Raw genomic sequence first — 1,153,433 nt, forward strand, 5'->3', positions numbered from 1 at the left:
CATTGGTGCCTATATGCACTACGACAACTGGCTGTTCACCCTCCCCCTTCAGAATGTTCTGCAGCCGATCTGAGACATCCCTGACCTGTGCACCTGGGAGGCAACATACCATTCGGGAGTCTCGTTTTCAACAACATAACCACCTATCTACTCCCCTTACAATTGAACCCCCTATGACTATAGCCCTTCCACTATTTTTCCCGCCCTTCTGTACAGCAGAGCCAGCCACGGTGCCATGAGCCTGGCTACTGCTGCCTTCCCCTGATGAGCCATCTCCCCCAACAGTATCCAAAACGGTATACCTGTTTTGGAGGGAGATGACCGCAGGGGACACCTGCACTGCCTTCCTGCTTCTTCTCTGCCTTTTGGTCACTCATTCCCTTTCTCCCTCAGCAATCCTAATCTGTGGTGTGATCCATTCACTAAACGTGCTATCCACAACCTCCTCAGCATCGCGGATGCTCCAAAGTGAGTCCATCCGCAGCTCCAGAGCCGGCATGCGGTCTAACAAGAGCTGCAGCTGGACACACTTCCTGCACGTGAAGGAGCCAGGGACATCAGCCACATCCCTGAGCTCCCACATTAAGCAAGAGGAGCATAACACGGGTCTGAGATCTCCTGCCATTTTTAATCTTAAGCTTATTTTAGTCCAACTATAATATTAAATAATAGATAAATGAAAAAGAAAAAAAAAGAAAAATTGTTACCAATCACACAAAAGAAAATAGAGGTTGAAAAACCTTACATTATCAACACACCTCAGGGAAAAGAAAAACTACCTACCAGTCACCAGCCAATCACTTACCTGCTGGCTGTGACGTCACGGTTCAACTTCTTCGACTTCTACCTGCCCTCGAGTCTCCCTCTTGATCTTTACTCAACTGGGATCCTTACAGTGATTCTTTTCTTTTGGTTAGAGGAGGAGGTCGGGAGGGAAACACTGAAGAAGTGTTTGGTGTTTAAATGTCACTTGACAACAGCTCCTCCACAGACCACCTTCTGGATATAGTGACCGCATTGCACTGATGCAAATTTCCCCAGCAACAGCCAATCAGCGGCTCCGCTCTGCTGCCCTCTGCTGGATGCTTGCCTTCGCTTGAACACTGAGAGTGTCTTGCTCAGGTACAACTTCTGGATACAGTAACCGCAATGCACTGACGCAAATGTTCCCCACAATGGCCAATCAGCGGCTCCGCTCTGCTGTATGTAAATACAGTACAACTAAGTAAACACGAGAGGGATCACCCGAGACATCATGACATGCAGACATACAGCTAATGAACACGTAGAATAGGACACGACCAATGGCCAGTCAAGACACCCAGAGGTGACCCTACCACAAGGGGGCATTACACAACCCATAGACACATGCTCTGTCTCTTTCCACAGGCGACACTTAGAGAGTAGGACAGGGGCAGATCAGAAGCATCACACCCACCACGTGGCTCAGAACAGACTGGTTAGTTAGACTGAGTTACTATAGCAAGATTAGCAGGAGAGTCGAACCCATAGAGAACTGTGCTCATGGTTCAATAAATCACATTGCACTTACTTCAAAGTCTGGTGTATCTTTTGGTCAAAGCTGCATCGAGTTGCAGCCTGTTTTATCCCAGAGTACATAACACAACATGGTACCAGTAGTACCTGTTGAATCTATATTGTTCAACTCAGCAAGATCCGTGACTACCAGCAATAGCACCCAGGCAAGATGATCGAGATTCCGGTTCCTCAGCACCTCAGGTACCACGGCAATCTCAGTGCCAACTGGCGTGCATTCAAGCCTAGATTTGAGATTTACATGGTCACATCCGACCTAGATGAGGTGGCTGATGCTGAGAAGATAGATCTTCTACTCCCCATTGCGGGTGAAAGTGCAACAGAAATGTTCAACTCCTTCAAGTACTCCAAAGGGCAGGACAAGAGAGACTTCCAGACAGTCCTGGACAAGTTTGAAAACTACTGCGAGGTGAACACAACAGAAATCGGTAAAACTGGCGCCTATGCTCGCCATGAGGCAAAGGTAGGCTTGCAACAGAAGCAAACGGCAATTTTGATTGGCAGCCATCTTGCGCAAGGAGCCGCACATGTGCAGTTGCGAAAAGAGCGCACAATAAAGGAAAAGCGATTTGCGCATGCGCAATCCATTCCTACACTCTACATCACAAGCGTCATGACATCAGAGGCCCCGGACCACGCCCACTTAAAGGGGAAATGTCCGAAAATAGTGAAAGAAATTTTAAAGCCAAAAAACACAATTCTTTCATCTGGAACGACAGCACAATGCCTGAACTTCGACCAGTAGCTGAAAGTAACTTTCGAAGAACCCTGCAACAAGCAGTTAGCAGCACACTAAGAGATGATTTAGTCCTTGGAGACTACGACTCAGACGATGATTTCATCCTTGGACGTGGTGACCTCAGTACCAAATCCGAACCGCAATGAGATGTGTTGTACATTGAAGCATTCGACACAGTCATGGACGAGTTCTTCGGATTTGAGGATCCTCAGCCCAGCATAGACGACATCCCGACTCATGAGTGTCATAATATGCACCCATGTTCAGCATGAGGTAAAAACAGCAGTGACAGACACCCAGGTGAGCCAATCAACATACAGAACAGAACACAGCAAATCACCAGACAGAACACTGGGGGGGGGGGGGGGGGGGGGGGGCTTCCAACTATAAAACACTGAAGGCATCAGCACTCTGCCTCTTTCCACTGGTAACAACTGTAGTGACAGTCAGGGTGTACAAATCATTCAACACCTTCTACATGTGGATCAGAGCTAGCCTGGTCTAGATAGTTAATGTTAGTTTACTTAGCGTAGTAGAGAGTCAACCCACAGGCAGCTGTGTGCTTCGTTACTGAAGTTCAATAAATCTTATTGAACCACCGCCTACGTTTGGTGTATGCTTGATCATTTCACTGCATCGTGTTGCAGTCCGTGTTACTCCAGGGTGAATAACACAACAATGAGTACAGGATTCTCCTGTGGCCTGACGCCAAGTGACAGAAAGCGATGATAGACTCCACAGCGAGACCACTCCATGACTCCACACAGGGAACGATGGCAGACTCCAGAGAGAGAGCGGTACAAGCCTCCACAGTGAGCTCGTTGACAACGCCACAATGGAAGCAACGCAAGACTCCAGAGTGCAGTCCTTGCATGAACAAGACTATGAAGACCTAGCAACCTTATCTGAGCAACCAGCAGCAGACGATGCAAGTCTACCATGCTCAAGTGCACAACAAAAAGACTATGACAGTCTACCCAGATTATTTGAGCCACCAGAAGAAGACTCTGACAGTCTACCCAGCTCATCTAACCGACATAAAGACACTCAAGGTCTACCCACTGTATGTGTGACAAGTGAAAAAGGCTTCACAATTCCCATACAAGATGTGCGACATCTCAGAGAGACTGACAGATCTCAGCTAGTATGTACTGAGGCACTCGACAATCAAAGTGAGGCTACTAGTGACTCCAGTAACACCGCGTTAATTCAAACATCATCTACACGAGCCTCTCCACAAGAACCTGAAATGACTCCTGACGGGGAGCATCAAGAAACCAAAGGTGATTCTGGTGAACCAGAAAGGGCTTCAGACGGGAAGTATCGACAAGCCAAAGATGATTCCAGTGAACTGGACATGACTCCAGACGGGGAACGCCGAGGAATCAGAGACGGCACGCTCAATGAAACAGCAGATGCCACAAAGGACACTGACACAAGTAACTTTGTGAAGGACTCAAATTCTCCACTCAGTGTGGTAATTGAGGCGACAAACACAACAACAAGCACGTCAATAACAACAATGACAACAACAATAGAACAACAACTGGTACGACATGGTACAACTCTGCCCATGAAGGGCAATGTTACTGCTCAGCTCAGAACAATGGCGAGAGGGCAAACATACCATGGCACGTCAACACATCTTACCAATTCACGTTTGCTACACTATGGACAAGCAAACCAGCTTTCAGGAAAGATATCAAGAATTGCTACCACAAGCATAAAAAGAAAAGAATCCACCTCAGACAATGAAGTGATTTGACCATTTGAACACCTCCTGATGACGTCTTGGTTACGTACACACCAGGACACTGATGGCGTTCACAAGGGGATGACAACATCAACATCGACAGTTCCATAACAGCACAACAAAGCCACTTGACCATGTAAATTCATGAACTTTGGACTCATAACTATTATTTGGTATTGTATAATTCTCAATGTCATCATAACTATTATTTGATCTTGTATTGTCATCACAGTCATCATAACTTGTACATGTCATCACTTATTTACCTGTTTTTGGTCAAGTTTTCTTTAACACTGTACAGAAAATATGTAACACAAAAAAGGGGGATGTGGTGATATGCATCACTGTAAATACACAAGGGGTTAGTATAAATACACTACGACTAAGTAAACACTAGAGGGAGCACCAGAGACGTCATGACATGCAGACATACAGCTAATGAACACATAGAATAGGACACGACCAATGGGCAGTCAAGATACCCAGAGGTGACACTACCACAAGGGGGCATTACACAACCCTTATATAAGGACAGGGCACACATGCTCTGTCTCTTTCCACAGGCGACACTTAGAGAGTAGGACAGGGGCAGATCAGAAGCATCACACCTACCATGTGGCTTAGAGCAGACTGGTTAGTTAGACTGAGTTACTATAGCAAGATTAGCAGGAGAGTCGAACTCATAGAGAACTGTGCTAATGGTTCAATAAATCACATTGAACTTACTTCAGAGTCTGGAGCATCTTTTGGTCAAAGTTGCATCGAGTTGCAGCCTGTGTTATCCCAGAGTACATAACACATGCCACAGATTATATAGTTTATGCATGTAATGCAAGATTATCTCCACATGGTCAACTCTGCTGGTGTCCATCCTTGATCCATTTTAATTCATAATTCTTAAGACCATAAGACATTGGAGCAGAATTAGGCCACTCGGCCCATCGAGTCTGCTCCACCATTCAATCACAGAGATATTTTTCTCATCCCCATTTTCCTGCCTTCTCTCCAGAACCCCTGGTCTCCTTATTAAACAAGAACCTATTTAGAACATAGAACAGTACAGCACAGAACAGGCCCTTCGGCCCTCGATGTTGTGCCGAGCCATGATCACCCTACTTAAACCCACGTAACCTGTATACCCGTAACCCAACAATCCCCCCATTAACCTTACACTACGGGCAATTTAGCATGGCCAATCCACCTAACCCGCACATCTTTGGACTGTGGGAGGAAACCGGAGCACCCGGAGGAAACCCACGCACACACAGGGAGGACGTGCAGACTCCACACAGACAGTGACCCAGCCGGGAATCGAACCTGGGACCCTGGAGCTGTGAAGCATTGATGCTAACCACCATGCTACCGTGAGGCCCCTCACGGGCCTCTCTGTCTCTGTCTTAAACTCACTCAGTGATTTGGCCTCCACAGCCTTCTGCGGCAAAGAATTCCACAGACTCACCACCCTCTGGCTGAAGAAATTCCTCCTCATCTCTGTTTTAAAGGATAGTCCGTTTAGTCTGAGATGGTGTCCTCTGGCTCTGGTTTTTCCTACAAGTGGAAACATCTTCTCCACGTCCACTCTATCCAGGCCTCGCTGTATCCTGCATGTTTCAATAAAATCCCCTCAAATCCTTCTAAACGCCAAAGAGTACAAACCTCAACTGCTCCTCGTACCCCTGAGCTCACAATTTGCAATCATGCGTTCAGCCTCCCCTTCCCCAACAAAATTTCTTCACCCACTCTTAGTATCTGCCTTGTGAAATCACATCAGGCTCACACAGTTTTTCTACAGCTGGTTCGAGGAATTTATATCCTGTGTGGGGATGTTCTTAAAATAACTCCGTTCAAAAGCACAATGCAAACAATCTTTAAGGGCGGCACGGTAGCACCGTGGTTAGCACTGTTGCTTCATAGCTCCAGGGTCCCAGGTTCGATTCCTGGTGTGGATTACTGTCTGTGCGGAGTCTGCACGTTCCGTGTGTGCGTGGGTTTCTCCCGAGTTCTCGGGTTTCCTCTCACAGTCCAAAGATGTGCAGGTTAGGTGGATTGGCCATGCCAAATTGCCCTTAGTGTCCAAAAGCGTTATTTGGGGTTACTGGGATAGGGTGGAGGTGTGGGCTTGGGTGGGGTGCTCTTTCCAAGGGTCGGTACAGACTCAATGTCCATGTCTAATCCTTTTACAATAGCGTTTCCATAAGAGATACAACACAAATGTAAAATGTGTGCAGCTGACAGGGAATTAGATTCTTCCCCTCCCCACCTCTCCTAAAGGCATTGATTCATGTTTGGTATGGTTTCACAGGTGTAAATCATCCTGCAACACCTCACACAACTAGTCATTCTTATAGCGTGGCCCTGGCCAGTGACCTTCAGCAAACTATTGTACTATGGTGGTCAAGACAAACCTCATCCTCTCCTCACTTGGTGTACTTAGACATCAATAGTTAGCAATTAATAGCAGTGCCTGAGATCAATGAATTCAGCGGACTGCAAATACAACCTGGTCTGCCTGGTCCAGCAGCAGATCACCCTCACTAACTGAACCTCTGAGGAGTTCAGGGTCAGTTGACATCCAAATTCATAAGAGCAAAGCTAAAGCAGACTGTAATTGGTGAAACCCTCAGAAGCAGTAATTAATATGTGCCATCAACGTGTTATTCTCATATAATGTGTCATTTTCTTTTCAATGTTTTCTTATTGTTAACCAGTAAAAATTACAAAAGACAAAAATATGTATGTAGGTATAAGAGTAAATTGATGACAATCATCACTGAACCAGCATTACAATATTCTGTGTACTTTAGAGAGCAATACTAAATTACAAGATAATAATTCATAACAGTCACTTTCCCCCCCCTGTAATTATCTTAAGAATTTATTCTTTCAACTCCGCAATCTGATTGAAAATATATACACCAAGAACAAATTAGTGCATTGTACTGGGAACCCATTTGATTTTTATTTTACTGTCATCAAAATTATTTGGGTGGGGGAATAACATTTTTTCTGTGGTAAATACATCAAACAGGAATATGGCTGGTAAACTGGTGGCTCTGAGGTTCGAAGCAGCATCTTTTGTGGTTGAGGTTATTCGGATCAGTAAATTGGGCACAAAGGACATTTTACCCTAATCTGCCGAAATTACACGCTTTTATTAGAAATTGGAGGCTCCAGAACTCTGGATCCACAGGATACAAAACGTTAAGCTGAAAGGCCTTTCTTCTGCCAACATAATAGAGAAAACATGCAGCGAAATGAAATAGTCGGGATTTCAGCAAACCATAACTGTGCTGTGAAATTTTCACACAGTGACCACCTGAAGTGAGCAAAAATCTCCAGCGGTACAATGTATAGCTTCCACCTTTCTGTACCGGAGTTCCAGTAAGATAATGTATTTAAGCTTTATATATCAAGGGTCAAATAATCGCTCGGCTCAAGTGTACATTGTACTAACATTTCCCTAAACCCTTCATCTTGCGTTATTTTTTAAAAATGTGAATAAACAGCAATTTGCAGCAAATTAATAGAACTCCCATGATTGTAATTTCTCTCACCTATATATGGAACTCAGCCATTGGGGGGGGGGGGGATTATTTTTCATGACACCTTCATTCTAATGCGAGCCATGGATCCAAAGAAGTTTTGCATTAATTCATATGATCCAAAATGAAGATCCCACAGTAAGATTAAAGACTGGAAGTTTGCTGGGCCTAACGCCCATTAGACCGTGACTTCAAGGGTTCTCCTGATGAAGACTTCCCTTTCATTGAGTGAAGTGCATCTCTTTATCTCGAGTTCTCGGAGGTCTAAAAGGTCCTGAATTGCATTATATGGCCAAAGGTTGAGGTTCAGATTTCAACACTTCAATTTTTGGTTGCATAGTCTGATTATTATCACAGAAATGATGTTTGCTGTTTTTCCCATTTATGGGGTTTGACCTGTCCATCAGTGGGTTCTGTACACAGTTCAAGTCCCCTCCCATGATTAGTCTGTGGGTGTCTATGTCGGGGATTTCTGCCATGGTCATCTTTATAAACTCCGTGTTGTCTCTGTTGGGTGAGTATGCGTTCACCAGGACCACTGGTGTCCTGTCCACAACATCGCTGATCGTGATGAACCGTCCCCCTGGATCTGTAACTGTCCTCGTTGCAGTAAATGTTGTTCTCTTGCTAAGCACTATGGCTACCAGGCTCTCGTCCCGTAACATAAATGGTAGATCTGTCCCACCCAGCCCTTCCTTACCCGCAGTTGGTCCTTCTCCCTCAGGTGCGTCTCTTGTAAGAAGACCAAGTCAGCTTTCACACTTTTCAGATGGGCAAAGACTCTGGATCTTCTCACTGGGCTGTTAAGTCCCCTAATGTTCCAGGTGACTATTCTAATGGGGGTGTTTTGACGCTCCACCTCCTGCGGATCAACCATACTTACCTTATTGGATGCGCCCAAGTATTTCGGGATTTCGCTTTGGTAGAGGGCCATCCAAAATGGCTGCGGTCACCATATTCACCATGTGGATGAGCCCCTGCACTCCATGGCTTTCCTTTGTATGGGGACCCTCCAAAGTGGCTGCTTGCAGTGCCATTGTGTCCCTTGTGGCCTGTTGTAGCCAGCCTAGAGGTCGCCCCTCCCCTGTCCCTTTGTTTCCCTTATGATCCTGCTTCTCTCCCCTTCCTTCCTGTTGTCCCCCCACTCTGTTCTCCCCTCCCCTCCTCATCTGTCCCCCTAGTTTGCCCCCCCCCCTTAGTGATGTACCACCCACCCTCGCCAGGCTCTCTCACCCCAGTGGGAGAGGCACTGCGGCTCCCCCTCACTTGTACCTCTTGTTGCTAGCTTTGATTTGATTCATTTTCATATGCACCGAAGCACAACGAAAATAATTTTTCTGCGGCCAAGGGAACGTACACAGTACTTACATAGTAGTATACAAAATAATAATCAACAGAGTACATGGACAAATGGTACATCAACAAACAGTGATTAGTTACAGTGCGGACAAAGGACCAAACAAAACAAATACATGAGCAAGTGCAGCATAGGGTATTGTGAATAGTGTTCTTACAGGGAACAGGTCAGTCTAAGGGGGAGTCGTTGAGGAGTCTTGTAGTTGTGGGGAAGAAGCTGTTCCTATTTCTAGATGTGCAGTTCTTCAGACTTCGTATCTTCTCCTGATGGAAAGGTCTGGAAGAGGGCAAAGCCTGGGTGGGAGGGGTCTCTGATAATGCTGTCTGCCTTCCTGAGGCAGCGGGAGGTGTATACAGAATCAATGTGGGGGTGGCAAGCTTGTGTGATGCGTTGGGCTGAGTTCACCACGCTCTGCAGTTTCCTGTGATCTTGGATTGAGCAGTTGCCACACCAAGCTGTGATGCAGCCAGATAGGATGTCCTCTATGGCGGATCTGTAGAAGTTTGTGAGAGTCGATGCAGGTATGCTAAATTTCTTTAGCTTCTGTAGGAAGTAGAGACGCTGTTGGGCTTTCGTGACTGTTGCAACAACGTGAGTGGACCAGGACAGACTGTTGGTTATGGTGATCCCCAGGAACTTAAAGCTATCGACCATCTCCACTTCGGAGCCATTGATATAGACCAGGGGGATCATTTAGAGAGAGGTTGTTTTCGGTACACGATGCAGCCAAGTGATCAATCTCCCTTCTGCAGTCTGATTCATCATTGTTTGAGATACGACCCACCACAGTCGTATCATCAGCAAACTTACAGATCAAATTGGATTTAGATCTTGCCACACAGTCATGTGTGTATAGGGAGTACAGTAGAGGACTGAGCATACATCCTTAGGGGGACCCGGTGTTGAGGGCTATTTTGGAGGAGGTACTGCACAGGGAGGAGTCAGTGTCATTGTTGTTGAGGTGTTCAAGTATTGATTGTAGAGCCAGGGAGATAGCATCTGCTGTGGACCAATTGTGGTGATAGGCAAACTGCAATGGATCGGGACTGTCTGGGAGGCTGGCAGTGATCCGTCTCATGACTAGCTGATTGAAACATTTCATGATAACAGACATCAGGGCCACTGGTCGGTAGTCGTTGAGGCACACTACCTTGTTATTCTTTGGTACTAGTGGTCTTCTTCAAGGAGGTGGGGACCTCAGAGCGGAGGAGTGAGTGTTGAAGATGTTTGCATATATACTCGCCAGCTAGTCTGCGTAGGCTCTGAGTGCTCACCCAGAGACTCGGTCGGGACCCGCCGCTTTTCACGGGTTTACTTTCAAGAAGGCAGCTCTTACCTCTGAGGCTGTAATAGTAAGAAGTCTTACAATGCCAGGTTACAATCCAACAGGTTTGTTTCAAACACTAGCTTTCAGAGCACTGCTCCTTCCTCAGGTGAATGAAGAGGTATGTTCCAGAAACATATTCATAGATAAAGTCAAAGATGCAAGACAATGCTTAGAATGCGAGCATTTGCAGGTAATTAGGTCTTTACAGATCCAGAGATAGGGGTAACCCCAGATTAAAGAGGACAGCAGAGTCTCTCAGCGTAGTCTGTGTTGTAGGTCGACTTGAGTAGGTTTGTGATCTGTAGCCCTTTTGGGATCTTGTCTGCTTTCTTGTCTGCCCTTTCCCGAAAGGGCTACAGATCACAAACCCACTCAAGTCGACCTACAACACAGACTACGCTGAGAGACTCTGCTGTCCTCTTTAACCTGGGGTTACCCCATCTCTGGATCTGTAAAGACTTAATTACCTGCAAATGCTCGCATTCAAAGCATTGTCTTGCATCTTTGACTTTGTCTATATATATGTTTCTGGAACATGCTTCTTCATTCACCTGAGGAAGGAGCAGTACTCCGAAAGCTAGTGTTTGAAACAAACATGTTGGACTTTAACCTGGTGTTGTAAGACTTTTTACTGTGCTCACCCCAGTCCAATGCCGGCATCTCCACATCATGGCTGTAATAGTGGGTATGGGTGTGTCGAGGGCTGTTGGGGCAGGTGGCACTGATGTATTGGCTGACTGTTCAAAGCGGGCATAGAACTTGTTCAATTCATCGGAGAGGGATGCTCCAGCCCAGGAGATTCTGCATAGCCTTGCTTTGTAGCCTGAAGTGCAAGACCTGCCATATACGTCTTGGGTTTGGCTCGTTGGCCTGAGACTCTAGTTTGATGCGATATTGTCTTTTGGCATCCCTGATGGCGTTCCGTATGTCATACCTGGATTTCATATTTAGGTCAGGTTCGTCAGACTTGAACGCCTCCGTCCGGAACTTCAGCAGGGAGTGAACCCTTTGGTTGAGCCAGGGTTTCCGATTGTGGAACACCCATATTGTCTTCTTTGGTACACAGTCCTCGACACACTTACTGATGAAGTCTGTGACTTCCTGCTAGTGTGGTAGCCACCCCTGGGGACGGCTTGACTGCCCTCTTACGGTCGCTGTTTTGATTTTCTCTCTGTCTCCTCCTCACCCTCTCCTGCTGCTCTCGCCCCCTCCTTTCTGTGAACTGGTTCCCCGGTTCAGAATGAGGCAGTTCAGTCCCGCGCAAATTGCCCCCTGGTATTCTCCATCTCTCCGGTGTCTGCTTCATCGCTGCATTCTCGGTTATTTGTCCAGTCTGTTCTTTTGGACGAACTCACCCACATCTGCAGGGGCAGTAAAATAATATTCCCTGCCCTGGTACATTGCCCCAAATCTAGCTGTGTTCAGCAATTGGAAGTTGATTTTGTTCCTGTACAGGGCCCACTTCGCTCTATTAAATTCTGCCGGGCTACATTCCACAGTCCAACCATTCATTTTCCTCATGTTGTCATTGGTTATTTTGCCGACCACCTTAAATTGGTGACCTTTGGTTCTGGACCCCTCTACCAATGGAACAATTTCTTCCTATCTATTCTGTTTGGATCCGTCAGAATTTTGAACACCTCAATCAAATCTCTTCTCACCCATCTTTTCTCTAATAAGACCTTCCACAGATGCTCCAGTCTAGCCTCGTCACTGAAGTCTCTCACCCACGCAACAATTCCATAAACCTTTGTGTATCCCGTCCAAAGCCTTCGCATTCTTCCTGAGGTGTGGTGTGCGGAACTGGACATAATGGGTGCGATTCAACCGGAATCCTCGAGTTCTTGATGGCTGCAAGGTCGCGAATCACTCCACAATTCAACGGCACTTTGTCATTTTTTTGGCCTCCGGGTATTTCTCTCCACCGAGGCCAACTTGAATCATCTCCTGCTGGCGTGCCCAGCAAGAAAGGCTGCTCACAGATCAGAGCGCCATTTTGTCCGACTATCCCACCCCCCCCCCCCCCCCCCAAACCTCAGGAAGGCCCCCTGGAAACACCCCCTCACCTGTCTCTACCTGATAAAACCCCCCTCCTCCCCCCAGGCCCGATCTAAACCTTGGCACTGCCAGCTTGGCATGTTGGGTGGCACTGTCAGGGTGCCTAGGTGGTACTGCCAGGCGTGCCAGTGTCACCCTGCCCTATCCCCGACCACCAGGGTGTCTTTAATGGGCTGGGACCACCCCCTCCCCTCCCCCGCAGGTGCCATTACGATTGCTCCATATTTGTGGAAACCAGTCCTAAATGACACCGTGGCTAGATATCCCAGGTCCTGGGCCCCGGGAGAATTTGCGAACTTAATGACTCAAATATGCAGATCTGGATCACGCCCAGTGAGGGTGAGATCCAGATCGTGACATCTCGCAAGATTTTGTTAGTCATACAAGGCGTTTTGAGCATCGCAAATCTCACAAGGGGCCTCTTGTGAGATTCAACGGCTTTGTCCCGACACCAGGTTTGGCGTATTGAGGCTGTTGAATCGTGCCCAATATTTCAGTTGATACCAAACCAGTGTGTAATAAAGATTCATCATAACATCCTTGCTTTTGAATTCTGAGCCTCTATCCATAAATCCCAAAATCCCACTCTTCCTTTTAACCACTTTTTCAACCTTCTCGACCACCTTCAACAATTTGTGCATTTAAGCTCCTGCACTCTATTTAAAAGCATACCCTTTAGATTATATTGTATCTCCTCATTTGTCCCACCAAAATATATCACTTCACACTTTTCTATCATAAATTTCATGTCCCCTCTATATCTACACTCCTCCTCATTTCACTATACTTCCAAGGTTTGTGTCATCTGCAAATCTGGAAATTGTGCCCTGTGCACCGATGGCTAGATCATTAATATATATCAAGAAAAACAATGATCCTAGTACCCTGGGGAACCCCATTGTACACCTTCCCAGGTCTGAATAACATCCATTCATCATTATTCTTTGTCACTCAGCCAACTTGTTTCCACTCTGCCTCTGTCCCTTTTATTCCATGAGTTTTCAACTTTGTTGACACGTCTGTTGCATGGGACTTTTGTAATGAATTAAGAAATTGTTATGTATTATATTTTATATCTGTTGCAGTTAATGTTATTAAAAGCCTGGGTTAAGGTATATATTTGTATAGTATTATTAAAGAACCCAGTTAAGGTGTCCAGAACATGTGCCTGCTGAAGGTGTAATTAGGGAGTCATAAAAGGAGAGGCCATGATTGATTCCAAACACTTACCTGGTTACAAATAAAGGGCTAAATGGATATAGTTATGATTGCAAGAGATTCCTTGGAGATTAGATAATTTATATGGGGATGTATACAGTCTGAGCTAAGCAGGTCGCGTTACGTCTTTGTGGGCTACAGATGATGTAACTAATGAGAGGAGCAAGACCGGTCTATAGCTTTGTAGTTTGCCATACAATTTGAGCCTGACAAAACAAAAGGATTTTATGTTGAACAGCAATGCTGTTAGGTTGAGCAGAAGTGTGCTGAATCTGCTCTTGAACGGAATACTCTCCAAAGGTCTGCACGGTTGAGCAAGGTTTTGGTAACTTTATTTATAAATGCAATTTGAATTGCATTGGATTGCTTAATTAAAGTTTGTAGCAGGTAAGTAAGTAAGTAAGTAGGTAAGTAAGTTTAAGCTTTTCCTTGTTTTTCAGAACTATTTACCTGATAATTGTAAAACTATTTTATGTGATGTTAATGTAAAAGACACCTATTGGTGTGATGATTGGAGGATTTTAGGAATATTAGCTTCTAAATATTGGGACAAGTTAAGAGTTAAGTGCCTGGGGGTATAGTGTGTTTGCCTGCAGTGGTCATGGGTTTAAAAATAATTTTGTTTTGCTTCTAGGAAACAGTAGGTGAAATGGACAAGGAAGATATTTTTCAGTCTAGACTAATAGACTGAAGTTTGACTCAGGAGGTCCCTGGAGAGTTAATGTGCTTTTGCAGCCTGTAGAGATGTTGGGCGGGATTTACCGACCACCTTGCAGCGTGTTTTTCAGCGGTGCATGCGGACTGCCAGCGGGATCTACCGGTCCTGCCATTGTCAACGGGATTTCCCATTGACTGTACACCTCATCACCGGGAAACCCGGATGCCGGCATGGGACCAGAATTTCTCGCCGGCGTGAACAGCCAGTAAAGCCCGCCCACTGTATTTTTCAGCTTGGGGAGATGCGATCATTGCTGGGTGGAGGTCAGAAAGGTAGAGAGGCAGTGAGTTTTGGAGAAAGCTGAGAGAGAGAGAGACAGGGGGCGGAATTCTCCGACCCCCTGCAGGGTCGGGGAATTGCCTGGGGCCAGCATAAATCCCGCTCACGCCATGGCCCGAATTCTCCGCCACCCGGGAATCGGCAGGAGCGGGAATCATGCCCTGCCGATCAGTGTGCACCCCCGTGCCGATCGGCGGGCACCCCCGGCAATTCTCCGGCCCGCGATGGGCCAAAGTCCCGCCATAGGCCATTGCCGCCAGTCGGCGGAGCGGGAGCCACTCCGGCACGGGCCTAGCCCCTAAAGGTGCGGAGAGGTGCCAGGACCCCCCGCCCCACGGGGTCGGGGAGAATTTTGCCCAGGGTTTTAGGGGGAAGGTTTTTTGACATGAAGTCTGATCTGGCAACCGCTGTTTCTTCGAGACCACCAGTAGAGGCAGTTTTCTTTCCTAGTAGGGGAGTTTGAAAAAAAGAGCAATAGTATTTTTGAAGTAGAGCAGTTTTTCTGAAGACAAGGAAGAGGCTGAAACAACCCAGTTGAAGCAGCTACTTGAACATATTCAGCCAGAGTCTGAAGGGGTTCTAACCAGAGCCAGAATCTGTTCTGTACCACATGTATTACACTATTCTATGCTGATTTTTAAATGGACTGAGAGTTGTATTGTTTATTTTCTTGTTGTTTAATGGGAAATTGTACTGGGTAATTGTAAGCTGTTCTTTTTCGGGAGTGAAGTTAAAAAGTTTTGCTTTAGAAATACCATAGCTCTATTTTCTTTTCGTGCAATCAGGCCTAGAGTGAATCATTCTTTCCTCACAGTCTCAAAATAAACTAAAATATTGGAATTTCGGTCCAGTATCCTAGCCACTGTTGGGGTCTGAGTCAGAGTTGGGGTGAAGTATCCTTTCCTCACAATTTTACAAATTCAAGAGAATTGTTTAGGGTCTGGTTCGGTATCCTAACACTTTAAGGCAGTTCATGTACAAAGTATTACTAACCTCACTGTAACCTCATCAAAATCTCAACCAAGTTAGTAAAACACAATGTTGCCTTTGCTAGCTTTCCTTAAATATTCTGTAAATGTCCAGTGACTTTTATCCTGTGACTGTTAATGTTGTCCCATATTATTATCTTTAAAAGTTTTACCACTACATTCAACAGCCTCTTGCAAAGGTTTGAGTCAATTCAGGAGAACCAGCATGAATTTGTAAAAGCAGATTGTGCTTGACTAACTAATCTAATTGAATTTTTTGATGAAGTAACAAAGAACAAGGTTAGGTGGATTGGTCATGATAAATTGCTCCTTAGTGTCCAAGGATGTGCAGGATAGGTGGGGCTATGGGAATAGAGCGGGGGAGTGGGCCAAGCTAGGGTGTTCTTTCAGAGAGTCGGTGCAGACTTGATGGGCTGAATGACCTCCTTCTGCACTGTATAGATGAATGCACCGGGTATCTGGTCAAATGCTTCCTTAAAATCCATGCAGACAAAGTACCACATAAAAGACAGGCTTATAAAATTGCAGCTCATGGAATACGAGGGTCAGGGTGCCCGCTTAGATGAAAAATTGGCTTAAAGCCAAGGTAAATAATTATTTTTCAGAGTAGAAGATGATAGACAGTGGTATACCCCGAGGGGAAGTTCTAGGACCTCTGCTGATTTTTTGATATGGATTTTATATAGATTTGGATATTGGAATAGAGTAAAATTTCAAAATTTGCAGATGATACCAAATTTGGGAGATGTGGCCGACAGGATGATACTATTCGTTACAAGAGGACTTTGATACGGTAGCAGAATGGGCAGACAAGTGGCAGATACAATTTAATAGAGACAAGTGTGACAGGATGCACTTTAAAGGGTTAAGGAGAAGCAATATAAACCTATTGGCACAGTTTTAAAGGATATGCAAGAACAGAGACATTTAGGGATTCATGTGCATTATCTTTGAAGGTGGCAAGATTTGAGAGAGAAATTAGGAAAGCATGTAGGACCTTAAGCTTTGTAAATAGATGTAGAGAGGACAAAAACAGTGGTAATTATGCTGAATTTTTATCAAGTTCTGGTTATGGTGCAACCAGAGTATTGCATCCAGTTCCTGCTTCCACACTTTAGGGAGGATTCAAGGAGATTTACTAGAACGGGTCGAGGGATGAGGGATTTAAGCTTTGTGGTTAGGTTAGAAAACCAGAAAAGAATCAAAGGAAGTTGCAAACATTTGTATGGGTGTATAAGTTTAGATAAGGTGGACAAAGAAAAGCTGTTTTCATTAGCTGATGGTACAAGTCGTGGAGGACACAGATTTAAGGTTTTTTGGCAAGTGACGCAGGGACATGCGAAAAAAACCTTTTCGACAACACATTTGAACTCAATGAGGGTAGGGGAAGCGGAAATAATTAATGATTTCAAAAGGAATTTTTTTTAAAAAACCTTTATTATTGTCACAAGTAGGCTTACATTAGTACTGCAATGAACTTACTGTGAAAAGCCCCTAGTCGCCACATTCCGGCGCATGTTCGGGTACACAGAGGGAGAATTCATTGAACATAAAACAGTACAGTACAGGCCCTTCAGCCCATGATGTTGAGCCAACCAGAATGTCCAATTCACCTACAACAAGCACGTCATTCGGGACTTGCGGGAGGAAACCTACGCAGACATGGGGAGAACGTGCAGACTCCGAACAGATGGTGGCCCAAGCGGGAATCGTACTAGAGACCCCGGTGCCGTGAAGCAACAGAGCTAACCACTGTGCTATTGTGTCGGCCTTGGATGCGCACTTGAGGGAAATAAATTTGCAGGGCTACAGGGATAGAGCGGAGGAATAAGACTGACTGGATTGCTTTACAGAGAGACAAAGTTGGACTCTGTGGGCAAAATGGTCTCCTATGCTGCAAATGAACCCATGGCATAGGAATCGATTGCTACATGTAACACTTATCTACAATGTCATTACGATGTTTTCATATGCAGTCGTTATTTCTCAATTTTAATTAAGCCAGGTTACATTTAATCAAACTAGGTCTGTCGAGGATGTGAAAAAGGAAGGATAATTGGGTTTATTAGATTTATTTTTCACTTGCTACATGCAGCTGGCATTATTTACTGGTAAAACAAACCTAGCAATCAAGGTATGACAATATAAAACATATTTTGAATTCAGGCCTGTTACATTGCAAACTTAATTTTCTGCCATAGGTAATATAATGTACTCTGGGACTTCAATGCCGATCATCATGAATGGCTCCATAGCACCACTATTGACCAAGCTAGCCGAGTCCTGAAGACATAGCTGTCGGACTGGAGCTGAGGCGGATGGTGAGGGAACCAACAAGATGAAAAACATACTTGACCTCATCTTCGCCAATCTATCTGTTGCAGATGCATCTGTCTATCACAGTCGTTTAGGAGTAACCACTGCACAGTTCTTGTGGGGACAAAGTCACGTCTTCACATTGAGGATACACTTCATTGTGCTGTATGGCATTAGGTAAAAATAAAGTCGCCATAGTCCCAGATGGCCATAGGCTGCTTTCCCTTTGAGAGGGTGAACTGACTTGTGGTGATTTAACTGGAGGATCACCACACCTCAGAGTAGTAAGGTTGGGAAGGCCTCAGCCGGTACAGGAATTGAAATGAAATGAAAATGAAAATCACTTATTGTCACGAGTAGGCTTCAATTAAGTTACTGTGAAAAGTCCCTAGTCGCCACATTCCGGCGCCTGTCCGGGGAGGCTGATACGGGAATCGAACCGTGCTGCTGGCCTGCTTTAAAAGCCAGCGATTTAGCCCAGTGAGCTAAATCAGCCCCTAATTGAACCCGTTCTGTTGGCCGTGCTCTGCATCATGAACCAGCTATCCAGCCAACTGAGCTAAACCGGCCCCAATGTTGTATGGCATTGCCACCATGTTAAATGGGGTAGATTTTGAACAGGTCGAGCAACTCAAAACTGGGCATCCATGAAGTGCCGTGGGCCGTCAGCAGCAACAGAATTGTAAACATCCACAATCTATAGTTAGCTCATGGCTTGGCAAATCCTCCAATCAACCATTACCATCAAACCGGAGGGATCAACACTGGTTCAACAAAGTGTGGGAGGGCATGCCAGGAGCAGCACCAGGCAGGCCCAACAATGAGGTGTCACATAATCTTTACAGTGAAGGAGGAGGCCATCGGGCCCATCGAGCCTGCATTGGCTCGCTGAAAGTGCATTCTACCTAATCCCACTTCTCTGCCTTCAGAGTGAGAAACAATGCCGAGAGAGGCAGACCTGGAGAGTTAAAACAGTGAGAAAAATGAGAACAGCTTCAGAGTGAAAAACACCACAGAGAGAGGTGGACCTGGACAGTTAAAACAGCAGGAAAAGTGAGGGCAGCTTTAGTGTGAAAAACACCGCAGAGAGAGGTGGATCAGGAGAGCTAAAACAGCAGGAAAAGTGAGGGCAGCTTTAGTGTGAAAAACACCACAGAGAGTGGTGGACCCGGAGAGCTAAAACAGCGGGGGGGGGGGGGGGGGGGGAGAGCAGCTCTCTGTGCACGAGGCGGGGTGCTGGGGAGGGGCGTGCTGAGGATCAACTTATAGGTGATTTGGAGATTCAGGAGCCACATGTGGGGGTCGAGAGATCGGGACGCCATTTAGATCACTCCCCGTACTGAGGAGTTTTGACATATTCTTGCACCCCTTTTTGAATAAGGGTGTAACATTCACAATTCTCCAGTCCTCTGGCACCACCCCGTGTCTAAGTAAGGCTGTAAGATTATCACTAGTGTCTCTGTAATTTCCACTCACTTCCCTAAATACTCTTGGATGCATCTCATCCATTTAGTGCTTTATCAACTAAGTAAAGATAGCATTTTAACACCTCCTTCACAATTGTAAATTCTTCTAATGTACCAGTTTCCTCCTCACTCTCCTCAGCCCAAGTAGCATCTTCTTTCGCTGAAAGACAGGTGCAAAATACTCATTTAATACCCCCAGTTTCTCCTGCCTCCACTTGTGACGCCCCTTTTTCCTTTCCTAATCGGCCCTACTCTTTCTTTTACCACCCCTTTATTATTTATATGCTTATAGTGTCAACCTGGTGAAGCTACAACACAGGACTACTTTCATGCCAAACAGCGTAGATCATAGAATTTACAGTGCAGGCTATTCAGCCCTTCGAGTCTGCAATGGCCCTTGGAAAGAGCATCCTACCCAAGCCTACCTCTACCCTATCCCCGTAATCCCACCTAATCTTTTTGGACACTAAGATCAATTTAACATGGCCAATCCACCTCACCTGCAATCTTTGGACTGTGGAAGGAAACTGGAGTACCCAGAGGAAACCCACACAGACACAAGGAGAACGTGCAGACTCCGCACAGACAGTGACCCAAGCTGGGAATCGAACCCGGGACCTTGGAGCTGTGAAGCAACTGTGCTAACCACCATGCCATCCATAAGCAGCAAGTGATAGATTAATTGATCCCACAACCAAGAAATTGGATCTAAGCTCTACAGTCCTGCTACATCCAGTTGCGAATGGCACCATTAAACAACTGGGGAAGGCTCCACAAATATTCCCATCCTCAATGATGGGGGAAACCCAGCACTTCAGTGAAAAGACAAGGCTGAAGCATTTGCAACCAGATGTCCCAAGAGGATAATCCATCACTGCCTCCTGAGGTCCCCAGCATCACAGATTGCCTGTCTTCAGCCAATTTAATGCACCCCATTGAATATTTGATTGGATTGGATTTGGTTATTGTCACGAGTACTGAGGTCCAGTGAAAAGTATTTTACTGCATGCAGCTCAAACAGATCATTGAGTACATGAAAAGACAAGAAAAAAACACAAGCAAAGGCTTTTAGCCCTGATAACATTCTGTAATAGGGCTGATGCCTTGTGCACACACCCCTAGTCAAGCCGTTCCTGTGCAGCTATAACACTGGCATCTACCTGGCAATGTGGAAAATTGCCCAGGTATGTCCTAAACACAAAACAGCAGGAAAAATCCAAACCGGCCCTTTACTGCCCATCTACTCTCAATCATCAGTGAAGAGATGCAAGATATCTTCTACAGTGTTATCAAGTGACAGTTACTCAGTAATAACCTGCAACTGATGCTCGGGTTGGGTTCCGCCAGGGCCACTCAGTTCCTGGCCTCATTGCAGCCTTGGTCCAAACGTGGACAAAAGAGTTGAACTCGAGGTGAGAGTGACTGGCCTTGACATCAAAATTGCAGTTGATGTAGAGTACGGCACCAAGAAGTCCGAGCAAAACTAGTGTCATTGGGGCGGGGAAATCCCCACTGGTTAGAGACATACCTAATACAAAGGAAGATAGTTCTGGTTGTTGGAGGTCAATCATTTTAGTCCCAGGACATCACTGGAGAAGTTTCTCAGTTTGGTCTCCTGGACTCAACCATCTTCAGCTACTTCATCAACAATGTTCCCTCCACCATAAAGTTAGAAATGGGGGTATTCACTGCACAATGTTTAGCAATAGACGTGGCTCCTCAGTGTGACGAAGAGCCTCATCACTGGCCTTCTGGCGCACGATTAATCACCTCAATACAACTGAGTTACTTGACATTATTTATTTTACTTTGCTTTTTCTTGTTCCTTATATTGCCTGTCCAAAGTATTTTTCTTGGTATATTGTAAATCTTTTGTTGACTGGGATTTGGAGTATAAATAAATACCTTTGCACAAAAGGTGTCATTGCATGCTTTGCCATCCTTAATATATATATATATTTTTAGTCCACATTCGATCCGACATTATCCTCACCCAAGCCAAAGGTACCCTCAGATACTGAAGCAGTCTGTGTCCATGTGCAGCAAGGCCTGGACAACATTCAGAGTTGGGCTGATAAGCGGTAACATTTGAGCCACACGTGCTAGACAATTACCATATTCAACTAGAGAGAATCCAATCATCTCCCCTTGACATTCAATGGCATTATCATTGCTGAAACCCCACTATCAACATCCTGGGCATTACAACTGACCAGAAAATGAACTGCACCATATAAATACTGCAGCTGCAAAAGCAGATCAGAGGGTGGGAATTCTGCAGCGAGTAACTCACTTCTTGACTCTCCAGTCTATCTACTACAAGGCACAACTTAGGATTGTGCTGGAACACTCTCCCCTTGTCTGGATGAGTGCCGCTCCAACAATACTCATGAAGCCCGACACTGTCCAGGAAAAAGTAGTCTGCTTGATTGATGCCCCATCCACCACCTATTCTCAGTGGCAGTGGTGTGTACCATCTGCAAAATGCACAGCAACAACTCACGAGGGCTCCTTTAACAGCACCTTCCAAACCCGAACCCTACCACCTAGAAGGACAAGGGCAACATAGGCATGGAACAACACCACCTACAAGTTCCTGTCTAAGCCACACATCATCCTGGCTTAGAACAACTTCACCTTTCCTTCGTTGATGCTGGATCAAAATCCTGGAACTCCCTTCCTAACAATGTGTACCTTCACCAGGTGTATTGCAGCCGTTCAAGGCAGTGGCTCACCACCATTTGCTCACGGGCAATTTTGGATAGGCAATAAATGAAAGCTGAGCCAGCAACACCCATATCCCGTGAAAACATATTTTAAAAATCGGGATGTACCTAATAAAGGTTCGTATCTGTCGACAATACTTTAGAGAGAGTATTCCTTCTCTATAGAGAATATATTTTTAAAAAGTCACACATTTTACTGGGTCTAGTTTTCGAACGATATTGGCAGAAAGTTGTCTGGCCGTCTGGGTAACTGAGATTTGAGGAGTTTAAGGCAGAACAAAAGCAGCTTAGGAGATATTTTTTAAAAAACTCATTCCAAACCAATTGCCCTTGGTTTCTGGCTAAAGCTGGTCTGTGCATAAAATGAAAAGAAATGCTGATGCATTACTTCACAAATGGGCAAACTAGTCCACATTTTCTTTTAAGACCACTGAACCATGTAAGATGATGTTAATATTTAATTTGCTGGAACAATATTCTCAACCGTCTACTGTTACAGTGAGTTAAAATATTCCAGCTGGAAGAAAAACACAAAACCTAACAGATAGTCACCAAATTCATGTTTATTTTCATTGAATTAATATTTCAGGTTAACTTGAATCTCCAATTTCAGACAAGTGAAAACACACTTTAGAGAAAAATCGGCTTCAGGTTTTCTTTTCGGTATGATATTTTGTTGAATTTGAAGACCACATTGACCTACAGCACATTCAATTGAGTTCTTAGCTGTTGTGACCTTGAAGAGCTTCGGCCATGAATAATTTGCCCATGCTCTGTGACGTAAACTCCTTGATCTGTTGGCAGTAGGTGTTGATTTGTCCTGTTAAGAGTTGAAAGAAGGAGAAAATAAAATTAAAGACTCGGGAACTTGTGATCAAAATGTAGCCTGAAAACGTAAAAGCAGAATTCAAAGGGCAACAGTTCACACAATTATATACTGCACAGAAAAAATGCAATTTCCTTCTGTCAATATTTAATGCACACATTTCTTTTATACTTGGTCTTTTAATGCGTGTATACAAGCTTACCAATCATCATAGGTTACAATACAACCGTATTACATAATCACAGTACCAACCACATCTTTCTGAAGTGACCAGTGTCAAAGCAATTATGAACAACACTTGCGAGGTCTTTCTGAAAAACTCTAATTTTGTCCACAATTCCATGCTAATGTAATCATGAGAACCCATGGTTGTAAAAGTCGAAGAATCTGTACCAAGGTAGCAATGATTTGCTGCTTTCCAGTCATGTGTTATGTGCATGGCACAATGCATCTAAAAGGTTGATACTCATTGAAACAGAAACTAGAGTACAATTTAAGGAAAATGGATATTGGACTTTAATCTCAATGCCAAGCTCAATAACCTTTTCTGCTCTAACTTTACTAATTGCTGAATGATAGCAAAAACATTGCCAAACTATTGGTAGCTAAAGCTCCCATCTGTTCCCAAGAGATTCAGCAGTATTTCAGCTTTTCCTGAATCAGCAGCTCAACACCCAATTTGAATCAATACTGATTGGGTATTCACCCAATTTAGACTAAATTAACAGAACTACCGCAAGGTCTGACTGAATATGCTCCAAAAATCTGGTATGGCAAATCCATTCCTTTCCTTTCTAGAATCTTCCTGGAGAACAGAGGCATTTGAAATAATTTATATCTGGAAGTCTGCAAACACCATTGGTAGAGAAACTTCCCACAGATCCAATTTAGGCCTAACTTGCACCAAGCAGTGGAAAATAGCCAAGTCATTCTGCTTTTTGAAGCACTTTTGGCAGTCGTTGTACGGGCCTGCGCGGAAATGCCAATAGATTTATGTGGTTGTTTTGGCCATTTTTTAATGTTTGTCTTACTTTCTGGGAAGCAACTAAGAGTTGTTTGTGCCATGTGAAAAGCTCTTTTATGCACAAGCGGATTACAAAAATAAGGAAAAGAAAAGAATCAAAAGGAACAGCTAACCAGCATCTGGCTTTTCACAGAATGTTTCTTCCTACAGGCTTGATTATGGTGGGCAGAAAGATTATTTAAATTGAAAGTATTCCTTTATATTTAGCTACTTTCCCTATTACCTAACTGAATCATCTCTTCCACATGAATGCATGGGAGGGTACCTGCGCCACAAATGTGAAAGGTGAGGTGGCAGATAAGAGCAAAAAATAAGTAAAGAGGCTAGCTTTTGTTTTTTACTAATACGAGAAACGCTTACATATGCAGCACTGGAAATACATGAAGTTAACGAAAAATTGCAAAATCATAGGAATGAGAGATTTGGTTTGAACCAGGACCTTGACTGGAAAATCGTGGCAGTCGACAAAATTCTTGTCCAATACTTAGTTATTATGGATTGAGATCAAAGAAAGGAGAGATTTGAACAGGACGAGGTCAACATCGGTGGCTGTGGTTAGCATTGCTGCCTCACAGCGCCAGGGGTCCAGGTTCAATTCCGGCCTTGGCTCACTGTCTGTGTGGCGTTTGTGCATTCTCCCTGTGCCCTGGTGACACAAGAGCTCCACAAACTGAATTACAATAAATTAAGTATATCGATATAGACAAACCCTGTTTTAGCGTCTCAGAAAAATACTCTTCAAAAATAAAATGCTTGTGATTCTCACCATTTGCATTTCTCTTAAATGCCTATTATAATAAAGACATCACTCCTTCACTCCTGTGGTGTTCTTTGTGTTCCTTATTTCAGGATGGCTGGTGTGGTGTTCACAAAAGACCACAGAATAGCTTTAACTTAAACAAAGCTCTAAATTTATGAACACTACTAACTTTGATTTGATACGTGCTCCTAAAGAATACACAGTTGATAAATAACATTTAAACTACACTAATCTACAGCTAATCTCACTACTGATATAAACTATGATCTGTTCTCACTTACACTATCTGTACTTCTGACTCTCTGAAGCTAACCCCTGCACACACTCTCCCACAAGGCTGAGCATCACTGTTTTATATAGTTGTAACTGTAGTTCTCTCTAGTGTCTACTCTAGCAGCATAATTGGCCCTTGCAGTTCTGACAATACTGCAACTCTTATATGGGTTAGATTCAGGCATTTTATTATTGGAAGTTGGATCTCAGGCCAACAGTGTTCTTTTGCCTATAGGCAATAAGGATTCTAAGTAAAATTCCTTTCAGTTCAGCTCTTATCACTACAGGTCCACAGCAGAAAAGTTTCTGACATTTGACATAAATTTCATTCCTATGGCCAGTGGAGGAAATGGAAAAACGTCTTCCTGGTACAGCAGAGGCTGCTCTTCAAAAAAAATAAATTGCTGGAAACACCCCAATCACTCAGTACCCACAGAGTACACAGATGATTAACATTTCATTCCTTGACATCTGTCTTTTGAAGTTGGGCCAGAATATAAAAATCTAGACCTTCTGGTCAGCACCTGTAAAGGTTTGACTAATCCACCGTCACTGCTGAATTCTTCTGGGATCTTCAGATCTTGAATGACAGAGAAGTGTGTACAGCAACCTCTCCCACCTAAGTGCAGTGAGGGGCTAGAATTGAGGAAAAGAGAGGACACTTTTTATGGCACAAGTTGCCATGTCCAGGTAAATGTTTTAAAAGGCCCAGTCTTTTAATGCATGTGTGGGTTAGTGAATGGGTCAGTGCGAGAGTGAGAACAAAATAACAAAGAACAAAGAAAAGTACAGCACAGGAACAGACCCTCCGGCCCGCCAAGCCCGTGCCGACCATGCTGCCTGTCAAAACTAAAATCTTCTACACTTCCTGGGTCCGTATCCCACTATTCCCATCCTATTCATGTATTTGTCACGATGCCCCTTAAATGTCACTGTCGTCCCTGCTTCCACCACCTCCTCCGACAGCGAGTTCTAGGCACCAACTACCCTCTGTGTAAAACAAACTTGCCTCGTACATCTCTAAACCTTGCCCCTCGCACCTTAAACCTATGCCCTCTAGTAATTGACCCCTCTACCCTGGAGAAAAGCCTCTGACTATCCACTCTGTCTATGCCCCTCATAATTTTGTAGACCTCTTTCAGGTCGCCCCTCAACCTCCGTTGCTCCAGTGAGAACAAACCGAGTTTATTCAACCACTCCCCATAGCTAATGCCCTCCATACCAGGCAACATCCTGGTAAATCTCTTCTGCACCCTCTCTAAAGCCTCCACATCCTTCTGGTAGTGTGGTGACCAGAATTAAACACTCTACTCCAAGTGTGACCTAACTAAGGTTCTATACAGCTGCAACATGACTTGCCAATTCTTATACTCAATGCCCCAGCCAATGAAGGCAAGCATGTCGTGTGCCTTCTTGACTACCTTCTCCACCTGTGTTGCCCCTTTCAGTGACCTGTGGACCTGTACACCTAGATCTCTCGGATTGTCAATACTCTTGAGTGTTCTACCATTCACTGTGAGGTGGGTAGCTGACGGGGAGCAGAGAAGAGGGGGGAGTTAGATAGAGGGTGGAGGGGAGAGAGAGAGAGAGAGAGAGAGAGAGTAGTGGGAAGTGGTGGAGTTAACCAGTTATTAGACCAGATTTTAAACAGTCTAACATTTCTTGGGTACGTGTCCAACTAAGTCGAGTGCATCTAGCCCACGTCTCTGCTGAGTTCAGGGTTGGAGACATTCACGGAGGGTCCAGGGCAACAGGGAATCAGCCCGTCGGAATTTAAACTTCCCAGGCAATTCCCATACATGTCTGTGCATCAGGACCGTTGCAGGGTACAGATGTACATCTCCTGAAATACGCCCCATCTCCAACGAGCCAGAGACGAAAAGGTATGGGCACCTAACTGCACAGTACTTGACCAAGAAGTGTTCAATAATCAGTTCTTTCCTTTATCCTCCTCTAAATCTCTAACCTGCAACAAGCAGTGTTTCAAGTCTTGGTGGTGGCTGAGGTGGTTTGAATAACTTGGTAGGATCCTCCTCTGGCAATGGTGCCTCCCCACGGCTCTGTCGTTGGGTATTTTCCAGCTGGCGCCTGTGTAGGTACTGCAGAGAAACTTTCAGTTAAATTTATGCTGCCAAGTCAAGATTTTCAGATAACTTAATTGCTTTAGATAACAACTAATTTTTCATGTGGGGGGGGGGGGGGGGGGGGGGTGGGGGGGGGGGGGGGGGGGGGGGGTGGGGGGGGGTGTCTTAATCTTGAGAAAATGTCTCAATTACTTACCATCGCCTTTTCCAAAAGCAAATCTAAATGTCTACTTAGGGCTTTTGCCTGCCTCTGAAATATTTGTAGATTAGTTGTGCATATTCTTGATACAAATTAATATGCCTTCTCAGGTGGCATGGTGCGGGTCACCTCCATAAATATCCAACCAGTTTACATCCAGGCATGCCCAGATCTAACTATATGATACTATGAGCCAGAAGCTTAAACAATAGGTTCTCCCTTTTGTGAACTAAACTATATATTTGTGTATTTTCACGTGACACATTCAATTTTTTTGGATGATGAATCAAGAAAATATTTGACAAGACAAGGACAATTATAAATGGTGAAGTCAGTTCATTTCTCAGACAGCGAATGAATCTAAAAAGCGATAGTTACGATTGGACTCGGTTAATCCGATTGCTGCAACTTGTCTTTGCAGAATGATACGAACTTGGTGCACTTTTTTATGCCAGTGGATCACCTTTATTGGATTTAAAATAATTTCCAACCATCTGTTTAGCACAGGGCTAAATCGCTGGCTTTGAAAGCAGACCAAGCAGGCCAGCAGCACAGTTCGATCCCCGTAACAGCCTCCCCGGACAGGTGCCAGAATTTGGCGACTAGGGGCTTTTCACAGTAACTTCATTTGAAGCCTACTCGTGCCAATAAGCGATTTTCATTTTCATTTTTTTTTTCTCCTGCATCCTAACTTGCAGAGCCTACCAAAAGACTGCCCGAGCAGCATTTTGTTTAAAAGCCCAACATCAGTGTGTGGTTCTGTCGGTATCTTTTCTCCCTGTGTTCATAACCAGAGCTGAGGAGCAATTCCAGACAACCTCTTATGAGTGTATTTCACAGCGGTCTTCCCAGGGCAATGGGTGTAAGGTGTTTACTGTGACAGGCCAATAAGTCAACCCTTGCCGTTGATCTTTGGGGAAACATTTTCAATACATACCTCATTCATATGGTAACCACTTTCTGACTCAGTCATTTTTAGAAAAGCTGTGAGAGAAAAGCCCTCACCCCCCACCAACCCCCCCCCCCCCCCCCCCCCCCCCAAAATCAGGAATGTCAAAACGTGACAGCACTGCCTCTGGAACCAAATGAACCACAGTTGATGTAAAAATGTTATAATTCAAAAAACGTTTTGCACTCTACACAATATGTAATAAGCATTTTACAAGAATAAATAATAATATAACATATACCATTTGCAGTAAAAAACAGAAATGCTGGAAATACTCAACAGATCAGGCAGCATCTGCGGCCAGAGGATGAGAGTTTCATCAGAACTGGGAAAAGTTAAAGACATAATAGATTTTGAGCAAGTGGTGGTGGGTCAAGGAAGGCCTTAGATAGATTGATTGACAGGAGAAACTGAATGACAAAAGAGTTGGATTTACAGGACTAAAGGGAACCATGATATGGAAAGAAATGAAAGAAAGAAAATAAAAGATGTGCCTTAAGCAGGAATACTCCTGCATGAAAGAAAAAAATTAGATAAACTGAAACATGCAAGGAAGAGGAAACAAAAATTGGGGGGGGGGGGGGAAGAGGAAAGAACAAATATACCTATCGAGGAACAATAACTGCCTGCCCTTTATAGGTATGTCTCTGTCAGGCAGGGAGGAAATGGCCGTGTGAGGGAACCATGGTTCACAAAAGAGGTTGAATGCCTTGTCGAGGAAAAAGGAAACGTATGTAAGGATGAGTAAAGAAGGTGCAGATCGGTCGCTTGAGGGTTACAAGGTAGCAAGGAATGAGCTTTAAAAAAAAAGGGCTGAGGAGAGCTAGGAGGGAGCATGAGAAGTCCTTGGCGGGTCGGATCAAGGAAAACCCCAAGGCTTTTTACTCTTATGTGAGAAATAAAAGAAAGACCAGGGTGAAGTTAGGGCCGGTCAAGGACAGTAGTGGGAACTTGTGCATGGAGTCAGAAGAAATAAGAGAGGCATTGAATTAATACTTTTCTTCAGTGTTGACCAAGGAAAGGGGCCATGTTTTTGAGGATGAGAGTGTGATACAGGCAGGTAGGCTGGAGGCGGTAGATATTCTAAGGAAGGATGTATTAGCAAATTTGAAAAAACTTAGGGTCGACAAGTACCCTGGGCCAGATGGATGAGATTGCAGAGCCTTTTGCTTTGATCTTTGGGTCCTCACTGTCCATGGGGAGAGTGGCGAATGTTGTTCCTCTGTTCAAGAATTACCTTGGTAATTAGAGGCCGGTTAGTCTTACTTTGGTGGTAGGTAAGTTAATGAAAAAGGTCCTGAAGGATAGGATTTATGACCATTTGGAAAGATGCAGCTTAATCCGGGATAGTCAACACGGATTCGTGAAGGGTAAGTCTTGCCTCACAAATTTGATTGAATTCTTTGAGGAGGTAAATAAGTGTGTCGATGAAGGTAGAGCAGTTGATGTCGTATACATGGATTTTAGTAAGGCATTTGATAAGGTTCCCCATGGTCAGTTTATGAAGAAAGTAAGGTGTGGGATAGAGGGAAATTTGGCCAATTCGATAAGTAGCTGGAGAGAAGACAGAGGCTGGTGATGGATGGAACATTTTCAGACTGGAGACCAGTTACCAGCGGTGTACCACAGGGATCAGTGCTGGGTCCTCTGCTATTTTTATCAATGACTTGGAGGAGAGGGCTGAAGGGTGGGTCAGTAAATTTGCTGATGACACCAAGATTGGTGGAGAAGTGGATGAGGTGGAGGGCTGCTGTAGGCTGCAAAGAGACATTGATAGGATGCAGAGCTGGGCCGAAAAATGGCAGATGGAGTTTAACCCTGATAAGTGCGAGGTGATTCATTTTGGTAGGTAAAATTTGAATGCGAATTATAGGGTCAACAGCAGGGTTCTGAGGAATGTGGAGGAACAGAGAGATCTTGGGGTTCATGTCCAAAGATCTCTGAAGGTTGCCACTCAAGTGGATAGAGCCGTGAAGAAGGCCTATAGTGTGTTAGCTTTTATTAATAGGGGGCTTCAGTTTAAGAGCCGCGGGTTTATGCTGCAACTGTACATGATCCTGGTGAGACTACATTTGGAGTATTGTGTGCAGTTCTGGTCACCTCACTATCGGAAGGATGTGGAAGCATTGGAAAGGGAGCAAAGGAGATTTAACAGGATGCTGCCTGGTTTGCAGGATAGGTCTTATGAGGAAAGGTTGAGGGAGCTAGGGTTTTTCTCTTTGGAGCGGATGAGGATGAGAGGCGACTTAATAGAGGTTTATAAGATGATGAGGGGGATAGATAGAGTGGATGTTCAGATACTATTTCCTCAGGTGGATGTAGCTGTTACAAGGGGGCATAACTATAAGGTTCAGGGTGGGAGATATAGGAGGGATGTCCGAGGTAGGTTCTTAACTCAGAAAATGGTTAGGGTGTGGAATGGACTGCCTGCTGTGATAGTGGAGTCGGACACTTTAGGAACCTTCAACTGGTTATTGGATAGGCCCATGGAGCACACCAGAATGACAGGGAGTGGGATAGCTTGATCTTGGTTTCGGACAATGCTCGGCACAACATAGACGGCCGAAGGGCCTGTTCTGTGTTGTACTGTTCTATGTTTAAGAGACAGAGTTTACGACCTGAAATTGATTAATTTGAGATTGAGACGGAAGGCTGCAAAGTGACTAATTGGAAGATGGGGTGCTGTTCCTCTAGCTTACAGTTGAGCAGGCCAACAGCAGAGATGTCAGCATGAGAGCAGGTTGGAGAATTAAAGTGACAGCCCACCAACAGCTCTGGGTCATGCCAATGAAAAGAGTTGTGCTGCAAAGCTGACACCCTTTGGTCTCCCCAATGGAGAGGAGACCACATTGTGAGCAGTGAATACAGCAGGCTGGATTGAAAGTAGATGACCTAAATTGCTGCTTCACTGTCCAGGGTTTGTCTCACTTCCGTTTTCAGACAGCAATATAATAATAATAATCGTTATTGTCTGTTCCAGGCACATCATTTGTTTATTTGTTTCTTTTTTGACCCATCGGGATTCCTTTTTGCCCTGTAAGACTTCCATTCAATCTCTCCCGTCTTCCACCCATCACAGACACTCCTTTTGTCCTTGTCCCAAGCCTATTACAGCTCCAGCATTTTCCAGTTCTGCTGGAAGGCCACCGATTGGAAATATTAACATTGTTTCTCTCTCCAGATGCTGCCTGACCTCCTGAGCATTTCCAGCATTCTGTTTTTATTTCAGTTTCCCAGAGCCTGCAGTATTCGGCTTTTCAATTAGCATATTTTTTGCAAATTAAATTTTAGAGGGTAACAATTACTAAGGATGTAAATAAATGCTTTCATTTCCCACAATACACAATTTGTTTTGCAACAATGGTGCACATGAAATATGCTCATCTCAAGTTACTACCCAAGAACAAAATTCATAGATTTGTATCATTTTGGTAGGTAAAATTTGAATGCGAATTATAGGGTCAACGGCAGGGTTCTGTTTGCCAAATACCTAAGTTTTGACTCACCACAAGGAAAACTGACCTTTCCCGGAGGGAGGAGAGGAGGCCAACAGAGCACTCAGTGTCAAAATGAATCAGAAAAAATGAGGAAAGAAAAATACTAGCCGAACAAAAAGGATGTTTTTCTTTTAAAGGATTTTAAAGCATGAAATTCAAAGGGTATGATTCATTTTTCCCCAGTTAAGAATAACCTCCATGACGTAATCATTGGGCAACTGTAAAGTCTATGCCTACCACAGTTTGCAGTGATACCATGCTGATGGTATTTTTTCACTCCAAACTTTGCCAATACAGGAAGTTTTAACTTTGATTCTCCTTACTTGCTGTTTTTGTTGTTGCTGTTTAGTTACATTCCGCATGTAAGTATTATATTTAATGATATCTTGACTCATTTCATCTACTCTGTCCATTAAGAGCTGAAGGTTCTTCTCCAGGTGATTTCTGTAAGACATAAGTAATTATGAAATATGAAGAATAATAGGTTGTATATATTATGCAAAAGTAATTTCATATCCATTTTCCATTCTCTCAGATAAAATAAATTTGCAATCCTGACCTCATTGTGTCCCTTGCAATACCAAGTGAGCCAGAAAGCAACCTGTGGTATTTTATCTATACTGGAGTGTCTACTAAGTCAAAACTGACTTGCTCTGGGTCAGAAATCCTAAAGCTTTAATGGCTATATTTAAAAGTATGCAACATGGTTGATGGTATAAAGTTGTTTTTCAAACTGGAGGTCTGTGACCAGCAGTGTGCCTCAGGGACCAGTGCTGGATCCACTGTTATTTGTTATTTATATTAATGATTTGGATGAGAATTTAGGAGGCATGTTTGCATTAAGTTTGCAGATGACACCACGATTGGTGGCATGGTGGACAATGAAGAAGGTTATCTTGGATTGCAACACGATCTTGATCAATTGGGCCAGTGGGCCAATGAATGGTAGATGGAGTTTAATTTAGATAAATATCAGGTGATGCATTTTGCGAGTTCGAATCGGGACAGGAACTACTCAGTTAATGGTAGGGAGTTGGGGAAAGTTATAGAAGAAAGAGATTTAGGAGTACAGGTTCATAGCTCCGTGAAAGTGGAGTCACAGGTGGACAGGGTAGTGAAGACGGCATTTGGCAACTTGATTACATTGGTCAGAACATTGAAAACAGGAGTTGGGACACCTTGCTGAAGTTGTACAAGACATTAATTAGTAAGGCCACACTTGGAATACTGTGTACAGATCTGGTCACCCTATTCCAGAAAGGATATTATTAAACTAGAAAGAGTACAGAAAGAGCATCCTAGTACAAAAGAGCATCCTCACACCCTTCCACTCCTCGATTAGTATATCATAGATACATAGAACATACAGTGCAGAAGGAGGCCATTCAGCCCATCGAGTCTGCACTGACCGACTTAAGCCCTCACTTCCACCCTATGTCCATAACCCAATAACCTCATCCTAACCTTTTTTGGACACTAAGGGCAATTTAGCATGGCCAATCAACCTAACCTTGCAGGTTTTTGGACTGTGGGAGGAAACCGGAGCACCCGGGGGAAATCCACGCAGACACAGGGAGAACGTGCAGACTCTGCACAGACAGTGACCCAGCAGGGAATCGAACCTGGGACCCTGGCGCTGTGAAGCCACAGTGCTAGCCACGTGTGCTACCATGCTGCCCTAGCAGGCCTTGGTACTTGAGATGTGACTGAGCTCTACTAGGATGCTACCGGGACTTGATGGTTTGAGTTACAATGAGAGGCTGGGTACACTGGGACTTTTTCCCTGAAGCGTAGGAGGCTTAGGGCGATCTTATAGAGGTCTATAAAATAGTGAGGGGCATAGATAAGGTAAACAGTCAACATCTTTACCCAAAGGCTGAGGAGTCTAAAACTAGAGGGTGTAGGTTTAAGGTGAGGGGGAGAGATACAAAAGGCTCCAGAGGGACAATTGTTTCACACAAAGGGTGGTGATTGTCTGGAACGAGCTGCCAGAGGCAATTGTAGATTTAAAAAAATATTTAGACAGTTGTATGGGAAAGATGGGTATGGAGGTATATCGGCCAAATGCGGGCAATTGGGACCAGCTCAGTGGTAAAAACTGGGCAGCATGGACAAGTTGGGCCAAAGGGCCTGTTTTCATCCTGTAAACCTCTATGCTATAAGTTATAAAACCAGAAAAATAATTTTATTCAAATACCAACACAGCAGGTCAGTCAGTATTTGTAAAGAGAAAAGATATTATTTTAGGTTTGCACCTTTTGCAGTTGGATAATGCAATTTAACTAAATGAGTAGTGTGCCACAGGAATGCAATTGACAGATCACAACATGCATCGCCAAATCACGTTCAACAAGATTTATGCAGGAATTGACAATAGTTATGGATGAGCAAAGCCATTCCCTATATCTAAGTTCACTCATCCCAAAATGATTCTCTAGTCCCCCTTTTTTTCTTCAATACTACCTGAATTTTTGCCTTTGTAAGATTATATCTGGAGGTCTATTTCATTTATTGTTTATGCACTGTATAAAGAATATAATTTCCTGATAGCACTCCTGAAATTACTAGTTTAAATCTGTGCACCCTTGTCCTGTTCTAGAAAAGTAAAGTAATGCTCCAGGTTCATTCCCTTAACTACCTTATATAGCTCAGTCACCTCTCAAGTGCCAAGGCTCCTGATATACTAACAGAGGCGTGGAATGGTGTGAGGACGATTGCTAGAAGGCACTGACAATCTTAATCACAGGGCCTCATTTAATAATTCTGTGCAGATAGCTGGCTAGATTGCCCGCTTGGATGACGGGCGGGAGCTAAGGTTTAGCAGCAGGAGGCCGGATTTTGGGAGTCATGGGAACAGAGTGGCAGTCAGTAGTAGTGGAGGGTGTCGCAGGTCACATACTGGGGGCGGAGCAAACCAACTGATGGTCATGATTAAGGGTGGAGATGGGGAGAGTGGTCTGCAGATGGCCACGACCAGGATAGAAGGCCCCCAAGATCTGGAGAGGCCAATGGCTTCCCTGGGAATCTTAGGTGGTGTTCACCTGCTCTTTCTGGCCCAAAGGGTGCCTCTCCTTGCCAGTTGGCTCCTCCCATCCATGTTGCTGCATCTGTGCAGGACTTTGTTTTTCGTTCAAAGTAAAAGCTGTCCCCTGCTGCTTTTAGTAGTAGCCCAGCCAGGACCTGAATCACTGCCATGAATATTCCAGGGTGCAGGTCACTCTATTCTGATATTATACAACTTCTGTCTCCCAATGAGCTGAAAGCTTCTCCAGTCCCTCCTAACAACCCTCATTTACTTTAGTGCTTTCCTGGTTGTGATACTGGGGGCTGAAAGGGCCCACGGGGAGATAATCTTCCCTACCGATGAAGGGAAGCCTGTGAAACCAAGGCTGAAGGTAGTGCTGGAAGTGAAGAGCAAGTCTGGTTCCATGCTTCTGGATTCAGTGTGGAAAGTGGTTAAATGGCCCAAACAGGGTAGGAAATGAGAGTACGGTAGTACATACGAAATTGGTCTGTGCATGATGTCAACCCCCTCACTCTACCTGCTCAAGTCCATGACAACACATCAATTCATCTTGCAGATACACCCCAGCCCTCTAAGCACTTCTTCAATTCCCATCTGTTCCTCCACTGACAATCGTCATCATCTTTATGTATGTCACGACTCTTCTTCCTAGCCACTCTCAATAATGTTACCCACCCACCCATTCAACACATCATCATTACTTTTACTCATAGATTTCTTCATCCCCTCCTTGGAGCAGAGTTCTGAAAATGAAGGAGAGGCACAAATTTGGACGTGTCCCTCCAGCTATTTCACAACAGACAGGTGCCGAGGAAGTGGTACTGGAAATTAGTGGAGTCTTGATGTGCTTAGCCGTCAGAGATGGGCAGCCTCCCAGATACCCGATAGACAGAGCTGAATATCACACAGTCACATGATGTAAGAGTAGCACAGTGGTTAGCCTGCTGCCTCACAACGCCAGTGTTCAATTTTGGTCTTGGGTGACTGTGTGGAGTTTGCATGTCCTCCCCATGCTTGCGTGGGTTTCCTCTGAGTGCTCTTGTTTCTCCCAAAGCCAAAAGATGTCCAGTTTAGGTGAATTGGCCAGGCTAAATCGCCCCTTAAGTGTTCAAGGATGTGCCGGTTAAATGGAGTTACGGGGATAGGATGGGGGAGTAGGATTAAGTAGGCTGCTCTTTCAGAGGGTCAGTGCAGGCTCGATGGGCCGAACGGCCACTTCTGCATGTAGGAATTCTATGGTTTTGACACTCAGTCAGGCCGACCTGATGTCAGGAACAAGTGAAATAATTTTAAACTCTTTTTTAAAAAAATTTGGAGTACCCAATTCATTTTTTTTCCAATTAAAGGGCAATTTAGCGTGGCCAATCCACCTAGCGTGCACATTTTTGGGTTGTGAGGGTGAAACCCACGCAAACACTGGGAGAAAGTGTAAACTCCACACGGACAGTAACCCAGAGCCGGGATCGAACCTGGGACCTCGGCGAAGTGAGGCCACAGTGCTAACCCACTGCCCCACCGTGCTGTCCTTTCATTTAAAACTCTTAACTTTGAACAGTTTTAATTCATGCCTTTAATCTCTCACAGACCTTTCAAGGGTCCCACAAGAGATGATCCAAGCTCAGGTACTCACATTAGTGGGATCAATTAGGATCAGCGAGTTTTTTTTTGCCTGCTGACTCACACACCATCTGAACAACAGATGGAGACAGACGAAGCAATGAACTGCCCATATTGCAGATGCTGAACCTCAATAGGCACTGACAAAGAGCAGTAGCAAAGAATGTACAATGAAAGTACTGGCAGGCATTTCAGATATTTTGCACATCTCAAGCAAAAGTGTCATAATATTGCAAGCCTTTACAATGCTGTTTTCAAAATTGAAAATGTGGCTGCTTGCATGGGAGCATCAAATGCAGCAATCAAGTGAGTGCATGCAAGCCATCACCAACGCTTGCACACTATGAATGTCACCTTAAATAGGCACATGAAACCTGAGCCCTGGCTGTTCACCACCTGACTGTTCTGCTGGCTGCTAAGTGTTCTCCAGCTCATTGCTAGCAGGGAAATGCAGGTGGGCCAAGTGAGATGATTGTAAAAGAGGACCTGGAAATGGAAAATCAACTCAAAGTGCTTCCACTTCTCACCCAGTGTCTCCCACATGCTGCTGTCAGTAACCCACATGTTGTCTCGAGGCTTGATGACCAAGTCTGCCCCTGCACAAAGGAGGGTGGTGGAGTCCTTGCCAAGGTCCTCACCAGACCCAAGATCCATAGGACATCAGCCAAGGGCACCTCAGCATTCAGAGCAAGGATCTTAGCAGCCTGACTCTACCTCCACTGAAGTCACAAAGGTTGTACCACAGAAATGCTAGGAAGGGAAATAATTGAGATTTATGGCTGCACAGAGGTATGTGCACTTGGCACTGTTACATATGTTGAAACGTAAAATTTCTATTCCTGGCTGATCTGTATTGAAGAATACCTCCAGATCTTGCCAGGCATTTCAAGGCACATCTTCAACATGCTGATGGCATGCTCAATTACACATCTAGTGGTAATATGGCTTTCACTGTACTGCTCCTGGGCCTATTTGTTTGGGTTCCTCAGGTTGTTACAGCCATTTTCGGTAAGTATTCTTTGTCTCTAACCTAGCCAACTGCTAGGTTTGATGAATAACATGGGTGACCTGGAGCTGCCTTCATTGCCACATATGTGCATCCGATGAAAGCTGTCAGAGCTAGTCAGAGGTGCAAACCCAAAGGTTTTTGTACTCCAAATGGCACCATCTTGGGCCCAATTGACATAACTGTCAACTCTGGTAAACAAGCCATCAATCACAAGCATGCTTTTGTGGGTCGACAACCGCAGGATCCTTCACCAGAGCCCTGGAAGGACAGTTGAAGGCTGAGGTGACTGACAGCCACTGACCAAGAATGGCTGTAAGGTCCCTTGGCTGCCAATCTTGTTCCAGCAGGTTGCAAATTTCCATCACCAACCAGCATCATAGAATTTACAGTGCAGAAGGGGGCCATTCGGCCCATCGTGTCTGCACCGGCTCTTGGAAAGAGTACCCCACCCAAGGTCAACACCTCCACCTTATCCCCATAACCCAGTAACCCCACCCAACACTAAGGGCAATTTATCATGGCCAATCCACCTAACCTGCACATCTTTGGACTGGAGGAAGAAACCGGAGCACCCACGCACACACGGGGAGGATGTGCAGACTCCACACAGACAGTGACCCAAGCTGGAATCGAACCTGGGAACCTGGAGCTGTGAAGCAATTGTGCTATCCACAAGGCTACCCTGCTGCCCAGCATGAAATTCTGAGTCTCCCAACATGCTGAGGAAGATTAGCCTCTGCCAGTACACCCTGTATTATGGAGAGGCAGGTCTGTGAAGAGCAGGCTGTTGCTGCTCCTGGTCATCTTGGTCCTCATCAGAAATCTGGCATAAAACAGAATAAATGGCACTCATTGAGATCTAATGGACCATAGCTTCAAAGTGAAGACCCTCCAAAACACTTGGAAAAGTTTTTTAAAAAATTTGCTCAAGGGTCATGGCCATCGCAGGCTGCGCCAGCATTTAGTGCCCATCCCTAATTGTTCTTCAGGGACAGTTTAGAGCCAACCACATTGCTGTGGATCAGGAATCACATGTAGGCCAGACCAAGTAAGGACGGCAGGTTTCCTTTCCGAAAGGACATTATTGAACCAGATGGGTTTTTATGACAATCGACAATGGTTTGCTAATGGTTTAATTCCAGATTTTTATTGAATTCAAATTTCACCATATGCAGAGATGGGATTTGAACCTGGTCCCTGGAGCATTACCCTGGGTCTCTGGTTTACTAGCCCAGTGACCATACTACTATCCCACTGCTTCGTCCAACAAAAACAAGCAAGAAAACAGCAATGAGGTTTCATAATTCCGTCACGTCTTCAGCCCCCTCAATTATAGGTATAATTGCCTTGCTTTCATTGGCATTTCAGAAAGCCCGGGGAACTCGGGGACCCACATTAAAATTATAAAAGCCATGTCAATATCATTGCAATTCAGCAATTAATATAATCAAAATTGATAATCTGCCTCTCCAGGGCATAATTCTGAGTTAAGTGCAGAAGCTGGTTGGAACAGGCCTCCTGTCACACTCTATTCCTGCAGTTTTTTTAAGGTTGGCTATCTTCACACCTCACCTCAAAATTGATTCTGCATAACTTGCTGGTTTTAGCTGCTGATAATGGTGCAGTGAGGGCCACAGGGATTTTGGAACCTCTGTGAAAGGAGTTATTAGTTTATTACCTATGAGGTTTAAGAATTGAGAAGGAAACAGAGGAATGACTAAGAAAGTGTTTCAGTAAGACAAAAATTAGATATGAAGAGAGAACTAAAAAGCGGTAAAGGTGGAGTGGATTAAGATGGAGAAGTGAGAAAGGAAAAGAAAGAAATATATAATTAGTCAATGAAACAATGGTCTACCACCTACAGGAATGAGATGCCACAGTTGCTCAATTTCTGGGGCAGGGATGTTGATTGGCATTGCACAATTATTACATTGTTAAAAAGGTACTTTGGAGACAAAGCTACTTGTGGCAAGTTTAATGGACAAACAATAAGCAAATCAGCAAGTTCTTAAAAATAACAGGATGGTTAAGAATGAGATGCTGCCTGTATTATTCCAGCAAAAGATTTAGCCCTTCCTAGTTTTGTAGATCAACATTGTTTTGGCTTTGTTAATTGCTTCTCTACATTGCTTGAACGTATTGCACATTGAATCCACTGAGTCTCAGATCTTGTTCAGCTTCAGCCTTAACTTAATTCAAAACGATCCATAAAGTAAGCGTCACTTAATTTTTCCTCTACACTGGCCCATAATAAATTTTATCAACAATTGTGGCCACTTACATAATTTGTCAAACCTCATTTTCTAGATCATGTGCAGACTCATCAGAATTAAATGCCACTCCTAGTTTGAACATTATGCATCGAGTTTCTGATTCACAGGTGGTCTAAACATGGAATGCTGGGACTCTGTACTCATTATTTTCCGCCATCGCATTATAACTCCTCTTGCCAAATAATCATAATTTTCTACCTTTCACGTTAATTTGCAGATTCAGGGTAAACCCTGCAGAGTTTTTTTTCACTAAGAGTCTTTTGCGTGGCAGCCTGTTAAGTGCCTTTTATTAGTCTCAGTACACCAGGGCTTTCCACAATCCACTTAGAATGTTACTTCCTCCAAACAGTCAAGAAGGTTGTCCTCTGGCTCTAATTTGAGAACTATTTATTTACCGTATATACTCGCGTATCCTGCGATCTCGCGTATCATGCGACCCCTAAATTTTCGTCCCCAAAACATGATTTTATCATATATCTCATGTATCATGCGAGTCACTTTTTTGAGATACCAGATGACACTAGGCTAGGCTTTCCGCCGTAAACAACCGAATGAGAAACAGCTGTTTTGCTGTTTCTAATCACGATAATAAACAGTTACCTAACATGTAACAAGTACCGTAACACATAACAACGATCGAATACATTCTACCCTTAGCCACTATGGAGAAAAGATCTGCGAAGAAATATACTGCCAAATTAAAGCTGCAAGTTGTTGCCGAAGCGGAACAAAGCAACAACGTTAAAGCTGCAAAGCTGTTTGGTGTCGGAGAAAGCTGTGTCCGAAACTGGAGAAAACAAAAAGAAAAATTGAAGGAAACTCCTTCCTATAAATGCGCAAATCGCGGGTCGAAATGTCATTGGCCGCAGTTAGAAGATAAAGTATCAAAGTGGGTGTCCGAAAATCGAGAAAATGGTTATATTATAACACGATCTAAGACTTTATGCTTTACGAGAAGCAAGAAAAATGGGCATTCGTGTGTTTACTGCAAGTCCCGGATGGTGTACGCGGTTCATGAAGAGACATGACTTTGTGTTAAGAAGAAAAACAAAAATTGCACAGAAACTCCCAAAAGAATTAGAAGAAAAAGTGACTAGTTTTCAAACATTTGTAATCAAACATCGCAAAGCTAACAGCTATAAGTTATCGTGCATTGGAAACATGGATGAGACACCCGTGAATTTTGATATGCCATCAAACTCAACCGTTAATAAAGTCGGCGAGAAAAGTATTTTTATCAAAACTACAGGGCATGAAAAGACACATTTTACGGTTGTACTAACGTGTATGGCAGATGGGACGAAACTTCCTCCAATGGTTATCTTTAAACGGAAATTAATGCCCAAACTAAAACTTCCAAATGGTATCATTGTCCATGTCCATGAAAAAGGATGGATGAACGATAATGGCTGCAAGATTTGGCTGAAGAGAGTTTGGAAATCAAGAGCAGGTGGTTTACGACGCCAAAAAAGTTTACTTGTGTGGGATATGTTTAGGTCACATCGAGTGGATTCTGTTGTGAAAGCTGTTCGCGAATCGAACACCGATATAGCAATCGTTCCAGCTGGCTTGACTAGCGCCGTTCAGCCACTTGATGTATCCATTAATAAGCCATTTAAAGACAATATAAGAAAGAAATGGAATGACTGGATGATGGAAGGAGAGAAATCATTTACGAAGGGAGGGAATATGAAGGCTCCGGATTTGCCTCTACTGTGTTTGTGGGTAAAAGAAGCATGGGCTGAGATAGATGGAGATTTGATTGTTAAAGCATTTAAAAAATGTGGAATAGCAAATGCTTTGGATGGAAGTGAAGATGATGCTTTATTCGAAGATGCAGGAGAAGAGGATGAAAATATTGAAGACCTGGAAGATGATCAGTATGATGACTGCCTCGATGAAGAAGAATTCCAAGCTTTATTTGATGATGACACTGATAACAATGAAAGCGAATTGGAAGGATTTTAGTTTACCTGTAATAGTTTGTTTTAATAGTGTTTTTATTTTATTAAATGTTAATTAATCTACATATGTATTCCTGTTTTATATTTCATTATGTCCAAAAATAAATATAATAGTTTCATTAACTACTGGGTACTATTTGACTTACCGCAAATGGATACGGTTTGCTTAACAGCCTAATCTTGGCCAGCACTTCACACCCGCAAATTTTGTATCTCGCGTATCATGCGACCCCCCAAATTTAGGTTACAATTTAGGTTTTCAAAAGTCGCATGATACGCGAGTATATACGTTATACGTATATAGTTATTATTGTACAATCTTCAATTTTACTGATGATTTTCAATCTGGAAAAACAATTAAAGGGTCTATAAATGCCTGTGCTGTTTGTCACCCTTTTGAAATACAGGAATCACACTGGCCCATTTCCAAACTACTGGTATCTCTCCAATGTCCACATATACCCTCAATAGTTTTTGAATCTCTCTCAAGTCTGATACTCTTCCCAGTGTCTTTCAGCTTTCTGGGGTAAACACTTTCTCCTTGGCAATTTAGGTGGGGTTAGCACTGTTGCTTCACAGTGCCAGGGTTTCAGGTTTGATTCCCGGCTTGGGTCACTGTCTGTGCGGAGTCTGCACGTTCTCCCAGTGTCTGCGTGGGCTTCCTCCGAGTGCTCCGGTTTCCTCCCACAAGTCCAGAAAGACGTGCTGTTAGGTAATGTGAACATTCTGAATTAACCCTCTGTGTACACGAACATGTGCCGGAATGTGGCGACTAGGGGCTTTTCACAGTAACTTCATTGCAGTGTTAATGTAAGCCTACTTGTGACACTAATAAAGATTATTATTTTCTTCATAGAGTAATGAATGTTTCTCCTCCAGCTGACCTGATGGGTTTGTAGTATACATCGTATATCATAGCTTTTAAAAACATTAGAACAGAGAACATACAGTGCAGAAGGAGGCCATTCGGCCCATCGAGTCTGCACCAACCCACTTAAGGTGACAGGGTCACTTCCACCCTATCCCCGTAACCCAATAACCCCTCCAAACCTTTTTGGTCACTAAGGGCAATTTATCATGGCCAATCCACCTAACCTGCACGTCTTTGGACTGTGGGAGGAAACCGGAGCACCCGGAGGAAACCCACGCAGACACTGGGAGAACGTGCAGAATCCACACAGGCATGACCCAGTGGGGAATCGAATCTGGGACCCTGGCGCTGTGAAACCATAGTGCTATCGACTTGTGCTACCGTGTTGCCAATTAGACATGAATAACCAGAGCAGTTCCTGGTGACGCTTATCCCCTTCCACAAGATCAATGTTGTTCGCCTTAAAGGTATCCTTGAAATATAGGGGTACACCGCCTTCTTTATTTTAATCAACTCTTGTTTGTTCTTAACTGTTTCGACACCTGAACTTTATACTGAATCAATATGAAAAACATGTGTTTTAATGTTCTTTTCCAGCTGTTATTGCAAATAGAACATAGAACAGTACAGCACAGAACAGGCCCTTCGGCCCTCGATGTTGTGCCGAGCAATGATCACCCTACTCAAACCCACGTATCCACCCTATACCCGTAACCCAACAACCCCCCCCTTAACCTTACATTTTAGGACACTACGGGCAATTTAGCATGGCCAATCCACCTAACCGGCACATCTTTGGACTGTGGGAGGAAACCGGAGCACCCGGAGGAAACCCACGCACACATGGGGAGGACATGCAGACTCCGCACAGACAGTGACCCAGCCGGGAATCGAACCTGGGACCCTGGAGCTGTGAAGCATTTATGCTAACCACCATGCTACCGTGCTGCCCCTAAATGAAGTGAATATTTTGTTCAAAATTGGTAGTAACACATTCTATAAGCTTATAATTTGACTGTTTTACAGTGATGCTTTTAAAAGTCAGTCTGAAGTGCTGCACTAAAGTTACTCTTGCAGTGCAATTGAGATTTGGATGATTAAAGCTGTGTCATTTAACTTTACCATACCAACTGAGGCATTGGTGAGAACGCATCTCAAATATTGTGTGCAGTCTTGATCTCCTTATTTAAGGAAGGATGTAAATGCATTGGAGGTGGTTTACAGGGCGTTTACGTGATTGGTACGTAGAATGAGTGGGTTGTCTTATGAGGATAGGATAGAAAGGATGGGTTTGTTTCCACTGGAGTTTAGAAGAGTGTGGGGTGACTTAATTGCATATAAGATACTTAACATTATTGGCAAGGGAGACAGGTAGATAATGTTTTCTTTTGTGGGTCAGTCCAGAACGAGGGGCACTGTTTTAAAATTGGGGGTTGTTTTTATAGGACAGAGGTGAGGAGATTTGTTTCTTCCTCTCACGAGTTGCGCAACCTAGGAACTCCCTGCCTCAAAAGAGGGTGGAAGTAGAGGCACTGAATATATTTAAGGCCATGATGTGGAGATGCCGGCGTTGGACTGGGGTGAGCACAGTAAGAAGTCTTACAACACCAGGTTAAAGTCCAACATGTTTGTTTCAAACACTAGCTTTCGGAGCACTGCTCATTCACCTGAGGAAGGAGCAGTGCTCCGAAAGCTAGTGTTTGAAACAAACATGTTGGACTTTAACCTGGTGTTGTAAGACTTCTTACTACATTTAAGGCAGAAGTAGATAGATTCTCCAAGGTCATCGGGGGTAAATGGGAATGTGGAACTCAACACAAACAGATCAACCATGACCTCATTGAATAGCAGAGCAGGCTCGAGGATCTAAACGGCCTACTTCTATTCCTATTTCGTATGCTTGTATCCATGCTCCTAATATTGTGGATATTAGTTTGGTACTGGTATCTACTCCACACCACACTCATGGGGCGCAAGTGACACTGCACACGCTTAAAAGATATTCACAGTGCTCTACTAACTGGCATCCAAGTGCCAGTGACATTTCTAACCAGACAGCCAAATTCCTTGTATGTTCATGGTGTGAAATGTATGAGAAAAATGGAGGTTGGCTTTTTACAACCCAAAAAGATCATGTGCCTTTTGGTGAAGCCAAGTTATCAAGGTAGTATTTTGCATAATATTACTGACACAGGTACCAAAAACGTCAATATGTATACAGATGGAGGTGATGTTTTAGGCTGCTAGAAATAATTGACGGACGATGAAAAATATCTCCAAAAAATTCTTGTACACCTAATTAAAATTCAGGGCAGCACGGTAGCACAAGTGGACAGCACTGTGGCTTCACGGCGCCAGGATCCCAGGTTCGATTCCTCACTGGGTCACTGTCCCCGTGTTTGCATGGGTTTCTTCCGGGTGCTCCAGTTTCCTCCCACAGTCCAAAGACGTGCAGCTTAGGTGGATTGGCCATGATAAATTGCCCTTAGTGACCAAAAAGGTTAGGAGGGGTTATTGGGATACGGAGATAAGGTGGAAGTGAGGGGTAAAGTGGGTCAGTGCAGACTCGATGGGCCGAATGGCCTCCTTCTGCACTGTATATTCTATGTTCTATGCAGATTCTTTTTGGGAATTCAAACAGAAGAAATAAGTTAATCTCCATAGATAAGGCATAAAATGTATGCAACTGATTTAAATAAGGTAGGCATTTTTCCGTTAAACTTTAGCACCGTCAGCAAGAATCTTCAGATTTTAATTGCACACAATAATAATTTTGTAAAAAAAAGTATAACTACTACTATTATATCCATTTCAAACTCCATTATGGAAGACAAGCATTTTTTTCGTTAGTACTTCCAAATGTTTTGACAATTAAAATGTTTGCTGAATATATAATGCCTTGAATGGTAAATGAGCAAAACAGAAATGACCGCAAGAGAACCTTTGAAATGCTCTAGTCCCCCTATAACTATACTAAGTAATGCACTCCAATAGTTTCCAATGGACTGTATCAATGCTAATAGATTTTGACACATATTGTTATAAATCATGGGAGATTAGGACTAAGGATCTAATCCAGTCCAGGATGAAAGGCTTTGTGGTCTCTAACTGTGCTTTTTGAAATTAGTTTGGGCAGTCTCAACCCAACTCTTAGTAAAAAAGAATTACATTTATATAGCACCCCTCAGAATTGCAATTTATCACAAAGAGTCTTAATAGCTACTGAAGTGGTTTTTAAAATATTATATTGTTGCAATCCAAGGAAGCACAACAATTAATTTGCAGAGAGCAAGTTCCCGAACAACGTGATGCTGACAAAATAATCCCCTTTTTAAAATAGTAATGTCAGTAAAGGGATGAATATTGTCAGGGACATGTGGGAAAAACACCCTTGCACCAAGAGATCTTTTAAACCCAGATAAGCGGGCAGGCGGTCTCATCTGAAAGCTGCTACCTCTGATAGGATTCATCCTGCACTAAAATGTCAACTTGCATCCTAAATGAAAAGCAAATACTGCAGATTCTAGAAATCGGAAATGGAGACAGAGGGTGTTTCTGTAGGGCAGCACGGTAGCACAAGTGACTAGCACTGTGGCTTCACAGCGGCAGGGTCCCGGGTTCGATTCCCCGTTGGTCACTGTCTGTGCGGAGTCGGCACATTCTCCCTGTGTGTGCGTGGGTTTCCTCCGGGTGCTCGGTTTCCTCACACAGACCAAAGACGTGCAGGTTAGGTGGATTGGCCGTGCAAAATAGTTTATCGTGGCCAAAAAGGTTAGATGGGGTTATTGGGTTACAGAGATAGGGTGGAAGTGAGGGCTTAAGTGGGTTGGTGCAGACTTGATGGGCCAAATGGCCTCCTTCTGCACTGTATGTTCTATGATGCTGGAAAAACCCAACACGTCTGACAGTACCTGTGGAGAGATAAATGCCTCAAGTCCAATATGACTCTTCTTGGGAACTGGAGAGAGGATTGTGATTTTTTTTTTCTGTTGAGAAAGAGAGGGGGGGTTGCAGGTGGAGCAAAATAGGTCAGTGATAGGTTAGAGGTCAGGAGAGAATAAAATGTTATGGAGTAAAAGACAAAGAAAGTGATAATGATGGCACAAAGATGAAAGCTTCAGTCTAGAGTAGGAGTTAATAGTAGAAAAAGATCTCAGCATTGTCTGAAAGCTGTCTTTCCACCTGCCCTCCAACGTATCCCTGACCTATGCACCGAGCAAACCTGAAAATGGGTCATCAACTTGGTGAAGCTATAATGCAGGACTACCTGCATGCCAAACTACAGAAGCAGCATTCAATAGATGGACTTAAGAGATCACACAACCAACAAATCAGGTTAAAGTTCTGCAGTCCAACACATCCAATTGTGAATGGTGATGGACAATTAATCAGTTAACAGGAGGAAGAAGAGGCTTTGAAAATATCCCCCATTTTCAATGACGCAGCAGCCCAGCAGATCAGTGCAAAAAGACAATCATCTTCAGCATGAAGTGCTAAGTAGATGATCCACCTTGGCCTCCTCTTCAGGGTCCCAGTATCACAGATGCTAGTCTTCAGCCAATTTAATTCACTCCATATGATAATCAGGAAATGGCGAGAGGCCTTCAAAAGCTATGGGCTCTGAGAAAACTCTGGAAATAGTACTAAAGACTCCAGAACTAGCCACACCCCTAACCAAATTGTTCCAGTTCAGCTGAAACACTGGCATCTACCCAGCAACGTGAAAAATTTCCCGAGTATGACCTTGAAAAAAAGAGAAACCCAATCTGGCCAATTCATGCCCCATCAGTCTAATCTTGATCATCAGCAGATGGAAGGAGTCACTGACAGTGCTTTCAAGCTGCACACATAAAGCAATAACCTGCTCACCAATGGCCAGTTTGGTTTATGCCAGTCGCTGAGCTCCGGACTTTCATAGAATTCAGTGCAGAAGGAGGCCATTCGGCCCATCGAGTCTGCACCGGCCCTTACAAACAGCACCCAACTGAATCCCACGTATTCACCGTATCCGCATAACACAGTAACCCCCATTAACAATTTTTGGACACTAAGGGCAATTTAGCATGGCCAATCCACCTAACCTGCACATATCGGGACTGTCGGAGGAAACCGAAGCACCCGGCGGAAACACACGCAGACACGGGGAGAACGTGCAGGCTCCGCACATTAGCAGGGGAGACTAGGACGCGGGGGCACAGCCTTAGAATAAAAGGGAGTCACTTTAGAACAGAGATGAGGAGAAATTTCTTCAGCCAGAGAGTGGTAGGTCTGTGGAATTCATTGCCACAGAGGGCGGTGGAGGCCAGGACATTGAGTGTCTTTAAGACAGAAATTGATAAATTCTTGATTTCTCGAGGAATTAAGGGCTATGGGGAGAGAGCGGGTAAATGGAGTTGAAATCAACCATGATTGAATGGTGGAGTGGACTCGATGGGCCGAATGGCCTTACTTCCGCTCCTATGTCTTATGGTCTTATGGACCCAGCCGGGAATCGATGGGAACCAAATGAGGTGGTTAGTGGACAGTAAGGAGGTAGTAACTAAAGCCTGTAAGGAACTAGATCATGAAGTCAGTGTGACTAATGGGAAGAGTAGGCAGGGAACAGATGATGAACGCAAAGGGACTGGTGATCTGAGGTGCATTTGTTTTAATGCAAGAAGTGTAGTAGGTAAGGCAGATGAACTTAGGGTTTGGATTAGTACCTGGGAGTATGATGTTATTGCTATCACTGAGACTTGGTTGAGGGAAGGGCATGATTGGCAACTAAATATCCAAGGATTTCGATGCTTCAGGCGGGATAGAGGGGGAGGTAAAAGGGGTGGAGGAGTTGCATTACTGGTCAGAGAGGATATCACAGCTGTGCTGAAGGAGGGAACTATGGAGGACTCGAGCAGTGAGGCGATATGGGCAGAGCTCAGAAATAGGAAGGGTGCGGTAACAATGTTGGGACTGTACTACAGACCTCCCAACAGCGAGCGTGAGATAGAGGTACAAATACGTAAACAGATTATAGAAAGATGTAGGAGCAACAGGGTGGTGGTGATAGATTTTAATTTTCCCAACATTGACTGGGATACACTTAGTGTCAGAGGTCGAGATGGAGCAGAATTTGTAAGAAGCATCCAGGAGGGCTTTCTAGAGCAGTATGTAAATAGTCCAACTCGGGAAGGCGCCATACTGGACCTGGTGTTGAGGAATGAGCCTGGCCAGGTGGTTGAAGTTTCAGTCGGGGATTACTTTGGGAATAGTGATCACAATTCTGTAAGTTTTAAAATACTCATGGACAAAGACGAGAGTGGTCCTAAAGGAAGAGTGCTAAATTGGGAGAAGGCCATCTATACCAAAATTCGGCAGGAGCTGGGGAATGTGGATTGGGAGCAGCTGTTTGAAGGTAAATCCACATTTGATATGTGGGAGGCTTTTAAAGAGAGGTTGATTAGAGTGCAGGACAGACATGTCCCTGTGAAAATGAGGGATAGAAATGGCAAGATTAGGGAACCATGGGTGACAGGTGAAATTGTGAGACTAGCTAAGAGGAAAAAGGAAGCATACATAAGTTCTAGGCGACTGATTACAGACGAAGCTTTGGAAGAATATCGTAGGACCAATCTGAAACGAGTAATCAAGAAGGCTAAAATGAAATATCTTTAGCAAACAGGGTTAAGGAAAACCCCAAAGCCTTTTATTCATATACAAGGAGCAAGAGGGTAACCAGAGAAAGGGTTGGCCCACTCAAGAACAAAGGAGGAAAGTTATGTGTGGAGTCCGAGAAAATGGGTGAGATTCTTAACGAGTACTTTGCATCGGTATTCACCGAGGAGAGGGACATGATAGATGTTTGATTACTCTAGGTCAAGTCTGCATAAGGAGGGAGGATGTGTTGGGTCTTCTAAAAGGCATTAAGGTGGACAAGTCCCCAGGTCCGGATGGGATCTATCCCAGGTTACTGAGGGAAGTGAGAGAGGTAATAGCTGGGGCCTGAACAGATATCTTTGCAGCATCCTTGAGCACGGGTGAGGTACCGGAGGACTGGAGAATTGCTAATGTTGTCCCTTTGTTTAAGAAGGGTAACACGGATAATCCAGGTAATTATAGACCGGTGAGCCTGACGTCAGTGGTAGGGACGCTGCTGGAGAAGATATTGAGGGATAGGATCTATTCCCATTTGGAAGAAAATGGGCTTATCAGTGATAGGCAACATGGTTTTGTGCAAGGAATGTCATGTCTTACCAACTTAATAGAATTCTTTGAGGAAGTGACAAAGTTGATTGATGAGGGAAGGGCTGTAGATGTCATATACATGGACTTCAGTAAGGCGTTTGATAAGGTTCCCCATTGTAGGCTGATGGAGAAAGTGAAGTCTCATGGGGTCCAGGGTGTACTAGCTAGATGGATAAAGAACTGGCTGGGCAACAGGAGACAGAGAGTAGTAGTGGAAGGGAGTTTCTCAAAATGGAGAACTGTGACCAGTGGTGTTCCACAGGGATCTGTGCTGGGACCACTGTTGTTTGTTATATACATAAATGATCTGGAGGAAGGTACAGGTAGTCTGATTAGCAAGTTTGAAGATGACACTAAGATTGGTGGAGAAGCAGATAGTGGAAGAGGACTGTCAGAGAATACAGCAGAATATAAATAGATTGGAGAGTTGGGCGGAGAAATGGCAGATGGAGTTCAATCCGGGCAAATGCAGGGTGATGCATTTTGGAAGATCCAATTCAAGAGCGAATTATACGTTAAATGAAAAAGCCCTGGGGAAAATCGATGTACAGAGAGATCTGGATGTTCAGGCCCATTGTACCCTGAAGGTTGCTGCGCAGGTCGATAGAGTGGTCAAGAAGGCATACGGCATGCTTTCCTTCATCGGAAGGGGTATTGAGTACAAGAGTTGGCAGGTCACATTACAGTTGTTTTAAGACTTTGGTTCGGCCACATTTGGAATACTGCGTACAGTTCTGGTCGGCACATTACCAAAAGGATGTGGATGCTTTGGAGATGGTGCAGAGGAGGTTCACCAGGATGTTGCCTGGTATGGAGGGCGCCAGCTATGAAGAGAGGTTGAGTAGATGAGGATTATTTTCAATAGAAAGACGGAGGTTGAGGGGGGACCTCAGAGGTGTACAAAATCATGAGAGGTATAGACAGGGTGGATAGCAAGAAGCTTTTTCCCCCAGAGTGGGGGACTCAATTACTGGGGGTCACGAGTTCAAGGTGAGAGGGAAAAAGTTTCAGGGAGATATATGTGGAACGTTCTTTATGCAGAAGGTGGTGGGTGCCTGGAACGCATTGCCGGCGAAGGTGGTAGAGGCGGATACGATAGTGTCATTTAAGATGTATCTAGACAGATACATGAATAGGCAGGGAACAGAGGGATACAGATCCTTAGAAAATAGATGACAGTTTTAGATAGAGGATCTGGATCGGCTCAGGCTTAGAGGGCCAAAGGGCCTGTTGCTGTGCTGTAATTTTTCTTTGTTCTTTCTTTGTTCTTTGAACCTGGGACCCTGGAGCTGTGAAGCAACTGGGCTAACCACTATGCTACCGTGCTGCCAACAGACTTCATTCATGTCTTGCTCCAAACCTCGGTAACAGAGTAGAACCCATGCAGTGAGCTGAGACTACCCTTGACATCAATACAGCATTTGACTGAGCATGTTTTGGCATCAAGGAGTCCCAGCAAAATTGAAGTACTTGGGAACTGGGGGGGGGGGGAAACTCGCCACTGGATGGAGTTGTACCTAGCTCAAAGGAAGATGTGGTGGTTGTTGGTGGTCAATCATCTCTGTCCCAGGACATCACTGCAGGAGTTCCTCAAGGTAGTGTCTGAGGCCCAACCATCTTAAGCTGCTTTATCAATGACCTTTCCTCTATCATAAAGTCAGAAGTGAGGATGTTCACTGATGATTGCTACACAATCAATGTTCAGTACAATTTGTAAATCATCAGATACTGAAAAAGGACAGCAGACACATGGGAACACCACCACCTGTAACATCCGCCTCCAAACCCTTTACCATCTGACGTAGAACTACATTGAAGTTTCTTCATTGTCACTGGGTTCAAATCCTGGAATTTACTTCCCAACAGTACTTTGGGTGTACCTACACCACATGAACTGCAATGGTTCAAGAAGGTGCCACACCATCTCCAGGATAATTTATAATGGGTAACAAATACTAGCCTAGCCAACGATGCCTACATTATGTGAAAGAGTAAAAAAAATGTTGCATTGGCCTTCCTGATCATAGAATTTCATAGAATTTACAGTGCAGAAGGAGGCCTTTTGGCCCATCGAGTCTGCACCGGCAGAAGGGCACCCTACTCCAGCCCACAACTCCACCCTAGCTGCGTAACCCCACCTAACCTTTTTTGGACGCTAAGGGCAATTTAGCATGGCCAATCTTTGGACTGTGGGACGAAACTGGAGTACCCGGAGGAAATCCACGCAGACACTGAGAGAAAAGTACAAAGTCCGCGCATGCAGTCCCTGAGGCCGGAATTGAACCCGGGTCCCTGACGCTGTGAGGCAGCTGTGCTAACCACTGTGCCACCGTGCCGTCCGTTGTTTCTCCATGACTTGTCTCATAACAGAAATTGCACTGGTGGTGCATCTTCTGGGCGTGAATTCAAACTTCTCTGGTCAATGGCTCCTCCCATATCTTGATGGTAAGAGTATAATTACTTCGGCCCTCGATATTGCGCCGACCCGTGAAACCATCTGAAGCCTATCTGACCTACACTATTCCATTTTCATCCATATGTCTATCCAGTGACCACTTAAATGCCCTTAAATTTGGCGAGTCTACTACTGTTGCAGGCAGGGCGTTCCACACCCCTACTGCTCTCTGAGTAAAGAAACTGCCTCTGACATCTGTCCTATATCTACCACCCCTCAATTTAAAGCTATGTCCCCTCATGTTGGTCATCACCATCCGAGGAAAAAGACTCTCACTGTCCACCCTATCGAACCCTCTGACTATCTTATATGTCTCTATTAAGTCACCTCTCAGCCTTCTCCTCTCTAACGAAAACAACCTCAAGTCCCTGAGCCTTTCCTCGTAAGACCTTCCCTCCATACCAGGCAACATCCTAGTAAATCTCCTCTGAACCCTTTCCAAAGCTTCCACACCCTTCCTATAATGTGGTGATCAGAACTACACGCAGTACTCCAGGTGCGGCCGCACCAGAGTTTTGTACAGCTGCAGCATGACCTCGTGGCTCCGAAACTCAATCCCCCTACTGATAAAGGCTAGCACACCATATGCCTTCTTTACAGCCCTATTAACCTGAGTGGCATCTTTCAGGGATTCATGTACCTGGATGCTGAGATCTCTCTGTTCATCTACACTACCAAGAATCTTGCCATTAGCCCAGTACTCTGCATTCCTGTTACTCCTTCCAAAGTGAACCACCTCACACTTTTCCGCATTAAACTCCATCTGCCACCTCTCAGCCCAGCTCTGCAGCTTATCCATGTCCCTCTGTAACTTATAACATCCTTCAGCACTATCCACAACTCCACCAACCTTCGTGTCATCTGCAAATTTACTAACCCATCCTTCTACACCCTCTTCCAGGTCATTTATAAAAATGACAAACAGCAGTGGCCCCAAAACAGATCCTTGCGGTACACCACTAGTAACTGAACTCCAGGATGAACATTTGCTATCAACCACCACCCTCTGTCTTCTATCAGCTAGCCAATTACTGATCCAAACCGCTAAATCACCTTCAATCCCAGACTTCCGTATTTTCTGCAATAGCCTACCGTGGGGAACCTTATCAAACGCCTTACTGAAATCCATAGAAACCATATCAACCGCTTTCCCCTCATCCACCTGTTTGGTCACCTTCTCAAAAAACTCAATAAGGTTTGTGAGGCATGACCTACCCTTCATAAAACCGTGTTGACTATCGCTAATCAACTTGTTCTTTTCAAGATGATTATAAACCCTATCTCTTATAACCTTTTCCAACATTTTACCCACAACCGAAGTAAGGCGCACAGGTCTATAATTACCAGGGCTGTCTCTACTCCCCTTCATGAACAAGGGGACAACATTTGCTATCCTCCAGTCTTCCGGCACTATTCCTGTCGACAAAGATGACATAAAGATCAAGGACAAAGGCTCTGCAATCTCCTCCCTGGCTTCTCAGAGAATCCTAGGATAAATCCCATCTGGCCCAGGGGACTTATCTATTTTTACACTTTCCAAAATTGCTAACACCTCCTCCTTGTGAACCTCAATCCCATCTAGCCTGGTCGACTGTACCTGAGTATTCTCCTCGACAACATTGTCTTTCCCCAGTGTAAACACTGACGAAAAATATCCATTTAACGCTTCCCCTATCTCCTCGGATTCCCCACACAACTTTCCACTACTATCCTTGATTGGCCCTAATCTTACTCTCGTCATTCTTTTGTTCCTGATATACCTATAGAAAGCCTTAGGGTTTTCCTTGATCCTATCCGCCAACGACTTTTCGTGTCCTCTCCTCGCTCTTCTTAACTCTCTCTTTAGGTCCTTCCTGGCTAACTTGTAACTCTCAAGTGCCCTAACTGAGCCTTCATGTCTCATCCTAACATAAGCCGCCTTCTTCCTCTTGACAAGTGCTTCAACTTCCTTAGTAAATCATGGTTCCCTTGCTCGACAACTTCCTCCCTGCCTGACAGGTACATACTTATCAAGGACACGCAGTAGCTGTTTCTTGAAAAAGCTCCACATTTCGATTGTACCCATCCCCTGCAGTTTCCTTCCCCATCCTCTACATTCTAAATCTTGCCAAATACCATCATAATTGCTTTTCCCCCAGCTATAATTCTTGCCTTGCGGTATATACCTATCCCTGCCCATCACTAAAGTAAACATAACAGAATTGTGATCACTATCATCAAAGTGCTCACCTACATCTAAATCTAACACCTGGCCGGGTTCATTACCCAGTACCAAATCCAACGTGGCATCGCCCCTTGTTGGCCTGTCTACATACTGTGTCAGAAAACCCTCCTGCACACACTGCACAAAAACTGACCCATCTATAGTACTCAAACTATAGTATTTCCAGTCAATATTTGGAAAGTTAAAGTCCCCCATAACAACTACCCTGTTACTCTCGCTTTTGAATATTCACTATTCCTTTGAAATTGGTACCAAAATGCTTAGTCTCCATGCCCTTGGCATTTTCTCTTTCGTCATAACATAATTGAGTAGCATTAACAGGGGCTGGACTCTATATTCACCTCGGCAGGTCCATATTTCCATTGGTAGCTCATTCAGTCCCCCTGTTGTCTTTTTTCTACCATTTCAGTGCTGTTCTGATTTAGATTGTTGCTCATTGTTATTCCTCGACCTGCAACTACCTCCTTTGACCTTGTTCTCGGGTTTTTATTCATTCAAAAATTAAAGCATTGGCCCCACCTCACTTTGATTGCATTCGTTTTTATTGAGGTTACTCCATTTGCATTCTTTATCATATGTACAATTCCCACATCTTTTGTGAATCTATCTCTAGCAGCTGTTTTTCTGAAGGTATCTTTTTGTCTCTCTGATATCAAGACTTCTGTATTTTTCTTTAATTACCTGGTATCTTTCTCTAGCAATTAATTTCTTCACATTCCTTTTAGTATGATTCTTTCCTGCTAAGAGTCCTCCTCCAAGGTGTTGACACCTTTCCTAATATGTGGTGCTCGGAAGTGAACACAATGCCCCTGTTGTGGTCTAACCAGCGATTTAATGAAGTTTAGATGATTTTCCTGCCTTTGTGCTTTGCCATCATTTACAATCTTTTTGACTTGTTGACACCTCCAAAGATGTGCATACGAAACCCTATATACCTTTCCCTGTTCCTGCACCCTCTTTAAAACTGGACCATTTAGTTTATATTGCCTCTTCCAATTCTATTTACCAAAATTGGCACACATTTCTGCATTAAATTTCATACGCCACTTGTTTACCCAAGTCCTTGCGAAGCTGGTTATTCCAGTATCCTGTTCACTATTTACTACAATTCCGAATTACTCCGTCATCCACATCCCTTTGAAATGATGCATTGTATGGCCAAGTCCAGGTCATATATCAAATAAAGCAGTGGTCCTAACATATCCCCTTAGGATACCACAGTATACTTTCCTCCATTCTAATGTTATAGATAGGAGGGGGTTCATTTAATTATCACTAATTTCTCCTCTCACCACTCCTTCACAAACAGAAAAACGTTCTGATTATTTCTCTTTCTATAAGCAGTAGCTATTTACCAAACCCTCAGTTTTTGTGATCCAATTTTCTATTAATAATCCTAAAGCAAACTAGAGATAGAATGAACTAAAAAGGATGTTCATTGCACACCGTCAAAACGCTAAAGGAGGATTACAACGTTGCCTTTGCACTGGACAGTGAAGAGAGGAATAGAGAAAATAAGGTGTTACAGGATAGAGACCACACAGAGAATCATAGAATTTACAGTACAGAAGGAGGCCTTTCGGCCCATCACGTTTGCACCAGCCCTTGGAAAGAGCATCCTACTTAGACCCACACCTCCACCCTATCCCTGTAACCCCACCTAACCTAAGGCCAATTTAGCATGGCCAATCCACCTAACCTGCACATCTTTGGACTGTGGGAGGAAACCGGAGCACCCGGAGGAAACCCACGCAGACACAGGAAGAATGTGCAGACTCCACATAGACAGTGACCCAAGCCGGTGATCGAACCTGGGAGCCTAGAGCTGTGAAGCAACAGTGCTAACCACCGTGCTACCGAATAATAAATATTGGTTGACATGAGCTCTGGAGTCTGAAATCAAAGTCCAATGAGGTACTCCTTCATGGAGGTTGACAGAGAAAACTGTAGTTGTAAAATTTGCTTTTCCGATGGTGTTGACTTCACAAGGTGAGATAGGGACGCAGAAATGATCAGTCTTGTATGTAATGGCACAGAACTTCCAACAGAAACAGGGTAGATGGGGTCAGATGTTTAATCTAGGTCAGAACTCCTTCGGTGTGGCCTCCATGCCAGATTGAGCTATCCAACTCAGCATAGCAATATTACTTATTCCACAAGCCTGATGTCCATGTTAAATGACTCCCACCTCTCCACCATGCAAAGCCTTTGTCTTATCAGTTGATTCATCATCTACTGGCCATCCTGGGTTATGAAATGCTTTGTATCTCTCTCTTTGAAATTAGACTTCACAGACCGCAGAGGATCCTCAGAGACAATAAGGTGCTGGTTTTCCTTAAAATGCCAAATAGCTTATTTTGTTCTGGGGTCACAGACAGTCACAGTTTCAACCATTTTTCAGGTTTTTCTTCAGTTTTAAAAAATTTGAGAATTAGCAATGTTTTATGAAAATGTGCAATGTGAAATTTTAGGTCCTCACACTAATGAACTGCTCACTGCTGCTTTCTTTCCCTTGGCCAATTTTATATCCATGCAGCCATTATCCCTTTAATCTCATGGGCATTAATCTTGCTTACAGGTTTATTAGGTGTTACTTTATCAAACATTTTATAAAAGCCCATATACACAACCACACTACCTCCAATAATCCCTTCCCATCCCCACCATTACATGATTCAAGTTATTTGATGAAGTTAGTCAAACACAATTTGTCTTCAACAAATCTCACTGGCTTTCTATTATTAACGCATGCTTTACCGGATCTGGAAGTGGTTGGTATCAACACATGCTTGAAATGACTAGGTCTAGGTGGGTGAACTTGCAGCATGGGTTGGTGCCTGGGACTTCGATGTTGTGGCCATTTAGGAGACATGGATAGAGCAGGGAGAGGAATGGTTGTTGCAGGTTCCTGGGTTTAGATATTTCAGTAAGCTCAGGGAAGGCGGTAAAAGAGGGGGAGGTGTGGCATTGTTAGTCAAGGACAATATTACGGTGGCAGAAAGGATGTTTGATGAGAATTCATCTACTGAGGTAGAATGGGCTGAGGTTAGAAACAGGAAAGGAGAGGTCACCCTGTTGGGAGTTTTCTATAGGCCTCCGAAAAGTTCCAGGGATGTAGAGGAAAGGATTGCAAAAATGATTCTGGATAGGAGCGAAAGTAACAGGGTAGTTGTTATGGGGGACTTTAACTTTCCAAATATTGACTGGAAACGCTATAGTTCGAGTACTTTAGATGGGTCAGTTTTTGTCCAATGTGTGCAGGAGGGTTTCCTGACACAGTATGTAGATAGGCCAACAAGAGGCGAGGCCACATTGGATTTGGTACTGGGTAATGAACCAGGCCAGGTGTTAATTTGGAGGTAGGTGAGCACTTTGGTGATAGTGATCACAATTCGGCTACGTTTACTTTAGCGATGGAAAGGGATAGGTATATACCGCAGGGCAAGTGTTATAGCTGGGGGAAAGGCAATTTTATGCGATTAGGCAAAACTTAGCATGCATAGGATGGGGAAGGAAACTGCGGAGGATGGGCGCAATTGAAATGTGGAGCTTGTTCAAGGAACAGCTACTGCGTGTCCTTGATAAGTATGTACCCGTCAGGTAGGGAGGAAGTGGTCGAGCAAGGGAACCGTGGTTTACTAAAGTAGTTGAATCACTTGTCAAGAGGAAGAAGGAGGCTTATGTAAAGATGAGACGTGAACGTTCAGTTAGGGCTCTTGAGAGTTACAAGTTAGCCAGGAAGGACCTAAAGAGAGAGCTAAGAAGAGCCAGGAGGGGACACAAGAAGTCCTTGGCAGGTAGGATCAAGGAACACCCTAAAGGGTAAGATTAGGGCCAGTAAAGGACAGTCATAGAAAGTTGTGCGTGGAGTCCAAGGAGATAGGAGAGGCGCTAAATTAATATTTTTCGTCAGTACTCACACAGGAAAAATACAATGTTGTCAAGGAGAATACTGAGATACAGGCTACTAGACTAGATGGGATTGAGATTCATAAGGAGGAGGTGTTAGCAATTCTGGAAAGTGTGAAAATAGATAAATCCCCTGGGCCAGATGGGATTTATCCTCGGATTCTCTGGGAAGCTAGGGAGGAGATTGCAGAGCCTTTGGCTTTGATGTTTATGTCGTCATTGTCTACAGGAATAGTGCCAAAAGACTGGAGGACTGGAGGATAGCAAATGTCCCCTTGTTCAAGAAGGGGAGTAGAGCCAACCTCGGTAACTATGGACCAGTGAGCCTTACTTCTGTTGTGGGCAAAGTCTTGGAAAGGATTATAAGAGATAGGATTTATAATCATCTAGAAAGGAATAATTTGATTAGGGATAGTCAACATGGTAGGTCGTGCCTCACAAACCTTATTGAGTTCTTTGAGAAGGTGACCAAACAGGTGGACGAGGGTAAAGCAGTTGATGTGGTGTATATAGATTTCAGTAAAGCGTTTAATAAGGTTCGCCACGGTAGGCTATTGCAGAAAATACGGAGGCATGGGATTCAGGGTGATTTAGTGGTTTGCATCAGAAATTGGCTAGCTGTAAGAAGGCAGAGGGTGGTGGTTGATGGGAAATGTTCAGCCTGAGTGTTATTTTTATAAATGACCTGGAGGAGGGCGTAGAAGGATGGGTGAGTAAATTTGCGGATGACACTAAAGTCGGGGGAGTTGTGGACATTGCGGAAGGATGTTGCAGGTTACAGAGGGACATAGATAAGCTGCAGAGCTGGGCTGAGAAGTGGCAAATGGAGTTCAATGCAGAAAAGTGTGAGGTGATTCATTTTGGAAGGAGTAACAGGAATACAGAGTACTGGGCTAATGGTAAGATTCTTGGTAGTGTGGATGAGCACAGAGATCTCAGTGCCCATGTACATAGATCCCTGAAAGTTGCCACCCAGGTTGATCGGGTTGTTAAGAAGGCGGACGGTGTGTTAGCTTTTATTGGTCGAGGGATTGAGTTTCGGAGCCATGAGGAAATGTTGCAGCTGTACAAAACTCTGGTGCGGCCGCATTTGGAGTGTTGCGCGCAGTTCTGGTCGCCGCATTATAGGAAGGATGTGGAAGCATTGGAAAGGGTGCAGAGGAGATTTACTGGGATGTTGCCTGGTATGATGGGGAGATCTTATGAGGAAAGGCTGAGGGGCTTAAGGTTGTTTTCGTTAGAGAGAAGAAGGTTAAGAGGTGACTTAATAGAGGCATACAAGATGATCAGAGGATTAGATAGGGTGGACAGTGAGAGCCTTTTTCCTCGGATGGCGATGGCTCGAACGAGGGGACATAGCTCTAAATTGAAGGGAGATAGATATCGGACAGATGTCAGAGGTAGGTTCTTTACTCCGAGAGTAATAGAGGCGTGGAATGCCCTGCCTGCAACAGTAGTGGACTCGCCAACATTAAAGGCATTTAAATGGTCATTGGATAAACATCTGGATGATAAGGGAATACTGTAGATGGGGTTTCGATTGGTTTCACAGGTCGGCGCAACATCGAGGGCCGAAGGGCCTGTACTGCGCTGTAATGTTCTATTGTTCTATTTAACATCCCTTATCTATCTAAGCCAAATTAAGTTAGAAGTATTAAATAAGCAAAGCCAGGAGAACAAATGTATAAAATTGACTATAGCAGAGAATCAAAAATTTGCAGAATATTTGTCAAATTTTGGTATTCTTATCAATAGAAATTCCATAATTTACTATTGACATTTTTAAAGAAAGCATTAAAATTTTGCCAACTGAATCCTATTACACAAAACACAATTATCTATTCTGTCCTGCTTTACCCCATGAGCTGGCTGGTGGACAATTCAAGTATTCATCTGTAACTGACCATTGAACACTAGCTACTCTGTAAATCTTCTCACTGGACAGAAAGTCTCTTAAAAGTTTTACAGCGTACTACAGCAACTAAAGCACATCTGAGCAAAAATAAATGCCGTACAAATGTATTATAAACACACACAGCACATAATTGAGACAGCAGCAACAAACGGGTATCTACTAGTAGATTAGTAAATTTATTTAAAATCCCCACCCTGAAAGCCCCAGGAAACAGAGTGGGTTGGACAATTAACGCTAGGTCTATACTTTCTGATATCTTCTTGCGAACAAATATTCATAATATAGACGGCTGGTTTCTCCTCTTTTTTTTCTTGACCAAACGCCTTTCTTCATTTAAATGCCTATGTGGCACTAGTGAATACTTTAGTATCCAGATGAAATATTTGCTTAACGTGCAAAGCAAAATTACTGAATGAGAATGAAACAACGCTTCATTTCACTTCCTCTTCTTTGAGGGTTCAAGTTCTTTCATAAAAAATATGTTTTCACTTCCACTTAAACTAGCTGTAGGCCCCTGAAGAAAAAAAGCTCTTATTCCGATGTAATCTTTTGAGTTAGCGAGTAAAAATGTGTGCACAGAAACTTTAAACTGGGGCACGATATTGCAGGTGGTAAGCCTGCTATACCTTGTCCAGGTGGCTATTGCTCATGTCTAGACTGTGGGCATCAATGGATCATTCCACGACAGTGGCAGTTAAATTGTGCTCAACCTAATCTTCAACCAGCACTCGTGTGAATACATTTCGAGCAAGAACTGTCCAATTTTTCCACTCTGTTTGGTTGACTCTTCATCTCAGCAAAGACCAGGAATGTAATCTTAAGAGCCTCCTGGCCTTATGGTGAAAAATTACACCATTTGGTTGCCCTTCATTGTGGCCCACAATGGAGCTTCCAATTTATTTCTCCTGCCATTATTTTAAATATGATAGTGGAATATGATGTGTTTGATTAAAACCACAACCCACCTGAGTCTGAACACATAACAAGTTATTCTATAAGTAAAGAAAGAACTTGGATCTACATTACACCTTTTACACCGTCAAAATTTCCCAAAGCACAACACAGTCAATTTAAGTAAATTTTATTTGAACCTGCCCCTTACCCTGAAAATCTCCACGGAAACAGCGTGGGCTGAACAATTAATACTAGGTCTACGGTTTCTAATATCCTCTTCTGAACTTAATCTCTTTTCTTCTGGGTAAAGAGGCTTTTCTCTTCATTCAAATGCCTACGTGTTAACATTAAATACTTCAGTGCCCAAATGAAATGTTCACTTAACATGCATCACAAAATTACTGAACAAGGACGAAGCAACAATTGAAGTGCAGTCACTGTTTTAATATCAGAAATGCAGCAACAAATCGGCACACAGCAAGGGTACCAATCATCTCTTTCAGTGCTGTTGTAGAAGGAGAAATGTTAGCTGTGACCTGAGGAAAACTTCACAGCCCTTCTTCAACATATGAGAGATCCTATAGCATCAGAGACAGTTAAATATCTCCACTAAACAGTGCACCACTGTACTGAAGTGTCAAGTGTCAATCGAGATTATGTGAAATCTCTGAAGTGAGGCTTGAACTCACAACCTTTGATTCAGAGGTGTCAGCATTAATTTCATTATCATTATCTAGGTTGCAGTACCACAAAAATAACAGTGTACTGAAAATCAGCAGTTCCACATCCACTCAATAAGTCGTAGAAGAGAAAATCAACATGCCAACAATTAGCTTTCAAAATAAGAACATTGATAGCCAATTCTTCCACCGCCCCCTTACATCAGGCAGAGCAACTTTCCAGTGATAACAATTCAATACACACTCTGATCAATTACTCAGACCTCAAGCAGTTACGCCTGTCAAATAAAGCAAGATAGAGCCATGAAGGAATTTGAAAAAGATAAATTTCACACTGCTTTAAAGTCCTAGTTTCAAAATCAAACTACAGCTTTTTCTTGAAAGGTTAATGGGACTCCTCTATAGAAAAGTATACAGTACAATATTTGGCGTTTACTGTGATCTGGTCTACAATCCTTTTGATATGATGTACAAACCAATGCCCAGATTATGTTTCAATGGGAAAAGGAATCTTTTCAAAACATTTTCATTATACTCCACAACAACTTGGATCTGAAACACAAGACCACAGAGACTGAATTGAAGAAAATAGGCTGCACAACTGCTTCCTGGAACATTAACATTTTTGTTCAAATTCTGACTAATACATTTTCCATAATTTCTACCCAGAACACTCTTTGGAGTTTGTTTTTTAGAGACAGCATTCAAAAATACAATAATGTCTCAGGCTGCAAAGTGTTCAAGTAGTGCACAAGCTAGGAATTGTGTAATTATTCACCAGCAATTGCAGAGGTTTTCATGCATCTAATGGGGACACACAACAATGGATTTTACAATGAAACTCAGAAAGGCTGGTAGCATCTATGGAAACAAACAGAATTAACACAAGAACATAAGAACTAGGAGCAGGAGTAGGCCATCTGGCCCCTCGAGCCTGCTCCGCCATTCAATGAGATTATGGCTGATCTTTTGTGGACTCAGCTCCACTTTCCGGCCCGAACACCATAACCCTTAATCCCTTTATTCTTCAAAAAACTATCTATCTTTACCTTAAAAACATGTAATGAAGGAGCCTCAACTGATTCACTGGGCAAGGAATTCCATAGATTCACAACCCTTTGGGTGAAGAAGTTCCTCCTAAACTCAGTCCTAAATCTACTTCCCCCTATTTTGAGGCTATGTCCCCTAGTTCTGCTTTCACCCGCCAGTGGAAACAACCTGCCCGCATCTATCCAATCTATTCCCTTCATAATTTTAAATGTTTCTATAAGATCCCCCCTCATCCTTCTAAATTCCAACGAGTACAGTCCCAGTCTACTCAACCTCTCCTCAGAATCCAACCCCTTCAGCTCTGGCATTAACCGAGTGAATCTCCTCTGCACACCCTCCAGTGCCAGTATGTCCTTTCGCAAGTAAGGAGACCAAAACTGAACACAAAACTCCAGGTGTGGCCTCACTAACACCGTATACAATTGCAACATAACCTCCCTCATCTTAAACTCCATCCCTCTAGCAGTGAAGGACAAAATTCCATTTGCCTTCTTAATCACCTGTTGCATCTGTAAACCAACTTTCTGTGACTCATGCACTAGCACACCCAGGTCTCTCTGCACAGTGGCATACTTTAATATTTTATTGTTTAAATAATAACCCTGTTTGCTGTTATTCCTACCAAAATGGATAACCCCACATTTGTCAACATTGTATTCCATCTGCCTGACCCTAGCCCATTCACTTAACCTATCCAAATCCCTCTGCAGACTTCCAGTATCCTCTGCACTTTTCGCTTTACCACTCATCTTAGTGTCATCTGCAAACTTGGACACATTGCCCTTGGTCCCCAACTCCAAATCATCTATGTAAATTGTGAACAATTGTGGGCTCAACACGGGTCCCGGAGGGACACCACTAGCGACTGATTGCCAACCAGAGAAACACCCATTAATCCCCACTCTTTGCTTTCTATTAATTAACCAATCCTCTATCCATGCTACTACTTTACCCTTAATGCCATGCATCTTTATCTTATGCAGCAACCTTTTGTGTGGCACCTTGTCACTGGCTTTCTGGAAATCCAGATATACAACATCCATTGGCTCCCCGTTATCTACTGCACTGGTAATGTCCTCAAAAAATTCCACTAAATTAGTTAGGCACTAAATTAGTTAGGCACGACCTGCCCTTTATGAACCCATGCTGCGTCTGCCCAATGGGACAATTTCTATCCAGATGCCTCACTATTTCTTCCTTGATGATAGATTCCAGCATCTTCCATACTACCGAAGTTAAGCACACTGGCCTATAATTTCCTGCTCTCTGCCTACCTCCTTTTTTAAACAGTGGTGTCACGTTTGCTAATTTCCAATCCACCGGAGTCCTAAAGGAGTTAACAGAGTTAACACTGAATCCAATATGACTCCTCGAAGAGTCAAATGGACCCAAAACGTTAACTCTGTATCTCTCTCCAAAGTGCTGCCAGACCTGCAGAGCTTTTCCAGCACTTGTTCTTATTTCAGCCCTTCAGCTTCTGCAGTATTTTTCTTTTATTTTAATAGACTTTGCAATACTGAGTGTAGGCATGAGGTATGATTATATTAAAAAAGTTGGTTTAAAATTTAGAAATGTAATTACATAGCTGGTACACCCTGGAGCCCTTAAGACTTCACTTTCTCCATCAGCCTACCATGGGGAACCTTATCAAACGCCTTACTGAAGTCCATGTATATGACATCTACAGCCCTTCCCTCATCAATCAACTTTGTCACTTCCTCAAAGAATTCTATTAAGTTGGTGAGACATGACCTTCCCTGCACAAAACCATGTTTCCTATCACTGATAAGCCCATTTCTTCCAAATGGGAATAGATCCTATCCCTCAGTATCTTCTCCAGCAGCTTCCCTACCACTGACGTCAGGCTCACCGGTCTATAATTACCTGGATTATCACTGCTACCCTTCTTAAACAAGAAGGGTAGCAATTCTCCAGTCCTCCAGTACCTCACCCATGTTCAAGGATGCTGCAAACATATCTGTTCAGGCCCCAGCTATTTCCTCTCTCACTTCCCTCAGTAACCTGGGATAGATCCGGACCTGGGGACTTGTCCACCTTAATGCCTTTTAGAATACCCAACACATTCTCCCTCCTTATGCCGACTTGACCTAGAGTAATCAAACATCTATCCCCAACCTCAACATCCGTCATGTTCCTCTCCTCGGTGAATACCGATGCAAAGTACTCGTTAAGAATCTCACCCATTTTCTCGGACTCCACGGATAACTTTCCTCCTTTATCCTTGAGTGAGCCAACCCTTTCTCTGATTACCCTCTTGCTCCTTATATATGAATAAAAGGCTTTGGGATTTTTCTTAACCCTGTTTGCTAAAGATATTTCATGACCCCTTTTCGCCCTCGATTCCTCATTTCAGATTGGTCCTACATTCCCGATATTCTTCCAAAGCTTCATCTGTCTTCAGTCGCCTAGACCTTATGTATGCTTCCTTTTTCCTCTTAGCTAGTCTCACAATTTCACCTCTCATCCATGGTTCCCTAATCTTGCCATTGCTATCCCTCATTTTCACAGTGATATGTCTGTCCTGCACTCTAATCAACCTCTCTTTAAAAGCCTCCCACATATCAAATGTGGATATACCTTCAAACAGCTGCTCCCAATCCACATTGCCCAGCTCCTGCCGAATTTTGGTATGGTTGGCGTTCCCCCAATTTAGCACTCATCCTTTAGGACCACTCTCGTCTTTGTCCATGAGTATTCTAAAACTTACAGAATTGTGATCACTATTCCCAAAGTAATCCCCGACTGAAACTTCAACCACCTGGCCGGGCCCATTCCCCAACACCAGGCACCTTCCCGAGTTGGACTATTTACATACTGCTCCAGAAAACCCTCCTGGATGCTCCTTACAAATTCTGCTCCATCTAGACCTCTGACACTAGGTGCATTCCAGTCAATGTTGGGAAAAGTAAAATCTCCTATCACCACCACCCTGTTGCTCCTACATCTTTCCATAATCTGTTTACATATTTGTACATCTATCTCACGCTCACTTTTGGGAGGTCTTAAGTACAACCCCAACATTGTTACCGCACCCTTCCTATTTCTGAGCTCTGCCCATATCGCTGCACTGCTCGAGTCCTCCACAGTGCCCTCCTTCAGCACAACTGTGATATCCTCTCTGACCAGTAATGCAACTCCTCCACCCCCTTTTACCTCCCTCTCTATCCCGCCTGAAGACACAAAATCCTGGGATATTTAGTTGCCAATCATGTCCTTCCTTCAACCAAGTCTCAGTAATAGCAATAACATCATACTCCCAGGTACTGATCGAAGTCCTTAAGTTCATCTGCCGTACCTACTACACTTGTTGCATTAAAACAAATGCACCTCAGACCACCAGTCCCTTTGCGTTCATCATCTTCTCCCTGCCTACTCTTCCCCTTAGTCACGTTGGCTTCATGATCTTGTTCCTTCCAGGCTTATCCTACTAACTCCTTACTGTCCACTAACCTCCTTATTTGGTTCCCATCCCCCTGCCACATTAGTTTAAACCCTCCCCAACAGCGTTAACAAAAGCACCCCCAGGGACATTGGTTTCAGTCCGGCCCAGGTGTAGACCGTCCAATTTGTAGTAGTCCCACTCCCCCAGAACCGGTCCCAATGTCCCAAAAATCCGAACCCCTCCCTCCTGCACCAGCTCTCAAGCCACGCATTCATTCTGCCGATGCTTTCATTTCTACTCTGACTACCACATGGCACTGGTAGCAATCCTGAGATTACTACCTCTGAGGTCCGACTTTTTAAACTTGGCTCCTAACTCCCTAAATTCTGTTTGTAGGGCCTAATCCCGTTTTTTTACTTATATCATTGGTTCCTATATGCACCACGACAACTGGCTGTTCACCCTCCCCCTTCAGAATGTTCTGCAGCCGATCGGAGACATCCCTGACCCGTGCACCAGGGAGGCAACATACCATTCGGGAGTCTCGCTTTCAATCACAGAACCACCCATCTACTCCGCTCACAATTGAATCCCCTATGACTATAGCCCTTCCACTCTTTTTCCCGCCCTTCTGTACAGCAGAGCCAGCCACGGTGCCATGAACCTGGCTACTGCTGCCTTCCCCTGGTGAGCCATCTCCCCCAACAGTATCCAAAACAATATACCTGTTTTGGAGGGAGATGACCGCAGGGGACACCTGCACTGCCTTCCTGCTTTTTGGTCACCCATTCCCTTTCTCCCTCAGCAGTCCTAATCTGTGGTGTGATCAATTCGCTAAACGTGCCATCCACGACCTCCTCAGCATCGCGGATGCTCCAAAGTGAGTCCATCCGCAGCTCCAGAGCCGGCATGCGGTCTAACAAGAGCTGCAGCTGGACACACTTCCCGCACGTGACGGAGCCAGGGACATCAGCCACGTCCCTGAGCTCCCACATTGAGCAAGAGGAGCATTACACGGATCAGAGATCTCCTGCCATTTTTAATCTTAAACTTAACTTAGTCCAACTATAATATCAAATAATAGGTGAATGAAAAAAGAAAAAAGAAAAAATTGTTACCAATCACACAATTAAAAAAAATAGAAATAGAAAAACCTTACCTTATCAACACACCTCAGGGAAAAGAACAACTACTTACTAGCCACCAGCCAATCACTTACCTGCTAGCTGTGACGTCACGGTTCACCTTCTTTCTACTTCTACCTGCCCTCGAGTCTCTCTCGATCTTTAGTCGGCTGGGATCCTTACAGTGATTGTTTTTTTTTTGGTTCGAGGAGGAGGAGGTAGGGAGGGAAACACTGAAGAAGTGTTTGGGGTTTAACTGTCACTTGACAACAGCTCTTCCACAAACCAACTTCTGGATACAGTGACTGCAATGCACTGATGCAAATTTTCCCCGCAACAGCCAATCGGGGGCTCCGCTCTGCTGCCCTCTGCTGGATGCTTGCCTTCACTTGAACACGGTGGGTATCTTGCTCAGGTACACCTTCTGAATACAGTGACTGCAATGCACTGATGCAAATTTTCCCCGCAACAGCCAATCGGGGGCTCCACTCTGCTGGATCATTGCTTGAACCTCCTCTGGACCCTCTCCAAGGCCAGCATATCCGTCCTTACATTTGGGGCCCAAGACTGCTCACAATATTCCAAATGGGGTCTGACCAGAGCCTTATGCAGCTTCAGCAGTACATCCCTGCTCTTGTATTCTAGCCCTCTCAAAATGAATGGCAACATTGTATTTGCCTTTCTAACTGCCAACTGAACCTGCATGTTAACCTGAAGATAATTCAAAACTAGGACTCCTAAGACCCTTTGTGCTCCAGATTTCCAAAGACATTACCCATTGAGAAAATAGTCTATGCCTGTATTCTTCTGACCAAAGTGCAAAACCTCACACTTTTACACATTGTATTCTATCTGCCACTTCTTTGCCCACTCTCCTCGCCTGTCCAAATCCTTCTACTGCCCCCCGCTCGCTCAATATGACCTGTCCCTCTATATATCTTTATATCTTCTGCGAACGTAGTAACAATACCCTCAGTTCCTTCTTCCAGTTCGTTAATGTATATTGTGAATAGCTGTGATCCCAACACTGACTCCTGCGGACCACTAATAGTCACCGGCTGTCATCCTGAAAAAGACCCCTTTATCCCCATTCTCTGCCTTCAACAGTCAGCCAATCCTCTATCCATGCCAGTACACTGCACCTAACACCTTGTCAATGGCCTTCTGGAAATCAAAACAGATCACATCCACTGGTTCTCCTTTGTCTAACTTCCTCGTTACCTCCTCCAATAATTCTAACAGATTTGTCAGGCATGACCTCTTCTTGACCAAGCCGTGCTGACTCACTTCTATTTTACCATGCTCTTACAAGTATTCCGCAATCTGATCTTTAAAAATAGTCTAAAATTTTACCACCAACTGAAGTCAGGCTGACGGGCCTATGACTTCTCGTCCTCTGCCTACCTCCCTTCTAAACCAGGGGTGTTACGTTTGCCATTTTCCAGTCCTCTGGGAACTCCCTGCCTCCAGTGATTCTTGAAAGATCACTGCCAGAACCTCCACAACCTCCCCAGCTATCTCCTTCAGAAGCCCGGGGTGTAATCCATCCGGTCCGGGTGATTTATCAGTGTCCAGACCTTTCAGTTTCACCAGCACCTTCTCCTTAGTAATGCACCACGAAATTCACCTTGCCCCCTGACTTTCTTGAAGTTCTGGTATCCCACAGTTGTCTTCCACCCTGAAGGCTGAGGCAAAGTATCATATCCTTTGATCCGCTTCACCCCAAGTGCTATATCAAACTGCTTCTTGAAAACACACAATTCCTGTTGTAATGAACTCCACAGCTCACTATTCTCTAGGAGAAGAAATTTCTCCTCACCTTTGTCCTAAATGGTCTCCCCTGTATCCTCAGACAGTGACCCCTGGTTCTGGGCAACCCCACCTTTGGGAACATTTTTCTTGCATCTACCCTGTCTTGTCCTGCTATAATTTTATAGGTTTTGATGAGATCCCCCTTCATTCTTCTGAACTCCAGCGAATACAATCCTAACCGATTCAATATCTCCTCGTACTTCAGTCCTGCCATCCCAGGAATCAGTCTGGTAAACCTTCTCCCTCTATCAAGAACATCCTTCCTCAGATAAGGAGACCAAAACTGCACACAATATTCTAGGTGTTGCTATACCCGGCCCTGGTATAATTACTGCAAGACATCTGTACTCCTGTACTCGAATGCTTTCGTAATGAAGGACAGCATTCCATTTGCCTTCTTAACCGCCTGCTGTATCTTCAGTGACTGGTGCACAAGGACACCCAGGTCTTGTTGCACATTCCCCTTTCCTAATTTATGGCCATTCAGACAGTAGTCCGCTGTCTTGTTTTTGCTACCAAAGTGGATAACCTCGCATTTATCCAAATTATACTGCACCTGCCATTCATTTGCTCAATCACTCAACTTGTCCAAATCACACTGAAGGATCTCTGCATCCTCCTCACAGCTCATCCTCCCACCCAACTTTGTGCCATCTACAAATTTGGAGATATTACATTATGTTCCCTCATCTAAATCAATCATATATTCATATTGTGAATAACTGGGGTCCCAGCACCGATCCCTGCAGCACCCCACTAGTTAATGTCTGCAATTTGAAAAGACCTGCTTATTCCTACTCTTTTCTTCTGGTCTGCCAAACAATTTTCTATCCATCTCAATACACTACTCCTATTCCCATGCGCTTTAAATTCATATGCTAATCTCTTTTAATTCCCGTACCAGCCTCCCCGAACAGGCGCCGGAATGTGGTGATTAGGGGCTTTTCACAGTAACTTCATTTGAAGCCTACTTGTGACAATAAGCGATTTTCATTTTTCATTTCATTTCATTCTTACGCAGGACTTTGTCAAAAGCCTTCTGAAAGTCCAAATAAACCAAAAACAATTGGTCTTCCACCATTTAAAAACAGAAGGAAAGATATGTAGTAGGATATCATACATCAATTTAAAGTAACAAGTAATCTGACAACTGTGCAAACAGAGAATGGTCAATAACTCGGGTTCTTCCTCCTTGTGGGAAAATATGTAGCTTTTTTTGGTGCATCTCCACAATAATTTAAGAATTCGCCTTGTGAAGTCTTCCAGGTGCAAATCATCACTTGGAGGCAAGTTTGTTACAGCTCCAATACTTCACCTACCTAAAATTAAAATGTGATCTCAAATGTTCCCCATTGACCTCTACTGCCAATGTGCTAACCTTGGCTCAGTGAAAGCATTTTCACCTGCGAGTCAGGTTACGGGTTCAAGTGCTACGCCACAGACGGAAGCACAAAATCTAGGCTACATTTTAGTGACATAATGAGGGGGTTCTGCACTGTTGGATATGCTGCCTTTTGATGAGACGTTAAACATGCTTTTACATCTATCTGATATGGAACGTAAAATATCCCATACCATTCAAAGGAACTTAGAACAATCAACATCGATAGAATCATAGAACCCCACAGTGCAGAAGGAGGCCATTCGGCCCATCGTGTCTGCACCGGCCCTTGCTAAGAGCATCCTACTTAAACCCATGCCTCCATCCTATCCCTGAAAGCCAGTAACCATATCTAACTTTTTGGATACTTTAGTATGGCCAACCCACCTAATCTGCACACAGGGGAAGCGGTGACTCAAAAAAACAATTGGGTTGAGGGCAGACAAGTTCCCCGGGCCTGATGGCCTACATCTTAGGGTGCTAAAGGAAGTGATAGTGGAGATAGTGGATCCATTGGTTATAATATTCCAAAATTCCCTGGACACAGGAAAGGTTCCAGTGGATTGAAAAAATGCTCACGTAACGTCCTTATTCAAAAAGGTAGGTAGACCGAATGTGGGAAATTACAGATCAGTTCATTTAACATCCGTTTTTTGGGAAATTGTTGGAATCAATTATCAAGGAAGAAATATCAGGACATTTGGAAAGTCAAAACGTTATCCGTCAGAGTCAGCATGGTTTTATGAAGGGCAAATCATGTTCGACTAATTTTCTGGAGCTCTTCGAAGATGTAACACGCAAAGTGGATAATAGCGATCCTGTAGATGCAATATATCTGGATTTCTGGAAGGTGTTTAAAAATGTGCCGCGAAGAAGGTTAATTTACGAGGTTAGATCGCATAGGGGTAATTTATTAGCTTGGATAGAAAACTGGCTGACGGACAGAAGACAGAGTCGGGATAAATGAGCCTTTTTCTGGATGGCAAAATGTTACTAGTGGAGTGCCACAGGGTTCAGTCCTTGGGCCCCAGCTATTTACAATCTATATTGTAGACTTGGATACAGGTATAGAAGGTTCTATACCTAAATTTGCAGACAACGCAACAATAGGCTGGACAGTAAGTTGCAATGAGAAAATAAGAACCCTACAAATGGATATAGATATGTTAGGAGAGTGGGTAAAATGTGGCAGATGGAGTTTAACATGCATAAGTGTGAGATCATGCATTTTGGTTGGAAAAATGGGAAAATAAATTACCTAAATGGGGAGAGACTTTGGGGTGCTCCGTTGTAGAGGGATCTGGGGGTCCTCATTCACGAGTCACAGAAAACTAGCATGCAGGTACAGCAGATAATTAAAAAAGCAAATGGAATATTGGCATTTATAGTTAAAGGAATATATTATAAAGGTAAGGAAGTGTTGCTGCAATTATACAATGCATTGGTGAGACCACACCTGGAGTATTGTGCACAGTTCTGGTCCCCTTATTTGAGTAAAGATATACGCTATTGGGGGCAGTTCAGAGGAGGTATACTAGGTTGATTCCAGAGAGGAGGAGTTTGTCATATGAAGAGAGGTTGAATAGTTTAGGCTGATACTCTCTAGAATTAAGAAGAATGAGGGAATATGAAATTGAGGTATACAAGATGATAAAGAAGTGTGGACAAAGATGGAGCTTCCTTTCGTGGGGCATTCTAGACTGAGATGTCATAGTCTTAAGATAAGAGGTAGCAAATTTAAAACAGAGTTGAGGAGAAACTACTTCTCCCAAAGGGTTGTGAATCTGTGGAATTTGCTCCCACAGAGTGCAGTGGATGCCGGGACAGTGAGTAAATTTAAGGAGCAGTTAAGGCAGATTTTTAATTGGTAATGAGTTGAAGGGTTTTGGAGAACAGGCAGGACTGTGGAGTTAAGGCCAGGATGAGATCAGCCATGATCAAATGGTGGAATAGATCTGATGGGCCAAATGGCTTAATTCTGCTCGAATAAGAGGAGCATGGAAGTTCTTACAGCAGCTTGACCAGTACTTATGCCTAAACCAAAATTATCAAGAAAATATCTGGTCCTCACCTCATTGTTTGAAGGACTTTGCTGTATTTCCAGCCATCATATTACAACATTACAGTGGTGACTGCACTTCAAAAAGTACTCCATTGGCTGGAAAGCACTTGGGGTGCCTTGAGCTTGTGGAAGACAACAAAGATGTAGATTCTTTCTTTTTTAAGTTTTCTCAATATGTGCAAAAAAATTCAAAATCTTTCCTTCACATTCAGTTTATTTTCTCTCCTTTGGACAAAATGTATCTTGAAGCACTTTCAATACATTTCCATAAAATGGGTGTTGAATACAGCAAGTTCCTGGTTTTTTTTGCCCCGTTTTAAGTTGTTCCGCTTTGACAATCAATGGGGACAACATTCCCCTTTAGTAATTGGAACTTCATTTTGACATTGTTTTGTACCAGCTCTGTTGCAGGGCCACATGACTTAATGGTGCCATTTGGTGCAGCCTTTCTCACTGTTGACCCTTCTCCTCACCAACAACGGTGCCTGCTCGCCAATCCTCGAGCTCACTGACCCTTTTCCGTCCCTCTTGGTGCATCTGCAGTTCATGTTTTGCCCCCATAAACTTGCAACTCGTAGTTGCACTCGCTCTGACTCTACTCTTCCAGCATTGTGCCACTCATCACCTGAGCCCTCTCTTACGGTGATGGTTTAAGAGAGGGAAGCAGCGTGTATAAAAGGTAGGGAACAGAAAGTTCAGTGAGAGAGGGGGCGTCAGCGACTGAGCAGGTTAACAGAAGAGAGGGGTGCATGAAAGGAATGGTTGACAATGACCTGGAGGGTCAAGGAATAGGATACGTGGCGAACGGGAGGTTCAGTAAGTTGGACAGGTAGCAAGCTAGAGAGCCAGGGGGCATGAGAGGCAGTAAGCAGAAGGCAAGTAGAAAGGGCTAGCATAAAATATAGGAATATAGAAATTTAGCACCAGAAAATATTTCAACTTACAAGATATAATGCTGTAATGCTTTTGTCTGACAAGAAAGATCCTACAGAACCTAATTGCAGCTTTTATTAGCTTGAGAAAATGTTGATTTATTTAATATTGCACTTTTCATGAACACAACTACAACGTTAGACGAAGACTTACCATATCCACCAAATTCAAATGGTGGTGGGAGGGTGGGGGTGAGATGGATGAAGGAGAGAGAGGGAGAGGGGGAGGGGGGAGGAGGGAGAGGGAAGGAGAGGGAAGGAGAGGGAAAGAGAGAGGGGCTGGAAACAGTTGAAAACGTATGAACATTTTTACTTTTGATGGAGCACTTATAGTATTTTGGTGAGGGAACCTGCTATTTATTTTTCCCCCTCTGCACATCAATTCAGTCTGTCAGGGTGCAAAGTCTGCTCTCAGGCCTCCTCCAACATAATTTTTAAATCAGTTGCTAGGTGTTCAAAATTGGCTAGAGCTTAGCTTTCCCTCCTTCTTTGCGGGGAATGGCTTGGCCTTCACTTCATAACAACACAATTGCAACTCAGCATGTGGGGGAGATCTCAGTGAACCCAGATACACCACTTCAGTGGACAGCAATGCTTCCTTTAAATTAAGTCTCACTAGACTTTTTCAGATGCAAGAGAAAAGTTTAAATAATCTAAAGACATTTCTCTTCAAAGAAAAGTGATTTGCTATCCCTCTTTTCGGCTCACTCTCATTTTTTGATCAATGGTACAGCTAGGCAACTTTCTCCAAAGAGCTCCAATAATCCTCTATAAGTGAATGCAATCATGCTTCCCTTTCTCCACCCTCTCCGTTTTAGGGAAAGTCAACCTTATTGTTTGCTCAATGATTAGTTTGTTCATGTGGAAATGCATCTCTTGGGAAATTGCACCTGTTAACTATGTCCTTCAACTCGATGTCAAGTCAAACTTGATAGAAATTTCCTTTAAAATACGTCATACAAAATATTATTTATCAAAATTTCAGATGGCTCAATATTAAGGTGTGCAACTGGTCATGCTAACCCTGCAGATGTGAATGGAATCATGTTAATATTATGATGAAAAGTTGGATTGATAGCAGCATAGAAAGCTGCGACCCAACTAGTAAAGTATCATGTTACCAGCCCCTCCTGGATTATCTGTTCTCTGCTAACAATTTTCAAGGGAAAGCTGGTTTAATAACAGCAAGGCAAATCAAGGGACAGAATTATCAGTTGCTATGGGCTCACAGGCATTCAAACAAGGGCAGCAGGGTGGCGCAGTGGTTAGCACTGCTGCCTCACGGTGCCGAGGTCCCAGGTTCGATCCCGGCACTGGGTCACTGTCCGTGTGGAGTTTGCACATTCTCCCCGTGTTTGCGTGGGTTTCACTCCCACAACCCAAAGATGTGCAGGGTTAAATTGCCCCTTAATTGGAAAAAAATGAATTGGTTACTCTAAATTCATATTAAAAAAAACAGATGGTCAAATAAAATCTAAAGACAATTTAAATTGGCAAGTAGGGTATGATTTTACCTGGAAAATGCTGTGCTAATTTAAAAAGAATGCTGGCTCTATTTGCATTACAAATTAAATGCATATCAATTGAATTTTCCAGAACAAGCAGCTAATATTTTCAGGTACAACACTAATCATACGTGTATTTTATGTAGAAACGGACACATAATTGATCCTGACAGGATGCATTTGTGCCCATGCAGTGCCTATCGTTTGTGTACTTGCCATCAGCAAAGCAAGTAAACATATGTGAAGATAAAGTATACAAAGTAAATTAAGCATGATCTGTAGAATCTTAAGAACAATTAAAATGGCATACTTCTTTGAATATCAGTCCTGAAGTACAATATATTCACAAATTGGGCAATGCCCATTTTAATTTGTTCAAATGTATGCAGGTTCCTTGAAAGCTAAAGCTCCCATTAATCAGATTTTTAAAATTTACTTTTGAAACAAGCATGTTTTATATTTTGCATGAGTGACCTATTAATGATAATGTAAAATGTTGCACCATAAAACAAATATGGTAGTCGAATAAGAAATTCCACTTGTTACAATTCCCAAAGAAACTAGTAACTTATAAAAGGAGTCATGAATTTCCCAGCAACTGATGGAAAGAATCACACATGGTTTCATGCTTTAAGACCCTTACTGTAAAAAGCAAACTAAAATCAACATTGACTAAACATGACTTAGTAGTTAACTAATAGATCAGACGATAGAAAAGATACTCTGAGCCCATTAACTGACTAACACAGCCAGAAATCTCACACCACTGTTATACGTTACACAATACTCTCATCAAATATTCATAGTTAAAATCTCATATTCCTCCTACCTATTTAACTGGTTGTCTTCTCCATGCTACACCAGGGTAAATTTTCCTGTGTCCTTTTAGAAGCTCTTTCATACAATCTCTTGAATATAATTAAGCCGATTTCAAGCATCAAGGCTTCCTCTGGCAAATCTTCAGTCCTTAAACTTCTAGAAGTTCAATCTCTTCAAACAGGGAATCTGTTCTCACCTGCACTCCACTTGGTGATTAACACAAAGATGGTCAATGAAAAGTGACCACTGTTCTCAGTTTTCCTTTCTCTCTGTCTGTCAACACAACCTGCTGTCCCTCTTTTGCATGATGGTGTGAAAACTAGCACTGGAGTTTCAATCTGGGTCTCTGTACCCATGAAAACCGAATCACATGGGCCTGTCTCTGGACAGAGTTTAGCATGGTTTCACACCATCCCCTATTCCAAGACATTCTCTTTTGCCTTCAATTATAACAGACAGTTTGAAACATAACCGCCTTATAAACTCTCACATTTGTAACAAGCCACTTAGGAACACAACACCATTAAATTATCAGTACAATGATCTTAGCCTTTCATTAAAACCTCTGGACTTCATTAACTTTTCATTTTCTTTTCAGGAACATATCTCTGTACATTCATTCACCCATCACAGTTCACCTCGGGTTACAATATTGTCTACCAGATTTTAGCAAGACTCCGTCTCTAAGAACATAAGAACTAGGAGCAGGAGTAGGCCATCTGGCCCCTCGAGCCTGCTCCGCCATTCAATTAGATCATGGCTGATCTTTTGTGGACTCAGCTCCACTTTCCGGCCCGAACACCATAACCCTTAATCCCTTTATTCTTCAAAAAACTATCTATCTTTACCTTAAAAACATGTAATGAAGGAGCCTCAACTGCTTCACTGGGCAAGGAATTCCATAAATTCACAACCCTTTGGGTGAACAGGTTTGTGCTGTTCCGAACTCAGAGATTTCTGTACACTAAGTCAACCTGAAGAGAATGGAACCTCCAAATAAAAATTAAAGGTCACAGACACACAAATAATAACTGATGTATGCTTTAGCATTATCTGACTTTGCAAGAACTCTTGTAACAAACTTTCAAATCCCACCCTCTGATGGGCACCTGATGGGCGGCACGGTAGCACATTGGTTAGCACTGTTGCTTCACAGAGTTAGGATATGTTCCGAGGTTCGATTCCCGACTTGGGTCACTGTCTGTGCGGAGTCTGCACATTCTCCCCGTGTCTGCATGGGTTTCCTCCGGGTGCTCTGGTTTCCTCCCACAGTCCAAAGATGTGCAGGTTAGGTGGATTGGCCATGCTAAATTGGCCTTAGTGTCCAAAAAAGGTTAGGTGGGGTTACGGGGACAGGGTGGGGGTGTGGGCCTAAATAGGGTGCTCTTTCCAAGGACCTGTGCAGGCTGGATGGGCCGAATGGCTTCCTTCTGCACTGGGCAAGTTCCATGAAGCAGATAAGCAGTACTGAATGGAGGCAAGATACCTTTTCCCAAGAAGGCTTCTCTCGTGCATAACCTGCTGACCTGCAAAGTAAAACTGAAGAAACCCTGGCACAGATCACCTCCCAGACCATTGAGGGAAGGAGTATTTTTCATCCTCATCGGCTGTTCCTCGATTCAAGGATGACATCTAATCAGACTCGCAAGGCTCTGCCATGGGTCTTCACGAGACTGAACATGCTCAATCCATGGATCCTTGGGGACATGGGGCAGAACATTCCACAAAGTAGCAGGATCTGGGAATTTGCTTCCCTTTCTTTCTTTCTCTATCGATACTCTGCCACAGCATTAAGAAATTGTGAATCAAAGCTTGATGGTTATGCTGTCCCCATTTTCAACGATTGGTAGAAAGTGTCCCAGTCATTAATGTCAATGTGATGCACTTCAAGGAGAGCTTCAGAGTGTCTTTGAAGCATTTTCTTTGCCTTCCCCATGAATGTTGGCCATGTAAGAGTTGGGAAACCAGGACTGGGGAGGCTGGGGCGGGGTAGCTGCTTTTTGGCCATCCAGACACAGCTCATCAATGTTGATTTTGCAAGAGTTTTGTTTCAATATTTGTGGTGCTGGCTTCGAGATTGCCACCAGAGTTTGTTTGACAGTCCTCTCACTGAATTTGAGGGATACGATTGAAGCATTGCTGGGTGGAATTTCTCTAGCTCTTATGTGTCACTGATATACAGTCCTGGACTCAATGCAACTGCAGTGCAGGAGTGTGATGATGACAACTGCTCTGTACATTAAGCTTATGTTGACTTGTGGCGTCTCAGCCATACACTCTCAGCCACAGTGTTCAGAAGGCTGACCTGGTGCAGTTGGGGATCTCCTCGCTATTTATGGCCTTCTGAGATTGATGGCTGCCAAGGTATAGGAAGTGCTCAACATATTCCTGAGTCTCTCCTTCAACATATATGGGAGGCAAAATGTTTGGCTGTGCAGGTATGGTCTGATCTGGGAGTTTTGGTTTGGCAACATTCAAGGACAGGTTGATTTTCGTGAACTGGGATCGAGAGGGAAAACGGCTTGCAGATTGTGTGCAGAGTGGGGAATGACACTGCCATCATCTGCAAACAGCAGATCATGAATGCCTATGGTGGTCACTTTGTCACTGAGGGGATTGAGGTCAAAGGGTTTTCCACCTAGGTATGATCTAATACTGACATGAAAGGACAGTTGCTCTATGATGAGGTGAAAAGGCACGGTCAAGTACATAATAATTAGTATGGGGCTATTCCAGAGCCTTCCTTGATTCCCGTCCTGATTTTTAAGGTGTCTTTTTCAGATGTTCATCACACATCCTGCAAATGCTTCGGATGTGGCTGCAGCTGTCTCGAGTTGAAATTTCTTGGTTGTCCAAACCTTTGTCGCATAATCCAGAGGGCCTTGCATTTTGTCAGAGTCAAATGCATTGGTCAGGTTGATAAATGCAATGAAGAGCTTCTGGTGTTACACTTGACATTTTTCTTGGATTCGTCCACCAACAAAGATCATGTTGGAACATCTGAAGCCAAACTGTGTCTCTGGGAGGATTACCTCAGCCACAGGAAGCAGATGACTCAGGAGAATGCGTGCTATAATTTCTCCTCCCATGGACATGGTTTATTTCCAGTCTTGAAGATAGTTACAAGTGTTGCATTCCAGAAGTTATTTTCTATCACAAATCCATAGGTTGAATGCATGGAGTCTTGATATGAGCAGAAAGTTCTCAATTGGAGAAGAGGCGAAGGAAGACTGGCTGCAAAAAGCAGAAGGTGGGTGCAGCAGAAGGGCGGTCGTGGTCTTTGTGGTTCAACTCAACACAATTTGGCTACCAACCCATCAAGATCACGTGTACAATGACAGCATTCCAAGGTCACCATGTAAAACAAAATCATATGAAGAGTCCATTTGCCAAATCCTGTGATGATGGAGAATTGGTGACAGGGTAGGATTGTGAATCTTGGGAGTCTCTCCCCAATAAGCTGCGCACAGGCAACAGATTCATGAAGGTCACTGAACACCAGCGTTGGGACAGAGGGGTCTATGGGCAGCAGCATTTGTGACTGAGCAATCCTCTTCAGTACAGTAGTGTCTTTATGGACAGTGGAAAATAACCAAAGCATAAAAAAATTTTTTTTTTTCCATTCAGTCTGCTGGCAATTTAAAACATCCATGAACTCTGCTTGCAAATCCCAAAGACTGAATGTTCTAATAAGAATAGTGGCCCCAATTTAATAATCTATGCACATTTACAAAGTCTCAATACTGGCATGGTCAAAAGTGGACCAGAGGCAAAAGTGCATTTCACATAAATTCACACTTCATATTTTATGGCGAGCTGCCAGCAGCATTATCAATGTCTCCCCACAATTTGTTTTATGGCTAGGGAAAAAGACTAATGAAAAAGTCTCCATTTCTCTCTCACATTGTCACCCTTCCCCAAATCTAAATTGTGACTACCACCAGGAGCGTGTCCACAAAAGTTTTGGTGAAGACACTGTGTCCCTATGACAGCATTTCGAAAAGTATCAAAACTCACAACAAAATATGGATAGATTGGTGAGTTGGGCAGAGAAATGGCAGATGGCGTTCAATCTAGGCAAATGCGAGGTGATGCATTTTGGAAGATCTAACTCAAGAGCAGACTATATGGTCAATGGAAGAGTCCTGGGGAAAATTGATGTACAGAGAGATCTGGGAGTTCAGGTCCATTGTACCCTGAAGGTGGTAACGCAGGTCGATAGAGTGGTCAAGAAGGCATACAGCATGCTTGCCTTTATCGGACGGGGTATTGAGTACAAGAGTCGGCAGGTCATGTTACAGTTGTATCGGACTTTGGTTAGGCCACATTTGGAATACTGCGTGCAGTTCTGGTCGCCACATTACCAGAAGGATGTGGATGCTTTAGAGAGGGTGCAGAGGAGGTTCACCAAGACGTTGCCTGGTATGGAGGGTGCTAGCTTTGAAGAAAGGTTGAGTAGATTAGGATTGTTTTCATTGGAAAGACGGAGGTTGAGGGGAGACCTGATTGAGGTCTACAAAATTATCAGAGGTATAGACAGGGTGGATAGCAACAAGCTTTTTCCAAGAGTGGGGGTGTAAATTACAAGGGGTCACGATTTCAAGGTGAGAGGGGGAAAGTTTAAGGGAGATGTGCGTGGAAAGTCTTTTTACGCAGAGGGTGGGTGGGTGCCTGGAATGCTTTGCCAGCGGAGGTGGTAGAGGCGGGCAGATAGCATCATTGAAGAAGCATCTGGACAGATACATGAACGGGTGGGAAACAGAGAGAAGTAGACCTTGGAAAATAGGCAACAGGTTTAGATAAATGATCTGGATCGGCGCAGGCTGGGAGGGCCGAAGGGCCTGTTCCTGTGCTGTAATTTTCTTTGTTCTTTGTTCACATTTAACTGTGATGTGCAGATGCCGGCGTTGGACTGGGGTGAGCACAGTAAAAAGTCGTACAACACCAGGTTAAAGTCCAACAGGTTTGTTTCAAACACGAGCTTTCGGAGCGCAGCTCATTCCTCAGGTGAATGGTGAGGTATGTTCCAGAAACATTTATATAGACAATGTCAGAGATGCTGGACAATGCTTGGAATGCGAGCATTTGCAGGTAATCAAATTATTACAGATCCAGGGAGAGGGAGTTAGAGAGGTTAAAGAGGCGTGAATTGTCTCAAGCCAGAACAGTTGGTGGGATTTTGCAAGTGTTGCACATTTAACTGGACACACTTCCAACGTGCCAAAAAAAAGTTTGGGATTACAAACTGCTTGCATTGGTTTAAACAACAGAAGGTAAACATCAAGATATTTTATTGGGCACAAAACAAGAATGCCATCAGAAACAAATATTAAATCTACCCAGAGCGTAATAAATAGGTCAATGGTTTAGAAAGCCCCACTGGAGATGATGAGATGAGCTAGCTTTATTAAATAATTCCAAAATAGCTTAGCTGGTAAAAATTACTATTAAGGTTTAAAGGAACACATGTTGCCAGGAGGCTAGGTTATTCTCCCCAGGCACAGTAACTGCGGCAGCTGGCATGGCAAAGTGAAAACCCAAATTAACATGAAGGATAAAGGCCAGGGAATCAGCAGAAGACTGCACCAAGTACTCCAGCAACAGTGCGGGGACAATGGTGACTCAGTTAGGTGCTAACAGAAAATCTAATCACCAAAATCAGATTTAATTTGGATACTATCCAATCTAAACGACTCCATTTAGCAGTGCTATTCATCTTAATTCACCTAGAATACAATGCATAACTGAACTGGAACTAGGTTATGTGCTGAACTGGTATGAATCCTTTTCAGTTCAGTCTGTCTCCATAGGCAGACGTTTCAAAATAAAATTAGCATGCTACTTAGCTATGTTCTGTTGGGGCAAAGAGAGATAGTTTTACATTGAATGATATGCATGTACAACACTTTATAAAAATTGAATTGTGTCACTGAGTTCACTGAGAAACTCATTCCATTTAATTTAAATATTCATGGCATATTAATATCAGTGCTCAGATAGTACTGTGTCCTTTGCTTCACATCTGGTTCGACAGTAATGTGAAAATGAGTATTGAGAGAAGATTGATAACAATTGCCAATCATGATAAGATTAGAGGGATTGTAAACAATTAAGAACACATTGATCAGGTGCCAAGGCAATGTAGGATTAGGAAAATAAGACTATGGAAATGGCAACCGAACTTCAAAGTCAGTAAATAAAAAATGATGACAATAGAGAAGCAGAATAAATATTGAGCCTAAAAACTAAACAGTGTTAATCTACAAGATAGAGCCCAGGAATGGGATTATTGACAGACAAATCACTGAAACTGCTTGCAACAGTTCAAATAAAAGGCAAATAGGATCTGGGGTCGTACCGGATTATGGAACAAAATGTAGACAGGATATGATTCTATGTTGATGCCCTAATTTGAACCACTGTATCGAGTTCTGGTTTGCAATATTATATAAAGATAATTGTAGCTTTCGATAGGTTTGGAGAAAAAGGGCTTCATGACTGAACTGGAAGTTGGACACAGATGTTAGAATCGCAGAACAGAAACTTAGAGCCAAGTTCCGCACACGAGTACGGCCTCAACCGGGACCTTGGATTCAAGTCGCATTATATTCACCCCCCACTATCTAGCCTGGGCTTGTGAAATCCTACCAACTGTCCTGGCTTGAGACAATTCACACATCTTTAACCTGGGGTTACCCCTCTCTCTGGATCTGTAAAAACTTAATTACCTGCACACGCTGACATTGAAAGTATCGTCTTGCATCTTTGACTTTGTCTATATATGTTTCTGGAACCTACCTCTTCATTCACTTGAGGAAGGAGCAGTGCTCCGAAAGCTAGCGATTTGAAACAAACCTGTTGGACTTTAACCTGGTGTTGTAAGATTTCTTCCTGTGCACACCCCAGTCAAACGCCAGCATCTCCACATCACAGATGGTAGAGAAATTGTATAAGCTGAGTTTGTTGACATCAGATGAGACTAAGAGAAACCTTGTTGAGGTATTTAAGATTCTTAAGGATACTGTAAAGTGGAACACAGAGAAGCTGTTTACCAAAGCCGCAGGAATGGCAATGAGGGAAAATGAATGAACGGATTAGTTTAAAAGAGGGGTAATATCCAAGTGACTGAAATTGCTAACATTAGCAATTTAAGGAGCAGTTAGAAAGGCAAGCCAGCAAATCAAATTGAGATATAATAGCATTCACATAGTATAGAGAATTGTGTATAAAGGTTTGAACTCAGAGAGCATGATGGACCAAGTTGGTGAATCCCAGGGACATGCTTTTCTATTCTCTTCAGGTTGCCCATGGCTCAGCTGGTTAAAGTAGGGAGGAGTTAAGCATATCAGTTTGGAAGAATTCCAGCTTCGAACCATTCTCGGTTTCCCCCTTAACCCCTAATGCTAAGAAAACTAGGCTTCTTGCCTGATTTTTGTTCATGGATCCCTGTGCAAAATGTTATGTGGATATCAGGTAAGGACAAGAACATATACTCATTTAGGAAAGGCACCAAAGTTTTAACACTGAATCAGACAGAGTGAAGGATTAAGAACATAAGAACTAGGAGCAGGAGTAGGCCATCTGGCCCCTCGAGCCTGCTCCGCCATTCAATAAGATCATGGCTGATCTTTTGTGGACTCAGCTCCACTTTCCGGCCCGAACACCATAACCCTTAATCCCTTTATTCTTCAAAAAACTATCTATCTTTACCTTAAAAACATGTAATGAAGGAGCCTCAACTGCTTCACTGGGCAAGGAATTCCATAGATTCACAACCCTTTGGGTGAAGAAGTTCCTCCTAAACTCAGTCCTAAATCTACTTCCCCCTATTTTGAGGCTATGTCCCCTAGTTCTGCTTTCACCCGCCAGTGGAAACAACCTGCCCGCATCTATCCAATCTATTCCCTTCATAATTTTAAATGTTTCTATAAGATCCCCCTCATCCTTCTAAATTCCAACGAGTACAGTCCCAGTCTACTCAACCTCTCCTCAGAATCCAACCCCTTCATCTCTGGCATTAACCTAGTGAATCTCCTCTGCACACCCTCCAGTGCCAGTACGTCCTTTCTCAAGTAAGGAGACCAAAACTGAACACCAGGTGTGGCCTCATTAACACCTTATACAATTGCAGCATAACCTCCCTAGTCTTAAACTCCATCCCTCTAGCAATGAAGGACAAAATTCCATTTGCCTTCTTAATCACCTGTTGCACCTGTAAACCAACTTTCTGTGCCTCATGCACTAGCACACCCAGGTCTCTCTGCACAGCAGTATGCTTTAATATTTTATCGTTTAAATAATAATCCCGTTTGCTGTTATTCCTACCAAAATGGATAACCTCACATTTGCAAACATGAATAGCATGCAAAATGCCGTTTATACAGCAACTGCGAATTTGTATTTCTGTCCAGATTATGACAGTATTGTTATTCTAACTCAGGCATTCATTAAAACAAATAAATCCATTGTGTATAAAAGTGTCTCTGCATAATAAAATTTGCATAATGGATTTCAAATATTTAGTTACCATCAGCGTGGGAATATTTCAGAGGGGTCTTAATTTGGCTGTTAAATTCAAAATTCTAGATTTAGAGTATCTTAACGATCACTGCATTTATACATTCCTGAGAGTTACATGTTAATCCTTTAATTAATGAAGTTTATATGTGTCTGTAGGTAGTTCAACCTTGGCACAACTCATAAGTTGCTTTTAAATATTAAAATTGCACTGACTTTTTAAAATATTAAGTGTAGACAACATAGCCGAAAGGCCTCGATAACTGATGAATTTCGATAAAGTTGCAGTCAAAAATTCACACACCTCAGCTGTTTTAAAGCCCAACCTGCCTGTGCAAAATTATTTTTATTATCTAGAAAGGATGGTTTCTATACCAATGGGACCAGTAATGATTCAACAGGAAATTAATCATTACTTGGTACAGACCGCTTACACTTCAACTGAATTCTGGGACTGTGTTTCTTCCATTTGAATTTAAAATTATCCACCCAACAAACCTGTAATCTAAATTGTGATTTCTAATCCAACAATCTTCATTTTGTAATACCTTTGCAACTGAGCCACATTACGCTTTTCAACCATACTTCCTTCACAAATAATTTATTGAGCGCTTAAGTGCATGTTTGGTTAAAGGAAAACATCGCATTTCCCTGACCCTGGACCGCCAACACTCCCACTCCTGTCATAGCAGAGCTGGGAGGTTTTTGTTTCTTATCTATGTGGACCACTGCTTAAGAAAAAAGACACACAGCATAGTTCAGCGAGTTGAAAACTTATACTAATACATTTTCTTAGTCTCTAAATCTGATTTCGACAATTCAAAGCCTGGAGTTCGAAATGATGTGTTCACATTAGCTCTACTTAGGAGCTGTGTACTCAAGCCTTACTTTCTTGCTCTTTTCACAAATTATTCATGAAATTTGATTGTGCATCCAATGACTCTTGAGCATCCTGACTGATAAAGTTTCAGTAGTTACTTACAGTCATGTGGAATGGAGGTAGCACCTTCATGTGATCACAGTGGCCATGTGATTTCTGTTTTGGAAAAGAGGGAAATGCACAAATGCAGGCACTCTAGTTAATGAGGCATGCAAAATATTAGATACAATAAGCATAATGAGAGAGGAAGTACTGAAGGGACTGGCATCCTTGAAAGTGAATAAATGGCCAGTGCTAGATAAATCACCAGAGCATTCTAGGCTGTTAAAAGACGTTACGGAGGAAATGGGCGTGCCAGGAGGATCATTTTTCAATCCTCACTAGATTTAGAGGATTGAAGGTCTGCAAACTTTGAACCGTTGATTAAAATGGGTGCAAGAGGTAGGCCAATGTCAGGAAGCAGCAGTAATTTTAAATAACCTATGCTCGTATTGTTGGATATTAGAAAAAAGGTATAGATTTAAGTAGTTTAATTTAGCATTTCTGTGTACGGGTAAAACTTCATGTTAAACAAAGGTGTGTGCATGCACGGGGATTTTTGGTTTCATTTTAAACCATCTCTCTATTGTGCTTAGAAAAGTTATGGCGTGAAAGGTAAACATGAGTTTGGAGAAAGAATGAGCTGTTGCTCAGTAACCAGGGGCCGGGTGTTTTTAGCTTAACTGGTCCCAGGCAGCTGGAGAGAACAGCTCTCTCAACTGCCAAAAGCAGAAGTAGAACAACGGAGTAATGGGGAAGAACCAGAAACTAAAGGACAGTTAGTTCTGGAAACCAGGGAATTAAAATATAAATTTCAGGACACTGGAGTTAAAGGAACTGGAATTGGAACAGTGTACTGTGCATTGAAGTTAAACGAATCACTTGCTTTCAGAGCACAGTTCCTTCCTCAGATTCACCAGAGAAAGGAGCTGTGCTCCGAAAGCTAGTGATTTGAAAGAAACCCATTGGGGCTTTAACCTGGTGTTGTAAAACTTCTTACTGTGCCTACCCCAGTCCAACGCCGGCATCTCCACATCATTGAAAATGCTAAAACAGAGCTAAAAAGGGCAGATCTGGTGAACTTGAGTAGTGAGGAGCCAGCTATATCTGAAGCACTCCCAAGCTTGGTGGTGCCTGCCTGTGAAGTAAAAGGTGAAGCCTTTGTGAAGCAATTGGTGGCTAGGACCCGGTGAAATTGTGCAGAAGTCTGGCAGCAAGACAAAGGAATTGCTGAAAGGAGTTAGAAATCTTGGAAGTGGATCCCTGCTGGGAACAGTCGAGGGAAAGCATTGTTTGAAAGAAGATTCGAAGGTGTGCCTTTTTGAGAATGGAGTTTGGAAACACTTATGTGGAGCCGGAGTCCAGTGAAATCAGTTGGCTTCCTGCGTAATAATCATTTGGGAGGGTGAGAGTAAAAATCCACCAAAGTTCGATTGGGTGGCATCTGCCACTTGGTCTCGGGGTGTTTTCTGATCAGTTAGCCTGTTGGGTTACAGGGAATGTATCTTAACCAAGAACATGATTACACAAGATATATTTAGTAACCTCTGTTACCCATGAAACCTGTGCACATTTGTGAAGATAATTGAGAGTGAAGGAGTATTGTGAAGGAGGTGGTGGTGGAAGCAGGGACGATAGTGACGTTTAAGGGGCATCTTGACAAATACATGAATAGGATGGGAATAGAGGGATACGTACCCCAGAAGGGAAGTGTAGAAGATTTTAATTTAGGCGGGCAGCATGGTCGGTACAGGCTTGGAGGGCTGAAGGGCTTATTCCTGTGCTGTACTTTTCTTTGTTCTTTGTATTATAGTCAAACGTTTTGTGTTTTTTTTGTTGTTAACAGCTAATTGACATTCATGGGACTCTGATCATCCATGTTTTATAAAAGAAAGGTAAAAGTTATGGTCTTTTGAGCCAGGGTTCAATTCTGGGACCTTCCCATCAAGCAGTAACATCAACTAGGATTGTAACGCTGAAGAATTATAGGCCAGTCAGTCTGACTTTACTGGTGGGAAAATTATTAGAATCAATCCTGAGAGCCAGGATAAACTGTCACTGAGAAAGGCATGGATTAATGAGGGATATTCAGGATAGTTTGGTTGAGGGAAAAGTTGTGCTAATTAACTACATGATTTTTTTGAGGAAGTAACGAGGAGGATTGACGAGGGTGGTGCAGTAAATGTGGTCTACATGGGTTTTGGTCAGGTATTTGACAAGGTCCCAGATGGCAGACTGATCAGAAAAGTAAAAGCCCATTGGATACAAGGGAATGTGGCGAATTGGAGACAAAATTGGCTCAGTGATAGGAAGCAAAGGGTAATGATTGATGGATGGTTTAGCAAATGGAAAGTGGCTTCCAGTGACATTCCACAGGACTCAGCCTTGGCTCCCTTGCTGCTTGTTGTATATATTAATGATTTGGACTTAAATGTGGGAGTCATGATTGGGAAATTTGCTGATGCCACAAAAATCAACTACGTGGTTGATAGTGAAGAGGACAGCTGTAGACTCCAGAATGATATCAATGGTTTGGTTTCATGGGTGGAAAAGTGGAAAATGGAATTCAATCTAGAAAAGTGTTGAGGTTCTGCATTTTGTGAGGGCTAAAACAAAGCAAGGAAACACTCAATAAAAGGGAGGATATCGAGTACTGGCGGAAGCGTTGGTTGAGATCTTTCAAAAATCACTGGAGTCAGGGAAAGTCCCGGACGATTGGAAGATCGCTGTTGTAACCCCCTTGTTCAAGAAAGGATCAAGACAAAAGATGGAAAATTATAGGCCAATTAGCCTAACCTCGGTTGTTGGTAAAATTCTAGAATCGATCGTTAAGGATGAGATTTCTAATTTCTTGGAAGAGCAGGGTCGGATTAGAACAAGTCAACATGGATTTAGTAAGGGGAGGTCGTGCCTGACGAACCTGTTAGAATTCTTTGAGGAGGTGACAAGTAGGTTAGACCAGGGAAACCCAGTGGATGTGGTCTATCTGGATTTCCAAAAGGCCTTTGATAAGGTGCCACACAGGAGGCTGCTGAGTAAGGTGAGGGCCCATGGTGTTCGAGGTGAGCTACTGGCATGGGTTGAGGATTGGCTGTCTGACAGAAGGCAGAGAGTTGGGATAAAAGGTTCTTTTTCGGAATGGCAGCCGGTGACCAGCGGTGTCCCACAGGGTTCAGTGTTGGGGCCGCAGCTGTTCACCATATATATTAATGATCTGGATGAAGGGACTGGGGGCATTCTAGCGAAGTTTGCTGATGATACGAAGTTAGGTGGTCAGGCAGGTAGTGCTGAAGAAGTGGGGAGGCTGCAGAAGGATCTAGACAGTTTGGGAGAGTGGTGCAGGAAATGGCTGATGCATTTCAACGTGAGAAAATGTGAGGTCTTGCACTTTGGAAAAAAGAATCCAAGCATAGACTACTTTCTAAACGGTGAGAAAATTCATAATGCCAAAGTACAAAGGGATCTGGGAGTGCTAGTCGAGGATTCCCTAAAGGTAAACATGCAGGTTGAATCCGTGATTAAGAAAGCGAATGCTACGTTGTCATTTATCTCAAGAGGGTTGGAATATAAAAGCAGCGATGTGCTACTGAGCCTTTATAAGGCTCTGGTTAGGCCCCATTTGGAGTACTGTGTCCAGTTTTGGGCCCCACATCTCAGGAAGGACATACTGGCACTGGAGCGTGTCCAGCGGAGATTCACACGGATGATCCCTGGAATGGCGGGTCTAGCATATGAGGAACGGCTGGCGTTCCTGGGATTGTATTCATTGGAGTTCAGAAGGTTAAGGGGAGATCTAATAGAAACTTACAAGATAATACATGGCTTAGAAAGGATGGACGCAAAGAAACTGTTTCCGTTAGGCGAGGAGTCGAGGACCCGTGGGCACAGCCTTAGAATTTAGAATTTAGAACAGTACAGCACAGAACAGGCCCTTCGGCCCTCGATGTTGTGCCGAGCAATGATCACCCTACTCAAACTCACGTATCCACCCTATACCCGTAACCCAACAACTCCCCCTTAACCTTACTTTTTAGGACACTACGGGCAATTTAGCATGGCCAATCCACCTAATTAGAGGGGGTAAATTCAAAACAGAAATGCGGAGACATTTCTTCAGCCAGAGAGTGGTGGGCCTGTGGAATTCATTGCCGCAGAGTGCAGTGGAGGCCGGGACGCTAAATGGCTTCAAGGCAGAGATAGATAAATTCTTGATGTCGCGAGGAATTAAGGGCTATGGGGAGAATGCTGGGAGGTGGAGTTGAAATGCCCATCAGCCATGATTGAATGGCGGAGTGGACTCGATGGGCCGAATGGCCTTACTTCCACTCCTATGTCTTATGGTCTTATGGAGAGGGATAGAAGAAGTGAGACATTGCAGTGCATGTCCAAAGGCTGCTGAAGGTGCCCTGACAGGCAGAGAACATAAGAACTTAGAACATAAGAACTGGGAGCAGGAGTAGGCCATCTGGCCCTTCGAGCTTGCTCCGCCATTCAATGAAATCATGGCTGATCTTTTGTGAACTCAGCTCCACTTTCCTGCCCAAACACCCGCCCGAAGGTGGTAAAAAAGGCATATGGAAAGCTTTTCTTTATTGGATGAGGTATAGAATATAAAAGCAGTGATGTAATGTTGGAATTACATTAAATGCTTAGGCCACAGCTGGAGTTTTGCACACAGTTTTGATTACCACATAATGGGACGGACATAATTCCAGAAGAGATTTACAAGAAAGTTGCCAGGGGTGGAAATTTGCAACACGAGGAAAGATTAGGTAGGCTAGGGTTGTTTTCCTTTGGCCAGAGGAGGCTGAGGGAGGACTTGATTGAGGTGCACAAAATTATGAAGGGCCTAGATAGAGTAGAAAGGGAGGACTTATTTCCCCTAGCGGAGGTCAGTTATTAAGGAACACAGGTTTAAGATGATCGGTAGAAGCATTAGAGGGGATTTCACAGCGCGCATTGGTGGTTGAGGCAAACACCTCAATTCATTCAAAAGGTATCTAGATCTGCACCTGCAAGGCTTCGGACCCAGTGTCCAGACTGATTTTGTTTCAGCCAGGCAGACACGTGGGCTGAATGGCCACTTTCTGTGCTGTAACGTTTTTATGGTTCTATTATTTAGTGCTGTGTAAACAGCATTGGCTTTGCACTGATAAACAACTAATGAAATACACAAAAAGGATCTAAAAGAATGCTAGTTCCAGGTGAAATATACCCGTACAATGGGTACATTATATATTAACACAGGTAGTAGTGATGTTCACAAATTTATGGTTGACCAAGAATGCATGGGTCTGGAGAAAAATACAGAAACAATTGAGGGAAAAGATGTTTGAAAAATCCTGAACAGAGTTAAACACACGCTCAAGGTTTAATTCTTACTTTTTGCTGTGCCGTATGTCAGTATAGGCACTACACAGGGCCTCTGCTACTCTGTGCTGGGGAAAGCAAAAATCACCCAGGCTCCCCAATTCTGAACCTTCTGCAAACACCCCTTCTACACCTTATATATGGACATTGAGCGAGGTCACAACTGCACTTGGCTGTGATGTTCCCAATCAACTCAGTGTCAAGACTCGGACACTGGGAATAGTCCCTCGGGTTAGGTAATGTAGAACAACCACTGCCTGAGGCTCATACTGTTGCAAAAAGGCAAGGAAAAGAGGAAAATGTTTATTGCAAAACCCCTTGTCTAAGCAAACAGCTGGTGCTGCAAAAACTACCATGGTGGTGACTGTTCAAAGGCATAACAACACTGATGAAGGTGTATTCACTTAAGTAATATCAGCCAAACAAGCTTAAATAATGAGTGACTTATCAACACTGTCAAAAATACCAATAAGATGTCAACTCTTACAAAGCAGGTTTATTTTACAAAAAGACAAGCTCATAAAAAGCAACTAGATTAAAGAAAGCAAACTTACCCACTAGCCAGATTAAGGAGTTCCTGTTTTTCAGCCACATTCGACTTTTCTTCTAGTTCCCACAACAGCACATTGACGAGGTGAGAATTCTTGATAATAATGGGCACTTCTTCAAACATATTCTCAGAAGTAATGAGTGCCTTCTTTATTCTAGTTGATAAAGACAAGATGAAAATTCTTGAAAACTGGTTGCATTTATTTAGCTTGGTTTATAAAGGTGATTAGTCCTCAAACATCGGCAATCACTCATTTGGAGTGAGATGGACTCATTTTGGTTTTGAAGTTACAGATTTGGATTCTTTTCACTCTTAAAATAACCACAGCTGTATTCGTTTATATGGATTTGTAAGCGGCATCACTCATTTTGATGACAGCTCTGGCTGGCTGCTCATTTCGTTCTTTATTCAAGGCATTTCAAGATTACATATTTACAACATTTCAACAATTTAAAGATTTTATGTTACTGGTATGTCAATTTAAAATGTTTCCCAACTGTTCAGATGCTCAGCAACTTTATTGAGTGAGTAGTTGAGCTTTACAAACCAAGGAAGTTCCAGGTTGGACCTGAATATCAGTAGGAGTAGGAATGCTAAAATTGAAGTGGATTAGAGAGTGAATAGGAATATCTAAGTTTTACACTGTTGGCCATTATTCAGTGACTCCTGTTAGAGGAATACTACTGCAAGAAAAAATGCTACTTTGGCAAAGAGCTGAGGTGTGACAACAGACATTTATAGGATCCTATCCCAACAAGTATTCAATGCTTTTGAGAGAGGAAATGTTTGACAAAAAAAAAATTGCCAGTATGAAATCACTACCCAACACTTGATTTAAAATGATTAAAGCATGTGGTAAGGTGTTCCAATAAGGTTGCAATATTGGTATCGTCCGCAGAAAGCAGGATAAATCCAATCTGGCCAATTTCTGCCCCATCAGCCTATTCACAATCATCAGTAAAGTAATGGGAAATATTGTTGGCAGTGCTATGAAGTGACAATTACTCATCAATAAACTGTTTGGGTTCCGCCAGCACCATTCATATTCAGACCTCATTACAGCCTAAGTGCAAAACATTGGCATTAGAAGTTGAATTCCATGGGTGAGGAGAGAGTGACTAACCTTGGCAACAGGGAGCCCTAGAAAAACTGAAGCTAATGGCGATCAGGGGGTTCCGCTGGCTTGAGTAATCTCATGCACAAAGGAAGGTGCAAATGGCGGAAAGCAATCATCTTAGCTCCAGGAGTTCCTGAGGATAGGCCCAATTATCTTCCCCTGCCTAATCAATGACCATCCCTCCATCATAAAGTCAGAAACGGGGACACTCACTGATGATTACAGTTGATTTTCATTTGCAACTCCTCAGATAATAAAGTAGTCTGCGGCTGTATTAAGCAAAACCTGAACAACATTCAGGCTTGCTCAAACAAGTGACAAGTACCTTTCATGCCACACAATGAACATCTCTGACAAAAGATAATCTAACCGCCCGTGTGACATTCAATAGCATTACCATCTTTGAATCTCTCTCCATTGATCCCATCGACCAGAAACTTAACTTGATCAGCTTGGGGCAAACAACTCATCTCCTCACTCCCCACAGCCTGTCCACAAGTCCGCAGAGTGATGGAATACACCCAGGTGAATGCAGCTCCAACAGCACAAAGAAACGTGAAAATATTCAAAGTCCACTAGTTCGCACCCCATCTACCGTCTTAAATGGTCATTCCCTCGGCCACCAGTGCACAGTGGGAGCAGTGTGCACCAATAAGAAGTAACTCACCAAAGCATCTTCAACAGCAACTTCTGACCTCTACCCCCAAGAAGAATAAGGGCAGCAGGCACATGGGAACACCATTACCTGTAAGTTCTACACCATTCTGACATAAAACTACATCATCGTTGCTTTACTGTCCCTGGGCAAAATCCTGGAAATCCCTTCCTAACAGCACTGTGGGTCACCTACACCATATGGACTGCAGTAATTCATGAAGGCAGCTCACCACGTGCTTCAATTGGGGATGGCCTTTGCAGCGATGCCCACATCTCAAGAATATCTGTCCGAGAGCTACAAATTAAACTAAAAATTATATACGGGGCAATGTTACCTCTAAGATGTGCACACAGCCACCCAGCAATCATGAATGTACTGAACAATACAATATGCTGCACACAAAAGAAAAATTAGAAGTAACATTGATGTAGAGATTAGTGAGTTAAGCATGCCGACTTTGACCCAAAATTGATGGGATACAAGTCACCACATTCTTCCTGGGAGTTGCAAGGGTATTACAAGTAGCATTTCTGACCATCCTCAACCCATTTAAAACTAGGTGCATAAAACTGGCCACAAATTAGCAAATTGTGCAATGTGATTATTAACATAGTTCAGGAGAAGGTTAGGTCTTGTATCAGACAGCTCAAAGACAGAATATGAGCTTACATGGAAAGCGTCGATTTGGAAAAATTCTCTTTCTCTTCAGGGACTGTCCCCCTCTCCTGCTGTTATTACAACTCCTCAAAAAACTAATCTTTGATCCCTCCATTCTTGCAAACTACTATCCCATCTCCAACCGCCCTCCCTCTCCAAAGTCCCTGAACCTGTTCACACCTGCCAAATTGGTGTCCATCTTTCCCAGAACTCCATGTCTCAATCCCTCGTCAGATTTCTGCCCGACAAAGTTCAAAAATGGCTCTCACCCAAGTTACTAATGATATCACATGTGACTATGACGAAGGCAAACTATTCCTCCTCATCCTTCTTGACCTGTCTGCCACTTTTGGCATGGTTGACTACACCCATCCTCCCCCCAACCCCTTTACGATACACATTATAGTCTATTTATTTCCACAAACCTTTGGTCAAATACCTTCCTCTGCAGGTCTGAGTTATGTTTTGTTTGATAACAGGCCTAGGAAGCACCTTGGAATGTAAAATGGTTACATAAATAGGAGATACTGTTAAAAGTGAGAAACGCATTTCATTCAAGCTAGTGCTGTTCAGCTTGAATTGCCACAGTAAAGGAAGAAAGGATGGGCTGAGAGAAAACTTGAAAAAAGCTATAGACTATGAAACAAACAATACCCTATGGTTAAGGTAAAATTACATCTACCTTGCAGCCAGCTTCCACTGTACTGGAAAATGACAAAAAGTTCCACTTTCCACTACACCTCACACCTCGAGACATCTATTTGTCAAAAAGTGCTTTATAGACCCCTTTTAAATTACAAAAGCAAGATGGATTTTCAACCATATAGAAAGAAACTATATTTTATTTCACAGTCTCAATTTAACAAGCTATTTAGAATATCCAAAAACCATGATAGATGATTCTATAAGTCTGGATCCCTCATCAAATTACACATGGTGTTATATTTCATTCAGTTGCAAATTTGAACTGTGTTTATTTTGGTTCTGTAGTGCATACAGATTTACTTAATATTAAACTGTAACACTACCAAGGTTCAGACACGAGGGGGCCCGGTGAGCTACGAAAACATCTGAGCTCCCTCCACTGACAAAACCACATATTGCGCCATATAATCGAAAGAGGTTTCTGAGACAAAATGATTTTTGTTTAAAAATATGGATGTAAGACTTCAAACCTTTCAACATATTCTATCAATAGCTCCTTTTAATTTCCTTTGTTGTTCCAGTACAACCCAAGTCTATGTTCTCATTATTGATTCTCTAACCAGTAGAAATTATCTTATTGCATATCCCAACAAAACCCCTCATAATTTTGAAAACTTTTATTAGCTCCCTCTTTGCTCTTCTCTGCTCCTATGAAGAGTCCCAAATTAATACGCCTTTGACCATAATTACTGCCTCTCATGAATGGTATCATTCCAGCAAATCTCTGATCCGTCTTTTCCTGTAATATCCATCCTAGAACAGCTGTCCGGAAGTTCGTAAAATACTCAAAACTGTGCCAATATCTTCGATAAATTTAGCAACTTTTCTTGTTTCGCATTCAATATCTTTCTTAGTGAAGCCGCTACAATGTCCCTTAATCTTTTTACGTTACCATCTTAAATGCTTTTTGGACTAAAAAACATCTACATACATTGGATTTCTCATATTAATACACTTGCGATTTCTTTGAAATATTCAAATAAATGTGTCAAGGGAGCCCGTTGCTTACGTATCTACAAGGGCAGCACGGTAGCACAAGTGGACAGCACTGTGGCTTCACGGTGCCAGGGTCCCAGGTTCGATTCCCCGCTGGGTCACTGTCTGCGGAGTCTGCACGTTCTCCCCGTGTCTGCATGGGTTTCCTCTGAGTGCTCCGATTTCCTCCCAGTCTAAAGACGTGCAGCTTAGGTGGATTGGCCATGATAAATTGCCCTTGGTGACCTAAAAGGTTAGGAGGGGTTATTGGGTTACAGGGATAGGGTGGAAGTGAGGGCTTAAGTGGGTCAGTGCAGACTCGATGGACCGAATGGCCTCCTTCTGCACTGTATGTTCTATGTACATAGAACATCCCACAGTTAGTCAGTTATTTTTACTATCTTAGTTTCATCCCAGTTCTCTTGTTCCTCGGCATTTTAGGAAAACTTGCCCTCATCTTCAATGTCCTTCAGTATTCTGAGATCCGTGGCAACATAGCACCAATAGTATTTTGCACTATTAATCCCATAATCCTTTGTTGAAATTAGTTTCCTTTTGAAAATCTGTCTCCTGTAGTCATTCTTACATATTCTCTTCAAATATTCCAATGGTTACACTCTTTCTGGAAAAACTGAAGCAAAAACATTTATTAAGCATCTGTCAGTTACCAGAAAACCTACTTAATCTCCACGTGATTCTAACAATTCTTTGATAATCATTTTATTTATGTGCTTATAAAAAGCTCTCATTATTTTCCTTCAGTGACTCAATATTTTTACACTCTTAGTTTTCTCACCCACACTTTTTATATTGCTCAATTATCCTGTATTATTTCATGTTTTTTCATATTTCATATTTTTTTTTGAAATCTCACTCTTTTCTAACCTCCTGATTTATCCATTGAATTCCAGTCTCTGATCTTCTACATTCTTAATTTAGTGTTTAACTTGATGTTAATTAATTTTATATCTAAATATTTCACTACTGGTCTGTTGTTTGACCTGCGACTCTTTCTGACCAACCCAGGCAATATTTCTTTCCATTCCACTGAAATTTGTCAATTCATCTTTGAATCCTCTTTTTCTTTATCCCTTGAATGAATAAAAAACTAATTAGATTATGGTCACTACTTCCCAAGTACAGCCCTAACTTCAGATACGTGTTTTGCCTACTGCATTGTTCAGAACTAGATATGGCACTGCATTCATCCTATTGGATGTGGAACATATTAATTAAGGACATGGTGCTGGGCCCATTCTCAATAAATCCAGCAGATCCAGCAGAGGGCAGCAGAGCAGAGCTACTGATCAGCTGTTCTGGGGAAATTTGCATACGTGCAGTGCGGTCAGCCTAAGTTGAAGGTGGAGCTGCGAAGGAGACCCGAGGAGTTTGAGTGAAGGCAATCATCCAGCAGAGGGCAGCAGAGCAGAGCTACTGATCAGCTGTTCTGGGGAAATTTGCATACGTGCAGTGCGGTCAGCCTAAGTTGAAGGTGGTTTGTGGAGAGGCTGTTGGCAAGTGACAGTTAAACCTGAAACACTTCGTGAGTGTTTCCCACCCTACCTCCTCCTCTAACCAACCCCCCCACCCCACGGTGGTTGGGAAGCGGGAGCAGGGGCCTGTCGTGAAGGTGAGTGAGTGCCTTTAAATTTGCTTACCTTTCAGCGGGAGCAGGGTTTGAGGTAATATCAGGTAAGCTCTTCCTTTCTTTTTCTTTTTCTTGTTTTTTTTTTAAATCTAGAGGTGATGTCAGGGAAGGCAGTACAATGCTCCTCCTGCAGAATGTTTGAGGTGAGGGACGCCGTCAGTGTCCCTGCTGATTTCATCTGTGGGAAGTGCACCCAACTCCAGCTCCTCAAAAACCGTGTTAGGGACCTGGAGCTTGAGCTGGATGAACTTCGGATCATTCGGGAGGCAGAGGGGGTCATAGATAGGAGCTTCAGGGAAGTAGTTACACCAAAGACTAGAGATAGATGGGTAACTGTAAGAGGGACTGGGAAGAAGCAGTCAGTGCAGGGACCCCCTGCGGTCGTTCCCCTGAGTAACAAGTATACCGTTTTGGATACTTGTGGGGGGGACGACTTACCAGGGGTAAGCCATGGGGTACGGGCCTCTGGCACGGAGTCTGTCCCTGTTGCTCAGAAGGGAAGGGGGGAAAGGAGTAGAACATTAGTAATTGGGGACTCAATAGTCAGGGGCACAGATAGGAGATTTTGTGGGAGCGAGAGTGACTCACGTTTGGTATGTTGCCTCCCAGGTGCAAGGGTACGTGATGTCTCGGATCGTGTTTTCCGGGTCCTTAAGGGGGAGGGGGAGCAGCCCCAAGTCGTAGTCCACATTGGCACTAACGACATAGGTAGGAAAGGGGACAAGGATGTCAGGCAGGCCTTTAGGGAGCTAGGATGGAAGCTCAGAGCGAGAACAAACAGAGTTGTTATCTCTGGGTTGTTGCCCGTGCCACGTGATAGTGAGATGAGGAATAGGGAGAGAGAGCAATTAAACACGTGGCTACAGGGATGGTGCAGGCGGGAGGGATTCAGATTTCTGGATAACTGGGGCTCTTTCTGGGGAAGGTGGGACCTCTATAGACAGGATGGTCTACATCTGAACCTGAGGGGCACCAATATCCTGGGGGGGAGATTTGTTAGTGCTCTTTGGGGGGGTTTAAACTAATTCAGCAGGGGCATGGGAACCTGGATTGTAGTTTTGGGGTACGGGAGATTGAGAGTATAGCGGTCAGGAGCACAGATTTGACTTCGCAGGAGGGTGCCAGTGTTCAGGTAGGTGGTTTGAAGTGTGTCTACTTCAATGCCAGGAGTATACGAAATAAGGTAGGGGAACTGGCAGCATGGGTTGGTACCTGGGACTTCGATGTTGTGGCCATTTCAGAGACATGGATAGAGCAGGGACAGGAATGGTTGTTGCAGGTTCCGGGGTTTAGGTGTTTTAGTAAGCTCAGAGAAGGGGGCAAAAGAGGGGGAGGTGTGGCGCTGCTAGTCAGGGACAGTATTACGGTGGCGGAAAGGATGCTAGATGGGGACTCTTCTTCTGAGGTAGTATGGGCTGAGGTTAGAAACAGGAAAGGAGAGCTCACCCTGTTGGGAGTTTTCTATAGGCCACCTAATAGTTCTAGGGATGTAGAGGAAAGGATGGCGAAGATGATTCTGGAAAAGAGCGAAAGTAACAGGGTAGTTGTTATGGGAGACTTTAACTTTCCAAATATTGACTGGAAAAGATATAGTTCGAGTACATTAGATGGGTCATTCTTTGTACAATGTGTGCAGGAGGGTTTCCTGACACAATATGTTGACAGGCCAACAAGAGGCGAGGCCACATTGGATTTGGTTTTGGGTAATGAACCAGGCCAGGTGTTAGATCTGGAGGTAGGTGAGCACTTTGGAAACAGTGACCACAATTCGGTGACCTTTACGTTAGTGATGGAAAGGGATAAGTATACCCCGCAGGGCAAGAGTTATAGCTGGGGGAAGGGCAATTATGATGCCATTAGACATGACTTAGGATGTGTTGGTTGGAGAAGTAGGCTGCAAGGGTTGGGCACACTGGATATGTGGAGCTTGTTCAAGGAACAGCTATTGCATGTTCTTGATAAGTACGTACCAGTCAGGCAGGGAGGAAGGGGTCGAGCGAGGGAACCGTGGTTTACCAAAGAAGTGGAATCTCTGGTTAAGAGGAAGAAGGAGGCCTATGTGAAGATGAGACGTGAAGTTTCAGTTGGGGCGCTTGATAGTTACAAGCAAGCAAGGAAGGATCTAAAGAGAGAGCTGAGACGAGCAAGGAGGGGACATGAGAAGTCTTTGGCAGGTAGGATCAAGGAAAACCCAAAAGCTTTCTATAGGTATGTCAGGAATAAAAGAATGACTAGGGTAAGAGTAGGGCCAGTCAAGGACAGTGGTGGGAAGTTGTGTGTGGAGGCTGAGGAGATAAGCGAGATACTAAATGAATACTTTTCGTCAGTATTCACTCAAGAAAAAGATAATATTGTGGAGGAGAATGCTGAGACCCAGGCTATTAGAATAGATGGCATTGAGGTGCGTAGGGAAGAAGTGTTGGCAATTCTGGACAAGGTGAAAATAGATAAGTCCCCGGGGCCGGATGGGATTTATCCTAGGATTCTCTGGGAAGCCAGGGAAGAGATTGCTGAGCCTTTGGCTTTGATTTTTAGGTCATCATTGGCTACAGGAATAGTGCCAGAGGACTGGAGGATAGCAAATGTGGTCCCTTTGTTCAAGAAGGGGAGTAGAGATAACCCCGGTAACTATAGGCCGGTGAGCCTAACGTCTGTGGTGGGTAAAGTCTTGGAGAGGATTATAAAAGATACGATTTATAATCATCTAGATAGGAATAACATGATTAGGGATAGTCAGCATGGTTTTGTGAAGGGTAGGTCATGCCTCACAAACCTTATCGAGTTCTTTGAGAAGGTGACTGAACAGGTAGACGAGGGTAGAGCAGTTGATGTGGTGTATATGGATTTCAGTAAAGCGTTTGATAAGGTTCCCCACGGTCGGCTATTGCAGAAAATACGGAGGCTGGGGATTGAGGGTGATTTAGAGATGTGGATCAGAAATTGGCTAGTTGAAAGAAGACAGAGAGTGGTAGTTGATGGGAAATGTTCAGAATGGAGTTCAGTTACGAGTGGCGTACCACAAGGATCTGTTCTGGGGCCGTTGCTGTTTGTCATTTTTATAAATGACCTAGAGGAGGGCGCAGAAGGATGGGTGAGTAAATTTGCAGACGACACTAAAGTCGGTGGAGTTGTAGACAGTGCGGAAGGATGTTGCAGGTTACAGAGGGACATAGATAAGCTGCAGAGCTGGGCTGAGAGGTGGCAAATGGAGTTCAATGTGGAGAAGTGTGAGGTGATTCACTTTGGAAAGAATAACAGAAATGCGGAATATTTGGCTAATGGTAAAATTCTTGGTAGTGTGGATGAGCAGAGGGATCTCGGTGTCCATGTACATAGATCCCTGAAAGTTGCCACCCAGGTTGATAGGGTTGTGAAGAAGGCCTATGGTGTGTTGGCCTTTATTGGTAGAGGGATTGAGTTCCGGAGCCATGAGGTCATGTTGCAGTTGTACAAAACTCTAGTACGGCCGCATTTGGAGTATTGCGTACAGTTCTGGTCGCCTCATTATAGGAAGGACGTGGAAGCTTTGGAACGGGTGCAGAGGAGATTTACCAGGATGTTGCCTGGTATGGAGGGAAAATCTTATGAGGAAAGGCTGATGGACTTGAGGTTGTTTTCGTTAGAGAGAAGAAGGTTAAGAGGTGACTTAATAGAGGCATACAAAATGATCAGAGGGTTAGATAGGGTGGACAGCGAGAGCCTTCTCCCGCGGATGGAGGTGGCTAGCACGAGGGGACATAGCCTTAAATTGAGGGGTAATAGATATAGGACAGAGGTCAGAGGTGGGTTTTTTACGCAAAGAGTGGTGAGGCCGTGGAATGCCCTACCTGCAACAGTAGTGAACTCGCCAACATTGAGGGCATTTAAAAATTTATTGGATAAGCATATGGATGATAAGGGCATAGTGTAGGTTAGATGGCCTTTAGATTTTTTCCATGTCGGTGCAACATCGAGGGCCGAAGGGCCTGTACTGCGCTGTATCGTTCTATGTTCTATGTTCTATGTTCTAAATGCCCCCAATTTGACCGAAAAGTTTTGCCTTATCCTAATCTAATTTCGGACAGGTCGTGCCCATCCTTATTCCAACTCAGTTACTATAGCAAATCTCTCTAAACTGCCCATAATCAGCATTCTAATTATCTTTCCACTAACTGGTGATCCATATATATATATATATAATATATATATATATATATATATTCAAGATAGTAACATATCCTCTTTAATTATTTCTCAACTCAATTCCGAAAGAATATGTTTGAGCACCAACAATAAAAATTCTCCTTTCTACAAATGTTGAAGAGGTCCTCATTTAGGTTAACCCTTGCCTTTTACGTACCTCTCCTGAAAATGTGGAACAGAGCAGGGGCTTACACTGACTTAAGACAAGTTTTCTCCAAGGCTACAATGTCATTATCCTTCATTTTATTTAATGTTTATTAAAATGCTCCGAGTTTTCCGATTACCTCAAATACATTTAATTTACTTTCTTTCACGGGTTGTAGGCATCATTGGCTAGACCAGAAATTAATGTCCATCTGCCGCTGCAATCCAGGTGTTGTAGATACACCCACAGTGCAGTTACGAGGGAGTTCCATAATTTTGACCCAGCAACAGTGAGGGAACAGGAATGCAGTTTTGCATCAGGATGTTGTGTTGCTTGGAGGAAACTTGCAGGTGGCGTTCCCTTGTATTTGTGCTCTTGCCCAGTTTGGAGGTTGCTCCAGGAGTCTTGCTGAGTTGCTGCAGTACATCTTGTAGGTGGTACAAGAATGAATTTGTAAGATGGGGGATGGCATGCCAGTCAAGTGGGACACTTTGTCCTAGATGGTGTCAAGCTTCCTGAGTGTTATGATCCCAATTCCAGCTGTTGTTATGCTCGACAGTCAGGTCTCAGAGCGGACCCCTGGCTGGATAGATCCTAACTTTTTTTCTGTTTAGAGATGTGGATTAACATAAATGTAGGACTGGCATGCCAAGTAGAAAATTTTTAACGAAAGAATAAAACTTTTAATGAATCTGAAAAAATTAACTCTAATGCAACACTCCCTCACTCCACCTATATCTTTCCAGATGTTTCCAGATTGTAAGGATAACATAAGTTACAAAATATATCTTTTACTATAATGTTCTCAGTAATTATAGTGCCTGTAAACCAATAGGCAACCCATGCAACTTGTAGATTTCTCATCAAATCTCTCGCCAGCTGCTTTTCGCACCGTGAGCCACTGCTCTCACTGGAACGCTGACTTCCACACAGGTGTTTCCAAACCTCCACCCTTGAAGACTATGCTCAAAATCGTCCCCCAAATAATGCCTTCTCCCCGATGGATACCTTCACCAAGAATCTACCCCCAGGATTTTTAACTCTCCTTTCTGTATTCCACTGCCTTGGTTTGTCATGGGTGTTCAAGTCTCCACACAATCTCTCAAGTACCCAGCCAAGCCAACAGAACACGACTGCCTCACAGGCTGTATTAAGATGTCAACATACTATTGATTTACCTCGGATGCCTGGCTTCTCACCTAGCTGATTCTTGCAGCTGTCTTTTTTAACTCAAGAGCACTTTCTCTGCTTTTTCTTCAACTTCTTGTTCTTTATTCCTGTAATTTAACTGTCTTCCTGAGAGATTATTTTTGTCCCCATTCCCTGCTTTTTAGGACTTTCTTTTGGGAATTCTGCTCTCTGAGATACAACCAACTGTTTCTGTGCTTGGGTGGCCCTGGTTGCTGAGCAACAGCCTATTTTTCCTTTAAACCTGGTTTGCTTTCATGTCATAAACCTTCATTATCATGTATGCATCTAAACAAAATTGAAGTCCTTAACCCTTTCAAATACAGAAGCACAAAACTAATTCAAGCTATACTTTATTTCTAATACCTACAAATACAGCTTATTTAAAATTACCGTTGTCTTCTGACAAGAGTTCTTGGAGCTGCATTCATCCAGACAATGGAGAGTATGCCGTGACATTCCTGACTTGTGCCTTGTAGTTGGCCTTGGGGGAGCCAGAAGGCGAGTTACTCATTACAGAATTACCAGCCTGACCTGCTCTTGTAATGACAGTATTTATATGGCTGGCTCAGTTCAGTTTCTAACTCCTAGATGTTGACAGTGGGGGATTTGATGATGGTAATGCCATTGAACGTCAAGAGGACTTTCAACAACCATAACCATCTTTCTTCGTACTAGGTATGACTCCAGAGTGTCTCCCAGCTGATTCCCATTAATTTCAGTTTTGTTATGAGTCCTTAAGGTTCCACGCGGTGAGGTCAGAAGATCAGTTCCGCTATCAACAGCCATTCATACAAAAAATATGTAACTCTGAAGTAATTAAGTAGGTAATTAACAGAATCCAAAACTTTTGGGGATGTGTAGATTTCTCCTGTATTGTGTTACTATTTTTACCCCTTCGTTCCTTCAGCATCTCGTGAATTTTATAGAACATTACAGCGCCTTTCGGCCCTCGATGTTGCGCCGACCTGTGAAACCAATCTAAAGCCCAGCTACACTATTCCATTATCATCCATATGTTTATCCAATGACCATTTAAATGCCCTTAATGTTGGCAACTCCACTACTGTTGCAGGCAGGGCATTCCACGCCCCTACTACTCTCCGAGTAAAGAACCTACCTCTGTCATCTGTCCTATATCTATCTCCCCTCAATTTAGAGCTATGTCCCCTCGTTCTAGCCATCACCATCCGAGGAAAAAGGCTCTCACTGTCCACCCTATCTAATCCTCTGATCATCTTGTATGCCTCTATTAAGTCATTCCTTAACCTTCTTCTCTCTAACGAAAACAGCCTCAAGTTCCTCATAAGATCTTCCCTCCATACCAGGCAACATCCTGGTAAATCTCCTCTGCACCCTTTCCAATGCTTCCACATCCTTCCTATAATGTGGCAACCAGAACTGGACGCAATACTACAAATGCGGCTGCATCAGAGTTTTGTACAGCTGCAACATGAAATTTTATAAAATTAATGATTCTATTGGCTATATCCAGATATTGCTACCATTGTCCAACTGGTCTCGAGCCTTCATTTAACACCCCTGATGAACATAAATTAAACTCAAAAGATTTTACATAATTTACAAGAATCCAAAACAGAAAGGTAATGGTTAAAATTATATTTAAGTCTGGTTAGATTACAAAGAGTATGGTGCACAGAGGAAGTGAAAACAAAATTGAGAAGGAACATACCAAGACTGTGAGAGTATAACTATCAGAAAAGACTACGGTTCTTTACTCTCGAAAAGATAAGCCTGAGAGGTGATCTGATAATGCTCTTTAAAATTTACAAAGAGATTCACTAGAATAGATGTGAAGAAGATGTTTCCTTTTGTGGTCTAAAGCTCGGGGCCATAAATACAATATCGTCACTAATTAATCCAACAAGGAATTCAGCAGAAACCTCTTAACTGATAAGAATATGAAACCCACTACCACACAGAGCAGTTGAGACAATTAGCGTAGATGCATTTAAGAAGATGTGAGACAAATACATGAGGGAGAAAATAATTGAGAATATGTTGAGGGAGGCTCACGTTGGCAGAAACACTTGCAGCAGATCTAAATGGTCTGCTTCAGTGCTGTGTAATGCAACGTACAAATGGACACCGTGCTGGAATTTTTTTTCGCAATACAGGAGGAAATCTACACATCCCTAAAAGTTTTGGATTCTGTTAATTACCTACTTAAGAAAAAACCCCACCCAGTTTACAAGTCACACTAAATCTAATTCAAAGCTTTGAGATAGCCCAAAATTGTGATCTGATCACAGTGCAAAGTTGATGACTTTAAAACATATGTTGAAATACAAGAATATATACTAATTATTTGGACCTGGCAAGCCTAAAGAAACTATTTCCAATTTTGTTTTGTAAATTAAGTACCAGTAGTTAACTATTTGTGTCTCGCACATAACCAGTGCACTGGCGAAACAAACTATTTCAGTTACATTTATTCTCGAGGCTTCACAGCTTGCGATTTAGTTAAAAATTGAGAAATTCTTGCCCCAGTTCCGCTCATGCTTGATGAAATCAGATAAATACTTACTCAAGTAGCGAAATTAGGAGGTTTCAAGAATGAACTATTCAGTCAAAAAAGCTTGGATGGATTAAGCAGTATTCTTGTATCTGTGAGGCATTCTGTTGTGAAGCAATTGTGTACACAACTTCCAATTTGATCAGGATTAACCATAAAAGATTTGTGAAAGGATACATTTAATTTGCGAATTCTTCAGTTGTGCTAAGATTAAGAATGCACCAATACCATACTGATTGATTAAAGCTATGTATTAAAATAAACTGAAATATCGAATGTTACAGCATGAATAACTTTGAAAAAAATCAAAAACTTACTATTAGAAAGCGTTTACAAATGATTTAATTTACAAATGGATGAGCAAAATGTAATTTAAATGCATATTTTAATATATCTCAATATGGTATATTCTAAATCCAGTGGATACAGATTTCTCTTCAAATCAGCTCCACTGACAGTCACTGAACTATGAACTGTGCGAGAAGCTGCTTATATTTAAAAGGATGGCACTGCACAAATGCAATGTTTTTAGCCTGAGAAGTTAGATGCATTAGACCTGGTGAGGTAGCAGGAAGTTTCTACACTTGATTTTCTTTTTATCAATTATTGACAATATTTTTATTTTTATTGTAATGCTTACGGCCTATTGCAGCTTTATATATTCTGCTGAAGTACATACAAAGTAAGTCACACTATTTAAATTGCGAGCAACTTAAGACAAAAAGAAGGTTTTGCGGTACAAATGCCTTTCTTCATGCCCCAAAGGTTAGATAGAGTACATGTCTTTCAACAATTTGCAGATTAGATAAGAATGCTTTAACTGTTAATGATTTAATCTACTGCACTGTAGTATTTGAGGAGGGGTGACAGTAGTGGTTGACATGAATTGTTTAATTATTTTCATAACACGGATAGCTACAAATAGAAGTTATCACAACATTTTTAAGTTTGGCAGATCTGTGGAAAATAGAGAACCAGCATTTAAGTTGGTGTTTAAATCTGATGAAAAATGGTAAAAAGCAGCATAAATTGTAAATGAAGAAAGCAGATAATAAAACTACAGCACTTGAATCCAGAGATCACAGGCTTTTCAATATATCAGGATATGTTTTCCATGGAAAAAAAAACTTTTTAAAAAGTAGGTGGCACGGTGGCGCAATGGTTGAGCACAACTGCCTCACAGTGCCGAGGACCTAGGTTCGATCCCGGGTCACCATCCGTGACTCCAGGTGTCTACGTGGGTCTCACCCCCACAACCTAAAGACGTGCAGGGTTGGTGGATTGGCAAAGCTAAATTGCCCCTTAATTTAAAAAATTTAAATAAGGATATTTTTTCATGGTTCATAAAACCATAGAAACAAAGAAAATAGGAGGAGGCCACAGAATAGAACAATAGAATTCCTACAGTGAGGCGGAGGCCATTCAGCCTATCGAGCCAGCACCAACCCTCTGAAACAGCACCCTACCTAGGCCTACTTCCCCGCCCTATCCTCATAATCCCTCCTAACCTGCACATCTTTGGACACCAAGGGCCATTTTTGCATGGCCAATCCACTTAACCTGCACTTTGCTGGGCTGTGGGGGAAAACCGGAGCACTCGAAAGAAATCCACACAGATATGATGAGGAAGTTCAAACTCCAAACAGACAGTCACCCAAGGCCAGAACTGAACTGGGTCCCTGGCACTGTGAAGCAGCAATGCAAACCACTGTGCTGCCTTTTTGAGCCTGTTCTGCCATTCATTACAATCATGGTTTCATCATCCAACTCAGTAAGCGGTTCCTGCTGTTCCCCCCTACATCCTTTGATCCCTTTAGCCCCAAGTGCTATATTTAACTCCTTCTTGAAAACATACAATGTTTTGGCCTTAGCTACTTTCTGTGGTAGAGAATTACATAGGCTCACCACTCTCTGGGTGAAGAAATCTAAGTCTTAAATGGTTTACCATGTATCCTTAGAATGTGACCCCTGGTTCTGGACTCCCACGCCATCGGAAACATCCTTCCTACATCTACCCATATCGTCAAATTAAAATTTTATGGGTTTCTATGAGAAACCGCCTCATTCTACTCGAGCAAATATAATCCTAACAGTCTCAATCTGTCCTCATACATCAGTCCTGCCCTCCCAGGAATCAGTTTGGTACACGTTTGCTGCACTCCCAATATAGCTAGAACATCTCTCCTCAGATAAGGAGACCAAAACTGCACACAATATTCCAGGTGTGTTCTTATGAAGGTTCGGCATAACTGCAGCAAGACTGCCCTGCTCCTGTACTCGAATCCTCTTGCTATGAAGATCAACATACAATTTGCCTTCTTTACCGCATGCTGCAACTGCATGCCTTCTTTCAGCGACTGGTGTACAAGTACACCCAGGTCTCATTGCACATTCCCCTCTCTCAATCTAAGGCCATTCATCTAATATTCTGCCTTCCTATTTTTGCTACCAAAGTGGTTACCTCACATTTATCCACATTGTACTGCATCTGCCATGCATTTGCCCACTTAACTCAACTTGTCCAAATCACACTGAAGGATCTCTGCATCCTCCTCACAGCTCTCCCTCCCACTCAGCGTTGTGTCATCTTCAAATTTGAAGATATTACTGTTAATTTCCTTATCTAAATCATTAATATATATATGTTGTGAATAGCTGGGGTCCCAGCACTGATCTCTCCACTACCCCTTTCATCACTTCCTGCCAGATGGAAAAAGGCCCACTTCTTTCTACTCTTTGTTTCCTGTCTGCCAACCAGTTTTCGATCCATCTCATGACACTACCCCCAATCCTATGCTCTTCAATTTTGCACGCTATATCGGACTTTGTCGAAAGACTTCTGAAAGTCCAAATAAACCACATCCACTGACTCACCCTCGTCAACTCTGCTAGTCACATCCTTGAAGAGGTAGATTTGTCAAGCATAATTTCCCTTTCGTAAATCCATGCTGACTGTCTGATCCTTCCACTGTTTCCCAAGTGCTCTGCTATTAAATAATTTAAAGTAGACAACTGACGTCAGGCTGACTGGTCTATAATTCCATGTTTACTCCCTACATCCCTTTTTAAATAGTAGGGGACATTAGCTATCCTCCAATCTGTAAGGAACTGCTCCAGAGTCTATAGAATTTTGGAAGATGACTGCACTACATCCACTATTTCTAAGGCCACTTCCAAAATACTCTGGGATATCAGACCCTGGAGATTTATTGGTCCTCAAACCCATCAATTTCCCCAATGCCATTTCCCTACTAATACTGTTTTCCTTCAGCTTCTCCTTCTCACTAAACCCGGTGTTCCCCAACATTTCTAGCATGTTCTTTGTGCCCCCATTTGTGAAAACAGAACCAAAGTATATACTTAGTTGTTCAACCATTTCTCTGTTCCCCATTATTATTTCCCTTGTTTCTGACAGTAAGGGACTTGTTTTCAGCAATCCTTTTCATCGTAGAATCATAGTATCCCGACAGTGCAAAAGGAGGCAATTCAGCCCAGTGAGTCTGAAAGAGCACCCTGCCTAGGCCCCACTATATCTCCATAACCCAATAACCCCACCTAACCTTTTGGACACAAAGGGGCAATTCAGCATGGCCAATCCATCTAACCGGTACAATCTTTGGACTGTGGGAAGAAACTGGAGCACCCAGAAGAAACCCATGCAGACACGGGGAGAACGTGCAAACTCCACACAGCCAGTGACCCACAGCTGGAATCGAACCAAGATCCCTGGTGCAGTGAGCCAGCAGTACATAGAACATACAGTGCAGGAGGCCATTCGGCCCATTGAGTCTGTTCCGCCTTTCAATCATGGTTGATATTTTTCTCATCCCCATTCTCCTGCCTTCACCCCCTAACCCCTGATCCACATTTAATCAAGAACCTATCTATCTCTGTCTTAAAGACACTCAGTGATTTGGCCTCCACAGCCGTCAGCAGCAAAGAGTTCCACAGATTCACCACCCTCCGGTTGAAGAAATTCCTCCTCATCTGTGTTTTTACATGATCATCCCTTTAGTCTGAGATTGTGACCTCTGGTTCTAGTTTTTCCTACAACTTGAAACATCCTCTCCACATCCACTCTATCCAGGCCTCGCAGTATCATGTAAGCTTCCATAAAATCCCCCTTCATCCTTCTAAACACCGAGTACAGATCCAGAGTCCTCAATCGTTCCTCATACGACAAGCTGTTCATTCCAGGGATCATTCTTGTGAACCTCCTCTGGACCCTTTCCAAGGCCAGCACATCTTTCATAGAATCATAGAATTTATAGTGCAGAAGGAGGCCATTCGGCCCATTGAGTCTGCACCAGCTCTTGGAAAGAGCACACTACCGAAGGTCAACACCTCCACCCTATCCCCATAACCCAGTAACCCCACCCAACACTAAGAGCAATTTTGGACACTAAGGGCAATTTATCATGGCCAATCCACCTAACCTGCACATCTTTGGACTGTGGGAGGAAACCGGAGCACCCGGAGGAAACCCACACACACACGGGGAGGAAGTGCAGACTCCGCACAGACAGTGACCCAAGCCGGAATCGAACCTGGGACCCTGGAGCTGTGAAGCGATTGTGCTATCCACAATGCTACCGTGCTTTCCTTAGATGCAGGGCCCAAAACTGCTCACAATACTCAAATGGGGTCTGACCAGAGCCTTATACGGCCTCAGAAGTGCATCCCAGGTCTTATATTCTAGCCCGCTTGATATGAATGCTAACATTGCATTTGCCTTCTTAACTGCCTACTGAACCTGCACGTTAACCTTAAGAAAATTGTGAACAAGGACTCCCAAGTCCCTTTGTGCTTCTCATTTCCTAAGCATTTCCCCATTTAGTTAAGGGTTCTTAACTTATTTAACAATCTCCTATGCGGCACCTTGTCAAAGGCCTTCTGGAAATCTAAATAAATCACGGCCACTGGTTCTCCTTTGTCTAACTTCCTTGTTACCTCCTCAAAGAACTCTAACAGATTTGTCAGACATGGCCTCCCTTTGATAAAGCCGTGCTGACTCAGTCCTATATTATCATGCACTTCCATGGTCTCTGCGATCTCATCTTTAATAACGGACTCTAAAATCTTACCAATGACCGAAGTCAGGCCAATCGGCCTGTAATTTCCTGTCTTCTGCCTCCCTCCCTTTATAAACAGCGGTGTTACATTAGCCACTTTCCAGTCCTCTGGGACCCTTCCTGCCTCCAGTGATTCCTGAAAGATCACCACCAATGCCTCCACAATCTCCTCAGCTATCTCTTTTAAGACCCTGGGGTGTAGTCCATCCGGTCCAGGTGACTTATCCACCTTCAGACCTTTCTGTCTCCCCAGAACCTTCTCCTTGGTGATGGCCACTGTACTCACCTCTGCCCCGATTCTCCTGGAGCTCTGGCATCCCACTGGTGTCTTCCACCGTGAAGACTGATGCAAAGTAACTATTCAGTTCATCTGTAATTTCTTTGTTTCCTATTATTACTTCTCCAGCCACATTTTCCAGTGGTCCAATGTCTAATTTTTGCCCCTCACTTAGCTTTTATATATATTGTAAAAAAAACTTCTCTTATCTTCTTTAATATTACTAGCTACCTTGCACTCATATTTCATCTTCTCTCCCGTTATTGCTTTTTTAGTTGTCCTCTGCTTGCTTTTAATGGCTTCCCAATCTTCTGGCTTCTCACTAATCCTCACCACTTTGTATGCTTTTTCTTTTATGCTGTCCTCGGCTTCCCTCATCAACCAACGATGTCTTGTTCTCCCCTTAGCATGTTTCCACCTCCTTGGGATGAATTCTTGCTGTGCCCCCCGAATAACCCCCAAAAACTCCTGCCATTGCTGTTCCAGCCTTACCTGCTAGGCTCCTTTTCCAATCAACTCTGGCCAGCTCCTCCCTCATGTCTTTGTAGTTACCCTTATTTAATTGTAATACCGTTACATCTGATTCCAGCTTCTCCCTCTCAAACTGCAGGGTAAATTCTATCATATTGTGGTTCCTTCACCTTAAGATCCCTAATTAAGTCTGCCTCATTACACATCACCAAATCCAGAATTGCCTGTTCCCAAGTGGGCTCTCCCACAAGCTGCTCCAGAAAAGCATCTCCTAAACATTCCACAAATTCCTTTTCTTGGGATCCACCACCAACTCGATTTTCCCAGTCCACCTACATATTGAAGTCGCCCATGGTTATTGTGATATTGCCTTTTTTACATGCTTTCTCTATCTCCTGATTTATTTTCTGCCCCACATCCTGACTACTGCTCGGGGGCCTGTACATAACTCCCATCAGAGAGTTTTTAACCTTCCTGCAAGCTTCTATTGCACTCCATTTTCCCGTTCTTAATCAGTCCCTTTGCCCTCCTTTGCTGAATTCTAAACTAACTCCAATCCTCAGGTCTGCTGTTTTTTCTGGCCAATTTGTATGCCTCTTCCTTGGATCTAATACTACCTCTAATTTCTCTTGGAAGCCACGGTATGGCCACCTTTCCAATTTTAATTTTGTGCCAGACAAGAATGAACGAATTTTGCAGTTCACCTGTGCACTTTTTGATTGTTTGCCATTGCCTATCCACTATCATCCTTTTAAATAACGTTCCCATATCCATCATAGCAATCTCAAACCATCGTATTTTTTTTAGATTCAAGACACAGTCTCAGAATCAATTACATCGCTCTCAATCTTGATGAAGAATTCTATTATATTAAGGTCACTCATCCCAAAGTTCCTCACACAATTAGATTGCCAATTACCCCTTTCCTATTGCATCTGTTCTCTAGTTGGTTCCTTAACATATTGGTCCAGAAAACCATCTTGTATACACTTCAGGAATTCCCCCTATATGGTATTGAGACTAATTTGATTTGCCCAATCTATGTGCAGATTAAAGTCTCCCATAATTACAGATGTTCCTTTATCGCATGCATATCTAATATTCTGTTTAATGCAATTTCCAACATCACCACTATAGTTTGGGGATCTATGTACAACTCCCACTAAAGGTTTTGGCCCCTTGGTGTTTCTCAGCTCCAGCCATACAGATTCAACATTGTTGGAACTAAGGTTCTTCCTCGCTATTGCTTTAATTTCCTCTTTAACCAGCAATGCAACCCCACTACCTTTTCCTTTGTGCCTGTCCTTCCTAAATACTGAATACCCCAGGATGTTCAATTGCCATCCCTGGTCACCCTGCAGCCATGCCTCTGTAATCCTAACTATATCATACCAGTTTATGTCCATTTCTGCGATTAATTCATTCACTTATTATAAATGCTCCATGCATTAAGGCACAAAGCCTTAAGGCTTGTCTTTTTAACATTCCTTATCCCGTTCCTGTTATTGTTCACTGTGGCCCTATTTGATTCTGGCCCTTGAATTCTCTGCCCATCACTTTTATTATTCCCCTTTTATTTATTTTGTTCTTCTCCATGTTTCCCCCTCCCCTGACTCCTTGCATAGGTTCCCATCCTCCTGCCATTTTTGTTTGAACCCACCCCAACTACTCTAGCAAATTCTCCCCATAGGACATTAGTCGCGGTCCTGCCCAGGTTTAACCCATCCAGTTTATACTGGTCCCACCCCCGTCAGAATCGGTCTCAATGTCACAGGAATCTGAAACTCTCCCCCTCACACAATCTCTTCAGCTAGCACGTGGCATTGGTAGTAACCCTGAAATCATGACCTTTGATGTCCTACTTTTCAACTTACTTCCTAATTTCCTATATTCTGCTTTTAGACCTCATCCCTTTTTTTAACCTATGTTGTTTGTACCAACATGTACCATGACCACGGGCTGTTCATCCTCCCCCCTTCAGAAGGTCCCGATTTGCAGCGCAGTAGCCACAGGTGATCTCTGCTCCACCTGCCAAATCCTCTTGCTCTGCCTGGTGGTCACCCATTCTTTTCTTGCCTGTGGAGTCTTAGCGGTGTGAGCACTTCTCTATATGTGCTATCCATGATACTGTTCACCTCACAGATGCTCCAGTGAGCCCCCAGCCGCCGTTCCAGGTCCAAAACGCAGGCTTCCAGTGCTAAATTTTGGCAATACACTTTTTAAATTTTCCTTGCGGACAAACTTACCCTTCAGGAGTGAAGTCTTTCTCCTTACAAACGTCCATTAATTTTGGAGTCAGTCTGTATGCCTTTAGTGACAGAGAGCCCTGTGAAGTTTTAATGGGATCTAGAAACATAAAGAATAGAAAAAGAGTATGTCGACATTCAGCAGAGAAATAACCAAATTATATCATGTCATTCTACTGTAGAAAGGTTAGGATTGTTGTGGTCATATTCGATCCTTACCATGATTACACTTCTCTAGCTACAGGGTACTTGACAAACAAAGACGCAGCGCCTGTGGAGTTTGCGTTTCAGCCTGTGACCTCTCACCAGAAGTGGGCTAAAGTTAGAAATCAAATCTTTTTAATCTCTAACTTATATTTATTGACATTTGGATCTGCATCTAATTTCTAGTATGCGTTATTTAGAGCAATTAATATATTTGAATATCACAAGCAAAGGAGGATACACGGTTGTCCAACACTTCTCTGTGGCCCAGTTCCCAGGAACAGTTGCATATTAGTTATGTTACTGTACTAGACCAATGATCTGGAGACACGATTTAAAATCCTACCACAGTGGTTGGCAATTCTGCAATATTATCAATAATAGTGGATCATGTAATGAACAGATTGTGGATATCAAGAATCAATTGAAGGCACTGAATACAGAAAAAGCTATGGGCCATGAGAACAACTCGGTGGTAAGGCTGAAGACCTCTGCTTCAGAACTAGCTGCACCCCTAGCTGCCCCTGCACGGCTAACACACTGGCATCTACTCAATAGTGTGGAAAACTGCCCTGGCATGTTCTGTCTACAAAAGCAGGACAAATCCAATCTGGCCAATTACCACCCCGTTAGTCGACTAAGCAAAGTGATGGAAAGTATCACTAACAGAAGTATCAAGCAGCACAAACACAGCAATACCTGCTCACTGATGCTCAAATTAGGTTGCCCCTGGGCCTCTTTATATTCAGTGGCACTACCATCACTGAACAGTCTACTATCAACATCCTGGATTTTACCACTGACCAAAACGTAGCTACGGCAGTTTTAGGACTACAAGAGCAGGTCAGAGCCTGCAAATTTTTTAACTGGTAACTCATCTCCTGACGGCCCAAAGCTTGTACACATTGACACGGCACAAGTGAAGAGTGTGATGGAGCTTGATGGACTTGGCTGGCGGCCAATGAGGTGTTTCAGAATGCTGGAGCTCAGCTGATAATCTATGCTGATTGGAATGTTGCTGCCTCTGTGATCTTGTGTTTCCAGTTTTAGTTTTGTTTTCAACAGAAGCTCGAGGGTCACAGCTCTGATTTCTTTCTCACACCTGATGGATTTTTTCTGAAGGTCCAGAGTAAAGACCTATCTCTCTGCACAGCAGGTTTGAGACAGGCCAGGGGAGGGGTGAGAACGCTGGTTGTAACAGGTCGCATATGTCGATGGCTGGAACAAAGAAACCAAGGTCATCTTGTATGGCTCCCAAACACAGGAAAACCCTGGAGTGCAGGGACACATCCACATGGTGAGTATGGCTGACCCCACAGGAGGGGGGGCGGGCGGCAGAAACCCCCAATGAGAATAGTCGCCTGGCAATGGCTCAATGAAAGGATCCAGAGTATTTGCCCATCTGAAAAGTCTGAGGGCCGATTTAGTCTTCCTCCAAGAGATGCACCTGAGGGAGAAGGACTGACTGAAGGCAAGAAAAAGCTGTGCAGGACAAACATATCAAGTGTACTATGGGACGAGGGCTAGGGGAATGGCTATGCTGTTCAATAAGAGGATCACATTCACAGCAACAAAGATGGTGATGGACCCAGCGGGGTGTGATATGTAATGGTTAGTGTTATCCAGGAACGGGCACCGGTGGTACTGATAAATGTGTACTCCCCCAACTGGAACAAAGCAGACATTGTAACAAAGACCATGGCAGAAATCCCCAACATAGACTCCCACTGACTCCTCATATGGGGTGACTGTGTACAAGACCCAAGGGCAGACAGATCCAGGCCCAAATCGGGGAAACAATCGGCCATGGCGCGAGAAATGAGCGCCTTTCTGGAGCAGGTGGTGGTGGATCGATGCACTTTCACACACCAAAGGGAAGAAGAGTTCTCCTTTTTCTCCCAGGTCGACAGAGTTTGCACCAGAATTGACTTCTTTGTAGTGGGGAAATTGGTGCTTCCAGGGTTGGGAGGGGTGGAATACTCTGCAATAGTAATCTCGGACCATGCAACACACTATGTGGATGAGAGGTTGGAGACGGACTAGACCCAACGCCCCCATGGAGCTGGACACAGCCCTCCTCACCGTCAAGGGTTTTGATGAGAGAATGTCACCTGCAACCCGAATGGGGAGGTCTCACCCTCCACATTCTGGGAGGCACTGAAGGCGGTGTTAAGGGAAAATAGTAGCATGCAGATGAGAAAGCAGGCAGCCACGAGGGAAATAGCGCAGGTGAAGGAAAGGAATGGCAAATCAATGCGGCCTTTGCGACTTTCTATCCGAGAGCTGTACACCGCCGAGCCCCCGGAGGTGAAGGTGAAGTGGTTCCTCAATAGACTGCATTTACCAGCAGTGGGGAGGAAAAGAGGAAGGTCTGGAGGCACCAATAAGAACTGGGCGAAGCCACAAAGAGTATCAACTTCATGCAGTCGGGGAAAGCACCGGGCCCAGATGGGTTCCCGGCAGACTTTTCTCCAAGCATTGTGCCAGCACTTGCCCCAAACCTGCGGGAAATGGTTCAATTATTAGCAATCGAGAGGAACCTGTCGCCTATGCTGGTCCAGGCTTCGTTATCATTGATCCCAAAAATGGAGAAAGACCCGATGGAGTGCAGATCATACAGACCCTTCTCACTCCTAAACACTGACGGCAAAGTACTGGCAAATGCCTTTGCAAGGCTACTGGAGAGTTGTGTGCCAGAGGTAGTCGCAGAGGATCAGGCAGGCTTTGTCAAGGACAGACAGCAAACATCAGGTGCCTGCTGAACGTGAGCACGGGCCAACCCGGAACAGAGACACCAGAGGTGATCATCTCCCTAGACATAGAAACCATTACAAGGGGACATAAATTTAAGGTGAATGGTGGAAGATATAGGGGGGATGTCAGAGGTAGGTTCTTTACCCAGAGAGTAGTGGGGGCATGGAATGCACTGCCTGTGGAAGTAGTTGAGTCGGAAACATTAGGGACCTTCAAGCAGCTATTGGATAGGTACATGGATCATGGTAGAATGATGGGGTGTAGATTAATTTGTTCTTAATCTAGGACAAAAGATTGGCACAACATTGTGGGCCGGGTTCTGTGCTGTATTTTTCTCTGTTCTATGTTCTATATAGAAGACCTTCGACAGGATCGAATGGAGGTACCTCACAGAGGTACAGCAACGGTTTGCGTTCAGACCAGGGTTCACCTCGTGAAAACATTGTACAGCACTCACATGGGCGAGTGTATGGACAAGCATCACCAGCTCTGGATATGTCCGGCTGCACAGAAGTATGAGACAGGGATGCCCCTTATTAGTACTGCTATTTGTCCTGGCAATCGAGCCACTGGCTTTCACTCTTACATCAACGGAGGAGTGGAAAGGCATTCAAAGGGGAGACAGAGAGCATGGAGTCTCACTCTACATGGATGGCTTGCTCCTCTATGTCTCAAATCCACTGGCCAGCATGGGAGCAATAATTGAACCCGTAAGGGAGCTCTCTCAGGTCACAAACGTAATCTGAGCAAGAGGAAAATCTTTCCTGTGAACCCGCGGTGGGGGAGTGGGAGTAAGCAGAGCTGGGAAGTTGTCGTTCAAACCGGCCCAGACCAAATTCCAATACCCGGAGGTCCAAATAGCCCACGACTGGACACGGATTCATAAATGGAACCTAACAAGTTTGCCAGAGGTGGTAAATCGGGATCTATGGGGGAGCGCAGATGATCAAGATGAATGTGCTGCCCAGGTTCCATTTCTGTTCAGATTCCTTCCGATCTTCACCCCAGGTACTTTTTCTTTATCGAAGTTGACAACGGGGTTGGTTTAGCACATTGGGCTAAATAGCTGGCTTGTAATGCATAACAATGCCATGCAGCGCCGGTTCAATTCCCGTACCAGCCTCCCCGAACAGGTGCTGGAATGTGGCGACTAAGGGCTTTTTACAGTAACTTCATTGAAGCCTTCTTGTGACAATAAGCTATTATTATTATTAAGTAATCATGACACTTGTTTCTTTTTGGGGGGGTGGGAGAGGGGGATCTCAGGAAAAAGGTGCTACAGAGAAGAAGAAACATGGGGACTTGGCCCTCCCGAACCTCCAGTTCTACCTCTGGGCTCCCAACGCAGAAAGGGTACGGGGATGGATCAAGGCACCAGGGATAGAATGGGGTAAGATGCAAAAACCATAGATTCATCCTCATGACGATGGATGCCTCCTTCAAAAGACAGAGACACGATAAAGGGACACTGACGTTAGGGGACCTATATTTGGATGGCAGAGTAGCGACCCTGGGGGAACTTCCAAAAGGGAATGAGCTAAGATACAGACAAATCAGAAACTTCCTCGAGATACCAGGACACTCACTATGTGACAGGCATCTGACCGCGGGTGAACGGGGGAACAACAACTGCATTGTCATGTACGGATGGATACTAGAACAGGTACGTACATCCACGACACAGGAGAAATAGAAGGATAATAATCTTTATTCTTGTCACAAGTAGGCTTACATTAACATTGCAATGAAGTTTCTGTGGAAATCCAGAAACTAGGCATGGAAACTAGGGGGAGGACTCTGGATCGAGGCACTGCACAGGGCGAATTCCAACTCCACAAGCGCAGGGTTGAGCGTGAAGCAGCTAAAGGTAGGACACAGAGTGCACTCAACCACAACAAGAATGAGCAGGTTCTTTGCAGAGGTGGAGGCCAAATGTAACAGTGCCAGGGAGGCCCGACCAACTATACCCACAGGTTCTGGTCTTGCCCAGGCTTGTTGAGTACCGGATGATCTGCTTCAAAACCATTTCCAAGGTTGTGGGGTGCGAGGGTGGAGCAGTGCCCACTAATTTTGTGTGCTCTTTGGGGTACCAGAGCAGCCAGAGCTCTTTATGGGGAGGGAGCATACGCCCTAGCCTTTGCCTCCTTGATCGCCTGCTCAGCTTGTAATTGGCAGCATCACCCAAGGCCGCATATTGGCTGCCAAATCTAGCAGAGTTCTTCAAATTGGAGAAAGTACAATATACCATCCAGGGATCAGAGCAAGGCTTCCACAATGCGTGGAGGCGATTCACCAGCCTGTTTCAAGATCTGTTCATGACCAGCAACCAGTAAGCAAAAGGGGGAGGGAGAAACCAAACAGACAATGGAAGAAACTAGGGGTGTGGGGGACATCAAGGGGAGAAACACAGGAAAGGGGAACTGGAAAGGACAAACGGCACGAGCGTTAGCGGAAACGACTGCAACTGCGAGAGCAAACTGCATCAGGTTAGCGCTGAACAAGCCCCCCCTCCTCCCAATACTGTTCAGTGCCGAGAATGAGGATGGGGGGGGGGGGGGGGGGGGCAAAGCTACGCGGCGGTGGCGGATGTTAACCGGGGTCTCGCAAAGAGGGGCCACCACACCTGTACAAATGCACTGTCATTGCACTCTGGAAAGATCCTTTCATTTTTGTTTGTTTGTTGTCATGTTGATATCATATGCTCTTTTATAAATGAAATTCTCAATAAAACACTCCGTAAAAAAATGATAGCCTGGGAGTTCTGGCTGAATGTCACTGCCGGAACATCCTCCTTAGCAATCCAACCAGTAGTTTCACATAATCCAAGTCCTGGAAAGACAGCCTACTGCTACAACGACTTCAACAGCCAAACCAAGGGCACCCATTTTCCATTTCATATTTTAATTCCTATTCTTTTTAACCTCTCGCCCTGTGTGTGTCTGTCTTGTGTGTGTTTGGGTAGAGGTTGGGATGGTAAACGGGGGAGTAGTAGATTAGCTGGCCGTTAGTCTATTGTAAGTATTGCATATTTTATCTCTATTTTCATTATAAATAAACAGTTGTCGTGTTTCACTTACAAATCTGGCGGCCGCAAGTCATTGGAGCAGTCAAGGGACAAAGATCTCAGAAACTCTATCCGAATTATTGATTAATTCATTCGTCTTGGGACTTCGGGGTCTGTGGGGCTGTAATCGACCACACACTAACCCAGGGCATTAGAACAAACAAGAAGCTCGGCACAATCTAGGACAAAGTAATCCACTTGGTTGGCATTAGATCACCACCGCAAAAATTTACCAACTCCACTACTGGCACAAGTGTGCATCAACTCGCCAAATCATCTTTGTCAGCACTTCCACTACCTGGGATTTCTATGACTAGGCACATTGGAGTTCCGTGCATTGGAATTCCACAGTCTGCAAGTTCTCCTCCAAGCTACACACCATGCTGGCTTGGAATTATATCACAGTTCTTTCACTGTTGCTCGGTCAAAATCCTGGAAATTCTTTCCAGAAGAACTGGGGGCATATCTACAACAGATAGGTTGCAGTGATTCAAGAAGGTAATTTACCAATAACCTCTCACGATAATTAGGGATGAGGAACAGATACCGACCTTGCCAGAGATGCACAAAGCCCATGAAAGATAAACAGAAATCTAATTTTCAAGAAAGAATTTTCTGCACTTACTTCTTATATGTGATTCCAAACCCAGTGCAATAAAGTTGACTGCCCCCTGAAATGGACTTGTGAGTCACTTAGTTGCTCTAAACCACTACAAGTATAAGAATAAAACCGGACAGACTACCCTGCATTGATCGAGGCTTAGGTTTGATTCATAACAAAGGCCCTAAAAGCTCTCCCTATCACCTGAGGCATAGGCCAAGAAATGGAGAGCTGGCCACAGACTAGTCTAGCAATAGTCATAGTGACAAGAATCAGACCATTCAGCCAATATGCCAGACTCCTCCATCACAACCCTTGGATCCTATCGACAAGGGAGACACATCAGTAAAGGCAGCATAGTCGGAAGGTAGTGAGCCCAAGGAACCCCGATATTGATTCCACACACTGAAATCTCATGGTATCAGGTCATATATAGGTCTAGTTGTCTACCGCTATGCCTCAGCCATGCCTCAACTGATGAATCAGTGCTCTTCCAAGCTGAACACTACTTGGTAAATGCACTGATAGTAAGGACACAAATTATACTTTGGATGGGATGAAATATTCATCTCTAGGAGTAGCTTGGTAGCACCACTACTAGGCTTGTGGCAGGTGGTGAGAAAACCAACAAGAGGGAAAATCTTTTTCACTTCTACTCACCGATCCACCTCATGTAGATGCACCTATCCATGACTGCCCTCAGGATCCTACTTTCACGCATCAGGAAATTGATGGAATGGGCTGTTAGCAGTGGTCGCTACCGTATAAAAGCCCCGTTCTTCGCACTGAGGACATCTTCCATCATGTTATATGGCAGTGTTTTTCCAATTTTTTTCCCTGGGAACCCATTTTTACCAACCAGCCAATCTTCGAGACCCATGCCAGCCGGCTTTCGCGACATACGCTGCCTAAACTTTGTTACCCACCATTTTTGCTTACTTTTAATGCAACAGGTGAGCCTGCTCGGTCCTAATGATCTTGCTTGCTTTGTCATTCAATGTAACATTTCTGTATGTGTTGTTCATCAGAGGTCCTGGAGGTCACACCAGTACTGCTTTGTCCTGTTGTGGACTCTCCTGAAAAGCTCACATCACCACTGCTTTGGCCTGTGTGGATCCTCCTGAGCCACTATCGCCAGCAGGTTTACTGTGAGATGCTGGCCTCTTTGTATATCTTGCCCTCTCTTTCTTATTAGAAAATTATCCATTTCAAATTTTACTCTCGTATTGCTTGTTTGTTGCTGATAAAATGGAGGAATCCCAATTGCTCCCAGAGCACGTGATGTCAGGGTTCAGGGCACGTGATTTGCTCTCTGCCGCTTCAGACAAGACTGAATTCAATTTTTTTTTAAAAATCTTCTCCTGGGTCAGCGCGCTGACATCAAGGGGATGCGGTGTTTCTCGCTGGACTCCAGGCCTGTGCACTGATGAGCGGACATGCATGCACAGCGGGCCCGCATTCTGAAAGCCGTCATGGCAGTCATTTTTAAAAGCCGATTGCTTCGGCTACTGCGCACTAATTCCCACGATTGAGAACGTCGCGTGGGATGGCTCCGCGACCCTCCCAACACCCGTCCGCAACCCACCCAAGGGTCGTGACCCCGAATTTGAAAATGACTGTTATATGGGATAGATTCAGAACAGCACATAATTGGGCATCCAAGCGGCAGAGTGCACATCAGCAGCAGCAGAATTGCATTCCACCAGAATCAATAACTTCATGGCCTTGCGTAATTCGCATTACACAATTATCATAAAGCTCAACACACGTTCAATGAAGAGCGCAAAAGAATATGCCAGCAACAGCACCAGGCATACTTAAAAATTAGGTGCCAATCTGGTGAAGCTACACCACATGACTACACGCATGCAAACAATGGAAGTAGCATCTCTCGACAGAGGTAACCAAAATAGACAACAGGTCAGATCTTTAGCCCTGCCACAATCAATTGGAAATAGCAAAGGAAAATTAAACAATCAACAGGTGGAGGAAGCCCGGCAAGCATCCCAAACTTCAATGGCGGAGGTCTCAAAGACAAGGCTGAAGTGCTTGCAAACATCTTTAGCTTGAAGTACTGAGTGGATGATCCATCATAGAATTTACAGTGCAGAAGGAGGCCATTCAGCCCATCGAGTCTGCACCAGCTCTTGGAAAGAGCACCCTACCCAAGGTCAACAACTCCACCCTATCCCCATAACCCAGTAACCCCACCCAACACTAAGGGCAATTTTGGACTCTAAGGGCAATTTATCATGGCCAATCCACCTAACCTGCACATCTTTGGACTGTGGGAGGAAACCGGAGCACCCGGAGGAAACCCACGCACACACGGGGAGGATGTGCAGACTCCGCACAGACAGTGACCCAAGCCGGAATCGAACCTGGGACCCTGGAGCTGTGAAGCGATTGTGCTATCCACAATGCTACCGTGCTGCCCAACTTGGCCTTCTCCTGAAATCCCCACTAAGACAAAAGCCAATCTTCAGCCAATTCAGTTCATCCCATGTGATTTTAAGAACCAATGCATTGCATACAACAAAGGTTGCGAGCCCTAGCAACATCCCAGTTGCAGTGTTAAAGACTTCAGAACTAGCTGCACCTCTAACCCAGTTATTCTGGTACAGTTGCAATAGATGCATTGGCATGACAGGAAGTGGAACATTTCCAAGATATATCCTATCCACAAAATGCAGGGCAAACTGAATCCTGGCAATTATCATTAATCAGCCAATTGCCAATTAATCATAGGCAAACTGATGGAATGAGTCGCTGACAGTATTATCAAGCGACACTTTTCACCAATGAACTGCTCATTGATACTCAGTTTGAGTTCCACCAGGACCACTGAGCTACAGGTCTCATTACAGCCTTAGTCCAAACATGGACTTAAGAGCTGAACAAATAAGGTGAGGTGAGAATGACTGTCCTCACCATCGAGGCAGGATTTGACCCAGTGTGGCATCAAGGAGCCCTCATTTGTCGATAGAAATCAGAGAGAAAACATCCCATAAATGAATGAAAAGCTGCACATGGAATCTATACTTTGATACAGTGACACTCCTATACTTGGTGGGAAAAAAGAAACTAATTCAGAATGAGAGTTTTGGCACTGATGAGATGAGTTGCTTTGATAGAACACTAAATATCCACTGTTATATTTGATATTCCTGGTCAGATCAGTCAAAGTCCAGAAATTCTCTCAAATCTTGTCAGACCTCACTTGGAATATTATTTCCAGTTCTGGTCACCTTATATAGGAAGGATGTGGATGCTTTGGAGAGGGTGCAGAGGAGATGTACCAGGATGCTGCCTGGACTGGAGGGCATGCCTTATGAAGAAAGGTTCAGGGAGCTGGGGCTTTTCTCACTGGAGCGAAGAAGGAAGAGAGGTGACTTGATTGAGGTGTACAATGTGATGAGAGGCATGGATAGAGTGGATAGCCAGAGACTTTTCCCCAGGGTGGAAATGGCTGTCACGAGGGGACATAATTTTAAGGTGATTGGAGGCAGGTTTAGGGAAGATGACAGAGATAGGTTCTTTACACAGAGAGTGGTGGGTATGTGGAATGCACTGCCAGCGGAGATGGTGGAGTCAGAGTCATTAGGGATATTAAGCGACTCTCAGACAGGCATATGGACAGCAGTAAATTGAAGGGGTGTAGGTTAGGTTGATCTTAGATTAGGATAAATGGTCAGCACAACATCGTGGGCTGAAGTGCCTGTACTGTTCAATGTTCTGTGAATCATGAACTGAAATGCACCTGGAAAAAAGTCTGCCTTGGAGTGGAGGGGGGGGGGGGGGGGAGAGGAGGAATAAATGGAAAAAAACATATTCTTCAGAGGATAGTCTGAGGCACATTGTTGGGGCAGAGTAAAGAGAACTTGATATTATATTTAAATAGTATGAGCCACAGACAGACCTGGGAATGCTTAAAGATGATAACAGTGTCCATAAAATGAAAACAAATGTATCCAGCAATACCAAATATTCACAAGGGTATATTATCCACAATTGTCTTGCAAGTGACAAATTTGGCTTTTGTCCCATAAAGCACTATTCAACATAAAGCACTATTCTCTAGGAAGGGTGGGCAGAAAATCCACAGGGAGGTATAGAGAAACAATTTGTAGTAACTCCGATTTCTTTACCTTGCTATTTACTCATAAAATGTGTGGTGTGGAAAATTACTGCACCCATTGTTCTGTGTTAAAGTACACTGGCATATTAATGTCTTCCATTGCACAATCATATGTAAATTTAACCCACACACCTAATCTGAAGATTGCAAATTTATATGTTTACAGTGAAATCAATTTAACTTTTCTGCTTAAACAGATGTCATTGGTCAAGGTTTTATCTGATAAAATAAAAGCTAGATTTTGTCACATTTCTATAATACCATTTTCAAGATGCACAGGTTTTATTTTCCCATTATTAGTTGCTAAACTTGGGAATAACCAAGCAGAAGTACTTTCAAATAAATGGAAAGCTGAACAGAAAGAGAAACACAAAACAAATTCCTTTTTATAAGTAATGATGTAGAACAGAAAATCTGATACAAATGGAAAATTCAGGAGGAAATGTTAAAAAATTCCAATGAATAGAGTATATTTTAACAGCTTTTCTACTGTAATCCGATTGTTAACATACTGAAACAATTTTTGTGTTACCCAAAGATTAATCGTGTTCATTAGTATTTTTTCCTGACAGATATTCAGGATGTAAAATTTACTTCTCGGTTGGAAACTTTGTAACAGTCTGCCAGCTATGGCAAATAGGGAGCTTGGGGAAGGCAATAAAGGATGTTTTACCTACAGCTATGATACTGCACAGAACATCTGGTTTAGTGAGTAAAGGAAACGGCACTAAATGGGCAGAAAGAAGAAAATCTTTGTGCTAAGAACAGTCTACGTTTTGTGAGCGCCTGTCAAAGGAGAAATCTGGCAAAATGTGTCATAACTGTAAGGTCACGTACTGAGCCAGACTCAAGCAATCAGTTTTTGTTAGACATCTGGTCCTGTTCCACCCGCCATCAACAAGGGGGAAGAGGAATGAAAAAAAAGTGAAGCAGCAACTTCAGCATTCCAGAATGTACACATCAGGGCTCTGATAGCAAGAAAAATAAACAGAAAGAAGGAAACCCTGTCTAGACTGAGCTGCTGCTGGGGCTGAGGCAGACACTTGGTTGGTATTTACTGAGAGGGACTGCCAGGCAGCACTGCCAGGTAAACAGTAAAGTAGAAGAAATGAATAGGAAAACGTCACTGACCGTAGATGAGGACCACAGACTCTTCAATTGCGTGTTGGTAACTAAACTGGGAGTCCAACAGAGCTCGGCTGACAAAAGAACCATAGCAAGTTGACTGGTACCAACCGACGTGGAGGTGGTCAATGTTAACATGACGCAAGCTTCTCATCATTTCCATTTGGTATTGAACTGAAAAACAAAACAGAAAGAAACCATCATTTTCCAAACTGCATTTTTTCCCAAGAATTTAAGCAATTTAAACTGCTGATATATTTTGTGATTTAGAGGACTCATTGCTCAATAAACTTCACCACTCAAATAAAAAAAATTAACAGTTTTCAACCATCAATCTTTAACTGAAGCCCCATTTATCTGACGTTAAAAAGTGCTGGTTTTAATGCTACCGTTTAATAATTATCCCCCAATTTAGCCCATAGTTATTGATTCTTTTCTAGACACATGAAATGCTGAACTACTCTGATGTCAGGGTCAGAAAACAATCCAACAAACTGAATACGCTAGCTACCATTCAGATCTTTTTCCTGTCCCCATTCAAACACTTTTAGGGATTTATTTAAGCTTGTTCTACACTATAACAGTGGTTTCCGCTGTATGATGTTACCCTTCACTGTAAAAGGTAGTCAAAGCCTTAAAGTTTTAACAGTCAAATCCCGAAGACTAGATAGAAAATGCTAATATTGCATGGGGCATAGTTAAATTGATCCTGAAGATGACTGAAGTTGTTGATCAAAGTTAAACATTTTCAACCCACGTTAAAATGTATACGAGATACTCAGAGAATCATAGAATTTACGGTACAGAAGGAGGCCATTCAGCCCATCGAGTCTACACCAGCCCCTGAAAGAGCACCCTCTCCAAGCCCACACCTCCACCCTCTCCAAGCCCACACCTCCACCCTCTCCAAGCCCACACCTCCACCCTCTCCAAGCCCACACCTCCACCCTCTCCCATGCCCACACCTCCACCCTCTCCCATGCCCACACCTCCACCCTCTCCAAGCCCACACCTCCACCCTCTCCAAGCCCACACCTCCACGCTCCCCAAACCCACACCTCCGCCCTATCCAAGTTCACACCTCCGCCCTATCCAAGCCCACACCTCCGCCCTCTCCAAGCCCACACTTCCGCCCTCTCCAAGCCCACACCTCCGCCCTCTCCAAGCCCACACCTCCGCCCTCTCCAAACCCACACCTCCGCCCTCTCCAAGCCCACACCTCCGCCCTCTCCAAGCCCACACCTCCGCCCTCTCCAAGCCCACACCTCCGCCCTCTCCAAGCCCACACCTCCGCCCTCTCCAAGCCCACACCTCCGCCCTCTCCAAGCCCACACCTCCGCCCTCTCCAAGCCCACACCTCCGCCCTCTCCAAGCCCACACCTCCGCCCTCTCCAAGCCCACACCTCCGCCCTCTCCAAGCCCACACCTCCGCCCTCTCCAAGCCCACACCTCCGCCCTCTCCAAGCCCACACCTCCGCCCTCTCCAAGCCCACACCTCCGCCCTCTCCAAGCCCACACCTCCGCCCTCTCCAAGCCCACACCTCCGCCCTCTCCAAGCCCACACCTCCGCCCTCTCCAAGCCCACACCTCCGCCCTCTCCAAGCCCACACCTCCGCCCTCTCCAAGCCCACACCTCCGCCCTCTCCAAGCCCACACCTCCGCCCTCTCCAAGCCCACACCTCCGCCCTCTCCAAGCCCACACCTCCGCCCTCTCCAAGCCCACACCTCCGCCCTCTCCAAGCCCACACCTCCGCCCTCTCCAAGCCCACACCTCCGCCCTCTCCAAGCCCACACCTCCGCCCTCTCCAAGCCCACACCTCCGCCCTCTCCAAGCCCACACCTCCGCCCTCTCCAAGCCCACACCTCCGCCCTCTCCAAGCCCACACCTCCGCCCTCTCCAAGCCCACACCTCCGCCCTCTCCAAGCCCACACCTCCGCCCTCTCCAAGCCCACACCTCCGCCCTCTCCAAGCCCACACCTCCGCCCTCTCCAAGCCCACACCTCCGCCCTCTCCAAGCCCACACCTCCGCCCTCTCCAAGCCCACACCTCCGCCCTCTCCAAGCCCACACCTCCGCCCTCTCCAAGCCCACACCTCCGCCCTCTCCAAGCCCACACCTCCGCCCTCTCCAAGCCCACACCTCCGCCCTCTCCAAGCCCACACCTCCGCCCTCTCCAAGCCCACACCTCCGCCCTCTCCAAGCCCACACCTCCGCCCTCTCCAAGCCCACACCTCCGCCCTCTCCAAGCCCACACCTCCGCCCTCTCCAAGCCCACACCTCCGCCCTCTCCAAGCCCACACCTCCGCCCTCTCCAAGCCCACACCTCCGCCCTCTCCAAGCCCACACCTCCGCCCTCTCCAAGCCCACACCTCCGCCCTCTCCAAGCCCACACCTCCGCCCTCTCCAAGCCCACACCTCCGCCCTCTCCAAGCCCACACCTCCGCCCTCTCCAAGCCCACACCTCCGCCCTCTCCAAGCCCACACCTCCGCCCTCTCCAAGCCCACACCTCCGCCCTCTCCAAGCCCACACCTCCGCCCTCTCCAAGCCCACACCTCCGCCCTCTCCAAGCCCACACCTCCGCCCTCTCCAAGCCCACACCTCCGCCCTCTCCAAGCCCACACCTCCGCCCTCTCCAAGCCCACACCTCCGCCCTCTCCAAGCCCACACCTCCGCCCTCTCCAAGCCCACACCTCCGCCCTCTCCAAGCCCACACCTCCGCCCTCTCCAAGCCCACACCTCCGCCCTCTCCAAGCCCACACCTCCGCCCTCTCCAAGCCCACACCTCCGCCCTCTCCAAGCCCACACCTCCGCCCTCTCCAAGCCCACACCTCCGCCCTCTCCAAGCCCACACCTCCGCCCTCTCCAAGCCCACACCTCCGCCCTCTCCAAGCCCACACCTCCGCCCTCTCCAAGCCCACACCTCCGCCCTCTCCAAGCCCACACCTCCGCCCTCTCCAAGCCCACACCTCCGCCCTCTCCAAGCCCACACCTCCGCCCTCTCCAAGCCCACACCTCCGCCCTCTCCAAGCCCACACCTCCGCCCTCTCCAAGCCCACACCTCCGCCCTCTCCAAGCCCACACCTCCGCCCTCTCCAAGCCCACACCTCCGCCCTCTCCAAGCCCACACCTCCGCCCTCTCCAAGCCCACACCTCCGCCCTCTCCAAGCCCACACCTCCGCCCTCTCCAAGCCCACACCTCCGCCCTCTCCAAGCCCACACCTCCGCCCTCTCCAAGCCCACACCTCCGCCCTCTCCAAGCCCACACCTCCGCCCTCTCCAAGCCCACACCTCCGCCCTCTCCAAGCCCACACCTCCGCCCTCTCCAAGCCCACACCTCCGCCCTCTCCAAGCCCACACCTCCGCCCTCTCCAAGCCCACACCTCCGCCCTCTCCAAGCCCACACCTCCGCCCTCTCCAAGCCCACACCTCCGCCCTCTCCAAGCCCACACCTCCGCCCTCTCCAAGCCCACACCTCCGCCCTCTCCAAGCCCACACCTCCGCCCTCTCCAAGCCCACACCTCCGCCCTCTCCAAGCCCACACCTCCGCCCTCTCCAAGCCCACACCTCCGCCCTCTCCAAGCCCACACCTCCGCCCTCTCCAAGCCCACACCTCCGCCCTCTCCAAGCCCACACCTCCGCCCTCTCCAAGCCCACACCTCCGTCCTCTCCAAGCCCACACCTCCGCCCTCTCCAAGTCCACACCTCCATCATATCCAAGTCCAAACCTCCATCCTATCCTCGTAACCCAGCAACCCCACCTAACATTTGGACACTACAGGGCAATGTAGCGTGACCAATTCACCTAACCTGCACATCTTTGGACTGTGGGAGGAAACCCACGCAGACACATGGAGAACGTGCAGACTCTGCACAGACAGTGACCCAAGCCGGGAATCAAACCCGGATCACAAGTAATTTAATCATCCGCGCAGAAAAACGACTTCTGATTGGGGATTTCGAGTTTCAGGCACATTATTATGCTGCATGTAGAAACTGTTGCAAGGCAAAAATATGTGGAAAATATTCTAGCTATAGCCCTAGAATTACTAACCTAAATAATCAGCAATTATTACAGACAGTGGGAAAGCAGCATGTAATAATATAATTTAGCTCCATGCACTTTGGCCTGTGTGGATTTTAATACTAAATTTGAAAAGCCCCCGCATGCCCACAAATGTTTAACTTGATTAGCATAACAATAGCCTTTATTTGGGCTTCCGACCACCAAAAAACAAATCAATTTCATCCCATTTTCTCAATATAGCGACAGCAAGTCTAAAATGCTCAATACTACAAAACAAAATGGCCAGCCACACACCGGACATTAAAATTAAACAAGGCTAATGACCCAAACTTGACTTAAATCTCAAAATAATCTTCTGTTACTTTTCCTAACTGGAAAAGTGTCAGCATCCCAAATAACTAGAGGAATCAAGGTCTGATAGAAATGGGCAACAAATGCTGGCCTTGCTCGCATCATTGACATCCTACAAAATAATAAGTAGCAAATTACTATTGCATAAATCTGAAAACAGCTACCATCGAGCAAATTAGAGAGTGCAAGATTTCAGTCAGCATAGCTATTTGTCAGAGTTGACATGAATAAAAGGTTAAACACGATAGTTTAATTATAATTTTTCATTGTAGAAGCACTGTTTAAGTAAACTAAAAAACGTGATGGCCACCAATATAGTAACTTCAAAATGGCTGCAAATTTTATCTCAATTATATTTTCAACAGCATTTAGTAGTATGCAGCATCTTGCCTACACAAATGAAGATTATCTGCATTTGACACATATTTTGATAGTGTGCCCTTTGAATCTGGATGGGTAAAATTTTAATGCTTTTCAAAATTGGTCTGTTACCAAATGCTTTCTTGTTACACGATTTGATTTTTATTGATTTTGTTTTTTTAAACAAAACTATATCCTGCAAGTAAAAGTTCTATGAATCATATAGTTACATTTTTCCTGAAAGAGGCTGTATGTAAAATACAGGTACAGTACTCAAAACCCAGCAATCCTGGGACTGAGGCTGTGCCGGATTTTGGATAATGCTGGATTTTGGTTTGGGAGCTTACTGTTGTGAGCAGTTTGGGTCAAGCTTGGTTGGGCAGAGTCAAGGGTTGCTTGGAACACATGCAAAGCTGATAACTAGTCAGGAGCTACATTGTACCACTGCAGAACCTACACAAATTACCCAGGGAAGTTACTTCTTACATTACTCAACTAAAACTGATGTATGGAATATTATGAAAGTGTCTGGTTTTTGGGCAATTCTGGTTTGTGAACAGCTGGATTCGAGACACAGTAACTGGCATCTACCAGGGGATATGGAAAGTTGCCCAGTTATGCCCTGTCCTCAGAAAGTAGGAAAAGTCCAACTCAGCCAATTATCGCACCACAGTCTACCATTGATCTTCAGCAAAGTGATGGAAGGTGCCACTGAGAGTGCTACCAAGTTGATACTTGATACTTACTCAGTAATAACCTGCTCCATGACACCCACTTTGGGCTACTCCACTCCGGACCTCATTACAGCCAAACATGGACTGAAGTGCTGAATACCAGAGGTGAGGTGAAAGTGACTGCCCTTGACACCAAGACAACATGTGACCAAGTGTGACATCAAGGAGCTCTACCAAAGTCAATGGAAATTGGAGGGAAGCACTTCACTGGTTGCAGTCACACCTAGCACAAAGGAAAGTTCCTCAGGGTAGTGTCCTAGTCCCGACCAGTTTCAGCTGCTTCATGAATGACGTTCCTTCCATCATAAGGTCAGAAGTGGGTATGTTCGCTGATAAAAAACACAGAACATACAGTGCAGAACGAGGCCATTCGGCCCATTGAGTCTGCACCGACCCATTTAAGCACTCACTTCCACCCTATCCCCGTAACCCAATAATCCTTCCTAACCTTTTTGGTTACTAAGGGCAATTTAACATGGCCAATCCACCTAACCTGCACATCTTTGGACTGTGCGAGGAAACCGGAGCACCCGGAGGAAACCCACGCAGACACAGGGAGAACATGCAGACTCCGCACAGACAGTGACCCAATCAAATCAAAGTGGGAGAAGTGGGAATCAAATCTGGGAACCTGGCGCTGTGAAGTTGTGCTACTGTGCTGCCCTGATGATTTTACATTGTTCAGAACCATCTCCTCAAATGTTGAAGCAGTCTGCAATCATTTGCAGCATGACCAGGACAACATTCAGACTTGGGTTCATAAGTGGCAAGTTACATTTGCGCCACACAAGTGCCAGGTAATGACTATCTCAAGATGGTCATTACCTGGCACTTGTATGGCGCAAATGCCCTTGATATTCGATGGTATTGCCATTGCTGAAGCCTTCACTGCTAAAATCCTGGGTGTTACCATTGACCAGGGACTGAACTTGGACCAGCCATATACTGTGGATACCAGAGCGTGTCAGATGCTAGAAATTCTGTGACGAGCAACTCACCTCCTGATTCCCCAAAGCCCGTCCATCATCTACAAGGCACAAATACACACTACTTGTCTGGATGAGTGCAGCCACAAGAACACTCAAAACGCTCAACACCTTTTATGACAAAGCAGCCTGCTTGACTGGCATACTATTCACCACCTTAAATATTCACCTTTCCCGCCACCAAGTGGCAGGAGCGTGCACCATCTACAAGGTGCACTGCTGCAATTCACCCACGACTTCCACATTCAGTGAACAAATGAAAAATAAATACAGGTTGTAGGCCATTTCTTCCTACCTTAAAGACCATTGTTAATGATTGTTGTCATTGACTTAAAAGTTCAAAATCCAGATTGGGGGTGAAACACAACATAATGATGAATGCTACTAAGAAACTGAAAAGCCAGAAGGTTTTGAAAGTCAGGGATGGTGGTCAGAGGGGAAATTTATGCCACTTAACATTTGGACTTTCATGGGGAATATCGAGATATGGAGAAAGTAGAAGAAAATTGTGGTTCACATAGTTTTCACACCAAAGATTTAGTGCCTGAATTCACCAACAATGGTTTGGAATATAAGGGGAGAAAATCTTTTCAATTTGACCACATTTTGAAGTTGAATATCAATTTTTTTTTTTAAAGTATGTCACTTACACTTAACAATTCATGATCCATCAATACAAAAATTTAGTTACATGATCTTTTACAGTAATTACACATGGAAAAATCTGGGCTACCTAATATCAAAGAAAAACACTCAATTTAAAAATTGGGCATTCAATGTAAAAGTGCTGCCATTGTATAACCTCTTCTGTACACAAGGTACTTCCTGAAAACACGCTTTGACATTTAAGATAAATTTGCAGTGCTTCACCTCTTCAGAATTAGAGTACTCTGTGGCAACATCAGATCCGCACCACTAAAAGTACTTGTCGTCTCTGTCCGTTCAAATCACCTCCCAGGTTGGATCCTGCTTTTGCTGTTTGTGATCACTCAAGCAAAATCAAATCCTTGCAGCAGTGTAATCAATGATTCACAGCTTTACAAGTTGAATGGTCTTTGAACCTTTGAGAAATGCATCAACATTTCTACATCAAAATGGGGTCGGGGACATGCAGGTGAAGTCCTAGTAAAAGCATTCTGTCCACTCTGCTTTCTAACAACATTTGAAACTATTTTTACTAGAATGCAAAATTTACAAATGAGAAAGGGGAGTGTACAATACTATGTCACCAGTCAAGGTTCTAGCTACTCCCCACAGGGAGGAAAGTCAATCACAAGGTTGTCATTATTCTTTTTTAAGAGGACAATACCAATATATAATGAAACATTGAATTATATCTTAATAATATAATTCAATGTTGCCAATGATATAATACTGATCCCTGCGCTCAGATGCTGCATTATTTGATGCTCTCAAGTTTTTGAGCAACTATTTCGAACTGTTTCCATAATGTACAATTGTTGTAGCGCTAAGCAAACTACAGTGTTACACTTGTTCAGTTTCCACTTGATTAAAAAAAAACTTCATTACCGCTTCAAGTTGTGGCTGGCTCTCTATTTTTAATCTACCAGTGCATGGCTGAATCATCTCACTCAACCCTTACGCCACAATTCCCACCACCACCCCATCCCCCAACTCTTTATTCTGTAACTTGACAGCATACAGGAACAGCAAAGAACTGGAATCTTCAAGCTTAAGGTTGGACAGACTGCTTGGTACATAGCAACAGTAGTGAAGAGTGGGAACAGCAGTCAGGAACAGGGTAAAAGAAATTGATGAGAAAAGCCAGAAGACGGCTGCAGCAGCTTTTACTTCTATGGGTCAAGTTCCATTTTCCAGTTCTTCCCCCTGAATAGGCGGCTCATGTTGCAAGGAACAGCTCTGTTTCCTAAACTCTCGCCAAGACTGCTGACAAAGCACCATTATAGCTACAATTTAGAAAAGGTAAAAGCTCTTTAGCAATATGATGGAATCATAAACCAAAATGATAAGACGTGGCATCATATCTGCAAATCCCCAAATGGTAAGTTACTAATTATGGCATGCCAGGAGGGAGGTGCGAGCTACTTCCCACAGGGAGAAAAATCAATCATAGGGTTTTCATTAATCTCGTTTAGACTATTTATGCCAATATGCTTCAGGATAAACTAATAAAAAAAACACTCTTGAGCCAATACCGCAATTCAGCAATACACTTGTGCAATACTCTGAATTCATCATCTCAAATTACCATGATAACAACCAGGCTTGTGATCACCGAGCACTACATCCTTATATTAAAAGAGCTCAAAATGTACACTATAGATTCACACCACGTTTGGAAGGGAAAAGGGTGTTTCGCCTTAGATAACGTGGACAAAAACAAACATTTCACATGCTCATTAAGTTTTACTGAAATCTTAGTGCCAGCATTGAAGTCAGTGAGTCATTCTGGCTGCATCCAGCAAACTTCCAGCAGCTGGATAAAACATAGATAAACGTAGTAAAGCAACTGCAAAAAATGCTTTTCAATTTTATCTAAAATTTTGGATACTTTCTGGCAGCGGAGAGCTGGCATATTATAATTTACATGCCTGGAAGTTAGATTCAATGGAACTCGGCGAACTTATAATGGTCTCCAAGAAAAAAAAAACTAGCATTCACTTTGTTCCTTGTTATGCCAAGAGACAGTCATGCTTATTAAAATACTTTAAACAGTCTACAGCAGTTGGCAAATACTATTGTAATGCATTAACATTTCAATTGTTTCAGGGGACTGCAGCTTTACTAAATTCTCAATGTTGTAATCAAAAACATAAAAATCAAATATCTTCATCAGGTCAGGAAAAGGATCTGTCTCTAGTGCTCAACTAATTCAATTGTGAGAGAACATTTTCACACAATTAGAAAACAATTCTTAATTTTCATAAGTTTGGAAATAATAGTACATAGAGTCATAGCATTTACAGTGCAGGAGGCCATTCGGCCCATCGAGTCTGCACCGGCTCTTTGAAAGAGCACCCGACCCAAGCCCACACCTCCACCCTATCTCCATAACAAAGTAACATGACCTAAAACTCTTAAATTTAGGATGCACTTTAAAGTTATTGGAAGTGGTTTCAGCTGCAAATTGAATTAAGTTAACTTTTCAACTAGTCATACTTGCAACCTGGCAATCTGATGCAGTTCAGCAAAATGCAAGACCATCTCCAGTAGACAGTCTGCCCAAGTACCGTGAAACAGCACTGGAGCTCCTAGAAACATTTACATTTACTTTTAAAATTTGAGCTATTAAGTGGAGGAACACTCTCCTGATTCTAAAAACCAGCCACTCAAGAAGTGGGAGCTGTGAACATGTGAGCTGTGAGCTCCCTTATCGCTAAAATATAAACTAATAAAAACTAAAGCTGCCTGGAACGTTCAGACGGTCAGACAGCATCCATGAACAGAGAAAAAAAAATCTGGCAATTCAGATCGCTGTCCCTTTGTCAGCACGAGCAAAGGTTAGTGATGTAACAGGACATAAGCAAGTACAGAGGATGGGGAAGGGGGTAGAAAGGGGAAAAGAACAAAGTGTAGTCCTATGATAGGGTGACGGAAGGGGTGATTGAATGACAAAAAGTATGTTGGTTTAAGGCAAAAAAGGGGTCATAAAATAAAGAAAACAAAGTCTAGAGGAGCAGGAGGTTGTAACGACAGAGCCATGAGCACCAACAGCATCTCTGTCCAAACAAATGTGAGCAGTGGTTCAGATTTCGAGTTGGAAGAGAGATAACATTGGAGACATGTAGCCTATTGCAATATTCAAAAGAGGGAAACACCTCATGGGACCAAGTTGGTCTTCTACCCACCTTGAACTGTTAAAATCTGAAGCAGGAAGATGAGGGGAATTATGTTTGAATTTTTTTTAATTTGAACTCCCCACCCTACTTTATGCCTGCCCATTTTTGAGGGTTTAAATTATCCAAGAGTTAACATTGTGTAACAATTGGGAAGATACGGCTGGAGACTGCAACAATCTGCATTCATATGGTGTTTTGAATTTACAATATGTTCCAAGGCACTTTAATGAATAGCAATAGTAACAAGGGGAATAAAAGCCAAACTAAAGGGTGTGTGTTTAGGAGGCATAATTGAAAACTAAGATGATTTACAATGAGTTTTGAAGTAAGGAGTTGAAAGGATATAGGTAAGGAATTCCAGAAATCAGGGCTTAAGCAGCTAAAATCTATTCTACCAATGTTAAGTAAAGAAAAGGAAGAATGCAAAGGAGACCAAAATCAAAGGCCAAAGGATTGCAGGAAGTGAATTGGAAGAGTGCAGAAATAGGACAAAATGTCACCATGTGGCATAGGAATGTGCATAGATCCTGGAATGGGAATTGAAAGACCAGGAGTTGAAGCTAGAGGGGATCATGGAAGCAAGAGAAGGGCATCGTGGATGTAAAAGTTAGAAAGGACAGTTGGGACATGGTGCAGAAATTGCACAGTTAAAACCAATCAAGGCTACGAGAGGTTAGGAACCAGAATACTGGAGATGCTGAAAACCACTCTCAAATAAAACAGAAAACGATGGAAACACTTAGCAAGTCCAGCAGTATCGACAGAGAGAGAAACTGAAGAAAAGTTTCAGGTCCAGGGCCTTTCATCAAAACTGGGAAAAGATGAAGATGGAATAGGTTTTGAGCAAGGAGTGGGTGAGGCCAAAGGACAAAGAAAAGCTCTGTATAGGATGGATGGCAGGGGAGATTGAACGGCAGAAAGTTAGTCCGATGGGGATAAAAGGAATGAGGATGGAGCAAGAAAAGAAAAACATAAACAAAAGATGAGCCTTGAGCAGGTGTACTATTACCTGAAAGGTAAAATAAGAAAAAAAACACACACAAAGAAACAATAGGGGGATGGAGTTTATGGTCTGAAATGATTGAACTTGATGTTCCGCTCAAAAGACTTAAAAATGCTTAATCGAAAGATGAGGTGCTATCCTTGCAGCTTACGATGGGCTTCATTAGAACAGTACAGCCAGGACGAGGACAGAGATATAATTCTGAGAGCAAGATGGAGAATGAAAATAACAGCCAACGGAAGCTTGGGGTCATGTTTATGGACTGAACAGATGTGTTCCGCAAAGTGGTCACCCAATCTACATTTGGTCTCCCAATGGAGAGACCACGTTGTGAGCAGTGAATACAGCAGACTAAATTGAGAGAAGTACACATAAACCACTGCTTCACTTAGCAGTGTTTGGGGCCTTGGATGGTAAGGTGAAAGGAGATGAAATTGCAGGTGCTACAACCTTTGCGTTTGTATGAAAGGGTGCCATGGAAAGAGAGGGTGGGGGGGACGACGACGACTGAGGTATGGGCCAAGGTACCACAAAGAGATTGCTGAAAAGATAAGGGGTGGAAATGGGGGAAAATAACCCACTTAATAAGGAGGCTGGTGGGGTGGAACGTGGGAACAAAGGGAGTCCTGTTGTGATTCTGGGAGGGAAGGGAAGAAGTAAGAGCAAAAGTGAGGTGGACAATGTCAAAGGCCGCGTCAATGGTAACGAAGGGGAATTCTTCGTAGAGGAAAGTCAACATCTCAGAAACACTGTCAAAGATCCATATCAGGTAATGTTCGTATTCATCAAAACAAATACAATATAATAAATGTAACAGAGGAAAACAGAACAGTAAAATATTCTCTAATGCACCAGGAATTACAACATTGTTCACCTCAACAATAGGCATAAGAATAAATACTTCTAACTTGTTTAAAAGTGTGGCATTTGACACCAGAGGTAGAATTACTATTTTTTTGGTAAAATTAAAGAGGACTAAATAATCAGTTCCATTTGGCATTCTGTTCAGCACCACCATCTTGATCATTGATTGAATAGATCCCAGTTCAGCCTTATTGCCTAATATTAGTTGGAAATCCTTTGAGAGACAGTGGCAGCCTCAGTATTATGTTTGTTACTTCCCCTGTTCTAAGTGAAAACACATTACCTGCTCTTGGGCTAAGCGATAATAAGTTTTGGGTTCCTACTCATACATTTACAACGAATTTATTCAATAGAAAATTCAAACATCTAAGTAAATCAGAGCACTAAAAGGTGGGTAAGATATTAATTCAACAACTAGCCTCAAAATTCTGGATCTAAAACGTAGGAACTATGATTCAGGTCACCTGTGCTTTTACAAGAGAATGCGAAATGGATGACTTCTGCACCCCTCCCCCATAAATCAAAGCACAAAGGAAACAAGAAAGGCAACAATCCTATATTTCTACTAATTTCGGAGTGCTTCTGACTTATTTTACATATCATACACAATCAGAACCATAGGTAACCAGTGCATTATCTAAGCTCTGAAAGTACCAAAATTGCATCATTACTGGAAGCAAATTGTTATTAAAAGATACATCAAGCTTTATTACCATGGAAACCAAGTCAATTTGCAAAATCTCTCAGAAGTGTTTATCATCTTCACAAAGGACTGAAATACATATTTGAATAACGCATCTGCAGTGGTCCAATACCAGATTTCACTTGGGAAAATAGTTTGATTGACTTGCAGCTGTAGCACTTATAAATTGTTTCTTTCGTGCTCAAAATAAATCCCATAAAATAATTTGTAGAAAACAGTTTTGCAATTGATTAAACATCTGTTTCATATCTTACAGCAACATTTTTGAATATAATAAATGGATGCAAGATTCAATGAAAGCATAAACATTGCTTTTATAGTGAACCGATCAGCAATGGCCTGTTACCTCAACCTGTACTTTCCTTCCTATTTTCTGTTTTGTTTGTGAAATATTGTACACTGCCCCACACATTTAGGGCATAGAATTATTACAGTGTAGAAGGGGGCAATTGAGCCCATCAAGTCTGCACTGGCTCTTCGAAAGATCATTCCACCTAGGCCGAATCCCCCTCCCTCTAACCCCAACCTAAGGGGCACTTTAGTATGGCCAATCCACCTAACCTGCATATCTTTGGACTGTGGGCGGAAACTGGGCCTGCCAGAGGAAACTCCTCAGACAAGAGGAGAATGTGCAAACTCCACATAGGTAGTCACAGAGGTCGGAATCGAACTCTGGTAGTGGCGCTGTGAGGCAGCAGTGCTAACCACGGGTGTCGCGGTGCCATCTGTTTTGTTAATTTTTTAAATAAGTAATATATTCATAATAATAAATCCTGATTTTCAGAAGTCGATCTTTCAGTTCCTTCAGTTATTTTGGTGAATTCCATGTTCTGGTTTCATGTTGTTTTTACAAACCTTGTCAGTAATGCTTATTTTGATCAATACTTATGCTCTCTTGTAAAACTGAAAGTTGTGTAATATGGAATAGCCTTTGTGAAATGTTCTTAGAAGCAAAACTTCACAGCTCTTGCTGTCATTTTAAAATATTCAACATTGAGAAATATTCTGAATCAAGACATCACTGTGAACTCTGCAGAATCCTCAACAAGTGAAGAATATCCGTTAATTACAATTATCTGAAATTAATGAAAAATTGTCAAATGTTCAAAAATTAAGCTACATCGCCACAAGCATCACCCCAATTTTCCCAGGTATGAAGGCAGCTCTATCATTCACGCTGAACAAGAAAGCTAAAGAAAGGTTTGAAGTAACAAGAAAATAGGTGTCAATCTATGGCCATGAACAAAATGAGAATGCGTTGATCTGAAAATCTGTTAAGCAATAAAAATTGTCAGCCATTCCAGAATGTCAATGTTGCCATGACAATACTTTAGCAGAGCTTCAGACCCAAGAATTATCAGTTCATTGTGAAACAAAATTTAAACCAAAATTAAATGTACATATCGAAATAATTCATCCCACCAACAGTACAAATTTTCTTTAAATTATTTATGTAGGTTTGTTTTCTTCCATTCTTTAGAACACAGAACATACAGTGCAGGAGGCGGCCATTCAGCCCATCGAGTCTGCACCGACCCACTTAAGCCCTCACTTTCACCCTATCCCCTTAACCCAATAACCCCTCCTAACCTTTTTGGTCACTAAGGGCAATTTATCATGGCCAATCCACCCAACTTGCACGTCTTTGGACTGTGGGAGGAAACCGGAGCACCCGGAGGAAACCCACACAGACACGGGGAGAACGTGCAGATTCTGCACAGAGTGACCCAGCGGGGAATCAAACCTGGGACCCTGGCGCTGTGAAGCCACAGTGCTATCCACTTGTGCTATCGTAACATATTTATTCATGACAGATGTCAGATTTTCTTGCTGGTCTATGTCCCACAGATGTTGTAGTGTTCTTGACGGATGGCCTGATTTATATGACAAGAATACTTAATAATAATAATAGCTTATTGTCACAAGTAGGCTTCAATTAAGTTACTGTGAAAAGCACCGAGCTACAAATACTTGTACCTAAAGCTAGAAATGATTTATTAGCATTAACTGTGGGTCAACATACAAAACAACTGATGAATAACAGTATTAACATGCACAAGCAACCTCTCTATTCCAGCTCTTCAGTCAGTCTGAGGTCACCTGACTCTAACATTCACTTATGTACTGATGAGACTCCTAGTGGTCACACAGTGAATCACAACACAACCATGATATCACTACAGATAAAAGCAAATTACTGCGGATGCTGGAATCTGACACCAAAAGAGAAAATGCTGCAAAATCTCAACAGGTCTGGCAACATGTATAGGGAGAGAAAAGAGCTAATGTTTCGAGTCCAGATGGCCCTTTGTCGAAGCTCTTGTTGGTTATCCTCAGGTATTTTGCCCAAGTTGGAGTGTGAATGTTAGCCATGATAGTGGTGGGGTGAGGCAGGAGTAGAAACAGGGTCGCAGAGAAACCAAGCATTAATAACCCCTCTTTGTGAGGGGTTAGTGCGTAGAAGTGGGAATCCTACATTTTTTTTCCCTAACTAGTGAGATGTTCAGCAAAATTAACTGCTTTCCTTGTGTTCACAATGCAGAGAATCAAATTATGAATCTTCTGTAAAGATAACAGAAAATGCTGGAAATACTCTGCAGGTATGGCAACAGCAATGGAGAGGGAAATAAAATGCATGTTTCGGGTCTATGAACTGCCATCAGAATGGGTTTCATGCTGCACCAGGCAGTGCCTTTATATACCAGCACTTCATAAAAACAATTTTGAGATTGGAACTCTAATGATACTACTTAACTGACCTGCACATCTTTCCTATGCATCTCACTTTCAAAAAAGCACAGCTGTACGATTCAATATGGAATGCTGCTAATATTGTTCAGCTTTCCCAGAACACTTTTCTACCAAAACCAGGATCATCCTTTGAACTTAATTCATGTTTCTTGAAGGAAACAGAACCAGAAAAAACACAAATTCTGGTTAGAATATTTGAAGATCTTGAACATTTCGCCACTAGGACAATTTGTCAGTGAACGTGACTGCAGAGCAGGGGTCACATTGTTGAAAGACATGTTGTTGTCACAGTTTCAACCCGCCAGTGAGGATTCATAACACAATATCTTGAAATCTGACTGTTGATACAGACTGGCTCTTATTCTGCCCATAGATTTAAGTGACTATGACAAAAAATTGCAAAATAAAATAGAAGTTGAATTAGCCATTTCAAAACTAAATCTGTCCCCAGTGACCTATGAGAGAGCAACTTGGAAGACTTTTTAATTCTCAGGATGGGGGCATTACATTTATTTTCAGGCAGTGAGTGATTGACCAAGTGGTGACACATCTTTTTGAACGACTGATAGGAATTTCAAACGACCTACTCACTATGTACTTTCAGAAGGCAGCCAAGAGTCAACAACATTGGCTAAAATCACAGAGACCAGAGCAGATAAGGGTGACAAGTAATCTTCACTAAAGGACATTTGCGAAACAGTAGGATTTTTACAATAAACTGTTTCAGTTTTTTGAACTGAGTTCAGTTTACGGTGGCACATTGGTTAGCACTGCTGTCTCACAGCGCCAGGGACCCGGGTTCAATTCCGATCTTGGGTGACTGTGTGGTGTTTGCACATTCTCCCCGCGTCTGCGGGGTTTCCTGCAGGTGCTCTGGTCTCCTCCCACAATACAAAAACATGGGCAAGTGGATTGGCCATGCTAAATTGCCCCTCCTTAGAGTGGGATTGCAGGAATAGGGCAGGGGATTGTGCCAAGGTAGGGTGCTCTTTCGAAGAGTTGGTGCAGATGCGATGGGCCGAATGGCTTCCTTCTGCACTGTAGGGATTCTATGATTCAAATTCCAAACTGCCAATTGGAATCTAAAGAGTCATTTGCTGGATTATTTGTCCAACAACAAAACCATGACACTACTAGGCTCATTACCGAGATTCTTCATTGCCCATTAGGGTAAATCAAAAAATGTTCACCTTTAGAGTGATGTTCACATCCCACACAAGAATTAGCTCTGCTTGGATCAAGTGGGGCATTGAGGTCCAAAATGCCTTGTCTATCCGTAAGACAAGGATGGAGGGGAGTAGTGTCAGTGGAATATGTAGTGTTTGTGACGGAGGTCGAAGCAGATGCTTAAAGTCTTCCCACTGTTTAACTGGAGCAAACTGTGATTCATCGAAGATAGAATATTGGAAAAGCAGTCTGATAAGAGGCAGTGTACCTTGAGGGAGATTCATGGGATGTGAACGTCACTGACATCGCAAGCACTTTGTGCCCACCGTAACCTCCCATAGGTTAGTAGCGATTTACTTTCATGAATCACAGCAATTCATTTGACCCCATATCTCAGGCAGCATAAAATCTATTTTCACCTCAGTAACGACTGTGGCTTAGCTCCCGCTCCCAACTATCTGCCCATGATACGCTAATTTCTTCTTTTGGCACCTTGACTATCCCAATGCCCTCCTGGTCAGCACCCCACTCTTCAGCCTTCAAAAACTTCTGCTCATCAAAAACACATCCCTATATCCTATCCTGTACCAAGTCCGATTCATAGAACATAGAGAAAAACAGCACAGAACAGGTCCTTCAGCCCACGGTGTTGTGCCGAACTTTTGTTCTAGGTTAATCATAGAATTTTGGACACTAAGGGCAATTTATCATGGCCAATCCACCCAACCTACACATCTTTGGACTGTGGGAGGAAACCGGAGCACACACGGGGAGGATGTGCAGACTCCACACAGACAGTGACCCAAGCCGAAATCGAACCTGGGACCCTGGAGCTGTGAAGCAATTGTGCTATCCACAATGCTACCGTGCTGCCCTTAAGAACAAATTAATCCACACTCCATTATTCTACCGTAATCCATGTACCTATCCAATAGCCGCTTGAAGGTCCCTAATGTTTCCGACTCAACTATTTCCACAGGCAGTGCATTCCATGGCCCCACTACTCTCTGGGTAAAGAACCTACCTCTGACATCCACCCTATATCTTCCACCATTTACCGTAAATTTATGTCCCCTTGTAATGGTTTGTTCCACCCGGGGGAAAAGTCTCTGACTGTCTACTCTATCTATTCCCCTGATCATTTTATAAACCTCTATCGAGTCGCCCCTCATCCTTCTCCATTCTAATGAAAAAAGGCCTAGCACCCTCAACCTTTCCTCGTATGACCCACTCTCCATTCCAGGCAACGTCCTGGTAAATCTCCTTTGTACCTTTTCCAAAGCTTCCACATCCTTCCTAAAATGAGGCGACCAGAACTGCACACAGTACTCCAAATGTGGCCTGACCAAGGTTTTGTACAGCTGCATCATCACCTCACGGCTTTTAAATTCAATCCTTCTGCTAATGAACGCTAGCACACCATAGGCCTTCTTCACAGCTCTATCCACTTGAGTGGCAACTTTCAAAGATCTATGAACATAGACCCCAAGATCTCTCTGCTCCTCTACATTGCCAAGAACCCTACCGTTAATCCTGTATTCCGCATTCATATTTGTCCTTCCAAAATAGACAACCTCACACTAGTCAGGGTTAAACTCCATTTGCCACTTCTCAGCCCAGCTCTGCATCCTATCTATGCCTCTTTGCAGCCCTCCTCACTATCCACAACTCCACCAATCTTCGTATCATCTGCAAATTTACTGACCCACCCTTCAACTCCCTCATCCAAGTCATTAATGAAAATCACAAACAGCAGAGGACCCAGAACTGATCCCTGCGGTACGCCACTGGTAACTCGGCTCCAGGCTGAATATTTGCCATCCACCACCACTCTCTCACTTCTACCGGTTAGCCAGTTCGTTATCCAACTGGCCAAATTTCCCACTATCCCATGCCTCCTTACTTTCTGCATAAGCCGACCATGGGGAACCTTATCAAATGCCTTACTAAAATCCATGTACACTACATCCACTGCTTTACCTTCATCCACATGCTTGGTCACCTCCTCAAAGAAGTCAATAAGACTTGTAAGGCAAGACCTACCCCTCACAAATCCGTGCTGACTATCCCTATCAAGCAGTGTGTCTTTCCAGATGCTCAGAAATCCTATCCCTCAGTACCCTTTCCATTACTTTGCCTACCACCGAAGTAAGACTAACTGGCCTGTAATTCCCAGGGTTATCCCTATTCCCTTTTTTGAACAGGGGCACGTCATTCGCCACTCTCCAATCCCCTGGTACCACCCCTGTTGACAGTGAGGACGAAAAGATCATTGCCAATGGCTCTGCAATTTCATTTCTTGCTTCCCATAGAATCCTTGGATATATCCCGTCAGGCCCGGGGGACTTGTCTATCTTCAGGTTTTTCAAAACGCCCAACACATCTTCCTTCCTAACAAGTATCTCCTCGTGCTTACCGGTCTGTTTCACACTGTCCTCTCCAACAATATGGCCCCTCTCGTTTGTAAATACTGAAGAAAAGTACTCGTTGAAGACCTCTCCTATCTCTTCAGACTCAATACACAATCTCCCGCTACTGTCCTTGATCGGACCTACCCTCGCTCTAGTCATTCTCATATTTCTCACATATGTGTAAAAGGCCTTGGGGTTTTCCTTGATCCTACCCGCCAAAGATTTTTCATGCCCTCTCTTAGCTCTCCTAATCCCTTTCTTCAGTTCCCTCCTGGCTATCTTGTATCCCTCCAGCGCCCTGTCTGAACCTTGTTTCCTCAGCCTTACACAAGTCTCTTTCTTCCTCTTAACAAGACATTCAACCTCCCTTGTCACCCATGGTTCCCTCACTCGACCATCTCTTCCCTGCCTGACAGAGACATACATATCAAGGACACATAGTACCTGTTCCTTGAATAAGTTCCACATTTCACTTGTGTCCTTCCCTGACAGCCTATGTTCTCAATTTATGCACTTCAATTCCTGTCTGATAGCATTGTATTTACCCTTCCCCCAATTGTAAACCTTGCCCTGTTGCACGCACCTATCCCTCTCCATTACTAAAGTAAAAGTCACAGAATTAAGGGCAGCACGGTAGCATGGTGGTTAGCATAAATGCTTCACAGCTCCAGGGTCCCAGGTTCGATTCCCGGCTGGGTCACTGTCTGTGCGGAGTCTGCACGTCCTCCCCGTGTGTGCGTGGGTTTCCTCCGGATGCTCCGGTTTCCTCCCACAGTCCAAAGATGTGCGGGTTAGGTGGATTGGCCATGCTAAATTGCCCGTAGTGTCCTAAAAAAGTAAGGTTAAGGGGGGGTTGTTGGATTACGGGTATAGGGTGGATACGTGGGTTTGAGTAGGGTGATCATTGCTCGGCACAACATCGAGGGCCGATGGGCCTGTTCTGTGCTGTACTGTTCTATCTATGTAATTGTAGTCACTACCTCCAAAATGCTCCCCCACTAACAAATCTATCACCTGCCCTGGTTCATTACCAAGTACCAAATCCAATATGGCCTCCCCTCTGGTCGGACAATCTACATACTGTGTTAGAAAAGCTTCCTGGACACACTGCACAAACACCACCCTATCCAAACTATTTGATCTAAAGAGTTTCCAATCAATGTTTGGGAAGTTGAAGTCACCCATGACTACTACCCTGTGACTTCTGCACCTTTCCAAAATCTGTTTCCCAATCTGTTCCTCCACATCTCTGCTGCTATTGGGGGGCCTGTAGAAAACTCCCAACAAGGTGACTGCTCCTTTCCTATTTCTGACTTCTACCCATACTACCTCAGTCGGCAGATCCTCCTCGAACTGCCGTTCTGCAGTTGTTATACTATCTCTAATTAACAATGCCACCCCCCCCCCCCCCCCACCTCTTTTACCATCCTCCCTAATCTTGTTGAAACATCTATAACCAGGGACCTTCAACAACCATTTCTGCCCCTCTTCTATCCAAGTTTCCGTGATGGCCACCACATCGTAGTCCCAAGTACCGATCCATGCCTCAAGTTCAACCACCTTATTCCTGATGCTTCTTGCATTGAAGTCTACACACTTCAACCCATCTCCTTGCCTGCAAGTACTCTCCTTTGTCAGTGTTACCTTCCCCACTGCGTCACTACACGCTTTGGCGTCCTGAATATCGGCTTCCTTAGTTGCTGAACTACAGATCCGGTTCCCATTCCCCAGCCAAATTAGTTTAAACCCTCCCGAAGACTACTAGAAAACCTCCCTCCCAGGATATTGGTGCCCCTCTGGTTCAGATGCAACCCGTCCTACTTGTACAGGTCCCACCTTCCCCAGAATGCGCTCCAATTATCCAAATACCTGAAGCCCTCCCTCCTACACCATTCCTGCAGCCACGTGTTCAACTGCACTCTCTCCCTATTCCTATCCTCGCTATCACGTGGCACCGGCAACAAACCAGAGATGACAACTCTGTCTATCCTGGCTTTTAACTTCCAGCCTAACTCCCTAAACTTGTTTATTACCTCCACACCCCTTTTCCTACCTACGTCGTTGGTACCAATGTGCACCACGACTTCTGGCTGCTCACCCTCCCCCTTCAGGATCCTGAAGACTCAGTTATCTTCCCTGTCCTTGTTGAGCTATTTGGTCACCTGTCCATCAAAGCCTCAAATTTTAAATTTTCATCCTCTTAGCCTTGCCCCTTCTTAACCCTTGTCCTTCAACTGACTTTCTCTACTTCAACAACTTGCAACAGTTCTTTGTATTGTCATTTAATGAAACAAAGTTGATGCTGATTACTGTGCTCTTCAGTCAAAGTTACCTAAAATGATAGTTGGACTGATGTCCGTAGGGAAAAAAACAAAGTCAATCCTCCTTGGCAAAAAACTCAGGTGGAAGAACATGGAAAAGTGTACATGACGACTCAAGATTTTGTCCATTGAGCAGGTGAGCCACACTAACCAGGTGCCCGGTTTGATTTTCTATCTGTAGCGAACAACCTGCCCTGGCAGGGAAACTACAATTTGCCTCAGCATTCTTGGGTTATGGAAAGGAAAGGGGGGGAAAAAAGGAATGGGATCAAGTTGCCCATTTCTAATTAGCATTTAGTAATCCCCTTACAAATATATATGTTGGACGAAAACAGAATTAGGTTTAGCTGTAGTGCCTGCTCACTTGTGCTATCGAGACTCACATGAAACCTTGGCACTTGAGGCATCAGATAATGCCTTGTGCCCATTCAGCTGTATTGCTAACATCAAATCAATTCATTAAGTTTTAAAAAATTGAAAACAAAACAAAATATCAAAATATTAAAACAAAGTCCTGCTTGGCTTCTCATAAGCTTCTCCACGTATATAACCCCAAAATGTAAGGTTATGGTGTTGAATTCATGTCAGAAAGCAGAAGAGGTAAAATCACAAGCAAACATTTCAACTGGTGATGTCTGATTTAAAAAGGAACAAAAACCTAAAACAAACCACTGCCGAGACCATCATCTGACTTGGTCCAATTATTCATCTTAACATACTAACATTGTGAGTCAACTGTTCACGTCATCGCCGACTGGAGCCAAGATCAAGTGCAGTGCTCAGCTGAGATAGAAGGTTGGTGACAATTGAACCCGGGGTGCAAATGTGATGGATTCAGTTTCCATTTCAAAGTCTTACATTATGTCCTGATGTCTAAATTTCTATCATTTCTGTTTGCATTTATAAATCTGTACAAACTGTCAATGCAAACCGGTCATGCTACAATTATAACTTGCTGACAAAATCGTGCGAAAGTACCTCAACAGACAGGACGATGTAATTACAGTATAAACGTACAGTCAGTTTCGATGATAAATGCGTACTTAAGAATTTGTAATGCATAAATGTTGACAAAGTGTGTGTAAAATACGGGCGCAGCTGATGAAGACAACCTTCACACCCTCTGTTGGGGGCGTTCAATAGTTCAAACAAACTGACTCACTTATCCATCCAGTTGTCAGGTACAACTGCTTGTTTGAAATCAATGTGGGTGCTGGTCCCATGTACTTTTCTCAAATGGACCTCTAGTTAACAAAGATGTTCAGCATTTTTATGGAAATCGCGCTTCCACTGTAAAAGCAGGCCGCAAATTTGTTATTTGTTAGTCAATGGCTACTCATTACACCTTTCTGATATTTGAACTAACTATGTTTGGTGTAGCTTTGATCATCTCTGCTGGTTTGCTTTCAATAAATTTCCCACATGACCAACTGATTTAGCATTTTCATGGGAAAATATTCAAACACAACATTCCCCCAGTATGATTTTCATGCAAAAAATACAACCATTCCACACATTTTCTTAGTTTCGAGCATACATAACAAAATCACATGCCCATAGAACAAATATAGGAATGTAGGAACATCGGAGCAGGGGTAGGCCATTTGGCACCTCAAGCGCACTCTGCCATTCAACTCGATCTTTGCTGATCGTCTACCTCAATGTCTTCTTCCTGCACTATCTCCATATCCCATGATGCCATTGGTATTTAGAAATCTATCAACCTCTGCTTTGAATATACCAACGAATGAGCCTCCTCAGCCATCTCGGGTAGAGAATTCCAAACATTCAACAGCCAGAGTGTAAAAATTCCATTTCACCTCAGTTCCACTTGGCCCACTTCTAATGCCTAGACTGTGTCTTCTACTTAGACACACACACACACCCCCCCCGCCCCCAACCTAACTACCACCACCAAAATAAATGTCCCTCCTGCATTTGCCCTGTCAAGCCCAGTAAGAATTTTGTATATTTCAAGAGGTCATTCCTCATTCTTATAACTCCAGGAAATACTGACGTGTATTCCAGAAGGTCCTCAATCTTTCTTCATAGGACAATCTTGGTAATCAAGGGATTAGCCTGATGAACCTTTGTTGCGTTCCCTCTATTACCGGTATATCCTTCCTTCAGAAAGGAGACAAAAACTGCGCACAATGCTCCAGGTGTGGACTCTACACAAAGCTGCAGCAAGACTGCCTTACTCTAATCCCCTTGCAGTAAAGGTTAACATTCCTAATTTCTTGTTGCATGTTAGTTTTCATAATAATCTTTTTTAATAATAATCTTTATAGTCACAAGTAGACTTACATTAACACAGCAATGAAGTTCCCGTGAAAAGCCTCTAGTGGCCACATTCCGGCGCCTGGTCGGAAGAGAATTCAGAATGTCCAAATGACAAAACAAGTACATCTTTCGGGACTTGTGGGAGGAAACCAGAGCACGCTGAGGAAACCCACCCAGATACAGGGAGAATGTGCAGACTCCGCACAGACAGTGACCCAAGCCGGGAATCGAACCTGGGACCCTGGAGCTGTGACATAATAGTGCTAACCACTGTGCTACCGTGCCACCCAATGACTTATGAACAAAAACTCCAAGGTCCTTTAAGACATCAACACTCCCCATCTACTCCCTAGTTAAGAATTATTCTGCATTTCTATTTTTCCTACCAAAGTGCATAACTTCACATTTTTCCACATTATATTCCATTTGCCATGTTCTTGCCCGCTCACTTAACCTGCCTAATTCCTGCTGACGCCTCTTTGCACCCTCCTCACAATTCTCATTCCCACCGAGTTTTGTGTCATCAGCAAACTTGAAAATATTACATTTGGACCCCACATCAAAATCACTGATAGTCTGTGTACAGCTGGGGCCCCAAGCACTAAATCTTGTAATAACCTACTAATCACAGCCTGCAATCCTGAGATTGACCCATTTATAACTACACTTTGTTTCCTGTGCATTAACCTCACAACGATCCGTTTATCCTTACTCTGTTTTCTGTTAACCAAACCTTAATACATGCCTGTACATGACCCGAATCCCATTTCCTCCAATTTCTTTTACTAATCTCTTGTGTGGGGATTTCTCAAAAGCCTTCTGAAAATCCAAACATGCATCATCCACTGGTTCTCCCTTCTCTATCCTGTTAAGCAATACTTCACCTGGTTTGTCAAACATAATTTTCCTTTCATAAATCCTTGTTGATTCTGTCCAATCCTACCATTATTTTCTAAGTGCTCAGTAATCATATCCTTTCTAATAGATTCTAGAACATTCCCTGTTACTGATGTCAGGCTCACAGATCTGTAAGTTCCCTGTTTTTGCTCTCCTTCCTTTCTTAAATAGTGGGGTTACATTTACTACTTTCCAATCCATGCGCACGGATGGAATCTATATAATTCTGAAAGATGATCATCAATGCATTCGATATCTCTACAACCACCTTTTTCAACACTCTGGATGTAGATCATCTGGTCCAGGGGATTTGTCAACTTCCAGTCACATTCATTTATATAGCACTACTCTTTACTAATATTAATTTCTTTCAGATCTCAATCTCACTATTCCTTGGTTCCCCAATATTTCAGGGAGTTTTTTTATATCTTCCTCCATGAAGACACACAAGTATTTGCTTAGTTTCTCTGGCATTTCCATATTACCCATTATAAATTCTACATTCTCTGCCTATAATGGACCCACATTTGTTTTCACTAATCTTTCTCTTTTTACATACCTATAGAGGCTTTGATGTTCCTCACTAGTTTACTTTCATATTTTATTTTCATTTTCTTTATCAACTTCTAGGTTCTCCTTCGCTGATTTTTAAAAAAAATACTCCCAATCCCTCAGGTCCAGAACCTTTCTTTGGGCAATTTTATATGCCTCTTCCTTCGGTCTACTAGAATTTCCAACTTCTCTTGTTGGCCATGGTTGGATCACTTTTCCTGCTGCCATATTATGCCTGAAAGGGAAGTAATTTGTTGCAAACTATGCATTAATTCTTTAAAAGTTAGCCATTGCCTGTCTACCATCATATCTTTTAATGTAGTTCCCCAATTTACCTCAGCCAACTTGCCCCACATATTTTGGTGCTTCAATGAAAGAAAAACTTAAGAACAATGATCAATGGCTTCGTGGGGGGGGGGGGGGGGGGGGGGGGGGGGTGTTTACATTGGGATAAAAATGGTATGTTTAAATAAAAAGGTCAAGGTGAAAGAAAAAGGTCACAGTCTGAAGTTGGTGAACTCAATGTTGAGTCCCGAGGACTGTTTCACTGGAACATTGCAACAGGCCAATGACGGACATGTGGGCATGAGGGCAAGATGCTGAGTTGAAATGGCAAGCGACAGGAAGGTTGGGTTCATGCTTGCAGACTGAGTGAAAGTGTTCCGCAAAGCAGTCACCCAGTCTGTGTTCAGTTTCCCCAATCTAGAGAAGACCACATTTAGAGTAGCGAATAAGAGAATACAGTAGACCAGCTTGAAGGAGGTGCAAGTGAAATGTTGTTTCACCTGAAATGAGTGCTTGGGATCTTAAACGGTGAGAAGATGAAGAGGCAGGTGTCACACCTTCTGCAACTGCATAGGGAGGTGCTGTGGAAAGGGGGGTGAGGAGTTGAGGTTGATGGAGGGGGGGACCAGGGTGTCATGGAGGGAGTGGTCCCTGCAATATGCTGACATAGTGGGGTACTGAGGGGAAGATGTGTTTTGTGATGGGACCATGCTGGAATTGGTGGAAATGACAAAGGATGATCCTGCACATGTTCAGACTGATGATGTGAAAAGTGAGCAGAAGAGGGACTCCATCAGGGCTCTCGGAGGGAAGGGAAGGGGTAAATGCAAATATGTGGGAAATGGGTCGAACCCCAGTTGAGTTTCATGTCAACCACATAGGCATGAGAGGAAACCTCACTTAAGCAAAAAGGCAAACATGTCAGAGGCACCATTTTTGAAGGTGGCACCATTGGAACAGATGTGACAGAAGTGGGGAAAATGGAATGAATATCTTACAGGAAGCGGAGTGTGAAGAGCTGTAGTCGGGGTAGCTGTGGGAGTCAGTGGGCTTGTAATAACTACTGGTGGTCAGCCTATCACCAGAAATGGTGACACAGAGGTCAAGGAAGTGAAGGTCAACAACAGAGATGGACCATGTGAAAGGTGAGAGGGGTAGAAATTGGAAGCAAAAATAAAATCGATATGTTTTCCAGATCAAGACCAGAGTGAATTGGCACCAATACAGTCAGCATTGTAATGGAAAAAGATTTGAGGGAGCAGACCCGAGTAGTACTAGAACAGTGAATGTTCCAAACACCTTTACTTCACTCTCTTCATAACTAATTCTCCCTGAGTATCCCTCAACATCGGCAATTTTTAAAAAGTATAGCAAAAATCCAGTAATAGGTACCACATCTCTTTGGGGTTGCTTCTGAGATAAAAGCAACAACTGGCTTCTCAAGACAAACTTTCTTCACAGACCCAGCTTTTTGGAAGTTAACTGCTATTCTTGCCGTGGCTGAGGTCGAAAACAACAGTGCCACCTTTTACTTTTTGCCTATCCACCCTGAAAGACGAATACATTTGGGACTTTCAGTCTCCAACCTTAGTCACACTGCAACCATGTTTCAGTATTGGCAATCTGTTTACTTCTATTTGTGCCATTAATTAATCTACCTTGTATCAAAAGCGTGTGCATTCAGATGGAATGCCTTTAATTAAGTCTTACTATATCTCTGGCCTTAACTGCTGGTGCACTATTATATTTGTATGCTCTGTCCCTTTCTGCCACACTCTGATAACCATCTTCCGTATTGCTATCCTACCCTCTTACCTTCTTCTATCTCTGTCTCCAATTTAACACATCTTACCGTAACCCCACTATTTTGTTTAAAGCCCTCTCCGTTGCCAGAACACTGGTTCCAGCATGATTTGAGGTGAACCCGTCCCAAAGGTACTGCTCCCATATTCCCCGATACTGATGCCAGTGCCTGGATCTCAACGCCCATTTCACCCACACCAATCTTTGCGCAAATGTGCTCGTGGCTTACCTCTGAGGTTTTGTCGAAGTATTACATGGCTGACACAGGAGCTCTCTGATCAAGTTTTATTGACATGTGCACATGGAGGGCAAAGCCAGTGGAATTCACTGGTATTACTCCAAATTAATCTAGTAAGCAGAAACATTTATAGCTTGATTAACCAATAGAATTTGTAGTTGCATTCTAATCCTTCATTTGCTTGTCACATACACCAATACCACAATTAAACTTGCATTTTAGACCAATGAAAGGATAGAACATAGAACATACAGTGCAGAAGGAGGCCATCCGGCCCATCGAGTCTGCACTCGACCCACTTAAGTCCTCACTTCCACCCTATCCCCGTAACCCAATAACCCCTCCTAACCTTTTTTGGACACTAAGGGCAATTTAGCATGGCCAATCCACCTAACCTGCACTTATTTGGACTGTGGGAGGAAACCGAGCACACAGAGGAAACTCACGCAGACATGAGGAGAACGTGCAGACTCCACACAGACAGTGACCCAACGGGGAATCGAACCTGGGACCCTGGCGCTGTGAACCTGAAGTATTGTGATTTAGAATTGTATGGAGAGATTAGAGAAACTGGGATTCTTTTCAAAGGATGAATTTATATCCAAAATTATGAAGGCTTTTGATAGACTAGTTAAGGAGAAACCGTTTCAACTGGAAGGATGCTAATAGCCAAAAGGTACAGATTTAAGATAGTTGGCAAAAGAACGATATTGATGATGTGAGGAATTCTTTTTTTAAAAGATTGTTAGCTCAAATGCACTATTTGAAAGGTTAGTGGAAGCAAATTCAATCATAAATTTCTTAAGGGAATTCAATTAGTACTTGAAAGGGCCATGGGCAAAGAGCAGGGGGGAAACTAACTGATTGGTTCTTTCAAAGAGTTGACATGGACTCAGAGCTCAACTGAGTAGCTGCCGTCTCCCAGAGAACAGATAAACATTCGTCCATCTTCCTTAAACAGGTTCGACACCAAAACCATAAAGATCACCGAGCTCAGCCTGGATCGACCCCAAGATATCAACCCTAGAAGAACCATGTCACTTTAATCTTTATTGAACTTGATGTGTGTACATGGAAGTTGGGAGTGCTTTTATTATTTTACTTTGATTGGGTTAATTGCAATAAAAAACTACCTATGCTCTTTTTTCAAAAATCCATGAAAACCTGTCTGTTTGCGTCTTCCTCAGTCACAGCGTGCAAACAGAGAAACACCCACTAGATTGGCAAGCATATTTACTTTGTTAAATAGCTTTGGTCAAACAAGAAGTGGGAGGAGGGAAGCATTCTACCTCTCCTTGCCTGATCGTAACAATATTAAGAACCAAACCGACTAGCCAAGTAGATTTGTACATGGGGTCTCTCATTGCTTTGCTCTGGTATCATGGGTCAGATTTCAAGATACAGACTGCATTTACGTAGTAACTGTCGAGTCAGTGAGAGACAATACCACTCTGCAGCATAAATGCACAAAAGATAAAATTACTATACAGTTCTGCGAAACAATATATTAAAATCATAACATACACAGACACAGACTGATTGCTTCCATTTTCTTTTAGTTTTAAAAGAAATATTTGCAAAAAAAAGTTGAATTGGAATGAATCTCATCTTGGTGTACTACCACCATTTAATTCTGGATATGCTCTTCACAAATCGATGCATTAGATGCTGGAAGAGAAATGATAAATACGGGAACACACAGTATTTCAGGTAATTGTGGAATAATTTGGCATAAGGGCGCAGTGCGGTGCAAGTACAAAATAAAAACCATTTCAACAGGAACAAGTTACAAAAGAATTCAACATTACACAATTTAAATCTTCATGGGTGTCCAGAGTGGAGGATCTTGAATTTTTGAAAGAACCAAAAAACCTAGCAGAAAAAGTAGCAAGAAATTATTAACTGTGGACAGTGTTCGTTTTATTGGATATGCAGAGGGGAGAAACTGTCTTTGAAAAGGTCTTCTGCTAAAGGCCTTAAAAGTATTCCAAACTAACAGTTTAATAGAAAGAGGCCACGTACAGTTTTAAAGGACACACAATGAGAAGCATTATGCAGATAGAGCAGCTGTAAAGTACTTCTTGAAATAAAAAAAATGCAAATCTCACAAATATATACAAGTAAGAGGTGGTCAGTTTATTGGTAAGAGGTGGTCAATAAAACATTCCAACTTGGATATGGGGTGGGTGTGGGTGGATGGGTGAGGGAAGAAGAGATAAAGAAATTAAGAAAAGGCATTGGCTTCTGCTTTTTTAAAAAATGAGATGATTGACAAGTATACCTTGCAAAACTGGCAGATAGCAGACTAGATAACTACTTTATCTTTTTATTAAGCTAAGATAAACCAGGTTTGTCTGCTCAATTATAAAAAATACAAGTAGACAAAACAAATAACCAGACAAATACAAGTAGACAAAACAAATAAATGAGGAGGGTGAGGTTGACATCATTAGATGCTTTGCAGTTACTTCTGCACTTAGTAGATCCAGTTAGAAGCTCAAGGAAATGCAATTTTTTCTTAGTGGGGTCTAGCTGAATTAAACCATAGACTGGGACACAAGTGTAAGTTTGAGAACTGAGCTAAACAATGCTAGACTATAATCATCGCAGTCAGCAATTTATGAAATAGACTGCCACCTGCAGGAAATGCTTAATCCATTCAGGTCACATTTCTACAAAATCTTGAAGAGCAAATCGACAGTAGTTTAAGTGGAAACATTTCTGAACAATCAGGTCAGGGACTAGATGAAAAGAGGTCTGGTGGATTAAATTACATTTTTTCCCAAAGGTTTTGTTTAAAAATATATATTTAAAATATTATAGAGCAACAAGCCTGGAGTTTGGTAGACTAAAGTTTACAAATAATGGTAACTTTTCCTGATGAATGGGAACAATTGAAGGGTTTTCCAAAAAACACTCTCACAAACAATCATAGTGAACCTGTTGTCTTTCCTAATACAATCACCTCAGAAATTCCCCATGGCTCAGTGGTGAATATACCATAAACAAGCAATTTTAATGAGGAAGGACCCAGATCCAATCCTTGACCGCAACCACGGTGGCAATGGGAACTTAAAGCAATTAGTGCCCTGTCCAAAATGATCATTCACTATGCAATAATCTCTGCAAACATGTGGATGCCAGGTTAATGCGACACTGTGGCACAGTGGTTAGTTCTGCTGCCTCACAGCGCCAGGGACCCGGGTTCGATTCCGGCCTTGGGTGACTGTCAGTGCGGAGTTTCCATGCTTTCCCATGTCTGCATGGGTTTCCTCCCGGTGCTCAGATTTCCTCGTACAATTCAAAGATGTGCAGGTTAGGTGGATTGGGCATGATCAATACACAGGGTGGGTGACAGATATAGGGCAAGGGAGTGCATCTAGGCTGACTCGATGGACTGAATGGCCTCCACCTGCACTGTAAAGATTCTATGAATGGTGATGCACATTGGTTGCTCTCATGTTTTTTCTCAAAATGGGAGTACTATATAAATGCAAAATGCTATTGATGTCTGTACTCATGGTTCAATATTATTGATGTTGTCCAAGTTAGTATAAGAATAGCAAATTAAGAACTGGAAGGCTGTTGGTACAAATTGAGCCGAACCATAGCATGTTCACCACATTTAAAAGAGAAGTAAAGGAGAAATGAAACGGAAGAAATGAGAAAGTCTGAAAGAAAACTACACCATCAGGCTTTTATATGAAAACCAAGTCTATAATGTAGACTTGCAAAAGTCACTTCATCAGTTGAGGTAAAGAGGTGACAGATTCATGTTCTATAAATATTGTTCCTAAACACGTACCTTCCCCAATACTAAGGTTTACAAAAATTAGTCCATAACAGAAGGCACAACATGATTAACTTTATATACTGGTGCAGCATAATGCTGAAATGTCAGTACAACATAGAAACAAGTGGCGCACTCGGGATCGTAAACTGAAACCATGGGCCATTAGTAAATTAATGCTCGAAGCGAATATCTCTTGTAGCACAAATTGAGTTTCCAAAGATATCGTGCTCAGCAGGATGTTGCTATACTGTTTACTTTTCTGTCAGCAATGCAAGCTTAAGAATAACTTATACTCATTTCCTTCCAGATTGTATGACTGCACCCTTATGGTGTACAGGCATGTCTCAGGGATTTTAAACAGAAGGCTTTGAAAATCTATAAAGAAGAATTTTCTTCTACTAAGACTAAGCTCCAAACAAATACCTCCACATCCCCGCTCAGTCACATCCAGTAATCATTTTCATTTCTACTAAGGCCAAGGCACAACAATTTTCAGCTGCTTTATCAATGATCTCTCCAACATAAGGTCAGAGGTGGGGATGTTCACTGATGATTGCATAATGTTCAGTACCATTTGCGACTCCTCAGATACTGAACCATTCCATGTCCATATACAGCAACGAGATCGAGACAATATTCAGGCTTGGGCTGAAAAGTGACAAGTAACACGGCAGGACTTCAGCTGAATCCCCATTATCAACAGGCTAGAAGTTACCATTGACCAGAAACTCAACTTGTTAAGTCATGAAAGTACTGTGGCGAGGGCAGCACGGTGGCACAGTGGGTGAGCCCTGCTGCCTCACAGAGCCGAGGTCAAAGGTTTGATCCCGGCTCTGGGTCACTGTCCATGTTTAGTTTGTATATTCTCCCCGCGTTTGCATGGGTTTCGCCCCCACAATCCAAAATATGCAGGTTAGGTGTATTGGCCACGCTAAATTGCCCCTTAATTGGAAAAAAAATGAATTGGGTACTCTAAATTTATTTTTTAAAAAGTACTGTGGCTACAAAAAAACAGTCAGAGGCTGGAAATAATAATAATAATCTTTAGTAGTGTAACAAGCAGGCTTATGTTAACACTGCATTGAAGTTAATGTGAAAATCCCCCAGTCGTCACACTACAAAGCCTGTTCGGGTATACCGAGGGAGAATTCAGAATGTCCAATTCACCCAACAAGCCCGTCTTTCGAGACTTGTGGGAGGAAACCAGAGTACCCAGAGGACACCTATTCTGACATGGGGAGAACGTGCAGACTCCGCACAGACAGTGATCCAAGCCAAGAATCGAACCAGGGTCCCTGGCACTATGAAGCATCAGTGCTACCATGCCACCCATGTTTGTGTAGCAAGGAGAGTGGGCAAAGTGGCAGATGGAATATAATGTGGAAAAGTGTGAGGTTATGCACTTTGGTAGAGCACAGTAAAAAGTCTTACAACACCAGGCTAAAGTCCAACAGGTTTGTTTCAAACACTAGCTTTCGGAGCACTGCTCCTTCCTCAGGTGAACTTTGGTAGAGAACAGAAGTGTAGACTATTCTCTAAATGGGTCAAGGCTCCGGAAATCAGAAGCACAAAGGGACTTCGGGGTCCTAGTTCAAGATTCTTTCAAGGCTAACCTGCAGGTTCAGTTGGCAGTTTGGAAGGCAAATGCAATGTTAGCATTCATTGAGGGGGCTAGAATACAGAGCAGGGATGTACAGCTGCAGCTGTACAAGGCTCTGGTCAGATCCCATTTGGAATATTGTGAGCAGTTTTGGACCCTGTATCGAAGGAAGGATGTGCTGACCTCGAAGGGGGCCCAGAGGAGGTTCAGAAGAATCATCCCGGGAACGAAGGGATTGTCATACGAGGAGCGGCTGAGGACTCTGGGACTGCACTCCATGGAATTTAGAAGGATGAGGTAGGATCGCATTAAAACTTCAAGAATACTGAGAGGCCGAGATGGAGTGGACTTGGAGATGTTTCCACTAATAGGAGAGACTAGAACCAGAGGGCACAGCCTCAGACTGAAGGGACGATCCTTTAAAACAGAGATGATGAAGAATTTCTTCAGCTAGAGGGTGACAAATCGGTGGAACTCTGCCGCAGAAGGCTGTGGAGGCCAAATCACCTAGTGTCTCAAGACAGAGATAGGTAAGTTCTTGATTAATAAGGGAATCAGGGGTCATGGGGAGAAGACAGGAGAATGGGGATGAGAAACATATCAGCCATGATTGAAAGGTGGAGCAGACATGAAGGGCTGAATGGCCTAATTCTGGTCCTATTTCTTATGGAGTAACTCACTCCCTAACTTCCATGGCCTGTGTACCATCTACAAAGCACAAATCAGGAGATGAATGATTCCCCACTTGCCTGGATGAGTGTGGCTCCAATAACACTCAAGGAGGTCAAAGCAGCTTTATTGACACCCCATCCACCACCTTAAATATTAATTCTCTCTACCACAATGCACAGTGGAGCAGTGTATACCATGCAGTGCAACATGCCACGGGTCCTTTGACTGCACCGAGCAACCCCATGACCTCTACCTCCTAGAACAGGGGTGGGCAAACTTTTCCGTGCAAGGGCCACATTCAGAAAATCACAATTTTAAAGGGCCGCATAGTATATTAAGTAAAATAATTAATATTTAAAATAGCCAAAATAAAAGGTTTTTAAAGAAAAAAAAGCAATTAATTTTTATTAATTAATATTTTAAAGTAGAAACTTCACATGAAACACATGTTGTGCCGAGCAATGATCACCTTACTCAAGTCAACGTATCCACCCTATACCAGTAACCCAACAGCCCCCCCATTAACCTTAAAATTAAAAAAAAAGACTTGATCTTGGTGGGCCGCATAAAGACCTTTGGCGGGCTGCATGCGGCCCGCGGGCCGTAGTTTGCCCAGGCACATTCGTAGGCAGCAGGCGCATGGGAACACCACAGCCTGCAAGTTCTCCTCCAAGCCACATACCATCCTGATTTGGAACTACATCGTCATTCCTTCACTGACTATGTTCTATCGATAAGGGAATAGTGTAGAGGGACTTTAGAGGGGTTTCACAGGACGGCGCAACATTGAGGGCCGAAGGGCCTGTACTGTAATGTTCTATGTTCTAACACCGAGTCAAAATCCTGTGATTTTCTCCCATGCAGCACTGTGTGCACCTACACCACATGAACTGCAATATTTTAAGGCAAGCAGCTTGTCGCCACCTTTTCAAGGGCAATTCGGGATGAACAACAAATTTACGCCTGGCCAGCAACACCCACATCCTGTAAAAACATAACAAAAACACAAAATGGTTCAGCCAAACTCCTTCAGAAATTTGTTGTTCATTTGGCATGTAAATCCTGATGCCAATTGGCCAGGTACTAGGAACAATTGTGCATGTGCACTACTTGGCTCTCGTGTTCTCCAGGGCTGAAATCATTGGTGTGTGTCTGTCAGCCAGTGCCAGTACTGGTTTGTGGCTGCATTTAGAGACATTCTCTCAGTCACTTTCTCCGGTGCCACTGTCTGCCACTGGCATGTTTCCTCCCACCTCCCTGATTTTGCATCAGCCCTCTCCAGCCTGACTCTGACCATTGCACACTGCAGTGCAACTGGCAATGGTGATGATACGTTATTTCAGGGTGCCAACATAACATTGCATCTCACGGTAATCTAGGGGAAACCGGTGTCATGCTAATGTTGCTTGACTTAAAATCCAGAGGCCCGGGCTAATGGCCTGCGGACAAGAGTTCAAATCCCATCAGGTGGAATTTAAATTCCATTAATCAGTCTGGAATATAAAGCTAGTCCCAGTAATGGTGACCAAGACAACTATCATCGATTGTTGTAAGAAAACCTGTGTGGGTTCACTAACTTCCTTCAGGGAAGGAAATCTGCCACCCGTAACTGGTCAGACTCCAAAACTCCAATCCAGAGAGAATTGCAGGAATCTGCTTCAGTTTTTTCTACAGATTAGTTGTAGTCTAATCATCAGAGGTCTTCAGTCGCTAGATCCGAAATCACAGGCAGTGGAACTCCATGTGCTGAAAGTGCGCCCTCTGCAGCCGAGGTATCGCCAAGCTCAGCCCTTCATTTAAGCTTCAACAATTAGTGTTTTTTGAAAGTTTTCCTGCCACCCATTTCTAAAACTCAGATGATATTACCGGGAAAGATGTAATTTAATGAAAAGTACAAAATAATACAGCTAAGAAACAACATAAATTAAATCGTAAATTTCGGCATAGATTTTTTAATTCAGTCAAGGGGTGTGTGCTAACTGCTCATCAACTCTGGTGATTTCTTGAATTATTGGTAGAATTACCTGAATGCAAGCTAGACTGTTGCGAGTTTAAAGCTTTCCTTCCGACCTGTGCACATAATTTAGAACAATGATCTTGAAAGTCGGGGGTGTGACCCGTGGGTGGGCCGGGGGTGTGACCCGTGGGTGGGCCGTGGGCGTGTGTTGGGAGGGTCGCGGAGCCGTCCGTCACGGTGCTCCCGATTGTGCAAATTTGTGCATAACAGCAGCAGCAGCCGGCTATTAACTATGCCGGCTGCGAGCGGCCTTTTTACTATATAGAAAAGATGAGGCCACACTGCGCATGCATGCCCACTCATCGGTACGCATGCGCAAATCTTTTTTTGGTAAAAAGGCTGCTCGCAGCCGGAATAGTTAAAAGGCAGCTGCTACACTACACTTGTAGGGTCCCCCACCTTTCCACTTCTTCCAACCTAAGGGGTTGAGTGAATATCAGGTAAGCTCTTCCTTTCTTTTTCTTGTTTTATCTAGAGGGGATTGCAGGGAAGGCAGTGCAATGTTCCTCCTGCAGAATGTTTGAGGTGAGGAACACCGTCAGTGTCCCTGCTGATTTCACCTGTGGGAAGTGCACCCATCTCCAGCTCCTCAGAAACCGCATTAGGGAACTGGAGCCGGAGTTGGATGAACTTCGGATCATTCAGGAGGCAGAGGTGGTCATAGATAGAAGCTTCAGGGATGTAGTTACTCCAAAGAATGAAGATAGATGGGTGACGGTGAGAGTGGCTGGGAGGAAGCAGTCAGTACAGGATCCCCTGTGGTCGTGCTCCTTAGTAACAAGTATACCGCTTTGGATCCTGGTGGGGACGACGACTTACCAGGGATAAGCCACGGGGTACAGGTCTCTGGCATAGAGCCTGTCCCTGTTGCTCAAAAGGGAAGGGGGGAGAAGAGGTAAAGCATTAGTCATTGGAGACTCCATAGCTAGGGAGATAGATAGGAGATTCTGTGGGAACGAGAGACTCGTGGTTGGTGTGTTGCCTCCCAGGTACCAGGGTCCGTGATGTCTCGGATCGTGTTTTCGGGATCATTAAGGGGGAGGGGGAGGGGGAGCAGCCCCAAGTCGTGGTCCACATAGGCACCAACGACATAGGTAGGAAAAGGGATAGGGATGTAAGGCAGGAATTCAGGGAGCTAGGGTGGAAACTTAGATCCAGGACAAACAGAGTTAGTATCTCTGGGTTGTTACCTGTGCCACGTGCTAGTGAGATGAGGAATAGGGAGAGAGAGCAGTTGAACACGTGGCTACAGGGATGGTGCAGGAAAGAGGATTTCAGATACCTGGATAATTGGGGCTCATTCTGGGGTAGGTGGGAACTCTACAAACGGGGTGGTCTACACCTGGACCAGAGAGGTACCAATATCCTGGGGGGGGGAAATTTGCTAATGCTCTTCGGGAGGGTTTAAACTAATTCAGCAGGGGGTTGGGAACCTGAATTGTAGCTCCAGTATACAGGAGGTTGAGAGTAGTGAGGTCATGAGTAAGGTTTCATGGTTGCAGGAGTGTACCGGCAGGCAGGAAGGTGGTTTAAAGTGTGTCTGCTTCAACGCCAGGAGCATCCGCAGTAAGGTGGGTGAACTTGTAGCATGGGTTGGTACCTGGGAGTTTGATGTTGTGCCCATTTCGGAGACGTGCATGGAGCAGGGACAGGAATGGTTGTTGCAGGTTCCGGGGTTTAGATATTTCAGTAAGCTCAGGGAAGCTGGTAAAAGAGGAGGGGTGACATTGTTAGTCAAGGACAGTATTACAGTGGCAGAAAGGACGTTTGATGAGGACTCGTCTACTGAGGTAGTATGGGCTGAGGTTAGAAACAGGAAAGGAGAGGTCCCCTTGTTGGGAGTTTTCTATAGGCCTCCGAAAAGTTACAGAGATGTAGAGGAAAGGATTGTGAAGATGATTCTGGATAGGAGCGAAAGTAACAACGTAGTTGTTATGGGGGCCTTTAACTTTCCAAATATTGACTGGAAACGCTATATTTCGAGTACTTTAGATGGGTCCGTTTTTGTTCAATGTGTGCAGGAGGGTTTCCTGACACAGTATGTAGATAGGCCAACAAGAGGCGAGGCCACATTGGATTTGGTACTGGGTAATGAACCAGGACAGGTGTTAGATTTGGAAGTAGGTGAGCACTTTGGTGATAGTGACCACAATTCGGTTACGTTTACTTTAGCGATGGAAAGGGATAGGTATATACCGCTGGGCAAGAGTTATAGCTGGGGGAAAAGGCAATTTTATGCGATTAGGCAAGACTTAGCATGCATAGGATGGGGAAGGAATAAACATATGGATGATATGGGAATTGTGTAGATGGGCTTTAGAGTGGTTTCAGAGGTCGGCGCAACATCGAGGGCCGAAGGGCCTGTACTGCGCTGTAATGTTCTATGTTCAATGGTGCTCCCTCTGCCCGGTTCGGAAGTGCTCGGTTCTTCTGAACGAAGCTGAGGCCGAGTTTCCCCCCGGCGACTGGGACCATCTGACCCACCCACAGAGATCCTTGCCAGTGCCTCCAACTCGGAACGCGCCTGTATCTACAGCACGTATATCCTGCATGACGACCAGGTCACTCTCACCGAAGACAAACTCAATGCCCTGATTAAAACTATTGGTGTGACCATTGAACCTTTCTGGCCAAGTCTGTTTGCTGAGGCATTGGCTAATATTGATTTCGATAGTCTGATCTGCAACGTTGGTGCTGGTAGCAGTGCCCCAGCTGCTGCAACAGTTGTTTCCACCCCTGCCCCTGTTGCTGCTGAAGAGAAAAAGGAACTGAAGAAACAGGAAGAATCTGAAGTGTCTGACGATGACATGGGCTTTGGTCTCTTTGATTAAACGTGCCGTGCAACAACATTGTTACAATTTACAAGAAATAAATAAAAATTGTATATAAAAGTCAGCTGCTGCGGCTGAAGACCACAAATTTGAACCATCGGAGATGCAGAAGATTTTTTTTTTAATTCTATGCAATCTTCCTGCCTGAGGGAGGCAGAGCAGGTCACAGCCCCCGAACTTTGCCATCACATGCTTTGGGCGCGATTGAGATTCCTCCATTTTGTCAGCAGCAAACAAGGTAAGAGTGAGTCGCCAAGGTCGGCCAGCGTGGGTCAGGAAGGTCGGCCGGCTTAGGTCCCAAAGGTGGACCGGCGTGGGTCCCGAAGGTTGGCCAGTTGGTAAAAATGGGTCCCATTTTTTTCTTTCCCAGGAAAGAAAGTTTGAAAAACACTGATTTAGAATCACTTTACTGCCGTACTAAGGGACGGCTGCATCAGGGTAATTTTTCAACAACATCTTAAACTAAGGTCCTACTTCCCCCATTCAGGTGGATATTAAATATAAAATGTTACTATTTTAAGAGACCACCTGAAGAAGGAGCCGTGCTCCGAAAGCTCGTGTTTGAAACAAACCTGTTGGACTTTAACCTGGTGTTGTAAGACTTCTTACTGTGCTCACCCCAGTCCAACGCCGGTATCTCCACATCATATTTTAAGAGAAGCAGTGTTTTCCTAGTGTCATGCTGAAAGTTCATCCATCAATCAACACTATCAAAACCTTGCAACTGATTGTTATCTCATTACTGCCCATGGGAAAATGTACACAAACTGATTGTTAGCAAATCAAAGAACAAAGAAAAGTACAGCACAGGAACAAGCACTTAGACCCTCCAAGCCTGTGCCGATTATGATGCCCTAACTAAAAAAAAAACCCTCTGCCCCCGTATCTCTCTGTTTTTTCTCCATTCATGTATCCATCAAGATGCCTCTTAAATGTTGCTAATACTTCCACCATATTCTCTGGCAGCGCGTTCCAGACTCTCGCCACTCTCTGCGTGAAAAACGTACCCCGCACATCTCCCTTAAACGTTCCCTCTCTCACCTTGAACCGGTCGGTGCCCCCTTGCACTTGACACTTCCACCCTTGGTAAAAGCCTCTGACTATCCACCCTGTCTATGCCTCTCAGAATTTTGTAGACCTCTATCAGATCTTCCCTCAGCCTCCGTTTTTCCAGTGAAAATAATCCTAGTTCATTCAACCTCTCCTCATAGCCAACACCCTCAAAGCCAGGCAACATCCTGGTGAACCTTCTTTGCACACTCTCCAAAGCTTCCACATCCTTCTGATAATGTGGTGACCAGAACTGCATGCAATACTCTAAATGCGGCCTAACCAAGGTTTTATATAGTTGCAATATGATTTCCCAACTCCTGTACTCAAGGCTGATGCTTTCTTAATCACCCTGGTCACCTGTGTTGTCACTTTAAGGGAACTGTGGAACTGCACATCCAGATCCCTCTGTATGTTAATGTTCCCAAGAGTTCTGTCAGTTACAGTATAATTCATACCTAGATTTGATCCTCCAAAATGCATCACCTCGCATTTGTCCTGATTAAACTCCATCTACCATTTCTGTGCCCAAGTCTCCAATCTATCTACATCCTGCTGTATTTATCTGAAAGAAGATGCTAATTTCCCATAAGATTATATGGAGAGAAAGGGATAATGCAGGAAACTGCAGGCCAACCAGTCTAACCTCTGTGCTGGGGAAACTATTGAAAGAAATTCTGAGAGACAGAATCTGCATTTGGAGGCAGGGATTAATTAAGGACAGTCAGCATGGTTTTGTTAAGGGGAGCTCATGTCTGACCAACTTGATTTTATTTTTCGAAAAGGTGACCGTGTGTAGATGAGAGCAATGCATTTCATCTAGTCTAGTTGGGCTTTAGATAATGTCCCACGTGACAGTGAAGGCAAGAGCCCATGGTATCCAAGGACATTTGGCAAACTGGAAGCAGAGTGTCATGGTCGAAGAGTTAGAAGCCTGTGTCCAGTGGGGTCCCCCAGAGGAACTATGTTTACATAGAATTTACAGTGCAGAAGGAGGCCATTCGGCCCATCGAGTCTGCACCGGCTCCTGGAAAGAGCACCCTACCCAAGGTTAACACCTCCACCCTATCCCCACAACCCAGTAACCCCACCCAACACCAAGGGCAATTTTGGACACTAAGGTTGGAGCCCTTACTGTTTGTGGTGTTCATCAATGACTTAGACATGTGCAGAAGGGTTGATCCGCATGTTCACGGATGAAATGAAAATTGGTGGGGTGGTAAATAATGAGGATAGTCTTAGATTACAGGAGGATATAGACAGGTTGGTCAGATGGGCTGAATAGTGGCAAATGGAATTCAATCTGGATAAGTGTGAGGTGATGCACTTGGTCTGGACAAACAAAGCAAGTGAATACATGATGAACAGCAGGACAATGGGATGCACTGAGGATCAGAGGGACGTTGGTGTGCATGTACACCAATCCCTTAGGGTAGCAGGGCAGGGGAATGAAGTGGTGAAGAAGGCACATGGTATACTTGCTTTTATTAGCCGAGGCATAGCATTTAAGAATGTAGGTTAGGCCACAGCGAGAGTAGTGTGTGCAATTCTGGAATCCACATTATAGGAGGGATGTGATAACACTGGAAAAGGTGCAGAGGAAATTTACCAGGATGTTGCCTGGGCTTGAGAGTTTTAGCTATGAAGAGAGATTGTTTTCCTTGGAACAGAGGAGACTGAGGGGTGACACGGTATAAAATTACGAGGGAAATAGGTAAGAGTAGACAAGAAGAAACTTTTCCTCTTGATGGAAGGATCAATGACCAGATGGCACAGATTTAAGGTAAGGGGCAGAAGGTTTAGAGGGGATGTGAGGAAAAACATTTTCACCCAGAGAGTGCTGGGAGTATGGAACTCACTGCTTGAAAGGGTGGTGGAGACAGGGACCCTCATAACATTTAAGGAGTATTTAGACATGTACCTGTGATGCCAAGGCATACAAAGCAAGAACTGGGGAGCATAAGATGGAAACAGGAACTGCCAGGGTTAGGCACAATTGAGATGTGGAGCTTGTTCAAGGAGCAAATACTGCGTGTCCTTGATATGTATGTCCCTGTCAGGCAGGGAGGAAATGGTCGAGTGAAGGAGCCATGATTTACAAAAGAGGTTGAATGTCTTGTCAAGAGGAAAAAGGGGGCCTATGTAAGGATGAGAAAACAAGGTTCAGTGAGGGCAGTTGAGGGATACAAGATAGCTGGGAAGTAGCTCAAGAAAGGCCTTAGGAGAGCTAAGAGGGGTCATGAGAAATTCTTGGCGGGTAGGATCAAGGAAAACCCCAAGGCTTTTTACATTTATGTGGGGAATAAAAGAATGACCAAGGTGAAGTTAGGGCCTGTCAAGGACAGTAGTGAGAACGTGTGCATGGAGTCTGAAGATATAAGAGAGGCCGTAAATGAATACTTTTCTTCAGTGTTCATAAAGGACAGTAGCCATGTTGTTGAGGAGGATAGTGCGAGGAGGACAGGCTGGTAGGCTGGAGGAGGTAGATATTTGGAAGGAAGAAGTATATTAGAAATTTGGAGAAGCCTGAGGATAGACTGGGCCTGATGGGATATATCCTAGGATTCTTTGGAAGGCGAGGGATGAGATTGCAGAGCCCTTGGCTTTGGTCTTTATGTCCTCACTGTCTACAGGAATAGTGCCAGAAGACTGGAGAGTAATGAATGTTGTCCCCTTGTTCAAGAAAGGGAATAAGTATAACCCTTGGAATTATAGGCTGGTTAGTCTCACTTCAGTCATAGGTAAATTATTGGAAAGGGTCCTGAGGGATAGGATTTATGATCATTTGGAAAGATACAACTTAATCCATGATAGCCAGCACGGATTTGTGAGGGGCAAGTCTTGCCTCACAAGTTTGAATGTATTCTTTGAGGTAACTAAGTACATAGATGAAGGTAGAGCAGTTGATGTCGTACACATGGATTTTAGTAAGGCGTTTGATGAGGTGCCCCATGGTCGGCTCATGCAGAAAGTAAGGAGGCATGGAATAGAGGGAAATTTTGCTGATTGGATCAGTAACTGGCTGTCACATAGAAGACAGAGGGTGGTGGCAGATGGTAAATTTTCATCCTGGAGCCCAGTCACCAGCAGTGTACCACAGGGATCAGTGCTGGGTCCTCGGCTATTTGTGATTTTTATCAATGATGTGGATGATGGAGTTGAAGGTTGGATTAGTAAATTTGCTGATGACACCAAGATTGGTGGAGTACTGGATAATGTGGAGGGCTATTGTAGGCTGCAAAGAGACATCGATAGGATGCAGAGCTGGGCTGAAAAGTGGCAGATGGAGTTTAACCCTGATAAGTGTGAGGTGATTCATTTTGGAAGGACAAATTTGAATGCGGATTACAGGGTTAATGGCAGGGTTCTGAAGAATGTGGAGGACAAGAGAGATCTCGGAGTTCAAGTCCATAGATTTCTGAACGTTGCCACCCAAGTGGATACAGTCGTGAAGAAAGTCTATAGTGTGTTGGCGTTTATTAACAGGAGGATTGAGTTTAAGAGCCATGAGGTTATGGTTAATTAAGGTGCACAAGATGATGAGAGGGATAGATAGAGTGGACGTTCAGCGACTTTTTCCTCGGGTGGATGTAGCTGTTACAAGGGGAACTATAAGGTTCATGGGGGAAGATATAGGAGGGATGTCAGAGGTAGGTTCTTTACTCAGAGTGGTTGAGACGTGGAATGTACTCCCAGCTATGCTAGTGCAGTCGGACACTTTAGGAACTTTCAAGCAGTTATTGGATAGGCATATGGAGTGCACTAGAATGATTGGCAGCAGGTTGATTTGATCTTAGTTTCAGACTAGTTCGGCACAACATCATGGGCCGAAGGGCCTGTACTGTGCTGTACAGTTCTATGTTCTAAGGCTATGGGCCAAGTACTGGAAAATGGGATTAGAAGAGTTAGGTGGTTGTTTTTGACCAGTGCAAACATGATGGGCCAAAGGGCCTTTCCAGTGCTGTAGACCTCTCTGACTCCATGTTGCACCAAATAACCACATTGCTTGAAACCTATAAAATCGCTCATATCAATCAGGAAGCACAAGTATGAATATGACTAATGGTAACAGCCCAAGCCATAAATACACCAACTATGCGATGACCTGCATGTATACTGAAATTCTAAGAATTAAAAATATCAGTTAAATTATACCTTCTATATTTTTAAGAAGCACAAAGTACAAAACATGTTCAAATACTGACTTTAAAAGGTAATTATATACATTCCTGCATTGTCTGTATTGCCTTATTTCCAATTTTTATTTGTCTAACATTGCTTCCTAATCTTTCTCAACTTGGATATATTTGCAAGTAGATAAATGTTGGCAGGTATCCTTGAAAATATGCCAGAATGAAGTGCGAGACAATTCCTTTGGTTAAAAAAGGGGAATAGAAGGACTCTGTTCTGTCCCACTTGTTTTCCCACTTATTGTTCTTCTATCGCATTACAGTGTTATTTTCTAAACCTTCACCTGATCATGGCCTTACACTTCCATATCTCTGCAATCCTTTCTTGGCTGACAATGCTCCAAAAGGTATCTGCATTCCAGCCTCCTGTGAATTCCTGATTTTATTTACGTCACCAATGGGGACATTTCATTCAACTGCCAAGCCTCAAACTCTGGAATTAATTCCCAAAACCTCTCTCCTTCTCTTTCTTCTTTTGCATCACTCCCCAAAACGTAATTATTTGACCAAATCTTTCATCATGTGCCCCAATACATCCTTCAGTGGTTTTGCATCAAATTCTGTTTGATAAAACACCTGTTAAGTATCTGGAACATTTTACTACATTGAAGGCAGAGCGACCTGTGCTAGAAATAGAATATTTAGAGTGTTTCACTGTATTACTGAAAACAGCAGCCTCTATTACTACTTCCAACATGGATAAGTTTAATTTCCACACTTGCCACCAGAATAATGCCGAAAATAAGCAAGACTAATAGACATCATGAAGAAGTAACGAACGCCAAATGTCACGCCAGCAAGTTGGGAAAGAGTGGCTCAAGAGAAGGAGTCTGCTTTTTCTTAAGAGCTAAACCATCAATCATAAACTTACTCGATCACTTTAACCATTAATAATAAAGCAGTCAGAAACTGCTGCATAGATGTGGAGAAATGTATGTATTAAAAGCTTAATTAAAAACACTTTTTAGACTGTAATAATCCACAGGAGGCAGGAGTCCCGTCACCACACCAATATTTATTGCCAATAACTAGATACAAGAGCAGCTCCAAACAGTGCTGTGAGCATTCCAGTCAACTTAAGACTGCTCACAAAGCCTGTACAGGTGCTTATATGGGCCTCCTCAATGAGCTATCATTGAGGGAGCTCATACTCCAATTGGCCAACCAATAAAGCCAATTGGAGGTCATTACCCCCCCCCCCCCCATCCGAGGAATTCCTGCCAGCTGGCATTCCTCTGAGCTTCTTCCTGCTCCTCATGTCCGGGTCTGTCACCTCTGTGTCGTCCGCCGGGTCGTTCTCCAACGTGGGCTGGGTGTACCTTATAGGTGCCCGTCTTTTTCTTGACGACCTCCTTGGAAGTTGTTCTTCCTCCTCCTCGGGGAGAGGTGTCACGGCGGCCTCGTCGAACGTGTCCATCTCCGACTCTGACGACTGGATGACGGGGTCTGGAGAAATTGCTCGGGGCTGGGGTGTGGGTATCTTTTCCGTCTGGGCTATCCCAGCTTGAGGCGGTCCTGCTTCGCCTGCCTCCAGGTGTGGTTCCGCTGCCCTTATTTGGTCTAGGTGTTTATTTGGTCTAGGTGTTTCTTCAGCACCTTACCTCCTATCGAAACTTCATAGGATATGGGCCCTCATACTCAAAGTGGCCAACCAATAATGCTAATTGGAGGTCATTACAGACTGTTTCACTTCGAGTCTTGTATAAAGCATAACAAATATATTCCTGCATACAATTTTGTTCACCATTTCCCCAAGGTTCTAGCTTCTTGAAAAACCAATTGCTTTTCTGCAATATCTAGATTTCTCTTGTTCTTCCACAAACCAGATGTGGTCATTCTGCTTGGAACTGTTGACTATCAGTAACTTGTCAAATGGCCATTCTTTGTGTAGGCCAGACAAAAAGTCTTTCAAGGCTATTTCACAGTAAGAAGCATTGTAGCTTCGCTTGATCCTGTGCTCACCTAACATTCATCTACTAGTACACTTCAGCAGGGGGACTCCTATAATTCCCCATTGCCTAACTTGTCAACTAATCAACACTATTTTCTCCTGGAATATAAATTGTTTGAAATTTGGCATTCTTGTGTTGCTCTGGAGTGCAAGATGAAAAGCAACATGTCTCCATTTGCAGCAATAATCAATTTATGTTGAATGTACAAATCTTTAGCAATAATTCAGTGAAAGAGTGCATCATTGGAACAATAGTAAGGATCATAAGGTTTATGGAAAAATGCTGATTCAAATTTTATCTAGGTTACCCAATGCTAAGTATGGCCAAGCACTTAAGCCAATGTTCCTAGGTCAATGTTAACAAAATAAAAAATGCAGATCCACATTTTTCCTGTGGCCTCATATGTTGTCACAGTTGCTCCATTCCCAATATAAAGCTTCACAGCTTCGCGTAGACATGATACAGTGATTTTAAAGATTTACCTTTCTAATACCCCAGTATCAAAAATGACAATTAACAAGTAACTCGTATAGTAAAATCAAAGAGCTTGTTCTGTGCTAAATGATTATCCCATACTAGTTAACCTTCTAATTGGAACAAATACATAACCTTCTAAAACGGCAACATTTATTTTCCAATAATTGCAAAATACTGCAATATAAGAGGGGAAATTATCTGGGTTTACATTGAAAGGGTAGACTGACAGGGTAAATGTATTCCAAAAACATTGACCAAATATCAAAATAAAAACTGGAGGGGGGCAGGGAAACGTTAACGAACTTGGCATCCACAGGTACAGAGAAAAAGGAAAATACAGGCAGAAGACGGGAGGGCCGGCTGAAGTGGTAGTGAGCACGAGTCGACGAGCACAGTGAAATCAGTCTGGGAGAAGCAAGGGACAACACCAGCACCAGACCCATTCGAGGATTGCCCTCCGGAATTGTCTCTCCGGCACCCAATTGTATATCTACACCCCCCCCCCCCCCCCTCCCCACACACACACACACACATATATATATATATATATATATACACAAACAGATGCCTTCTTATGTGTGTAAATAATTTTGCCAAGTGTACAGAGTTGCTGCGGCTGGGCGGGTGCATTATCCCCCACCAGTTACATTATTTGATTTCATACTTCTCTTGTGTTGTTACTGTTTTTTGTTTTCTTTTCTCCTCTCCCTTCATGATTTGTGTGTGTGTGCCCTTCTCCTATATATATCCTGTGTACGGAATGGCAAATATATTTTGTTCAAAAATCCACTAAAAACATTGATAAAAAATAAAATAAAAACTGGAGCCCTGGAGTCTGTTAAGCAACATCCAAGATGTTTGGTCCATAAATTAGTTAATATATGGAGGACTTCTTCTGAGGTTGAATTAAACTGCATTAGGCAGAAGTGTGAACATTTCGGGATGCACAAACAATGACACCAGTTCGTCAGTTATTCAGTACAATGGTATTCTCCACTGCACTCTTGATTATGGTTGATTGGCAGTGCTGTTTCTAAGGGTTCTTTGATCTGAAAACAAGATACTATTCCCAATATCCCTAATCAATGCCTGGATTCCACAAGTCAACATGGGAATTGCCGCACTCATGTACAGCACTACATGGTTTGAAATGTGGACGCTCACCCAAAAACATTGTGCAACACTGGAATAAATACATTCTAGGAAAGGATCTTAAAATTTTCTGGATTGATTCCATTCTTACTGCTTCAGTTTCTTCCTGGGTCTTATTGTTTCTATCTATTATTTATAATTAAATCCATTAATTTGTTATCAATACGCCATATTGGATTAACAATACAATACCTATCGTTTGGGGAACACAGAGGTGGTGCATGTCCCAAGTAATCCTCGGTGCATTATACTACACCAGTCATTTTTTAAATTCATCAGTGGGATGTGGGTGTCGCCGGCTAAGCCAGCATTTGCTGCCAAACCCTAATTGCCCTCGAGAAGGTGATGGCGAGTTGCCTTTTTGAACCATTACAGTCTGTGTTGTGTAGGTACACACACGGTGTTGTTAGGGAGGGAGTTCCAGGATTCTGACCCTATGACAGTGAAGGAATGGCGATATATTTCCAATTCAGGATGACTGGTGGTTTTGAGGAGAACTTGCAGGTGGCGGTGTTGCCATGAGTTTGCTGCCCTTGTCTGGTTTAGCTCAGTTGGCGAGACGGGTAGTTTGTGATGCATACGGAGGCCAGCAGTGCAGGTTCAATTCCCGTACTGGCTGAGGTTATTCATGAAGGCCCACCTTCTCAACCTTGCCCCTTGCCTGATCCTCAGGTTAAATCACCACCAGTTGGCTCGCCCCCTCAAAGGGAAAAGCAGTCTGTGATTGTCTGGGACTGGTGATTTTACCGTTACCTTACTTTCTATAGGGAGGATTGGAAGGTGCAGTCTCAGGAGCCTTACTGAGTTCTTGCAGTGCATTTTATAGCTAGTACACACTGCTGCCACTGTGTGTTGTTGGTGGAGGGAGTGAATGTTTGTGGATGAGGTGCCAATTAAGTGGGCTGCTTTGTTATGGATGGTGTTGAGCTTCGTGAGTGTTGTTGAAGCTACTCATCTAGACCAGGGAGTATTTCAACACATTCCTGACTTGTGCCTTGGAGATGGTACAATGACTTTGGGGAGTCAGGAGATCAGTACTCGCTGCAGATTCTGAGTCCCTGACCTGATCTTGTAGCTACAATTTATTCTCTGACTTGTCCAGTTTAGTTTCTGGTCAATGGTAACAAGTAGGATGTTGATAATGGGGGATTCAGCAATGGTAATGCCATTGAATGCCAAGGAGCGATGATTAGATTCTCTCGTCGGACTTCTGGTGGTGGCTATGTGGTGAGCAGTCGCACACGATGGTTCTGGCCAGGGTAGTTTGTTTTGGCCCTTTTCTCCAGGTTTGTGGGCGATTTCTTTGGAGGAAATTGGTGTAGTTTGAGGGAATAAGATCCCGTTGTACGAGTAACGCCCAGTAAACATAACAGGAGGCAGAAGTCAGGCAAGGGATCATCGTCAGACTCAGAAGTTCCACGAGCTTCAGCAAGGGGGAGACAATAGTGATCGGATTATCGCCCTGGAGGCAGAGATGGTGTTGATTTTTTCTTAATATAAATTTAGAGTATCTGATTCTTTTTTCTCCCCAATTAAGGGGCAATTTAGTGTGGTCAATTCACCTACCCTACACATCTTTTTAGGTTGTGGGTGTGAGACCCATGCAGACATGGGGAGAACGTGCAAACTCCACACGGACAATGGCCCGGGGCCGGTATCAAATCAGAGTTCTCAGCGCCATGAGGCAGCAGTGCGTGCCACTGTGCCACTCAGAGACGACATTGTTGGTTGAGGAGCATTGATTGTTGAAGGCCCAGGTTGACGATTTGGAGAGCCGCTCGAGATGCCAAAACTTAAGAATCATTGGGCTGCCAGAGGGCCTGGAAGGCACAGACTCTACGAACTGTATGTCCAAGATGTTCGGAAAGTTAGTGGTCTTTTCGACCCTTGCCAAGTTGGACCTGGCCCATCGGTCGCTGAGGCAGAAGTCTAGATCTGGGAAGCTGCCGCTGGTGATCATAGTTGAGTTTCATTATCAAAGATTTAATATCAGAGGACTTCGAAAATAGTGGCATAACATGGAGTTATGAAGGGAATATCATACCTGACAAATCTACTGGAAGTAGTAGAGTTGACGAGGGGGAGCCAGTGGATGTGGTATACTTGGACGTTCAGAAAGCTTTTGACAAAGAGATTAGTGTGCAAAATTAAAGCACATGGGAATAGGGGTAGGGAATTGAGATGGATAGAAAACTGGTTGGCTGACAGGAACCAAAGAATAGGAATTAATGGGTCTTTTTCAAATTGGCAGACAGTGACTCGTGGGGTACCCCAGGGATCGGTGCAAAGACCCCAGAAATGTTGGTTATCTACTTTGGTAGCAAAAATGGGAAGGAAGACTATTATCTGAATGGCCATAAATTAGGAGAGGGGAATGTGCAGCGATACCTGGGTGCCCTCGTACACCAGTCGCTGAAGATCAGCATGCAGGTACAGCAGGCGGTAAAGAAGGCAAATGGCATGCTGGCCTTCATTGCGAGAGGATTAGGGTACAGGAGCAAGGATGTTTTGCTGCAATTATTCATCATTAAGTTAGTCTGCATTTGCATTTTTTGTGGGATTTTTGTAATGTGGGGGAGGGCTTAGGATTGTGTCTGGGCTTGCCGGTGGGTGTTTTTTCTGGAGTTGGGGGATGGACATTGTACTGTTGGGAGTTTTGGGGAGACAGGAGGGAGTTTGAGGGTTGATTTTCCCTTATTGTTCTGTATTAAAGTTTGGTATGGGCGGGGGATGATCATTGAAATATTCTTTTGTTGACATTGATTTCCACCCTGTGTGGGGGGGGTCACCCTGCTAGCAGTTTGGCTAGTTAACGGAAGTGGAGAGGGGGATTTGTCTGCAGTTGTTATCATTGGGGTGTTTTTTTTTGTAAATAATGAGCTTAGGCTTTTTGTTTCTGCCCTGATGGGTTTCAGGACAGGAAGGGGGGATTTTTGCTGGCTGTTTCTTTGGTTCTCAGGGTGGGGTGGTGCTGGGAGGGGGGCAAAAGTGGGGGCTGGCGATGGCAGTTCCTTTGTTTTTGACTGGCTTGATGGGGAAGTGGTGTCCATCTTGTGTGGGCCCAGAGCTGGCGCAGGTTGGGGCGCTGATGGATTGCGTCACACGGTGGAAATGGCTGGCTGATCCTGTATCGGGGGGCGAGGAGGGTGGTCAGAGGCCCCCTGTCTGGTTGATAACTTGGAATGTGAGGGAGTTAAATGGTTCAGTAAATCGGTCCCAATGTTTGCGCACCTGAGAAGTTTGAAGGCGGATGTGGTTTAAATGTGGACCCATTTGAGAATCAAGGATCAAACAAGGTTGCGGAAGGGATGGATGGGGCAGGTATAGCACAGGTTTTGACTGTAGGCGCAAGGGGGGCTGGGGCTGAGGTCGAAGGTAGAGTCCCAAGTCTCTGACTCCATCAGGGCTGAAAAGGAGTTACTGGTGTTCAAAGAAGAGATGGGAGCAGACCCAGACCCATGTAGATTTAGGTTTCTGTGAGATCAGGAGTTTTCTTTCTTCCCCAAATCCATCAAATTTACTCCCAGATGAACTTCTTTGTGGTGGGTAGGTCTCTTCTCCCTGGGGTGGGTGGTGCTCGACGAACATTACATTATGGAATGCTCTACATTTTGTGGACCTGATGTTGGAGCCGGGTCACTCTCAGTGGAGTGTTGCTCATGGATGAGAGTTTTTGTGAGCGTTTATTCTCTGCCATTGGGGAGTATGTTGAATTCAATAGGAATGAGGCGGTCCATTCCTGAAAGCAGTTCTGGTTTGGGGGGGGGGGGGGGGGGGGGGATGGCTACCTCCTGGGACATAGTGCAGGTTACGGACTCGGTTTGCCGGTTGGTTTCTGCCATTTTAAGGTGTTTGAGGCCTTCTAGTGTGGGTTGTAGGAGTCAGAGCCACCGAAAGAGGGTTCATCAATTAAGCAATTTTTGGATGGGTTGACCTTTCTGGTGGTCGGGCAGGAGAGAAGGTTAATAGGAGATGCTAATAGGGCCGGATGAATAATGAGCTGTACCGTGGGCAGCACGGTGGCATGGTGGTTAGCATAAATGCTTCACAGCTCCAGGGTCCCAGGTTCGGTTCCCGGCTGGGTCACTGTCTGTGCGGAGTCTGCACGTCCTCCCCGTGTGTGCGTGGGTTTCCTCCGGGTGCTCCGGTTTCTTCCCACAGTCCAAAGATGTGCGGGTTAGGTGGATTGGCCATGCTAAATTGCCCGTAGTATCCTAAAAAGTAAGGGGGGGGGGGGTTTGTTGGGTTACGGGTATAGGGTAGATATGTGGGTTTGAGTAGGATGATCATTGCTCGGCACAACATCGAGGGACGAAGGACCTGTTCTGTGCTGTACTGTTCTATGTTCTATGAGGTTAATGCAGATGGGCAAAGCACCGGGTCCGGGCGTGGGGGGTTGTTGCTGGCTATGCTGGCACAGGCGTCAATTTCCTTGGTCCTGGACGACAGGGCTCCCATGGAATGTGGTTATTGGCCTAGTTTGTTGGCTAAGGAGGTGGCAATGCGTTTGGAGCCCTGCTTACCTGGGGTGATTTCAGAGGTGCAGACTGAATTTGTTACGGGTCGTCAGTTGTCGGCCAATATTAGGAGAGCGTTAAATGTTGTGTTGTCACCCTCCTTAGGGACCGAGCCAGAGGTGATTATTTTGATGGATGTGGAGAAGGCACTCAATAGGGTTGGGTTTGAGCCAAAATTTATTTCATGGGGCAGCACGGTGGCAGAGTGAGTAGCACAGTTGCCTCACAGTGCCAAGACCGGGTTTGATCCCGGCCCCGGGTCACTGGCCGTGTGGACATTGCACATTCTCCCTGTGTCTGTGTGGGTCTCACCCCCACAATCCAAAGATGCGCAGGGTAGGTGGATTGTCCGTGCTAATTTGACCCTAACTGGAAACATTTTTTGAAAATAAATTATTTTATGGGTGAGGCTTCTGTATTCTGTACGGGGCCCCCACCGCGAGTGAATGTACTAATGCCCTGGGATTGGTTATTTCCAACTGAATAGTGGTATACGATCGTGTTGAGGTCATCTAACAGATGGAGAGGGATAGAGTTGGGAGAGGGGAAGGGGGGGGGGGGGGGGGGGGGGGGGGGCGTGTCCATCGGGGTCCTTATATGCAGATAATTTGTTGCTATATATCACGGACCCACGCTCCAATGTGGGGAGATAACGGAGTTGCTCAGGAGGTTTGGCTCCTACAAGCTGAATCTGGGCAAGAGTGAATATTTTCCAGTGAAACCACCTGGGAGGGGAGCTGATCTGAGATGGCTGCTGTTTCATCTGGCCAGGACTAGCTTCCGGTATCTGGGAATCGGGGTGACCCATGACTGGGCGTCCATAAACATAACTTTTCTCGTCTGGTGGATGGACTGAAGGCCAATTTGAAAAGGTGGGACACCCTCCCTCTGACCTTAGCGGGAATATGAATATTCTCCCGAGATTTTTATTTTTGTTCCAGTGTCTCCCAGTCTTTCTCCCCAAGTTTTTCTTTTAAAGGGTTAATAAACTGATATCAGCTTTTGTTTGGGTTAGTAAGATTCCTCGGGTTCATAGGACATTTTCGCAAATGAATAGGCAGTCGGGGAGGTTGACACTACCTAATCTGTTATGCTACTACTGGATGTCAAATATTGATAAGGAGCGGGGGGTGGTTCAAGGATCTGGAATCTATATTGCGGGGGGGGGGGCTTTAGGGGGGTTCAGCTGGCACCATTGGTGACTATGTTTGGAGTATAGGACTCGACAGTGCTGCAGATGGCGATGAGGGTATGTCCTAGTCTTCGCCTCGCTAATAGCCCGGAAGCGAGTGCTGCTTGGGTGGAGGTCCCCAGTGCCACCTCAGGCCTCAGTTTGTTTGGGGAACTAATGGGATTTTTGCACCTTGAGAAGGTCACGTACACCATGAAAGATGGAAGGATTCAACTCAAAGTGGCAGGCCTTCATCCTTTTTGGTAACTGGTTACCGTCAGCAGTTTGGGATGGGGGGGGGGTGCATTTTATTTTTATTATTAAAGTTCTGTTTCTTCTATACGGGATTAGGATCATTCATGAAGCAGCTGAAGATGGTTTGGCCTTGGCCTAGAATCCTGAGGAACTCCTGCAGTGATGTCCTGGAATTGAGATGATTGACCTCCAACAATCACAACCATCTTCCTTCGTGCTAGGTATGACTCCAAGCAGAGAGTTTCCCCACTAATTCCAATTGACTCCACTTTTGCCAGGACTTCTTGATGCTACACTCAGTCAAATGCTGCACTGACGTCAAGGGCAGGGACTCTAACCTCACCCTTTGTCCAAGTTTGAATCAAGGCTGCAATGAGGTCTAGTAACTAAGTAAAGTTAACAACCAGGGTTTTACTTGTTTTTCTCTGTGCAGTATCTTTGGAGAGAAAACCTTTCACGACCAAACTCAAACATCACTATTTAGATTAGAATTCTAGGACCTATTGATTCTTCAGACAGGCCTGGTTCCTCCCATTAACTATATTATCTATGCCCAAAGCAAAGGAATTCTTTTGTCTCTTCATACACAATGTTCCTTGACTTTTTTTGCCAGGACCAAACACAACATCCCTCATAAATTATCTACACCCCGTGGTCCTTCAATCCTAAACAATAATTCCATTAGCTAGCTATCTGTAAACAAGTAGATGGTTTTCAAGATCTATTAACGGAGCACTCCACCTGCAAATCAATGATTATCGCACTTTTCTAAACACTTTAATCACTGCCCTAGCAGTCATGTTGTCTGTATGCATATTAACCTAGGTTTTAATGACATTACTGCAAAATATATAAAATATAAAATGACAATTTCTTACATTCATCACACACCTCCAAGGCAAACGTATTTCCTTAGATACGGTGTCCAAAACTGTGCATACTACTTCAGCTATGGTATTAATCTAGTGCAATTGGATTTTCAAACATATTCAAAAAAATGGCACGATGAGTTGAAGAAGCAAAAGCATATCCGAGAGTAATATTGGACTGTGATGGGTACTGCTCATCCTCTGTAAAGTGCTGACACCAAAATATATTAGCTTTTAAAAATAATTGGGGATACTTTGTTAAAAATTCTGAACTTTCATTTCTCACACTGAAAGGCCCCAGTGACTGGAGTATCACAAATTGCCAGCAAAAGTCAGCACGACATTAAAATACTTACTTTTTCACATGTTTACAGTGGCAGAGGCAATGCTTTGCTCTGTTTGTTAGTCTGCAAAGAATATATCTCAAAAACTAATGGACGAATTTCAACTGAACTTGATTCATAGATAGGGGATGCCCCAAGTAAGATGGATTTGTTTTAGTGAGGGTGTGAATCCAGACCCCAGAATTTATTAAGGAATCTGTACAAATTGGGAGATAGGGAAAATGTACTTTTAAAAAATAATCTTGGGGGTTGTTGTATTTAGAATGTGGTCAATTGTTTTAGAATGCTGTGGTGGAATATGTCCACAGCTGTCAAAATGTGAGCAGAGTTTTCAGAGCAAGTTGTTGGATGTGGATTCCACTGAAGCCTCCTCAGGGAGAAGGGAGCTCTTACTAAAAATATTTATTTTTTTCAGCTTTGTAGTTGTAGAGCATTAGCGGGACAGGGAAAAGCCTCAGGGAAGAGCACAATAATTGTATTAATGTTGAGTTAGTTCAGCATGGCAGAGGATTGCCCTTCTTGTTGATTTCTGTTTCTAATTTTAAAATATTTCTCACTACATTTCTGAAGTATTATATGGTGCTCATATTTAAAAATTTTAAATTCAATAAACTTGGGAAAGGAAGTATGGTAACAAATGTACTAGTACAAACATGCAGGCAGGACTTAGCTTAAATTTTAAGTTCAGATCGATTGACCAACAGAAATAACGTCAAAATGTTCCAGCCAGAGGTTGTGAATATCAACTTTTTCCATCAATGTCTTTTTTCTTCAGTTTGGTGTCTTTTAAAACTTGCTTACCAAAATAAATAGTCTCTAAATTCCAGCCTTGTTTTATGAGACATGATTAATTATACCCAAAAATCACAAACCTCAGATACACAATGCTCCCATTTGTACAAATGGGCGCATATTCCATGGTCAATAGGCTTCAGTATTACACCACACAGATTCACAAGCCGCACTATTTCCATAAACCCCTATGCAGATACAATTGTGTACATTAGGAGGAAATGATAATAGGCCTGTTCATGCAATGGAGCAATCACCAGTAGCCAAGCTCCACGAGAAAATTAAAAAGGAGGTAAAAACAAAGATTACAGAGTAATATGCGGGGGGAATTGGGGAAAAAAAAAGATTACAGCAAACCTAAATAGAATCGTGCAATAAATATTCTAAGGTATAAATATGGTACATGTCATTATTTAGATAGTAAGATTTTAGGTTGGAGTGTCATGTCTGGAAGAAAGACAAAACATTGGACTTTCTTAGATGGTCTCTTTTCTGGTTATGACGAGTGCACCTCTCCAAATTATGCATTCAAGCTGAATTCAGTGTTCTTTTGAAGCACATTTTGGCGGGCACTCTGAATTCAAGTCAATTACTTTTAGCAAGTTTTGCTTTCCTTTTCTCTTGACGCTTTCCTTCCTGGCACCACGTCATGCCACTGTTCATTTCTCCCATTTTGAATAGTAGTCAGCACCACCGAACCCCACCCCTTTTAAAAGTTGCATCTCCCAATTGGATTGTCCTCTCCTTTAGTCCACCTCCTTTCTACCCCGCATAGCCACAGATGGATAACTTTGTCAAACGCCATCCCATCCCACTGACCCCCCGCCCTCACCGCTCCCCCCTTAGACTCTTAGCAGACTCAGCATCCCTCTCTGGATCTCTTCCTGGATGTCCCATCACTTGAAAATAAGTACCTTGTCATCCACATGGTTATTAAGGATGATTACATTGACATTGTGGTCTTGACTGAAACTTTGCTCACAAGTGACCATATCATTCCCTTTCTCAAACTCCTAAACCTGCTCTGCCAAAGCTGCTGCAATGACCGTGTGGGCTTTGTCAATAAATCACACTCTGGTCTCTCCACCAATTCCACTGGTATCTCCACCACCTTCGCCTCCATGAAACTCACTTGCACGAACTCTCTACGACAAAATATTCAGCATCAAATGTTGTCTGCTCTGGATTTACTCAGAATTTCTCATCTATAAAACTTTCCTACTTCAGCCTCTCCACTGAGCGACAAGCCATCCTCAATGATTACAATTCCCATTTCAGTTCCTCTTGGACTCTCTCTTTTGAATTAATAAATCTTCCTGTCCTCTGCAAACTCCTCCCAATATACACCTACAGTTCATCCTCTGATATTAGTTTCCCTGCTGTTTGACCTGTCACATCTTTTGTCCTCTTTGGGGACTGCCATTAACACTCTTTCTCCTTGGTATCTGTGGCCATTAGTACCCAGTTTCCCTGGGTTTCTGTGGCTATGACTCATCTTTCATTCTCACTCCACAGTATAAATATTTCCAACTATCTCTGTCTGTTAGCTTTGACAAAGAGTCATCGGACTCGAAACGTTAGCTCTTTTCTCTCCCTACAGATGCTTCCAGACTTGCTGAGATTTTCCAGCATTTTCCCTTTCGCTATAAACTCTCATCTGTTCAACTTTGCCTCTCCATCCCCATAGCCTTGGTCACTGACCAGAGCACGTTTGACTCTTCCTTGTATCCCTCACCGCCCACTACCCCTCTATATCCTCTGCACCCATTTTCTTCTGTCTTTTGGACAAAAATAATGTTGCCAGGTCACTTTTAATTGTGCTTTCAATCTCCTAACTGCTTATCAATTGTTCTTCGCCATTATACACAAAAATGCTTATAGCGAGGGCAGCACGGTGGCCTAGTGGTTAGCACAACCGCCTCACGGCGCTGAGGTCCCAGGTTCGATCCCGGCTCTGGGTCACTGTCCGTGTGGAGTTTGCACGTTCTCCCCGTGTCTGCGTGGGTTTCGCCCCCACAACCCAAAAATGTGCAGAGTAGGTGGATTGGCCACGCTAAATTGCCCCTTAATTGGAAAAAATAATTGGCTAATCTAAATTTAAAAAAAAAAACAAAAAAAAAAAAAAAAATGCTTATAGCTGTCAACTTGTTTGGTGTGGTGGTGGTGGTGGTTGGTGGAGGGGGTTCTTCCCAGTTGGACAACCATGAATCTCTATTTTCAACCCATCATGTCCTCCTATAGTCGACTGCTTCCCTGTTCCTTTGAGTCCTGTTACCACTAAATGCCTTACCATTCTAGCCCCTGTGCTAATTAATATTACAGATTCATGCGAAATTTAATAAAAAGGCATGATGGCAGTGATATTTTAGAATTCTAGATGGGTGAATGAGGATGGGCTTAATAGATTTCCTTATGTATAGAAATGTGTCTGCTACTTGCATGGCAGGTCAATAAAACATGAAACCTGTATACGTAAATTATTTTTGTATCTTTTTTTTAATGGACTTTGGCTGAACTAAAAAGATGGCTGCCACAGGTCACAGGGCTCACAGGATTGGGCATCTGTCTTGCAAACTTCCGAAAGGAATTAGGAGAATGAAAACAGTTCCCCTTTCACCCTTGTGGAATCTCACACTCTACTATAAGGACATTGCAATCATGAAACTCATTTTTCAGAAGAGTTGTAAACAGCCCCATCTCACATCTGGGACTACCTAGGTCAATTTCAAAAGGGAACCATTAAAGGAACAATGGACATTATTTGCATCTTGATAAGCTCACCTCCCACATGAAATCACAGGGTCTTCCCAGAAAATGGCTTGTCACAACAAAATCCTCAACATGGGTGGTGACCCTTTCAGAGGCTAATGACTGCGACATTATAACCGATGCAATGGCCAGGCCCAAACACCAGATAAACATCCTTTTGAAATCATTGTGGAGAACGGTCACATAACTAGAGTGCCCATTTTGAAATCTCTGTATTCATTTGAAAATTGACAAAAATGCGACCAGGAATATTGGTACCACTAGCCCACCGAGCATTTTTTCAGACTTTCAGCAGCTGCAGTATGTTGTATTTATTCAATAGGTATTTGGATTACCATAAACAATGGAAAACACTATTCTAATAAGATTTCAACAGTTCCTTTTGAACAGTACCAGCAATTTTAGCAGCACTGCCTTTACCCTCATTGTTATTAAAAATTATGTTTCAAATTTAACAGTATGCTGATCCATGAAATCCTGTTCTAGCTACCTTTCAAGATTCATAAATACAGGAACAAAAAACCTCTATGGGGAATTATCACAAGAAATCAGAAGGGCAGCACGGTGGTGCAGTGGGTTAGCCCTGCTGCCTCACGGCGCCACGGTCCCAGATTCGATCCCGGCTCTGGTTCACTGTCCGTGTGGAGTTTGCACATTCTCCCCGTGTCTGTGTGGGTTTCGGCCCCACAACCCAAAGATGTGCAGGGTAGGTCAATTGGCCACATTAAATTGCCCCTTAATTGGAGAAAATGAATTGGGTATTCTAAATTTATTTAAAAAAAGGAAAAAACCCAAAAAGAAATCACTATTTTTTTTGTATTTTTAAAAAAATTTAGATTATCCTATTATTTTTTCCAATTAAGGGGCAATTTAGCATGGCCAATCCACCTACTCTGCACATTTTTGGATTGTGGGGGCGAAACCCACGCAGACACGGGGAGAATGTGCAAACTCCACACAGACAGTGACCCAGAGCCGGGATCGAACCTGGGACCTCAGCGCCGTGAGGCAGCTGTGCTAACCACTAGGCCACCGTGCTGCCCTAGAAATCACTATATTAACAAATTATAATTTGGGGTGGTCTAGATAGGACATGTGATCGGTGCAGGCTTGGCGGGCCAAAGGGCTTGTTCCCGTGCTGTACTATTCTTTGCTCGTCATATTTATTTTGGGAAGTTGAAAACATATTGGTTTATCAAGTTTAATTTTATAAGTAATTGAAATTAACAGTCAATGCTATGGCAATGAGGCAGCACATCACATTGAGAAGATCCATTTTCCCGAAACTATGCGAGAAAAGAAAATAGTTTTGCTAACTTTTCAGATTCTAGCGAAATATCAAACAGGTTAACACAGAGATCGTGGATATTTATGAACAGGGTTATGTGAATTAAATTTATATGGTGGCTGGATCAGAAACACTGTTTCTTGAATATCTAATTGAAAGAATAGAGTGATGTCCTCACAATGAAACTTGTTAAATTCACGAAGTTCAAAAGAGTCAACTAGTCTCAGCATGTAGCACTTAGTGGATCCATAAAGCCATATTTACATTTAATCCTAGATTGTGCTCTGTTGCCACATGATGACATTTTCACTCCTCCTCAAGCACTTAATTCCACTGGTCCGCCTTCAGCAGTGCAATGTCTGATAACATTCCCCTAGGTCCAATTTCTCTCCATAACCACTTCCAATCTGGATACAGTTCATTGGATGCTCTCGGTTGAATTCACCTCCTCAACATGGCAACTTCATCCAACCACAGCATTTGAACTTGGAATCGCTCACATCATCTCTTCTCTGACATTTTTGCTACTGGAGGCATCCCTCATAATGCCAGTCATGGCTGTACAACATGAACTCCATGTTAATTTGCATCCTCTTTTTCTGTTGCCTACGTTTCTTGTCTATCCCTCTTGTATCTAGTCCGAGCTCATTTGGTGTTCAAGATCGAGCTCCTGCCTCTGTGACTCCCTGCTTTCCACTGAACGACAAGACACACAACTTATGTTCCAACAAGTCTAATGTACTAGCATAGTAACCTTATGCTAGTTGGCATCTAAATGTTTACTCTGCTCAGGGACTGTCCCCTTCCATTCAAAACCCCTTCAATTCGTTCCCAAATTCTCTTTTCCCTTGCTCCCAAATCGACGCTCACTTTCCTGCAACTTCTCGTTTGAACCTTTCCAGCCCCAACAAAACCAAAAATGGTCTAACCAAAGTGACAAATTACATCCTTCAAGCATGTGACTGTGGTGCATTATTGGTCTTCAACCTTTCTACAGCCGTTGACATGTCATCCTACCAGTCTCTCTCTCCTTCACTGTCCAGTACAGTTGAACTGCTCCCACTTCGATCCACCCTTACTTATCCAATTATATCCAAAGTAGGGTTACCCATCCCCCCCATCCCCCACCCCATCACCTTCTGGAATATTCCAGGAATTATTCCAGGAGCCATCTTCTTCATTTGCATTTAATATTTATATATGCTCACAAAATTGTGTTCCTTATGATGCCACAATTGTTTGGGTATACTCACTCTAGAATACTTCCCATCCTATTATGACAAAATATAATATCACATATATTTGGTGATTCATCAAAAGAAACAATGTAAACATTCCCATTGGGAATCAGTTAGACAGAAACAAGAAACTTAATTTTGTTTTTAAAACTGCACATTTCTTTTGAAAACACCACAATTAAACCATTAAAGTACAATGTTTGTTTGGAAAGCATGTAAAACAAATAGAGAAACCATGTCAAGACAAGAACATTTTTTGAAGAAATTGTTAGATTTAGTCCATCAAATTGATTCCTTTAGAATACTGGAGAGAATTAGCTACTGTGATTGAGCAGCTATGAGGAGAAAATGAATAGTTATGTGTATGTGTTTAGAATATTAGAGGACAACCCAGCCCAATAGCTAATTATCAGGCTTTTAAAAAAAACTTTACTACCCTTTCAATTGAATTGCGCAATAACATTTCTCAGAATACTTTCTCATCAAACCCATAGTATGAGGCATGACTTATTATTCAAGTTTATGGCTAAATTATCAAATGAAGTAGTTTCCCTTCTTGCATGCTCATGTGTACCTAAATGGCACCTCTTCCAATAAGTGATCTTCAAAATCTTACACAAGAATCAGAAAACAAAACACTAAAGTAAAATCCAATTTTTAAAAGATCTGCGCCACTGTTTATGGGTTGCCTGTCATCTGTAATCACAACTGTACAAAAAAACTGAAGATTTATTAACATTCCTGATAATTTCAAGACATCAGCTCCCTACCGGAGAGCTCAACTGCAGTTTTAAAACTTGTTTCAGGACTGTGGCACCAGGGTGGGTTAACCACCACTTTTTATTTTGAATCCACCTGAAACGGAAAAATATTTTCTTCCTGTTCCATGATCTCTACATAAAACAAAAGCTGAAAAGTCTCAAACCAGTTATTTGTGTACTTAGTACTATAGCAGAAACAGCTTAGTCCTCAGAAAAGTGCTGGAAATATTGATAGGGTGTGGAGAAATAGCAGGATCAGATGAATTACACATTGGGAGTTTATTGCATATTGTTGCTTTACTCTCCAACTGGCAATACTTGGCCTGAGAATACCTGTTTTCAGACAGCCAGCATTAGCATGGAAAAAATATTCCATTATGAAGAGATAAGTGACAAATGCAAAAAATTGTGCTTTCATTTTGTTTAAAATAGAACATCTTATTTTGATTAACCTCCATCCCAACTTTGCAGAAACAAAACTGGAGATCAGGAAAAGTTACCATATTATGACTGATTCGGTATGTCAAACAAGGTTTTCCAGTTAGAAGCCTAACAGTATAGCTACAAATTGTTTAGAAGAAATGACCTGATCTATAAAGATCATCTCGAACATATTTCAAAGTTCAGGCTAAATGAGACATATTTCTCAAAATATGCTACCACTGTGAAGCAGTCATAGAATAGAATCATAGAATCTCTACAGTGCAGAAGGAGGTCATTTGGCCCATCAAGTCTACTCTCCAAAAGGGCACCCTACCTAGGCTCACCCCCTGCCCCATCCCTGTAGCTTCATAACCCCACCTAACATTTGGACACTGAGGGACAATTTAGAAAGGCCAATCCACCTAACCTGCACATCTTTGGACTGGAGGAGGAAACTGGAGCACCCGGAGGATATCACGTAGACACAGGGAGAATGTGTAAACTCCACACAGTCACCCAAGATCAGGATTGAACCTGGGTCCCTGGTGCTGTGTGGCAGCAGTGCTAACCACTGTGCCGCTTAGTCATTCAATAGATCCTCCTTTTCAACTCTCTTGGTCCAACAGTACATTCAATATCTGATGTTTTAAAAGAGCTAACCCGCATTCGTCTCACTTATTGTTTCTAATTCTAATGCTGTCCACCTTCCTAAGCAACATCATTCATTCAGCTCCATACTTGTAGACAAGCATCAAGCATTATCCTAACCAGGTCCATAGAATCCTCAGCCTTTCTTGCCTCATACAATCCTCAAACTTTAATCTAAAATTGCCCTCTTATAATTAACCTCATCTTCTTCTACTCTTTCCAAGCATATTGACCAATAACCATGGAGCGCCATCTCAAGTTGTCTGCAACAAATAATTCAACACTCCCACGCATCTTTCATTGTCCTCTCTTGACATGATCACAACTTATTTCTTTCAATTTATTGTTATATATGCTTGCAAAAAATATTAAACCAATTGAATGCAAACTTTGTGATTTGATTCAAACATTAGCATGATGCAGCTGAGGGGCAAAAAGATGAAATCAGAAATCAAAATTAAAGAGAGCAGAGAACTTAATATAAGTACCACACTGAAAAGCTGAGTGATCAATATTTCTTGTGCTTTATTGAATGCATGAGCAACTCATCCAAAGTTGTCAGCTTAGAGAGCACGGTAAACTGCCAACTTATAGCCCTATGCAGATAAGAGCTCAACATACGAGTTTCCAAACAGGAAGAAGATCCAAGAACCACCTTTAGTCACCAACATTAAAATGTGATAGCCATCAGCTTTCTTAATCATTTTCTCCTACTCATTTGAATTTTTTGGTCATTAGGATTAGAAATGGCTACTGGCAAACAATATTATTTAGACTTTGTGCAGCAGCGGTAAGCATGCTCAGTTCACATGAAGCTTTTTATCTGCAAATCACAAAATGCCATGGCATAACTGGGTGTTTGATCACTCCGATCACTCATACCCTTAGCCGAAGTCTCATCAGACAAATGCCACCACCAATGATCATGGGTGCACCCAACATAAAGTTGCTTAGGTTTTCCGAGCTTCCTTCCTAAAGTCACAATGAGTATCATCTTGAAGTCGCAAGTTCCTAGACTTTATTGCAACTTTGCTGGAGTTGGGCCCCAAGATTCCAAATTCAAGAATCTGTGCTAACAAAGCAAAGTTGGAAGGGTGAATAATGGAACACATATCATCAGTTGCATACTTCATATTAATTTAAAATGTTTCTAAAAGCTAACTATTTCAACTCTTGTTCACAGCAATTTTGATTCAAAAATTAATTTAAACAATCAGCATAGACTACAATGGATATTTTTTCTTCACTTCCCAAAATACATACGCAGAAAGGCACATTTCAAAAAATTCAGGTTGTGAAAATGAACGGCAATGAAAACTACAAGAAGTATGGAAAATATATTTTTTTAAAACCAGGGTGTTGACATGTTTCACATTACATTGAAGGTATAATGGCCAATTTCATTATCAAGCTATAAAATCATCAAACTTCCCTTTGAATTTTTTACAGCTTATAAACTAGACAGCCAAACTAAGATGAGGAAATGTTGGGGATTACCATTGCTAATTTTTAAGTTGATTTCACCAAAGTGATCATCACGTTATACCTCCAAACTCCTATACACTTCAGGTCAGGATGACCTGAAAAAAGATCTGCAAATAGTTATACAGGGCGTTTCATAAATATGTTCATGCGCTGCGATGCATTTCAATTACCTACCCAATGTAGACCTTTTCAACTTTACCCAATTCTATTTAGGCATGAGGGGGGAGGGAAGAAAAATCTAAGAAACAGGGCAGATGCAATTTTGCTTAATCGGAAATAATTTTGATCAGGATAAGAGTCTTAGTTGCAAAGTGCTACAACAGAGATGAATACTATCCATGAGTAAAAACAAAGCAGCTAATTTGATTACAGATCATTCTTAAATTTGGCTAGCTTATCAAGACATTATAAACAAAAGCTAACATAATGAATTCGTAGGCATGGAAAACAGGAAATAAGAAATCAGAATTCAAACTGGTGTCAAAACTGGATGAAACTGTAAAGGCACAAAACATTGGGACTCTAAAAGGCTTACAAAGATAAAAATTGAAGCAACTAGGAAGAACAACAAGCACAAAGACAAGGAAATAGAAAATAAAAAGCAAAAACTTAAAAACATTAAACTGGATAGAAAACGGTTACCATGATAGACAATTAATTCTGCTCCTTCCATTATAATCATCGTGCATTGTTCAATCGAAAACTACTCAATAAAAGCTCTGATATTGCAGCCTTTATCCTGATTTTTAAACACAAAATATGGATATTTGACCTTCAGGATACTTTCCACTGATTTTGTTGAGAAATTCTGATTATAATATTGGATTAATACACTATATTAAAGCAATGTATTACAAAATTGTGTGTAGTTGGAGGATCAAAGAAAATTTAACTTCAAGTAAAATTTGGCTGTTAAATCACCCATCATTTTGCAAATTCTGGTATATATGAAAACTACAAGAACAAACACAATGAAAATTTACTCCTGTCAAATGCCCCTTTGAAACACTAGCATGGAGCACTGAGGACCTGGGTTTGATCCTGGCCCCAGGTCATTTTCTGAGTGGAGTTTGCACGTTCTCCCCATGTCTGCGTGGGTTTCAACCCCACAACCCACAGATGTGCTGGTTAGGTGGACTGGCCACACTAAATTGCCCCTTAATTGGGAAAAAAAAATAATTGGGTACTTTAAATTTATTTAAAAAAAGAAACACTACTATGAATGCCACCACTAGCCTATGATTACCATTAATAGCACAGTAATAAACATGAAAGCCTTTAAACATAAATTCTGATATTTAATAGCTTCAACTTCAAACCTGGAAGTATTATTAGAACCAGGCTACATTGGAATTTCACTTCACAAGCGTGGATACAGTGTTTTTCAATTACACCAAAAATAAATTTAGATATCTTCACATTTCTCGGAACCCATTTCAGTTAAACAGACTATAACAATATTTTCACGCAAGTAACATTGTTCTCTCCAAACATAATTCTTGTGTGGAACTAATCTTCTATTCTCTAGATTCTTCCCAATTCAACTCCTAATGACTTACATTGTTCATGGCCTCCATGCTAACTGACACCAATACTGGCTCAGAAACAGAAAATACTGGACAATCTCAGCTGGTCTGACATCTCTGGAGAGAGAAGGGAGCTAACGTTTCGAGTCCAGATGACTTTTGGTCAAAGCTAGAGGGAACTGGAAATGAGGTCAGATTTATACTATAGTGGGGGTGTGTGGAGCGGTGTGGCTGGATCACGGAGCCAGAGATAGGTAGAGACAGACAAAGATGCCGAGGACAGAAGACAAAATGAATGTAAATGGAGTGATTAAGGCTAAGAAGGGTGCCGGTAGCACCTTTACATGTTTTTTTTTTTCAGATTCCAGCATCCGCAGTAATTTGCTCTTACCATTACTGGCTCCCTTTCCTCGAACATCAGCAATGTCTCTTCAAAATACCTTTTCCTCTTTGACCAATCTCTCATCTCTATTTTCACTTGACCAATCTCTCATTTCTATTTTTCCTATAGTTCTTAAAGTCATGGAATCATACAGAAGAAAAATGGTACTATCATGCCATGCAGGTTTTCACAGTCCCATACCTCCGTTCTTTAAATTATTCAAGAATATCCCAATATCCCCTTTGAAAGCTTATGGGCCAAAGTTTGCAGCAGTGTAACGGTGAGTGCGCACCATTATTATTTGGTAAAATTAACGTCTGGTGTCCGCATGTGCAGTTAACCACAGAAATCATAAAGTTACAGTCCGTGATACTTTGCACAGGGTACGCAGTGTTCGCACGTGGAATAATTTAAAATCACTGGTTTGTTTTGAACATTAACTAATTGCAAGCTATTCTCAATGTGCAAACAAGGTAAACATTAGACCTTGTTCAATCGGGAATAACTGAGTTTTTAATAATGTACTTCATCATAGTTACAGCTGAAAAATCTTTCTGGCCCACTAAAACTACATTTATAAGTGAAGAACACGTAAAATTGCATAATTTTAATTAAAATTTAAAATTATTTTTTAAAGTGTTTGTTTTGTAGTTCATTTCTCTCCTCAGCCTCAAGTCTCCATTTTTATTTCCCTTTAGGAACATGGGAGCAGGAATAGGCCATTTGTCTATCAAGCCTGCTCACAACTGAGACAGATCACAGCTCTACCATTTTTTCCCCACTGCCCCCATATCTCTTGATGGCATTAGTGTCTATCAGTCGTATCCTAAAAAATTATGGATGTTATCATCCATCATTAATTGAATACGTACAATTTTCCAGAATAGGTCTTACAAGGAAAGGTTGAGGGTGCTAGGCCTTTTCTCATTAGAACGGAGAAGGATGAGGGGAGACTTGATAGAGGTTTATAAGATGACATGGGGAATAAATAGAGTAGAGTCAGAGACTTTTTCCCCCTGGTAGAACAAACCATTACAAGGGGACACAAATTTAAGGTGAATGGTGGAAGATATAGGGGGGATGTCAGAGGTAGGTTCTTTACCCAGAGAGTAGTGGGGGCATGGAATGCACTGCCTGTGGAAGTAGTTGATTCGGAAACATTAGGGACCTTCAAGCGGCTATTGGATAGGTACATGGATTACGGTAGAATGATGGGGTGTAGATTAATTTGTTCTTAATCTAGGACAAAAGTTCGGCACAACATCGGCAGTCTATAAGGTATAGGCACGGATCGAAGGGCCTGTTCTGTGCTGTATTTTTTATGTTCTATTCAAGAAATCTATCTAATTCTGTCGTGAACATGCTCAGTGATTTAAGCTCCACAGCCCTCTGGGATAAAGAATACCAAAGATTCACTAGCTTCTGATAGAAGAAATTTATACTTTCTGTATGATTTAACTTTCCTGCTTTTTATCTTTGCCTTGCTGTTTCTGAGAATTCTTCAATCTGATTGGATGATCAGATCAGCTGCCCTGTTGTTGGACTGAAGGCACCAAATTAGAATTGACATAGCAAAGAGGAAATCTGCATTGTAAAGCCCACTAAATCATGCAGGTAGTATCCTTTCAGGTCAATGGTGAGTGGCATCTCTTTTCTATTGACTGCAAAATCCATTCCATTATTGAAACAGCTTCCATGGCCTTTCAAGCAGTGCATTCCAACCACAGCAACTCACTGTATAGAAATATTTTTCCTCATGCTACCTCTGGTTCCTCTGTCAATTACCTTATCTCTGTGTCCTGTGGTTACCAACACTTCTGCCATTGGAAAAAAATTATTGCTGTTTACTCCAAATTTACTCCTTCAAGATTCTGAACAGCTCCATCAAATCTGCTCTTAACTTTCCCTGCACAAAATAAATCAGTCTGCGTGTCTCTGGTTTCTCTGTGTGACTGCCACTGGTGATCCCTGATAATATCATTCTAGTAAATTTCTACACAGCCAAGGCCTTGACATTGTTTCTGAAGTGAGATGCCCAGCTGAGGTCAAACAAATTCTTAGGCTTTATGGCAGTAGAAAAGCAAATATCCTACATGTCTTATGGCCTTCTCAGCTTGCCCTGACGCCTCCAGACTTCTGCATGCGCAGCCAAACACAGGTAGCTCTGGTCCTGCACCTCATTTAAAATTGTACAATTTAGTTTATATGGCCTCACCTCATTCTTCTACCAAGATGAATTGCTTCAAACATATCTGCATTAAATGTCATCTCCCATGCATCTATCTAGTTCACCATTCAATTTTGACCTCCTGAAGTGGGTTATTGTCCTACCCACCGTTCTATAACATTTGAACCATCTGTTTGGTGTTTGGAGCCATCCCCGACTTGGACACACACAAACCGGGGGGGGGAAGAGACTGGAACTTGCTGCTGGCGCCAAGGTTGGACAGGTCACAGCCACGCTTGCTGGTCCCGTCGGGGGAGGGGTATTCCCGGCAGTCTATAAGGTATACGCTCGGATCGACTTTTTCGTGGTGGGGAAGGCTTTGCTGGCTGGGGTTAAGGGGTCGGAATACTCGGCAATTGCATGTCAGATCATGCTCCACATTGGGTGGATATGGTGCTGGAGAAGGCGGCAGCGCAGAGACCAGGGTGGAAATTAGATGATGTGGGACTTTTGGGGGAATCAAGGGTTTTGTGAAAAAATTGAAAAGGTAATTGAGGAATACGTAGATTTCAACTGTACGGGTGAGGTGCCGAAGGCAGTTATCTGGGAGGCTCCAAAGGCGGTGGTGAGAGGTGAGGTGGTCTCGTTTAAGGCCAGGGTGGACAAAGAGGAGAGGTTGGGGCGGCAGAGGGTAATAGATGAGATGCTGGAGGTAGATAGGAGTTATGCAGAAGATGGGGACCCAGCGAATTTGGAAAAGAGGAAGGAACTACAGGCGAGCTTTGTCCGACTATCTGCCAGGAAGATGGTACGCCAACTGAGGCGAGCAAGGGGTGCAGTTTACGAACATGGAGATAAGGCATGGTGATTACGAACAAGAGATAACATGATATGTTAGGTCAGCTCCTGAGGGAGGCAGCAGTAATGGAAATTGTTCAGGTTGAGGGACAGGTCAGGGAAGTTGGTGGTGGCTCTGGAACAAGGTCTTTGAGGAATTTTATGAGGGGTGTTGCAGGTCAGAACCATCTGGGGAGACAGGGAGATGCAGGAATTTCAAGATGGGGTGGAGTACCCGAGGTTGGGGAGGGGGGCAGGGCTACATTAGAAGAAACAATAGTGGAGCAGGAGATAAAGGATGCGATTGGGAGGATGCAGTCAGGGAAGGTGGCAGGGCCGGATGGGTTTCCGGTGGAATATCATAAAAAATTCAAGGATAAGCTGGCAACCCTGATGGTGGGGATATTTGAAGAGGCGATAGGGAAGGAGGTGTTGCCACAAACCTTGGGGCAGGCATCGATTTCCCTGTTGCTAAAAAAAGACATGGGCGCTGTAATATTCTATGACCTGACAGAGTGTGGGTCGTTCAGGCCCATATCGGTTTTGAATGTGGATGCAAAAGTATTGGCGAAGCTACTGGCGGGTAGGCTGGAGGAGTGCCTCCGGAAGGTGATAGGTGAAGATCAGACGGGGTTCGAGAGGGAGGCAGCTCTTTTCAGACGTTAGAAGGGTATTGAACGTGGTTATGGCACCGGCGGAGGGGAAGGAAACTGAGGTGGTTGTGGCATTGGATGCTGAGAAGGCATTTGACCGGGTAGAATGGGGGTACTTGATGGCAGTTCTGCAGCGGTTTGGGATTTGACCAAGATTTTTGAACTGGCTAAAGCTACGATATAAGGAGCCGTGGGCAAGTGTCCACACAAAGAACATCAGTTCAAGTAGGCTTAACACTGCAATGAAGTTACTGTGAAAAGCCTCTAGTCGCCACACTCTGGTGACTGTTCGGACACATGAAGGGAGAATTCGGAATATCCAAATTACCTAACAGCACATCTTTCAGGACAGTCTACCTTTTGTGTCACAGGTGGTATGTGCTGTAGCCATGGAAGGGTTTTACCTGGGATGCAGGCTGGCTTTGTGTCTCATGCCAATCGGGCTGCACCTAACCTGGATCAGAGGCCAAATATTCACAGCTTGCCACTTACACAAGACAAAATGAACACGCCTCATTTAATTTATCCAATAATCCATAATATAATCTTGTTTTAAAAAGTGAGCATTTACAATTGAACAAGATCGTTTGATGTCTGTAACATTAGTTTTGCAGTATATAGTGACCTCCTGTGGTCTTCTCCATTAATACAACAATACAAACGCTGCAATGCAGTTAACACTGAAAGATGGGTAGGGCTCAATTTATTAATATGATTTTATCTGTGAGTGCAATATTTTATTTACTGACTATGCTCTACTCTTGAAAGAACCACGCAATTTACAATTAACAAAATAGGAATCATATCAAAGTATATACTTCTTCACCATCAGATAAAGAATGCACCAGAATATTACTTTATTACAATACTCACAGCCCAAATGAAATTGGATTTCACTTCACTGGTAATACTTTTCCAACTGCACAGAATCACTTTCACAAATTTAAGCCTTCATGTAATTTTGTTCTACTTCACACCACACTAACATTTTAACATCAATTCCTTATTGAAAATGAAAATGAAATGAAAATCGCTGTCACAAGTAGGCTTCAATGAAGTTACATTCCGGCGCCTGTTCGGGGAGGCTGGTACAGGAATTTATTGTCCAATAAAATTGACTTAACACGTTGACAATATTTTAATAGAACATGCTAATACATTTGTATCACTTTTGGAGTAATATCTGTGGGATTATCAATGCACTTGAGTCCACATTGTCACTTGTAGGTTATTGCTAGGGAAAAATCCCAATGAATCAAAGTCCCGGGGATCCAACCACAAATTTGTGTCAAGCCAAAGTACGTCATTGCCGAGGAGGCCCATTCCCACACGGCTGCATCTCTATGTTACCCGATTATGCTTACGAAAGTGACCCATGTCAAAAAGAACAGATTTAAATGCTAAATGAAAGCACAGTAAAGTAATAAAAGTGCAAAAGTCTTTATTCAATTTGTTCCCATCTTACAATGTCCTGAATTTGTCGAACGCCAGAAGCTTTTCCCTGAAATGTTAGCTCTGGACAAACTCTAATGTTTTCTTGCTTAGCATGCTGTCTTCACACATGCATGATACAGTGCACCATGTTGTCAATGCAGTCAAACATGTTTTCACCTGTTTGAAGTCCATTTTGCACCACAGTTCAACACTCATTGAATCAGCTTTACCTTTTCTCCAATCAACAACATTTCACTTTCTCACAGGTTTAGCCACACTGGCCTGCTTTTTCACAGAGAGATTTTGATGTCATATGATGGCTTCCCTGGCACTGGTACAAATGTGTGCTCTTGTGTGGTCTAACTCTGCACTAATTGGTTGGCAAGGTCACATGACAAACCTCGATAAATGTAGCTAACGTTGAATTACCAGTGCAGAATATCAGCTCATCATGGGCATCCATCTATAGGATGTTCTATTTTGCTGTGGGAATGAATGAAGACTTAAGGCATAGCCACAACTTTGTGCAATCAGAGTTTGACTCATCACACAATTTTACTGTAATTAAGCAATATCATCTCAGGAGATACATTATCAAATGTGGCGCCTGTCAACGCGGCAGTTCCACAAAGAAACAAAAAGAGAATACACTAAGCATCAGATTTTACTTCTATATCAAATACATATATAGCATTACAAAAGAAAACAGTAATGAACAATAGAGTGAAGACTTAAGAAAATGGCAGACCTCCAAATAGAAAGAGCTTCAATGCATCGATTTCACACATTTCCTTCCAGGTATATTTTTTGTGTCCTACTGCATTAAAATACCGAGCTTCTAGCCATGGTTAAATGTATCTTTGAACTAATATAACATATCCCAACCACAAGTGGAATAATTGCTTACAAACATTGCATCATTTTGCACGTATGGCTCCATCTCTCCAGATGCTCCTCCCACAAGTCCCAAAAGACATGCTTGTTAGATGGATTGGACATTCTGAATTCTCCCTCAGTGTACCTAATGTAAGCCCACTTGTGATACTAATAAAGATCATTATTGAAAAACTTAAGGCCATATTCTTAGTCGTGTCATTTCAATTTTATCAGCTCTTCAAGCTGCCAGACTTGTTTTTTTGCTTTGAGCCTTTGACCAAATTCACAAAATGTAAAATCACTGTTGGGATGAACTCATTATAAGAATCCAGAACACCCTTCCTACTATTCACATAGATTTTAAATCCAGCACTTGGTATTACTCACTCTTTTAACTAAAGCTGTTGAATCCAAACTCAGAACTCACCAGAATGCTTCAATTCAATGGACCAGAAACAAACTGTGTTGATCACAGAGAATGTCCTTACCCACTGACAGGAGCAATACAAATGTAAATGATAAAATTGAGAGGAGAACTGATGACAAAGAATGGAAAGGGATATTCACATTGTTGAACATTGCAAATTTCAAAAGAAAGAATCATTCATTATGTTTCCCTTGTGGAATTGCCCAACTTCCCTGAACTGTTTGGAGAAAAATCATTGTTAAAAAAGATTAAAAACCGAAGCCGTTTCTTAGGAACATAAAATAACCAGGATTGAGGAAAAGATTTTACTTTAACTTTCTCTAAAAAGTAGCATGAGTTTAGACCATTTATTTTGAATAAGTTTGTGAATTTCATCAATGCAATACAGGATATTAGACCAAGTGACATTAGTAGCATAAAGAAGGGTATTTTAGGATAAATAATTCCTGGTTTTAAAAAGCCTGAGGAAATTGAAATCAAATATTTTCACAACACTCTAAATCAACAAGTGGGTTAATAAAGCTAATCAAAAATTACTGGAAAGCATTTGCGTTGTTACAAAATGGTTATGGCAGTTCATTTTAGTTATAAATGCTGCTTATTGTTAAGTAGAATGGGCAGTCTAGAAATGGGAATGATCCGCGTGCATTGTAATTTTTCATACACCGCAGTTATAAAGAGGATAAGTACAGATGTAGTGAGGTGTTATGTTTCTTCAGTTGTCATTGGAACAAGAGTAGGCAATTCAGTCCAGAAATTACATTACAATTATACTTTATGTAAGCCCAACAGGTTATCCAGTCTCTGAAAACAACTGCAGTTACTGTTACTGAATTTACGTTAGTTTGACAAAATCTTATAGATGATCTTCATGAAAAATTGAAATATCAGATTAATAAATGTGCCAACTATAAAAAAGTCAAATTTAATAGAATACTTCCTGAAATAATTTCTACTGTAACAAAAAAAGTTAAACATTTGATAGTTAACAAAATCTGCACTTGTCATACAAGTTTAATTTTACATTAAAAGTGTAACTAACATATGCAAAGGGCTCTGAAAATGCACTTATGTAGCCCTTAATAAAATTCAAGTGTCTAGAATACACACAATTCCAGCTGCAGGCAGTCTAGTTGACCTCTAATACCCAATGCCTTAACATTAGTAAACAATCACTAAGCAGTTCAAAAACTAAGAAATTGGAGAAACTGATCAGTAGCAACTTATCTTTCTGCAACCCAGTCCTGTCAATCACCGTGCAAATTCCTTCTCAATTGCATCCAGAGACGTACGCTCAAGTCAAGGCAGCTTTCCTACAGACTAGTAAAGTATGAACCTGACGGGCTTGTTCACAGAAACATATCAGCCAACATTACATACTCTTTGTTCTGGGTTCACTTTGCCCAACTACCAGAGATGGGAGGAATAACACGGATATGCAGTTGGATGCGCATGAATCTGAGAATTCTCAAAACTGGCGAGCTTAAAAAAAAATTCTGTTGATGACAGCTGTGATGAATGTAAGAAATTGGTATATATTGTATTTTATATCTGTTGTAATAATATTAAAGGTAAAGATATCCAGACTGTGTTCCTATTATAAGTTGCAAAAGGTGAGGTCATGACTGATTCGAATCATTTACTTGTTTAGATATAAAGAGCCAATGGGATACAAAAAAATACATAGAAGATAGGAGCAGGAGGAGACCTTTTGGCCCTTCGAGCCCGCTTCGCCATTCATCACGATCATGGCTGATTATCCAACTCAATAGCCTAATTCTGCTTTCTCCCCATAGCCTTTGATCCCATTCTCCCCAAGTGCTATATCCAGCCGCCTCTTGAATATATTCAACATTTTAGCATCAACTACTTACTGTGGTTATGAATTCCACAAGCTTACCACTCTGTGTGTGAAGAAGTGTCTCCTTATCTGTCCGAAATGGTTTACCCTGAATCCTCAAGCTGTGACCCCTGGTTGTGGACACACCCTTCATTGGTAACATCTTCCCTGCATCTACCCTGTCTAGTCTTGTTATATTTTATAAGTCTCTATGAGATCCCCCCTCATTCTGCTGAGCTCCAGCGAGAACAATCCCAACCTAGTCAATCTCTCCTTATATGACAGTCCTGCCATCCCTGGAATCAGGTTAGGATGGCTGGATATTCCCTGCAGGATAGATAGTATATGAGGGATTGGATATAGTCCCAGATAAGTAGGTCATGTGACAGTTTAGTGGGCTACAGATAATCTAATTAATGGAAAGAGCCAGGTGCATCTGTCGTTTTGCAGTTTGCCATGGGATTAGAGTCGAACAGGACTTTAAGGAGTTTAAGTTGAACAGCAGTTTTTTTCAAATATTGCTCAGTTGAGCAGAAGTGTACTGAATCTGCTCTTGAAAGGAACTGTCTCCAAAGGTCTGCACAGCTGAGCAAGTAAACCTGTTTTGTTAACTGTATTTATAAGTGGCATTTGGGGTTGCTGAATTTGAGATAGTGGCAGGTATGGAGTGTAAGTTTAAGTTTTTCCTTCTGTTTAAGAACTGTTTATCTGATAATTGTAAAGTTATTTTCTTTGACATTAATGTGGTTAATTCTGTGGCTGTCTGTGCAGAGTCTGTAAGTTCTCCCCGTGTCTGCGCGGGTTTCCTCCGGATGCTCCAGTTTCCTCCCACGAGTCCAGAAAGACGTGCTGTTAGATAATTTGGACATTCCGAATTCTCTTTCAGTGTACCCAAACAGATGCCGGAGTGTGACAATTAGGGGCTTTTCACAGTAACTTCATTGCAGTATCAATGTAAGCCTACTTGTGACAATAATAAAACATTAGATTAGACTAAAGGAAAAGTTTGTCTTAACATCAAAGATACCAGTTGGTCAGAGTCATCATTCCGAGGGTGAAGTATCCTTTCCTCACAGTTTTATAAATCTTTAAAAATTGATTGGGGTTCTTGTCCGATATCCTAACAAATGTTGGGGTCTGGGTCTGGTAGCTTAACACAGCTGCAACACCCTCAGCTTGACCTTGTGCTCACCAGCCACGACAAGCATGACTGCTACAGTATTGCAGTGGCAGAAGTGGCCACTGCAGTCTTAGTAAACTCTCATCTTCAGTGAAGACATCTACCATCATGCAGTTAAAAACAAGAGTGCTCATAACTTATCTAAAAAATCCATCAGTTGCTTGTCAACTATCAACAGCAGGATTAACACCGCAACCTGTATACCTTTAACTTCAAAGTTTGACACACTCCTAACTCCACCATTACAGAAAGATTGTTTCTAATTCAATGGACTTATGAAAAAAAGGTTACAGCCAGAGTAGCATCAGTCATAACCTTGAATGAGGTACTGTTAAAACTAAAGGCTGCCTGCATGCAAAAACACCAAAATGCAGCAGACTACAGCTGGGAACACATTGTCCTACAGCCAATAGAGAGCACAACTTTGCAGTTCCATACATCTAGTCGAAATTGATCTGGTCAATCAGGAACTAATGAAAAAAGGATCCATGAACATAATGATCTTCAACCAAAACATAGCCCAGTATAAGAGTGTCAGAGACTGGGCTAAAGTGTTGGCAGTTCTTCATGCACAAGTGTGGAGGGAACTATTTTGATTGGGCAATTTTGAACAATCAAGGTTCAAGGTTCTTGTCATCTTCAATGCCAATGTCCACCTGCTACAGTTAACTCCATGCAATGCTAAGTGGCTGAGTGCTCCGAACATAGCAACGGCTATGGGCCTCAGCATCATAGAATCTTAAAATCTCTACAGTGCAAAAGGAGGCTATTCAGCCCATCGAGTCAGCACCGGCTCTCTGGAAGAGCACCCTACCTAGGCCCACATCCCCACCCTTTCCCCGTAACCCCACCTAATTTGAACATCCCTGGGAACAAAGAGGCAACTTTATCATGGCCAATCCACCTAACTTGCACGTCTTTGGGCCATGGGAACAAACCAGAGCACTTGGAGGAAATCCACACAAAGATGGAGAGAAAGTATAAATTCCACACAGTCACCAAAGGCCAGAACTGAACCAGGATCCCTGATGCTGTGAGGTAGCAGTGCTAACCACTGTGCCACCCCCAGTTATAGTTCTGCCTATGCATCAGAACTGCTCTCCAGTCAGGGCAGCGCAATGGTTAGCACTGCTGCCTCACGGCACCCAGGTCCCAGGTACGATTCGGCTCTGAGACACTGTCCGTGTGGAGTTTGTGCATTCTCCCAGTGTTTGCGTGGGTTTCACCCCTACAACTCAAAGATGTGCAGGGTAGGTGGATTGGCCATGCTAAATTGCCCCTTAATTGGAAAAAATGAATTGGGTACTCTAAATTTATAATTTAAAAAAAGAACTGCTCTCCAGCCAAGCTGCTTCCAATATAGGTACAAAAGAAGCAGTTGCCCAGTGTTGTGAAACATAAACCTCAGGCTCAAGATATATACCCAGCCCTCAATCTCCTCTCAATGCATGGGGGGAGGGGGTGGCTGACAAATGCTCAGTTCAGGGTCTACCAAAACCACTTGGCTACAAACAGATGATCAAAAAATATTTTATTTTCAAATGAATATACAGCGAGCAATGATCTGATCATGGTAGCCATTATCCTGCAAGATAGCTCTGATGGATTCTATTTAGGCAAACTTGCATGCCTTGGGCCCTATTTATGAGGTGCCAAAAATGTCCATATTATAGCATATAGAGCTGTAGGAATCCCAACGTACATACTGACCAGTGAAGCTTACAGGAGAGGGTGGGAGAGGATATCAACTAGCAAAATCAAGGCCAATATACCACCATTCCAACAAGAAATAAAGCATTGCCTGACCTGGCTCTGAGCAACGACAAGGATACCTAAAAATATATGAACATTTGGAATGCAGTGGAGACACTGTAATGAAATTTGGTGTAAGAAAAAAAAGGAAAAATAGTTAAGGACAACAGTTGTCAGAAAAAAAGGCAAGTTATACATAAAATGGACCTCTTCCATATTATCCCATGCAAAAAAATAGGTCAACTGTGGAAAATGTGAAAGAAATATTTTCTAATGAGTTCCTCAGTAAAAAGCGTGAGCAAATGTAACACTTTTCATTTCAGGCATTCACCATCAGGAAACACACCTGGGTCAGGTACAGCAATTCTAAAACTCTGTTCTGCCCCATCCCCAACTTAAAGACAGCATTATCTCGTCCAATGTGTCTACTTTTCCCTTCAATTTGCCACTTTGTGACCTCTCAGTGAGATTGTCTATTAGTGCCAAATTGGGGCAGTTTTAGATTAGTAGACCCATATCCACTAGGAAATAGCTTGAGACTGCATGTTTAACCCTCGATACCAGGAAACAGTGGAGATTGTCACACATGCTGTTTGAGCAGAACTTCAATCCAGATTGCAGTGGTCGACGGTTAGCATCTAACCCAGTGTTCTTCAAACTTTTTTTCCCAGGACCAACTTTTACCAACCGGCTAATGTGACAGGTGAGCCAGCTTGATGCTCACGATCTCACTTCAATCAGATTCATAGGAGAGGGTAATACCCATATCAGGTGCAGAGTTCAGCCGATTCCTTTCTGCTGACTTCACCTTTGTGAGGACGGAAAATTTATCCTTGCACATGTAAGTCATTGTGAAGGGCTATAGCAACACAATGTTTGCTTTACTCAGCACTGGAGACTGCTCGGAGACACTACGCCAGAATGCTACCAGTCTCACGGACTTGTGATGTGCTTTTAATGTGCTGTCACAGGTGAGGCGCAGAAATAGCGTCTCTATTTATCAACGGGAGCTTTCCCAGCTTGAAAGCTTTGGAGGATAAATTTAAATTGCCAGCAGGGAATGGTTTTAGGTATTTGCAGGTGCGCGACTTCCTGAGAAAACAGGGGAAGTGTTTATTTTACCTTGTTGATATCATCGTTTTTGTTACTGTTATAAAAATTTTCAAATACCATAATAAAATATTATTTTTTAAAAAGTAGAGTCTCTTCATTTGGTGTCCCAATTTGAAAAGGATTTATCACCCACCTCTTTTCATTCAAAATCTGAAACTTCTCTGGAAAGTAAGGACAAACTGTTGATCAGCGTAGCCAGATGCGACTGAATAAGTCTTGCCAGTCTATTGACAATTCCGTTACTAACACTGTTTTCTTCGATGTGTCGTAGCAGTATGAGAACATGTACTAGTTTTGGCTTTGTACTCGCACTTGCCAAACTTTCACTGACTTTTGGAAAGCATCTATTTCTTCACAGTTCCGAAAATAATCATCATCCTTCCCATGCAATTTGAAGTTTAGTTCATTTAGAATTGAAAAGATATTTGTAGTTTTTTAATTTAATTTACTAATTAATTAACACAATGTCAATTATAGGGGTGCAGTGCTCGGACTGTGAGATGTGGCAGGTCCGGGAAAGTGGACCCAACTGGGGCTCCTCACAGACCGCATGGTTCGGTTGGAGCAGCAGTTGGATGCACTTAGGAGAATGCAGGTGGCAGAAAGCATCATAGATAGCAGTTATATAAATGTGGTCACACCCAAGGTGCAGGCAGAGAGATGGGTGACCACCAGAAGGGGCAGACAGACAGTGCAGAAATCCCCTCTCGAACAGGTATACCCCTTTGTATACTGTCAAGGCAAATAGCCTATCAGGGGAAAACAGCAGCAGCCAGAGCAGTGGCACCAGGGCTGGCTCTGATGCTCAGCAGGGAGGGTCAAAGCGCAGAAGACCAATAGTCATAGGGGATTCTATAGCCAGGGCACAGATATGCACTTCTGCGGACGTGAAAGAGACTGCAGATGGTATGTTGCCTCCCTGGTGCCAGGATCCAGGATGTCTCAAACAGGTAGCGGGCACCCTGAAGGGGAGGGCAAACAGGCAGAGGTCATGGTATATTTTGCTACTAACGATATAGGCAGGATAGGGGATGAGGTCCTGCAGCAGGAGTTCAGGGAGCTAGGCAGAAAGTTAAAAGACAAGACCTCTAGGGTTGTAATCGCGGCATTACTCCCTGTGCCACGTGCCAATGAGGCTAGAAAAAGGAAGTAGAGCAGCTAAACACGTGGCTAAACAGCTGGTGTAGGAGGAAGGGTTTCAGTTATCTGGACCACTGGGAGCTCTTCTGGGGCAGGTGTGACCTGTACAAGAAGGGCAGGTTGCATCTAAACTGCCGAGGCATAAATATCCTGGCCGCGGGGTTTGCTAGTGTCCCACGGGAGGGTTTAAACTAGTATGGCGGGGGGAGGGCACCGGAGCAATAGGTCAGTAGGTGAAAAAAATTGAGGGAGAACTAGGGAATAGGGCCACTATGGCTCTGAGGAAGAGCAGACAGGGAGATGTTGCTGAAAACAGCGGGACTGGTGGGATGAAGTGCATAGGTTTTAATGTAAGAAGTATAACAGGTAAAGAAGATGAACTTAGAGCTTGGATTAGTACTTGGAACTATGATGTTGTTGCCATTACAGAGACCTGGTTGAGGGAAGGACAGGATTGGCAGCTAAACATTCCAGGATTTAGATGTTTCAGGTGGGATAGAGGGGGATACATGGATACATAGAACATACAGTGCAGAAGGAGGCCATTCGGCCCATCAAGTCTGCACTGACCCACTTAAGCCCTCACTTCCACCCTATCCCCATAACCCAATAACCCTCCCTAACCTTTTTGGATATAAAGGGCAATTTAGCATGGCCAATCTGTGAGGCCACAGTGCTATCCACTTGTGCTACTGTGCTGCCCACTATGGTGGGCCGACCATTTATCCTAATCTAAGATCAACCTAACCTACCCCCTTCAATTTACTGCTGTCCATGTGCTTGTCTAAGAGTCGCTTAAATGTGCCTAATGACTCTGACTCCACCATCTCCGCTGGCAGTGCATTCCACACACCCACCACTCTCTTTGTAAAGAACCTATCTCTGTCATCTCCCCTATACCTTCCTCCAATCACCTTAAAATTATATCCCCTCGTGAAAGCCATTTCCACCCTGGGGAAAAGTCTCTGGCTATTCACTCCAGCCATGCCTCCCAACATCTTGCACACCTCTATCAAGTCACCTCTCTGCCTTCGTCGCTCTAGTAAGAAGTCTTACAACACCAGTTTAAAGTCCAACAGGTTTGTTTCAAACACAAGCTTTCGGAGCACTGCTCCTTCCTCAGGTGAATGAAGAGATATGTTCCAGAAACATATATATTTATAGACAAAGTCAAAGATGCCAGACAATGCTTGGAATGCGAGCATTTGCGGGTAATCAAATCTTTACAGATCCAGAGATAGGGGTATTTGAGGTGTGAATTGTCTCAAGCCAGGAGAGTTGGTAGGATTTTGCAAGTCCAGGCCAGATGGTGGGGGGTGAATGTAATGCGACATGAATCCAAGATCCCGGTTGAGGCCGCACTCATGCGTGCGGAACTTGGCTATAAATTTCTGCTCGGTGATTCTGCGTTGTCGCGTGTCCTGAAGGCCGCCTTGGAGAACGCTTACCCGGAGATCAGAGGATGAATGCCCTTGACTGCTGAAGTGTTAGTGTTAGTGAAGTCTTCGCTCTAGTGAGAAAAGTCCTAACTCCCTCAACCTTTCTTCATGAGACATGCCCTCCAGTCCAGGCAGCAACTGGTGAATCCCCTCTGTACCCTCTCCAAAGCATCCACATCCTTCCTATAATGAGGTGATCCTAATCTTTTTTTTTTTATAAATTTAGATTACCCAATTATTTTTTCTATTAAGGGGCAATTTAGCGTGGCCAATCCACCTACTCTGCACATTTTTGGGTTGTGGGGGCGAAACCCACGCAGACACGGGGAGAATGTGCAAACTCCACACGGACAGTGACCCAGAGCCGGGATCGAACCTGGGACCTCAGCGCCGTGAGGCGGTTGTGCTAACCACTAGGCCACCGTGCTGCCCTCGGTGATCCTAATCTAAGATCAACCTAACCTATCCCCTTTCAATTTACTGTTGTCCATGTGCTTGTCTGAGAGTCGCTTAAATGTGGGTGGGTGGCAACTTTGAAGGATCTATGTACATGGACCCCAAGATTCCTCTGTTCCTCCACACTTCCAAGAATCCTGCCTTTAACCCTGTATTCAGCATTCAAATTCTACATTTAAAGTGATGTAAAAGGGATGGAGGAGTTGCGCTACTGGTGAGGGGGACTGTCACAGCTGCACTGCGGGAAGACACCTCAGAGGGCGAGGCTATATGGGTAGAGATCAGGAATAAGAAGGGTGCAGTCACAATGTTGGGGGTTCACGACAGGCCTCTCAACAGCCAGCAGGAGACAAAGGAGCAGAAAGATAGACAGATTTTGGAAAGGAGTAAAAGCAACAGGGTTGTTGTGATGGGAGACTTTAACTTCCCCAATATTGACTGGGACTCACTTAGTCCTTGGGGCTTGGACAGGGCAGAGTTTGTAAGGAGCATTGAGGAGGGATTCTTAAAACAATATGTAGATAGTCCAACTAGGGAAGGGGCTGTACTGGACCTGGTATTGGGGAATGAGCCTGGCCAGGTGGTAGAAGTTTCAGTAGGGGAGCATTTTGGGAACAGTGACCACAATTCAGTAAGTTTTAAAGTGCTGGTGGACGAGGATAAGAGTGGGCCAAGGGTGAATGTGCTAAATTGGGGGAAGGCTAATTATAACAATATTAGACGGGAACTGAAGAACCAAGATTGGGGGAGGATGTTTGAGGGTCAATCAACATCTGACATATGGGAGGTTTTCACGTGTCAGTTGAAAGGAATTCAGGACCGCCATGTTCCTGTGAGGAAGAAGGATAAATATGGCAAATTTCGGGATCCTTGGATAACGAGAGATATTGTAGGCCTTGTCAAAAAGAAAAAAGAGGCATTTGTCAGGGCTAGAAGGCTGGGAACAGACAAAGCCTGTGTGGAATATAACGAAAGTAGGAAGAAACTTAAACAAGGAGTCGGGGGGCTAAAAGGGGTCAAGAAAAGTCATTGGCAAATAGGGTTAAGGAAAATCTCACGGCTTTTTACACGTACATAAAAAGCAAGAGGGTAGCCAGGGAAAGGGTTGGCCCTCTGAAGGACAGGGGAGGGAATCTATGTGTGGAGCCAGAGGAAATGGGCGAGGTACTAAATAAATAATTTGCATCAGTATTCACCAAAGAGAATGAATTGGTGGGTGTTGAGTCTGGAGAAGGGTGTGTAGATAGCCTGGGTCACATTGAGATCCAAAAAAACTAGGTGTTGGGCGTCTTGAAAAATAATAAGGTGGATAAGGCCCCAGGGCCTGATGGGATCTCCCCCAGAATACTAAAGGAGGCTAGAGAGGAAATTGCTGAGGCCTTCACATAAATCTTTGGATCCTCATTGTCTTCAGGTGATATCCCGGAGGACTGGAGAATAGCCAATGTTGTTCCTCTGTTTAAGAAGGGTAGAAAGGATAATCCAGGGAACTACAGGCCGGTGAGCCTTACGTCAGTGGTAGGGAAATTACTGGAGAGAATTCTTCGAGACAGGATCTACTCCCATTTGGAAGCAAATGGACATATTAGTGTGAGGCAGCATGGTTTTGTGAAGGGGAAGTCATGTCTCACTAACTTGATAGAGTTTTTCGAGGAGGTCACAAAGATGATTGATGGAGGTAGGGCAGTGGATGCTGACTAGATAATAAAGGCCTTTGACAAGGTCCCTCATGGCAGTCTGGCACAAAAGGTGAAGTCACACGGGATCAGAGGTGAGCTGACGAGATGGATACAGAACTGGCTAGGTCATAGAAGGCAGAGAGTAGCAATGGGGGGGGGGGGTGCTTTTATGATTGGAGGGCTGTGACTAGTGGTGTTCCGCAGGGATCAGTGCTGGGACCTTTGCCGTTCGTAGTATATATAAATGATTTGGAGGAAAATGTAACAGGTCTGATTCGTAAGTTTGCGGACGACACAAAGGTTCGTGAAATTGCAGATGAGGACTGCCAGAGCATACAGCAGGATTTAGATCGTTTGGAGACTTGGGCGGCGAGATGGCAGACCGACTTTAATCCGGACAAATGTGTGATTATGCATTTTGGAAGGTCGAATACAAGTAGGGTTAATAAGTGAATGGGGCATTAAGTATAAAAATTGACAAGTCATGTTGCAGCTGTATAGAACCTTAGTTATGCCACACTACCTGAAGGATGTGGAGGCTTTAGAGAGGGTGCAGAAGAGATTTACCAGGATGTTGCCTGGTATGGAGGGCATTAGCTTTGAGGAGAGGTTGAATAAACTTGGTTTGTTCTCCCTGACTCCCAAACCTCTACTGAGTACCCCTGCTGGAAGGGAGAAGAAACACAAGTGTGGCCTCAAAAGGATTTGCTGTTTATTTTTTATTCTGTATGCAAATGTGCCTGACTGCAGGTGTGTACTGGGCCACAGATAAAAATTGTGTCCTATGACTGCTGCATGTAGCTAGCTGCTCCACTCCCTTGTGTTACTGTGCCACAAGAAAAACTATTGACAAACACAAGCCACTTAACCTTTGCTACTTATCCTCACAAACATTAATCTTTTAACCAAAGCAAGCTCGACAAGATAGTGCAACCGATACATTGAAATTCATTGTGTTGGGTGATTTTAATTTCAGATAAATAAATGAGTCACAAATGAGCCCATGAATTAACAGCTTATAGTGCCATTTCAAACTAACTAAACACAATGACAAAATGGCTGCAGAACTCATTCTTAATTACTGAAAAACTGAAAAGTGGCCTATGTTAAGCAGAGAGGCAATGAATTCACAATGTGAGAGACAAGATTTAAACGACTATTAATTGTTCAAAGCCCAATTTTCAATTCTGAAAATTGCTAATGAGTTTTTAGTTCCCAATCAGCAATCTGACAGTGGCAACCCTTATACAAGTGAACTGATGACTGCCACCAAGTGGTACAAGCAAAAGGTTCAGTGGCAATACAAGTATGGGATGCAAGAATTCAGCAAACTTTCTCATGCACTGACTGGAAGCCTATTCTATGCAATACACTTCGTTAGTGTTCAAATTAATTGAACGCCAATCAAGATATTCGCATATACAGAACTATGAAATAATTCACAGCTTGAAATAGAATCTGAATTTTCAAAAGAAGTACCATCCGCACATACCTTCATCAAAGTCAGCATCCTCCTCTGTATGTTGAGGAAAGGGGAAACAGTTGGTAATTTCAAGGCGATCGTCTACCACAAGTCCCAGCAGAACTCCTTGGACAACTTCATTGCCTTGACCTTCCTCCTGGAAATGTTTGATGATCTTCAGCACAACCTGCAGTTCAAACATGGTAACAAGCCAGTGGAAACTTAATATCAAGCATTTTGAATCCAATATACATTTGTGCATAGTGTCAAGAGAAAAGGGTACGGGATACTGCCCGGTTTCGAACCAGGGACCTTTCGCGTGTGAAGCGAACGTGATAACCACTACACTACAGAAACCGCTGGATAACAGCAAAGGAAGGGTAAATATGGCATCAATAGACGTTGTTGGGGAGACAGAGGCAGAGAAATTCTCTTGGACTGTGTGGTGGGGAGAGCATGGAGGAAGGGTGGAAATCAGCACACACACACAGGAGGCTCACTGAACTCAACTCCTATTCCCTCCTAATTGGCTTCTTTACTTTCTTGATGTGAGCAGGGGCTGTTACCTTCTGGATCCCACTGCAGGTCTGGATCCCACTGCAGGTTAGGATAGCCTTCTTGAGTTGCCTGGTTTGAGGGATAGATAGTTTGAGGGGGAGGCGGAGTGACAGGGCAGAGGGAGGAAGGCCTGGTGGGAAAATGAAGGGTGGGATGAGGGCGGTGACTGCAGGATGAAAGAGATGGTCAGAGTCCTGGCGCCGGCCCGGGTGTGTGCGTGTGTGGTAGGTTCACTTCCCATTTACAGTCAGGGCTTCCTTTGCACAAGTGGATGCTCTATTTCCATTTGAATGCCTAGATTACATTGAGTTAGATCTGGGTGGGAATTACCTCATCTATAAGCCCATTTCTCCTTCCACTTCCTGCTCCTAAATCTTATTCGTGTGAATAGATCAACTTCAGGGCAACTGGCAGGTTATTATTTTTACTGCAGGTCGAGGGTTCAGAAGTTCTATCAACATTAGAGGTTCAGTATGTGGGAGCAGGGATGAAAAAATTAGAAGGATAAGACTAGCCACAGCAAAAGGGCCATATGTCCTACAATCAAATTAGACAGTAGGCTGGAAGAAATGTGATGATTCAGGACATCAACAATTTCTTGAGTTTCCCTAACACGGCAAGGAGGAATTCTCTAGATTAGTAAACATTAAAATCAACATGGCTAGGGAAGCGTTCCAAAGTGATTTACTTTCAAAAGTTGGGAAAGGAAATAAACTGGCTCGAGGAACGTGCAGGGTGAACATATTGCTCATCTGTTTTGATTCTAACATTTCATATCAAAATGGAACTTATGAGCATTATCACTATGACTAAAATACCAGTGCACAGCCAGCTGAAAGCCAGGATGCTGAACTCAACTAAACTGCGAGATTACTGTGTCAACCCCTGCTTTTCAAGATTTTCTTTATTCTTTCATGGGATGTGGGTGTCGTTGGCTAGACCAGCATTTATTACCCATCCCTAAACATGAGCTGCCTGCTTGAACCGCTCCAGTCCAGTAGGTTATGATGCCCATAGCACAAATAGATATATATATATATATTTTTCTTTTTGGCTGCAGAATATATATGGGCTGCACAAATTGTGCACGTCATCTCCACTCACTCAATAATTGAACCACTTATTTTATAGACAAATAGAAAAGCACCACCCTGAGAACTGATTTAACACCCCACTAAAATTACCATCCAGGCCTACTTTGCCTCTGTACAGCAATAGTTAATTGCACTAATAGCAAGCAAATACAGTACTACAACTACAAAGAACAATGTTTTAAGTAGCTAATTATGGCCAGAGAAATAGCATCAGGTTAAGTCGATAAAAATTATAATAGGTCAAGCACTGCAGGTTGAAGATATTGGAAAGGAAACAAGCTTTTCAAACCAAGCTACGCATTTGTGTGCAATTACATGGTTTCATGCTCAGGACTATTGATTTACTCGTCTACAGCTCTCATAACATTTATAATACATTTAAGTGCATAAGGCAACTTAAATCTAAGTGGACATTTTCCTACATTAAAAGTGATATATATATATATATATATATATATATATATATGCTTTATATATATATATATATATGCAATTCATTAGTGTTATAGATGGCATCTTTTAAGAACTAGTTACTCCAAACAATCAGGCTAACTGAGTAACCATTCCACATAGGCAAACTGATGACGTTATTCCAAATGTTTTGCAAAAGTTGAAGATTTTTTTAAAAAGGGGAGACTGGGGGTGAGCATGTGCGTGCCTTTCAACGCTGCAATCTGGATTTGAATCCAACCCAAATCAAAGGACAAAGCTACTCTCTCTGTCAGAATCCTATATTACACAAATTATGCCTGTCGAAACTTGTGTAATGTCAGCCCAGTTCCTAGTGAGCATATGAAATGCTGCTAAATCACTCATACCAATGCAAGGCCAAAGATGATGGGTATGAAATTAAAAACTTCACATTGGTCCAAGATGGAGAGGAATGAATTAAGTTTTACTTTCCATCCTTTAGTGCAACTAATAATTTGATAAGCAGTAAAAATTATAAGGATACTAATAATATTTTCCCTTTGATAAATGCAACACACATTGTTTTCAAAAGTTACACTAATATAATTCATGCCTGATTGAATTGTCTGCACTTTGAAAATATTCCATATCTCTTCTAAATTAGCGCGTTACATCAATGCCTCTCAAGACATAATGCCAAAACTAAATAAATTGCTTATCCACCACCAGGCAGCCCACACTTTGACCTGTGCTGTCTTCACCACTGCTTCAGTTAACTGAATGCTAGATTAGCAATTTGTATACCAGCTCACAGCATTCAAACTGCTAAATCCAGTTCCCTTATCTCAGTAGTCTTTTGATGGCACTATCTATTTGTCACCAGAATATGGAACTTGATTTATAAATGTGGGGAACTGATACATTCATAATCCAAACAAAAAGAAATCCAACATAAAAGTAGCAATGGAACAATGGGCGGCATGGTGGCACTGTGGTTAGCACCGCTGCCTCACTGCGCCAGGGAACCGGATTCAATTCCAGCCTTGGGTTGCTGTCTGTTCGTTCTCCCCATGTCTACGTGGGTTTCCTCCGGGTGCTCATGTTTCCTCCCACAGTTCAAACATGTGCAAGTTAGGTGGATTGGCAATGCTAAATTGCCCCTTAATGTCTAAAAAGGTTAAGTGGGGTTTACTGGTTTACGGGGATAGGGTGGGGGCGTGGGCCTAGGTAGGGTGTTGTTTCAGAGGGTCGGTGCAGATTCGGTGGACTGAATGGCCTCCTTCTGCACTGTAGTGATTCTATGATTCTAATGCTATTCATTTTGATGCTAATCATAGCTAGGCTATTTTTAAATGGCTATTTGGTCTCATTGTGCCCAAACATTGTATCCTCACAGCACCCAAAGTCAGGTGACTTCTAAGAGAAGTATACAAATGCAAAATTGAATGTAAGTACTTGAAACAAAGGTTTTGTTGTTTTGAGGGTCCTGTCATTAATGACAACTAAACAGAGGCAAGACATTTGCACTACTAAGTGTCTATATGAGAAGGAGGACAGGTTAAAGCCAGAGTCTCAAACTACTGTTTATTCCCGTTACATTATTTGAAAATAAACAGTTCTATATATTTTCTGTTGAAAACATATTCATAGCATTGACTTGGAGAAAATAAAGAGTAAAAAGGGTCAAACTACCAGTTGATAACCAGTACCAAATACACTTCAAAAATTCATCAATCATCCCAATTTGTTTATAAAATAAATTCTAATGCTCTTTGTTCACACTACAATATCAAGATTCAAGATCATCCCAGATTGCACGCACCCGAAGTGCTTATAAATTCAACTTGCTCACAAAATTGAGTCTTACTTCTCAAAGCCATTTCCTGCCTCTCTCGTAATGTCATCGTCATTCAAGTTTTATGTTTAGGTGTTCTTGTAAATGTCGCTCTTACTTCCCATGTCTTGCTAACACGTTAACATGTGTGTATTTTAACCATGCATCCAAACACAGACGGGCATAGCGAGTTACCAACATGCTTACATTAATTCCACCTCTCAACTCTAGAAAGTACTATTGCGGATCTAATTTCAATAAATTGGGTCAAAACTGAAGGGATCCATCAACTGCTTAAATAATAAAGTGCAATGTTTTAAAATTACAACCTCTGAAATTCTAAATGATTTGAACATTGAAGCTACTTTACAGGATTAAGACTTCACTCAGTTAAATAACTAGTGACATGGAGAATTCTGAGATATGCAGCAAAAAAAATTGAATAAGGGATTGTTATAATAATAATCTTTATTGTCACAAGTAGGCTTACATTAACACTGCAATGAAGTTACTGTGAAAATCTCCTAGTCGCCACATTCCGGTTTCTGTTTGGGTACAATGAGGGAGAATTCAGAATGTCCAAACTACCTAACAGCACGTCTTTCAGGACTTAATTCTTAAGGGAGAACCTTTTCATTTGTACTCTTAATTTTGAAAAATAATTCTTCGACAATCATACTTCTTTACAGAATTCAGCATTGAGCCTAATATGTCAATGGGAAAGTCACAAACTATCCTGATGACACAAGAGACATCACCTATGTACTTTCCTTTAAGGGCAACCTCCCCGAGTTAAAGCATCAGTTCCTTTCTCACTATGAAGACTGGCCAATGTCTTCTTCCCATAGAAAAGGCATGTCAATATTCATTCATTGTAGTTCCTTACTTAACAAAGCAGATTTAACAGGTATGTTTTTTAAATAAATTTCAAGACAGAATAAAATCACTACAGTCCAAAGGTTTTAAATGCTACATTCAGTTTCTATCTATTCATTGTCACAACTTCCTCTCAACGAAAACCATCCACCACATTGTCTCAAAATCCAACTTAAGTTAAATCTATTTAGAATTCTTAGCTTCTTGGCTCACAAATAGCAGGGATGCTCACGCACATCATCTGCTGAAAAAGTGAACACACAGAGTCTCTAGGAGTACTATTACACTAACAGATTCAGGCAGATATTTGAAGTGTCTTGATCCCAACACTTGTAGCTTAACCTAATACAGAGCGCTGGGTAAGTAAGGCATTTTAAAACATGTCATCCTTGAGATAAGATACATTAAGTACCTGCATGCCGATTCTTCCTTCATGTTGCTGAATCATGTGTGCATCCATAATAATTTCAAAGTAAATCAACAAAATAATTGGAGACATTGGCGCAAGTCATTAAGGTGAAATAAGGTGTCATGCTAGCAAGGGCATGCCACTTTCATAACTTTACCCATGGAACTGAATTCATATGGAAGCATCTGGACCTACATTTTATTTCTAAAATGCTCACTAATTAAGTATTATGGTGGCTTCCAAGGGGACTGATGACCTTTGCTTATTCGACACAGACTATCAAGCTTTCGGAAAGGTCAGAACAAAATAACAATGGGTGGGGAACACCCCCCCCCCCCCCCGGCCCGGAATGAACTTACCAAGAAGCATTCTAGCTGTGTGTTATAGTGTGTTATTACTTTTTTTTTAGAAATAATTTTTATTGAACAATTTTGAATTTATACAACAACAACGAACCATAATAAAATACCAAAAATAACAATAATAGAACATAGAACAGTACAGCACAGAACAGGCCCTTCGATGTTGTGCCGAGCCATGATCACCCTACTCAAACCCATGTATCCACCCTATACCCGTTACCCAACAACCCCCCCCCCCCCCCCCCCCCCCCCCCCAACCTTACTTTTTTTTAGGACACTACGGGCAATTTAGCATGGCCAATCCACCTAACCCGCACATCTTTGGACTGTGCTCGCTTCGGCAGCACATATACTAAAAAATTGGAACGATACAGAGAAGATTAGCATGGCCCCTGCGCAGTGGGCAGCACGGTAGCATTGTGGATAGCACAATTGCTTCACAGCTCCAGGGTCCCAGGTTCGATTCCGGCTTGGGTCACTGTCTGTGCGGAGTCTGCACATCCTCCCCGTGTGTGCGTGGGTTTCCTCCGGGTGCTCCGGTTTCCTCCCACAGTCCAAAGATGTGCAGGTTAGGTGGGTTGGCCATGATAAATTGCCCTTAGTGTCCAAAATTGCCCTTAGTGTTGGGTGGGGTTACTGGGTTGTGGGGATAAGGTGGAGGTGTTGACCTTGGGTGGGGTGCTCTTTCCAAGAGCCGGTGCAGACTCGATGGGCCAAATGGCCTCCTTCTGCACTGTAAATTCTATGATATCTGTGGGAGGAAACCGGAGCACCCGGAGGAAACCCACGCAGACACGGGGAGGACGTGCAGACTCCGCACAGACAGTGACCCAGCCGGGAATCGAACCTGGGACCCTGGAGCTGTGAAGCATTTATGCTAACCACTATGCTACCTTGCTGCCCCTGATAGCAATCATAAACATTTGCCCCACCTCCATGAACAACACAGCATATTAACAACAACGCAAATTAACACAATATTAAGTTACATAATAGAAACTACAATATGGAACCCCCCCCCCCCCCCCCGGGGTTGCTGCTGCTATTGACCAAGATACCTATCTTTGAGCCAAGAAGTCCAGAAAAGGCTGCTATCGTTTATAGAACCCTTGTATTGATCCTCTCAGGGCAAATTTGACCCTTTCCAATTTTATAAATCCCGCCATGTCACTGATCCAGGTCTCCACACTTGGGGGTCTCGCATCCTTCCACTGCAGCAAGATCCTTCGTCGGGCTACTAGGGACGCAAAGGCCAGGACACCGGCCTCTTTCGCCTCCTGAACTCCCGGTTCTACCGCAACTCCAAAAATTGCAAGTCCCCACCCTGGTTTGACCCTGGATCCAACCACCCTCGACACCGTCCCCGCCACCCCCTTCCAGAATTCTTCCAGTGCTGGGCATGCCCAGAACATATGGGCGTGGTTCGCTGGACTCCCCGAACATCTGGTGCACCTGTCCCCTCACCCCCAAAGAACCTACTCATCCTAGTCCCGGACATGTGGGCCCGGTGCAGCACCTTAAATTGGATGAGACTAAGCCTCGCACATGAGGAGGAAGAGTTGACTCTCTCCAAGGCATCCGCCCAAGTCCCGTCCACTATCTGCTCCCCGAGTTCCTCCTCCCATTTAGCCTTCAGCTCCTCCACTGACGACTCCTCCACTGACGACTCCTCCACCTCCTGCATTACCTTATAGATGTCAGACACCTTCCCCTCTCCGACCCACAACCCCGAAAGCACTCTGTCCATCGTCCCCCACGAGGGCAGCAAAGGGAATCCCTCTACCTGTCGCCTAGCAAACGCCTTTACCTGTAAGTATCTGAACATGTTCTCTTGGGGAAGCCCAAATTTATCTTCCAGTTCCCCCAGGCCCGCAAACCTCCCGTTAATAAACAGGTCCCTCAATTTACTGATGCCCACCCTTTGCCACCCCCTAAATCCCCCATCCCTGTTATAGAGTAAGAAGTCTTACAACACCAGGTTAAAGTCCAACAGGTTTGTTTCAAACACAAGCTTTCGGAGCGCAGCTCCTTCTTCAGGTCACCTGAAGAAGGAGCTGTGCTCCGAAAGCTCGTGTTTGAAACAAACCTGTTGGACTTTAACCTGCCGTTGTATGACTTCTTACTGTGCTCACCCCAGTCCAACGCCGGCAGCTCCACATCATGGCTGTTATAGAGTGTTATTATTAAGCATCTTCTAATTCAATTTGTTACGGACGCCTGATCAGGCTTTAACTGTGGCTAATATACTGGACCAGAGCTGCAACTTTAAGTTTTAAAACAGTGCAGAAAGAATCGTGTAGACCCAGAGTCTGTATGAATTTCAGACGAGTTTAAATACACAAATTCAAGTGGGAATAAGACCCTTCATCGATGGCACAACAGTAAAAACCTTCAAATATACAACTGCTATAAAATCGAGGTTTATGGTTACCAAGTGTGACATATTTTGCTTGGCTCTCTTCAATCTCTTCCTTATTCAAGCAATTAAATTGAGAAAGTGCATGTTGATCATTAAAGTGAGCTCCTTACTTTAACTGATTCGGATATGGATCACTGTGAAAGAAAATTACCAAGTACCTCTGCCTTTCCGATTTAGGAGAAAAAGGCGAAAAAAATAATCAGCCCAATTTTCTGCTGGAAAGATACACGTGTTTGGACACCAGGCTCGAGTTATTAAAGGCTACATACAGCATGCCATCCGGCAATTAGATAATCACTTCGTTGGTGTAGCCAGATTGTCTTACCTGTACCCGAGCTATCAAAACATTCAAAAGGTGAGGAAGGAATGGGGGGGGGGGGGGAATTAAAATGTTCTTTCTTTATTACCGGCTTAGACACGCGGACCTTTGGCCGCCTGCATCAAACCGAGCTTTCAGCTGAAATTCAGCCCGGGCCTAGTTGGCTTTACTTACCAGCCCGTCGATCTGAACCTGTTTGACGGGAGAGCCGAGCGCTGCTGCTGCTGCTGCCGCCGCCGCTGCTGCTGATGTTGCCGATGTCGCCCCGGCCGCCCCAGTACCGCCATCTCTCCGAGATGCCATCTTCCCGCAGAAAAAACCAGAACCGGAACCGGGAGCTCCACGCCACGGAAATGTATCCGCCGGAAACACGGGCGGGAGGGAAACAAACTATCGCCCAGACACTGAAAACAACAAAAATAAAATACACTCACATCCAGGGAGTTGGAATACTACGAACAATTGGAGCAGAGGCGCTTATTTTAATATCAGCCTTTAAAAAAAAAATTGAAGTGTCGACAGGGGACACGAGCCGATGTTACCAATTCTGACCCGAATTTTCTTTTTTGTTAAGAAAGATAAACAGACCGGGGTGATTTGCAGTGATTTATACTGGCTCTGTTTCCTCCAGATATCTAAATCAACACCGGGGATGATATGTTTCAGGGCTAAGCATTGAATGTGTCGTTAATTGAAGCGGTGGAACAGTTGCTACGGTGCCCGTTGTCGGGGGAAGGGAAGCGACAGCGGCCGGTCAGCTGCGCGCGCAGCCAGAATTGTCCTTCCTCCACAGGGCTCCTCATTCCCCACCTTTCCTTCCTTAATCCAGAAATGAAAATCAAACGGCAAAAAACCGCGAAGAAACTTCTTTCCTTTTACAAATATAACTACGGTTTCCGCGAACCTTTCCAAATTCTCCTGGACGGGACGTTTTGCCAGGCCGCGCTCAAGAATAAAATCCAGATCAAGGAGCAGATGCCCAAATATCTGATGGGAGAAATCCAGCTGTGTACAACATCGTGAGTGTCTGCCTCAAATTGCCCCGTCCTCAATACTGCAAATATTATTAGTCTCGTTTTTCAATCCCATTTCTTCCTTCTGGAAGCAACATCTTTGATTTTTTTAGGCAGAGCTGGATATATTCATCATTAACAAGGGTTCGGGGTAGGTGGGAATGTGGGATTGAGGTTACAGGCATTACTGTTAGGCGGAACAGGCTGGAGGTGCAAAGTGACCTACTCCTCCTAAGACCATGGGTATAAGAGCAGAAGTAGGCCATTCAGTGAGATCATGACTGATCTGATGAGATAATCCTTAGCTTCCACTTTCCTGCCTTACCCCCATAATGTTTGATTCCCTTACTGATTTAAAAATCTTGTCTATTATAGCCTTGAAGGATGCAGCCTCTACAGCTCTCTGTGGTAAACAATTCCACAAATTCACTGCCCTATGAGAGAAGAAATTCCTCTTTTTTTCTGTTTTAAATGAGCAACCCCTGACTCTGGGATTATACTTTTTGTCCTGGACTCTCCCACAAGGGGAAACAATCTCTCAGCATCTACCCTGCCAAGCTCCCTGAGAATCCTATCTATCCCAATAAGGTAATCTCTCTTCTAAGCTCCAATGAGTACAGACCTCACCTACTCAACCTCTCCTCATAATACAATCCCTTCATACCTAGGATCAACCGAGTGAATCTTCTTTGGACTGCCTCCAATGCCAGTATATCTTTCCTTAGATAAGGGAACAAAACTGTTCACGGTATTCCAGGTGTGATATAACTAGTGCCTTGTATAGTTTCAGAAAGACTTCCCTCTTTTTATTCTCCATTCCTTGTGACATAAAAGCCAACATTCCATTTGCCTTCCCTATTACCTGCTGAATTTACATGCTCACTTTTTGCGGTTTATGCATGAGGACCCCCCCAAATCCCTCTCTGCTGCAACTTTTGGCAGTCTTTCTCCATTTAAAATTCAGCTCTTTTATCCTTCCAACCAAAGTGCATAACTTCACATTTTCCTCCATTATATCCCATCTGCCAAGTTTTTGCCCAGCCACCTAACCTGTCTCTATCCCTCTTTAGACTCTGTATGTCATCCTCACCACTTCCCACATATTTTTGTGTCATCCACAAACTTGGCAGTAGTAGTCACTTCCTCCGTCAAAGTCATCAATATATATATCATAAGTAATTGTGGCCACAGCACTAATCCCTGTGTCCCCTACCAGTTACAGGCTGTCATCCTGAAAATGCCCCTTTTCTCCCAGTTCTCTGTCTTCTATTAGTTACCAATCCATCATCCCTACTGTGCACAATACTATGGGCTCTTATATTCTTTTTTTTTATAAATTTAAAGTTCCCAATTCTTTTTTTCCAATTAAGGGGCAATTTAGCTTGGCCAATCCACCTATCAGGACATCTTTGGGTCACAGACTCGGGGAGAATGTGCAAACTCCACATGGATAGTGACCCAGGACCATGATTGGAACCCATATCCTCAGTGCCGCAGTTCCAGTGCTAACCACTGCGCCCTCGTGCTGCTCTAGACTCTTATATTCTTTTTATACAACATTGACGCACCTTAGTAAAATACCGAAAATAACAATAATATTAACAATCATATACATTCGCCCCATCCCCATGAACAACCCAGCATTTTAACAACAACGCAAATTAACACACTATAAAGTTACAGAATAAACACTACAATAATGCACCCCCCCCCCCGGTTGCTGCTGCTATTGAGCCAGTTACCTATCTCTGAGCCAGGACGACTCTTATATTCTCAAGTAGCGTCTTGTGCGGTACCTTTTTGATTGCTTTTTGGAAATCAAAGTGTATTACATTGACTGGTTCCCCTTTATCTATACTGCTCACTACCATCTCAAATAATTCAAATAAATTTAACAAGTATGATTTCCCCTTCATGAAGCCTTGCTGACTTTAATTCGTATGTTCTTTGGAGTCAGCCTTTCTTCCAAATTTGCACATTGCTGGAGCTGCGGTGCAACAAAAGGTGAAAGGTCAAACCTTGTTCTTTTTGTTTTAATTTTCCAGCTGCGTCCTGAAAGAGCTGCAGTCACTTGGAAAAGAATTGTACGGTGCAAAATTGATTGCTCAACGATTTCAAGTTAGAAATTGTTCACACATGAAAAATCCTGTAGGTGCCTCAACGTGCTTGCTGTCGATGGTTGAAAACAATAATCCGCATCATTACTTTGTGGCCACACAGGTATTTGTTTTAAAATATGTTGAGTAAGGGGTGGGAATGCATTTTGTGCCATAACTAACCATTGACTGAGGAATTGCTAGAAAAATAATGGGGACTTCATGACACTGGGCAACATTAGTTGGAACAAACAAAACAGGTCTGTGATGGGAAAGAAATATGCCACGAGTTGCGATTCCATGCTGTTAGCCTCGCCAAAATTTGAAAAATTGCTATCTCACCATGAGACTCTGCATGTCATGAAATTACTCGATTTGAACTGTTAATTGGGGATGAATCTTGCCACTGAAATTTAGGCCAGTGTTCTTCAAACTTTTTTTCCGAGGACCCATTTTTACCAACCGGCCAACCTTCGGGACCCAACCCAGCCGACCTACGCGACCCACTCCGGCCGACCTGCGCGACCCACCATTTTCTCTTACCTTGTTTGCTGCCAAAAATGGAGGAAATGGTTTTGGGTCCCTTTGGCCCTCATACACACTCCTCCAATGGAACCTGTTGGATGAAGGTGAAGCCTTCCTGTGTCGGAAGTAGGGAGTCCATCTGTCCAAAGTTCTGAATTATTTTCCTGCAAAGTTTTATCAAATAAACCCCCGCCCCGAACTTGTAAAAAAAAATAAAATGAAAAAAATGAATAAACGCCCCCCCACGAACTTGTAAAAAAAATGAATGAGAAAATGAATAAACCACCCCCCCCCCCCCCCACAACTTGTAAAACAAATAAAATAAATGAAAAAAAAATTAACCTACAAAAGAATAAATTAAACTCTTGACCAGGCTTGTCCAACCAACAGGCTGGATGTGTCTCCCCAAGCCATTTTCAAAATGCAAGTCAAACAAGGAAGTTGGTGTGGAAGATTCTGTAAAGAGCTGTTCCTCCAACTGTAGGCCGTAGGGAGGGGAGACAGGCTGCGCGGGGCCATCAGTGGGGAAGCCAGGGTGAAGGAGCCTGTCAACAAGGAGTCAGAGCGCAGGAGTGAGATGCTGCAGAGTCCCAAGTTGTGTGTGTGTGCATGAGAGATTGTGGGACTGTCTCAGATGTCTCACTTGCACCACCACACACCAACACATACACACACTCACAGTAAGGAAGCCTGGCACACACTCACCCTCTCGCACTCTGATCATTTTTATTAACTTTGTTTAGCTCAGGAGTTTATTGTTATGATATTTTTATTCAGCAATTGTTCATTTTCTTAATTTGTTTTCACAAAGTTCAGTTCAAATCTATGCTAAACCTTTTCTTACTGACCATTAATATTAACATTGTAAGTGTAAAAGAATAGAAATGTGCTTTGATAATCCTGCTCTCGAATCTCTTTCCGAGTGTAAGAGATGCAGGCTCCCGTTTACTCTTTTTTTTTTAATTTAGAGTACCCAATTCATTTTTTCCAATTAAGGGGCAATTTAGCGTGTCCAATCCACCTACCCTGCACATCTTTAGGTAGCTGGGGCGAAACCCACGCAAACACAGGGAGAATGTGCAAACTCGACACGGACAGTAACCCAGAGCCGGAATCGAACCTGGTACCTCGGCGCAGTGCTAACCACTGTGACACCGTGCACCCTGCTCCCGTTTACGCTTACTGTCAGTTCTTGACTTTCGGATTTTACAAACTTACACAGGCTTTTAGGCATCAACATACATTTTTATTAACAAATAAAAACATGCTCAATGCTATAAATTAGTGTAATGATGCCGCACAACACTCAAAACAACTTATTAATAAAAGCCACCACGACCAAACACAGGCAAAACCACATGTTATGCCAAAACCTCAACTCAAATACCTTCAGGATTTAGTTGGTGCCCTTAAACTATGCATAAGCCTCAGTCCCAATATCCCTCAGAACTGGCTGATACAACCCCCCATGTATGCCTTGAATCAGGGTGACCATTCCTGATTCTCCATCGTGGTTGCAGTGCGACTCAATTGTCTTGCCCATTTTATTTCAAAGCTTTATCAAAAATATCAAAGCACATTCTTGGAGACATCCTGTTTGGATGGTCAGTGCTTAGCACCTTTTAATCTCTTTTAGCCTGGTTCCTGCCTTAGTCCAAAAAAACAGGCTGCATAATGGTTCGCACTGTTGTTTCACAGCGCCAGGGTTCCGGGTTCGATTCCTGCTTGTGTCACTGTCTGTGTGTAGTCTGCATGTTCTCCCGGTGTCTGCGTGGGTTTCCTCCCACGAGTCCTGAAAGACGTGCTTGTTAGGTGAATTGGACATTCTGAATTCTCCCTCTGTGTATCCGTACAGGTGCCGGAGTGGCAACTGGGGAGTTTCACAATAACTTCATTGCAATGTTAATGTAAGCCAATTTGTGCCAATAATAAAGATTATTATTAAAAAACATTCATCGTGATGTTGTTTCCAAGACCGAAACAATGGACCCCATTCAGATGTGATGTCTCTGGCTCTCAAGTTGATATGAACATGATGAAGTCCATTTCTTCTTCTGTGTTGTTGATGTTTGTTTATGTAGTGGCTGTTGTTCGTGGCAATCAACTCTGATGCTCTCCCAGTTTCTTTAATTGGATTGTCTGATGGCCACATTTTTGTCTTTGAGATGGCAATGTTCCATTGTCTTGGTTTGTTGTCAACATATTTTGAAGATTAACCCCTTATAACACAGTTGAGGTAGGGTCTGTTTGCAGTATGTGTGTCCATGAAGCTGTTGGGTTTTTATATTTAATAAATTGTCAGTTGGAAGGGTTTCTGATCCTGCACTAGGCAGTAGAGGGTTGTTCTTAAGAGTTTTTTAACTTTTAAAATTGGCCTTGGCAATATTTCTTTTCCAGCCTTGCCATCCAAAAGACAGTAGTTTGACAGATTAAATAGTTATTTTAGAAATTGGAATTACATATCATTTACAACACAGGAACAGGTGATTGTTTATACTTCAGACAAGTCTCTTCTCACCTTCATCTAATTCTATCAGAATAGCCTTCTATTCCTTTCTCCCCCATGTGCTTATCTAGTTTCTCCCTAAAGGTACTCACCTGAACTTCTTGTGATGGTGAGTTCCACATTCGAACAATTCCAAAATTCTTTATTGGATTTATTAGTGACTGTCTTATATTTAGGACACCTAGATTTGGACTCTGTTCTTCCACCATCCCCACTGAAAAAGGAATACCTTTTCTCCACCTACCCTACCAAACCCCTTTGTAATTCAAAAGTCCTTTACTTTGTTGTTGTGGCTGTCATCTGTGTGAGGTCCTGACAGAAAGAGAGGATCTTCACCTTCAAAGTGGCCGTGGAAATGAAGAGTTGCAACCCAGGATAGGGAAGGGAAAAGTTGATGATTGAAATTTCATTGTTGCTCAATATAGTTTTTATCCAGGTTTCACTTATATGCATCAAATAAAATGGTTTCAGCACTGCTGCCTCATTCTCACCAGGCTGCAGCTAGTCAGCTTCAGAGAGGTCCTACCCTTCAACCGCCCCCAGGAAAATCACAGGAAGCCAGATGGCGAGCTCTAAATGAGCACCCTGATGACCTCATCAATTCCAATTAACAAGGAAGGTGACTTCATGTCCTGGACCTCCACACCCACTCTTTTCTCCACTTGTCCCTGTGCTCGGAAATGCCATCAGGGTCAGGAATGGAAGCAGCAGACCAGCCCACAGGCTGCCTGCAACATTTTCTTTGCTGCTCTGCCTCCATTTGGGATGGGAATTGTGGTGATATGTATCACTGTAAATACACAAGGGGTTAATGTAAACACACTACGACTAAGTAAACACTGGAAGGAGCACCAGAGACACCATGACAAGCAGACATACAGCTAATGAACACATAGAATAGGACATGACCAATGGGCAGTCAAGACACCCAGAGGTGACACTACCACAAGGGAGCATTACACATCCCATATAAGGACAGGGCACACATGCCCTGGAAAGGAGCAGTCACCTTGTTGGGAGTTTTCTATAGGCCCCCCAATAGCAGCAGAGATGTGGAGGAACAGATTGGGAAACAGATTTTGGAAAGGTGCAGAAGTCACAGGATAGTAGTCATGGGTGACTTCAACTTCCCAAACATTGAGTGGAAACTCTTTAGATCAAATAGTTTGGATCTGGTAGTGTTTGTGCAGTGTGTCCAGGAAGCTTTTCTAACACAGTATGTAGATTGTCCGACCAGAGGGGAGGCCATATTGGATTTGGTACTTGGTAATGAACCAGGGCAAGTGATAGATTTGTTAGTGGGGGAGCATTTTGGAGGTAGTGACCACAATTCTGTGACTTTCACTTTAGTTATGGAGAGGGATAGGTGTGTGCAACAGGTCAAGGTTTATAATTGGGGGAAGGGTAAATACAATGCTGTCAGACAAGAATTGAAGTGCAGAAGTTGGGAACATAGGCTGTCAGGGAAGGACACAAGTGAAATGTGGAACTTGTTCAAGGAACAGGTACTGCGTGTCTTTGATATGTATGTCCCTGTCAGGCTGGGAAGAGATGGTCGAGTGAGGGAACCATGGTTGACAAGAGAGGTTGAATGTCTTGTTAAGAGGAAGAAGGAGACTTATGTAAGGCTGAAGAAACAAGGTTCAGACAGGGCGCTGGAGGGATACAAGATAGCCAGGAGGAAACTGAAGAAAGGGATTAGGAGAGCTAAGAGAGGGCATGAAAAATCTTTGGCAGGTAGGATCAAGGAAAACCCCAAGGCCTTTTACACATATGTGAGAAATATGAGAATGACTAGAGCGAGGGTAGGTCCGATCAAGGACAGTAGCGGGAGATTGTGTACTGAGTCTGAAGAGATAGGAGAGGTCTTGAACAAGTATTTTTCTTCAGTATTTACAAACGAGAGGGGCCATATTGTTGGAGAGGACAGTGTGAAACAGACTGATAAGCTCGAGGAGATACTTGTCAGGAAGGAAGATGTGTTGCACGTTTTGAAAAACTTGAGGATAGACAAGTCCCCCGGGCCTGACGGGATATATCCAAGAATTCTATGGGAAGCAAGAAATGAAATTGCAGAGCCGTTGGCAATGATCTTTTCGTCCTCGCTGTCAACAGGGGTGGTACCAGAGGATTGGAGAGTGGCGAATGTCGTGCCCCTGTTCAAAAAAGGGAATAGGGATAACCCTGGGAATTACAGGCCAGTTAGTCTTACTTTGGTGGTAGGCAAAGTAATGGAAAGGGTACTGAGGGATAGGATTTCTGAGCATCTGGAAAGGCACTGCTTGATTAGGGATAGTCAGCACGGATTTGTGAGGGGTAGAAAAAAAAAAGAAAAAAAAAGAAAAAAAAAAAAAAAAGTCCTTTACTTTGGACAATGTTCTCTTGAATTTTTCAATGGAATACGACAGTGGTTTATTTAAATGTGTGGCCCCTTTCAATTGTTTTGCATATTTGAAGAAGTCATCCTGTGCATGGCCTCTGAGGGGATTTTTCAGGTGCTGTGTGGCCACATAGCTTCGAGGGGTAGGGTGTAAGGGGAGCAATGAACAGGGGTAGACCATTTAGCCTCTCAAACTTGTTCTGCTTTTCAATGAGATTGTAGCTGATCTGTGACCCAACTCCATATACTGGCCTTTGCCCCATTTCCCTTGATACCGTTGGTCAACAAAAGTCTTTCAAGCTAAGGCCAAAATTAGATTTTCTGCCGCCCCGCCCCCCGGCGGGTTTTCTCGCAGCTGATGTGGTGGGGGCCACCGATGGGATCTACTGATCTCAGCAAAGTCTACAAACGTTTGCATGGTATGTCCGTCCTGCTGTCAGGAAACCCACTACGTGGGGTTGACTTTGGCGAGACTGGAAGATCCCACTGGCAGGAGGGCGTAGAGTCCTGCCGCAAGTTCAAAATGAGCAATCGACCGAACATCATTGTCATTTGCGGAAGAACGCTTCAAACTTCTTCCATGCAAACATGAGACAACCGCTGTCAGTTTCAAGTTGGCTTGATACAGATTTCATTTAATTCAATCCACATGAGGCCCTGGATATTCTAATATTATCAGTGTTAAAAGTTTGAATGGTTACTTCCTGTTTCTTCCTGTGAAAATGCCCTAGTAGCAAATGTACGGAAACTTCTTAAATAAAATCTATTTATTTTTCGACTGAGAATCATCCAGCAGTAATGAAATCAAACTATATATTTTAGATATAGCACACCTATATAATATCTAAAGAGGAATATAGGTTTACAGAGATGTGACATGGGGGATTTAATATCTACTGTCCTTGTCAATGATTTAAAAAGATGAACTGGCTATCAATTAATTTTTACCCATGTATTACTTCTTTGTTGTTGTGTTACTATGTCTATTAAATGTCTCTCAATTGTTTCAACAGGATCAAGAATTAACTGTGAAAATTAAAATATTGTCAGGAATACCGCTCATGTACATTATACAGAATACTATGGTCCTGGAGAAACCTTCTCCCAAATCAATTGCACAACTGCAGTCTTTGCATGGTAATCAATTTGTTCCTGTGCATCAGCAACAAACTATCCAGCACTTGAAAGAAGAACAGGGCCTGGTGAAGGAATCCGAACCCAGGTGTAAAAAACGCAAAAGAAAAGGGGGCCCTAATCCTCTCAGTTGTCTGAAAAAGAAGGTACAGCCACAACAACAACCAAGTAAAGAGAAAAAACGAAGGAGAGCAAGAAAGAAAAAGAGAACAACTGCATCCTGTGTCAAAGCAGAAGCAACAATGTAGATATATAACCAGAGACTTTGTTAGAACATGAACCAAAGTGTCTGGCTGTTTGCATTGGAAGAATCTTACTCCTTTCATAATCTCATAAAGCATTTTGTTCCTAAATGCTGATTGTGTATTTATAGCAATAAGAACCTAAGAAATTGAAATGGGGATTGACTCTTCAGCCCGTTGAGCCTGCTCCATCGTTGAGTATGACCATGACTGATCTTCTGCTTCAGTGCCACTGTCTTGCCTGCTCCTCATATCGCTTGATTTCCTGGGACTGAAAATCTGTTTATCTCAGCCTTAAATATATTCAACAATAGAGCATTGACAACTCCTCCCCCGGGGCTGAGAATTTCAGAGATTCAAAATTTATTGAGTGAAGAAATTTCTCCTAATCTCAGCCCTCAAGGATTAACCCCTTATCCTGAGGGTGTGCCCCAATGTCCCCAATTCCCAGCCAGAGGAAACAACCTCTGTATTGTCATGCATTTTCAGAATCTTGTATGAATGAGAGTTCACCTTATTCATCCAAACTCCAGCGAGTATAAACCAACTTACTCAAAACAATGGGACAATAGTAATGCAAAGTGATCGTTGTTTAGATTCAAATATTTTCCATCAGTATTAATTGTCACTGAAAAGTCTTAGGAAGAGACTTCACATTTAAAAGGAGCCTTTCCAGTTTGTATGAAATAGCAGCAAGACATTGGTTTGAAAAGTCAACCTACTGTAAAAGGAATGTCTGAATACTAATATTCAATGGACCAGGCACCCTTAACCCTTGAAATGTGTCCCATGTCCTATATCTCATTTTGGAGATAAAGCAGCATCTGTGAGTGCACTATTACCTGGAAAGCACCTTTGTGTGTGAGGTTTTGGGTGCTGATCAAAATGAGTGGAATTTTTTCTTTATTTACTGATTAACCACATTACGGTCCTAGCAGGGTTGGTTTAGCTCAGTGGGCTAGACAGCTGGTTTGTGATGCAGAACAAGGCCAGCAGCGCGGGTTCAATTCCTGTACCAGCTGAGAATTCTGAATTCTCCCTCTGTACCCGAACAGGTGCAGGAATGTGGCCACTAGCGTCTTTTCACAGTAACTTCATTGCAGTGTTAATGTAAGCCTACTTGTGACAATAAAAAGATTATTATTATTATTATTACATTAAGTAAATTCTGATTGAAAATCATTCATCCCATGTCACTTTCGAGTTTCTAAGCTTCCTGGTCCATTATCAGACAAAGTAGACACTGAGAGGTTGTTTCCTCTGGCTGGGAGTAAGAACATAAGAACTAGGAGAAGGAGTAGGCCATCTGGCCCCTCGAGCCTGCTCCACCATTCAATGAGATCATGGCTGATCTTTTGTGGACTCAGCTCCACTTTCCGGCCCGAACACCATAACCATTAATCCCTTTATTCTTCAAAAAACTATCCATCTTTATCTTTAAAATATTCAATGAAGGAGCCTCTACTGCTTCACTGGGCAAGGAATTCCATAGATTCACAACCCTTTGGGTGAAGAAGTTCCCCCTAAACTCAGTCCTAAATCTACTTCCCCTTATTTTGAGGCTATGCCCCCTAGTTCTGCTTTCACCCGCCAGTGGAAACAACCTGCCCGCATCTATCCTATCTATTCATGTTTCTATAAGATCCCCCCTCATCCTTCTAAATTCCAAAGAGTACAATCCCAGTCTACTCAACCTCCTTGTAATCCAACCCTTTCAGATCTGGGATTAACCTAGTAAATCTCCTCTGCACACCCTCTAGCACCAGTACATCCTTTCTCAAGTAAGGAGACCAAAACTGAACACAATACTCCAGGTGTGGCCTCACTAACACCTTATACAATTGCAGCATAACCTCCCTCGTCTTAAACTCCATCCCTCTAGCAATGAAGGACAAAATTCCATTCGCCGCCTTAATCACCTGTTGCACCTGTAAACCAACTTTTTGCAACTCATGCACTAGCACACCCAGGTGTGCAGCATGCTTTAATATTTTATCATTTAAATAATAATCCCGTTTGCTGTTATTCCTACCAAAATGGATAACCTCACATTTGTCAACATTGTATTCCATCTGCCAGATCCTAGCCCATTCATTTAACCTATCCAAATCCCTCTGCAGACTTCCAGTATCCTCTGCACTTTTCGCTTTACCACTCATCTTAGTGTCATCTGCAAACTTGGACACATTGCCCTTGGTCCCCAACTCCAAATCATCTATGTAAATTGTGAACAATTGTGGGCCCAACACTGATACCTGAGGGACACCACTAGCGACTGATTGCCAACCAGAGAAACACCCATTAATCCCCACTCTTTGCTTTCTATTAATTAACCAATCCCCTATCCATGCTACTACTTTACCCTTAATGCCATGCATCTTTATCTTATGCAGCAACCTTTTGTGTGGCACCTTGTCAAATGCTTTCTGGAAATCCAGATATACCACATCCATTGGCTCCCCGTTATCTACCGCACTGGTAATGTCCTCAAAAAATTCCACCAAATTAGTTAGGCACGACCTGCCATTTATGAACCCATGCTGCGTCTGGCCAATGGGACAATTTCTATCCAGGTGCCTCGCTATTTCTTCCCTAATAGATTTCAGCATCTTCCCTACTACCGAAGTTAAGCTCACTGGCCTATAATTACCCGCTCTCTGCCTACCTCCTTTCTTAAACAGTGGTGTCACATTTGCTAATTTCCAATCCGCCGGGACCACCCCAGAGTCTAGTGAATCTAAAACATTGGTGCACACCTTCAGGATAAAGGGCTCATTTCTTTCAGACTGTGATTAGGAGAGATTTCTTCACTCAAAGGGTTTTGAATCTTTGAAATTCTCTGCCCCAGGGGGTTGTGGATACTCTATTGTTGAATAATCTAAAGGCCAAGACAGGCCGATTAAAAGTCTCAGGTAAAGAAGAGATATGGGGAGCAGAAAGACCTTAAGGTGGTGATAGGGCAAAAGGTGTAATTGGGCTTCCATGTGGTTTGTAGATCATTCTCGAAATCTCCACTATGCCCTTTCCCCTAGGTGACCCAAACTAGTTCAGATCGTTCTGGTCATGATATTTTATTTAATTCCTTCATGGGAGGTGGGCCAGCATTTATTGCCCCATAATTGCCTTTGAATTGAATAGCTTACTAGGCCAGTTAAGAGTTATGTGTAGGTCAGACCAGGTAAGGATGGCAAATTTCTTTCCCTAAAGGACATTAGTGAAGCAAATCAGTTTTTATGACAATTCTTTTTAATTCCAGATTTTTATCGAATTCAAATTTCACCATCTGCCATTATGGGATTTAAATGCAGATGCCCAAAGCATTACCCTGGGTCTCACCTCCCCTGATATGCAGTATCCATGGATTTGAATTCTCCACTTGCGTCAATGCTTTTTCATGCAGATGGGAGCTACATCTGTCTCAGATAATACCACTGTTCTAAAAGTTTCTCCTATATTTGATTATTCTTCTGTCATGAATATGTGAGGTCTACTACAAAAACTGGCTTGATCCTTTTGGATTAAGAACAAGGTTTTGCAAGGTGGAGCTGAGGGGGGGGGGGGGGGGGGGGCAGGGCAGAGGGTGGTGTTGTAATAAATATAAATGTCGCCACAGCCCCAGAGGAACATTGGCTGCACGCCCCTTTGAGAGCTGACTGGCGGCGATTTAACCTGAAGGTCACCGCACCTCAGGCAAGGTTGAGAAGGTGAGGCCGTCATAAATAACCTCGGCCAGTACGGGAATTGAACCCGGGCTGTTGGTGTCGCTCCACGTCTTGAAACAGCCTTCCAGCTAACTGAGCGAACTGAACCCATAAATCCAGGGTGTGGGGTTTGTGGAACGGACGAAAGACAGTGGCTCAGGTCTTCCCAACATTTACAGTATTTGAAGAACATTTCTACTCATCTAGATGTTGGACAAGCAGTGTAGCAAATTAGAGACAGTGGAGGAATCAAGGAAGGCAGAAAAATGTGCAGAAAAGATAACCGTTTGCTGAAACTTTTCATCTTGTCCCATCAGGAAAAATGAAAAAAATGCCAACTTTTAACCAATCTCAACAACTTATCACAACTGCAAGAGAAGGGGGTGCTGATTGATTTGCAAATTGACTCTGATTGCCCAAAGCACTGCACGGAGAAAGCAACAGGGAAGTGTAAAGACCACAGGCGATGTTATTGCTGGCAAACCAGACCTCACAGAGAAGTCTAGTTCACTGATCATCCTTTTTTAAATCATGTAAATGAGGAGATAAAGCTGACCTCAAAAGCATAGGATTTCAATAATACATTTAGAATTTTAAAAATTACACTATTGTTGAAAAGAAAGAAAACTAAGCTCACACAAGATAATAGCTACACAGAGAAAACAGGCTTACAGAATAACCCCCCCCCCCCGCCCAATTAAAAAGAATACACAACTAAACTATCCAGAGATGAGGAGGAATGTCTTCAGCCAGAGGGTGGTGAATCTGTGGAACTCTTTGCCGCAGAAGGCTGTGGAGGCCAAATCAGAGTGTCTTTCAGGCAGAGATAGGTTCTTGATTAATAAGGGGATCAGGAGTAATGGGGAGAGGGCAGGAGAATGAGGATGAGAAAATATCAGCCATGTTTGAATGGCGGAGTAGACTCGATGGGCCGAGTGGCCTAATTCTGCTTTTATGCCTTATGGTCTAAACTATCTTTTGGCAAGAACCCCTTGTAAATTTTAACCATTAAAATCCAGTAAATATTACCAAAGTCAAGGAATTGTCACTTTAAACGCCCTCAGGATTTTGTTGGTGCCCTTAAACTATGCTTAAGCCTCAGACACAATATCCCTCAAATCTGGCTGACACTTACACTCTTCACACGGTTGGTCCTTTTGGTTGGAGCTGGAAGCCATGAATCAGGGTGACCATTCCTGATTCTGTTTTGTGGTTGCAGTGCAAGACTCAACTGTCTAGCCCATTTTATGATAAAACCTTATCAAAAATATCAAAGCACATTTTTGGAGATATCCTGTTTGGGATGGTCAGTGCTTAGCACCTTTTAATCTCTTTTAGCCTGGTTCCTGCCTTAATCCAGGCAAACCGGGCTGCACAGTGGTTAGCGCTGTTGCTTCACAGCGCCAGGGTTCTGGGTTCGATTCCTGCTTGGATCAGTTTGCATCTTCTCCATTTATCTGCGTAGGTTTCCTCCGGGTGCTCCGGTTTCCTCCCATAAGTCCCAAAAGACGTGCTTGTTAGGTGAATTGGACATTCTGAATTCTCCCTCGGTGTACCCGAATAGGCGCTAGAGTGTGACTTCATTGCAGTGTTAATGTAAGCCTAATTGTGACAATAATAAAGATTATTATTATTACGGTACACCACGACTTCTCAGACCTCCCAATCCGATTTGGAATTCCAAAAGGAGATTCAGAAACAGACTGTTTCCTAAAACAAAGACTCCTGGCTTAATATTGGATGGCTACCTCCAATCCAATTGCTTTTCAGCAATTCCCACACAAAGGAATTAGTCTTCAAGACTTCTCGCCAAGCCAGTAAACTCCTTTTTTTAAAATACCATTTTTCCCTCTCATCTCAAATTCCATTTTATTTAACTACACGGAAAAAATAAACACAAAATTATGAAAAATATACATCGCTCTTCCCACAATGCTTCTGGGTAATTCAAAAAGGTGCAAGGCTTGAACTTATTCTTTTTGTTTGCAGAGAACAGGTCCCTGTGTATGAATGTATTTTGCTTCTAGCAAGAATAAATTGACCTGTTGTATCTATCCAATTCAGATACTTCGACCAGTGTTTTAATCGAAGGTTTTACCCAGGTACCCTTATTTGAACAAAGGACAAAAAAGGTTCACAGTTTAAAATAATTTTATTCACAATTCTCTTATTCAACCAAATATGACCCAGACTCACAACTGAGCTTTGGGTTTTACCCGCACTTAGTGAAGGAGGCTGACAGGCTACAATCACTCGATGTGGATGTCTTCTCTGGGTAGGGTCCTTTCTTCCTGCGATAGTTGTGCCTCGGGGACTCCCAGGTTATTGCTGAATATCTGTTTGATGTTCATTTCTTTATACTATATGATATACTATATGATATACTATATGATATGCTAGGATTGAGTCATAGGTATATGCCAACAACTGGCCATTGTCCCATCCAGACCCCAACTTGTTAATGGGAAAGACAGGATACTCCTGATTATCCATGGTGATTCAATCAAGGCCCATTGTTCTCTGAAACATCCTTGTCTGACCAGCCATCAGCTCATTGAGGAGTCTGATGGCTTCTTTTGACTGTTCTTCGTTCTGCTGCAAAGTTGATCACCTGTATCTGGAAGTTTGTTACATATGCATAGCATGGTCTTGTTCTTTGGAGTGGGTAATCACAAAGTCCATATAGCGATAACATGTTTATGCATTGGCTGGAGTGTTCTTCCAGATGGCCGAATCGATTCCAGCCAGGGCCTCATGAGACAGTCTCTGCATCTACCCTATGTGTATCTTCTCAGCCTGTTTCAGTACAATAGGCCACATTACAAGTTTGACTGATGACCTTAGAATGTTTGTTTGTGTAGCTCTTAGCACACTGGGGATTGTTCAGCAACTGCTGCCCAATTCATAGATGATAGACATTACAGTGCAGAAGGATGCCACTTGGCCCATCAAATCTGCACCGGCACCTTGGAAAGAGCACCACACGGGCAGCACTGTGGCACAGTGGTTAGCCCTGCAGCCTCACGGCACTGAGGTCCCAGGTTTAATCCTGGCTCTGGGTCACTGTCCATGTGCAGTTTTCACATTCCCCCCATATTTGCATGGGTTTCGCCCCCACAACCCAAAGATGTGCAGGCTTGGTTGATTGACCATGCTAAATTGCCCCTGAGTTGGAAAAAATGAATTGGGTACTCTAAATTAATTTTTTTTTAAAGTGCATCACACCTCCATCCTATCACCGTAACCCCACCTAACGTTTTTTGGACAGTAACAGGCAATTTAGCACAGCCAATCTACCTAACCTGCACATCTTTAGACTGTGGGAGGAAACCGGAAAACTCGGAGGAAACCCACTCAGACACGGGGAGAACGTGCAGTTTCTGTACATAGTGACCCTGGCCGGGAATCAAACCTGGGACCCTGGAACTGTGAGAACATAGAACATACAGTGCAGAAGGAGGCCATTCGGCCCATCGAGTCTGCAGCGACCCACTTGAGCCATCGCTTCCACCCTATCCCCGTAACCCAATAACACCTCCGAACCTTTTTGGACACAAGGGCAATTTAGCCTGGCCAATCTACCTAACCTGCACGTCTTTGGACCGTGGGAGGAAACCGGACCACCGGAGGAAACCCACGCACACACGGGGAGAACGTGCAGATTCCGCACAGACAGTGACCCAGCGTGGAAACAAACTTGGGATCCTAGCGCTGTGAAGCCACAGTTCTATCCACTTGTGCTACCGTGCTGCCCTATATTTATGAATCACTCTCTCTGTCTTTCTCTCTCAACAGGGATACCCACTGTGCTACCGTGCCGCCAATTGCAGAATCACATCAAACTGGATGTTTTATTTTGGGCTTTGCATATAGGGGTTGGTCAATTGTGGTCTGTACTTTACCTATTACAAACTGCCGGAGGAGCATGTTCAATTTGATCAGTAAATTGTTGGGTTAGCCTATATAACTGGCATTGTGTCTGCACTGAAATTCATATATTACATTGTTCAATTATGTAATAGGCCGAAAGTCTTACTGGACTGATGACAGTATTCTATTAGTGGAAATTATCACTTCTGTCATTGCTGCATAGTGTCATGCGAGGGTCCCTTTAAGAAAAATGTGTTTTATCAAATGGCTGCAGTGTTGTCATTGTGTGGGTGGAGCTGGGTTGTGATTCTGTCTTTTACTTTTGTTTTGTGCTGGAAGCTGCTTTGTGGCTCTGAGTTTTTTGGTTTCGATTTCAGTTGGGAGCTACATTCAAACAAAGGTGTATTTTTGGTCTCTCTGCGTGCTAAAGAATGTCTCCAGACCACTTGATAACTTCAAAGTAATACCTGTTTTTCTGCAAGGAAGTCAAACCTACTGTTTTTGTAGAAAAAGGGTGTTTTGCTTATGGGTGTTGTTAGGAAGGTTATTAAGGGTTACCTATAGAGTACTGTATCTCTGGGGGGGCTATTTGTGTTGGTAGTTGATCAGATGTACTGGTGTATGGTGTGTTGGCTTTGATTAACAGGGGGATTGAGTTTAAGAGCCGCAAGGTTTTGTTGCAGCTTTATAAAACTAGTTAGACAACACTTGGAATATTGTGTCCAGTTCTGATCGCCTCATTATACTACACCCTGTATGCTTCATCCGTTGCCAGTGCTTATGTAGTTACATTGTATATCTTGTGCTGCCCTATTATGTATTTTCTTTTATTCCCTTTTCTTCCCATGTATTTAATGATCTGTTGAACTGCTCGCAGAAAAATACATTTCACTGTACCTCGGTACACGTGACAACAAACAAATCCAATCCAATCATATAGGAAGGATGTGGATGCTTTGGAGAGGGTACAGAAGAGATTTACCAGGATGCTGTCTGGACTGGAGCGCATGTCTTATGAAAAAAGGTTGAGGGAGTTAGGGCTTTCCTCACTGGAGCAAAGAAGGCAGAGAGGTGACTTGATAGAGGTGTACAAGGTGATGAGAGGCATGGCTAGAGTGGATAGCCAGAGACTTTTCCCCAGGGTGGAAATGACTGTCACGAGGGGACATAATTTTAAGGTGATTGGAGGAAGGTATAGGGGAGATGTCAGAGGTAGTTTCTTTACACAGAGAGTGGTGGCTGTGTGGAATGCACTGCCAGCAGAGGTGGTGGAGTCAGAATCATTAGGGACATTTCAGCGACTCTTAGACAGGCACATGGACTGCAGTAAATTGAAAGGGTGTAGTTTAGGCTGATCTTAGATTAGGATAAATGGTCGGCACATCGTGGGCTGAAGGGCCTGTACTGTGCTGTCCTGTTCTATGTTCTATAAGTGGTATTGCCCGTAGGGTATAGAAGGAGGGGTTGCAAGTAGCACATGAGGTACCAGTGGGAGGTCATTTGTGAGTACGGAAAACTCAAGCGAAAATTTAAAAAACATTTTTATTGGCCTGGACTACATAAAGATGTAATTAAATTTTGTCGGTCATGTCAGTCATGTCAAATGATAGGGATACCTCAAGCAGTGATAAAACCAGCGCCCTTAATACCCATTCCAGCATTTGAGGAACCTTTTACAAGGGTCCTAATTGATTGCGTAGGACTGCTTCCTAAAACGAAAAGTGGGAATCAATATCTTTTGACTATCATGGATGTGTCTACTAGGTTTCCAGTGGCCATTGCAGTATGCAATATTACAACTAAAAAGATTGTGGAGGAGTTACTTAAATTCTTTACTAGATATGGACTACCCAAAGAAATACAATCGGATCAAAGATCAAATTTTACCTCAAGGTTATTCAAAGTTATGGATAACTTAGGAATAAAACAATTTGAATCAACTGCGTACCATCCAGAATCACACGGAGCATCAGACAGGTGGCATCAGACATTAAAGACAACGTTGAGGGCTTATTGTTAAGATTATCCAAACGATTGGGATAAAGGAATTCCATTTGTATTGTTTGCAATTCAGGATGCACCTAATGAGTCAACCAAATTCAGTCCTTTTGAACTAATTTTTGGTCATGAGGTAAGAGGACCACTTAAATTAATTAAGCAAAAATTGATGAGTGAGCAGTCGTAACTTACATTATTGGATTACCTGTCAAATTTTAGGGAACGATTAAATAGCGGCTAAATGACCCACTTATTGACTGACCTCATTAACACTACACCCTGTATGCTTCATCCGACGCCAATGCTTATGTAGTTACATTGTATATCTTGTGTTGCCCTATTATGTATTTTCTTGAATTTTGTTTAATTCCCTTTTCTTCCATGTACTGAATGATCTGTTGAGCTGCTTGCAGAAAAATACTTTTCACTGTACCTCGGTACACGTGACAATAAACAAATCCAATCCAATCCAATAGAGCAGGGGAATTGGCTGGACAACATTTAAAAGTTGCACAAAACCAGTACCAGCCTCCCCGGACAGGCGCCGGAATGTGGCGACTAGGGGCTTTTCACAGTAACTTCATTGAAGCCTACTCGTGACAATAAGCAATTAAAAAAAAATTTTTCAAAAAAAAACAAAAAACAAACGTGATGAAATGGGTAACGGACAAGAAAGCAAAAGTTTGTAGTTTTGCCAGTGGAGATACAGCTTTAGTATTGTTACCAGTGGTAGGTGAACCTTTAAAAGCAAGGTTTTGTGGACCTAATCAGATTGAAAGGAAATTAAGTGAGGTGAATTTTGTGGTAAGAAGGGCAGCACGGTTGCGCAGTGGGTTAGCCCTGCTTCCTCACGGCGCCGAGGTCCCAGGTTCAATCCTGGTTCTGGGTCACTGTCCATGTGGAGTTTGTACATTCTCCCCGTGTTTACGTGGTTTTCACCCCCACAACCCAAAGATGTGCAGGGTGGCTGGATTGGCCACGCTAAATTGTAAAGTCATTTCAGGATTACCCAATTGCGCCGTACACATCGATGATCTGGTAATATTTAGTCAGACATGAAAAGGACATTTGAAGCATCTGATGGAATTATTCAATCGACCTCAGGAGGCGGGTTTGGTGGCAAACCTAGCCAAAAGTGAATTTGGAAGTCACTTTCCTCGACCATACAATTGGACAGTGTTGAATGGTCTAGAATGGAAAAGAGCTAGAATACAAGACCAGGGATGTACTTCTGAGGCTGTATAAGGCTCTGCTCAGACCCCTTTTGGAGTACTGTGAGCAGATTTGTGCCCCATATCTAAGGAAGAATTTGCTGGCCTTGGAAAGGGTCCAGAGGAGGTTCACAAGAATGATCCCTGGAATGAAGAACTTGTCGTATGAGGAACTTTTGAGGACTCTGGGTCTGTACTCTTTGGATGAGAGGGGATCTTATTGAAACGTACAAGATACTGCAAGGCCTGGATAGAGTGGACGTGAAGAGGATGTTTCCACTTGTACGAAAAACCAGAACCAGAGGACACCATCTCAGATTAAAGGGACGATCCTTTAAAACAGAGATGAGGAGGAACTTATTCAGGTGGTGAATCTGTGGAACTGTTTATCGCAGGAGGCGGTGGAGCCAATTCAGTGTCTTTAAGACAGAGATAGATAGGTTCTTGATTAATAAGGGATCAGGAGTTATGGGGAGAAGGCAGGAGAATGGGGATGAGAAAATATCAACCATGATTGAATGGCAGAGCAGACCCCATGGGCCAAGTGGCCTAATTCGGCTCCTATGTCTCATGATCCCACGGGATGTGAAAACAAACGCTATTCGGGAGTTTCCAATACCCTCGAGACAAAGGGAAATGATGCGATTTCTTGGCATGAGTGGATTTTACCGGAAATTTATGCTGAATTTTAGTAGTGTGGTCACTCCACTGACGGACTTGCTAAAGAAGCATAGCAAATTTCAGTGGACAGCGGAGTGTCAACAGGCATTTGAGGCCCTGAAGGCTGTGTTAACCACTGCTCCTATGTTGGGCATCCCAAATTACAGAAAACCATTCAAAGTGGCTGTTGATGCGAGTGATGTGGACATAGTTGCGGTGCCCTGAGAAGATGACGAAGGACTGGAACGGCCTGTTGGTTATTTTTCAAAGAAATTAAATAAGTACCATAAGAAGTATTCAACGATTGAGAAGGAGACTTTGAGCTTGGTGCTGGTTTTGCAACATTTTCAAATTTATATTACCAGCAATTCGTCTGAAACAATTATATAAACTGATCATAATCCATTGACGTTTTTGGAGTGATTCCAGAATAACAGTGCTAGATTGTTTCGATGGAGTTTATTGTGACAGCCATTCCATTAAAAAAAATACACGTGGCAGGATGAGAAAACGTGATAGCCAATGCTTTGTCACAAATGTGAAGAAGAGAAAAGTGATTCCAGTTGCAGGGAGAACTAAAATGCACTATGTTATTATAAATGTTTGCATGTTTTGTTTTGTTGAACAAAAAAGTATATTTCCTGTCAATATTTCTTTAAGGAAAGTGAAAAGGTGAAAAATGAAACCATCTTGAAGTTGATGGTTTATTTTTTTCATGGAAGGGTCCCTTTAAGAAAAGTGTGTTTCAACAAATGGCTGCAGTGATGTCATTGTGCGGGTGGAGCTCGGTTATGATTCTGCCTTTTACTTTTGTTTTGAGCTGGAAGCTGAGTTTTTGTAGCTCTGAGTTTTTTTGTTTTGTTTTCAGTTGGGAGCTGCATTCAAACAAAGGTGTACTTTTGCACTCTGCATGCTAAAGAATGTCTCCAGACCACTTGATAACTTCAAAGTAATACCTGTTTTTCTCTCAGGAAGTCAAACCTACTGTTTTTGTCAAAAAAGGGTGTTTGGCTTAAGGGTGTTGTTAGGAAAGTTATTAAAGATTACCTATAGAGTACTGTATCTTTGGGGGGGCTATTTGTGTTGGTAGTTGATAAACTGTTTACTGTGTGTTTATTAAATGTTAACTGGATTCATAGAAGAAACATTCTTTTGTTTAAAAATACTTACGGTCTCTGTTGCATAACACCTGGAAAGTGGGCTCTTGTGCTCCTCATAACCAAAATCTATTGAAAGGTGTAGGTCAGGTAAACTCCATGATATACTTTGGCGTTCTCTAAACTGTGGTCCATAACAATAGTAACAGCATAAAACTTAACATGTTGTTCAAATTTTGGGGATATTTTGCCTTTCCAGGGTAATTTAACTTCAACCGGACACTTTTCAGATCCAAATGTGGAGGCCTTTGGCTGATTTGTGAGTTTGCGCGATACACAGCCAACAATGATCTGACCAGAAGCCATTATCCTGTAGAATAGAATTTACAGTGGAGAAGGAGGCCATTCGGCCCATCGAGTCTGCACCGGCTCTTGGAAAGAGCACCCTACCAAAGCTCACACCTCCACCCTATCCCCATAACCCAGTTACCCCACCCAACACCAAGGGCAATTTTGGACACCAAGGGCAATTTAGCATGGCCAATCCACCTAACCTGCACATCTTTGGACTGTGGGAGGAAACCGGAACACCCGGAGGAAACCCATGCACACACGGGGAGAATGTGCAGACTCCACACAGACAGTGACCCAAGCCGGGTATCGAACCTGGGACCCTGGAGCTGCTAAGCAATTGTGCTAACCACTATGCAAAGTGCTGCCCAAAATAGCTTTGATGCGCTCTATTTCTCTGCTGAGCTTGCACGGTGAGCAAATGGTAGGGCCAGATTTCTGTAAAGATATTATGCATGGAAATGTACAAATCCCGATATGTCTATTGTTGGTTAAGGTTGGCTTGCTGTCGTGGAGCATGTTTAGAAAAGGGAGTTCATTAAAGAGTTCCATCTCAAAAATGAATTTAAATGCAGGTTGAAGCACATTAATGTGTGTGAGGAAATCCTAAATTAATGCACTCCTTATGGGGCAGCAGGGTAGCATGGTGGTTAGCATAAATGCTTCACAGCTCCAAGGTCCCAGGTTCGATTCCCGGCTGGGTCACTGTCTGTGTGGAGTCTGCACGTCCTCCCCCTGTGTGCGTGGGTTTCCTCCGGGTGCTCCGGTTTCCTCCCACAGTCCAAAGATGTGCGGGTTAGGTGGATTGGCCATGCTAAATTGCCCGTAGTGTCCTAATAAAAGTAAGGTTAAGGGGGGGGTTGTTGGGTTACGGGTATAGGGTGGATACGTGGGTTTGAGTAGGGTGATCATGGCTCGGCACAACATTGAGGGCCGAAGGGCCTGTTCTGTGCTGTACTGTTCTATGTTCCTTGACATGTTAGTTAAAAAAATTCATGAATGTTTTCTCCACTACGGTCTGTCACAAGCCTACCTTCATTGGTCAATATATGCATTGGGATTCATATAGCTCCAATCACCAAAGGCTACCGTTATACAATTAGGAAGCTAAACAATCTGGAATGTGCTAATAGCTACACAAACAACCAATTTAAGATAATTTGAACTTGTAATGTTGCTTATTTACACTTGCCAGAAGAGATGTACATTCGTACACAGGGAACCACTCTCCAAACAAAAGGAATATATCCAAGCTTTGACCTTTTTTGAAATTACTCAGAAGCATGGGGAGTATTTGTTCCCTGATGCTTTCTCCATGGCAATGCCTCAGCCAGAGTATACTCACCGACCAAACCTTTCTCTTGCAGCACAAATTGTAATGGTAGTTCGGTATTCTTGCGTTTGTCCTGATGAATGCAAGGCATTAAAACTTTGGCAACATGTTTCGCTTCTCAGCAACATTCAAGTTCAACCAAGCGACTGCAATGTTGTGTCATGGGCGAACATGTGGAACCTGATTATGTCTTTCCAGATGATGGCACAAAGGGACAGCATGTATATAAGAGGCCAAGGGTGGGTTTTGGGGGTACGTCATGTCATGGTGTGGAGTTGCAAGATATACTATTGCAGGTGATTCTCTGGCAATGACTAGGTAGACAATATGAACCAGGTAAAGACGGTGCCACTCAACTGGAAAACGAAGTGTGGGAAGAGGATGATGTGGTCAGCCAATTGCAAAGCTGCAGAGAGCTTCAGAAAGATGAGACACACGACAAGGTCACAATCAAAGAATTTCAGTATTGACTGATTAGGGTCGTTTTGGCAGTGGCACGGGTAGAAACTTTAATATAGTGGTTAAAACATTGAGTTGGAAGGAAGATTGTTACAGATGTGAGGTGACAACATGTTCAATGTCCTTGGAGATGATGTGGAAATTTGCATGGGCATAGAGGTCAATATCAACGCGGAGAAGAGCAATGGTCAGTTTTGAAGGAAATTTCAGCTCCTGGTGAGATAACCAGCAACAATGTCAGCTAGCATGGGAACCAGAAAGGAAAGTTGGGTAGTTAAGTTTGGTGCAAATAAGGTTGAGGCAGCAGCAGGTGGGTCTCATGGATAAGCTGCACTCAGAAAAGGCCTGAAGGGATATAAGAAACCTATTTGGGACAACTTATTTTTCAATCTTGGTGATAAAAGCAAATCAGCTAACAAAATAATGTAGTGCAAATAAAATTATATACTACAGGAAATTAAATATTACGCATCCAACATTAAAGCACATTCAAAACAATACAGAAGGGCCATGTCTAAATTCATTAAACTATTAAAAATTTTACTTTTTTTTTTCTTTATTCGTTCATGGGATGAGGGCATTGCTGGAGGCCAGCATTTATTGCCCATCCCGAAGCGCATTTAGGAGTCAACCACATTGCTGTAGATCTGGAGTCACATGTAGGCCATACAAGGTAAGGATTTCAGATTTCCTTCCCTAAAGGACATTAGTGAACCAGATGGGTTTTTACGTCAATCAGTAATCATAGACTTTGCAGTGCTGAAAGAGGCCATTTGGCCCATCATGTCTGCACCAGCCCTTGGAAAGAGCACCCTACTTAATCCCATGCTTCCACACTAGCCCCATAACCCAACCTAATCTTTTGGACACCAAGGGGCAATTTAGCATGACCTAGCCACCTAACCTGCACATCTTTGGACTGTGGGAGGGAACCAGAGCACCCGGAAAAACCCCACGCAGAGACGGGAGAAAGTGCCAACTTCGCAGTCACCCGAGGCTGGAATTGAACTCGTTCTCTGGAGCTGTGAAGCAGCAGTGCTAAACACTGTGCCGCCCAAAATAATGGTTTCAGTGTCATCATTAGACTTTTACTTCCCGATTTTTATTAAATTCAAATTCCATTTACCATGGTGGGATTCAAACCCAGGTCTCCAGAGCATTACCCTAACTCTCTGGATCATTAGTCGAGAGACCAAACCATGACATCACTGCCTACCCATTTGTCTCAATTGATAAAATATGAATCACTTGAACTATGTTACCTGGGATAAGTGATCAGCAGCACTGAAATACATTTCTTTATTAATCACTGGTTTATCCTATTTGAATTTCATGGACTTCTGAGTTTGAAAGAATCTCTTATTAGCTCAATTACACGTGCAAATTGCTTGGGAAGTTTAAACTACTGATTCCTTGCTGCCTGGAACCCTCCGTGAATGTCTCCAACCCACAGCTCAGGACGGAGATTTGCCTGGATACACAGGACATACCCATGTACTTACTCTGTAAATGTTAATGTGCATGGGTTTCCTCCGGGTGCTCCGGTTTCCTCCCACAGTCCAAAGATGTGCGGGTTAGGTGGATTGGCCATGCTAAATTGCCCGTAGTGTCCTAAAAAGTAAGGTTAGGGGGGGGGGGGGGGGGGGGGGGGGGGGGGAGGGTTGTTGGGTTACGGGTATAGGGTGGATACATGGGTTTGAGTAGGGTGATCATGGCTCGGCACAACATCGAGGGCCGAAGGGCCTGTTCTGTGCTGTACTGTTCTGTGTTATAGTTTAGTACCTGGTCTAATAGCTGGGTAACTCCACAACCTTGGCACCCACCCCCCTCCAAGCATCCCAGCCCTGACCATCCAACTACCCCGAACCACAACCTGATCACCTACCTCAGCACTCGCTCATCTATTCAAAGTCTGGACCTTTTAAAACTTACCTGTAGGGCGGCACGGTGCTGCAGTTGTTAGCACTGCTGCCTCACGACGCCGAGGACCCAGGTTCGATCTCAGCCCCCGGGTCACTGTCCGTAAGAAGTTTGCATATTCTCTCCAAGATTGCGTGGATCTCACCCCCACAACCCAAAGATGTGCAGGGTAGGTAGATTGGCCACGCTAAATTGCCCCTTAATTGGATAAAAAAAATTGGGCACTCTAAATTTAAAAACTTACCTGAAGACAGTGGCTAGTGTTGTATAAAGGTTCTTCTTCTCCGATAACCCCCCAACTACAATCTGAACTTGGATGTAAGATGGCATACTACCCTTTTCTCTGTTAGCTGGGACTGGAAGAAATGGGCAGGAGGATTGGGTCAGTAAACTCTTCATTGGCAGTGGCAATGCAACTGGAAAATCTAGGCCATTGTACTTAAATAGATGTTGGATCAAAATAACTACATTTCCATACGAGGCAAAATTTGTGTGTTGTTTTCGAGTGAATATTGCAACCTGTACAAAATTACTGGAAAGGTTGGCAGGAATCGAAAATACCTCGTTTACAGCCAGCTGTCATGTTAATTTCAGCGACACGTACTTGAAATAAATTCCGCATCCCTTTTTAAGCTTCCAAGTTTGGACAACTTTAGGACTTTTCTCAAATCATTAACGGAAAAAACTCCACTTGCCCAATAGGTTTGGCCAAAAGTGATCCGACCAAAAATGGGTCAGGTGCAGTATTTTCAAGGTGAAATTGTTTAAAAGGGAATAATGAGCCAAGAGACCATGATGTCAAAACAAGTCAGAATATGGGCTCAAAATTATTTAAAGATACAAAAAAACTTCAATACAGTAACAAGTATTTTATTAGAAAAGTTATGTATAACAGCATGAACATCACTGTTCAACATTTAATGATGACCTAATTAAGCAACAAACTAGAGACTCAGTAGCATAAGCAAAATGCTGCTTAAAATGAAAGCTTTCAGCTTTTCCATAATTAAACATTCATTAAAAATTATCTACACATTTTATACAAAAAGGGGAATATATGCTTACAGGCACATTATGTTTAAAATAGAACAGCATTGTAACACTCCAGACTGATAAAGCATCCTAAAATTATGAGTATGTTTTCAAAATTAATATTTCATATATCCTTGGTTGTATTTCAATAGTTTGTAATTCCAGTGGACAGTGGTGCTGCTAGATTGTTCCAAAAATATGTCAATGTAGAGGAACCAGCACACAATCTAAAAGTTAAATTAAGTGCAAGTGTTGAATATCAACTTCTCTACTACTATGCTGTAGACATATGAATTTCACCAATCAACATCTTATTGAGACAGTCTATCAGCAGCAGTGGTGTTTCACAAGTGACATTTCTGAATAATGCAATCAACAAAGCCATAATTATGTCTGCACAGAAATGTATTCATAATATATCTGAAACATTATGCATTTCTCCAATCATGATTCAGTATAAAATCTGTCAAGGAGTGTGAGTTACTTGTATTCACCATAAACACTGGAATAACACACCTAATCCCGAAAAAATTGAAAAGTTTCTCTGTCCAAAATAATCTTTTAACTCAATATACATTAAAACCAATTTATTAAAGTATTGTAATGGTCTCAATTCCCCATATGGGGCAATACATATCTAGTGTATATACACTAGCTATTCAAGATCAACTAGGTCAGACAATGTTGAACCTTGGTCCTGGGGTTGCAATAATGTCGCTGTAAGGCTCAGTCTGCGTAAGCTCAATTGCCTGTTGCTTTTTAAGTACCAAGAAACTGTAGAACTTTGCAGCTGCTTGTTTCCGGTTGTTTTTTCGACATAAATCTGCCAGGCTAATAGATTCAGCTCCCGTTTTAGCCAAAGCTCTCTGAAAAAAAATATTTTAAAGTGATAAAGTCGTGGTCTAAAAACAAAACAGAAAACTGCATAAAGGACCATCTGTGATACGTGTAAATCAATGCATTTTCAACACAAACACATAAAAAACTTGGTCAAATAACTACTGTTTTGAGATGATTTTAAAAGGAGAGGGATGTGTTAGGGTTATGAAAGAATTCCATTTTTGTTCAAAATACTTTGTTTTAGAGAGAAAAAAAGCATAAGAATCATGCTACACCTATTATCCACACGGAGATCAGGGAATCTGTGTTCTGCCCTGCTAGGCAACTCCAAGAGTTGTCACCAATTGTAAGCAACCTTTAGTGAATTCACAAAAAACAATGGGAGCTGCAGTTTCAGGCGAACCAGTCAGCTGCCCCATAAACTCAGGATTTATTAATACCAATCTGTTCAGATGGGGAGCCAGAAGGGTGGTCAATAGGGTTGTGCTCTTTTTGGTCAGTTTAAACGCTCATCTAAAATCATAGCTCTGTAACTATGTATGAAAGTGATCTGGAATGTTCTCAGTGACATCACTGCAACTGCTTATACAAAATATTCAGGTGGCTGGTGTTAGCCTTTCAGTAGATAATTAATATTTTTTTAAATCAGGTGATCGTGGAGATTGGATGGGTAGTTTGCCACGTTAGTTGTTTTAGTGTTCATGCTGTTCCACACCAAGAGCATCAGGCGATTGCAGCAGCTGCTCAAAACAAATTTCTGAACATCATGCATGTTGAAGTGCAGTCATAAGCCTAAATTAACTGTGGCCTGGTTTACCTCACTTGGCTAGACAGCTGGTTTGTGATGCAGAGCAAGGTCAGCAGCAGAGGTTCAATTCCCATACCGCCCGAGGTTATTCATAAAGGTTCCACCTTCCCAAGCTTGCCCCTCACCTGAGGTGTGGTGATCCTCAGGTTAAATCACTACCAGTCAGCTCTCCCCTCTTAAAAGGGAAAAGCAGCCTATGGTCACCTGAGACTATACCGTACCTTATTTCAGGAAAAGCAGGGAGGTAAATACGATGGAGTACAGCTCAAACAAATTTCTATTTAACCCAGGAATCTGGTGAGAGGGAATCTTGCTGTTTTGAGATTTGGCTGTTTTCTAAAACCCAGTCAAATTTAGCAGTTGGCAGGCAGCCCGGTGGCAAACTGCTGTCTCATGGCACCTAGGACCTGGGTTCAATCCCAGGTCACTGTCCGTTTGGAGTTTGCACAATCTCCCCGTGTCTGCATGGGTCTCACCCCCACAACTCAAAAAGATGCGCAGGGTAGGTCAATTGGCCATGGTAAATTGCATCTTAATTGAAAAAAAAAGAACTGGGCACTCTAAATTTATTTTCAGAAAAATTTAGCAGTTAGCATTTAACTTTAAGTGTAGTTTCTTTGAGTGTTAAATAGTGGCAAAGAAACTGCCTGCGAGTGGAAGCTGCATAGTTAGTTAATTAAGTGACCAGTTAAAACTAGTTACCAAAAGCAGCAGGCTTTTGCAAATGCATGGTTGACAGGTCGGTGAGGTGCACCTGTGGCAGAATAATTACTCAGGAATTTAGTTGAGTATGGGAATTCTATGCAGCAAGTTAAGAGGTGATGTTTTGGTCTTTCACAAACAAAGAGAGGGCTGAGACACACAGATCTGAGGGCTCAGGAAAATAATTAGGTGAGCAGGCAGGTGATAGGTTTGGTGAGTTTACATTTTTCTTTCTTTAAACTGAACAGTATAAATTGTCAAGACATGAACAATGAAAAACAGAACCACAAAGACAATCTCTGGATTGAGCAGCACGGTAGCATAGTGGTTAGCACAATTGCTTCACAGCTCCATGGTTCCAGGTTCGATTCCCGGCTTGGGTCACTGTCTGTGCGGAGTCTGCACGTTCTCCCCGTGTGTGCGTGGGTTTCCTCCGTGTGCGCCGGTTTCCTCCCACAGTCCAAAGATGTGCAGGTTAGGTGGATTGGCCATGCTAAATTGCCCTTAGTGTCCAAAATTGCCCTTAGTGTTGGGTGGGGTTACTGGATTATGGGGATAGGGTGGAGGTGTGGGCTTGGGTAGGGTGCTCTTTCCAAGAGCCGGTGCAGACTCGATGGGCCGATTGGCCTCCTTCTGCACTGTAAATTCTATGAAATTACAACCTGAGCCATGAGCAAATGGGCATAAGATCAGTCTTGAATGTGTGGCTCAAACACTGCTGTGGGGGAAATGTGTTTCAATACATGGGGCTCTGGGACCAGTACTGGGAAAGAGATAGCTGCTCCACCGGAACAGATTTCACTTGACTCACCCTGGTCAATTGAATAAGGAGGGCTGCAGAGAGGACTAAATAGTTGGGTGAGGTGATGCTGTGGAGGGGAAGTGAGACGTTGAAAGTTAACATGAAAGGATAAGGCAATAGTGTGAAGAGTAGCAATGTAGGCAATGATAAGCAGAATGTGACTAGAAAACACAGGGCAAATAAACACGAATCACAGCAAATAAATCAGGATGGGCAAAAAACAGTAAAAAGATAGAATTTAACGCTCTTTATCTGAATGTTTGCAGTAATCATAACAAATGGATGAACTGATAGCACAAATATAAATAAATAGGTATTACGTGGTAGCCATCAGATGCAATTGCAAAGTAATTGACTTGGAACTGGATATTCAATGGTATTTTTATATTTTGAAAAGGTAAGAATAAAGGAAAAAGATGTGGGTAGTTCTGTTAATAAAGGACGAGCTCAGTCCAGTAGCGTGAAATTAGCTTAGTTTGGAAGATCAAGATGTAGAATCGTTTTGCTTGGAGATCAGAAATAGCAAGGAAGTCGTTTAGGAGCCCTCCAACAGTAGTTACACCACAGGACTGAGTATAAAGACATGATGAGTGCTTGTAAGGTATTACAATAATCATGCGAGATTTTAATCATTTTGATTGGACAAATCAAACTGACGCAAAGGTCGGATATGTCTTCAGGACATATATTTGAACAATATGGAACTATTATGTCGAATTAACCAGGAAATAGGCTATTTTAGGCCTGGTAATGCATAGTGAGGCGAGATTAATTAATGACCTCATATTGAAGGATTATAGACTTCCGGTGGAGGCCATGGTGTGAGTGGTTGCACATTTGGTGGCTCCTGCTCGTGGCAGTGTTTTTGGACCTATTCCCTGGGTGGATTTGTTGGGGAAACAAGGTGCAGGAGTGGAGGAAGGAGAGGGTGTCCCACCGGTGGATGGATTTGTGGACCAGGAGTGGTTTTAAAAGGAAGGAGCAGTTGTGAGATGCTGTACCTGCGACACAGAGGAAGATGGTGGAGGGCCCTAACATCTCAGTAGTCAATGGAACAGCTGGTGGACTTCTTGTACGAGAAGTTCACCCAGCAGAGAAAAAGACTTTGGAGTACCTGGCAAGGACAGTAAACCCAATTAAGACAGGGATCGACTGTCTGGAAAGGAGGCTCGAACCTCAGAGCCAGGCGATCCAGAAGGTGGAGGAGACGGTGGGGGAGCATGATGAGCAGCTCACCTCGATGGCGGCCAAGGTGGGGGTAATGCATGATACTCAGAGGCGGCTGCAGGAGAAGGTGAAGGATTTGGAGAACCGATCCCGGAGGCAGAATCTAAGGATCATGGAGCTGCCAGAGGGCAGCGAGGGAGCATACTCTGGCTCGTACGTAGCTCAGATGTTGAGAAGTTGCTGGGAGAGGGGGCCGTTAAGCCGCCATTGGAGGTGGACCGGGCGCACAGGGAGCTTATAGGAAGCCACATGGTAACAAACCACCGAGGTCGATGGTGCAGACCCGATGGGCCGAATGGCCTCCTTCTGCACTGCAAGTTCTATGAAAGTGGTCCACAGGGCATGTATGACTGGCCAGGATGGGCAGTTCTTTTGAGGGGTGGAGGACAGGTGTGGGCGGGCCTATGAATCACGTCCATATGTTTTGGGCATGCCCAAAGCTTGGGAGATTCTGGCTGGGGTTTGCCGACGTTATGTCGGAGGTCCTGAAGGTGAAGGTGGTCCCGAGTCCAGAGGTAGCAATCTTCGGAGTGTCCGAAGACCCAAGGGGATGAGGGAGGCCGATGTCTTAGTCTTGGCCTTTGCCTCCCTGGTAACCCGGAGACGGATATTATCAGAATGGAGGGATTCGGGGCCCCTGAAACCGGGGATGTGGGTGAGTGACCTGACAGAGTTTCTCAGGTTCGAAAAAATAAAGTTTGCCTTGACGGGGTCTGTGGAGGGGCTTGCCCAGAGGTGGCAGTCTTTTACCGACTTCTTCGAGAAAAGTTAAGATGGAGCAGTGAGGGGGGGGGGGGGGGGGGGGGGGTATTAAAATGGGGAGGCAGGGGAGTTGGGAAGTGGGAGGCGGGATGTTAGGTATTTTATTGAGTTTGTCATTTACAGTCCTGTTGGCTTGTTTTGATTTGTGATTATGTTATGGGAATATATAAATGCTTCAATACTGTCTTAAACTTAAATAAATGCATGAATTGAGCTAGCTGTAGTAAACAAGCGGTTAAAAGGCAAGGTGGTAGATAAGCTGTGGCATAAAATTTGAGGGCGACAATTTGAGGACAACAAAGATGATAAAGAAAAAAATGATAAGGATGAACCATCCATGGAAGTTAAGAGTAGTATCAAATTGGAAAAAAAGATGTACAATGCTGTGAAGATTGTTATGCCAGAAAACTGGGAAAACTTTCAAAATTGAAAGATAATGGAGAAATTAGAATGACAGTAACCTAGTAAGAAACATGCAGACAAATCTTCAACAAATATATAAAAAGGATGAGAGCAGATTGAGTGAATATTGGTTCATTAGAAAATGGGACTGGGAAACAAAGGGAAATAAGGAAATGCGGAGATTTTGAACAAATCTTTTTTTAATGGTTTCATGGGACCGTGGATGTCGCTAACTAAGCCAGCATTTGTTGCTCATCCTTAATTGCCCTCGAGAAGCTGGTACTGAACTACTGCCTTGAAATCTGAGGTCGGTATATCGACAGTGCTGTTATGAAAAGAGTTCCAGAATTCTGACCCAGTCTGAACTTTCACTTTCATAGAACTTGCAGTGCAGAAGGAGGCCATTCGGCCCATCGGGTCTGCACCATCGACCTCGGTGGTTCGTTACCATGTGGCTTGTTCTGACCCAGTCATAACAATAGGGTGGATACGTGGGTTTGAGTAGGGTGATCATGGCTCGGCACAACATTGAGGGCCGAAGGGCCTGTTCTGTGCTGTACTGTTCTATGTTATAGTGAAGGATATAGCTCAAAGTCAGGATGGCGAGTGGCTTGGAGTGGAAAGTGCAGATGCTGCCTTTTTCCTTCCAGGTGGTAGGAGTTAGATTTGTACAGTGCTGTCGAAAGAGCTTGCTGAGTTACTGTAATGCATCTTGCAGATGGTACACACTGCCGCCACTGTACGCTGGCAGTGGAAGTGAATGTTTACTGGGGTACCAATCAAGCAGGCTAGGTTGACCTAGTCATTGTCAAGCCGAAGTGTGGAGCTGCACTTGTTCAAGCACATGCAGAGTATTCCATCATGCTTCTGACTTGTGCTTTGTAGTTGATGGACAGACTTTGGGGAGTCAGGTGGTGAGTTACTTGTCGAAGAATTCCCAGCTCTTGCAGCCTAAGTATTTATATGGCTGGTCGAAAGTGAGTAAAGAGGACCCAGAGATAATAACCACCACCTAGAGGAGGAGGGGAGGCGGGGAAGAGAGAGAGAGAGCAGGGCCCTTCGCAGCGAGGGAGGGGCAGCGGGAATAGAAAGGGATCATTCTCCTCTTTACTTATATACAGCCCATCATGATTACCAGGAATACTGGGACAGAGTTCCCCAGGGACATCTCAATCATCTGGTATCCACCAGAAGAACTGTAAACCAAGAAGTCTTGGCAGTATGTCCAAACACCATTAATGCACATTTTTCTGAGGGGTGGCGGACTGTGGACTGGGGAGGTGTTTTATGGCACTGAGTATTGGTTGGGGCATTGAGTATAAAAATTGGTAAGTCATGCTGCAGCTGTATAGAATCTCAGTTGGCCACAATTGGAATATTGCGTACAATTCTGGTAGTCACACAACCAGAAGGATGCAGATGCTTTGGGGAGGGTACAGAAGTGTTGCCTAGTCTGGAGGGTATTAGCTATGAGGTTGGATAAACTCGGATTGTTTTCATTGGAACGACAGAGGTTGAGGGGCGACCGGATTGAGGTTAACAAAATTATGAGTGGCGTGGGCAGAGTGGACAGTCATACGCTTTTTTCCAGGGTGGAAAAGTCAAGGGTGGGGAGTGCCTGGAACGCGCTGTCGGGGAATATGGTGAAAGCAGATACAAAAGCGACTTTTAAGAGGCATCTTGACAAATACATGAATACCATGGGAATAGAGGCAAACAGACCCTGAAGTGCAGAAGGTTTTAGTTTAGACAGGCATTATGATTGTCACAGACTTGGAGGGACAAAGGGCCTGTTCCGGTTCTGTTCTTTGTTTTTCTGCTAAAGCTACATGTGTGAAATCCACATCCCATTGTGTCTAATTTGCTTCCAAAATATCTAACTTTCAAATTTCCACACAAGTTTGTAATTGTGCACTTCCAGTGCTTAAAATAATTACTCTGAATCTCAAACAATTTATGTACCTGCACTACTAATTGAACAAAGAACATGGTAAGTAGTGTTTTTGAGATATTTAACCTTTTATGAAAAAGGTTAAATAAATTTCACTTGATGTTATTCAATAATAAAAATGCAGCCAACTGCAATGTTACCCCAGGTGACCTGAAGTATTATTAAATTGGGTTGACATGTGTAATTGTCTTTCTATAATCATTATTCTTTAGTTTTTCTGATAACCTAAAGATTTAGAGCAAAACTCCAATCCATGGCCGGAATTAGAACCACATTAATGAATATGTACACATTTCAGAAGAAAATGTTGCTCACTCAGAATCCAATTAAAGACCCTTCAAATCACAGCATGGTATTCTGCAAAATGTGATGTACTTTAGCTGCACAAATCTTCAGATTATTTAAATTCTCTTACCTGTAGACCATGAAGCATCTGCTGCGTTCTCTTGTTCCACCGCCTCTCCTCCTGATCTTGGTCACCTCCTACCGTTTCCTCCTCCTCAAAACAATGCAAATATAGTTAAAACGATACTAAGCATGGAAAAGGAAACATTACAGTGTAATAAGAACCTGGGGACTTCTATCAGTTGTCTCAATTATTCATAAATACCCATTATGAAAATATATTGGATTTACATAATTGATTCTTCATTACTGCTCCTATTCCTTGTCCCTCACAACTGCTTTTCCCATTCGGCACCAGGTAAGTCTACAAATCAGCTCTGGTGCTCCTGACTGGACAACCAGTGGGAAGCATTCCAGAACCCATTTTTCATGGTGAAGTAATGTTGATCCAAATAATGAATCTTACTTTGTCGATCAAATACGGTTATTACTTTCCACTATACAATGAGAAATGTGATCTTCATGCACAAAGACGTTTGTGAAATTAAACTATTTTGATAGCTTATCTAGAAATTTTAATATTTCAGATCAGAAGCCTTTCAAAGTGTAGCCATCTGGGATGGCCACTTCCAGAATACAAAATGGATATTTGCAAAGACTATAGGGAACTATGGACAATGCAAAGAAAGCAGGCAGGCACAGAGCCTGTATGCGTATTGGAACCACAGCTCCCAGACGAGACAGGGCAGCACGGCAGCATTGTGGATAGCACAATTGCTTCACAGCTCCAGGGTCCCAGGTTCGATTCCGGCTTGGGTCACTGTCTGTGCAGAGTCTGCACATCCTCCCAGTGTGTGCGTGGGTTTCCTCCGGGTGCTCCGGTTTCCACCCACAGTCCAAAGATGTGCAGGTTAGGTGGATTGGCCATGACAAATTGCCCTTAGTGTCCAAAATTGCCCTTAGTGTTGGGTGGGGTTACTGGGTTATGGGGATAGGGTAGAGGTGTTGACCTTGGGTGCTCTTTCCAAGAGCCGGTGCAGACCCGATGGGCCGAATGGCCTCCTTCTGCACTGTACATTCTATGAAATCTATGAGACTGAAACTGTAAGGCAATTAGCATAGTGATGGCCCATCTCTGGGAACAAAGGAAAGACACTCAAGAAACCGATCTAGCTCCAGACCTCACGGCGCCAGTTCCCCAAACCGAAAGCGTAAATAAAGCAAGGCCAACGGCCACCTAGGACACGCCCAGCCATCAGGGCACCCACCCCTTTATTGGTCAAGATCAATACGAGTGATCAAGATATGGCCCAATTGATTGGAGCCAAGTTCAAGGCCCGCCCAAAAGTGCGCGAAGCCCCTTCGGGTATAAGAAGAAGCCCCCGAGAGAGAATCGCTCTCTTGGAATCGGCTCTCAAAGCGGAGACACCCTTCCACCAGAAGCAAGTAAGTCCAAGGTCAACGCTCGCTACCAGACGGACGATCTTAGCTGTTCTCTTGTACCACTTTGACCCCAGCAGCCTCAGATCCGAACAACGGCCATTGTTCCTCTGACTGAGTGGGCACCCGAAGTTAAGTATAGGCGTTAGCGTTAGAGATAGCTTAGTTTGTAGTATTTTGTGCATGAATAGATATTACAGTGTGTGTAAATAAATAGTATTGACTTTGAACTAATTGGTGTATTGGCTCTTTGATCAGTATCCGGGTTTGAACTTTTTTGGTGGTATCGAAAGATACCTGGCGACTCTAAAGCAAACGTAATTAGGATTAAGGAAGGCGACCATATCGACCGCCATATTTATAACCAAATAGCAACAAAGAGCAACAAAATAAAACTCTTGCTGGAATCCAGTGACTTCCCGAGTAATAATCTGATGTAGTACTGACCTATACAATCCTTACTGGAGCACAGTTCTTGGGCACCCTCCAATGTCTTACCTAAGCAGCCATTAATAATTTGACAAACAGGGCTCTACAGTTGAATTGAATCCTTTGGCGTTGGATGGCTGTGTGCTGGATAAAAGACAAGCAATACGAACCTCATCGCTGATACAGAATACCAGGATTAATTATAGTGGCCTTGTATCTAATTTCAAGGTCAACAAGTTCAAAAGAATGGCAGTCAAACCTGGGATTTTTCTAATCTGTAAGGTTGATCCAGTTACCTTAAACTGGTTAAGCTATCAAGATGAAGTACCTGATCGGTACTTGATTTCCATATGAAGCAAGTGGATATAGCTTGTGCAGAAAGGACAGGCATCATCTCGAATGACTTAGAATCCATAGGATCCCTACTGTGCAGAAAGAGGCTATTTAGCCCATCAAGTCTGCACCGGCTCTTGGAAAGAACACCCTACCTCGGCATACTCCCTCACCCCATCCCCACAACCCCACCCAAACTGCACATCCCTGGACACTAAGGGGCAAATATGACATGGCCAATCCACTTAACCTGCATATATTTGGACTGTTGGAGGAAACTCCACACAAACAGTTACCCAAAGCCGGAATTGAACCCAGGTCCCTGGCGCTGTGAGGCAGCAATGCAATCCACTTTTTGAATAGGTCACGGGTCTCACTATCATGGCTCACACATGAACAGCCAATTCTGAATAGCATCAGAAGGCTGGGCCACTCAGTGATTAGTAATCCAATGCGAATCAATGAACTCAGGAAAATTAAATTATTATTTTTTTTTTTAAAAACAGTACCCAATTCTTTTTTTCCAATGTAGGGGCAATTTAGCCTGGCCAATTCACCTACCTTGCACATCTTTGTGGGTTGTGGGGGTGAGACCCACACAGACATGGGGAGATTGTGCAAATTCTACACGGACAGTGACCTGGGGCCAGACAGTGACCTGGGGCCAGGATCGAACCTGGGTCCACGGTGAGGTAGCAGTGGTAACCACTGCACCACCATGCTGCCCTACCTCAGGAAGAACAAGGGAAAACAAATGAAAGGATAAAGCATCATACAAACTCTTAATAATGCTTTTTGCAGACGTCCCAATATATTTGAAGCCATTTTATTCAGATAAAAAAAGCATTTTAAGAAGTGGCTGAGCCCCTACCTCTTCTTCCTCTTCATCTTTATCCTTCTTTTCTGGCAGAATAGCAAGTTCTGGAACAAGGTCAGTAATGTGCAGTTGCTCCTCTGGAGGAAGCTCTACTGGCGGAATCTGCAGTTCCTGTTCTTGCTGCTGTGGCTGCTGTTGCTCGTCTTGCTGAAGAAGGGGTAGAAACAATCAAAAATGAGGCTCCAGGAAGAGGAATGAAGGTCTCTATCAAGCACAGACCAAACTAAGTCACAATACTGAGCAGAAATAGATGAATTTTACGGAATTGAAGCGCCAGGATCAGGTTTAAAAACGGGAAAAGATGCTTCCCAATAGCAAAACCAAATAGGCCAACTGATTATTCTTTTGCAGAATAAAGATATTTCAGGGCAGCACAGTGGTTAGCATTGCTGCCTGTGGCGCCGAGGAGCTGGGTTCGAATCCCAGCCCTGGGTCACTGTCCATGTGGAGTTTGCACATTGTCCATGTGTCTGCGTGGGTTTCACCCCAACAACCCAAAGATGTGCAAGTTAGGTGGATTGGCCACGCTAAATTGCCCCTTAATTGAGAACAATTATTGGGTACTCTAAATTTATAAAAAAAAGATATTTCTGTCAACTGTCATTACTGCTTTATGAGGGGAGAAAAAAGGTAAACATTTCTCGACCTATTGAATGCCAGCAGTTTTTAAAAATAAATTTAGAGTACCCAATTCATTTTTTTCCAATTAAGGAGCAATTTAGGTGGCTAATCCACCTAAGCTTGCACATTTTTTGGGTTGTGGGGGCGAAACCCATGCAAACTCGGGGAGAATGTGCAAACTCCACACGGACAGTGAACCAGAGCCGGGATCGTCCCTGGGACCTCGGCACCGTGAGGCCGCAGTGCTAACCCACTGCGCTACCGTGCTGCCCCTCGCCTGCAGTTTTTGAATTAGGATGCAAGTGGCTATCAACATAAAATACAATAAAATACATTATCTAGTGGGCATAAACAGTAGCAGTGTAGAAGTACATGCTGTTTGGCTTTATGTCAATCAATATTTCGTAACTTAATACGTTACTTCATGATTTTATTTAAAACTTTGCAATAACGTACCAATGATATACAAAATGAGTTTTAAAGAGAATGAAAACATTTATTATCCTCACAGGTACTGTAGGTTCTGATTCCATTTCCTTTGATTTACGCTTAACCAGTCTCGATGGTGGGGGCATAATTGACTCATCCAGTGCGGTACTGCTGTTCTGCAACATAGATTCCTGTAGGCGACTAGGCTCTTCTAAGATGGGCTCATCTAAATTTCAAAAACATTGACAATTTTAATTTACACAGTTGTATACTTATTTTACACAAGCTGAAGCTGACCAGTAGATATAAGCTCAACACAAGGGAGAGGGAGAAATACCTGGACACATTGTTGCAGAAGATGGTCACACCGTTTAGAATACGGCTGTCTATTTTCATCAGACCTTAGGGACAGGAGGATGTGACAGTGAATGAGGCAGGTAAAGGGACCCAGCAGATAGGAATAGAGGAACCTCAGAATTTGCAATTGTCAAACAGGTTTGAGGTGCTCACAACCTGTGGGGATGAAAGTGTGGCCTGCAAGGTGGATGAGCAGGCTGGCCATGGAACCATGGTACAGGAAGCTGTTCAAGGGGGGGGCGCAAACATCTATATAGCGATCGCAGGGAACAGTAGTGAGGGGGATACACTGTTCTCAGCAGCAAAGAGCGAGAGTCCAGAAGGCTGCATTGCTTCCCCAGTGGCAGCGTTCAGGATATCTGCTCAGGGCTGGAGAGGAACCTGGAGTGGGAGGATCCAGTTGCTGTGGTCCACACAAGTACTAATGACATAGGAAGGATAAGGAAAGAGGTTCTGTACACTCAACATGAAAGAATAGGTACCAAATTTAAGAAGTAGAACCACAAACGGTGATAATCTGAACCATGTGAAAATTGGCAAAGGGAAAGTAAGATTAGAGAGGTGAGGCTCAAAAGACTGGACTGGAGAAGGATACCCATTTGTGGGGCACTGGCACCAGTACTGGAAGAAGTGGGGGTTGTAACATTGGGAGAGTCTACAGCTGAACCATGCTAGGATGAGGGTTATAATGAATCGCATAACTCGGCAAGTACAGAGGGGCGTACATTAACCTGGGGTGGGGATGTGTGAGGGATCAAGCTCGAGTATTAGTGGCAAATTAGAGGGTAAATTCAAGGCAGGAAGACCAGTGACCTTGGACAAACTGATGGGTCGACCGACGGGACAGTGGCTCAGGTTCCAGATTAAACACTTTCTACGTCAGGAGACGGCAAAGTACAACAGGGCCCCGAGAGATACTCTCCTAGAGGAGCTGATCAACACGGAAAATAAGGAGGGGGGGTTGAGAGAGAGAGAGAGAACCATGGGTACATATACGGATGGTTGCTAGACAGGGCAAGACTACCACTGGACGAAACTAGATGGAAATGGGAGGACGAACAGTGGGTTGGGGACTCTGGAGCGAAGCACTAAGCAGGGCAAACTCCCCCTCCTCCTGTGCTAGGCTTAGCCTCATGCAGTTTAAAGTGGTGCACAGAGCCCACTTGACTAGAAAACAAATGAGCATGTTCTTCCCAGAGGTGGAGGAAAAATGTGAACGGTGCCAGGAGGCCCTGCCAACCACACCTCCATGTTCAGGGCCTGTCCCAGGCTTTTGGATTCTTGACAGCATTCTTCGAGGCGATATCCAAGGTTGTGGGGGAGAGGGTGGAGCCGTGGCTAAGAGCGGCAGTCTTCGAAGTATCGGGACAGCCAGATTTCATATGGGGGAGAGGGCCGACGCCCTGGTTTTTGCATCCCTTATCGCACGCCGGAGAATCCTGCTCAGCTGCCGATCAGCAGCACCACCCACAGCTGCAGACTGGCTGGCAGACCTGGCGGAATTTCTCCAACTGGAGAAGATCAAGTACACCATCAGAGGGTCAGATGAGGGCTTCCACAAAGCGTGAGGGCCATTCATCAGCCTGTTCCAAGATCTGTTTGAGGCAAAGAGCGACTAGGAATGGAGAGGGAGGGGGGCGGGGGGGGGGGGGGGGGGGGGGGGGGGGGGGGGGGAGAGAAAGACAAGGGAGGACACACACAAGAGACAGGGGCAGGGGGAGCATCCCAATGAAGGCACAAAATAAAGCACGGGGTTGGGGGGTGCAGGCCTCCGCCCTCTCCCAAAACCAAACAAGAAAAAAATAAACCCCCAGGGGGAAAAAGGAACAAAGCGGAACCTGCCTCTAATGGGGGAAGGGCAGCTTGTAAAAGCCGTTGTACTTAAGACACAAACTGCTTAGAAATGTCAGACACACTTATCTGCTACTTTGTAAATATCATGTGCTTTATATGTTAAACTGTTATACTGCTAAAGTTGCAAAATGCCAATAAAAATATTTTTAAAAAGATTCAAAGCAGGAGGCCAAAATAATATGGAAATAGCAGGAAGGAACAGACAGAAAATCTAAGAATAAACCAATAGTCAAGACGAGATGTTACAAAACAACAAAAAGACAAAACTAAAAGCTCTGTATCTCAATGCGCATAGCATTCATGACAAAGTAAATGAATTGATAGTGCACATTGAAGCAAATAAATATGATCTGATGGTCATTACAGAGGTGTCGGCAGGGCGATAAGGATTGAGTCCTGGACAGTCAGCAAACAATAGGAAGCTAGGTAAAAGTGGAGGAGTAGCACTGTTGATCAATGATGGCATTGGTGCAATAGTTAGAGATGACTTTGGTTCAGAAGATCACAATGTAGAATCGGTTTGGATGGAGATGAGGAATAGTAGCTCCTAGAATCCCTACAGTGCAGGAGGAGTCCATTCAGCCCATTGAGTCTGCACCGACCCTTTGAAAGAGCACTCCACCCATGTCCACTTACCAGTCCACCTCACGCTATCCCCGTAATTCAACCTAATCTGCACATCCCTGGACATTAAGGGGCAATTTAGCATGGCTCATGGCTAATCCACCTAACCTGCACGTCTTTGGACTGTGGGAGGAAAACCACGCAAACACAGGGAGAACGTACAAACTCCTCACAGACAGTGGTCCAAGGCTGGAATTGAACCCGGGTCCATGGCGCTGTGAAGCAACAGTGCTAACCACTGCCCCCCCCCCCCCCCCCCCCCCCCCCAGGTACAGGTCCCCAAAAGTTACCACAATATAGGGCAAAGTATACAAGAAAGAATGGGTGGTTTTGATGTAGGGACAGCAATGATTATCTGCAATTTTAATCTTCATAAAAATCAGGTTTGCAGTAGTAGTCTGAACAAGGAGTTCAGAGAAAGCTTTTGAGAGTTTCTGACAGCAGCAATTTCTGGAACCGATTAGAGAGCAGGAGATATTCAATTTAGTATTGTGTAATGTGACAGGATTAATTAATGACCTCAGGAGTAATTAACAACATTATTTACTAATAGCAACAATAATATGCTTGAATTTTGCATCAGGTGGCACAGTGGTTTGCACTGCTGCCTATGGCGCTGAGGACCCAAGTTCAATACCGGCCCTGGGTCACTGTCCCTGTGGAGTTTGTACATTCTCCCAGTGTCTGCATAATGTACCCTAAATTTACTTTTAAAAAAGAATTTTACATCCAGCCTGAAAGAGATAAGAGTGGCTTGAAGACTAGTATTTCAAACTTAAAATAGGGCAACTATGTGGGCATGAACACTAAGCTAGCTGCAGTGAGCTGGGTCACGAGGCTAGGGGTTGGATCAATAGAGAAGCAGTGACAAACATTGAAGCAGATATTTCAGAATAAATACTGGTTAATTAAAGAAATTGAGTAAGTTGTGCAAAGATGATTGGCAGGTCAGACGATAGGTCAGAATATAAAGAATACAGATAATGACCAAAAGGTTAATCAGGAGAAATAAATTAGAATACGAGAGGAAACTAGCGAGAAATGTAAAAACAGATGGCAAGAGTTTTGACAGGTATTGAAAGAGGAAAATAAGTAATGTGAGTATTGGTCCTTTAGAGAGTGGCTATGGTAAAAAAATAAGGAAATGGTGGATGAAATGAACAAATATTTAAATTTTGTCTTCACTATAGAGGATAGAAACATTTCAATAATAGCTGTAAATCAAGAGGTGGGGAGGGGTACTCGGAGAAATTACAATCACTAGGAAGGTTGTACTGAGAAAACAGACGGAGCTGAGGGCTGACAATTCTCCGGGCGCTGATGAACTTCACCCTCAGGTCTTAAAAGATGCGGCTAATGAGGTAGTATTTGCATTAGTGTTAATTTTCCAAAATACACAAGATTCTGGAAAGGTTTAGTCAGAATGGAAAGTTGAAAATAATATACATCTATTCAAGGGAGGAAAGCAGAAAACCATAGGGCAGTTAGCTTGACATGCCATAGGGAAGTTGTTAGAATCAATCATTGAGGAGGTCACAGCTTGTCACTTAGAAAACCTCAAGGTGATAAGGAAGAGTCAGCTTGGTTTTGTAAAAGGGAAATCATTGGAGTTCTTTGAAGGAGTAACATGTGTTATGGAGAAAGGGGAGCCTGTAGACGTCCTGTACTTGGATTTCCAGAGGAATTTAATGAGGTGCCATATCCAAGGTCATAGTGGAAAATAAAAGCTCATGGTAATGTATTAGCTTGGACAGAAGACTGGAGGTAAACAGAGAGCATGCATAAATCGGTCTTTTTCAGATTGGCAGGATGTGACAAGCAGAGTCCCACAGGGCTCTGTGCTTGGGCCTCAATCTTTTTAAGAATTTAGATCAATTACTTAGATGAAGGGAGCAAAGAAATGAAAGCTAAAGTATTGTGAAGGGGACATAATTTGCAGATAGGTTGACTGAATTGAAAAATTCTGGCACATGGAGTATATAATGTGAAAATGTGAAGTCGCTCACTTTGGCAAGGATTAAAAGTAGAATACTGCTTAAACAGAGAAAACAGCGTCAGAATTCTCAGGTGCAGAGGGATCTGGGTGTTCTTATGTGTGAATCACAAGAAGTTAGCAAGCAGATACAGCAAGTAATTGAGAAGGCTACTGGAATGCTAACCTTTATTATGACGAACCGAACATAAAAGTGTGATGTTATGCTTCAGTTATACAAGGCATCGTTGGGGCCACAATTTGAATAGTGTGCGCAATTTTGGTCTCCTTATTTCAGGGTGTAAATGTATTGGAGATGGTTTAGAGGCGGTTTACTAGATTGATACCTGAAATGAGTGGGTTGTCTTATGAGGAAAGTTTAGACCGACTGGGCGTGTTTCCATTTGAGTTTAGAAGAGTGAGGCGTGACTTGATTGAAGTACACAGGATCCTGAATGGTTAGTTTCAAAACCATATTTTTACACGTGGGTTTCATAGCAAAAACACACGTGGAAAAAACAAACTAACAACCCATAGACAAAATGAATTCTAATATTCTCGAGACAAAGGACCACGTGGACATCAATATATTTACAGAGAAGGTCATGTAGTCTGTGGAACACCTTCCATGGTTGAAGACTAGACATCTGCGATGCTGGACACCTCCAGAAGAGGCAGATATGGATTATTCACTTGGTATTTCTGGCTGAAGACGATTGCAAATCCTTCAAGATTTCTGTCTCGCACTGATGTGGTGGCCTCCCCTTCGTTGAAGGTGGGCATATTTGCGGAATCTTCTTATCCAGTAGGTTAATTATCCAACACCATTCATGACTGGATATGGTTGGACTTAGATATGATCTGTTGCTCGAGGGGTCACTTAGCTCTGCCATTGCACATTGCCTCCGTTATTCATCATGCAAATTACAGGTGTTGCATCTTCACTGGGTCGACATCTCATTTTTAGCTTATGCCTGGCGCTGCTTCTGGCATGCCCTCCTGGACTCTTCAGAGTAGGGGGTATGCCATGCCATGGAGGTTACAAATTGTGGTTGAATAGAATTCTGCTGCTGCCTCAGGCCCACAGCACCTCATGGATGCCCAGTCTCGAGTTGTTGCATGTTTGAAATCTATCCCATTTAGCACAGCAGCAGTGTTCCACAACACGCGACATCCAGACTCCGAAACGACCCTCTTATAGACTGATCTGATCTCTTCACACATCTTCTCTACTGAGTAGTACCACACTCCTATATGCTTCATTCGATGCCTGTGCCTATGTATTTACATTGTGTATTTTATGTTTGCCCTATTATATATTTTCTTTTCATGTACGAAATGATCGGTTTGAACTGCACGCAGAAGAATATTTTTCACTGTATCGTGCTTGGTATACGTGACAATAAACCAATCCAATCCTCAATGTGAAGACGGGCTTTGTCTCCACAAGGACTGCAGTGGTCATTGCTCCCAATACTGTCATGGACAGGCATCTGCAACAGGTAGATTGGCGAGGACGATGCCAAATATGTTTTTCCCTCTTGTTGGTTCCTTCACCATCTGATGCAAACTCAGCCAAGCAGCTGTACGAACGAGCAGCAGGTTATTCAGCTCTTTGATCTTGCTCTGCCAATCAAATAGTAATCTCAAACCTGTGCTCTGCTGACTCCCGCTAATCTACCACCCCTTTGCTTACCCAAAATCCATCCACTTCTGTCTTAAAAATACTCGAAGGCTCTGCTTCTACAACATTTTCTGGGAGTTCCAAAGGCACACAACCCTGAGTGAATATATTTTTGCCTCACCTCCATTATAAATGGGCAACCTCTTATTTATAAGCAGTGACCCTTGGTTCTAGATTCTCCCATAAGAGGAAATATCCTCTCCACAACCACCCTGCCAAGACCCCCCCCCCCCCCCCCCCCCCCCCCAAAAGGATCTTCTATATTTCAATCAAGGGCGCAATCGAACGACCTCATTGCTCCGACTTAGTGACCTTGCAAGAGGCCTCTCGCGCAATTTGCGACGCTCAGAACGTTTTGCATGATCTCTTTGGATCTCATGATCTGGATCTTGCCCTCACTGTGAGGTCTCTTGGTCGCTCAAATGTGAAAATCCCATGGCACTTTTTTTTTTGACTTGGAGGGAAACTTGTTACCAGGAGCCGGCAGCCCTTGTTCTCCAAGGTAGCAGAGGTTACAAATTTGAAAGGTGCTTCTTGTACATGGCACAGACTGTTGCCAACCTATGGCTGTGGTGGAGGGAGTGAATGTTTTAGGTGGTGAATTGGGTGCCATTAATACTACAGGTAGCTGCTTTTGTTCTGCATGATACTGCGTTTCTTGTGGTATTCGAGCAGTATTCATCCAAGCAACTAGAAAGTATTCCATTACACTCCTTCCGAATGGCAGAAAGGTTTGGGAAAGTCAAGAGGTGAATTACTTACTGCAGAATATCCAGGCTCTAATCTACTCTTGAAGCTGCTGCATTGATGTTCCCGGTTGATGATTGTCAAGAGAAGTGAATAGGCACTTTTTCATTGGAGATGACCGAGTTGTAACTGTATTGGAACAGCTTGGCTAGAGGCATGGCTAGTTCTGGAGCACAACCCTTCAGCACTATTGCCAAAATCTTGTCAGGGCCACTAGACTTTGTTGTAACCACTGTGCACAGCCATTTCTTGATATTGTGTGGAGTTAATTGACTGGCATTTGTGGTGGTGTGGACCTAAATAGGAGGCTGAATGGATCATTGGCTCAGCACTTCTGGCTGAAGATAGCTGCAAAACCTTGAGCATTATGATGCAGTGAGTTGTCCTGGCCTCAACTACAAAAGAATGATCATAAACATTACCACTGTTTATGGGTTCTTTCTATGTGCACATTAATAAACTTTCAAATTTAATTAATTGAATATGTAATGCTTTTATATGTGCTGAGGGTGTGAAGGCTTTATAAACTTTTTTTCTTCTTCAAAGAAATCTGAACCAGTGAAAATAATTGCATGTAATGAATCATTAATCAGGTTTATAGGATGAAGAATCTATAGAAAGGTGGAAGAATAAAATTTGGCGTCTTCACCGATCTTTTCCAATTAATGCGAGTATGGTATCAACGAGTCACTCAAGTATTTCAAAGCACTTCAAAAGGTATTTGGTTGCGAATGAAAATAAATTATTCTGAATACAAGGCTAAATTTTAATACTGTGCACAATTCTGGGAAGATTGCCTTCAGAAAGACACTGCCATGTTGAAGATAATTCAAAGAGGGAGACTGCTGATTTGGGGATGTTATATGAAGCAAAATCAGATTTTCATGGGCAGTGGCAATTATCACATATCAAACTGCTAAATGAGGGAAAAAGAAAAAGGAAGAATTAAAGTGGAAACCGTAATGAGGAGAAATAAGTATCAGAGAATTCCTACCAATTACATCACGCTGCTGCTGTTGTGGTTGCTGCTCCTCCCCCCTTGGTACTTCTGGATTTTCAATTTCTTTCAGGAATTGTTCCAAATTGTCTGCTTCACCTCCCTTTCTCTTTTTCCTTAGTTCATCTGGGACAATTGGTGTGAGGCAGCGTGTAAAAAGCTAGACAGAAATAAAGTCAAGCTTACAATTTACATTACATATCTGTAACTAGGCTCTAATAAATAGTTACATAAATCTTATAGCGACAACAGCTTCTATTGTTAAACACAGCAAACACTAAAAATCAGACTATTTAATAGGCTGAACAAAACACAAAAAGTAGGCACGGTATTTTTTATTAAAGCTCATGTGAAATGCGACTAAATAAACTGTTCAAATTAAATTTACATTTTTGTTTACCATGACAAAATTGTTTCATTTAGTAAACCAGTAAAAATGTACTGGTTATGCTATACACTCAGAACTATCACTGCATGTTATATACGACCTCTTCCAAGAACATAACATAGTCATTTGAAATGTTCAGTTACCTTCAACAACCTGCTATTCCAGAGAGGCTGAGCTGGAAGTGAAAACAGTTTCTCCACACCACCCGTCTCTTTCCACATCATAAGTTTCTTGGTGGGTGGTGCAAGATCCAACGTGGTTACAATGTCAGAGTAGTCGCTTAACTGTGCCCGAATTGTTTTACTGTCCAGTTCTTTTACACTATCCACAATCAGTTTCCTCTTTCTTTTTGCTTTTGTTTCTTTAACTGCAAGAAATCATCCCCAATTTAACAATGTATGTTTCTGTAAAATAAAACCCTAAAACATTAAGTCAACAAAACACCGTTTCTCTGGAATGTGTTTGTTTTTAAATCTAAAGCAGCCTCCACCACTCTCTCCACCCCACATATATAAACACAAGACAAAAAGCTATGATACAGTTTCCTGACTTGAATTTATATTAGATACTTCCTTCAACTGTACATGTGGTTAAATCATAGAATGTACAGTGCAGAAGACCATTTGGCCCATCGAGTCTGCACCGGCCCTTGGAAGGAGCACCCTACTTAAGCCAACACCTCCACCCTATCCCCGTAACCCTACCTAATCTTTTTGGGTACTAAGGGCAATTTAGCGTGGCCAATCCACCTAACCTGCACATCTTTGGATTGTGGGAGGAACCCATGCAGACACAGGGAGAACATGCAGACTCCGCTGACAGTGACCCAAGCCAGCAATCGAACCTGGGACCCTGGAGCTGTGAAGTAACAGTGCGTACCACTGTGCTACCGTGCCACCCTTGTGGAGTTAAAATGTAGTTAAAATTTAGACATGGAGGACTTCCGGTGGCGGCAATGCGGAGCTAAGCCGCATGTTCGGCAGCTCCCGCTAAAAACGGACTTTGGGGCTCTCTTCAGGGCCCCCAACGGAACTTTGTCAGCAAATCCCGACATGGGAAGAGGACAGGAGTCGATCCCTCCAGTCCTATGGTCCGGACCAGGAGTGGGGTAAGAAGAAAAACGGTGGAAGCACACCTGGAAAAGCTGGGGAATAAAAACAAAATGGCGGCCGGTGGAGTGGAGGCAGTGGGCGCAGGAGCAGCAGGCGACTCCGCTGTGTTGCTTCCAGGAGCTCAAGGTGGAGCTGCTGGAGTCGTTGACGGTTACCACCAGAGAGCTGATGGAGGCTCAGACTGTCCAGGGGGCCGTGATCCGGGAGCTGCAGAAGCAGGCCTCCGAAAGGGAGGATGAGGGCGTGGCCGTAGCGGGGAAGGTGGAGATGCACGAGGCGCTCCATAAAAGGTGACAGGAGCAGTTCGAGGAGCTGGACAACCGGTTGAGGGGGAAGAATTTGCGGATCCTGGGCCTCACGGAGGGGCTGGAGGGGTCGGACCTGGAGGTCTATGTGGTGGTTATGTTGAACTCGCTGATGGGGGCTGGGTCCTTCCAAGGGCCCCTGGAGTTAGAGGGGGCCCACAGAATTCTGGCTAGGAGGCCCAAGCCGAACGAGCCGCCGCGGGCGGTGTTGGTGAGGTTTCATTGGTTCGTGGATCGTGAGTGTGTGCTCCGGTGGGCCAAGAAGGAGCGGAGCAGCAAGTGGGAGAACATGGAGGTGCGGATCTTCCAGGACTGGAGTGCGGAGGTGGCGAAGCGGAGGGCCGGGTTCAACCGGACGAAGGCGGTGCTCCACAGACGGAGCGTGAAGTTTGGCATGTTGCAGCCGGCGTGTCTGTGGGTCACCTATAAGGATCGGCACCATTATTTTGAGTACTCGGAGGAGGCGTGGGCCTTTGTGCAGGCCGAGAAACTGGACTCAAACTGAGGGGCTAAGATGGGGGATGTTGTATAATAATGTACTTGTATTTGCTCTGTTTAATGTAAGATGTGGGTTGGCCTTAGGGTGGGTGGGGTGATGTCGTTATGTCTTTTTTGGTATGAGTTTTCCTGTCTGGGTCTGGTGGACGGGTTCGGGCAGGGTGGTAAACGGGGAGTTCGGGGAGCTAGTGGGTGGACTGACAATGGGAGTTGCCCTAGAGGAGGCGGGGCTGGGCAGGGCGAAAGCGCGGGCTTTTCACGGGTTCCCCGCGCTGTGGGATGGTAGGGGCGGAGTCGGGGCTGAGAAGCGCGGGCCATTGCTGGCTGTTTCTTTTCCCGTGCAAGAGCGGGTGGGGGAGGGGGAGGAGGCGTAGTCCCATGTGGGGAGGAGTCGGAGGTAGGGCGGGAGTCGCCGGGGTCAGCAGAAGTTAGCTGGCTCACGGGAGTGCTATGGAGGGAGGGGCGCGGCTAGGAGCGGTCCTAATCTTGGGGGGGGGGGGGGTTTGGAGGGGAGGTGCTGGGTTGCAGCTGAAACGGTCAGGAAGGAACTGGAGTATGCAGCGGATTTCTGGGCTGGCACAGGGTAGGGGTTAGGAGGTTGAGGGACCTGTTTGTGGAGGGGAGGTTCGCGAGCTTGGGGGAGTTAGAGGAGAAGTTTGGGCTCCCCCCGGGAACATGTTTAGGTACATGCAGGTGAGGGCGTTTGCCAGGCGGCAGGTGGAGGGGTTCCCCTCGCTGCCCCCACGTGGGGTGTGGGACAGGGTGCTCTCGGGGGCGTGGGTTGGAGGAGGGAGGATTTCGGACATATACCGGGTACTGCAGGAGGTAGACGGGGCCTCGGTGGAGGAACTGAAGGGTAAATGGGAAGAGGAGCTGGGTGAGGAGATTGAGGGGGGGGCGTGGGCGGATGCCCTGGAGAGAGTGAATTCCTCCTCTTCCTGTGCGAGTTCAAGGTGCTGCATAGGGCCCACATGACTGGTACCAGGATGAGTAGGTTTTTCGGGGGCGAAGACAGGTGTGCTAGGTGCTTGGGGAGCCTAGCGAACCACGCCCTTATGTTTTGGGCGTGCCCAGCGCTGGGGGAGTTTGGAGGGGGGTGGCAAGGACGGTGTCGAGGGTGGTGGGATCCAGGGTCAAGCCAGGCTGGGGACTCACAATTTCTGGGGTTGCAGTGGAGCCGGGAGTGCAGGAGGCGAAAGAGGCCGGTGTTCTGGCCTTTGCGTCCCTAGTAGCCCGACGGAGGATCTTGCTCAAATGGAAGGATACGAGGCCCCCAAGCGTGGAGGCCTGGATCAATGATATGGCGCGGTTCATTAAATTGGAGACAGTTAAATTTGCCCTGAGGGGATCAGTACAAGGGCTCTTTAGGCGGTGGGGTTCATTAAATTGGAGAAGGTGAAATTTGCCCTGAGGGGATCAGTACAAGGGTTCTTTAGGCGGTGGCAGCCTTTCCTGGACTTCCTGGCAGAACGGTAGGGGAATAGGCCGGCAGCAGCAGCAACCCTGGGGGGGGGGGGGGTTTGGTTCGGTGGGAGGGAGAACTGTGTACATGGGTTTGTGGGATGTGGCGGGTGTTATCTCTTTCCCTTTTGTTGTTTGGGTGTCTTTTGTTTTTTCTGTTGTTTGCAGTTGCTTTTGAAGTTGGGTGGGTGTTGTTCTTGGGTTTTTACCGCGGTTGTTTTGTTAATATTGTTGTGATGTTTATATTTTGTAAAAATCTTAATAAAAATTATTTTAAAAAATAAATAAAAAATTTAGACATGGAGACATATCGCATGCACACATTGCTGAGTAAAGAATGGTGTTGATGTTGATACAGCATATCATTTTCCTTTCATATTCTACATTACTGAAGTAGTTGTTATTAAAACTTATACAACAATCATACTATATACTACAATTTATAGTTGGAAACAGACATCTTGGGATTCGCTCCTTTCGCTTTGATATTTTACCCACTTGATCTGGTCACACCCCCTAATGTAAGAACTTACCAGTTATATCAATTGGTTCCAAAGCAAATGCTTCCTCTTCATTTGGTACTAAAGTTGTCTGGTCAGTCATTGTTGGCAGAGGTTCAACTGGATCATCAGAGTCTGGACTGTCAGGGGCACCCACTGTTTAAAAATAATGCTATGTTAACTGAACGGTAGAAACTTCAGGTTCAGTTTATGCACTTGGTAAAGATTAAACGATGAAAGAAAAATTTGAAATACTCACTGGACATAACATCTTCATCATCATGATGAATCGGTTCTTCTGGCATCAAAACTCCTCCATCTGGTAATACCGGTGGATCGTCAAATATACCACCATCATCATGACTTAAAAGTTTATCATCTGGCAAGAAAAATGTTTTTCAGTCAATTTGAGAATGAAAGAAAAATAGGTCTATATTTTAAAAATGGGATTTTACCAAACAAAACTAAATGATGCAACTTTGAAGAGGGTACAGGAATGTGTTTACATGCACATATCTTTGAAGGTGGGAGGACAAATTGATAAGTTGGCTTAAAAAAAAAATACGTGATTGGGTTTATAAACAGAGGCAGGGCACAAAAGTAAGAAAGTTATAGTAAAGCTTTATAAGTTACTTGATGGGCTCCCCAGTTAGGAGCACAGCACTTTAGGAAGGATGCCAAGGTTGAGCAGACAAAATTTACTTAAATAATAAAAGAAATAAGAGACTTGGATTGTGTAGAACGCTTACAGAATCCGAGATTGTTCTTTTTAGAACAGAAAAGCTAAAGGGCTGATTAAATGGAATTATCCAAAATTATGAAGAGGTTTGAGTAAATAAGGGGAAGCAAAGTTGACTTGCAAGAGGGTCTGGAACAAAAGCGCATAGATTTAAGATGATTGGCAAAAGAACCAAAGATAACAAGAGAACAATGTTATGAGTTCTTGCAATCTGAAAGGATGATAGAAACAGGACCAATGGTAGATTTCAAAAGGGAATCAGATATATAAAAATAATAGTTTTCAGTTGAGCTGTTTTAATTGGATAGCTCCAAAGATCTGGCCCAGGGGACGAATGGCCACTATCTGTGCTGTATCATCCTGTGAAATCAATACACTAAAAACGCAAAATTATACTTGACAGGCTAAAACATTAAACAATACACTGGTGTTATGCTTTGAGCAAAAGCAGGGTGGCTTTCCTGGACTTAGACACGTGACTGTTACAGTTATTCAGAAGATCTAATGTAGTCCAATTACATACAAGTGGGAGCAAATGAATTGCAAGTGAAATTAAGAATATACAAGAGCCACTCAAACTAAATTTAAAACCAAGTTTTCTGGGCAACACTCATTTGATTAATTTGCTCCACAGGAATGTATACAACTTCTAAATGTACTCATCTAAATCCTGCAATAAGCGATGGAGTAGACATACCAAGAATTCCACCATCAATTCCATCACCAAATCCATCATTTTTGAGGGGGTCATCATAGGCCAGATGATTAGTTTTCTCAGCCAGCTGAGCTGTGGTGTTTTGCACTGGGTCCAATAACAGATTAGAGTCGCTGGTGCTTCCCATGATGTCTTCTTCAAATGTGCTGCCTTCACGCATAATCTCACGATCATCAACACCAAAATCACCTTTATAGAGGGTGAAAATTCCACATAATCCATAAATTTTAATAGCTTGCAGGTGCCAGGCAAATTAGAAAACCATCATCTCAACCATTAGCCAATGAAAAGGTCCTAAAGCTAAAACAGATACTGTATTGAGATTCCCATGTTTAATTTTAAATTGTCTAATACTGGACCAAATAATCAACAATTTAAAATTCATACTGTGGCCACATGCAACTCCAGATATTTACATGCACTTGTGCATGCATTAACCATTATTCATTTAATAGGATAGTCAATATTGGCATTTATTATGTTGTATAATTGCAAAATCAAACCATGATAGCAACTTTGTTAGAGTATAGTGGCCATGCTTTTTAGCAGCCTAAAAGAAAAAATATTCAATGTTGCTATGACCAATAATGTTCCTAGAATGTTTTAAAGAGCGAAGATTCACATACACAGATTATGTTTTTTAACCATGATCAAAGTCTTCATTACGAGTATTAATTAACAACCACTTAGTGTAAAAAAAAAAGCATTTCTGAAACAACGGTAATCAATGGCTGATTATTCGGAACAGAATTATACTTTTTCTTAGCTCACTGCAACTGGATCATTGCCAGATACCTTCATTATTTACATTTTAGTCAGGGGAAAATAAAATGACAACTCACTGATTTCAACTGAAAAGAAAATAATAATAATAATCTTTGTCACAAGTAGGCTTACATTAACTCTGCAATGATTGTGACTGTGAAAAGCCCCTAGTTGCCACATTCCGGCGCCTGTTTGGTACACAGAGGAAGAATTAAGAATGTCCAAATTACTTAACAGCACATCTTTCGGGACTTGTGGGAGGAGGCCGGAGCACCTGGAGGAAGCCCACGCAGACATGGAGAACATGCAGACTCCGCACAGTCACCCATGATGGGAATCGAACCTGGGACCCTGGCGCTGTGAAGCTACAATGCTAACCACTGTGCTACCACACTGCACTCACACAGAGCATCACAGAGACATGGCTGCAAGTGGATCATCCACTTGCCATTTCTGGCTGAAATGTGTTGTGAATGCTTAAGCCTCACCTTTTGCACTGATGTGCTGGGCTCCTCCATCTTTCAGGATGGGGATATTTGTGGAGTCTGCTCCTCCTCCAGTGAGTTGTTTAATTGTCTACCACCATTGATGGCTGGATGTGGCAGGACTGCAGAGCTTAGATTTGATGCATTGGTTGTGGAATTGCTGAGCTGCATCTGTTACTTGCTGCTTACGCTGTTTGGCATGCAACTAGTCCTGTGTTTTAGTTGCACCTGGTTGACACCTCATTTTTAGGTATGCTTGGTGTCGCTCCTGGCATGCCGTCCTGCACTCTTCATTCAACCAGGGTTGATCCCCTGGCTTGGTGGTAATGGTAGAATGGGGTATATGCAGCCCATGAGTTTACAGATTGTGGGCGTACAATTCGGCTGCTGCTGGTGACTCACAGCACCTCATGGATGTCTAGTCTTGAGTTGCTAAATCTGTTCAAAGTCTGCCTCAGTTAGCATGATGGTGGTGCCATATTGCACTAAGGGGCAAAAGTTTCAAAATAAAGGGTTTTATATTTAAGATGGTGTAAGGCAAGAATTTCTTCTCTCGAGGATTGTCAATCTTTGGAATTCTCTGCCCCAGAGAGCAGTTGAGGTTGGGTCATTGATTTTATTCAAGGCTGGGTGAGCCAGATCTTTGATCTACAAGAGAGTCAAAGGAGTAAAGCAGCAAAGTGGAGTCAAATCTACAATCACCTCAACCATGATTTTGTTGAATGGTTAGAGGGGCCGAATGTTCTACTCTTACTACAATTTTGTTATCTAGTTACATTCTCAAGAAACTTTAATAAATTTGTCAAACATGTTTTTTTTTGTCCGTAAAATCATGGTGACTCTGCTTGAGCATAGTATAAATTTCCAAGTGCAGTATTGGGAGTTCCTTAATAATGACTGCAATCACTTCCGGTGGCGGCAATGAGCAGTTAAGCCGCACATTCGGCGGCTCCCGCGGAGAACGGACTTTGGGGCTCTTTTCAGGGCCCCCAACGGAGCTGTAGCGGCGAATCTCAACGGGGGAAGAGGACAAGAGTCGACCCCAACGGTCCCATGGTCCGGACCAGGAGCGGGGCAGAGAAAAAACCGAGGAAAGCGCCTCTGAAAAAACGGGGGCAGGAAGATAAAATGGCGGCCGGCGAAGGCCTCGAGGAGCTGAGGAAGTGGGCCCAGGAGCAGCAGGCGATTCTGCTGCGCTGCTTCCAGGAGCTGAAGTTGGAGCTGCTGGAGTCCATCAAGGTAACCAACAAGGAACTGATGGAGACCCAGACAGCCCAGGGGGCTGCGATCCGGGAGCTGCAGCAGCAGGCCTCCGAAAGGGAGGACGAGGTCGTGGCCGGGAAGGTGGAGATGCACGAGACGCTCCATAAAAGATGGCAGGAGCGGTTCGAGGAGCTGGACAACCGGTCGAGGAGGAAGAATTTGCGGATCCTGGGCCTCACGGAGGGGCTGGAGGGGTCGGACCCAGCGGCCTATGTGGTGATTATGTTAAACTCGCTGATGGGGGCTGGGTCCTTCCAGGGGCCCCTGGAGTTAGAGGGGGCCCACAGAATTCTGGCTAGGAGGCCCAAGCCGAACGAGCCGCCGCGGGCGGTGTTGGTGAGGTTTCATCGGTTCGTGGATCGTGAGTGTGTGCTCCGGTGGGCCAAGAAGGAGCGGAGCAGCAAGTGGGAGAACACGGAGGTGCGGATCTTCCAGGACTGGAGTGCGGAGGTGGCGAGGCGGAGGGCCGGGTTCAACCGGACGAAGGTGGTGCTCCACAGACGGAGTGTGAAGTTCGGCATGTTGCAGCCGGCGCGTCTGTGGGTCACCTATAAGGATCGGCACCATTATTTTGAGTCCCCGGAGGAGGCGTGGGCCTTTGTGCAAGCCGAGAAATTGGACTCAAACTGAGGGTCTAGGATGGGGGATGTTGTATAATATTGTATTTGCATTTGCTTGGTTTAGTGTAAGAATGTCGTACTGTTTTTTCTATATGGGTTTTTAAGCAGGGGTCGGATGGACGGGTTCGGGCAGAGGCGTAAACGGGGAGTTCGGGGAGCTGGTGGGGGGGACTGACAATGGGAGTGGCCCTGGAGGAGGAGGGGCCCGGCAGGGCGAAAGCGCGGGCTTTCTGCGGGTTTCCTGCGCTGTGAGATGGTGGGGGCGGGGCCGGGGCCAGGGCTGAGAAGCACGGGTCGTTGCTGGCTGTTTCTTTTCCCGCGCGAGAGCGGGGGGAGGGTGGACCCGTTGACGGGCACAATGGAGGAGGGGCAGTCCCACGTGGGGAGGAGCCGAAGGTAGGGCGGGAGTCGCCGGGGTCAGCAGAAGTTAGCTGACTGGGCAGCAGGGTAGCATGGTGGTTAGCATAAATGCTTCACAGCTCCAGGGTCCCAGGTTCGATTCCTGGCTGGGTCACTGTCTGTGTGGAGTCTGCACGTCCTCCCCCTGTGTGCGTGGGTTTCCTCCGGGTGCTCCGGTTTCCTCCCACAGTCCAAAGATGTGCGGGTTAGGTGGATTGGCCATGCTAAATTGCCCGTAGTGTCCTAGAAAAAGTAAGGTTAAGGGGGAGTTGTTGGGTTACGGGTATAGGGTGGATACGTGGGTTTGAGTAGGGTGATCATGGCTCGGCACAACATTGAGGGCCGAAGGGCCTGTTCTGTGCTGTACTGTTCTATGTTCTATGACTCACGGGAGTGCTGTGGAGGGAGGGGCGCGGCTAGGAGGGGCCCTAGCCGGGGGGGGGGGGGGGGGGGGGGGGGGGGGGAGGGGGTATGGCTAATCGGCAGGGGAGGGGGGCAGGGAGCCCTCGGATCCGGCTGATAACCTGGAATGTGAGGGGGCTGAATGGGCCGGTCAAAAGGGCCCGGGTATTTGCGCACCTGAAGGACTGAAGGCGGATGTGGCCATGCTCCAGGAGACACACCAGAGAGTGGTGGACCAGGTTCGGCTGAGGAAGGGATGGGAGGGCCAAGTATTTCACTCAGGGCTGGATGAGAAGAGTAAGGGGGTGGCGATCCTGGTGGGGAAGAAGGTGTTGTTTGAGGCGTTAAATGTGGTGGCTGACAGTGGCGGGAGATATGTGATGGTGAATGGCAAGCTGCAGGGGGAGCGGGTGGTGTTGGTGAATATTTATGCCCCAAATTGGGACGATGCGGGGTTTATGCGGCGTATGTTGGGCCGCATTCCGGACCTGGAGGTGGGGGGCCTGATCATGGGGGGGGGGGGGGGGGGGGGGGGGGGGGGGGAAGACGACGACTTCAACACAGTACTGGATCCCCCATTGGATCGATCCAAGTCCCGGACGGATAGGAGGCTGGCGGCGGCTAAGGTGCTGAGGGGATTCATGGGCCAGATTGGGGGGGGGGGGGGGGGGGGGGGGACCCTGGAGGTTTGCGAGGCCAAGGGCCAGGGAATACTCGTTTTTCTCCCACGTACATAAGGCCTACTCGAGGATTGATTTTTTTTGTCCTGAGCAGGGGGTTGGTTGTCGAGGGTGGAGGATGTGGAATACTCCGCCATTGCCATTTCAGATCATGCCCCGCACTGGATGGACCTCGGGCTGGGGGAAGAGAGGGACCAACGTCCGCTCTGGCGCATGGAGGTGGAGCTGTTGGCAGATGAGGAGGTGGCCGAGGGGGTTCGGGGGTGTATCGAGAGGTACCTTGAGGCCAATGATAACGGGGAGGTTCGAGTGGGGACGGTCTGGGAGGCATTGAAGGCGGTGATGAGGGGGGAATTGATCTCCATCCGAACCCATAGGGAGAGGGAGAGATTGATAGGGGAGATGGTGCAGGTGGATAGGAGATATGCGGAAGCCCCAGAGGAGGGATTGCTGGGGGAGAGGCGTAGCCTTCAGGCCAGATTTGACCTATTAACTACCAGAAAGGCGGAAGCTCAGTGGAGGAAAGCACAGGGGGCGGTGTATGAATACGGGGAGAAGGCGAGCAGGATGCTGGCGCACCAGCTCCGGAAGCGAGATGCGGCCAGGGAGATTGGGGGAGTGGTGGATAGAGCTGGGAAGGTGGTGCGGAGAGGGGTAGATGTTAATGGGGTCTTCAGGGACTTCTATGGGGAACTGTACCGGTCTGAACCCCCGGTGGAGGGGGGTGGAATGGGGCGCTTCTTGGACAAGCTGCGATTCCCGAGGGTGGAGGAGGAGCAGGTGAAGGGACTAGGGGCGCCGATCGAGCTGGAGGAGGTGGTCAAGGGGATAGTGAGCAGGCAGTCGGGGAAGGCGCCGGGGCCGGACGGGTTTCCGGCGGAATTTTATAAAAGGTATTTGGACCTGTTGGGCCGGACCTTTAACGAGACAAGGGAGGGGGGGGCTTTGCCCCCAACTATGTCACGGGCGCTGATTTCCTTGATCCTGAAGCGGGACAAGGACCCTCTGCAGTGCGGATCACATAGGCCGATTTCGCTGCTGAACGCCGACGCTAAGCTGCTGGCAAAGATCCTGGCCACCAGAATAGAGGATTGCGTGCCCGGGGTTATTCATGAGGACCAGACGGGGTTTGTGAAGGGAAGGCAGCTAAATACAAACGTACGAAGGCTCCTCAACGTTATTATGATGCCGGCTGTGGAAGGGGAGGCGGAGATAGTGGTGGCATTAGATGCGGAGAAGGCCTTCGATAGGGTTGAGTGGGAGTATTTGTGGGAGATGTTGGAGAGGTTTGGGGAGGGGTTTATCCGGTGGGTGAGGCTGCTCTACGAGGCCCCATTGGCGAGTGTAGCCACAAATAGGAGGAGGTCGGAGTACTTTCGGCTGTACCGGGGGACGAGACAGGGGTGCCCCCTGTCCCCCTTGCTCTTCGCATTGGCAATTGAGCCCCTGGCCATGGCACTGAGGGAGTCAGGGAACTGGAGGGGCTTGGTGCGGGGTGGGGAGGAGCATCGAGTGTCGCTGTACGCGGACGACCTGTTGCTGTATGTGGCGGACCCTGTGGGGGGGATGCCGGAGGTGATGAGGATTCTTAGTGAATTCGGGGGTTTCTCAGAGTATAAGTTGAACCTGGGCAAGAGTGAGGTGTTTGTGGTACATCCGGGGGACCAAGAGGAGGGGATTGGTAGGCTCCCATTGAAGCAGGCAGGGAAGAGCTTCAGGTACCTAGGGGTCCAGGTGGCGGGGAGCTGGGGGGCCCTGCACAAGTTCAACCTCACAAGGTTGGTGGAGCAGATGGAGGAGGAGTTTAAGAGGTGGGATATGTTACCGCTGTCACTGGCGGGGAGGGTGCAGTCCATTAAGATGACAGTGCTCCCGAGGTTTTTGTTCCTGTTCCAGTGCCTTCCCATCCTTATCCCGAAGGCCTTTTTTAGGAGGGTCAACAGGAGTATCACGGGATTTGTGTTGGCGCATGGGACTCCGAGGGTGAGAAGAGTGTTCCTGGAACGAGGCAGGGATAGGGGGGGGCTGGCGTTGCCCAACCTCTGTGGGTACTATTGGGCTGCCAACGCAGCGATGGTGCGTAAGTGGGTAATGGACGAGAAAGGGGCAGCATGGAAGAGGATAGAGGCAGCGTCTTGTGTGGGCACGAGCTTGGAGGCGCTAGTAACGACGCCGTTGCCGCACCCTCCAACGAGGTATACCACGAGCCCGGTGGTGGCGGCTTCCCTCAAAATCTAGGGGCAATGGAGACGGCACAGGGGAGAAATGGGGGGCTCGATGGAGGCCCCGATACGGGGGAACCATCAGTTTGTCCCAGGGAGCATCGATGGCGGATTTCTGGGCTGGCACAGGGCAGGGTTTAGGAGGTCGAGGGACCTGTTTGTGGAGGGGAGGTTCGCGAGCTTGGGGGAGTTAGAGGGGAAGTTTGGGCTCCCCCCGGGGAACATGTTTCGGTACATGCAGGTTAGGGCGTTTGCCAGGCGGCAGATGGAGGGATTCCCCTTGTTGCCCCCACGTGGGGTACGGGACAGGGTGCTCTCGGGGGTGTGGGTTGGAGGAGGGAGGATTTCGGACATATACCGGGTGATGCAGGAGGTAGACGAGGCCTCGGTGGAGGAACTGACGGGTAAATGGGAAGAGGAGCTGGGTGATGAGATTGAGGAGGGGACGTGGGCGGATGCCCTGGAGAAAGTGAATTCCTCCTCTTCCTGTGCGAGGCTTAGCCTCATACAGTTCAAGGTGCTGCATAGGGCCCACATGACTGGGTCGAGGATGAGTAGGTTTTTCGAGGGCGAGGACAGGTGTGCTAGGTGTTCGGGGAGCCCAGCGAACCACGCCCATATGTTTTGGGCGTGCCCAGCGCTGGGGGAGTTTTTGAAGGGGGTAGCAAGGACGGTTTCGAGGGTGGTGGGATCCAGGGTCAAGCCAGGCTGGGGACTCGCAATTTTTGGGGTTGCGGTGGAGCCGGGAGTGCAGGAGGCGAAAGAGGCCGGTGTTCTGGCCTTTGCGTCCCTAGTAGCCCGGCGGAGGATCTTGCTCCAATGGAAGGATGCGAGGCCCCCAAGTGTGGAGGCCTGGATCAATGATATGGCGCGTTCATTAAATTGGAGAGGGTGAAATTTGCCCTGAGGGGATCAGTACAAGGGTTTTTCAGGCAGTGGCAGCCTTTCCTGGTCTTCCTGGCGGAACGGTAGGGAAATAGGCCGACAGCAGGAGCAACCCGGGAGGGGGGGCTGGGGGGGGGGGGAAGAACTGTGTACATAGGTCTGTGGGATGTGGCGGGTGATATCTCTTTCCCTTTTGTTGTTTGGGTGCTCTTTTGTTTTTCTTTCTTTTTCCTTTTGTTTGAAGTTGGGGGGGGTATTGTTCTTGGGGTGTTACCGCGGTTGTTTGTTAATAGAGTTAAGATGTTTATATTTTGTAAAAATTTCAATAAAAATTATTTAAAAAAATAAAATAATGACTGCCATTTTCCTGATGACCGATGTCTGGCTAACTGGCCCATAGTTCCCGGTATTCTCTCTCCCTCCTTTCTGGAATAGAGGTGTTACATCTGTTAGCTTACAATAATGCTGGGACAGTTCTGGAATCCAGGAAATTTTAAGAAATCACATCTAGCACATCCACTGTATCTGCAGCCTGTAGGCCGTCAGATCTCGGGAATTTTCAGATTTTAGACTCTTTTAAGTTTCGACTAACATAATTAATGTCAGCAGAAAAATAAACGCTCCTTCACTCTTATTAGTTCAGTAAGAAGTCTTACAATAGCAGGTTAAAGTTCAACAGATTTGTTTTGAATCGCTAGCTTTCAGAGCACTGCTCCTTCCTCAGGTGAAGGAACAGTGCTCCGAAAGCTAGAGATTCGAAACAAACCTTTGACTTTAACCTGGTGTTGTAAGACTTCTTACTGTGCTCACCCCGGCATCTCCACATCTTATTAGTTCTTCAGCTACCCTCTATTTCTGGTCTGTAATTTGTGTCTTCGAATGTGAATATCTCTGTCACTTCCCGTGATAATTTCTCCTTTTTACGTATTATAAGAGCTTCAATGAATGTTTTCACATTTTTGGTTAGTTTATTCTATTTTTCCCCTTTTCTTTAAAATAAACATTTTGATGACCCTTTGCTGGTTTCTAAAACATTCTCAATCCTCAGATTTACTACTGTTCCAAGGAACATTAAAAGTCTCTTTTAGTCTAATACTACCCTTGCCTTCACTAGTAAGCCAGTGGTTAATCTTTCTTGATAAGTTTCCTACATACTTATTTTCCAGGCTACCGTTTCCAATTAATTTGTCCAGTTTATTTGGAGATTAAAGAATCACAATTATTAATTTGTCTTTAGTACAAGCTCCAATTATTTCTTGCTTAATACTCTAACGGTACATGCACTGTTAGGGAGTGTATAAGCGACTTTCCCCAGTGTTTTCTGATCCTTGTTATTTCTTATTTCCATCTTTATGGATTCTATCTGGTTAGCACTGCTGCCTCACAGCATCAGGGACCCGGGTACAATTGCAGCCTTGGGCGACTGTCTGTGGCGTTCCACATTCTCCTCGTGTCTGCGTGGGTTTCCTCCGGGCGCTCTGGTTTTGTCCCACAGTCCAAAGATGTGAAAGTTAGGTGGATTGGCTATGCTAAATTGCCCTTAGTGTCCAGAGATATGCAAGTTAGGTGGGGTTACAGCAATAGGACGGGGAGTAGACCTAGGTGGATGCTCTTTCAGAGGGTTGGTGCAGACTCAATGGCTTCCTTCTACACTGCAGGGATTGAATGTAGGAACTCTATTTCCTAATCTTCTGACCCAAGACCCTTACTCATTACTGTCCTTGGGTCTTCCTTCAATATCATGGCTACTACTCCTCCTCCTCCTTTTCCATCTGCCTATCTTTCCGAAATGTTGTACCCTCTGGAATATTTATTTCCCAGCTCTGGTTACCTTGTACCATGTGCATTGGTGATTAAGTCTAAACCAGTTATCTCTATTTGTCTCATAACGCTATTTATCTTCTTGCCAATGCTTCACCCATTCAGATTAGGAATATTTTTTTTTCCTGTTATTTGTTGCTTGGACCTTATTTAATCATTAAAAAAAATTTAGAATTAATTTTTTCCAATTAAGGGGCGTGTTCAATCCACCTACCTTGCACATCTGTGTGTTGTGGGGGCGAAAACCCACGCAAACACAGGGCGAATGTGCAAACTCCACATGGACTGTGACCCAGAGCTGGGATCGAACCTGGGACCTCGGCTAACCACTGTGCCACTGTGCTGCCCTTGAACCTTATTTAATCATGCAATATTACTGTTAAACTCTGCTTCCTGACTGTCCCATTCTGCTGCTGTTTACCCAAATACTTTTGTCTTTAAATTTTAAATCTCCCTTCACCTGAATCCTCCTCCACCCCACCCCTTTTAGTTTAAAGCCCTAATGATATGTGATTTGCCAGAATGTGCATGAGTTCAGAGGCATGGAATCCCTGATGCTCCTTATGGCAGGTTCCAATTTCATGGAGTTCTTGAAGTCCTGACTGACACTCAACTAGATTCACTATCAGAGGTACGGCCTGGGAATTTAGTGGCAGAAAACTACCTGTAACCTATTCCTATGGGAATAATTCCTGGCACTAAGAGAGAAAGGTTTCAACATGACTGGGAATAAGGCCAGGGTTGCAGTTGCCCATGGATTCCTTGTTAGCCCTTTGTGGAACATTTCTGCTCCTCATCAACAAGAAGCTCTGACAGAACTTTTAAAAAAATAAATACTTATTTTGGCCTCGATGAGCAATTGTAGCCTCCTATCATGGTTCTGAAGTCAAATTACATAAAGTGCAGAGCATTCTGATTTCAGGTTAACACAAGTTGCAATGCTGATCAAAGAACTGTGACATCTGAAAATCCAGTAGAGCTAGTCTGCCTTCAGCAGAAGCATTGCTGCTGGCATAATTCTCCCAAATACTAGGTCTGGAAACAAGAGTTGGAGCCACAAATAGAATTTATAAATTTTAACCCTCTCACGGTATTCTTGCTGGACAATGGGTGTTAAAATTGGAGCCAAATATCCACCCTTCCCAGTCTATCATTTGAATGACACAAATACACATCCTCAGCACTGTTGCCATTAGGGAATGAAAATATTAGTCACAAACATACACACATGAAGGACAGGATAAAGAGTAGCTGGTCCATTAAGTCTGTTATATATGTTTATGCTGTGACTTCAGAAATCTCCTGAAAGAGACAAATGCTGCACCAACTCCTTAAGCTTGCTACACGACTGGAACGACTAGAATTCATCCAAAATAGAATTTATGTTTACAAATTGGATACGGATTAAAATTTTTAAATGCTTAGGGGCGAAATTGCTTGATGCTAGTTCTCATGACTTGAAGATTAAAGTTCTTACTTGTGGCAAAGTAATGAAGCAGGTAAAATATATTGGATATTAAATATTAACAGCTGAAATAGCACACAAAGCAATTTTTTGCAAGCAGTTATAATGTCACGAACCTCTACTCCTGATAGAAGTAATGTGAAGGACTAAATTAATAAATCACTGGAGAAATGAAAATGAGATAAAACAATTCAGATGATTTGTGTCTGAGAAAATTTTTAATTCTCACCAAAGTCATTATCCTGAAGTAAAGTTATGTTGCCCACTTCCTCTCTCATAGTGATTTCTTCCACTCTACTCTGGTTCAAGGTAAACTGTTGAGCCACATCAATATCGCTAGAAAATACATCATTATTGATTTGGTTAAACAAAGATTTTAAATTATGCAAATTAAATTGATTAGACGAGAGCTAGAAAATACTCAACGGTAGAACTTTAACAAAATATCATGTCAAAAAGATCAGTCAAAACACATGCATTATAATTGTGGGCAAATCAAGAATTGTGGATAACCATCACACATGGTTATCACCCCCCATTACTGCCAAATGGTGAAGACTCAATAGATTCAGGTTTTTCAGCTATCCCCCGAATAGTAAGCAGTAAAACAAGGTTAACCCCACCCGAACGTCAAAAAGCGGTTTACAGACATCCGGTGTGCACCATGGAGTGGTCACACACACGGCAGTTCCTGCCAAGATCACAGAAAAGAGCCCTTTTTTAAGCAATATGGAGTGGAATTTTTATGAAAAAGTATAGGTGAATGTTGGAGGAGTACTTTCCCCCAGGGAATATGTTTCTTGGTTTCTATTCCCGCAGAAACAGTGTAGGATTTGGCTGGGGCTGCAGCAGAGAGACAAAAGCCTATTCAGCATGCAGGCGGGGGAAGGGCTGTGTTAGAGGCTTCAAGCTGACCTGAGGGCCCTTATGAAAGCTGGATTCTAGCAGCAGAGGGAACAACTGGAAAAGATCTCACCAAGGGCTCTTTTAAGGGCCCGCAACGGCGCTGATTTGATTTTTCCCCAGGTGGGAACGCAGCCTCGGCGCTTGGCGGCCGGGCTGGACTAGAAGTGGAGCGACCAGAAAATCAGCTTTGCAGCTGAAGAAGATGCGAGGCAAAAAGGACAAGATGGCGGCGGGCGGGGAACCGGCAGCGTGGCAGCAGTGGGTGAGGGAGCAGCAGGAGCTGCTGCTGCGCTCCTTCCAGGAACTAAAAGCTGAGATCCTGGAGCCGTTGAGGGCATCGCTGGACAGGCTCGGGGCGACTCAGACGGCTCAGGCTTCGGAGATTCAGGAGCTGCAGCAAAAGGCTTCAGAGAACGAGGACAAACTCCTCGGCCTGGCGGTGAAGGTGGAGTCGCACGAGGTGCTTCACAAGAAATGGTTGGCAAGGATGGAGGAGATGGAGAACCGCTCCCGCCGGAAGAATCTGCGGATTTTGGGCCTCCCGGAGGGACTGGAAGGTTCGGATTTGGGGGCCTACGTGGTCCTGATGCTGGACTCGCTGATGGGCGCGGGGTTGTTCCGGGGATCCCTGGAGCTGGAGAGTGCCCATTGGGTGCGGCTGCGGAAGCCCGGGCCGAACGAGCCACCCAGGGCGGTGCTCGTCCGATTTCAACGCTTGGTCGACCGTGAGTGTGTGCTTCGTTGGGCAAAGAGGGATAGGAGTAGTAAGTGGGAGAATACGGAGATCAGGATCTACCAGGACTGGAGTGCGGAGGTGGCGAAGAGAAGGGCTGGGTTTAACCGGACGAAGGCAGTGCTCCACAAGAAGGGGGTCAAGTTTGGCCTGTTACAGCCGGCACGCCTGTGGGTCACTTATAAAGACTGCCAACTTTATTTTGACTCCCCGGAGGAGGCCTGGACTTTTGTCCAGGCAGAGAAGCTGGACTTGAACGGTGGACTGGGGAACGTTGTACGCAGCCTGGAGGCTTTGTCCTCCTTGATATCCTTTCGCTCTTTTTGGTTCTATTGGACGATGTTTTTTTTTTGTTGCTGTCCTGCCTTTTCTTTTCTGCTTTTCAGGACTGTTATCTGTTTACTTGGGTGTTTTATCATATCATGTTGGGATTTTTATTATTTCACTGGTTACGGGTTTGGGTGTGGTTCGCAGCCCTGTTGGGTCATGTGCCTATCTTCCTGCGTTTTGGGTTGGGGGGCGGGGCTTGGGATGGGGGCGCGGGCCTCTCTCTCGCGCTGGAGAAGCGGGGGCAGGGTCGGCATTGGGGGAATGGTTGGGGGACACTGGGGAGGGTAATTGGGGTGGCGGGAGCAGCCGGGGTCAGCAGGAGTCGGCTGACTTACGGAAGTACAGTGACCGGAGTTACGCAGCTAGGGGGACCCCGAGCTTTTTTGGGGGGGGGATTGGGGGAGGGGGATGGGGGGGGATACCGGGTTGCTGCTGGAATGGCCAAGAAGGAGCTGGAGCGTGCAGAGGGGATCAGGATGGCGGTCTGTCACTGTGGGGAACGGGCTGAGCGGGGGAGGGCGGGCACGTGGCAGACTACGCAAGTGTGATGGCTAGTCGACGGGGCAGGTGGCCCTCCGATCCGGTTGATCACCTGGAATGTGAGGGGACTGATTGGGCCGGTCAAACGGTCACGCGTGTTCGCGCACCTGAGGGGGCTGAAGGGGGACGTGACTATGCTTCATGAGACGCACCGGAAGGTGGTGGATCAGGTCAGGTTGAGGAAGGGGGGGTGGGCCAAGTGTTTCATTCGGGGCTGGATGCAAAAAACCGGGGGGTGGCGATCCTGGTGGGGAAGAGGGTGTCGTTTGAGGCGTCGAGTGTGGTGGCAGACAGCGGCAGGAGGTACGTGATGGTGAGCGGCAATCTGCAAGGGGAGTGGGTGGTGCTGGTCAATGTATATGCCCCGAATTGGGATGATGCGGGTTTCATGCGGCGCATGTTGCGCTGGATTCCAGATTTGGAGGTGGGGGGACTGATAATGGGGGGCTATTTTAACACAGTGCTGGATCCGCCACTGGATCGATCCAGTTCCAGGACGGGTAGGAGGCCTGCGGCGGCTAAGGTGCTGAGGGGGTTTATGGACCAGATGGGAGGGGTGGATCCTTGGAGGTTCACGAGGCCGAGGGCCAGGGAATTTTCATACTTATGCCATGTGCATAAGGCCTACTCCCGGATCGACTTCTTTGTTTTGAGTAGGGCGCTGATTGCGGGGGTAGTAGACGCTGAGTACTCGGCGATAGCAATTTCTGACCATGCCCCGCATTGGGTGGACCTCGAGCTGGGGGAGGAGATGGACCAGCGCCCATTGTGGCACTTGGAGGTGGGGCTGCTGGTGGACGAGGATGTGAGGGGGCAGGTTCGAGGATGCATCGAGAGGTACCTAGAGGCCAACGATAGTGGGGAGGTCCGAGTGGGGAAGGTCTGGGAGGCGCTGAACGCGGTGGTTCGGGGGAGTTGATCTCCATTCGGGCCCACAGGGAGAGAGGGGAGCAGAGAGAAAGGGAGAGATTGGTGGGGGAGATGGTGATGGTGGACAGGAGGTACGCGGAGGCCCCGGAGGAGGGATTGCTGAGGGAGCGGCGCAGCCTTCGTGCTGAGTTCGACTTGTTGACCACCAGAAAGGCGGAGGCTCAAACGGAGAAAGGCTCAGGGTGCGGTGTACGAGTATGGGGGAGAGGGCGAGTAGGATGCTGGCACACCAGCTCCGTAAGCGGGATGCGGCTAGGGAGATTGGTGGAGTTAAGAACCGGGGAGGAAATGTTGTGCGGAGGTGGGTAGACATTAATGGGGTCTTCGGTGACTTTTATGAGAGACTATATCGGTCCGAACCTCCGGCGGAGAAGGGGGGGATGGGGCGCTTTTTGGACCGGCTGAGATTCCAGAGGGTGGAGGAGGGACAGGTGGAGGGTCTGGGGGCGCCAGTTGAGCTTGAGGAGCTGGTTAAAGAGATAGGGAACATGCAGTCGAGGAAGACGCCGGGGCCGGATGGGTTCCCGGTTGAATTTTACAAGGCGTATGCAGACCTGCTGGACCCCCTGTTGGTTAGGACCTTCAACAAGGCGAGGGAGGAAGCGGATTTGCCCGACGATGTCTCGTGCGCTGATCACCTTGATCCTTAAGCGAGACAAGGATCCCCTGCAGTGTGGGTCATACAGGCCGATCTCACTCCTGAATGTGGACGCCAATTTGTTGGCAAAGATCTTAGCCACGAGAATAGAAGATTGTGTGCCGCAGGTTATCCACGAGGATCAAACGGGGTTTGCAAAGGGGAGGCAGCTGAACACTAATATACGGAGGCTCCTGAACGTTATTTTGATGCCGGCGGTGGAAGGGGAGGCGGAGATAGTGGTGGCGCTAGATGCGGAGAAGGCCTTTGATAGGGTCAAGTGGGGGTACTTGTGGGAGGTGCTGGAAAGGTTTGGGTTTGGGGAGGGGTTTGTCAGTTGGGTGAGGCTGTTGTATGAGGCCCCGATGGAGAGTGTGGCCACGAAGAAGAGGAGGTCGGAGTATTTTCGACTAAACCAAGGGATGAGGCAGGGGTGTCCTCTGTCCCCCCTACTTTTTGCGCTGGCAATTGAACTCCTGGTTATGGCGCTGAATGAGTGGGGGGATTGGAGGGGGCTGGTCCGGGGTGGGGAGGAGCGCCGAGTGTCGCTCTATGTGGATGACCTATTGTTGTATGTGGCGGACCCGGTGGGGGGAATGCCGGTGGTGATGGGGATTCTCCGGTAATTTGGGGATTTCTCAGGGTATAAGCTTAACTTTGGGAAAAGCGAGCTGTTTGTGGTACACCCGGGGGACCAGGAGGGGGGGATTGGGAGGCACCCACTGAAAAGGGTGGAGAGGAGCTTCAGGCACTTGGGGGTTCAGGTGGCCAGGAGCTGGGGGGCCTTGCATAAGCTAAACCTCACAAGGCTGGTGGAGCAAATGGAGGAGGAGTTTAAGAGGTGGGACATGCTGCCGCTGTCTTTGGCGGGTAGGGTGCAGTCAGTCAAGATGACGGTGCTCCCGAGGTTTCTGTTCCTGTTCCAGTGCCTCCCCATCCTTATCCCGAAGGCCTTTTTCAGGCATTACGGGGTTTGTGTGGGCACACGGGACTCCAAGGGTGAGACGGGTGTTCCTGGAGCGGGGCAGGGATGGGGGGGGGGGGGGGGGGGGGGGGGGGCTGGCGTTGCCCAACCTCTGTGGGTATTATTGGGCTGCCAACGCAGCGATGGTGTGTAAGTGGGTAATGGACGGGGAGGGGGCGGCATGGAAGAGGCTGGAGATGGCATCCTGTGTGGGTACGAGCCTGGAAGCGCTTGCAACGGCGCCGCTGCCGCTCCCTCCGATGAGGTATACCATGAGCCCTGTGGTGGCAGATACCCTCAAGATTTGGGGGCAATGGTGGCGGCACAGGGGGGAGGTGGGGGCCTCGATGGGGTCCCCAATACGGGGGAACCACCGGTTTGTTCCAGGGAGAATTGATGGCGGGTTCCTGAGTTGGCACAGGGCAGGTGTCAGGAGGCTGGGGGATCTGTTCATAGACGGGAAGTTTGCGAGCATGGGTGAGCTGGAAGGGAAGTTCAGGCTCTCCCCGGGAACACCTTCAGGTACATGCAAGGGCGTTTGTCAGGTGGCAGGTGGCGGGGTTCCCCCTGCTGCCGCCGCGTGGGGTCCAGGACAGGGTGCTCTCGGGGGTATGGGTTGGAGAGGGGAGGATCTCGGAAGTGTACCAGGTGATGCAGGAGGTAAACGAGGCCTCGGTGGAGGAGCTGAAAGATAAATGGGAGGAGGAGCTGGGTGAGGAGATTGAGGGGGGGACGTGGGCGGATGCCCTAGAAAGGGTGAACTCCTCTTCGTGTGCGAGGCTTAGCCTCATACAGATTAAGGTACTGCATAGGGCTCATATGACCGGGACAAGGATGAGCCGGTTTTTTAGGACCAAGGACAGGTGTATTCGGTGCTCAGGGAGCCCAGCAAACCATGTCCACATGTTCTGGGCATGCCCAGCGCTGGGGGAATTTTGGAAGGGTGTAGCAAGGACGGTATCGAGGGTGGTAGGATCCAGGGTCAATCCAGGCTGGAGACTCGCAATATTTGGGGTTGCAGTGGAGCCGGGAGTGCAGGAGGCGAAAAAGGCCGGTGTTCTGACCTTTGCGTCCCTAGTAGCCCGGCGGAGGATTCTTCTTCAGTGGAACGATGAGAGGCCCCCAAGCGTGGAGGCCTGGGTCAACGATATGGCGGGGTTTATTAAATTGGAGGGGGTGAAATTTGCCCCAAGGGGGTTAGTGCAGGGGTTTTTCAGGAGATGGCAACCATTCCTAGATCTCCTGGCAGAACGGTAAAAACAAAAGGTCAGCAGCAGCAACCCGGGGGGGTTGTCTCTTTGTTTTGGGTTGAATATCTGTTTTTTGCCAACGACGGGCGTTAATTTATTGTTTCTCTTTTGTATTTACGGCGGGGGGCTTCTGTTTTTTTTTTGTTCTTAGAATTTTCTGTTATTGTTTTCTTTTTTGTGAAAATTTGAATAAATTTTTTTTACTTTTTTTTAAAAAGCGGTTTATAGACGAATTGTTCAGGAAATTCACTGCTGCTACATGAAAGTATCATTCAGTCACATTTTCTCTGGAATGCTAAAAATAGAAACATCAAACACTGGCAATGTTCATATCACACGGCCATGTAGCAGTGAGGCTTACAAAAAGTGCTCGGATGAAGTCTGTGCTAAATATTTCAGATTTTAGCCTTTTACTTGTCATATATAGTGCTGCAGCTGATCATTACTCGATCTTAATGATATTCAAGTAAGAATTTTTTTTGATAATAAAATTATGATTTTTCTAATTAGATACTCCAATTTAGGGCTTTCTACATTTGTCTATTTCCATATTGATATTTGAATTTAGTTAATAAAAATGTAGAGGTGCAAAGGTGAGCTGTACTTGCATTATTTGTCATAACATGAAACTGAAGAAGTGTTGTTCAGTTAACGATTCTTTTATGCAATTTGATCTGCCCATACTTGGAGAAAAACTCTTCCAGGATTCCACTTCTACTAAACACCAAGGTACTCCTTAAAAGTCCGTTCATTGTTTGCTCTACAACTTATTGAGCAGGAAAGTGTGTGTTCAAGTGATTGACACTTCACTTTCATTGTGTAAAACCAGCATTTCCAGTAAAATGCCACTACTTAAAAAATAGGATTTACCTGAACATGTTTTTTTTCTGAACTCCAAGTGAAAAGGAACTGTTTGTTCTATTTCGATGTTGCTTCTGTGAATAGCCTGGTTAATTTTAACATATTCTCTCCATCCAAAAAAGTTTCAGATAGATCATGTTTGGCATTGGCATCTCTCCAACGCATCTTCCCTTACATCCCACCCCCCCTTACTAGTGACAAGTGCAACAGTATGGTTCTGCAGCTAGTAATGTTCACACACGCACATACACACTCCCTGATTAAAATAAATCAGGGTAGATTTGTTTTATTTCTCGTTAGTGTTGTTCGATCGTACACAAGAGATTTGAATATATTCAAGAGACAGCTGGATATAGCACTTGGGGAGAATGGGATCAAAGGCTATGGGGAGAAAGCAGGATTAGACTGTTGAGTTGGATGATCAGTCATGATCGTGATCAGGCTCGAAGGGCCAAAAGGCCTCTTCCTATCTTCCATGTATCTATGTATTACTCAATACCCCAAACTATCACACTGTATATATTCATACGTTACCATTTTGAATTATGCACTCTTTCATTTTAATTCTGAAATTATTTTATGGTGCAAGAATAATCACTTCCTCAAACAAGATTTTAAAACACTTACTCTAAGTCAGGTAACGGCTGGTCAAAATCATGAAATTCCTCTGGCAAAGTGATAGCATTGTATGCAGCTTCTCGGTTCTCCTCTGGAAGATCCACAACACCTATAATGGAGATATCAATTTTGTCAATTTAATAACAAGAATAAGAGTAATCATTATTATTGTCACAAGTAGGTTTACATTAATGATGCATTAAGTTGCTGTTAAAATCCCCTAGTCGCCACACTCCGGCACCTGTTTGGGTACACCGAGGGAGAATTCAGAATGTCCAATTCACCTAACAAGCACGTCTTTCGGGATTTGTGGGAGGAAACCAGAGCACCCGGAGGAAACACATGCAGACACACGGAGAACGTGCAGACTCCGGACACAGACAGTGACCCAAGCAGGAATTGAACCTGCGAGCCTGGCATTGTGAAGCAACAGTGCTAAACACTAAAGCTAATATCCTGGTAACCACTTACTCAGCCAGAAATCAGAACACTCAAATTTGGATAGATGCTACAGTGTCACAGGGGCAATGAATTAATAGTTCCTGGTTAGCGCACGAGATCGGAGTTCCACTCGTGTCCCAATGGTTGAACATACTACTTGGTGCAATTGTGCTAGGATTCTGTCCATCGAGATCTTTAAAATCGCACAGCAAGATGAATTCACAGTACTCATCTTGAACAAGCATAATGTGATTCAAATTTGAAATTGGTCAGGAATTTACACTTCTGTGATTACTCTCACCCACAGCATTTATGAGGTATTGTCCCTGTGATTCCACGCTTTTAATTTATTCTTAGGTTAGTACAAGTGTGCCTTTTGGACTACAGCGTGAGACAAACTAATACATTTTTATCTAATTTTAGATTTTACAAATTTAAATCAGAAAATTGATGTTAGTTTGCTTGCTGTTTGAAGGGGAGAAAAGGATAAAGGAAATGTTGCAATTCTGAAGTTACATCATGTGTAATTTGAAAAATATTATAAACACAAGAATACAAAAATAGGAGTTAAACTAAATGGCTCTTCGAACCAGCCCATTCAACGCAATCATGTCTGATCTTGGGCTTTAACTTCACTTCCCTGCCAGTTCCCCAAATCTCTCAATTCTCCAAGACAACAAACATTTATCTATCCCAGCCTTAGGTGTATTCAATGATTGAGCGTCCACAACCCTATAGGGTAGAGAATTCATCAGCAACCCTTTGAGTGAAATGAATGAAGTAATTTCCTATTACCTCAGTCCTAAGTGATCAGTGCCTTATCCTGAGACTGGGCCTCAGCGTTTTAGAGTCCCCAACCAGAAACAATCTCTCAGAATATACTCTATCAAGCTCCTTCAGAATCTTGTATCTTTCAATTAGATCGTCTCACATTCTGCTGAACTACAGAGAAAACTGACCCAATTTGCTCAACCTCTCATCATAGGTCAACTGCCTCATCCCAGGGACCATTTAGTGAGCCTTTGCTGTACTACCTCAAAGGCAAAAAGACTTTTCAATGTGGAGACCAAAACCACACAGTGTTCCAGAGGTAGTCTCACCAAAACCCTGTATAACTCTAGCATAACTTTATTCCTCCCCAGCAAACCTCTTGAAATGAAGGCCAACATGCCCTTTGACTTCCTAACTGCTTGCTGTACCTGGATGTTAACTTTGTGTTGCTTGCACACCAAAGTCTCTTTGAACATCAACACTGACAAGTTTATCATCTTTTTAAAAAATATTCAGTGCTTCTAATCTTTTGACCAGAGTGAATAATTTACACCTCCCTACATTATAATCTTTAATAATGTCCCAAGTAGGCTTACATTAACACTGCAATGAAGTTACTGTGAAAAGCCCCTAGTCACCACACTACGGCACCTGTTCGGGTACACTGAGGGAGAACTCAATGTCCAAATCACCTAACAGCATATCTGTGATATGCTGCCCACTTACTTAACCTGTTGATATCTCTTTGCAGCCTCTGTGCGTTCCCCACAGCTTTACTTTCCACCTAGCTTTGCATCATCAAACTTCGATGCATCAGCAAACTTAGATACATTACGATGTAAATAGCTGAGTCCCAGCACTGACCCTTGTGGTAATCCGTTATTTATTACCTGTCAACTTGAAAACTTCCCAGTCAGGACCACCTTTCTGCTTCCTACCTGTTAACTAATATTTTTTTATCCATGCAAATATATTTCCTTCAACTCCATGCACACTTATCTTGCCTGTTCACATTTATCTTACCTGTTAACCTTTTGTGCGGCACCTTATCGAAAGCCTTTTGGAAATCCAGGCATACTATATCCATACTAGGTTCCCCATTATCTACCTTAATTACATCTTGAAAAAGCTTTAATAAATTTGTTAAAACAGAATTTCCCTTTGGTGACATCGGGCGAAATTCTCCCAAAGGGAGACAAAGTGCCGACGCCGGAGTGAAACCCGGAGTGTTTCACTCTGGCGTCGGAGCCCGCCGCCCCCCCCCCCCCCCCCCCCCCCCCCCCCCCCCCCGGGGCTAGGAGCGGCGGTGCATCAATCTCGCGTGCCGGGCCTTGACGCTTGCGTCAAAGCGGCGCGGCCTGAATGACGCAGCCGGCAGCGCCTAAATGACGTCACCTGTGCATGCGCCGTTGCCGTCTTCCTCTCCGCTGTCCCGCAAGGCATGGCGGATTGATCTTGCGGGGCGGCGGAGGGAAAAGAGTGCGTCTTTCAGAGACGTCGGCCCAACGATCGGTGGGCACTGATCGCGGGCCAGACCTCTCCTGAGCACGCCCCGGTGATCGATCCTCCCTCCGCCCCCCACAGGCAGCGGTTGCGTGATGTTCACGCCGGCAGCGACCAGGTGTGGTTGGCGCCAGCGTGAACCGGTCGGATTCGGCAGGCCGCTCGCCCCATCGGCGTGGCGTGAATCACCCCCCCCCCCCGCCCCGCGATTCTCCCACCCGGCGTGGGGTCGGAGAATCGTGCCCATCATGTTGACTTGTGCTTTTCTAAGTATATTTTTAGTACTTCCTTAATAATAGATTCCAACATTTTCCCAACAACTGATATTAGTTTAACTGACTTGTATGTGTGTTTTCTCACCCCCCTCCTTTCTTGAGAAGCAGAGTAACATTTGCAAACTTCCAATCTGATAGGACCCTTCCAGAATCCAATGAATTCTGAAAAATAATTATTGGGACTTCCTCCATCTCTGCAGCTATTTCCTTTATAACACTAGGATGTTGGCCATCAAGCCCCAGGGATTTGTCTTATTTTCCTCACTCAAATTTCTCCCAATACTTTTACTCTGTTGATATAAATTTCCTCACTCTTTATAGCCCCTCGTTTACAATCTTTTTAAAAATAAATTTAGAATACCCAATTCATTTTTTCAAATAAAGGGGCAATTTAGAGTGGCCAATCCGCCTAGCCTGAATATCTTTGAGTTGTGGGGGCGAAACATGGGGAGAATGTGCAAACTCCACACGGACAGTGACCCAGAGATGGGATTGAACCTGGGACCTCGGCGCTGTGAGGCAGCAATGCTAACCACTGCGCCACCGTGCTGCCCCCATAATCTATTTTTGAAATGAAATTTGTGTTTTCCACAATCAAGGCCAACAAAATATAGTTCAATAACTCTGCAATTTCCCACGGTGGCCAAGTGGTTAGCACAACCGCCTCACGGCGCTGAGGTCCCAGGTTCGATCCCGGCTCTGGGTCACTGTCTGTGTGGAGTTTGCACATTCTCCCCGTGTCTGCGTGGGTTTCGCCCCCACAACCCAAAAATGTGCAGAGTAGGTGGATTGGCCACGCTAAATTGCCCCTTAATTGGAAAAAATAATTGGGTAATCTAAATTTATAAAAAAAAACTCATAATAACTCATTCCTCATGATAATTTTCTCCTGCCTGATTCTAATGGGCCAATGTTAACTTTTGCTACGCCTGTTCTTTTTTTTTTTACATGCTTACAATCTGTTTTTATTTTATTATTGACTAGTTTATTCTCATTCTTTTGTTTTCCTTCCTAGGGCTGGTTTAGCTCAGTGGGCTTGTCAGCTGGTTTGTGATGCAGAACTAGGCCAGCAGCGCATGTTCAATTCCCGTACCAGCTTACCCAGGCTCCGGAATGTGGCGACTAGGGGCTTCATACTTGTGACAATAAAAGGTTATTATTGTTATTATTTTTATCAACCTTTTGGTTGCCCGTTGCTATTTTCTAAGGCACTGCCAATCATCAGACTTGCTACTGTTCTTGGTGAAGTCAGACCTGATTTGGAACCCTCAAGTGTGAAAGTATGCCAAGTTTTGCATAATGATCAAACATGCAATATGATTTTGGACTGAAAGAATTGTTATGTATCCTCCATCACCCCACCTCTTCACCCATAACAAAGTACATTCTCAAATCTCTCAACTTTCAGAAAAATCTGGATGATGAACTAATGTGGCAGATGGTAGAAAAATTTGTATTGTGCTATCATAGTGAAGAGTTCATTATAGAATTGTAGAAACAATTATCAAAATTCCAAAGGCTGTTCTGCCAATTGAGCCTGTTGTTTCTCTGAACTATAATTTGTCTCAATACTCAACGCTTTTCCCCAATGCCCAGCAGATTCTTCCCCTTCTGGTGCTTATCCAATCCCCTTTTGAAGGGCATTAGTGAATCTACTCCTCCACCACACAAGTACTGCATTCCAAATCCTAACCACTCATTCTGTCACCTTTGGCCATTCACTTTAAATCTGTCTCATCTGGTTCTTGACCCTTCGCGAAGTTTCTTAGTACAGACCCTTCATGATTTTGATCAGCTCCAACAAATCTCTGAACCGTCTCCAAGAATAAACCCAGCCTTTCCAATCTATTCCAGTAATTACAATCTCTGGAAACAAGTCTCATTAATCTTTTCTGCACTATCCCCAAAGTCTTCACGTCCTTTCTAAAATGCAGTGACTATAATCAAACAGAACACATTACTTGAGGTCAAAATGGAATTTTAAAAAAATGTTTTTCATGATTTCCTTGCTTTTGTATTCGGTGCCTCTTTATAATACATTTTTTGCTATCTACCGTGGGGCAGCACAAGTGAATAGCACTGTGGCTTCACAGCGCCAGGGTCCCCGCTGGGTCACTGTCTGTGCAGAATCTGCACGTTCTCCCTGTGTCTGTGTGGGTTTCCTCCGGGTGCTCCGGTTTCCTCCCATAGTCCAAAGACATGCAGGTTAGGTGGATTGGCCACGCTAAATTGCCCTTAGTGTCCAAAAAGGGTAGGAGGGGTTATTGGGTTCCAGGGATAGGGTGGAAGTGAGGGCTTAATGTGGGTCAGTGCAGACTCGATGGGCCGAATGGCCTCCTTCTGCACTGTATGTTTTATGTTCTATAAAGCCCAGGATCCCATTATGTCTTTTTCATCAACTTTTCAAGTTACCTTGGGAGGGAACTATGGGTTTGTTTTGGGGGCTTGCTCTTATGGTTCTATGTTTATTATTCTTTCTTGTTGTTAATTTATTGTTTTTGTATTGGGGGGGTGGGGTTATTGATTTTCTCTTTTCGTTGTTGGGATAAAATTTGTTGTTGGAAAATTTGAATAAAAATTATTTTAAAAAAACTTTTCAAGTTACCCTAACACCAAAAGATATCACTTCGCACTTGTGTTATGGGCCAGAGCTTAGAAACTCCAAAGTGAATTATGAAATTCACAAAAGCCTTCACTGCAGGTGTGATTCATCAGACTTCCGAGATACTAGTTAGCACTGCAGTCTCACGGCGCTGAGGTCCCAGGTTCGATCCCGACTCTGGGTCACTGTCCGTGTCGAGTTTGCACATTCTCCCTGTGTTTGCGTGGGTTTCACCCCCACAACCCAAAGATGTGCAGGGTAGGTGGATTGGCCATGCTAAATTGCCCCTTAATTGGAAAAAATGAATTGGGTACTCTAAATTTATATTTTTTTTTAAAAAGACTTCCGAGACACTTTAATCAAAACAAGGTTTATTCTAAGAATGTAATTAACACATATATATTTTTTATCAATTACAAACATAAAGACCCCACACAGCTACAGTAATCTATGTATATAATAGTTAATGAATTTCCCCTTAGCTGTTCCAATTCAATAACAAAATCCAATTAAACCAAACCCCTTTTCAAGGGCAGGGCCCAGCACACTGTATTCTCGCTTGAATGGGACAGTCCATTTCCTGAAATTCTGATTCAGTTCCAAACAGCAGATTCAAACACCTTCCGGAAAGCAAATATATCTTTAAAGTTATCAAGGCAGTTAGCCACAACCAATGTGCTTTTTACTGGAAGAGCTTTTAAAATGAAAACAGAAAACACTTCTCTCTCCTTCCGCAGTCCAAAGCACTCAAACTGAAACTGAAACCTAAAAAAAACCTCTCACCTGACAGCCACAACCCAATGTGCTACTATGTGTCACATAAGAAGCTAAACCTTTCTTAAAAGGGACACTCACATGACACTTCCCTGCATTAAATTTCATGCGCCCATCTCTTCCACAAGATTGTCCAAGTACAAGTTTCATGTCATCTGCAGATTTTAAAATTATACCCAGAACACCAAAGTATGAGTCATTAAATGTATCAAGAAAAGCTACCCACTCTTTCGTCAGAAAAACAACCAAACACTCACCACCACTTTACTGTCACTCAGCCAACTTCACATCCAAGCTGTCACTGCCCATTTTTCTCCATGAGCCACAACCTTGCTGGCAAGCCTGTTACATGCCACTTTATCAAACACCTTTTGGAAGTCCACATACACCACATTAGCTGCATTATCTTCATCAAGACTCACTCAATAATCATACCGGATGTCTTTAACAAATTAACCCACACTTGTTCAAATGACTTAATTTTGTCATGGCTAGGGCGGCACGGTGGTGCAGTGGTTAGCACTGCTGTCTCACGGCACCGAGGACCCTTGTTCGATCCCGGCCCCAGGTCACTGTACGTGTGGGGTTTGCCCATTCTCCCCATGTCTGCGGAGTTTGCCCATTCTCCCAGTGTCTGCATGGGTCTCACACCCACAACACAAAGATGTGCAGGGTAGGTAGATTGGCCACGCTACAAATTGCCCCTTAATTGGAAATTTAGACAAAAAAAAATTGTTGTGGATTATCTGTTAAGTTTTCCCACCGCTTAGTTTAAAACTGACAAAGCTTGCAGTTGCTGGATTTATCCTTATATCCTTGTTTTAAAAAAAAGGGTACAGTGCTTACAATTCTCCAGTTGTCTGACACTACCCTCATTTCCAAGGAGGATTTGAAGATCACGGCCAATGGCTCTGCAATTTGCACTATTATTTTCCTCAGCTTCCTGAGATACCCCCATGGTGATATGTCCTGGTGACATATCAACTTACAACCTGCCCTCTGATATTTCCTCACTATCAATTTTTAGCCCATCTGGTATGTCAATTTCCTCCTTTTAAATTCGGGTTTTCACTTTCTTACTACCTTTAATGGCTTGTATGCCGGGACAAGACCTTTGGCGTCCCTATATCCGGGCCACCAGTCTCTTCTCATACTCTCATTTTGCCTTTTATTTCCTTTTTCCTATGAATTTTCTATATTCAGTCAGGTTCTCACCTGTATTATCAATCTGACAACTCAGATGAGCCCGTTTCCTGTTTCGTTTTACTTGCTATCTCTTTCGCCATCCAGGGAGCTCTGGCCTTTATTGTGCATCCCTTCTCTTTCATAGGAATATACCTTGCCTGTACCTGAACAATCCCTCTTAGGGAGTCCATTTTTCCAATAATAATAATAATCTTTATTGTCACAAGTAGGCTTACATTAACACTGCAATGAAGTTACTGTGAAAAGCCCCTAGTCGCCACATTCCATGCCTGTTCGGGTACACAGAGGGAGAATTCAGAATGTCCAAATTACCTAACAGCACGTCTTGCGGGACTTTTGGGAGGAAACTGCAGCACCCAGAGGTAACCCACGCAGACACAGGAGAGAAAGTGCAGACTCCGCACAGATAGTGACCCAAGCCGGGAATCGAACCTGGAATCCTGGCGCTGTGAAGCAACAATGCTAACCACTGTGCTACCCTACACGATTCCAATTTACTCAGTTCAGTTCTTAACCATTGAACACAATTCGGTGTTTACTCTAATTTGCTCATTGACCTCTTCCATGGCTAATCTAAGCCGTCTCATTCCTTAAAACCAGAATCCACAATGTCACTTTCCTTGACTAGTATATATTGAAATTAACAAAACAATTAACCTGAACACACTTACAGAGCACACTTAGTCATGTAATGATATTTCAATCATTTCTTAAGTCAAACCTAACAGATTCTGCCCAAGAACCCCCAAGGCAACTTCCTCTCCAGCACTGTAACAGTCTCCTTAATACTGCCACTTCTCCTTTCTTTCTCATCTTTTCTGAAGGCCTCGTATCCAGAAATATTTACGACCCAGTCCTGTCCTAGGCTCGGTCTCCACTATCACAACATAGTTATTCCCATGTGGATTTGTGCCTGCAGCTCACCATCCTAATTTGCTACGCTTGTGCATTTACACTCATGCACTGTAAATAATGGAAAAACTTATTGCAGCTAGCTCTGTTGAGACCAGTAAACAATAATACAAGTGATTCCATGCCAACAAACTGCAGCAGGAGAAGCAAAACTATGGCTTGGAGTCTTAGAAGTCAAGCCAATTAAGTCCAGACAACTCAGTCAGTGTTACATTTCTACTGATTTGTTCTTTGTCCCGTTTCAATTTTGAAACGGGTTGTCATCTGCATTAAAAACTAATTTCTGCCGGTATATGCATCAATGCCTACGTAGGTTAACGGGAACACTGACCAATTTTCGAAGCATTCCTGAGGTTCCATTACAGAGCACTAAGAAAACACATACCAAAATATTTCTACCAGAACTTTCCTCCTCCAATTTTTAAAAATATTTAAAACGCAAATAGTATACGAAGCAAAATACCGATAGCCTACCTGGACGGAAAGCCATTTTAATCTTTATGAAGGCTTCATTACAGTCTGCCAACAGGTATTTGGCTTTTCTGTGATAAATCCTCACCACACCCAGCAAAAGGTGCCCAGAGGTTCGCAAAGCCATCTTGACCTGGAAAAGATAATAATTATAAACTAACAATGACATTTTTTTCCAAATCGTCAATCAAGCAGTCTTCTTAAGTGTGGCCAGCAACCACTAGTAGCTTTTTGCCCTGTTCCATACCATCCAAAAAAGGATAAAGACAAAGCAAAGGAAGTTTAGTGGGCAGCACAGTAGCACAAGTGGATAGCACTGTGGCTTCACAGCGCTAGGGTCCCAGGTTCGATTGCCCGCTGGGTCATTGTCTGTGCGGAGTCTGCATGTTCTCCCCGTGTCTGCGTGGGTTTCCTCCGGGTGCTCCGGTTTCCTCCCACAGTCCAAAGACGTGCAGGTTAGGTGGACTGGCTATGATAAATTGCCGTTAGTGACCAAAAGGTTAGGAGGAGTTATTGGGTTACGGGGCTGGGATGGAAGTGGAGGCTGAACTGGGTCTGGGCAGACTTGCTGGGCCGAATGGCTCCTTCTGCACTGTATGTTCTATGTTCCAATGATAGAAGTAGCAAAGAAAGCAAGAAAAGGGTGAATAAGTTCCCTGCATTCGGCCATAGGGAAGTGTATCGCAAGAGTCCTCCTTAATCATTTTCTCGCTGTGGCTGAAGAGCTCCTCCAAGAGGTAAAATGCAGATTCCGCCCACTAAGGGGCACAACGGACATGATTTCCACCGTGCATCAACAAAAACAGAAATCTGAGGAACAGCAGCAACCCTTGGGCATGGCCTTCTGTAACCTCACAAAGATCTATCAAATGTGAGGGATTATGGAGCATCCTCCTGTTTCGGCTGCCTTCAAGAGTTTGTACCATCCTCCGCCTGCTCCACAAGACATGCAAGCCATGTACCTGACCAAAGGATCCATTACAGACATAATTAACGTTTGAAGTGGGGTTAAGCTAGTCTGTTATTGCACCAACACTTATCGATCTTACTTGCTGCAATGCTCCATCGCGCCCTCAGTAAGCTCCCCACTAAAGTGAAGCAAACGATAGAATGGGAATCTGTTCAACCTCGGCTTCAAGCAGGCCGGATCCAAGGTCGTGCCACCCTCTGTAATTGAACTACAGCATGCAGATGATGCTTGCGTCTGCGCATACTCAGAGATAAGAGTCCCAAGCCATTGTCAACACCTTCACTGATGCATATGAAAGCATTGGGCCTTCCACTAAAATCCAAAAGACAAAGGCCCGATACCAACCAGCCCCCACCAAAAAGCACTGCCCCTCGGTTATCCAAATCTACAATGAAACCTTGAACAGCGTGAACCACTTTCAATACCAATAGCGTACGGTCAACAAGGGCAGAAGGTTCAGCACAGCCTTTAGTGTACTAGCACAGCCTTGGATCGCCTGAAAACCAGGACCGCAGACTTGGCACCAGGCACATGGTCTACAGAGCTGTTGTGATACCCACCCTCCTATATGGCTGAGATCTGAACTGTGTCCAGCAGGCACCTCAAAACCCTGGAGAAGTACAACCAGTGTTGACTCTAAGATCCTGCATGCCCATTGGCAGGACAGGCACACCAACGTCAGTGTTCTCACTCAGGCCAACATCCCCAGCATTGAAGCATTAACCATGCTCGATCAGCACAGTTGGGCAGACCACAGTGCCCACATTCCTCAAAAGAGTCCGGAAATAAGTGCTCTACATATGACAAGCACGCCCCTGGAGAGCAGAGGAAATGCTTCAAGGACACCCTCAAAGCCTCCTTGGAAAAGTGCAATACCCCCATCAACATCTGGTAATCCCTGGCCCAAGTCAGTCCTGAGTGGAGAAAAATAATCCAAGAAGGAGCTGAACACCTAAAGTTTCATCACTGAGATGAAGCCAAGCATCGAGAGCAAAAGGATTGTTGCAACCCAGGCACCCCACCCACCCGCTCCTCCAACCACTCTCTGCCCTAACTGTGACAGTGATTGTAGGTCATGCATTGTACTCCTCAGTCTCCTGAAAATTATTTAGCGTGGAAGCAAATCATCCTTGATCCCGAGGAACTGCCTGTGAAGCAGAGAAAATTCCCCAAACAATATGCAAGGACATGAAGAAATACACACACTTGATTTAAATTGTTTGTAGAACTCATTTTGTTTGCAAATATTTGACCCAAATAAAGGGGTCTATTTAGAAAATTTACCTTTGGAGAAATTATGCTTTCCACGCTGCTCTCCAGATTACATTCAAACACATGGGCTTTGGTGAGTTTCTTGTCCCAATGGGCCGCAAGCCAAATTTTGGCTAGCGGCCCACGTTTGCTCAACACAAAGTGAGCGTAAAACATCTTCTCTGGTTATCTTTTAGCCCAAGATCATAAACCTAGAAAAAAGAAGATAGCCAATAATCAAGAAAGATCCATGTTACATAACATACACAGTATACTCAAATAAGACAGAGGATGCTGAAAAAAACTCTGCAGATCTGGAAGCAACTGAAAGGAGAGAAAGCAGAGTTAACAATTCAAGTTGTATTGGCTCTTCTCCAGAACTGAAGGAAGAATATGTTATGTAGCTGTGAAAGATTGCAACAAAATGTAGCAACTTTAAGAACAAAAGGCCTGGTGTGGGAATGGGGCGTTTGTGCATTGAGGCAATACATGTACGGGACATTTTAAAAAAGGGCGTTTAAGATGGAAGATAACAGTCACAATCTAAAGCGGTCAACTCAACGTTGAGTCCCTAGGGCTGCAACTTGACCAACTAGAAGATGAGATGCTGCTCCTTCAACATGCAACTGGTTTCACTGGAGCATTGCAGTAAGCCAAGGCCGAACATGTGGGCACGAGAGCAACTGCTGAACGTAGAACCTTTATCATAGATACATAGAAGATAGGAGCAGGAGGGGGCCTTTTGGTCCTTCGAGCCTGCTCCGCCATTCATCACGATCATGGCTGATCATACAGTGCAGAAGGAGGCCATTTGGCCCATCGAGTGCACCGACCCACTTAAGCCCTTGCTTCCACCCTATCCCCCTAACCCCATCTAATCTTTTTGGGACTAAGGGCAATTTAGCATGGCCAATCCACCTAACCTGCATGTGTTTGGACTGTGGGAGGAAACCGGAGCACCAGGAGGAAACCCACGCAGACACGGGGAGAACGTGCAGACTCCGCACAGACAGTGACCCAGCAGGGAATCAAACCTGGGACACTGGATCTGTGAAGCCACAGTGCTAACCACTATGCTGCTGTGCTGCCATTAAATGGGAAGCAACAGGAAGGTTGGGGTCATGCTTGTGGACTAACCAAAGGCATTCTTCAAAGCAGTCACCCTGTTTATGTTTAGTCTTTCCTGCATTGGGAGCAGTGAATACAATAGACCAAATTGAAGGAAGTGCAAGTGAAATGCTGCTTAACCTGAAAGGAGTATTTGGGGCCTTGAATGGTGAGGAGGGAGGTGTTAAAGGGGCAAGTGTTGCACCTTCTATGATTGCAAGGAAACGTGCTACGGGAAGGGGGTGGTGAGATTGGCATGTTGGAGGAGTGGAACAGCGTGTCTTTGAGGGAGTGGTCCCTGCGGAATGTCAGCCTGGGGGAGGGGGGGGGGGGGGGGGGGAACGTGTTCTGTTGTAGCAATCTGCTGGAGTTGGCAGCTATAGCAGGGAATGGTCCTTTGAATGCGAAGACTGGTGGGGTGGAAAGTGGAGGATAAGGGGAACCATAGCATTGTTGGGGGAAGGAGGGGAAGGGAGAGGGCAGAGGTGTGCGAAATGGGTCATACCCGGTTGAGTGCCTCATCAACCACAGGTGATGGGTGGTGGGGGGGGGGGGGGGGGGGGAAAGAGACTTGGTTAAGGAAACAGCAGACACGTCAGAAGCACCATTTTTGAAGATGACATCATCAGAACAGATGCGACGGAGGCGGAAAAACTGGGAGACTGGGATGGAGGCCTTACAGGTGTGTGAGGAGCTGTAGTCGAGGTAGCTGTGGGAGTCGATGGGTTTGTAGCGAATATTGGTGGTCAGGTCTATCACCGGAAATTAAAGGGAAGAGTGATGGACCGTGTGAAGCTGTGAGGGGTGAAAATTATAAGCAAAATTGAAACATTTTTCCAGGCCCAAACAAGAGCATGAAATGGCATCGATACAATCACGGATGTAACAGAAAAAGAATTGTGGGAGCAGGGCTGAAACAATGAGTGTTTCACATAACCCACAAAAAGACAGGCATTACTGGGACCCATGACCACAGCAATAAACCATAGAACTGTCAAGTCAGTTCCCCAATCAATATGATCACAGCTGATCTTGGGTTTCAACTCCACTTTCCTGCCTACCTGCCCCCATATCCCTTAATTCACAGAGACACCAAAACTCTGTCCATTCCAGCTTTAATATATTCAACAAGAGGGCATCTAAAACACTCGATAAAGAATTCCAAAGGCTGTCAATCCTTTGAGTGAAAAATAAATTCCCCATCTCTATTCCAAATGATCAGCTCCTTGTTATTCGGCTGTTTTAGATTCCTCAGCCAGAGAAACAATCTCTCTGTCTATCCCATCAAGCCTCTTCAAAATCATGTACGTTTCAATGAGATCACACCTTATTCTTCAAAACTTTGGAGAATATAGGACCAATTTACTCAATTCTCGTCATAGGACAACCGTCTCATCCCAGGGACCAATCTACTCAACTTTTAGTATATTGTCTCCAATGAATGCAAGTATTATTCTTCCTTATATATAGAAACCAAAGCTGCACATAGTATTATTCCAGGTACCATCTCACCAAAGGCCTGTACAGTACAACTGTAACAAGATTTCATTACTGTTGAACTCCCAACAATTCCCTTGGAGCAAAGAGGATCAATCTTGGCCTCCTCCGAATGTCCCCAGCATCACAGATGCCAGCCGTCAGCCAATTCGATTCACTCGATGTGATATGAAGAAACGGCTAAAGACACTGGATTCTGCAAACACTCTGGGCCCCGACAACATTCCAGCAATAGTACTAAAAACGTTTGCTCCAGAACTTACTATGTCCCTTGCCTAGCTGTTCCAGTATAGCTACAACACTGGCATCTACCCAGTAACATGGAAAATTGCTACGGTACGTCCTCTACATAAAAAGCAGGACAAATCCAACCCTAGCCAATTACCACCCCTTCAGTCTACTCTCCATCAGTACAGTGATGGAAGGGGTCACCAACAGTGCTGTCAAATGGCACTTGCTCAGCAAATAACCTGTTCACTGACATTCCGCCAGGGCAACACAGCTCCTGATCTCATTACAGTCTTGGTTCAAACATGGACAAACTCTAGAGGCGAGGAGAGACTGCCCTTGACATCAATGTAGCATCTGACCACATGTGGCACAAGAAGCCCTAACAAAACTGGAGACAATGGGAATCAGGGGAAAACCTTCCACTGGTTGGAGTCATACCTAACGCAAAGGAAGATGTTGTGGATGTCAATCATCTCAGTTCCAAGTCATCACGGTAAGAGTTAGTCAGGTTAGTGTCCGAGGCCCAACCATCTTCAGCTGCTTAATCAATGATATTTCTTCCATCATAAGGTCTGAAGTGGGGATATTCGCACAATGTTCAGCACCATTCACTACTCCTCAACTACTGAAGCAATCAATGTCCAAATGCAGCATGGCCCAGACAATATCCAGGCTTGGGTTGACAAATAGCAAGTAATATTAGCGCCAAGTGCCAAGCAATGACCATCTTCAACAATGGGGAACCTAACCATTGCCCTTGACATTCAGGGCAGTACTATTGCTAAATCCCCCATTATCTACATCCTAGGCGTTACCATTGACCAAAACTGAACTCGCCACATATCTACCGTGGCTACAAGAGCAGGTCAGAGGCTAGGAATCATGCAGAGAGTATCTCACCTCCTGACTTCCCAAAGCCTGATCAGCCCCTACAGGAATCTGATGGAATACTCTCCACTTGTCTGGATGACAGCAGCTCCAACAACACTCAAGCTTGACACTATCCAGGCCAAAACAGCCTGCTTGATTGGCACCCCATCCACAAATATTCACTCCTTCCACCGGTAGCAGCAGTACCTACCATCTATAGGATTCCTGCCAGAACTCACAAAGACTCCCGAGACAGCAACTTACAAACCCACCTCCACTATGATCCAGATGAAGTACTGTACAAGGGCAGCAGACACATGGGAACACCCCTGTAATTTGACTGCAAGCACAGTGGCAGAGTGGTTAGCACTGCTGCCTCACAGCACCAGAGGCTCAGATTCAATTCTGGCTTTGAGTGACTGTGTGGAGTTTGCACCTTCTCCCCATGTCTGCGTGGGTTTCCTCCGGATGCTCGGGTTTTCTCCCACAGTCCAAAGATGTGCAAATTAGGCAGATTGGCCCTGCTAAATTGCCCCTTAGTATACAAAGATGTGCAGGTTAGGTGGGGCTGCAGGAATATGGCAGGAGTGGGCTGGTTTAGCATACTGGGCTAAATCGCTGGCTTTTAAAGCAGACCCGGGCAGGCCAGCAGCACGGTTCAATTCCCGTACCAGCCTCCCCAAACAGGCGCCGGAATGTGGCGACTAGGGGCTTTTTACAGTAACTTCATTGAAGCCTACTCGTGACAATAAGCGATTTTCATTTCATTTTTTCATTTCAGGTGGAGTGCTCACTCGAAGGGCTGAATTCTATGTCCCTAAGCCACTCATCATCCTGACTTGGAAAGATATTACTATTCCTTCACTGTCACTGGGTCAAAATCCTTGAACTCCCTCCCTAAAAGCACCCTGGGTGCACCCATACCACATGGATTGCAACAGTTCAAGAAAGCAGCTCACCATCATCTTCTCAAAGGCAATTAGGAATGGCCAATAAATGCTGGCTTAAACAATAAATCCAGCATCACATATATTAATTTCTTGCTGTGCCTGCATGTTATCTTTTGCACAAGTACACCCACATTTATAAGTTTCACGGCACTTAAAAAAAAATTCTTTTTTTATTCTTCCAACCAATGAATAACCGCACCTTTTCCACGTTACACTTGATCTGTCACCGTTTTGCCTACACATAAAACTGCTGTCCTGCCCTGGACTCTCCTGTGCAGCTCTCTCCAGCAGACTCAGTTGTGAGATCATAGGCAGACAATACACTGCCTGTGTGTCTCTCTGGCCTTCTCTTAATTGTAAGCAAACAATTCATCTTCACAGTCCTTTTTGTCTTGCTTGCCAGCAGCTAGAAAATGAAAGAAGCTCTCCGTGATTTGGCACTGAAAGCACTTACATACAGGGCTCTTGAAGTCAAGAGTACATGCAGGGTGTGTGACCTGATCACCACTGCCGCTTCTGGCCAGAAGACTGCATACAGCCACATTTCCTTCTCATTTAAAAAGGTGGCAGTGGCTGCCATTCTCAATATACATGCCGGTAGCAGTCATTGGGCGTTTCTCCCACGATCCGGACCATCACGGGATTGCCGCCACTGATTGCTCTGCTACCTTCGTAACTCCCACACGCGCATTGCAACCTGCACTTCGAAAAATTTTGATTTTGGAATACTTCCTGGTGTTTCCATAGGTACCACCGTCCGTAACATTTATAGTAGGGACATGGCCACGGTACATTAGACGGATCTACTGGAGGAATTCAGCATTATTTATGCCATCAGCTTAATTGCATCAATTTGGTGAAACTGAAGAAGTACAGTTGAGTGAATAAAGTTATAGTAATTGGCATTACTGTTTTAAGTGTTTTGTACTATGCTACATTGAAAATACATAAATGGAAAGTGAAGCTACTGTTTATACACAAATTCACACTTCCACTTGGAGAGGGAATCTGTAAAATGATGTTTGAATGGGATTCAACAGGCTGATTAAATGCAGTTTCAGTAAAAGCAGCAGTACAACAAAGCTATACATTAAAGTACAAGCAGCATGTTAAAATGAAACTGGGGTTCTTAGAATGATTTACTTGAAAATGTATTTAGTTGTTGAAAACTGCTATGCTTCCATCAAATTTCGAAAAGGCCAGGTTATGTGTTGTGAATACATGCAGCCTGCTTTGTTACCAGTTAAGGTAAATATTTTTCAGGTGATCTAAACTAAAACAAACTTAAACAGGACAGACATACTGATTGAAGAAAATGTCTCCGAGGTTCCTAAATTTCTGCAGGTGGGGAACTCATTTGTTTGACCAGCTGCAGAGGGACAAATAGAAATAACCTAAAAAGGAAAAAACAAAACTGGAAATACACATTCATATATAAAATAATTGGTTATTACACGCTAGAAATGACCACTGCTTCCATGATTGTATGATTTGCAGTCTAACTGCTTGCAGGCAGAGTGGCTGGAATTTTTTTCTGCCTTTCACGGGATGTGGGTGTCGTTGGTTAAGCTACCATTTATTGCTGATCCCTAACTGCCCGAGAGAAAGTGGTGGTGAACTGCCGCAGCCCATACTGTTGAGTGTTGTCAGGAAGTTTTTTTTTTAACCCAGTGCAGGGAAGGAACGATGATATAATTCAAATCAGAATGAGTAGTTTAAAAGGGAACTTGCAGGTGGTGGTCTTACCATGCATCCGCTCCCCTTGTTCTTCTGGGTGGTAGAGATCACAACGTTTGGAAGTTGCTGTTGAAGCAGCCTTGGTGAGTTGCTGCAGTGTGTCTTGTAAACAGTACACAATGCTGTCTCTGTGCATTGGAGAAGGGAGTGAATGGGAGGCATGTGGCGCAGTAGTGTGGCGTTGAGAAGCCGGGTTCGAATCCTGGCCCTGGGTCACTGTCTGTGTGGAGTTAGCACATTCTCCCCATATCTGCGTGGGTTTCACCCCCACAACCCAAAGATGTGCAGGTTAGGTGGACTGACCACGCTAAATTGCCCCTTAATTGGAAAAACATAATTGGGTACTCTAAATTTATAGAAGAAAAAGGAGAAGGGAGTGAATGTTTAAGGTGGTGAATATGCTGGGCCCAGAGTTTACAGATTGTGGTTAAAATACAAAATTCTTCTGCTGTTACTAGCCCACAGGGTCTCATGGATGCTCGAGTGCTGAATCTATCCCATTGTTATAATAATAATCTTTATTGTCACAAGTACGGTAGCATTGTGGATAGCACAATCGCTTCACAGCTCCAGGGTCCCAGGTTCGATTCCGGCTTGGGTCACTGTCTGTGCGGAGTCTACACATCCTTCCCGTGTGTGCGTGGGTTTCCTCCGAGTGCTCCGGTTTCCTCCCACAGTTCAAAGATGTGCAGGTTAGGTGGATTGGCCATGACAAATTGCCCTTAGTGTCCAAAATTGCCCTTAGTGTTGGGTGGGGTTACTGGGTTATGGGGATAGGGTGGAGTTGTTGACCTTGGGTAGGGTGCTCTTTCCAAGAGCCGGTGCAGACTCGATGGGCTGAATGGCCTCCTTCTGCACTGTAAATTCTATGATAAGTAGGCTTACATTAACAATGCAATGAAGTTACTGTGAAAAGCCGCTAGTCGCCACATTCCGAAGCTTGTTTGGGTTCACGGAGGGAGAATTCAGAATGTCCAAATTACCTAACAAGCACGTCTTCCAGGAATTGTGGGAGGAAACTGGAGCACCCGGAGAAAACACACGGAAACACAAGGCGAACGTGCAGATTCCACACAGACAGTGACCCAAGCCAGGAATTCAACCTGGGACCCAGGAACTGTGAGGCAACAGTGCTACCCACATTTAATGTTGTGGTGCATAACACAATGGGTGATTTGCGCTGTGAGAAGATGGGGATTTGTTAATTAGCAAATCGATCTAGCACGAACTGATGTTTGAGAAAGAGCATTCCAAACATCTACCATCCTTTGTGTGAAGAATTGGTTTTAAATTTAATCTCCCAGAGGTCTAACTTTATTATTTAAGCCGATACCCACTAGTCCTGTCCCCTCGTCCTGTTTTCCCCAACTAACTAGTTGTAATAGTTTCTCCCAACCTCCAAATCTGCGCCCCTTAATCTTAAACTTCAATCAAATCATTCCTTAATGGTCCAAATTCCAGAGATTACAACTTTATTTTGCGTAACCTCTCGAGTCTAGTTGTTGTTCCAGTCAATCTATGTTGCCCACCCTCTGAATAGTGCATCCCTCCCAAGGTGTGGTGTTCACAAATTCTTAACAGGTGCAGTCTAATCAGCGCTTTGTATAGCTGAAACATTACTTTGCCTGCCATGTATTCAATTCTTCTAGATTTAGAAGTTTTCATTCATTTAGTCTTTGATTATTTTGCACATTGTTGATCAGCGTACCTGAACTCCAAGTCCTTTTGGACCACTACTGTTGCCAACCTTCCACCATTTAGAAATTGCCATACTATATCATTTTAAGATCCAACAGCATGGTCCTGAAAAGGATGAATTTTAGACAGGCAAAGGCCCTGCCTGTTGATTCCCTTATTTCCTATTTCTTTTATATTGCCGTCATCGTTTTTGGTCCATGGATCTTTAATGCAGACATATCCTTCAGTCGAGCAAAGGAAGAGTGGAAATCAGAAGTTGCAAAATAGTACTCTTCTGCTATGAAGTTTTAGATTTTGAAAAGCAGAACCCAGATTTTATGGCACCCGAGAGATTGGAGGGATTCGGTTTTATTTGATAGCTGATGGCCAATGGATTGGACAGGGACAGTATCTGGCCCAGTGTAAAGATCCCCCTGTTTCTTTCCCTGTTTTCCTCCTCCTTTTATTTCTGCAATGAACATTTTGATCCATGGAGGATTGATGGAATTGCGCCTTTAATTCGAGTAGATGCTTGGGCTGGCTTAAATTGAAGATTGATCTGTGGCTTTAAGGCAAAATAATCTGCATGAAGCAGTTTTTAATTCAAACAAGCAGATTCTAGCAGGCTATGCTGCCTTTCATTTCAACATGCTGATTCCAGAATGTTTTAACTGACATCAGTGATGACTCAGATTGATGGACTTGGCTGGCGGCCAATGAACTGGCTCGAGATGCTGGGCTTTGTCGATAGCCCATGGTCATTGGTTCCGATTTCTCTGGAATGTCTCTCTCTCCAGTCAGGCTGGATGACTTCAGTTTTGCTTTTCGTGCAGAAGCTGGAAAAAAATTCTCTCATTTTCTCTCTTTGATACGATGAGATCACTCTGAAATCCAGTGCAAGACCTCTTTTCTTTCCCAAGTAAGGCTGGAGGTCATTTGGTGAAACTGCAAAAGGAGTGAGGTTACAAACTCGGGTTGGGAGGTGGGTTTGAGGTGAGACAAAGAGTCTCAAGGACAAACAGGCCTGAAGGTGATCCTTTGAGTTGAAGACCAAGTTCAGTAAAGGTTAATAGGCAGCATGGTAGCACGAGTAGATAGTACTTGGGCTTCACAGCACCAGGGTCCCAGGATAGGATTGGCCATGATAAGTTGCCCTTGGTGACCAAAAAGGTTAAGAGGGGTTATTGGGTGACAAGGATAGGGTGGAAGTGAGGGCTTAAGTGGATGGGTGCAGACTCGAAGGGCCGAATGGCCTCCTTCTGCACTGTCTGTTCTCTGTCTCTCCAGAAGAGATACTACTGTCTTTGAGTACTGAATAAATATTCCTGATGGAAGACCATCACCAACTATATAACGGTGACTTAGATCACTGAGCGCACTGGGAGGCCAGGCTGCTGCAAATAATTCAACATCGAAAGCAAGTTCTCTTATCTTGCTTTTTAATTTAATCCTTATTATTTTCTCCCTATTCACCGCAAATCCCCCCCACCTTACAGACTACATGCCGCCCCAGCCACACACCCCACAGCGAACAAACTACTCATTGTGCCTCACCCAACAAGTCACAATCCCTCCCGCCACTCCACTCCTGTTCACTAGCTTACTCCTTATTACCAGTGAAGTAGCCCCCACCCAAAAAGTCAACAGAAAGAAAAAAAATAATCCCCCTTCCCATCCTCCCCACACAAATGCCCAAGCCCCAGCGACCTTACTGTGCTCCTCCTCATCCCCAGGTGACATATCAATCACCCCTTTTACAACCCCCCAACAGCCCTGGGCTCCCTCCCATTACCCTAGGAAAATTCCCCGGGACATCACAATTCAAAAGGGTTCATAAACTTTACAGTGCAGAAGGAGGCCATTCGGCCCATCGAGTCTGCACTAGCCCTTGGAAAGAGCACCATACCCAAGCTTATACCTTCACCTCATACCTGGAGATCCCCACATCTCCACCCTATCCCTGTAAACCCACCTAACCTTTTTTGGACACGAAGGGCAATTTAGCATAGCCACAGCAGCACGGTGGCGCAGTGGGTTAGCCCTGATGCCTCACGGCACCGAGGTCCCAGGTTCGATCCCGGCTCTGGGTCACTGTCCGTGTCGAGTTTGCACATTCTCCCTGTGTTTGCGTGGGTTTCGCCCCACAATCCAAAAGATGTGCAGGTTAGGTGGATTGGCCGCGCTAAATTGCCCCTTAATTGGAAAAAATGAATTGGGTACTCTAAATTTATTTATTTTTGATTTTTTAAAAAATTTAACATAGCCAATCCACCTAACCGGCACATATTTGGACTCTGGGAGGAAACCGGAGCACCCGGAGGAAATCTATGCAACCACTGGGAGAATGTGCAGACTCCGTCCATCTACTTCTGTAGCTCCTGCGCCATAACACAGCCAGCATGTGTACCATGATGGCCGCAGCCGCCTCTACCACCATCTCTCCCTCAGATTCCCTCTTCAAAAAAAGAACCACGGCGGCAGTCATCTTTCCTGTGACTTGCTCTCATGACGTCACCGGAAGTACATACGCCTGACCTGCCTGAATTTTCCAGATACGAGAGTACCCTTCAAGCCAGGAGGTTGCCTGTGAAGCCTCCCATGGCAAGCTGGATATCTGTCAGAACCAAAGGCTCCATTCAACTAGGAGAGGTAAAATTAAACTATCTTCATTCTCTGTCCATCAGACACCATTTGTCTGTAAGCAGAGGCATTTTGTGTTTTAAAATAGGCTGTTGAGCTTATTCCAAAATCCCTTGCTTCGGGTCATCAATAAAGTGATCAACAGCATGCTCGCATGATTAAATCAGAGGTTTAGTTCATTCACACAACTTCACACACTGGACAAGGTGACACACAAAAGGTTGCTGCATAAGACAAAGATGCATGGCATTAAGGGTCAAGTAGTACAAAGGATAGAGGATTGGTTAATTAATAGAAAGCAAAGAGTGGGGATTAATGGGTGTTTCTCTGGTTGGCAATCAGTCGCTCGTGGTGTCCCTCAGGTATCAGTGTTGGGCCCACAATTGTTCACAATTTACATAGATGATTTGGAGTTGGGGACCAAGGGTAATGTGTCCAAGTTTGCAGATGACACTAAGATGAGTGGTAAAGCGAAAAGTGCAGAGGATACTGGAAGTCTGCAGAGGGATTTGGATAGGTTAAGTGAATGGGCTCGGGTCTGGCAGATGGAATACAATGTTGACAAATGTGAGGTTATCCATTTTGGTAGGAATAACAGCAAACGGGATTATTATTTAAATGATAAAATATTAAAGCATGCCGCTGTGCAAAGAGACCTGGGTGTGCTAGTGCATGAGTCACAGAAAGTTGGTTTACAGGTGCAACAGGTGATTAAGAAGGCAAATGGAATTTTGTCCTTCATTGCTAGAGGGATGGAGTTTAAGACTAGGGAGGTTATGTTGCAATTGTACAAGGTGTTAGTGAGGCCACACCTGGAGTATTATGTTCAGTTTTGGTCTCCTTACTTGAGAAAGGACATATTGGCACTGGAGGGTGTGCAGAGGAGATTCACTAGGTTAATGCCAGAGCTGAAGGGGTTGGATTAGGAGGAGAGGTTGAGTAGACTGGGACTGTACTCGTTGGAATTTAGAAGGATGAGGGGGGATCTTATAGAAACATTTAAAATTATGAAGGGAATAGATAGGATAGATGCGGGCAGGTTGTTTCCACTGGCGGGTGAAAGCAGAACTAGGGACATAGCCTCAAAATAAGGGGAAGTAGATTTAGGACTGAGTTTAGGAGGAACTTCCTCACCCAAAGGTTGTGAATCTGTGGAATTCCTTGCCCAGTGAAGCAGTCAAGGCTCCTTCATTAAATGTTTTTAAGGTAAAGATAGATAGTTTTTTGAAGAATAAAGGGATTAAGGGTTATGGTGTTCGGGCCGGAAAGTGGAGCTGAGTCCACAAAATATCAGCCATGATCTCATTGAATGGCGGAGCAGGCTCGAGGGGCCAGATGGCCTACTCCTGCTCCTAGTTCTTATGTTTTTATGGACACGCGGGAGAGGAAAGAAGAGTTTTACAACTATAAATAACTTAACAGCAAAAGAAACACTGAAATCGGAATCAGTTCACATCACTCATAGGATTCACAGTGCCGAAGTAGGCCATTCAGCCCGTCAAGTCTGCACCGGCCCTTGGAAAGAGCACCCGACTTCAACCCACGCCTCCACCCTATCCCTGTAAACCCACTTAACCTTTTGGACACTAAGGGTAATTTAGCATGGCCAATCCACCTAACCTGCACATCTTTGGACTATGGGAGGAAATCAAAACACCTGGAGGAAACACACGCGGAGACAGAAGAAAGTGCAAACTTCACAGTCACCCGAGGCCGGAATTGAACCTGGGACCCTGGAGTTGTGAAGCAGCAGTGCTAACCACTGTACCACCCTAGAAACAACTTCAAAGAGCTTGTCTGGGATTTCCAGAGTCCAGAAAGTTTGAATCCAGACAGGGTACCCTCATTGTGAAAATCCAGTGAGGGGATTCCTCACAGAAGTGCAGAATTCCTTTATGGTTGTGCCACAACGAGATTAATTTGACATTCAGAGACTTGGTCTGGCTGGCCGACAACGGCCTGTGGTTTCCAGATAAACAGGTTTCAAGTCGGGCTTGCTGCAGGTTGCTTGCTCAGTCTGGAGCCCTACTCTCAGAGGTTTGCAGGTTGGAGAGAAGTCAGCAGACTGCATAATGAGGCTAGAGATGTAATACTGAAAACCTGCACCAAGGCTAGATGCTTGGATCATGTGATGTCACCCACAGAATTAATTGCAGTTCAACAAGCAGTTGGTGTTATTAAAATAGTTGGTCAAAATCCATGCTCCCCTCAAGAATGAGATGGTGGCTGTTAGAACCTCTGCAGGCATAACGAGTTTAGATTTCTCTCCATTTGTTGACATCCAGACTAGGGGAGCCATATTGTCTGTTGGTCCTCTGGTTTTGTAGACTATAATGTGAGCTTAAAATGAGGCTTGAGGGAGACTTCCGGTGACGGCGGGCGGGAGGCAGCCGCGTGTTGGAGGGCTCCCGTTCGGGAACGGCATTGTCGGGGATTGACGCCCGGTCCTAGGGGCAGCTATGGCGGTGAAGGCCAGGAGAAAGCACAGGGAAGGGAGATGTCGATGACCAGTAAAAAAACGGCTGTGAAAACAGCTGAAAGTCGGTCGGGGAGTAGAAAGGTCACCAAGGAAAATGGAGGGTGGAGCACCAGGGGAGGCCGCATTGCTTACGGCTGATGAAATAACTACGGTGATGGCTGCGGAATTCGAAAGGCAGTTTACAAAACACATGGAGACAATGAGGAAGGAGATGAGGGAGGTTTTGAGTGTGCTGGTGGAGGAGGCAATTTCCCCGGTGACGATGGCAGTGGTGAGCGCAGTGGCGGGGGTGCGGAAGCAAGGCGCTGAAGGAAATGGAGGAGACATTATTGCAGCACGGTGATCAACTTACCTCGATGGGGAAGGGGATGCGGAAGGTGATAGAGATTAACAAAGATCTGCGAGGAAAAATGGAAGACCTGTAAAACAGATCCAGGCGCCAGAATTTGAGGCTTGTGGGGCTGCCCGAAGGAGTTGAAGGGCCGAGGCCGACTGAGTATTTTGCTGCGATGCTGGCGAAACTATTGGGGGAGGGGGAGGATCCCTCCCGATATGAACTGGATCGGGCTCATCGGTGGTGGAGGCCTGTACCAAAGGCGAGTGAGCTGCCATGGGTAGTGACTCTGGGCTTCCATAGGTACAGGTGAAGGAGAAGGTCCTGTGCTGGGCCAAGCAGAAGCGGGTGGTACAGTGGGCTGGAGCTGGTATACATGTATACCAGGACTTAACGGTGGAGCTGGCGAGGAGACGGGCAGCTTTCAACCGGGTGAAGAGGGAACTGTACATTAGCACGGTGCAGTGCGGCATTGTATATCCAGCGAAGCTGAGGGTGATGACTTACAAGCTCAAGGACTTTTATTTTGGAACGGCGGAAGCAGCGGAGGTGAGTTTGCGAAGGCAGAAGGACTGAGAAATTGAGAAATGGCCATGTGCCGATGTAACCTCATGACTGCATTTTCTTCCTTTTTTTTGTTAGTTTCACTGCGTGCGGGTGTGTGGGCTAAAGGAGCCAATGTTGTATATCCTTGGACAAGGGAAGTGGGGGGACTTGCACTCAAAGTGAGGGCTCTTTGGGGTGTAGGTGGATATGTGGGGTTTGTGCGCTAAAAGGGGATTTCTGGGCTTTCCTAGGGCCGGGCAAGGGGGAAAGGGACCCGGGTGAAGGCCCCCACCCGGGTCCCTTTCCCCCTTGCCCGGTTTAAGCCGGCCAGTGTCCCTTTCACCCGGGTCCCTTTCCCCCTTGCCCGGTTTAAGCCGGCCAGTGAAGGGGAGTGGGGGTGGACTCTCTGGTGACCATGGGCGGTCCTGGACTCTTTTTTTCTTTTTCTCCTTTGATTTTTTCTTTCCACCGTGGGTTTGTTTTATTGGATGCATATATTGACAGGTGGGCCGTTGTTTGGGGTGGTGGGAGGATGGGATTGTTGTTATTGTTAAGGGGATTGATTTTGTATTTGTTACCGTTTACTGTTTGTGGGTGGGGTGTAAATTTTGAAGGAAAATGTGAAAATGGAGAATAAAAACATTTATTTAAAAAAAAATGAGGCTTGAGATCCCACAAGGGTGAGGCTGGGACTTCTGTTCTCGTAACTGACGTTAGAAATCTCCAGAAACTGTGGCCAATCTTGAGTCATGTGACTTGTAGCAGTCGTCATTTGGTTCACCAAAATTCATTTTTAAATAAGCCAAACGAATAAAGTTTCAAGGACTTTATGAGCTCCTCATGTCTTATTGACATGTGACAATGGGGAAGGCAGGGGTGTGGGGGGAGCTTCTATTTCCCTCCTGGTCAACAGCCCTAACTCTTGTGGTCTTTATTTCCCACATTTGTTGTCAGCAAATGAGAACAGAACCTCCCCTCCTAATTTCTTCAGCAGAACCCGTCTCCGACAGTGGGGCTACAATTCTTTTTTTAAAAATAATTTTTATTGAGAAATTTTGATTTTATACAACATTGACCTCAGTAAAATACCGAAAATAACAATAATATTAACAATCATATACATTCGCCCCATCCCCATGAACAACCCAGCATTTTAACAACAGTGCAAATTAACACACTATAAAGTTACAGAATAAACACTACAATAATGCACCCCCCCCCCCCCCCCCCCCCCCCCCCCGGGTTGCTGCTGCTATTGACCCAGTTACCTATCTCTGAGCCAGGAAGTCCAGAAAAGGCTGCCATCGTTTATAGAACCCTTGTATTGATCCTCTCAGGGCAAATTTGACCTTTTCCAATTTTATAAATCCCGCCATGTCACTGATCCAGGTCTCCACGCTTGGGGGCCTTGCATCCTTCCATTCTAACAGAATCCTTCGACGGGCTACTAGGGACGCAAAGGCCAGGACGCCGGCCTCTTTCGCCTCCTGCACTCACGGCTCTACCGCAACTCCAAAAATCGCAAGTCCCCACCCTGGTTTGACCCTGGATCCAACCACCCTAGACACCGTCCCCGCCACCCCCTTCCAGAATTCTTCCAGTGCTGGGCATGCCCAGAACATATGGGCGTGGTTCGCAGGACTCCCCGAACATCTGGTGCACCTGTCCTCACCCCCGAAGGACCTACTCATCCTAGTCCCAGACATGTGGGCCCGGTGCAGCACCTTAAATTGGATGAGACTAAGCCTCGCACATGAGGAGGAAGAGTTGACTCTCTCCAAGGCCTCCGCCCAAGTCCCGTCCTCTATCTGCTCCCCGAGTTCCTCCTCCCATTTAGCCTTCAGCTCCTCCACTGACGACTCCTCCACCTCCTGCATTACCTTATAGATGTCAGACACCTTCCCCTCTCCTACCCACACCCCCGAAAGCACTCTGTCCATCGTCCCCTGCGAGGGCAGCAAAGGGAATCCCTCTACCTGTCACCTAGCAAACGTCTTTGCCTGCAGGTATCTGAACATGTTCCCCTGGGGAAGGCCAAATTTATCTTCCAGTTCCCCTAGGCCCGCAAACCTCCCGCCAATAAACAGGTCCCTCAATTTGCTGATGCCCGCCCTTTGCCACCCCCTGAATCCCCCATCCGTGTTCCCCGGGATGAACCGATGGTTGCCACCCAGTGGAGCCTCCATCGAGCCCCCTGTTTCCCCCCCGATGCCGTCTCCACTGTCCCCAGATTCTTAGGGTCGCCGCCACCACCGGGCTCGTGGTAAGTCTCTTAGGGGAGAGCGGCAACGGTGCCGTTACCATGGCACCCAGGCTCGTACCTCTACATGACGCCATCTCCATTCTTTTCCACGCCGCCCCTCCCCCCTCCATCACCCATTTACGCACCATTGACACATTGGCTGCCCAATAGTACCCCAGAAGGTTGGGCAGCGCCAGCCCGCCTCTATCCCTTCCTCGCTCCAGGAACACCCTCCTCACTCTCGGAGTCCCATGTGCCCACACAAAGCTCAGAATACTGCCGGTCACTCTTCTAAAGAAGGCCCTGGGGATAAATATGGGCAGGCACTGAAAAAGGAACAAGAACCTCGGAAGCACTGTCATTTTGACGGACTGCACCCTCCCCGCCAACGACAATGGCAGCATGTCCCACCTCCTGAACTCCTCCTCCATCTGATCTACCAGTCTGGTAAAGTTATGCTTGTGGAGAGTCCCCCAGTCCCTGGCCACTTGCACCCCCAGGTACCTAAAGCTCTCCCCTGCCCGCCTAAGCGGGAGCCTACCAATTCCTTCCTCCTGGTCTCCAGGGTGCACCACAAACACCTCGCTCTTGCCCAAGTTTAATTTATAACCTGAGAAGGTCCCAAGCTCGGCTAGTAACTCCATCACTCCCGGCATCCCTCCCACCGGGTCCGCCACATACAGTAACAGGTCGTCGGCATACAACGACACCCTATGTTCCTCTCCACCTCGCACCAAGCCTCTCCACCTCTCTGAATCTCTCAATGCCATCGCCAGCGGCTCGATTGCCAGTGCAAACAACAAGGGGGACAAGGGGCAACCCTGCCTGGTCCCTCGGTAAAGCCGGAAGTACTCCGACCTCCTCCTATCCGTGGCCACGCACGCCATCGGGGCCTCATATAGCAGCCGTACCCATCTAATGAACCCTTCACCAAATCCAAACCTCCCCAACACCTCCCATAAGTACCCTCACTCCACTCTATCGAAGGCCTTCTCCGCATCCAGCGCCACCACTATCTCTGCCTCCCCCTCAATCGCCGGCATCATAATGACATTCACCAATCTCCGCACATTCGTGTTCAGCTGCCTTCCCTTCACAAAACCTGTCTGGTCCTCATGCACAACCCCTGGCACACAGTCCTCTATCCTGGTGGCCAGGATTTTTGCCAGCACCTTAGCATCCACGTTGAGGAGAGATATGGGCCTGTATGAACCACACTGCTGGGGGTCCTTGTCCTTCTTTAAAATTAACGAGATCAGCGCCCGTGACATCGTCGGGGGCAAAGTCCCCCCTTCCCACGCTTCGTTGAGTGTCCGCACCAGCAAGGGGCCCACTAGGTCCACAAACTTTTTATAAAATTCCACCGGGAACCCATCCGGCCCCGGTGCCTTCCCTGACGGCATCTGCCCGATCCCCTTAACTAGCTCCTCCAGCTCAATCGGCGCACCCAGCCCCTCCACCTTCTCCTCCTGCACCTTCGGGAAAGAAAGCCTGTCAAGGAACCTCTCCATTCCCCTCCTCTCCCCCGTTGGCTCCGACGGGGGCTACAATTTCTTTGAAAGTATCTTCCTTGGACCACTGCTGGCATTCCAGAGCTCCTGACCCAGCTCAGCGCAGGGTTGGGAATCTGGGATGAAATTTCAGCCCATTCAGACAATAAAACTATCCTGGACACACACAAAACATAGTACATAGACGATACAGCGCAGTACAGGCCCTTCGGCCCACGATGTTGCACCGACATGGGAAGTCAAAAACTAAAGGCCATCTAACCTACACTATGCCATTATCATCCATATGCTTATCCAATAAACTTTTAAATGCCCTCAATGTTGGCAAAAGTCATTACCATTTTGACATGAGCAAGTTAGCTTCTCCCAATTTATATCCTCTAATCCTCTACGAAAACAACTGTTTTTCCATATGCTTGCCTAATCTCAGGTATCACTTCAAAGCCAGGAGGCCTATACACAACTTCAGGTACAGTTTCTATTTCATAATTCAATCTTAAATTTAAAGCCTGCCTGCTCATCACTCATTATATCCTCTATCTTCACGATAATGATTTAATTCTTCCTTTCAAGGTTACTTTCCCCATCATTTTCCCATCTTTTCTGTCGACCTTTAGTTTCCAATCCTGACTTTCAGCCATGTCTCCACATTGGCTACCATGTTATGCAGTATCCAAGTTCGATTTGTATTTGTAATCCTTGTGTTTGCATAAAGAATGATAATTTGGGCCACATAACCTAACACAGCAGCTCCTAAACTGTGGGCCGCAATCCTAATTGAGGCGAAAACAATACAATCACATTCATCACCCGCCCCATTACATTGTTACGCCTCATTGCAGAGACAATCACAAGACAACCCTCTGTGTTGAACACATTGATTGCTTTTGACAACTCTGATCAGGGGTGCTGTATGCAACGAAGTGTCTGCATAAACACATTAGTGAGGTTTTGGAAACAAATATGGATTCAGCAACCAGAGGCAGCCCAGTCATCAAGGACCCAGGATTTCCATATTTATATTATATATTGTATTGATGTAGAAACTGCAACCTTTAATAAATATGTACTGAATGTTACTGCGCTGCTTTATTGCTCTTTTGTTTTATTGGCATCTTGAATTGTATTAATTTTCCAGTTTTAAAATGGGGTTGCATTGGATATAGTTTCACACTCAGTTGGCTGGACAGCTGCTTTGTGATGCAGAGCGAGTCCAGCAGCGCAGGTTCAATTCCTGTACTAGCTGAACTTTTCATGAAGGCCTGCCTTCTCAACCTTGTCCCTCATCTGAGGTGTGGTGATCCTCAGGTTAAAACACCACCTGTCAGCTGTCCCCCTTAAAGGGGAAAGTAGCCTATGGTCACCTGGGATTATGGAAACTTTACCGTACCTTGTTCCCCACTCAAATTCAAATTACCCTGAACCAGAGAGATTTGAGAAAGAGACTTTTACGGCAGAGGTGTTCACTCAAGACAGTCTCCCTTTCCACAAACTCCTGCGCACTGCATTCCAGATAGGCAATCTGTTCTACCATCTGAACTTTCTATAAGTAGCTTTAAGTCAGTTTTGTGTTTGCACTGCTGCCTCACAGCACCAAGGACTCAGATTCAATTGCCTTGGGCAATTGTCTGAGTGGCGTTTTCACTTTCTCCCATTGAGTGCGTGGGTTTACTCTGACCGTCCAAAGATGTGCAAGTTAGGTGGATTGGCCATCATTAAATTGTCCAGGGATGTACAGGTTAGGTGGGGTAATGGGAATAGAGTGGAGAGTGGGCCAAGGTTGGGTGCTCTTTCAGAGAGTTGATGCAAACACGATGGGCTGAATGGCCTCTTTCTGCACTGGAGAGATTCTATGATTAAGACTATTTAAATTTACCAAAAATAGATTTACGGTTTGTCAATGATTTCCAAAAACCCTAAAACCTCACCAATCAGTGCTTCGAGAGGCTGATCATGAAGCGCATCACATCCATACTCCCGGAACGCCTTGACCCACTTCAATTCGCATACCGTTGCAACCGGTCCACATCAGACGTCATTTCCATGGCCCTACACTCATCCCTAGAGCATCTCGAAAACAAGGACTCCTACATCAGACTCCTATTGATTGACTACAGCTCCGCTTTCAACACCATTATCCCAGCCAAGCTCATATCAAGGATTCAAAACCTAGGACTTGGCTCTCCACTCTGCAACTGGATCCTTGACTTTCTGACCAACAGGCCACAATCAGTAAGAATGAACACCAACACCTCCTCCACAATAGTCCTCAATACCAGTGCCCCGCAAGGCTGCGTACTTAGCCCCCCTACTCTACTCCCTGTACACACACGACTGCGTGGCAAAACTTGGTTCCAACTCCATCTACAAGTTTGCTGACGATACGACCATAGTGGGCCGGATCTCGAATAACGACGAGTCCGAATACAGGAGGGAGATAGAGAACCTAGTGGAGTGGTGTAACGACAACAATATCTCCCTCAATGCCAGCAAAACTAAAGAGCTGGTCATCGACTTCAGGAAGCAAAGTATTGTACACACCCCTGTCAGCATCAACGGGGCCGAGGTGCAGATGGTTAGCAGTTTCAAATTCCTAGGGGTGCACATCACCAAAAATCTGTCCTGGTCCACTCACGTCGACGCTATCACCAAGAAAGCACAACAGCGCCTATACTTCCGCAGGAAACTAAGGAAATTCGGTATGTCCACATTAACCCTTACCAACTTTTACAGATGCACTATAGAAAGCATCCTATCGGGCTGCATCACAGCCTGGTATGGCAACTGCTCGGCCCAGGACCGCAAGGAACTTCAGAGAGTCGTGAATACCACCCAGTCCATCACACGAACCTGCCTCCCATCCATGGACTCCATCTACACCTCCCGCTGCCGGGGGAAAGCGGGCAGCATAATCAAGGATCCCTCCCACCCGGCTTACTCACTTTTCCAACTTCTTCCATTGGGCAGGAGATACAGAAGTCTGAGAACACGCAAGAACACTCTCAAAAACAGCTTCTTCCCGACTGTCACCAGACTCCTAAATGACCCTCTTATTGACTGACCTCATTAACACTACACCCTGTATGCTTCAACCGATGCCAATGCTTATGTAGTTACATTGTATATCTTGTGTTGCCCTATTATGTATTCTCATGTATTTTCTTGAATTTTGTTGAATTCCCTTTTCTTCCATGTACTGAATGATCTGTTGGGCTGCTTGCAGAAAAATACTGTTCACTGTACCTCGGTACCCGTGAGAATAAACAAATCCAATCCAATCCAATCAGCTCCTTCATTTTTTATGCAATGATCTCTTTTCCCTCACTCTCATTCTCCAAATTCTTGAACTATATTTAAAAACTAAACGTGTTATACAGATATTTGTCACATGATATTGCTTTAAATGCCTTGGATTCTGCAGCCCCTCTCTCGTAGTTGATTAGTGATGTCAGTTTGACATCACTTTTTTGATTTGCTCTGCTCCCACAACTTTATGCTCTGCATCTAATCCTTTTCTCCAGGTATTTTCCTTTTTCTCCCTTGTTGTTAGAAGGTGGAAATTTAGTGACCTACCATTCCATGGATACCAGTATCCTGAACAGCTATTTTTCATCTGTCGTCTTGACAGCGAATACGCCAGTGGTTTAATTGATCAGCAAATCACCATTGCAAAACTGACTCTGGTCACTACTCCATAATCATACGTACTCTCAGAGCCTAAAATAATCCATAGCTAGGAATATTGCCTAAATTTTTAAAAATTCAAGTCTGGATATGCAGATTACAAAAATTAAGATCTTCCCAAGGCCAAAGAATGGTGGGGAAATATTTGAAACAGAGAACTTTTCAGTGGACAAATATCACTCAAAGCAGTGTGGATAAAGGGTTAGAAAGTGGTGGCTAATACATAACATTTTATCAACCTAATGTTTAATAACTATTGCCATATTTGATCAAGCAGGATTAGTTCAGTAAAGCAGTTCAGTTAACTGTAAATCTGTTGTATTCAAAGCTTGAAGATTGTGTCTGATATTTTAACCTACGTTTCAAATTTCTTCAAAATAATTGTATGGTTTTCACCTTGTGTCATGAAGCAGTGAATCAAAATAATGTTTAAAAAATGGTCCCTGCACAGATTTAGTGAATAAATTGAATATGCTGCGCTAACAAATGATCGACATAACATTCTTTTCAAGTGATGTTTTAAGGATGCTGTGATATTGCTTTGAGAGTATATGCAAGTAAACATGTCATCGCTGAAGCAGTGATGTAAAACATGCTTTTGACAACCTGGCAGTCTGTGTTCAATTTCAAGATTAGACACATTTGTTGAGCTCGTCTGTATTAGTACGGGTCTTCAAATAATATTTACCAATCCTGTGTGTGTTATTCATAGAATTTACAGTGCAGAAGGAGGCCATTAAACCCATTGAGTTTGCGGATCTTGGAAAGAACACCCTTCTTAAGCCCACGCCTATCCCCGTAACCCCACCTAACCTTTTGGACACCAAATCGACAATTTAGCATCCACCTAATCTGCACAGCCTTGGACTGTGGGAGGAAACTGGAGCACCCGGAGGAAACCCATGCAGGCACGGGGATAAAGTGAAAATTCCACACAGTCACCCGAAGCCGGAATTCAACTCGGGTCCCTGGTGCTGTGAGACAGCAGTGCTAACCATTGTGCCATCGTGCTGCCTAGAAAATAAGAAAGCCAAAGTATTGGTGAGTTTGTGTGAAGAAATCAAATAAAGCAACAAGTATTCTGAAAGAAAAAGGAATCCTATACTCTAAACTGAAGTGGATTATGCACTCTTTCTTGGGACATCTTGTGGCCTATCCTGGACATCATTACATAGGCAGGAAAGAAAAACAGCTGATTCTATCAAAATCATCACCCCAAATATCCAACTTTGTAAATTAATTACAGTTAAGCTCTTCCTGTCCTCCATTGGGAAAACTTTTTATAAGTCTCACAATGGATATATACATATGGTACTTGCATAATACTATCTAGGTATCTTACTGTGAAGGACTAGCCAAAATCAAACATTTAAGCATTTAGTGATCCGATATGCAGCAAAGAATATCAGTAGAATTGGATCAAATGGAGCTGGGGCACATCTGAGGCTGGGGAAACCCAATCATGGTTGCAGTAAAACTTGACAACGGTGTAAGAATTGGTGTTATCCATTAAATCGGTATGAACTCTAGCTTTGGATGTTCATGAGTATTCCCAGCCCTGAGCTGTAGAGTACTTCCTGAACTCCGTCGTGGTCAAGAATTTTTTAAATTAAATCTGCAAGCTTGCTTACTAAGAAAGTCACAAAGTGGCAAGACGAATAAATTCAGGTAGTCTCCATCAATGTCCCCTGCAAAATGTTATTATTATGTATGGCATTTGAAAATTCTTTTGCAGTCATGGCCATGGTACTTAACCCAGAATTGAATCTGCAGGATGCATTTTAGGCTGCTTTGCGGCCATGCACAAGTGCAGTTCAGCAGGGTCGTTGGTCTCCAAAAAATACAAAAATTAATTTATGCAATGTTTTCAGGCCACCTTCAAAGAGCAGCACACCTTCTAAAGCCAATAAGAGAGCAGGTTATGCTGGACTTGATAATGTGCAACGAGACCGGATTAATTAATGGCCTTGTAATCAAGGAGACTTAGGTGTTCATAACATTACTGAATTTTGCATTCAGTTTACGGGCAAGAAGTGTGGATCTAAAACAAGTGCTTTAAACCTAAATAAAGAAAATTTGATGGGCATGAAGACAAAGCTGGCTAAAGTGAGCTGACAAATTAGGTAAAAGGGAAGGACAGTAGAGATGCAGTAATAGACATTTAGAAAAAAATATTTATAATACTCAGGGAAGATACATGCCTGTGAGAAAGAGTCTAGGGGGAAGGACCTAAAGGTGAAAAGATAGTAAAGCATATAAGTGTCAAAACTGGACATAATATAAAAACCAGTGAAGAATGGCGAAAAAAAAAGTGTACAAAGCAGTTAAGTGTACAAATGGTGCTCGACAAGAGTGTCTGGGGAATCAATAATGGAAAATAAGGAAACGGCAGGTGAACGGAATAGATATTTTGCTTCTGTCTTCACTTTAGAGGATACAAATAACATCTCAGAAATAAGTAATCATCAAGGCAGTGAAAGGGAGGAAGGAACATAAAACAATTATAATCACCGGGGAAAGGGTAATGAGAAAATCATTTTAACTAAAAGCTGACAAGTCCCCAGGTCCTGATGGACTCTATCCCCGAGTCTTAAAATAAGTAGCTGCTAAGATAGTAGTGTCTTGGTTTTAATTTTCCAAAATTTCCTAAATTCTGGAAAGGTTCCACCAGATTGTAAAATAGCCAAAGTAATTCCTCCATTCAAGATGAGTGGGAGACCGAAAACAGGAAACTACATGCCAGTTAGCTTAATATCATTCATAGGGAAAATGTTGGAATCTATTAAGGAAGGTATAGCAGGACACTTAGAAAATGTCAACGCAACAGGCAGGGTCAATATAGTTTTGTGAAAGGGAACCCTTGTCTGACTAATTTATTGGAGTTCTTTTGAGGAAGTAACATAGATAAAGGGGATCCTGCAGGTGTGCTATTCTTTCATTTCCAGAAGACATTTGACAAGGTGCCACATCAAAAAGTTAGCACACAAAATAAAAGCTCATACTGTCGGAGGTTAACATATCAGCATGGATAGAGAATTGGTTAGCTAACAGGAAATAGAATAGGCATAATTTGTTCTGGTTCAAAGGAGTGGAGTGTTACAGGGATCAGTGCTGAGGCCTCAACTATTTACAATTTATATAAATGATTTGGATGATGGAACCAAATGTACGGTTACTAAATTTGCTGATGACACAAAGATAGGTAGGACAGCAAGTTGGGAAGAGAACACAAGGAGTCTGCAAAGGGATATAGATAGATTAAATGACTGGGCAACAATATGAAAGATTAAATATGATTTGGGAATATATGAACTTGTCCATTTTGGCAAGAAGAATCTAAAAAATTAAAAAGCAGCATGTTATTTAAATGGGGGGAACTGCAGATAGAAAGATCGGAGTGCCCTGGTAAATGAATCACAAATAGTATGCAGGTACCACAAGTAATTAGGAAGGCAAATGGAATATATTGAGTGAGAATGTTTTGCTAATGTTGTACAGGACATTGGTGAGGCCACATCTAGACTATGATGTAGTTTTGGAGTCTTTATTTAAGAGAAGACATTACTGCATTAGAAGCAGTTCAGAGAACACTCACTCGACGAATCCTGGGGTGAAGGGGTTTATCCTGTGAGGAAAGGTTGGACAAATCTGACCTCTGACAAAAACTCCAAATACTCAATTAAAGGCCCCAAAGTAGTTTTTTCCATTGTTAACAAGTTTAGTATTCAATCAAAAAGGGCATTTACAACAACAAATGTAGAAAATTAACAGTTATTTCTATGATAAATCATTTATTCCATGAACTTATTCCAAATGCCTCGACGCTCATTGAATAAACTACGGAAGATTGGCTGAGTAGTTTTAAATTATTGAAGGTTTTAATACCAAGTACCCCATAAAGGGGAGGCGACTAATTTACCACTGGTTTTACCAGTTGAGTAATCTCAATATGCATAGCAGTGCATTTCCTAACAAAAACTCACACTTTGTTAGCACTTTTAAACACAGAAAATTTGACATGGTACATTAATCTGTGGGCCGTTTCTCAAACAACGACGAATCAGACTACAAGAGTGAGATAAATCACCGGGATTGTATTGTGTACCGAAAACAACCTCTCTCTAAATGTCGGAAAGACCAAGGAAGTGATCATCGACTTCAGGAAGCTTACACGACAGAGTCCCGGCTGCATCAATGGCTCCGAAGTGGAGATGGCTCCTGGGGTCACTATCACCAAAAGTCTGTCACAGTCACATTGATGCAACAGTCAAGAAAGCCCAACAACATCTCTACTTCTAACGGAAGCTAAAGAAATGCGGCATGTCTGCATCGACTCTCACAAATTTCTACAGATGTGCGACAGAGAGCATCCTAACTGGCTGCATCACAGCCTGATATGGCTCGGTCCAAGATCGCAAGAAACTGCAGTGTGGTGAACTCAGCCCAACGCATCACACAAGCTTGCCACCCCCACATTGATTCTGTATACACTCCCGCTGCCTCAGGAAGGCAGACAACATTTTCAAAGACCCCCACCCCCCCAGGCATTGCCTTCTTCCAGACCCTTCCATCAGGCAGAAGGTACAGAAGTCTGAAGACCCACACATCCAGACATAGGAACAGCTTCTTCCCCACAGCTACAAGACTCCTCAACGACTCCCCTTCGGACTGATCTGTTCCCTGTCAGGAACACTATTCACGACACCCTATGCTGCTGTTGCTCATGTATTTGCTTTGTTTGGCCCCTTGTTCCACACTGTAACCAATCACTGTTTGTCAATGTACCATTTGTCAATGTTCTCTCTTGATTATTCTTTTTGTCTACTGTGTACGCTCCCTCGGCCGCGGAAAAATACTTTTCACTGTACTTCGGTACATGTGACAACAAATAAAATCTGTGGCAACGCAAGAATTTTTTGAAAAACTGCTCATGGTTGGGATCTGAATGTACTACCCGAGTGTGTGGTGGTGGCATTAAAGAGTTGGATAATTTACTGAAAAGCAAACATTTACAGTGCTATAGGGAAAAGTCAGGAGAGTAGCACTATGTGAATTATTCTAGCAGAGAGCCAGCACAGACATAAGAGGCCAAATGGCTTCCTTCTGTGCTGGAATCATTCTGTTTACCATCTATGAGATGCACTATAGCAATTTGCAAAGGCACCATCATCAGCATTGCCCAAACCCAGGCACTACCAGCTAGAAAAACAAGGGAAGTAGCCACATGAAAATACCACCCACCACCTGCAAGCTCACTTCCAAGTCACATACCATCGAACTTGGAATTATATTGCTGTTCCTTTTTGATCGCCAGGTCAAGATCCTGCAACTCCCAAGCTTATAGCACTGTGGGTGCACCGACATCACAGACTTCAGTGGTTTACAAAAGGCAGTTCCCCCACCAGCTTCTCAGTGACAATTAAGAGCAGCAACATTGCCAGCAACCTCACATCCCATGAAAGTATTAAAAAAAAGTAAAAACACATCTCATTTCCATTTTTAAACATTTATAGATGTAACACCTGTGATGGATTTTGTCACTCGCTTATCGCTACTTTGCATAATAAAGGACACGCAAATCCATTGTATCATCACATACTAAATATAATGGGCCCCTTTTGCACTGTACAATGGTGAGGTTAACAGCACTCATCATTACTTTTTAAAATAAATTTAAAGTACACAATTCTTTTTTTTCACAATTAAGGGGTAATTTAGCGTGGCCAATCTACCTAGCCTGCACATCTTTGGGCTCTGGGGGAGAGACCCAAACAAACACGGGGAGAATGTGCAAACTATTAATTGGTTACTCTAATTTTATTTTTAAAAAAGAAAGACAAATGCATATAAAAGAAGGAAATTAGATTGCTATCCAAGATGTCCAGCACCTCCAAAAACTGCATGGTATCAAAGACCAGCCATTTGTTGCTAAATTTATCTTAGGCATGAAGTCAACTCACCAGAAAAATTCAGCATTTGTCTATTCCAGTATATGTGGGGTTTTAACAGTATGGTACATTTTAATTACTGTTAAACAACTTCTCTGACACTCAAGTCAACTTTACCACTGGGATGATTCATTCCTTTAATCACTATTGGAGATTTTTTTAAAATAAGAATTGAAATCCATTAAAAATAAACTCTCAAATTTAAGCTGATTGGTTTCTAGCACTGGAAAATGAACATGGTACTTCAACAGTACAGATGGATTTGACGCCAAAAATTTTCAAAGTTGACAAATTAATTTAGTTACAAATGACATAGGACTTACAAATGTGCAAAATGGCATTGAGGAGACAGTAATAAACTACTCGCAGGTCTTAAACTGATTGACATATAGCATCATTACAAACTTAATTTTAATAACACAATTTGGCATCAATTTGCATTAGTTCAAATCCAAATGCTTACCTATAGCAATTGCTCAAAACAGGTCACTTAAAATTTTCATAGTTAGCCAATAAAATAGCTGTGGAGGACCTGGACATTTCTGGTATGTTGGGCCGTGTTTGCTGCCAACATGGTGCACGCACAGCACAGTTATACTATTTACTCCGGGACATCACTGGTAGCAAAGGAATAGGCCACAATAGAAGTGAAGAAAAATAAATTACAATAATCTTTGGCGAGGATCTGGGATTCTATCTGGGTGACACAGAGGTTAGCACTGTTGTTTCACAGCGCCAGGGTCTCAGATTCGGTTCCCGCTTGGGTCACTGTCTGTGCGGAGTCTGCACGTTCTCCCAGTGTCTGCGTGGGTTTCCTCCAAGTGCTCCGGTTTCCTCCCACAAGTCCCGAAAGATGTGCTGTAATTTGGACATTCTGAATTCTCCCTCGGTGTACCCGAACAGGCGCCAGAATGTGGTGACAAGGGGCTTGTCACAGTAACTCATTGCAGTGTTTTTAAAAATAAATTTAGAGCACCCAATTCATTTTGTCCAATTATTGTGCAATTTAGCGTGGCCAATCCACCTACCCTGCACATCTTTGGGTTGTGGGGCGAAACCCACGCAAACACGGGGAGATTGTGTAAACTCCACACAGACAGTGACCCTGAGCCAGGATCGAACTTGGGACCTCGGCGCTGTGCGGCAGCAATGCTAACCACTGCACCAACATGCTGCCCACTTCACTGTAGTGTTAATGTAAGCCTACTTGTGACAATAAAGATTATTATCAACCTTTTTAGTTCTCGACAAGGCACTGTCCTCCGACTGAGCTTTAATCTATATACACTGCTCATTCTGTTCAGCATTTTCTTTTTAGAGGTTATTCTTTCTGCAAGCTAGTCACCATGGACCTATTTACATTCTGATTTCTTCTTTATGTGACTGCAGTTCTCCACTCATTTCGTTGATCATGCCCCATTAATTTACAATGGTATTTTATAATTTAAAAATAACCCCTGAACCAACCCCAAATGGAAGGACAAAATCCGTCAGTGGTATTCTGCACACATTCAGTCAAGTGCGTATGCGCAGACAGGTATTGGTGGTAGTCTTTGCCACCATTTTGTGTTGACAGAAGACAAACGGAATAACCGAGATGTTCTGAGCTGTTATATCCAGTCAAAATTAAGTCCATAAACATTAAAGATCCCTCAAAATAATTTTATGTAAAATTAATATGACGCGTCGTCCTTCCCATGAAATTAGCAGACACTTTAAACACTGCTGACTTTATTCAACTTTGTCTCCAAAAAGACAGCCATTGTTTTAAATATGTAAAATGCTACAGAGTAGGTAGTCTTAAAATTACACTGCAGCAATCAGGTATACCAAATTACAAAATAGTCACACATTGCCGGATAATGTATATAAAGATAACATTTTTAGAATTGTTAGAAGTTGTTTTTAAACAAAACTCTTGACATGAAGCAATTGCACTTAAAGACAGATAATTGCAAAATTAAACGGTGGGATTTTTTCCATTCAAAATTAATTCATGGTTTTGGAACCAAAAAAACCCCAAGAAATCCAATTAATTTTTATGGGAAAACCCACTGGCAGCCTGAATCTTTTTGTTACAGTCAATCTGGAAACTACAAAGTGTGTCTGGACATTTCATAAAATGCACAGAACTCTAGATATGGTAGCGTGAAGTACGAGAATAAAATCAGATGCCACATTAACCCAACTCCTTCTAAATCGCAAGGTAATGTTGAAATCTCAATGTAATAACCATATACAATATCTATTTTCATTAATATAATCACCATGTACAATTTATATTTTTACCTTTGCCACTGAAGGTGAGCAGAGCTAATGTTTTTCATCCATTTGTTCATCCCTTTCTAAATGACATATTTCAAACTCTAATGGATGGATTTCAATAATATTTGGTCCAAAACAGGGTATGACCCAAGGAAGAACTGATTAGTTTTTGACAAAGATGCAGTTCCAGATCCTGGATTTTAAAAAAAAACACGATTTGTTAATTGACGTTTTCATAATGTTGTGAGTTTTATTTAGAATGCTCTGGATTGCATCAGCTGTTGTGATCAAATTTGTCAGAGCTGTCAAAAATGTGAAGAGAATTTTCAGAGCAGGTTGTGGATTGGTATTAACCCTCTTCAGTGAGATGGGAGCTCCTAATAGAAAGATTGTTTTTAGCATCGTAGCTACAAAGCATCAACCAGACATGGAAAAACCTCAAAGAAGAATTGTGTCGCTGTGAGTTAAGACAGCTTGGCAGAGATATGTGCTCTGAGTGCCCCCTTCATTTGTCATTAATGTTTCTATCCCCATTCATACAACATAATCAGCTGATAAGCAAAATAAAAGCCCAGTTTTCCACAGAATGGTTAATCTTTGTTAATACAACCCCTCTGAACACATTTACAAGTTAGATGAACTATTGTGGAACACTAAGAAATAGATTCTATAAATTGGTCAGATTATCATGTTGGATACATTGCATTATTCCATCCATATTTCAGATGTCCAATTTGTATTTAAAGTCTCGTATTTCTAGCTCACACAGTAAGATACATAAGAGATGAACACTAGAAACAGAAATTAGTACTCTGGTTGGGAGGTGATTGCAGGACTTGTGAACACATTAAGTCATCTCTCCAGAAGGACTGCAGTCATCATTAAGGATAAAACATTGCACAACAGTCATTTGTCAACAATGCAGTAATTCAAGAGTTTAAGCATATCAGTGTAACAGATTGAATTACAGCCTTGCAGCTTTGTGCCATGTAAATAATGCTATGTATGTTTAACAGGTGGTGGATTTCACCAAATATTGTGCGCTTTTATTGGCACAGAAAAGTGTTCAAATTCAAAAACTCTCACTTATCCTATCCTAATTTGTCTATATTTTCTAAGTTGTAAACCGCTGCACTTTGAGACAAATTTGACTGAAAAGGGCGATATAAATTATTTCTCGTTACTATCATGCAACACTTCGATTCCTCCTCCACACAAATAAGTTACCAGATAATCAAGATAATTTTCTCTTGAATTTATTTGACAAAATAATATTGCTCAACTGAAATGTTCTCTTTTCTGCATTTCCTTTTGTACAATAAACTCAGCAACTCACATGACAATTCTGACCGGTTAAGAAAATATTAATATTGATTTAAAATTCCACAAATGTGTCCGTTCTCTTCTCTTCCATATTAAACCTGGTCAGATCTCACCAAATTCATTTTCCAACTTAAATGGTGAAATTTGTATTCAAACTACTTTAAAAATTGTTTATTTAGACAGTACAGATTCAATCTCCTTTTCCAACAAATTTTTCCCATCTTCTCTCAGCACACAAAAACTAACTTTAATAAAAATACTTGTTATTTTGTGAACATTAAACTCACATAAAAGGGTTGGAGAAATTCAGTCAGGGAGACCAGTGAACTCAAGGGATCAGGGCCAAGGCATGAAAAATAAACACGTTTCTCATGCAGGAGGGCACCAAAAATCAATTTATAAGGAGAATGGGAATCATACCCGCAGTTGATTTAAACATGCCACCAACCAGATACTTTACAAATTAAGCACAATGTTACGAATAGGATAACATACAATAGGCGAGATTTTCAGTGCAGAAAATGGACAAAAGACTATATATAGTAATTGACTGGAGCTCGTGTTGTCAGGGCACAGAAACAAATCGATTAAAGTGCGCGATAAAGCGTCGGGACCTCGCAGGATTTCTGCAAGGCGGCGGATGAGGTGTGAAAATCGCAATAACTGGATAAATAAATAAAAGGTTCCAGGTGAAATTTGGAAAGGGGAGGAGAGACGGAGCATCAGGCACTGGATTAAAACACTTGGGAGTTACAAGGCTCCAACCACAATAACACCAGGATATAGGCCCAAAACAACCTGGAAACAGCTGTTGTGTAGCTAAAGTCCGCACAGAAAAGGCGAGAACAGCGGGGGACCGTGATATCTGGGGCCCGGAGCGATTCCTCAATCGATCGAGGAACCGAAAGGAAAGTAACCTGCCGAGGGCCCACTGACTCTCCGCAATTTCCTCCGTGTCCCACCCGCCTCTCTGGCAGGCAACCGCGGCTCAATTCGTCACCCGAGATCGGGGACGGGCCGCTTCTCCTGTACTCCTTCTCCTGTCGCCATTTTACCCTAGTTTCCTCGCCGAACTCTGCAAAGACTTCTCTCACCCATTCTGTGCCCAGGTCGGGGTGGCGATCCCCCCACTCTCTTAGAAACAGTGCACCCAGTAGACAGGCAAGACCACAGCGGGGCCCGGAGGCCTCGCTCCTTCCCCGAGAGCTGACGTGCGCATCCACCGCACCAACTATAAATAAAGCTTGTGCCATGCACCAGGCAAAGAGAGCCACCTAACCTCCGTTAACATATTCGAACAAGCGTTTGCGCCTTGGACTTACAGTCGGCTACAGCTCTGCTTCCGTCCTGCTGCCGGTGTTTCTCTCCGGCTCCACACACAAACACTACCCGGGAGAGCGAAGCGGTAAACAAGATGGCGGCGTCCGCTGCCGCTTCCCGCCCAAAACTGTTCAAACGAACCGGATGTTTACCGTCCAACCGATAGAGGGAGGCCGAACCGGACCGGTCCGGGGGCCGTGTAAACACAGCCGGACCGGGGGCTCTGTAAACACAGCCGAGCTGGGCGAAGGCGCTTTCCAGGAGGCTTTAGCTCTATTATATTGAACAAGTGAGTGATGATGGCTCTCTTTGAAAGTTTTTCTTTGTCATGAAGTTTCTATCACAGTAGCACCTCTTCATCGTTTCCAAATTTCGGTGCAAAAATATTCGTGGGTTTGATGTCTCACGTTTCCCTTGTCAGCTAAAACACTATTTCTGCGCAGAAATCATGCTGTGCCGGCTCTGTGAAAGAGCTACCCAATTACCCTCATTCTTTCCCCACAGCCCTTCAAACACAAAATACTTATATGTTATAATTTAATTTGACTTCCCACCACCAGTTCAGTCTGCGTCTTCCTGTAACTGTTCTCCTTGTTGTTTAGTACGTTTGAAAAAAATGAATTGCTCACATAGCCAAGCCCAGACAATTTAAAGTAAACAAAAAGAGCAATGGTCCTAAAACTTAACACCGAGGGAACATGCTGTACACTAGTCGGTTACCCGAAACGAACTGTTCACTCCTGCTCTTGGCCAATTTCATATCATGGATTTTCCTTGCAGGCATATTGCGTTGTATTTTATTAAATGTCTTTTGCAAATTCATGTACACGTCAATTCCATTGCCCTCATTAAACCTCTTCATTATTTCATCAATAAACACAAATCAGGTTGGTCAAACAGAATTTACCTTTAACAAATCCATGCTGATGTTCATTTATTAATCCATATTTTTCCAAGTGCTAATTCATTTTGTCCTCTACTCAAATCCGCTTGCAACAAGGCCAACCAGCATATTTGCCTTGCTGCACCTGCGTGCTTACTTTCAGTGACTGGTATACAAGAATTTGAGTAAAGGAACAAGGATGTCGTACGACAATTATACAGGGATTTGGTGAGACCGCACCTGGAGTCTAATGTGCAGTTTTGGTTTCTTTACCGAGGAAAAAATATACTTGCCGTAGAGGGAGTGCAGCGAAGATTCACCAGACAGACTCGCGGGCTGGCAGGATTTAGAGTCCTTTTGAAGAGGTAACAGAAAGTGTCAGTGAGGGTAATACTGCTGATTAGGTGCACGTAGACTTTCAAAACGCATTCAATACAGTGCACACAACCGACTTGTGAGAAAGGTTGTAGCTCAGGGAATAAAAGGGATAGTAGCAACATGGATACAGAATCGGTTGAACAATAGGAAGCAGGGAGTCAATAGATTTTTTTCAGGCCGGAGGAAAGTTTGTATTGTAGTCCCACCCCCGACCCCTCAATCCTCCTTGAAGAAATCGTGTAAGTGACTTCCGGTGAACCCCTCTGCTGACCCTTGCAGACCAAACTTAACCTTCTCCAGCCTCACGGATTCTGCTACAGTTGCTCACCCACACTCCCGCTTTCGGCAGCTCTGAGTCCTGCCACCCTAACAAAATCCGCCTCTGAGCTATCAGGGAGACAAAGGCCAAAACATTGGCCTCTCTCGTGCCCTGGGCTCCCAGATCTTCCGACACCCCAAATAGCGCCACCTCTGGACTTAGAACCAAACCCAACACCTCAGACATCCTGTCCGAGAAACCCCTCTGTCTTGAATCCGCCCGCGGCCCAGAACATGGAAACATGATTTGCGGGTGTACCGCCCACACCTATCTTCTACCCCCACAAACAACCAACTCCACCGTCATATGAACCATATGCACCACCTTAAACTGAAGCTTAACCTCGCTCATGATAATGACACGTTCACCCTCCGCAAGGCCTCCTCCCATGTCTCGGCCCCCACCTCCTTCCATTTACGCTTAATTTTCCCCACCAGGCTCCCACACACTCCTTGTAGATCAATTCCTTATAGATATTCAACACCTCTCCCTCCCCTATTTCCTCCTTCAACAGCACCTTGTCCTGCAACCCCAGGGACGGTAGCCCAGGGAAGGACGACATCTCTTTCCTCATGATGTCCCAAACCTGCAGGTACCTAAAGCCATTTCCCCAGGGCAACCCCACATTTCCTTCATGTTTTCCAGCGCCGCAAACGTGCCCCCTATAAACAAGTTCTCAAAGCGCTCCAACCCCCCTCAGCCACCCCCAAAACCTCACACCAAGCGCCCCCACACAAACCTATGGTTATCGCAGATTGGTGCCCGCACTGGGGCATCCTCCAGCCCCAAATGCTGCCCCCACATCCTTGGGGTCAACACCATCACTGGCCTCGCGGAGTACCTGGCTGGTGAGAATGATAAAGGTGACAACAACAAAGCCTTCAAACCCTTCCCCTACACGACGCCGCCTCCACCCGCCATCACACTGACCCCTCCCCCATGGTTCATTTCCTCACCGTTGCAATGTTCGCTGCCCAGTAATAATTTATCATATTCGGCAACGCCGGCCACCCTCCAAAAAAGCCAGCCCACACAAACCCGGAGACCAGCCAGCCCATTAACCTTCCTAAAGAACGACTTGGGAACAAATATCGGGAGGTTCTGAAACAGAAACCGAGGCAGCACTGTCGTTTTCACTGTCTGCACATGCCCTGCCAGTGGCAGCACATCCCACGAATTGACAAAGATAGTCCTCAATCTGCAATGCCAGCACCTTCGCCAATAACTTGGCATCTACAATCAATAATGATGTCGGGCAGTATGACCCCACTTCTCCGGATCATTACCCTTCTTTAAAATCAGGGCGATGGAAGCCTGCAACAATTTTGGGGGGAGTTCCCGCTTCTCCCTCGCTTCATTATATGCCCTCACCAGCAGTGACCCCAGGTCCGACCCAAACATTTTACAAAACACGACCGGGAACCCATCAGGCCCCAAGGCCTTACCTGCTTGCTTTGCCCCTAAACCATCCATTACCTCCCTCATCCCAGTTGGGGCTCCTCGATCCTGAACCAGCCCACCTCCACTTTGGGGAAACTCCAACCCATCCAGGGACCTCTGCATCCTCTCCTCCCCGGTCAGGTGGTCTGACTTGGTTTGGATTGGTTTATTGTCACGTGTACCGAGGTACAGTGAAAAGTATTTTTCAGTGAGCAGCTCAACAGATCATGAAGTACATGAAAAGAAAAGAAAAAGAAAATACATATTAGGGCAACACAAGGTACACAATGTAAATACATAAACACCGGCATCGGGTGAAGCTTACAGGGGTGTAGTGTTAATCAGGTCAGTCCATAAGAGGGACGTTTAGGAGTCTGGTAACAGCGGAGAAGAAGCTGTTTTTGAGTCTGTTTGTGCATATTCTCAGACTTTTGTATCTCCTGCCTGATGGAAGAAGTTGGAAGAGTGAGCAAGCTGGGTGGGAAGTCTTTGATTATGCTGCCCGCTTTCCCCAGGCAGCAGGAGGTGTAGATGGAGTCACTGGATGGAAAGGTTTGTGTGATGGACTGGGCTGGGTTCTCGACTCTGAAGTTTCTTGCAGTCTTGGGCCATGCATTTGCCAGGCTGTGATGCAGCCAGTTGTAGAGCCTTTGATTAAAAAGGCTCAAATACCCCATTCACGCCCTCCAGGTCTATCACCATCTTACCCTTATCATCCCTAACTCTACCAATCACCCTCTCCTCCTGCTTCCTCAACTGATGGGCCAACATCCTACTCTTCTTTTCCCTGTACTCGTACACAGTCTATCTGGACCTCTGCAACTGTCCCACATAGAACATAGAACAGTACAGCACAGAACAGGCCCTTCGGCCCTCAATGTTGTGCCGAGCCATGATCACCCTACTCAAACCCACGTATCCACCCTATACCCGTAACCCAACAACCTCCGCCTTAACCCTACTTTTGTTAGGACACTACGGGCAATTTAGCATGGCCAATCCACCTAACCCGCACATCTTTGGACTGTGGGAGGAAACCAGAGCACCCGGAGGAAACCCACGCAGACAGGGGGAGGACGTGCAGACTCCACACAGACAGTGACCCAGCCGGGAATCGAACCTGGGACCCTGGAGCTGTGAAGCATTTATGCTAACCACCATGCTACCCTGCTGCCCCTAAGCACATGATGTGGAAATGCCGGCGTTGGACTGGGGTGAGCACAGTAAGAAGTCTTACAACACCAGGTTAAAGTCCAACAGGTTTGTTGTTGGACTTTAACCTGGTGTTGTAAGACTTCTTACTGTACTGTCCCACAGGCTTCCATGTAGAAATTCGCCCAACCTCCATCTGGAGCCTTAGACTCTCCTTCAACAACCCTGCCTCCGAATATCTCTTGCACAACCTCAAAATCTAACCAACCAGCCTTGCCCTCTCCTGCTCCACCTTCTCCTTGTGCACCCAAATCGATATAGACTCCGCTCTGATGACAGCCTTCAGTGCCTCCCACAACATGGCGGTTGTGACCTCCCCCGTGTCGTTCAACTCCACAGAGCCCCAAATAGCAGCCCTCACCCGCTCACACACCACCTCATCTGCTTGTAACCCCACGTCCACTGCGGCCGTTGCTTCCCCCCGAGCCACCCCCATAATCAACTGATGCGAGTCCAAGTCCAGAATTGACCTCAGCACCCGCCTCATAAAATCCACATTGTCCCAATTTGGGACATAAACGTTCACCAAAACCACCAGCATCCCCTCCAACTTTTCACAGGGCTTTTTACAGTAAGTTCATTTGAAGCCTTATGACAATAAGCAAAAAAAAAACAACTTCCCACTAACCATCACATACATACTCCTCCCCTCTCATCCCTCTCTCCTCCCCCCACCCCAACCCTCTTATTGATCAACGCAACCCTCTTATTGATCAACACCGTCAACCCCCTCGTCTTCATATCCAGCCCAGAATGAAGCACCTGCCCCACCCATTCCTTTCTCAGCGCCCAGGGAATAGTTGTCATGCGTCATGAGGTCCATGACTTTGGACAATGTTAGCTCCATTCAAATGGCCTTCTTTATTTAGGCAGAAGTGATGGGTGTGTTCTCTGCGTGTAACAGCTAACCCACCCCAGTTGGACCCATCAATCCTTGTAGCTGTAAATTTTAACTTGACCAATGAATTTTACTTTAGGCAGCATGATGACTGTGAGATCAGCTCGTGATTTAGCCCCATCTTGTTCCCTGGCCTTCTGTTGTTTTTCAAGACCTTCGCACCCGTAATCTCTTGCTCTCCCCTACTCCCATTTCTCTTATCTCAGTGTGGTTCCTGCCCTCCCATTGTCTGTTTGAGCGCAGGATGCTGGAGCTGCTGATTAGAACTGCTTATTGAGCTGGCTGTGTTATTACTGACATATTATTTCTGTCTGTCTTGGGAATGTGGTCAAGTTAGCTAGCTTAAATCTCATCATACGGTGCAGCCACTATTAGCATGAGTTTCAATGCCTTTTACTGCTATGTTCTAAGAATACATGTTTAGTGGTTAATAATGATTACTGGATATATTTTCTTTGATTAGTTTCAATCCTCAATAAACTAACTTATATAGAGATATTCTAGTGTTATCCCAGCTATCCGGTTTTCATAGAATTCATAGACTTTACAGTGCAGAAGGAGGCCATTTGGCCCATCGAGTCTGGACCAGCTCTTGGAAAGAGCACCCTATTTTTTTTTGTTTAAATTTAGAATACCCAATTCATTTTCTCCAATTAAGGGGCAATTTAGTGTGGCCAATTGACCTACCCTGCACATTTTTGGGTTGTGGGGGCGAAACTCACGCAAACACGGGGAGAATGTGCAAACTCCACACGGACAGTGACCCAGAGCCGGGATCGAACCTGGGACCTCGGTGCCGTGAGGCAGCAGGGCTAACCCACTGCGCCACCGTGCTGCCCCAAGAGCACCCTACTTAAGCCCACACCTCCAACCTATCCCCGTAACCCAGCAACCCCATCTAACCTTTTTTATAAATGTTTTTTTTATTGGGTTTTTGAACAAGGTATAATTACCGTTATGTACACAGGATAAGAAACATATATATATACACACATATATAGAAGAGAAGGGCACACCCAAACATACCAAAGAGAAGAAAATAGTACATAGTAAAAAAAAAAATACAATAAAAAATGAAATAGAGTAACTGGTAGGGTATTGTGCACCAGCTCGACAGCGGCAGCTCTGTACACCTGGCAAAATTATTTACAACACATAAGTAGGTGACTGTTTGCGGGGGGATGGGGGAAAGGGGGTGGGGGAAGGGGGGGGAAAGGGGGGGAAAGGGGGAAGGAAGGAAGGGGGGAAGGAAGGGGGGATTGGGGAGGCAAATATACATTTGGGTGCCGGGGAGATAATTACAGTGTGTGATACTTGGCTGTGTTTCATGTTGTTGTCGCCTGCTTCTCCTGAACGGATCTCGCTGCCGTCTCGCGCTCGCCTCCACTTCTGCTGCTCCTCCCGTCCTCCGTCTTTATTTCCTCGTTCCCCGCTCCTGAAGATGTCATGCATGTTTTCGTATCCCGTGCCTTCCTTCCGGCTCCCATTTCCCTGCCCCCCTCCCCCCGACCTCACTGGTTTTCCTTTCTTGTTCCCCCCCCACCACCACGGTTTGCCTTTTTTTCCTCAGGTTTAGCTGTCCCCCTCCTCCCTCCCGGTCTATCTCTCCTTCATGCCTTGGCTACTTTCCCCTGATTCTTGACTACTTTCACCTGATTCTTGGCTACCTGGCTATTCTTCCTCTTGTTCGTTGGCCACAAACAGGTCCCGAAACAGTCGCGTGAATGGCTCCCACGTTCTGTGGGATGGCGAATTTGATTTTCTCCATTTGGAGAGATTCCGAGAGGTCGGACAGCCAGTCTGCAGCTCTGGGTGGTGCTGCTGACCGCCAGTCAAACAGGATTCTACGGCGGGCGATCAGGGAGGCAAGGGCGTCCGCCCTCCACCCCAGGAATAGATCTGGCTGGTCTGAAACCCCGAAGATCGCCACTATCGGGCATGGCTCCACCCTCACCCCCACCACTTTGGACATTGCCTCAAAGAAGGCTGTCCAGTACTCCACAAGTCTGGGGCAAGACCAGAACATGTGGGCGTGGTTGGCCGGGCCTCCTTGGCACCGTTCAAATCTATCCTTCACCTCCGGGAAGAACCTACTCATGTGGGTTCTTGTTAAGTGGGCTCTATATACCACTTTTAGCTGCGTCAGGCTGAGCCTTGTGCACGTGGCGGTGGAGTTGACCCTATGCAGTGCTTCGCTCCAGAGTCCCCACCCTATCTCAATCCCCAGGTCATCCTCCCATTTCTTTCTTGTTGCGTCCAGTACGGTGTCGGCCCTTTCTATCAGTCGGCCATACATGTCGCTACAGTTTCCTTTGTCTAGTATGCTTGCGTCCAGTAGTTCTTCCAGTAGTGTGTGTCGTGGCGGTTGTGGGTACGTCCTTGTCTCCTTTCGTAGGAAGTTTTTAAGCTGCAGATACCTTAGCTCATTCCCCCTGGCTAGCTGAAATTTCTCTGTCAGTTCGTCCAGTGTTGCGATCCTGCCGTCCGTGTATAGGTCCCTGACTGTCAGTGTCCCTCCGTCCTGCCCCCATCTTTTGAAGGTGGCGTCAGTCAGTGCTGGTGTGAACCTATGGTTGTTGCAGATGGGAGCTTTGTCCAACATTTTGGTCAGGCCAAATTGCTGCCGCAGTTGGTTCCAGGATTGGAGGGTGGCTATCATCAGCGGGCTGCTGGAGTGTTTTTTGGGTGGGGATGGGAGTGCTGCTGTACCGAGGGCCCGGAGGGAGGTCCCCACGCAGGAGGCCTCCTCCGCGAGCACTCACTCGGCCTCTGGCTCCTTGCTCCATCCCCTTATTCGCTCGACCGTCGCCCCCCAGTGGTAGAATTGTAGATTTGGGAGGGCTAGCCCCCCACTGGATTTTGTTTTTTGTACGACCTTCTTTGGGATCCTAGCATCTCCCCCCCCCCCCCATACGAACGCCATGATTAGTTTGTCCAGCGCTTTGAAAAAGGCCTTGGGGATGTAGATTGGAATGGATCTAAACAGGATGAGGAACATGGGCAGTACGTTAACCCCATCTAACCTAAGGGCAATTTATCATGGCCAATCCACCTAATCTGCACATCTTTGCGCTGTGGGAGGAAACCGGAGCACCCAGAGGAAACCCACCCAGACACGGGGAGAACATGCAGACTCTGCACAGACAGTGACCCAAGCGGGAATAGAACCTGGGACCCTGATGCTGTGAAGCCATAGTGCTAACTACTATGCTACCATGCTGCCCGTTTTAAGGGGTCTCATCGCAGGAACCCACCACCCCGCCTTCACAGGCCCAGCCTTCTTTTCTATAACAAGTCATAATCATATTGAACGGTGGAGCAGACTTGAGGGGCCTAATGGCCAGCTCTTCCTATTTTCTATGTTTAATGTCCTGCATTATTGTCTCTCACTCCTACCCACATCAGACTAACTAGCTTGTAGATGGGATTTATTCTTATCTCCTTTTTCGACCAGCGGTGTAACATTTGCAATCCTCCATTTGTCTGGCACAGTGGCTCACAAACATTGTTGGTTGAAGGATACCATTTAAAATAAAGTAATTATTGTCCCTCCCCCTTCTAAATTACATTTACTCTCAATCTCAAAGTGCTGCATTAAAAACATGCTTTAATGTTCCTTTCAAGAAAATAAGTATTTACACACAGGCATCAGTGGTGTGCCTGATGTTTGATACGCAGTATCTAATACCTAAATATTTAAAAACAACTGCCCTTCTGTAAAGACTGAACTCATGGCATCCAGCACCAGCCTTGCTAATTACAGGTCTACTTGGCAATTTTCTGCTCTCCATGCTCCAGATCCTTTTTCAAGTCACTGAAATAAGCCCTCCTGCAGATAAGTATTTTAAATTTGATTCTGGCTTGCAGTTCTATAATTGTTCTAAACCTGATGATATGATTTACTGCTCCCCCACTAAAACGTGTTCCAGTCTTTACTTCGTTCCCCAGAATTAAGATCGGCCTGGCTTCCCTCTTTAGACTGGAAACATGCTCATCAAGACAGTTCTGTTGTACACATTTAAGGAATTATTGCCCTGACTTTGTCCTTTACACTGTTACTAACACAGTTAAGATAATTGAATTCCACCTATTAACAGTACTCTAAAATTCTTGCATCTTTCTGTATTTGTCTGCAAACTTGCTCTTTCACTGTTTGGTTGTATACAATATTTGAAAATATAAATAATTAACTTTGTTATTTTTCAATGAATCAGTACTTTGAACAATATTTTCTGTACAGATATAAATATGGGACACTTTATTAAGTTTTTTTAAAAGTCTATAGGTCTCTCTTCTTCTCCATATGGAATACAACTCTGCGTAAGCAACAGGACTCCGATAAAGATAAAGTCCCAGAAGACCATAAGCTGCTTTCCACTTTTGAGGGGGAGTGCTGACTGGTGGTGATTTAACCTGAGGACCACCACACCTCGGGCAGGTTGGCAATGCGGGCTTTCATGAATAACCTCAGCCGGTACGGGAATTGAACCCGTGCTTGCTGGCCTTGCTCTGCATCACAAAGCAGTTTGTTGCTCGTTCTGGGTGAGTGTGCTTGACACTCAATTTGGCTCTGTTTTGTTCCTTAGCTGTGGAGTCGCCAGGTATCGTTAAGATACCGCCACAAGTTTCAAGTTCAAACCAATAAATCCATACACCAGTTAGTAAGTTCGAACAAGACACGTTTATTATAATACAGTAATCTACTAATCATGCATATGAAACTATAAGACTAGGCTAATCCTACCACTAACAGGCCAATACTTATCTGGATAAGGGGACTGCCGGATCAGGGAACAACGGCCTCTAGCTTTGTCCTGGGTCCGCAGGCTTCCAGTAGTTATGGACTAAAGGGGGTCAGGAGTGTCTACTCTTGTAGCGTGCGTTGTATGACACTTGCGTGATGGCGGCTGCTGTCCAGGCCTCTCCTTCTCAAGGTTCTTCTGCTGCAACGTGTTCTGCTGGGAGGGATGGCTGGTCAAGGAGAGGCTGGCAGAGAGAGAGAGCTGGGGTCGGGGTCTCTGTTTTATACCTCTCTCAGGGTCTCGCGCCCACCTGGGCGGACCCTCTATACACTCGCAATCGATTGGGTCTCTTCCCAATCGATTGATTTGAATTCCCCAATAACGGGGCAGTCCCTCGATCACTGGGCGGTTCCTGGGACTTATTGTTTTGGACTTCTCTTGGCGCCGAGAAGTCTGGCCTTCTATTCAATGTATTGATTGGCGTTAACTTGTTTCCATTGTACCTGGGAATCGCCCGGTATCGCCTCATTAGTATGCTAACTTGTTTTCTTTCACAGTGCTGTCTGGTTTCTGCAGCAGTCAGAATACACAAGCGCTTTTGCAAGCTGCTTGCTTTTGCAACATGTCCATTTCCCCTGCATTCCTTGTAATCTTCCATTTTGTGTTGGGCAGTGGCCATCCCAGGTGGCTACAAGTTGTCTAGCCAAGTGATTTAAACCGGCACCAAAGTCACCGTTGCCCATGTAGAAAGTTAGACAATGAACATAAGAACTAGGAGTAGGCCATCTGGCCCCTCGAGCCTGCTCCGCCATTCAATGAGATCATGGCTGATCTTTTGTGGACTCGGCTCCACTTTCCGGCCCGAACACCATAACCCTTAATCCCTTTATTCTTCAAAAAACTATCTATCTTTATCTTAAAAACATTTAATGAAGGAGCCTCAACTGCTTCACTGGGCAAGGAATTCCATAGATTCACAACCCTTTGGGTGAAGAAGTGCCTCCTAATGGGACCCAGATATTCCAGTTGTAATGCTGACTACCCAATAGAATAACTAGATTACCAATGATGATTTGAAAACCTAGGCTCGTGTGTGGAAATGGTGTTTGTACCCAAGTCTAAACCTCTCCTTATCCAACCTTGTACACTCTTCCCAAATTAATTATTGGATCTGGACAAAAAGCTTGAACTTTAGACTTTTTTCCCCCTCTTCACACAGTGACACAGTTACAATTTCAAGTTTACTTTAGATATTCTCTTGGGCTCAATTGCAACTGTCATTGCTGTAAATAAACCAGGATTCTGTACAGTTAAGAATTTGTATTCAGGGCACAATTTGACCCAGGACATACATATCTTCATCTTTGCAAATGTCCCACTTGGCCGTGAGGGGTAGATGGTGAAACATTGCGGCTGTTAAGTTGGACGATTCTGGCAGCGTTGACTTTGGCAGTTGAGCAGTTTGTTTGGAGATTCTTTGTTCTGCAGATTAGTGAAAGGACTTCTCCTGCTTGCTTTTTGCTTCTGGTTTTGCTGACTTGACTTGCTTACAGAAAGAGAGCGAGAGAGAGAGACTTTACTTGCCAATGCACGGGTACCTAGTCAAATGTTCTGCACACACCAGCACAGTAGAGCTAGAACACCCGACTAGCACACAGAAACCAGAAGTTGCTTCCCGGAAGGGGAAAACCACAAATGTGTCTGGAATATAGCTCACAAGTGATTACAGTTCAGTTTTTGCATTGCATCTCTTCCTTTGAAATGTCTCTTGTCTGAAAAAAGGGTACAACATTCCAGGACTGAGTATAATCCACATAGGAATTCCAGCAAGTGGTTACTTTGCAGCCTCGGCCAGTTTTTTGCTCTTATGTCCTTTTTTTTAAAAAACACATCTTATTTAAAAATTCAGAATGTTCCATTGTAATTCGGAGCTGATATCCATTGTCATGACATCATAAAGAGGCATTTCAGGGCCTTTGAAGAACAAGGTTCTTGGGATATAAAGCAGTGTCACTATCCCCAAACATTCTGCTGCGTTTGCCAACTGAATGTTAATTCTTTGGCTGTAACGGCCTGAGGATGTGAAATGCGGTATAGTGTTTGTATTCCCCGCTCGAGCTTTAAATGGAACTTGGAGCATAGAAAAAGGCATTTGGCCCTCCCCATCTAATTTGGTGTTTGTTTCTCACAGCCCTCCTCCCACCCTTCTTGATCACACTATCCGGGTAACCTTCAGTTTCATTCTTCATGCAATAATCAACTTCCTTGAACATATCTGGACCAGAACCATAGAATGGTTACAGCACACGAGACCATTCGGCACAGTCCCAACTTTTTCCCTGTCGCCCTCCAAAATGTTTTCTCTTCAGTTAATTATCCAGTCCCCTTTTGAAAACCACAATTGAATCTGTCTCCACCATATGACTCGGCAGTGTATTCCAGATCCAAACACTTATTGCATAAAAGAGATATTTGCTCTCCTGTCACCTCTGGTTCTTTTGTTAATCACCTTAGGGTTTTCTACCTTCCCTGAATGGGAACAGTTTCTCCCCATTTACTCTCTCCAGTCCCTTCCAAGAACACATCTATGATAATCAAGTCCAATAAGTTTTATTTCTTACTCGCATTAAATCCACACTGTGGTGAAGAGCACACCTAGTCCCAGCCGGAACCATCTGAAGATTCCAGCTCCCTTCTGGGCCAGCTTTTATCTCTGGGAATTAATGAGCCTCCTCCCCTCAGCATGGGAGCTCGTATTCTACAAGCCCCATGGGCAGATCGATCGGGTGGTTCTCCTGGGGGTTACAAAAATATCTAACAAACCCCTTTTAACCTTCTCTTCTCCAAGGAGAACAGCCCCACCTTTGCTAATCTGTCCACCTAACTGAGGTTTCCCATTCTCGTAAATCTTTGCAAAAACCTTTACATCCTCCCCGTGAAGGCTGAACCTGTGTTTTATGAAGGTTATTAACTAACATTTTTTAAAAACTCTGTGCCCTATTTACAAAACCCAGGATTCAGTATAATTTATTAACTGCTTTCTCAATCTGCCCTGTCACTTTCAATAACTTACATCCAGGTCCCCCTGCTCCTGCACTTCTTTTAGAATTTATTTTATGTCAGCCCTACTTGTTCTCCTGACTAAAATGTATCACTTCACACTTCTCGACATTAAAGCTCATCTGTCACGTGTCTGCCCAATCTACCAGCCTGTCTATATCCTGAAATCCATAACTATCCTGTTGCTAATTTGCAAAGTGTGCTTTCCACTTAATTGCTCTTAATGTTTCCAATTGTTCCCGGGGATCGCACATCAATATGTAGATGAGTGTTAGTTTCAGTGCTGTCTTGGTTTCTGCAAGTTCTAATATACAGGAGATTTTGCACTTGCTTGATTTCCTGCGTTTGGCCATTTCTCCCTGCATTCTTAGCGGATCTCCATTTTAAAGTCGGGAAGTGGCCAACCCAGGTGGCTACAATCCTCCTCACAGTTCACAATACTTCCATGTCATGCATCATCTTCAAATTTTGAAATTGTGCTCTGTACACTCATTTGTATAAATATAAATCAGGAAAAGCAGTGTCCCCTCTATGTACCATACCCCAACCAGAAGTGTGTAAAGTTTTCAGTAATTCATGTTTTTAATAGGCTTGAAGTAATTCATTAAACTGATGTATAATGAAATTCTAGCTCCACTTAAAAACTACTGATTCAAAATACCTAATAGTTGGAAATAAATTGCCTACTGACAATTTTTTAAAAACTTACAAAGCATTTTTCTCCTTTTGTATTAATCATTTGAGTCCCCAAAGGTCAGTAAAACCATGTAACAGCAGCCAACATATTTTCTTAGAGCTCCTGCACCTCAAAATTCGGCACAATACCACTGGTCACATTGAGGTGCCTTTAGAAGGGAATGAAGAAATATGGCTGCCCAGAGAAATTAATCACAATAGTTTTGATAATTCCATGATGACATGTTTGGATTGGATTGGATTGGATTTGTTTATTGTCACGTGTACCGAGGTACAGTGAAAAGTATTTTTCTGCAAGCATCTCAACAGATCATTCAGTACATGGAAGAAAAGGGAATTAAACAAAATTCAAGAAAATACATGAGAATACATAATAGGGCAACACAAGATATACAATGTAGAGGTTAGTAATAATGTTAGCTGTAGAATTAATTTTTAAAAGGTTAGAACGAGTACAAGTTAAGTTAAAAATGGATCTGTTGGGGAGAGCTTGCAGAGAGTCGCCTCGCTCCGGCGCCATCTTTGCTTAAATCAGAGGTGAACGCCGACCTCCTTGAAGTGCCAGAGTACCACAGCCAGGTTGTGTAAATGCTCTTGGTCAGATGAGCCTGCAATTAAGATTTTGTCCAAATACACTTCCATGTGAGGCAGACATTTTCCATTACCCTCTGAAAAATGGCACACGCCGAGGAAACCCCAAAGGGCAGTCAGGTATGTTCATATAGCCTTCGGTGTGTGTTTATGGTCACAAAACTATGGGATTCGGGCGCCAAGATTAGCTGGAGGTATACATGGCTCATGTCTCTCTTGGTGAATGTGCGGCCACCACTGAACCTTATGTATAAGTCTTCTATTTGAGGGAATGGATAACGGTCCAGGCGGGAGATGTAAAATGGTTTCCTTTACTCCACAACAGACTGGTATTGGGTGTCACAGATAACTCCGGGTGTCTGTCTCTTGCAGGTGTTGAAACCACAACCCGGAGGTGTCGCACTGGGACAGCTTCGCAAGTGAGAGAACAAGTCTCACTGTTTATGTCTAACCAGTGGGTTTGTCCTTATGCCACGCAAGTTACTTTGACTGCCACCTACGCCTGTGGGAGTCTCTCCCTTGTTGATAGTGAAATGTCACCTGGACGTGTCCCACTAGTGCAACTTCACAAGAGAGAGAGAAAGAGGGGCCATTTTTTATTCCTAACCAGTAGCCTCTCTTGAATGAGTGTGTTCGAAGCGCTCGGATTCCTTTTGGGTCCTCGATTACGGAATTATGTTCTGGCATTTATTGTGACTAAATCAGAGTGACAGTGAAAGAAAGGTGAGACCACAACAATGGTAAATTTACAAATAAATAATTTATTCAAGAAAATTAGGCCCTCCACAATTCAGAGTATACCACAGAAACATCGGTAATAAAAATATTATGGGAAACAAGAAACTAAACGGCCCATCAAGAATTCTTACTTTTGCACAGGTTTACTTAAACACATACAAACATATATATACATCCACTCACCCACCCCAACCTCAACAATCTAACCTAATTGAGAGTTTCTGTGGGCCGTTCCCAGGAAGAATAGTTAAACCGGCACGAACATCTCTGGCTCTTCCTCAAAACTTACTGGTCCTTTTGGCTGCTGGGCCTTGATCCTGTGTACTCTGGTGTTCGTGACCTTCTGTCTTGTAGACACCCTGTAGCAAGTGAAGAGAGTGCGAAGCAACAGAGCAAGAACCTCTGAGTCCTGTATTTTTAAGGGCAAAAACCTGAATGGAACTGACTGGCCCCTCCCACGGGTGAGTTCTAGGACAAAGCTGCTGACAGGATGAAATTGATTTGATCAGTTTCTCCACATAAAATCTCTGGAGACTGCTGATCTCTTGCAAATGGCTCAAGTGGATGTTGGGAACAACTTTAATCATTTCCCCATTACTATAGTGTGATTTTGTCTGGCCATGGCACAACTGATTTACATCCCATTGTTTATCTTGGAGTGAATTAGATCTTCCCGCATAATTTTTCCGTTGGCCCTGTCATTACTCGTGGCCTACTTTATTCCTTTCTGATACGAGTCTTACGGATGTATATTCTGCAGCCTGCCTGCAGACATGGATTTTGTTTTCTGTACTGCATTTGTCCTTTTAAAATGGAATATATCCTTTCCAATTCTTGCCCAGTTTTGTTCAGTTTTTTTGTTCAGCTGATGAGTTGCTATAACTTACAGAGAACCAGTTCATCGTCATCTTGTAATCACCACATAGGCGTACGGAGCTATCCAGTTTCATCACGGGTATGATTGGTGATACCCAGTCGGAGAATTGGAGAGGGTGAATAATGTTTAGATTTGCCAGTCGGTCGAACTCGGATCCTGCTTTGGGCTACAAGGAAAATGGCACCGGCTGAGCGCAGATATAACATGGCTGAGCCAAAGGTCAACACTAATGCGGGCCACCAGCCCCTTTATTGTGTCCAAGCCCTCCTGGAAGACAGTTGAAAACTTCGCCAAAACACCTTCAGGGCTATGCGGGTGCATACTGCAAACCCTCTACCAATCTAACTGTAGGTGGCACAACCAATCCCGATCCAGCAAACCCGATCCGCCTTTCAGGACCACGACCAGGCATGGATAAGCGGACTGCTGCCCATATTGAACCAGGACCATTGAGGTCCCCACTATCACTAGTGATTCCTCCATATGTGGCAAGCCAGGCATTGGTGTCCCGAAGGGTCAGTGTCTGGAGGCTTGATCGAATCCTGTCGTAAATGCAGTGGCTGATCACGGACACTGCTGCTCCAGTGTCAAATTCCTTTCAGATGGAGTGTCCTTCACCTGCAGAGAAACTTGGATCGGGGCCATCCTCATGAAGCCTCGCAGTATAACTGTTGGTAGGAGCTGTCTTCCTCATCCACGTACTGTAGTAAGCCCAGAACAGAGGAGCACTCACGTCTGGCACGTAGGTGAATCCTCACAGGGCCGTCGGCCATGATGGTCCATGTGGCCAGCTGTCACCAATGCTGCTGATTGGTAGCAGTACTCCGGGTCCTCTTGGCCTGGGTAAAATGTTCAGCAGCGCTCCAGACCCACTCAGGGAAGGTGATGGGACGATGGTCAATGTGAAAAACATTTTAAGGGAAGGTTGCCCCTTAATAGTTTCCCTAGGTCTTGATCTGCTGCAAGGTCAAATTCTGAACTGTCTGAATTAAGAGATTGGATGGCATATAGAGTTCAATCTAAAGTAAATTTTACATGATAATCTATGGAAGGAATATATTTGTTTTGCTGAACCAACTTTTCAAAATGCACACCCTTGTTTGTATATCTGTACATAGCTTAATTCCATCCTATTTTCTATAACTGTTCAGCTCTACATAAATGTGCCCCCCTCCAACATGCTGACTCTATATATTGTCCTCTCTCCATTTTATTAATTCTGGCAAAGCCTTCAGATATCTGGGCCCTATGCTCTCTAAACTCTTCCAACTTCTATATCCAACAGTATATCTCATGCTCGAGTGACAAAGTGGTTAGTACTGCTGCCTCACTGCGCCAGGAACCCAGGTTCAATTGATGACTGTCTTTGTGGATTTTGCACAGTCTCCCTGTATCTGCATGTGTTTCCTCCGGTTTCCTCCATCAAGTCCGGAAAGATGTGCTGTTAGGTGATTTGGACATTCTGAATTCTTGCACTGTGTACCCGAACAGGTGCCGGAGTGTGGCGACTCAGGGATTTTCACAGTAACTTCATTGCAGTGTTAATGTAAGTCTATTTGTGACAATAATAAAGATTATTATTATCTAATGAGACAGCAGCTGTTAAGGGCTGTAGCTTGCCATGAAAGCTGAAATTGTGGTAGCACAATTTGAGAAGTGTAACATTGCCATTTTAATATTAAAATTAAGCCGTACATGCTGGCAATACCTTAACTCTGAAATTGCTCATAGATTTTGGGTCAGGAATCCATTTTTTTGTTACCTGTTCCAATGGGGCCTTTCAATATTGTGACCCAAGTATATTAAAAGATGGACAACTTGAAATTTTAGCTGAAAAAAACATGAGTACTAAGTACATTTAAGTACACAAGTGATCTATAATAAGCCTCTTCTACTTCTAACTAAAATCCATTGTATTAAAAGCAATGTTAAAATATGATTTTCAGAAATTTGTTCTCTTTCCTCCATGTTCAGGATGCATGATTCTATGGATGGCAGCTACGCTCAGATACCTAACTCCGCTGACCATTCTTCATGCGTGAATCTACACAGTGAGTGTTTAATGTTCTATTTACACCAATGAAGCAATCACAATCAAGTTTTATCCTGTTCTTGTCATATATTGAGAAAGGATAACAGATTAGTGATCAGAAGAAAGAATTTTCCCTCTTTATGCCAGAGCACAGGCTGAATTGCATTATCTCCATCATGAACTGACTGGTCAGCTAATGCAACCTTGAACCTAACTGGTAGAGTGCAACAGGGTTCATTCCTTGGGCTGCAACCATTTACATTCTATATTAATGACTTGGATGCAGGGAAAGAAGATACTATAGCCAAATTTCCAAATGATACAAAAATAGATGGGATAGTAAGTTGGAATAAAGAAATAAGTCTACTGACAGAGAAATTTCAGCTAGCCAGCGGGAACGAGCTAAGGTATATACAACTCAAAAACGTCCTGCGAAAGGAGACAAGGACGTACCCACAACTGTCACGACAAACATTACTAGAAGTATTACTGGAGGCAAGCATAATAGATAAAGGAAACTAGCGACATATATGACTGACTGGGAGAGAGGGCCAAAACCGTACTGGACGCAACAATAAAGAAATGGGAGGAGGACCTGGGGATTGAAATAGGGTGAGGACTCTGGAGCGAAGCACTGCATAGGGTCAACACCACCTCCATGTGCGCAAGGCTCAGCTTGACGCAGCTAAAAGTGGTATATAGAGCCCACTTAACAAGAACCTGTATGAGTAGGTTCTTCCCGGAGGTGGAGGATAGATGTGAACGGTGCCAAGGAGGCCCGGCCAACCAAACCCACATGTTCTGTTCTTGCCCCAGACTTGCAGGGTACTGGACAGCCTTCTTCGAGGCAATGTACAAAGTGGTGGGGATGAGAGTGGAGCCATGCCTGAAAGTGGCAGTCTTCGGGGTTTCAGACAAGCCAGATCTATTCCTGGGGGAGAGGGCGGAAGCCCTTGCCCCTGCCTCCCTGATTGCCTGCTGTAGAATCCTGTTCGGCTGGCGGTCAGCAGCACCACCCAAAGCTGCAGACTGGCTGTCCGACCTCTCAGAATCTCTCCAAATGGAGAAAATCAAATTCGCCATCCTAGGGTCAAATGACGATTTCCACAGAACGTGGGAGCCATTCACCCAATTGTTCCAGGACCTGTTTGTGGCCAACGAACAGGCAGAAGAATAGCCAGGTAGCCAAGAATCAGGGGAAAGTAGCCAAAGCATGAGAGGGAGAGATGGACTGCGAGGTGGGGGGGGGGGGGGGGGGGGGGGGGGGGGGGAAACAGCTAAACCTAAGAGGAAAGAAAGGCGAAACACAGGAGGGGGAGAGGGAAGGGACAGGGAAGAAGAGAGGAGAATGTGTGGGTGGGGGGGGCGGTGGGGGGAGGAGGTGGGGAAATGACAACCGGAAGGAGGGCACAGGATACGATAACAAACCTGGCATCTCCAGGAACAGAGAACAAGGACAATACAGGCGAAAGACGGGAGGAACGGCTGAAGCGGAGGTGAGCAGGAAACGACAACGGCAGCGAGATCCGTCCAGGAGAAGATCATGACAACACCAACACCGAACCCATTCGAGTATTGCCCACTGTATTTGTTTCTCCTGTTCTCTGGCACCCAAATATATATTTACCTCCCTAGTCTCTCCTCCCCCCCCCCCCCCGCCCCCACAAACAGTCGCCTACTTGTGTGTTGTAAATAATTTTGCCAGTTGTACAGAGTTGCTGCTGTTGAGCTGGTGCACAATACCCTACCAGTTATTCTATTTAATTTTTTATTTTGTTTCTTATTATTACTTTTTTTTTGGTACTTTTGAGTGTGCCATTCTCTTCTATATATGTGTATATATTTCTTATGTTGTGTACATAACGGTAAATATACTTTGTTCAAAAACGCAATAAAAACATTTCTTAAAAAAAGAAATAAGTCTACAAATGAATGTGGATAGGTTAGCTGTTTTGGTTGGAAAAACAGAAGGGCAACTTATTATCTAAATTGAGACAAACTTCAGAGTGCTTTGGTGCAGATAAATCGCCTCGTGCACGAATTGCAAAAAACTAGTATGCGCAGGTACAGCAGGTAATCAGGAAGGTAAATGGAATTTTGGCATTTCTTATGAAAGGAATAGAGTATAAAAGTAGGGAAGTGTTACTGCAGCTGTACAAGGCAATAGTGAGATTGCACCTGGAGTATTGTGCACAGTTTTGACCCCCTTGAAGAGGGATGTTGCATTGGAGGCAGTTCAGAGGAGGTTCACTAGATTGATTCCAGAGGTGAGGGTTTTGTATTATGAAGAGAGATTGAGCAGTTTGGGCCGATACTCTCCAGAGTTTAGAAGAATGAGAGGAGATTGTTGGGCAGCAAGGTGATGCCGTGATTAGCACTACTGCCTCACAGCACCAGAGACCCTGCATCAATTCCGACCTTGGGTGACTGTGTGGAGTTTGCATGTTTTCTGTGTGTCTGCGTGGGTTTGCTCCGGTTTCCTCCCACAGTCCAAAGATGTGCAGGGTAGGTGGATTGGGCATGCTAAATTGCCCCTTAGTGTCCAAAGATTTTTTAAAATATAAATTTAGAGTGCCCAATTATTTTTTCCAATTAAGGGGCAATTTAGAATGGCCAATCTACCTACCCTGCACATCTTTGGGTTGTGGGGGTGAAACCCACGCAGACACGGGGAGAATGTGCAAACTCCACACGGACAGTGACCCAGGGCCGGGATTCGAACCCGGGTCCTCAGCGCCGTAGGCAGCAATGCTATTAGTGTCCAAAGATTAAGTGGGGTTACAGGGATAGTGTGGGAAGTGGGCCTAGGTAGGGTGCTCTTTAGCAGGGTCGGTGCAGACTCGATGGGCTGAATGGCCTCCTGCACTGTAGGGATTCTGTGATCTAATAAAGTATATCAGATGATGAAGGGGATTGACAAGGTAGACGTAGAGAGAATGCTTCCACTTATTGGGCAATCTAGAATGAGAGGTCATAGAATTAGGATAAGGAGGAGCATATTTAAAATGGAGATCAGGAGAAATTACTTCTCTCAAAGGATCGTCTATCTGGAATTCACTACCCCAGAATGCGATGGAAGCTGGGACATGAGGGAGGAGATAGGGAGATTTTTAATTAGTAATGGGTTGAAAGGTTATGGAGAACGGGTAGGAAAGCAGTTGAGGCCGAGATGAGATTAATCATGATCGCACTGAATGACGGGGCAGGCTAGGGTGGCTGAATTACCTACTTTAGTCCTGCTCCTAGTTCTTGTGTTCTTAGAATTTCAATCCCATCTGCACATTTAACTCCCCCCTCCACATAAAATAAATTTACCCAGAAAGTCCTCGAGGCCCTGATGAAAAAGGAGATGATTATTGTCAAAGTAATTTGGAAGAACGTCTCATCGCCAGAACTTTTAAACAAGCACCAAGACCTTGGCTGGTGGTGAGAAGGGCACTTTCTGTCAGATCCTTCATGCACGCACAAAGTCTCTACGCTACTGCAAGCTGTCCTTCGAAGCAGCTGTGGGTATTGATCTTCCAGTGCAAAGAATTGTCCTCGACTGGCATAGTCCAAGGTCCAGGATTACGTGCTGAGAGACACACTCAAGCCTGGGCATCCGCCACCAAGGCACAATGGGGAAAGGCCACTGTCTAAGGCCTTTCACCCATTGTACACTGAGGGGCCGGTAACCAGGGAATTTTCACAGTAACTTCATTGCAGTGTTTATGTAAGCCTACTTTGTGACACTAATAAAAATTATTATTATAACTATGTGAAGCCCCTCAGACTGGGCTTAATCCTAACTGTATTGTAAGAGTCCTTTTTGTTTATTTTCTTTGCTATAGAATCATAGAATTTACAGTGCAGAAGGAGGCCATTTGGCCCATCGAATTTTCACTGGCCCCTGGAAAAGCACCCTACTTACGCCCACGCCCATAACCCTAACCAGTAACCCCACCTAACCTTTTTTCTGACACTAAGGGGCAATTTAGCATGGCCAAGCCACCTAACCCATACATCTTTGGACTGTGGGAGGAAACCAGAGCACCCGGAGGAAACCCAAGCAGACACGGGAAAGTGCAAACTCCACACAGGCCGGAATTGAACCCGGGTCCCTGGAGCTGTGAGGCAGCAGTGCGTGCCACCATGCCGCCCTATTTCTTTTCTTCTATTTTTATTATTTTGATGGACACATCATCGGGATGTGCCTTTAAGCAGAAGACTCGACGTGAAACAGCATGCTTGCCAGGACACGGTTCCCAGGTTTTGTATTTTGGAAAGGAGAAACCAGACTCCTTAGCACTCAGTGGATCTTAGGAACTTGGTTGTGGAGGGAGTCGGTTTGATTGGTTAATTGGCACTTGATGGGTTGGCCAGGGACAGTGTTCTGCCTGACAGTGGTAATGATTCATTTTTGTGTGATGCTTTCTGAGAGAAAGGGGCAGAAGTTTCGGAACTTGATAATGAAATGATTTGTGCTCTCTCTCCTGCTTCCTGAAATGAAAGAACTGCTCTGTTCTGAAAGCGGTGAGAGCCTTGCACATGTTTTGCTATAAACCTGAAATACTGCTAAATCTGCAGAGAAAGTAGACAACCTTGTCAGAGAAAACTAACTCGAGTCTAGAAGGAACAATTACCAAGCGAAAGTCTGAACTCCAGAAAAGCGTTGACTGGAAGTCACCCCAGTTCATCAAAGATCCTTATCCTTTTATTTTTATTACTATTTTCTTTCCCTTTCCCCTCTGCATTGTTTATCTATGTGTGTGGAGAATGGACGAATTAGGAAGGGGGGTTTGGGAATGGGGTAGTAGATAGTTATATTTTCTATCAGTTTAATTAGAATGCTGTACATAATAAAAGGTTACTTGTATTGCAAAGCTACAAACCTGGTAACTGCAGTTTATTGGGCTCAGCCAAGGACCTCGGGTATTTTTAAAATAACATTTAATTTAGCTTGAGTTGCAACTCCGGGTCAAGTGGGGCTGGAATTGACTGCACACTAGCTCAGAATGTCATGACACACCACAGAATGCATCATGACCAATGTATATACTTTGAACAGAATTGTGCTACAGCGAAAATATTAAAATGTTTGTCATGTTCTCTTAACTGCATTGAATTACCTCAGAGTTCATCTTGATCTCTTGAGAAAATGTAACTATCATTGCACTTTCTTGTTATGACATTTTGAAATGTTTTACGATGTCTCTTTCAGATATTTTATGAATAAAATATATTTTTGTAAAAAAATTTTTTTGTCAGCGGTGGTGTTCCTTATAATCTGCTGCCTTTGTCCTTTTGAAGGTGATGTCAAAGGAGCCTTGGTGAATTGCTGCAGTGCATCTTGTAGATGGTACACATTTCAGCCACTGTGCTTCAGTGGTGGAGGAAGTGAATGTGTGGACAGGGTGTCAATCAAGCAGGTTGTCTTGTCCTTGATGGTATTGAGCTTCTGGAGTGTTGTTGGAGCTGCACTTACCCAGGCAAGTGGAGAATATTCCATCACACGCCTAACTTGTGCTTTGTGTCAACAACGCCCGGGCTAGTGCACGGTCAATTCCAACCCCACTTGACCCTGAGTCGTAATACAAAAAAAGTAACTGATTGCCTAATACCCCTTTCCTATCATACACCTTTTCTAATTACCCCCCCCTCCCCACCCACTCTCTCCAGACACACAAACAATATGAGGAAAAGGGTGGTTGAAAAGGTAAAGAAAATATCAATAAAATAAAAGTATAAAGGATTTTTGATGCAATAGGATGGCTTCCAGTTAATGCCTTTCCGGCGCTCCAGCTTTTGTTTAGGTTCCCTCTTCCTTTTAGGCTTGAGATGATTTTCTCTGGCAAGGTTGTCTACGTTCACTGTGGATTCAAGATCTTTTCAAATTTATAGCAAAAATGTGCCAGGCACACTCTGGTTTTACAACAATAAAGCAGTGTTTTACTTCAACAGAGAGAGAGAGATACTGTTCCTTCTCCTTTCAAGGTCTAATCACTTGTGCTCCAGCTCTCTCAAAAAGCATCAAACAGGAACCAATCACTGACTGTTGTCAGACAGAACACTATCCCTACCTTACCAACGGGTTGCCAGTGAGCCAATCAAACCAATTTCCTCCAAAGCTGGTTCTTAAGATTCACTTGGCGGCAATGTGTCTGTATTCTCTTCTCCAAAATACAAAACCTGGAACACATTGTCCTGGCTAGCAGGCTGCTTCAGATTGAATCTTCTGCTTAAAGACATTTCTATTCTCGGTCCACAGATCAAAATAATAAAATTAAACAAAATGGGAACAAAGGGAAATCAAAAGGAAGGACTAACATTTGTAGATGGTGGACAAGCTTTGGGGAGTTGGGAGGTGAGTTATTCACTTCAGAATTCCCAGCCTCTGGGCAGCAAGGTGGCACAGTGGTTAGCACTGCCACTTTGTTACAACAAGGTCCCCGGTTCGATCCTGGCTCTTGGTCACTGTCCGTGTGGAGTTTGCACATTCTCCCCGTGTTTGCATGGGTTTCGTCCCCACAAGCCAAAGGTGTGCAGGGTAGGTGGATTGGCCACGCTAAATTGCCCCTTAATTGGAAAAAATGAATTGGGTATTCTAAATTTATATTTAAAAAAAAGAATTCCCAGCCTCTGACTTACTCTTAGAACATAGAACAGAAGGGCAGCACGGTGGCCTAGTGGTTAGCACAACCGCCTCACGGCGCTGAGGTCCCAGGTTCAATCCCGGCTCTGGGTCACTGTCCGTGTGGAGTTTGCATATTCTCCCCGTGTCTGCGTGGGTTTCGCCCCCACAACCCAAAAATGTGCAGAGTAGGTGGATTGGCCATGCTAAATTGCCCCTTAATTGGAAAAAATAATTGGGTAATCTAAATTTATTTAAAAAAAAAGAACATAGAACAGTACAGCACAGAACAGGCCCTTCGGCCCTCGATGTTGTGCCGAGCAATGATCACCCTACTCAAACCCACGTATCCACCCTATACCTGTAACCCAACAACCCCCCCGCCCCTTAATCTTACTTTTTTTAGGACACTACGGGCAATTTAGCATGGCCAATCCACCTAACCCGCACATCTTTGGACTGTGGGAGGAAACCGGAGCACCCGGAGGAAACCCACGCACACACGGGGGGACGTGCAGACTCCGCACAGACAGTGACCCAGCCGGGAACCGAACCTGGGACCCTGGAGCTGTGAAGCATTTATGCTAACCACCATGCTACCGTGCTGCCCGCAGTAGCCACAGTATTTATATAACTGGTCCAGTTCATTTCTGGTCAATGATAACTCCCAGGATGTTAATGTCATGGGGAGATGGTTAAATTCTCGTTTGTTGGAGATGGCCATCGGCAATTGTGTGGTGCATATGCTACTTGCCACTTATCAGCGAAGCACAAATGTTATCCAGCTCTTTAGGCATAGGGACTGCATGACTACTTGAGTCACAAATGGTGCTGGGCACTTTGCGATCATCAGCAAACATCCTCAGTTCTGACCTTGTGATGAAGGGAAGGTCATTGATGAAGGAGCTGAAGATGATTGAGCCTAGGACACTACCCTTAGAAACCCCTGCAACAGTGTCCTTGGAACGAAATGATTAACCTCCAACAACCACGATCATCTTCCTTTTGCTAGGTCTGCGTCAACCAGTAGTGCGTTTCCCCCGTTCTTATAGACTTCAGTTTAGATAGGGCTCCTTGATACCACACTCTGTTAAATTCTGCCTTAATGTCAAGGGTAGTCACTCTCATCTCACCTTTTGCAATGTTTTGGACCAATCTGATCTAGCTGTTGGGAAAATGAGAGCACAATTGACTCCCTCCTGGAGTATGCAGCATTAACAATGGCTTGAAAAGCAGCTCAGTCCTTGACCCAGCATGTTGGTAAATTTGAGTATTTATGAAAAAGGAGATACACAGTTGAAGCTCGTCATCTTTAACTCATCAGTACAGTCCACAGAATAATGCCACAGAAGTTGGAGAAGGAAGTCATAGAGTTTTACAGCACAAAAAGAGGCTCTTCAGTGCATCGTGTCTGTGCCAGACATCAAACACCGATCTATTCTAATCCCATGGTCCGGCATGTGGTCCGTAGCCATGTATGCTATAGCATTTCAAATGCATAGAGGCTCAAGTTGAAGAAAAGGGACCGAGGTACATTGTCAGCTGTTGGGTGAGGAAAGTGTACATCTGTTGGCTCAGCATCTTTCCTGGGTTTTTGATCGAGGTATTACTCTATTTCATTACTTTAATTATGTTGGATCTTTATGGAAATCACTTGCTCTCCCAGAAGAGAATCCAGATTTTATGGCATTGTCTCAATTCGAAACAAATTATACACCGACTGTCTTCATTGGGATATAGATGCATATTTTGAGTGAAGGTGGCTACATATTGCAATGGTAGATGATGTATTTACTTGCGGCTTGGAGTGGTATTTAAGTAGGGGCTTTGGTATAAAGGCATAGGGATGGATTTGGGGGCCAGTGAAGCCAAACTTATTATTGTGTCTGTAAAATCTCAGACACTGACCAGTTAGTATTCAAACGATTTACCCAGGTGCCTTTTTTTGCGAAATAAACAAAGGTCAAAACAGGTTAACTGTTTAACGCAATTTTATTCACAATACTCTCACTCACACAAAATATGACTCAGACTCGCAGCTGAGCTGTAAGTATTACTCGCACTGAGTGAAGGTGGCTGGCCAGGCTATGATCACTTGATGTGAATATCTTCTCTGAGCTTCAAAATCCAGCATCACTTCTTCTTGCGATGGTTGTGCCTGGGGCTCCTGGGTTATCATTGAAGATCTGCTCTGATGTTCCTTCCTTTATACCAATCTGCTAATCATAGGTGACATTGAGTCATAGGTGTATGCCCACAACGAGCCTGAGTTCTATTGTCCCATCCAGACCCCACTTATCAATGGAATAAACAGGATACTCCTGTTTATCCAGGGTGATTCATCCAGCGTGATTCAGTCAGGATTCATTCTCCTCTGAAACACCCTTGTCTGACCAGCTCCCACTATGGAGTCTAATAGTTTCTTTGGTCTGTCCTTCATCCTGCTGCAAAGTTGATCACCTGTGTCTGTAAATTTGTAACATATTCATAGCATGGTATTTTTGTGTGTGTTAACACGAGTGGGTAATTACAAAGTCAAAATAGCAATAATGAGTTAATGTATTGACTTGAGTGCTCTTGCAAACAGCCAGTATCAATTCAGCCAGGGCTTCATGTGGCAGTTTCTGTTGCTGGCCTCTGTGTCTTGTTAGCCTGTTTCCAGTACCACAATAAGTTCTCTGAGATCGTTGCCCAGAACAATTTAATGAGGGAATTGAAGAGAACTTTTACAAATGAATAAACTTCTTCCGGCTGAATTTCTTCCGCAGCAATGGAATTTAGATCACTTGTAGGACTGCGTCAGATTTGGAGATAATTTGTTATCAACTTGATAAGGGTAATGAGTATCCACCCCGTGCTTTTACTTGTTTCTTCTCCATTATCTAGTTTCTTCTATCTTGCTTTTGGACTACTTAGTTTTTATATGCTGTCTGCTAGCATTGCAGTTTACTAAGATACACTAGCTGTATTTGTAGAGCGTTTTCGAGTTTACGATGCAAATGGGATTTGCAACTTGGTGCAGGCACATAGTTACCACGAATTTCAGTGAAAGCAAACTAAAGAATAACATTTTAAACGATCTGCTGATAGATAATTGACTCAAACAACTGGCCTGGCTTTTTATGGGGAAGGAGAGATTGGAAGAGATAGGTGAGGTGAGGCCCTGGGAGGACTTGGCCATCAGGATTAGACTTTTAAACCTGAGGTACTGGTGGACTGGGAGGGTGCCAGTGTAGATTAGTGAGCAGAGTAATGATGGTGTTGCCAATCGGCACCGGAGTAATGTTGCCAATTAATAATGATGCCCTTTTGAGTCGCCAGGTATCAAATGATACCACCACAAGGCTTTACCGGATATCGATCAAAGGACCACACAACCAGTTAGTCAGTTCAAGTTCACAAATGGTTTATTTACACACAAGGATTACTTTGACATGCAACACAAAACACAACAAGTTAAACTACACCTAACAACTACAATAACCTATACTTAACTTCAGGGCAACCGGCTCTATGCAGATGGACAAGGCCTTTGTCTGGATCTAGCGTGGCTGGGTGGAAGAAGTAGCTCTGTTTCTGCTGGTCTCATCCGTCTGGTAGCGATTGTTGGTCTTGGGTTGGCATGGGCCAGATCCAAGAGAGACAGAAATCATAGCTACATTGTCTTTTAACTGGCTTGAGTTTTCCCCGCCGCTTTTGTGGGCAGTTTCTGGGTCACTGTCAATCAATTTCTCAGGGCTCCACCCTCTGATTGGTCACATTCAATCAGGGGCTGCCACATCACTTTTGGGGTAGGCATCAGTGGCCAATCCTGGGAGGGCTCGGAGCAGGACCTCGGTGCCGCCTAGTCTGAAAGATGATGCGATGGACCTGATGGTCCCATTGTTATTTTAATCACCTTGAATGGTCCATTTGCAGGTGTGAATTCCTGCATACTTCTGGGCTACCGTTTGCAAAGATACAAGCTGCAGCTTGTCTGTGACCCAAACCTGGCCATAATTCCCATCATTCTTTGCAGGTGGCCATCTCAGATGGCTACAATGGTTAAGCAAGATTTGGTGCAGGTTATGTACATAGTGGCAGTTTTGGATAAGCAGAATTTTACTGGGGAGAGTGGAGTGTGGGATGGAAGAGGGGATGGGGTGGATTTGGGGGGGTGGGGCAGAGAACCCTGTCTACATTCCATGTCACAGACTTGCACCTCCAGGCATGCTTGCTATGTACTGATGAGAAGCCAGAAAGTTTTTTAAAAATGAATTTAGAGGACCCAATTATTTTTTTCCAATTGTGGGGCAATTTATCGCGGCCAATCAACCTACCCTGCACATCTTTGGGCTGTGGGAGGAAACTCACACAGACACACGGAAAACATGCAAACTGCACACAGTCACCCAAGGTCGAAATTGATGCCGGGTCTCTGGTGCTGTGAGGCAGTAGTACTAATCACGGCATCACCTTGCTGCCCAACAATCTCCTCTCATTCTTCTAAACTCTGGAGAGTATCGGCCCAAACTGCTCAATCTCTCTTCATAATACAAAACCCTCACCTCTGGAATCAATCTAGTGAACCTCCTCTGAACTGCCTCCAATGCAACATCCCTCTTCAAGGGGGTCAAAACTGTGCACAATACTCCAGGTGCAATCTCACTATTGCCTTGTACAGCTGCAGTAACACTTCCCTACTTTTATACTCTATTCCTTTCATAAGAAATGCCAACATTCCATTTATCTTCCTGATTACCTGCTGTACCTGTGCATACTAGTTTTCTGCAATTCGTGCACGAGGAAATTTATCTGCACTGAAGCAGTCTGAAGTTTGTCTCAATTTAGATAATAAGTCGCCTTTCTGTTTTTCCAACCAAAATGGATAACCTCGCACTATTCCATGTTAAACTCCATCTGCCAAATCATGGCCCACTCAGCTAACCTATCCACATCCATTTGTAGACTTATTTCTTTTTTTTTTTATAAATGTTTTTTTTGGGTTTTTGAACAATGGGGAGAATGTGCAAACTCCACACGGACAGGGACCCGGGGTCAGGATCGAACCCGGGTCCACTGTGAGGCAACAGTGCTAAATACTGTGCCACCGTGCTGCCATGAGAAGCAAGAAAGTTGACTACGTTGAGAACTGCTAACCTTTTCTGTACCTTCTCTTTTTATCTTTTACCCTATCCAATACCAATACTGCCTCTTCCTTTACTGCAACCATGGCAGTCATCCAGCTGCAAAGTACTCACTCAGTATCTCACCTATGCCACCTGACTCCACCAGCTCACCTTTGTGGTCCCTAATTGGTCCCACCCTTCCTTTGAGGACATTTTTACTCTTTGTGTTTAAAACAGACTTTTGCTTCCCTTTTATGATAGATGTGGATCTATTCTCACACACTCTTTGCCCCTCGAATTCTCTTTATGCTTAGTTTTAATTCTCTTTATGCCCTAATTTGATTCCAGTTTATCTGTGCCAGATCCCTTTCCAAATCAATGAAGTTTGTTCTTCTCAAGTTAATTTTCACCCTTCTCTCACCGACACATGGTCTATCTCCAACTCATCCCTTCCCTTCCTTGACCTCTCTGTCTCAATTTCTGGTGGTAGACTGACCACCAATATTCATTACAAGCCCAGTAATTCCAATAGCTACCTTGAATACAATCCTCACACCCGATTTCCTGTAAGGGCTCCATCTCATTCTCCCTGTTTCTGTTCCGTTGCATCTGCTCCCATGAAGCCGACTTTAAAAACAGCACTAAAGATATGTTTGCCTTTTTCCTCAACCAAGATTTTCCCCTCTCGCCGTGTCCACCCATCTCCCACACCTCAGCCCTCACCCTCCCTCCCAGAACCATGAAGGGCCTTGTACTCACTTTTCACCCCACCAGCCTCCACATTCAAAGGATCTTCCTCTGCCATTTCTGCTAACTCCAGCATGATGCCACTATGAAACACATCTTCCCTCCCCACTTCCACATCAGCATCAGCATTCCACAGGAGCCACTTCCTCTGTGATACTGGGCTGGGCTGCCGACTGAGTCCGCACTGTTCACAGCAGAGAGGGTGACTGAGGTGATGTCTTTGGAGCTGGAGAAGCAGTTTGCAAAGCATGTGGAGGCGTTGAGGAAGGAGATGGCGGTGGCTTTGAAGACGTTGGTGGAGGAGGCAGTTGCCCCGGTGAGAGTAGCTTTGGCAAAGACATCGGCCGAGGTGAGGGAGAAGAACAAGAAGGTGAAGGGAGTGGAGGAGGCCATGTCGCAGCACAGTGATCAGTTTACCTTGATGGGGGATGAGCTGCGGAGGGTAGTCGAGGCCAATAAGGTGCTTCGAGCAAAGCTGGAGGACTTGGAGAACCGCTCGAGGCAGCAACATATGTGGATTGTGGGCTTGCCCGAAGGGGTAGCGGGCTCGAGGCCGATAGAGTACTTAGGCAAGATATTGGCGGAATTGATGCGGGAGGGTGAGGAGCCCTCCCGATATGAATTGGACTGAGCCCATCAGTCGCTGAGACCGAAACCAAAGTTAAATGAGCCGGCAAGTGCAATGATCATCTGCTTCCACATGAAGGAGAAGGTGTTGAACTGGGTGAAGCAGAAATGGGAGGTGCAGTGGGCTGGTGCTGGAGTTCACATATACCAGGACTTCAAAAAAAAAAAATTTTTATTGAAATTTTTTGAAAAATATATATCAACAAAACAATACAATAATAACAATAATAATAATAAACACCCCCCGGCACCCGTAACAACGCATATAACAAACCCCCCCCCCCCACCCCAATAAACAACAGAATAAATTAACAATAAGCAAATTAACTTAAACACTATCCCCCTAAACCCCTCCCCTCCCCCTCTAAACCCCCCTCCCCCCCGGGTTGCTGCTGCTGCTGACCTAGTACCTTATCGTTGAGCCAGAAAGTCAAGGAAAGGCTGCCACCTCCTAAAGAACCCTTGTATCGACCCCCTCGGGGCGAACTTGACCCTTTCCAACTTAATGAATCCCGCCATGTCATTAATCCAGGTCTCCACACTCGGAGGTCTCGCATCTTTCCACTGCAGAAAGATCTTCCGCCGGGCTACTAGGGACGCAAAGGCCAAGACATCGGCCTCTTTCGCCTCCTGCACTCCCGGCTCCACCCCAACCCCAAATATCGCGAGTCCCCAACCTGGCTTGACCCTGGATCCCACCACCCTCGACATCGTCCCTGCCACCCCCTTCCAGAACTCCTCCAGTGCCGGGCATGCCCAGAACATATGGGCATGGTTCGCTGGACTCCCCGAACACCTGACGCACCTGTCTTCGCCCCCAAAGAACCTACTCATCCTAGATCTGGACATGTGGGCCCGGTGCAGCACCTTGAACTGGATGAGACTAAGCCTCGCACATGAAGAGGAGGAGTTCACCCTCTCCAGGGCGTCCGCCCATGTCCCCTCCTCAATCTGCTCCCCTAGCTCCACCTCCCACTTAGCCTTCAGCTCCTCTACCGAAGCCTCCCCCACCTCCTGCATTACCCGATAGATGTCAGACACCTTCCCATCCCCGACCCACACCCCTGAAAGCACTCTATCCCTTACCCCCCGCGGGGGCAACAAAGGGAACCCCTCCACCTGTCGCCTAGCAAACGCCTTGACCTGAAGGTACCTGAACATATTCCCCGGGGGGAGCTCAAACTTCTCCTCTAGTTCACCAAGGCTCGCGAACCTCCCGTCGATAAACTGGTCTCCCAACTTCCTAATGCCCGCCCTGTGCCACCCCACGAACCCGCCATCCATGTTCCCTGGGACAAACCGGTGGTTCCCCCGCAGCGGGGCCTCCACCGAGCCCCCCCCCGCTTCCCCCCCATGTCGCCTCCACTGCCCCCAGATTCCGAGGGTAGCCGCCTCCACCGGGCTCGTAGTGTACCTCGTTGGAGGGAGCGGCAGCGGCGCCGTTACCAGTGCCTTCAGGCTCGTGCCTCCACAGGACGCCATCTCAATCCGTTTCCATGCTGCCCCCTCCCCATCCATTACCCACTTGCGTACCATCGAGACGTTAGCCGCCCAATAGTACCCAGAGAGGTTGGGCAGCGCCATCCCCCCTCTATCCCTGCCCCGCTCCAAAAAGACCCTCTTTACCCTCGGAGTCCCATGCGCCCAAACAAATCCCAGAATGCTGCTGTTCACCCTCCTAAAAAAGGCCCTCGGAACAAAAATGGGGAGGCACTGAAACAAAAACAAAAGCCTCGGGAGCACCGTCATTTTAACGGACTGTAGTCTACCCGCCAACGACAACGGCAGCATATCCCACCTTTTAAATTCCTCCTCCATCTGCTCCACCAACCTAGTAAAATTGAGCTTGTGCAGAGTCCCCCAGCTCCTAGCCACCTGAACCCCCAGGTACCTAAAACTCCTCACTGCCCTCTTTAACGGGAGCCTACCAATCCCCTCCTCCTGATCTCCCGGGTGTACGACAAACAGCTCACTCTTGCCCAGGTTCAATTTATATCCCGTGAATCTCCCGAACTCAGCAAGAATCTCCATCACCTCCGGCATTCCCCCCACCGGGTCTGCTACATACAACAGCAAGTCGTCTGCATACAGCGACACTTGGTGCTCCTCCCCACCTCGCACCAAACCCCTCCACCTCCTCGACTCCCTAAGAGCCATGGCAAGAGGCTCAATTGCCAGCGCAAAAAGCAAGGGGGACAGGGGGCACCCCTGCCTCGTCCCACGGTGGAGCCTGAAGTACTCGGACCTCCTCCCATTTGTCGCTACACTCGCCATCGGGGCCTCTTACAGCAACCTCACCCATTTAATAAACCCCACCCCAAACCCGAACCTCTCCAACACCTCCCACAAGTACCCCCACTCAACCCTGTCAAAGGCCTTCTCCGCATCCAATGCCACCACAATCTCCGCCTCTCCTTCTGCTGCCGGCATCATTATCATATTTAGCAGCCTTCACACGTTAGTGTTCAGCTGCCTCCCCTTCACAAAACCCGTCTGATCTTCATGTATCACCCCCGGCACACAGTCCTCTATTCTAGTGGCCAAGATCTTCGCCAGCAACTTGGCGTCTACATTCAGCAGTGAAATCAGCCTGTATGAACCGCACTGCAAGGGGTCCTTATCACGCTTCAGGATCAGGGAGATTAGTGCCCGAGACATCGTCGTGGGCAGAACACCCCCCTCCCATGCCTCGTTAAAGGTCCTAACCAACAGGGGGCCCAGCAGGTCCGCATATTTCTTATAAAATTCAACCGGGAACCCATCCAATCCCGGCGCCTTCCCCAACTGCATGTGGCCAATCCCACTGACCAGCTCCTCCAACTCGATCGGCGCCCCCAGTCCCTCCACCTGCTCCTCCTGCACTCTTGGAAATCGGAGCCTGTCCAGAAAATTCTCCATTCCCCTCCCACCGCCGGCAGCTCTGACCGGTACAGTTCCCTATAGAAGTCCCTAAAGACCTCATTGACCTCTGCCCCCTGCCGTACCACAGTCCCATCTCTATCCTTCGCTCCACCAATCTCTCTAGCTGCGTCCCGCTTACGCAGCTGGTGCGCCAGCATCCTGCTCGCCTTCTCTCCATACTTATAGACCGCTCCCTGCGCCTTCCTCCACTGTGTCTCCGCCTTTCTGGTGGTCAATAAATCAAACTTGGCCTGCAAGCTACGCCGTTCCCCCAGCAATCCCTCCTCCGGGGCCTCCACGTACCTCCTATCCACACTCAACAGCTCCTCCACCACTCTCTCCCTCTTCCTCCTCTCCCCCCTCTCCCTATGGGCTCGGATGGAGATCAGCTCCCCCCTAATCACTGCCTTCAGAGCCTCACACACCATCCCCACCTGGACCTCCCCAGTATCATTGACCTCGAGGTACCTCTCGATACATCCCCGAACCCTCCTACACACCTCATCAGCCAACAACCCCACGTCCAGACGCCAAAGCGGGCGCTGGTCCCGCGCCTCCCCATCTCCAGATCCACCCAATGCTGAGCATGGTCCGAAATCGCGATAGCCGAATATTCGGCCTCCTCCACCCTCGGGACCAGTCCCCTGCTCAGAACAAAGAAATCAATGCGGGAATAAACCCTGTGCACATGGGAGAAAAAGGAGTACTCCCGAGCCCTCGGCCTCCCGAACCTCCAGGGATCCACTCCTCCCATCTGGTCCATAAACCCCCTCAATACCTTGGCCGCCGCTGCCCTCCTGCCTGTCCTTGAACTAGAACGATCCAGTAGGGGATCCAGCACCGTATTGAAGTCCCCCCCCCCCCCCCATGATCAAGCCCCCCACCTCCAGGCCAGGAATGCGGCCCAACATACGCCTCATGAAACCAGCATCATCCCAATTTGGGGCGTACACATTAACGAACACCACCCTCTCCCCCTGCAGCTTACCGCTCACCATCACATATCTGCCGCCACTATCAGCCACAACCTCAGACGCCTCAAACGCCACCCTCTTCCCCACCAGGATCGCCACCCCCCGGTTCTTCGAGTCGAGCCCTGAGTGGAAAACCTGCCCCACCCACCCCTTCCTCAGACGGACCTGGTCCGCCACCTTCAGGTGGGTCTCCTGGAGCATGGCCACGTCCGCCTTCAACCCCTTCAGATGCGAAAACACCCGGGCCCGCTTAACCGGCCCATTCAACCCCCTCACGTTCCACGTAATCAGCCGGATCAGGGGGCACCCCGTCGACTAGCCATAACCCATCGACTGCTCGCTCCTGGCCATCACCCATTCGGCCCGTTTCCCACGGTGATAGAACCTCACCCCGACCCCCCCGAACTCCTCCCTGGCCAATCCAGCAGCAACCCCGGTAACCCCCCCCTCCTAGCCGCGACTCTCCCTCCACTGTACTCCCGTGAGCCAGCTGACTTCTGCTGACCCCGGCAGCTCCCGCTCTAACTCCGACCCCTCCCGATATGAGGTCCCCCCTCCTCCCCTGCATCAGCTCCTGGCCACCGCTTCAGCGCGGGAAACCCGGTCTAATAGCCATGCCCCTCGCCACCAGCTCCACCCCCTCGTCCCGCAGCGCGGGAAACCAGAGAAAAGCCTGCACTTTCACACTGCTCCACCCCACCAACGCAGCTCCCAAACCGCAGTCCCAACCCAACCACCAACTCCATACAAACAAAGACACAGATCAACCACAAACCCCAGTACCCCCCTTAGAACACGAAACCATAACCCACATCGTCCGAAAGCGAGAGAAAAACAAAAACAAACAGAATAACCCGCTACAGCATAAACAATGATACATGAATAGAATAGAAAAACTCCCACAGCCCCTAATCTCTAGTTCAAGTCCAGCTTTTCAGCCTGCACAAAGGCCCACGCCTCCTCCGGGGACTCAAAGTAGTGATGCCGGTCCTTGTAGGTGACCCACAGGCGCGCAGGCGGCAACATGCCGAACTTCACCTGCTTTCCATGGAGCACCGCCTTCGTCCGGTTAAACCCGGCTCTCCGCTTGGCCACCTCCGCACTCCAGTCCTGGTAGATACGCACTACCGAATTCTCCCACTTACTGCTCCTCACCTTATTGGCCCATTGGAGAATACACTCCCGGTCGCTGAACCGCACCAGCACCGCCCGCGGGGGTTCATTCGCCTTAGGCCGCCTGGCCAGCACTCTATGGGCCCCCTCCAGCTCCAGGGGCAGATGGAAGGATCCTGCCCCCACCAGCGAGTTCAACATCACGGCCACATAGGCCGGCAGGTCCGACCCCTCCAGCCCCTCCTCGAGGCCCAGGATCCGCAGGTTCTTCCTCCGTTACCGAAGCTCCATCTCCTCAAGCCTATCTTGCCACTTTTTATGAAGTGCCTCATGTATCTCCACCTTCCCCACGAGGGCCGAAACCTCCTCCTCGCGCTCAGAGGCCTGCTGCTGCAACTCGAGTATCGCTGCACCCTGGGTTGTCTGGGTCTCAAGCAGCTTACTTGTCGTCACCTTCAGGGATTCCAACAACTCCCCTTTCAGCTCCGTGAAATAGCGCAGAAGGGCCACCTGCTGCTCCTCAGCCCACTGCCTCCACTCCTCAGGCGCTCCACCGGCCGCCATTTTGTCCACCTTCCCCCGCTTTTCCAGGGGAGCTGCTGCTGTTTTCCCCTTGCCCCACTTCCGAGTCCGAACCATAAATCCCGGGGGGGTTTTGCTCCAGACCCCTTTATCCACCGGGAATCGTCGAATCAGTGCCGTTTGGGGCCCTTAAAAGAGCCCACAAGTCCTTTTAAAGCGGGAGCTGCCGAACGTGCGGCTTAGCTCCGCATAGCCGCAACCAGAAGTCCACATATACCAGGACTTGATGGTGGAGCTGGCAAATAGGCGAGCGGCTTTCGGCCAGGTTAAGGTGACATTATATAGCAGTGAGGTGCGGTTTGGTGTGGTGTATCCAGCGAAGCTGAGGGTGACCGACAACGCCAGAGATTTCTACTTCGAGGCGGTGGAGGCATTTGTGAAGGCAGAAGTACTGGGACAGAAGTGAAGACGGGAACTGAAGAGGGGTTGTGGACTGCAAATGGGGAGTTGGGAGAGTGTATAAATGTTTTAAGGGTTTTTTTTGATCTACGTTCTTTATTTACTTCACGCTGTTATAGAGTTAAGTTTCTTGATTGTCATTCTTTGTTGTGACGGTTTTTGTTATTTTATTAAGATGTTTCGGTTTGGTGTTTTTTTCCTGGAACGGGGCGGGAAGGGAGGGGAGGAAAAGCCTCGGGTGGGGGCTCCTGCGCTCTAGTGAATGGAGGTGAGGTGGGGGGGGAGGGGTTGCAACATTGGAGCCTGGTGAGCAGGTTTCGATGGACCTAAGAGGTGTGGGGGGATTGATACTGGATGAGGATTTTTCGAGAGGAAGTGCAGGGGTGGATTCTGGGAGGGGGTTCGATGTTAACAATGGATAGGGGCGGGTCAAGCTCATGGGGCAGGACCCGGTGTTACGATGGTGGTGGATAAGAAGGGGGGGAGGGCGGTGAGAGGCCCCCCGTTAGGATAGTTACGTGGGATGTGAGGGGATTGGGTGGCCCAGTCGAGAGATCAAGGGTGCTTGCGCATCTGATAGGTTTGAAGGCCGATGTGGCGATGCTGCAGAAGACTCACTGGAGGGTGGCAGACCAGGTGAGGCTCAGGAAGGGCTGGGTCAGCCAGGTGTTTCATTTGGGATTCGATGGTAGGGCTTGAGGGGTAGCGATCCTGGTTAGCAAAAGAGTACAGCTCCAGATGGAGAAAGTGTTTGCAGACCAGGGAGGCAGGTATGTGATCATGACAGAGGCATTGGAGGGGAGGCTGGTGGTGCTGGCAAGCCTGTATGGTCCCAACTGGATGATGTAAAATTTCTGAAGAAGGTGTGTAGGGCTATCCCCGACTTGGATTTACACAAATTGATAGTGGGTTGGGACTGGAACTTGGTGCAGGAGCCAAGATTGGACAGGTCACTACCGTGCTCGCTTGTTCTGTTGAGGGGGGGGGGGCGAAGGCGTAGGCGTTGGCTGGACTAATGGCGGAAATGGGATGGGTTGACCCTTGGAGGTTTCTGCACCCAGGGGAGCGAGAGTACTCTTTTTTTTTCTCTTTGGTCAACAAGGTTTATTCGTGAATTAACTTTTTTGTGGTGGGGAAGGCGCTGTTGGCAGGGGTGAAGGAGTCGGAATACTTGGCAATTGGGATATCGGATCACGAGCTGCATTGGGTGGATATGATGTTGGAGAGGGGGGCAGTGCAGAGGCCGGGGTGAAGATTAGATGTGGGGCTGTTATGGAACCGAGGGTTCTGTGATAAGATTGGGAAAGTAATCAAGAAATATGTGGGGTTCGATTGTACAGGGGGAGGTTTCACATGCAATGGTTTGGGCAGGTCGAAAGGCAGAGGTGAGGAGGGAGGCGATCTTGTTTAAGGCAAAGGTGGATAAAGAGAAAACGGTGCAGTGCCAAAGGATAATAGATGAGATGCTGGAGGTGGACAAGAGATGGGGGTCCAGCGAAGTTGGAAAAGAGGAAGGAGTTACAGGTGAGTTTTGACCACTTGTCCACAAGGAAGGCGGTGCACCAATTGAGGCAGGCAAGGGGAGTGGTTTACGAATATGGAGAGAAGGCAAGGCGCATGTTGGCAGGCCAGCTTCGGAGGGAGGCAGCGGCGAAGGAAATTGTTCAGGTGCGGGATAGGGCAGGGAAGTTGGTTGTGGCTCTGGATCAGATTAATAGGGTGTTTGAGGAGTTTTACGAGAGATTGTGTAGGTCAAAGTCACCTGGGGGGGATCGGGAGGTGCAGCAATTCCTGGATGGTTTGGAATACTTGAGGTTGGAGGAGGGGGACAGGGACATATTGGATGGGGCGATAGTGGAGCAGGAGATAAAAGATGCGATTGGGAGGATGCAGTCGGGGAAGGTAGCAGGGCCAGATGTGTTTCCAGTGGAGTATTACAAGAAATTTAAGGATATGTTGGCGCCGCTGATGGTGGGAATGTTTGAGGAGGCAATAGGGAAGTCTGCCACAGACTTCGGGGCAGGCATCGATCTCCCTATACCTCAAGAAGGATAAGGATCCGACAAACGTGGGTCATATTGGCCCATATCACTTTAGAATGTTGATGCAAAGGTGTTGGCAAAGGCATTGACGCTTAGGTTGGGGGAGTGCCTCCCAAAGGTGATAGGTGAAGATCAGATGGCGTTTGTGAAGGGGAGGCAGCTCTTTTTGAACATAACAGGGTATTGAATGTGGTTATGGTACCGGCGGAGGGGAGGGAGACAGAGTGGTTGTGGCATTGGACGCCGAGAAGGCGTGTGACTGAGTAGAGTGGGGGGTATTTTTTTTTTTAATTTAGAGTACCCAATTATTATTTGATGGCAATTCTGGAACGGTTTGGGATTGGGTAAGGCGGCTGTATAGGGAGCTGAGGGTGAGTGTCTGCACGAATAACATGAATTTGGGATATTTCGCTCTGCACCGTGGGACCAGGAACTGAGTGGGTCGATGGGGAGCATATTGGAGTTGCTTCGAGTATTTGGGTCTTTTTTCGGGATACAAATTTAATTTCGAGAAAAGTGAATATTTTGTGGTGTGGCGGGCAGGAGTGGGTGGTGCTACCATTCTGTAGGACGGGGACACACTTTAGATATCTGGGGGTGCAGATGACACGAGATTGCTGGGGGGAGGGATCCGTAGTTATAACATTACTAGTTTGGTGGGGAGGGTGAAAACAGACCTGACAAGGTGGGGTGGTCTCCCTTTGTCACTGGCAGGTCGTGTACAGGCAATTAAAATGAACATGTTGCCACAATTTTATTTTTCAGAGCCTGCCAATCTTCCTGCGTAAGACATTTTTCAAGGAGGTTGAAAAGATGATTACCTTGTTTATATGGAGGGGGGACGTGGCCAGGATTAGGAAGGTGTTGTTGCAGAGAGGACGGCAGTCAGGGGGGGTTGGGTCTTCTGAATTGACTATATTATTATTGGGCAGCGAATGCGGAGAAGGTGAGGAGCTGGGTTGGGGGGGGGGGGGGGGGGGGGGGTCTCCCAGTGGGTCAGAATGAAGGAGAGTCTGTGCAGGATGTTGGGGCTGAGTGCGTTGGCAACAGCACAGCTCCCAATGGCCACGGGGAAATACTCAGGGAGTGCGGTAGTAGTAGCGACATTAAAAATCTGGAGGCAGGCGGGCAGCACGGTGGTGCAGTGGTTAGCACTGCAGTCTCACGGCGCCATGGTCCCAGGTTTGATCCCGTCTCTGGGTCACTGTCCGTGTGGAGTTTGCACATTCTCCTTGTATTTGCCTGGGTTTCGCTCCCACAACACAACGATGTGCAAGGTAGCTGGATTGATAATGCTAATTGGCAATCTGTGATTGCCCCTTAATTGGGAAAAAATTAATTGGGTACTCTAACTTTAAAAAAAAATCTGGATGCAGTTGCGCCAGCACTTTAGCCTGGGGGTGGGATCAAGGGAAATGCTGTTTCGGGGGAATCACAGATTTGAGCCAGGGAAGTGGGATGGGAGTTTTCGGAGATGGGAGGAGAAAGGAGTTAGGGCACTAAAGGGTTTGTTTCTGGGGGGACGGTTTGCGGGACTGAAGGAGCTGGAGGTGAAATATGGGTTGGGGCAGGGAGAAATGTCGAGATATATGCAAGTCTGGGTTTTCGCTAAGAAGGAGATACAGAGATTTCCAGTGGCGCAGCCGCCACACTGTTGGAGGAGGTGCTGACGACAGGGGGAATGGAGGAGGGGGTGGTGTCGGTGATTTATGGGGCAATTCTGGGAGAAGAGAAGGCACCGCTGGAGGAGATTAAGACAAAGTGGGAGGAGGTTGATACAGCTGAAGGTGGTGTCTATGATGCACCTCGCAAAGGCGAGGATGAGCATGAGCCGACTCTTTGAGGGGGTAGAAGGATATATTTGTGAATGTTGCGGGGGATGGGAGGTCGCAAACTACGTTCATATGTTTTGGTCCTGTCCAAAGCTGGAAGGGTATTGGAGGGAGGTTTTCAGGGTAATTTCGAAGGTGGTACATGTTAGACTTGAGCCGTGTCCTCTGGAGCCAATATTCAAGGTCTCGGATCGGCCGTGGTTGGAAGCGGGTGCGGAGGTAAATGTTTTAGCCTTGCTGATCACCAGAAGGCAAATCCTGTTGGGGTGGAGGTCAGTCTCTCCACCCTGCGCCCTAGTGTGGAGGGGGGATCTGTTGGAGTTTTTAACATTCGAGAAGGTGAAGTTTGAGTTGATGGGTTGAATGGATGGGTTCTCCAATTCATGGGCTTTGTTCATTATGCACTTTCAAGATTGGATGACACCGAACATTAGAACAAAGAAAAGTACAGCACAGGAACAGGCCCTTCGGCTTTCCAAGCCTGCGCCGGCCATGCTGCCCGTATAAACTAAAATCTTCTACACTTCCGGGGTCCATATCGCTCTATTCCCATCCTATTCATGTATTTGTCAACATGCCCCTTAAACGTCATTATCGTCTCTGCTTCCACCATCTCCTCCAGCAGCGGGTTCCAGGCACCCACTACCCTCTGTGTAAAAAAAACTTGCCTAGTACATCTCCTCTAAACCTAGCCCCTCGCAGCTTAAGCCTATGCCCTGTAGTAATTGACCCCTCTACCCTGGGAAAAGGTCTCAAACTATCAACCCTGTCTATGCCCCTCATAATTTTGTAGACCTCTATCAGGTCGCCCCTCAACCTTAGTCGTTCCAGTGAGAACAAACCGGGTTTATTCAACCTCTCCTCATAGCTAATGCCTTTCATACCAGGCAACATCCTGGTAAATCTCTTCTGCACCCTCTCTAAAGCCTCCACATCCTTCTGGTAATGTGGCGATCAGAATTGAACACTATGTTCCAAGTGTGGCCTAACTAAAGTTCAATACAGCTGCAACATGACTTGCCAATTTTTATACTCAATGCCCCGGCCAATGAAGGCAAGCATGCCGTATGCCTTCTTGACTACCTTCTCCACCTGTGTTGCCCCTTTCAGTGACCTGTGGACCTGTACACCTAGATCTCTCTGACTGTCAACACTCTTGAGGGTTCTACCATTCACTGTATATTTCCTACCTGCATTAGACCTTCCAAAATGCATTACCTGACATTTGTCCGGATTAAACTCCATCTGCCACCTAAATGCCCAAGTCTCCAAACGATCTAAATCCTGCTGAATCCTCTGACAGTCCTCATTGCTATCCGCAATTCCACCAACCTTTGTATCATCCGCAAACTTACTATTCAGACCAGTTACATTTCCTCCAAATCATTTCTATATATTATAAATAGCAAAGGTCCCAACACTGATCCCTGTGGAACACCACTAGTCACAGCCCTTCAATCAGAAAAGCACCCTTCCATTGCGACTCTCTGCCTTCTATGATCTAGCCAGTTCTGTATCCATCTTGCCAGCTCACCTCTGATCCCGTGTGACTTCACCTTTTGTACCAGTCTGCCATGAGGGACTTTGTCAAAGGCCTTACTAAAGTCCATATAGACAACATCCACTGCCCTAACTGCATCAATCACCTTTGTGACCTCCTCGAAAAACTCTTATCAAGTTAGTGAGACACTACCTCCCCTTCATAAAACCGTGCTGCCTCTCATTTATACGTCCACTTGCTTCCAAATCGGAGTAGATCCTGTCTCAAAGAATTCAGTAATTTCCCTACCACTGACGTAAGGCTCACCGGTCTGTAGTTCCCTGGATTATCCTTGCTACCCTTCTTAAACAAAGGAACAACATTCGCTATTCTCCATTCCTCCGGGACGTCACCTGAAGACAGTGAGGATCCAAAGATTTCTGTCAAGGTCTCAGCAATTTCCCCTCTCGCCTCCTTCAGTTTTCTGGAGTATATCCCATCAGGCCCTGGGGACTTATCTACCTTAATATTTTTTAAGACACCCAACACTTCGTCTTTTTGGATCTCAATGTGACCCAGGTTATTTACATACCCTTCTCCAGACTCAACATCCATCAATTCCTTCTCTTTGGTGAATACTAATGCAAAGTATTCATTTAGTACCTCGCCAATTTCCTCTGGCTCCACACATAAGATTCCCTCCCCTGTCCTTCAGTGGGCCAACCCTTTTCCTGGCTACCCTCTTGCTCTTCATGTATGTGTAAAAAGCCTTGGGATTTTCCTTAACCCTATTTGCCAATGACTTTGTGACCCCTTTTAGCCCTCCTGACTCCTTGCTTAAGTAAATTAGGGGGGGGGGGGGCATTGGCGCAGGGAGGGGTTTGGACTATGTTGTTGATGACTATGTATGAGTGGATGGTGGATTCCTGATTCCTTTTCTTTGATGTTTGTATTTAAAATGTTGGGAGGTTGGTGGGAGGAGGGGATTGTTCACCAGGGGTTTGACATTGTATGTGTTATTGTTGACTGATGGTGGGCTTAAATTTGGATGAAAATGTGAAAAAGGAGAATTAAAATATTTTTTTAAAAACCTCTTTTTTTGATCTCCACATATGTTGCCAGATTTGCTGAGATTATCCAGAATTTTGTTTTTATTTGAGTATTTTTACACTTGATTGTACATTGTCCTTTTCCATAACCTTCTAAACCTGTGATATTCTAACCACTGTTCCCATGCTCTACTTCATGTCCCTGAACTAGATCCAGCATTGCTTCCTTCCGTCTTCCTTCCTTGTTGGGCTAGAAACACACTGACCAGGAATTTATTTTCATTGACCTTTTGACAGATGGAATTGTTCATGGATAAATGAGAGGTTATCCATTTTGGTCAGAGGAATAAAAAGGCAACTTCAGAGAATAGAATCATAAAAATCAGTACAATGCAGAAGGAGGCCATTCAGCCAATTGGGTCTACACCACAACTCTGAAAGATGGGCCCCCACTGTATCCCCATAACCCAGTAACCCCACCTAACTTTTGGACACTAGGAGAAATTTAGCATGGCCTATCCACCTAACCCACACATCTTTGGATTGTGGGAGGAAACCCAAGCATACACAGGGAGAAGGCTGGAATTGAACCCGGGTCCCTGGCACTGAGGAGCAGTGATAATCATTGTGCTGCTGTGCCGCCCTTAATTTTATCTAAATGGGAAGAAACGTTAAAATACTTCGGTGCAGATGTCAATGTGCATGAGTCGCAGAAGGTTAGTTAGTTTGCAGGTGTACCGGGTAATAAGGAAGCCAAGTGGCATTTGGCATTCATTGCTAATGGAAGAGTATAAAAGGGCTATTGTAACTGTAGGGCATTGTTGAGACCATATCTGGTGCACCATGCACAATTTTGGTCCCCTTACTTGAGGAGGATGTAAATGCACTCTAGGTGGTTCAAAGAAGATTCAATAGATTGATTCCAGGGATGAAGGACTTGTCTTCGAAAGAGAGATTAAGCAGTTTATACTTATACAGTTTTCTAAATGTGATGAGTTTTGGAATTTCTATCGCACAGGATTTGCAGGCAGAAAGGGAGGTGATTCTTTTTAAACCAGAAAGTGCAAAGAGCGTACGTATACATTAATAGAGGTCTGCCTTGTGCATTAACGTTCTTTTAGCATTCTGCTCATCGTCTTGGTTATTCGCTGCATCACGAGCATTGTGCCAGGTAAAGTTTGCATGATTTCCTGAATCTTGCAAATCGTGCTGAACAGTCATTTACCTGGTCTGGTCTGCGTGTTGTTTGGTTCAGCCTGTTGCGAGAGCTTTGTACCAGATGCGGAATTATCCCATTCCCCAACAATGTATTAATAATTAAGGCAAGTGATTGGGTCCCCTGCGACAAATTAATTGCGTGGAGTGTGATTCGCAGCCTTTAATCCTGTTGCTTTTGTGTCACATACAGTCGGGCGACAGTGATAATGCCAGCTTGCTAGTTGCGTTGCCCTATCTGCCCTGGGGTCGTCTGACTCTGCCTCTTGCCGGCGCCAGTGCGCTTCTGCTGGTGACGTCAGGCGCAGCCAGCTGCTGCTGGGGGCTCACGGTGGAGCCTGAGATCTGGCTGCTGGCTGCACCCCGGCCTCTCTCTCCACTCGGAGCCGGACTGGGAAGCTGCTGTCGCCCTTCACCAACAGAAATGTTCGCCTGCGTGCGCTTCCTGCAGGACCAAGTGCATCACATCGTGCCCGTGTCCCACATTAAAAATTTCCACCCCACCTCCAAGTGCGACTTCAACAAGAAACAAGTTTACCGATTGATGCTGCCGGCAATGGGACTGGGACCGGCAGTGGGACCGGCTCCGGGATCAGGGCCCGGCCCGGGAGAGCCGGAAATAGGCGCCGTTACCAAGGGGGGCCACTGCCGGAAGGCCCAGATTCTTGCTCTGGGAGGTAGGTACGAACCCAGGCCGGAAACCAGGAGGAGAGGAGTGAATGTGTTTAGTGTTAGCCCACCGCTGGGCTCTGACTATCCTCTCAGCTGCAGCAAAGGCGGGTGTTTGTTTGGAGAGTTTCCCCTCCGAAAGAGGCACAATTGGTCAAAACACGGGGCACTTTTCTGCCCCCCTCCTCAGCCCTATACTGTTGGGGTGCGGCGGGGCCAGGGGAATCTCTCTCCCACCAACTGGTGGTGGCTCGGAACTATTCATTGTTTTTGTTCCGGCCACCACTACTCTATGGTGTCTTCGAACTCTTATCTCCCGCCCCTTTTATTTTTTTCACCTCTGCAAAGAAAGAGTTAAATTTGAATTTATATTATTTTCCCTTTTCAACACGTAATGACTACTTTCTGACACCTGGAGACACTACTACATGTGTACATATAGTTAAACGATTGCTTTGCATTTTAATAATAATTATCGCTTATTGACACAAGTAGGCTCAATGAAGTTACTGTGAAAAGCTCACAGTGGTCACATTCCCGCGCCTGTTCGGGGAGGCCAGTACGGTAATTGAACGCGCGCCTTGTTCAGCATTACAAGCCAGCTTGAAGATTTTGTTTTATATATACATATTTGAAGATTACATCACGTATAACAACGTGAAGAAAATGACTGAAAATATTGTAGCCTAATAAAACTGGCTAAGGAACTAGTGTGGAAAAACGTTTCAAAAATCTTTCAGAATTTCTGAAGTGTGAGGGTTCCTCATTTGCAACCTTCCAGCAATTTGAACAAGTGGCACATCTAAATGTGATTCTGAACAGTAAGGTTTTCACTCTTGTCCAACATCACTTATTTTAATAAAGGGCAATAAAAACACTGGGTGCCAGAAATCTGGCTTCAGTAGGTCAGGTAGCTTCTGTGGAGATTGTTGTATGGAAGCCAAAGACTTGGGTACGTTCTTAATATTTCACATCTTTCTTCACAAAAGAGGGGGATAATGTAGACATTGGAGGAGGAGTGTGAAATAGTGGATAGCTCGAACAAAATGAGGTTTAGCATCTTTGAAAGTCAATAAATCATGAGGCATAATTCAATGTATTCCAGACTATTAGGGAAGCAAGGAAAGAAATTGAGGTTTTGACCATTATTTTCCAATCCTCTGATTACAGAATTGGTGCTTAAAGAATGTTGATGTACTGTTGTCTAAAAAGGGAGAAGGTAATAAGACTGAGTAATTATAGGCCAACCAGCCTAACCTCAGTGCCAAACTATTATTGCCAAAGGTTCTGAGGAACAGTATGAATTGACATGTAGAAAAGTATGGATTAACCAAGGGCAATCACCATGGATTTGTTATGTCTGACTAAAATAAAAACATGAAATGTAAAAACTCCGCAGGTCTGGCAGCATCAATGGAGAGAGTAACAAGAGTTAATATTTTGAGTCCACGTGACTTCAGTATGATTCTTATCTGAATAACTTGATTTATTTTATTTTATTTATTATTGTCACATGTATTGGTATACAGTGAAAAGTATTGTTTCTCTCATCCTGTACGTAGGGAAGGAGAGGCTGCAGAATATAATGTAAAAGAGATAGAACGAAGTTTTAGAAGCATAGAACAAGAGTAAAAGATAGAATTAGAGGGTATGCTGGGCACAGCTTGCAAGAAGTCGCCTCGCTCTGGGAAATCTTAATTTTTGGGTGAGGTAGCAATGGAGGTCAAAAAAGATGTCATTTTTTCTATATGCCTAAAATACCTCAATAAAATTGTTTGTAAAAGAAAAGAAGATGGCATTTTTAATGCAGTAATGGATTTTAGCAAGGCTTCTGACAAGATCCCATGTGTAGAATTGTAGAATCTACAGTCGGAAGGAAGCCATTCGGCCCATTGAGTCTGCACCGACCCTCCGAAGGAGCATCCCACCTAAGTCCCCATCCTATACCCATAACCTCACTAAACTTTTGGTCAAGAAGGGGCAATTTAGCATGGCCAATCCACCTAATCACATCTTTGGATTGTGAGAGTCCTCCGAGGGAACCCACGCAGACACAGAGAACATACAAACTCCACACAGTCACCAAGGTTGGAATTGAATCCTGATGCTGTGAGGCAGCAGTGCTAACCACCGTGCCGCCCCTCTGAAGTAAAAGTGATTAGTAAAGTACAAGCTCATTGGATCAAAGAGTAAAAGGAAAATTGGGTCCAAACGGCTGGTTGACGGGTACCTTTGTGATGGATGGCTGTTTCCTGTGGGGTTCTTATAGAACAGTACAGCACAGAACAGGCCCTTCAGCCCTCGATGTTGTGCCGAGCAATGATCACCCTACTTAAACCCACGTAACCCGTATCCCAACAATCCCCCCATTAACCTTACACTACGGGCAATTTAGCATGGCCAATCCACCTAACCTGCACATCTTTGGACTGTGGGAGGAAACCGGAGCACCCGGAGGAAACCCACGCACACACGGGGAGGACGTGCAGACTCCACACAGACAGTGACCCAGCCGGGAATCGAACCTGGGACCCTGGAGCTGTGAAGCATTGATGCTAACCACCATGCTACCGTGAGGCCCGGAGTTCTATAGGACTCCGAACTGGTTCCCTTGCTTTTTGTGGTACAAATCAATGATTTCTTTTTGCTTCTTTATCCATTTTCCTGTGGAAGCAATTATACTTTGTTGAGGTTAACAATCCATTCAGTGGCTCCAGCTGGGGGTTGGTTTAGCTCAGTGGGCTAGACAACTGGTTTGTGATGCAGAACAAGGCCAGCAGCACGTGTTCAATTCCTGTACCGGCTGAGGTTTTTTTATGAAGGCCCTGCCTTCTCAACTTTGCCCCTCGCCTGACGTATGGTTTCCTCCCACAGTCCAAAGACGTGAAGGTGAGGTGGATTGGCACTGCTAAATTGCCCCTTAGGGTTGGGTTGCAGGAATAGGACAGGGGATTTGCCTTGGTAGTGTGGTTGTCGAAAGGGTCGGTGCAGACTCGATGTGCCAAATAGTCTCCTTCTGCACAATGGATTCTATGATAAGTCATTAAAGGCGGAGTTCCTGTCTTCAAGTCTTTCTGGGCACTGGCCCAACAATATGCGTGGTCATTGTCAGGATCAGCTCAGAGCAATTGCAGCCCGTGTGAAAACCTACCTGTTCGGGTGTGGTGGGCAGTCATAAGGAGTTGTTGCTTCTGGGGTAACCGTCTGTTTGGCAGGTGATGTTGCAGGCCCTTGTATGCTATTAGGAGAAAAGCGATAGGGCAGTAGCTGTGTGTGACGCCGAGTGTCTTCCTTGGCTTGGCAATGGCCATTATATTGAATTTGAGCCAGATGTTTGGATTGGTGCCTGTGCTGTTTCCTGCTATTTTGAGGTATTTGTCATCAAGGGACTCAAACTGCTGTGGCTACATAGGGGTCTTCATTTTCCTAAATTCTTCCAGGAACTGTTCACTTTCTGGGGTCCAGCAGGGGATGAAAGGTTTTCTCTGGCCCCCGTAAACAAATTTGTCCGAAACCAAGATCAAGCTATCCCACTCCCTGTCATTCTGGTGTGCTCCACGTGCCTATCCAATAACCGCTTGAAAGTTCCTATACTATCAGAGCAGGCAGTCCATTCCACGCTCTAACCACTCTGAGTAAAGAACCTACCTCGAACATCCCTCCTATATCTCCCACCCCAAACCTTATAGTTATGCCCCTGTGTAACAGCTACATCCACCCGAGGAAAAAGACGCTGAACGTCCACTCTATTTATCCCCCTCATCATCTTATAAACCTCTATTAAGTCGCCTCTCATCCTCCTTCGTTCCAATGAGAAAAGCCCTAGCTCCCTCAACCTTTCCTCATAAGACCTACCCTCCAACCCAGGCAGCATCCTGGTAAATCTCCTTTGCACCCTTTCCAATGCTTCCACATCCTTCCTATAATGAGGTGACCAGAACTGCACACAATACTCCAAATGAGGTCTCACCAGGGTCCTCTACAGTTGCAGCATAACCCCACGGCTCTTAAACTCAAGCCCCCTGTTAATAAACGCTTACACACTATAGGCCTTCTTCACGGCTCTATCCACTTGGGTGGCAACAGTTCAGAGATCTGTGGACATGAACCCCAAGATCTCTCTGTTCCTCCACATTCCTCAGAACCCTGCCGTTGACGCTGTAATCCGCATTCAAATTTGTCCTACCAAAATGAATCACCTCGCACTTATCAGGGTGAAACTACATTTGCCATTTTTCGGCCCTGCTCTGCATCCTATCAATATCTCTTTGCAGCCTACAACAGCCCTCCACACCATCCACTACTCCACCAATCTTGGTGTCATCAGCAAATTTACTGACCCACCCTTCAACCCCCTCCTCCAAGTTGGAGAGCACCTCAGCATCAGGCTCCTGTTGTGAGTTGTGAAACAAAGATCAGCTGATCCACTTGGCGGTATAGTCTGCCAGGCTGCTTTGCATCGTACACAAGTCTTTGGTCATACACAGAGGCCCAGTCTAACCGTTCTGCCATCCCAGTGTTGTTTAGATACCCCTACTTGCGATGTTGGCTTTTGAAATGGGTGTGCTGCAGATTGTATTATGATTTTGGGCCAGAGATCATTTGGTGACTTGTAGACATTTGTACTGGGCAGCTTACCTACATTGATGGAGATGGAGTAGTGGTCATCTGATTTTGGGTCTCCTGTGTCTTGGATGAAGATTTCCTTGACGTATCTGGCTCGGCTGTATATCTTGTTATCTCTGCTTGCAGTGAGTTGGTACCTGGGAATGTGAACTCGATGGCTGGAGTGGCCCACGAGGTGGATTTCCTGCGGGGTAACAATGTCCACACTCTTGTCAGAGACTTCTTTAATGAATAGCTCATATTTTGTCCAGGATAGGCCTTCAACTTGAACCAGCACGTTGTCATTCCAGATTTATTTCTCGGCTTTTGTTATCCCAGAGGGAATCCATTTTCTATGTGTTTTTCTGTTTGGACTGAGAGCCTGGTGGCCAGGGTTCAGGCGTCGTCTTGACAGAATTATTTTGCTGGTTTTCAGCTTGGAACGTTTACTTCAACATGAGGACAACATGAAGGTTTCTGCTTCCCTCTGTCCAGGGAACATGATTAAGACGTTTGTAGATAATACAGAAAATGATAGTGAGAAAGAAAGCTGCGGACTGTGGGAAGGAATCAATAGGCTGGTCATTTGGGCAGAAAAATGGCAAACGGAATTTAATCTGGCAATGTATGAAGTATGTAATTGGGGAGGGTAATGAAGGAAAGTACACCAATGGTACAATATTGAGAAGTGTAAAGGAACAGAGAGAGGGCTTGGAGTGAATGTTCACAGCTCCATGAAGGTAGCAGGACAGGTAGAAGACAAAAGGATACTTTTGTTAGATGAGGCCTAGAATTTAAAAGCAGAGAGCTTATGTCAGAACTCTAAAATACTAATCAAAACACAGAGTGATGCATACAGTTCTGGACACATTACAAGAAGGATGTCATCAGACTTGAATGGATAGAGAGGAAATGTCTGGGAATGGTGAATTTGTGCTATGAGGTAAGCCTGGGGTTGTTTACTTTGGAATGGAGAAGAAATGTTATTGGAGGTGCAAAAGCATGAGTTTAGACTGAGTGGATGAGAAGAACCTATTTCCCTTAGTACTTACTGTACAGGTCAATAATCAGCTGGCCTGAGTATAAAGTAATTGACAGAAGGATTAGAGGGGAGCTGAGGGGAAATGTTTCATCCGGTGGGGGGGTGGACCTGCAACATGCTGCCTGTAACTCTCGTAGGGGCAGAGACCATCATTTCAATTAACAATACTTGGTTGTGCATTTTAGGTGCTTGAACCTACAGAGCTATGGTCCAAGAATTCAGAAATGAGATTAGGCTGGATCGCTCTTTTATGGCCTGCACATACACAATAGGCCGAATGGCCTCGTTTTGTGCTGTACTTTTTTGATGTCTGTCTTTTGATGTTTATGTTTCAGGTCAATGAGATTTCATCAGGGATAAAAAATTATAGATGCCTCAGATTTTAAGCAAGCATAAAGGCAGGGGAAGTGGGATGGGGAGGAAAGAACAAAATGGAAAGTCTGTGATTGAATGGTTAAAAAAACCAGGAGAGATTAAATGGCAACAGAGATAATGTTGCAAGACAAAAAGAGGCAGTGGATAGGGCAATTCCAGAGGAAGTGTAAAAATGAAGAGCAGGTATAAACAGGAATAGCTGAATCATTATCAACAGCAACTGTTTGAAAAAAAAATGGCCTGTTATGATTTGAAATTGTTAAACTTAATCGTGAGTCCAATAGACTATAAAGCTGGTCTTCAAGCTTATGTTGAACTTCACAGGAACCTTGCAGGAGACCGAGGTCTGGTTGGAGTGAGGCAGAGAATTAAAATGACAGGTGACCAGAAAGCTGCAGGCTATTCTTGTAGCCTGAACAAAGTTGTTCTGCAAAGCCACTGTCAGAAAACTTGCAACACTCCATTCTCAAAACTAACCCTAACGTTCTCTTTAAACTTACAGACAAGGGTGACTCTGGTGTTGTTTGACTAGTTGACCTCTACGTTCCAGAGACTGAATGACTAGAGCTCTATTACACATCCTCCTGCAACCTCCTAGAATGTGACCCTCCACCTAACGGCAGTCATTGTTGGATGATATTCTTCACTAGGCTATTAAACCAGAACACTTTGATGCTAATACAATTGCAATTTAAAGAATCCAGTCTTTGGCTATGAAGGAAATCATTGTCAAGACTAAGCTTCTTTCCACCTGACATCTGTATTGTGCACCTCCCCGAAAAGATCACTGGGTACTATTCAGGAGAAGGAACATTGGCTAATTTTATCCTAATCCTAGCCTTGGGGAGCCAAAGTTAAAAGTGCAGCCATAATTGAAATGAATAAATTTAGGACAGATTTAGAATGTTGTTTTGAACCTTCTGGACTTGATGGCTGTTTTATTGAATGCTGCCTTACTGTTGTGTCATGGAGGACCTCATAATGAAACCACTTTGTGCAACTTTGGATTGAAATATTTAGAAAGACTTTATTTTCTCCAGAACCTTGTTTTCATATCAATATTTACATTCAGCTATGGTTAGGTTAAAATTTAAATGATTGAACATGCATAGAAACTTGTACAGTTAAGTGTGGAGGATGCGAATGTGTCTCCCCTATTTAATTCCTCTTGTGATATATCAATTTCATGGCATTTCTCTAATCTTGGTTGGTGCTCTTTGTGTCTCAATTCCATCAACAAGCAGCACCTCTTATAGTGCCTCATCATTTACACTATGGGATTGCCTTCAACAATGAGAGCAGTTGTTCCCTGCATCCCTCTTATTCCAGTTATTTAATGTGATCAGTGGCAGAGTTGACCCACTTGAAGTTTGCATTTGGAGAATAAGTTAAAGCATAGGAGAAACTATCCATGAGTTTTTGTAGCTGAATTGCTGTGTGGGTGATTCGTGCAACATTACTGGTGCTCCCTGATCAGTGCAATGTGTGCCATTGCATTTTATCTTGATAGATTGTGGAGCTTGTTGCCTGACAGTGTGCAAGTAGACTCCTTCCATATTTTCAGGGAAGGTGATGATCAGCAACAAGGCGATACCAAACAGAAATCCTTGTTTGACACTCCTGCAGCTTCCTGCCTTGGATGAGTCAGATGAGGAGACTTCATTACTTGAGCTTAAGAAGTCCATAGACCACCTAGGGGCATCCAGAAAAGATGGATCCCAATGGAACTACTCAGGCACGGAAAATTCCATTTATTTCCACACCTCTATGACCTTACTCTGCTGGAAGATAGGCTCTGTTCCACAGAAAACCTGTGATGCATCCCCTAAAGGGTTAAAAATACAGCACATGTGAGATTTAATGTGATTTTGCACCGTGCTGGGCTGTTCAGAATCTTCCTGATTGGAGAAAGTCCACTGCCAAATTAACAAAGCTACCAAAGAATTTGACACTTTGAAGAAACTAAGAACATAGGTTGAGCAAATGCTTTCAATCTCAATGATGATCTTCAACATGAGGCTTGTATTTTCCCCTGAATTTCTCAAATTTAAATGTCTCTGATTCCCAATACAGCAATTTATTTTTACACCTATTTTCTCTCCTTGCCTCTCTAAAACATATTATAGCCTTCATGTACCCTCCTACGTAGCAATTCTTCATGTGTAAATCTTGACGACTGCTGGATGGATCTGATGCCATTTTCTGTCAGAACAGGTTATTGGAGTGAAGACACTTTATTTCCCTTTAACTAGTTGAAGTCAATTTCAGCACCCCTGCTGATGATTGGCACTGCATTATTAAAATTAATTAAAATAAGCTAATAGTCCTGTGACTACTTTAAAATTCAAATTAGGTGTTTTTATTTTTATGGTGTTCCAGATTAATTCCTTCTCATTTAGAAGATGTTGGCTCCTTACTAGAGTCTGGTTCCATTTATGATGTTTAGTCTCTGGGCAAGGTCCAGAGATGTATTTTATGTTCATGACACTTTAAGAGCAAAAGTGCTGCAATAATTGGAGATTTTAAGTTGCCTATTGATACCAAGAGAACTACTATTGCAAATAGGGAAAGGAAACAGAATTGTCGATTCAAAATAGCAAAACTGTGATACAATGCCAGACATGCATTATAATGAGGATTTTACGCTCAGTGCCAAAGCTTAACCTGACTTCAAAGAAAGCTGTCTTGAAAATCTGTCATCTCTGTGGTGTGGTTTTCCCTTCTTCTGGTGACGATTTAAATCAAATTCCTAATCAAGGGAATGCCTTGACATGCAGCAGCAGGCATGTCGGTACTCGGTAAGGCTTCCTCTGTAGTCCTCCACCAGGGATTATTCACAAGAGGTGCACAACTATGCAGTTGATCACATTAATTTAAAATGTTCAAAAGATTTTCCTTAAATGAGTCCTTGGAAGGCATGGAATTAAGGTTTGTGAGAGCTTCTTCCAGTCCCAAATAGTTCATGTCAGTTGATGGTGGAAGTGGGGGTAGAGAAGGAATTAGCAAAGAGAGCATGTTTGGATGTGAACAATTAGCGCTGTTGGTTGTCATGCCTTTATTTTATAGAGGCATGGCAATCTGTGTGCCTAGCTTCAGTTCTGGCGACTGTGCCAGCCTAGAGACATGACCAACTGGTATCTTGCAAGTCATTGTAACAAAGCAAGCTGCTTGGCATCAAACTTTCTCAAGGAGGGTATTGTTTTTTTAGCAGTATATGAATGTCAAGGAGCTACGCTATACTCAAAAGATGTTGCCCAACTAGCTTTTGGTACCTTATTTTTCATTGTAGTTAGTGACGGAAGTTCCGTTTTACAAACTCGCACTTTGGGTGCCTTGGAAGCCACTTGTTGACTTTGTACATTCCCCTTCAAATTATTTTGGCATTTAAAAATTATACTTTTATTAAAGTTTTACATTCTTACACTGTACGTTGGTTAAAGATAGATGAAACAGTTAAAATTTACAAGATGTTATTTTTCAGGATCGTCCCCACCCCAACCCTACCTTGTTTTGCTGTCTCAGGGTCTTTCCCTTGGGCTTTACTTCACTGTGGGTGGTTGTTTGGTGTTTATCTGTGGGCAGTGCCCTCCTTCTCCCTTCCCCCTCCCTATTGCTTGGCCACCCCTCCCTCCTTCCCTCCTCTTCCCATCCTGTTGTCAGCCTGCTTTTTGCAGGTTGTCTTTCGTGTGGCCTTGTATTGGGCCTTCTGGTTCCTGTGTCGGGCACTTTCTGGCCTCCCTCTTGTTGTTTCCTCTGGTCTCTCCCTCCACTGTTTTCCTCCTTCCCATTTTTGTCTGCTCCCTGCGGTCCCGGTGGCTCCCATGCATCCCCCCCTTCCCCCGCTCTATCAGCTTCTACTAGGTCTTGGAACAAGTTGGTGAATGGCGTCCATGCTTTGTGGAAGCCATCCTCTGACCCTCAGATGGTGAACTTAATCTTCTCCAGGTGAGAAATTCAGATAGGTCTGGCAGCCAATGTGCAGCTGTGGGTGGTGCCGGTGATCGCCAGCCGAGGAGGATTCTCCGACGGGCGATTAGGGAAGCAAAGGCAAGGGCTTTGGCCCTCTTCCCCATATATACCCCAAAAACTGCCACTCTTGGGCACGGCTCTACCCTCACCCCCACAACCTTGGACATCGACTTGAAGAAGGCTGTCCAAAACCCGACAAGTCTGGGGCAGGCCCAGAACTCATTCAGATTCTTGTCAGGTGCGCTCTGTGCACCACTTTTAACTGCATGAGGCTTGCCTTGCACAGGAGTAGGTTCAGTGCTTCGTCCCAGAGTCCCCACCCTATTTCCATCCCTGGCTCTTCCTTCCAATTTTCCCTTGTTTGTCCAGTGGCGAGCATGTCCTTTCTAGAAGTTGCGCCACAGTTCCCCTTTCCCAAACTGCGTCATCGTCCAGTAACCCCTCCAACACCGTCCCTCTTCTCCTTTGTAGTACTGTTTTGGAGATTCTAGGATTTTTCCCTCCCCACACAGATGCCATAATCATTTTGTCTATTGCTTTGAAAAAGGCCTTGGGGATGTAAATAGGCGGCACGGTAGCACAGTGGTTAGTACTGTTGCCTCACAGTACCAGGGACCCGGGTTCGATTCCCACCTTCGGTCACTGTCTGTGCGGAGTCTGCACGTTCTCCGCATGTCTGCATGGGTTTCCTCCGGGTGCTCAGATTTCCTCCCACAAGTCCCGAAAGACGTGCTTGTGAGGTGAATTGGACACTCTGAATTTGCTCAGTGTACCCAAACAGGCGGCATAGTGTGGCGACTAGGGGCTTTTCACAGTAACTTCATTGCAGTGTTAATGCAAGCCTACTTGTGACACTAATAAAGTTATAAAAGGATCGGTATAGATCCGAAGAACAAGAGAAACCTAGGCAGTACTTTCATCTTGATCGCCTGCACCCTCCCCACCAGGGAAAGTGGGAGTGCATCCTATCTCAGGTCCTTTTTTACTTCCTCCGCCTGACAGGTCAGGTTCTGCTTGTGGATCTGTGTCCAGTCATGGGATATCTGGAACCCCAGGAGCGGAATTTGCTTTGGGCTATTTTAAATGGTGGATCATCCAGCTCTGCCCCTCCCTCTCTCGGATTCAGGTTGAGTTTGTCGCCCGAGAAGGCTCCAAATTCTCCCAGGAACTTCGTGATTTCTTTCATACCATTTTGCGGGTCCAAGATGATCAAGTCATCTGCATAGAGTGAGACCTGTGCTCTCTGCCTCCTCGTTGAATTCCCTTCCAGCCTTCTGCCTCTTGCAGGGCAATTGCCAGGGCGAACAAGAGCTGTCACAGCGAGTATCCCTGCCTTGTGCCTCTGTGCAGCTGGAAGTATTCGGAGCTGGTGGTGTTGGTGCGAATGCTGCCTTGGGGGCGTTGTACAGGACTTTCATCCATGTGGTGAACTTTGTTCCTAGCCCAGACCGCTCTAGTACCTCATTGAGGTACTTCCACTCGACTCTTTCGAAGGCCGTCTCTGCGTCCAGAGAGACAATCACCTCTACTATTCTCTCCCCAGATGGGGTCACTATCACATTCAGCAGCCGTCTGATTTTTGTAGTTAGCTGTCTACCCATAACAAAACCTGTCTGATCCTCTGCGACCACCTCTGGTATGCAGTTCTCCAGTCTCTTGGCCAGGACTGAAACTCTGAGCTTAGAGCTTCAGCTTTTTCTTTGTCATCCAGTAGTAACTTATTCCCTTCTTGTGAGATTGGAATTCCAGTGTTACCCCTTCCTTTTTCACATCCACATTGAACAGCGAAATAGGTCTGAACGATCCGCATTCCGTTGGGCCGGTGTTTTTTTTGGCTATCAGCGATATGAAGGCCTGTTATTTTGACATTCCTTAACTTCAAGGGGAAATCATGCATCGTAAAGTTGGTTGCTGATGGTCATCGAGTATTTCTGCTTTGCATGATGTTGCATTTTTCTACATTGAATGTTATTCCTCTTCTATTGACCCATTTGACGAGATTATTTAGATCTTCCTGGAGACTAACCACAGCAGCCTCAGTAAATCCTCTGTAGATTGGGAAGTAATTTGAAGAATCTGATCTGGCTTGACCTTTCATCCTGGATATAATTTCAAAGAGGAAGAAGCAAGTTTGGACCCAGGACGTGCCATGCTAAAATAAATTCCCCTTAATGTCCGAAGATGTGTAGGTTAGGCAGATTGACCATCCTAAAAACAAATGCCCCTTAATTCCTGAAGATGTGCAGGTTAGGAGGTATGTGTGCTATTTCAGAAGGTCTGTGCAGACTTGATGGGCCAAATGGCTTTCTTCTGCACTGTAGGGATTCTATAAGACAGACTCAGGATCACTGTTTTCATCATATGGGATTTCCCAGTTAAGACCAAGATGAAGATATTTTATTCTCTGAAGGTTGAGTGTCTTTGGAACTCTCCTCAAAGTACAGTTGAAACAGAGTCTTTAATATTTTTAAGGCAGAGGTAGATTGATTCTTGATAAACAAGGGGTGAAAGGTTCTCTGGGTTGGTGGGAATGGAGGTTACAATCAGATTAGCCATGGTTTCATTGGGTGGCAGAGTATGTTTGAGTGGCCAAGTGGCTTCTGATTCGTGTGTTCCAGTTTGAGGCTTCCACAGCAACTGACTTGTTATTGCCATGTAGTAAGAAATGTTCTTATCCATTGCTTCTTATTTCTTTGGACTCCGTAATGATCTAGTTTATCCACTAGCTTTGTAAGTGGTACATGGTCAAAAGTCTTGGAAACACCTAAAATAGTTAGATATGTGGTGATGTGATTTTCAAGGCCAAATTGTGGATGCTAACGAAGTGTTGTGTTTTATGTTGACCTGGCTTTGTGAAAGGCCTGGTAATCATCCATAAGATCACCCTTCAGGATTTCTCATTAGCTGGCTATCCATGATCTGTTCAAGTAATTTATATCAAATATTAGTAAGCAAAATAGGTTAGTACTTTGGATCATTGGCGGGTTGTTGTAAATTGGAGAGATGTTAGCCCTGAACCAGCCAACTGATAGTGCTCCTTTGTTTGTGGATTGTTAAACAATGTACTGTAACATTGGTGCCAACTAACTTGCTGCAGTTTGAAGTGTGTGCTTTGGAATGTCAAACTTTGGATGGACCAATGTTATGCAGGAGTTTCGCAACACCTTTTTTTGTTTGTAATTAATTATAACATCAGGTATGTTCTTGTAAGGCTGCTTTTGTACTGCAGATTTGAGTTCGGGGACGAATTCCTTCCTCAAAGTCACTGAAACTCGGAGCTCGAAAGCTTCAGCTTTTTCTTTGTCATCCAGTTGTAACTTATTCCCTACTTGTAAGATTGGAATTCCAGTGTTATCCTTTCTTTTTGATTTAATGTACCTCCAAGGTTTGCTGGCGTTTTCTGTCCTGCCCAATTCCATTTTGTATTTCTGCTGGCTGTGTCAGATTTTCCACAAACGAAAGGGAAAATGCTGGACAATCTCAGCAGATCTGGCAGCATCTGTCAGGAGAGAAAAGAGCTAATGTTTCGAGTCATCCACTCATCATTTCTCTCTTTTTTTATACTTTAAAAAAAATTTAGAGTACCAATTTTTTTTCCAATTCAGGGGCAATTTAGATCTCCAATCCATCTACCCCACACATCTTTGGGTTGTGGGGGGTGAGACCCTTGCAGACACCGGAGAGTGTGCAAACTCCACATGGACAGTGACCCAGGAGGGGCTGGGATAGAACCTGGTGCTGTGAGGCAGCAGTGCTAACCACTGCCACCATGCTGCCCCCTTATCTTTTAATTTTAACTTTACTGATGTAACTTTCCTTGCATGCATCTTGGTTGGTGGGGTGTGTGGCTTGTAGGTGGGTGAAAAGCAATCAAATTTGTTGAATCCAACAGTCCATGTATTCAAACTGTCACAAAACTAGCATAGCCATGTAGGATCTGTGTAGGTAATATGATGTGACTGTGTTTCATCTGATGCCCCAGAACAGCTGTTGTGACACCACCTTGAACAATTGTAATACATAATATAGGCATAGTTACAGATACCACAGAGACACCTAATTTTGCAAACTCATTGTTTAATGCCTCTGCATGTAGTTTATGTTGGTCCAGGATTAGCAGTAATGCCTTCAGCTAGCTAGGATAAAGAGGAGAAATTTACCAGGAAGGTAGCCCAAAAATGGGGCAGAGCTGTCGTTAAGGTCTCATGCAATAGCCCTGTAATCGGAACCATCCGAAACTGCGATTTGAATGCCAAACTTCGCATAATTCCTTCCAGTGATAGTTACCCAGGAAGTTAAAAGAATTTAAACCACTTCTAACTCTTTGGTAACTATAGTACTGACACCTTTCTTTCTCTCTCTCTGTCTCTTTCTCTCTCTTCCCCCCCCCCCCCCCCCCACCAAATTTTTGGATTTAAATGATTATGATTGGATTAAGAAAGAAACAAAACTAAATAAACTTCTTTAAAATGCGAATCATTAAATATTTTATAATTCTGTGAAATTTACATTATGCCGAAATTGGGCAATCCAAAAAAAACTGAGCTTTTTGAGGGCATTAAGGCATTCAGCGTATCTAGCTTTAGTGGTGTACACAGTTTTAAAAATCCAGTTAAACTTCATTCAGCAAGGTGTTACTTTTGCAAGGATTTTTACTGCGAAACTAAGAGCACTGAAGTGGATGTTTCCACTAAGTTATGATTATGTTGGAGCTAGCAGTATGTGGGAGCCTTTACAGCTCAACCTATGGAGGGATGTAGACTCAGTGACAGCAATTTGTAATCCTGCTTTACATAAATACAACAATTTGCATTTATATACCTCTCAATCTAGATGAATATGTCGGGCAGAAACCCCACCTACCACTCAGAAGGAGTTTTTTTAAGCTGCCTTTGGTTCTTCTACCACTGATTTTAAATCAGTGTCTTTTCTTTTGCCATTGGGAACAGTTTCTCTCTTTCTATTCTGTCCAGATTCCTCGTGATTTTGAACACTTTCTCAATCTCTCGACCTCCCGAAGGAGACAAACCCAGCAGAAAATGTGCCTTTTAAAAAAAATTTAATCATTCTAGAAATAGGAATTTTGTTGTAACCTATTTCTCATTTTTGAGTGAGCGTTTTGACAAAATAAAAAACAGCGATTAGAATTTTTCATATATTTCAGCAAAGCTTCTCTTGGTCAAAATTATTTGAAAGGAAATCAAATCACTATATAAGAATGTTTTGAGCATTAGGAACATAAAAATAATACAATTATAAAGAATTGAAACCCACAGATCATTCCGAGAGTCTGCATTTTTATGAAGCCATAGAACCATAGAATTCCTACAGTGCAGGAGGAGGCCATTCGGCCCATTGAGTATGCACCGACCATCTGGCAGAGCACCCTACCTCGGCCCACCCCGTAACCCCACCTAACCTACAGACCTTTAGACACTAAGGGCAATTTAGCATGGCCAATCCACCTAACCTGCACGTCTTTGGACTGTGGAAGAAAACCGGAGCACCCGGAGGGAACTCGCGCAGACACGGGGAGAAAGTGCAAACTCCACACGGACCAAGTGACCCAAGGCCGGAATTGTACCCAGGTCTCTTGCGCTGTGAAGCAGCAGTGCTAGCCACCGTACCATCCCCTTCACAACGGTTTTTCCACCATGTTCAGAGTAATGTGTAAGTTTGCACTTAAGTACATTAATGTTGTTCCATTTTTATGGTGATTATAGAATTTTACATTTTGACATCTGAAAGTTGGTAAACGTGATTTTTAATTTTAAAAATATACAAGTGATATTTCTTTTTTTTCCCCTTTTTAAAAAAATTTAGAATACCCAAATCATTTTCTCCAATTAACGGGCAATTTAACGTGGCCAATTGACCTACCCTGCACATCTTTGGGTTGTGGGGGCGAAACCCACGCAGACACGGGGAGAATGTGCAAACTCCACACGGACAGTGACCTAGAGCCAGGATTGAACCTGGGATCTTGGCGCCGTGAGGCAGCAGGGCAAACCCACTGCGCCACCTTGCTGCCACAAGTGATATTTTCAATGAAACAGCAGTGCTTTTCTAATTAATTTTAAAGTATAGTGAAGAGGTATACATTTTCAGATAACATCTGGCAGGATAAATACGGCATCAGTAAAAGTTGTTGATTTTTATTAAACTTCGAGCACTGAGGCACTATGGATAGAGCTAAGAAATAGGAAGGGTGCAGTAACATTGTTGGGACTTTACTATAGGCCTCCCAAAAGCGAGCGTGAAGTAGAGGTACAAATATGTAGACAGATTATAGAACAATGTAGGAGCAATAGGGTGGTTGTCATGGGAGATTTTAACTTCCCCAACATTGAATGGGACTCATGTAGTGTTGGAGGCGTAGATGGAGCAGAATTTGCAAGGAGCATCCAGGAGAGTTTTTTAGAGCAGTATGTAAATAGTCCAACTCGGGAAGGGGCCATACTGGACCTGGTATTGGGGAATGATCCCGGCCAGGTGGTTGACGTTTCAGTCGGCGATTACTTTGGGAATAGCGATCACAATTCCATAAGTTTTAGAGTACTCATGGACAAAGACAAGAGTGGTCCTAAAGGAAGAGTGCTAAATTGGGGAAAGGCCAACTATAACAAAATTCGGCAGGAGCTCGGGAATGTGGATTGGGAGCAGCTGTTTAAGGGTAAATCCACATTTGAAATGTGGGAGTCTTTTAAGGAAAGGTTGATTAGAGTGCAGGACAAACATGTCCCTGTGAAAATGAGAGATAGAAATGGCAAGATTAGGGAACCATGGATGACGGGTGGAATTGTGAGACTAGCTAAAATGAAAAAGGAAGCATACATAAGATCGAGGCGACTCAAAACTGATGAAGCTTTGGAGGAATATCGGGAAAGTAGGACAAATCTCAAACATGCAATAAAGAGGGCTAAAAGGGGTCATGAGATATCTTTGGCTAACAGGGTTAAGGAAAATCCCAAAGCCTTTTATTCATATATAAGGAGAAAGAGGGTAACTAGAGAAAGGATTGGCCCACTCAAAGACAAAAGAGGGAATTTAGGCGTGGAGTCAGAGGAAATGAGTGAGCTTCTTAATGAGTACTTTGCATCGGTATTCACCAAGGAGAGGGACATGATGGATGTTGAGGTTAGGGATGGATGTTTAAATACTCTAGGTCATGTCGGCATAAGGAAGGGGGAGGTTTTGGGTATTCTAAAAGGCATTAAGGTGGACAAGTCCCCAGGACCGGATGGGATCTATCCCAGGTTACTGAGGGAAGCAAGGGACAAAATAGCTGGGGCCTTAACAGATACCTTTGCAGCATCCTTGAGCACGAATGAGGTCCCAGAGGACTGGAGAATGTTGTCCCTTTGTTTAAGAAGGGTAGCAGGGATAATCTAGGGAATTATAGACCTGTGAGCTTGATGTCAGTGGTAGGCAAACTGTTGGAGAAGATACTGAGGGATCGGATCTATTCACATTTGGAAGAAAATAGACTTATCAGTGATAGGCAGCATGGTTTTGTGCAGGGAAGGTCATGTATTACAAACCTAATAGAATTCTTTGAGGAAGTGACAAAGTTAGTTGATGAGGGGAGGGCTGTAGACGTCATATACATGGACTTCAGTAAAGCATTTGATAAAGTTCCCCATGGCAGGTTGATGGAAAAAGTGAAGTCGTATGGGGTTCAGGGTGTACTAGCTAGATGGATAAAGAACTGGCTGGGCAACAGGGGACAGAGAGTAGTGGTGGAAGGGAGTGTCTCAAAATGGAGAAAGGTGACTATTGGTGTTCCACAGGGATCCATGCTCGGACCACTGTTGTTTGTGATATACATACATGATCTGGATGAAGGTATAAGTGGTCTGATGAGCAAGTTTGCAGATGATACTAAGATTGGTGGAGTTGCAGATAGCGAGGTGGACTGTCAGCGAATACAGCAAAATATAGATAGATTAGAGAGTTGAGCAGAGAAATGGCAGATGGAGTTCAATCCAGGCAAATGCGAGGTGATGCATTTTGGAAGATCTAACTCAAGAGCAGACTGTATGGTCAATGGAAGAGTCCTGGGGAAAATTGATGTACAGAGAGATCTGGGAGTTCAGGTCCATTGTACCCTGAAGGTGGCAACGCAGGTCGATAGAGTGGTCAAGAAGGCATACAGCATGCTTGCCTTCATCGGATGGGGTATTGAGTACAAGAGTCGGCAGGTCATGTTACAGTTGTATAGGACTTTGGTTAGGCCACATTTGGAATACTGCATGCAGTTCTGGTGGCCACATTACCAGAAGGATGTGGATGCTTTAGAGAGGGTGCAGAGGAGGTTCACCAGGATGTTGCCTGGTATGGAGGGTGCTAGCTATGAAGAAAGGTTGAGTAGATTAGGATTGTTTTCATTGGAAAGACGGAGGTTGAGGGGAGACCTGATTGAGGTCTACAAAATTATGAGAGGTATGGACAGGGTGGACAGCAACAAGCTTTTTCAAAGAGTGGGGGTGTCAATTGCAAGGGGTCACGATTTCAAGATGAGAGGGGGAAAGTTTAATGGAGATGTGCGTGGAAAGTTTTTTACGCAGAGGGTGGTGGGTGCCTGGAATGCTTTGCCAGCGGAAGTGGTAGAGGTGGGTACGATAGCATCATTTAAAATGCATCTGGACAGATACATGAACGGGTGGGGAACAGAGAGACGTAGACTTTGGAAAATAGGCAACAGGTTTAGATAAAGGATCTGGATCGGCGCAGGCTGGGAGACCCGAAGGGCCTGTTCCTGTGCTGTAATTTTCTTTGTTCTTTGTTTTCTTCACTAAATTTTTAATTTCTATAGATAGCAGAGAAGAACTGGAGAAGTTTTTGAAACTGAAAAAATGCAAAGTGCCAAAAACAATTGAAAGTTTCATTGAAGTGTCTGAATCAGAAGATGGTGACAGCACTGAAGAGGAGCCACACCAGTTCAACAATATCCAGGTATTGAATAATGTTTGAGAACCTGATATCATTATAAAATTATTTTTCTCTTTTCTGTTCCTATTTTCTTCCCTTTTCCCTCTCCTTCAGAAGAGGTTGACCAACACTTGGGGTGTAATCCGACAGAGCTTCATCCAATTGACCAATGCGCCAACAAGTTGTTTGATCATAAGAGTACCATGGCTGAACATGTTCTGAACTGAGCACCATAAACGTACACATTCTGATCATGGTCACTAAAAACATTCAGAAATAGCGTCCAGTCTGAGACCAGTTGCATCACTACTATTGTCACTCTGATTGACATCAGCTAGCTCAGCAAATACTGGGGGGGGTTGTTGGGTTACGGGTATAGGGTGGATATGTGGGTTTGAGTAGGGTGATCATTGCTCGGCACAACATCGAGGGCCGAAGGGCCTGTTCTGTGCTGTACTGTTCTATGTTCTAAGCTAAGCTAACCCCCAACCCCCCCCCCCCCCCCCCCACCCCCTTCAGCTGACGGTTAATTTTCCCCAAAGGGGTCGACAAACGGCTGCCACCTCCTGGCGAACCCCAACATTGACCCTCTCAAGGCGAACTTAATTTTCTCCAAACAGAGAAAAACAGCCATGTCAGTTAGCCAGATCTCCGTCTTCGGCGGCTTTGGGTCCCTCCAAGCTAATAGTATCCGTCTCCGTGCTACCAGGGAAGCAAAGGTTAGAACGTCTACCTCTTTCTCCTCCTGGATTCCAGGGTCTTCCGAAAATTGCCACCTCTGGACTCGGTGCCACCCTTGCTTTTAGCACCTTGGACATGACATCCGCAAACCCCTGCCAGAATCCCCTAAGCTTCTGGCATGCCCAGAACATATGGACATGGTTCGCTGATCCTCCCGCACACCTTGCGCACCTATCTTCTACTCCAAAGAACCTGCTCATCCGGGCCACTGTCATGTGAGCCCGGTGAACGACTTTAAATTGTATCAGGCTGAGCCTGGCACATGTTGTGGACACGTTGACTCTACTCAATGTGTCCGCCCAGAGACCATCCTCTATCTCTCCTCCTAACTCCTCTTCCCATTTGTGTTTTAACTCCTCGGTCTGCGTCTCCTCTGACTCCATAAGCTCCTTAACCCTCTCTTGTCCCACCCACATTCTAGAAACTACCCTGTCCTGAATCCCCCTTAGTGGCAGGAGCGGGAAGGTTGAGACCGGTGTCAAAGGTTGAGTCCTGCACGTGCAGGTACCTAAACTCATTTCCCCTCGTCAATCCAAATTTCTCCTCCAGCTCTCTCAGGCTAGAAAAGCTCCCCTCTATAAACATATCTCCCATTCTCTCAACCCCTGCTCTCTGCCATCTCCGGAACCCTCCATCCAGACTTGCTGGGGCAAACCGGTGATTATTACAGATTGGAGACCACACCGATGCTTCCTCCGCTCCCACATGCCTCCTCCATTGCCCCCAGACTCTCAGGGCCGCTACCAGCACGAGGCTGGTGGAGTACCGTGCTGGCGGGAACGGCAGAGGCGCCGTTACCAACCCCACCAAACTGGTGCCCTTGCATGATGCCACCTCCAAACACTGTCATGCCGACCCCCCCACTTCCTGATCATGGCTATATTCGCCGCACAGTAATAATTACTAAAGTTCGGCAGCACCTGTCCCCCCCCCTGCTTAAGCATCCCCTTTGTTACTCGCGGGGTCTTACCGCCCATACAAAGCCGGTGATCACCTTATTGACCCGTTTAAAGAAGGACTGTGGAATAAAGATGGGGAGACATTGAAACACAAACAGGAATCTCGGGAGGCCCGTCATTTTCACTGTCTGCACCCTCCCAGCTAGTGACAACAGAATCGCGTCCCACCTTCGTAAATCGTCCTTAATTTGGTGTACTAATCGGGCCTAATTTAAATTGTAAAGCTGTTCCCATTCCCGCGCCACCTGAATGCCTCGGTATCGAAAGCTTCCCCCACCACCCTAAATGGCAGCTCCCCCAGTCGCCTCTCCTGCCCCCTTGCCTGGATCGCAAACATCTCACTTTTCTCATATTCAGTTTATAACCCGAAAACCGGCCAAATGTCCCCCAGAATCCTCATAATTTCTTCCATCCCCTCTAGTTGGTCCGAAACATATAGGAGCAGGTCGTCTGCGTATAGCGGAACCCTGTGTTCCAACCCCCCCCACCCTTTCCCGGACCAGCCCCTTGAGGCTCTCAATGCAATTGCCAGCGGCTCTATGACTAACGCGAAGTGGGGAGAGCAGGCATCCCTGTCTCGTACCCCGATGCAGCCTGAAATAGTCCGATATTGACCTGTTCGCCCGTACGCTTGAAACAGGAGCCTGATACAACAGCCTTAAAATGAAATGAAAATCGCTTTTTGTCACAAGTAGGCTTCAAATGAAGTTACTGTGAAAACCTCTAGTCGCCACATTCCAGCGTCTGTTCGGGGAGGCTGGTGCGGGAATTGAAACCGTGCTGCTGGCCTGCCTTGGTTTGCTTTCAAAGCCAGTGATTTAGCCCTGTGCTAAACCAGCCCCTGGCCCAGTCGATGAAGCCCCGCCCAAATCCAAACTACCCCAGTAGCTCCCACAGATATTCCCATTCCGCCCGATCAGGTGCCTTCTCTGTCCTTTGCGGCCACTACCTCCACGTCCCTACCTTCTGGGGGCATCATAATCACATTTAACAACCTTCTTATGTTAGTCGCCAACTGCCTACCCTTAACAAATCCCGTCTGGTCCTTCCCAATCACATCCGGAACACAGTCTTCAATCCTAGAGGACAAGATTTTGGCCAGCAGTTTGGCGTCCGCGTTTAGTAGGGATATCGGCCTATAGGACCCGTATAACTCCGGGTCCTTGTCCCGCTTCAGGATCAATGAGATAGTGGCTTGTGACATCGTCGGGGTAAGCACCTCATGTTCCCTTGCCTCATTGAATGTCCTCATCAACAGCGACCCCAATATCCTCGAGAACATTTCATAGAACTCCACTGGGTACCCGTCCGGCCCCGGGGCTTTACCCGACTGCATGGCCTTCAGTCCCTCTGCTATTTCCTCCAACCCGATCGGGGCCCCCAGCCCTTCTACCCTTCTACCAACCCCCATCCATCTTCGGGAACTTCAACCCCTGCTAAAAAGTGCCTCATCCCCTCCGGCCTAGCAGGGGGTTTCGACTCATACACCTGCTGTAAAACTCCTTGAACGCCTTATTCACCCCTGCTGAGTCTCCGACCAGGTTCCCGTCCCTGTCCTTTACTTTCCCAATCTCCCTGGCTGCCTCCCTCTTTCTAAGCTGTTGCACAAGCACTCTGCTGGTCTTCTTCCCACGTTCATAAATCGCCTCCTTGCCTTCCTCAGCTGCTCCACCGCCTTCCCCGTAGCTAACAAGCCGAACTCTGCCTGTAGCCTCCATCGCTCCTTTTTCGAAGCCCTGCCTCTGGGGTCTCTGCATATTTCCTGTCGACCTGCAATATCTCCCTTTATCAGTCGGTCTGTCTCTGCTGTGTCTGCCTCCTCCCTGTGGGCCCGTATCGAGATCAACTCCCCGCTAACCACCGGCTTCAATGCCTCCCAGACCACCGCCGCCGAAACTTCACCCATGCCGATCACTTCCAGGTAGTTCTGAATACATTTCCTCAGCCGCCCGCACATTTCTTCATCAGCTAAAAGTTCCACATCCAGCCTCCAGTGCGGGCGCTGGCTACTCTCCTTGCTAACCTGCAGGTCAACCCAGTGCGGGACATGATCCGAGATTGTGATTGCCGAGTATCCCGTGTCCACTACCCCCGTCAGTAGAGCCCTGTTCAAAATATAAAAGTCAATCCGGGAGTACAATTTATGTACATGTGAGTAGAAGGAGAACTCCTTCACTCACGGCTGCCCAAATCTCCATGGGTCCATGACCCCTTTAGCTCCTTCGCCATTGCTGGCACCCTTCCCGTCCTTGAGCTCGACCGGTCTAGCCCAAGGTTGATAACTGTGTTAAAGTCTCCTCCCATGACCAAATTATGCGAATCTGGGTCAAGGATCTTCCCCAACATCCCCTTTATAAACTCCACATCATCCCAATTTGGCGCGTACGCATTCACTAGTACCACCGGCAGTCCCTCCAGCTTCCCACTGACCATAATGTACCGGCCTCCCACATCCGTAACTATTCTTCCTGCCTCATATAACACTCACTTATTAATCAGGATCCCGACCCCTCCTGTCTTGGAGTCCAACTCCGAGTGGAAAAACCTGTCCGACCCATCCGTTCCTTACTCTTATCTGATCCGTTACTCTAAGGTGCGTCTCCTGTAACATTACCACGCCCGCCTTCAATCCTCTCAGATGCGCGAGCACATGTGCCCTCTTAACTGGCCCATTTAGCCCCCCCCCCCCCCCCCTCGCCGATCAGCCATCACCTTTCTTGGGCCAGTCTCCAGCCCACATCTGCCGGCCCGCCCTCAGACATCCTCCGCCCCCCAACTGCCTTTCTGTCCCACAGCAAAGGTCCCCCCCGTCAGCAGAATATCCCCCCCCCCCCGGTAACAGCACTATGTAAACCAACCCCTTTAACAAGCATAACATCTGCTCACCCCCCCACTGTGCTTCCGTGAGCTAGCCCGTCCAGCTAGCTTGGTGACCCCCGCCCATGGTACTAGACATTCTCCTACCTATTGTTCCCTACGACTCTTGAAATGAAAATCGCTTATTGTCACAAGTAGACTTCAAATGAAGTTACTATGAAAAGCCCCGAGTCGCCACATTCCGTCGCCTGTTCGGGGAGGCTGGTACAGGAATTGAACCGTGCTGCTGGCCTGCCTTGGTCTGCTTTCAAGGCCAGTGATTTAGCCCTGTGCTAAACCAGCCGCTCTTCTCCTGGCTACATCCGCATTCAGATCTTGATAGATCCGCAGGATACTATTCTCCCATTTACAACTCTGTATCTGCCTGGCCCACAGTAAAATACTGTGGAATCTCACCACCAGTGCCCTTGGGGGGTCCCCCACTCTGGGCTTCCTCGCGAGTGCTCTGTGAACCCTGGCCACCTCCAAGGGTCGGGAGAACGTCCCATCTCGAACATGCCTGCTATGTATGCCCCAGCGTCCGCTCCTTCGGACCCCTCCAGGAGACCAACGATTCTCAAATTCTGCTTGCGCGACTTGTTCTCTAGTTCTTCCACCTTCTCCAGGAGCCTTTTCTGCTGGTCTCTCAGCATCCCCACCTCCGACTCCACCACTGTTTGATGTTCCTCCTGCTCAGCCAGTGTCTTTTCTACTTTCTGGATCACCTGGTCTTGGGCATCCAGTCTTAAGTTCCAGCTGTGCAATCGATTCCTTAATCGGGTCCAAGCATTCCTGTTCCTGCTTGGCGAAGCCCTCCTGAAAAAACTTCATCAGCTGCTCCATCGACTGCTGGGTCGACAAGCCTGGACTCTGATCGTCCGCCATTCTGTCTCCCGCTGCAGCTTCAGCCCAAGCCTTTTCTGTTTGCCTATTTATTCCTTTGCGAGCACTTCTAGTCCGCCTCTCCATGCACTGATGTAGGAAACCACACCACAATTGCCTCCACCATCAATTTACCGAATCAAGTCCAACAAAAAATCGGGGGAAAAGGTCCAAAGTTCCAACCCGAGCGGGAGCCAGCATATGGTGTGACCTACTCATAGCCGCCACCGGAAGTCCTATTATCTTTTCTTAACATGTGTATTTGCTATTTCCAATTTTTCGGAGATGAATGTCAACCAGAATATTTTTGGCACACATTTTATAAGATATGTACAAAAACAAATACTGCCAATGCTGGAAATTTGAATTGAGAACAGAATACTGGAAATACTCAGCAGGTCAGGCAATATCTGGAGAGAGAGAAAAAAAAGTTAATGTTTCTGGTTGATGATGATGTTTTACCTGAACCGATAGTTGGGATGAAAGATCGTCAACCTAAAATATGAACTTTATGTCTCTTCATAAATCATTTTTTAATTTAGTGTACCCAATTCATTTTTTCCAATTAAGGGGCAATTTAGCGTGGTCAATTCACGTAGCCTGCACATCTTTGGGTTGTGGGGGTGAAACCCACGCAAACACGGGGAGAATGTGAAAACTCAACACGGGCAGTGACCCTGAGCCAGGATTGAACCTGGGACCTCGGTGCCGTGAGGCTGTAGGGCTAACCCACTGCGCCACCGTGCTGTCCTATCTCTTCATAATTCATGATTGATCTGCTGAGTATTTTCAACATTTTATATTTGTCCTATACTTTTAGTACAGATATGAGGGGAATTTTTTTGAGGGTTGTGAGTCTTTGGAACTCTTCCTCAAAAGGTGATAGAAAAAGAGCCTTTGAATATTTTTAAGACAGAGCTAGATAGATTCTTGATAAGCAAGGGAGTGAAAGATTATCAGGGGAGGTGGGAATGAGAAGTTGAGGTTAAAATCAGATCAGCCATGATATTATTTAAAGGTGGAGCAGGCTTGAGGCGCCGATTGGCCTACTCCTCCTAATTCTTATGTCGATTTCAAATGCACTAAATGTAAAAGTAAATGTAGGCTGGTATTTTCGGCTTTTCCCACTTGCGGGAAGACGTCCTGCTGAAGGCGAGCCCCACTCCGCAATGGGTTCCCCGGCAACGGGAAAAGCGAACAACGTAAATGGACATTAACTTTGGTGGGCCCAGAAGATCCCACTGGCGGTCAATGGTAAGCCACCTTCACTGCTGGAAAAACCCACTCTGGGGGAGCAGGAAAATCCAAGTTGTAGTATTGTATATTTGGAGCTTTGGGAAAAACCATTAAGAAAGCACAAAGGAGTGTTGGGAAAATGGGCCACTCACTTCCTTGTCGATCGTCATTGTGTTAAAAATCTTTTCAATAAAAAAAAAGAAAGCACAAAGGAGCACTAAGAGAAGAATGAAAATGTTCCAGTGAAGTAGTTCACTAACCAGTCATCTGGTTACCCTAATGGACACACACGTGGTAGGAAACAACTGATAGAGTAAGCTTTAATTCTGACACGAAGCAGACCTAGGAAGACTTCTTGTAAAACTGTTTTGAAATGTGGCCTAAAAATAACAAGAAAATTACACCATTGAAAAAAGGGGCGAGTTGCTTATTTGCCATTGAATTGATTCTAAATTAGTATAATTTCTGTTGTTGTCATCAACACTTGAACATACAGTTACAAATATTTTTTTTCAAATCTTTTTATTCTCCACATTTTCATCAAACAACAAAAGAAAAGCAAACAAAAAACAATCCCAAAAAACAACAGCCCCCTCAATATAAAGTCGGACACATAACTTTTACCTGGAATGTACAAACGTAACAAAACAGTAAAAAGCTAAACCTCCTTCCCCCTCCCCAGCCCCACTATTCAATGGCAACAGTTCCCGAAAGTGCATGATAAACAGTCCCCATGAATTGTAGAGCCTCTCCTTCATCCCCCAAAGCTCAAATTTCACCTTCTCAAGGGTCAAGAATTCGAGCAGGTCCCCCCGCCATGCCAAGGCACAGGGTGGAGAAGCTGACCTCCACCCCAATAGGTCCTGCCTCCAGGCAATCAGCGAGGTAAAGGCAAAAACATCTGCCCGTAGACCTGCCTGCAACTCGGGCCAGCCCAGCACCCCAAAAATGGCCTCTAAAGGACCCGGTTCCAAGTCCACATGTAGTACCCCCTGAGATAATGTGAAAAACCTCCCTCCAATACCTCTCCAGCTTCGGACAGGACCGAACCATATGTACATGGTTTGCGGGGCCCTCCCACACCGCTCACAGACACCCTCCACTCCTTTGAAGAGCGGCTCATCCTCGCCCTTGTGAGATGAGCACCAAACACAACCTTCAACTGTATCAGCCCCAGCCATGCGCACGAGGTTGAGGCGTTCACCCTTCGTAGCACCTCGCACCACAAACCTTCTAGACCTATTTTCCAGATCCTCCGACTTCGCTCTCAGTGCTTTGTTGGCCTTCACCGCCCTCATTGAGGGTGAACTGATCGCTATGTTGTGACAAAGCCTCCTCCACCCCTTACAGCTACTCTCCCTGCTCCCGCACCTCGGCCAATGCCTTCGACACCGCCGCCTTCACTGGGGCAATTGCCTCCTCCACCGATATCTTCATTGCCATTATAATTTCCTCCCTCATTCCTTCCTCATGTTTGCTAAACTGTTATTCAAATTTCGTGGCCATCACCTCGGCCATCTTCTCTGCTGTGAAGGGTACGGCCCCACCCAGCGATCCAGCCTTTGCCATCTGTCCTGCTGCCAGGCTGACCCTTTTGCCCAGCGGCGAACCATCACTTGCCCCCTTCTTCCCGATGGTTTCCTTCTGATTTTTTGACATGCTTATGTCATCCTGCACCTGTTTGTTTAACAATTGCTCTTGGACTAAATTGAGTCTCGAGCAGGAGGTACCCAATGTGCGACTTCCACATACATGCCGCCACCAGAAGTCTACCAACATGTTATTGGTTGAAAATAAACTTTAGAAAGCTATAGTATATTTTCTAATTCAGCAAGCCAACATCTCTTGGAATAACACTCATGGATAAAATCAACAAGGGTTTCCATTTGCTAATATTGGTACAAAGTGAGAGCCCTTTAAGTACAAAATGAACCCTGTCTGTCCAGCTTGGTGTTCCAGAAGCAACTGGTCGTTACAAAGAATTTACAGATTTGGTGCAATCCGTTTGCCAATCTGAGCAAAGAAGTTTCTCCTGAATTTCTTTATTGAATTTGTTATTGACTCTCTTCTATTTATGTCCCATAGTTTTAGACTTTCTCTATATAGAAGTTTCATCCTCTTCATCATCCTTCCAAATGCAGAAATAAAAATACTTTTTATGTACGCTTTTAAGTGCCACCCAAGTTGCTAATTGTTGGTGCTCCTCTGAGTCGTAAAGTTGTAGCTTCTCAGGTGGGTGCAAAAGATCCTGTGGCTCTCTTCAAAGAAGAGCAGTGAAGTCACTCTGCACCGATAATTTTTTAGTTGTTTATCTTACTATTGCTTGTGTGATTTTCTTTCAGTGTGGCAGCTAATTGGCACAAAACAATGCTAAGTGCACGTCAAAAGTATTCCATTGAATTTGGTGTGTCTGAAGATCATGAAAGGTGTAATGAATAAAAGTTCCTTTTTAATTGATATTGGTTGTGAAATAGGAAAATTTGGGAGGTAACAAAATAACATTTTTTGGAGCAGCAGCTGTCTTTATAGTACCGGCTTTAAAGCTCAAATTATGATGATGCACTTGGAGAAAGCTGTAATTACAGCATGTCAAGTTTACAATATAAATGCAATTGTCATTAGAACTGAATATAGGAACTTTATAATGGGAAAGGTTGAAAAGTGTGATAGAAGGAAGTAAGGCTCTGTAGTTGGGTATGGGTAGTATAATCAAGTATAAGATTTTTGATAGATTTTGTTTAACAAAATTGCAGTTAACTATAAGAATTGGAAAAATAATCACACTTGTAAATGAATGGTTAACATGCCAGGTGACTGATCAGTCGTGCTAATTTTTCCGCTTCATATTCTGCATTAAGTTCAAACTTGCATGGAATAGATGTTTGAAAAAATTGTACTTGGCGTTCAACATTAGATGTGATTCTGCAATTGCACAGTATTTGCCAAATAACGCTCAGTGTGCTAAGAATTATGCTGACAACCAATTTAAGATTGTCAGCCGGACCCGTAATGTGGCATATTTGTTTTCACAGGAAGCTGCAGATATTAAAACACAAGGCCCTGTTCTTTGCAGACAGAAAGAACATGTACACACATTGCACCTGTTTCACCTAAACAAAATAAGTAACAGCCATTTGCTGATTCATTCCCTTAACCAATCAGGGTCAAACTGCCTGGTTTAAATTTCAAACTATGCTCGGCAGTTTATCGGTCAGTCATCATTAATTGGTGCACCCTCCATGCCCATGTCTCTACCACCTAGAGTCCACTTGCAAAACTTTCAGCATTCTCGTCTCATACAGTATTATTGTTGTTTTACCCTTTAGTGGTATCCTTGCGTAGTGGCCTGATGAGTGCAAGATGAAAAGCTTTGACATTTTCAGCAAAACTCAAGTTCTGTACTAAACGACATTAAACATTGTCAGATTTTTTTCTCAAATCTTGGATTTGTTTAGTAAGTTTGAATTTAATGTTCAGATGAATATTTACAAAATGCCTTTATAATTTGCCTCTGAACCATTTTACACAACCTACTCAAATATATTAGCCCAGCTTTTGTGGTCTGTGGCAAATTAACAGCACCCACTTTTTGTTGAGTTTGCAGCTACCCACATACTTCGGTCTTTTACGTGACAACTTGCAATAAAGATTTATTTCAGTGAAGTTCTCTTTGAGTGACATGCAACAATATAAAAAGGGCAAGCATATTCTCTTCAGCCCAAGAAGAGTGGAGTATCTGACTGAGGCAAACTAGATAAATCAATTATAGGTCATAAATCATCCTTAACTTTTGTCTGGAGAAGACCCTTTTTAATCAATGTCTGTACAAGACTTTATCAATTGGCAAGCAGATTCTTGGATAGTAATTCTGCATTTTATTAGAAAGTGAAATAAGCCCTCTTAGAACCCTTGGGACTCGATGTTGAAAATATTTGTGGAGAGCTTCCTATTCGGTTGAATCTCTACTCTTGAAGTCACATCATCATCATGATTTGCTGCTTCTGGGTCTGTAATTGTGTTTGTGCACAACAAGGCTCTGAAGAAGAGTCCAGTAGAGTCAAAACATTAACTGTTTCTCTCTCCACAGATGTTGCCAAACCTGAGTTTTTCAGCGTTTCCTGTTTTTATTTCATATTTCAGCATCTGCAGTATTTTACCTTTGTTTTAAGGTTTTACGAAGGTTTAACCTCCTCCCGATTGGCACACCACCATGCAATCAGAATCAAACTGGCCTGGTAATTGGCTCTGACGAACCTAATTTAATTGTTTTTAGTTCTGACTTCCAATGGATGAGAGCCTATGTAACAGATGAACTGAGTCCTATACATGCAACACAAGACCTTATTCACCTCTTTGATGTGATATTCATTCCCACTGATACATTTTGATAAGGTGGCTGTATCCAGACTTTCCAAGGGGTCGATGGAATTCTTGCTGCCTTTAACTCACAGACAGCCCTGTGATTTCATTGCAGTAGATAATAAGCAGAATGTTTCAAACTTCTACATTATTAAAACAGATTAATGAATACTGTAATTTAATATGTGCATTACTCAATCAATGTTTTGGGGTTAATTGATTTATTTTGATAAAGACTGACTCCTTCAGTTAAAATAATTCTGACCACCCAAAAACTGTTTTCTACACAGAGCCTAAAGCAGGAAGTCTAATTTAGAATTTTTCTTAAATGTCAAAACATATGCAAAGTGAAATTAAAAGTGGGAAAGGAAGATATGATTGCGAGGAAAACAATTAAGGAAGATTAAAAACAAAAGATTCTTGGATGCCACGGTGGTGTAGTGTAGTGGTGCTGAGGACCCGGGTTCGATCCTAGCTCCGGGTCACTGTCCGTGTGGAGTTTGCACATTCTCCCGTGTCTGCGTGGGTCTCACCCCGCAACCCAAAAAGATGTGCACGGTAGGTGAATTGGCCACGCTAAATTGCCCCTTAATTGGGAAGAAAAGAATTGCATACCCAATTTATTGAAAATAAAATCCTAAATGCCAGCAGTAATTGAAATCTGAAGCAATGTGACTCCACATTTATAAAAGTAAATTTTCAGTGCCAGATTGTGTTTTATTCCAGTTAAGAGTTGTCACAATATTTTTCATTCACTTGTACCTGAAAGGACAAGCCCTAACATTTAGTGGTGTGATCAATGGTAAGTACCACAATTTCATGACCATCATGGGGTTTTAATCCAAAATTTCTTGGCGAATTGGGGGAGCAGGGCAAATTGTACGGTAGCCTTTTTGATTTCCATCTTCAACTATGCAGAGGCTGGAAGTTGCTGTTCGATTTTAAAATTTAATAATCTTTTTCCAAAATTGTGCCAATAATGACTCCAAACTAATGAATGTGCAACGTGAACAAAAAAATAGTCGCCATTCTAAAAAGTGCAAATGGAAAGAAATGTTGATAGTTCAAGTGAATTTTTCAGCTTTGTGGGCATCTCTCACAAGGCAGCATTTGCTGCCCATCTCTAATTGCCTTTGAGAAAATGAGGATGAGCTGCCTTGTTGAACAACGTCAGTCCATCTGGTACCTGAGAGGTATGGTACAACTGAGTGCCTTGCTAGGCCAATTATAATCTTTATTATTGTCACAAGTAAGCTTACATTAACACTGCAATAAAGTTATTCAGAGGGCAGTTAATAGTCAACCGCATTACTGTCGCTCCAGAGTCACATGTTGTGATCAGGTCAGGATGGCAGCTTTCTTTCCCTAAAGGGCATTAGTGAATTTTTATGACCGTAGATTTGTGACACCATTACCGAGACTAGCTTTTAATTCTAGATATATTAATTAGCATTTTTAATTCCATTACCGGTATTGTGGGATTTGAACAATTAGCACCAAAGTATTAGGCTGGGCCATTGGATTACTCGTCCAGTGATAATCCTGTTATGCTGCTGGCTCTCCATCAATGAGAATGTGCAAAACTTTAGTAAATAGATATCAGTGTAGGTAAATGTGAGGTCATCCACTTTGTTCTGTTATAAAAGGTAGAACACAGTATTTTGTAAATGGTGAAAAGGTAGAAACCAGAGACTTTCTAGAGGTGAGGTCTATAGATAGACTATAGAACAGTACAGCACAGAACAGGCCCTTCGGCCCTCGATGTTGTGCCGAGCAATGATCACCCTACTCAAACCCACCCTATACCCGTAACCCAACAACCCCCCCCCCCCCCCCCCTAACCTTACTTTTAGGACACTACGGGCAATTTAGCATGGCCAATCCACCTAACCCGCACATCTTTGGACTGTGGGAGGAAACCGGAGCACCCGGAGGAAACCCACGCACACACGGGGAGGTCCATAGATCCTTGAAATGTCATGTAGACACAAAATATTCAAAAGAACACAAATTTGGGCAGCACGGTAGCATAGTGGTTAGAACTATGGCTTCACAGCGCCAGGGTCCCAGGTTAAATTCCCGCTTGAGTCACTGTCTGTGCGGAGTCTGCATGTTCTCCACGTGTGCGCGTGGGTTTCCTCCGGGTGCTCTGGTTTCCTCCCACAGTCCAAAGATGTGCAGGTTAGGTGGATTGGCCATGCAAAATTGCCCTTAAGTTAGATGGGGTTGCTGGGTTACGGGGAGAGGGTGGAGGTGTGGGGTTAAGTAGGGTGCTCTTTCCAAGAGCTGGTGCAGACTCGATTGGCTGAATGGCCTCCTTCTGCACTGTAAATTCGATGATATCTATGAAATGAAATGCTGGCCTTTATATCTAGAGGACAAAAATACAAGAGGGTAGAAATCATTGCTCCAGCTGTACAAAGCCCTGGTTAGACCACACCTAGACTATTGCCAGCAATTCTGGGCACCGCACCTTTGGAAGTGTGTATTGGCCTTGGAGAAAGTGCAGTATATATTTACCAGAAATACACCTGGGACATCCATGGTTTTAGTTATGCGGAAATATTAAACTAACTCTGGGGTGTATTCCCTAGAATTGTTAAAGGGTGATTTAATTGAAGTATTTGGGAAGGTCGAATTTGAATGCTGAATACAGGGTTAAAGGCAGGATTCTTGGAAGTGTGGAGGAACAGAGGGATCTTGGTCCACGTACATAGATCCCTCAAGGTTGCCACCCAGGTTAATAGCGTTATTAAAAAGGCATATGGTGTGTTGGCTTTCATTAACAGGGGGATTGAGTTGAAGAGCCGTGATGTTTTGCTGCAGCTTTATAAAGCCTTAGTTAGACCACACTTGGAATATTGTGTCCAGTTCTGGTCGCCTCATTATAGGAAGGATGTGGATGCTTTAGAGACGGTACAGAGGAGATTTACCAGGATGCTGCCTGGACTGGAGGGCATGTCTTATGAAGGAAGGTTGAGGGAGTTTGGGCTTTTCTCTAAAGCGAAGAAGGCAGAGAGAGGTGACTTGATAGAGGTGTGCAAGGTGATGAGAGGCAAGGATAGGGTGGATAGCCAGAGACTTTTTTCCCAGGGTGGAAATGGCTGTCACGAGGGGACATAATTTTAAGGTGATTGGAAGAAGGTATAGGGGAGATGTCAGAGGTAGGTTCTTTACACAGAGAGTGGTGGGTGTGTGGAATGCACTGCCGGCAGAGGTGGTGGAGTCAGAGTCATTAGGGACATTTAAGCGACTCTTAGATAAGTACATGGATAGCAGTAAATTGAAGGGGTGTAGGCTAGGTTGATCTTGGATTAGGATAAATGGTTGGCACAACATCGTGGGCTGAAGAGCTTGTACTTTTCTATGTTCTATTCAAGATTTTAAAGGGAGCAGATAGGATAGATCCTATTTCTGCTTGTTGGGGAATCCAGAACTATGAGTATAATTAGAACCAGACCTTTCAGGAGTGAAATAAGAAGCATGTTGTCACTCAAAGGATGGTAGACGTTTGGTACACACTTCGAAATAAATGCTACTTGATCTTGGGTCAATCATTCATTTTAAATCTGTGATTGATAGGTTTTTGTTTGTCCCATATCTTTAATACCTTTGGCTAAGATGAATATATGGAGTTTGGTTACAGAGCAGCCACAAATCATTGAACGATGATGGAACAGACTTGAAGGACTAAATGGCCTACTTGTATTACTAAGTGGCTAACCTTTAAATGCCAGAGCTTTCAACGATTTAAGCTGAGCATAGAAATGTAGTATCTAACTGTACTTTCATGAACACAGGTAAAAAAGATCTTTTACCATGTGAATGGAAGCTTAAAAGTATAGCAGCGAAGAAGTTTTGAATAACTTTTACATATCATGAATTGGGCTTCAGCTGTAGTATTGTGTACAGTTTTGAGCACTGCAGTTTAAGGAGGGCAGGACTTGTAAGAGGATGCAAAGGAGATGAACTGCAATGGCACCAGTAATAAGAGACTACACTTTTGAGGAGAAACTGGGATTTTTTGTTTCGTTCATGGGCTGTGATTGTCACCAGCAGGCCAACATTTAACATCCATCCCCAATTGCCTTCAAAGGTGGTGGTGAACTTAATCTGTGGTGTAGATGCACCAACTGAGGTGTTCAGGAGGGAGTTTCAGGATGTTGACCAAGTAAAAGGCTATTTATATTTCCAAGTCAGGATCGCATGTGACTTGGGAACTTACAGGTTCTCAGGAGCCTGCTGCCATGGCTCTTCTAGCTGGTGAGTTCACAGGTTTTGGAGTTACTGTCAAATGCTGAATGCAGTTTTGCCTCCTTATTTAACAAAGGATATAGATACATAGAAGACGGGAGCAGGGGGAGGCCTTTTCACCCTTCGAGTTTGCTCCGCCATTCATCACGATCATAGCTGATCGTCCAACTCAATAGCCTAATCCTGCTTTCTCCCATTTTCCCCAAGTGCTATATCTAGCCGCCTCTTGAATATATTCAATGATTTAGCATCAACTACTTCCTGTAGTGATGAATCCACAGGCTCACCACTCTGGCTGAAGAAATGTCTCCTCATCTCTGTCTGAAATGGTTTACCCTGAATCCTCAGACTGTGACCCCTGGTTCTGGACACACCCATCATTGGTAACATTTTCCTGCATCTACCCTGTCTAGTCCTGTTGGAATTTTATAAGTCTCTGAGATCCTGCCTCATTCTTCTGAACTCCAGTGAGAACAATCCTAACCTAGTCAATCTCTCCTCATATGACAGTCCCGCCATCCCTGGAATCAGTCTGGTAAACCTTCGCTGCACTCTCTCGAGAGCAAGAACATCCTTCCTCGGAGAAGGAGACCAAAACTGCACGCAATACTCCAGGTGTGGCCTCACCAAGGCCCTGTATAATTGCAGCAACATATCACTGCTTCTATACTCGAAACCTCTCGCAAAGAAGGCCAACATACCATTCGCCGCCTTTATCGCCTGTTGCACCTGCAAGCTTACTTTCAGCGACTGGTGCACAAGGACACCCAGTTCCCGCTGCACACTCCCTCTCCCAATTTACTACTATTCAGGTAGTAATCTGCCTTCCTGTTTTCTTTTTCCAATGTGAATAACCTCACACTTATCCAAATGATACTGCATCTGCCATTGATTTGCTCACTCGCCCAACCTGCCCAGATCATGCTGTAGAATCCCTGCATCCTCATCACAGTTCACCCTCCCACCTAACTTGGTATCATCTGCAAACTTTGAGATGTTAAATTTTGTTCCCTCATCCAAATAATTAATATATATTGTGAATAGCTGGGGTCCCAGCAGCGATCCCTGTGGCACCCCACTAGTTACTGCCTGTCAATTTGAAAAGGACCCATTAATCCAGGCATTGTCAAACTCGGGGACATGGCCTGCAGGTGGGTCGTGAGCAGGTGTCGGTAGGGTCGCGGAGCCGTCCATCGCAGCACTCCCGATCGCGCAAATCCGCGCTCAACAGCCGCAGCAGCCAGCCTTTAACTGTGCCGGCTGTAAGCGGTCTTCAAAATGGCCACGAACATATAAAAGAAATTCGGCCGCACTGCGCATGCGTGCCCGATCATCGAAGCGCATGCACAAAACTATGCGCAGGGGCACCGATGATCGGCACTCATGCGCAGTGCGGCCGCATTTTTTTTATGCTGTCGCAGCCTTTTTTTTTACAAGTTCGGGGGGGCCACAGGGACCATTGGGGCCAAAGGGACCCAAAACCATTTCCTCCATATTTGTCAGCAACTAAGGTAAGAGAAAATGGTGGGTTGCGCAGGTCAGCCGTCGTGGGTTGCGAAGGTTGGCCGGTTGTAAAAATGGGTCCCTAGAAAAAAAGTTTTGAAAAACACTGCATTAATTCCTACTCTTTGTTTCCTCTCTGCCAACCAGTTTTCTATCCACCTAGGGCAGCACGGTGGCCTAGTGGTTAGCACAACCGCCTCACGGCGCTGAGGTCCCAGGTTCGATCCCGGCTCTGGGTCACTGTCCGTGTGGAGTTTGCACATTCTCCCCGTGTCTGCGTGGGTTTCGCCCCCACAACCCAAAAATGTGCAGAGTAGGTGGATTGGCCATGCTAAATTGCCCCTTAATAGAAAAAATAATTGGGTAATCTAAATTTATAAAAAAAAAAAAAAAAAAGTTTTCTATCCACCTCAATACATTTCCCCCAATCCGATGCGCTTTAATTTTGCACAATAATCTCTTATGCGGGACTTCGTCAAACACCTTCTGAAATTCCAAATATACTACATCGACTGGCTCCCCCTTGTCAACTGTACTGGTTACATCTTCAAAGAACTCCAACAGATTAGTCAAGCTTGATTTTCCCTTCATAAATCCATGCTGACTCTGACTGATCCTGCCACTGCTTTCCAAATGTTCCTCTAAAGTCCTTGATAATGGATTCAAGAATTTCCCCCACTACCAATGTTAGGCTTACTGGTCTATAATTCCCTGCTTTCTCTCTACCTCACGTTTTGAATATTGGAGTGACGTGAGCTACCCTCCAATCTGCAGGGACTGTTCCAGAGTCTATAGAATCCCGGAAGATGACCACCAATGCATCCACTATTTCCAGAGCCACCTCCTTAAGCACTCTGGGATGCAGATTCTCAGGCCCTGGGGATTTATCCGTCTTCAATCTTCAATTTTCCCAGCACCATTTCTCTGCTAATGTTCATCTCCCTCAGTTCTTTCCTCTCACTAAACCTTTCATTCTCCAACATTTCTGATATCTGATTTGTGTCCTCTTTTTTGAAGACAGAACCAACGTATGTATTCGGTTGCTTAGCCATTTCTTTGTCGCTTATTATGCATTCCTCTGTTTCTGTCTGTAGGGAGCCTGCATTTGTCTTTACAAATCTCTTTCTCATCACATATCTATAGAAACTCTTAGTGTCAGTTCTTATGTTCCCTGCAAGCTTACTTTCGTACTGTACTTTCCCCTTTTTAATCAATCCCTTTGTCCTTCTTTGCTGAATTCTAAACTGCTCCCAATCCTCAGACCTATTATTTTTCTTGGCCAATCTGTTCTTCCTTAAATCGGATACTATTTCTAATTTCCTTTGTAAGCCATGGATTGACCCTCATACCCATTTTGCTTTTGTGCCAGACAGCAATGAACATGCGTTCCTTGAATGTTTGCCATTGCCTATCTACTGTCATCCCTTTAAGTCTCCCCAATCTATCAAGGCCAACTCGTGTTTCATAGCTTCATAGTTCCCTTTATTAAGATTCAGCACACTAGTCTCCGAATCAACTACTTCACTCTCCACCTTGATAAAAAAAAATTCTATCATGTTATGGTCGCCCATTCCCAAGGGGTCTTGCACAGCCAGATTGGCAATGATCCCCATCTCATTACACAGTACCCAGTCTAAGATGGCCTTCTCTCTAGTTGGTTCCTCCACATATTGGTCAAGAAAACCATCCCATATACACTCCAGGAATTCCTTCTCTACGGCATTGTAACTAACTTGATTTGCCCAATCTATGTGAAGATTAAAATCACTCGTGATCACCGATATTCCCTTATTACATGCATCTCTAATGTCATGTTTAATGCCATTCTCAACATCACCACTGCAGTTTGGGGTTTATATATGATGTCCATTGATGTTTTTTGCCCCTTGGTATTTCTCAACTCTACCCATACAGACTCCACATTGTCAGAGCTAATATCATTTCTCACTACTGTGTTATAGATATAGATATAGATAATTAATTTCCTCTTGAACCAGCAGTGCATACAAATGCAATGGAGGCAGCTCAGAGGAGGTTTACTAGATTTTCCCTGGAATGAGCATGCCTTTTGAGGACAGGTTGGGTTTGTTTCCACTGGAATGGAGAAGAGCGAGGGTTGGCTTGATCAAAGTATAAAAGATCCTAAAAGGTCTTGACAAGGTGAACATGGAAATTATGCTTCCTCATTAAGGCAACGATGAGGCGAAATTCATCCAGGCAAGTGGGGAGCATTCCATCACACTACTGACATGTACCTAGCAGATGGTAGACAGGCTTTGGAGAGGAAGGAGTTGAGTTACTCACTGCTTGGCGTCCTTTACAACTGAGAAGTTAAAGATTTCATAAGCCTGTTCAAAATGATGAGTAAGTTTGGAGAAACTGTTTCCAGAAACGGTAGCATTAGTAACCAGAGGATATAGATTTAAGATGATTGGCAAAAGAACCAGGGGAGATTATGAGTGTAATGAACTCCAATTGGCTTTATTGGTTGGCCAATTGGAGTATGAGCTCCCTCAATGATAGCTCATTGAGGGGGCCCATATAATCACCTGTGTAGGCTTTGTGAACCAGTCTTTAGTTGACTAGACTGCTAGCAGCACTGTTTGTAGCTGCTCCTGTAATATCGTTATTGTAAATAAATATTGGTGTGGTGACGGAACTCCTGCCTCCCGTGGATTACTACAATGAGCAATTACTTCTTTCAGAAGATCAAGTCTTATTGAGTGGTGAAACAGACTTCTGTTTTTTCTTAAGTTCATGCGTTTCTAGTACTTCACAGTAATCCTCTTGTACAATTTGTAAACAGCTTGAGAAGAGAGAAAATATGTTTTCAGTGAGAAAAAGATAGTAATTTCGAGAAGTAAATGTGAATTCTACTTAACTATCCTGCAATCACATGACAGAAGCATCTTACTACTTTTTTTGTTTAATGTCCTGATCATGTTGATATCTCTCGCATGTCGCTTGCTCTTTGAAAACCTTATACTTAAAGTTACTCCAATGTTCATATTTATTTTATAATTTTTACATTCAGCCTATTGTTGTTTCCTTTAAAGTGTTTGTAGCTAGGGCCCTCAGCTATTTGCCCAAGTGATCATTCATTGTAATTGTGCTGAATTATGAGGATCCACAAGCTATTCAACCATACCGAGTTTTCTGAGCACTGCTCGGTGTAGTCTTCAATGACAGAAAACGTCACTGAAAAGTAATCGGTAGCAGGGATTCTCGCTGCTGATTCCTGTCTCTAGTTTATCAGAGTTTAACTGAATGTAATGTCTCTCCTGTTACCCTGACAGAAAGCTAATAGCACAGCTCCGCAAGCAGATTAGGGATTTCTAACCTATCCCTCAGTTACAGTTACCTTGATCAGCTGAGCCATTCGATCCCGGCATTAATGATAAAAACTGAAAGTGCTATTGCTGGACAAACTCAGCAGGTCTGGCAGCATCTGTGGAGAGAAAAACAGAGTTAACAGTTAATTGAACTAGAAATATTGGGCGGGATTTACCGACCAACCTGCTGCATGTTTTTCAGCTGCGGAGGCGGCATGCCAGTGGGATTTACCGACCCCACCGTTGTCAACGGGATTTCCCGTGACTGCACCACTCGTCGCCAAGAAACCTGTGTGCTGGCGTGGGGTGGAATATCCCGCCAACGTGAACAGCCGGTAGATCGTGCCCATTAACTCTGTTTCTCTCATCACAGATGTTGCCAGATCTCCTGAGTCTGGCCAGCACTTTTCTGGCTTTATTTCAGATCTCCAGTATCCACAGATCTTCAGTATCCACAGTACTTTGTTCTATTTTAAGGTGGTATGTTTAAGGTTTCTTGCTGGTTTTTCTCCTCCAACTTTGACCTGTTGTTGGACTATACCTGCACCATATTTTTTTTAAATCTGGGAAGGCACTATAATGATCACACTTGCTTAATTGCAAAGTATGGATGAATCATACTCCATAACATAATGGATTCTGCTTGCCTTGAAAAGATAGCAGCATGGTCGTTTATTCCCCGATTTTGAAACCAGGCTGCCACAATTCTGTTAACATTGATGAAAAAAATATCTTCTACTCCTAAATTGTCTGTTACATTTTAATACCAGACAGCTGTGCTTTCACGTCACATGGATGAACAGCACGGTAGCACAGTGGTTAGCATTGTTGCTTCACAGCGCCAGCGTCCCAGGTTTGATTCCTGCTTGGGTCACTGTGTAGAGTTTGTGTGGGTTTCCTCTGGTGCTCCGGTTTCCTCCCACATGTCCCGAAAGACGTGCTTGTTAGGTAAATTGGACATTCTGAACTCTTTCTCTGTGTACCCGAACAGGCGCCAGAGTGTGGTGACTAGGGGCTTTTCACAGTAACTTCATTGCAGTGTTAATGTCGGCCTACTTGTGACCATAATAAATATTATTATTATTAAGTGAATGGAATCTCACAACAAAGGGGAAATGAAAAATTGATAATGTTGCATTGTGCTAGTAGGAACCATATTGTTTTCAATTCTTGTATTCCATAAACAATTATTGTATTACTCTCGGAATGTAAATGCAATACGGTTTGTGTTAAAAGATTTACAAATTTATCGGTAGTAGGATTCTTCTGAAATTCCTTAAATTTATACTTGGCGTACAAATTGTTTTCCCTCCCTTGAAATACAGAATCTGGTTAGTATTTATTTCTCTGTTTCTCAAATTGGATGAACCTAAAAATTATTTTATTTCTCATAGGAACAAGATGTCTCCTGCTTTGAAGACAGCAGCGATGATGACGACCAAACGTTAAAGATGTTTGATGAACTAAAACATAAATATTCTCAGGCCAAAGCCAACAATAAAAGGTTGATTCAGGAACTTAAAAGAGTTTCAACAAAACTCCGATTTGCTGAAGAAAAGCAAAAAGAATATGAACATTTGGCATCTGAACTTCAGAGATTGAGGGATCTAAATATGGATCTTCAGAATGCGCTGCTTTTGAAGTTATTTAGACGTAAGTTTTATCTTTCCATACTTGGGTTTCAGCTCATGCTGGAATAAAGTGCAGCAACACTAGGAATGGTAAACTGCTAAATGGATTTTAGTGTTGAATATCTCCCTTCTCACACCTACTTTAAACCCTTGTAATAGCCTCATTACAATTAATTATCTAACTGAATTGTTTAAATTGGCTGTATAATTATCTTTGCCAATTTAAGCAATTTTTAAATTGGAACCTGGTAAATTATATAGTTAACACAGAAGTGATGTGCTTAATTATTTGAAGGTTTATAGTCCATTCTTCAATCCTTTTTACTAGGCTTGGTACAAGTGTGGCAATGGATGTGCTTCCTGTACAAAATATACCATACCTATTTTTGAATTAACACTTTTGGCATCTGATTTTTCAGTTCACTTCCCAACCTGCTGTAGCCATTTAGTTTACAGGGGTAATTTCCCTTTACCTGGTTTGGCTGCATTAATTTAATTTAGTGCCCGAGACATTCCAAGCAGATGAAATCAAGGTGTGATCTGATGGAACTGTTTAAAATAATATCGGAAGGGCGGCACATGACACAGTGGTTAACACTGCAGCCTAAGGCGCCGAGGACCTGGGTTTGAATCCCGGCTCTGGGTCATTGTCTGTGTGGAGTTTGCACATTCTCCCTGTGTCTGCGTGGGTTTCACCCCACAACCCAAAATGTGTAGGCTAGGTGGATTGGCCACGTTAAATTGCACCTTGATTGGGAAAAAAAATAATTGGGTACTCCAAAATTTAAAAAATAATATCGGAAACTGACTGGATCAATGGGGCTAGTTTCCTCATGGAGAATCCAAAACAATGTGAATAATCTTAGAATTTGAGCCAAGTTAAAAGAAACTCCATGAAGTTTCTCCTACTGTCTTAAAACTATGCCCTCATTCTAATTCCTTCAGTCATGGGAAGCAGCACGTGTCTATTTACCCTGTCCTACCTGTTTATAATTTGAAACATGTTGATCAAATTAACCCCTAATCTCTTAATTTTAAAAGTCTTTTGTTATATTTGTACTTCCCTCATAGCAGATAGCATCCAGTGAATCTGTCTCGTTCCATTTATTTATTTTTTTTAAATTTAGAGTACCCAATTCTTTTTTTCCAATTAAGTGGCAATTTAACGTGGCCAATTCACCTACCCTGCACATCTTTGGGTTGTGGGGGTTGATGGAACCATCAATTCACCAGACACGAGTTTCCGATATGAATCTAGGCTTTAATCAACTTACCTGTTCCATCCTGTTACCTGTTGATGAACTCTCTGTGAACTGCAGGCTGACTCTGGACAAGGGTATTTATACAGCAGCACTAGGGGGAGGAGTCGTGGGCGGAGCCAAGGGTGAAGCCCTGTACAAGCTCCTGAGCATTCCCAGAGCTACTCCCCCTAGTGGTCGGGTAACGCTACTGAGCTTACAATATACAGTGTGAATTTACCATGTTGTTATATTCACCACAGGGGTGAAACCCATGCAAACACGGGGAGAATGTGCAAACTCCACACGGAGAGTGACCCAGAGCCGGGGTCGTACCTGGGACCTCGGCGTCGTGAGGTAGCAGGGCTAACCCCTGCGCCACTGTGCTGCCCTGTTGTTCCATTTCTGTTGTTTCATATCCTTTATATCCAATTAGTTGCGGAAGCCAAAGAAATTTGGCATGTCTGCATTGATTCTCACAAACATCTACAGATGTGCAGAGAGCATCCTATACGACTGCATCGCAGCCTGGTATGGCAACTGCTCGTTCCAAGATCGCAAGAAACTGCAGAGTGTGGTGAATTCAGCCCAACACATCACACAAGCTTGCCATCCCCACATTGATTCTGTATACACCTCCCACTACCTCAGGAGGGCAGACAGCGTTATCAGAGACCCCTCCCACCCAGGCATTGCCTTCTTCCAGACCTTTCCATCAGGCAGAAGGTTCAGAAGTCTGAAGACCCACACATCCAGACATAGGAATAGCTTCTTCCCCACAGCTACAAGACTCCTCAACGACTCCCCCTTGGACTGATCTTGCTCATGTATTTGCTTTCTTTAGCCCCTTGTTCCGCACTGTAACTGATCACTGGTTGCAAATGTACCACTGTCAATGTTCTCTGTTGGCTATTCTTTTGTCTACTATGTACGTATTGTGTACTTTCCCTCGGCCGCAGAAAAATACATTTCACTGTACTTCGGTACATGTGACAATAAATCAAATCACAAAATCAAAATCTTTTTATTAGAGTCGAGCCTAGAACCACACAGTATGCTGAGCTGTGATTATGCCAAGACTTAAATTGTCATGGCATCCCAGCCTTTTGTAACACACACTTTGTGCAACAACCTATCTTTTCTCCATGTCAATAAACTGGTGGAATGGACAAAAGTGTGACAGGTGGATTTTTTTGTAATGGCCTTGTCACATTTACTGATTTATCCATTCCACCATTTTATTGATATGGAACAAAGATGGGAATTTGGGCTGAAAATAGTATGATGCTATGGCTAATCAAGCATGCTGAGTTAAATGGTACATTCCTGTTTTTATGCTGCTGGACAGTGGACACGCAATCCTAAGGAAACTGATATTGGGTAAAACTATCGCTGGCTCTGCATTGATGTGCAAACATCATTTAGTGTAAATTTGACTGGCTCAACTCATGATTGACACGAGCTTGGAGGGCTGATGTTGCTGTACTATACTTTTCTTTGTTCATTTACCATGCCAGTTATGTAGAATGGGCTATTACCATCTGCTATGGTGATGGCAATTGATTAAGTGTGAAAAGAAAATCTTTTGAGGATGATTATCCTTTACTTTATTTCTCTTCCTGTGCACTACTTTTAGTCTAGAGAAAGGGAAACCTGCACCTGTAACTTTGCTACTATGTGACAATTCCAGGAGAATTAGACGAAGGATGATCATCCGCTCAATGTTTTCCTTCTGCTAGAAACCTCTTGACCTCCAGTTGGCATCTTTGCATAATAATTTGGCAGAGGCTATCAAAGAAAGTCTTCATATAGTTTCCAGTGCTGAAGGAGACCATTCAGCCCTGCACCGGTCCTTGAAAAGAGCACCCTACCCAAGCCCACACCTCCACAGTACCCCAGTAAACCCACCCAACCATTTTGGACACGAAGGGCAATTTAGCAAGGCCAATCCACCTAACCTGCACATCTTTGGATAGTGGGAGGAAACCGGAGCAGCCGGAGGAAACCAACGCAGATGCAGGCAGAACGTGCATAGACAGTGACCCAAGCCGGGAATCGAACCTGGGAACCTGGAGCTGTGAAGCAACTGCTAACCAGTAGAGTAGGGTAAAGCAAACCAGTATCCCAATACTCCATAATGAGAACAGAGAAAATACAGCACAGAACAGGCCCTTCGGCCCACAATGTTGTGCCGAACTTTTGCCCTAGATTAAGAACAAATTAATCTACACCCCATCATTCTACCGTAATCCATGTACCTATCCAATAGCCGCTTGAAGGTCCCTAATGCTTCCGACTCAACTACTTCCACAGGCAGTGCATTCCATGCCCCCACTACTCTCTGGGTAAAGAACCTACCTCTGACATCCCCCCTATATCTTCCACCATTCACCTTAAATTTATGTCCCCTTATAATGGTTTGTTCTACCCGGCGAAAAAGTCTCTGACTGTCTACTCTATCTATTCCCCTGATCATCCTATAAACCTCTATCAAGTCTGCCCTCATCCTTCTCCGTTCTAATGAGAAAAGGCCTTGCACCCTCAACCTTTCCTCGTAAGACCTACTCTCCATTCCAGGCAACATCCTGGTAAATCTCCTTTGCACCTTTTCCAAAGTTTCCACATCCTTTCTAAAATGAGGTGACCAGAACTGCACACACCACTCCAAATGTGGCCGTACCAAGGTTTTGTACAGCTGCATCATCACCTCACGGCTCTCAAATTCAATCCTTCTGCTAATGAATGCTAGCACACCATAGGCCTTCTTCACAGCTCTATCCACTTGAGTGGCAACTTTCAGAGATCTATGAACATAGACCCCAAGATCTCTCTGCTCCTCCACATTGCCAAGAACAGGCTAAACGGCTGGCTTGCAATGCAGAACAAGACAGTAGCGCGGGTTCAATTCCCGTACCGGCCTGTCCGAACAGGCGCCGGAATGTGGTGACTAGGGGCTTTTCACAGTAACTTCATTGAAACCTACTTGTGACAATAAGCTATTATTATTATTAACCCTACCATTAACCCTGTATTTCGCATTCATATTTGTCCTTCCAAAAAAGTCACACTTGTCAGGGTTTAACTACATCTGCCACTTCTCAGCCCAGCTCTGCATCCTATCGTGTGATGTCCTTCTCGTTATCAGTGCAAGTTCCTGGTACATGCTAGAAAGGTAGCCGTGACTCCAATCTACTTGTGAAGCTCCTCCAAGGGGAAATATTTGCAGAATATCTTTGTGTTGAGGTGACTGCAAAATGACATGCCTGTCTATAGAAGTTTGGAACCATCAATCATTAGCAGACTCAATAACTTAAGTCTGCAGTTAACTCGTACACTGGCATTTAACTTTCAGTCTCATTAACAAGGCTTGGAGCTGTAGAGTTGATGATGCACTCGGAGGTAGAATTCTTCTTCTACTTCAGATCTTGGAAACCACTGCCCAAATGGCTCAAGTGGTATTTTCTGGACAAATTACATTTTATTGTTTTAACCAGTTTTTGCTATTTAAATACCACAAGTATCTGTGCACATGCAGGAAATTCCCCAAGTTATGGCTCTTGCCAAATTGTATCCCTAGGTTTTCTGGTCTTGAGTGCACAGGATATATCCCGACCAGTAGCTGGACTGCACTCCGTAAGATTTCTCACTAACTTGAAGATTCTTGAACATTGCAATGAGTTGCCAATTATGCCAGACCTCCGAGGAAGAATGAAGTGGTTTGGTTTCCAGGCTTACCCTCAAGCAAAGACTTAATGGCCACAGCATTCCTTTAATTTGGTACCTATTTTCTTTTAGGTACAGTTTTCAGTTACCTTCCATTGAGGCATGTATGAACTTGTTAATAAGAAGCACATGGACATATGAAGTAATCCACAGACCAGGGTTTTTGCTTTATAACTATCGCAACTGATGACTGCTGCCATGGAAAAGTTCAGGAAAACCATGGTTGCTTCAAGATCAAACAGTCATCATGGAGCTACCTCAGCAAAAAACAAAAGGGGACCTTGTTTAACCAGTCACTAATTGATGTCCAGTTGCAAAATAAACTATGGGAAATGTCCCATACATTTTGAGGACTTTGACAAGGTGCTGCATAGGGGACTGTTAAATAAGTTAAAAACCAATGGTGTTTAGGGTAAGATAGAGGATTGGATACAGGATTGGCTGACTGGCAGAAGGCAGAGAGTGGGGATAAAGGGGTCTTTTTCAGGATGGCAGCCAGTGACTAGTGGTGGACCTCAGGGGTCTGTGCTGGGACCACAACATTTCACAATATACATTAATGACTTGGAAGAAGGAACTGAAGCACTGTTGCTAAGTTTGCAGATGATACAAACATCTGTGGAGGGACAGGTAGTATTGAGAAAGGAAGGGGGCTGCAGAAGGATTTGGACAAGCTAGGAGAGTGGACAATGAAGTGGCAAATGAAATACAATGTGGAAAAGTGTGAGGTTATGCACTTTGGAAGGAGGAATTTAGGCATAGACTATTTTCTAAATGGGGAAATGCTTAGGAAATCAGAAGCACAAAGGTACTTGGGAGTTCTTGTTCACAATTCTCTTAAGGTTAACGTGCAGGTTCAGTCGGCAGTTAAGAAGGCAAATGCAGTGTTAGCATTTATGTCAAGAGGGCTACAATACAAGACCAGGGATATACTTCTGAGGCTGTATAAGGCTCAGGTCAGACCCCATGTGGAGTATTGTGAGCAATGTTGGGCCCCGTATCCAAGGAAGGATGTGCTGGCCTTGGAAAGAGTCCAGAGGAGGTTCACAAGAATGATCCCTGGGATGAAAACTTTTTTTTTTAATATAATTTTTATTGGAATTTGTTACAGAAAATATAAAACATAACAACAAACAATGAAATGCAACAAAATAACCCATAATAACTGTAACACCCCCAGACCGTATCGACGCATGTATCACATCCCCCCCCACCCCCCCCCCCCCCCCCCCCCCCCAACCCCAATGAACAACAAAAGAACTTAAAAATAAATAAAATAAACAAACAAACATAGTCATTGTCCGCCCCCCCGCTCCCCCCCGGGTTGCTGTTGCTACTGTCCCTGTACCCTATCGTTGAGCCAGAAAGTCGAGAAAAGGTTGCCACCGCCTAAAGAACCCTTGTACCGACCCTCTCAGGGCGAATTTGACCTTCTCTAGCTTAATGAAACCCGCCATGTCATTGATCCAGTTCTCCACGCTTGGGGGCCTCGCATCCTTCCATTGTAGCAAGATCCTTCGCCGGGCTACTAGGGACGCAAAGGCCAGCACACCGGCCTCTTTCGCCTCCTGCACTCCCGGCTCCACCCCAACCCCAAAAATCGCGAGTCCCCATCCTGGCTTGACCCTGGATCCCACCACCCTCGACACCGTCCTCGCCACCCCCTTCCAGAACTCCTCCAGTGCCGGGCATGCCCAGAACATATGGGCATGGTTCGCTGGACTCCCCGAGCACCTGACACACCTGTCTTCACCCCCAAAGAACCTACTCATCCTCGTCCCAGTCATGTGGGCCCGGTGCAGCACCTTGAATTGGATGAGGCTAAGCCGCGCACACGAGGAGGAAGAATTAACCCTCTCCAGAGCATCAGCCCATGTCCCGTCTTCGATCTGTTCCCCCAGTTCCCCCTCCCACTTAGCTTTCAGCTCCTCTACTGACGCCTCCTCTGCCTCCTGCATAACCTAGTAGATATCAGATATCTTCCCCTCTCCGACCCAGACCCCCGAAAGCACCCTGTCGCTCACCCCCCTCACGGGAAGTGAAGGGAATCCCTCCACCTGCCGCCTAGCAAATACCTGAACATGTTCCCCGGGGGAGCCCAAATTTCTCCTCCAACTCCCCCAGGCTCGCAAACCTCCCATCAATAAACTGGTCCCTCAGCTGTCTGATGACCGCTCTGTGCCAACCCTGAAATCCCCCATCAATGTTCCCCGGGACGAACCTATGGTTCCCCCTTAACGGAGCCTCCATCGAGCCCAACACTTCTCCCCTATGTCGCCTCCACTGCCCCCAAATCTTGAGGGTAGCTGCCACCACCGGACTCGTGGTATACCTCGTAGGAGGGAGCGGCCACGGCGCCGTTACCAGGGCCCCCAGGCTTGTATCTCCACAGGACGCCCTCCATCCGTTTCCATGCTGCCCCCTCCCCCTCCATTACCCACTTGCGCACCATCGACACATTGGCCTCCCAATAATACCCCGAGATTGGGTAACGCCAGCCCCCCCCCCATCTCTACCCCGCTCCAAGAAGACCCTCTTCACCCTCGGGGTCCCATGCGCCCAAACAAAGCTCATGATGCTGCTAGTCACCCTTCTAAAAAAGGCCCTAGGGATAAAGATGGGCAAACATCCTGGGATGAAAACTTGGCATATGAGGAACGGTTGAGGACTCTGGGTCTGTACACGTCAGAGTTTAGAAGGATGAGGGGGGATCTTATTGAAACGCACAAGATATTGCGAGGCCTGGATAGAGTGGACGTGGAGAGGATGTTTCCACTTGTAGGAGAAACTGGAACCAGAGGACACCATCTCAGACTAAAAGGACGATCCTTTAAAACAGAGATGAGGAGGAATGTCTTCAGCAGGAGGGTGGTGAATCTGTGGAACTCTTTGTCGCAGAAGGCTGTGGAGGCCAATTCACTGAGTGTCTTTAAGACAGAGATAGATAGAACATAGAACACTACAGCTCAGTACGGGCCCTTTGGCCCTCGATGTTGCGCCGACGTATGAAACCATCTGAAGCCTATCTGACCTACACTATTCCATTTTCATCCATATGTCTATCCAGTGACCACTTAAATACCCTTAAAGTTGGCGAGTCTACTACTGTTGCAGGCAGGGCGTTCCACACCCCTACTACTCTCTGAGTAAAGAAACTGCCTCTGACATCTGTCCTATATCTATCACCCCTCAATTTAAAGCTATGTGCCCTCGTGTTGGTCATCACCATCCGAGGAAAAAGACTCTCACTGTCCACCCTATCTAACCCTCTGACTATCTTATATGTCTCTATTAAGTCACCTCTCAGCCTTCTCCTCTCTAACGAAAACAACCTCAAGTTCCTGAGCCTTTTCGCGTAAGACCTTCCCTCCATACCAGGCAACATCCTAGTAAATCTCCTCTGAACCCTTTCCAAAGCTTCCACATCCTTCCTATAATGTGGTGACCAGAACTGCACGCAGTACTCCAGGTGCGACCGCACCAGAGTTATGTACAGCTGCAGCATGACCTTGTGGTTCCGAAACTCAATCCCCCTGCTTATAAAGGCTAGCACACCATATGCCTTCTTAACAGCCCTATTAACCTGGGTGGCAACTTTCATGGATTTATGTACCTGGATGCCGAGATCTCTCTGTTCATCTACACTACCAAGAATCTTGCCATTAGCCCAGTACTCTGCATTCCTGTTACTCCTTCCAAAGTGAACCACCTCACACTTTTCCGCATTAAACTCCATCTGCCACCTCTCAGCCCAGCTCTGCAGCTTATCTATTTCCCTCTGTATCCTATATCATCCTTCAGCACTATCCACAACTCCACCGACCTTCGTGTCATCTGCAAATTTACTAACCCATCCTTCTACACCCTCTTCCAGGTCATTTATAAAAATGACAAACAGCAGTGGCCCCAAAACAGATCCTTGCGGTACACCACTAGTAACTGAACTCCAGGATGAACATTTGCCATCAACCACCACCCTCTGTCTTCTTTCAGCTAGCCAATTACTGATCCAAACCGCTAAATCACCTTCAATTCCATACTTCCTTATTTTCTGCAATAGCCTACCGTGGGGAACCTTATCAAACGCCTTGCTGAAATCCATATACACCACATCAACAGCTTTACCCTGATCCACCTGTTTGGTCACCTTCTCAAAAAACTCAATAAGGTTTGTGAGACATGACCTACCCTTCACAAAACCGTGTTGAGTATCGCTAATCAACTTGTTCTTTTCAAGATAATTATAAACCCTATCTCTTATAACCTTTTCCAACATTTTACCCACAACCGAAGTATGGCTCACAGGTCTATAATTACCAGGGTTGTCTCTACTCCCCTTCTTGAACAAGGGGACAACATTTGCTATCCTCCAGTCTTCCGGCACTATTCCTGTTGACAAAGACGACATAAAGATCAAGGACAAAGGCTCTGCAATCCCCTCCCTGGCTTCCCAGAGAATCCTAGGATAAATCCCATCTGGCCCAGGGGACTTATCTATTTTGACATTTTCTAAAATTGCTAACACCTCCTCCTTTTGAACCTCAATTCCATCTAGCCTGGTCGACTGAACCTGAGTGTTCTCCTCGACAACATTGTCTTTCTCCAGTGTAAACACTGACGAAAAATATCCATTTAACGCTTCCCCTATCTCCTCTAATTCCACACACAACTTTCCACTACTATCCTTGATTGGCCCTAATCTTACTCTAGTCATTCTTTTGTTCCTGATATACCTATAGAAAGCCTTAGGGTTTTCCTTGATCCTATCCGCCAACGACTTTTCTTAACTCGCTCTTCTTAACTCTCGCTTTAGGTCCTTCCTGGCTAACTTGTAACTCTCAAGTGCCCTAACTGAGCCTTCATGTCTCATCCTAACATAAGCCTTCTTCTTCCTCTTGACAAGTGCTTCAATTTCCTTAGTAAACCACGGTTCCCTTGCTCGACAACTTCCTCCCTGCCTGACAGGTACATACTCATCAAGGACACGCAGTAGCTGTTCCTTGAAAAAGCTCCACATTTCGATTGTACCCATCCCCTGCAGTTTCCTTCCCCATCCTATACATCCTAAATCTTGCCGAATAGCATCATAATTGCCTTTCCCCCAGCTATAATTCTTGCCTTGCGGTATATACCTATCCCTGCCCATTGCTAAAGTAAACATAACCGAGTTGTGATCACTATCACCAAAGTGCTCACCTACACCTAAATCTAACACCTGGCCGGGTTCATTACCCAGTACCAAATCCAATGTGGCCTCGCCCCTTGTTGGCCTGTCTACATACTGTGTCAGAAAACCCTTCTGCACACACTGCACAAAAACTGACCCATCTATACCCATCTATAGATAGATAGGTTCTTGATTAATAAGGGGATCAGAGATTATGGGGAGAAGGCAGGAGAATGGGGATGAGAAAATATCAGCCATGCTCGAATGGCGGAGCAGACTCGATGGGCCGAGTGACCTAATTCTGCTGGTCTTGTGGAGGCCTTGTTGCATTGAGAGGAATCCAAGCAGTTAAACGCAAGGGGGAAGAGGCTTTACAGCATGTTACTGAGCAAGAATACTTAAGCTAGCCAGAGTGATTTCTCCACCTCAAATGCTGCCATAATTTGAGTCACTTTTTGTCATTTGATAGCATACGAAATTAGCTAATGACTGTATATTTAGCTGAGGATATCTGACTTTCTGGTCAGGACTTGTTACTTATTATTTTCCAGGTTTTCCTTTTTTGCTCTGTTTCATTGTCTTCTGCTCAACTACTATTAGGGAACTGACTGTTACTTTTATAGATGTTTATTGGCGATGGTACCAGTAGTTGATAGATTGTATAGAATGGATAATTCACATTTTTGAAATCATTTTGTGATCTGTAAGAACAGTAGTTCTTGAATTTGCGTTTTGAAAGCAATTTGAGTGGTAAATCAATATTTTCGCATTTTCAGTACCAGAACAGTACCATGGCTCAAATCCTGAGGAAGAGCTAATAGACAACACACCAACACATCAACTAATTTCAAGTACGCCAGTAACTTCTATTCTGCAAGACCATCTGAACATGCAACAAAGAGTTTATCCTGGCAAAAAAAGTCCACTTGCTCTTCTTCCAACTCCAAGTACCTCTGATCATCTTGAGAGTCAGATTGAAAATGGGAACAACATGATCCCATGTCCATGGGCTATGGCTCAGCCTAATGTTTACTCTGTTCAGGATGGAAAGGTAAGGTTAGCTATATGTATGAGAGATGCTTCCCATATTTTGCATATATGAGTTGAATTCACAAGCTACAGATTCCAACAATTTGTTCATAGGTTCACATTGGTGCTAATATATGGATTGATGAGGACAAGTGGGAAACTGTGAAACGTCAACCGAGTGATTCAAGATTTACAAAGTGCTTGGCTGTGGCTGTCTGGGGAGTGGATACCCTGAAGGACAGAAGTGTCACTGGAATTGCATGCAACTCCACAAAGTCATCACCGAAACCACCTCTTTCCCCTTATAAAGTACAGATTATTAAAGGTGAGTTTAAGAACGGTTTCCACAGCAGAAATATTTAATTTTTATGTTTTTTCCTTCAGTTTCTTTGTTTTTTTTTCCTCATCCTCTCCCTCCTTGCCTTCCCTCCCTCCTTAAAGGTTGTTATTTTATTTATAAACAAATTTCTGAAAAACGGCAATCATCAACATTTTGTATTCATTTTAAAGGTATTTTTCTTTATTTTAATTTAAAACCTATTTTAAAAGCAAATCCACTACTTTAATAAAGCAAAACAGCATCATAGACAGTGCCCAACAACTGGTGACAAATGTCACTTGCCGAGTAATCACCGTTAGAAATATGAGTTTAGTAATGTCACCAACTAGTACTCATCAACATTGGGACAGTGGCATAGTGTTGATAATATTTATACAGCACCTTTTGTGACCTCAGCGTGTCCCAAGCGCTTCAGCTTTGGAAGCAAAGTCCCTATTATGTCAACAAAGCAACCCAGATTGCACTTAGTTTCCCACAAACCAGTGAATTTGTTTAGAACATCGACGGATAAATGTTGGGCAACATATTAAGAGCATTTTCTTGCTTCTCAAACTGAAACATGCTATCTTTACAGCCACCGGAACAGCCAGATGGGACCGAGATTTGACATCTGATCTGAAAAGTAGCACCTTCAACAATGCAGGATTCTTTCACAATTGCATTGAACCATTGACCTAGATAGATATGTGCTGTAGTCCTGGAGCAGGCCTTGAACTCTTAGCATGTTTGTCACTGACTATTAAGGCAATCAATGAGGCATCTGATGTATATATCAGTTTTCAAAAACAAATCGATTCTTAAAATTTACAGCTCTCGATTAATATTTTGGTGAAACTAAATAAAATTCTGTTTCCCCTACAGAACAATTACTGAACAGAATACGACAAGATGCCAAAGATGACAATGAGATCCACAAGCGACTAAATAAAGTCAATCGATACATTGGGGAAAAAATAATGGACATTAATAAGCAGTGGCGAAAGGCCAAAGCAGAAATATCAAAATTTAGGAACTGTGAGTGTGAGATAGGATTAAAATGTGAAACTCATGCACATTGTGAGAGATCTGAAATACCCATCAAGGAAGAGATTGAAACCTTTATCTATGAGTAATCTGATGGGAACTAATGTCTTGCATGATCAGAAAACTCTGTTCATGGATATTCTGGTTATTAATAGTATGTAAACGTCATTTGATTTGATTACAGTGAAATCTACTTGTTCTCTTCATATCATTTGTTTACATAGTGGTACCATAGAAAGCCTTTTCTATTAATTTCTCAATAGCTGTCAAGTTTTATATCTCAATGTTAAATCAGTGGAATGTACAGATAATTCTGCAATTTCTGTGGAATTCTGCAGAAGGAAGTCATTGAGCCCATTACAACAATGCCGCCTCTCAGAGCTGTCGGCTTATTTCCCATTTCATGTCCTTTTCCCGTATTCTTTCTTTTTAATTCAAACATTTATCCACTTCCCTGCTGAAGCCTATTATAGATTCTGTTTCCAGGTCCTAACAATGCTGATTTAAAAAATAAATAATGCCCTTTTGTCGTTTTGGTAACAAACACTTTAAGCTCTTTATTTACTGAGTCAGCAGCTAATTGGACATAGTCTTTCCCTATTTACCTTATCGAACCTCTTTTGAATACTGTATAAGATCTCCTCATGATATATTGTACTGTTGGTATCTGTGATCTGTTCTCATAACTAAATTATCTCATCTCTGGTATGATCTTAGTGAATCTGTTCTGTGCTCTGACTTTGTCTGGTACTATGTTTAGCTTTAGCATTACCCCTTTGCTTTTGTATTTATGTCCCGATTTATAAAACATAGAATCTTCTGTACGCTTTCTTTTATACAGCTTTATCAACTATTCATTCTTTGGATGTGGCCATCACTGTCAGAGCCAGCATTTATCGCCAATCCTTAGTTGCCCTTGAAGAAGATGGTGGTGAGCATTTTTGTACTGCAGCAGCTCGTCCGGTGAAGGTACTGCCACATTGCCGTTAGGTAGGGAGTTCCAGGATTTTGACCCAGTGAGAATATAGGAATGGCAATATATTTCCAAGTCAGGGGTATGTGTGATTTGGAAGGAAACTTTGTGGTGATTGTTTCCCATGCACTTTCTTCCCTTGTCCATCTGGGTGGGAGAAATTGTGGAATTGGTGGGAGGTGCCTTGAGAAGGTGCTGCTGTGAATCTGTAGTAAACACTGCAGCCACTGAGAGGTTAAGTTGGTGGCTGGCATGCTGATCAAATTGCTGCTTTATCCTAGATTATGTTAAGCATCTTCAGTGTTTTTTGACCTGAACCTATTCAGGCATGTCGAGACTATTTCCTGACTTAACATCGAGGGTCGAAGGGCCTGTACTGCGCTGTAATGTTCTATGTATTACTTTGTGGAGGCTTTGGAGAATTGAGAAGTAAACTACTTGCTCAAGTGGCAAGTAACATTAGCAACACACATCAGTTCAAGACAGATTGGTGTCCAGTACATGTATGAGTATGATTCTAACTTGTTTTACTCTGGCTTCTTGGTATGCACACAATCAAATGCTGCCTTGATGTCAAAATCACTTGGGAATGAGCTTGTCCCCTCACTTTTACAAATATGGTTATTGGAATCTAAGTTGTCTGCTTGTCTCTTTTTAAAGTTTTACTATTGCATATTTCCTAACCTCCTCTCTTGATAAATTTTAGCTTGCTTCATACCATCGGAAATAGCTGAGTATCTCACTCTTTAAAAAAAAAATACCAGATACTCTAAGGGTCACTGTATAAATTTTAGATTTGGAAGTAAAACTTTAAAAAGAGACAAGCAGACAACTTCGATTCCAATCACTGCTCTTGACCAAAATACAGTCAAGTACACAGTCAAGAACTCCTTAAGTAATAGTTTATTAAGAATGTGACAGCCTATATATGATGCATAAGCTAAATAGAGGAAAAGCATACATGTAAGAGCAGTATACTGATCCGAGAAGACAAATGGACGGGTGGCGTAGAGTATTTTGATCCCTAATCCTGTGGTGGCAACCTTCTGCTCTCTAGCTTAAGTGTTAGGAACCTGGTTTGCCTCCAGGCAGCTGCTTAACAAGGACTTCCCCCAGTCTTCGAGGACCCATTAGTATACTTTGTTTCTCGGGGCTGGTTGTCTACCCTACATCAATCACTTGTTTGAATAGTTCTAGCCAATGACCACAGAACAGCCAAGGTGTCAGGGAGGGCGTGGATAATTTACCCTTGCCTATTTCTTAATTTACCTTGGGCTGAGAGCCATTTGTTAGCCTTTACTAAACACTTGTTTGGATAGATCAGCATCTTGGGCAGTGTGTTACACCCTCTTAACTGTCAAATGGGTTCTAAGCCAAATGGTGAAATATGAAACGAGACACAAATCAGTTGCGTGATAGTTGGCTTATCTGTGGAATGGAGCATTACTAATGCCTGCTTCCTACATACGAACACCCAGTATCTCAGAAGTCTTTCTTTAGTCGTTTTTGAGCAAACTAAAAGCAATTAATCTAATGAACCAACCCACGAAAGGGAGGTTTTTCTTTATATGTGCTCAAGGTACTTAATTAATACTCTTCACCTGTGTATCCTAATCTTGGTAATATAATTAACAGATTCCCCTCTTCTTTAAATTGAAACTTTATCCACCATATCGCAAAACAAATTTCAAAAAATGATTTTCGTGTTCTGTGTAACAGATAAGACTTCCAATAGACTTTCTGTGAAAGCATTCCTTTTATCTAGCAATCTGACAATTGGTGATTAGCGTGACCCATTTTCATTGCTTCTAGCATCTATTTTATATTAGCAACATCAATCCTTTGACTTTTCTCAGTCACACCTTTTGTTCAGTGTACATTATCTCATCTTGAATGGTGTCTACAAAGCTTTCAAAGGACAGACATTTTTCAGAATGGCCCTTATATCGGATTTCCTTCAAAATATTTAATAATGTCCTATACCAGTGCCAGCTTTTTTGCAGCTTGGGCACTTTTAACCATCCTTTTAATTTTCTTGGCTTCTCAGGCCAAAGGAGAACACTTCCTGTTGCTACTGTATAGGACATTGGTGACACCGCATCTGGAATACTGCACACAGTTTTGGACTCTTCACTTGAGAAAGGACGTAAATGCATTCAAGGTGGTTCAGAGAAGGTTCACTAGATTGATTCCAGGAATGAAGGGCTGGTCTGTACTGAGTGCTGTCTTGCTACATCAGAGTGCAGTTGGAGTTTGATGAAAGAAGGGGTTAGGTGAAAGAGTGAGGAGATGATCAGCCCCTTCTTTTCTCTGACTGCTAAGTACTTCCCTTTAAAATAAAAATAAGCTCTTCGGAAATTTGGAGCATATGGGAAAAGGGGGGCTTTAACTAACTCTTCCAGTACAGACCATCAGAGAGAGGGCAAATCTGGTGTGCAGCAACTGAGCAGAGCAATGGGAAAACTAAAGGAAACAGCACAGCATACCTTCACTCATCCAGAGGCGACATTCTTGAATTGACGCCAGGATTCGAAAGTGGAGGCTGCTGATTGGGTGAGGACAGACGGTGAGTATTTATACTACTATTATCGCTGATAGTTTGTAAAGTATTTTGTGGTTTATAGTTGGTACGGGCAATATTCTGTATTAACGAGGTCAAGGGAAGAAGGGCCCTGAAGTACTTGATATTATCTGATTTCAAGGGTCCTTTGAAGGTCGAATCCAAGTCATGGCAGGAGAGCTGAAAGCTGTGGTTTCCTCCTGCTCCAAATGGGAAGTCTGGGACATTTCCAGTGCCTGGGGCCAGCATGTGTGCAAAGCATGTTGCCAGCTACATCTCCTGGAAGCCCACGTTTCGGTGCTGGAGCGGTGGCTGGGGACACTGGAGCATCCACAAGTTGGAGAGTATCGTGGATAGCATGTATAGAGATGTGGTCACACCGCAGACTAAGAGACCACAGGCAGGAAAAGAATGTGTGACCACGTAGCAGAGCATGAGGATTAGGCAGGCAGTGCAGGAACCTTATGGCTATTCACTTGCAAATCAAATATATTGCTTTGGACACCGTTGAGGAGAAGGACTCTCAGAGGAAATCAGTGACAGCCAATTTTGTTGCATTATGATTGGCTCTGCAGCTCAGGGGAGGAATAAAAAGTGTGGGAAGGCAGAGAGTTGGGATAAAGGGATCTTTTTCAGGATGGCAGCCGGTGGGCAGCACGGTGGCACAGTGGTTAGCATTGCTGCCTACAGCGCTGAGGACCCGGGTTCGAGTCCCGGCCCTGGGTCACTGTCCGTGTGGAGTTTGCACATTCTCCCCGTGTCTGCGTGGGTTTCGCCCCCACAACCCAAAAGATGTGCAGGATAGGTGGATTGGCCACGCTAAATTGCCCCTTAATTGGAAAAAATAATTGGGTACTCTAAATTTATTTATTTTTTTTAATTTAAAAAAAAAGGATGGCAGCCGGTGACTAGTGGTGTGCCTCAGGGGTTTGTGCTGGGACCACAACTATTCACTATATACCTTAATGATCTGGAAGAAGAAACTGAAGGCACTGTTGCTAAGTTTGCAGATGATACAAAGATCTGTAGAGGGACAGGTTGTATTGAGGAAGCAAGGGGGCTGCAGAAGGATTTGGACAGGCTAGGAGAGTGGGCACTGAAGTGGCAAATTAAATAAATGTGGAAAAGTGTGAAGTTATGCACTTTGGTAGGAGTAATTTAGGCTAGGAGAGTGGGCAAAGAAGTGGCAGATTTGCACTTTGGAAGGAGGAATGGAGGCATTGATTAATTGAGTTGATTTATTGACTTATCACATGTACCGAAATACAGTGAAAAGTAGTTTTCTGCGGCCAAGGGAACATACACAGTACATACATAGTAGACAAAAAGAATAATCAACAGAGTACATTGACAAATGGTACATCGAAATGGTACAAGGGGCCAAACAAAGCAAATACATGAGCAAGAGCAGCATAGGGTGCCGTGAATAGTGTTATTACAGGGAACATATCAGTCCGAGGGGGAGTTATTGAGGAGTCTTGTAGCTGTGGGGCAGAAGCTGCTCCTATGTCTGGATGTGCGGTCCGGCAGCGGGTGTGGGATGCCGGGTGGAGTCGTGTCAAGTCATCGGGTCCGGTCCTTGAGGTTCGGACGATCCTCAAATCTGTAAGAAAACATTGAAGAACATTATTAGTAATTATATAAGAAGTGGAAAAATAGTTTTAATAGTTTAGAATGGTGATAGGAGGTAAAGAAAAGGGTCTGGGGGAGAGAGCTCGCAGAGAGTTGCCATGCTCCGTCCGGTGCCATCTTGGATCAAATCACGATTCTCTTAAGGTTAAGGTACAGGTTCAGTCAGCGGATAGGAAGACAAGTGCAATGTTAGCATTTATGTCAAGAGGGCTAGAATAAGGGCAGCACGGTGGCCTAGTGGTTAGCACAGCTGCCTCACGGCGTTGAGGTCCCAGGTTCGATCCCGGCTCTGGGTCACTGTCCGTGTGGAGTTTGCACATTCTCACCGTGTCTGCGTGGGTTTCACCCCCACAACCAAAAAAATGTGCAGAGCAGGTGGATTGGCCACGCTAAATTGCCCCTTAATTGGAAAAAATAATTGGGTAATCTAAATTAAAAAATAAAAAAGAGGGCTAGAATACAAGACCAGGGATGCATTTCTGAGGCCGTATAAGGCTCTGGTCAGAAGCCATTTGGAGTATTGTGAGTAGTTTTGGGCTCCGTAACTGGTCTGATTAGTAAGTTTGGGGACGACACAAATCCGGACAAGTGAGATAATGCATTTTGGAAGGTCTAATACAGGTAGGGAATATACAGTGAGTGGTAGAACACTCAAGAGTATTGACAGTCAGAGAGATCTAGGTGTACAGGTCACTGAAAGGGGCAACACAGGTGGAGAAGGTGGTCAAGAAGGCACACGGCATGCTTGCCTTCATTGGCTGGGGCATTGAGTAAGTCATGTTGCAGCTGTATAGAACCTTTGTTAGGGCACACTTGGAGTATAGTGTTCAATTCTGGTCGCCACACTACCAGAAGGATGTGGAGACTTTCGAGAGGGTGCAGAAGAGATTTACCAGGATGTTGCCTGGTATGGAGGGCATTAGCTATGAGGAGAGGTTGAATAAGCTTGGTTTGTTCTCACTGGAACGAAGGAGGTTGAGGGATGACCTGATGGAGGTCTACAAAATTATGAGGTACATAGGCAGAATGGATAGTCAAAGACTTTTTCCCATGGTCGAGGGGTCAATTACCAGGGGGCATAGGTTTAAGGTGGGAGGAGCAAGGTTTAGAGGTGATGCACGAGGCAAGTTTTTTTACACAGAGGGTAGTGGGTGTCTGGAACTCGCTGCCAGAGGAGGTGGTGGAAGCAGTGACGATAGTGACATTTAAGGGGCATCTTTACAAATACATGAATAGGATGGGAATAGAGGGATACGGACCCCGAAAGTGTAGAGGTTCACAAGAATGATCCCTGGAATCAAGAACTTGTCATTATGAGGAACGGTTGAGGACCCTGAGTCTGTACTCGTTGGAGTTAAGAAGAATGAGGGGCGATCTTATTGGAACTTGCAGGATACTGCAAGGCCTGGATAGAGTGGACGTGGAGAGGATGTTTCCACTTGTAGGAAAAACTAGAACCAGAGGACACAATCTCAGACTAAAGGGACGATCCTTTAAAACAGAGATGAGGAGGAATTTCTTCAACCAGAGGGTGGTGAATCTGTGGAATCTGGACCGCAGAAGGCTGTGGAGGCCAAATCACTGAGTGCCTTTAAAACACAGATAGATAGGTTTTTGATCAATAAGGGGATCAGGGGTTATGGGGAGAAGGCAGGAGAAAGGGGTTGAGAAAAATATCAGCCATGATTGAATGGCGGAGCAGACTCGATGGGCTGAGTGGCTTAATTCTGCTCCTATGTCTTATGGGAATGCAATTGTTGTCGGGTGTTCAATTGTAAGAGGGATAGATGGGCATTTCTGTGGCCGTAAATGAGACTCCAGGATAGAAACATAGGAATTCGGATCAGAAGTGGGCAATTCAGCCCTTCGAGCCTGCTCTGCCATTCAATGAGATCATGGCTGATCTCTTCATGGTCTCAAATCTATCTCTCCACCTGTTGCCCATATCCCTTTAGCCCATTTTTTAAACAAAAATATATCTATCTCCTCCTTGAAACCATTTAATTACATGCTGTACCTGCATGTGGACTTTCTGCGATTCGTGAACAATGGTACGTTGCCTCCTTGGACATGTCGTACCGATGACAAAGCCGAATATAGGAAGTTCTTAATTAAATTGTGAAGTAGGATCTCAAAGGTAGTGATCTCAGGATTACTGCAAGTGCCACGTACTGTCCGGGGGTGTTTATTATTGTTTTTATTATTATTGTTCTGTTATACATTTTTCAAAAATTTCAATAAAAATTATTATTTATTTTTTTAAAGTGCCACGTACTGGTCAGAGTAGAAACAGGAGGATAGATCGGACAAATATGTGGCTGGAAAAATGGTGCAATGGGGAGTGTTTCAGATTCCTAGCGTTGGGACTGGTTCTGTGCGAGATGGGACCAGTACAAACTGGACTGGTTGCACCTGGGCCGGACTGGGACTGATGTCCTACGAGCTAGTGTGGTTGGGCAGGGTTAAAACTAGAATGGCAGGGGGATGGGAACCCAAGCAGGGTGACAAGTGAAAGAGAAACAAGGACAGTGATAAAAGAAAAAACAGTAAAATGCAAATCAGATAGACTGGATAATCAAGGATGAGAGCCAAATAAGGCCACAGTACAAAGGAAAGTTAGGATGATTAAAAATGGCAAAAAGGCAAGCTTAATGGCTTTTTATCTTAATGCATGAAAAATTTGGAATACGGTAGACGAACTGATGCTGCAAATCGAGGTAGATGCTTATGATCTCATAGCCATATTATGGAAATATGATTACAAGCAAATCAAAACGGGGAATTTAATATTCAGCGATATTTGACCTTCTGAAAAGACAGGAGGGATGGAAATGGTGGTGGGGTAGCACTCTCTTTTTAATATAAATTTAGAGTACCCAATTCATTTTTCCAATTAAGGGGCAATTTAGCATGGCCAATCCACCTACCCTGCAAATGTTTGGGTTGTGGGGGCGAAACCCACGTAGACATGGGCAGAATGTGCAAACTCCACACGGACAGTGACTCAGAGCCGGGATCCAACCTGGGACCTCGGCGCAGGTCTTAATAAGCGATGAAATGAAGACCGTTGTGAGGGACGATCTAAACTTGAATGATGTCGAAGCATGGAATCATAGAATTTACAGTGCAGACAGAGGCCATTCGGCCCATTGAGTCTGTAATGGTCTTGGAAAGAGAACTCCACTTAAGCCCACACCTCCACCCTGTCCCCATGAACCAATTTAGCATGGCCAATCCACCTAACCTGCACATCTGGTTTAGTACACGGCTAAATAGCTGGCTTTTAAAGCAGACCAAGGCAGGCTAGCAGCACGGTTCAATTCCCAGACCAGCCTCTCCGAACAGGCGACTAGGGGCTTTTCACAGTAACTTCATTTGAAGCCTACTTGTGACAATAAGCAATTTTCATTCATTTCATTCATCTTTGGACTGTGGGAGGAAACTGAAGCAGCCAGAGGAAACCCACGCAGACTCCACACAGTGACCCAAGCTGGGAATTGAAACTGGGACCCTGGAGCTGTGAAGCAACTGTGCTACCATGCCACCCTATTTACCTCCATTTGTGTGGAGGTAAAAAACAGCAAGTGAAAGAATACATTGGCAGGAGTAGTTTATAGACCCCCAAACAGTAGCCACACGGTTGGAAAGGGCATTAATCAACAAATAATTGGGAGCATGTAAAAAGAATAGAGCAATAATTATGAGTGACTTTAATCTTCATGTTGATTGGATTAATTAAGTTGGTATGGGTAGCTATGGCAATGAATTTAAAGAGGGCTTTAGAGATAGTTTTCTTGAACAATATGTCATGGAGCCAACCAGGGAACAAGCTGTCTTGGATCTGGTAATGAAGCAACCCCCAGGGACTAGAATTTAGGGCGGCACGCTAGCACAGTTTAGCACTGCTGCCTCACGGTGCCGAGCACCCGGGCTCAATCCTGGACCCAGTTTGCAGATTTTGCAGATGTGGAAGATAGGTGGATTGGCCACGCTAAATTGCCCCATAATTGGAAAAAATATAAAATAACTAGTACATTAATCAATTAGCTAACCAATTGGAAAAGTAAACATTTACAACAAAATAACGTGATAGAATTTAATATTCAGTTTACCTTAAAGGGAATTTAAATAACGATCGAGATAGTTAAAGTGGACAGGACAGAACATATTAGCTGGAAAGACAGTAAACAAGCAGTGGCAAACATTTAAGGAGTTAACTCATGACTCTCAAAAAAATACCTCCCAGTAAGGAGGAAAGATTCTAAAAGAACGATAAACCAACCAGGATTTATCAAGGAAGCCAAGGAGAGTTAAAGTTGAAAGAAAAAGCATATAAGGAGGCAGAAGTCAGTGATAGCCCCGATTAAATTCAGAATCCAGCAAAAGAAGGCAAAAAAAATAGGAAACATACTACGAGACAGTTTGGGAGAGTGGTGCAGGAAATGGCTGATGCAATTCAACGTGAGAAAATGTGAGGTCTTGCACTTTGGAAAAAAGAATCCAAGCATAGACTACTTTCTAAACGGTGAGAAAATTCATAAAGCCAAAGTACAAAGGGATCTGGGAGTGCTAGTCGAGGATTTCCTAAAGGTAAACATGCAGGTTGAATCTGTGATTAAGAAAGCGAATGCAATGTTGTCATTTATCTCAAGAGGGTTTGAATATAAAAGCAGCGATGTGCTACTGAGCCTTTATAAGGCTCTGGTTAGGCCCCATTTGGAGTACTGTGTCCAGTTTTGGGCCCCACATCTCAGGAAGGACATACTGGCACTGGAGCGTGTCCAGCGGAGATTCACACGGATTATCCCTGGAATGGCGGGTCTAACATATGATGAACGGCTGAGGATCCTGGGATTGTATTCATTGGAGTTTAGAAGGTTAAGGGGAGATCTAATAGAAACTTACAAGATAATACATGGCTTAGAAAGGGTGGACGCAAAGAAACTGTTTCCGTTAGGCGAGGAGACGAGGACCCGTGGGCACAGCCTTAGAATTAGAGGGGGTAAATTCAGAACAGAAATGCGGAGACATTTCTTCAGCCAGAGAGTGGTGGGCCTGTGGAATTCATTGCCGCGGAGTGCAGTGGAGGCAGGGCCGGCTCAAGGCACCGGCAACTCGGGCAGTCGCCCGGGGCGCCATGTGCGAGGGGGCGCCAGAGACTCGGGTCCCGCGCATGCGCAGTTGGGCAGGTGCCAACCAGCGCATGCGCGGTGGCCGACCTCCCTCAGGGCGCCGCCCCCCCCTCGGGCCGCCCCCCCGCCCCCCCCCCCTCGGGTCCGCCCCCCCTCGGGTCTGCCCCCCCGCCCCCAAGGGCGCCGAAGTTCAGCTTGCCCGGGGCGCCAGCAACCCTAGAGCCGGCGCTGAGTGGAGGCCGGGACGCTAAATGGCTTCAAGGCAGAGATAGATAAATTCTTGATGTCGCGAGGAATTAAGGGCTACGGGGAGAATGCTGGTAGGTGGAGTTGAAATGCCCATCAGCCATGATTGAATGGCGGAGTGGACTCGATGGGCCGAATGGCCTTACTTCCACTCCTATGTCTTATGGTCTTATGGAGAGCAATAAGAGCTTCTTTAATATATAAAAAAGAAGAGAGAGGTCAAAGTGAACATAGGCTGCTTAGAAAATGAATCTGGGGAGCTAGTAATGAGGAACATGGAAATGGCAAAAGAGTCAAACAGAGATTTTGCATCAGTCTTCACAATCGAAGATACTTCGAACATCCCAGTAATACTAAAAAAACCCATGAGAGTAATTAAATACCATCACTTGGACTGGATGAACTACACCTCCGGATTCTAAAAGATATAGCTGAGGCGATTGTGGAGGCATTGGTGGTGATCTTTCAGGAATCACTGGAGGCAGGGAGGGTCCCAGGGGACTGGAAAATGGCTAATGTAACACCCTGTTTAAGGAGGGAGAGAGTTAGAAGATGGTAAATTATAGGCCTGTTAGCCTAACTTTGGTCATTGGTAAGATTTTAGAGTCATTTATCAAAGATGAGGTTGCAGAGTACTTGGAAGGGCATGATAAAATGGAACTGAATCAGCACGGCTTCAGCAAAAGGAGGTCATGTCTGACAAATCTGTTAAAATTCTTTGAGAAGGTAACAAGGAAGTTACGCAAAGGAGAACCAGTGGACATGATCTATTTGGATTTCCAGCAGGCCTGTGACAAGGTGCCGTATAGGATACTATTAAATAGGTTAAGAGCCTATGGTGTTAAGGGTAAGATACTGGCATGGATAGAGGATTGGCTGACTGGCAGAAGGCAGAGAGTGGGGATAAAGATGTCTTTTTCAGGATTGCAGCGGTGACTAGTGGTGTGCCTCAGGGTTCTGTGTTGGGACCACAACTTTTCACAATATACATTAACGATCTGGAAGAAGGAACTGAAGGCGCTGTTGCAAAGTTTGCAGATGGTACAAAGATCTGTAGAGGGACAAGTTGTATTGAGGAAGCAAGGGGGCTGCAGAAGGATTTGGACAGGCTAGGAGAGTGGGCAATGAAATAAATGTGGAAAAGTGTGAGGTTATGCACTTTCATAGGAAGAATGGAGGCATAGACTATTTTCTGAATGGGAAAATGCTTGGGAAATCACAAAAATGAAATGAAATGAAAATCGCTTATTGTCACGAGTAGGCTTCAATGAAGTTACTGTGAAAAGCCCCTAGTCGCCACATTCCGGCGCCTGTCCGGGGAGGCTGGTACGGGAATCGAACCGTGCTGCTGGCCTGCTTGGTCTGCTTTACAAGCCAGCGATTTAGCCTGGTGAGCCTGGGGAGTCCCAGTTCAAGAATCTCTTGAGGTTAAAATGCAGGTTCAGTCGGCTGTTCGGAAAGCATAGAAATTCCTCCTGTCTTCCTCTGTCTTAAAGGATCGTCCCTTCAGTCTTGAGGGCATATGCAATGTTAGTATTCATGTCGAGACAGCTGGAATACAAGAGCAGAGATATAAGGTTCTGGTCAGAACCCACTTGAAGTATTGTGAGCAGTTGTGGGCCCTGTATCTAAGGAAGGATTTGCTGGCCTTGGAAAGATACAGAGGAGGTTCACAAGAATGTTCCCGGGAATGAAGAGCTTGTCATATGAGGAGTGATTGCGGACTCTGGGTCTGTACTCGTTGGAGTTTAGAAGGATGAGGGGGGGATCTTATTGAAACGTACAGGATACTGAGAGGCCTGGAAATGAAATGGAAATTAAAATTAAAATCGCTTATTGTCACGAGTAGACTTCAATGAAGTTACTGTGAAAAGCCCTTAGTCACCACATTCCGGCGCCTGTTCGGGGAGGCTGTTACGGGAATCGAACCGTGCTGTTGGTCTGCTTTCAAAGCCAGCGATTTATCTCAGTGTGCTAAACAGCCCCTGCTGTTTAGATAGAGTAGACATGGAGAGGATGTTTCCACTTGTAGGAAAAACTAGAACCAGAGGACACAATCTCAGACTAAAGCGATGATCCTTTAAGACCGAGATGAGGAGGAATTTCGTCAGCCAGAGGGTGGTGCATCTGTGGGACACCTAGCCACAGAAGGCTGTGGAGGCCAAATCAGAGGTCTTTAAAACAGAGATAGATAGGTTCTTGAGTAATAAGGGGATCAGGGGTTATGGGGTGAAGGCAGTCAGCCATGATTGAATGGTGGAGCAGACTCGATGGGCAAGTGGCCTAATTCTGCTCCTTTCTCTATGGTCTTACTAGCGAAGTAGCATTAGACAAATTAGAGGCTAAAGGTAGGTAATCCCCTCGTGGCTTGGATCTTAGTGTCCTGAAGGAAGCAGCTACAGAAGTAGGTTGTATTGGTTGTAATTTTCAAAAAATCTGTGGATTCTGAAGAAGTACCGGAGGATTTGAAAACTGCCAATGTGATACCCCTATTTAAAAAGGGAAGCAAGCAAAAAGCGGGTACTGCAGGCCGATTAGTCTAACATCCATTGTTGGAAAAATGTTGGAATCTGTCATTAAGGGAATAATAGCACATTTGGAAAATCAGAATTAATCAAGCAGAGTCCACATGGCTTCATGATAGGGACATTATGTCTGACTAATTTATTGGAGTTTTTCAAGGAAGTCTCAACCAGAGTGGAAAGAGGGGAATCAGTAGATGTATTGTATTTGGACTAACAGGGTAAATGCCGAGAGGATGTTTCCCCTCATGGGAGAGTCTAAGACCAGAAAGCATGATCTCAAAGTAAAGGGGTGCCATATTTCTCATTTTATTTTTGTGCCAGACAGGAATGAACAATTGCTGCAGTTCACCATGCGCTGTGTGAATGTTTGCCATTGCCCATCCATCGTCATCCCTACAAGTAACATTCCTCCATTCATCAGAGCTAATACACGCCTCATACTATACTGGGACTCTGGATTACTAGTCCAGTGACAATATCACTATGTTTAGCCCACTGTGCTAAACCAGCCCCCTAAACCAGTCTCATTTGCTATTTCTCTGTCCAACCCTCCAACATATCTATGTCCTGCTGTATCCTCTGACAACCCTCAACTCTATCTGACACTGCACTAATTTTGGTATCATCCGCAAATTTACTAATCAGACCAGCTACTTTTTCCTCCAAATTGTTTATGTCTGCGACAACAACTGAGGCCCCAGAAACGATTCCTGTGGAACACCACTAGTCACAACCTCCCATTCAGAAAAACACCCTTCTACTGCTACCCTCTGCCTTCTGTGAATGAGCCAGTTCTGTATCCATCTTGCCACCTCACCTTTGATCCTGTGTGACTTCACCTTTTGTACCAGTCTGCCATGAGGCTTTACTGAAGTCCATGTAAACAACATCAATCGCCTTCCCCTCATCAATCATCGTCAACTTCTCAAAAAACTCAATCAAGTTAGTGACGTTCAACCTTCCCTTCATGCTGTCTGTCGCTGATGAATTCATTTGTTTCCAAATGGGTATAAATCCTGCCCCTGAGAATTTTCTCCAATAATTTACATACTACTGATTTGAGGCTCCTTTAGTTTCCTGGATTATCCCTGCTACCTTTCTTAAACAGCGGTACTACTTTAACTATTCTCCAGTCCTCTGGGATCTCACCTGTAGCCAATGAGGGTACAAAGATGTCAGTCAAGGCCGCAGCAATTTCCTTCCTTGCTTCCCTCCGTACTCTGGGGTTAATCCCATCAGCCCAGAAGACTTATCTACCTTAATGTCTCTTAAAACATCCAATACCACCTCCTTTTTGGTGTCAACATGACCCAGACTATCCACTCACCCTACCCAGAATCATCTTCCACAAAGTCCTTTTCTTTGGTGAACACTGATGCAAAGTACTCATTTGATACCTCGTTCATTGCTTCTGGCTCAAAACATTGATTCCCCCCACTGTCCTTAAGTGGCCAAATCCTTTCCCTGGCCACTCTCTTGCTCTTTACATATAAATAAAAAGCTTTGGGATTCACCTTAATCCTACTTGCCAAGGACTTTTCATGCACCCCCCTAGGCCACCTAATTTCCCGCTCAAGTACTTTCCTACTTTCTTTATACTCCTCAAGGGTTTCAACTGTTCCCATCCTTCTAGACCGTACAAAAGTTTTATTTTTTATTTTTGACAAGGTTCATAATGTTCCTCATTATCCAAACATTCTTCAACCCCCCCCATACTTATCCTTCGTTCTCTGAATCCTAATCATTTGTCGCTTAACAGACACTCACATGTCCGATGTTGATTTACCCTCCAACAGCCGCACCCAATCAAAATTCTTCAATTCCTGTCTAATGTTATCGTAATTTGCCTTACCCCAGTTTAGCACCTTACCCTACCCTCCTCGCTATCCAAAAGTACCCTAAAAGTTATGGAAATGAGGTCACCGCTCCCAAAATGTTCCCCTACTGAAACTTCAACCACCTGTCCAGGCTCATTCCCCAATACCAGATTCAGTACTGCCCCTTGCCTAGTTGGACTATCTGCGGATTGCATCAAGAAGTCTTCCTGGATACACTTGCTCGTTCTGGGTGAGTGTGCTTAACACTCGATTTAGCTCTGTTTCATTACTTAGCTTTGGAGTCGCCAGGTATCGTTAAGATACCGCCACAAGTTTCAAGGTCAGGTTCAAAGCAATAAAACCTTACACCAATTAGTAAGTTCAAACAAATGAGTTTATTATAATACAATTATAAACTACTCATGCACACGCTAAGATGACGAAACTATTCCTACCACTAAATTGACCAATACTTATCTGAATAAGGAACTGCCGGATCAGGGGACAATAGCCTCTTGCTCTGCACTGGGTCTGCAGACTTCAGGTTGGTACGGGTTAAAAGGGGTCAGGAGTGTCTATCTCTGGTAGCGATCGTTGTGAGACACTTACTTACTGGCGGCTGCTGTCCGAACCCCTCCTCTCTCTCGGTCAAGGTCTTCTGGGTGGGCAGCACGGTAGCATGGTGGTTAGCATAAATGCTTCACAGCTCCAGGGTCCCAGGTTCGATTCCTGGCTGGGTCACTGTCTGTGCAGAGTCTGCACGTCCTCCCCGTGTGTGCGTGGGTTTCCTCCGGGTGCTCCGGTTTCCTCTCACAGTCCAAAGATGTGCGGGTTAGGTGGATTGGCCATGCTAAATTGCCCGTAGTGTCCTAATAGTAAGGTTAAGGGGGGGTGTTGTTCTGTTACGGGTATAGGGTGGATATGTGGGTTTGAGTAGGGTGATCATTGCTCGGCACAACATCGAGGGCCGAAGGGCCTGTTCTGTGCTGTACTGTTCTATGTTCTTCGGTAAAGGCTGGTCAAGAGAGGAGGGCTGGTCAAGAAGAACGAACTGAGTTTGGGACCTGCCTTTTATAGGTCCCAGGGATTCGCGCCCTTTTGGGCGGACCCTCTATCTGCTGGCGACCGATTGGGTCTCTTCCCAATCGATTTGTTTGAATCCCCCCAATACTGAGGCTGTCCCTCGGCTACTAGGCGGGCCTTCAGGTGCTTTGTCTTCGAACCCCGCTGGTGCCGGGGTGTCTGGCTTCCCATACAATGTTGCAATCACTTCCCTATTTGTGTCCTTTGTCCCTGGGATCGTTCCATTACTATGCTAACTGTTCCGGAGATTGCCTCATTAGTATGCGGAATGTTCGTTTCGGTGCTGTCTGCTCTCTCAGCAGACAGAATACACAGTGGCTTGTTGCAGCCTGCTTGTGCTGCAAACTTTGTCCATTTTACCCTGCAAGCTTTGCGTTCCTCCATTTTGTATTGAGGGAATGGCCAACTTCGGTGGCTACAACACCTTACAAACTCTGCCCCATCCAAGCCCCTAGCACTAAGTGAGTCCCAGTTAATATAGGGGAAGTTAAAATCCCCTCCAACAACATCCCTCTTACTTTTGCACCTATCCAAAATCTCTCTACCTCTCTGCTCCTCTATCTCTCGCTGGTAGTTGGGGGCCTGCAATAAACCCCCAACATTATGATTGCCCTCTTCGTGTTCCTGAGCTCTACCCAGACTGCCTCATTGTATGAGCCCTTCAAGGTGTTCTGCGCAGTACATAGAACATAGATCGATACAGCGCAGTACAGGCCCTTCGGCCCACGATGTTGCACCGACATGGGAAGTCAAAAACTAAAGGCCATCGAACCTACACTATGCCATTATCATCCATATGCTTATCCAATAAACTTTTAAATGCCCTCAATGGTGGCGAGTTCACTACTGTTGCAGGTAGGGCATTCCACGGCCTCACCACTCTTTGCATAAAAAACCTACCTCTGACGTCTGTCCTATATCTATTACCCCTCAATTTAAGGCTATGTCCCCTCGTGCTAGCCACCTCCATCCGCGGGAGAAGGCTCTCACTGTCCACCCTATCTAACCCTCTGATCATTTTGTATGCCTCTATTAAGTCACCTCAACCTTCTTCTCTCTAACGAAAACAACCTCAAGTCCATCAGCCTTTCCTCATAAGATTTTCCCTCCATACCAGGCAACATCCTGGTAAATCTCTTCTGCACCCGTTCCAAAGCTTCCACGTCCTTCCTATAATGAGGCGACCAGAACTGTACGCAATACTCCAAATGCGGCCGTACCAGAGTTTTGTACAGCTGCAACATGACCTCATGGCTCCGGAACTCAATCCCTCTACCAATAAAGGCCAACACACCATAGGCCTTCTTCACAACCCTATCAACCTGGGTGGCAACTTTCAGGGATCTATGTACATGGACACCGAGATCCCTCTGTTCATCCACACTGCCAAGAATTTTACCATTAGTCAAATATTCCGCATTCCTGTTATTCTTTCCAAAGTGAATCACCTCACACTTCTCTACATTAAACTCCATTTGCCACCTCTCAGCCCAGCTCTGCAGCTTATCTATGTCCCTCTGTAACCTGCAACATCCTTCCACACTGTCTACAACTCCACCGACTTTAGTGTCGTCTGCAAATTTACTCACCCAACCTTCTGTGCCCTCCTCTAGGACATTTATAAAAATGACAAACAGCAATGGCCCCAGAACAGATCCTTGTGGTACGCCACTCGTAACTGAACTCCATTCTGAACATTTGCCATCAACCACCACCCTCTGTCTTCTTTCAACTAGCCAATTTCTGATCCACATCTCTAAATCACCCTCAATCCCCAGCCTCTGTATTTTCTGCAATAGCCGACCGTGGGGAACCTTATCAAATGCTTTACTGAAATCCATATACACCAGATCAACTGCTCTACCCTCGTCTACCTGTTCAGTCACCTTCTCAAAGAACTCGATAAGGTTTGTGAGGCATGACCTACCCTTCACAAAACCATGCTGACTATCCCTAATCATATTATTCCTATCTAGATGATTATAAATCGTATCTCTTATAATCCTCTCCAAGACTTTACCCACAACAGACGTGAGGCTCACCGGCCTATAGTTACCGGGGTTATCTCTACTCCCCTTCTTGAACAAAGGGACCACATTTGCTACCCTCCAGTCCTCTGGCACTATTCCTGTAGCCAATGATGACCTAAAAATCAAGCCAAAGGCTCAGCAATCTCTTCCCTGGCTTCCCAGAGAATCCTAGGATAAATCCCATCAGGCCCCGGGGACTTATCTATTTTCACCTTGTCCAGAATTGCCAACACTTCTTCCCTACGCACCTCAATGCCATCTATTCTAATAGCCTGGGTCTCAGCATTCTCCTCCACAACATTATCTTTTTCCTGAGTGAATACTGACGAAAAGTATTCATTTAGTATCTCGCTTATCTCCTCAGCCTCCACACACAACTTCCCACCACTGTCCTTGACTGGCCCTACTCTTACCCTAGTCATTCTTTTATTCCTGACATACCTATAGAAAGCTTTTGGGTTTTCCTTGATCCTACCTGCCAAAGACTTCTCATGTGCCCTCCTTGCTCGTCTTAGTTCTCTCTTTAGATCCTTCTTCGCTTCCTTGTAACTATCAAGCGCCCCAACTGAAACTTCATGCCTCATCTTCACATAGGCCGCCTCCTTCCTCTTAACAAGAGATTCCACTTCTTTGGTAAACCACGGTTCCCTTGCTCTACCCCTTCCTCCCTGCCTGACTGGTACGTACTTATCAAGAACACGCAATAGCTGTTCCTTGAACAAGCTCCACATATCCAGTGTGCCCAACCCTTGCAGCTTACTTCTCCAACCTACACATCCTAAGTCATGTCTAATGGCATCATAATTGCCCTTCCCCCAGCTATAACTCTTGCCCTGCGGGGTATACTTATCCCTTTCCATCACTAATGTAAAGGTTACCGAATTGTGGTCACTGTTTCCAAAGTGCTCACCTACCTCCAGATCTAACACCTGGCCTGGTTCATTACCCAAAACCAAATCCAATGTGGCCTCGCCTCTTGTTGGCCTGTCAACATATTGTGTCAGGAAACCTTCCTGCACACATTGTACAAAGAACGACCCATCTAATGTACTCGAACTATATCTTTTCCAGTCAATATTTGGAAAGTTAAAGTCTCCCATAACAACTACCCTGTTACTTTCGCTCTTTTCCAGAATCATCTTCGCCATCCTTTCCTCTACATCCCTAGAACTATTAGGTGGCCTATAGAAAACTCCCAACAGGGTGACCTCTCCTTTCCTGTTTCTAACCTCAGCCCATACTACCTCGGAAGAAGAGTCCCCATCTAGCATCCTTTCCGCCACCGTAATACTGTCCTTGACTAGCAGCGCCACATCTCCCCCTCTTTTGCCCCCTTCTCTGAGCTTACTAAAACACCTAAACCCCGGAACCTGCAACAACCATTCCTGTCCCTGCTCTATCCATGTCTCTGAAATGGCCACAACATCGAAGTCCCAGGTACCAACCCATGCTGCCAGTTCCCCTACCTTATTTCGTATACTCGTGGCATTGAAGTAGACACACTTCAAACCACCTACCTGAACACTGGCAACACCTCCTGCGAAGTCAAATCTGTGCTCCTGACCTCTATACTCTCAATCTCCCGTACCCCAAAACTACAATCCAGGTTCCCATGCCCCTGCTGAATTAGTTTAAACCCCCCCAAAGAGCACTAACAAATCTCCCCCCCCAGGATATTGCTGCCCCTTAGGTTCAGATGTAGACCATCCTGTCTATAGAGGTCCCACCTTCCCCAGAAAGAGCCCCAGTTATCCAGAAATCTGAATCCCTCCCGCCTGCACCATCCCTGTAGCCACGTGTTTAATTGCTCTCTCTCCCTATTCCTCGTCTCACTATCACGTGGCACGGGCAACAACCCAGAGATAACAACTCTGTTTGTTCCCGCTCTGAGCTTCCATCCTAGCTCCCTAAAGGCCTGCCTGACATCCTTGTCCCCTTTCCTACCTATGTCGTTAGTGCCAATGTATAGTACGGCTATAATATTTTCCTTAACCAGTAATGCTATTCCCCCTCCCTTTTACATCCCCCTCTATCTCTCCTGAAGCATCTGTATCCTCCAACGTTCAGTTGCCAATCCTGACCTTCCTTTAACCACGTTTCTGTGATAGCCATAACATCATAGTTCCAAGTACTAATCAGTGCTCTAAGGTCATCTGCCTTACCTGCTATACTAATGGTGTTGAAACGAATACACTTCAGACCATTGCGTTTGAGCAGACAGAGTAATGCTGTTCTCTTATTTTTGTTCTCTATTTCCCCTTCAGTTATTACACCTTCTAAGCTAAAGCTCTGGTTCCCACCCCCCTGCCATACTATTTTAAATCCTCCCGAGTGACTCTGGCAAAATTCCCAGCCAGTCAAAACTATTGGTTCAACTACTGCTGGTGAGATGGTGATGTAGTGATATTGTCACTGAACTAGTAATCTAGAGACCCAGGGTAGTATGAGGCGTGTATTAGCTCTGATGAATGGAGGAATGTTACTTGTAGGGATGACGATGGATGGGCAATGGCAAACATTCACACAGCGCATGGTGAATTGCAGCAATTATTCATTCCTGTCTGGCACAAAAATAAAATGAGAAATATGGCCAAACTATGGCTTGCAAGAGAAGTTAGAGATAGTGTTACATCCAAGGAAAAGGCATACAATTGGCCAGAAAAAACAGCAGACCAGAGGATTGGGAGCAGTTAAGAATTCAGCCAAGGTGGTCAAAGGGATTGAATAAAGAAGGGGAAAATAGAGTGTGAGAGTAAGCTTGCAGGGAACATGACCTTCTGTAGTATGTGCAGAAAACAAGATTGGTGAAGACAAATGTAGGTCCCTTACAATCAGAAACAATTGACTTTATAAAGGAGAACAAAGAAATAGCTTTAAAACTAAATACAGCATGGTTTTACAAAAGAGAAATCATGCTTGACAAGTCTACCGGAATTCTGTGAGGATGTAACTAGTAGAGTTGATGAGGGAGATGTGGTTTATTTGGACTTTCAACAAAGTCCCACATCGGAGATTAACGTGTAAAATTAAAACATATGGGTTATGGGGTCGTGTATTGAGATGGGTAGAAAGCTGGCAGACAGGCAACAAAGAGTAGGATTAAAGGGTCTTTTTCCCAAGTGGCAGGCAGTGATGAGTGGGGTACTGCAGCGATCAGTGCTCGAGCCCCAGCAATTCACAATATTCATTATTGATTTAGATGACAGAACTAAATGTAATCTCTCCAAAACTGCAGATGATATGAAGCTCGGTGGGAAGGTGAGCTGTGATGAGGATGCAGAGATGCTTCAGCGTGAATTGGTCAAGTTGAGTGAGTGGGCAAATGCATGGCATTTGCAGGATAAATGTGAGGTTATCCACTTTGGCAGCAAAAACGGGAATAATCTGGCTATAAATTGAGGGGGGGGGGGGGGGGGGGGGGGGGGGAAATCCCACCACGGCAGATCGTGGAATTGAATTCAATAAACATCTGGAATTAAAAGTGTAATGATGGAAGTGTAATGATGGCTATGAAACCATTGTTGATCTTCACTTAGGGAAGGAAATCTGGTTTGGCCTATATGCAACTTCAGACCCACAGCAATGTAGTTGACTCTTAAATGCTTTCTGAAATGGCCTAGCATGCCATTCCGGTATATCAAACCCTTACAAAGTCAATAAAAAGGAATGAAACCTGGTTCAATCACCTGGCATTGACCTAAGCACCAGAAGCAACAATAGCAAATCCAGCACTTCGATTCCAAGGTCCCCTTGATAAAATCTGTGTGTTTATGCCAAAATTGGTAGAATTGTTTCACAGAGTAGTCAAGTAACCGCCTTACAGTCATCACCATTTCTGGGTACGTCTGGTCCCACTGACGGCACAGTGGTATACCGTAGGGGATGAGTTGGCTTGAGAGTCCAACTGATTAGCACATGCTCTTGTCCCTCAGCTCACATGTTGAACACCACTTGGAGGAAGCACTCAGGGTGGCACGGTTGCTGTGTGTATTCTGGATGAGGGAACTTCAATGTCCAAGACAAAGCGCGGCTCAATAGCGCAACCACAGGCCAAGCTGGCCGAGTCCTAAAGAGCATAGCTGACAGAATGGGCTCTATTGCCGTTGGTGGGCAGCACGGTGGTGCAGTGGTTAGCACTGCTGCCTCACGGCACCGAGGTCCCAGGTTTGATCCCGGCTCTGAGTTACTGCCCGTGTGGAGTTTACACATTCTCCCCATGTTTGCGTGGGTTTTGCCTCCACAACCCAAAGATGTGCTGGCTCTGTGAATTGGACATGCTAAATTGCCCCTTCATTTAAAAAAAACAAATTGGGTACTCTTGTTGGTGGTCACGGAACCAACAAGGGGGAAAATCATACTTGACCTCATCCTCATCAACCTGCCTGCCACAGATGCATTTGCCCATGACAGTATTGGTAGGAGTGATTATCGCACAGTCCTGTGGGGACTAAGTCCTAGCATCGTATTGAGGAAACTCTCCATCATGTTGTGCGGCACAGCCACCATGCTAAATGATTTTGAGCAGATCTACCAGCTCAAGATCAGACATCCATGAGACACATTTGTAGCCTCCTGGCCCGGCATATCACCCACTTGATCGTTGCCACCAAGTTAGGGACATGCCAGGAGCATCCAGGAATTCCTAAAAATGAGGGGTCAACCCAATTAAGCTACTTGTGTGCCAAACAGCATAAGGAGCAAGTGATGGATAGAGCTAAGCGATTCCATAACCAAACAGATCTGATCTAAGCTCTGCAATTCTTCCCCACCCAGTCGTGAATGGGGGTGGACAATTAAATAACATACTGGAAGAAGAGGCTTCACAAGTATTCCCATCCAATGATGGAGGTGCCCAGAACATCAGTGTATAAGATAAAGCTGAAGCATTCGCAACAATCTTCAGCCACAAGAGCCGCGTGGCTAATCCATCTCGGCCTCCTCTGGAGATCCCTAGCATCACTGATGCCAGTCTTCAGTTAATTCCATTCACTTAGCTCCTGACATCATTACAGCCTTGGTTCAAACATGAACAAAATAACTGAATTCCAGACATGAGGTGAGAATGACTACACTTGGCATCTAGAAAGCATTTGATCAAATGTGGCATCAAGGAGCCCTAACGAAATTAGAGTCAATGGCAATCAGGCGGAAAACTTCCCACTGGTTGGAGTCATACCTGCCACAAAGGAAGATGGTTATGGTGGTTGGAGGTCAATCATCTCAGTTCCAGGATATTACTTCAGGAGTTCCTCGGCAGTGTCCTGGGCCCAACTATGTTCAGTTGCTTCATCAGTAACTTTCCTTCCATCAGGTTAGAAGTGGGGATGTTTGCTGATTTATTGCAACATGTTTAGCACCATTCATTACGACTCAGATACTGAAGCAATCCAGGTCCAAATGCAGCAAGATCTGGACAATATCCAGGCTTGGGCTGGCGAGTGGCAAATAACATTCATATCACACAAGTGCCAGGCAATGACCATCTCCAACAAGGGAGAATCTAACAATTTCCACTTAACATTCAATGGCATTGGCATTGCTGAATCCCCCACTATCAACTATTCTGGGGGTTACCATTTACCAGAGACTGATCTGGACTAACCATATAAATACTGTGGCTACAAGAGTAGGATAGAGACTGAATCCTGCGGTGAGTAACTCACCTCCTGACTCCTGTCCACTATCTACAAGGCACAGATCAGTTTGTGAGGGAGCACACTCCACTTGCCTGAATGAATGCAGCTCTGAAAACATTCGAGAAGCTTGACACCATCTGGGATAAAGCAGCCCACTTGATTGGAACCCCTTCCACAAACATTCACTCCCTCCACCACTGGCAAACAGTGGCAGGCGTGTGTACCATCTACAAGATGCACTGCAGGAGCTCACCATGGGTCAAAAGGCAGCTGTTCCAAACCTACAACCACTACCATCACAAAGGAGAAGGGCATGGGACATGGGGAAAGTTCCCCACCAAGTCACTCGCCACCCTGACTTGGAACGTAGCACCATTCATTCACTTGGTGAAAATCCTGGAACTCCCTCCCCAACAGCACATTAGGTATACGTACACCATAAGCACTGCAGCAGTTCAAGAAGGGAGCTCATCCGCAGCCTTCTCAAGGGAAATTAGGGATGGGCAATATGTGCCAGCCTAGCCGGAGATGCCCATATCCCATAAATTAATTAAAGAAACTAGTTTCCTCAGCAGTCTGTGGCGAATAATGGGCCATAACCTTTAAGCTCCACAACATCGGATTGTGGGGGGGAGGTGGATACGAATACCCCAAAGGTACACTGGGGAATCCCCCAGGTAAGGATTTGCATGATAAACACTCAGAAGTTTAAACTTCCTCTGGACAATTGCCCTGAGCTGAGAGCTATCTCAAAAATTGTGATTTAAATCACCAAACGTTGGATGGTACTGACCTGAGGAATTAAAATCTCTTCTAACCTCTGGGAAAATATTGTACAGATGCAGACAACCCCCCCCCCCCCCCCCCCCCCCCCCCAGGGATTAATCCCAGACCCCTGACACTCTCTGGGAGTCGTTCTCTTTCTATCCTCTTTTTTTTCTTTCTCTCTCACTCTCTCTCTTCCCCCCCCCCCCCCCCCCCCCCCCCCATGGGATTCCCTCCACCTGCACAGTACTCCACCATAAGCCGAACCTGATTCAACCTGCAATCGCTTTTCCCAGTCTCCGTTCTCTCCCGACTTTGGATTCCCCTCCCCCAATCTCGTATCTCCCAACCTCCCAAATCTTATCCACTTATCTGCTCCCTAACCTGTCAATTTTACTGGGCTTTTAAACTAAACCTGGTTAATAGCAGCTAGTGCCATTACAAAAAGTATGTGGCCTCTTCACTCCAACTCTCCTGTAATTTGCTGGGCCTTGAGGACAAGCTGCATTGCCTGGACCTTGTCCTGCATGAGTCGAAGGCAGGTGCGACCAGCTAGGAAAAAAAAATTTGTAAGTAATTGGGAACAGAGTAGCAATCTGACGCTGATAGACCACCCAAGGAAATTAAGTTTGTTTTTGAATATTCCTTCATTGGGTGCCTGTCCTTGAGAAGCTGGTGATGAGCTGCCTTCTTGAACCACTGCAACACCTACAATGCTGTCAGGAGTTCCAGGACTTTGACCCAGTGACTGTGATGGAACGGCAATATATGTCCAAGTCCCAGACTAATGAGTGACTAGGAGGGGAATTTGCAAATGGTGGCGTTGCCATGCGTCTGCTGCCCTTATTCTTTTATATATCAAAAGGCCTTGGTGAGTTGCTGCAGTGCAACTTGTAGATGGTATACACTTGTACGTTGGTGGAGGGAGTGAATATTTTAGGGTGTGAATGGGGAGCAAATCAAATAGTTGTTTTGTTCTGGATATTGGCAAGCTTCTTGAGTGTTGGAGCTGCACTCATCCAGGAAAAGAGAGTTTTCCATCACACTTGTGCTTTGTAGATGAAAGACAGAGTTTGGGGAGTCAAGAGATGAGTTACTCTCTGCAGAATTCTCAGCCTCTGACCTGCTCTTGTTGCCACAGTATTTATATGGCTAGTCCAGTTCAATTTCTGGACAATGGTAACTCTCCCCCATGGTAATGCCATTGGTTACATTCTCTTGTTGCAGATGGTCATAACATGGCACTTGTGTGGTGCGAATGTTACTTGCCAGTTAGCAGCCCACGCCTGAACATTGTCCAAGTCTTGCTGCTTCAGTATCTGAGGAGTCGCAAATGGCGCTGAACATTGTGCAGTCATCAATGAGCATCCCGCTTCTGATCTTATGATTTCCAATTAAGGCCAATTCACTTATCATGCACATCTTTTTGGATTGTGACGGATGAGATCCATGAGCACACGTGGAGAATGTGCAAACTCTACGTGGCAGTCGGCCGGGATAGAACCCAGATCCTTGGCGCCATCAGGCAGCAGTGCTAACCACTGAGCCACCGTGCTGCTCCTATCTAGGGCACTACCCTGAAGAACTCTTGCAGTGATATCCTGGGTCTGGAATGATTGACCTCAAAAAACCCCAACCATCTTCCTTTGTGCTAGGTGTGACTCCAATCATTGGAAAGCTTACCCCCTATTCCCCTTGACTTCAATTTTGGTAAGGCTCCTTGATGCCACACTTCATGCGTTCAGTGCTTTTGTTGGGTCAGGAGCTGAGTGGTCCTGGTGGAACCCACTGGCACAATTGGTTGTCACAGCCCAGTTCCTAGTGGCCTACAGCTATAACTCCCTGAATTTTGCCCCAATTAGCAATCTTTATTAAGAAGCGTAAATATTTGGCTGGTATTGTAAATGGGAAAAATATTTTACTGATGCATCCATGAATACATTTCAAAGATTGCAACTGTGGCACTATGTTGAAGCAGAATAAAGTAAACTTAACTTTGCAGCTAATATAACTGCAAGATCTGACCGTGCTTAACCCGCCTACAGTGCTCAAGACTGGTCTATTCACCAATTTTTAAAAATGAATTTAGAATACGCAATTTGTTTTTTCCAATTAAGGGGCAATTTAGCGTGGTCAATCCACCTAACCTGCACATCTTTGGGTTTTGGGGGTGAAACCCACGCAGACATGGGTAGAATATGCAAACTCCACACTGACAGTGGCCCAGGGCCGGGATTTGAACCCGGGTCCTCAGTGCCATAGGCAGCAGTGCTAACCATTGTGCCACGTGCCACCCCTATTGACCAATGTTAATGATCAGCACAAAATTGACAAAAGAAAAACAGTAAGATGTTCTCAAGCACTCCAAACAGTAAATGTAAAGACTCTTTTCTGTTAAAATTTGTAAAGTTGAGATTTAAAAAGTCATTAAGATAATCTAGTTAATCCACTTGTATTCAAAATATGGGCACTTGCAGGCACCTTCCTCATTCCCTGCACACCACCTGTTCCATGTATATTGGGCCTTTGTCTCCGCAATCTCGTACAGGGCCATACAGTGCTTTTCAATCAAATATTAGGTTGTAAACCACATTCTTATACTGGTGGAAATGAGGAAAATTCCAAAGATGTGGCTTTTTTTTGGTGCTATTTGCAAATGTCCTTCGGTTGTAAGGTAGAGTTCAAGTAAAGCAAATTGTTAAAGCATCAGGCAGAACATGGCCTATCCCCTCAAAAAATATAATTTGGTGTGCCGGAGCAAGTTCAGGGGCTGGATTCTCTGATTCCCAAGCCATGGCACACTGTTTGCTGATGGCGGATTTCTCTTGTCACCTTGTTAGCGGGACTTTCCATTGAAGGGGAACCCGCGAACAGGGATGTGCCTCCGGCGGGAACACAGAATCCCGATGGCTGGAAAATTTCAACCTAGATCTATTTGCTTTCCTCTTACTCTAGTTTTAATCCACCAGTCTCAATTCGTGTCTGCATGGATTCCCTCTGGGTGCTCCGGTTTCCTCCCAAAGGTGTGCAGGTAAGGTTGATTGGTGCTGCTTTAGGGTGGCGTTGCAGCAACAAGGCAGAGGATTGGGCTTAGGTAGGGTGGACTTTCGACGAGTCGGTGCTGAATCGATGGGTCAAGTGGCCGTCTCCTGCACGGTAGGGATTCTATTCTATGAAAGGAAAGCCCACAAAATTCTCATACACAACGCTTGAGGGATCCTTGAGTGTGACAATTATTTGACATTTTATTTAGTAGAAGCCATTCCTGTGGTACACCTTCCTTGAAGAATACTTTCACATTTTATTCTACTTTTGTAAATACTAGAGACCACTTGATGTAACCCTTCTCCCCCACCAGGTTATTTCTTCTTGCCCCTTGAGTAATCCTTGGAACAGATTTCCTATCTTCACAGCCAAACTTTGCCTAAGTAGTTGTCCAAAATGTGTTTACTTTGATCAGAGACCATGTTAATGGAGTTGGAGAGTGGAGAATCTCTCAGCAAAGCTCAAGCCATTCATCATTGTGTGCACTGTGTGCAACAGAGGCCAATGTGGAAAGACTGAGGAGGGGATTGTGTTTTTGTCAGCTGTTCCCAACTCGTGCTAAGGCCAGTTATAATGTTTGTCACTATCTGGCTAAGATTAGCGAATTCCATAGAAGTTAAGAACCAACTTGTGGGGGTAGAATTTCGGTAGGGAAATCTTTGATCTTCCACGAAGAAACCATGAAGAAATAGCCATGTACACATTTGTTCTGAAATTTCCACAACAGTCAAAATGTGAGCCTGGGCAAACTCCTATGGAAATTACTAGTTATTATCTTTCTCAACTTGTGACCCCATGCCACATCACTTGTGCATATCTTAACCAGATCGACCTATCTGTTTGTTTTGAAAATAGTTGCATAATTTTGATGGCACATTGGCACTGTGCAGAAATGTTTTGGTATACAAACAAGAAGAGTCCATATTCAGTTCCTTGCCTTTGTTGAGTTAAATGAGTAGTAATGGGGCTTCTAAAAGAGGGAAGAAAATCAAATTGGATTGGATTGGATTTGTTTATTGTCACGGGTACCGAGGTACAGTGAAAAGTATTTTTCTGCAAGCAGCTCAACAGATCATTCAGTACATGGAAGAAAAGGGAATTAAACAAAATTCAAGAAAATACATGAGAATACATAATAGGGCAACACAAGATATACAATGTAACTACATAAGCATTGGCATCGGTTGAAGCATACAGGGTGTAGTGTTAATGAGGTCAGTCAATAAGAGGGTCATTTAGGAGTCTGGTGACAGTGGGGAAGAAGCTGTTCTGTAGTCTGTTCGTTCGTGTTCTCAGACTTCTGAATCTCCTGCCCGATGGAAGAAGTTGGAAAAGTGAGTAAGCCGGGTGGGAGGGATCCTTGATTATGCTGCCCGCTTTCCCCCGGCAGCGGGAGGTGTAGATGGAGTCCGTGGATGGGAGGCAGGTTCGTGTGATGGACTGGGTGGTATTCACGACTCTCTGAAGTTTCTTGCGGTCCTGGGCCGAGCAGTTGCCATACCAGGCTGTGATGCAGCCCGATAGGATGCTTTCTATAGTGCATCTGTAAAAGTTGGTAAGGGTTAATGTGGACATGCCGAATTTCCTTAGTTTCCTGAGGAAGTATAGGCGCTGTTGTGCTTTCTTGGTGATAGCGTCGACGTGAGTGGACCAGGATAGATTTTTGGTGATGTGCACCCCTAGGAATTTTAAACTGCTAACCATCTCCACCTCGGCTCCGTTGATTCTGACAGGGGTGTGTACAGTACTTTGCTTCCTGAAGTCGATGACCAGCTCTTTAGTTTTGCTGGCATTGAGGGAGAGATTGTTGTCGTTACACCACTCCACTACGTTCTCTATCTCCCTCCTGTATTCGGACTCGTCGTTATTCGAGATCTGGCCCACTATGGTCATATCGTCAGCAAACTTGTAGATGGAGTTGGAACCAAGTTTTGCCACGCAGTCGTGTGTGTACAGGGAGTAGAGTAGGGGGGCTAAGTACGCAGCCTTGCGGGGCACCGGTATTGAGGACTATTGTGGAGGAGGTGTTGGTGTTCATTCTTACTGACTGTGGTCTGTTGGTCAGAAAGTCAAGGATCCAGTTGCAGAGTGGAGAGCCAAGTCCTAGGTTTTGGAGCTTTGATATGAGCTTGGCTGGGATTATGGTGTTGAAGGCAGAGCTGTAGTCAATAAATAGGAGTCTGATGTAGGAGTCCTTGTTTTCGAGATGCTCTAGGGATGAGTGTAGGGCCAGGGAAATGGTGTCTCGAGATGCTCTAGGGATGAGTGTAGGGCCAGGGAAATGGCGTCTGATGTGGATCGGTTGCGACGGTATGCGAATTGAAGTGGGTCAAGGCGTTCCGGGAGTATGGAGGTGATGCGCTTCATGATCAGCCTCTCGAAGCACTTCATTACAACTGACGTCAGGGCCACCGGGCGGTAGTCATTGAGGCATGTTGCCTGGTTCTTCTTTGGTACCGGTATGATGGTGGTCTTCTTGAAGCAGGTGGGGACCTCGGAGTGGAGTAGGGATAGGTTAAAGATGTCTGTGAATACATCTGCCAGCTGGTATGCGCAGCTGGAGTATCCGTTCTCAAATACTATGAAGTAATCTTTTTTTAAAATTTAGAGTACCCTATTCATTTTTTCCAATTAAGTGGCAATTTAGCGTGGCCAATCCACTTAGCCTGCACATCTTTGGGTTGTGGGGGTGAAACCCACGCAAACACAGGAAGAATGTGCAAACTCCACATGGACAGTGACCCAGAGCCGGGATCGAACCTGGGACTCCGGCGCCTTGAGGCAGCAATGCTAACCACTGCGCCACTATGCTGTCCACTATGAAGTAATCTTTGCTGGAACATGCAAATATGAATGTTGAATGATATTGTAATGGGTGTGATTGTAATGCCCTCAAAATTGATTAGCATGCAGACAGTAGCTGCATTAAAACCATCAGTGTTTCCTTCTTACATTCTCCCCACTTACATTTTCCAAGAAGCATGTTATTTTTTAAAATTTCTGGTGTTCTACTCTCCTCGCTGAAATTAAGGACTCCTTGCTTGCAAGAGTATAATGTTCTCAACAAAGGTTTTCTCCAATCACTCATATATATTTCAGCATGAGCCTTAATGTTGAATGTTTGCAGATTATTTGACCATAACCTAATTGATCCTGTCACTCCATGATATCCATAACCATAGAACCGAGGATATTGGATAACAAAGGATAGAAATCCTAATCAATTTTCCCTTGATAACCAATGGGTGCTGAAGTAAAGTGTAAAATCACTGTTAAGATTAGCCAGCTCAATCCGGGAAGAGATTTGAATCTGCAAACTTCTTGTTATGTATGACCAAGCTACTTGTTGGCTAAATTTGCACAACAGCCTACAAAACCTAATGTCACAGAATGGAGCAATATTTTAATTGTCCACTTAAATGCTTTCCGCTGCCTCTAATCTTTTGCAATTATGATTACCAACCTGGACATTAACCATCACCTCTGTGTTTTGCACAGATGTATGTTCATGTTGTGCTTGCCTAGGTGACTATTATGCAGTTAAACAATAACTTAATTTGAAGCCTCCTTGTGACAATAAGCGATTTTCATTTCATTTCATTTCATTGAACCCTTTAATTTGAACAAAGCACACAGCTCCTTTGTGCTAAATAATTCCCAAATGTTTGCAGGAGCTGCTTTGTGGCAAGTAACAGAAGAAGTGATTGTTACTGTGCTTCAGGGGCTTAGTGTCTTTCTATGTGATGAGTAATTATTTCATTTATTGAAATATGTATTTTGAAGTAGTGAATATCGTATTTAAGTATTTTAAACGTTTGCAATTTAAATTTAGCTAATGACAAGTCTTCTATTAAGAATGGAAGTGGGAATTTTATCACAAGGTGATAATTTTGTTTATTTCTGTAAGAATGAACATAGGTAAGCTGAAAACTCCACCTCTAATGCTGAAAGTTTATTAAATATTATTTTGATTCACTTTTTTAAATGCATTATGTGAAACTGCAGTCTTTGTCAGATTACTGTGCTTATCACACAGGATATGCAAATGATTATATCATGACAGATTTTCCTCTCATTAAATTATTTTTATAAACTTAAAGACCGGTCTCTACACAGGAAGGATTTTGTGGGACGACCACATGAAAATTTGATTTCATATTTTATGCTTATTCTACATTCCTTCAAAAACCTAACAGTTCAATTTGATTATGCTTTCCCCTCAATTTTTTTGTTCATTTTTAGTTTTATTAGACTACAAACTGCATTGAAAATGTAGTCCATTTACTATTGTATCTAAATAGATGGACCATATCTTCCTTTCAAAATAATAATGAAGCTGACAGTGCTTGCTGCTGTTTGTGTTGTTACCACCAGTCCTGGGCGAGGTCCCCTAATTGGTTAATTTCCTGGATGGGACCCCAATTTTGGGATGCACCCAGATGAGGACTTAGTTAGCTCCCCTTCTTTATTTAACCCTCCCACCTCCAGATACCTTTTTCCAGTCTCAATGTATTTACTTTTAGATGGCGCCAATTTAGCTAGGCTTACTTGAGTTAAATGAAGTATGTTGCCTCCCTAATGCCAGGGTCAAAGATGTCACAGAGTAGCTACAGGGCATTCTGCACCTGAATTGGAGGGGCAATTATCATGGCAAGGAGGTTTGTTCATGCTACTGGGCAGGGTTTAAACTAATTTGGAAGGGGGGATAGATCCAAAGTAATAGTAGAGTGGGTGAAATAATAGAGTCAAATATAGAGGATAAATCAGGTAAGTCCAGTGGGCAGAGCAGACAGGGGTAAGATAAGGCATATGGTAGGATTAGTAGGCTAAACTGCATTTATGTCATTGCAAGGAGCCATTATGGGTAAGACTGAAGAACTCGAGGCTGCACGGTGGCGCAGTGGGTTAGCCCTGTTGCCTCACGGCGCCGAGGTCCCAGGTTCGATCCTGGCTCTGGGTCGCTGTTCGTGTGGATTTTGTACATTCTCCCTGTGGCTTGCGTGGATTTCGCCCCCACAACCCAAAAATGTGCAGGCTAGGTGGATTGGACTGGCTAAATTGCCCCTTAACTGTTGGGGGGGGGGGGGGGAAATATGAAGTGGGTACTCTAAATTCATAATAATAAAAAAAGACTGATGAACTCAGGTGATCAGTGCATGGAATTATGACATTATTGCAATCAACGAAACTGAATTGAAAGAAATGCGGGGCTGGCAACTGAATGTCTCGGTACAGACGTTTCAGGCTGTCTTGAGTTAAACAAAGTATGTTGCCTCCCTGGTGTCAGGGTCAAGGATGTCACAGAGTGGCTGCAGGGAATTCTGAAAGGGGAGGGTGATGAGTCATAGGTCATAGTAAATGTTGGTGCAAATGACAACAATAGAGAGAGGGATGAAGTAAAAGAGAAGAATGAGTTGCATTATTGATTAAGGAGAACATCACTGCAGTACTCGGGGATGATAACTTAGTTCTACCCATATGTTTTCATTTGAGGAACCTGCTTAGTAACAAAAAGGGGGCGATAACATTGCTGGGAGTGTACTCTAGGTTCCTAAACAGTCAAGGAAAGATAGAAGGGCAGATATGTATGCAAATCTGAGAATTGTAAGAAAAACCTGGCAATAAAAGAGGATTTCACCTTCCCCAGTGTTAACTAGGGCAATCAAACTATGAAAGGTCTGGAAGGGGCGGAATTCTTAAAATGCATCCAGGAGAATGTTTTGGGTCAATACGTAGAAAATCCTACAAGGGAGGTGCTGGATCCAGTTTTAGGAAATTAAGCCAGGCAAGTGGATAAAGTTTCAGTGGGGGAGCATTTTGGAAACCGTGACCATAACTGCGTAGAATTTAAGATAGTTATGGAAAGGGACAAAGAGAGGAAATTGAGGTTATTAATTGGGGGAGGGCCAATTTTAATAAAATAAGACATGATCTGTCCAAAGTTAACTGGGAGCAGCTACTTGTAGGAAAATCTATATCAGAGCGGCAGGAATTAATTCAAAAAGGAAATAGTGTGTGTACAGGGCCAACTTTTCGGCAGGAATTCAGCTGTTGGTGGAGCTACAGAGTCGAGCGGTGAGTATTTAAACTAGCTCCTTCACTGATTCGAGTCTTTTCGGCGGGAATTCAGCTGTTGGAGTGGGCGGAGCTACAGAGTCGAGCGGTGATTATTTAAACTAGCTGCTTCACTGATTTGAGTCTTTTCGGCGGTAATTCAGCTGTTGGAGTGGGCGGAGCTACAGAGTCGAGCGGTGAGTATTTAAACTCGCTGCTTCGCTGCTTAAACAGCGGCCACAGGGTCTTTGGGGATAAATTTGAAGAGTGACATCACAGCAAAGCAGTGACCTGATTGGCTGGTAAGGAAAGTGCTCCAATTAGCAGTAGCTGGGAGAAATGTAACTCTTCGTGTGGTAGTAAGTATTGTGATTGGTAAGTAAAATCTTTATTCCTTTCACTTATTCATTATTTGATACTATATTTTTAATCAGTTAAGGTAAAGTGTAAAAATGGCAGGAGACCCCAGACCCGTGTTATGCTCCTCGTGCTCAATGTGGGAGTTCAGGGACGTGGCTGATGCCCCTGACTCCTTCATGTGTGGGAAGTGTGTCCAGCTGCAGCTCCTGTTAGACCACATGGAGCTGCGGATAGACTTACTTTGGAGAATCCGCGATGCTGAGGAGGTCATGGATAGCACGTTCAGTGAGTTGGTCACACCGCAGATTAGGATTGGTGAGGTAGACAGGGAACGGGTGACCAAAAGACAGAGAAAGAGCAGGAAGGCAGTGCAGGTGTCCCCTGCGGTCATCTCCCTCCAAAACAGGTATACCGTTTTGGATACTGTTGGGGGGAGATGACTCAGCAGGGGAAGGCAGTAGTAGCCATGTTCATTGCATCGTTCATTACAGAAGGGCGGGAAAAAGACCGGCAGGGCTATAGTCATAGGGGATTCAATTGTTAGGGGAGTAGACAGGCGTTTCTGTGGTTGAAAACGAGACTCCCGAATGGTATGTTGCCTCCCGGGTGCATGGGTCAGGGATGTCTCAGATCGGCTGCAGGACATACTGAAAGGGGAGGGTGAACAGCCAGTTGTCGTGGTGCGTATAGGCACCAACGATATAGGTAAAAAAATGGGATGAGGTCCTACAATCAGAATTTAGGGAGTTAGGAGATAAGTTAAAAAGTAGGACCTCGAAGGTAGTAATCTCAGGATTGCTACCAGTGCCACGAGACAGTCAGAGTAGAAATTCAAGAATAGTCAGAATGAATACGTGGCTTGGCAGATGGTGCAGGAGGGAGGGGTTCTGATTTTTGGGACATTGGAACTGGTTCTGGGGGCGGTAGGACCATTACAAAACGGATGGTCCACACCTGGGCAGGACTGGAACCAATGTTCTGGGGGGTGCTTTTGCTAACACTGTTGGGGAGGTTTTAAACTAATGTGGCAGGGGGATGGGAACCAGATTAAACAGTAATTAATCAGTAAACAGGCAGCAACTAAAGCCAGTAAGGTACCAGATAATAAACTCATTGTGACTAAGGGGAAGAATAGACAGGGAAGAGATGATGAATGCAAAGGGACAGGTGGTCTGAGGTGTATTTGTTTTAATGCGAGAAGTGTAGCAGGTAAGGCAGATGAATTTAGGGCTTGGATTAGTACCTGGGAATATGATGTTATTGGTATTACTGAGACTTGGTTGAGGGAAGGGCAAGATTGGTAAATAAATATCCCAGGGTATAGATGCTTCAGGAGGGATAGAGAGGGAGGTAAAAGGGGTGGAGGTGTTGCATTACTGGTCAGAGATGATATCACAGCTGTGATTAAGGAGGGCACTATGGAGGATTCTAACACTGAGGCAATATGGGTAGAGCTAAGAAATAGGAAGGTGCAGTAACACTGTTGGGACTTTACTACAGACCTCCCAAAAGCGAGCGTGAAGTAGAGATACAAATATGTAGACAGATTATAGAAAAATGTAGGAGCAATAGGGTGGTCGTTATGGGAGATTTTAACTTCCCCAACATTAAATGGGACTCATGGAGTGTTGGAGGCACAGATGGAGCAGAATTTGTAAGGAGCATCCAGGAGAGTTTTTTAGAGCAGTATGTAAATAGTCCAAATTGGGAAGGGGCCATACTGGACCTGGCATTGGGGAATGATCCCGGCCAGGTGGGTGAAGGTTCAGTCGGTGATTACTTTGGGAATAGCGATCACAATTCCGTAAGTTTTAGAATACTCATGGACAAAGACGAGAGTGGTCCTAAAGGAAGAGTGCTAAATTGGGGAAAGGCAGAGTATAACAAAATTCGGCAGGAGCTAGGGAATGTGGATTGGGAGCAGCTGTTTAAGGGTAAATCCACATTTGAAATGTCTTTTAAGGAAAGGCTGATTAGAGTGCAGGACAAACATGTCCCTGTGAAAATGAGGGATAGAAATGGCAAGATTAGGGAACCATAGATGACGGATGGAATTGTGAGACTAGCTAAAATGAAAAAGGAAGCATAAATAAGAAATATCTTTGGCTAATAGGGTTAAGGAAAATCCCAAAGCCTTTTATTCGTATATAAGGAGCAAGAGGGTAACTAGAGAAAGGATTGGCCCACTCCAAGACAAAAGAGGGAATTTATGCATGGAGTCAGAGGAAATGGGTGAGATTCTTAATGAGTTCTTTGCATCGGTATTCACCAAGGAGAGGGCCATGTCGGGTGTTGAGGTTAGGGATGGATGTTTAAATACTCTAGGTCAAGTCGGCATCCTTGAGCACGGGTGAGGTCCCGGAGGACTGGAGAATTCCTAATGTTGTCCCTTTGTTTAAGAAGGGTAGCAGGGATAATCCAGGGAATTATAGATCTGTGAGCTTGACGTCAGTGGTAGGCAAACCCTTGGAGAAGATACTGAGGGATAAGATCTAATCACATTTGGAAGAAAATACACTTATCAGTGATAGGCAGCATGGTTTTATGCAGGGAATGTCATGTCTTACAAACCTAATACAATTCTTTGAGGAAGTGACAAAGTTAATTGATGAGGGAAGGGCTGTAGATGTCATATACATGGACTTCAGTAAGGCGTTTGATAAAGTTTCCCATGGCAGGTTGATGGAAAAAGTTAAGTCGCATGGGGTTAAGGGTGTACTAGCTAGATGGATAAAGAACTGGCTGAGCAACAGGAGACAGAGTAGTAGTGGAAGGGAGTATCTCAAAATGGAGAAAGGTGACTAGTGGTGTTCCACAGGGATCCGTGCTCGGACCACTGTTGTTTGTGATATACATAAATGATCTGGACGAAGGTATAGGTGGTCTGATTAGCAAGTTTGCAGATGATACTAAGATTGGTGGAGTTGCAGATAGCGAGGGGGACTGTCAGAGTATACAGCAAAATATAGATAGATTGGAGAGTTGGGCAGAGAGCAGATGGAGTTCAATCCAGGCAAATGCGAGGTGATGCATTTTGGAAGATCCAATTCAAGAGTGGACTATACGGTCAATGGAAGAGTCCTAGGGAAAATTGATGTACAGAGAGATCTGGAAGTTCAGGTCCATTGTACCCTGTAGGTGGCAACGCAGGTCGATAGAGTGGTCAAGAAGGCATACAGCATGCTGGCCTTCATCGGACGGGGTATTGAGTACAAGAGTCGCCAGGTCATGTTACAGTTGTGTAGGACTTTGGTTAGGCCACATTTGGAATACTGTGTGCAGTTCTGGTCGCCACATTACCAGAAGGATGTGGATGCTTTAAAGAGGGTGCAGAGGAGGTTCACCAGGATGTTGCCTGGTATGGAGGGTGCTCGCGTTGAAGAAAGGTTGAGTAGATTAGGATTGTTTTCGTTGGAAAGACGGAGGTTGAGGGGGGACCTGATTGAGGTCTACAAAATTATGAGAGATATGGACAGGGCGGATTGCAACAAGCTTTTTCCAAGAGTGGGGGTGTCAATTACAAGGGGTCACGATTTCAAGGTGAGAGGGGGAAAGCTTAAGGGAGATGTGTGTGGAAAGTTTTTTACGCAGAGGGTGGTGGGTGCCTGGAATGCTTTGCCAGCGGAGGTGGTAGAGGCAGGCACGATAGCATCATTTAAGATACATCTAGACAGATATATGAACGGGCGGGGAACAGAGGGAAGTAGTTTCTTGGAAAATAAGCAACAGGTTTAGATAAAGGATCTGGATCGGCGCAGGCTGGGAGGGCCGAAGGGCCTGTTCCTGTGCTGTAATCTTTTTTGTTCTTTGTTCTTGTTAACACGTTCCCATGATAGTGAAGAGTGGGGGCAATAAGTCCAGAGAACCCTGATGTCATGGGATATCCAGGATTGAATAAGGGAAAAGGGAGGCTTTTGGCAGATACCGAGGGCTTGTAGCAGTGGAAGCCCTCAAAAAATGTAGAAAGTGCAGGGGGTTACTTCAGAAAGAAATTAGGAGAGCGAAGAGGAGACGTCAAAAAGCATTGGCAGGTAAAATAAAGGAAAACCCAAAGATGTTTTATAAGTATATTATGGACAGGAAGTTGACCAGAGTAAGAGTAGGACTTATTAGGGACCAAAGTGGCAATTTGTGTGTCGAACCGGAGGAAACAAGTGAGGTTTTAAATGAGTACTTTACATCTGTGTTCACTACAGAGAAGGATGATGTAAGTGTAGAAATCCTTGATTGTGATTTACTTGAATGACTTTATTAACAGTTTTATCGGGCTTAAAAGTGGATTAATTTCACGGGCCAGATGAGATGTATCCCAGGTTGCTGTGGGAGCTTGCAGCCGCTTGACAAAAATTTTCAAATTTCCTCTGGCCACAGAAGAGGTGCCAGAGGACTGGTGGACAGCTAATGCGGTGCCATTATTCAACAAGGCAAGGTGGGATGAACCAGGAAATTACAGACTGAAGTCTAACTTCAGTGGTAGGGAGACTACTGGGAAAAGTTCTGAGGGACAGAATTAATCTCCACTTGGAGAGGCAAGGATTAATCAAGGATAATCTGCATGGTTTTGTCAAAGAGAAATCACGTCACACAAATTTGATTTAATTTTTGAAGAGGTGTCTCGGCTTATAGATAAAGGTAGTCCAGTTGATGTAGTCTGCATGGATTTTAGGTTTTTGACAAGGTCCCACATGGGAGGCTGATGAAGGTAAGAGCCAATGGGGACCTGGGCAATTTTGCAAACTGAATCCAAAACTGGCTTAGTGGTAGGAGGCAAAGGGTGATGATTGAAGGTTGTTTTTCTGACTGGAAGCCTGGGTCCAGTGGTGTTCCTCCGGGATCAGTGCTGGAACCCCTGTTTGTAGTGTGCAATGGGATCAAAGGTTATGGGGAGAAAGCAGAATTAGGCTATTGAGTTGGATGATCAGCCATGGTCATGATAAATGGCAGAGCAGGCTCGAAGGGCCAAAAGGCCGCCTCACGCTCCTATCTTCTATGTATTTAAACATGAATGATCTGGATGTGAATGTAGGAGATATGATAAGTAAGTTTGCAGATGACACAAAAGTTGGTGGTGGTAAATAGTGTGGAGCATAGCCTTAGATTACAAGAACAATATAGACAGGCGGGTTAGATGGTAGAACAGTGGCAAATGGAATTTAACCATAAAAATGCATTTTGGGAGGATATTTCTGGTCACCGCACTATAGAAAAGGAAATTATTGCACTGGAGAGGGTGCAGAGGAGATTCACCAGGATGTTGCCTGGGCTGAATCATTTCAGTTATCAAGAGAGAGTGGATAAGCTGGGGTTGTTTTCTCCTGAGTAAGAAGGCTGAGGGGGGACCTAATTGAGGTGTATAAAACCATGAGGGGCATAGGGTGGATAGAAATGTACTTTTCCCATTAGTGGAGGGGTCAGTAATAATCAAAATCTTTCTCAGTGTCACAAGTAGGCTTACATTAATACTGCAATGAAGTTACTTTGAAAATCCCCTAGTTACCACACTCCGGCACCTGTTCAGGTAGACCGAGGGAGAATTCAGAATGTCCAAATTACCTAACAGCACGCCTTTTTGGACTTGTGGGAAGAAACCCGAGCACTCGGAGGGAAACCCACGCAGACACTGAGAACATGCAGGCCGGTCCGCACAGACAGTGATCCAAGCCGAAAATCGAACCTTCGACCCATACGCTGTCCGGCAACAGTGCTAACCACTGTGCCACCATGCTGCCCAGGTGGCATAAATTTAGGTAATGGGCAGGAGGCTTAGAGGAAAGGTTCGGATAAGCTTTTGCACCCAGAGGGTGGTTGGAATCTGGAACTCGCTGCCTGAAAGGGAGGTAGAGGTGGGTACCCTCACAACTTTTAAGGAGTATTTAGGTGAGCACTTAAAATGTCATTGCATGCAAGGCTACAGACCAAGTGCTGGAAAATGGAATTATAATAGGTGCTTAATGGTCGGCGCGGATGCGATAGGCCAAAGGGACTCTTTCCGTGCTGTAAAACCCTTATGACTCTAAAGTGTAAAAAAATGATTAGTAATTGAAAGCCAGAGACGCATTTTTAAAATGCAACAAACTGGTCCGAAATTAGAGCTTAAATGTCCAGATAATAATATGTATCAGGGGACTTCCGGTGGCGGCGATGTTCGAGTGAGCCGCACATTCGGCGGGCTCTCACTCCGGCGGGGCTTAGCAGCTGATTCCCCGCGATAGCGGGACCACGGGGGCGGCAAAAAGGCTGCCGTGAAAGAAGAGGAGAGCGGGCTGCAGCGGATGGAATCGTGGGAGGCCAGCAGGTAGAGGAAGAAAGAGAGAGAGAGAGAGACGGAGGCAAGGAGGAAACTGACCTGAAGGGTAAGATGGCGGACCCACGGACCTTCCTTCCTCCAGGACAAGGAAAAACAGTTTGGAGTTGCTGAGGAGGGACAGCTCAGATGCCCAGGAGGTAAAATTTAAGGAGCTGGGCAAAGGAAGGCGGCAGCGAAGGTGCTGAGGAGCGGGCTGCGGCACATGGAACAGCGGGATTCCAGAAGGCAGAAGAAGGAGAAAAAGGGACAGAGACAAGGACCTGAAGAAAATTACCTGGGACCTAAGATGGCGGACACACGGACCCCGGACTCAGCAATCCAGCAGGCGCTGGATAACATGCTCCAGGTAATGAAGTCCAGTTTTGAAGCGCTGAAGCGGGACAGCTTGGACCCAATCCAGAAAGTGGTGGATCAGCTGAACCAGAGGCTGGACGCCCAGGATGTTAAAGTTAAGGAGCTGGGAGAGGTGGTGGAGGAGCAGGCGGATGCGCAAACGGTTGCAGCGCTAGAAGTTGACGGCCTGAAAGAGCGACAGAGAAGACTGCTGGACAGAGTGGAGGAGCTGGAGAATAGAGTCCGCAGGAACAATCTGAGGATGGTCGGCCTCCCGGAGGGGGCTGAGGGAGCTGATGCTGCAGCGTTTGTAGCAGACCTGCTGAAGCAGCTGATGGGGGCCGAAGCCTTTCCGCGACCGCTGGAGCTGGAGGGGGCACACAGAGTGCAGGCAAGGCAGGGGCGGCCGGGCGGACCCCCCCGCCCGATGGTGATTAGGTTCCACAGGTTCGTGGACAAGGAGCGGGTGCTGCAGTGGGCAAAGAGCGGCAGGAACAGCACGTGGAACAACAGTGTTCTCCGCATTCATCAGGACCTAAGCCAGGAGGTGGCTCGGCGGCGAGCAGCCTTTAAGAATGTCAAGGAGGTGCTGTTCAAGAAGCACGTGAAGTTGGGTCTGCTGTTCCCAGCTAGGCTATGGGTCACGCACCAGGGTCAACACCACTACTTCTCCGAGCCCGAAGAAGCGATGGATTTTGTGAGGGACCTGGGGCTGGTCCCGAAAGGAGGCCCCAAGGACGCGAGTTAGGGCCCGAGGATTTCTGTGGGAAGGAACGCCGAGTGTGCCTGGACTGCTGCTCAACGGTTTGCTGGGCCAAAGGGGCCAAGCGGAACATTTGAGACTCTTTCCTTTGTTCATGGACATTTATGTGCTTTTTCTCTTTTTTCTGTGTTTTTTTTTCCCTGTTTGGGCTGGTTTGTGCTTTTTGTGCAGCTCGCGGAAGACACTGGAGCCGGCTTGCCCCAGTGGGTGGGGAGGAGGACGGGGAAACAATGGGAATGAGACAGGAAGGCGCTGGAGTGTTGAGTCACCGGGCTAGCAGATTGGCTAGTCAAGGGAGTCAGATGGGGGGGAAGTTACAGCCAGTAGATGGCAGGGGTGGGGGTATTGGGGGATGGGGTTAGGGGAGGGGGGGTTGTTCTGCTGACGGGAGAGGGACTTGAAATAGGCACTGGAAAGGAGGTCGAGGGTGGAGGCAGCCAAAGGGCGGGCCAGGAATGGCGCGACGCACGGGCCAGGGGCCGGCCCGAGAAAGGCTATGGCTGACCGGCGGGGTGGGGGGGGTGGGATGTGCCCCCCGACCAGGCTGATCACCTGGAACGTCAAGGGACTGAATGGGCCGGTTAAGAGGGCGCGGGTGTTCGCGCACTTGCGGGCCCTGAGGGCGGACGTAATTATGTTGCAGGAGACACATCTGAAAGTGTCGGACCAGACCAGGCTAAGGAAGGGCTGGATTAGCCAGGTCTTCCACTCGGACTTGGACTCGAAGTCCAGAGGGGTGGCAATCATGATCAACAAGCGCGTGCAATTTGAGGCAGAGGGCATATCCGCAGACAGGAAAGGCAGATACCTGATGGTACGGGGCAGACTGGAGGGGAGAAGAGTGGTGCTGGTGAATATATATGCCCCGAACTGGGATGACGTGGACTTCATTAAAAGAGTGCTGGGGAAGATCCCGGACTTGGATTCTCGCAGGCTAATAATGGGAGGGGACTTTAACATGGTCCTTGACCCGACTTTGGATCGGTCGTGTCCCAGAACGGGTAGACTTTCAGCAATGGCAAGGGAGCTGAAAGGGTTTATGGAGCAAATGGGGGCAGTGGACCCGTGGAGAGATAGACAGCCAACAGGAAGGGGCTACTTGTTTTACTCGCACGTCCATAAAGTATATTCCAGGATAGATTTCTTTGTACTAAGCAGGGACTGTATGGGGGAGGTAAAGAACACGGAATACTCAGCAATTACCATTTCAGACTATGCCCCGCATGGGGTGGACCTGCAGTTCGGGGGAGCGAGCTATCAACGCCCGCAATGGAGGCTAGATGTGGGACTGCTGTCGGAGGAGGGGATCTGCGAGAGGCTTCAGAAATGTATAAAAAATTACCTGCAGGTGAATGACACGGGGGAGGTCTCAGCGGCGACCTTGTGGGAGGCGCTAAAGGCAGTAGTGCGGGGGGAGCTGATTTCAATTGGGGCCCACAGAGGCAAGGCAGACCGGGCAGAGATGGATAGATTGGTCAGGGAAATGGGTCGGATAGATGACGAGCACGCGGAGTCCCCGGGGGAGATTTTACTCAGGGAGAGGCAGAGACTACAGGCGGAACTGGGGGCCCCTATCCACGAGCAGGGCCGTGGAACAGCTTAGGAAGGCGAGGGGAGTGGTGTACGAGCATGGGGAAAAGGCGAGCAGACTGTTAGCGCAGCAACTCAGGAGGAGGGAGGCGGCCAGGGAAATAGGTAGAGTGAGGGACGAGGGGGGACGCAAAGTGGAGGACCCGGCAGAATTGAATAGGGTATTCCGGGACTTCTATCGTAAGCTGTATACTTCGGAGCCGCCGGAAGAACCGGAGGGGATGAAAAGGTTTCTGGACGGGTTAACATTCCCAACAGTTGGTGGGGGGCGAGTGGAAGAGCTGGGGGCCCCGATTAGAGCAGAGGAGGTATTGGGGGGCCTTAAGGCTATGCAGTCGGGGAAGTCCCCGGGGCCGGATGGATACCCAGTAGAGTTTTATAGGAAGTTCTCTGAGCTGGTGGGCCCGGTCTTGGCGAGGGTTTTCAATGAGGCAAGGGACAGAGGGACCCTGCCGCCGACAATGTCACAAGCCACCATATCACTGATATTGAAGCGGGGTAAAGACCCGGAGGCGTGCGGGTCCTACAGGCCAATCTCCCTGATTAATGTAGACGCCAAGCTCCTGGCAAAGGTACTGGCGGGTAGAATGGAGGACTGTGTACCGGAGGTGATTGGGGAGGATCAAACGGGGTTCGTGAAAGGTAGGCAGCTGGCGGCCAATCTGAGGAGATTGCTCAATGTGATGATGATGCCCCCGGCGGGTAGAGAGGTGGAGGTAGTAGGCCAAGAAGGTCTTTGACCGGGTGGAGTGGGACTATCTATGGGAGGTGCTCGGACGGTTTGGGTTCGGGGAGGGATTGGTGGATTGGATCAAATTATTATATCAGGCCCCGAGGGCCAGCGTCAGGACCAACAGAGAAGTGTCGGAGTACTTTAGGTTGTACCGAGGGACCAGACAGGGCTGCCCGCTCTCCCCGCTGCTGTTTGCGCTGGCCATAGAGCCGCTGGCGATTGCGCTGAGAGCCGCAGAGGATTGGAAGGGGATGGTGAGGGGCGGGGTTGAACACAGGGTTTCTCTTTATGCAGACGACCTGCTCCTGTACGTGTCGGACCCAGTGGCCGGGATGGGAACTATACTGGGAATGCTGAGGAAGTTCGGCCAGTTCTCGGAATACAAATTAAATACGGTCAAGAGTGAAATGTTTGTGGTCCAGGCAAGGGGCCAGGAGAACAGATTGAGAGGGCTACCGTTTAGGCTGGTTGAGGAAAATTTCCGGTATTTGAGAATCCAGGTGGCACGAGACTGGGGCAGGCTGCATAAGTTAAATTTGGCCAGGGTGGTGGAGCAAATGAAGGGAGAGTTTTGGAGATGGGATGCACTCCCGCTGTCGCTGGCAGGGAGGGTGGAGACTGTAAAGATGACAATCCTCCCTCGATTTTTGTTTATTTTTCAGTGCCTCCCGATCTTTATCCCACAGTCCTTCTTCAAAAGAGTTAACGGGCTGATCATGAGCTTTGTCTGGGCGTGAAAATCCCCGCGGGTGAAGAACATAAGAACATAAGAACTAGGAGCAGGAGTAGGCCATCTGGCCCCTCGAGCCTGCTCCGCCATTCAATTAGATCATGGCTGATCTTTTGTGGACTCAGCTCCACTTTCCGGCCCGAAAACCATAACCCTTAATCCCTTTATTCTTCAAAAAACTATCTATCTTTACCATAAAAACATGTAATGAAGGAGCCTCAACTGCTTCACTGGGCAAGGAATTCCATAGATTCACAACCCTTTGGGTGAAGAAGTTCCTCCTAAACTCAGTCCTAAATCTACTTCCCCTTATTTTGAGGCTATGCCCCCTAGTTCTGCTGTCACCCGCCAGTGGAAACAACCTGCCCGCATCTATCCTATCTATTCCCTTCATAATTTTAAATGTTTCTATAAGATCCCCCCTCATCCTTCTAAATTCCAACGAGTACAGTCCCAGTCTACTCAACCTCTCCTCATAATCCAACCCCTTCAGCTCTGGGATTAACCTAGTGAATCTCCTCTGCACACCCTCCAGTGCCAGTACGTCCTTTCTCAAGTAAGGAGACCAAAACTGAACACAATACTCCAGGTGTGGCCGCACTAACACCTTATACAATTGCAACATAACCTGCCTAGTCTTAAACTCCATCCCTCTAGCAATGAAGGACAAAATTCCATTTGCCTTCTTAATCACCTGTTGCACCTGTAAACCAACCTTCTGTGACTCATGCACTAGCACACCCAAGTCTCTCTGAACAGCGGCATGCTTTAATATTTTATCGTTTAAATAATAATCCCGTTTGCTGTTATTCCTACCAAAATGGATAACCTCACATTTGTCAACATTGTATTCCATCTGCCAGACCCGAGCCCATTCACTTAACCTATCCAAATCCCTCTGCAGACTTCCAGTATCCTCTGCACTTTTCGCTTTACCACTCATCTTAGTGTCATCTGCAAACTTGGACACATTGCCCTTGGTCCCCAACTCCAAATCATCAATGTAAATTGTGAACAATTGTGGGCCCAACACCGATCCCTGAGGGACACCACTAGCTACTGATTGCCAACCAGAGAAACACCCATTTATCCCAACTCTTTGCTTTCTATTAATTAACCAATCCTCTATCCATGCTACTACTTTACCCTTAATGCCATGCATCTTTATCTTATGCAGCAACCTTTTGTGTGGCACCTTGTCAAAGGCTTTCTGGAAATCCAGATATACCACATCCATCGGCTCCCCGTTATCTACTGCACTGGTAATGTCCTCAAAAAATTCCACTAAATTAGTTAGGCATGACCTGCCTTTAACGAACCCATGCTGCGTCTGCCCAATGGGACAATTTCTATCCAGATGCCTCGCAATTTCTTCCTTGATGATAGATTCCAGCATCTTCCCTATTACCGAAGTTAAACTCACTGGCCTATAATTTCCTGCTTTCTGCCTACCTCCTTTTTTAAACAGTGGCGTCACGTTTGCTAATTTCCAATCCACCGGGACCACCCCAGAGTCTAGTGAATTTCGGTAAATTATCACTAGTGCATCTGCAATTTCCCTAGCCATCTCTTTTAGCACTCTGGGATGCATTCCATCAGGGCCAGGAGACTTGTCTACCTTTAGCCCCATTAGCTTGCCCATCACTCCCTCCTTAGTGATAACAATCCTCTCAAGGTCCTCACCTGTCATAGCCTCATTTCTATCAGTCGCTGGCATGTTATTTGTGTCTTCCACTGTGAAGACTGACCCAAAAAACCTGTTCAGTTCCTCAGCCATTTCCTCATTTCCCATTATTAAAACTCCCTTCTCATCCTCTGAAGGACCAATATTTACCTTAGCCACTCTTTTTTGTCTTATATATTTGTAAAAACTTTTACTGTCTGTTTTTATATTCTGAGCAAGTCTACTCTCATACTCTATCTTACTCTTCTTTATAGCTTTTTAGTAGCTTTCTGTTGCCCCCTAAAGATTTCCCAGTCCTCTAATCTCCCAGCACTCTTTGCCACTTTATATGCTTTTTCCTTCAATTTGATACTCTCCCTTATTTCCTTAGATATCCACGGTCGATTTTCCCTCTTTCTTCCGTCCTTCCTTTTTGTTGGTATAAACCTTTGCTGAGCACTGTGAAAAATCGCTTGGAAGGTTCTCCACTGTTCCTCAACTGTTCCACCATAAAGTCTTTGCTCCCAGTCTACCTTAGCTAGTTCTTCTCTCATCCCCTTGTAATCTCCTTTGTTTAAACACAAAACACTAGTATTTGATTTTACTTTCTCACCCTCCATCTGTATTTTAAATTCCACCATATTGTGATCGCTCCTTCCGAGAGGATCCCTAACTATGAGATCATGAATCAATCCTGTCTCATTACACAGGACAAGATCTAGGACCGCTTGTTCCCTCGTAGGTTCCATTACATACTGTTCTAGGAAACTATCGCGGATACATTCTATAAACTCCTCCTCACGGTTGCCTTGACCGACCTGGTTAAACCAATCGACATGTAGATTAAAATCCCCCATGATAACTGATGTACCATTTCTACATGCATCAGTTATTTCTTTGTTTATTGCCTGCCCCACCATATCGTTACTATTTGGTGGCCGATAGACTACTCCTATCAGTGACTTTTTCGCCTTACTATTCCTAATTTCCACCTAAATGGATTCAACCTTATCCTCCATAGCACCGATGTCATCCCTTACTATTGCCCGGATGTCATCCTTAAATAACAGAGCAACACCACCTCCCTTACCATCCACTCTGTCCTTCCGAATAGTTTGATACCCTCGGATATTTAACTCCCAGTCGTGACCATCCTTTAACCATGTTTCAGTAATGGCCACTAAATCATAGTCATTTACGATGATTTGTGCCACCAACTCATTTACTTTATTCCGAATACTACGAGCATTCAGGTAAAGTACACTTATGTTGGTTTTTTTACCTCTGTTTTGAATCTTAACATCTCCAGTTTTATTCCTTTTGTTATTACTGGGCCTATTCACTGTGCTCCCCTCAGTCACTGTACCTTGTACTGTCGCCCTTATGGATTTCTGACTATGTCTTCTCTGCCTTGCACTTTTCCCCTTACTTCCTTTTGTTTCTGTCCCTGTTTTACTACCTTCCAACTTCCAGCATTGGTTCCCATCCCCCTGCCACATTAGTTTAAACCCTCCCCAACAGCTCTAGCAAACACCCCCCCTAGGACATCGGTTCCAGTCCTGCCCAAGTGAAGACCGTCCGGTTTGTACTGGTCCCACCTCCCCCAGAACCGGTCCCAATGCCCCAGGAATTTGAATCCCTCCCTCTTGCACCATCTCTCGAGCCATGCATTCATCCTATCTATCCTGACATTCCTACTCTGACTGGCTCGTGGCACTGGTAGCAATCCTGAGATTACTACCTTTGAGGTCCTACTTTTTAGTTTAACTCCTAACTCCCTGAATTCCGCTTGTAGGACCTCATCCCGTTTTTTACCTATATCGTTGGTGCCTATGTGCACCACGACAGCTGGCTGTTCACCCTCCCCCCCCAGAATGTCCTGCAGCCGCTCCGAGACATCCTTGACCCTTGCACCAGGGAGGCAACATACCATCCTGAAGTCTCGATTGCGTCCACAGAACCGCCTGTCTATTCCCCTTACGATCGAGTCCCCTATCACTATAGTCCTGCCATTTTTCTTCCTGCCCTGCTGTGCAGCAGAGCCAGCCACGGTGCCATGAACCTGGCTGCTGCTGCCTTCCCCTGGTAAGCCATCTCCCTCAACAGTATCCAAAGCGGTATATCTGTTTTGCAGGGAGATGACCGCAGGGGTTACCTGCACTGCCTTCCTACTCTTGCTCTTTCTTTTGGTCACCCATTTTCTATCTCCCTCAGTAACCTTCACCTGCGGTGTGACCAACTCGCTAAACGTGCTATCCACGACCTCCTCAGCATCGCGGATGCTCCAAAGTGAGTCCATCCGCAGCTCCAGAGCCGTCAAGCGGTCTAACAAGAGCTGCAACTGAACACACTTCTTGCACGTGAAGGCGATATTGGAGAGGAACCGCAGCGAGGGAGGGCTGGCTTTGCCGAGTCTGGTCAATTATTACTGGGCGGCCAACATCGCTATGATAAGTAAGTGGATGGTGGGTACGGGGTCTATTTGGGAGCGGGTGGAGGCGGCTTCGTGCAGGGGCTCCAGCTTGGAAGCCCTGGTCACGGCTCCTCTACCACTGCCGCCGGCCAAGTACACCACCAGCCCGGTAGTGGTGGCGACCCTGCGGATATGGGGCCAGTGGAGGAGGCATGTGGGGGAGATGGGGGCGTCTGTCTGGGCGCCAATCTGCGACAACCATCGGTTTGCCCCCGGCAGTATGGATGGGGGGTTCCGAGTATGGCGGCGAGCAGGGGCGGGAAGGGTGGGTGATATGTTCCTGGAAGGGAGCTTCGCGAGTTTGAAGAGCTTGGAGGAGAAATTTGGGTTGGTAAGGGGAAATGATTTTAGATACCTACAGTTGCGGGACTTTGTTCGTAGACAGGTCCCATCTTTCCCGCGCCTCCCGCCAATGGGGATCCTCGACAGAATAGTCTCTAGGAGGGAAGAAGGGGAGGGCAGAGTCTCGGGTATATATAAGGTGCTCATGAGGGAGGAAGGGTCCCAGACAGAGGAACTGAAACTTAAATGGGAGGAGGAGCTAGGTGGGGAAATGGAGGATGGGCTGTGGGCAGAGGCCCTGAGTAGGGTAAATTCGACCGCGACATGTGCTCGGCTCGGGCTGATCCAATTTAAGGTCGTTCACCGGGCCCATATGACGGTGGCTCGGATGAGCAAATTTTTCGGGATAGAGGACAAATGCGCTAGGTGCGCGGGAGGACCAGCGAACCATGTTCACATGTTTTGGGCATGCCCTAAGCTGAGGGGGTACTGGGAGGGATTTGTGGGGGTCATGTCCCAGGTGCTAAAAACAAGGGTGGTGATGAGTCTAGGGGTGGCCATTTTTGGGGTTTCGGAAGACCCGGGCGTCCAGGGGGAGAAAGAGGCCGATGTGTTGGCCTTTGCTTCCCTGATAGCCCGGCGACGAATATTATTGGCGTGGAGGGACTCAAAGCCCCCGAAGACTGAGTGGTGGCTTGCGGACATGTCGAGTTTCCTGGGGATGGAAAAAATTAAGTTCGCCTTGAGGGGATCTGTGCAGGGGTTCACCCGGAGGTGGCAACCATTTATTGACTTCTTTGCGGGAGAGTGAGCGTCAGCAGGGGGGTGGGGGGGAGGGGGGGTAGAGTAGAGTAGGAGGGAAAATATGGCGGGTAGTACCGGTGGGAGGGGAGCGGACTTGTGCAATATGTTACGATGGAAGTATTGAAAGTACGTGGATGTTTGCACATTTTTGCCTTTTTTGCTTTCTTTCTGATGATGTCTGTAACTGTTTATAAAGCCAAAAACTACCTCAATAAAATTGTTTATTTTTTTAAAAAAAATATGTATCAGTCTTTGGTTTATCCATGAGCATAGATGGTGGTAGGTTGCAGTTAAGTTTGGTGATACCCCACAGTGTGGTGGACAGTGATTAAATTTGAGGAGTTAGACAGACTTTTAACTTGTAATGGGTTGAAGGGTTATGGAGAACAGGCAGGACAGTAGAGTTGAGGCCATAATGGGATCAGCCATGATCACATTGAAGCTGTTTCGACTTGGGAGGCTAAATTGCCTACTCCTGCTCCATGTGTTCTAGGGAGGAGATGCTCCGGCTGATTTCACCACCCAGCTCTTGGTCTGTAGCATTGAAGATAAGGAGCATATCAACCATGATCGTATAGAGGAGTGGACTCGATGGGCCGAATGGCCTAATTCTGCACCTGTATCGTATGATTACAGTGGAGTTGACAATGTATGTTAGCAGTTAGTTTGGAGGCACTAAATGCTGCAAGGTGGCTGAAAAAGCGCTCAGATTTCCCAATTTCCTTTAGCTTGTTGCTTTTGCTGAGCTTCCAGCAAGAGAAAGGGAGAGATTTTTTCCTGCAAGCTTTTTGCAGGGGTGACTAACTACTGTATCTCTTGTTCCTGTATCATACACACTGCCATCCGAGCACCAGTACACAAAGATCACACCTGCAGTTAGCTTTTTATTCCAGTTCTGTGTATTCCTGAAAGGGAACAAACAACAAGTCTTTCGCCGCAGAGTCAGTTTTCTTTGAACTCCGGTTATTTCCACATTCTGTGATGTAAATTGCCAGGAGAGGGGTTTGGATGTCTGATGAGAAGTGAAAATCAGCCTCTATTGTTTCCACAATTACAGGAGATTAAGGTTCAGTCTTTTGCATTTTTCTTACCTCCCTTTCTCTGTCTGAAGTTCCTTGGCACCCTCCATCTGTGACATTCCATGGTCTCTCTCTGGGCTAAGTATAACCCACACAGGAACTGCCCAGAAAAGGGTAACTTTACATTATCAGCCATCATTGGCTCAGTGTCTTTGCTTGTATTTCGTTTAAAAACACTTGACTCCCTTAAAAAGATCAAGATGTCTGTAATTATTTTGGGGCTGTAATGCACTGCTCTGACACTAAATAAGAAGACAACTTCAGGCAGGGGACAGATATGCAGTTAAACACTAGGATCCAAAGGTTGCTACTGGAGTTGTGCGCTATGTTTTTAGGTTCGCAAAAGCAGTAACTTTGTGTGCTTCACTATTGGTATTCATTGAATGGTGTGAAGTTGCTGTATTTCCACAGCTGACGTGGCTGACCTAAATTCACCAAGAAAAAAGTTGTCCATGTTAGTCTAAGTACTCATTTAACACTGCAATGAGTGTTAATTGCTGCCAAGCACCCTCTCTGGCACTGAAAAAAAGCTGTTACTGATGCAATGTCTCGTTCTTCAGATATTTGGAGATGTCAAAACTTTTTTTCTTTTCCTTGTTTTTATTTCTGTAACCGACCTGACATAGAATTCACCCACTCGGTCCTTGTATGGTTAATTGCACAATCTTTCAATCTCATTAGGAGGATATAGATGGATTGCCCTGTTCACTCGGATCCCGGGTACCTTTTTCCTCCTTGCTTTGCTATCAGCCTGCAGTTTCAGCCACTTGCCATACAAAACATTTTTAAATTTTAAATGTGCAAAGGCAAATCTTACTATTAGCTTGTGGTTGCCATTAGGTGATCTATCACTGAAAATCACTGATCAATATCATTAGAAAGTCATACTGCATGCAACATCACTATGTTTTTAAAAGCATGAAAATAGAGAGCCATACGAATTGAACAAATGTAAAATCAGCCACAATTGATTATTTAAATATTTTAGGATGATTGCAATACTGAGAGAAACTATTTCATAGATTCATAATCATAAATTTGATAAAGAATTTATACAATCAGCCTTAATTTTAACACAGTAATGATATTAGGACATAGAGCATGTCGGATTGCATATTTGGATTTTTTTTGTCACGTGTATCGAGGTACAGTGAAAATATTTTTCTGCAAGCAGCTCAACAGATCACTAAGCACATGAAAATAAAAGAAAATACATAATAGGGCAACACAAGGTACACAATGTAACTATGAAAAGGAACAGTTTAGAGGAGTTTAAGTGACGGGCAATTACATTGGAGGAAAAACCTAATCATTACAGTGCATCAGCTACATTGTAGGTTATAAAAGTGTATTCGTTTTCAGATTATCAACTAACTGCCTTCTTTGAGGGAAGTAAACAGGATCCTTTGAGTCACAGTGCCTTTGAGGTTATAAACGTAATTATGGGAGAGTTGAAACCACAGGCCCCTGTGGCAGAATCAATAATTTAGTGATGAATGATCAACTAGAGTCATCCAGACTGTTAGCTCTGTTCTCCCTGAACAGATGCTGTCAGACCTTCTGAGATTGTTCAGCATTTTCTGTTTTTGTTTCCGATTCCAGCATCTTCAGTAACTTGCTTTTAGCTAGGCTCACTAATGGACTAGGCTGCAAAGAGCTCTGAAAAACCAATGGTTCAAGCTGAACAAGTGGCTCAATAAGTGTGTTGTTTTAGTCATTAAAAAGTATCCCTGTTCATAGTTCAGGGCCCCTAAATCTGAGCTCTGCCAATTTGCACCTAAACTCTCTGGTGTTGACAAAGATGAATGTGCTACTCCTGAGAGTGTTTGCTCCACACTGGACATACACCATTACCTTCAGGTTCTACTATTTTGCAGTAGATCAATTAGAAACTTAAACCAGATTAAAGAGATCTCACTTCAGAATACTTGGTTGACAAATCAAAAAAAGCTATTAGTTAAAGGGTGGAAAATGAATGTCCCTGACTCTCCATTATAGATATTGTGGAAATTATGAAATTGCCAATAAACCGTACATTGTTGATTTCAAATTCTTCCATGGTCTCACTTACCCAAACTTTCAACCTTTAGACATCTGTTGCTCTCCAGTTCTGGCCTCTTGAGTGTCTCTGATGTTAATTTCTCCGCCATTAGTGGCTGTAACTTCAGCTACCAAAGCCCTGGACCTCTTCACATCTATACCTATCTTTCCTCTTTCAAGAAGTTCCTTAAATTCTACTTTTTGACCAATCTTTTGCTCATTTGATTTCATTCACTGGCATCGCTTGTTGGGCCTGCATTTATTGGTCCATCCCTTGAGATGGTGGTGATGAAGGTTCTTGGACCTCTGTGGGCCATGTGGAGTAGATACATCACTGTGCAGTTAGGAAGGGAGTTTCAGAATTTTGACCCCAAGAATAACTATGGCTTGGTGTTAAATTTTGTTTTCTAATACTCCTGTGAAGCACCTTGGGAGATTTAACTACATTAAAAGAGACATATAAAAAAATGTTACCGGCATATAAATAACACCCCCCCCCCCCCCCCCCCCCCCCCAGCTACAAAATGCTACACTCAAATTAGTAGTAGTTGTCCCAATTTTTCACCCAGAAATGCATGTTTTACTTGCCTTTTATGGTAAGTTTTTAAAAAATAAATTTAGAGTACCCAATTAAAGGACAATTTAATATATGGCCAATCCACCTAGCCTGCACATCTTTAGGTTGTGGGAGCGAGACCCACGCAAACGCAGGGAGGATGTGCAAAGTCCACACTGAGTGACCCAGGGCCAGGATCAAACCTGGGACCTCGGTGCCGTGAAGCTATAGTGCTAACCACTGCACCACCGTGCTGCCCCTTATATGGTAAGTTAGTGCATGGGACCAAGCTGGCAATATAGGAGCCATGTTGTGAAGAAGATGCTCCGGAGCCCACACATAGCAGACCACTCTTGACAGGGCGAGTGAACAACGGAAATGGGTATGCGGCTGCTTGCAAACTGAAAACTTGGTAACATTATGTAACATCGTCACATAACTGCCACAGCTAGGGAATTCATTGTTCATGAAAAACTGCCGCAAGAATGAAAGATAAATAAAATGGTGTCCAAATGCACCATCAGAACAGTGACCAGCATGGATCAGAATAGGATTTCAAAAATAATCGGAATGGTTACAGCATCACCAGAAATGCAATGCATAGATGCACACTTAGTGGGTCAAATCAAACCCCGAGTCCAGCAAAAGAATTCAGACCAGCAGTTAGTTGGTGTAACCACTTTATGGAACAAAGCAATCTAGTTTCACAGCAGAAGACCATGATTGTTCAGAGACCATCCAAAAGACCACAATGCCAAAGCTTCCAGCAATTGTTCATCAGACAGCAGCAAAAAACAGAAGTTCCCATTATGTCACATTGACAACATGGATGAAATGCCCATGAATTTCAATAGACCCACAGTTGAAGTAGAAAAGTTTGAAAACAATTTTACTGAAAATGACAGAACATAAGATGGGTGGCACATTGGTTAGCATTGCTGCCTCACAGCGCCAGGGACCTGGGTTCAATTCTGGCTTTGGGTGACTGTCTGTGGAGCTATTACTTTCTCCCCGTGTCTGCATGGGTTTCCTCAGGTGGTCCAGTTTCCACCCACAGTCCAAAGATGTGCAAGTTTGGTGGATTGGCCATGCTAAATTGCCCCTCAGCGCCGGGGGGGCGGTGGGGGGTGCACCATTAAGTGGGGTTGCACTGAAAGGTAGTGGATGCCTGGAACTTGCTACCGGAGGAGGCAGTGGAAGCAGGGACTATAGTGACGTTTAAGGGGCATCTTGACAAATACATGATGAATAGGAAGGGAATAGAGGGATACGGACCCCGGAAGTGGAGAAGATTTTAGTTTAGACGGGCAGTATAGTCGACGCAGGCTTGGAGGGCCGAAGGGCCTGTTCCTGTGCTGTACTTTTCTTTGTTCTTTGAAAGGCCAGAGAATGGGCCTAGGTAGGGTACTCTTTCAGAGGGTCGGTGCAGACTCAGTGGGTCGAATGGCCTCCTTCTGTACTAGCAATTCTACAAGAAGACCGAATTTACAATGGAGCCAACCTGCATGGCTGATGGAGCAAAGTAAAGTCTGTGCTGCTTCTCAAATATAAAACGATGCCAAACATCAAGTCCCTGGACGGAGATGCTGTGCATATCCATGGCAACAGTTGGATGGATAAGGAAGGAGTGGAGTTATGGGTTGATAATATGTGAAATAGGCATCCCAGTGGCGTGCATTAGCAATGAAGCCTATTAGTGCCGGATATTTTCAGATCCTATATAACCAAAGAGATCAAGAGGTACTTGCGAATAAATAACACGTGTTGCAGTTATACCAGGGGGTTTCGTGTTGATATTTAACCATGGGATGCGTGCGCAACCAACCAATCAGAGATCATCTTTGTGCCGAAGGGAACAGGTGAATGGTTAAGGGGGGGGATAACTTTCACAGAGAGGAGAAATGTGTATGCTGCCCTGCTTGATGTTTTGTGTGGTTCGATTCTCAAATTGTGGGATGCTCTTCGTGGAGCAAGTCATCAGATCATTAAAAATCCAGAATGTCTAATTCAATGAATGCGGAGGAAGGTGTTTTGTTGTGGAAGGATGTTTCTGGATATCACATCTGATTCAGAGTTGGATCCTTACGATGATGCCATAGCCAAAGTAATTCAGGATGAATTTGGTTAACTGTGCATCAATGGTGAAGACAATGATTTTGATGGTTTTAAAATGCTTTGTGGGTAGAGGTATTTGTTATGTATCTGCGAATACACTATTGCTGGTTCTACGTCACATGATGTATAATGACATCAGCAATGTGGTTGTGTTGGCTTTGGCAGATCACCATCTTGATTGTCTGAGTTACACTTAATAAACCTTTCACCGTCTTTTACAAGAATCCAGAGTCTGGACACCTCTATACATTTTCTCTTTGCAGCAACAAGGAAATATTTTTTTTTTTTAAATAATTTTTATTGGAATTTTTTGCAGAAAATATAAAAATATAACAACAAACAATAAAATGCAACAAAATACCCCATAACAACCGTAACACCCCACAAACCGTATCAACACATGTATGAGATCCCCCCAACCCCAACAAGAGTACTTAACAATAAGTTAAAATTAAATAAATAAAATAAAATAAACAAACACAGTCATCGTCCGTCCGTCCCCCCCCCCCCGGTTGCTGCTGCTACTGTCCCAGTACCCTATCGTTGAGCCAGAAAGTCGAGGAAAGGTTGCCACCGCCTGAAGAACCCTTGTACCGATCCTCTCAGGGCAAATTTGACCTTCTCTAGCTTAATAGAACCCGCCATGTCATTGATCCAGGTCTCCACGCTTGGGGGCCTCGCATCCTTCCATTGTAGCAAGATCCTTCGCCGGGCTACTAGGGACGCAAAGGCCAGCACACCGGCCTCTTTTGCCTCCTGCACTCCCGGCTCCACCCCAACCCCAAAAATCGCGAGTCCCCATCCTGGCTTGACCCTGGATCCCACCACCCTTGACACCGTCCTCGCCACCCCCTTCCAGAACTCCTCCAGTGCCAGGCATGCCCAGAACATATGGGCATGGTTCGCTGGACTCCCCGAGCACCTGACGCACCTGTCTTCACCCCCAAAGAACCTACTCATCCTCGTCCCAGTCATGTGGGCCCGGTGCAGCACCTTGAATTGGATGAGGCTAAGCCGCGCACACGAGGAGGAAGAATTAACCCTTTCCAGGGCATCAACCCATGTCCCGTCTTCGAACTGTTCCCCCTCCCAATTAGTTTTCAGCTCCTCTACTGACGCCTCCTCCACCTCCTGCATAACCTTGTAGATATCGGATATCTTCCCCTCTCCGACCCAGACCCCTGAAAGCACCCTGTCCCTCACCCCCCTCGCGAGAAGCGCAGGGAATCCCTCCACCTGCCGTCTAGCAAATGCCTTTACCTGCAGATACCTGAACATGTTTCCCGGGGGGAGCCCAAATTTCTCCTCCAACTCCCCCAGGCTCGCAAATCTCCCGTCGATAAACAGGTCCCTCAGCTGTCTGATGCCCGCTCTGTGCCAACTCTGAAATCCCACATCCATGTTCCCCGGGACGAACCTATGGTTCCCCATTAACGGAGCCTCCATCGAGCCCCCCACTTCTCCCCTATGTCGCCTCCACTGCCCCCAAATCTTGAGGGTAGCCGCCACCACCGGATTCGTGGTATACCTCGTGGGAGGGAGCGGCCACGGCGCCGTTACCAGGGCCCCCAGGCTTGTATCCCCACAGGACGCTCTCTCCATCCGTTTCCATGCTGCCCCCTCCCCCTCCATCACCCACTTGCGCACCATCGACACATTGGCCGCCCAGTAGTACCCCGAGAGATTGGGCCACGCCAGCCCCCCCCCCCCCCATCTCTACCCCGCTCCAAGAAGACCCTCTTCACCCTCGGGGTGCCATGCGCCCAAACAAAGCTCATGATGCTGCTGGTCACCCTTCTAAAAAAGGCCCTAGGGATGAAGATGGACAAACACTGGAAGAGGAACAAGAACCTCGGGAGAACCGTCATTTTGACGGACTGCACTCTACCCGCCAACGATAGCGGCACCATGTCCCACCTTTTAAATTCCTCCTCCATCTGCTCCACCAGTCTGGTGAAGTTAAGCTTATGGAGAGTCCCCCAACTCCTGGCCACCTGCACCCCAAGGTATCTGAAACTCTTTACTGCCCTCTTAAACGGGAGCCTCCCAATTCCCTCCTCTTGATCTCCCGGGTGCACTACAAATACCTCGCTCTTGCCTAAATTTAGCTTATAGCCCGAGAAGCCCCCAAATTCCGCTAACAGCTCCATCACCCCCGGCATTCCCCCCTCTGGGTCCGCCACATACAACAGCAGGTCGTCCGCATACAGCGATACCCGGTGTTCCTCCCCACCCCGCACCAGACCCCTCCATCTCCCTGACTCCCTCAACGCCATTGCCAGCGGTTCAATCGTCAGTGCAAAGAGCAAGGGGGACAGGGGGCACCCCTGCCTGGTCCCACGATAGAGCCTAAAGTACTCCGATCTCCTTCCATTTGTAACTACACTCGCCATCGGAGCCGCGTAGAGCAGCCTCACCCATTTGATGAATCCCTCCCCAAATCCAAACCGCTCCAGCACCTCCCACAGGTACCCCCACTCAACTCTATCAAACGCTTTCTCTGCGTCCAGCGTTACCACTATCTCCGCCTCCCCCTCCAATGCCGGCATCATGATAACATTTAGCAGTCTCCGCACATTCGTGTTGAGCTGCCGCCCCTTGACAAATCCTGTCTGATCTTCGTGTATCACCCCTGGCACACAATCCTCTATCCTGGTGGCCAGGATCTTCGCCAGCAACTTAGCGTCTACATTGAGGAGCGAGATAGGCCTGTATGATCCACACTGCAAGGGGTCCTTATCCTGCTTTAGGCTCAAAGAGATCAGTGCCCGCGACATCGTCGGGGGCAAAGCCCCCCCTCCCATGCCTCATTGAAGGCTTGCACCAGCAGGGGGCCCACCAGGTCCGCATACTTTTTGTAAAATTCCACCGGGAACCCGTCCGGCCCCGGGGCCATACCTGACTGCATTTGTCCAATCCCCCTGACTAGCTCCTCCAGCTCTATCGGCGCCCACAGCCCCTCTTGAACCCTTGGGAAACATAGCCTGTTCATAAAGCTCTCCATCCCCTCTCTCCTCATCGGAGGTTCTGACCGGTACAGTTCCTCGTAGAAGTCCCTAAAGACCCCATTTACTTCTGTCCCCTTCTGCACTACATTTCCACCCCCATCCTTCACTCCACCAATTTCCCTAGCCGCATCTCGCCTACGGAGCTGATGCGCCAACATCCTGCTCGCATTCTTCCCATACTCATATACCGCGCCCTGCGCCCTCCTCCACTGTGTCTCCGCCTTTCTGGTGGTCAACAAGTCAAATTTGGCCTGCAAACTGCGCCGTTCCCCCAGCAACCCTTCCTCCGGTGCCTCCGCATATCTACTGTCCACATCCAGGAGTTCCCCCACCAGTCTCTCCCTCTCCCTCCTTTCCCTGTGGGCCCGGATGGAGATCAGCTCCCCCCGGATCACTGCTTTCAGAGCCTCCCAGACCATCCCCACCCGGACCTCCCCCGTATCATTGGTATCCAGATACCCCCCAATACGTCTCCGAACCCTCCTACACACCTCCTCATCAGCCAGCATCCCCACATCCAGGCGCCAGAGCGGGCGCTGGGGAGCGGGCTCCCCCATCTCCAGATCAACCCAGTGCGAAGCATGGTCTGAAATCGCTATGGCCGAATACTCTGCATCCTGCACCTTCGGGATCAACCCCCTGCTCAGGACGAAAAAGTCTATTCAGGAATAAACCCTATGGACATGAGAGAAAAAGGAATACTCATGCGCTCTCGGTCTCCCAAACCTCCAGGGATCCACCCCCCCCATCTGGTCCATGTATCCCCTCAGCACTTTGGCCGCCGCCGGTCTCCTACCCGTCCTTGAACTGGACCGGTCCAGTGTGGGATCCAGCACTGTGTTGAAATCTCCCCCCATGATCAGGCCCCCTGCCTCCAAGTCCAGGATGCGACCCAACAAGCGCCTCATGAAGCCAGCATCATCCCAATTCGGGGCATATACATTAACCAGCACCACCTTCACTCCCTGCAGCCTACCCTTCACCATGATATATCTGCCCTCCTTGTCCGACACCACCTCAGCCGCCTCGAACGCCACCCTCTTCCCCTCCAGAATCGCCACCCCCCCCCGGTTCTTCGCGTCCAATCCTGAGTGAAAAACCTGCCCCACCTACCCCTTCCTCGGACGAACCTGGTCCGCCACCTTCAAGTGGGTCTCCTGGAGCATAGCCACGTCCGCCTTCAACCCCCTCAGATGAGAAAATACCCTAGTTCTCTTAACCGGCCCATTCAGCCCCCTCACGTTCCAGGTAATCAGCCGGATCAGAGGGCTACCCGCCCCCCTCCCCCGCCGGCTAGCCATAGCTTATCGAATGTTCGCCCCAGGCCAGCACACCCCGCCCGACCCGTTCCCCATGGCGATAATACCTCTACTCTACCCCCCCGGCCCACACCAGCTCCTTCCTGGTCATTCCAGCAGCAACCCGGTATTCCCCCCCCCTCCAGGCTAGGACCCCTCCTAGCCGCGACGCACCCTCCATAGTACTTCCGTGAGTCAGCTGACTTCTGCTGACCCCGGCAGCTCCCGCCAAAGCCCTAAAGGGTCATCCCCCTCTTGCCACACCTCCTTAGCATCGCTTCAGCGCGGGAAAGAAGACCAGTAGAGGCCCCGCCCCCACCGCCAGCTCCACCCCCCCGCCCCGCAGCGCGGGAAACCAGAGGAAAACCCGCGCTTTCACGCTGCCACACCCCACCCTTCTGACGCAGTTCCCCAAAATCCAGTTTCACCCCAGCCCCATACAGAAGAGAACATATAAAACACAAACCCCCAACATTCCCCACCTAACCCACAACCATACCCAACAGACAAACCCACCCGTAAACAGAGCAAAAAGAAAACCAGCATACAAAACAAACATGAAAAAGTTGAAAAAACAGCAACAGCGAAAACTGCAACGGCCATAGTGTGTCCCCAGACCCTAGTTCGAGTCCAGCTTCTCCGCCTGTACAAAGGCCCACGCCTCCTCCGGGGACTCGAAGTAATGGTGCCGGTTCTTGTATGTCACCCACAGGCGCGCAGGCTGCAGCATTCCAAACCTGACCTGCTTGGCATGAAGCACTGCCTTCGTCCGGTTGAACCCGGCCCGCCGCTTAGCCACCTCCGCACTCCAGTCCTGGTAGATTCTCACTACCGAATTCTCCCACTTGCTGTCCTCTCTTTCTTGGTCCAACGCAGCACACACTCCCGGTCACTGAATCGATGGAACCGCACCAGCACCGCCCTCGGGGGCTCATTTGCCTTGGGCCTCCTGGCCATCACTCTGTGAGCTCCCTCAAGCTCCAGGGGCAAATGGAAGGACCCCGCTCCCATCAACGAGCTCAGCATTGTGGTCACATACGCCGGGAGATCCGACCCCTCCGCAAGGCCCAGGATCCTCAAATTCTTTCGCTCGTGCGAACGTCCAGCTCCTCCAAGCGGTCTTGCCACTTTTTGTGAAGTGCCTCGTGCAACTCCACTTTCCCCACAAGGACCACGGCCTCCTCCTCCCTTTCAACGGCCTGCTGCTGCAACTCCCGAATAGACACCTCCTGGGCCGCCTGGGTCCCAAGTAGCTTGTTGGTAGTTGCATTCATGGAGTCCAGCAACTCAGCCTTCAGCTCCGCAAAACAGCGCAGAAGAGAGGCCTGCTGCTCCTGCGCCCACTTCCACCAGTCCTCGGGTGTCCCGCTGGCCGCCATTTTGTTCTTCTTCCCCCGCTTTTCTTGGGGAGTTGCTGCAGCTTTTTCCTTCGTCCCACTCCGGGTGAGCATCATAAATTATGGGGAAAGCTCCTCTAGCCACCTTCCCCCACCGGGATTCGTTGAAACAGCGCCGTTTGAGGCCCTCAAATCGGCCCAAAAGTCCCTAAATAGCGGGAGCTGCCGAACGTGCGGCTTAGCTCCGCATAGCCGCAACCGGAAGTCCTCGCAACAAGGAAATATTAACAGGAGAAAAAAACTGGCTGGCGATGAGAATTGAGGCAGAACAATCGCTGGTGTTAGCATCCAGACCAGACCCCACCTTTTGTTAGGATACCAGAGGAGAAACCACAAACAATTTTAAGTTTTCAAAACTGTGAGGGAAAGATACCTCACCCTAGAGTGGTGACTCGGACCAAAAGGTATCTTTTATGTTAAAACAGACTTCAAACACAAAATTAACTGCATTAACATCAAAGAAATAGCTTTACAATTAAGAGTTAAACCGTTCTGAAATAAAAGGAAGCACCTCAACTTAGGCCCTACACCATCACCATATTCCATGAGAGCAGCCCCAATACAGTTCAAATGCCAACTTTAAAGAAAACAACCAGGGTTATTTCTTCATCAGTGCAGACCTTTGGAGAGAGACAGACTCTTTCAGGAACAACCTGCAAATCTTTGTCTTTTCAGACTCAAATCCTCTGGTAAACTGCTGTTCAACTTAAAGATCTTCTAGCAGACTGCAAAACTGCAGATGGACCTGGCTCCTCCTATTAATTACATCATCTGTATCCCACTAAGTTGTCCATAACCTGCTTAGCTATGACTAAACACCGCTCCTTCATAAATTATCTACACCCCACAGAATCTCCAGCAATCAAAATAACATCCCATTAGCCATCTATATGTAAATAAGTAAATGGTTAGAAACAGAAAATACTGGACAATCTCAGCAAGCCTGACAGGAGAGAGAAGGGAGCTAACATTCCGAGTCTGGGTAACTTCATCAAAGCAGTTAGAAACCATGATATGGTTTATGTGGCATTTTAATTACAGCTTTTATAGACACTGCCGGTGTGTATTTTAAAGCAGGGTTTTTAAATAACATTACTGCCACACATAGTAAATAAAATCTATATCAATTTCTACATTCATCAAACCTCCCCCTTAAAAGAAATGAACCAGAAATATGTAAAGAAGGCATCTCTTCCAAAACTTTTTCAATTTTAAACACTACTCATTACTAACCACTACTATGGCACTATATACCTATCATCATATTTACGCAAATTTAAAAATCAGTATATCCATTTCAGCCTTTCCTTCACAACTTTAAATGTTCTATTCTTCATATACCTCAAAGTCGTGATAAAGCATCAGCAATTAGATTCTCTCTTCCTGTTACATATGTAATTTTCAAGTTAAATGGTTGTAGCAATAAACTCCATCTGAACAGCCTTGCATTTCGATTTTTAAACTTCTCCAGAAGATTCAATGGATTATGGTCTGTTTTACACAATTGTCTCTGAAGAATTGTTAGCAACATAATGTTAAAATAGTGCAACACCAACTCCCCTTCTCGATGGTTGAAAACTTTTGGTGAATATTTTGTTTTCTGGAAAAATAACCCAACAGGTCTTTCTATACCGTCATCATCTTGTAATAGTAATAATCTTTAATAGTGTCACAAGTAGGCTTACATTATCACTGTGATGAAGTTACTTTGAAAATCCCCTAATCGCCACACCACGGCGCCTTTTCGGGTACACTAAGTGAGAATTCAGAATGTCTAATTCACCTAACAAGCATGTCTTTCGGGGCTTGTGGGAGGAAGCCGGAGAACCCGGAGGAAACCTCCACGGACACGGTAAAAATGTACAGACTACACAGACAGTGACCCAAGCCAGAAATTAAACCCAAATCCCTGGCGCTGTGAAGCAACAATACTGACCACTGTGCTACCCCTGTACAACAGCAACACCCACATTACTCGCATCAGGGGCCACCTTAAATTGCTTATCATGATTCGGTGTCACCAAAACTGATGCAGTGGTTAACATAGTTTTCAGATTGTCAAATGCCTTCTGACGTCCTATACAATTTCTGTGTTTTTTTTTTAAAGTTCAGTCTGTGGATCTACCACATTGCTGAAATTTGTCATGAATTTTCTGTAGAAACCACTCATGCCCAGAAATCACAGAACTTCTCTTCTTGATAGTAATGGGGTACTTCCCAATAGCTTTCATTTTCACATTCCGTGGAACCATCAGACTATGTCTAACAGTATGGTCTAAGAATGTGACTTGGGCTTTTGCAAACTCACTTCTAGTCAGGTTTACAACCAAGCCAGCCTCCTGTCTTTGATCAAATCATTTTTTTAAATGTTCCAAATGCTCCTTCCACATTTGACTGATCGCCACCAGATAATCTATGCACACTGCACAATTCTTTAGTCCAGAAATGACCTTGTGACTAGCCCATTCTTCATTCCAAATGGCAGAACTTTAAACTGAAAGAACTTCCTTCACCTTTTCTTTTATTTTTATAAATTTAGAGTACCCAATTATTTTTTTCCAATTAAGGGACAATTTAGCATGGCCAATCTACCAACCGTGCACATCTTGGGGTTGTGGGGATAAACCCACGCAGACACGGGGAGAATTATTTCACCCTTTATGATAAAAGTACCAGCCAGTATCCTGTAGGTCAGTGAATTTTGGTAATAAAATGTGATTGTCCCACCTTTTCAATACAGTCTTCCAAACTCGTAATAGATCATAGAATTTTGCAGTGCAGAAGGAGGCCATTCGGCCCATCGTGTCTGCACCGGCTCTTGGAAAGAGCACCCTACCCAAGGTCAACACCTCCACCCTATCCCCTTAACCCAGTAACCCCACCCAACACTATGGGAAATTTTGGTCCCTAAGGGCAATTTATCATGGCCAATAGGATATGAATCTGACTTTGTAACTGCATTGACTTTCCTATATTCCACACCCATTCATCGTGTTCCATCTGGTTTTGTTACCATCACCATAGGTGAGCTCCAATCACTGAAACTTACTTCAATGGTACAATTCTTAAGCATGCCTTCAATCTCCTGTTGAGCCTGTGCCAACTTGAGTGGATTCAGTCTATATGGATGTTGCTTAATTGGAATAGAATTCCCTACTTCTGCATCATGTATAATAGGGCAGCACGGTGGCGCAGCGGTTAGCGTGGTGACGGGAACCCGGGTTTGATCCTGGTCCCGGGCCACAGTCCATGTGGAGTTTGCACATTCTCTCCGTGTCTGCGTGGATCTCATACCCTCAACCCAAAAAGATGCGTACAGTAGGTGAATTGGCCATGCTAAAATTGCTCCTTAATTGGAAAAAAATTATTGATACTCTTAAATTTATATTAAAAAATACATCATGTAGAATCATCTTTTGTACTTCCTAGTTTGTTCCCACATATAGCTCTATGTGACTGTAATAGCTCTTTCAGGTCACTCTGATTTTCCTCATTGTCCAATCTGTCAAATTCAGAATAATCTGGATTTATCTTTTTTCCTTGAGTTACAATGACTAACGCCTCCTCCTCTTCTCTATCAAACTACTGTTTGAGCATATTAACATGACTGAGTTTCCCTCCTATCTGGCGTACTTATCAAATAATTCACCCTACTCAATTTCTTTTCAATTTGATAAGGCCCACTAAATCTTGCTTTTAATGGTTCACTTGCCATTGGTAATAAAACAAATACTTTCTCCCCACTAATAAAACTACGAGTTTTTGATATCTGCATCTTTTTTCATCACATGCTGTGACCATTTTAAATGCTTTCCAGCCAACTCCCCAGCCCTATTTAATCTCTCCCTAAAGTTTGACACACAGTCCAACAAGGTAGTCTCAGATTGCTGACTCACCAATTTCTCAATTTAAGGTGTCCTCTCACCTTATGGCCAAAAATCAATTTGAATGGACTGAATATAGTTGATTCGTTAGCTGCATCCCTAATTGCAAATAGTACAAATGGAATTCCTTTATCACAATCCTGTGGATAATCCTGACCATAGATCCTCAACATGGTCTTTAATGTTTGATGCCACCTTTTTCACACTCCGTGATTCTGGGTAGTATGCAGTTGATTTAAATTGCTTTAGTCCTAAACCATCCATAACTTCTCTGAATACCTTTGTCATAAAATTAGATCCCTGATCTCACTGTATTTCTTTTGGTAGTCTGTATCTGGTAAAAAGAATTTAGTTAACGCCTCTACAATCCTCATTTCTTTTTAAATTTAGAGTGCTGAATAATTTTTTTCCAATTAAGGGGCAATTTAGCATGGCCAATTCACCCACCCCTACACATCTTTTTGGGTTGTAGGGGTGAGACCCACTCAGACACTGGGAGAATGTGCAAACTCCACAATGACTGACTGGGGCCGCGATCAAACCCGGGTCCTTGATGCCGTGAAGCAGTACTGCTAACCACTGCACCACCATGCTGCCCCATCTACAACCCTCTTAGCTGTAATATTTTGTAATGGAATGGCCTCCAAGCCTAGTAGGCACATCCATTATGGTCAACAATACCGACTCGCACTTTTTATCTTCGGGAGTCCCAAGCAATCAATTAGGACACTTGTAAAAGATTCCTCAAATACCAGCATGGGTATTAAGGGTGCTGGTTTGATTAACGCTTAAAGTTTTCCTATGGCAAATTTCAAGTGCATCCTTATGTAGTGCAGGTCAATAAAATGTTTTTGTATTTTTGCTCGCGTTTTCCTTGTCCCCAAATGACCCTCAACCTGGGTCACAAAACTGAATTTGATGCTGAAAACCAAACCTTGATTCATAAACTAATTCAAAATCATCTGCCTTTCTGCTGCCTGTCTAGCGGTTTTAACCCTTTGCTCTTCCACATGAGTTCTCACTACTACAGGAAGTGAATCTTTAAATTCCTCCAACATACCGTATATACTTGCGTATCCTGCGATCTCGCGTATCATGCGACCCCTAAAGTTTCGTCCCCAAAACATGATTTTATCATATATCTTATGTATCATGCGAGTCACTTTTTTGAGATACCAGATGACACTAGGCTAGGCTTTCCGCCGTAAACAACCGAATGAGAAACAGCTGTTTTGCTGTTTCTAATCACGATAATAAACAGTTACCTAACACATAACAAGTACCGTAACACATAACAACGATCGAATACATTCTACCCTTAGCCACTATGGAGAAAAGATCTGCGAAGAAATATACTGCCAAATTGAAGCTGCAAGTTGTTGCCGAAGCGGAACAAAGCAACAACGTTAAAGCTGCAAAGCTGTTTGGTGTCGGAGAAGGCATGAAAAGACACATTTTACGGTTGTACTAACGTGTATGGCAGATGGGACGAAACTTCCTCCAATGGTTATCTTTAAACGGAAATTAATGCCCAAACTAAAACTTCCAAATGGTATCATTGTCCATGTCCATGAAAAAGGATGGATGAACGATAACGGCTGCAAGATTTGGCTGAAGAGAGTTTGGGAATCAAGAGCAGGTGGTTTACGACGCCAAAAAAGTTTACTTGTGTGGGATATGTTTAGGTCACATCGAGTGGATTCTGTTGTGAAAGCTGTTCGTGAATCGAACACCGATATAGCAATCGTTCCAGCTGGCTTGACTAGCATCGTTCAGCCACTTGACATATCCATTAATAAGCCATTTAAAGACAATAAAAGAAAGAAATGGAATGACTGGATGATGGAAGGAGAGAAATCATTTACGAAGGGAGGGAATATGAAGGCTCCGGATTTGCCTCTACTGTGTTTGTGGGTAAAAGAAGCATGGGCTGAGATAGATGGAGATTTGATTGTTAAAGCATTTAAAAAATGTTAAATAGCAAATGCTTTGGATGGAAGTGAAGATGATGCTTTATTCGAAGATGCAGGAGAAGATGATGAAAATATTGAAGACCTGGAAGATGATCAGTATGACGACTGCCTCGATGAAGAAGAATTCCAAGCTTTATTTGATGATGACACTGATAACAATGAAAGCGAATTTGAAGGATTTTAGTTTACCTGTAATAGTTAATTAACCTACATATGTATTCCTGTTTTATATTTCATTATGTCCAAAAATAATTATAATAGTTTCATTAACTACTGGGTACTATTTGACTTACCGTAAATGGATACGGTCTGCTTAACAGCCTAATCTTGGCCAGCACTTCACACCCGCAAATTTTGTATCTCGCGTATCATGCGACCCCCCAAATTTAGGTTACAATTTAGGTTTTCAAAAGTCGCATGATACGCGAGTATATACGGTAATTGTTTTCTTAAGAGTGTCATCCGTTTGGTTTATTTTTAATGCTCTTATCCACCTATCAAAATTTACTTGTTTAATTCTTTAAAATTCAATATATATCCGACCTGTTTCTTTCCTTAGATTTCTAAACTTTTGCCTGCAGGCTTCTGACACTAGTTCATATACACTTAATATGGCTTTTCTCACCTCATCATACTCCCTAGATACGTCCTCTGATAGTGTTTCAAATACTTCACTCGCTCTACCTTCTAATTTGTTTGAACCAGGAATACCCACATGGTCTTTGGCCAATTCAGTTGCTTAGTCACTTTCTCAAATGACACTGGAAAGAAGATTTCATTGACTAATTGTTGAATGGCATCGGGAGCAACAGAGGATTCTTGCGACCGGACCTGCGCACTCTCGCACATGTTGGGTGAAGTACTGCCGCTGATGTGAACTTTTTTTTTTCCAGTTAAGGGGCAATTTAGCATTGCCAATCCAACTTTTGGGTTGTGGGAGTGTGACCCACACAGACACGGGGAGAATGTGCAAACTTCACATGTCAGACAGTAACCTGGGGCCGGGATCGAACCCGGGTCCTCGGCGCCATGAGGTAGCAGTACTAACCACCATTTTTGACTGCAACTAGGATTAGGAAGACTGACAATCGGGGAAGACCAGTTTGCGTTGAAGTGATAGAGGGTCTGGACTGCAGGGATTGCGTTCGTAGCAAAGTTACATGGGCTGTGGGACACAGGAATTTCCGAAGTCTGCTGACTCTGCCCGGGTCACTAGTGGAAAGATTGAAGCACACAGGCATAAAAGAGGAAAGATTTCATAGTTGCTTGTTCAAGGGATTGTTTGTGCCGTACTTTTCAATACAGTCGGAAGGGGGGAATGTGTAGAACCTAACAGCGAGGATCCAAAAAGCGCAGGAAAAATGAGCGCCATGAATGTGTTGATGAGGATTATGAAACATTGAATTCATATGAAGCAAGATTCCAATTGTTTTTAATAGATAATCGGACACCAGAGGACCTAAAGGTCACAACATTTCTCAGCTTAGCTTGCCGTAAAATGTTTACGCTGCTACAGAAGCTTTTTTACCCAGCAAAACCAGGAGAGAAGTTCTTCAGTGCATTAATAACAATTTTAGAGGGACATTTTGCCCCTTAACCATTCTTGATTACAGAAAGATTCCAATACCACCACTTTGGTCAGGAATAAAGTGAAACCATTTTACAGTTTGTAGCATCTTTGAGAAGATTAGCTCGATATTAGGGCTGGTTTAGCTCACTGGGCTAAATCGCTGGCTTTTAAAGCTGACCAAGCAGGCCAGCAGCATGGTTCGATTCCCGTACCAGCATCCCCGAATAGGTGCCGGAATGTGGCGACTAGGGGCTTTTCACAGTAACTTCATTGAAGCCTACTCGTGACAAGCAATTTTCATTTTTTCATATTACTCTTCGAGACAAACTTTGTGGGTTATGCAGTGAAGCAATTCAGAGGAAGCTACTTACTGTAAGCAATTTAACTCTTTAGATGCTGTGGACGTTGCCACATCTATGAAGCTTGCAACGAGAGAAGCTTCACAGATAGGGTCTAGAGCAAAGATCCACAAAATGGATATTGCAAGGAACAAGGATGCAAATGTGCAACCATATCACCATTGTGCACAGGTTAGACACTTCGTGGGGAATTCTGGAGTAAATCAAATACATGCAGGAACTATGGTAAGAAAGACCATATTGCCAAGTTGTGTTGGGCTCAAAAACATCTACAGCAAGTAAGTGCATGAAGAACAACACAAATATGGAATGTAGTTGTGTACATATTAGTGGATGAAGCTCATGATCACTCAAAAGACAGCGAAACCGAACTACTGCAAGAGCTGAAGCTAGGTGTCTTGTCAATGCAGGCTGATCAACAAGGTTTTTGAGCATATCCAAAACTTGAAGCTCATGAAATTAAAATGGAAGTGGATACGGGTGAAGCAGTATCACTGATAAGTGAGACAATTTATCATCAAAAGCTGAAGCATCTTCCTTTAAAATTGTCAAATGTGATCCTAAGTACGCGAAAGAGGTTGTACCATTAATAGAATGCATTATGGTGAAAGTGGAAGCAAATGGGCAGATGCAAAATTCTGTGTTCATGTTGTACTATGGAACTTTTCCTGCCCTATTTGGCAGAGTATGGTTGGAGATTTAAAAACTACTATAAACCCAGTTTTGTCCGTAGATGATTATCCACTGCCGCTGATTGAAGACTTGTTTGCTGGACTTTCTAGTGGACAGAAATTCAGTAAAATTGAGTATACTCAGGCATATCTGCAGCTTAATGTGACTGCCGAATCACAGCCACTACGTAACACACAATGGTCTGTTCCATTACAGAAGACTTCCTTTTGGAATGACATCTGCCCCTGCTCTTTTTCAAAGATCCAGGGATAGAATACCAAGTGGGTTGAATGAAGTATAATATTATTTAGATGACAGGAACACTTCGACAATTTGACAGTTACCCTGAAGTAGCTACAGAGCCAGAACCTGAGAGATCAAAGGAAAACTGTCTTTTTCATTCATCCATAAATTACCTTGGTCATATCAACAAAGACGGTTTACACAAAGACCCAAAGAAAATGTCAAGAGTCTTAGAAGCACATCGTCCTCAAAATGTGACACAATTAAAGTTGCTTTTAAAATTGATGAATTTAAATGGTACATTTGTGTTGAATTTAGCAACACTATTTAAGCCTTTACATATGTTGCTGTACATGAAACAGGCATGGCACTGGTCAGAAGAATGTGAAAATGCATACAATACAGTGAAAAGCTTTAATGAAGTCAGAACTGTTGACTATAATCCAAACATGCAGTTGCAATTAGCTTGTGATATTCATCGATCTTTCCTTTCTTACTTGAATGCATCTCCATTATCCTGCATTGAAGCTAACCACTGTATTTTAAATGCTCTTGCTGTGATTTGACAGTCCCTGACCACACCAAAGGCAGCTAAATGCTTGCTGTGAAAAAGAGGAAGGCAAAGCACTTGATGAAAGCAAATTACTGCGGATGCTGGAATCTGAAACCAAAAGAGACAATGCTGGAAAATCTGAGCAGGTCTGGCAGCATCTAATGTTTCGAGTCCAGATGACCCTTTGACCCAGCTTTGATGTGGACGATGGGGGATCTCTGTTGGGAGTCTGATGGGGAATGGGCATGATTTGCAGTGTGGGGAAGGGGGCCCCTCCAATGGAATTTAAGGAGGCACCTACGTTCCATAATTACCATCTTGGCACACCATGAGGTCCACCACGTCAGTGCCATGCTTGGAAATACGTGCATGAATCCACACCCGTATGAATTCTGACTGAGAGGGCAGGAACATCATGGGGGCAGGGAGAATCGGGTTTCCAGCCGTTAATTGGATGCAAATGGGTTCCCGTTTTTAGCAGAATCCGCAATTCTCTGTTGGATTGGGAACGCCACTATCAGCGGCAAGTGACTGAGAATCGGCCCAACACATCAGGGGATCTGTTGTATAAATGTTAATTGTTGTTGGACTAATTAAGTAAAGAGGGAGGAGTGTTGGGTATCTAGGAAGGTATTCTTGCTGGTTCTGTGTCACATGATGTGTAGTGACGTCAGCAGAGTGTTTCTGCAGGTTTTAAGCACCTTGATTGTATGAGCAACACACTTGTAAAATGCAATGAGAGGTTTTTTTAAGAACCCAGAGTGTGGGAACCTCCATACCTTTTGTCTTTGCACAACAAAGAAATATAATATTATCTTTGTACAATTAATTCTTGAAATAAACTCTGCCACACTAATTTCATATGAATTACCAATGTTATTTTTTTCTCATTTCAAAATGGAGACCACCCACACAAACGATTCATATTTTACACTTGCTGAATAAGTTGACCCCTGTTTTTGGACAGATTTTTGGAAGCTTCAATGGTCGCCAGTTGTATATTCAGCTCTGACAATTAGAACACAAGAACTAGGAGCAGGAGTAGGCCATCTGGCCCCTCGAGCCTGCTCCGCCATTCAATGAGATCATGGCTGATCTTTTGTGGACTCAGCTCCACTTTCCAACCCGAACATCATAACCCTTAATCCCTTTATTCTTCCAAAAACTATCTCTCTTTATCTTAAAAACATTTAATGAAGGAGCCTCAACTGCATCACTGGGCAAGGAATTCCATAGATTCACAACCCTTTGGGTGAAGAAGTTCCTCCTAAACTCAGTCCAAAATCTACTTCCCCTTATTTTGAGGCAATGCCCCCTAGTTCTGCTTTCACCCGCCAGTGGAAACAACCTGCCCGCATCTATCCTATCTATTCCCTTCATAATTTTATATGTTTCTATAAGATCCCCCCGCATCCTTCTAAATTCCAACGAGTACAGTCCCAGTATACTCAACCTCTCCTCATAATCCAACCCCCTCAACTCTGGGATTAACCTAGTGAATCTCCTCTGCACACCCTCCAGTGCCCCAGTATGTCCTTTCTCAGGTAAGGAGACCAAAACTGAACATAATACTCCAGGTGTGACCTCACTAACACCTTATACAATTGCAGCATAACCTCCCTAGTCTTAAACTCCATCCCTCTAGCAATGAAGGACAAAATTCCATTCACTTTCTTAATCACCTGTAAACCAACTTTTTGTAACTCAAGCACTGGCATGAGTCTCTCTGCACAGCAGCATGTTTTAATATTTTATCATTTAAATAATAATCCCTTTTGCTGTTATTCCTACCAAAATGGATAACCTCACATTTGGCAACATTGTATTCCATCTGCCAGACCCTAGCCCATTCACTTAATCTATTCAAATCCCTCTGCAAACTGCCGGTATCCTCTGCACTTTTTGCTTTACCACTCATCTTAGTGTCGTCTGCAAACTTGGACACATTGCACTTGGTCCCCAACTCCAAATCATCTGTGTAAATTGTGAACAATTGTGGGCCCAACACTGATCCCTGAGGGACACCACTAGCTACTGATTGCCAACCAGAGTAACACCCATTAATCCCCACTCTTTGCTTTCTATTAATTAACCAATCCTCTATCCATGCTTGACCCTTAATGCCATGCATCTTTATCTTATGCAGCTATCTTTTGTGTGGCACCTTGTCAAAAGCTTTCTGGAAATCCAGATATACCATATCCATTGGCTCCCCGTTATCTACCAAACGGGTAATGTCCTCAAAAAATTCCACTAAATTAGTTAGACACGACCTGCCCTTTATGAACCCATGCTGCGTCTGCCCAATGGGACAATTTCCATCCAGATGCCTCGCTATTTCATAGAATTAGATCACAGAATTTACAGTGCAGAAGGAGGCCATTCGGCCCATCAAGTCTGCACCGGCTCCTAGAAAGAGCACCACGGTTAACACCTCCACCCCATCCCCGTAACCCCACCCAACACTAAGGGCAATTTTGGACACTAAGGGCAATTTATCATGGCCAATCCACCTAACCTGCACATCTTTGGACTGTGGAAGGAAACTGGAGCACCCGGAGGAAACCCACGCACACACGGGAAGGATGTGTAGACTCCGCACAGACAGTGACCCAAGCCGGAATCGAATCTTGGACCCTGGAGCTGTGAAGCGACTGTGCTATCCACAATGCTACCGTGCTGCCCACGGTATCCTTGATGATAGATTCCAGCATCTTCCCTACTACCGAAGTTAAGCTGACTGGCCTATAATTACCTGCTTTCTGCCTCCCTCCTTTTTAAACAGTGGATTCACGTTTGCTCATTTCCAATCCCCCGGGGCCACCCCATAGTCTAGTGAATTTTGATAAATTATCACTAGTGCATTTGCAATTTCTCTAGCCATCTCTTTTAGCACCCTGGGATGCATTCCATCAGGGCCAGGAGACTTGTCTACCTTTAGCCCCATTAGCTTGCCCATTACTACCTCCTTAGTGATAACAATCATCTCAAGGTCCTCACCTGTCATAGCCTCATTTCCATCAGTCACTGGCATGTTATTTGTGTCTTCCACTGTGAAGACCGCCCCAAAAAACCTGTTCTGTTCTTCATCCATTTCCTCATCTCTCATTATTAAATCTCCCTTCTCATCCTCTAAAGGACCAATATTTACCTTAGCCACTCTTTTTGTTTTATATATTTGTAGAAACTTTTACTATCTGTTTTTATATTCTGAACAAGCTTACTCTCATAATCTATCTATACTTTTCTTTATAGCATTTTTAGTAGCTTTCTGTTGCCCCCTAAAGATTTCCCAGTCCTCTAGTCTCCCACTTTGCCACTTTGTATGCTTTTTCCTTCAATTTGATACTCTCCTTATTTCCTTAGATATCCACGGTCAATTCTCCCTCTTTCTACCGTCCTTCCTTTTTGTTGGTATAAACCTTTGCTGAGCACTGTGAAAAATTGCTTGGAAGGTTCTCCACTGTTCCTCAATCCTGTCTCATTACACAGGACCAGACCTAGGGCCGCTTGTTCCATCGTAGGTTCCATTACATACTGTTCTAGGAAATTATCATGGATACATTCTATAAACTCCTCCTCAAGGCTGCCTTGATCGACCTGGTTAAACCAATCAACATGTAGATTAAAATCCCCCATGATAACTGCTGTACCATTTCTACATGCATATGTTATTTCTTTGTTTATTGCCTGCCCCACCATAATGTTACTATTTGGTGGCTTACAGACTACTCCTATCAGTGACTTTTTCGCCTTAATATTCCTGATTTCCACCCAAATCAATTCAACCTTATCCTCCACAGCACCGATGTCATCCCTTACTGTTGCCCGGATGTAATCCTTAAATAACAGAGCTACACCACCTCCTTTACCATCCATTCTGTCCTTCCGAATAGTTTGATACCCTTGGATATTTAACTCCCAGTCATGACCATCCTTGAACCATGTTTCAGTAATGGCCACAAAATCATAGTCATTCACGATGATTTGCGCCATCAACTCATTTACCTTATTCCGAATACTACGAGCATTCAGGTAAAGTACACTTATCTTGGCTTTCATACCTCTGTTTTGAATCTTAACACCTCGACCAGTAACCTCTCGTAAGTTATTTTTCCTCTTAACTTTTCTCCTAATTTTCCTAGTCGTTGAATCCATATTTTTTTTTTAGAGTGCCGAATTCATTTTTTTTTCCAATTAAGGGGCAGTTTAGCGTGGCCAATCCACCTAACCTGCACATCTTTTTGGGTTGTGGGGGCGAAACCCATGCAAACACGGGAAGAATGTGCAAACTCCACACAGACAGTGACCCAGAGCCGGGATCGAACTGGGACCTCGGCGCTGTGAGGCAACAGGGGAACCAATGTCTTCATGTAACAACCTGCCGCGTCGCTTTCCATTTATGTTTTTACTTCCCGTTTATTCCTTTTAGTATTACTGGGCCTATTCACTAAGCTCCCCTCAGTCACTGTACCTTGTACTGTCGCCCTTTTTGACTATGGCCTCTGTGCCTTACACTTTCCCCCTTACTGCCTTTTGTTTCAGTCCCTGTTTTACTACCTTCCGACTTCCTGCATCGGTTCCCATCCCCCTGCCACATTAGTTTAAACACTCCCCAACTGCTCTAGCAAATAGCCCCCCTAGGACATCAGTTCCAGTCCTGCCCAGGTGTAACCCACCCAGTTTGTACAGGTCCCACCGCCCCCAAAACCGGTCCCAATGCCCCAGGAATCTGAAACCCTCCCCCTGACACCATCCCTTCAACCATGTATTCATCCTAAATAGCCTGTCATTTCTACTCTAACTAGCATGTGGCACCCGTAGTAATCCTGAGATCACTACCTTCGAGGTCCGATTTCTTAACTTCCTTCCTCGCTCCCTGTATTCTGCTTTCAGGACCTCATACCTTTTTTTTACCTATGTAATTTGTACCGATGTGTACCACGACCACTGGCTGTTCACCCTCCCCGCTCCAGAATGTCCTGTACCCACTCTGAGACATCCTTGACCCGAGCACGAGGGAGGCAACATACCATCCTGGAGTCTCGTTTGCGGCCACAGAAACGTCTACTATTCCCCTTACAATTGAATCCCCTATAACTATTGCACTGTCACACTTATCACCCATCCCCTCTGTAGCAGAACCAACCGTGGTGCCACGAGTTTGGCTGTTGCTGTTTTCCCCTGAGAGGCCATTCCCCTCAACAGTATCCAAAGCGGTATATCTGTTCTGCAGGGGCATGGCCACAGGAGATTCCTGCCCTACCTGCCTTGCTCCCTTGCTCTGTCCGGTGGTCACCCATTCCCTTCCTGCCTGCGGAGCCTGAGCCTGCGGTGTGACCACCTCTCCATACGTGCTATCCACGATACTCTCCGACTCGCGGATGCTCCAAAGTGTCTTCAGCCGCCACTCCAGCTCTGAAACTCGAGCTTCCAGGAGCTGCAACTGGAGACACTTCCTGCACACATGCTGACCTTGGGGACTGGAACTATCCCCAACCTGCCACATGGAGCAAGAGGAGCAGACCATGCCTTGCAGCTGTCCTGCCATGAATTATTCCTTTAAATTAAACCTTTGAAATTAAACTTTAGAAAGATGTTTTTGTGTCAGATTAAATCCAATCCCCATGTACTTTTTAATTAGAATTTTTAAAAAACTGATTATTTATCCCTCTTGATCTGACAACAAATTAAAAATAGGTATTTAATTGAAATTTTAAAAGTTAATAAAATCAAATTAAAAATATTAATTTAATTCAACCCAAAATAGTTATTTAAGTCAAATTTAAAAATGTTTTAAAAGTAATTCAAATCAACTTAAAAATGGTAATATAAGTCAAATCAAAACTAGTATTTAAATCAGTAACTCCAGATATTTAAATTTAGCCCAGTATGCCTTTTAGCCAATCAGGTTACAGTCTCCTGTGACAAATTAAAGTTAGATTGCAGTCCATTCAAAGTACAGCGTTCCTATTGTGACAGACTTGGGTTAACTAAATAATTTGGTTGGTTATTCAGTAAAGCAAGCTAATTGTACATGAAACTCCAGACATAAACAGCAAATCAGTCATCATTTTTTGAGTGAGTAATAAAATCATGCAAATAAATTAACCCTCTGGTTGCATTCACTGCAATTGGATGCCTATCAGGAACATAGTAGGAAGGAAAAAGAAAATAAATTATGGTTCAGTTGGTCAGATAGCAGTAGGGAAATGCTAGAATAATGAGGGACATGGTAACAGGACAATTAGGAAATAGTATGGTTGAGCAGAGTCAACAGACGTTTAGGAAAATGATACACATGCAACAAAGCTTGCATGGTCTTTGAAGATGTTGCTAGTAGGATGGATAAAGGGAAACTAGTGGAAGTACTAAGTAAATTATAATCCTAACCCCTTTTGGAACTATTTTGAATAAGGTGTACTCTTCAGATGGTCACTTTCATGTACCGTTGAGAAAGACAGGTCTCAGAGATACTTCAGTGGGTTTGAAGAACTGATCTAACTCTTCCTGAAGAAAACAAAAACACTAGAGAATATTATCATCCTTCAGATAGCCTTTCTTACAAGTTTTAGCCAGTTTATAACAACCCAAATATTATAAGGGTCCGGGTAGCTCTCCTCAGTCTGTACTCTCCATTGAAGGGTGTACAGAGATGGGTTCTCAAGTTTGGATACAGAAGTCTATAAGACAATATATTTTGTCAATTATATTAAAGTTTATTCCAGAACCCCCAGTGGGAGAGCACGGTAGCACAGTGGTTAGTACAGTTGCTTCAGAGCTCCAGGGTCCCCGGTTCGATTCTCGGCTTGGATCACTGTCTATTGGAGTTTGCACTTCTCCCCATGTCTGCGTGGGTTTTCTCCAGGTGCTCTGGTTTCCTCCCACAGTCCAAAGATGTGCAGGTTAGGTGGATTGGCCATGCTAAATTGCCCTTAGTGTCGAAAAAGGTTGGGTGGGGTTACTGGGTTACAAGGATAGGGTGGATGTGTGGGCTTAGATAGGGTGCTCTTCCCAAGTGCCAGTCCAGACTCGATGGGCCGAATAACCTCCTCCTCCACTGATGATTCTATGAGAACCGAACATGCAATTCACAATTGAACGTAAATCAATCATAACATTGATAGTGCTAGAAAAAGGAAGTATAATCTTGTTTTTAGTGGAGAATCAAGGTTTTAAACAATGTCACAGAGAGATATTCATCAAGACTTAAAACGGTATTTACTTTAAACACTTGAGTAAAAAGCTACAGAATCTAGCAAGGTACCTATAATCCCAATTAAGGGAAATACTATCTTCATTACAGTACAATAGCTGATACCTTTACCTTGAGAGACGCTGCAGTGAATTCAAGAAATCTAAAAATTATACTGTATCTACTTTGTATATCATAAATTAGCTGAACCGGGACTTCCGGTGGCAGCGATGACGTAGGAAGCCGCACATTTTGGAGCTCCCGTTTCAAACGGACTTTTCGGCTCTTTTTAGAGCCCAAAACGGAAATTTTTCAACATCCCCCGGTGGGAGAAGGTGTGCTGATCGACTTTCCCCGCAGTTCATGACTCGAACTCGGAGTGGAAAGGGGGAAAAAACGGCAGCAGCTCCCCAGAAAAAACGGGGGAAGGAATCCAAGATGGCGGCCAGCGGAGCTCCAGAGGAGTGGAAGCAGTGGGCCCAGGAGCAACAAGCTGCTCTCCTGCGCTGTTTTGCAGACTTCAAGGCTGAGGTACTGAGCTCTCTGCAGGAAACGAACAAAAGGTTCTCGGAGATTCAGACGACCCAGGGTGCTGCCATCAAGGAGCTGCAGACACAGGCCACTGAACGAGAGGAAGAGGCCGGGATCCTCGTGAGAAAGGTGGAGGGACACGAGGCGCTCCACAAGAAGTGGCAGGACCGCTTCGAGGAGCTTGATCACCGCATGAGGCGGAAAAATCTGCGGATCCTGGGCCTTGCGGAGGGGTCGGACCTGACAACCTACGTGGCTGCGATGCTGAACTCGCTAGTGGGGGCCGGGTCTTTCCATCTGCCCTTGGAGCTGGAGGGAGCACACAGGGTACTGGCTAGACGGCCTAAGGAGAATGAACCCCCGCGTGCGGTGCTGGTGAGGTTCCACCGGTTCAGTGATCGGGAGTGTGTGCTGCGCTGGGCCAAGAGGGTGAAGAGCAGCAACTGGGAGAATGGGGTAGTACGGATCTACCAGGATTGGAGTGCGGAGGTGGCTAAGCGGCGGTCCGGGTTTAATTGGACGAAAGAGGTGCTTTACAAGAAGATTAAGTTTGGAATGTTGCAGCCTGCGCGCCTGTGGGTAACTTATTTGGACCAGCATTATTATTTCGATTCCCCGGAGGAGGCGTGGGCCTTCGTGCGGACGGAGAAACTGGACTTGAACTAGGGGTTGGGGGTTGCGGGGTCGGTTGTAATACTTTATTGCTGGATTCTGCTGTTGCTGTGTTCTCTTTTTCTGTACTTTTACAATTTTGAAATAGTTATTTATGGGGGTGTTCTGTTATGTTTTTTGCTGTGGGGCATTGTTTGAGTTTTGTATCTTGCGGGGAGGGTTGGGGGGGTTTGTTGTATTCTATGTCGGGTTGGGGGTATGGAGTGGGGCTGGTATTTGGGCGCTGCGTCAGAAGGGTGTGGTGGGGCAGTGCGAAAGCGCGGGCTTTCCTCTGGTTTCCCGCGTTGCGGGGCTGGGGGGTGGAGACGATGATGGGGGGGAGGGGCCTTAACTGGTTCTTCCCCGCGCTGGAGCGGTGCCTGGAGGAGGGATAGGATGGAGGATGATCCCACTTTGGGAGGGGTCGTGTTATTGGCGGGAGTTTCCGGGGTCAGCAAAAGTTAGCTGACCCACGGAAGTACAATGGAGGACGGTTCGCGGCTAGGAAGGTTCCTAGCCGGGGGGAGGGGGGGGGGGATACCGGGTTGCTGCTGGCAGGGTCAGGAAGGAGCTGGTGGGGGCCGGGGGGGACAGAGGTGAGGTGTTGTCGCAGTGGGGACTGGGTCGGGCAGGGGGTGTTGGCCTGGGGCGGGCAGTCGACGGGCTATGGCTAGTCGACGGGGGAGGGGGGAGCGGGACGCCCTCTGATCCGGTTGGTCACCTGGAATGCGAGAGGATTGAATGGGCCGGTGAAGCGGTCGAGGGTACTTGCTCATCTGAGGGGGCTAAAGGCAGATGTGGCAATGCTTCAGGAGACCCACCTGAAGGTGGCGGACCAGGTCCGTCTGAGGAAGGGATGGGTGGGGCAGGTTTTCCACTCTGGGTTGGATGTGAAGAACCGGGGAGTGGCGATTCTGGTGGGGAAAAATGTGTCGTTTTTGGCATCGGAGGTAGTGGCGGATAAGGGGGGTAGGTATGTTATGGTTAGGGGCAGGCTACAAGGAGAGAAGGTGGTACTTGCTAGTGTGTATGCCCCAAATTGGGACGACGCGGGCTTTATGAGGCGTATGTTGGGACGGGTCCCGGATCTGGAGGCGGGAGGTTTGATCATGGGGAAGGGACTTCAATACGGTGTTGGATCCTTCACTGGATCGGTCCAGCTCTAGGACGGGTAGGAGGCCGGCGGCGGCCAAGGTACTGAGAGGGTTTATGGACCAGATGGGTGGGGTGGATCCATGGAGGTTTGTGAGGCCGAGGGCACGGGAGTACTCTTTTTTCTCCCACGTACATAGGGTCTACTCTCGGTTAGACTTCTTCGTGGTGAGTAGGGGACTGATTCCGAGAGTGGAGGAGGCCGAGTATTCGGCCATTGCAATCTCCGACCACGCTCCGCATTGGATAGAATTGGAGATGGGGGAGGTGCGGGACCAGCGCCCGTTGTGGCGGTTGGATATGGGGTTGTTGGCGGAGGAGGAGGTATGTAGGAGGGTCCGGGCAAGTATTGAGGGGTACCTTGAGGTGAATGATACGGGGGAGGTTCAGGTGGGGGTGGTCTGGGAAGCCCTGAAGGCAGTGATTCGCGGGGAGCTGATATCCATCCGGGCACACAGGGAGAGGAGCGAGAGGAGTGAGAGGGATAGACTGGTGGGAAAGATGCTGGAGGTAGACAGGAGGTACGCAGAGGCACCAGAGGAGGGACTGTTGGGGGAGAGGCGCAGCCTGCAGGCTAAATTTGATTTGCTGACCACTAGAAAGGCGGAGGCACAGTGGAGGAAGGCACAAGGGGCAGTGTACGAACATGGTGAAAAGGCGAGTAGGATGCTGGCTCATCAGCTCCGCAAGCGGGATGCGGCTAAGGAAATTGCTGGAGTGAGAGACAAGAGTGGGAATGTGGTGTGGAAGGGGGTAGAGGTGAATGAAGTCTTCAAGGACTTATACGGGGAACTGTATCGGTCGGAGCCAACGGGGGAGAGGAGGGGAATGGAGAGGTTCCTCGACGGGCTTTCTTTCCCGAAGGTGCAGGAGGAGCAGGTGGAGGGGTTGGGTGCGCCAATTGAGCTGGAGGAGCTAGTTAAGGGGATCGGGCAGATGCAGTCAGGGAAGGCACCGGGGCCGGATGGGTTCCCGGTGGAATTCTATAAAAAGTTTGTGGACCTAGTGGGCCCCTTGCTGGTGCGGACACTTAATGAAGCGTGGAAAGGGGGGACTTTGCCCCCGACGATGTCGCGGGCGCTGATCTCGTTAATTTTAAAGAGGGACAAGGACCCCCAGCAGTGCGGTTCATATAGGCCCATATCTCTCCTCAACGTAGATACCAAGGTGCTGGCAAAAATCCTGGCCACCAGGATGGAGGACTGTGTGCCAGGGGTTGTACACGAGGACCAGACAGGTTTTGTGAAGGGAAGGCAGCTGAACACGAATGTGCGGAAATTGTTGAATGTCATCATGATGCCGGCGATTGAGGGGGAGACAGAGATAGTGGTGGCACTGGATGCGGAGAAGGCCTTCGATAGAGTGGAGTGGGGGTACTTATGGGAGGTGTTGGGGAGGTTTGGATTTGGTGAAGGGTTTATTAGATAGGTGAGGCTGCTATATGAGGCCCCGATGACGTGCGTGGCCACGAATGGGAGGAGGTCGGAGTACTTCCGGCTTTACCGAGGGACCAGGCAGGGTTGCCCCCTGTCCCCCTTGTTGTTTGCATTAGCAATCGAGCCGCTGGCGATGGCGTTGAGGGATTCAGAGAGGTGGTGAGGTTTAGTGCGAAGTGGGGAGGAACATAGGGTGTCGTTGTATGCCGATGACCTGTTACTGTATGTGGCGGACCCGGTGGGAGGGATGCCGGCGGTGATGGAGCTGCTAGCTGAGTTTGGGACCTTTTCAGGTTATAAACTAAATTTACGCAAGAGTGAGGTGTTTGTGGTGCACCCTGGAGACCAGGAGGAAGGAATTGGTAGGCTCCCGCTTAGACGGGCAGGGGAGAGTTTTAGGTGCCTGGGGGTGCAGGTGGCCAGGGACTGGGGGACTCTTCACAAACATAATTTCACCAGACTTGTAGATCAAATGGAGGAGGAGTTCAAGAGGTGGGACATGTTGTCGTTGGCGGGGAGGGTGCAGTCCGTCAAAATGACGGTGCTTCCGAGGTTCTTGTTCCTCTTTCAGTGCCTGCCCATCTTCATCCCCAGGGCCTTCTTTCGGAGAGTGACTAGCAGTATCTTGAGCTTTGTGTGGGCACATGGGACTCCGAGAGTGAAGAGGGTTTTCCTGGAGCGAGGGAGGGATAGAGGCTGGCTGGCGCTGCCCAACCTTTTGGGGTACTATTGGGCAGCCAATGTGTCAATGGTGCGTAAATGGGTGATGGAGGGGGGAGGGGCGGCGTGGAAAAGAATGGAGATGGCGTCATGTAGAGGTACGAGCCTGGGTGCCATGGTAACGGCGCCGTTGCCGCTTTCCCCTAAGAGTTTACCACGAGCCCGGTGGTGGCGGCGACCCTAAGAATCTGGGGACAGTGGAGCGGCATAGGGGGGAAATAGGGAGCTCGATGGAGGCTCCACTGGGTGGCAATCATCGGTTCATCCCGGGGAACAAAGATGGGGGATTTAGGGGGTGGCAAAGGGTGGGCATCAGTAAATTGAGGGACCTGTTTATTGGCGGGTGGTTTGCGGGCCTGGGGGAACTGGAAGATAAATTTGGGCTTCCCCGAGGGAACATGTTCAGATACTTGCAGGTAAAGGCGTTTGCTAGGCGACAGGTAGAGGGATTCCCTTTGCTGCCCTCGTGGGGGATGATGGACAGAGTGCTTTCGGGGGTGTGGGTCGGAGAGGGGAAGGTGTCTTGACATCTATAAGGTAATGCAGGAGGTGGAAGAGTCGTCAGTGGAAGAGCTGAAGGCTAAATGGGAGGGGGAACTTGGGGAGCAGATAGAGGACGGGACTTAGGCGGATGCCTTGGAGAGAGTCAACTCTTCCTCTTCATGTGCGAGGCTTAGCCTCATCCAATTTAAGGTGCTGCACCGGGCCCACATGTCCGGGACTAGGATGAGTAGGTTCTTTGGGGGTGAGGACAGGTGCACCAGATGTTCGGGGAGTCCAGCGAATCATGCCCATATGTTCTGGGCATGTCCGGCACTGGAAGAATTCTGGAAGGGGGTGGCGGGGACGGTGTCGAGGGTAGTTGGATCCAGGGTCAAACCAGGGTGGGGACGCGCGATTTTTGGAGTTGCGGTGGAGCCGGGAGTGCAGGAGGCGAAAGAGGCCGGTGTCCTGGCCTTTGCGTCCCTAGTAGCCCGGCGGAGGATCTTGCTGCAGTGGAAGGATGCGAGGCCCCCAAGTGTGGAGACCTGGGTCAATGACATGGCGGGATTTATAAAATTGGAAAGGGTTAAATTTGCCCTGAGAGGATCAGTACAAGGGTTCTATAAACGGTGGCAGCCTTTTCTGGACTTCCTGGCTCAAAGATAGGTATCTTGGTCAATAGCAGCAGCAACCCGGGGAGGGGGGAGAGAGGGGGGAGGGAGGGAGAGGGAGAGGGAGGGGGGGGAGGGGGAGGGAGGGAGGGGAAGGGGGAGGGAGGGGGGGGGGGGCAAGGGGGGTTGTTCCTAACTAGTTTCTATATTGTTTTTTGCTACGGTTGTGTAACTTAATAACGGGTTAAATTAAGTTGTTAATATGTTGGGTTCATTGAGGAGGGGCGAAGGTTTATGATTGTTGTTATTACTGTTATCGTTGGTATTTTAGTATGGTTTGATGTTGTTGTGTAAATTAAAAATTTTTTAATAAAAATTATTTAAAAAAAAAAAAATTAGCTGAACCAGCAGGAAGCATCTTAAGCACATATGCTGGACAACATCCCTCAAACAAACAGGATGCCAAGAGATGCTAGCTACACAATTGTCTCTTAAGATTAGAAATACGTTTTCCTGAATTTGGTTGACAGTTAAAATTTAAGGCATCCTCACACTCTTAAGTTTTCCTTTGTTAGATTGTGGTACTTTACAATTTATCAATACCTGACTGAGCTAATATATCCATGATGAGCAGAGGCCAGTTCCTGTTTTCCTTATGTGAGAAGATGTTCCTTATCCTATGCCACAGGATGTTTGTGTTCTTGAATACACAATTATGCCAAGGCGTGCTATTAAACTTTGAAATCCTTGTCCAGAAGACCATAGAATGCCTACAGTGGAGAAGGAGGCCATTCAAACCATTGTGTGTGCATCGACCCTCTGAAACAGCACCCTACCTTGTACTAATCCCCGCCCTATCCCCGTAACCCCACTTAACATTTGGTGCAATTTAGCATAGCCAATCCACCTAACATGCACATCTTTGGACTGTGGGAGGAAACTGGAGCATCCGGAGGAAATCCACGCAGACATGGGAAGAACATGCAAACTCCACAGACAATGAACTCTACTTTTAATTTTTTGTCCCTACGTCATAGAATCGCTTTTTAAGCTTATAACTCCTTATTACAGCTAGATTCCTTCACAGTATTGCATTTGGGGTTTCAAGATGAATTTGATAAGATGCCACAGAAGAGGTTATTGCATAAAATGTAGCTCATGAGATTGGGAATTCTCTGTCCGTTCACTAGCGGTGGGATCCTATGGTCCCGCTGGCAGCAGACCAGAGAATCCACGGGTTCCCCGGCAGCTTGAGGTGGCTTCAATGATAAATCCCTTTGACAGCAGCAGGAGCAGAGAATTCCACCACCAGCGAATGGCGTGCAGCCTCCCGCTACCGAGAAACACGAGGCTGGGAGGCCAGAGAATCCTTCGCAATATATTAGCATAGACTGAAGATTGATTAACAGACTTAATCAAGTCTGTGCAGGAATAAATGGGTCATTTCCAAGTTGGCAGGCACTAACTCTACAAGGATCAGTGATTAAACCTCTGCTGCTTATAATCTATATCTCTGATTTGGATTAGAGCACCGTTATCCAAGTTTATGTCCAAGTTTACTGATGTTACAGAGTTAGTTGGGAAGATAAGCTGTGAGGAGGATGCAAGGCTGTTGTAAATGGATTTAGACAGGCTAGGAGATTGGATAAGAAGCTGGTAGGTAAAATATAATGTGGAGACACGTGAAGTTATGCACTTGAATAGGAAAAATAGAAAAGCAGGATATTTTAAATGGTGAGAGAATTGAAAATATTTGTATTCAGATCTGGGTTAATTACACATGAATCACAAGGTTTCCAAGCAGATGCAAATAATTAGGATATTAAATAGTAAGTTAGCCTTTATTATAAATGAATTAAGAGCACAAGGGTAAAGAAGTCTTACTACAATTAAATCCAGCCGTGGTGAGACCTGGAGTGTTGTATTACAATTTTGGTATCCTTACATAAGGAAAGATATATTTGTCTCAGAAAAATTGCAACATAGATTTTACTGGACTGATTCATAGGGTGAATGGATAGTCGAATGAGGAAAAATTAAGCAGACTAGACCTATATTCTCTGGAGTTTAGAAGAATGAGAGGTGATTTCACAGAAACATTTGAAATTCTTAAAGAGCTTGATAGGGTAGATGTGAGGAGAATGTTTCTCCTGACTGGGGAGTTCTGAATTGGGGGTCACCGTCTCAGAATAGGGGATCAGCCAAAAAGTGGATACGCCAGAGTTGTGGATGCTCAATTGTTCGGTATATGTAAGATGAAGATAATTTTCTGGGTGGTAAGACGAGCTATGGAAATCATGTGGGGAGGTGGAGTTGAGGTGGATGATCAGCCACAATTATATATATATATTTTTTTAAATTTAGATTAGCCAATTATTTTTTCCAATTAAGGGGCAATTTAGCGTGGCCAATCCACCTACTCTGCACATTTTTGGGTTGTGGGGGCGAAACCCACGCAGACACGGGGAGAACGTGCAAACTCCACACGGACAGTGACCCAGAGCCGGGATCGAACCTGGGACCTCAGCGCCGTGAGGCGGTTGTGCTAACCACTAGGCCACCGTGCTGCCCTTGCCACAATTATATTGAATAGTAGTGCAAGATTGAAAGCTGTAAAGCCTACAGCTCCTAATTCTTATGTTCTTTCTAATGATAACAGACGAATAAGATTGCAATCATGAAATAAAGTTGAAAAACTAGAAGTAAGAGAGATATTTCATTAGATGATAAGTTTTTATTGGCCCAGACCTCCCAGTCTTTGGATACTGGGAGACCAGAAATTCCCTCCAAATGCTCCACGTGACCCCTTGGAAGTCCCAAACAATGAGCCCATGGGAATTGCCTGGGTCGTTTTAACTTGTGCTGGGCAATATTTCTGCTCTCCAGGATTCTCCAAATAAGTCTATAACTCTGACTTAGAGTCAGGAACTTTAGGTGGTTTTGATTTACTTACCTGGATAGTTACCCAGGAAATACTGGTCTAACACCAGGGTAATTAGTCACAGTTGACCCCCCCCCCCCCCCCCCCCCCCTCCAATTCATTCATACTGACCTTCTTGACTCTTGTCCCTGACTTGACTACACCCATCACCCTGACCTGACTTACCCCCAACACCCATCTGCCCTCCTGACCCCTTGACTACCCTGACTCCACTTGAAAAGCCCCCAACTCCTCCCTGATGCAACCTAACTCCTCCATCACCACCTTCTACTTCTCTTATCTGTTCTGATTTGTTCTCCATGACCAAATACAGTGGTGAATCCTCCTTTATTTGGCTTCTCACTTACAGGGTTATCTATCCTCTTTGCCTCTCTCTCTTGGCCAGTTAAGTTCATGGTAGTTGAACCCCCCCCCCCCCCCCATTATTATTATTTTATGTTTGCTACTCATTTCCCCAATTTGTTTGCAAATTGGGGCGGCACAGAGCCACAGTGGTTAGCACTGCTACATCACAGCACCAGGAATCCACGTTCAATTCTGGCCTTGGGTGACTGTATGGAGTCTGAACATTCTCCCCATGTCTGCCTGAGTTTCCTCCAGGTGCTCTGGTTTCCTCCCACAGTCCAAAGATGTGCAACTTAGGTGGATTGGCCATGATAAATTGCCCCCTAGTGTCCAAGGATGTGCAGGATAGGTGGGGTTACAGGGATATGGGGGGGGAGTGGACCTAGATAGGGTGCTCTCTCAGAGGGTCAACACATACACGATGGGCTGAATGGCCTCCTGTACTGTAGGTGTTCTATGATTCTGTGATTTCTTGCTTCATTTACTTTCCGCTATTAGGTGGTCTATAGAGTATAGCCATCTGGGATGGCCAGTTCCAACTAGGTACAGAGAAACTCGTAAAGCCTAGCGGATAAAATGGACAAGCCAAGACTCAGGCAGGCTCAGAGCCTGAAATGCAAATTTGTCAGCAAGAAGTCCAGACGGTATCGAAACTCCGTCCAATTAACATTTTATTGGGGCCTATTAGCATTAGATGGCCCATCCTCACCAAAACAAAGGACTGGTACTCGAGCAGACAGGACAGTCCCAGACATTTCGGCGCCACTCCCTGTTCAAGGGAAACACAAACAACGGGGTCAATGACTGTGTGGGACATGCCCAGCCATCCAAATCCCCGCCCACTTATTGGCTAAGGAATCGAACGGAGTGATCAGGGATCACCCAATTAGTAAGGCCCAAATCGAAGGACCGCCCAAAAGAGCGCGAAAACCCCCCGAGTATAAGAAGAAGAGTTCACCATATGTTCGCTCTCTCATGGCCATGGTACCCCGGCCACAGCTATCGCCAAGGGCAGCAACACCAGAAGCAAGTTCAAGTTCAACGCTCGCTACCAGACGGATAAGCCTAGCTGAGCAGCAGTTACTCCTTCGAACCCGATCGATCCTGAAGCGAACCGCGGCCACTGTTTTCTGACCTAAGCCGGGTGCCCGAAGTTAAGTTCAGGTTGTCTTACTCGATAGGTGTCTTAACTAGTAGTGTTTATGTTGCATGACTAATTGTGTGTAAATAAAGTACTCTTGACCTTGAACTAACTAACTGGTGTTTGGCTCTTTGATCGATAGCCGGTTGAAACTTGTGGTGGTATCATTTGATACCTGGCAACTCTAAGCATTAAGACATAGATAACACAGAAAGAAGGGCAAACTCACTGATTACCATAATTGGAACAGAGCCACAGAAAAGACAAAGTAAAAGAAAAAGGCAACAGTTATTGGCGACTCTGCCGTGACTCGACCCAGTAGTGACCGTGTCACTCCGAGAGAACCCACAAAAGCATTTGAATTAGAATCCAAATTGGCAAAATATAAGAAACCACAAGCGAAACCAGTATTGATCAAACCTCCTGAATTCGGAAGTGTGTAATTTGCATGCGTACTAACAAAGGGATATAAGGTAAACGTGATAGATTTTGTTGCGTGAAACTTTCGGGAGTTGCGAAAACCGGAAAATAGCTTGAGCTGTACCCATGTTTGCACCACCGTTTTATTCCCCTTGTTCCAAATTTCCGGGAGTCAGAAGTATTTGTAGGGTTGGCCATGAAGGCAATGGAACGCCTTATGCATCCACAAGAGTCCGAGGTCGCAGCAACCAATCGATCAGAACAGTGTCCCATATGGGAAGAAGAGCTTAGGAGATACCTGAAGGGGAAAGGATGAGTTTTGCACTAATGAAGAGACAGGCCCTGGCCGCATAGGAAAGACTTGGCGGGACAGCCTGACCGAGATCCATAAGAAGAGTTTGACTAAGGTTTGTAAGCTGATGGCACTCGTGTCCTGTCTGACACAATTGTGAGGCACAGAGGAGGTCATGAGGACGCTCCGCAAGCAGCTTGAGGAGAAGGAGAAAAGTAGCGAAGGAGATTTAAGTGAAAGCAAAAGGTTAAATGTACAGCTCCGGGAGCAGTTAGCGGCTAAGGACAAGGAAATGGATGATGTCAAGAGGGCACATCAATCTTGTCTCGCCCACCTGAGCAGCTTCCAAATCCAATACGATAAGGCCTACCAGGACACACAACGTGCTGTAATGGTAAGAGAAGAGACAGAGTATCAGGTGCAGCAGTTAAAGGCAGCCCTCTGAGCACTCCACAGTTCCACCACGGAACAGGGGCAGAGTTCGGTGGATCATGCAAAATGCAGGCAGCAATTCATCTCTTACTAAAGATCATAGTACTGATATTTTGCAAACCAGCACATCCCACAAAAGTCTGACATTTGGAGCCCTTGATTCTACATAACCCACAAAATAGTGATGTTTGTTTTCTTTCTTTTTTTTTTCTTTTTTTTAATAAATTTAGAATACCCAATTATTTTTCCAATTAAGGGGCAATTTAGCATGGCCAATCTGCCTACCCTGCACATCTTTGAGTTGTGGGGGTGAAACCCACGCAAACACGGGAAGAATGTGCAAACTCCACACGGAGTAGGTGGTGGAGTATTTTCCCCAACCCTTCAGTTTCAGAGTGACCCAATCCTCTATTAATAATTTTGGCCACGGGAGGACCATGGGAATTATGGCCAACCCAGGACTCAGACATACTCAGAGCTTGTGGAAGGCCTGTTCCTGTGCTGTATTGTTCTTTGTTCTTAATCCTATAGCAAACCCGAAATAGGGTAAAATCAAAGGATTTGTTTATATTATACAGATTCAGAACACAAAATGGGTTCTCAATATCTCTTCCCCCCCCACCCCTCTCTTTTTGCAATCATACATTAAAAGATAAATAAGGGAAAGAAAGAGGTATGGAGCAAAAATCACAGAAAAAGTAATAATTATTGTTTTGTGTGTGTCCAGATTCAAAGGTCCAATGGTGTATTCCTTCAGAAAGGTTAGCAGGCGAATGTGGGTTATTTCCAGTAGTGCTGATCTCCATGATTGGAGAAGCACGTAAACTGAATTAATCTTGTGGTAGACATTGGTACAGAAGTTCAAATGTACAAAATAAGCAGTGTAGGTTGTTGCCAATTTGCACCGGAGATGCCAATAACAATAATGTTGCTCTTTTTAATAAGTGGAATACTATACCGCCAGCGTCACCAATGATGTTGCCAAATTATCTAGATATGGTAGTTATTAATGATAATATTGCTTTACAGAATCGGCAGGTACCAAATGATACCACCACAAGACTTTACCGGATATCGATCATAGACCAAACAACCAGTTAGTTAGTTCAAGTTCAAAGATAGTTTATTTACACACAAGGATTACGTCGACATGTAACATAAGACACTGCGTGTTAAACTACACCTAACAACTACAATAACCTATACTTAACTTCAGGGCAACCGGCTCTTTGCAGATGAACAAGGCCTTTGTTCGGATCTTGCATGGCTGGGTAGAAGAAGTGGCTTTGTTTCTGCTGGGCTCATTCGTCTGGTAGTGATCGTTGGTCTTGAACTTGTCTTCTGGTCGTAATGCTACACTTGGTTTTAGGCGTAGGCCGGGGCCAAGAGAGACCGGACACATGGCTGTGTCTCTTTTTATCCCTCTGGGATTTCGTGCTCTTTGGGGTGGTCCTTAGCTTTGGACCTAATAATTCAACAGGCTTCAATCACTGCCTTTGATTTTGGCCAATAAAGGGGCGGATGCCTTGATGGCTGGGTCCTGAGCGGTCATTGACCTTGGCTGTTTGGGCTTTCTTAGCAAAGGGAGTGACGTCGGTAAGTCTGTATCTGTATCGGTTACTTGAGTACAGTCCTTTTGTTCTGGGGAAATGGGCCATTAGAATGCAAATGAGCGGGGGTTTCGATCGCGTCTAGCTATCTGGGTTGCAAATACACACACAAGCTCTGAGTGTGTCTGAGTCCTGGGTTGGCCATAATTCCCATGGTCCTTTGCAGGTGGCCATCTGAGATGGGCCAGGCAATTAAAATCCGGACAGAGCTCAAGTTCTGTTGCTGTTTTGTTGATAAATGGCAGGCCACCTCATTTAAGCCCAGCACGGTAGCACAGTGGTTAGTACAATTGCTTCACAGCTCCAGGGTCCCAGGTTCGATTCCTGGTTTGGGTCACTGTCTTTGTGGAGTCTGCACGTTCTCCCCATGTCTGCGTTGGTTTCCTCCGGGTACTCCGTTCTCCTCCCACAAGTCCCGAAAGACTTGCTGTTAGGTGAATTGGACATTCTGAATTCTCCCTCTGTGTACCCGAACAGGCGCCGGAATGTGGTGACTAGGGGCTTTTCACAGCAACTTCATTGCAGTGTTAATGCAAGCCTACTTGTGACAATAAACATTATTATTATTACCTTCAGTATGCAATGTTACAGGTTCTAGCAGCTTGAGAGTGGGGAGGGGAGGGTTATGTAACAACTCCCACTTCTTCTCCATGGTTGGACAGAGAATGTATATTCCTGGTCTGGATTCTTGAGATGGGTGATGGATCATCCATTGATAAGTTTACCAGAGGTTTCAAGGGGTAATGTGACAAGGAAGTATTCAATGAATGGCATGACACTGGAAAGTTCCAAGGAACAAAGGGTACTTGGCGTGTTTCTCCATAGATCTCTAAAGGGAGAAAAGTAGGTTGATAGGGTTGTGAAAAAGCCATATGGGACACTTGCCTTTATCAATTGAGGCATAGATTACAGAAGTGCAGTTCTGGTCACCACATTATAGGAGGAATGTGACTGCACTGAAGGGGGTGCAGCGGCGATTCACCAGGATGTTGCCTGGGTTGGAACATTTAAGTTAAAAAGAGAGGTTGGATAGGCTTGTGTCCTTTTCGCTGGAGCAGAGAAGATGGAGGGGTGACCTGATTGAGGTGAACAAGATTATGAGAGGCATGGACAAGGTGATAGGGAGCAGCTGTTCCCCTTAGTTGAAGGGTCAGTTACGAGAGGACACAAGTTCAATGTCAGGGGCAGGGGTTTTAGGGGGGATTTGAGGGAAACCTTCTTTACCCAGAGGGTGGGGAAAGTCTGGAATGCACTGCCTTGGAGGGTGATAGAGGTGGGTTGGCTCACATCTTTTAAAAAGTACCTAGCATGTCATAACGTTCAAGGTTGTGGACCAAGTGCTGACAAATGGGATTAGGTAGGCAGGTCAGGTGTTTTTCATGCTTCGGTGCAGACTCAATGGGCCGAAGGGCCTCTTCTGTGCTGTACTTTTCTGTGATTCAATGTCCCTTGTTTTCACAAATGGATCATCTTAATTTGCAGGACTTTGCCTCCAAAATATAAAGGGGCCTTTTTGCATTCCCTTGGAATTTGATTTCTGCAGTCACTGGGTATTATCACAACTTTAGAGATAAGTTGCTGTGGCTTTCTGAATGCTAGAAATTTATTTTATGTGTCATATCCAGTCATGGTTTCAGTCAGAGTAAACCGTATATTGTTTTTAAATAACTTTATAAAGTAGCCAGGATTAAATAAGTATATATATCATTTTATTTCTTTCATGTCTTCTTGGCACGAGAAAGGTCTCATAAACTGAAATGAGCTCTTGAAATGATGTTAGTTGAAGGATAAATATCAGCCAATGCAATTCTGCTGCTGTTCTTCAAACAGTACCATGGAGACCTCTTATACCCATCTGAGTTAGTATTTAGGGCCTCAGTGCAATGAAGCAGCACTGCATTCCCTCTGTGCTGGACTGAAGTGTCAGTCAAGATTATGGGCTCAATGCTCATGAAATGAGACCTGAACCCACATTCCTTTGATTAGAGACAAGAGTGCCACCACTGAGCTACTTCAACAGAAGTATGGCCATTCCTGGACCAAAGTCCAAAAAGTTAGTGTAGTATTAGTCTGTGAGTCAGAAATGTTGTGCAATCAAAGGGTGATGATAACCATCAGGAAAATAGATGATTTCTCTTTGATTGCCTCAGCACAGAGTATTGGAAACCAATGAGAATTAGCAGTATGTTTGTCAGCAAATGCTTCCATAAAACTTGTAGAAATTGACAACCTTTAATGACAGTTAAATTGAGTATAGAACAAAGAAAAGGTATTAACCGAAAGGTAAGGTACTCTAGATGTTGGCATCTGAAAACAAAAACAGAAAAAGCTGGAAATACTCAGCAAGTGAAGTTGCAGCCATGAACAGAAGTCAATCAGTCAACATTTCACCCCAAAGATCGTTCTTGTGGCATTACCGACATGGCCAGATTTCCGTATTTTTAAGCAGAAAATACAAAATAAATCTGGAACATAAAGATCTTTGTTGAAGATCAAGTTTTTAAATTTAACTCTTGAACATAAACTTTGACTGGTCGAGCATAACAAAACCATTGCAATGTATCATTTTTACCAGCAGATAGCAGTAAAATGCCACATATTCATGATCCTGGTCCTAATTATATAACTATTTTGTACTTTGAATGCAAGAAAATAAAATATATATATATTTTTTTAATTTTGGAGTACCCAATTATTTTTTCCAATTAAGGGGCAATTTAGCGTGGCCAATCCACCTACCCTGCACATCTTTGGGCTGTGGGGGCGAAACCCACGCAGACACGGGGAGAATGTGCAAACTCCACACGGACAGTGACCCAGGGCCGGGATTCGAACCCGGGTCCTCAGCGCCGTAGGCAGCAATGCTAACCACTGTGCCACCGTGCTGCCCCCGAAAATAAAATATATTGAGCTGGATTCTCCCCCCCCCCAATGCCAATCGTATTCGGCAACGGAGCAGATAATCCATTTTGGCGCACAAAAAGGTCCGTGGGCTGAGTCCACCGTGCGCATGCACGGCCTCTGACCCGGAAGTGTGGAGGGCCATATCAGTAGCTAGAGCTGCGAGTTCTATATGATGGTTGCCAGCTAGCCCCCAGCAAAACGGGGAATCTGTGGCCTTTTGACGCCAGTTTTCCTTGCTTAAAAACTAAATTGCCCCATAAATGGAAAAAATGAATTGGGTACTCTAAATTTATACAAAACAAATCTATATGGTATCGGCTGAGATCCGAACACTGACACAGGTTCAAAATTGTCGTTGATGTACTAAAACTGGACGTACAGCAACTGATTGCTGGAGTAAAGATGCAAATTGCAAAGATTGTGGTAAAAAGGGGCACATCAAACACATGTTGGAGAAAGAAACAACAGGCGGGTTTCTCCGTCCCGCTGCACCAGATTTCAGGTTCAGCACGCTGTCGGGATTCTTTGTTTCGCCAGCTGGTCAATGGGGTTTCCCATTGTGGGGCAGCCCCACGCCTTTGGGAAACCCCACTGACCAGCCGGCAAAATGGAGAATCCCGATGGCGGAGAATTCAGCCCAACAAGTTTCAAACAAAAATTCTAAAAAGCAAGAACTAGATCCATCAAATTAAAAATTAAATGGAGAGAAGAGCATCCACATGATACAAAAAGGACATGGAAAAGGACCAGCATCACAGTCAGATGACGAACTGTCATTGAACATACTGGCCATACTGTTTAGCACACTGGGCTAAATCGCTGGCTTTGAAAGCAGGCCAGCAGCACGGTTCGATTCCTGTAACAGCCTCCCCGAACAGGCGCCGGAATGTAGCGACTAGGGGCTTTTCACAGTAACTTAATTGAAGCCTACTCGTGACAATAAGCGATTTTAACTTCATTACAGGCCCATCAAACCATTACTGGGTCATTCCTTTGCGGAGGGGGAGCGGGAGGTTAAAAAATCACTGAAAAACCATTGACGGGCTTGCTGGGGGTGGCATTCTTGGCCAGGGACAGTAGCGGGGAGCAACTTGGTGCCAGGTTAGTGGACTCAGTGTGTCCCCCTCTGGACCGGGGTGGTGTGGCTTAGACCAGGCATTGTCAAACTCGGGGGCGCGACCTGTGTCGGGAGAGTCGCGGAGTCGTCCATTGCGGCACTCCCGATCGCGCAAATCTGCGCGCAACAGCCGCAGCAGCTGGCAGTTAAAAACGCAGTGCGGCCGCTTTTTTAAAAAACGTTTTTTGTTTTACAAGTTCGGCGGGGGGGTTTATTCATTTTATTCGTTTATTTTATTCATTTAATTTTTATTTTTTTATTTATTTTATTAATTTTATTTTTTTTACAAGTTCAGGGGGGTTTTATTTGATAACATTTTACAGGGAAAAAATGTAGAACTTTTGGACAGATGGACACGCCGGGTGGGATTCTCCCAACCCCGCGCCGGGCAGGAGAATCCCCATGAATGGGCCACGCCACCCTGACGCTGGCCCGCGATTCTCTGCAGTGCGGAGAATTGGTGCCATCGATGTGGTTGGCATGGCACCAGTCGTGGGCCAATCTCTGCGGCCAGCCCGCCGATTCTCTGGCCCGGAAGGGCCAAGCGGCCATAGGAAAAGAGCCGAGTCCCTCAGGCGCCGTACTAACCTGCTCTGGGCAGGCGGGACCTCGGCGTGTAAGGGTCGGGTGGCGGCCTGTGGGGGAGTGGGGGCCCGACCCCATGGGTGGCCTCCAATATGGCCAGGCCCGCAATCAGGACCCACCGATCAGTGGGCCGGCCTCTGTGGCTGGAGGCCTTCTTTGCGACGTGCCGGCCCCTGTATCCCTGCGCCATGTTGCGTCGGGGCCGGCGTGTTGAAGGAGGCCACCGCGCATGCATGCGCACCACTGCGCATGTCCTCATTGGCGCCGGCGCAACTGCGAATGCACAGATCCCACAGCGCACAGTTCGCACTGGTATCTGCAGCTGGAGCGGCGCGAACTGCTCCAGCGCCGTGCTGACCCCCTGTAGGGGCCAGAATTAGACGTGTGTGCGGCCCGTTCACGCCGTCATAAAACGCAACGGTATTTACAACGGCGTGGACACTCTGCCGCAGGATTGGAAAATCCCGACCTCCATACTTTCCGACACCGGAAGGCTTCAGCTTCATCCAACACGTTCCATTGGAGGAGGGTGTACGAGGGCTAAGGGCACCTAAAACCATTTCCTCCATTTTTGTCAGCAGCAAACAAGGTAAGGGAAAATGGTGGGTCGCACAAATCGGCTGGCAAGGGTCGCGAAGGTCGGTCAGCATGGGTTGCGAAGGTCGGCCGGGTTGGGTCCCGAAGGTCAGCCGGCGTGGATCGCGAAGGTCGGCCGGCGTGGGTCGTGAAGGTCAGCCGGGTTGGGTCCCAAAGGTTGGTCGGTTGGTAAAAATGGGTCCCCGGAAAAATAGTTTGAAGAACACTGGCTTAGACCACCATACCTGCAATCTTGTCTTTTAAATGCACCCGTTTGGTGCTACCTACTGTCTGTTAACTTTGCTGAATGCTCCATCCTGTGTCCTATGAATGCTCAGAAGGCCTCTTGTCATCTGGGAACCCTCACAGGCCGCACCGCTAGACACCCTCATATCCCAATTTTTTTCATCAAGGTGATGAGTGTGGCCAAGCTTGATCAGAGGCCAACCAGGTGTTGGCACACCTCAGATGTGCTGTTCCACTGTAGAGGAAGCAGGGGATCAGCAGAGCTCACCTCAACCAGAGGACAGATGCACCGTGGCCTTTGGAACCCTGCCTGATTCTCAGGACCGAAGCCTCACCATGGACCCACACCCTCCAGATCACCAGTTGTATCCTCCTGGTGAGGCTGGCAACACTGACTGCCTCTGCCACCACCTCCCAAAAGGGCAGGCTTGAGTCTGCGGCCCACTCTGAGGAAGAGGGTATCTCTCTTCTCTTCACAGGCATGGAGCCATGGATTCATCTCAGACTCCCGCAAGAGGGCATGAAGTGATACCATAATTGTGTTGTAATTCACCGACTGACCACTAGGAGTCTCATTAGGATGTAAGTGAATATTCGAGTCAGGTGACCTCTGACTTACGAGGGAACTGGGAGAGAGGTTGCTTGTGCATGTTCGTACTGTTATTCATCTGTTTTGTATATAATTGACCCTCAGTTAATGTCAATAAATCATTTATAGCGTTAGCTACAAGTGTTCTTGTAATATAAATTAGGCCATCCAGGAAGAACATTACAGGGCAGGTCTTCTGTGATCCATCTTTGTGGCTGCAGTGAGTGTATGGTAAGTGGAACGCTTAAAGATAGCTCCTGCTGTCAGGCTCTACAGTGCTAACTCCTGAGAATCTAAAGGACAGTTATTTCAAGAAACTAAAAGTTTCCATGAAGTTTGAAGTTAGAGGAACTGCTATTGGAACCGTGTACTGGTCAAATAAACAAAAGACAGATTCGAAGCACTAAGTGCATTCCAATCACTCAAGCGTGTGATTGCACTGCACTTACCTCTCTTTGATCTGATCAATGTTTGTAAACATTGGGGTTTCACCACTTAGGCCACTGAACTGTGAAAGGAGATGACTAAATAAAAGCTGCAAATGGCTTGTAGAAGCTGTCAATCACAGACCACTACTAGAAAGCTACAAAGGGTTTGCAGCTAATGGATCATGAAAACTAGAGGCAGGTCATAGCTGCTCTCCTTGGAGGAATGGACAGGTGAAGCTTCAAGGTAAGTGTTACAGCTGTAATTCTTCTCACTGACCCTGTCTGGACTGCTCTCTAGTTTCCAGACAGGGGGTTCTTTTCTGGGGGAGGAGGTATGTGTGGGGTGGGTGTCTGTGCGGGGGTGTCCCTTTAGACAGGAGGTCCCTGTGGGGGAATCGCCCTATTACACAGGTCCCTGGGGGTCCCTCTACTACAGGGGTCACTGGGAGGGTGTTTGCCTATTACAGGGGTCCCTGTGGACAGGGAGCATTGAGGTGGGGTCTGATAGAGGGGGGATGGATAGGCAGTGCATTGTGGGGGGGTGGCGGTGGCCCTCGGTTGGGCTCGGATGGTCTCTACCAGCGTGGCCCTGGCGTGGGGGACCTCATGGTGCGCCAAGGGTTAACTCCTTGGGGGGTGGGTGGGGTTACCCCTTTGGCCTACTGTAATGTCCACCACAGCCATGCTGGTAGAGTGATCTGTGTCCACATGATTCCTGCCCGAGGGGACTGGAGATTCACGGAGAACCCGAGCATAAGATGTCAGGTCTGCTAAATGGATGCAAATTGGGCGTGGACCTCAATTCCGGGGATCGGAGCATCGCGTATGTGTCGGTGCCCAGCTGAGATCCAATTTTGCCCCGACGCCCGATTCTCCATCCCATAGGGAATGCTTCCTGGAGTGACCTAATCGCTATTGGGTTGTTTGAAAATTCTTCTCGTATTAAGGGCAGCAGGGTAACATGGTGGTTAGCATAAATGCTTCACAGCTCCAGGGTCCCAGGCTCGATTCCCGGCTGGGTCACTGTCAGTGTGGAGTCTGCACGTCCTCCCCCTGTGTGTGTGGGTTTCCTCCGGGTGCTCCGGTTTCCTCCCACAGTCCAAAGATGTGCGGGTTAGGTGGATTGGCCATGCTAAATTGCCCGTAGTGTCCTAATAAAAGTAAGGTTAAGGGGGGGGTTGTTGGGTTACGGGTATAGGGTGGATACGTGGGTTTGAGTAGGGTGATCATGGCTCGGCACAACATTGAGGGCCGAAGGGCCTGTTCTGTGCTGTACTGTTCTATGTTCTATTATCAGCTTCCTCACATTCTCAAAAGTTAGTTCTAACTTCAGTGATTAAAACCACTTCTGAAATAACATTTCTTTCTCCCTAGTAAATTCTACAAAAGTCAAATTTGGTCCTTAAAGTCCAAAATAATAATAACCTGGGAACGTGCTGCCAAATGTAGCTGATATGCTTCAGAGACAAGGTAGTAAGCATTCAGGGCTGCAGATTGAATTACATCATAATCTGAGGATTGCTCTGACAAAAGGCCATAATATATAGCCATTCCTCACCAAAATACTTTGTAAAATGTGAGTCTGCATCCTTTGACTTTAACTTTGAGGCCACGGTAGCACAGTGGTTAGCACTGTTGCTTCACAATGCCAGGGTCCCAGGTTTGATTCCCGGCTTGGGATACTGTCTGTGCGGAGTCTGTACGTTTTCCCTGTGCCTGTGTGGGTTTCCTCCTGGTGCTCTGGTTTCCTCCCACAAGTCCCAAAAGATGTGGGGCGCGATTCTCCGCCCCCCACGACGGGTCGGAGAATAGCAGGAGGGCCTTCCCGACATTTTTCCCGCCCTCCCGCTATTCTCCACCCCACCACCCCCCCCCCCCCCCCCCCCCCCCCCCCCACCACCCCCCCCACGGCCGCCCCACGACACAAATCGCTGCTCGCCGTTTTTTTACGGCGGGCAGCGATTCTTCCCTATCCGATGGGCCGATTTCCCAGGCCTTTACGGCCGTTTTCACGAATTTAAACACACCTGCTATCACAGTTCGTGAAAATGGCCGCAAAGTGCCGTTCTGCACAACCATGCCACCGATTGGCACGGCCGCACCATGGCCGTGCCAAGGGTGGCATGGGCCCGCGATCGGTGCCCACCGATCGGAGCCGTCCAACCCGCGCATGCGCGGCTGACGTCATCGTGCGCGTCAGCCACCGTGAGTCTTGACGGCCGGGCATAGCGAACGTTCGCTAAACCCGCGCTGCCGTTCTTCCCGGGGCCGCGATGCTAGCCCCGACCGGGGGGGGTGAATCGGGTCCCGGGAGGGGGCGCGGAGGCTGCCGTGAAACACAGCCGGTTTCACGGCAGCCTTTACGAATCTCCGCATTTGCGGAGAATCGCGCCCATGATGTTAGGTAAATTGGATATTCTGAACTCTCTGTGTACCCGAACATGCACCGGAGTGTGGTGACTAGGGGCTTTTCACAGTAACTTCATTGCAGTGTTAATGTAAGCCTACTTCTGACAATAATAAAGATTATTATTATCTCTAAACTCTGCCTTCAGTGAATATTGGTACTCTATAAAGACATTTTTTAAAAAATGCATTTATTCAAAGTTTTTCCATAAGTTTACAAAACACTCCAAAAAGGAAAATAATACAAAGAAAGAAGGGCAACATGCCAACAAAACAAAACAAATTAACCCTCTAAACGATAAACAGTTTAACAAATTAACACCCAACTCAAAACAGAATGGGGCATGCGCCCCTTACAAAAAGGAAAATAAATCAGCCCACTGCCCCCTGGGTTGCTGCTGTTGACCTCCACCTAACGTCCCGTGAGAGTCAAGGAACGGTTGCCACCGCCCGGAGAACCTCCGCAAGGACCCTCGCAAGGCAAACTTTATCTTCTCTAGCCTGAGAAACCCCGCCATGTCGTTGACCCAAGCCTCTACGCTTGGAGGCTTCGCGTCCCTCCACATTAAATAGAGCCTTCTCTGGGCTACCAAGGAGGCAAAGGCCAGGACTCCGGCCTCTTTCGACTCCTGCACTCCTGGATCATCCGATACCCCAAATAACGCTATCCCCCAACTCGGTTTTACCCGAGTATCCAAGACCTTGGACATAGCCTTTGCAAAGCCCTTCCAAAACTCCATAAGCGCCGGGCACACCCAGAACATATGGGCGTGTTTTGCTGGGCTCCCCGAACACCTCACACACCTGTCCTCCACCCCAAAAAACTTACTCATCCTCGCCCCTGTCATATGCGCCCTGTGTACCACTTTAAACTGGATCAAGCTGAGCCTGGCCAGGACGTCAGCCCACAGGCCCTCATCCAGCTCCTCACCCAGCTCTTCCTCCCACTTGCCCTTCAGCTCCTCCACCGAGGCTTCCTCCGCCTCATGCAGCTCCTGCTATATCTCCGAGATCTTACCCTCGCCGACCTACACGCCCGAGATCACACTGTCCTGTATCCTTCGGCCAGGCAGCAGCGGGAATTCCCCTACCTGCCTCCTCATGAACGCCCGAACCTGCATATACCTGAAGGCATTTCCCAGGGGTAACCCAAATTTCTCCTCCAGCGCCCTCAGACTGGCAAAAGTCCCATCGATGAATAAATCCCCCATCCTTCTAATTCCCACCCGGTGCCAGCTTAGGAATCCACCATCTATCCTGCCCGGAGCAAACCTATGGTTGTTCCGTATCGGGGACCAGACTGAGGCCCCCGTCTCCCCCCTGTGCCATCTCCATTGCCCCCCGACTGCGCTCCAAAAACAGTCTCTTAACCCTCGGGGTCTTATTTGTCCACACAAATCCCATAATACTCTTGCTCACCCGTTTGAAAAAGGCCTTAGGAATGAGAATAGGCAGGCACTGAAATACGAACAAGAACCTAAGGAGGACCATCATCTTAACGGACTGCACCCTGCCCGCCAGGGAGATTAGCAGCATGTCCCACCTCCTGAAGTCCTCCTCCATCTGGTCCACCAACTGCGCCAGATTGAGCTTATGCAAGACCCCCCCAACTCTTCGCCTCCTGGATACCCAAATACCGAAAACTCCTCTCCACCATCTTGAGCTGCAGCTCCTCCAACCTCTTTTCCTGGCCCCTCGCATGCACCACAAAGAGCTCGCTCTTCCCAATGTTGAGCTTGTATCCAGAGAAGTCTCCAAACTCCCTGAGGGTCTGCATGACCTCCTGCATCCCCTCCACTGGATCCGCGATGTACAGAAGCAGGTCATCCGCGTATAGTGAGACACGGTGCTCCCCCCCCCCCCCAAACCCCTCCAGTTTCTGGACTCCCTCAGCACCATGGCCAGCGGCTCAATCACCAGGGCAAACAGCAAGGGGGATAGGGGGCACCCCTGCCTCGTTCCACGGTACAGTCTAAAGTACTCTGACCTCAGCCGGTTCGTCGATACAGTCGCCACCTGAGCCTGGTACAACAACTTAACCCACCCTATGAACCCCTCTCCGAACCCAAACCTGCCCAGCACCTCCCACAGGTACTCCCACTCCACCCGGTCAAAGGCCTTCTCCGCGTCCATTGCCGCAACCACTACTGCCTCCCCCCTCCTCCGAGGGCATCATAATCACATTCAGGAGCCTTCGCACATTTACATTCAGCTGCCTGCCCTTCACAAACTCTGTCTGATCCTCATGTATCACTCCCGGGACATAATCCTCAATCCTAGTGGCCAGGACCTTCGCCAACAACTTGGCATCCACACTGAGGAGTGAAATCGGCCTATGCAAGCCACACTGCAGCGAGTCCTTGTCCCGCTTGTGGATAAGCGAGATCCGAGCCTGCGACATCGTCGGGGGAAGAGTTCCTTTTTCTTTCGCCTCGTTAAAGGTTCTCAATGGCAACGGGCCCAACAGTTCCGAGAACTTCCTATAGAACTCAACCGAGAACCCATCCGGTCCCGGGGCCTTGCCCGCCTGCATGCTCCCCAACCCCTTAACCAGCTCCTCCATCCCGATCGGGGCCCCAAACCTACCTGCTCCTCCTCCACCCTCGTAAACCTCAATTGGTCCAGGAACTGCCGCAGTCCCCCCCCCCCCCCCCCCCCCACTTGTACAAGTTCCCATAGATGTCCCTAAAGACTTCATTTATTTTAGCTGGACTCCGCACCGTGTTACCCCCCCCCCCATCCCTGATTCCACCAATTTCCCTAGCCGCCTCCTTCCTTCGCAGCTGATATGCCAGCATCCGACTCGCCTTCTCCCCATATTCATACACTGCACCCTGCAACCTTCCTCCACTGGACCTCAGCTTTCCCCGTCGTCAGCAAGTCAAACTCCGTTTGGAGCCTCCAGCGCTCCTTCAGCAGCCCCTCCTCAGGGGATTCCGCATATCTCCTATTCACCCTCAGTATCTCCCCCACCGTCCTCTCCCTCTCCGTCCTCTTCCTCTTTTCTCTGTGAGCCCTGATTGAAATTAGCTCCCCTCTGACCACCGCTTTCAGCGCCTCCCAGACCACACTCACCAGCACCTCCCCATTGTCATTGGCCTCCATGTGGTGAATGTAACTCCGTAACTCACACTGTATTGTATATACATGAGACCATGCATTTGTAAGCGCAGTTGCGTTGCCCGACCACTAGGGGGAGTAGCGCTGGGATTGCTTAGGAGTTTGTACAGGGCTCCACCCTTGGTTCCGCCCACGACTCCTCCCCCTGGACTGCTGTATATATACCAATGCTCAGAGCCAGTCGTTCAGTTCGAGATTTCAATGTGGAACAGGCTGGCTCTGTTGTAAGTAGATTAAAACCACTGTTCATATCTTAAAGCACGTGTCTAGTGAATTGATGGTTCCATCAATTTAATCTACTTAAGAAACAGTCAGGATCAATCATGGAATCAGCCCTCAAGCCTGAGCGACTGGAACTCGACCCGCAGGATGCAGAGGCAAAATAAATTTTTTCTCATTGGCTGCGGTGTTTTAAAGCCTACCTGGCGGAAGCAAGCACAGCCGAAACAACAGAGGAGCAGAAACTGAGCCTACTGCACGCAAGGGTGAGCCACAGAATCTCTACTCAACTAAACTGCGCCGGTTCGTATACTGAAGCCCTAGCGCTACTCGACAAAATGTATATAAGGCCTGTAAATGAGGTCTACGCGTGACATGTGTTTACTATTCACCGCCAGCGGCCTACGGAATCGCTTGCAGAATTCCTGAGAGAGCTTAAAACTTTATCTAGTGACTGTAATTACCAGGCGGTTACCACGGCAGAACATAGAGAACTTGCTGTACGCGATGCCTTTGTTGCGGGCCTTAGATCAAATTACGTGCGCCAACGACTGCTGGAAAAGGGGGCCCTAAATCTTGAAGCGATTGTTGAACTTGCTACCATTATGGAGGTCTCCTTCCGCAGCCTCACCTCGTTCCCCGCGGACCCCGTCATGGGCCCCCGACCAGCGACTCCCCCTGGCCTGCGCCAAGCGGCCGCCCAGCCACAATGCTGCCCCAGCCTGCCACTTTTGCGGCCAGAATCAGCACTCGCGGCAGCACTGCCCGGCCCGCAACGCGACCTGCAGCAGCTGCGGGCGAAAAGGAAACTATGCCAGAGTGTGTCTGGCGAAGAAGGCCCCAGCCGCTAACCCTCCCACGGTTCAAAGAGCTCGTTCCCTGAATTCACAGGCCCGCAGGCCTCGAAATGCTGCAGCCTGTATGCCGACTCCGGCCCCACCCGACATGTGCGACTCATGGGGGCGGCCATCTTGCCAATCCTCCTCCATGCGGCCGGCCATGTGCGACTCATGGGGGCAGCCATCTTGGCAATCCTCCTCCATGTGGCTGGCCATGTGCGACACATGGGGGCGGCCATCTTGGGATCCATCCCCTTCAAACCCTGAAACTCACCTCGACGACTACGAACTCAGAGGGCAGTCATCAAGGGGCCACTCCAGCACAGCTGATCAAGCCGCCGACGACCCGCAACTCAGCGCAGTCACTCTGGACCAATCGCGCCCGAAGCATCTGCGAAACTCGATGGCGACGGTCCAAATTAACGGGTACAGCACGTCGTGCCTTTTCGACGCCAGGAGCACTGAGAGCTTCATACACCCAGATCTGATAAGACGCTGTTCGCTCCCCGTTTTCCCCGCGCGGCAAACTATCTCCCTCGCTTCGGGCTCCCACTCTGTCCAGATCCAAGGGCGCACCGCCGCGACACTCACAATCCAAGGTGCTAGCTATGCCAAATTCCAGCTCTACGTCCTGCCTGAACTCTGCGCCCCACTCTTATTAGGCCTTGATTTCCAGTGTAATCTCAAGAGTCTCACCCTCAGTTTCGGCGGACCCCTAACTCCACTTACTATCTGCAGCCTAGCCACGTTGCGAATCTCCCCCCCTCCTCTCTTTGCCAACCTCACCCGGACTGTAAACCCGTAGCCACTCGCAGCAGGTGGTACAGCCTGCAGGATAGGGTGTTCATCTGGTCGGAGGTCCGAAAGCTCCTCAGTGAGGGGATCATAGAGGCCAGCAACAGCCCCTGGAGAGCTCAGGTGGTGCTCGTCAAGACCGGGGAAACATTCCGCATGGTCGTAGACTATAGTCAGACCATTAATAGGTTTACGCTCCTCGACGCGTACCCCCTCCCCAGGATTGCAGACATGGTTAACCAGATCGGACAGTATCGGATTTTTTCTACGGTGGATCTGAAGTCTGCATACCACCAGCTCCCAATCCGCCCGGAGGACCGCCACTACACGGCATCCGAGGCCGAAGGCCGCCTCTTCCATTTCCTTCGGCGTCACTAATGGGGTTTCTGTGTTCCAACGAGCAATGGACCGAATGGTGGACCAGTACAGGCTACGGGCCACGTTCCCGTACTTGGATAACGTTACCATCTGCGGCTATGACCAGCAGGACCACGACGCCAACCTCTACCGTTTTCTCCAGACGGCTCAGAAACTAAATCTCACCTATAACAAGGAGAAATGCGTTTTCCGCACAACCAGACTAGCCATCCTCGGCTATGTCGTGGAAAACGGAGTCCTGGGTCCCGACCCGGACCGTATGTGTCCCCTCTTAGAACTCCCTCCCCCTCATTGTCCCAAGGCCCTCAAAGGTGCTTGGGATTCTTTTCGTATTACGCCCAGTGGGTCCCTCAATATGCGGACAAAGCCTGCCCCCTCTTTAAGGCCACACTATTTCCCCTGTCAGCTGAGGCACGCCAGGCCTTCAACTGCATCAAGGAGGACATCGCCAAAGCGGCCATGCGGGCGGTGGATGAATCCACCCCATTTCAGGTAGAGAGTGACGCCTCAGAGCTAGCTCTTGCAGCCACTTTAAATCAGGAAGGGAGACCAGTCGCTTTCTACTCCCATACCCTCTCCGCTTCGGAACTCCGACACTCGGCAGTCGAAAAAGAAGCACAAGCCATTGTGGAAGCTATTCATCACTGGAGGCACTACCTCGCAGGTAGGAGGTTTACCCTCATCACCGACCAAAGATCGGCTGCCTTCATGTTTGACAACTCGCAAAGGGGCAAGATTAAAAACGATAAAATCCTGTGGCGGAGGATCGAACGCTCCACCTATAGCTACGATATTAAGTATCGACCGGGGAAGCTCAATGAGCCCCCAGATGCCCTATCCCGCGGGACGTGCACCAGCGTGCAGATCGACCGCCTGAAAATCATCCACAATGACTTCTGCCACCCGGGGGTCACCCCGCTCGTCCACTACATCAAAGCCCAAAATCTGCCATTCTCCACTGAGGAGGTAAAAGCCGTCACCAGAGACTGCCCGATCTGTGCGGAGTGCAAACCGCACTTTTTTATACCAGACAGGGCCCACCTGGTCAAGGCTTCTAGGCTCTTTGAACGCCTCGCGATCTATTTCAAAGGGCCACTCCCCTCATCTAACAGGAACGTTTACTTCTTAAACGTCATAGATGAGTTCTCCCGCTTCCCATTTGCTATTCCGTGCCCCGACATGACCTCCCACACAGTCATTAGGGCCCTGCATAGTATCTTCACCTTGTTTGGTTTCCCCAGCTACGTGCACAGCGACTGGGGTGCGTCCTTCATGAGCGAAGAGCTGCGTCAGTACCTGCTCGACAAGGGCATCGCCTCGAGCAGGACTACCAGCTACAACCCCAGGGGGAACGGGCAGCTGGAGAGGGAGAATGCGACGGTCTGGAAGACCATCCTACTGACCCTCCGGTCCAGGAATCTCCAAGTCTCCCATTGGCAGGAAGTCCTCCTAGACGCGCTCCATGCTATTAGGTCCCTCTTATGCACAGCGACCAATCAGACCCCTCACGAGAGGCTCTTCATTTTTTCCAGGGGCACTACCACGGGGGTCTCACTTCCGGCATGGCTGAAGACACCGGGCCCTGTACTCCTGAGGAAGCACGTCAGGGCGCACAAAACCGACCCCCTTGTTGAGAAGGTGCGCCTGCTTCACTCCAACCCCCATTACGCCTTCGTTGAGTTCCCCGACGGCCGTCAGGACACCGTATCCCTCCAGGACCTTGCACCCGCCGGGTCCAGCATCCCCTCTATCACTACAGATGCACCCCTCACCCTACACCCCATCCTGCCGCCCCCTCGGGCTCCCGAGCCCACTAGCTCGCTGCATCGGTTCCGCACAACCGAGCCGCTCCAGAGCCCACTGAGCCCACTAGCTCGCTCCACCTGTTCCGCGCGCCCGCACCGGCTAACCCCCAGCGCCCTCAGTCCCGAGTCGAACCAGACAGGTATGGAGCTCGGACGAGATCTTCCCTGGAGTCCGCCATCGTACCCCAACCCACAACACCTGTCCAGCCACCGCAAGAGGCTGCAACCCCGGTGCTCCGCAGATCGCAGCGGACAGTCCGACCACCGGACAGACTCAATTTATGAACCACCACCCCCGCCGGACTTGATTTTTTTGTAGGGGGTGAATGCGGTGAATGTAACTCCGTAATTCACACTATTGTATATACATGAGACCATGCATTTATAAGCGCAGTTGTGTTGCCCGACTACTGGGGGGAGTAGCGCTGGGAATGCTTAGGAGTTTGTACAGGGCTCCACCCTTGGCTCCGCCCATGACTCCTCCCCCTGGACTGCTGTATAAATACCAATGCTCAGAGCCAGTCGTTCAGTTCATCGAGAGTTCAACGCGGAACAGGCTGGCTCTGTTGTAAGTAGATTAAAACCACTGTTCATATCTTAAAGCACGTGTCTAGTGAATTAATGGTTCCATCACTCCATATTCCTTTGTATGCACCCCCGGACCCGCCCACAGACCTCTTCATCCGCCAACAATCTCATGTCCATGTGCCACAGCGGGCGCTGGCCCCTCTCTTCCCCAACTCCAGCTCCACCCAGTGCGGGGCGTGATCCGAAATTGCAATGGCCGAATACTCCGTCCCCCCCCACTCTAGGGCTCAGCGCCCTGCTCACCACATAAAAAGTCTATCCGTAAATAGGCCTTGTGCATGTGGGAAAAGAAGAACTCCCTCGCCCTTGGCCTAGCAAACCTCCACGGATCCACTCCCCCCATCTGATCCATAAACCCCCTCAGGACCTTGGCCTCAGCCGACCTCTTATCCAACCTCAACCTAGACCGATCCAGTGCCGGGTCCAGTACCGTGTTAAAGTCCCCCCCCCCATTATCAGATTCCCTGCCTCCAGATCCGGGATCCGACTTAGCATCCGCTTCATGAACCCTGCATCATCCCAATTTGGGGCATATACATTCACCAGCACAACCCGGGCCCCCTACAGCCTACCACTCACCATCACATATCAGCCCCCTTTATCCGCCACAATGCCCACCGCCTCAAAAGTCACCCGCTTGCTCACCAAGATTGCGACCCCCCCTGTTCTTCACGTCCAGCCCAGAGTGAAAGACCTGCCCCACCCATCCCTTCCTCAGCCTGGCCTGATACGCAACCTTCAGGTGCATCTCCTGTAACATGGCTACGTCTGCCTTTCGTCCCTTTAAGTGCGCAAACACCCTGGCCCTCTTGACCTGCCCATTCAGGTCTCTCACGTTCCACGTGATCAGCCGGATCAGGAGACTACCCGCTCCCCCCCCACTTGCCGACTAGCCATCTCTGTTTTTGGGCTAGCCACGTTCACATGCCTCCCGCACTCTCCAGCCCCCAGGCGGAGGCTCCCTGCCCCGACTCTCCCTCTTGCCTCTAGCTCTCCCTCAGTCAGGACAGCAGCAATCCAGTTCCCCCCCCCCCCCCCCCTCCCCTGGCCAAGCAATTGCTTAACCCCCCTGTTCCCCCCATTGCACTCCTGTAAGTCAGCTGACTCCTGCTGACCCTGGCCGCTCCCGCCTCTGCCACCGATCCCCCTGTTGGATTTCCCCTCAAAGTCCCCCGCCCTCCCCTCACCAAAGTGGGGTGGTCCAAGCACCCCCCCCCCCCCTCCACTCTCCCTACAAACCGATGTGGACTCCAAACCGGCACCGCCCCCCCCCCCCCCCCCCCCCCCCCCCCGCGTCAGGCCACCCCCCCCTTTCTGCGGGAAAAGTAAACCTGCCTGGGCCGACCCCGCCCCCTATGGTGCAGCTCCTTTCTCCTGCAGCCTCGCCCCAATCCTCAGAGGCCCAGGGTCTTTGGCCCACTCTCCCCCCATCGAATGCGGGGAACAACCCCTCCCAAGCCAGCACACATACAGAGAAAACACAAATATTGCCCCCTCCCACTCCCCAACATCCCCCAAAGCATGCTACAAACCACTAATTTGAGTCCAGCTTCTCATTTTTGATAAAGGTCCACGCCTTGTCCGGCGTATCAAAGTAGTGGTGTCGGTCCTGATACGTGACCCACAGCCGTGCTGGCTGCAACAGCCCGAACTTCACCCCCTTTCCGTGGAGAACCGCCTTGCCCCGGTTGAATCCTGCCCTCTTCCTGGCCAGCTCTGCACTCCAGTCCTGGTAAATGCGGATTTCAGCATTCTCCCACCTGCTGCTTCTTCGCCCATCTCAAGACGCACTCTCTGTCGGTGAAACGGTGAAACCTCACCACCACAGCCCTCGGTGGCTCATTCACCCTCAGCCTCCTCGCCAAGACTCTGTGCACCCCATCCAGCTCCAGGGGCCTCGGGAAGGCTCCCGCGCCCATCAGCGTACCCAGCATCGTAGCCACATACGCCCCAGCACCCGACCCTTCCACACCTTCAGGGAGACCCAGAATCCGCAGATTCTTCCTCCTCGACTTTGTTCTCCAGCTCCTCAAATTTCTCCTGCCATTTTTTATGCAGCGCCTCGTGCGCCTCCACTTTCACTGCCAGGACCAGGATCTCGTCCTCGTTGTCAGAGGCCTTCTGCTGCACCTCTTTAATCGCTGTCCCCTGCATCCTCTGGGTCTACACCAGCCTTTCAGTAGATGTCTTCATAGGGGCCAACATCTCTGCCTTCAATTCCGCAAAGCTGCTTCTCAAAAACTTCTGCTGCTCCCGCGACCACTGAGGCTGCCTGGTCTCCGCCCGCTGCCATCTTGCTTTTTCGCGCCCGTTCTCTCTTCTCTAATGCCACTTTTTTGACCGCTCCGCTGCTGGTCCACTCCATACAGTGCTGGGGGAACCTCACTGCTGCCTTCCCACACCGGGAATCGTCGTCCAAGTGCCGCTGGGGCTCCTTACAAGGGCCCAAAAGTCCGTTCACGGCGGGAGCTGCCGAACGTGCGACCTACCCAAGCATAGCCGCAACCGGAAGTCATATAAAGACTTTATACCAAATTTCTGACCAGAACTTCCCTCCTGATCTGAACTACCAGGCTGTCTTTCATCCATAAGATAAGCTTTTCTTTCTCCAGTTCATTCCTTTTGAGTTGTGTCACTCTTTGAAACTCTCTTTTACTTTCCTTATCTCTTTCCTCCTTTGCTGAGATGTCTCTCTGGAGTTCAAGTTCAAACTTACACATTTCCATTTCTTTCAGTCTTTTTCTCTTCAGGTTTTTTCATTCCTTTTTCTTTTCCGTCTTTTCCAAGTTCAAGTATCTTCACTTGTTTTTCTACTTCAAGCTGCTTCATCTGCAGCTGAATTCTAGCTAATGCAAATTAATTACCATCTGAATTAACTTCACCCAATTCCAAATGTTGTGCTATTATCTCAATTATTTCTGCTTTCTGACCCCTTGTTTTTAACTTTAACATCAACTCTTCTGCTAATGAAATTTACCTAGCCTTGATTACTTGTTGCAATTCACTCGAGGATATATTTTCTCTCTCCAGAAAAATTATGGGGATTGAAAAAACATTTGGCTTTTCAATCAGTATAGTAAAATTTACTGTGGAAACCCTACCAGCCTTAACGCCAACAAGTACCAGAACTTATATTTGCCTGTGGATTCTAAACCAGAGCCCCAATGTTTTGGTAAGATCTGGTTAGGTATCAATTACATTTTGTTTTAAGTCGGCAACATTTAAGAGTCAAGGCACCGTCCAAGAGATAAAGTGACACATAATTCCATGGGTTTTGAACAAACAAAAATTAAACTTTTGTTTACCATACAAAGTCAGAAAAGTAAAGCAATTTACAGTGTCTAACTTATACTCTAAGAATTAACATGAGGTAAATATGAATTAACAGCCAAACTGTGGTTGAACACCAACCCTGCACATTCATTTGCAAATCCAACCAGGACAAGTCCCACAGATTTCTCAGCCACTCACCCACTGTGGGTCAACCAATCTCCTTGAAACTCTGGGAGATTTCAAAACGGGAGAAATCGTAAAGCTGGCGTAAAACCCGGGCCGATTCTGGTCCCCGGTCGGGGCTAGCAGCCCGACGCCGTAGGCTCCGGCAAGACGGGCTTAACGAAAATCGTTAACCCGCTTGCCGGAGTTAGCGCCGGCTGACGCGTCATATGACGTCAGCCGCGCATGCGCAGTTTGGAAGACTCCAACCCACGCATGCGCGGGTGACGTCATCGCGTTTTTGCGCGAAACCCGCACATGCGCGGGCCGGGTTGCCCCTCAGCCGCCCCGCGAATGGATACTGCGGGGCGGCGGAAGGACAAGTAGTGCGCGGGCATCGGGCCCGCTGCCCGCGATCGGTGCCCACCGATCGCGGGCCCATGGCACCCTTGGCACGGCCGTGGTACGGCCGTGCCAATCGGTGCCATGGTTATTAATAGCGAGTTAGTCACGCCGTTTTTACGAACGGCAAGACCAGGTGTGTTTGCCGTTCGTAAAAACGGCGTAAAGGGCTGGGACTTCGGCCCATCTAACAGCTGAGAATCGCTGCCGGCCGTAAAAAAACGGCGGCAGCGATTCGGGTCGGGACTTCGGCGGGGGGGGGAGAATAGCGGGAGGGCGGCAAAAATGTCGGGAAGGCCCTCCCGCTATTCTCCCACCCGTCGTGGGGGGCGGAGAATTTCGCCCTCTATCTCTATCACAAGGGATTTCAATCTTCCTCTTTGAAGATTTCATCTTTGAATTCTCACTGAAGGTTGCTCCAACACGGATGGCTCAGTGACTGCACATCTTGCAGAGCTTCAATCTCATATCCTGAGACCTGTTTCCCTTGATTCCTGAGTCTACATCCCAGCCTCTACGTACTGGTACAATATCAGCTTTTTATTGGCCAGCTAGTTTCACTGTGCTGGCCTGACCCTAGGATTTCCCCAAGCTCCAATCTCCCCAACTACACCAATAAGTGGCTCCCAGGGCCTCTTCTGGACCTTAACCCTTTCCGGCATGGAGCTGACCACCTTCTGTCCCCTTTCCATCTCCCAAGCCTACTTCTGTGCCCCAGCTATACAGAGCCAACTAACAGGAATACATTTACTGCCTGGAGCCTGCTGGTAGCAGCACCTTTTCCTTTGCTGCAGAACACTCTCTCCCACAAAAAATCACATAGATAAATTGAAGCCCTAAAAACTTCTTAAGCTCTGCCCACCTCCATGATGGTGTAGCCTTCCAGGACATGCTGAATACTTTTAAACTGATTGTAGCCTGACTCCCAGGGCAAAGCAACTCTCTGGGTTTCATTTCTTTGCAAGCAGTCTGGACACCTTGGGCAGGATTCTCCATCTGTTCACAGCGTCTGGATTCTCTGATCTCGCTGCAGTGAATGGGTGATTTCGCTGAGCGCCAAATTCTGCATCCTCACTCGCAGCGGCAGCGGATGGATTTGCGGATGGTGTGGAAAAAATAGGGCCGGCGGTCAAAATGGTTCACCGATCTGCAAGGAGCCGGTCCTGCTCAGGAAATCGACTAAAATGTAGCCTTGTGATGCGCGATCAATAACCACAGAAACAAAGGAGTAATCCGAATTGAAGGCTTTAATCTACAAGATGTTTCCACAGGAGCTTGAGTACAGAAAGAACGATGGCTGCTGGGAAACATGGGTTCTTATACTCCGCCTCATTGGGCGGAGCTACCTTCGTCTTGACCAATGAGAAAGCAACACTTGGGACAATGACAGCGAGCCTTCTCCACCAATAGCAGTTCACACTCCCAGGCACCGTAGTACCTCTAGTCATACTACTACATTCACCCCTTGTTGAGAAAGGAACCGGGGGGGGGGGGGGGGTGTGCTCATTGAGAAGCCGGGGTGGGGTGGGGCGTCCAGCCAGGACTGGTGGTCCGGTGCGGGTGGGAAAAGATACTGGTTGTATGACTAGTGATATGGGGTTATACCTCACCAACGGCGGCTGCCCACTGGCCCCTAACTATATACAGAGATGTGTTATCACATGGCAAATTATTTACAGAGTCAGAAAAAAGGGTCCATTAAAAGTTCATATTGACTCGATCAGACGATCGGGGGCCTTGGACGTCCTCTGCGAACAGGGAGAAAATGCTGTGGAGGGCTTTTATGATGGTTGGTGTGGTCATGTCGGGGCTGGCGAACGGGAAGCGGGAGTACTCGTCAATCACGTTGAGGAAGTACGTGTTGCGGCTGGTAGAGGGGAGTGGACCTTTGAGGTCCATGCTGAGGTGTTCAAAGGGACGGGAAGCCTTTATCAGATGCGCTTTTTCGGGGCGGTAGAAGTGCGGCTTGCACTCCGCGCAGATGTGGCAGTTCCTCGTGACTGTCCTGACCTCCTCGATGGAGTAGGGCAGGTTGCGGGTCTTTACAAAATGAAAGAAGCGGATGACCCCCGGGTGGCAGAGGTCCACGTGGAGGGCTCGGAGGCGGTCCACTTGTGCGTTGGCACAGGTGCCGCGGGACTGGGCATCGGAAGGCTCGTTTAGCTTCCCAGGACGATACAAGATGTCGTGGTTGTAGGTGGATAACTCGATCCTCCACCGCAAGATCTTGTCGTTTTTTATCTTGCATTGTCAAACATGAAAGCCACCGACCGTTGGTCTGTGAGGAGGGTGAACCTCCTGCCGGCCAAATAATGCCTCCAGAGTCGCACAGCTTCTACTATAGCCTGTGCTTCCTTCTCGACTGAGGAGTGGCGAACTTCGGAAGCATGGAGGGTACGGGAGAAGAAGGCCACGGGTCTGCCCGCTTGGTTGAGGGTGGCTGCCAGAGCTACGTCGGACGCATCGCTCTCGACCTGGAATGGGAGGGACTCGTCGATAGTGCGCATCGTGGCCTTCGTGATGTTCGCTTTGATGCGGCTGAAAGCCTGGCGGGCCTCCGTCGACAGGGGGAACGTGGCTGTTTTGATGAGGGGACGGGCTTTGTCGGCGTAGTTGGGGACCCACTGGGCGTAATACGAGAAGAAACCGAGGCAGCGCTACAGGGCCTTGGAGCAGTAGGGGAGGGGAGCTCCATCAGGGGGCACATGCATTCCGGGTCGGGACCTATCACTCCATTTCGCATTACGTAGCCGAGGATGGCTAGACGGTCGGTGCTAAACACGCATTTATCCTTGTTATAAGTTAAATTCAGGAGTTTTGCGGTTTGGAGGAATTTGCGGAGATTGGTGTCGTGGTCCTGCTGATCGTGGCCGCAGGTGGTGACATTATCGAGATACGGGAAAGTTGCCTGTAAACCGTTTCGGTCGACCATTCCGTCCATCTCTCTTTGGAAGACCGAGACCCCGTTTGTGACACCGTAGGGAACCCTTAAAAAATGGTAGAGCCGCACATCCGCTTCGAACGCAGTGTACTTGTGATCACTCGCGCGGATGGGGAGCTGGTGGTAGGCGGACTTGAGGTCCACTGTGGAGAAGACCTTGTACTGTGCGATCCTGTTGACCAGGTCGGATATACGGGGGAGAGGGTACGCACCGAGCTGCGTAAACCTGTTGATGGTCTGACTGTAGTCTATGACCATCCTATTCTTCTCCCCGGTCTTTACCACCAGAACTTGTGCTCGCCAGGGGCTGTTACTAGCCTCGATGACCCCTTCCTTCATAAGCCGTTGGACCTCGGACCTGATGAAGACCCGGTCCTGGGCACTGTATCGTCTGCTCCTGGTGGCGACAGGCAGCGCCGGCCCTAGGGTTGCTGGCGCCCCGGGCAAGCTGAACTTCGGCGCCCTGGGGGAGGGGGGGGGGGGCAGGGGGCCCGGGGGGGGGGAGAGGCGGGCGGGGGGGGGGGGGGGTGGAGGGGGGGAGGCCGGGGGGGGGGGCCGGAGTGACCACCGGCGAGCCTGGATCCATCCGCCATGTTTGTGCGGGGCGGCCTGAGGGAGGGCGGCCACCGCGCATGCGCTGGTTGGCACCTGCCCAACTGCGCATGCGCGGGACCCGAGTCTTTTACGCGTCGCCGGGTCTCTGACGCCGGTCACGCACTCCTTCATGGCGCCCCCTAGTACATGGCGCCCCGGGCGACTGCCCGAGTTGCCGGTACCTTGAGCCGGCCCTGGCGACAGGTTTGCAATCCGGGGTGAGGTTTGCAAACAAGGACGGGGGATCCACCTTGAGGGTCACAAGGCTGCAGACAGTGAGGGGAGGCATAGGGCCGCCGAATGTGAATGTTAAGCTCTGGAGGTTACACTGGAAGTCTAACCCCGGGAGTGCGGCCGCGCAGAGGTGGGGGAGGACGTAGAGTCTGTAATTTTTAAACTCCGTCCCCTGGACCGTGAGGTCCGCTATACAAAACCCCATGATCTCCACTGAATGGGAGCCAGAGGCCAGGGCGATTTTTTGCTTGACAGGATAGACAGGGAGAGCGCAGCGTCTTACCATGATAGGGTGTACGAAACTCTTTGTGCTCCCGGAGTCCAGTAGGCAGGTCGTTTCGTGCCCGTTGAGCAGGACCTTCGTTGTTGCCATAGAGAGGGTGCGGGGGTCGAGACTAGTCCAGAGTGATTGAAGCGAGTCGTGGCAGATAGTCGGAGTCATCATTGGGTGGTGCATGGTCACCCGCGGGGTCCTCGGAGCCGATCCAAAATGGCGGCGCCCACTGGTCGCACTTGGTGGGGGTTGGACAAAATGGCGGCGGCCGTCCCCCACACGTGGCGACGGAAGCACAAAATGGCGGCGCCCAGAGGCCGCACGTGGTGTTGGGGGATGGGGGCAGAGAGGTTCACGGGGCGCACGGGGCCCTTGGAGAGAGAGGACGGGGAGTCCCGCGGTTGCTGCCTGGGACCGCAAAGACCGCCTTGGCCTGTCAGACGGACAAAAAGTGGCCTTTCTTCCCGCAGCCCTTGCAATTTGCCGATCGGGCTGGGCAACATTATCGGGGGTGTTTCGCCTGGCGGCAAAAATAACAACGGGGCCCCGCGGGTTTTTCAGGGCGTCCTGCAGCGCAGACCTGGGGGGAGTCCGTGTCGGTGGGGGAGAGAGAGGCGGAATTCCACGCTGCCCAGGGGACCGCCGCGCGGTCGGGGGCGTATGAGCGGGCGTTTCTGTTCGCAACATCTAGGGAGGTAGCGAGGGACCGTGCCTCCATGAGGCTCAAGGTTTCCCTTTGTAATAGTCTCTGGCGGATCTGTGGGGACTGCATGCCTGCAACAAAAGCGTCTTGGATGAGGAGTTCAGTGTGCTCACTAGCCGACACTTGTGGGCAGCCGCAGTTCCTCCCCAGTACGAGGAGGGCACGGTAAAAATCGTCCAACAACTCACCAGGGATCGGCAGTAAGTGCCGAGCGTAAACTTGAAGTGTCCTTTGAGCAGTTCCATGGCCGCGTCGTAGTCGGTCGTGTCCTCGATGAGCGTGTAGCTGGCGGTGCCGACGCACGAGTGGAGGATGTGTAGCTTCTGCTCCCTCGTCGGTACGTTTTCCGCCGTACTGAGGTAGCTGTTGAAACAAGCTAGCTAGTGCTTGAATGTGGCTGCTGCATTAGCTGCATGGAGCCTCAGTCGTAGACACTCTGGCTGGATGCGGAGCTCCATCCTTTAAAACTTGTGGATTAAATTGATGCGCGATCAATAACCACAGAAACGAAGGAGTAGTCCGAATTGAAGGCTTTAATCTAGAAGATGTTTCCCCAGCAGCTTGAGTACAGAAAGAAGGTTGGCTGCTGTGAAACACGGGTTCTTATACTCCGCCTCATTGGGCGGAGCTACCTTCATCTTGACCAATGAGAAAGCAACACTTGGGCCAATGAGCAGCGAGCCTTCTCCACCATAGCAGCTCACTCCCAGGTACTGTAGTACCTCTAGTCATACTACCACACCTTGGAAGAGAGAAACTCCAAGAGGCGCCAAAAACCAGCAAAGTACTAGTGAATAGTGGATGAATCTCAATGCTGCAGCCGCCAAGAAATACCCTGTCAAACTCACCCGAAACCGGACTTAGTTTCAAGTCCGCTGAATTACGACTCTGTTTCTGTTTACGACAGATGCTATCTGACCTGAATATTTCATGCATTTATTTTGGATTTCCAGCAGCCACAGGATTTTGCTTGTACAAAATATTTTGAATATTTTCCTAGATAGTTTAACAGAGAAATAGCAGAGTCCTTACATTGACTTCCAGGAGCTTTCTCCCCATTCCCATTTCCGAATTCAGAAGTCTCGAACTTTGCAACTTTATTACAGCTCAGTTTCCCAGGAAGTCACAGCTTACGTATGAGTTGATACAACCCTGCACAATTGACATGAAACATCAGCAGGCACCTTTGCTAACCTTATAATATGTCCCTCACATTCAAAGGTGTGTATTATAGGCATCATATCCTTTCCGATGTGAATATAAAAAACTGAACTCTTTTGAGTCACGTCGTATAAATGGCTTCAGACATAAATGTGAACCATCATGCTTCATTCAAAGAACATAAATATAAGGAGGTGGAGTACGGCTGAAATTGAAAAAGAAATGTGAATCTGCAATTGTAAAGGTTTGCACAAATACTCTGCTGCGGGGCCATTTGATCAAGTCAATGTTCTTTGGATGGAATTTTCCATTCCAGGACTAAGCCCCGTGGCAGGGTGGGAATAGAAAGGTTTTTCCACTGTGGAGGCTGCTGGGATGCTTGTCTAATTAATTGTGGAGTTTCCTGACATTTAGCCTGGCAGGGGGGTGTTGGATGGCTTGCACGCAGCCATCATATCTGGGTGCCATATTTAAAAGGAATCAACTGTTCCACTGTTGATGTCAGAAGATCCATGTGGTAGATGGTCCACTCACCTACTAGTGAATGGGATGTTCCAGGATCGGCTCGCTAGAGCCCTCCATCTTCCTTTCTGATCACCAAGAGCTCCCCAGGCCTTCTTGGTGATAATTCCGACATTTGCATGCCATGTCGGTACATGTAAGCCCGCTGGTAGCATGGACGATTGCACAAGCGGAGACAATTCCAATCGGGCCTTTATCTGCATCCCATTAACGAGATGCAAAGGTTTCACGTCGACCTCTGGTGCGAATGGTGATCCGCCATAACAGGTGAGAGCATACCTTACCGCCGTCAGTTCACCCCAGACTTTTCGCCTGCTGCTGAATTGTCACCCCCCCCCCCCTCACTTCCTTGCTGCCCGCCATTAAACCCACCATGCACAGTCTGGAAAATTCCACCCATTGAATTTTTGCAAGTATGAAACAGTGTTCACAAATGCACTTGTACTATAAAAAAGTGACTCTTCACCTGAGAGTTAAAGGCACGAGCAATACAACCCTTTGTTTTAACGGTAATAGTGGGAGTAGCAATGAAAGAAAAGAATCCTCTTTGATTAATAGAAAGGTAGGTTACTCAAAGACAATGCATTGAAAAGGTTCTTTTCATCGTACCCAGTGTTGTCATGGGAACTGCGGTAGACTCAGCTATTTGATGCCTGTTATTAAGTAATTTAGACAAAGCTATCCAAACAAAATTCAAAAAAGATGCTAACTACAAAGTTAATGCTACTTGTATATTAACCTTTTATGAGCTTAACTACTTTGTTAAAATATATTTTTATTTTACCCAAATTAATTAATGTGATATGGATTGTAGCATACCTACAGGCAATCTTTGTAATCAAAAATGTAATTGTTTATCATGCTATTAATTTTACATTTTGAGTACTTCGACTGCAATTTTCATCCAAGTCAGAAGTTTAAATGCAAGCTTGGTATCACTTAAACATTTTTTTGATACACCAAAAACCTTTTCAACCTTGGTGTTGCCATGCGAGATTAGAATTAGATGTTCACCTCAGTTTCTCAATGCAAAAATGTCTTTGGTATTAGCTTACCTATGACAATAACAGCTGTTGCATTTATATAGACATAGATATAGAATTTACAGCGCAGAAGAAAGCCATTCGGCCCATTGAGTCTGCACCAACCCTTGGAACGAACAGCCACGCCTCCACCCTATCCCAGTAACCCCACCTAACCTTTTTGGACACTAAGGGTAGTTTTGCATGGCCAATCCACCTAATCTGCACATCTTTTTAAAAATAAATTTAGAGTACCCAATTATTTTTTTTTCCAATTAAGGGGCAATTTTGCGTGGCCAATCCACCTAACCTGCACATCTTTGGGTTGTGGGGGTGAAACCCATGCAAACACGGGGAGAATGTGCAAACTCCACACGGACAGTGACCCAGGGCCGGGATTTGAACTCGGGTCCTCAGCGCCGTAGGCATCAATGCTAACCATTGTGCCATGTGCCGCCCCATCTGCACATCTTTTAACATGTTAAAGAATTCTAAAGCACTTTGCAGGAGAGATTATTAATCAGAATTTAACATAGTACCACATAAAGAGATACTAGGAGAGATGGCCAAAATATTGGTCAAAGAGATAGGTTTAAAAGAGCGCCTAATCGGAGGAAAGTGAAGTAGCAACGTGGAGAGCTTCTGGGAGAAAATTTCATAACTTAAGGTCTTGGCAGATGTAGGTATTGCCCCAATGATGGAGTGAAGAAAATTGTGGATGCTGAAGAGTCTAGAATTGCAATGGGCAGAGATCACTGATGCTCATAGGGCTCTCCAGCTGTAACTTGGATATGGTAGTTTGATAATATGAAGTGATTTGAAATCAAGATTGAGAATTTCAAAATGTATCTATCGCTGGACTGGAAGACAGGAAGAAAAGGGGTAATGTGTGAATGGGAGTTGGCAAAAGTTAAGATATGGGCATTAGAATTTTGGATGTTTTATTGTTTATCCAGTATCCTCTCCAGTCTGGAAATCTATTGTTCGGAAACACCCGTTGTCCAGAAATTGGGACACCATTAAGTAAACATGGCTAATCTTCGAAACTGTCATTTTCTTTTAGGTTCATAAGTTTATAGGATGGGTGGCACGGTGGCACAGTGGTTAGCACTGCTACCTCATGGCGCCGAGGTCCCAGGTTCGATCCCATCCCTGGGTCACTGTCCATATGGAATTTGCACATTCTCCCCGTGTCTGCATGGGTCTCACCCCAACAACCCAAAGATCTGCAAGGTGGATTGGCCACGCTCAATTGGCCCTTAATTGTAAAAAAAATAAATTGGATACTCTAAATTTAAAAAAAAATAAGTTCATAAGATATAGGAGCAGAATTAGGCCATTCGTCCCATCGAGTCTGCTCTGCCCTTCTATCATGGTTGATATATATGTTCCTCATCTGTTATCTTCAATGTTACAGCCCAAGAGCTGGATTGCGAAATCAGCCATAGCATCTCCTCCCAAGAGCACAGTGGACCATCGCCATCGGGCTGTGCCACATCACCCATTCACTGTGCCACCACCTTCTGGATCTGTGTCACATCAGCCAGTGATAGGGCCATCTCCCTCTGTGATTGTGCCACGTCGGCCAGCGCCTGGGCAATGCTACCGGTGTTCTCAGCCATGGCTTGCTGTGTCTGGGCCACGCTGAGAAGCGCCGCTGCAATTTCCAGTTCCCTCTGGCACATGACTACCTATGAGACAGCTTCAGCCAACGCCTATACAGAATTCCTCAGGCCTTGGACTTGCTGATCCATAGCCAAAACCGTCGCCCCAATGCCTCCACCGCGGAAACCAACCGTGGGTGGCATGCATGGTCGGCACCAGATCCTGCGGCATGAGGTTGGACTCCTCCACCTCCACCTGCGCCTGCAGGTGCTGGATGCTCGCCATCAATCTTTAATGTAGTCCCTGGCTCTGAGACTGCAACTCCACTATAAATAGGACTGTCCGTTCCAGAAGCCCGAAACCTATCTGGACGGCAGCTAGTTCCTGGGGTCGGCATCCCCACAGGTGTTCCTACCTCGACCTGATAGACCCGACCAGCTATGTGATGCGCACCAGCCGGTGTTGGCACTTCACTAAAGTGCCAACTGAGGTGAGTGCCTCTGGGATGGTGGAGGGTGTTGGACACAGCTGTGATGGGAAATCTGTGTCATCCTTGGACTCGAACTCCGGGGTGCCTTGGGCCTCAGGTCCATGACTCCAGATGGACCTGCCCCATCACCAGCAGGTCCTGCAAGGCACAAGACAAGACGCATGATTAGACCGAGGGGGAGGGGATGTGGGGGTGGGGTTGACACACGTGCCATGGGGAATCAAACTCAGCGCGGTCTCATTTCCTCAACCGCGGCCGATCTCCACCCTGGCGTCCTCCTTTTCCTCTGAGCTGCCGACCACGTCCAGTGCCCTCTGCTCATCCATGATGATTGGGCCGCAGGTCCGGCGGTTCCCCTCCAGTTTTCTTCAGCTCCCAGCAGTTATTTGCGGCCTTCTCCTGCAGGGAAGGGGAAAATAAATCAATAGTGTTGGACAGTCCGTTGCATGGAGCCCATGGGGTAGGTATCTGGTGGCCTCAGTGGCCAGGGCACCCAACCATGGCGGCTGGTATGGGTAGCGACATGTGGTGCACGGTGGGGTTCGGCTTCCCTCCAGGTTGGGGGGGTTACGGGTGTGTGAAACAGAGGTTAATGCCAGGGGCACCGTGTTGCCTACTCACCCTGGCCGCCCTGAGGAGGTCGTTCAGTTTTTTACGGCACTGTTGGCTGTTCCGGGTGTTGTTGTTTGGTGGTGCTCACCGCCTCTGCCACCTGCACCCAGGCACGGTGAATGGCGGTGGGTGGCAGTCTCCTGCCGGGGTACAGGGTGGCCCGCCTCTCCTTCACCGTGTCCACCAGGGTCTCCAGCTCGTCTATAAATTATGGGGCCTTGCGTCTTGCTGCAATCATGTTGGCTGGGATGGTGTGTGTGTGTGTGTGTGTGTGTGGGGGGAGTAAAGTGTGTATGCGGCTGCAGCTTCTCAGCCTCCTGAGTGTCAATCACGAATCCGGCACTTTTTCTCACTGGAACAAATTGTGTTCCAGGCAGTGCCGGTGCTAGCCCGTCCACAGTCACTGAATCTGTCCATGTGCGGCGCTAGTTTTGCTGTCGTGGAACTCCAGCCCACATTCTGGGATCTTCTCGTCCAGTTATAACATCAACTAGGATCGTAACCAAAGGCTAACTTAAAATGGCTGCAATGTTCAACAACCTGCTCCTCAAGGACAAACTAAGGACTAAACCGTACATTATTTTAACCTTTTTATTTGTACTCTAACTTTTCTTATTTTTGACATCGTGTGTACATAACTTTGTACCTTCTACTATTTTCCCTCGGGTTTATTGGCTAATAAGCTTGTTCTTTCTTTGACTCAAGAAAACTTTGAGCGGGATTCTCCTGTATCTGGCAGGCGGGCCTTAACGGGCCAAAGAGGGGTGTGAACCACTCCGGCGTCGGGCCGCCCGGAAGGTGCGGGCGCTGGAGTGATTGGCGGCGAACCAACCGACGCCGAAGGGCCTCCGCTGGCTGGCAAGAGTTGGCACATGCGCAGGAGTGCCAGCGTGTTCCCAGAACCACTAGCGTAATTCCTGCACATGCGCAGGGGCTTCTTCTCCGTGCCGGCCATGGCAGAGCTTTACACAGGCCAGCGCGGAGGGAAAGAGTGCCCCCACAGCACAGGACCACCCGCTGATCGGTGGGCCCCAATCGCGGGCCAGGCCACCATGGGCCCTCCCCCCCCCCCCCCCCCCCCCCCCCCCCCCCGAGCCGGTTCCCCCCATGCCCCCCCGAGGACTCTGCGGGCCGCCCTCCAAGCCAGGACCCGCCATTACAGATCTTGTGTAATTCACGCCGGCGGGACTGGCCGAAAACTGGCGGCCGCTCGGCCCATCGGGGACTGGAGAATCGTCGGGGGTGCCACTGCCAACAGCCCCCGACCGGCGCAGCACGATCCCTGCCAAAAAACCGGTGCCGGAGATTTCGGCAGGCGGGGGTGGGGGATTCACGCTGCCCCCCCCGGTGATTCTCCAACCCGGCTGGGGGTCGGGGAATCCTGCTCCTTGTGTTTGGCTCCTTATTGTTCACTGCATTGACAGTAAAAATACATTTAGATTTGGAAAAGATATTCATGGGGAAAATACATTTAAAACCCTTTGTTGCAATCAACTGAGGAGGTCGAATAGAGGGGAGGCAGTTCTCTACTGCTCACCTGGAAGGAGTGAGTTAGGATGCCATGTAATTTGGAGGTCAGATGGAGGGATTAGCATTTGCCTGCTGGTTTTGAAATGGACGACATTCTCCCTTAATGTGTCACGTTAATTTGTTCGCACATCGACAGAGGTTGCAGACAACCCTGCGTTGATAATGGCTCTTATGCAGGCAAGGAGAACAAGGGTCTATCACCAGTTGGCACAGGGCTATGAGGAGCAAGGGCCTGAGCAACAAGGGGCCTCTAACAGGTCAAGAAGCTGGTGAGCATGTACCACTCCAATGGCAAACATTGGCCCATCTTGAGCAATGGCTGCAAGAACTCTGGAGGAGTAGTGTGGATCTCCTGGCCTGCAATGATAATGCAATATCTCTCTGGGTGCCTGATGGCTCTCTGTGGCTATTCGGAACCCTGGATATCCGTTATCCCTTCTCAGCTCCCAAATAACAGAGGTCAAGTCTGTGCTTTATGGCAAAGTCCACCAGAACTTTATTTTGTCAGCTGTAGCGCCCACTAGTAAATTTATTTTCAGTACAACATTTAGAGAGTTCCGACTAGCCCTTTAGCAAACTAGTCAGATCGATTGTCTTTAACGAATACAGTAACTGAGTTCAAAATTCAATGACAGATCATGGTAATTTCTTCAAAACATAATGCACAGTATAAAATGACAAGTGATTTAAACAAACAAAAGATTTTTTATATAAACTTAAGAGTACCCAATTATTTTTTTCCAATGAAGGGGCAATTTAGCATGGCCAATCCACCTAGCCTGCACATCTTTGGGTTGTGGGGGCGAAACCCACACAAACAGGGGAAGAATGTGCAAACTCCACAAGACAGTGACCCAGAGCCGGGGTCGAACCTGGGACCTCGGAGCCGTGAGGCTGCAGGGCTAACCCACTGCACCACCGTGCTGCCCTAAACAAAACAAAGATGGCGATTTAGCAAAAACAAGCAGCAAGGATATAGGTTTCAGAAAAAGGTGGATCGATTCCAGAATGAATTTTTCCATCCCGGCAAATTATTCTTTTTTAAAAATAAATTTAGAGTACCCAATTATTTTTTCCAATTAAGGGGCAATTTAGCATGGCCAATCCACCTAGCTTGCACATTTTGTTTTTAGATTGTGGGGGCGAAACCCACGCAAACACGGGGACAAATGATTCTTAAGGAGATAATTATCTTAAGGTCTCACCTTTTCACCTCTGATTGGCTTTAACTCATTTATAATTCACTCAATTCGGCCAAACTGTCGGTCCATCAATTTAAGAGATATATGTATTTAAATATATTGGTACACATTTTCCCATACCATCGCTTGCCAATTTTTGTTCAGAAAGTATCTCTAGACTGGCTGTTTCCAGAGAGACGAACTACCAGTTCTTACTGTATAACAAAGGGGCCTTTTAGTTAGTTGATGTCACTATTCTTACAGTCTAAAGCAAGTCTCAAGCAATTTGCAAAATGTTCTCAGCTATTCGGCTTCCCTTACTCTCATGGTTAATATGATCATAGTTAATTATTCTTAATGAGTTCTCCTTTAAACCTCTCAGATCTGACTAGAAAAGTCAATTTCTATCAGTGCCCTTTACATTTGATTTCCTGCTGGCCCAGCCATGAGATTTGCCTAGCTCCGCACTGAAGTATAATTAATGAGCTGAAAAGTGAAAGATTGTCCATGTTTTCTTGCTCTGCCACCCAATGAGAATCATACCAACTTTCCCACCTTCTCCCAGAATTAGTCTCCAGAATGGAAAATTCTGCCCATCATTGTCCACTATATCAATGTAAAAACCAGGGGCTGGATTATCCCAAAATGGGACTATGTTCCCATGCCGGCGTAAAAGTGCTGGAGTTTTACTCCAAGATTCCTGTAAAAAAGTGGAGCAGGGGGCCAGCAGGGACCCGGCGTAAATCTTGCAACTTTAGCTGTGGAATTGGGCCCCCGCACTTCCGGCTTGGAGTCCGCGCATGCGCACGGCGGCAGCCTCCAGTGGCCGTGCCGAGCTCCATGGTGGTCTCGGACTGCGGAGCCAGACGCAAAATTTAGACCAACCCCCCCAATCGGCCATGCGCCCGAGCATCTAACCGCGCGGATCTAACCCCCAGCCGCCTATAAGACCCCCACTGGTGTCCGATCCCCCCTCCCCCACCCCCCACCAGGGCGGCCGCGGACTGAGTCCGCAGCCGCCACACGAGCATCCCGATCGACAATATCAGGTTAGTTCCACGCCGTTGGGAACTCAATCTGTCGGGACCGGAGGATCGCCGGGCGAGCCTCTGGCAATGGCCCCCAGCCGCGCACCGGTCTCTGCAACCGCGCCGATTTTCGGGTCCCGGAGAATCGCCGGGCCCGATTGTGACGTGAAAATGGATTATCCGCCGTTCGGCGCGCTGCTGCAGAGAATCCAGCCCCAAGGATTCTCAGGCGGCTTGACAAGGTAGATGCTGAGAGGATATTTCCTCTTGTGGGCGAGTCTAGGATCAAAAGCATAATCAAAGAGTAAGCGGTCACCCATTTAAGTCATGAGGAGGAATTTCTTCTCTGAGGGTAGTGACTCTGTGGAATTCTTTACCGCAGAGAGCTGGAGAGGCTGAATCATTAAATATGTTCACGGTTGATATAGACAGATTTTTAGGCAGGAAAATAGAGTTGAGGATTACATAAGATCAGTCATGATCTCATTGAACCGCAGCGAAAACTGGATGGGCTGAGTGGCCTACTTTTGCTCTTATGTCTTATGGTCTTATATGCTGGTTTCTTGAGTGTCCTCCGCGTTGTGGGCATTGATGGCGCTGATCATAATCCGAACATGTTGCTGTAAAATTATATGGAATGATTTTTACCTTTCATAGTTGATTATTAGCTGAATGTTGGCCCTCCAATGCAGGGAACGTGTAACGGCATGCCCTCTATTTATCACACCACAAGGTCCTGATCTCCACTTTTCCATTAGATGTCAAGGCCTCAGTGTTAACACTGCCACCCCAATTATGATGAGCGGGAGAAACTGACCCAGTGGTCCGCACTTCTGCCTCACAGCTCCGGGGAACCAGGTTCAATTCTGACCTTTGGTGACCGTGTAGACCAAAGGACAGTACAGGCCCTTCGGCCCTCCAAACCTGCGCCGATCACGTGTCCTATCTAGACAAACCGCCTGTATCCTCTATACCCCGTCTGTTCATGTGTCTATCTCGATAAGTCTGATCGGGTAAGATTGCTAACGTATCTGCCGCAACTACCTCACTTGGCAGTGCATTCCAGGCCACCACCACCCTCTGTGTAAAAAGACTTCCCCTGCACATCTCCACTGAACCTTCCCCCCTCACCTTGAACTTATGCCCCCTTGTAATTGTCATTTCCGCCCTGGGAAAAAGCCTCGAACTGTTCACCCTATCTGTACCTCTCATAATTTTATAAACTTCTATCAGGTCGCCCCTCAGCCTTCGTCTCTCTTGGAAGAACAATCCCAGTTTATTCAGTCTATCCTCATAGCTAATACCCTCCATATCAGGCAACATCCTGGTAAACCTTTTCTGTACTCCAAAGCCTCCACGTCCTTCTGGTTGTGTGGTGACCAGAATTTGGGGTTTGCATATTTTCCCCGTGTCTGCGTGGGTTTTCTCCGGGTGCTCTGATTTCCTCCCACAGTCAAAAGATCTGCATGTTAGGTAGATAAGCTTTTCTAAATTGCCCCATAGTATCCGAAGGTTAGGTAGGGTTACAGGGATATGGTGGGGGATTCGGCCCAGGTAGGATGCTCTTTTGGAGGGTCAGAAGACTCGATGGGTGCCTGGGGATTGCGCGGAGCACAGGCTGGAGGTGGGCCTAAAAAAGAGGATGGCTAATCGGCGGGGGGGGGGGGACACAATGAGCCCCCAACTAGGCTGATCACCAGGAATGTTCGATGGTTAAATGGGCCAGTCAAAAGGGCACGTATGTTCGCGCATCTTAGTGGATTGAAGGCGGACGTGGTAATGTTGCAGGAGACGCACATCAGAGTAACGGACCAGGTTAGACTGAGGAAAGGCTGGGTCAGTCAGGTCTTTCACTCGGGACTAGATTCAAAGACTAGAGGGGTCGCGATCTTGATCAATAAGCGGTTCGTGTTTGAGGTGGGTAGAATAGACTTGGACGTGGGAGGTCGGTACATTATGGTCAGTGGGAAGCTACAGGGGGTGCAGGTGGTATTAGTAGATGTGTATGCGCCAAATTGGGATGATGTGGAGTTTATAAAGAGGATGCTGGGGAAGATACCGGACCTGGACGCGCACAGGTTGGTCATGGGAGGCGACTTCAACACAGTTATGGACCCCGGCTTGGAGCAGTCAAGCTTGAAAACGGGCAGTGCCAGCAATGGCAAAGGCACTAGGAGCTCAATGTGTGTGTGTGGGGGGGGGGGGGGGGGGGGGGGGTGGATCCATGGAGATTTGGGCAGCCGAGGGTGAAGGAGTTCTCCTTCCACTCACACGTGCATAAAGTGTATTCCTGGATTGATTTCTTTATTTTGAGCAGGGCCTTGCTGGCCGGGGTGGTGGACATGGGGTACTCGGCGATTACAATCTCAGACCATGCTCCGTACTGGGTTGACCTGCAGGTTAGTAAAGACAGTAACCAGCGCCCGCACTGGAGGTTAGATGTGGGACTTTTGGCAGATGAAGGGGTGTGTGAGCGGCTGAGGAAATGTATTCAGAGCTACCTGCAGGTCAGCGACATGGGGGAAATTTCAGCAGCGATGGTCTGGGAAGCACTGAAGACGGTGGTCAGGGGGAGCTGATTTTTATTCAGCCCCATAAGGAGAAGGTGGACAGGGCAGAGATGGACCGACTGGTAAAGTAGATACTACAGATTGCTAGGAGGTATGCGGAGACCCCAAAGGCAGGGCTTTTAAGGGAACGGCGGAGGTTACCGGCGGAGTTTAGCTTGCTGACCACAGGGAGGGTGGTGGTGTAGCTGAGAAAGGCGAGGGGGGCGATCTATGAACATGGAGAGAAGGCCAGCAGAATGCTTGCACAGCAGCTTAGAAAGAGGGAGGCAGCTAGGGAGATAGAGAAAGTAAAGGATGGAGACGGGAACCTGGTTGGTGATTCATATTGGTGAATAAGGCGTTTAGGGATTTCTACAGCAGGCTGTACAGGTCGGAAACCCCTAAGGGGCCGGAGGAGATGAGGCACTTCTTGGATGGGCTGAATTTCCCAAAGGTGGGCGGGGAGCGGGTAGAAGGCTGGGGGCCCCAATTGGGCTGGAAGAGATAGCGGAGGGTCTGAACGCCATGCTGGCGGTTCAGGCCCCGGGTCCGGACGGGTACCAAGTGGAGTTTTATAAAACGTTCTCGGGGATATTGGTGCCGATGTTGTTGAGGATGTTCAATGAGGCAAGGGAAAGAGGGGTGTTTCTTCCGACGATGTCACAGGCAATAATTTCACTGATTCTTAAGCGGGACAAGAACACGGAGCTGTGTGGGTCCTACAGGCCGATCTCCCTGTTGAATGTAGATGCCAAGTTGCTGGCCAAAATCTTGTCCCCCAGGATCGAGGACTGTGTTCCGGACGTTATTGGGAGGACCAGATGGGGTTTGTTAAGGGCAGGCAGTTGGTGGCCAATCTCAGCAGGCTGTTAAATATGATCATGATGCCCCTGGAAGGCAGGGAGGTGGAGGTAGTGATCGCAATGGATGCAGAAAAGGCTTTTGATGAGGTAGAATGGGACTATCTGTGGGAGTTACTGGAACGGTTCGCATTCGGGCGGGGCTTTATTGACTGGATCAGGTTACTGAATCAGGGTCCTGTAGCAAGTGTACGGTCGAATAGGACAACATCGGACTATATTAGACTGCACCGGGGCATGTGACAGGGATGCCCCCTCTCCCCACTCTTGTTTGCGCTAGCTATAGAGCCGTTGGCAATTGCTCTGAGAGCCTCGAGAGGCTTGAGAGGACTAGTCCGGGGTGGGGTGGAGCACAGGGTTTAGCTCTATGCGGATGACTTACTTCTGTATGTTTCAGACCCAATGGGCGGAATTCTCCGCTCCCCACGTGGCGTGGGAGAATTGTGGGAGGGCCTGCCGACATTTTTTACGCTCCCCTGGCGCCCCCAGCGATTCTCTACCCCCCCCCCCCCCCGGGCTCGGAAAAATCGCCGCTCCCCATTTTTCACCGCAAACGGTGATTCTCCGAGGCCGATGGGCCGAGCGGCCGGCCCTTCACGCCTGTTTCACCACAGCAGCAACCACACCTGGTCGCTGCATTTGTGAAACGGTCGCCAAATGCCCGTTTGGGGCATCTAGGGGCCCGATTTGGACGGGCGTCCCGCGACTGTGCTCGGGAGGGGACAGGCCCACGATCGGTGCCCACCAATCATCGGGCCAGCTTCCAAAACGGACGCACTCTTTCCCCTCCGCCGCCCGGCAAGATTAAGCCGCCACGTCTTGCCAGGCGGCGGTGGAGAAAGACGGCACCGCGCATGCGCGGGTTTGTGCCATCTGCATGCTGATGTCATGCGCGGGTTGGAACCGGCAACCCGCGCATGCGCGGATGATATCAGAAAAGCGCCGTTACCGCGTAATTTCCGGCGTGACGAGGTCGCGGCCAGGAACGACGGGGGCCCGCTCTTAGCCCCCCGGGTGGGGGTGAATTAGGTGCGGGGAGCGGGCCCCGAGGCCATCGTGAAGCTCGGCCGATTTCACGACGGCTATCCCGATTCTTATCGGGAGCGGAGAATACCGCCCAATAGTGGTATGAGGACTATGAGGACTCGAGGGGAATTTGGCCGGTTTTGGGGTATAAGCTTAATATGGGAAAGAGTGAGATGTTTGTGGTCCAGGCGAGGGGACAGGAGCGGCGACTGGGAGAGCTGCCGTTTAGGTTAGTAGAGGGAAGCTTTAGGTACCTAGCCATCCAAGTGGCGTGGGAATGGGACCGGCTGCATAAATTGAATCTGGCCCGGCTGGTGGACCAAATGAAGGCTGATTTTCAGAGATGGGACGCGCTTCCATTGTCTCTGGCTGGGAGGGTGCAGACGGTGAAGGTGACGGTCCTCCCGAGATTCCTACTTGTATTTCAGTGTCTCCCCACCGTTATTCCTTTAGTCCTTTTTAAGCGGGTCAACAGAGTGATCACTGGCTTCGTCTGAGCGGGCAGGACCCCGCGTGTAAGGAAGGTAATGCTTGGGCAGAGTCGGGGAGAGGGCGGGCTGGCGCTGCCAAATTTTAGCAACTATTACTGGGCGGCTAATATAGCCATGATCAGGAAGTGGGTGGTGGGGGAGGAGTCGGTGTGGGTGCGTATGGAGGCGGCTTCATGTAAGGGCACCAGTTTGGGGCACTGGTAACTGTGCCTCTGCCATTCCCGCTGGCACGGTACTCCACCAGCCCGTGGTGGTGGCGGCCCTGAGAGTTTGGGGCCAGTGGCGGCAGCATGTGGGAGCATCGGTCTGGGCCCCAATCTGTGATAATCACCGGCTTGCCCCGGGGAGTATGGATGGAGGGGGTTCCAGTTTTGGTGGAGAGCGGGGATTGAGAGGATGGGGGATATGTTCATAGAGGGGAGCTTTCCAAGTATGAGGGCATTGGAGGAAAAGTTTGGGTTGGCAAGGGGAAACAAATTCAGGTATCTGCAGGTGCGTGACTTCCTTCGTAAACAGGTGTCAACCTTCCCGCTCCTACCGCTGAGGGGGATTCAGGACAGGGTAATTTCCAGAGGGTGGGTAGGGGAGGGCCGAGGAGCTGAAGCGCAAGTGGGAGGAAGAGCTGGGAGGTGAGATAGAGGATGGTCTATGGGCAGACGCGTTGAGTAACATGTGCTAGGCTCAGCCTGATACAATTTAAGGTTGTTCACCGGGCTCACATGACAGTGGCCATGATGAGCAGGTTCTTTGGGGTGGAGGACAGGTGCGCAAAATGTGCGGGAGGACCGGCGAACCATGTCCACAGGTTTTGAACATGTCCAAAGCTTAGGGAATTCTGGTAGGGGTTTGCGGACGTCATGCCCACGGTGTTAAAAACAGGGGTGGCGCTGAGACCAGAGGTGGCGATTTTCGGGGTGTCAGATGACCCGGGAATCCAGGAGGATAGAGGCAGACGTTCTGGCCTTTGCTTCCCTGGTAGCCCGGAGACGGATACTATTAGGGTCGAGGGACTCAAAGCCCCCAAAGTCGGAGACCTGGCTATTGGATATGGCTAGCTTTCTCTGTTTGGAGAAAATCAAGTTCGCCTTGAGAGGGTCACTGTTAGGGTTCACCCTGAGGTGGCAACCGTTCGTCGACTTCTTTGCGGAAAATTAATCGTCAGCAGATAAGGGTGGGACCTGAACGAGAGGTAAATGGCTTTTGCACTATGTTTTGGTTTCATGTATATTGTTTATTTTGTTGTTACTATACCAAAAATACCTCAATAAAATGTTTATTAAAAAAAAGAAGACTCAATGGGCCAAATGGCCTCTTCCTGATTCCATGATCCTAAGTTGAGGGGATTTGTTCAAACTTAAGTATGGAGAAACTGTCCCCAGCATCCTGTGTCGTTTTTAAGGTGGCAGATAGCAGGATGTTCAAGTGCCCCATTATGGAGAGGCAGGACACTTCATCAAAAGCTTTCAATCAGGTTCTCGAAGTGCAATTGGGAGCTTGTCTCCTCTCAGTTTAAAATCTGCTGCTGCTGCTGGGAAACTGGACAGGGAAAGGACTGCGAGCTGCTAGCTCCAAATGGTGAGCAGAATGTTGCGGGGGCAGCTGGGGTCTCAGTGCTGATGATCGATTCAGAAAGGCCCACCGCTTCATGTGGTATTCAGACACATGTCAGCCAGTTGTGGGCCTTCCGGAGCAAGGACCCCGGGGATGGAAACCCGCCTGCAGAGAGGTGCTGGCCATTCAGAGGCCAGTAGCTCTATTCAACAGCAGCACCACCTGTAGTGATGGTGCCTGCTACTGGTATGAGGATCTGAGGCCACAAGACTATAAGACATAGGAGCAGAATTAGGCCAGTCGGCCCATCGGGTCTGCTCCACCATTCAATCATGGCTGATATGTTCCTCATCCCCATTCTCCTGCCCTCTCCCAATAACCCCTGATACCCTTATTAATCAAGAATCGAACTATCTCTTTGTTAAAGACATTCAGTGATTTGGCCTCCACAGCCTTCTACGGCAATGAGTTCCTCAGATTCACCACCCTCTGGCTGAAGAAATGCCTCCTTATCTCAGTTTTAAGGGATTGTCCCTTCAGTCTGAGGCTGTGCCCTCGGGTTCTAGTTTTTCCTACCAGTGGAAGCATCCTCTCCACGTCCATTCTATCCAGGCCTCTCAGTAATTTAATTTAATTTTAATAATCTTTATTGTCACAAGTAGGCTTACATTGCAATGAAGTTACTGTGAAAAGCCCCTAGTCGCCACATTCCGGCACCTGTTCGGGTACACAGAGGGAGAATTCAGAATGTCCAATTCACTTAACAAGCACATCTTTCGGGACTTGTGGGAGGAAACTGGAGCACCGGGTGGAAACCCACGCAGACACTGGAAGAAGTGCAGACTCCACACAAACAGTGACTCAAGCGGGAATCGAACCTGGGTCCCAGGCACTGTGAAGCAACTGCTAACCACTGTGCTGCCGCGCCACCCAACCTCCTTTGTGTACCTCCTTTGGATGCTTTCCAAGATACATCCTTCCTTAGATGCGGTGTCCAAAACTGCTCCCAATACTCCAAATGGGGTCTGGCCAGACCCTTACACAGCTTCAGAAGCACATTCCTGCTCTTGTATTCTAGCCCTCTCCCACTCAAAGTCAAGGATCGTCACTGGATCCCAGGACAGATGTGAGTGATGGTGAGAGGGAGGTCACAGGGCATGGTGGTCAGCAGTAAGGTCAGGGGAGGCACTCAATAAGGGCAGGGGTGGTTATCAGCTGGACTGCCCAGCTTCCCGATACCAGGGCTCTTGATTGAGGTACCCCTCCCAGGAGTCCAGAAGCAATCCCGCACTGGTTTGCTTGCTGCATTACAGGATCCCCTCTGCTTCTGGATTAATACCAGCGATGTTGGGGCGAAACCATTTAGTAGCCATTAATGGTCTCAGTACTTTCAAACACTGATTTGACATTCAAGCATCAACATGCACTAGAATAGATTTGTGAGCACTGGGTGGGGAGTAGGAGGTGGCGAGGTATGGTAAGGAGGCTGTAGATTCTGGAAATACTGAAGGGGAAATTGGGCGAGAGAAATCTGAGAACACAACTTTGGGGTGGAGTCTGGTAGTATTGAAGAAAAAGTACACGCAGAATGATTATCTGCCTCACCAACATTTTACCTTGTCTATCAAGCCTCTATCAACCCATTCCTAGCCATTGGATACTTCCCCTCCAGCATCTAAGTATTTCAGACCTGTCAGCCTAGGTCATCAACAGAAATTGCTTCTTAAAATGCAGTAGTGCTAAATTCAGACATCAACCATGTTATTTGGGGAGCGTTTGAACATTTTAGGATGAGACAGGTGGTCTGATGGGTGTGGATTGCAATGGGATATAGCAGGCAATTGTGGCCTAGGAACAAAAAATGGGGGAGGGTTATTGACAACTGCCAATGGATTTTAGCAGGAATGGACAACTGCAGGAAGAGTGGGTCATGAATTTGAGTCCCAGGCCCCTGACGGAGTGTAAAATTTACAGGGCAGAATTTCCCCTGCCCCTTTGAGGCTGGCTTTGAGGTGTTGGTTGGGAAAACCGCAGAAAACTTCAATTGGCTAGTTCCCCAATGTGCTCCTGCCTCTCGCTGACTTTCCTTCTCGCAACTTCACTGTGGCGATGGGACTCACCTGCTAGCAGGGTTAAGATAGTTGAGGGGGTTATTAAGAGGAATTGTCTCCAGACTTCCAGCATTCCCACATTCTGATACCCCACAGTGTGTAGAACTAGTCAACTCACGTCAAGGGAGTGCATTGCGGGAGGTCACTTGGCATTTATTTGGCAATAAAAACAGGAAGCTAGAGGTTGACGGCAGGCACTGGACTAGACTTCCGGCAGTGTCTCATGGAGACTGCAGTTGTTACCACTGAGAGTGCCCGGGTGAAACAAAAACCTTCTGTCACCATCAGCCTCATCCCCTTTTTATTCCTTTGTTCAATCTTGTCTCCCAGTCACTGTAGCCGCACTGCTACCAAAACACAGCTCCTAAATGGACCTCATACCTTCTGCTTCCACCTGTCTTTCCTAATCAGAGAACGGTATGCTCTCCTGTGAGATTTTGCTAGTGGGAAGACCATTGATACGAGCAGGGTCAGAACCCAGAAATGCTCACGATGCCTGAGAATGTTTAAAGTGCAAAAGGCGAGGACTTGCGGTGGCGACACGTAAGTGGAGGTCTCACATTAGGGGACTCCTGCTAGAGTCTCTGGCTTTTGAACTTCTATGCCCGGTTTCAGGGGTGGTTTTTGAATGAGTTGGTGTGGGAAGTTATAAGGAAGACGTGTCAAAGGCCCAGAAGAAGGGTGCTGGAAAGAAGGGGAGGGGTGAGAGAAAATCTGTCATCAAGCGAGGGTGTGAGTCCTGCAGGAAGAAACATGGTGGAGGTTGGGTCAACTGGTGGGGCTGTTCCCCGTACGTTGGAAACTCTGACCAAGGTGATGATGGGGGTGCTCGAGAAGCTGTTTGGCAAGCATATGGAGGTGCTTTGGAGGGAAAAGATGACTGCGATGAAAGAGTGGGTGGACGAGGTGATTGCCCCGGTAAACGCAGCAGTGATGAAGACGTCGGTCGCGGTGTGGGAGCAGGGAAAGAAGTTGAAGGGGGTGAAGGAGGCATTATCGCAACATAGCAACCAGTTCACCTCAATAAGTAATGAAAATGAAAGGAAATGAAAATCGCTTATTGTCACAAGTAGGCTTCAAATGAAGTTACTGTGAAAAGCCCCTAGTCGCCACATTCCACGCCTATTCGGGGAGGCTGTTACGGGAATGAGCTGTGGAGGGTGGAGGAGGTCAACAAAGGTCACAGAGCTAAGGTGGAGGACCTGGAGAATAGGTCAAGGAGGCAAAATCTGAGAATCGGGGCCTGCCTGAGGGGGTGGAGGGCCCGATGCCGACCGAGAACTTTGCAAAGATGTTTGCGGAATTGATTGGGGAGGGGGAAAGATTCCTCCTTCTACGAGTTGTGCCACCAAGGGCGGTTATATACTTTCACAGGTTCCACGTGAAGGAGAAGGTCTTGAGCTGGCGAAGAAGAAACGAGAGATGAAGTGGGAAGGCATTTGTATACGAATATATCAAGACTGATGGTGGAGCTGGTGGAAAGGCGGGCAGCCTTTGGACGGGTGAAGACGGCATTGTATGACAGCGGAGTGAGATTTAGAGTGGTCTACCCTGCGAAGTTGAGTCGGTGGAGGCAGCGGAGGCGTTCGTTAAGGTTGAAGGACTAGGACTGAGATGAGGATTGGGATTTGGACTTGATTGGAGGGGATGGGGATGGTGTTTTTCTTATGGATGGTTTTCTATTTGATTGGGGTTTTGTTTCTCTGTTCTTGAATGAGGGGTTCATTTACATTTATTGACCTGTGTGGTAGTATGACTAGAGGTATTGCGGTAACTAGCAATGCTGAGACCCCATTGGTGGAGAAGGCTCGCTGCTCATTTGCCCAATGGTATAACACTAGTCACCCATTGGTTAGAGCTGTAAGGTAGCCCCGCCCTGTAAGGCGGGGTATAAGAGCCTGTGTGCTCCCCACAACTTCCTTTCTGTACCTGAGCTGCTGGGGAAACATCTTGTCTATTAAAGCCTTCAGTTTCGGACTACAACTTCGCTTCTGTGGTCAATTGATAGTGCATCAATGTGTTTGGGGTTTATGCTTTTTCTCTTTTTCTGTGGGGGAGGTTTTGTACTGTTCTTTGATATAAGGGAGGTATGCAGAGCCGGGTTACCTCGGAGGGCTTGGGGAGGTGGCTCTGGCAGGGGTCACCGCATTAGCAAAGAAAGGTTGGCTAGTGAACGGGAGTGTGGTGGGGAGGGGCTGCAATCGTTGAAGCCTGGTGGATCAGGTTTCGATGGATCTGGGAGGTCTGAATGGTGGGGGGAGGGGATCGATACTGGGTGAGGTGTTTGCAAGAGGAAGTGGATAGAGGGGGTGGTTTGATGGTAACAAAAGGATGGAGCGGGGCTAGCCGATGGGCAGGGCGTGGGGTTATGATGATGTCAGATAGGACAGATGGTGCGGGTAGGTGGTGACAGACCCCCGGACAGAATAATGATGTGGAAAATTTAAAGTACCCAATTAATTTTTTCTAATTAAGGGGCAGTTTAGCGTGTTCAATCCACCTAGCCTGCACATCTTTGGGTTGTGGGGGTGAAACCCACACAAACACGGGGAGAATGTGCACACTCCACACGGACAGTGATCCAGAGCCAGGATCGAACCTGGTCCTCGGCGCCGTGAGACTGCAGTACTATCACTGCACCACCGTGCTGCCCTTGCAGGCGATACATTTAAGGGTAAAGGATCAGGTGAAGCTTAGGAAGGGTCGGGTGAGTCAGGTTTTTCATTTGGGTTTGATAGAGCTTGGGGAGGTGGCGATATTGGTGGTCAAGAGGGTGAGGTTTCAGATGGAGAGGATAGTGGCGGATCAGGGGACAGGTACGTGACAGTGACGAGTTCGTTAGCGGGGAGGTTGAGGGGCAGCACGGTAGCACAGAGGTTAGCACTTTTGCTTCACAGCGCCAGTTTCCCAGGTTCGATTCCCGGCTTGAGTCACTGTTTGTGCTGAGTCTGTACGTTCTCCCCATGTCTGCGTGGGTTTCCCCCGGGTGCTCTGGTTTCCTCCCACAAGTCGCAAAAGACGTGCTGTTAAGTAATTTGGGCATTCTGAATTCTCCCTCTGTGTAGCCAAACAGGCGCCGGAATGTGGCGACTAGGGGATTTTCACAGTGACTTCATTGCAGTGTTAATAAAAGCCTCTTGTGACAAGAAAGATTATTATTATTATTATATGGCCTCAATTGGGACGATGAGGGGTTCATGAAGAGAATGTGGAAGTTTTTACACCCAATGAATCGGGAGTATTTGTTTTTCTACCCGGTTCATAAGGTGTATTCAAGGATAGACATTTTTGTGGTGGGAAAGGCTTTGTTGGCTGGAGTTAAGAGGTTGGAGTATTCTGTGGTAACTAAATCACGGATGGTATGTTGCCTCCCGGGTGCCAGGGTCCGTGACGTCTCGGACCGTGTTTTCAGAATCCTTAAGGAGGAGGGGGAGCAGTCACAAGTCGTGGTACACATCGGTACCAACGACATAGGTAAGAGAAGGGACGGGGATTTAAAACAGGAATTTAGGGAGCTAGGGTGGAAGCTGAGAGCCAGGACAAACCATGTTGTCATCTCTAGTTTGTTGCCGGTGCCACGTGCTAGCGAGGTGAGGAACAGGGAGAGAGTGCAGATAAACACGTGGCTGCAGGGGTGGTGTAGGAGGGAGGGTTTCAGTTACGTGGATTATTGGAGCACATTCTGGGAAATGTGGGACTTGTACAGACAGGACGGTTTGCACCTGAACCAGAGGGGCAGGTGAAGCCGGGGGCTTTACATGGCGCGGCTGCTAGCTCCCCACCGGGCGGAACATCGGTGTGGGGACTGCGCCAATGCTTTGGTCATAAGACTAGACACATACTCATGACACATAGCCTCAAAATCGGAGAATCTAGCTCTATATTCTCCCACCAGAGGAGAATTACTACCGATTTATGTTCCCCCGGGAACACAAATCAGAAAGCAATTCACTATTCACACGCTTGAGTGATTGGAATGTACTTAGTGATTGGAAGGCACTTATCTCTCTTTGATGTGTTGGATGTTTGTAAACATTGGGATTTAAGTCACTCATCCATGCAGGGAGATGAATGAATCAAGGCTGCAGCTGTTTTGTGGAAGCTGTCAATCACAGCCCACTACTAGAAATGAATGAATGGGTTGAAGCTCATGGATCTGCGGGGTTTAGACACAGGTCACAGCTGTTCTCTTTCCAGGAATGGATTTGTGGTGCTTCCACATAAATTACAACTGTAATTTTGTTCATTGTCCCTGTATGGACTGCTCTCTAGGTTCCGGACAGGGGTCCTTTTTTCTGGAGGGTCTGTGGGGGAGCCCTCTAATTAGGGGTCCCTCAATTAGAGGATCCCTGTTAGGAGGTCCCTCTAGTTAAGGCATCTGTTGGGGGTCCCTCTATTTAAGGGGTCGATGGGGGGGGGGTTTGTAAGTCAGGGAACCTCTGTGGGGAGGTTCCTTTAGTTAGGGGATCTCTGTGGGGTGGTTCCTTTAGTTAGAGGGTCTGTGTGGGGGGTTCCTTTAGTTAGGGCTTCCCAGGAGGTGTCCTTGGAGGGTCTCCCTGTTAAGACGGTCTTTGGGTGGGTCTCCTGTTTTACGGGGACTCTCGGGGGGTGAGTGGTCTGGTAGAGGAGGGGCGGGCAGGTGCATTGTGAGAGGGGAGGGTGGCACTCAGATGGACTTTGAGGGCAACTCCTTTAAGGAGTTACTCCTTAGCCCATTGCTAGGACCATGACGTCAGGCTCACGTTTGGTGAAACCTGTTGTGTTTCCTGCCCACGAGATTCCCGGTCCAGGGGACCAGAGACTCACAGAGGGCCAGAGAATAGGGTGCCTGGCCGGCGAAGTAGATACAAATGGTTCATAAGACCCGTTTGCATTCTTTTACCTTTTTTATTTTATTATTTTTTTTATTTTTAAAAATAAATTTAAAGTACCCAATTATGTTTTTACCAATAAAGGGGTAATTTAGTGTGGCCACATCTTTGGGTTGTGTTGGTGAGACCCACGAAAACACAGGGAGAATGTGTAAATGCCACACGGACAGTGACCCGGGGCTGAGATCAAACCTGGGACCTCAGCGCCATGAGGCAGCAATGCTAACCACCGTGCCGCCCATTTGCATTAATTTACAACCTTCCACTAGTGGGCGGGCATGAATCCCAATTCCACTGCCAGCAGGGGACCGAAGCATTGTAATTGATCAGCACCGGCCACTGATCCCAATTTTTCGATTCTTCTCAGCATCAGGGACCCCACCACTGGCGGAGAATCCAGTTCAAGGTACCATGCATTATTACATCTGATTTGTAAGCAAAATTGGAGCATGTGGGATTGAGGGTAATGTAGTGGCATAGATTGAGGATTGATTAACAGATAGAAAACCATTGGGGTACCTCAAGAATCAGTTGTTGTCCCACAGCTATTCACAATCTATATAAGTGATTTGGACCAAATGTTGCATTCCCAAGTTTGCTCATGACACAAAACTTTGTGGGAATGTGAACTGTAAAGATGATGCAGTGGGGATTTAGACAAGCTAAGTGAATGGGCTAGAACGTGGCAGGTTGAATAGAATGTGAAGTATCTACTCTGGTAGGAAAAACAGAAATGCAGAGTATTTCTTAAATGGGGAGCGATTGGGGAGTGTTGATGTCTAAAGGGACCTGGGAGTTCTTGTTTATAAGTCACTGAAAGCTAGCATGCAGGCGCAACAAGCAATTAGGAATGCAAATTAGCCTTTATTGCAAGGGGATTGGAGTACAGTTCCCGTAACAGCCTTCCCGAACAGGCGCCGGAATGTGGTGAAAGGGGCTTTTCACAGTAACTTCATTGAAGCCTACTCGTGACAAGCGATTTTCATTTTCATTTTTCATACAGGAGTAAGGATATCTTGCTACAGTTGTATAGATAAAAATAATTTATGTGTGGACATCACTGGGAAGTGAGTTACTTAATGGTGTGCCATAGGGGTCAATGCTGGGATCTCAACTGTTTACAATGTATCTAAATGAATTTGACAAAGGGGTGGCTGCCAAATTTGCTGATAACACAAAGAGAGGTAAGGAAGTTAGTTGTGTATATTTTGTGGTGTCTCGGCCGGGGGGGGGGGGCGGGGGCTGCCATTCCAGGGACTCACTTTAGATACTTGTGGGTACAGGTTGCCCGGGATTAGGGGGGGGGGGCTCTGTAGGTACAACATTTCTAGTTTGGTGGGGAGGGTGAAAGCTGATCTGGCAAGATGGGATGGTCTCCCTTTATCACTGGGGGTCGGGTACAGGAGGTTAAAATGAATGTGCTGCTGCGATTCCTGTTTATTTTTCAATGCCTGCCGATTTTCCTGCCAAATGCATTTTTTAGAGAGATTGAAGGGTTGATTACCTCGTTCATAGGGGGAGCTGCTACAACAGAGAGCAAGGTAGGCAGGGGGTTTGGGTCTTCTGAACCTGATGTATTATTACTGGGCGGCGAACGTGGAGAAGGTACGGAGCTGGGTCAGAGGGGTTGACTCCCAATGGGTCAGAATGGAGAAGAGTTTGAGTAGGGAGTCGGGATTGAAGGCACTAGCGACAGCGCCGCTCCCGATGGCCCCGGGGAGATACTCAGGGAGTCCGGTAGTAGTAGCTTCGTTGGGAATTTGGAGGCAGTTTCGACAGCACTTCAGATTGGGGGCAGAGTCAAGGAAAATGCCGATTCGGTGGAACCATAGATTTGAGCCAAGGAAGTGGGATGGAAATTTTTCAAGATGGGAGAAAGGAATTAGGACACTAAAAGATTTATTTCTTGGGGGTCGTTTTGCGGGATTGAAGGAGCTGGGGGCAAAGTATGGGCTGGAGCAAGGGGAATTATTTAGGTACATGCAGGTTCAAGTCTTTGCCAGAAAGGAGATACAGAGCTTCCCAGTAGAGCCAGCTTCCACATTGCTGGAGGGGGTTCTGACAACAGGGGGACTGGAGAAGGGGGTAGTATCGGTGGTTTACGGGGCTATTTTGGAGGAGGAGAAGGCACCGCTAAAAGGGATCAAGGCAAAGTGGGAGGAAGAGTTGGGAGAGGGTATGGAGGAGGGGTTCTGGTTCGAGCTGCTCCGGAGGGTGAACGCCTCCACCTCGTATGCGAGGTTGGGGCTGATACAGGTGAAGGTGGTGTATAGAGCGCACCTTACAAGGGCAAAGATGAGCCGGCTCGTTGAGGGGGTAGAAAATGTGTGTAAACATTGTGGGGGAGACCCCGCAAACCACGTTCATATGTTTTGGTCCTGTCTAAAGCTGGAGGATTACAGGAAGGAGGTGTTTAGGATAATCTCTAAAGTGGTGCACGTGAAACTGGACCCGGGCCCTCGGGGTGCCATATCCGGGGTGTAGGACCAGCCGGGGTTGGAAACGGGCGTGGAGGCAGATGTTGTAGTCTTGCCTCGTTACTCGCACGAAGGCAGATCCTGTTAGGTTTAAGATCAACTTCTCCGCCCTGTGCCCTGGTGTGGCGGGTGGACCTGCTGGAATTCTTAACGCTTGAAAAGGTCAAATTTGAACTGAGGGGAAGGATGGAGGGGTTTTACAATTCATGGACATTATTCATTATGCACTTTTGAGAATTGTATTACATCGAACATTGGGGGGAGGGGGACTGTATGTGTTAATGGTGACTGTGGGTGATTCCTGATTCCTTGTCATTTGTTTATGTTAACATGCGGGCTAATGTCTGGGGTTTGGTGGGAGGATGGGATCGTTGTTATTGATATGGGGATTGGCATTGCACTCGTTACAGATTATTGTTTATTGTTGGGTGTACATTTGGGAGAAAATGTGAAGAAGGTGAACAAAAAATATTTTTCAAAAAAAGAAAGTTAGTTGTGAAGAGGACATAAGGAGGCTACAAAAATATATAGATAGGTTAAGTAAGTGGGTAAAGATCTGGCAAATGGAGCATAATGTGGGAAAATGTGGAATTGTCCATTTTGGCTGACAGAATAAAAGGGACACATATTATCAAAATGGTGAGAGATCGCAGAGCTCTGAGATACAGAGGGATCTGAGTATCTTAGTGTATGGATCACAAAAGGTATGCGGGTACAACAAGTAATTAGGAAAGCTAATAGAACATTATTGTTTAATTTGAGGGGAATTGAATACAAAAGTAGGGAGGTTGTGCTTCAGTTGTACAAAGCCTAGTGGAATGATTCCCAGGGTAATGTAAACACAAAAGAAAGGGTGGGCAAAATGCAAATGTGATGTGGGAAAAAACGGTTTCACATAACAAGTGGCTGGAGTCTGGAATGCACTGCCTGGAAGTGTGGTGGAGGCAGGTTCAATTGAGTGTCACAGTGGTTAGCACAGCTGCCTCACAGCGTTAGAGACTTGGGTTCGGTTCGGACCTTGGGTCACTGTGGAGTTTACATGTTCTTCCTCTCTGCATGGGTTTCCTCTGGGTGCTCCAATTTCCTCCCCCAGTGCAAAGATGTGCAGGTTAGGGGGTTTGGCCATGCTAAATTACCCCTTAGTGTCCAAAGATTAGGTGAGGTTACTGGGATAGAGCATGGGAGTGGGCCTAGGTAGGGTGCTCTTTCGAACCGTCAGTGTAGACTCGATGGGCTGAATGGCCTCCTTCTGCACTGTTGGGATTCTATGACGCATTCGAGAGGGCATTAGATGAATACTTGAATAGAAACAATGCAAAGGGGTACTGCAAAAGGCAGGGGAATGAATGGTGCTAATCACAATGCTCGATTGGAGAGCCAGGGCAGACACGACGGGCTGAATGGCCTCCTGCACCGTAACAATTCTGTGATTCTGAAGATTTGAAATAATTAAACTGGCATTCAGTCAACCGATGACAGCAGGATGAAAGCAGACATGGGTGGGGAGAGCAGTGACCTCTCGTTAAAATCCAGCAGAGTGAAATCAGTGAGGGGACTGGCGGGACGGCGAGGAATGCAGTGGCTGGGTTCCTTTGTTGTGTAAATGAGATAAGGATATTGTCCCTGGGCACGATTCTGGCACACCCCAGGGGCTGCCAATCTCTCCTCTCTCTCAGTTACACTCTGCACGCCTGCCTGTCCGCATCACTGACTGACTAAAGATTAACACAGCGAGCTGGGCTGGGCCAGACTTTCTCACCGTTACGGAGAGGGGAAATGCAAAAAAAAACGAGAGCTTTAGAAACAAATCACTCAGACCCGCTCAAATAGCAACACCTGAGTAATAAAACACTTTAAACCAAACCCTGCTTTGTGTCAGAACCATGAGCTCGCCTCCCCCAGCAACAGGAGACCAGTCTGAAAACTCGGTGCTTGGTTGCATTAGATGCAGGCGGTATTAGTGATGATACTGGAACCGCTCCGTGCAACTTTCCCCAGGAATTCCCAATGTTTCCATCCAACTGCAGGTACTCGTGTGTGTGTGTGTGTGTGTGCCTGCTGATGGGGAGCAGCAGTAACCAGGAGAGGCGATGGGAGCTTCTTCATTGTGGTTAGAGGCCAGGACAAGCCCACTCTCTCCCTCCTCCCCCCCGCTTTCTGGGTGAGTGCAGCCGACCATCTGGGCAGCCAGTATAATAGTCTTTGTCTCCTCTCCCTCCCGGAGCTTTTCCATAGTAACCATTACAAAGAGGATTGGTCCAGTGGAACGGGGAAAAAAACAAACCTTTCGCTTCCCCTCTGGGTGCTGTAATCGCAGCTACCAAGAGTTAAGAGGCCGAGACTCCACAATCTTGGCACGGGAGGGAACTCCGGGGAGGTTTGCAAAGCGCCTCCAATGTAATGCAGCATCTGCAAGCGGTCGCTTCATTGCCGCTTCACTGGGGAGCTGTGTGCATGGCCAGAGCCAGGAGCAATCCCCACCCGCCACACCAGCAAACATGAGTAAGGACAGCCAGTACGAGGACAGTGTGTCCAGCATGGTGTTGGAGGATATCAAGCACAGGCTGCTGAGCGCCTTTCGGACACCCTCGGCTCCCTGCCACCATCCCGGCTCCTGCACCCTGAGCAGGAACCCAGCAGCGGACGAGGAGCTCCGCAGAGCCAAAATCGACGGAGCCATCACTTGGCTGCGAACGGAACTGGTGAGGGGAAAGCTTCAATCCTTTAACCCGAAACTCCTACCCCGAGCCAGGACTCCACTTATCTCCCCCGTATTGTCACTGTGTCTGGCAGGTGCCCTGGGCTGTTCCGGGACTCCATTACCACATCCCACTGGAGACTTACCCAGTGCTGCCGGACCAGGGCAAGCAAACTGGGGGAAATTCGCCCCTCCAGTACAGTGATCCCCCCCCCCCCCCCCCCACCCTTCCGTAGAAGATATGACTGGAAATGTTAACTCTATTACTCTTCTGCAGATGGGCGGCGGTAGCACAGAGGTTAGCACAATTGCTTCACAGCGCCAGGGTCCCAGGTTTGATTTCGGGCTTGGGTCACTGTCTGTGCGGAGTCTGCACGTTCTCCCCGTATCTACGTGGGTTTCCTCTGGGTTCTCCGGTTTCCTTCCACAAGTCCCGAAATGTGTTATTTGGTAAATTGGACATTCTGAATTCTCCCTCAGTGTAGCAGAACAGGCGCTGGAATGTGGCGACTAGGGGCTTTTCACAGTAACTTCACTGCAGTGTTAATATAAGCCTACTTGTGACAATAATGAAGATTATTATTTACGTTTATGCTGCCAGACCTACTGAGTTGATCCAGAGTATTATGCTTTATATCACCGAGCTTCAAAGAATCTCAACAATATTCCTTTTGAACTGCTCCCTCCCATGCAGACTTTCCTTTCGAACTGCTCCCTCCCATGCAGACTTTCCTTTCGAACTGCTCCCTCCCATGCAGACTTTCCTTTTGAACTGCTCCCTCCCATGCAGACTTTCCTTTCGAACTGCTCCCTCCCATGCAGACTTTCCTTTCGAACTGCTCCCTCCCATGCAGACTTTCCTTTCGAACTGCTCCCTCCCATGCAGACTTTCCTTTCGAACTGCTCCCTCCCATGCAGACTTTCCTTTTGAACTGCTCCCTCCCATGCAGACTTTCCTTTCGAACTGCTCCCTCCCACCATGCAGACTTTCCTTTCGAACTGCTCCCTCCCATGCAGACTTTCCTTTCGAACTGCTCCCTCCCATGCAGACTTTCCTTTCGATCTGCTCCCTCCCATGCAGACTTTCCTTTTGAACTGCTCCCTCCCATGCAAACTTTCCTTTCGAACTGCTCCCTCCCATGCAGACTTTCCTTTCGAACTGCTCCCTCCCATGCAGACTTTCCTTTAGAACTGCTCCCTCCCATGCAGACTTTCCTTTTGAACTGCTCCCTCCCATGCAGACTTTCCTTTCGAACTGCTCCCTCCCATGCAGACTTTCCTTTTGAACTGCTCCCTCCCATGCAGACTTTCCTTTCGAACTGCTCCCTCCCATGCAAACTTTCCTTTTGAACTGCTCCCTCCCATGCAGACTTTCCTTTCGAACTGCTCCCTCCCATGCAGACTTTCCTTTTGAACTGCTCCCTCCCATGCACAGACTTTCCCTGACATTGCTGGTTTTAAATTTGTCGTTTTTGCCTGTAACTGGAATGAAAGTGTTTACATCTAATTATCTAAAAAATATATACCTGATGACAGCCAGCTTTCAGTGAAAAGCCCCTAGTTGCCACATTCCGGCACCTGTTCGGGTACACTGAGGGAGAATTCAGAATGTCCAATTTACCACCCTTCCTCTACATTGTCAAACTGCTGTCTGACCCCCAGTACTGAATGAGCAGACCTTTCTCCCAAGTTAATATTGGGAAGACTGAAGCCATTGTCCTCAAACTCCACCACAAACTGCATTCCCTCGCTGTGGACTCCACCTCTCTCCCTGGCGACTGCCTGTGAGGCTGCACCAGACAGTTCACCATCACGACCCCAGGATAAGCCTCTGAGTATATGTCTGCACCATCACTGTGATCGCCTGTTTCCACCTCCATTAGTACTGTCTGACTCTCTAACCCTGCCTCGGGCTCATCTGCGGCTGAAACCCTCATCCATCCCTTTGGTAACTTCTGGACTCAACTATTCAAATGCAAACCTGCCTCCCACACTCCATCCTCCATGGATTGAGATCATCCAAAACTCTGCTGTCCTTGTCCCATTCGCACATCTCCCCTGTGCGCTCTTTCTCCGAGTTCATCTGAACATCGATTTTGAAACTTCTTGTCCTTGTTTTCGAATCAGTCCCTCCCGATGCCTGTAATGTTCTCCAGCCCAGCAATCCTCTGATATAATCCTGCTTCCTTGAGCAGTCCCGGTTTTAATCAGTCCACCATTGACGATCGTGTCTTCAGCTGCCAGGGCCCAAGCCGCTCAAACCCGCTCCAATTTAAGAGTATCCTCAAACCCTACCTGTTGGATCAAGCCTTCAGGCAGCTGCCCGAATAACTCATGATTGCTTTCAAACTTTGCTTTGCTCTTGTAAAGGATCTTCTTTTTTTTATTCTGTTGAAGCTATATAAATGCAAGTTATTGTTATTGTGACTTGTCATTAGTGCTGATTTGGGAGGAATGTAGATGAGGGCTGGTATGAATGGGGGTTGGCCATCGAGGCCTGATGATGAGCGTGATGCTGCTGTGATTTTTCAAACCAGTTCTACAATGAAGGGAAGCCCCAAATGGATTTAATGCGGGTTTATCCTAAACGAGGAGCCAGCGCTTTTAAGTATGGATAGCTCGGATATGCACATTGTCAGAAGAGGCTGTCTCATCTGTTTGATTTGCAGTTGGAGATGCGTTCCCAGGATCGGGAGCTGGCAAAAACCTTGCTGGAGTTAAACAGCGAGATTCAAAAGCTGAGGAGTGAACAGGAATTGTCCAAGAATTCGGGCAGCAGATCCCCATCAGAAATCCAGGGTCTTGAACTTCAAGCTTCCGGGCAACAGGGCAAGGAAGCAGAGCAGGAAATGCTCTGCCCTAAGAGCAGAAAGAAAACTGATTCAATGTGTTAAGGGAGTTTCACACGAAATTAACACCCTGGGTCAAAGAACAACGTTGTGGAAATCAGATATTGGATTGGATTGGATTGGATTTGTTTATCTGCTTTTTAATAGATGCTGGAGTTTTAGCCATGTTGTAATTGATATAAATTCTCGCCGAATTAAAGAACTTTAATACATTACTTCTGTGGTATTCAAAATGTATCAACGATATTTAACTCGGTGTCAGTCTGGCACATTGGCTATAGTTGCATTTGTTCATATTGTTCTGCTATATTAGACCGCAGGAGGCGGTCTAATTTGTAACCATGACGTGGAGATGCCGGCGTTGGACTGGGGTGAGTTCAGTAAGACGTCTTACAACACTAGTGATTCGAAACAAACCCGTTGGACATTAAACTGGTGTCGTAAGACTTCTTACTGTAATTTTTAACGAGAGGGGCCAACTCCTTTAACGAAGTGTGAACTGCAAAACTGTCGTTGTTGGAGGCAGTGTACCGCCACAAAGCACTACTGCCTGTGTCACCAGTATCAACTCGATGCAGCAACGACAGAGGTGGACGTCCAGGATCGGGCATCGCCCTTCACGTTTACTGTTTTGCGGGGAAGGAACCGATATTAGAACGAGAGAAGTGTGAAATCAGAAAGATCAGCGAACGCTCAGTAGAAACGACAGCTTTATTTTGGATTAGCCGCTCCATCTCAATAAAGCCACTTTTGGTACTGGTTCATGCTCATGAACACTGCAACAACGGCAAATATATCTATCTATAAAATCCTTACATCTGTACACTTTCTTTACCCCTTTCCATTGTCAATTCCAATGTCTGTACTTATAACGGAAACCGCCTATGTAAACTTTTCATACTGTGACTATACCCTCTAAACTAGGTGCTGCAACACTACACTTGCACACTGGGCCAAGATTCAAATAAGATGTCATAGAATTTACAGTGCAGAAGGAGGCCATTCGGCCCATCGAGTCTGCACCGGACCTTACAAAGAGCACCCTACCCAAGCCCACGTCTCTACCCTAACCCAGTAACCCCCCACTTAACCTTTTTGGACACTAAGGGCAATTTAGCATGGCCAGTCCACCTAACCGCACATCTTTGGACTGTGAGAGGAAACCGGAGCACCCGGAGGAAACCCATGCAGGCACAGGGTGAATGTGCAGACTCCACACAGTTAGACTCCCACATGCCAGGGAGATCAACCTATATATCACAATAATCTTAAACCTCTTGGTTCACAGTCTATTTTCACCTATTGTTATCCCTGGGCTAGTGTGCGGTCAATTCCAGCCCCACATGCCCCTGAGTCATAGCACCAGTGAATTAACCAATAATTCTTATAAAATGCACTTGTCTTTGGTCCTTGGCTGCTCAGTAATCACAGTCACCAGGTTTGTAAATGTAAACACTAATGAAATATTCAGCAAATACTCAGCGAATGTGTAGTAGTAGCCTTTCACAACCTGACATTCCCCAATGACAAAGGGAAAAAACTATAACTCACAAAACAAAGTTTTAGCCTGGTCACTCTTTCCTGCATTAACTTTGCTTTAATGTTGCAATCTACTGAGTGAAACAGGGAATTAAATTCTTCAGAGCTACACCATGTTAGAAATGAAACTAGGATCCTTCATACTTTTAATGATATGTTGCAGAATTTTCTCCTGTGTCTTGCTGCCACTTGCCATTTCACACAACATCATTGGTCCTTGACCATTACATGTCTTCCAACAGACTGCCAAATTTATGTCAGAAATGTTGCATTTGAACAGTTCATCTGGGCATTGTATTCTTGGAGTCTCACAGAATGCAGAAAACTATTGTTTAGAGAAAAAAACAACCTCCAAAAATGGAATATGAGATGTTGAGAATGAATTAAGGTATGGAACAAAGGCAGAGCTTGGTAGACCATGAAAAGTGCCGGAAAAAAATGGCAGAATTGCAATCTCTGCTTTCAGTCCAGAATGGCTTTCAGAGCACATTCGGATCCCAAATTGGATGAGGGAAACAGCCCCGATTGGCAAGAATTAAATGAAACATCCCATAGGTACGTGCATGGAGCATGTGCGCAGGAGAAGCCCCAGAAAAGAAGAGCACCCCAACCCCCCCACTGAACAGGTAGAACACACCCCCATGAATCCGGTAACCGCAGAGCCGCAGCAGACGGAGACACGGATTTCATGTACACAACCCCTTAACCATGACCCAATTACGGGACGAGTGCGAGAAAATCACACCGTCCCTCCCCACTTCAGACCCCCACCAATTCTTTGCAAAGGTTGAGCAGCAGGCAACTATGTACGGCCTGGACGAGCGAGAGCAAGTGAAGCTCACAGTTTTGAGCATAGACCCTTCCGTAGTAGCAGCCCTTCCCGACCCACAGAATGTAGGAGGAGGCACCCTAGCAGAGATGCACACAGCGATCCTTGATGTGATCGGCTATAACCGAGGAGACCCGGTAGAAGACCTGAATAAATGCAGGCAAAAGAAGACCGAGCACCCCACAGCGTTTGCTGGACGCTTGTGGATTCATTTCACGGCAGTTTTCGGAGACTTAGCCCACGCCCATTTGTCCTTAGATAACATGGCCAAATTGACTCGAATCCTGATCTCTCATGCCACAGAGGCAGGACAGAGATCTTGCGCAAATTATGACCCCTCAGATGAGGACCACAACGAGAAATGGGTTTTAAAAAGGTTGTCCCGCGCATGGGAGCAATCCGTGCACAAGACCAATTTTAGGAAACCCGATGAAGAGCAGGCAGATGCAGATATGCATGCAATTAAAACGCAACGGAACCCCGATTGGATAAATGAGAATAGGAACAGCCCACCCCAGCCCAAATCGCAGGAGTGCTACAACTGTGGACATCCAGGACACTTTGCACGAGAGTGCAATGCCCCACAGAAAGCACAGAGAGCCCAACAGACAAGCACCCTAAATAGGAATAGGACAAAGCCTATTCACAGACCAGGGAGACATGAACAGCACAGACTGACGGTGTTCGGGCTCCCCAACATGGGTCTGCGACACCCTTTGGGATAAGTCCGGCCGACCGGTTGTTGCAGCAAAAGTACGGGGTCAGCCCGTTGAATTTCTTTGCGACACAGGAGGGTCCCGCACCACACTGAATTCCTCCACGATGTTTCAGAAGGACACATGGCCCACTACAGACACCATCACCCTCAGCGACTTTACAGGCCACTCACAGCAGGGACACATCGCAGCCACTGTATGCATTCAAATCGGCAATGTAACCACAAAGCACCCCATACTGTTAGTTGATCTACCCCATACAGCAGAACACATTTTGGGAATCGATTTTATGAGCTCCCACAACCTTTCATTCGATCCAGTAAACAAATGTGTCTGGAGATTGGCAAAAACAGCAAGCGCCCCCGCCACGCTCACAGTAGGAGATTATGCTAATAGGATTAGCACAGTAGGCAAATACTGGTTCGACACAACGACAATTAGTTCAGACAAACAGGTTAGGGCAGTTCTGCAGGAACACAGAGCAGCATTTGCACAGCACAAGCATGACTGTGGCAGAATGGCTGGCTCGGTGCAGATTACAGGTCCAGACCCCAGAAACAATACGATTTCCCCAGGAAGCAGAGGGAGAAATCTCAAAGGTAATAGACAGCTTATTAGAACAGGGCATACTAAGATCAGTAGCCTCCACTAATAATGCCCCGGTTTGGCCAGTTAGAAAACCCGATGGATCATGGCGACTGCCCATTGATTACCGGGAACTTAACAAAGTGACCCCAGCAGCAGCCCCCACTGTAGCCACAAGTCCCGAGACCATGCTCAAGCAGGGACTCCATTCACGAGACTTTACGGTTCAGGACATCAGCAACGGATTCTAGTCCATTCCATTGGCTAAAGCGTGCCAGTATAAATTTGCATTCACTTTCAGAGGACAGCAATACACGTGGACATGCCATCCACAAGGATTCCACAATTCCCCCTCCATTTTCCACCGACAGCTGGCAAATGGTTTAGCTAAATTTTCCCACCCCGAATGTCTGGTCCAGAAAGTAGACGACCTGTTACTGCAGACAGACACAAAGGCAGAGCACATCTCGCTTCTAGCAGAACTCCTAGGACTCCTGAAAGAAATTGGATGCAAGATTAACCCCAAAAAGGCCCAAATTTTGGAAGAAAAGGTGATATATTTGGGAACAATTATCACGCATGGTAAATGCGAGATCGAGCATAAAAGGATTGACTCGATTGCCAAATTGCCCCTTCCCCACAATGTCTCAGCCCTCCGGTCATTTTTAGGACTGGTTGGCTACGGCCGAAACCATATCGACGATTTTGCCACTAAAGCAGTGCCCCTATCTGACCTTCTCAAGTAAAAAGCAACTTGGGAATGGATTCTGCAGCACACAGATGCCGTGGATGCTTTAAAACGCGCCCTCATCGCAGCCCCCGCACTACAGGCTCCAGAACCACTCTCCCCCTACGCTATAGAAGTAGCAAGCACCGACTGCACCCTTTCAGCCATGCTCCTCCAGGAACGGCATGAACAGTTAAGAACCATGGCATACGCCTCAAGAGTTTTGGACCCTGTAGGGCAAGGATTTTCTGCCTGTGAAAGGCACCTACTCGCAGTTTTTTGGGCAGTTCAGTATTTTTCATACATAACAGGACTCAACCCCATCACCATCCTCACAGAACACACCCCGACACAGCTACTGTTAGACGGCCGACTTAAAGATGGCACAGTCAGCCAAATCCGAGCAGCCCGTTGGACCCTTCTTTTACAGGGACGGGACATCACCGTTAAAGGACTAAAACCCAAACTTTTCTTCCAGACAATTTACAGTACCCAGGCACCCCCCATGAATGTGAGATTATCTCACCACAACACAGGCCCCTTCACCGCAAAAATACCTCCCAGGAAAATAGGTAGTTCACCCCAGAGACCCCAGCCCACAGACATGTGCGCACCCCTGAAGATATATGTGGATGGCTCTTCCACAATATTAGACGGTAAACGCATAACAGGATGCAGAATTTATGTAGAGGACGTGCAGGGACGCGCACTAGAGGAAATTTCACTAAAGTTGCCAGGACACATAGGCTCGCAGGCAGCAGAACTGGCAGCAATTGCGTATATTGTAGATCACCCCGATTCATTCCCCAGCCCAGCAGACATATACTCGGACCGCCTATATGTCTGCAACAGTTTAACGGAATTCCTACCCCTGTGGGAAGCAAGAGGATTTGTTTCCGCAGACGGAAAACCCCTACCGTCAGCCCCATTATTCTGCCATATTTTAAAACAGGCAAAGGACAGGACATATGGCATTATAAAAGTTCATAGTCACCACCGCTCTTCCCCACCTGGAAATGTGAAAGCTGATCCACTAGCTAAAGCAGGTTCCAGACATGGTTATTTTTGGAACCCCCCCCCCCCCCCCCCAAAAGCGCCCCAGTACACGCAATGCAGGTCTCACAGACCAACATCCAAGATTTAACGTAGGCCCAGAGACAAGATGAAAAGCTCAGGGAAGTTTTAAAGGGAACCTTCCCAGCCCCTTCCGACAAATTTAGGAATTCTCTGACCACACATGACGGTGTGATCCTTAAAGATAGTCTCTATGTAGTTCCTGAGCAGGACAGGAACCAACTCGTTTGTTTGTTCCATGACAGTCATGGACACCAGGGAATTGAGCCCACTGTAGCCCACCTCAGACAGCTCTGTTAGTGGCCAAATTTAAAAGCAGACATCACCCAGTACGTTGAGAATTGCTTGATCTGTGCCCAGAACAACCCAGACAGATATGCAAAAAAGGCTCAATTTAGCCACACCCGCCCATGGACTAACCTCCAGATTGACATTATAGGACCCTTACCCCCTTGCAGAAATGGATACAACTATGTGTTGGTGGTCATCGACACATTTACAAAATGGGTAGAGGCATTCCCATCAAGAACTAATACGGCGAAGACCACAGCCAAAATTCTGACCCACCACATTTTTATGAGATGGAGACTCCCCGCAGCATAGAGTCCGACCAAGGCTCCCATTTTACGAGACGCCTTATGAAAAACGTCCTGACAATATTTGGCATTACTCAAAAATTTCACATCGCATACCACCTCCAGTCAAGTGGTATTGTCGAAAGGATGAATCGGACACTAAAAGCCAGAAAGGTGGTTCAACAGGATAACAACACCTGGGACTCAGTCCTCCCATTTGCACTTATGTTTTTACGAAACACGGTATCAACGTCCACAGGATACACCCCCCACACTCTCATGACCGAACGCCCCATGAAAGGCACAGAATATTTATTAGGTTTGGACTTGACCAGCCCTGAAGTGACGGCCCTCACCCACGAGAACGCTGTGCGACAACTAATCGATAACATTAAAACGGCTTAACTAGCAGCCGCAGTAAGATTGGGCACCAGAAAGAAACAGAGCAAGGCATGTTTCGACAAGACAGTGCATGCGACTGAGTTTGCAGTAGGATAGCAGGTTATGCTATCCCTTTACAACCCCAGCACATTCCTGTCACCTAAGTACTCAGATCCGTACTCCATTTCGGACAAAGTAAGCCCCTCCATGTACAAAATAAAATATCCCAATGGAAAGTCTGCGTGGTTTCACATTAACCAGCTCAAGGCATATTGCTCGCAGTCCAACCACGCACACTACACCCTGCTCGCCGCAGCGACGACCTCGCCCCGCCCACAGAAGACGCATTCCTACCCTCCCCCAGCCCGTCCAGCCCATCCACGGACTCGACCTCGACTCCGCCCCCTGATACACGACTCCGCCCCTCCCCACCCACAGACTGCAGCGACAGTGACTGCGAAAACACTGACGACAGCCACAGCACACCACGATACTATCTGCAACAGGCCCCACTCCCAGCGACTCTGAGAACAATTCGAGTGATCCCTTCGAGTTCACATACATTAAAGCCCCTGACCCAGAACCACCGCCCAACGATGACGACTTCAACTCTAGTACCTCCCAACTAGACCCACGTATATGGCACTGCAACAATTCATTCAGGCTCATCAGGAACGATGAGATGAACCCCAGGTCACACCACACAGCTTTGGCGAAACGTATACATACAAGAGTTTGGCAGCCGGGAGAAGATGATGACATTGAGTCTGACTCCCAAAACAAGAATCCCTTTGCGACCCTGTTCGCAACAGATAACTGACGTGTCCAGATGATGTTTAAAAAGGAACCACTTAAGAGAGAAACGGTGTCCTTTCTGATGGAACCTGCACGATATTCGTTGCATGTTTGTTCGTTTGTGTTTGTCAAATGTTCTTTGTCTGAATTTAAACAGCCTTCCACGGCCCCACGCCAAATTTGTCCGCAGATACCGCTGAAAACTTGCCAGGAAACTTATCAGCCGAAACCGCTGAGACTCTGCCAGAACCCAGTTCGTAACTGCTCTTCCGATTTGACGGTAGAGGCATTACTGCAACCCCCATGATGACTACATTCTTGCCCATTCTTGCCGGCTACTCAGGCAGTGGAGAAACGGCACTTATCCCTGCCCTGCCTGAGGACCCCCCCTCTTGTCAGCTAAGCTCGGGTAGTGCACAGCCCGCTCTACCCGGGGATTCCATCCAATTCTTACCCGCCGCGGACCATACGCACTTCATTTTGGCTCTTTGTTTCAAAAGTTTTTGTTTTGTTTTATGGTAACCCTTCAGTTGCTTCCCCTCATGCTATTTACATCCTCAAACTTTGGGATGGTAATTCGCACAGGCTGCGAGACAGCTCGCACTGTTTCAGTATTTTTAAGTGTGTCTCGTCCTGAAATTCGGTTTTTAAAAAAATGAGGGAGTCACAGATGGTGACCAATTATAAAGGGAAATTGGCACTAAAGGACAGACAGACTAACACACGAGATGTTAAGCAAGATAATAACAAATGTTATGCTTGTATTCACAGAATTCCAGAAGCTCCAGGACAAGAAGAGAAGAAAGAAGAGAGAAGAGAAGATGAAGACGACCTCCATCTTTGTTGTAGTGATTATAAGATGCATTTGGTTGCACGTGAACGTCCTCACCCCCACAGGCCGTCAATGATTCACTCCCCCATAGTACACAGAGCCCAGTAACAAGTAACAGTACCCCGACATGGTGTGATAAGTTTATCACATGGTACTCCCTTTCGGATGTTGTCGAAGCACTTCTAGCATTGGCAATACTCTGCAGCATCATGCAGACTATCCGCATGAGGAAATGGCGAAGGAGAGCCTACCGCTTTCGCACCCCGGTATTCAGAATAAGATCCCCTATTTTCGGTTTCCACCAAGCCCCCGAACCCCTTGACATGGAATAAAGAACATTCGTTTGTTTGTATGTCTTCAATTGTGAATAAAGAAATGTGTTTGTTTGGTGAATAAAGGATTGTAAAACTCTGTGTTTGACTGTCAAACCAGAGGAAAATTTGAATGCTGCTATTTGTACAGTTAGGAAGTTAGTATATTTGAATGATTTAAGTTAGAGTAGTTTATTGAGGATAGTTAGAGGTTCTAGGTTTTTTGTTTTGTAATGCATGTACTTAATGACACAGCGCCCCCGTAGAGTTTTGATGATGTGTATGTAAAATTGTTTAGGTAAAAATATGTTGCATAGTTAGGGTCAGAGTAGAGCCTAATCATGAGTGCCCGCTTGGTCAGAGAACGAAGACATCGCAGTAGTGTGATCCTTCACGCTCCGTGTTGAGGATCACAAGGAGGGAGTGTAGCCACCTGGGGTGGCCACGTCCCGATTTCAAAATGGACACTCATAAGGAGTGTAGGGAAAATTGGACAACTACAGAGAACACAAGCAGGTGCAAGGTTTCCTGTGTATTAAGATTTGCAGAACCCAGACAGAACCGAAACCAATAGCCATTAACATATTAATGAGCGATCTCCAGGGACAAAAAGAGACATTGAAACAATCGGGACCAAGACAGACTCCCCGGCACCAGTGGGAGCTAGAACAAAGGCAGGCCAATGAACACCTTGGGCCCACCCATTGATCAGGGAACTACTCCAGTATTGGAGAAAATCGATGAGAATGATTGAGACATGGTCCAATTAATTGGGACCAAGTCCGGGGTCCGCCCAAAAGGGCGTGAAACCCCTGGGGCCTATAAGATAGCGTCCCCAAGTTCAGTTTGTTCTTCTTGACCTTGGCTCTCAACGAGGAGAGACCTGCCTAGCAGCTGCATCAACCAAGTAAGTCTCAGATCAACGCACGCTACGAGATAGATGCTCCTAGCTACTATTCCGTACCAGCTCGAAGCCAGCAGAATCAGAACCGGACAAAGGCCATTGTTCCTCTGACCTGGTGGGCCATTCGAAGCTAAGTATAGGCTTTTAGTAGTAGTGATAGTTTAGTAAGTAGAGTTTATGCATGAGTAGTGATTGACTGTGTGTATAATAAATGTGTATTGATTTCAAACTTACTAACTGGTGTATTGAGTTATTGATCAGTACTTGGCCTTGAACCTCGTGGTGGTATCAGAAAGATACCTGGCGACTCTAGAACAAAGGTTATTCAAACAGAGCAAATTAAGGAAAAGCATAACGAGTAACAAATCATAACACTGGTAACTTGGAAATACATAATAGACAAATTTCTTAAGCTGTATGAGTCCTGTTTCTGGCAGCACTCAAAGTAGATCAGTGTATGCTGGGGTAGCCCCTTGTTTGAACTAATCAAGGATATTTCAGATCAATGAGTGGAACAGGAGCCCGATGTTGTCTGGCACACCCATGCTGTGCTACCACAACTCACAACGTTCCTTTCTGCCACTTTACCCATTATTGCTTTGAGCCAAAATTTGCCGTTTGGTCTATCAATACCAAACCATGACATTAAAAACGGACCGACCTTTAACTCTTTGGCCTGCTCCTAGGAACCCTGCAGTCAGGGTGAAGGTGGGGAGAGGATACTGAGAGCTAGGTCACGTCATCATGATTTCTAGGAATTCCTGGCGTCTAACAAATGTGCACATTGTGAAATGCAGCACAAGACTGGGAACGCTGCCCCTGATAGGCCTGGACTTAGTACAAGTACAGAACTAGGAGATCCTCAGAAATATTTGGGCCGTGTAAAAGGCACAGTGAACTGAACCTCCAGGGGAAATTGAGACCAACAGTACCCAACAAAAATACCTTTTGTTATTGACCAAGTGGTAAGGAGTGAACTGGTTCCCCTCCATTCAAACTTCTCACTTGATCTAACAATAGTTTAAGTTTCTTTTTCACAAGGGTAGGCCTTTTCCAAATCCAAACTGTTTAAGTGGTGAGTGATAAGGAGCAAACCAAACAAGACTTTCTTGAGTTCAAGAAAGAGCAAACTTATTAACCACTAAACCTGAGGAAAAGGAAATGAAATGCCTCATTTGCCAGGATCATTTGTCCTTCCACCTATTCTCTTTCCACCCATCTCTCAGGGTGTGGTCATGCAACTGAGCCTTGTCCAGGATTCTCGCAGCGGCACACTGTAATGGCAGAACAGTGGGATTCAGCGGGAGCAGGTCAGAGCAGCCTTTTGTGGTCAAAGGCCAGCTGGGTGTGACAGGAACAAAAGTCAGGCTATCCTGGATTCATCCAGCCTCATCCCTACCTCAACCCCCATTCCTCTCATCCCCAACATAAGACATTAATGAGATAGAGAACATTGTCCATGGGTGGAAGCAAATGTATGTGTGTGAGAGTATTTAAAGCTGGAAGCCATGGTATCAAACTGGACATGTTAACTTTGGTCGTGGGACCATTCTTAATGTCTTACTATAGTCGGACCAAACTTCTAAATTTCAACAGTTGTCTCAGTTGCTTGCTGGTGTGAACACTGGACAGTGGATCGTCTCCTCTTCTGAAGCTGCATAGGCCACAGTAGTATTGACTAATGAACATAGCCTATTGAAGTGTAAGTAAATTATTTTATATTTTTTATCAAGTAGGGGTTTATCTGGCGTTCCTTCAAGTTATTCTTGCAATCATCAATATTCATTTTTCCCAATGTGGGCTATTTTTAATTAAGTTTTTATTTCAGGAATATTGCCCCTACCAGCATGTAAAAGAAAAAGCATAAATCTGGGTCACTAAAACGCAAAGAACAAAAAGAAGCAGAAAGGAAGGAATCAGCCAAGCGATGCAGGCCTATTACAGAGTTTATAATACCACAAGCACAATCCACATCAATATCCAGTTCTGCAACAAATAATAAAGAAGCAAGAAACAATGCTCATGGTGATGATGCAATGACATGTGAGTTACAAGAACAGAGAAGAGCTACTTTGAATGTAGAGACAAATACAAGTGCATCCATTACTAATCAACCCAGGCCCAATATTTCTTCTGGCTTCCTTGTTCCGGTATCTGTACTGCCTGTAGTTGCAACATCTGAACACATAGCTTCAACTAGTGACAGGGAATCAGATATTCCTTCAAGCATAAATGACGGTTTCTGAAGCACATCCTGTAAATGAACCTACACAAGAAAATGAAAGATCAATTACTGGAATCTTCCAATATCCATCACGAGCAAAGCTAAAACAGTTTTTTGCTGAACATCCACTTCAGCCACTTGATGATCTGCCATTTGATGCTCGTTTGTATGAGAGGAAAATTATGAATGACTCAGTCCCAAGAAAATGGCTAATATATAACAAAGAAAATAGATGCTTATATTGTTCATACTGCTTAGCCTTTGAGTTTCCCAACACTTGTAATCCATCACCCTTTGTACATGGCTTTAGTGACTGCAGGCATATTAGCCAGAGGTTGACTTTACATGAATCGACAACAACAGATGTCAGAAATGCTCAGCAATATATCAGTGTGGTTAATGATGGCACCTGAGATACATTTTTTGCAGCATCACTAATTAAAAGGAAAGAAGAAGTATTGAAGCAGAGAAGTATTGTCATGAGGATTATAGACATCATAAAGATGTTAGGCAAGCAAGCACTTCCTTTTCGAGGTCACAGAAATGAATCGGCCTACACTCTAGATAATGAGGTTCTGAATCATGGCAATTTTTTAGCTACAGTGCAGTTGATGGCAAAATATGACCCCATTATGGCAGCTCACGTTTCTGCAGTGCAAAACAAGTCTAAACAAAGAATCAAACGATTAGAGCAACAAAGAAAGGCTCAAAGTAAAGGCTGTGGTGGACTTGTTACATACCTGAGTAAAACAACTATAAACATGTTAATCAAAATTATGAAGAATATGATACAAGAAAGCATTAGTCATGAAGTTTCTCAAGCAAAATATTATTCTATTCAGGTTGATTCAACACAAGATAATTCATCCATCGATCAGTTTAGCATTATTATTCGGTATGTGCTTAAAGGTATCTGTGAGTGACTACTTGCAGTTGTGCCAAGTAATGATGGTACAGGACAGGGACTTTTTGATCTATTGATTGAAACATTACAGCATCTTAAAATTGACCCCCCCAAAATGTTTATCTGATAGCACAGATGGCGCTGCAAGCTACCATGGCCTGTATAATGGTTTACAAAGTAAAATTGCTGATGTGGCTGATCAACATGTTCATATATGGTGCTATGCCCATGTCTTGAATTTGGTGATAACTGAAACAACAAAATGTTGTGTGCCTGCAGTTTCTTTTTTCAATTTGCTCCAGAATATAGCAACTTTTGTGAAAGCATCATACAAGAGAATGGCTGTATGGATAGAAGTTGTTGGAAAACATCTAGGACAAGAAAAAATGAAACGATTAAAGCTAATTGGTGAGACCAGATGGTCAGGAAAATCCAATGCAGCAACAACTATATTTGGACGTTTTGATGATGCCGCTGCCAGTACTTTCGTAAATCTATCGACATGTTTATCAATGATACAAGATTCAGAAAAGTTTGATGCAAAAACAAAACATGAAGCAAATGTTTTACTTCAAAGTCTTCTAAAGTTTGAAACCATATTGACAGCATTTACTTACTTGTGTGTATTTGAAACTACAACCCCATTATCAAGTTATCTACAGACAAGTGGTTTAGATATGTTTACTGCATGGAGTTTGGTAGATTCAGCTACAACAAAGTTGAAAGAACAGACAAGAACATTTGATAACGTTCACAGCAAGGCTTTGGAATTTGTAAATAAATGTAATGACACGATTTCACAGATGAATATGGATGAAAATCAAACATTGAAAATTGATGCGTTGGAAACAGCATTGCCAGTTAAGAGGCAGAGGAAGAAGAAAAGAATGGCAGATGAGCTTATTGATGATGAAAGAAGTTCCTCAGATTCTCTAGCTGATTTTCGAGTAAATGTGTTTAACCTAATAATGGATTGCATTGTCCAGTCACTAGAATCACGCTTTGTACAACACAAACAGTTGTATAAAGATTTGTCCTGCTTGGACCCAGCAAAGTTTAAAACTGTTGCAGAGAAGGGCCTTGAAGATGAAGCATTGGAAGGTATCATTAAGCTGTTTCCACAAATCAGCAAAGATCAAGTAATATTGGAATTGTTTTCTTTTGCTTCAAACTTTGATGTATTAAAGTTATTGCTTAATGATAGTGAGAATATGGATTCCAGTTGCAACAATTGTAAAATTTGCAGCACTTGCCCATCGTGTGTACTAAAAATTCTGACATCCAACAGACTTCATGACAAGGCATATGATATCCTTTATGAACTTTATAAAGTCATCTGCACACTATCAGTTACTCAAGTCCAATGTGAGAGGACATTTTCAAAGCTAAAGATCCTAAATACAAGGTTAAGAAATTCGCTGTCTGAGGAGAATTTGGAATCATACATGTTGCTATCCATTGAAAAGGAATTGTTAGATGAATTGGATGCAGAAGCAATTATTGGCAGATTCGCACAATCATCTAGCGAACACAAACGATTGCACTTAATATAGTGGACTGCATGCAATGCTCTATTGTGCTTTTGAACTATCTGTTAATGTGTAAATTGTGCAGTAAACTATTTAAAAATATCAACCAATTACTTAAAATTTTTTAAAAATAAAAAATTCAATTATACATTCTGTATTTACATTTGGTATCTACTGCCAGTAATATGTACAGTACATGTACACTGTAATTACTAAGAAATACACATTTTTTCCACAAAAATGTTAATTGTACCCTTTTTTCCATATGTATTTTTTGAAAATTTTATTTATTCATTATGAAAATTAAATGATAGCATTGTAGTTGTGGGTGGGCTCCCTTTGTCTCCTGGCAACCAATATTTTTAGACCCAGTCCGCCACTGGCCATGTGCCTTTTCCTTTCCCTTTTCCCAAGCCAGAATATCTTGACAAAGGGGAAATGGGGAAGGAGTGAACTGGGTGCACCGTTTATCTTGTCTCACTGCTTTCTCCAGTAGATTATACTCAACAACTTCAGGGGAAGATAACATGAGAGCTTCAAAAGAAAGTCATCAGCAGTATACCCTTACCTACAGATTTGGTCATACATAAAATGAAGGGCATTGCTAGGCAACCTTTGCGGACTAGTTAGAATGAGGGGGGAGGATCAGGCAGCACCACACTGAGTCACTGAAAAACCAACTTGGCAAGCAAATCATCGGAAATCAAAGAACAACTGAAAGGATTTGCATATATCCAGTGTGGGAGAGACAGAATCTCTGATTGGAGAAGCAGCTCTGTCTTCCTAGTGCTTTCTGTGCCTCCAGTCCCTGCCCTGCAGTCAGTACCCACTTGAAGCAACTGGAGGTTTAACTGACATTTAAAGTTTATTTAAAGCTTAAAACAGTTGTTGGGAGCAGGAGAAGTTAACCCGTCTTAAAAAAAAAATCAGACCGGTCAATTTCAGTGCAGTGACCACACTTCAAGAGGAGCTCATTGGCTGCAAAGTGCTTTGGAATATCCAGTGGCCGCGAAAGTTGCTATTTAAATCCAAGACTTTCTTTTATTCTGACTGTAAGAACTTGTACCAATATTTACCATCCTCTTTCTCTTCCCCTCTCTCTCAAAATGCGAATGGATCGCATTGTGTTCCTTATACATATGCAGCACATATTATACTATGTTGATGATGCATTTCACAATAGTGATTGATTAGATGTTAAACTTTTTGGCTTGATTCATTATTTAAGAAACATTTTAAAAATACAATTTTGAGCACATTGGTTGATTTCCAACATATTAATGAGAGAACACCTTGAAGCTTCTAAGACCTCTGGCACTTCGAGGAGGCGGATGAGTTATGCTCCCAGCATTGCTTTCCCAGCTGATCATCCATAAATGGCTGCTTACTTGTTAAAAATAAATTTATTTAGAGTACCCAATCCTTATTTTAAAATTGAGGGGCAATTTAGTGTGGCCGATCCACCTACCCTGCACATCATTGGGTTGTGGGGATGAGACCCACGCAGACAGGGGTAGAATGTGCAAAATCCACACGGACAGTGACCCGTGGCCGGGATCGAACCTGGGTCCTCGGCACCGTGAGGCAGCAATGCTAACCACTGCACCACCCTGCCGCCCTAGTTGGCTACTTATGTAAGATTTGCCACTTTCAGACACTTCTTGTGACAAAGGGAGTTTTCTACCTTCACATAGTGGGCGGGATTCTCCGTTTGGGAGATTCCCGCCGGAGGTGAATTGCAACTGATTTGTGCTCCCAATCAAGAAGTAATTCACTATTCTTCACCATGAAAATTTATGAATGGCGAAGATTACAAGGGATTCCCGAGGAAATCCTGCTTTTGGCCCATCATTTTGAGCGGGCAGCCCGATAGCGAGGTCCAATGCTGGCCATCCCCCGCAAGGCAAATCAGCCCCCACCCCCCTCATCGCAAATCAGCCCCCATCCCCCTCATCGCAAATCAGCCCCCAACCCCCTCATCGCAAATCAGCCCCCCACTCCAAGATTTTCTATGGCAACTAATCACTACGTATTGACAAATGATTTCCAAATGACTCAGACTTTTTAAACTGCACAAGATCTTTTCCATTCTGTAGAAAAAGTAGAAGACTTTTTACTGCCTGGGTGCAGGATATTATTGAACATAATTTTTCCACACATAGTGTGTAATAATTGGATTCTATTTTATCAGTAATAGAAAGATCAAATAACTCCTCAGGAACAAAGTGGCATTATTGAACTGTCAGTGAGAGGTGTTGGAGCCCTCAGGTGTCTCTGTGCAATATAACTTTTAAGAGGTCAGAGGACAAAAACTGAATGGTTGACAATTGTGTATGCATTTTCTTGATCAGCAAGTGATTTTTGTTTCTCTTTACAATGTATTTTTTGCTATTCAACACAACTTTATCATATTTCAAAACCTCAAAAACGCATAAAATCATCAAGATAGAGTGGGAAAATAGTGGACAGAAAGGACAAGGTTGAAGTCAGTTGAAAAGACTCTTGAGAATCATGTAGGGGTTACTGATTCACTATGAGCCCATTATCCACTCCTGGCAATTACATTACATAAAGCTTGCTCATAGTAAACTATAAAGAAAGAAAAAAAGAAAATTGCTTATTGTCACAAGTAGGCTTCTCTGGCTATGATTTCGCCCTCTGTTAGCAAGATAATCATGGACAACAAAGGCCATCTAGCCCAGCTTATCTCAGCCATCAAGAATGACCATACACGTACCCATCATAGCATCCAATTAGCTCTAAAATAACTTCAGGTATTTCGCTTACCATTTTTCAACCTGATTTCCAACCAGTTGCTATGAGGAAGAACTGCTTTAGGCAGATTCATGGTTTTCTGGTGAGCTATAAAGAAAAAAATGAGAACCACAAAAATATCCAAAAATGTCCAACTTTTTGAAGTCAGCCATTTAGGTCTAAAGCTCTGACTGCTCAGTCCGAACAAACGTCGATAACTCCATTTATGACAGTGAGTTGGGCTCCTATTGTTTCTGATGTTTTTCACATTGTGCACCTCCTTTCCAGGGTCCTGGAATGATGTCCCTTACAGGTCCCTGCATAGCGAGGCTCACCATTACACTACTTAATGCCATAAAATTCCAGCCTGTCTCCGTTGGCTATGAGGTAACATGGTATGGGTGCCATTTCGTAGGAGCATTTGTGAACACAGGGCTCTATGTTGCGTTGATCACTGATGGACTTACCATCACTTCACTTCATATCATTTTGCATATATTACAATTAATCACATTGTAAAGCATAGTTCACCGCTGCCAAAAGTATTTTGGTCTGCATCTGTACACTAACACCCTCAATAAGAATGTTTACAGAATGAGGGTGGTTCTTACCAGTGTTACTGAAGCCTGGATACTGACATTCATCTCTCATTGAAGTCATCAGGAGCAAGGGTGTGTCCCATTGCATGTCAAGCAGTTTCCTTGTCCACATCTTCAGATGAGGTAGTATACAAAGGAATGTGGATTGAGAGGCTCCTTGCAGCTTTGCTGGTCCATCAATAATGAACTTTTTCGAAAATAATTTAGAGTACCCAATTAATTTTTTCCAATTGAGGAGCAATTTAGCATGTCCAATCAAACTACCCTGCACATCTTTGGGTTGTTGGGGCGTAACCCACGCAAACACGGGGAGAATGTGCGAACTCCACACGGACAGTGACCCAGAGCCGGGATCGAACCTTGGACTTCGGCATTGTGAGGCAGCAGTGCTAACGACTGCACCATTGTGCTGCCTTAATCAATAATTATCTTTAAGGGAGGATCAGTGATCAGACAAGATAAAATCCAATTTATCAGGTACACTTCAAGGATGTGTGCCGTGTTGCAGACAGTCATCAGCATGTGAGTGTTACCCAGTCCCTTAAGTGGATTTTCCGCATGTCAAAATGCCAGTTATGCTCCAGGGAAGCATGCTTGTATGGCTTCACCACTACATTTGATGTCTTTGTCTTCTGGGTGGTAGAGGCTGTTGTTTCAGAGGAGCCAAAGAATTTGGCAGGATTACATGTTGCACACACCTACAACTGAATGCCAGTTGGAAGATAGTTAAAAGGTAGTTGAATGAGTTGTTCCAACACATTTGGCACCACCCTGCACAATGTTCAGTTGCTGAAGTACTGTTAGAACATACTATCATTTCGAGGGGTCGTGGGTGTAAAGCCTCCCACTGGCACTCTTGGCATAGTGAGCATGATTTGACTAGGCATAAGCTGACATTTTCACTGGCTCATTGACAGCCTGTAACATTTATGTGCATGGTCCAGGTTCTTAAGGACTTCTTGAGGCGAATTTGAGCACTATGTTGAGGCCAAGGCATTCGATGGTCATTGTTTCAGTCAAGTTGATGGCGCTGATTGTCAGTATACGCTGTTGGTTTTCACTCTTGTTTGGGATGGGCATTTCCCTGAGAAAGTGTGGCTTCCAAGTAAAAAGTTTATTGGAAGGAATCTGCTCGTCAGACACTCCTTGATGTAATTTGTGACCTTTCAAGAGCCTTGGAGAATGTACTCTGAATTAGCTGACTTCAAGTGTTGACCCCCTCCAGTAAAGAATCGGCCATGGCTACATAGGCCTGCCCCTCAACTGGTTTTGTGTTGCTGCCCTCTTCCTCCTCCTCCTCCATGTCAGGTCCATGAGTCATTAGTTATAAGCCAAGACTCTGCACTCTCTGGTCGTAGGCCACTCCGCTGCACCATGTCATGCAGCACGCAGAACAGAACTACTGTTCTGGAGACCCCCCCTCAGCAGAATACTGATCTGCCAGAATAGTCAAGGCACCTAAAGCGCATCTTCATGGTGCCAAGAGCTACTCTATTGTACTGCAGGTCAACACGTCGCTATTATTGTAATGCCATTCGGGTTCTGTGAGCGACTGCCTAAAGGAATCTTCAGCCTCCATCTTGTGCCCCAGAAGGCAACCAAGAACTTGTGTTGGTTTCTGAAAAACCTGAGGGAGTTGCGAATTGCTCAGATAAATGTGTCATGGCAGCTTTCAGTATACCGTGCATAGACATGCAGTAACACCTGGTCACACAAACCTACACATTTAGATAGTGGTCAGGATTGTTGTTTATTAAAGTTTCAGGTTTAAGGGGCAGCACGGTGACGCAGTGGTTAGCACTGCTGCCTCATGGCGCTGAGGACCCGGGTTTGAATCCCGTTCCTGGATCACTGTCCATGTGGAGTTTGTACATTCTCCCCGTGTTTGCATGGGCCTCACCCCCACAGCCCAAAGATATGCAGGGTAGATGGATTGGCTACGCTAAATTGCCACTTAATTGGAAAAAAAACATTGAATTGGTATTGTGGGTGGGATTAGTTGACCGTTCACGCTGACGGGTTCTTACGGTCCCGCTGACAGTGCACCCAGCGAGGGGTGCATTCAACAGGAAGCTCCCTTGAACACGGTGGGACTAGAAGATCCCTCTGCCGGCCATTGGTGAGCCATCCTCCACCAGTGCAGAACATGCCACGGAGGGGGAGAAAAATCCCACCGATTAATTTAACAATCCCATTAACGTGTGAAAACCTGACTGCAGTTGTGGCCGCCGTGAAATATTTGTTATTATAAATTGTGTGGACATTTCCAATTCCAGACTTGGGCCTATCAGATATAAAATTGGCAGTTTTAAATTTCTTACATGTACAACACTTTGAAGTAGAAACTGTGATCTCTATGGCAACAATCTGGAGGTAACTTTTAATTTGAATGAACAAAAATAACTAGAGGGTTGATTCCGAAGGAGATTTTGAAGGCACAATATTGGGCTGGATTTTCCACCCGTTCACGCCATGTTTTGCCGTAGCGGAGGTGGCCTGCTGCTGGCTGCTGGTGGGATCTTCCAGCCCCGCTGCTGTCAACGCATTTTCCCATTGGTCGCATCCTCTGCCGCCGGGAAACCTGTGGTTCACCATCAGTGGAACCAGAATATTCCACCAGCGGGCACAACCAGAAAACTTTGGCCAATGGCTTTGCAAAAATAAAGTTAATTTTTCCTTAATTGAACATGAGAAGATGCAATTATACATATCTGCAAATATTTTTCTTTGCTTTCCTATCAATTTACAAAAGGAGTTAACTCTTTCTGCTGACAGCTGTTTTTAATTTAAAAGGAATAACTTTTGTACTGCTGAATGTAAATATGTAGATACAGCATGATTAAATTTGAAGCCTCTTAATTTCCGTGGATATTTCCCCACAGTGGTATAATGAAATCATGCTTTGACAAATTAATGCCTTGGCTCCCAAGTGGAGTCACAATAGATTCCCTGTGTTTCTTATAAACCGGGAAGACCTTTCCTGGACTTTAAAAATGTTGGTGGCAGAACAAAATATTCATCATTTTGAGAATTTAAGAACTTATCAAATGTGATGACAATTTGGATTTAAGATTTTGCCTTTTAAAGGATTGGAATTAACCCAGTCATTATGTTTAAATATTCCAAGAGTGGGTGGGAAAATGTAGGAGTTACTATTGCAGCTTGAATTCAAAACTGCCCACGTATAATTTGTTTCTGAAATTGGAGTTTAAAAAAAAGGAATTGATGAGTTACTGTTTCAATCAGTTGGGAAGGGAACATTTATTTAAAGTTTAATGAAGATGTGATAGTCACATTTTCATTATAACGAATTGATGGCAAGCAGTCTCAGCAGTGCTATAAGTTATAGTGTATCAAGGAAGATAAAACTGGACATTAACAAATTCTACAAGTCCAACAATGACGCTATGATGAAATTGATTTAGGTGCAACCTGTTGAAAAATTGAAAAGACCTCCAAGATGAGCAGACAAAATGTATCAATAATTGGGACTAAATGGAAACATTTAATCTTTATCTTTAATATTGTGTTGGACAGTAAAATTCTTCCATGGCTCATGATTGAGATAGAATGGTTGTTGATGGGAAGTGTTGAAGATTAATGATGCAAGATAGAAACTGGAAAATTAAACCACCAAATGGAATTTTCCTAACATTCTAGTAAAAATATAGGTGCAAATTGGAAAGGATAGTTTGTATCAGATTTCACACATGGCATGTTGTTGAGTTACTGGTACAGTACTTCAAATCTGGTTATCTGGGAACTGGAGATGTCCGAAAATGGAACATTTTAAAAATGGTGTGCTGGCCCAGTTCCAGGGCCTGTTTTCGGTTCAGGACCTATGTCATTGATTATCCTTCTGCCCTGTTATTTCTTGGCCTCCTTTTTTTACTACCGTCGTGTCCAGGTTGCCTCTCTCAGAAAGAGAGCTCCCACTTTGTATCTGTTGTGGAGCAGGACCATTTTCCCAGTCTTCCAGGGGGGAATCTTTTCCTTGGCCTTTCCCTGGTCTTGATTCTTCTTCCCTAGGCACCGATCAAATGTGAGTGAGTAGATGGTGATGGGATGAGAGGAATGCACAGCAGCTGGAGAACACACTCTGGCAGTCTCAGGGTCACTACTGGCATCTGCTGCACTGCCTGAGGAGGTTGATCGGGTTGTTCGCCGTCATTGCCGGATGCCCCAGGTACATGGGGTGATTGACGGGCCCCACGTCCCCCTAGGAGCACCGGCGCATGAGGGAGTGGCCTTCGCAAACTGAAAGGGGTACCAGTCCATGAATGCGCAGTGGATGTGTGGCCATGGATGCTCATCATGCATGTCTGTACCTGATACCCAGGCAGCGTACACAACGCCTTTACTCTGGCACACTCAACGGTTCCACCTTTAAGGCGTACCCCCGGGTGAGGGGTTGGCTCTTGGGAGACAGGGGCTATCCGCAGAGTCCCTGGACTGGTGCTCTGGGGTGTCACAGGCTGGCGTTTGGGGTCTTGTGTCGTTGACAAGTCCCGCCTCATCGCTTGATGTGTCCTGGGGCTGCGGCCGGGGACGGGGGCACCAGAAGATCCCGCCTCATCGCCAGGTGATCCTGCAAGACACAAGACATGATGTATGGTTGGATCATGAGTTGGGGTGGTGGATGAATGGTGTGAGCGTGCTGGGGTGGGGGTGGTGGAGGGGTAGTGTGGAGGTGGTGGGGTGGGAAGGTGGAGGTCTGGTAAGATGTTGGGGTGGGGGGCCAGTGGGTGGTGTGAGGATGATGCGATGTGAACCATAGGGACACCGCAACTCAGTGGGGGCTCATTTCGTTCCCCAATGCCGATCTCTTCTTCGGTGACTGCCCTTTCTTGAGGCCCACCAACCACGTCCAATGCTCTATGACAATGAGGGGACGAAGATCCGGTGGCTGCCCTCCAGTCTTCTCTCTCTCCCTGTGGTTATGCACCGCCTTCTCCTGGGGAAGCGGGACAGAAAATGCACAGTGTGAGGCAGTTGGACACGGGCAGCACAGGGGATGGGCAGTAGTGGCCTGTGTGCGCAGGGCAGCCGGCCATGGCGTGCGGTATGGGTGTTGGCATGTGGTGCAGGTTGGGATGCGAGCGGACTGCCGGTGGGTGGGGGGAGTTATGGGTGTGTGGGACTGGGGTTGGCACCAGGGGCATGGTGTTGGTTTCTCACCTTGGTCACCCTGAGGAGGCCATGCAGCTTTTTCCGGCACTGCTCATGGCCATGCCTAAATTTATATGGCAAAGGATTGGGATCTGCCTCCTGATCTGTGCTCCCAGCATGAGAGAAAATCAGGCGCAATTCAACCCTGGCAGGAGAACAAAGGGCTGGATTCTCCAATTTTGAGGCTATGTCCAGAGCATCTGTCTAGTCTTACGACCAAAACGTCTGTGCCGCCCCTGTACCGATGCTCCGCCCAGTGGGGGGCTGGCAGCCGTGCCACATAAAGTCCCCGGCTTTACCTGCAGATATGAACAGAGAATTTCCGGGTCCATGGCCGGACATGTGCATGGAGGTCCTGCCGTACAACATGGCACCGGCTGCGCGCAGACCCGGCCTGCCAGATAGTGCCCCCCTGAAACCCTCCTCACCACCCCCGGACCACCCCACACCAGTCCCCCCAGTCCCCGCCGAAGCCCCTTCCCCCCGGCCAGTGAAATGGCTCTCCCCCCCACACACACCCTCACCCCCCAATTGTGGCAGTGCTGGACATAGTCGCAGCCGCCACGCGAGGTTGACAAAATCTCAAACCACAAGTGATCCATGCCGGAGGTTGTGGAAGCAGATACATTAATGAAATAAAATGAAAATGAAATGAAAATTGCTTATTGTCACAAGTAGGCTTCAAATGAAGTTACTGTGAAAAGCCCCTAGTCACCACATTCCGGCGCCTGTTTGGGGACGCTGGTATGGGAATTGAACCCGTGCTGCTGGCCTGCCATGGTCTGCTGTAAAAGCCTGCTATTTAGCACTGTGCTAAACCAGCCCCTAGAACTTGTAGTGGACTTGTGTCAGAAAGCGGTCTCGGGTAGTTAGAGCTTGGGAACGAGGTTATATGATTTGGTAAAATTATATAACATAACTGACAAACCATCCCAAAAAACACTCGTGTGAATCATAAGAAAAGCTATTGTCACCAGACTAGGGGGATATCTCCGGGACTTGCTAGCCAGTGATAGGAATCACAATGGCCTGGTGAATTGGGCATGAGGCCAAAAACAGGACTGAGGTCGGGCATCAATCCCATTGTGAGTCTCCCAACCAGCCCAGACAAGGTTCCCACCGGCACTAACAAGGTTCCCGTTCAGACCCGGCGGGAAGATGCAAACATCTCATGAAACCTAATTTAAATGTCATTATCAGGCAGGTAGCTTGATTCACTGGCTTCCTGGGATATTCCAGCCCTCCAGTTGAGAACCTTGCTGGCATGAATTGGTGCTACTCCTGAGCAATGGGGAACTGGTGGCTTCCTTTGTCAATCAAGAGACTTAAAAGTCAATGGTCTGTGAAATTGAATGTAAACATTGTAGTTCAAAGCTTTTAGTCTTCTAGGCATGCACACATGCTTGAAAAAAGTTAAAGGGCAATGAAATTGACTGTGAGAAAAATACTTCAAATATATCCACCACATTAAAGGGAAGAGCTCTATGGCATTTTACATGGCTTGCCCATCCCAGGGAACCCATAGCGGGGGTGTCACCTTCAACGGGACCAGAAGATCCTGCTGGAGGGAAGGGATGGAAAATATCCCTCTTAGTCTCTTGTGAAATTAATATAATCTACTTCCTCTGAATTATCTATCATCTTTGTAGATACTATTTCTTACTTTAAACAACTCAAAGTAATGCATTTATCTTTAAGTTAACAGGACATTTTATGATGGTAAGAATCCACCCAAATACTGAATGTGACAAATAAAAGTAAAACAAATCCAAGGATTCATATTCATTGCAGAGGAAATAAATCAGTGAAGTAAATATGCTTGTGTGGGATGTTTAATATATTCTATCATTGATTGAATATATTGCCACAGGTCTAAGATAAATAATCAGAGTTGTAGCAACTTGTTTATAGAGTCATTAGCTGAGTGCATAATCAGCTAAACATTTATCATTTTGCTCCCTTCATTGAGTTAATAATGTGCTCCAGTCAACACATACTCGCAAAGGTTATTTCACTCACCCCAGTCCTCTGTAGAATGGTTGGAAATATTTGTTTGATATTTTGCTCTGAACTTTAATTAGGAAATGTGTGTCCAACCCCAATGAAAATAAATCCTGCTAACCACCCCCACCCCAACCCTGGCAAAACACTGATGCGATCACCCTTTCTGATCAGCAAGGGAAAAACAGATCATTTTATTTCCATCAACTTATTTTCAATTCTTCCATCGATCTGTTTTCCCTTAACCATTGTCCCACCACCCCCACCCCACCACACTTGGGCCATTTTTCCCTGTTCCTAGTTGCCCTTTTACATACTGCTTACTGTTGTTTATCATAGAATTTGCACTGCAGAAGGAGGCCATTTGGCCCATCGAGTCTGCACCGGCTCTTGGAAAGAGCACCCTACCCAAGGCCAACACCTCCACCCTAGCCCTATAACCCAGTAACCCCACCCAACACTAGGGGCAATTTTGGACACTAAGGGCAATTTAACATGGCCAATCCACCTAACCTGCACATCTTTGGACTGTGGGAGGAAACCAGAGCACCCGGAGGAAACCCATGCACACATGGGGAAGATGTGCAGACTCCACACAGACAGTGACCCAAGCTGGAATCGAACCTGGGACCCTGGGGCTGTGAAGCAATTGTGCTATCCACAATGCTACCGTGCTGCCCATTGTTCTGCTATTAGCATGTTCTAATCTCTTTATGTGCCACTATCAGCACCCTTCTTCGCCTTAATAACTCCCACTTACATTTCCTTTGTCTTTTTGTCCATTACATCTTTGAATCTCTATCTATCGCTGATGCTCTATCCAGCCCCAGTGCTCCACACCCTCTCCCCTCACAACAGCATTATTCTGACCCTATTTCCAGTTCTCTCCAGCTTTGATAAGAGTCATCCAGACTCAAAACGTTAGTGCCCTTCTCTCTCCACAATGTTACTTTGGTTATAAGACTATCATCTAGACATGAAGTCAAGCAAGAAACAGATCTACATCACTAACGTACTGAGAGCAGGCCACCAATGAAGAAAATTGAGGAAGCCAGAACAGAATGTTTTATCTTCCAGATTCAATATGAAACAGCAACTCTGGATGTCTTCAATCCAGCAGAGACATTTATTCTGACCACAAGCACTTTGCTCAAAGCAAACAATCTTCCAGACCCTTCCATCAGGCGGAAGGCACAGAAGTCAGAAGACTCGCACATCCAGGCATAGGAACAGCTTCTTCCCCACAGCTACAAGATGCCCCAACGACTCCCACTCAGATTGATCTGTTCCCTGTCAGGAACACTATTCACGACGCCCTATGCTGTTCTTGCTCATGTATTTGCTTTATTTGGCCCCTTGTTCCGCACTGTAACCAATCACTGGTTACAGTGATAGTCAATGTTCTCTGTTGATTATTCTTTTGTCTACTATGTACGTACTGTGTACGTTCCCTCAGCCGCAGAAAAATACTTTTCACTGTACTTCGGTACATGTGACAATAAATCAAATCAATCAAATCAAATCTACCCTGCAAGATGCAACTCACCAAGTGCTGCAACAGGTAGCGATGAAAGGTTGACCTTGAGATCATCAAGGACACCTGTGGTCAGAAGAGCATATTAGGTGTACAGACATGAATTGATAGCTCAAGATGCCACCTTGTACAAAGGAAATAAGAGTCATCATCTCTAAGAGAATGAGACGAGAGATGCTGAAGTGCATCCATGAAACCCATCAAGGAAATGAATCGTGTCTGCGAAAGACACAAGAAGTGCTTTACTGGCAAATGAAGAGCAATGAAATTAAAGATCACATCAGCCAGTGTGGCGCATGTAATGAGGTACCAGGCTAAGCAAGTTAGAGAGCCATTAATAATGAATGGCACCCCAGACAGACCATTGTTGAAGCTGGGAGGACACCTCACCACTAAAATAGGAACTGAGTATTTTGTCACTGGAGACTAATACCTTTTTTCCCGACTTTTCTTGGACTTCATGGGATACATCGGTGAAGTGGACAATATTAAGAAGGATTCCCTCTCTAATGTATGGCTAATTGGACTAGAGGTGGCCGTGTGAAAAGACTCAGCCCTGATAGAGTGAAACAGTCGGAGCTGGTATCGCGGCACAGCATGGCAGAGGGTCAGGACCAGGGAGCGATGGCTCAGTGGTCTAAGGAGCAGCAGATGAAGTTCTTTAAGGACTGTTTCGCTGAGCTAAAAAAGGAAACGCTGGACCTGATCAAGGCTGCGATCGATCAAGTGGTTTTGAACCAGGCGGCCCAAGGCAAAGCGATACAAGAAATTGAGCTGAAGTTGTCCAGTCAGGAGGACTATCTAACTGTGCTGGAACATAAGGTGGAGGTGTTGGATGAGCGCCACAAGAGAATGTAGGAGAAGTTGGAGGACTTGGAGAACAGGTCCAGGAGACAAAACTTAAGGATCGTTGGCCTCCGCGAAGGAATTGAGGGGTCGAATGCGGGAGCGTATGTGGCGAGTATGCTGGAGATGCTGATGGGGCCCGGGGCGTTTTCTCGGCCCCTGGAAGTGGAAGGAGCACATCGAGCCCTCGCAAGGAAGCCCAAGGCGAACGACCCGCCGAGGGCCATGGTGGTGTATTTCCACCATTTTCCGGACAAAGAACTTGTCTTGTGGTGGGCCAAGAAGGTGCGGAGCAGCAGATGGGCGAACAGCGAGGTGCGCATCTACCAGGACCTGGGAGCGGAGCTGGCCAAGAGACGTGCTGAATTTAACCGGGTGAAGGCGATCCTCTTCAAGAAGGGGGTGAAATTCGGGATGCTGTATCCAGCGCGGTTGTGGGTTATGCACAAAGACCAACACTTTTGCTTTGAGGCACCGGACGACATATGGTCTTTTATCAAGGAAAAGAAGTTGGAAGCGTCTTAAAGGACACTTAAGTCTTGAAGGAGTTATGTGGCGGCGGTTTGTAATTTTTGTAATTCTTGTATGGGTTCAAATAAGACTGTATGGGGTTCTGGGTTAAGTATTGGGCTGGGGTGGTGGTTTGAGGGTGCTTTGTCTTTGCAGAGAGTGGATGCGGAGGGGAGAGGGAGGCCCTGATTCTGTGGGAGGTTGGGCCTGGTTTCAAGCGATTGTTTCTGCATTGGTTTATGTTGATTTCTTTTACTTCAGGTTGTTTACTTACTGGGGGCTGCAATATTTTTAAATGGTTCATGGATGTCAGGAGAGCCGTTCGAACAATAGGGAGCCAGACTGTTTGGCACCAAGGGCGGGGGCTGTCGGGGTCAGCATGGATCAGTTGACGCTCAGAAGCGTGGTGGGGGGTGCACATGTGCTAAGATGGTGCTTGACCTGGGGGATTAGGTTTCGGGGCTGGTGTGGGGAGGGATGGGGTAAGGGGGAGGCTGCTTCGCTGATAGGGGAGGAACTATTATCAGGGAACAAAAGGGAGGTCAGGGGAAGTTGCTGCTTGTGGGGCAGCTTGCTCTGGGCTGGCCAAAAAAAGATTATGACTAGTCGGCAGGGGGTGGCAGCACCCCTCCAGGCTGATTCTGTGGAATGTGAGGGGTTTGAATGGGCCGGTCAAAAGGGCTCGCGTTTTTGCGCATTTAAAAGGGCTGAGGGCAGACGTAGCAATGCTTCAGCAGACACATCTAAAGATTATTGATCAGATGAGATTGAGAAAGGGGTGGGTTGGTCAGGTGTTCCACTCTGGGCTGGACTCAAAGACCAGGGGGGTAGCGATATTGATCAGCAAGCGGGTGGCATTTGTGGCAGATAAGGGGGGTAGATATATTATGGTGAGTGGGAAACTGGAGGGTGTATGGGTGGTGCTTGTAAACATATACGCTCTGAACTGGGACGATGTGGGATTTATGAGACGGGTGTTAGGCAAGATCCCGGACCTAGAGTCTCATGGCTTGATCATGGGGAGGGGGGATCTTTAACACGGTCATTGATCCCGTTCTGGACGGGTCAAAATCTAGGACTGGAAGGAGGCCTGCCGCGGAGAAGGAGTTGAGGAGTTTTATGGAGCAGATGGGGGCGGGGGGGGGGGGGGGGGGGGGGGGGGGGGTGGGGGGGGGAGGTAGACCCGTGGAGATTCGAAAAGCCGAGGGCGAAGGAGTTTTCATTTTTTTTTCATGTCCATAAAGTTTACTCTCGCATTGATTTTTTTTGTTCTAAGCAGAGCACTAATTCCGAAGGCAGCGGGTACGGAATATTCGGCGATTGCAGTCTCTGATCATGCCCCACATTGGGTGGATTTGCAGTTGAGTGAGGAGCGAGGGTAGCGCCCGCTGTGGAGGCTGGATGTGGGGTTGTTAGCGGACGAAGCGGTCAGCGGGCGGGTGAATAAGTCCATTCAGAATTACCTGGATACAAATGATACGGGAGAGGCATCAGCAGCGGTGGTTTGGGAGGCTCTGAAGGCAGTTGTAAGAGGGGAACTAATTTTGATTCGATCCCACAGAGAAAAGGTGGAACGAGCAGAGAGGGAGAGATTCGTGGAGGAGATACTTGGAGTGGATAGGAGTTATGCGGACGCCCCGGTTGCGGGGCTCTTGAGGGAGCGTCGGAAACTACATGCAGAGTTTGAGTTGTTTACCACGGGGAGGGCGGTGGAGCAGTTGAGGAGGGAAAGGGAGGCGGTCTACGAATATGAGGAAAAGACGAGCAGGATGTTGTCGCACCAGTTTAGGAAGAGAGAAGCGGCCAGGGAGATTGGGGGAGTAAGGAGTAGGGAGGGTAACATGGTCTTGCACCCAGGGGGGTGAACATTTTTCAAGAATTTTATAGCAAACTATGAGTCAGAATCCCCGCCTGGTGTAGAAGGGATGAGGCAGTTCCTGGATCAGTTGAGGTTTCCGATGGTGGAGGAGGACCTGGTCAAGGGGCTGGGGGCCCCGATTGAAGCAGAGAAAATTGTTAAAGGACTGGAGGGCAAAGCCCCGGGGCCGGTAGAATTGTATAAGAAGTTCTCAGAGGTGTTGTGCCCACTGCAGATGAAGACCTTTAATGAGGCTAAAGAGAGGGGAATCCTCCCCCCAACGATGTCGCAGGCCTTGATTTTGCTCATCCTTAAACAAGAGGAAGACCCGGAGCAATGTGGGTCATATAGGCCGATCTCACTTTTGAATGTAGATGCCAAGCGGCTGGCTAAGAATTTGGCCACTAGGATAGAAGACTGTGTCCGGGGGTGATAGGGGAGGACCAAACCAGTTTCGTTAAGGGTAGACAGCTCGATGCAAACGTTTGGAGGCTTTTGAATGTAATTATGATGCCCTCAGCAGGAGAACCTTTGCAGGTAATTAAGTCTTTACAGATCCAGAGATAGGGGTAACCTCAGGTTAAAGAGGTTGAATTGTCTCAAGGCAGGACAATTCCTGGCTTGAGACAATTCACACCTATTTAACCTGGGGTTACCCCTATCTCTAGATCTGTAAAGACTTAATTACCTGCAAAGGCTTGCATTCTAAGCATTGTCTGGCATCTTTGAATTTGTCTCTATACCTGTTTCTGGAACATACCTCTTCATTCACCTGAAGAAGGAGCTGTGCTCCGAAAGCTGGTGTTTGAAACAAACCTGTTGGACTTTAACCTGGTGTTGTAAGACTTCTTACTGTGCCTACCCCAGTCCAACGCCGGCATCTCCACATCTCAGAAGGAGAGGAGGTGGAGGTGGTTGCGATGGACGCGGAGAAGGCTTTTGATCGGGTGGAGTGGGAGTATCTTTGGGTCCTGGGAAGGTTTGGTGAGGGTTTCAACGACTGGGTGCGATTGCTCTACCAGGCGCCGGTAGCGATGTGTGCACGAAACGGCTGAGGTCGGGGTACTTTAAGCTACACCGGGGGACGAGGCAGGGGTGCCCCCCTCTCCCCGTTGCTGTTCGCTCTGGCTCTAGAGCCGCTGGCCATGGCGCTGAGAGCATCAAGGAAGTGGCAGGGGCTGGTTCGGGGTGGGGTGGAGCACCGGGTTTCGCTGTACGCGGACAATCTGCTCTTATACATCTTTGACCCGTTGGAGGGGTTGGGGGAGGTTATGCAGATCTTGGGGAATTTGGCAAGTTCTCGGGGTACAAATTGAACATGGGAAAAAGTGAATTATTCGTGAGCCAGGCAAGGGGGCAGGAGAGGAGACTGAAAGAGCTGCCACGTCAGGGTGGTAGAGAGGAGCTTTCGCTACCTGGGAATACAGGTGGCTCGGAAATGGGTGGCAATACACAAGCTCAACCTAACTTGGCTGGTGGAGCAAACGGAGGGGGACTTTAAAAGATGGGATATGCTCCCGCTATTGCTGGCAGGGAGGGTGCAGACCGTGAAAATGACGGTGCTCCCCAGAATTCTGTTTGTCTTCCAGTGCCTTCCCATCGTCATCCCTAAGGCCTTTTTCAAGCGGGTAAATAAGACTATTTCGGACTTTGTATGGGCGAATAAAACCCTGCGGGTGAAGAAAATGTTGTTGGAGCGCAGTCGGGGGGAGGGTGGGCTGGCACTGCCGAACTTCTGCAACGACTAGTGGGCGGCAAATATAGCGATGAATAGGAAGTGGGTAATGGGGGAGGGGTTGGCATGGGAGCGGATGGAGGTGGCATCATGCAAAGGCACCAGTTTGAGAGCACTGGTAACAGCATATCTGCCGCTCGCGCTGGCCCGTTACTCCACTAGCCCGGTGGTGGTGGTGGCACTGAGGATCTGGGGGCAATGGAGGAGGTATAAGAAAGTGGAGGGTGCGTCAGTCTGGACCCCGATTTGCAATAACCACAGGTTCGTGCTGGGTAGGATAGATGGCGGGTTCCGAAGTTGGCAAAGAGCGGGAATTAGACGGATGGGAGATCTATTCACAGACGGGAGCTTTCCCAGTCTGAAGGCACTGGAGGACAAGTTCAAGCTGCCGCTGGGGAATGGTTTCAGATATTTACAAGTCCAGGTCTTTCTGAGGAAACAGGTGTTGGCTTTCCCGCTGATCCCGCCACGGGGGATACAGGACAGAGTAGTGTCTGGTACCTGGGTGGGGGATGGGAAAGTGTTGGATATCTATCAGGAGTTGTTGGAGGCAGAGGGGACCCTGATGGAGGAACTGAAGGGCAAGTGGGAGGAGGAGCTAGGTGGGGAGTTAGAGGCGGGTCTGTGGGTGGATGCCTGAAACAGGGTTAATTCCTCCTCATCATGTGCCAGGCTCAGTCTAATACAATTTAAGGTGGTACACCGGGCACACATGACAGCGGCGAGGATGAGCAAGTTTTTCGGGGTAGAAGACAGATGTGCGAGGTGTGCGGGAAGCCCAGCAAACCATGTCCATATGTTTTGGGCATGCCCGAAGCTTGGTGGATTCTGGCAGGGGTTTGCCAAGACAGTGTCCAAGGTGCTAGGTACGCGGGTGGTGCCGAGTCCAGGAATAGCGATCTTTGGAGTGTCAGAAGACCCGGGAGTTCAGGGAGTGAAAGAGGCCGACGTTCTGGCCTTTGCCTCCCTGGTAGCCCGGAGATGGATCCTGTTAATGTGGAGGGACTCGAAGCCCCTGAGTGTGGAGACTTGGGTCAGTGACATGGCTGGGTTTCTCAAGCTGGAGAAAATAAAGTTTGCCTTGAGGGGGTCAATGTTGGGTTCGCCCGGAGGTGGCAGCCGTTCGTCGACTTTAACATAGAACATAGAACAGTACAGCACAGAACACGCCCTTCGGCCCTCAATGTTGTGCCGAGCCATGATCAGCCCACTCAAACCCACGCATCCACCCCATACCCGCAACCCAACAACCCCCCCTTAACCTTTTCCCGACTTTCTCGGGGAAAATTAAATTGTCAGCAGAAGCAGCATTCTGAAGGGGGGTAGGGGCGGGCGGTTAGGTGCAATATGGTTAAGGGATGTACGGAAGGGGTTGGGTGGGAAATGTCTCGTTTACCATGTTGATGTTTATGTTATTATTGTTTTGTTTGTTATTGTTATAAAAATTTTGAAAAAGCTTCAATAAAAATATTTTTTAAAAAAGAAAGCATATTTGAGTCATCACGGAATTCCAGATCTTGGGACAAGTGACAATGGCCCTCAATTCCCAAGTGAGGAATTCAGCTGCTTCACAAAGGATTTGCAAATTCAACACTATACATCATCTCCACTATCCCAAGTTGAATGGAAAGGCTAAGACATCAGTGAAGATCTCCAAGTTTGTACCTTCTCCAGTGTCTGTGTAGATTTCCTCTGGGTGCTCCGGTTTCCTCCCAAGATGTGCAGGTTAGGTGGATTGGCCAAGCTAAATTGTCCCTTACTGTCCAAAAGGATAGCTGGGGTTACCAGAGATAGGGTGGGGGCGTAGGCCTAGATAGGGTTCTCCTTCGGAGGGTTGGTTCTGGCCCAATGGGCCGAATGGCCTCTTTCTGCACTGTGGGGATTCTATGATTCTATGAATCATCAACAAATCGAGCAAATGTAGCACAGAAGGCAATCCTCCAGTGGAGATACGCATTGACTGAAGGCATGGAAAGTATTCCAGTCCAAAGACTAATGTCAGCTAAACTACTCTTCGAAATACCAAAGAAGCTATTGAAGCTAGAAGTAGAAAAAACTCAAGGTGCAAAGGCAGAAAGCAAAATTTACTTTTAGCAAGAGTGCCAAACCATTACCAGAGTTGACCATTGGAGAGCTAGTCAGGGTACAAACCTTCATTGCTCTCGACAGCAATCAGCCCATGTGGCAACTCGAGACACGTATAGAGCAGTTGTTACATGAACAAATAAACTGCTGCAACCGCAGGCATATAAAAGCAACTAGAGGAACTGTTCCATCACTGCTGGTGGCCGATAATGAAGATGGGATCTTACCATATGCACAGAGTATAGAAATGAAAAATGAAAATTGCTTATTGTCACGAGTAGGCTTCAATGAAGTTACTGTGAAAAGCCCCTAGTCGCCACATTCCGGCGCCTGTCCGGGGAGGCTGGTACGGGAATCGAAAAGTGCTGCTGGCCTGCTTGGTCTGCTTTAAAAACCAGCGATTTAGCCCAGTGAGCTAAATCAGCCCCAGAATGACCATTGTTCCTGGATGTCCGCCAGTCTCCAACAACAGAAATGGGAGAACAGCAGCAAGTACCACGGCAACAAGTGCCACAGGAACGTGGAGAGGAAACAGACAGCCAATAACAATGCACGTGGGTACCATTAAGAGTTTTGCACAATGACAATGTGTGCACAGTGACTGACTTGAATGATGAACAGTCTGTTAATGCAGGAGAACGCTTGTGGTACAGTGGGCGACTTGGGTAACTTAGAGTTACATATGACAACGCATACAAATTTGTCTCTTGTTCATTAGGAAAGGGGTATGTGTGACTCTTGTTATGAAATGGGGGGTGTTTGAGTTTTGAAATGCAATTATTGCTAATGTCCTATCTGGCTTCTCATAGTCATTTGACCTCTGCTGTGGGTGTCTCCCTGCAGGCATCAATCTTAAATTCAATTCAATAAAGACATTACACTAAAAAAAACTGTACTCTTTCAGCTCATAACAACGACTTATAAAAACCCTTACTTTCTTCACATGAAGATAATTTTAAAAATCTGCTCCAGACCAGACTGCCTTTCACAATAAACGTCATTAAAGTGTGACCCAATCATAATACCAACTCATAATTTAATATTCAGCTGAAATAGTTTACTGCTTTATGAATAGAAGCTCCAAACAAACTAAATAAGCTAACTTGGCAAATGCTTATTCAAAAGATTAGCCAAGTAGACAATGGAGACTCTGTGAATACACATTTTACCTTCCCCTCACTCGGTTAGTCCACTTCTTGAAAATTAAAAGTTTTAAATGATTTTCCTTTTGTATTAACTGAGAGCACACATTCACATTCCATCAGTAAGACGACATGAAGCAATTAGTCATAGACCACAAAAGACCATGGGCATTTCTATTCATTAGAGAGACAATTGGACCAGAATTCCCACTCTACCACCGACAGGATTTTAGGTGATATATGGGGGAAGAAGTGTGAAATTGAAGGGACAGGATTCTCTCTAGGTTCCCGTTCACCCCAACCATGCAGTGATTTTACGCTGGGGCAGGCAAAGCCTCATACAGAATGTTCACCCTTACCCCAATTAGGGCCCTTAAGTGGCCAATTATTGGTCATTTAAGGGTCATTGCCCACCCAGCCTCAGTTTTTCGATTGGCAGGAAGATTAACCTTGTGAGGGCTGCCCAAAAATCAACAAACTTTGATCTCCGGCGGGAAGAGGGCAGGTGATGCTTCCATTAGCAGCCCCATTCTGAAGCCGGGCATTAAGAAGATACAGTGGCCTCCAGACCTCACTCTCAATTGAGACCATGATCACCTCCTTCACGTCTCTCCAGGCTTATGCTCCCCAGCCTGGCCTCCGGTGACCAGAATTAGTCTCAGGCTTCCTCATACATTTCCTCTTCTGTCTACTTGCCGGGCAATCAGATTGCAGCAGCTCTCTAAGGCAGGACTTCCTCCCAGTGAGGGGGAGAAGTTCCATCTCCAGCCACCTATTCGAGGGTGAAATTGCTGAGGCGCTGTAATGACTTAGACCAGGCTTTGAAATTGGCCAATTGGAATATGAGTTCCCTGATTAGTGGGTCAATGTATGTAACGGAGTGTCAGATCCTCTGCACTCCCAATGTAGACAGCAAGCTGAATGCACCTGGTTGGTCTGCTGTTGGTTTTGTAAGTAAAAGGGATTCTGGTGAAGGGACTTATGCCTCCGTCTACCTATTACAAGCATACTCTGAGTCGACCCTTTGGATGGCCGAAATGGAGACCCTGCCATTCAACAATACTTTAAAGTTGCAATATTTAACAAGACAGATCATAAGGTCAGCCAATGTGCAACATTGATTTGACACCAGCACTGCTATTTTGGAGCTCCATCCTCCAGCCAACACCCTCTCAATATTTGAAGGCTGAACACTTGGTCAGTTTCAGGAAGCACAGCCCCACCAGTGCAATTTAAAGAACCATCAACGCTTTTTACAGGTTAATTGCTGATTTATTTCTCCTGTCTGTGACAACAGTGCTACCTGTGTTGGTTCTTTCAAATGTTGTTTCAAAAGTCTATAGATGTGATTCAACAGCACGCCCGACCCGGTATGCGCCGCAGTCGGTAAATCTCACAAGAGGCCTCTCGCGAGATTGACCTGGCTTGTTATGCCTTGTGAGATCTAACGGGATCTTGCGTTACGTCGCGATCTGGTTCCCATCCACAATGGGTGGGGCCAAGATTGGCATATTCAAGTGAGTAATGAGCCTCCATTGAATATGTCAATGCTGGATCTATCCAGCACCCGGGATCGAATCCCCTCACCTTGGAGACCCCAGCCGGGCGCCGTTTAGCATTCGGCTCCACAAATGCGGACCAGGCAGACGGCACTTGAGGAGGAGGGGTGGTGTCTCCCAGGCAATCGGAGGTCCTAGGTGGTTCGTCTCCAGACAGGGTGATATGCTGGCACTTCTGATGCCACCCGAGCACCTTGGCACTTCCAGAATGAGACCCTGGCAATGCCACTCGAGGACCCTGGCAGTGCCACCTGAATGCCAGGCTGGCAGTGCAAAGGTGTCCAGGTGGCATCTTGCCTGTGCCCGGGATTGGGCCTGGGGGTGCCCTGCCCTTATGAGGTGGGATGAGTAGGGCTTGAGGACTCATTATCGGTAAGTTGGGGGGCTTCCAGGGGTCACGGGCAGTTGCGAGATCGGGGAAGCATTTAAAAATGGCGCCTCGATCTCTTCCTCCTCCTCTCTTTGGTTGATGTGACTGTGAGGAGAACAGGAACAGAAATTTAGCCCAGGGCTGCTAGTGTGGTCAGGCCTAGCTGCAGAGCATAGAAAGTTGTAACCTTGTTTACTAGCGCAGTTCTTTAAGTAAGAGCTCACGCAGTTATTAAAGTTGTGTTGCTCAATAAACCTTCTATCAAACTTCTGGACAACTTCCAGCCTCCTTCCCGAGCGTCTACTGTAACTGAGTTGAGTAGCACAGATTACCATCTCTACAGGTAACAAAACATGGTACAGGAGTGGCTTTAATTGTACAGCACTAGATTGATTAGGTTAGAGAGCAGAAAGAACCAACGCAACCAGCAAAAGCAAAGGGCCGGCCGCTCGCCTGTGGAAGACTTTGCAGCATTTTGATTCCAAACAACCCACTGAAGCAATGGATCACACGCCACTTCCAGAGTTGCTGAAAACTACCAGTAAGTTAAATAGTAACTGGAAAATGTATAAACAGCAGCTTCAAATATACATGGCAGCTACAGACCTAAATGCAGCCACCGACGAGAGAAAGATTGGAATATTACTCTCAACGGCAGGCGGTAGACATTTATAACTCGTTTACGCATGGTGATACTTTTTTTTTGGAAATAATTTTTATTCAAATTTTTACAAAATATTAATAACAACAAATTATATATTAACAACTGAGAAAAACCAAAGAGAACAAAACCCCCCATAAATACAAAACAAAAAAAATAGATTAACGCCCGTCGTAAACAAAGAACATATGTACACGTCCCTTCAACCCTGACCACCGAGACGACCCCCCCCCCCCATGGGCTGCTGCTGCTGCTGGCCTCTTTCCCTATCGCTCTGCCAGGAAATCTAGAAAAGGCTGCCACCGCCTGAAAAACCCCTGAACTGATCCCCTTAGGGCAAATTTCATCCTTTCCAATTTGATAAACCTCGCCATATCATTGATCCAGGCCTCCACGCTTGGGGGCCTCGCATCCTTCCACTGAAGAAGAATCCTCCGCCGGGCTACTAGGGATGCAAAGGCCAGAACACTGGACTCTTTCGCCTACTGCACTCCCGGCTCCCCTGCAACACCAAATATCGTGAGCCCCCAGCCTGGCTTGACCCTGGATCCTACCACCCTCGACACCGTGCTCGCTATCCCCTTCCAAAATTCCCTCAGCGCTGGGCATGCCCAGAACATATGAGCATGATTCGCTGGGCTCCCTGAGCACCTATTGCACCTGTCCTCGCCCCCAAAGAACCGACTCATCCTTGTCCCGGTCATATGAGCCCTATGCAGCACCTTAAACTGTATGAGGCTTAGCCTCGCACAAGAAGAGGAGGAGTTCACCCTTCCTAGAGTATCTGCCCACGTCCCCTCCTCAATCACCTCACCCAGCATTCTTCCCATTTATCCTTTAGCTCCTCCACCGAGGCCTCGTCCATCTCCTGCATCACTTGGTATATTGCTGAAATCTTCCCCTCTCCAACCCACACCTCCGAGAGCACCCTGTCCTGGACCCCACGCGGGGGCAACAGCGGGAACCCCATCACCTGCCGCCTGGCAAACGCCCTCACCTGCATGTATCTGAAGATGTTCCCGGGGTGAGCCCGATCTTCCCCTATAGCTCACCCAGGCTAGCAAACCTCCCATCTAAAAACAGGTCCCCCAACCTCCTAATACCCGCCCTGTGCCAACCCAGGAACCCACCGTCAATATTCCCCGGGACAAACCGATGGTTCCCCTGTATCGAGGCCCCCACCTCACATCATAGAATCATAGAATTTACAGTGCAGAAGGAGGCCATTCGGCCCATTGAGTCTGCACCGGCTCTTGGAAAGAGCACCCTACCCAAGGCCAACACCTCCACCCTATCCCCATAACCCAGTAACCCCACCCAACACTAAGGGCAATTTTGGACACTAAGTGCAATTTAGCATGGCCAATCCACCTAACCCGCACATCTTTGGACTGTGGGTGGAAACCGGAGCACCCGGAGGAAACCCACGCACACACGGGGAGGATGTGCAGACTCCGCACAGACAGTGACCCAAGCCGGAATCGAACCTGGGACTCTGGAGCTGTGAAGCCATGGTGCTATCCACAATGCTCCCCCCTGTGTTGACTCCGCTGCCCCCAAATTTTGAGGGTAGCCGCCACCACCGGGCCCGTGGTATACCTTGTCGGAGGGAGCGGCAGTGGCGCCGTCACCAGCGCTTCCAGGCTCGTGCCCACACAGGACGCCATCTCCATCCTCTTCCATGCTGCCCCCTCCCCGTCCATCACCCACTTACGCACCATCGCTGCGTTAGCAGCCCAATAGTACAAACAGAGTTTGGCCAGGGCCAGCCCCCCCCTATCCCTGCCCCACTCCAGGAACTCCCTTCTCACCCTCGGGGTCCCATGCGCCCACACAAACCCCGTAATGCTCCTGTTGACCCTCCTGAAAAAAGCCTTCGGGATAAGGATGGGAAGGCACTGGAACAGGAACAAAAACCTCGGGAGCACCGTCATCTTGACGGACTGCACCCTGCCCGCCAGCGACAGCGGCAACATGTCCCATCTTTTAAACTCCTCCTCCATTTGCTCCACTAGCCTTGGAAGGTTGAGTTTGTGTCGGGCCCCCCAGCTCCTGGCCACCTGGACTCCCAAGTACCTAAAACTCCTCTCCGCCCTTTTTAGTGGGAGCCTACCAATCCCCTCCTCCTGGTCCCCCGGATGCACGACAAATAGCTCGCTCTTCCCCAGGTTGAGCTTGTACCCTGAAAACTCCCCAAATTCCCTAAGGGTCTTCATCACCTCCGGCATTCCCCCCACCGGGTCCGCCAGATACAACAATAAATCATCGGCATAGAGCGACACATGGTGCTCTTCCCCCCCTCGCTCCAGTCCCCTCCAGTTCCTCCCTCAACGCCATTGCCAGGGGTTCAATTGCTAACGCAAGGAGCAGGGGGGACAGGGGACACCCCTGCCTCGTCCCTCGATATAACCGAAAATACTCCGATCTCCTCCTATTCGTGGTCATGCTCGCCATCGGGGCCTCATATAATAGCCTCACCCATCTGACAAACCCCTCCCCAAACCCAAACCTTTCCAGCACCTCCCACAAGTACTCCCACTCAACCCTATCAAAGGCCTTCTCCGCGTCCAGCGCCACCACTATCTCCGCCTCCCCCGCTACCGCCGGCATCATTATAACATTCAAGAGCCTCCGTATGTTGGTGTTCAACTGTCGCCCCTTCACGAACCCCGTCTGATCCTCATGAATGACCCGTGGCACACAGTCCTCTATCCTCGTGGCCAAGATCTTCGCCATCAGTTTGCCGTCTACATTTAACAGCGAGATCGGCCTGTGACCCACACTGCAGGGGGTCCTTGTCCCGCTTAAGGATCAGGGAAATCATCACCCAGGACATAGTCGGGGGCAGAGCCCCCCCTCCCATGCCTCGTTGAAGGTCCTAACCAACAGGGGACCCAACAGGTCTGCATACTTCTTATAAAATTTGAGTATGGTGATACTTAAGATAAAACTAAATATCAAGTGATAATGGCAACATTTGATGAGTATTGTAAATCACAGTCAAATGAAATTATGGAACAAATTAACCTGCGTAACAGATTCCCAAAAAATGGGGAGACTATCTCTAATTTTGTCACAGATCTCCGCTTGCTAGCACAAGGTTGTAACTATGCTGAAGTAACAGACTCCATCATCAGGGATCAATTTATCTATGGTCTTTCAGACGAAAATTTAAGGGAATCATTAATGCAGCAAAATTATTTAATGTTAAAAACCACAATAGCAAAATGCTTACAGCAAGAGCAGAAAAAACAGCAGTACCTGGAGATTTTGAAAACAAAAAACAGGGAGAAAATCCTCCACGAGGTAGAAGATATAAGAATAGTGGCCTCTCCTCACACGCCTTCTTTTCCCGTGGCTGGCACCCATGGCACCGCCCATTTAAAAGGGAAATGTCCTGCACACGGGAAAAGGTGTCTAAAATGCTCTAAGATGAATCATTTTGCCTCCCAGTATCAGTCCACAGCCAAATATTACTCTCCAATGCAAAGGCATGGAAACTTTAAGGTTCGCACAGTAGATGTAATGGACACTCGGACCTTGTGGCTAAGATCTTCGCCATCAGTTTGGCGTCTACATTTAACAGCGAGATCTGCCTGTATGACCCACACTGCAGGGGGTCCTTGTCCCACTTAAGGATCAGGGAAATCATCGCCCAGGACATAGTCGGGGGCAGAGCCCCCCCCCCCCCCCCCCTCCCCCCCCCCCCCCCCCCCCCCCCCCCTCCCATGCCTTGTTGAAAATTTTTCCGACCACTAAGAGTTCCACTCCTGGGAGAACACTTACGGCGTTGGAATCATAAATGCCACAGAGGAACCGCATGACCTGACCACAGCCTCGATACGTGCATACCGTTGAATCCACAAGCGAATGGAGTGCCACGGTGCAAGTGAACAACTCCCCAATTACATTCAAGCTGGACACGGGAGCATCTGCAAACTTGATGACAAGCAAAGATCTCGCAACAATCCCAGGGACACAAGAGGTGATACCTGCTGCATGCAAGTTAACAGACTACAATGGAAACCAGAGCACCTTGAGGGGATCATGCCACCTACAAGTAGTTCATAAGAAAGTCACAAAAGGACTACGTTTTGAGATCGTGGACAACAAAAGAACGTCACTGTTAGGTGCTCAAGCCTGCAAGGATTTGCGGCTGATACGAAGGATTTTCATGAACACGGTTGACTCATCACGACTTGCCGATGACATACAGATGCTTCTCAGTGACTATCCCAACGTCTTTTCTGGCATGGGTACGTTACCCTACAAGTACAAAATCCTGCTCAAAGAGGATGCAACACTGGTCATTCGTGCACCAAGGAGGGTACCTGCTCCTTTGCGGGACAAGCTAAAAGCAGAACTCCAACACCTCCAATCTCAAGGCATCATCTCACAAGTCACACAGCCGACTGACTGGGTCAGCTCGTTGGTGTGCGTCAAGAAGCCGTCCGGTGAACTTAGAATCTGTTTAGATCCCAAGGATTTGAACAAAAACATTCGCAGGGAACACTACCCTATTCCCAAGCGAGAGGAGATAACGAGCTAAATGGCGCAAGCTCGAATATTCACCAAACTTGATGCCTCACAAGGCTTCTGGCAGATGCAGCTCGATGATTCCAGCCGACTGCTGTGTACCTTCAACGCGCTGTTTGGACGGTACTGTTATAATTGAATGCCCTTCGGGATTATATCTGCATCCAAAATATTTCACCGAATTATGGAGCAGATGACGGAAGGCATTGAAGGTGTCCGTGTATATGTTGATGACATCATAATATGGCCACTGACAGAGGAAGACCACATTGCTAGGTTGAAACAAGTCGTCCAAAGAATTCACCAATTTGGGCTGAAGCTCAGCCAAGCCAGGTGCACCTTTGCATGTTCGGCGGGACATCGGACCCACCATCAGCCTGCCATGATGGTCCTGAGGGAAAATTCCAACTCGTTTTCCCACCAGCGGAAATCTGACTTTTTGGCCTCACTCCCGCCACTGGCAAGAATGTGAAATTCCACGCTTAGTGTCATATTTAACTGTCAGATTAGTTTGCAATAAAATATCCACTTCATCGCACGATTGTCTAACTGTGACCCTGGTTCAGCTCATCTGTTGCTGAGACCCTCAACCACGCCTTTGTTACTGGATTGGCTGTTCCAAGGCTCAGCTGGCTGGCCTCCCATATTTCACCTTACCTAAACTTGTGTCGTCCTAAGCTCCATTATCCATATCTTAGCTCATACCATCTCCTGTTCACCCATCACCTCTGCTTCCTGGTCTGAGAGTGGGCCGGATTTTCACGGAGTTGAGCCACCTGCGGAGAGCTTTAAAAATGGCAGCAGAGTGGAGAGGGCGGAGGGAGTGGGTAAATCACACAGGTGGGGAATCTGAACTCAGCAAGGTCTTTTGAAATGAGTGCTGAGTTCAAACAGAGGACATTTTTGTTTCTGGACTAGGTATGAACACTCTTGAAGGATGGATAAAGTTTGTTTAATTGTCATCAGCTGATTCCCTTTAAAAATACAAATAATTAAAATACACAGGCTGCAAATTTTCACTCTGTATGATGTATGTGTATGATGTATGTATGTGTATGATGTGGATGCAAATCCTGTAATGCACAGATGTTTGCACTGTTGCCTCACAGCGCCAAGGACCTGGGTTCGATTCCCGGCTTGGGTCACTGTCTATGTGGAGTCTACACGTTCTCCCTATGTCTGCGTGGGTTGCCTACGGGTGCTCTGGTTTCCTCCCACAAGTTCCGAAAGATGTGTTGTTACGTGAATTGGACATTCTGAATTATCCCTCTGTGTATCCAGATAGGCATTGGAATGTGGAAACTAGGGGGTTTTCACAGTGGCTTCATTGCAGTGTTAATGTAAGCCTACTTGTGACACTAATAAAGATGATTATTATTATTATTATTATTATTAATGGTTGCACTAACCCTGATACATTGGCAGTGCCAAACTGGAATTGCCAGTTGGCAGTGCCGGCACTGCCAGGGGTTGTGCCACAGGCCAGGGCCTCCAGGGAACCCCATGGGTGGAGTGGGGGGGGATCCCACTATGTGGGGATGCCTGTGATGTTATGGAGGGGCACTGAAGCCCCGATGCCGACAATGGTGCTGGGTGGGTGGTCCTGCAGCCCCAATGCTCACGATGACGGCAGGAGTGGCAGTGCTGGAGCCCATATACTGGTGATGTTATGAGGGTTGGGGGTGCACTGATGGCTTGACACCAGCAACGATGGTGGAGGGTCCTTTACTTTGAGATTGGACGCCCTTTCTGTAGAGCCAGGCTTTCTGGCTCTACGAGGCCGCACACTGCCAGAGTGGTGGTGCAAAACATGCCGGCTGCTTTTTCTTTGACCAAATGTCGGAAAATCTGGAGCGAAAGCCTGACTGTTTCTCTGGGGAGAAACATGCCGGTTTTCAGTCAGGACCTGATGCTGTTATTTTTTGGGCAAGTTCAGCGCAGGCTGAAATGGTTAGAGTGAAGGAAAAACTGTCTGCTTGGCTGTTTTGATTGTCAGGCCATCTGGTCCAGGTCAGAAAAACATTCCCATCTGTTCCAGTTGTTTCAATTGAGTTCATTGTTGATGATAACATTTCCCAAGGGTTGCTATTAGTGCTGAGGTTATTATGAATGTCTGGTTGAATTTGAAAACCCCCCATCTTATTGGGGTGGGTGATATTAAGAGGCTATTAAAGAATTGTCTGTCTTTGATATTGTAACTGAATAGAGGTCTCTTTGCCCAGAATCTTTCAGCTCCCCCCCCCCCCCCCCCCCCCAATCCCCCGGAAACACACCGCAGGTTCCCTTACAACAGGACCAGGGAGCCATTGAGATATCCATTCCCATTGGCAGGAAGAAGATCCCACCAGTGTGAGAGGCTGTAAAATTCTGGCCATTGTTTTAATAACATATTGAACACTTGAAGTGATTTAAAGTCTTTGAATGGGTTTCATGAATTCGCTTTTTTCAGCATCAAGTGTGCCTGAGTGAAGGGGCAGCAAGGTGGCACAGTGGTTAGCACTGCTGCCTCATGGTGCTGAGGATCCGGGTTCGATCCGGCCCTGGGTCTGTCCGTGTCTCATCCCCACAACCCAAAAGGATGTGCAGGGTGGTTATTTAGCCACGCCAAATTGTCCCTTAATTGGCAACAAAAAAGATTTGGGCATTTTAAAATTAAACAAAAAAAGTGTGTCTCAGCTCTATTAGGTTGTTCGAAGATTTTTTCACCTCTGCATTGTTACTGAGTGGATACTGGCGGGTGGCTATGGCTGTGATATGGAAGTATGAAATGGCATGGAGACGGCATGGGGAGCATGTGGTGTTGAGGGGTCTGGAGACATGAGCATCTTCTAAAACAGAAGTCATAGTCCCAGACAATCCTGATGGGTCTTCTAAGCTGCCGCCTCGGCACTCACCAGCAGCTATGCCATCTACTGTCTGCTTCCTGGATTGGTGGGCCAAACTCCAGAGTAACCACGGGGTGTAACAGGGCCCTTTAAACAGAGTTGGATCTGCCACGTCGGGAAATTTCTCAATTTGAGCTACTTGTCTTGGTAGCAATAATCCAATGTCTGAATTTTAAATTTCTCATCTCCTTGTTTTCAAATGAGACCACAGCTTCACCCCTCCCCATCAATTTAATTGTCTCCATCTATTCACGTCTTTGAGATCACTGCATTCTTTCCAATCTGGCACTCTGTGCCTGCCCAATTTGAATTTCTTTGCTATTGATTGTTGTGCTTTCAGCATCCTTGTTCCTAAGCTCTGCAATTCATTCTCTAAAACTTTTCTACCACTCTTTTCCCCTTTAAGATGCTCTTTAAAAGTGATTTGCCAAACCTTTGTGTGCCTTTGTATTGCACGTCTGTACAATATTGAGAGATGCTCCATTGTCAGATCGCCAGCCACATGAATATTCAGGGCACGATCTACCAGCCATGTTGCACCCAAATGGCGATGCGACACAGCTGGTAGATGCTGGGAGATCCCTCTTCCAGGATTTACCCGGCTTTCCAAGTCTCACGTGATCTAAAATGATCTCGTGAGACGCTGCAATCTGAATCCTGTCCATTGTGAGTGTCGTGTTAGGTACACTGGTATAACACAGGCTGCAACTGGATGCAGCTTAGATCAGAAAGATACTCCAGACTTTGAAGTTAGTTCAATCAGGTTTATTGAACTAATAGCACAGTTAGCACAGTTCTCTGTGAGTTCAACTCTCTGCTAACTTAAGTGTGGTTACTCTGTCTGACTGAACCAGACTAGCTCTTAGCCACATGGTGGAGGTGTGAGATTGTAACAACACATTTGACTGACTCTCCAGATGTTCTGGCACTACCAGCTGGACATGTTGGCAGTGCCGGCCTGGCACCTTGGCAGACAGCATGTCACCTTGGCACAGACAGCATGGCACCATGGCAGTGCCACCTGGCTGCCAGCTTGTTGCTGCCAAGATGCCCAGGTGGTGCTGGCAGGGGCACTGCTAAGGTGTCAGGCTGGAATTTTTCTCATGCTGGTGATTGGGCCTGCGGATGCCTTGTCCATGTGGGGTGCAGGGGAGGACTCCCAAATGGGTGAGTTGAGTCTCTAGGGTGTTTCGAGGGTTGCGTGTGGGAGGGGTAGAGAGATCGGGATGCCATTAAAAAATGGTTCTCGTGGGCAACACGGTGGCACAGTGGTTAGCATTGCGGCCCACGGCACTGAGGACCCGGGTTCGAATCCCGGCCCTGGGTCACTGTCCGTGTGGAGTTTGCACATTCTCCCCGTGTCTGTGTGGTTTCACCCTCACAACCCAAAGATGTGCAGGTAAGTGGATTGGCCACGTTAAATTGCCCCTTAATTGTAAAAAAAAAATTGGGGACTCTAAATTTTTTTTTTAAATGGTCCTCGTGAGCGGGGCTCCTCAGTGCAGGAAACGAGACTAAGTGCGGCCTTGGCGAGGCGTTCTCTGCTGAGGCCTGGATTGCAACAAAGTCCCAATAGATAGCGTGGTGTATCTTGGCGCTGCAAGGCCGCCCAACTCCATGCTAAATGCACTCGTCACGGAACTTTGTTGGAATTTGTTTAGATTTCGCCCTAAAGATCCAAGGATTAGCACCTGGGATTCAGCAATTCTCAATCTGTTAATCGTAATATTGTGGATTGAGGATTAATTTATGGACAGAAAATAGAAAGCAGGAATAAACAGGACTTTTTCTGCTTGGTCTTTATAATCTCTGTGTAATTGGCCTAATGAGCTACCGGCCATATGTGAGTGGGGAGCTGTTACATGCCCCCCCCCAATCTGCCCTGAATGATAATGGCCCAGAAGTGAGAGCATGGCGGAAGACCAGCACAACGGCCAGTGATACGAAATAGCAAGTTGTCTGTCTCCAGTCATTTGAAAATTCAGCCAATAGTTTCTCCATCAGTATTTGGTACGTGTGTTACTTGCAGCAATCAGAGTTTAGAAGAATTGAAAGTGATTTGATGAACATATTGTTGACATTAAAATGTTTATATATGATTGAAAAGTCTTTTTTTTTTGGTACTCACGGGCTTCTTAATAGATGCCTTTGTAGATCAAATGGACTGGTTAACAATAGTTGGAAGTTTTTATATTGATAATGTTTGTATATGTCTGAGGTACCCCGAGGCTCTAATAGGGCAGGGCAGAACACAATAAAAGAATTCAACACAAGGTGGGAGTATTACAGGACAGGATTCTATGAGAACTGCAGAGGATTAGAAGATACTGTCAGATTAATTTCAATGGAATACGTTTTCCTTTTCAGTTTCTTTGTTGACTTCTTTCCAGTTTTGACAAAGAGTTTATATCCAAAATGTTAACCTACCTGTTTCCGGATGCTGCTGTGTGTTTCAACCATTTCCTGCCTTTATTGCATTTTCAGCATGAGCAGTTTTATCCTTCATTTTAACTCTTTGTTCAAGTTCATTTTCTCATATATAAGTATCAAATAACAAGTTAGACTTTCGGCACCAGGTAGACTATCATTAGCATATTAAAAAAATCAGAATTTAAGCTGACAAGTTCTTTAAATTCAACTGAAATCTAACTGACGGTGTCGACCTCTTGAAGGTTTCTATTTACATAATTTTCTGGCTACAGAGACAATGAAACATCATTGGTTGCTGGGATTTCATTTTCTGAACACTGTTCTTTGATCACATAAGATCATTTGTTTTCTGTGGAGGAGATCAAGCATTAAATTTCGCAATAAATTTCACAATGTTGTTTGTCTGGTAACCTAGGCGATTGACTGCGCCACTGATAAATGTTTGTTTTCCAGTAAATTGAATCTCCCCGCAGACTTCTTTTTTGGGAGATTTGAAGTGGAGCTTTTTTTTCTCCTTCCTGATAGTCTCTTGCAAAGGGTAACCTGTGAACCAGTTGGAGTCCAGCCAACATAAAGACCATGGACTGGTACTCTCTGGGGCAGCTTTAATTTCCATAAATTGCAGTGTTTTCAGAGGCATCCTGCTAACGTGAGGGCTGTTGAGTAATTGGAAATCAATCGGTGGCCAGCTAAATATTCCTTCAGGATCGGATGGGGTAACGCAAACTGTTATCAAGAATTTTCAGTTTGAATCTATTACAAATCCTGAGGACAAAGAAAACCTTGGAGACACACTTATGGAGGGAGGTAATGGTGGAAGTTTAAAAAATAAAGCAAACGAAAATTGTAAATATTTGGAACAGCATTAGGGCTGACCTTAAGGCTGCAGTTATACCCTCTTGTTGGTGAAGTGTGTTGAGAGCGGAAGGCTGGAGTGCGAGTATACTCACAACATTTACATCAGCTCAGTTTCAATTCACAATCCAAGAGGGGCACCATATGAGCTCAAAACTTAAACAAACAACTTTGCTACTGGATGCCAAAATCTATCTGATGTAAAGTTGAAGTGGCATTAGACAATATTCTCCAGGAGCCCTCCATGACCTCTCCCTAAAGTTACAAAAATGTTTTCCACTGGCAAAATTGGAAATACAAGTGGATCTTAATGGGTAGGTGTTGACTTTGCATGAGGGCAGCATGGTGGCACAGTGGTTAGCACTGCTGCCTCACGATGCCGAGGTTCCAGGTTCAATCCCAGCTCTGGGTCACTGTCCGTGTGGACTTTGCACATTCTCCCCATGTTTACATGAGTTCCGCCCCCACAACTCAAAGATGAGCAGGGCAGGTGGATTGGCTACGTTAAATTGCCCCTTAATTAAAAAAAGAAAAAAGAAACACTTTGCATGATGGTGTCAAATCGGTGATTGTAGTTCACAGCCTCTTTTCATCTCTTTTTATTTGCTTTGTTTTCGATAAAACCAAAAACAGGAATGATGCTAACACCCGTTTTACACAATTGCACAAAATCAAGATCCATCCCAAAATATGTCTAAGAAATGACGTGAACAATGGTGCAAGGTTTCCAATCTATAAATACAAATTTAAGCTCATATGGTGTTTATAATTAAAATCAGTAACTATTGGTAGTACAGGCTTTCCAAATCCAATTTGGAAATCTGCTTTGGTTCTGATAAGGAACAGTTAGCGTTACAAATGGATAATGGTTAATATTGCATCACACTCCTGACTTGTGCCTTGTGGATAATGAAATGGAGGTTGGCAGGTCAGCAGGTGAACCACTTGTTGCAAAGTAGCCAGCCACTAAATTGTTCTTGTCACTATAGTATTAATAGTATCTGGTTTAGGAGGACCTCAGAAATTTATTTCCTAGCTTCCCTCAGGATTTAAAATCATTGGGATTTGGGTAACTTAAGTTTGAGTAACCTCCTTAATATAACTTTACTTTGAATATAAGCCTTCACTAACTGTTCTATGCTTCCCTCTTGCTGTTCTCCAATCTCAATATCCATTTAATCTATGAAAACTGAGGTAAATACCGATTTACTATCTCTTACAGTCCAGTATAAATTTGCCCTGCCATTATTTTCAGGGCCCAAGCTTGGGTTTGGCTCTCCTTTTATCACTAATGAGCCAGGGAAAGCCTTTTTATTGCCCCTTATGTTTTCAGTTTCCAATTATCTGCACACTCTTTAACCAATCTAATAAACCTTTTTGTAGATTTTCTATATACCTGCCGAGTCTGTACTAAATGCAGGAAGTCTTCTCCTCATCCATCAATGCATATTTTTTTGCCAGTGAAATAATATCAATTACCAGCAACTACACTCCTTCATGGTGATGCATAAAGTAACACAGGATTCCCCTTTAATGGTGACCAGCAGCCACTTAAGACCTGACCGCTGAATTCTTAACCAATCTGTAAGCAACTGACTTTTCTACATACAAGGAGCACAGGGAAGTGACAGGGAGATGTCTAATTCTCACAATTATTGGTCTCTGAATGCAGGTTTCTTTGGACGTGTCCAGTTATGATTATCTAGTCCACACATGCATGGGTTCCAATTTAAAAGCTGACTATAACTGATCCACAAAGTGTCAAAGTTCCTGGTGTACCTTCTCTGATCTCCCTTTACTTCTTCATGGTTTGAAAATACAACGGAGTTCCCACAGTGATATTCTTAGCTGCTCCATGTAAAGCACATAATGAATATCCCTAGGGAAACAGGCGCAAACAAGCTGGGGACCCAGCTTTAAGAAGTTTCCTGTAAGTTATTTTCCTACAAAACAGCAAAGTAGCTGAACAGATTAACAGGCGAGCAACTAGTATCAAAGAAATACTAAAATAGATAAAAGTTTGGGGCCAGCTACTGCGCAAAAGATAGTCCACTTAAAATAAAGGATTCAACATTTTGAACATGGACTCCTGAGGAAACACCCATTTCCTGTGGCTGTTCAAGTGCCTCAAATGCATTATGGTGCCATCTCGTAACTTAAATATAATTCAAATTAGTAATAAATTATAGAGAGTGATAGGCTCTCAGTGCCACAGGCACTTCACATAGCTGAGCCAAAGACTGAACCTTGCATGATCAATCTAATTACTTTCTCATTGCCACACAAGTTTAATACCGCCTTTGATACTATTGACTAACTGCTGATTGACAACATTGAGTGAAGGTGCCTGTTTGTGATCCAAATTGACACACTGATAATGGAAGCTCAGAACTCAACTCCTAAATCCCTGTAAGCTCCTTTGACCATTTTTTGCTCTTACGGACAGGACAGACAGCTGCTCTTTCAGCCTCTCTCGCTCACTCACTATCTCTATTTGATGCATGTTTTCTTATAAAGTTCCATTTTTACTGATATTGCTATGAACAATGTTCACCTGACTTTTTCTCTGTGTCTACCCACCTAAACTCCAAATGCAATCTCCTTACATCATCATTGTTGAAACTCACAACAAGGGGTGGAATTTTCCCAGGCGAGGGAGCGACCAGTTTGTGTACAAGGAGTTAAGTTGCATAAAAATGATGTCGGGTCAGGATCACAAAGTCATCCTGTCCTATTGCAGGCTTCACTGTGGCAGGTTTGAAGGACCCATGGCAAAACCTTGTGTAGCTGTTAGATATATAAACATTATAGTAGATACTTAACTGATTGGTGATTGTGAGGCAAGGGTGTGAAAGGGTAATTGTTGAGGCTAAGTATGGGTTGACTGCTTGGATGGGGGAATGTAAAGCGCCTGGGGAGAGAGAGGGGAATGAATGGACCTGCGGGGTGTATTGCCCTGAGGAGTGCGGCGCAGGAGAATGCTGGGAAAGTCATGGAGTGGAGCTTGACACCTGAAAGCTTTACATACACAACTCTCCTGACCCCCCCCCCCCCCCCCCCCCCCGGACATCATTTAAATTCACTGACCCCAGGTTGGATGGACCATGTTTCTTTTATTTTAAATCTTTTATTGGCATTTTCAACATTATGTACATTGACGTTCGTGTTTATTTATTGTACAGTGTAATGCAAAAAAGCATTTGTCTTACTGTACTTTATTTACAGATTGCTGCCATCTATTTTGGCATGTCCGCCCCCCGTCCCGCACCCCCCCCCCCCAGCCCCCCTTTCTCTCACCCCTCCCCATCTCCCCCCTCCCACACCCCTCTTGCTATCCTCCTTGGTCGATACGGGGAGGTTTCCCCTTTTTTGTTGGTGGATGAGTGGTGGGTTCCCCCATCCCCCGTGTTGTCCCTCTTTTCCCACTCAGATTCTCTGCCCCATTACCCCCCTCCTCTCCACTGGGTTGTGCGTGCCTGCCGTTGCTTCTTGTCTTTTGTTTTATTTTCCCTCTCTAATCATTCCAGGTCTCCCTCAATTGGTTGTTGCAGGCCTCAAACAGGTTTTGGAACAGACCGACAAATTGCCGCCATGCAGTAAGGAAGCCTTCCTCCGAACATCAAGGAACATCAAGGAAGCAGCTTATGCTACGTCAAGAGCATAACAAAACATTCTCCAGGTGGAGAGATTCCGAAAGGTCAGCGAGCCAGTCTGCAGCTGTGGGTTGTGCTGATCGCCAGCCGAGCAGGATTCTCCGGCGTGCGATTAGGGAAGCGAAAGCAAGGGGGTCGGCCCTCTTCCCCATGTGTAACTCAGGCTACTCTGATACCCCGAAGATTGCCACATTTGGGAATGAATTCACTCTCACCCCCACAATCTTGGACATTGCCTCAGAGAAGTCTATCCAGAACCCAGCCAGTTTGGGACAAACCCAGAATGGATTATGTTTCTGATGCCACTTCCTCAGACACTTACATCCAAACGTGCTTGGTTGGAGAGACTTTGCTCTTCCTCCAGTCTTCTGGAGAGCTTCACCTCACTTCAGCCCCTCAAATCCTGGTGCAGAATCTCCAGCTGAGACTGGCCTGGAGAGACCTGGGGAGCAGCCTTCCCAGGTCTCTTTTCCATTTCTGTGGATTGCTGCAGCCTCAAAAATCCGAGTGCTGGTGATTTTTTCTTACCTATGCCAGATTCCCTTTAATTAGAAATCCTTGCTTTAACTAAATGTACCTGTCATCCCACCCGCCCTCCTACATTGGGAGGAGGACCTGTAGGGGAGATGTGAATGCCATGGTCGAGTTAAAACTTTCCGGCAATACCTGCTCCCCTATCTTTTGGGCTGAAGACTATCATTGGTTCCACATTAGACCAGGTACTAAGTTGGGAGAATTCCACCCATAGGGTGAAACTTTCCAATAATGAGGTTAAGTGCAGAGATGGGCAGTTTTGGCGGTGCCAGCCCTGATGGAGGGAATGGCGGGAACTCGCGCCCGGTTGGGCGCTTTGACATTCCATAATTATGCACAGGCAGGTATTGTGCTGAAACAGCTGGCGTGCCCAGAGCTGATTTGTCTGCCCGCTGTCAGCTGTTGGGTTGGAAGGTCGGGTTGCCTTATTTAAACACCAGTCCAACACATACGTCTCACTCTCTCCAGCCCACCTGTCTTCGTGAGACTGTCACAGATGTCTGGCAACCAGAAAAACAAGGCCCGCAGCCTCAAGAAGAAGACAGCATCCCGTTTCACCTTTGACAAGGGGTCATCTGGACTCGAAACGTTAGCTCTTTTCTCTCCCTACATATGCTGCCAGACCTGCTGAGATTTTCCAGCATTTTCTCTTTGGACCCCATTTCACCCACCAGGACTTCGAGATCTGGATCAGAGGAGTGCGGGCGCACAGGTATGTCCTGTATCCCAGGGATGGGTCCAGGAAGCATGCCAACCTTACGTCTCCAGGCCGTCACAGAGAAGATCAACGTGGCTGATTTCCAATTTGCGCATACATTTCCTGCCTGAAGTAGTTTGCTGGAACCTGACTGGATTGTGTAGTGGATGTTTGGAAAATGAAATCTTAAGTGATTCTTGGGTACTGAGAGAAAAAATAAAAATGGCTGGATTAGAATCCTGGATGGCCCATTGATTTCTGGATCAAAATGATCAAAATACACCAAGTCCCAATTTCCAAGATTTTTCAAAATTCTTTTTTTTAAAAATATTTTTATTAAGGTATTTGAACATTTTTGTAATAACAATATTTTTTTAAAAATTGTTTTTATTAAAGCTTTTTTCAACCAGAATTTTTACATAACAAAAAAATAAATGAAAAATATTTAACAAAACTAGGTGGCCGTTATCATTATACAAAACTCAAATATACATTAAATAGACAATTCCCCCCACCTGAACCCCCCTCCCCCCACAACTCCCCCCACCCCCAGTTGCTGCTGCTGCTGACATTTTACTGCTCCCCTAGAAAGTCAAGGAAAGGTTGCCACCGCCTGGAGAACCCCAGCAAGGACCCTCTCAAGGCGAATTGTATTTGCTCCAGGCTGAGGAACCCAGCCATATCACTAACCCAGGTCTGCACGCTCGGGGGTTTCGAGTCCCTCCACATCAGCAAGATCCGTCTCCGGGCTACCAGGGAGGCAAAGGCCAACACTTCGGCCTCTTTCACTTCCTGCACGCCCGGATCCTCCGACACCCCAAAGATCGCTATTGTTGGACTCTGCTTCACCCACGTGTCCAAAATCCTGGACATAGCCCTCGCAAAGCCCTGCCAGAATTCTTTAAGCGCCGGGCATACCCAAAACATATGAACATGGTCCGTCGGACTCCCTGCACATCTCGCCCTGTCCTCTACCCCAAAGAACTTGCTCATTCTCGCTGTTGTCATGTGAGCCCGGTGCAGTACCTTAAATTGGTAATAATAATATTAACAATGACATCAACATGGTACAATAAACATTTCCCCCCCATCCCAATCTTCACACACCCCAACCATAAAACAACAATCCAGCCCCCCCCCCCCCCCCCCCCCCCCCCCACCCCTTGGAGTACTGCATCTGCCGAAATTTTAATTTTCCCCCGAGAGAGTCGACGAACGGCTGCCACTTCCGGATGAACCCAACCATTGACCCTCTTAAGGCAAACTTTATCTTCTTGAGACTGAGAAACCCAGCCATGTCACTAAGCCAGGTCTCTATACTTGGGGGCTTCGAGTTCCTCCACATTAACAAGATCCATCTCCGGGCTATCAGGGAGGCAAAAGCCAAGACGTCGACCTCTTTCGCCCCCTGAACTCCCGGCTCTTCCAACACTCCAAAGGTTGCTACCTCCGGACTTGCACCACCTGTGTTTTTAGTACCTTGAACATTGCCTCCACAAAACCCTGCCAAAACCCCCTAAGCTTCGGGCATGCCCAAAACATGTGGACATGATTTGCTGGGCTTCCCACGCACCTCACACACCTGTCCTCTACCCCGATAAACTTGGTCATCCTAGCCATTGTCATGTGTGCCTGGTGGACTACCTTAAATTGTATCAGGCTAAGCCTGGCACATGATGAGGAGATATTAAACCTGTTTAGGGCATCCGTCCATAGACCTGCCTCTGTCCTCTGAGCTCGGCCTCCCACTTGTCCTTAAGCTCCTACACCAGAGTTTCCTCCGCCTCCGAAAGCGCCTGGTAAATAGCTGAAACCTTCCCCCCTCCCACGCAGATACTGCAACTACTCTATCCTGTATCCCCCATGGCGGCAGCATCGGAAAGGCCGGAACCTGCTTTCTCAGGAAGTCTCCCACCTGTAAATACCTAAATCCGTTCCCTGCTGGCAATCCAAATTTATCCTCCAAGGCTTTCAAGCTGGGAAAGCTACCATCTATAAATAGATCCCCCATCCTTCTAATTCCTGCCCTTTGCCATCTCCGGAACCCGCCATCTAGCCTACCCGGTACAAACCGATGGTTATTATAAATCGGGGTACAAATCGATGCTCCCCCCATTCTCTTATATCTCCTCCATTGCCCCCAGATTATCAGATCCGCCACCACCGCTAGGCTTGTGGAGTATCGGGCCGGCAAGAACGGAAGAGGTGCCTTTATCAGTGCTCCCAAACTGGTGTCTTTGCATGAAGCCGCCTCCATCCACTCCCACACCGACCCCTCCCCCATCCTAATCATGGCTATATTACCCGCCAGTAGTAATTGCAGAAGTTCGGCAGTGCCAACACCCCCCCACACCCCCCCCCCCCCCCCCCCCCCCCCCCCCCCCCCCCCCCCCCCACTACCCACTTTCTAATCATGGCTACATTAGCCTCCCAGTAGTAGTTGCAGACTCGGCAGTGCTAACCCACCCTCCCTCCGACTCCGCTCAAGCAACACTTTCTTTACTTGCGGCGTTTTACCCGCCCACGCAAAGCCCAAAATAACCTTATTCACACGCTTGAAAAAGGCCTTTGGGATGAAGATGGGGAGGCACTGAAAGACAAACAGAAATCTGAGGAGGACCGTCATTTTCACGGTCTGTACCCTCCCCGCCAGTGATAGTGGGAGCATGTCCCATCTCTTAAAGTCCCCTTCCATTTATTCTACGAGCCGGGATAGGTTTAACTTGTGCAGTGCCTCCCATTCCCGGGCCACCTGGATTCCCAGATATCAAAAGCTCTTCCCTCCCATTCTAAGCAGCAGCTCTCCTACTCTCTTCTCCTGTCCTCTTGCCTGGATCGTGAAAATTTCGCTTTTCCCCATGTTCAATTTATACCCCGCCAAATTGCCAAATTCCCCCAGGATTCGCATTACTTCCCCACCCCCTCCAACGGGCCTGAAATATATAAGAGCAGGTCATCTGTGTAAAGCGAGACCCGGTGCTCCACCCTCTCCTGAACCAGCCCTTTCCAGTTCCTAGGGACTCTTAACGCCATGGCCAATGGCTCTATGACCAGAGCAAACAGTAGTGGGGAGAGGGGGCACCCTTGCTTTGTTCCTCGGTGTAGTTTAAAATACCCCGGCCTCAGCCGGTTCATACGCACACTCGCTACTGGTGCCTGATAGAGCAACCATGCACAGTCAATAAAGCCGTCATGAAACCCAAACCTACCCAGCGCCTCCCACAGGTCCTCCACCTCCTCTCCTTCTGAGGGCATCATAATAACATTCAAAAGCCTTCGAACATTGACCTTGAGTTGCCTGCCCTTAACAAATCCCGTCTGGTCTTCCCCTATCATCCCCGGGACACAGTCTATCCTCGTGGCTAGTATCTTAGCCAGCAGTTTGGCGTCCACATTCAGTAGAGAAATTGGCCTGTGTGACCCGCATAACTCCGAATCCTTCTCTCGTTTCAGGATTAATAAAACAGTGGCTTGTGACATTGTTGGGGGGAGGATTCCCTTCTCTCTTGCTTCATTAAATGTCCTCACCAGGAGTGGGCTCAATATTTCTGAAAACTTCTTATAGAATTCCATCGGGTAACCATCAGGCCCCGGGGCCTTGCCGGACTGCATGCTCTCCAGCCTTTTGATTATTTCCTCAGTCTCAATTGGGGCTCCCAGTCCTTCCACCAGATCCTCATCTACCCTCGGAAAACTCAACTGATCCAAAAACTGCCTCATCCCCTGCACCCCAACCGGGGGTTCCGACTCATATAATATACTATAAAAGTCCTTAAACACCTCATTCACCCCTGCTGGGTCCAGGACAGTATTCCAGCCTCTACTCTTTACTTTACCTATCTCCCTGGCCGCCTCCCTTTACTGAGCTGGTGCACCAACATTCTGCTAGCCTTTTCCCCGTACTCATCGATCGCCCCCCCTTGCCTTCCTCAACTGTTCCACCGCTTTCCCTGTGCTCAACAGCCCAAACTCCACCTGTAACCTCCACCGCTCCCTCAGTAGCCCGCATCCGGGGCCTCCGAGTATCTCATGTCCACCTGGAATATCTCCTCCATTAACCTGTCCCTCTCAGCCCGTTCTGCCTTTTCTCTGTGGGCCCATATCGAGATTAATTCCCCTCTTCAAAGCTTCCCAAACCGTCGCTTGCAGAGACCTCCCCCGTATCATTTGTTTTCAGGTATTTCTGGATGGACTTGTTAACCCACCCACAGATCGCTTCGCCCGCTAGCAACCCCACATCCAGTCTCCACAGCGGGCGATGCCCTCTCTCCACACTAACCTGCAGATCCATCCAATGCGGGGCATGATCTGACACTGCGATTGCCGAGTACTCAGTATCCACCACCTTCGGTATTAGCGGCCTGCCCAGAACAAAAAAGTAAATACGAGAGTATACCTTGTGGACATGTGAGAAAAAGGAAAACTCCTTTGTCCTTGGCCGTGCAAACCCCCATGGGGCTACTCCCCCCATCTGTTCCATAAAACCCTTCAATTCCTTTGCTGCCGCCGGCCTCCTCCCTGTCTTGGATTTTGACCGGTCCAATTCCGGATCAACGATTGTGTTAAAGTCTCCTCCCATGATCAGGTTATGTTACTCTAAGTCTGGGATCTTACCTAACACCCGCCTCATAAATTCCACATCGTCCCAATGTGGAGCATATATGTTCACGAGTACCACCTGCACCCCCTCCAACTTCCCACTCACCATTATGTACCTACCGCCCTTGAGAATTTTCAAAATCTACCATTATAATTTCATATGTAGCAAAGATTGATTACTGAGCACCATCTAGTGGTGGAATTATACTGTGGCTTATGAATACATGGACCTATTCCTATACTGTAAAAGCATAATAATATTATAAATAACATTAAAAAAATATTTAGATGAACACTTGAAATGCCATAGAACACAAGGCTATGGGCCAAATGCTGGGAAATAGGATTAGCATAGATAGATGGCCGGTGCAGACATGATGGACTGAAGGGCCTCTTTCCGTGCTGTAAAACTTCCATGGCTCTATGACTACAGTAGTACAACATGAATTTACAAAGTTAAGAACATGGGAAATAAGAGCAAGCGTAGACTGTACAGCCCCTCAATACGGTATGATCATGGTTGATCTCCACTCCCAACTCCATGTTTTTTCCTTCACCCCTATATCCCTGAATTTCCCAAGAGACCAAACATCTGTCCATACCAATCATGAATATACTCAACAATGGAGTACCACAACCCTCTAGGGTAGAGAGTTCAAAAGAGTTACAATCCTCGAAATGAAGATATTTCTCTTCATCTCAGGCCTTAATGATCGATTCTTTCTGAAAATGTGTCCCCATGATCCAGATTCCTCAGCCAGAGGAAAGAAAACTCTTAGTGTCTGTCATCTACCCAGGCTCCCATTTTAGGAAAACCCTGTCATCCTAGGAAGCAATCTGATGAATCTTTATTACACTATCTCTAATGCAAATGTAACGTTCCTCAGATATGGAGATCTGAACTATTTTTTAAAAAAAATAATTTTTATTCAAATTTTCAACAAATTTTAACCAACAACACGGAAAAAAAAGAGAAAAAACAGTAACCCCCCCACAAATATAGAAGCAATAAATTAACAAAAATAATAATTAAATAACATGGAAAGAAATACACATACCCAGTAAAGAACCCCCCCCCCCCCCCCCCAACCCCCTCCCGGGGTTGCTGCTGAAATTGACCACCCCCTAATGCTCCACCAGGAAGTCTAGAAACGGCTGCCACCGCCAGAAGAACCCTGACCCCCTTAGGGCAAACTTGACCCTCTCCAGTTTAATGAACCCAGCCATATCGTTGATCCAGGATTCCACGCTCGGGGGCCAAGCATCCTTCCACTACAAAAGAATCCTGCGCCGGGCTACCAGGGACGCAAAGGCCAGAATACCGGCCTCTTTCGCCTCCTGCACTCCTGGCTCCGATGCCACCCCAAAAATTGCGAGCCCCCAACCCGGTTCAACCATGGAACCAACCACCCTTGACAACGTCTCCGCGACGCCCCTCCAAAAGCCCTCCAGCGCAGGGCACACCCAAAACATGTGGGTGTGGTTTGCCGGGCTCCCCGAACACCTGACACACCTGTCCTCTCCCCCAAAGAACCGGCTCAGCCTTGTCCCAGTCATGTGCGCCCTATGCAGCACCTTTAGTTGAATCAAACTAAGCCTCGCGCAGCAGGAGGAGGAATTCACCCTCGCCAGGGCATCTGCCCACGTTCCCTCATCAATCTCCTCTCCCAGCTCCTCCTCCCACTTATCTTTCAGCTCCTCCACCGAGGCCTCCTCCCCCTCCTGCATCACTTGGTAGACTGCCGAGGTCCTCCCCTCACCGACCCACGTCCCCGAGAGCACCCTGTCCTGAACCCCCCTTGGCAGCAACAGTGGAAACTCCGCCACCTGCTGCCTGAAAAATGCCCAAATCTGCATGTATCTAAAGGTGTTCCCTGGGGGGAGGCCCAACCTTCCCTCCAACACCTCCAAGGTCGCAAACTTCCCGTCGAGAAAGAAGCCCCCCATCCGCCTGATACCTGCCCTGTGCCAGCTCAAAAATCCTCCGTCCGTGGTACAAACCGGTGGTTCCCCCGTATCGGGGACCAAATTGAAGCCTTCACCTCCCCCCTATGCCGCTTCCACTGCCCCCAAATCTTGAAGGTAGCCACCACCACCGGACTCGTCGTATACCTTGTTGGGGGGAACGGCAACGGCGCCATCACCAGCGCCTCCATGCTCGTGCCCACACAGGATGCCACCTCCATCCTTTTCCAAGCAGTCCCCTCGCCCTCCATCACCCACCTACGTATCATCGCCACATTGGTGGCCCAGTTGTACCCACAATGGTTGGGCAACGCCAACCTCCCCACATCCTTACTCCGCTCCAGGAACACCCTCCTCACCCTTGGGGTCTTCTGTGCCCACACAAACCCCATAATACTCTATTGACCCTCCTGAAGAAAGCCTTCGGAATCATGATAGGGAGGCACTGGAAGAGGAACAAGAACCTCGGGAGGACCGTCATTTTGACAGACTGGACCCTGCCCACTAAGGAGAGTGGCAACACATCCCACCTCCTAAACACCTCCTCCATCTGCTCCACCAGCTTCGTAAAGTTGAGCCTGTGCAGGGTCCCCCAGCTCCTGGCTATCTGGACCCCCAGGTACCTGAAACTCCTCACCGCCCTTTTCAGTGGGAGCTCCCCAATCCCTCTCTCCTGGTCCCCCGGATGCACCACGAACAGCTCACTCTTCCCCACGTTGAGCTTATACACGGAGAAGCCCCTGAACTCCTCAAGCGTCCTCATCACCTCCGGCATCTCCCCCACAGGGTCTGCCACGTACAACAATAAATCATCCGTGTATAACGACAGCCGATGCTCCCCCCCCCCTCCCCCCCCCACTCCCCACACGGTCACTATAAAGCCAGAGGGCACTAGTTTTCCCGCTCATTCGGGATGCAGCCTCTGAGACAGACAGAGCCCGCAGTCAGTAGCACAAACATCTACCATGTGCTAGAAGTATAGGCTGGTCAGGTTAGCCATAGGTCTTCAGTCAACCTAACATAGTGTCGACCCACAGTGCAAGTATGTTTAACAGCTCATAGTTAAATAAAAATGGAGTTGTACTTTAACAAGTGTTGGTAGCCTGTCTTTCTTACTGCTCTGATAAACGCAGTCCTCACAGACCCAGCATACCCAACACATCAGTGGGGACTGATGTAATCAATTTGCAGATTTGTCCAGGGGCATTCTACGGGTTGGGTGTGTCTTAATTGTCTCTTCTTTGCATAATATTCTGGATTGCTCTGAGCATAAATGAGGCAATTCTCACCATAATGTGTGACATCGCTTTTCAAGTCAGGCCACCAACACAAAGGTCTTAAATGGGTAATGGTGGAGTCTATTCCCTGATGTCCGTGTCCGTCATGGAATTTGTAGATTAACTGGTTTCTGTCTTGGGAGAGGACTCTGTATTGCGAGTGTGCTCTTCCATTTATCATAGGGGGCTGGGTACCTGTTTAAGTCTGCTTTCTGGGCTTGGGATAAATCTTCAATTTTGGTTTGGGAAACCTGGATGGAATGCACCTGTTCGCCTTCGGGTGATTGCTGCTTATTTGCCTTGCGATTATTGGGTGGGTAGGTGCGGTGATGGCTCTTTACTTTAATGATGCCATATGTGCGGCCGGTGGCTTCTTTAAGAATGTGTTTCAGTCAAGGGGCAGAGGGTAGGGGTTTTCCGTTGGAGGATACAAAGCCTCGAGATTCCCATAGGGGGACAAATTCTGTTAAACTGTTGCAGACATACAAGCTGTCTGAGTGTTTTTCTCGCAGGCATTGGAAAAGTGTGCGGGTGATTATCTACATAAGCTATGGCTGCGAGTTCTGCTGCTTGCGAACCTAAGTGGCCAGGCAATCTTAAAGAGACCTCTTCTAGTGGGCATCCCTGTGAATCCTCCATATAAATCCTGCGTGATTCTTATAGACCCAGTGATTCTTATACAATCCTCAACAGTGGAGGAGCCATCTCCATACATTCTTACTGTGTCCCCTGTGTCTTGGGAATTTTGTGTTTCACAGCTTACACGTGGTTGTAGTGTCTTGGGAACAAAGAGTCCTGTGTGGGGGTTTGGCTACAATTATCTGGCATTCATGTGGGTCCCTGCGTATTGCAAATTGTCTGCCAAAAATGTGTGGGTCTTGGTGCATTTCACCAAGATATCCCTGCCTTGTAGTAAGAGTGTTCAGCGAGCTGCTCTGGCGTCCAGCAGAGGGCAGCAGAGCAGAGCTTCTGATTGGCTGTTCCGGGGAGATTTGCATACGTGCAGTGCGGTCAGCGTAAGTTGAAGGTGCACCTGCATCAGTGACCCGAGGAGTTCGACGGAAGGCGAGCATCCAGCAGAGGGCAGCAGAGCAGAGCTTCTGATTGGCTGTTCCGGGGAGATTTGCATACGTGCAGTGCGGTCAGCGTAAGTTGAAGGTGGTTTGTGAAGGGGCTGTTCTCGAGTGACAGCTTTACCCGAAACACTACTTACGTAGTGTCTCCCACCCATCCTCCGCCTCTAACCAAAAAAAAAGTTCTGTCGGTTGGATTGCTAAACTAACAAGTTTTTTATTTTTATTTTTCAGTAGTTGGGAAGTTAGTTCAGTGGGAATGGAGGCTAGGGCAGTTGACTGTTCCTCCTGCAGAATGTGGGAGGAAAGGGTCACCTCTTGTGTCCCTTCTGACTACATCTGCGGGAAGTGCACCCAACTCCAGCCCCTCGAGAGCCGCGTTAGGGAGCTGGAGCTGGATGAACTTCGGATCATTCTGGAGGCGGAGGAGGTTATTGAGAGGAGTTATAGGGAGGTAGTCACACCTCAGGTAAAAGAAGAAGGTAGATGGGTTACTGTCAGGGGAGGGAGAGGGAACCGGCAGGCAGTGCAGGGATCCCCTGTGGTCGTTCCCCTCTATAACAAGTATACCGTTTTGGATACTGTTGCGGGGGACGACTTACCAGGCGTAAGCAATAGGGCACAGGTCTCTGGCACAGAGTCTGTCCCTGTTGCTCAGAAGGGAAGGGAGAAGAGGAACAGAGCACTTGTCATTGGGGACTCCATATTTAGAGGAACAGACAGGAGGTTCTGTGGGAACGAAAGAGACTCACAGTTGGTGTGTTGCCTCCCAGGTGCCAGGGTTCGTGATGTCTCTGATCGTGTTTTTGGGATCCTTAAGGGGGAGGGGGAGCAGCCCCAAGTCGTGGTCCACATAGGTACCAACGACATAGGTAGGAAGAGAGATGGGGATTTGAGACAGAAATTCAGGGAGCTAGGGTGGAAGCTGAGAGCTAGAACAAACAGAGTTGTTATCTCTGGGTTGTTACCCGTGCCACGTGCTAGCGAAGTGAGAAATAAGGAGAGAGAGGAGTTGAACACGTGGCTACAGGGATGGTGCAGGAGGGAGGGTTTTGGTTTCCTGGATAATTGGGGCTCATTCTGGGGTAGGTGGGACCTCCACAAACAGGATGGTCTTCACCTGAACCAGAGGGATACCAATATCCTGGGGGGGAGATTTGCTAGTGCTCTTCGGGGGGGTTTAAACTAATTCAGCAGGGTGATGGGAACCCAGTGTACAGGATGTTGAGAGTAGTGAGGTCAGGGATAGGGTTATAAGTTCGAAAGAGGGCACTGGCAAGCAGGACGCTGGTTTGAAGTGTGTCTACTTCAACGCCAGGAGCATCCGGAATAAGGTGGGTGAGCTTGCAGCATGGGTTGGTACCTGGGATCTCGATGTTGTGGCGATTTCGGAGACATGGGTAGAGCAGGGACAGGAATGGTTGTTGCAGGTTCCAGGATTTAGATGTTTCTGTAAGAACAGAGAAGATGGTAAAAGAGGGGCGGGGGGGGGGGGGGGGGGGGGGGTGTGGCATTGTTAATCAAGGAAAGTATTACGGCGGTAGAAAGGACGCTTGAGGACTCGTCTACTGAGGCAGTATGGGCCGAGGATAGGAACAGTAGAGGAGAGGTCACCCTGTTGGGAGTTGTCTATAGACCTCCGAATAGTTCCAGAGATGTAGAGGAAAGGATTGCAAAGATGATTCTTGACAGGAGCGAGAGTAACAGGGTAGTTGTTATGGGGGACTTTAACTTTCCAAATATTGACTGGAAATACTATAGTTCGAGTACTATAGATGGGTCAGTTTTTGTGCAGTGTGTGCAGGAGGGTTTTCTGATACAGTATGTAGACAGGCCAACAAGGGGCGAGGCCACATTGGATTTGGTACTGGGTAATGAACCCGGCCAGGTGTTAGATTTAGATGTAGGTGAGCACTTTGGTGATAGTGATCACAACTCGGTTATGTTTACTTTAGCAATGGGCAGGGATAGGTATATACCGCAAGGCAAGAATTATAGCTGGGGGAAAGGCAATTATGATGCTATTCGGCAAGATTTAGGATGTACAGGATGGGGAAGGAAACTGCAGGGGATGGGTACAATCGAAATGTGGAGCTTTTTCAAGGAACAGCTACTGCGTGTCCTTGATAAGTATGTACCTGTCAGGCAGGGAGGAAGTTGTCGAGCAAGGGAACCGTGGTTTACTAAGGAAGTTGAAGCACTTGTCAAGAGGAAGAAGAAGACTTATGTTAGGATGAGACATGAAGGCTCAGTTAGGGCACTTGAGAGTTACAAGTTAGCCAGGAAGGACCTAAAGGGAGAGTTAAGAAGAGCGAGGAGAGGACACGAAAAGTCGTTGGCGGATAGGATCAAGGAAAACCCTAAGGCTTTCTATAGGTATATCAGGAACAAAAGAATGACTAGAGTAAGATTAGGGTCAATCAAGGATAGTAGTGGAAAGTTGTGTGTGGAATCAGAGGAGATAGGGGAAGCATTAAATGGATATTTTTCATCAGTGTTTACACTGGAGAAAGACAATGTTGTTGAGGAGAACACTCAGGTTCAGTCGACCAGGCTTGATGGAATTGAGGTTCAAAAGGAGGAGGTGTTAGCAATTTTAGAAAATGTCAAAATAGATAAGTCCCCTGGGCCAGATGGGATTTATCCTAGGATTTTCTGGGAAGCCAGGGAGGAGATTGCAGAGCCTTTGTCCTTGATCTTTATGTCGTCTTTGTCGACAGGAATAGTGCCGGAAGACTGGAGGATAGCAAATGTCGTCCCCTTGTTCAAGAAGGGGAGTAGAGACAACCCTGGTAATTATAGACCTGTGAGCCTTACTTCGGTTGTGGGTAAAATGTTGGAAAAGGTTATAAGAGATAGGGTTTATAACCATCTTGAAAAGAACAAGTTGATTAGCGATACTCAACACGGTTTTGTGAAGGGTAGGTCATGCCTCACAAACCTTATTGAGTTTTTTGAGAAGGTGACCAAACAGGCGGATCAGGGTAAAGCTGTTGATGTGGTGTATATGGATTTCAGTAAGGCGTTTGATAAGGTTCCCCACGGTAGGCTATTGCAGAAAATAAGGAAGTATGGAATTGAAGGTGATTTAGCGGTTTGGATCAGTAATTGGCTAGCTGAAAGAAGACAGAGGGTGGTTGTTGATGGCAAATGTTCATCCTGGAGTTCAGTTACTAGTGGTGTACCGCAAGGATCTGTTTTGGGGCCACTGCTGTTTGTCATTTTTATAAATGACCTGGAAGAGGGTGTAGAAGGATGGGTTAGTAAATTTGCAGATGACACGAAGGTCGGTGGAGTTGTGGATAGTGCTGAAGGATGTTATAGGATACAGAGGGACATAGATAAGCTGCAGAGCTGGGCTGAGAGGTGGCAGATGGAGTTTAATGCGGAAAAGTGTGAGGTGGTTCACTTTGGAAGGAGTAACAGGAATGCAGAGTACTGGGCTAATGGCAAGATTCTTGGTAGTGTAGATGAACAGAGAGATCTCGGCATCCAGGTACATAAATCCCTGAAAGTTGCCACCCAGGTTAATAGGGCTGTTAAGAAGGCATATGGTGTGCTAGCCTTTATAAGCAGGGGGATTGAGTTTCGGAACCACAAGGTCATGCTGCAGCTGTACATAACTCTGGTGCGGCCGCTCCTGGAGTACTGCGTGCAGTTCTGGTCACCACATTATAGGAAGGATGTGGAAGCTTTGGAAAGGGTTCAGAGGAGATTTACTAGGATGTTGCCTGGTATGGAGGGAAGGTCTTACGAGGAAAGGCTCAGGGAATTGAGGTTGTTTTCGTTAGAGAGGAGAAGGCTGAGAGGTGACTTAATAGAGACATATAAGATAGTCAGAGGGTTAGATAGGGTGGACAGTGAGAGTCTTTTTCCTCGGATGGTGATGACCAACACGAGGGGACATAGCTTTAAATTGAGGGGTGGTAGATATTGGACAGATGTCAGAGGCAGTTTCTTTACTCAGAGAGTAGTAGGGGTGTGGAACGCCCTGCCTGCAACAGTAGTAGACTCGCCAACTTTAAGGGCATGTAAGTGGTCACTGGATAGGCATATGGATGAAAATGGAATAGTGTAGGTCAGATAGGCTTCAGATGGTTTCACAGGTCGGCGCAACATCGAGGGCCGAAGGGCCCGTACTGCGCTGTAGTGTTCTATGTTCTATGATCTGGCTAACTGAACCATCTTTTAATCTGCCATCTAACAGAAGTTGAGGGGGGGTGTGCTCAGTCAAGATCATGACTGGGTTGAGGCCTGTAATATAAGCAAAATACCGAACAGCCCAAAAGACTGCAAGCAAGTGTTGCTTAGAGGCTGAAAATCCTTGTTCTATGGGGTCTAAAACTCTAGAAGCATAGGCTAGCGGTCCTAATTGGTCATGGCGTTCCTGTAGGAGCACTGCTAAGAGGGTTTGGTTGGTGGTTGCTACTTCTATGCCACAGGGCAAGTCAGGGTCGGGAACTCGCAAAGCCTAGGGTGCGTTTTAAATCGTCTATGGCGTCTGTGCGCTGTGGAAGCCAATTCCATGGGGTGTTCTTTTTCAGAAGCTCTGAGAGTGGGGCGGCCTTTATGGCAAAACCATCTATGTAATTCCTACAGTATCCCACTAAACCTAGGAATCAACGAAGTGCACTTACGTTACGGGGCAGGGGCAATTTCACAATGGAGTCAATTCGCTTCTGTTCAATCTCGCATTTGCCATGGGTGATAATGGTGCCTAAATAGAGTACCTTTTCCCTCGGTATCTGTGCCTTTATGGGGTTTATCTTACATATGATGGATTGGAGCAGGGTTAGTAATTCGGCTAACAGAGCCACGTGCTCTTCCTTGGTCTTGGTTTGCAGGAACAAGTCGTCTACATACTGAACAAGGCATTCGGGGTGGGACAATTTAGAGAGACCAGCAGCTAGCTGTCTGTGGAAAATGGAGGGGGGGTTATGGAATGCTTGAGGAAGACACGTCCACGTGTACTATTGGCCTTGAAAAGTGGGAATGGACCAAAAACCATTGCTAATATCCAACACGGTGAAATACTTTGCTTGCACTCCCTATTTAAGCATGGTTGTGGGACTCGTGGCAATGGTGGGGGTTGTTAATGGGGTAACTTTACTTAGTTTGCGATAGTCAATTGTGAGTCGCCAGGAACCATCTGGTTTCTTTATGGGACAAACCGGGGCATTATTAGTGGAAGCTATGAGTCAAATCATTCCTTGTTTTAATAGACTGTAATAGACTGTTAATGACTTTTAAAATTTCGCTCTCAGCCTGCTGTGGAAATCTGCACTGTTTCTGAGGTTTGGGGTCGGGACCTGAAATCATAATTGTTCCTGGAATCTGCCCACAGTCGTGCTTGTGTTGGGCAAAAGCACCTTTGTATGTGGCTAGTACCTGTCTAATGGTGGCGTCTGTGCTAATTGCCGAAGGGTTAAACCAATAGTCCCCTACTGAGCAAATCCTATTTTCGTAATCTCCTACTGAGAACGTGGCGGGGGCTCTATCTGTCTTGGACATTCGCCAGACACACTTTTTTACGGGGTCGAAGGAGAGGTTATAGGAGTTCATGAAATCTATACCAAGGATATGTTCTGTGGTTGGGGGTAGGACGACTAAAACAACAGGGTGTTTAGTGGCTACATTTCCTATCTGGATGGGTATGGGAGATTACAACCCTAAAACAAGCCGAGGTTGTTGTACATATTGGTACTAATGACATAGGCAGGAAGGGGCATGAGGTCCTGCAGCTGCAGTTCCGGGAGCTAGGCAGAAAGTTAAAAGACAGGACCTCTAGGGTTGTAATCTCGGGATCACTCCCTGTGCTACGTGCCAGTGAGGCTAGAAATAGGAAGATAGACCAGCTAAACACGTGGCTAAACAGCTGGTGTAGGAGGGAGGGTTTCCGTTATCTGGACCACTGGGAGCTCTTCCGGGGCAGGTGTGACCTGTATAAGAAGGACGAGTTGCATCTGAACTGGAGAGGAACAAATATCCTGGCTGCGAGGTTTGCTAGTGTCACACGGGACGGTTTAGTATGGCAGGGGGGTGGGCACCGGAGCAATAGGACAGAAGGTGAAAGCATTGAGGGAGAACTAGGGAATAGGGCCAGTATGGCTCTGAGGAAGAGCAGACAGGGAGATGTTGCTGAATACAGCGGGTCTGGTGGCATGAAGTGCATATGTTTTAATGCAAGAAGTATTACGGGTAAGGGCAGATGAACTTAGAGCTTGGATTAGTACTTGGAACTATGATGTTGTTGCCATTACAGAGACCTGGTTGAGGGAAGGACAGGATTGGCAGGTAACAGTTCCAGGATTTAGATGTTTCAGGCGGGATAGAGGGGAATGTAAAAGGGGTGGTGGAGTTGCGCTACTGGTTAGGGAGAATATCACAGCTGTACTACGGGAGGACACCTCAGAGGGCAGTGAGGCTATATGGGTAGAGATCAGGAATAAGAAAGGTGCAGTCACAATGTTGGGGGTTTACTACAAGCCTCCCAAGAGCCAGCGGGAGATAGAGGAGCAGATAGATAGACAGATTTTGGAAAAGAGTAAAAACAACAGGGTTGTTGAGATGGGAGACTTCAACTTCCCCAATATTGACTGGGACTCACTTAGTGCTAGGGGCTTAGACGGGGCAGAGTTTGTAAGGAGCATCCAGGAGGGCTTCTTAAAACAATATGTAGATAGTCCAACTAGGGAAGGGGCTGTACTGGACCTGGTATTGGGGAATGAGCCCGGCCAGACGTTTCAGTAGGGGAGCATTTCGGGACCAGTGACCACAATTCAGTAAGTTTTAAAGTGCTGGTGGACAAGGATAAGAGTGGTCCTCGGGTGAATGTGCTAAATTGGGGGAAGGCTAATTATAACAATATTAGGCAGGAACTGAAGAACCTAGATTGGGGGCAGATATTTGAGGGTAAATCAACATCCGACATGTGGGAGGCTTTCAAGTGTCAGTTGAAAGGAATTCAGGACCACATGTTCCTGTGAGGAAGAAGGATAAATACGGCAAATTTCAGGAACCTTGGATAATGAGAGATATTGTAGGCCTTGTCAAAAAGAAAAAAGAGGCATTTGTCAGGGCTAGAAGGTTGGGAACAGATGAAGCCTGTGTGGAATATAAGGAAAGTAGGAAGGAACTTAAGCAAGGAGTCAGGAGGGCTAGAAGGGGTCATGAAAAGTCATTGGAAAATAGGGTTAAGGAAAATCCCAAGACTCTTTACACATACATAAAAAGCAAGAGGGTAGCCAGGGGAAGGGTTGGCCCACTGAAGGATAGGCAAGGGAATCCATGTGTGGAGCCAAAGGAAATGGGCGAGGTACTAAAAAATACTTTGCATTAGTATTCATCAAAGAGAAGGAATTGGTGGATGTTGAGTCTGGAGAAGGGTGTGTAGATAGCCTGGGTCACATTGAGATCCAAAAAGACGAGATGTTGGGCGTCTTGAAAAATATTAAGGTAGATAAGTCCCCAGGGCTTGATGGGATCTACCTCAGAATACTGAAGGAGGCTAGAGAGGAAATTGCTGAGACCTTGACAAAAATCTTTGGATCCTCACTGTCTTCAGGTGATGTCCCGTAGGGCTGGAGAATAGCCAAAGTTGTTCATTTGTTTAAGAAGGGTAGCAAGGATAATCCAGGCAACTACAGGCCGGTGAGCCTTACGTCAGTGGTAGGGAAATTACTGGCGAGAATTCTTCGAGACAGGATCTACTGCCATTTGGAAGCAAATGGACGTATTAGTGAGAGGCAGCATGGTTTTGTAAAGGGGAGGTCGTGTCTCACTAACTTGATAGAGTTTTTCAAAGAGGTCACAAAGATGATTGATGCAGATAGGGCAGTGGATGTTCTCTATGTGGACTTCAGTAAGGCCTTTGACAAGGTCCCTCATGATAGACTGGTACAAAAGGTGAAGTCACACGGGATCAGGGGTGAGCTGGCAAGGTGGATACAGAACTGGCTAGGTCATAGAAGGCAGAAAGTAGCAATGGAAGGTTGTTTTTCTAATTGGAGGGCTTTGACTAGTGGTGTTCCGCAGGGATCAGTGCTGGGACCTTTGCTGTTCGTAGTATATATAAATGATTTGAAGGAAAATGTAACTGGTCTGATTAGTAAGTTTGCAGACGACACAAAGGTTGGTAGAATTGCGGATAGCACTGAGAACTGAGATACAGCAGGATTTAGATCGTTTGGAGACTTGGGCGGAGAGATGGCAGATGGAGTTTAATCCGGACAAATGTGAGGTAATGCATTTTGGAAGGTCTAATGCAGGTAGGGAATACACAGTGAATGGTAGAACCCTCAAAAGTATTGAAAGTCAGAGAGATCTAGGTGTACAGTCCACAGGTCACTGAAAGGGGCAACACAGGTGGAGAAGGTGGTCAAGAAGGCATACGGTATGCTTGCCTTCATTGGCCGGGACATTGAGTATAAGAATTGGCAAGTCATGTTGCAGCTGTTTGGACCTTAGTTAGGCCACACTTGGAGTATAGTGTTCAATTCTGGTCGCCACACTACCAGAAGGATGTGGAGGCTTTAGAGAGGGTGCAGAAGAGATTTACCAGGATGTTGCCTGGTATGGAGGGCATTAGCTATGAGGAGCGGTTGAATAAACTCCGTTTGTTCTCACTGGAACAACGGAGGTTGAGGGACGACCTGATAGAGGTCGACAAAATTATGAGGGGCATAGACAGAGTTCCCCCAGGGTAGAGGGGTCAATTACTAGGGGGCATAAGTTTAAGGTGCGAGGGGCAAGGTTTAGAGTAGATGTACGAGGCAAGTTTTTTACACAGAGGGTAGTGGGTGCCTGGAACTCGCTGCCGGAGGAGGTGGTGGAAGCAGGGACGATAGTGACATTTAAGGGCATCTTGACAAATACAGGAATAGGATGGGAATAGAGGGATTCGGACCCAGGAAGTGCAGAAGATTGTAGTTTAGTCGGGCAGCATGGTCGACTAAACTTTTCTTTGTTCTTTGTTCTTAGGGGCTGTGACGTATCCCTCTTGCATGTGACCTGTGAATCCACTGAGTGTAATGGCATCTATGGTTGGCCATGGTGTTTTTTGGACCAGGTTTGAAGAGTTTAGTGTGGTTCGGGAACCTCCTGTGTCCCAGAGAAAATTAACTGAATGTCCCCGGACTGTGCCTGTGACTACCGATCTTCCGACATTATCCCAACACATGTCACAGACCCATTTTGGAGACTCTGGACACCGTCAATCTAAGGAGTTATAAGCGAGGTTGGCTGAGCGGGCGTTTACGGTGTGCATGGGGCGAACGTTGCCTTCGAGCTGCCGTGGCTGGCGATCGTGGTCTGACCTATTATTTCTGGGTGGGAGATTGGGCTGTTGGGGTTGTTGATTGTGTGGGGGTTTTGTCTGCAGTCGCGGGCGAAATGTCCTACTTGTCCACAGGTGTAACTTGAACCTCGTGGTGCGTAGGTTGGGACTTGTGCTCTGGGGTGCTGTTCTCGGGGGTAGTGTTCCTCTCTTCTGCCCTCATTTGTCCATGGTTCCTGGCTAGTTCTAACTGGGTACATTGTGGCTGCTACTCCGTCCAGATCCATCTGATCCTGAAGGATCAGATGCCCGAGATAGGCATCTGAGTACCCAAATCTCATTGTGTGGTATCTGCTGGATCATAATTTGCACAAGCCCTTTTACCTGCTTCAGTGGCATGCAAAATTAAAGTATGGGACCATTTAGTGGTTCCTTCGTCATCTCAGCGAGCACGGTTTAAATTTCCATATACTGCCTTCAAATGTATCCAGAGGTGACCGGCAAAGGCTGTCGGGTGTTCCCCTTTCTTCTGTCTGCATTTGTTTAGACCCTCTATCGGATCCCCTTTGTTGTACCCGATAGCGTCTATTATTGCGGCCTTCATTTCCTCTAGGGTTCCTCCTCCTATATTTTGAGCATTTGGCAAAGCTGACTGTACCGACTGGCTGGGGCTCATTACGATCAATTTAACTTCCTCCCTCTCATCTAATCCGTACATAACCTTTTGTTGGCGCACCTCCTCAAAGAAGCTATGCGGGTCTGCAGTGGGCTGAAATGGAGTGATTTAATGCAAGCGTCCCTTAACTGGGTTACCGAAAGTGGGGTGATGCAGGTGATATCTGGACCTGCCTGATCCCTAATCCTTCTTTCTGTAGTGACCAGATTCATGGGTGTCGGGGCAGTTGTGGGGGTTGGTGCGACCTGTGCAGCTGGTGCCTTTCTTTTTGGGATGCGTGACGGTTGCTTTTGACTTTCCGTTCTCTTTACATGCATGTGCGCGCTTTCGTTTAACTCTTCCCAATCTGCCCTCTCTTCTTCATCTGTCTCGTCTGTCCCGAAGGTACACATAAAACCATTCTGAATGGAAAGTAACAACTGGAGCTTATCTATCTTTCGCTTGCATTTAGCGTGGTCAATGGTACTCTGCCTTTGTTCTTTAGTGGACTGGTGGAGCGTTCTTAAAGTTGCTGGTAAATCAGCACATTTTTTTTGTTAACTGGGTGACCTGGTGTTCTGTCTCCTCTCTTACCAAAACTGCGCGCTGTGTGTCTTTTTAAAAAAAATTTAGAGTACCCAATTATTTTTTCCAATTAAGGGGCAATTTAGCGTGGCCAATTCACCTAACCTGCACACCTTTGGGTTGTGGGGGTGAAACCCACGCAGACACGGGGAGAATGTGCAAACTCCACACGAGCAGTGACCCAGGGCCGGGATTCGAACCCGGGTCCTCAGCGCCATAGGCAGCAATGCTAACCATTGTGCCACCGTGCTGCCCTCGCGCTGTGTGTCTTGATAGGCCTTGTCGTACTGGGTTTGGAAGCTGCTACGGTGTACTATGCAAGACTGGTCGGCACGTTTAACATCAGCGATTTCTCTGTCTTTAGCAGCTAACTTCTCCCGGAGTTCCACAATAATTTTCTCGCTTTCCTTACTGTTTCCCTCATTCCCGTCTTCCTTCTCTATTGACTGACTGTGGAGCGTCTCGATGACCTCCTCGATGCCTCGCAACTGTGCCAAGCAGCACACTATTGCCATTGGCTTTCTGAACTTCACTGCGTTTTTCTTGTTGACTTCACATAAATTCTCCCACCAAGTCTGTCCTATCTTTCCTGGACCTGTCTCGGTCTTTGCACAAAAATTCGACCAAATTCGTTTCCCCTTTAAATACTTTCTCAATACATCCTCCCATATGGGGCACTGCTCTGATTTGTCAACTACTGCGACCTCAGGTTGCTGCTGTGGATTCATCATTCTCTCTATCATCTGCGCTGCCAGCTCTTCTCTACTGACAATTTGGAACGGGTGGGGGAATAAGGAGTCGACCGAACAATGGGTACGGCTTACGGCTATATTCCAGTTCACCATCTCTCTAGATTTGCATGCAAGTCTGACGAATTTACCTTACCCTTCCCTGTTAGTTGCACATGAGGTTTAGTGCACACTTCCGAATTCGGTATTTGGTCAATATGAAACTTACTCTTGTGGTTCGTTCTCTTTTCCCAATTTAATTCAAAATTGGGAGATCCCTCGGAGTAACAGAGTCACTTCTAATCGAGATCCCACCACAGTCGCTAATAAATGTTGCCTTTTTACCCTATAGGTGAACTAAAATCTGTTTCTTATGTTGACCAAACAACCACACAACCAGTATGTTAGCTCAAAAACGCAGTTTATTAATGACACAGGACTTGTATCTCTATGCAATAATACACAACTAAGATAACCTTTACTTAACTTTGAGTAACCGTCACTGTGCGAGATAAGGCCTTTATCCGGGTCCACATAGTCGGTTGGAAGTTGTTGGGTTTGTTTCAGCTGGAATCGTCCTTCAGGAAATGGTTGCGGGTCCTTGAACCTGGTTGTTCTGCTACAGTTGGTCGCACACAGGCTGGTCCCAAAAGAGGCCGATCCCTAGTGAGCAGGGCTTTTTATCTTTCGTCTCTTTCGTTCCCTTTTGGGCGGTCCTTACTCCAGGTCCAATGGATCGATAGGGTTTCGATCACCCTCATCGATCTTAGCCAATTAGGGGGCTGATAATTCGATGGCTGGCCGGGTCCCAGGCCACGTAGGCCTTTCCAAATAAGGCGGGGGGGGGGGGGGGGGGTAGCGCCGGTTAGTCTGCTATCATTGATCGTCCTTAATGGGAATGCGGGGAACGTGGTGATCGATCTTTAATGAACTGGGAGTTTCTTACCGGGTCTGGTTTCTTTGCACAATGCACAGAGGCTGTGTACCTGTCTGGATCCCAAATTGACCACAATTCCCACAGTCCTTTGCAGGTGGCCATTTTAAATAGCTACATTCCGTCCTGGTGGATCACAGTCTTGATCCCGTAGTCTACCTTATCAAGTCGGCCACTGGTCAGTCAGTTCAGGCTCCACTCTACTCTGTCCTAGAATTCATTGCATAATTTTACCTAATACCTTATCACATACATTCATTAAATCAATTCACTACTAATGGCTACTTTATATCGAAATGAAAGTCATATAAATTAATTTAACTTAAATTCATACTAAACTGTTGGTTGCTAACTAAACTTTCTATGCTACACTCATGCTGTTGTTTTTACATAAAGAACTTATCTACAACACTAAATCTACACACTTAAACAACAGCACCACATTCTTCTTATCACATTTAATCAGGACAGAGACACAAAGGGTCCATTTATCAGCGGTTGTTACAGTTTTTTTTAATAAGTTGTACATTCTTAATAGAGCTCTATTGGATTCCAAAGAGGGGGGCTCGAACTGTGTATACAGGGGGCCGGGAGGCTTTTGCCTTCCATTTATGGAGTTTGAATGTGAGGACTACTACAGATTACTGCAACCAGGAGGAGGGTCTCTGTTATGTATGAGAGTGGGTTCCATTTTGCAATGCCTTCCCACCAGGTGGGGGTTTCGGTCTCGATCTCTAACAGTTGTTGTGTGGTATCCTGACTGGAGGTGGTCTGTGGGGTGGTGTTCGGGGCTGGTTTAGGTCCTAATCTAATTCTGTGTATTGCCAAATTACCTTTAGTGGGTGTCCCAGGGCAATGTTGTCCGATCCTTATTGTGTTCCCTGCAATTTTCTTTAAACATCCAATTTCGGGGCACCCTTGGTTAGTAAGTTATCACCAAACTTCTGTTCCGGTTGTGCTAATGTAACATTCTGATGTGGTCCCGTTGGGCTTTCTGTAAATTGTCCGTTGGTTATTGCAGCCAAATATGATGCTTTTGCTCTTACGCACCCATAGGGTACCACTCTCACATTCCCCTGCCATCTGGGGGACGGTACCACATTCCGCCCGGCTGTGGAAAATCTTGGGTATCTTGTGCTCGGAGTTCGGAAAGTGTGGCAATTATCCATATGAAAATCATGGGTGCTGGGTTCATCCTGCGGTGTCTGGTTTCCGTGTAATCCTAGGGAATCAACCATAGTATCATGTCCGTATCGTTGGTTAATATCTGTGTGTGTTAGTCTCTCTCTCTTAGTTCCACTTTCCCTTCATTGATTGTCACCATGTGTGACTCCCCCATTTTGTTGTAAAAACAATTGTTGGAGAGGTACTAATCCAAGGGTCTCAACCCAAGTATTCAAGTGTCTCACAGCTTGTGTGGTCGATGCGAGGAGTGGGCAGATGCTTTCTTCGACCATTCTCCATCTTTATTAGCAACCATGGGAGGTTGAGGCTTTGCTTAACCAGCCAAATTTCAGGGCGGCCAGTTTTATAGAGTTTCATCCCAGGGGCTCAGTGGTAGCAGAAGTAATCAACAACCATTGTGTTTTAAGTGTAAATAGCATTTGGAAGTGACCCGAAGGGGTCTGAAGGAATAGAGGAAGAAACAAGGGTTTAGATATGGAGTGGAAAGGAAGATTCAAGACCTGCCCAAAGGCAGCAAAGGGTGTAGTAAACCATTCCAGAGAGCGCGATGAGAAATGTGGGGTGGGTGTGGGCTGCGGGAGAAGGACGGTTGGGATCCCCGGGTATAGCGGGGGTTAGTGCCGTTACTCCACTACCCGAGAGTGGTTGACCAGATAATTTTGGGGCTCTCAGGTACGGCGGGGATCAGTGCCGTGACTCCCTACCTGGGTGACTGGGATGAACAGGCAGAATTTGTAGTCGTATTGTACTGCATTCAACTGCCATTAGTCAGTACACCGCTTCTGACGGTTCAATCAGAAGAGTAGTTATGACTGTATAACCGAGTGTCGGGCCGACATAGATTAAAACCATGTTTTGGAGAGAAGAGAAGGTTAAAGCAAGAAGACGGGCAGGCTCCATCAGAACTTTGGACACGTTAATTCTTAGGTAGTGTCCGTTTCTCATCATCTAGACACCTCCGATATTTGCGTTCATCAGTTCTGTTAAATCATTTCCCAGAAGGGGCACATCGCTTAAATCATTACCTTCTCCTGGTTGCCAGACTCGAGTCTGCAGATTTTGAGCTTTAACCGTGTAGGCCTGTGGACGGTCCGATTCGTCATGTCTTACCAACCTGTAGGAATTGTCATGGTGCCAAAAGGGAGTATCGGGTTGTGGTGTGACGGAGGGTAGTCAAGAACTGGTGTACTGGAAGTGGAAGCAATGTTGCTGGGAGTGGGCGTAGGAGAAGTCGTTGGGCGGGGATGGTCGTACAGGAGGTCGGAAAAAAAATCCAAGTCGTCGTACCGGGGGCTAGGGTAGCTGATGGTGGGGAGATCGCTAGAGATGGTAGTCAAATCCGGGAGGCTCACATCAGAGTCAAGTTCGAGGTTGAAAACTGTGATTATGGGCGGAGTCGAGGGGAGAGTGTCGTCGATGGGGGAGAGGGTTGGAGTGGGCGTCGGGCTGAATCGTCAGTGGGCAGAGCGTCATACTCTACCATACCAAGGCTAAGTGGTGGGCGTGGCTACATTGTGATCCGTAGAGTTTGAGTTGGTTGATGTGGAACCAACCAGTCTTACCGTTGGGGTACGCTATCTTGTACACAGAGGAGCTTACTTTGTCAGAAATGGAGAAGGGGCCTGCAAATGATGGGGATATGAAGGAACTGGAGTTGTACACCGAGATCATAACTTGCTGGCCGACTGTGTACTCTACGGGTGAACCTTTTTGTCGAAGCTGGCCTTACTCTGCTTCTTTATAGTGCCTAGTCGGACAGCAGCAGCTAATTGTGCCGCTTTAATGTTCCCTGTGACCTGTTGCATTGCTTTTTCGTGGGTGAGCGCAGTTTCTGCGGGATTTGCCAAATCAAGCCCTAATAAATATTCAATGCCTTTCATGGGTCTCCCTGTCATAAGAATGTGGGGGGGAGGGGGGGGGGTGAAACCTGTGGAACTGGAAACTGTGTTCCTGATAATCATGAGAGCAAAGGGTAGTACCGTGTCCCAAGTGGAGTTGTTCTGTTGTACCGTTTTCCTAATGGTTGTTTTTATAGTGTGATTCATGCGCTCTACTATGCCGCTGGACTGGGGGTGGAATTTCTGTTTGATACCGAAAATGTCATAACGTTTTGCATTACTCTGCCGGTGAAGTGGAATCTTGATCTGACTCAATGCTGCGTGGAAGACCCCAACGCGTAAATATCTGATGGGTCAAAATTTTAGCGGTGGCCTTTGCTGTGTTTGAACTTGTGGGGAATGCTTCAACCCATTTTGTAAAGGTGTCTATAACAGCAAGCACGTACTTGAAACTGTTTCTGCGGAGGGGAGGGGGGGGGGGGGGGGGGGGGGGGGGGGGGGGAGCGACCGATGTAATCAATTTGCAGATTTGTCCAGGGGCCTTCTACAAGTCAGGTGTGTCTTAATTGTCCCTTCTTTGCATAATGTTCTGGATTGTTCTGGGCACAAATGAGGCAATTCTCAACATAATGTGTGACATCGCTTTTTAATTCAGGCCACCAGCTCAAGGGTCTTAAATGGACAATGGTTGTGTGTATTCCCTGATGTCCGTGTCCATCATGAAATTCATAGATTAATTGGTTTCTGTCTTGGGTGGGGATCACGTAAATTCCGTCCTTTAACACTATTCCGTCCTGTATTGTGAGTGTGTCCTTCCATTTATCATAGGGGGCTGGGTAGGTGCCATTCAGTATCTGTTTAAGGGAGTCATCTGCTTTCTGTGCCTGAGATAAATCCTCAATATTGGTTTGGGAGACCTGAATTGAATTTATCAGACCTGAATTGAATTTACCCTTCCCTGTTAGTTGCACATGCGGTTTAGTGCATACTTCTGAATTCGGTATTTGGTCGATATGAAACGTACTCTTGTGGTTCGTTCTCTTTCCCCAATTTAATTCAAAGTTGTGAGATCCCTCGGAGTAACAGAGTTACTTCTAATTGAGATCCCACCAGAGTCGCCAATAAATGTTGCCTTTTTACCCTTTAGGATTTTGATCACCCTCATCGATCTCAGCCAATTAGGGGGCGGATACCTCGATGGCTGGGCGGGTCCTAGCTATCATTGTCCCAGGCGCGTAGGCCTTTCCAAATAAGGGGAGGGGGGGGGGGGATGGCGCCGGTTAGTCTGCTATCGATGATTCACCCTTAATCCGAATGCTGTTGCCTTGGGGAAACTGGTGATCGATCTTTAATGAACTGCGAATTTCTTACCAGGTCTGGTTTCTGTGCACAATAGACAGAGGCTGTGTACCTGTCTGTGTCCCAAATTGACCATAATTCCCATAGTCTTTTGCAGATGGCCATTTTAAATGGCTACAATTTACTGGCAAAATATCTTTGGGTGTTTCTTAATCTTGCTTGCCAATATTTTTCATGCCCTCGCTTTAATTTCCTTATTTCCTTTTTTTCCTTGATTCCTGTACTTTCTATACTCTAAGCTATCTGCATTTTTTGTGACTATCATAAGCTTTTTTTTCCTGTTTAATCTTCCCCTGTATTTTTCTAGACAACCGTGAGGGTCTAGATTTGGCAGTACAGTAGGGAACTTGTTAAATCCTTGTCTGTTCTGTTTTAAAAAAAAATCCTGTCCTGCAAGTTGCAGATTTTGTTTTAAACTGCAGACTTTGGTCAAACTGAAAACACCCTTGATCTAATGTACTGGCCCAGAACGCCCCTTGATGCTCTAAGGCATAGCCCGTGATGTCATTTTGATGGACTTGGAAGCAGTCAATCTGTGCCTCTGAAATTCAAGGACATCTCCGGTTCTCGATTGCGATTGGTGGGCCATTCAGAACCTTCTGGAAGAAAGGCTGATCAGAAGACAAGCTCCATTTTGTCTCTCAGCTCTGTTCAGACCTCAGGAACAACCAGGAGCTGGTGGAGTCTTGTCAGGACTGAGACAACCTCAGAGGGGGAATTTTCAGTGTGAAGACCCCGATTGTTAAAAGTGAAAATGACTGACTAGAGAGTATTCTACTGTCTGCAGGTTCTAGTTAAAGATCAACATTAAAAGATCGCTGGCTATAAAGACTGCTACCCCAGCAGGGAAGATGCTCAAATATCTCACACCCAATTAATTCCCATTATTTTGATCCTTCCCCTTGCCCCCTGTGTGCCTGTCATGTGAGCATGTGAGTGGAGGTTGGGGACGATGTTTGGGGGAATAGTTAGACCAGTACACCATTGTTCCCTCATTTCCACTATATGTTCATATTTTACTCTTGTTATTAATAAACAGTTTTTAAAAAATGTTTTATTTACAAATCGGCTGCTTGTAACTCATTGGAGCAGTCAAGGATCAAAGATCTCAGGGAAATACACAAATGATTGGTTAATTCATTTATGCTCTGTTTCCAGGGTCTGTGGGACTGGAGTTGACCGTGTACTCACCCAGGGTGTTGTAACAGTATCAAAAAAATAAAAACATTAATCTTTATTGTCACAAGTAGGCATACATTAACTCTGCAATGAAGTTACTGTGAAAAGCCCCTCGTCACCACATGCCGGCACCTGTTCGGCTACACACAGGGAGAATTCAGAATATCCAATTCACCTAACAGCACGTCTTTCGGGACTTGTGGGAGGAAACCGGAGCACCCGGAGGAAACCCACGCAGACACAAGGACAATGTGACTCCACGCTCCACACAGACAGTGACCCAAGCCGGGAATCGAACCTGGGACTCTGGAGCTGTGAAGCAACCGTGCTGCCCACTGTGCTATCATGCTACCCACCGACCGTGCTACCCATTCTTATTTTTGGAAGGTGTAGCCACCGAAGTTGGCCATTTCCCTGAATACAAAATGGAGGAACGCAAAGCATATAGGATAAAATGGACAATGTTTGCAGCGCCAGCAGGCTGCACCTAACAGGTGTGGATTCTGTCTGCTAAGAAAGCAGACAGCACCGAAACAAACATTCCACATACTAATGAGGCAATCACCGGGATAATTAGCATGTTAATGGAACGATTCCAGATACAATGGACACAAATGGGGAAGCAACTGCAACATTGTAAAGGATACCAGACACTCAGGCACCAACAGGGTTCGAAAACAAAGAGCCTGAGAGCCCGCCCAGTAGCTAAGGAACAGCCTCAGTATTGGGGGGATTCAAACATATCGATTGGAAAGAGACCCAATTGATTCCAAGCAGGTATGGGAGTCTGCCCAAAGGGGCGCGGATCCCTGGGACCTATAAAAGACAGGTCCCACACATGGTTCAGTCTTCTTGTCCAGCCCTCCTCTCTCTTTGACCAGCACTCCTCCGTGGACCAGCACCTCAACCATCTTTTGCCAAGAAGACCCTGAAGGAGAGAGAGGAGAAGGTTTGGACAGCAGCCGCCAGCAAGTAAGTGTCTCACAACAATCGCTACCAGAGATAGCCACTCCTGACCCCTTTTAACTTATACCAACCTGAAGTCTGCAGACCAGAGCAGAGCAAGAGGCCTTGTTCCCTGACCCGGCAGTTCCTTCGAGATAAGTATTAGTTTATTTAGCGGTAGGAATAAGTTTAATCCTTTTAGCGTGTGCATGGGTAGTTATTATAATTGTATTATAATAAACTCAGTTGTTTCAACTTACTAATTGGTGTATGGTTTTATTGCTTTGAACTTCACCTTGAACTTGTGGCGGTATCTTAACGATACCTGGCTACTCCAGAGCTAAGTAAAGAAACAGAGCCAAATTGAGTGTTAAGCACACTCACCAGAACGACAAACAAAGGGCAGAGTCCTCAATTTGTGCTATGATCTTTGACCAGACTCCATGCTTTTAGTAAGATATGGATGGGGATCAAATATGTTTTATTTAAAGTACATCTTATATTCTTAACATTCAGAGTTTGAGATACAGGTGAGATACATGTGAACCAACAGGCAGATTGTCGTCGAACACACCACACTACACAATACATGGCAGATGCGACAAGACAGTGTCCATGGATTTCTCACCAACCCATCCAGACGACAGTAAACACTGTGAGTCAGTAAATCTCATTGGAACTCTGTCCTCTGAAGAGGAATTCCAATCTTCAACTTCGAAGATCAAACATGGGAATTCCGCAAATGTTGCTCCAACTCAGATGACATCAACAAGATTCTGTTCCCCTGGATTCCTGCATATGCACTGAAGTACTAACTCACGAGTAAAAGAGCTTTGGCTGCACTGAGCAGAACACTGCAGCTCCAAAGGGGTACCTTTTCTGCAATGACTCACAGCATGGAATTACCAATAGTCAACTGCTTTCTTGGATCTTCATGTCTTCTTCTGAACACCAGTCGATTACCAAGGCTCTCTTTCAATGGGTCTGCTATCCACAGTCCTTTTCTTATTTAATGTCTGTTTCTCTACTCTCTTTTCAACTTAACTGGGACCATAAGACATAGAAGCAGAATTAAGCCATTTGGCCCATCGAGTCTGCTTCACCATTCCATCATTTTTCTCATCCCCATTCTCTGTTCCTTCTCTGGGACTCTTCTTTTGGGACCTATGACAACTGGGAGATGTTAGGAAATTAGATCAAAGATGTAGTGCCAATTTGGGGGTTAACAGCCTGAGGGTAAAACTGCTAGCACTGAGTCAGAGTTATACGCCACACATGGCCTGAGTTACATTGTCCCATTCAGACATACACTTGTTAATGGGGATAAACAGGATACTCCTGTTCTGCTGGGGTGATTCACTCAAGTACCATTGTCCTCCGGGACACTCTTGTCTGACAAACCATTAGCCCATTACTGAGTCTGATGGCCTCTTTTGTCTGTAAATTAGAGTTTAGTTGCATATTCATAGCATGGCCCTATTATTTTGTGTAAACGGGAGTGGATAATCAAAAGTCTAGATAGTGATGATGAGTTCAAGTCTGGACACAGCTTGACAGAACCATCTTTGAGGGGCTGGGTGGAACTCAGAGAGATAAAAGTATCCTGTTCAAACAGATGCAAAAGGATTTGGAGAACGATCGGGAGAGGCCATGAAACAACTGCTACTGGGACAGGCTTTTGGATAGGATCTGAAAGACCCTCACTACCAGCAAGACTATGTTCTGTATTGCAACGGTCATTTTGCCTAGCTGTGCAAGTGGAGTTGAGAGTTGTATGTTCATTTTACGTGCATTTTAATTGGAAATCATGTGTTAGGGTTAAGAGATACAGCTGTTCTTGTTAAGTTCAAAGGGTAAGAGTTTAAATAATGTTTTTCTTTTGTGATAATAAAGGTTTGTTTGTAAAAATAACCAAGCTCTATTTCTCTTGGAGCAAATCGGTTTTTCCACACAGTCATAAAAATAAAAAATAATTTGCGGTTCTAGTCCAGTATCTTAGCCACTGTTGGAAGCTGGTCTCTGGTCCGTAAGGGACCTCTCTCAGTCTCGACTGAGATGCCTCTTCTCCCCTTCACTAGCTGGTTCCTCCCCTGATTGGCCCCTCCCCCCACTGGCTCCTCCCCTGATTGGCCCCCCTCCCTCGCTTACCCCTACCCTCACTGCCCCCACCTCCCCTGATTGGCCCCCTCCCTTGCAGGCCCCTCCGCTGATTGGCCTCTCCCTCGCTGGCCCTTTCCCTGATTGCCCCCCTCCCTTGCTGGCCCATCATCTGGTTGGCCCCTCTCCTGATTGGTCCCTCCCCCCCCCTGATTAACCCCACCCTCACTGGCTCCTTCCCTGATTGACCCCTCTCCCTTGCTGGCCCCTCCCCTGATTGGCCCTCCCTCGCAGGCTCCGCCCCAGACTGGCCCCTCCCTCGCAGGCTCCTCCCCTGATTGGCCCCTCCCTCGCTGGCCCATCTCTATTGGTAACACACCCCCTACTGTGTTCTCCCCTGATTGGCCTCCTCACGCTGACCCCCCCCCACCCTGATTGGCCCCTCTCGCAAACTCCCGCCCCCATTGGCCCCGGCACCGCTGGCCCCTCACTGCCACCGGGTCGCGGGGAGCTCGGTTCGCACCCTGGGCCGAGCTATCTCCGAGTGCTGGGTGCTGATGAGGCCCTGTCGCCCGGAGGCCTGGCCGGCCGCCCGATTAGTACAGCTCCGGCCACAGGCACCATTGGCCCTAACAGCGCCGTCGAGTCCTGGCGGTTGGTTTCTGGTCCTTGTGTTGAACCTGCGAGGTCGCGTGTTAGAAATAAACTAACAAATGAAAACCCGGCCCTAATCCGCTATCAGCCTGTGTCATTCCATAGCTCACCCAGCCAACATCCACATCTAGAACTGGAGATACACATCCCACCTGAGACTGCCTGCGAACCCAATGGGGTCTTCCATTGCCACTGCAATAAAAGGGCTCATGAACAGAAGCAAATAGAGCAACATCAAGCCAAGAGGAGACTGTGGATAACTTTGGTCATCTGTGTAATATTCATGATTGGAGAACTGGTTGGTGAGTACTTTCCAACAACTCCCCTTCAAGTGTACACTTTTGGCTCTAAAGCACTTTGAACAGGAAATGGGAGCCGGAATAGGCCAATTGGTCCCGAGAACCTGCTCTGCCATTCGATAGGATAATGGTTCATCTGATTGCAGCTTCAATTCCATTTTCCTGGGTTATGAACCACACTGAGGATACCCCAAAACCCAGAAGGGTAACTTGGAACATTGGTTTGTAGTCGTGTGTTTTTTCCCCATTGTGGGGAACAGTGTACAACCCAGTGAGAAACAGTCTGGTTGTTATGTGAACAATTAATAAGAAATATTTATTAACTTAAAGACAAGATAGAATTCCTACAGTGCAGAAGGAGGCCATTCGGCACATCGAGTCTGCACTGACCCTCTCAAAGAGCACCCTATCTAGACCCACTACCCCGCCCTATCCCTGTAATCCAACCTAACCACATTCTTGGGCACTAAGGAGCAATTTTAGGATAGCCGATCCACCTAACCTGCACACCTTTGGACTGTGAGGAAACTGGAGCACCCAGAGGAAACTCACACAGACATGGGGAGAAGATGCAAACTCCACACAGATAGTCACCCAAGACCGGAATTGAACCTGGGCCCTTGATGTTGTGAGGGAGCTGTGCTAGCCACTGTGCTACCCTATAGTAGGTTATGACACTTCAATAAACTGATGACTATACACACATACGTTCACATAAAACTATACTTGGTCGGAACTACCTACATTTACCTGCACTCTGATACACCCCTTTTCCGAAACATCCAATTTTAAGTAACTTTATAAGATGCAGATTCACCTATCAGTGGAAAGCCAGTATTTTACAGATGTGACTAGTGGAAACAATGGGGCTATAGCGGTGGGAAATTGAAAGTGGAGAGATAAAGAAACTGATACGTGTCTGCCAAAAGGAGACACCAGCAAAGTGGAGAGATATGGAAACTGATACGTGTCAAGCAGACACCAGCAAATAATTCCCACAATCAGGCTAAGGTGGCCACATCTGGGAAGTAGTCTGATGGTTCAACGGAGGTGCAAATAGCTGTTACTTTCTGGAGACTGTATCTGCACCTTGCTGCAGTTCTGCGGTTAGCTTTTTCCTTGGCTAGTTTTCTGTAGGCATACTTGTTCTTTTCTTTTGATGTTCTTCACCCTGTGGAGTCGACTTTTGGCAGTTACGTGTCAGTTTCCTTTTCTCGGCACTTTGAAGTTGCTGCCTCTAGAGCCCCAATGTTTTTGCTAGTCACATAACTAAAATACTTGTGTTCCACTAATAGGGAAATTTGGATCTCATCATTTCTCCATGATGTCTGCTTCTAATCATCTCCCTGTTTTTACTTTGTTTTTTCTTTTTTTCAAATCTTAATTTTACCCCTTAACACCTGCCTGCCCCTATAATCCTTAACCTCCCATTTAGATCTTGTATTGGGCATGCAACCCAGGAATGAATGAAGGCTAAAAAACTTGTGTTCTGCCATTAAAAGAGGGTGCAAAGCCTGACTTGTGATTGTTCTGCTTCCCTGACATCCATTTCTGCCCGATGAGAGGCCTGAATCAGGTTCAGGCCTGGCTGAATGCAAGTCCTGCAAGTAAGTCTTAGGAATCTTTCAACTGCCCTTCATGCTTTTAAAATTCACTGGGCTGTTTTAACATAGTTCCCTTTTATTCAACTGATTTCTCATGTTTGCAAAAATTGCTTTGTGCAGAATGCAAGAACCTAAAATAGTCAGGATTGAGATGAAGATATTCAGCCCATCACAGCTCACACTGCCAGTACATTGAGGCATTTAATTATCAAAAACATCAATGCAAGGCCTCCTTTTTGAAACCATTATAATGCCTGTAATTACAAACTTATTAAGTGTGTTGTGGAATATCTAAAAGACACTTGACATAGAGTCAGCTATAGGTTAAAAACAAGCAGAAGCAGTTTATTCAGCATACAGTATGCATGCAGGGGAAATGCTTTACAGAACCGCTAAAAGACAATTCAAAGTTATACAGCTTCTGTTTGTTTATATCATTTTTGGTATACCTCATGATTAATTCTCAATGTTCTTATCTTGTATGTCTAGTTTGTTACATCTGCAATTACAAATGAGTTTCAACGCAAATATGAAATGACTCTTGAGGGCAAGCAGTCAGTTTGTTATGGTACAGCTCATAGATCATTCATCAACATTTTTTTATCTTTTCATGAGGGTCACATTCCTTTAGCTTATCATGGATTGGTTCATAGGCTAGTCATCAGCCTTCTGGTTGGGCAGGAGGTCATGCTTCCTACTACATTTATTCTTGTATATTTTACTGCAAACACTTTAAAAACTTTGATTCACAACTTGGCCAAACCTGGATGCTTCCTGATATACCACTTCAAGGTATTAGATGATATGCCTGCTAAAACCTGGTGGCGAGCAACTTAATATTCAAAATGATTTCATGATTTCTTCAACATGGGTAGTCCAACGCTATCGACATCCCAGTAGCAGCAACATGGCGGATGGAGCTGACGAGCCAGAAGAGGCCCTAATAGGTGTTGAAGCTTTGTCGGTCACTCAATTCCTTGAGTGCCAGGAGGCTTTCCTGGGTTCCAAGCTTAAAAATAGCCAAAACGTTCCTGTCGATTGTTGCCTTATTTTTCCTTCAATTGACCATTGAAACATTCACCATCATTTCCACCCTGGTTGACCTGGTTCTGCACAGATCAGGCTCAGGACTGTGTTCATTATTCTCACATATGTACTAAGATCACTTAACTAACTCCCAATGACTGTTCCCACAGGCCACCTAGTGCTGAATTTTCACTTGCATCAACAGGTCGGGGAGTCAATCTGACTGAACGTTGGATAGAACTTTGGAAAGTTCTATTTAAATGAGGCCCTACAATTAAGATCATCAAGGTCTCCACATCTCTGATCTTGTCGGATGCACCATCTGCTACTTCCACACTGCCTTCCAGCCACGCTGTAAAAGTCAAGGCCAGTATTCACATTTCAGGTCCCCAGCAGGGGCAGCAGTGGAGTTTCTAGATGGGTTGACCACAACAGGTTGATCGCAACAGTTATGCCAGGATCAAAGGCCCACAGATATTCAGCCCTCTGCTACTTAAAGAATGATTCACTCCTCTTGGAGGCTCCATTGTAGGCAATTTCATGTTAAACAACACTCTTTCTCAGTGGTAACACTTCAGCCAATCCTAATGTGCAAATATTACCAAATTTAGCTGACACAATTTAAAGACACCTATTGCTACCTCTAAAGTTGAGTAATAAGAAATCATTAATAATAATGTGAATATTTAATTATATTCAATAAAGTGAGTCAAAACTCTGTGCCACAATCCTGGCAGTTATTCAAGGACCACACTTGGCAGCACGGTTGCACAGTGGTTAGCACAATTGCTCCACAACTCCAGGGTCCAGGTTCGATTCCCGGCTTGGGTCATTGTCTGTGCGGCGTCTGCACGTCCTCCCTGTGTCTGCGTGGGTTTCCTCCGAGTACTCGGGTTTCCTCCCACAAGACCTGAAAGACATGCTGTTTGGTGAATTGGACATTCTGAATTCTCCCTCTGTGTACCTGAACAGGCACTGGAATGTGGCAACTAGGAGCTTTTCACAGTAACGTCATTGCAGTGTTATTAATGTAAGCTTACTTGTGACAATGATATAGATTTTTATTATTATTACACTTGCCAGTGCACCCTTGTATTACTCCTGTCACAGTTTGCAGAGCTTTAAGATGAATACACGAGCATCTGCCTCCCTCATTGTTGCCAGGTATTCTTGGAGTGGAGTAAGGGTTGCCTAGGTTCTAAGACTCCGGGCTGGATTGTATCTTTGGAAGACTAAGGGCTGGATTCTTTGGTTTGCCGATGCCGAAATCACATTCGGAATTGGCCAGAGAATCCGTTTTGAAGCCGAAATCAAGGGCGATGCCATTTTTTTGGATGCTCTGCCACTTCAAAGACGTCATCGCTGAGTACACTACGCCATTGGGACAGCCTCAGGACGTCACCTGAGGCCCTCACCGGTGCTCCACCCCTGATGGGCCGATTTCCCGATGGCATGGGGCGTGTGTGCTCACAATTTTCGGGGACCTCGAGTGGTGGTTGCAGACTGTGTTCAGTACTGCCACAGTTGGGGTGTGGGCCGTTCCTCTGGCCAGGGGGTCTTTGTGAGCATCAGGTAAGTTCTTCCTTTTTCCTGTTTTATCTAGAGGGAATGGCAGGGAAGGCAGTGCAATGTTCCTCCTGCAGAATGTTTGAGGTGAGGGACGCCGTCAGTGTCCCTGCTGATTTCACCTGTGGGAAGTGCACCCATCTCCAGCTCCTCAGAAACCGTGTTAGGGAACTGGAGCTGGAGTTGGATGAACTTTGGATCATTCGGGAGGCAGAGGTGGTCATAGAAGCTTCAGGGATGTAGTTACTCCGAAGAATGAAGATAGATGGGTGACGGTGAGAGGGGCTGGGAGGAAGCAGTCCGTACAGGGATCCCCTGTGGTCGTTCCCCTTAGTAACAAGTATACCGCTTTGGATACTGGTGGGGGGGATGACTTACCAGGGGTAAGCCATGGGGGACAGGTCTCTGGCACGGAGTCTGTCCCTGTTGCTCAAAAGGAAAGGGGGGAGAGGAGTAGAGCTTTAGTCATTGGAGACTACATAGTTAGGGGGATAGATAGGAGATTCTGTGGGAACGAGAGAGACTCATGGTTGGTGTGTTGCCTCCCAGGTGCCAGGGTCCGTGATGTCTCGGATCATGTTTTCGGGATCCTTAAGGGGGAGGGGGAGCATCCCCAAGTCGTGGTCCACATAGGCACCAGCGACATAGGTAGGAAAAGGGATAGGGATGTAAGGCAGGAATTCAGGGAGCTAGGGTGGAAACTTAGAGCTAGAACAAACCGAGTTATTATCTCTGGGTTGTTACCCATGCCACGTGCTAGTGAGACGAGGAATAGGGAGAGAGAGCAGTTGAACACGTGGCTTTAGGGATGGTGCAGGAGGGAGGGTTTCAGATACCTGGATAATTGGGGCTCATTCTGGGGTAGGTGGGTCCTCTACAAATGGGATGGTCTACACCTGGACCAGAGGGGTACCAATATCCTGGGGGGGAAATTTGCTAATGCTCTTCGGGAGGGTTTAAACTAATTCAGCAGGGGGTTGGGAACCTGAATTGTAGCTCCAGTATACAGGAGGTTGAGAGTAGTGAGGTCATGAGTAAGGTTTCAAGGTTGCAGGAGTGTACTGGTAGGCAGGAAGGTGGTTTAAAGTGTGTCTACTTCGCAAGGAGCATCCGGAATAAGGTGGGTGAACTTGCAGCATAGGTTGGTACCTGGGACTTCGATGTTGTGGCCATTTCGGAGACATGGCTAGAGCAGAGACAGGAATGGTTGTTGCAGGTTCCGGGGTTTAGATATTTCAGTAAGCTCAGGGAAGGTGGTAAAAGAGGGGGAGGGGTGGCATTGTTGGTCAAGGACAGTATTACGGTGGCAGAAAGGACGTTTGATGAGGACTCGTCTACTGAGGTAGTATGGGCTGAGATTAGAAACAGGAAAGGAGAGGTCACCCTGTTAGGAGTTTTCTATAGACCTCCGAAAAGTTCCAGAGATGTAGAGGAAAGGAATGCAAAGATGATTCTGGATAGGAGCAAAAGTAACAGGGTAGTTGTTATGGGGGACTTTAACTTTGAGTACGAGGGTAAAGCAGTTGATATGGTGTATATGGATTTCAGTAAAGCGTTTGATAAGATTCCCCACGGTTTCATTGGGGTTGGGGTTGGTGGGATGGGATACATATGGTCTGGGGGTGTTACAGTTATTATGGGTTATTTTGTTGCATTTCATTGTTTGTCATTATGTTTTATATTTTCTGTAAAAAATTCCAATAAAAATTATATTTAAAAAAAAAAAGATTCCCCACGGTAGGCTATTGCAGAAAATACTGAGGTATGGGATTCAGGGTGATTTAGCAGTTTGGATCAGAAATTGGCTCGCTGTCAAAAGACAGAGGGTGGTGGTTGATGGGAAATGTTCAGCCTGAAGTTCAGTTGCTAGTGGTGTACCACAAGGATCTGTTTTGGGGCCACTGCTGTTTGTCATTTTTATAAAGACCTGGAGGAGGGCGTAGAAGGATGGTGAGTAAATTTGCAGATGACACTAAAGTCGGTGGTGTTGTAGACAGTGCGGAAGGATGCAGGTTACAGAGGGACATAGATAAGCTGCAGAGCTGGGCTGAGAGGTGGCAAATGGAGTTTAATGCAAAAAAGTGTGAGGTGATTCATTTTGGAAGGAGTAACAGGAATACAGAATACTGGGCTAATGGTAAGATTCTTGGTAGTGTGGATGAGCAGAGAGATCTCAGTGTCCATGTACATAGATCCCTGAAAGTTGCCACCCAGGTTGATAGGGTTGTTAAGAAGGCACACGGTGTGTTAGCTTTTATTGACAGAGGGATTGAGTTTCGGAGCCATGAGGTCATGTTGCAGCTGTACAAAACTCTGGTGCAGCTGCATTTGGAGTATTGCGTGCAGTTCTGGTCGCTGCATTATAGGAAGGATGTGGAAGCATTGGAAAGGGTGCAGAGGAGATTTACCAGGATGTTGCCTGGTATGGAGGGAAGATCTTGTGAGGAAAGGCTGAGGGACTTGAGGCTGTTTTTGTTAGAGAGAGGAAAGTTAAGAGGTGACTTAATTGAAGCATACAAGATGATCAGAGGATTAGATAGGGTGGACAGTGAAGGCCTTTTTCCTCGGATGGTGATGGCTAGCACAAGGGGGCATAGCTTTAAATTGAGGGGAGATAGATATAGGACAGATGTCAGAGGTAGGTTCTTTACTGAGAGAGTAGTAAGGGCGTGGAATAACCTGCCTGCAACAGTAGTGGACTCGCCAACATTAAGGGCATTTAAATGGTCATTGGATAAACATAATGAAACATAATGAAAATCTGAACAATATTGGAGTTAAAGAAGGCCTTAAAGGAAGAAAACTGCATAAAGCTGTTGAGAACTTTACTTGGAACATCACTGTTCTTAAGGGACAAGCTGATCTGTTGAAGGGGCAGCAGGGTAGCATGGTGGTTAGCATAAATGCTTCACAGCTCCAGGGTCCCAGGTTCGATTCCCGGCTGGGTCACTGTCTGTGTGGAGTCTGCACGTCCTCCCCCTGTGTGCGTGGGTTTCCTCCGGGTGCTCCGGTTTCCCCCCACAGTCCAAAGATGTGCGGGTTAGGTGGATTGGCCATGCTAAATTGCCCGTAGTGTCCTAATAAAAGTAAGGTTAAGGGGGGGTTGTTGGGTTACGTGTATAGGGTGGATACGTGGGTTTGAGTAGGGTGATCATGGCTCGGCACAACATTGAGGGCTGAAGGGCCTGTTCTGTGCTGTACTGTTCTATGTTCTATATGGATGATAAGGAAACAGTGTAGATGGGCTTTAGAGTGGTTTCACAGGTCGGCGCAACATTGAGGGCCGAAGGGCCTGTACTGCGCTGTAATGTTCTATCTATGTTCGGCGGGGCTGGGGGTACTGGTGAGGGGTGGTCTGGGGGTGGAGAGAGCGGCACTATCTGGCAGGCTGGGTCCGCCGCGGTCGGAGCCATATTGAAAAGGCGCGACCGCTGCAGGTTGCCGCCATTCGCATGCGTGACCATGGGCCCAGCAATTCTCCATCTGTATCTACAGGTAAAGCCGGGCTTTACGTGGCGCGGCTGCTAGCCCCCCCCCCCACTGGGCGGAACATTGGTGCGGGGGCACCACCGTCTTTTTGGCTGTAAGATTAGACACATGCTCCAGACATAGCCTCAAAATCGGAGAATCCAGTCGTCAGTGTTCCCACTGGAATTGAATAGCATGCAACTCATGGGTCACTACTTGTTCCGTGATTAAGGACATGCAAATGGGCCAGCACTCCCAGGCCCAGGCAGCCACTCTCCAGAAAGCCCACACGTTTTGAGAGTTTTTAAAATCCTCTTGCTCCCCCTCAACAGCTGTGTCACCCAGGTCCCCTTTGTAAATACTTGCACCAATTTGTATCTGCGTAACTTACGCCTGAGAGGAGTGGAGCATCGCGGAGGGGTGGGGCATGCAGTGTGCAACCCGCTAATGAGATTTGAGTCCATGCAAATGACGATATTGCATTGGCCTGCTGGCGCGAGGCGCAAGCCACCCTAATGCTGCCAGTGGGGGACTCAGAATCGGCACCGGATGCAAATCGTGATTTTTCCATTGCAGACTATTCGATCCCTGATCGCAATTCTCACTGCTGGCAACAGGAATCAGAGAATAAAGCCCTCTGTGTGCTTACCCCTTTCTATATAGGAGTATGTTTGAAACCTGTTTTGGGGAAAGAAATTTCCCAATTTTCAGAGGTGCCAGTCACTTTACCAGATCTGGATCACTGCCACTGGATTTAGCTTATTCCATTGTGATCCCAGACTGTCCTGTCTATGTTCCTATACTCCTGTCTTATGCCAGGTCCTTCATGTGCAAATACCTAGTGCAAATTGAGGCTGTACTTTGTGCAAGTCCTGTACATGAAATTTCAAATGGGAGCAGGACTTGGCATACCCCAAACTTGCTGATTTTTAAACCATTTTGGTGTACTCCAATGCAGTGGACAAGAAAATTCAGTCCCTTAATGGAATACTCTAACACAGGGGTGGGCAAACTTTTCCGTGCAAGGGCCACATTCAGAAATTCACAATTTTAAAGGGCCGCATAGTATATTAAGTAAAATAATTACTTCACCCGGTTATGATTCTGGGCGCCTCATATAGAGCATAGAACAGTACAGCACAGAACAGGCCCTTCGGCCCTCGATGTTGTGTCGAGCAATGATCACCCTACTCAAGTCAACGTAGCCACCCTATACCAGTAAGTAACCCAACAGCCCCCCCCCCCCCCCCCCCCCCCCCCCCCCCCCCATTAACCTTATTAAAAAAAAAAAATTTAATGACTTGATCTTGGTGGGCCGCATAAAGACCTTTGGCGGGCCGCATGCGGCCCGCGGGCCGTAGTTTGCCCACCCCTGCTCTAACAGTATGAGACTTTCACGTATCCATAATGTTATGTTTGAACACATTCTGGATTGTTTGTTTGAGAAAATTGGGACAGACAAAGAACACTGCATCAAACATGCTGGAGCACATAGGTTTGGCGAGAGTGCTGAATAACTGTAACTTTGTCACGTTGTTTATGCTTGTATGGCACTCCTGTCCTGTCCTGTGTAAAGATTCCAGGACTGTCAGCAGCAGATGCCAGGAGGTGCACATCAGATGTCCGATCCTCAAGACCCAACACGTCTTAGACTCCTCATCAAGCTCCTGATCAAAGCCCCCCCCCCCCCAAAAAGTGGGTCCTAATTCTTTCGGGATCAAGCAGGTATATCTGGTGAGGTCAAGTGTGCCAACCATTTACTTAATCCTGACTGAGGACCATGGTACAAGAACTCCATTTATGAAGTTTCTCGGACTCTGGATCATTCCCCTCTTATGGCAGTGCTATTTCTGGGCTAAATGAAGATTCTACTGATAAGCCCATCACAGAAACTCTCACTTAAGGCTGGATGCTGACATTGACGACTTGAGATTAGTCTATTCTAGTAGACTGACTTTAGCAGAGTGCATAGAATGGCCCCATGACTTTAGAGCTTATTTGTTTATTTTTCATCTTCAAATGTTGTTTGTACTTTCTATTCATTTAATTCAAGGAATATTTTAGTTTGACGTATTAATGGAAAGTATTATTTTATATTGCTTTACTGAAAAAATTGCAAAAATGCAAACTTGTATTTTTCCTTCAGACTGTTGAATCTTTTTCTAAAATTTCCCTAAAAGGATATAGGAAACACATTTAGAATTGTGTGTGTGCGGCGTCTTTCAAATGCAGAGTCTTCTGTCCCATTGGTGCATTCATTCCTTGTTTTAAAATAGAGGTCAGAAATATGTGACAGTTATGTTTTCCACATTCAGTTGATCTACTAGCCTGTCACTTTCTCAATGCCTGAATGTTCATTCTCTCCTGAGATGGATCTCTCATCCTTCACTGAGGTTTTTAGAATTAGGCAAATTATCCATTTAAATTATCCATTAAACTGTTAAGTGAAGTCAATAAAAACAAAATGCAAAAAGGCCTCAATCACCTGCGACTGAAAAAGATTGATGGACAACAAACCATGGAAATATTCTGAAATTATACCATTTAAAATGAATGAGCAAACATCAGAGTTTTCTAAAATTTACTTGTATGTTAAATCTACAGAACTACAGAGAACAGACTCTACATGAGAACAGATAACATAAACAACTAAAATTGAAGCACAGGGGATCAGTAATAACTGTTGATAATATTTCACCTGTCACAATCAGTGTAGGAGTTCAACAATAAAAACCTCAGCACCTTCAATGTCATAAAATGTTACCAGCTGCTTCACACAAGCATCATCAAACAAATTTTAATACATAATTGGCACATAAGGAAATATGAGAGCCAATAACCAAAAGAAGAGGCAGGGATTAAATACATCTTAAAGGAGAGATGTTAGAGAGGTTTAGAGAGGAAATTTTAGAACTTGGAGCTGAGGCAGCTGAACGTTTGGTCACAAATGGTGGAATGCTTAAGTGAGGGATATCCAAGAAGCAGAATTGGAGGAATTCAGGTCTCTGATGGCTTTAGGGACAGTGGAATTAGTGTGATAGGACAGTGTGAGACCATGGAGGGATTTAAAGGCCAGGATAAGAATTTGAAAATTGAAACGTTGCAGGACTGGGAATTAATATAGATCAAGATGCACGGGAGGAAAGATGAACAGGTCTTTGTGCAAGTTAGAATACAGGTATACGAGCAGAAGAATTTTTGGTGAGCTGAAGCTCATGGAGGGTGGAAAATGGGAAGGTGACAGGAGAGCATTGGAATAGTCAAAAATGAAAGCAGGATATTAAGTAGTGTCTGCTGTTGGACTTGTCTCTGCATCTTTCAGATTAGATGCACAGCTGCACAGTGGTTAGCACAGTTGCTTCACAGCTCCAGGATCCCTGGTTTGATTCCCGGCTTGGGTCACTTCCTCCAGCAGTCCAAAGATGTGCAGGTCAGGTGGATTGGCTATGCTAAATTGCCCTTAGTGTCCAAAAAAGGTTAGGTGGGGTTAAGGGGATAGGGTGGAGGTGTGGGGATAGATAATGTGGAGGTATGGGCTTAGGTAGGGTGCTCTTTCCTAGGGCAGGTGCAGACGCGATAGGGTGAATGGCCTCCTTCTGCACTGTAAATTCTATGATTCTAGAATATTTTTGCAACTAAATTGCTGAAAGTGTGAGTTAAAAGCCACACAGTGAAGAAACCTGGAATCTGGGACGTGTGTGAATAAGCAACTAACCAGATTGAATGATAATCAGTGGAAGGCCTCAGAAGGAAATGTAAATTAGAGTGACTGTCAAATTGCGTACAGAAAGAGAAATGAAGACAGTACATTGAGAAAGAGAGTTCAAAAATATGCTAGACAGGAAATCTTTTTAAAAATCTCGAACAATTAACAATTGAAGAACCAAGGGCTGGAATTCTCCATTTGGGAGACTATATTCTCCCGCCTGAGATGATTCGCAAATCCGAGGGGGTTCACTATCCCTTGCCATGCAGATTTATGGATGGTGAGGATTGCGAGGCATTCTCTCATGAATTTCACTATTGGGCCATTTTGAGCAGGTGGCCCAATAGCAAGGGTCCGGTGGCTCCCCCCCCCCCCCCCCCCCCCTCCCCGGTGCAACACAACTCCGCCCCCCCCCCTCCCCAAACCATGAGATTCTCAAGAAAATGTGAAAAAGGAGGAGAATAAAAAATTTTTTAAAACATGGGATTCTCAGAGTCACCCCCTCCTGAAGTATGAGGATGACCTGATCCCTGTAAGACAGCCCCCCACTAGATATCTCCCATAAGAGAACCCACACTAGAACCCCCCCCCCCCCCACCCCAAGAAGAGAGCACCCCTCCATATCAGCTGGGTTTAAACCCCCTCAGAACTTTGATCTGCAACGATTTCATTCATATCAGCGTGAAATTGATTTTACTAGGATTTGATTGACAGCTTGCACACAATTAGCTGTCTGGATTGTTTAATTTCATTTCCCTTCAGCTTGAGTGGATTTCAAGTAACCAGCTGTTAAAGCAATGTTTATAAACATCTAGCTATGAATGACAGCAAAAGACTAAAAACCACATAAAAAGGGAGAAAATGAATTTTGAGAGAAAACCTGGCTGCAGTACAAAAACAAACAGTAAGAGTTTCAATGGATATATAAATAGGAAGTCGGTGGCTGAGGTAAATGTGGGACCTCCACTGAACGAGGCTGGTGAATTAATAACAGCAAACAAAGAAATAAACTTTTTGCATCAGTCTTCACCGTGGAAGACATTGCAAATATCCCTAAGGTATCAGACGGGCTGATTTCAAATAATATAGTAGAATGTACAAAAATCCCAATCATAGAGTATTAAAGAAACACAGAGGCTAAAGATGGCCAGGTCGCCAGGACCTGATGAACTGCACACTTTTAATAGAAGTGGCTGCAGAGATAGTGGACCCGTTGGTTGAAATTTTTCATAGCTTGCTAAAATCCGGAGGGTACAGGAAGGTTGGAAAACAGCCAATGTGACTCCTTTGTTCAAAAAGGGAGAAAGGCAATTGGCATGGAACTATAGGCAGGATAGTTTAATACTATTATTGGCAAGTTGCTGGAGTCAGTAATCATAGAGCTAATAGCTAATCATTTAGGAAAGCTGAGTACAATCAAACCTCGTCAACATAGTGTTATGAAAGGTAAATCATGTCTGACAAATTTGCTCGAATTCTTTGACGAAGTTCCAAGGAGAGTATATAGAGTGAACCTGTAGATGTAGTATATTTAGATTTTCAAAAGGCATTTGATAAGAGGCTGGTGCATAAATTTAAAGCCATGGAACTCAAGGAAGTGTGTTAGCATGGATAGAAAACTGGCTGTCACATAGAAAACAGAGTTGGAATAAATTAGTTCCTTTCAGAATGAAAAGATGTGTCTAGTGGAGTACCACAGGGATCAGTTCTTGACCTGCAGTTGTTCACTATTTACATTAATGACCTGGAAGAAGCAGCAGGGTGTAGGTTTCCAAATTTTCTGATGATACAAAAATAGGTGGAAGGGCATATTGTGATGAGGATATTGTGATTCTGCAATGGGATATAGATGGATTGAGTGACTGGGTGAAAATCCGACAAATTAAGTTTAATATGGGGAAGTGATGGGAGGAATCAAAAGGCAAATTATTATCTAATTGAAGAGAAACTGCAGGTGAATGAAATACAGAGGGATCTGGGTGTTCTAATACATCACAAAACGCTAGCAGGCTGGTCCAACAAGTAGTTAAGGCAAATGACTTTTTAGCTTTATAACAAAGGGGTTGGAGTTGAAAATTGGGAGGTTTTCTTGCAGTTGTACAGGGTGTGGTGTTGGTGAGCCCTCACGTGGAATACTGCATTCAATTCCCTTTTGATTTCCTTACTTAAAACAGGATAATTCCCTTACTTAAAACAGGATAAAGTAGCATTGGAGGCAGTCCAAAGGCGATTCGTCAGGATAATTCCTGGATGAGAGGGTTGTCTTGTCAAGAGAGAGTATGAGTCTGTATTCCTTGGTGTTTAGAACAGTGAGGGTTGATCTTATTCAAATATGTAAGATCCAGAGGAGGCTTAACAGGGCAGATGGTGAGATGTTTTCACTAGTGGGAAAGACTCAGCTACAAGATAAAGGGCCAGTGAGCTCTGTAGAGATTTCTTCTCACAGAGGGTGATGAATCTCTAGAATTATTTGGTGGCGGCTGGATCATTAGAAGTATTTAAAGTTGAGGGGATAAATATTTGGTAGATCGAGAAATGGAGGGCTATGGGGAAATGGCACAGAAAAGCAATTGAGGCCGGCATAGATCAACCGTGATTGTATTGAATGATGGGATAGGTTTGAAGGGCCCGGTCGCTTGCTTCTGATTCTATTACGGGTGTTCTTATCATAGAATTTGCAGTGCAGAAGGAGGCCATTCGGCCCATCGAGTCTGCACCGGCTCTTGGAAAGAGCACCCTACCCAAGGTCCACACCTTCACCCTACCCCCATAACCCAGTAGCCCCACCCAACACAAAGGACAATTTTGGACACTATGGGCAATTTAGCATGGCCACTCCACCTAACCTGCACATCTTTGGACTGTGGGAGGAAACTGGACCACCCGGAGGAAACCCACGCACACAGAGGGCGAATGTGCAGACTCCGCACAGTCAGTGACCCAAGCCAGGAATCGAACCTGGGACCCTGGAGCTGTGAAGCAGTTGTGCCATCCACAATGCTACCGTGCTGCCCATCCACAATGCTATAGTGCTGCCCATGAGGCATGCTTATGACGCAGGATCAGAGATAGACAGGATCAGAGATAGACAATGTTATACAATGATGTTTTACGTGGCTTGACTGTCCCATTATTATGGAACCCGCCACAGGGTGAGCAGAGGAATTGAATTGAAGAGCCATGAGGTGATGGTGCAGCTGTACAAAACCTTGGTAAGGCTACATTTGGAATACTGTGTGCAGTTTTGGTCGCCTCATGTTAGGAAGGATATGGAAGCGTTGGAAAAGGTGCAAAGGAGATTTACCAGGAAGTTGCCTGGAATGGAGAGTAGGTCTTACGAGGAAAGGTTGAGGGTGCTAGGCCTTTTCTCATTAGAACGTAGAAGGATGAGGGGCTACTTGATAGAGGTTTATAAGATATCAGGGGAATAGATAGAGTAGACAGTCAGAGACTTTTTCCTTGGGTGGAACAAACCATTACAACGGGTCATAAATTTATGGTGACTGGTGGACAATATAGGGAATGTCAGAGGTAGGTTCTTTACCCAGAGAGTAGTGGGGGCATGGAATGCACTGCCTGTGGAAGTCGTTGAGTTGGAAACATTAGGGACCTTCAAGCGGCTATTGGATAGGTATATGGATTATGGTAGAATGATGGGGTGTAGATTAATTTGTTCTTAATTTTGGACAAAAGTTCGGCACAACCTCGTGGGCCGAAGGGCCTGTTCTATACTGTATTTTTCTATGTTCTAGGGTTGCCTTTGCGAAACTGGAAGATCCTGCCCAATGGCTTAGGTCTACTTTGTATTTGTTGGAACAAATATCTACTCATCGAGTGCGGGATGTTGGACAAGAAGCATGCCAACCCTAGATAGTGGAGAGGCACGGGTGGTGATGAAGTAGAGCTGGGTGTTGTCATTGTATATGTGGAACCCGTGTTTTCAGATGATGTCACCAACAGCCATCATGACCTTGCCCCCTCCTTATTATTGCAAACTACTATAGCCCTACAACCCTCTAAGGTCTCTGCACTCCTTCACTGATTTTAATCAGTCCAGCATTGGCAGTCAGGCCTTCACCTCCATAGCTTTTCTGGCCACTTAAAATCTACCTCTTTGGCTAAACCTTTGGTCACTGATCCTATTATTCCCTTAAATCAGTGTCATACCTTGTTTGATGGTACTCCTGTGAATCACCTCAGAATGTTCTTCTATGACCATATACAAGCAGCGGATTACAATAAAAATTAATTGAATTGAGTTTATTATTTACTAGATTATTTTACGAGGTCCATTTAGAAACATTTCTTTGTTTGTCTTAATTTACCTTTCTATTGTTTCTCTCAGGTGGCTATCTAGCTGGGAGCTTGGCTGTTATGACAGATGCAGCACATCTTCTTGCAGATGTCACAACTTTTCTGATTAGCTTGTGCTCATTATGGTTATCATCAAGACCGGCAACAAAGAAATTAAACTTTGGATGGTATAGAGCAGGTGAGAATTTCAGAAAAGAACTTGCAGTTTTCTGTTTGCTTAAAGGGAAGCATCAGAAATATTGGGAGTGGGGGGGGGATATTTTCTGAAGTCTAACAAGTGTAAACTAAATTTCAGCAATGTTTTGGTTCGGAGCATCCCACAATATCCCGTAGAAACCAACCCTGAAATTTGTTACGACACCCTTGACTAGTGCACGGTCAATTCCAGCTCTACGTGCCCCGGAGTCACAACATAAGCACATTAACCAGTAATTCTTATTAAAATACCTGATGTATTTGGCCCTCAGCTGCCCATAATCACCGTCACCAGGTTTGTAAATGAAAACACGATTACTGTTTATTCATAACAAGAACTATCATGAAATATACAATAAAGGGCAGCATGGTGGTGCAGTGGTTAGCACTGCTGCCTCATGGCGCTGAGGACCCAGGTTCGATCCCGGGTCACCGTCTGTGTGGAGGTTGCACATTTCTCCCCATGTCTGCATGGGTCTCACCCCCACAGTGCAAAAAGGTGTGCAGGGTTGGTGGATTGGCCACGCTAAATTGTTCCTTATTTGGAAAAAAAGAATTGGGTACTCTAAATTTATTTTGAAGATATTAAATCTGCAGTAAATGCAACTGATTAACGGCAGGCTAATACCTAAAACCTGCTTTAGCTTGCCCCACCCTCCATACACACACACTCACACAAGACAGACAAACACAGTGGGGGAGAAGAGGCAAAAATCATAAGTGGAGGAAAAAATAGTTTTTGTTTCAGATAATGGTTCTTTAGCACACTTTCTTCACAACATGCTTGCAGATTAAAGTCTTTGGTTTGCAGCATGTAATGATCTTCGTAGATTTATTCAAGCAGGTACTCTGTAGTTTAAAATGAATTACTCACAACTCTTCCTGGAGACGCACCTTATTTCTGTTCCAACTTTGCTTTCAGTTTGAGGTTTGTCTTCAGGCCTCTGTAGATTCAAGAATACAGCACGGCTTTCTGGAGAGATACAGACCTCACAGTAGCCTTCAGGAGAGTGTTAGCTGGATCTTTCTTTCATCATGCTGCTAGAATCAAAAGTGAAACCAAACTCAAACCTTGGGATTCAAACAAGCTTCTTGCCTTAAAAAGACATGTCCAGATACTTCTGGTGGTGGCCATGTAGTGTGTGATCGCACATTTGGTGGCTCCTACTCAAGGTGGATTTTGTTGGTCCTTATCCATCTAATGTGGGGGCCTTTTGAGTACCAAAGGTGTGTGAATGCCCAGGGAAGGTGACACTCCTCTGGGGAGATTGGTATATAGATCAGAGGACGAGGATTGCCACAAGAAAGAGAAAGCAGCTAGAGCAGGACCGTTTTCTTGGTGTGCCACAGGTTAAGATGGCAGAGGGCAACAGGGCAGTAATGCCTGCTCAGTAGTCAACAGAGCAGCTGGTGGAATTTTTAAATAAGAAATTTCAGCAGGAGAAGAAGGAAGCCTTGGAAGACCTGGCTAAGGTAGTGGAGCCGCTCCGAGAAGTGATTGAGAAAATAGGATAGAGGTTGAGACTCGGGGCCTGGCAATACAAAAGGTAGAGGTGGCAGTGGGGGAGCTTGAGGCTCCGCTGGAGGCGGAGTTGGGGAGCATTGTGGCTGATCTGGGAGGTAGGTATATGATGGTCCAACGGGAAGCTGGAGGGGATGCCGGTGGTCCTGGTTAAATTTTGTCGCCCGAATTGGGATGATGTGGATTAGGGGGGTGTTGGAGGGATTCCAGATTTAGATACGCGCAAGTTGATTATGGGGGGAATTTTAATATGGTCCTGGACCCGAGCCTGGACTGATCGAACCCAAAGTCGTCAAAGGGGTTGGCAGAGGCTAGGGGCTGAAGGAGTTCATGGAGCGCATTGGGGGTGGAACTGTGGAGGTTTGGGAGGCCAAGGGTGAAAGAGTTTTCATACTTCTCCCATATTGCACCGCCTGTATTCCTGGATCGACTTTTTCACAATGGACAAGACGCTGATTGGGGGGGGGGGTTTCGGCAATCATGGTCTGACCATGCACCGCATTGAGCGGATTTGTGGGTGGTTCAGGAAGAGACCAAACAGCCGCATGAGGTTAGATGTGGAGCTTTGGTGGCTGAGGGTGTGTGTGAGCGGGTGAGGGCTGCCATAAAGGGCTATGTGTAGATGAATAATACAGGGGACATCACAACTGTTGTGGGAGGCACTTAAGACTGTAGTCAGAGGGGAGTTAATTTTGATTCAGGCACACTGAGAGGGTGGAGCAGAAGGAGAGGGCAAGGCTGGTTGATGAGATCTTGAGGATGGATAGGAGGCACTTGGTGGCGCTGAAGGAGGGATTGCTGAAGGAGAGACAGAGGCTCCAGCTGGAGTTTGGGTTAGTGTCTATGGGGAAGGTGGTGGGGCAGTGTACGAGTACGGGGAGAAGGCGAGTAGGATGCTGCCCATCAGTTGAGAAAGCAGGCAGAAACTAGGGAGGTTGGTAGAGTGAGGGACGAGGGGGGTAAGGTGGTGATGGACCAGGGGGCTGAATTAGGTATTTGAGGCCTTTTATAGGAGGCTCTATGAGTTGGAGCCCCCGAGGGGGGAAGAGGGGATGAGGTGGTTACTGGATGGGACGGAGTTCACCAAGGTGGAGGAGAGGCGGCTCCAGGGGCTGGAGGATTGGGCTGCGGGATGTGATGGATGTCACGGAGGTGATACAGGAGGGGAAGGCCCCGGTACTGGGCGTGTTTCCAGTTGAGCTTTGTAAAACGTTTTGGCGGAATATTTTGGTGGACGTTTTGGTCCACTGCTTGTGAGGGCGTATAATGAAGGGGGAATCTTCCTCCTACATTGTCACAGGCTTCCATCTCGCTGATTCTAAAAAAAGGATAAGGACTCGTTGTTGAATGGCGATGCCAAACTTTTGGCGAAGGTGCTTGCATTGAGGACTGTGTGCCGGGGCTGATCAGGGAGGCTCAGAAGGGCTTTGTGAAAAGTAGGCAGTTGTCGGCGATTGTGCGGAGGTTACTTAATGTGATTATGATGCCTTCAGGGGGATGGGGGGCTGGTGTATTAGGTAGTGGCGGTGATGGATGTGGAGAAGGCTTTTGATTGGATGGAGAAGGCGTATTTGTTTGAGCTGCTGGGGCAGTTCGGGTTCGGACAGGGGTTTGTGGATTAGGTCAGGTGCTGTATAAGGCACAGGTGGCAAGTGTGCGGATGAACCAAGTGAGTTTGGGTACTTTTAACTACACCGTGGGACGAGACAGGTGTGCCCGCTCTACCCATTGCTTTTTGCCTTGGCGATAAAGCCATTGGCAAATAGTGTTTCGTGCGTTGAGGGATTGGAGAGGGAATGAGCGGAGGTCATGGGGAGGGGGCAGGGTTTGCCGAGCATAGGGTTTCATTGTACGCAGATGACCTATTATATATTTCAGACCTATTGGGCTGTGTTGTGGGGATTATAGGGATTTTCGGGGAATTAGGTCAGTTTTCGGGATATAAATTGAACGTGGGAAAGAGTGAGCTGTTCCCGATCAGTGGCAGAGGTTAGGAAAGGAGGTTGGGAAGTTGCCATTCAGGTGGTGGGGACGAGCTGTAGATACCTTGGTATCAAGGTGGCGTGGAGCTGGGACCAGCTGCATAGGTTGAACTTGGCCTGATTGGTGGAAGGGATGAAGGTGGATTTTATGAGGTGGAATGTTTTGCTGCTGTCGCTGGCTGTGCGGGTGCAGACAGTGAAAATGATTGTTCTGCCTCGATTTCTGTTTGTGTCTCAGAATCTTTGTCCTTAAGTCGTTTTTCAGGAAAGTCAACGGGTTGATCACTGGGTTTGTGTGAGCGGGGAATGCCTTGTGGATGCGGCAGCCTATTTTTGGAACAGGGGCAAGGAGGGGGGGAGGAGGTGGAGAGGGAAGTGGGGGGGGGGGGGGTGTTGGGGGTTGTGGGACGGGGGTTGGGGAGAGTGGGTGCTGGCATTGCCGAATTTGATAAATTATTATTGGGCTGCAAACAGGGTGATGGTGAGGAAATGGGCCGTGGAGGAGAGGTCAGTTTGGGGGTGGTTGGAGGCGGCATTGTGTAGGGGAATGTGTTTGAGGGCTTTGTTGTTGGCGCCTTTGCCATTCTTGACGGCCAGGTATTCCGTCAGCCCAGTGGTGGTGTCGGCTTTGAGGGTAATGGGGCAGTGTCGGCAGCACTTGGAGTTAGAGGGTATGTCGTTGTGTGTGCCTATTAGCGATAAACATAGGTTTGTGCCGGCAGTACTGGATGCGAGGTTCGGGGATGGCGGCAGGTTGGGATGGAGTACTTCAGGGACTTGTTTATTGGAGACAAATTTGCGGGACTGGAGGAGTTGGAGGAATTAGGAGTTTCCCAAGAAGAATGGTATCAGATACCTGCAAGTTTGGGATTTTGTGAGGAAAGAGCTGCTGTCCTTCCCAGGGTTGCCATTTCCGGTGCTGAAAGATAAACTTTTGTCGGAGGACGAAATAGGAGAGGGGAAGGTGTTGGATATTTCCAAGTAACTGATGGAGTGGGTAGGTGTCCTGCTGGAGGATATTAAGCACAAGTGGGAGCTGGGACATGGGCTGAGGCCTTGCAGAAGATGAATGCGTCCTCGTTGTGTGCGAGGTTGAGCCTCGTCCAGTTGAAAGTGGTGCATAGGGCCCACATGACGGTGGCGAGGATGATCAGGTTTATTGAGGGGGTGGAAGATACGTGTGCGTGATGTGAGGGGCCCTGGCTGAAATTCTCGGATGTTATGTCCGAGGTTCTTGTATGGGGGGTGACTCCGAGCCCGGAGGTGGCGATATTTAATGTGTCAGAAGGCCAGAAGTGCAGATGGGAAAGAGAGGCCGATGTATTGTCTTTTAACTCCCTGATAGCGCAGAGATGGATTTTGCTGTGTTTGTTAAATAAATGTAGAGTACCCAATTCATTATTTCTAATTAAGGGGCAATTTAGCACGGCCAATTCACCTACCCCGCACATCTTTGGGTTGTGGGGGTGAAACTCACGGGGAGAATGTGCAAACTCACGGACAGTGACCCAGAGCCGGGTTCGAACCTGGGACCTTGGCGCCGTGAGGCAGCAATGCCAACCACTGCGCCACTGTGCTCCCCTGGATTTTGCTCTGTTGGCGGGACACAGAGCTGACAAAGGCAGGGGTATGGGTGGGTGAGTGACCTGGCAGAATTCTTGAGGGTGGAGAGGATCAAGTTCGCTCTGCGGGAGTCTGTAGAAGAGTTCACCTGGAGGCGGAACGGGGGGGGGGGCGGGGGGAGAGGAGAGGAGAGGAGAGGAGAGAGAGTGGGAGTGGGGACCGGGTTAAAATGGGGAAGGCAGACGTGGCTGGGTGTCAGTGTCAGCGGCGCTGGTGGATTGTGGTTGTTTGTTCTTCTGATGTTCTTTTGATAGTCTGTAAATTTATATTTTTGTTGAAAAGTGCCTTGAATATGTCCAATAATCATCCATGGATCAAACTTGTATCGACAAAAATAAAAGAAAAGGAAGATAAGGGAATAAACAGGGAGGACCCTTCCAAAATGGCCTCCTTCACTGTGTAATTTTACGTGGATAGAAGCTAGTACTGAATTAGCTGCCTGATTTACAGGCGCTCTCTCTCTCTCTCTCTCTCTCAACCTTTCCGAACCCTGACGATGCATAGGTCAGACCTTCGCCTGTTTCTGGAGATAATTATTCCTGGAACCAATTGCTAGTCTGTCACCAGGGGCTTAAAGCACACCAGGGGCTTAAAGCACGTTAAACACAGCCGCACTCAGACACAGACATACGAAGGGACAATTTGCGTAGCCAATCCACCTGGTCATCTTTTATGAACCTATGTGTGTCTAGCCAATACAAATCACTGCATCACTGATCTCTGGCCATTGATTTTGTTTGGCATGAAGTGTGAAGATCTGCATTTTCAGTTTTCATTCTTTAATTTTTAGTTATTCCTTCCCTTAATTAGGTCTTGAGCTGTTCATCTGTTGATTGAGATGACAGTTCAGATGACACCTCTTTCCCAGGGAACAAGCACTTTGACTTCACACTTTCACAAGCACACTAAAAAGCATTGGTTCAAGTTTTCTTCCTTGTTTTCAAATCCTCCATGGCCTATTCCTCACTATCTCTGTAACCTCCAGCTCTAGATCTCTCCAAGTTATCTGCACTCCACCAATTCTGACTCCTGAAGCATCCCTGATTTTAACTGTTCCACTATTGGTGGTTATAGCTTCAACTGTAAAAGACTTGAGCTCTGGAATTCCCTCCCTGAACATCTGTACCTCTCCCAACCCCTTTAGGATACTCCTTGAAACCTACTTCTGATCAACCTTTAGGTCATCCGGCCTAATATCTCCTTATGTGATTCAGCATCAAATTTTTTTGATAACTCTCTTATGGCCTTGTGACATTTTACTATGTTAAACATACTGTCTAAATGCAAGATGTTGCTTGCCAACTGATGTTTAGATTCTTGTCCTATTTTATTTTTACTAGAAATTCTAGGTGCACTGTTCTCAGTGGTCACAATTTGGCTCGTAACAGGAGTGTTGGTCTACCTTGCTTGTGAAAGATTGATCAATACTGATTATGAAATTGATGGAATGGTCATGCTTATAACATCTACCTGTGCAGTGGTAGCAAACTTAATGTAAGTTATCTTTCTGTAATTTATTTTGCTGCTCCCTTACATATCCAACTTCTTTTTAATGGAATAGTCCTTACATAATTTTTTATTTTAAGTGTGTTTGTAAATGCCCTTCCATTTCCCCACCCCTCCACTGATGGCTAATCTTAATCAAGGCAGCAATGGGGACAGCATAGTAAATTTTAACATCCTTGAATTAGATTATCCACAGTTCCTGGACTTGATCTCTATTCAGTGGAATGGAATGTGCAAATGTGTCAATTATTTATTTTGTCACTTATACCAATATCACTCATGTTTGTGAAGAATTTCTAGTGACATTTACAATGTCAAATAGCAACCTGAAAATGTATTGCAGGATTAATCTTTCTATGATGGCTCCTCTGATTATGTGATTGGAGCCTCCTCTGATTATGTGATTGGAGCCTCCACTGATTAGGATCATTTGAAGAATGGCCATTTGAGTGCTGTTATTTATGGTGATGCCTTCAGGGAAGGAAGGAACAAGAGTAGAAAATGGCAATGAAATGAAAATCGCTTATTGTCACGAGTAGGCTTCAAATGAAGTTACTGTGAAAAGCCCCTCGTCGCCACATTCCGGCGCCTGTTCGGGGAGGCTGTTACGGGAATGAATTTGCAAGATCAGGAAAGAATAAATGTTTTGAAACTTTATGAAAATGCCATATGGATAATGTTCTAACGTTGCACTTCTAGTATAGAATCTTTCTCACTGGGAGTACTAGTCAGAAATTTGGATCACCAGACGAGCATCTGCAATGAGGCCCTGATTTCCAGGCAAGGCTCCTCACTCGGAGTGCAAAATCGAAAATTGCATCATGGCTTTCTAAGCAATGTAATGCATTCCAAAAGGACAATCACGAACTCAAATTTTATGCCTGCTTGCCACTTTTTCTTGTCTCCATTGGGTGAATTTTATTAGTTCATGACCCGACTACTATTGTGAACTGTAATTAGGATCAAGACCACAATCTGGGATTAAATAATATTACATCCCAGTTTACACTAATATTATCAGCCAATATGAGATATTTGAGATAACGAGCCTCCAAATGCTGATCTCCCAACTCCTAGCAGGCATTTTGGACTTGAGGAGGTCTGGTGGCTCAGATGGTAGCGTCCTACCTCTGAGCCAGAAGCTTTGAATTCAAGTTCCACTGCAGGATTTGTTGGCCATGGAAGGAGCACTTGTGATTCTCAGCCTGATAATCCTTACAACGCTTCCACTATTCCCCAACGGCAGAGTATTGTGTGCAAAGATACAAAAAAACTTTGTTTTTATTAGACGAGATGGGGAGTGAACCATGAGGAGAAAGGTTGCAGAGACAGCCTGCAAAGCCCCCCTTTTTCTGGCATACTCTCAACAGTTTTATGTCCAGCAGCTTTATCGTTTGCTTCTCATCTGGTAAAATAAATTTCCTAACTCAAAACTGCAGGAATGGGAGTCCAGCTGCCCATTTGCAAGAAAAAGGTCTAGTAAACAAACTTATTTTCGAAGTAAGGAGACATCCATGGTGAGAAAGCTGCCTGGGTATCTGGAAATGTTCTGTCACATACATTATTAAATCTGTGGGCTCCAAGTCTGAAAAAGATCTCTTGCTGTCCCGAAATCACAACCAAATGTTGTGAGGAAAATTGATGTATACATGCTTGAGATGGGGCAGCAGGGTAGCATGGTGGTTAGCATAAATGCTTCACAGCTCCAGGGTCCCAGGTTCAATTCCCGGCTGGGTCACTGTCTGTGCGGAGTCTGCACGTCCTCCCCGTGTGTGCGTGGGTTTCCTCCGGGTGCTCCGGTTTCCTCCCACAGTCCAAAGATGTGCGGGTTAGGTGGATTGGCCATGCTAAATTGCCCGTAGTGTCCTAATAAAAGTAAGGTTAAGGGGGGGGGGTTGTTGGGTTACGGGTATAGGGTGGATACGTGGGTTTGAGTAGGGTGATCATGGCTCGGCACAACATTGAGGGCTGAAGGGCCTGTTCTGTGCTGTACTGTTCTATGTTCTATGTTCTATGTTCTATAAAGGAAAAGTTTAAATTTTTAATAGGGTCTTTCTGCTGGAGAAAGCGTGACACAGAAATCCCTAATTCTGACCATGCTTAGAAACCAAAACTCTACCCCAAATTGGGGGAAAGTCATCCTTTGCATGGATGGGGTGAGCAGTCTATATCTGTGGAATGCTTCAGTGGCACTCACTAGCAGGAGCCTCATGAATCCGTATACCCAAGCGTAAGGAAAGGCTGAAGCTTAGAAGGAAAATAAGTGGCAACATTGTTCCAATGATAGTGCTGGGCCACTAAAGTTGGTTAATCATCTCGGCTTGTTTGACTGCAGATGTTTTAGGCATGTACCAAGGCCTCAGGAGGACTGGTTCACAGTTAGCAAACATTTTACTGAGGTGGTATTAAGGCCATCCCAATGTTCCCTTGCATTTGGTTTACAATTAAAAATCTGCTCAGCACTTTGTCATGATGACAATTCCTTTTTAATAGTCTTTAACATATGAACATATGAGTTAGGAGGAGACAGTTCAGCCCCTCTTAATAACATCAAGACTGATCTGATTGTGGTCTCTACTCCATTTTCCTTCCTACCCCCCTGACTCGCTTGTTAATCAAGAATCTATCTAACATCAGTAGGGGGCAATTTGATAGAATCTATTATCAGGACACTAAGAAAATCACAATGTAATTAAGATTAGCCAATATGGATTTATGATATGGAAATTGTGTTTAACAAATGTGTCATTGAAGATGTAGCTAGTATGATGAATAAGGGGGAACAAGTGAATGTTGTGTATAAGGAATTTCCAAAAGCCTTTGTTAAGGAGTTATTACACAAAATTAGGACTCAAGGAATTTTGCTAGCGGTAGCTAGCAGAGTACTGCAAGGATCAGTACTTGGACAATGGCTATTTACAAGCTACATTAATGACTTAGATGAAGAGATTGTAACATTTCCAAATTGGCTAATGATATAAAGTTAGAGGGAAAAGTAATGGTGAACAAAGATATTGCAGAGGAATAGTGAAAAGTTGGAGGTGTGGGCAAGAACAGAGTATCTGAAATATAATGTGGCAAAGTTTTAAACTATCCACTTTGGTAGTAAAAATAAAAAACATTTTTTGAATGGTGTGAAATGTTTGCATTTCAGAGAGACCTTGTTTGCCTTTTTATGTAAATCACAAATTTAACACGTAGGCAACTAGGAAGGCAAATGGCATGCTACCTTTGTTCCGAAGGGATTGCATATAAAAGTAAATAACATAACAATACATATAAAAGTAAAAAGCCCATACTGGCTCTCTGAACAGGTGCCGGAATGTGGCGACTAGGGGCTTTTTACAGTAACTTCATTGAAGCCTACTTGTGATAATAAGTGATATTATTAAATCTTACTCTAATTATCCAGGGAATTGATGAGGCCACACTGACGCAATGTGCAGTTCTCATCTCTAACCAAAAAAGTACAAACTTGCCCTGGAGGGAACACAATGTAGCTTCTCTAAACTGGCTCTTAGGATAAGAGAATTATTTTATGAGGCAAGAATGAGGCGACTAGGCCTATATACTCCCTGGAATTTAGAAGAATGAGGGATGATCACATTGAAACATGAGGAGCCATAACTTCCTACTATTTGCAGAAAGCTGTGGCCTGCTGGAATTACAAGAGTTTAAAGCGCACTGACCTGCTTTGGAAAGCTTTGTTCAAACTTCCGCTGGCTGGTGTGGTGATCGTAGATCTGAGTAGATGCAATACAACTGAGCAAGCACTAGAGGGAGCACAGGCGAGCTATATATACACAGGGACAGGAAGTGACGACACACTTCACGGGAGGCAGAACTCGTAGCAGGACACAGACACACAGGCAGGCAGCATTGGAGGTAGCCGTAAGTTAAGCTCTGAAGAGAGAACAAATTCACAATAAAGCATCTTCTCCACATTTGAGACTACGAGCTTTATTAAGACACGAGGAACAACACGTGGTACCAGGAGTGGCTTCAGACGCTTACTACAGGACAACTCAGCTGCAGACACAGAAAGAACAAAATGGCATGGAAATCTCCTACTGGACATTGGACTTGGGAAGACATCGCTGATTTGAGGATGTGGCTTGGATACCCACCTCAGCTGGACACGACTGGCAATGTAAGAAATGTCTGGAAAATGTTTAAACAAATGTTCGATTTTTATATCATAGCTAATGATGTCGCAGCAGCCTCAGACAAAATTAAAATAGCAATGCTCATCGCAGGACATGAAGCTAGAAAAGTATATAATGGATTTAAATACTCAAAAGATGAAGACAGCAACAGCTTACAAACAATACTAAACAAATTTGAAGAGTACTGTAAGGAATTTGAACAGCATGGTATGCTCAGAGGCCAAGCTGCACAGAGACTGAGTGATGCAAAACTTAAACAATCACTAAAAGAACAAGAAATCGCGAGTGAAAAGTACAGATCAAAAAGAAGAAATAACTTGAATTTTTCACAAAGCCAAAACGCTGAAATCCAATCCAGATCGAAAGGAAAAGGTAACTTACAACTTTCAGAAAGAAAAAACGCTGAAATCCGCGATAAAATAGCGTCCGACCACATTTTACAGTCTCTGGGGCACAAAGAACTACAAGCTGCGTCTGCGCATGCGCAGGAAACGGAAGCCGCGCATGCGCAGTTACAATCACCCGTTTGATCGTTATGCGCAAGCCGCGCATGCGCAATCTCAAAACGTTTTGGTCGCGGATCTTGCGCATGCGCATTGGACACAAAACCGCACAGTAAAGGAAGGCCGATTTGCGCATGCGCAATTGATTCCTACGCATGACGTCACAAGCGTCATGACGTCTAAGCATCTGGACCACGCCTACTTAAAAGGGAAATGCCCGAAATTTGAAAACAAAATACTTAAAGCGGTAAAACCAAATTTTCTTGCCTCAGAACACAGAAAAACGCTTGAACTTAAACCAGCAGTTGAAAACAACTCGCACAACACCCTGGAAAAAGCAGTCTGCACCACCCAAAGTGAAGAGAACAAAAAGAAATCAAAAAAAAAAAAGATGATTTGTTTTTCGAAGATTACTACTCAGACATGGCTGAGTTATTCGGATATGCTGATCACAGCATCAGCGACACTGTCGCAAAGTTCAACACAAATCTACTTGTGGTAGATGAATCCAACCAAGATGATTTGGTTTTCGAAGATTACTACTCAGACATGGCTGGGTTATTCGGATATGCTGATCACAGCATCAGCGACACGGTCGCAAAGCTCAACACGAATCTACTCGTGGTAGATGAATCCAACACCATGGTGCCATGGCAGATCGTCGATACATTGGATGACAGCAATACCCAAGACGAAGACGACGCCACACAGAGAGCACAGAAAGACTCCACAGAGAGAGCGATGACAGACTCCACAGTGAGAGTGATGAAAGACTCCAAAAGGGAAGCAAGCAAACACTCCCTGGCGAACACAATGCATGAACAAGACCATGAAGGTCAACCCGCCGTATCTGAGCAACTGCAAGCAGTCTATGACAGTCTACCAAGCTCAAATAATCAAGAAGAAGACAATGTACATCTACCCACTACATGCGAAAACAGTGACAAGGTGATCACACTCGACATACAGGAGGTACAGGATCACAGCGAGACTGACAGTTCTCAGCTTGTCTGTACAGAAGCACAGAGTAGGGCCACCCAAGAGTCCAGTGAGACCACGCCAAAAGAAACCATGCAGATTTTGACTCCGGAAGAGGAGCGCCGAGAGTCCAGAGAGACCACGTCAATTGAAATCGTGAAGAATTTGACTCCAGAAGAGGAACACCAAGAAAGCAAAGACGAGGAATCAAATCCTCCACAAATGACTGATGTCACCAGCATTGATGCAACATCAGATCATTCTCACCATTCTCGAGACGAAACGTTCAATGACTCAAATTATCCACACGGGATACTCATTGAGCATAACAAGAAAAACAAAAGCCAAAAGAAGCACAGCAGAAACGAGAACAACAACAGCAAGAACAAAAGCAACATGAAGCGCGACAAGAACAACAAAAATCGCAAGAAGCACCGCAGAAACAAGAACAACAGCACCAACAAAAACTACAAGCACAACGACAAAACTACAAGAAGAAAAACTACAAAACTACAAGAAGAACAACAAAACCAACAAGAAGCATAACAAAGATAGCGACAACAACAAAGACAGAAACGACAAAAACAGCAACAAGAACGGCAACGAAAGCAAAGACAGGAAAGACAGAAACAACAGCAATGAAACAACGACTTGTACAAAATGGTACAACTCTGCACATGAAGGACAATGCCACATTACACTGCAAAACAATGACAAGACTACAAACATGCCATGGGATGAAAACGAATCGCACAAACTCACATCTGCTCCAGAACAAGCAAGCATACCAGCTTTCAAGGCAGATGGAATAATAAATCGATACCACAAGCACGGAAAAAGGTCCATGTCAGTCAACATCAGTGGTTCGACCTTGCAAACACCTCGGGATGACGCATTGGTTATTTAAAATAACAAGAACACCGACAACATTCACCACGTCAACAACAACAAAAGAAAAAACTCAGTGAGCAAATTCATCAAGTATGGACTCATAAATGTTTTTATTAAGAGTGGACTCATAAATATAAATTGGCTTTGTAAAATATGCAATAGCACCATCACTTGTATAGATACACATCATTAGTAACTGTTTTGTACAATTTTCTTTAACGATGTACAGAAAATATGTAAAGAAAAAAGGGGGGATGTGGTGATCGTAGATCTGAGTAGATTCAATACAACTGAGCAAGCACTAGAGGGAGCACGGGAGAGCTATATATACACAGGGACAGGAAGTGATGACACACTTCATTGAAGGCAGAACTCGTAGCAGGACACAGACACACAGGCAGGCAGCATTGGAGGTAGCCGTAAGTTAAGCTCTGAAGAGAGAACAAACTCACAATAAAGCATCTTCTCCACATTTGAGACTACGAGCTTTATTAAGACACGAGGAACAACAAATCTGGAGCTGTTTGGGGCCTGTAGCGAAAGAGACGTTGCAGACCACAGCACTGCGCAACTCCAGGGAATTCTGGGATTCCACACCCCTTTTTTTAACTGCATTGACTTTGGGGGAGTGGGATGGGAGGGAGTGTGGCGAGTTCCTTGCGGCGTGGAGAAAATCCCATGGTGTGGATTGAGAATATCCGGGATGGGTGGTGATTAGGGTCCCAGATCCACTTGGGTGTTTAAGATTGTTACGCGCAAGTTGAAGTGCTTTTATTTCTTGATATAAATGCTTTGTTGGATGGTTCACAGCTCGGCACAATTGTAATAATAATCTTTTATTGTCACAAGTAGGCTTACATTAACACTGCATTGAAGTTATTGTGAAAAACCCCTAGTCGCCACATTCTGGGTACACAGAGGGAGAATTCAGAAAGTCCAAAGTACGAACAGCATGTCTTTCAGGACTTGTGGGAGGAAACCGAAGCACCAGGAGGAAACCCACGCGAAGAATGTGCAGACTCCGCACAGTCAGTGAACCAATTGTCCATGGGAAGTTAGTGGTTCTGGGCAATTGTGGCTAAACCCTTACCTGGAACCTCCCAGAGGGATTCCCCATGACTGGGGAATTCAGAACATGGGGTCACAGCCTCGGCTTATAACGTCGGCTATTTAGGGCTGAGATGAAGAGATCTTTGTAATTCTTTGCCCCAGAAAGTCCTAGATGCAGCGGTTGATGAATGTGTGTGCATTAAGGGAGGTAGTGTAGCAAGGTAGAATTGAGGTGAAACATCAACAATGAATGAATGACAAGAGCAGGCTTGAACAGCCAAATGGCCTATGCCAGTTCCATTTTGTAATGTTCCAATGTTCTTTAACCAGGCAGTGTGGAGATTTAAATGAAGCAGTAACAACTCACCCAATAGTTGGTAAAGAACCACATTTGTGCCATAAGCCCCGGTCCAATTGTCATTAAAGGATCAACTGCCTAATATACTACCCAACCAATTTTACTTTACATTGAAGTCAAAGTCAATTCCCCCAATGACGGGCCGAGGGGTGTGAAACATGCAAATGTCGCCAAAAATGTCACCGGTATGTCTCTGTCTATAAAACCAACAAGCCTGTAAGCTTTTGTGAAAGCTTTATCAACTTGTCTTACCACCATAAAACATTTGTGTATGTGAAGCCATGGGGCTGCCTGTTCTTGTACTTATTTTAAAATTATACCATTGAGTTTACATTATCCATGATTCATCCTTCCAAAATGTAGCACTTCACACTTCTTTGCATTAAATCTTATTTGCCACGTATTAGCCCTTTTCACCAGTCTGTCTTATGTCCTTTTGACATCTACTATGTTCTGTATACTACATTTCCATGCTTTGTGTGATATGCAGTCTTTGAAATTTATGTCTGCTATACCCAAATCCACATAAGTAGTTTATCTTCAAAAAGAGTGATGGCCCTAATAACACCTGGGAGGCATTATTTTTATCCTGCCTCAAAAAAACCCCATCACAACCCTCTGCTTTCTGTCAGTCAGCCAGTTTTGTATGAAGCTACCATTGCCCCATTAATTTTTGTGTTTTGATTTTGCTAATAAGTCTTTTATATCACTTTATCAAATGCCTTTTGAAAGTCCTTGTATGCGACATCAGCTGTCGTATCTTCACCAACCTTTTCTGCTATTGAATTGAAAAATTCAAGTATGTGAGACACAATGTACCTTTAATACACTTGTATGGCTGTCATTTCTTCCAAGTAACAATTATTTTTTTTCAGGATTATGATCGTAAGCGATTCTTCCACCACTGACGTTGGGCCAATTGGCCTATAGTTACTAGATTTATCCTCCTCCCATTTTTTTGAATAGAGTCATCACATTTTTGAGTTTTCAGTTCTTTGGCATCACTCCCATATCCAATGAGGATTAAAAGGTTGTGGTCAAAGTCTCTGATATTTTCACCCTTCCTTCAACAAACAAGGGTACATCCCTTCTATACTGGTGACCTTTCAATTTTGAGCTCTGACAACATATTAATTACCTCTTCTTTACCTATTTTGATCCTCTCCAATTTCTCTACCACATCCTCCTTTACTGTGACATTGTTAGAATCCTCATTTTGTGAAGCCAGAAGCAATATATTAATTTAGTACCTGAGCATGCCATATGCCTCTTAAGTATCATTCCTTTTTGGCCACTAATTAGCCCACACTCTTTGACTGTAGTTGTATATGTTTCTAAAATACTTCAATATTTCCTGTTATGTTACCTTCTCACCTTTACTCATGCATTCTCTTTGCCCTCTTATTTTATTTTTCGTTCTCTTCTGCGCTTTCTGTATTCTGCTTGATTCTTAACTATTATAAACCTGACTTCTACAGTATTATTGCAAAGCAACCAAAAATGCATAACCCTAATATTCTTGTTTATTTCTAAATGTACAGGGCATAATATATTCTGACTGTGTTGACATTCACCATTCTGTTTCAGTCCTATATACGTGTATCAATAAAACATTTTTAAAAATTGCTTTATAAAGCATCTTTCACAGCCTTAGGATTCCCTAAAGTCAATGAAATATTTTTTGATTTATTATTGTCACATGTATTAGTATACAGTGAAAAGTATTGTTTCTTGCATGCTATACAGACAATGCATATCGTACATAGGGAAAGAAGGTGAGACTGCAGAATGTAACGTTACAGTCATAGCTGGGGTGTAGAGAAAAGACCAACTTAATACGAGGTAGGTCTCATGGCAGTAGGGATGAAACTTCTCGAGTCGGTTGGTATGTGACCTCAAACTTTTGTATCTTTTTCCTGACGGAAGAGAGTATGTCCAGGGTACGTGGGGTCCTTAATTATGCTGGTTGCCTTTCCGAAGCAAGGGGAATTGTAGACAGAGTCAATGGATTGGAGGCTGGTTTGCATGATGGAGTGCAGTTTAAAGTGACTATTGTGGCAATTGCAATGTAGGAAACATTGGACAAAAGTAGCAGTGAGTCTCAGTAGGGGTGGCATGGTGGCACAGTGGCTAGCACTGCTGCCTCACAGCACCAGGGACCTGGGTTCGAGTACCACCTTGGGGGACTGTGTGAAGTTTTCACTTTCTCCTCGTGTCTGCGTGGGCTTCCTCTGGGTGCTCCGGTTTTCTCCCACAGTCCAAAGATGTGCAGGTTGGTGCTATGTCTTTTCGTCCGACGTCATTTCGTCCAACGACACTTCGTCCACGTCTTTTTGTCCGCACGTCTTTTTGTCCGCATGTCTTTTGGTCCAACGTCTTTTTGTCCGATGATTTTTTTTCGTCAAAGACTTTTTGTGACTTGTTACATTTTTTTGTCGGATGATTTTTTTTGTAAAAGACTTTTTGTAACTTGACTTTTTGTAACTTGCTTAGTAGCACTCCACTCCACTCCCCACATTAACTTTTTGTAAATAGAAATCTTCTCTAATGCACATAGCAAGGTATAATATGCAATAAAGGATTTTTATTACCGGTCTCTTTCCTTTAACGAGCCTCTTTAAAGGATAGTTATTATTGTTCTCTTTCCTTTAACGAGCCTCGTTAAAGGATAGATATTATCGTTCTCTTTCTTAATTCGCCCATCCCGAAATGGCACAGTTCATTGTGTCAACGAAGAGTAAACGGAAGGTCGTTGAATATGATTCTACAACAAAAATTGATTTCTTGAGGAATGTTGCTTACAATTTACATCAATTTTAAGTAATTTCAGGAATTTACAATTAACATCAATTTTAAGTAATTTCGGGAATTTTAAGCAATTATTAAACTTTTAGATTTTTTAACTGCATTTTTAGATTTTTTAACTGCATTTTTCAACTTGCATTTTATCAATTACTTGCATTTTAGCAATTAAATTCACTTGCTGTATTGTACTTGCATTTTATCAATTAAATGGTTTCATACGGAGTTAATTTGTAATTGGATAATTGGATGAAGTGACGTTGGACCAAAAGACGGGCGGACAAAAAGACGTTGGACCAAAAGACGTGGACGAAGTGTCGTTGGACGAAGTGACGTCGGACGAAAAGACGCGACACGGTGCAGGTTAGGTGGATTAGGCATGCCAAATTGTCCCTTCGTGAGATTATAGGGCGGAGGGACGATGCAGACTCCATGGGGCCGAATGGCCTCTTTCTGTACTGCAGGGATTCTATGATACCAGTAAAGTGCAAGGTGAACTCACCAGTTTCAAATTCAGAGTTAAGAGTTCTACCATTGAACCAAATAAAAGAAAAAAGACATTTATTTTTATTTAATAAACTGTGCAGAAGTGAACCCTGACCACTATTACAATTTTTATGATGAGACATATATGAAAACTCAAATGGTATATTTAATGCATATAAATATTTAATTTAACAACTATTTACTTATAGCTTCCTAATGAACCCTAAAAGCAAAAATCATCTAATCTTATCTTATCTTTTCCAGAATGGGACTGACACTTCATCAGGGTGGTCATAGTCACAACCACAGTGCAACCTATATTGAACATTCAGCAGAAGCCGTTCACAGCCATCAGCCAAATGCCAGCATTAGAGCCGCTTTCATCCATGTTGTGGGAGATTTCTTACAAAGCCTTAGTGTGCTAATTAGTGCCCTTATAATTTTCTTCAAGGTCAGTTACCATATTAGAATTTGTTAATAATTATGGATCAACAAACAGTTCAAGTTCCAACTTATTTTGTTCTTTTACTGTATCAAGTGCATGGGCAAATTACGTATGCTGCCCTGGTACACCTTGACTGAGACTACCAAAAAATTAACTCTTTCCAGCTACACTTTCATAAGGAGATAACACTGTATTTCTGTTGCTTCAATCTCGAAATGTTGCATCCTATTTAAAAAGCAAGTTTCCAACACAATTAAAAGCAAGGTGCTGGTTTTTCAGCAGCCCTGGCAGCACCTTTGGTGAGAGAAACAAAGTGAAGGTTTTGAGTCAAGGATGACTTATTCAGAGTTGCGTTACCAGCACTTTCTGTTTTATTTGAGATTTTCAGCAACCGTAGTGATTCGCTTTTAGGTTTACAATACAACCAGCCAACATTGACTCACAGACAAGCTCCATTATAGAATGAAGGTTGGCTGTCTTTCTGTACACTTTTCTAAATCCCAGTATTTCAAACTATCCCTCTCCTTGCTTCAAAAGATAATATCTAGCAGTATGCAGCTGGTCACATAGGAGAGGGTATGAAAATTTAGGTTGGCCAGTCATTTTGAATAAGCCATGTTTAAATTCTACCTGATCGGGAAGAAAGGCAGGTCAGGAGCTCACATGTGCCAGTGCCAGGACACAGAGAGTGATTTCTAAAGAGACGACTAATTAAGTGGCTGCCTCCGGGAGCCCTGTCCAGTTAAAGATGGCAGGTCCTGAGCCTGAAGACCGACATGATGCCCTCCAACACTCTCAGATTGACAGCCCATTGTCACAGCTTAGAATTGCTGGTGTAGGTAAGAGAAATAGAGGGCTCTAAAGACAAGACACCCTTGTAATGCGTTTACAAATTTTTAAAAGAAAAGAGCCTACAGCTGCTAGATCATCAATTGGAGGCCGTCAATCCATTGGATGGCCAATGGCCACAACAATGGTCCGATGAATATAGAGAGGGATGTATTTCCTAGCTGGATGGAGCAATTGTCATCGCTGGGGACACATACACACTCCTCCCACCCCCACATCACCATGCCACAATGAGATTGTGATCATCATGTCACAATGAGATTGCCTCATCCCTCGGTCATGTTTTGGCCTCAAGGCAGCTCACATACTGACTAGAAAATAGCAGTTGACATATGCAAAGTGGTGATCTAGCTCCATAAAAATAGTGCAGAGGTGGGAGATTGGCAGGCTACCAGCATGCTTTTTGTAGCAAGAAATTGTCAGCCTGGCGACCGCCGCCCAGTTCCACAGCTGAATAAAAATTATTTGAGTTCTTGATTATCACTAATTACTGTATGAGTTATGTTTGAGCAGACGTTTCTCATCCGTCATTCTAATGTTTTCCACTAGTTTTCCTAAGCGTTTCCGAAGAGCAGGGCATAGATTCCAGTGGCATCTAGCACTTTTTTGTCATGCATTTCACCCACAGCAAGCACCAGTACAGTTACTTCCAACAAGAGCATTTAAGTGATGTACAGAGCAGATGGTCAGCGGGCCAGCTCACCACCTTCCTCAACTCCAGAGTACTGGGATCCAGACTTCAAGGAATCTGCACTTAAAAGAAGAATGCTATTTGAACTTAATTTTCACCAACCGTTACCTAGACTCCTGCAAGATTGTGCAGCTATGTAGGGAACATATTATCCACTTTTGTGCAGTTGTGAATGACAGATTACAGCTCACCATGAAGCATGTGGCAACATCTGTATTATTTCTACCAGATCTCCTACTAACAAGGAAACCTCAAACCAGCTAGTAGGCCAGTGTTGTTTCTCACATTGAAACAGATATATGGACATTAAAAACAGTTCATTCTTGTGGTAATTTTTTGAAGAAGTTCCAGGTAAATTATTTGGTAAAAATTTTTTTTGTGATGCCTTTGGATGGAATTGTTAAAATGTACCGCAGAGCACGGTAGTTTCCCTGCTCCTGAGATCATTGACGGTAGAAAGCAAATGGCTTTCATTCATAGACATGCCAAATATATATTAAATATCTCAACATTAGTTTCATTCCTCACCTCCACTTCTGTGCAATGTCCCACAGGTTTCCGGACGGCATAATTTCCAGACTATGTGATCAGAATTTTCTGCCATACACTGGCAAGCAAGATTCCCCACCATCAGCATGTAGTTGGAAAATCAGCCTCGACAGTATATATGTATAATGTGTGCTTCTCTGAGTTTCTGTTAGATTAATAGCAGTGCAACTATTTGCTTGAACCCTGTAATGTCCAGAACCTCCTATTCCCTTGTAATGCTTTCCTTATGCTGCATCTGGCCTGTGTATACAGATTTAATCTTGATTAATCTTGAATTTTGTTTAAGGAACAAATGAATCAATTAATTTTATTTTTATTCCTTCATGGTATGTGACCATCCTGGCAGGACCAGGGTCTATTGCCTATCCCTAATTTCACTTGAGTTGATGGCAAGCCTGCTACCTTAACCCCTGCAGTCCCTGACATGTAGGTACACCCATGACCATATTTTGAAATCCCAACGTGGGGTTGATTTGCATCAGATAGGCAAAGAATAATCAAGCAGGAGCTGGATTTGGAATTCCCAACCTCATTTCCAAAGTTGACTATTTTCAGCAGCTCGGGAAAGGAATGAGGCGAGAGTCGACATGTCACAGCGACGGACATCGGGGGCAACATTGTAAGGACTGCTGAAAAAGCCATTTTGAAGGAATTGTCTGGGCTTCAGAAGACTTTGTAAACCCTGGTGGCTCAGTGCAACCAAGAACATGGTGGGTGGTCTGTCAAAAGTGCTGGAAAGTTGTGCAAAGTGTGCAAGTTAGGATATTTTTTCTGTTCTTAAACTAGAAAAGCTTCAGGGAAGGTGCTGGATTTGCACCAGGAAGCGGGAGGAAGCAGGGGTGTTCTCCTTTAACAACCAGGGCATGGGCAAAAATCTACCATAATCACACCACTCAGTGAGACTTGGGACATCTCTACTCCAGGTAAGGAAGCTTGATACTGGTTACTGGTCCTCACAACATTTTTGGAAATGTTTTTTATTGCATTTTCATATTTTATATCCAACAAATTACAAATTATTAGAAAAAAAACACGCAAAAATTAACACGTATATTTACAGGCAAGCATCTTCATAATAACAACTGTGGCCACCCCCTTTAACCGGCATACATATTTTACATTCCCCAATATGGCCGAGGCACATGTTTATAGGTATTTATTTACAATTTGGTTTTGGGCCTTAGCTTGCCATCAGACTGTCGCTTGCGGCTTTGTCCTTCCCTTTTTTTTCTTGGAATCATTTTTATTCAAGTTTTTAACAACAAATTTTATCACAACAGAGAAAAAGAGTAACCCCTCCCCTCCAATACAAAAACAATAAATTAACAAGAAAAAGAAATAAGCATAAAACCATGAGAACAAACCCCCATAACGAACCAATAGCCCCCCAAACCCGGCTACCTTTCCCCGATTCCCGTCCATTTTCCCCTGATTCTTGGCCACCCGACTATTCTTCCTCTTGTTCGTTGGCCACAAACAGGTCCCGGAACAATTGCGTGAATGGCTCCCACGTTCTGTGGAAGCCGAATTCTGACCCTCGGATGGTGAATTTGATTTTCTCCATTTGGAGAGATTCCGAGAGGTCGGACAGCCAGTCTGCAGCTCTGGGTGGTGCTGCTGACCGCCAGCCAAACAGGATTCTACGGCGGGCGATCAGGGAGGCAAAGGCAAGGGCGTCCGCCCTCCTCCCCAGGAATAGATCTGGCTGGTCTGAAACCCCGAAGACCGCCACTCTCGGGCATGGCTCCACCTTCATCCCCACCACTTTGGACATAGCCTCGAAGAAGGCTGTCCAGTACTCCACAAGTCTGGGGCAAACCAGAACATGTGGGCGTGGTTGGCCGGGCCTCTTTGGCACCGTTCACATCTGGTCTCCACCTCCGGGAAGAACCTACTCATACGGTTTCTTGTTAAGTGGGCTCTCTGTACCACTTTTAGCTGCGTCAGGCTGAGCCTTGCGCACGTGGAGGTGGAGTTGACCCTATGCAGTGCTTCGCTCCAGAGTCCCCACCCTATCTCAATCCCCAGGTCATCCTCCCATTTCTTTCTTGTTGCGTCCAGTACGGTGTCAGCCCTTTCTACCAGTCGGTCATACATGTCGCTACAGTTCCCTTTATCTAGGATACTTGCGTCCATTAGGTCTTCCATTAGTGTCTGTCCTGGCGGTTGTGGGTATGTCCTTGTCTCCTTTCGTAAGAAGTTTTTGAGCTGCAGATACCGTAGCTCGTTCCCCCTGGCTAGCCAAAATTTCTCTGTCAGTTCGTCCAGTGTTGCGATCCTGCCGTCCGTGTATAGGTGTCTGACTGTCAGTGTCCCTCCGTCCTGCCTCCACCTTTTGAAGGTGGCGTCAGTCAGTGCTGGTATGAACCTATGGTTGTTGCAGATGGGAGCCTTGTCCGACATTTTGGTCAGGCCAAATTGCTGCCGCAGTTGGTTCCAGGATTGGAGGGTGGCTGTCACCACTGGGCTTCTGGAATGTTTTTTGGGTGGGGATGGGAGTGCTGCCGTGGTGAGGGCCCGGAGGGAGGTCCCCATGTAGGAGGCCTCCTCCGCACGCACCTACTCGGCCTCTGGCTCCTGGATCCATCCCCTTACTCGCTCGGCTGTTGCCGCCCAGTGGTAGAATTGTAGGTTTGGGAGGGCTAGCCCTCCCCTGGATTTTGTTTTTTGTAGGGCCTTCTTTGGGATCCTAGCATTTTTACCCCCCCCCCCCCCCCCCCCCCCCCATACGAAAGCCATGATTAGTTTGTCCAGCGCTTTGAAAAACGCCTTGGGGATGCAGATCGGAATAGATCTAAACAGGAAGAGGAACCTGGGCAGTACGTTCATTTTGATCGTCTGGACTCTCCCCGCGAGGGAGAGTGGGAGTGTGTTCCATCTTTGCAGGTCCTTTTTTACTTCCTCCGTCGGACTGGTGATGTTCCACTTCTGGATCCCTTTCCAGTCATGGGCTATTTGGATCCCCAGGTAGCGGAATTTGTGTCGGGCTTGTTTGAACGGCAGCCCCTTTAGTGCTGCCCCCCCCCCCCCCCCCCCCCCCCTTGCGGGTGTACTGGAAAGATCTCGCTTTTGCTCATGTTGAGTTTGTAGCCCGAGAAGGCTCCAAACTCTTTCAGGAGCGCAAGCCCCTTCGGATCCCCCTCCAATTTTTTGCTGCCCTGAGCGCGATTGCTAGCGGTTCGATTGCTAGTGCGAACAGCAGCGGGGACAGTGGGCATCCTTGTCTGGTGCCCCTGTGCAGCTGGAAGTATTGGGAGTTGGTATTGTTGGTCCGTACGCTCGCCATGGGAGCGTTGTATAGGAGCTTTACCCAAGCGGTGAACCCTGTTCCAAGCCCGAACCGCTCCAGTACCTCTATGAGGTATTTCCATTCGACTCTGTCGAAGGCCTTTTCTGCGTCCAGGGAGATGATCACCTCTTGTGTTCTCTCCCCGGAGGGGGTCATTATCACGTTCAGCAGGCGCCTGATGTTCGAGGTAAGCTGTCTACCTTTGACGAAGCCCGTCTGGTCCTCTGTGACCACCTCAGGTACACAGTCTTCTAGTCTTTTGGCTAGGATTTTGGCCAGTATTTTGGCGTCTGCGTTCAGCAGAGATATGGGTCTGTATGACCCACATTCCGTTGGGTCTTTGCCTTTCTTAGGTATCAGCGAGATTGAGGCCTGTGCTAACGTGGGTGGCAGTGTGCCCCTAGCTAGCGAGTCTGTGAACATCTCCTGCAGGTGCGGGGCCAGCGCTGTCCCAAATTCTTTGTAGAAGTCTGCCGGGAATCCGTCTGGTCCCGGCGCCTTCCCCGCCTGCATGGAGCTAATGCTCTCCATGATCTCTCCCAGTGCTAGTGGTGCTTCCAGATCCCGTTTTCTGCCCTCTCCCATGACTGGTATGTCCCATGATGCAGAGCATCATGGTGGCTGTCATCCCCCACTCGGAGCAGGACTGTTGACAGATGCCTCTGCCTCAGACACGTCCTTCTGCACATTAATGGTGTGTGTATCACCCAATGCCCTTGACTTTAAAATCACACATGGACCCACTGAGGTGCATGTAACTATGCTGATGCCTGATGTCTGCTGAGCTAGTCTGGTGTGACATTGCTTCCTTAATGCATTTTCCTCCTCCTGGTATCCGAAGCCCTCCTCGGAGTAGGGACACAGTGCCAGAACATGTGTGAGACACACGAGCTTATGAGAGGAAGGCCTGGAGACCCTCAACATTCCTTATTGATGGGCTTTTTCACAAAACCCATTGCTCAGCATGCTATCAGACTAGGCATTCCTCACTGATGCAACTCTCCACTTTCCAAACACTTCTCCCACCCCCAAATTACACTAGTCCCCAAGATCCATGGCGAGCACCACCACACTGTTCCTGTAAATGCTTATTCCACAGTCAAGTGCCCTTGGAATGGAGGATTCGCTGAAACAAACATGTTCTCATGATGTGGTCCTAGCATTCTCCATGGCTCTCAGGTCGATGGTCCTTACAGACTTCAGCATTGGATTCCCACCATGCCAATCGCCTTTCAAGGATGTAGTGCGCCTGTTTCTGTTGCAAGGGCAATAGGGTGATGGAAATGAGGCTACTGCATGATGAAAGAAATCTCCACATGGTATGAAACAATATCTGCTCCTTGACAACCTTCCTCAAAAGCACTGGGAACACTCTCCTCCAAAATTCCAACATGCACCCTGCGTCTCAGAGATACTTTGCATGCTGCCTGTAGCTTGACCTGTTGCATGTATACATTGACAAAATGCAGCCACTTGCAAGGGAGAGCAGAGAAAGGCTGGGCCAGCAGACACCTCAAAGTTGGGTCACCTTCGGCAACATTTAAAAAAAAATGTTTTTATTCTACATTTTCCTCCAACATTTACACCCCAGCCACAAACAGTAAACGGTAACAAATACAAAATCAATCCCCTTAACAATAACAACGATCCCATCCTCCCACCACCCCAAACAACGGGCCACCTGTCAATATATGCATCCAATAAAACAAACCCTCCCACGGTGGAAACAAAAAACAAAGGAGAAAAAGAAAAAGGAGTCCGGGACCGCCCATGGTCACCATAGAATCCACCCCCGCACCCCCCATCCCCCAAACTCAACGCCGTCCAACATCTGAAAGAGAACCGTATGTGATACCCAAGAGTTGTAAACCCCCCCCTCCCCTCCAACTCCTCCCGCCCACTGCCTCTTGTAAAACCCCTCATCAACCTCGGTTCCTTTCTCCCAACTTTCCACCCCAGCTAGACCACCCGGACTCTGTTATGCCAGGCTCCGATGGCCGCAACCTCTCCCCCCACCTCACTCCCATTCACTGGCCGGTTTAAACCGGCCAGCGCGGAGGCCCCCGCCCAGGTCCTTCACACTGTACCTACGGAAGCCCAGAGTCACTGGGCGGAATTCTCCGCTCCCGGGAAAAATCGGGAGGGCCGTCGTGAACTCGGCCAAGTTTCACGATGGCCTCGGAGGCCGCTCCTCGCCCACTATTCTCCCCTCCCGGCGGGGCTAGGAGCGGCGCTCCGTAAATCTTGGCCGCGGGGGCGTTGCGCCGAGAACGACGCGGCCGGCGCGCCTAATGACGTCAGCCGCGCATGCGCAGGTCGGCCGGCTCCAGCCCGCGCATGCGCAGCTGATGTCATGACGCTGACAGCACGAACCCGCGCTTGCGCGGTGGCCGTCTTTCCCCTCAGCTGCCCCACAAGACGTGGCGGCTTGATCTTGCGGGGTGGCGGAGGGAAAATAGTGCTTCCGATTTGGACGCCGGCCCGTGAGAAACGCGAGTGGCGATTCTTTCGAGCCGGGGGGGGGGGGCGTGAATTTTGTCGGGGGGCCCTCCCGTGATTCTCCCACGACACGTGGGGAGCGGAGAATCGCGCCCGCTACCCTTGGCGGCTCACTCGCCTTTGGTACAGGCCTCCATGACCGATGAGCCCGATCCAGTTCATATTGGGAGGGATCCTCCCCCTCCCCCAATAGTTTCGCCAGCATAGCGGCAAAATACTCCGGCCTCGGCCCTTCAACTCCTTCGGGCAGCCCCACAATCCTCATATTCTGTTGCCTGGATGTGTTTTCCAGGTCTTCCATTTTTCCTCACAGATCCTTGTTAATCTCCATCACCTTCCGCATCTCCTTCCCCATCAAGGTAAGTTGATCGCTATGAGCACCGTCTGCTCCACTTCCTTCAGCGCCTTCCCTTGCACCCGCACATCCGTCACTGCGCCCGCCACCGCCATCGTCACTGGGGAAATCGCCTCCTCCACCAGCACACTCAAAACCTCCCTCATCGCCTCCAAGTGTTTTGTAAACTGCTTTAAGAATTCTGCAGCCATCACCTTGGTTATTTCTTCAGCCGCAAGCAATGCGGCCTCCCCTGGTGCTCCAGCCTCCTTTTTCCTTGGTGACCCTGTGGTGACCTCTCCACTCCCTGACGGGCCCTCAGCTGCTTTTTTAACGGCCGTTTTCTTGCTGATCCTGGACGTCATCTTCAGCTGTGCCTCCTCTGCGCCTTCTCCCTGCCTTTGACACCTCCGTGGACCCTGGGACCGGGCTTAAAGCCCTGAAAATGCTGTTCCCGAACGGGAGCCCTCCGTTGCGCGGCTGCCTCCCGCCCGCCGTCACCGGAAGCCCCATCTTCGGCAACATTTTATGACAGCAATGGATCATGCAATGGGTTTGAAGTTATATGATGGTTTCTTCAACTTCCACGGGGGCAATCAAAGGAGCCTTGGTGGGTTGCTGCAGTGCAACTTGTAGATGGCATGCACTGCTTCCGCTGTTCACTGGCGGTGGAAGGAGTGAGTGTTTAAGGTGTTTGATGGGATAGTCATCAAGTGGCCTGCTTTGTCCTGGATGATGTTGAGCTTCTTGAGTGTGTTTGGCATATATTCAGGCAAGTATGGGGTCATGCTCCTGATTTGTGCCTTGTAGATGGTGGACAGATTTTGGGGGGAGTCCGAAGGTGAGTTGCTTACCACAGAATTACCAGCCGCTGACCTGCTCTTGTAGCCACAGTATTTTTATGGTCCAGTCAAGTTTCTGGCCCCAGGGTATCTATAGGGAGTTTTAGCAATGGTAATGCCATTGAAGATCAAGGGGAGATTCGATTCTCTCATTCAGAATGATTATTGCCTAGCATTTGTGTGGTGCAGACATTACCTACCATTCATTAACCCAAGCCTGAATGTTATCCAGGTCTTGCTGCATGTTGGTATGGACTGCTTCAGTATCTGAAGATCTGCAAATAGTACTGAACACTGCAATCATCAGCGAGCACCCCTACTTCTGGCCCTTTGAGGGAGGGAAGGTCATTGATGAAGTAGCTGTAGATGGGTGGACTCAGGACACTACCCTGAGGAACTCCTGCAGCAATGTCCTGGGACTGAGATGTTTGGCTTTCGACAATCAGAACCATATTTCTTTGTGCTAGATCTGACTCCAATCAGTGGAGAGTTTTCCCTCCATTCCCATTGACTTCAATTTTGATAGGCTTCCTTAATGCCGCACTCGGTCAAATGCTGTTATGATATCAAGAACACTCACCTGTGTCTCATTTTCTCGAATTCCGTTCTTTTGTCCATATTTGAACCAAAGCTGTACTGAGATCTCGAACCGAGTGGCCCTGTTAGAACCCAAACTGAGCATTGGTGAGCGAGTTATTGCTGAGTGAGTGCTGCTTGATAGCTGCTGTGATACCTTCTAACCCCGCTGATGTTTGAGAGAAGACTAGTGGGGCCATAATTGGCCGAATTGGATTTGTCCTGCTTTTTCTTGGTAGGCCATAACTGGGGAATTTCCACATTGCATTCAGATAAGAATTTGCATTTTAGACAAAGAATGAAATAGTGAAATCTCCATTACACGACACTAATGACCATAGGCATTTGTAATGAGATGATCTAACAACCAACATATTGTGATATGGTGGTACAAAGCATAGGCAGAGGTTTTGTCATGGGTACATGGATCATGGAGACCTAAAGAGGGAGAAAGGAAATACAGAGCATGATAAAGATTTAGAATTGGCATTATTATTCTTGTCTCTTCCAGCCTGAATTCAAAGTAGCTGATCCTATCTGCACATTTATTTTCTCTGTGTTTGTGTTGGGAACAACGCTCGCAGTTCTGCGGGATATTTTGCTGGTGCTGATGGAAGGTAATTATCTCTACAATTCTCATTTTAGTTCTATTGTCATTTCAATTCAAGTGGCTCAAGAATATGTTCTGATTAGCGACAGTTTGAGTTTTCATCAAGTATATAACCATTGACTTCATGATGTCCCAGCACTTTTCATAAGGAGTAAGAAGGGAATTGTTTTCAAATAAGGAGTAACGGACTTGTGAATTACGTCAACAGAGAAGATGGTACAAGAAAAAAAATCATAAATTAGCTCAAGAAGTAAAGAGATGTGTATCTAGAAAGAGAAGGGTTTGAAGAAAGCTCCAGGGTCTCCAGGTTTGATTCCCAGCTTGGGTCGATGTCTGTGCGGAGGCTGCACGTTCTTCCCGTGTGTGCGTGGGTTTCCCCTGGGTCTTCCGGTTCCTCCCACATTCCAATGATGTGCAGGTTAGGTGGATTGGCCATGATAAATTGCCCTTAGTGTCCAGAAAAGTTTAGGTGGAGTTACTGGGTTACGGGGATAGGGTGGAGCTGTGAGCGTAAGTAAGGGTGCTCTAGGGCAGCACGGTGGCGCAGTGGTTAGCACTGGGACTACGGTGCCGAGGACCCGGGTTCGAATCCCGGCCCTGGGTCACTGTCCGTGCGGAATTTGCACATTCTCCCCCTGTCTGCGTGGGTTTCACCCCCCACAACCCAAGGAAGTGCAGGTTAGGTTGATTGGCCATGCTAAATTGCCCCTTAATTGGAAAAAAAAATTTGGTACTCTAAATTTATTTTAAAAAAGTAAGGGTGCTCTTTCCAAGGGCCGGTGCAGACCCGATGGGCCAAAAGCCTCCTTCTGCACTATAAATTCTATGATTCTATGAATGTTGTAGAAAGATGGCATCAATCAAAAGGCACTGATCCTTTAAACCCATTGGTATTTTTCTGTATTTGATTTATGCTGATTGTTTTTCTGTTTTACAAACAGTTGGAACTTTGGATATTGGGAAGATTTACCCTGAAGAACTGTGGAAATAAGGCATTAACTCCCAGATGAACCATTGAATGTTGAGTCAAATAACATCCTTATAGAGGGACAAAACAAATACCCAATTATTACTTAGAATTCAGGGAAGGGCAAGTACAGATAGAAATAATCATATGCCATGTGTAACATGTTGTGGGGGGGGGGGGGGGGGGGGGGGGGGTAGTTTTGAACGGATTCAGGTACAGGAAACTGATGGTATTGGATTGGTCGCCTAATCCATATTCTTTTCCTTTCTCTTGACTTCAATGCGATGTAATTTGGATGGGAATTATTTCAGCCAGTTGATCCATAGTGACAATTCAACTGAGGCTTAAGGCAGACAGTTGGTTCTTTACTAACTATTGGGTGAAGTTGTATGCCAGGTGACTGATTCTTCTTTACTGCTTTATTTAAACTCCTCACTGCCTGGTTTAAGAGCATAGCAACAGAAGCAAAGTGGACTGGTGTAGACATTTAGCTCTTCAAGTCTGCTTTGCTATTCAACAAGATCATAATTGACCTTCTACTGCAATCCTACCTTCCTACGCTATCCCCTTTATCCCTGAGCATGAAACAATCCATCAACCTCTGTCTTGAATATACTCAATGATTGAGCATCCAGAGCTCTATAGGATAGAGAATTCCAAAGATTCACAACTCTTTGAGTGGAGGGATTTCTTGTGATCGCACTCCTAAATGGCCGACTCCTTAATCTGAGACAGTTTTCTTTTTCTGCTCTTTCAAGCCCCTTCAGAATGTGTGTTTCGGTGAGATCATCTCACATTCTTCTAAATTCCAGGAAATATAGGCCTAGTTGCTCAATCTCGCCTCATGAAACACTTCTCTCAACAAAAGAGACAGTCTAGCAAAACTTCATTGCGATCCCTCGAGGACAAGTTTGTGCTCTCTTGGTTATAGAGACCAAAATTGCACATAGTTGTCTAGGTGTGGTCACACCAATTCCCTGCATAATTATAGTAAGATCTCTTCACTCTTCTGCAGAATTCCTTTGGAACAAATTGCTTGCTGCATCTGCATGTTAACTTTCTGTGATTTACATAGAAGGACATCAGAGTTGCCCTGAAAAGTGAACATTTCCCAACATTCAAAAACTTTTAAAAAAAGTAATATTTATATATTTTTCTTATTTTTCCTCCCAAATTAGATCGCTTCAAACTTTTCCATATAATATTCCATATGTCATATTCTTGCCCGCTCATCCAACCTGTCAGTGTTCCTCTGCAACATCTTTGTTCACCATTATGTTCCCATCTAACTTTGCATTGTCAGCCAACTTGGAAACATTACACTCAGTATTATGATCCCAGATCAGACCCTAACAGTAGCTAGGATACTCAACTAAAGCCCTAATATTTTAGTTTATTTCTAAGACTGTGCAGAAAGAATGATTCACTCCAGGAGTGATGCATGAAGTAATAGGGCCAGGGCATTTTAAAAACAAAACTTTATTATGGATACAATATTAAACAGGTTCAATGAAGATGAGTGGGGAAACTTTTTTATACAGAGGGTGGTGGTGGCCTGGGATGCACTGCCAAGTGAGGTGGTTGAGGCAGATACGTTAGTGATCTTTAAGACATATCTGGATAGGCACATGAACAGACGTGGTATAGAACTATACAGACGGTTGGTCTAGATGGGACTCGTGATCGGCGCAGGCTTGGAGGGCCAAAGGGCCTGTTCCTGTGCTGTTTTGTTCTTTGTTCATACCTGAAAAGAACAGCTTACAATTACCCCTTAACCACTACTGCTCAATTTCCCATTAAACAAAAGCATATGATTCTCAATCTATCTTACTATGGGAAAATTGTGGACTCCGCGTCAGGCAGATCAAAATTCAACTCCTCTCTCCAAAGTTACTGCACAAAACTGCCTTTCTAAAGCTTTTCAAAATGTGTAAGTAAAGCTTTTCAGAATGCCTCTCTGCATTCCTTGGCTCCATCCAGCCATTACCTCATTTCCCCAAGCTGCAAAACAAATTATCTCTACAGGCTATAAAGCACATTAATGCCCCAGTCAAACCACAGTCTATTAGTCCAGACTGAAAAATCATATTCCTTTGTCAGTTTCATCTTCTGGCTGCTATTACCACCCAGGGCCTGCAAAACAGAATTATTATTTTTTTTTTAACGACCACTGCAGTCAACCACACTTTAACCCCAGGCTTTTAACTCTTAGATTGCCCAATACGTAGAATCCACTAATCTTAAAGTCTTCCGGTTGTCACATCAGTCTCATCATCTAAATCATGAATACAGCTTTTAAATAGCCACGGTCCGAGTACTGATCCTTGCAATGTTCTGCTAGTTACAGCTTACCAACCCCATTGACCCCTTTTCTGGCACCTTTTTTTTTAAGGCTTTTTGAAAATCCTAACCGACTACAGCAACTTGGTTCCCTCACATCCATTTTTTAAAATAATCTTTATTGTCACAAGTAGGCTTACATTAACATTGCAATGAAGTTATTGTGAAAAGCCCCTCATCACCACATTCTGGCGCCTGTTCGGGTACACAGGAAGAATTCAGAATGTCCAATTCACCTAACGGCACGTCTTTCAGGACCTGTGGGAGGAAACCGGAGCACCCGGAGGAAACCCACGCAGACCCGCGGAGAATGCGCAGACAGTGACCCAAGCTGGGAATCAAACCTGGGACCCTGGAGCTGAGAAGCAACAGTGCTACCCACTGTGCTGCCTTGTTGTCCCTCCTAGTTACATCCTCAAAAACTGACATATTTGTTCAACACAATTTCCAAATGGTAAATCCATGCTGACTCATCTTAATCATGTTGCGGTTTTCTAAGATATATGGAACTATATTGAAGTGGTGGTATGGTGGCACAATGGGTAACACTGCTGCCTCACAGAGCCATGGACCAAAGTTCGATTCTGGTATTTAACTCTGGAGTTTGCACGTTCTCCCCTTGTCTGGGTGGGTTTCCTCCACGTGCTCCAGTTGCCTCCCACAGTCCAAAGATGTGCAGGTAAGGTGGATTGGCCATTCTAAATTGTCCTTTAGTGTCTAAAAATGTGCAGGTTAGGTATATTGGGCATGTTCAATAGACAAGACTACGGGGATAGGGCGGAGAATGGGCCGAAGTGAACTGCTCTTTCGGAGGGCCGGTGCAGATTCAATGGGCCGAATGGCCTTCCTTTGCATTGTAGGGATTTTCTGAATTCTTCTGTGGAAGTCACGATTTTGACCTCATCGAGACTATTGTGTTCAGTTGTGGGTGCCACACTTTAGGAAGGATGTAAAGGCATACGAGAGGTGCAGAAAATATTGATGGATGAGGAACTTCAGCTATCAAATAGATTGGAGATTGTTTTCCTTAGACAAAAGAAGACTGAGAGGAAATTATATAGAGGTATTCAAAATTATGAAGTTCTGGTTAGAGTGGATGGGGCGAAAACTGTTCACAGTCATGAAAGGATGGACAATGAGAGGGCACAAATTTAAAGTAATTAATAAAAGAAACAAAAGTGATATGAGGACGAACTTTTTTAAGTAGTGAGTGTAATGTACTTCCTGAGAAATAGGTAGAGGCAAGTTCAAAGGAAGCATTCAAAAGGCAATTAGACGGTTTTCTGGAAAGGAAGAATGTGCAGGATTGCGGGGAGAAAGCAGAGGTATGGCACAAGGGGAGTTGCTCATTCGGAGAGCTGGTGCAGACGTGATGGGCCATATAGCCTCCTTTTGCATTGTAGCAATTCCTGTAATTCTGAAGTACCCTTATATCACGTCCCTAATAATAGTTCCAGCAGATTGATAGATTCTTCATAGACAAGCGAGTGAAAGGGCATAGGAAAGAATGTGGAGTTGAGACCACAATCAGATGATCCATAATCTTATTAAATGGTGGCGCATGGTCGAGTTGTCGAATGGCCTACTCCTCCTAATTCATATATTAGGCTAACTGACCTATTTTCTTTTTTTCTTCCATTCTTAAATAGCGAGGTTATGTTTGCTACCTTCCAAGCTTGGGAACTCTTCTAAGAAATTCTGGAAAATTAGAACTGATGCATCGCTATCTCTGCACTTTTAAAAGCCCAAGATGCAGGTCATCAGGTCTAGGGCATCCAGTACTAATTCTTCACTTATACTAATTTCTTTAAATTTCTTGTTTTTGCTATATCATAGAATTTACAGTGCAGAATGAGGCCATTCGGCCCATCGAGTCTGCACCCGCTCTTGGAAAGAGCACCCTACCCAAGGTCAACACCCCCACCCTATCCCCACAACCCAGTAACCCCACCCAACACTAAGGGCAATTTTGGACACTAAGGGCAATTTATCATGGCCAATCCACCTAACCTGCACATCTTTGGACTGTGGGAGGAAACCGGAGCACCCGGAGGAAACCCACGCACACACGGGGAGGATGTGCAGACTCCACACAGAGAGTGACCCAAGCCGGAATCGAACCTGGGACCCTGGAGCTGTGAAGCCATTGTGCTATCCACAATGCTACCGTGCTGCCCGAATATTATTCCCATTATTATGCCCATTACTTCCAGAATATTTTGTATCTTGTATCGTGAAGATAGTGTATTGTTATGCTCTTGGCGTAACATAAGCTGCTTCCTTGATGTGCACTCTGACAAAGGAAGGTTCAGACGTGGAGATAACTTCATCACGTTTATTAAACTATTCACAAGTTTCCTACTCAGATTCGACTCTACTGTTAATCATTTTATAGCTACTCAGACTGACGAACCAGTCTGCTACAATCCACGTGGTGGGTGTCTCCACTGGAAAGAGGAAGATCATGTGTGCTGTGTCCTTGGGTTGGTGTAATGCCCCCCGTGGTAGTGTCACCTCTGTGTGTATCGTGAATGCCCATTGGTCGTGTCCTATCTTACTGACCTATTGGTTGAGTGTCTGTGTGTCATGTCTCTGGTGCTCACTCTAGTGTCTAGCTAGTCTATGTGTACTTACATTAACCCCTTGTGTATCTACAGTGACGCATATCACCACAGAAAGATACAAAGTATTTGCGGGAAATCTTTAGGGGGTAACAGAAAACTACTAAAAAAAACTATACAAAAGAGTAAAATAGATTATGAGAGTAAACTTGCTCAGAATATAAAAACAGACAGTAAAAGATTCTACAAATATATAAAACAAAAAAGAGTGGCTAAGGTAAATATTGGTCCTTTAGAGGATGAGAAGGGAGATTTAATAATGGGAGATGAGGAAATGGCTGAAGAACTGAACAGACTTTTTGGGTCGGTCTTCACAGTGGAAGACACAAATAACATTCCAGTGACTGATGGAAATGAGGCTATGACAGGTGAGGATTTTGAGATGATTGTTATCACCTAAGGAAGTAGCGATGGGCAAGCTAATGGGGCTAAAGGTAGACAAGTGTCCTGGCCCTGGTGGAACGCATCACAGAGTGCTAAAAGAACTGGCTAGGGATTTTGCAAATGCACTAGTGATACTTTACCAAAATTCACTAGACTCTGGGGTGGCCCCGGCGGATTGGAAATTAGCAAACAAGATACCACTGTTTAAAAAAAGAAGGTAGGCAGAAAGTGAGTAATTATAGGCCAGTGAACTTAACTTCGATAGTAGGGAAGATGCTGGAATCCAACATCAAGGAAGAAAATGCGAGACATCTGGATGGAAATTGTCCCATTGGACAGACCAGCATGAGTTCATAAAGGGCAGATCATGCCTAACTAATTTAGTGGAATTTTTTGAGGGCATTACCAGTGCAGTAGACAATGGGGAGCCAATGGATGTGGTATATCTGGACTTCCAGAAAGCTTTTGACAGGGTGCCACGCAAAAGGTTGCTGGATGAGATAAAGATGCATGGTGTTAAAGGTAAAGTGGCAGCATGGATGGAGGATTGGTTAATTAATAGAAAGCAAAAAATGGGGATTAATGGGTGTTTCTCTGGTTGGCAATCAGTAGCTGGAGGAAACCCACGGAGACACGGGGAGAACGTGCAGACTCCGCACAGACAGTGACACAGCAAGGAATCGAACCTGGGACCTTGGCGCTGTGAAGCCACAGTACTAGCCACGTGTGCTGCACATGATAAACATTTCTATAGATATGCAAATAGGAAGGGATTAGTGAAATTAAGCATAAACCTATAGAAGGCAAAGGCAATTGAAATTACAATGGGGAATCAGAGACAATGTCTTAATCATTACATAAGAACATAAGAACTAAGAGCAGTGGTAGGCCATCTGGCCCGTCGAGCCTGCTCCGCCATTCAGTGAGACCATGACTGACATTTTGTGGACTCAGCTGCACTTTCCGGCCCGAACACCATAACCCTTAATCCCTTTATTCTTCAAAAAACTGTATCTATCTTTACCTTAAAAACATTTAATGAAGGAGCCTCACCTGCTTCACTGGGCAAGGAATTCCATAGATTCACAACCCTTTGGGTGAAGAAGTTCCTCCTAAACTCAGTCCTAAATCTACTTCCTCTTATTTTGAGGCTATGTCCCTTAGTTCTGCTTTCACCCGCCAGTGGAAACAACCTGCCCGCATCTATCCTATCTATTCCCTTCATAATTTTAAATGTTTCTATAAGATCCCCCCTCATCCTTCTAAATTCCAATGAGTACAGTCCCAGTCTACTCAACCTCTCCTCATAATCCAACCCCTTCAGCTCTGGGATTAACCTAGTGAATCTCCTCTGCACACCCTCCAGTGCCAGTATGTCCTTTCTCAAGTAAGGAGACCAAAACTGAACACAATACTCCAGGTATGGCCTCACTAACACCTTATACAATTGCAATATAACCTCCCTAGTCTTAAACTCCATCCCTCTAGCAATGAAGGACAAAATTCCATTTGCCTTCTTAATCACCTGTTGCACCTGTAAACCAACCTTCTGTGACTCATGCACTAGCACACCCAAGTCTCTCTGCACAGCGGCATGCTTTAATATTTTATCGTTTAAATAATCCCCCCACAGTGATCCTCTAACTGGAGGGGCCCCACACAGGGAGCCTCTAACTGGAGGAGACCCCTCTAACTGGAGGGGACCCTCTAACTGGAGGGGCCCACCACAGGGACCCCCTAGCATATATTCGTGGAACGGGAACAGCTGAAACCTGTGCTTAAACCCCTCCGATCCAATAGCTGCAAGCCATTCATTCCTTTCTGGCATTGAGTTGTGATTGATAGCTTCCACAAATCAGCTGTGATGGTTGCTTGATGTATCTTTTTCATGGATGACTAAGTTTTAAGTGCTGCACCCACAATGTTTACAAAGATCAATACATCAAAAAGAGTCCAGTGCATTCCAAACATGTCCTTTCATGCTTATAGAATCATAGTATTTACAGTGCAGCAGGAAGCCATTCACCCATCAAGTCTGCACCGGCCCTTGGAAAGAGCACCCCACTTAAGCCCATTCCTCCACCCTATTCCCGAAACCCAGTAACCCCACCTAACCTTTTTGGACACTAAAGGTCAATTTAGCATGGCCAATCCACCTAACTTGCACATCTTAGGACTGTGGGAGGGAACCGGAGCACTCGGAGGAAACCCCCGCAGACACTGGGAGAACGTGCAGTCTCTGCACTGACAGTGTCTCAAGCCTGGAATTGGACCTGGGTCCCTGGAGCTGTGAAACAACTGTGCTAACCGCTGTGCTACAGTGCTTGAAAGATTCTGAAGTGCTGAGCTGGAAATTGACAGCACTTAATTCTCTTTTATGTGGTTGATGTTTGTAAACATCAGTTGTTTCAACGGGTGTGCCGGGGGGGTGGGGAGCGGGCCAGCTGCGGGACTTTGCTATCAGGACGCCTGCTCATAATGGTGCTCCGATAGTGGGATTCCCTCTGGAATCCCTCGTGTGCCTCGCCGTGCATAAACTTTCATGGCAAGGGATACTAAGTTGTCCGGTGACAGTACATAAATTACATGCAAATCCTTTCTGGATCTTCCAAATGGAGAATTCTGCCTGGTGTCAATTTATAAATGTTGTAAGTCTCATTTGACGGAACACAAACATCATAAAGCTGAGGACTGCCTGTAATGTATTTTTGTTGTAAATAATTTATTAATTGTTGAAATGCTAGCCAGTCCTTGTCCACAATATCCCCAAATGTAATTTCCCAAACTTCGCAAAATTTCCCATTAAATTCATATAATTTGGTCTGTTTAGATTTCTTAACTAATCACACTCAAACTCAATATAAAATTCTACCATGTAATGGTCACTCTTCCCTGGAGACCCCTTTACAATAATGCTATAATTAACTGGTTCTTATTTCACAATACGTGATCCAAAATTGCTTATTCCTCCATTAGTTCTTCAACACACCGATCTAGAAGTCTATCATGTATACATAACGTGAATTCACCCTCCACCTATTACTACAAATTTTTGTTTTCCCAAACATCTTCTGTATGAAGATTAAAATTCCCATGATCACTGTATTGGGTATTGCTGAAAAAAGAAACATGATTGTGGAGCTTTTCATCTTGCAGTCATCCAGACAGATGCAAGAATAGTCATTTTAAATGGAGCAATAATTTTTACTGCATGTGAAAAAGGTGCTCATTGGTTGGCAAGGTGTTGCCATAGTGAATGCACCTGAGAAACATTGACCCCCATGATTTTTGTTCAATTCAAAACAGGCGCAAGGCATGGGCATGTTCCTTCTGCTTGCAGAGAGGACAGGGCAATGTCTATGAATATATGTTGTATCATATCCAGGCACTTCGGAGACCTATGACTGAAACTTACAACCCTGAGTACGCATCATCTTTGAATCAACAATGACAACTCATTCCTTATTTCCTTTGTTACTCTGATTGTCCCGTACTGGCCCACGTTCATCAAAACTGGAAGAAAGTAGTAATGTAACAGATTTAAGCAAGTACAGAGCCAGGAAAAATGTTAGGGAAGAAAGAGCAAACAAAAGAGAAGATCTGTAGATTGGTGAAAGCATAGACATGCAATGATAGAGAGTCTTTGAGGAGTCAAATGAGACAATAGTAGCATACTGTTGCTTCGTAACTTCCAGTACTTTTTCATAATCAAGTCACATCCAAAACTATTTGAAGTTATGTGCACAGTTCAAGAACTTTGCCTTGTGATGAGACATGATACAACAGGCAGAAAATGGGTGAGAGAAAATGCATAGTGTTGAACACTTTTGTTGTCTGGGGCAGGTAGATGTTCCATCTCTTAGAAACACTATGAAAATGTTTAGATTATGTATCTAAATGTGTCTATATGTGTAATGTAAAAAACATAAAATATGAATAGTATTTAGTTTCATTTCTCTATTGTTTCGGTTCTCATTAAGGTGTGCCAGTTGGACTGAATTACAGTGATGTGAAGGAAAAGATTATGGCTGTTAATGGAGTGGAAACAGTGCACAACCTTTATCTCTGGGCTCTCACCATGAACCAGGCCATTCTTTCAGCTCATGTTGTCACAGGTCGGAAAAGAAACATTTTCAAATGCAGTTCTTTATTCAGTCATACACCTGACTTCTTATGTAATACTGTAGTAACAGATATGGGCTCTGAATTTCCTCGATGCCAGTTATAGCTTTTTGTGCCACAAAGTTGCACCATTCAACATAGCAGGTTACACATAGCTATCCTGGGTAAGTTAGCTTAAATATTTTTACTATCACTGTGATGTATCCTAAGTGTAGAATCTGTGTAAGTTGCTGCCACTCTACCCCACGTCTTCTTTGCCAGGAAGCTTCCATTGTACAAGGGTGTAAGTAACAAGGCACTCTGCGGAAGTGCAACAGCAAGGCTGATAAGTGGTTTTGATGACTATTTCCAGCAAATCATTTGATATCATCCCTCAATCACAGCATCTGTCCAGATTGACACAGTCATGCCCATTCAGTTTCTAGCTGTGTCAAATGACCACCATGCCGGGGCAGCAGACAGAAGAAACACAGTTCTCTTCCTGATGAACACTACCAAACCCATTTCCAAGAGCTGCACAAAATAAGCACCAGGCCTTTTTTGATTTATTAAACTTACAAGGAGTAGGCACTGACATTGACTCCCTGAACCCAAGAACCGATCAACAGTGCAGAGAGCAGACAAGTGTAGCATGTCACACTCTCTCATTCCCCCTGAACACCACATACTTCACCCTCTTAAAGCAAATCACAACACTAGTATGAATAGGAAGGGGATTAATTTTAAGAGCACTAATTTCTCCTCTCGCTACCCATCCATAAATAGAAAGGTGTTTTGATTTTTTTCCCCTTTATAAGTGGTGACGAATTTCCCAATCCCTTTGCTTTCATGTCATCCAAATTTTTATAAACAGTTCTAAAGCAAACTCAAGATGAGATTAACTAGGGTAATTTATTGCACACATTCAAAACACGAAAAGAGGGTTGCAACGTTGCCTCCATATTCAGAGTAACGAGAAGAATAGAAAAAAGAATGTTCTGCAGTACAGAGACCACAGAGAAAATAAATATTGGCCGGAAACATCCGGCCGTTCACGTCGACGTGATCTTCCAGTCCTGCTGACTGTGCATCCCCACCACGGGTTTCCTGTTGGCAAGGTGTGCATTCAGTGGGGAATCCTGTTGACAACGACAGGACAAGAAGATCCCGCCACAGACCAATGGCAGGCAACCTCCCATGGCGGGTTACTCAGTAAATCCCAGCCAGTGGGTTGCAGAGTCCAGAATCAAAGTCCAATGAAGTACTCCATCGTGGAGATTGGCGAGTTGAAAACCAGTGCTGGATAATTAACTTTTCTGACAGTCTGGACTTCACACAATAAGAAAGGCGTGCAGAGATGAATGAGTCTTATTGACGATGGTACAGAATTTCCAGCAGAAGCACTGTAGATAAGGACCAGGTATTCTACTTGGGTAGAGCTCTTTGTCTTTGAGGCTGCTAGTTAGATGGCTTTGATGCTTCCATGTTTTCACACTTCCTGGGCGCACCGAAACCTGCACAAACAGGATCTGCAGGTGCTTTGAAGAAGAGTTATCCAGACTCAAAACCTTAGCTCTGTTTTCTCTTCACAGATGCTGTCAGATCTGCTGAGATTCTCCAGCATTTTCTGTTTTGATTCAGACTCCAGCATCCGCAGAAATTTGCTTTTATCCATGTGTATCCATCATCTCAATTCCAAAGACTGTTAAATTTCCCACCCATTAGAAATTGAAATGATGGTTACAAGGCGCTTGTCTTAACAGACAAACCCTCTCCTTCTGGCCTGGGTTATGAAATGCAGATTGCCTTTGTGAAGTTCTTTTTGAAGTTGGGCTTTACAGTCCACAGATGGCCATTAGTGGCTCGTCAGAGATAACGAGATGCAGGTTTTCCCAAAACTGCCAGGTAGCTTCTTTTGTTTAAGGGTCAAAGACTGATATAGGTTCACCTATTTTAAAATACATTGTTCAGTTTTAACATTTTAAAAATAGAAATGAACATATCTACATATGTTTTGTAAAACAATGCAGAGTGAGATCTTTGTTCTTCACAACACTAACTAACCTAACCTTTGAACTGTACTCTGGATAAAGGCATGCATTAATTTCCTGACAAACACCAAGGACTGGATTCACTGTCCCAGGGTGCCCATGGGGTGGAGAATCAGGCGTCAGGGCAATATAGAGATTGGTGCCGACCTGAATGCAATGCTTTGAGCCCTCACTGGCGGTGTGAACGCGTATGTGAATAAACGCAAATGTTGTAATGACCCATTTGCATCTAGCAGGCCACTCTTCACTCTTCCATGATACCCCGGCCCCCATCTGGCCGAGCTTCACTTGTGGTCTGTACAATCGTGGCCCTGGCATGGTGGGCCAAGAGTGCCCCTTTTGGTGTCATCTGATAGGGTGTGCAGAAGAAGGAAGGGCTGAGTTGCTGCTACTACAGTTGATCAGTTGATGAAGATATCCCCTAGAATGTGCTCTCAGGTCTTCCCTGTAGCAGCCAGTAAAGTTTGTATCACAGACACACTGGATGTACTGAGAAAGGCACCCTTTTCTATTGGCTTACCGCAGTGGCTGCTTGGCTTCTACCTTCAGGCCACATGTATGCTGTAGTGGCTGCTTGAACCCTGGGGAATCCAACTAATCTGTACAAGTCCCTGGCTTTGTGCCTCTGCAGTCTGGCTGCGATGTCAAAGTTACCAAATTCAACTGTTCTCTGAAAATAGACATCTGTCACCTTCATGATCCAGAGCCATGAAATCTGAGGACTGTAGACATTGCAGTTGTGGCAGTGGAGCAAGTTGACAGAGATGCCGAACGGTATCCTCGGAGAGGCACACAGGGTATTTTAATTTTCCTAAACAGTATGAAAAATAAGTCTGAAGTTCACAGCAAATTATTGGAAATGGGACATTGGAGCTGTCAGTCTAAGAGTGTGATCACGACACTGATTCATCCAGTTTATTTATCAGCTAGCATGCTAAGAACCACCTATCTGCATATGTTTAACAAAATTACTTTTCCTGTGATCCACAGCTGATGACGTGAATCCTCAAGAAGTACTGAAGAAAATTACACAGATAATTTTTGACACTTTCACTGTTCATTCTATTACTATTCAAGTGGAGCAGCATTCAGATCAAGAACCAACATGCCCATTTTGCCAGGAACCCAAAGATTAAAGCTTCATTGAGACACGGGGCCTATTTTTGTTCGCATGTTTGGCAAAACCAATAAAGCCAAATCCACTATCATTTTATAAACCACAGCAAAATCCAAGAAAATGTCTCATTAAAACTTTTGCAAATAACGTGTTACACATTGAATCTGCCTGTTGGCAGAAACATTAACTGTCATTTAACCATAACAACTTATCCATTCTGTTTTGCTGAAAATTGTATGTGAAAACATGGCTCATAGGCTAATTAAAGGACTCTTGAAAGGCTGCACTTTCAACCAGTCCATCACTGCGTTTTTGTTTTCTAAGTGCTTCCCATTTTTATTTCTGACCAAGCTGAATATATGACCATAGAATTAACATTTATGACTGAACAAATATTGAAAAGAAATGAATTAACTGCGTCTCGATCATTGGCCCGGAAGCACTCAAGAGACTGACAGAAATGTTAAAGAAATGGCATAAAGCTATAGTGAGTGTACCATGGACCTTTAAATCTCACCAAATAATTCCCCGCTTTGTATTTGCATTCCAATAAATCGGTTTGCTTCCTGAGGTTACTTTTGAGGGCCGAGGAATCATTGCTTCTCCTTGTCTGCAACTTTATTCCTGTGCTTTGGTACATTTTTGTCTACCATAGTTAGATCCAATTGTGAATATGAGCCCTCAGCCTTATTTACCATGCATGTGTAATCTGGTACAGGGCTTTCATTTTTACCCACATACCTCTGATATTTTGATCTGCTAGTGTTTGGGTTATTTTATAGAAATTATTTTAACTTTCCCTTGTGAAATACAGTGGAATATTCCCCACCTCTGTGTATGTGTGTGTGTGTGTGTGTGTATGTGTACTTGTGTTCTTTAAAATAAAACTACCAGTAACTGATGAGAGAGACTGAGAAAGAGATTTACAAACAAGATAATGATCTCAAAAATCTGCAGTTTTAAGGCAGGCAAGGATGAGCTCTGCAATATGATCATATTATAGCAGGTATGTTTTTGCATGTTAGAGTATCTGTCTCTTTAGTTGCCAGCTGCATGTAAAACAGCATTTAATGAAGGAATGATGAGCCCCATCAGATGTTCCGTCATTCTTACCACGAATACAATTATTACATTGAATTCCTGCGTAAAATAAAAATTCCTTTGATGGGAGTAAAGGAGCAGGATTCACAAAAGATTATGGATGAGGAAGACTATTCAGCCTATTTTAATTCAGATGGATCTTAACATTCAGCCCTTTCCTCCCACCCTCTCCCACCACTGCAGTTGTTTCCTAAATGCTCCTCGTACTCTTGCTGCCACCATTCTGGAAATTGATTTCTCAATATTGAAGAATTTCCTGATATCAGTACTAAAGTTCCCTGTTACTGGGTTGAAAAATTGGGAGCTTTTTTCTTTAAAAGAGTATAGTGCGTATACACAGAAAAATTAGGCTAAATTGTACATGGAAAGATAAAAATATATGAATATTAGTAGATTTACTGTCACAATTTAATGTAATTCTAAGTGAATTAATGAATGGATTTGATAATCAAGGTCACTTGTTCATAATATCCACAAAAGTATTGACATTGCGTTATTAGAACTGAAAATACAACTGATGATCCCATGATACTTTGGAATAAAAATTCAAATTTAGTTAACTAAGCACTTAATAAATGGCTCTTAGAATATATTATATGTTACATAGAATAAAGCAGACTATTCTCTGACTTCCTGTGAGCAATGCAAAAGCAATTGTTAATAGAATGAAAATCTACTGTGCAATGCACATTGCCATGAGATGCTACTACATTTACAGGATCCGGGGAGAGGTCCATGATCTATAAGGCAGGATACTTCTGGGCACCTCCTCGAACTAGAAAATAGGATAGTACAACCAGACCAGTTGAAAGACAGTTTGGGAGGGGGGCGGGGTGGGGAAATTGCTTTCATCAAACATATATTACCAAGAAAACACAAGTTCCCTTAAGAACTGAGATCACAGCATCCTACCGCATAAAGAATCATTGCTTTTTCAACCCTCCCCCTCCCCCTCACGATAATGACATTAGTTGCAGCAGACCTGTACCATAAATAATCTATTAAACACAAAAGCAATGGCGAAACTCAGTGTATCAGGGTCCTGGTCTAATTTCCAAAGGTTCTGCTGCACTTGGCTGAAGTGAAAGTATGTGAGGTGAACACAGAATTTTGTCCCAGTTGTGTCTAGTACACATTTTGCTCTGCTGCTCCCAGAATATGTTTGACTGAAGACAAAACTGACCATTCACCCTGAGTGTAAGACGTAATCCTTTGAAGACCTGCCACTTTTCCCTGATCTTTGGTCCAGTCATGAAGAAGCATTGACAGGGTTAAGAAAAAAAACATTTTTAGAGAAACAATGCAAATAAGCAGAACTTGTTTTTTTCTCATCAAAAATGTCGGAACAAATCTTCAACACTGGAGTAATTTTCTAAAAATGTCAACTGTATGTCTTGTGCGATAATTGAAACATTTGACTTTAAATTCGGCATTGCTTTATCTCTGATTTGTAATATATACTAATTGATTACAATAGCCACATTTGTGTTATTTGTGTTTATGTCAGAACTCTAAAACTAAAAACTAAAGTAGGCAGCAAAAAATTGTTGGGCTGTCATTATTTAAGTTTGGAGGTGGTTCTGAATAGAAGTCCTGAGATGAAACATTTAATTTAAATAGAATCTTTATGTATCACTAAATACTGTGTTGGACATATTTTGGAAAGAAGAATATGCACATTAGCCTGATCTTCAGTTTTATGTGGGCGCGATTCTCTGGAAAGATTTCTAAATGTAGCGAGCGGGAACTGCAGCGACCTACCCAGCCCTCAGCCCAGCGAGACCGCCAATGCTATTCAACATTAATTGGTCCACTTAATGAGGCCCCACAGACAGCTCACTGCAAACGAAGGCTCACCTGCCGATTCGCTGGTACCGCGCTTGCCAGCCCCCAGCTGATGAGGGCATCACTTAAACAGCACTTGCACAGCCAGTCTCACTCAGCTCGCAGCTATGGCCCCAAGAAGACTGCCCCTAAGATTTGGGGATACAGACCAGGTGAGGCTCCTTGATGCGGTGGAGGCCAGGAGGGATGTCCTATTTCTCCCAGGGTCCCGGAAGATGAGCGACAGGGTAGTCAGTATGCCTGGGACAAGGTGGTGGCCATGAGCTTGGGGAGTGTGACCATGGGGATTGGCCTCCAGTGTCATAAGAAGATCAACAACTTGGCTCCACCAATGCCCCCCCCCCACCCCAAAACCTTTCTATCTCCACAATAGCATCCATCCCCCCAACCCTCCATGTGGTTCCCAACTCTCCCTTGACCCCACCATCACATCACACATGCCACTCATACCACTGTGAACCACACGTGTGGCTAATGATGCCCTCTCTGTGAAGCTCTCGCATCATCGCCGGGAGAGGGCCCAGACTGGTGGAGGCGTGCCGGACATACGAATTCTCACCACCTTCGAAGAGTGGGTCCAGGAGGTGACGGGGTGGCTGAGGACGGAGCAACCACCATTGGATTGGATTTGTTTGTCATGAGGTACAGTGAAAAGTATTTTTCTGCGTGCAGCTCAAACAGATCATTTACTACATGAGAAGAAAATGCAGACGGTGGTGGATGCCACAGAGGTGAGGATCCACCGAGCCCCACCCGGAGGACCTGTCACACGTTGAGTTGTTATTACCTTATTGACTGACCCATCCCTCCCACATGTTGGGCATTTTTCACATGTCCACAATGGACATGTGGTCAACATGTCCATTCTCCAGCAGGTCCAATCAACGGCAGCAGCCCATCCCTGGTGGACCCCCTCCCCTGCCTCCCAGGAGAACACCTCGGAGGAGAGCTCTGAAGATGCCATGATTGACGCGTGACAGCTGTCATCCCCACCCTCCACCAGTGCAGAGACACATACCTTGGTGGGAAATGTTTGTCAGGCTTCTGGGGCACAAACTAGTGAGCACCACACAGTTGCTGACGCACATCAGGTGGAGGCAGGAACCCCCAGGCGAGACAGCAGTCAGAGGTCTGCTGGATCCCAGGTCCCAGCTGGGTCCCAGCCTGATGCTCAGCCTCTGGTACAGGATTACCCAGAGCTGATGTAGATGTGAGGGTGTGGCCTGACATTCAAAAGGAGATCCAGCAGATCCATAACCGATTGGATGAGTCCCAGAGGCCATAGGCGCAGGTGATGTCGCTGGCGATGCGTGGAACCGAGGCCAACACTGCTAGGGTGGTGACTGCAGTGGAGAGCCTGGTGCACCACACTGCAGCATGAGAGAAGGTGTCCAAGGCATTGCACAGTCGGCGACGACCATGGCTGAGGGCCTCGGCAGAATGTCCGACTCGCTCGGGGACGTGACCCAGTATCAGGCCGACCTCGATGAGGTTCTCGGGACATGTCCCACTCTCAGATGGGAATAGCCGAGGCTCTGCGGAGCTTGGCCCACTTGCAGGTGGGGCAGGGCATGGCCCAGTCACTGAGGAGCAAAGCCGAGGGCGTCAACACAATGGTGCAGACATTGGACAGCTTCCAGGGCTGGCAGATGATGCAGGGGCTGCCGGGCTACAACTAGCTGCCCCTCTGTCCCGAGCTGAACCCCAAGGCCCTATGGTTACCGAGCAGGAGGAGAGGGCACTGGGTGCCAAACTGGAGTCGTCCCATGGAGTGGGATGATGGCCAGCAGTTCCCTGAGTTCCACCTCTCTGATGAAGCCATGTCGCGAGGTCAGCACATGGGACAGGACCACATGGCTGTGCATGTGCCGCTGATAAGTGCGCCAGTATCTCTGGCCCCAGAGGACGCCAACCAGGTGCATCGAAGGCTACGGGATGTGGTAAGCAGCTGGCTGCCTCCACCTCAGATGTGCATGCTGGCGACACACCTAGACATAGCGGTAGACCTCCAAGCTGGACTCGTCTCCGGGCTATCAGAGAAGTGAAAGCCAAGACATCAGCTTTCCTCACCTCAAGAAGCTCCGACAGGTCCGACACCACAAAGACTACCACCAATTGACATGCTCCAACCTAACCTCCAAAATCTCCAACATGGTCTCAAAAAATGAGACCCAGAACTGCATAAAGGGACACCCTATGCTACTCGCACCCCCATCTCAATACCTCTCCACTCCCCTGATGATCTAAGCGTGATGGCCAACAGCTGAATCACTAGCACAAACAACAACAGGGACAGCGGGCATCCCTTCCTCGTGCCCCTGTATAACCAGAAATACTCTGATCTCACCACATCCAGTTCTCCAGAGCAAGCCAACGTGGCACTATACAACAGTCTTATACCGGGAGATGAATGTTGGTCCAAACCCAATCATTCCAAGACCTCGAAGAGGTACCTCCACTCCACCCACACAAACGTCTTCCCTGCATCAATGGAGATAATTGCCTCAAATACCTGCCCCACAGAAGGCAACAGGGCTATGTGCAAAACTCTCTTGATGTTGGTCAGCAACTGTTGGCCCTTTTCAAACCCTGTTTGGTCCTCAGAGATCACCCCTCCAGATACTTCGCCAGAACCTGAGCTAATATCTTAGCATCAGTAGACAAGAGTTAAATAGGCCGACAAGACCAACATTCCATGAGACCCTTGTCCTTTTTCAGGACCAGGGAAATCGACACCTGCATCAAGGTGGCTAGCAGCATCTCCCTTGACAGACATTCATTGAACATCCCCAATAAATGTGGTGCCAACAAGGCCATGAACTATTTGTAGAATTCCACAAGAAAACCGTTCTCCCAATGCATTCCCCAATTGCATGGAACCGATACAATCCATAACCTCCTCCAACCCCAACGGAGCCTCCAACCCCTGCCTCTTCACCCTCTCCACCAACAGGAAATCCAACCCATCCAAAACTACTCCATCAAAGAGCCACGCTCCGGCGGCTCCGGTTTAACAAACCCCAATAGAAAGTCTCAAAACCACCATTAATACCTTCTCACCTCGTCCTTAACCTGTCTATCTCCGTGCAGCCAACTGCCGATCTTATCCCGTGCTCATAAAATGTCGCTCGCCAGCGGTGAAATTGGCTCACCGCCTTCCCCGGCAATTCAAGCTCAAACTCCATTTGTAGCATCTTTCTCTCTAAGAACTCTCCCAACGAGGCTCGACCCATCACCAATCGCACATCTGCATAATGTGGAGCATGGTCCGATATTACAATCGCCATGGTGTCCCAATTTGGTGCATACGTTCACTAAATCATATTTAATTATTTGAGGAAGTGACAAAGTTAATTGATGAGGGAAGGGCTGTAGATGTCATATACATGGACTTAAGCAAGGCGTTTGATAAAGTTTCCCATGGCAGGTTGATGGAAAAAGTGAAGTCGTATGGTGTTCAGGGTGTATTAGCTAGATGGATAAAGAACTGGCTGGGCGACAGGAGACAGAGAGTAGTGGTGGAAGGGAGTGTTTCAAAATGGAGAAAGGTGACTAGTGGTGTTCCACAGGGATCCGTGCTCGGACCACTGTTGTTTGTGATATACATAAATGATCTGGACAAAGTTATAGGTGGTCTGATGAGCAAGTTTGCAGATGATACTAAGATTGGTGGAGTTGCAGATAGCGAGGAGGACTGTTAGAGAATACAGCAAAATATAGATAGATTGGAGAGTTGGGCAGAGAAATGGCAGATTGAGTTCAATCCAGATAAATGCGAGGTGATGCATTTTGGAAGATCTAATTCAAGAGCAGACTATATGGTCAATGGAAGAGTCCTGGGGAAAATTGATGTACAGAGTGATCTGGGAGTTCAGGTCCATTGTACCCTGAAGGTGGCAACACAGGTCGATAGAGTGGTCAAGAAGGCATACAGCATGCTTGCCTTCATCGGACGGGGTATTGAGTACAAGAGTCGGCAGGTCATGTTACAGTTGTATAGGACTTTGGTTAGGCCACATTTGGAATACTGCGTGCAGTTCTGGTCGCCACATTACCAGAAGGATGTGGTGCTTTAGAGAGGGTGCAGAGGATGTTCACCAGGATGTTGCCTGGTATGAAGGGTGCTAGCTATGAAGAAAGGTTGAGTAGATTAGGATTGTTTTTGTTGGAAAGACGGAGGTTGAGGGGGGACCTGATTGAGGTCTACAAAATTATGAGAGGTATAGGCAGGGTGGATAGCAACAAGCTTTTTCCAAGAGTGGGGGTGTCAATTACAAGGGGTCACGATTTCAAGGTGAGAGGGGGAAAGTTTAAGGGAGATGTGTGTGGAAAGTTTTTTACGCAGAGGGTGATGGGTGCCTGGAACACTTTGCCAGTGGAGGTGGTAGAGGCGGCATGATAGCATCATTTAAGATGCATCTGGACAGATATATGAACGGGCGGGGAACAGGGGGAAGTAGATCCCTGGAAAATAGGCAACAGGTTTAGATAAAGGATCTGGATTGGCGCAGGCTGGGAGGTCCGAAGGGCCTGTTCCTGTGCTGTAATTTTCTTTGTTCTTTGTTCTAAAACCACCGGCACAACCCCCCCCCCCCCCCCCCCCCCCAGGGTGGTCCATCAAAATACTAGTTGCTGTAAAATCCATCCTTCTGTTAATCAAGAACGCCATCCCTCTTCACCTTGAATCAAAATTTGAGTGGAACACCTGACTCATCCATCCCTTAGCCTCATCTGATCCTAAACCCTCAAATGCATCTCCTGCAAGAAGACTACCTTTGCGCATAAACCCTTCAAATGGTCAAACACCCTGGGTCTTTAAACCATACCATTTAACCTCTAATGTAACCAGCCAGACGGGGGACCTCCGGAGCCCCCTTTTACTAGAATCAGGCATAACCCCCACCCCCACCAGGAACTCCAACTATAATAATCTTTATTATTGTCACAAGGAGGCTTACATTAATACTGCATTAATGTTACTATGAAAATCCCCTAGTCACCACATTCTGGCGCCTGATTGGGTACACTGAGGGATAATTCAGAATGTCCAAATTACCTGACAAGCAGGTCTTTCAGGACATGTGGGAGGAAACTGGAGCACCCAGAGGAAACCCACGCAGACACAGGAGAACCTGCAGATTCCGCACAGACAGTGACATAGCGGGGAATCGAACCTGGGACCCTGGAGCTGTGAAAACCATGGACTCTAAATCTTCAAAGACTGTGGCGAAAGTATCAGACAAGAAAATCATTGTTATTCTGACTTACATATAGTGCCCCAGAAAACTTATCATCCTTACTTAGCAAGATAATAAAAGCTTTGACTGAATATTGTTTATTTCTGTTCACTAATGATCGCAGATCATGAAAAATTAATCATACGTTTCATAATAAAATTAGTTGTGTAATAAGGAAACTTCCAAAACAAAGTGATAAAGTAGGTCATCTTTTTAATTCAAGATTAAGTTTTACATAAGCGAACTCAATCAAATGTTATGAAAGATTCCATTGTATTAGGTTTATTTCTTTGATTCCAATAATTGCAAGTTTAAATTAACATTCTAATAGAGAAAAAAAGTAATTTCCAAAATGTTGAACGATTCCTTTGTTCCTTTTCTGTTAATGTTTCCCTTCATTGCACTGTTTATGGATATGCAGGACAATAGTCTAATGATACCACATCTGGCAATCAAAAGCTCAAATTGACTGGATATTGATGGCTGGAATTTTCCCAGAAAGAAGTAAAGTGTGGCATCCTCGTCCTGGAAACTGTTGGCAATGAGGGCTTGCCTTGTCTGGCTAGGGCAAAGGCCTCTTTATCAGATCCCAGGAGCTCATTCAGCACCATCGCCTTTGATGCACTCCTCACCGGAGGAGATGCGCAGCCCCTCCATCTTTTCATCTGCCAGCTCCTCCCCACTGTGCAGCGCCAGGTTGTGCAGGGCAACAAACCATGATGTTGTGTGACACCCTCTGGGGAATGTACTTCAGTGTGTTGCCAGATCTGTCCAGGCATTGGAACTGTATTTTCAGGATACCTATGATGGTTTCCACCAAAGTCAGGGTTTTGGCATGAACCTCTTTGTACTTTCCTTCAGCAAGAGTCTGAGGCCACCATATGGGCATCACCAGCCACACCCTTTGTGGATAACACTTGACTCTGAGGGGCCAACCTGCATCCTGTGTGGTCCCTGTGTTAGGAAATAGAGATAGTTCAAGTAATTTATATTTATATTGTGTGTTTTATAAATATGACACAAGCTTTATTTGTATTTCTCTATTTGTGTGCTAAGAAAGAATTAAAACTTTAGTTTAACTTCATGTTAAATAAGGGTACTGGCAAGTCCATGGTTTTTAGTTTCACTTTAAACTTTTCCTGCATTATATTTAAGGGTTTACGATGTAAAAGCAATAACAACCTTTTTAAAAAAAAGCTAAGCTGTTGCATGACATCCAGACGATCACACTGAAAAGCAGAAGTAATTGAGTTCAGTTAATCGAGAAGCAAGAAGCTTTCCATAGAAGCTGTCACTGCAGGCAGGATAATACAGTGATGCAGAAAGCAAGCCCCAGAAGCTAAAGAACAGAAAGTTCTCGAAACCACAGAATGAAAAGTGGAGTCCCAGGAAAAGTATAGTCAAAGGGAGAAAAATCAAAAATACGAACAAGGTACGGTCCACTTAAGTTAAAGATAGGGGAAGAGAGAGGCTCTCAGTTCAAGACAGGGCTGAAAGGTGCAGATGGAGATGCCGGCAAGCAAGAAGCCAGACATCCGAAATGATCCTAAGTTTGGTGAAACTTTAATACAGCCTGTGAAACAGTTGTATTCTGTTGGCATAGTTGAATATCTGAGAAATTGTGTGGAAGCTTGAATGCCTGTTTCAGCCCAAGGCAGAGGAATACTGAAAGGAGTGGTTGAAATCCTGGATGTGGAGACTTGGTGAAGGCATTCAAGAGTAAGCATTGTATGGGAAGAGATTTCAAATTGTGTTTAGAATTTCTAGAGTAGAGTTTGGAGACCCTCAGGTGAGTGTCAGAGTTCCAGTGAGACTATTTGTCTCACAGTGTAACAGACGTCTGGGGGGGGGGGGGGGGGGGGGTTTGATGGGAAATGCACAGAGGTTGTTTTGTTTGGCATCTGTCACTTGGCTTCAGAGTGACGGCTGTCTGATCCATTTCACCAATTGCTTTACATGGACTGTGTACTTACCGATAACGATGGAGTACAAGAGTTTGAAACTTTCACCGTACAAATTTGTGTACATCTGTAAAGGTATAGTTGGGGTTAAGTTATACAGTATTATAGTTAATTTCCTCTTGTTCAATAAATGTTATATTATTTGTTAAAAGTTCATTGACGAATTGGACTTCCAGCAGGGTAGGAGTGCGATCGCGGGCAACGGAGCTCCAACAGTCGCGTCCCGTTCCTGGGTGAGAGACATAAAACAAAAAAAAACACGCAAACCGCCCGGAGAGGCAGAACGCGACGAACGAGCCAGCGGCAGGGGTCGAGCCAGTGGTGAGGACCGACCCCCGACCCCCGGCGGCGGCCACGAGGCAGGCGGCGGAACAAAGGAGGACACCCGGCCCAGCCAGAAGCCTCTCTCTCTCGACCCTCCTGACCCGGCGTGTGGGTGAGTGAGAGGGAAAAAAAAGAACTTCCTCAAAAACCTGAGAGGTAACTTGTAAAGAGAAGGAGAAAAAAGTTTCTTTCCTTTTTTTTAACAAGGGAGAAAAAAATAAAACATTTTTTTCCTTTTGAATTTTTTGAAAACGGTGTTAAAGTGGGGGGAAAAAATGTTAAAGGAGAGAAGGGAAGGGGAAAAGAAAAGGGGGAGAAAAGAAAAGGGAAAGAGGGGGAGAAAAAAAGGGGGGGGGGGGGGGGGAATGCCAGAAGGTAGCCAAAACAGAGGGAGAAAGTGCACCAGAAGCAGAAGGGGCCATGGGTGAGCCCACTCAGACGACCTAACCGGCAAACAAAGTGGTGGAACGGAAGGTTCACCGCAACAAAAAGAACCAGGCAGACAGGAGCTTTTCCCCTTTGGGCCAGGGGGCAACTGGAACTGGAAGGCAGCCTTTGCCGAGGCGCTGAGGGAACATTAGCAGGAAAACAAGGCAGAGGCTAGGGCAGGCATAGAGGCTGCAGTGAAGGCAGCAATGGCCAAGGCCCTGGCAGAGATAGCCCTGGGCAAAGCAGAGGAGCGACTGGGTGCCCAAGAGGAGAAACTGGAAGCCCAAGATGTCATAATATACACATCAGTATATCATGGTGCAGACACACTCATTGACACACTGGAAGACCAATCAACACACACAACACAGCAGCTAATCACCAGTTATAGCACACTCACTATAAAGACAGAGGGCACTAGTTTTTCCACTCATTCGGGATGCAGCCTCTAAGAAGGACAGTGCTCACAGCTTGTAGCACAGATCTTTACCATGTGCTGAGTGCATAGACTGGTTAGGATAGGCATAGGTCTTCAGTTTAATCTAACATAGTGTTGACCCACAGTGAAAGTATGTTCAACAGTTCCTAGCTTAATAAAATAGAGTTGTACTATTTCAAGTGTTGGTAGCCTGTATGTGTTACTGCTGAGGTAGACGCAGTCTCCACAGATCCAGAGTACCCAACACATCACAAGAGGCGTCCATTACGGAGCTGGAAAAAGCTGTGACTGACAAGAGCGACCGGATCACAACCCTGGAGAAGGGGGTGACGAGACTGGCCTCAGCGCCGGGGAGCCTGAAGGGCAGAGTGGACGATCAGGAAAACTGCTCGAGAAGGCAAAATGTAAGGATAGTGGGCCTTCCAGAGGGGATTGAGGGTAGAAACCCCACGGCATATGTGCTGAGATGCTGGGTAACTTAGTGGGGAGGAAAACTTTCCCCAACGCATCAGAAATGGACAGAGCACACCGGTTGCTGCGTCAGGAGCCCAAGGCAGGGAAGCATCCGAGGGCAGTTATAGCTAAACTGCTCCGGTACCAAGACAGGGAAACAATCCTGCTCTGGGCCAAGCATAACAGAACCTGCAAATGGGAAGGACACTCCATTAGAGTTTACGAGGACATTGGGACAGACCTAGCCAGGAGACGGGCCAAATTCAATAGAGCGAAAGCAGCTCTTCACAAGGAGGACATACGTTTTGGTATGCTGTACCCATCAAAATTCTGGGTCACGTACCAAGAGAGTATTTCTTCACAGCCCCCATCGAAGCAAACAAATTTGTAGGGTAGAAATACAGGGCCCCTGGTAAGGGGCAGCAGCACTCCAACGGGGGGGGGGGGGGGGGAGGCAAAGCCAGGCCGCCCCCCCCCCCCCCCCGCCCGCCCGCCACAGCAAGCGCACCCTGAACAAAAAGCAAATGACTACCCGAGGGACTACTTCCGGTGGGAGACTAGGCCCCAGCACGAGGGAACGAGAGTAGCAGAGACGGGAGAGCAAGTGAGAGGAGTGCAGGGTAGGACGGGGGAAGAGCAGGCAGAAAACGGTAGAGGTCGGGCGAGGGAGAAGCGAGGCAGTAACCCCCAAGAGGGGGGCCACCACACTTGCAGGAAAGCTAGCGCTGGAGGCATGCAACAAAGCAGGGCCGCAGCGCGCCCCCAACAGGGGGGAAGGCGCCAGGCAGAGGGGGGGGGAGGGAAGACCACTCAACAGAGACAGGAGAGCATACGGGATAGGAACAGGGGAAAGGGGGACAAAAGAGAAGAATACGGAAAAGGGGAGGAAAATTGGGGGGCGGGGGACAGGGAAGGAGGGACAAACGAGGCTAGAAAAGGAATACAATAGGGCACAATCAAGGGCTCGGAACAAGGGATCGCTGCAACCATCCACCCAGTATGGTCTGTGGGCGAAGGGAGACCCTGGGGCGCAGGGGCGTGTCCACCAGGTAAGTATGGTTAATCCCACTGGAACGAGGGGGCAGAAGCCCCCCCCACCAGGATAATCACCTGGAATGTAAGGGGACTCAATGACCCAGTGAAAAGATCCAGAGTCCTCACCCACCTAAGAAATATGAAAGCCGACATAGATTTCCTCCAAGAGACACACCTGAAAGAGCAGGACTGACTGCGGGTAAGAAAGCCTGGGTGGGGCAGACCTACCATTCCTGTTACGGGATGAGGGCCAGGCTGGGGGCAATACTGATCGGCAAGAAGTCGATATTTAGGGCGACGGAGACAGTTACGGACCCAGGGGGACAGTACGTCATGGTCAGCGGGGCCCTGGATGGGGCACCAGTAGTACTAGTTAACGTGTATGTGCCCAACTGGGACGACACGAGTTTCATCAAAAAGACCATGGCAGAAATCCCCGACACAGCGGCGCACTGACTAATCATGGGGGGGAGACTTCAACTGTGTACAGGACCCAATGACTGACAGATGAAGCTCCAAAACGGGGAAAACCTCAAGCATGGCAAGGGAACTCGGTCACTTTATGGAACAGATGGGAGCGGTGGACCCCTGGAGGTTCACCCATCCAGGGGAGAAGGAGTTTTCCTTCTTCTCCCCAGCACACAATGTATACACCAGAATTGACTTCTTTGTGGTGGAGAAAACGTTGCTTCCAAGGATAGGCAAAGTGGAATACTTCGCAATTGTGATATCCGACCACGCTCCACACTGCATGGACGTGAGGCTGGAGACGGGCAGGGCCCAACGCCCCAGATGGAGGTTGGACAGTGCCCTACTAGCAGACAAGGCCTTCAAAGAAAAGATATCACAGGCCATAGCAGAGTACACGGAGAACAACCAGAACCGGGAGGTCTCACCCTCCACATTCTGGGAAGCACTAAAGGCCTTAGTAAGAGGGTAAATTATCGCTTTCAAAGTTCGAAGAGGTAGGGAGGAAAGGGTGGCTAGGCAGCAGCTGGTCGACTCCATACTGGAGGTAGACCGTAAATACTCCCAGGCCCCGACCATAGAGCTCCTGGCGGAGAGGAAAGAATTACAAAAGAACTTTGATCTGCTCTCCACCAGGAAAGCAGTGCACCAACTCTGCCAGGCCCGTGGGACCCTATACAAACACGGAAACAAAGCCAGCCACCTGCTGGCACACCAGCTGAGAAAGCAGGCAGCCACCAGAGAAATTGCACAAATCAGGGATACCAGAGGCACATTAGAAACAGAACCAGAAAAGATTAACAAAACTTTCAAGGCCTTCTACCAAGTGCTGTACACCTCAGAGCCCCCAATGGGGGAGTCTGGGATGAAACGGCTCCTTGATGGACTGACATACCAGTCATGGGAGAGGGCAGAAAACGGGGCCTGGAAGCACCACTAGCACTGGGAGAGATCATGGACAGCATTAGCTCCATGCAGGTGGGGAAGGCGCCGGGACCAGACGGGTTCCCGGCGGACTTCTACAAAATATTTGCGACAGTGCTGGCCCCGCACCTGTGGGAGATGTTCACAGACTCGCTAGCTAGGGGCACATTGCCACCTACGCTAGCACAGGCCTCAATCTCGCTGATATCTAAGAAAGATAAAGATCCAACGGAATGTGGGTCATACAGACCCATCTCAGTGCTGAACGCAAATGCCAAAATAGTGGTCAAAATCCTAGCCAAAAGGCTAGGAGACTGCGTACCTGAAGTGGTCGCAGAGGACCAGACGGGTTTTGTCAAAGGTAGGCAGCTAACCTAAAACATCAGGCACCTGCTAAACGTGATAATGACCCCATCCGGGGAGAGGAGACAGTGGTGATCATCTCCCTAGACGCAGAAAAGGCCTTCGACGGGGTCGAATTGAAATACATCATAGAGGTACAGGAGCGGTTCGGGCTTGGAACAGGGTTTACCTCCTGGGTAAAACACCTATACAACGCTCCCATGGTGAGCGTACGGACCAGCAACACCAACTCCCGATACTTCCAGTTGCACAGGGGCACCAGACAAGGATGCCCACTGTCCCCGCTGCTTTTCGCCCTAGCAATCGAACCGCTAGCAATCGCGCTCAGAGCAACAAAAAGCTGAAAGGGGGATCCAAAGGGGCGGCAGAGAGCACAGAGTCTCACTCTATGCAGATGACCTGCTCCTCTACATTTCAGATCCACAAAGCAGCATGGACGCAATCATCGCGCTCCTGAAAGTGTTTGGCGCCTTCTCGGGCTACAAACTCAACATGAGCAAAAGCAAGATCTTCCCGTTACACCCACAAGGGCTGAGTGGGGGGGTGGGGGGGGGGGGGGGGGGGTGGTGGCACTAACGGGACTGCCGTTTAAACAAGCCCGACACAAATTCCGCTATCTGGGGATCCAAATAGCCCATGACTGGAAAGAGAGCTACAAATGGAACCTCACCAGTCTGACAGAGGAAGTAAAAATGCTAGGATCCCATAGAAAGTCCTAAAAAAAAAAAACTGGGGGGGGGGGGGAGGGGGGGGGGGGGGGGGGGGCTAGCCCTCCCAAACTACAATTCTACCACTGGGCGGTCCCGAGTGAATAACGGGATGGATCAAGGAGCCAGAAGCCGAATGGGTGCGCGCGGAAGAGGCCTCCTGCAAGGGGACCTCCCTCCAGGCCCTCACCACGGCGGCACTCCCATCCCTACCCAAAACATACCCCAGCAGCCCAGTGGTGATAGCCACCCTCCAGTCCTGGAACCAACTATGGCAGCAATTTGGCCTGACCAAAATGTCGGACAAAGCTCCCATCTGCAACAACCATAGGTTCGCACCAGCACTGACTGACGCCACCTATAAAAAGTGGGGACAGGACGGAGGGACACTGACAGTCAGGGACCTATACACAGACAGCAGGATCGCAACAATGGACAGAGAAATTCCAGCTAGCCAGGGGGAACGAGCTAAGGTACCTGCAACTCAAAAACTTCCTACGAAGGAGACAAGGACGTATCCACAACCTGGACAGACAATTCTGGAAGACCTACTGGACGCAAGCATCCTAGATAAAGGGAACTGTAGCGACATGTATGACCGACTCGTAGAAAGGGCCGACACCGTACTGGACGCAACAAGAAAGAAATTGGAGGAGGACCTAGGGACTGAAATAGGGTGGGGACTCTGGAGCAAAGCCTTTTGTAATTGTTCTGTAATTGTTTTCCCAGCGCCCAAATGTATATGTACCCCACCCCCCGTTCCCCCCCCCCAAAAAAATGCCTACTTATGTGCTAAAAACAATACTGCTAATTGTACAGATTTGCTGTTGTTGAGCCAGCACATAATACCCCACCAGTTATTCTAACATTTTTTTCTTTTTTGTTTGTTGTTGTTTGTTTTGTTTTTTGTAGTGTTCCCTTCTCTTCTATGTATATATACATGTATTCTATTTTGTGTACATAATGGGAAATATACTTTTTTTCAAAATACCAATAAAAAACATTTATTAAAAAAAAGTTAATTGACAGGCCTGTGACTCTGTTCATTCACCTCTAAACAAAATTTGAAATTTAGGATCTATTGAGCCTTTTTCCGTTCTGGGACACTTTGAACCAGACAACGGCCATTGTTCCTCTGACTGAGTGGGCACCTGATGCTAAGTATAGGCTTCAGTAGTAGTGATAGTTTAGTGAGTAGAGTTTGTGCATGAGTATATTTGACTGTGTGTAAATAAATGAGCATTGATTTCGAACTTACTAACTGGTGTATCGAGTCTTTGATCAGTATTCGGTTTTGAACCTTGTGGCGGTATCGAAAAGATACCTGGCGACTCTTGAGTAAACGTAATTAGAATTAAGGAAGGTGACCATATTAACTGCCATAAACAGAGCCAATTAAGGAGAGAACACAACAAGCAACATTTACTGGCGACTATGGTGGGACTCGATTTAGAAGTGGCCTAACCACTCCAAGAGAACCCAAAATTTGAATTGAGAATCCAATTAGAAACAGGAAAATCACAAGCATTAGAACAATACTGATCAAGCCTCCAGAATTTGGAAGTGTGTTATTTGCATGTGCACTAATAGGGATATAAAGTAAACCTGAGAGATTTTGTTGCGCAAAACTGTCGGGAGTTTTGTAGGCCGGAAAATAGCGTAAGCCGTACCCGTGTTTACATAACCACTTTATCACCCCCTGTTCCAAATTCAGTAGAGAACCTAGATAGAGAAGATGGCAATGAAGGCAATGGAATGCCTTATGAACCCCCAGGAATTCAAGGTCGCAGCGACCAGTAGAGTAGGACAGTGTCCCGTATGGGAAGATGAGATCAGAAAATATCTCAAAGGGAAGGGATGGCCCCTTTGGAGTGAATTCTGCGGCAATGAGGAAACAGGTCCCGGGAGTATAGGACATACTTGGTGGGAGAACCTGTCAGAGATCCACAAGAAGAGCTTAGGGAAAGCTCGCAATCCAATGGCAATCGTGTCCTGCTTGGGACAATTGCGAGGCACAGAGGAGGTCATTAGGACGCTCCGTAGAGAGATTGAGGAGAGAGACAGAAATAGTGAGGTAGATGTGAGCGAAGTTGAGAAGGAGAATAAGGATTTAAGAGAGAAGTTAGCAGCGAGGGACAGAGAGGTGGATGATGCTAAGAGGGCACACCAGTCTTGTCTTGCGCATTTGAGTAGTTTCCAAACCCAATATGATAAGGCCTACCAGGACACGCAACGTGCGGTCTTGGTAAGACAAGAAACCTAGCAATGGGTAGAGAAATTGCAGAAACAGTGCAATGATTTGAAAGCAGCCCTACGAGCACTCCACACTTCCACAACGGAACAAAGGCAGAGCACCATAGATCACGCAAAGTGCCGGAAGCAAATTGCAGAATTGCAATCTCTGCTTTCCGTTCAAAATGGGTTTCAGAGTACGTTCGGACCCCAGTTAGATCGGGAAAATGGCCCCGATTGGCAGGAATTGAATGAAACTGCCCATAGATACGTACATAGGACATGTACGCAGGAAAAACCCCAGAAAAGGAGAGCACCCCAACCCCCGACTGAACAGGTAGAACATACCCCCATGAACCCTGTAACCACACACCGCACGGCCGCAGCAGAAGGAGACGCAGATTTCCTTTATACAACCCCGTTAACTAACCCAATTACGGGACGCGTGTGGAAAAATTACACCGTTCCTTCCCACATCAGGGGCGAAATTCTCCGACCCCACGCAGGGTCGGAGAATAGGCGGGAAGCGGCGTTATTTCCGCTCCCGCAGGTTTTGTCATTCTCCCGCCGGTCAAAAACCGGCGTTGTGCAAATCCCGCCGGCAGCCTGTGAAAACAGCTGGCGCCGGCGGGATTTCATTTGTTAAAAAACTTACACAAATCTCCGGCCCGGATGGGCCGAAGTCCCGCCGCTGGGAGCCTTCTCCCGCCGCCGAGGTTTAAACCACCTCTGAAACGGCGGGCTCAGCGGCGCGAGCGGGCCCCCGGGGTCCTGGGGGGGCGGGGGGGCGATCGGACCCGGGGGGGTGCCCCCACGGAGGCCTGGCCCGCGATCGGGGCCCCCCGCTCACTCTGCGGAGCAGTGCCGTGGGGGCACTCTTTCTCCTTTCGCTCCGCCACGGCCTCCGCCATGGCGGACGCGGAGGAGAACCCCGCATCGCGCATGCGCCGGCAGTGACGTCAGCGGCCAGCTGCCGCTGACGTCACTGCCGGCGCATGCGCCGACCGCCGAAAGCCTTTCGGCCAGCCCCGCTTCCGACGGCGCCGGGTGTTTGCGCCGGTCTTCTGGTGCAAACTGCTCTGGCGCGGGGCTGGCCCCCAAAGGTGGGGAGAATTCCCCACCTTTGGGGAGGCGCAACCCCTGAGTGGTTGGCGCCACTCCCCTACGCCGGCACCCTCCGTCACGCCGGGTTGGGGAGAATCCAGCCCCAGACCCCCACAAATTTTTCACTAGAGTTAAACAGCAGGCCACCATGTACGGCCTGGACGAGAAGGAGCAGGTAAAGCTCACGGTTTTGAGCCTCGACCCTCCAGTCGTGGCAGCCCTTCCCGACCCACAGAATGTAGGAGGAGGCACCCTCAAAGAAATGCACACAGCGATCCTTGATGCGATCGGCTATAACAGAGGAGACCCGGTAGAAGGCCTAAACAAGTGTAGGCAAAATAAAACAGAGCACCCCACAGCGTTTGCTGGACGCTTGTGGATACACGTCACAGCAGTTTTCGGAGAGTTAGCCCGCGCCCATTTGTCCGCAGATAATATGGCCAAATGGACTTGAATCCTGGTCTCTCATGCGACAGAGGTAGGACAGAGAGCTTGCGCAAATTATGACCCCTCTGACGAGGCCCACAATGAAAAATGGGTTTTGAAAAGGTTGTCCCGCGCTTGGGAGCAATCAGTCCAAGGCAAAACCCCATTATAAAACCTGAGGAAGAACAGGCAGACATGAATCCAGTTAAAGCGCACCAGAACCCCGCATGGGTGAATGAGGGCAGGAACAGCCCAAATCGCAGGAATGCTACAATTGTGGACAGCTAGGACACTTTGCACGAGAGTGCAACATGCCACAAAAGCAGCAGAGAAACCAACAGACAGGCACCCTAAATAGGAATAGGGCAAAGCCGATCCATAGCGTTAGTGCCCGTTCAGACAATGGAGACATGAACGGCACCGACTGACGGTGTTCGGGCTCCCCAAGTAGCAGGCAGAGTCCGGGGTCAGCCCGTCGAATTTCTTTGGGACACAGCAGGGTCACGCACCACACTCAATTCCTCAACGATGTTCCAACGAGACACGTGGCCCACAACAGACACCATCACACTCAGCGGCTTTACATGTTATTTGCAACAGGAACACATCACAGCCCCTGTAGCGATACAAGTAGGCAACATTACAACTAAGCACCCCAAAGTTTTGGTTGTCTGCCCCAGACAGCTGAACATATCCTAGGGATCAATTTTATGAGCTCCCACAACCTTTCTTTTGATCCGGTAAACAAGTGTGTTTGGAAAATGGCAAAGGCAGCACGAGCCCCCGCCACGCTCACAGTTGGAGAGTATGAGAACAGGATTAGCTCAGTAGGAGATTGCTGGTTCGACCCTCGAGCCATTAATCCAGACAAACAGGTTAGCGCAGTCCTGCAGGAACACAAAGCAGCATTTGCACAGCACAAGCATGACTGTGGCAAGTTGGCTGGCTCTGTGCATATCAAAGGTCCGGACCCCAGACCCCAGAAGCAGTACGGATTTCCCCAGGAAGCAGAGGGAGAAGTCTCGACGGTAATAGAGAGTTTACTTGACCAAGGCGTACTGAGATCAGTAGCCTCCACAAACAACGCACCCATTTGGCCCGTCAGGAAACTGGATAGATCATGGCGACTGACCATTGATTACCGGGAACTGAACAAAGTAACCCCAGCAGCAGTCCCCAACGTAGCGATGAGTCCCGAGACCATGCTCAAACAGGGACTCCAGTCAAAATAATTTTCGGTTTTGGACATTAGCAATGGCTTTTGGTCCATTCCATTGGATAAAGCGTGCCAGTACAAATTCGCCTTCACATTCCAGGGACAATGATATACATGGACATGCCTTCCACAAGGCTTCCACAACTCCCCCTCCATTTTCACCGACAGCTGGCAAATGAATTAGCCAAATTTTCCCGCCCCGATTGTCTGGTCCAGTATGTAGACGACTTGCTACTACAGACAGACACAAAGGGAGAGCACATTTTGCTTCTCGCCGAACTCCTAGGACTCCTGAAATGGAATTCCTACCCCTGTGGGAAATGAGAGGATTTGTTTCCGCAGACGGGTCAGCGGACCCATGTGGCGAGGAGCATCCAGCCACCCACGAGACAGGGAGCCAAGTGACCCGAAAAGCAAGCTCCTCCCCACCGCCCCCAGCTAGGTGATGGATGGAAGACATTGCTTACTAGGGGACTGAAGGAGATGAGGGATGCAGTTAAAGCCAAAAGAAAGGTGGCAGTCAAGGTTGTGGTTTCGGAGACACTGGTCACCATGCAGATGGCTCTCAATGGCACGGGAAAGAGATTGGAGGCCTAGGGGAGCACAATAAATGAGCTGGAAAAAGCATCAACAGACCAGAGCAACCGAATCATCACCCTGGAGACCGCAATCAAGAGGTTGATGGCGATCCAGGGGAGCTTGAAGGGAAAGGTGCAGGGTCAAGAAAATTACTCGAGGTGGCGGAATAACAGAATGGTGGGCCTGCCGGAGGGAATCAAAGGCAGGGATCTGACTGACTACATGGCCCAAATGCTGAGCAGCCTGGTGGGGAGGGACAGCTCTGCAAGCTGCCGGGATCGACAGGGCTCACAGGTCACTCCGGCCGAAGGCCAAGGCGGGGGAGCATCCAAGAACGGTCATTGCTAAGCTGCACAGATACCAGGGCTGGGAAAGGATCCTTCGCTGGGCCAGACAAAATAGGCAGGCAACTGGGAGGGACATCAAATCAGAGTCAACCAGGACATTGGGACAGATCTGGCAAAGTGCAGGGCAGAATTTACTCAGGCATAATCGGCCCTTTTAAAACCAAAATTAAATTTGGATGCTGTACCAAGCCAGGCTCTGGGTAACATATGAGGGCAAGGAACATTATTTTACTGCAGAGGTGGATGGGTTCGTCCGTAATAACGGTGTGGACAGATAGTAAGGGAGACAGAGATAAGGAAGGCACAGAGGAGGCGGAGGAAACCAATTTTACGTGGGAGCATTGTCTCATTATGAATGGTGGAACCAGTTCTCAGAAAGGAGGGGCAAGTGCAGCAGAGCACAGGGGAGTGAGGAGGAGATAGAGGAGACACCAGCAGAGCGGGCATAGGAGGGGGTCAGGCCTGACCCCAAGAGGGGGTCATCACACTAGCAGGAAGGTTAGCGCCAGGAGGTAAGAGTGAGAGGGGGGCCTCAGCGCTACTGCCACTGGGTGGAGAGCGTCTAGCGGGAGGGGGACATACAACACTCGGTGGTGAGAGGAAGGCAGAGGGGTATACAGAAGGGGGGGGGGGGGGTATGGGGAGGTAGGATGGGGGGCAGCAAGTGAGAGGGGGACCAAAATTGCAAGGGGAACTAAATGGCAAGGGGGAAGGGTTCTAGACTGGCTTCAGCAGGTCACTCTCGGAAACGTGGAACAAGATGGCACCTTGTAGTGGCAAGTAGACACTTTGGAGGATCCCTGAACAAAAGGAACCCCCGGAGTGCAGGGGCGCACCCACGTGGCGTACACACAGTTGGTGGACCTGTTGGGTGGCCCCTGGAGAAAGGGAAACTGCGGAGTGCAGGGACGCACCCACAAAGTCAGTATGGTTGATCCCGCAGGAGGGAGGTGGACACAAAACTCCCCATCAGGATAGCCACCTGGAACGTCAGGGGACTTGACAGCCCAGTGAAAAGAACCAGAGTCTTTGCCCACCTGAAAAGTATGAAAACTGACATAGTCTTCCTGCAAGAGATGCTCCTGAGGGAGGAGGACTGTCTGCGGGTAAGGAAGGGCTGGGTGGGACTGATGTATCATTTCTGCTGCAGGATAAGAGCTGGGGATAGCCTTATTGATAAGTAAGAGGACAATGTTCACCGCGATGAGGATGGTTATGGACCAAGGGAAAGGGTACGTCAAGGTCAGTTGTGTCCGGGATGGGGCACAGTAGTCCTCGTGAACATGTACGCTCCCAACTGGGACGCCACGGAATTTGTAAAGAAGACCATGGCAGAAATCCCTGACATAGATACACATCGAATGATTATGGAGGGGGACTTCAATTCTGTACAGGACCCACTGATGGACAGTTCAAACACCAGAATGGGGAAAACTGCAAGCATGGCTCAAGAAGTGGGAAAATTTATGGAACAGATGGGGGCTGTGGACCCATGGGGCGGTTCATCTGCCAAGGTGAGGAGGAATTCACATTTTTCTCGCCAATACACTAGGTCTACACCCACATAGACTTTGTCGTAGTGGGGAATTCAGTGCTTCCAGAGATAGTCAGAGTGGAATACTCCACCGGATTGTAATCTCCGACCACACTCCTCATTACATGGACGTGAGGTTGGAGATGGGCCGTGTCCAATGCCCCACATGGAGGTTGGACATGACCCTCCTGACTGACAAGGTCTTCTGTCAGAAAACATCACAGGTCATCGGCAAGTATGTTACTAACAACCGGAATGGGTCCCACCTTCCACGTTCTGGGAGGCACTGAAGGCTGTGATTAGAGGAGAAATTACCACCTGTAAGGCATGCAGAGACAGGGAAGAGAGGACGGCCAGGTAAAAGTTGATCAACTCCATTCTGGAGGTCGACAGAAGGCACTCTGAGGCCCTGACTATAGAACTTCTGGCGGAGAGGAAAAAGCTACAAATGGACTTTAACCTGCTATCCACCAGCAAGGCAGTGCATCAACTCCACCAGACACAGGTGATTTTCTATGAACGTGGAGACAAAGCCAGCCGCCTGCTGGTATACCAGCTGTGAAAGCCACGAGGGAAATAGCACGGGTGAGGGATAGCAAAAACAGACCGGTAGCCGAACCAAAAAAGGTCAATGACGCGTTCAAAGGCCTTCTACCCGGGGCTGTACACCTCCGAGTCCTCCCGATGGGGACCCGCAGATGAAACAGTTCTTCAATGGACTGGAAATGCCAGTCGTTGGGGACAATAGACAGAGGGAGCTGGAAGCACCACTGAGTCTGGGAAAGGTCATCAGCTCCATGCAAGTGGGGGAGGCGCCCTCATGGGTGATAATCCTGTACAACAAGTGTATATGGTGAGCGTATGGATCAACACCACCAGCTCTGAATACCTCCAGCTGCATAGAGGCAGAGGGCAGGGATGTCCGCTGTCCCCACTCCTATTCACCCTGACAATCACCCTCAGAGCTGCGAAATACTGGAAGAGAATCCAAAGAGGAGGCAGAGAGTACAGAGTCTTGCTCAATGCCGATGACCCGTTCCTCTACACCTCGGACCCACAAAGCAGCTAGGAAGGAATCATGAATTGTAGATAGTGTGATATCTGTACTGTGCTGTACAGTTCTACGTTGTATGTTCTATGAAGCTCCTAGGAGAGCTTGGAGCCTTCTCAGGCTACAAAGTCAACCTAGGCAAAAGCAAAGTATTGCCAGTGAACCTGAGAGGGGGAGGGGCAGAGCAGGAGGGGCACCCGGCTTTATGCAGAGGAACAAGGCCTTTGTTTGGATCTTGCGTGGCTGGGTCTGGAAAAGTGACTTTATTTCTGCTGGTCTCATCCATCTGGTAGCGATGGTTAGTCTTCAGCGTGTCTTCTAGTCGTAATGCTGCAATTGGTTGGGCATAGGCCGGGAGAGACCGAGCGCCGGGGCCAAGAGAGACTGAACACATGGCAGTGTCTCTCTTTATCCTTCTGGGGTTTCACGCTCTTTTGGGTGGCCATTAGCTTTGGACCCAATAATTTGACAGGCTTCAATTACCTTCGATTTTGGCCAATAGACGGGCGGGTGCCTTGATGGCGGGGCGTGTCCTGAACGGTCATTGACCTTGGCTTTTTGAGCTCCCTGAGCAAAGGGAGTGATGCCAATGAGTCTGTTTCTGTATCGGTTACCTGAGTACAGGTGTTTTGTTCTGGGATGGGCCATTAGAATGCAATGTAGCTGGGGGTTTTGATTGTGTCTAATTATATGAGTTGCCAATATACATAAGCTCTGAGTGTCTGAGTCCTGGGTTGACTATATTTTCCATGGTCCTTTGCAGGTGGCCATATTTCCCAGGATTCTTTGTAAAGTGGCCATCCCAGATGGCTACAGGATGGAGGAGAGCTACTGTACAGGGACGACCGTCCGAGCCCTCGCCACGGCAGCACACCCAGCCCTGCCAATAAAATACTCAACAAGCCCAGTGGTGGTAGCTACCCTCAAAACGTGGAACCAAATGAGGCAACACTTCAGCTTGACCAAAATGCCCACCGTGGCCCCCATCTGCGGCAACCATAGGTTCGCACCAGCCATGCTTGATGCCACCTTTAAGAGATGAAGACAGGACGAGGGGATACTGACTTCGGGAATTTTACACAGAAGACAGACAAGCAACCCTAGAGGAACTGATGGAGAGACCGCAGCTACCTACACCTACACGTTAAGAACTTCCTCTGCAAGGAGTTGACAGCATATCCACAGACCCCGAGACACACAATGTTAGAGGAGCTACTGGACGCGGGCAGCCTGGGGAGGGGAAACTGTGGGGATGTGTACGGACAGCTATTAGAAAGGATACGCTCTCCACTGGGTGAAACATTGGAAAAATGGGAGGAAGAATAAGGGACAGAAATAGGATTGGAACTCTGGAGAGAAACACTGAACAGGGCCAACTCCATCTCCTCTTGCGCTAGGCTAAGCTTCAAGCAGCTGAAAGTGGTGCACAGAGCACACCTGACAAGAACCCGAATTAGCAGGTTCTATCTGGAGGTGGGGACAAATGCGAAAGGTGCCATAGAGGCCCGACCAACCACGCCTGCCCTAGACTTGTCGGGTTGTGGGGGTGAAGGTGGAGCCCTGCCCGAATGTGGCAGTCTTCGGGGTATCAGACCATCCAGAACTATTCATGGGGAAGACAGCCAATGCCCTTGCCTTTCTTCAATACGGCGGCTAAGTGTTGACGCTGGCGTAAATATCGGAGTGTTTCACGCCGACGTCAACGGGCCTCTTGGCCAAGCAATTCCGTGGCCCACAGGGGCCAGCACGGCACTGGAGTGTGCTCCACACAGCTCTGGCTGCCGATACGCGGCCCTGCACTTCCAGTCAAGGTATGCGCATGTGTGCGATGGCCGCTTCCGCGCTGGCCCTCCGCGACATGGCAGACCCACACAGTGGGCCAGCACGGCAGAAGATAGCCCCCCCCAGATAGCGCACGCCCACTAATCGGTGGCCCCACCCGGAGACTGATCACCCTGCCCCCCCTCTCCCCCACCAGGACGGCCACCGCAGCCATGACGCCAAGCTCCTGCCATGTGGAACCATACGTGAACCATGCTGGCGGAACTCGGCCGGTGAACTGCAGAGAATCGCCGTGGGGGCCTCTTTCAACAGCCCCCGACCAGCGCCGCGTCGACTGCGTGATGGCGCTGATTCTCTGGTCGCGGGAGGTTCGCGACCTGGCGTTGGACCCGATCGCGGGTCTGACGCCCCATTCTCCACCCCCGCGCCAAAGCCGATTTAGGCTCGGAGCCTCGGAGAATCCCAGCCTACATTCTCCAAAGGGTGAATCAATTGAGTTGGCTAAAATTCAGTTGCAAATGAAAAGAATGGATTTGGAGATGAGAGAAAAAGAAAAAAGAAAGGGAAAGAGAGGAAATAGGTAGAGAAAGGCAAATAATTGATTTGGAAGAAAATGCAAAAGAACGAGCATATGGGCAGCACAATAGCACAAGTGGCTAGCACTGTGGCTTCACAGCACCAGGGTCACAGGTTCGATTCCTGGCTTGGGACACTGTCTGTGAGGAGTCTGCACGTTCTCCCCGTGTCTGTGTGGGATTCCTCCGGGTGCTCTGGTTTCCTCCCACAGACCAAAGATGTGCAGGTTAGGTGGATTGGCCATGCTAAATTGCCCTTAGCGTCCAAAAAGGTTAGGAGGGGTTATTGGGTTATGGGGATAGGGTGGAAGTGATGGCTTAAGTGGGTTGGTGCAGACTCGATGGGCCGAATGGCCTCCTTCTGCACTGTATGTTCTATATTCTAAAGGGAGCAAGCAGAAGGTAAGATTGAGAAAAGGCAAACGAGAGAAAAGAAAAACAAAAGGGAAAAGAAAGAACAAAAGGGGCCTCACGGTAGCATGGTGGTTAGCATCAATGCTTCACAGCTCCAGGGTCCCAGGTTCAATTTCCGGCTGGGTCACTGTCTGTGTGGAGTCTGCACGTCCTCCCCGTGTGTGCGTGGGTTTCCTCCGGGTGCTCCGGTTTCCTCCCACAGTCCAAAGATGTGCGGGTTAGGTGGATTGGCCATGCTAAATTGCCCGTAGTGTAAGGTTAATGGGGGGATTGTTGGGTTACGGGTATACGGATTACGTGGGTTTAAGTAGGGTGATCATTGCTCGGCAGAATTGAAAAACAAAACTAACAAACTGCATCATGAAAAGAACACTGGTATTCTTGAACTTGGAAGTAAACTGCAGAAAATGAAAGAGAAGATGGGTGTATGGGGTGTCACAGTTCTAAACTAGTTCCTGTGAATAAAGACTCATTGTTGATGCAATTGAATGAAGAACTGATCCAAGTAGCTTACTGAGTTGGATATATCCGAAATGGACAATAGGAAATCAACTGAACTGAAGTCAACAAAAAAGATGGAAATTAAAATTGGCCTTTCCAGATCAATGACCAAAGACACTGGTTTTAAAGTGCTTGTCAGTAATAATACACAGGATGTAGCAGTAGGAATATAGGCAAGTGAACATTTGCAAAAGACCATTCAAAATCTGTCGAAGATTCAATGGAGATAGATCATAAATTATGCAAAAAAGTTGAAAAGTTAGAACAAACTATGAAACTTGAGAGGAGGGAAGTGATTGACAATGCTCAGAAATAACCGGAAAAGATATGTTTCAAATGGGATTTGGAGAAACAACACAACCAAACTAGGTAGGAATGCATAACCATTTTCATGAACATAAGCATTTCTACAACATCCTTGAAATAGCTAAAAGAGTATTTGACCAGAGAAGAAAATAGATGTTCTTGCATGAAAATGCTATATTGACTTTGCTGAAATAAAATGAGGATCTATTGCATTTGAGATCGGAAAATGAGCTTGAGAATCGAACTGTGCCGATAGCTAACTAAAAGCACATTTGGACTGTAGGCTTAAAGGAAACATTCTTTCTTGAGTTTAAAACAGGAAATAAGAGGAAAATAAAACACAAGACAGAAGTTTGGATAAGGCTATGATATACAAATTATTATCATGTTATCACATTTATTGCTTTTTTATCACTTAAATATTTCTAATGATACAATGTGACATGCATAGTTGTGAAATAAAATGGAATGTACTTCACTATTTTGTTGGATATTTATAATGTTAACTTTGTACGAAGCCGATGTATCGCCATTGTAAAGAAATCTTCACAGTTATGAAGCTTTCTTCCCTTCAAAGGGGTGTGTTAGGAAATACAAAATTATATTTGTATTATGTGGTAGAAATAAGGTATAGTTCTAAATTTAAACTTAGTTTGTGCTTCTGTAATTGTGTGCCAAGAAAATGTTAAAACTTTTGTTTAGCTTCCTATTAAACACAAGTGCTGGCATGTCCATGGCTTTTAGTTTCACTTTAAACTTTGTCTGCATTGTAATTAAGTGTTTATGATGTGAAAATAATTACAGCCTTTAACAAAAAACTGAAATCTAAAACTAGCTTATCAACCAAAGGGTCATACCTAAAGGCAGTAGCATTTGAGTTCAGTTGGAACCTGGTAACGGACAAGCAAGAGGCTTTCCACAGAAGCTTCCAGTAAAGCAGGACAAAACAGAGATAACAGAATGCAAGTCTCAGAAGCTAAAGGACAGAAAGTTCCAGAAATCAGGGAATGAAAAAAGGAGTTCAGGAAAACTGAAATCAAGGGAACAATGAACCGGAATATGAACAATGTACTGTTCACTGAAGCTAAAGAAAGGGGCTGATATAGGCTCCCAGTTAAAGACAGGGCTGAAAGGTGCAGACGTGAAGGTGTCTACGAGTAAACAACCAGACATCCAAAGTGATCCTAAGGTTGGTGACACCTTAATATAGACTGAGAAGCAGTGTTGCACTTTTGGCATTGCTGGATACCTGAGAGACTATGTGGAAGCTTGAATGCATGTGGGTTTCAGCACAGTGGAATGCCGAAAAGAGAGGTTAACAGTCTGGAAATGGATCTTTGGTGAAGGCATCCGAGAGAAAACGTTGCCTGGGAAAAGATTCCAAAGTATGCTCTTCAAGAGCAGAGGTTGGAGACCCTCATGTGCAAGTCAGAGTTCCAGTGAGACCAGTTGTCTCACAGTGCGACAGATATCTGGAGTGATTTGATGAGAAATGCACAGAAGTTGTTTTGGGTGGAATCTGTCACTTGGTTTCAGAGTGTAATGTGTGCGACCACATTTCATCTATTAGAACAAAGAACAAAGAAAATTACAGCACAGGAACAGGCCCTTCGGCCCTCCCAGCCTACGCTGATCCAGATCCTTTATCTAAACCTGTTGCCTATTTTCCAAGGATCTGTTTCCCGCCCGTTCATATATCTGTCCCGATGCATCTGAAATTATGCTATCGTGCCCGCCACTACCACCCCCGCTGGCAAAGCGTTCCAGGTCCCCACCACCCTCTGCATTTAAAAACTTTCCACGCACCTCTCCCTTAAACTTTTCCCCCCTCACCTTGAAATCGTGACCCCTTGTAATTGACACCCCCACTCTTGGAAAAAGCTTGTTGCTATCCACTCTGTCCATACCTCTCATAATTTTGTAGGCCTCAATCAGGTCCCCCCTCAACCTCCATCTTTCCAACGAAAACAATCCTAATCTACTCAACCTTTCTTCATAGCTAGCACCCTCCATACCAGGCAACATCCTGGTGAATCTCCTCTGCACCCTCTCTAAAGCATCCACATCATTCTGGTAATGTGGCGACTAGAACTGCATGCAGTATTCCAAATGTGGCCTAACCAAAGTCCTATACAACTGTAAAATGACCTGCCGACTCTTGTACTCAATACCCCGATGAAGGCAAGCATGCTGTATGCCTTCTTGACCACTCTATCGACCTGCGTTTCCACCTTCAGGGTACAATGGACCTGAACTCCCAGATCTCTCTGTACATCAATTTTCCCCAGGACTCTTCCATTGACCGTATAGTCCACTCTTGAATTGGATCTTCCAAAATGCATCACCTCGCATTTGCCTGGATTGAACTCCATCTGCCATTTCTCTGCCCAACTCTCCAATCTATCTATATTTTGCTGTATTCTCTGACAATCCCCTCGCTATCTGCAATTCCACCAATCTTAGTATCATCTGTAAACTTGCTCATCAGACCACCTATACCTTTGTCCAGATCATTTATGTATATCACAAACAACAGTGGTCCAAGCACGGATCTCTGTGGAACACCACTAGTCATCTTTCTCCATTTTGAGACACTCCCTTCCACCACTACTCTCTGTCTCCTGTTGCCCAGCCAGTTCTTTATCCATCTAGCTAGTACACCCTGAACCCCATACGACTTCAATTTTTCCTTCAACCTGCCATGGTTACTGAAGTCCATGTATATGACATCTACAGCCCTTCCCTCATCAATTAACTTTGTCACTTCCTCAAAGAATTCTATTTGGTTTGTAAGACATGACCTTCCTTGCACAAAACCATGCTGCCTATCACTGATAAGTGCATTTTGTTCCAGATGTGAATAGATCCTATCCCTCAGTATCTTCTCCAAGAGTTTACCTACCACTGACGTCAAGCTCACAGGTCTATAATTCCCCGGATTATCCCTGCTACCCTTCTTAAACAAAGGGACAACATTAGCAATTCTCCAGTCCTCCGGGACCTCACCCGTGCAGAAGGATGCTGCAAAGATATCTGTTAAGGCCCCAGCTATTTTGTCCCTCACTTCCCTCAGTAACTTGGGATAGATCCCATCCGTACCTGGGGACTTGTCCACCTTAATGCCTTTTAGAATACCCAAAACTTCCCCCTTACTTATGCCGACTTTACCTAGAGTATTTAAACATCCATCCCTAACCTCAACATCCGTCATGTCCCTCCTTTGTGAATACCGATGCAAAGTACTCATTAAGAATCTCACCCATTTCTTCTGACTCCACACATAAATTCCCTCTTTTGTCTTTGAGTGGGCCAATCCTTTCTCTAGTTACCCTCTTTCTCCTGATATATGAATAAAAGGCTTTGGGATTTTCCTTAACCCTGTTAGCCAAAGAGATTTCATGACCTCTTTTAGCCCTCTTTATTGCGCGTTTGAGATTTGTCCTACTTTCCCGATATTCCTCCAAAGCTTCATCAGTTTTAAGTTGCCTAGATCTTATGTATGCTTCCTTTTTCATCTTAGCTAGTCTCACAATTCAACCCATCATCCATGGTTCCCTAATCTTGCCATTTCTATCCCTCATTTTCACAGGGACATGTCTGTCCTGCACTCTGAACAACCTTTCCTTCAAAGACTCCCACATTTCAAATGTGGATTCACCCTTAAACAGCTGCTCCCAACCCACATTCCCTAGCTCCTGCCAAATTTTGTTATACTCTGCCTTTACCCAATTTAGCACTCTTCCTTTAGGACCACTCTTGTCTTTGTCCATGAGTATTCTAAAGCTTACGGAATTGTGATCGCTATTCCCAAAGTAATCACCGACTGAAACTTCAACCACCTGGCCGGTCTTATTCCCCAATACCAGGTCCAGTATGGCCCATTCCCAAGTTGGACTATTTACATACTGCTCTAAAAAACTCTCCTGAATGTTCTTTGCAAATTCTGCTCCATCTACGCCTCCAACACTACATGCGTCCCATTCAATGTTGGGGAAGTTAAAATCTCCCATCACGACCACCCTATTGCTCCTACATTTTTCTATAATCTGTCTGCATATTTGTACCTCTACTTCACGCTCGCTTTTGGGAGGCCTGTAGTAAAGCCCCAACAATGTTACTGCACCCTTCCTATTTCTTAACTCGACCCATATTGCCTCAGTGCTCGAATCCTCCATAGTGCCCTCCTTAATCACAGCTGTGATATCATCTCTGACCAGTAATGCAACTCCCCCCCCCCCCCCCCCCCCCCCCCCCCCTTTCTACCTCCCTCTCTATCCCTCCTGAAGCATCTATACCCTGGGATATTTAGTTTCCAATCTTGCCCTTTTCTCAACCAAGTCTCAGTAATACCAATAACATCATATTCCCAGGTACTACTCCAAGCCCTAAATTCATCTGCCTTACCTGCTACACTTCTCGCATTAAAACAAATGCACCTCAGACCACCTGTCCCTTTGCTTCCATCATCTCTTCGCTGTCTACTCTTCCCCTTAGTCACAATGAGTTTATTATCTAGTACCTTACTGGCTTTAGTTGCTGCCTCTTTACCGACCTCTAACTTCCTAATCTGGTTCCCATCCCCCTGCCACATTAGTTTAAAATCTCCCCAACAGTGTTAGCAAAAGCACCCCCGAGGACATTGGTTCCAGTCCTACCCAGGTGTAAGCCATCCGATTTGTAATGGTCCCACCGCCCCCAGAACTGCTTCCAATGTCCCAAAACTCTGAACCCCTCCCTCCTGCACCATCTCTCAAGCCACGTATTCATTCTGACTATTCTTGAATTTATACTCTGACTGTCTCGTAGCACTGGTAGCAATCCTTTGAGGTCCTACTTTTTAACTTATTTCCGAATTCCCTAAATTATGATTGTAGGACCTCATCCCATTTTTTACCTATATTGTCAGTGCCTATATGCACCACGACAACTGGCTGTTCACCCTCTCTCTTCAGTATGTCCTGCAGCCGATCTGAGACATGCCTGACCCGTGCACCCGGGAGGCAACATACCATTCGGGAGTCTCATGTTCGACCACAAAAATGCCTGTCTACTCCCCTTACAATTAAATCCCCTATGACTATAGCCCTGCCAGTATTATACCTGCCCTTCTGTGCAACAGAGCCAGCCACGGTGCCATGAGCCTGGCTACTACTGCCTTCCCCTGGTGAGTCATCTCCCCCAACAGTATCCAAAACGGTATACCTGTTTTGGAGGGAGATGACCGCAGGGGACACCTGCACTGCCTTCCTGCTCTTTCTCTGTCTTTTGGTCACCCATTCCCTGTCTCCTTCACCAATCCTAATGACCTCCTCAGCATCGCGGATGCTCCAAGTGAGTCCATCCGCAGCTCCAGAGCCGTCATGCGGTCTAACAGGAGCTGCAGCTGGAAACACTTCCCGCACATGAAGGGGTCAGGGGCATCGGCCACATCCCTGAAATCCCACATTGAGCACGAGGAGCATAACACGGGTCTGGGATCTCCTGCCATTTTTACACTTTACGTTAACTGATTACAAATATAATATCAAATAACGAATAAGTGAAAGGAATAAAGATTTTACTTTCCAATCACAATTCTTACCAACACACAAAGAGTTAAATTTCTTCCAGCAACTACCAATTTGGAGCACTTTCCTTACCAGCCAATCAGGTCACTGCTTTGCTGTGATGTCACTCTTCAAATTTATCCCCAAAGACCCTGTGGCCGCTGTTTAAGCAGCGAAGCAGCTCCGCTCACTCCAACAGCTGAATTCCCGCCGAAAAGACTCGAATCCGCGAAGCAGCTAGTTTAAATACTCACCGCTCGACTCTAGTTCTGCCCACTCCAACAGCTGAATTCCCGCTGAAAAAAATTGATTTACATGGACTGTAAAATGATCAAGAACATTAGAGTATAAGATTTTGTAATCTGTGAATTCCTTGCAAATCTGTAAAGGTAAATTGGGTGAAGTTGTAATGTCTTATTGTTAATTTCTTTCTTGTATGAGAAATATTTTACTATTTTGTTAAAAGCTCATTGGCAGTCCTGTGACTCTCTGTTCATCCACCTCACTAAATAACATATAAAGTTAGTGGGTTGGATTCTCCATTTCTGCGACTAAGTGTTGAAACCAATGGAGAATCCGTGGACTTCTACGACAGGAAAATCGGGGCTGCACCTGTACCAATTCCGCTACCGGTGAGGGTCTAGCACCGGCGCTACACGGAACACCGGAACACCATTGAATCCCAGGAAAAATGGTGCAGAATGCGCCGGGTCCATGATGAACACTCACAGGACTGATAATCTGCAGCCGCGCATAAACAAAACACTCACCTCTCAGACACTGATCGAGGCTGAAAAGATAGGACAGGTTGTGCTGGAGCGCCCATACAGCTGGTGGGTCGGCTGGGGCCAGAGGGCACCCATGGGGGATCCTGAGGGTAGGTGGGGGGGGGGGGTCACCTATACAACCCAGGGAACCAGGTTAAAGCGGCTGTCAGTGGCATGCGCAGCTGCATGGCTGCCTTGCCGGCTGCGGTAATGGTGTTGCGTACCCATCCACCCTGACCCCACAGCCCGCAACCTGACCAACCCCCCCCCCCCCCACAACTACCCCCAGCCTTGGCAGAAGCTCTCCGGCCAGCTGAACAACAGTGGGCGAAGTATGGCGGTGTTGGACACTACCCGAACACCCTCTCTCTCTCAGCAGCCATCACACCAGGTTCACGATTTGTGAGAGCACATGTGGACCGTGCCATCGGGAACTTGGCCCATTGGAGACGGAGAATCGCAGTTGGCTCAAGAATGATATGCAAATGGTGTTACAAGAACATTCGCCGTGCATCGCATTGATGCTGTTTTTGAGATATCGGAGCATCGCGATTAGTTGTCAAACCAGTGTCTGCCTCGGTTTTGGCATCAGAAGCTATTCTCCACCCGATCGCATGCCCCGATTACGGCGTGGGCTAACGCAAAGTCCCGCTCAGGATCTATTGAACTGCTTTCCATTCTGGGACCTGACTGTCCAGTTGTAATGTCTGCTGGGATTATAACACCTGGAAGATGTCAGGGGTCTGAGAACTACTGGGCATGTATGAGTTGTGGATGCCTTTGAGGTATCTGATACATTTGGTACGACTGTGCACCCGTCGAAAACTGAGCAAGTGGAAGACTTTGCGGTTGATGTACAGAACTGCATGTTGCCTGGAAGCACTTAGAGCTACACGTGTGCACTCAATGGCACCCTGCACCTGTTGGAATCTGGAAATTTTAGCAAAACCCAGTGCTGGGTTTGCCTGATCTCAGCCAACATTTATAGAATTTTGTCCTTGGGCAAAAATGACATTGGTGAGCTTCTGAATGGATTTGTGTGTGGAGGTTTGCAAAATCCTGCAGAGATCCCCAGTGGAGCCCTGGGAGGAGCCACTGCTGGAGAAGTTACGTCTGGTGGTGACTTTCGCTGCGCATGACAATGGATGACCTCCAAGTCCCGTGGCACCAAATCCTGCACAAGGTGGCATTTGAGAGTGACCAGATTCCTTGATGTCTGCAGGCATCAGTCACACTGGTTCTCACTCATTTGCAGGTAGCACCATGTGATATCTATACACACTGGGTCCACATCATGCCGAGGAACGATGATTCTCTGAGATCATCTTCTGCATCTGGACGAGGCCCTGCTGTCCCTTGGTCCTGAGGGTTCTGCTCCTCCCTTTAGTGAGCCAGGTACCTCCATCACATTCTTCTCCTTCTTCTCTCCTGCCTACAAGCAGTGATAACATAGATTCCATCTTCCTGGTGGCCTTCTCACTGCAGAATCCATTTCCAAACCTTTGGACAAGGAATTAACTATAATTGTGGCCTCAAGGGCTCTTAACACATTCTGGAGAGTCCTGCTCCCCAAAATGATATGTGGTGTGCACATGTATTTCCATCACCATAGCAGCCCCCCCCCCCCCCCCCCCCCCCCTTCCCCACCACCCCAGACTGAGTGACGATAGCTTTGGCTGTCCTGCTTCCTGCTCAGGTGCTGGCATCATCCAAATGTGCCCTCCAAGACTGTGCAGTTTGTAATGGGGGTGAATATTCAGTGTCTGCATTACAAATATTGAGCGGGTCGGAGAATCGGCAGGGGCTGGCGTCAATCCCGCCCCCGCCGTGTCCCGAAGTCTCCGGCACCGGAGATTCAGCAGGGCCGGGAATCGCATTGCGCTGGTTGGCGGCCCCCCCAGCGGCGATTCTCCAGTCCGCGATGGGCCGAAGTCCTGTCGCTGTCATGCTGGTCCCGCCGACGTGGATCAAACCACCTACCTTATCGGCGAGACCAGGCGGCGCAAGCGGGCTCCGGGGTCCGGGGGGGCACGAGGCGATCTGGCCCCGGGGGTGCCCCCACGGTGGCCTGGCCCGCGATTGAGGCCCACCGATCGGCGGGCGGGCCTGTGCCGTGGGGGCACTCTTTTCCTTTCGCTTTTGCCATGGTCTTCATCATGGCGGAGGCTGAAGTGACCCCCTCCCCTGCGCATGTGCAGGGATGACGTCAGCAGCCGCTGACGCTCCAGCGCATGCGGGACTTCCGCCGGCCGGCGAAGTTCCTTCCACCCGGCTGGCGTGGCGCCAAAGGCCGTTCCCGCCAGCCCGCGAGGCGCCAACCACTCCGGCGCGGGCCTAGCCCCTCAATGTTAGGGCTTGGCCCCTAAAGGTGCGGAGACTTGCACACCTTTGGGGCGGCCCGACGCCGGAGTGGTTCACGCCACCCCATCACGCCGGGCCCCCCCGCCACGCCGGGTAGGGGAGAATCCCGGCCCACATTTCAGTCGGGTGTCTGTTTAGTGCCCAATTCCCTCCCAGTCATTTCTTTCAGCACAACTTTGCATGCTGGTTGGCCCCAGTGCAGCCCTTACCCTGTGGCCCCTTATTCCGCGGCCCCTTCCCTCAATCTTGGCTTGCACCGTCCCAGTGGAACCTTTACGCTGTTACAGTAAGAGCCACCTCCACTTTCACCTTCACCTTGGCTCGTAACTTCCTGCAGGATTCGTGACTCGAAGTCGCTGGTGCACCGCACATGCACAGCCTGACGACCCGGCAGTGAGGGCATTCAGACACGTGCAGTAAAAGTGCGGGCCGTTCAAACTCCCAACCATATTTTTCCCCCTACTTGAGGCTCTGCATGGCTGAATGAAAAATCCAGCAAAAAAGGCAGCAGGGTAGCATGGTGGTTAGCATAAATGCTTCACAGCTCCAGGGTCCCAGGTTCGATTCCCGGCTGGGTCACTGTCTGTGTGGAGTCTGCACGTCCTCCCCCTGTGTGCGTGGGTTTCCTCCAGGTGCTCCGGTTTCCTCCCACAGTCCAAAGATGTGCGGGTTAGGTGGATTGGCCATGCTAAATTGCCCGCAGTGTCATAATTAAAGTAAGGTTAGGGGGGGGTTGTTGGGTTACGGGTATAGGGTGGATACGTGGGTTTGAGTAGGGTGATCATGGCTCGGCACAACATTGAGGGCCGAAGGGCCTGTTCTGTGCTGTACTGTTCTATGTTCTATGTTCTATTAGGGCAGCGCAATAGCACAGTGGTTAGCACAGTTTCCTCACAGCTCCAGTGTCCAAGTTCGATTCCCATCTTAGGTCACTGTCTTTGCGGAGTCTGCACATTCTCCCATTGTGTGTGTGGGTTTTCTCTGAGTGCTCCAGTTGTTCGTCTATTGATGTCTATGTTCCATTTCTTGGGGTAAGCCTACAAGGTGTCTTTGTCCGTCTCGTGTTTGGGATCCTTCCTTGACCTAGGTAAAGATTTGCTTTGACAGACAGAACTCTGGGAACCGAAGCAAATAGGTGGCCCAGCGGAGTTGGTTTCGGATGATCATGGCCTCGATAGTGGTGCTATTGACTCCTTCAATGACTCTAATGTTAGTACGCCTGTCCTCCCAGCTGATTCAGAGCTAGGTACATTTGGATTTTGCAAAGTATATTAAGCTGAATTGTTTATGAGTCTCCCTGATGTAATGTTAATCTTTAGAAGCCTCAGTCATTACTTCAAATGCTTTAACAGAGTTCAATGCCTTAGTTGATATATGCAAGCCTCCTGAAAACTAATGTGAACTACCTGTCTGTCAGGTATTGCAGTGAATCAATCATCCACCCTTAAGAGTGTACTGCTGAAAGACATCCCGAAATGTCAGAGGAGATGTGTGCCAGGACACTGCACTTCAGCAGCAGCTGCGTTCGGACATTGAGCTTGTCAACTAACAATTGTCAAAATCCTACCTTCCTCCCCCTTTCCTCCCTCTTCCCTCCCACTCACCCATTTCCTCCCTCCCTTCCCTTTACAAATAGATGGGACCATTGTGTTCAAGTGAGACAATATATTTTATTGCAAGAAATTCATAAAAGTTGAGGCAATTTTATGTCATTGTTCAGCTGATAAAGTTAAACGTTAAGTTAAATGTTAAAAGCAAATTACTGCGGATGCTGGAATCTGAAACCAAAAAAGAAGATCCTGGAAAATCTCAGCAGGTCTGGCAGCATCTGTAGGGAGAAAAAAGTTAAATGTTAACTGGTTTGAAAGTTTTGTATTTATAAAATTATTTGTGTTAATAAATGTTTTACATTAAATTCTACAAGCTTCAACAAATGTCTTACTGAAACATCAGAACACAACATTTAATTGAGATAATTCTAAATGAATAAGATAATTGAAGTAAACAAGGCAGAAACATTTAACACGGTGGCAAATTAGTTAGCACTGCTGCCTCACAACACCAGGGGCCTGTGTTCAATTTGAACCTTGGTGACTGTGTGGTGTTTGTACATTCTCCCTGTGTCTCGTGGGTTTCATTGAATCATGGAATCAAACCATAGAATTCCTACAGTCTAAAAGGAAACCATTCAGCCCATCATATCTGCACTGGCCCTCTGAAAAAGTACTTTACCTGGGTTCCCTGTATCCCTGAAACCTAACCTGTACATACCTGGACACTAAGGGGCAATCCTGCAGGATGTTATGGGCCAGGATCAAGTCTGCACCGACCCTCTGAAAGAGCATTATACCTAGGTCCACTCGCCCTCCTTATCCCCGTAACCTCACCTAATCTTTGGACACTAAGGCCAATTTAGCATGGCCAATGCACCTAACCTGCACATCTTTGGACTGTGGGTGGAAACCAGAACACCCGGCAGAAACCCACGCAGAAACGGCGAGAAAGTGCAAACTCCACACAGTCAGTTACCCAAGGCTGGAATTGAACCCCAGTCCATGGCTCTGTGAGGCAGCAGTGCTCACCACTGTGCAGAAGGACAGAACTGGGCAATGTTATGGAGGGAGAAATAAGCAGTCCTGGCGATGGTGCAGATGTTCAGTCAAAAACACAGGACAACAGAGAAATATGACATTGAGGTTGCAAGCAGTCGCATATTCTTGCCCTAATCACTCAGCAGAGGAAAAGACATTCCCCATAGCTTGATTCTTGTATTCAATTGTTACTAATAAAATCAGTTATATTTTATCTCACCCGATTTAACAGATTGCAACGGATACACTTTGTTGTACACCTTTTGCTGGTCAGCTGTTCTCTCCCGCCATCTAGGGGTTGAATATATGACTGCACCAGAGCATGGAGCTAACACAGTCAGATTGCGGGGACCAGTGTTGGGAAAACTCCATGAACTTTTAAAATGACAGTCTGAAAGGGAAAATAGAGGACCAAGAGAACCAGCCACGGAGCCATAACTTAAGGATAGTGGGTTTGTCGGACGGGACCAAAGGCAGGGACCCCAGGGACTATGTGGCCCAGATGCTGGTGGGAAGGAGCAACTTCCCCAACCCATCAATAATAGACAGAACCCACCGGTCACTCCGCTGAAGCCCAAGAGCAGCCGAGGGCGATAGTCGCCAAAATGCACCGGACCAAGACCGGGAAAAAATCCTGCGCTGGACCAGGCAAACAAGGACCTGCAACTAGGAAGTGCACCAAATCAGGATATATCAGAACACTGGACTAGACCTGAGCAGGCGCCGGGCGGAGTACAACAGGGAGAAGGCGGCCCTCTACAAAAGCAAAGTGAAGTTTGGGATGCTGTACCTGGCCAAACTCTGGGTCATATTTTAGGACAGGGAGCCTTTACTCATGACCTCTGCTGACGTGGACGAATTTGTCCAGGAAAACAAGCTGGGAAAACCACAGCAAAGACGGCGATGAAAAAAAATCACCTGAAGGGACTAAATTAACCTGAGAGACACTTTGCGCAGGACTGCACTGTCTCGCTCTGAATACGGGAACCTAAACATAGGAAGGGACAAGGGCAGCGGAGCAAGGAGAGGGGGAGGAGGATAGCAGGAGGGGAAACCATATAGCGGGCGAAGGGTGGACACATAGTTGACCCCAGGAGGGAGGGCACCCACACTAGTTGGAAAGCTAGCGGCAGGAGGTATCAGCGAGGGGGGAGCAGTGCATTTCCTGCAGAGGAGAGAGTGCCTGACAACAGGGGAGGGGTACACAACACCAATGGGGGACAGCTAGGGGGTAAACATTGCAAGGAGAGTGGGGGGGGGGGGGGGGAAGAAGACAAGGGGTGGGAAGAATTATAGGGGAAACATAGGGACAAGGATGGTAATGATTCAAAGCTGGCTACAACAGGTCACACGCGGTGACTTGGAACACAATTGCATGACAAGCAGCCACTTTGGAGGGTCCTTGAACAAAGGGAAACCCCGGAGTGCTGGGGCACATCCACAAGGTAAGTCTGGTTGATCCCACAGGAGGAGGGGGACAAAGGCCCCCATCAGAATAGTCATCTAGAACGTCAGGGGTCTCAATGGTCCAGTAAAAAGATCCACAGTCTTCGCCCACCTGAAAAGTATGAAAGCTGACATAGTCTTCCTCCAAGAGACACACTTGAGGGAGTGTCATGTTCTGTGGACTGGCTGAAGTGAATAATGAACTACAGAATATGTAGTTTAAAATAATTCATTGCAGAACAACTGCGTGATAAGATAACTAGGATAAATTAAATAATGAACGACTAACACTAAAGAACTATTATGGAACTACTGGAAATACGTCTATCTCCCAGCATGAACTACTCCCAACTGCCAGATGACGGCACGACAGCACAGTGGTTAGCACAGTTGCTTCATTGCTCCAGGGTCCCTGGTTCGATTCCCGACTTGGGTCACTGTCTGTGCGGAGTCTGTATGTTCTCCCAGTGTCTACGTGGGTTTCTTCCAGGTGCTCCGGTTTCCTCCCACAATCCAAAGATGTGCAGGGAAGGTGGATTGGTCATGATAAATTGCCCTTAGTGTCCAAAAATGTTAGGTGGGGTTACGGGTGGAGGTGTAGGCTTAGCTAGTATGCTCTTTCCAAGGACCGGTGCAGACTCGATGGGCTGAATGGCCTCCTTCTGCACTGTAAATTTGATAATTCTATGACAGGGTCACGTAATAGGTTTACAATGCCACCTACTGGTCAGAGGTTGTGCATAAAATTATGTACAAGTTTGCCCTATGTATATCATCACATCCCCTTTTCTTTGTAAAATTATTTCCAAGCATTAAATTACTATTTACATTTCATCATGATATGCATAACTATATACATGTTCAGATATCTTTTGTTTTACTTTACAGTCTGTTCAAGGTTCAGTCTTTCTGGCTTGCGCCTTATTCCTGTGGATTTTCTTAGTGTCTCCTGAACTGGCAGATGTTCTTTATGTTCTTTAACGTTTGATGTTTGCGTTTGATGTTGTTCATGTGTTGACGTATCATCCTCTTGTTGTGTTGGTTCTGTATGTTCTTCAGAGGTTTTAGGACTGCTGTATGCGTCTTTTGGTGGTTGCATCACAAATGGTTGCTGTACTTTGAGCAAAGCTCTTCTAATCCATCTCAAGACAACGCCTTAATCCGTGATAACAAGATATGAGTTTGGACCAGCTGGTCGCAGAACCTTTGCCTGTTTACACCATCCATTATCTTCGGAGTCTTCAACTCACACCATGTCCTCCGGCTGCAGAGGTTTTTTTGGCAGACCTATCATAGAACCCCATCTGCCTCCTTTTCTGAAAGGTCAATTGTCTTGTTAATGAGTGGTCCATGGGGTCACAGAGACATAGAGTCATAGATGTTTACAGCTTGTCCATGCCACCCAGTTTCTGCCACTAAGCTGGTCCCACTTGCCCGCATTTGGCCCATATCCCTCTATTCCCACCCTGCCCATGTAACTGTCTAACTTTTTTCGAGGAAAGTATTGTACCCGCCTCTACCACTGTCACTCTGGCAGCTTGTTCCAGATGCTCACCACCCTCTGTGTGAAAAAATTCCCCTCTGGTCTCTTTTGTATCTCTCCCCTCTAATCTAAACCTATGACCTCTAGTTCTGGACTCCTCTATCTTTCGGTAAAGATGTTGACTATCTACCGTATCTATGCTCCTCATTATTTTATAGACCTCTATAAGATCACCCCTCAGGCTCCTGTACTCCAGGGAAAAATGTCCCAGCCTATCCAGCCTCTCCTTATAATTCAGGCCATCAAGTCCTGGTAGCATCCTCGTAAATCTCTTTTGCACTCTTTCTCGTTTAACAATATCCTTCCTATAATAGCGTGACCAGAACTGAACACAGTATTCCATGTATGGTTTAACCAATGTCTTGTACAACTTCAACAAGACATCTCAACTCCTATCTTAAATATTCTGACCCATAAAACGTAGCATGCTGAATGCCTTCTTCACCATCCTGTCCACCTGCGACTCCATCTTCAAGGAGGTATGAACATGTACTTTAGATCTCTTTGTTCGGTACTCTCCCCAACTCCCTACCATTAACTGAGTAGGCCCTATCCTGATTTCATCTATCAAAATACATCACCTCACATTTGTCCAAATTAAACTCCATCTGCCATTCATCGGCCCACTGGCCCAATTGGTCAAAGATCCTGTTGCAATCTTATATAACCTTCTTCACTATCCATTGTGCTACCAATTTTGGTGTCATCTACAAATTTAATAACCATGCCTCCTACATTCTCATCCAAATTATTAATATATATAACAAATAACAGTGGACCCAGCATCAATCCCTGAGGCACACCGCTGGTTACAGGCCGCCAGTTTGAAAAACAACCCTCCACAACCCACCCTTTGCCTTCGGTCGCCAAGCCAATTTTATATCCAATAGGCTACCTCACCCTGGATTTAGTGAGATTTAACCTTTTGCAACAACGTACCATGCGGTACCTTGTCAAAGGCCTTGCTAAAGTCCATGTAGACAACGTTGATTGCACTGCCCTTATCTTGGTTACGCCTTCTTGGTTACCCCTTTAAAAAACTCAATCAAATTGGTGAGACATGACTTTCCCCTTATAAAGCCATGCTGACTTTCCCTAATTAGCCCTTGCCTGTCTAAATGCCTGTAGATCCTGTCCCTCAGAATACCTTCTAACAATTGACCCACTACAGAAGTAAGGCTCACCGATCTATAGTTCCCAGACTTATCCCTACAACCCTTCTTAAACATTTGCTACCCTCCAATCTTCAGGCACCTCTCCTGTGGCTGTCGATGATTCAAATATCTCAGCTAGGGGACTGGCAATTTCCTCCCTGCCCTCCCACAACATCCTGGGATACATTTCATCAGGTCCCGGGGATTTATCTATCTTGATGCGCTTTAATATCTCCAGCACCTCCTTCTCTGTAATATGTACACGCCCCAAGACATCACTTTTTATTTCCCCAATTTCTCTAACAGTCGTGCCTTTCTCAACAGTAAATACCGACGAGAAATATTAATTTAGGATCTCTCCCATCCCTTGTGGATCTGCACATTGATGACCGTGTTTATCCTTAAGAGGCCCTACCCTCTCCCTAGTCTCCCTTTTACCCTTTATGTATCTGTAAAAGCTCTTTGGATTTTCTTTTGCATTATCTGCCAAGACAATCTCATGTCCCCTTTTTGCCCTCCTGATTTCTCTCTTAACTGGCAGCGGCATCATCAAAACATCCAAATATAGTTGTTGCTGCATTGGATTTTCCTGACCATCTGGTCTCACCAATTAGCTTTAATCGTTTCATTTTTTCTTGTCCTAGATGTTTTCCAACAACTTCTATCCATACAGCCATTCTCTTGTATGATGCTTTCACAAAAGTTGCTATATTCTGGAGCAAATTGAAAAACGAAAGTGCAGGCACACAACATTTTGTTGTTTCAGTAATCATCAAATTCAAGACATGGGCATAGCACCATATATGAGCATGTTGATCGCCACATCAGCAATTTTAGTTTGTAAACCATTATACTGGCCATGGTAGCTTGCAGCACCATCTGTGCTATCAGATAAACATTTTTGGGGGTCAATTTTAAGATGCTGTAATGTTTCAATCAATAGATCAAAAAGTCCCTGTCCTGTACCACCATTACTTGGCACAACTGAAAGTAGTCGCTCACAGATAATACCTTTAAGCACATACTGAATAATAATGCTAAACTGATCGATGGATGAATTATCTTGTGTTGAATCAACCTGAATAGAATAATATTTTGCTTGAGAAACTTCATGACTAATTCTTTCTTGTATCATATTCTTCATAATTTTGATTAACATGTTTATAGTTGTTTTACTCAGGTATGTAACAAGTCCACCACGGCCTTTACTTTGAGCCTTTCCTTGTTGCTCTAATCATTTGATTCTTTGTTTAGACTTGTTTTGCACTGCAGAAACGTGAGCTCCATAATGGGGTCATATTTTGCCATCAACTGCACTGTAGCTAGAAAATTGCCATGATTCAGAACCTCATTATCTAGAGTGTAGGCCGATTCATTTCTGTGACCTCGAAAAGGAAGTGCTTGCTTGCCTAACATCTTTATGATGTCTATAATCCTCATGACAATACTTCTCTGCTTCAATACTTCTTCTTTCCTTTTAATTAGTGATGCTGCAAAAAATGTATCTAAGGTGCCATCATTAACCACACTGATATATTGCTGAGCATTTCTGACATGTGTTGTTGTTGATTCATGTAATGTCAAGCTCTGGCTAATACGCCTGTAGTCACTAAAGCCACATACAAAGGGTGATGGATTACAAGTGTTGGGAAACTCAAAGGCTAAGCAGTATGAATAATATAAGCATCTATTTTCTTTGTTATATGTTAGCCATTTTCTTGGGACTGAGTCATTCATAATTTTCCTCTCATACAAACGAGCATCAAATGGCAGATCATCAAGTGGCTGAAGTGGATGTTCAGCAAAAAACTGTTTTAGCTTTGCTCGTGATAGATATTGGAAGATTCCAGTAATTGATATTTCATTTTCTTGCGTAGGATGTGCTTCAGAAACCAAGTCCTTTATGCTTGAAGGAATATCTGATTCCCTGTCACTAGTTGAAGCTATGTGTTCAGATGTTGCAACTACAGGCAGTACAGATACCGGAACAAGGAAGCCTGAAGAAATATTGGGCCTGGGTTGATTAGTAATGGATGCACTTGTATTTGTTTCTACATTCAAAGTAGCTCTTCTCTGTTCTTGTAACTCACATATGCATCATCACCATGAGCATTGTTTCTTGCTTCTTGATTATTTGTTGCAGAACTGGATATTGATGTGGATTGTGCTTGTGGTATTATAAACTCTGTAATAGGCCTGCATCGCTTGGCTGATTCCTTCCTTTCTGCTTCTTTTTGTTCTTTGCGTTTTAGTGACCCAGATTTATGCTTTTTCTTTTCCATGCTGGTAGGGGTAATATTCCTGAAATAAAAACTTAATTAAAAATAGCCCACATTGGGAAAAATGAATATTGATGATTGTAAGAATAGCTTGAAGGAACGCCAGATAAACCCCTACTTGATAAAAAATATAAAATAACTTACTTACACTTCAGTAGGCTATGTTCATTAGTCAATACTACTGTGGCCTATGCAGCTTCAGAAGAGGAGACAATCCACTGTCCAGTGTTCACACCAGCAAGCAACTGAGACAACTGTTGAAACTTAGAAGTTTGGTCCGACTATAGTAAGATATTAAGAATGGTCCCACGACCAAAGTTAACATGTCCAGTTTGATACCAGTGTAGTGTTACAAGTCGCAACCCTTTGAGTTTACTGATCATGGCTTATCACTTCAATATCTTTGACCTCATGATTCACGGTCAAAGGTACCGCTTCTCCTTTTCGGTGACCTCACGACCCTATGTACTGCTTGATATCCTTTCAAGTTGCCGACCATCTCAAATCACGAACTGTAAATTTATCTTTAAATTCACACACTCTTGCTGAAAACATGGATTTCCAGCTATGTCCGACCCGGGTGAACCAGCCCACCCCCCTCCCCCCTCCCCCCTCCCCCCTCCACTCCTTTTCACATCCGTTTAACACTGCTTCGTTCCTTCATACACTGAGCGATTATTTGTTTGTTTCTTTATTGCATTTTTATTTGGTATTGCTCTTTTTAAAAACAATTATATTTTATTAAGTTAGAATACAAATCTCAGGAAAGAAGTTGGAGATTTATTTATCTAATTAATTATAATTTTTAAGGGCCCTTCAGAGATTCACGGGCCCCTTCTTGGTTCTCCGGGCCCCGGACCGATGTACCGGCTGAACCAAGACTACTGCTTGATATCCTTTGAAGTTGCCGACCATCTCAAATCACGAATTGTAACTTTATCTTTAAATTCACACACTCTTGCTGAAAACATGGAATTTCCTTAATTATGCCCGACCCGGGCCCTCCTATTCCACATCCTTCCACTACCTCCCCTGCTTCGTTCCTTTTCATGCACTGCTTATTTGTGTCCTGTTCTCTTTTTTTTCTTATTCCTTTTTATTACTAAAACAGTTGTCTGTGTTTGTTTCTTTATTGCATTTTTATTTGATATAGGGGGCCCACTTCATCAGGGGCCCATCTGCCATCGGGCAAGCTGACACCCTGGCCAGTCCGCCACTGGCCGGAGTGGTTCATGACACTCCGTCCCGCTGGAGTTGCCCGCCCCGCCGATTACGGCAGAATCCAGCCCCTTATCTCCCAGGAAGGTGATACTATGCACCCCAACTTCACGTTTCACCCTATTTAATTTCAGACCATTTTTTCTAATGCTCTTTAGGACCCTTAGCAGATGCTTATCATGTTCTTCCCAAGACGGCCTCCCCAAATTATAATGTCATCCACATACACACAGAACCCCGGGATTCCTTCAACTATATGCTCTGTGGTTTGATGAAATATCTCTGAAGCCAAGGTGATGCCAAATGGCATTTGTAAAAAAACAATGGCTCCCGAAGGGTGTGTTGAATGTGCACATTTCTGTACTTTCTTTATCTAGCTTCAATTGCCAGAAGCCTTGTGATGGATCCAATTTGCTGAAACAGGTTTCTCTTGCCATTTCACATATTATCTGATCCGTTTTTGGTATAGGGTAGTGTTCCCTTTTAATATTGAGATTCTAGCAGAGAGGACGACAGTCAGGGGGTTGGGTGGCCCGAATTTACTGTATTATTACTGGGCGGCGAATGCTGAGAAGGTGAGGAGTTGGGTTAGAGGGGGAAACTACCAGTGGGTTACAATGGAGAAGAATTTGTGCAGGAGCTCGGGGCTGAGGGTGTTGACAACAGCGGCACTCCCAGTGGCCCCAGGAAAATATTCTGGGAGTCCGGTGGTAGTGGCGACGTTGATGATCTGGAGGCAGTTGCGCCGGCACTTTAGGTTGAGGGCAAGGCCAAGGGAAATGCCAATTCGGAGGAATCATAGATTTGAGTTAGGGAAATGGGATTGGAGTTTTTGGAGATGGGAGGAGAGGGGAGTTAGGGTATTAAAGGATTTGTTTTTGGGGGGCCGGTTTGCAAGACTGGAGGAGCTGGGTGAGAAATATGGGTTGGGGCAGGGGGAGATGTTTAGATATATGCAGGTCAGAGATTTTGCTGGGAAGGAGGTTCAGGGTTTTCCGATGGCGCCAGTCTCCAGACTGTTGGAAGAGGTACTAATGCCAGGGGTAATGGAGAAGGGGGTGGTGGGGCAATTTATGGGTGATTCTGGGAGAAGATAAGGTATCGCTGGAGGGGATTAAGACAAATTGGGAGGAAGAGTTGGGATAGGGTATGGAGGAGGGATTGTGGTGTGAGTTGCCGGAGGATGATTGCTTCAACTTTGTGCGTGAGGTTGGGGCTTATACAGCTGAAGGATTACTCCCTGTGCCACATGCCAGTGAGGCTAGAAATAGGAGGATAGTGCAGCTAAACACATGGCTAAACCAGTAGTGTAGGAGTGGGGGTTTTCAGATTTATGGACCATTGGATCTCTTCCATGGGAGTTGGGACCTGTACAAGAAGGAGAGGTTGCATCTAAACTCGAGGGGCACCAAGTAAGGGCTGGTTTAGCACAGTGGGCTAAACAGCTGGCTTGCAATGCAGAACAAGACCAGCAGCGCGGGTTCAATTCCCGTACCAGCCTCCCCAAACAGGCGCCGGAATGTGGCGACTAGGGGCTTTTCACAGTAACTTAATTGAAGCCTACTTGTGACAATAAGCAATTATTATTATATCCTGCTGGGAGGTTTGCGAGTGTCACTCGGAGGATTTAAACTAGTATGGCAGGCGGTTGGGAACCAGAGCGTTAGCTCAGAAAGTTTCATAACTGAAGGGGTAATAGAGAACAAACGTAAGAGAGCAACATCACCCTCAGGCAGAGCAAAAAAAGGTGGCAAGTGTGAGAAGGGAGGTGGTCAATACAGGACTGAATGTATTGTATCTTAATGCGGGCAGTATACGGAACATGGCAAATTAGCTTGTTGTGCACATTGAAATTGGCCTGTATGATGTTGCGGGCATCACAGGGATGTGGCTGCAAGGGGATCAGGGCTGGGATCTAAATATACAAGGATATGTGCCCTATCGAAAGGACAGGCGGATGGGCAAAGGGGGCAAGGTTGCATTGTTAGTAAAGAATGAAGTTAAATCGATTACAAGGAGCAATATAGGATCAGAAGGCATAGAATCTCTGTGGGTAGAGTTGAGGAATCGCAAAGGTAAAAAGACCCTGATCAGAGTTATGCACAGGCACCCTAGCAGTAGTCAGGAGGTGGGGCAGAAAATAAATCAGGAGACAGAGAAATCATGTAAAAAAGGCAATATTACAATAATCATGGGGGACTTCAATATGCAGGTAGACTGGGCAAATCAGGTTGATAGTGGATCCCAAGAAAAGGAATTTGTGGAATGTTTAAAAGATGTTTTTTGGAGCAGCTTGTGACAGAGCCAACGAGGGAACAGGCAATTCTGGAATTGTTGATGTGTAATGAGGCAGACTTGATTCGAGAACTTAAGGTGAAGGAACCCTTAGGAAGCAGTGACCACAATACAATAGAATTTACCCTGCAGTTTGAGAGGGAGAAGCTGGAATCAGATGTAATGGTATTACAATTAAATAAGGGTAACTACAAAGACATGAGGGACGAGCTGGCCAGAGTTGATTGGAAAAGGAGCCAAGCAGGGAAGACTGGAACAGCAATGGCAGGAGTGTTTGGGGGTTATTCGGGAGGCACAACAGAAATTCATCCCAAGGAGCAAGAAAAATGCTAAGGGGAGAACAAGGCATCCATGGTTGATGAGGGAAGGCAAGGACAGCAGAAAAGCAGAAGAAAGCACATACAAAGCGGCGAGGATTACTGAGAAACCAGGGAAACCTTTAAAAGTGAGCAGAGGACAACTAAAAAAGCAATAAGGGGAGAGAAGATGAAATATGAGTGCAAGCTAGCTAGTAATATAAAAGAAGATAGGAAGAGATTTTTTCAATATATAAAAGGTAAGAGAGAGGCAAAAATAGACATTGGACCACTGGAAAACATGGCTGGAGAAGTAATAATAGGAAATAAAGAAATGGCAGAGGAACTGAATAGTTACTTTGCATCAGTATTCACGGTGGAAGACACCAGTGGGATGCCAGAGCTCCAGGAGAACCAGGGGGCAGAGGTGAGTGCAGTGGCCATCACCAAGGAGAAGGTTCTGGGGAAACAGAAAGGTCTGAAGGTGGATAAGTCACCTGGACCGGATGGACTACGTCCCAGGGTCCTAAAAGAGATAGCTGAGGAGATTGTGGAGGCATTGGTGGCGATCTTTCCGGAATCACTGGAGGCAGGAAACGGTTCTAGAGGACTGGAAAGTGGTTAATATAACACCACTGTTTAAGAAGGGAGGAAGATAGAAGACAGGAAATTATAGGCCAGTTAGCCTGACTTCGGTCATTGGTAAGATTTTAGAGTCCGTTATTAAAGATGAGATCGCAGAGACCATGGAAGTGCATGATAATATAGGACTGAGTCAGCACGTCTTCGTTAAAGGGAGGTCATGTCTGACAAATCTGTTAGAGTTCTTTGAGGAGGTAACAAGGAAGTTAGACAAAGGAGAACCAGTGGGCGTGATTTATTTAGATTTCCAGAAGGCCTTTGACAAGGTGCTGCATTGGAGATTGTTAAATAAGTTAAGAGCCCATGGTGTTAAGGGTAAGATCCTGGCATGGATAGAGGATTGGATGACTGGCAGAAAGGAGAGTGAGGATAAAGGGGTCTTTTTTAGGATGGCAGCCGGTGACTAGTAGTGTGCCTCAGGAGTCTGTGCTGGGACCACAACTTTTCGCAATATACATTAATGATCTGGAGGAAGGAACTGAAGGCACTGTTGCTAAGTTTTCAGGTGATACAAAGATTTGTAGAGGGATAGGTAGTATTGAGGAAGCAAGGGGGCTGCAGAAAGATTTGGACAAGCTAGGAGAGTGGGCAATGAAGTGGCAGATGAAATATAATGTGGAAAAGTGTGAGGTTATGCACTTTGAAAGGAGGAATTTAGGCATAGACTATTTTCTAAATAGGGAAATGCTTCGGAAAGCAGAAGCACAAAGGGACTCGGGAGTCTTTGTTCACGATTCTCTGAAGGTTAACATGCAGGTTCAGTCAGCAGTTTGGAAGGCAAATGCAATGTTAGCATTCATGTCGAGAGGGCCAGAATACAAGACCAGGGATATACTTCTGAGGCTGTATAAGGCTCTGGTCAGACCCCATTTGGAGTATTGTGAGCAGTTTTGGGCCCCGTATCTAAGGAAAAATGTGCTGGCCTCTGGGTCTGTACTAGTTAGAGTTTAGAAGGATGAGGGGAGATCTTATTGAAATTTACAGGATACTGTGAGGCCTGGATAGAGTGGACGTGGAGAGGATGATTCCACTTGTAGGAAAAACTAGAACCAGAGGACACCATCTCAGACTAAAGGGACGATCCTTTAAAACAGAGATGAGGAGGAATTTCTTCAGCCAGAAGGTGGCGAATCTGTGGAACTCTGCTGCAGAAGGCTGTGAAGGCCAAATCACTGAGTGTCTTTAAGTCAGAGATAGGTAGGTTCTTGATTTTTTTTAAAAATTGTTTATTGTTAGAAGTAGGCTTCAAATGTAGTTACTGTCAAAAGCTTCTAGTTGCCACATTCGGGGAGGCTGGTATGGGAATTAGTACGGGGATTAATAAGGGATCAGGGTTTATGGGGAGAAGGCAGGAGAATGGGGATGAGAAAAACATCAGCCTTGATTGAATGGCGAAGCAGACTCGATGGGCCGAGTGGTCTAATTCTGCTCCTATGACTTATGGTCCGATGAATGGATTTGCTGAGCTAAATTAGGCATTAGTGACTATGGTGAGACTGGTTTGTTAGTCTCAGCTTGTCTCCCAATACCATCCTCACAGAAATTAACACCTGCTTCCATCCAGGTCCATTTTTGTTCCTGTGGACTTTCTTTTTGCATTTTGCATAAATCTTGTATCAGACAGTGCACTTCTAGTCGACAGATTTGTTTTAATTCTTCTGAAGAATGCTCGACCTGCAAGGGCATTTCCTTGTGTTTCTAGGGTGTCTTCTTTTGGTATGCGCTTTACATTTTAAAATAGCTATTTCTCTTAACAACTTAGGGGCTGGTTTAGCACAGTGGACTAAACAGCTGGCTTGTAATGCAGAACAATGCGAGCAGCGCGGGTTCAATTCCCGTACTGGCCTCCCCGAACAAGCACCGAAATGTGGCGACTAGTGGCTTTTCAAATAACTTAATTTAAGCCTATTTATGACAATAAGCGATTATTATTATTAAAGAACAAAGAACAAAGAACAAAGAAAATTACAGCACAGGAACAGGCCCTTCAGCCCTCCCAGCCTGCGCCAATCCAGATCCTTTATCTAAACCTGTCTCCTATTTTCCAAGGTCTACTTCCCTCTGTTCCCGCCCGTTCATATACCTGTCTAGATGCCTCTTAAATGATGCTATCGTGCCCGCCTCTACCACCTCCGCTGGTAAAGCGTTCCACCACCCTCTGCGTAAAAAACTTTCCACGCACATCTCCCTTAAACTTTTCCCCTCTCACCTTGATAATAGATTCCGCACCTCGTCTCCATTTCGAATAGGTATCCCTACAGAAGTAAGGAACCCTCTTTTCCATATTTGACCAAAATCATGAGCTACTCCAAAGCCATATCTCGAGTCTGTATAAATATTGGCTATCTGACCTTTTGCCACCTGACACGTTTCAGCTAGGGCTTTCAACTCAGCTTGTTGGGCAGAGCTTTCTGAGGGTAATTTTTCTTTTGCAATAATAGCATACAGACCTGTGTTTGCCCATCCTGCATTTCGAATACTCCTTTCTACGAAAGACCTGGGTCTGTAATGGTTCTTCCTCTACTAGACACCTCCTCCATTTCCTTTGTTGTCTCAATACAGTCATGTTCCTCTTCACCTCCCTTTTGTTCCCCAGGGTGCGGGAGTAATGATGATGGGTTTACTGGGCTTGGTTTTTGAAAATAAAGGTTGGCAGCCTCCAGGATTGTTGTCCATTTTGCCCACCTGGTGTAGGTGACTTGTGTGACTCTATTTATTGAAAGTAATGTGTGAACTGTGTGAGGGTATTTAATGATCAGTTTTTGGTCCAGAACAATGTCCTGCAGTTGCTGTTACAGCTTTACATGTGGCTTTTACAGCTCTCAGACAACTACCCCATCCAAGGGCTACTGGGTCCAGTCTTCCTGAATAGTACCCAGTTGGTTTATGCTGATCCCCATGATCCTGTGTTAAAATTGCTGTCATATATCCTCCTTTCTCATGTACAAATAAGTAAAGTAGTTTTCCACTATTCGGAATGCCTAAGGCTGGTGCTGAGCACAAGGCCTGCTTTAAATCCTGAAAGGCTTTTTCCTGTTCTGCTATAAGAATGATTTCCTCTTTAGATTTTCGCTTCCCTTTAACATATCAAAGAGAGGTTGTGCCAACTGGGTTTATGAGTCAATCCAATTTCTATTGAAGTTACATGACCTCAAAAATGATCTTAACTCTTCAATATTGGCAGTTCTTTTTGCAATTTCAATTGCTTCTGTTTTTTGACAACTCCAACAGTGCGGCTTTACGTTGTGGCGATAAATCTTTAAACTCCTCCCTTGCAGCTAATTCTTTCTCAGATTGGGATGGTGGAAATTGTGGGTAAGATGTAGGAGTGGAGTTGGGGACGAGAGCAGAATTTGGAGGCTACTGTCCTTGTCGTTCTTGTAATCTAGCTCGACCAGTCCTAGCCCAATGCTCTTCCTTTCCACAAAAACTGCTTTTTCCCGTTGTTGATTTTGATTCTCGAAAAGAATTTGGATTATTCATGGCAATATTTACTAATTGGGTTGCTACTCCTTTAGATTGCATTTCTGTTTGAAAAACACGGATCTTAGAATCCAAATCCCGATCAATTTGAGCACATCAACCTCAATCTTTCTTCATATTCTATTCCATCCTCTGACCTCTTCTGCAGAAAAGCAGTAATCTTTGTCCAGTTAATTTTTGGCATGCTATATCTTAACAACCATTGATTGATCACAAGCCTATTTGCTGCTCTTCCTCATCTAATGCTCCTTTAACTTCTCTCAAAACTGGGTCACTTTCTCGTAAAGTGGTTAATACGGTCAGAACTTGAAGTCCATCCAGCAGGTGAAGATTGTAAATCTCCGTCAATCTCTCGAGCCCCGCCCATGTCCCCATTCCTCCTTTCTTCAGATTAGGTTATTCTTTGGATCAACTCGATCTGGATCAGCTGGTTTATGGACTATATTTTGATCATATTGGGCTTGAGTGATCCTCCTATCCCCTTCTGCAGAAACTGCTTCTACTATCCCAGTTTTATACCGCTTTGACTTTAAGGAGCTAGCCGCATACCTTGTGTTTTTTTAGACTTGGATCTTTTGCGTCTCTAAAGCATTTCCCCCATGAATTCTGATTCAGAATCGTCATCGGACTCCGATGATTCCATTAAAAAGGAATTTGTAGAGCTGCCTAATTTATTTTTGTTTGGGACAATACGTTCCGCCCCAAGGGGTGGTCCCAGTTATTTCGCTGGCACGTAGAGGTGTGGTTTCTGTAATCAGGTCTGCTGTGCTAGGGACAGACCTTTGTTTTATGGGCACCGGAGACCTATCACAAAGATGTTCCCTCCCCGTTAGACATTCCACTGATCTTCTATTTCTTAATTCCCAAACCTTATTCAGAAGATCTGCTACCTTCAGTTTGAATCCAGCATATTCCACCAACAATTCATTCCTCTCAAATCGTAACTCAATTTTCCCTAAGTTTACCCCGTCTATTTTACATTTATATCTTGCATTTTCTTCTTCTAATTTTCTAAATGCTCGAGCCTGGGTTTCTCTCCCTTTAATTTTTCACAGACCGCGTACACCTGTTCTTTCTGTCTTTTAATCACACAGTCATAATTCGTACTCTCTATATTCTCATTCCCTCTTCGAATCTGGCTCATTACAATCAAACACCATTTCTATCAATCTTTATTTTTCCTTTCATTTGTTTGTTCCCAAACCTTCTGAATATCATCAGGGGACCATTGTCCTTTAGAAGCATCATAGCTGGATTCTCTGGTCGCTGACACCGAAATCGTATTCGGCGATCGGCCGGAGAATCAAAGTTCCCGACCAAATCGTGGGCGGCTCCGCTTTCGTGATGCTCCGCCCCCTCCAAAGCATTACCTGAGGCCTGCTGCCCGATGCTCCGCCCCCGACCGACCGAATTCCCGACGGCACGGGACACAGGTGGTCTCATCCATCGGGAACTCGGTGTGGCGGCTGCGGACTCAGTCCAGCGCCACAGTCAGGGGAGGGCAGGGGGGACTTTGTCAGGGGTTGGGGGCACTGTGGTTGGGTGGTCCATGGTTCGCAAGGCGGCTGAAGGGGGGACTCTTTTGCGGGCCGAGTCCATGAGCTGGCGCCGCCATGTAGCACAGCGCGGCCGCTGCACGCTGCCGCAGTGAGTATGCGCGGCCATGGACATGGCAATTCTCCGGGTCGTATCGGCAGCTAGAACCGGGTGCTCTACGCTACCTTCCTGCTAGCTCCCAGCAAAACGGGCAATGGGTGGCCGTTATATGCCATTTTTTCTGGCGTAAAACATTATTGTTCCCACGCCGGCGTGGGGACATACCCCAGAATCGGAGAATCTAGCCACATGTTTTTACAATTTCTGTTCCATGTCAGTGCCGAACTTAGGTAAATCAAATAATTATTCTAAATAACTTTTCGCTGTCTGAAATATCTCCTCTAAAGAAATCTCTGCTGGATCCTGATCACCATCAGAGGTCACTGACGCCCCTTTGGTCACCATATTTAACTTTTGAACTTCACAGTGTTTCTGACCTCATTCTCTCAAGCCTGCAGATCGCACAATCACCTAATCGAGACGATCATAGTATATCTCTATGACGAGCCAATTCACTCCGGACACATTCAGTTCGAAAAAGAGTGGAGGAAGTCACCCGATGTCTGTACACGATCATAGATCTGCAGGTCTCTTACCTTGCTTCTGCCAATCTGCTACCCCTGGGTTTGGCTCGTGAATTGTAAGATCTTTTTATTTTTCTCCTCCGAAAATAAGGTACTCAGTCCAGTTGAAGAGGTGTCCAAAACACACTTTATTTTTTAAGACCAAAGAGAAAATGCTGGAAAATCTCAGCATGTCTGGCAGCATCTGTGGGGAGTGAAATGAGCTAACGTTTCGAGTCCAGATGGCCCCTTTTCAAAACTTTGACAAAGGGTCATCTGGACTCGACACGTTAGCTCTTTTCTCTTTGGTTTCAGGTTCTAGCATCCGCAGTAATTTGCTTTCATTTTTTAAGCGTTTACTTACATTTGCACCAAATTAAATCAAAACTTCGATCAAAATAATAGTCTTGTCAGAATGCAGCGAAAAATCTTCTAGGTTTTAAAAGAAACAACTTCAAAGAAATAATTCCCATGTTAAGTTTTTTGCTCTTTAATTGCCCCTACTCTGTCCTTGCATTAAATATTGTTGGGTTCTCCCAATTTTATTTTCACTATTTTTTATGCCCCCTCTTTGCTTACCTGGGGAGAATCTTACCTCCTTTGATTGATAATATTATTCCATTAGGCACAAATTCTGGTGTTGTCCCCAATGGACTGTGAGACTCGCCCTGCATGATTATCTGAGACTTGGCCAATTACAAGGCCATCTCCAAGAACCACATCCAATCAAGGATGGTGGGTGGGTTCCTGAGGTAGCAGGCCCAATCAGAGGCCTCAAAATGCAAGTGTCCTCAGAAGCATACATACAATGTCAAACCAAATGGGGACTCGAGCTCCATGGGTTGGAGGGGAGAGACTTTGAGGAATTGTTGGGCCATGGCTGTGATCTTTCCTGCCTGTGGCCCCAGTATTGGAGCCTTCTGCACTGCATCGTTCATGAGAGGCTGCTCGGATTCCCCTCAATAGCACACTAATTGATAGTTTTTTTTGTGATGTTAATTCCGTGTTAGTAATTTTCTTTTTATGTTTTTATTTGGATTTTTAACATTTAATAAAAGATTTATACACAGCAAGAGCCATTGGCAAAAACGCAAAAGAAGAAATCAAGCAACAGCAACGTCATAACATCGTAGGGGCTGTTTAGCACAGGGCTAAATCGCTGGCTTTGAAAGCAAACCAAGGCAGGCCAGCAGCATGGTTCGATTCCCATATCAGCCTCCCTGAACAGGCACCGGAATGTGGCGACTAGGGGCTTTTCACAGTAACTTCATTTGAAGCCTACTCACGACAATAAGCGATTTTCATTCATTCATTTTTTTCATAAACAACCGTACAACAGGTTGTCACTCTTCCTGTGACCCAGGTTTCCGTGTTCGCATTATCTTATTTACGTTTGTATTTACAATCAATGCCAGAACTCTTTATTTTCTTTATACTTACAATGAGGGAATATGACTCCCCCAGGGTGTGTTTTCTAGGGAGGTTAGGATGGTCGGCCTCCTCGATTTTCCAGTTGTGGAAGGATCTGTGTCCCCTCCGACGAATGGCCTTCCTCCCCGTCTCTCATCTGCTATATACCAGTTTGCTTTCATTCTGGTGATACTTCCTGCTCCCACCATCCTCCACCTTCCTACCACCCCCTTCCTATCTGCTCCCCACCCCCCTCAGTTTGTTGCAGGTTGTGAACAAAGTCCTCAAAGAGGATTGTGAACGTCGTCCATATGTCGTGGAATCTCTCCTCGGACCCACTGATCGAGAATTTTATCTTCGCTAGTCTCAGGACCTCAGTCAGGTCCGAGAGCCACTCAGAAGCCCTGGGTGGCGCTGCCGATGTCCAACCTAGCAGAAGTCTCCGCCTGACGATCAATGAGGCGAACGTCAGGCCATCCTCACCTCCCCTCCCTGTGTAGAGCTCTGGATGTTCTGACACCCCAAAGTTCGCCACAGATGTTTACTGCTCCATCTCGACCCCCACAAGCCTGGACATGGCCTCAGAAAAGGCCATCCAGTATGCCCAGAGTCTGGGCAGGACAAGAACGTGTGGGCGTGGTTGGCCGAGCTCCCTTGACACCACTTGCACTTGTCCTCCACCTCTGGGAAGAACCCACTCATGCTGTCTTAGCAATGTGCACGCTGTGTACCACCTTGAGCTGCATCAGGATTAGCCCAGCACAAGAGGAGGTGGAGTTGATGCTGTGCAGCGCCTCCTTCCATCTCCATGGCCAGCTCCCCCCCTCCCCATTTCCGGCTGGTGTCATCCAGTGGGATCCTAACCTTTTCTATGTGTCATCTGTAAATGTCGCCACATTTGTTGTCCCCTAACCAGTCCAGCCCTATCATTTTGTCCAAAAGTGTGTGTCCGGTCTCTGGGGAAAGTTTTTGTTCCCTTGCGGAGAAAGTCATACAGCTGCAGGTATCTAAGCTTAAAGAAGAACAAAGAACAATACAGCACAGGAACAGGCCCTTCGGCCCTCCAATCCTGCACTGGTCATGGTACCAACCTTGGCCAAAACCCTCAGCACTTCCTAGTTCAGTAACCCTCTATACCCATCCTATCCATGTTTTTATCAAGATGCCTTTTGAATGCCAAATGTATCTGCTTCCACAACCGCCCCTGGCAACGTGTTCCAGGTCCTCACCGTCCTCTGTAATAAAACCTGCCTCGTACATCTCCTCTAAAGTTTGCCTCACGGACTTTAAACCTGTGCCCCTTGATGGCTGACCCCTCTACTGCTATGCTTTGCCTTCTGTGACTGAGCCAGTTCAGTATCCATCTTACCACCTCACCTCTTGTGGTGGTATGATTTGCATAGCTGTCTGCCATTGGTGCAGAACATTGGCTTACCATTGGCCTTGGTCGTTCATGTGCCTCTCGACCGATTGGTTGAGACCAGTCATGTGACGGCTCTCCGATTGGTCGAGAGGCTGAGTTAACCATGCCTCCATACCGAGGTATAAATAGTCAGAACGCCCGACGGTCGTCCATTTTATTGTAGTTCTAGCTTATTAAAGCCTAACTTTTGTATAGCAACTCATCTCTCGTGCAATTGATGGCTCATCACCTCTGATCCCGTGTGACTTCACCTTTTGTACCAGTCTGCCATGAGGCATCTTGTCAAAGGCTTTACTGAAGTCAACGTAAACAACATCCACCGCCCTCCCCTCATCAATCATCTTTGTCACCTTCTCAAAAATCTCGATCAGGTCAGTGAGGCACGAGAGTTGGAGCTTCTCCGAGTGTTCCCCCAGGGTAGCCAGTCTAACAACCATGTAGATGTCCTTTCTTCTCAATTTCCTTCTGTCCTCCCGTCAAGTCCCAAATGGGGCATCTACCTTTGCCTGTGTGGGCCTTTGGTTGTTGCAGGTGGAGGTCTCTATAGACATACCACCAAGCTTGAAGTGGCACCTGAACTGGTTCCAGGTCTTTATTGTGACCACTACACCCAGCTCCCGGTGCATGTGAGAGGGAGGGGGATGGGGAGGTGCAGTGGTCAACCCTCAGAGAGATGTCCCATACAGCAGCACCATTTTCCCTACGACAAAAAAGTCTATAAGTGAGCAGGCCGTGTGCACATGGGAGGGGAAAATTATTTTTCTCTCGGGCGATTGAACCTCCACAGCTACCCCCCCCTCCCCCATGATGAGCCGGTGGGTGTCTAGGTCAGGTGTTTTAGCCATTGTTTTTGACGAACGCTGTGTCTTCCCAGTTCGGGGAGTATATGTTTGCCAAGACTACCGGAGCCCCTTCCAGGGTCCCGCTGACCCCAATGAATCACCCCCCCTGGGTCCGTCACTGTGCTCACCGCCATGAATGTAACTGACTTCTTGACTAGTTTGGCCACCCCTTTACCTTAATGTTGAAACATGCATGAAACATTTGTCCCACTCAGCCCTTCCTTACCCTCAGTTGGTCCCTCTCTCTTAGATATGTCTCCTATCGGAAGGCTACGTCCACCCTCAGACTCTTGAGATGGGTGAGGACTCTGGATCTTTTCACCGGTTCAGCGAGGCCCCTCACGTTACATATTACTATCCGGATTGGGGGGGGGGGGGGGGGGAGGGGGATTGCCAATTTTTATACTCAGTGCCCCGGCCGATGAAGACAAGGCCATATGCCTTCTTAACTACCTTCTCCACCAGCGTTGCCACTTTGTGACCTGTGGACCTGTACACCCAGATCCCTCTACTTGTCAATACTCTTAAAGGTTCTGCCATTTACTATTTATTTAACACCTGTACTAGACCATCCAAAATGCATTACCTCACACTTGTCCAGATTAAACTCCATCTACCACCTCTCCGCCAAAGTCTCCAACCGATAGTCCTCATCATTCTCCGCAATTCCACCAACCTCTGTCATCCACAAACTTACTAATCAGATCAGTTACATTTTCCTCCAAATCATTTATATATATTACAAACAGCAAAGGTCCCAGCACTTATCCCTGCGGAAACCACTCATCACAGCCCTCCAATCAGAAAAGCACCCTTCCGCTGCTCCCCCCTGTCTTCTATGATCGAGCCAGTTCTGTATCCATCTTGCCAGCTCACCTTTGATCCTGTGTGACTTCACCTATTGTACCAGTCTGCCACGAGGGACCTTGTCAAAGGCCTTGCTGAAGTCCATGCAGGCAACATCCACTGCCCTACCTTCGTCAATCATCTTTGTCACTTCCTTGAAAAACGTGATCACGTTAGTGAGACACGACCTCCCCTTCACAAAACCACACTACCTGCCTCTTGCTAATACGTCCATTGACTTGCAAATGGGTGTAAATCCTGTCTCAAAGAATCCTCTCCAATAATTTCAATACCACTGACATAAGGCTCACTGGTCTGCAATTTCCTGGATTATCCTTGCTAGGTTAGTTATTCTCCAGTCCTCTGGGACCTCACCTGTAGCCAGTGAGGACACAAAGATTTCTGTCAAAGCCCCAGCAATTTCCTCCCTCAGTACTCTGGGGCAGATCCCATCAAACCCTGGGGACTTATTTACTAATGTTTTCCAAGATGCCCAACAACTCCTCCTTTTTTATCTGAAAGTTACTCAGACTATCTCGACACCCTTCCCCAGACACATCATCCATCAAGTCCTTCTCTTAGGTGAATGCTGGTAAAAAGTAGTCATTCAGCATCTCACCCATTTCCTCTAGCTCCACGCACAGATTCCTCCCCTGTCCTCGAGTGGGCTAACCCTTTCCCTAGCTACCTTCTTGACATAGAACATAGAACAGTACAGCACAGAACAGGCCCTTCAGCCCTCTATGTTGGGCTGAGCATTGTCCGAAGCCAAGATCAAGCTATCCCACTCCTGTCACCCATGTACCTATCCAATAACCGCTTGAAAGTTCCTAAAGTGTCCAACTCCATTATCACAGCAGGCAGTCCATTCCACACCCTAACCACTCTGAGTAAAGAACCTACATCAGACATCCTTCTTCTATCTCCCACCCTGAATCTTATAGTTATGCCCCCTTGTAACAGCTACATCCACCCGAGGAAAGAGTCTCTGAACGTCCACTCTATCTATCCCACTCATCATCTTATAAACCTCTATTAAGTCGCTTCTCATCCTCCTCCGCTCCAAAGAGAAAAGCCCTAGCTCCCTCAACCTTTCCTCATAAGGCCTATCCTGCAAACCAGGCAGCATCGTGGTAAATCTCCTTTGCACCCTTTCCAATGCTTTCACATCCTTCCTATAGTTAAAAAAATTTTTTTTAGAGTACCCAATTATTTTTTCCAATTAAGGGGCAATTTAACGTGGCCAATCCACCTATACTGCACATCTTTGGGTTGTGGGGGCGAAACCCTCGCAGACACGAGGAGAATGTACAAACTCCACACGGACAGTGACCCAGGGCCGGGACTCGAACCCAGGTCCTCAGTGCCGTAGGCAGCAATGCTAACCACTGTGCCACCGTGCTGCCCTCATCCTTCCTATAGTGAGGTGACCAGAACCAGAACTGCACACAATACTCCAAATGTGGTCTCACCAGGGTCTTGTACAGTTGCAGCATAAGCCCACAGCTCTTAAACTCAAGCCCCCTGTTAATAAACGCAAACACACTATAGGCCTTCTTCACTGCTCTATCCACTTCAGTGGCAATCTTCAGATCTCTGTGGACATGAAACCCAAGATCTCTCTGTTCCTCCACATTCCTCAGAACCCTGCCGTTGACCCTGTAATCCGCATTCAAATTTTTTCGACCAAAATGAATCACCTCTCACTTATCCGGTTTAAACTCCATCTGCCATTTTTTGGCCCAGCTCTGCATCCTATCAATGTCTCTTTGCAGTCTACAACAGCCCTCCACCTTATCCACTACTCCACCAATCTTGGTGTCATCAGCAAATTTACTGACCCACCCTTCAGCCCCCTCCTCCAAGTCATTGATAAAAATCACAAATAGCAGAGGACCCAGCACTGATCCCTGTGGTACACTGCTGGTAACTGGTCTCCAGTCTGAAAATTTTCCATCCACCACCACCCTCTGTCTTCTAGATGATAGCCAGTTACTTATCCAATGGCCAAATTTCCCTCTATCCCACACCTCCTTACTTTCTTCATAAGCCGACCATGGGGAACCTTGGGCGCAATTCTCCCAAAGGGAGACTAAATGCCGACACCAGAGTGAAACCCGGAGTGTTTCACTCCGGCGTCGGAGGCCGCTCCTCGCCCCCTATTCTCCCCCCCCCGGGGGCTAGGAGCGGCATTGCGCGAATCTCGGGCACCCAGCCTTGACGCTTGCGCCAAGAATGGCGCGGCCGGCGGAGCCTAAGTGACGTCAGCCGCGCATGTGCTGGTTGGCCGGCTCCAACCCGCGCATGCCGTCTTACCCTCCGCTGCCCCGCAAGACATGGCGGCTTGATCTTGCGGGTCGACGGAGGGGAAAGAGTGAGTCTCTTAGAGACGCCGGCCCGACGATCGGTGGGCACCGATCGCGGGCCAGACATCTGATGAGCACACCCGTGGCGCTCGATCCTCTCTCCGCCCCCCACTCAACTGTCGCACGATGTTCACGCAGGCAGCAACCATGTGTGGTTGCCGCCAGCGTGAACCAGTCGGGGTCGTCAGACCGCTCGGCCCATCCGGGCCAGAGAATCATCGGTCGCCGGGAAAAACAGCACGCGGTGATTCTCCGAGCGGCGTGGCGTGATTCACCCGGCCCTCCCGCTATTCTCCCCCCCCGGTGTGGGGTGCGGAGAATCGCAGCCCTTATCAAACACCTTACTAAAATCTATGTATACGACATCAACTTCTCTACCTTCATCTACATACTTAGTTATCTCCTCAAGAATTCAATCAAATTTGTGAGGCAAGACTTACCCTTCACGAATCCGTGTTGACTATCCCGGATTAAGCTTCATCTTTCCAAATGGTCGTAAATCCTATCCTTCAGGACCTTTTTCCATTAACTTACCGACCACCAAAATAAGACTAACCGACCTATAATTACCAGGGTCATTCCTATTCCCTTTCTTGAACAGAGGAACAACATTCGCCACTCTCCAGTCCTCTGGTACTATCCCTGTGGACAGTGAGGACCCAAAGATCAAAGCCAAAGGCTCTGCAATTTCATCCCTTGCCTCCCAAAGAATCCTTGGATATATCCCATCTGGCCCAGGTCACTTGTCGACCCTCAGGTTTTTCAAAATTGCTAATACATCCTCCCTCAGAACATCTACCTCCTCCAGCCTACCCATCTGTATCACACTCATCCTCAAAAATATGGCCCCTCTCCTTGGTGAACACTGAAGAAAAGTATTCATTCAACGTCTCTCCTATTTCTTCTGACTCCATGCACAATTCCCACTACTGTCCTTGACCGGCCCTACCCTCACCCTGGTCATTCTTTTATTTCTCACACAAGAGTAAAAGGCCTTGGGGTTTTCCTTGATCCGACCCGCCAAGGACTTCCCATTCCCCCTCCTAGCTCTCCTAAGCCCTTGTTTTTAACTCATTCCTTGCTACCTTGTAACCCTCAAGCGACCCAACTGAACCTTGTTTTCTCATCCTTACATACGCTTCTTTTTTCCTCTTGACAAGACATTCAACCTCTTTTGTGAGCCATGGTTCCCTCACATGGCCATTTCCTCCCTGCCTGACAGGGACATACCTATCAAGGACACGCAGTATGTGTTCCTTGAACAAGCTCCACTTTTCATTTGTGCCTTTCCCTGACAGTTTCTGTTCCCATCTTATGCTCCCGAATTCTTGCCTAATCACATCATAATTATCTCTCCCCCAATTATAAACCTTGCCCTGCCATATGGCCCTATCCCTCTCCATTGCAATAGTGAAATTGCTCTTGATACACGAGTAAAAAACCTTGGGACTCCTCAATCCTGTTTGCTAGTGACTTTTCGTGACCCCTTTTAGCCCTCCTGGCTCCTTGCTTAAGTTCCTTCCTACTTTCCTTATATTCCTCACAGGCTTTGTGTTTCCAGCCTTCTAGGCCTTACAAATGCTTCTTTTTTTTGGACTAGGCTCACAATATCTCTTGTTATCCAAGGTCAAGACTGTCTGTAACAAAGGAGCACATGGGCTTATTAACCACAAGTCTTCAAATTCTAATTTAGATCCCTTGTTTTTTCACTTTGAGCGAAGAGCTTTCTGCCTGGTGTTTGCAATGCTTCTAGCCAGCCACTGGAAGCAAAGGCAGTTCTCTCTCAGCTGAGGTGAGGACTTGTGACCAAATACCTTCCTCTTTCTGCACAACCTGGAAGCTGTGGGCAAGTAGTCATTGCTGTTCTGATTAAGCAAAACTATGAGGCCAGAGCTCTGTCTTCTCCCTCATCTTTTGGTTTCTTCCTGAGGATTCAGGATAAAGGGAGGGACCGTTTGAAAATCCATTTTAAAACTCTCATGCTGAGAACCTCAGTTTGACTCAGTGAAGCTGGTAGTCTGTCTGTTGTACACAAGGTAGAATTGCGCAGACCTGAGGGAAGGTAACTTCCCAGAGAGTTCTAACTGAAGGCAGATATTAATAGGTGCGAACCAACCGATAGTTTTTTAACACTTTGTGCCCAGAGAAGATCATCGCCTAAAGACCACAACCTCAGCAGCAAAGATACGCATCTCTTATTCCCAGTTTAATCCCTGTTATTTTGAACCTTTCCTGCCCATCCACCCTGGGCCTGTCTTTTGTGTGTTTGGGTGGAGGATGCAACAGGTTTGGGGAATAGTTAGATTAGTGGACCATTGTTCTATTATTTCCATTACATATTTCTCACTTATTGTTATAAATAAACAGTTTTTAAAAATGTTTTACTTACAAACCTGATGCCTGTAAGTCCTTAGAGCAGTCACAGGTCAAAGGTCACTTATGTTGGGACCCCAGGGGTGTGGTGCTGGAATTGACCATTCACTAGCTCAGGGTGTGGTAACAGTCTGCAAACTAGTTTCCTGAGATTCATGCACAAGGACACCCAGATTCCTCTGCATGAAACATTCTGGCATTTCTCTCCATTTAGATAATACAACACCTTTCCATTTTTCTGCCCAAAATGGATGACCTCACATTTATCCATATTAAACACCACCTGCAAAATTTTGGCCCATTCACCTTACCTATGCATATCAATTTGTAAATTTCTTCATTGCAATTTACTGTCCCACCTATTTTAATGTCATTTACAAATCCAGCTGTAGTACCTTCTATACCTACATCTAAGTCATTAATATAGATTGTAAATAGTTGGGGCCCGAGGACTGAACCCTGTGGCACCCCACTGGATAGATATCACCAACCAGAAAAAGAACCATTTATCCCAATTCTCTGTTGGTTAGTCAGTCTTCTATCCAAGCTAATAAATTACCCCTAATCCCATGTGATCAAACCTTGTGTTTTAACCGTTTGGAAACACCTTGCCTTCTGCAAGTCCAGATATACTACATCTACAGGGTGCTCATTATCCACTTGGCTCGTTACATCTTCAAATTAGTCAACCATAATTTACCCTTCATAAAACCATGCTGACTCTGATGGATTGCATTTTGACTTTTTAAATGCCCTGTTATTACTTCCTTAATAATGGATTCTAACAGAATTCCAACAACAGAGGTTAAACTAACTGGTCCATAGTTACCTACTTTCCACCTCCCTTCTGTCTTGAATGAGGGCATTACTTCTGTGAGGGCCACAACAAATCCAGCACAAGTTTGTAGAATAGAAAGAAATAACATTTATTTACAATTACAGATTATACACAGCAGCAGTACTCTCCTGCTGCTCACTCCTCTCCAGCTGGTTCCATACTGGCCAGCTCTATTTATGCAGGTGACTCTGCTAATGATTTCCCTGCCCCCTCATTGGGGAAGCTCATACCCCAAAGGATTGTGGGATTGCCATTAGTCCCCAGCCAATGGTAAGCAGGCAGGTTATAACAAATACATTGGTGTTTTTCCAATTCACTGGAACCTTTCCCACAATCAGGGAATTTTGGAATACTAATAATCAGTGAATCCGCTCTCGCTGCTGCCACTTCCTTCAAGGCCCCAGGATGTGTAGACCATCAGACTCTGGGGACCTGTCTGCCTTAAATCACAATAGTTTACCTATTGATTTAAAACATATATAATTGTATTAAATCTTTTCCATTTTTACAATACATTTAACATCAAAACCCATATTCCTCAAAGTAAAGTGAAGTCGTCATAGTTCCAGATGGCCATCGGCTGCTTTCCCCTTTCAGGGGGAGAGCTGACTGGTGATGATTTAACCTGACGATCACCACACTTCAGGTGAGGGGCAAGGTTGACAAGGCAGGGCCTTCATGAATAACCTCCATAGTAAATGATGCACAAAACTCATATAACAAATACCCCAAACAACCATATCCACCCATCCATCTAGATAAAAAAACTACAATCTACCAAACAAACAAAACACCCCAGACTCCCCAACTCCCCCCCCCCCCCCCCACCCCCCCAAGATACAGTGATTAATTCCGTAAAGTAGGCAATGAATGCTATCTCCGGTAGAACCCTTCAAACAACCCCCTGAACAATGGGCGCGATTCTCCGCCCCCACGACGGGTCGGAGAATAGCGGGAGGGCCTTCCCGACATTTTTCCCGCCCTCCCGCTATTCCCCCCCCCCCCCCCCCCCGCCCAACTCCCGACACGAATCGCTGCCGCCGTTTTTTACGGCCGGCAGCGATTCACAGCTGATAGATGGGCCGAAGTCCCAGCCCTTTACGCTGTTTTTACGAACGGCAAACACAACCTTATTAAGGTTTTGCAAAATTTTTCATAATAAATAGTAATAATCTTAACACAACAAATTAGTGAACATTAACATAGTACAGAAAGAGAATATACAACAGCAATCAGCTAGACGTTACCCCACGCACCTCAGTCCTCCCACACTCTCCCATCGGGGCACTCACCCCCCCCACCCCCCCCCCCCCCCATGGATTGTTGCTGATGCTGACGTTTTAATTTTCCCCAAGAAGTCGATGGATGGTATTATGCCCCCACTCAACAGCAGCAGCTCTGTACACTTGGCAAAGTTATTTACACCCATATGTAGGCATCTGGTCGTGGTGTTGTCCCTTGCTTCTCCCGGATGCTGACGTTGTCGTCTTGTGCGCACTTCCGCTTCTGCAGCCCTCCCGTCTTCCCCGTTTTCTCTGTTCCTGTGGATGCCAAGTTTGTTAACGTTTCCCTGCCTTCCCCCTCCCTGGCTCTCCTCTATTGTTCCCTGTCTCTTCCCTCTACCACCCCTCTCCCCGCCTTTCCTTCCTCTTAGGTTCAGCTGTCCCTCCCCCACTCTCCCAGTCTAATTCTCCCTCTCATGCTCTGGCTACTTTCCCCTGATTCGTGGCTACCTGGCTATTCTTCTGCTTGTTCGTTGGCCAAAAACAGGTCCCGGAACAATTGGGTGAATGGCTCCCACGTTCTGTGGAAGCCGTCGTCTGACTCTCGGATGGCAAATTTGATTTTTTCCATTTGGAGAGATTCCGAGAGGTCGGACAGCCAGTCTGCAGCTCTGGGCGGTGCTGCTGACCGCCAGCCAAACAGGATTCTACAGCGGATGATCAGGGAGGCAAAAGGCAAGGGCGTCCGCTCTCCTCCCCAGGAATTGATCTGGCTGGTCTGAAACCCCATAGACTGCCACTTTCGGGCATGGCTCCACCCTCACCCCCCACCACTTTGGACATAGCCTCGAAGAAGGCTGTCCAGTATTCCACAAGTCTGGGGCAAGACCAGAACATATGGATGTGGTTGGCCGGGCCTTCTTGGCACCGTTCACATCTGTCCTCCACCTCCGGGATGAACCTATTCATATGGGTTCTTATTAAGTGGGCTCTATGTAACACCTTTAGTTACGTCAGGCTGAGCCTTGCGCACGTGGAGGTGGAGTTGATCCTATGCAGTGCCTCGCTCCAGAGTCCCCACCCTATTTCGATCCCCAGGTCCTCCTCCCACTTCATTCTTGTTGCGTCCAGTACGGTGTCGGCCTCTTCTACCAGTCGGTCGTACATGTCGCTACAGTTTCCTTTATCTAATATGCTTGCGTCCAGTAACTCTTCCAGTAGTGTTGTGGGTATGTCGTTGTCTCCTTTCGTAGGAAGTTATTTAGTTGCAGGTACCTTAGCTCGTTCACCCTGGCTAGCTGGAATTTCTCTGTCAGTTCGCCTAGTGTTGCGATCCTGCCGTCCATGTATATGTCCCTGACTGTCAGTGTCCAGTACCCATATTTTGAAGGTGGTGTCAGTCAGCGCTGGCATGAACCTATGGTTGTTGCAGATGGGAGCTTTACCCGACATTTTGGTCAGACCAAATTGCTGCCGCAGTTGGTTCCAGGACTGGAGGGTGGCTATTACCACCGGGCTGCTGGAGTGTTGTTTGGATGGGGATGGGAGTGCCACCGTGGTGAGGGCCCGGAGTGAAGTCCCCCTGTAGGAGGTCTCCGCGTGCACCCACTCGGCCTCTGGCTCCTTGATCCATATTTGCTCGGCTGTCGCCGCCCAGTGGTAGAAATGTAGGTTTGGAAGGGCCCCCCTTGGACTTTGTTTTTTGTAGGGCCTTCTTTGGGATCCTAGCATTCTCCCCCCCCCCCCCCCCCCATACGAACGCTATGATTAGTTTGTCTAGTGCTTTGAAAAAGGCCTTGGGTATGTAGATCGGGATGAATCTGAATAGGAAGAGGTACCTGGGCAGCACATTCATTTTGATCATCTGGACTCTCCCTGCGAAGGAGAGTGGGAGTGTGTTCCATCTTTGCAGGTCCTTTTTTACTTCCTCCGTCAGACTGGTGAGGTTCCATTTGTGGATCCCTTTCCAGTCTTGGGCTATTTGTATCCCCAGGTAGTGGAATTTGTGTCGGGCTTGTTTAAACGTCAGTCCCGTTAGTGCTGCCCCACCTACCTGTGGGTGTACTGGGAAGATCTCGTTTTTGCTCATGTTGAGTTTGTAGCCCGAGAAGGCACCAAACTCTTTCAGGAGCGCGATGATTCCGTTCATGCTGCTTTGTGGGTCCGAAATGTAGAGGAGCAGGTCATCTGCATAGAGTGAGATTCTGTGCTCTCTGCCACCCCATTGGATTCCCCTCCAGCTTTTTGTTGCTCTGAGCGCAATTGCTAGTGGCTCAATCGCTATAACGAAAAGCAGCGGGGACAGTGGGCATCCTTGTCTGGTGCCCCTGTGCAGTTGGAAGTATCGGGAGTTGGTGTTGTTTGTCCGTACACTCGCCATGGGAGCGCTGTATAGGAGTTTTACCCAGGAGGTGAATCCTGTTCCAAGCCCGAACCGCTCCAGTCTGCTAGTAGGGCAACGTCCAACCTCCATGTGGGGCGTTGGGCCCTGCGCTTCTCCAGCCTCACGTCCATGTAGTGTGGGGCGTGATCTGATATCACCATTGCCTATCTCACTTTGTCTATCCCCGGAAGTACTGTTTTCCCCACCACAAAGAAGTCAATTCTGGTGTATACGTTGTGTACTGGGGAGAAGAAGGAGAACTCCTTCTCCCCCAGGTGGGTGAACCTACAGGTGTCCACCGCTCCCATCTGCTCCATAAAGTGACCTGGTTCCCTTGCCATGCTTGAAGTTTTCCCCGTTTTAGGGTTTGATCTGTCAGTTGTTGGATCCTGTACACAGTTGAAGTCCCCCGCCATGATTAGTTGGTGCGTCGCTGTGTCCGGGATTTGCGCCATGATCTTCTTGATGAAGCTCGCGTCGTCCCAGTTGGGCGCGTACACGTTAACTAGTACTACCGGTGCTCCATCCAGGGCCCCGCTGACCATGATATACCGTCCCCCTGGGTCTGTAACCATCTTTGTCGCCTTAAACATCGTCCATTTGCTGATCAGTATCGCCACCCCACTGGCCCTCGTCCCATAGCAGGAATGGTAGGTCTGTCCCACCCAGCCCTTTCTTACCCGCAGACGGTCCTGCTCTCTCAGGTGTGTCTCTTGGAGGAAGATTATGTCAGCCCTCAGGTTTCTTAAGTGGGTGAGGACTCTGGATCTTTTCACTGGGCCGTTTAGTCCCCTTACGTGCCAGGTGACTATCCTGGTGGGGGTCTTCTGTCCCCTCGCTCTTGTGGGATCAACCATATTTACCTGACGGACGCGCCCCTGCCCTCCGGGGTTCCCCTTTGTTAGGGGGCCGTCCAGGATGGCCGCTGTCGCTGCTCTCTCCATGCGGTCGGGCCCCTGCGCTCCGGGGTTTCCCATCGCCCAGGGGGCACCCGACATGGCCGCCCACTGTGCGACTGCCACACGGGTAGCCCCCTACGCTCTGGGGCCTCCCTTCACCCAACCAACGTACTGGGTGGATGCTTACTGCGATTCCTTGTTCCGAGCCCTCTGTTGTGGCACTTTGTAGCCCTATTGTTGTTCCTTTTCTAGCCTTGTTTGTCCCTCCGTCCCTGTGTTCAGCACCCCCCGGGTCCCTCCCTTCCTGTTCCCCCTCCCCCCCGGTCCCTCCCTTTCCACCCCTTTCTTCCCCCCCTCCCGTGTATCCCTCCTTTGTCCCTCTTGTCATAATATACACCAGTATATCATGGTGCAGACACACACTAATGGACACACACAGGGACCAATCAACATGCACAAACACCGCAGCCAATCACCAGTTAGAATACACACACTATAAAGGCAGAGGGCATCACGGTTCCCGCTCATTCTGGGTGCTGCCTCTCAGTGTAACAAGAACTCATCCAGCCCAGCACAGACTCACACCACGTGCTGAGAGAATCAACTGGTTCAGACAAGGCTTAGGTCTCTAGTTTAAGTTAGCATCACTTAGACCCACAGTCATCGTGTGTTAGTTAGTTAGAAGTTAGTTAATAAAACTGAATTGAACCTTCATCAGAGTTGGAAGTGTCTGTTCATCTCTCAAGTCCACACTGACCTCTTTCCCCTGCTCCTATCCCCGTTTGCTCTCCCGCCTCTGTTGAATGGTGTCCCCCCCCTCCCTGCCTGGCGCCTTCCCCCCTGTTGGGAGTGCGCTGCGGCCCTGCTTTGCTGCATGTCCCCAGCGCTAGCTTTCTTGCTAGTGCGGTGATACCCCCCTCTCGGGAGTTTCTGTCTTGCTTCTCCTTTGCCCAGCCTCTGCGTTTTTCTGCCTGCTCGTCCCCCATCCTACCCTGCGCTCTCCTCGCTTGCTCTCCTTTCTCCACTGCTCTTGTTCCCTCGTGCTGGGGCCTGGTCTCCCACCTGTGGTGATCCCTGAGGTAGCGGTTTTCTCTTTGATCAGGGTGCGCTCTCCCTGATAGGGGTGGGGGGGGGGGGGAAAGAGGGCTGGTGTTGCCTCACCCCTCCTCCGTCGGCGTGCTGTTGCCCCTTGCCGGGGGCCCCGTACTTCTACCCTCGCTGATGTTTTTCCAGCCCGTGTTCCTCGATAAACTTGTTTGCTTTGGCGGGGGCTGTGAAGAAATATTCTCTTTTTTGGTATGTGACCCAGTGTTTTGCTGGGTACAGCATACCGAAACGCACTTTGCTCTTGTGAAGAGCTGCTTTCTCTCTATTAAATTCGGCCCGTCTCCTGGCGAGGTCTGCCCCGATGTCCTCGTAAATTCTAATGAAGTGTCCTTCCCATTTGCACGTTCTGTTCTCCCTGGCCCAGCGCAGGATTGTTTCCCTTGTATCGGTGCAGTTTAGCTATAACTGCCCTCGGGCGGTCCCCCACCTTGGGCTTCGGGCATAGCGACCATTGTGCTCTGTCCATTTCTGGTGGGTCGGGGAAAGTTTCCCTCCCCACTAGGTTGCCCAGCATCTCGGCCACGTGGGTAGTGGGGTTTCTACCTTCGATCCCCTCTGGTAGGCCCACTATCCTGACATTCTGTCGTCTTGAGCGGTTTTCCTGGTCATCCACCCTGCCCTTCAGGCTCCCCTGCGTTGTGCCCAGTCTCGCCGCCTCTCTCTCCAGAGCAATGATCTGGTCGCTCATGTCAGTTGCGGCCTTTTCCAGTTCCTTAATGGTTGCCCCTTGGGCTTCCACTTTCTCATCTTGGGCTTCCAATTTTTTCTCTTGGGCTTCCAGTTTCTTCTCTGCTCTGCCCAGGGCGAGCTGCACCTCCGCCAGGGCCTTGGCCATTGCTGCCTGTACGGCGGCCTCCATGTCTGCTCTGGTCTCTGTCTTGTTTCCCTGCTGATGTTCCCTCAGCGCCACGGCAAAGGCTGCCTTCCAGTACCCCTCTGGCCCGGGGGATATACTCCTGTCTGACCGGGTCTTTTTGTTGCAGCATGGCTTTGGTTCCCCAGCTTCATGTGACTGTTGGCTCGTCTGAACGGGCTCGCATCGTATCGTCCCGTTTGCTTTTGGTGCCTCTTCTCCCTCTGCTCTGGCTCCCTTCTGGCATTTTCTTTCGGTAAGTTTGTTTTTAAAAATGTGGGAGAAAAAAGTAAGAAAAAAAAAGAATTTATTTTTCCTTCCCCTTCTTTTCTCCCCCCTCCCTCTAAAGGTTTTCTTTCCAGAGTCTTTGTTGGTTTTTTTGGAAAAAGTGGGGGGGGGGGGGAAGATCTTCTTCTCCCTTTCCTCTCCTCACTCACCAGGGTCGGGAGAGAGGCTTCTGGTCGGGTTGGGACTCCCTTTTTTTTCTGCCACCTGCGTCGTGGTGGTTGCCGCCGGGGGGGGGGGGGGGGGGGGGGCGTTTTGGTTCAGGCCGTCGCTGGTCCTGCTATCCCGCGTTCTGCTGCCCCGTGCCCTGCTGCTGCGCGGGGGGCGGGGGGGATTGTTCGCCGGTAGTTCCTGCTGGCTTGGTGCCGCTTCTCCCCGGTCGTCCACGGTCTTCTGGGGGGGGGGGGGGAGTGCTCAGTTGGGCCGGCTTACACGTCGTCGCTCCGGAGCGCTTGCTCCGTTCGGGGGCGGGGCCTACCAGGCCGCCTCCAAGACTGCGGCTGCTCTCGCTCCCACGGGCCACTGCTTTTGGGTCCTTTGCGGCCTCTTTTTATTCTCTCCCGCTCGTACCTCCAGGTGAGCGCTGCATGGGTCCTTTTTTCTTTTTCTCCCTTTCCCTTTTCCCGCTTTCTGTTCTCCTCTCTCCGTTTTTAAAAAAATGTGCAACAGAGGAGATAACCCACAAGGATTAAAACCCCCCGGACTAAACAAGCAGAAAGTAAGAAAATATAAGTAAAAACCTAGTTCTGTAGCGGGAGCTGCCCCGTGCACGTCTTCCCCCTATAGAGCCCTACCGGAAGTCATCCAACTCCATTATCCTGAAGGCATTTTACATCCCACCCCACGAGAACATGAAAATCACACTCGACGAAATATTCACCATCATAAATAGCCTTGAAACGAAACATCCCGAAGCCTTGTTCATCGTAGCTGGGGACTTCAATCAGGCCAAGCTCAAGAGCATACTACCAAATTACCACCAACACGTCACCTGTTCCACCAGAGGCCCAAACATCCTGGGCCACTGCTACACAAATATCAAACATGCCTACCGCTCTATAGCCCGCCCACACTTTGGCAAATCTGACCACAAGGCTGTGCCCCTGCTCCCGGCTTATAAGCAAAAACTGAAGCGGGAGAATCCGTCAAAGAAGGTTGTGCACTGTTGGTCTAAGGAATCGGATGATCTCCTACAGGACTACTTAGAGTCAGTAGACTGGTCAGTATTTATAAACTCTGCGACCAGCCCGAACGAGTACACTACTACAGTAACTGACTTCATGAGTAAGTGTGTAGAAGACAGTGTGCCAAAGAAACAAATCCGCGTGTTTCCCAACTGGAAACCCTGGATGAACAGGGATATCCACTGCTTGCTGAAGTCTAGGTCTGAGGCGTCTAAGTCAGGCGACCCTGACCTCTACTAGAAAGCCAGATATGATCTAAAGAAATCCATCAAAGATGCCAAAAGACAGTACCGGACCAGGCTCGAGTCCCAGGCTAGCCACACGGACCCCCGTCGACTATGGCAAGGTCTGCAAGACATAATGGGCTACAAGATGAAGGCATGTAAAATTATCGGCTCCAATGCACCCTTCCCTGATGAGCTCAACACATTCTCTGCATGCTTTGAGCAAGAGGTCAGCGAGAGCAAGCCCTCCACCCCAGAAGCCTCGGATGAACTTGCATCTGAGATCACCATTGCAGATGCGAGAGCAGCCTTCTCGAAGGTCAACCCTCGGAAACCACTGACCGGGGTGGGGTATTCGGACGGCACTCAGGTCTTGTGAGGATCAGCTGGCGGGGTATTCGCAGACATCTTCAACCTCTCTTTACAAAAATCTTAGGTCGCTATCTGCTTCAAGAAGACCATCATCCCTGTACCAAAAAAAAGCCAAGCAGCGTGCCTTTATAACTATTGTCCAGTGGCTCTGACATCCATCATCATGAAGTGCTTCGAAAGGTTAGTCATGGCACGAATCAACTCCAGCCTCCCGGATTGCCTTGATCCACTACAGTTCGCCTACCGCTGCAACAGGTCCACAGCAGACGCCATCTCCATGGCCCTGCACTCTACCCTGAAACACCTAGATAACAAAGACACCTATGTCAGACTCCTATTTATCGACTACAGCTCAGCCTTCAACACCATCATTTCTACGAAACTCATCTCTAAACTCCATGGCTTTGGCGACTGGATCCTGAACTTTCTAACCCACAGGCCACAATCAGTAAGGATAGGCAACAACACCTCCTCCACGATCATCCTCAACACCGGTGCCCCACAAGGCTGTGTCCTCAGCCCCCTACTATACTCCTTGTACACCTATGACTGTGTGGCCAAATTCCCCTCCAACTCGATTTTCAAATTTGCTGATGACATCACAGTAGTGGGTCAGATTTCAAACAATGATGAGACAGAGTACAGGAATGAGAGAGAAGCTAGTGAACTGGTACGACGACAATAATCTCTCCCTCAATGTCAACAAAACGAAGGAGATTGTCATCGACTTCAGGAAGCATAGTCTACATCAATGGGAACAAAATAGAAAGGGTCATGAGCTTCAAGTTTTTAAGGTGTCCAGATCTTCAGGAAGCATAGTGGAGAACATGTCCCTGTCTACATCAATGGGAATGAAGTAGAAAGGGTCGAGAGTCAAGCAACAATGGAACCAACTGATCTGCAAATTTTTCAGAGAGTTCGACTGGAAATCCATCGGGCCTAGGTGCTTTACCCATTTGCATCTGCCCAATAACAGTCCAAACCTGTCCTCATGCCATCAAAGTTACCTTTGTTTAATTCCAGTGTGCAAGTGTGGGACTCCAGTTTCTTGCCCTCAAACTAAAATTTAAATTCTATCATGCTATGATCACTCTTCCCAAGAGGATCGTAGAACATTACAGCGTAGTAGAGGGCTGAGGACAGAGCCTTGTGGGGCACCGGTGTTGAGGATGATCGTGGAGGAGGTGTTGTTGCCTATCCTTACTGATTGTGGCCTGTGGGTTAGAAAGTTCAGGATCCCTTCAGCCCTCGATGTTGCGCCAACCTATGAAACCACTCGAAAGCCCATCTACACTATTCCCTTATCATCCATATGTTTATCCAATGACCATTTGAATGCCCTTTAAGAACAGTAATGAACCAGATGGGTTTTTACAACAATCAACAATGGTTTCATGGCCATCATTAGACTTTTAATTCCAGATTTTTTATTGAATTTGAATTCCACAACCTGCCGTGGTGGGATTCAAACCCATGTCCCCTGATCATTATACTGGGTCTCTAGATTACTAGTCCAGCAACAATACCACTACTCCGCAAATCCTTTACTATGAGGTCATTAATTAATCCCTTCTCATGGAATAATACCAAATCCAGAATAGCCTGCACCCTGATTGGTTCCACAACATATTGCGCCAAGATACAATCTCAAATACATTCAATGGACTCTCCCTTGAAGCACCCTTGCCAATTTGATTAATCTAGTCTTGCCCGGTCTGCGCGCGCATGGGCGGGCTGCAGCTCTGTGCGCATGCGCACTGTCAAGCTGTCCGGTCTGCGCGCAGGCGGAGTCTGAGTCTCTGTCAGCAGGCGTGAGCTGACTACCCAGCCTACGCGCAAGCGCAGTCTGGGACTGAGGGCAGGCGTGACGTCAGGTTGTCCTATATATGCGCAGGCGCGGTCTGCGGTTCTGTTCGCAGGCGCACTCGCAGACAACCTGCGCAGGCGCGGTACCACACAGCCCACCCAGTCTGTGCGCAGGTACGGGCTCAGGTTGCCGGTTTGTGCGCAGCAGTGGTCTGGAGCTCTGTGCGCAGGCGCAGTTTCAGGTGGTCGGTGACTTTATGCGCAAGCGCGATTCCTGGCAGTCCGGTGTGTGCGCAGGCGCGGGCTGCCGTTCTGGTTCTGTCCCACTTCAGTGTGTGTCAATGAGCTGCGGTTGGGGCTCTTTCCTGAGCATTGGGAAACTGGCATGAGGTTGGGTTGTGAGTATTGCAACGAATAACGCTTCAACATCGAGACGGAGTTTTGATCTCCGCATCTGTGGTGCTTCATGCTGCGGCCGGCCTTTAGGCTTGTTTATCATGGCTGAAGGGATGACATTTAGACAGATGCCAACATCATTTATTTTTCAAAAGTTCAACGATTTGCAAGTATTGTGAAGTGAAGGAGTTCCTGTAGCATTTGTCGGGGAGAATATTTCTGTTGGTGTCAACTATCCAAAGGTTTGGATCTTTTTTTTAAAGTAATGTTTCCATTAAAAGCCTTTCTCTTGCAGTGTGATGAACTATTGAAAGGGTTCACTCTCTGAGGGTCTTCACTGTGTTCTGTGCAAGCTGCGGTCAGGCACATACGTTAGGATTGTAATTCCAGCATTAACAGCTCGATAATGACATTTTTTTCAAAGCTGCAAGTTTTGTAAATTGTTAATTATAAAGAAACAAGGGCCTATCTATATTCCCTTTGCTAAAAGGTAACGTTCACCTTTTTTCTTTGCCCCGGCGTGCAGTTAGTTCATACTTCTTTAGTGACTGCCTGAGGGGCAACTTTCACAGCAGCCCAGGGCCAGCCAAACAGCTCACAATCTTAGCGGAATTGCATGTGAAATGCTGACATATAGCCTTCCAATAGACCCTGTCAGATCAGCATTAAATTGCCAGTGACACAATTTTAATTATAGATAGCCGGAAGGAATTGAAGCGCAGTCTTTCTGACCCGGTTTCTCGGGCAATGATAAACCCCTTGAGGAATGCCTGTTGTTTGGCCTCGATACACAGCATTTCTGGAGGAAGTATGTGTTTGGCGTCTGCTGTCTCCTACCTTCTTTTCAGGGTCTGAAATCCTCGTGTTTAATTTCCCAGGCTGCACATTAATTAAAGCTCATGAGAAGCAACTCACTGCTGCATGCTAGACCATGCTGGAAGCAGGTCCATGAAAATAGTTGAAAAGCAAGTAGGATTTTTAAAAAAAACATTTAATGATCTTTTACCTGAGAGGAGAGACTGGTTGTTTTAATTCTGATATGGACAAGTAAAAATGAAAGGAATAAGTGATTTGTTTTTATGAGGTTTTTGAAGGCCAAAGAGAGATAGGGCAACATTGTTTTGGAAGAAAATCCCAAAGGACGGGGTCATCATTTTTAAAATTTGTTGATTGGATGTGGGAATCACTGACAAGGCCAGTATTTATTGTCCATCCCGAATTGTCCGAAAGAGCAGTTAAGAGTCAAACCATATTGCTTAAAAAATGTTTTAAGTGTACCCAATTATTTTTTTAAAATTAAGGGGCAATTTAGAACATAGAACATAGAACAGTACAGCACAGGCCCTTCGGCCCTCGATGTTGTGCCGAGCAATGATCACCCCACTTAAACCCACGTAACCCGTATACCCAACAATCCCCCCATTAACCTTACACTACGGGCAATTTAGCATGGCCAATCCACCTAACCCGCACATCTTTGGACTGTGGGAGGAAACCGGAGCACCCGGAGGAAACCCACGCACACACGGGGAGGACGTGCAGACTCCACACAGACAGTGACCCAGCCGGGAATCGAACCTGGGACCCTGGAGCTGTGAAGCATTGATGCTAACCACCATGCTACCGTGAGGCCCTTTAGCATGGACAATCCACCTGCCCTGCAAATCCTTTAGGTTGTGGGGATGAAACCCAGACAGACACGGGGAGAATGTGCAAACTCCACACGAACAGTGACCCAGAGCTGTGATTGAGCCCAGGCCCTCAGCTCCATGAGTGATGCGACTGTCAATTCACTCGAGACATAAGTAGAAGTAAACCGTGGCTTTAATCAACGCAGGTGCCTGCCTGCGACTGAACCAATACTGAGAACCGCCTACAGGTCGACTGCTCTTTATACCTCCCTTCAAGGGGAGGAGCCATGGGCGGAGCCCATACATGCCCCAACATGTTCCCCTATGGATAACGCCATACAAGTGCAACAGCATAGCACAGATACAAATACAAGGGCAACAGCACAGATACAAATACACTGGTGGATTATTGGTATAATAAATTCACCACAATGAGGCAGTAGTGCTAATCACATTATTGTGGATCTGGAGCCATGTAGGTCAGGTAATAATGGCAGATTTCCTTCCCTAAAAGACATTAGTGAACCACATGGGTTTTTATGACCATCAATAATAGTTTCATGGTCATCATTGTTAAAACTAGCTTTCAATTCCATGTTTTTTTTATTAAGTGAATTTAAATTTCACCACTTGCTATAGCGGGATTTGAAACCATGCCCTAGCCTAGGTTTCTGGTTTGCTAGTTTTGTTACATTACCACTGTGTCACTATCTCCACTAATTAAAAGATTCACACTTTTATAGTGATGTGGAAAGTTGCCAAACACTGGGCAGGGGTGCCAGTAATGAAGCATAATCTGGAGTTGCAGGAATGGGTATATTCTGGTTGGGTGAGCTGATTGCAATTAGATGAGAGGAGCCCAAAGTGGAATTTGAAAGGTGTGTCTTGAAGTTTCCTGGGGCACAAGGAGTCAGTGGATGTAGCAAGGATAGTGGAGGTGCGGCAGAGAACATGACCACCGAGTTCAGCATTTGATAATTGCAACATTGGAACTGGGAAAGCTGTCAAGGTACTTGTATGAACAGTCAATCTCTGAGACCTGTAATGGTTTCATTGGCAGAGGGGCGAGCTAGAAATATAAGTGGCGAGCAGGACGAGGCTCCACTTGGGAGCCAGGGAGATTGATGGAAGTAAGTGTCGGGGACACTAGTTGGTAGTCAAAAATGGAGCCACATGGCTTCATTAATGCTGATTTTGATTTATGGGATGATGCCTATGACTTAATGAAGCTCACAATCATATGCTCTGGCTGCCACTCCAAGTCGGTAGTTATGGTGTATAAGGATTGATTATCATTGGCCAGATATATGGAAGTTGACTATTCCAAGTTTTGAGGTTCTGCCTTGTATTTTATTTCAAACTCACCATTGTTCTTCATGTTGCAATGTAGCAGAGAGAAAGTGATCATCATTGAAGCAGTCTGCAGGCGGGACTGAAAGAAAAAGCATTGCCGAGAGTATTATTGCCTTACTTGGCTGAGGAAAAGTAACTGTTTTAATTTTCACTCTGCATCATAACTTTGAAAAAGCTAATTTACCCCTTGGAAAATTTATAGTTTATTTTCGTGCTGCCTGGTATATTAATTCTAGTCCCCCTGCTGCTCTTTGCCCTTTAAATTGTCAGTAAGTATTAGTTCTGGGAACCTCTTCATGGTTCTATCTAGACTATGTACTTGATCTACTTATGTGACTGAAGGCATTTCAGGGGCTGGTTTAGCTCACTGAGCTAAATCACTGGCTTTTAAAGCAGACCAAGCAGGCCAGTAGAACGGTTCGATTCCCGTACCAGCCTCCCTGGACAGGCGCCGGAATGTGGCGACTAGGGGCTTTTCACAGTAACTTCATTGAAGCCTACTCGTGACAATAAGTGATTTTAATTTCATTTTCATTTGGTGAGTCCATGTAACAGTCAGCAGGTAAGTAATTCTTATCCTCTGAAAGGATGGATCAAATAAAAGTGCGTGATGGCCTGATCAAGAATCTTGCTTTGTGGAATTGTCATGAAACATTTGACAGGAAAATCTGTATTCCTAAAAAACAACATCACAACTAGAACAAAGAAAAGTACAGCACAGGAACAGGCCCTTCGGCCCTCCAAGCCTGTGCCGATCATGATGCCCTAATTTTTAAAAAAAAACCTTCTGCCCTTCCTCAGTCCGTATCCCTCTATTTCCTCCCTAGTCATGTACCCATCCAGATGCCTCTGAAATGTTGCTAATGTGCCTGCGTTCACCACATCCTCTGGTAGCACGTTCCGGGCACCCACCACTCTCTGTGTGAAAAACGTACCAGCTAGTATGTTCAATATGGCCTCATAGATTATAATAATTCTGAGTTGTTGCCAACTGGAATGCTATACCTAGAAAAGGGGTGGGACTGTTCCATCGATATGTGGAAAAAGAAATTGGGCTGGTATTTGAGAATGAGGAACTTCAGAATTACAGACAAAAAGTGAACATATTGGATATGCACAGCTGCTCTTTCAAAGAGGCAGTATAGGCATGATGGACTGAATGGTGTTCTGTGCTGTAAGTTTCTGTGATTCTATGAACAAAATCCTTGACAGTTGGGAATATGATGGGTTTGAATGTAGTCCACACAGATAGATGTGTGCATACGTTATACATTTTGTGTGTATGTGCATAAGTTATAATAGAGTACCTTATATCCAACTTTGCTGAAAACTACCTAAAGACCCGTAACTTTCAGGCTCCAAGGCATTGAATTTGGGGGGAACTCCAAAGATGCACTGGGGAATCCCCCTCGGTTAGAATTCACAGGGGAATTGTCCAGAAGTGCTAACGTTGCTCTGGGAAACATCCAACAAAGTGATTTAAATTGCTAACTTCAGGTCGCTCTCCCAGTTTTGCACCAATTATTACTCTGGAAGAGTTAGAAGAAATAAAACCACTTCTAATTTCAGTGTAACTATTTTAAACACCCAGACCAGGTCCCATACGTGACACACGTGTATCTCCGCCCCCCCCCCCCCCCCCGAACTAATGAACTCCCATGGTATTCCCAAACTCTCACCTGACTGCACCCCCTGACTCCAGCTGCATGGATCTAACATTGTGGGTCCGGCTAAGGCCTCCCCGCCACAGGTTCAGTGCACTTACCTCGACACTTATCTTATCCTGGCCTGTCAGTTTCACTGGGCTCTTTAAACCTACCTCCTTTACTGTGGGGAAAAAAACTGTGGTCTCCCCATGGAAGACGGAAGACGCAAGTAGCATCCCAGAAATACTCATAAATCAAGAGATGAAGGGGAGGGAGGAAATTAAAATAATTCCAATCTCCAGGGAAAGGGCACAGAGAAAGCTTAGAACTGAAGACTGGCATATCTCCAGGACCTGATGGACTTCATCTTAACAGTCTTGAAATTAGTGGCTGCTCAGATTGGAGCTGTTTTGCTGGTAATTTCCCCAAATGTCCTCGATCCTGGAAAGGACACATCGGATTGGGACGGTAGCACAGTGGGTAGCACTGTTGCTTCACAGCGCCAGTGACCCAGGTTCAATTCCTGGCTTGGGTCACTCTGTGTGGAGTCTCCCCGAGTCTGCATGGGCTTTCCTCCCACAAGCCTGAAAGACGTGCTGTTGGGTGATTTGGACATTCTGAATTCTCATTCAGTGTACCCAAACAGGTGCCAGAGTGTGGCATCGCGGGGATTTTCACAGTAACCTTATTGCAGTGTTAATGTAAGCCTACTTGTGACACTAATAAAGATTGTTATTCAACAGCAAATATAACTCCTCTATTCCAGAAATAATATAGACAGGAAAATACCAGCCAGTTAGCCTAACATTCGTCATAGGGAAAATGCTGAATCTATTAGTAAAGAGGCTATAGCGGAGCATTTAGAAAATCTTAATACAATCAAGCAGCATCAACATGGTTTAACAAAAGGGAAATCATGTTTGACTAATTTATTACTGTTTTTTGAGGAAGTAATATGAATAAAGGAGAACCTGTAGGTGTTCTTGGATCTCCAAAAGACATTCGATAAGGTGCCACATCAAAGGCTTCTACACAAAATAGGAGATCATGGAGCATCTATTAACATGGATAGAGGATTGGTTAGCTAACAGCAAGCAGAGAGGGATGATTGGGTCATTTTCAGGTTGGCAAATTGTTATTCGTGGAGTGCCACAGGGATCAGTGCTGGGGTTTTAACTATTTATAATATATTAATAACTTGGGAGGAGGGACGGAATGTATGGTTGCTAAATTTGCTGATGATGCAAATATAGGTAGTTCTCACCCTTTCATGTACCTGTGTACTGCACCACCGTGAAAATAAGAAAACATGCCTTTATGTTTTTTTTAACTCTAGCATGCTTGGCAATAATTATTTTTCAAACTCTGACATGCTACAGGTTGACTATCCTCTAACCGAAACCCTTGGGGCCAATTAAGTTTTGGATTTCAGATAATTTCCCTTTTAGGATACCACATAAGCATCTAGGCTGACTTAAATTACAGAAGCCTGTAAGCTTATATAGAAGCTTAGGCTAGCTATATAGTCTAAAATAAATTAAGTAGCTGAAAAAGTAAGGTGGGCCACTGAACAATAAATACAGGATACCTGTCGTAGGTTTCCACCGGTGGCACCATTTGCGATTCTGCTTGTAGATGAGGGTTTGCAAGGTAACCCGTGCAGACAAATAAAACTAAACTTTCAGGCTGACGGACGGGTATAGTCGGCGAGGTTCGTGGTGGCTGGGGTCACAGATGCTAAAGGTTGATGAGGTTAAAGCAAAGTGCGGTTTTTGGGTGTGTTCACTTTTGGGAATTACGGATAAAGGATACTCGAACTGTACTGCTCTAAGACCCTTCATTTCTCAGTAAAATATTGATTCTTTTATCGTCTAAAATAGTTAAGTCCTTGCATTGTAAATCTGAATATGTACAAACATTTATGTCACCAAACAGCACACATTTGAAATTCATTGACTCAGGAAAGGTAGACCTTGATCACACAGGCAGCAGCTGGAAGGTTTCCCTGTGTGGTTAACAAATGAGAATGAAAGAGCATTTGTGCATCTGGATAATAAGCCTCAAGGGATGGTTTGGTGATGCACCAGCACACATGGGATTCTGGTATCGTTCCAAACATTGAGTGTTTCTCTATCAGTTAATGGCATCATCTGAATCTGCTGAGTGTGGCGCAACTTTTATTCTGACCTAGTGGAATTATATCAAAAAGTTTTATGCTTTACCAGTCGCTAAACAAATTAATTAAAATTTTATGCATTGCATGCATGTAGCATTCTTAATCTCTTTACTAAGGTGGCAACATTTGAAATATTCCTGTCTTCTTGTTTGTGCACAATCCTTTCTGCTAGAATTTCACATCATTGTCGTGTCAGAAGCAAGGGAGTCATGGCAACGCCCCCAGTGCCTGGTGCCGGGATGCCTGGAGCATTTTCTGGACCCCAGGCCCAGGCTGGACGCGAAGTTAATACAGCTTCTCTCTGTCGAATTGGCCAAGAGACGGTGCAAGACATTGTTTCAAGAACAATGGAGATCTTCCAGCTCCTAAGGAACATGCAGGTCAGTGACTGCCTTTTACCTACATTGCTTCATTGCAGTAGGTACTGTGAATGAGACAAAGTTCTGAAACAAGACTAGAAATTCTAGTGATCCATACATGGGTATGTACAGAAGGGGCTGATGGGTAATGGAAAGACCACCAGGGGGCAGCACTGGCGTGTATAAAGGTGAGGCACAGACAGACCTCCCCCTCTCTTTGGCTGATGTGACTATGAGGAGAACAGGAACAGAAATTTAGCTCAAGGCTGCTAGGGTGGTCAGGCCTAGCTGCAGAGCATAGAAAAGTTGTAACCTTGTTTACTAGTGCAGTCCTTTAAGTAAGAGCTCACACAATTATTTAAGTTGTGTTGCTCAATAAACTTTCTCTCAAACTTCTGGACAACTTCCAGCCTCCTTCCCGAGCGTCTACTGTAACTGAGTTGAGTAGCACAGATTACCATCTCTACAGGTAACAAAACATGGTACAGGAGTGGCTTTAATTGAACGGCACTAGATAGATTAGGTTAGAGACCAGAAAGAACCAAAGCAACCAGCAAAAGCAACGGGCCGGCCGCTTGACTGTGGAAGACTTTGCAGCATTTTGATTCCAAACAACCTACTGAAGCAATGGATCACACGCCACTTCCAGAGTTGCTGAAAACTACCAGTAAGTTAAATAGTAACTGGAAGATGTATAAACAGCAGCTTCAAATATACATGGCAGCTACGGACCTAAATGCAGCCACCGACGAGAGAAAGATTGGAATATTACTCTCAACGGCAGGCGGTAGACATTTATAACTCGTTTACGTATGGTGATACTGAAGATGAAACTAAATATCAAGTGATAATGGCAAAATTTGATGAGCATTGTAAATCACAGTCAAATGAAAGTATGGAACAATTTAACCTGCGTAACAGATTCCCAAAAAATGGGGAGACTATCTCCAATTTTGTCACAGATCTCTACTTGCTAGTAGAAGATGTAAGAATGGTGTCCTCTCCTCACAGGCTTTCTTTTCCGGCAGCTGGCGCCCATAACGGCATGTCTGCGCATGCTGTGCAGTCAGGACAGACGCGATCCCGGAATTACCTGAAGCCTGAAGAGCGCGCTGCGCATGCGCGATCGCTGCCGGCGCGTGACGTCACGGACGTCATGACATGCTAACACTGTGGCACCGCCCATTTAAAAGGGAAATGTCCTGCACAAGGGAAAAGGTGTCTAAAATGCTCTAAGATGAATCATTTTGCCTCCCAGTATCAGTCCACAGCCAAATATTACTCTCCAATGCAAAGGCATGGAAACTTTAAGGTTCGCACAGTAGCTGTAATGGGCACTCGGACACCCGAAGAAAATGTTTACGGGAGAACACTAACGGCATTGGAATCATAAACGCCACAGAGGAACCGCATGAGCTGACCACACAGCCTCGACACGTGCATACCGTTGAATCCACAAGCGAATGGAGTGCCACGGTGCAAGTGAACAACTCCCCAATTACATTCAAGCTGGACACGGGAGCATCCGCAAACTTGATGACAAGCAAAGATCTCGCAATAATCCCAGGGACACAAGAGGTGATACCTGCTGCATGCAAGTTAACAGACTACAATGGCAACCAGATCACCTTGAGGGGATCATGCCACCTACAAGCAGTTCATAAGAAAGTCACAAAAGGACGTTTTGAGATCGTGGACGACAAAAGAACCTCACTGTTAGGTGCTCAAGCCTGCAAGGCTTTGCGGCTGATACAAAGGATTTTCATGAACACGGTTGACTCATCACGACTTGCCGATGACATACAGATGCTTCTCAGTGACTATCCCAACGTCTTTTCTGGCATGGGTACGTTACCCTACAAGTACAAAATCCTGCTCAAAGAGGATGCAACACTGGTCATTCATGCACCAAGGAGGGTACCTGCTCCACTGCGAGACAAGCTAAAAGCAGAACTCCAACGCCTCCAATCTTAAGGCATCATCTCACAAGTCACACAGCCGACTGACTGGGTCAGCTCGTTGGTGTGCGTCAAGAAGCCGTCCGGTGAACTTAGAATCTGATTAGATCCCAAGGATTTGAACAAAAACATTTGCAGGGAACACTACCCTATTCCCAAGCGACAGGAGATAATGAGCAAAATGGCGCAAGCTCGCATATTCACCAAACTTGATACCTCACAAGGCTTCTGGCAGATGCAGCTCGATGATTCCAGCCGACTGCTGTGTACCTTCAACATGCCGTTTGGACGTTATTGTTATAATCGAACGCCTTTCGGGATTATATCTGCATCCGAAATATTTCACCGAATAATGGAGCAGATGACAGAAGGCATTGAAGGCGTCCGTGTATATGTTGATGACATCATAATATGGTCAATGACAGAGGAAGACCACATTGCTAGGTTGAAACAAGTCGTCCAAAGAATTCACCAATTTGGGCTGAAGCTCAACCAAGCCAGGTGCACCTTTGCATGTTCGTCTCTGACCTTCCGGGGTGACACCATATCAGAGCACAGGGTGAAGCCGGATGCTGAGACGATCGCAGCAATTCAGAGCATGCAGCGGCCACATGACAAGAAAGTGGTTCTCCGGTTCCTGGGATTCTTCAACTTCCTAGGCAAGTTCATATCAAACCTAGCAGCATGGATGACGGCGTTACGGCAAGTGATAAGGAAGGACACGGAGTTTGACTGGACCCCACATCACCAAGATGAATGGGAGGATCTGAAGCACCAGTTGATGGCAGCTCCAACGCTGACATTCTTTGACCCAGCAAAACCCACAAAGATCTCCACTGATGCCAGTTAGTATGGAATTGGTGTGGTGCTACTTCAACAGAATGACCAGTTGGACTGGGTCCTAGTCGCTTACGCTTCTCGAGTGATGACCGCAACCGAGTGCAGGTATGCACAGATAGAAAAGGAGTGCCTGGGATTGATCACTCGTGTGACAATATTCCACCACTATGTGTATGGTCTTCCCACATTTCTCATGGAGACTGATCATAGACCACTGGTTAACGTCATCAACAAGAATCTCAATGACATGACACCGTGTCTACAATGCATGATGATGAAGTTGCAGAGGTATGACTTCACGCTGGTCTACACTCCTGGGAAGGACCTAATAATAGCTGACACCTTATCCCGAGCCATTGACACTGACAACCCACTTCCATTAATGTTGTGGAAGCTCATACACAGTGGTGCAGGGAGACACTCCCGGCAACGGACGAGAGGCTGCAGCAAATTCGTCAGGCGACACGGGAAGATGCAACCCTGCTTCAAGTCATGCACAACCTTCAGCATAGCTGGCCAAGAGGGTGGTGCCCACAGTTCCAAAACGTCCAAACTGTCCGTGGTGGATGGCATCATACTGTGGAATAGACAGAATCGTCATTCCACTGGCGCTCCGGGCAGACATGCTCCGCAGGATTCATGAGGGGCACCTTGGTGCCAAAAAGTGCAAAAGGAGAGCACGCCAATCCGTGTCTTGGCCTGGGATAAACGAGGACATAACGAACATGGTGCTCACATGTGGCATGTGTCAAAAGCATCGACCGGTACAGTGCAAGGAGCCACTAAAGCAGCACGAGATGGCTACGCTACCGTGGGACAAAGTTGGTATTGACTTGTTTCATTCCATGGGTCGACACTGTGTTCTTCTCATCGATTATTACTCCAACTTTCCGGAGTGCTGAAACTCCCGGATCTCACATCAGCATCGGTTATCAAAGCCTGCAAAGAACCCTTCTCGAGGCATTGCATCCCACAGACGGTCATGTCCGACAATGGTCCTTGCTTTACCAGCTGGGAGTGGTTGGAATTTGCAAAACAGTACAACTTCAAGCATGTGACGGCGAGTCCACACTTTCCTCAATCGAATAGCAGAGTGGAGAAACATGTCCACATTATTAAGCAACTGATCAGCAAAGCCGCTGACTCGAAGTCCGACATACACTTGGCCCTATTGTCATACAGTTCGTCGCCTTTGAGCTCTGGGCTGTCACCGGCTCAAATGCTCTTCAATTGAAATGTGCAGACAACGCTACCGGCGTTACACTTCACCAATCCAGATCACTCTCCAGTCCTGGACAAGATGCGTCACCAACGACAGGGACAAAAGAGGCACTATGACCAGCAGGCAAAAGTGCTGCATCCGTTAGCGATCAACGACAGGGTTAGGTTGCGACACCCGGCTGGGGGTTGGTCTAACATGGTGATGGTCCTCCGTCAAGTATCCCCACGATCTTACGTTGTGAAGTCTGATGATGGAATACTGTTTCAACTCAATCAGCGAGACCCGCTGAAGGTTGCTCCTCGCCAACCTGTGTTTCTGACGTTAGATCTGCAGGGCTCTGTCATGCGACATCCCTTCAGCAGTGGGTGCCCGAATGGACATAAAAACCTCTGGGTCTCCATGCCCACTCAGGAGGTCTACCCGAATCAGACGTGCACCCAACCATCTGAACTTGTGAACATGGACTGATGCAATCATTGCTCTGTTCTATATTTGTGCATGAAGCTGTGTTTGATTTTTGTTTTTAGTTACAGCTCTGCAACTATGAAAAAAAAAAGTGAAAAAGGGGGATGTAGTGATCCTTACATGGGTATGTACAGAAGGGGCTGTTGGGTAATGAAACAACCACCAAGGGGCAGCACTGGTGTGTATAAAAGTGAGACGCAGACAACCCTCCCCCTCTCTTTGGCTGATGTGACTGTGAGGAGAACAGGAACAGAAATTTAGCTCAGGGCTGCTAGTGTGGCCATAAGCAAGGGTCTATAAAAAAGATGGCTAAGCATACAGAAATGCAGACAGGTTGAGACAGGAGAACAAATCACAACTGGCACAATACAATCACTAGACATAAATATGTACCAAGCAGCCCCACCAGAATCCGAGGAAGAAACAAGATGAGGTCGTAAAAACATGGTAAAGTAGTGCACACCCCTCTTTGCGGTGTCAGCCCGCAATTACTACGAGATATCCACACCGCGTTTAGGTGCGCACCAACGTACATCTCCCCCAAATTCCAGCAACACCAAAGGCACCCATCAAAGCCTCTTCTCCTCCGATACCAGACCCATCAGTATCCATGTAGGAGCCAAGCACAGATTCTTCATATCTACCATTACAAAAATAAAGAAAATGCATGAAAACCCCAGTTCTAAGGCGGTTGCATATATACCACACAACGCAACTTAACCCCAAACTAATGGCCCAGTGCAGAACTAACATCATTCCACACGATTATGCAGAGAGGACCAGCGGTAACATGTTCAGAATGTGATTGAACCTTCAGAGCCTCCCAAGAAAGGAAGAAGAAGAAATAGGAAGGAAAGGCCAGAACACCCAGAGCTAAGCCACAGGATAGATAACAAGGGATCAGGACCCAACCCAGGCTCCATACTTTCCTGGCACATGCCAAGCAACCACCAACGAAGAAGAGAAGAGAATAGGTCACTCAATCAACCAAAAAGATGTCCCACCCCCAAGGGGAACAGCTGGATATCTACCAAGCATAGAACTGCACATCCTCAGACCCCGTGCACTTGAAGACGCAATCCCTAACAACTCGGGATGCCCCCAACAACACCCTGAAAGAGGGACACCCCAAGCCCCCAGAGGCAACATGACCCAGCACATCCTACCCCCCAGCCGAACCCACACATCTCCCACCCCATCCAGGGCAAGTACTATCCCCATTAATACTATGAAGAAAAGGATAATCACTCCAGCCCGGGGGGAACTCCAACCCAAAAAGAAGAATCATCAAGACCCCCCAGCAATTGGGTGCCCTGGGAGGGAGTGCTGATTCCCTCCTCCCCCATGCAACCAGGGGAACATCCTCCAGACAGACCAGACCAGGATTAGAAACAGCACCCTGCTCACCCGGATGAAGAGAGAAAGAAATAAGTTTTCCAGGGGAGAGACGCCGAAAATGACCCACAATGACTGATATCACAGAAAGTATATCAATGGCAAACCGTTTTCTCAATAGTCCAACCACAATTAGCCAATCCCACCTCCGCGTACACCAATATTAAATCATCTTGTTCCAATAACTCGGAAGAGGTCCACAGAGAAGACCCAAATGAAAGGAGGCTCAACCTGAGGAGCCAGAAGGAACCCAGTCCTCTCCAGGATATTAAATTTGCCCAGGCAGTCAATAATAATAATCTTTATTAGTGTCACAAGGAGGCTTAACACTGCAATAAAGTTACTGTGAAAATCCCCTAGTCGCCACATTCCGGCGCCTGTTCGGGTACACTGAGGGAGAATTCAGAATGTCCAATTCACCTAACAGCACATCTTTGGACTGTGGGAGAAAACCTCTTAAATTGAAACACCCCCAAAAAATGTTTTACAAAATTCCAAAGAAAAAAGACAACATGGATTAGCTTGAACTGGGGGGCTATCATCAATCACAGTGATGATTGGATTAACCCCACCAACTCCAACCATCCACCCATCACCTTATAAACTCATCCTTATAAACAAGATAGGCGGTGATGAAATCAAAACACTTCCCTACCACAACCACAGGATTATAAGACATAATAACAAAAATTCCAGATCACATTTCACATGATCAACTCAACATGATTTTGCTTGAACAGGATAATCATTCACGCCCACCATCACGCTCACACCTTACACTCCCTTGCAGGAGAAAGGATAACATTAAATAATTAACAACAGAATTACAAGAGAGTAACATTCAGGATTATAGAAGATTGCAGGGCAAATTACAGGATAAAGACACCAAACATTGCACAAGAAAGAAAGGCTAAGCCAGGATCAGCAAGCACTCATCAGGATCTCTCAAAGATTCAAACGATCGAGGCACCATCACTTCCACCATGCTGTCATTCGGACGACCAGGCAATCCACAGCCTAGGCCCTGGCCGTGTGGGGAGGAAGGGAGGAGGGCGCAGCCCAGCCCGCTCAGTCACCCCCTAATCCATTAGGACTAGGATAGAGAATAGAATGATATAGGACCATCAATCAGTGGGCCCAACCTGCCCCTAGCCGCTAGGATCGGATTTGTTGTACTCCATCGAATCTAATGCACCCGACCTCCAAATCAAGATGACCAAAATATGGCAGTCAAGTTTCAAACCCAACTGGGGACTCGGCTCCGACCTCTCGCCAGGGACCTAGCCCCTACCCCTTCAACCCATCAGGATAACTGGCGCACCATGCAGTATGATCTCGAGGACACGAAGGCGGCCCCTCACCAGAGAAAGTGCACTTTGAGTGCAAGAACTCTCATGCACCTCCACCTCTCTCGCAAATGCACCCTGCGATTCCTCGAAGTGAGCTCTGATGACCTGCATCGCAGAGCCTTCAATCAAGACTTCATTTTCGATGGTGGCCATCATCCAGACACACACAGCACCACCGAAGGGAGACCCCACTCGGCAGCAACTACCTCACTACAAGTTGGGCCCCACTCCGACTGCCACAAACTAACGATTTTTACTATTTATCTTGACTCTTTGCAAAAGCACCAATCAGGAACCTCCGAGGGCATAGTGTGAGCCATGTAACCCAAGAGTAAGCAAATATCAAATATTCACCAGGATAAAATAAAGGGTTAAAGGATGAGCAGAGCCGGAGCTTGTGAAAAGCAATAACGTTCATGCTCACATCACGGACTCCCAAGGATGACGATTTTAAAATTGAGGCATTGCTTCACCAGGAGCCAATGTCGTTGAGTGGGAACAAGTGTGATTGATGACGGGGGGAACTTGGGGCTGCATTTTACACTCTGCCGATGGGTTTGAAGGCAAGGGGCTCAAAAAAATCCAGCAAGTGGCCGTCCCACCCACAACATGTCTTAAATTGTGAAGGTGTTGAATGCATCAGGTGGCCTGTCCGCCCTGGGCCTGTTGAAGTCCTTAAGTGGCCAATCAATGACCACTAAAGTGCTTCATCCCACCCCTGCCACTATTTTACCCACTCCAATGGGAGGCCCACGCCTTGGCTTGAGCAGTGCAGGCTGGTATCAGGCTGGAGATGGGTGGGGAAGGTGAGGCAGTCTCTGTGCGACCTTTGTAACTATCAGAGGTACACCCCTGCACATTCTTTTCATTACATGTCACCCATTACCCCCTCACTGCCCTGGTAAGTTAATAATGGGGGGAAAAGGAAGAGATAGTGGTGGGATTCTCCGTAGGCTGACGGCAAAATCGGGAAACACGACTGGGCGGAGAATAGGTTCCGACACCGAAATCGTGGCGGGCACCGATTTGACGTCAAATCGCAATTCTCCATCATCTCGACAGCAGCGTCAGTGCAATCCAGAATGCACGTACAGTAAACACCGTTTGCATATCAACTGTGGACCTGTATCCTGTATTCTCCGCCTCCAATGGGCTGTGTTCCCGATAGCGCGGTTCACTTGTGCCTTTAAAAATCGTGAAACCGGGGTGGCGGCTGCTAAGGGAGAGAGAGGGGGTACGGAAAGTGTCCCAACTTCGCTATAGTTTGCTGACAGTTGTGCCGCTGGCCGGGAGGTTTCTGCCAGGGCCGGGGGGAGTAGTGGGGGGGGGGGGGGGGGGGGGGGTGTGTGACCCAGAGGAGGGCTGTGGGGTCAGGGTGGACGGGGACAGAACACCATTGCCGCAGCCAGCAAGGCAGCCATGCAGCTGCACACGCCGCTGACAGCCCACTGTGAACTTAGGGCCAAGGTGTCACCTCAGGCCACCCTCCTAGCTGTCCTCTGGCTCCAGCCGACCCATCAGCTGTATGGGTGCGCTCCAGCACAACCAGTGCCATCTTGTCGGCTGAGATGAGTGTGTGTTGGGTAGTGTAATGTGTATATGTGATTTCAGCTTGTCAGCCTCCCGAGTGTCAATCATGGACCTGGCGAATCCGGCTCTGTTTTTCATTGGAATGGATTGTGTTCCACGTGGCGGCGGTGCTAGCCCCTCCAGTGCTAGGCAATCGCTGAATTGGTCCAGCTTAGGTGCCAGTTTTGCTGTTGTGAAAGTCTCAGAAACAGAGAATCCAGCCCAGGGACTTTGAACAAATGTTATGTTCTTGGTAGAAAGCACTAAAAACACCCAAATAACAGTGGAAGATCTGGAGGCAACAGGGAGGAAGGAACTTAAAACAATCATTGGCAACCTATTGAGACTAAAAGCAGACAAGTCCCCTTGACCCGACCTCCTGCACCCTTGGGTTTTAAAAGAAATGGTTGTGGAGATATTGGACGTGTTTATTGATTGCAATCTTCCAAAATTCCCTAGATTTTGACAAGTTTTGGGAAAACGCAGATGTAATGACCGCAAACAGGAAACACGACCAGTTAGCCTAATATCGGTCATTGGAAAATTTCTGTAATTCATTATTAAGGAAGGAGCGTGAGGAAGGAAGGAGAATCATAATATAATCGAGCAGAGTCATCATGGTTTTATGGAAGGGAAATCATGTTGACAAATTTATTAGAGGTCTTTGAGGCTCCAATAAGCAGGGTAGATAAAGAACAGGAAGCTGGGCAATGTATTTGGATTTCGAGAAGCCATTTGATAAGGTGCCACATAAAACGTTATTGCACTAGATAAGAGGTCATAGTGTTGGGGGTAATATGTTAGCATGGGTAGAGGATTAACTTAGGATAAATGGGTCATTTTCAGATTGGCAAACTGTAACTAGTGCGCCACAGGGATCAGTGATGGGGTCTCAACTATTTAATAATCTTTAATGTCACAAGTAGGCTTACACTGCAATTTAGTTACTCTGAAAAGCCCCTAGTCGCCACATTCCGGCGCCTGTTTGGGTACACTGAGGGAGAATTCAGAATGTCCAAATTACCTAACAAGCACGTCTTTCGGGACTTGTGGGAGGAAACCGGAGCACCCAGAGGAAACCCACCCAGACTCGGGGAGAATGTGCAGACTCCACTCAGACAGTGACCCAAGCCGGGAATCGAACCTGGGACCCTGGAGTTGTGAAGCAACAGTGCTACCCATTGTGCTACCATGCCGCTTATTAATGAATTGGATGAAGGAAATGAGTAATGTAGCCAAATTTGCTGATGATACAAAGATAGACAAGAAAACAAGGTTAATGGGGGGATTGTTGGGTTATGGGTATACGGGTTACGTGGGTTTAAGTAGGGTGATCATTGTTCGGCACAACATCGAGGGCCGAAGGGCCTGTTCTGTGCTGTACTGTTCTATGTTCTATGTTCTAAGTTGTGAGGAGGACAGAATCTGCAACAGGAAATTGATAGGTTAATTAAGTGGGCAAAAATTAGGCAAATGCAACATAATGTGAGAAAACGTGAGATATTCATTTTGTTAGGAAGAATCGAAATGCTGAATATTTTAAAAATAAATTTTAAATTACCCAATTCATTTTTTGTTCCAATTAAGGGGCAATTTAGCCTGGCCAATTCACCTACCCTGCACATCTTTATGTTGTGGAGGTGAGACATGGGGAGACTGTGCAAACTCCACACGGACAGTGACCCGAGGTCGGGATCGAACCCAGGTTCGCGGCACCGTGAGGCAGCAATGCTAACCATTGTGCCACCCTGCTGCCCGAAATGCTGAATATTAAATGGAATGAGAATGCAGAATGCTGCAACTAGAGGCGCCTACCTGAAATGCAAACGTTTAGCATGCAGATACAGAAATTAATTAGAAAGGCAAATGGAATGTTAGGCTTTTTTTCATGGGTTGGAGCATAGAAGTAGTTGTGTTGAAGAAGTGTTGCTACAACTGTACAGGACATTGGTGAAACCACACCTAGAGTACTGTTTACCATTTGATCGCCTTATTTAAGGCATTGGAGGCAGTTTAGCAAAGGCACACTATGTTAATTCCTGGGATAAGGAGTTTATCTTATGAGGAAACATTGAGTAGCGAGAATCAATACTCATTGGTGTTTAGAGGAATGAGAGATCATCCGTTGAGACACAAAGTTCTGAGGAGTCTTGACGAGAGTAGATGCTGAGAGGTTATTTCTTGTCATGGGAAAATCCTGAACTAGGGACATAGGGCGCGATTCTCCAACCCCCACGCCGGGTGGGAGAATCGCGGGAGTGCCGGGCAATTCCCGCCACGCCGCCCTGGTACCCGCACGCAATTCTCCCACCCCCCCCACCCCCCCAAAACGGCGTGCCGCGTTTTACGACAGGCCGCTCGGAGAATTTCCGCTCGCCGTTTCTAACGGTTGAGCAGCGATTCTCCGGCCCGGATCGGCCGAGCGGCCTGCCCAATCCAACCGGTTCACACCGGCGCCAACCACACCTGGTCGCTGCTGGCATGAACAGTGCACGAACGCTGCGTGTGCGGCCTATTTGGGGGGGGGGGGGGGGAGGGGGAGATCGAGCACCAGGGAGGTGCTCAGTAGGGGTCTGGCCCGCGATCGGTGCCCACCGATCGGCGGACCAGTGTCTCTAAAAGACGCACTCTTTTTTCCTCCGCCGCCCTGCAAAATCAATCCTCCATGTCATGCAGGGCCCCCGCGGGGAGGACGGCAACTGTGCATGCACGGGTTGGCGCCGGCCAACCTGCGCATGCGCAGGTGACGCCATTTAAGCCCCGCCGGCTGCACCATTTATGCGGCGCCGCTTTGACGCGGCTCCAAGGCCCGGCGCGCGAAATTGACGTGGCACCACTCCTAGCCCCCTGGGGGTAGGAGAATAGGGGGCGAGGAGAGGCCTCCGACGCCAGAGTGAAACACTCCGGTTTTCACTCTGGCGTCGGCACTTTGTCTCCCGTTGGGAGAATTTCGCCCATAGTTTCAGAACAAGGAGTCGCCATTTTAAGATGGCGTCTGAATCTTTGGAACTCTCTACCGCAGGGAGCTGTGGAGGCCATGGTCGAATATGTTCAAGGCTGAGATGGATAGATTCTGGAACAGTAGTGGGGCCGAGTGTTATTAGGAACGGACGGGAAAATAGAGTTGAGGCCAAGATCAGAGCAGCTATGATCTTATGGAATGGTGGTGCAGGCTTGAGGGACCAAATGGCCTACTGCTTCTGTTTCTTATGCTCTTTGTACAAATTTGCACAACAGTATTGGGGTATTGTGCAGTGAGCACTGCAGTATTTTATGCCTAATAATTCTGATTATGCATGAATTCATAAAATCTACTCTTTTCTTGCCATTTTATTTTATGTCTAGATTGATTTTTTTTTTAAATTTGCACACCCAATTTTTTTTCCAATTTAGGGCAATTTAGTGTGGTCATTCCACCAAGCCTGTACATCTTTGGGTTGTGGGAGATGAGACCCACGCAGACACTGGGAGAATGTGCAAACTCCACATGGACAGTGACCCGGTGCGGATCCTCTGTGCCGTGAGGCAGCAGGGCTGCTCAGATTGATTTTACATGAATTCTTCATACGAGTGAAAGCACAGGAGCACAGGGTTCAAACTCCAAAATCCAGGCAGTGAAGGACCGAACTGGAGCCTAGACTTTATCCACTTACCAGTTTTTTTTTTTTGGCGAGATATGCATTATATATATCTGCACCTCCAACCCTACAGTCACAGTTCTGGCAGCTCCTATATGTGTGAGCACCGGGTAAATATCCCTGTTATTACCCACTACCTGAATAGAGTTAAGCATCCAACTAACCTACAGATAACACGTGGGTCTTAAAGAAATGATGGGGCCCAACTGTCTGACTGGACAATGTATGCTATGAAAAGTTTTCTTGTGTAGTTTTAGATTTTACCACTAGGGTGTGTTGAACTCCAAGATATAATCTGTAATTTTGAGTATATTCCATTCACATTTCCTGTCACGTTTTGGAGGCTTGGCTCCATTTACTGCTGGTTAGGATGCAGAGGGTGTATTGTCGATGTTTCTCTTGTGTTCTATTAATTGCAATTTTATTAATTATTGTGGGCTGAAATTTGTTTTGGCTCCTCCTGAATAGAATTAAGAACTGTCAGTAAAGTTGGCATAAAAACGTCTCAAAATATGTGGACTCTACAATTAACAATCCAGAGTTTATTCAGGAGCATAAACAGTCAAGCAACATGGTACTGTAATTGGTAAAGAGCCACTCTTTTGTTTTGGCTGCTGAGCCTTTTCACATGTACATTGAAGAAATTGTTCTGAAATCCCAAACTTTCCATCTCATAAAAGACCCTTGACATTGCTTTGTGGGTGTCTGCACAATCAGTCATCTGGCTACTTTGACCTGGGAGCTTCTATATTTACCTGTCTTATGATGGAGTGAGGCCTCGTTTCTGTAACTGGTACGTGACCAGAACAAATAGTTATATTTATGAGCTTTCAAATTATTGCTAACTCTGTGCACAAATGTATATAGGGGCTGGTTTAGCACACTGGGCTAAATAACAGACCAAGACAGGCCAGCAGCACGGTTCAATTCCCACACCAGCCTCCCAAACAGGCGCCAGAATGTGGCGACTAGGGGCTTTTCGCAGTAACTTCATTTGAAGTCTACTTGTCACAATAAGCGATTTTCATATTCTTTATCATCAATTTTCAGTGTCTGAATTATTTTCCACTAAATTAAAACTATGAATGCTTTCCCAGTTTTTATAAAACTTCATATGACTTCTCTTGATTGAACACCAAATTCCTTTGAAAATACACAACCTGGAACCTGCATATAGATCTTTTCATTTTCAGACATTGATCATGTCATCTCAATAACTTTAAAAACATTAATCTTCATGCTATTGAAAACAACTTTGCTTATAATCCATAGAGCAGCTCTGGTCCAGAGGTAAGTAACCTGTTTTTGCTTTGTTTGCTTCTCAATAAAAGTTATCTTCAGGGATTTTCACTACGTGCAGTTGGGTCCTTCAGACAATTCAGAAACCACGTATATGATCAATTTTGTATCAATACAATTAGATTGTAAGTTCCAGAGGACTTCCAACCAATTCAAATGGGATAAATTCTCTTTCACCTCACTGAAATTAGCTACTTTCAAGCATAATCTTCATTCTTTACCTGTTCTCAACGTGATAGTTATACAGTAGTACGGTTGTTCGCACTGTTGCTTCACAGCGCAGGGTCCCAGGTTCGATTCCTGCTTGGGTCACTCTCCCATGTCAGTCTGGGTTTCCTCCGGGTGCTCCGGTTTCCTCCCACAAGTCCCGAAAGACATGTTTGTTAGGTGAATTGGACATTCTGAATTTTCCCTCTGTGTACCCGAACAGGCGCCAGAGTGTGGTGAGTAGGGGATTTTCACAGTAACTTCATTGCGCTGTTAATGTAAGTCTACTTGTGACAATAATAAAAGATTATTGTCCACTTTGGTGTTCATTGCACTAATGTTCCGTAATCTAAAGAGAGGTAAACTGGCCACCATTTAAGCTCACTTATAATTAGATTCTATATGCAACTGGCTTTTTCTTGCACTGTGTCAACCTGCTGTTTTAGTGTAGCTCTTGATTGCAAAGAAACGTGGGATTTTGTTCACCTGTTATTTAATTTATGTAATTTACATTATTTGTTTTATGATACAAGATTATGAGTAGTTTCCCATCTTTCAAATCAGATGTAAGTTAAGGCCCATGCCTGCATATGGAGACCGGGCAGAGTACTGCGTAGACTCTAGCTGTGGTGGAATGCTGCACAAAGCATTTGGGAGTAGGAGGAATATATTTTGCCATCTATCTGGAAAAGCGACACTGCAAATTCATTATTGGTTTGTAGCCTGAAAGTCACTATAGTCCCAGAAGACCACAGGCTGCTCACCCCTTTGAGAGAGACAGAGCTGACTGGCAGTGATTTAACCTGAGGGTCACCACACCTCTGCCTTCATGGATAACCTCAGCCGTACAGGAATTGAACCCGAGCTGTTTGCGTTGCTCTGCGTCACGGACCAGCCAACTGAGCTAACCGACCCCGAATGTAGTCTGTACATTTCTTAATTGATTTATTGATTAACCTTTCACCCCTCCTTTTCATGATTGATTGCCCCAACAATCACGGAGATTAGAGTAGTGAAGTCTGAGAAAATTGATGTAATCGTGTAACATATGCACTGTATACACAAAACTCTTGATAATACACATATTGATGAATAATAGCTAAATCAGCATATACGCAAGAAAAAAAATGTAAACTATGTTGACTTCAAAATGAATTAAGAGGGCAACTAAAATTGAATTAAATAAGAGAAACTATTTAAAGCAAAAGTGATCAGAGAAATAGAGAGCAGCGTAAGAATATGCTAAAACATACTAAAAGGGCTAATAGACTGCCAAAAAGATATGATTTTACGAAGCACCCTTTGCTGTTATCTATCATAACCACAATATTGAATGAGAAAGTCAGAAGTCAGGATACAAACCAAAGGTGAATTATAGGTGATGAGAAAATAATGACTAATGAAGTAGTCATTTCAACCGGCAGTTGAAATTATGGCCAGTGAATCAATCGTTGGATCTATCTGCCCCCACCTTCATACCCCCTTCCCCCAAGATATATAGAACAGTACAGCACAGAACAGGCCCTTCGGCCCTCGATGTTGTGCCGAGCAATGATCACCCTACCCAAACCCACGTATCCACCCTATAACTTGTAACCCAACAACCCCCCCCCCTTAACCTTACTTTTTAGGACACTACGGGCAATTTAGCATGGCCAATCCACCTAACCCGCACATCTTTGGACTGTGGGAGGAAACCGGAGCACCCGGAGGAAACCCACGCACACACGGGGAGGATGTGCAGACTCCGCACAGACAGTGACCCAGCCGGGAATCGAACCTGGGACCCTGGAGCTGTAAAGCATTTATGCTAACCACCATGCTACCGTGCTGCCCCTGCTACTGTGCTGCCCCAAAAAAAAATTTCACACAAGATATGGGGAAATGTTAGTGAATTCACAGCTTCCCTAGGAAATTTCTCTCTTTTATGTCTGGACAAGCCCATTTTTCAGAACCTTGCTCCGTAAGCCGTCTTCAGCCCCGAAACCTCAAAAGCTGGGGTACTAACTGATGGCAGTGCCTCTTGCCACTGAATCAGAGAAGGTAGCTAATGCAAGACCTGAACAAACTCCATATGCCTATGCTTGTGCTATCATGAGTTTGTTAATATTTGTTTTTATCCATGGTTGTATCTGTACCAAAATATTTAAAATTAGTTTTGAAACAATCTTTTTATTATTCTATCCAACTCACATGCTCGCTTTCTTTTTGTCCTTTTCACAATGATGCCAAGATACATGATGAATTGCACAAAGACTAAGGTTGGGTACAACTGAGGCTTTATTGCAGTCAGATGCGTGGCCTCCTGCTGCAGCTGGCGAAATGGCAGATCAATGGAGGACACGCATATTTATACTCCTCCTACTGGGCGGAGCCAGCCAGCAGGGGCTACTGGCGAACCTGTAATACAGGTCCAACCTTACATCCCCTAATACAGGTGTATAGTGGTTCACCACATGCCAGAAATGTCAGTAACTCAAATACAAGAAGGCAGAGATGCAGTGCTATTGGTACTTCAACCAGCTGGCATCTCTGAGTCAACCTGGACTGCTGATCTTGACTGACTGGTCAACTACTGGAGGAATCGTAACTAGGGCTGTTCCTGACTCGTATACACTTGTTAGCAGGGGATACAAGTAAGTCAGAAATGGGCATTCTGGCTTATTTGCAAATTCGTGAAGGATCCAGGAAGAGGACAGTTGCTCCATAGCTGAAATAATTTTTTTTACATCAGTGGCATATTATGCATTTTATAAAGCATCAAGCGAGCAAATGGAGGAAGCACACACAAAGAGGCATCTATAGGAAACAGAATCTGAAAAATAAGAATATATACTCATTACAATGAACGCAGGGATGTGTTCCGATGTTGTTGTCTGACTTGTCCCATCAGCACAAGCTAGGTCTGTACAAGTTGGGAAGCCATCTGTGTGTGGTTGTTATGGAGTACTAATCTACAAAAAGTGACATTATGATAAGCTGCATTGGCCTTGAGCACCATGTTCCCAACTCATTTAGACAAACATTGGCAAGCACAGTAAACCTTACAATAGTATACCTATGCACAGTCAGACGTCACAGAACAGTTGCCTTCATTGATTACTGCCAAGAAAACATTGGCATGGAATAGCGTCACAGAGTTAATGATTTCAATCAGAACTGGGAACTTGGGCAACATTTTCCCATCTGGGACATGTCACATGGAGAGGTGGGAACATGGCATGTTTCCAGCTGTGAAGGCTGGCGGGAAACACACCATAATCTTCCATCTCCAACCTCATTAATTATGCACCCAGGAGTTTAAAGCTGTGTTCCATGGCAGGGTGAACATGATGGTGGTAGTCCTGCCATCATATTTGCCACCAGGGGCTGGTTTAGCTCACTCAGCTAAATCGCTGGCTTTTAAAGCAGGCCAGCAGCACGGTTCGATTCCCGTACCAGCCTCCCCGGACAGGCGCCGTAATGTGGCGACTAGGGGCTTTTCACAGTAACTTCATTGAAGCCTACTCGTGACAATACGCGATTTTCATTTCATTTCATTCATATCTGGGTGCCATAGTAAATAGGTGACAAACGTCGCTGGCCCACCGTTGAAGAATGAAGATGGAAATCCTGAAGAAAGAAGATGGATCTCCAGAAACACTCTAGGCAGGCAGATGGACCTCCTTAATAAGACTGAAGCTGGAAGATCTACCTGATCGATGCTCCCCCCATCTGCTGCAGTGGTATTCTCAGGTCCAGAGTTGCTGGTGGGTTCCATCCTGAACTCCAGCTGCGATCCTCTTTTACTAGATGGTTAATTTTCACAGTCAGAGAGAGTTTTTACTTATTTCCTCTTTGTATGGATGCTGCTTCTGGTCCTGTGGTGCAGGAAAGAGGGGCTCCATTTCATGGTGCACAGGCATCAGTATTGGGACAGGAGGGATCTGTACCATTGGGACAGTCTCCACCTGAACCAATCTGGGACCAGTATTCTAGAGGAAAGAACAAATAGAGTAGGCACATGGACTTTAAGCTAGCAAAGGGGGGGGGGGGGGGGGGGGGGCTCTCAGGAGAGCAAAATATAGTTCCAAAAACAAGGAGCAGGGCAGAGAGTAAATAAATAGTCAGGAACCTAACTTCTGGAACTGCAGCTAATGGTAAAACTACAAGTATACGGGTTAAACCAAAAGTGAAAAATAATAAGTAAATAAAGCATCAGGGCTGAGGGACAAGTTAGGGAGAATAGCCCAACTAAGTGTTCTGTATACTAATGCATGGAGTGTAAGGAATAAAATAGATCAGTTGCAGGCACAAATGCAAGTTGAAGATTATGATGTAGTTATTATTACAGAGGCATAGCTGCAGGATGGTCAGGACTGGCAACAAAATATACGGTTATCAAGTTTACAGGAGGACTGAGAATATGGCATAGAGGTTGGAAGTAACCTTACTGATTAGAAATATTATCACTTAGGGCAGCACGGTGGCGCAGTGGTTAGCACTGCTGCCTCATGGCGCCGAGGTCCCAGGTTCGATCCCGGCTCTGGGTCACTGTCCGTGTGGAGTTTGCACATTCTCCCAGTGTTTGTGTGGGTTTCACCCCCACAATCCAAAGATGTGCAGGGTAGGTGGATTGGTAACACAAAATTTCCCCTTGATTGGAAAAAATTAATTGGGTACTCTAAATTTAAAAGAAAATAAATATTATCACTTCAGTGGTGAGGGAGGATATAATGAGGGAAAGCATCCAGTGGAGACCATATGGGTGGAACTGAAGAACAAAAAGGATCTAAAACTGTAATGGGTGTTTTGTTTCATCTCCCTGTAGCAGTTGTGAGGTGCTAGATTGTATAATGGCAGAACTTAGGCATATATGTAGCAAAGGCAGATGTAGCAGTGGACAATATTTAGAGAAACATTTAATGAGATACAGAGCAAGTATATACCCCTGAGAGGGAAATTCTCCACTTCACAGAAAAAAAAGCTATGGACAACTAAAGAGGTTCAGGACAGCATAAAACCAAAAAAAAGGACTTACAAAAATGAAAGACATAGCACACATCCAGATGATTGGGAAAGGTACAAAGACCAGCATTGGGTCACAAAACAGCTTATAAGAGCTACCAAAAGGGATCATGAAAGGAAACTTGCAAGGAACATCAAAATCAATAAGAAGAAATGTTAAAGTTTATATAAAGGGAAAGCAGGTGGTGAAGAGCAATGTAGGCCCACTAAAAGCTGAAAATGGAGATATTGTCAGTGATAATGGAGAAATGGCAGACATGTTGAACAATTACTTTGCCTCAGTATTTACAGTTGAAAAGGAGGATAACTTGCTGTAAGTACCCCAAAAATGAATACTCAATAGAGGACATTGATTTAATACAATTAATGGGCGAAATTCTCCGACACCCAGCAGGGTCGGAGAATCGCCTGGGGGGCGCCTAAAATCCCGCCTTCACCGTGGCAGAGATTCTCTGCCACCCGGGAAGTGGCGGCGGCGGAATCTCGCCACTCCGATCGGAGAGGCCCCTGCGGTGATTCTCCAGCCCGGATGGGCCGAAGTCCCGCCGCTGGGAGGCCTCTCCCGCCGCCGAGGTTTGAACCACCTCTGGAACGGCGGGCTCAGCGGCGCGAGCAGGCCCCCGGGGTCCTGGGGGAGGCGGGGGGGCGATCGAACCCCGGGGGGTGCCCCCACGGTGGCCTGGCCCGCGATCGGGGCCCCCCGCTCAGACTCCGGGCCAATGCCCTGGCTGCACTATGTTCTTCCGCGGCTGCCACGGCCTCCGCCATGGCGGAGGTGGAAGAGAATCGCGCATGCGCCGGCAGTGACGTCAGCGGCCAGCGAAAGCCTTTCGGCCAGCCCCGCTGCCGGAGGCGCCGGTTGTTTGTGCCGGTCTTCTGGTGGCAACCGCTCCGGCGCGGGTGTGGCCGAATTCCCCACCTTTGGGGAGGCGTGACCCCTGAGTGGTTGGCGCCACTCCCCTACTCCGGCACCCTCCGTCACGCCGGGTAGGGGAGAATGCCGCCCAATATAAGTACAGCATCACTAACTAGGAAATTAATGGAACTGAAGAGTGACAAACTGCCAGGACCTGTAAGTTTCCATCTGAGGGTGTTACAGAAAGTAGGGGAGCACATTGTAGATGCCCTAACTATAATCTTCCAGAGTTCCCTGGATTCAGCAGTAGTTCCTCTGTATTGGAATATTGCACATGTCACTCCACTTTTTCAGAAAGGTGAAAGGGGGAAACCCGGGAATTGCAGACTGGTTAGCCTAACATCTGGGATGGGGAAATTGCAGGAGTCTATAACCAGGGATGGGGTAACTGAACACCTGGAAAAATCTTGGTCGATCCGGGAGAGCCAGCATGGATTAGTGAAGGGAAGATCATGCCTGACAAATCTCATTGACTAAAGTAGTGTCAGGGGAATGGCTATGGATGTTATTTATGTGGGACTTCCAGAAGGCATTTGATGAAGTCCCACAAAAGAGACTGTTAACCAAGGTGGAAGCCCACGGAGTTGAGGGCAAATGATTGGGGCAGCACGGTAGCATGGTGGTTAGCATAAATGCTTCACAGCTCCAGGTTCCCAGGTTCGGTTCCCGGCTGGGTCACTGTCTGTGCGGAGTCTGCACGTCCTCCCCGTGTGTGCGTGGGTTTCCTCCGGGTGCTACGGTTTCCTCCCACAGTCCAAAGATGTGCGGGTTAGGTGGATTGGCCATGCTAAATTGCCCGTAGTGTCCTAAAAGTAAGGTTAAGGGGGGGTTGTTGGGTTATGGGTATAGGGTGGATACGTGGGTTTGAGTTGGGTGATCATTGCTCGGCACAACATCGAGGGCCGAAGGGCCTGTTCTGTGCTGTACTGTTCTATGTTCTATGATTGACATTGTTAGGAAATTGGTGGTGGCAGGCGACAAAGAGTGAGGATAATGGGTAATTACTTTAATTGGCAAGAAGTGACTAGTGGTATACCAGAGGGATCAGTGTTGGGGCCTCAATTATTCACACTATTCATTAATGACTTGGATTATGGCATAGAAAGTCATATCCAAATTTGCTGATGATACAAAGTTAAGCGGCATTGGAGACAGCCTAGCTGATAGCATAAACTTGCAAGGAGATATTGACAGACAAGGTGAATGAGCAAATGTGTGGCAGGTGGAATTTAATGTTAGCAAGTGTGAGATTATCCATTTTGGATGAAAAAAGGACAGAGCAGAGCACTTTCTAAACGGAAAGAGGTTAAGTGCAGTGGATGTCCAAAGAGACTTGTGGGGTGAAATTCTCCCCTACCCGGCGGGGCGGGGGGGTCCCGGTGTAGCGGAGTGGTGCCAACCACTCCGGCGTCGGGCCTCCCCAGAGTGGCTCCCGATCCACTGACTGGCGCCAATGGCCTTTGGCGCTATGCCGGCCAGCGTCGGGGCTGGCCGAAAGGCCTTCGCCGGCTGGCGTGAGTCCGCGCATGCGCCGGAGCATCAGCGGCCGCTGACATCACCACTGGCCCATGCGCGGTAGGGGGGTCTCTTCCGCCTCTGCCATGGTGGAGGCCATGGCGGTGGCAGAAGAAAAAGAGTGCCCCCACGGCACTGGCCCGCCCGCCGATCGGTGGGCCCTGATCGCGGGCCAGGCCACCGTGGGGGCACCCCCCTGGGTCCGATCGCGCCGCCAATCCTGCCGGCACAGAGGTGGTTTAAACCACGTCGGCGGGATTGGCCTGTCAGCGGCGGGACTTCGGCCCAGCGCGGGCCGGAGAATCGCCGCGGGGTCACGCCGATCGGCGGGGCGTGATTCCCGGTGATTCCGAGTGGCGGAGAATTCCGGCCACGTTGGGGGCGGGATTTACGCCGGCCCCGGGCGATTCCCCGACCCTGCGAGGGGTCGGAGAATTCCGCCCGTGGTTCAGGTGCATAGATCCTTAAAATACCAGGAACAAGTGCAAAAAATAATCAAAAAGGCTAATGGAATGCCAGCCTTTATATCTAGAGGATTGGAATATAAAGACATTTCCTCTGGAAGGAGGTCTAGAACTAGAAGGGCTACCATTTGAGATAATTAGTTGTTTTTTTAAATGAAGATAAATGCAGTTGATTGATACATTTGTTCCTGATCTTCAACTACTTTACCTTTTTACCTGTGTATATGGGGGAAACCATTTTGTATAATGGCAAAGTGAATCATACTGTGATGGTGCTTAACTCTTTCTATAGGTGAGGCATGTAACCACCAGGGTTTTTGGAGACCTTGCTGACCCCTCATTTTTGAAACAACATTTATTTCGAAGAATCACCATTTCTGTCTCTCACTACCTGTTTTTTTTTGTCTCAATCTTATCATTGTTTCTGTTCATTTCATCCGGTCCATCTGGATCGCCACAATTCTCTTTTCTCCTTAGTTGAATACAGACAGTTTTTGCTCTTTGCGTATTGAGTCAAGTCTGTCATGTCTTAACTAGTCAGGAAAAGATGTAATTTTGTTACCACACTTGGACCATACGTTTTCCTGCTTCCTATAGCTCAGCTAAAGAAAACATCCTCTTCCTTCTGTGGAAGGTGCTTTGTTTCTATGTTGACTTGGCAAATCTTGTGACTTAAGCACTCTGTGGAACCTAAACTCTGGTGTCAGTGGCAAACCTAAGATAAATCTTAGTCAACAAATAACTTTTATAACATCTTATAGTTTCTGTGATAACATTTAATTTATCAACTTCGAAGAGTGGTATTTTGGTTCATCTGAAGGATTTGTTAATGGATTGCTATAGCTACAGGGATGTGATGAATTCAAATTTTTACCGAAAAATAAATAATCGTGCTATCTTTATTTCAGTTGCCAAATGGTGTATCATATCACACTGCCACGCACCAGGATAGACAGGGGAAGCTGCAAGAACACCTTCGGCAGTTGTCTGTGCTTTTCAGGAAGTTGCGACTTGTCTATGATAAATGTAATGAAAATTGTGCTGGCTTAGATCCTGTCCCAATGGAGGTAAGAAACATTTGAAATTGGTTTGTATTGTATATAAAGGGCAACTGACCGAGGCACAATATTTAGAGTTTGACACATCCTGGGTAACTCAAGGATTTGAAGAGGGGTACATAAGTATGTCAAAAATGTATCAATGGGAGGGAAGTAACTGCTCATGTTCTCTATCCTTGTCCACACGTCCTGTAGTTGTATCTGTAGAAACCAATCTAACTTCAATGTCAATAGTTTATTCATAAGCCTCTGCATTTTCCATTGAGCCATGTGTTGTGAAGAATTCCAGCTTGTAATTTTGCACAATGGGTGCCATTCCTATGATGTTTGCAGCCAACACCTTCTGCGCAGTAGTCCACGCAATGTTATCCTGAAATTTAAATATTGAGTGAGACTCAAACTTTACGTTTTTGACCAGTTACTTCAAAGTCAATGATGGTGGATGCTGGAGCAGATTTTTCAGATGTTAACCACAGTCCCGAAAGTGAGGAGAGGCCCTAAACATTTGGACCGTTTTGATTCCAAAGCAATGATTCGGCTTTGCTAATCTACCAGACTTCTTTGAGTTGAACAAAGCTATTAAATTAAGATTATCTGGAAAAAAAATATTTATTTTAAAACGTTCTCTCGTGTGTCTTTTCAAGCTTGTATAAAGAATACAAAATTAACTAGCTTGTTTAAAAGCTGACTTGGCAGTAGGAAACAGAAATGATATAGAATTTACAGTGCAGAAGGAGGCCATTCGGCCCATCGAGTCTGCACCGGCTCCTGGAAAGAGCACCCTACCCAAGGTTAACATCTCCACCCTATCCCCATAACCCAGTAACCCCACCCAACAAATGGTAGCAGAGGAGCTCTGCAGGACAGTAGACGGTAGAGTTTTCCAAGAATCTATTGGTCACTGATGTTCATTCTGACCATTAATAAATTGGAAGAAGCTACATTCCCAAATGATTCGGTCAAGTGCACCAATCATTGTTGCCAAGTAACAAGTATAATGACGATATCCAAAAGCATGAACACATTTTATCCAAAAACTGTTTGTGTGTCCACTTTATACTTGGACTTCATTTGAAGCAAGGTTTTATCAATATATTCCGAGAGTTCTATCACTCTGAAAGTTATGTTTAGGATGATGTGGTACAGTGCACTGGTGTATTATTGTACAATGCTAATGGTAATCAAACCAAGATATGACAAGTACATTTACCAACAATATAAAGTACATTAGAGTGAATGTATACTCTTCTGAGTATGTAAATTAACAAGGCAAATGAATTGGCGTTGGGGGGGGGGGGGGCGGGGGGGGGGGGGGGCATTTGTGAACATCCTTGGAACTAGCCTGGAGTGAAATGAGCAGAAGCCTCGGAGGAGACAGCTGCTAAATGGTGAATGTGTCGGGAAGAAATAATTACAAAGTGGAATGCAATGAGGATGACGAGGTGTATGGTGAAACGCTAATCCACACTGAATTGTGTTTGTATAAATATAATTGTAAACTACTCAATCTCCAATGACATTGCACATGGAATCTTAAGACTAAGGGCAGGAGAAGCAGGTTTAGAAAGTGAGGGGTAACTAGGCCCGAATGCATAGAGGTAATTCATAGAAACATAGAACTTAGGAGCAGCATTAGGTCATTTGGCCCTTCGAGGCTGCGCCGCTATTCAATATGAGCATGGCTGAGACTCTATCTCTACGCCATACTCCCGCACTCTCCCATACCCCTTTAGAGGTCCCAAGTTCGATTCCTGCTTGGGTCACTGACTGTGCGGAGTCTACACATTCTCCCCATGTCTGCGTGGGTTTCCTCTGGGTGCTCCGGTTTCCTCCCAAAAGTCCCGAAAGACGTGCTTATTCGGTGAATTGGACATTCTGAATTCTCCCTCTGTGTACCCGAAGAGACGCCGGAATTTGGTGACTAGGGGCTTTTCACAGTAACTTCTTGCAGTGTTAATGTAAGCCTACTTGTGACAATAATATTATTATTATATCTATTTCCTTCTTAAATATTTGAATGAATTGGCCTGCACCACCTTCTAAGGTAGAGAATTCCACAGGTCCACCTCCCTCTGAATGAAAAGGCTTCTCATCTCAGTCCCAAATGGCCTATCCCATACCCTGACACTGTGATCCCCTTGTTCTAGACCCCTCACCCCCCCCCCCCCCCCCCACACACACACACACACACAGTCAGAGGAAACATCATCCCTGCATCCAGTCTGTCCAGACATTCATTTAAACTCCAGTGAATCCAGGCCTAGTCGACACAATCTCTCATACGAAAATCCTGCCATCCAAAGAACCAAAGTTTGGTGAACCTTTGCTGCATTCTCAATATGGCAGGTATATCCGTTCTTACGTAAAGAGACCAAAGCTGCACACACTATTCCAGGTGTGGTCTCACTAAGGCCCTGACAGTTACAGCAAGATATCCCTGCTGTGTTTGGTGTACAAGGGCACCCAGTTTCCATTGCACATTAACATTTCCTAATCTGTACCATTAAATAGTACTCTGCCATTCTGTTTCTCTGACCGAAGTGAAAAACTTCACACTTATCCACATTATACTGCTTCTGCCATATGTTTTCTCACTCACTCAACTTGTCTAAATTGCCTTCAAGCCTTTTTACTTCCTCCTCACCACTCTTATTCCCACTAAATTTCATGTCATCAGTAAACTTGGAAATATTACATTTGATTCCCTCATTCAAATCATTGATGTCTATTGTGAATAGCTGGGGCCCAAGCACTGATCCCTGTGGGACCCTACTAGCCTCCGCTGCCACTGAAAAAGACACATTTATTCCTACACTCTGTTTGCAATCTACTCACCAATTTATATGCCAATACATTGCCCTCAATCCCATGTGCTTTAATTATACACACGTGAGGGCAGCACGGTAGCATGGTGGTTAGCATAAATGCTTCACAGCTCCAGGGTCCCAGGTTCGATTCCCGGCTGGGTCACTGTCTGTGCGGAGTCTGCATGTCCTCCCCGTGTGTGCGTGGGTTTCCTCCGGGTGCTCCGGTTTCCTCCCACAGTCCAAAAGATGTGCGGGTTAGGTGGATTGGCTATGCTAAATTGCCCGTAGTGTCCTAAAAAAATGTAAGGTTAAGGAGGGGGTTGTTGGGTATAGGGTGGAAACGTGGGTTTGAGTAGGGTGGTCATTGCTCGGCACAACATCGAGGGCCGAAGGGCCTGTTCTGTGCTGTACTGTTCTATAAACCTCTTACATGGGACTTTATCAAAAGCTTATAAAAAGTCAAATACACCACATTCACTGGTTCACTCATCCATTCTACTAGTTACATCCTCAAAAAACTCCAGTATGTTTGTCAAACAATTTCCATTTCACAAATCCATGTTGACCTTATGTGGGCAGCAGGGTAACGGTGGGCAGCAGGGTAGCATGGTGGTTAGCATAAATGCTTCACAGCTCCAGGGTCCCAGGTTCGATTCCCGGCTGGGTCACTGTCTGTGTGGAGTCTGCACGTCCTCCCCCTGTGTGCGTGGGTTTCCTCCGTGTGCTCCGGTTTCCTCCCACAGTCCAAAGATGTGCGGGTTAGGTGGATTGGCCATGCTAAATTGCCCGTAGTGTCCTAATAAAAGTAAGGTTAAGGGGGGGGTTGTTGTGGTTACGGGTATAGGGTGGATACGTGGGTTTGAGTAGGGTGATCATGGCTCGGCACAACATTGAGGGCCGAAGGGCCTGTTCTGTGCTGTACTGTTCTATGTTCTATATGTTCTATGTAATGCTGTTGATATTTTCTAAGTGTCCTGTTATCACATCCTTTATAATGGACTCTAGCATTTCCCTACTACTAATATTAAGCTAACCAATAATTCCCTGTTTTCTCTAACTCCTTTTTTAAATAGTGAGGTTACATTTGCCGCCTTCCAATCTACTTGGACACTTCCAGAATCTAGAGAATCTTGGAAGCTGAAAACCAACGTGTCCACTATTTCTATTTATTACCCTGGGATGTAGATTAACAGACCTTGGGGATTTATCGGCTTTCAATCCAATTAATTTCCCCTGCACTGTTTTGTTAATAATATTAATTTCCTTCAGTTCCTCCCCACTAGACCGTTGCTTCCCTCGCATTTAGAAACATAGGAAATCAAGGAGTAGGCCACTCATTGCGACCATGGCTGAACCTCTATCTCAACACCATGCTGCCCCCACCCTCCCACCGCACCTTTTGATTCACTTAGTGTCATGAAATCCTACTATTTCTTTCTTAAGTACATTCAATGACACCCACCACAGCCTTGCGTGGAGTAGAATTCCACAGGTTCACCACCCCCTGAGTGAAGAGGTTCTTCCCATCTGAGTCCCAAATGGCCTACCACATATCCTGAGACCATGATTGCTTGGTTGTGACCCCCCCGTCCCACACACACATACTGAACAGCCAGGGAAAACAGACTGATACCTGTCTTCAGTCTGTCCAGCCCTGGCAGAATTTCATACGTTTCAAGGAGATCTCTCGTTTTCCTAAACTCCAGTGAATACAGACCTAGTCGACACAAACGCTCCTCATGTGATAATCCTGCCATCCCAGGAATCAGTCTGATGAACCTTTGCTCTATATCCTCTATGGCAAGTATTTCCTTTCTTAGGTAGAGGGACTAAATGTGCACACAATATTCCAGGTGTGGTCTCACCAAGGGACTGCACAGCTGCCGTAAGACATCCTTGCTCCTTTACTCAAATCATTTTGCAATGTCCACATATTTGTCTTCCTAACTGTTTGCTGCACCTACATGCTTGCTTTCAATGACTGGTGTACAAGGATACCCAAGTATTTTTGTACATCAACATTTACCAGCCTATCACCATTTAAATAATACTCTGCCATTCTCTTTTTCTTACTGAAGTGGGTAACTTCATACTTATCCACGTTATACTGCATCTGCCATGTCTTTGCCCACTCACATTGTTTACAATGCCTTGAAGCATCTTTACATCCTCCTTACCACTCACAATTCACCCTAGAGTTTTGAGTTGTCAGCATGTTGACATGCTGGAAATATTACATTTGATTCCCTCATCCAAATCGTTGATATATATATTGTGAATAACTGGTCCAAGCACTGATCCTGTGGTACGCGAATCATCAACCTCTTGCACTCTGACAAAGATACATTTATTCCTATTCTGTTTCCTGTCTGCTAACTTGTTCTCAATCCATGCCAGTATATTAGCCTCCTTCTCAAGTGCTTCAATTCTGTACACTAACGTTTTATGTGGGATTTTAGAAAATCTTTCTAAAAATCCAAATATACCACATCCACTTGTTCTCCCTTATCTATTCTAGTAGTTACGTCCTCAAAAAACTCCGTACATTTGTCAAACATGATTTCCTTTTCATAAATCCATGTTGAATTTGTCTAATCCCTTTGATATTTTCTAAGTGTCCTGTTATCACACTGTTTATAATAGACTCTGACATTTTCCCTACTACTGACATTAGACTAAACGGTCTGCAAATCCCTATCTTGTCCCCCTCTCCTTTTTTTGTTGTATAAATTTAAAGTACCCAATTCTTTTTTTCCCAATTAAGGGGCAATTCTAGCATGACCAATCCGCCTACCTGGACATCTTTGGGTTGTGGGGGTGAGACCTACGCAGAGACAGGAAGAATGTGCAAACTCCGCACGGACAGTGACCCGGGGCGTGGATCGAACAACTATGCCACCATGCCGCCCTACCTACCCTTTTTTAAATAGTGGGTTTACATTTGCCACCCTCCAATCTGCTGGGACTGTTCCAGAATCTACAGCATTTTGGAAGATGACAACCAACGCATTCACTATTTCCATGGCCATTTCCCTTAGTACCCTGGGGTGTAGATTATCAGGCCCTGTGGATTTACAGCTTTCAGTCCCATTAATTTATTCAGCACTTTTTTTTAGTAATACTAATTTTCTTCAATTCCTCTTTCTAACTAGACCCCTGCTTCCCTAGCATGTCTGGAAAACTGTTGTGCCTTTTGTGAAGACAGAATTAAAGTAGTTGTTTAATTGCACGACCATTTTCTTGTTCTCATTATCAATTCTCCCACGTCAGGCTGTAAGAGACCTACATTTGTCTTCACTAATCTTTTTCTTTTCTTTTTACATACTTATAGAAGCTTTTATGTTCCCTGTAAGTTTATTCTCATGTTTCCTCTGACTCCACCTCTTTTGCTGAGTTCTGAACTGCTCCAAATCCTTGCTACATTTTCTGGCAACTTTATATGACTCCATTTTGGATCTAATATTCTCCTTAATTTATTTTGTTAGGCACGGTTGGGTCGTTTTTCCTGTTGTGTTTTTGTGCCAGAAAGATATGAACAACTGCTGCAATGTAAACATTCGTTTCTTAAACATTAACCATTGCCTTTACACCATCTTCCTTTTAATGAAGTTCCCCAATCTATCTTAGCCAACTCACGCCTCACACCTTCATGGTTTTCTTTGTTTAGATTTAGGAAGCTGGTTTCAGGTTGGACTTCTTCAATGATGTAGAATTCTATCAAGTTATGGTCACTGTTCCCTAAAGGATTCTGCACAACAAGATAATTAATCAATCCCTTCTCTTAGCACAATATAACATTTAAGAACACATATCCCCTTGTTGATTCCTCAACAAACTGGTCTAAAAACCCACCTTGTACATATGCTCCCTTGTTACATCTCTTTCGCTATTTACTGCCATTCTCTACCTTACCACTACTGTTTAGAGGCCCCTTATAGATAACTCCCATCAATATTCCCATCCCTTGTTGCTTTTTCGCTGCACCCAGATTGATTCTAGTTCTAGATTTTCTGAGCCAATACTCCCTCTCACTATTGCATTGATTTCATCCTTATCCAACAATGTCATCCCATCTCATTTTCCGTTTTGCCTCTGCTTCCTAAATATAGAGTACGCTTGGATATTCACTTCCCAACCGTGGTGATCCTGCAGCCATGTCTCCAGATTGGCAACCATATTGTACCCATTTACATCTGTTTGCGTTGTTAATTTGTCTACCTTATTGCAAATGTTCTGTGTACTTTAGACTTGTCTTTTTAACATTTTTACCCATTTTTGTACTGTGGCCCTGTTTTCTGTGAGCACTTGTTTCCTCTGACTTCTACTTTTGTTTTTGACTTTTCTGTCTGTTTCCCGCTCTTGTGTCTTCCAGCTCAGGTTCCCATCCCCCTACCATTGAGGTTTAAATCCTCCACCGATCCTGAGATTATTTCCTTTGAGGTTCTGCTCTTTAATTTATTTCCTATATTCGTCTTTCAGGACCTCATCTGTCTTTTTTTAAATGTTGTTGGTACCGATATTGACCACGATCTCTGACTGTTCACCCTCCTCATTCAGAATGTCATGTAACTGCTCATTAAGACCCTTGCCCTGGCACCAGGGAGGCAGCATACTATCCTGGTGTCCTATCTGCAGAAACGTCTATTTGTTCCCCTTACAGTAGTATCCCCTATTACTATTGCTCTCCCACTTTTTATCTTCCCCGCCCCCCTCCCCACTCGTGAGTTCCACAAACTTGGCTCTTGATAGACTTCCCTGAGAAACCATCTACACCAGCAGTATCCAAAAATCTGTTAGATAAGTTGGGCCCAGGGGACCCGTGCAGTACCTGCCGAAAGCTTTTGGGGTCACCTATTCCCTTTCTGCCTGTGCACTCTACCTGCGGTGTGACCAAGCCACTATACATGCTATCCACGAAAACCACTTTTCCATGCTCCACAGTGACTCCAGCCAGAACTCGGAAACACGGATTTCAAGTAGCTGCAGCTGGAGGCACTTCCCGCATACGCAGTCACCCTGGACACCAGAAGTGTGCCTGACTTCCCACACCACAGGAGGAGCATTCTACATGCCCGAGTTGCCCTGCCATGTCTTGCCCTTAAATTACTGTCTTAACCTTTCTCTAGTTTAGAGAATATTAAGGGCATTAGAAATACAAGGTCCTACTTAACCAAGAATGCCACTCTTCTTTCTGAGGAAAGGTCGAAAAAGAAAGGTGCACCTCTTTCCCCTCTTCACCAAACTTCCTCACTCACCAAACTCTAACTCAAGTACTCTAATGCAGCCCAAACCAGCACTCCAATGCTGTTCCAATTTAAAGGCATTTTTATGTAATAAAGCATGCAACAATTTGAAAACAGTTGTTGCACAGGAGTTTCCCTGCAATGTAGATTGAAGAGCTGTGTGATCTAAAACTGAGATGCTTTTAAATAAATATGACACTTAACATACTTGACTCACCCAGAATTCTGCTATAAGCTGTTCATGATTCATGATTTCCTTCTAAAGAATGGGTTCCTTTGCTTTTGCTGCTTTAAAAAAAATTAATTCTGAAATCAATATTATTCTGATTTTAGCGCATTGACTTCTATGGTCTCTCTATGGGGCCATTACCCCTGATGGCCCCAAAGATTGACCCTTTGTCCCCCCTCTTATTTCTCACCTACTTGCTTCCCTTTGGTGACATCATCTGAAAGAACAGCATTAGGTTTTAGCATGTACACTGATCACACTCAGCTCTAACTCCCCACCATCTCTCCTGACTCCTCCACCTTTCGTGACTCCTCCACTTGCTAAACTATCAGACTACGAATCCAACATCCTGGGTGGGAAGAAATGTCTTCCAATGAAGTATTGGGAAAACTGAAGTCATTGTTTTAGGTCCAAACTCCCTTGCAATGCTATTGACTCCGTCCTTCTCCCTGGCAGCCGTCTGAGACAAACCAGACCGTCAGCAAATTTGATGTTGTATTTGACCCCGAGATGAGCTTTCCATTACATATTTGCTCTGTTACCAAGACAGTCTGTTTCCACCCCACTAACATCACCCGACTGTGTTTCTGTCTTAGCTCATCTGCCGTTGAATTCCTCATTCGTGCCTTTGGGTCTAAACTTAACTATTCCAATGCACTCCTGGCTGGTTTCCCACATTCTACCCTGCAGACCTGAGGTCATCCAAAATTCTGCTGCCCCTGTCCTTGCTTGTACCAAGTCCTGTTCATTTATCATTCTTGTGTTTACTGGCCTACACTGTCTTCCATTCAAGCAATGTTTTCGTTTTTTAATTTTTCTCCTTATTTGCAAATCCCTCCAGGACCCTGTCTCTGCAATATCCTCCAGTCCCACAACATATCTCCACCTAATTCAGGCCTCTTGACCATGCACTATTTTTATTGTGCCATCCCATTAATGGCCATGCCTTCAGTTGACTGGGCCCAAAGCTCTGAAATTCCATCTCTACACCTCTCTCTCTCTACCTTGATTTCTCATTTTAGGGCATTCCTTAAAACCTACCTTTTTGACCACAATTTAGGTCATCTGACCAAATATCTCATTATGCAAATCAGTCTCACATTTTGTTTTATAAAGCTCCTAGATGTGCCTTGTTTAGTTTTATTACATTAAAAGTGCCTGATAAATGAATTGTTTTAATTTAAGAATTTGGATTCAGATTTGTTTTTATAATTTTCATTTTGCCAAACCTTGCTTCAATAGTAATTTAATTTCTTACCATTTGTCTTTGTTGCTCAAAGCAGAGAAAGTAATTTTCAAATATTAGGATATATTAACTAATATCCTTTAGATATGTTCAATACAGTATCCTGATTTACCAATAAATCCCTAATTTATTGGCATGGTAGCACAGTGGTACAGTAGCACCATTGCTTCACAGCTCCAAGGTCCCAGGTTCGATTCCCGGCTTGGGTCACTGTCTGTGCAGAGTCTGCACATTCTCTCTGTGTTTGCGTGGGTTTCTTCTGGATTCTCCGGTTTTCTCCCACAAGTCCCGAAAGTCATGCTGTTTGGTAATCTGGACATTCTGATTTCTCCCCTGTGTACCCGAACAGGCGGCGGAAAGTGGGGACATGGGGATTTTCACAGTGACTTCACTGCAGTGTTAATGTCAGCCTACTTTGTGACAATAAAGACTAAAAAGAAATCATGTAATCAAACCTCATACACCCTCCAACTTTTATGACAGTATGATAATTTTATTTAAGAAATACAGTAGGATGTTTATTTTCTAGTAAACGCACTTAACATATAATGAATTAAATTGTGTTCCTTGCCTCTCACATTAGAACTCTAATATTTATGTGGGGTCTTTTGCACTTGTTGAGGCAAACCTTTCACTAATAAAAAGATGAGAAGTGCAAAAAAGTGGATTGTTACTGTAACCCTTAGCAAAATGCAAATTAAAGTGAAAAGCTTGGAACTAAGGATTTCTATTGAAAAAGATACTGTCTGGAAATCCCTGCTTTTCAAAAGAAGATTCTGTACCAAAATCATTATTGATTAAGAACAACAACCCTCTTTTTTTTTAATCTCGCTGTATTTTGGTCTGCAGAACACACCAGGTTAAACTGGAATCATTAGCCTGGTGGTTGGTATATTCTTGGGCCCCTTTGGCAAGCCACTCCATCACAGATTATATATGCAAATTAGATTCAAAATCTGTGGCAGTCTCAACTCTCACTAATGCTACAGAAATCGGAATAAATATGGCTCTAATTGCTGCTGGAGCTCAAAGTATATTTTAAAAATAAATCTAAGCTCCAAAGTTTCATTCGATGTCTGTCTGTTTTGACAATATCTTAAAATAGGAAACAGAAACATAAAACCTGCCTTTTTAAAGACCAAGAAATATTTCTCTGTAAATGAGCAGCAGTGGAGATTTGTGCGGCTTTGTACTGAAATATTTTGCTTTGTTGCACTGGCTTACAAATACTAGCAAAGTACCTGAGGATCAGACCATATTCCTTTATCCAAGATAATGCAAGAAAATTTAAAATATTATTCCTTTTGCATATTCTGAGGAGAATATTTACCAGGGCTAATCAGAAGTTAGTGCAATGTTATCTAGGACAGGCAGACTGGGCCTCCATTTAATACCTCAGTCTAAAGGTAGTGCTCCCTTAGCAGTACTGAAGTGATAGCCTGCATGTTAGGAATACTCCAGATGGTGCTTGATGTTGCAACTCCAATAAAAACAGTGCCCGCGAAGCAAAATATATAGCATGCCACGTGTGTGTGGGGGGGGGGGGGGGGGGGGGGGGGGGGGGGGGAGGGAGGGAGGGAGGGAGGGAGGGAGGGAGAGAGAGAGAGAGAGAGAGAGAGAGAGAGTGAGAGAGTGAGTATGATTTCATTAAAGTATCATTATATGTCCATAGCAACTGATTCCTTACGTGGAAGATGATAGTACAAAGCACGAAGATCGTAGCTTGGCGACTCAACTCCGCTTAGCAAATGAAGAGAGGCGGGAAATTGTAGAAGTAAATAAGGTACAGCAATATTTTTTCTTGACAGTTCTTTTAAAATATGTTTGTGTAGATTTTGTGCTTTCGCCTGTTTCAAGCTATGGTTTAATGTTCATGAAAGCATTTATAAATAAGTGCAATGGAACATGATTTTTGGTGAAGTTTTGAGCTCGCGTTGGGTGATAGTAAGCTTCTCTACTATGGGCACCCAGTGTCAGCATTGTGCAATCTTCGGCCAGCAATTGAGATTAACGATATGCCTTAACACCGGCCTTGGAAAAGCAACCTGCTGCACCAGTGTTGAATTTCCATTTCTTACATGTGTAGTGCTGTATTCTTTGACTGAGATTATAGCAAGCAGAGAGAGAGAGAGAGAGCTCTCATCCCATTTGCCTGGGCTAGATTTTAGAAGTCAAGAGAAAATGAATTCATGCCAAGGTGTCATATCTGCTCTCTTTTAATTGATGTTGTTTAAAGTTTATTACTGTGCTTAAAGTGGAAGATAGGTCGAGGAAGATTACCCTTGGTGCAAAGTACTCCATGTTTTATGGGAAGAATAAAGTTGTTTCGATGTGTTTTGTATTCTGTCCACTGAAACCTTAAAATTGGGTTTCCTACCATTCCAGCTGTTTCAGTGACATCAGTAATGGGGAGCATGTCTGTACAGCCTGGGGCAGCATAAATGACCAATTCAAGTGTCTTCATGCCGATAATTGGTAACATGAAGAAACATGGATTATTTTTGATGAAAGAGTATTATGATCAAAAGGTATTCCCATTCCACTCTAACAACCAAGGAGAATTTCCAAATCTGATACAAGAATATAAGAAACTCTAAAGGGCAGCACATAGAACATAGAACATTACAGCCCAGTACAGGCCCTTCGGCCCTCGATTTTGCGCCGTCCTGTGAAACCCCTCTAAAGTCCCTCTACACTATTCCCTTATCGTCCATATGCCTATCCAATGACCATTTGAATGCGTTTAGTGTTGGCGAGTCCACTACTGTTGCAGGCAGGGCATTCCACGCCCTTACTACTCTCTGAGTAAAGAACCTACCCCTGACATCTGTCCTATATCTATCTCCCCTCAATTTAAAGCTATGTCCCCCTCATGCTGGACATCGCCATCCGAGGAAAAAGGCTCTCAATGTCCACCCTATCTAATCCTTTGATCATCTTGTATGCCTCAATTAAGTCACCTCTTAACCTTCTTCTCTCTAACGAAAACAGCCTCAAGTCCTTCAGCCTTTCCTCATATGATCTCAAGCGCCCTAACTGAACCATCACGTCTCATCTTTACATAAACCTCCTTCTTCCTCTTGACAAGTGTTTCAACTGCTTTAGTAACCCATGGTTCCCTCGCTCGACCACTTCCTCCCTGCCTAACAGGTACATCCGTATCAAGGACACGCAGTAGCTGTTCCTTGAACATGCTCCACATTTCCATTGTGTCCATCCCCTGCAGTTTTCCTCTCCAGCCGATGCATCCTAAGTCTTGCCTCATCGCATCATAATTGCCTTTCCCCCAGCAATAACTCTTGCCCTGCGGTTTATACCTATCCCTTTCCATCGATAAAGTAAACGTAATCGAATTGTGGTCACTATCACCAAAGTGCTCATCTACCTCCAAATCTAACACCTGTCCTGGTTCATTACCCAGTACCAAATCCAATAAGGCCTCTTGTTGGCCTATCTACATACTGCATCAGGAAACCCTCCTGCACACATTGGACAAAAACGGACCCATCTAAAGTAGTCGAACTATAGTGTTTCCAGTCAATATTTGGAAAGTTAAAGTCCCCCATAACAACTACCCTGTTACTTTCGCTCCCATCCAGAATCATCTGTGCAATCCTTTCCTCTACATCTCTGGAATTTTTCGGAGGCCTATAGAAAAGCCCTAACAGGGTGACCTCTCCTTTCCTGTTTCTTAACTCAGCCCATACTACCTCAGTATTCGAGTCCTCATCAAATGTCCTCTCAGCCACCGTAATACTGTCCTTGACTAACAGTGCCACCCCTCCCCCTCTCTTACCACCTTCCCTGAGCTTACTGAAATATCTAAACCCCGGCACCTGCAACAACCATTCCTCGCCCTGCTCTATCCATGTCTCCGAAATGGCCACAACATCGAAGTCCCAGGTTCTAACCCATGCCGCAAGCTCACCCACCTTATTCCGGATGCTCCTGGCATTGAAGTAGACGCACTTTAAACCACCTTCCTTCCTGCCGGTACACTCCTGAAACTTTGAAACCAAACTCATGACCTCACTACTCTCAGCTTCTTGTGTACTGGAGCTACAATTCAGGTTCCCAGATATCACACCCTCCCCGATATCACTCCCTCCCCGATATCACTCCCTCCCCGATATCACACCCTCCCCGATATCACCCCCACCCCGGATATCACCCCTTCCCCGATATAATCCCATCTCCAATATCAATCCATCTCTGATATCACCCCTTCCCTGATATCAACCCCTTCCGATGTCACAGTAGCACATTAGTTGGCACTGTTGCTTAACAGCGCCCAGGATTCCAGGTTCGATTCCCGTCTTGGGTCATTGTCTGTGAAGAATCTGCAAGTTCTCCCCTTGTCTGCGTGGCTTTCCTCCGGGTGCTCCGGTTTCCTCCCACAAGTCCCGAAAGACGTGGTGTTAGGTGGATTGGACATTCTGAATTCTCCCTCCGTGTACCCGAACAAGCGCCAGAATGTGGTGACTAGGGGCTTTTCACAGTAACTTCATTGCAGTGTTAATGGAAGCCTACTTGCGACACTAAAGATTATTATTATAAAAAAAGTGAGAAAATCCATTCAACATAAGAACATAAGAACTAGGAGCAGGAGTAGGCCATCTGGCCCCTCGAGCCTGCTCCGCCATTCAATTAGATCATGGCTGATCTTTTGTGGACTCAGCTCCACTTTCCGGCCCGAACACCATAACCCTTAATCCCTTTATTCTTCAAAAAACTATCTATCTTTACCTTAAAAACATGTAATGAAGGAGCCTCAACTGCTTTCACTGGGCAAGGAATTCCATAGATTCACAACCCTTTGGGTGAAGAAGTTCCTCCTAAACTCAGTCCTAAATCTACTTCCCCTTATTTTGAGGCTATGCCCCCTAGTTCTGCTGTCACCCGCCAGTGGAAATAACCTGCCCGCATCTATCCTATCTATTCCCTTCATAATTTTAAATGTTTCTATAAGATCCCCCCTCATCCTTCTAAATTCCAACGAGTACAGTCCCAGTCTACTCAACCTCTCCTCATAATCCAACCCCTTCAGCTCTGGGATTAACCTAGTGAATCTCCTCTGCACACCCTCCAGCGCCAGTACGTCCTTTCTCAAGTAAGGAGACCAAAACTGAACACAATACTCCAGGTGTGGCCGCACTAACACCTTATACAATTGCAACATAACCTCCCTAGTCTTAAACTCCATCCCTCTAGCAATGAAGGACACAATTCCATTTGCCTTCTTAATCACCTGTTGCACTTGTAAACCAACCTTCTGTGACTCATGCACTAGCACACCCAAGTCTCTCTGAACAGCGGCATGCTTTAATATTTTATTGTTTAAATAATAATCCTGTTTGCTGTTATTCCTACCAAAATGGATAACCTCACATTTGTCAACATTGTATTCCATCTGCCAGACCCGAGCCCATTCACTTAACCTATCCAAATCCCTCTGCAGACTTCCAGTATCCTCTGCACTTTTCGCTTTACCACTCATCTTAGTGTCATCTGCAAACTTGGACACATTGCCCTTGGTCCCCAACTCCAAATCATCAATGTAAATTGTGAACAATTGTGGTCCCAACACGGATCCCTGAGGGACACCACTAGCTACTGATTTATCGACGTATTCCACCCACAATCCTCACTGGGGCTGGTTTAGCTCACTGAGCTAAATCGCTGGCTTTTAAAGCAGGCCAAGCAGGCCAGCAGCACGGTTTGATTCCCGTATCAGCCTCCCCGGACAGGCGCCGGAATGTGGCGACAGTAACTTCATTGAAGCCTACTCGTGACAATAAGCGATTTTCATTTTGTTTCATTTCATTTTCATTAGATTGTTTTAAACGTCTGTTGTGCCTTCAGCCCCTTCCACCTCCATTACTGTTGATTCTATTTTAGAGAACAGTTAAGTTCCTTCAGCTACCTCGCTGAGAGGCAAAACTCCAGTCCCCTTTCAATATGTCCGCTAATCCCAAAACAACCGTCCTATTGTCTGCTACTCCGTGGAAAGGAAGAGAAGGGTACTTTTTTTCATCTCAGCTGAGCTTGCAGCTTATGGATTTTGAACTGTGGACTCCAGTCCCAAGCTCCTTATCTAATTTATACAGCTTGTTTATATGACCTTATCTATATCTTCCATGTAAAACATATGCAAACAGTATTCTGTTTTTCCCTCAGCCTTTTCTCCAGGAAAGGTTTTAGTTGTGGCTTTCTCCATTTGTTCAGGCTTTAGGATAATAATTATCTCAGCAGTTAGTCAACATCTTCTGGCTACAACTGACCCACAACTTTTTTCTCCCCAAGATTTCAGTATCTGGGGACAGCACGGTGGCACAGTGGTTAGCACTGCTACCTCACAGCGCCAGGGACCCGGGTTCAATTCCGGCCTTGGGTAACTGTCTATGTTGGAGTCTGTACATTCTCCCCAAGTGTGTGTGGGATTTGTCCCAGTGTTCCGGTTTCCTCCCACATTCCAAAGATGTGCAGGTTAGGTGAATTGGCCATACTGAATTGCCACTTGGTGTTCAAAAAAGGTTAGGTGGGGTTACGGGGATAGGGCTGAGGAGTGAGACGAGGTAGGGTGCTCTTTCCGAGGGTCGGTGTAGACTTGATGGGCTGAATAGCCTCCTTCTGAACTGTAGGAATGTTTCTATCTCCATCTTCTGTCATAATGGAGCTGAAATCTTGGTAGTTGATTAAAATTTGTGGCTACTTAAAAACCTACAGATTTTGAATTTACAGGTATTGCCCACATTAACCCGAAGATGAACACAGTATTTATAATAATGCAAAACAGAAGATTTTGGGCAGTATTCTCCGCTCCTGATAAAAATCGGGATAGCCGTCGTGAAATCGGCCGAGCTTCACGATGGCCTCGGTGCCCGCTCCCCGCACCTAATTCACCCCCACCCGGGGGGCTAGGAACGGGCCCCCATCGTTCCTGGCCGCGACCTCGTCACGCCGGAAATGACGCGGAAACGGCGCTTTTCTGATGTCATCCGCACATGCGCGGGTTGCCGGTTCCAACCCGCGCATGCGCGGATGACATCAGCGCGCAGACGGCACGAACCCGCGCATGCGCGGTGCCGTCTTTCTCCTCCGCCGCCTGGCAAGACGTGGCGGCTTGATCTTGCCGGGCGGCGGAGGGGAAAGAGTGCGTCCGTTTTGGACGCTGGCCTGACGATCGGTGGGCACCGATCGCAGGCCTGTCCCCTCCTGAGCATAGTTGCAGTGCTCCCGTCCAAATCGGGCCCCTAGATGCCCCAAACAGGCATCTGGCGCCTGTTTCACGACGGCAGCAACCAGGTGTGGTTGCTGCCGTGGTGAAACGGGCGTGAAGGGCTGGCCGCTCGGCCCATCGGGCTCGGAGAATCGCCGTTCGTTGTGAAAAACGGCGAGCGGCGATTTTTCCGAGCGGTGGTGGGGGGGGGGGGGGGGGGGGGGAAATCACTGGGGGTGCCAGGGGGGCGTAAAAAAATGTCGGGAGGCCCTCCCACGATTCTCCCACGCCACGTGGGGAGTGGAGAATTCCACCCTTCATCTTTTTATTAAAAAGATAATTTGTTGTTCAAACTTGATTGGGGAACTTAAAGTGAAGGAACCCTTAGGGAGCAGTGACCACAATATGATAGAATTTACCCTGCAGTTTGAGAGGGAGAAGCTGCAATCTGATGGAACGGTATTACAATTAAATAAGGGTAACTACAAAGACATGAGGGAGGAGCTGGCCAGAGTTGATTGGAAAAGGAGCCTAGCAGGGAAGACAGTGGAACAGCAATGGCAGGAGTTTTTGGGGGTTATTCGGGAGGCGCAGCAGAAATTCATCCCATTGAGGAGGAAACATGCTAAGAGCATTAGAGGGCATCCATTGTTGACGAGAGAAGTCAAGGACAGCATAAAAGAAAAAGCATACAAAGTGGCAAGGATTAGTCGGAAGCCAGAGGATTGGGAATAAATTAAAAGCGAGCAGAGGACAACTAAAAAAGCAATAAGGGGAGAGAAGATGAAATATGAGTGCAAGTTAGCTAGTAATATAAAAGAAGATAGGATGGGTTTCTTTCAATATATAAAAGGTAAGAGAGTCAAAAATAGACATTGGACCAGTGGAAAACATGGCTGGAGAATTAATAATAGAAATCAAAGAAATGGAGACAAACTGAATAGTTACTTTGCATCAGTCTTCACGGTGGAAGATATCAGTGGGATGGCAGAGCTCCAGGAGAATCAAGGGGCAGAGGTGAGTGCAATGGTCATCACTAAGGAGAAGGTTCTGGGGAAACTGAAAGGTCTGAAGGTGGATAAGTCACCTGGACCGGATGGTCTATACCCCAGGGTCCTAAAAGAGATAGCTGAGGAAATTGTGAAGGCACTGATGGTGATCTTTCAGGAATCACTGGAGGCAGGTAGGATCCCAGAGGACTGGAAAATGGCTACTGTAACACCTCTGTTTAAGAAGAGTTCTGCACTTTGGAAGGAAGAATTTAGGCATAGACTATTTTCTAACTGGGGATATGCCCAGGAAATCAGAACCACAAAGGGACTTGGGAGTCCTTGTTCACGATTCTCTTAAGATTAACGTGCAGGTTCAGTCGGCAGTTAAGAAGGCAAATGCAATGTTAGCATTCATGTCCAGTGAATACAAGCCCAGGGATTTACTTCTGAGGTGTACACGGCTCTGGTCAGACCCCATTTGGAGTATTGTGAGCAGTTTTGGGCCTAGGAAGGATGTGCTATCCTTGGAAAGGGTCCAGAGGAGGTTCACAAGAATGATCCCTGGAATGAAGAACTTGTCGTATGAGGAACGGTTGAGGACTCTGGGTCGTTCGAGTTTAGAAAGATATGGGGGGATCTTACTGAAATTTACAGGATACTGCGAGGCCTGGATAGAATGGAAGTGGAGAGGATGTTTTCACTTGTAGGAAAAACTAGAACCAGAGGACACCATCTCAGACTAAAGGGACGATGCTTTAAAACAGAGATGAGGAGGAAATTCTTCAGCCAGAGGGTGGTGAATGTGTGGAACTCTTTGCTGCAGAAGGCTGTGGAGGCCAAATCACTGAGTATCTTTAAGACAGAGATAGATAGGTTCTTGATTAATAAGGGGATCAGGGGTTATGGGGAGAAGGCAGGAAAATGGGGGTGAGAAAATATCAGCCATGATTGAATGGCGGAGCAGACTCAATGGGCCGAGTGGCCTAATTCTGCTTCTATGTTTTATGGTCAAAAATCCTAGTAATTGAGAGTAGCAGATATGATATTTACTGTGTTCATTTGTATTGTGACATCAGTTTCTTATTTTAAAAATATAAGTAAATATAGTTGAACATAAATTTATTATATGAAAGTGATCGTTTGTTTAAAAAGTGGTCCAATCTATTCAGCAGCTATTAATTCTTTTGAAATGCATCTGAAGTTTAAGCATCTGTTCATGTCACTGAGCAGTAGCAATCCATCATTCTCTGTTAATGGCATTCCAGGAATTGCAAAGCATTGACCAAACATTTCCAAAATGTTAAATTATGCTGAAGCAGTTTTACATTTTTCTGTCCTAAATTCAGATCCATCAGTTTACTGATAACACTTGTAAATCTGCATGTGGAGCTTTTATTTTAAATATTGTGTATACCACAGATCTAATCCAAGCAATCGAGGACGAGGGGTATGCAAGGAACTTTTCTTCCCATGAAATAGTTTGCCTTTCTGTTCCTTGCAGCTGTAAAATGTTAGTGGTTAATGTGAGGTTTTACTGCTGCATGTTTATAAGTTGTGCTGTGTCTGAAATATCAAAGATTAGTCCAATGCCCCTTCAGCAATGTTTAAAAGCTTTCAAAATGCTGAGGTTTTGAAAATGTGCACAATCAGGATGCTGAAATTTTCAAACTATATTTCAAACTTTGACTTGTACTCCCAGAAAAGTATTAATGTTGTAACTTTTAGTAGCTGCCGCACCCTTAGTAAAGCCGCCGGGTTATCCATGAAACTTTCAATTGAGTAATTTGTTTTCCTTTTGAAAACTGTTCACTTCCTTCTCTCTTGAAAGTGTTGAATTTTGTCACGAAAAAGTTCTGAAGTGTCTTCTGGTTCTTTGTCCATGTACCATTCCTTCTATGTGAACCCAGATATTGCCATGAACCCATTTGACTATTTTTGTGAGGGCCACTAAGAATCCAGCACGAGTTTTCAGGATACAAAGAAATAACATTTATTTACAATAACATATATATATACAACAGCAGCAGCAACTTCCCTTGCTGCTCACTCCTCTCTCCCCCTGGTTCCAAACCGGCCGGCTCTATTTATGCAGGGAGTCTGCTAATGATTTCTCCCCCCCCCCCTCGTTGGGGAAGCTCATACTCCCACAGGATTGTGGGATTGTCATTAGTCTCCAGCCAATGGTAAGCAGGCAGGTTATAACATCCCCCCCCCCCCCCCCCCCCCCCCCCCCCCAAAAAGTCCAAGGAATCCACCGAAGACCCTGACGAAGGAGGGCGTCGGACTCGTTTTGCCGCAGGTCGGAGACCATTTGCACGAGGCGCTGGATCGGGCGGCATGTAACGAGATGAAGACCGGAGCTTCCGTGATGAACGGCGTAATGGTTGTACATCCACGGCCCGTGGGCCCGAGGATTCCCCCTCTGAGGTGTCTTGTGTCTCCATCTCGGAGGCAGAGTCTGCTGCCTCGGTCATCTCGGCGTCTTTATCTCCACGCGGTTCTGTCACGACCTGCGCAAGCTTTGAGTGAGGCACCAGAGGAAGGTTGTGAGGAATACTTTCCATTGTGTCTGGTCTCTGCGGCTGTAGAAATGAGCTCCTGGGGCGGGGAATTTCTGGCAGGGATAGTCTTCTGGACCGAACATGGTCTACATGTTTGCGCTGGAGATGCCCCTGGGCTTGTACCTGGTAAGAGATAGGGCCCGTTTGGCGAAAGATTACCAGGGACCCACTGGGCACCACCAGCAAAATTCCGAACGAACACTGGGTCACCGGGCGTAAACTGCCGAATCGGTCGATGCCGAGAAAAACCACGTCCCTGCCGTTCTTCTGTGCGGCGTACTTTTGCGCCAATGTCCGGGAAAACCATGCTAAGGCGGGTGCGAAGTCTCCGGCCCATTAGGAGTTCTGCAGGAGCTACCCCAGTCACCGCATGGGGGGTGGTCCTATATGAAAACAAAAACCGAGCCAGTCTCGTGTCCATCGACCCGGAAGACTGCTTCTTTAGGCCTCATTTGAATGTCTGCACTGCGCACTCCGCCATCCCATTTAGACTGGGCGTCGATTAATAGCAGGAACATGGATCCTTGAAAAGGGCCGGCGAAATCCGCATGCAAGGCCGCCCTGGCCATTCCCAGTGATGTAGGGGTGTGGCCGGCGGAAGCTTCTGATGCTCCTGGCAAATGGAGTAGTTTTGGGCCACCTTCTCAATGTCGGTGTCGAGGCCTGGCCACCAGACATAACTCCGGGCCAACATTTTCATTTTGGTCACACCTGGATGCCCATTGTGCAAGTCTCTCACTATCAGCTCCTGTCCTTTTTCCGGGACAATCACACGCGTCCCCCACAAGAGGATACCGTCTTCCATGCTGAATTCGGACAGCTTGGAGGAAAATGCCCGCAACTCGCCTGGGAGCTGTCTATGCTGCCCACCATACAGGACTATGTGCCAAACTTTTGACAGGACTGGCTCTGTCTGGGTCCACTCACAGATCTGTGATGTCGTGACAGGCAAGATGTCCATAAAATTTAGGGTTGCAACCACCTCAGGTCGTGGGGGTCGACATGGGGCCGGTCGATAAAGGTAATCAGCTCAGTGCGTCGGCATTCCCTTTCTGGGTTCCTGGTTTGTGCTCCAGAGAATACTCGTAGGCAGCGAGTAACAAAGCCCAGCGCTGGATCCGGGCGGAAGCAATGGGCGGTATTGGCTTATCCTCTCTGAAAAATCCCAGCAGAGGCTTATGAACAGTCACGATAGTAAAGTGGCGGCCATATACATACTGGTGGAAACGTTTCACCGCAAAGACCACTGCCAGGCCCTCCTTCTCGATCTGCGCTTACTTTTTCTGCTGCAGTCAATGTGCGGGAGGCGAAAGCTATCGGCCGCTCGGCCCCATTCTCCATCTTGTGGGACAGGGCAGCCCCAATACCATACGGGGATGCATGACATGTGGCGAGCAAAGGCTTTCCAGGATCATAGTGGGTTAGTAACCCAGACGACGACAATTGTTGTTTTACCCGCCGGAAAGCGGTTTCTTGCGGCTGACCCCAAACCCAGGTGTGATTCTTCTTTAGCAGAAGGTACAACAGGGCCAGCGTAGATGCCAGATTGGGGAGGAACTTTCCGTAATAGTTTACGAGGCCAAGAAACGAACGAAGATGCAAAGTGTCAGTCGGGGCTGGGGCCTGTAGAATCGCGCACACCTTCTCTGCGACGGGGTGCAAACCTTCGCGATCCACCCGATAACCCAGGTAGACTACTTCCTTCGCCTGAAAAATGCACTTTGCGCAATGTAAACGGACTCCAGCCTCCGAAAAGCGTCTAAGGACAGCCTCCAAATTTTCTAAATGTTCCTGCTCCGACGTCCCTGTGATCAAAACATCATCTAAGTAGACAGCAACACGCGATAAACCTGTCAAAATGCCCTCCATAACGCATTGAAAAATAGCGCAGGCAGAGGATACACCAAAGGGCAAACGTGTATGTTCATACAGGCCCCGGTGTGTTTTAATCGTTACATATGGCCGGGAGGCAGGGTCCAGCTCCAACTGTAGCTAGGCGTGACTCATATCTAATTTTGTGAATGAGAGTCCGCCTGTAAGCTTCGCTTAGAGATCCTCTATGCGAGGCATTGGGTATCGGTCGAGTCGGGAAGCCGTATTCACTGTAGGTTTATAGTCGCCGCACAAGTGAACTGTGGCATCTGGCTTCATTACAGGTACAATTAGTGCTGCCCAGTCAGCGAAACGGACAGGCCTGATGATACCCAAAGTCTCCAAACGACTGAGCTCCCCTTCTACCTTCTCGAGCAAGGCGTAAGGCACCGGGCGCGCCCGGAAATAGCGCGGCGTGGCTCAAGGTTCGACTTGGATATGGGCTACAGCCACTTTTATTTTCCCCAAACCGGGCTGGAATACATCTGGGTATCGTCCTAGCACCTCAGTCAACCCTCCAGAAACTGTTTGGAGGATGTGCTGCCACTGCAGCCGCAAATGGCGCAACCAGTCCCGACCCAACAGGCTGGGCCCATGGCCGCGCACCACGATAAATGGGAAACACCCCTCCTGGCGTCCATAAACAACAGGGGTCATCGTAGTTCCTGCAATGTCCAATGGTTCTCTCGTATAGGTGGCCAACCTGGCCCGTGTGTCGGTTAACGTAAGGGTCTGTATACCCTGCTTGATGCGGTCGAATGTCCTCTGGGCGATCACAGAGACCGCTGCGCCAGTGTCCAACTCCATCTCAAGCGGGTGACCATTGACCTGTACTGGCACTTTAATGGGGGCTGCCACACAATACAGCTGCAGGCAGTCATCCTCCGTCTCCACGTCTTCGGGAGTAGTCGCCGCAGGTTCATCCAAATGAAAGGTACGGCCCCTGGGCTGACCCCAGTTTCGGTCAGAACGACGGTGCCTCTGGCGCCCCCAGGACCGGCATCCGCGACGGGGTCGGCGCCTACAGGTCTGACACGGACATGGCTCCTCATCCATTGGTTCTGGAGAAGGCTCCCTTTGGGGAGGAACGTCCGACGGCCACTGGCGTCGATCCGGACGTCGCCTCGCCCAAGGTACCGCAGGGGTGCAGGGGGACGCTTTTGGACGGAAGGGGTTGCGCCCCAAGGCGTGCATTTCCATTCCCTGTAGCTCCTTCACTCCTCGTTCTGCGCTCTCTTGGGGCAATACTATTTGAATGGCCTGTTGAAAAGTCAATGTTGGTTCGGCTAACAACTTTCTCTGGGTAGCCGCATTGTTAATACCGCAAACCAAACGGTCGCGTAACATTTCTGACAAGGTCTCACCATAGTCACAGTACTTCGCAATCCTGCGTAGACTGAATAGAAAGTCGGCAAGGGTTTCTCCTGGGGTCCACTCCGCGGTATTAAACCGGTAAAGTTGGACTATCGTGGATGCGGTTGGGTTAAAATGTTGCCCCACTAAGTTCACAAGTTCATCAAACGTTTTGGTGTCCGGCGCAACTGGGTAAGTAAGGCTCCTAATCACCCCAAACTTATGCGGGCCGCAGGCGGTGAGCAATATGACCACCTGGCGCTCGTTTTCGGTGATGTCGTTTGCCCGGAAATAGTAACGCATCCTTTGTGCGTACTGGTTCCAGCTTTCCAGCGCAGCATCAAAAACATCCAAACGTCCATACAGAGGCATGGTGTAATAGAAAACAACTTCCAACCTGTATCCAACAAAAATCTAGGCAGGTGGCTTCAGCAGTGTAGACAGCTATTCACTTTAACCCTCGTCGCCAGTTTTGTGAGGGCCACAAAGAATCCGGCACGAGTTTTCAGGATACAAAGAAATAACATTTATTTACAATAACATATATATACAACAGCAGCAGCAACTTCCCTTGCTGCTCACTCCTCTCTCCCCGGTTCCAAACTGGCCAGCTCTATTTATGCAGGGAGCCTGCTAATGATTTCTCCGCCCCCCTCATTGGGGAAGCTCATACTCCCACAGGATTGTGGGATTGTCATTAGTCCCCAGCCAATGGTAAGCAGGCAGGTTATAACAACTATCTTGAGTTTTTTCCTCCCGTTTTGGGTTTTCAAATGTAATCCAGACCGTAATCCGTTATTTTCTTCCTTTTCTGTTTCCTGCCTCCCTCTAATAAACCCGAACCAAAGGGCTACCATGATCAGTTGAAACATCTTTACTGCTCTCTAATAATGAAATTTAATTTTAGCTCACTGGGCTAAATCGCTGGCTTTTAAAGCAGGCCAGCAGCACGGTTCGATTCCCATACCAGCCTCCCAGGACAGGCGCGGAATGTGGCGACTAGGGGCTTTTCACAGTAACTTAATTGAAGCCTACTTGTGACAATAAGCGATTTTCATTTCATTTCATTAAACAGTAATAGTTGCTCCTTGTACGTCATTATATATAGAAGTGGAGGGTGGAGCATTAAACAAAATGTAGACCAATTAATTCTTGGGTGTCTGAAAATTTCTCTTAAATGTACACCAGACAACCCACTCTGAAACTTCCCTATCCAGTCCAAGGCCAACAGGACTATATTTTACTTCATACAGATTTTGGGAGATAAAGAAACAGATCTTTGCGTGAAAAGGGGCACTAAATTTCAAAACTCAGATTAAAACATTAATTTAAATAGAAACAACGAAAACTCTTTATATGGTTTTCCATACATTTTGTTACTCGGATTTCTTGGAATCTGCTAGATCCCAGATACTGATCATCTGGGATATTAGCCTCATCTGTCTTCTAATTGTAATGCAGTTAAAACCACAAAAGGTGGAAGTTTAAACAACATTCCTGTACTGCGATTTTTGATGTTCAGAGATTTATGGTTCCTTAGAATTCCAGATCTTGATAAAAATTATTCATACAGAGTGAGTGTTCATTGCAGCCTTTAAGTTTTGTAGCTGCCATGAGTACCTTCCATTATCAATGCATAAGACTGGAACTTTCCAGGAGTGAATAGTTTTAGCCCTAAAGAGGAGCATCATGATAACAGCACAATGGCTGACAATGTTATCATTTTAAGATGGTTGGATTCAAACTTACCTGAAGAAATAATTTTGGCTTCTATTTTGGGTGAAATATCAGAAAATAACAGATGCCGTGACATTTTGATCAATATGAGCTATTGTAAGGCGCATACCTTTTTGCAGGATGTGTTTTTTAACATTTGTGAAAGGATCGATGACTTTAAAGGAATTCTGCTTCAGCTTAATTGGGTGGCACAGGTTCTCAGAAGCACATGCTTGTGGTTATATTATTAACTCACTCCTGATTAATGTGAGACTGGCTGTTCTATTTATTACCTTCATTTTCTGTGTCAAAATGCTTACTTTAATCAGCTTCAAATTCCTGATCTTGGCTATGCTATCTGCAGGAGGTGTCAAGCTCAAAGCATTATACTCTCCTTCAGGGAGATACAATCAGAGGACAATGCACCACTCTGACAGCTAGCTAAGTAAAGTAATGGTGGAAGTCAGGACACTTTAATTTGGAAATTAAGAAAACGTAAATGAATGGAAAGGGAAAATGAAAATGGTTGAAAACATTTTGTGCAATAAGTGGAGAGCCAACGAGTAATTGGGGACAATTAAATAAATGACCAAAGTATGCTAGAGGATCGGATCGGGGCTGAGAGGCCCAACAGAAGGGCTGGACTCACGAGTTTAATTGCCGTGTTTTATTCCAAACAGGATTGATTCAATATAAATGCCAATTGATATTTAAATCAAACATTCCGCCAAACTAAATAATGAGAACTTGTCACCTGAATTTGATGATTTAACACAGTTCCACATTTTTTGCCTTGACCAAATTCAATCTCTGAAAAACAGTTGGGATGGGAAACCTGCTGTCTTTTTCATTTTGTTTAGTTTTCTCTCTGGCTAGTCTGGAGGCACTGAGGACATTTCTGATGGCTGATTAATGACCTAGTTGAGAACAACTAACTCCACTAAAATGAATCATTGAACCTGAGAATTTGGCACCACCTGAAACAATGGGGCCCTGGAAGTGCCCTGAGTGTGAGGTAGCGAGGGAATGGACGGGGCTCCATAAGTGGAGGTAGCGAGGGAATGGACAGGGCTCCATAAGTGGAGGTAGCGAGACAATGGACGGGGCTCCATAAGTGGAACTTAACGAAGCTGGTGGAGGAGGCCAGGGGGGATCTTAAGAGGTGGGAAACACTTCACTTGATGTTGGCTGGAAGGGTCCAAGTGGTGAAAATGAATATTCTGCCGAGGGTCTTGTTTATCTTTCAGGCTGTCCCAATCTTTATACCAAAGGCCTTTTTTCGGAAAGTGGACACAATCATCTCTGACTTTGTATGGGCGGGGAAGGTGCCATGGGTGGGGAGAACCCTGCTACAGAGGCAGCAGGGAAGGGGGGTTTGGCATTGCCAAACTTGCTTCATTATTATTGGGCGGCGAATGTGGACAAGGTGCGGCGGTGGTGGGAAGGAGAAGGGGTAGAGTGGGTTAGGATGGAGGAGGAATCTTGTAAGGGGTCTAATTTGAGGGCTATGGTGACGGCAGCATTGCCAATGGCTCCGAGTAGGTATTCAGGGAGCCCAGTGGTGCAGTCCACGGTGAAGATATGGAATCAGCTGAGGAGGCATTTTAAGGTGGAAGGGATTTCAGTGCTAATGCCACTGTGCGAGAATCATGGGTTTGAGCCGGTGGGGGATGGATAGTGTACTCAGGAGTTGGAGGGAAGTGAGGCTGGTCAAGGCGAGGGATTTGTATTTGGAGGAAGGGTTCGCTAGTCTGGAGGAGCTAAGGGAGAGGGTAGAGCTGCCGAGGGATAGTGAGTTCAGGTATCTACAGGTTAGGGACTTTGCACGAAAGGTCTGGAAGGGGTTCCGAGATTGCTGGGATACACTCTGCTGGAGCGACTGCTGCTTCCGGATGTGGAAGGGGATGGAAGAATTGGGGATATATATAAGTGGCTGGGGGAGCAGGGAGGCGAAGATCAAGGAGAAATGGGAAGTGGAGTTGCGAATGGAGATCAATTGAGAGTATGGAGTGAGGCACTGCCAAGTGTAAATGGGACCTCCTCTTGTGCAAGGATGAGCCTGATACAGTTTAAGGTGGTGGACAGGGTGCATATGACTCGGTCGAGAATGAGTGGATTCTTTCAGGATGTAGCAGATGAGTGTGAAAAGAGTGGGCGGGTCCAGCAAATCACGCGCACATGTTTTGGGGTCGTGAAAAATTGGGAAGATTCTGGGCAGGAGTGTTTGCAGTCTTAGCCAGGACAGTGGAGGAAGGAGTGGATCCGGACCCTTTGGTGGCGATATTTGGGGTTTCAGAGAAGCCGGAGCTCATGGAGAGGAGGAAGGCTGATGTTTTGGCCTTCGCCTCTCTGATTGCACGGCAACCAATTTTGCTGGAGTGGCAGTCGGCATCGACACCGGGGGTAGCAGCATGGTTGGGTAACCTGTATGACTTCCTGCGGTTAGAGAAGATAAAGTATGAGTTAAGGGACTCAGCAGGGAAGTTTGAGAAAAGGTGGGGGATGTTTGTGACCATGTTTGAGGAGCTGTTTATCACAGTGGGGTGGGGGTGGGTGATGTGAAAAAGGAGAATAATCTGTACAAACTGTATAGTTGACTATTGGGAAAAATGTTTCCCAGGGTGTTTATTTGCTGTAACCTACTTTGATACAAGTTTGAATAAAATGCGTTTTTAAAAAAAAGGAAGTGCCCCATGTGTGGTTTTCCTGTTTTTTTCAAAAAAAAATTACTTATTAATTGTGGTGTAATTTCTCACTTAAACATTTTGAAACCGAGAAACATGACACATGTGTTTTATTGTATGCAAATCTTGTAGGTGTCTTAACCACAGATCTGATTATTGTTAATCACAAACGTACCAAACATCATGGGCGCGATTCTCCGCTCCCAAACCATGTGGGAGAATCGCGGGAGGGCCGCTCTGGCACCCCCTCAAAATGGCGTGTCGCAAAAATTCTCCCACCCGGATGGGCCGAGCGGCCTGCCGTTTCCGACTGGTTCACGACGGCGGCAACCACACCTGGTCGCTGCCGGTGTGAACATGGCGCCAAAAGCTGTTTTGTGGCTTGTGGGGGGCGGAGAGGGGAGTGAGCACCACGACCGTGCTCGGGAGGGGACTGGCCCGCGATCGGTGTCCACCGATCGTCGGGCTGACGTCTAAAAGGGACGCACTCTTTCCCCTCCGCCTCCCCGCAAGTTCAAGCCACCACGTCTTGTGGGGCAGCGGAGGGAAAGACGGAAACCGCGCATGCGCGGCTTTGAGCCGTCAGCCATCGTGACGTCAGCCGCGCATGCGCGGGTTGGAGCCGGCCAACCTGCGCTTTCACGGCTGACGTCATTAGGCTCCGCCAGCGACAAGGCCCCGCGGCCGAGATTTACGGCACAGCCCTGCTAGCCCCCGGGGGGGGGGGGGGGGGGGGAATAGGGGGCAAGGAGCGGCCTCTAACGCCGTCGTGAACCTCTCTGGTTTCACGACGGTGTCGGGCCTTGCGGAGAATTCTGCCCCATGATCTTCATAACTGAGGCATCGAATACCTTCATTTTCTCTCTGTACCTGCACTTGCATCAGTATGCTTTTTAAAAATTATTCGTTCATAGGATATGAACTTCACTGGCAAGGCCAGCATTTGATGCCCAGCCTTTATTGCCTTTGAGGGGTGGTGGTGGTGAACTGTTCTAATCTATCTGCTGTAGGTACACCCATAGTGCTGTTAGGAAGGGAGCTCTAGGTTTTTGACCCAGTGACAAATTACCACTATGTTGTGACCCTGACCTACGTCTTCCTAGCTTTATATTTCAACCAAAGTTATGGAAGTAGAACTACCATTGCTCATAATCAGTTACGTGGCAGTGAAAGCCTGTATAATTGCACATGTTCAACAACACTAAAATGTTCATAATGGGGAAATCCTTTAGCTGGGAGATAGCCTCAGTTAATTAAATGAATAAATATATACACATATATAAGGGTTTTAATTAAATTGTCAGCTTTATGATTTATTATGAAATTGAGTATGGTTTATTATGGCATTGTTCCAGAGAAAGAGGAAGAATTTAAGTTGTATTTTTTAAATTTTTGAGTAGTCAATTATTTATTTTCCAATTAAGGGGCAATTTAGCATGGCAAACTTACTACCCTGAACATCTTTCGGTTATGGGAGTGAGACCTACGCAAACACCGGGAGAACGCGCAAACTCCACACGGACAGTGACCCGGGGCTGGAATCGAACCTGGGTCCTCAGCGCCATGAGGCGGTAGTACTAACCAGTGCGCCAATGTGGCGCCCCCTAGAATTGAAGTTGGGGTCGTTCATGGACTTTAATAATCCATTCAGGACACCAATTTAATGTTTCATCAGATTTCAGATTTTTGTTTCCCCCTCTCTTTAAAGCAGTAACTCATGTCCATGTAGAGTTCCAGATGTGCCAAAACCATTCACCTTGCTCAAGTAGTCACTTGTTATGTGAGCCCATCAACAGGCAATTCCGTGTTCACGCTTCTGTGATCACTAGCTAGAAGTGGAGTTGGAACCTCTGCCTTGGTGATACCACGACATGTGCACATTCGCCCAAATCCTCCTCACTCAAAATGAGTAAGCGCAATATTATCTACATATTGTGTTCTCCCTTTTCTTCTCAGTACCTTAGCAATTCTACCTAAGGCCCCTCAGAATAGGTAGGTGAGCCATGCAACCTGGAAGATCTCCTATACAATCTCTAATCTGTACTGAGGTAACTAACCATAATCAGAATGGCATTAGATTAATCTATTTGGCCTCAGAAAACCTAGGATAAATAAAGAGACTTGACCAGTAATTCTCGGTCACCAGACTCTGGTTGAGAGCAGGATCAAGCTTGGCCCTGATGATTTTTCTTATGATTCATCTTCTGGAATTCACTGTCCAAATCCACTTCAATTATTACCACTTACAAGAGGGTATCGAATTGGACAGGGAAAATTAACATGATATAATAAAACATGGTGTACACACTGTAATATGAAATGGCATCTCTGCTAACAGGGTGACCTCCACCTGAGACTAACCACAACCTTTATTTACAAAAAGACCCACACACTACCCCCATGCCCAAGCCACTTTTAATCGTGTACCCCAAGGTACTTCATCCCCACAGCTCCTCCCCGCCCCTCCCCACATGCTTCCCACCGTACACAACAAATGCTTTAATGCCCCCAAACCCTGTACCCCATCCACAGGGTGAACCCACCCAGAATCCTCAAATGTTCCCCAATCCATGTTCCTTTATAAAGTTATTCGCCTCCTCCGGTGTATTGAAATAATGTTCTCTTCCCCCTTGCGTGAGCCACAAGTGAGCCAGCTGCATCATGCCAAATCACACTTTGCCCCTGAAAAGAATAGCCTCGTCCTTGTTGAACCTGGCCCTTTTTGCCAGCTCCGCTCCAAGTCCTGGTAGATTTGGAAAGTATGACCTCCCAGCAACATTCATGGGTTTCCTTTACCCACCTTAGGATCTTTTCCTTGCCCAGGTATCGATGGAGCCATACAGTGATCGCCCATGGCAGCTACTCAGCTCTCAGCTTCTTCCTCAACGACCAACGGGCCCGGCCCACTTCAGATGGGCGGTCAAAATCCACCCCACCCCCCCAACTGCTCAAACGTCTTTGCCACATATATTCCGTAGTTCTTGCACCCTCAGTGCTTTCAGGCAGCCCTAATCCTCAGGTTCTGCTGCCTGGAGTGATTCTTCAGGTCATTGATCTTGGTCTTTGTTGGTCATTCTGGGTGAGTGTGCTTAACACTCAATTTGGCTCTGTTTCTTTACTTAGCTCTGGAGTCGCCAGGTATCGTTAAGATACCGCCACAAGTTCAAGGTGAAGTTCAAAGCAATAAAGCCACACCAATTAGTAAGTTCAAACAACTGAGTTTATTATAATACAATTATAATAACTACCCATGCACACGCTAAAAGGATTAAGCTATTCCTACCGCTAAATAAACTAATACTTATCTCGAAGGAACTGCCGGGTCAGGGAACAAGGCCTCTAGCTCTGCTCTGGCCTGCAGACTTCAGGTTGGTATAAGTTAAAAGGGGTCAGGAGTGTCTATCTCTGGTAGCGATCGTTGTGAGGCACTTACTTGTTGGCGGCTGCTGTCCGAACTCTCTCCTCTCTCCTTCAGGGTCTTCTTGGCAAAAGCTGGTCGAGGTGCTGGTCCACGGAGGAGTGCTGGTCAAGGAGAGAGGAGGGCTGGACAAGAAGACTGAACCATGTGTGGGACCTGTCTTTTATAGGTCCCAGGGATCCGTGCCCCTTTGGGCGGACTCCCTTACCTGCTTGGAATCGATTGGGTCTCTTCCCAATCGATATGTTTGAATCCCCCCAATACTGAGGCTGTTCCTTAGCTACTGGGCGGGCTCTCAGGCTCTTTGTTTTCGAACCCTGTTGGTGCCTCAGTGTCTGGTATCCTTTACAATGTTGCAGTTGCTTCCCCATTTGTGTCCATTGTATCTGGAATCGTTCCATTAACATGCTAATTATCCCGGTGATTGCCTCATTAGTATGTGGAACGTTCGTTTCGGTGCTGTCTGCTTTCTTAGCAGACAGAATCTACACCTGCTAGGTGCAGCCTGCTGGGGCTGCAAACATTGTCCATTTTATCCTGTATGCTTTGCGTTCCTCCATTTTGTATTTAGGGAAATGGCCAACTTTGGTGGTTACACCTTCAACTTATTTTTCCCATCTAACATCATCATCTCTGCCTCCAAAGAGGCAATACGATCTTTGTGGTCATCAATCATCTCCTCCACCTTCTGAATCGACACATTCTGCGACTTCAGCAGCTGTTCCACCCCTTCCAGGGGAGACAGAATTTCTGGCACTCTCTCCAAGTCCTAAGTGACTGCCAGCCGTTGCTTTTTAAATTTGGCCGATCAACTTGTTTGTCGACCATTGAGCGAGCAACAACACCACAGGTCCCCCGCCATCTTTTCCCCTCCTGCGCCACCCGTATCTTCCAGGTCTGAAGAATGCTCCTTGCTCGACACACTCCTCGTCTGGTAGCTCTTCGACATCACTCACCGGAGGAAAAATATTTGTTCTTCTTTTTCAGCACTTTTCCACCTGCATCACTCCTGAAAAATGGGCAAGAAGGACCAAAAAACAGTCCTCAGGCAGGACTCACCTTATGTGCGACCACTCACTCCATGGCCGCTGGTGCCATCCAGCATCAACCTTGTTGGATTATGCAAGATCAGTGGGAGGGTATGATGTACCATCAATTGGACTCGAGTCGTGAAGAAGTTCCAAATATCAGGCTTTAATGAACTAGTTGTGTGCCCGACAGTCGACTTACAGAGAAAGGCCGACTGCCGGCTGCTACGGGTTCTTGTACCCCGCCTCGTAGGAGGGGTTACCGGCCTCTTGGCCAATCGGCGAGCAGTCACATGACTAGCCTCAGCCAATTGGCAGAGAAACACATGACCTGCCTGAGCCAATGGGCAGCGGGTCCTCTGCACCAATGGCAGCACTACTCTGAGATACCGTAAACCTCCTAGTCATACCACCACAGGGTACTTTGTAGTTGTTGTAGATGAACAGTGCTGAAAGAATTGTTTTTTTTTCTTCAAACTAAGGCATCACTTTTGTTCAGATATCAAAACGCTGCTGCATTGCTGCCTGTCTCTTTACAGACATAACATTTGACAGTCATCTTTGAAGTCAGATGGGGGCTCAAAATGTTAAGTAAGATCTATTCTATTCTCAGTACATGTGATTTTAACGTGCAAGGAGATGATTAGTAGTAGCACCACAAGAATAAATACAAATTGGTACTATATTACTAGCTGCTTTTCATTTGGCTCAATTCAAATGTCTTGCCTTGAAAGTTGCTGATTTCAAATTGTTGACAATGCATTAATAAGAAACCTTTGCTCCCTCACATTCATAATTTAGTAATTTCACAAGGTACATGTTTGCAACAGAAGTTGTAAAAGCCATGATTAGATCCAAGTGTAGTATCGACTAAATTTGGATCAGGAAGGGGAGGCAGAAATTTGCAACTGATCTACTGTATCGTGACATTTGCCCTTAGGCCACTTTTTACAGCAGCAAATTTGAGGACAGAGATTGGAAGGTGGAATTTTTCTGTAATTTTAATATTAGGCACCATGCAATGTCTCTTATTGGTTTATATCTTGCTATGCCACTGCCTTACTGCAAGTGTTCAGTTACTTTAGGATGGGATCTATCATGCCTTGATTTAAATCTGGTGATGAGATTTGAAGTAGTTTTTCTTTTCATTCCTTACTTAACTTCAGGTTAAAGTTGTTGCGTAAACAAAACACAACTTTAAATAAATTGCAACGCTAATTCTGCTTTTATGGATAATTCCCAAATCTCCTGCATCAAACCTAATCAAACCTTTCCTGCCTAATATGGTGGGGGGGGGGGGGGGGGGGGGCAATTGATCAGGCCACTTGCTTAACCTCAGTCTTACTGGTGGGACCAGTATTTATTCTGAAAGCTGGTACGCTCCCCCTCACTGTATAAATCAACCACCTGCCTCTTTCTGGGTGCAGGGGCAGGAACTTCTGGTTTAATGAGTCCTTGCATACAGCTTGTTCTTTACCATGTAATGGTCAGACAGAACATTTGTCCCTCACACAGTGCGAAGGAAATTCAAAACTGGAGTAGGTGGAGATGTATGGAAGCCTGAGGCGTTTCTGTAAAGTAGGTTCTAAACTTAGTAATAATAATCTTTATTAGTGTCACAAGTAGCATTGCAGTGTTAATGTGACACTTATTGCAGTGTCACATTAACACTGCAATAAGTTACTGTGAAAATCCCCTAGTTTCCACACTCCGGCACCTGTTTGGGTACACTGAGGGAGAATTCAGAATGTCCAATTCACCTAATAAGCACGTCTTTCGGGACTTGTGGGAGGAGACCGGAGCACCCGGAGGAAACCCACGGAGACACAGGGAGAACGTGCAGGCACAGTGACCCAGTTGGAAAGGATTCAGTCCTTCCAAGTGTAAAAGATCCAACTTTTGGATTTATTAAAAAATTTAATTGTTCCCAAGCTTGACCTTGATTCCATCAAATTCCTTTCAGCACGTCTTGGTATTTTTGCACAATACAAAAGAGTGCAACCAAATTATTTACCTTACATTCAGCGAACCTTCCCACTGTAGCTCGAGCATATTATTTCCGTCTTGCTCTGCAGATATTGGAATCGAATATATACCATGTCTGCTCATTGGAGTATCTCCACAGAAATAAAGAGAGGGATAAAATTGATTTGCCTTTATGCTTTTTGGAGAACAGTATCAGTGGCCTCTTTTATGGGCATTTGAAAACGTTTAAGCCATCCAACGCTTGGCATGAAGATTTTGCTGACATAGGAGTCCTCTAATAATGTTATCAAACCTTTGGCGTTTTAACATTTTTGTCGGGCATTTCCTCCTCCCCTCCTCTGACCCCCACTCCACCTACCATACAGACATACACATACGCGCAACAGTACTGATAGGAGGTCTGTTGTACTCTTCAGGGAAAAAGCAGCCTTCGATCCAGTACAAACGCCAAACATACATAGATTTGCAATTTTGTAAATGGAAAATTTCCCAAGAGGACTATTGTGTTTCAAATTACTCCCCATTCATTATGTTTCAGTGTGTGCTATACAGCAAATGAGATAGATGACTCAATCTGCGTGTTGGAAATTAAACACTGACAAAGGTAAAGTGAATGGCATGATCCTAGTTGTTGAGGGGTGATATTTTCCTAAATGTTTTCCGTTTCTTTCTTCACAGAACCTTAAACAGAAAAATCAGCAGCTGAAGCAAATAATGGATCAACTGAGGAACCTGATTTGGGACATTAATGCAATGCTAGCGATGAGAAACTGAGCCCAACTGTTCAATCTGTTTGTATTTCGACTGAATGTATGCCATTCATGGCGATGATCAGAGTCAGCACTTGCTAGTCAGGTTTGATGGCTGATTTGCAGTTTTAAGTCAGTGAGCAAGAAAGCGTGCCCTGATGTCCAGCGCTAAAGGTCACTTTGTGATACAGTATATTAATTTTTAGAAAATATTTAATCTATTTGTGTAGCAAGCGCCAAATTATCCATATCGACACAGTGTCAGGTAGAAACACTAATCCTGCAGGGATTGGGTACCACTCTTAAATAGGGAATTGTGCTATATGTGGTGGCACTATCTCTGACCTGTACCCCCATCCAGTGTAGCTGATTGCTGGGGCCACAGGATTAGTGTGTTTACCTTTTTGTTTTTGTCTAAAGCAGGTTTGTGTTTGCTTTTCGTTTTGAGAATTGATATTACATTTGTAGCTAAGCCTTTTGTTTCTTAGTATTCTAATTAGATTGTAAAACCTACAATGTCCACTTCTGCTGCGAAATGTGAAGCACGCCCTTTGAAAATGGGCGTGCTCCACAGCATCTTAAACTTAAAATGAATGTTGAATTATTTCCTAATTCAAGAATAGTTTTCAGTCTGACTGTAGAGCAATCCTAACGTGTAAAGCACTGTTTCAACCCATTCCTGATAGATAGAAGTTCTGATTCATTGAACTATATTGTTCCAGTTCATTCCTTTTATATAGAAATGTTAATCTTTTAAAGGATTTTCGGAAATGTAGTTGTGTTTATAGCCGCTAAACTGCAAATCTTTATTTTGATAATCCTATATTTTACATTTGATTCGTTCCAGGGTACCATAAAAATATTTTAGATAATTTAAGGTCAGTTTTACAAAGTGATATGTAGAAGGTATTTTTGCTTTTGGAAAAGTGCGAGTAGCTATGAACGACATTCACACATCCACAAAAAGAATTGAGTTCTGGGACTAATTACAGGGTACAAGGCAATAAGTCTAATACATAGGGTTTATATGGCACAATGAACTGTAGAAACAGGCTTCAAGGAGCTGATGATTAGCTGAATCTACAAACTAAATTTCAGCCTTGAGATCAGTTATATTTTACTATATACAGATAGTTGTAATCTTATCTAGGATTGTAGTTTTTAGGGGAGTACAATTGGCTTTCAATGCTGGCAGCCCATGTTAATGCAGGAAGATGATCTGAATGAACTAATGGCTGGGATCAAAACCTCCTGTTTATTGAGATAAATTAAAAGTTGAGTGTGCGGTATATAAATCGTCAGACTTTGTTTTAAACATTAAAGCTTTGAGTTCTGAAAGCATTTTAAACCCATCATAAGCTCTGCAAAACTGTTTCCTACACATTTGCACAAAATGGAAAGTTTTAATTTGCAGATATCAAATCTGATTATGTAGATGAGCAGCGCTGAAAGAATTGTTTTTTTTCTTCAAACACTAAGGTATCATATTTGTTCAGATATCAAAACGCTGCTGCGTTGCTGCCTGTCTCTCTACAGACACAACATTTGACAGTCATCTTTAAATACAGATGGGGGCTCAAAATGTTAAGTAAAATCCATTCTATTCTCAGTACATGTGATTTTAACGTGCAAGGAGATGATTAGTAGTAGCACTACAAGAATAAATGCAAATTGGTACTATATTACTAGCTGCTTTTCATTTGGTTCAATTCAAATGTCTTAACTTGAAAGTTGCTCGTTTCAAATTGATGATAATGCATTAATAAGAATCCTTTGTTCCCTCACATTCATAATTTAGTAATTTCACAAGGTACATGTTAGCAACAGAAGTTTTGTGTAAAAGCCATGGTTAGATTCATCCAAGTGTAGTAGTGACTAAATTTGGATCAGAAAGGGGAGGTAGAAATTTGCAACTGAACTAATGTATAGCGACGTTTGCTCTGAGGCCACTTCTTACAGCAGCAAAGTTTAGGACAGCGATTGGAGGATGGACTTTTTCTGTAATTTTAATATTAGGCACCATGCAATGCCTGTTATTGGTTTACATTTTGCTATGCCACTGCCTTACTGCAAGTGTTCAGTAACTTTAGGATGGCATCCATCGTACCTTGGTTTAAATCTGGCGATGAGATTTGAAATAGTTTTTCTTTTTATTCCTTATTTAACTTCAGGTTAAAGTTATTGCGTAAACAAAACACAACTTGAAATACATTGCAAAGCTAATTCTGCTTTTATGGATAATTCCCTAATCTCCACTTTAACTGGTTTAACCTTTTTTTGAGTCATTCTCATTGTGACCTCATCATAGGACATAAGAAATAATGTTGTTTGGTAGTACAGAACTTGAGTATTGCTGAAATAAGAGACACACCAAAGATTTTCCTCTAGCACATTTCACAAGAATACCAGGAGAAATATGAGAAGAGAGTGCTGATTTGTTGGGAAGTGGACTCTGATTGGCAAAGGCATTGCCATCGAAAATGCACCAGCTGATGGTGACTGACAATGAACTGCCAAGCATTATTTGAAACTTAAGGCAGATTGATCCTGATTATTGTTTTCCCCTTGTAAATTGGTATTCTTGTGAAATGTCCTAATGATTACAAGATGAAAAGCTTCGACATGTCTCTTCGTTCAGCAAGAAACATAAGAAATAGAAGCACGAGTCGGCCATAAGGCCCCTCAAGCCTGCTGCGCCATTTAATAAAATAATGGCTGATCTCCATCTCTCTATACTTTCCCACCCAATCCCAAAATCCCTTGATCCAAAAGCCTCATCGATCTAAGTTTTGAACATTCCAAAGATTGACAGCCATCTGAGTGAAGAAACTTATCCCCTCCGTCCAAAATAGCTGTCCCCTTATCCTAGACTATTCTCCTAGTTTTAGACTCTATCTAGTCTGTCAATCCCTCTCAGAATTTTGGGTAAGCTTCTCCGGTCCCCCAGCCGCATGGTTCTCGGTGGCACACCATGAAAAAAATGAAATGAAAATCGCTTATTGTCACGAGTAGGCTTCAAATGAAGTTACTGTGAAAGCCCCTAGTCGCCACATTCTGGCGCCTGTTCGGGGAGGCTGTTACGGGAATCGAACCGTGCTGCTGGCCCGCTTGGTCTGCTTTCAAAGCCAGCGATTTAGCCCTGTGCTAAACAGCCGCTGGCGCCGGAATTCTCTCTTCCTGGCACTTATAACTGTGATTTCCGATTGAAGCCATCCCATAATTCTGGGAAACCGCGGGCAGGAGCGCGTTGCCACCAGGAAAAGAGAATCCCAATGGCCGGAGAATTCTGGCCCTTCTGTTTCAATGAGGTCACCTGTCATTCTTCTAAACTCCAGAGAGTGTTAGCCCATTCTAATCAATCTCTCCTCATAAGACAACTCTGTCATTCTGGAAATCAATTATGTGAACCCTCATTGCAGCCTTATTCATTCAGGCAATGTGGGCATCATTGGTTAGGCCTGTATTTGTCGTCCACTCCTAATTGCCCTTGTGAAGGTGGTGATGAGCTGCTGCCTTAAACCACTGCAGTCCAGGTAGTATAGAAAACCCACACACAGTGCTGTTAGGGAGGGAATTTCAGGATTTTTACAGCCTGATACTTGTATAGCAAATATATCTTTTCCTTTTTTTAAAATTTAGAGTACCCAATTATTTTCTTTTCCCCAATTAAGGGGCAATTTAACGTGGCCAATCCTATCTCTTTTTGGTTTGTGGGGGTGAGACCTATGCAGACACGGGGAAATGTGCACACTCTACGCGGACAGTGACTTGGGGCCGGGATCGAACCCGGATCCTCAGCCCCATGTGGCAGCTGTGCTAACCACTGTGCCGCCCTGCAAGTATACCTTTCCTTGCGTATGGAGACCAAAAGTGTACTCCAGGTATGGTCTGACCAAAGCCCTGAAGCATTGTAATAAGATCAGTGTTTGTCAAATCTGATTTCTCTTTCATAAGATCAACTTGACTCAACCTGATCAAATTATGATTTTCCATGTGCCCTGTTACCACCTCCTAAATAGACAATAAGAGGGGGAGGAGTTTCTGGATTTTGATTTATCCATGGAAATAATCATCATTGGTGAGGCAAGCTTTTATTGCCCATCCCTAATTACTGTTGAGACGGTGATGGTAAATCACAACCTTGAGCCACTGCAGTCTGTGCAGCGAGGGTACTCCCACGGTGGTGTGAGAGAATTCCAGGTTTTTTACTATGAAGGAACAATAATATATTCCCAAGTTGGGATGGTGTGTGACTTGGAAGGAAACTTGGAAATAGGTGCGCCTATTTCCCTTGTCCTTCGAGATGGTAGCAGTTGGGGTTTTGGGTTATGTTGTCAAAGAACTGTGGCAAGTTACTGCAGTGTGACTTTTACCTGTTGCACAGTGTAGCCACGTTGTGTCAGTGGTGGATAGGTGCCAATCAAGCAGACAACTTTGTCTTTCTGTGCTCAGTAAGTGTTTCACTTATCCAGCTTCTGACCTCTTATAACTGCAATATTTATGTGGCTAGTCCAATTGAAGGTTTTGTCAATGATAATTTCCAGGATATTGATAGTAAGGAATTCGATGATGGTAATCCTATTGAAAAGTTGTTGAGAGTTGGTTAGACTCTTGTTGGAGATTAACATTGCCTGGCACTTGTGTTGACGCAAATGTTATTTGCCACTTATCAACCCAAACCTGGATGTTGTCTAGATCTTTCATGTGGGCATAGATTGGTTAATAGATTGAGGATCTGTGGATGGAAATTAAGATTGCAATCATCAGCAAATACCTCCATTCCTGACCTTGGGTGAAGACGAAGTGATTGATGAAACAGCTGAAGATGGCTAAATGTGGGACACCACCCTTTGGAACGCCTTCAGGGATGTCCTAGGGTTGTGGTTCGGGTGATATGACTCCAGCCAGTGGAGAGCTTCCCGCTGACTTCCATGATGACACACTGGGTCAAATGTTTCTTGATGCCCAGGGCAGTCACTCACACCTCACCTTTGGAATTCAATTTTCTTATTTATGTTTGGACCAAGATTTTAATGAGATCTGGATGTGAGTGGTCCCAAAGGTGCTCAAACCTGGCACTAATGAGCAGTCATTGGTGAGTATTGGCACTCAAATTGTCCTGTCACCAACACATTTCATACTTTGCTGTTGGTTGCAAATAAAATGATGGATTGGTAATTGGGTACACCTGGAACTATTTTGTAATTCTTTTCAGCACTGTTCATTGAACCAGGATTAGCCTCCTGGCTTGATGGTAATGGTGTACTGAGGGATATGTGGTAACAGGTTATGGTGGAATTCCAGTTCTGCTGCTTAGGACCAACAGCACTTCTGGATGCCCAGTTTGAGCTGCTGGGTCTATTCAGATCTATTGCCTTGAGCACTGGAGTTGATTCACAAATATGACAGTGGTCTCCTCAGTATGAAGACAGGACTTTGTCTTCCACAAAGGCTTTAGGCGTAATTCTCCCGCAATTGGCGGGATGGCCCGGCGCCAAGAACGGCGCGAAACATTCCGGTGTTGGGCCACCGGAAGTTGGGGAATCCTCCGCACTTCCGGGGGCTAGATTGGTGGTGGAGGACTTGGCAATGCGCCAACCGCCGCCGAAGGGCCGCCGCGAGTTGGCGCATGCGCAGCGCCGCCGGCGTGGTTCCACTAGATGGCCTACAAGCCAGGTCCCGCCGTGTGGTACCATGTCCATTTCACACCGGAGAGATTGGCCAGGAACTGACGGCCGCTCAGCCCACCGGGGCCTGGAGAATTGCTGGGGGGGCTGCTGCCAACGGCCCATGACCGGCGTGGTGTAAACCCCGCCCTCACCCAAAAACCGGCGCCGGAGAATACGGCAGCCAGTGGTTGGGCAGGACTTGTGCCCGGTATTCTCCGACCCGGCAGATGGGGGGGGGGGGTCGGAGAATACAGCCCCTTTTGTCTCTACTGCCAATACTGTCATGAATGGATACATCTGCAACAGAGATTGGTGAGGGTGAGGTCAGGGGAATTTTCCCATATTGACTCATTACTTACCACAAACCCAGTGTGGCAGCCATGTCCTACAGAACTTAGCAAGCTCAGTCAATCATGGTACTGCTGCGATATTTTTCATGATGGATATAGAAGTCCTCTCCCCAGAGTTCATTTTTTGTCCTTTTGTCAGTTCTTTTTCAAAGCCGTGTTTAACATGGAAGTCTTGATTGATCAGCTAAGGGAGAGCAGTCGGTAGTAAACAGTTGGATGATTCCTTGCCCATGTTTGACCTGATGCCATGAGAGTCCATGGAGTTCAGATCAATGTTCCCTTGGCCATTCCTTTCTGATTTTTTACACTGTGCCATTGAGTTACTGTCTGTTACGCTGTGCCGGTGCGACACGACAGGCCCAGGGAAGGTGATGGGGGAATTTCGGACATTAGTTGAAAGGCATGTTTCTGAGAGTATGACTATTTGAGGCTGTTACTTGACTGGTATGTGGGATAGCTCTCCCAATTTTGGCACAGAACCCTGGATGTTAGTTGGTTGAGCCGTACATCACAGGAGAGCCCCTGGTTCACTTGATCATTTGTGTTGAAATGGGTAAACTCAGGGCAGTGCTAAGTTCTGCCCTGCTGCCCACTTGGTTAAGGTAAATGTGGCCAGAAACATAGAACATAGAACATAGAACGATACAGCGCAGTACAGGCCCTTCGGCCCTCGATGTTGCACCGACATGGAAAAAAAATCTAAAGGCCATCTAACCTACACTATGCCCTTATCATCCATATGCTTATCCAATAAATTTTTAAATGCCCTCAATGTTGGCGAGTTCACTACTGTTGCAGGTAGGGCATTCCACGGCCTCACCACTCTTTGCGTAAAAAACCCACCTCTGACCTCTGTCCTATATCTATTACCCCTCAATTTAAGGCTATGTCCCCTCGTGCTAGCCACCTCCATCCGCGGGAGAAGGCTCTCGCTGTCCACCCTATCTAACCCTCTGATCATTTTGTATGCCTCTATTAAGTCACCTCTTAACCTTCTTCTCTCTAACGAAAACAACCTCAAGTCCATCAGCCTTTCCTCATAAGATTTTCCCTCCATACCAGGCAACATCCTGGTAAATCTCCTCTGCACCCGTTCCAAAGCTTCCACGTCCTTCCTATAATGAGGCGACCAGAACTGTACGCAATACTCCAAATGCGGCCGTACTAGAGTTTTGTACAACTGCAACATGACCTCATGGCTCCGGAACTCAATCCCTCTACCAATAAAGGCCAACACACCATAGGCCTTCTTCACAACCCTATCAACCTGGGTGGCAACTTTCAGGGATCTATGTACATGGACACCGAGATCCCTCTGCTCATCCACACTGCCAAGAATTTTACCATTAGCCAAATATTCCACATTTCTGTTATTCTTTCCAAAGTGAATCACCTCACACTTCTCTACATTAAACTCCATTTGCCACCTCTCAGCCCAGCTCTGCAGCTTATCTATGTCCCTCTGTAACCTGCAACATCCTTCCGCACTGTCTACAACTCCACCGACTTTAGTGTCGTCTGCAAATTTACTCACCCATCCTTCTGCGCCCTCCTCTAGGTCATTTATAAAAATGACAAACAGCAACGGCCCCAGAACAGATCCTTGTGGTACGCCACTCGTAACTGAACTCCATTCTGAACATTTCCCATCAACTACCACTCTCTGTCTTCTTTCAACTAGCCAATTTCTGATCCACATCTCTAAATCACCCTCAATCCCCAGTCTTCGTATTTTCTGCAATAGCCGACCGTGGGGAACCTTATCAAACGCTTTACTGAAATCCATATACACCACATCAACTGCTCTACCCTCGTCTACCTGTTCAGTCACCTTCTCAAAGAACTCAATAAGGTTTGTGAGGCATGACCTACCCTTCACAAAACCATGCTGACTGTCCCTAATCATATTATTCCTATCTAGATGATTATAAATCGTATCTTTTATAATCCTCTCCAAGACTTTACCCACCACAGACGTTAGGCTCACTGGCCTATAGTTACCGGGGTTATCTCTACTCCCCTTCTTGAACAAAGGGACCACATTTGCTATCCTCCAGTCCTCTGGCACTATTCCTGTAGCCAATGATGACCTAAAAATCAAAGCCAAAGGCTCAGCAATCTCTTCCCTGGCTTCCCAGAGAATCCTAGGATAAATCCCATCCGGCCCCGGGGACTTATCTATTTTCACCTTGTCCAGAATTGCCAACACTTCTTCCCTACGCACCTCAATGCCATCTATTCTAATAGCCTGGGTCTCAGCATTCTCCTCCACAATATTATCTTTTTCTTGAGTGAATACTGATGAAAAGTATTCATTTAGTATCTCGCTTATCTCCTCAGCCTCCACACACAACTTCCCACCACTGTCCTTGACTGGCCCTACTCTTACCCTAGTCATTCTTTTATTCCTGACATACCTATAGAAAGCTTTTGGGTTTTCCTTGATCCTACCTGCCAAAGACTTCTCATGTCCCCTCCTTGCTCGTCTCAGCTCTCTCTTTAGATCCTTCCTCGCTTCCTTGTAACTATCAAGCGCCCCAACTGAAACTTCATGCCTCATCTTCACATAGGCCTCCTTCTTCCTCTTAACAAGAGATTCCACTTCTTTGGTAAACCACGGTTCCCTCGCTCGACCCCTTCCTCCCTGCCTGACTGGTAAGTACTTATCAAGAACATGCAATAGCTGTTCCTTGAACAAGCTCCACATATCCAGTGTGCCCAACCCTTGCAGCCTACTTCTCCAACCAACACATCCTAAGTCATGTCTAATGGCATCATAATTGCCCTTCCCCCAGCTATAACTCTTGCCCTGCGGGGTATACTTATCCCTTTCCATCACTAACGTAAAGGTCACCGAATTGTGGTCACTGTTTCCAAAGTGCTCACCTACCTCCAGATCTAACACCTGGCCTGGTTCATTACCCAAAACCAAATCCAATGTGGCCTCGCCTCTTGTTGGCCTGTCAACATATTGTGTCAGGAAACCATCCTGCACACATTGTACAAAGAATGACCCATCTAATGTACTCGAACTATATCTTTTCCAGTCAATATTTGGAAAGTTAAAGTCTCCCATAACAACTACCCTGTTACTTTCGCTCTTTTCCAGAATCATCTTCGCCATCCTTTCCTCTACATCCCTAGAACTATTAGGTGGCCTATAGAAAACTCCCAACAGGGTGACCTCTCCTTTCCTGTTTCTAACCTCAGCCCATACTACCTCGGAAGAAGAGTCCCCATCTAGCATCCTTTCCGCCACCGTAATACTGTCCTTGACTAGCAGCGCCACACCTCCCCCTCTTTTGCCCCCTTCTCTGAGCTTACTAAAACACCTAAACCCCGGAACCTGCAACAACCATTCCTGTCCCTGCTCTATCCATGTCTCTGAAATGGCCACAACATCGAAGTCCCAGGTACCAACCCATGCTGCCAGTTCCCCAACTTTATTTCGTATACTCCTGGCATTGAAGTAGACACACTTCAAACCATCTACCTGAACACTGGCACCCTCCTGCGAAGTCAAATCTGTGCTCCTGACCTCTATACTCTCAATATCCCGTACCCCAAAACTACAATCCAGGTTCCCATGCCCCTGCTGAATTAGTTTAAACCCCCCCAAAGAGCACTAACAAATCTCCCCCCCAGGATATTGGTGCCCCTCAGGTTCAGATGTAGACCATCCTGTCTATAGAGGTCCCACCTTCCCCAGAAAGAGCCCCAGTTATCCAGAAATCTGAATCCCTCCCGCCTGCACCATCCCTGTAGCCACGTGTTTAATTGCTCTCTCTCCCTATTCCTCATCTCACTATCACGTGGCACGGGCAACAACCCAGAGATAACAACTCTGTTTGTTCTCGCTCTGAGCTTCCATCCTAGCTCCCTAAAGGCCTGCCTGACATCCTTGTCCCCTTTCCTACCTATGTCGTTAGTGCCAATGTGGACTACGACTTGGGGCTGCTCCCCCTCCCCCTTAAGGACCCGGAAAACACGATCCGAGACATCACGTACCCTTGCACCTGGGAGGCAACATACCAAACGTGAGTCTCTCTCGCTCCCACAAAATCTCCTATCTGTGCCCCTGACTATTGAGTCCCCAATTACTAATGTTCTACTCCTTTCCCCCCTTCCCTTCTGAGCAACAGGGACAGACTCCGTGCCAGAGGCCCGTACCCCATGGCTTACCCCTGGTAAGTCGTCCCCCCCACAAGTATCCAAAACGGTATACTTGTTACTCAGGGGAACGACCGCAGGGGGTCCCTGCACTGACTGCTTCTTCCCAGTCCCTCTTACAATTACCCACCTATCTCCAGTCTTTGGTGTAACTACTTCCCTGAAGCTCCTATCTATGACCCCCTCTGCCTCCCGAATGATCCGAAGTTCATCCAGCTCAAGCTCCAGGTCCCTAATACGGTTTTTGAGGAGCTGGAGTTGGGTGCACTTCCCACAGATGAAATCAGCAGGGACACTGACGGCGTCCCTCACCTCAAACATTCTGCAGGAGGAGCATTGTACTGCCTTCCCTGACATCACCTCTAAATTTAAAAAAAAACAAGAAAAAGAAAAAGAAAGAAGAGCTTACCTGATATTACCTCAAACCCTGCTCCCGCTGAAAGGTAAGCAAATTTAAAGGCACTCACTCACCTTCACGACAGGCCCCTGCTCCCGCTTCCCAACCACCGTGGGGTGGGGGGGTTGGTTAGAGGAGGAGGTAGGGTGGGAAACACTCACGAAGTGTTTCGGGTTTAACTGTCACTTGCCAACAGCCTCTCCACAAACCACCTTCAACTTAGGCTGACCGCACTGCACGTATGCAAATTCCCCCAGAACAGCTGATCAGTAGCTCTGCTCTGCTGCCCTCTGCTGGATGATTGCCTTCACTCAAACTCCTCGGGTCTACTTCGCAGATTCACCTTCAACTTAGGCTGACCGCACTGCACGTATGCAAATTCCCCCAGAACAGCTGATCAGTAGCTCTGCTCTGCTGCCCTCTGCTGGATGATTGCCTTCACTCAAACTCCTCGGGTCTACTTCGCAGATTCACCTTCAACTTAGGCTGACCGCACTGCACGTATGCAAATTCCCCCAGAACAGCTGATCAGTAGCTCTGCTCTGCTGCCCTCTGCTGGATGATTGCCTTCACTCAAACTCCTCGGGTCTACTTCGCAGATTCACCTTCAACTTAGGCTGACCGCACTGCACGTATGCAAATTCCCCCAGAACAGCTGATCAGTAGCTCTGCTCTGCTGCCCTCTGCTGGATGATTGCCTTCACTCAAACTCCTCGGGTCTACTTCGCAGATTCACCTTCAACTTAGGCTGACCGCACTGCACGTATGCAAATTCCCCCAGAACAGCTGATCAGTAGCTCTGCTCTGCTGCCCTCTGCTGGATGATTGCCTTCACTCAAACTCCTCGGGTCTACTTCGCAGATTCACCTTCAACTTAGGCTGACCGCACTGCACGTATGCAAATTCCCCCAGAACAGCTGATCAGTAGCTCTGCTCTGCTGCCCTCTGCTGGATGATTGCCTTCACTCAAACTCCTCGGGTCTACTTCGCAGATTCACCTTCAACTTAGGCTGACCGCACTGCACGTATGCAAATTCCCCCAGAACAGCTGATCAGTAGCTCTGCTCTGCTGCCCTCTGCTGGATGATTGCCTTCACTCAAACTCCTCGGGTCTACTTCGCAGATTCACCTTCAACTTAGGCTGACCGCACTGCACGTATGCAAATTCCCCCAGAACAGCTGATCAGTAGCTCTGCTCTGCTGCCCTCTGCTGGATGATTGCCTTCACTCAAACTCCTCGGGTCTACTTCGCAGATTCACCTTCAACTTAGGCTGACCGCACTGCACGTATGCAAATTCCCCCAGAACAGCTGATCAGTAGCTCTGCTCTGCTGCCCTCTGCTGGATGATTGCCTTCACTCAAACTCCTCGGGTCTACTTCGCAGATTCACCTTCAACTTAGGCTGACCGCACTGCACGTATGCAAATTCCCCCAGAACAGCTGATCAGTAGCTCTGCTCTGCTGCCCTCTGCTGGATGATTGCCTTCACTCAAACTCCTCGGGTCTACTTCGCAGATTCACCTTCAACTTAGGCTGACCGCACTGCACGTATGCAAATTCCCCCAGAACAGCTGATCAGTAGCTCTGCTCTGCTGCCCTCTGCTGGATGATTGCCTTCACTCAAACTCCTCGGGTCTACTTCGCAGATTCACCTTCAACTTAGGCTGACCGCACTGCACGTATGCAAATTCCCCCAGAACAGCTGATCAGTAGCTCTGCTCTGCTGCCCTCTGCTGGATGATTGCCTTCACTCAAACTCCTCGGGTCTACTTCGCAGATTCACCTTCAACTTAGGCTGACCGCACTGCACGTATGCAAATTCCCCCAGAACAGCTGATCAGTAGCTCTGCTCTGCTGCCCTCTGCTGGATGATTGCCTTCACTCAAACTCCTCGGGTCTACTTCGCAGATTCACCTTCAACTTAGGCTGACCGCACTGCACGTATGCAAATTCCCCCAGAACAGCTGATCAGTAGCTCTGCTCTGCTGCCCTCTGCTGGATGATTGCCTTCACTCAAACTCCTCGGGTCTACTTCGCAGATTCACCTTCAACTTAGGCTGACCGCACTGCACGTATGCAAATTCCCCCAGAACAGCTGATCAGTAGCTCTGCTCTGCTGCCCTCTGCTGGATGATTGCCTTCACTCAAACTCCTCGGGTCTACTTCGCAGATTCACCTTCAACTTAGGCTGACCGCACTGCACGTATGCAAATTCCCCCAGAACAGCTGATCAGTAGCTCTGCTCTGCTGCCCTCTGCTGGATGATTGCCTTCACTCAAACTCCTCGGGTCTACTTCGCAGATTCACCTTCAACTTAGGCTGACCGCACTGCACGTATGCAAATTCCCCCAGAACAGCTGATCAGTAGCTCTGCTCTGCTGCCCTCTGCTGGATGATTGCCTTCACTCAAACTCCTCGGGTCTACTTCGCAGATTCACCTTCAACTTAGGCTGACCGCACTGCACGTATGCAAATTCCCCCAGAACAGCTGATCAGTAGCTCTGCTCTGCTGCCCTCTGCTGGATGATTGCCTTCACTCAAACTCCTCGGGTCTACTTCGCAGATTCACCTTCAACTTAGGCTGACCGCACTGCACGTATGCAAATTCCCCCAGAACAGCTGATCAGTAGCTCTGCTCTGCTGCCCTCTGCTGGATGATTGCCTTCACTCAAACTCCTCGGGTCTACTTCGCAGATTCACCTTCAACTTAGGCTGACCGCACTGCACGTATGCAAATTCCCCCAGAACAGCTGATCAGTAGCTCTGCTCTGCTGCCCTCTGCTGGATGATTGCCTTCACTCAAACTCCTCGGGTCTACTTCGCAGATTCACCTTCAACTTAGGCTGACCGCACTGCACGTATGCAAATTCCCCCAGAACAGCTGATCAGTAGCTCTGCTCTGCTGCCCTCTGCTGGATGATTGCCTTCACTCAAACTCCTCGGGTCTACTTCGCAGATTCACCTTCAACTTAGGCTGACCGCACTGCACGTATGCAAATTCCCCCAGAACAGCTGATCAGTAGCTCTGCTCTGCTGCCCTCTGCTGGATGATTGCCTTCACTAAAACTCCTCGGGTCTACTTCGCAGATTCACCTTCAACTTAGGCTGACCGCACTGCACGTATGCAAATTCCCCAGAACAGCTGATCAGTAGCTCTGCTCTGCTGCCCTCTGCTGGATGATTGCCTTCACTCAAACTCCTCGGGTCTACTTCGCAGATTCACCTTCAACTTAGGCTGACCGCACTGCACGTATGCAAATTCCCCCAGAACAGCTGATCAGTAGCTCTGCTCTGCTGCCCTCTGCTGGATGATTGCCTTCACTCAAACTCCTCGGGTCTACTTCGCAGATTCACCTTCAACTTAGGCTGACCGCACTGCACGTATGCAAATTCCCCCAGAACAGCTGATCAGTAGCTCTGCTCTGCTGCCCTCTGCTGGATGATTGCCTTCACTCAAACTCCTCGGGTCTACTTCGCAGATTCACCTTCAACTTAGGCTGACCGCACTGCACGTATGCAAATTCCCCCAGAACAGCTGATCAGTAGCTCTGCTCTGCTGCCCTCTGCTGGATGATTGCCTTCACTCAAACTCCTCGGGTCTACTTCGCAGATTCACCTTCAACTTAGGCTGACCGCACTGCACGTATGCAAATTCCCCCAGAACAGCTGATCAGTAGCTCTGCTCTGCTGCCCTCTGCTGGATGATTGCCTTCACTCAAACTCCTCGGGTCTACTTCGCAGATTCACCTTCAACTTAGGCTGACCGCACTGCACGTATGCAAATTCCCCCAGAACAGCTGATCAGTAGCTCTGCTCTGCTGCCCTCTGCTGGATGATTGCCTTCACTCAAACTCCTCGGGTCTACTTCGCAGATTCACCTTCAACTTAGGCTGACCGCACTGCACGTATGCAAATTCCCCCAGAACAGCTGATCAGTAGCTCTGCTCTGCTGCCCTCTGCTGGATGATTGCCTTCACTCAAACTCCTCGGGTCTACTTCGCAGATTCACCTTCAACTTAGGCTGACCGCACTGCACGTATGCAAATTCCCCCAGAACAGCTGATCAGTAGCTCTGCTCTGCTGCCCTCTGCTGGATGATTGCCTTCACTCAAACTCCTCGGGTCTACTTCGCAGATTCACCTTCAACTTAGGCTGACCGCACTGCACGTATGCAAATTCCCCCAGAACAGCTGATCAGTAGCTCTGCTCTGCTGCCCTCTGCTGGATGATTGCCTTCACTCAAACTCCTCGGGTCTACTTCGCAGATTCACCTTCAACTTAGGCTGACCGCACTGCACGTATGCAAATTCCCCCAGAACAGCTGATCAGTAGCTCTGCTCTGCTGCCCTCTGCTGGATGATTGCCTTCACTCAAACTCCTCGGGTCTACTTCGCAGATTCACCTTCAACTTAGGCTGACCGCACTGCACGTATGCAAATTCCCCCAGAACAGCTGATCAGTAGCTCTGCTCTGCTGCCCTCTGCTGGATGATTGCCTTCACTCAAACTCCTCGGGTCTACTTCGCAGATTCACCTTCAACTTAGGCTGACCGCACTGCACGTATGCAAATTCCCCCAGAACAGCTGATCAGTAGCTCTGCTCTGCTGCCCTCTGCTGGATGATTGCCTTCACTCAAACTCCTCGGGTCTACTTCGCAGATTCACCTTCAACTTAGGCTGACCGCACTGCACGTATGCAAATTCCCCCAGAACAGCTGATCAGTAGCTCTGCTCTGCTGCCCTCTGCTGGATGATTGCCTTCACTCAAACTCCTCGGGTCTACTTCGCAGATTCACCTTCAACTTAGGCTGACCGCACTGCACGTATGCAAATTCCCCCAGAACAGCTGATCAGTAGCTCTGCTCTGCTGCCCTCTGCTGGATGATTGCCTTCACTCAAACTCCTCGGGTCTACTTCGCAGATTCACCTTCAACTTAGGCTGACCGCACTGCACGTATGCAAATTCCCCCAGAACAGCTGATCAGTAGCTCTGCTCTGCTGCCCTCTGCTGGATGATTGCCTTCACTCAAACTCCTCGGGTCTACTTCGCAGATTCACCTTCAACTTAGGCTGACCGCACTGCACGTATGCAAATTCCCCCAGAACAGCTGATCAGTAGCTCTGCTCTGCTGCCCTCTGCTGGATGATTGCCTTCACTCAAACTCCTCGGGTCTACTTCGCAGATTCACCTTCAACTTAGGCTGACCGCACTGCACGTATGCAAATTCCCCCAGAACAGCTGATCAGTAGCTCTGCTCTGCTGCCCTCTGCTGGATGATTGCCTTCACTCAAACTCCTCGGGTCTACTTCGCAGATTCACCTTCAACTTAGGCTGACCGCACTGCACGTATGCAAATTCCCCCAGAACAGCTGATCAGTAGCTCTGCTCTGCTGCCCTCTGCTGGATGATTGCCTTCACTCAAACTCCTCGGGTCTACTTCGCAGATTCACCTTCAACTTAGGCTGACCGCACTGCACGTATGCAAATTCCCCCAGAACAGCTGATCAGTAGCTCTGCTCTGCTGCCCTCTGCTGGATGATTGCCTTCACTCAAACTCCTCGGGTCTACTTCGCAGATTCACCTTCAACTTAGGCTGACCGCACTGCACGTATGCAAATTCCCCCAGAACAGCTGATCAGTAGCTCTGCTCTGCTGCCCTCTGCTGGATGATTGCCTTCACTCAAACTCCTCGGGTCTACTTCGCAGATTCACCTTCAACTTAGGCTGACCGCACTGCACGTATGCAAATTCCCCCAGAACAGCTGATCAGTAGCTCTGCTCTGCTGCCCTCTGCTGGATGATTGCCTTCACTCAAACTCCTCGGGTCTACTTCGCAGATTCACCTTCAACTTAGGCTGACCGCACTGCACGTATGCAAATTCCCCCAGAACAGCTGATCAGTAGCTCTGCTCTGCTGCCCTCTGCTGGATGATTGCCTTCACTCAAACTCCTCGGGTCTACTTCGCAGATTCACCTTCAACTTAGGCTGACCGCACTGCACGTATGCAAATTCCCCCAGAACAGCTGATCAGTAGCTCTGCTCTGCTGCCCTCTGCTGGATGATTGCCTTCACTCAAACTCCTCGGGTCTACTTCGCAGATTCACCTTCAACTTAGGCTGACCGCACTGCACGTATGCAAATTCCCCCAGAACAGCTGATCAGTAGCTCTGCTCTGCTGCCCTCTGCTGGATGATTGCCTTCACTCAAACTCCTCGGGTCTACTTCGCAGATTCACCTTCAACTTAGGCTGACCGCACTGCACGTATGCAAATTCCCCCAGAACAGCTGATCAGTAGCTCTGCTCTGCTGCCCTCTGCTGGATGATTGCCTTCACTCAAACTCCTCGGGTCTACTTCGCAGATTCACCTTCAACTTAGGCTGACCGCACTGCACGTATGCAAATTCCCCCAGAACAGCTGATCAGTAGCTCTGCTCTGCTGCCCTCTAGCTGATTGTTAGCTAATGGTCCCTGCTTTTGTGTGTGCATGTTGAGGTGTGGGTGTGTGCATGCACATCTGCTAGTAATGTATGATTCATTGCTCCTTTTCTTTGATTCCCTCCTTGCTGTCACCTTCTCAAAGGATTTCACCTGCCCAGCTAACTTGAAGTTTGTTTTAACAAGATTAATTGTGGGGAGTGGAGCCCTGTAGCAACATTTTATTGAAAAAAACAAATTACCTTAAACATCAATAATACAAAATCCAGCCTTTCAAGTTCGTCATACAGCTTCACCAAAAGACCTGCTAAGAACTGCCGTTTGTGATTTTTGTACCCATTCATCAATATTTTTCTGGAGGGGAAGCACTGCACAAAAACATTTCTAGTTGAAATTTTATAATATTGATAGTGAATTTCAAATCCGTTCATTGAGTATGAATTGTCCTGATAAAATGTGTGTGTGTGGGTTGAAAGATCAGAGTAGGACATTGCAAAAAAATAAAATAATGAACAGTTCAAAGAAAGAGTTGACTTCATTGATCCACTTCAGTTTCTTATAAAGGATATGTAACCAATTTTAAAAATATGATAATTTATTGGACTAGAATTGAGATTCCAATGGTGAAAGGACAGAGTGCTAATCCGACCTGCCACCCAAAGTACGATTTGAAGTTCTTTACATAATATAACGTGATTTTGCATTGTATTCATCAGCATTTAACTGGGTTGACAAAAATAACACTGCTTTCAGCTCCATGGAAAGTTCTCAAATTCAGCAATATTCTTTTTCAATCAGCGTTAAAAGACATTGATACATTGAGGTTTTTGTTTGTGCTTTTGTCGCTTTCAAAACACAACTGTGGAGTTGAGTATTGTGTCACTGCAATGTCCTTTTGTAAACTTAAAAGTTGCACTTGTATAGTCTGCTATTTAATCCAGCCTTTTTGCATTCTCTTCTGTCAAGCTTCACCTCAAAATGTGTTCATTGAGCCTCTTGTGTAACTACTGGATAATGCTGGATGTGCTGAAAGAGTATTTATGTTTGATTTTCTAGTTTCAGTCAGAGATGAACATTAAAATCTGGAGAGCAAAGTTTACCTTGGATGCGCAAACGTTTAAATGTATATATTATGAAACCAAAATATTCGAATGATGGGAAGTTTCTGCTTGCTTTTTATTCTGAGAAGGATTTGGAATGTCAACTGGCCAAAACTTAAAAACAATGTGAAAATCAGGGTTTTTTAAAAATGTTACTGCAGCCTTTGTTTTAAGCAAACTGCACAAAAATGTTTATTTGCTTAAAATGTACTGATGGGTGAAAACATCCTTTAAACATCCAAATAAAACATTTTAAATAAATTTCCTTGCATTTATTTGGACGAATTTCATCAAGGAAAGGTGGCACGGTTGGACTGGCATATTCTAAGGAATGAGAATTTGTTGAAGGAGAAGATTGAAGGAAGATTAGAGGGATCCAGACCAACAAGAAGAAAGAAAGTGATGTTACACAATTTGAAACTGAAGAGGAAGGCACAAGACCTATGGAGAAATGTGCTGCAGACCTGTCTGAGGCAGATCACTGCTGTGACTACGCTATATTGGAAATCTCAGAGACTTCAACCAGTATTTTAATTAAAAGTTTTACCCAGATGTCTTTATTAGCGCGGAGAACAAAGGGCAACAACACAAGTATAAAATCAAATTAATTTTATTGAACATCAACAATATTAACCCTCAAATTAACCCAAACCATATACTGAAGATTCCCACGATTCGTTATACTACCCGTAAAAATGGTTTTGGTTGAGCCGTGGGTCCGATTCTCTGAGTCTCTCATCTCTGTTGTTGCGAAGGTGGGCCTCGCTGGTAGCTTTCTTCCTTCTCTGGTCGGTATTCGGATGGTCAAGGTCACCTTCCACGTCGAGTCTTCTCCGGGGTGTGTCTTGGGTGTCTACCTTTATCCCCCTCTGCTCCTTTCCAGAAAGTTCTCTGGCTTTCTGCCAATGAGGTCCCAACACTCAATGGATGATATGATGACTTCTTGACAGGACACCGGGGCCCAGTGTCCATCCCCGGTGTTGCTTCTGGCACGTAACCTGTTGCCACAAGGTAATAGCGAGAATTCCGGGCGCCCGAAAGACTGGCTCAATCTGAGCATTCCAGAACATATCGGTGAATATCAATCAAATCAATCTCCTGATGCGTGATTGACGGGGCAGGCCCAGACATGTTCTGGCAGTTTGTGGGTTGTGTATTTGACTTTTGGTCAAGTCCGAATTCCCATCAGCCTACCTGCGGTTTGACTGCAGTTTGATTAAAAGTGCACAATTATTTCATGTAAGATATCCAATTTAACTGGGCCCAAAACTAGGCTATGCCAGGTCACCACAGTCGGAATTTTCCCAATAAAATAGGAGTCATACTTTTATGCAAAGTCTGAAGAAAGGATTTTAAGTAGTTGGGATGTAACAGGTGTCGTGGGGGGGGGGGGGGGGGGGGGGGGGAGAAGAGGAGGACATAATCCACACATGACGCAAAGTCTAGAAACTGGTCATTTTTGTTTTGTAGCAGTAATTTTAAAACAGTAGAGGTTTTCAATCGGAAAGTTATGGTTTATGAATATAATTCTAGATATTTCTGTACCAATCCTAGATCACCAATTTGCAAGTGCGAGCTTGCTTGCATACTACAATCTGTGCCAACTACCTCATGCCAATTATTGAATGATTAATGTGATCAAGCACAGGGACAATGACGTGTCATATTACAGAGAACCTCTAATTAGATTTATCTTTCATCCAAAAGCTACAAAGGAAGTGCTTAATTGATATTTTAACATAAAAAATTAATGGAGTGTGCTCTAACTATGGATTTCATTTAATGATGCATGACTTCATTTTAAGCGGAGGAAGATGCAGTTTATTTTACTGTTGTCATAATTCCAATGATGTACAACAGCTCAGCTAAACTAATCTTGGTCTTGGTAACGGTGTTCACTTCAATCATTGTTCCTACATTATTACATCTTTAGATGTGGTTCTTTGCACTGCCAGAAACATTGCCTTGCTCAATGTCCATGATTTGTCACATTAATAGCAAAACTGCTGCATTAGATTTTCACAGTAATTCATAATTGAATGCCCACATTAGATATGTAATGGAAATTAGAGAAACCATGAACAGAAGGATCATAATACTGAAATAGCAGCAACACATCATTGGTGTACACTTTGTAATATTATTGGAATTATATCATCGGCCCAGATTTTATGGTCAGCGGAGAACGACACTCGCTGTTCATTACACACCCGTCCACTTTGCACTGGAGCTTGTGATTAGAAATACAAAACAGTATGCCCTTTTGAGAATTGGATTACATCGAACATTCGGGGGGGGCGGGGGGGGGGGGGGGGGGGGGGGGGTTTGCGGGAGGGGGACTGTATGTGTTAATGGTGACTATGGGTGATTCCTGATTCCTTTTTGTCTTTTGTTTATGTTAACATGCGGGCTGATATTTGGGGATTTGGTGGGAGGATGGGTTTGTTATTATTGATATGGGGATTGGCATTGCATTCATTACTGATTATTGTTTATTGTTGGGTGTAAATTTGGGCGAAAATGTGAAAAAGGAGAATAAAAAATATTTTTAAAAAAGAAATTCAAAACCGCATGGTGTCCCCTACGGTGGATCAGTAATCTCTGTAAACAGGGCAAACAACTATCTCCTTAAACAATTGGATTACAGAATCCTCACTGAAACATGCAAGGTTAACAATTTGATATTCAGATCATGAGATCTGTGATGTACGATTGCCCTGCAGCCGATCAAGATGATGAAAACAGCGTGCAAACATTTTGCTGCCTGCTTATCTATGATTGCAGGTTAGAGCCCAGTGCTAAACATGCTGCTAAATGGGGGGCCAGTTGCATTCGAGGCAAACATGAGTTAAAACGGACTTGTGCTATGATTGCAGCAAGGGTTCCAGGGAAAATTGTGCATCAATGGAGCAGCGGCGAAAGGGCTCCCAGCTCTCAGATGCAGCACTGGAAGTTTTAGTCCAGGTAATGGATATGAGGAGAGATGTTATCTGTCGGCAGGATGCTCCCCAGACGTAGAATGCAAAATGGTTGCAAGTAGGTAGGCGCAGAGGCATGAGTTTAGCCCAGGGACAAAAGAGGCAGATGCTACCTGGGCCATTGGGACAAATGAAGAAACTCTGTCCCTGGGAGGGGTTCAAAATCGATAAGGGAGGAAAGTGTGAACAAACTCAATACTGAAAGTTGACAAAACACCAGGACCAGATGAGATCCATCCAAGCATATTGAAAGTAGCGAGAACAGAAATTGCATAGGTGCTATAATCTGCCAGTCTTTTCTAGACTCGGGAGATGCCAGAGGACTGGAGAATTGCAAATGTTACACTCTTGTTCAGAAAAGGTTGTAAGGATAGCCCCACCAATTGCAGACCAGTCAGTTTAAAATCAGTGGTGAGCAAGCTTCTAGATACAATTATTCCGGATAGAATTAGTTGTCACATGATGAAATGTGGGTTGATTAGGAAGAGGCAGCATGGATTTCTACACGGGAATTCATTTTTAACTAACTTGCTGCAGTTTTTTGAAGAGCTTTCATGAAGTGTCAATGTGGGTAATACTGTTGATGTGGTGTACATGGACTTCCAAAAGGCATTCAATACAGTGCACACAACAGACTTGTGAGTAAATTTATAGCTCATGGAATAAAAGGGACAGTAGCAATAGAACATAGAACAGCACAGAACAGGCCCTTCGGCCCTCGATGTTGTGCCGAGCAATGATCACCCCACTCAAACCCACGTATCCACCCCATACCCGTAACCCAACAACCCCCCCCCCCTAACCTTACTTTTTAGAACACTACGGGCAATTTAGCATGGCCAATCCACCTAACCCGCACATCTTTGGACTGTGGGAGGAAACCGGAGCACCCGGAGGAAACCCACGCACACACGGGGAGGACGTGCAGACTCCGCACAGACAGTGACCCAGCCGGGAACCGAACCTGGAACCCTGGAGCTGTGAAGCATTTATGCTAACCACCATGCTACCATGCTACCGTGTTGGTACAAAATTGGCTGTAGAATAGGAAGCAGAGTCTTATGGGCAATGTATATTTTTCATGCTGGAGGAAGGTTCGTAGTGATGTTCCCTGGGGTCAGTATTGGCACCGTTTACTGACATATTAATAGTCTAGATCTTGGTTTGCAGGGGACAATTCCAAAGTTTGCAGATGATACAAAACTTGGAAGTATTGTAAACTCTTTGGAGGACAGTGTAGAAGAAACACGAAGAGACAATATAAAATAAAAGGTAGAATTCTGAAGGGGATACAGGTGTATATGTGCATAGATCATTGAAGGTGCAATGCCAGATGGAGAAAGCCGTTAATAATGCTCATAGTACCCTGGGATTTATTAATGGGGCATAGAGTACAAGTCAAGGAGGTTATGTTGAACTTATACAAGTCATTAGTTAGACCTTAGCTGGAATATTGTGTATAATTCTGGGCATTAGGTGATTATTTAAATAAAAACAATGCAGCGGTACGAGCGAGAAGGGCAAATGGTACTAAGTCATAATGCTCATTTGGTGAGCAGGTACAGCCACGATGGGGCGAATAGCCTCTTTTTGTGTCGGAAAACTTCCATAATCTAGCTGCAGTACCGTAAAAGGTTCAAAGACTTCTCAAGGTCTATGAATGCTTCAAATTTGATCTCCTACCCATTGCATCGCCAGTTCAGACACTGCTTAAAGCACTACATCAGCAGTCTCCAGAAAACAGGATTCATGTTTAATATTCATATGCTCTCCCTGCACCTCGCCCACATGAAAATGAATATCGCTATTGTCACGAGTAGGCTTCAATGAAGTTACTGTGAGAAGCCCCCAGTCACTACATTCCAGCGCCTGTTCAGGGAGGCTGGTACGGGAATTGAACCGTGCTGCTGCCCTGCCTTGATCTGCTGTAAAAGCCAGCAATTTAGCCCAGTGTGCTAAACAGCCCAGCTATCTGCTGCCCCACAGCCCCACATCTCGAAGCATCCACATCTAACAATTCAATTATGATAGGCACATCGCCTTTCATTGCAACACACACTCTTTCCTCTCACAGCATAATTAAATGCCACATGATAAGAAGTGACAGCAGAGAATTTGTGCGGGAAAGACATGGTTGAATCACTTGAATCCCTTCAAATAGATTATGCGCCAATCAAGACCATTACAACCGTTGTCACTGAAACCACCCAGGTTGATGTTATGTTCCTGCTTTATGCACCTTAAATCCCCCTTAAATCTAGCCACCGGGTACAAACTGCAAATTCCAAGCACCTCTTGCTTTCCCGGCCCCCATCTCTCAGTCAACTCTTCCCTTCTGCCTCTTTACCTCACAATAAAGAGCAGGGGCTGGATTCTCTGCCGGTGAAATGTTCCGTTTTGCCGGCAGCCTGGGGGGTTTCCCGATGGCCTGGGGCTGCCCCACAATGGGAAACCCCATTGACCAGCCGGTGTAATGGAGCATCCCGCCGGCGGGGTGAAACAGAAATGTGGCGCGGCGGGGCAGAGACTCCAACCCTCCATGTCTGATACATTGCTGAGTTACCATGGTGCAGAAGGAGGCCATTTGGCTCATCGAGTCTGCACCAATCCTTTAAAAGAGCACCCTACCTAGGCCCATTTCCCCATCCTATTCCTGTAACCCCATATAACCTGCACATCTTTGGGCTGTGGAAGGAACCAGATCACCCGGAGGAAATCCACGCAGACACTGGGAGAAATGTGCAAACTCCACAGACACCCAAGGCTGGAATTGAACCCAGGTCCCTGGCGGTGAGGCAGCAGTGCCACCCACTGTGCTGCCCTATGAAGAAGCATCATTGCTACATCTGACACCAGCTGCCACCAGGTCACATACTGGCATCGTACCAGTAGAGAGCCATTGGCACAAGCGGGCTGCAGCAAGACCAGGGGGAAGTGGTAGCATGTGACTGCTCACTATTCACCAGGTCCTGCTGCACAGACTCAGATAAATACATTTGTGGGAATGATGTACAGGAAAAACCTGACGGGTAGGCTCACAGAAGTGCTGGGTGTACTGAAAAGCTTGTCAGAGAACCTGTCGTTCACTGTCGAGCATGGAGAGGTCCAACTCCAACTTGGCACAGAATCTTGTGCCGAGCATGGGGCCCATTCTGTCCAGTGGTAAGGCGGTGGCCAGCTCCATGAGAACATTTGCAGAATTAGCCTTGGTGCAGCATCTGATGGCTGATATTTCAGATTTCATTGCAGAAACCACCCAACACTTGAGTGCTGCAGTGGAAACTCAGGCTAAGGTTATAAGATCTTAAATTGTTGCCATTCAAGCTCAGCTTGTTGCCATGCAAGCTTAGGCTGCTGGTATCATGGCTGTGGATACCCGTACTCAAAGGAGCCTACAGGGTCTCACAGCAATCCAACAACCTGTGCTCCATTGGATAACTAGAATTGCTGAGGTATTGTCCTTGGGCAGTGGTTCCGTGGTGCAGGACGCTGCTGTCCTCTCTAAAAATGGCAGCACTCATGCTCCCACCACTGCCACTCCATCACTGCCTATGCTGATGTGTGTCAGCCAGAGGGCTCAGCCTGCTGCCACCCATGTGAAGTGGAGCAGTCCAAAGCCTGATTCTCAAGATCTAGAATTGCTCAAGGGCATCCTGCAAGGCCATCTGCAGTCGTCCCCCACTGAAAGTCAGCAGCCTTCTACCGGGCGTGCTGCATCCATTGGGCAACACTCTGTGGGAGTGTTAGACCAAGCAATGCAATCTGCAATCTGCAAAGCTGTGTATTATTTGTAGTATTGGATAAAGTTGTTGTGGAAAGGATTTTTTGTGGTGTTTTTTTATGCCCAGAGTTTGGCCAAGAGGCCCATCTCCTTGATAAAATGTGGTGCCCCAGAGCAAAGTGGGTGCAGTTGATGGCTACCTGCACCACCGATGGCAAAACCACATACCTTGTTCCTGATTCTCTCTGCTCAGAGAATGGTAATATGATCCCTGCTCCTTGGATACAGGGCCTCAGTGACCACCCTGATGCAGGGTGACCAGAGAAATTTGGCAATGCTGCCGCCTCCAAGCTTGAAGGATGCTGGTGTATAGAAAGTGGGAACAATGGTGACCAGGTCAGCCACTGGCAGTGCCACCCACACCATGCTATATGGCTGCAAGTCCGAATGGAGCAGGTCACGTGGTTTGGTCACAAACTACTTGGTAATCATTGCTTCCTCAGATGTTACTCCTGACTCAACTGGAGGTCAAAGAAGTGCTGTCTGAATACCTTAAGTTAATAGGAACTTCTGTTGAGAAACCTCCTCCCTCTCTGCTGTCTGTGCTCCAGCTCCTTGTCAAGTAACAACAGCCGAAGAAGGACTGCAGTAATATCTACCATGAGGTTGAGCAGGTGGCCTTAAAACTCAAGTCTTTCCCTTCTGACTCCAATAATTTGTGTGAGCTCCTGCAGCAACATCGTGTTGCCACTAAATCAGCAGCAGCAAAAGATAGTCAAAAAGCAACTCAGCTGAAAGCCTTCTGCTGCTGCCTTGAAATGGCACAAGCTGCAGGGATCATAGAATCCTTACAGTGCAGAAGGAGGCCATTTGGCCCATCGCGTCTGCACCGTTCCTCTCCAAGAGCAACCTACCTGATCCCAATTCACCGCCATATTTCTGTAACTGCACCTGACCTTTTAGGCACTAAGGGGCAATTTAGCATTGCCAAACCACCTAACCTGCACATCTTTGATCTGTGGGAGGTAACCAGAGCACCCGGAGGAAACCCACTCAGACAGTGGGAGAACGTGCAAACTCCATACAATCACCCATGGTTGGAATTGAACCCCGGTCCCTGAAGCTGAGAAGCAATAGTGCTAACCACTGTGCTACCATGTTGCCCGGTGGTGTGGGGGAGGGTCTATTATGCAGTCAAATGCATATTCAACTGTACATGTTTAAGAAAGAGCACTAATAGGACCTACATAGTCAAAGATGACAGTCTGACCTTAAATCAGAATTTTTTGCTGATAAACTGCCTGCTCTGCGTGCTTCTGGTGCACATTCCTGCACATGCTCTTCTAAATACTGCTTTCCTTGCAGGTCACACCAGATTGACACAAAACAAAAATGCCTTCACTTTTAGCCACAGAAACCAGCGCTGCGACAGAATCCAATCTTGCGGAGTCTGAACCAGGAATTGTCACATAATTTAATTAAACAGCATATCATGTGTAGATAGAGAAATAAAGTGAAGGGAAACAACAGGATTAAGAGAGAGATAAAAGAGAAAGTTTTAAAGAAGTTATATATATTTTTTGAAAACTCTCCAAAAATACTTAACTATATGCATAGAATGCAACTATATGCATGCAATGATTAATTTCCAGTGCCAGAGGTGTTTTGCAATAATTAAGGATGATCGTACTGTTAAAAATATGCTTTCACCAAAATGGAAAATCCTTAACTTTTCCCAATATGTTTTCTAGGTATCTTTTACAAAAGTACCAAAAATTCAATCCAGAATCTCTCAGTGCCTTTATAGTGCAATTTCATCGTGCTGGGCAACTTGTACAGAAATGTGCAGATTTTCTCATTTTACTGCACATGTAGTCTCCAGAAATTGTGGTGCAATTTACCCTTTAGCAATGCTCAGGATTGAAGGCTGCACCATCATTTCAACTGCAAAATCTGGGCCAATTTTAAATTGCAACATTACAACAGTGACTACACTTCAAAAAGTACTTCATGGGCTGAAAACCACTTTGAGACATGCCCCCAGTCTGAACAATGCTTTATTAATGCAAAGTTTTTATATTTTATTTTTAACAAAATGCATTCTTAATCCTATTTATAATGCAGCATGTTGAACCAAGTAGCAATGTTGCAATTCTTCACTGCTTTCCATTGTTGTGTTATGTACTCTGAGATAACACAGGCTGCAACTGGATGCAGCTTTAACCAAAAGATACTCCAGACTTTGATGTTAGTTCAATCTGATTTATTGAACCAGTAGCACAGTTGGCACAGTTCTCTCTGAGTTCGACTCTCTGCTAACCTAAGTGTGGTTACTCTGTTGACTGAACCAGACTAGCTCTTAGCCATATGTTGGAGGTGTGATACCCTGAGTCACTCTGTAGATGTTCATCTGTGGAAAGAGGTGGCGTGTGAGGTTGAGGATATTTTCCTTAGAACAAAGCTGAGGGGGGACCTGATTGAGGGGTACAAAATTATGAGGGTCATAGGGGAGATAGGAAGAAACGTTTCCGTTAGTAGAGGGATCAATAGTGAGGGAGGGCGCACATAGATTTCAGGGAAGGGGCAGAAGATTAAAGGGATTTGAAGGAAAGATTTTTCACCTTGTGGGTTGTGGGAATCTGGAACTCTCTGCCTGAAGTGTTGGTAGAGGCAGGAACTCTCACATTTAAGAAGCATTTAGATGAGCACTTGAAATGCTAGAGTATACAAGGCTATGGACCAAGTGCTGGAAAATGGAATCAGAGTAGATAGGTGCTTAATAGCTAGTGCAGAAAAAATAGGCTGAAGGGTCTCGTTTTGAGTTGTAAAACTCTTTAATTCAGAGTCATACATACAAGAGATGAAATCTTGATTGGATCGGTTGTGGGGAAGTTACTTAATGAGTGAGCATTTGAAAAAGTGAGAGTTGATTATTGGAATTCAGCATGGATGTGTGAAGAGTTGGTCTCACAATTAATCTAATAATAATAATAATCTTTATTGTCACAAGTAGGCTTACATTAACACTGCAATGAAGTTACTGTGAAAAGCCCCGAGTCGTCCCATTCCAGCACCTGTTGGGGTACACAGAGGGAGAATTCAGAATGCCCAATTCACCTAACAAGCACGTATTTCTGCACTTGTGGGAGGAAACCGGAGCCCCCGGAGGAAACCCACGCAGGCACGGGGAGAACGTGCAGACTCCACACAGACAGTGACCCAAGCCGGGAATCGAACCTGGGCCCTGGCACAGTGAAGCAACTGTGCTAACCACTGTGCTACCGTGCCGCCCTGTTCTGGTAGTATAGATTGAGGAAGTTACCAGCATGATGGAGAAGATCGTGTTTATGGATGGTGTTTATCTGGACTTCCAGAAGATAAAGGTTTACTACCAGTGATTATTAGCAAAAAAATAAATTGGAGATAACCTTGTGATACGAGTCAGCAATTGGTTGGGAAACAGGAGTCATTGGAATTAGGGACAAAGGTAAGGCTCCCTCATTGGTGGGGAGCTATACTGTTGTTCCTCAGGGATTAGAACTGGGCCCTCAGCTTTTCACAATATATTTTAATGTCTTGGATGAAGGAATAGAGAATTTAATATCAAGATTGCAGGTGACAGTGGGTTAAAAGGTACGGTAAGTTGTGTGGAGCAGAAAGTTACAGAGGGACACTGGCTAAGTTAATCAGCAACCCTGTGGCAGATGGAGTTCAATTTGGGAAGTCTGATTTACTCACTTTGAATATGAGAATGACAAATAAGAATATTTTCTTTACAAAGGGAGATGAGGAGCAGTGTCCATGTTCATAGATTACCAGACGTTACAACACATGTACAAAAAGTAATTTTAAAAAGGCTGATGGAATGTGGGCCTTTATGTCGAGGTGATTGGAATTCAAAAGTAAGGTAGTGATCTTCAATTGTACGGACACTTGGTCAGATCTTGTCTGGAATACTGGATTCGGATTTATCACCTAATCTTGTAAAGACTACACTGGCAGATTTGCAGCGCAAATCTGGGAGAATGAAAACCAGGCTTTAAAAGGTTAAATTATGAAGACAGAATGCATAACTATTGTTTGGATTTTGTGGAGCTTAATAGTTTAACAAATGTTCTAGTGAAAGGTGTTTAAAATGACAAAGGGATTCAATTTGAATAATTTCTCTGGCGAATGAATGCAGGAAAAAGGGCCATTATCTTAAAACTAAAGTTTGACACTTCAGGCGGGAAATTAGAAAGCAACGTTTTAAAAAGGATATTGAAAATCTGGAACTCTCTCTTGCAAAGGGCTGTGGATGCAGGTGCAATGGAGTTTTCCAGACTGGAATTGAATGGTCTCTATTGCATTAGAATACCAAGGGATATAAAGCATAAGCAGACAAATGGAGATGAAGTACAATCAGTCATGATCTAATTCAATAGAACTCCTGTTCCTATGTGTTCCAGTGGCAGGATCTAATTCCGAGACCATTCCTGTTATGTGGGGCATTTAAAAGTGCAGGATAATTGTGTGGGTAGTGAGCCCACATACAGCAATCTCACCTTTGCCTAGTTCTTTGCTGGGAAGTAGTCACACTCATTTTGGTAATTTACTCAGAGGAGTAGTAAACTATGGGGGGAACCCAGTCTGGGTACATGTAATAAAGTAATAATGCGATAAGGCTAATATATTATAACACAGTGAATAATGACAAGGCTTTGTTCAGTAAAGGTAAGTGACCATTAAATAGACTAACATTATGAAAATGTTAAGACATATTGTATACTTTCTTCAATGAAAAAGATGTCCTTTACATCCAGCAGTGCTGAAATTCAAATGTTAATATGTCAATTGGGCTCTGCGATCTAATCTTTTCTTTCATGTTTTGAGTCATCTGTTCCACTGCATCAAAGGTTTTAATGTATTCAGCTCTCCAGACTTTGTTGACACAGTTATGCAATGGAATCCATTATGAATGATTAGCTGAGCTCCAATCCCCACTAATGGATTCTACTCATTGGATTTTCTGATACAATTTTCAGGGGGACTGTGAGCTTTGTTTTGATTGAAAGTTTTGTGAGCATTGTATGGGTTATTGTTTCTTTGAAGTTTTTTGAATGGCTGTTTGTTTATTTTGACATTTTTATGAGTACCGTATATACTCGCGTAACATGCGACTTTTGAGCACCTAATTTGAAGCCTAAATTTCGGGGATCGCATGATACGCGAGGTACAAAAATCGCAGGTGTGAAATGCTGGCCAAGATAAGTCACATAGCATCCAGCTGGCTTTACTAGCGTCGTTCAGCCACTTGCCGTTTCCATTCATAAAAACATGAATGGAAACGTCAAGTGGCTGAACATCTTCCCATCAGAATACTACTCTTCAGATTTTGACCACAGCGTTCTGATGGGAAGATGTTCAGCCACTTGACGTTTCCATTCATGTTTTTATGAATGGAAACGGCAAGTGGCTGAACAACACGAGTAAAGCCAGCTGGAAAGCTGTTCGAATTGCGAACAGCTTTCACAGCAGAATCAACTCTGCAGAAACCACACACAATGATACCATTTGGAAGTTTTAGTTTCCAAAATTAATTTCCAAAAAAGTCACTCGCATGACACATGAGGTATACCATAAAATCATGTTTTGGGGACGAAAATTTAGGGGTCGCATGATACGCGAGATCGAAGGATACGCGAGTATATACGGTACTTAAGTTTTTGAAGTGCCATTTGAATGGCTTTATGTTTCATTAACTGGTTTATGAGTACTTAGGATGATTAAGGTTCCTTGAAGAGGTTTTTAAATGGCTGTTTGTTTATTTGGACAGTTTCACGAGCATCTGAAAGACTTCCCAATGTTATTATAGGAGTCATGAATTCTGTCCATAGTGGATACTTGGTGAGTGTGCTTGCAGTGTTTGGAGGTAGCATGATGGGTTTAGTGTGGGGGGGAGGGGGTCATGGGAATGTGTGAAGGTGATGGCTGAGGTTCTTAACACTCAAGTACAGAACTGGGCTAATGTTCCAGTGGACATATACAGGCTTTCTAACCCTTCTTCCCTTGGCATCTTTCCCCCTCCATTTCCACTTTTGTCTCCAGAGGAGACAGCCTTAGTTTCATTACATCCCTGCCACCCTACTGTCTATATAGCATGGGCAAGCACTGCTGGGCAGAAGGGGGAGAACCTTGATGTAGGCAAGTGGCCTGATTTGCAATTTCTGGGAAGAGGTGGGTTGGTGACGTAGGGAAGTGGCCAGGCTCACAATTCCCACTTCAAAGATGAAAATCTGGGATTGAGTGTCAAATTGAATGGTCTGCTCAGTGATTTTTGATAGGATGATGCAATAAAAGATTTGCATTTACTGAACTTTTTACTATTAATCCCCCCCCCCAATCTACTAACTCATGTAGGAGGTGAATCAATAAAAGTTCACAGGGTATTCAGTGTACTGTATCATGATCAATGCTCCTATGACTGCAAGCATCAAGTGCAACTTGTTAATTACCAGGAGTCCACCCCTCCCCACTCAACCAGAATACTAACTGAGGCTGTAGCTGTTGCCACCCCAGCTGAGAAGAAATTTGGCATGTCTCACAAACTTCTCCAGATGTGCGATAGAGAGCATCCTCTCCGGTTACAAGACAGCTTGGTATGGCAACTGCTCGGTCCAAGATCGCAAGAAACTGCAGAGTGTGGTGAACTCAGCCCAACGCATCACACAAGCTTGCCCACCACCACATTGATTCTGTCTACACCTCTTGCTGCCTCAGGAGGGCCGGCAGCATTATCAGAGACCCCTCCCACCCAGGCATTGCCTTCTTTAGACTGTTCCATTAGGCAGATGGTGCAGAAGTCTGATTTGCACATCCAGACATAAGAACAGCTTCCCCACAGCTACTCAGCGACTCCCCCTCGGACTGATCTGTTCCCTGTAAGAACACTATTGATGATGCCCTATGCTGCTATTGCTCATGTGTTTGCTTTGTTTGACCCCTTGTTCCGCACTGTAACCAATCACTGTTTTGTCAATGTACCATTTGTCAATGTTCTCTGTTGATTATTCTTGTGTCTGCTATGTACATACTGTGTACGTTCCTCAGCCACAGAAAAATACTTTTCACTGTACTTCGGTACACGTGACAATAAATCAAATCAAAAGAGATCAGCTAGTTCAGCATAGACTTGGCATTGACCTGAAACATTCTGATCTCAGTACCTCCATGGGCTGTGCATAGAGTGCAAGGAACTTTCTGGCCACTTTATTAAAAAAAACATCTTTGTTACAAAATTGTGGTTTCTTCTGAGAACTGATCCATTATCTTTAATCTAGAATACATCAAAACTTGTATTTTTACATATTTCCATGAAAATAAGGTCAAATTGCACAATAAAGGAATCCAATAGAAGTCGACAAATGTCACTGAGAGAATTTTACTGTATTTGAAATGAATATTGAACCTGACTTTAATCATATTAAATTAACGTGAGGTAAACAGAAGTACACAAAGGGGTAACCATGGGATACAATACCAGAATACTAACTGAGGCTGCAGCTATTGCCACCCCAGCTGAGAAGAAATTTGGCATGTCTGCATCGACTCAGGAGCTGAATTCAAAATTCTGGTTCAAAGGTTTGTTCCTTTCAACCCTTAATGCGTTTTGTTTATTTCCTGACTTATCCATTTGAGGTTGTAATACAATACAAACATACAAACAAAGGTCATGAAAAGACCATTAAACCTGTATCATTTTGACATGGTATGACGTCTACACAGTCTCACCACCACACCATAAGACCATAAGACCATAAGACATAGGAGTGGAAGTAAGGCCATTCGGCCTATCGAGTCCACTCCGCCATTCAATCATGGCTGATGGGCATTTCAACTCCACCTACCAGCATTCTCCCCGTAGCCCTTAATTCCTCGCGACATCAAGAATTTATCTATCTCTGCCTTGAAGCCATTTAGCGTCCCGACCATCACAGAAACTCTTGGGAAAGTCAAGGAAAGGAGAACATTGTTTTTAGGCCTTTCGCCGGTTGTAGGCCTCTGGTGTCAGTAATTCATATTTAAACAATATTGTGCAATTGATTCAGTATTTATTTGACAGACTTGAAGTGTTGGCTAGTGTAGACTTGAGAGATGAACAGACACTTCCAACACTGATGAAGGTTCAACTCAATTTTATTAACTATTTGTAACTAACTAACACACGATGACTGTGGGTCTAAATGATGCTAACTTAAACTAGAGCCCTAAGGCTTGTCCAAACCAGTTGATTTTCTCAGCACGTATTGTGAGTCTGTGCTGGGCTGGATGAGTTCTTGTTACACTGAGAGGCAGCACCCAGAATGAACGGTAACCGTGGTGCCCTCTGCCTTTATAGTGTGTGTATTCTAACTGGTGATTGGCTGCGGTGTTTGTACATGTTGATTGGTCCCTGTGTGTGTCTGCACCATGATATACTGGTGTATATTATGACAAGACTGTTAATTTTTATATTGTTCAAAACCAACAAGGGCAAATTTTCGTCTTTTCTGCATCCTGGCAATCCCAGATTTCTCAGGTTTCCCTAAAGTAAGTAGGCCTACAGTTGATATTATTATCTCCAACAGTTTGCTCCCCAAACCCTACAGATTTGGCAGATCTACATATGCACTGCAGTCAGGCTGAGGATAATGTTGAATAATTGCCACAAAAATGATTTTGGAACGGGAGTAGGCCACTCATTGCCTGGAGCCTGCTGCACCATTCAATAAGATCCTCAACTCGCATCCCCACTCTGCGACCCCCAATAACCTTTCACCTTATCAGTAATAACATTTAAATTCCACCAGCTACTGTGGTGGGAGTTGAAGCTATATTCCCAAAGCATTAGCCTGGGCTGACGGATTATTAGCTCAGTGTCCTTACCACTGTGCTGCCAACACCCACCTTGATTTGAAAAACTCTGGGCTTTCTAGCTGCTGATCTCCAACAGCAGGCCAAAGGCCCCAATCCCAATCACCAGGAGCACAGCCTGCAGATGGTAAGGTTGCCAATCCAGGTTGGACACATTCAAGGAGATTTCAACACATAAACTCCTATATCTGGCTGAGCAAGACGCCTTATGATTATTTGGCAGTAGTTTTGAAAACAAATAAATGAAACTATACAAAGAATATGAAAAATAAGACGAGCAGTCTTTTAAAACCCCTTGATATTTCTCCAGGATCATTCACGGCAGTGTCCAGCAGATCGGTGATTCATTCCTGAAGGTTCTTGCCGAATCTTGGAACAGATGAGCACTAAATGCTGTAATGTCCTTCTCGGTGTAAAAACACAAGGCCCACCTATCCGGTGCGTTGGGACTGCGCCTGGAGTTTGCCTGGACAATGCAGTGGCCTGGATGAGGAATATGCCTCAGGTACACTGTATACGTCGGATGCCCAGTAGATACCCATTGAGGAAAAGGTTCTTGTAACTCTTCCTCGATATGAAAAGGATTGCTCTTTAAATTTAGAGTCAGTTGGGAAATTTCATGCAGCACTATTTTAAGAACTCAAAGAAAAGCACAGCCAATATCAATCATAGGAACATAGGAGAAAGGAACAGGAGCAGGCCATGCAGCCCCTGAGCCTGCTCAGCCATTCCAGTAGATCATGGCTGATCTGCCACCGTAACGCCATTTGCCTGCACTATTCCCCTAATCAGTTCAATATTACATAAAGAAAGGCAAAATGGATACAAATGCATATAAATGTTAATTACAAAGGATCAGCCTATGGAACTGCATTTTTTAATGATTTTAACTACCTGAGGATTATGTACAAAATACAGAATTTACAGCACAGAAGCAAGCCAATCAGCTAACTGGACTATGCCCGAATTTATTTATTTTTTAATTTTTTAAAATAAATTTAGATTAGCCAATTATTTTTTCCAATTAAGGGGCAATTTAGCGTGGCCAATCCACCTACTCTGCACATTTTTGGGTTGTGGGGGCGAAACCCACGCAGACACGGGGAGAACTATGCCCGAATTTATGCCTGTCTACACGAATCTCTTCCCACCTTACTTTATCTAACAATACAGCATATTCTTCTATTCCTTTCACCCTAATGTGCTTATCCAGTTGCCCTTTAAATGCATCTATAACATTCACTTCAACCACTCCATATGACGTTCTATATCCAATCGAGAAAAGAGGTTTCTCCTAAAGTTCCATTTTAAGGTCGAGATGTTAAACCAAGGCCCTGTCTACTCTCTTGGGTAGATGTAAAATATCCCATGCCACCATTTTGAAGAAGAGTAGGGGAGTTATCCCTGCTGTGCTGGCCAATATTTATCTTTCAATCAACATCACGGAAAAACTGATTATCTGGTCACTGCTATTTGTGGGAGCTTACTGTGCACAAATTGGTTGCCATATTTCTGACATTGCAACAGTAACTACACTCCACTGGCTGTAAAGCACTTTAGGATGTCCTGAGATAGGAAAAGGTGCAAAGTAAACTCAATTTCTTGCCTTTCTTTTGAATTCCCTATTGCATTTCTTAGTGACTATGTTATTATGGGATTCCTTGCCCAGTGAAGCAGTTGAGGCTCCTTCATTACATGTTTTTAAGGTAAAGATAGATAGTTTTTTGAAGAATAAAGGGATTAAGGGTTATGGTGTTCGGAAAGTGGAGCTGAGTCCACAAAAGATCAGCCATGATCTCATTGAATGGCGGAGCAGGCTCGAGAGGCCAGATGGCCTACTCCTGCTCCTAGTTCTTATGTTCTTATGTTTTATAGAGCCTAATTCTTGCCTTCAAGGCAGGATTGGAAACTCTAGAAGATATAGTGAGTGCGTACTCAATCATGAGCGTGATCACAGGTATGAGAGGTAATATATTGCACAATAGGAAAGTTGGATAAGACCTAGCAATTTAACAAAACGTTATTTCCTATTCTTGCCCCGCACAATTCTTCAGCCATTGGTTGGCATGGCTGGGAAATTGCGTGCACTTAACTTTGCTCAGCACTTCTTGCAGGGAATACAAAATCATAACATTTTAACCCAGTGCCCCTGCCAAAGAGCAATTAGGCTCTTTCTTACTGTTGTGTTTGAAAGCCCTCTCCATGTAATTTGGTCCATTGAAGTCAACAAAAGAAAGAGCTGTGAGCACAGAGCTGGGTGAGAGTTGACGAAATCTGAACAGGCTGGCCTGCTAAACAGAGTGACACAGAGAATCTGTGGTGTGAGTGGAAATTTGCTGTTAACAATGGGAGAGTAGAGCAGAAAGAGCATTGTTATCAACTTGAAATCTAACTTGGCTTTCCAACTTTAAAAAATAACTGCAAGCCATGATGGTTAACAGTGAATCTCAAAAAAAATTATTATTTTGGGATTTTTTAAAAACTAAATTTAGAGTACCCAATTCTTTCTTTTTCCAATTAAGGGGCAATTTAGCGCGGCCAATCCACCTACCCTGCACATCTTTGAGTTCTGGGGGTGAGACCCAGGCAGACACAGGGAGAATGTGCAAACTCCACAGGGACAATGACCCGGGGCCGGGATCGAACCCGGGTCCTCGGTGTAGTGAGACAGCAGTGCTAACCTCTGAGCCACCGTGCCGCCCTCTCAATAAAATATCAGAGGGATTTCTGTTACAGCGCAGAATAAATCTGTTAAATTAAGTGACAACATAAATTTGAAATGAGGAATAATTGTTGCAGGGGTAAGGAGGTTCTAAGTATTTCAAACAGTAATTCAAAATGAGGGGAACAGTAAACAAGTAAATGTATAAATAATAAGAATAATTAATTAGATATATTGGGCAGCACGGTAGCATGGTGGTTAGCATACATGCTTCACAGCTCCAGGGTTCCAGGTTCAATTCCTGGCTGGGTCACTGTCTGTGTGGAGTCTGCACGTCCTCCCCCTGTGTGCGTGGGTTTCCTCCGGGTGCTCCGGTTTCCTCCCACAGTCCAAAGATGTGCGGGTTAGGTGGATTGGCCAGGCTAAATTGTCCGTAGTGTCCTAAAAAGTAAGGTTAAGGGGGGGAGGGGTTGTTGAGTTACGGGGATAGGGTGGATACGTGGGTTTGAGTAGGGTGATCATTGCTCGGCACAACATCGAGGGCCGAAGGGCCTGTTCTGTGCTGTACTGTTCTATAAGGGGGATAACATCAAAATTATTAAGCACTGGATATCAACCGGGGTTCTGAATTCCATTAAATAAAAATCTGATACATATCAGTAATCATTAAGATTTTCGGGATATTACACAAAAGACATACATATTAACTAGATATACCCATAAATGATGGGATAGTTCAGACCAGCTGCTGTCTTTCATGTGTCTGGTGGAAACTCTGATTTGCATGTGTCCAGGATAACCACCTGTGAAGGAAGCGCTTTCAGTTTCTGAACTTCAGGAGTGGCTGAAGGCAGTGTAGGACATACGGGAGGCTGAGAATTCCGCCAAGCACATATTCTAGAAGTTGGTCACCTGAGAGCTTCAGAGAGTTGAGGAGGATAACAAACAACTGGACATCCAGACTGGTAGGAAGAGATAAGCAGTGCAGAAATCCTCACATAGTTTGGCACTCTCAAATTGATTTGCAGTGCTGAATACCTATGAGTGAAAACACCCAAGGGAAGATCAATCTAGATCACATGCATGACACTGACGGACAAAGGACTGCATAGCAACATGTAGAAGTGCAGTGTGCATAGGGGATTTGATAGATAAACAGGCACTTTTGCAACTGCTGATGGAGACCTGGGTGTGGTGTCGCCTCCCTATTGCCAGATTAAAGGCCCTCATTAAAGTGATGCAGAATATTCTGTGAGCGGAAGGGAATTGATAAGATTGAGGTTCATCTTGAAGCCAATGAAATAGGAATGGAAAGGGTTGTTCTTGCGGGTTTCATGACAGAACCTATTTGGTTAGAATTAAGGAACCATGGAGGGGTTATTATGCTGTCGAATGTATACTTTAGGTAATCAAATAGTGGGAAAGAAATAGAGGAATGTATTTTCAGGCAAATTGCAGAAAGAATTAAGAACTTCAGAATACTGATAATGTGGAACTTTAATTATCCTAAAATAGACTGGGAAAGTAACTGAATGGCAAAAAGTGCTGGAATCCCTGAAAGATTTTTATTATATTCATGAGATGTGGGTGTCACAGGCAAGGCCAGCATTTATTGCCCAGCCCTACTTGTCCTTGAGATGGTGACCACACGCAAATATATTGATGGTGGAGAATTCAGCAATGGTAATGCCATTGAATGTTAGATTCTGTCATGTTGGAGAATCTAACTTATGTTACTTGCCACAAATTAGCCGAATGTTATCCAGGCTGTGCTGCACGTAGGCACAGACTGCTTCTTTATCTAAGGAGTTGCGACTAGAACTGAACAATTTGTAATTATCAGCAAACATCTCCACTTCTAACATATGATGAAAGGAAGGTCATTGGTGAAGCAGCTGAAGAGCTAAGGAATCCTGCAGTGGTGTGCTGTGGAGCTGTGATGTTTGACCTCAACAAGCACAAGCATTTTCCTTTGTGCTAGGTATGACAAGCCAGTGGGGAGATTCCCCCCCCCCCCCCCCCCCCCCGTGGTATTATCATAAATGTGAGAACTGCAGGGGTTAATGAAGTGTCTAGAGTAGTCACTAGAGGGAGCTACAGTTACAACTATATAAGGCATTGATGTTAAGCCTGAGCAGGAGTTAGCTAGAGAGAGACAGAAGTACAGATAGTGTGATCAAAGAACAAGAACAAAGAAAAGTACAGCACAGGAACAGTCCTTTCGGCCCGCCAAGCCTGTGCCGACCATGCTGCCCGACTAAACTAAAATCTTCTACCCTTCCAGGGTCCGTATCCCTCTATTCCCATCCTATTCGTGTAATTGTCAAAATGCCCCTTAAACGTCACTATCGTCCCTGCTTCCACCACCTCCTCCGTCAGCGAGTTCCAGACACCCACTACCCTCTGTGTAAAAAACTTGCCTTGTACATCTCCTCTAAAACCTTGCCCCTCGCACCTTAAACCTATTCCCCCTAGTAATTGACTCATCTACCCTGGGAAAAAGTCTCTGACTATCCATCCTGTCTATGCCCCTCATAATTTTGTAGACCTCTATCAGGTCGCCCCTCAACCTCCGTCGTTCCATTGAGAATAAAACGAGTTTATTCAACCTCTCCTCATATTTAATGCCCTCCATACCAGTCAACATCCTGGCAAATCTCTTCTGCACCCTCTCTAAAGCCTCCACATCCTTTTGGTAGTGTGGCGACCAGAATTGAACACTTCACTCCAAGTGTGGTCCAACTAAGGTTCTATACAGCTGCAACATGACTTGCCAATTTTTATACTCAATGCCCCGGCCAATGAAGGCAAGCATGCCTTATGCCTTCTTGACTACCTTCTCCACCTGTGTTGCCCCTTTCAGTGACCTGTGGACTTGTACACCTAGATTTCTCTGACTGTCAATACTCTTGAGTGTTTTACCATTCACTGTATATTCCCTACCTGCATTAGACCTTCCAAAATGAATGACCTCACATTTGTCCAGATTAAACTCCAGCTACCATATCTGTGCCCAAGCCTCCAAACGATCGAAATCCTGCTCTATCCTCTGACAGTCCTCATCGCTATCCACAATTCCACCAAGCTTCGTGTCGTCCACAAACTTACTAATCAGACCAAATCATTTATATATACTATGAACAGCAAAGGTCCCAGCACTGATCCCTGCGGAACACCACTAGTCACAGCCCTCCAATCAAAAAAGCACCCTTCCATTGCTACTCTCTGCATTCTATGACCAAGCCAGTTCTGTATCCATCTTGCCAGCTCACCTCTGATCCCGTGTGACTTCAGCTTTTGTACCAGTCTGCCATGAGGGACCGTGTCAAAGGCCTTACTGAAGTCCATATAGACAACATCCACTGCCCTACCTGCATCAATCATCTTTGTGATCGCCTCGAAAAATGTGATCAAGTTAGTGAGACACAACCTCCCCTTTATAAAACCATGCTGCCTCTCGTTAATACGTCCATTTGCTTCCAAATGGGAGTAGATCCAGTCTCGAAGAATTCTGTCCAGTAATTTCCCTACCACTGACGTAAGGCTCACCGGCCTGTAGTTCCCTGGATTATCCTTGCTGCACTTCTCAAACAAAGGAACAACATTGGCTATTCTCCAGTCCTCCAGAACATCACCTGAAGACAGTGAGGATCCAAAGATTTCTGTCAAGGCCTCAGCAATTTCCTCTCTTGCCTCCTTCAGTATTCTGGGATAGATCCCATCAGGCCCTGGGGACCTATCTACCTTAATATTGTTCAAGACACCCAACACCTAGTCTTTTTAGATCTCAATGTGACCCAGGCTATCTACACACCCTTCTCGACTCAACATACACCAATTCTTTCTCTTTGGTGAATACGGATGGAAGGTATTCATTTAGTACCTCGCCCATTTCCTCTGGCTCCACACATAGATTCTCTTGCCTATCCTTCAGTGGGCCAACCCTTTCCCTGGCTACCCTCTTGCTTTTTATGTACGTGCAAAAAGCCTTGGGATTTTCCTTAACCCTATTTGCCAATTACTTTTCGTGACCCCTTTTAGCCCTCCTGACTCCGGTCTTGAAATCAGGAACATGCCGGTCCTGAAATCCTTTCAACTGACATTTGAAAGCCTCCCACATGTCAGATGTTGATTGACCCTCAAACATCCGCCCCGAATCTAGGTTCTTCAGTTCCCACCTAATATTGTTATAATTAGCCTTCCCCCAATTTAGCACATTTACCCTAGGACCACTCTTATCCTTGTCCACCAGCACTTTAAAAGTTACTGAATTGTGGTCACTGTTCCCGAAATGCTCCCCGACTGAAACTTCTACCACCTGGCCGGGTTCATTCTCCAATACCAGGTCCAGTACAGCCCCTTTCCTAGTTGGACGATCTACATATTGTTTTAAGAAGCTCTCCTGAAGGTAATGCTTGAGCGGAGTTGAGGAGAGGGTGGGCTGGCGCTGCCAAATTTTAGTAACTATTACTGGGCGTCGAATATAGCCATGATCAGGAAGTGGGTGGTGGGGGAGGGGTCGGCATGGGAACGTATGGAGGCGGCTTCATGTAAGGGCACCAGTTTGGGAGCATTCGTAACTGCGCTCTGCCATTCCTGGCGACATGGTACTCCACCAGAATTCTTCGAGACTGGATCTACTCTCGGGTGGTGGCGGCCCCGAGAGTCTGGGGGTAATGGAGGAGACATGTGGGAGCAAAAGGGGACATCGGTCTGGTCCCCAATCTGTAATAATCACCCGGTTTGCCCTGGGAAGTATGGATCGTGGGTTCCGGATATGGCGGAGAGCAGGGATTGAGAGGATGGGGGTATATGTTTATAGAAGGGAGCTTTCCTAGAATGGGGGCGCTGGAGGAGAAGTTTGGGTTGGCGAGGGGAAACAAATTCAGGTATCTGCAGGTGCTGGACTTCCTATGTAAACAGGTGTCAACCGTCCCGCTCCTACCGCTGAGGGGGATTCAGGACAGGGTAGTTTCCAGAGGGTGGGTAGGAGAAGGGAGCATCTCGGACATTTACAAGGAACTTATGGGGTCAGAGGAGACGCAGACCTAGGAGCTGAAGCGCAAGTGGGAGGAGGAGCTGGGAGGAGAGATAGAGGATGGTCTACCGGTGGACACGTTGCAGACGTGTTGACTCTACTCAACATGTGCCAGGTTCAGCCTGATACAATTTAAAGTCGTTCACCGGGCTCACATGACAATGGCCTGGATGAGCAGATTCTTTGAGGTGGAAGACAGGTTTGCAAAATGTGCAGGAGGACCAGCGAACCATGTCCACATGTTTTGGGCATGTCCAAAGCTTAAGGGATTTTGGCAGGGGTTTGCAGATGTGATGTCCACGGTGTTAAAAACAAGGGTGGCACTGAGTCCAGAGGGGGCGATTTTCGGGGTGTCGGATGACCCGGGAATCCAGGAGGAGAAAGAGGCAGACGTTCTGGCCTTTGCTTCCCTGGTAGCCCGGAGACGGATACTATTAGGGTCGAGGGACTCAAACCCCCCGAAGTCGGAGACCTGGCTATCGGACATGGCTAGCTTTCTCTGTTTGGAGAAAATCTAGTTCACCTTGAGAGGGTCACTTGTTAGGGTTCGCCCGGAGGTGGCAACCATTTGTCGACTACTTTGCGGAAAATTAATCGTCAGTAGAAGGGGGGGGGGGGGGGGGGGGGGGGGGTTAGTTTAGAGTAGGGGGTTAATAAAGGTGGGACCTGTAAGGGGGGAGACGGCTTTTGCACTGTTTATCGTTTTCTGTACATTGTTTCTTGTGTTGTTGTGATAATACCAAAAAATACCTCAATAAAATGTTTATTAAAAAAAAAGAAGCCCTCTTAGATGCTCCTTACAAATTTTGCCCCATCCAAGCCTCTAGCATTAAGTGAGTCCCAGTCAATATTGGGGACGTTAAAGTCTCCCGTCACAACAACCCTGTTGCTTTTACTCCTTTCCAAAATCTGTCTACCTATCCGCTCCTCTATCTCCCGCTGGCTGTTGGGAGGCCTGTAGTAAACCCCCAACATTGTGACTACACCCTTCTTATTCCTGATCTCTACCCATATAGCCTCACTGCCCTCTGAGGGGCCCTCCCGCAGTACAGCTGTGATATTCTCCCTAACCAGTAGCGCAACTTCTCCACCCCTTTTACATCCCCCTCTATCCCGCCTGAAACATCAAAATCCTGGAACGTTTAGCTGCCAATCCTGTCCTTCCCTCAACCAGGTCTCTGTAATGGCAACAAAATCATATTTCCAAGTACTAATCCAAGCCCTAAGTTCATCTGCCTTACCTGTTATACATCTTGCATTAAAACATATGCACTTCTTTTTTAAAAGGGTGACCAGCAGCATCATGGGATTTGTTTGGGCGCATGGCACCCCGAGGGTGAAGAGGGTCTTCTTGGAGCAGAGTAGAGATGCGGGGGGGCTGGCGTTGCCCAACCTCTCGGGGTACTACTGGGCGGCCAACGTGTCGATGGTGCGTAAGTGGGTGATGGAGGGGGAGGGGGCAGCATGGAAACGGATGGAGAGAGCGTCCTGTGGGGATACGAGCCTGGGGGCCCTGGTAATGGTGCCGTGGCCGCTCCCTCCCACGAGGTATACCACGAGTCTGGTGGTGGCGGCTACCCTCAAGATCTGGGGGTAGTGGAGGTGACATAGGGGAGAGGTGGGGGGCTCGATGGAGGCTCCGTTAAGGGGGAACCATAGGTTCGTCCTGGGGAACATGGATGGGGGATTTCAGGGATGGTATAGAGCGGGCATTAGACAGCTGAGGGACCTGTTTCTCGACGGAAGGTTTGCGAGCCTGGGGGAGTTGGAGGAGAAATTTGGGCTCCCGCCGGGAACAGGGCCGGCTCAAGGCACCGGCAACTCGGGCAGTCGCCCGGGGCGCCATGTGCTGGGGGGCGCCAGAGACTCGGGTCCCGCGCATGCGCAGTTGGGCCGGTGCCAACCAGCACATGTGCGGTGGCCGCCCTCCCCAAGCCGCCCCCCCCCCCCCCCCCGGTCCGCCCCCCGCTCGGTCCGCCCCCACCTCGGTCCTCCCCGCCCGCCTCCCCCTCGGGTCCCCCCCCCTCGGGTCCGCCCCCCCCTCGGCCCCCCTCGGCCCCGCCCCCCCGCCCCGCCCCAAGGGCACCTAAGTTCAGCTTGCCCGGGGCGCCAGCAACCCTAGGGCTGGTGCTGGCCGGGAAACATGTTTAGATATCTGCAGGTAAAGGCATTTGCTAGACGGCAGGTGGAGGGATTCCCTGCGCTCCCCGCGAGGGGGGTGAGTGACAGGGTGCTCTCGGGGGTCTGGGTCGGGGAGGGGAAGATATCCGATATCTACAAGCTTATGCAGGAGGTGGAAGAGGCATCAGTAGAGGAGCTGAAAACGAAGTGGGAGGGGAAACTGGGGGAACAGATCGAAGACGGGACATGGGCTGATGCCCTGGAGAGGGTAAATTCTTCCTCCTCGTGTGCGCGGCTTAGCCTCATTCAATTCAAGGTGCTGCATAGGGCCCACATGACTGGGACGAGGATGAGTAAGTTCTTTGGGGGTGAAGATAGGTGTGTCAGGTGCTCGGGGAGTCCAGCGAACCATGCCCATATGTTCTGGGCATGCCCGGCATTGGAGGAGTTCTGGAAGGGGGTGGCGAGGATGGTGTCAAGGGTGGTGGGATCCAGGGTCAAGCCAGGATGGGGACTCGCGATCTTTGGGGTTGGGGTAGAGCCGGGAGTGCAGGAGGCGAAAGAGGCCGGTGTGCTGGCCTTTGCGTCCCTAGTAGCCTGGCGAAGGATTTTGCTACAATGGAAGGACGCGAGGCCCCCAAGCGTGGAGACCTGGATCAATGACATGGCGGGCTTCATTAAGCTGGAGAAGGTCAAATTCGCCCTGAGAGGATCGGTGCAAGGGTTCTTTAAACGGTTACTGCTTGTTGCTATACTTGTTATATTTTATATTTTCTGTAAAAAATTCCAATAAAAATTATTTAAAAAACAAAACAAAACATATGCCACCAGTCCCGCTGTTTTCAGCAACATCTCCCTGTCTGCTCTTCCTCAGAGTCATACTGGCCCTATTCCCGAGTTCCCCCTCAATTTTTCCACATTCTGACCTATTGCTCCGGTACCCACCCGCCCCTGCCATACTAGTTTAAACCCTCCCATGTGACACTAGCAAACCTCGTGGCCAGGATATTTATGCCTCTCCAGTTTAGATGCAACCCGTCCTTCTTCTACAGGTCACACGTGCCCCAGAAGAGCTCCCAGTGGTCCAGATAATTGAAACCCTCCCTCCTACACCAGCTGTTTAGCCACGTGGTTAGCTGCTCTATGTTACTATTTCTAGCCTCACTGGCACATGGCACAGGGAGTAATCCCGAGATTACAACCCTAGAGGTCCTGTGCGCGATTCTCCGCTCCCCACGCTGCGTTGGAGAATCGCAGGAGGGCACCCCGACAAAATTCGCGCCCCCTGTGATTCTCCCCGCCCACCCCCCCATGATTCTCTCTCCCACCCCCCCACCCCCCCACGATTCTCTCTCCCACCCCCCCACGATTCTCTCTCCCCCCACCCCCCCACGATTCTCTCTCCCCCCACCCCCCCACGATTCTCTCTCCCCCCACCCCCCCACGATTCTCTCTCCCCCCACCCCCCCACCCACCCCCCCCACGATTCTCTCTCCCCCCCACCCCCCCACCCACCCCCCCACGATTCTCTCTCCCCCCCACCCCCCACCCACCCCCCCACGATTCTCTCTCCCCCCCACCCCCCCACGATTCTCTCTCGCCCCCACCCCCCCACGATTCTCTCTCCCCCCCCACCCCCCCCACGATTCTCTCTCCCCCTCCAACCCCCCACCCCCCCATGATTCTCTCTCCCCCCCCACCCCACGATTCTCTCTCCCCCCCACCCACCCACCCCCCGCCACGATTCTCTCTTCCCCCCCCCCACGATTCTCTCTCCCCCCCCACCCCCCTCGGAAGAATCGGCGCTCGCTGTTTCACGACGGCGGCAAACACATCTGGTCGCTGCCGTCGTGAAACGGGAGCGAGAAGCCCGTTTGGGGCTTGTAGGTGGCCTAGAAAGAAAAGAGCACCATGACTGTGCTCGGGAGGGGACAGGCCCGCGATCGGTGCCCACCGATCGTTGGGCCGGCGTCCAAATCGGATGCACTATTTCCCCTCTGCCGCCCCGCAAGATCAAGCCGCCACGTCTTGCGGGGCGGATGAGGGGAAAGACGGCCACCGCGCATGCGCGGGTTCGTGCCATCAGCGTCATGACGTCAGCCACACATGCACGGGTTGGAGCCGGCCAACCTGCGCATGCGCGGCTGACGTCATTAGGCGCGCCGGCCGCGTCATTATCGGCGCGACGCCCCCGCGGCCGAGATTTACGGAGCGCCGCTCCTAGCCCCTCTGGGAGGGGAGAATAGGGGGCGAGGAGTGGCCTCCGAGACCGTTGTGAAACTCGGCCGAGTTCACAACGGCCCTCCCAATTTTTCCCGGGAGCGGAGAATTCCGTCCCATGTCTTTTAACTTTCTGCCCAGCTCCCTGAACTCCTGCTGCAGGACCTCATGCCCCTTCCTGCCTATGTCGTTAGTACCAATATGTACCACGATCTCTGCCTGTTTACCCTCCCCCTTCAGGATGCCCGCTACTCATTCTGAGACATCCTGGACCCTGGCACCAGGGAGGCAACATACCATCCTGGAGCCTCTTTCATGTCCACAGAAGCACCTATTTTTGCCCCTGATATAGAGTCCTCTATGATTATTGCTCTTCCACGCTTTGACCCTCCCTGATGAACATCCGAGCCAGCTGTGGTGCCACTGCTCTGGCTGCTGCTGTTTTCTCCTGATAGGCTATTCCCCCCAACAGTATCCAAACCTGTCCAAGAGGGGGACAACCACAGGGGATTCCTGCACTGACTGTCTGCCCCTTCTGGTGGTCACCCATCTCTCTTCCTTGGGTGTGACCACATCTCTATAACTCCTATCTATGACACTTTCCACCATTTGCATGCTTCTAAGTGCATCCAATTGCTGCTCCAACCGAACCACGCGGTCTGTGAGGAGCTGCCATTGGTTACACTTGCTGCAGATGTAGTCGACTGGAACGCTGGAAGCGTCACAGATCTGCCACATCTCACAGTTGGAGCACTGCACACCGCTGAGTAACATTTAAGCACTAGTTAATTAATTTAAAGTAAACACTTGAATTATTGTTAGATTGAGTTATAATTAACTACATGGCCCTGACGCTAGATTTTTACTGTAAAATTAAATGCTAAATACCGATCTCTGCCCTCAGGTTTAGTTACTCTACTATCTAGTTAATCAATTCTATTTGTTTTGCAATATTATTTTTTTTTCAAAATTAACAAATTCACAACCAGCCAATCAAGTCACAGCTTTACTGTGATATCACTTCAGTCCCCCCCCCCCCCCCCCCCCCTCCCCTCCCCACACTATTTGAAAAGGTAATAAAAATCACTTACCTTCCCAGGATGCTCTCTGGTTCTTTCCCTGCAGATTAACAGTTACAAGCCAGAAGAAAGAAAGCAAAATGGTCGGGAAATAGCACATTCTCCCAGTCTGCACTGAATTACCAGGATGTGTTTATTTAATAGTTTGTATCAGTATTAAGATTAGTTGTAGATGAGTGTAGTTTATATGTTGATACTCAACTGTGTATTCTTTCAGAGTACACATTCGTAATGTTAATACATTATCAAGTTCAAGTTCAAGTTGGGGCAGCAGGGTAGCATGGTGGTTAGCATAAATGCTTCACAGCTCCAGGGTCCCAGGTTCGATTCCCGGCTGGGTCACTGTCTGTGTGGAGTCTGCACGTCCTCCCCCTGTGTGCGTGGGTTTCCTCCGGGTGCTCCGGTTTCCTCCCACAGTCCAAAGATGTGCGGGTTAGGTGGATTGGCCATGATTAATTGCCCGTAGTGTCCTAATAAAAGTAAGGTTAAGGGGGGGTTGTTGGGTTACGGGTATAGGGTGGATACGTGGGTTTGAATAGGGTGATCATGGCTCAGCACAACATCTAGGGCCGAAGGGCCTGTTCTGTGCTGTACTGTTCTATGTTCTGTGTTCTATGTGGTGTTTATGAACACTATGCCAACCATGCTGAATTTAGCAAACACAAAGAACACCACACCCCCGATTCCTATTAACTTCAATTTTGCCACGACTCCTTGACGCCGCACTGCCTTCATATCAAAGGAAGTCTCTCTCACCTTTTGAATTTAGCTTGTTTTGTCCATTTTTGGATCAAAGGCTGGAATGGGCCTAGTGGTTCTGGTAGAGCCCAGACCGATGCAATTTTAAAGGGAATCGAGAACAGAGAGTGATGATGGTTTACACACCCAAATCTTTTTTAAGTGACAGGACAGGTTGAAAATTCTGTTAAAAAGGTTTGTCGGATCCTGACAATTTTTGGTTAAACAGAGGCAAGAAGTGACAATAAACATTTATAAACCACCGGTTAGACCCAAGCTGTCGTGCACAATTCTGGGCATCACGTTTCAGTAAACATTTCAAGGGCTTAGAAAGAATGCATAGGAGATTTTATAAGGAAATACCTGGGATAAAAAACTTCATTCCTGTGGAGCATCTAGAAAAACTGAGCTTTTTAACCTTTGAAACAGAGAAGGCTAAAAGGAAATTTGATAGAGGTGTTCAAAATCTTGAAAGGATTCAAGAGAATAAGTAAGGAGAAACCAATAGGGGTTGGTAACCAGACGATACAGATTGAAAGGTAATTGAAAAGAATCTGAGCCAACGTGAGGAAATATTTTACATTGCAAGTTGTAATCCACAATACACTTCGCTGCTTAAATGGGTGGTAGGAGCTGGTTCAATAATTGTTTTCAGAAAGGAATTTGACGAGAATGGAAATACTTGCAAGGCTATGGGGAAAGAACAGAAACATGGGATTAAATGGACAGGTCAGTGTCCCCATCAGTGTAGTGAGCAGAATGGCTATTTTCCATGCTGTATGAGTTTAATATTCGATGCTCATTCTTTATAGCTGATTGATTTTAGAAATGGGGCTGAGTGATACTTAAGTTCTGAAAATGCATGGGTTGTGATCCTGGAAGGCAGCACTAATCACACTGAAATGTTGTTTTCAGGCACCTCACTTGCATAGATCCTGCATGCACTTTTCTGCTGGAAACTCTGGCAGCCCACAATGGGCATTACCTAGAACTCCCTTCCTGAAGTCACCATTCTGATCTCCTTCATCAAGGGGATGTGGGGAAAACAATTCTGGCACATTTTTCCAGAATATGGACCATCCTCTTCATATCTGGACATCGGGGTGCCATCTTATCCAAAATACCAGCACACAATTTCCCATTGGATCTCCTGTTTGGATAAGGAAGCAGGAATTCCCAACATAATTCGCACTACTGACCGTGCCTATTCTTCTCGTCAAGTAAAGAGTGAGCAAAGGCTTCACTCCTTAGAAAGCTTTAAAGTGTCTTAAAATGTTGTGGGTACATTCATTGTAGCCAAAGGACTGTTAGTGAGGACATTAGGGGTGCCTATTGTTGTAGTACGTTGTCTGTGCCCAGTTCAGGAAGGATTGTGGAGTTATAGGGATGGATAAATGTAACTATAAGCATATATATGACCAGGTGTTTCTCAGTCCAAGGCATGAGCATCCTCTCTCTCTCAACTCTTGGTCACATGATCACATGTAACTTGCATCACTGTGTGGACAGTACTGTTTCTCCAGTCCCGCACATTAACCTGAACACCATCAATACTACCCCATCCCATCCCAAGTCTTTGTCCATACATATTTAACATTTCTATTTCCATACTACCCTATCTTCCTGTCTCCGCACCGCACCCCCTCCCCCCTCATCTCCCAACCACACCTCATCCACCACCTCCCCCCAACACCCCCCCCCCCCCCCCCCCCCCCCGGCAACTTCCAACCCCATAGATTCACAATCTTCATAGATTCAATCAGTCAGGAGATGTCACAACTCTTCCTGATAATGTTCTTGTCAGATTTGTCGTCTCTCTTTGAACTTCTTTTCTTTGGTTTGGTTGGTCTTTGATAAGAGTTGCAGCATCTCCCGGCTTGGCTTGGGTCACTGTCTGTGTGGAGTCTGCAGGTTCTCCCCATGTCTGCGTGGGTTTCCTCCGGTTTCCTCCCACAGTCCAAAGATGTGCAGGTGAGGTGGTTTGGCCAGGATAAATTGCCCGTAATGTCCAAAAAAGGTTCGGTGGGGTTACTGGGTTATGGGGATAGGGTGGGGACGTGGGCTTAAGTAGGATGCTCTTTCCAAGGGCCGGTGCAGACTCAATGAGCTGAATGGCCGCCTTCTACACTGTAGATTCTATGATTCTATGGTCTGGTGCTTTGTCAGTTTGTGACTCAACATCTAGTTCTTCCAAATATATGGGGGCAGCACGGTAGCAGGGTGCAGCACGGTAGCATGGGGGTAGCACGGTAGCATGGTGGTTAGCATAAATGCTTCACAGCTCCAGGGTCCCAGGTTCGATTCCCGGCTGGGTCACTGTCTGTGCGGAATCGGCACGTCCTCCCCGTGTGTGCGTGGGTTTCCTCCGGGTGCTCCGGTTTCCTCCCACAGTCCAAAGATGTGCGGGTTAGGTGGATTGGCCATGCTAAATTGCCCGTAGTGTCCTAAAAAGTAAGGTTAAGGGGGGGGTTGTTGGGTTACGGGTATAGGGTGGATACGTGGGTTTGAGTAGGGTGATCATTGCTCGGCACAACATCGAGGGCCGAAGGGCCTGTTCTGTGCTGTTCTATGTTCTATGTTCTATGATGGATGGTTTGAGGAATGGGGATGAGATTTCCCCTGGTCCTTCTTACGGTGCTTCTGCATTATGTACTAAATAGGATCTCTATTGATTGTCATCCCTTTGGACAATTACACATTCTCATGGGCTCTAACCTGGATCTAGACTTGGACCCTCTCTTTTTTCCTCACCTTGTTGTTGTACCTCTTTCCATCAGCTGTCTGTGTCTGATGATTAGATTTTGTGAGCTTATCCCTCTTTGCGTTTCATATGCTTCCTTTCCTCGTCTGTTGATTTTACCATGGTTTCATAAGAACATAAGAACTATGAGCAGCAGTAGGCCATCAGGCCCCTCGAGCCTGCTCCGCCATTCAGTGAGATCATGGCTGATTTTTTGTGGACTCAGCTCCACTTTCCGCCCGAACATCATAACCCTCAATCCCTTTATTCTTCAAAAAACTATCTATCTTTATCTTGAAAATATTTAATGAAGGAGCCTCAACTGCTTCACTGGGCAGGGAATTCCATAGATTCAGAACCTTTTGGGTGAAGAAGTTCCTCCTAAACGCAGTCCTAAATCTACTTCCCCTTATTTTGAGGCCATGCCCCCTAGTTCTGCTTTCACCTGTCAGTGGAACAACTTCCCCATTTTGTTTGATTATTTTGTTGGTCTTTATTTCTGGACTGATGACTCCTTGTAGTCTCTAGTTTGTGAACTCTTGGATAATCCTGGACTGCTGTCTCTGGAAATAATTATTTTGGTAGGATAGGTTGTTGCTCTCTTTTGTGGCTATAAATATAGCGGTTAATAAGGTCGCCTTTCTTAATCCTAATTATGAGAATGCTTTCAGAGTCGCCAGGTATCTCTCGATACCGCCACAAGGTTCAACCGAATACCGATCAAAGAGCCAATACACCAGTTAGTTAGTTCAAAGTCAATACTACTTTATTTACACACAGTATGATTTACTCATGCACAATAACACTACAGGCTAAACTATATCGATCACCAACGCCTATACTTAACTTCGGGTGCCCACTTAGGTCAGAGGAACAGTGGCTGTTGTTCGGATCTGAGGCTGTTGGGTTTGAAGAAGCAGCAGGAGTATAGCTAAGGTCGTCCATTTGGTAGCGAGCGTTGAACTTGAACTTACTTGCTTCTGGTTGTGCAGGTGGAGGGGTCTCTCCAGTTGAGAGCCGATTCCAAGAGGCTGAACATATGGCCCCCCACCATATGTTTCCTTCTTATACTCAGGGTGCTTTGCGCGCATTTAGGCGGGCCTTAAACTTGGTCCCAATTAATTGGGCAGCTTCTCGATCACCGCCATTGATCTGAGCCAATAAAGGGGCGGTGCCTTGATGGCTGGGCGTGTCCTAAGTGGCCGTTGGCCTTGCTTTTTGTGTATCTTCTTGCTGAGGAAGTGGCGCCAGAATGTCTGGAACGGTATCGGCTACCTGAGCACTAGTCTTTTGTTCATCAGAGATGGGCCATCAACGTACAAATTGGCCAAGAGTTTTGGTTCTGTCTGCAGTCTGTCTTCTAAATACACAGTCAGGCTCTGTGCCTGCTTGTTACTTTGCATTGCCCATCTTTCCATGTATGCTCTGCGAGTGTCCATTTTATATGCTGAAAGTGGCCATCCCAGATGGCTACAAGGTAACCATGTGAAAACCCCTTAATCAACACCTTAGTTACTCTGAATTCCCAGTAGTCCCAGTGTAGTAGTATGGTCAGTGTCTAAGGTGGAAGAGGTGCATATGGTTCTGTCTCTAGTTCTGGACTTGTTTGACCATAGGCATCCTTGAGTACCACTTTTTGGTGGATAGACAGGTGATCATTTACAAAGTGGTCACCAGTGTTGGACAATTGTGGTATTGTCCCGGTGTATTCTATTCTTCCACCTTCTTCACAGACTCACAAAGTGATGGAGGACCATGTTTATGTTGAAGTATTCATTACTCTAATTGGTTCATTACCTCTTGCATGAGAATGAGTTTACTCTTTCCCTCCAGGACATCTTCCTGGATCAGGGCTGGATTGTCGACCTCTGTGAAGTGTAAAAGATAATGCTGAAGTCCCAATCCAGATATTCAATGCAGTTGGAAAGTTTGAGGAGCTCAGGTTTGGTCTCAACGTTAAATGGCTGTTGAGTTACAACCTTCATTATTTTAATGAAGTTCAGGTCTACACAGGCGTTTCAACTTAGATGGGAACGTTTCTGATTGCAAAGAACATATATGGTGGGATTCTCTGTCCAGCGACATCAGCATCGTGAAACTGGGCAGATTGGGCATGCCATCGAAGTCTCCAGCTGCGCAGGGAGACAGTGCGACATATCTGCAGGATTATGGCACACCTGGAACCGTGGGGATATGGGGAGGATACCCACTCCTGGTGGCCATCAAGGTGACGGTCGCCCTGAACGTTTACGCCATAGTGTCCTTCCAGATGCCGAGTGAGGACCTATCCGTGATCTCTCAGGCCTCGGTGCACAGGTGCACCCGTGCTGTCACAGAGGACCTGTATGCCGGGTCAGCACAATATATCAAATTCAATGTGGACCGAGCCCACCAGGATGCTCATGCAGAGTAGTAAACCAGGGGCTGGTTTTGCTCACATGGCTAAATCGCTGACTTTTAAAGCAGACCAAGCAGGGCAGCAGCACGGTTCGATTCCCGTACCAGCCTCCCCAGACAGGCGCCAGAATGTGGCGACTACGGGCTTTTAACAGTAATTTCATTGAAGCCTACTCATGACAATAAGCGATTTTCATTTTCATTTCATTTTCATCACCAGGATGCCCTCGGTCCAGGGGGTTCACTGTCTAGGGGGTATGGCCAATGGCACGATCATTCCATTCCACCTCCACACCACCCCCCTACCACACCCCAGCCAACTACCCCCTCCCATGACCAACGCAGACAATTCAAAAATACAATAAGAGCCATACAATCCGTCAACATTACAATAATACCAACATGAGTATAAGCAGTACACATGGTGTTGGTCGTTCTGGGTGAGTGTGCTTAACACTCAATTTGGCTCTGTTTCTTTACTTAGCTCTGGAGTCGCCAGGTATTGTTAAGATACCGCCACAAGTTCAAGGTGAAGTTCAAAGCAATAAAACCATACACCAATTAGTAAGTTCAAACAACTAAGTTTATTATAATACAATTATAATAACTACCCATGCTAAAAGGATTAAGCTATTCCTACCGCTAAATAAACTAATACTTATCTCGAAGGAACTGCCGGGTCAGGGAACAAGGCCTCTTGCTCTGCTCTGGTCTGCAGACTTCAGGTTGGTATAAGTTAAAAGGGGTCAGGAGTATCTATCTCTGGTAGCGATCGTTGTGAGACACTTACTTGCTGGCGGCTGCTGTCCGAACCTTCTCCTCTCTCTCCTTCAGGGTCTTCTTGGCAAAAGCTGGTCGAGGTGCTGGTCCACGGAGGGGTGCTGGTCAAGGAGAGAAGAGGGCTGGACGAGAAGACTGAACCACGTGTGGGATCTATCTTTTATAGGTTCCAGGGATCCGCGCCCCTTTGGGCGGACTCCCTTACTTGCTTGGAATCGATTGGGTCTCTTCCCAATCGATATGTTTGAATCCCCCCAAGACTGAGGCTGTTCCTTAGCTACTGGGCGGGCTTTCAGGCTCTTTGTTTTCGAACCTTGCTGGTGCCTGAGTGTCTGGTATCCTTTACAATGTTGCAGTTACTTCCCCATTTGTGTCCATTGTCTCTGGAATTTTTCCATTAATATGCTAATTATCCCGGTGATTGCCTCATTAGTATGTGGAACGTTCGTTTCGGTGCTGTCTGCTCTCTTAGCAGACAGAATCCACACCTGCTAGGTGCAGCCTGCTGGCGCTGCAAACATTGTCCATTTTATCCTGTATGCTTTGCGTTCCTCCATTTTGTATTTAGGGAATGGCCAACTTCGGTGGCTACAATGGTCAATTAATTGGGCCCCATGCAACCCCCTCATGATTTCTACCTGTTTCACTATGGGGTGCAGGCCCTGGGTTGGCACTAACAGTGAGTCTGGTCCATGGGATGGAGAATGATGGCAATCAGCTCTGCAATGAGCACTGATGCTCCGTATCATTTGACAATGTCTGATTCCTGCCACACTAGCACTTTCCACCAACACCTGGATGATCCCTGCATGCGAGCTGGCCATTCCATCACACAGATCCATTAAATACTTGGGATGGCAGAGGTGAGAACAGGGTGCGGGATGGGGGTAGGGCGTTGTGGTTGAGAGGGAGGAGGAGAGAGGGGTACTGGAGCGATGTGCGGTGTCAACCTAGGGGGCCCCGGCCCAAGCCTACCTCCACAGTCCGCCCATCTCCCCTGCTCCCACCTCCCACCGTGCTCCCTCTGCAGCCAGCCCAGCCCAGTAGAAGACTGTGGCACTGTGGTGTTCCAGCACCTCCCCTGTGTGGACCCATCACCTTTCCCTCCCTTGGGCTTCTCCATGGGGGTGCGACTGGGCTTCCTTGCCACCTGGCGCTGCCAGACCTGGAGGATCGCTCTCATCTCGATCAGGGTCTCCCTGCTCACGGCTCTGGCGTTCAGCGACTAGGCCACCTCTCTCAGGCGCTGTGCCACATCTCAGTGACTCCCTCTGGGAGTACCTCAGGTCAGCCAGCGTCCGGGAAATGCCGTCGACGCCCACAGCCATAATCCCTTGTGACTGGGCCAAGCTCTAGAGCACCGCTGTAATGTCCAGGTGACCCTGGTGCATAGCAGCCTGTGACAGGGTAGCCCTGTTCTGTGCCTTGGCCACCACACGTACAGAGTGCCCCAGGACTTGGACATCCTGACTCATGGCCGATCCCCCCCCCAGGCCTCCATCGCAGACACCACAGTTGCGGTGTTGGCCTGGGTGGCATGCCTGGTTGGTACCACCTCCTACCCCACCGGCAGTTGGACTCCTCCAACCTCATCTGACAGCCCCTCATGTAGTTGCTGGCTCTGGATCTGTATCTCCACTATCGATGGGACTGCACTTTCCAGAAGCCTGAGACCCATCTGGATGGCAGCCAGCCCCTGGGGTTAGCCTGCCCTCTGGCCGTCTGCCCCCTCGGAGGTTCTTACCTCCATCTGATGTACAGCTGCATGTATGTGGTGCACACCAGGTAATGCCCAGGAGCCTCTACACTAGTATGCCCACCCGAGGCGAGTGTCTCTGGGATGGTGGAGGATGTTGGAGACAGCTGTGATGGGAAGTTGGTGTTCTTCCCGGACTGGTGCTCAGGGTTTCTTGGGCTGGCACTTGGGGGCTCTCCTCACTGTCCTTTGCCGCCTTGTCACTGGAACCTGCTTTGGGTTGGGGTTGGGGTTCAGCAGAAGGGCCCGCCTCATTGCCAGGTGATCCTGCAAGATACAAGACATGATGCATGATTGGGTTGCAGGTTGGGGTGGTGTAGTGGGGGCCTTGCCTCACGTGCTGTAGGGACACCTCAACTCAGCGGGGGTTCACTTGGTGCCCAATAAAGACCTCTGTATCGGTGACTGCCCTCTTCTGTGTGAACCTGCTCCACGACGGCGAGGGGCTGCAAGTCTGGCAGCCCCCTCTAGTCTTCTCTCTCTCTCTGCTGTTATGCGTCGCCTTCTCCATGGGGCGGTTGCTGGGGAGACAGAAAGCGCACATTGTTAGGCAATCGGCTGCGGGAGCACAAGGGGTGGCAGCTGGTGGCTTCTGTGGCCAGGGCTCCAGGCCATGGTATGGGTGCTGGCATGTGGTGTAGTGTTGGGTTCCGGAACCCACAGATTGTGTTCCCTGATGAGATGGAGAATCGGGCTTTGCGGAAAATAGGGATCAGTGCCGAACGCTGATCAATGCTCCAACCTCTCATTGGCAGCGAGAACAAGGTCCACGATGGGCAGCCATGGCTATATATAAATGCAAATGGGTCATAATGAACAATTTGTATCTATTTAGCGGGCTTGGCACTCTGTACTCCAGCCTTCCACGATTCGCCAGTCTCCATGGCCGGAAATCACGTGGGTGTGGATCACCGTTGCCTCCTTAGCCCACCGTGAGGTCCACCACATCTATGCTGGTTGAGACTATCCAAGCCCATCCGAGGGGCGTCCTTCCCCAACAATGCATTGCCTGGCCTCACCTCCTCTACCAGACACCCTCCCCGCCTCCACCTCAGACATCAAAGAGAGGAAAGTGCAGTGAAATCGCTTGAGTGATTGGAATGCACTTACCTCTCTTTGATGTGGTTAATGTTTATAAACACTGTGGTTTCACCATTAAGGCCTCTGAACCATGAAGGAGATGAATGAATGTAAGCTCCAGGTGGTTTGTAGCACGCTATCTGGAGGGTTGGCTCCGGGCATAGCCAGCGCCATGTTGTACAGCACGACCGCTGAAGGTCGTCGCCATGCGCATGCGCGGCCATGCACCTGGCAATTCTCCGGCCATTTATTTTGTGGAGGCCATATTTTTAATGTGGCGCAGCTGCTAGCCCCTCACCAGTCGCAGCATCGGTGAAGGCGCTGCATCGATTTTGTCCACGTAAAACGCCAAGGATCCTCTGCACTTAGCCTCAGAATCAGAGAATCTGGCCCTTAGTCTCCCAAATGGAGAATCCAGCCATTGTCTGTCATCAAATTATCTATTATGTTTTGATCTTGCTCCCCGTTATTGGAGCCAAATCGGGGTCTATGTTCTCACCCAATGCAAGAGATGCAGTCCCAAAGCCTTATCCTTATTTCAAACCTGAAAGCATCTAAAAGGTGATTAGACTGAGATACCAGCACTTGCCAACTCTCTGACTTCTACGCTAACAGTAATTGCTTTCTGACTTGTGCCTACTTGCCCGTGCTTGCCGATAAATCTCTGGACAAACTCAAAATGACCTGGTGAAATTGTTCCCTCCAGAATGGTGCAACTTAGACGTATTGGTGAGCAGGTACTTCCTGCACTGATGAGATAGCACCCGAATACTTATGTACTTCACATCTTTGATGGAAAGATTATGCTGCAAGGTCTTACGTTCTTTCTAACTGAGAGACTAAATAAGGTCAAAAATGTCAACGGGTGATGCATTGCAGAGATTAATGTGAAATACTTTGAAAAGTGAAACATAAAATATTCCGGAGAGAATGATTTAAAGGGTGCAGAGAGGAAGATGCTACAGCTGGGCAACAACTGCCTGTATCACAAAATGGAAAGGGGAAGCCACGAGGGAGATTGCAGTGGTCTTGGAGATCTTTGCCAGGAACCATCCTGGATTGTTGCCAAATGTTCTTACACAAGTGATCACAGCATTCGTAATCTAACCACAGAAGCAGGTAAAACAGCATGACTAATGTGACAAAATACTTTACTTTCGCCACTGAACTTACACATGCACCCAGAACACACACAAAGCAGCATCACACAAAAAAAACTTTTTTGTCTTCTGTCATTAACCCCACTCCCCAACTAAGAATCAGACAGGGTTATTGCGGCAGCGTGCCCTGGAGGGTCATGTGACCCAGCCAGCCAATGGGGCTGGAGCATACAAACCCCCGGGATGGAGCACGGGTTCCCAGTCAGTTAGGAGTTTGGAGTCTTGGAACATAGAACAGTACAGCACAGAACAGGCCCTTCGGCCCTCGATGTTGTGCCGAGCAATGATCACCCTACTCAAACCCACGGGCAATTTAGCATGGCCAATCCACCTAACCCGCACATCTTTGGACTGTGGGAGGAAACCGGACCACCCGGAGGAAACCCACGCAGACACGGGGAGGATGTGCAGACTCCACACAGACAGTGACCCAGCCGGGAATCAACCTGGGACCCTGGAGCTGTGAAGCATTTATGCTAACCACCATGCTACCCTGCTGCCCCATGGTAGTTTTCATCTCACTCTCAATACATAGTTTACTTTAATAAATCGTTCATTGTTTAATCCATGTGGAGGTCGCACGTCTGTCAGGATATGACATTGGTTAAGCCAATTGCCAAGAGTTCAATGGTGGTGCAGTTTGGTTGCCTCTCTACTTTCCTTTTCCTTATCGATCCAACTGAAACTCGAACATCATGATATGCCCGTGCTTCAGATTATTGAGGACACAAAGGAGATATCTCTCTCTCTCTCTCTCTCTCTCTCTCTCTCTCTCTCACGACCACCCCATCCCTCAACCCTCAATCAGTGGGCTGCATTGCCAGGCAACTATAAAAATATTAGCCAAGAACCTTATTATAAAAACATGTATGGATGCGGTTGGCAAACCTAAAATGTCAAAATACCTGGAGACACAAAGTTATGAGGTAAATATAATAGGAACACCAGAATATTTTTTAGTACAGTGAACAGGCCTGGGAATTGCCTGATAGATTGAGATTTCTTCCATGTATTACTTTTATGCAGGCTTAAGCTTTTTGGAAAACTTTCAGTTTAACCATCTTCAAACACTTAGGAGTGGAAAGTGAAATTGAAATATTTCTTTAAACGTTTCACATTGTGGTAAAGAAACCAATCTGAAATCAAATATTTTCTGACTTTTATCTACACCAACCCTTTAAAAGTCATTTAAGAGATGAGGGAATATTCCAGCTTTAATGCTTTGCGCAGCAGGAATTTAAAGCTTAAAGGTTATGTAAACATTTACCACCAGCTCCATCGACCTTGAGTCTTGTTATGGGTATAGGCCAATTGTTTGACATCATGGAATGGCTTACTCAGCTGTTACTGAAGTCAGACAACACGTCACAATCTCCAGAACATCAGCAGACTGTCTGATTTTTTTTGTACTCCAGGTTTCCTTCTGATCTAATTCCAACAATAAACTGATTATTATCTGTCAGAGCAGATCTGAAACTTATATCAGACTGAAGGCCTGTGATGGAAGAGGAGTCTGAAATTCTGTGTGTGTTCTGGTTGCTTTCTGTTGGGGACCGGAATATTTTGAATAGGACAGCAGCAAGGTAGCATAGTGGTTAGCACAGTTGTTTCACAGCTTCAGGGTCCCAGGTTTGATTCCCGGCTTGGGTCACTGTCTGTGCGGAATCTGCACGTTCTCCCCATGTTTGCATTGGTTTCCTCCGGGTGCTCCGGTTTCCTCCCACAGTCCAAAGAAGTGCAGGTTAGGTGGATTGGCTATGCTAAATTGCCCTTAGTGTCCAAAAAAAGGTTAGGTGGGATAGGGTAGAGGTGTGGGGATAGGGTGGTGGTATGGGCTTAGGTAGGGTGCTCTTTCCAAGGGCCGGTGGAGACTCGATGGGTCGAATGGCCTCCTTCTGCACTGTAAATTGTACGGTTCTATGATTCTATGTGCATCATAGCTTCTGTTTTCCTCATCCTTGTAAAGGTCCTGACCAATACCAAAAGATGACTCCAAGGGTACCGGTTTATTGAATCTCCATTCTTGGGGCTTCCGGTGTGGACCATGGAGTAAGTGGTCATACACAAGGCAGCTCCTGCCCAAGGTTACAGAAAAGAGCTCTTTTTTTAATCAATACGGGGTGGAATTTTGATGAAAAGACGTAGGTGAATGTTGGAAGAGTACTTTCCCCCAGGAATGGTATGTTTCTTGGTTACCAGATCCGGCAGAAACAGTGAAAGATTTGGCTGAAGCTGCAGCAAAGACAAAAGCCTCTTCCAGTATGCAGGCGGGGGAAGGGCGAGCTTAAAGGCCTCAAGCTGACTTGAGGGCCTTTACTAAAGCTGAATTCTAGCAGCAGAGGGAACAACTGTGAAAATATCTCGCCAAGGCCATTGAAGAAGCGGTGACGAAACTTTCTGTGGCGGCCATGGAGGAGTAGGTCACGCATTCGGCAGCTCCCACCTGGAACCGACTCTCGGACTTTTTTCAAGAGTTTCCACGGACTTTATGGGGCAGATTGGTGAAGCGAACATTGCCAAAAGGATTCCCTCTCTGTTGTATGGATAGCTGGACCAGGAGTGGCTGGGTGAAGTGTTTATCACAGAATTTACAGTGCAGAAGGAGGCCATTCAGCCCATCGAGTCTGCACCGGCTCTTGGAAAGAGCACCCTATCCCCATAACCCAGTAACCCCACCCAACACATTTTGGACACTAAGGGCAATTTATCATGGCCAATCCACCTAACCTGCACATCTTTGGACTGTGGGAGGAAACCGGAGCACCCGGAGGAAACCCACGCACACATGGGGAGGATGTGCAGACTCCGCACAGACAGTGACCCAAGCCGGAATCGAACCTGGGACCCTGGAGCTGTGAAGCAATTGTGCTGTCCACAATGCTACCGTGCTGCCCAGCAGACAAAAGCGTGCGGAGCGGGCGTCGAGGCACGGCATGGCGGCCGGTATAGACCAGGGTCCATGGGCGCAATGGACACAGGAGCAACAGAAGTTCCTTAGGGGCTGCTTTGCAGATCTTAAAAAGGACATGCTGGCCCCGATGAAGGCATCAATAGACCAAATGATCGCAACTCAGGCAACACAAGGAAAAGCGATTAAGGAGATGGAGAAAAAGGTATCCGACCATGAGGACTAGTTGGTTGTATTGGCCCTTAAGGTGGAGGTGCAGGACAACCTCCACAAAAAGTGAGGACCTAGAAAACAGGTCCAGGAGACAGAACTTGAGAATTGTGGGTCTCCCCTAAGGTGTGGCGGGGTCGGATGCGGGAGCATTTGTGTCCAAGATGCTGGAGATACTGATAGGAACGGAGATATTCCCTCGACCCCAGGAGCTGGAACGAGCCCTGACAAGGAAGCCCAAGGCGAATGAACCGCCGAGGGCCATGGTGGTGAGATTTCATCGCTTCTCGGACAAGGAACTTGTCTTGCGGTGGACAAAAAAAGAACGGAGCAGTAGGTGGGAGAACAACGTGATTCGCATCTACCAGGACCTGGGTGCGGAGCTGGCCAAGAGGCGTGCTGGATTCAACCGGGTGAAGGCGACCCTCTTCAGCAAGGGGGTGAAATTTGGGATGCTGCACCCAGTGAGGCTATGGGTCACGTACAAGGAACGGCATCACTATTTTGAGACACCGGACAAGGCGTGGTCATTCGTCAAACAAGAAAAGCTAGACTCGAATTAAAGGACAGTTAAGCTTTGGTGGAATGCGGCGGTGGGGTTGGGAACACAGTACCGTTTCTGATATACGATTGTATACAATGTTGGGTGCGTGTAAGGGCTGTGGTGGTGGCTGGAGGGTGCAGTGTTTTCGGCAAAGTTCAGATACGGAGAGGGTAGGGGGCCCTGTACTTAATGCGAATTTTCAGGAAGTTGGAGCTTTGGTTCAACAAGTGTCTCCTTACTGGACAATGTTAGTGTCTTCTGTTTATTTTTTGTTTCATATTACTATTTACTCAGCAGAAGCAATCTGGGTGGGAGGGGGGGGGGGGGAGTGCTGCATTGGGATGGTGTGGGAAGACTGGGTCGTGTGGGGTAATGTAATGTCTATTTAGTTCTTATTGTATATTCTCTTTTTGCACTATGTTAATGTTTACTCTAGTTTGTTTTGTTATTAGGGTTACTACAGTTTTATTATGAAAAATTCTGCAAAACCTTAATAAAAATACTTTTTTAAAAAAAGAATCTCCGTTCTTAATTCTGCAGCTCAGACATTGAATTTCAGCAGAGTAATCACTTATGAGATCCATTATGACTGAATCCAAGCTGCTCTAACCCATCAATCACACACACGTTCCAACAGGTAGCTTCAGAACAAGGAACCCTTGCTGACTTTTCCACTGCCTCTCCCAGGAGTTTGTAGAACAATGAACAGTAAGCTTTCACTGCTCCATTTGAGATCAACCCTAACCACAAATCATACCATGGTTTGTATTATTTCATTTCTATCGATCTGTACTTACCCATTATGGGAACCCACAAAAGATGTGATTAATATAATTCTTAACAATTCATAGAGCTGGAACATCATGGTCAACTTGCACTCAAAATGGCCTGAAGTCGCCATTATAAAGACTACATCCTCAGAGATAATGGTAGAAAGACTGGGTGAGATTTTGCAAGATTCAGGTAACCTGAACAACTTTTTTAGCGACTATTGGTCACAGTTTATTTCACAGGAATTCATGGATTATCTAAGGCCGTGATCTTCAAACTTTTTCGCCCAGGACCAATTTTGTCAACTGGCCAGCCTTTGGGACCCACTCCAGCCAACCTTCTTGACCCATGCTGGCCGACCTTGGCGATCCACCATTGTGGATTACGTTTAATGTAGTAGGGGTTCCAATCGGGGAACACTTCAGCAGTCAAGGGCATTCAGCCTCTGATCTTCGGGTAAGCGTTCTCCAAGGCGGTCTTCAGGACACGCGACAAAGCAGAATTGCCGAGCAAAAATGTATAGCTAAATTCCGCACGCATGAGTGCGGCCTCAACCGGGATCTTGGATTCATGTCGCATTACATTCATCCCCCACCATCTGGCCTGGACTTGCAAAATCCTACCAACTATCCTGGTTTGAGACAATTCACACCTCTTTAACCTGGGATTACCCCCTATCTCTGGATCTGTAATGATTTGATTACCCGCAAATGCTCACATGCCAAGCATTGTCTGGCATCTCAGACTTTGTCTATATAAATGTTTCTGGAACATACCTCTCCATTCACCTGAGGAAGGAGCAGCGCTCCGAAAGCTCGTGTTTGAAACAAACCTGTTAGACTTTAACCTGGTGTTGTAAGACTTCTTACTGTGCTCACCTCAGTCCAACGCCAGCATTTCCACATTACATTTAATGTGACAGGTGAGCTTGCTTGGTCCTCACAATCTCACTTGCTTTGACATTCAATGTTACATTTCCACGAAAGACTTCAGCTGATGATATAAATTCTCACTACATCCATTTTTAAAAATCATGAGGTTTGTCCTCAAACTTGCCATGCTTAGTTTTCAAATGCCTTTGAGGTTTTAAGGGTTTTAATCTTTCATTTGCCAGGACTTCCCTGCTTATAACACATAAGGACTTTGCATCCTGATTTGCACTTGCACAATTAATAAATCCATACCTCAAGGAAACTTCTTTACACTGCTTTGTTCCTGATTTCAGCTTCTTAATGGGTTGTTCAGCAGAGGCCCTGGATCTCACACTAGCACTGCTGGCATCTACAAAATGGCGGAATCTGTCTCATGCCCAGAGCATATGACGTCAGCGTGACATGCTTCTTCTGGAGAGAAGACTCCATTGATTTTCATAAAGAATCAGCTCCTGGGTCAGGGCGCTGACGTCAGGTGGTGGCGATCTGCCTCGCTGAACTCTGGGCCTGCGCACTGCTGCCCTCCTGACATCTCCCCCTCCCTCCCCCCCCCCCCCCCCCCCCCGACTCACCCACGGTTGAGACCCTGAGTTAGAAAATGCCTGATCCAAAGGAGAACGATTCCAACACATCCAATCTACCCCTCATCATCCTTCTGCAAATGGCTGGCTGAAATGTTTGTTCAAACAACGAAGCATTCATTGAAGGTCACTCAAGTAAGGTTCACTGTCAAAACGGCTAAGCCAATTCCTCATGACATACAGGAATACAACACATTCGACAACCAAAGCTCTCCGGCATTACTCTTGGTAAAATGTCAGTTACGCACAGTGTTTGTTTGTTGAAGCTGCCTAAGTCAAGAGAGATTGTTGAAATGTAATTGCAAAATCAGGTTTTGTGACATGAGAACAGGGCTAACACTTTGTTTTTCAGAAAGGTCAGGAAGTATTGGCAAGGAACAGCACCACCAGTGAGAAGTGGATACCTGTCATCATCTAAGCCGTGGCAAGACCTATACTGTGTCACAGTCGTTAGCATATTTGCTTCACAGCGCCAGCCTCCCGGGTTCGATTCCCGGTTGGGTCACTGTCGGAGTCTGCACGTTCTCCCTGTGTCTGCGTGGATTTCCTCCAGGTGCTCCGGTTTTCTCCAACAAGTCCCAAAATAAGCGCTTGTTAGGTGAATCGGACATTCTGAATTCTCCCTCTGTGTACCCGAACAGGCACCGGAATGTGGCGACTAGGGGATTTTCACAGTAGCTTCATTGCAGTATTAATGTAAGCCTACTTGTGACAATAATAAAGATTATAATTGTTATGTTCAAACTCCGGATGATGTAGTGTAGAAAAAATAATAAGCTGATTAATTTTTAGCAACTGGAATTAGTTTGCCAGAGACACAGTCAACCGAGAGTCTGCATAAACTAAGCCAAGTGAAGACCTAGACATTCCTGAGAACCTGCCAATACCAGAAACAATTGTGCAGGCAGTATCCCAGTTAGAGGGTACATCAACATTGAGTCAACCTGCAATCACCATGGTTGACGTACAAACAACCAAAAACACCAGAGGTCAACACGAAAAAGCAGATGCCCGAGGTTCACCGACAACCACACAGAAATTGCACCCTCACAGAAATCGACATCCTCCGAAACGTCTAACGCATTGATTGTGTTTGTTAATTGTACATATTGTAAATTTTAATTGTCAATGTTATACCGAGAATTCATTGCAGGAACCTCTGATGTAAAGGGGGAGGAAAGCCTTGCGTGTTCATGTTGTTCCCAGTGGGAACAGGGTCACTTTAAGACTTCAATCACATGACATACTGATGACATCATTGGCAGTTTGGGCGGGATAACCTACACTAGCAACTTGCGTGATAACACCTTCCCCAATAAAGCTGTTGATTTTGTATCTTTGTGGTCTGCAAACCTGTACTTTAAGAATACCGGTTTCAATAGATCACCTCCCATTCATCTAAACTCCAATGAATGTAGGCCCAATGTGCTCCACCTTACCTCAATAGACAAACCCCTTCATCCCAGGAATGAGCCTTGTGAACCATCTCTGAACTTCCTCCAATGCAAGCATGTTAAGTAAGGTGATCAAAACTGTAGTCCTCCAGGTGAGGTTTCACCTGTACAGTTGTAACAACACTTTCCTACATTTATACTCCAACCACTTGCAATAAAAAACAACATTCCATTTGCCTCCTCAATTACTTGCTGTACCTGCATGCTGACCTTTTGTGATTCATGTACGAGGGTCCACAGGTCCCTCTGTACTGCAGCGTTCTGTCATTTCTTTCCATTTAAATAATATGGGCAGCACAGTTGTTAGCACAGTTGCTTCACAGCTCCAGGGTCCCAGGTTCGATTCCCGGCTTGGGTCACTGTTTGTGTGGAGTTTGCACATTCTCCCCGTGTCTGCGTGGGTTTCCTCCGGGTGCTCTGGTTTCCTTCTACAGTCCAAAGACGTGCAGGTTAGGTGGATTGGCCATGCTAAATTTACCTTCGTGTACAAAAAATGTTAGGTGGGGTTACTGGGTTACAGGGATAGGGTGGCGGTGTGGCCTAATCAGGGTGCTATTTCCAAGAGCTGGTGCAGATTTGATGGTCTGAATGGCCTCCTTCTGCACTGTAAATGCTATGCTGTGTCTCCCTGCTGATGCAGGGAATCCGTCTCAGATATCATGAATGCCATCTTTCCAGGGCCTTGAGATGGCGCCTCTACGTAGTCCAGGTTTCTGAACTGCATAGGAGAGTTGAGAGGAAGATCGCCTTGTCCGCAAGGATCTTGGTATCAGCACGGATGTCGCAGTCGTCAAAGACTCTCGTCCTTAGGTTTCCGAAGGACGTGCTCATGGATTGGATATAATGTTGGATCTCTGCATTGTCAGCCTTAGATGAGAGGTGGATTCCCAGGAATGGGAAATGTTCCATGTTTAGTATCATTTCTCCATTGACCTTGATGGAGGGAGAGACCGGATCTTGCCCTGCAGAAAGTTGGTAAAGGACACGAGTCTTCTTGAGGATGAGGCTGAGTTCGATTCTTTGGTATGCTTCCGCAAAGGTGTCAAGCATGGCTTGGAGATTCTCTTCTGAGAGAATGGAGATGGTGATGTCATCCGCATACTGAAGTTTATTGAGCAATATCAGTGTCACTTTCTTCTTGGATTTTAACTAGTTGAGGTTGAAACGTTTTCCGTCCATCCTATGATGTCAACTCCACTGGGAAGCTTGCTCTTGGCAAGGTGAAGGATGGTGGTCATGAAGAGGAGAAAAGGGTGGGTGCTTGGCTCCAGTCTTGACCTCGAAGGTTTCTGTCATATTTCCTTCAGTGTCGCCAATATCTTATCATGGAGGAGATGGAGGATGTTGATGAATTTCTCTGCACAGCTGGCCTTTGACAGGGTCTTTCTTAGCACTTCTCAATTGACTTGAGGCAAAAGTCTTGGTCAGATCGATGAAGGTAGAGTCGTTAATCTTGCTCCTGGTATTTCTCTTGAAGTTGCCAAGCAGTGAAAATCATGCCAGCTGTTCCATGGTTTGGCCAGAAACCACATTGGCTTTATTGAAAGGTTTCTTCAAAGACTGAGAAACAGTGGCTAGTGAGGATTTGGGTGATGGTCTTCTCGACAATCAGAGTAGAACATAGAACAGTACAGCATAGTACAGGCCCTTCAGCCCACAATGTTGTGCTGACCATTTATTCTAATCTAAGATCAACCTAACCTACACCCCTTCAATTTACTGCTGTCCATGTGCCTGTCCAAGAGTCGATTAAATGTCCTGAATGACTAACTCCACCTCCTCCAATGGCAGTGCATTCCACACATCCACCAGTCTCTGTGTAAAGAACTTACCTCTGACATCTCCCCTATATGTTCCTCCAATCACCTTAAAATTACGTCCCCTCGTGACAGCCATTTCCACCCTGTCGAAAAGTCTCTGGCTATCCACTCGATCCATGCCTCTCATCACCCTTGTACACCTCTATCAAGTCACCTCTCTGCCTTTCTTTGCTCCAGTGAGAAAAGCCCTAGCTCCCTCAACCTGTCTTCATATGGCCTTCAGTCCAGGCAGCATCCTGGTAAATCTCCTCAGAGTAGGGGAATTCCTCGGTAGTTGCCATAATCTGCTTTGTCTCCTTTCTTAAAGATGGTGGTGACGGTGGCATACCTGATGTTAGCAGCAATTTGTTCTCTGTCCCAGAATTTCAGCAACAGCTGATGGAGATGGTGGGGGATCTTTTTCTCTCCAAGTTTGAAAATCTCCACTGGGATTCCATCCATTCCTGCGGCTTTTCCGTCTTTCACGTGTTTAATGGTGGCTTAGAATTTATTCATGCTTGGTGGGAGTCATTTTCCATTTTTAATCGAGAGTTGGCTTCCTCAAACTATGGTTATATCACGGTTTAGGAGCTGTTCCCTGCATTTGGCGAGCTGGGAACCCTGTTGGAGTTCCAATTCCCAAATCCTTCCTTTCCGATAGCTCCTTTCGAGCTTTGGGAGTCCGTTCCAACCATGGCATTGAGGTCTCCAAGGAGGATGATCTCATCTACCTTCGGAATCCTGGAGATTATGGTATCTAGGGTGGAGTACAAGCCTTCTTTGGACTCATCATTTGCACCAAGAACTGGGGTGTAGGCATTCATGACCGTTGCCTGCTGGTTCTTGGCAAGTTGTAGACAGAGGGTCATGAGGCGCTCGTTGATGCCAACAGGGAGCTGAGAGAGTCAGTTGACAAGTTTATTGTTGATGGCAAAACCAATTCCCTGCGTCCTGGGCTGATTCTTTTTTAAAAATTTAGAGTACCTAATTATTTTTTTTCCCAATGAAAGGGTAATTTAGCGTGGCCAATCCACTTACCCTGCACGTCTCTGGGTTGCGGAGGTGAGACCCACTCGGACACGGGGAGAATGTGGAAACTCCACACGGACAGTGACCTGGGGCCAGGATCAAACCCGGGTTCGGCGCTGTGGGGCAGCAGTGCTAATCACTGTGCCACTGTGCTGTCCACTTCCTGGGCTGATCCTCAGGATTTCTATCCACTGCCATTTTCTCTCAGCTGGCCTTCACCTGCTCTTCATGTTTCTTTCAGGGCAGTGATGTCAACGTTGAAGTGCCCGAGGTCACGGGAAACAAGGGCAGTTCTCCATTCCAGTCGATTATTGTTTTCAGTAAGGGTTTGTACATTCCAGGTTTCAATATTCAGTTTAACTGTGACTTTCTGACCACAGGTAGATGAGCCTGCTGGATGTGGTTTTCCAGCCAGGAAACTATTTTTACGGCACCTTTTTGAACTGTTTCTTCATGCGGGGTGAGTAGAGGGTATCCTAAAGAGGGCTGCTCATTCATGAAGAAAGCTGCGGAAATCTTACCCCATTCCTAGTCCAAGAACTGAATCAAACTTCACTGCCCATGTGCCGGTGCAAAGCTCTCAGTTCTGTCCCTGTCAGCTCTCGCTGATTGCCACAGGGCCTATCGGTGTGCGCGTTTCCTCTGGATAGACGCCTAATGTGGGGCATCTTTTAATGTGGGTTTGCCATTGCACAGCAACAGACACATGGCCCTTGACAGAAGGTAGGCCCGCTTCCAATGACAAGGGAACCTCGATGACCAGTGACTCCCTACTACTGAAGCCTTCATCCGCCATCGCAATCGCCTGACCCAGCCATTGAGGACTTGTTTTGGATTGTGTGCTTTGTCTGGTTCCTCCTCTCCGACCTTGCCGGTATTGGCGACTCCCAACAGCAGTGCACCCGGGATCAACGGGATGTTCAATCTGCCAAGACAAGGTGGCAATCAAAGGAAAAGTTTCTTAAACTAAGAACATGAGACAGAAACATGGGAACTGCCACCTTGGTGTCTGTCTTTGCAACCCTATCTCAATATAATCCTCAATATCAAATATTTAAAAATATTGGAATGTAAACTCTGGATTATAAATGAAGCCGCTCAAATTTTTAGACAACCATGTCGCAGAAACAAGCTTGCAGTTGTGAATTCTGTACATTTAGCACAGATTTGATGAGAAATTTTCACGAGTATTATGATCGAATTAAAGATTGATAATATTTAAAGAAATCTTAATACCTTGTTTTAACCAATTATAAAATAATTAAACACAGCAAATATGATAAAGTTGCACTATATATTTTGTAACAACAAGCATGCACTCCGGTTTACTTCTTACTTACCCCTAGATTTCTCTGGTAAGACACATCAATCTTAAAGTATTTACTTCTGTAGGAAGCCGTCATGAGTATCCCACAATCAAAGATCATAGAATTTACAGTGCAGAAGGAGGCCATTCAGCCCATCGAGTCTGCACCGGCCCTTGGAAAGAGCACCTTCCTAAGCCCACACCTCCACCCTATCACCGTAACCCAGTAACCCCACCAAACATTTTTGGACATTAAGCCAATCCACCTCATCTGCACATCTTTGGACTGTGGTAGGAAACCGGAACACCCGGAGAAAACCCACACACACACGGGGAGAACGTGCAGACTCCACACAGATAGTGACCCAAGACAGGAATCGAACCTGGGACCTAGGAGCTATTAAACAAATGCGCTACCCCCTGTGCTACCGTACTTTTCTGGAGAATTGTCCTCAGCTCCATATTCTCAGATATAGAACCTTCATTTAACATCTCTGTGGATGTCCAGTCCCTTGCCCTAGCTACTTCCTAATACTTCCAAGCTAATTCAGCTGATTACTTTCTTTTGCAATTAAACACCATAAGGTCCTCTGTAGGTTTTCCAACTAGCTTCAATTCTCAAGATTCAAATTGTGATTAAGCCTCATCCATGCTTACGTAGTCAATGACTACTTTTTCTTTTAAAATTCTGCTTAGATTTACTGTATCTAACTTCTTTCAGAGCTGCAAACTGCTTGAGGCCCAAATTGCAACTAAAATGGTCTCAACAAATACCCAGATACATTGAAATTAGAAACAGTCCTTAGTTCCACTAATTTTCTTTTTTGGTCTGAGTAAGTAAATGGGTTATACAGTCGGGGTTTCCTGAATGCTTTTAAATTAATTTAGCTCTAACTCACAAAACAACATATCTCTCTGGAATGCCCATCTTTACAATCATCATAAGCATCAGATCTCCAATACTTTGGGTATGTAAGACTCTTCTATTCTGACTTTAATAAACAATCATTTAAACTGCATTTTCTTGAGAGGTATTGGCCTCCAAAGCACAACATTTTAATTGCCTCACCTTGCAACTTTTTTCTTCCCAAAACTAAACATTGCCTCTTAAAATATTAACTTGAACCATGAATGAGTTAAAATGCTTTAAAGATAATCTATTTATAGATGGGAGCTTGCCTTGTTTGAAGGATTTAGAGGAGAAGAGCCAGCAGGAAATGGATTCAGGTATCTGCAGGTACGGGATTTTTGCGAAGATAGGTTTCGACCTATCCGCTCCTACTGCCACGGGGGATACAGGACAGGGTAGTTTCCAGAATGGGGGTGGGAGAGGGGAAGATATCAGACATCGTCAAAGAGCTCATGGAGTCAGATAGAGGAGCTAAAGGGCAAGTGGGAAGATGAGCAAGTGGGGGAAAGATAGAGACGAGTTTGTGGGCGGATGCTTTGAGCAGAGTTAACACAACTTCATCACGTGCCAGGCTTAGCCTGATACATTTTAAGGTATTTCACCGGGCACACATGATGGTGGCCCGGATGAGCACGCTTTTTGAGGTCGAGGACAGGTGTGCGAGGTGTATGGGGGTGCAGCAAATCATGTCCACATGTTTTGGACATGCTTGAAGCTTAGGGGATTCTGGCACAGTGTTGCAGATGTCATGTCCATGTACTAAAAACATGGGTAGTGCCGAGTCCAGAGGTGGCGATTTTTGGAGTGTCGGAAGATCCGGGAGTCCAGGGGGCAAGAGAGGCTGACGTCTTAGCCTTTGCCTCCCTGGTAGCCTGGAGACAGATATTGTTAGCGTGAAGGGATTCGGAGCCCCAAAATCAGAGACCTGGGTTAGCGAAATGGCTGCGTTTCTCAGTCTTGAGAAAATCAAGTTCGCCCTAAGAAGATCAAAGCTCGTGTTCGCCTGGAGCTGGCAGCCGTTTATCGATTTCTTTGGGGAAAATTAACTGTCAGCAGAGGCAAAAATCTAAAGAGGGGTGGGGGGCTGGTTAGGATATTTTCTGCTAAGGGTAGGAGGGACTTGTTAGGGATGGAAAAGATGTATGTACTAAGTTTATATTTGGATTTGCTTTCTTCTCTGTTGCTATTGTTATTATAAAATTACAAATAACTTAATAAAATGTTTCTTAAAAAAATGCATTATGTGGATTGTTTCAAATTTTGTGAAATCACATTTCTCTTCTGGAGCTTTCACAGACACCACAATTCACACTGTCTCGGGTCATTTGAAGCCGAATAACACACTTCAGAAACCCGTCTGCAAATACCGCAAGATGTGTCAGCGAGTGACAGATTATGGAAAATAAATCAAGAAATATGGAGCTGCATAACTCATGAATACAGCAAGCACGAGTGACAAATGTTGACTGCATTCTGATGAATTGGTATTAATGCAACACTATCCTGACTTGCATTTGTTTACATGTCTTGGTGTCTAATTTAAAATTGAAACATGCTAGTTTGCTTCTTTTTTTTTAGCCTTGCTGTGATTATGCAGAAATGGAATGCAGGATGTCATCATATATTAGTGCTGGAATCCCTCACAGGCCTGTTAAGCTTTAGGTTCAGCCTGCAGTCCCATATTTTGTAAATGTGTTCTTATGCAGTGTTGTTGTCACTTTGTTACATTACCAAATGCCACAACAGAGAATTTGAGACAACATTCTTGCCGAATTATAGGTTCTCTCTTCCCATTCCCGTAACTTTATCTTTTATTTTCTCTCCTGAAGGAGATGACTCACTTGGGATAAAGTTTTGTGGGTATCAGTCGGCCTGAGGTACATCTCCAAGCAGTTATTGCTACCAGAGGAGGGGGAATAGAGTGTTTCCTATTCTGAATTGTGGAACTACTTTTCACAGTGTGCCAGTTGTACCAGGATTGCATGGGTATTTACAGAGAACACGTTCAGGATTTTGTCCCAATTAGTGTAATGGGAGTGTGGTGAACGTATTGTACTAACCATTCACCACTGTATTACATTGTACTATGCTGTTGCCCATGTGGGCTCCCACCTCTGGACCATTGTACTGTACTACACGGAATGTATCATGTTGGTGCCCTTGTGGGCTCCGCCCCCTTGAGGGGAGGTATAAAGAGCAGCTGCCCTGTAGGCGGCTCTCACGGGCAGAGCAGTCGCAGGCAGGAACTGTTCTAGTCGATTAAAGCCACTGTTCACTTCAACTCTCTGTCTCACGTGAATTGATGGTCGCATCAATTTAATCGACTACAACATCTCTATGTTGTAGACCTCAAACTTGATCGACTGGAACTCGACCCACAGGCCACAGAAGCCAAAGGGATTTTTTCACACTGACTCCGATGTTTCGAGGCCGACCTCGCCGCCTCCTCCTCGCCCACTGTCACCGACGAACAGAAGCTGAGCCTCCTCCACACCCGGGTGAGCCATCGAATCTCTGTACAACTCGAGGAAGCCTCCACATACACGGACGTTCTTGCAATGCTGAAGTGTCTATACGTGAGGCCGGTGAATGAAGTGTATGTGCGGCATCTCCTCACCACTCGCCGCCAACGCCCCGGGGAATCGCTGGAGGAGTACCTACGCGACCTCAAAGTCCTCGCGCGAAGCTGCAACTACCAGGCCGTCACAGCCTCTCAACATATGGAACTCGCCATCCAGGATGCCTACGTGGCTGGAGTCAGGTCCAACGACGTCAGACAGCGTCTGCTCGAGAAAGGCGCCCTTGACCTAGCAGAGACGGTAAAACTAGCCACCTCCCTAGAAGTAGCTTTCCAAAGCCTCAACGCGTTCCCGTCCGATCACGCGACCCCCTCATGGACCCCCGGTCAGAGTATCCCAGGCCTGTGCCGCGCAGCTCCCCGCCCAACCCGGGGGGCTACCCTGCTATTTCTGCGGCCAGCACCAGCACCCCAGGCAGCACTGCCTGGTTCGGAACGCGAACTGCAGCAAAAAGGGACAATTCGCCATAGTTTGCCTAGCCAGGTCAAAATCCTCCAAATCACAGGCCCAACTCTCGGACTCACAGGCCCGCAGACTCTGCAGTGTGGCCACGTGCCTGCCAGTTCCACCCCTCTGGACACATCATCTGCCTCGTGTTGTCCATGGGGGCAGCCATCTTCAACTCCGCACAACACATGCGACTCACGGGAGCCGCCAACTTGGCCGCAGTCTCCCACGAAGCGCGCCACGTGCGACTCATGGGGGCCGCCATCTTGGACGCTATCTTCCTCGCCGCCCGACACGTGCGACCGACGGGGGCAGCCATCCTGGGACCACCCCATCACCTCCGACCAGGCCGGCTACCCGAACTCGGCACGGTCACCCTCAACCAGTCACGACCAAAACACCTCCGGAGATCCATGATGACTGTCTGGGTCAATGGACACGAAAAGCATTGCCTGTTGGACTCCGGGAGCACGGCGAACTTCATTCACCCAGACACGGTAAGGCGCTGTTCGCTCCCAATCTTCCCCGCACTTCAAACAATTCCATCGCAGATCTGGGGGTGCACTGTCGTGAGCCTCGTGATACAGGGCGCCAAGTCCGCCAATTTTAAGCTATATGTGCTCCCCGATCTCTGCGCTCCTCTCCTGTTGGGACTGGACTTCCAGTGCAACCTCAGGAGCCTGACCCTGAAGTTCGGCGGGCCCCTACCCCCTCTCACCGTATGCAGCCTCCTGACCCTGAAGGTCGACCCTCCCCCGCTCTTCGCAAATCTCACCGCCGACTGTAAGCCAGTCGCCACCAGAAGCAGGCGGTACAGTATCCAGGACAGGACTTTTATCAGGTCCAAGGTCCAGCGACTCTTGCGGGAAGGGATCATAGAGGCCAGTAATAGCCCCTGGAGGGCTCAGGTGGTGGTCGTCAGGACCGGGAAAAAGAACCAGATGGTTGTAGACGCCAGCTAAACCATAAACCAGTACACGGACCTTGATGCGTACACCCTCCCCCGGATAGCGGACATGGTGAATCAGATCGCACACTACCGAGTCTTCTCCAAGGTGGATCTGAAGTCGGCATACCATCAGCTCCCAATCCGTCCAGAGGAGCGCCACTACACGGCCTTTGCGGCAGACGGCCGCCTCTTCCACTTCCTCCGGGTCCCCTTCGGCATCACAAACCGGGTCTCGGTCTTCCAAAGAACGAAGGACTGAATGGTGGACCAGTACGGGCTGTGAGCCACTTGGACAACGTCACCATCTGCAGCCACGACCAGCAGGACGCCAACCTCCAGAAAGTTCTCCAAACCGCCCAAGCCCTCAACCTCACTTATAACAAGGAGAAATGTGTTTTCCGCACAACCAGACTAGCCATCCTCGGCTATGTCATGGAAAACGGAGTTCGAGGGCCCGACCCCGACCGTATGCGCCTCCTCCTGCAACTCCCCCCTCCCCCACTGCCCCAAGGCCCTGAAAAGGTGCCTCGGGTTCTTTTCCTATTACGCCCAGTAGGTCCCCAAGTATGCGGACAAAGCCCGTCCACTAATCAAAGCTACCATCTTCCCACTGGCGGCTGAGTCCCGCCAGGCCGCCAACCGCATCAAGGCAGATATTGCCAAAGCTGCGATGCACGTGGCGGATGAGTCCGTCCCCTTCCAGGTGGAGAGCGACGCGTCTGAGGTCGCCCTCGCCGCCACACTTAACCAGGCGGGCAGGCCAGTAGCATTTTTCTCCCGTACCCTCAACCCCTCCGAAATTCGACACTCCTCAGTCGAAAAAGAAGCCCAAGCCATCGTGGAAGCTGTGCGGCACTGGAAGCACTACCTCGCTGGTATGAGGTTTACCCTCGTCACCGACCAACGGTCGGTAGCCTCCATGTTTGATAATACACAGCGGGGCAAGATCAAGAACGCCAAGATCTTGAGGTGGAGGATCGAACTCTCTACCTATAATGACGATATACTGTATCATCTTGGGAAGCTCAACGAGCCCCCAGATGCCCTGTCCTGCGGCACGTGCGCCAGCACGCAAGATGACCGACTCCGGGCCATCCATGATAACCTCTGCCACCCGGCTCCTCCACTACATCAAGGCCCGCAGCCTGCCCTACTCCACCGAGGAGGTCAGGGCCATAACCAGGGACTGCCAAATCTGCGCGGAATGTAAGCCGCACTTCTATTGACCGGCTAAGGCCCACCTGGAGAAGGCACCCTGCCGTTTGGGAAACGGACAGTGGAGAGGGAGAACACGACGGTATGGAAGGCCGTCCTCCTGGCCCTACGGTCTAGGAATCTCCCAGTTTCCCACTGGCAAGAGGTCCTCCCCGACATGCTCCACTCCATTAGGTCACTCCTTTGCACGGCCACCAACGAGACCCCTCATGACCGCCTGTTTGTTATCCCCAGGAAATACACCTCCGGGGTCTCGCTTCCGTCCTGGCTCATGACACCAGGGCCCGTCCTGCTCCGCAAACACGTAAGGAGCCATATTTCTGACCCCCAGGTCGAGAGAGTCCAGTTCCTTCACACCAACCACCAGTACGCATACGTAGAACATCCCGACGGCCGACAGGATACGGTTTCCCTCCGGGACCTGCACCCAGCAGGTTCCCCTACCACCAACCCAACCCAAACTACACCGACCAGCACCCCCGCCCCTACATGGTCTCCACACTCCCTCCTATACTCTTCGCAGACCCACAGGAATGAAGCTCCTGAAGACACGCTCCCGGAGTCCACGCCTGTGCCCGCACCGACGACTTAACCACCCATTCCCGCACCGACGAGTTTGACATCCGGGCCTGCTGCGATACCAGAGCTCCGGCGATCGCAGTGCACGATCAGGGCGCCGGACAGGCTGAACCTGTGAATCCTTCACACCCGCCGGACTTCAATTTTTTAACAGGAGTGAATGTGGTGAACGCACTAACCATTCACCACTGTGTTACATTGTACCACGCTGTTGCCCATGTGGGCTCCACCTATGGACCATTGTACTGTACTACACGGAATGTATCATGTTTGTGCCCTTGTGGGCTCCGCCCCCTTGAGGGGAGGTATAAAGAGCAGCTGGCCTGTACGTGGCTCTCAGTAGCAGAGCAGTCGCAGGCAGGCACTGTTCTAGTCGATTAAAGCCACTGTTCACTTCAACTCTGTCTTGCGTGAATTGATGGTCACATCAGAGAGCTTCTCTCTTGTTATCTTCATACATGCACTTCCAGCAAGAGTCACAAGCAGCAGGAACTTCAACCATTCTTTTTTTCCTCCCTCAGTCGTAGGTCATTATTATTGTAATGGTTCTAGTTGCACACCAACAAAGAATGGTAATATCATCAACACTGATGGACCTATCTTCATATACCATGTGGTGCATACATTCACAAGGTAATCAGAGCCTTTCAGTATGGTAGGAACATAAAACATTCCTTCAGGCCTTTCCCAACTTAGTGTGGAATAGATCACAAAAGAGGTGCCACAGGAATCCAAAAGATTCAGTGAAAATAAAATGCAGTACTGAATCGTGACTTGTATTATAAATAGTAGCAACTGGTGCACCATTGAACTCATCAAAATAAAGCTCCAAAATTATAAAAGGTTTTGAAAGGGTAATGATTGAAAGGCAACAAGCAGACATAGGGCTGAATTTTCTTTCAAGTTGTAAAATCCTGCTGTTGGGACTGAGGTGGGATATGGCCTTGTAAGGCACGGCAACCAGTTAACATAGAACATACAGTGCAGAAGGAGGCCATTCAGCCCATCGAGTCTGCACCGACCCACTTCAACCCTCACTTCCGCCCCACCCCTTTAACCCAATAACCCCTCCTAACCTTTTTTCTGGTCACTAATTTATCACGGCCAATCCACCTAACCTGCACGTCTTTGGACTGTGGGACGAAACCGGAGCACCCGGAGGAAACCCACACAGACACGGGGAGAACGTGCAGACTCCGCACAGGCAGTGATCCAGCAGGGAATCGAACCTGGGACCCTGGCACTGTGAAACCACAGTGCTAATCACTTGTGCTACTATACTACCGTTGTTGTAACAAGGCTGTTGCTGTGAACACCGTCCAATTGAGGATGGTGGCCCACCTCTCAGAACAGAGCCAAATATTAGCTGCAGCTGCTGAGCAGGTAGGTGAGGCCACCTCAATGCTGGGTTGTGCTCAAAGACAGGGGTGTTTGTTTTAAAGGGCTCGGGCGAGGCCTGGCACTTGGGTGGGCACCAGCTTCAAGGGCTGATTTCTTATCCAATTGCAGGCTGGGAATCCTCAGATAACTGTGGAGCGGGCAGAAAGATGTCCCTCTCCGCCCATCCCAGAGAGCCAGTGGGAGGCCACAGGGTTAACCAGCTGGTCTCCCCATGGAGTAGCGGATCCCCGGATATGCGCAAAACGAGAGTAGGAGCAGGGAGTGGCCTGCAACTAGGTCCTGAATTGGTTGCCCTGACGATGGCTATTCCGCTAAAGTACCCACTGCAGGACGATGTCAGGCTCCCCTCACAGTGCCTTCTCCAGTCATATTACCAGCCCTCAAAATTTCAGCTCATAAATTTTGAATTGTCACGAGGTGAATAAAGTGGGAAGCTAGAAGAATATTTTTTACACAGCCCATTAGAGCATTAATGTTTTATCACAAATAGCTGTTGAAGTAGAGGCTGTAACTTCATTGAAAAGGGAATTGGATTATGTATTTAAAAAAAAGAGCATGGGAAAGGAAGGGATAAAGGATTAAAGTTCACAGCTCTAGACTTTATAAATATATCATTCAAGGCACAAAGAAGCAGGGCATGTAACAGCAGCAATAATTTGCATTTAAACCCCACCTCTAATATAATAAACTGTCTCAAGGGACTTCACATGGGTGTGATCAAACAGAGTTGCACATTGACCCATAGTAAATATGTTAGTCAAGTCGCAGATCAGGTTTTAAGGAAATGAAAATGAAAATCGCTTATTGTCACGAGTAGGCTTCAATGAAGTTACTGTGAAAAGCCCCTAGTCGCCACATTCCGGCGCCTGTCCGGGGAGGCTGGTACGGGAATCGAACCGTGCTGCTGGCCTGCTTGGTCTGCTTTAAAAGCCAGCGATTTAGCCCAGTGAGCTAAACCAGCCCCTTGAGAAGCATTTAAAAGGAAGGAATGGAGGATTCTAAAAGAGGAAATGGAGGTAATGAAGCAGAGATATTTAGGGAGGAAATTTTGCCACCAGCAATGGTGGAGTGGATAGGCAAGAGGGCAGAATTAGAGGAACACCAGTATCTTGGAGGTGGTTACGGAGATGGGAGGTGCAAGGCCATGGAGGGAATTGAAAACAAGAATTAACATTAAAAAAATTGAGGTGGTACTTAATCTGGAGCCAGTGTAGGTCAGCGAGCACAAGGGACCTGGTGTGAGATCAGAAGCAAGCAGCAGAGTATTCAATGTACTTGATACACTATCAATTACGACGAGACGAGAGTAGAATGTAATCGAGCTTTATTACACAGATGTGTGGCCTCCTACAGCAGCTGACAAAATGGCTGCTGTACAGAGAGCACACATATTTATACTCCGCCTACTGTGTGGAGCCAGCAGGCAGGGACCAACCCCCGTACCTGTAGTACAGGGGCCTTACCGTAAAACCCATACATACAGTACAATACATCAGTGGTGACTACCACATTCACCCCCTGCTAAAAATGAGTCCAGCGGGTTGGTGGAGAAATATATACATACAAATTGCTTTTAAAAATCACAGAGAATGTTAAAAATTTAGGTAGTCCGGTGTGTTGATCTGCCGCGAAACCCCGGAGATGGACTGCCTGGGGAAGGCAAAGAGAAGTTCATGGGTGGTTTAGTTAGTCGCGGTGCACAGGAGAGACCGAATGGAGTGAAGGGCTTCGGGGAGGACCTCCTGCCAACGGGAGGCCGGGAGAGTTCTGGACCGTAGGGCCGGCTGGACGGCCCTCCAGACCGTCCCATTCTCCCGCTCCACTTGCCCGTTGCCCCAGGGGTTGTAGCTGGTCGTCCTGCTCGAGGCAATGCCCCTGTTGAGCAGGAACGGTAGCATGGTGGTTAGCATAAATGCTTCACAGCGCCAGGGTCCCAGGTTCGGTTCCCGGCTGGGTCACTGTCTGTGCGGAGTCTGCACGTCCTCCCCGTGTGTGCGTGGGTTTCCTCCGGGTGCTCCGGTTTCCTCCCACAGTCCAAAGATGTGCGGGTTAGGTGGATTGGCCATGCTAAATTGCCCGTAGTGTCCTAAAAAGTAAGGTTAAGGGGGGCGTTGTTGGGTTACGGGTATAGGGTGGATACGTGGGTTTGAGTAGGGTGATCATTGCTCGGCACAACATCGAGGGCCGAAGGGCCTGTTCTGTGCTGTACTGTTCTATATCTATGAACTGGCGCAGCTCATCGCTCATAAATGAGGATCCCCGGTCGCTGTGGACGTAGGGGGGGAAACCGAACAGAGCGAAGATGGTGTTGAGGGCTTTGATGACGGTGGCATACGTCATATCAGGGCATGTGACGGCAAAGGGTAATCGGGTTTATTCGTCGACCACACTGAGGAAGTACGTGTTTCGATTGGTGGAGGGGAGGGACCCTTTGAAGTCCACACTGAGGCGTTCAAAGGAGAGGGAGGCCTTCACCAGGCGCGCACGGTGTGGCCGGTAGAAGTGCAGTTTACACTCCACGCAGACCTGGCAGTCTCTGGTGTTAGCCCTGACTTCCTCAATAGAGTAGGGCAGATTGCGGGCCTTAATGAAGTGGTAAAAACGGGTGACTCCTGGGTGACAGAGATTGTCGTGCAGGGTCCGGAGTCGGTCCACTTGTGCGCTGACACATGTACCTCGGGATAGAGCATCGGGGGGCTCGTTGAGCTTACCGGGGCGATACAAAATCTCGTAATTGTAGGTGGAGAGCTCGATCCTCCATCTCAAGATTTTATCGTTTTTGATCTTGCCCCACTGTGTGTTATTGAACATGAAGGCAACCGACCGTTGGTCAGTGAGGAGAGTGAACTCTTGCCGGCCAGGTAATGCATCCATTGTCGCACAGCTTCAACGATCGCTTAGGCCTCCTTTTCGACAGAGGAGTGCCGAATTTCGGAGGCATGGAGGGTGTGGGAAAAGAATGCCACGGGCCTGCCTGCCTGGTTGAGGGTGGCGGCCAGAGAGATGTCTGATGCTCTCTACTTGGAAGGGGAGCGTCTCGTCGACTGCGTGCATCGCAGCCTTGACGATGTCGGCCTTGATACGGTCGAAGGCCTGATGAGCCTCGGCCGTCAGTGGGAAAACGGTGGATTGAATGAGTGGGCGGGCTTTGTCCGCATAGTTTGGGACCCACTGGGCGTAATACGAAAATAACACCAGGCATCGTTTGAGGACCTTGGGGCAGTGGGGGAGGGGGAGTTCCATGAGGGTGATCGGGGTCGGGCCCTAGAACTCCGTTCTGAACCACATAGCCGAGGATGGCTAATCGGTTCGTGCTGAACACGCACTTCTCCTTGTTGTCAGTGAAGTTCAGGAGAGTGGCGGAGTGGAGAAATTTGGAACGGTTAGCGTTGTGGTCCTGCTGGTCGTGGCCGCAGATGGTGACATTGTCCAGGTCTGGGAAAGTGGCCCGCAGTCCGTACCGGTCAACCATTTGGTCCATCTCCCGTCGGAAGACAGAGATGGACCAAATGGTGATGCCGAAGGGAACCCTGAGAATATGGTAAAAGGTGGCCATCTGCTTCAAATGCGGTGTAGGGGCGGTCCGCCTTATGGATGGGGAGCTGGTGGTAGGCAGATTTCAGGTCCACTGTCAAGAAGACCCGGTACTGTGCAACCTGATTGACCATATCAGATATGAGTGGGCGGCGGTACGTGCGGAGCTGTGTGTACCGGTTGATGGTCTGGCTGTAGTCAACGACCATCCTGTTTTTCTCCCCGGTTTTCACCACTACCACTTGGGCTCTCCAATGGCTGTTGCTGGCCTCGGTGATACCTTCCCGCAGCAGTCGCTGGACCTCAGACCTGATGAAGGTCCTGTCCTGGGCGCTGTACCGTCTGTTCCTGGTGGCGACGGGTTAGCAAACAGTAAGGGGTGGTAAGGACCCACCATATTTCAGGGTTAGGCTTTGGAGGTTGCACTGGAAGTCCAGGCCGAGTGGCAAAGCAGCACAAAGGTTGGGAAGGGCGTAGAGGCGGAAGCCGCTAAACTCCATGCCCGGACGATGAGGGTGGCGTTCCAGTATCCCCAGATCACCACGGAGTGGGATCCGGAGGCCAGGGAGATTCTCTGGTTAGCGGGGTGTACCGCGAGAGAGCAGCACCTTACCGTGTCGGGGTGGATGAAGCTTTCAGTGTTCCCGGAGTCCAGAAGACAGGATATCTTGTGCCGTCGACCTTCACCTTTGCGAAGCGGTCGCGAGGTTGTGCGGTCGAGACTGGTGAATTGTGACCGAGGCTGGTCGTCGGTGGTTGCAGGCGATGAGTGGCCTGATGAGGTGCCCGATGGGCAGGGGTCCTGAGGCGGGAAGATGGCGGCGCCCACGGGCCGCACGTGTCCTGGGGCAGGCAAGATGGTGACGCCCATTGGTTCTGAGGCAGGCAAGATGGCGGCGCCCACTGGCCGCACGTGGGGGGTGCCAGGACAATAGCGGCGATTGAGTGGGCCTGGCACACTGCAGTGAAATGTCCCTTCTTGCCACAGACCTTGCAGAGAGCGCTCCTCGTCGGGAGTGTTTTGACTGTCCGCAGAAGTAGCATTTGGGTCCCCGGGGTTGGTTGGCGGTCGCTGATGGGGTCCATGATGGGGGGCCATGGGTGGGCTCCACGATGCACAGCGGGGAGGGGGGGGGGGGGAGAGAAACGCGGTCGGGGACATAGGCCTGTACGTTGCGTGAGGCGATCGTAAGCGAGAGTGCTAGTTTTTTGGTTGCTGTGAGGTCAAGCGTGGCCCATTCTAAGAGGCGCTGGTGGATGTAGTCAGACCTTATGCCCGTAACGAACGTGTCTCTCATCAGCAGGTCCAAAGTCCTGAAGTCCAAAGCCAAGAAAATACACAAATTGATTGGTGATTCTGTCAATGCAATGCGTCTTAATTCTGCAAACTTGATAGAGAGCCAATCAAAATGGACAAGAGTTTTGAAGATTTTAATTGTTTCAAATACTTCTCCTCCAGAAAGTTACTCCTGATACCAGTGAACAAAAAAGCTGAAATATGCGTGAGATTCTGTTACTCGCAGAACTGGTATGGAATCATAACTGTCTATGCAGCAAATAGGAAACCTGCATAATGCAAAAGGCACATGTAAATTTGCATGGTGGCTAATTATGCAAAGGATATGCAGTATGCTCTATATCTGACTGCTGCTACTCTAGACTGCTTTACTGTTCAGTGAATACATGTACAGCCAACAGCAACTCTTGTTCACACAACTAGACAATTAGAGAAGGATATACAAACACCTGGTTTAAAAATGTGTTTGTGGATGAATGCTTATGTACCAATAAACAGACAGAATTTCTATAGGCACTTGTCTCTCAGGTATTCAGTGTATTCAGTGCAAGGGGAAGCAGAGCTTCCTTGACAGGATCAATAGAACAAGAAATAAAGGAACGGTCTTTCATCAATGAGTCCGGCCTATGGTGCAAACACAGATTTGTCCAATTTTTAAACAGACAATTTCCAGATCTTGCATGTATTTTAATAATCAATTTATTTTCTGCCGTCCTTTGGGAATGTGAATAAGATGATATTTGTGAAATGCAATAAACTGTGTGCTCACTACCCTCAAAACCAGGCTTTTTGAAACTGAGGGTTATGACAGGCAGGTGAGTCGTGGGTGTGTTGGGAGGGCCGCGGAGTGATAATTTGCGGCGTTCCCGATTGCAGGTGAGGCACTCAAAGGCTATGACCAGCTTTTAAATGGAACAATGCACTCATCAGGCCAGAAGCAGCAGCAGTCAGCAGGTCACGAGCCTGGCACATATCTGATGTCACTTGCCCTGTACATCCGTGTTTTAAGTGCGACGCCATGGAGGAGAGATTCCTCCAATTTCGAGCTGTGAGCAAGCAAGGCAAGGAACTAAAGATTAATCATTTTGTTACAAGGAAGAGAGGCACATACAGGCTAGGATCTCACAACTGAATTTGCTGGAGAGAGTTGATCAGGAGAGTCCAAAGCAATGTTAATGTTAGTTCTGTACAGAGCTCCAGGGCCTCTGGTGAACATCCAGGGAACAAAGCAGTACAAGATTGTTTCTTGAGGTATGGCTTTGTTAATTGTGCCAAAGCAAATCAGGATGCAAAGCCCATGTGTGTTATATGCAGGAACGCACTGGCAAATGAAAGTTCAAAAGCCTCAAAGCTTTAAAGGCATTTGAAGATTAAGCATGGTGAGTTAGATGACAAGATTGTTTTTCAAAGGATGCAGTGCGAACTTAAATCATCAGCTGAAATCCTGGGCAGAAATGTACCGTTGAATGACAAAGAAAGTGAGATTGTGAGGATCAAGCAGGCTGACCTATCACGTGAAAATGTGTTGCTAACCGGTCACAGAGGTCGGCCAGCACGCGTCGGGGAAATATGCTGGCTGGTAAAAGTCGGTCCCGGGAAAAAATGTTTGAAAAACACTGTTCAAAATTACTCAATAAATGACTTCCGGTGGCAGCATGTAGGAGGAGGTCGCACATTGGATGGCTCCTGCTCGAGGCTTGATTTTTTAGAATTTAATGCCCGGTCCCAGGGGCAATATTTGGTTATATAAGTGCAGGAAGATATAAGGAAGAAAGATGTCCAAAAACCCAAAGGAAAGCTGCCGTGAAGAAAGGGGCGAATGAAGGTTTGCCGTTGAGTGGAAGGATCGGCTCAGCAACTGGAAGGATGGTGGGGGCTGGGTCACTGGGTGGAACCGCACTGTTCACAGCAGAAAAGATGACCGAGGTGATGGTTGTGGAACTTGAAAAATAGTTTGCAAAGCACATGGACGTGACAAGGAGGGAGATGATGGCAGCATTGAAGGTGCTGGTAGAGGAGGCGATTGCCCCAGTGAAAGAGACGGTGTCCAGGGTATCAGCCAAGGTGCAGGAGCAGGGTGAGAAACTGAAAGGGGTGGAAGCGGCCTTATCGCAACACAGTGATTAACTCAACTCGATGGGCGAGGAGCTGCAGAGGGTGGTCGAGGTGAACAAGGGCCTGTGAGCCAAGATGGAGGACCTGTCAAACAGATTTAGGCGGTAAATCGGAGGGTCATGGGCCTGCCCGAAGGGGTGGAGGGCCCAAGGCCGATGGAGTATTTTGCGAAGATGTTGGCGGAGCTGTTGGGTGAGGGGGAACATCCCTCTCGGTGGATTGATCTCACAGGGTGTGGGGGCCTAAATCAAAGTTGAATGAGCCACCAAGAGCAGTGATCATTTGTTTCCGTAGGTACCGCACGAGGTAGAAGGTCCTGTGTTTGGCAAAACAGAAGCAGGAGGTGCAGTGGGCTGGAGCTGGTATACGCATATACCAGGACTTTACTGTGGAGTTGGCGAGGAGGCGGGCGGCCTTTGGCCGAGTGAATATGGCACTGTATAACAGCAAGGTGCAGTACGGCATAGTGTACCCAGCTAGGTTGAGGGTGACCTACAACTCCAAAAACTTTTATTTTGAGATGGTGGAAGTGGCGGAGGCGTTTGTGAAGGCAGAAAGACTGGGGTAGAAGTGAAAAGTGGGACAGAGAATTGATCTTGGACTGAGTGTAGGGGGGTGGAGGAGTGTATGTAGTTCTATTTTTTACTGCATATTGGTAAATGTGCTAAATGGGTTGGCATTGCCTATCTTGACGAGGTAAGAGTTGGGATTATCTTTTATACTGACGGTTCTTTGGGGTTTGTGTGCTTACACTGGGGTTGTGTGTACCAGGCAGGGGGGAAGGGATTGGTGGGGAGGGAGGCCTGGGCAGGGGCCTCCACGCTGGCCAGCTCAAGCTGGTCAGTGAACGGGAGTGAGGTGGGGGGAGGGGCTGCGGCAACAGAGCCTGGTAGAACAGGTTTTGATGGGCCAAGGAAGGGTGAAAAGTGGGGGAGAGGACTGATACTGGGTGAGGTGTTTCGAGAGGAAGTGGTTGGAGAATTCTAGGGGGGGGGGGGGTTCGATGGTAACAATGGGACGGGGCGGGCCAAGACCAGTGGGCTGGGCCTGGAGTTATGAGGATGGTGGATGGGGGGGGGGGGGGGGGGGGGGGCGGGGGGAGAGTACCCCAGTTAGAATAGTTACATGAAATGTAAGGGGTTGTTGGAGAGTCCCCCAGTTAGAATAGTTACATGGAATGTAAGGGGTTTGTTGGAGAGTCCCCCAGTTAGAATAGTTACATGGAATGTAAGGGGTTTGTTGGAGAGTCCCCCAGTTAGAATAGTTACATGGAATGTAAGGGGTTTGTTGGAGAGTCCCCCAGTTAGAATAGTTACATGGAATGTAAGGGGTTTGTCGGAGAGAGGTTTTTCAGGGTCATCTCGTGAACTTGGAACCAGGGCCCGAGATACCTTTTTTTTGGGGGTTGGACCTGCTCGGGCGGCAGGCAGGTGTGTGGGCAGATGTTAGCCTTTGCCTCGCTGATTGCCGGGAGGCGGGTCCTGTTGGCTGGAGGTTAACCTCTCCACTCTGACACTGCTTGGCGGGGGGGTGGGGGCGCTACTTGGATGTCTTTGACTCTCGGGAACGTGAAGTCTCAGCTGAAGGGGATGAAGGAAGGGTCTCACAATTCAGGAGGGCTGTTTATTATGCACTTCCGAGAATTGATTGCCATTGAACATTAGGGAGGAAGAAAGGGGGAGGGGGTTGTCTTTGGTTACACAGTTTACAGATTGTTAATTTGTGGTTTTATTTACCCGGAATGCACGGGTGGATGTTTTGGTCTGTATATTGAGCGGGGGGCGGTTTGTTACTGTATTTGTTTTTGTTTGTTTTTTCTTTGGCTATTTATTGATGAAAATGTTGAAAATGAGATGACTAAAAAGATTTTTTTTTAAACAAACTACTCATTAAACACATATCAGTGTGATTGAACCTTCTGATGTGTTAGGCAGGTTGGTTCGATGTGGACTGCACTCGATGCAGTGAAGCTAGAAACAGACCTCTAACACTGGAGAAGATCCAACACGGTTTTATTCAACGATAGAACTAATATACAGATTCAGCTGTGGGTCGACACCGCATGGTGTTTGCACTGGCTAGCTCGTGGACTCTGACTGTCTCAGTGGCTGGGTCCAGAGAGAGCGGGAAACCAAGTGCTTTATAGTGGTCGGGTCCAGTCTGGTGATTGGCTGCACTGTGCTGTGCGCTTACTGGTCATCCTGTGTGTCAATCACTGCCTGTCTGCACTTCATTATATACATGAGTGGATATCATGACACCTTCCAGGAACAAATATTTTGTGGATTGATTAACCTCGCTTTCTAAAATGTTTATGATCATTTTCATGTTTTTTTTCCTTTAACTATTCTAGACTTGCAGTCTGATGAAAATATCTTGCAGTGTTTTGGAAAAGGGGAAAAGCGCACAATTTCATGTCGATCTTGTTACTTTTAGCCTAGAAATTGATACACTAATTATAAACAGCACTAGAATACTGCAAGGCAGATTATTGCCCTTATTAGATCTACTATATTTTCCCAATAAAATCGGAAGGCATTTTGCTGCCCTATGGATGAAAAATAGGAGGCATTACAACAGTGACCATCACATTTTTATAGCAGACTCTTTTTTTTTCTAAATAATTTTTATTGGAATTTTTTACAGAAAATATAACAAAAAGTATAGCAAAAAGCAAGTAATATAACACCCACAATTCCCCCCATACTGTAACATCACATGTATCACATTCCCCCACCCCCCCCCAAACAAGAGAACTTAACCATAAATTAAAATTAGATAAATCAAATTTAAATAAAATAAGCTAACATATCAACGCCCCCCCCCCCCCCCCCCCCCCCCCCCCCGGGCTGCTGCTGCTACTGTCCCAGTACCCTATCGTTGAGCCAGAAAGTCGAGGAAAGGTTGCCACCGTTTAAAGAACCCTTGCACCGATCCTCTCAGGGCGAAATCCTTCGCCGGGCTACTAGGGACGCAAAGGCCAGCACACCGGCCTCTTTCGCCTCCTGCACTCCCGGCTCTACCCCAACCCCAAAGATCGCGAGTCCCCATCCTGGCTTGACCCTGGATCCCACCACCCTTGACACCGTCCTCGCCACCCCCTTCCAGAACTCTTCCAATGCCGGGCATGCCCAGAACATATGGGCATGATTCGCTGGACTCCCCGAGCACCTGGCACACCTATCTTCATCCCCAAAGAACCTACTCATCCTCGTCCCAGTCATGTGGGCCCTATGCAGCACCTTGAATTGGATGAGGCTAAGCCGCGCACACGAGGAGGAAGAATTTACCCTCTCCAGGGCATCAGCCCATGTCCCGTCTTCGATCTGTTCCCCCAGTTCCCCCTCCCACTTCGTTTTCAGCTCCTCTACTGATGCCTCTTTCTTCTCCTGCATAAGCTTGTAGATATCGGATATCTTCCCCTCCCCGACCCAGACCCCCGAGAGCACCCTGTTACTCATCCCCCTCGTGGGGAGCGCAGGGAATCCCTCCACCTGCCGTCTAGCAAATGCCTTTACCTGCAGATATCTAAACATGTTTCCCGGCGGGAGCCCAAATTTCTCCTCCAACTCCCCCAGGCTCGCAAACCTTCCGTCGATAAACAGGTCCTTCAGCTGTCTAATGCCCGCTCTATACCATCCCCGAAATCCCCCATCCATGTTCCCCGGGACGAACCTATGGTTCCCCCTTAACGGAGCCTCCATCGAGCCCCCCACTTCTCCCCTATGTCGCCTCCACTGCCCCCAAATCTTGAGGGTAGCCGCCACCACCGGACTCGTGGTATACCTCGTGGGAGGGAGCGGCCACGGCGCCGTTACCAGGGCCCCCAGGCTTTTATGGCAGACTCATTGTGATGTATTAGATGCAATCAATTAGCCAATGCAATTAGTAACAAAACATTGCAGATGAAAGGCTGATCATCTAAAATAAAACTTAACACAATTGAGACCTGGAAAGGTAGACAATGGTAAAACCAAACAATATTCTTGATGGCATATAAAATAAAAATAAATATATGAAAGAACAATTTCTGGTGTGTTGGAGGAAATGACTCAAAAAGCTCGATATACCACCATTTTAGTGAAATAGGTTTAGAGAAAGGTTTGCCTGTTGAGGTTATTGCATATAACACAAATTTCTTTGATTTCCATTCTGTAACAATTCACCATCACTAAAATCATTTAATCATCCCTCTCCTTATCCTGCGTTATAATCATTCCTTTCCCCACTGATTCCTCTCCCTATCCTGTGCCACAGTTGTTCCCTCGTTCGCATCCTAAGCATTCTTTCTTTCTTTCAAGTGATAGATAACCCACAGATTCGTCCAAACTCAAAGCTTTTTTGCAGCACCTTGATTGAAGAAGTCTTTCTGTGTGGTAATGTGTACTATTAGCACTCCAATGTAATACTCCATCGCCGGAATCAGTAGGCTGTGGATCCTCAATATAGATTACCAAAAAAAAAACAAGACTTTGATGAGTTTGCTATACACCAAATGGCAGAGGCACAGGGTTAACGCTGACAACCTGACATTGCATCAGCTCCACTTCGTGCCCTGTCACTTCTGGTTCCTGGCACCTTCCAAGCTCCTGCCTCGTCAGGTGATAAACCAAAAATCTGTTCCACCACACACAAAATTTTAAAAAAGGATTGCTAATTACGAATGAGGGGCAGTAGCTATGTTTTTGCCAGTGTGGGTCCTGCAGTTTTTCTTTCTTTGGAGAGATTATACTGCTGCACCTCCCTGTCAGTTGGGGGCCCCAGTGCCATGGCACAGTGTGTTTTATTGTTCATCCACTCCTGCCCTTAACATAAATCTCTTTGCTGCATTAGGGATGCTTCAGCACTGGCATTAGTTTTTTTTCACTTTTAGTGAACGCTGCTGCTCATTCTTTGCCCCAATAACATTGCACATCTTTGACGGTGAGCTGGCATAACGGTTCACACTCCCAATGACTAATTAAGCAAAGATTTTGTTTATGGATTCACAAATTAAACAAATCTGCTTTGACATCTGTTGTCCATTACATCGCTGCTACAACTCTCATCTTGTCAGGATCTGGGTGAACACCTTTTGCTGTCAGTACATGACCTTAGTACTTGACTTCAAGCATTTTCACTTGTACATTTTTCTGGTTCCGCTTCAGTTCATCTGGCCAGCTGTTGTATTGAACTCTGGTCATGGTCAGACATTGGTTCTTTGATTCTTCCGTTGTGTCTCCACATCTGTAGACTAGTAGATAATCCACTATGGTTTCAGTCCAGGAAGATCACCAACTATCTCATGCGTCTGTGTTGATACATAAGCCAGTTGAGAATGCCAACTCGTACAGGTAGTTTTTTTGGAAACACTAAGAGTATTGCGACGCATGATCTGAAATGGATGGATAATTTTGCCCTGTAAGTAACCAAAATGTGTCCAGGGACATCTCTGCAAACTTCAGTTTCAGTGTACTATCCATTTTGAGCTCTGAAAATTTCTCTTGCTCTCAGAATGACAATTTCTTTGACGATTCAAGAGGAAGTGAACTGAATGGATCATATACCCAATCAAACTCTTCCATACTCACAGTGGAGAAGTAACATTCAAACTTCTCTTATAGTGTTTTAAGATGTGTGGAGATTAGGCGGAGTATAGTTTTGCCAGCAGGATTTGCCAATGCCAGCTTGAACATCTTGATTGACCCACTTGACACATTTTCCTGCCAAAGGGTCAGTTTTGATTTGAAACTTTGAAGTTTATCTGTGATCGTCAGAATGTTCTCATTTTGTCTCTGCCTTTGAACAGTTAGCTCATTCAGAGAGTGAATATATCTGGAAGATGTGCAAGCTTAGCACACCAGGGATCATCAGAGTAAACCTTTGCAATTAATGCAGAGCTAAAAACTCTTTCAGCGCATTATGGAGCTCATAAATACGAGAGGGGACCTTTCCCCGGGACAGCCATCGCACTTGTGTGTGCACACGAGTAATCCTTGGGTATATGGCTCCCATCTCGTCACACAAAATCATAAACAATCGCAATTTCCGTGGGTGCCAATTCACACAATAATTCATGATTTGCTTTGGTCTAACTGCAGTTAACTCAGATGGCATTATTTTGGCAACAAGGGCTTCACGTTGCAGGATACAATGGCTGACCTGGATATTAAGATTGTGTTCTTTCACCCTAGTCATGAACCTTTCGCCTTTTCCCATCATGAGAGCTGCTCCATCAGCATAAATGCTAACGCATTTCATCAGTTAAGATAGTTTCCCTCCAGAAAAGCAATTGTGACATTAAAGGTTTCCTCTCCAGTCACATGACCGGACATGCTCTTTGCCAGAATCACCATCAAAATACCTGAGACAGGATAATAGATGGTAGTGTCCACAAATGTTTGTGGTGTCATCAATCCGCAGGACACATTTTCATTTCTAATTTCAGTCCAAGCACCGGTTAAATATCAACGGACATATTGCCAATATGCCATTTGATTGCACTATTAGAAAGAGGAGCTTTCGTCAATTGCTTTGGCAGCATCAGCTCCCGGCCTTACCCACAATGCTTTTGCCTGCTGGCAGAATTGTACTTTCAGCAATGGTGTGTGGCTTCTTCGATTTTGTGAGGATGCTCAGCCATCAGGTAACTCGCCTCCTGCACATTATCGGAAACCCGCATACGCTCCATCATACATTGGTTTTGTTTTACGTTTTATTCTCTCAGGCGCTTGAAGTACTCTCCATATCCTTGCGGGAGAATAAATGGTGTTTCGTTTTGAAATTGAGCTGTGCTGAAATGTGTATGGACCGTGCTTTTTTTTCTCCTGAAGTTTCGTTTTATCGGTCACATCTGAATCAGAGTAGGATTCTTCAATTCTGTTCAAGAATTCACTGTGAATTCAAGAATTCACACACCACACTACACAATATAATGCTCTCACCCATCAACTTACAAGCACAATTTCAGCTAGTCGGCAAAGCTAAAACTACTCTACTAAATTATATCCTTGCCCTGACACCACACATAGCAATGATATACCAACCTACCCTAACCCTAAGGACACTACCGGTGTCCTTGCTGACTTCACCTGCGGGAAGTGCAGCCATCTCCAGCTCCTCACAGACCGTGTTAGGGAACTGGAGCAACTGAGGATCATTTGGGAAGCTGAGGGGTTGACAGATAGAAGCTACAGGGACATAGTTACACCTGGGAACAAAGGTAGCTGCGTAACAGTTAGAGGTGGGAAGAGGAGGAAGCAGTCAGTGCAGGGATCCCCTGTGGTTGTTCCTCTCAACAATAAATATACCGTTTGGATACTGTTGGGGGGGGGGGGGGGGGATTATCCAGCAGGGGTAGGCTGCAGTGACCGGGTCTCTGGCACAAGGTCTGGCTCTGGGGCTCGGAAGGGAAGGGGGGAGATTAGGAGATCACTAGTTATAGGGGACTCAATAATTAGAGGTACAGACAGGCGGTTCTGTGGGCACGGGCGAGACTCTCGGATGGCTTGTTGCCTCTCGAGTGCCAGGGTCCATGACGTCTCGGATCATGTCTTCACGATCCTTAAGGGGGTTGGAGAGCAGCCAGAAGTCGTGGTGCACATTGGTACCAATGACGTAGGTAGGAAAAGGGGTGTGGATGTAATAAACGAGTTTAGGGAGTTAGGCTGGAAGTTAAAAGCTAGGACAGACAGTTGTCATCTCTGGTTTGTTGCCAGTGCCACGTGATAGCAAGGCTAGGAATAATGAGAGTGCGCAGTTGAACACGTGGCTGCATGAATGGTGTAGGAGGGAGGGCTTCAGGTATTTGGATAATTGGAGCGAATTCTGGGGAAGGTGGCACCTGTACAAGCAGGATGGGTTGTATCTGAACCAGAGGGGCACCAATATCCTGGGAGGGAGGTTTTCTAGTACTCTTCGGGAGGGTTTAAACTAATTCGGCAGGGGAATGGGAACCGGATTTGTAGTCCAGCAACTAAGGTGGCCGATGTTCAGGACGCCAAAGCGTATAGTGAGGCAGTGAGGAAGGTAACACTGACAATGGAGAGTACTTGCAGGCACGGAGATGGGTTGAAGTGTGTATACTTCAACGCAAGAAGCATCAGGAATAAGGTGGGTGAACTTAAGGCATGGATTGGTACTTGGGACTATGATGTGGTGGCCATCACGGAAACTTGGATAGAAGAAGGGAAGAAATGGTTGTTGGAGGTTCCTGGTTATAGATGTTTCAATAAGATTAGGGAGGGTGGTAAAAGAGGTTGGGGGGGGGGGGGGGTGGCATTGTTAATTAGAGATAGTATAACAGCTGCAGAAAGGCAGTTCGAGGGGGATCTGCCAACTGAGGTAGTATGGGTTGAAGTCAGAAATAGGAAAGGAGCAGTCACCTTGTTGGGAGTTTTCTATAGGCCCCCAATAGCAGATGTGGAGGAACAGATTGGGAAACATTATGGAAAGGTGCAGAAGTCGCAGGGAGGTGACTTCAACTTCTAAAATATTGAGTGGAAACTCTTTAGATCAAATAGTTTGGATGGGATGGTGTTTGTGCAGTGTGTCCAGGAAGCTTTTCTAACACAGTATGTATATTGTCCAACCAGAGGGGAGGCCATATTGGATTTGGTACTTGGTAATGAACCAGGGCAACTGATAGATTTGTTTGTGGGGGAGCATTTTGGAGGTAGTGACCACAATTCTGTGACTTTCACTTTAGTAATGGAGAGGGATATGTGCGTGCAACAGGGCAAGGTTTACAATTGGGGGAAGGGTAAATACGATGCTATCAGACAAGAACTGAAGTACATAAGTTGGGAACATAGGCTGTCAGGGAAGGACACAATTGAAATGTGGAACTTGTTCAAGGAACAGATACTACATGTTCTTGATATGTATGTCCCTGTTAGGCAGGGATGAGATGGTCAAGTGAGGGAACCATGGTTGACAAGAGAGGTTGAATGTCTTGTTAAGAGGAAGGAGGATACTTATGTAAGGCTGAGGAAACAATGTTCAGGCAGTGCGCTGGAGGGATACAAGATAGCCAGGAGGGAACTGAAGAAAGGGATTAGGAGAGCTAAGAGAGGGCATGAAAAATCTTTGGCGGGTAGAATCAAGGAAAACCCCAAGGCCTTTTACACATATGAGAGAAATATGAGAATGACTCGAGCAAGGGTAGGTTCGATCAAGGACAGTCACGGGAGATTGTGTATTGAGTCTGAAGACAGTAAGAAGTCTTACAACACCAGGTTAAAGTCCAACAGGTTTGTTTCAAACACGAGCTTTCGGAGCACGGCTCCTTCTTCACCTGAAGAAGGAGCCGTGCTCCGAAAGCTCGTGTTTGAAACAAACCTGTTGGACTTTAACCTGGTGTTGTAAGACCTCTTACTGTGCTCACCCCAGTCCAACGCCGGCATCTCCACATCATGAGTCTGAAGAGATAGGAGAGGTCTTGAATGAGTACTTTTCTTCAGTATTTATGAATGAGAGGGGCCATATTGTTGGAGAGGTCAGTGTGAAACAGACTAGTAAGCTCGAGGAGATACTCGTTAGGAAGAAAGATGTGTTGGGCTATTTGAAAAACTTGAGGATAGACAAGTCCCCCGGGCCTGACGGGATATATCCAAGGATTCTATGGGAAGCAAGAAATGAAATTGCAGAGCCATTGGCAATGATATTTTCATCTTCACTGTCAACAGGGTGGTCCCAGGGGATTGGAGAATGGCGAATGTCGTGCCCCTGTTCAAAAAAGGGAATAGGGAGAACCCTGGGAATTACAGGCCAGTTAATCTTACTTCGGTGGGAGGCAAAGTAATGGAAAGGGTACTGAGGGATAGGATTTCTGAGCATCTGGAAAGACACTGCTTGATTTGGGATAGTAAGCATGGATTTGTGAGGGGTAGGTCTTGCCTCACAAGTCTTATTGAATTCTTTGAGATGACCAATCACGTGGATGAAGGTAAAGCAGTGGATGTAGTGTACATGGATTTTAGTAAGGCGTTTGACAAGGTTCCCCATGGTAGGCTTATGCAGAAAGTAAGGAGGCACGGGATAGTGGGAAATTTGGCCAGTTGGATAATTAACTCGCTAACCGATAGAAGCCAGAGAGTGGTGGTGGATGGCAAATATTCAGCCTGGAGCCCAGTTACCAGTGGCGTACCACAGGGATCAGTTCTGGGTCCTCTGCTGTTTGTGATTTTCATTAATGACTTGGATGAGGGAGTTGAAGGGTGGGTCATTAAATTTGCAGACAATATGAAGATTGGTGGAGTTGTGGATAGTGAGGAGGGCTGTTGTCGGCTGCAGAAAGACATAGATAGGATGCAGAGCTGGGCTGAGAAGTAGCAGATGGAGTTTAACCCTGAAAAGTGGGAGGTTGTCCATTTTGGAAGGACAAATATGAATGCGGAATACAGGGTTAACGGTAGGGTTGTTGGCAATGTGGAGGAGCAGAGAGATTTTGGGGTCTACGTTCATAGATCTTTGAAAGTTGCCACTCAAGTGGATAGATCTGTGCAGAAGTCCTATGGTGCGCTAGCGTTCATTAGCAGAGGGATTGAATTTAAGAGCCGTGAGGTGATGATGCAGCTGTACAAAACCTTGGTACGGCCACATTTGGAGTACTGTGTGCAATTCTGGTCACCTCATTTTAGGAAGGATGTGGAAGCTTTGGAAAAGGTGCAAAGGAGATTTACCAGTATGTTGCCTGGAATGGAAAGTAGGTCTTACGAGGAAAGGTTGGGGGTGCTAGGCCTTTTCTCATTAGAACGGAGAAGGATGATGGGCGACTTGATAGAGGTTGATAAGATGATCAGGGGAATAGATAGAGTAGACAGTCAGAGACTTTTTCCTCGGGTGGAACAAACCATTACAAGGGGACAAAAATTTAAGTGAATGGTGGAAGATATAAGGGGGACGTCAGAGTAAGTTCTTTACCCAGAGAGTAGTGGGGACATGGAATGTACTGCCTGTGGAGGTAGTTGAGTCGGAAACATTAGGGACCTTCAAGTGGCTATTGGATAGGTACATGGATTACGGCAGAATGCTGGGGTGTAGATTGATTCGTTCTTAATCCAGGACAAATGTTCGGCACAACATCGTGGGCTGAAGGGCCTGTTCTGTGCTGTATTTTCTATGTTCTATGTTCAGTTGCCTTCACAGATCTTTGGGGCTTCTTCTGGGGTATCCAACTACATCATTCTTCTCTAGTGCCTACCTCACTTCAGGTTTGCTCTTCCAGCCCTTTGTCTACTTTGATTCTACTTTTCAACCTCTCCCGGTCTCCCTTGCTTCTCACAATGAGTTTTTGCTATTTGCACAGGGCTTTTGTCTTTATCTTCGTCATCGGCATCTCCAAGTCCTGAGGAATCTTGGTTCCTCAAGAGCATACGCAAGCCACATGCATGGTTCAGATTTTTTAAAATGTTGATTCGGCCCATGCGCCTGGGCCAAAAGACGACCAAAATGTATCCACTGCCGTTTCCCAGCCGGCCAATGCGCAGGGTACCCAAGGTTCATCGGGATTTGTAGACGGCAACCATGGAGCTGAGGATGAGGTTTAGTTTTAGATTATTACAAGAATTTTGAATCTTATTTTGCAGCATACTTAGGGGGGACTTCATGGCACACAGCACACCAGTTGGGAACCACTGCTCTAGCTGATGTTTTACAATCTCCGCCTCTCTGCACACTCTATCGCTTTCTTGAGAGTAAATTTATCCTCTCTCAGTAGAATTGCTCTCGCTGTCCAAGAAAATTCCATCTTCAATGAGATCTTTTAGTTACCAAAATTCACATGGTTCTGTGAACTGTGTTACTGTAGTCACGTGCTGATTGATTGACTCTTTTTCACCTTAAGCCCTCACGTTGAACACATACCATTCATACGTTACTTTCACTTGAGATTTAAAGCCTGTCTTCAAGGTTTTCAAAACTTCAGCCACCTGTTTTTTCTATTCTTTGTATAGATTTAAGGTGGAATACAATTTGTAGCCGCCTCTCCTCAGCATTGTTTAAAGTGTTGCTACGTGTACTGGCTCTGGCTTGCTAATTAAGTCTGTTACAATCTTGTAGTTTTGCCATTGCAAGTGAAAGAAAATGGCAGTTTTTCCACATATCTCCTTTAATTTCGATAAAATCTGGGAGCGCCACACCTGATGCCATGTTACGAGCATAAAAACTACAATCTTTCTTGTGTGGTACTTTTATTGTACTGAATGTAACATGGCTTCCTCTGGCAAGGCAGCATGGTAGCAAAGTGGTTAGCACAATTGCTTCACAGCTCCAGGGTCCCAGGTTCGATTCTCGGCTTGTGTCACTATCTGTGGAGTCTGCACATTCTCCCCATGTGTGCGAGGGTTTCCTCCGGGTGCTCCGGTTTCCTCCCACAGTCCAATGATGTGCAGGTTAGATGGATTGGCCATGCTAAGGCGATAGTGTCCAAAATTGCCAGTGTTGGATGGGCTACTGGGTTATGAGGACGTGGGCTTGGGTAGGGTGCTCTTTCCAAGAGCCAGTGCAGACTCGATGGGCTGAATGGCCTCCTTCTGCACTGTAAATTCTACGATTCTATGACATTGCTTCATGACAAAGATCATATAAATCTGGCAAGCCAGATAGGACACTAAGTAATGATTGCATTTCAAAACCCAAAGGCATCGTCACCACAAACTCTGCTTCAACGCTACCAATTCCATCCTTCTCCCTTGCAACTTTGAGGTTGAGCCAGACTGCTTGCAACCTTGGTATCATACTTGACCATGGGATGATTTTTCAGCCACCTCTCTTCCCCAGTACTAAGTCTATTTCCCACCTCTGGGGCATCAATTTATCTGTCTCCACCTCAGCTCATCTGCTGTTGAAATCCTCATCCATGCCATTGTTACATCTAGATTTGACTATTGCAGCATATTCCCTCATCTCCCATGTTTTATCCTTGAGGTGATCCAAAACTCTGCTGCCTATTCCCCGTGTTTGCAAACCTACCCAGGATCCCAGTCAAAGCAATATCTCGATTTGAAATTCTCATCCTTGGGTTCAAATCCCTCCATGGCATCACTCCTTCCAACCTCTGTAATCGCCTTTAGCTCTAAAAACCTTCCAGATATCTCATGTTACTCCAATTCTGGCTTCTTGAGCATTGCCGATTTTAATCAGTTATTGGTCAGCTCCAAATTCACCTCCTAAACCTCTCTGCTTCTCGACCTTACTTTCCTACTTTAAGGCACTGTGTCTTTTTGACCGATATTTTCTTCAGCTACCCTAATATTTCCCAGTTTGGTGTCATATTTTATAATGTTTCTATGAAAAACCTAGAATTTAGAAAAATAATAGATGATCCAATTTAAAAAAAAATTAATTTAATGTATGTGGGCATCACTGGTTAGGCAACATTTATTGCCCATCCCTAGCTGCCCTTGAGGGGAAATGGAGGTTGGCTGCCTTCTTGATCTGCTGCAGTCCTGGAGATGTAGGTAAACCCACAGTGCTGTTAGAGAATAAATTCCAGGATTTTGCTCAGTGACAGTGAAGGAATGACAATATATTTCCAAGTCAGGGTGGTGAGTGATTTGGAGGGGAACCTCCAGGTGGTGGGGTTCCCAGGTATCTGCTGCCCTTGACCTTCTGGAAGCTGCTGCCTAAGGAACCTTGGTGAGTTACTGCAGTGCAGCTTGTAGATGGCACACATGGCTGCACTGTTGTTGGTGGTGGAGGGTTTGAATGTTTGTGGAAGGGGGATCAATCAAGCAGGCTGCTTTGTCCTGGATGGTGTCGAGCTTCTTGAGTGTTGTTGGAGCTGCACTCATCCAGACAGTGGTGAGTATTCCATCACATGCCTGACTTCCACCTTGTTGATGGTGGACAGGCTTTGGAGAGTCAGGTGCCAAGCTACTTGCCACAGGATTTCTAGCCCCTGACCTGCTGTTGTAGACACAGTATTTATATGGTTAGTTCAGTTCAGTATCTGGTCAACAGTAACCCCCAGGTTGCATTCAGCAATTGTAATGACATTGAATGTTAAGGGATAATGGTTAGATCCTCTCTTGTTGGAGGTGATCATTGCCTGGTATCCGTGTGACATGAATATTACTTACCACTTGTCAGTCCAAGCCTGGGTATTGTCCAGCACTTGCTGCATTTGGACATGGACTTCTTCAGTATCCGAGGAGTCACAAATGGTGCTGAACATCATCAATCATCAACGATCATCCCCACTTCTGACCTTATGATGGAATGAAGGTCATTGACTGTCCCGAGAAACTCCTGCAGTGATGCCCTGGAGTTTGAAACATATTAAATATAAAACACAAAATTCTTCAGGGGTTTGACAGGGTAGGAGGATGTTTCTTCTGGTTGGGGAGTTTTGTACTAGATCATAGAGACTTGGCGCAAAATGTCAGACATTTAGGACTAAGACCAGGAGAAGCTTCTGCTCTGATGGGGTGGAAACATGAGTGAAATGGATCAAACATGAAGTTACTGGAAAGACGAGTATAGACTTGGGAGATAACAGCACATTCAAGGCATTTGGAAAGGCAAGGGAGGCTGGAGATGGGGGGTGAAGGATTAGATTTTGAGGAAAGGTGTGATAAAGGCATATGGGAAACAACACATGAGATAATGGATCATTACCAACATTGTTAACATGAGAGCTAGGAAGGGAAGTTGTGGAGTCATCAATTTGGTGGGAATAGGATTGAGGAAGCAGGAGGTGCATCTCATGGACATGGTGACCTTAGAGAGGGCATGTTGGGAAATAAGAGAAAAGCTAGCGAACAATGGGTATGTTTGTATGGGTGCTCAGGCCAAGGCTGGGGGAAGCTTGACCTGGTTGGTTAGGGAAAGGGAGGGAAGAGGCAGAAGCATCAGATGGCTTTGATCCTAATGACAAAGAGGTCCATTAGCTGATTGCGTTTAGAGTTGAACATAGAACATAACAGCGCAGTACGGGCCCTTCGGCCCTCGATGTTGCGCCGACCTGTGAAACCATCTGAAGCCTATCTGACCTACACTATTCTATTTTCATCCATATGTCTATCCAGTGACCACTTAAATGCCCTTAAAGTTGGCGAGTCTACTACTGTTGCAGGCAGGGCGTTCCACACCCCTACTACTCTCTGAGTAAAGAAACTGCCTCTGACATCTGTCCTACCCCTCAATTTAAAGCTATGTCCTCTCGTGTTGGTCATCACCATCCGAGGAAAAACTCTCACTGTCCATCCCTATCTAACCCTCTGACTATCTTATATGTCTCTATTAAGTCACCTCTCAGCCTTCTCCTCTCTAACGAAAACAACCTCAAGTCCCTGAGCCTTTCCTCGTAAGACCTTCCCTCCATACAAGGCAACATCCTAGTAAATCTCCTCTGAACCCTTTCCAAAGCATCCACATCCTTCCTATAATGTGGTGACCAGAACTGCAAGCAGTACTCCAGATGAGGCCGCACCAGACTTTTGTACAGCTGCAGCATGACCTTGTGGCTCCGAAACTCAATCCCCCTACTGATAAAGGCTAGCACACCATATGCCTTCTTAACAGCCCTATTAACCTGGGTGGCAACTTTCAGGGAGTTATGTACCTGGATGCCGAGATCTCTCTGTTCATCTACACTACCAAGAATCTTGCCATTAGCCCAGTACTCTGCATTCCTGTTACTCCTTCCAAAGTGAACCACCTCACACTTTTCCGCATTAAACTCCATCTGCCACCTCTCAGCCCAGCTCTGCAGCTTATCTATGTCCCTCTGTAACCTATAACATCCTTCAGCACTATCCACAACTCCACCGACCTTCGTGTCATCTTCAAATTTACTAACCCATCCTTCTACACCCTCTTCCAGGTCATTTATAAAAATGACAAACAGCAGTGGCCGCAAGTAACTGAGGGTGGAGATGACCAAAGAAGAGGGGAGGGGGAGAGGTTTCAAAAGTTGGTTTACAATAGAGAAAACAAGCTGGGTGTTGTCTTTGAATTGCAGGATAATGCTGGAATAGTGAAACATTTATATGGATGAGACCAGAACCCAATAGTGCTTTATGTAATTCAGGCAATGAATGGTTAAGCCAGCTGGCTGTCAGTTGTGTTCAAGATGTGGAGATGCCGGCGTTGGACTGGGGTGAGCACAGTAAGAAGTCTTACAACACCAGGTTAAAGTCCAACCAGTTTGTTTCGAATCACTATTCATCGGAGTGCAGCTCCTTCAGCAGGTGAGTGCCCGATGAAGGAGCAGCGCTCCGAAAGCTAGTGATTCGAAACAAACCTGCTGAACTTTAACTTGGTGTTGCAAAACTTCTAGTTGTGTTCGAGTCAGTGTTCCTTGGATTTTAAAGGTCAGATATGAGGACTATAAGGGGAATGGCCAGGACGAGAGAGGTTTTAAAGATGGCAATGGCATCAAAGATGCAGATGAGGGTGTGGCCGAGCAGATCTGTAGATGCAGAAGACTGTGGGCAGCACGGTAGCACAAGTGGACAGCACTGTGGCTTCACAGCGCCAGGGTCCCAGGTTCGATTCCCCGCTGGGTCACTGTCTGTGCAGAGTTTGCACGTTCACCCCGTGTCTGCGTGGGTTTCCTCCGGGTGCTCCGGTTTCTTCCCACAATCCAAAGATGTGTGGGTTAGGTGGATTGGCCATGAAAAATTGTCCTTAGTAACCAAAAAAAAAGGTTAGGAAGGGTTACTGGGTTACGGGGATAGGGTGGAAGTGAGGGCTTAAGTGGGTCGGTGCGGACTCGATGGGCCGAAAGCTCCGTATGTTCTAAAAAATAAAGAAGAAATTTCATGGATCGGGTTCAAGAGCTTTTCAACAAAGTAAAGGCAAAATATATTTTGTTCAGAGCAACCTCAAAATGAATTGTATGAAAAAGAAAGCAATTTAAATCGAGATGAAATTTTATTCGGCACAATCTGTTTTTGAATCTTTCCTACCTTTTTGTTGAAATAATATGGATAAGACGTGCGCTCATCCTTTTATTCTGAACTCAGACATAATTCACAAACAGTTTTAACATCCTAACCAGTGGGAATAAGTTAAGTCTACTGAAAGAGATTTAGCGGAAGAAAAGGAATATCTTTTTCCAGATGATAAATGACTGGTTCATTCTGGCAATGCAAAAAAAAAAAACTTAAAATAAATATAAACGTTCGTCACAGTGGACATACCGGAGATTAAAGTATAACATGAATATACGTTGAGCATCCCTTATCTGAAATTCCAAAAAATTCTGAAATCTGCACTTTTTTCCCCCGAGTACCGACGTCTCAAGTGGGAAATCCCACAAGGATCCTGGACAAGGCGCAGTTCCCAATGCATGCTGCACATGTGCTGTACCCAATGCATGCCTATATATGCAGTTCCCAATGTGCCGCACATGCGCAGGTCCCAACACGCACCGCACATGCACAGTTCTCAACACGCGCCGCACATGCGTAGTTCCCAATGCGCAATGCACATGTATAGTATATTCCGAAATCACCAAAATTTTGAAATCCAATATACATTCGGCCCCAAGCATTTCAGATAATGGATTTTCAACCTGTATCGGGTTAAAAATTATTTTTATCTCATTAAATTGGAAAACAAATGCCGAAGATAACAGATCATAATTTTGGCAGCTTTAAGTGGATATGTCACGATAAATGGCCCAAAAAATAGTGTGCAGCTTCCAGGTGTCTCAATTGTAAAGAGAAGCCAACTTTCTATTGTCAATGATACCACCACTTCCAACCATCAAAGGCTTGGGGGTCAACATTGAACAGGAGATTAACTGATCAGTCAACTGGGTACTTTTTGACGAGTGCTTCATGTCATAATATCCACTCATGTATATCATGAGATGCAGCCAGGCAGTGATTGACACACAGGATAACCAATGAACACACACAACACAGAACAACCAATCACCAGACAGGACACCACCACTATAAAGCCCACAGGGCATTAAGCTCTCTCTCTCTCACAGGACACGGCTAGGGAGATAGTCGCAGTGCACAGGCCAATGAACATCATCTCCATGTGGTAGAGAGCTAGTCTGGTCAAGCCAGTAGGAGGTTATCAGTTAGTTTAATAGTGTGTCAACCCACAGCAGATTATGTACAGCAATCAACAGGTTCAATAAAACAGTGTTGGACCATCTCCTGTGTCGGAAGCCTGTTTCTCGTTTTACTGCATCCAGTTGCAGTCGATGTAAGACCAACACAGATAACACATCATGGTACCAGAGAGCTATTAACTCTAACGAACCTACCTCAAGTGAATCTGCAACGACCAGCACGCAGCCATCCAGCGGCATGGAAAAGATCCAACCTCGTCCGCAACTCCGGCAACCTCGGTGCCTCCTGTATATCGAGGCCTCCGACCTCGAGGCAGCCGACCTCGAGGCAGCATCGGATGCCCAAAAGATCGCGCTGTTCCTGTCGACTGCGGGGGACCACGCCATCCACATCTATAACTCTCTCAAGACGAAGTTCAAGACGGTTCTGCTGAAATTCGACAACCACTGCGACATTGAGGTGAATGAGAGCTTTGAATGGTACATCTTCCAACAGAGGCTTAAGGGTAAGGGTGAACCTTTCCAGTCCTTCTTGACCCATCTCCACATCCTAGCACAGTCATGTAATTATGAATCGACGGCTGATTCCATGATCCGGGATCAGATTGTTTTCGGGGTCCAGTCCGACTCCCAGGGGAGCAGCTCCTCAAAATCAAACAGTTGACCCTCTTCGTCACCGTCGAAACGTGCGTTGTCCATGAGCATAAGAGGAATCGTTACTCCCGCATCAGGGTGGCAGAAAATGCAAAACTAGTCTCCCACGAGGCAGAAAGGTTGCAGGCCATCGCAAAAATGCAAGGCCTGAGCATCGAGGAGAGTGGCCGTTGTGCGCGCTTTTCCCAGGTCCCTACGTATGCGCACCATGACCGGGTGGATGACGAGTCCAAAGACCCCAATGTGCATGTGCAAGCGTGGGCCAACCGCACTGCGTATGCACGATGGCACACGGAACGCGCTGACGTCAGCGTCATGACGTTTCCAAATTGTGGCTCCGCCCATTTAAAGTGGCAATGTCCAGCTAAAGGAAGGCGATGTCTACAGCGTGGAAAGCCTGGGCATTACGCAGTCTTATGCAGGTCCGCTCCACCGACCAACAGTCAGCAATCCCAGCTGCAGCACAGATGTGTCCGCTGCGCACAAGGCATGCAGGATTCGGATCCCGATGGCCCAAAGGACCCCGATGCTGACTGCCTCGATTCTCCATACCGGGTGGGCATAAATCACCATGCGGGAGCTGGCCTCCACCGTGCCTGCAAACCGCCTTTCAATCCTCACTGTGGATCCTGACGACGAGTGGTATGCTGTCATCACGGTTAACCAGTCTCGCATCAGATTTAAATTGGACACTGGCACATCTGCAAACCTCATATCACAGTCGGACCTCGACAGCATCCGAGACCAACCTAGCATTCTTCCACCAGCCTGCCAGCTCCTTGGCTACAATGGCAATGCCATAGCTGCCAGTGGATCATGTCAGCTAGGTGTATCTCACAAGGCAATCAAGGTGACATTACGATTTGAGATCGTCCAACCTGACAAGGCATCCCTGCTCGGTGCTCGCGCATGCGAATTCCTAAATCTGGTCCAGCGCGTCCACGCCATGTCCTTGACACCGGCGACTGCCTCGCCCAATGTAAATCTCCAGGCTGAGATAGACGACATTGTCACGTAATACCACAACGTATTTGATGGAATGGGCACGCTCCCATATCATTACAAAATATTGCTCAAACCGAATGCCATCCCAGTCATCCATGCACCGTGCTGAGTGCCTGCCCCTCTCAAGGATCATCTAAAATCGCAGCTACGAGAGCTCCAAGACCAGGGTATCATCTCAAAGGTCACGGAACCAACAGACTGGCTCAGCTCCATGGTCTGCGTCAAGAAGCCCTCTGGTGAACTCCGCATTTGCATTGATCCCAAAGACCTGAATTCCAACATCATGCGCGAGCCCAAAGTGTGAAGAGTTAACCTGTGAGATGGCTCATGCCAAATTCTTTACCAAGCTGGATGCCTCCCGTGGATTCTGCCAGATACAGCTGGACAAATCCAGTCAGAAGCTGTGGACGTTTAACACTCCGTTCGGCAGGTATTGCTGCAACCGCATGCCTTTTGGTATCATATCAGCTTCCGAAGTATTTCACCGCATAATGGAGCAAATGATGGAGGGCATCGAGGGGCTGCGAGCCTATGTGGACGACGTGATCATCTAGTCCACAACGCCAGAGGATCACATCGCTCGCCTCAAACATGTTTTCCAGAGGATACATGAAAACGGCCTCCAGCTCAACAGGGCCAAATCCTCATTTGGTCGGTCCGCTATCAAGTTTCTGGGTGACCACATTTCACAGCAGGGTGTGGAACCTGGCGCTGACAAGGTGCTGGCAATCAATGCCATGAAGACCCCAGAGGACAAAAAGGCGATCCTCCGTTTCCTCGGATGGTGAATTTTCTCGGGAAATTCATTCCCAACATGGCATCCCACACCACAGCATCTCGTAAAAAAGTCGACAGTGTTCCAGTGGCTTCCCGCACATCAAGCGGAGTGGCTTGAGCTGAAGGCGAAGCTCACCACAGCCCCAGTATTGGCATTCTTTGACCAAACCAAGGATACCAAGATATCCACAGACGCAAGCCAGGACGGCATTGGGGCGGTGCTTCTCCAGCGAGACGACTCCTCGACCTGGGCTCCAGTGGCATTCACCTCCAGGGCCACGACTCCGACCAAACAACGGTATGCCCAGGTTTAAAAGGAGTGCTTGGGTCTCCTGACAGGAATAGTCAAGTTTCATGACTATGTATATGGCCTGCCAAAGTTCACGGTGGAAACAGACCACAAGCCTTTAGTCCACATAATCCAGAAGGATTTAAATGACATGACACCTCGGCTGCAGCGAATTCTTCTTCGTCTCCGCCGATATGACTTCGAACTCCTCTACACGCCGGGTAAGGAGCTGATAGTTGCGGATGCCCTATCCCGATCAGTCATAACGCCGTGTGAACAGGGCGACTTCATTCGCCACATTGAAGCACACGTGCAGCTGTGTGCCAGCAAGCAACCTCCCAGTCACTGATGAACGAGTTACACAAATACGTGAAGAAACTGCCAAAGATCCCCTACTACAGCGCGTGCTGAAGCACCTCGCCCATGGCTGGCAAAAAGGGGCAGTGCCCCCAGTTCTTCAACGTTAAGGGCGAGCTGACGGTTGTTGAGGGGATCCTTTTTAAACTAGATAGAATCGTCATTCCCCAAAGCATGCAAAACATGGTGCTCAGATAGATCCACGAGGGTAACCTGGGGTGGGGGGGGTCGAGTAATGTCGACGCAGAGCTCGGCAGGCAGTTTACTGGCCTGGCATCAGCCAGGACATTGCCAACACGGTCCTCAACTGCACAACATGCCAGAAGTTTCAACCAGCTCAGCCCAAGGAAACGCTGCAACAGCACGAGATCGTGACCTCTCCGTGGTCCAAGGTGGGGATAGACCTCTTTCGCGCCAATGGGCATGATTACGTGCTCCTGGTCGACTACTTCTCCAGCTACCCGGAAGTGGTGAAACTGTCGGACCTCACGTCCAAGTCCGTCATCAAAGCCTGCAAAGAGACGTTTGCCAGGCGTAGGATACCACTCACGGTAATGAGTGACAATGGTCCATGTTTCTACAGCCAAGAGTGGTCAGACTTTGCACGATCCTACCACTTTAGTCACATCACATCCAGTCCCCATTACCCGCAATCAAACAGGAAGGCCGAGAAAGGGGTCCACATTGTCAAGCGGTTGCTATGCACGGCTACAGACTCCGCCTCGGATTTCAACCTGGCGCTATTGGCATACAGGGCAACCCCTCTGTCGACTGGTTTTGTCTCCGGCGCAGTTGCTCATAAACCGCAACCTGAGGGCGACTGTTCCAGCCATCCATGTTCCAGACCTTGACCACCTCACGGTGCTGCAGAAGGTGCAGCGATCCAGGGACCAAGAAAAGATCACGTATGATGCTCATGCCACGGATCTGCCTGCGCTGGCTCCAGACGATGTTGTTTGCGTTCAGCTGCCTGAGGGAGGTTGGTCAGCCCCAGCTGTTGTCATTAGACAGGCTGCTCCCAGATCAATCGTTGTCCAAATGCCTGATGGCTCCATTTTACGGCACAACAGGAGGGCACTGCGTAAAGTTCCCTGCCCATCACCTGACCACACTTCTCCGCATGTCATCATGCCTCCTCCGACGTCTTGCACCACGAGGCCACAGATATGGCAGCGATCCCACCTGTCCACAAGGCCACCGAGATGGCAGCCATCCCGCCTGTCCAGGTGCCGGCGTCCCCTCCCTCCCCCCTCCCCCCCCTCCCCCTCCACGGCGATCGACAAGAATTCGGCGCCCACCATAAAGACTGAATCTATAAGACTTAAATCTTATAAATTTTGTTCCGTTTGCTCTGTATCTGCACGATAGACACCTTCCCATGTACATATGTTCATTCATTCCCAACTTGTACATAGTTAGTTGCATGCATATACAGCCACATTCCAAAATTTATTTTAAAAGAGGGGGATGTCATAATATCCACTCATATATATCATGAGATGCAGACAGGCAGTGATTGACACACAGGATAACCAATGAACACACACGACACAGAACAACCAACCAATCACCAGACAGGACACCACCACAATAAAGCCCACAGGGCATTATAGGGCTCTCCCTCTCTCACAGGACACGGCTAGAGAGATAGTCGCAGTGCACAGGCCAATGAACATCATCACCATGTGGTAGTGTGTTAGTCTGGTCAAGCCAGTAGGAGATTATCAGTTAGGTTAAAAGAGTGTCAACCCACAGCAGATTATGTACAGCAATCAGCAGGTTCAATAAAAGAGTGTTGGACCATCTCGTGTCGGAAGCCTGTTCTCATTTTACTGCATCCAGTTGCAGTCGATGTTAGACCAACACAGATAACACATCAGTTCACTCCCTGAACCCTAAAGAGTCCCTCCATAACCACAAAGGTGCAAGTCAGGCGTATGATGGTATATTTACCACTCACCTGGTTCAGTGCAACCACAACACACAAAAAACCCACCACCACCAGAGAGTTCACCTACCAGCACCCTTATCATTCTCTAGAGAACTGGTGCACTTGGGCTGCAGTACTATAATGATTCCATGCATAAGACCATAAGACATAGCAGCATAATTAGGCCACTTGGCCCGTCGAGTCTGCTTCGCCATTCAATCAAGGCTGATATTGTCTCATCCCCGTTCTCCTGCCTTCTCCCCATAACCCCTGTTCCCTTGCCTTCTCCCCATAACCCCTGTTCCCCTTATTAATCAAGAACGTATATATCTCTGTCTTAAAGACACTCAGTGATTTGGCCTCCACAGCCTTCTGCAGCAAAGAGTTCCACAGATTCACCACCCTCTGGCTGAAAAAATTCCTCCTTATCTCTGTTTTAAGGGACCGTCCCTTTAATCTGAGATGGTGTCCTCTGGTTCTAGTTTTTCCTAAAGTGGAAACACCCTCTCCACGTCCACTCTATCCAGGCCTCAGTATCTTGTACGTTTCAATAAGATCCCCTCTCATCCTTCTAAACTCCAACGAGTACAGACCCAGAGTCCTCAAACGTTCTTCATATGACAAGTTCTTTATTCCAGGGATCATTCTTCTGAACTTCCTCTGGACCCTTTCCAAGGCCAGCACATCCTTTGTTAGATATGGGGCGCCCAAAACTGCTCACAATACTCCAAATGGGGTCTGACCAGAGCCTTATACAGCCTCAGAAGTACATCCCTGGTCTTGTATTCTAGCCCTCTTGACATGAATGCTAACATTGCATTTGCCTTCTTAACTGCCGACTGAACCTGCACATTAACCTTAAGAGAATCGTGAACAAGGACTCAAGTCCCTTTGTGCTTCTGCTTTCCGAAGCATTGCCCCATTTAGAAAATAGTCTATGCCTAGATTCCTCCTTCCAAAGTGCATAACCTCACATTTTTCCACATTGTATTTCATTTGCCTACTCTCCTAGCTTGTCCAAATCCTTCTGCAGCCCCCTTGCTTTCTCAATACTACCTGTCCCTCTACAGATCTTTGTATCATCTGCCACTTAGCAACAGTGCCTTCAGTTCCTTCTTCCAGATCATTAATGTATATTGTAAAAAGTTGTGGTCCCAGCACAGACCCTCTGAGGCACACCACTAGTCACCGGCTGCCATCCTGAAAAAGACCCCTTTTTACCCCACTCTCTGCCTGCTGCCAGTCAGCCAATCCTCTATCCATGCCCTTAACACCATGGGCTTTTAACTTATTTTAACCTATGCAGCACCTTGTCAAAGGCCTTTGGAAATCTAAATAAATCATGTCCACTGATCCTTTGTCTGACTTGCTTGTTATCTCCTCAAAGAACTCGAACAGATTTGTTAGGCACGACCTTCCTTTGACAAAGCCGTGCTGACTCAGTCCTATTTTCCCATGCACTTCCAAGTGCTTTGCGATGTCATCTTTAATAACAGACTCTAAAATCTTGCCATTGACCGAAGTCAGGCTAACCGGCCTATAATTTCCCATCTTCTGCCTCCCTCACTTCTTAAACAGTGGTGTTACATTAGCCACTGCAGCACCTCTTTCCCCAGTGGCCTTTATCACCACGGTTACCATCCCAGTAGAGACTGATAACCTTTAAAGAGATTTGTAGTATTGTTATGTTTTTTGAGTGTGCCTTTAATTTCAGGTAAAAACATATGGAGTCTGTGATCATAAGTAGATCGTCACCTATATGTAAATAATAATATATGCATAATTGTTGTAGTTCCAGCATCCAACCACCAGGTGGTGTGAGTATGCAGACACGTGACCCGGACACACCATGTGTTCCAGGCCGAGGTGTTAGTAAGGAGTTGATAGCATACGTATATTAGAGTAGCTCTGTAGTATCTTAGTGTAAGTTAGTGTTAGACCATTATTTCCAACTGTATTAATCCTACATATTTTAGTAATTCGTTAGTCTAGTGTTAGTAATAAATAACATTGCTTATGAAACAAAGTCTAATGTTCTTTGTATCAAGATTCAACATTAGTCCAATCAAAGAACATTGCAGAGTCATGCGACCCATTATTCTAACAGCAAGCCTAGGTAGTTTAATTATTAGAGATATAGTGGACCAAGATGGCTTCAGAGGGAAGAAGGTGCTTGGTGCACTTGGAGAGAATCGCAGCAGCTTGTGTGCTGACAGTGAACACACAGTGAACACACTGTGAACCTCCAAAGTCCCAGAAGAGTATTGAGAATATTGAGTTAACAGTTGTGCTTTAAACTGTCAATTTCTTTCCAAGATAAGAGAGATTTGGGGTCTCAAGAATATCTAAACAACATTTCTACTTAGTTACAGAACCCAATTGATTCACATCGTCATGGAGATGGACTTTGAGAGGAGAAGGGTTTCTAAGACATCCCTGAGAATTCATAGATAACTTTGGTCTGTCAGGGCCCGGGGGAGGGAGAGAGGGCAGCCAGAGTCCTAAAGTCTTTACAATTCACCACGTTGGATTAAGGGTCGGAGTTTGCACTTGATTTGAAAAGACCAAATTCATGAGTTAAATTAAGGCTTTAAGTTTCAACCAGCTTGTATGAGTGGAAAAATCTCCTGGGGGAAATCCCCAGAAAGGAAAAGAACAGAGATAAACCCTTGGGAGCTGAGAATCACCTTGGACTGGTTCCAGGAGAGTGGAATATGTCTTTAAAGGACAATGTAAAATACATCTGAGGCACATGTTTTCAGTTAGGCTAAAAGAAAAAGGGAAATGTTCTGCTTTGTGGCTTAAAGTATAAGTTTCCTTTAGTCAATAATGTTTTAAATATTTTTTCACGCCAGTCTTAAAGCATGAAATCTTTTTGCACCATCCTTTCAGCTATTAACTGGCACTTTGAATATCTTTTGAAAGGTTCAGTCCCTACGGAGATCATAAAGAGATTAATTTCCCAGTGACCAATGCAAAGGAATTACATGTCAAGAGTCATGTTTTAAGACTTTTACTGTGATAATCTAAACTCAACATTGTCTAACATTGTTTGGTAGGGGACTAATCTGTAAACTAGTGAATATATCCCCAGTGACTTATCACAGCTGAATATTCCACGCCATATTTATTATGATTTATTCTCAGCATACAGGCAGCCTTGTCCCAAATGTCTTCCAGTGATTCAACAGGCTCTCTTCTCCCTGCCCCACCTGGATGAATCTTCCAGTGTCCTTTTAAACACAATCACCTTCACCCAATCTCATGAGTGTGCTTGAATGGACTTCCAGCAGCAAGGTGCCCATTGGTAATTTTTTGGTCTTCAGCTCTACACAACAAGCTCCATTTATTTGAACAGCATTCCTTTATTTACCAGCACTCTGCTTGGTGATTAACCCCAACGCTGTCCTTTTCCTCTACTTGGCACAGCAGCATCTGTTATGGGTTCTCTTTTCTCAACTCCTTCATCAAGACTGATTTGGGGAGTCTGTATAAAGCAAGGCCAGCTGCTTCTCCCTTTGTGCCCAAGTGTTAAAAGCTCGCACCTGATTTTCAATATGTCTCAACCTGGGCCCCGTCTCCTTGGCAACCTTGTCACATAGGCCTGTCACCGTGCAGAGTTCAGTATAGCTTCACACAATTCCTTAATTGGGCAGCACGGTAGCATTGTGGATAGCACAATCGCTTCACAGCTCCAGGGTCCCAGATTCGATTCCGGCTTGGGTCACTGTCTGTGCGGAGTCTGCACATCCTCCCCGTGTGTGCGTGGGATTCCTCCGTGTGCTCCGGTTTCCTCCCACAGTCCAAAGATGTGCAGGTTAGGTGGATTGGCCATGATAAATTGCCCTTAGTGTCCAAAATTGCCTTTAGTGTTGGGTGGGGTTATTGGGTTATGGGGATAGGGTGGAGGTGTTGACCTTGGGTGAGGGTGCTCTTTCCAAGAGCTGGTGCAGACTCGATGGGCCGAATGTCCTCCTTCTGCACTGTAAATTCTATGAAATTCTATGATCTATGATAATTCCAGGGCATTCGATTTCACCTTCAATTTAAAAAAAGGTAGTTTAAAACACAACCATCTTATAGAGCCTCACATTTATAAATGTCATCACCTCCCATTTCCATTCAACCGTGATTTGAACATTTATCAGTTTTCTTTCACCGTCGCCGAGTGAAACCTCTACTTAATATCACCACGGGAGCAGCATCATTAGAACTGCAGTGACTCACCCACAACCCTTTTTCATGTTACTCAGGACAAATGCGGCCTTGTCAGCATCACCAAGAACAAATATCAAAATAAAATATTCAAGCCATAAAGACCAAAGGTTCCGGGTTCATTTCCTACATTAGATAACTTCAGTTGTCACAGTAATAGGGATTTCCAATTGGTGTCAAGATCTCAGGGCTAGGGAGCAGAAACTCAGCCAGATTCCAATCCAAAACATTTTTCCACAGCCTCCATTGGCAATGCAATCACCTCCCTCTTGGGAAAATAGCCTGCTCCCACCTGAGTGAAGTGAAAGTACAGAACAGTGGCTGACAACTGTGGAATTAACAGGTGTTAATATCTTCAGGAAAGGAGGCAAAGGGGAAGGAATGGCAGGGGACAAATAAGGGTTGCAGAGTCCCTGGTATGAATTGTGAAGTATTTTGTATGTGATTCAAGGTCGTTTGAAATGCCTGTTAGCCAGAGTGCTTAAAAAAATCTCCCCACATTCAACAGATGGTGAGGAGTGTAATGCAAATAGAAAGATTGTCCCTCAAGAATTGCATCATAGCAGTGCATTTAAAAATAAATTCTATATTTTCGAATATCAGATTTTTAACCACAATTTTCCAGCTTCTGAAAATATTGGCATACCTCAGGAAGCAAAGTGCACTGGGGATACTAGATATGCTGAAAGAGCAACATGCAATTAGAAGGCCTACATAGAATAACAATTATCAGTTACAATACACTAATTCCGCGTCATGGTGATAATAGTGAGGTGGTTTGGAGGCTCTTCAGATTGTCAGCTGCTGAAAAACATTCCAATTTTTGCAAAACACAAGGACGACTATATTAAATTGCATCATCACAGTCTCAAAGGAGATAACCTTTGCCAACACACAGCTACTATTATTTGTTAGAAACAAATATAAATATTGACTACCCTCCCCAGTCTGCAGATGCACCGTAAGTATATTTCATTCTTATCTAACAAAATAAATTGTACCAAAGATAGGTCTTCTTACCTTACCAATCCTTTGATAAACAACTCAATGGATTAGTTCCCCCGCCCACACCACCCCACCCCGCTCCCCCTTCCAATGGGCATGAATACTGCTGCCTTTCACCAGTTTGGATATTTTTAACTCTCAATTTTGTGTAATATTGTAAACAAAGGCAGGAAGATGAGTTACAAATCCAGAGCTGGAAACATTGTCCACATTATTACTTAAAAAGGTGCCAGTGGAAATTAGGGTATTGGTTACTTAAGAACACATTTATAATTGCATAGTGCATTTAACGTAATAAATACTTCATGTCTTTACAAAGGAGACTTGTGGGAGGAAACCGGAGCACCTGGAGGAAACCCACGCAGACATGGGGAGAATGTGCAGACTCCACACAGACAGTGACCCATGCTGGGAATCGGATCCTGGCACGGTGAAACAACAGTGCTAACCACTATGCTACCATGTCGCCCACATGTACAAAAGACCAGGCTGAGGCATTTGTAACAATCATCGGCTAGAAGTGCCGAGTGGATGATCCATCTCGGTCTCCTCTGTAGGTTCCCAGCATCACAGATGTCAGTCTTCAGCCAATACAATTCACTCCATGTGATATCAAGAAACGGCTGAAGGTACTGGATACTGCAAAGGCTATGGGTCCTGATAATATTCCAGCAATAGTACTGACGACTTGTGCTCCAGAACTTGCTGCACCGCTAGCCAAGCTGTTCCAGTACAGCTACAACACTGGCATCTACCCGGCAATGTGGAGGTGTGCGTCCTGTACACAAGAAACAGAACAAATCCAACCCAGTCACTTACCTGCATCATCAAAAGCGATGGAAGGAGTCATCAACAGTGCTATCAAGCGGCACTTACTCGGCAATAACCTGTTCACGGACATTCAGTTTGGGTTCTGCCAGGGTCATGGCTCCTGACATTACAGCTTTGGTTCACACATGGACAAAAGAGCTAAATGCCAGAGGCGAGGTGAGAGTGACTGCCCTTGACGTCAAGGCAGCATTTGACAAAGTAGGCATCAGGGAGCCCTGGCTAAACTGAAGTCAATGGGAATCAGGGGCAAAACTCTCTGCTGGTTGGAGTCATACCTGGCACAAAGGAAGATGGCTGTGGTAGTTGGAGGTCAATCATCTCAGCTCCAGGACAATACTACAGGAATTCCCTCAGGGTAGTGTCCTAGGCACAACCATCTTCAGCTGCTTCATCAATTACCTGTCTTCCATCACAAGGTCAGCCATGGGGATGTTTGCAGACGGCTTCACAATGTTCAGCAGTATTCGCGACTCCTCAGATAATGAAGCAATCCATGTCCAAATGCAAAAAGACCTGGACAATATCTAGGCTTGGGCTGATAAGTGGCAAGTTACATTCGTCCCACACAAGTGTCAGACAATGACCATCTCCTACAACAGAGTATCCAACCATTGCCCCTAATATTCAATGGCATTACCATCGCTGATTCCTCCCAAATTAACAGCTTGGGGGATACCATTGATCAGAAACTTAACTGGACTAGCCACATTAATACTGTGGCTACGAATCCTATGGTGAATAACTCACCTCTTGACCCTCACCCTCAAAGCCTGTCCACCATCTGCAAGGCACAAATCAGGAGTGTAATTGAATACTCTCCACTTGCCTCGATGAGTACAGCTCCAACAACACCAGCAGGGTAGCATGGTGGTTAGCATAAATGCTTCACAGCTCCAGGGTCCCAGGTTCGATTCCCGGCTGGGTCACTGTCTGTGTGGAGTCTGCACGTCCTCCCCCTGTGTGCGTGGGTTTCCTCCGGGTGCTCCGGTTTCCTCCCACAGTCCAAAGATGTGCGGGTTAGGTGGATTGGCCATGCTAAAATGCCCGTAGTGTCCTAATAAAAGTAAGGTTAAGGGGGGGGGGGGGTTGTTGGGTTACGAGTATAGGGTGGATACGTGGGTTTGAGTAGGGTGATCATGGCTCGGCACAACATTGAGGGCCGAAGGGCCTGTTCTGTGCTGTTAAAAAATAAATAAATAAATAAATAAAAAACACTCAAGAAGCCTGCCCATCATCCAGGCCAAAGCAGCCCACAGGGAGAACGTGCAGACTCTGCACAGACAATGACCCAAGTGGGAATTGAACTTGGGACCCTGGTGCTGTGAAGCAACAGTGCTAACCACTGTACTACCATGCAGGCCCTAATATCAAGATGCACTGCAGTAACTCACCAAGGTACATTAGACAGCACCTTCCAAACTCACGACCACTACCATCTAGAAGGACTAGAGCAGCAGATACCGGGGAACCCCACCACCTGGAGGTTCCCCTCCAAGTCACTCACTACCCTGACTTGGAAATACATCACCATTTCTTCACAGTCGCTGGGGCAACATCCTGGAACTCCCTCTCTAATAGTACAGTGGGTTTATCTACACATGAAGGACTGCAGCAGTTCAAGAAGGCAACTCACCACCACCTTCTGATGGGCAACTTGGGCTGGTCAATACATGCTGGCCTAACGCACATCCCAAAAATGAATTTTTAAAAATCTCCGCTGTTTGGACTTGCGCTCTTCACTGCAGAAAACAGTGTCAATCCCTTTGATAACCTTTGAGCAAGCCTTGAATTATTGCAAGTTGGAAAGGTTGCCATATATCCAGAATTGAATGTGAACCCAAGATCTTTGAGTGCTTCCTGGAGCATGGCGGAGATATACATGGCATACAGAGCTGGAGCCAATACATAGCCTTGCTTGGTGCAGTTGCTGACAGGAAAAACATCACATGAACTACTTTGCATCATGAAATGAAAAAATAACATTGACCATCTTTTCAGGGCAGCCATATTTCCACAGGTATTCCCAGTTTACTGTGTCAAAGTCCTTGGTCAGGTCAACAAACCATAGAGAGCTCCTTAGTCTCTTTGCGGGACCTTTCTCAAATTTGAGATGTTGCAAAGGTGGGGCGGAATTCTCCGCAAGGCCCGACGCTGTCGTGAAACCCGGAGAGGTTCACGACGGCGTCGGAGGCCGCTCCTTGCCCCCTATTCTCCCCCCCTGGAGGGCTAGGAGGGCCATGCCGTGAATCTCGGCCGCGGGGCCTTGTCTCAAGGCCCGGCGCGCCAAGAATGACGCGGCCGGCGCGCCTAATGACGTCAGCCGTACATGCGCAGGTTGGCCGGCTCCAACCCGCGCATGCGCGGCTGACGTCACGACGGCTGAAACCCGCGCATGCGCGGTTGCCGTCTTCCCCTCCGCTGCCCCACAAGACGTGGTGGCTTGATCTTGCGAGGCGGCGGAGGGGAAAGCGTGCCCCGTTGAGGCGCCGGCCTGACGATCGATGGGCACCGATCGCGGGCCAGTCCCCTCCCGAGCATGGTCGTGGTGCTCACTCCCCTCTCCGCCCCCCACAAGCCACAAAACAGCTGCTGGCGCCACGTTCACGCCGGCAGTGACCAGGTGTGGTTGCCGCCGGCGTGAACCGGTCGGCGGCTCGGCCCATCCGGGTCGGAGAATCGCGGGGCGCCATGAAAAACAGTGGCCTGCGATTCTCCGAGCGGCGTGTCGCGGGAGGGGTGCCAGAGCGGCCCTCCCGCGATTCTCCCACCCGGCGTGGGAGCAGAGAATCGCGTCGGTGATGTTTACTGTCCCGTCCTGCTAAGAAGTAACATTGCAATTGCGGGTACAGAGTCGATGAGGTGACAATCCCTATGTCTGTAGTTGCCTCCAGCCCCACAACTATCAGAGATATATGCGCTCCTCTAATTCTGGCCTCCTGAGTGCCGTTGATTTTAATTGTCCCATTGGTGACCGTGTCTTCAATTGCCTAGGCCCAAAGCTCTGGAATCTCCTCCGTCAACCTCTCCAAATCTTTACCTCTATCTCTTCCCTTGAGGTGCTTCATAAAACCTTCTTCTCTGACCAAGTTTCTGGCCATCTACCTGTTATGTTCCTTGTATTGTTCCCGAAGGCGGCCAAAGTCGTCGTGTTTACAAAGAACATAAAGCTATATTTTTAAACCAAAGCCAGCTTATTTTACACTACTTTAAATGGGTCGCACTCTACTGAGTAACAGCTAACAAAATAATACTATTGAACCTATGTTAGTAATTAATTATCTCACTCTAATACATCTTACACTCTCACTCAACATCACACTATCCTTCTCCAGAAGCTTCTCCCAGAATGCTTAGAGACGCAGCCTTTTATAAGACTACTCAGTGATACTATCTAGTGTTGATATACATGAACAGCATCTTGTTAACCCTTTACTCTCCTTATATTATACATATCATTACACTACCCATGTCTTATCCAGCAAGAAAACGGAGTGCAATCTTGCAGTTTGGTAAGTTGGGGGGGGGGGGGGGGGGGGGGGGGGTTGCGTAGAAAGCAGTTAGGTGCTTTGCTTTTTATATCTTTTACACCCTGTAGAACTGGCTCTTACTACACAAGGAAATAAGTTAGTTGTTTATTGAGAATCTGGTAAGTTTTACTCTCCCCCTAAGGTTTCAAACAGTACACAACTTAAAGTTAATAAAATATAGAAAAAGCACCATGAATTAGTAAATAATTAAGTAATTGTGAAATGAAATGAAATGAAAATCACTTATTGTCACAAGTAGGCTTCAAATGAAGTTACTGTGAAAAGCCCTGAGTCGCCACATTCCGGCGTTTGTTCGGGGAGGCTGTTACGGGAATCGCACCGTGCTGCTGGCCTGCCTTGGTCTGCTTTCAAAGCCAGCGATTTAGCCCTGTGCTAAACAGCCCCTAGTTTAAAACACATTTAAGATGTTAGGACAGGTGACGTGCCAAGGCTGCAGCATGTGGGAGCTCCTGGATAACATTGAAATCCAGGGTAAACATATCTGCAGCAAATATCTGCAGCTTGAGGAACTTCGGCTCAGAATCATTGAGCTGGAGGCAGAGCTGTAGACCGTGCAGCACATCAGCAAGGGGGAATTACCTGGATGCTTTATACCAGGGGACAGTCATACCTCTCAAGACGGGGCCTTCTAATTTGGCAAGGAGTGTGTGACTGCGAGTGACACAGGTAAGGCCGGAGTGTCAGACTCTGCAATTTTCCAACAGGTTTCTCAGCTTGTTTGGATGAGAATGGCAACTGCAGGATAGATGAGCTGAGTGACCAGTGGTACAGGAAGTTATTTAGGTCGGGGGGGGGGGGGGGGGGGGGGGGAGAAACATGGTGCATTGGTTGTAGGGGATGGTATAGCGAGGGAGATTGACACTGTTCTCTGTAGCAGCAAGGAGTGAAAGTCTAGATGGTCGTGTTGCCTATCTGGTGCTGGGATTCAGGACATCTGCTCCAGGCTGGAGAACTTGCAATGGAAGAAGGGTCCAGTTGTCGTGGTCCAATGGGAGGGTGGGGTGATCCAGTTGTCGTGGTCCATGTAGGTACTACGACTCAGAGAACTAGGAAAGAAGTTCTGGATGGAAAGTTTGAAGAACTAGACACTAAAAAGTGGAACCGCAAAAGGAAATAATCTTTACATTACCCGCACATGTACAAATTGGCACAGGCCAGGGTGTACAAAATTAGAGAGATAAATATGTGGCTCAAAGACTGGTGTGTGAGAAGTGTGTTCCCATTTAAGGGGCACTGGGAAAAACGGGGGATGTCCCATTGGGACGGTCTGCACCTGAACTTTGCCGGGACCGTGTTCTAGTGAGCCACATAACTAGGGAAGTAGAAAGGGTTTTATACTAAACAGTAGGGGCAAGGCATCAAATTTGGGAAGATGCGGTAAATCAATGAGTAGAGAAAAGGCAAGAGTGTGACAGGAAGGGATAGAGTAGTAAATACAAATCTAAGAGCATGTCAGCAGATGAGGTTAGAGTCAAACAGCACGGAAAAGGCCCTTCGGCCCATCATGTCTGCAGCGGTCAAAAACAACCACCTAATTCATTCCAATCCCATTTTCCAGCACTTGGCCATAACCTTGTATGCCCTGGGATCGCAAGTGCACATTTAAATACTTCTTAAATGTTATGAGGGTCTCCGCCTCCACCACCGTTCACGCAGCGAGTTCCAAACTCCCGCCACACCCTGGGTAAAAAAGTTTTTCCTCACACTCCCTCTAACCCTCCTGTCCCACATCTTCAATCTATGCTCCCTGGTCATTGACCCGTCTAAGGGGAAAAGTTCCTTCCTGTCTATTCTCTGCCCCTCATAATTTTATATATTTCAATCCAAGTCTATCCAATCTCTCTTCATAACTATGCCCCTCATCATTTTATACATTTCAATCCAAGTCTATCCAATCTCTCTTCATAACTAAAACTCCCCAGCCCAGGCAACATCCTGGTAAATCTCCTCTGCACCCATTCCAGTGTTATCACTTCCTTCCTATAATGTGGATTCTAGAACTGCACATAGTCTAGCTGTGGCCTAACCAATGTTTTATGCAGTTCCAGCATAGCCTCCCTGCTCTTAATCTCTCTGCCTTGGCTAATAAACGGAAGTGTACCATAGGTCTTCTTAACCATTCTATCCACTTGCCCTGCTACCTTAAGGAACCGGTGTACATATACACCAAGGTGCCACTGATCCTCGGTGCTTCCCAGGGTCCTGCCATTTATCATGTATTCCTTTGCCTCGTTTGTCCTGCCCAAATGCATCACCTCACATCTATCTGGATTGAATTCCATTTGCTACTGATCAGCCCATCTGACCACCCCATCTATATCCTCCTGTAATTGAAGGCTATCCTCACTATTTACCAACCCACCAATTTTCAGATCATCCGCAAACTTCGTGATCAATCTTCCTGCATTCTTATCTAAATCATTTATATAAACCACAAACAGCAAGGATCCCAACACTGATCCCTGCGGGACCCCACTGGACACAGGCTAGAGGTTACAAAAAGAATAAAACAACAAACTAATGGCTGTATATCTGAATGTACAGATATTCAAAACAAAATAGGTGAATTGATAAGTGCAAAAATAAACAAGTATGATAGAAATAAGCAAGTACAATCTAATCGCCATTTCAAAGACATGGCTGCAGGATGACAAAGATTAGGACTTGACTATTGAAGGGTACGTTACAAAGGACAGGAAGCTACGAAAAGGTGAAAGGATGGCTTTATTGATTAATGGTGACATTAGCGCATTCGAGAGGGATGACCCAAGTTCAGGAGAAACTGGGATTTAGAAATGGTCTGGGTAGAGATGAGAAATGATAAAGGCAACAAGTCACTAGCGGGAACGGTGGACAAGCCCTCTCTAACAGTAACCATATGCTAGGATGGAGTATAAAGGAATAAATAATTAGAGTTTGTTGGAAAGGTACAACAATAATCATGGTGGATTTGAATCTGCATATAGACAGGGAAAATCAGATGGACAAAGGTAGCTGAGATGAGCAATTCATGGAATGGTTTCTGGATCGTTTCTTAGAACTGAACGGCAACCAGACAGTTGGCTATATTAGATCTGGTATTGTGCAGTGAGATAGGATTAGTGATCTCAGTGAACAAAGAACAAGAACAAAGAAAATTGCAGCACAGGAACAGGCCCTTCAGCCCTCCCAGCCTGCACCGATCCAGATCCTTTATCTAAACCTGTTGCCTATTTTCCAAGGTCTACTTCGCTCTGTTCCCCACCCGTTCATATATCTGTCCAGATGCATCTTAAATGATGCTATCGTGCCCGCCTCTACCACCTCCGCTGGAAAAACATTTCAGGCACCCACCACGTAAAAAACTTTCCACGCACATCTCCCTTAAACTTTTCCCCTCTCACCTTGAAATCGTGACCCCTTGTAATTGACACCCCAACTCTTGGAAAAAGCTTGTTGCTATCCACCCTGTCCATACCTCTCAATTTTGTAGACCTCAATCAGGTCTCCCCTCAACCTCCGTCTTTCCAATGAAAACAATCCTAATCTACTCAACCTCTCTTCATAGAGGCAACATCCTGGTGAACCTCCTCTGCACCCTCTCTAAAGGCGCCCCTTGGTAGCAGCAATCGTATGATTGTATTTTACATTCTGTTTGAAAGGAATAGGTCCATGATGAGCATCTCAAACTTAAATAAGGGAAATTATGAGGGCACAAAAGCACAGTTAGCTGAAGTGAACTGACAAATTAGGTTAAGGGATTGGTTAATAGAGATGCAGTGGCAGATATTTAAGGGGATATTTCAGAATACACAGAATAGATGCACCACAACGAGATCAAAATATCCCAACGGGAGAATCCATCACCCTAACTAAAAAAAATAAAATAAAGATAGGAGCAAACTTAAGCATTTAATTGCACAAAAATGAGTGGCAGGTCAGAACATTACACAGAATATTAAAAAAAAGAATAACCAAAAGATTGATAAGGAGGAGTAAGAGTTTCTATTGGCATTCCCGCGTGTTTGTCCCATAGAGAGAGTTTGGGGAATTAATAATGGAAAATAAGGTCTTCACTGTAGAGGATACTAGTAACATCCCAGTAATAGCTTTAAATCAGAAAATGGGAGGAAGAAACTCAGGTAAATTACAATCACCAGGGAAGAGCTACTGAGCAAAATTGTTGGTCCTGCAGGTTGACAAGTCCCCATGGGCTTCATCCTAGACTCTTAAAGGTGGCTAGTGAGATATTTGATGTACTGGTTTTAACTTTTCCAAAATTCTCTGGATTCAGGAAAGTTCCACTAGATTGGAAAATAGCAAATGTAACTCTTTTCAAAAAGGAAGGAGGCAGAAAGCAGAAAACTACAAGTCAGTTTAATAGTTGCAAGTGGGAAAATGTTAGAAGCTGTAATTAAAGACATTATAGCAGAGCACTTGGAAAAACTCAGGGCAATCAGGTAGAGTGAAAATAGCTTTGTGCAAAGGACATCTTTGAGTTCTTTGACAAAATAAGCTGTGAATAAAGGGGAACCAGTGCATGTGCTGTATTTTGATTTCCAGAAGGCATTTGATAAGGTGCTCATAGTCATAGAATGCTTACAGCATTGAAACAGGCCCTTCTGCCCAGCTTGTCCATGCCATCCAGTTTCTATCACTAAGAGAGCTAGAGGGCAGTCATAAAAGTGTCTCTTTTTGGTTGTAAGGTGTAATGAGTGGTTTGCGTGGACAAAGATCTGACAAATAGAGTATAATGTGGGAAAATGTGAAACTGTCCATTTTAGCAGGAAAAATAAAAATGCATGTTATTGAAATGGAGTTTGCAGAACTCATGTAGAGTGATCTGGGTGTCCCCGAGCATAAATTTAAAAAGGTTAGTAAGCACGTACAGCAAGTAATTAGAAAAACTAATAGATTATAATTTATTGCCATGGGAATTGAATACAAAGGAGCGGTTATGCTTCAGTTACAAAGGGCATTGGTGAGACTACACCAGGAGTAGTGTGTACGGTATTGGCCTCATTTAAGGAAGCGTTTGAAGCAGTTCAGGGGTTTACTAAAATAATATCTGGATTGGGCAGGTTATTTTAGGAGGAAAAGTTGGACAGACTAGTCTTGTATCCTACTGGAATTCGAAAGAGTAAGAGGTAACTTGATTGAAACACGAGATCCTGAGGGGTCTTGACAAGGTCGACAAGGAGAGGATGTTTCCTCTTGTGGGATCACAATTTACAAATAAGGGGTTGCCGCATTTAGGACAGAGGACTTTTTATCTGAGGATTGAGCGTCTTTGGATCTCTTCCTCAAAAGACAGTGTAAGCAGATTCCTTGAATATTTTAAAAATAGAGGTACATGGATTCTTGATATGCAAGGGGATGAAAGGGTAGACAGTAGGAATGATTACAGAGTTGAAATTACAATCAGATCAGCAATGACCTGATTGAATGGTGGAGCATTCAAAGGGCCGAGTGGTCCACTCCTGATCCTAAATTCATTTGTCTGTATGAACAACCACTGAGTGAATTCTTCTTTGCAGGCAACTACGCTCTCTTTGCACATATTCCAGAGGCTAATCAGCTGCTTGCTGATTGCTTTACTCTAGCCTCAGTGATTTGGCATGACAATAAGTATGGGAAAAACATCTGGCATTAACGTCCCTCTACCCACGTACTCCAAGATTCCACAGTCACCATCAACAACACACATCTGTTTGGTACACAAGTTTTGCTCCCTTGGAATATCCTCTCCAATAACACCACACTGGATGATGAAATCAACCAGTATCTGATATAAGCAAGCTCAGCATTTGGCAAATTCACTCAAGACTTTGGAAAGGGAATGGAGTTTGTCTCAGAACAAAAGATAAAAGTCTACCAGTGGTCTATAAAATAGTGCTGCATATCTGGCATTGAAAACATCACTCATCAGAACTCAGCTTCGCTGAGTCAGTCATATGGTTCCGCATGGAGGATTCACTCATACTAAAGACTGTACTCTATAGACAGAAAAGCACAGGACAACCTGAAGCCACCTTCAGAGCTTGCAAGCTGGATTCCAATGCATAGAAAAAAATAACCTTGTATAGACCCAAGTGAAGAAACATAGAAAAGTACAGCACAGAACAGGCCCTTCGGCCCTCGATGTTGTGCCGAGCAATGATCACCTTACTCAAGCCCACATATCCACCCTATACCAGTAACCCAACAACCCACATTAACCTTATTTTTTAGAAGTCTCTGTCATCAAGCAATTTTGACATGTCAAATGTCTTCGGGACAAGCAGGAGCAGTACAAACCCAATGCTTCCTTCCATTCCTCTAATACTGACTTCATATGCAGTATTTTCAATCGGCCATGCAAATCGGGACTTGGCCTAACATCGCAGGAGACAACATCAACCTAGACTATAAATCGGTCTTTTTTCTTTGTGGAATACTCCTCCGTCGAAGTGATGGGAGAATCCATGAAGGGTGTACTTTATCCATGATCAATCAATTAGAAACTTTCCAGAGACTTGAGGTAGTGGGCCTTGATGGACTGAAAAACACTCTTTTGCACTTTACTATCATATGATTCTATTTGAACAAATTAAGGAGAATCGCGGAGGCCACGGAGAATACCAGGTTGGGCCCGCTAATGATATTCAAATGGTTTTACTGTACCTGCACTCCGGTACACATTGACGCTGCTTGAGGTGACAGAGAATCACGATTTGCCGTCAAATTCGTGCCTGCCGTGACTTTGCCGTCGGAACCTATTCTCCACCCCATCGCATTTCGCGATTCTGCCATCGGCAAATGGAGACTTCTGCCCCCAGTGTTTTGGCCTCAACTGTTTTCTGTGGCAGTGAATTCCACAGGCTGACCACTCTCTGGGTGAAGACATTTCTCCTCATCACTGCCCTAAATGGTCTATCCCTTATCCTCGGACTGGCCCCTGGTTTTGGACTCCCCCACCATTGGCACAGTGGTTAGCACTGCTTCCTCACACCGTCAGTGACCCGGGTTCAATTGGGTCACTGCCTGTGTGGTGTTTGTACATTCTCCCAGTGTCTGTATGGGTTACCTCCGGGTGCTCCGGTTTCATCCCAAAGTCCAAAGATTGGCCATGCTAAATTGCCCCTTAGTGTCCAGGGATGTGCAGGTTAGGTTCTGGGGTTATAGGGGTAGGGAGGGGTCATTGGTTGAGTGAAAATGTGCAGCCTACTCATTTGAAGGGTATGTGCAAACTCAATGGCTGAATGGCCTCCTTCTGCACCATAGGGATGCTATGAACCGGGAACATCCATTCTGCATTAAGCCTGTCAGTATTTTATAGATTTCTACGAGATCTCCCCTCATTCTTCTGAACTCCGAATGACTCGATCTCTCCTCATATGTCAGTCCTGCCATTCCAGGAATCAGTCTAGTTAAACTGCTCTGCTCTCCCTCTATAGCAATACCATCCTTTTTCAGATAAGGAGACCAAATATTCACAGTATTCCAGCTGTGGCCTCATCAAGGCCCTGCATAACTGCAGCAAGACATCCCTGCTCCTGTACTCAAATCCTTTTGCTCTGAAGACCAAGATACCATTTGTCTCCTTTACCGCCTGCTACATTGCATGCTTACCTTCAGTAACTGGTGTACGTGGACACCCAGGTCTTGTTGCACATTCCCCTCTTTCAACTTGCATCCATTGAGATAATATTCTGCCTTCTCAGTTTTGTTACCAAAGTGGATAACCTCACATTCATCCAAATTATACTGCACCTGACATTTATATGCTCAATCACTCAAAATTGCCCAAATCACACTGAAAGAACTTTGCATCTTCCTGACAGCTCACCCTCCCACCCAGCTTTGCACCATCTGCAAATTTGGAGATATTGGCGATCTTGTTCCCTCATCTAAATCATCAATATATATTGTGGACAGCTGGAGTCCGAGCCACTGTGCCCCACTAATCAATGCCTTCAATTTGGAAAAAGACCCATTTATTCCTACTCCTTGTTCCTGTCTGCCAAATAGTTTTCTATCCATCTTAATACATTACTCCATATCCCATGAGCTATGCCTAATCCCATGTGGAAGGGCAAAAGCATGCTGGCTTAGCCAGCAATGCCCACATCCTATAAAAATAATGTTAAAGAAACAGCCTGCAATAGTTTATTAGAATGTCTGATAAACAACCAAAAAAGTGTCATGTCTTTAGCAATACAGAAGATGGTAAACTGAAAAGGGTGGCACATTTAGAATTTTACACAAGAAACTAAGGGGAACAAAAGTTAAAACATGGAGCCATTGCATCAGAAAAGAGGCCCACAATCATTTCTGCAATCTGAGAAGACTAAATGAACAAAGCATTTGATTAGTCTTCCCAGAATCACACATGAAACACAACTCATGAAGAGCAAAATGCACAAGGGGAGGATGTGCTTACATTTACTGGAAAACCACATGAAACATGCAAGACACAACAAAAATAATTATTGAAGGGTTAGTCACTAAGAAAATTGAGATATCAAAGAGTATTATCAAATATCATTTATTTTTAACAAAAACAAATCTTACAAAATTTCCATTTATTTTCTAGTCTTTTTAAATCATTTATAGCTATAAAAGTGAACCAATGTAATACTACTAATTACAGAGGCAGAAATGTAGGGTGTGGTGTGGTATGAGGGTTAATGGAATACTTTGTGGATGAACATTATAAATAGGCAAAATTAATAACCGTAAAGAAACATGCAGCAGTAGAATCTGTAACCTTGGGACTGAAAAGAAAAATTCCCCAGGAATGTCAGTAATCATCTAACAATTATTCCAGTGCTCCTGAAGCAAAAGGTCTATCTTGGGGAAGAACTATCTTAATCACCCTAATATAATCATTTCTGCCTCTGAGTAAGACTTGAAAACATGGCGGGACTAGATTGAAGGTTTACTTGGAATTTATTTTTCTTGCATGTGCTATGGAAGTCTTGAAGAGCTTTTGTCTCTGGAGTGGCTCCGGAGAGATACAGTTCCAGTTTTCTGTACATGTTCTGAAAAGGGTTACATTCAAACATAAATCTTTGACTGTAATTCACTCAGCGAAATAATTCATATGATTATTTATTTTAAAAACAAATCAAGTCCAAGCTGCTTCCCACAACATGTGCTTGTGTTTCTCTCCTCTGGGAGCTCTGGTTTCCTCACCAAAGATGTGGTTAGGTGGATTGGCCATTCTAAATTGCCCTTTAGTGTCCAACGATTAGTTAGGGTTAAGGGGATACGGAGGGGGTGTGGGCCTTGGTAGGGCGCTCTTTGAGGGTTGGTGGGCCGATTTGTTTCCTTCTGCACTAGGGATTCATGATTCTATGAATACTAATAAAATTTTAAAAAATCAGCTTTGCTCAACAATAAAAGATAGGAAGCCATTTCCCCTATCACATTTTAGCAGTATCTTTAGATTTGAATATGTTGCAATTAATTTTTTTCATAATTAGTTATTTCAAACTTGATAATAGCAACCTCAACCCACTTCAGCAGATAATCTGACGGCTGTTGACTCCTTAAACCTAAACATGTAAAATTCTAAAAGGTTGGTTTAGAGTTTAAACAAATTTGTCTACTTTTAAAAAATATAATTTACATTACCTTTCAGTGCTTAAAAAAAAAATCGCATTTACTTGCCAGAATTTCTTCAACTGCACTGATTACTTTTTCATATTTTGATACCACAGATAACCACAACTGACCTTGTAGAAAATGCAAAAATCAAGAATTTAAAAAACGTAGAAAAGTTATCAACAGGCAATAAAGTAACCTAGGGACTTGATGTTTAAAGCTGTTCTCTTTTTCTTCAATTTTGCCAGTTTATTTGCTTCCGCTCTGCCTTGTTTGCAAATTTTATGCAATTAGTCCAAAGAAAAATGGACATTCCAAATGTAATAAAAATATCGCCAAAAGGCAAAGAAATCGAGTGGGGAAAAGAAAACTGTAACTGTAACAGCTCTGGGTGACAGCAGTCCAGCATGTAAACCTCTCCCTTACCAGAACTAGCTAGCAATAATTGTGACATACAATTACATCAGTATACATTTGTAAAGGTACACAAAGAATGGTAGACAACAGGAAGTGTGCAAAAGCTGCCAGGCTACAGAAAACATTAAAACAGAAAAGCAGCAGAAAATGTAGTGAAAAAACAAAAATCCATTTTACGATGTTCATGTTCAATAGCACAGACATATTTAACTTGCAAATGTTTCTAAGAATACAATTAAATTAATGAAGATATCTCTGTATCAGATGGAAGAGTCTTTGGTGATACTATCTATACAAAGGCTACTTTTGATGGAACTATAACTGGTTGAAAGCTAATGCAGTAAATCACAATATATGGCTTGTATTCTCTCCACTCCTTTGTAGGTTTAATCCCACTAACTGTGTGTAGTTGTGTTATTCCAACCAGCAGGGAATTTATTTTTATATAAAGCAATGAGACACTATGAAAAACATTGGAAATGTTAGAAAACCTCAGAAATGTACATCTTATACAAAATAATTTTTGTTTTGCTTTACAGTTAACCATCTAATTATTCCCACATTGCTTTGTCAGTTTGTAACCATACACTATACATAATTCTGTCAGAATAATAAATATACAAGATTATGTACATTATAACAAGGCCCATTTTTCACATCCTTAATTATGAAATGTCTAAAAGTTGATTGGAGATTCAGCACACGAGATGAACTGGGATTTCTATTAAAATAAATGAATTACAGATATAAAAACTAGGCTGAACCATTATTAACCAAAATAAAGTGATCAAAAGGCCACACTCAGCACTCCTTCAAGTCTTCAGACATTCAAGTACCTGTGAGCAAAGGCTAACATAGCCCTGCCATTTAAAAAATAGAACTTTATTTAGAAACAAGGAGCTACCCCTTGTATGAGCACCATATGTGCCATTCACTTTAAAATACACACAGCCAATGTTTCAGTTTCAAAGGTCAGCCCAGTGACCCTGTGAAAGCCATACAGGAAGTCATCTGAAGGCATATTAACATGCAAGTATGTGCACATATTTCAACTTAGCAATTTCTATTTGCTTGTCAGATGTCCCCGCCCTCTCCTCCCACAGCTGATGAGGATGGAGTTCCTACATACATAATAAGGGTTATCCTGAAGTGAGCATGGTTGTGTGTGTTTTTTTAAAAACTTCTTTTGCATGCTAACAGTAAACATGGCAGACATTATTGGTGAAACCCAAACACACGCTCAGTCATGACAGCCCTAATGCCCGTTCCATTACAAGCCTGATGGCTACCCACTGCAAACATTGTTCACTTTCCTAATGCAAGCCCAGCTTAAGTGGTATAAATTAGCCTTAAATTAAGTTCAGGCCAAAATTTAAGACACTCGATTGTGATTAACTGAATAGTGTTTTACTTTGTTCTTCACAGTGCTGATAAAATAATTGTTAATTGATCTTCACACTTTCAAATTCATGGACTTCTGATGTATGTTCCTCCCGACTGTCTCAGACCAGTCACTCAGGATTGAGAAAATGATTTTAAAAAATTTTAATGGCCGTATAGATCTGCCAGTCAGTCAATAAGCCGATAACAGAAATTCTCAATTCAGGAAAGTCTGTCAGGTGCATCGTGGGGTGATAGCCAAGAGTCACCTTGCACAAAGTGTTATTTACTGAGCTCAGGATGGACATTCTATAGGCTGGCTTTAATCACAATGTTGTCCAATGACTGTGTTTGTTAGAGTCGCTCAATGTCTCGATACTTCTTTCTCAATATGGAGACCTGGTCTTTGAAGAGAACTGGGTCAAGTCTCATCTGGGAGTGGATCAATGGCATGGATCCAAACCAACTTGCAAACGTGTTCATGCAGGTCTGCCGCTGAGCAAAGTGATCAGGATCAGCCCATCGGGAAGCTCTGGAAGACTGAAAAGTTAAAGATAATTACATTTACCTGAACTCAAAAATGTAGATATGCTGTAAACAATATATTACAATTAAAAAATAATATACACAATACAAATTCAGCTTGCTAACAGAAGGGAAAGGAACAGAAAAAATAATACACCCATCAACATTTGGAGAGAGGAAAGACAGGCTAATGTTTCACATATATACCCCTTTTTTTCTTTACTACTTGCAACACAATGTAGCCTATGGGTATTGGTAAAGTGAAGATACCAGCAAAGCCTGATGGATAAAGAGCTGCAGTGAAGAACAGGATTTGCAGCCTGGGAGAGAGCACTGGAGCGGATTGGACTGTGCTGTTGATATGCCTTGAATAAACAAGTAATCAAACACAGACCATTGTGTGCCATGTTCCTGATCGAATTACGACCAGAGTAAGTCATGACACTTGAGCATTTGTGACCAGAAAAGAGTGATTAATTAGTGTTGTCCTGCGAGTTTGTGACTCGAAGCACGAGCAAGACTGTATAAAAGGAAACTTCTGAAATGATAACCTGCAGGAATAACCATCATAAGAAGCTGTGTCCTGGGTCCGGGCAGAAGGGACATCGGGATCCAGGGGAGCCTGATCATCTTGCCTCTTAATGGGTGGTATTTAGGTCCAAACCATGAGTTTTGATACCTTTGCAGAACAGAATTTTAATACTTTTAAGAGAGCTTTTGATACCCTTAATAGTAGGGTTTTGGTACTTTTGGGGTAACTTGGTAAGGTACATTAAAGGAGATTGCTGTCCGACAATTTGAGTTTTTTGTCCGTAATGCTGGCTCACTCAAGATTGAGGTGCAACAACAACTACAACTATTTCCTTCTTGAACTGTTAGTCTTAAAAATACACTCTTCCTTCATGTTTGGTTTGGTTTTCCAGCTGAATTGGGAATAATTTTGCTTGGGTGTGTTCTTATCTAACCAGTTGGAAGCCAGGAAATGTGTAATAGTTTCCTTCCTGCTCCCACAATCCTTTTTTAAAAAAAGAAAGCGTTTTCATTGGCATTTTCAATTTTACATAGTGAAATTTGTGTCTGATATTTCCAGTCTATATAGCTCTTATGTACATACATGCTTTCTTGATTTTTCTTCTCCTCCCTCCCCCCCCCACTTCCCCTCTCCCTACCTCCCCCACCCTGACTCCTCTTGTTTTCCCCCTCTTCCACTCTGGGTGTTCTATTACTGAACTCCTGTTTTCCCCTTAATTTAATAATCTTTATTGTCACAAGTAGGCTGACATTGCAATAAAATTACTGTGAAAAGCCCCTAGTCGCCACATTCCGGCTTATATTCGGGGTACAGAGGGAGAATTCAGAATGTCCAAATTACCTCACAGCATGTCTTTCAAGACTTGTGGGAGGAAACCGGAGCACCTGGAGGAAACTCACACAGACACGGGGAGAACCAAGTTGGGAATGGAACCTGGGAACCTCTCACCGTGAAACCACAATGCTAACCACCATGTTACCATGCTGCCTTCCACTACTCCTTCCTTCTGTGGTTTTTGTTGCAGGATTTGTGGGTTCGGAAGCGGGGTGGGGTGGTATTCCTGCCCCCTCTCCCTCCCCCCCTCCATGCTTCTTCTTGTGGTTCCCCTAAGTTTCCTCCTCATTTCCTCCCCCATTACCCTTTTGTACCTCTTAGTGCTGTGTGTTTTTGTCTGCTCTTCCCCATCTCTCCCTCTTTCCCAAGTCGCTGTTGACCTGCCCCAACAACTCTAGGCTCTATCCTGGACTTCCTCCAATTTCTCATATAGCTGCCACTCACTGACATCACCCACAGACACACTACGGTCCACACATATGCTGATAACCAGTTTTACTTCAGTGCAACCTTCATCAAGCCCTCCATTGTCTCCGATTGCCACGATGTTTGTCCAATATCCAGTCTTGGATGAGGATAATTTACCTATCTAAATATTGTCTTCATTACAAAGACAGCTTACCTCCACCTCTGTATCATTGCCTGACTCCACCCTTGCATCAGCTCATCTACTGTTGAAACTCTCGTACATCCCATTGCTACCTCTAGACTTGGCTATCCAATGTACACCTGGTGAGCCGCTTATCTGCTGCATAAACGTTAGGTTAACCAAAACAGCTGCGCATATCCTAACTTATACCAAGTCCCATTCACCCATCACCTCCCTGCTTGCTGATTTACACTGGCCCCAGTTTGGCAATGCCTTTATTTTCAAACTATCATCCTGGTTTTCAAATCCCTCCATAGCTTCCCCCCTCTCCATCCATCCACCTCTAGACCTAGAGCATTCTGATATCTATACTGGTCTAATTTTGGAATCGTGGCCATCCCCACTTTTAACCCCTTCACCATCGGTGAGGTGGTTCTACCTCTCCAGAACGTAAGCTCTGGAACCAAAGAGAAATGCTGGAAAATGGCAGCAGGTCTAGCAGCATCTGCAGGGAGAGTAAAGCGCTAACGTTTCGAGTCCAGATGACCCTTTGTCAAAGCTATGCCGCAGGTTTCGCATTTTCCGTCCCGCGAAACATTGACCTAACGTTTATGCAGCAGATAAGCGGTTCACCAGGTGTACATTGGATAGCCAAGTCTAGAGGTAGCAATGGGATGTATGAGAGTTTCAATTATCGCGCCATGCGCCGTTGGGATGGCCTCAGTGCATCACCTGAAGGCCCTCCCCGATGTTCTGCCCCCGATGGGCCGAGTTCATGATGACATGGTTCACTTCTGGTCCCAGCTGTGCGGGAAGCTGGCGTGGCGGCTGTGGCCTGTGTCCAACACCGTCAGTCGGATAGGAGCCATGCTGCTGGCTGGAGAGGGGGGGGTCTGGTGGGGGGTGTCCAGGCTGGCCTTTTGGGGGGGGGGGGGGGGGGGGGGCAGAAATGATGGGGGCGGCCAGTATCTGGCAGGTCAGGTTGCGCACGGCCGGCGCCATGTTTTACGGCATTACTGCTGCAGGTCGCTGCCGTGTGAATGCGCAGCCACGGACCCGGCCATTCTGCGACCATTTATTTTGTGGAGGTCGGGAGTTTTACGCCAGCCCCTCACCAGTCGCAGCATCGGTGAGAGGGTGCCGCCGATTTTATCCATGTAAAACACCATGGATCCTTGTCACTTAGCCTCACAATCGGAGAATCTGGCCCCAGATCTTTCTATACCAATGAAGGAGCCAATCATGGATTCTTTAACCCCCTCAATAAAAAGAATTCGTAAGAACACCAGTTCTGAAATGATATTTTACATACATCACAAGGCTCAATAAAACCCCAGCCTCAGGCATCATTCCACATATTTATACAGAAGGACCAGCAAATATACACACAATAGGTTTGGATTACAGTCAGTGTGATCAGCACCTGCTAAATGAACTAACCAGGAATACAACAGAATACAATGTTGACAAATGTGAGGTTATCCATTTTGGTAGGCATAATAGCAAAATGGATTATTATTTAAATGGCAAAATATTAAAACAGGCTGCTACGCAGAGAGACCTGGGTGTGCTAGTGCACGAGTCGCAAAAAGTTGGTTTACAGGTGATTAAGGTGGTAAATGGAATTTCGTCCTTCATTGCTAGAGGGATGGAGTTTAAGACTAGGGAGGTTATGCTGCAATTGTATAAGGTGTTAGCGAGGCCACACCTGGAGTAGTGTGTTCAGTTTTGGTCTCCTTACCTGAGAAAGGACATACTGGCACTGGAGGGTGTGCAGAGGAGATTCACGAGGTTAATCCCAGATCTGAAGGGATTGGATTATGAGGAGAGGTTGAGTAGACTGGGACTGTACTCGTTGGAATTTAGAAGAATGAGGGGGGATCGTATAGAAACATATAAAATTATGAAGGGAATAGATAGGATAGATGCGGGCAGGTTGTTTCTACTGGTGGGTAGGGGAAGTAGATTTAGGACTGAGTTTAGGAGGAACTTCTTCACCTAAAGGGTTGTGAATCTATGGAATTCCTTGCCAGTGAAGCAGTTGAGGCTCCTTCATTAAATGTTTTTAAGATAAAGATAGATAGTTTTTTGAAGAATAAAGGGATTAAGGGTTATGGTGTTCGGGCCGGAAAGTGGAGCTGAGTCCACAAAAGATCAGCCATGATCTCATTGAATGGCGGAGCAGGCTTGAGGGGCCAGGTGCCCTACTCCTGCTCCTAATTCTTATGTTCTTATGTTCTAAGACAGGATAAACAAGGAAGACTACCGGGAATACAGGGTGTCAGGATAAAAAGGACTAGGTCATAGCCATGAGTCCATGATCCTCTGACGCACGCCCCTCACCATAAGATAAGCAGCAGAAAAAGTTGCTTGTTCAAACCTCACTCAGCCTCTCATAACATTCCAGCGGAGAGGTAACGTTGTGAACATAAGGGGGGGGGGGGTTGCAACAGGGTACCAACTACAGTGCACAACCTGGCCCAGCCCCACAACCTTGTGCACTTAGGAATCATTAAACCAAGGATACTCAGAATGTGTCAAGACTCAGCATCTCAGGATGTTCCTACTAAGTGCTTTTGAGAAGGAATGACCCAAGCATTAAAGGGCGACAGGATATCAGCTACTGCACCTGGCCTAGTCTGGCACACTCTTGCATATAGAAGTCAGTACCTTCAAGGTACCTAGGATCATGCCAAGACTCTCCACCCAACCAGCCTCACTCCTCACTAACTGCATCTAAGGCCTCACTAACACTAGAAAAGTCACATCATCCTCAACCAAAGAGACCCCATCACTCAGGATAAGAAGAATCGTCAAGACACCACCAATTTGGGAGTCTTGGGAGGAGGCCGGTCTCTCTCTTCTCTCTCTTCCCCCCCCCCCCCCTCTCTTCCCCCCCCCCCCCCCCCCCCCCCCGGGCACACTCTCTCTGTCACACTCCCTCTCTGTCACACGCTGCCTACCCAGATAAGAAGGAACCCAGATGAGGAGAAGAAACCCTCAAGTGAGAAACACCCAGATTAACCAAGGGACATTGGACACAGGGCAGCACCGTGCGCCATTACCAAGAGGATACTAAGGAAAAAAAAGAGCTGCCTCAACAGAGACAAAAACACTGCCTCACCATGGAAGACAAGACTACAATGAGGAGGGGACAAAGGAAGCCTCCATGTGAGACTACTTGGTGGAAGGGCCCATCTCCCTCACCCAGCCTACCCTCAAATCTAAGAAGGGCTCCAACAATGCATACAGCATACAGACTCTCACTCGAACCAAACTGAGCAAAGATTCAACAACCAGGTCCAGGCAAGCACCACTACACATTTCCTCCAACTCTATAACTCCAGAGACATTAACCATAAAGAAGAATTACAAGGAACCAAATTCTCTCTAGGATACATGCACAGGGCTAAATCGCTGGCTTTGAAAGCAGACCAAGGAAGGCCAGCAGCACGGTTCAATTCCCGTACCAGCCTCCCCGAACAGGTGCCGGAATGTGGCGGCAAGGGGCTTTTCACAGTAACTTCATTTGAAGCCTACTTGTGACAAAAAGTGATTTTCATTTCATTTTTCATTTTCATGATCTGTCCGGGCTTTCTTGGAGATAAGCACAGATTCTCAAGGCGGAAAGTGACAAAAACTCCAAATAAAATCCCAATACAACTAGCTCTAACTGGGAGTTTTCTTCAATCTAAGTAAGGACTCACCTAACCTTACCACCCACCATCACCAACCATCCACCTACCTTGCCTGGCTCTACTCATCTTTTCTATAAACTAGGTGAGGGTCTGAAGTGCACTTCCCTCTTTGTAATTGCAAGGATTACAGCACATTAAAAACAGGCCAAAAGTATATACAAACCCCAAGCCACATTAATACATTTTTTGCAAAAACAGGATAACAAGTTCTCATATATCGTACACCGTTGTCAGTAAAAAAGACACCAACATGAATTCAAAGCATAATCACAAGTAAATAACGTTCAGGATTATTGTTGAAATGCAGGATAATAACACCATTTATGACACTTGGAAAGGCTGAAGCCATGACAGGATCGTTGAGCAACATTCAGGACTCCTTCAAATTTGCATTGAATGAAGCGCCTTCACCTCCACCACACCATCACCCCAACGACCGGGCAGCAAGGAACCCAGGCCCCGGAAGGAGGAAACGGCTAGATGCATCCAGCTGCCTCCAGCCCCTCACAACGAAGACAAGACAACATAAGACCAGTGGTTGGGAGCTCCCGGCTGACCCCAGGCCTCGAAGACCAGATACAATGTGCTCAGTCGAACATAAAATACCCAGCCTTCAAACTGAGCTTGTGAAAGCTTGGCACCAACTCTCAAAATCTGTCAGGAATTTGCCCCCGACTCCTCACAAGAGACCAGGTGCACGAATATTCCTTGTTCAGCCTCTACTCCAGAGTTGGTCAGGATAAATGACATACCATGCAACTGAATTTCCTAGGACTGAAGGCGAGCCCTCACTACTGAAATTTCTCTATTAAATAACAGGATTCTCTCACGGATATTTTGCACTCCAAAGTGAGCACCAAAACCTGTACCATGCAGCCGAGATGATTGTCCAGAACATCATTCACAATGGCAGCTATCATCTTGATGCTGACAGCACCGCAGTGGCATACGCCCACTCACCAACAAAACCGCCACTGCAATCTGGGCTCAAGCCACCTCCATCAAATTAATATTTTTTGATTTAACTCAGCTCCTCTGCTGAAATCTAGCCAGGGTCTTTCAGGGACACAGTGCAAGACTTTTATTTCAAACACAAGTAATTATGGGACGTGCATAAGGATAAAATAAAGAATTAAAAGACAAGCAGAGCTAGAGCTCGCAAAAACTCCCATGCTCACATCAAGTGATCTCAAACCGTGTATTTTCTGGGTTTTTTTGTTTTCATTTCTACAATTTTCTTTAAAAAGAAAATTGTTCACCTACTTTGTCAAGATTTTACATTTTGTTGCTACATTCCCTTTTTCCCTCTAGGAAGCCCTGAATCTCAGCAGTATCAATCTGTATAATACATGTCTGAAGACTATCATATCATAGAGGGCACAGTCAAGCCCGATCTTGTACTCCTCTCATGTCCTGACATGCACCTCCAATCAGCAGTCACTGGATGAAAGTTTTAATTAGATACTGTGAAGAGGGATTTCAGGTTTCTCAGAAAGGGGATAGACGAATTGCCTCTCCATTTGTCGTTATTATTTGTCTTTGTGAGGTAAACCATGCAAATAAATCTCAGATGCAATTTCATATCTGGGGCGGAATTCTCCGACCCTCCGCAGGGTCGGGGAATCGCTCGGGGCTGGCGTAAATCCCGCCCCCGCCGTGGCCGGAATTCTCCGCCACCCGGGAATCGGTGGGAGCGGGAATCACGCCTGATTTAGGGGCTAGGCCCGCGGCGATTCTCTGGCCCACGATGGGCCGAAGTCCCGCCGCTGACAGGCCAATATCGCCGACATGGTTTAAACCACCTCTGGTGCCGGCAGGATTGGGGGCGCGATCGGACCCCGGGGGGGTGCCCCCACGGTGGCCTGGCCCGCATCGGGGCCCACCGATCGGCGGGCGGGCCAGTGCCATGGGGGCACTCTTTTTCTTCCGCTGCCACCACCATTATGGCGGAGGCGGAAGAGACCCCTCCTACTGCGCATGCGCCAGTGGTGACGTCAGCGGTGCTGACGCACCAGCGCATGCGCGGACTGGCGAAGGCCTTTCGGGCAGCCCCGACGCCGGCCGGCAAAGGCCGTTGGCGGCGCTTTTGGCGCCAGTTGGCGTAGCGGAAACCACTCCGGCGCGGGCCTAGCCCCTAAAGGCGCAGAGAATTCCGCACCTTTGGGGAGGCCCGACGCCGGAGTGGTTGGTGCCACTCCGCTACGCTGGGTAGGGGAGAATCCCGGCCCTGTAGTGAGATGACAGGAAATGTTACAATTGGGCTAGAGTTTCAAAAGGACAATGAAGGGGGGTGGGGGGAGAGCAGACAGAATGGCCACAGTGCCGTCTTCCTAACATTAGGTGAAAATAAGGATACCAGCATTCCCTGAGCCAAACAAAGGAAATGCTTCTCAACATCTAATAAAGCGAGCATTGAAACAGGAGGATAGAGCTATGAAGGTGTTGCTGGAGAGATGATGCAGGAGGGAGGGCTTTAGATTGCTGGAATATTAGGGCCAGTTCTGAGGAGTTTAGACCAGTACAGGCCAGATAGATTGCATCTACATCTACTACACTCCTGTATGCTTCACCCGATGCCGCTGTCTATGTATTTACATTGTGTACCTTGCGTTGCCTTGTTATATATTTTCTTTTTATTTTATTTTCATATACCAAATGATAGGTTTGAGTTGCTCGCACAAAAATACTTTTCACTGAAATGAAATTAAATGAAAATCGCTTATGGTCACAAGTAGGCTTCAAATGAAGTTACTGTGAAAAGCCCGTGTTAATGAAACCATTATAGATCAAGATGCACTTTGTAATCCGTGTTAACCATAAAACCTGCGAGTAATTGTTCAGCTAAAGGAGTTGTGTTATACTCCAATATTCTCATGTTTATTAAGTATTTTTTCCCTGTTGTTAAAACTAATTAGCGATCCTGTGACTCTGTTCCTCCAGGTTTTATTAAAAGAAAGTAAAGGTTACGTCTTTTGAGTGTTTATTTCCCGGACCAGTATTATTCAATTTTGCTATCGTTGCATCTCACCATTTGCCTGTTATGGCAGGATACTGCAGCTTCCTTGTGTTATTTGTGCGCAGCCATATCAAAGATGAATGCTGCACCTGCTATGTGGGCAGTGGCCTGTGGTACCACCTGCTCCCAAGGTATTAAGGTAAATCTACAAAGCAAGAAATGGCGCTAGGCAAATGAATTTTGAGGCCATTATCTTCAGGAGAGGAGACAGTTGACAATATTTTAAAAATCCAAATTCAATGCACTACAAATGTCACACACTTGGGTGTTATTTTATAATGTACAGTCAATGTGTCAGCTTAGCGGGTGGCACACTCATCTCTGAGTCAGGAGGTTCTGGCTTCAAGCCCCGCTCCAAGATTTGAGTACAAAAGTAGAGGCTAACATTTCAGTGCAATGTGGATGTAAGAGGTCCCATGCACTATTTTGAAGAGGAGCAAGGGAGGTCAGCCAGTGCCCTGGCCAATATTTATCCCTCAATCAACATCACAAAAACAGATCGACTCCCACATTACTGTTTGTGGGAGTTTGCGGTGCACAGATTGGCAGCCGTATACCCTACATTACAAGTGACTACACTTCAAAAATACTTCACTGGCTGTGATGTGGTGCTCCTTCATGGAACACATTTAACGCTGGAACAGACAGATTCATGGGATATGGGAGTGGGCAGAGAAGTAGAGTTGAAGCCCAAGATCAGCCATTATTGTACTGAATGGCAGAGCAGGCTCACTGTGCCAAATGGTTTACTCCTGCTCCTATTTCCTGTGAAAAGCACTATGTGATTGCAAGTATCATTTTAAATCTCCAAACCTAGGTGCTAGATCAGGCTTGAAGTTTAACAAACCTAACTCAGAGATCATAAAACCCACGTTGCTTGGACTCCTTCACTTTCACAAAATTACCTGCTGCATCATTGTCTCTTTATACTGCTTTTTCTGAGTGACTTTAACAGGTGGCAGCTTAGTAACAGCTGAAACCAAGAAGTTCATCAATATGTCTTCACAGTTGGCCAGTTGGTCCACCATGTTTTTCAGACTGGAAGGCAGGTAATGAGTATACAGGTAATGGTAGTACCTACAATAATAAAAGCATATGTCATGAATTAATCATAAATACCGTAAATCTATGCAATGACTTTTAAAACTTTATGGGCGGGATTCTCCGACCCCTCGCACAGTTGGAGAATCGCTGGTGGGCGGCGTGAATCCCTGCTCCCTCGGCTGCCGAATTCTCCGACGCCGGGGATTTGGCGGGGCGGGAATTGCACAGTGCCGGTCAGCGGCCGCGGGCAGCGCCTACCTCCCGGCGATTCTCCGGCCCGTGATGGGCCGAGTGACCGCATGTTTGCGGCCAGTCCCGCCGGCGTAAATTACAACAGGTACTTAGCGGTGGGACCTGGCTCTGCGGGCAGCCTCCGGGGTCCTTGGGAGGGCGCAGGGGGATCTGGCCTCGGTAGGTGCCCCCACGGTGGTCTGGCCCGTGATCGGAGCCCACCGATCCGCGGGCGGGCCTGTGCCAAGGGGGCACTCTCTTCCTCCGCGTCGGCCGCTGTAACAGTCCGCGATGGCTGTTGAACCCACCTGCGCATGCGCTGGGATGACGCCAGCACACGCTGGTGCTCCTGTGCATGCGCCAACTCGCGCTGGCCAGCGGAGGCCCTTCGGCGCCGGGTGGCGTGGTGCCAAGCCCCTACCCTGCCAGCCGGCAAGGCGCAAACCACTCCGGCGCCGGCCTAGTCCCTAAAGGTGCAGAGGATTCTGCACCTTCGGGACAGCCAGATTCCGGAGTGGTTCACGCCATTCATTCGCGCCGGAGTTGCTCGCCCCGCAGAATCCCACCCTATAACTGTGAACACCCAGTTTCTTTTTTGTTTTATACACAGCAAAATGATTCATAATTCATGTCTTTTAATTAAATACAACTCAATAATTTGGTTGAAATTCAGAATTAATCAGTGAAAATGGAGAATGACAAGACTGTTTCCTCAGCAGCAACACAGGTTTAGAACTTTCTTCAACACAAGTTTACTGACATTAGGCTGTACGGTTAAGGACTACTTACAAGTAGAAAAATCAGTGGAACAAAAAACATCAGTTACTTATCGGGTAGAGTGAGGCAGAGGCAGGAGGTGCAGTGAATAATGAAGAAAATTAATTGCTCAAAGTTTAAGACTAAAATGTTTTATTGAGGTGTACAATTTTAAAAGTGCAAAGCAGAAACCAATTGTGGGCAACATGGTAACTGGATAATTTACAAGTATAGAAATTTTTTTTTTTAATGTTGTATGGTTAACTACAAATTCACTGTTAAGTGGTTGATTTAGTTAATGAAAATGGCAGTAGAAATCAATTTCAAAACTCTACCTCTTTAGTAGACTTGCAATTTTCTTTTTAAAGTTTCAATTAAAAAATACATATTGAATTATGAGCTATAAGACAGATATTAAATTTTATCTTGAATTCTCATTGATACACTCGCTGAAAGTTAGAAGAAAAAATGTCATTTGATTTAAAGTGCAACTGTAATGCTAACTTGAAACTCTGCAGATGAACAAAAAGTCAGCACAACTGCTTCCCAATGATAATAAATCCTACATCTGCTTATTTATACTACTGCCATACAGACATTGCGATTTGTTATGCTTATTTAACTGTAACAAAATCAATGGGAACTGATCTTCCTGGCTGCTGCATTCAACATTTAGATGATTTATGAAACACCAGGATGCACATATATTGGAATCAACCAAAATCTGGTCTTTCATTTTCAAAGGCACTACAGAAATCAGGCAGAATCAAGGCTTGCTTGCATCTTGCATTTGTGATAAGAACACAGGCCCTGTATTAATCCCATTTGTAGTGGAGCATTGAGGGAATCATTACAGCCTTCACAACTTAAACCACTCGCGTTTACCCTGGACAGTCCAACCATTTCTCATTATGATTCTTGTCAATTATAATGGCACGGCATGTTAAGTACACTGACTATTTTGAACCATTCAGCAGCTGTTTGCTCCTTGTTAAAGTTTGATTACCTGTCATCAAGGGCCGTGGTTGGGGGGTGTAACGGGGGAATTTTCCCGTTACAGTGGGCTTCATTTGATCTATTCCCTAAATCTAAAGCATTGCAAGAGAAAGCAATTGGCATATTTAAAACAGCAATCTCCAGGCCATTTATTGTAATTAGGTTTATAATGATTCTCGCACAAAAGGCAACTTTTAATAATTGATTGGTCTTAATAAAATCAACCCCTTGTAACATTTTCTCTCCCTCATCAAATTTCATGGGAAAAGCTGTAAAATGTTTACATGGCAGCACGGTAGCATGGTGGTTAGCATAAATGCTTCACAGCTCCAGGGTCCCAGGTTCGATTCCCGGCTGGGTCACTGTCTGTGCGGAGTCTGCACGTCCTCCCCGTGTGTGCGTGGGTTTCCTCCGGGTGCTCCGGTTTCCTTCCACAGTCCAAAGATGTGCGGGTTAGGTGGATTAGCCATGCTAAATTGCCCGTCGTGTCCTAAAAAGTAAGGTTAGGGGGGGGTTGTTGGGTTACGGGTATAGGGTGGATACGTGGGTTTGAGTAGGGTAATCATTGCTCGGCACAACATCGAGGGCCGAAGGGCCTGTTCTGTGCTGTACTGTTCTATGTTCTATGAGATTGTTATTCAACTTCTTTCAGTTTCCCACTTAGTGCCCAGATTATAACATTTTCAATTGAAGTTTAATTAGCATCAAGAAGAGAGCTATGCAGAAACATTACGATAATTTGCAGAAAAACACAAGTTCCTACAACGCAATTGGGGCTCTTTCTTTATCTCTGGTTTGAGAGAAAAGGGCAATTTAAAGTTTCCTGTTTTACAACAATAAAATCTTGACTTTAAAAATTCATGAAGACTAGTTATATTCTGCACTGTATCTGATTCCAACACTTTTTTTTCCGGACTGTGCATTCCAGATGATTGCACACTATAAAATAATAGCCCTCGATTTCTTCTCTAGTTCTTTTGCTCAAATTTTAAACCTATGACCTCTAGTTACCAACCCATGTGCCAGAGAAATTAGTTTATCCCTATTTTCTCTGTTAAAACTCATTTTGAACACCGTGGCCAGGTCTTCCCATAACACTCCCCACTCTGAAGAGAACCTCAGCTTATCTGACTTCTTCACGCAAGTCCCTACTCCTCTCTACTCTTTGCAAGTCTTTGATATCCTTCCTAAAGTGTGGTGTTCCCAGAATTATACACAATATTTTAGCTGAAGCTGAACCTAGATTTGTAAAAGTTTAGCATGGCTTTGTATTCAATGGCCCTTTAAAAAAAATCCATCCTCTGTTTTCCTAACTGCCTTATCAACTTTTCTGCAACCGTCAAAGATTTGTGAGTATGCGCCTTGAAAGAAAGATATAAAACACTGCGCCACAGGCTAGTTGGATAATGACTTGCTGGATTCCCCACAGAGAGGGAGTTTAAGAGCAATGTTTTACTGCCTGCCTAAATACATACCTGTGGTAGATAGCAGCGCCCGTTAGGACCATGGAGTAATCATTAGTCCATTTAGATGTGTACCCCCATCTTTCCTTTGTGCTGTCCCAGAAATGACTGCGAGCTGGGTATCCTACAATTCTCTCAGGGAAGCTTTGCCACACGATGAAGGCAAAATCCACCTAAAAGAGATGAAGCCAAAGTCAATTTACGACACAAATTAAGATTAACCAACCTTCATAATAATTATGGAAGAGTAAATTAGGTAAATCACGAAGGCTACAATCTTTGTTTTTATTAAACTGTGAAATAGACAAAGACAACCATCGCCAAGCAGGCATTAAAATAAATATACTATTCTCACAGGAATAAATTGGTAGAACGTATTTCAACAGTTTCCACCCCACCCACCCAGAGACTGTAAGGCAGAACTTTATGTTCAAATTTGGGTTAAGTGTCTTCTCTTCCAAAGTTGAATAATTTATACATCGATTTCTTAAATCTGGTGCTCTGATGATATATGGAGGGGATTGGGTGACATTGATATTTTCAAGATGTAGTGCAAATAACAATTTTCAAAGCGCAACTGCAAACCCAAATCATACACAAAAAGCAGAAGAGCACAAAGCATGGGATATTTATTCAAGTTTCCTTGAACTAAAGTAATATCTATTTTTAACTGCTCCAACATATGTCGAATAGAATTGGCCTATTTTTGTAGGAGTTTAGAAGAATGAGAGGTGTTTTTGTTGAAACAGAATTCTTCAGAAAGCTGACGAAGATTCGGTGAAGTTGCTTCCTCTGACTAGAAAGCCTAGAAGTAGGTGGTCACAGTCTCAAGAAAAAGGATCATCCATTTAGGACTGATACGAGGAGAAATTTATCACTCAGGGGGTGTAAATCTTTGGGATTATTCATTCCAAATGGCTGTCATTTGATATTGAATATATTCAAGACTGAAATCAATAGATTTTTAAGGCACTAAAGGAATCAAGATGATGAAGGTAGGATTGAAAAGTGAAGTGATGTAGAAATTAAGTCATGATCTTATTGAATGGCAGAGCAAAAATGATGTTGTACGGCCTGCTCCCATTTATGTCATTATCCAAGATTGAAATTAAGGTAAGATTTCACAGACTGCTGTGGGAGACCATTTTGTTTAGTGCTTTGCTAAATCATAGATCCATAGAGTCATACAGCACAGAAAAGACCCTTTGGCCGATTGAATCTGTACCTGTCAAAACCAACCACCTAGAAGTTGTGAAAATCCCCTATTCGCCACACTCTGGCAGCGCCTGCTCAGGTACATGGAGGGAGAATTCAGAATGTCTACTTCACCTCAAGCACGTCTTTCCAGACTTGGGGAGGAAACCAGAGTGCAGCCTTGTGTACCTTGGGATCGCAAGTGCACATCTAAATACTTCTTAAATGATTTGAGGGTCTCTGCCTCCACCACCCCTTTAGGCAGTGAGTTCCAAACTCCAACCACCCTGCGGATAAAAAAAGTTTCCCCTCACATCCCCTCACCTTAAATCCATGCCCCATGGTCATTGATCACCCCACCAAGGGGAAAAGTTTCTCCCTGTCTACTGAATCTGTGCTCCTTATAATTTTAAACATCTCAATCATGTCCCTCCTCAGTCTCCTCTGTTCCAAGGAAAACGATCCAAGTCTGTTCAACCTCGCTTCATAACTAAAACAGTCCACCCAAGAAAATATCCTGGTAAATCTCCTATGCTATTAAATCTCTCCCATAATGGGCATTCCAGAACTGCACACAACACTCCAGCAGTGGCCTAACCAAAGTTTTATACAGTTCCAATATAAACTCCTTGCTCTTAAATCTCTTATGCCTCGGCTAAATCAAAAACATTAAGAGCTTAAGTAGTCCAATTTGGAAATATATTTGGAATCCTTGTTCCAAATGAATGGGGAATACTGATAGCAATTTTAAAAATAAACAGTTTGAGGAGCTCTTGAATTTCTTTGTCACCTTCCTTCGCCTAGTCCACCAGTCCAGAATTCCTCAAAGGCTGCTTCTTGCCCCCCCCCAGATTTAATGTGTACCTTTCTCTTAGTCTTCTTCTACCTTTCCTGATGCTCTCTTAGTTTTTCTTATCTATGAGGCCCATCTTCTACTCTCTCGACCCTATTTCAATTAAATTACTGACCAAAAAAGCCTATTCTGGCTTCCCATACTACCTGACGCTTGTCAGTTTATTAAGCTCTGATTATGTTCCTCTTGTTCAACTCTACCATCGTCACCCCTTGTCTATAGAAAAATTCCTGACCACTCCATTCTATTAAACTATCATCCTATTGCTCTCCAAAGTCCCTGAATGCATTGTCGCCCTCCCTGCGCCCCCCACCCCCCCCAAATTAGAGTCCATCTTTCCTGGGATTCCATGTTTATTTTCCTCCAAACAAGATTCCACCCATCACCATATTGAAACAACTCTATTAAATTTGCAACTGATATCCTCTGTGACTGTGAGGCAAACTATCCTTCTGCACCCTTTTAAAAAATCTTTTTATTTTCATTTTCCACATTTTCGTCAAATACACAAAAGAAAATCAACAACAAATATAGTACCAATCCTCTACACAGCATCCCCTTCAAACCCAAACATCATCCATACATTCCAAGTAAAATGAAACAAAATGACCAAAAGAAAATTAACAGTCATCCCAGAAACAATGTGTTCTGCCCCACTAATAAGCCCCCCCATATGTTCGATGGCATCCAATTCTTGAAAGTACATGATAAACAATCCCCATGAATTGTAGAACGCTTTCATCCTCCCCCACAGCTCAAACTTCATCTTCTCGAGCGTCTAAAATTCCAGCAAGTCCCCCTGCCAAGCCAAGTCACAGGGCGGAGAAGCTGATCTGCACCCCAGCAGGACCCACCTACAGGCAATCAGCGAGGCGAAGGCTAAAACATCTGCCACACGCCTGCCTGCAGCCCGGGCTGGTCTGACACTACGAAAATGGCTTCTAGGGGCCCATGGCTCCAAACTCACATGTACTACTCCCGAAATGACATTAAAAATCTCCATCCAATACATCTCCAGCTTCGGGTAGGACCAAAACAGGTGAACATGGTTTGCGGGGCTCCTCCCACAACACTCACATACATCCTCCACCCCCTCAAAGAGTCGGCTCATCCTCCCCCTGTGAGGTGCGCCCTATACACAATCTTCAGCTGAACCAGCCCCAACCCCGCCCACAGGGTTGAGGCATTTACCCTCCGGAGGCACCTCACACACCACAGACCGTCTTCCATAATCTCCCCCAACTCTTCCTCCCACTTTGCTTTAATACCCTCCAAGGATACCTATCGTCACCCAAAATCGTCCCATAGATCGCCGACACTCCATTCCACCTGCCGTCAATACCTCTTCCAACAATGAGGGGGCCGGCGCTATTGGGGAGCTCTGAACCTCCTTCCTGGCAAAGTGTCGGAGCTGCAGGTCACTAAATACTTCCCCCTGCCCCAGTCCATATTTCTCCCCAACTCAAGTTTCGCAAAACTACCTCCCCGGAACAGATCTTTTAATACCCTGACTCCCCTCTCCTCCCCATCTCTGACACCTCCCGACCAATTTTCCTGGCTCAAACCTATGGTTCCCCATAATCTGCATCTCCCTGGACCCCACCCACAGCTTAAAGTGCTGTCTCAACTGCCTCTTTTGCATTCTTTTGACCTGTCTGCAGTCTTCTACACAGTTGATGACACGATTCTCCTTCAGTACCTCTCCACCATTGCCCAGCAGGGTGAGACTGCACCCACCTGGCCCCATGCTTACCTACCCAATCATAGCCAGAGAATCTCCAATGTGAATCTCTTCCCATTCTTTGTTACCTCTAGTATCCCCCAAAGATCTATATTTTACACCCTCCTATTTCTCATCTACCACAGATGAAATGTTGCCTCTTGACGATGTAATTGGAAAATGTCAGTTGCCACATGTACACTGCCAACATCCTCATTTTATCTTCATCCATTTTATCCCACGATCCCACCACTGTCTCCAAAATGATCAGACTGCTTGTCTGACTGGATGAGCAGATATTTAATCCAATTAAATATTGGGAAGATAGAAGCCGCGAATGTTTACCTTGCCACGAAGTCCATTCCTCTGCCTGGCGAATATCTGAAGCTGAACCAGACTATTCACAAACTTAGTGTTATTTTGACCCTGAGATGAGTTTTCAACCAATTATTCATGCCATCCCCTGCCTCTTTCCACCTCCATAACATCGCCTGACTTGCACAAATCCCATTCAGCCATCACCTCAGTTCGCTGACATACATTGGCTCCGGTTAAGCAAAGTCTTGCTTTTACCATTTTCACCCTTGTTTTCAAATCCCTTCATGACTTAGTAAGTCCGTTCATCTCTGTGATCTTCTCCGGTCCGAGAAGCCTCAGAGATATCCGCGCTCCTCTAATTCTGGCCTCTTGAGCATCCTTGATTTTAATCACTTTAGTAATGGTGGTTAAGCTTCAAGTCCTGGAATTCACTTCCTAAACCTCTATCTTACTTTACCCTCCCCTTTACTCTTTAGCAAGCTTTTCGACATTTGCCCTACTATTGTCTTGTGTCATATTATGTTATATAATGTTAAAGGCACCATACAAATACAATTTATCAATCCTACACCTCTTTTTCTGAATACAATTCCTGACCACTGTCCAATTAAAAAAAATATTTTTCACGCGACGTGGACATCGCTCGCTAGGCCAGCATTTTTATTGCCCATCCCCAATTACCCAAGTAAAGGTGGTGGTGAACCACCTTCTTTAACTGTTGCAGTTCATATGATGTAGGTACACCCACAATGTTGTTAGGGAGAGAATTTTAGCACTTTGACAAGAACTGCTTCAGTATCGAACGAATCGTGAATGGAGCTGAACATTCTGCAATCATCAGTGAACATCCCCAGTTCTGACTTTATGGGCAGCATGGTAGCGCAGTGGGTTAGCCCTGCTGCCTCACAGCGCCGAGGTCCCAGGTTTGATCCCGTCTCTGGGTCACTGTCCATGTGGAGTTTGCACATTTTCCCCGTGTTTGCGAAGGTCTCGCCCCCACAACCCAAAAGATGTGCATGCTAGGTGGATTGGCCACGCTAAATTGCCCTTTAATTGGAAAAAAAAATTGGATACTCTAAATTTAAAAAATAAATAAAAAGTTCTGACGTTATGATGAAAGGAAGGTCACTGATGAAGCCGGCTGGATCTAGGATACTCAGAAACCCCTGCTGTGATGTCCCAGGTCAGAGATCATAGAATTTTACAGTGCAGAAGGAGGCCATTCCGCCCTTTGAGTCTGCGCCGGCCCTTGGAAATAGCACCCTACCCAAACCCACGTCTCCACCCAATCCCCATAACCCAGCCCACCTAACCGTTTTGGACACTAGGGGCAATTTAGCATGGCCAATCCATCTAACTTGCACATTTTTGGACTGTGGGAGGAAACCGGAGTACCCGAAGGAAACCCACGCACACACGGAGAGAACATTCAGACTCTGTACAGACAGTGATCCAAGACTGGAATCGAACCTGGGACCGTGGAGCTGTGAAGCAACTGTGCTAACCACTGTGCTACTGGGCTGCCCTTTTTTTTGGTAAAGGTTCGCAATAAGATATATTTGAATTTAGTGTTTTATGGAAGAATTAAGTTCATAAAACATTGTGCTGGTGCAAGATACATGTTATCATTCGTTACTTATTGCGCTTCAATTTAGCAACGTCAATATTTAAAACCAAATTTATGACATCTTTAGATATATGGTTTTAACAATAGTATTGAAATTTCCTGAAGTTAGGGAGGTGGAAAGGAAATTGATTCATCCGACTAATAAAAACATCAAATAATCAAGGCCAAAATGATTAAATTAACTGAACACTGCATAATCTCCCCCCACCGCCCCCCCTCCCCCATGTGTGTACATATACAAAACCTACAAATGGTGTTAATAGATCAGTAATAAGATTTTAATTAACAATTTTCCTCCCATTGCTAAAACCCAACCAATTTAATCTATATGATAAATTACTTAAATGAACTATCTTCAAAGCTGTATGGACAACAGACTTATTTTAATTAAGATAAGGAAGGAGGATTGTGGATCACTGCCAGATTTTTTTGTAATGGTTTAATAAAATGGTTGCAAAAATCCCAATAATTAATTACCCAGTAACACAATTAAATTCCAACGGAAAAGTTTTCATTTTGCATTTGGCTCTACCCTTCAAAAGGATTTTGAAATTAATCTTCTAATGAAGAGTTCCAGCACAGTGATAGAAGTGTGTAACATAGGGCAGCACGGTGGCGTAGTGGTTAGCATTGCAGCCTCACGGCACCGAGGTCCCAGGTTTGATCCCGGCTCTGGGTCACTGTCCGTGTAGAGTTTGCACGTTCTCCCAGTGTTTGCCTGGGTTTCGCCCCCACAACCCAAAGATGTACAGGGTAGGTGGGTTGGCCACGCTAAATTGCCCCTAATTGGAAAAAATGAATTGGGTCCTCTAAAATTTAGTTTTTAAAAAAACGGTATAACATACTTGAAAATACCTTCTTGGCTAAACAAAGCGCTCCTCTTTATGTTAGCTTGGCTTTGAAAAACAGTTTTCAGAGAGTAGAATATTCTAAATGAATTAAGCTTGTTGCATTACTATGTCATTATGTACATCGAAACATAGACATAGAAAATAGGAGGAGGCTATTCAGCCCTTAGAGCCTGCTCTGCCATTCGTTATGATCACGGCTGATCACCAAACTCAATAGCCTAATCCCGCTTTCCCCTCAGACATCCACTCAGAATAATGGAGCTTGCCATAATTATTGTTTCATCTTTTGCACAGCAGCATCTATTTTGCAACAGTCAGCTGCAGCCTTGGAGCAAAAACACACCAGTTTTTAATAAAAGAATGGTGGCCTCCAAAAAACAAACAGAAGAATAAAGATCTGCTGGATGAATTAATGAACAATTATATTTCAGATTGTGGTAATGGCATAACAGACTACAAAGTCATATTTTTCCCCATGGTGCTGACGTTCACCAGTAAGAGTTTCAGACATCTAGGATTCCTGATAATTAGAGTTCAGCAACCTACAGGTGAAAAACATGTAGGCAGATGCGTGGGAGCACGACTGGGCTCAGTTCTGATGACTTCCCATGACTGAAAAGCTTGGTGACACTCACTGATTTAACTGGGAGCTTAACTTTGCATTAGGATTGTGCAACATGCAGCCAGAGGGTCAAATGTGGCCCTTGAAGTCCCTCTTAGTGGCTGGCCCCTGGAGCCAGTTTGAAAAATCCAGAGAGCTGTTGTGTTATGCTGCTTCGGATAACACAGGCTGCTACTTGATGCAGTCTTAACTAAAGAATGCTCCAGACTCTGAAATGAGTTCAACGTGTTTATTGAACTATTAACACAGTTCTCAAATGAGTTTTACTCTCTGCTAATCTAACTGTAGTAACTCAGTCTAACTGTACCAGTCGGAGAAACCTTTCACATCTTTTGTCCTCTCTGGGGACTGCCATTAACACTCTTTCCCCTTGGTATCTGTGGCCATTAGCAACCGGTTTCCCCGAGTTTCTGTGGTTATGACTCATCTTTCATTCTCACTCCACAGTATAAATATTTCCCACCTTCTCTGTCAGTCAGCTTTGACAAAGAGTCATCGGACTCGAAACATTAGCTCTCTTCTCTCCCTACAGATGCTGCCAGACTTGCTGAGATTTTCCAGCATTTTCTCTAACTGTACCAGCTTGCTCTAAGCCACGTGCTGGGGTGTGATGCTGCTGAGCAACCCTGTCTAACTCTCCAGATGTGTGTGCGCGAAAAGAGGCAGGATGTGAGTGCCTCATGCCTTTATAGTGTTTATGTCATGCCCTTTTTGGTGATGCCACCTGAGTGTCCTGACTGTCCATTGGTTGTGTCCTATTCGGAGTGTTCATGGTTGCATGTTTACGTATCATGACAAGAGCGAGATTAAAAGCACTGAGGGCGAGTGCGTGGGATGGCAAGAGAACGTGCATGCAGTGGGGGGCGGGAGTGAGAAATAGAGAATGTGCGCATGACCAGAAGTGTACGTACGTGCCTGGTTTTTTGGGGGGTTAAAGAAAGAGGTGAAACGACGACAGAGAGAATGCTCGTGCTGGGGAGCAATCAGAGAATGCTTACACGCATGGATGGAGACGGTGTGTGTGAGGGAGGTGAGATGAGAGAATGTGTGCGTGCACATGAGGGGAATTGAGGGAGTGTGTTTGTATGTGGGTGGTCAGAGGGTAAGGTTGAAGAATGTGTCCCTAAATCTATTCACTCCCAGTATCTGGGTTCTCACTCACCCTCAAATGCCATCATGCACTTTTATCTCCTCTTTGTGGGTGAAGGTGGCTAAGTGAAACCTTGAGCCTGGGGTTGAGCCACACACACTCGCCTATTACACTTTAATTCTCTGCTTAAATTTATTATTCATTGCTTTTTTGCTCAGCATGCCATTTCTTTTCATACCTCGGTTTTATTTTTGGGATTCATGTCTAATGTTATGTCAAACTTAATTTTTCTGAAAAACTCATTGGTCACGAGTGAGAAACATGTTGAAATGTGTCCCTCCCCCAAGCAAAAAGATTGGACAAACCTGCTCTGCACCATTAGTGGATAGGAAAGAATCATAGAATTTACAGTGCAGAAGGAGGCCTTGGAAAGAGCACCCTACCCAAGTCCACATCTCCACCGTAGCCCCATTACCCAGTAACCCCACCCAACACTAAGGGCAATTTTGGACACGAGGACAATTTAGCATGGCCAATCCACCTAACCCACACATCTTTGGACTGTGGGAGGAAACCGGAGCACCCAGAGGAAACCCACGCACACAAGGTGAGAATGTGCAGACTCCGCACAGACAGTGACCCAAGCCGCGAATCGAACCTGGGACCCTGGAGCTGTGCAGCAATTGTGCTAACCACTACCGTGCTTTGTAGTGAAAGCTTGAAAAGACAGCATGCATAAAACTGGTGTCCAATTTCCCAACATGGAAATACTCCTTGATAATCCATGAACCCACTGCTTTCGCTGTCAAGAGCATCAGAAAATGCTCAGGCTGCAAATTTAAACTCACACGGCACGTTGGTTTCGGTGCTGCAGGCATCAACTAGGGGAAAAAAATGACAGTGATCTGCTTCTGATGACATTTGACATTGTTCACGCCAATCAATATGCTGTGGAGGGTGACAGCGTGGTGGTCTCATGAGCACATTGGAAGCAGCCCAAGCAGATTGTTATTCAATGTCTAATGCTGCTTTGGCGTAGATCTACTGTTTGGACATCGCTGGTTATGTTAATGCCTTCCCTTAAACAAGTGCATCTGAACAGATGAATTAAGAGTAGGAGTTAGCCATTTGGTCCCTTGAGTCTGCCCTGCCATTTGATAAGATCATCACTGATCTGGTTGTGGCCTTAACTCTACATACCTGCCTACCCCCTATAACCTTCGGGTCCCCTCATTGATCAAGAATCTGTCCAACACGGCCTTAAAAATATTTAATAATCCGGCCTCCACTGTTCTCTGGAGAAGAGAATTCTACAGACTCATACCCTCAAGAGAAAATACAACTCCTCACATCTGTCTTAAATGAAATACCTTAATTTTAACTGTGTTCTCTTGTTCTGACTTATGATAAGAGGAAGCATCCTGTCAGCATCCACCCTGTCAAATTCCCTCTGGATCCTGTCTACCTCAATAAGATAACCTCTCTCTCATTGGTCTAAACTTCTCTAGCCTTTTCTCATAAAATAACCCAGGAATTAGTTGAGGAACCTGCTTAAAGTGCAATTAAATAGTAAAGAAACAAAAATGTATACAGTACTCAAGATGTGGTCTCATGAATGCCCTGTACAACCATAGCAAAGCTTCCCTACTTTTATATCCAACTGCCCTAACATTAAGCATTCCATCTGCCTTCTAATCACTTGCTGTATCTGATATTAACTTGATGTGATTCATGCACAAGGACACCCAGGTTCTTCTGTATATTCAAAGAATAAACTGAGTTTCTATTCTTCCTTGCAAAGTGGACAAGTTAACATTTTCCCACATTATATTCCATCTGTCATTTTTTTCCAACTCACCTAAACCTATCTATGTCCTTTTGTAGACTCTATGTCATCATTACAATTTACTTCCTCATCTATCTTTCTGTCATGAGCAAATTTAGCAATCATCCAAGTTGTAAATAGTGAAGCCTCAGCACTGATAATTCCCGTAGCATTCCACTGGTTACAGTTTGACACTCTGAAAATGACCCATTTATCCCGAGTTTGTTTCATGTTAGTTATCATAGAATTTACAATGCAGGAGGCGGCCATTCGGCCCATCGAGTCTGCACCAGCTCTTGGAAAGAGCACCCTACCCAAGGTCAACACCTCCACCCTATCCCCATAACCCAGTAACATCACCCAACACTAAGGGCAATTTTATCATGGCCAATCCACCTAACCTGCACATCTTTGGACTGTGGGAGGAAACCGGAGCACCCGGAGGAAACCCACGCACACACGGGGAGGATGTGCAGACTCCGCACAGACAGTGACCTAGGCTGGAATCAAACCTGGGACCCTGGAACTGTGAAGCAATTGTGCTATCCACAATGCTACCGTGCTGCCCTTATAGTTAACCAATCCTCTATCCATGATGTGTTACCCTCTATACCTAGCTGCATCACAGACCCCCTCGAGCACCATATAAGGACATTACCATCCAATGTTCAGATAAAGTATTGCTGTAGAGTTCATGGAAGGACTATTGCTATTGGAAAAGTTGAAGAAGTTCTTTCAGTCAGAAGGGAGAAGTGCTGCACCTTTGGAAGGAGTGGTGGGGTTTTGGAAAACTTCAGTACACAACTCTCTCTCAGCTATGGGGGCTATGTTTGAAGTTCCTCTTGGGTTGCAGTAATACAGGGAGATGGAACAGTGGCAAAGAACAAAAGAAGAATACAGCACAGGAACAGGCCCTTCGGCCCTCCAAGCCTGTACCGGTCATGATACCAGCGTTTGGCAAAACCCTCAGCACTTCCTTATGCCGTATCCCTCTATACCCAGCCGATCCATGTGTTTGTCAAGATGTCTTTTGAACGCCATTAATGTATCTGTCTCCACAACCTCCCCTAGCAACGCGTTCCAGGCACTCGCCACCCTCTGCGTAAAAAACCTGCCTCGCGCGTCTCCTCAAAACTTTGGCCCACTTACGCCTATACTGCCTGGTGACTGACCCCTCCACCCTGGGAAAGAGTACCTTCCCATCCACTCTATCCATGCCCCTCATTATCTTGTAGACCTCCATCAGGTCACCCCTCAACTTTTGTCTTTCCAATGAAAACAATCTGAGTCTATTCAGCCTCTCCACATAACTAAAACCCTCCAGACCAGGCCACATCCTGATAAACTTCCTCTGCACCCTCTCCAAAGCCTCCACGTCCTTCTGGTAGTGTGGCGATCAGAATTGTGCGAATGTTCCAAGTGGGGCCTTACTAAAGGTTCTATACAACTGTAGCATGACTTGCCGGTTTTTATACTCTATGCCCGGTCCAATGAAGGCAAGCATTCCGCATGCATTCTTGACTATCTTGTTCACTTGTGTTGCCACCTTCAAAGATCTGCGGACATGCACGTCCAGGTCTCTCTGACTTTCTGTATTTCTAAGAGTTTTGCCATTTACGGTATATTTCCCCACTATGTTAGACCTACCAAAATGCATTACCTCATGTGTCTGGATAAAACTCCATTTGCCATTTCTCTGCCCAAGTCTCCAACCTATCTTATGTCCTGCTTTATCTTCTGACAATCCTCAACTATCTGCCAACCTTGATGTCATCCATAAACTTACGAATCAGACCAGCTACATTTTCCTCCAAATTGTTTATGTACACTACAAACAGAGGCCCAAGCACAGATCCCTGTGGAACACCCTTCTTCTGCTACTCTTTGCCTTCTGTGACCGAGCCAATTCTGTATCCATCTTACCACCTCACCTCTGATCCCGTGTGACAGTCTGCCATGAGGCACCTCGTCAAAGGCTTTACTGAAGTCCATGTAAACAACATCCACCGCCCTCCCCATAATCATCTTTGTCACCTCCTCAAAAAACACGATTAAGTTAGTGAGGCACGGATTTCCGGTGGCGTGGGCGAGCAGGGTGGCCGCAGTAAGAAAAGTTCCCACCGGTGGCCACTATTTGCGGTGCCTTCGGGGATTTCCCAGAGTCAACATTCACCCCCCAACTATCGTCGGCCTTTGGGGCCGTCACGGGCAGCTAGCGGGGCCGGTTTAAAAACCGGCGGAAGAACCCCGCGCGGGTGTCAGGCAGCGGGGGCTGAGGCGCTGGGCCCAGCGCAGCGTGGGGGTCGGAGCAGCGGGGGCGGAGCTATAAGGAGGCCGAGGCAGCAGGCCCGAGGCCAGGGCATGATGTAGGTAGGGTGCCCCACATCGATGGCTCCCACCAAGGATGAAGAAAGAAAGCTTATGTGCGGTCCCAGGGGAGCTCTCGGGGAATGTAGAGAAGAAAGAAAGAAGGTTTAAGGAAGTTGGGGGAAAAGGGTTTTTTTCTTCTCCCCTTTTTTCAAAAAAATAGAATAATTCAGATTGATGAAGGGCAGGAGGTGAAAGGGGAGAGAAGAGAAAAGAAAGAAAAAACAATAAGCCACTAAAGGATGCGAAGAGCAGTGTTGAAGAAAGGAGGAAACGCGGGTTTGCCGTTGAATGAGGACGAGCAAAAGTGCTGACAGGATGGTGGAAGCCGGACCGCAAGACGGGGCCACAGTACTTACAGTGGAGAAGATGACCGAGGTGATGGCGGTGGAGCTGGAAAAACAGTTTGCGATGCACATGGAGGCCTTGAGGAAGGAGACGGCGGTCGCATTGAAGTCATTGGTGGCGGTGGCAAAGGCATCGGCCGAGGTGAGAGAGCAGGGCGAGAAGATGAAAGAAGTGGAGGAGGCCATGTCACGACACAGCGACCAGGTCACCTCGACGGGGGATGAGCTGCGGAGGGTGGTGGAGGTCAACAGAGGACTCCGAGCAAAGCTTGAAGAACCGCTCAAGGCGGCACAATTTGAGAATTGTGGGCTTGCCCGAAGGGACAGACGGCCCAAGGCCAACACAATACTTTGCTAAGAAGTTGGCGGAGCTGATGGGGGAGGGTGAGAACCCCTCCCAGTACGAACTAGACCAAGCTAATCGGTCATTAAGGCCGCAGCCCAAAGTGAACGAACCGCCAAGAGCAGTAATTATCTGCTTCCATAAGTTCTGCATGAAGGAGAAGTTATTAAGCTGGGCAAAGCAGAAGCGTGAGGTTGTGTGGCATGGTACTGCAGTTCGGATCTACCAGGACTTGACAGTGGAGTTGGCAAAAAGACGAGCGGCGTTTGGGCGAGTGAAGGCAGCATTGTACAAGAAGGGGGTGCGATTTGGTGTGGTGTACCCGGCGAAGTTGTGGGTAACGTATAACGCCAAAGACTTTTATTTTCAGACAGCGGAGGCGGCTGAGGCTTTCGTGAGGGCAGAAGGCTTGGGGCAGACGTGAGGAGTGGAACGGGAAGAGAGATTGTGGACTGTGTTTGAGCTGATGGAAAATGTATAAATGCTACAACTTTCTTTTTACATGTGTATTGTAATTTACTTCTGTTTGCACTGTTACAGAGTTCAAGTTAATAGTGGGTTGATTGGCGTTCTGTGTTGCGACGGTTAAATGTTAGTGAATTGTATGGGTTGGATTGTTGGTTTTATTTTTTCTTTCTCTGGGACTGGGTGGAAGAGGACGATATATCTTGGCAGGGGGAGCCACCCGTGCTAGCTAACTAAAGTCAGCTAGTGAGGTGAGAGGAGGGCTGCGGATGTTGGAGCCTGGATAGCAGGCTTCAATGGGCCTATGAGGCGAGTGAGACGGGGGGGGGGGGGGGGGGGAAAGAGAAGCGATGGATGTTGGGAGATGTTGTTTCAGGGGGAAATGTAAAGGGGGTTCGATGTTAACAATGGACAGGGGCGGGTCAGGCTTATGGGGCAGGGCCCGGTGTTATAATGATGGTGGATAAGAAAGGTGGGGGGGGTGGGGGTGGTGACAGACCTCCAGTAAGGATAGTCATGTGAAACGCGAGGGGGCTAGGAGGTCCGGTCAAGGGTGCTTGCACATCTTAAAAGTTTGAAAGCTGATGTGGCAATGCTGCAAGAGACTCACTTGAGGGTGAAGGACCAGGTGAGCCTTAAAAAGGGCTGGGTTAGCCAAGTGTTTCACTTTGGATTTGATGGAAGGGCTCGAGGGGTAGCGGTGTTGGTCAGCAAAAGGGTACCCTTCCAGATGGAGAAGGTATTCACAGATCGGGGGGGTAGATATGTGATTGTGACAGGGGCGCTAGAGGGGAGATTAGCGGCGCTGTTAAGTGTATACGGTCCCAATTGGGACGACGTGGGATTTGCAAAGAAAGTGTTTGGGACCATTCCCGACTTGGACACACATGAGCTGATTGTGGGGGGGGGGGGGGTCTGGAACTTGGTGCAGGAGCCAAGGTTGGACAGATCACGGCCGCGCTCGCTGGTCCCATCGGGGGGGGGGGGGGGCAAAGGCACTGGCTGGGCTAATGGTGGAAATGGGAGGGGTGGACCCTTGGAGGTTCCTGCACCCGAGGGAACGGGAGTACTCGTTTTTCTCAGCAGTCCATAAGGTATACTCGCGGATCGACTTTTTTGTGGTGGGAAAGGCTTTGCTGGCTGGAATCAAGGGGTCGTAATACTCTGCAATTGCAGTGTCAGATCATGCTCCGCATTGGGTGGATATGGTACTAGAGAAGGGGATAGCGCAGAGGCCGGGGTGGAAGCTGGATGTGGGGCTTTTGGGGAACCAAGTGTCCTGTGAGAAAATTGAAAAGGTAATTAAGGAATATGTAGGTTTCAACTGTACGGGTGAGGTGTCAAAGGCAGTTGTCTGGGAGGCTTTAAAGGCGGTGGTGAGGGGTGAGATAATTTTGTTTAAGGCCAGGGTGGACAAAGAGGAGCGGTTGGAGCGGCAGAGGGTAATAGATGAGATGTTGGAGGTAGATAGGGGTTATGCAGAAGATGGGGGACCTAGCAAAGCTGGAAAAGAGGAAGGAATTACAGGCGAGCTTCGACCGGCTGTCCACCAGGTGCGCCAACTCAGAAGAGCAAGGGTGCAGTTTATGAACATGGAGATAAGGTGGGGCGTATGTAAGCAGGTCAGCTCCGGAGGGAGGCAGCGGCAAGGGAAATTCTTCAGGTGAGGGATAGGGCAGGGAAGTTGGTGGTGGCTCCGGAGCGGATTAACAAGGTTTTTGAGGAGTTTTATGAGAGGTTGTACAGATCAGAGCCACCCAGGGGAGACCGTGAGATGCAGGAATTTCTAGATGGGTTGAAGTACCTGAGGCTAGGGGAGGGGGACAGGGCTACATTAGAAGGAGCAATAGTGGAGCAGGAGATAAAGGATGCGATTGGGAAGATGCAGTCGGGGAAGGTGGCAGGACCGGATGGGTCTCCGGTGGAATATTATAAAAAATTCAAGGATAAGTTGGCATCCCTGATGGTGGGGATGTTTGAAGAGGCGTTAGGGAACGGGGTGCTGCCACAAAACTTGGGGCAGGCATCGATTTCACTGTTGCTAAAAAAAAATTAGGATCCGACGGCGTGTGGCTTATCACTTCTAAATGTGGACGCAAAAGTACTGGCGGGTAGGCTGGAGGAGTGCCCCCCGAAGGTGATAGGTGAGGATCAGACGGGGTTCGTGAAAGGGAGGCAGCTGTTTTTGAACATTAGGAGGGTTTTGAATGTCGTTATGGCACCGGCGGCAGGGAAGGAAACAGAGATGGTTGTGGCATTGGACGCCGAGAAGGTGTTTGACCGGCTAGAATGGGGGTACCTGATGGCGGTTCGGGATTGAGTTTGTGAACTGGGTAAAGCTATTATATAAGGAGTCAAAGGCGAGTGTCCGAACAAACAATATCAGCTCAAGATACTTTTCTCTCCACCGTGAGATGAGGCAGGGATGTCCTCTGTCCCCCCTGCTGTTTGTACTTGCGATTGAGCCGTAGGCCATCGCATTAACAGGTTCGGGAGCATGGAAAGGAATAGTGCCCGGGGGGGGGGGGAAAGAGAGAGAGAGAGAGAGAGAGAGAGAGAGAGAGAGAGAGAGAGAGAGAGAGAGAGAGAGAGAGAAAAATAGAGCATAGGGTGTCTTTATATGGCGACAACTTGCTGCTGTATGTGTCGGAACCGAGTGCGTCGATAGGAGGAATATTGGAGCTACTGCGAGTATTTGGGTCGTTTTCGGGGTACACGCTGAACCTGGACAAGAGTGAGTATTTTGTGGTGTCTCGGCCGGGGGCAGGGCTTGGGGGGGGGGGGGGGGGGGGGGGGGGGGGGGGGGGCGCTGCCATTCCGTAGGGCAAGGACTCACTTTAGGTATCTGGCGGTGCAGGTGGCCCGGGAGTGGGGGAGGCTTCGCAGGTACAACATCACTAGTTTGGTGGGAAGAATGAAAGCCGATCTGGCAAGGTGGGGTGGTCTCCCTCTGTCACTGGCGGGTCGGGTACAGGCGGTTAAAATGAATGTGCTGCTGCGATTTCTGTTTATTTTTCAATGCCTACCGATTTTCCTGCCAAAGGCTTTTTTCAGGGAGATTGAGGGAAGGGTTACCTCGTTCATATGGGGAGGGAAGGTGGCCAGAGTGAGAAAGGTGCTGCTACAGGGGCAGCACGGTAGCATGGTGGTTAGCATAAATGCTTCACAGCTCCAGGGTCCCAGGTTCGATTCCCGGCTGGGTCACTGTCTGTGCGGAGTCTGCACGTCCTCCCCGTGTGTGCGTGGGTTTCCTCCGGGTGCTCCGGTTTCCTCCCACAGTCCAAAGATGTGCGGGTTAGAACATAGAACGATACAGCGCAGTACAGGCCCTTCGGCCCTCGATGTTGCACCGACATGGAAAAAAACTAAAGGCCATCTAACCTACACTATGCCATTATCATCCATATGCTTATCCAATAAACTTTTAAATGCCCTCAATGTTGGCGAGTTCACTACTGTTGCAGGTAGGGTATTCTACGGCCTCACCACTCTTTGCGTAAAAAACCCACCTCTGACCTCTGTCCTATATCTATTACCCCTCAATTTAAGGCTATGTCCCCTCGTGCTAGCCACCTCCATCCGCGGGAGAAGGCTCTCGCTGTCCACCCTATCTAACCCTCTGATCATTTTGTATGCCTCTATTAAGTCACCTCTTAACCTTCTTCTCTCTAACGAAAACAACCTCAAGTCCATCAGCCTTTCCTCATAAGATATTCCCTCCATACCAGGCAACATCCTGGTAAATCTCCTCTGCACCCGTTCCAAAGCTTCCACGTCCTTCCTATAATGAGGCGACCAGAACTGTACGCAATACTCCAAATGCGGCCGTACTAGAGTTTTGTACAACTGCAACATGACCTCATGGCTCCGGAACTCAATCCCTCTACCAATAAAGGCCAACACACCATAGGCCTTCTTCACAACCCTATCAACCTGGGTGGCAACTTTCAGGGATCTATGTACATGGACACCGAGATCCCTCTGCTCATCCACACTACCAAGAATTTTACCATTAGCCAAATATTCCGCATTCCTGTTATTCTTTCCAAAGTGAATCACCTCACACTTCTCCACATTAAACTCCATTTGCCACCCCTCAGCCCAGCTCTGCAGCTTATCTATGTCCCTCTGTAACCTGCAACATCCTTCCACACTGTCTACAACTCCACCGACTTTAGTGTCGTCTGCAAATTTACTCACCCATCCTTCTGCACCCTCCTCAAGGTCATTTATAAAAATGACAAACAGCAACGGCCCCAGAACAGATCCTTGTGGTACGCCACTCGTAACTGAACTCCATTCTGAACATTTCCCATCAACTACCACTCTCTGTCTTCTTTCAACTAGCCAATTTCTGATCCACATCTCTAAATCACCCTCAATCCCCAGCCTCCGTATTTTCTGCAATAGCCGACCGTGGGGAACCTTATCAAACGCTTTACTGAAATCCATATACACCACATCAACTGCTCTACCCTCGTCTACCTGTTCAGTCACCTTCTCAAAGAACTCGATAAGGTTTGTGAGGCATGACCTACCCTTCACAAAACCATGCTGACTATCCCTAATCATATTATTCCTATCTAGATGATTATAAATCGTATCTTTTATAATCCTCTCCAAGACTTTACCCACCACAGACGTTAGGCTCACCGGCCTATAGTTACCGGGGTTATCTCTACTCCCCTTCTTGAACAAAGGGACCACATTTGCTATCCTCCAGTCCTCTGGCACTATTCCTGTAGCCAATGATGACCTAAAAATCAAAGCCAAAGGCTCAGCAATCTCTTCCCTGGCTTCCCAGAGAATCCTAGGATAAATCCCATCAGGCCCCGGGGACTTATCTATTTTCACCTTGTCCAGAATTGCCAACACTTTTTCCCTATGCACCTCAATGCTATCTATTCTAATAGCCTGGGTCTCAGCACTCTCCTCCACAATATTATCTTTTTCCTGAGTGAATACTGACGAAAAGTATTCATTTAGTATCTTGCTTATCTCCTCAGCCTCCACACACAACTTCCCACCACTGTCCTTGACTGGCCCTACTCTTACCCTAGTCATTCTTTTATTCCTGACATACCTATAGAAAGCTTTTGGGTTTTCCTTGATCCTACCTGCCAGGTGGCTTGGCCATGCTAAATTGCCCGTAGTGTCCTAAAAAAAAGTAAGGTTAAGGGGGGGGGGGGTTGTTGGGTTACGGGTATAGGGTGGATACGTGGGTTTGAGTAGGGTGATCATTACTCGGCACAACATCGAGGGCCGAAGGGCCTGTTCTGTGCTGTTCTATGTTCTACAGAGGGTAAGGCAGGCAGGGGGTTTGGGTCTCCCAAACCTCATGTACTACTACTGGGCGGCGAATTGGAGAAGGTGCGGTGCTGGGTCAGAGGGGTTGATTCCCAGTGGGTCAGAATGGAGGAGAGTTTGTGCAGGGGGTCGGGACTGAAAGCATTAGCAACAGCGCCGCTCCCGATAGCTCCAGGGAAATACTCAAGGAGTCCGGTAATAGTAGCTTCATTGAAAATCTGGAGGCAGTTTTGCCAACACTTCGGGTTGGGGGCAGGGTCAAGGGAAATGCCGATTCGGGGGAACCACATATTTGAGCCAGGGAAGTGGGATGGAAGATTTTGGAAATGGGAAGAGAAGGGGATTAAGACACTAAAAGATTTGTTTCTTAGGGCTCGGTTTGCAGGATTGAGGGATCTGGAAGCCAAGTATGGGCTGGAGCAAGGGGAAATGTTTAGATACATGAAGGTTCGGGATTTTGCCAGCAAGGAGATACCGAGCTTCCCAGAGAGACCGGCCTCCACATTGCTGGAGGAGGTGCTGACAACGAGGGGACTGGAGAAGGGGGTAGTGTCAGCGGTGTACGGAGCTATTTTGTAAGAGGATAAGGCACCACTGGAAGGGATCAAAGGAAAGTGGGAGGAAGAGTTGGGAGAGGATATGGAGGAGGGGTTCTGGTGTGAGGTGCTCCGGAGAGTAAATGCCTCCACCTCATGTGCGAGGTTGGGGCTGATACAGCTGAAGGTGGTATATAGAGCGCAACTCAAGGGCGAGGATGAGCCGATTCTTTGAAGGAGTAGAAGTTGTGTGTGAGCGTTGTTGGGGGGGGGGGGGGGGGGGGGGGGGGGCGCGCTAATCACGTTCATATGTTTTGGTCCTGTCCAAAGCTGGAGGAGAACTGGATGGAGGTTTTTAGGGTAATTCCAAGGTGGTGCACGTGAAACTGGACCCGGGTCCCCAGGAGGCCATATTCGGGGTGTCGGACCAGCCAGGGTTGGAAACAGGTGCGGAGGCACATATCATAGCCTTCACCTCGTTGATCGCCTGAAGGCGGATCCTGCTAGGATGGAGAGCAGCCTCTCCACCCTGTGCCCTGGCGTGGCGAGGGGACCTGTTGGAATACTTGACCTTGAGAAGGTTAAGTTTGAACTGAGGGGAAACTCGGAGGGATTCTACAAGTCATGGGCATTATGTATTATGCACTTTGAAGAACTGGATAACATCAAACAATAGTTGGGGGGTGGGGGGCGGGCTGTGTATATTAAGGATGACAATGGGTAATCCCTGATTTGTTTATGTTAACATGCAGGCTGATGTTTGGAGGTTGGTGGGAGGATGGGATCGTTGTTATTGTTATGGGGATTGACATATCTGTTGCTGATTATTGTTGGTGGGTGTAAATTCGGGAGAAAATGTTAGTGAGGCACGACCTCCCCTTCACAAAACCATGCTGTATATCACTTATGAATCCATTTGTTTCCAAATTGGAATTGCCTGAGAATTCTCTCCAATAATTTACACACTACCGACGTGAGCCTCGCCGGCCTATAGTTTCCATGATTATCGCTGCTACCTTTCTTAAATAGTGGTACCACATTAGCTATTCTCCAGTTCTCAAGAGAGGGAAAGCAGTTAGCTGATGGAGGGGAAGAAGGAGGCCCCTAAGCAGAACACCATACCCATCTAGGCTCTTCAGATAGCATTTACGTTATTTGTATCTTAGTCAGGAGCGGTGTTTGTGGCGACTACACTTTGGTTAAAAAGATGGTCACAGAATAATGTGCTTTCTTGCAACTGGACCCAACACTGCAGCGCAGGATGAGGATGATACTGCCAGTGACCTCAAAGAAACCTTGCTCCTCAATTTCTATACCAATGGATCCTTCCAGGTTGGAGCTGGTGACATCACCTTCGTCCATCATGCATTGCGTATCTGGGAGGTCACCAAGCTCTATACACAGGAGTAGGTTTTACAGTCATGTCTGTTATCAGACAGAAGCAGGTACGTGGCTTTACCAGTATAGATGACTTCCCTGTGGTGCAGGAAGCTGTAGACTGTAATCACATTGCTCTGGATGAAATGCAGTTCCATGAGGAGATGTGCTGCAACCACAAAGGGTTCCATTTTCTGCATGTGCAGGTGTGCAACCATGTTTACGTTATCAAGTTGGTTAATGTCTGCTATCCTGACAGCAGTCATGATGCTTCATTCTGAACCAGCTTCAAGTCACATCAAACCAATGAGTGGCTGTTCAGTGATGATGACTACTCACTGTACACATATTTGGTGACTGCCCGGTCAGCTGACTACACATGGATAGCACTCCCACAATCTAAGTCATGCAGCAACTAAGAATGACATCCTGAAGCAACGGTTATGCTATCTGGACAGTTTAGGAGAGTCCTCCATGATTTGCCAGCACGTCACTTGATTCATAGTTATTTGCCACATCCTCCACAACCTGGCCATCATTAGCGGGAAGCCCCGCCACCATGGCAACAGGGACTACCTCAAGAAGGGAAACTATTGCTTCGAATGGGCTGTCCACGGGCATCACATCAGACTCCAGTTCCCAAGTGAAGTAACCAGACCATCTGTTGTCCACAGTTCCTCACCTTACCATCCCTCTGTTATAGATCATTACAGTGCCTTCTTGACCAAAATCTTAAATGATTAATGATTAGACACCACAAAGTAACAGTTCCATGCTAACATTATTCAACAACATCTCCAATAATAGAGAATCCTCAATTATCTCACCTTATGCTTTCCCTGTGGTGAATGTAGGAATTTCAGATATATGCTGCATTATATGTAGCTGGTGCAGTAATGGTTAAATGCCTGGGTTAGTGCGTGAAAATGGCTACTAATGTTTTTTTTTAAACCCGGATTTAAAAGACAGGTAAACACTGGCTACAAAAGGGATAATCAAAGCATTGTTAAAAATCATTACTCATTCCAAGTATAACGTTTACTGAAATGGGGTAATGGAATTTTGTTTATAGAAAGAACGTTTCCTGGGGAATAGATAGTCAGGAGTTGAATGTTCAATGGGGCAGCAGGGTAGCATGGTGGTTAGCATAAATGCTTCACAGCTGCAGGGTCCCAGGTTCGATTCCTGGCTGGGTCACTGTCTGTGTGGAGTCTGCACGTCCTCCCCCTGTGTGCGTGGGTTTCCTCCGGGTGCTCCGGTTTCCTCCACAGTCCAAAGATGTGCGGGTTAGGTGGATTGGCCATGCTAAATTGCCCGTAGTGTCCTAATAAAAGTAAGGTTAAGGGGGGGGGTTTTGGGTTACAGGTATAGGGTGGATACGTGGGTTTGAGTAGGGTGATCATGGCTCGGCACAACATTGAGGGCCGAAGGGCCTGTTCTGTGCTGTACTGTTCTATGTTCTATGTAATTATGAACTTGCTGTGAACAGGACAAGAGCTTTTTACCAAATGCTGGAAAGTTACAGTAGTTTGGCATAGGCAAGAATCTGCAGTCTGATTCCTGAAGGATCGCGTTCTCTCTCAGAACAGTTTATCCAAGACATCTCTACACAGCAAGTATTCCTGGGTGTGCTAACTGTACTTAAAAGTGGGGTTTGACCTGAAATGGGTTTGCTTGATTGGAGAATATAAGATAGCAGTTTGGAGTTAGAACATAGAACAGTACAGCACAGAACAGGCCCTTCGGCCCTCGATGTTGTGCCGAGCAATGATCACCCTACTTAAACCCACGTAACCCGTAACCCAACAATCCCCCCATTAACCTTACACTACGGGCAATTTAGCATGGCCAATCCACCTAACCCGCACATCTTTGGACTGTGGGAGGAAACCGGAGCACCCGGAGGAAACCCACGCACACACGGGGAGGACGTGCAGACTCCACACAGACAGTGACCCAGCCGGGAATCGAACCTGGGACCCTGGAGCTGTGCAGCATTGATGCTAACCACCATGCTACCGTGAGGCCCCTAAGTTAAAGAGTTTCAATTCATTGTTAAGCATTGTTTAACTGTAAACTGAAAGATATTTCTATATGATGTTAATGTTATTTTAATTCTGTGTTAGTAATAAAGTATGTTTTCATACACCATAGCCTTATTTATACTTGGGAGTGAATCCTGGAGCGAAGCATCCTTTCCCCTCAAGTCTTACAAATTAAATAAAATATGAGGATTTTTGTCCCTTATCCTAGCAACTGTTGGGGTCTGGTCTGAGATTGTAATACCCATAGTGTCTGTCTTGTGATTACCTTTGCCTGGCCTAAAGGTACTGCATGTCTGGTGGAAGGCTGCAAGAAAAGAGCAAATGGTCTTGCAGGACACCCTTGAGCATCCAGTTTTGAACAGCAATTCCTTAACATGGACAGCAGCAGTCTGGCTGAAAAGCACAACATGGCCACTGGTGGAGTGGCAGTGGTGGGGATATAATTGCTGTCACTCTGAGAATGGACAGCAGGTTTGTCCACCAAGGAGCAGTCTACCAGTCCCCTGAGCTGATGCCGCAGCATTTCTAGTAATCTGTTGGATGACAGCCTGATAGACTGCTGTGAGACTCTGCATGCCCCCTAAAGCACAGGTAGCAATAGCCATAATGGCAGTGGTCTAGGTCTGGATGGAATCAAGCTTGGCTTGCATGTCAACAAGCAGAAATCTCATCACCTCTGTCTGAGCTTCCAGTGTAGCAATGGATGGCCTCTACCAGTGCTGCAATGGAGCCGAGACATCAGCCATTGCACTACAGCTGGATCCGTCATTCTGGAAAGGATGGGCTACTGGTTCAGTACCAAGTTGGAATTGGATTCATCCATGTTTTTTGACAGTGTCAACAGGCTCTCTAGCAGGTTTACCAATGCATCCAGTAGCCTTCTCTCCTGTAGGTTTCTTCATGAAAGCCCTCATCTGTCCAAAATGCTTGCCACTGCCCACATATGGCTATTTGGGAAACCGTGGGGCGGCATGATAGCACAGTGAAGCATAGGTGCATCATAGCTCCAGGGTCCCAGGTTCGCTTCCCGGCTTGGGTCACTGTCTGTGCGGAGACTGCACGTTCTCCCCATGTCTGCGTGGGTTTCCACCAGGTGCCCCGGTTTCCTCCCACAGTCCAAAGATGTCAAGGTTAAATGGATTGGCAATGCTAAATTGCCCTTAGTGTCAAAAAGGTTGGGTGGGGTTACTGGGTGACAGGGATTGGGTGGAGGTGTGGCCTTAAGTGGAGTGCTCTTTCCAAGGGCCGGCACAAACTCGATTGGCTGAATGGCCTCCTTCTGCACTGTAAATTCTATGAATAGTCTATGAATAGATTTGGCTAATTGCATTTTTGATAAAGATAAAATAAAAAAATGTTGAGAATGACTGTCCACCCCAGATTTTTGTTTGTCTTTCAGTGCCTCCTATCTTCACCCCCCATGGCCTTTGTAAAGCGGGTGAGCAGGATCATTTTCGGGCTGTGTGTGGGCAAATAAGACCCCATGAGTAAGGAGATCGCTGTTGGAGCGCAGGGGGTTGGCGCAGCCGAACTTTCGCAACTACTACTGGGCGTCCAATATACAAAGAACAAAGAAAATTACAGCACAGGAACAGGCCCTTCGGCCCTCCCAGCCTGCGCCGATCCAGATTCTTTATCTAAACCTGTCTCCTATTTTCCAAGGTCTACTTCCCTCTGTTGCCGCCCGTTCACATACCTGTCTAGATGCCTCTTAAATGATGCTATCGTGCTCACCTCTACCACCTCCGCTGGTAAAGCGTTCCAGGCACCCACCACCCTCTGCGTAAAAAACTTTCCACGCACATCTCCCTTAAACTTTCCCCCTCTCACCTTGAAATCGTGACCCCTTGTAACTGACACCCCCACTCTTGGAAAAAGCTTGTTGCTATCCACTCTGTCCATACCTCTCATAATTTTGTATACCTCAATCAGGTCCCCCCTCAACCTCCGTCTTTCCAACGAAAACAATCCTAATCTACTCAACCTTTCTTCATAGCTAGCACCCTCCATACCAGGCAACATCCTGGTGAACCTCCTCTGCACCCTCTCCAAAGCATCCACATCCTTCTGGTAATGTGGCGACCAGAACTGCACGCAGTATTCCAAATGTGGCCTAACCAAAGTCCTATACAACTGTAACATGACCTGCCTACTCTTGTACTCAATACCCCATCCGATGAAGGTAAGCATGCTGTATGCCTTCTTGACCACTCTATCAACCTGCGTTGCCACCTTCAGGGTACAATGGACCTGAACTCCCAGATCTCTCTGTACATCAATTTTCCCCAGGACCCTTCCATTGACCATATAGTCCGCTCTTGAATTTGATCTTCCAAAATGCATCACCTCGCATTTGCCTGGATTGAACTCCATCTGCCATTTCTCTGCCCAACTCTCCAATCTATCTATATTTTGTTGTATTCTCTGACAGTCCTCGTTGCTATCTGCAACTCCACCAATCTTAGTATCATCTGCAAACTTGCTAATCAGACCACCTATACCTTCCTCCAGGTCATTTATGTAGATCACAAACAACAGTGGTCCGAGCACGGATCCCTGTGGAACACCACTAGTCACCTTTCTCCATTTTGAGATACTCCCTTCCACCACTACTCTCTGTCTCCTGTTGCCCAGTCAGTTCTTTATCCATCTAGCTAGTACACCCTGAACCCCATACGACTTCACTTTTGCCATCAACCTGCCATGGGAAACCTTATCAAACGCCTTACTAAAGTCCATGTATATGACATCTACAGCCCTTCCCTCATCAATTAACTTTGTCACTTCCTCAAAGAATTCTATTAGGTTTATAAGACATGACCTTCCTTGCACAAAACCATGCTGCCTATCACTGATAAGTCTATTTTCTTCCAGATGTGAATAGATCCTTTCCCTCAGTATCTTCTCCAACAGTTTGCCTACCACTGACGTCAAGCTCACTGGTCTGTAATTCCCTGGATTTTCCCTGCTACCCTTCTTAAACAAAGGGACAACATTAGCAATTCTCCAGTCCTCTGGGACCTCACCCGTGCTCAAGGATGCTGCAAAGATATCTGTTAAGGCCCCAGCTATTTCGACCCTCGCTTCCCTCAGTAACTTGGGATAGATCCCATCCGGTCCTGGGGACTTGTCCACCTTAATGTCTTTTAGAATACCCAAAACTTCCCCTTTCAGTATGACAACTTGACCTAGAGTATTTAAACATCCATCCCTAGCCTCAACATCCGCCTTGTCCCTCTCCTTTGTGAATACCGATGCAAAGTACTCATTAAGAATCTCACCCATTTCCTCGGAGTCCACGCATAAATTCCCTCTCTTGTCTTTGAGTGGGCCAATCCTTTTCCTAGTTACCCTCTTGCTCCTTGCATACGAATAAAAGGCTTTGGGATTTTCCTTAACCCTGTTAGCCAAAGATATTTCATGACCCCTTTTAGCCCTTTTTATTGCGCGTTTGAGATTCGTCCTACTTTCCTGCTATTCCTCCAAAGCTTCACCAGTTTTGAGTCGCCTCGATCTTACATATGCTTCCTTTTTCACCTTAGCTAGTCTCACAATTTCACCCGTCATCCATGGTTCCCTAATCTTGCTATTTCTATCTCTCATTTTCACAGGAACATGTCTGTCCTGCACTCTAATCAACCTTTCCTTAAAAGCTATGATTAGGAAGTGGGCGATTGCGGGACGTCGTGGGAGCAGCTGGAGACAGCGTCATGTAAAGGTACTAGTCTGGGAGCTTTGATAACGGCTCCTTTGCCGTTCTCACCGGCCCGTTACTACACAAGTCCGGTGGTGGTGGCGACACTGCGGATCTGGGGACAGTGGAGGAGGTACAAGAAGGTGGAGTGAGCGTTGGTCTGGAGCCCGATATGTAACAACCATAGGTTTGTCCCGGGTAGGATGGATAGTGGGTTCCAGAGCTGGCAGAGGGCAGGCATCAGAAGGATGGGAGATCTGTTCATAGATGGAAGCTTTCCCAGTTTGAAGGCGCTAGAGGACAAATTTAATCTGCTGCCAGGAAATGCCTTTAAATATCTGCAAGTACGAGCTTTCCTGAAAAAACAGGTAGTGGCCTTTCCGTCCTGCCGCCACTGAGGATACAGGACAGGGTGGTCTCCGGCACCTGGGTGGGGGAGGGGAAGGTGTCGGATATCTACCAGGAACTACATGAGGCGGAGGAAACCCCGGTGGAGGAGCTCAAGGGTAAGTGGGAGGAGGAGCTAGGTGAGGAGTTGGAAGCGGGTCTGTGGGCAGAGGTCCTGGGCAGGGTTAATTCTTCCTCATCATGTGCCAGGCTCAGTCTAATTCAATTTAAGGTGGTCCACCGGGCACACATGACAGCAGCGAGAATGAGCAAGTTTTTTGGGGTAGAAGACAATTGTATGAGGTGCAAGGGCAGACCTGCAAACCATGTCCACATGTTTTGGGCATGCCCGGAGCTTAGAGAGTTCTGGCAAGGGTTCGCGAGGGCAATGTCCAAGGTGCTTAACACACGGGTGGTGCCGAGTCCAGAGATAGCGATCTTTGGAGTGTTAGAAGACCCGGGAGTTCAGGGGGCGAAAGAGGCCGATGTCTTGGCCTTTGCCTCTCTAGTAGACCGGAGACAGATTTTATTAATGTGGAGGGACTCGAAGCCCCCGAGTGTAGAGACTTGGGTTAACGACATGGCTTGGTTTCTCAGCCTCGAGAAAATAAAGTTTGCCTTAAGAGGGTCTATGCTAGGGCTCTCGGAGGTGGCAGCCGTTCGTCGACTTTCTCAGGGAAAATGAAAATGTCAGCAGCAGCAATCCGTGGGGGGGGGGGGGAGCGTCAGTGCTTCATTGGGATGATGTGGGAAGACTGAGTCGCATGGGGTAATGTAATGTCTATTTAGTTCTTATTGTATATTCTCTTTTTGCACCATGTTACTGTTCACTCTAGTTTGTTTTGTTATTATTGTTACTACTGTTTTATTATGAAAAATTCTGGAAAACCTTAATAAAAATACTTTTTTTAAAAAAAAATGTTGTTGAGCATGTGACCTCAATACTGGGCTCTTTAAGATAAAAAAAAAAAGCAGAGTGAAAGTATTTTGACCTATTTTCATGGTCACTGAATGATGGCCATGTCTATTAAGTATACATCTGAAATACATTTACCTCTATTGAGTGAGTGTGCAAGGTATTTTCTACTGAAATCACTGTATGTGGTTAGAAGGATGATGCCATAGAAATACCTGTGGCAAATCAGTGATTTTTATTGGGCAACATTGCTCTAGTGCATTAAGCCGTGTGAGGTGTTGGTGTCAAGGATGGCATTCGAAGATGCATTCACTGATCTTGACTCATACTGAAGTCATGGAACATTTTGTCAGTACTGTATTCGGGCCTTCAGGGGCTGGGGGGAGGGGCAGATGCCTTGTATTGACCTCTGGTGCTATTTTCTTCCCCTGCCTTCACAGTGCATGTCCGGAAGGCCTCCATACCCCTTGAAGAAAGATGACCTTCCTCCTTTTTTCCATAATGATTTTTATAGTTTGCATAGCTCAGCTCAAGGGTAAGTGGGAGGAGGAGCTAGGTGAGGAGTTGGAAGCGGGTCTGTGGGCAGAGGTCCTGGGCAGGGTTAATTCTTCCTCATCATGTGCCAGGCTCAGTCTAATTCAATTTAAGGTGGTCCACCGGGCACACATGACAGCAGCGAGAATGAGCAAGTTTTTTGGGGTAGAAGACAATTGTATGAGGTGCAAGGGCAGACCTGCAAACCATGTCCACATGTTTTGGGCATGCCCGGAGCTTAGAGAGTTCTGGCAAGGGTTCGCGAGGGCAATGTCCAAGGTGCTTAACACACGGGTGGTGCCGAGTCCAGAGATAGCGATCTTTGGAGTGTTAGAAGACCCGGGAGTTCAGGGGGCGAAAGAGGCCGATGTCTTGGCCTTTGCCTCTCTAGTAGACCGGAGACAGATTTTATTAATGTGGAGGGACTCGAAGCCCCCGAGTGTAGAGACTTGGGTTAACGACATGGCTTGGTTTCTCAGCCTCGAGAAAATAAAGTTTGCCTTAAGAGGGTCTATGCTAGGGCTCTCGGAGGTGGCAGCCGTTCGTCGACTTTCTCAGGGAAAATGAAAATGTCAGCAGCAGCAATCCGTTGGGGGGGGGGGGGGGGGGGGGGGAGGGAGCGTCAGTGCTTCATTGGGATGATGTGGGAAGACTGAGTCGCATGGGGTAATGTAATGTCTATTTAGTTCTTATTGTATATTCTCTTTTTGCACCATGTTACTGTTCACTCTAGTTTGTTTTGTTATTATTGTTACTACTGTTTTATTATGAAAAATTCTGGAAAACCTTAATAAAAATACTTTTTTTAAAAAAAATGTTGTTGAGCATGTGACCTCAATACTGGGCTCTTTAAGATAAAAAAAAAGCAGAGTGAAAGTATTTTGACCTATTTTCATGGTCACTGAATGATGGCCATGTCTATTAAGTATACATCTGAAATACATTTACCTCTATTGAGCGAGTGTGCAAGGTATTTTCTACTGAAATTACTGTATGTGGTTAGAAGGATGATGCCATAGAAATACCTGTGGCAAATCAGTGATTTTTATTGGGCAACATTGCTCTAGTGCATTAAGCCGTGTGAGGTGTTGGTGTCAAGGATGGCATTCGAAGATGCATTCACTGATCTTGACTCATACTGAAGTCATGGAACATTTTGTCAGTACTGTATTCGGGCCTTCAGGGGCTGGGGGGAGGGGCAGATGCCTTGTATTGACCTCTGGTGCTATTTTCTTCCCCTGCCTTCACAGTGCATGTCCGGAAGGCCTCCATACCCCTTGAAGAAAGATGACCTTCCTCCTTTTTTCCATAATGATTTTTATAGTTTGCATAGCTCAGCTAACTTACTGAGGTATCAAGTAAGTAATTCAAGTGGATGGCGTGGTGGCGCAGTGGATAGCACTGCTGCCTATGGTGCTGAGGTCCCTGATTCGATCACGGCCCTCGGTCACTGTCCGTGCGGAGTTTGCATATTTGCGTGGGTTTCATGCCCACAACCCAAAGATGTGCAAGTTAGGTAGATTGGCGACACTAAATTGCCCCTTAATTGGAAAAAAAAAGAATTGGGTATGCTAAATTATTTAAAAATCTATAAATAATTCCAATGTTTTTAAAAAGGACACTTGCAAAGTCAAATAGTGGAAAAACAGTAGAAATCTTCTAAAACAAATTGGTCAGTGGATTTTTCCTTCAACTGTGCTCAAACAGATTTTCCTGACCTGCTGCTGTCTCCTATTTGATACATCTTCTGAACTTCATGTTATAAAATTATCAGAGCTGAAGCAAACTGTTGCTATGAATTAATCTCAGGGCTCAAAGCTTGAATCAGAAAGACGTGCCTATAAATCAAGAGTATGCTCAACCATAAATGGCTGACATACAACAATAACTTTGGCATATTGCAAAGCCATCACTGGTATTTACTACAACTCATTTAAGATGACTATTTAACTTTTGAAATTCTGTTGGTAGTTTTATTTTGTAACAAAAAGGAAAAACTGCAAATACCACAATAGGGCTGCCAACTCTGGTTGGAGGCACTCCTGGAAGTTTAATCATGTGGCATACTGACCATATGACATCTGACCATGTGATATCAATCACGATCTATGGTCATGATGTCTACATTGGCTGCATCAGCAGGGGGGGAAAGAGGGTGGAGCCTAGCATCTCAGACACTTGCAATGTGATTTCTTTTGACAGTGTGAAAGCTTCCGAAATGAGAACCTGTCAGAGCTAATCTGTATTTGGACTTCACACCTTAAAACCGGGTAGCCGAATTGGTCTGAACTAGACCAAGAGCTCACAGGAAGGGCAGTGGGATTTTCTCATGATGCATTATCTTGAACTCCGTTCAGCACCGATATTTTGAAACCATTTAAGCTTGGATTCAATCCCCTCTTTCCTGTAACTTCATTCCTTGCCAACTCCTCCCCAGCTCTTTCTTTTACATTTTTTGTTTTCAAATCCATCCCCTCTGAAAAAGTCTCTCCCTCAACTGCCATGTGGCGTGAAGTATCCAATTATTTATTAATCTTCAGTTCAGTTCAAGAGCTTTTCTCCTCCTTTTAAGAACATAAGAACTAGGAGGAGTAGGCCATCTGGCCCCTCGAGCCTGCTCCACCATTCAATGAGATCATGGCTGATCTTTTGTGGACTCAGCTCCACTTTCCGGCCCGAACACCATAACCCTTAATCCCTTTATTCTTCAAAAAACTATCTATCTTTACCTTAAAAACATGTAATGAAGGAGCCTCAACTGCTTCACTGGGCAAGGAATTCCATAGATTCACAACCCTTTGGGTGAAGAAGTTCCTCCTAAACTCAGTCCTAAATCTACTTCCCCTTATTTTGAGGCTATTTCCACTAGTTCTACTGTCACCCGCCAGTGGAAACAACCTGCCCGCATCTATCCTATCTATTTCCTTCATAATTTTAAATGTTTCTATAAGATCCCCCCTCATCCTTCTAAATTCCAACGAGTACAGTCCCAGTCTACTCAACCTCCCCTCATAATCCAACCCCTTCAGCTCTGGGTTTAACCTAGTGAATCTCCTCTGCACACCCTCCAGCGCCAGTACGTCCTTTCTCAAGTAAGGAGACCAAAACTGAACACAATACTCCAGGTGTGGCCGCACTAACACCTTATACAATTGCAACATAACCTCCCTAGTCTTAAACTCCATCCCTCTAGCAATGAAGGACAAAATTCCATTTGCCTTCTTAATCACCTGTTGCACTTGTAAACCAACCTTCTGTGACTCATGCACTAGCACACCCAAGTCTCTCTGAACAGCGGCATGCTTTAATATTTTATCGTTTAAATAATAATCCCGTTTGCTGTTATTCCTACCAAAATGGATAACCTCACATTTGTCAGCATTGTATTCCATCTGCCAAACCCTAGCCCATTCACTTAACCTATCCAAATCCCTCTGCAGACTTCCAGTATCCTCTGCACTTTTCGCTTTACCACTCATCTTAGTGTCATCTGCAAACTTGGACACATTGCCCTTGGTCCCTTGTTTCTTCCAGTGAGAACCTTTGCTTTCCATTTCCAAATTCTCCATTTGGCCAATGGAAATAATCTTTCACCATTTTCCTCACAGTGAAGTTTCACACCCCCATTATCAGTTGTTCCCCCCCGTGCTGCTCCCACTCACCAACATGATGGTACTATTCTCAGCTGTTGAAAATGCTGATCTCAATGCCATCCCCACTTCTCCTGACCATGAGCCCCTTCCCATTGCACAATTTTGATAGCTTCCCAGGTCCCCATCATTTCTCCCTATCCCATGATTCCTATTCCCCGATTTCCCCCAAATCTAGAGTCCCCTTCCCTCAACCAGCCCCCTCCTCTACAACAGGCCTCCCTCCATTTCCTTGCAGATGGGTGACACCACTGCATCTGAGATTTTAACAATGCAGCTGGAGGCATTACAGGGTGTAGGTGGTGCATATAGCAGAGAGAAATTTAAGTAGCTGACCTCCCAGGTTGCTTGAGACACAGCTTGGAAATAGTACACCCGTCCAATTCTTGGAATCTCCCAATCATTGAGGGTTGGATACCCTAAACTCCACTCTACTGCAAAGTTCAATTACGGATAAAAACAAGCAGCCTCTCAAATACAAAAGCTTGATGATCTTCCATCAATCACCACCAGAGAAACACCGTTGCTCTTCAATTATGGACCTCACATTTACCTGGCACTCTCCTTCCTCTGTCTGTATATCATAATTATAAGTTCACAGCACAGGAGGAGATTACGGGCCAAATCTTTGCCATTGAGGTGACAAGCTCGAGCTGGTAAATTTTCCAATTTGGCAGATCTGTCTCCCTTAAAAAGGGTCCTCACCTGCCATATTTTAATACCGGGGAGACGAGAAATGATGCCTGCCTCTGGAGCCAACCTAACACCGAAAATCCAGGCCAATAACTGCTGACACTTTTCCATAGCTATCCAAAACCAATTCCATAACCCCGGACAGGGGCCGGAATGTGGCGACTAGGGGCTTTTCACAGTAACTTCATTGAAGCCTACTCGTGACAATAAGTGATTTTCATTTTTTCATTTCAATCTTTTGCCTATTTCCCGGTTTTAGATATTTATCCTTAAGAGATACAAAGATTTCTTGATTGCTTTCAGTTTAAAGCATGCTCCAACAACACTATGCATGTTTCTCCTAATCTTAATAAGATATCGAAAGAAAATTCCTTGTGCACGATGTCATTTATCAAGTACATTATCCGTTTACCTGGGTTTCAATACAAGCATGACACAATCAAAATAAACCAACAATGAATTGTTCCAAATGTGCTCCCAAAATTCCATTACGATTCAAATAAAGGTAGTCAATAGTATGAGGCCACTCCTTTTGTTTGGAGAACACCGTAACGGGATGTATGCAACATGGCTACTTGCTTGAATTTTGCCGCAAGCTGCCTTTGAATCAACATATTTCAAACCATTCACTACTCTTCCTAGAAATGTATTAACATTAATACAAATTATAAATCCTAAATATTAACTTCAAATGTAGAAAATGTCACCAAATCTTGTTCAGTAATGACAATTCGGTGCACTGGTGCAAGGGATGGGGGTAAGGTTGGATCAGGAAATTGAACTTAATGATCAGCCATGTTCATAATGAATGGTGACGTAGGCTCGAAGGGCTGAATATCCTCCCCCTGCTTTTACTTTCTATGTATGTTTTTATGTATTTGTTTATATGGTGATGCAGAAAGCATCACAGTTGTGTGCCACAGGTCAGATGGACCAAAGGGTCCTTTTTCTATACATCATCATATACACACACACACACACTTAGGCAACAAATGGCAGGTAATTGTAAACTCTCCACTGAGCCTAATCCTGACATTGTTCAATATCTGCACAAGTGCTTTCCAGCACTGGATACCTAATAACACTCACGAACAGGAATCTTAGCTGAATTATTCTCTCCTTAGCACAGGTGCACTGAAGTTAATTTCTGTGCCCAAATCTCTACCCTGGCCAAGGCCCACTAACTCAGTGCATAGGAATTAAATAGAACATAGAACATAGAACGATACAGCGCAGTACAGGCCCTTCGGCCCTCGATGTTGCACCGACATGGAAAAAATCTAAAGGCCATCTAACCTACACTATGCCCTTATCATCCATATGCTTATCCAATAAATTTTTAAATGCCCTCAATGTTGGCGTGTTCACTACTGTTGCAGGTAGGGCATTCCACGGCCTCACAACTCTTTGCGTAAAAAAACCACCTCTGACCTCTGTCCTATATCTATTACCCCTCAATTTAAGGCTATGTCCCCTCGTGCTAGCCACCTCCATCCGCGGGAGAAGGCTCTCGCTGTCCACCCTATCTAACCCTCTGATCATTTTGTATGCCTCTATTAAGTCACCTCTTAACCTTCTTCTCTCTAACGAAAACAACCTCAAGTCCATCAGCCTTTCCTCATAAGATTTTCCCTCCATACCAGGCAACATCCTGGTAAATCTCCTCTGCACCCGTTCCAAAGCTTCCACGTCCTTCCTATAATGAGGCGACCAGAACTGTACGCAATACTCCAAATGCGGCCGTACTAGAGTTTTGTACAACTGCAACATGACCTCATTGCTCCGGAACTCAATCCCTCTACCAATAAAGGCCAACACACCATAGGCCTTCTTCACAACCCTATCAACCTGGGTGGCAACTTTCAGGGATCTATGTACATGGACACCGAGATCCCTCTGCTCATCCACACTACCAAGAATTTTACCATTAGCCAAATATTCCGCAATTTCTGTTATTCTTTCCAAAGTGAATCACCTCACACTTCTCCACATTAAACTCCATTTGCCAACCTCTCAGCCCAGCTCTGCAGCTTATCTATGTCCCTCATAACCTGCAACATCCTTCCGCACTGTCTACAACTCCACCGACTTTAGTGTCGTCTGCAAATTTACTCACCCATCCTTCTGCGCCCTCCTCTAGGTCATTTATAAAATGACAAACAGCAACGGCCCCAGAACAGATCCTTGTGGTACGCCACTCGTAACTGAACTCCATTCTGAACATTTCCCATCAACTACCACTCTCTGTCTTCTTTCAACTAGCCAATTCTGATCCACATCTCTAAATCACCCTCAATCCCCAGCCTCCGTATTTTCTGCAATAGACGACCGTGGGGAACCTTATCAAACGCTTTACTGAAATCCATATACACCACATCAACTGCTCTACCCTCGTCTACCTGTTCAGTCACCTTCTCAAAGAACTCGATAAGGTTTGTGAGGCATGACCTACCCTTCACAAAACCATGCTGACTGTCCCTAATCATATATTCCTATCTAGATGATTATAAATCGTATCTTTTATAATCCTCTCCAAGACTTTACCCACCACAGACGTTAGGCTCACCGGCCTATAGTTACCGGGGTTATCTCTACTCCCCTTCTTGAACAAAGGGACCACATTTGCTATCCTCCAGTCCTTTGGCACTATTCCTGTAGCCAATGATGACCTAAAAATCAAAGCCAAAGGCTCAGCAATCTCTTCCCTGGCTTCCCAGAGAATCCTAGGATAAATCCCATCCGGCCCCGGGGACTTATCTATTTTCACCTTGTCCAGAATTGCCAACACTTCTTCCCTACGCACCTCAATGCCATCTATTCTAATAGCCTGGGTCTCAGCATTCTCCTCCAAATATTATCTTTTTCTTGAGTGAATACTGACGAAAAGTATTCATTTAGTATCTCGCTTATCTCCTCAGCCTCCACACACAACTTCCCACCACTGTCCTTGACTGGCCCTACTCTTACCCTAGTCATTCTTTTATTCCTGACATACCTATAGAAAGCTTTTGGGTTTTCCTTGATCCTACCTGCCAAAGACTTCTCATGTCCCCTCCTTGCTCGTCTCAGCTCTCTCTTTAGATCCTTCCTCGCTTCCTTGTAACTATCAAGCGCCCCAACTGAAACTTCACGCCTCATCTTCACATAGGCCTCCTTCTTCCTCTTAACAAGAGATTCCACTTCTTTGGTAAACCACGGTTCCCTCGCTCGACCCCTTCCTCCCTGCCTGACTGGTACGTACTTATCAAGAACATGCAATAGCTGTTCCTTGAACAAGCTCCACATATCCAGTGTGCCCAACCCTTGCAGCCTACTTCTCCAACCAACACATCCTAAGTCATGTCTAATGGCATCATAATTGCCCTTCCCCCAGCTATAACTCTTGCCCTGCGGGGTATACTTATCCCTTTCCATCACTAACGTAAAGGTCACCGAATTGTGGTCACTGTTTCCAAAGTGCTCACCTACCTCCAGATCTAACACCTGGCCTGGTTCATTACCCCAAACCAAATCCAATGTGGCCTCGCCTCTTGTTGGCCTGTCAACATATTGTGTCAGGAAACCCTCCTGTACACATTGTACAAAGAATGACCCATCTAATGTACTCGAACTATATCTTTTCCAGTCAATATTTGGAAAGTTAAAGTCTCCCATAACAACTACCCTGTTACTTTCGCTCTTTTCCAGAATCATCTTCGCCATCCTTTCCTCTACATCCCTAGAACTATTAGGTGGCCTATAGAAAACTATATCTAGCACCTTCTTGAACTGCAAGACCTTCTAGTTGGGTAGTGCATTTACAAACTGGTAAAGCAGTATATGTTGAATACCTTACCTCAGTGGTGGAAAGAACAGTGTCTTCATCAAGGCTAAGTACTGCATGTGTATTGATGGCATCATATGGAAGGAAACGACTACTCATAACCTGTACATGATGCAGAAAAAAGTGGATAACCAGTTTAGCATCTTCAAGGTGGCAAACACCAGATCAATGTGATGTTATGAATGTTTGTTGCTAAATTGATATTTATCATATGCAGTGCCTAACATCATTGCTGAAACAACATTAACAATTTCCGGCACTGATGGTTCTATTTTAAACACAGCTGTATGTTCCTCCCATACCTTCAGAACATACACACGAAATGCAAAGACAAACTCTGCAAACCATTGCCAAATTATTCTAAGCAAGAAGTAACATGCAACATTATTTCACTTAAGCCACAAAATAAAGATTTTCTAAAAGTTGGCAATCATAGGAAATTGCACATAGGACCGCTGAAAGGCTTGTTTATCCTTGTTCAACCAATTCTCCAAATGACAACAGCTGAATTACTACTGCTGTGCCCCATGCAGCTGCATAATTTTGAGAATACTATGCATTGTTTTCATCAAATTTTTAAATGTATACATCAAATGCAAGCCAACATTCTTTTAAATTTAATTGTCCATAAAATAAATAGGATTCCCAATGCAGTGTATTCTAGGTTGATAATTGGCAAGTTTAGTCTTGGCACTATCAGGCCAAAATTGAGGCATGAGGGAGTCACAAATTTGGATTACATCAGATGTGTCCTGGTGCAAACTGTAAAATAGTTAGTCTTGGTACTTCTCAATTTTTAAACAGTTTTACGTTGCATGAAAATAAGAGTCTAGCCAGAAAGCGCAGTAAGTATGGAATTAATTGTGTAATTTCCCCCAATTTTTCTCAACATGACTCTTCAAGAAACTGGCTTTTGTTGAAGTACAGTTGCTCGGGCACCAGCAATCACTCAGTTCACATATTTTGTGTATGCTTAGATGGCGAGTGCAAACAGGTTATTTGACCGTCGACAACAAGTCTAGTTCTGTTCCAAATAAAGAGTGGGAACCTCCCTGATTTTCCAACTTTCTATCTGAGGAACGCAGACCATTGAAGCAATTCAATTTCTGGCTATGCTGAGATCTGTTGTTAACTCAGCTCAATGGCATTTTATTTTCAAGGATTTATAATGCAATGGCTTTTGCCTATTAGGTCGCACTGTAAATTCTAATTAACTGTCAAGGTATGATTCAACAAAAAAATCTTTTAGTGAAAGTATCATGTAATATTCTACAGTAATACAGTATACTCGAAGGATAAAGGAAAGGAGGACGACAGAGTGGTTAGCACTGGTGTCGCACAGTGACAGGGACCCGGGTTCAATTCCGACCTTGGGCGACCGTGTGGACCTAACCTTCAAGATATTAATGTGGACTCTTTGAAATTGGCCATTTAAAAAAAAAAGAAAAAAGTCAGTGTGCTGCAAGGAGAAAAGAGAAACATCTCAGCTGGACTGAAATAAAGGATCACGGGAAACCACTATAGAGTTCTATATAGGTTCATACAGAAATTACAGCTGCAGGATGTTATTGGAGGGACATGCGAAAGTCATGAAGCATAAAGATATCTTAAACATTAAACTCAAAAAAGAGTCCTCGAAAATGTGATTATTTAAGTGTCAAATATAGATTTACTTTTGGACTCACTGAAGTGTTTACATAATTTAGTCTTATCCTACATACACTTGCATCATAAATCATACATCTTAAATCAGAGTTCATATTATACTTTTTCTAGCGAGGGTTGGAACTCCTATATGTACTAGTACATCATCATGAGGCAGAAGAGCAAAAAAGAGGGGATGTTTCACAGCATTGACAACATCAGCATACTTCACTTTAAAGTACAAAAGCTGTCGTCAATTATGTATTTTTGGGTTACGAATTCAACCTTAATTGTCTAGTTGACTTTACTGTTACCGATTCACTCCACAGGTTCAGATACTTCAGTGCGAACCACAGGTTGAACTTTTCAATGCAACAGCTACTTTATGTGGCCACTGCACAAAATGACAAACAATGGCTCACCTAAAAGTTGATGCAAAGGTTTTAATTTTAAAAAAAGATCATATATAACTTTGCAGTGAGGATTCGAGTTACGACAAATTACCCATGACAGACCATATAAATCACAAGTACTACAAGATACAAATTACTGGGCCCAATGTCACTTGATAATTTATTTCTTTGTAATCCATTGACCCTTCCTCATTGTACATCATCTCTACATAAAAACTGCCAAGCGAGGGTGCTAGGTCAGTACTCGAGTTAGACCAGAAACAAAGAATCAAAGATCAGGACAGATTTAAGAATACTTTATTATTGCATTCTGATGCAGTGCATGCTTTTTGTGTCCTTTCAAATCATTTTTTGTTAAGATGACAAAACCTATCTTCTGAAGGACACAAAGATATCAAAGTCAGCAAATCCTATATGCAATCTCCCCATTGACAACTCATAGGGCAAAATGAATTAAAGATAAGCAGTTTATGAAAATAAAGTGTGTAACCAAAGAAACTTACTTTATTTTCCCCTTCAATGACCAGTACAGGGACAGCAGTGGAGGGCCACCGGTGTTTGGCTGGCAAAGGTTTGTCACAGTCCCATAACACAATAACCTGAAAACACCCAAGCACCATTGTGATTAATATACAGAATTCACATTGTCACTAAGTTGGTGCCAATTAAAATGTTCTGTTCCATAAATTACTATTTATTGACAACAAAATTACATACATCAAAATGATGGTCATTAATTTTACTTTGAATATTTAAATATATCTCAGCCTTTTATTTGTAAAATATATTGTTACGATAGCTCCATCCTCATAAGAACTAAATAACAAGCATTTTGGCCAGAATTTTCCAATTCTAAAGGGGCAACAAATAAAGCTTACAGGAAGTGTGTCCTTATGCGCACCATGGACATATGGAGAGAATTAAAACAATGAACCAAGACAAAGAACAAAGAAAAGGCCCTTTGGCCCTCCAAGCCTGCGCCGACCATTCTGCCCGTCTAACCTAAAACCTTCTACATTTCTGGGATCTGTATCCCTCTATTCCCATCCTATTCGTGTATTTGTCAAGACGTTCCCTAAACATCACTAACGTACCTGCTTCCACCACTTCCTGTGGCAGCGAGTTCCAAGCACCCACTACCCTGTGTAAAAAAACTTCTCTTGCACGTCTCCTCTCAACTTTGCCCCTCACACCTTAAACCTATGTCCCCCAGTAATTGACTCTTGCACCCTGGAAAAAAGCTTCTGACTATCCACTCTGTCCATGTCCTCCAATTTTGTAGACTTCTACCAGGTCGCCCAACCTCTGTCTTTCCAGTGAGAACAAACTGAGTTTATCCAACCTCTGCTCATAGCTAATGCCCTACATATCAGGCAACATCCTTGTAAGTCTCTTGTGTACCCTTGCCAAAGCCTCTACATCCTTCTGGTAATGGCAACCAGAGTTGAACACTATATGTGGCCCAACTAAGGTTCGATATAGCTGCAGCATGACTTGCCAATTTTTATACTTAATGCCCAGGCCAATGAAGGCAAGTATGCCGTATGCAGAGGGTTCTGGGTGTACAGGTCTACAGGTCATAAAATGGCAACGCAGGTGGAGGTAGTCAAGAAGGCATACGGCATGCTTGCCGTGTACCTTCTTGACTACCTCCTCCACCTGCATTGCCATTTTGTGACTTGTGGACCTGTACTCCCGATCCCTCTGCCTGTCAATACGCTCAAGAGATCTGCCATTCACTGTACATTTCCCACTTGTATTAGACCTTCCAAAATGCATTACCTCACATTTGTCCGGATTAAACTCCATCTGCCCCAAGTCTCCAACCGATCTATATCCTGCTGTATCCTCTGACAGTCCTCATCATTATTCGTAATTCCACCAACTTTTGTGTCGTCCGCAAAAGTACTAATCAGACCAGTTACATTTTCGTTCAAATCATTTATATATACAACAAATAGCAAAAGGTCCCTGCGGAACACCACTAGTCACAGCCCTCCATTCAGAAAGCACCCTTCCATTGCTACTGTCTTCCATGACTGAGCCAGTTCTGTATCCATCTTGCCAGATGACTTCTGATCCCGTGTAACTTTACCTTCTGTACCAGTTACCATAAGGGGCCTTGTCAAAGGTCCATGTAGACACTATCCACTGCCCTGCCTTTATCAATCACCTTCATCGCTTCCTCGAAAAACTCGATCAAGTTAGCTAGTGAGGCACAAGCTCCCCTTCACAAAACCATGCTGCCTCTCACTAATTCCAAATGCGAGTAAATCTTGTCTCGAAGAATCCTCTCCAATAATTTCCCTACCACTGACAGGCTCACCGGCCTGTAATATCCTGGATTATCCTTGCTACCCTTCTTAAACAAAAGGAACAACATTAGCTATTCCCCAGTCCTCTGGGACCTCACCTGCAGCCAGTGAGGACACAAAGATTTCTCTCAAGGCTCGAGCAGTTTCCTCCCTTGCCTCCCTCAGTATTCTGGTATCGGTCCCATCAGGCCGTGGGAACTTATCTACCTTAATGTTTTACAAGACACCCAACATCACTTCCTATTTGATCTCAATGTGACCCAGACTATCTATACACCCTTTCCCAGACTCATCACCCACCAAGTCCTTCTCTTTGGTGAATACTAATGCAAAGTACTCATTCAATACCTCTATGGTTCCATGCATAGATTTCCTCTCCTTTCCTTGAGTGGGCCAACCCTTTCTTTTTTGTAGAAAATATTTTATTGAGGCATTTATAATTTTAACATTTTAAACAACAGAGATCCAACACATGCAAAAATCTCACAATAACAGACGCAACTCCCCCCCCCCCCCCCCCCCCCCAGCCGTCAACCCTAACAACCCATACATTAGATTCCCTGCCCTTATTCGTTGCTTCCATGCCTCCCCCCCCCACCCTCCTGCTGACAGTCAATTCTCCTTAAAGAAGTCGATAAACGGCTGACACCTCTGAGCGAACCCCTGTAATGAACCCCTTAAGGCAAACTTAATTTTCTCTAGTCTAAGAAACCCTGCCATGTCACTGACCCACACCCCTGACTTTGGAGGCTCCGAGTCCCTCCATCCCAGAAAAATCTGTCTCCGGGCCACCAGGGAGGCAAAGGCCAAAACGTCAGCCTCTCTTCCTCATTGGGCTCCTGGATCGTCTGACACTCAAATATTGCCATCTCTGGGCTCGGAGTCACCCTCCCTTCCAGGACCTCTGACATGACATCTGAAAATCCCTGCCAAAATCCCCTCAGCCTCGGACACGCCCAAAACATATGTACATGGTTCGCAGGACTTCCCCCACACCGCCCACCCCTGTCCTCCACCTCCTCAAAAAACCTACTCACCCGGGCCACAGTCATATGAGCCCTGTGGACCACCTTGAACTGGATCAGGCTAAGCCTGGCACATGACGATGATGCATTGACTCTCCTCAGGGCCTTCTCCCATAACCCGACTTCCAAATCCCCTCCCAGCTCTTCCTTGCACTTCCTCTTCAACTCCCCAATTGGAACCCCTTCCGACTCCACCAGTTCCTTATATATCTACGAGACCCTCCCCTCCCCAACTCCTGCTTTTGACATCACCTTATCCTGTAGCGCCCTTAGTGGGAGGCGGGGGAAGCTAGGGACCTGCCTCCGGACAAAACCCCCTCCCTGCAGGTACCGGAACCCGTTCTCACCCGGCAACTCAAACACCTCCTCTAGCTCTTCCAATCTCAGGAAACTCTCCTCAATGAAGACACTCACAAATCTCTCAATCCCTGCCCTCTGCCACCTCCTGAAGCCCCCGTCCAGCTTCCTTCCCCCCCCCCATCCACCCCAGAGTGAACCGGTGATTATCACAAATCGGTGACCACATTAACGCCCCCTCCAATCTCATGTGCAGCCTCCATTGCCCCCACACACTCAGGGATGCAACTACCACTAGGTTGGTGGAGTACCGAGCCGGCGAGAATGGCAGAGGTGCTGTTTACAAAGCCTTCAGACACGTGTCCTTGCAAGATGCCGCCTCCACTCGCTCCCACACTGACCCCTCCCCCACTACCCATTTCCTAACCATTGATATATTAGCCCAGTAGTAATTAATAAAGTTCGGAAGGGCCAATCCCCCCTCCCCGCTCAAGAAGGATCTTCTTCACCCTCTGAGCTTTCCCGGCCCATATAAAACCCGAGATCGCAGCATTCATCTTCCTAAAAAATGCCTTGGGGATGAAGATTGGAAGACACTGAAACACGAACAGCAATCTCGGGAGGATTGTCATTTTCACAGTCTGTAAGCTCCCCGCCAATGACAGGGGCAGCACGTCTCACCTACAGATGTCCCCTTTCATTTGCTCAAACAACCTGCCCAAATTTAGTTTATGAAGCTGACCCCAGTCCCCTTGCCACTTGAATCGCCAGGTACCCAAAACTCCCTCACCACTTTGAACGGCATCTCCTTCAGTCTCCTTTCCTGCCTCCTTGCCTGGATCGCAAAAAACTCACTCTTGCCAATATTCAGTTTGTAACCTGAGAACCGACCAAATTCCCCCAGTATCCCCATAATTCCTGCAATTCCCTCCAACGGGTCTGTTATATAAAGGAGCAAATCATCCGCGTAGAGCGAGACCCTATATTCCACCCCCCCCCTCACTACCCATTGCCAAATGTTCGATACTCTCAGCACCATAGCCAGGGCAAACAGTGGTGGGGAGAGTGGACACCCCGTCTCGACCCCGGCAGACTAAAATATTCTGATCGAACCCGGTTTGTCCTTACATTTGCCACCGGTGCCTGATAGAGCAACCGGACCCAATCCACAAATCCTTTCCCAAACTCAAACCTTCCCAGGACATCCCACAAATACTTCCACTATACCCGATCAAAGGCCTTTTCTGCATCCATTGCCACCACCACCTCGGCCATGCGTCCCTCCGCAGGCATCATTATTAGATTTAGGAGCCGCCTGATGTTGGACCTCCGGTGTTGTCCCTTCACAAATCCCGTCTGGTCCTCCCCTATTACCCCCGGAACACAATCCTCTATATGTGCGGCCAAGATCTTTCCCAGCAATTTCGCATCCACGTTTAGCAGGGAGATTGGCCTATACAACTCACAGCACTCCGGATCCTTATCCTGCTTCAAAATAAGGGAAATCGTGCCTGGGGTAACATGTGGGGAGCACTGCCAGCTCTCTTGACTCATTAAAAGCCTTTACCAGAAGCGGCCCAACAGTCCGGAATTTTTAAACATAAAACTCAACCGGGTATCCGACTGGTCCCGTGGCTTTGCCCGATTGCATCACCCCCAACCTGCCTATAACCTCCCCAAGCCCAATTGGGGCTCCCAAATCCCCCACCAACTCATCTATCCTCGGGAACTCCAGACCACCCCCAGAAATCACTTCATCCCCTCCTCCCCGGCTGGGGGTTCCTATTTATACAATTTACTATAAAACTCCGAAACACATCATTCACCCCCGCTGGATCCAGAATCATATTTCCCTCTGTATCTCTCACTTTCCCAATCTCTCGCGCCGCCTCCTGTTTCCTCAGCTAGTGCGCCAGCATCCTGCTGGCTTTTCCCACCATATTCATACACCGTCCCCTTTACCCTCCACCTTACCTTTTGGCAGGAGGCCAAATTCCAGCTGCAGTCTCTGACACCACTTCAAAAGCCCGTCATCCGGAGTATCCACGTACCTCCGGTCCGCCTGTAAAATTTTGCCCACCGATCTGTCCAACTACACCCGGCCAACCCCACATTAATCTTCAGCTCACCCCCCATTTTGCTTCTGTGAACAGCCCGCCCAGCTAGCCTGGCACCCCCTGCCTATAGCACCTAGCATCCTACCCCCCACTGATTCCCCATCCCGTGTGCCAAGTGCAAACAGTTAAAACAAAAAGTAAAAACAAACAATCCCTCCCAAGGTCTGAACACAGACCCCTCATCCCTTAACAAAGCACTGTAAACCGGCCTAACCCCAAACAGAACTGAAAAAACGGAAAAAACGAAAGAAACCCAAACAACATAAACCCAAAGTTTTCACAGCATAGTTCAGTTCTCCTCAAAGTTCCAAGGTCCTCCTTCCCCTGCCAGTCCATTCTCTTTCATGAAGTCCGCTGCCTCCTCCCCTGAGCCAAAGTACAGCCTTCGGCCCCCATAGGTGAGCCGGGTACAGTAAACCAAACTTAACACTTGTTCAGGGCCGACTTGACCTTATTGAAGCTCGCCCTCCTCTTTGTGAGCTCTGCTTCCAGGTCTTGGTACACCCGAATCTCAACGCCTTCTCAAGTGCATTGCCTCGTCTGCCTGGCCCACCTCGATGCGTTCCTTGTCCAGCAACCGATGCTATCGTACTACCATCGCCCTCAATGGCTTACCCCCCTGGGGTTTGCACATCAGTGCCCTGTTGGTCCGATCCACCTCTAATGGCCGGTCAAACGCACCTTCCACAAGCAGCTTCTCTATCATCTTCCCGACATACACACCCGCATCCAATCCTTCGTTTCCCTCCGGCAGACCAACGATCCGAATGTTCTGCCTCCAAGAACTGTGCTCCAGGTCCTCCACTTTCTCCAGCAGTCACTTCTGCTGGTCATGCTTCAGCCCAATCTCTGCTACCATCGAGGTGGACTGTTCCTCATGCTCCGCCACCAGCTCCTCCAACCTCTGGATCGCCTGTCCCTGGGCTGCCAGACTCGTCTCCACGCGGTCAACGACCGTCTTGATTGAGTTCACCGCCCGGGCCAGGTCCTCCGAACTTTCCTTCCGCTATTGGGTGAACATCTCATTCAGGAAGCTCACCAACTGGGCCATCGACCACTGAGCCGGAAGAGCCAGACCCTGCCCATCCGACATCTCCGCGTGCTTTGTCTGCTCCTCACTTGCCTTAACCAACTGGTTTGCTTTTTCCTGGGCACTTTTGGACCTCAGCTCCATAAACTAGGCGTCACTCTCTTCTACTCGCACTTCTGCAACTTTTTCCTGCAACATTCCAGCGAAAAACCAGCGTAAAGGCCACAGAAAGACCACTATGAGTGGGAGCTGCCAAATATGTGACCACTCACCCCATGGCCGCCACTGGAAGTCATCAGTGGCCCAACCCTTTCCCTGACTACCCTCTTGATCTTGATCATGTTTGCCATCGACTCACATGACCCCTTTCAGCTCTCCTCACTACTTCCTTAAGTTCCTTCCTCCTTTCCTTGTATTCCTCACTGGCTTCGTCTGTTCCCAGCCTTCAAGCCCTTACAATGCTTTTTTTCCTTTTGGACTAGGCTTACAATATCCCTCGTTATCCAAGGTTCCTGAAACCTGCCATACTTATCCTTCTTCCTCACAGGAACATGCAGGTCCTGAATTCCTGTTAACTGATATTTGAAAGCCTCCACACATGCCAGATGGGGGACTTTCAAAAGAGCGCGAGAGGGAGAGCCAGCCGGGACTTTCAAAAGAACGCGAGAGGGAGAGCCAGCCGGGACTTTCAAACGAGCGCGAGAGGGAGAGCCAGCCGGGACTTTCAAAAGAGCGCGAGAGGGAGAGCCAGCCGGGACTTTCAAAAGAGCGCGAGAGGTGAGCCAGCCGGAACTTTAAAAAGGGCGCGAGAGGGAGAGCCAGCCGGGACTTTCAAACGAGCGCGAGAGGGAGAGCCAGCCGGTACCGATCCTATTTTTCTTTTAATAGAAGGCAGGAACCGGAAGTACGACCCTGGGAAGGTTTTTTTTTTCTCCCCCTAGCCAATAAATTCTGGTGGAGAGGAAACCTGAGAAACTACACGTATAGTGTCTCCCACCCGCCCTCCTCCTCTAACCTAATAATACGACCCATTGGTGTGAGCAGGTAAGTGCTATATTATATTATTATTTTTTATTTATTTTATATTTGTTAACCAGAACTTGATTGGAACTTAGAGGGATGGCAGGGAAGGCAGTGCAATGTTCTGAGGTGAGGGATGCCGTTAGTGTCCCTGCTGATTTTACCTGCAGGAAGTGCAGCCATCTCCAGCTCCTCCAAGACCGAGTTAGGGAACTGGAGCTGGAGTTGGATGAACTTCGGATCATTCGGGAGGCAGAGGGGGTCATAGATAGGAGCTTCAGGGAAGTAGTTACACCAAAGACTGGAGATAGATGGGTAACTGTAAGAGGGACTGGGAAGAAGCAGTCAGTGCAGGGACCCCCTGCGGTCGTTCCCCTGAGTAACAAGTATACCGTTTGGATACTTGTGGGGGGGGGGGGGGGGGGGGGGGGGAGACTTACCAGGGGTAAGCCATTGGGTACGGGCCTCTGGCACGGAGTCTGTACCTGTTGTTCAGAAGGGAAGGGGGAGAGGAGCAGAGCATTGGTAATTGGGGACTCAATAGTCAGGGGCACAGATAGGGGATTTTGTGGGAGCGAGAGACTCACGTTTGGTATGTTGCCTCCCAGGTGCAAGGGTACGTGATGTCTCGGATCGTGTTTTCCGGGTCCTTAAGGGGGAGGGGGAGCAGCCCCAAGTCATAGTCCACATTGGCACTAACGACATAGGTAGGAAAGGGGACAAAGATGTCAGGCAGGCCTTTAGGGAGCTAGGATGGAAACTCAGAGCGAGAACAAACAGAGTTGTTATCTCTGGGTTGTTGCCCGTGCCACGTGATAGTGAGACGAGGAATAGGGAGAGAGCAATTAAACACGTGGCTACAGGGATGGTGCAGGCGGGAGGGATTCAGATTTCTGGATAACTGGGGCTCTTTCTGGGGAAGGTGGGACCTCTATAGACAGGATGGTCTACATCTAAACCTGAGGGGCACCAATATCCTGGGGGGAGATTTGTTAGTGCTCTCTGAGGGGAGGGGGGGGGGGGTTTAAACTAATTCAGCAGGGGCATGGGAACCTGGATTGTAGTTTTGGGGTACGGGAGATTGAGAGTATAGAGGTCAGGAGCACAGATTTGACTTCGCAGGAGGGTGCCAGTGTTCAGGTAGGTGGTTTGAAGTGTGTCTACTTCAATGCCAGGAGTATACGAAATAAGGTAGGGGAACTGGCAGCATGGGTTGGTACCTGGGACTTCAATGTTGTGGCCATTTCAGAGACATGGATAGAGCAGGGACAGGAATGGTTGTTGCAGGTGCCGGGGTTTAGGTGTTTTAGTAAGCTCAGAGAAGGGGGCAAAAGAGGGGGAGGTGTGGCGTTGCTAGTCAAGGACAGTATTACGGTGGCGGAAAGGATGCTAGATGGGGACTCTTCTTCCGAGGTAGTATGGGCTGAGGTTAGAAACAGGAAAGGAGAGGTCACCCTGCTGGGAGTTTTCTATAGGCCACCTAATAGTTCTAGGGATGTAGAGGAAAGGATGGCGAAGATGATTCTGGAAAAGAGCGAAAGTAACAGGGTAGTTGTTATGGGAGACTTTAACTTTCCAAATATTGACTGGAAAAGATATAGTTCGAGTACATTAGATGGGTCGTTCTTTGTACAATGTGTGCAGGAGGGTTTCCTGACACAATATGTTGACAGGCCAACAAGAGGCGAGGCCACATTGGATTTGGTTTTGGGTAATGAACCAGGCCAGGTGTTAGATTTGGAGGTAGGTGAGCACTTTGGAGACAGTGACCACAATTCGGTGACCTTTACGTTAGTGATGGAAAGGGATAAGTATACCCCGCAGGGAAAGAGTTATAGCTGGGGGAAGGGCAATTATGATGCCATTAGACATGACTTAGGATGTGTAGGTTGGAGAAGTAGGCTGCAAGGGTTGGGCACACTGGATATGTGGAGCTTGTTCAAGGAACAGCTATTGCGTGTTCTTGATAAGTACGTACCAGTCAGGCAGGGAGGAAGGGGTCGAGCGAGGGAACCGTGGTTTACCAAAGAAGTGGAATCTCTTGTTAAGAGGAAGAAGGAGGCCTATGTGAAGATGAGGCGCGAAGTTTCAGTTGGGGCGCTTGATAGTTACAAGGAAGCGAGGAAGGATCTAAAGAGAGAGCTAAGACGAGCAAGGAGGGGACATGAGAAGTCTTTGGCAGGTAGGATCAAGGAAAACCCAAAAGCTTTCTATAGGTATGTCAGGAATAAAAGAATGATTAGGGTAAGAGTAGGGCCAGTCAAGGACAGTGGTGGGAAGTTGTGTGTGGAGGCTGAGGAGATAAGCGAGATACTAAATGAATACTTTTCGTCAGTATTCACTCAGGAAAAAGATAATGTTGTGGAGGAGAATGCTGAGACCCAGGCTATTAGAATAGATGGCATTGAGGTGCGTAGGGAAGAAGTGTTGGCAATTCTGGACAAGGTGAAAATAGATAAGTCCCCGGGGCCTGATGGGATTTATCCTAGGATTCTCTGGGAAGCCAGGGAAGAGATTGCTGAGCCTTTGGCTTTGATTTTTAGGTCATCATTGGCTACAGGAATAGTGCCAGAGGACTGGAGGATAGCAAATGTGGTCCCTTTGTTCAAGAAGGGGAGTAGAGATAACCCCGGTAACTATAGGCCGGTGAGCCTAACATCTGAGGTGGGTAAAATCTTGGAGAGGATTATAAGAGATACGATTTATAATCATCTAGATAGGAATAATATGATTAGGGATAGTCAGCATGGTTTTGTGAAGGGTAGGTCATGCCTCACAAACCTTATTGAGTTCTTTGAGAAGTTGACTGAACAGGTAGAGGGTAGAGCAGTTGATGTGGTGTATATGGATTTCAGTAAAGCGTTTGATAAGGTTCCCCACGGTCGGCTATTGCAGAAAATACGGAGGCTGGGGATTGAGGGTGATTTAGAGATGTGGATCAGAAATTGGCTAGTTGAAAGAAGACAGAGAGTGGTGGTTGATGGGAAATGTTCAGAATGGAGTTCAGTTACGAGTGGCGTACCACAAGGATCTGTTCTGGGGCCGTTGCTGTTTGTCATTTTTATAAATGACCTAGAGGAGGGCGCAGAAGGTTGGGTGAGTAAATTTGCAGACGACACTAAAGTAAGTGGAGTTGTAGACAGTGCGGAAGGATGTTGTAGGTTACAGAGGGACATAGATAAGCTGCAGAGCTGGGCTGAGAGGTGGCAAATGGAGTTTAATGCGGAGAAGTGTGAGGTGATTCACTTTGGAAAGAATAACAGGAATGCGGAATATTTGGCTAATGGTAAAATTCTTGGTAGTGTGGATGAGCAGAGGGATCTCGGTGTCCATGTACATAGATCCCCGAAAGTTGCCACCCAGGTTGATAGGGTTGTGAAGAAGGCCTATGGTGTGTTGGCCTTTATTGGTAGAGGGATTGAGTTCCGGAGCCATGAGGTCATGTTGCAGCTGTACAAAACTCTGGTACGGCCGCATTTGGAGTATTGCGTACAGTTCTGGTCGCCTCATTATAGGAAGGGCGTGGAAGCTTTGGAACGGGTGCAGAGGAGATTTACCAGGATGTTGCCTGATATGGAGGGAAAATCTTATGAGGAAAGACTGATGGACTTGAGGTTGTTTTCGTTAGAGAGAAGGTGGTTAAGAGGTGACTTAATAGAGGCATACAAAATGATCAGAGGGTTAGATAGGGTGGACAGTGAGAGCCTTCTCCCGCGGATGGAGGTGGCTAGCACGAGGGGACATAGCCTTAAATTGAGGGGTAATAGATATAGGACAGAGGTCAGAGGTAGGTTTTTTATGCAAAGAGTTGTGAGGCCGTAGAATACCCTACCTGGAACAGTAGTGAACTCGCCAACATTGAGGGCATTTAAAAGTTTATTGGATAAGCATATGGATGATAATGGCATAGTGTAGGTTAGATGGCCTTTAGTTTGACTTCCCATGTCGGTGCAACATCGTGGGCCGAAGGGCCTGTACTGTGCTGTATCGTTCTATGTTCTATGTTGATTTACCCTCAAATATACGCCCCCAATCTAGATTCTTCAGTCCCTTGTGATGTTGTACGAAATAAGTAATGGCATGATGGGAAAACTGGTCAATTACTTGGTACAATGTAAGAAAAGCGGACTTTGCATGACCTAAAGCCTGAATAAGATCAGAGAAGGTCAAGCTGTTCCAAAATGCCTGAGCTACGCAAATTCTGATAAGACTAACTCGCCATAACCCAAGGCAGTCTAAATACGACAAGATAAGGTCAGGAAGGAACAAGTCTCCTCCGACTTTTTAATATTCCATCAAAGGACAAAATAATGGTCTGAGTGATGAGACAGAGTCCTGGAAGGTCAGCAAGGTGACTGACGCCTGTTTTATGATATTGCTTATGTTTGTACTTCTGATCAAATTCCTGACTAAGCTGTAGTCACGTAATCCTGATTCTGATAATGTATAAATACTGAGCTAATTTTCTGTGAAAGCGCGGACTTGAGTAGGAATCAGCAGTGGTAGTAACTGCTCTCCGACCTCAACTTTCAGCCAAAACTGCATGCAGTCTGTTCGTAAATAAAGTCTTGTTATTTTTCCATAACGAGCGTTGTTGAATCTTTCTACCACAGTCCAGAAGCAGGAAAAATATTGACTACTACACCCCGACGAATATTGTTATAATTACCTTCCCCCAATTTAGCACCTTCACCCGAGGACCACTCCAACAGGACTACTCTTCATCCAACAGTACCTTAAAACTTACTGAATTATGGTCACTGTACCCGAAATGCTACTGTAACTTCAACAACCAAGCCGGGCTCATTGCCCAATTCCCACTCCAGTACAGCCCCTTCCCTAGTTAGACTGTCGATAGATTGCTTCAAGAAGCCCACTGGATGCTTCTCACAAACTCTGCCCCATCCAAGCTCCTGGCACTAAGTGAGTCCCAGACAATATAGAGGAAGTTAAAATCACCCACCACAACAATCTTGTTGCTTTTACACCATTCCAAAATCTGCTTACATCTGCTCCTCTATCTCCTGCTGGTTGTAGGGAAACCCCCCAACATGGTGACTGCACCCTTCCTATTCCTCAGCTCTATTTATAATGTCTCATTGCATGAACCCTCTGAGGAATCCTCCTGCATGCGGTACAGCTGTGATATTCTCCTTAATCAGTAGTGCAACTCCCCCACCCCTTTTACATCGCCCTCTGTCCTGCCTGAAACATCTAAATCCTGGAATGCTGCCAATCCTGTCCCTCCCTCAACAAAGTCACTGTAATGGTAACATCATAGTTCCAAGCATTTATCTAAGCTCTAAGTTCATCTGCCTTACCTTCTCGCATTGAAACAAGTGCACTTCAGACCACCAGTCCGCTGTGTTTTGCAATATCTTCTTCCTGCCTGCTCTTCCCGAGTCTTACTGGCCCTGTTCTCTAGGTCCCCCGCAGTTTTTTACCCTCTGACCTATTGCTCCAGTTCCCATCCCCCGTCACATTAGTTTAAACCCTCCCGTGTGGCACGAGCAAACCTCGCGACCAGGCTATTTATGCTCCTCCAATTTAGATGCAACCCATCCTTTCTTGTACAGGTCCTACCTGCCCCAGAAGAGATCTCAATGGTCCAAATATCTGAAACCCTTGCTCCGGCACCAGCTGTTATGCCACGTGTTCAGCTGTACTATCTTCCTATTTCTAGCCTCATTGGCAAGTGGCACAAGGAGTAATCCCGGGTTATAACATGAGATGTCCTATTGTTTAACTTTCTATCTAACTCCCTGAATTCCTGCTGCAGGACCTCGTCACTCTTCCTGTTATGCCGTTAGTACCAATTTGTACCACGACCTCTGGCTACCACGACCTCGGGCTGTTCACCCTACCTCTTCAGAATGCTCTCTGCCCGTTCAGAGACATCCTGGACCCTGACACCAGGATGGCAACATACCATTCTGAAAATGAAAATCGCATATTGTCACGAGTAGGCTTCAATGAAGTTACTGTGAAAAGCCCCTAGTCGCCACATCCCGGCGCCTGCACGGGGAGGCTGGTACGGGAATTGAACCGTGCTGCTGGCCTGCCTTGGTCTGCTTTAAAAGCCAGCGATTTAGTCCAGTGTGCTAAACCAGCCCCTGAGCATCCTGGAGTGTCTTTCACGCCCACAGAAGCGTCTATCTGTTCTCCTGACTATAGAGTCGACTAAAACTATTGCTCTTCTGTGCTTTGTTCCTCCCTGCTTAACAACAGAGCCAGCCGTGGTGTTACGGCAAAAGAAATGAAAACTATTTTTTTTGCAGGTCTGCCATTGTTAGTTTACGTCCGGATACTATGGTATATGGAGCAACACATCTTTTTCACAGAAACATGTGTCACAATATTAATGGTTAATGAATCATAAGCAGACACGAGCATTTATCCAGTAAGCAGTCAGGCCCCACAAGAGCAGGAAGTTCAAGGTTGCATTTCCAGTCAGTGCTGAGTTAGCTGATTTCAACTGGTGCAATAGGCAGGAGAACGATAATTCACGAGATGGCCACAAGTTTGGAATGAAGTTGGGAAAATTCCAAATCAGCCCTTATTCCAATTCCTGATTACTTTTCAAATCACATGGACTAGATGGGGTGTGTTTGCACAATGAGGAAGAGAGACTTGAGTGATAGCAGAATTGTGATATCACTGCAAATAGTTGTTGACATGGAACATTAAAACTCATAGAATAATGGTCAATTTGATGAGGTACCAGCAAATCACTTTACACCTGTAAAACCAGACTGCAGCAAGGAAGCCTTCCAGAAGGGCAAAGAAAGTTGGCAAGGATTTTTATAGAACACAAATCTCAACCACAGCCTCTTAAAAAATGCTTTTTCCTCTAACAGAAAATAGTCAATCTACCTGGGCACAATATTGGGACTTAGCTACTGCTACTAGAAGTTTTAATATTGGCTGTGACTGCGAAACCAGCGGAGTCACTACATGGATAACAGCAGTAAACTTGGATGAAGGCTTTATACCTGGAACCAAAAACATAGAAGTTTAATGTTTTAAAGATAAATTCACAAAACAACTCAAATACCTTAAGCTGATGATTCTTGTACATAAATCTAAGGCATGAACATAACCAATGTGTTTAACAATATGTCATTAGGTCACTAAACCTTGCAGTTGAACAGCATCCATGTTAGGAAATCCAATCCAATATCCCACAATTTGTGGCATGCTCTATTAGACAATTTATCCTCAGTCTTCAGATAAAAAACTTTCTGCACCGCAATTTGCTGAAGATGAAGCTGATAATGGTGTGGAGAGGTCAATGGGGCAATTGGAACCCTGGTGAACAATGGGGTCCATGAGGTTATAGGATTAAGAAACAGAGGAAAGGAAACTAAAAAGGAAAATAGGGTAAAATCAGACACAGGAAGAGGGAAAGAAAAACTGGATTGAGAGAGAAAAGCAAGACAGAAAGGGAGCATTTATTTCCTGCAGTAATGAAACTTCAGAGATTCAACAACCATCTTTCTAGGCCAGAAAGGATCAGTGACATTACAGGAACATCAATATAAGCATTAAAAAGGTTCATGCATAGTTAAGTGCCAGCCCTAACCTACGAAGCAAATTTAATTCTTAAATAATGCGCAAGTGCAGCAATCTCTTGAAACTCGGGGAGTTAGACAGCAAGTTCTGGTTTTATAAGGCTAATGGCGTAGCGACGCAATTTGTGCCAATTCACAACTCATGAGCGTATCTCTCCCAAGCCACAAATTATCGGATGATTTGCATATTAATGGAGCTGTACATTAAACTGTTATTTTCCATTATAACTGTAGGTCAAGGCAAGTGCAAAAGAACAGAAGATCATAAAATCATTATCTGCATTATTGTAGCTTCATTTTGGAAATGACAAAATAAAAAGGCGTTCAACTTTGCAGTTTGAATCAATAATTATTTTATAATGCAGAAGTTGGCTTCTACTACATTTAGTCTTGCAGAGATATCCTAATACATCAAAAATGAGTAAAACCAAAAGATTGCAACTCTTACTGCTGCATTCTTAAAATTATTTTGCTCTACATCAGTCAGTGAACAGTGAAATTTCATTTTGGCATGTTTGCCTACCCTATGATTGCCATACGAGGAAGTAATATAACATTCAGATTCAATTTTATTTTCACACTATGATTAAAGCATTCCACATTAAATTTCGTTGCTGTCATTAAATTTTGTATAAAAGCATTCAACATGTAAAAGATTACCAATGTATGAAAATTCATCAATGCTTTCATAAAAGCTTGAATTATCTGCATTCTACTTACCTAGATAAGAATAATAAAAAGGAAAATCTTCTAGATTTGAAGAATACTGTGGCTGACTAAATAATCCTCCTGGAGGTTTATTCCAAATTAAGCCATTGCGAGATATATGATTCAGGATTCTGTCTTGAATGATCTATAAAAAATATATAGTTAACAATACTAGTGACCTCCTAACTGAGACCATGACCCTATGACTTTGCAAATACTTCAGAGTGAACATTGTTTTTCATCATCTACTCAGCAATTGCTGTCTATTTATTTTCTGGAACAACTCTACAAATGTTTTCAGGTTAACAATGACAAATATACTTAATTTTTATGCAGCTCCAATAAATGTTGCAGCATCACTTTTAAACATTACTTGAAGATGCAATTAAAAGAAATGAAAGATAAAAACACAATAAAATCTGCAGTAAAGTTGTAAAAGTGATGATTTATAAGGGTAATGTAAGCTTTGTTTTTTTATGAATTAACAACTTACTCTCGTGTTTTAGTTAGGCCATGCCACAATTTGTTTCTTTTTTAAAAAAAAATTTAGAGTACCCAATTCATTTTTTCCAATTGGGGGCAATTTAGCATGGCCAATCCACCTACCCTGCACATCTTTGGGTTGAGGGGGCCAAACCTACGCAAACACGGGGAGAATGTGCAAACTCCAAACAGACAGTGACCCAGAGCCGGGATTGAACCTGGGACCTCGGCGCCGTGAGGCAGCAATGCTAACCACTGTGCCACCATGCTGCCCGACACAATCTGTTTCAATAACCTAATGAGCAAAATGCAAAGTCACACTAACGGCAATTTCCAGACTAGATTCCTAGTTTGCGCAGAATTTGTTCATCTCGAACCACTTCCGGTATTTGGCCATGAAGTGAGCCTCATCCAGATTAAGATAGTGCATAGGGCCCACATGACGGTTGTGAGGATGAGCCGGTTCTTTGAAGGGATGGAGGATAGGTGTGGGCAAAGCTGACGGGGGTTCTGGCAGGTGTTCTCGGATGTTATGACCGAGATTCTGGGTGTGGGGGATGGCGATATCCGGTGTGTCATAAGGCCCTGGATTCCAGGTGGGGAGAGAGGACGATGCATTGGCCGTTGCTTCCCTGATAGCCCGGAGACAGATTTTGTTCTGTTGGTGGGACACAAGAGCTGATGAAGGTGGGGGTATGGATGAGTAACCTGATAGGCTTTTAGCTTTGTGGGGGTCAGAGAAGGGGTTCACCCGGAGATGGAAACTGTTCATTGATTTCATCAAAGTGGATTGAGGGGATAAAATTAGGAAAGCAAGGTGCGGGTAGGTTGGGGATTTGTGGTTGCTGTTCATGTTGATGTTTTGGTCTTCTGATATTTTCATGTATATTTGAAAAAGTCTGGAATAAAAGTATTAAAAAAAAATTTGTTCATCTCAGCTAGAGAAATAATTGGAATGGAAATGTTTGGCTGCAGGCTAACGTTTGGGTGAAGGTAAGCAAAGAGATAAATCGTGCTTCTCACTGCTGCTGACTGCTTTCCAGTTACACAGACTGGAAAGGTATGATGCTCCATAACATTGTTCTTAAATGATTATTGCTAGCAAGGTAAGAACTTGTTGCCATTCCCAATTGCCCTCAAGAAGGTGGTGGTGAGTAACCTTCTTACACCACTGCAATCTAGGTGTTAAGACCATAAGACCATAAGACATAGGAGTGGAAGTAAGGCCATTCGGCCCATCGAGTGTTGTAGGTAATTTGGGTGATTAAATATCATGTCATCTGAAACAGATTACAGAAGCAAAATACAGATGCTAGAAATCTGAAATAAGAACAGGAGATGCTAGAAATACTCAGCAGGTCAGGCAGCATTTGTCGAGAGAGAAACAAAGTTAAAGTTACAGGACGATGACATTTTATCAGAATTAGAAAGAGCTAAAGATGTAACAGGTAGGTACAGAAGTTGGGAAATAGGTAGTAGTGGAGTTAAGGACAAATAGTAAGAGCTGAGATTAGGGTGGGAGCTCAAGTGGTAAAAAGAATGACTAGACAAAGTGGATGATAATGGAACAAGAAACAAAAGATGTCTCTAGAGGAAGTGTAAATGGCAACTACAGCTGATCAGAAAAATGGGAACAATGGTTATGATATGAAATTGTCGGCAGCACGGTGGCCTAGTGGTTAGCACAACCGCCTCACGGCGCTGAGGTCCCAGGTTCGATCCCGGCTCTGGGTCACTGTCCGTGTGGAGTTTGCACATTCTCCCTGTGTCTGCGTGGGTTTCGCCCCCACAACCCAAAAAAATGTGCAGAGTAGGTGGATTGGCCACGCTAAATTGCCCCTTAATTGGAAAAAATAATTGGGTAATCTAAATTTATAAAAAAAAAACAAAATGATATGAAATTGTCGAACCGAGTATGAAGACTGAAGTTCTGTTGCACCTTAACGTTCATTGGAACATGATGTGGAGATGCGTTGGACTGGGGTGAGCACAGTAAGAAGTCTTACAACACCAGGTTAAAGTCCAACAGCCTTGTTTCAAACACTAGCTTTTGGAGCACTGTTCCTTCCTCAGGTGAATGAAGAGGTATGTTCCAGAAACATATATATAGACAAATTCAAAGATGCAAGGCAATGCTTAGAATGCGAGCATTTGCAGGTAATTAAGTCTTTACAAATCCGGAGATAGGGGTAACCCCAGGTTAAAGAGGTGTGAATTGTCTCAAGCCTGTACAGTTGGTAGGATTTCGCAAGCCCAGGCAAGGTGGTGGGGGATGAATGTAATGCGGTATGAATCCCAGGTCCCGGTTGAGGCCGCACTCATGTGTGCAGAACTTGCCGATAAGTTTCTGCTCGGCGATTCTGCGTTGTCACGCGTCCTGAAGGCTGCCTTGGAGAACGCTTACCCGGAGATCAGAGGCTGAATGCCCTTAACTGCTGAAGTGTTCCCCGACTGGAAGGGAACATTCCTGCCTGGTGATTGTCGCGCGATGTCCGTTCATTCGTTGTTGCAGCGTCTGCATGGTCTCACCAATGTACCACGCTTCGGGACATCCTTTCCTGCAGCGTATAAGGTAGACAACGTTGGCAGAGTCGCACGAGTATGTACCGTGTACCTGGTGGGTGGTGTTCTCACGTGTAATTGTCATATCCATGTCGATGATCTGGCACGTTTTGCAAAGATTGCCATGGCAGGGTTGTGTGGTGTCGTGGTCGCTGTTCTGAAGGCTGGGTAGTTTGCTGCAAACAATGGTTTGTTTGAGGTTGCGCGGTTGTTTGAAGGCAAGTAGTGGGGGTGTGGGGATGACCTTGGCAAGATGTTCATCTTCATCAATGACGTGTTGAAGGCTGCGAAGAAGATGTCGTAGTTTCTCCGCTCCGGGAAAGTACTGGACAACGAAGGGTACTCTGTCGGTTGTGTCCGTGTTTGTCTTCTGAGGAGGTCGGAGCAGTTTTTTGCTGTGGCGCGTTGGAACTGTCGATCGATGAGTCGAGCACCATATCCCGTTCGCATCTTTCAGCCTCTGTAGATGTCTGTTACGATCCTCCTCGCCTGAGTAGATCCTGTGTATACGGAGGGCTTGTCCATATGGGATGGCTTCTTTGATGTGTTTAGGGTGGAAGCTGGAGAAGTGGAGCATCGTGAGGTTATCCGTGGGCTTGCGGTAAAGCAAAGTGCTGAGGTGACCGTCCTTGATGGAGATGAGTGTGTCCAAGAATGCAACTGATTTTGGAGAGTAGTTCATGCTGAGTCTGATGGTGGGTGGAACTTATTGATGTCATCGTGCAGTTGTTTCAATGGTTCTTTGCCGTGGGTCCAAAGGAAAAAAATGTCATCCACATATCTGGTGTATAACGTCGGTTGAAGGTCCTGTGCAGTGAGGAGGTCAAAATTGTTCAAACTTGTGCATGAAGATGTTGGCATATTGAGGTGCGAATTTGGTCCCCATGGCTGTTCCGTGCGTCTGGATGAAGAACTTGTTGTCGAAGCTGAACACGTTGTGATTCAGAATGAAGCGGATGAGTTGCAGAATTGCGTCTGGAGATTGGCAGTTGTCGGTGTTGAGTACTGAGGCTGTTGCAGCAATGTCGTCGTCATGGGGTATGCTTGAGCATACATGGGTGTAGAGTGCCGAGACGTCCATTGTGACGAGGAATGTTCCTGGTTCAAGTGGTCCATCGGTGCTGAGTTTCTGTAGGAAGTCCATCGTGTCGCGACAGAAGCTGGGCATACCTTGTATCATGGGTTTCAAGATGCCCTCGATGTAGCCAGAGAGGTTCTCACACAGGGTCCCATTGCCTGAAACAAGAGGACAGCCTGGTGTGTTCGCCTTGTGTATTTTCGGGAGGCAGTAGAGATCTCCAATGCGGGGAGTACGTGGGATGAGAGCACATAGGGTGCTCTGAAGGTTTGGATCCAAGGTCTTGATCAGTCTGTTGAGTTGGCGGATGTGTGCCTTGATCAGATCTGCGGGTAACTGTCTGTAGTGTTCCTGGTTGTTGAGTTGTCGGTATACCTCTTTGCAGTAGTCCGTTCTGTTCAGTATGACGGTGGCCCCTCCTTTGCTGGTTTGATGACTATGTTGAGGTTGGTCTTGAGAGCACAGATGGCGTTGCGTTGTTCTTGGGTGACGTTCGGGGCTATCTTGTGAATGCGACTGATGAATCTGGCATTGACGCGACTCCTGGCGGCTTGAGCATACATGTCGAGTCTAGGGCAGCGGCCTTCCGGAGGGGTCCAATTCGACTCTTTCCACTTCGGTCGCCGCACCGCAGATCTCTCGGTCTGCTGTTCCGGTTCATTGGTAGTCTCCTTGGTTTCGCTGTCGGCCTCTTGGGTCTGTGGAAGAATTCCCGGAGCCTCATTTGCCTGATGAGTTCCTCAGTGTCTGCCGCGAGACTGATGGGGTTCATTTTGGTGGTGGTGCAGAAATTCAGGCCTCTGCTGAGGACTTCGATTTCATCTGGTTGAAGGGTGCTCCGAAAACTAGTGTTTGAAACAAACCTGTTGGACTTTAACCTGGTGTTGTAAGGCTCGTCATTGGAAGAGTGTGGAAGGCCATGGACAGAATGGGAGTGGGGTCAAGAATTAATATGTCTGTTGATTGGAAGGTTGGCGTCATGCATACAGACTGAAACAAGTGTTCCACCAAGCCCTTTCAACCTGCAATTGGTCTCCCCATTGAACAGACCCCGTTGTGAACAGCAAATACAGTATACCAAGTACAAATAAATTGCTGTTGAGGGGCAAGAAAAGAAAATTAATTAACACATTAGGCAACTAATTACATAGAATTTACAGTGCAGGAGGCCGCCATTCGGCCCATCGAGTCTGCACCGGCTCTTGGAAAGAGCACCAAATGAGGGGATGAGGGGGGATCTTATAGAAACATAAAATTATGAAGGGAATAAATAGGATAAATTGTTTAGGTTGTTTCCACTGGTGGGTGAAAGCAGAACTAGGGGGCATAGCCTCAAAATAAGGGGAAGTAGATTTAGGACTGAGCTTAGGAGAAACTCCTTCACCCAAAGGGTTGTGAATTTATGGAATTCCTTGCCAGTGAAACAATTGAGGCTCCTTCATTAAATGTTTTTAAGATAAAGATAGATAGTTTTTTGAAGAATAAAGGGATTAAGGGTTATGGTGTTCGGGCCGGAAAGTGGAGCCGAGTCCACAAAAGATCAGCCATGATCTCATTGAATGGCGGAGCAGGCTCGAGGGAACAGATGGCCTACTCCTGCTCCTGGTTCTTGCCTTAGAATCTTTCAACTTGTCAAACACCCACAGCTAGCCGGTTTGGCTTCTGAAGTAATAGTTTTGCTATTGAGAGTTAGTGCCCTGTCAGATTTTAACTTCTTACATCTTGATTCTAATCTTAAAGAATACACATCATAAAGTTCATAAAACTAAAGTACATCCTTGTCCTATGGCCTCTGATGAATATCCACTGTCCAGCCTTGTGTGTTAAAATATCGCTTGGGCATGACACGGAAATGCTGCTGATATTTGTACAGTGTACCCCACCAATTTTATCATCACCAGTAGACAAAATTACCAAAAAGCAGCATGACGAGAAATACTTTATTCACATTTAAAAGATATCATTAATTTAGAATCATTGTTTTGGGGGTCTTAATATTATTTCATATTAAAGTGAATGGAAATCAGAAATTACTGCCTCACATCATGATTTTATGTTGATATATTAATTATGATTTTTAGAGGACTAGCCATTACATACGAAAACGTTTTACAAAGGATTTCTAAAACAATCGAAGCAGGAAGAGGCCATACGGCCCTTGGAGAATGCTCCGTCATTCATTATGACCACAAAGTTCAATACTCTGATCCCATCTCTCCCCCCATCCCCATATCTCATGATTTCTTTATCCCCAAGAACTATATCTAATTATTTCTTGAAATCACATATTTTGACCTCAACTACTTTCTGTGGTAGTACATTCCACAGATTCACCACTCTCTGGGTGAAGTAATTTCTCCTCACCTCAGTCTTAAAAGGGAGAATCAGAAGTTAAAATACTCAATGCTCTCTTCCATTTAGTAGGTTGTGATTAAGTGTGGCACAGTGCATATAATTTATTCAGCTGCAAATCCTTTTGGATCCAACCCAAATGTTAGTATCACTGCACTTCAAACAGTCAATTATTTGCATTGTGTATAGATAAGTGATACATAGAAGATAGGAGCAGATGGAGGCCTTTTGGCCCTTCAAGCCTGCTCCGCCATTCATCGCGATCATGGCTGATCATCCAACTCAATAGCCTAATCCTGCTTTCTCCCCATAGCCTTTGATCCCATTCTCCCCAAGTGCTATATCGAGCCACCTCTTGAATATATTCAAAGTTTATAGCATCAACTACTTCCTGCGGTAATGAATTCCACAGGCTCACCACTCTGTGTGAAGAAGTGTCTCAGACTGAAACCTCAGGCTGTGACCCCTGGTTCTGGACAAACCTGATGAAATTATGTTGAATTGGGTAAGTATTACACATATACTCTTGACATTGCTGTTACATAGGTTAAGACAAACTTCCTTATTGACACAACTTGATCATGATGAAAGCGGAAATTAATCCAGATATCAGCTCCACATATCAACTCGATTCTGAAATCTTTAGAGCAATTAGTAATAGAGGATTTGGGATATTCTGAGCCAATTCTAATGTCAGTAGGTGTTTGGAGGGTGTTAAAATCCGTTTGGAAATTGTTTTAGTCTCAAGATTTCAGGATCAGGCATAGAAGAGTTTTCATTGTTGGATTAAAGAACAAATTAACATGTATTAAACCCAAGTCATACTCACTTCTAATGTAGTCAATACTATCCTCTCAACTGAAGAAAAATAAGCCTCCCATAAGAACTGCGTCTGTTGCCTAAGTGCTAGGATTTTGTCCTGATTAATAGACCTTATTGTTGAAGGTATCTGCAAGACAGAAACATAGAAAATAGGAGTAGGCCATTTGGCCCTTTGAGCCTGCTGTGGCATTCAATATGATGAGACAATGAACATTAAGCAAGGACAGAAAATTTGTACCTTTTAATTAAATGCACTAATTGATGAATATTTACATACTATTCAGAGACAATCTTCCAATTTATAGCTTCATTGCAGGAAAGAATTTGCAAGTACTCGTGCAACAGTTACACATAAACCAGACCTTCAACCAGCACAACAAAAAAGGTTTGGGTTAATATGCATACCTGTGCAAGTATATCAGGACTAAATGCTGGCATGCATCCATTGACATGTTTGGGGGCAGCAAAACTCAACAGACATAAATGGAGCTTAAAAAAGACTTAATTTTCAAAAAGGGAAACGGCATGTACCATTTGGCGATAAGATACGAGGTACAGTTCCCCACACATTGAGCAGCGATAGGTGAAGAAAATAAGTTGCATCAATTTGGGGGATACCCACAGTCATACGACTAGTTATATAGTATTGCCAGAGGTTGGATTTACATCTATCTTTTCATCTCTATCCCATGTGATTTTTATAAGTTCTACCATGTTATTTGAAATCAACCCATCTGGTACCTTAGGGATATTTGCAATGTCTTTCATGGTGATGACTAATGCAAAAAATTTATTAGTGTATGTCATTTCTTTGTTTGCAGTTATTAATTCACCAGCCTCGCTCAGTAGAGGTTCCACATTTACCTTAGCTGCCCACTTCCAATTTATATATCCATTGAAACTGTGTTTTTATACTGTTTGCAAGTTTTGTCTCAAAATTAATTTTCTCCCTTATGAGCTTTTGAGTTTTTTGCTGCTAGATCCTAAAAAAATGCCCAGTTCTCTGGTGTACCACTATCCCTTGCCACTTCGTATATACTTCTTTTCAATTTAACATCTTTGACCACCTTCGTTAACCATGGATTTTGCCTTTCTCGTAGAATCCCTCCTTTAGATTGTGATAAGCTCCTGAGTATTATGGACCAGCTGTTTGAATATCTGCCACTGCTCATCTACTGACCTGCATCTTAAATTGTTTACCCAATTCACCCTAAACAACTCCTCACTCACACCATTATAATTGCTCTTATTTAAGTTGAAGATACTGTTATGGACCTACGGCATTCACTTCAAACTGTATCTGGAATTCTATCATATTGTGGTCACTACCCCCTAAGGCAGGGGTGGGCAAACTACGGCCCGCGGGCCGCTTTATGCGGCCCACCAAGTCATTTTTAAAACAAAAATAAAGTTTTTTAAGGTCAATGAGGGGGGGCTGTTGGGTTACTTACTAGGGTGGATACGTTGACTTGAGTAGGGTGATCATTGCTCGGCACAACATCGAGGGCCGAAGGGCCTGTTTTGTGCTGTACTGTTCTATGTTCTATATGAGGCGCCCAGAATCATAACCGGGTGAGGTAATTATCTTACTTAATATACTATGCGGCCCTTTAAAATTGTGAATTTCTGAATGTGGCCCTTGCACGGAAAAGTTTGCCCACCCCTGCCCTAAGGGATCCTGTATTAATCCTTCATTACACAAAACCAAATCTAATACAGACCATTCCCGGGTAGGTTCAACAACATACACCGCTAAAAGGCAATCCCTGATGCACTCCACAAATTCTTCTTCTACCCTTGCCGGTTTGATTTTTCCAACCAATATGCAGATTAAAATATCCCATTATAATTGCAGTTGCCTTCAAGCATGCCATTGATATTTCCCCATTTATGCTTTGACCTGTTGAGACGTCACATATTGGGGGGCAAAAGATTACTCCCATCCTAGTCTTCCTTCCCCTGCTACTCATGATTTCAACCCAAACCGATTCTATATCACTATCCTTTATATCATGACTCAGCATTATTCTGAAACCTTCCTTGATTAACAAGGCTACCCATCTCCTTTCCCCTTTGGCCTGTTCTTTTGGAACATTATCTACTCGGAAATGTTTTTTTTCTAAATGTTTTTTATTGGGTTTTTCAAACATTGTGTACTTTACAGGCGTACACAAAGAGAGAAAAAAAGAAGCTAATACAAACGAGATAAAAACAACAAAGCTACATAATTAGCAAATTCACGTAAATAAAAAGTATAAAAAACCAAGGTGTGGGGAGGTAAAACTGGGGAAGTGTATATACATTAAGGTACTGGAGAGACAATTGCAGTAAGCCTGTATACATGTCTGTGGGCCTCCCGCCTTTCTTTTTCTTCTGTTTTTTTTAAAACAAAGAGTACATTCAACACAAGTAATACAGAATAGATCTGGGTGGGGGAGGGGGGTTGCTTGTTTCTCCCGGTCAGTTTTCGGTGTTGTTGTTGTGCATTTGCCTCTGGTTTGGCTGTTCGTCGTTTCTTCCTCCTGTGCTTTCTTACACTCTGTCGCTGAGTTTGTCATGGTCGTTGTCATTTCCTGTGCTCTCCTTCCAGTTTGTGCTCCCTCGTCTCCTCCCCCCCTCTGGTTCCCCTCTATTGTTCTTTGCCCCGTCCTTCCTTTTTCCCCTTTCCTCCTTTCAGCTCACCTTTCTTTTCTATTGTGTATAGCTACCTCTCTTGCACTGTTCCCCAACTCTCCGGGTCGTATTTATGAGCTTGTTCGTTGGCCATAAACAGGCCCCACAACAGTTGGGTGAATGGCTCCCATGCTCTGAAAAAACCATCATTCGACCCGCGGATGGCGAATTTGATGTTCTCCATTTGGTGAGATTGATAGGTCAGACAGCCAGTCTGCAGCTTTGGTGGTGCTGCTGACCGCCAGCCGAGCCAGATTCTATGGCGGGCGATCAGGGAGGCAAAGGCAAGGGTGTCCGTCCTCCTCCCCATGAAAGGATCTGGCTGGTTTGATAGCCCAAAGACCGCCACTTTCGGACACGGGTCCACCCTCAACCCCAACCCCTATGAACATTGCTGTACTCTGAAATGTTGAGCACCCAGTCCTGACACTATGTGGATAGGCCGACAAGAGAGGGGGGGGGGGGGGGGGGGGGGGGGGGGGGGGGGGGGGGGGGGCACATTGGATTTGGTACTGGGTAATGAACCGGGCCAAGTGTTAGATTTGTTTGTGCAAGAGCACTTTGGAGATAGTGACCACAATTTGGTGTCTTTCACTATTGCAATGGAGAGGCATAGGGCCATATGGCAGGGCAAGGTTTATAATTGGGGGAGGGGTAATTATGATGCCATTAGGCAAGAATTAGGGAGCATAAAATGGGAACAGCAACTGTCAGGGAAAGGCACAAATGAAAAGTGGAGCTTCTTCAAGGAACATATACTGCGTGTCCTTGATAGGTATGTCCCTGTCAGGCAGGGAGGAAATGGCTGTGTGAGGGAACCAAGGTTCACAAGAGGTTGAATGTCTTGTCAAGAAGAAAAAGGAAGCGTATGCAAGGATGAGAAAACAAGGTTCAGTTGAGTCGCTTGAGGGTTACAAGGTAGCAAGGAATGAGCTAAAAAAGGGCTTAGGAGAGCTATGAGGGGGCATGAGAAGTCCTTGGCGGGTCGGATCAATTGATATTTCCTACTTTCCCCAGTACAGATGCCAATGCCCCACAAACAGATACCCACTTCTCCCACACCAGTCTTTGAGCCATGTATTCATTACTCTAATTTTACATACCTTTCGCCAATATACACATGGCTGAGTTAATAATCCAGAGATTATATACTTGGGAGGTTCTGTTTTTTTTAAATTTAGTGCCTCCGTCCTCGTATTACCCATGTCGGTGGTGCCTACATAGAACATATTGAACATAGAACTGTACAGCACAGTACAGGCCGTTCGGTCCACGATGTTGTGCCGAACTAGTCTGAAACTAAGATCAAATCAACCTACTCCCAATCATTCTAGTGCACTCCATATGCCTATCCAATAACCGCTTGAAAGTTCCAAAAGTGTCCGACTCCACTACCAGAGCTGGGAGTGCGTTCCATGCCCCAACCACTATGAGTAAAGAACCTACCTCTGACATCCCTCTCTTCCACCATTAACCTTATAGTTATGCCCACTTGTAACAGCTTGATCCACCCGAGGAAATAAGTCTCTGAACGTCCACTCTATCTAGCCCTCTTATCATTTCATACACCTCTATTAAGTCACCTTTCATCCTCCTTCGCTCCAATGAGAAAAGCCCTAGCTCCCTTATCCTTTCCTCATAAGACCTACCCTCCAAACCAGGCAGCATCCTGGTAAATCTCCTTTGCACCCTTTCCAATGCTTCCACATCCTTCCTATAATGAGGTGGCCAGAACTGCACACAATACTCCAAATGTGGTCTAACCAAGGTCTTGTACAGTTGCAGCGTAACCTCACGGCTCTTAAACTCAATCCCCCTGTTAATAAATGCTAACATACTATAGGCTTTCTTCAAGGCTCTATCCACTTGGGTGGCAATTTTCAGAGATCTATGGACATGAACTCCGAGATCTCTCTGTTCCTCCACATTCTTCAGAACCCTGCCGTTAACCCTGTAATCCGCATTCAAATTCGTCCTACCAAAATGAATCACCTCACACTTACCAGGGTTAAGCTGCACCTGCCACTTTTCAGCCCAGATCTGCATCCTATCAATGTTTCTTTGCAGCCTACAACAGCCCTCCACATTATCCACTACTCCACCAATCTTGTTGTCATTAGCAAATTTACTAATCCAACCTTCAACTCCATCATCAAAGTCATTGATAAAAATCACAAATCGCAGAGGACGCAGCACTGATCCCTGGTACACCACTGGTGACTGGGCTCCAGGATGAAAATTTACCATCTACCACACCCACCGTCTTCTATGTGATAGCCAGTTACTGATCCAATTGGCCAAATTTCCCTCTGTGCCATGCCTCCTTACTTTCTGCATGATCCGACCATGGGGCACCTTATCAAACACCTTACTAAAATCCATGTATACGACATCAACTGCTCTACCTTCATCTATGTACTTAGTTACCTCATCAAAGAATACAATCAAACTTGTGAGGCAAGACTTACCCCTCACAAATCTGTGCTGACTATCCTGGATTAAGCTGTATCTTTCCAAAGGATCATAAATTCTATCCCTCAGGACCCTTTCCAATAATTTACCCATGACCGAAGTGAGACTAACCAGCCTATAATTTCCAGGGTTATACCTATTCCCTTTCTTGAACAAGGGGACATTTGCCTCTCTCCAGTCTTCTGGCACTATTCCTGTAGACAGTGAGGACATAAAGATCAAAGCCAAAGGCTCTGCACTCTCATCCCTCGCCTCCCAAAGAATCCTAGGATATATCCCATCAGGCCCAGGGGACTTATCTATCCTCAGGGTTCTCAAAATTTCTAACACATCTTCCTTCTGAATATGTACATCCTCCAACCTACCAGCCTGTATCTCTCAATCCTCCTCAACAACATAGCCCCTCTCCTTTGTGAACACTGAAGAAAAGTATTCATTTAGGACCTCTCCTATATCTTCAGACTCCATGCACACGTTCCCACTACTGTCCTTGACCGGCACCAACTTCACCTTGGTCATTCTTTTACTCCTCACATAAGTGTAAAAAGCCTTGGGGTTTTCCTTGATCCTATCCACCAAGGACTTCTCATGCCCCCTCCTAGCTCTCCTAAACCCTTTCTTGTGCTCCTTCCTAGCTATTTTGTATCCCTCAAGTGCCCCAACTGAACCTTGTTTTCTCATCCTTACATAAGCCCCCTTCTTCCTCGTGACAAGACATTCAACCACTTTTGTAAATCATGGTTCCCTCACTCAACCATTTTCTCCCTGCCTGGCAGGGACATACATATCAAGGACTCACAGTATTTGCTCCTTGAACAAGCTCCACATCTCAATTGAGCCTATTCCTGACAGTTCCTGTTTCCATCTTATGCTCCCCAATTCTTGCCTACTCACATCGTAATTGCCCTCCCCCAGTTATAAACCCTTGCCCTGCCATATGTTCCTAGCCCTCTCCATTGCTATAGTGAAAGTCACTGAATCGTGGTCACTATCTCCAAAGTGCTCTCCCACAACCAAATCTAACACTTGCCCCGACTGATTACCCAGTACCAAATCCAATGTGGCCCCGCCTCTTGCCGGTCTATGCACATATTGTGTGAGGAAACCCTCCTGCGCACTCACTGGATAAAAACAGCCCCATCCAAACTATTTGAATTATAGTGGTTCCAATCAATATTTGCAAAGTTAAAGTCACCCATGACAACTACCCTGTGACTACCACACCTATCCAAAATCTGCATTGCAATCTTTTCCTCCACATCTCTGTTACTGTTTGGGGGCCTATAGAAAACTAAGTGACCGCTCCTTTCCTATTTCTAACTTCAGCCCACACTACCTCAGTAGACAGATCCTCCTCAAACTGCCTTTTTGCAGCCATTATACTATCCTTGATTAACAATGCCACTCCTCCACCTCTTTTACCACTTTCCCTAATCTTGCTGAAACATCTAAACCCCAGAACGTCCAACAACCATTCTTGCCCCTGTTCTATCTACATCACCGTAATGGCCACAACATCGTAGTCCCAGGTACCAATCCATGCTTCTAGCTCACCAACCTTATTCCTGATGCTCCTCGCATTGAAGTAGACACACCTTCATGCCTGCAGGTCCACTCTTGAGACCTTGATACCTTCCTCAGTACTGCACTACCCTCAACTTCCCGAACTCTAGCAACGCTATCTCCTGGACTACAAATCAGTTCCCCATCCCCCTGCCAAATTAGTTTAAACCCCCCCGAAGAACTGTAGCACATTTCCCTCCCAGATATTGGTGCCCCTCTGGTTCAGGTGTAACCCGTCCTGTTTGTACAGGTCCCACCTTCCCCAGAATGTGCTCCAATTATCCAAGTAACTGAAACCCTCCCTTCTACACCATCCCTGAAGCCAAGTGATTAACTACACTCTCCCCCTGTTCTTCACCTCGCTAGCACGTGGCACTGGCAGCAAACCAGAGATGACAACACGATCTGGCCTGGCTCTCAGCTTTCACCCTAGCTCCCTGAATTGCTGTTTTACATACCCGTCCCTTTGCCTGCCTATGTCGTTGGTACCGATGTGTACCACACTTGTGGCTGCTCCCCCTCCCCCTTAAGGATCCTGAAAACACGATCAGAGACGTCACGGACCTTGGCACCTGGGAGGCAACACACCAACTGTGAGCCTCTATCATTGCCACAGAACCGCCTATCTGTCCCTCTAACTATAGAATCTTCAATAACTAATGCTCTCCTGCTCTCCCACCCTTCCTTCTGAGCCACAGGGACAGACTCAGTGCCAGGGACCTGGTCACCGTGGCTTACCTCTGGTTGGTTGTTCCCCCCCCCCCCAAACAGTATCCAAAACGGTATATCGGTTATTGAGGGGAACAACCCCAGGGGATCCCTGCACTGACTGCTTCTTCCCCCCTCCTTTTAAACTTCACCCAGCTACCTTCATTCTTAGGAGTAACTACATCCCTGTAGCTTCCATCTATAACTGACTCTGCCTCCCGAATGATGGTCAGTTCATCCAACTCCCGCTCCAGTTCCCTAACACGGTCTTTGAGGAGCTGGAGATGGGTGCACTTCCGGCAGGTGAACTCAGCAGGGCCACTGACGGTGTCCCTCACCTAAAACATCCTGCAGGAGGAACATTGCACTACCCTCTCTGCCAACCCTTCCATTTATCCACTTGACAATTACAGAAAGAAAAAAAACGTACTTGATTTTCACATTCTCCGCAGGTTACAGGTGGTGGAAGGGTTGGGAAAGGGAAAGGACAGAAAAGCTTACCTCACCAACTCACCACACAGTCTTTTTTTTGGTTAGAGGAGGATGGGTGGGAGACCTGTGTAGTGTCTCCTGTTTAGCCACTGCCTGAAATACATTAGTTCTAGAAACTCAGCCGACAGCAGCTTTCCACAATTCACTCCCCACAACAGCCAATCAGCTTCACCGCTCTGCCGCCCCCTGCAGGATCAGATGGACATGGCCACTGGATTCCTCCCACCATAAACTCCTCTGTAGCCCAGAGCAGATGTCCCGAACCCTGGTACCCGGCAGGCAACACAAACCTTCGAGACTCTGGGTCATAGCTCCACAAAATATTGTCTATTCCCCGGACCCCTTGCAGTCACACCTTCCTGTGCCTGACCACTGACAGAATTTAAGGTAGGTAATCTAAGGGGGTGAGACTGCATCCTGAAAAACTGTATCCAGGTAATTCTTCCCCCTCCCTGATGTGTTGTGATGTCTGTAGCTCAGAGCCCAGCTCACTAACTCAAGCCGTTCCGCAAGCAACCAACATTTGCTACAGACGTGGTCGCTATGAACCACAATGGGGTCCACCAGCTCCCACATGTTGTAGCTATAACACATCAACTGGTCTTGCATCCCTATTTTATATAATTAGAATTTATTTAATTTAAAATTGTTTTTAATTATACCACTAATCTTTACTTCCTGCAATTGCTGTTTCCCTACCTAGCCTTCACTTCCAATGTTAGAAAGATAGGAGAGAGAAAGACTCAACCATCAGTCACTTACCTATGATATCTCACGATGTGTTCACTCTATTTTGGTGGTGTTACTGCAATTTATGCCCCAGCTCTCCTACCTTGGCCTGCACCTGCCCCCATTGACCCAATCAGCTGCTTCCTCATGCCCCATGTCACTTTCTGAATCCTGACATCACCACAGGAGCTCCACCTCTGGATTCAATTAAGTTTTGCTGCGCTGTTTTATTAAGTTTTCCCGCCGCACCGATTAGCTGCTCTCCACTAGGTTCACTATCTATCTGGCCTCCGGTGCTCTCTGCCTCTGACCCTCGCTGCGCTATTCCCGCCGCTCCGATCAACTGCTCCCATCAGGTTTGCTCTCTCTCCTGCCTCTGATTGTGCTGCCTCACAGCGCCAGGGACCCGGGTTCAATCTCAACCTCAGGTGGCTACATGTTTGGAGTTTGCACATTCTCCCAGTGTCTGCGTGGGTTTCCTCTCACAGTTCAAAGATGTGCAGGTTAGGTGGATTGGCCTTGCTAAATTGCCCCAGGGTGCTAAATTGCCCCAAGGTCAGGGCTGCTAGAATTGGTCAGGGGATTGGACCTAGGTAGGATGGTCTTTCAAAGGCTCGGTGCAGACCTGATGGGCCAAGTGGCCTTGTTCTGCACTTTAGGGATTCTATGATTCAGCGATGATAACACCATTGAATGTCAAGAGCCAATGGCTGGATTTGCTCTTGTTCGATATGGTTATTGCTTGGCACTTGTGTGGCATGAATGTTACTTTCCATTTGGCAGCACATGCCTGGATATTGTCACGGTTTCGCTTCATTTTATCATGGGACTGTCTCAGTATCTGAGCCGTCGCAGATGGTTCTGAATTCTGTGCAATCTATCAGCAGTCATCCCCATTTCTGACCTTATGATGGAAGGAAGGTCATTGATGAAGAAGTTATCAAGGTGGTTAGGCGTAGGGCACTACCTTGAAGAACTCTTGCAGTGATGCCCTGGAACTGATGATTGGCCTGCAACAAACACAACCTTCTTCCTTTGTGCTAGGTACGAGTCTAATCAGTGGAATGCTTGCTCCACCTCCCTCATTTCGATTCCCATGGTCTTCCATTTTGCTAGGGCTCTTTGATGCCACAAGGTCAAACAGTTCCTTGATGTCAAGGGGAGTCACTCCCACCTCTGGAGTTTAGCTCTTGTCTGTGCTTGAACCAAGGCTGTAACGAGGTCAGATGCCGAGTGGCCCTGGTGAAACTCAAATTGATCGTCAATGAGCAGGTTAGTGCTAAGCAAGTACTGCTTGATGACGCTGTTGATGACCTCTTCCATCACGTCACTGATGATTGACAGTGTGCTGATGGAGCGGCAATGGCCAGGTTGGATTTGTTCTGCTTTGTGTGTACATGACAGACCTGGGAAAATTTTCACATTGCCAGGTAGATGCTGGTGCTGAAGCTGTACTGGAACAGTTTTTAATTCAAATATTTCAGAAGTTATGAGAAATTTAAGTCCTAAAACTGGATTGAAAACTATAAAAGACACATCAAACATTCAGCACTGATAATGTCTGAAGCAATTACAATTTGTAGACATCATACTACATTGTGACTCTCGCATCAGTGCAATGGCAATATGACGACTTATTTGCACAATTCTCAATACAAGTCTGAACCATTTTAACATACACAGCAGAACCACAAAAGTACTTCAAACCCCAAAGAAAACAGCAGGAAAACTTTGGGAGAAGCCATCCTATACCATTAATAGCAGTAGAGTATTCCACGTTTGCACTAACAAAGCATGGCCCTGGCCATGCACTTAGGGGGGAATAATGGGACAGGGATAAGGGAGAAATAGCTGTGACTACCATACTATACTCATATTTGATTCTGAACTACGTATCACAGTATTCAGTTACACTGTAGCCCAAGTGCTATATGTTTGACAATGAAGGTCAGCTGTACAGCAAACTAAATCCACCCCAGTGTACACAGAATTTGCATTTCGGAATCAAGTGATTTCATCCCCAGTACATACTTGTGTTTGTACACGAGCAGTAGTCCTAATCCCAAGTGCCTAACGTTCCCACATCCTTTTATCTCCCACTCTTTCAACCATCTAACTGCTCTTAATCATTGACAAAATCTATCCTTCAATCAGTAAATCTAGTGGTGCATTTCACAGCATAACAACTTACTTCTACTATTCTTGTTCTAAATCTATTACATTTAACCTTGTATTAATATCCCTTTATTCGTGGTCCAAACCCTGAATACTATTAGAAACAGCTTATTGCTATCTCACATATGCCACCCGTCATAATTTAAAATATAGTTCAAATCACCCTTCAATATTTTATGTTTTGACAAAAATAGCCCCAATTTTTCATGTTTTTGTATTTACTGATACAAGGTAGCACGTAGTGAATCTGCACAGTACTCTTTAATAATGTAACATCCTTCGGATGATGTTGATTAGCGAAAAAATATATCAAAATTAATTTGAAACTGCAGTTCTTAGCAGTGAAGGGGTTAAACACTTCTCTCTTGAGCTGTGCCACTCAAGCTTTGAGCTGAAGTTGAGAGCTAGAAAGAAAATATTCCAAGGACACATCTTGCTGGTGATGGGATCCAGAAAAAGAGAGATCACATATGGTGATCCTCAATATCCGCGATAACAATGCGGGATCTTTTCACCATTTGTGCTGGTGTCAGAAAGGAAGAAAATCGTACTAAATTGTTATTGCAGTGGATTTTTTACCTTGGGAAATAGGTAAGTTAAAAGAGTCAGACAAGCAGGTGATCGATACCCACATTCTTGATAATGGGGAGCCGGTGATAAATAAGAAGAGACAGCATGTGCGTATCATTGCACTGATTGGATATTATAATTAAGCATGCACTTGTTGCAATTGGTTAATTGTTCTCATATACTATGCATGATGTAAATCTAATTGATAGTCGTGATTGGATATAGATAACTACGTGTGTGCGTGGGTTTCCTCCGGGTGCTCCGGTTTCCTCCCACAGTCCAAAGATGTGCAGGTTAGGTGGATTGGCCATGATAAATTGCCCTTAGTGTCCAAAATTGCCCTTAGTGTTTGTTGGGGTTACTGGGTTATGGGGATAGGGTGGAGGTGTTAACCTTGCGTAGGGTGCTCTTTCCAGGAGCCGGTGCAGGCTCGATGGGCCGAATGGCCTCCTTCTGCACTGTAAATTCTATGAATAAATAATTAACAAATAATTGGTACATGCTAATTTCTTGTCACCAAATCTCTGCCTCAATTCTTGAACCTGTGTACTCTGGCATATCAGTTTGGAACAGCATTAGCCTAGTTAGAGATATAAAAGGTTTGTTCATAACTGCAAGAGTCTTCATCTGGTCTCTCATGAGTGCAAGGATGAAATACTATAATTGAACAGCTGTATCAATTCCCCTCAACAATGTGGAGTTCTCATTATGGTTTTATATACATTTGCCATTCCAGTTTAACTTTTAAGTTTTATATTTCTTGCGATAAAACCCCAGTATTCCATCACCTTGTCTCTTCTTTTTAATAATTTGAACTAATGTTTTGTGAACACGAAGCCCAACTCCCTCTGCTCTTCCACAAATTCCAATACTCTACACCTATGTTTTTGCACATTTCATCATCTTATCAATGTTCTGTGTCACTCTTTGGTTATTTATTTACCGCGTCTCCTATTTTAGTGCTGTTTTGCAAATCTGGTTTTATGTTCAAATCATTACGATGCTTTTTATTAATTCATAGGTAGGAGCATCACTGGCCAGACAAGCATTTATTGCCTCTTCCTAATTGCCGCTCGTGATAAGATAGTGGTGAGCCACCATCTTGAACTGTTAAACTCTTTGAATCAGTATGCCCATTAGGGAAGGGGTGTCAAGACTTTGACTCCAGGAGTGGCTATATCTCCACGCCAGAATGGCGCCTGTGACTTGTAGAGAAACCTGCAGGTGATGGTGTTCCCATGTATCTGCTGCCCTTATTGTTTTGGGTGGTAGAGGTCATGGGTTAGGAAGGCGCTAACAAAGGAGCCGTGGCAAGTTGCTGCAGTGGATATTGCAGGGAGTCTTTGTGTGCTAGCGGTGAAGGGAGTGAACGCAGTGCAAATCAAGTGGGCTGCTTGTCTTGGATTATGCCTAGCTTTTTGAATTGTTTAGCTCCACTTATCCAAGTGGATAGTATTCAAACATGCGTCTGACTTGCGCTTTGTAGCCGGTGGACAGGCTTTGGAGAGTCAGGCAATGAACCCAGAGTCTCTGAACTTATCTTGTAGCCACAGTATTAAATGGCTGATCCAGTTGAGTTTCATTGGTAACTCTTAAAATGTTGATAGTGGGGAATTCTGCAACGTAATGCTAGTTAATGTCGAGGTTAGATTACCCCTTGTTGAAGATTGTAATTTCCTGGTACTTGGGTAGTGCAATGATATTTGCCACATTAACCCAAGTCTGAATGTTGCCCAGGTGTTGCTGCATGTAGGCATGGATTGCTTCAGTTTCTGTAAATGGTACTCAATTTGTGCAATCAAGTAACTTCCCACTTCTGACTCACTATCAAGGGAAGATCATTGATGAAGCAGTTGAAGATAATTGGGCCTAGGTCACTCCCCAAGGAATTCCTGCAGCCATGTCTGGGAACAAGTTGTCGGCAAAAACCACAGCTATGTTCTTTTGTGCTAGGATGACTCAGATTAGCGAGGTTTCCCACTGACTTCAATTTTGTTTGGGTTTCTTGATACCTCACTTGATCAAATGTTGCCTTGATGTCACTGCCCCCTCACTTAGGACCAAGGACATAATGAGGTCAGTAGTGTGGTCCTGGTAGATCATAGTGCGAACAAATCTGAGGAGTATCAATGCCCACGTCCAACCACACTGAAAAAATGAATTCACTTCCAACTCCGTTTCCTCGCTTTTCACCAGTTTTTAATCCATTTTTTTCTTTTGCATAACATCATGTCACTCATATCACTTAACCTTCACCGGGAGGTTCCTGTGTGGTGCTTTATAAAGGGCTTTCTAAAAAATCTAGATACATGGGTTTGTATTAATCTTAAAAGTTCAAGGGTCTTAATGGTCGGTGGTCATCTGATCGAAACTTTCTCAATTAGGTTGGTCAAGCATAATCTTTTTTTTCCTGTTAAATGTTTTTATTGGCATTTTTTAATTTTTACAGAGTGAAACTTTTGTGTCCGATATTTACAATTTAGAGTTTCTTATTTGCATGCATCTTTCTTGGTATATCTTCTCCCCTTCCCCCATCCCTGTCCCCTCCTTGGTATCCCCCTCCCGCGCCCTGGGTGTTCTATTGCTGAGCTCCTATTATTTCCACTCCTCCCTTCTGTGTTTTTAGTTGCAGGCCTTGTGGGTTTTGGGGGGGCTTCCTGCTCCCTCTCCTCTCCCTGTAGCTCCCCTGGGTTTCCTCCAGGTTTCCTCACTCCTTCCCTCTTTGTATTTTGTGTTCTTGTCTGCTTTCCCCAGTCTCCCCCTCTTTCCCTAGTTGCTCAAACAGGTCTTGGAACAGGCCAACGAATTGCTCCCACGCTTTGTGGAAGCTGTCGGATGGTGTATTTGATCTTCTCCAGGTGGAGAAATTCCGCCAGGTCTGCCAGCCAGTTTGCAGCTGCGGATGGTGCTGCTGATCGTCAGCCGAGCAGGATTCTCCGGTGTGTGATTAGGGAAGCCAAAGCAAGTGTGTTGGCTCCCTTTCCCCATGTGTGGCTCTGGCTGTTCTGAGCCCACGAACCACGAAGACTGCCACTCTCTGGCACAGCTTCACCCTCATCCCCACAACCTTGGACATTGGTTCTGGCAAGCCCACAACATGTGGGCATGGTTGGCCAGGCCTCCATGGACCATACATATTTATCTTCCTCCTCCGGAAAGAACCGGTTTGCACTGGAGTGCTGAGCTTGTGGCATTTGAGTGCTACAGTGAGAGTTTGGTGACTGAGGGAGTTAGGTGAGGAGGGAGTAAGGTGCTCCTTACATTTCATTTCCTATATTTATCAAAGAGCGTGAAGGGAGCCAGGAGTTTAGAGTACAGCTGACTGGAAGTAGAGTCGGAGGGCGGAGGTCCAGTTGGTCCAAGGGGCAGCTAATTCTGTAAAGAGGGGATGGAGGCTAGGGCAGTTGCATGCTCCTCCTGTAGGATGTGGGTGGTGAGGGATACCACTGGTGTCCCCGCTGACTATACCTGCGGGAAGTGCACCCAACTCCAGCTCCTCAGAGACCGTGTTAAGGTACTGGAGCTGGATGAACTTCGGATCATCCGGGAGGCAGAGGGGGTCATAGAGAAGAGTTACAGGGAGGTAGCCACGCCAAAGGTACTGGACAAGAGTAGCTGGGTTACAGTCAGGGGAAAGAAAACTAACAGGCAGACAGTGCAGGGATCCCTCGTGGCCGTTCCCCTTCAAAACAAGTATACCATTTTGGATGCTGTTGGGGGGGGGGATGACCTACAGGTCTCTGGCACTGAGTCTGGCTCTGGGGATCAGAAGGGAAGGGGGGAGCATAGAAACGCAACAGTAATAGGAGATTAATTGGTTAGGGGAATAGATAGGAGATTCTGTGGTTGCGAGCGAGACTCCCGAAAGGTATGTTGCCTCCCGGGTGCCAGGGCCAGGGATGTCTCTGATCGTGTCTTCAGGATCCTGAAGGGGGAGGGTGAGCAGCCAGAAGTCGTGGTGCACATTGGTACCAACGATGTAGGTAGGAAAAAGGGTGTGGAGGTAATAAACAAGTTTAGGGAGTTAGGCTGGAAGTTAAAGGCCAGGACAGACAGAGTTGTCATCTCTGGTTTGTTGCCAGTGCCACGTGATAGCGAGGCTAGGAATAGGGAGAGAGTGCAGTTGAACACGTGGCTGCAGGAATGGTGTAGGAGGGAGGGCTTCAGGTATTTGGATAATTGGGAGCGCATTCTGGGGAAGGTGGGACCTGTACAAGCAGGACGGGTTGCATCTGAACCAGAGGGGCACCAATATCCTGGGGGGGAGGTTTTCTAGTACTCTTCGGGAGGGTTTAAACTAATTTGGCAGGGGAATGGGAACCGGATCTGTAGTCCAGCAACTAAAGTAGACGATAGTCAGGACGCCAAAGCACGTAGTGATGCAGTGGGGAAGGTAACAATGACAAAGGAGAGTACTTGCAGGCAAGGAGATGGGTTGAAGTGTGTATACTTTAATGCAAGAAGCATCAGGAATAAGGTGGGTGAACTTAAGGCATGGATCTGTACTTGGGACTACGATGTGGTGGCCATCACGGAAACTTGGATAGAAGAGGGGCAGAAATGGTTGTTGGAGGTCCCTGGTTATAGATGTTTCAACAAGATTAGGGAGGATGGTAAAAGAGGTGGGGGGGTGGCATTGTTAATTAGAGATAGTGTAACAGCTGCAGAAAGGCAGTTCGAGGGGGATCTGCCTACTGAGGTAATATGGGTTGAAGTTAGAAATAGGAAAGGAGCAGTCACCTTGTTGGGAGTTTTCTATAGGCCCCCCAATAGCAGCAGAGATGTGGAGAAACAGATTGGGAAACAGATTTTGGAAAGGTGCAGAAGTCACAGGGTAGTAGTCATGGGCGACTTCAACTTCCCAAACATTGAGTGGAAACTCTTCAGATCAAATAGTTTGGATGGGGTAGTGTTTGTGCAGTGTGTCCAGGAAGCTTTTCTAACACAGTATGTAGATTGTCCGACCAGAGGGGAGGCCATATTGGATTTAGTACTTGGTAATGAACCAGGGCAGGTGATAGATTTGTTAGTGGGGGAGCATTTTGGAGGTAGTGACCACAATTCTGTGACTTTCACTTTAGTAATGGAGAGGGATAGGTGCGAGCAACAGGGCAAGGTTTATAATTAGGGGAAGGGTAAATACAATGCTGTCAGACAAGAATTGAAGTGCAGAAGTTGGGAACATAGGCTGTCAGGGAAGGACACAAGTGAAATGTGGAACTTGTTCAAGGAACAGGTACTGCGTGTCTTTGATATGTATGTCCCTGTCAGGCAGGGAAGAGATGGTCGAGTGAGAGAACCATGGTTGACAAGAGAGGTTGAATGTCTTGTTAAGAGGAAGAAGGAGACTTATGTAAGGCTGAAGAAACAAGGTTCAGACAGGGCACTGGAGGGATACAAGATAGCCAGGAGGGAACTGAAGAAAAGGATTAGGAGAGCTAAGAGATGGCATGAAAAATCTTTGGCGGGTAGGATCAAGGAAAACCCCAAGGCCTTTTACACATATGAGAGAAATATGAGAATGACTAGAGCAAGGGTAGGTCCGATTAAGGACAGTAGTGGGAGATTGTGTATTGAGTCTGAAGAGATAGGAGAGGTCTTGAACAAGTATTTTTCTTCAGTATTTACAAACAAGAGGGGCCATATTGTTGGAGAGGACAGCGTGAAGCAGACTGATAAGCTTGAGGAGATACTTGTCAGGAAGGAAAATGTGTTGCGCGTTTTGAAAAACTTGAGGATAGACAAGTCCCCCGGGCCTGACGGGATATATCCAAGGATTCTATGGGAAGCAAGAAATGAAATGGCAGAGCCGTTGGCAATGATCTTTTCATCCTCGCTGTCAACAGGGGTGGTACCAGAGGATTGGAGAGTGGCGAATGTCGTGCCCCTGTTCAAAAAAGGGAATAGGGATAACCCTAGGAATTACAGGCCAGTTAGTCTTACTTCGGTGGTAGGCAACGTAATGGAAAGGGTACTGAGGGATAGGATTTCTGAGCATCTGGAAAGGCATTGCTTGATTAGGGACAGTCAGCACGGATTTGTGAGGGGTAGGTCTTGCCTTACAAGTCTTATTGAATTCTTTGAGGAGGTGACCAAGCATGTGGATGAAGGTAAAGCAGTGGATGTAGTGTACATGGATTTTAGTAAGGCATTTGATAAGGTTCCCCATGGTAGGCTTATGCAGAAAGTAAGAAGGCATGGGATAGTGGGAAATTTGGCCAGTTGGATAACAAACTGGCTAACCGATAGAAGACAGAGAGTGGTGGTGGATGGCAAATATTCAGCCTGGAGCCCAGTTATCAGTGGCGTACCGCAGGGATCAGTTCTGGGTCCTCTGCTGTTTGTGATTTTCATTAACGACTTGGATGATGGAGTTGAAGGGTGGGTCAGTAAATTTGCAGGTGATACGAAAATTGGTGGAGTTGTGGATAGTGAGGAGGGCTGTTGTCGGCTTCAAAGAGACATAGATAGAATGCAGAGCTGGGCTGAGAAGTGGCAGATGGAGTTTAACCCTGACAAGTGTGAGGTTGTCCATTTTGGAAGGACAAATCTGAATGCGGAATACAGGGTTAATGGTAGGGTTCTTGGCAATGTGGAGGAGCAGAGAGATCTTGGGGTCTATGTTCATAGTTCTTTGAAAGTTGCCACTCAAGTGGATAGAGCTGTGAAGAAGGCCTATGGTGTGCTAGCGTTCATTAGCAGAGGGATTGAATTTAAGAGCCGTGAGGTGATGATGCAGCTGTACAAAACCTTGGTCAGGCCACATTTGGAGTACTGTGTGCAGTTCTGGTCACCTCATTTTAGGAAGGATGTGGAAGCTTTGGAAAAGGTGCAAAGGAGATTTACCAGGATGTTGCCTGGAATGGAGAGTAGGTCATACGAGGAAAGGTTGAGGGTGCTAGGCCTTTTCTCATTAGAACGGAGAAGGATGAGGGGCAACTTGATAGAGGTTTATAAGATGATCAGGGGAATAGATAGAGTAGACAGTCAGAGACTTTTTCCCTGGGTGGAACACACCATTACAAGGGGACATAAATTTAAGATAAATGGTGGAAGATATAGGGGGGATGTCAGAGGTAGGTTCTTTACCCAGAGAGTAGTGGGGGCATGGAATGCACTGCCTGTGGTAGTAGTTGAGTCGGAAAAGTTAGGGACCTTCAAGCGGCTATTGGATTAGGGTAGAATAATGGAGTGTAGGTTAACTTCTTAAGGGCAGCACGGTAGCATTGTGGATAGCACAATTGCTTCACAGCTCCAGGGTCCCAAGTTCGATTTCGACTTGGGTCACTGTCTGTGTGGAGTCTGCACATCCTCCCCGTGACTGCGTGGGTTTCCTCCGGGTACTCCGGTTTCCTCCCACAGTCCAAAGATGTGCAGGTTGGGTGGATTGGCCATGAAAAATTGTCCAAAATTCTATGATTAACCTAGACCAAAAGTTCGGCGCAACATCGTGGGCCGAAGGGCCTGTTCTGTGCTGTATTTCTCTATCTCTATAACCTGTTCATTTGGGTTCTGGTCAGGTGGGTCTGTGCACCACTTTAAATTGTATGAGCCTTGTGCAGGAGGAGGTGGAGTTGGCCCTACTCAGTATTTTGCTCAGGAGTCCCCAACACACTCCATCCCCAGTTCATCCTCCCATTTTCGTCCGCCTTCATCCAGTGGTAGTCTTGTCCTGTCCAGTAACCATCCATAGATGTTCCCTCAGTTCCCTCCTTCTTTACCAGACATATTAATCAGTTCCTCTAATAGTGTGTCCTTGGGGACCTGGGGTATCCTACTGTCTCCTTGCGGAGAAAGTGCTTGATTTGAAGGTGCCCAAGTTCCTGTCCTGTTGGTAGGACCAGGTCTTCAGTCAGTTCGGTCAGTGCCGCTGGTCTGTTCCCCATGTAAAAGTTCCTAACTGCCCCCCTGCCCTGTCTCCATTTTTTAAAAAATGGCGTCTATCATGGCTGGTGGGAATTTGTGGTTTCCGCATAGGGGGGGGCCATGCGGGACATTTCCATTAAACCAAAATGTTGCCTATCTGGTTCCATGTCTTTGGTGCAGCTACCACCACTGGGCAGGATGTGTATTTCGTTGGAGAGCATGGGAGTGCTGCTGTGGCGAGGGTCTGGAAGGTCATTTCCTTACAGGAAGGCTCCTCCAACCTCACCCATTTGACGGTGGGTTCACGTATACATCCCCTCACTTTCTGGGTCGTGGCTGCCCAGTGTTAGTATTGTAGATTCGGCAGTGCCAGACTGCCCATAACTTTTCTCCTTCGCAGTGTTGATTTGGGGATTCTTGGATTCTTACCACCCCAGACAGAAATGCCATGATAATTTTATCTACGCTGTGTAAGGCCTTGGGGATGAAGATCGGTATGGATATGAACAGAAAGAGAAACCTCGGCAGTACGTTCATTTTGATCGTTTACATATCCCCCACCAGGGAGAGCGGGAGCGTTTCCCATTTTAAAATTAAAAAAAAAAAATTATAAACCTGTATGAAAACAGGTTACAGCGAATAAACACTCCTGGAAACGTACTTCCCAACAATCAACTATACAGTCTGTACAGATTTTTCCCCTTTTCCACACCCCCCCCCCCCCTCCCGGCGACGAACAGCCCCTCAAACACGGTCACAAACATCCCCCACCTTTCTTCAAACCCTCCTGAAGAGCTCCTTAACTCATACTTTATCTTCTCTAATCGCAGGAAGTTGTACAGGTCACCCAACCAAGTTGCTACCCCCAGTGGCGATGTCGACCGCCACTCCAGCAAAATTCTCCGCCGTGCAATCAGAGGCAAAGGCCGTCCTCCTTTCCATGAACTCCGGCTTTTCTGAAATCCGAAATATCACCACCAAGGGGTCCACCTCCTCCTCCACTATCCTGGCTAAGACCGCGAACACGCCCGCCCGGAATCTTCCCAATTTTTTGCAACCCCAAAACATGTGCGCGTGATTCTCTGGCCCCCGCCCAACCGCTCACACTCATCTGCTACCTCCTGAAAGAACCCACTCATTCTTGCCCGAGTCATACGCACCCTGTGCACCACCTTAAACTGTATCAGGCTCATCCTTGAAAACAGGAGGTCCCGTTTACCCTACGCAGTGCCTCACTCGATATATCCGCTTCTCATTTCTCTTTGATCTTCACCACCCGTTGGCTTCCCTGCTCCCCCAACCACTTGTATATATCCCCAATTCTTCCCTTCCACATCCAGAAGATTTTCTTCTTTTGAAGTTGAGACATTAAGGCCAATTGTAGAGCTCCTAAAACATGGAGCAGACATCGACCCCAACACTATCATTGTGAAACTGGAGAACATGTCATAGGCCTTTTGAATTTAACATTTTGCTATTATAGCGGTCTTTTAGCAGGTGTTATACAATCACAGACAATATAAATAAAAGCCTGGCAATTCTGTACCATTCACTTACAATCTCCAATCCCCACTCTTCAAAAGAGAAACCTCTTCAAAATAGTTTAATATTGACCTCAAAATAATGAGTGATTACTGAATTAAATCCATTTTGCTACATTACAGCTCTCCTACCTGTAGTAACAACCTTTCATCTCCAACGACAATAGCTTGGTTCCATTCAATGACTTCTGAAAACGGCAGTTGCCATCCGTTACTCAACATCACTGGAATACACGCAGCCTGTGATAGTTACAATGGAAATTGCACAAATATAGATCAGAAGATAAAAATGTCATTTATAAGCATGCAAAATATAAGAAACATTCATGGCATCTACGGCACAGTGGTTAGCACTGCTGCCTCACAGAGCAAGGTTTAATACCAGCCCTAGGGTGACTTGCGAAGTTTGTACGTTTTCCGTGTCTGCGTGGGTTTCCTCTGGGTGCTCCAGCTTCTTCCCACAGTCCAAATATGGGCAGGGTAGGTGGATGACCATGCGACAAATTGCCCCTTAGTGTCCAAAGATGTGCAGGCTAGATGGCTTTACGGCAATAGGGTGGGGGAGTGGGTCTACATATAGTGCTCTTTCATTGGGTTGGTGCAGACTCGATGGGCCAAATGGCCTCTTTTTGCACTGTATGGGTTGCATGATTCTACAAGATTTTAGGCTGGGAACATTTTGATAAAGCACCCTGTCCAGTACGTTAATAACCTTATTCTCCATATTCATTATGTGAGAAAGCATGTCTTCCTCTTCTGGAGAACAAAATATGGGAGAAACAGATTTATGCTTGAACATTAAAAAATTCACATTAAAGATAAATACCTTTCTTGGGATGTAGGCATTGCTCTTAAGGTCACCATAAATTGTCCCAAAGTCATCCCAAGAACAACCTCTGCAGGTCTGGGTCAGCTCAGACACTTCCGAAGGCAGCTAGGAGTCAAATAAGTTGGCATGGGGCTTGTTCTATGGCTTATTAGACCAGGCTTCTGATGACTAATAGAGTAACATAATCATTACTGTACCCATCAAGACTGGAATAACATGGAAACAGGTCATTGTGCCCAGCCAGTCTGTATCACCATTTAGGTCAGTCACTTACTCTACCCCATAATTCTCTTTTTAAATTCAGCTAATGATTCAATTTTTCAATGTTTTTTTTCTGTCTTAAACACCAACAAGGAGTGAATTCCACCGTCTCAACTGTCTAAAATGGTTTCTCATGCTCTGTGCTGTAATCTTTTACATTTTTTCTCTGCCTATGGCCTCTTATTTTAGAATATTCAACTACTGAAAACAGTGTTTTTATCTAGCTCTGTCCCATTCTTTCAGAATTTTAAACACAACCTACAGCATAATCTGTCTTGTTTTAATGAAAAATAGTTCAATTTTTCAAGTATTTATATTTTCTCACTGGGAAATTTCTTAGTAAGTCTGTGTTGTACTTCCTCTGAAGCCTCAATATTCATCTTGTATAATACTGTACCACAGTAAGCCATATACAAAGCTCACCACTATCTCTTATACGCTGTATCGCTGGAGATAAAATCAAGAATTCTATTAGCTTTTTTAAAAAAAAGACTGGAGATGCTGCCTTTAATGTTCTGTGAACTGCTTCCCAAATCCCTTTGCTGTCCCACAGTACTGAACCTACTCCCATTCAAAATATAACTACTGTTTTACTGCTGCTTTTTTAAAAAACAAAATGCATCACAGGACATGCCAGCTCCAACTTTTATGAGCTGCATATAGAAAAACTAAGTATAGAATCAGAGAATTTACAGTGCAAAAGGAGGCCATTCGGCCCATCGATTCTGCACCGGCCCTTGGAAAGAGCCGCCCACTTAAACCCACACCTCCACCCTACCCCCGTAACCCAGTAACCCCACCTAACCTTTTTGGACACCAAGGGGCAATTTATCATGGCCAATCCGCCCAACCTGCAGATCCCTGGACCGTGGGAGGAAACCCACGCAGATACGAGGAAAATGCGCAGACTCCACACAGAGAGCGACCCAAGCCGGGTATCAAACCTGGGACCCCAGCGCCGTGAAACAACCGCGTCAACCACCGTGCCGCCACACACACCCCACCACGCGCACACACTCCACACCCCTCAACACACACACACTACTATAGAGGATATTAGAAAATAAAAATCTGTCACAAGATACATAATGTTGAAAACGTAAACACTTTGATAATTTAACTGTTAAATATCAGGTAAAAGTAGTATTAAATGCATCCATTGAACAATCAGTAACATAACTTCCATTGCAAACATAATTTGTGTAGCTAAGCGAAAGAAAACAGAACATGGCAAAACAGAAAATTAGACAAAATATAAAATGATAGGTGCATGTTATAGAATTGTGTGCATTATTTTATATAATTTTAAGTTTTATAAAGTTCTGTTCCTATTTGCTTTATTAGTAAGCTAACTGAATATTGCTATTTTTTAAGGGAAGGACTAAGTAAATATGACGATACGCCTTACTCCATCCTTAAGCATCTTACATCCAAACTGCTGGTTTGAAAAGCAGTACTCCTGATTTCCTTGTTTTCTGTAGTGAAGCGTTTGGGCTTCCACTTCTCAACAGCACTAATACTGTGATATGGGAGATCTCTGGCTCAAACTCAGAACATTAGCATGATACCATATGTTGGTGCTAAAAACAATGTTTACGCTTTCCTTTCCCATTAACTACTGCACTCATTGCTCTGACAATATTTAGTTATCAGCCTAAGAAAGAAAAATGTACTTTTATATTGCACATTCTCACACCCACAAAACATAGCAAGTGCTTCACAGCCAATTAATTACTTAAGTTCAATCACTGTTATACAAGGACATGTGGCACCCAACTTGGCATAGGAAGGCCTCAGAAACAGCAAATGGGATAAATGATCACTTAATCTGCATCAATGATTTTGGTTTAGTGACAAATATTGGCCAAGACATAGGACGAACTGGCTGATATTCTTTTAACAGCGCCATAGGATATTTCACCCAAGAAACAGACAGATCTTATCATCGAATTTATCATAGAATTTACAGTGCAGAAGGAGGCCATTCGGCCCATCGAGTCTGCACCGGCTCTTGGAAAGAGCACCCTACCCAAGGTCAACACCTCCCCCTATCCCAATAACCCAGTAACCCCACCCAACACTAAGGGCAATTTTGGACACTAAGGGCAATTTAGCATGGCCAATCCACCTAACCTGCACATCTTTGGACTGTGGGAGGAAACCGGAGCACCCGGAGAAAACCCACGCACACACGGGGAGGATCTGCAGACTCCGCACAGACAGTGACCCAAGCCGGAATCGAACCTGGGACCCTGGAGCTGTGAAGCCATTGTGCTATCCACAATGCTACCGTGCTGCCCTAAATACCGTCTATTTCAGACAAGCCTGTACTTAGTGCACCTGTACCTTATGGACACAAAGTAGCCAATTGATCTGTAACTGTAGCATATGACAATTCTGGTTAACAGTAAGATTTGAAATGTTCAAGGTTAATTATTTACTGTTTTTCAATGATCCACATTACACCCAAATGCACCATAGAAAGCATTCTATCTGGTTGCATCACAGCCTGGTATGATAACTGTTCGACCCAAGACCTTAAGAAGCTACAGTCGTGAACACAGCCCAGTCCATCACGCGGACCTGCATCCCATCCACTGACTCTGTCCACACCTCCCGCTGCCTTGGGAAAGCAGGCAGCATAATCAAAGACCCCTCCCACCCGGGTTATTCTTTCTTCCAACTTCTTCCATCGGGCAGGAGATACAAAGGTCTGAGAATACGCACTAACAGATTTAAAAACAGCTTCTTCCCTGCTGTTACCAGACTCCTGAATGACCCTCTTATGGACTGAACTGATCCCTTCACGCATTTTCTCTACTGAGTAGTGTTACACTCCGTAAGCACACCTGATGCCAGTGTCTGTGTATTTACATTGTGTATTTATGCATGTCCTATGTTTTATCCATGTATGGAACAATCTGTCTGGACTCTACGCAGAACAATACTTTTCACTGTACCTCAGTACAAATGACAATAAATCAAATCCAAATCCATTCCAACCCAGACTTAAAACTGGTCCGAACGAAATCTAAACTTTAAATTTAATTATTTTTGCTAATCATTATTTCAATTACTTCATGCAAAAAATTATCAAATATAATTAAGAAATTGTTGTGCCTGAATGTGTGTGTATAAATCTAAAGTGGTCATTGAGGTGTTCTCAAGCACTGGTCAGACCTCACTTGGAAGCAGTTCATAACTAGACCCATCCAATTCTTTGTAAGAGTGCCCATTCTTTTTGGTTTTTATAAATTGCATGGATGTGCATCAGAGAAATACAGCAACCACATATAGAGTTTAAATCCATGTTGTCATTGATGTGCATCACAAGTTATTGGAACTATCAGAACATGATTTATTCATCAGTGATGCAGCATTAGATAATTGTTATTTATCAACCATGAATTTCAAACAGGATTAATCCATACATTGGTCCCGAATTTCTTGGGTTTAAGAACCAGATACTGAGATGATAGGCTCACGGTTTAGTTATTCATGCATGAGAAGACTCTGGTTAATCAGATTACTATTTTGTGTGGAGTGGGGATAGGCAGAAAAACTTCTAGGTCAACTTCTCACTAAAAGCTATGCACACTTAGGCTGGTTGAGGTAAAAAGGTAAAGTGTGATAGGTTTAGAATTGGTCTTAACCTCCACTTTCCAGCCTTCCATGAAATCTCAAATGTATTTGAGCATCTGCACTGAGCACAAAGACAGAGCTGCATTTGAATAGCCCCCTTCATAATGGCAAGACATCCCAAAGCACTTACAAAGCAGCAAAGAAAGATTTCAATCGTGCTGCATATTTTTCACTTTAAGTTTACAATTATAAAAAAGCATAACTTCATCTGTATCCTTTATCAATTACCTGTAAAGCCTCCAGAAACCGGAAAGATCCCAGTCTACGGCCTCGTGGAACCAAACAGAAGGTGGAATTGTGCAACATCTCACGATAATCATATCTAGGAAAGAATAAATAGGAACAATCTATCAACTCAAATGAACAAAAAATGGTTTATCATTTCAAGCTCATTCTTGGGATACGGTTGGCATGTATTGTCAATGTCCAGATGCCCGAACCAAATTGTTTGCAAGGACACCAAGAGTCACTTTATTTTGTGATGGGATTCACAAAGACCAGACCAGATAGCTATGGCAGATTTTCGTCTCCAAGAGTATATTTGTGATTTTTCTTAATGACAATCCAGTAGCTTCAAGGCCACTTCATTGATATCAGCTTCTGATTTCCAGATTGGTTTGAAACGGAATTCAAATTCTCGAACTGCTATGGCAGGATTGATATTCCCTGGATTATTAGTTCAGTAAAACAGACACAACTCTACTAAACCCGTCAATAGGCTCTTGAAATGCTTAATGGTGTGCTCTCAAAATGGTTCAGGACATTTACTCAGTGAATTAACGAGCAATACCAAAGAAGTTGCCAGTTCAATCCCCTGTCCATGCTGAGTTACCTGGCTTCAGACATTGCAGTGGTAGAGGTGCAAGAACCCTGGGACAGAGGGGAGGAAATCTAAAATAATAGCCCAGAAAGCCACTTCTGATTGCAGTTCAACCAGGGTATATTTTTGAGTCTGGAGCTACAATTCGAGCTTGCTGGTCACAGAATGCTTCAGAAATGCATGCCATATTGATCCGACCTAACTGTTCGAACGAAACATTATCAATTTATGAGCTTCGCACTATTCTGTGAGGCAAGTTGCTTTTCCATTCTCATGGAGCTTGGAGCTATTTAGAATACCCAATAGTGCGAATGCACTGCTTTAGAACTATTTACTGGAACAACCCTGCCGAGCTAATTTAAAGAAAAGGTTATGGATTAGAGGTGTTTCTGCACAGTTTAAATATATTAAAAGAATCATGCTGTATTCATTAAACAACCAAAACGGACTTCAAAGCAGAAGTACTCTTTTTTTAAATATGGGCTCAAAATTAATTGAAAATACAGACTCTGATGACTTTAGTCATGGTGAGAAGTAGAACATTCATGACCTGGAACTGGTAGCAGAGCTATTTCTAAATCAAGTTCCACTCTGCCAACTGAAATTCCTTTATCCTGCAATTTCATCAGTGAGAGAAGTCAGTAAATAATTGAGTGTTTGAAATTTCAGATCTAATAATTTGCTGCATTAAACCTATAGCAGTTGCATATGCTTATTTTGGAAAATATTAAAATGATTTCATGATGAGATAGTCACAAGCTAATCGGTTATTTCCTATGTTTGGATCCAAACCAGCTGCAGTTAGCTACTTTCCATAGTTACTTAAGGTTGCTTGTCATCTCTTGTAAGCACCAGATAAGAGCAAAATGAACAAAGGACCCAAAGGACATACATGGCTCTCTCCTTATGCACTGGAACAAAATTAGTGCTAAAAGGTTGGAAAGATTCTGCTTTCTATGTTATTTAAAAGGTTAATGGGATGGTGAGAAGTGGTTTCAATATTATACTTCAGATGCCAAAACCGCAGCTATTCACAATATATGTTCATGATTTAGATGAGGGTACTAAATGTAATATCTCCAAATTTGTAGATGGCATAAGGCTGGGTGAGCTGTGAGGATGATGCAGAGATTCCTTAGTGTAATTTGGACAAGTTGAATGAGTGGGCAAATGAATGGCAGCTGCAATATAATTTGGATAAATGTAGGGTTATCCACTTTGGTAGCAAAAATAGGAAGATTATCTGAATAGCCATAAATTAGGAGAAGGGAATGAAACCTGGGTGTCCTTGTATACCAGTTGCTGAAGGGAAGCAAGCAGGTGCAGCAGGGAGTAAAGGAGGCCATACCTAGAACACTGTGTGCAATTTTGGTCTTCTTATTTGAGGAAGGGTGTTCTTGCTTTAGAGGGAGTACAGAGAACGTATAATGCGGCAAATGGTATGTTGGTCTTCATAGAGAGAGGATTAGAGTACAGGGTCAGAGATACCTTTCTGCAATTATACAGGCCTTGGGGAGGCCATACCTGGAATATTGTGTGCAGTTTCCGTCTCCTTATCAAGGTCTATCAAAGAACAAAACAGCACAGGAACAGGCCCTTTCTGAGGAAGGGTTTTCTTGCTAAAGAGGGAGTGCAGAGAAGGTTCACCAGACTGATTCCTGGGATAGTAGGACTGCCATACGAGGAGAGAGTCAGTTAGGATTGTATTCGCTGGTGTTGAAAAATGAGGGGGAATCTCATAGCAACCTACAAAATTCTAACAGGACTAGACAGGGTAGATGCGAGAAGGATGTTCCCGATGGTGGGGGAGGCCAGAATCAGGGGTCACAGTCTGAGGATACAAGGTTGACCATTTAGGACTGAGATGAGGAGATTTATTCATCCACAGGGTGGTCAGCCTGTGGAATTCGCTACCACAGAAAGCAGTTGAGGCCAAAACACTGTTTTCAGGAAGCAGTTAGATACAACACTTGGGACGAAGGGGATCAAGGGATTTGGGGAAAGGGGGTATGAAAGAGAGAGAAAGGCCGAATTAGGCTATTAGAGTTGGATGATCAGCCGTGATTATAACGATTGGCGACGTATGCTTGAAGGGCCGAACTGCCTCCTCCTCCTATTTCCAACGTTTTTGTGGACTCCACTGTGCTGGTTATCAAATCAGTCGTGTGGCCTAAACTCTATAGCTTTAGCCCTTAGGTTTATGACAATAGACACAGTGAAATAGCAAACACTGATTTTTTTTAAAACTGTGGACCTTTTCAAAAAGATTTAAAAGCTGGAGATTTAAATGTCTTGGCAGCTTGACTGTTCCAATGGGACTTAAATGCCTTGACAGTTACAATGAGTTTATCCATTATTTGCACACATTCATGGCTACTTTTACCAATCCAAACCCAAAGGGCCTGAGACTGGACCTATCAAAAAGGGTATCCTACCTCTCCAAATAACTCTGGCAACATTAGACCTTTTTCTCAAAGCCCCAAAATCATGCTTTGTACATCCCACTAACGGAAATAAGATCCGTTTGAAAGCAGCTGCACTTGACATGAGCAGCTACCCCTGTGCACCATGAATGTGCAAACCACATTGATTGACAATATCTAGTAATGGCCTACGGATTTTTTTGCTTGGTATATATAATACATTTAAAAATTACTAAAGATAAACAAACCCTCAACAAAGCTTTCTACTATACAGTCTTATTAAGCTCCACTCCACTTAGCACAGCACATCCCACCAAGGATGTAACAGCTTTCAAATAAAAATCAAATAAAAGGGTTTAAGAAGACTGGAGCTACCAGCTGATCTGATCAGCTTCTCTGTGCTACACTAAATATTACAAAACAACTTTTTTAGAATTAAGGTTCATGTTTCAACCATGGATATGTGCTGTTATGACACCCTGGGCTCGTGTGCGGTCAATTTGCACCCCACTGAACCCAGAGTCACAGCGCAAGTGAATTAACCAATAATTCTTAGAAAAATACCTGAAGTTTTTTGCCCTTGGCTGCCCAATAACTAGTCACCAGGTTTGTAAATGTAAACACAATACATTTTAGTTAATAACAAGAACTGTAAAGAAGTGTGCAGCAAATGCAACTGGTTAATTATCTAATCCCTAACTTTAACTTGTCCCCATAAGAAAAAGGGAAAAGAGTCTTTTTTTCAGATGGTTGTTTCCAGCACCTTACTCCTCTTCAAACTCTACTTCCATCCGAGGCTTTACTGTAGATTTATTCAGGCCTCTGTAGTTTACAGCACTCACACCCTTTCTGGAGAAAACCTGGAGGAGAGACAATGACTCCTTGTCCCTGTGCTTCCAGAAGTCAAACTGAGCTTCTTGGGATTCTGAAAATCATTCCACTAGGAGAGAATACAATCACTGACTGCTACCGGGCCTTTTGAGCCAATTCATTAACCTCCAGCCAAACAATCAATTAAACTGAGTATCACCCCATCTCTCTCTCCTGTGCAGAAAAGTCTGAAGCTCCTGTTCAAACATAGCAGAGAGTTTTCTCCAGTTAACTTCTGAATTCCTCATCTCTGTGCTGCTCGACTTAAAGGATACATGTCCATTAATCACCCATGGATCAAAAATGATAACAGCTGTATAAAAGATGGGGAAATAAGGGAATAAACAGGAAGGACCCTTATAAAACCAAAAATTATTTTGAGAATATAGATTTTGTTTTAAAATGTAAGGCGGCATGGCATGCTTGCTTTCATCAGCCGGGATATTTGAGTACAGGAGTTGGGAACTCATGTTGCAGCTATATAAAACCTTGGTTAGGCTGCACTTGGGAGTATTGTGTGCAGTTATGGTCGCCACATTATCAAATGGATGTGCAAAGAAGGTTCACCAGGATGTTGCCTGGTCTCAAGGGTGTTGGTTCTGAGGAAAGGTTGAATGAACTAGGATTATTTTCACTGCAAAGACAGAGGCTGAGGGGAGACCTGTTAGAGGTCTACAAAATTGAGGCGCACAGACAAGCTGGATAGTTAGAGGCTTTTCCGAAGGATGGAAGTGTTAATTACAAGGGGGCACAGGTTCAAGGTGAGGGGGGAAAGTTTTAGGGAGATGTGCAGGGTAATTATTTCATGCAGAGTGTGGTGGGTGCCTGGATGCCCTGCCAGAGGATGTGGTGGAAGCAAATTAGCAACATTTAAGAGGCATCTGGATGGGTACATGAATAGGGAGGAAATGGAGGCATATGGACCGAGTAAGGGCAGAGGTTTTTTTTAAAAAGTCAGGGCATCATGATCAGCATAGGCTTGGAGGGCCATAGGGCCTGTTCCTGTGCTGTACTTTTCTTTGTTCTTTTGAATAAACATTATTTTGGACCAAACCTTTCTGAACAGATATCCAACAACCTACAAGTCCCATTAAAGTCATATTTTATTGGCAATTTAAAACACCATGTTATTTCAGCTTTACTTTTAGTGCTATTAAATGTCATAAAATTAGACTCAAGATGTGCAGGTTAGGCGATTGGCCATGATCAGTAAAGGGGTTTACGGGGATAGGGCGGAGGAAGTGGACCGAGGTAGAGTGGTCTTTTGGAAGGTCAGTGCAGACCACAATGGGCCAAATGGAACCCCTTCTACACTGAAGGATTTCTATGGATAGACTTAACCAATTTGGGTAAATTTAGAGGATTCAGTTAAAAAATATTTTTATATTAAGATATTAAGAAAGAAATTTAGAACTAGGCCCAGTGTTTCATAGAACATAACAGCGCAGTACGGGCCCTTCGGCCCTCGATGTTGCGCCGACCTGTGAAACCATCTGAAGCCTATCTGACCTCACTATTCCATTTTCATCCATATGTCTATCCAGTGACCACTTAAATGCCCTTAAAGTTGGCGAGTCTACTACTGTTGCAGGCAGGGCGTTCCACACCCCTACTACTCTCGGAGTAAAGAAACTGCCTCTGACATCTGTCCTATATCTACTACCCCTCAATTTAAAGCTATGTCCCCTCGTGTTGGTCATCACCATCTGAGGAAAGAGACTCTCACTGTCCACCCTATCTAACCCTCTGACTATCTTATATGTCTCTATTAAGTCACCTCTCAGCCTTCTCGTCTCTAACGAAAACAACCTCAAGTCCCTGAGCCTTTCCTCGTAAGACCTTCCCTCCATACCAGGCAACATCCTAGTAAATCTCCTCTGAACCCTTTCCAAAGCTTCCACATCCTTCCTATGATGTGGTGACCAGAACAGCACGCAGTACTCCAGGAGCGGCCGCACCAGAGTTATGTACAGCTGCAGCATGACCTTGTGGCTCCGAAACTCAATCCCCCTACTGATAAAGGCTAGCACACCATATGCCTTCTTAACAGCCCTATTAACCTGGGTGGCAACTTTCAGGGATTTATGTACCTGGATGCCGAGATCTCTCTGTTCATCTACACTACCAAGAATCTTGCCATTAGCCCAGTACTCTGCATTCCTGTTACTCCTTCCAAAGTGAACCACCTCACACTTTTCTGCATTAAACTCCATCTGCCACCTCTCAGCCCAGCTCTGCAGCGTATCTATGTCCCTCTGTATCCTATAACATCCTTCAGCACTATCTACAACTCCACCGACCTTCGTGTCATCTGCAAATTTACTAACCCATCCTTCTACACCCTCTTCCAGGTCATTTATAAAAATGACAAACAGCAGTGGCCCCAAAACAGATCCTTGCGGTACACCACTAGTAACTGAACTCCAGGATGAACATTTGCCATCAACCACCACCCTCTGTCTTCTTTCAGCTAGCCAATTGAATTTCCATTCAATTATACTGTTGATTGGTGCGACTCATCCAAAATTGATGCAACTAGTGCAAAATATGGCAGAATTTTAAATGTAAATTGAATTTGTGATCTTTTGCAGAGCTTCAAAAACAGTGAGAAGTAGGTTCCGCTTACAAACTGACCACACCACTAACTGACCACAGCATTATTGGACCATGTCAAATGGGTTCCACAACTTAAGCTGAGTCCAATGTTCACATTTTCAAAAGGTTTAGAATATAATTTTTCAAAAAATACAAAAGGAACCGACTACTGCATTCAAAAATAGCTAGAAAAGAGTTTTCAGTATTTATTTTTAAAGTCAGTACTTTAAAATTGTGTTCTCACAGGTAGTGGACTGACACTATTTTTAAAAAATCGTATTTGTGGCAATTCTATTTTCAGATGTACCAACAAATTACCACACAAACTTAAGAATATTTTTTAAGCAGTTTCTTCATGTTCGAAAATGCTGCCCGATTACATTGGTTCATGGCAGATTTTGCATTTGGAAATGTTAGTGCAAATTCAGGGGATGGTGGGGAGAGAAAGAACTACTTTTCAGAACAGGCACAATTTACACCAGAATCATTGACTGCACTCAAAGTGGAATAGCTACTTTCTCAAGTCTGTCGTTTCTCTATAGCACCTTGCCTGACACCATGGTCGTAAGATATTTGGAATTCCTAAAAAAAAACTCTTGTTGAAGATTTTTGTCTTGCACTCAAGGCAAGCTTGGACAAAATAATCTTTTTTCAGGAATGCAACTCGAGCTCTGTTCTATCAAACGACTATTAAGAATTGTTGGATGTCATAGAGGAAATCAGCTGCAATCTCTGTAAACAATGTCTTCAGCGTGATAACGATGTCACTGCACATACAGTATGCAACACTTGTGGCGACATCACTATTGCAATTCATGGGGAGAATCCTAACTTGGGAGTATATTCCTTTACTAATTTGGCACCCAAAATAAATTTGTAGGTGAATCTTAAGCATATCTGATATTTAAATGCCAACTTATTCATTACCTAATTTAAAATATTCCAACAATTATATCATAATCAAGGTCCAATGTTTCTAGAATTCATATAAATAGAGGCTATACTCAAACTAATTCCAAGCTAAAATTAAGCAGACTTCAGATTTGTCATGTTTTATCAGAATTTTACAAAAGGACAAGAAAATGGAATTGCTATTGCTATCAGTTGAACAGTTAGCAATGGCACAGAGATGGTGGTCTGAGTTTTATTATAATGTCTATGATTCTTTCTGCTGATTCCTGACTTATAGTACCTGACATCAAGTCAACATCTCTTACTGATTTCCCAAGAGGTCCACGAAAGTGCCACATTGCAAGGTATAATAAAATTAAATACACATAAAAAGCCTAAAATAATAAAATGTCTTTAATCTGTTGTTCTTGTTTCCCATTTGGGAACAGTAAACTATAAACAGGAAGCTGAAGGTTTATGCAGAAAGTTTACTGAAGGTTGCAGACAGCAAATTTAGAATTTTATTGCCATTTGAAATATGTTACCATAGAGGTTGTGAGTGTATGTGTGTCTTTTCCTTCTCTGCAAAATTTTGACTTTATGTTGATTGTGCATTTTGAGTAATTGTGAACACGTTTAAACCACAATATTGATAGACCTTAAATCCAAAAAAAGAACATAAATGACATACTGCATTATTGATATTTAACTCACCAACCAATTACTTCCCCAAAGATTCTCTCAACATTCACACTTCTCTTCCCTCCTCTCCCACCCCATTCCAGTTCAGAGCAACCCTCCCCACTTCCATTAGACTACCTCCCAGGCACTCTACCCCCTCCACCCCGTCCCCAGACACACTTATGAATTCTATTAATACACATCATAAAAACCCAGAGATTCCTATAAAGAAAGGCCTATATAGAGCCCCATCATTTGTAAGGGTCGCATCCAACAACAAATCTCTTTCCCACCTAACCTCCTCCCCAAACCACCCTACATTTATCTCCCCTTCGTCAAGTATTGTAAGGGCATTACAGACATGTGGCATTCGGGATGGATGTAGAGAATGAAGATTAAGGTCAAAACTATTTCATCCGAGATTCGTTCTAATTCTGGAAAGCAAACTTCTCTGACAAATTAGCACCAAAAATAAAGGTGTGTGAGAAACATTTATTATCCACCTACACCTTCAGTCCATCAGTCAAGGCTGGTTAAATAATTAAAAAAAATAAGGCAGGGGGTGATTTTCTCCCCACAATTAAAACTCGAAAGAATTTCCAGAATGGCCAAGGTGGGGCCTTAGGCTGAAATCCTGTTTTAGCCTGCATGTAGTGCAAGATGCCATCTTGATAGAAGGTTTGATGCAATGACATGATTTTGAAGATGAGCAGGGGAGTTCTCCCCTGGTGTCCTGGCTAGTATTGATCCCTCAATCAGTATCACAAAAATAGATGAGTGGTCACCAATGCAGTTTGTGGTAACTTGCCGTGTGCAAATTAGCTGTTGTGTTCCCTACACCAGTGGTTCCCAGCTTATTACCGGTCACGGCGCACCTTTATACCGTCAAATAATCAGGAAAATATTCAAACTGAAATCTTACACAACTTATGTCAGATATTTGATGAAGTAAAAAGAGCCTAAAACTTCTAGTTTGGATCAGTTGCATCCAACCATGTTGAAAAAAATAGAGCGGGTGATGGCAGGCACTCTCATACCTGTTCATTAATAATAATCAGAACATTATCAATGACTGAAATGCAACTTACATTATCTCTGTATTTAAGCCAGAAAATAGAACAATTCTAAGAATCACAATTTTCTCCCAGGATGACATCATTTAGATAACTGCAATTGTCTTTTAAAATTTGTTAGCATTTAAAGGGGTTTAATGTGTTAAATATGAAAACCGGTACTGTGAGATTAGGTGGCACGTATGTATTAATACAGATAACATTTTTACTCATCTCCTCTAACACAGATGACAAACTGACAGGACCACTTTTAGTGATGGGCGCTGGAGAACTGGAAAAGACATTCTAGGAGGTAGACTAGTCCTGGTGCTCCAAATGAGTGTGAATGCTTTCGGGTGGCATAATGCATCTTGCACTCCACAGATCAGGCAGCTGAGAAAACCGAAGAGGTGTTATTAAATGTGGAAAAAAGATAAATATACTTTAATCTCATCTAGAATGGTCCCATAAATCTTTTGAAAAAAGGCAGGATATGGACAATTGTGTATTTCACTTACTGTTCCATTTACCGGATGGAGTTTATTTTTTTAAATGTAGCTGGTGATAGATGACCACATTGGAATCAACAGAGATTGGTCTAGAATTGCGAACTGGAGACCATGTAAACGGAGATTCCTGTGCGGTGGCACAGTGGTTAGCACTGCTGCCTCATGGCACCGAGGTCCCAGGTTCGATCCTATCTCTGGGTCACTGTCCGTGTGGAGTTTGCACATTCTCCCAGTGTTTGCGTGGGTTTCGCCCACACAACCTAAAGATGTACAGGGCAGATGGATTAGCCACACTAAGTTGCCCCTTAATTGGAAAAAATAAAGAAAATAAACTGAGATGCCTTGGAATACAGAAAAACGCAGGCCCGGTCAACCTGGCTGAAGGGAAGTGAATCCAAGCGACTGGGGCTTGATGAAATGGCGCGTGTACGTGAGTTACCGAGGTTGCTGCACACTTGCATCTATCTCATGGCACCAGAGTGGCGCAGCACAGTGTCTGGCAACCACTGCCCTACACTACAATGAATTTGCTGCAAAAATAAAGCCTTTTAAGGCACTGGTGGTCATACAAGTGGGAGTCTTTTTTTCATTTGGAGTAAACTAGTCATGGAGGTTTTTCAGCACGACTTTTCTGTTCACATGGTTTAAAGAGGACTTTTAAAAAAGACAATGGAGTTGCTTCAGGACTTCAACAGTCAAATATTTATTACAGAAATTCTCTGAGCACCTGATCTAAAAAGATCAAGTGCTGTAATGCTCTAACTTAATGCGGATATCTTGTGTGAGAAAGGGAAGTTTGGTTGTCAAAAATCACACTCCTCCCCTGGGCATTAACTGGAAATACCTCACTTTTTGCCACGGTCAGTTTATACCCAGAAAATGCACCAAACTTCCCCAGCAGGTCCAATATATTCCCCATGCACTCCAATGGGTTTGAACTGTATAGCAATAAATCATTTGCATACAATGAGACCCTATGCTCCCAACCTCCCCTCAAATTGCCCTTTCACTCTCCTGAAGCCCGTAGCGCAATCGCCAAAGGCTCATTAGCCAACGCAAAAAACAATGGGGACAGCAGATAACTCTGCCTTATTCCCCTATGCAAACTAAGATACCCCAAATTCACCATGTTCATTCTCATACTCACCGTTGGGGCTGCATACAGCAACCGCAACCATGCAACAATTTTTTGGCAGCTTTATATTATGACTAATGACTATCCTAAAGAACGGTGGAAAAATGAAGTTCATGACCTTTGAACACAATGATCCAAAAAAAAAACCACCCAAGGGTAGGAAGGAGAATACAGCAGAGTTCGGAGATGTGACCCCAAATTTAATCTTTAATCTGTACTGCTATTTTCTGACAGCTGGGGCAGTAGTAGTGACATTACAAATTATTGTATATTCCCAGAGTGGGGTAGAAGGAAAAATGTTTTGTCCCCAATCTTTATCAAGTGAACCCCAGGTGCAAAGTGTACCTGCAAGGTTTGGGACGGGCAGGATTGGCTTCGCTTGGAAGGCACTGTCCTCCTGGTTAGTGCACTGTCCACAGACCCGTGGAAAGTGAATTTGATTCCAGCCCAGACTAACATGCCAAAAGGTACAGGCGCTACAATGAACAAAGAAAAGTTCGGCGGAGGAACAGGCCTTTCGGCCCTCCAAGCCTGCGCCGACCATGCTGCCTGTCTGAACTAAAATCTTCTACACTTCCGGGGTCCGTATCCCTCTATTCCCATCCTATTCATGTATTTGTCAAGATGCCCCTTAAACATCACTATCGGCGCTGCTTCCACCACCTCCCCTGGCAGCGAGTTCCAGGCACCCACTACCCTCTGTGTAAAAAAAAAAAAATTATCTACCTTGGGAAAAAGTTCTGACTATCAAATCTGTCTATGCCCCTCAAAATTTTGTAGACCTCTATCAGGTCACCCCTCCACCTCCTTCATTCCAGTGAGAACAAACCAAGTTTATTCAACCTCTCCTCATAGCCAATGCTCCCCATACCACGCAACATCCTGGTAAATCACCTGCACCCTCTCGAAAGCCTCCACATCCTTCTGGTAGTGTGGCGACCAGAATTTAACACTATACTCCAAGTGTGGCCTAACTAAGGTTCTATACAGCTGCAACATGACTTGCCAATTTTTATACTCAATGCCCCGGCCAATGAAGGCAAGCATGCCGTATGCCTTCTTGACTACCTTCTCCACCTGTGTTGCCCCTTTCAGTGACCTGTGGACCTGTACACCTAGATCTCTCCGACTGTCAATACTCTTGAGTGTTCTACCATTCACTGTATATTCCCTACCTGCATTAGACCGTCCAAAATGCATTACCTGACATTTGGCCGGATTAAACTCTACCTGCCATCTGACTGCCCAAGTCTCCAGACGATCTTCTGACAGTCCTCATCGCTATCCGCAATTCTACCAACCTTTGCGTCATCCGCAAACTTCCTAATCAGACCAGTTACATTTTCCTCCAAATCATTTATATATACTACGAACAGCAAAGGTGCCAGCACTGATCCCTGCAGAACACCACTAGTCACAGCCCTCCAATCAGAAAAGCACCCTTCCATTGCTACTCTCTGCCTTCCATGTATCCACCTTGCCAGCGACCTCTGATCCCATGTGACTTCACCTTTTGTATCAGTCTGCCATGAGACCTTGTCAAAAGGCCTTACTGAAGTACATATAGACAACTTCCACTGCCCTACCTGCATCAATCATCTTTGTGACCTCTTCGAAAAACCTCAGTGAGACACAACCTCCCCTTCACAAAACCGTGCTGCCTCTCGCTAATACGACCACTTGCTTCCAAATGGGCGCAGGTCCTGTCTTGAAGAATTCTCTCCAGTAATTTCCCTACTGGCCTGTAGTTCCGTAAGGCTCACTGGCCTGTATTTCCCTGGATTATCCTTGCTACCCTTCCTAAACAAAGGAACAACATTGGCTATTCTCCAGTCCTCCGGGGCATCACCTGAAGACAGTGAGGATCCAAAGATTTCTGTCAAGGCCTCAGCAATTTCCTCCCTTGCCTCCTTCAGTATTCTGGAGTAGATCCCATCAGGCCCTGGGGACTATCACCTTAATATTTTTCAAGACACCCAACACCTCACCTTTTTGGATCTCAATGTGACCCAGGCTATCTACACACCCTTCTCCAGACTGAACATCCACCAATTCCTTCTCTTTGGTGAATACTGATGCAAAGTATTCATTTAGTACCTTGCCCATTTCCTTTGGCTCCACACATAGATTCCCTCCAGTGGGCCACCCTTTCCCTGGCTACCCTCTTGCTTTTTATGTACGTGTAAAAAGCCTTGGGATTTTCTTGAACCCTATTTGCCAATGACTATTCCTGACCCCTTTTAGCCCTCCTGACTCCTTGCTTAAGTTCTTTTCTACTTTCATTATATTCCACACAGGCTTTGTCTGTTCCCAGCCTTCTAGCCCTGACAATTGCCTCCTTTTTCTTTTTGACGAGGTCTACAATATCTCTCGTTTCCCACGGTTCCCAAAATTTGCCATATTTATCCTTCTTCCTCACAGGGACATGCCGGTCCCGAATTCCTTTCAACTGACACTTGAAAGCCTCCCGCGTCAGATTTTGATTTACCCTTAAACTTCCGCCCCCAATCTAATGTTCTTCAGTTCCCGCCTAATATTATTATAATTAGCCTTCCCCCAATTTAGCACATTCACCCTAGGACCACTCTTATTCTTGTCCACCAGCACTTTAAAACTTACTGATTTGTGGTCACTGTTCCTGAAATGCTTCCCTACTGAAACGTCTACCACCTGGTGGGCTCATTCCCCAATACCAGTTCCAGTACAGTCCCTTCCCAAGTTGGACTATCTACCTATTGTTTTAAGAAGCCCTCCTGGATGCTCCTTACAAATTCTGCCCCGTCCAAGCCCCTAGCACTAAGTGAGTTCCAGTCAATATTGGGGACGTTAAAAGTCTCCCATTACAACAACCCTGTTGCTTTTACTCCTTTCCAAAATCTGTTTACCTATCTGCTCCTCTATATCCCGCTGGTTGTTAGGTGGACTGTAGTAAACCCCCAACTGTGACTGCACCCTTCTTATTCTTGTTCTCTACCCATATAGCCTCGCTGCCCTCTGAGGTATCCTCCCATAGTTCAGCTGTGATACTCTCCCTAACCAGTGGTGGAACTCCTCCACCCCTTTTACATCCCCCTCTATCCTGCCTGAAACATCTAAATTCTGGAATGTTTAGCTGCCAATCCTGTCCTTCCTTCAACCAGCTCTCTGTAATGGCAACAACATCATAGTTCCAAGTACTAATCCAAGCTCCAAGTTGATCTGCCTTACCTGTTCTACTTCTTGCATTAAAACATATGCAGTTCAGGCCACCAGGCCTGCTGTTTTCAGCAACATCTCCCTGTCTGCTCTTCCTCAAAGCCATAGTGGGCCTGTTTCCTAGTTGTCCCTCAATTTTTCACCTTCTGACCTATTGCTCTGGTACCCACGCCCTGCCTTACTAGTTTAAACCCTCCCCCGTGTGACACTAGCAAACCTCGCGGCCAGGATATTTATGCCTCTCCAGTTTAGATGCAACCCGTCCTTCTTATACAGGTCACACCTGGCCCGGAGGAGCTCCCAGTGGTCCAGATAACTGAAACCCTCCCTCCTCCACCAGCTGTTTAGCCACGTGTTTAGCTGCTCTATTTTCCTATTTCTAGTTATACATGTGATGAGTATCCGCCACCTTAAACAAGCTTTAGTGGGAATAGACTTCAGATAAAATTAATTCATTTGGCCTAAAGAAACTTATCAACAAGATGTACACCACCATAGATCAAACATGGAAGAGACGACAAGCTCTCCATTTCCGTCAGCTGTCAGGTGGTGGTGCTGAATGGATGCCAGGGAAAAACTAATAGCAAAAGGAAAGACGCGTGGGAGGGTGGGAAATAGAAAGATGCATTAATCCCAAGACATTCTTCAAAAATTCTAGCCAGCTGGTTAACAATGGCTTCATAAAAATATCACAGTGATTGAATTTATGCCATGATATTTTTAAAATGTAAAATTAGGCAATGTTTAATTCAGTACTTTGGTTTATAAGCCAAAAGGTAGTATGTGATTTTTTTAAATGTATGCGATGAATTAGAGCTACTAAGTCTACTAACAATCAGGAATGTTGGTCAGTCATTGTCTATGACCATTAAGAGTTAAAACACACATTTCTCTCACATCTCCCTTACTGCCATTACTCATGTCAAGCATTCCTATATGTTGGCAATACAAAAGTGTAGTTAGTAATCTGAAATGGTCTTCATTCCTTTCCAAATATGAAGCACAAGGTTTTCTTAATCACTTTACCCAATATGATCAGCCAAACATGGTGTGAAGGCCAAAAACCTCTGGATTCATCAGGGAAAAGTTTCAAACTAGAATCCAAAACATTCAATTGAATCTTTGCCTGAAAAGAAATACTTATCCATTCGCCAACTCAAAACTCAATCTGAACAAATAGGAGGTCTATTGGATAGTATGATACTGACCTTTATATGAACTCAAATTGATATGCAATGTTAGGGCAAATGATATTTCACATTGTGTGGTGATACTTCACATTGTGTATTAGCGTTTACACTAACAAATAGAGAAAATATATTTTCTCCACTGCACCTCTGTTGGAATCTTATAACATATCCGCTTGGTCCTTTCTTCATTTCCTTTCTTCTCCCTGACCCCCCTAAATATCCATTGTGTTATAAACCCCTTGGGGGCCAAGCACTGTACTCCATTTGATTTCCCCCTTCCACAGCAGAGTATCAACGCCCCCAGTAATTGGGGTGTAGTTTCCCCTTAACAAAGGAAAATTACACTGTATACCCACACAGGGTGACCCTTTCGGGGAGAGGAGTTATAGCATTTTTTAGTTTTGTGTACACCGTTCTATACATTGTTTCATACAAAACCACTAAATGCAAATACTTAGACTGAGTCATAATGTAAATGGCCAAGTAGGAGAGCCAACCATAATGGACAGAAGTGGTTGTTAGTGGAATCACCAAACATCTTTACTTCAAGCAAAAAGATAAAGAAGGAAATCATTTGGTTTTAAAATTTTGTTCCTATTGATAATAACAGCTGGAGGAAATTGGAGAGAGGGACAGAAATCTCTGACTTGTGCATGTTTTAAAATGCAAGTTATTGGCATTTGGCCTGCTTTGGAAAGAACCTTCATAATTCAGTTTGCATGAAAATAAAAATAAAACTTTTCATTAATATAGTGCCTTATTGTGTCTCCCAGAAATATACCAAACAATTTGATATATAATAAATCATACCATTGTTATAATTAGGCGATTAAACAATCCAGCCATTTTGAGTAAAGCAAGAACCCACGAACAGCATTGATATAAATGACCAGTTTCTCTGTTCCTGGCAGTATTGACTGTAAAGACAGTGTCTGGGCTGATCTGGATCTAGGTACCAACTAGAAACACAACTTTCTTGACAAATGAATCAAATGGTTAAGTAGAGTGGACTAAATCCTGAAATATCCCTCACAACAGGGCAGCAGGGTAGCATGGTGGTTAGCATAAATGCTTCACAGCTCCAGGGTCCCAGGTTCGATTCCCGGCTGGGTCACTGTCTGTGTGGAGTCTGCACGTCCTCCCCCTGTGTGCGTGGGTTTCCTTCGGGTGCTCCGGTTTCCTCCCACAAGGAAATAGCAACAAGCTTTTGGATAGCAACAAGCTTTTTCCAAGAGTGGGGGCGTCAGTTACAAGGGGGTCACGATTTCAAGGTGAGAGGGGGAAAGTTTAAGGGAGGTGTGCGTGGAAAGTTTTTTACGCAGAGGGCGGTGGGTGCCTGGAACGCTTTACCAGCGGAGGTGGTAGAGGTGGGCACGATAGCATCACTTAAGAGGCATCTAGACAGGTATATGAACGGGCGGCAACAGAGGGAAGTAGACCTTGGAAAATAGGAGACAGGTTTAGATAAAGGATCAGATCGGCGCAGGCTGGGAGGGCTGAAGGGCCTGTTCCTGTGCTGTAATTTTCTTTGTTCACAGTCCAAAGATGTGCAGGTTAGGTGGATTGGACATGCTAAATTGCCCTCAGTGTCCAAAGAAAGGTTAGGAGGGGTTATTGGGTTACGGGGATAGGTTGGAAGTAAGGGCTTAAGTGGGTCGGTGCAGACTCGATGGGCCGAATGGCCTCCTTCTGCACTATGTTCTAATAAAAATACGAATAGGATACACTGTGACCAGCTGTGTCTCACTCCAGAGGGTTGAAAACCGTATGGCTGCCACTTCTCAAACCAGGAATTTTGTAGCCTCAGTGAGAGTGTATTTAATAATCTGGGTGAATAGTTATTAGCAGAATTATATTCTGCCCAAAACAAAGATAATTTGTATGCAAATAAATATTCAGTGCCATGTAACTTCATTAACCAAAACATGCACATTTCAGTGTGAGCAGTACCACTGGCAGTAATTAGTCATTAGCACTGAACCTTACACAAGACAAAATGCCCGTAACCCAATTTAGTGCTTCTAGGATCCAAGGAAGAGAAAGTCCCCACTGTTCCCTGCATCGGACTGCTGTACAACCTAAATTCAAGAGACGTGTTTAGTTTTCCAGGACTTACTAAAACACAATCTTCAGGGTTTTCAGAAATTCTTGATTTTTATTCAAGGACACAAAATACATATGTTACTAAGTATATGTGTGATTTAAGGGCAACACGGTGGCACAGTGGTTAGCACTGCAGCCTCACGCGCCGAGGTCCCACGTTCGATCCTGGCTCTGGGTCACTGTCCACGTGGAGTTTGCACATTCACCCCATGTTCGCGTGGTCTTTGCTCTCACAACCCAAAGATGTGCAGGGTAGGTGGATTGGCCACACTAAATTGCCCCTTAATTGAAAAAAAATGATTGGATACTCTAAATTTATTTTTATAAAGTATGTGTGTGATTTTAATTAATCAACCTTGAAAGTCTAATTCTTCAACCGAAGTTTAGCCTGAATTAACTATGCAATAAATGGAGTTGCACTACAATTTAATAAGTGACCGTTCCCATTCTGCATTAGACTTCCTCATGTCCCTGCTTCATTACTGGAGGTCCCATGCATTCAACCCATTCTTTCTGCTATTAATTGAATTAGTATAATATTGTTAACAAATTATCCCTAGGGTTTAGAAATAAAGTTTTATCAGACAGATTCCAATTGCTATTCTATCTTGGTTAACAATGGACTTGTATTATAGTCAAATAAATAATCACTATTCTCATCAAAATATGTATTCCAATACTAGGTCTTTGAAAAGATTAAATCAGTTTACTAGCTTTCTTTTTGTAGCTTTAAACAGGTTTTAGCAATTTGATGTTTAAGCACTCCATCTGGTTTTGGGGGGGGAAAAATGCACAGCTCAGCTTTTCAAATAAAATACTTCCAACAGTGTCAGCAACTTCTCCAGCAGAGATGGAAGCACTCTTGTTGAGCACATAACAAAACATCAAGGCACCATTGCTACTGAAATAGTGCTTTCCTCAGAGTTGCTCCAAGTCCCATTATTTCACACAATGCAGATGATTTTCCCTTGTGCACTACATAAAACAGAGAAACTCAACAGCCATGAAGAGCTCCACATCATTACTTTCAGGATGTAAGATTGACATTGAAGCTTGATGTGTAAAGTGAATTACATTTACTTGTGTCACAGTCAATTAGAAAATCCCACTGATCTAATTCTATTCATCTGTAGACTTGTGTGGACCAGAATTTAAAGAAAAAAAGATTTCTGTACACAGTCGAAATCAATATTCAGGTCAAACGAAGTATTAAGGTGGGGACTAAGTGAAGTCATGGGTGGATGGAAAACAATGGATACAAATAGGAGGGAGTGGACAAGAGTAACGGTGGGTGAGATTAAAGAGAGAAAGGGAGATTAAAGAAAGATAAGTTGCTTGCTATGTAAAGGGAGACAGGGATGAAGAGTGAAGAACGGGGAAGGACACCAAGCAGTGTTTCAGGAACAGACAGGATGCCTGGTGGAAAACCTTGGTACAGACTGGAGTGGGGGTTCTGGGTATAGGGGTGCTGTGGGGATAGGGGGTGTTGCTCCAAATGGTGAACAACTTCAATAGGAGAGGATGAGAAAAGGTAAATCCGTTAATGATAAGGGGGTTGTGGATGAAGAGTGCGGACAAAAGCTGTGTGCATCAGTCATTGCCCAGTGCTAACGATCAAGAGAGAAATGATTCTCCTAATTTCAGTCTGAATGAGCTACCCCTTAATTTTAAATGCTGTCCTCTCGTTCTAGTCTCTCTCACAAGGGGAAACATCCTATCAGCATTCAACTTGTCCAGTCCCTTCAGGATCTTGGTTCAGCAAGATCACCTCTCAATTCTTCTAAACCTCAATGGATACAGGTCCAACCTGTTCAACCTTTCCCCACAAAATAACGCCTCCATCCCAGGTATCAATTGAGTGAACCTTTGCTAAACGGCTTTCATATCCTTTCTTAAATAAGATGATCAAAACCATGCAGAACGTCGGGTGTGATTTCACCAATGCCCTACATAACTATTGGAAAACATCATTGTTGCATGACCCTTACAAAAAATGATAACATTTAATTTGCTTTCCTAATCACTCTGTACCTGCATGTGATTCATGTACCAGGACACCCAGATCCCTTTGCACCTCAATCAGCATGAATTCTACCAATTTTCTTCTCCTATACCTAGAACAAAAATGGTGTACTTGTACTTAAGGAAAGTGGGGCTATTTTGCAAATTAAAATTATGTATCATAGAACATAGAACAGTACAGCACAGAACAGGCCCTTCGGCCCTCGATGTTGTGCCGAGCCATGATCACCCTACTCAAATCCAAGTATCCACCCTATACCCGTAACCCAACAACCCCCCCCTTAACCTTACTTTTTAGGACACTACGGGCAATTTAGCATGGCCAATCCACCAAACCCGCACATCTTTGGACTGTGGGAGGAAACCGGAGCACCCGGAGGAAACCCACGCACACACGGGGAGGACGTGCAGACTCTGCACAGAGAGTGACCCAGCCGGGAATCGAACCTGGGACCCTGGAGCTGTGAAGCATTTATGCTAACCACCATGCTACCGTGCTATCATAGAACAGTACAGCACAGAACAGGCCCTTCGGCCCTCAATGTTGTGCCAAGCCATGATCACCCTACTCAAACCCATGTATCCACCCTATACCTGTAACCCAACAACCCCCCCCCTTAACCTTACTTTTTTATTAGGACACTACGGGCAATTTAGCATGGCCAATCCACCTAACCCGCACATCTTTTGGACTGTGGGAGGAAACCGGAGCACCCGGAGGAAACCCACGCACACAGGGGGAGGACGTGCAGACTCCACACAGACAGTGACCCAGCCGGGAATCGAACCTGGGACCCTGGAGCTGTGAAGCATTTATGCTAACCACCATGCTACCCTGCTGCTATCCTTTCAGAATAGTCATTAGAAACAAGGTTGTATCGAGAGATCCTTTCCTGCAGGCTGGAAACTGCGGATCCACCCAGGGGTCAGAAAGTCTACAGGTTTTGGAATTGCCAGACTGAACTGTAAATCTATTTGTTTGGTAACACTGGCCCAGATTATAAAGTCTTTGACAATTGAAAGGCACCAGCCATTCAATGTACATACAGATTTACTGTGGGCCTATGCACTGCAGTTTGCAGTAATTAGAGTCAAAACAATGCAGAACCCTCTATGGCAGGCATGGTCAAAGTTGGGGGCGTGACCAACCCACGTCGGGAGGGTCGCGGAGCCGCCCGTCACAGCGCTCCCAATCGTGCAAATCCACACGCAACCGCCGGCTTTTAATAACGCTGGCTGCAAACGGCCTTCAAAATGGCCACGAACGTATAAAAAGAAATGTGGCCACACTGTGCATGCGTGCCCGCACGTCGATGCGCATGGTTTTGTGCATGCACACCGATGAACAGGCACGCATGCGCAGTGCGGCCCCATTTTTAAAAATCTGCTCGCAGCCTTTCTGAAGGCCGTTCGCAGCCTGCATTGTTAAAAGCTGGCTGCAAAATGTTCGGGGGGAATGATCTGATTGATTGCTTTCTGAACTTTGATGCTGATGAAGTGGAAGTCTCTTATACCAAGAATGGTGAGTGATCCAACGATGATTTCACCGCAGCTGTAACTTCCCTTGTGCACTACATGAAACAGAGAAACTCAATAGCCATGAAGAGCTCCACATCATTTGTATCCAAGAGATGTCAACATTTTTAATCTCGATTTTTAAACATTCCAAAACAAAGTGCCTGCAGGTCATATTTGGAAGCTTTATCAATTAATTGATTTTGTGTCTTATTTTTTTTACATTTTTAGTTGTAATGTTTAGGTGAAATTGGTGAACCTCCAATTTCTAGAGGATGAAAACATTTTCAGTTTCTGCATTTTTTTCCTATAAAATGTTATCAAATCAAACCCCCCGCCCCCTGAACTCGTATTAAAAAAAGGCTGCTGCTGCGGCTGTTGCCCGTGAATTTGCGCAATCAGAGACGCAGATTTAATAAAAAGGGAGGCAAAGAGCAGGTCATGCCCCCCGAACATTGACATCTCATGCTTTGGGCGTGATTGCAATTCCTCCATTTTGTCAGCAGCAAACAAGGCAAGAGAAATGGTGGGTCGCTCAGCATGGCCGGCGTGGGTCGCTCAGGTCGGCCGGCATGGGACCAGAAGGTTGGCCGGTTGGTAAAAGTGGGTCCCCGGAGAAAAAGTTTGAAGAACACTGGCCTAAATGATAAGTCCAGACAACTACGCAATGCACAATGGTAGACCCAACTACTTAAGAGAAGCAATCATTCTTGATATTGCAAGGGAGAACACTCAGGAATTTATTCAAGTACTTTAGTAGAATATGACTATCAAGCATTTTTAATCTGGAACCAAAGTGATATCAATATTTAGATTTTATCACATGACCGCAACATTCCGCAGCACTACCACTCAAAAGCCACTGTAGTGATGGATGGCAGTCCTATTAAATTACTGGCATAGCATCAATATTAGTTTATTGTAAATTAGAATTACTAGTTACTGCACATTCAGCAAGCAGTTCATCACTGCACTCAAGACTACAATCAAAAACATAGATGCTGTGTGAACTGACACTGGTGTCACTGACAGCACTTTATGTTAACTGGGCTATTTTGTTACTCCTGAAAACATTCAAAGCCTCGCTCACAGATCTATATCCTTTATATGACAACAGTATTCCAAACGTAGTCTCACCGAGTTCAATACAGGTGTAGCATAAGCTACTATACAAATGACTCCCAGTGCTTGGTTTGTTTTTCATGGTGTGTCTTGAGCAGTGCTCCGAAAGCTAGTGTTTGAAACAAACATGTTGGACTTTAACCTGGTGTTGTAAGACTTATTACTGTGCTCACCCCAGTCCAACGCCGGCATCTCCACATCATTGATACTTTTTGTTATTTGTGTATTTGTATTTCAAGACCTTTGTTCCTCTACCCCATTCACATTCTTAGTTCCCAAGTAATGCCTGACCTTGCTAATTTTCTTACAAGCATATAACATCTCATCAATGGGTGTTGAAATTCATTTCCAATTATATGTTAATTCTGTACGGTTATTGATGTTTACAATCTCCCTCAGTATTGACTATCCTCCAATTTGACCCCAAGGCCATCTGGAAATCCAGTGACATTACCTCTACGTCACAGTTTATTTCCCCATGGATTCCTCTGCATCGTTCACCTTGGCAAATGTGAATCACAAGTGCCTGGCACCTAGGTAGAAATATCAATTCGCTATTTTGATAATCCAACTCTGGCACCATGGAACTAAATGGACAGTTTAAACCACAGTTATTACAACCTAACATTCTCAACACTTATCTACAAGTGCCAATATCTTGCAACTTTATTCCCAATGAATCAATCTAAGCATTTTGTGCATCTCTTAGTAATCAAACCACCCAGACTTACTATGAGGCAGTCTTCAGAACAGGTCACTAGGGGCTGGTTTAGCTCACAAGGCTAAATCGCTGGCTTTTAAAGCAGACCAAGCAGGCCAGCAGCATGGTTCGATTCCCGTACCAGCCTCCCCGGACAGGGGCCGGAATGTGGCGACTAGGGGCTTTTCACAGTAACTTCATTGAAGCCTACTCGTGACAATAAGGGATTTTCATTTTCATTTCATTGACTGCTTTCATTCTATCCTAAATTTAAAGATACAGTCCCGAAACATCATAATCTTAGAAATCTCATAATTGTAACACAAGGAACTGGAAGGTGATCAATACTGCAGATTGCCATGGTCATGGAGTGCCTATTGTTGCTGCAAATCATCCCTTATTGGCTGTCTTTTTGACTTTTGAAAAACAATTGTATACATAAATGAGAAAAAGTCTTGTTATGAAGTAATAGAGTACGAAGGACAAAGTCTCAGTAGTAATGGAAACCAGTTTCAGAAGTGGCCACAAGGAAAAGAAAGCAACAAAAGTAAATCTCAACTCAAAAGGCACATTTTATATAGCAGTGCCTAGATTGAAACAGATCACAATGGGAAACATCTCAGCTATGTAAAAGGTCATGGTCAGTCCACTGGTAACTAAGCAACATTTTCAGAAATGGTAGTGGAGGTATGCACTAATCCTGGCAAAGGCATACACAGAGGAATGGGCAATAACAATGGCTTGATTCACATTATCACAGAAATTTAAAAAAGATATTGAAGTTAAGCACTAAACTGTTCTGTCAAGGTACTTTTCCAGAAGATTAAAGGGTGCCCCCACACTACAAAAAGGAGTATAAATGTAACCAGGCAATGATTTAAAATAGAAGAAATAAAATACCATTGACATGGCATACAACTCTGTCAGAATGAAAATATCCACACATCTAGATTATACCAGGTCAGTAATTGGACAGTTAGAAAACAGATCTTCAGGGTGCGCCGTGCAGATGATGATTAAAACACTATGGTTATTGATATTACAGACTTCAATGTGTAACTTGGTGGAATTGGAATTAACAGATTTGAAACTAATTAATTAACACTCTAAGAGTACTAGTTTGTAACAAAAACAAAATTCAAACTTGCTTGCACCCGAATGATCCGATGGGCAGCAGTATATAAGTATATGCTACAAGCCAATAGATTTAAGAGTGCATTACTGGGACGATCAGTTTGGATACACAAGTAACTTTCATGAATAAAATAACCATTCATAATGGTTCCTTACAGTTCTTCTTTCTTCTGACTGTTGCAGATGTAGAGAAAAGACACAATTTTACATTCAGGCACTTAAACCAGATTATTGCAATTAGTAGCGCAGTATTTCATGATGATAATTCTTGTATAATCATGAACCGGCGGGTATGGAGTTGTATATTCCATGCTGTTTAGATCACAATTGCAGAATGGAGTTGTTAACTTTCTATTTGTGCGTCAAGTTTCCACATCTAGTTTGATTTATGTAGATGTGCTTTAGGATTGACCAAGAGTTTTGCAAAATGCATCATGTTTTTAATGAGGTGTAGGTTTAGGTTTGTGTAGGTCTAGGTTTAGGTGTAGGTTTGTGACATCTTGTGAACTCCATTTGGCTTTCAAGCTTCCTCAGGATTGAAGTCACATTGTCAATGGCTCCAAAAGTGCATGCACAACTTCAATAAATAATGGATAAAAGCAATTACTGCGGATGCTGGAATCTGAAACCAAAGAGAAAATGGTGGAAAATCTCAGCAGGTCTGGCAGCATCTGTAGGGAGAGAAAAGAGCTAACGTTTCGAGTCCAGATGACCCTGTGTCAAAGCTCAGAGTTTACATTGGTTTGAACTAACATTTATGGATTCTTGAATTTATTGAATTCTTGCCTGAGTGAGACACTGAAACCATTAAAAACAGCCCAAGAACAGAAAAGCAGCTATGAGAAAGTGCTCTAAATATCTATTTCAATTATGTCCTTTTCCCTTCAAGGCTTCTTTATTCCAGCTTTAAAGAAATAAGTGGTTTTTGGCCAGTAGCTTGAACTCAACATGACACCTTATTTGTTAAACAAGAACCATGTATTTTTAATTTTAAATTAGGTTTTAGTCTATTAACTGTAGTGATCTGTACATCTGTACATACATCTGTGCCGTGGTCCCTGGTGTAACAGCCACAGCATCACTAGAGGGCAGCATCAGAGACGGGTATAAAGGGTCCAGCCCAAGGGAGGATTCATCTCTTTCAGAAACACAAGGCTAGTGAGCAGCAGCAGACAGAGACAGCTCAGCATAGGCAGCTTACCTTAGCTTCACTGGCCATACCTCTTGACTGTATAATATCTAGTTAAGCTCTGGAAACAGAACAAACCCACTGAATAAAGTATTTATGTTAACTGGAAGTCTACAATCTTTATTCAGACTTAAAATAACATATTAACTTCTTTGATCGATTGATCTTATCTGCAGTACAGATCACCTATATTTTAAAAAGACATCCTTTCATGACATCCCGCTAGGAATCACAAGTAACATCTTTCAATTTCTTTAGTAACTGTGGGAATAAGTTGGTTTATGTTAACTACCTACAACTGTCAGTCTGTACTATCAAAAAGGGGAAGTAACAGTTGTATAATTGCAATCTGTATCTAAAAGGAGTGGGGGGGGGGAATGAGGGGGAGAGAGAGAGAAAGGAGAGAGGCATTTGTCTCAGTCTATGTGACCTAAATTGCAGGGGCTACGGAGGTGGGGTGGCACCAGGTCACCCATCCTAACCACTGCAAAGATATAATTCAGACTTTGCCCTAATAAGGAACCAGCAACTTTTGAAAATAAGGATAAAAGTGAACTCAGCACCTTCTTGGCACAGCTATGATCATCGTTCCTATGGTACAGTTCTTCTGACGCACAGCTTTACAAGACAGTCTTAAGATTGTTTTGGAGCTGAAGAACAACTGACATCGCCTGCACCCATAGCACTCATGTGAATATAGCTTTCGGGATACAAGAAACTTCCACCATGTCTACATTGCTTTTTAAATATATTTATTGTATTAATTTGCTAATACTGATTGTTTGTACGTAGGGCATGACACAACTGAGCACCTATTGCTGTAAATTGAGAATTCAGAACTTGGATATTTCAATTAAATTATTTTTTTATCCCTCAAAGTTACACAGTTTTTCCACAGGGGGTTCGGTTTGGGTCTCTGTCCATGCAGAGTCTGCATGTTCTCCCCGAGTGCTCCGGTTTTCTCCCACAAGTCCCGAAAGACATGCTTGATAGGTGAATTGGACATTCTGAATTCTCCCTTGGGTATACCCAAACAGGCGCTGGAGTGTGGTGACAAGGGGATTTTCACAATAACTTCATTGCAGTGTTAATGTAAGCCTACTTGTGGCACTAATAAAGATTATTATTATAGTGGTTCTCCAACCTTTTTCGTTGAAGGACCCCTTTTCAAATCGATTAATATTCAGACCCCATCTAAATTATAATACCCGTAAGATGCTGCATTTAGTGTTTTAATAATGCTTTTAAGCAAACATACTTGGGCATACCTGCTTTGTCCCGAAGAGTCTTTGTATCCTCAGCAACAGCCGGCTCTGTGCAGAGCTCAGGAAGCAGGGGCAGACCAAGAGCACAGAGAGCTCATCATGAATCCCTTCCTTAAAATCTGCTATATCCATCAAGATAATGGGTGTGCCTTACCACGTACTAGTGGCTCTAACAGTTAGATTTTAACCTTTCACTGACTAATGCTCAGACATATATTAGCTTGATGGCTGATTGTCTTGATAGATGTGTTCATTTTAACAGATCACAAAACATGCAAGTTTCAAATTACACTTGGTACTCAAAAAACACTAATCTGCTCTAATTCATTTCCATGTTTATCATCCATATTTTTTCATGTGTGTATCACATCTGTTAAACCAAGTGTAGAATACTTTCCACAATGAACACTGAAATTATTCTGTACTCAAAGCCACTTTTGAAGTCTTCACAAAACAGTCAACAGCAACATTTAGAATGAATTTGTTTTAACCAAGTCAGTTGACGGAATTTTAAATTGTTCCTGTGTTAAAATTGGTTGATGGAGACTCTAATGTATGTTTCCTACACACATGTAAAAAATGGATCTAAGGTTTGCATGTGCTGCAGTTTCTGGACAATTACTCGGACTACTAACACTAGAATTTTTAGTAGAAAATTATGCTGACATGATTTGACTGACATTGTGTTAGGACCCTAAATATGCACATATTATTTTGCCAACCCACTGTAACTCACTTGAAATCAAAAATTATGATCCAAATAATGCACTGTAAAGGTAAAACTAACTGAAGTGATTTTACATTGAGCTCATCATGGATTTCTAAATAGGCTATTATTTATTTGTGGGCTTGACTCTGAACAGAGATCATCTTGACAACATAAACCAATGACAAAGTGAACAATAGCTATTCCATTGGTACTTTACATAGAAAAGATCAGTTTTCAAAATGTAAATGAAAAAGCTATAAAGGATTCTGTAAAAGTGCATGAATGATGAATAGACAACCAATCAGGGGTAACTTCATCCAAAGCAATAAGTTAGTCAACAAGGATCATACCAATTAAGAATGAGATTTATCTTAAAAGTAATGTTTCTCAAATATCAGGTATACCAAAAGATACGTCTGATGATCCAAGTTACTTTTCTTTAAGAAATAACCAAAAAGCTTAGATTGAATAAAAGCACCCAATTTTTTCAGTTCTGAAATTTTGTGATGCATCTTGCTTCCCAGAATGTCAGGATAAATGACATGGCAGAGCTCTTTGGGGTGGTGGAGAGAGACAAAGATAAAATCAGATGGAAGTTGTTGATCTCTACAGAAAGGAGCAATATTCGGGTTTTACAAAAACAATTCTGGGAGATAGGATATAAATTAAGTAGCAGAATCTCAAAATTGTCAATCTCAGGGTTACTACCATGCAACATGTTACTGATGGGACCTGATTATTTACCAAATGCCTCACGGTAGCATGGTGGTTAGCATCAATGCTTCACAGCTCCAGGGTCCCAGGTTCGATTCCCGGCTGGGTCACTGTCTGTGTGGAGTCTGCACGTCCTCCCCGTGTGTGCGTGGGTTTCCTCCGGGTGCTCCGGTTTCCTCCCACAGTCCAAAGATGTGCGGGTTAGGTGGATTGGCCATGCTAAATTGCCCGTAGTGTAAGGTTAATGGGGGGATTGTTGGGTTATGGGTATACGGGTTACGTGGGTTTAAGTGGGGTGATCATTGTTCGGCACAACATCGAGGGCCGAAGGGCCTGTTCTGTGCTGTACTGTTCTATGTTCTATATCAGAGGATTCTGTGGGAAGCTAAGAGAGTAGTAACAGAGACTCTATGACTATATTTTATCAAAACACCGTTGAAAAAGTGTTGGAGAGCGGTAAATATACAACCGAACCAGACTCGCCCTCTTCAAAACATAAAGGTAGAGATGGAGAAAATGATGGACCGAAGTTTGACTTTGGTTGTTAACTAGCTGGATGAGGATGAGAATCTCTTGCACGAGAATAAACTGTAAAGCATTTGGTAAATATCAACAAATCAGGGCCTGCAGGCAAAGATTTCAAATTTTTAAAAAAAGTTGTGCTTAATCAATTCTCTAAAGCAGGGTTTGCCAGACTTTGAGCCAAGTAACCTCCAGTGACCTTCCAAGAGCTTTCGGAATCCCAAACATTCTCAATGTCAACCCCCCTTTTTTGGATGCATAATAGGTGCGAATACAGAAATCAAATGTGAACAAGTCTTTCCAGCTATATCTATGCATATATTAGGAATTAGGAAGAGGCGCACAGTCACAAATACATTCGCCAGTTATATGGCCCCCGCATATTTACCCCTAGCCAAGCCACCTTCCCATGGCCCTTTAATCTTAATTCCTGGAAGCAGTACTTTAAGAGTGGGTAATCTAGTAATAATTTTAAAAATACTCTTATTTTTATAAAAGTCTCATGTGTTGTCATTTTTAGTTGGGGGGGGGGGGTGGATGGGAAGTGATTCTGGAAGCGTATTCTTATATTTAACACTTGCCCTGCTTTCTCTTACCCACACACTCACCCTCATCCTCCCTCTCGCACACCCTCATCACTGGCAGTTTGCACGACATGTGGCGGCTGCTAGCATTATGGATCCCTTGGAGACCTTTCACAGACCCCTTTTTGGGAAACCTGCTCCAAATGAGTTTAATATCAGATAAGATTTAGAAGGATTTGAGATAAGGTACGAAAGAGACCCAAGGAAAGGGGACTGGCACATGCGACAAAAGGAAATGTAGTGACATGGGTGAAGAGATGGTCACAAGTTGTAAAGCGATAGAGACATGTAAAATAAAATATTTTGGATGGAGAAATGTGGTATTTCAGAAGAGTCAGTATCAGAGTTGTTTTTATCTACCATGCACAAATATTCTGAATTTAGGAATTGGAGAGTGGAGAACAATTTTCTGATGACATCCAATTGAACCAAACTCTTCTGGACATCCATCAGAATAACTGATTTTAAATAGTCAAACACGTTTGTAAATTCCATACATCATCTTTACTGTGCTACTCAGTAGTGATTCAACTTATTTTTAAATACAATATGGCTATCTCAAAACTGCTCATCTTGTCAAAACTTGCTTCATGCCTCCTGGGCAAGATTAATTGCTTCACTTACTCATTTAATTACATTCTATATTTGAATAATGACTTAAAAATACCAGGTTTGGATATGAGCTGGTACGAACTCTATCAAAATGACCCAGTATTCCCAAAGGCCCTATAAATGACCGCACAATGTGTGGCGTGCATAAAGCAGGATACCATTGTGCAAACATGGAGTAGGAGGTACGCTTAGAAGAGAGGAGAGACAACAAGCACTAAACAATTAAGAACATTTGGCATGTGCCACTGTGCTCCAAATAATGTTTTGTACTTCATCAGTCATTTTTATTACAGAGGACATGTTGTTGTCTGGAGTATTAGAAAAAGGTTGCAAAATGATTTCTTGCCTTTTGGTTTTACTTTTTGAACATGCCTAAATAGAACCATCAGCTAGGAGATTGTTAGTTGAATAATTAAGAACTGCATGAAGAAGATGGATAAGTGACACTTGGGTAAGCTGAACAATAATCAGCCATGGTGTGACTGAAGAGCAGTATTTTAACCCACATGTTTGCTTAGTTTCTGGGCAGCACAGTGGTGCTGAGGACCCCGGTTTGATCCGGCCCTGGATCACTGTCCCGTGTTGAGTTTTCACATTCTCCCCGTGTTTGCGTGGGTTTCACCCCCACAACCCAAAGATGTGCAGGCTAGGTGGATTAGTCATGCTAAATTGTCCCTTAATTGGTAAAAGAATGAAATGAAATTAAATGAAAATCGCATATTGTCACAAATAGGCTTCAATGAAGTCACTGTGAAAAGCCCCTAGTCGTCACATTCCGGCACCTGTTCGGGGAGGCTGGCACGGGAATTGAACCATGCTGCTGGCCTGCCTTGGTCTGCTTTAAAAGCCAGCGATTTAGCCCAGTGTGCTAAACCAGCCCCTGGGCACTAAATTTATTTCAAAAAATGTTTGCTTAGTTTCTTTACAAAAACATTTTAAAAATCCAGTCAATTGAGATTCATTCTTGAAACATGATATAGCAGTAACTTTGTTGTGCTGTTGAGAGATTTCTACTTTCAAAATTTGTTCTATCATATAATTGCCTCTTTATTTTCCATTTACGACAACATCTTCCCAAATCTCTGCCATGCCTGCGAAATCGAAATTCCACATGAGTCTAGGTGTACGCACATTTTGCTGTTGTTTTGTACTCGAATCTTTCCCATCCTCCATCCCCTGGTCCCTGTGAATCCTTCTCTTGCTCCCATGCAATCTTTAATTTTTCTCCTCCAAGGTACTTTACTCCCACCAAATCCCCATCCAACCTACTGCCCGCTCATTGCTTTCCTACTCTAACATTTATCCCAGTTTTAAACATTGAAGAATTAATAGGGAAAGAGCCAACAAATTTGCATTTATAAAAACTTCTCACAACCATAGGATGCCCCAAATGCTTTATATCCAGTTAAGTACTTTTGAAGTGGAGCCACTGCTGTCATGTAGGAAACGTGGCAGCCAATTTGTACCCAAAGGGTATCACAAATAGCAATGTGATAATGTTCTGACAATCTGTGGTGTTGGTTGATGATAAACGTTGGTCAGGACAGTTCTTCACATATTGCCATGGGGGTTTTAGTATCGAAATGACATGGCAGGGTCAGTTTAACTTTTCACCCACCCCTGGCAGTCCTTCAGTATTGCAATGGACTGTCAGCCGGGATTCTGTTCTCAAAGTTTCTAGAGTGAGACTTGAAGCCATAACAATAACGGGGCAGCACGGTAGCATGGTGGTTAGCATAAATGCTTCACAGCTCCAGGGTCCCAGGTTCGGTTCCCGGCTGGGTCACTGTCTGTACGGAGTCTGCACGTCCTCCCCGTGTGTGCGTGGGTTTCCTCCGGGTGCTCCGGTTTCCTCCCACAGTCCAAAGATGTGCGGGTTAGGTGGATTGGCCATGCTAAATTGCCCGTAGTGTCCTAAAAAAAAAGTAAGGTTAAGGGGGGGGGGTTGTTGGGTTGCGGGTATAGGGTGGCTACGTGGGTTTGAGTAGGGTGATCATTGCTCAGCACAACATTGAGGGCCGAAGTGCCTGTTCTGTGCTGCACTGTTCTATGTTCTAATTTGACTCAAGAGGTGAGATGCTGCAAAGAACCCAAGTATATTTCCAAATGAAAATAATAGTTACCCTTTCAGAATTCTCTGAAATATCATTAGTTACCTCATGAATAGTTCCAGTACTATGTTTAATCAGTTTGCAGTTTGTTTTGAAATAAAGCCATTCTTTTCATGACCACTGGATGTTTGAAAGTGCTTTACAATCAAGTGTAGCCACTGCTGTAATGTAGGAAACCAGAGCAGCCAATTTGTAAACAACAAACTACCACTAACAGTAACATGATAATGACCTATGATTTTTAAAAATTATGTTAATTGAGTGATATAATGTGGCGAGTACACAGGGCACCAGAGATAATACCCCCTTCTTTTTTTTAAGTAAATAATGCTAGGAGAGCTTTTACATACAACCAAGCAAGCAGATAGTGTCTTGATAAATGTTTCATTTGAAAAAACATAACCTCCAACTGTGCAGCCCTCCCTCAGTACTGTATTGGAGTGTTAAATTGTACACCAAGGCATTAGATTCCGATGATTATAAATGTAGTAACTGGATGATATTCCCTGGTCAAATTTATTCCAAATAAGTAAACATGACTCACAGAGCATATTATTTTAGATGGGAACAGAAATGGGAAAGCTATCCAAAGCAATTGATCTGTTGTTTTTATTTGGACAGCAGCAGAAACATTTTCTCAACTAAAAACAGAATCTTGCCTAATTGATTCATTTCCACAACTTGGTTGGCATTTTTATAAAAAATGTATAACTATGGAAAATATAAAATTGACGCTCCATCACATTAAAAAGTGGTCATATTTTGTAATACAAATAGTTTGTATGCAGACAATGGGAACTTGTTTACAGAAAAGCTTCAACTGAATAGTTAAATAAATTGTTCAATTGTTTTGGACATGGCCATTAGATGCTTTATTTATATTATATATTATGGATCTTCCAGTTAAGTTTTTGAAAACACAGCAAATATGTCTTTTTCAAAAAAGAGCAGTGTACTGATCCAGTGTCAGTCTGATCTCAGGAAGAATTCTGATGAACTAAGAATTCAAAATGAGGAATTGGTGAGTCAAATAAAGTTTAGTCACCAAGAAGGGAAGAGGGATAATTGAAAAATAAGGGCAGCACGGTAGCATAGTGGTTAGCACTATAGCATCACAGCGCCGGGTTCCCAGAGTCCCAGGTTCAATTCCCGTCTTGGGTCACTGTCTGTGCAGAGTCTGCACAGTCTCCCCATGCCTGCGTGGGTTTCCTCCGGGTGCTCCGGTTTCCTCCCACAAGTCCCGAAAGATGTGCTGTTAGGTAATTTAGGCATTCTGAATTCTCCCTCTGTCTACCCGAACAGGCGCCGGAGTGTGGCGACTAGAGGATTTTCTAACTTCATTGCAGTGTTAATGTAAGCCTACTTGTGACAATAAACATTATTATATAATCAAACGATCAAGTTAGCTATGTTCCAAAAGCACATCCTGCTTTTTAAAAAAAAAAATTAAAGGTACAGTCCAACTTAAAGGCAAAGAACCCATTAACTGGCCAGGTACAAAAATTGAAATAGCAGAATAACTGAAATTAAAAGGAAAAACGAGGGACAGATTGGGATTTACAGGAGGATCCTTGCAGAGTAAAGCATCATGAGAGTGTAATCTGCTTGTCCAAGAGTGGTGCTGAATGCACAACTATAGCTCAGCAAGTGAGGTTGCATTGATTTTAAAATCTGCTAGTTACCATGAATGATCCAGCTTTTAATTCACTTTCATTTTGTTTTCTAGCATAAAGCAAGCTGGGCAGTGTTATTGCTATGATGCTTCCAAATTTCTCATGTCCTTACCCCTCAACATCTCTAATCTCATCCAATCCACAGCCCTCCGAGACATTTGCGCTCTTTTAATTCTGGCCTTTTTTGCAGTTCCAACTGTAATTGCTCCACCAGTGGTTGATATCCCTTTAGTTGCCTAGATCCCAGGCTCTGTCATTCTTTACACCCCTTTGACTCTCTACTTCACTTTCCTCCTTTAAAACCTGACCTAAAATACATCCTAGCGTGGCTCCGTTGTCATACTTTGTTTTATAATGCTCCTGTGAAACGCAGTGGGACATTTCATTACAGTAAACTAATAAAGGTGCTATACTAACAAGTTGTTGTAATGGTGCCGAAAGAATGATGCAACTTTGTTGTTGTATTGTGGCTTGTGGGTGTGTTATTAAACCTCCCAGTGAGAATTTTTTCTTTAAAGAAATTTAGAGTACCCAATTCATTTTTTTCCAAATAAAGGGCAATTTAACATGACCAATTCACCTATCCTGCATATATTTTGGGTTGTGGGGGCGAAACCTAATCAAACATGGGGAGAATGTGCAAACTCCACATGGACAGTGACCCAGAGCTGGGATCGAACCTGGGACCTCGGCACCGTGAGGTAGCAGCACTAACCACTTGCCACCGTGCTGCCCTTTCCCAGAGAGAATTAACTGGAGAATTTATTCCTCGTTTCATATTGCTGATGCTGTTATTTGGAAAGCTATCTGTAAAACTGGCTAACAGCGATAGGCTTGTTTCAAGTCTCACTGCATTGTGTTCATGAAGAGTAGTTGTAAACACTAGATATATTGAAGTCACTTTTGACACTAATGCTCCTATGTTTTTGTGCTGAGGTACTGTACATTATATCTTCAGTTTACATTTGTCAGCACAAAGCCTCCTCTATTATACACCAATTAACTACTTCATTTGTTTAACGGACAGTATCACAAGAGTTCAATTAAAACGTCCATCAGTCAACCAATCTCAATTCTGGTAGACCGCCTTTAGTTGCATTAATCCCATTGTTCTCTTGCAATCGCTGATACACAGCTTTTTGATGAGTTGGCTAGCCTGTTTTGGAAATTATTTGATTGAACATAGATTATAAATCATCTGTTACAAAGGTGGTATATGTAAATTTTAACAGTATTGGTCACATTTCCCTCTTTAAGTGGCTGGATAGTATTTCTTTCAGGTGTTTTTACACAATTGCTGTCAAGATTGAGTGATTTAAAAAAATATTTTTGACGTAATAGTTTGTTACTTTTGGAATTATTTAATTGTCAAGTACTTCTGTTTTTGCTATATAACATGATCTAACATCAGTGATGACACATCTTGATGGACCTTGCTGTCAACCAATGGGCTGTTTCAGATTGCCGGGGCTTTGCTGATACTAAATGCTGATTGGTGCTGACCATTCTGGAATGTTTTGCAGGGCAAGGAGGATTTCATCTTGCTTTCAGTTTCGTTTTGATCAGAAGCTGGAGGGTTACAGCTCTCATTCTCCCTCTAATCTGATAGATTATTTTTAAAGATCCAAAGTAAAGATGTTTCTCTCTGCACAGCCAGAATGTACTGCATAGAAATCTGAAGGCTGGGCCAGGTGCTTTGAAACAGAGAACTGAGTTTATGGGGAGACAAAGACAATCTTAAGGAAAACCAGACAAGCCACCAGCTAAAACCAGGGTCAGTGGTTTAAAATCCCTTTCAAAATATCAAGTGGGGAACTCATCGCAGAAAGGCTGTTGGTCATTTTGGTGGAGTTGAAAACGAATACAAATTACACAGGCCTGAGGCTGTTCCGTTGTAGTGAAGGCATTGAAGTGACTTCCCCAGAGGAATCCTACATTGGAAGCAAGGACATTCACCTTTCATTTCCTATTTTAATTCCTATTATTTTACCCTTTTCCCTCTGTGCGTGTGTCGGTTTTGTGTGTTTGGGTAGAGGGTGACGGTGAGGGTTGGGGGGGGGGGAAAGAGTGGGGAGTAGTAGATTAGCTGATCGTTATTCTATTATAATTATTGCATGCCTTCTCTATTTTTGTTATAAATAAACAGTTGATCTGTTTTACTTACAAATCTGGTGCCCGTACGTCATTGGAGCAGTCAAGGGCTAAAGATCTCAGAAACTTTATACAAATTATTGATTAATTCACGTGTTGGGATTCCAGGTTCTTTGGGGCTGTAATTGACCACACACTAGCCCAGGTTGTCATAACAACTGTATCAAATATGATTTTTCTTTAAACTTAGTGACCAACAACTTAATGCAATTTGTAATATTGGTTATTCAGATTATGAGAAACCTGGTGGAATTCTGCACCAATTTCAGCCTATTGGGGAAAAAGTCTATGTAAAAAGATGCAGGGATTCTCCACTAAAAAGGACAATCTCACTCTTTGCATTACCATTGTAGTCCTTAGTCCTAAATTTTAGAAAATTTCCCTGTACAAAATTTGCAATCCAATTTTTTACTGCTCCAACAGTTAACTGTGCTGAACGCAATAGTGGTCAAACCAAGTATAAGTTCTCCAGATAACATTAATTTTCAGTTCAGGTTTTATGAAATTGAAAATTCCAACTGACATTGAAAGAGCAACCTGAATAACAAATTACATTGATTTTAAATAATTTCTGGGCTAGCTGAATTTAGGTGCATTTGTTTTCAAAGTGGTACAGAGATAAACAGCAGGATATTGTCTCCCCCCCACCCCGTCCCTTGGTTTAAAAAGCACAAAATTACCTTGAAATATTTTCAAAGTAAATATTCAAAGTAAAGGGTGGCATGGTAGCACAATGGTTAGCACTTTTGCTTCACAGCGCCATGGGTCCCAATTTCGATTCCCAGGTTGGGTCAGTCTGTGCGGAGTCTGCACATTCTCCCCATGTCTGCCTGGATTTCCTCCTGGTGCTCCGGTTTCCTCCCACAAGTCCCAAAAAACGTGCTCGTTAGGTCTATTGGACATTCTGAATTCTCCCTCGGTGTACCCAAACAGGCGCCAGAGTGTGGCGACTAGGGGATTTTCACAGTAACTTTGTTGCAGTGTTAATGTAAGCCTACTTCTGGCACTAATAAAGATTATGAAGTAAAAGTGACTAGACTTTCAAAAGTTAATAAGCTGAAAACATGCTGTAAACTATTAAAATGAGTCATGCTCATGAAACTCATTACAGTATGTGATCCAAACTGATAGAAAGACGAGCAGGAACTTGCATTCATATAGTATCTTTCATGAACTCAGGAAATTCCAAAGCATTTCAGTCAATTAAGTGCTTTTGCAATTGTAAAGTAGGGAAAATCAGCAGCCAATTTGTGCCAAGCTAGATCTCACAAACAATGCGATAATAACTGGATAATCTGTTTCAGTGATGTTGGTTGGGAAATTATGTTGTCTATATAGAGAAGCCCCAGCTATCCCTCTTACAGTGCCTCATTATTTCCTACATCATCCAATAGGTGGCAGGAGCTAAAGTTAATATCTCAAAGACAGCACCTCCAACAATACAGTACACCTTCAATACTGAATAAAGGCGGGTTTGGTCTGGATAACTAAAAATGATGAAAAGCTGAATCCCAAACCTAACCGGCCTCCAACCCAGAGGAAGGATGAGACGAGGTTAGAGGGCAGGGTGCTTTCAACTCACTCATAGGAGCGGTGATGGCATTTCGAAAAATATAACAAGGCTGCAGGTCTCGTTTGCATTCATCATTTTGAATTTAACGGTGGGTGTCAAGGTTTCCCAAATCGTGGGTCGAATCACAGGGCGAAATAGCTGGCTTTTAAAGCAGACCATGGCCGACCAGCAGTGTGGGTTCAATTCACGTACCAGCCTCCCCGAACAGGTGCCGGAATGTGGCGACTAGGGGCTTTTCACAGTAACTTCATTTGAAGCCTACTGGTGACAATAAGTGATTTCCATTTCATTTTTTTCATTTCAGAAGGCAAGTTCTTTCCGTTACTGCTGGACAACAGCTTCACTTCATCCCATTCTGCCCTCATGGTCAGAGACTCACGCTAACCTTCCCCCCCCCCCCCCCCCCCCCCCCCCCCCCCATACCTTCAACCCTGCTGCAGGTTGCAAGGCTGTGAATTTCCCCCACACTTTCCAGCCAAGTTACTGATTCTTTTCCACCCAGGCAAACTCACCACACCACCACCCCAATCCCAATGACATCTCCTACCTCAGGTGCAGACTTCATTGGTTGTGTGGTCTCCTGAAGACTGTTTCCCACCCAAATATAAGGCAAAGCTGAAACACTGGCTGAATTCTGGGCAGGAACCGTTTGGTTAAAATTCCATAGCATGTGGGGGAACACCAATGTGTGGGTGCCTGATTTCTAGCCTCCATCGGTGATTCCTGATGGGTCAGCCAAGTTAAAATCAAGCCCCACCTGTATGAGGTGGTTTTTGAATTCATAACTGCTAAACCGGACAAGAAACTGGACTGGGACAGCACAGTAGCGAAGTGGTTAGCACTGTGCCGAGGACCCGGGTTCGATCAGTGTGCACATTCTCCCATGTCTGCGTGGGTCTCACCCCCACAGCCCAAAGACATTAGGTGAATTAGACATTCTGAATTCTCCCTCAGTGTTCCCGGAGGTGCCGGAGTGCGGCGACTGGGGGATTTTCACAGTAACTTCATTGCAGTGTTAATTAATGTATGCCTACTTGTGACAGTAATAAAGATTATTCTTATGTGCAGGGTAGGTGGATTGGCCATGCTAAATTGCCCTTATTAAAAAAGAATTAAAACTGGAACAGAATGCTACCACTGAGCCACAGCTGACATTTTTGGTTACACAATGTCATTCACAATGTACCAAAAATTTGTAATAGCACCTTGTACATCACATAAAACATAAGCTATGCATGTACCTGAAGACTGCAATTCTATACCCAGCAATGAGCAGTCTACGACCATGCACACAAAAGAAATACACGAACGGGTGGCTTTCAGAAATGAAAGGTGACACTGGACAGATCCAGCTTGTGAAAGGCTTTATAGCATGCATGGCAATGTATAATAATAGAAAATATGAGAAGCAGATGGTCAATTTCTAAGCCATGTTATATTCAACAAGCAAAAATCTAAGACAAAATGTAAATCCAAATTGTAGCAAACGTAATGGCATATGGAATTAGAAGAATGTAGCCACAGGGCTAGATATGTGTGCTTTGGATTGACATTTAATCTGATAACACATCACTTCTTGTGCATTAGGTTCAAATCAAGAAAAATGTGACTGCAGTAAATAATATGCTGCCTCTGGTGAACTTTAGCGTTTTAAAAAAACATTTATCTAAAGATACAATTAATAATTCGGCATTTAGTACACATCCATAGAGGTGAGACGATGCCATTCATACTCAAAACGAAGAAGAAATTCTCTAAGAATACAAATTCTCCTTTGACTAATTGTGAAGTGACTTCCATTCGCTAAACAGCTTGAAAACATTTTCAACCAGAAATTAAAAATCCAAAATTCTTGCAAATGTTGCAAGGTTATATCAATATCCTCGTCAGTATATAAGTATATATCCTTAATAATTACATTTAAAATAAAATAAATGCAATAAAAATTACACCTCACCCAGATATGCTTCCTTTTTACATTAGAGTGCCTGATACGAACTTTATCACCACCATTCTGCCACATTCTTGGAATGAACTGTCTTGAGCACCATGCTGGTACTTGTAATACTCCAATACAAATGGAAGGTCAGTGCTCTCAATACTTCTTTTAGTGCATACCCTGAGACTCATCATTCAATGCCGGTCTGAACACACACAATCTAGTTTCATCCTGCCCTGTGTTTCACTGAACTCACTGGATATTTGCTCACAATCCTTGCAATTCCGCAGGTCTATCCTGGGCTCCAAATCAGCCACTATGTCTTGTTCTGGACTCTGCTTCCTTACACCCACTTCTGACAACCTGTCAAACCACCATCACCCACCCACCCATGCTCGTTGATTTTAGAAATCAGGTCTCCTCCTCTGTCCACAACTCAAATACTGCAGCCCTCAAGCCTTTCAAGTGCTACACACCATGGGGAGGTGGTGAAGTAGTGGTATGGTCACTGGACTAGAAACCAGAAACCCAGGATAATGATCTGGGGACACAGGTTCAAATCCCACCACTACCAATGGTGAAATTTGAATTCAATGAGAAAATCTAGAATCAAAAGTCTAAATATATGACCATGAATCCATTGCCGATTGTTGTAAAAACCCACTTGGTCACTAATGTCCTTTAGAGACAGAAATCTGCCATCATACCTGGCCTGGCCTGCATGCGACTCCAGATCCACTACAATATGGTTGACTCTAACTGCCCCATCAAGTGCAATTAGGGGTGGGCAATAAATACTGGTCAGCCAACGACAACCACATCACATGAATGAATTTTAAAAAAACAGGCTGAGCACTTACGACAAGCTCGTGTCAGCACTGCTCTGAGCTTTCATTCTTTTCCCTGAGCAAGTCAGGGATTCAAGCAGCTGAGCACATAACCGTGCTAATAGAACATAGAACAGTACAGCACAGAACAGGCCCTTCGGCCCTCAATGTTGTGCCGAGCCATGATCACCCTACTCAAACCCACGTATCCACCCTACATCCGTAACCCAACAACCCCCCCCCTAACCTTACTTTTTTTTTTTCAATCTTTCAATGAAGTTCTTAAGTGTTGCATTGCTGGATGTGCTATTACGTTGAGGCCCTGTATCTCTGCCCTGGCGCACCAGAAAATCCCACAGAACTATTCAAAGAGCAACACGGGAATTCTGGCCATGCCCTGGTCAGCAGTCATCACACAATCAAACCTCTGAGACATACTGCTAGACATACTGCTGTTCATGTGTTTCATTTGCGTTGTGCAAATTGGTGCAGTGTTTACCTATGTAACATTGCACGTCACTGGCTGCAAAATGCTTTGAAATACACTTGGAACACTGGAGGTGTCAAATAAATTCTACTTCGTTCTTTTTGTAAGACTTCTGTGCTATTCACATTCTCCCAGTGTCTGCATGGGTCTCACCGCCACAACTCAAAGATGTGCAGGGTAGCTGGATTGGCCATGCTAAATTGCCTTTAATTGGAAAGAAATAATTAGGTACTCTAAACTTATATTAGAAAAATAATCCTGTACTAATGCATACACTCTATTCCACACGCCAGAACAAGACCCAACCTGCAATGTTTTCAGCTTCAACTGCACAGAAGGTTAGCTGCGGATCCAGATAATATGATGTTGTGATGATAACAAAGATTTGGGCTGGTTTAAGTATAGTCGCATTATATTCCCACAAGGGGAAAGGTAGGGCATCCACCTGGACAACGAAAGAGATGGAGAATAAAATGAAGCCTAAAAAGGGAACATATCAGCAGGGTAGCATGGTGGTTAGCATAAATGCTTCACAGCTCCAGGGTCCCAGGTTCGATTCCCGGCTGGGTCACTGTCTGTGTGGAGTCTGCACGTCCTCCCCCTGTGTGCGTGGGTTTCCTCCGGGTGCTCCGGTTTCCTCCCACAGTCCAAAGATGTGCGGGTTAGGTGGATTGGCCATGCTAAATTGCCCGTAGTGTCCTAGAAAAAGTAAGGTTAAGGGGGGGGTTGTTGGGTTACGGGTATAGGGTGGATACGTGGGTTTGAGTAGGGTAATCATGGCTCGGCACAACATTGAGGGCCGAAGGGCCTGTTCTGTGCTGTACTGTTCTATCTATCTATCTATCACAGCTCTAAAGTTGATAATACATATGAAAAGGAGGCTGAATATATAGAATTCAGAGAAGTGAAAAAAGAAAGAGGCAAAGGAGGTATTAGGAGACTGGTAGCTAGCAAGGGAAACCCAAAAGTTTTCTGAAGCAAATACATGGGAAAAGGGTAGTAAGTAGACAGGTAGGGATAATTAGAGACCAAAAATACCAAGGCGCAAAAGCAGGAGAGATGACTGAGGTACTAAACGAATACAGGTTGAAAATCCCATATTCAAAATGCTTGGCGACAAGCTTGCATCAAATTTCGGAATTTTTCGGATTTTGGAATATACTGCGCATGTGGCGTGCGTTGGGAACTGCGCATTGTGGTGCACATTGGGAACTGCACATGTGCAGCGCGCACTGGTGGATTTCCCACATGTGTCATCACGTTGGCTCTCGAGGAAAAGTACCGATTGTGGAATTTCGGTTAAGGGGTGCTCAACCTGTACTTGCATCTGTCGTTACCCAAGAAGAAGACATCACTGAAGTCATGCAAACGAAGAAGTTAATGAGATGCTGGATGGGCTAGCAATTGATAGAGGTGGTATTGGAAAAGTTTTCAATTATTTCAAATCGATAAATCACCAAGACTGGATGGTGAGGGAAGTAAAGGTGGAAGTTGCAGAGATACTGGCCACAATCTTTCAATCATCCTTATACCAGTGATTTGTGCCAGAGCACTGAAGAACTGCAAATGTTAGCTTTTTTTGAAGAAGGGTGGAAAAGATGAACCCAGCAATACAGAACAGTCAGTTTAACCTCAGTGGTGGGGAAGCTTTTTGGAACCTGGAACAAAATTAACAGCAACTTGCATTATTGTGGATTAATTAAAACAAGTCAGCATGGACGTGCTAAAGGCAACTAACCTGACTGAGATTTATGATGAGGTAACAAAGAGGGTTGAAGAAGATTGGATCCCATGGAACAAAAAGGCTGAAGCAGCATGAACACAGATTGGTTATCAGGCTAGCGTTTTACAGTGCGGTTCCGCAGGATTTGGTATCTGGACCACTGCTTTTCTTGATATACATTAACGACCTTGACTTAGGTCCCAGAGAACAATATCAAAATTTGCAGATGACACAAAACCTGAACTGTGAGGGTAGTGATAGACTTCAAGAGGTTAGAAATAGGCTGGTGGAATGGGTACATACATGGCAGATGAAATTTAAAGTAGAGGTGTGAATAGATATATTTTGGTAGAAAGAACGAAAAGAGGCAAAAAAAAAAAGGTACAATTGTAAAGGGGGTGCCTGAATAGCAGGGTCTGAGGATACATTTGTACTGATTGTTGAAGGTGGCAGGGCAGGTTGAGAAAGTCAGCCAACAAATAGAGACGTGGAGTATAAAAGCAAGGAAGCTATGGTTCAACCTCAACTGGAATAGAGTGCCTAAATCTGGTCACTGCACTTTAGGAAGGATATAATGCCATTAGAAAGAATTGCAGAAAATTAGAAGGGTTCCCGGGGTGAGACACCAGCTCTTCTCCTTAGACAAGAGATTGAGATGTTTTGATAGAGATGCACAAAATCATTTGGTGTCAACATAGAGGAGATCGTGAGAAACTGTTTCTGTTTGTGAAGGTCTAGAGCCAGAGATTTAAAATGATTGGCAAACGTAATAATAATAATAATTGCTTATTGTCACAAGTATGCTTCAATGAAGTTTCTGTAAAAAGCCCCTAGTCACCACATTCCGGCGCCTGTTTGGGGAGGCCAGTATGGGAATTGCACCCACGCTGCTGGCATTGCAATTCAGCTATTTAGCCCACTGTGCTAAACCAGTAGTAATGGTGACAAGAGGAAAAACCTTTTTATGCAGAGTGTGGTTAGAATCTGGAATACATTGCCCGAGGGCGTGGTGTGGGAAGATTTGATCCTGATTTTCAAAAGGGAATTGGATATGTAGTGAAAAGAAAAAAAGTTTTAGGGTTACAGGGAAAGAGTGAAGTGAGATTGGCAAAGTTGCTGTTGCAGAAAGCCAGCATGGACATGGTGCACCAAATAGTCTCCTTCTGTGCTATAACCACTATGATGATGAGCTTCAGTGCTACCTGATCAAATACCCATTTCCTAATGGTTGCCATTTTGCCTTTCCATAAATAACAAACATTCAGCACATATGCATTAAAAATGCATGAAAACCAGGTAGGTAACTTAATTTACAGAAAGGAGACAAATAGAGAAAACAATTCACAAAAAATGAAAGAAATGGTGGGACAGAATAGGATTGTGAAATAAAAACAATGCAGTGATGGCGGTGGGTGAGGAGAGATGAGTGAAAAAGAAAGCACACAACATAAACACTGGAAAGAAAACTGCAACAGAGTAAAACAATGGGAAAGGAACAGAGGGAGTTGAGGCAATAGATTAGAATAGAATTTGAAATACATTACCAGAGTACTTGCGGTCAATTGCTTAGGTGCATTTAAGGGGTTAGGTAAGTACATGAGGGAAAAAGGAATAGTAGAATGTCAATAGTGTGAGCACAGTATGGCACCGAGGACCCGGGTTTGATCCTGGCCCCGGGTCATTCTCCTCGTGCCTGCGTGGGTCTTACCCCCACAACCCAAAGATGTGCAGGGTAGGTAGATTGCCCATGCTAAATTGCCCCTTAATTGGGAAAAACGCATTGGCTACCTTAAATTATAAAATTGTGATAGCACAGTAACGTGGGAGAAGTGTCATGTGGAGCATAAACACTAGCACAGACCTGATGGGCTGAATGGCCTGTTTTGTCCGCTGCAAAATAAGAATAGAATTTCTACAGTGTGGAAGGAGGCAATTCGGCCCATCAAGTCTGCACCAACCCTCTGAAAGAGCGACTAACCAAAGCCCACGTCCAACCCTATCCCTGTAACCTAACCTGTGCAGCCCTGGGCACTAAAGGGCAATTTAGCACAGCCTAGCCTTTTTGAACTGTCAGAGGAAACCCACGCAGACACAGGGAGAAAGTGCAAACTCCACACAGTCACCCAAGAGCGGAATTGAACCCAGGACCCGTGCTGTGAGGCAGAAACCACTGTGACACCCATGTTACCTTTTTTCCCATGGGTACCACAAGACATTAAATTAAATAGGCTTTATTGTAAAATAAAACAGATGTTCCAACTTAACTGAATTCTAAACATATAGCAAAGCAACTGTTATAAGCTGACCATTACAAGCTTCTTATTGCCAAGAGACAACCACTTGTCCCCTCTATGACCGGGTGCTTGGAATGTCAATACCTGTATTGTTAGGTCTAATCACTGACAATTACGTGTGTGGTGAAACACCACAATCAGTTCCAGTAGGATGACAAAACCTGTAATAAATGTCAAGACAGTCAACAGCCTGACATTATCACAGTGGGAGCACTTGCTCTAGCTTTTTGACCAAAGAAACCACATTCACAGTACAATCAAAGCAGCTGTGGTTACAATGAAATAAAAGAAGACGCTGGAGGCTCTTACAGCAACCAGTCGTGGATACATCCACAGACCATGCCATGTGGATTTTTACTCAGGCTAGGCATTACAGTGGGTTGCTTATCAAATAGATTATTTAGTAATGAAGTAGTTAATAAAGGTTCAACACACCATCATAAAACATCACAGACTATCGCAGTCGTATCAGTGTAGATCACGAGTGAAAGTGGCTGCAGGCAATAAGTTAATTATTCCAGGTGCACTGCCTGTGCACTGAAGCAGGACATACCTTTCATTCCATGCCAAGTACTTATTGCGCTCAAAGAAAAAAAATATATACAACGAAGCTGACTGAAATATGCAATAGTCTCATTTCTTCAATTGGTTAAAATGTAAATGCAACTCAATTTTACAGAGGGCAGGAGAGACAGAAAGAGGAAGAGCACTCAGGACATGAGAAACAAAGGCAGCACGGTGGTCTAGTGGTTAGCACAACCGCCTCACGGCGCTGAGGTCCCAGGTTCGATCCCGGCTCTGGGTCACTGTCCGTGTGGAGTTTGCACGTTCTCCCCGTGTCTGCGTGGGTTTCGCCCCCACAACCCAAAAATGTGCAGAGTAGGTGGATTGGCCACGCTAAATTGCCCCTTAATTGGAAAAAATAATTGGCTAATCTAAATTTATAAAAAAAAAAGGACATGAGAAACAAAGTTGAGAAAGATTGGCAACAAGCAGCAGTGTAAGAAAGAGCTGAAAAGAGCCAAGGAACAGTGAGAAAAGGACCAACCTCTTAACGTAGCAGGTTGATGGCCTTTTGTCAGAGGAATAGTCAGAATTACTTTTTAGGTGAACATGAACATAGAACATAGAACAGTACAGCACAGAACAGGCCCTTCGGCCCACGATGTTGTGCCGAGCATTGTCTGAAACCAAGATCAAGCTATCCCACGCCCTGTCATTCTGGTGTGCCCTATGTGCCTATCCAATAACCGCTTGAATTCCACACCCTAACCACTCTCGAGTAAAGAACCTAGCTCGGACATCCCTCCTATATCTCCCACCCTGAATCTTATGAGGCTGATTGTGTATAAGGTCCCTCAAAATACAGTTTATTAACCAATGTTATTTGGAGGTTTATTGCTGGCCATGAATCTGGGAGAACACTGCCATAGATTTTTCTTCATTCATTTGTATGTTTCACCAATAGTGCAGTATTTCTTCTACTCTGGGTTTAAGTGTTAGCCTCAATTCTGTCTTCGTACAAGGCTTAAATCAGAGTTTTTCAAATTGCGAGTCGTGACCTGTGGGTGGGTTCCGCATTCCCGATCACAGGAAAAGCGTCCAATGGCCCGACCGGCTTTTAAGAATGTCGGCTGCAGCCAGCTTTTAAGTTGAGAATGCCAGTCGTAACTGGTCTTTAAATACGAACGATGGAGTCTTCCCACCAGAAGTGGCGACAGAGAGCAGGTCATGTGCACGGCACTTATACTGCGGCTGTGCTTCAGGCATGAAATCATGGATGAGGGATTCCGCCATTTTGCAGCTGCCAGCAAGCAAACAAGCAACAGGACTGTGGATAAGGAATAAAGAGCCAGAGACTTAAACGGGCCAGGATCTCATGACGAAGAGCACTGCTCAGGAGTCTCCATGGCAGGATAAAGCAGTGCCAATGTGAGCTGTATACAGAGCTCCTAGGCCTCTGGTGAACAACCAATTAAGAAAAAAATTGGAATCTGGAACAAAGCAGTATAAAAATGATTTCTTGAGGTATGGCTTTGTTATTGTGCCAATGCAAATCAGGATGCAAAGCCTGTGTGTTATATGCAGGGAAGTACTGGCAAATGAAAGTTGGATGCTAACTATGTCTTACCTTGCAGACATCTTTTCAATTCTAAACGAACTGAACATCAAATTGCAAGAGGAAGATGATGATTGCTTTAATAAGCTGTGAAGAAAAGTCATTGGAAGTTTGGCAAGTACGAGTATACAAAGTCAAAACCGCTACATGTTCCCCACACTGCTATGACACATCGAAGAAAACAGTGTTTGTGAGAGAGCTGCCAATAGACTGGCAAGTCATATTCAGTTGCATCTGGCTGCACTGATTTTGTCACTGTTTTCCAGAGGAGCAATTTTGAAAGAATGGGTGAAAACTCCTTTTGGATTTGAGGCCCAGGAGTCAATAATTAACTTACATGTGACTTAACTTACAGGTGACTCCAAATGAAGAGAATGAACCCCTGCTCCTCACCTGTGACATCACATTAAAAATAGGCACAAGTCCATGAGGCGGTCAGCATTCTGGAGTTGCGTCTCCGAGGAGCATCCAGTGCTGAGTAAAACAAACATTTTGTTGCAGTTCCCCTTCACAGCAACCAACATGTTTGTGCGAGGTTAGATTTTCTGTCCTCACAAAAACGAAGACAGAACAAAGGAACTGGATTTGGGTTTGTTTATTGTCACATGTACCGAGGTACAGCGAAAGATTTTCTGCAAGCAGCTCAAACAGATCATTTAATACATGAAAATAAAATAAAAAGAAAATACATAGGCACCGGCATCGGGTGAAGCATACAGGAGTGTAGTATTTGCCAGGTCAGTCCATAAGAGGGCCGTTTAGCAGTCTGGTAAAAGTGGGGAAGAAGCTGCTTTTGAATCTGTTCATGTGTTCTCTCAGACTTTTGTAAATCCTGCCCGATTGAAGAAATTGGAAGTGTGAGTAAGCCTGGTGGAGGGGGTCTTTGATTATGCTGCCCACTTACCCCAGGCAGCGGGTGGTGTAGATAGAGTCAATGGATGGGAGGCAGATTCAGGTGATGGACTGGGCTCTGTCCACGACTCTGTAGTTTCTTGCGTTCTTGGGCCGAGAAGTTGCCATACCAGGCTGTGATGCAGCTGGATAGGATGCTTCCTATGGTGCATCTGTAAAAGTTGGTAAGAGTCAGTGTGGACATGCCGAATTTCCTTAAGTTTCCTGAGGAAGTATAGGCTTCTGCTTTCTTGGTGGTCGCATCGACATGGGTGGACCAGAATAGATTTTTGGTGATGTACACTCCTCGGAATTTGAAGCTGTTAACCATCGCCACCTTGGCTCTGTTAATGCAAACAGGGGTATGTACAGTACTTTGATTCCTGAAGTCAATGACCAGTCTTTAGTTTTGCTGGCATTGAGGGATAGATTGTTGTTGTTGCACCACTCCATGAGGTTCTCTATCTCCCTCCTGTATTCGGACTCATCGTTATTCGAGATCTGACCCACTATGGTCATGTCATCAGCAAACTCTTAGATGGATTTGGAACCAAATTTTGCCACACAGTGGTGGGTGTACAGGGAGTATAGGAGAGGGCTAAGTACACAGCCTTGTGGGACCCCGGTATTGATGACTAACATGGAGGAGGTGTTGTGGTTTATTTTTACTGATTGCGGTCTGTGGGTCAGAAAGTCGAGGATCCATTTGCAGCATGAGGAGCCAAGCCCTAGGTTTTGGAGCTTTGCTGTGAGCTTGGCTGAGATTATGGTGTTGAAGGCAGAGCTGTAGTCAATAAATAGGAGTCTGATGTAGCAGTCCTTAGAACATAGAAAAATACAGCACAGAACAGGCCCTTCGGCCCACGATGTTGTGCCGAACCTTTGTCCTAGGTTAATCATAGATTATCATAGAATTTACAATGCAGGAGGCCATTCGGCCCATCTAGTCTGCACCGGCTCTTGGAAAGAGCACCCTACCCAAGGTCAACACCTCCACCCTATCCCCATAACCCAGTAACCCCACCCAACACTAAGGGCAATTTTGGACACTAACGGCAATTTATCATGGCCAATCCACCTAACCTGCACATCTTTGGACTGTGGGAGGAAACCGGAGCACCCGGTGGAAACCCACGCACACATGGGGAGGATGTGCAGACTTTGCACAGACAGCGACCCAAGCCGGAATCGAACCTGGGTCGTCGAGATGCTTTTGGGATGAGTGTAGGGCCAGGGAGATGGCGTCTGCTGTGGACGGGTTGCAGCGGTATGCGAATTGCAGTGGATCTAGGCGTTCTGAGAGTATGGAGTTGATGCGATTTGTGACCAACCTCTGAGCATTTATTACGATTGATGTCAGGGCCACCGGTAGTCATTGAGGCATGTTGCCTGCTTCTTCTTTGGCACCGGTATGATGGTGGTCTTCTTGAAGCAGGTGGGGAACTCCAGAGCGGAGTAGGGACAGGTTAAAGATGTCTGCGAACACATCTGCCAGCTGGTCCATGCAGCATGACCAAGGATCCCAGCCGGACCCATCGCCTTCCGAGGGTTCACTTTCAGAAAGGCCGATCTGATCGGTTGTGATGGTGAGTATGGGTGTGTTTTGGGCTGTTGGGGCACTCGACAGCGGCTTGTTGATTTCCCGCTCGAACCAAGCATAGAATGCATTGAGTTCATCGGGGATGGGTGCGTTGCTGCTGGAGATACTGCTCGGCTTCGCTTTGTAGCCAGTTATGTTGTTTAGGCCTTGCCACAACCGACAAGAGTCTGTGACTCGAGCTTGGTCTGAACAACTGGCTGAACTCTGCACCTGATAAGCACATTGTCCTTTCCTCCTGTGAACCTGATTGGAGAAAGATTGTGAGGACCAAGCAGGCCCACCTGTCGCATCAAAGGTAAGCAAAAAGTAGGATGTTGCAAAGGGCACCCGCCGTGGGTCCTGATAGTCGGTCGGTTCAAGGGGGTCCCAGGGAAAAAAGTTTGAAAAACAATGGCTTAAATCAACCACCTTCTGACTTGGCAAGTGCTATAATAATAATAATAATAATAATAATAATCTTTATTGTCACAAGTAGGCTTACACTGCAATTAAGTTATTGTGAAAATCTCCTATTCGCCACAATCCGGCGCCTGTTCGAGAATTCAGAATGTCCAAATTACCTAATTGTACGTCCTTTGGGACTTGTGGGAGGAAACTGGAGCAGCTGGTGGTAGCACATGCAGACATGGGGAGAACGTGCAAATTCCACAGTGACCCAAGCCGGGAACCGAGCCTGTGACCCTGGAACTGTGAAGCAACAATGCTAACTACTGTGCTATCGTGCTAAGCTGACAGAGAAAAATTATGAGATGACAAGCTGATATTTAATAAATAGCTATAACTGAGCAATATTTTTTCCATTTCTCTGGAGCACAAGATGAACAAGTATGAACAGGAACAAAATAACTTGGCTACAAAATGTGCAAATCTACTTTCCCAACTGGAGAAATAATATTCGTACTAATACTAATTAGTACAGGTACTAATCCAAGCCCTAAGTTCATCTGCCTTACCTACTACACTTGCATTAAAACAAATGCACCTCAGACCACCAGTCCCTTTGCGTTTATCATCTGCTCCCTGCCTACTCTTCCCCTTAGTCACGCTGACTTCATGATCTAGTTCCTTACAGGCTTTAGTTACTACCTCCTTACTGTCCACTAACCACCTCATTTGGTTCTCATCCCCCTGCCACATTAGTTTAAACCCTCCCCAACAGCGTTAGCAAAAGCACCCCCAAGGACATTGGTTCCTTAACACTTGCACTTAACACTACAGATGTCACCTCACCAATGCCCTATACAATTGCAGTAAAACATCTCCATTTCTACACTCAGATCCTTTCGCTATCAAGACCAACATACCACGTGCCTTCTAAACTGCCTGCTGTAGTTGCACGCTAACTTTCAGCGATTGATGCACAAGGACACACACGTCTCGCTGAGTACCAACCTGTCTTAATTTACATCCACTCAAGGGTGCTGTAACAATGTTGGGGATTTACTACAGACTGCTGACTGGGCGAGGCTGTTTGAGGAAAAAAATCAACATCTGGCATGTGGGAGGCTTTCAAATGTCAGTTGATTAGAATTCAGGACCAGCATGTACCTGTGAGGATGAAAGATAAGGGTGGTTAGTATAGGGAACCCTGGATAATGAGGGATATTATGAACCTTGTCAAAAAGAAAAAGGAAGCATTTGTAAGGTCTAACAGGCTTAGGACAGATGAAGCCCATGAAGAATATAAAGCAAGTAGGAAGGAACTGAAGACAAGAGTTAGGAAGGCTAAAAGGAGTCATGAAATGCCATTGGCAAACAGGATTAAGGAAAATCCTACGGCATTTTATACATATGTAAAGAGCAAGAGGGTAGCCAGAGAAAGGGTTGGTCCAGTCAAGGATATTGGGGGGGGGGGGGGGGGGGGGGGAATCTATTATGAAACCAGAGGAAATGGGTGAGATACTAAATGAATACTTTGCTTTAGTGTTCACCAAAGAGAAGGACTTGGTGGATGAGGAGTATAGGGTAGAGTGTGTAGATATTCTGAGGTGCTGGGCATTTTAAAAAGCATTAAAGTAGAAGTCCACAGGGTCTTTTGGGATCTACCTCAGAATACTGAGGGAAGCGCCTGCAGGTGAAGTTCCAGAGCACTTGAGAGTAGCCAATGTTGTTCCATTGTTTAAGAAGGGCAGCAGGGATAATCCAGGAAATTATAGACCGGTGAGCTTTACGTCAATGGTAGGGAAATTATTGGAAAAGATTCTTAGAGACAGGATTAACTCACATTTGGAAACAAATGGATTTATTAGTGCTGGATAGCATGGTTTTGAAGGGGAGGTCGTGCCTCACTAATTTGATCGAGTTTTTCGAGAAAGTGACACAGATGATCGATGAGGGAAAGGCAGTAGATGTTGCATACATGGACTTCAGTAAAGCCTTTAACAAGGTACCTCATGGTAGACTGGTACAAAAGATGGAAGTCACATGGGATCAGAGAAGAGCTGGCAAGTTGGATACAGAATTGGCTTGGGCACAGAAGACAGAGGGGAGCAGCAGAAGGGTGCTTTTCTGAATGGAAGGCTTGACTAGCACCATTTGACAGGGATCAGTTCTTGGACCTTTGTTGTTCGTAGTGTATATAAATGATTTGTAAGAAAACGTAGCTGGTCTGATTAGTAAGTTCTCAGACGATACATAAATTGGTAGAGTTGCAGATAGTGAAGAGGATCGTCAGAGGATACAGCAAGATATAAACTGGTTGCAGTCTTGGGTGGAGAAATGGCAGATGGAGTTTAATCTGGACAAGTGTGCAGTAGTGCACTTTGAAAGATCCAATGCATGTAGGAATTACACAGTAAATAGTATTGTGAAGATTGACAGGCAGAGATCTGGGCGTGCATGTCCACCGATCACTGAAAGTGGCACGCATGTGGATAAGGTGGGCAAGACATACGACATGCTGGCCTTCATCAGTCGGGGCATTGAATATAAAAATTGGCAAATCATGTTGCAGCTGTGTAGGACATTAGTGAAGCCATATTTGGAATATTGTGTACAATTCTGGTTACCACACTACTAGAAGGATGTAGATGCTTTGGACAGGGTACAGAAGTAGTTTACTACGACGTTGCCTGATATGAAGGGCATTAGCTATGAGGAGAGGTTAGATAAACTCAGTCGGTTCTCACTGGAACGACGGAGGTTGAGGGGCGACCTGATAGAGGTCTACAAGATTATGAGCGGCACGAACAAAGTGCCAGTCCCAGAACTGATCCCTGTCAAACCGTGCAGTCAAGCCTTCCATTCAGAAAAGCAGATGCTCTTTCCTATGGTAGGAGAGTCAAGTGCTAGGGGACATAGGTTTAAAGTACGTGGGGAAAAGTTTAAAAACAGATGTGTGAGGCAAGCTTTTACACAGAGGGTGGTAAATATATGGAATGCGCCGTCTGGGGAGGTGGTGGGAGAAGGTACGATAGCGGCATTTGGGGCATCTATACAAATATATGAATGGAAAAATACAGACTCCATAAGTGCATACGGTTTTAGTTTAGGCAGGTACCATTGTCCGCACAGGCTTGGAGGGTTGAAAGGTCTGTTCCTTTGTGGATAAATTGTTCTTTGTTCTTTAATAATCTGCCTTCCTATTTTTGCTGCCGAAGTGGATAACCTCACGTTAATCCCCATTATACTGCACCTGCCATGCATATGCCGACTCACTCAGCCTGTCCAAATCCTGCTGAAGCATTTCCGCAAGCTCCTCACAGCTCACCCTCCCACCCTACTTTGTATCATCTGCAAATTTTGAGATAAAACCAGATGATGACTATACTCAGGTGTAGGCTTCTCCTGACCCAGTTAGTCAGCACATCTTCACAGAACTCCCAGTTGGAAATGGAACAAGTAATTCTTCTGAAAGAGGAAATACATTTTCTTTCTTGGTCCCCTAAACCGTCTTGCACCAACCAACCCCCCCACTACTCAGAAATGTTTTACAGAATCAAATTTTCTGTTATCTAAGTTGCTATGACTATGCAGCTGTGCCTGGCTTGTCACTATATCAAGGTTCATTTTCTTTCAAATTTAGAACTCTAATGTGATAGTGGAATTTACAGGCAGATCAGTGACTTGCCATTTCAAGACTTGGCATTTTGTGGAACTTCACAAATGGATTGACCTAAATAGATCAATAGAGGTCCATAGCAGAGCATTTTATTTTTCCTCTCATAACATTGGAGCAAATGCTTGAGCTGGTGTTAATACCGCACCTGCTTGAAAAGAATTGCAGACTTCCAACTATTATTGTGGTTATTTGATCATTCCTGTTAGCCAAAGTTCTTACAGCTTGAAGTACAAACATGAATCTTAAAACACCAGCTGGGCCTTTCTAGAAACTGCAATGTTTGAGTCAAGCTGATTAATACCCTAGTTTCTTCTTCAAAACTGAAATCACATTCATGCATTACTGGGGCGGGGGGGGGGGGGGGGGGGGGGGGGGGATCCTTCAGATTAATGCCAAAGTTTGAAAGGTTTTATAAGTGTACATTAATGGGTGAAAACAAGACACATGGACAAATTAAATCCCTTAGAACAACAGGCATGACATGATTAAATCATAGAACAAATCATTCAAGAATAGAAGTGGACAAAAATTCTACTTGCATTACTATGAGAAAAAATATAAAAGTTCTATAAACTGAGGGAAAGTCCCAACAAAACCCAAAATACACAATTTTATAGTCATGAACTGCAGTTGTAAATGTCCATTTCAAATTTGCAATGTTCTTTAAAATATGGAAATAATTCCACATCAGCTGGCCTTTTGTTATGAGACAGTACTAGCCTATTCAGTAGATAATAGGTGTTGGCGTTATTAGAACCACAGACCCTGTCGACAGCATGTAAACATCATTGAATCTGACACAAAGTAAAGTACATAGTTTATTTGAAGTGCTGGACACATTTATGTTTTTGAAAACACTACTTAAAATGAAAGCTACGAGAGAACCAAACTGAGGGACAGACACAAAGATTATTCCAAACCTAAGTGAATAAAATATATACAGAAGTATGCAAAAAAGCATAACTAAGTCAACTTCTAATGTTAATTTCTAATAATTGTGTGTATATATTTTGTGTGTGTCATATGTGTATGTGTGTGAGGTGGTGGGGGCAAGAGAGCGAATCCGATTAAAAATACACTCACATAGAAGGGAAAATAACTTTTTGGGCCAGTGTGACACAATGTCAAATATTTCAATCCCTTGATTAGAAAGTAATGTTGCGTTTAGAAATTGTACAATCTCAATTGATTAGTTAATACTTGACCTGATTGTTTTTTTTAAATAATACAGAGGGCAACGTTCAATAATGAAATGTAATATAAGTTACATCACAACATCACTGAAAATTCCATCTGGAGTGTGAAACTTAAAACCCCAAAGCAATTATAATGATACTGAGCAGAACCACTGTTCTGGTTCAGTTTGTTCTCATGTTGGACTGTGTGGGAGAAAATCTATAGTCACAGCTCTGTTTTTGAAATTAGACCTCAGCTAAACATTCCAGTCAGTTCCTGAGGTGCGGAACAGTCAAACATCTAACAGGGCATAACATGCTTTGGAATAATGTCCCACACCACTGGTTGCTTACATGCACTTGAACTAATTGCTGGAATTTATGTGGGTACTGCTTGTTTCAAACTCTGTATCAAATGGGCTTTTGTGATATACTACATATGAAACAGGCATTTGTCAAGACGTTCAGTGTCCGCCTTGCAAGTGGGTTGAGGCACTTAATAATTGTTCCAGCCCTAACCAATTCCTTAAATAAATTCACTTTGAGTTAAGAGCCTCCAATGTGCATGGAAGCTGCTAAGTTACATTCATTTCACTGTGCCCTGCTTTCCCAGAGGTCAGGCAGCCTCTCAAGATACATACTGCAAATAACAATTTAATAAAAATGGCTGCCTCCTTAACACAATTTAGGAATATCAGAATCTCTAGACTAAAATAGACCAAAGCCCTTCTAGTTTGCCGTCTATTATCCTGGTAGTCACATATACAATGATAATAGAGTTGTTAACTAATCATAGTGATCAATCTCCATCAACCTATTTACAAAAGACCCAGACATGATGGAAGGAAAACTGGGAGTGTGTTTTGGGAGTCATAGGTTATGTTATCAATTAATGCACATATGTCACCTTGGTCTACCTATAAAGTAATAATGCTTGGAAAGACAAACATTTAGTTCTCCCTTTTTTGGTGACCAAATGGATCCAATGCCAAGTAGTGCCCTTTTCTGATCTCATTTGTACCAGTTCAAAAGAAACTCCAAATATTTAACCCTCATCAGACGAATGACTAGCTGTGAGTAAAGGAACCAGCATGACCCGAGGTTAATTTATTTAATTACTGAACAAAGAATTCAACTTATATGTACTTTTCTAGTCAGTGGAGTTCTCAGAATCTCATTTTTTCCAGACAGATTTCCAACTTGGGATTCCATTTTATAGGATTCCATCTTAAAATGGGAATGAGATGATCTTATTGAAATCCAACTTTTGTGTGAATTTATGCTGACGTAGAATTGCATAGAATGATTTGAACAAGAAGAAACCCCAATCATGAATACCATGGATGAAATTCAATTAATGTTGACTCTATAAAAGGAGTTTTTTTTTCAATCTAGATTTAAAGGAAGGATAAAGATGCTGGCTCTAAAATGTATTTTCCTTCTTATAGCCATTGTTACTATGATTGATATTTGTTTGAAGTTTTAATTGAGCATAACATTTTTTGAACTGCATAAGGCTGCTTTTTACTGTAAAATAATCAAAATAATAACACAAGAAAAAGGTAGAAATGTTATACTTGTTTACTGCAAAACTCGATTGCTTCAATATACAATATTTTTCAACTCAGACTAAATCTTTTACAAATGTGATGACATTTTAATACGGCATAATAAACTGAGAATCCAATGAAACAACCCCCCCCCCCCCCCCCCCGCCCAACAATCATCTCCTCAATCAGCTAATTTAAAGAAAAAAATATTTGGACATATTAAAATTAAACTTTACACATCTGATATAATGGCATATGCATTTTGAATCTTCAAAATGTCGGTTCCCAGATATGGTTCTACTTTGAGGATCAAGGGGTAGAAACGTGCAACAATAAGTTTATCCTTTCTTAAAAAATGAGCAGTACATTAGCGTTGCCACGGAAGCTGTTTTGGAACATAATGTATATTAACATTCAAGTTCCCCTGGAGGGGGATAATCCTAAAGTTTATTTGAAAGGCACGAGATGCAAAACATTTGGAGTGTAAGATTATCTCACATCACAGCACTGTTCACTGATTACACCTGCATTTTTTGGATAATGCATTTTTGTAGCTCAATAAGCTGCCCAAGGTTCTCGAAAAGCTGCCCTGTATCCCTCTGAGGCATCGTGAAAGAGTTCATGACAAAAACATGCAGTCACTTTGACCTACAGAATATTAATAATCAGGGTTGGATTGGGAGTTGTGGGTCAATGAAACTGAGGTAAGAAAACATCACACAAAGTTCTCATCACTAAGGACTAAAAGGAGATGCATGAAAAAGAAAATTCAACCGCAATACTTGTAAATCTGGGTATAAATGAAGTCATGGCAGCTTAAGACATATGTAGAAAAATAAGTTACACACTTTGATTCAACAAAGAATACCAAAGAGAAAACAATTGCTGCTTGACCATATTGGAGCATTTCACAATTTGAGAAACAGCAAATAAAGCATAGTCAATCTTGATAGCCATGCAAATGTTGCTTTTACCTCCAGTTACGAGATACAAATTAAGCAAAATTAATTAATTATTCTTGTTGAAAATCTGCAACTCAAGTGGTGGAAATGCAGACCAGCCAGCCTTTTTAAAGAGAACTAATGAAGGATACACATCAAACAATGTCATCAGTTGCCTTTTCTCTTTAAAGATGCTGACTGATGCGTTGTGTATATCAAGAAATTCATGCTTTTATTGAATTATTCCACATAACTGTTTGCAATAACTGTTTGAATTTGGGACGCAACACAGGCGGTAAATCGCACGAGAGGCCTCTAATGAGATTTACACGCATCTCGTGAGATCTAATGGGATCTCAGGAGATGTCGCGATTTGGAATCCGCCCACAATAGACATTGCCCACATTTGCATATTCAAGTGTCCTGTTAAGCTCACTGGAATATGATCTCACTGGAGTTACCCAAGGCACGGAATCTTACCCACACGCCTAGCAGACCCCGAGCAAGCACTGTTTAGCACTCCACTCCGCCAATGTGAACCAGGCAGAACAGCACTTAGGGGCCTCGCAGGCAATCAGGGTAGTCGGCCTAGGGTGGTACCCTGGCATCCCGACTGGCACCCAGGCAGGGGCACTGCCAGAGTGCCAAGTTGGCAGTGCCAAGGTGCCTGGGTGGAATTTTGCCCATGCTGGGGATTGGGCCTGGGCAAAATTCCCTTGTGAAGTAGGGTGCGCGCAGGGGGGGGGGGTGGACGCCATGCATTGGTGAGCGAAGCTCGTTAGTGCAGGAAATAGGACTAAGTACGGCCTCGGCGCGGTGTTCCTCACTGAGGCCCTAAAATGAATCAGACTCCCATTTATTAGCGGGGTTGTTCTCGGCGCTGCAACGCCGGGAAACACCCAACTAAATGCACTCGACCCGGAACTCTGTTTTATTTCCGTTAAATCGTACCCATAGTTTCTCTTTTGGTTATTTGGGAGTATACTTAAGACAGCTTGTGCATCATCCATATTCGGGAGAGAACTGCATTCAAGGTTTTTCGACAACACAAAATCAGCCCTTATAAATGATACAGAAAGACAAAATTCCCATCACAACATGTTTAATTCCTTGCCTCCTGCTTCAGAAAAGAATAAAACTAAATAGATTTATTCTTTCAGGAGCTCAGTTGGAAAGTGGGAATAAAAGAATAGCAATGACAGCATTGAATATATTAACTCCTGGTTTGTGTGCATTTTCAGACATCATTTAGATACACCACAACAAATGCCTGAATTCAAATTTTGCAGCGGTGCTCCACAAGCATGTAGGAGTTATTACACCACCACAGCCACTCCCCTACATCCTGGTGTCAACTGGGAGATATTCAACTTTTACTATAGAAATCAACTTTGAGAAAGAACAGCTGTGTACATTTATTGTGCTGACCTCCGACTCTTCACCTCTCGCTCCTTGCCAATTATAGAGCCAGAAGCTAGAAGCAAATGTGTGGCATGAGAACACAAAACAGTGAACTTCCAGATGATCAAAATTTAACAGTTCTTGAAAGTTTAACTATCAATAGGTTTCCGTCCATCTAAATATGAAATATTTTGCCTGTAGATAAAAATGAGAACACAATATTATTGATCTTAATAAAAAAGTTTCAATTTTATTAAGGCTTGGAAATTATTGGACCTCCTTTGTATGCTCCACAAAGCAGACAAAAATATATGAAAAATTGATTAATGACACAAAAGATATTGCTCATGGAAGCATAAATAAATGAGGATGTTACTAATATTACTGGCAATGTTCCAACAACCGAATACCGCAGGTACGCAACTCAACAGAATTCCTGCCCTTAAATGGCTTAATTCCTACATCTAAACTGGGTATAAAAACGCACGCACAGGTTGAACTACACTGCTTTGAAGTAAGACTGGAACAACATCTCCATTGTTTAACAAGTCTGGCTGAACCAACCATCAGAGCAATAACACCACTGCACCTTATAAAATCAATGGATAAAAAGAGACTTACCATTCTCCCCGAACAGGCGCCAGAATGTGGTGACTAGGGGCTTTTCACAGTAACTTCATTTGAAGCCTACTTGTGACAATAAGCGACTTTCATCTCATTTTCATTTCTCTTGCATGTATATAGCAGTTTCCACAATCACAGAATGCCCTAAAGTGCTTTACAGCAAATAAAGTACTAGAAATGCCTAGTTTCTGCTGTATTGCAGAAAGCGCAGTACGAGCAAGCTCTCACAATTAGTAATGGACGTAATGACCAGATCATCTGATTTGATATTGCTGGATGAATAAATACTAGCCAGGACATAAATAACTCCCTTTCTCTTCTGACCAGCACCACGGGATATTTTGCAGCCACCAGCTGGCGTCTTATTTTACCACCTCTTCCAAAAGACAGTACCTGGCTGCAATGCAGCGTTCCCTCAGTACCGCACTGAAATGCCACACTAGATTTTCATATGCAAATATCTGAAATGAGACTCTAACCCATAATCTCTGATTCAGTGGCAAAATGTCACTCACTAAGCCATGGTTGGCATTGTGACTAATCAGTAATCTAGGCTGCTGCTTCATTTGATAGCCAATCAGAAACCAAGATGTGTGTGCCTTGAATGTTTGTGTATGTGATACTTCACTCAAAAAATAATAATAATCTTGTTGGTCCTTGTGCATCAGTCATTGAAACCAAGTTGTCAGCCACAGCAGGCAGTAAAGGAGGTAAGTGGTATGTTGGCCTTCATAGCGAGAGGATTGGAGTATTCCGGAACAGGGATGTTTTACTGCAATTGAATACAACGTTGTTGAGGCCACACTTGGAGTATTGTGTGCAGTTTTGGTGTTCTATCTGAACAAGGATGTTCTTGCAGGGGTGGGAGATGCAGAGAAGATTTACCAGGCTGATTCCTGGGATGGTTGGTTAGGATTATATTAATTGGCGAAGAGCGAGGGGAATCTCATAGAAGCTTATAAAATTGTAATGGTTTAGACGTGGTAGATGAGGAAAGAATGTTCGTGGTGGTGGGGGCATCCAGAACCAGTCCTATTTGAGGGTTAGGTGGTAAACCTTTTAGGACTGAGGGGAGGTGAAATTTCTTCATCCAGAGTGGTGAATCTGTGAATTCACTACCGCAGAAAGTGGAGGACAAAACGTTGTGTGATTTCAAGGAGGAATTAGATTAATAGCTCTCGAGGCTAAAAAGATCAAGGGATATGTGGGGGTAGGTGAGATCAGGGTATTGAATATGATCAGCCATGGTCATAATGAATGGCGGAATAGGCTCTCAGGGCCGAATGGCTACCCCAGGCTTCTGTTTTCTATGTATGTTTTTATGTATGCTTGCACTTCATTTCTTCCTAAATATTTATTTTCAAAGACTACACAATGTTATCGACAAAATTCAAAATTTGCCCAATTACATGTTGCTTGCTTCAACAGTGACGCATTTTGGAACAAAAATATTTAATGACAAAATAGTTTGTGTGAGGGATGGAATTTCTGGGTACTTCTGAAACCATTCTAATTGCAAATAAGTACCATTATGTAGACGGGTTCATATAGGCCAAGTGATACCATTTGGTCCACCATCCCAACAGCTCACTGAAAGGTAGCTAATTAGTCCCACTCCCCTGCTCTTTTCTGAAATTACCCAAAATAAATTCCATTTCAAGTACATATCAAAAATAAACTATGCAGTTTTTAAAATGACAAATTAACTAATTCTAACTGATCAGATAAATTAATCTCACAATTAATCTCATAGGGAGGAGGGTGTAAGAGTAAGAAATTGGTGAAAGCAAACATACCCCTTCAGCCAAATCTGACAGAATGGACCCAATAAAGGAATTGGAGTGATCAAGTGCAACAGATTTAACTCAAATTTACATGCTAATATGAAGGGTCTCAAAAGGACAAAAATCAGAAAGAAAGTGGTTATAAAAATCAGAATATAATCGGGAGAGGGCAGCATGGTGATGCAGTGGTTAGCACCGAGGACCCAGGTTCAATCCCGGCTCTGGGGCACTGTCCTTGTGGAGTTTGCATGTTCTCCCCATGTTTCGCCCCCACAACGAAAAAGATGCAGGGTAGGTGGATTGGTCACAATTGCCCCTTGATTAGAAAAAATATATTTCAAATCGAACTGGGTACTCTTTAAAAAAAAAAATTTTTTTAATCAATATATTCTGGAAAATATATTGTAATACTATGAAAATTCATCCTAAAGCTCCAACAACAGAACTGAAATTTTAACAGAATAGGAAAAAAGTCAGTTCTATCTCCCAACTTAGTTTACCTAGGAAACTGATTTTTCCAATCAGCTTACTGGCTGCCCAGTCTAGTACATAACTAGCTGGATCTATCAAAGCTACAATTGAAGGCAAGAAATTGGAGATGATTTAAGAAAGGATGGTAGCTGGGCAGAGAGTAAGAGCTTCTTTGATGAACAGCAGAGACATGTTTGTGCACAAGGAGTGGGAAACAAGAGAAGCTCAGTGTCAAGTGGATTGTAAGATGATAAGATCTGGAAAAGAGAACAAAGATTTGGAGCATGGCCATGGTAAGATCTGGAAAAGAGAACAACGATTTTGAAGTTAACTTCTTAGGGTATGAAGAGTCAGGGTAGCTCAGAGAGGTTAGAATTGCCAAATGTTTGTGACTCTATACATGGGCTGCAGCATTTGCAATGAACTGAAGCTTGCTGAGGGTTGAGGCGGCAAGGCATTATGAATGAATGTTAAGAATGCTGAACCTCAGTGAGATGACGACATGCACATGCTTACGACAGGACGAGGGGAAGGCATTGTGGGAGGGGCTGGGCAATGTTGCAGAGGTAAAAAGAAACTGGTCATGCAATGGACTGGAAGGGCAGGTTGAAATTTGCAAACGAGTTTAGTTTTGCAGGGAGGGGTGTATTTTTCGGTCTGGGTAAGATGCAATTTGATTCAATTGTTCATGCGCCCTGCCAGCAGATTAGATTCTCTCCATCTCACAACACTACATTTTTACTTTCCTACTTGATGCACCATTTAATCCTCCTAATATTAAGCATTTTGATGTATCATCTTACAATTTAAGAGCATGATAGAAATTCAAATTGGCACTGTGGCTGCTGATATTCCTGCAACAACCTTTTTTTTGGTTATAACTCCTAAGCTACCCAGCTGGTCAACATTTGCTCCAGAGGATCATGTTTTACCAGGAGTCCTGTCAGCCAAACAGACAAAGAAAGTTCCAGTTTTGACCATTAGTGCACCAGATAAGGATTTCAAACCTGCCACCAAAGCTCACACAGGTAAGGCAGAGAGAAATGGCAACAGCTTTCGGAGACAAAGAAATGGAAATAACTTTTCCAGCCCTGCAAGAGGTAGTTTTGAAGGTAGAGGGGCATGGCCACATCTGCGATATGTTCTCGCCCCCATGTGCTTTCCCTGGAGGCAGGTTTCCTGCAGCTAATTGGCAACATCAGCAGCCAATTAGAGTAATTAACAGGGCAATCTGTTGCTTCTCCTCTGATAGATATGCACATTAATTTATTTTGTAAAATTTAGAGTACCCAATTAATGTTTTCGAAGGAGCAATTTAGCGTGGCCAATCCACCTAGCCTGCACATCTTGTGTGTTGTGGGGGCGAAACCCATGCAAACACGGGGAGAATGTGCAAACTCCACACTGACAGTGACCCAGGGCATCGAACCTGGGACCTTGGCGCCGTGAGGCAGTAGATCTAACTCACTGCGCCACCGTGCTGCCAAATATGCACATCAATGGCACTGCAAATTTGGTTTAATGTTTTAGGTTTCCTTTGTGATTTGCTTTTTGTTTCAGGCAGTATCCCTTTAAATGGGCTGCCCCTTTACTTTGTTCCTCAGTTTATTTGATTTAGTTCAATTAGTTATTTGATTTATTCAAAACTAGGAATAGCACTGAAAGCCACTGCTATCAATCCAAAGCAATGATGTATGAAAGCTTAACACTTTCCAATGGAAATTGCAAAAGCCAAATTTGTTAGGCATTCAAAATACTTATCTGGACATGCTGATGATACAAGTAAAGAGGCAAATTCATTATGTTAGGATGGTAATGGAGGAAGAGGGAGGTATACAAAAATGAAAATGCTTATATAATGACTTGATCTTGATAATCTTTATTGTCACAAGTAGACTTACATTAACACTGCAATGAAGTTACTGTGAAAATCCCCTAGTCGCCACACTCCGGCGCCTGTTCGGGTACACAGGGAGAATTCAGAATGTCCAATTGACCTAATAAGCACGTCTTTCGGGACTTGTGGGAGGAAACCAGGGCACCTGGAGGAAACCCACAAAGACACAGGGAGAACGTGCAGACTCCGCAGTGACCCAAGCAAGGAATCGAACCTGGGACCCTGATGCTGTGAAGCAACAGTGCTAACCACAATGCTACCGTACCTCAGGTGCTTTCAGTGCAACAATAGTTCCAGGTTGGTAATTACTACATTGTATTTACTGTAGAGTGCTCCTACAGCTCTCGTGGCTCGACCAGAAACAAGTCTCAAAAAAAGATACAAAGAAGGGACATTGGATGTGGCCTGTAGGCATAATAAGAAAACGCAGCCTTGGATTTAACATGGGGAAGTGGGTACAGAACGGAGTATTATTCATGACACATTTAATAGATCTCATCAGGATTTATAAAAGCTCAAGTCTGCTCATCTATCACTGGTCTTTTTGGGTAGTTGAACTTCGATCCTTGGATACACAATCACTTTTGGTTTTCAAGACGGTCCGCCAACCAATTTACGTTGGATCATCTTTTTCTCCTTTTAGAACCTCAGGAATGTACAGTGTAAATAGAAATTATTTGGTCCATCATGTGATCTGTTTGAGCAACCCAAAGTTTGTGCCCTGATCTCTTTGCTTGAAATACTGAACTTCAATTTTGACATTTTTTAAGATGGAGATGCCGGCGTTGGACTGGGGTGAGCACAGTAAGAAGTCTTACAACACCAGGTTAAAGTCCAACATGTTTGTTTCAAACACTAGCTTTTGGAGCACCTGAGGAAGGAGCTGTGCTCCGAAAGCTAGTGTTTGAAACAAACATGTTGGACTTTAACCTGGTGTTGTAAGACTTCTTACTAGACATTTTTTAAGACAAACGTATTTGGGAAAGGTAAACACATTTTGTAGTCATGATACATAATTGGTGACATGACAATTATTCACTGTCCCTCTCAACAAAACCTTTGTTCTGTAATTCTTGTACTCAGGATTAAACTGTAGATAAAATGTTCCGTTGAATCAGCTTTTGTTTCCATTTAACACATGGTTCAGGCAAGCATGATGATATTAAAACCAATAACATAGGCCATAATTTACAAAAGAAAATTAACAGTATAATATTTGATTGGCTTGATTGTTTTCTTAACATTTACCTGCAAATTATGAGACTAACAAACAGAATGTATTTATCTTCAATAATTCAGCGCTATTCACAATCTCCAATTTGTAACTGCAAGTTATTTCTTTCACGTTCTGCAGGAGGAGAGTTAGTCTTCAAGTAGCTTTCGTTGCATACAAGCTGCTGCTGGGGGCAGGGGGGTGGAATTTTAAGATCCCATAATACAGGTCAAAATAAAAAAGAGAAAATCAATTTCCTGTAAGTCATTATGCAAAATTCCTTGGTCACAACCTTCATTTAAAAATAATGTCATTTTAAAGTGAATTACTTTTTCCATTATCTGG

General features: G+C 45.6%; 8 protein-coding genes and 2 non-coding genes across 17 annotated transcripts in view; 6 read left to right on the top strand and 4 right to left on the bottom strand.

Annotated features, from left to right (window-relative positions):
- Positions 1-22,588: 22,588 nt before the first annotated feature.
- eif3hb (eukaryotic translation initiation factor 3, subunit H, b) lies at positions 22,589-217,796 on the bottom strand. The gene is made up of 8 exons (XM_038809764.1): positions 217,590-217,796; positions 209,164-209,320; positions 124,928-125,095; positions 113,036-113,135; positions 91,163-91,312; positions 31,981-32,101; positions 26,895-27,027; positions 22,589-22,865 (listed from the first exon to the last, which is right to left on the bottom strand). The coding sequence occupies exons 1-8, from the start codon at positions 217,716-217,718 to the stop codon at positions 22,768-22,770; spliced, it is 1,056 nt and encodes a 351-aa protein (XP_038665692.1). The 5' UTR covers positions 217,719-217,796; the 3' UTR covers positions 22,589-22,767.
- trnav-cac lies at positions 209,418-209,491 on the bottom strand. The gene has a single exon. It is a non-coding gene; the product is annotated as a tRNA-Val (tRNA).
- LOC119972993 lies at positions 215,006-215,116 on the top strand. The gene has a single exon (XR_005462215.1). It is a non-coding gene; the product is annotated as a U6 spliceosomal RNA (small nuclear RNA).
- Positions 217,797-218,153: 357 nt separating the features above from the next.
- Positions 218,154-227,422, top strand: utp23 (UTP23 small subunit processome component). Its single transcript, XM_038809765.1, has 3 exons — positions 218,154-218,434; positions 220,474-220,648; positions 226,949-227,422. The coding sequence occupies exons 1-3, from the start codon at positions 218,247-218,249 to the stop codon at positions 227,315-227,317; spliced, it is 732 nt and encodes a 243-aa protein (XP_038665693.1). The 5' UTR covers positions 218,154-218,246; the 3' UTR covers positions 227,318-227,422.
- A 17,343-nt stretch (positions 227,423-244,765) lies between these two features.
- rad21b (RAD21 cohesin complex component b) lies at positions 244,766-333,375 on the bottom strand. 5 transcript variants are annotated; one of them, XM_038809767.1, is made up of 15 exons: positions 333,180-333,312; positions 330,559-330,727; positions 300,850-301,028; positions 298,599-298,728; positions 289,650-289,749; positions 282,101-282,207; positions 270,847-271,053; positions 269,670-269,789; positions 269,444-269,566; positions 265,678-265,901; positions 265,144-265,306; positions 256,992-257,137; positions 255,856-256,008; positions 252,853-252,936; positions 245,618-245,809 (listed from the first exon to the last, which is right to left on the bottom strand). In XM_038809767.1, exons 3-15 carry the CDS (start codon positions 300,991-300,993, stop codon positions 245,618-245,620), a joined length of 1,893 nt encoding a protein of 630 aa, XP_038665695.1. In that variant the 5' UTR covers positions 300,994-301,028; positions 330,559-330,727; positions 333,180-333,312. The 5 variants fall into 5 exon arrangements, with proteins under 5 accessions (XP_038665699.1, XP_038665694.1, XP_038665695.1 ...); XM_038809768.1 differs by lacking the exon at positions 333,180-333,312 and adding an exon at positions 332,952-332,967; XM_038809771.1 differs by lacking the exon at positions 330,559-330,727 and having other exon boundaries at positions 244,766-245,809; positions 252,853-252,933; positions 333,180-333,375.
- bend5 (BEN domain containing 5) lies at positions 333,267-586,518 on the top strand. Of its 4 annotated transcripts, XM_038809776.1 has the most exons (9): positions 333,267-333,466; positions 350,986-351,062; positions 397,198-397,337; positions 418,830-419,088; positions 429,971-430,245; positions 430,338-430,548; positions 431,425-431,577; positions 432,428-432,555; positions 585,634-586,518. In XM_038809776.1, the coding sequence occupies exons 2-9, from the start codon at positions 350,987-350,989 to the stop codon at positions 585,685-585,687; spliced, it is 1,296 nt and encodes a 431-aa protein (XP_038665704.1). In that variant the 5' UTR covers positions 333,267-333,466; position 350,986; the 3' UTR covers positions 585,688-586,518. The 4 variants fall into 4 exon arrangements, with proteins under 4 accessions (XP_038665704.1, XP_038665700.1, XP_038665701.1 ...); XM_038809772.1 differs by lacking the exons at positions 333,267-333,466; positions 350,986-351,062 and adding an exon at positions 377,968-378,399; XM_038809773.1 differs by lacking the exons at positions 333,267-333,466; positions 350,986-351,062; positions 585,634-586,518 and adding exons at positions 377,969-378,399; positions 500,436-502,736.
- Positions 574,282-577,856, top strand: si:ch211-153f2.3 (alanine and arginine-rich domain-containing protein). Its single transcript, XM_038809777.1, has 2 exons — positions 574,282-574,796; positions 577,462-577,856. The coding sequence occupies exons 1-2, from the start codon at positions 574,593-574,595 to the stop codon at positions 577,684-577,686; spliced, it is 429 nt and encodes a 142-aa protein (XP_038665705.1). The 5' UTR covers positions 574,282-574,592; the 3' UTR covers positions 577,687-577,856.
- A 43,260-nt stretch (positions 586,519-629,778) lies between the features above and the next one.
- LOC119972147 (zinc transporter 8-like) lies at positions 629,779-719,725 on the top strand. Its single transcript, XM_038808476.1, has 8 exons — positions 629,779-629,870; positions 659,967-660,628; positions 676,341-676,487; positions 682,972-683,125; positions 694,636-694,822; positions 704,957-705,062; positions 715,348-715,482; positions 718,510-719,725. Exons 1-8 carry the CDS (start codon positions 629,779-629,781, stop codon positions 718,653-718,655), a joined length of 1,629 nt encoding a protein of 542 aa, XP_038664404.1. The 3' UTR covers positions 718,656-719,725.
- Positions 719,726-794,490: 74,765 nt separating this feature from the next.
- Positions 794,491-862,750, top strand: LOC119972675 (mediator of RNA polymerase II transcription subunit 30-like). The gene is made up of 5 exons (XM_038809778.1): positions 794,491-794,841; positions 801,578-801,785; positions 824,517-824,675; positions 835,864-835,974; positions 859,699-862,750. The coding sequence occupies exons 2-5, from the start codon at positions 801,615-801,617 to the stop codon at positions 859,792-859,794; spliced, it is 537 nt and encodes a 178-aa protein (XP_038665706.1). The 5' UTR covers positions 794,491-794,841; positions 801,578-801,614; the 3' UTR covers positions 859,795-862,750.
- Positions 862,751-984,932: 122,182 nt separating this feature from the next.
- LOC119972676 (exostosin-1-like) overlaps positions 984,933-1,153,433 on the bottom strand; it is a 255,149-nt gene continuing 86,648 nt past the window's right edge. Inside the window, exons 2-11 of the mRNA XM_038809779.1 lie at positions 1,089,261-1,089,354; positions 1,084,433-1,084,540; positions 1,063,519-1,063,638; positions 1,056,227-1,056,359; positions 1,054,809-1,054,927; positions 1,040,635-1,040,730; positions 1,038,087-1,038,176; positions 1,001,503-1,001,663; positions 997,906-998,077; positions 984,933-988,346 (exon numbers count right to left, since the gene is read on the bottom strand). Coding sequence (XP_038665707.1) covers positions 988,161-988,346; positions 997,906-998,077; positions 1,001,503-1,001,663; positions 1,038,087-1,038,176; positions 1,040,635-1,040,730; positions 1,054,809-1,054,927; positions 1,056,227-1,056,359; positions 1,063,519-1,063,638; positions 1,084,433-1,084,540; positions 1,089,261-1,089,354 — 1,279 coding nt within the window. The 3' untranslated portion in view covers positions 984,933-988,160. The remainder of the gene's footprint in view (positions 988,347-997,905; positions 998,078-1,001,502; positions 1,001,664-1,038,086; positions 1,038,177-1,040,634; positions 1,040,731-1,054,808; positions 1,054,928-1,056,226; positions 1,056,360-1,063,518; positions 1,063,639-1,084,432; positions 1,084,541-1,089,260; positions 1,089,355-1,153,433) is intronic.

The sequence above is a fragment of the Scyliorhinus canicula genome, chromosome 10, assembly GCF_902713615.1.
Source record: "Scyliorhinus canicula chromosome 10, sScyCan1.1, whole genome shotgun sequence".
Classification (NCBI taxonomy): domain Eukaryota; kingdom Metazoa; phylum Chordata; class Chondrichthyes; order Carcharhiniformes; family Scyliorhinidae; genus Scyliorhinus; species Scyliorhinus canicula.

Bases quoted from the DNA above. Each gene is read 5' to 3' on its own strand.
- eif3hb (XM_038809764.1), bottom strand. From the start codon at position 217,718: ATGGCATCTCGGAGAGATGGCGGTACTGGGGCGGCCGGGGCGACATCG. The intron at 113,136-124,927 runs GTCAGTGACGTT...TTATGTTTCTAG, and splicing joins GTCTGTGGTCCTCATCTACG to ATCCCATTAAAACTTCACAG. The intron at 27,028-31,980 runs GTAAGGAGAATC...GTTTCTCTGCAG, and splicing joins AGCAACAACAAAAACAGCAA to TACCTACACAGGCGCCAGCT.
- utp23 (XM_038809765.1), top strand. From the start codon at position 218,247: ATGAAAATCAAACGGCAAAAAACCGCGAAGAAACTTCTTTCCTTTTAC. The intron at 218,435-220,473 runs GTGAGTGTCTGC...TTAATTTTCCAG, and splicing joins ATCCAGCTGTGTACAACATC to CTGCGTCCTGAAAGAGCTGC. The intron at 220,649-226,948 runs GTATTTGTTTTA...TTGTTTCAACAG, and splicing joins ATTACTTTGTGGCCACACAG to GATCAAGAATTAACTGTGAA.
- rad21b (XM_038809766.1), bottom strand. From the start codon at position 300,993: ATGTTTTACGCTCACTTTGTGTTGAGCAAACGTGGGCCGCTAGCCAAA. The intron at 289,750-298,598 runs GTAGGCTATCGG...TCTCCATTATAG, and splicing joins TAAAATGGCTTTCCGTCCAG to GTGTTGTGGATCTTCCAGAG. The intron at 282,208-289,649 runs GTAAGTGTTTTA...TGTATTTTCTAG, and splicing joins CAGCCGTTACCTGACTTAGA to CGATATTGATGTGGCTCAAC.
- bend5 (XM_038809772.1), top strand. From the start codon at position 378,147: ATGTTCGCCTGCGTGCGCTTCCTGCAGGACCAAGTGCATCACATCGTG. The intron at 378,400-397,197 runs GTAGGTACGAAC...TAATTTCTATAG, and splicing joins CCAGATTCTTGCTCTGGGAG to ATAGCAGAGAAGAACTGGAG. The intron at 430,549-431,424 runs GTGAGTTTAAGA...TTTCCCCTACAG, and splicing joins TAAAGTACAGATTATTAAAG to AACAATTACTGAACAGAATA.
- si:ch211-153f2.3 (XM_038809777.1), top strand. From the start codon at position 574,593: ATGAGTAAGGACAGCCAGTACGAGGACAGTGTGTCCAGCATGGTGTTG. The intron at 574,797-577,461 runs GTGAGGGGAAAG...TTTGATTTGCAG, and splicing joins CTTGGCTGCGAACGGAACTG to TTGGAGATGCGTTCCCAGGA.
- LOC119972147 (XM_038808476.1), top strand. From the start codon at position 629,779: ATGTCTGGCAACCAGAAAAACAAGGCCCGCAGCCTCAAGAAGAAGACA. The intron at 629,871-659,966 runs GTTAGCTCTTTT...CCTCCCTCGCAG, and splicing joins GGGTCATCTGGACTCGAAAC to GCTCCGCCCCAGACTGGCCC. The intron at 715,483-718,509 runs GTCGGAAAAGAA...TGTGATCCACAG, and splicing joins TTCAGCTCATGTTGTCACAG to CTGATGACGTGAATCCTCAA.
- LOC119972675 (XM_038809778.1), top strand. From the start codon at position 801,615: ATGGCAACGCCCCCAGTGCCTGGTGCCGGGATGCCTGGAGCATTTTCT. The intron at 801,786-824,516 runs GTCAGTGACTGC...TCTTTATTTCAG, and splicing joins AGCTCCTAAGGAACATGCAG to TTGCCAAATGGTGTATCATA. The intron at 824,676-835,863 runs GTAAGAAACATT...ATATGTCCATAG, and splicing joins TAGATCCTGTCCCAATGGAG to CAACTGATTCCTTACGTGGA.